We start from the raw sequence: 1073210 nt of genomic DNA, 5'->3' as shown, positions 1-1073210 counted from the left end.
TAATAATTTATGCTTATAGTAAATGGCCAGAAATATATGATATGAAAAATAATATACAAGCGGAGAATACCATAGCGCGGTTTGAGGAAGTTTTTTCTCGTTTTGGTTTACCAGGCCACTTAGTAACAGATAACGGGCGTCAATATACGAGTAGCGGCTTTGCATCATTTTTGAAACAAAATGGTGTAAAGCACACGTTTTCAGCTCCTTATCACCCGGCCACCAATGGAGCTGCCGAAAATTTTGTGGGTATATTTAAAAGAAATGTAAATAAAATGATAAAATCAGAAAAAAAATTGAAAAATGCCGTAGCAAAATTTTTGTTCGATTACCGCAGTACAGAACACTGCTCCACAGGGAGATCACCCGCTTTTTTGATGTTTAGACGAGAAATTATAACTAAACTTGACTATGCAAGGCCGAACGTAAATGATAAAATTGAAAACGCACAGCTACAACAAGCGTTAAATTACAAAGGGTCACGTAATGTTAAGTTTGAGGAGGGAGAAAGAGTCTGGGTGACCGATTATACTACTAATTCTAGTAAAAAAATTATCGCCGTAGTTAAGGCTCAGTTGTCACCTGTTAATTTTGAGGTGAAGGTTTGTCCAGGAAAAGTATGGAAAAGACATATTGATCAAATGTATAAATATCGAGAGATAAGCGACCCTAACAAGGGTAGCCTTGAAAAACCTCAACCCGAGATAACAGAGATTCGAAGAGCGTCAAAGCGTTTGGCTGAAAAGCGAAGCAGAAATTAAACTTGAATTCATTAAAGGGAGAGGAGATTGTGATGTATTGGTATGCTTATGAGCTGCTATTACGATGTGTGCATAAGGAAGAACCGAGCAAGGGATTGTAAAGCGAAGCCAGAGTATGGCCGACTGCGAGACCGATCGCACGTATCAATTGTAAGGCCTAGAGTGTGCCACGTATACCTCGCACGCGCCTGTAGTCGATCTATTTCCCACCTTTATTAATAAACTTATTAATACAATAGCTCTCTTTATTTATTCAAACATAACACAATTAATACTGTAATCGTTGTTGTTGACATTACGGCTAACTGTATTTACAGTTTTCATACTTTATTTACGCTATGGGTACAAAAATACGGGCGTAACTTTATTTTTGCCATGAGTGCGAGCGAGACAGCATGTGCAAAGCCAACGAAATATTCGCTGTGATTGGTTTAAAAACACTTACGCGCGTATTTTTTACTCCCATGTGCGCGATGACAAATTTTTTCGCGTAAAGCGTACCTTACCTAACTTTCTCTAATCCTATAATTTTACGCGATATGCGATACGCTTTACACTTTACGCGGTTCTATGTGCCCGAGCCCTTACTTTAGGCTCTGTTCGGAAATGATGGGTTGGTTAAGTATTAAGTTGGTACCTACTTCCACCCTGGCTTTACTAACCGACCGTGTGTTCGCACATGTAAACAATAGTTAATCACCTGATCACGTTTTGGCGCACTTTAAGCGCTTTCAAGTCCTCCCTTTAACCACAAAAGCGCTTTCAAGTCCTCCCTTTAACCACAAAAGCGCTCAAAGTGCGCCAAAACGTGATCAGCTGATTAACTATTGTTTACATGTGCGAACACACGGTCGGTTAGTTAAGCCGGGGTGGGGGTAGGTACCAACCAAAAACTTAACCAACGTATCATTTCCGAACAGAGCCTAAGGAGGAACAGGACTAAGGAGCGCCTAAATTTGAAATATAATATTGATAAATAAACTTAATGCTATTTGGAGAAGTATCGTAGTTGCTTGAAACTATACATTTATTTTTTTACATTTCTTTCTTGTTTCTGATTCAACGTGTTTTTATATTTATGTACGTTAAGTAGAAAAAAAATGTACCCTTATTGTTAAATGGTAACCTAGCGGTTACAGTAAATGATGCACTTCACTCGCTTGATTAACTCGGTACACGGATTTTGTACCTTAGAACGAATATTTTCATAACAAATCGCATAATTTTCAAAATTTCCAGCTTAAGGAATACGTGTATTACCGTGTAATATACTTTATAATTCATTACTCAAAATATGTATAAGGAGATGTGCATGTTGTCATGTGTATTATCCACGACTCACATAATTTTATAACTGCCATAATCCAGATTACTTATTTAAAAAAAACAATAAATATTTTGGATAGCTACTAATTTATTTCAGATCTTCAAGTAAAAATATAATGAATAGTTTCAAATTTTCACTTCTGTCGGCAGTCCCATGACTGCCCACTGGTTTTTTTTTTATAAACACTTAAGTGCACCAATATGGATTTAGTTCTAGAACTATATTGCAGGACTGAAACCTCAATGTTGCAAGAAATTTAACTGTTAATTTTCGGATTAAATAGAAAGTTGAAAATGTTTTAAAGTAAAACATATATACTAACTTTTTTATGTTTAGTGTTCTTGTGCTACTAAATATTGTGTTGTAGTTGTTTACTAATCACATGTAAAATAGTCCATGATTAACTTTATAGACTCAAGCTGGGTAATCCTCTAAAAATTCCTGATCAAATCCAGGTCAAGCCTTTATCAAGGAGTTGGAAACCTAAGGCCAAGTGTATGCATTTACAACCCGATCAGTTACTATACACAAAAATTTTCTGATACAGTACCACAGAATTTTGAAGTACTTTCTATTCAGGATCTCTAATTAGTCATGTATAATCCTGTAATACTTCTATAACAAAGATCACAGAAAGATCTTCATGTGAAAGATAGTTCTGAAACAATGGTATGAGTCTATTAAAAATTTTGTTAATTATTTAAAGTTTGAGAAAATTCATGAGATTATAAAAAAAATATTATTTAGTTAAATTAACTGTTTATTCAAACATTTAAGAAATTGTTGCAAGCCCATATTCGAAAACACGTAAAAATTGATATTTTATGACTAGGGATGTAGTCAAGTGATTTGTATTTTGAATGCTTTACACATTTATTCTTCTTCAAAATTCCTGATTCCTTGAAGATCTCTTAGGCCGATTAAATACATTTTAATATGAGCATTCGTTTTTGCAATTTCGTTTCTCAAGTTGTTGACTTGTCTTTCAATTATTTTTACTCTTACGTCAATAACTTCAAGTGCTTCACACAATGTAAATTCTACGTATAATCCTAAGCCAACATCAAGCAAAATATAAGATACGTCTTCGACTTTAGCCTGCACAAAAAAACCATCGCCCAAATCGATTTTCGACTTAAATCCTTCTTTTTCAGCACCAATGTTTTCGAGAGAGCAAATGACACTTTTGAGCTGAAGAAATTCAGTAATGTCAGTAGTTTTCTTATCCAATTTTTTTTCTAACTCTAACAAATCTTCTTTTAATACATCATTAACAAATGCTTCATATTGCAACAGCTTGCTTGTAATCTCTGCCTTCATTGTAGATGACATAAGCCTGAAAAATAATGTAACCTGTTCTATTCTTGTATGCAGAAGCAATATAAAGAAAATAGAAAGGTGAGGTTAATAAGAAACGTGTGAGTAACTTACCCTACAAAGTGGTCAAGCATATGAATGTGTTAATTTTTCATTTTTTTTATTTTTTATTTTTAAATACTTAAAAATTGATATTGGAATGGAACGTTGTGCTTGCTGTAGACCAAAGGGTGAGAGATTATATGGAGTCTGGCAGACTGGCAGTCTGCGGACTAGCTCCCATTACAGATTACAGCCCACTAGAGTGAGAGAGATCCGATCCCGTGATCGAACGAATTGAGCGCGTGGTGGCTCAGTCAGGGGCCGTACCATATAACTATTTTTCTGTACATCGGCCTATGTTATAACATAAGATTCGTTCACCTTACAATCCAGGGACGGTCGGGGACAGTGTGGGCGAGTCGGAGTCGGAGACGAAAGTGAACAAGTGCTCTTCTCCGATCGTCCGCGATCGTCCCTGACCGTACGCGATGCGCAGTTGTACACGTTAGGTTAGGTTAATGCAAAAAGTAAACAAACTTGTTTATATTTGCACTTCTTTATTTACAAACTATTGTTTACATACAGCATTAACCTAACCTAACGTGTACAACTGCCCATCACGTACGGTCAGGGACGATCGCGGACGATCGGAGAAGAGCACTTGTTCACTTTCGTCTCCGACTCACTCACACTGTCCCCGACCGTCCCTGGATTGTAAGGTGAACGAATCTATAGGCCCGCAAAGCTAAAGAAAGTTATATGGTACGGCTCCGGCTAGGTGACGGGCGCTCCCTTTTCAGAGATGGGCATGTGACTGCAGCCATAGACATATAAGGAAAATAGACTGCTCGTTCTTTTGTACGGCACTGAAGCACAAGTAGAAAAAGACACAACATCGAATGTGGAGATCTCTCTCTCTCTCGCACATTGCTGAAGGTGGGAATGTGCAAGAGAAACAGATATCAACTTTCGACGTTGTCTCCTTCTACTTGTGCTTCAGCGCCGTACATAAGAACGAGCAGTCTATTTTTCTTATATGTCTATGACTGTAGCCTTCTGGGGGCTAGTCTGCACTCATCGACCCTATCCCATTGTCCCACGTAAACATTATTTTTGTAAAATATTTAATTACATTTAAGTAGAGACATGCAAGAAATATAGACTACTCGTTCTTATTCACATTCACGGCGCTGAAGCACAAGTACAAAGAGACATAACGTGGAACGTGGACATCTGTCTCTCTCTAACATGGCCAACGTTGGAGATGTTGCATTTACCTGATTTAGTTTATTGACTCTCCCCGTTGTCAATGTGCAAGAAAGACAGATACTCGCGCTCAATGATGTGTCTCTACTCTTGCCTCAGCGGCGTACACAGAAATGAGCAGTCTGTTTTTCTTGTATGTCTATGCAGCAGTAAGTGAAATGAGAAGCGAGTGCGAGGACCATATAGTTTTTTTTTTTTTTTTTTTTTCTATATCACAGTGTTAACGCTTGGCTCTCTTGAAAAGGCACTACTTAGGGCACTTAGCACTTGGGGTTGGGAAGGAATTGGAAGGGAGGAGGACCCTATAACAACTGCTCTGCATTCGCCCATGACAATTGTTGTGTGGATCAGGAAAACACCGGGAAATCTCCCGTAAAAAAAACCTGATACGGAACAGCCCGGTGATTCTACCTCATTTCTGACCTGGTGTCTAAGCTGCAGACTTGGACTACGGAGCAGAAAATTGGCACACCTCGCGCTCACGATATCGAAGAGACAGAGAAACAGTCAATCAACCCACGAAGTGAACAGCAGAAGCAGAGGCGAAACGGCAAGACTTGAACGGTCACCCATCCAAGTACTAACTGAAAAGATTACAGCTGTAATTTATAGCTATATTTATAGCTGAATTTTATACATTATTATAGCTGTTTTATACGTAGTTATGGCTATAACTATAGCTATAATTTATAGGTATAATTATTGCTATAAATTTTTAACTGAGAAGAGTCGAATACCATATATAATTATACTACTAGAGTTAGCAAACACCACCATAAATATATATAGTTACACTACTACGTCTGCTGGGTAATTTTTTCTTATCCGTCACCTGAACTTTTGGTACGAGATAGTCAAAGTGACGCAAAATCCTCATGGTGTAAGAATAGAAGGTGTGGTGTTAGGGTGCCTGTACATGGAAGACCTGCTGTTTGGCAACTTCCCGTCAAAGCTCTCTGCTCTCATGAGAGTGAGAGAGAGAGGTTCATCACGTGACCACACATTTTACCTCTCTCTCACTCTCATGAGACCAGAGAGCTTTAACGGGAAGTTGCCAAACAGCAGGTCTTTCATGTACAGGCACCCTTACGCATCCATTTTGATTGACCAATCAGGAACGCTTCCATTGCGCCGCCATGTCTTTCTGCGAATTTCAAAGGCTTCTAAAATATTAAGAATATTAATATCAAGAAACTCGTCCCTAAGAAAAGTATCTACGTGGGATGCCATGTGGGATTTTAGTGGGAACCTACAAAAATTATGTTTGTTACCACGAAAAAAACTTATTACATAGAAAGTATGCACTCTATCTTTTAAGAAAAATAGTTCCGAAGGAAGCCTTATGAAAACAAAACGCGTGAACCGTAGAAATTATTACCTAATGAATCAAGACTATACGATATATATTCTTCGGGACAAAGTAGAATAAAAAATGATGATCCAATAATTGATGCTTATTTGTAGTTTTGAATAAAATTAATCGTTAAATACTAGTGGTAATAATATTACTATGTAGTAGATAACAAGTAGGTTTAAAAAAAAAGCAGATAACAGCAGACGTATTGAATTAAGGTTAACTTATTTATTATTAAGGACATTAAGTATTTGTGAAAAGTACAACAGTTTTGATATAAATTTAGACTAAATATGAGGGTTACTAAAAGATTAATTAACAAATAGTCGGGACAAATAGCTAGCACTAAATAGAATTTGTAAATGGAAAAAATCACTTAAAAATTATGTATTATAGAAAACAATATTGTAAATGAGCATGTCTGAATTATCTGGTTATGAAAGAAACAAAATTACGATAATAGTAATTGTTGCAAAAATGTTACGAGCGAGGCAAATTATGTCATTGTTATTAACACCATAACGACATACGTTACATTTGTGTGTTCACGGAATTTGATGGTACAATGACAATATGCAATACAACTTATCGACTGTATCATTAATAACGTGCAGTTTTTAATAAGAACCTTAATAAAAATTCGACTAATAAGCTTAAAGTTATTTGTGTTTTTTAATGTAGTCTTTAATTATTTATTGATGGTCTGGCTATTATTATAAACTTAAAAAGGTTTATCTGGTCAAGCAGTTAACAGAACAGCTTAATAAAAAATTTGTGCGTGTACACGCATGTACAATTGTACATTAATAAATAATCTTATGAAGTTTGAAGACAATACACTACCTTATAGTCGAAACATTAATCATAAAAAGTTTTGTTTTGTAACTTGAAGTCTTATGAGATATACAAATTCTTTGACTTTTACAAAGAAGTTGTAATCGAAATAACAGAGTTATCTTAATGAACAAACATATCACTATAACAATGGTCGAGAGGGCTATAATAATTTTTTTGATTCATTCTATGTGTTATAAAAAACAAACGTACTTTTTTGGATAATCTCAGCCATGTAGTTATTAAGGTGCTTAAAAATAAAAAATAAACTTAGCACGGGCTGTTATGGAAAAATTTTTGTGACCTGCGAATGACATATATACCTTACAAATGGTTAAAGGAATCGAAAAAAAAAAAATTTTGATTCTTTAATTACTGAGGATTCATATAATCCTCTGATTTTTATTAGTATTCATACCAATCAGAAAGAAAATCATAGTTTTTTAAAATAAATTTGGTTGTTTTTATACGATCAATGCAGAAAAATAAAGTAATGGCAAAGGTAATTTTTTTGCAACTTCACAGCCATGCATTATTAACTTGTGAACACTTGGGCTCATACGAACCCATTCATATTTATCGTTGTGTAATTTTCATGAATCTTGGCACAGTTTATTTAACTTCTTTAGATCCACTTTATTTTTCGAATCGAACAACGAAGTTTGAATTGAAGTTTTTGATTGGGATTATTCATCACTTTTTTTCTATGTACGTATGTGTGCTACTTGAATGTTTAATAGTTATACTGAAAATGATTTTAAGCCGGCCATACAATAATTTAACGAAATCATACTTTTATATCGTATTGCGATTGTAGCTGAGTAGAATTACGGAATGAAAGTTTTGTGTATTTTCTAGTCAATTTACGAGAATGAAAATGAACATTATGTACAAATTTCCATAGTATACACTTTAATGTTGAAGTTTTATTCTTTTATTTCTGACAGCACAGAGAAAAAAAGGATTTATTAAATATTATAATATACCATGGCAGGATATCTTGTTCTTCCGGAAGCCATTTCAGACAAATAAACTACGACTTGACTTGAAAAAAGTGTTTTCACTTATATTTAATCCATGTAAATTTGTTATAAGCCATAGTGATGTGAAAGAATTTCTTTATACTCAATTTAATTCAAAGAGCAACTTTTAGTTAAGTAAACAATGACCATTGTGACAATAAACTCAGGTTTAAAATGGTTTTTTTAGTTTATCTGATAATAAATTCGTACCTATAGGTTTACCTTGGAAACCATTCTGTTTTTTAATGAAAAAAAACTTTTTATAAAATCTTCCATGTGTGCTTTCAGAAAATGCTTTGGGTAGTTGTACTAAATTGGATTTTAATGAAATATTTTTCTAATCTCACACCGAATGGTTTGCTTTTTAACAATTATACTATGCACACAAAATGCTGATTCTAACAATATAGACCATACAATTATACAATCCTTTATTAGAGGATCTAACATCCCACATAGGTGAGGTAATCGTACTTCTGTTCGCTATATGTACTTGTTCAGCGTTGGCTAGTAGGTTAAAGAAAAGGGTGGGGAGTGAGTTGTGATGCGAGGGAAGTAGGAGAGAGAGACAGAGAGAGCGGTAGAAGAAAGGAGAAGCGAGAAACGGCGCGCGTCTACCGAAAAGCGGTAGTTGCTATACAACTCTAGCCCTGGGTACGTCTCTCCCGCTGATCACTGAGCTGTCCTCTAACCTGAGCGAAAAAGACCCACTGCATTGCTGCTAACCCTGGAGCTGACCTCCATCTGCGTACACTCACTGCACTGCTGCTAACCTGGGGCTGATCTTCACAAATTTCTATCTGCGAAAGTATTGAACAATATGGTCTTTCAAGCATAAAATTAAACGATAACTTTTTAATACTTAAAAGCCAGTGTTAAAAGTTTGATTAGCATTAGCAGTTCACTTTATTTTTGTTTTGCTTTAAAAAATTTTTTTGTAGCTACATGACATTTCATGTTACGATTTTTTAAGTTATTAGCTCACTGTCACTACAAAATGCGTACGGACTTAATTTTTGTTTGTTTGTTCTTTTTTTTTTTTTGAAAGAATTATAAATCTTACCTACTCTTAGTTTTTCAAATAAAAACCTAAAATAAAGTACAAACGGTTTGATTAATTTATTAATCTGCATGAAGTATACTACATGAAGCCATCAGTATTAATAACCGATCGACAAACAATTTCTTAATCTTATAATATTAAGATATACTGAATAAAAAGTAATATAAAATAAAAATTAATCTTACCACTGAACCACAGTCCAGCTTTAAAAGGAGTGTATTTGTTACAAATAATGACAATTCGCTGTTGTGTATTTCATTTTCAGGGTTATCGCACTTCTGATGTGCATTAGTATGGTTAGCAAAGCTGTCAAATCCTTCGGTTACAAATAGCACTAATTTGTCCAGATCCTTTTCCTCACAATCAAGTGCAACAACCTCACACAGACGCTTCACAGTCTTGTTGAGCAAACTTGGCAAAGAAACTGCATCTTCATTCTCAGACGCAGCGCTATCTTCAGGCAAAAATTTTAGCATCTCTTTACGGATTTCAACGTATGGCGGAGAAATGGGAACGTTTTGTGATGTATCTTTACGTAAATTTTGATATTTTTTTTCACTGTAATCGTTCTCAAGATAAAATGCTAAGGCAGATTCATTCGAGTGTTTGACAAGAAAATTTTGTGAAACACTATTACTTAAGCTAACTAATTCTTGCAAGTTACTTCGCGTTTTACATAATTGTAAAGATAGTTCCAACAAATTAATATCACTCTGTCAGTTTAAGGACGATCTCCGGGACCAGTAGTTCTCAATCAAAATGGATGTAAGTTGAGAATCTCTTTTTTGTTGCATGAGCAGACGATGCGCAGACACATAAGAAACTTGGCGACACGGCAACATATCGCCACCGATCTTACTATATATATGTACTCTGGTCGTTAGGGTTAGGTGCCGTGAGGCGAGTATAGAGACTTTCTGCTTGTGTTTACATTTCCAATCAGGTTATGTATACGACAACGGAAAGGCCGAATAAAGTAAGAAATTTAGAAATGTTTTAAATACGCCGTATCCCAGAACAAAGGTAAAAGTGAAAACTTTTTGGATGTTTGGATATTTATGCGTAAATACAATACTTAAACAAATTACATAAAATAATGTTTTTGTATCATTTTTCTTTATAATTTTATCATTTAAAGATAATTGTCGTCTTCCTTGAATATTTAAAAGTTGAAGAATCTCACCGAAATTATTTTGATAATTTTATCATATGCATCCTGTTCTATTAAATTATTTAATTTTCAAAAATAGAGCAAAAATTATCGTACTTGCATATTGATTTATCATAGAAGCTGATGAAACCTACAAACAAAATACCAACACGATTTTTTTGCTATATAATTATTTGTTTAGTAGCATGTAATTATTATTTTATTTATTTACTGATAAATGCAAGTTTACTTGGGCAAATTTGAGTTAGGCTTTTTTTCATGACTGTCGTTTGACTGTTCTGTACTCAGTAAGTAACAGGATGTTTCAGTGTCGCCAAGTTGCTTGGGGCGTCTGCTTCTCTCTCGGCAGAGGCCAGATGAGGTGTTATTAAAATTATTGTTACTCAATAATAAATATGGAAAAGCCTATAAGACTTGTACTCATTTTTTTCCTTAGGAATTTGTTGATTACATAAAATTTTTTGGGGAAAATACTGCGAAAATTCGTTAAGTATTGCTTAAAAGTGTGCGGTTTTTTTCGCCAAGATTGTAGCTATAGATATACTGCACTGTTAAATTGGCAATCTTCCAAACTGAATAGTTCGCAGTTTAGTAAGGAAACACCTGTTGAAATTTTGCACACGTGTAAATAACACTTTCATTTCACACATATTTCAATTTCAGCAAAGTCTTACGAAAACTACTATACCCGGAAATCGTCTTTAATAATGTCATGGGCTCGCTCATATATGAAACTGTTGAAGTGGCATCAGATGCCGCAGTACGTTTTCTGCTTTGGTGCTGTAAATAATCCTTTTCAATTTTTTGGGTCGACCACTTTGTACTCTTGAAACCCGTTTTTTTTCTTGGAGTCCTAGGCATTCTATAAATTTAAACACATTAAAAATACAGTTGTGAAAAATACAACAGTCTTGACAGGAAAAATTATTCTTAACATCGAAAATTCAACTATCTTTCAACAAAATATGTCTTTTTTTAACAAACCTTACGTTTTATCCATTGCCAACCTAAGAATCAAATTATTATCAGAACTCTAATTAGTCTATTAAAAAACGATCGGTATGGAATTATACATGCTTTTAGCATTGATGCCTCCTGGTACGCAATGGTCAACCCTACTGAAAATATTCAGGTGACTTGTCACATGACATGTCAGGTCTAAAGTCGTGTCATGTAAAATTGTCATGTGAAAGTGTGATGTGGATTTTTATAAAAATCCCCATGACGCGTCTATATGGTAAATTGGCACGACTTATGACCTGACATGTCATCTGACAAATAACACGACAAGTCACCTGAATATTTTCAGTAGGGAAGCCTCAAAAGTTGTCCTTGTTTAAGCCAACGAGTATCAATGTATATTTTGTCTCATTTTTATGAGTCGATTATTCTGATGTTACCCGATATGGTCGCAGACATAAAGGTAAAAAGTGTATATATATGTATACAAAAAACACGACAAAACATTCTAAGGATCAAAGAGAAGGTTTCTGGGGACTACGTGAAAGTAAGTATAGTGAGTAGTAGGCAATCATAATTGAGCAACCTTGATGGCCGGGGTTCAAATCCCACTCTGGACAAAAATTTCATCAATGAATGAGGTTTTTTTCTGGATGGGATTTGTACTTCAATAAACCTACCGATCTATCTACCGTTTCCCCCTACTGTTATTAAACCCAACGTATGGCTAAATACACTTTATAGTGTCAAAATAGCCATGTCTGAGCCCTTAAGGGGCGATGATGAATAAAAAAAAAAAAAAAAAAAGATATAACTTCGTGTCAGAAACATATCATACCTGTGCGAACATCTTATTCACATTAAGATACTCTACGAACAAGTGTATATTTTATATATAGACCAAAAGGTGTCAAGGGGTGCACTAGGTAGCCAACTAATTTGATCAAGAACTTTTTTTTTAACCTTGTCGAGGAATCAGCACAATCCGAATGATTCTAACGTGTCTATGTTAGTGTTTAACTGAAAAGTTAGCTCTCCTTATTTTGCCTTTTGTCACGCAGAGTTACATGCACAAAATAAGAAATTTACTTACTTATTATTAATATTAACTTGTAATTGACTTCTTGTACGTCCAATTAGAGTGGATATAAGAATCTTGTAATCAACGTAACGGTGAAGGACGTGAACAGAGATAAGTAAGGAGATTGCCAGTGCCTATTTTAAAGAGTGTGCCGATGTTTCAGCGCTGACTTGAGCGCCAATCCATCGTGGCCAGCAGAGGAGCCGTGCACATGTTTTCTATTGGCTGGCGGCTTGTGGGCTCGGCTCGCGGGGACAGGTAAGGGGAGATCAGTGAGGGAGACATGAGAATCCAAATGTGTGCATCGGTGATGGAGATGGAGATGGAGGAGAAGCTAAACCTATATGTATACAACGGGCTATATATCTATAGCTGTAGTTGTACACTGCTAATACGGAAAAGAGCTGCGCGTATTACTTTTCTCGCTTTTCCTCCCTGAAAGAAAGATAAGCTTTTTAAATGCAGTTGATCATTCGTTCAACTATGATAAACAAAAACATAATTGTCAGGTTATTAGCAATTTTTTTTTTTCATTTTTAAAAAAATGACAAATTCAACGCAATTAACATATTATTATGCTTTATTAATAAACGAACGCCTTTATCCAAATAATGCGGTGCGCTCAATTGTTCTTCACTTTTACGATAAGTGAAATTATTGAATAATAAATGAAGGCATTCACCACAACGACACTGTACGCTCAAATATTTTTTGTGCTCAGTAATATTATTTACTAATATACTGAACGCATTCATCCAAACGCCCCATTGCGCTATCTTTATTATTTAATTAATTTTTTCTTTTTCACCATTAATACATAATAGCTTAACGGCAGTAATGCGATAAAGCTTAAATTAAATCTTAAGCTTCGAAACTTTACGATAAACATATGTAACTTTTAGTCTCTTCTGACCGTGAGCTTTGATAGCTCAGGTGGCTAGAGCTGCGTGAGCGTACAATTTCGTTTTGCGGCAGCGGGTTCTAATCTCACTCGGAGCGAATTTTTTTTTTTTATTATTACAACATTACTAAAAAGGTTTAACACTTCTTTTTCATGATTACTTACGTATTTTGTTTGACCAGTGACCAAAAACATTTTTTTATTTTTTTTCAACATTAGTATACGATCCAAGAAAATTTTTTTCCATTCACGGCTAAAAAAATCATTTGACGCATTGAGTAAAAGATTTTCAAGTGCAGTTGATCATTCATTGAATTATAAAAAGAAAAACACAATTGTCCAGTTATTAAAATTAGTAATATTTAATATTATATTGCACTATTCAACACTTTTTTAATTCTGTATATAATTTAAGTTTCTAGAAAATAAATTAGCATTATCAGTTATTTCTTGCCAATTTCAAAAAAGCATATGACATTTCATATCTGCTCGGTGCGCGCAACGCGCTGTGTTGCGCGCATGATCAAACAGTACACCCATCCACATAGACATATATTTATATATATATATATATATATATATATATATATATATCTGTATTAGCGCGTTACTACCCGCAGCGCTGTTGTTTTGTTCTCAACCGCGTCTGTTTTGTTTTTATCATACTGATTGACGGTGCTGTCGATCGCGCAAATCAGTCTTGCTTAGAGGGTTTTCTTGCATTAATCATATATTACCGTGACACTAATTTTTAGTAATTAGTATACAGTGTTGTGCAGTTTTTGGCAACGATCACTTCAAGATATTTATACTTCGTCATAGGAGATTTATCTTAGCAGGGAGAGTATTAATTACGTTTCTTTTCTGACATTCATTTTTTTTTTTTTTTTTCCACAATGTATGCGTTCAGTGTACCTGCTATTTTTTTGCTGTGTTTTACGATTATGTAGCATTTTTCTGCCGTTGTATATACTTGTTGTTATAGATGAAGCGAGTACAACAGAAAAATGGAAAAAAACAGCGTTTATGCAAGGTGCCAAAATTGTCACTGCCACAACGGCCCTCACAATGGACATACGTTGCGTCGATTCCCTGCAGACAAGAAGCGACAATCTGTTTAGATTACGAACTCAGGTATTTTTTAGTTATAGATATAAATTAGTTTGGTGATAAGGCAAATACATATGTGTGTTTTCGTGTGTATTTCTGTACGTTATTAGTTTTTACGTGCACTCGCCATGGCTTCATTCTTTTACCGCAGAATTGGAATTTGCAGCTTGTTTAACTGTGTCCTTTTTTTTATGTTTTTTTTTTTTTATATCTCAATATGACATGTAACCTTATTGAAAAATAATTTAGAATTGCATTTATAATTATGATCTGTAGAAATCTCCAATTTTTTTTCGTATGATTACTTTTAGATAAACCTATTTAATTTTGAAATATATCTACAAGTTGTTATTTTTTTAATAACGCAAGAAAGAAAGGGTCAAGTATGCGTTAAAGCGTGTGTGTTAGTTTATGTTAGTCCATCCATATGAGAAAAATAACCGCCAGTGTTGCTGCATATATTTGCGCTCTTCTCATCTTTCAGAACTTTTCTCCCGCTAACTATGTGATGTACGTCCTTAAGTCACAAAATTACCTAAATCTCATAGTAAAAATTGTGAAAGAATGAAACGCAATAAAAATCAATTATTGTATTTACAGTATACAAACATTTTTTTTTTTAATTCTTAAAAGAGTTGAAAAAATATGTAAAAATCGTATAAACAATTATATATGTATTGTAAACGTCATAAATTAATAATAATTAATAATGAAACTATTTGCTGAGGTGTTGTATGGTGCGAATGGAACCGGAAGTACGTCAAAGGGGGGGGGGTGAAGGGGGAGTAACATGCAAAATCCACTTCCGTTACACATTTTCTCAAGGTCGTCAATCTGAAATCGTTGATTTACTCTCACGCATAACGCGCCTATAGAAGTATAACTTCAAAAACGAATTTCTTAAAAATAATTAATATCTTTCCCAGAATGTTAGTTGAGTGTAACAATCCTCATAGTACATCATAAGTTGTTAAAAGCAGAATTATGCTTAAGAACGGCATGGATGGGGTAGATATATAATCCACAATAATTTCAAGTGTAGGATTTTTCCGTTTATAATAAAAAATACTTGAAATATTCAGATAATATTTTTACATTTTTGGCGATCATTTAAGTAAATGCTAGACGCCATCCAATCAATCAAGAATAATTTTTAATATCGAAACTGATTGTACCAGCCAGAAATATTTTTTCTAACAGGTAACACTGCAACGAAATTCTGGGCACCGTCTTCCAAGCGATCTGCGGGAATTTGTGATGGACATTTTAATGATGCTGATTTAGTGAAAGACAATACCGGCAAAATAAAGGGTTTAAAACGGAACAGTACTCCTATTCATTGGCAGGCTCCTGAAGCAAAAGTTGTTTATGACAATTATATGCAAAAATATCACGTAGCACACACACAGCAGCGATCTAAAGTAAAAAATATGGTACTTACAGAAACAACGGCTTTAGTTGACAATGCGTCTTCAGCATCATTTAGTAATGCTGATGTCTCGTCAGATAATGCTGATGGGGCATCAGAATCGCTAAACGAATGTCAAGGCGTTCAAATTAATCCCATCGAAGTATCAGTTGATTTCCATATCGAACAAAGTTTTGCTGTAAATAGTGAACAAACTTTCGGCGTGAATGACGTAGAAGAAATTCCGATTCTCAGAAAAAGACCAAGCGATGTAACGTATCCATCCGGTAAAAGATTATTTTTTGATTTTGAAGATGTTGAGAGTAATGAAAAATACTTAAGTTATGAGAGGGACAGTCAAGAGAATAAGACTGAAAAATTTGATAGTCGCATTAACAATGTTTCTAACGTTTGTAATGTTCCAACGACCGATTTTAAAGTGTCTGATACAGCTAATTCTTCTTCAAATATAACTGATACAACTTCTTCAAAGATCAAATCAAAATCTACTTTACTCAAAGCTCGGCAGATGATTCTTAGACTCCGAAAAAGAGTTGCAGATTTAGAAGACGACAAAGCCAAGTACCAAAGATTAATTAAAAATTTAAAACAACAAGTTAAACGTAAGGAACACTCCATCGAAAATTTAATGAACACAGAAATTCGTACCATCGACGACATCTTAGAAGGCAAAGGTCTTTCTAAAGCTGCTACTACTTTAATTAAAATGCAATTAAAACGAGACAAAACCGAGTATAATGAAGAAGAAAGAAACCTTTGTAAAATTATTTATTATCATTCAGCAGCGTGTTACAGTCGGTTGCGGGACCTTAAAGTGCGGTTGGCCGGAGAATCAACGGTTAGAGGGTGGGTCGCTGAATACGATGTTTTACCGGGATTAAACAATGTAGTATTGCAAATGCTTGATAAAATGCTTACGTCGTTACCTCCTGAAGAACGCGTGTGCGCTTTGAAATTCGATGAAATGTCTATAAAATCTGGTGAAGAGTATTCTAAAGCTCAAGATTTAATTGAAGGGTTTGTTGATATGGGTGAGAATCGAAGGGGATCGAAATTAGCAAATCACGCGTTATTATTCTGTTTGGATAGTATAAATGCAAAAAATCCTTGGCGCCAATTATTGTCTTATGGATTTAATGAACATGGTGCATCGTGCGAAGAATTATACGATATTTTGTTGGAAACGTTAAGGGCTTTATTTAAGATAGGAGCGAATGTTAAGGCCATTGTTTGCGATCAGGGTTCTAATAATCAAAAACTTGCTTGGAAATTGCTAAATTCATCCGTTAAAGAACCTTTTTTTCATCTTGATGATCGTAAAATTTATGTAATTTTTGATTGGCCTCACCTTATTAAAAGATTGCTTGTTCAATTGAGATCTCATAGGTATATATATGTAAATGATGAAATTGTCATGAACTTCAGAGATATACTTGAGACGTGGAAGCTTGACTCAAATAACTGTACATCAAACGTATTAGGATATTTCAATCAAAGCCATTTCACACCAAACAATTTTGAAGTTATGAATGTTAAATCAGCTATGCAACTGTTGAGTCGTCGCATGGCTGCTGCTGTTCATACTACTTCTCAGGATCCTCATGGGTTAGCATCAGATACTGCGGCAAAATCTGTACAATTTATCGAGACATTATATGCAGTAATAGATGCTTGCAATAGTTATTCTTTGCGCACAGTTGACAAACAGAAACGCCCTTTATGCAATGACAATCCAGAGATCCTGGAACGCTTAAATTCATTTATTGATTGGTCTGAAAAATGGTATACTGTGGTTGTAACTAAAAGCTCTACGGGTAAAACTTGTATTAGACGCTCGAGACCACCTTGTTTTACTGGTTTACCACAAACAGTAAGAGCTTTAACTTTACTTTATCAAGATTTAAATTCAGATTTTCCTAACTTTGCGCTCGCGACAGGTCTTTGCAACCAAGATAGCGTTGAACATTCTCATTCCAAATTTCGAGGAACATGCGGTTTTAATTTTAATCCTACCTGCAGAATGTATCGTTTAAGTTTTAGACACGTCTTATCAACTGATGATATTGGTACCAGTAAGCGAGGTAATGTTATTTTAAATGAAACTCACTCATCGGTTTCACTGAGTGCAAAACCTGTAAATACTAATGAAACAACATCGTTGGGTACAACTGAAAACAGTGAACAATCAAATTTTGATCTAAATTTTAATCCACATGTAGAAGAAAGTGTTATGTTACCTGAATATAACTCTGCTGAAGTTGACGAAATTAATGAACTTTTAAATGTTGCTGAAATAATGCAATCATTTGTACCCATCGATTCTAGTACAGCGCCAGATTTCGAAGAAAAACATTAGTTCGAACAAAATTCGATTACATTTCTCAGTGGCTATGTATGTAAAGCGTTGCTAATAAAAAATAAGTGTTCTGATTGTGAAAAAATTATGTGTAAGCCTTTGACAGAGCAATTAAGTGACAGCGAAATATATTTAGAAAAAAGGGAATATCCTCATTCAGATCCGAATTTGCCCAGCATCGCTTATTTAACTAGAGCGAGTGATTACTTTGTTAAAATAATAAGTTGCCAGTTGCATGCTTTTAACGATCACCACTTAAGTGTTTGGTATCAAAGAAAATTGCTTTTAAATTTGAAAGAAATTGTCGAAAAATACACGAATGAGAAATTTCCTGAATGGTTTGATAAAACCAATAAATGTTACAACCACAGATTGTTTGCGTTAGAAAAGCTGTTATTAGTCAAAATTTATCGGAAGACAAGTGATCATAATCACAGTAAAAGGCATGATTTAGATAATGAGTTTGTCACTAAAAATAAGAAATTGCGAATCGTAAAACATCGATAACATGTTGCGTATATATATGTAAATATTTATTTTGTAGTCTTAAGGTAATTAAGTGTTATAGAAATATGGAAATGTTTCATCATTCTGGCATCTTATTTTTCAAATAATTTGTGACAAAATATTTGAGGTTTAATGTCGGTTTTAAGATTAAAAACATTGATAATTTGATTTTTTGTAATTCAATGCTCAAGGTAACCTTTGGGTGACGTTTTTAGTAGATATAGTTACAATGTTAAATAATTTTGTTAAGTTACATATGTTAAATTCTATTACTAGTGCTAAATAAAGTAAACGTACTGTATTTTATTGTAGAAGAATCGTACAGCAAAATTTCATATTTTAGTTTGCATTACAATTAATGAAGTTAATGAATTCTTGAATTGCTCGAAAGTATTCCAAAAAGTAGTTTTAAACTTTTTTTAAAAATTATGAACACAATACTTTTTTTTTCATCTATTGTACATTAAAAATGATTGATTAGTATGTCTTAGAAAGTCATGTAGAAAGAATTTCTTGTTGTAGTGCCAAAGAATGTAGATTGTTTTTGTGTTGTACATAACATTTAGTAGAAATTATTATTATTTTTTTTTTCTTTCACTATTATTATTATTAATATTAGCTGTAATAAATGTAAATAATTTCTCGCTTTACATAGGATACAAACAAGATAGGATGCGCTGCTGTGTGTGATAGGAGTCACGAATTTAAATTTCTGTAAAAATTTTGTTCACTACACGATATTTATTATTTTTATAATTATGTACATAATGAATGCGTCACTGAGAATTGTATTATATCTTTAAATTCGAGTCGTAAGATAATCGCTTGATGAAATAATTATAGTGCTTTCGGAAAACAATTCAACTTACAAATCAGTACTTCAAATTATAAGAGTTACAAAAATTCGCAGTTTTTATTAATTCGTTCTATTACTTAATCAGTAGTTTTCATTGTTTAATTTGTCTTAGAATAGTATTTTCAATAAATTTGTCGAGCACTCAACAAATTATAAAAAATAAATTTAAAAAAACGCGCGCGTAATGTGGCCACATTTAGTGTGCCGGTCTCAAGCCCGGAAAAACTACAGAGAGAGCGTACATTTTCTTATAATAAATCATTACAGGTATTACCACAAACAAAGCTATAATAACTTTATTTTTTTATAATTACTTTTTAATGAAAAGTAATTTAAAAAAATGTTTTTGGTCACTGGTCAAACAAAATACGTAAGTAATCATGAAAAAGAAGTGTTTAACCTTTTTAGTAATGTTGTAATAATAAAAAAAAAAAATTCGCTCCGAGTGAGATTAGAACCCGCTGCCGCAAAACGAAATTGTACGCTTACGCAGCTCTAGCCACCTGAGCTATCAAAGCTCACGGTCAGAAGAGACTAAAAGTTACATATGTTTATCGTAAAGTTTCGAAGCTTAAGATTTAATTTAAGCTTTATCGCATTACTGCCGTTAAGCTATTATGTATTAATGGTGAAAAAGAAAAAATTAATTAAATAATAAAGATAGCGCAATGGGGCGTTTGGATAAATGCGTTCAGTATATTAGTAAATAATATTACTGAGCACAAAAAATATTTGAGCGTACAGTGTCGTTGTGGTGAATGCCTTCATTTATTATTCAATAATTTCACTTATCGTAAAAGTGAAGAACAATTGAGCGCACCGCATTATTTGGATAAAGGCGTTCGTTTATTAATAAAGCATAATAATATGTTAATTGCGTTGAGCTTGTCATTTTTTTAAAAATGAAAAAAAAAAATTGCTAATAACCTGACAATTATGTTTTTGTTTATTATAGTTGAACGAATGATCAACTGCATTTAAAAAGCTTATCTTTCTTTCAGGGAGGAAAAGCGAGAAAAGTAATACGCGCAGCTCTTTTCCGTATTAGCAGTGTACAACTACAGCTATAGATATATAGCCCGTTGTATACATATAGGTTTAGCTTCTCCTCCATCTCCATCTCAATCACCGATGCACACATTTGGATTCTCATGTCTCCCTCACTGATCTCCCCTTACCTCTCCCCGCGAGCCGAGCCCACAAGCCGCCAGCCAATAGAAAACATGTGCACGGTTCCTCTGCTGGCCACGATGGATTGGCGCTCAAGTCAGCGCCGAAACATCGGCACACTCTTTAACATCATAGAGGTATAAGAATAGAGGAGAAAAGGGGGCGTGATATGCGACAGCAGAATTCGCTACGTAACGAGGCATCTGTCTTTGTCTGGCAGTTATGTTATTGGTCGAGTCATACATGAGATTGAATCAACTGTAGGATTCAGGACGAAGAAGTAGCCAATAACGTGGCTTTGGCAACAAGGACAGATGCCCCGTTACACTTAGTTATGCTGTCACTGCCGCTAATGGGCTAGTATAGCGCTTTTCCCCTCTATTCTTATACCTCTATGTTTAACGTAGGCACTGGCAATCTCCCTACTTATCTCTCACGTGAAGGTGCTTTGGAGGTGAGAAACGACAATCCCGCTCATTTCTGGCCTCGTAAACATAAAGGCCTTTATACGCCTTTTTAGTCTGCATACTACTACGGCCTGTACACAGGGATGGCAATGCACTTTGGAAAAGTATACTTCAACAACACTTACACCTAATGGTTGACTTAACTAGGTACATACGCTTTCAAACAACGTGTACTTGCTAGATCTGTGTTTACAAATCATACCAACCCTGAACAAGCATGTGTATATATATATATATATATATATATATATATATATATATATATATATATATATATTTATACAATTTTCAAGTACGTTAGATGTACACTGTGTTATTAAGCCTTACCCTCAATTGATAACATTTTAGTTTACTCAGTAAAAGAAGCCATTGTTATCAAGTGATGCGTGACCTCTAAAAAACATAAGCTGTGTGGACAATTCATATTAACATTGATGTATAATCTATAATACTCTTATTTAACTAACTACTTTATATTTAACATATAGTTAATACTGTGTCTTCGAAGAGTATACATAAAATAAACTCTTAAGTTTGTAAATAGTTATAAGAGCTTTTGAGGGTCGATTACATAGAGATATTTTTACTGTTAATTGAGTTAATATTACTTTCCAGTTCTTGCACGTGACGTCATATATTCATGTGAGTTAGTATTTATGGATTCACCTTCAAGAAGGATGGGAAAAGCAATGAGGACCCGTAGGTACGTAGTTGGATTCGTATTGCCCCTAACTCGCATTACGAGATACCTCAGAGGGGGTGTGTAGGGACGTAATCAGATTTGTAATGCCCCTGACCCGTGGTACACAACGCCCCGTGGTCTTACGATACTATTTAACAACAATTTATTGACTCTCTTTTGTTCCTGTTGGGTGCGGTAAGTCGCTGATGCCCCGGAATCTCTCCAGTTCGTATTTCCCTGAAGATTCGCAGGTACATTTACTTCTTTTTAAGTTTAATTAAGTTTTTAATTTTTTGCCGTATTTGATAACTGACTGCGGCGCGGTATTATACTGTAAAAGTCAGGAGCAGTCACAGTGATGATAGAACATGTGGAGGAAAAACCCCACAGAGGTACCGTGAGTGGACGGAGCGGGGAATCAAACCCAAGCCTCCCAGGTAGAAGGCAAACGCTCTACCACTGAGCCACTGGCAGCTCGTAACTATTGTGTGTTTCGGTATACCCACAAGTATTCCATATCATCATGTTACAGGCGCTATTACATTTATTTTATGTATTTACATTCTAGTCAACTGGATAGACGGTGTTAAGGGGTATCAGATTGAATTCAAATTGGCGATAGACACCTGTACGTATATATAGATAGTCTCTCACAAGCTTTACACACAAAAAACATTTGTATGAATTTAAGTTAATGAGACATAATTTAACAAATTTCTCAGCTGTGACGTGCATTTAAAAAATAAAATGGCAGTAAAAACATCTTATTAAACTACTAATCCTAAAGTGTAGATATGTACAAATCAAAAATTCTATATCACCGAAAGAACGGGTTTAAAGTAGCATTTCTGATTTAACAATTTTATATGTATGACCGGTGCGCACCTCAGGGTTGCTGGTTTCGAAATTAGTAAAATCTAAAGTCCAAATTCCGACTTGAAGTGCGGAGTTTGCCAGATTAAATTCCGAATTTTACTCCGAAATGTCAATTTTTGATGAAATATTTTAAATTTTATCAACTCTAAGGGTTGTTTTAACCCCTAAAATATACTATTACTATCCATTTCGTGTACCATAACACACTTTTTGTCACTTTAATGAACTTCTGTAGATTTTTAAGGATTGTAGTTAAAACGTCAATTTTAAATAAAATATTTATTATCAAGGTACGTGATAATCGCGCGATTTTGGCGAAATAATGGAAGCGAAAAATGGTATACAATGTTTTGGTTCACATCACTGTTTAAAAAAGACTTTGACCGGTGATTTTTCAATAAAGCTGTACCTATATTAATAGTTTAGTATATGCATACAAGTAAGCCGTTCACATTGGTTAGATAGAACGCCATGATACTACATTTTTGATCAATTATATTCGGTAACTAATTACAGATCATATTTAAAAGATAAATGTTGTGTGAAAAATAATCTCTAGCTTGTACACCCGAGTGAATGTAATTTTTTTTCACGTCACTTGCCCTGAACGGCAACATCGCACATTATTTTTACTTGATCAATCAGAGGTGGCGCGTTAGATAGAAAAGCCAGGTTTGTAACCTACGGCAACCTAACCCAACTGAGTTTTCGATTGGAGAAATCTATATTATTCTGAAAAATATGTATATTGCTTCTTAATAATTAAGCAAATTATTTTTATAGCAACAAATCATGCAATTCAGCATGGGTAAAGGTAAAAAAATTAATAAAATTTTTTTAAAAAATTACCTTAAAAAAAAAAAAAAATAACAATGTTATATGTACATGCATACATACATACATACTTTTTAAGGTAAAGATATACATATGTGCACATAAAGAAAAAATTAATGTTAATATATGTCGTCGAAAGAAAACATATGTATGAACTTTATTTTTGAACGAATTCTGTTTTTAACTGTTTAATTGTACATATGTTACTCTTAAGGCTATTTATATATTATTGGACGTTGGCATCTCATCACTATAGTTATAGCTCTTTTTTTCATAGATTTTAGGTAATCGATAGTAATTATACTATTAATAGAGCTGTTTTTAATAAAAATAGAAAGAAGTAGCGTACATTATACGCCGAGGAATCAATCAAGCTGCAATAAGTTGTGATCAGTTGAAAATCTTGAGATGACACAAATAATAATTCGTACTCTTTAAAAGTGTTTTGTTAGTACTTATGTTTATTTTTTCTAATCAAATTATCATTTCCTACCCGTCATTCACAACTTATTACAGTAAACTGTAAATTGATCAATTTTCCAGATTAAAAACTTTACACTTTTTCATATTGTTTTAGAATACAATACTATTAATAATTTGAGAAAATCGTAGTCCCCCGGTTAATAAAACATGAGCTCACATAGATAAGCTTTCACAATAAATATATGCCTTCTACGTAATCACAGCAATGAGAAATTTTGTACAGCCATTAAATGTATTCATTCAGCACTGGCAACTATACATTAAAATTCTTGCAGTCCATGAATCCACCAATTGAGCAATTGAGCAGTGTCTCAGTCGTCATGTACAATTGAACGCATAAACTCTTAAATTCGCTATATGCACAGATGAGTGGTGAAAACATTGCATATTTTTCGCTCTAATTATTTTGCCAAAATCGTGCGATTATCACGCGATTGTTACGTGAGAAATCTGTACAATTTCTCACGCGAGTATTGCGAGTCAATCGCGTAACAATCGCAAGATAATCGTGTGGCATTCGCGCGATGATCGTGCGATTGCTGTAAGCAGGGAACCCTTTGTATTTTTTGTGTAAGTATATAATTATGTGTCTAACTCATGTTGTAACTCCATGCGAGACGACGCACAACCCTAGCTCGCCCGAACAGAGGAGACTGATCGCCGTCCACGCTTGAACAGCTGCTTCGACACACTGGCAGCAGGGCTTCGTATTGTGCCGATACTCCTCTTCAAGGTTCAGGCTCCAATTTACGTCAGATTGTAGAACTGACAAAAAAAATTTGCGAATAAAATAAATAAGTCAGCTAGACCATTCCAAGCCAGCTCAGACGAGTAGCTGCACATATCGGCAGTGGCCCCTATCCCGAGTAGAAATTAAAGTGGGCAGCCCAGCTTAAACGTATGGTCCAAATCAAGCTACCAAGCCCGGCCGCAGGTGGGTTTGTAATACGGGGTGTTTTCCGCAATCGTCGTCACCAGCAAGTAATTTAAATTTGCACTCTACGTTACCGTCAGGTCAGTAAGTCAACTACCTTGAATTAAACTGGCGCTGTATATTCCGTAATCTGGCCATGGCCTTAACTGTGCGCGCAGTTGAAACAGCAGACGACGTGAAAGTCGAGAAAAAAGTGAAGATTTCATCGCTGTTGACTGTCGTCTGGTATTTTAACTGGCCAGATTACGGAACAAAGCGCCAGTTAATTCAAGGTAGTTGACTTACCAACCTGATGGTAGCGTAGAGCGCAACCTTAAATTACTTGCTGGTGACGATTGCGGAAAACACCCACGGTGCTGACTTGAGCGCAGCCTGGCCCTACTTGTCATGACTTCCACCCAGTAATCGACCACTTTCGTCCGCACTGATATTGGATGTATATAAGCACATAAGTTTGTTTAAATATTCTGTGTGTGTCGGCGCGCACAGATGTCATACTATATTTGTATACCTATATATAGACATCTCTGTATTATATACTGATCTGCAGACGAAAGCAGAGATGAGTAGAGAGATTGCTAACGCTAATGCTCTGATGTGAGACGACTTTTTGGCACTGATCGAAGCCTCCTGCCGTGGCCAGCCGTCGAACCGGGCGCACATCCTACTACTCGTATCAAACAGCGTGCGCCTACGAGAAGAGGAGTGGATTCGCATGGAAATGATCATATAGGCGCACATTTTGGAGAGACGTGGAGCCAAAGCAAGCGACGACACGATTTTTTCTCTTTTGACTGCAACCGAGTATATCGTATATATATGTATTTATATTTTTTTATATTATAGTGCTCTACGTCCAGCTCCTTTAATAAAAGCACTACTGTGGGCACCTAGCTCATGGGAAAGGGACAAGGAAAGGGATGGGAGGCCTTCCATTACTAGGAGGGGGGTAGGGGGAAAGTAGGCAATTTTTGCTGCGAGAAGGTCGCCTAAACCCTCCTCGAGGAGCATTGCGTGGTAAAAAAGCACATGTGAAAAATCACAGAGGTACTTGCCCGAAAAGTCGCACTGGCCGGGAATTGAACCACGGTCTCCCGCGTGCCAATCCACGACCTAGCCGACCGAGCCACTGCGCCTCTCTCTCTAAATATATAGATAACTGATTTTTGCTCCCACTCTTTTTTCTTTTTCCCCTACTCTTAATACTTATTTTGAAAAAAAATTTCAGCTTTTTTTTAAGGACGGCAGGTCAGTTATAATCCCTAGTTTATTATTTTTCCTCATAATTGTTATGAACTGTAGGGCAAGCTCCGGAGGTTGTTAATGAGCATAAGTGGCTCTCAGATACCTAAGGATCGAAATATCGGTAGCTAAGTTTATTGATGCTTATGCCACTACTCGAATTGTTTTGCTATCATGGGGTCGATTCCAACTTTCTGCAAATTTTTTTTTTTTTAATGCAGTTCATCGTTCTGGTTGAATTTCTTTATTCATGGTTTATTTAAATTTATAAATAATGTTGCCAACGTTTTAATACGTTGAAATAATGTATTTTTTATACTTAATCTATTCAACGATTGAGTAAAATTTTACTTCTTGTTGTTTAAGAGAAAAAAAATTTGGAGACACAAGAAAACTTATACAAAACTGCCTTAACATTTTGATTTGCGTCTTTTGTTGTAAAATGTAAAAAGTCACTTCACCACCTATCCACTGCAATTACTGCAGGTTGAAATTTTTATCAGTAAAAAAATGCAATTAACAAATTAGAGAACAAATCCAATGCCACAAGAAAACTCATTTTTAATTACAACAGCATCAAATATGATTATGACTAACAAAATTTTTATATTCCTCAACGTTTGTACCTAGTGGTAACAACAACTTGTTATTTAACTAATTAATTAATAGTGAGTGTGTGTGTGTTTTTTTAAGGAAATAATTAAGCTGTTCCGATCAATAATTATTGGTCGTTGGCCTTGCCAACGAGAAGTAAAAACTTACTTAATCATTGAATAGATTTAGTATAAAAAATACATTATTTTAACGTATTAAAAAAGAAAAGTTGGCAACATTATTTATAAATTTAAATAAAACATAATTAAAAAAAATTCAACCAGAACGATGAACTGCATTAAAAAAAAAAAATCTGCAGAAAGTTGGAATTGACCCCATGATAGCAAAACAATTCGAGTAGTGGTATGAGCATCAATCAACTCAGCTACCGATATTTCGATCCTTAGGTATCTGAGAGCCACTTATGCTCATTAATAACCTCCAGAGCTTGTCCTACAGTTCATAACAACTATGAGGAAAAATAATAAACTAGAGATTATAACTGAACTGCCGTCCTTTAAAAAATAGCTAAAATTTTTTTTCAAAATAAGTATTAATAGTAGGGGAAAAAGAAAAAAAGAGTGGGAGCAAAAATCAGTTATATATATATCTTATCTTTTGCTTTTATCATGTGACAGAATTCAAGGAGGAAATGTCAAAGGGATTCTGTTGGGTTTTTCTTTTCTCATTGCTGCTCTCTCGTCAGTGTCCTCGCTGATTTTGTCCGGTACTCTTCCTTGTTGTTCCCTCACAACGCAAAAAAAAATTTTCACTATGATTGGTGCAAGTGCAATTTTTGATATTTTCGTGCGGTTGCCCGAGTTTCTGAAGTTGGGCTTTACCCATCTTAGTGAGCCGGTAAATTTTCTTTCGCCTGGAGGATCGCCTTGTGCAATTCTCTTAAACTCCATCCTGCTGAAGGATCTTACGTGCAACGTGTCCCAATGTCATCACGTAAGTAGTGGTTTACGTAATTACCAGCACACTTCACTTTCTATTAGCTTGTCGCATAGGCATTCTTCGTTTATCTTTCTTTTTTTTAATTTACTTATTTTATTTGTTTTTTTATTTATTTATTTTTTTATTCCGTTGCAGGTTACACACCTCTACGTGTGTCGGCAGGTGCCCACCACCGGGCGACCTTCTTCCGTCACCGTTATTGTGGTCGAGGGTCCTACAGCCCTCGCGGTCGTCTACTGTCCCTTACACGGTTTGGTAAGGCTATTAGATTATTGGATATCGTGGTCCTGAAGTTTAAGAAAAAATTTGTTTTAGTTGGGTACACGGCTCGTTGTTGATCCGTACGCTTATTTCGGCGTACCGAGGCCTCTGTGTGAGCAAGGGTTGTCTCACAACGTGGCCCCTTTGCCCTTGCGGTGGTACCCATATTGTGGAGGTGTTGGAACCTGTGAGGTTCGGTACCCCTTAGGGGTTCCATTTCTCCTTGTTTTCCAAGACCACGAGGAAGCGGTGGCGCGCACGTCATTCGACAGCCACGTGCTGAAGAAATACTGTCGAAGTCTTGAGTCCGGGGCGACTTATACTATTGTTATCAGGTGTACTTGCCACCGGGCCTTCATGGTGGTGGTAGTCGACGTGCAGTTCAACGCTGCTTCCTATCGTCTCGACAGCCGACCGATAATCCAGGTGCGCTATCATTTGATTTACTTCTCGTCATAGTTGCCAGTTATTTGCTTTTGTAAAGAAAGATTACCTTAGGTGGACGGTCCAGTGGGCAGTCTGTTCGTCGCCAAGGACGTGACTGCCGATCCAGTGTTGTCTCATGACGACTGCGTGCGCCGTTTACGGGCACTGTTATTATCCGGGAGTGACCATGGTGGGGGCAGGATAGTTCCTGACGGCGGGCGGAAGAAAGAGGGAGAAAGAGGGAAGAGGAAGATCTGTCCTAGTTCGCGAACTCGTGGCCCACGATAAAAGTGTGATAAAAAATTTTTCCTGCGGTTACCCCTTATTATTTCTATGTATTGTTCCTCCATGCTCCTCTCGGCCGTACAAATATGTTACTTAAAAAAAGGTTTTTTTTTTTTTTCTTTTTTAACTTATACATATATGTGCCTATGTTCTGCGTATGTCTTCTAAGTGTACACTTATGTGTTAATTGTATTAACATGGTTTTAACGCTAGTTCGATAGAGCCACACGCACTTTTTACCTACCTCTCATACATCGTTAATGTAAAGAGTAACAAAGGAAATAAAAATAGAATATCACTTCATTATACACTTTATTTATTCATTCCCTCTTATCATTATGATTGTTATAATTATTTTTATATTGCACGTTTCTCTCTTCCCCTTAATTCCTCAGTCTGTGCTAATTTTGAACGTAATATATTTCCTTTCGTTATATGTCTCCTCTCGTATGCCTGTATTTAATGAATCTTCGCGGCGCGTCCAGGGGCCGCGAAAGAAAAAGAGTTCCCGAGAGAAGTGATATTTATTTTCACATCTATTTCTACCTCCTATTCGTCTATAATGCCATTATTCGTAAGTAACTATTGGGGTGGGGAGCAAGTTGCCTCTTGGTCCCTTTCACTTTTCTTCTTCTCCTCTTCTTATAATCTCATTCCTCGGACACGGAGATTTCAATACACAAGCTTTTTTCATTTTGTCCACATGTGAGACCCGTATTTCTTCATTTCTCTGTAACTTCACATTATGGTTCCTGTAATCTATGCAGACTATTTCGTAAGGGCCCTCGTATTGGTCATCAAATTTACCTTTAGATGGCTCTTTTAGTACATACACCATCTCACCTTCCATAAAAAAATTCGTGTTCAGCGCCCTATCATAATAGTACTTTGATCTATATTTGTTCTGTGTTTGGATCATTGCTGCCAATGATCGTAATTGCGCGAGTGTCCCCGTTATTTGCAGCAGTAACTCTGTATATGTTTGACCCACCTCTGGTTTCTTGAAGCTTGACGGGAGTTTTGTCTGTTGACCAAATATAAGCTCGTAGGGTGTGTAGCCTGTACTCTCGTGTTCCAACGTATTGTAAGCGATCATACTCAACGGCAATAGTTCGTCCCATTTTTCGGTCTCGCTAATGTAGGCTTTTAAGTATTCTGTTAGAACGTGTTGCATGCGTTCAATTGCCCCGTTGCTCTGAGGATGAAATGCCGTACTCCCAAGTTTTTCAATTTTGAATAATCGCGTAAACTCGTCCACCGTTTTGTTCATAAAATACGTTCCTCGGTCTGATAATAATTTTTCTAGCGCTCCAAAGTATGCTAAAAATTTATTCGTTAAGGCTCTCACCGTTTCTTCAGCTGTTGCTCTTTGTACCGGTATTAATACAATAAACTTGGTTAGTCAATCTTGTATTGACAGGATATGTGTATAGCCGGTTGTTGAAGGCTTGTTAATTGGTCCGTAATAGTCAATCGAGATTTTTTTAACGGTCTGCTGGGCGTATCTGTAACGAGCATAGCTTGCTTTATTTTTATACGCACTAGTTTCTTAGTCTGACATGACCTGCATCCAAGTATAAATTGCCTTATTTCGGCCCTCATGTTCCTCCAATAATAGTCCCTTGCTATCTTATTGTAGGTTTTATTCATTCCTTTATGACCCCCGATTGTTGATTCGTGATACTCCTTAAAAACCTTATATCTTTGATCCACTGGTGGTATAACTAAGGTGGTCATGTAAAAGGTCGCTGTGACCTTGAGGTTCTTAAAAGTTTCCTCAAATTGTTCCATGAAGTAGATCCATTGGCTCATGTTGAGTATTGCCAAGTCACGTATCACGCCTATAGACTTTATTTTATTTATCATTACTAGTGCCTTGAGTGACGTAATGCATTTCTTAATGTCCGATTTTAGCGCCGTATCTTTAAAATGCGATTTAATATACATTCGCATTACCACGACTTTTCTCACATTTGCTCTCATGACGTCACCAACCATCTTTTTTTCATTATTTAGGGCTATTGGATTTATGTCTCCACGCTCATATAGGGCGTCTATTGTTTCCATATCAGGCACACTTTCTGTTACCGTCGCGAATACTAGGTTATCTAGATAATGAAATGGGTGATCCTTTGCCCAATGCATTCTTTGGAATGGCTGTATGTCTATTTCTTTTCCCGGTAGGCACGGTGGTTTCTCATGTGGTAACCGTGTCCTGCATACTTTGTACTTTTTTAGCTGTGGGAGGTTTGATAATACTTTTTTTTTGAAGGTCTGCTTCCTCTGGTTCGCTTTCCGACTCCAGTCTGGCCTTGTTTAAACCAGCCCCCTCTTCACTCTCATTGTTTAGTAAGTCTGAGCTACTTGAAGAATCGGGGGGTGGTGGTGGATCAGGTGGGGGCGTGTCCCCATCTTCATAAACGTCCTCATTCATGGAGTCACTTTTATTACGCTCTATTTCGTTAACTCCTTCCTCTTTTTCTTTTTATGATTCATTTACTTCACTTCTCCAATTTATATTGGCGCCCGATTCGTCACTAACCCACGATTCCCTTTCCACCGGGCTTTGTTCCTCCTCGCTATGCTGGGTTGCGGCAACGAGTGGCCTGAAGTGGTTGTTGAGGAGATGCAAGTGTACATATTCCTCATTGGCATTAATCGTGAAACTTTCGAAAATTTCACACTTTTTTCCCCTCTTAGTACCCTGTAGATGTATACAAATATTCTTCCTGAACTCTTGTGCGAACAAAAATTTGCAATCATCATTACCATATTCTGTATTGGACTGCAGGATTTTTTCTACCTCCTCCGGGTCAACACATATATTTTTCAACTTCAAACATTGTAGTACATCCCGGAGTTCTCACGCCGTCAATTGCAAGTCACAGGAAAAAATAAGAGAGTCGAATAAGCAATTACCTGGTATTTCTACCAGAAGTTCTTCGATAAGTTTTTAATTTTTATTCGACTCCATGCAGTTTTGTTCTAAATTCCGTTTGGCTACATTTCCGCCTCCTGTTTTACTTTCAAGCTTATTACCTACATCGGTATAATTATCTGTTACCCCTCTTATTCTTTCATTCCCCGATAGGTTTTCATTTATGTGTGGTGATCCACGCGGGGTATCTTCCTTGCTAAAGAATTTCTCTCTTTCCCATAAGCCCGTTTTCTCCTTCGAGGGCTGTTGAGATATGTTTGTATCATTATCTGTACTTACCGTCGGATCGCTCAGAAGTTGATCGGTGATAGTATCGGATTCCCAAGCGTCTATTCTGATTCCCGGCTTGCCTTTAAAGTCTCGGCGCTTAACATCTAGTCTAACTTTCGCTTGGAAGTTATCTATTGAGTCATTAAGTAACGCTCCGATCTTTTTGTTTACTTTCGTCCCTTTTTCTGGACTTTCTTTTGTCTGTGTACCCCGTCGTTATCCATTTATTTGCTTCTCGCTTACACTCTCACTAGACGGTCTGCTTTGTGCCCCTTCTTTCGACATCGGTCAGTCCCCTTCGACCGTACTCGGTATTTTCTGTTGCTGCTTGTTACTCTCTTGGAGCACACTTTGCGCGTGAGCTTGGGCCCATTGGTCATTCTCCTTCTCTCCTTTATTCGCATTTCTGCTTGACATACCTGCGTCTGAACTCATCACCTCTATGGTATCTAGAGGGTCAAGCATTCTTTCTCTCTTTCCGATCAACTCTGTAACCAGGCCTTCCTGTGCCTACTTGTATCCCCCATGCTTATCATTGTTTTGCATTTATGACTATGATCTCTGTATCTACAGTTTTTTCTTCCTTTTTACCTTCCTCATTCGCTAGGCTAGCTACGGCTAGTTAAAATCCCCAATGTTTTACCGGCTCGGATTCTTCTTTTAAAGCCACCGGTGAGTCGCAGTTTGCTATGATAATCTTCTTCGACACAGTTTCTATTTGCGGTGTTACTGAAAAATTTGGCGGGTGCCTATGCAGCGTATCCAGTTGTCTTTTGCGATTTTTTCGTTGCATCTTCGGTTGTATTTCTAGGTCTAAATACGGTGTGCTTGTTATTCCCACCCCTTTTTTCAAATTTTCTTCTTTGCACATGTAAGCTAATTTATCCTCAGTCGGATCCTGTGATAGGACTTGTTCTTCACTATTGTTAAAGGATCCTATTTGAATATTTTTCCCCTTATTCTCTTCTGCGATCTGTACTATCTCTTTATGTGGTCTGCCTCTTTTCCCTTGTTTCTCACGTGGTTCTGCTCCTTTACTCTCTATATTTTCACTCGCCACCGGCCACTTTGATTCTGAATCTGCATCGCTGTGTTCATTGACCGTTAACTTATCTGAGTTTTTCGTCTTGCGAGGCTTTTCCCTTTCTACCTTTTTGTTCGACTCGTCTGAACTGGATATTTCTATCTGCCATTTCTTATCCTTTCTTATTATGTTTCTCTCTCTTCTTGTCCGCATTTTGAATATTCGTGCGGGTGGCGCATTTATGTCACCATGACCATCTCTCTCCTGCTCTTCAGCAAGTTCATATAACTCTCGTCTCGGTAGTTCAGGATTTTTCTCTCCATCCTCTATAATCGAATTTTGGGACAGTTTGTCCGGTGCCTTATTGGCTATTCCTGGTCTATAAACAACGTCAAATTCATAGCCCCTTAATCTAGCTTTAAGCCTATTAAATCTTATATCTGGCTTCTTTGATGAGTGAAAATGTTTAAGAGGCTCATGGTCCGTAACCACTGTAAACTTTCTGCTAAATAGATAGGGTCAAAACTGCTCCTTTGCATATACTATTGTGAGCAATTCTTTATCGTACGTAGGGTATCGAATTTCGCTGCCCTTTAGGCATCTAGAGGCATACTTGCACGGATTGTATTTTCCTATTTCTCCCTGACTCAATATTGCCCCAATGGCATATTCAGATGCATCCATTGTCACCACAAATGGTTTTTCTAGATCGGGTGCTTTAAGTACAGGCTCGCTGCAAAGTGCATCTACGAGCGTTTTGAATGCTTGTTCACGCAGCTCTTCCCATTTAAACTCTGTACCTTTCTTCAGAAGCTTCGACAGTGGTTGAGCAATTTTAGCGTATCCTTTAATAAATCTCCTATAATATCCAATAAATCCAAGAAATTGTTTGATTTTCTTTGCATTTGTAGGCCTTAGATATTTTCTTGCAGCCTCGATTTTCTTTGGATCCATTTTTATGTCACTATTTCCTACAATATGGCCTAACACTTTTGCTTCACGTTTTAGGAATTGGCACTTCTTTGGCTCAATTGTAATATTTGCCCTCGACAATCTCTCTAACAATCTTATAAAGCGTTTGCGATGTTCTTCAAGATTCGACGTGAACACCATTATATCGTCTAAATATACCTCTACCTCATGGCCCTGCAGCCCTGCCAGTGCAAGCGTTATTGCTCTTAGAAACGTGTTCGGAGAATCCGTGCAACCCATTGGCATTCTTTTGTACTGGTAATGCCCATCCGGTCCCGAAAACGCTGTTTTATGAGCGTCGTCTTCATGTATTTTGACTTGAAAAAATCCCTGCTTCAAGTCTACCACTGTAATATAGCGTGCTGTCGCCAGATGTTCCAGTATATCACTCTGGAAGGAAAGTGGATGACAACTGCCCATTGTTATCTCGTTGAGTTGCCTGAAATCCGTTACTACCCGCCAGCGCTTTTCGCCATCTGGTCCTGCGTTTTTAGGTACGATCCACATGTTTGAGCTGTACGGTGAATTTAAGGGCTCTATTATGCCTTGTTCGAGTAATTTCTTAATTTCAACTTTCATTTGCTCTCTCTCACAGCTGGCGGATATCTTTACCGCTTCGTTACTATCGGTTTATCCGTAGTCGTGTTTATTTTATGTTTTAAAAGATTTGTCGCTTTCAGTTGTTCCCCGTCGAGTCCAAAAACGTACGGGTCAACCTCTATAAGCCCTCGCACATGTTTTTTCTCTTCTTCGTTGCACCCCGATATGTCGACTAACTCCATTATTTTGTCGACTCGCGCTTTCCTGCAACTTGGGACGTCTGTTTTAATGTTTTCCTCAAGTGTTTGAGTATTCTCGTTGTCACGGCCGTCCTTGTCACAACCCACGTTTCCCACGATATTTTTCTTCGAACATGTGCAGCTGGCGTCGTTTCTTATCTCATTGCCTAGTTTTCCATTCTCTTCGGGGGTTTTCAGTTCCTCAAAATATCCGTACAAAGGCTCTTTCTAATGCTTCTGCGTCATCCCCATTGACGTCCGATGAGTCAGCTTTCTTCGTCGTCTCACACTCTAAAAGGTCCACCACTGGGACTGGTACATTTATTATTTCATTTGATATATTTAGACATTCGGCATACACCTTACCATTATTGTTCGTTGCGATAAGATTACCGAAATAAATACCCTCTGTAAGCTTTTGTAGTGGGACCCAGCCCACTTTAATTTTCCTGTGCGACTCTTTTATATACGCATATATAACTTGCCTCGTTTTTGGCACAATTTCAAAACTTTCTGATTCTCGTAGCAGAATTTTCCTTCCATTCAAAGTAAGTGTGTTGTCTTCGGCATTTATCTGACCGTTATACAACTTAAAAATATCCCATCCTATGATTCCTTCCACCTCTAGGGAAAAGTCATGGGGGACTACGTGTAGGGTACACATAAAGTTTTCTAGGAGTAATTTTATGGATCCCAAAGTTTGGCGAGCTCCATGCGTTACGCCTTTTGTTTTTAATCTTTCCCTACCATTTACCGCTACTCTAATATCAAGACAATTCTCTTTGATTATTGAAATTTCCGCGCCCGTATCGGCATAAAATGTCGCACCTTCATTTATATAAGGGCTTTTTAGAATTACTGTGGGTGGTGTGTATCCTATTTTCGATTAACTTATTTTCACTGTGCGAGATAGCTGCTGCTCATCTTTTTCTTCAGCCTTAGAATTTTTACGCGTCGTGGCATAAGTCTCCAATACCTTATGCTTGTCATTATCCATACCCTCCTCTAACACTCCTAACTTCCTCTCATAAATTCTTTCATTTATTGCTTTGTTATGCCCAACGATTGGGGATCGCGTCAAACATCCTGTAAGTTTAAATGCCTGGTTTTCGAGCTGTTTACCCTCGCACTTTGTCTATTAAGATTATCTCTCCTATAATCATCCTGGTTATCCTAATTATCCTGATTGGAGTATTGGTTATTTTGCCTGTCCCGATAATCGTCCTTCCTGTGGTCATATCTATTATAATTATGACCTACTTTTCTGTCATTGTAACTATTTCCATCATAATTATTACTGTTATTATTATTGTTATAATAATTATTACTATCGTAGTTATATTTTATCCCTGGTAGCGATTCCCTTGGTTGTAAGGCCTTTTACCATTATTCCCTTGTTGTCGATCAAAAATCCTATCGTTTCCATACCGACGGTGATAATCATTATACGCCACTTTCCTATCATACCATCTTTCTTCTTCTATTGTTTCTTTTTTTCGTTCTTCATCAACGTTAGGATTTTTTATTATTCCTTTTTTTGCATCTTGCCACAATTTTTCACATCCACTAGTAGAATGGGCGCCGTAATCTTGACAATACGAACAGTACTTTACATCAGCCACACCGTCCCACTTGTCCGTATCTGACTTTCCCACGGGTGCGTCGCTACCGATAAGGCCCACCATGGCGTCATACCGTCTCTCGGCGTTATTTGCTCTAAATCTACTCTTTTGCACTATCATTGAGTGGCGGAGACTTAATTCATTATCTACAGTATTGGCGGCTTCAATAGCCTCCTCCAGCGTTTTTGGTTGGAACCCTGCGACGTTCCAGTTATACGGTGCCTTTAATCTGTACAGAAACTGCCTCACTGCTTCCTCGTCTGATCTCTTTTTCGACGCGTCTTTCTTGGCTCGCGTCAAGTATGGGTTCACCTCATGTGCCATCATGATCCCATTGTGTAATCGCTGGACTCGCCCGTAATATTCCATAATTAATTCGTTATTCCATTGCGTGACAGTTTTAAGCTCCACTGCAAGTGTCTCTACTCCTCCCATTTTATTGAATCTTCGTGATAGAGCCGACAGAAACTCGTCAATTGAATTGAATAACGATAACCGCGTGCAGAACTAATCGTCCGTTATGCCCCGCAATTTATTTACCAAAAGTCTCATGAAATATTTTTCATACTGGGCAGGTATTGTTCCCTTTATCATCCTAACCATTTGCTCAAATAAGGGAAACTGCACGGGGTCTCCATTATACAGTGGTATACCATTTACTGCGTTGTTTAGGTAGCCTAATATATTAAGATTCGAGCCTAAGGCTAACGGTACCCCTGTTTGTTGCCTATTACTAGAAGAAAATTGCATGGTTTAATGCTGAGGGTTATCCCGTATGTTACTTTGAGTCCTTTACAAAAATTCTGACTGATTATTTATCGGCAGCTCGGTTGATCGGTCAAATGCAGGGAAAAGATATTCTGTATTTGTATACACGTCATTATGATTTTCTTCGTATCCAAACCTCAGCCTATCTGTCCTATTGTTTGATGTATAGTATACTATAGTTATAACTTTGGTCATTTGAACGCAGAGGTGGCCAATCACAGAATGACATAACAGGCTGTTCACTGTTTGTATTTTCTTGTTCTCGCCGTTTGGTATACTTTTCCTGCCAACTCGTTTTGCCTAGCCCTTCCACACCTAATTGATCACGTTTCCTGTCTACTTCTATGTTCTCCTTAATCGCATTCTCTTTTAATTTTGATTTTTCTGGTGCAATTTCCAACATCTCTATTTCTGCTGTTTCATTCGTTGGCTCTGCTTATTTTGTATTAGGATTTTTCTTAAATAAAATTTTTGGTTTTATATTTTTAAATATCTTTAACATAAGAACTTGATTTTTCTTATCCATCTTCTCATAGAGTGCATACGATTCGGAGTCGTGTTCAACCATAACCGTTATTGTATCTAAATCTTCCTGTGTCATGGAAAAAGTTTCGTTTAAACCATCCCTACCGTTATCAATCTCTTCCCCGTAGTTTGACATCATTGTTTCTTTCCCTTTTTTTTCTTATATTAGAGTGATGTGAGCTTAATTATATTAGTTGATTTCAGTTCACGCACGAAGAAATAATAGAGAAAAAAGGATTCCTATTTTACTTTCGATTCTGAATTTCTATTCTACTGGCTTCTAAAACGAGCGGAACAAGCCGTATTCGGGTTAAGTATTATTTTTTTGTATATCGTTTCCTTAGCTAAGCAACCCCGAAGGACAATAAGTATATATATTTGGGAGGATAAATAGAATTATTACTTACTCTGACAGAAGGCACAAAACGATGAGCGCCAATATACTCAAAGTCATCCTCTTTATGATGGTTTCTTTTGAAACTGGATGTTGACTCTTGTCCTTTCTTACTCGATAGCAGCTGCAGGTGACTGCCTTGAAATTTCTGCGCCTGTTATTGCACTGCACTATGTGTGCTTCCCGATTGTCGCCCGAAAATTCCGAAATATAACGTGTAAAAAAAAATTTTTTTCGCGCCAAAACCTACCCCACTCTTAGCACCAAAACTGTTACGTGGGATTCTAAAGGTTCAAGGTGCTTAATAACAACGTGGCAGTTAAACTCAATCAATCACTTTATTGCTATATTCCTTGAAGAAAGGCACTTTGCAGTCCCGAGTTACTTATTGCGACTATCATCCTTCGAGTCCCGACGTTCAAAAGCCCAGTGGCCACTGCTGCATGCCTTTTTATGCTCTTTCTCCCCCCACTTGTGCTCCTTCCTAATACTATAGCTAAGGCCCATCCCACGTAGTATGTTCCATACTGTACGAGACAATTGACAAAGTTATTTTTATTATCATTACAATCATCACTCTTCTCATCGTCATAAAAAAAAACATCATCATAATCGTCATGAATCTAATAAATACAATCAAAATTATGAACTATATCACCATGACTAACTTAATTCATACCGTCATAATTATCCTCGTTATCATTATCCGTATTACCAGCATTATCTTCGTCATTAGTTTGATCATAATCATCATCATAATTATCATTATTATCATGATCATTATCCTTCTTATCGTCATCATTGTCACCGTCGTCATCTTTATCATCATTTTCATTATAAACATTATCATAAATATCATCTTTCTCATCAAAATCAATATAAGCACTAACAACGTCTTTATCATCATTTTTATAATAATCATCATAATAATCCTTATTATTATCATAATCGATATCACTATTATCATCGACATCATTATTATTATAATCATCATCATTATCATCATCATCATCATATTCGTTAACACCGTCATCATCTTCATCATCATTTTCACTATAAACATTATCATAATCATCATCTTTCTGTCCATTATCAATATTATCACCAACAACATCTTTATCATCATTTTAATAGTTATCATCATCCTAATCAACATCATCATCATCATAACCATCATCATTATCATCATCATCATCATCATTATCATCATCATCATAATCATTATCATCACAATTATCAACATCACAATAATTAATTTCACCATCATCATTCTTAATGTTATTTTCATCATCATTATCGTTAGTATTATTATGATTATTACTACCATTGTTATCGGTATCATAACCATTATCATAATATAAAATCACCACCTTTACAATGATCATAATTACAATCATTTTCATCATCAGTATTGCCATCATCATCATCAACATCATAATAAACATCATTATCTTAATCCACATTATCATCATTGTAACCGTCATCATTTTCATCATTATTTTAATCATAAACATCGTCACAATCATAATCATTCTGATCATTATTAACAATATCGACAACAACGTCTTCATCATAATTATTGTGATAACCATAATTATAATCATCATTATTATTATGATAGTTATTATTATCGTCACCATCATAATTATTATCATTATTATCATTATTATCATAATTATTGTCATCATTTTTAGTATCATCATCAACCTTATTGCTATTATTATCATCATTCTCATCATCAATATCATCATAATCGTCATGATCATCATCATTTCGTTCATTATCAATAGTATTATCATCATTATCATTATCGCCATAATTTTTTTATTCAACAATAAAACAAATAGAACTATTTTTATTTTTTTTAGTATCGACAACGTTGTTAACGTTATTATTGACTAAGTCATTATCATTGCTAACGTCACTATTATCAATATCATCGTATTATTATTATTAATATCATAATCATTATTATTATCATTATTATCATCAGTATTGTCATGATGGTAATAAACGATTTTATCACCGACATTCTTTTTATAATTTTTATGTTTCTCATCGTCGATATTGACTTTATTATAACCACCATTATCATCAATATTATTAAAACTATCATCATTGTAACCATTGACTTTATCATGATAATGATCATTATAATCATCATCATCATTATTAAAATAATCATTGTCATTATCACCATCATCATCATCATCATCATCATCATCATCATCATCATCATCATCATCATCATCATCATCATCATCATCATCATCATCATCATCAGTATTATCACTATCATGACAAACAATATGATGAAAATCAATTTTTATATAGTTTTTAATGTTGCTGTCGTCAATATCGACTTTTTTATTACCATTTTCAATATCGGTATTACAACAATCCTCATTATTATCATTATTATTATCATTATCTTTATCATTATTATCATAATTATTATTTTTATCATCGTAATTACTACCAAATTCATTATTTCCATTATTCCTATTATCATCATCAACCTTATCGTTATAATTATCATCATCGTTATCACTATCATTATTATCATTATAATCTTTATCAATATTATCATCTTTATCATCATCACTATCATTATTATCGACTTTATCATCGTTATTGTCATCGTCAATATTCTTATTAATATCCATGTATTTAATGATATGAACCTCAATTTCATTTTATATTATTATTAATAACATTAACGTTAACAAAATGTTACCGTAACTAACGTCTTCTTTATTATTGTCACTATCATTACTATCATCAACATCATGAACATTATTGTCATTACAAATATGAATATCATTATCATTATTATTACCATCATGATTATCATTGTAACGATCAGTATCATAATTGTTATCATCAGCATCATCATCATTAATATTATTATTAACATTATCATTTTCATCGTCATCATTATTATCATTATTATCATCATCAGTATCATCGTCATTATAATTATTATCATCATCATTATCATCATCATCATCATCATCATCATCATCATCATCATCATCTTCATCATCATCATCATCATCATCATCATCATCATCAGTATTATTATAATCATGATAATCGACATTATTATTATTATTTTTAATATCATTTCTATCGTTATTGTCGTTGACATTAACTTTGTTATTACTATTATTAACATCGGTACTATAACCGTTCTCTTTATCTCAATTGTTACCATTATTACGATTAGAATTATTATTATCATCATCATCATTATTTTATTATTATCAAGATCATACTCATTATCCTTATCTTGATCCTTAACAATATTTTTAACATCAGCATTATCATTGTCATCATCATCAATATCATCATCATCATTATTATCATGATTGTCATCATCATAATAATTATCATTCTCATTATTATTATCATTACTATTATTATTTTTACCATCATTATTGTCACCATTTTCATATTTATCATTTTTCTATTATAAACATCATCATAACTATTATCATTATCATTATTAATAATATTATCGACAATAACATCTTTTAATTTATTTTTGTTATAACCATCATAATAATTACTATAAATGTCACAAGTAACATCATCATCTTTGATATTATCATTATTATTCTTATCACTATCGTTAAAATTATAATTATCATTATCATTATCATCATCATAATTATTATCATTATCATCATTGTCATCATCATCGTCATTATCATCAACATCATCATCACGATTATCATTATCGTTGTCATTATAATCCTCATCATTATCACCAACATAATTATTATCATTGTCTATATTATATTCATTATCATCATAAACATAATCATCGTCATTATCATTATTATCTGTGTTATCATAATCATTATTATTATTGTCATCAACATTGTCAGTATTGACATCATTATTATTATCATTATTTTAATTATCATTTTTATCATTTTCATCATTACTATTATTACTACCATGATTATTTTTATCACTATTATTATCTTTAGCATGATCATCCTGATTATTTTTTATCTCATTAAAATCATCAATTTCATTTTCATCATCATCATTATCATTTAGATCAATATCATAATCATTATGCTATCATTATTACTATTATCATCATCGTTAACATCATAATTATCATTATAATCATTATCATTGTTAACATCATAGTGATCATTATCATCATCATCGTCATAAGTGTTAATATCATTATCATCATCATCATCATCATCAATTTCATAATGATCATCATTATCTTAATCCACATTATCATCATTGTGACCGTCATCATTTTAATCATTATTTTTATCATAAACATCATCACAATCATTATTATTTTGATCATCATTAACAATATCTACAACAACGTCTTCATCATAATTATTGTAATAACCATAATAATAATTATCATTATTATTATGATAGTTATTATTTTCGTCAACATCATAATTATTATCATTTTTATCATCATTATTGAAATTATTGTAATAATTCTTAGTATCATCATTAACCTTATTGCTATTATTATCATCATTATCATCATCAATATCATCATAAACGTCATGATCATCATCATTTCATTCATTATCAATAGTATTATCATCATTATCTTTATCGTCATAATTTTTTTATTCAACAATAAAACAAATAGAATTAATTTGATTTTTTTTAGTATCGACAACGTTGTTAACGTTATTATTGACTAAGTCGTTATCATTGCTAACGTCACCTTTATCAATATCATAGTATTATTATTAATAATATCATAATCATTATTATTATCATTATTATCATCAGTATTGTCATTATGGTAATAAACGATTTTATCACCGACATTCTTTACATAATTTTTATGTTTCTTATCGTCGATATTAACTTTATTATAACCAACATTATTATCAATATCATTAAAATTATCATCATTGTAACCATTGACTTTATCATGATAATGATCATTATAATCATCATCATCATTATTAAAATAATCATTGTCATTATCACCATCATCATCATCATCATCGTCATCATCATCATCAGTTTTATCACTATCATGACAAACAATATTATGAAAATCATTTTTTATATAGTTTTTATTGTTGTTGTCGTCAATATCGACTTTTTTATTACCATTTTCAATATCGGTATTACAACAATCCTCATTATTATCATTATTATTATCATTATCTTTATCATTATTATCATATTTATTATTTTTATCATCGTAATCACTACAAAATTAATTATTTCCATTATTCCTATTATTATTATCAACCTTATTGTTATAATTATCATCATCATCATCACTATCATTAGTACCGACATTATCATCGTTATTGTCATCGTCAATATTCTTATTAATATCCATGTATTTATTAATATGACCCTCAATTTCATTTTATATTATTATTAATAACATGAATGTAAACAAAAATGTTACCGTGACTAACGTCTTCTTTATTATTGTCACTATCATTACTATCATCAACATCATGAACATAATTGTCATTACAAATATGAATATCATCATCATCATTATTATCATCATTATTAATATAAATAATATCATTATCATTAAAATTATTATTATCATCGTTATTATTATTATTATAATTATGATCATCATTATCATGATTTTTATAATCATTAGCATTAACATCATCATTATCATCATCATTATTATTATTATCAACATATTAACTATTATCATTATCATCCTTCTCATCATCCTCATCATTATAATTTCTATTATTATCATCATCATTATTAATATGGACATTATCATGATTTTTGTCATCATAATTACTATCAATATTGTCATTATTATCATTATCACCATTTTCGTTATGACTATTCTCATTATCATTTTCATACCACTGCCATTATTAGTATTAAAAAGTATAATTTGTATCAATAAAATTATCGTTATCATTATCATTATCATCATTATTACCATCATGATTATCATTGTAACAATCAGTATCATAATTGTTATCATCAGCATCATCATCATTAATAGTATCATTATTGTTATAATTTTCATCGTCATCATTATTATTATCATTATCATCATCAGTATCATCGTCATTATAATTATTATCATCATCATTATCATCATCATCATCATCATCATCATCATCATCATCATCATCATCATCATCATCATCATCATCATCATCATCATCATCAGTATTATTATTATCATAATAATCGACATTATTATCATTATTTTTAATATCATTTTTATCGTTATTGTCGTTGACAATAACTTTGTTATTACTATTATTAATATCGGTATAATAACCGTTCTCTTTATCTTAATTGTTACCTTCATCACTATTAGAATCATTATTATCATCATCATCATCATTTTATTATTATCAACATCATACTCATTATCATCATCTTGATCCTTAACAATATTTTTAACATCAGCATTATCATTGTCATCATCATCAATATCATCATCATCATCATTATCATGAGCGTCATCATCATAATGATTATTATTCTCATTATTATTATTATTACTATTATTATTTTTACCATCATTATTGTCACCATTTTCATATTTATCATTTTTCTATTATAAACATCATCATAACTGTTATCATTATTATTATTAATAATATTATCGACAACAACATCTTTTGAACTATTTTTGTTATAACCATCATGATAATTATTATGAATGTCACAAGTAACATCATCATCTTCGATATCATTATTATTATTATTATCACTATCGTTAAAATCGTAATTATCATATTCATTATCATCATCATAATTATTATTATTATCATCATTGTCATCATCATCGTCATTATCATTAACATCATCATCATGATTATCATTATCGTTGTCATTATAATCCTCATCATTATCACCAACATAATTATTATCATCGTCTATATTATATTCATTATTATCATAAACATAATCATCGTCATTATCATTATTATCTGTGTTATCATAATCATTATTATTATTGTCATCAACATTGTCAGTATTAACATTACTATTATTATCATTATTTTAATTATCATTTTTATTATTTTCATCATTACTATTATTACTACCATGATTATTTTTATCACTATTATTATCTTTAGCATGATCATCCTGATTATTTTTAATCTCATTAGAATCATCAATTTCTTTTTTATCATCATCATTATCATTTAGATCAATATCATAATCATTATGCTATCATTATCACTATCATCATTATCGTTAACATCATAATTATCATTATAATCATCATCATTGTTAACATCATAGTGATCATTATCATCATCATCGTCATAAGTGTTAATATCATTAACATCATCATCATCATCAACATCATAATAAACATCATTATCTTAATCCACATTATCATCATTGTAACCGTCATCATTTTCATCATTATTTGAATCATAAACATCGTCACAATCATAATTATTCTGATCATTATTAACAATATCGACAACAACGTCTTCATCATAATTATTGTGAAAACCATAATTATAATCATCATTATTATTATGATAGTTATTATTATCGTCACCATTATAATTATTATCATTATTATCATTATTATCATAATTATTGTCATCATTTTTAGTATTATCATTAACCTTATTGCTATTATTATCATCATTATCATCATTAATATCATCATAATCGTCATGATCATCATCATTTCGTTCATTATCAATAGTATTATCATCATTATCATTATCGTCATAATTTTTTTATTCAACAATAAAACAAATAGAATTATTTTTATTTTTTTTAGTATCGACAACGTTGTTAACGTTATTATTGACTCAGTCGTTATCATTGCTAACGTTACTATTATCAATATCATCGTATTTTTATTATTTATATCATAATTATTAATATTATCATTATCATCACTAGTATTGTCATAATGGTAATAAACGATTTTATCACTGACATTCTTCATATAATTTTCATGTTTCTCATCGTCGATATTAACTTTATTATGACCACCATTATTGTCAATATCATTAACATTATTTTCAGTATAACAATTCACTTTATCATGATAATGATCATTATAATCATCATCATTATTAATATTATCATTGTTATCACCATTATTATCATCATCATGATCATCATCATCTCCATCATCATCATCATTATCATTATCATCATCATTATTTTTATATTGATCCACGTAGATTATGCTATTAGTCTTAATTTCACGACCTCGCACTATATTATTAATTTTATTATTGACAAAATAGTTATTATTACTAATGTCATTATTATCATTAATATAATTATTTTAATCATCATTATCATCGTCAATGTCATCATTATCATTATTATTATCATCATCATCATTAATATTTTTTATTAATATCATTATTAATATCATTATTATTATCATTATCTTCATCAACATCCTTATCGTTTTGTCATGATAATTATGATTATTATTCTAATTATAATTATTATCATTATTTTTATTATCATTATCATTATTATCATGATCATAATTGTTATAACCATTATTATTTTCATAATCATCATCAATATCCTCATCATCATCATCATCATCATTATCATCATTATCATCATCATCATCATCATGATAATCATCATCATCGTCATTCTTATATTCATCGACACAATTTATGTTATTAATCTTAATTTTCTGATTATACACAATATTATTAACATTTTTATTTACAAAGATGTTATTAGTACCAAAGTCATTATTATCATTATCATAATCATTTTTATTATCATCATTCTTATATTTATCAAAACAATTAATGGTATTGATGTTAATTTTATAACTAAACACAATATTATTAACATTATTATTGATAAAGTTGTTATTATTACTAATGTCACTATTTTAATTATCATCCTCATTTTTATTATCATCATCATCATTGTCAATATCATCATCATTATCATCATTATCATAATTATCATCGTTATTATCATTAATATCAGTATCGATATCATCTTTTTTGTTATCGTCTTCATTATTATCCTTATAATTGTGTCATTATCATGGTAATTATGATAATTTTTATCATTATCATCATTATTTTTGTCATCATTATTATCACCATTATAATTATTATTATCATTATCATCATCATCATTATTATCAATATCATGATCATCATCATCATCATCATCATTATCATCATCATCATTTCTGATATCATTATTATCATTATCATCATTATCATCAATATTATCATCATCATCATCATCATCATCATTATCATCATCATTTTTTATATCATCATTATCATTATCATCATTATCATTATCATCATTATTGATATCATCATTATTATCATCATTATCATCGTCATCATCAATATCTTCATAATTAGTGGTATCATTATTACGATAAAAGATATGATTATTATCTTTTGAATATAATTTTTATCGTTATTGTCGTCAATATTAACTTTATTATTACTATTGATAATATCAGTATTATAACCATCTTTTTCATCTTAATTGTTACCTTTACTATGATTATGATTTTTATGATTATCATCATCATTATTATTACTATCATTATTATTATCATTATCAACATCATCATCATTATTATTATAATTATTATTAACAATATCTTTAGAATTAGCATTATCGTTGTCATCATTATTGACATTATCATCATCATCATTATCATCATTGTCATCATTATAATAATCATTATTCTCATTATCATCGTCATCACTATCATTATCTTTATCATCATCATTGTCACCATCTTCATCTTCATCATCTTTCTTTTATAATTATCATTACTATTTTTATCATTATCACCAATCTTATCATTATCATCTTCTTTTTTGTATTGATTTTTATCATTAACATAATCATTATTATTATTTTTATCATTATCCGTATGATAATAATCATTATTATTATCACCATCAATATTTTTAGTATCAATATCAAAATTATTTTCATTATCATTATTATCATTTTTATTATCTTCGTCATTACTTTTATCATTATCATGATTATTATTAGCACTATTATTATCTTTAGCATCATTATTCTGATTTTTTATTTTATTAGAATCATCAATTTTATTATTATCATCATCATTATTATTAACATCATTGTCATATTTATATAACTATCATTATCACTATTATTATCATTGTTAACATCATGGTCATCATTATCATCATTATCATCATCACAAGTATTATCATCATCATCATCGTTATCATCGTTATTATCAACATTATTATTATTATCATCATCATTATTATATTTTTCGACATAATTGATGTTCTTATACTTACTTTAATAACTATACAAAATTATATTAACACTATTATTAATAAAGTCGATATTATTACTGATGTCACTATTATCATTATCATCATCATCTTCATTATTATTATCATCGTCCATATTATCAAAATCATCAACATCATCATTTTTATCATTATCATTTCTATCATTATTATTATAACTTTCATAATCATGATTATCATTACTATTTTTACTATCGTGTCCATCATTATCGTTATCATTATCATCATTATCGTCATTATTATCATATTTATCGAAATAATTAATGTTATTCTTCAAAATTCTATTACTATTACCAATATTATTTTTATAATTAGAAGCAAAGTTGTTATTATTACTGACGTCACTATCATCATTATTATTATTATCATTATCATTATCATGATCATTATAATTACCATTATCGTCAATATTATTATCTATTTATATATATTTAATGTTATGACCCATAATTGTATTATTTTCATAATTATCATTAACATAGATATTAACATAAATGTGACTATTACTCACGTACCCTTTAGTATCATCATTATTATTACTATCGTTAATTTTATAAACATTGTTGTCTTTATTAGTATAAAGATCATCATCATTTATATTATTATCATCATTAATATCAATTTTATTGTCATCATTTTAATCATTATATTCATCCTCATCATTATCATCATTATCATTATCACCATTATTATTATTATCGTCATCATCATTATTTTTGTCATAGTTATTATTATCATCATTATCATTATCATTATTATCACTTTTGTCGTTATCTTTAACCTTATCATCATTTCCATACTTATGTCATTTTAAGTATTATTGGTATTCTCATGATCAAAGATATTATCGTTATTTTCATCATCATCATTATTTTAACTACTGTTCAGCGTTGGCTAGTAGGTTAAAGAAAAGGGTGGGAAGTGAGTTGTGATGTGAGATAAGTGGGAGAGAGAGACAGAGAGAGCGGGAGGAAAAAGGAGAAGCAAGAAACGGCGCGCGTCTACCGAACAGAGGCAGTTGCTATACTACTATAGCCCTGGGTACGTCTCTTCCACTGAGACGGAGCTGTCCTCTAACCTGAGCGAGAAAAGACCCACTGCATGGCTGTTAACCCCAGAGCTGACCTCCATCTGCATACACCCACTGCATTGCTGCTAACCCTGGAGCTCACCTCCACTTGCATACACCTACTGCACTGCTGCTAGGCTGGGGCTGATCTCCATCTGCCTAGACGGGCTGTTTTCGTCCACACTCACTGGGAGCTTTTTTCTGGTCGACTGCTGAGCTATTCTCTGGTCTATTCCTGCCGTTCCCCTGCGGAGATCTTCCTCGGAGCCGTCAACCCTTGACGTCACAGGTATTTGTCACCGTATGGCCAATTGTATCAGAGCGTGAGTGCATTGGCGAATTTGTTCCACCTCGATAGCTTTATGAGCGTTCGTATGTAATATGGGTGCTTGTACGCGGCATTGTGAATATCAATTGTGTATAACTCCGGGTGTGCGTGTACCTATTTAGCGTGTGTGCTGTTTTTGCTTCACGAGTATAATTAGGTGAGGAATTGTATGTCAGGCTGTGTGACGATTGCGCGTCAGTTTCATGTTTCAGCGGCGTGCGTCATCATCATCATCATCATCAACATCATCATAATTAACATGATTATTAATGATCTCAGTATCATTATCCTTATTATTACTATAATCATCATCATCATTAAAATTATCATTAAAATCAATATTATTATTATTTTCAAAACTATCATCATTATCGATATAGTCATCTTTATCATCATCATTGTTTTTAATATTGTAGTTATCTTTAACTTTATTATCATTTTCATACAAATGTAATTTTTTATATTATCAGTATTATCATAATTGAAAATATAATCGTTATCTTTAGCATCATCATTATTAAAGCTGTTATCAAAATTATTATCATTATTATCATTATCATCATCATCATTATTATCAATATAATCATCATCACTATCATAATCGTCAACATCATCATTATTATCATCATCAGCATGATCATTATCACCATTATCATCATTATCATCATCATCATCATCAACATCATCATAATTAACATGATTATTAATGATCTCAGTATCATTATCCTTATTATTACTATAATCATCATCATCATTAAAATTATCATTAAAATCAATATTATTATTATTTTCAAAACTATCATCATTATCGATATAGTCATCTTTATCATCATCATTGTTTTTAATATTGTAGTTATCTTTAACTTTATTATCATTTCCATACAAATGTAATTTTTTATATTATCAGTATTATCATAATTGAAAATATAATCGTTATCTTTAGCATCATCATTATTATAACTGTTATCAAAATTATTATCATTATTATCATTATCATCATCATCATTATTATCAATATAATCATCATCACTATCATAATCGTCAACATCATCATTATTATCATCATCAGCATGATCATTATCACCATTATCATCATTATCATCATCATTATCATCATCATCATCATAATCATTATTATAAGACTAATTATATTTATCAACATAATTAATGTTATTATTTTTAATTTTATGACTATACACAATATAAGTTACTTAAATATTGACAAAGTCGTAATTATTACTAATAACACTATTATTATTATCATTATTATCTTCATCATCATCATCATTATTTTCAATATTATCATCATTATTATCATTACATTGGAAATTATTATCATCATCATTAGTGTCAACATCATCATCACCATTACTACTATTATTATCATTTTTATTACTATCATCATTACTATCAACAATATCATCATTATTATTATAATTAGCATCATAAATATCATCATAATTATCATCATTATTATTATCATCATTATGGTCATTATTATTATTTTTAATACCATCATTAATATCATTCTAATAATCGTTATCTTTATGATCATTTTTACTATGAAAATTATCTTCAATATCATTATTATTATCTTTATTATCATCATTATCATCATTACAATCTTTTTCAATATCATTACTATCATTACCATCTTCATCATCATCATCACCATCATCATAATTGACATCAGTATTTTTATTTTCATTATTATCATTATCATAATCGTAACTCTTACCATCGTTATTGATATTAACATTATTATCACCATTACCGATATTGTTATCATTTTTATTATCAGTATCATCATCATCATTATTAACATTATGATTATTATCGTTACAATCAGCATCATGAATATCATCATTATCATCATTATTATTATTATCATTTTTATCATCATTTTCATCATCATGGTCATTATTATTTTTATTAATACCATCATTATTATCATTATTATGATCACCATCTTAATCATCATTTTTATCATGCTCATTATTTTCATAATCATTATCATTATCATCATTATCATTATTTTAATTATTATCATCTTTATCGTTATCATTACTATCATCATTATCATCATTATCATTATCAACATCAGCATAATTGACATCACTAATATTATTTTCATTATCGTTATCCTTATTTTTATTATAAATATCATCATTATTGTTCTTATCATTATAATTATTATCAATATTATTTTCGAAACTATCATCATTATCAGTACTATCATCATTATCATCTTCATTAAAATTACCATTGTCGTTACCCTAAACCTTATTATTATTTTTATACTGATGTCATTTTTGATATTATCAGTATCCTCATTATCAAACATATTATCGTTATCTCTATTATTACTATTATTATCATTATCATCATCATCATTATCAATTATATCATCATCATCATTTTTATCATCATTATCATCATCATCATCATCAACATGATCATTATCAACATCATAATCATTATTAATCATCATCATCATCATAATCGTCATAATTATCAATATCATCATTATTATTTTTATCCACATCATTATTACTTGATTTATTATTATCATTTTTATAAGTTTAATCATTATTATTATCATATTCATTTTTATCACCATCGTCATTATCATAAACATCATTATTATTATTATAATAGATATCATTCATATTATTCTTATGTTTATTATAATTATAAATAATATTGTCAACATAAGCATTAACATTACTACTGTTATTATCATGATTATTATAATTATTATTATTATTATAAGCATAAATATCATTAATATCATTATAATCATCATTATCTTTATCAACATCTTTATCATTTTCTTTATTATGCTGATAATTACAATTATCATCATTATAATTGTTATTATTTTAATCATTGTTATCATTTCTATCATCATCATCATCATCATCATCATCATCATCATCATCATCATCATCATCATCAATATTTTCATGCTTTACATAATTATTATTATTCTCTTTATTATAATCCTTATCATTAGTATAATTATCATTATTATTATTATCTTCATTTTAATCATCATAATTATTAATTTTAGTATCATTATTATTATGATCATTATTATTGACATCGTTATAATGATTAACTTTATCATCATTATGAATATCAATTTTATTACTAATTTTATTATTTTCATCGTTATTATAAATACTATCGTCAAATTTATAATTATTGTTACCATTATTAATATTATCATTATTATCATCATTATTATCGTTATGATTCAGATCATCATCATTATTATCATCATTATCATTCTCATCATTATTATCGTTATGATCATTTTCATTATTAATATTATAATTATTGCACTCATTACCATTATTATAATTATTTTTAGTATAATTATCATTATAGATATCATTATCATCATCCTTATTATTATTATTATCATTATCATATTTTCGTCATTTTAATTATTATCATTATTGCCATAACTATTAATATTATTATTATCATCATTTTTATAATTATTATTAGCATTATTGTTATAATTATTGTTATCATTATTATCACCAGCATGGTCGTCATAATTATCATCATCACGTCATCATCAATATTAATATCTTTATCATAATAATCTTCAAAATAACTTCATTTATTTATAAAATAAATAGTAGTATTCCTATTTTTATTACTACCGAAAATGTCCTTAACGTTAAAATTAACAAACTCTTTTTTATTACGGACGTCACTGATATCATTATTATTATTAACATCATCGTATTTATCATAATAAACAACGTAACTATTCAACATTGACATTATTATTATTTGTATTTTTATTCTAATTGTTATCGTTATTATCATTATAGTTGAGATCAATATTTTTATCATCGATATTATTATCGCTTACATTTTTAGTATCATATTTATTATCCTCATCATCATAATCATCAAGGTTATCATTATTATTTATATTGTCATAACTATTATTATTACTACTACTATCATGACTATCAATATTATTATCGTCATCTTTATTATTAATATCATTTTTATTATTATCATCATCATCATCATTATCATAATTATCTTCATTAATATCTTTATTATATTCATAAAGATTGTTATTGTTATATCTCTAAATTTTTTTCCTATTGACAATATGATTACCATAATTATTACCAAAGTTATTTTTATTACTGACGTCACTATCATCATTATCATTATTATCATCATTATCATCATCATCATCATTATTTTCAACATCATCATCATCGACATTATTATTATTATTATCATTATCATCATAATTTATATCATTAACATAAAAATTATCATTATGATTATCATTTACGTATTCATTATGATTGTTATCATCATCATCATAATCATCATTATCATTGTCATTAAGATCATTTTTTTCATCATCGATATTATTATTGTTTACATTTTTGGTCTTATTTTTATTGCTTTCATAATTATCATGACTATTATTATTACTATTATTAGTATTATTTTTATTATCATCTTTATTATCACCATTATTATTATTATTTTCATTATTACTATAATAATCATTATCATCGATATCATCGTCATTACAATCATCATTATCATTTTTATTATGATTATCATCATCAGCAATTTTCTCATTTTCATCATCAATATCATCACTATTATCATTATAATAATAATCAGTCGTTATCATCTATATCATTACAATTGTCGTTATTATCATGATAATTGTCATTATTGTTATTATCGTCTTTATTATCATTACTATCATCATCATCGTCATAACTATCACTATAATTATTATTATCATTAACATTATTATTATCATCATCATTATCATTATTACTATCATTATCATTATTCTTATCGCCATTATTAACATTATTGTCATAATTAATATTTTTAATGCCATTATTATCATCATAATCATAATTATTATCTTTATCATAATTATCATCATCATCATAATTATCATCATCATCATAATTATTATTACAATCGTTATTATTACAATTATCATCATGATCATTATTGTTACTATCATTATAATCATTATTATTAAAATCGTCATCATAGTTATTATCATTATTATCATTAACATTATCGTTATAATCATTAACGTTATCATCATTATTATTATTATTATTATCATTATTATTATTATTCGTATAATTATTTTTATTATCCTTATAATCATTATTATTGTTATCATTATTATTATATTTATCAATGTAAATGTTTCAATTTTTTATTATTGACAATATTCTTTACACGATTGTGAATTCAGTTGTTATTATTGATAATGTCACTATTATCATTATTGTTATCATCATGATTATAATCAATATGATTATTATTCTCATTATCATAATTATTATTATTATTATCATTAACATTATTCTCATCATCAAAATTATTATAATTATTATTATTATCAATTTTATTACCATTATTTTTATTATCATTATTATTATCTTTATTTCTATCATCATCATCACAAATATTATGTTATAATCATTATCACTTTTATTATTATTATCATCATCATTTTTACAATTATTATCTCTATCGTCATTGTCATTTTTATAATAATTATTATTATCATTATCATCGTCATCATGATTCAATTTATCGATAAAATTGATAATATAATTTTAAACTTTGTAACCATTAACAGTATTTTTAACATAATTATTTAATAAGTTGTTTTTATTACTGAATCCACTATAATCAGCATTATCACTATAATTTTCATTATAATCATAACTTTTTTTACCATCATCATTTTCATAATTCTTTTTGTTGTTATCAATATTACTATTATCATCATGTTCATCATCATTATTCTTATTACCATCTTTATTATTGTGATAGCTATTATAATCATCCTAATTATTAACACTATCATCATCATCATTATCATTACAATCTTCATCATCACCATTCTTGTAATTTTTATTATTATTATTATTATCATCAACATCATTATCATCATCACTTCCGTCATTATTATTAAAGTCGCTATTGTAATAATTGTCATTATTATTTTTATTATTATCATCATCATAATCATCAGCATTATGATTAGCATCTTTATTTTCATTATAATTATTTTTAATGTTATCGTCATCAAAATCATAATCATCATCTTTATCATCACCATTATCATTATCATCATTATCATTATTATTATCATTATCATCATAATAAATATTACCCTTATTATCAATACTATTATCATCATCATAATCATCATCACCATTATCGTCATCATCATCATTATCATCATTATGTTTATCATTATCATTCTTATTATCATCATTATAAGGATACAAATTGTCATCATGTTATCGGTATTATTATTACTTTAAGAAATATTTTAACTATAACGTTATTATTAGTGCCATGAAAACCATATTTATAAATTTCATCATTATCATAAAATTTATCATTATGATAGTTAACAACAATATTATTAATATCAGTTTCATTATTTTAATAATAAATTATAACAATTACAAACATCTTCAATATCATTATCATTATTATTATTATTTTCATTCTTATTAACATTATAATTATCTTTATGTTCATCAGCATCATTATCATAATTATCATTGAAATCATTATTATAATTATTTTTATTATATGTGTTATCATCATTATTAGGATCATTATAGTGAACTGTATTATTACATATATTATGATAATTATTATCATCATTATCATTATAACAATTTTTTTTATCATTATTTTTATTATTATTATAACCATCATAATCATTATCATTAATTATATTAATATCATTAAAATTGTTATGATTATCTTTCTTATCTTCATCAGCATTGTCATCATCGTTATCATCATCGACACCAGTATTATCATTATTATTATTATCATCATCTTAAAAATTATTATTATCATCATAATAAGTGTCATTATTATTATAAGTATTATTATAACTGTTAACAATATCCTTACTATTACTTTATCATTAGTGTCGTAGATATCGTCATCATAAATTCTATTATTATTATCAACATCATCATTATAAATTCTTAGAACATTAACATAATTGTTACCACTTATTATACCCAATTATTATTTTTATTATCATCATCATCATCACCATTATTTTTAACGTTATCATTATTATTATTATTATTATCATCATTGTAATCCACACTATCATTTTTTTTTTGTTGTTACCGTAATTATCAACATCTTCATGATTATTATAATTATTATCATCATTATCAACATTATTATTAATATCATCCTAATTATTATCATTATATAATTAACTTTCTTATCATTATCATCACCATTATTATCATTATAATTATCTTTATAATTATCACAATAATTATCATTATTACATTCAATGATGTAGTTAATATTGTCATTTTAAATTCGATGATTGATATCATTATTCTTAAAATTATTATTATTAAAGTCATAATCATTACTACTATTACTATCATTATTATTGTTTTTATCACCATAGTCTATATCATTAAAATCGTCCTTATCGTCATTATCATTATTATTATTATTTATACCAATTTTATTTATCATTATCATTATTACTATCATTGTCATTATCGGCAACATCTTTATCATAATTATCATTACTTTTATCACCATCATTTTTATTATTTTAATCATCATCTTCGTCATCATTATTCAAATTATCATTATTATTATTCTGATCATAATTATCATTATAATTATTAAAATTATCATCATTATCAAGGCAATCATTATCATTATCGTAATTATCCTTATCATCAACAACATTATCATCGTTAACTTTTTCATCATAATAATTATCATTATCATTCTCATTGATAATAATTATTATTATTTTTACTATTATCATAGTCATTATCACTTTTATAAGTATTATTATTTTTATTCACATAATCTTTGTAATCATCCTTATGATTATTATTATGATCGTCATCAACATTATCCTCATAATTATTATCATTATTATCATTATTTCTATCGTCATTATCATTATTATCATAATAATTCTTATTATTATCAGCATTATCATTATCACCACTATCATCCTTAACATTATTTTTATCATTATTATTCTCATTATAATCATTATTATTATAATAATCATCGTTATTATTGTCATCATCATCATCTTCAATTTGATCATAATCATTATCATACTTATTATTATTATGCTTAGTATTATTATTATATCATCACTATTTTTATCAGTATCATAAATCCAATGAACAAATTTATATTCTTAACGTCATTATTAGTGTCGTATTTATTGTCATTAAGAATGTTGTCATCATCCTCAACATTATAATCATTATTTTTATTAATAATATTATAATCATTATAATCATTATCGTCATTATCATTAATATCTTCATCATTATCATTATCATCATAGTTATTATCATCATTATCGACATTTTCGTTATCATTAACCTAATCATAAACATCATTGTCATCATCATCATCATCATCAACAACATTATCGTCGTTATTTTTATCATCATCATAATTATTATAAACATTTTCATTGATATTATTTGTATCGTCCTCATCATGATCATTATCATCATCATTGTTACCATAATAATCCTTATTATTAGTATCATTATATTTTTTAATAGAATTACTATTAATATTTTTAACTTCATTATTATCATTTTTATTATTTATATAATTATTATCAAAGTCATCATTATGACTTTCGTCACTATCATCATCTTTAGTATCTTCACCCTCGTCAAAATTATTGACAACATCATCATCATTATTATCATTATAATTAACACCATAATTAACATCATTATCATTATCATCAGCATCATCGGCATCATTATAATATTTATTGATGCATGTTATGTTATCATCTTTAAACTTAATATTTTCATGATTAGTATTATTATTATTATTAACAAAGTCGTTTTTGTTACTCTCATCACTATCATTATCGTCATTATCATCAACATCTTTAGTTTTGTTATCATTATTATGATCATCATCATTATTATTATTGTTATTATTATCATCTTCGTCTACATCATATACATTATCATTATCATTATCATCATTATAATCATCTTCATCAGTTTTATTATAATCATCATTATCATCATTGTTATTATTATTACTATCATTATCATTATTATCATCAGTGTCCTTATAATTTTTATGATTATTATTATCATAACTATCATCATTATTATCATGATTCTCATTATTATTATCATCATCACTATTATGATTATTATTATTATAGTTATCGATATTATCAATATCTTTTACTTTATTGTCATCATTATTATTATTATTATGAACATTATTACTTACAAAATTGTTTTTATCATCATAATTATTATCATCATTATTTACGTTCTCATCATTACTGCTATCGTTATTATTATCATTATTGTTATCATATTTAATACTATCATTGTCATCATCACTTTTTTTATTATTTTAATTGTTATCGTGATTTGCATTATTTCTTTTTATATTTATTATTATCATCATCCTTATTATTGTTAGCTGTATTATTATTATTTTTATCGTTATTACCATCATCATTACTTCTATTACTCAAATTGTTATCATTTTTTCTACCATTACTATTATTTTTAATGTAATTACCGTTATTATTTTGAAGATCATTATCGGCATAATTATAATTATCGTTATTAACAATATTAATTGTAGAATCTTTATTAGAATCGTTATTATTTTTATCATATCTATTGTTGGTAATTATATAATTTTTATGAGCATGTTCATTGTTACCGCTGTCATAACTTTCATCATTATAATTATCGTCACAATTATTATTATTATCGTTATTATTATGGTTATTATCAGCATGATTTATGTTATTCTTACTATTGTCATGATTATCATCTTCATCATCATTTTCATCATACTCGTGACAAGCATTATTATTTCTCTTAGTATTATACTTTGACCATTATTATCGAGAGCATATTTTCTACGGGCTTTATTCCTAAAAACCTTATAATTATTAATTTATCTTATATTCTTTAAGTTGTTTTATACATATCATTTTTATCTTTATTGTTTAAGTTATTATTATCATAATTATCATCATTATTATTATCATCACTAATAACATCATTATTATCATCATTATTATTACTATCATTATTACCATTATTGTTATCGTTTTCGTGATTATCATTACAAGCATTATTACTACCGTTATTTTTATTAAAAATTTAGAGATAAGCGGGCTGCCAGTTAGCATACCCGGTTAAAGAATTGTCGTTTTCTTTTTACATTTTTATGTACTCTTCAGACGTTTTTTTGGTGTAGACCAAACACTTGGAGAGATATTCGTTCTAGGGGAGGGGAATATGACGGAGTCATTTTTTTCTCAATCCTCTGCGCTGAGATGCATCTGAAAGGGGACAATTTATAAATACCTACTATAAGACTAATTACGACCTGAGTTTGGTCCGTTATTTTGTTTCATGTGTGAGAAATTGGAAAGAGGACATAGCACCGAAGAAAAGCCAAAGTATTCTGTAGTTGTGTATTATAAAATACCTGTATAATTATAAAGTACCTGTGTTATTGCGTATTACAAAATATTTACCGCGCTATTGTACTGATCCAGTGTTGCTTCATCGTCGAGGAAGGTATGTATAAATGTGTATCTGTTTTAAGCGTGTGTTCTTTAAATTGCGTCGCGTTCGAGTGTGTGTGAACGATGTCCTATCGGTAAGATTCAAAAGTATGTATGAAGATATAGTGCGGTAAAGCGTGAGACTGCACTAATTGGTGGGCCTAACGTATCACTTCTGTAGTAGCATTCGAGCGAACCAGAGCTCCCGAGTTTTTCGCGATTTCGGTAGTTAAGAGAGAGAGAGAGAATCGAGAGAGAAGGAGAGAAGGACAAGGAGAGCCAGCGATCACGATCAGCCAGCCACATCTGTCCTCGCGCCTGACGACCAAGGAACCATTACTGCCGTCATCAGTTGTCAATTGCAAGGTCAAGATCACCAGCCGATTCAGTCACTAAAGAAAAGAGTAAGATGGTAAATCCCGAGGTAAAGCAGCATGTAGTGTTGTTGCAAGAAGTAGTGCGTGGGAGCATGTGTGTGTGTGTGTATCGGCCGCGTGTATGCAGGGCGAGCCGCGGGAGCCGGCCCCTGGGATCGTGCCTTAAAGCGATCGTTAGAGCGAGAGCAGATAATAGAAAGCGAGATTGTCGAAATGGCGTGCCGTGGCGTAGCGCCGGATCGCGACAAAATTTTCCGGGCCTAGACACCCGCGTAAGTGTAAAAACGAATAAAGTGACTTAATAATACAAGAAATTCGCATTTCATGTCATTATTTGTAGGCCATTGCCAGATAGCGTTGTCTTATAGGTCGTGACACTCATTTCTCCCTAGAAAACTAGCTAGCTTCCCAACAGCCTACCCCAGCGGCACTTTCTCTAGATCAGAGTTATCATTATGATTATCATCATCATGAATATAAACAAAATTATTATCTTTATCATTATAATGATAGTCAGTATTACCATCATCATTATCATCATTGTAATCATCATCTGTACATTCAGTATTATCATTATTCTGCTTTGAATTATTATAATCATTATCATTAAAATTATTATCTTCATTATAATTGTAATCGTTATTGATGTCTACATTATAGTAGTTATAATAATTGTCGGCATGATCATCATTATTATAATTTTTTTTATTATCTTCAGCATGATCATTATCATTATCACGATCTTTACTATGACAATCTTTATCGTTATTATCGTCACAATCACTACTAATACTATTATTATTCGAATTATTATCCTTATCATTATCACCATCATAATTAGTAGTATAATACTACAATACTGATTATTACTCACCTTACGATTACTACTTTTATCGTTATTATTATTGTCATTCTTATCTTCATTATAAATGTCATCATTATCATGATTATTATTATAACCATTTTCATCTTTATCATCTTTATAACTTTCATCATTATCCGTAACATCATTACCATTATTATGACAATCATAAATATATCGATTATAATAATTATTAACCTTATTATTGTAACTTGCATATCTAGCTTTAAATTAATTATTATTACTATCAGTATCATTATTGTTATTGCTATTATTATCATAGTTATTAATATCACTATCATTATCATCGTTATAATCATTATCATCATAATGAATATCACCATGATTATCATCATTACCCTTATTTTTATTCAAATAATAATCAGTATCATTAACATCCTAACATTCATCAAGATTACCATTACTATTGTCATAAAAAGTATCATTATCATTATCATTATTATAAGTATTATTATCATTATCATCACCAACATCATTGTCAATATAACAACCATTATCTTAAGCATTACTATTATCATCATCACCATTATCATTATCATAATTACAATTATCATCATTATCCTTATTATTATTTTTAACAACATCATTAATAAAATCATTATCATAAAATATTTTTATTATTATTACTATAATCTTTTTTACCTCATAATTATTCTATGATTTCCAATTATAATCCTTATTATGATTACCATCATTATCGTAAGCATAATTACTACGATTATTATAATTACAATCCTCTTTATTGTTACAATCATTTTTAACTACTATTTTATTATTATTATCATGATCATCATCATCATCATCATCATCGTCATCATCGTCATCATCATCATCATAATCATCATCATCATCATCATTATCATCATTATAATCATCATCATCATCATCAATATCATCATTATCATCATCATCTACATCATTATCAGTATCAATATCATCGTGATTGCCATTATCATTATTATGATTTTTATTATTATTATTATAATTATCACTATTATTTTTTTTATTACTATTATTATAATTTATATTATTATAATTATTTAAATTAGTATTACTACTATGAGTTTTATTATCATAATTATCATCATCATTATCGGCATTATTACTATCATTATCATCATTACTAACATTTTCGTTGTTTTTTTATTATTATCTTTATTACTATTTTTACTATCGTTTTCATCATTTTCACTGTCAATGTTATGAAGATTATCGTAATTTTTACTATTATTATCATTAGCATGATTATTTGTATCATCATTATTATTATGATCGCCATCAATATCATCGTTCTTATTATTATTATTACAATCATTGTTATCACCACTATTATTATTACAAAAATCCTTACTATCAACATAATTATTCTCATTACCATCATTATTACTTTTGTTATTATTACTTTTGTTGCTACATTCCTAATTAACACGATAATTATTTGTAGAAACTTTTTTTTCATTACTTTTATTATTTTCTTATAATTTGTCATTATTATCATTATTTTCATTTTATATTATGATTATTATACCCATCATAATTATTATCATTATCATTATCATTTTTTATATCATCATCATTACCATTGTTATTATTTTAATAACAATTGTTTTTAGTTCTGTATCATCTTTATTTGTCTCATTACCATTATCATTATCATTATTATGATAATCATTATCATCATTATCATCAGGATAATTATTATTATTATCATTATCATCATTAGCATTATTTCTATTAAGATTATTATTATTATGGACATCATTACAATCACTGTTATCATCGTCGTTATTATCATCATTATTAACAACATTATTATCATTGTCATCATCATCTCTATCATTATTATCATCATCACCATCATTATTATTATCTTTGTCATAATCATTATCATTATTATCATTTATCTTATTCTCTACACTTTTGTCATTGTAACCGTCGCCATTAACATTCTCATTATTATAAACATCATTATCGTTATCATTATCATCCACAAGATTTACTTCTAGCTCATTGTCAAAGTTGGGTTCTTTGCTTGCGTGTTTTTTCGGATGAACGCGGTCAGAAAACTTGATCGCGTCTAGACTTCAAGCAGTGTTCAGCTGATACGTACTATAGGCTTAACTTTTTTTCTGCCGTACGGAGTAAATTAATTATTTCAGATTGAGAAAAAGTGTTACGGAAGTAGATTTTTGTTTGATCTTTTTTTTTCGCCCCACCCCTTTTGAAGATGTTTTGGTCCTTAACACTACACCACACAACGTCATAGCATTACATTAGACATCTTTATCCTACCACATCAGATTACAAATTTTGAATTTTTTTATTTTTTCTTTTAATTAAGTTCTAAAAAAATTAAAAAATTAAAATAACACAGTTTTCAAAGAGATCTGAACCGCGAGTGCCACGGGGAAATCATGGAGATGAGATAAAGGGTACCTTTCCGGTTAAGTAACGCTATTGAGTTCCCAAAAATTACCGCAGACACGCCAGAAACTGTCTTTTTTTTCGGTGAGGTGGAGTGGGCTTATCCAGGGACTGTTCAAGTCGCGGCAGACTCTATCCTCAACCAATCTCTCGAATTTTTTTTTGGTCGCCTGATATTTATCAAGAGAGATTCTATGGATGCCCTTGAATTTAGAGGGTCCTTTGGTAATCATGTGATGAAAGACCTCTGGGGAACTAATTCTTTTAGCCAATTTGAGTCTTATGACGTCCAGAAACTCGGACAACAATTTGCTAACCTGGTTTGACGGCACTAAGCTGACAGAAAAAGAAGAAACTTGTGACGTGGTTAACGTGGTGGTGTGGTTAACGAAATTAGGTTAAAACGTGCCAGTGACTGGATCAATGAGCTTGCGTTTACGAATATCGACGAGAAAACCGAAAAGATTAAGCAGGTCGGCACCTATGATCACATAAGGCACTGCCACCATGCAGAACTTTTATCGACCAGAGTTTTTAAGATGAAAATCTGCGGAATGCACTGTCTTTCCGAAGGTTTTAATTGGCGTATCATTGGCTGTGAAAACCTTACCGCTGGTCAAACTAATAGAAAGTAACGGGTCCTTAGAGACCAGGGAAACTTTATCACTAGTATCAATGAGAAAAACGAGATTTGAATTTCGATCGCGGCTGTGGGGCTGTTTGGAAGTGCGCTCCTCGCACATTGCTCCAGCGCAGCGAGGATGATCTAGTTTTCCGACGGTCCCCTCTATGAACATGGAGATATACAACGGTATGCATTGGCACCAAATCTTTTATGTAGACCACAGTACTTGTTTTCGGATTTAGTTTTATCGACAAAATTCTTGTTTGGTTTTGATTTCGATTTGGACCTTCTTTTGGCTTCCCATTTCTTCAGCAAGCTTGGAAATTTGGGCTTCAAGCTTCTCGACGACCAACTTGGTAGCAACCAGGCTGACCAAATGCGAATCGGGTTCCAAAGCCTCCATGAATTTGTCAGCTAACAACGCTAATTTGTCTAAATCGGTGGTTTCTAATAATGACAACGCGGCTTGGCACTTGGCCGGAAGCTGTTCGAGGAAAACTGATTTGAAACTCTCATTTCCGCAATTTACGTTCAACGCGCGCAGTGAATTAAGTATTACTGTCGCTTTACCAAAGGAGGACACTATTCCCTCAATTAGTTTACGAAGGCGCTCTTTCGAGAAGGTACTAAATGCTGTGATAAGTTTGTCTTTAACCAAATTTAAAACGTTTGCGGGCGCGGGATTGGCACTAATAATGTCTTGGATAACCTGAAGGACCTACACGTCCAGCTTCTTGGAAATAAAATCGTCTTTTGTTGCTTGATTACGAATTCCAGTAGGAAGTCTCTGCTTGCACGAACTATAGACTAGGGTTCTCCCTGGAGAATGGTGCTATTTTATATATAGGTTGTCTGTACAGCCCGTCAACGATTTAACCTTAATTTTGTGGGATAGAATCATCATCATTAGCACGGTTCGCATTCGCGTCCGCGGCCTGAGCTGCCGTGAGTTGAGCTTCAAGCTCTCTAAAACGTTCCTTAGTCATATTAGTGTGAAGTACGAGGACATAATTGACCTATTTTGCACACGCAGGTACAGTACAAAATATCATTAGGTAAATAAACTTCACACTGGAAAACCGGTCAATTTAAGTAAAATATTTATAAAATGCTAAAAAAAATGAGCGCTGTAAAGCTGGAATAAATAAAAGTGCAAAAATTAATATAATGACGCTTGCTTAATGTTTCTAAAATTATCTCGGCGAGAAATCACTCACGTACTTGTACTTTTATGTTAGACGCTAACATTCGACACATTTACTAAATGTGAATGCAGAGCATAACTTTGTGTTAATGAAAGTTATTTTACATAACAATCATTTGGTGAATATTCAATTTTTCTTCACTATATTTGTTATAACTTTCTCTACACAAATACCAAGTTTCGTATGAATAGTGAATCACATTTAAAAGTTATTTAGTGATAAAGATTAAATTTTACGTTATTTACTTAAGAGCTTATGTTATCTTCTCTAACTTTTAACTATTATATTTACAAAACTGGACGGTCAAAAAATTTGAAAAGAGCGTGCTTCGTACGTGGCTTGCCAAAATGATGTTGCACGAGGTAGGTAAGCGGTGAGGCGAGATGAGCTCGCAGGACGGTGTACTGTACGCTTCACGCGTTGCAAGAAAGTTTGCACTGGTCTAATGGGGTACACTTCACGCGTGGCTCGCAGAAGAAGTGCTCCAGTGGCGAAGTGAGCTATGCCCACGAGTTCTGGACGGTTTGAAACTTTCACGAGCTTGTTGCCGAGTCTCGAGGAAGTGGCAATGTGGTGCGTTCCCTGACGCTTGCGAAGAATACGTCTCCTATTATCCAGAAGGCACGGCTTACGGTGACGATCACGTTGTGGTCACCATTAAAGAGTAGCAAAGTCAATTTGGACTCCTGAGCACCTGCGTTAACCTCAATAGACAGGTAGTAGTCTAGATTGAGTATAGTCGGTCTTATTAGTAATGACTTATTTGACTTGTACGTGAGAATCGCTAGGCCTGGTGGCTGAGCGCAAACTGACTGTAGTGCGGCGGTAGCTAGTAACAATGGCACTTTCTAGGTCTTTCGGCTACGTACCCTACAGACGAACTTCAGCAAAGTCGTATTTATTATTTAATGTACTAGTTTATTTGATTAAATAAAACTTTTTTTAAATAAAGCAACAATTACTTTAAATTTTAATTACAGTATTTAAAATTATTCTAACAAATTCTGATGGTGTTTTAATTAAAATATTTTATGTACATTTAACAAAATTTAAAAAATCCAAATACTTTGTTTTAAATACAACATTTCTAGTAAAATATTTTAAATACAAAAAACCTGAAATACAATTATACTTGGTCAATGGGTTTTAAATAATGTATTTCATGAAAGTATTTTTATTTACTTAATAAAATACATATGTATTTTAAATAATTCACTACCAATAAAATCTTATTTAAAATTTTTTTTTTGAAGTACATTATCAATTAAAAGTATTTTAAATATTTAAATTAAATACTTGACTAAACACATGTGTATTTAATAAAGTGATTAAAATAACTGAGTAAAATACAAGTATAATTTCTTAACGTGTTTGAATTAAAAACAAAATTGTCCATGACAAAGTGCGTTACAATAATTCAAAACTTTAATTTTTTGTGTTATTCTATGGCCATATCTAAACGTGATATATAATGCTTCAAAGCAAAATTGGCATCATCATATCATAGGTATTTTTTAGTATTACCCAAACCTTACCGTATGAAATTTTTGTAAAAGAATCTAAGGTGAATTCCTCGATCAGAAAGCAGCTGTAACAAGATCTGTGTTATATGTGGGTACCGTGTGTGGTTTCTCTGTGTTCGTCATACTTACAATCCTTGCATCTAAGATTTACTCTCATAAAATATTAAAACACATGCATGCATATATCTACACATTAATTATGGCCTTAAAATTATAAGAATAAATCTTCAGAATTTTTAATTTTTACATTTAAATTTGGTCTTGAAACCATTATAGGTCATTTTAAAGCCGAAATCACTCGGGAACAACCCATACTGAAATGGTTCCATAATGCTTTAATTTTATGTATTTGTATTTTAAATACAATATTAAAATACATTTTGTAATACAATTGTACTGTATCAAGGAATTTGAAATAATCAAGTAAAATACAAATGTATTTAAGTAAATTATTTTAAATACTTCATTAAATACAATTATATCTGAAACAATTTATTTCAAATAAAACTGTATTTTCTACAATTTATTTAAAATAAAGTACTGAAAGTAATAAACTACTTGAAGTACTATCTATTCAAATATTGTATGTAAGGACGTTCATCACCCATAGCATTTTCTGTACGATCTTCCTGGAATTTCAACACGTAACCTCATAAAGGAGCCACATAAAAATGGAATTTATAAGAAAATGGTCTGTAGAATTTTTCCAATTTTTTTTGTACGACGCAATACCATTATACTAGTCTTATTCTCAATTTTCAGAGAGATCGAAAAGTTACTTTTGCAGTTAAATAAAAAAAAAAACAGGATCAGACGCCTATATATAGGTAAACAAATGCATTTAAAACAGTTGTCGGCGCTACAGCATGCTCGCTCCTCCCTGACGGCAGTCTCTACATTTCCCCTCTACCTGTGATGAACGTCTTTAATATTCATCGTGTTTAAATACAAATGCATTTAAAATACAAACGTATTGAACGTTTCTATTTAAAATAAAATAGCTTAAATACTATTTTTTAAATAAAAATAATAAGTATTTTTTTTAATAATTCCTGATAATTAATTATTTTATTTCAAATAAAATATTTCTTCAAGTATTTTGTTTGAATTACTATTTGAAATATAATGATAAATACAGTATTAGGTTCAGATATTTAATTTCAATAAAGCAATTAACTATTTGGGTAACATGAATTAAAGCTGAAATGAAGTATTTCGGAGTATTTTAACTCTGTCAAATACTGCCAATCTCTGCCTACAGATATATATTTAACTAGTGACATCTATTATCCATCGTAAACACTATGAGTGCAGGATGATACCCACAAAATATTTTTCTAACTGATATCGTACATGGATGAAAACTTAATATCTAGTTTCCATCGAATTTATACCATTTCAACAACTGATATAATTTTGGGTAACTGATAACTGAAAGACATCTTAGCAATGGAAGTATGTTATCGATGGTTCATCCATGGGGATGACGGCGCGGACATAGCAAACTAATCTTAGATGACATGATCAGTACTTAGGCTCTAGCTAATAAGATGTGAGAAAGGTTTATGCACGAAACTATAAATGTGGAATGCAGGCTACATATATACGTAAACTTTCGTAACTTTCGGCGTAAGCCGATCTCACATCTCGTTGGTTAGAGTCCAAGTACCAGTTGCACCATCTAAGATTAGTTTGCTAGGACGCGATCCTCATACGATATCAGTATGAAAAATGTTTTATGAGTATGTAAACGTGCTTTGTGTAGTGATACAGTTACAGTTAAGGCATACAGAATATGGCCGTTTCCGCGCATGCACGCTCTCGTAGAGTCTCTCGGTACTATGAGAGGAGATCTTGTAATCTAGAAAAATCTTAATTTTTGTTGTTAAATGTATTAATTTAAGTGTAAACAAAGGTTATATTATCGATCTCCTACCTCTGTATATATTTATTTAACATGGTAGCCAAGTCCGTGGTTAATATTGATCTTTTTTGATTCACACGTGTTGCTTTGGCAGCCCGTGATAATAAAAAACTGTGGGTTCAAGTGAAAATGTCAATTCAACACTTATGAAATTAAGAAGAAGTTTCGTAGAAATAACAAAAAAGTTTCTTGTAATCAAGAAAATTCTAGAAGATTCGAACAAAGAAGAGGAAAAAGCCAAAATGGCGAAAGTAAAAATTTCGGTGTTTGACGAAAAAGATTTTGAATATTGGAAAAAGAAAATCACGATGATTCCAGACATGAAGAAATGCGAAGTAGAAGCAACGATAGCCATGACAAGTACGAAAAAAAAAGAAGAGTAGATCGAAAAGGACTTAAAGGCGGTCAATGTTATATATCGTGGAATTTTAAATGATCAGTTACAGTTTGTAATAGACAAAGAAACGGCGTACGAAATAATGTAGAAACTCAATGAAATTTATAGAAAGAAGTCTACTGCATTGCAAATTTCTGTAAGAAACAAGTTGGAAAAATTAAAGTTAAAAGACTATAAAAATTTAAGTGCATTTTTCACTGAATTTCAAGTATTAATTAATGAATTGAAAAGTGCTGGTGCAAATATAACTGAAAAAGAAGAATTAGGCTACATGATAAAAATGCTTCCAAGTTCATTAAATTATATTGATGATTTAATCGATGCGTTAAAAAAATCGGATCAAACAGTTGGATAGTTAAAAAGTGAAAAAATAATGTTTGAATTCAAAGAAAATGAAGTTGGACGCAAATCTAGTTTACGTGCGTTTAAAACCGAAAGGAAAAGAGATGAAGCATGTTTCAAGTACGGAAAATATGGACACTTTGAGGCACAATGTACGAGAACAAGTGAAGCAATAATTAATGGGAGCAAGGTAGTGCGCAGCAGCAGAGAGAGGCGGGTACCAAGAACAACAACAGCAGTGGCAACATCGCGGCCGCCGAGGCCGAGGTCGTGGAGCTGGTAAAGGCTCTAGCAGAAATTAGTAGGGAGATTGCTGACTGCAATGCTTCAGAGTGTGCCCATTTTTTTCACTGGTTCCAGCAACCCGTCGTGGCCAAGCACCGAACTGGATGCTCATTTTTTTCATTTGAGAAGCATAGTAGGGGTATGCGCCTACGCCTTAGAAATTGAAGGGGCATAAGTCAATAGTAAATAAAAAGTTTCGGCAGACATTTATAAGGAAAATCATTCTCTTTACCTTTAAAATACTTAAGAACATTAAAATTTAAGAGAGACTAGCTATATGATTTCAAAAATTAAGTCGTGTGATTTAATACTTATAATGATATGCACAGCCTTTTGACTTCAATACATTATTTTTTAACTCTTCCGTACTTTTAACATTCCGAAATCCATGAATGTTTTAAGAAAATATACAACTTCAACTATTTTTTAAGGTTGTCAGTACAGCTATAACCACTAATTTATTAATTTTACACATCATAACTGCTGTTAACTGTAGGACAAGTTCCGGAGGATATCTATGAATATATGTGACTTTGAAAGTAAATCCCCGTGTCCTTCGGATAGCTGAGTTGGATAAGGTTTATGCCGCTTCGTGGATTGTTTTGCAATCTAGGGTTCGATTCCACATCAAGGCCAAGTTTTTTTTTTTTAATTTAATTTATTATTTTGTTTTCATTTCTTTTACTTGTGTTTCGTTTAAAAGTATATATGTCGTCAACCTTTTTTTCAGATACTTCAAAATAAATATTGTTACTTTGATTTTCTTGTTAAGTAGCAAGGCCATTCCATAATTTTGTAACACTAAAATAACTTTTAAGGATTTGAACATATTTATACTTTTTGAAACTTCTCAGGAATTACGAACATCCTATTGACGACAGAAGAAAGCCGGAGGCAGAAGAAAACTTTTATTACGATTATATCAAATATGATTATTACTAGTAAAGAACAACTTACATCCAATCATACGTAAACATTTTTCCCCATTCATAAATTATATTTTTGGGCTTGTATTTACATTTCTTATAAAAACCTTGCAGTTATTACATTGACAATATTCGTACTACATTTCTCATCAAAAACCACATGAAGACATCTCTTTCAAAATCAAGTCACGAGTTATAATTGTGAGATATTTGGCGCTCGTAACTAAATTTACTGAGCATGCGCAATGTTGGTTCGTTAAGACGCTGCAACGCTGCCGTCGCAGTGGATGTCTAGTTAGTCTAGATCCATTCCCACGCAGTCAATCGTTCGGTCGACATATACTCCCTCCATTCGTGCTTATTTTATATTTTCTTCTAGTTTAGCCTGCGTATGTATTTCTCTGATTGTAAGGCCTCAAGATAGTGACTCCTAAAGATAGTGACAATAAACGTGTTTTTTTTTAATAACAAAAGTGATAGTGTCGAACTTTTATTTCCAAGCCCACATCCAAGCTTAAATAATTCTGACAATAATACTTTATTATAGTTTGTATTGGACGATATCGTATCTTTCTATGATTTTTCTGTGTAAGTAATAACAAGTTTTCATTTAGTCCTATTATACTTACTCTGTATTCGTTTCAATTATACGTTGTCATATTTGCAATAATTATTCGATAAACCTCTAACGTAGATGCTACGACATTTGCACGTGTCAAGTTAACTGATGGCCCACAGAAGCTTGTTCGTTCAAACGAAATCAAAGAGTTTCGGGAAAACTCTTCAAAAACATTGATGAATTTTAAGAAAAAAAAATTTACTCGCTGCAAAAGTATGACCCTCAAGTTAGAGGCAATGAAATATGTTTTCATTTTTATTGCCACCTTGTGTGAGAATAACATTTTTGTACACATTCGATAAACACGACTTATATTAGAAAAAATGATTCATTTTACTGTTTTCTAACGTTTCATAGATTTCAAACATGACATTAATAGCTTTAAGAACAAACGCGCAGCTTTTAAAAAACTCAATCAAAGTGCTTTAGATACATTTATCAACAATAGTGATGATAAAGATGATCAACAACAATGAGCAAATCTCAAGGCAAAGTATAGAGTTACATAATATATCATACTTTTTTTTATTAATTTTTATTATTTTAAATCTTTAAATTTTATGTATAGCTGAGAACAGTTGATGTAAGAAATAAGGAAGAGAAAGGTAGACGAAAAATAATTCAGGTGAAGCTGAAAAAATTAGAATCAAAGTCGTGTATAAATAATGTGGAGAAAAATACTGGAGAAAAAAGATCCATGCCGTAAGAATTTATCTGTACGAGTTGCAAATGTCAGAAATTCAGGCACAAGATTGCAGTTTTGGAAGATCGACTAACAACAATGAAGAGTACAATAGATGCAAAAGAAGAAGAATTGCAGAACATGAAGAAATAAAACATGAGACTTCAAAACATTCTATTCTTGGAAAAAAAATCGGGTAGGCCTACTGTTTTACTACTGGTTCATTTTTATATTTTATTTTATGGTAATTTATACACTAAGTACTAATAATACATGAATCAGTGAGTAACTTTCAAATCATTGTTAAAACTTTAATGACAATTATGTTTATAATAACTTGTCGGTAAGATCACTTTAAAAAACTATTTTATAAAAATATTAGTCTCTCCTCATCGAAAGGCTTATTTACAACTACGAGAATACGCTTTCTCCATAAATTACGTCTTTTTTAGCTCGAACTTATAACAAAAGCTCATTGAACTGTGCATTTTTGGTATCTTCTTCAGTTTCATTAAATTAATGAATTTTGTGAATTTCTCAAATAATTACTTATGTCTATTTTTTGATCTTTTTTTTTAAAATAGCTGATCCACATTTACTGAGAAATTAGCACAATTTGTGTAGAAACCTTATTGCGTTCATCAGTATAAAGAAAAAATAAAATTTTGCTACGAATTTGTTTGTGATAAAGTACAAGCACGAGAATTAAGCACAGATGAGTAGAGAGATAGCTAATGCTAATGCTACGAGATGAGACGACTTTTTGGCACTGATCAGGGTGACCCGCCGTGGCCAGCCATCGACCCGGACGCACATTTTACGAGAGAGCGAGACTCGTATAGAACAGCGTGCGTCTACGAGAAGAGGAGTGGATTCGCGTGAAAATGAGCATATAGGGGCAAATTTTGGAGACACGTAAAAGGGGTGTACCAAATGTGTGCCTACGAGGAAAGAAGCAGAAACGTCGGCTATAGCTATAGAGCTGAGCGCACAGCTAAAGCAAGTGACGACACGAGTTTTTCTCTTTTGCTTTCTGCCACTGAACTAATACTATGTATATTTACCTGACTCTTGCGCTCCCGCTCTTGCACCAATGTTGTCTTATCAGTCTGATTCAATTAAATCGTGCAACTAAATGCTCATAACTGTAAGTATAGAATTTTATTTCCAAATGTTTATTTTTTTTTATTTTTCCCGTACATTAATACTTATTTTTAGATTCACTGTTATTTTAAAAATATATTCAGCAATTTTTTAAGGATGGTAATTGAGCTATAACCACTAATTTATTATTTTTCCTCATCGTAATTGTTATGAATTGTCGGACAAGCTCCGGAGGTTGTCAATGAACATATTATGTGACTTCAAGATCTCTCTCACCCAATCTACCGATAGTTTAGATGGTTAATGCTTATGCCACTGCTCTTTTTGTTTTTCTACCTAAGGATCGATTTCAACTGCAGATTTTTCGTTTTAATACGATTCATTATTTTGGTTTATTTTTCTTATGTATATATGTTTTATGTAAATTTATGAATAATGTTAGAAACCCTTTTTTTCCTATGCGTCGAAATAAATATAATTTTAACACTAATTCTATTAAGTAATTTACTAAGCTGATACTTATCGTTAGCAAGGCCATTTCGTAATTTCATAATAATAAAATAATTTCTTAGGATATGAGCGTAATTCTTACACTTTAAAACTCCTAAGAAATTATTAACATCCAACATTAAAGAGAAAATATCCGAAGGCACAAGAAACCTTACACTAAACTCCCTAATATTTATTTTCTGTCCTTTGTTATAAAAAAGTTTTAAGTATATCACGTATACTTATTGTATTGATTAAATGTATAATTTCAATTTTAATTATATAATTTTGATTCTAGACCAAAGTCTTAAGAAGCGTACGTAGATATCAAAACTTAATACCTTTAAAAATTATTTAACAAAAATCTGAATGGTAATAAAAAACAGATTTTGTAGATCGAGATTGATTGTTTGATAGTAGTTGAAGCTTTTTTCTTGCATACTATAATAAACTTTTTTTTATTAAGAAATGAATAAAATATATTAGAAAAATTCTTACGCCTTAGAAACTTGCACAATGATTTAATAATCAAATTGCTGGTTTATAATTCTTTTTTCAGTCTGAAATTACAACTAAGTTATGTATGTGATTGAGGATTAAAAAAAAATTTTTAATTTCACAAAAATGTTTTTTATTGAATTTATTAAATTTTTTTACTGATAAAAATTTCAACATGCAGTTATTCACAATAGACGGACGCTGATGGTTTGTCTCAATAATTGAGACCAATAATGAAATTTACCTGAGTAGATTTTATTCATAGTAGTACGCAAGAAAACAGCTTTAATTACTAACCAAAAAATTAATCTCGATCTATAAGATCTGTTTTTCATTACTGTCCAGATTTTTGTTGATTAATTTTCAAAGGTATTAAGTTTCGACATCTACATATGCTAATTAAAACTTAGGTCAAGAATCAACACTATATAATTAAAATTGAAATTATATATTTAATCAATACAATAAGTGTAGCTGATATGGCTAAAACTTTTTTATAACAAAAGACAGAAAATAAATGTTTACGGAGTTTTGAGTAAGTTGTGCTTTGTGCCTTCAAATTTTTTTCTCTTTACGTTGGATGTTAATAATTTCTTGAGAGTTTTAAAATGTAAGAACTACACTTATATCTTGTGGAATCATTTTATTATTATAAAATTACGAAATGGCCTTGCTGTCTATAAGTATCAGCTAACCAAATTACTTAATAAAAATAGTATTAAAAATATATTTCTTTCGACGCGTTGCTTATACATTTAAATAAAATATACATATGAAAAGAAAATAAACCAGCATGATAAATGCGTTGAAAAAAAAAAATCTAACGATAGTTTAAATCGATCCTTAGATAGCAAAATAAAAAAAGCAGTGGCATAAGCCCTAACCATCTTAGCTATCAGTAGTTTGGGTGAGAGAGATCTTGAAGTCGCATAATACGTTCATTGACAATCTCCGAAGCTTGTCCAACAGTTTATAACAATTATGATGAGGAAGAATATTTTTTCAAAATAATACTGGATTTAAAATAAAGTATTAACGTACGGGGAAAAAAAAACAGACTGATAAGACAACATTAATGCAAGAGCGGGAGAGCAAGAGTCAGGTAAATATATATAGCATATACTCGGTTGCAGTTAAAAGAGAAAAACTCGTGTCGTCACTTGCTTTGGCTGTGCGTTTAGTTATATAGCTATAGTCAACGTTTCCGCTTCTCTCCTTATAGTTGCACATTCTGTATACGCTGTGTGCAAGCCTCCGGAGGGGGTAAAAAATAGCGATCGCAGAGCCCGTAGTGAGAAAAATGTGTAAAAGTTTTAGAACTCTTGAGGGCTCATACTAATGTTGATCGCGCGTCATTGAGTTTTTTAATATTTTGAATCACCGAAAGTAAATATAATGAATCACATGATAAGCTCATGGTTCAAAACTTTTTTATTTAAAAGATAATAAATGTTGTCTTTAATCATACAAATGGTAATTTATGAAATAAAGCAGGTGGAGACGTCACTTACTGTGATTTACGTCATACCTGCGTAACTTTATGGTCGAGATGAGTTTGTTTTGCTTCGATACTATAATTTGAGGTTTTGTTACTGGCTTAGGTGGCATTATTGTTATAACTCAGATGTCAGTGTAACTTTTTGAGATATTGTTTGATTCCAAGAACAGCTAATAATACAATAAATAATGACAAGTACTAAGGGCTATGCTGTTCAAATTGACTTTATTTGAAAAACGACGTTTCGACTACTCCAAGACAGTCCTTATCAAGTTACTAAAAATTAATATACAGCAATGGTAATATAAATATGTATATAAAGATGTACACAACAGGAAACGCACTAACAATGTATATAAGTTTTATCTTTACTTACAATATTAAACAATAATCGCAGAGTGTCGTCAATGTAAAATGTTTATTCTACTCAACTGCGATATCGTACTATATATGCGAATTCTTTTTAAAGCTAAGTGAGAACATGTGTGTGTAGTACTACAACAGTAGTGAACCTGGTGTAGTACAAAATCAGCGGTAATTTATGAAACTGAGTTTATTTTTACTTTAAAGAATCAAACTCAATATCAAGGAAAGTGGCCACTAACCGATAAATAGAGATTGATGGATATAAATTGTTATGAATTATCAAATTATGAGAATTGTTATAAGTATTTGTTTATATAAAATTCAAAAACTGAGCTTAAACTTTGTGTATCTGTAACTTTGTTAACTGTATTATATTTTCTTATAAAAACCATTTCTGATATTAAACGCTTATAAAAATTTGGTTCATTATCTATAACTTTAAAATCATCAAAATCAAACGAGTGGCCACTGTCCTGTACATGATTAAAAATAGCTGATTCGTTCTTTTTACTTTTCACATCTCTCTTATGTTCACTTATTCTTTTTGATACGACTCGACTAGATTGACCAACATAACATTTATCACAATTTTTACATTTAATACAATAGACTGAACAAACTTTATCCTTATTTTTAATTGAGTCTTTTCCCAATTGGTTTAAGAATTTTTGTTCATTTACAGATTTGTAAATTGTTTTATAACTAACTTTATTTAATAAACTTTTGAAGTTACTATCACAATTTTTTATATACGGTAAAACAATATAGTTTTTGTTATCATCATTTAATTTTTTATTTGAATTATTATTATTATCATTTTTATTATTATAATATATAATTTTCTTACTTCTCTCTGCGTATTTTTTTATGAAATCGGGTGAGTAATTGTTTTCTTTCAAAATTTCATATACCTTTTTTAGGTTGTTATTGTGATAACAAGTGTCTGACAATTTAATTGCACGATCAACCAAAGAATAAATCACTCCAATTTTTTGTGACAATGGAGAGTGTGACCAATAATTCAAATATAGGTTTGCATGTGTTGGTTTCTGAAACCAATTGGTTTTAATGCGTCCATTATTATCCCATGTGAAAGTCATATCTAAATAATTTATGCTATTGTTATTAGGTGTCTCCATAGTAAACTGTATATGCTTATAAATTGAATTCAAATAATTTAAAACCTTGTTGGATTCCGAAATCTTAATGCAAGCCAACAAATCGTCTACGTAAACTTTTATTAATTTAATTTCAAAGGGACCGAGAAATAATAGCATTTTTATAATGTGACGCATAACTATATCTGCAAGTGATGGGCTGCATGGACTTCCCATGGCAGATCCAAACTTTTGTCTGTGATTTTTGTTATTGAAGCTAAAATAATTATTCTCCATAATGAACCTAATGATATTTAGAAATAAAAAGAATTCTAAGTTAATTTTTAAATTTAAAATGTGCCAAACTGATTCTAAAGCTACTTTTACTGATTCAAAATGAATGTTATTAAATAAAGCAACGACATCAAAACTTACGATACAAAAACCATCAGGTATAAGGAAATTCTTAATATCATTCTTAAGTTCAAAACTATTTTTTACGTTATGAGGTGAAGGAGGTAAATTATTTTTCAAAAATTCTGAAACCCACTTTGATAAAAAATATGTGGGAGATCCTATATTTGAGATTATAAGCCTCATGGGCTGATTTGGTTTATGTACCTTAACTAAGCCATAACACTTAGCCAAAATACATTTGTCCCTTATTGTGTTAAAAACTTTTTTATTACCACTATAACCAAAAAGGTCTGACCCATTCAATTCATTCAACAGGTTACTTGTTTTATTGATTAAAGAAGGTAGGGGATTGTGCTCTACCACCCCATACAACTTTTTGTCATTCAGACTTTCTTCAATTTTATTGATATAGTCTTGCTTATCTATAATGACGAAAGCTCCACCCTTGTCACTTTTCGTGATCATTATGTTTTTGTTATTTTTTAAAAACTTATTACAATTATTTAACATGTTTGATATTAATTTGTCCAAGCTACTTTTATTGTTATTTTTTATATGTGTTTTTACTAAATCTAGAATCTTAAACTTTATATTGTTACTAATACTTTGATTTTTATGTAATGGTTTATTTAGACTCTTAAAAAGTTCTAGATAGACTCTTTTGGTTTCATTTTGATTTTCAAAATCAAAAAAATTGAAATTTCTTCCCAGATTTATACAAAATTGTACCTCTTCTGGTAAGTTAATAGTAGTAAGATTGTGTAACCATTTGGATTTTATGTTACTATTGGTTTTAGAGACTATTATACTGTTATTGTTGATGTTTGTTTTCTTTTCATAAGTATGTTTGTATTTTCTAAAATATAGTATTTTGAATTTGTTAGTAAGAATATCGTCAAAGGTTTTTATACCTATTTTAGATTTGTAATGAAAAAATCTTTCAAAAAGTTCAAAAAATCTAATACCTAATGTAAATATAAGAGACTTTTCAATTTTATCTAATTCTTTTTGTAAATAACTTTTATATATATTAATGTCTGAAATTTCCATTTTCAAAATTTTTTCTTTTACATTTGAACAAAAATTGTCATTCTTTTCTCTCTTTGAAAAACTGTAAAAGTATAATCTATCTATATTTTTGGTAACATTATTTATATGATTTGGAAATGAATTAAAATACTTACAAAGTAATAAAAAAGTACATCTACTTCTAGCTTTTCCTAATTCTTTATATAAATCGTAATAATCAAAAAGATCAATTCTAATCTTGTCATTGAAAACCTCACTTGCTAAGTGTAATACTGTTGTTACGTTAACGAAGAGATGTGTTGTTAGAATCTGGATCAGCTGATCTCTTGGCTGTTTCCCTTTGTGTGTGTACATTTTCCGTCTTCAAGACATAAAGAATTGACGTCCAATCATTTCAGCCCCAACGTCTGATTTAAGATTTTGTTTGATTCCAAACACAGCTAATAATACAATAAATAATGACAAGTACTAAGGGCTATGCTGTTCAAATTGACTTTATTTGAAAAACGACGTTTCGACTACTCCAAGACAGTCCTTATCAAGTCACTTAAAATCAATATACAGCAATGGTAATATAAATATGTATATAAAGATGTACGAAACAGAAAACGCACTAACAATGTATATAAGTTTTATCTTTACTTACAATATTAAACAATAATCGCAGAGTGTCGTCAATGTAAAATGTTTATTCTACTCAACTGCGATATAGTACTATATATGGGAATTCTTTTTAAAGCTAAGTGAGAACATGTGTGTGTAGTACTACAACAGTGGTGAACCTGGTGTAGTACAAAATCAGCGGTAATTTATGAAACTGAGTTTATTTTTACTTTAAAGAATCAAACTCAATATCAAGGAAAGTGGCCACTAACCGATAAATAGAGATTGATGGATATAAATTGTTATGAATTATCAAATTATGAGAATTGTTATAAGTATTTGTTTATATAAAATTCAAAAACTGAGCTTAAACTTTGTGTATCTGTAACTTTGTTAACTGTATTACATTTTCTTATAAAAACCATTTCTGATATTAAACGCTTATAAAAATTTGGTTCATTATCTATAACTTTAAAATCATCAAAATCGAACGAGTGGCCACTGTCCTGTACATGATTAAAAATAGCTGATTCGTTCTTTTTACTTTTCACATCTCTCTTATGTTCATTTATTCTTTTTGATACGACTCGACTAGATTGACCAACATAACATTTGTCACAATTTTTACATTTAATACAATAGACTGAACAAACTTTATCCTTATTTTTAATTGAGTCTTTTCCCAATTGGTTTGAGAATTTTTGTTCATTCACAGATTTGTAAATTGTTTTATAACTAACTTTATTTAATAAACTTTTGAAGTTACTATCACAATTTTTTATATACGGTAAAACAATATAGTTTTTGTTATTATCATTTAATTTTTTATTTGAATTATTATTATTATCATTTTTATTATTATAATATATAATTTTCTTACTTCTCTCTGCGTGTTTTTTTATGAAATCGGGTGGGTAATTGTTTTCTTTCAAAATTTCATATACCTTTTTTAGGTTGTTATTGTGATAACAAGTGTCTGACAATTTAATTGCACGATCGACCAAAGAATAAATCACTCCAATTTTTTGTGACAATGGAGAGTGTGACCAATAATTCAAATATAGGTTTGCATGTGTTGGTTTCTGAAACCAATTGGTTTTAATGCGTCCATTATTATCCCATGTGAAAGTTATATCTAAATAATTTATGCTATTGTTATTAGGTGTCTCCATAGTGAACTGTATATGCTTATAAATTGAATTCAAATAATTTAAAACCTTGTTGGATTCCGAAATCTTAATGCAAGCCAACAAATCGTCTACGTAAACTTTTATTAATTTAATTTCAAAGGGACCGAGAAATAATAGCATTTTTATAATGTGACGCATAACTATATCTGCAAGTGATGGGCTGCATGGACTTCCCAAGGCAGATCCAAACTTTTGTCTGTGATTTTTGTTATTGAAGCTAAAATAATTATTCTCCATAATGAACCTAATGATATTTAGAAATAAAAAGAATTCTAAGTTAATTTTTAAATTTAAAATGTGCCAAACTGATTCTAAAGCTACTTTTACTGATTCAAAATGAATGTTATTAAATAAAGCAACGACATCAAAACTTACGATACAAAAACCATCAGGTATAAGGAAATTCTTAATATCATTCTTAAGTTTAAAACTATTTTTGACGTTATGAGGTGAAGGAGGTAAATTATTTTTAAAAAATTCTGAAACCCACTTTGATAAAAAATATGTGGGAGATCCTATATTTGAGATTATAAGCCTCATGGGCTGATTTGGTTTATGTACCTTAACTAAGCCATAACACTTAGCCAAAATACATTTGTCCCTTATTGTGTTAAGAACTTTTTTATTACCACTATAACCAAAAAGGTCTGACCCATTCAATTCATTCAACAGGTTACTTGTTTTATTGATTAAAGAAGGTAGGGGATTGTGCTCAACCACCCCATACAATTTTTTGTCATTCAGACTTTCTTTAACTTTATTGATATAGTCTTGCTTATCTATAATGAGGAAAGCTCCACCCTTGTCACTTTTCGTGATCGTTATGTTTCTATTATTTTTTAAAAACTTATTACAATTATTTAACATGTTTGATATTAATTTGTCCAAGCTACTTTTATTGTTATTTTTTATATGTGTTTTTACTAAATCTAGAATCTTAAACTTTATATTGTTACTCATACTTTGATTTTTATGTAATGGTTTATTTAGACTCTTAAAAAGTTTTAGATAGACTCTTTTGGTTTCATTTTGATTTTCAAAATCAAAGAAATTGAAATTTCTTCCCAGATTTATACAAAATTTTACCTCTTCTGGTAAGTTAATAGTAGTAAGATTGTGTAACCATTTGGATTTTATGTTACTATTGGTTTTAGAGACTATTATACTGTTATTGTTGATGTTTGTTTTCTTTTCATAAGTATGTTTGTATTTTCTAAAATATAGTATTTTGAATTTGTTAGTAAGAATATCGTCAAAGGTTTTTATACCTATTTTAGATTTGTAATGAAAAAATCTTTCAAAAAGTTCAAAAAATCTAATACCTAATGTAAATATAAGAGACTTTTCAATTTTATCTAATTCTTTTTGTAAATAATTTTTATATATATTAATGTCTGAAATTTCCATTTTCAAAATTTTTTCTTTTACATTTGAACAAAAATTGTCATTCTTTTCTCCCTTTAAAAAACTGTAAAAGTATAATCTATCTATATTTTTGGTAACATTATTTATATGATTTGGAAATAAATTAAAATACTTACAAAGTAATAAAAAAGTACATCTACTTCTAGCTTTTTCTAATTCTTTATATAAATCGTAATAATCAAAAAGATCAATTCTAATCTTGTCATTGAAAACCTTACTTGCTAAGTGTAATATTGTTGTTACGTTAACGAAGAGATGTGTTGTTAGAATCTGGATCAGCTGATCTCTTGGCTGTTTCCCTTTGTGTGTGTGTTTTCAAATAAAGTCAATTTGAACAGCATAGCCCTTAGTACTTGTCATTATTTATTGTATTATTAGCTGTTCTTAGAATCAAACAATATCTTGAATCAGACGTTGGGGCTGAAATGATTGGACAACAACTCTTTATGTCTTGAAGACGGAAAATGTACACACACAAAGGGAAACAGCCAAGAGATCAGCTGATCCAGATTCTAACAACACATCTCTTCGTTATCTTAACGACAGTATCACACTTAGCAAGTAAGGTTTTTAATGACAAGATTAGAATTGATCTTTTTGATTATTACGAGTTATATAAAGAATTAGGAAAAGCTAGAAGTAGATGTACTTTTTTATTACTTTGTAAGTATTTTGATTTATTTCCAAATCATATAAATAATGTTACCAAAACTATAGATAGATTATACTTTTACAGTTTTTCAAAGAGAGAAAAGAATAACAATTTTTGTTTAAATGTAAAAGAAAAAATTTTAAAAATGGAAATTTCGGACATTAATATATATATAAATTATTTACAAAAAGAATTAGATGAAATTGAAAAGTCTCTTATATTTACATTAGGTATTAGATTTTTTGAACTTTTTGAAAGATTTTTTCATTACAAATCTAAAATAGGTATAAGAACCTTTGACGATATTCTTACTAACAAATTCAAAATACTATATTTAAGAAAATACAAACATACTTATGAAAAGAAAACAAACATCAACAATAACAGTATAATAGTCTCTAAAACCACTAGTAACATAAAATCCAAATGGTTACACAATCTTACTACTATTAACTTACCAGAAGAGGTACAATTTTGTATAAATCTAGGAAGAAATTTCAATTTCTTTGATTTTAAAAATCAAATTGAAACTAAAAGAGTCTATCTAGAACTTTTTAAGAGTCTAAATAAACCATTACATAAAAATCAAAGTATTAGTAACAATATAAAGTTTAAGATTCTAGATTTAGTAAAAACACATATAAAAAATAACAATCAAAGTAGCTTGGACAAATTAATATCAAACATGTTAAATAATTGTAATAAGTTTTTAAAAAATAACAAAAACATAATGATCACGAAAAGTGACAAGGGTGGAGCTTTCGTCATTATAGATAAGCAAGACTATATCAATAAAGTTGAAGAAAGTCTGAATGACAAAAAATTGTATGGGGTGGTAGAGCACAATCCCCTACCTTCTTTAATCAATAAAACAAGTAACCTGTTGAATGAATTGAATGGGTCAGACCTTTTTGGTTATAGTGGTAATAAAAAAGTTCTTAACACAATAAGGGACAAATGTATTTTGGCTAAGTGTTATGGCTTAGTTAAGGTACATAAACCAAATCAGCCCATGAGGCTTATAATCTCAAATATAGGATCTCCCACATATTTTTTATCAAAGTGGGTTTCAGAATTTTTGAAAAATAATTTACCTCCTTCACCTCATAACGTAAAAAATAGTTTTGAACTTAAGAATGATATTAAGAATTTTCTTATACCTGATGGTTTTTGTATCGTAAATTTTGATGTCGTTGCTTTATTTAATAACATTCATTTTGAATCAGTAAAAGTAGCTTTAGAATCAGTTTGGCACATTTTAAATTTAAAAATTAACTTAGAATTCTTTTTATTTCTAAATATCATTAGGTTCATTATGGAGAATAATTATTTTTGCTTCAATAACAAAAATTACAGACAAAAGTTTGGATCTGCCATGGAAAGTCCATGCAGCCCATCACTTGCAGATATAGTTATGCGTCACATTATAAAAATGCTATTATTTCTCGGTCCCTTTGAAATTAAATTAATAAAAGTTTACGTAGATAATTTGTTGGCTTGCATTAAGATTTCGGAATCCAACAAGGTTTTAAATTATTTGAGTTCAATTTATAAGCATATACAGTTTACTATGGAGACACCTAATAACAATAGCATAAATTATTTAGATATGACTTTCACATGGGATAATAATGAACGCATTAAAACCAATTGGTTTTAGAAACCAACACATGCAAACCTATATTTGAATTATTGGTCACACTCTCCATTGTCACAAAAAATTGGAGTGATTTATTCTTTGGTCGATCGTGCAATTAAATTGTCAGACACTTGTTATCACAATAACAACCTAAAAAAGGTATATGAAATTTTGAAAGAAAACAATTACCCACCCGATTTCATAAAAAAACACGCAGAGAGAAGAAAAAAAATTATATATTATAATAATAAAAATGATAATAATAATAATTCAAATAAAAAATTAAATGATGATAACAAAAACTATATTGTTTTACCGTATATAAAAAATTGTGATAGTAACTTCAAAAGTTTATTAAATAAAGTAAGTTATAAAACCATTTTTAAATCTGTAAATGAACAAAAATTCTTAAACCAATTGGGAAAAGACTCAATTAAAAATAAGGATAAAGTTTGTTCAGTCTATTGTATTAAATGTAAAAATTGTGATAAATGTTATGTTGGTCAATCTAGTCGAGTCGTATCAAAAAGAATAAATGAACATAAGAGAGATGTGAAAAGTAAAAAGAACGAATCAGCTATTTTTAATCATGTACAGGACAGTGGCCACTCGTTTGATTTTGATGATTTTAAAGTTATAGATAATGAACCAAATTTTTATAAGCGTTTAATATCAGAAATGGTTTTTATAAGAAAATGTAATACAGTTAACAAAGTTACAGATACACAAAGTTTAAGCTCAGTTTTTGAATTTTATATAAACAAATACTTATAACAATTCTCATAATTTGATAATTCATAACAATTTATATCCATCAATCTCTATTTATCGGTTAGTGGCCACTTTCCTTGATATTGAGTTTGATTCTTTAAAGTAAAAATAAACTCAGTTTCATAAATTACCGCTGATTTTGTACTACACCAGGTTCACCACTGTTGTAGTACTACACACACATGTTCTCACTTAGCTTTAAAAAGAATTCCCATATATAGTACTATATCGCAGTTGAGTAGAATAAACATTTTACATTGACGACACTCTGCGATTATTGTTTACTATTGTAAGTAAAGATAAAACTTATATACATTGTTAGTGCGTTTTCTATTGTGTACATCTTTATATACATATTTATATTACCATTGCTGTATATTAATTTTTAGTAACTTGATAAGGACTGTCTTGGAGTAGTCGAAACGTCGTTTTTCAAATAAAGTCAATTTGAACAGCATAGCCCTTAGTACTTGTCATTATTTATTGTAACTTTTTGCTTCTACATTGTACATAACAGGCAACTAGGATATTTACAATTGTTGAAATTGTTGTTACTTTCACGTTTGCTGTCGTGATAAATCCATAAACTTGTGACGTTTGCTATTTAGAATATGCTGGACCCTCTTAAGTCCTGAAATTACTCACCGTTTAGCCATCAGATAGTGCCAATACACTTGCACACAGTGAATACCCCTTCCACGTGTCTCCAAAATGTTCGCTTACGTGTTTATTTCCACGCAAATCCACTCCTCTTCTCGTAGGCACACGCTGTTTGGTACGAGTCTCGCACTCTCGTAAAATGTTCACCTGGTTCAACGACTGGCCGTGGCGGGTCGCCCTTATCAGTGCCAAAAAGTCGTCTCACCTCGTAGCATTGGCATTAGCCATCTCTCTACTCATTTCTGAATTAAGTGACATCAGATATTATGACTAATTATCTTACGACGGGTTAGTATTTATGGGATATAGTACTACCACCGTTGATACAGGGCCCATAATCTCTTTAACTTGGTTTGTGTAGAGCTGTACCATATCCTTGGTTCTAAGTGGTCAGGGACAACCTGGTAGTCCATATACTAAGAGGGTATTTGCAGCCATTTAGTCATCCACGATAAATCTTACGGTTTTTAGTGTCATTTCAAGTGCAAAATGAGAGTTTTCAGCATTTGAAGCCCGAAGCTTTTTGTTTTCTTGTTCATAACTTTTTGGAAATGCTACTAATACAATTGACATTAAACTGTTGATTTAAAAAAAATTCTTTAAAACAAAGCTTCGTAGGGCACGTTATGGATTTCCGTAGTAGGTGACCAAAATAATAAATGGCTTCGGCTGCGCTACAGATGGCAACATGAAAGATTTCTTTTTCTGCATTGCCCTTTAAAAAAAAAATAACATTTCCCACTGAAATTTAAGCTGGGCTGTTACCCTTTAGGTTGCGAAGTAAGAACTTGTTTACTACGGTAGTAATGCGTAGGAAAAATTACAAACTTATTGAGTACATTACGTGCAACTTTCTAAAGCTTCGTTAGTATATTATTATTACAACTAATATATTTATAAATATTTGTTGTATACAAAAAATATGGACAATATTACAAAATTTTTATTACTGGAAACTTGAACTCTTAATTATTCAAAAAAACTTCCTGCTATTTGTGGTCAACCCGAAAAGTTTTATACTAAAATTGTTATTGCATAGTAATAAATCATTCAAAATTTTACTTCAATAGCAATGCAAACATCGATTTTTGCTTATTTGACGTATATTTAATTGTTATGCTATTTTATATGCTCATGATCACTATTATCTTCTATTAAGATTGAAACAAAATTAGTATACATATCTTCCTATGTTAAATTGTTGTTTTGTATGGGGTAGTGCCAATTTCCTGCACTACTCTCCACGCCCCTCCCATAAAAAAAAGTTTGTAATACATAGTCCCACACAAAATAAGGTAAAATTCGATCGTTTTATACGTAATTTTGATATAGTTAAAAAGATGCTAGCCTCACAATAAGCCCCCCCCCCACGCCCCCCGTAGCCAACCACAGGTTTTTTGGGCCCCCTACAGCCTTTCACACTATTTTAAGGTGCCAAGCATAAGAATCAAATGTATGCACCTGATTGTTCTGAACAAAATATAATAACGTAATTTTACTTGTATTACTTAACCAGGACTGCTTGCATTCCGATGCACTCTGCAAATCTAATTACACCTGCACCTTTATTAAGAAAGGTTTATTGTAGCAAATGCATACACCTACAGGTTAGAAGTAATTGTAGCTTATATACATAAGAAGCGTAAAAAGGCTAGTGATACTAGAGAGAACGATAACGTCTAGTGGACAACAACGACATTGTTGTTCTCTTCCACCTTTCCACTGCACTGCCACGAAATGGATACCATATAATGTAACATGTGATTGAATGTGTGTCTGTTTTTTGTGTGTGTGTGTGCGTACGCATTCATGTATGCATACTGCTTTTGATGATTGTCGATCTTTCTTTTGCACACGCATACAACAGTGCGCCGCAGCAGCTCTAGCACTATAAATCTATATACATGGCCTTTCTTTATACTGCTGGTGCGTGGTAATAATCGTAACGTATAATACATATAAATACGTAAGTAGGTTTAATTGACGTAATCAATTCGAATGATACTAAAAATCTAAAATATAAGTCATAATTAACTTTCACCAATAGACCCCAAGGACAACAACCGGGAGTTTTGTTGCGATCGAAGCATCCTTATTAAAGAACGGGGGGGGGTGGGCGTGCGAAGCGCTCAGGGGGTGAGGCCTCATTGTTATATAAGTAAAGGAAATGGAGTTACTTTAATTTAAATTTAGTGCACCATATGCACACTTAAAGAATACAGTCGTAAGGAGATAAGAGAACGCCAAACGTAGAATTAGTACGTGGCCCAGTAGAAGCATAGAAAGTGTATACGAGAGGCTAGCACAAAGAGGCACTACGTACCTGCTTGTATCAAGTCGTTACCCAGCAGTGCAGACTCAAACAGATAACAGAATACAAGGTAGTAAAAAGTGGATGAAGAATAAACATTAATTGTCGTTTCTTTATTTACAGGTAAGATCACGTGTAACATCTATAACTTGTAAATAGAGTATGGAGGGAGAATAGTTAAATAAAAATAATAATTAAAAATAATAGTTAAAAACTTTATTTGCACAGAAACATATTGGTTTATTTATTCATGAACTCCAACTTTCTTATGTATATATATGAAAAACTGAAAAAACTGGAAAAAATATATACATAAGAAAATTGAATTTTATTTATAAATAAGAAAAAAAAATATACATAAGAAAATTGAATTCCATTTATAAATAAACACAACACGTTTTTCTGTAAATAAAGTTAATTTTGTATATTGTTTGATTTAAATATTCTCCCTCTATCCTCTATTCTACAAGTTATAGATATTACACGTGATCTTGCCTGTAAATAAAAAAACGACAATTAATGTTTATTCTTTTTCCACTTTTTAACTGCCTTGTATTCTGTTCTGTCTCTGAGCCTGCACTACTGAGCCACGACTTGATACAAGCAGTTATGCAGTGCCTCTTTGTGTCAGCCTCTCGTATACACTTTCTGTGCTTCTATTAGGCCACGTACTAATTCTACGTTTGGCGTTCTCTTATCTCCTTACGACTGTATTCTTTAAGTGTGCATATGGTGCACTAAATTTAAATTAAAGAAACTACATTTCCTTTACTTATATAACAGTGAGGCCTCACCCCCCGCGTGCTTACCATGCCAACCCTTCCATTTTTAATAACGATGCTTGGTCAACCAACATCTGGTGGTTTCCCTTGAGGTTGATTGGTTACATATATACATATATATGCATATATATACTAGTGGGGCTTACGCCCACCTGCGCGCACTGCGCGCCAACCCCCCAACTTTCGAATATTTTATAAGAAATACATTTTTACAATTTTTGTGTATTTATTCTTATTTATTCTTAACTTTTTCAGTTACACAGTAAAGTAATTGTTGGAAAATGATAAATATTTGAATATGATAAATTTGAAGTCACCACGTCAAATTTTTAGTGGGAATTTGTGATTCCTGATACATTAAGTTATCTTGAAACATTCAAGTTATTATCTGAAATAAAAAAACACGTAAACTTTTTAATAAAATCCAATATTCTATTCATGTTAATTAATGATATTAAACATACTTTAAAATAGGAAAATCAAACGAACTAAATGAAGAAATAGTAGATGAAATTAGTAGTTACGTGGATGCTAGATATGTAAGTCCAATGGAAGCAGCTTGGAGACTTCAAGAATATCCAATTTGTGGTAGAAGTCATACAGTTGTAAATTTAGCTGTTCATCTTGAAAAAAAACAAAAACTCATATTTCAAGAAATTGGGATCAAAAATGTAATAAAAACTTATCAAACACCCCTTACAGCTTAGTTTGAATTAAATAAAGTAAATGATTTTGCAAAATCACTAAAATATGTTAACATTCCAGAAAATTACATTTTTGACAATAAACTTAAAATTTGGAAAAAAAGGAAAGTTACACTGAAAAATATTGCTATAGGTAGATTAAACATAGTATCTCCAAAAGATGATGAACGCTTTTTTTAAAACTTATTTTAAATAAATTACATGGGGCTACATCGTTTGAAGACGTTAAAAAACATAATGGAATAACATATCAAAATTCCAGGGCTACTGCAATTGCAATGGGTTTAATAGAACATGATTCTAAAATCGACAATATTTTTAAACAAGCCATAACAATTATGTTTCCATACCAGTTAAGACAATTTTTTGCTTGGTTTTTGATTTCAGAAAACATTCAAGAAAATTAAATATGGAATGAATATAAAAAACATTTTACGGAAGACTTCGATAATAATAATAATAATTGTACATATTAATCAAATTTTGGTATCGGAAGGTAAATCATGTGAGTCTTTTTGTTTACCGACACCAACCATTAGGAACTATATAAATAATTGCAATATTGAGAAAATATCTTTCAGTAAAAAAATGTTCGATATAATGTACACAAATTTAAATGAAAATCAAAAAAAAATTTTTAAAACTATTTGTAAACAAGATGAAATAATATATTTCATAGATGGTCCTGGTGGATCCGGAAAAACCTACTTATATAAGACACTCATTTATCACTTTATTTCTAGAGGTAAAATTATTTTGTCAATGGCTTGGACAGGAATTGCATCTATATTACTACCAAAAGGTATGACCAGTCATAGAACTTTTCGTTTACCTCTAGACTTAGATAATATTGAAAGTGTGAAAGTGTATTTTTAGAATTTGAAACTGAAAAAAAAAATTAAGGGAAGTTGATTTAATAATATGGGACGAGGCTTCTATGATTCCGAAAAAAGCTTTAGAAATCGTTAATAGAACGTTGAGAGACTTGTGTAATACAAAACTTTGCTTTGGTGATAAATTAATAGTATTAGGAGGAGATTTTCGACACATCCTTGTTCCAGGTATAAAAAACGGTAATAAAACTATAATAATATAAGAAACTATTAAATCATCATTTTTATGGAATTTCTTTAAAATTTTAAAATTACAAAATAACATCCGTTCTAGTAATAACGAATTTTCAAAATTATTGTTAAGAATTGAAGAAGGGGACATAGAAACATTTAACATTCCTAAATCCTGTATAACAGATGATGTCTGTACCAAAATATTTGGTAATCACAGCAACTGTTTTGACAATAACGTGATACTAACTTTACATAATGAATATACTTTTTTTTTAAACAATAAGATTTTAAGTAAATTACATGGGGAAACTAAAACTTATTACAGCATCGATACTGCAACATATAAAGGTGTTGATAAATCAGATGATAATATTTATGTACATTTTTCCGTAGAAATGTTAAACAACATTCGTGAAGGCTTGCCACCTCATGATCTAAAATTAAAAATAGGTACAATAGTAATGTTAATTCGAAATTTGAGTATATCAGATGGATTATGTAACGGTACACAATTGCGAATTACTAAATTACTGAAGTATAACGTAGAAGGCGAAATAGTAACGGGAGAAAAAATTGGTAATGAAGTTTTTATTCCAAGAATTACATTAAATACGGGAAATACTTCATCATTACCTTTTATTTTTTTTATATAGAAAACAATTCCCATTAGTTGTAGCATTTGCTATGACTATAAATAAGTCTTAAGGTCAAAGTTTTGATAATGTGGGATTATACTTAAAAAAACCTTTATTTTCTCATGGTCAATTATACGTGGCTTTATCAAGATGCAAAAATAAAAATGGAATTTTTGTTCAAGTCGGTGGAGAAAACAGTTTAGAGATTTAAAATATAGTTTGGAAAGAAATTTTTGAATATAATAATGTATCTTATATTCATAACATGATTTAGTTATTATTTTTTTATGTATAGGTAAAATTTATTAATTCATAATACATATCATGAATGTATACAGTGTGGGGGCGGTGGGGGTTTGTGTGGAATGTCCCACTGAGTTAACTATATAAAATAGGAAGATATATATATATATATATATCTACCAAAACAACTTTATAATATAGAAATATATATATATATATACACATACATACATTAACAAAGGTAATTATTTTTTTTTTTTTATATCGTTTAAGAGTTTTATTTGATCTGAATTTATCCTTATCGTAGATAACATTTCTGTTTGAAATTAAATTTTCTTAAGATTATTATTTTTCTCTGATTAAATATTTACAGGAATCAGTAAACTTAACGATTATCAAGGTTTATTTTCCAGTTCAGAGATTTGATTTTTGTGTTAAAGAGCATGATTATGCTTATCATCGAACAAACCTCCACTATAAGGGTTTTCATGGTTTTTTTAAATTTTAGTACCTTGTATATTCTTTGAAATTAAAAACAAAGCTGGAATTTCTAAAATTGCTATGGTAACATGACAGTACTAGCTTCTTTACACATATCATTAATTTGTGAATTGTAACTGACTAGTGCCCCTCCCCTCGTCTCGGCTTCGCCTGAGACTTGCTAAATGGAACATATGTATGTTGATACATAACTTAAAACGTTTTTAGTAAAAAATTTTACATATATTTTTGATACTTTTTGGTACATGAAACCTCTTATTGAAAATACCGTAAAAAGGAAAATATGTAATGATGCCGAAAAGAATCATGCATTCCTTACGTCATAAAATAGGTTCTGGCCCTAAAAAAGGCTGCTGGTTTGTACTTGTTACCGTTATAATATTAAAAGAGGGTTAGTTGTTAAAGCTGTTAAGATAAAATTATAATTTAAAATTATCTTTTTAATCACAAAATTTTAATGTATATTACATTTTTAGTTCTATTTCCAGAAGAAATTAAAACAATCTAATGATGACTGAAACAAGATACCAGTTCTTGAAAGCCCGACATACAGTTGTCCATGTGAAAAGCAGTTTGATCGTAAATCTACACCTACAAAATTATAAGTCTGTTTTTGCGACTTGTTAATTGTCATGGCAGATGAAACTTTGACAGGAAACTGTAAGCGCTTGAACTGAAATAGTAAATCAGTTGGTATCATCCTAATTCTTGGAATAAAAGCTATTTTATCCCAATATATTTGTCTTGATGTTGGACCTGTCAAAATAGTAGCTTCTACAAAATTTTTTCGCAGAGTTTTAATTTGCAGTCTGATCCCATTACACATATTCGGGGGTTGTAGATTACGTAGTAGTATAAGTGGAGCTCCAACTTTTAAACTTAACTCATGATGTGGGAATCCTGATGGAGTTAGGGAGTTCGAAAATTTCTGAGGATAATTAATAACATCTTCAGTTGTGATGACTGAATCAATAGAGAAGTACTTTCGCGAATTAGCTACAAACTTTCGAAGAATAATGTTGTTAATTTTTAATGTCCGGGTAAACTTCAGAAATAAGATTATTGACAGTTGTGACCAGTTTTCCAATGGATTGATCTAGGGTGATAAAACCGTTTTCATTTTCCATTGTGCCATCGCCAATTTTAACAGCTGTGTTGAAAATTCCATGTTTCCTTCATAGAGATTAGCTCTCATGTTAGTACGAAAATAAAGAGACTCCACATAATGCCAGAGAAATGATGATTTTAAACAGGCATGAATAACATCAGCTCTAGTTCCTCTCAGAATTACTGATAATGTCTGCCTAAAATTACCAACAAAAACAAATGTAATGCCACCCATTAGTTTCTGGTTTGAATTAATCTTGCAATGTTCTATTCATTGCTTCAATATGAGCTGTGTGATTTCTTGTGCACTCACCCCATACAATAAATGTTGTATCTTGAAGAATTTTTTCCAAGTGGGCCATTTTTGCGTATTGAGCACGTGTAATCTTCTTCAAAAAAAATACATAATGGGAGTTTGAAAGTGGAGTGAGCTGTTCTACCTCCACTCAAGTGAGTTGTAGCAATGCCAGACAGTACGGGGTAGTTTTCCAGCCGATCTTGCTTGGGCCAACATAAAATTGATTAGGAATGTTTTTCCAGTGCCTCCAGGAGCATCCAGGAAAATGACTTTTCCACTACTATTTAAGACACTATTAATTATACGATCAAAAGCTTGTCGTTGGTTTGGAACTAACTTTGAAAGATTTTGCTCAACGTAATTATGTAAATTGTTATAATCATAACCACATCTGACGGAATGCTCAAAAAGATCATTAGTACACAGTTCATCTCGAACCCATGAATTTAGCCCAAATGCAGCCAAATTTTTTTCTGAAAGAGAGGTGATCTTGTCTTCAACTTCAATTAAACCTCTGTTAAACATTTATTCAGATAATTCCATTTCAAAATCGTTGAGTTGAATTCGTCGAGGGTAAAAAATATTTTCGCATAATTGTACTTTAAACATATCCCACAAAATTTGAAGTTGCGATAGCTCACAAAAAAAACCAAAATAATTGCAAATAAGTCACGTAATTGAGATAGATTTTCAGTCAAAGCAGCATCTGCGAGTGTTTTTTTCGTTGATCATCATTTTCCAATAGACCAAATGCGTAGCAGGCAGCTCTGAAAGTTGCGTAAGTAACACCATCAACGGTTTTCAAGTACTCAATGAAGTTGGACCTCGAATATATTGGAGTAACATTCGAAGATAAAAGCACTCCGACTGGGTGGGATGAATAGTATAAACTCTACCTATGGCTGAATCTTTTTTTAACTCCTGGCCAGCCTAGAACATCTTTTTCTTGTTTTCTTTTTGAAAATTTATTATTGCCCCATCAGTAATAGGCGCAAACTTCGGAATACAAAAGAGTTTTAGCAAAATCATCTACTGTGCAAAGTTCAAAAAACCATCAACGTTGTTTTTCTCGGATTTTCAAGAATCTATTGAATGTTCTGATGATTGATGTTAACTCTTTGATAATATCTGAGGTGGACATCTAAATGTAAGACAGTAGGATACCGTGCGTGAATCTCAAAATCAAAAAAACGCCAAAATCCCTTAAAGGAACTAATATAACGTCCATTGGCATAGTTTGCAATTTCGTCAATATTCTAAACTAAAAAAGTAGCACGATCCAATCATTTGTTGATGTATTTGCAAATACATCTAATTGCTTGCACTGAGTGACAAAATTTGACGTTAACATGTCCATTGAAACGTTGAGATAAGATGGCTGAGTATGGTACAACCCAACGGTTATCAATGTGTACATCTTTGCCACGAATTGTAATTACAGAACTATGATCTCCATCTGCAGGAGCTCTTCTATAACAGATTGGGTAGCCGTCATCTGCAGTTAGAGTTTTTCTAAAAAAATTTTAAGGATACGTTTTAGTTTATTTTCCATTATTCATACATGGTGAAGCCATTTTGAATTCGCTACAAGGTCCATAAATCATACTTTTTGAAATGATATTAAATAGCAAGGGATCCTGCTGAGGATCTAGTAATTCAGCTGAAATTTACTCTGATTTAGATGAAAGCTCTATTTCATCCAGTTGAATTTTCGTTTTAAGCCATAAAAGTATGTGCACATGAGGTAGGCCTAGTTTTTGCCATTCAACACTATAGATCCAAGCATAAACTTCGCTGCATGTATATTGCTGTCTTAGTGAAAACATCTATAAATTTCCTTAATTTTAAGTGAAAAACCCTTGAAACAATATCATGCCTGTCTGAAGGTTTTTTATTTTCGTGCAATTCATTTTTTATTTCCGTCCACTCAGGGTTACATGTGAAGGTGATCAATAAACATGGACGCCCAAACGCACGTACGTAAGCCGTTGCATCTTCAGTTTTTTTATGCATATATCGCGGTGACCGAGTGAATGAGGATGGTAAAATTATAGGCTGTCCAATACTGGAGGGTTCAATATTACTATCATTATTTATTGCATCTCGTAGATGAATGTAGTTTTCAGCACGCGGTTATTTTTGATGTGTTAGCAAGTAAAGCAAACGCTCTGTGATTATTTTTGCCATCATATCAACAACAAATTGTAAGTTCTTATAATAAAGTAGATAATTTATACAATTATTTTTTAACATAAACCTATAAGAGTAGAATTGCATGCAAAAAACAGTTTTATTTGGAAGACTGTGAAGTGGTATATCCAAGAATATCCATTTTCTCCGAAAACAAACATAAGAGGATATTGCAAGGAGTCGTATAATCGGTGGAGCTCAGAAACCTGCTCCAACTGCCCATGTCAACCATGTAGAAAAATGTCTCTAGGGCCTTTTTTCTCGTCAACTATTAGTGCAGCAACTTCATTCACTCTGGGCGCATTGTATCGTCCTCAATGCTTCCAACAGGGGTTCGATTGGCATGAATAATCAATTTCAAGTTTTCAAGTTCATCTACTGTTTAAAAATCATAATTGGGCTTAAAAGTTTTTGTAAGAGGATTACAATCATGCATTAGTTTTTTGAATGATTCAATCAACGTTTTTTTTAGGGCATTATCTCACCAAATAGAAATTTGTTTTGCTTCAGATATGAAACAGATTTTTAAGTACTGAGGGCTTTTGGTCTGTTCAGGAAGTAAGCTGCCTATTAAGTGGTATACTTAACCTTGAACTTTGAAAGTTGGCATAAAGTTTCTTTCTCTAATCTCTTTACCTCCAAATGATGTTCGAAATTGAGTATAGTAATGTATGACATTATCAAGGAAATGTTTTAATAGGGGGTGTTCGTCCATCAACAGACACCTTACCAATTCAGGAGAGTTATTCAACAGATCAAGAGAAACTTTACCACCAGAACAACAAAGCCCTGGAGCTTCATCTCTCCATCTTTAGCGCCACAATGAGTGCAAATGTAAACCATTCCACTAATTTGAATTGCTGGAAGATTCAAGTAATCAATGTCAAGGTTGTAATAGAAAGCGGATATGTCACTTAAATGGTTATTTATTCGTCGATTTTGCCGCTGCTGTTCTAATCCTAATGAATGTTCTGCATCAGTTTCTCGACGCCTAAAGTTGTTAACATTTAAAGAATTAGAAGTTCTCCTTCCGATTCGCCCTCTTGTAATTCGAGGTATTGTTAAAAATTTTTGCGAGCTCTAGAAAGGGCTGTTTATTGCAAACTTTCTTAAGTTATGATATATATCTTGGCAAATTTGTTCAACGTTTAATGACCCTGAAAAGAGCTGATGAGATTGAGCAAGTGAGCTGAGCGCTAATGTTCGAGGAAAGTAATCTTGGTTTCAGTACTCAGAGTGTAAAGGGTTTTCGGTGTCCGGTCTTCCCAAACTCACGACAAAAAGCTCTGCTCTCGATGTCTTCCAGTAAATGACTGATTTCTTCTTGAAATCGGCTGGCTTTCAATAGATCCTTGGTAAACGAATCGTTGCAATTCGCTTTAAGAAATTTATCCAAAAGAGCTAATAAGAATATTATTTTTGGCAAAGTTGTTCCACGTTTAATGGCCCTGAAAAGAGTTGATGAGATTGACTAAGTTAGCTGAGCACTAATCTTGAAGGAAAACTAATTTCTGGTTTAAATACTCGGAGTGTAGAGGATCGTCGATGGCTGGAGTTCCCAGACTCACGAAAAAACAGCTCTGCTCTCGATGTCTGCCAGTAAATGACTGACATTGCTTTAACATCGGCTGGCTTTTTTAGATCCTTGATGGGTGGATCGTTGCAAGTTGCTATAAGACATTAGTCTGAAACAGCAATTTTAATAAAAATGTATTTTTTGGAGAAGTAGTTCAACGTTTAATGGCCCTTAAAAGAACCAATGAGATTTATGGCAGTTGACTTAAAGCAGAATTTATTAATTGCCCTGAAAAGGAACGGTGGTTGTACTTATTTTTTTTATCCTTAATAATGGTGAGCTGGTACAGGATCGATAATCTGACACACTGGATCTGGCGTTCTGTAAACGACAAATATTAGCCACTTAACTTTGCTAAGTCAACGGGGATCACGGAGCTCGGGTATCTGGACCCAGGGTTGCTTAATCTTTGCCATCGGAGTCTCTGCGAATGGAGAACATGCTGGAGGAAGGTATGTGGCTGGCCGAAGGATATTTCGTCTTCAGATCGTCCCCAGATCACTAACTGCTGACTGTTGGTTAGGGAAATGGGCCTGGAGAATACCTTTTTTATGTGAATACTGTTGCGCCAAACCACTAGGGAGAAAGCTGATGAAATTTCTAGCCAATGTGTCTGCTCAAACTCCTCAGGGTTGTTCTTCCTGGCTTTCTCTTGTAACAATAAGTGCTGTAGCAGCACCAGGTTGGATAAAAGAAGGGCCTTAAAACCCTGTAGTGTTGATGGAGCAGGCTGAGCTCTGGCCGGACGTCTTCTGGCATTACGCCTGAGACGTTGGCGTTCCAAGCGCCTATTTTTCCGTGGCACTCGGTTATTTTTGCGATCCGGGGTAAAAGCTGATTTATTTCGCTTGTCCATGAAAGAAAAGCGTCAGCGGTAGCCAGGATGCCCACTTACACGACTAACAACTCTATTCTTGGTGAATTGGCGTTGAACGACTACAATAATCGGCGACTTGGAGGCACCTGTTATAATCACTCTTCACTATCTTTAATTGTGGATGGCTTCAATTTTACCTCAACGCCACCTAGCGGATCCTTCTGAACTAAGGCGCAAAAGCTAGATTATTTTAGTAAAACTTTTAGCTTATTTATCGTTATTATTATTGATTTTTTCAAGAGAAAAACTATGCAAAAACCATCTCGGAGTTATCAAAAATCAGTGTGCAAAATTTCAGCAAAATCGGTTCAGTAGTTTTCACAGTTAGCGATTACAACGGTATTAACGACTTTGCTTTATATATTAGTAAGATTGATCTCATTGCTCATGAATTAAATTTAAAATTTAATCCATTGGTATTTTGTTTCTCCTAGAGGGTTTGCGCGCAGAGCGCGCAGGAGAGCGCAATATATATACTACTAGTAGTGCTTTACCCTCCAGAGAGCTCCGCGTGCAAACTCCCCTTCCAGGAGAAACAAAAGACCAATGAATTGAATTTTAAATTTAATTTTTAAGCAATGGGATCAATTAATTGTAATTCACAAATTCATGATATGTGTAAAGAAGCTAGTATTGTCATGTTACTATATCAATTTTAGAAATTTTAGCTTAGTTTTTAACTTCGAATAATATACAAGGTAATAAAATTTGAGAAAATTATGAAGACCCTCATAGTCAAGGTTTAATCGATGATAAGTATAATCATGCTTTTAGACACAAAAATCAAATTTTGTAATTGGAAGATAAATCTTAAAAATCGTTTAGTTTACTGATTCCTATAAATATTTAATCAGAGGAAAATAATAATCTTAGGGAAATTAGATTTCAAACAAAAATTTTTGAATGTATCTACGATAAGATGAATCCAGATCAAATAAAATTTTTTAAAACGATACGTAAAAAAAAAATTAATTATCTTTGTTTATGGTCCTTTTATTTCAGGCAAAATCTTTATATAGAAAACCTCAATATATAGCTTTATTTCTCTTGTTAAATAAATGTTTCTGATGGCATGGATTCGTGTTGCCTTAATATTACTTTCTAAATAAATGACTAGTCACAGAACTTTTTGTTTACCATTAGAGTTAAAAAATGTTGACGAATCAAAATTGGAAAGAAAAAAAAATTAAGTAGATAAATAACTGGGGTTAAGAATTTAATAATCCAAAAAAAGCATTAGAAATAGTCAACAGATTTTTGTATGATTTACATTGTACAGACATACGCTTTAAAAACAAATTAATAATTTTAGGAGGGATTTCCGTCAAATTCTGACAACTTTGAAAAAAAGTAAGAAAAGTATGATTGGAGCCAAAAGTACTAAAATATCAATGGCATTTTTGGTCATGTTTTAAAACAGTAAAATGAGCTATTAATATTTGCAGTAATTATCCAGAATTACTATAAATATTGTTACAATCAAAAAAGGAAGAATAAAATCATTAAAAATGTATGAAACATGGATAACCGATAATGTATGCTTGACAATTTTTTTTAAATATATGAATTGTTTAAAACAAAACGTTATTCTCAAATCTCATAATAATTACACTCAATTTTCGAACACTAAAATTCTTAATCATTTACCAAGAGAAATGAGCACTAACTGAAGCATAAATAATGGAACTTATAAAGGGGTTAGTAAGTCTGAAGATTATCTCCTACCAACATATAAAGCAAAGTCACAAAAACCGTTATAGCCGACATTCATGGCATTTAGATAATAACAATGAATTTCTCTTCGAAGTCTCTCTCGTACCAAACGTGGTCTCGCGTACAGGACATGTTCGGTTCCATACATAATAACTCGATGTAGGCAGAAACGCTACACATCCGCGCTCGCGCGCCAACAAGGAGCAGTCTCGCAGCCTGACGGCTCGGGACCTCCAACATAGGCCCGGGCTCTCTATCGACCTTCACTACAGGAGCGGGCTCCACGAGGTCTATGACAACATTGGCTTGACGACCACAAAAGCGACTCTTGTGTCAGAGTGAGTCCTGCTCCCCCGCGCGACGGCGTGTTCAGCGTTTCTCCCTTCACAATACTAGCCCTCGAGTCTTCTCCTACGCTCAAGGCTCGACTTCGCGTCGTACGTATATGGTAACTCGGGTGCCGCTTCCGCTATGCGCGTCCGTCGCCAACAAGCGTTGTTATCTCTAACCACGAAAACTACTTAACCAATTAAGCTGAAATTTTGTTTACTTGTTCGTAGCCTTTCTTACATAGTATTAGTATGGTTTTTATCTTAAATAAATTAGTAACAATAGCAATAAATAACATCAAAAATTTTCAACAATACGCTAGCTTTTTACATTAGTTTACTAGGATCTACTAGGGGATGTAAAGGTAAAATCGAAGTAACCTACAACAGAAGTGAGTGGATGTTATTGTAATATTCCCAAGAAAATTGTTAAATACCGTAAACTTTGACCAGCATTGCATCATAAAAAGAGTTGTGAGTCTGGCAGCTGGGTATTTCGGCTACCGATGACAATTTTTTACAGTGGACAAGTGACTTACGTCAAATTTCATACCAAATCTCGAAGTTTAACGAGTGCTACAAATAAAAGGCATTCTGAATGCCAAAGTTTCCGGCGTCATACCAAGAGACGTCTAGCCAGAGCACAATCTGCTCTAACAATGTGGGTGTTCGTGGCCGTTTTCGCAACCAATCAGGTGCTAAAAAACAGATTTCGATATAACAGCAAGTCAGGGAAAATAACAGGGAAAAATATTCGGGGAATAACCCGAAGACAAAATACTTCAGCATGGTCTCTATACGCGGAGACTCCTAAGGTAACAATCAAGCTACCCAGAGCTGCCTCTTTTTTAGGGCCATTATAATTTTTACATTTCCTAATTAACCATTAATCTCATCAGTTCCTTTTAGGGCTATCTCACGTTAAACTACCTTGCCAACTCCTGCATTTTACTACTATATCCCGCAAGAATTCGTCCACTAAAACACTCTATTAAGCCGTCCACTAATTAACCAAGTCAGTCATTCATTGGCAGACGTCACGAGTAAACTTGTTTGTGGCGAGGCTGAACACCCCGGCCACCGATGATCCTACGTTACCCTTTTGACTATAAGCATTCAATCAGGAAAAACCGATCCTCTTCAAAGTCTACGCTGGGCGAACCTAACAGTAAATCTATGAAGGAAAAATAAACTGGAGCAAACGGGACATTCTTGAACGGGCAAGTATCTTGAATTCATCTCCTTACCTTAGATTACCACAACTGAGCTCTGCAAAAAAAGGTGCTTTAAACCCGAATGTAATACAAGAAGACGTTAGGAAAGGGTACTACAACTACATCTAACGCTTCAGACGTTGTAGTTTTCCTCTCGATCCGTCTGATACTACAACAGCAAGCCAGAGAAGATCACCCTAAGATATCCAGGCAATCACGTTTGATAAAAACTTCATTCAAAAAAGAGTTAAGCTCACTGGTTCTTTTTAGTGCCACCGGACATCAAATTACCTCTCCAACAAATACATGACAACGTAAAGAAGTTGACAAAAAACAGTTCTTAGGGCTCACAAAAGTTTTAACTATGCCTGTACTCACAATAGGGCGAGTTGGAAGAAAAACTTCAAATGCTTTAAATGTACAGTTTTAGGTGTCAAGAAACTGATTCAAAATATTAAGCAAGGTTAAAACAGCAGGGTCAAAGTTGACAAATAAACAATACATTACGTAAGATATCAGCTTTTCATAATAACCCTAATAGTAATCACTTAAATCTTTTATATTTTTAAATAGGTAGAAAAATACATAAACAATTTTTTAACTATATATTTTTTGTCAATTTTATATCCTTACAAATTTCACAAATATCCCATTTCTTTTAATAGAGCGTGAGAAAGTCCAAATCAACGGCCTTTTAGGACAAACATTTATTTAATGGTGTAAGAGCAAACGATACTTTTCAGCACCACCTCTTACAGCTTATTATTTGACTAAACAAACTGTATAGGTTCTAAAAAAAAATGTTTTTAATAAGGAGTTCAGTTGTTCCAAGAAATGTCAAGAATAAATGTCAAAATTGTAACCAAAAACATTATTTATTATATGTCAACACCCTACATTGCTCTATTCAATGAGTCTTGGGCGAAGCCGAAATGGGGGGGGACTTGTATTTACATAAATTTGAAGTTTTAAATTTCATTCGTAAAGGTTTGCCATCTCATGAGCTAAAATTAAAAATCAAACCAATCATAATGCTGATCAGAAATTAAAGAACTTCTAACGGTTGATGTAATGGCACAAGATTACAAATTACAAAATTTTTTAATTATAGCATTGCAGCTGAAGCTATAAATGGTGAAAAAATCGGAAAAAAAATTTTTACTTAGAAGATAATTCTGAATATTGGAAATATACCTTCGTTATCCTCTGCTCTGTACCAACTGTTATTTTCTTAAGTAATAGCATTTTAAAAGACCATTTATAATAAATTAATAAATCTCAAGGCCAGAGTTTTGACAATGTTGGTTCGTATTAAAAAAAATTTAAATAAGATAAATAAGAAATAGTAAATGTTTATTTGAAAAAACTTTTTTTTATTTAATAAAATTATATTTAATAAAAAAATTTTACTAAATAATTTTATCTTCAAGTGTTTCCAAAAGTATTATCAAGATTTAAATGTAAAACAAAAAATTTCCTTTTCAAAGTAAAAATTTTAAATTTTGTAGCTTACGACAAATTTTTCGGTCAAGAATATAAACTGCTTGGGGAAAACGAAAGAAAACGAAATAATTCAGGAAATTTTACTAAATTATTTAAAAAGTCATGAAAAGTAGGACGAACGGCGAGAACCTGGATTTATATATTCAAATAGTTTATTAATTTCAAACTGCATTAGTATGGTTTTTTCATTCAGTAGAATGATACTTTTTTTATAATGTGATTGATATACTTTTTCAAAATCTAATAAAAAGTCACTAACAGAACATTAGCATTACCCCATCAGTCGTATGGAAATTTGCTATATACTTTATTCATGTGAATTGTACATGACTATCTAATTTGAGATAACGGAGAAACGTAATGAGTTTTCTTACGAAAGTTTATACCTATTGTGTAGAGCCTGAGAGAATTTGTTAAAGTTAAGAGTTTACAATAATAAGGGAAAATAATATATGACTATGTAGGGGGTCGGTAGAGGCTTATTGATGGGTTTTTTTTGGAGCCTGTAGATTTTTCGGAAAATTGTGGTGCTCAGTGAGGGCCTTTGGAGTTTTTCTAAGAGCTGTGGGGGGTCAGTGGGGAATTTTTTCTATTTTGTTACCAGGACGTATAACAAGTTCCATAATTTTAAGACTAACTTTAAATTAAATTAAAAATCAAACAGCATTTTTAGAACGTGAATCCGACAACAAAAATCAAGAGAAGTAGATATCATAATATAAAATGAAGCGTTAATGATTCCAAAGAAAGCTTTAGAAATAGTGGATTGAACATTTAAAAATTTGTGTGATAATAATTTACTTTTTGAAGGAAAAACAATAAATAGGCGGGGATTTCGGACAGATTTCACCAGTCTTGAAAATGACTTCAAACCAGCTATTATAAAAGAAACAATAAAGTACTTTTATTTATGGAAACTATTTAACATTTTTAAATTAAAAATCAAATTTCACCAAATGAAAAATTATTTCCATTTTTATTAGATGTAGGAGAAGGTAAAATTGATTTGCTTACAATACCATATAAATAGAAAACAAAAGACTTTTGCCGTAAAACTTTTGATGAACAAATATTTTTTTCATAAATTGAGTTATTTTAACATCCCATAACGAATACACTTAATAATTAAACAATACTAAACACTATGGAATAAATTGCTATATCCTACTACAGTATTGATTATGCAGCAGCACAATGAACAGATGCATCTGACGAAAATCTAAATTTAATTTTTCAAGTTAAATTTTCAATTTCAATTTATAGAGACTTACTACCTCATAAGATAAAATATTGAAAAAAAATTAAGTACTACTGATGATAATAAATTAAAGTATAATAGACGAATTATCTAATGAAACCCGCTTACACATAACAAAGTTATTTAAATAATCAATAGTATTGGTCGACACTTGATAAAGATTCATGTTTATGACAATTAAAATGCACTGTTTATAATCTTTACTCTTTATTAAAACTTAAATATTGCCATAACAGCTGTTTCAGTACCAAGTATTTTCTTCAGAAGGCTATCAAATTCTAACTAAACTAAATTACATTGCGTTGCAATATTATATACATACTAAATTTAGAGTCAATACATAATAATACAGGATCGTTCATAAATATTTCTGATGGATGGTCTAAATATGGGCGACCCAATCAGTCCATTACTTGCAGAAATATTTATGAACGATCTTGAACAAAAAATAATGTCTCACTCACTCTCTAAATATTTATTGTTTTGGCATAGATACGTAGACGATAATATTGTTTGTTGGATGGAAGACTGATACTCAAAGACAGTTAGATATTTTCTTTAATTTTACTAATAGTTTACATAGTAACATACAATTTTTATTAGAAATCGAAAAGATTAACCAAATGAATTTCTTGAACCTTTTAATTATCAAAAAATGGTCAAGTTTCATTTAATACTTATCATAAACCTTTGTACATAGATATGATCATTCACAATAAATCGTTACATTCATATTCACATAAAATGGCTGCATTTTACAGTTTTGTACATAAACTTTTAACGATACCTTCAGAGCCATCAGATTTTTACCATGACTTAAGCATTATTAAACAATTAGCATTCAATAATATTTATAATCCGGCCGTTAGAGATAACATACCGAATAAAGTAAGACTGAAAAAAGCTATAGAGAACGTCTTTCCCTTGTCTGTGGAGCATGATGATAGTCGGTACCACATGGTAACTTATACTGGTCCACATACTTATAAAATTGCTCAATTTTTAAACAATATAATATTAATGTAGCGTTCAAAACAAATTAAAATTTTTTAAAAATAATAAAAAACAACAAAGACAAAATCAATAAACAAACGAAATCAGGCGTTTACAAGAAATATTGTGGGACACCAGGTTGGGATAAATTTTATTTTGGCCAAACGGGTAAAACGTTTAAAAGACAAGACAAAGAATATAAACATGCTTTTAACAATAAGGCTGACAACTCAACGTATTCTGGTCATTTAATAGAATGTAACCATGTTTCTAATGATTACTATGATATCCTACGTATTTGCAATAAAAGTGAAAAACTAGATTTTTGAAAAGCAATAAAAATCAATAAATTCAAAAATTCAGACAGGCTATTAAATGGCGAGTTTGATCTCAATAGTTCACGTTTACTAAATTTAAAGTTTTAATGTTACCATCAGTAATATTGTTACAATCAAAAAAGGAAGAATAAAATCATTAAAAATGTATGAAACATGGATAACCGATAATGTATGCTTGACAATTTTTTTTAAATATATGAATTGTTTAAAACATAATGTTATTCTCACTTCTTATAATAATTACACTCAATTTTCGAACAATAAAATTCTCAATCATTTACCAAGAGAAATGAGCACTAACTGTAGCATAAATAATGGAACTTATAAAGGGGTTAATAAGTCTGACGATGATCTCTTACCAACATATAAAGCAAAGTCACAAAAACCGTTGTTATCTCTAACCACGAAAACTACTTAACCAATTAAGCTGAAATTTTGTTTACTTGTTCGTAGCCTTTTTTACATAGTATTAGTATGGTTTTTATCTTAAATAAATTAGTAACAATAGCAATAAATAGCATCAAAAATTTTTAACAAAAATTTAAAGTTTTAATGTTACCACTATGTAAATATATGACGTACTCATATTGTATTATTATGTATTGACTCTACATTTGGTATGTATATTATATAGCAACGCAACGTAATTTAGTTAAGTTGGAATTTGATAGCCATCTGAAGAAGGTACTGTGTGCCGAAACAGCTGTTATGGCATTATTCAAGTTTTGATAAGGAGTAAGGAGTATAAACAGTGTACTTTAATTATTATAAAATTATTTAAATATAACATTTAAGCTAAAATCGTTACAGGTAAAAACAAAGGACAAATAGTATTTGTACCTAAAATCACTTTAAATACTAAGGATCATTTTTGTTTACCATTTACCTTACATACAAAACAGTTTCCATTAATTTTGGCTTTTTCTATGACATTAAACAGATCACTGGGCGAACGTTTTGATTCTATAGGATTACATTTAAAAAAACCTTTATTTTTCTCAGGCCAATTATATGTGGCTTCATCCTGATGCAAGAATTCAACAAATATTTTTTTCCGAAATGATTCTGAAAATCAATTGAAAATAAAAATTATGGACTGGCAAAAAAATTTTTGAAATATAGCAATATTCGTGATAAATACCAACGTCATCATCATATAATTATATCAAACATCAATGCATTTAAGAAAGTATTATTAACATGAAAATATCTATTATAGCTGTAAGATATTTCAAACTATTCCATTTTGAGATATTGAGATTTTTTATGTATTGCATGATGACGTTTAAAGATTACTCCAGAAAAAATCCATACATGTGACACCTGCCACAACAGTTACAGAAGAGTTTATTACTAAAAAGGTACCGTTTAACGCACAAAGAAGTCATTAACAAAAATATTTGTCGACAATGTGGAAGGAGATTTTGTTGAAAAGTTGCTCTACAAAAACCTTTCAGTCAATAAAAATGAAATAAATAATTGTTAAACAATATACTCAGTCAATTAAATGAATGCTTTTAAATAAATGCATTGAACTGTTGTGAAGTATAAATGAACATGTATCAGTTAAAAACTCATTGGTTTATATACAATTTTATTTCGAGACAACATTGCTCATTGGGCATAGGAGAAAGTGTGGGGCAGCGTGGGGAAGGGTGGAGAAGTGTGGGGAAGGGTTGGGCAGCGTGGGGAAGTTTTTAATAGTCAGATTAAGCTGAAAAATTTTAGAAAAATAAGATAAGTTGTAGGAAAGCGTTAGGAAGGATGGGGAATCAAATGTTAGGGTAGAGTGAAAATAACTGTATAATATAAAAAAGTATATATAGTTCTATCCATTAGCACATAATAATACTTTTTTAGCTTACATTTTTTGGAACTTCTACAAATACAAACTGCTTTGTTGGAAAATTGGAGAATGTCAAGATGCTTACGAGTATTTTCCATATTTAATTGGAAGATTGAACGAAAGTTGCATTAATTTTGGAGAATATGATTTCATTTAGATTTTACATATGGTTGGGGAGAACTATTTTTCAAGTAAGATCTTTGCATGCTAACCACACATATATAACATCCAAATAAAAATTTTTTTTTTCTCACGACAGTTTATAGTTAAAGTTTTCGATTCAATATTTTACATACAAATTTGTAAATCTGTGCGGATTTGTTAATTAGTTCTGCTCATACTACACTATGTATATATTTTGGGCTACATATTATGCTTATCCTAATGTTTACCATGTTCAAGACTGCAAAATAAATCGAATAAAACAAAGTTCAGTGGATTCCAATAGCTTACGAACGCGAGGAGACAGATCTTCATAATTACTGTTCGTGTGAAATGTTAATAAAGTGTCACAAAAAATTTTAGAAAAACCAAAAACCCCTTACGGTAGTGTAGGAAGACCTTGTTCAAAAATAAATCACAATTAATAATAAAACTGACGCTACGTTAATAGTTGTTGACTAAAAATTATGAAAAAACTCACAGTAAATGCTTATTACATTGAGTTACAAAAAGTCTATATTAAAGTTAAAAAATTGTTTTGTTAAAATAGGAAATACGAGTATTTTAACAACAAAAAAATTGTATTTCTAATATGTATGTGGTGATGCTTTTCAAAAACACAAAATTTCATAATTCATGTCTAAAGCATAATTGTTCAATTGATATCTACAGCATAGATTCAAGTACCAACAGCACTATATACATTAACTCTGCCGATTTCAGCGGTAAAATAGTCTGGTTTTGGTAAAATGTCATATAATTAGCTGATAATAGATAGAGAAAGCATACTTGAATCATTGCTTTCGCCAATCAATTAAGATTTTAACTCGACACTGTAACCAAGATAAGGTTTTGATTGTAAAGCCATTTGTGTTTGTAAGTTAATACTCTCGAAACTTATAGTTTTTGTGTGAATAAAATTTTCATAAAAAAATATGGCGATTGTGGACCTCAGCGTCAGAAGTGTATGTATAAATGTATGTGCGAGTAACTCATGCAGTTTATCGGATTGGGCTAAGATTTTACAGAACGCTTTGTCTTTTAAGTCTAATGTGATGGTTTGAAATCGGCAAGGTTTAATATTTAAAAAAAAGGTAGTCATTTTAAGATAATACTTTTAGTGAAAAAACAACAATTTTTTGGCTTTAACGTTGTTACGTGATATTATAGAGACAAATTTTTCATATTTAATACTAGTGGCCCCCCCGTCTTGCCTTCGCCCGGGACTTACTAAATGGAACAACATAGTTGAAATGTTTCATGAAAAGGAACTATGTTGTTGAAAATAAAAAAGTAAAGAAACACATGACAGATGTGTACATCCCACTATGCGATAAGAAGATAACCTCAGAATACAATAATAAGAGCGTCAATTCGATATCACAACTAAATATCATTTGAGAACCTTCTATTTTAACGACATCTACAACTCTCGCGTTTATTTATCATCTAAAATTCAAAACAAAAAAATTAGATCGGGAAAAACTATATTTTTACAATTTTTAAGCACTTTGTGGCTCACCGAATGTTAGGTTACATTCTAAATAAAAATCTTGCTAATATATAAGGCAAAGTCACTAAAACCGTTGTAATCGCTAACCACGAGAACCAATCAATCGATCTGGCTAAAATTTTGTATACTGATTATTGACATTTTCTAGATAGTTTTAATATAGTTTTTATCTTGAAAAATATAATAACAATAGCAATAAATAATCTCAAAGTTTTGTAAAAAAACGCTAGCTTTTCACGTTAGTTTAGTGGGATCCACTAGGTTGTGTGGACGTAACATTAAAGCTACCTGCAATAAAAGTAAATAAGTGCGGTTATAATAAACCCAAGCGTCTCGGCGTTTTCCATAGTCGTTCACCGGCAGTAAATCATGAATAGAGTTGTTAGACGTGCAGCTGGATTTCCCGGCTACCAACGACACTCTTCTCAGATGGGCAAGCGACCTATGTCTTATTCCAACCTGACCACCTCGATTGATGAGTGTCATCAATTAAAAAATGTTCCAAACGATAATGTCTCCAGCAGAATACCAGGAGACGTGTCTAGTCAAAACACGACCTGTTCCAACACTTCAGAGTTTCGAGGCCGTTCAACCATCCGGTCTGGTGCCATTCGGAAAATTTTTTACTACAAATGCCCTGAAGAGTACGGGCAGCCACAACGGTCTCCTTCTCACTGGTCATCCCGAGTCCCAACGGCATATCCACACTAACCAATTTTGGGAGCGTAGCGGTCCCAAACGGTACAGCATGTCCATGCCAACGCGCCTGACAGTGGCTATGCTTTTTCTTCGACACAGACACTCCTTCTCTGGAACACTACAGCTTCCAATGTAGTAAAGAGTTTATACATGTACTGAGTTTCTACGCCCTAAGTAACATAAGTCTGGATTACATGTACGACGCAAAAAGACGCCGAGACGAGAGAGACATCACCCAACTCTGATGGGTATCGGGCGCAAGGGTATATCCTAATGTTATACGCGTGCGTAAATATAGTTAAGAATACTAATTTGGTCCTGTCTCATCCACGATTTCTTGGATTGGGGGTTAAAAGTTGAGACTTGTACTCACAGGGGTGGGAAACTCAAGTACAAATTGTTTAATTTTATCTGAGTCATGGTTTCAAAACTCTGACTAGTCGTGGTAATGGTATTAATGCAAAAAAAAAAAACAAAAAACTTTTCGGGCACATTTTACAAGAGTAACTCACTTTTTGTGTTCCATTAACTACCTAAATGTCGAAACAAATGAATTTGACCAACTGTTCGGTCAAAATCCGAGTAATTCGCGCGCAATTGCCAACCATGTACAAAAGGGTGGTCTTACGTAGATTTGAAGTTGCAACGACTCTGCCGAACTCGTTAAGTTTATATACCACGGCTTCTCCTCTGCAATGGAAAACTCCTCGACGCTGTACTGCAGCTCTTTGGAGCCAATGTTCTGAGAGATGGTTTACGACGGACTTGCGATGATATCGAGTTTAATTTTGTACTGATTAACCGACATATGTATATAATAACAACAGTAATGTAATCCGTTGTTACCAATGTTATGGTTAACCATTATACTGATTAAAAGTTAGTTAGTTGTGGGATTGCAAATGCTGGAAAATACGAGTGACAGAGTGCAAAATAATCGGAGAAAATTATCATTAAGTGAATATTATTGCATATCTATAATAATTAGATGAAATCTATATGACATAGTATTTTTATAATACATTGAATTATATCTTTATTGAAAGACTTGGACTAAAATATAAATGAATAATGTAAATGGTTTTATACGATGAAACGTTGCTTGGAATTCTCCACACAGTTCACTAAGTAATATAAAAGTTAAGTTTATAATTTATAATTTGATAATAATGATGCTTTGCGCAACAACCCCCTATAAACCAACTATGACGTCATATTTCTTCTTGGCGATGAAATACATCATGGCGATACTACAGTTACGTCTCAAAGTAATTTAATAGTAAAGCAGATTAAAAATAATAGAATAATTCACATACGACACGTACACGTCTGTATACACATCAAGGTCCGAGAAAGACGGTATGATCCCTGTCAGGTTTTCTAAAAGTAGTGTGGAGGGTCGTGGAGAAGCGGCGGGGAATCACGTAAAAATGCATGGGGAGATGTTAGGAGGCTGTGGAAGGTTTTAATAAATACTGCAATGTGTCATAATAAGGGAGAAAATGACGCGTTTTTACCTTATTTTGTGGAGGGGGAAATGGGGGTCTGTATAGGGAAGGGAGAGTTGTGTGAGATGATCCACCGAGTTAAGTATAAAAAATAGGAAGATACATATTCATCATCACCCGTAGGATAAGACATGGTATTCTTTTACCCAATAATAGTGTTAATTAGCCGTCAGTGCAAACCTAAGTTATGTCCAGATGTTCATACGCATAGACACATATAAACACCAGGACCAACTCAATCACACCTATGATTACGTTGACGAAACATAAGAGAAACAGTTAATCGATTTTCAAAAATCAACAACACAGGCAAAATGGGGAGACTTAAAAAATCACCCATCCAAGTATTTTGTAACTATTTTTAATAACAGGAAAAATTTCCCTAAAATTATCATCTAATCCTATCATCTTTTCACTAGATGAATAATTTATTGTCACATGAATCATGTCTTTGCCAACTATTTTCAATGGTTATTTTTAAATCATAAAAGCTCCTTCTCAAATAATAAGATCTTTTTCATCTTACATAACTTTATCAAGTTCTTTATGTAAAAAAGAAATTTCAATACTACTTAAATTAAAAGGCAATACTAACGTTCTATGACTCTTTATTCTTTTTAGTAATAGTATGAAAGCTATACCTGTGTGACAACCCATGTCATATACTTAATATTTATTACTTCAAAACACAGAGTTTCGTTTTTGAAATATGAAAAGCAAAAGCTCAGCGATCTCGAACCATCAAGCGGTATACCTGCTTCTGAAATCGCATGACATATAACTTTCAACTTTTGAAACAAGCTACCGTCGCAAAACTTGAACTACGCGTGCAGCCTCAAACAATCTTATAAAACGCTCATCTTACAAAATCAATTCGCACAAGTACACGAAATAATGAGACTAATAAACAGTTTTAACATTCTTTACTGCGGACGTACACAAGAAATATCATAAACAATTTCGACAGCAACTTGTACTTAATGTAAAATCTGGGAGATCAGCAGTTTTAACCATCAATTACTGTGAAATTATTGCACCACGACTATGCTCGTGTCAGTCGAGGGTAATGAGGTTGAGCTTTGATTGGTCGTTTCGATGCCCAACTTGACGCGTCCTTCTTAAACGCAAGAGTATAAAAACTCCTTGCACATAATAATATTCGCCTTTTCTCTTTCATCAATTGCTCTAAAGTAACTATAAAGGTTGGAGAGTGAGTTCTGCTGCATCTTTCAAGCGGATGTAAGACTTAGTTCAGTTATTAAACTATGTGTTAAAATCGTGCATTTCAAACAAACGCAAGACTTAGTTCGGTGACTAAGCAGTGTGAGAAAAGCTTGAGCAAACCAGGCCACTGTAAATTTGCCTAAAAAGTGAATCAAGGAGGAACAAGAAAGAACGGACCGTGGACTTAGGTTTCAATGTTAAAAGCAGAAGCCTAATTATTGTCATCACCACGAGTGCTCTCGTGTAGGATTAGATACATCGTTGCAGTCAACCTTGTAAGATCTTGGGACTGCGTGCGCGCAAGCAGCGGTTAACCAATGATCATAGAGGTAAGTTAAGTTAAGGAAACTATAAATTGTATAACAATGTAAATGCAAATCTGAAACTTAGTTATTTGTACTACTTGTAAAATTAACTATTCCTGGCTTTTCTAAATATTATCAAATCATCAGATAAGACATAACTTGGTTGTTGATTTAATTAACTTTCTTAATTTAAAAACATTCCAATTACCAAACCATATAAAACATTTTAAGATTTAATAATTCTAATTGATTGACACATAATTCTTACCTTAATGAATAAATTAAATATTGAGGAAAAATAAAATAGACACAATGACAAAGACCTTTGCAGACGTGAGATAAAAAGACGAATACACATCTACCGTATGCCATGAGACATAAGCTCTAACAATAAGTCAACGCCAGCTCAGCGTACACCACCCCATACATATCGCTCGGTGAAACCTAACACCACAACGCCGAGTCGACGATTTCAAAGAAAAGTATACTGTAGGTAAAAGCAAATAAAGCCTTTGGGCCGATGGCTGGTTCCTGACGAATAAAAATTAAATTTATTACTTTATAGAACGAATCTATGAGTATCGCCCTTCATTTATAGAAGTTTGGACGTAACACCTGTTTAAGCCATGCATAAAACATTTTTTTATTTACATAAAATAGTGAATGAATATTTTGTATCAATGTGTTTTCCCAGAACCTTCTGGTTTATCAATGAAGTATGTTGTTTTTTAAATTTTTATTTATTTTTTGAATATTTCTTTTCAATTTTTATTTTATGTAGGAAACATGGAATCAGATTTTTTTAAATGAAATTTTAAAGTTTTCTTATTTATTTTAGAATTCACTTTTAAACTGTCACTTGTTGTTTCTGGTAAACCAAAATCGCTACAAAACCTATTATCTAATTTCAAAATTTTATTTATAATTGTTTAAGTTTCATTTTTTCTTGTCTACATCGAAGTAATATCTTTGATGAGATAATTTTTAAGTGGATTCTTAATTGTAGTACTTTTTAATTATTTAGAAAAAAAACCACGCAACAAATTTTATTAATTGAGAAGGTAGCATGACGTTGCAAGCTTCTTAAAAAATGGTTACTTAAAAAAAAAGTTTTCTTCTGTACCTAAAATAATTATGTCTAAGTACTTAATGCAGTTAACAGCCTGCTTGAAACGTAATTATAACTTGGCTGAAATATTAGATCTCAGTTTAATGACTATTACTTGGGGCTTTTCAACAGACTCACTAAGACATTTTGACAGAGGTCAAATAATTTTATTAGACGTCTGATATTTCAATAGACTTATGAAACTTATCAGACCCAAGTATCATAGGCATTCTTAACATTTATATTAACATTCTGGCATCCGCGCCTCTTTGTCGGCATTTATCTCTGTGGGGCAGCTGTGATACAGTTGATAGGCAGTGTGGGGTGAGGTAGGACATCTTTTATTTGATATATTTTTTATTTTTTTTTGTAATTACTTAGAAACGATCAAAATTTAACGTGGTTTGTGTGATAGGCTGGTGGGACGGCCCAAATAGCACATAGTAGCTAGGAGCATGGCGGGGTGGCTAGTAGGCATAGACCCGAGAACAACTATAAAATATAGAAAGATATTTGTCTTTCTATGTTACATGTTAATTTTAGTGGAGCTGTCCACACCCTTATTCTCAGACCCCCCTCAAACAAGTGAAAAGCGTTTTTATTTCAACGGCAAATTAAAATTAAGGCAATATTATGGTAGTAGCTTTTTTAAATATACCATCAATTAAAGTGTCATCTTTCATCAATTCCATTGCTAGAGTAGTATCTTCGAATTCTTTATAAATGGTTTCATTAAATATTAGTAAATCTCACAATGATGGTATTACTTTTACTTTGTTTGGTATTAATTTTACATAGAAACGTTCGATATCTTTCGGAAAACAATATTTCATTTTCCAATAGCAGTGTTTAGTTAAATAAGTTAATTTGATGTGATTTCCAAAATAAATCGAAGTCTTCCGAGGGGTTGGCACACAGAGCGCGTAGAAAGAGAGGCCTACTAGTGTGTATATGTATATATGTATGTGTATATATATATATATATATATATATATGTTTCAATATTACATGGTAATTTCAATGGGACTATCTACACCCTCCTCTTGTCCCTCTTTACTCATATTTTTTACAACCCCTAAACTTATTGTTACGCTTGCTCACCCCCCACATTCTTTTTACATGCTTTTCTTAGACTCCCTTAAAACAAGGCAAAAATGTTTCTATTTCAATGTAAAATTAACTCAATAAAAATATTAAATACATCCACCCTCATCCTCCCTCACCACAATTTGTTATTGCACCTGCTTGCCCCCTTCATTCTCTTTCTAAGTGATTATTTTCCCCCTCCTCCCCCTGTCTTGCAATCTCTTAAATTATTCTTGCGCCCACTCGCCCCCCCCCCTTATTTTTTTCCACGCTTTTCTTGCCTCCTCTTATCCCCCTCTTACAAGACGTCAAAATTTTCTTTATTTCTATGTCAGATTTATTAAATAAAATCTTGGTCAATGGTTCCTCGTAGTATTAATCCAATTTCGTATATTTTCATCTAGTTTTTCCGCACTGTCAATGAGGCTAATAAAAAGGCGTGTTGATTTTTTGTTTGTTATTATGGAGATATACGTACGTGTAATTATAAAATTTCGTATCATAGTAAAATAACAACAACATTGGAAATCATAGTCAATCAGTGTTTTTGTGGAACCATGAAAATATGCTCTATACGGAAAATGACATAAATATAATACAGAAACCGAAAGTACCCTACAAAAAAAGTAGCAATTTGTTAGCCTTCTGCCTGTAAAATATAATAAAACTATTAAAAAAATTTTTGAGGAAGTTGAACCCTTTTTTAAAATTTTGTTATTATGTTATGTGTCCCTGTCTTCTTTTATTTATGTTATAATGGTTAAAATATATCTAATCAATATAAAAATACAAAAATAATATTTATGTATTTATTAAGATACGGCACTTTTTTGTAGCGCATGAGGTTTTTTCTTAAAAAATTGAGAGGTACAACACGTATGATATCTTTACTCTTATTTTATATTTTATGTTAAACTAGCGCCCCCCCCCCATCTCAGCTTTGACCGAGACTTACTAAATGGAGCACTGTAGTGTGTTGACATGTAATGTGAAACGTTTTCCTGACACTTCTCCGAACAAAAATCATATAATTTACGAAAAGGGCTATTTTTTAAAGCTGTTAAGATTTTAAACTCCCAAAAAATATATATTTAAAAAAATTTTTTTTCTCTTATCTTACAACTTTATTACCAAAGCAACAAAGTCCTGGAGCTTAATCTTTACATTTTTTGTTGTCACAAAAATACAAATACATTTTCTACTCATTTACAAATCTGAATTTAGATCTTTCAAAATTTCAGAGATTGCTGTGAGGGTACAATGAAAAGCTGATCTCTCACGTAATGGATTCTTTATTTGTCGATTTTGACGCTGCTGTTCCAATCTCGATAAATTTTCTGCGTCAGTTTCTTAACGCCTGAAATTGTATTTATTAGATAAATTTGAAGTTTTCCTTTCAATCCACCCTCTTGTGACTTTTGGCATTCTTAAGACTTTTGTGACCCCTAAATTTCTGTCAACTTTGTTGAGTTCTAATATATTTGTTGGCAAAGTCGTTCGACGTCTGATGGCCCTAAAAAAGACCAGTGAGCTTCTTAAGTAAATTCTTTCTTGACTAAAGTTTACAGCAATTGTGACTGCCTGGGTAACTCAGGGTGATCTTCTCATGTCTGCTGTTGAAGACCCTGACTGATCGGAAGAAAAATTACAAATTCCGAAGCCTTGGGGCTAGTTGTAGTGCTCTTTCCCAACGTCTCCTGGTGTAACGTCGAAGACGTTAGTGTCTAAAGCACCTTTTTTTTGCAGATTCAGTTGTTTTGATGATCTTAGATAGAGAGATTGGTTTGTGATGCTTGCCCGTTGGAGACTCCCGTTGGCTCAAGTTTTTTTTTTCCTTCTTTGGAGAGGATCGGTGATTGCTCGTTGAATGCTTGAAGTCGAGAGGGTAATATAGGGTCGTCACTGGGGTTCCCAGCCTTGCGACGAACAACTCCGCTCGTGACGTCTGCCAGTGTATGACTGACTTCGTTTAGTAGTGGTCAGCTTGACGTAGTATTTAAGTCGACGAATAACGTTTCCGGAAATGGTAGTAAAACTGTATTTATTGGCAAGGTAGTTTAAACTTAGGGGGCCCTTAAAAGAACCGATGAGATAGATGATTAAGTAGGAAACGTTAATACTTATAATGGCCCTAAAAAGGGCCAGGAATGAAATTTCCAGTTATTCCTTATCATTATTCCTGATGATGGACTCTTACCCTCGAAGGCTGTGTACGGAGACATTACATAAGGGAGATACGCCGCTGACCAAAATATATCTCGTCTTTAGGTCGTTCCCTGGATAACCAATCGCTCATCGTTAGTCGGAAAAGTGGGCCTGGAGAATACCTTCTCTGTAGGTATGCCGTTGGAACGACCACTAAGAAGTTAGCAGTTGTGGCTGCCCGTAATCTTCCGTGCTGTCTTCCCTGGCTTACATTCGTATTAAAAAAATTCTCTGACGGTACCAAGCCAGATTGTTGTACGGCCACATAACTCTGAAGTGTTGGAGCAGGATGTGCTCTGGCTACACACGTCTCCTGGTATTTCGCCGAAGACGTAATCGGTTAAAATAAATTTTCTATTGGTGGCACTCGTCAATCCTGGAGGTTTAGGTTGAAAGTCAACCTAGATCACGTGCCTATCGGAGAAGAGCGTCATCGGTAACCGGGATATCCAGCTGCACGACTATCATCTACATTCTCAATGCAGCTCAATTCTTGGCTGTTAAGAATTCTGTTCGTAGATCTGGTCTTCAAGAGCGTATCCACCGCCGATAGATGTTTTTTTGTATTTGTTGGCCTCTCTGCAGTGCTTATCATACGATAGTTTGTTTTTACGTTTTGCCCCTAAAAGGGTGCCCAACTCATTTGTTTGTACCATACCTGAGATACTTGCAGCGTTACTAATGGCTCTTATAAGAAAGTTGTTTATGTCATTTACCGGCCCCAGTAGAGGCAGATTGTGATTATAAGGATATTTCTATATTCCTCTAACGTAGCTTGGTTCTATTTGAGTATTATTTTAGTACAAGTTCGTTCGGCATTTAATGTCAAAAAAGGCGTTAGAGAAACACTTAGAGCACTTGCACCAACTTTTTGACGTCCTACGACGGAGGAGGCTACGAATCAACCCGTCGAAGAGCTTTCTTGGTCAGGACGAAGTGGATTATCTGAGATTCATCGTCTCAGCAAACGGTATCCGCCCCCCAGAACACAAAGTCAAAGCCATAGAGGACTTACCGAAGCCGAACGACTCATCTCTTCGCCGTTTCCTGGGAATGCTCAACTTCTATAGGCACTGCATCCCTGGGGCGGTCAACACACTGGCTCCTCTCAACGATCTACTAAAGAACCTTCCTCCAAAGAAAAAGGCCCCACTGTCTTTGACTCCAGAAGCTGACGCAGCTTTCCAGCTTAGCAAACAAGCCTTAGCCAAGGGAGCCACAACGACTTTACTCAAACTGGACACTACCATCGCCCTAGGGACTGATGCCTTGGACACGGCGATCAGCGCAGCCTTGGAGCAGCAGTACCCAAAAGGCATCTGGAGGTTACTTGGTTTTTGTAAGAATATAAGTAAATTTTTAATTACGCGAGCGACGCTGGGATGCTAAGACATTGAGCATGCATAGAAGCTCTCGAGTTTTGTGATTGATATATATTCGATGATGATACGTATATTCAGTGATTAGATAACCATAGCTGAGAAAGGATGCCTCATGTATCACATGGAGTACTAATATTAATAAATTCAAGTCTATTATAGAAGATGTTGTAAAATTTTTATTTTCCCAAGCTTATTTATTTTAAACCGGATACGACAAGCAGCTCCTAGGGATCTATGCAGCCATCAGAGCTTTCGAGCGGATCTTAGAAGGACGCCCATTCACGGTCATCGCAGACCATAAATTACTTGTCTACACCACCCGACAGCCTTCAATCAAGACCTTGCCTAGGAAGATCCAGCATTTCGGCTACATCCTTCAACACCAGGTTACCCTCTGCCATGTCAAAGGTGAAGATAACGTGGTGGCCGATGCACTCTCACGCGTAAACACGATAGCTATGCCTTCAGTCATTGATCCAGAGATCGTATCCAAGGGCCAAACCAAAGACCAAGAGCTCGAGCGCTTTAACCACATACACGTGGACCTCCTCAAACTGCCACTGACAGCGAGACAACAATACCGATTGATGATCATCGATCGCTTCAGCAGATGGCTTGTCGCAGTCCCGATCCCGGACCAACAAGCTTCTACTGTCACCAAGGTTCTAGTCGACAATTGGATCACCAAGGCTCTAGTCGATAAATGGATCACGAACTCTGGAACACCGCTGACGCTCACCTCTGATCAGGGCGAGCAGTTCGAATCAGCGCTCTTCACAGAGCTCAACAACATGACCGGTACTAACCATATTCGAACCACACCGTACCACCCGCAGGAATGGTGGAGCGAGTGCACAGAACGCTCAAGGCCGGTTTAATGTGCAACGAGGACATTTCCTGCCACTTGTCCTGCTAGGGCTGCGCACGTCTTTTAAAGAGGACCTGCAAGCCTCTCCGGCCGAGATGCTCTACGAGACAATGCTCAGAGTGCCTGGAGAGTTTTTCACAACCACTAGCCACCCGAATGCTGACCCGCCATCTTTCATATAAGGCCTTCGCCAGCTGCAGCAGGCCATCAAGCCAGTCCAAGCTTCCAGGCACGCCACCTCACCCAAGCCTTTCATCTTCCGTGACTTGCAGACATGTACGCACGTCTATAAGCACGTCAACGCGATAGAAAAGTCGTTGAATTCACCTTACATAGGACCATACAAGGTGATCCAACGAATTGATGAGTGGAAGTTCACCATCAAAGTCAACGGACGCCCCCGCACCTGCTCTACGGACACGCTGAAGCCAGCATACCTGAAGCACTGGAACATGCCAGTCTCCAGCCAAGCCAGTGCCGCATTACCCTCGCCTGCTGTAGGACCACATCTGGGTCCACCAACGCCACCACCAGCTCCCACGTCTACGCCACAGCCAACATCTGAGCCACCCAAGGCCAACAAACGGGTATCATTCAGCATGTCTACAGCCGACTGCACAAAGTTGCACCTTTAGTTGGCCAGCGTGGCCTGACTTACTCACGGAACTCGACTCGACTAGCGTAGACTTCGGCACGCACCCGTCCGCTGCAATCCAAGTCACGATCATTCTCCAAAAGTTCCTTTTTATTCAAACAGCCATTATTTCTGTATTCAATAAACCTAAGTCTTTTTACTCGCTGTCATCATTTGTGTTTGCCTGTCCTGTACCTCTGTCACCCTTGAGCCTGGGGTAAGCTCATAGGGCCCAATTTCCCAAATTTATAATAAATATAATTTTTAATCGAAGTGTCGAACTCTGAATTGATTAAAAATTTTTATTTTCATATGTACTCAAAAGATATGCTAAGCATTATTCCAAATCACACGAACTTGAATAAGTTATTATGATTTGTGGGTCTATTGTTGTATGATTACTGGGTATATTGTTTCCATTGGGAAATCTGGACTATAAACACTCTACAAACACTTACGAAAATCATAAATTTAATTAACATGTTTCAACTATACAGTATTATTCATACTGATTATCTTTCAAACATGACGTTAAAAAATTAATCCCGTTGTTAAGGGCCAGAAGATTAACACAACATTCTTTTCTTTAAGTTCATACAGTACAAAACAACCGTATGATTTATTTCATAAACAATTTTAAAAAACTTAGGAATATAATGTTATCCAGGATTATTAGATTGTATTGTGAAGTCTGCTTCTAAAACTTAAATTTATTTTAAAAATACAGATAAAATTGAAAATCTCTTTACACTTTCATCAACATACGTTGGTAGATCAGGTTAAATGCAGAAACATTATCAGGATGCAATGGGTATCATAAGGAAGTGCGGTAACCAAGATTTAATTATAACTGTAACGTGCAATCCAAAATGGAATAAGTAGAAAAGAATTAAGAAAATTTTTTTTTTTATACATTACTAAATGATATATCAAATATTACTGATGGATTATTTAATGTGTAATTACAGATTGTTCTAACATTTAGTTACAGAAGACAAAACATAAAGTAAGATTATTTCACATGTATAATATAGAGTTTAAAAAAGGAGGTTTGTCACATGCTTATCTGTTAATCAAGTTACATCTGGATAAAACATTAATTTTTTTGAGAATTTTGATGTGACTCTATCTGCCAAAATACCTTTTGAAGATAAAAATTGGAAAAAATTAGTTATAAAACACATGTCACATGACATTTCCTCATAACAAAAATAATCCATGCTGGGAAACAAAGATAAGAAGTTTGTAAAAAAGAAATTTCCAAATAAAATTTCCAGATAATATTGCGTATACAATAAAATATTCTAAACAAAAATTTTTTTAAGTAATTCAATGGTAGTACCATATCACTTTCTCTTAACTTAATATCAGTGCTTCATAAATATTGACCGCTCTGCATCAATACAAGGTATAAAATAAGCTTATGACTACATTCATAATGGAGGTGACAGAGAATTTTTTAAATCCCAAAAAAAATACAAGTCAAACTATTTATGACAGATTTAAAAAATAAATTGATGGTGGATATTTAAGTTATGTATTAGTTATAATTTTTGAAGGTTAATATTGACGACAGAACCAAGGGAAGTGAAGGAAACTCTTCCCAGGCAAAAAAGAGAAATGAAACTTAAGCTGTACACGAGTGATGGACTCGGAATCGGAATAAAGCACAGAAGAACTTAGCAATGCACTGAGGTGGTGTGCTGACTTACAGGGCAGAGTAAAGTCTCTGCTTGCTGTCACGCCATGAACTGAAATCATGAGTTCCCGCGTTCTAAAGCGGCTAGTTAATGAGGAACAAAACCTGGATGGGGATATCATGGACTACCTATGCCGTGCAGGCGACACATACTCAGCTAACAACGTAAAATACACGGGTGCGCCGGGTTCAGTCTGTTGCTCGTATGATAATACAAGATAAATTGTGTGTATTAGAGTTAAGTATACTGGCGTTGGCATATAGGCAATTTTGTACAAGCGAGGGAAAGGGGAGAGTTTAGTGGTGTGTAGGGAGGGAGGCAGCGTGCGAGCGAAATGGCAGTTGTGCACCGATCGCGGAGTAGAAAGGTAGGTGTCGGCGACGGCCACATTATATAATTCTAACATGAGTAAAAAGTTCCTTGATACTAGTTAACTCCTTTGTTTCGTTTATTTATTTTAATTTATGAAATACCTTCACTTCCATTGGTTCTTTCGTCAACAAATGGTGCCGAAACCCGGGATTACACGGGGTAGAACGAAAGAAAGAAAGAGGAACGAAGTGACAACCGAGACAAGATGAAGAAAAACTAGAAGGAGCTGAAAACATGGTGGGTGGGTCAATAGGTGGAGAGGCAGTCATAAAGAAAAAAATGGCGGGTGAGAAGCTGTCCCAGTTCAGATTACAGGACCCACTGATCGAGGTCTACCTGCACCTGAATCAGGGTAGCGGCAACGGCGACGAGGTTGCGGGTGATGGTATCGTCGGCAACCGTGTAACCAGAATTGGTGATGAGCTGGATGGTCGTCCAGGTGCTGAGTCAACCCGCATCGGGCATGCTGATGTATCAGGTAACCGGGAGTTACTCAAGCGGCTCACCGGCGCATTTGAGTCGACGATGCATGCGTTACAGGATCGATCGAACCTCGGGAACGAGTCACGTTTGTTGAAGCGGTTAACTGACGCAAAGACATTACCCGTATTTTCTGAGATCGCGTTAGAATGGCGTCACTTTAAGCAAGTGTTCAAAGACAGTACCGCAGCCGCGGAATTTTCAGACACCGAGAATGTCGCTAGATTGTTCAATGCGGTGCAAGGAGAAGCTCGAAAGGTAGTCAGTGCACTTCTTGCGACCAGACGTGGTGCGGGCACCATTATGTAAACGTTGGCTTTGCACTATGGTAATGCGCACGTGATCGCGGCGAAAATTGTTTAGGACCTCAATGACGTGCCACATTTAGGTAGAGGGCAAGTAACGCTTCCCCAGTTTGCTTCCAGTTTGCGGAACGCGGTCACGGCATTTAACAGTTTAAAGCTGAAGGGATATCTGCATAGCCCCAACCTAGTCAGAAGCGTGGGGGAAAAATTGCCGTTAGTCCTGCAGTACGCGTACAATCGCAACATTACTGAGAACCCGAGTGACAAATCGAAACTTGAACAACTCGCAGACTTTGCGTATCACGAGGCGAACATGGCGGTGTCTGGGAGATTGTTTGGTCTGCGTGTCGCAGCAGTAACGATGGGAAACCTTCCCGAGCCTTGAAACAACCGCGAATAGTAGCTACCGTATGCACGTCTGAAGTTGACAATAGCATTCCGGAGAGGTCTTCCTCGTGTCCTGTTTGTCAACGGGACAACCATAAGATGGCAGAGTGCCTCGAGTTAGCACGTGAATCTGTTGGACGACGTTGGTTTTTCGCGAAAAGGTTTGGTCGGTGCTACAAGTGCTTGGAGCAGGGACAATTGCAAGGGGTTTGTAAAGCAGGGCAATGCACACATTGTTCTGATCCGCATCACACCTTGTTGCACCGTGCAAAGAGGAACAGTGCAGTCGGACAGTCGACAGCGCAATCGGGCCCCCGACATTCCCAGCATGTAAACCAAGAAAACGTCCTGTCTACCATGTGACTAGCGCGCCCACATACTCTCTTAAAAGTATTGCCCGTAACCGTAAAAGGACCCACCGAAGTGATTGATACTTATGCGTTTCTAGACGATGGGTCTACTATCACCATGATAACGGAGGATTTAGCCCAGCGTCTTGGTTTACGCGGAAAAAGGGAGTTTATATCCATTTAGGGATAAATGACCGATAACTAGGGCACTTGCAGTACCGGCAATTACCTTACCTACTCAGTCATTACCGCGCGAGCTGGTCTGACGGATAAATGTCGAATCGGGCGTCATTGTTCAACCATACGAAAACGTGACTCCGTCAATTTTGATCGGCCAAGACAATTGGGAAGTGTTGATAAGCAGAGAAACGCGTTGTATAAAAGAATGTGGAATCACCGTGGCACTAACGCAGCTGGGATGGTTTGTTTACGGGCAAACACGCGCTACTAAATATACCAACGACGGCGCGTGTGAACAAACATTAGTAGCAAAGGCATGCAAGCGTTGTGTGACATGTGAGGAGAGAGACGGTGAGCTACATCAAGTAGTGCGCGAATTCTTCCGAATTGACAGTTTATGAGTGCGTGAAACGGAGCGCATCGATCCAGCACAGGTTCGCGCGATAGAGATATTACAACGAACAAGTTGTCAGTTACAAGCAGGCTGGGAAACTGGGCTTCTATGGCATAGCAACACAATACCAGACGGTGACAGCCGTGCGACGGCGCTAAAGAGACTATACAATATTGAGCGTCAGTTAGACCACGATCTTAGTAACGCAAGTTTTTACTGCTCGGAAATGAACCGATTAATAGAACAAGATATGCCTGAGAGTTAAAGTACGAGAATACCCCCAAGAGAGTTTGGTCTCTCCCATATTTTGGTGTAACAAGTGTGAATAAACCGGGACGAATTAGATTGGTATTAGACGCGGCAGCAAAAACCAAGAGACTAAGTCTGAACGACCAACTCGACATGGGCTCCAATTTTCTGCAAGCACTACCTGGCTTGTTACTGCGTTTCCGCCAGTACAAGTGCTTGAAGCTTTTTGTTGACGTCAGAATCGAGGGAAGTGAAGGTATTTCATAAATTAAAATAAATAAACGAAACAAAGGAGTTAACTAGTATCAAGAAACTTTTTATTCATGTTAGAGTTATATAATGTGGCCGTCGCCGACACCTACCTTTCTACTCCGCGATCAGTGCACAACTGCCGTTTCGCTCGCACGCTGCCTCCCTCCCTACACACCACTAAACTCTCCCCTCTCTCTCGCTTGTACAAAATTGCCTATATGCCAACGCCAGTATACTTAACTCTGATACACACAATTTATCTTGTATTATCACACGAGCAACGGACTGAACCCGGCGCACCCGTGTATTTTACGTTGTTAGCTGAGTATGTGTCGCCTGCACGGCATAGGTAGTCCATGATATCCCCATCCAGGTTTTGTTCCTCATCAACTAGCCACTTTAGAACGCGGGAACTCATGATTTCAGTTCATGGCGTGACAGCAAGCAGAGACTTTACTCTGCCCTGTAAGTCAGCACACCACCTCAGTGGATTGCTAAGTTCTTTTGTGCTTTATTCCGGTTCCGAGTCCATCACTTGTGTACAGCTTAAGTTACATATCGCTTTTTTGCCTGGAAAGAGTTTCCATTCGCAACAGTTAAAGAAAATGCTTATTTGCTCTATTTTTGAAAGAAAATAATTTTTGAAAAAAATAATATTTTTTGGTTTTTTGATAACTTTCTGAGATTCTAAGGTGGCTTGGGTGATTTTCACTGTAATGATAAAAATTTCTGAAATTTTAAAATATGCAAATAAAACATGTCGTAATAATTTGCGATGAAAAAATACTAGGGTCAACCACTGTATTTTCCAGAAAATCACTGATAAAAACTCACTATTTTAAAACGCAGTCTTATGGAATTCATTACCAGACCGAGTATAACTCTAAAAATTAATGGTGAAGCCTCTACGAATTAATACTGTATTTATACTTTTTTTATAGGAAATCTTTGAGAAATGTGAAAATTATAAGTCAACCACTTGAATTCTTAGAAAATTAAGAAAAAAGTGATTTTTCTGTGCATGCGTGGATTAAAATGATGAATTGTTACTATTCTTCTGATTTATATTCTATAACCATTTCAAGCCAATAAAGATCTAGAATTTGAATATGTGATTTAGATATTGAATTATTATGATAATGAACAAAGAATATTTTTCATAATCCATAGAACCATCAAAGGGCTCCTTACTTGATACGGCACTAAATGCCCAAGCAACCTTAATTAAAGAGTTGTATGGCTTTTATATATATTTTTCAATCAATTTTAATTAACTCTTACTACGCATGTTATTTTCGTAGGACTTTTAGTCAAAAACAATATCTACTTTTAATAAGTATGCTTACGTTTCCTCATTATTGATTCAAATTATAATAATTCTAACACGTGTTATTTAATAATATTTAATATTTTTTTAATAAGAACAGTATTTACAAGTTTCTACTACAGCTCAAAAACAGCTATAAATTTTTATGGAATATGCTTTACAATCATAGTTAGGTGGGAGTTCTTCCTTGAAGACAAATACTTAAAAATTTTTGTTGGTATTAGCATATTGTTTTTGTGAATAAAATAAAAACCTCGCAGAGTTAATATTTCAAAGAATGTTATAAACAAGGTAACCATGAATGTGTAACATTAAATGCTTTTCTAGCATATAATTTGATTGAATCTCTCGTAGGCAATAAATCATTAAGGGCATTTATTTTTATGACGTAAAACCAAACTCTTTAATTCATTGAAATCAAGAAAATTATTACTTTAATTTGACACTTTAATCAGAAATGATTTTAATTTTCAGATGCATTATTTCATAAATCAGTACATACATAGTATTAAAGTTAAGTGAAATCAATTGAAAAGTATTTGGAATAGTATTGGGAAAAGTATACAATGTAAATAAATAATTATCCGGACAAACAAATATTGACGTAATTGCTAATTGCGAATGTTTTTTTATGAGATAAGTATAGTATTTTTGTTTAATATACTTTGAAAAAAAAAAAAAAAAATTTTTTCCGGTGAAAACCCAAAACTCTTTTATGACAAAGAAGAGCAATAAACACAAGAATCATCTTTCGTATGGTCATAATTAAAAAAGCCCCACAATTCTTGCTGATTAACAACTAAAAAAATTATCAAAAGCACTATTTGTTTATAACCGTATTAAACAATTTTTGTCGTTAAAATTAGACGACATTATGGTACTGTTACATAGTAGAAGGTTTAAAGAAAACAATTTTTTCGGAAAAATCCAATAATTATGGTTTGTTAAAAAGTGATTAACTTTAAAAAATTAGATAAAAAAGCATTTATTCAACTTCAATGATTAATAACTTTTATGGCTATCATTTTTCGTATTTGACATGTATAACACTTTTTTCTGGTTTAAAGTCATATTTTGTGAAAAAAATTTATTCAGACTGATTTTTGCAATTTGTTTTTTTTACTAAAACATTCGCATTGCAAACAAAATAAACGAATCTTTGAAATTTCCGAACAACAGATTCATATTTAGCGGCAAAATACATAAAAATATATAGTTTTCGTTGACATATTTTGTATTGCCGATGGGATTACCCCCAGCATCAGAATTCTGATGAATGGGGGCTTGATTTATCCATTGAAGCCTCGAGAATAAACTGTTTTTTGTGTAATAAACTATACTCATTATTGGAAATAAGATTTCTGTCAGTCATGTCAATAGAGAGTTATCTACGAGCATGAAAAAAAAACAGTGATGTATATAAATTCAAACTACAACAAAATAAAAAATTACAGTGAATTTGGACTTTCGAAAAAAAATTAAACTTAGATTAGACAAGATAATTTAATGATTCAGAGTGAAGAATAACATGTACATGTTTTTACCTTAGATATGCAAATCGACATGAAAAAATCGTATATGCAGCGTATAGTAAAAATCAAACGACTCTTAACTGTTTTAAAATTGTAACTCCTCTTATACACTAACAAAATCAATTTATGTTTATTAATATGATGATATCAAATGCATATAAAATCCAAGATCTTAAGCACTTTATTAGTGAATTATCTACATGCATTGCTGCAGTTACATAAGATCTGGCAACAGTATACGAAAAACACATACTACATAAATATTGTGTCTTGTTTTAGCAGTTCACTAAAAAACTTTTTGGTACAAAAACCTTTAAGATATTCTATTATATTTTTATCCTCAACTTCTAATAGTGAAACATAATACCTTAGCAAAGTGCATATGATCTTGTACTTTTGTAAGTTCATACTATTAATTTAAGTAAGTACCTTTACCTGTAGGCAAATCTTTCATAGATTTGAACGCCATTTTCACCATGGAGGTCATAATTGATAACTTACTTCTTAAGGAAAGTTGTGGACTAGAAAACGGTGAACCTGGGTAGCTTTCTATACCCTTGGTAAGTATTAGCAACAGTCTCATTAGTTGCCACAATATTCTTACAGAAGGGTAATAGATCAATCGTTTCTGAAATCGTACAAATAGGTCATAGCAAAGTAGAACTAATTAAAACAATTGAGAGAGAAAGAGAGAGAGAGATCACTTCTGCTTGCTTTTTTTCAACTCACAGACTCAGATGGATGCTGCCAGCTCGTGATTTTAGGCTTGAAAATACATTTATTTAAAAACACTTTTGTTATCTCCTTGGATAGCCTGTTTGGTTGTAACAAAAATAGTTTGCTTTATATTTATGTTAACTGACTAACAAAAAGAGAAATTTTATATGTCTGTACAATTTTTGTCTTTTTTCTATTACCTGGTTGTTTAAAAAGACAATCGTGTGATGGCATACACGCTTGACTCAAGATAGTAATCTTCAAGAGAGTTTAGGGAGTGATAGAACTACGTGCCTTGTCTTCTGGTTTACATTAATATAGTGGCCAGTAGAATCATAAGCTACTGTAGCGGCTATTTTTAATTAAAACCGAAATTAATAAAAATTTGAAGATATTGTCAGCTTATTCCTTCGAGGCTTACTAATTCAGGGGATACTTACCAAATGTACACAAAGAAAGAAATATATTTTATTCATTCTTTATCTACGTGTTGTTTGAAATTGTAACCTCTGTAGGAGTCATTCTTATGGTTAATTTTTGTAATTTTAACGATTTTTGTAAGCTGCATTCAAAACAGAAAATTTTTTCAGTTTAAACTAACAAAGAGTGTGAAATAGATGGAACTTAAAGACTTAAATACAATTACTATAAATAATATCTAAACAAAGCAGATATTACATTAGATTTTATTAAACTTGGGATTGTTTTATTAACGATACTTGAAAATTGTTCTATGTGTGATTGCTTATCCAAATATTAGATTTTCAGTCCTGAAAAACGGCACTTTTCCGATAAAAATAACCATTACAGCCATTTTATATAGCTCATTTCATTTCCAACAACAGTATATTATAGTCTCTAAACTACTTTCATGTCATTTTGAGGGTAGCACAAGTAGAATAACATTATGTCTGCTGGTAAAAGAAACAAATGCGCATAACTTTTTCTCATAAGGTATAAATTTTTGAATATACATAATTGCTCTTAAATGTACAATAGGAATTTACATAATAGCAGTGTGTTTTCATCATAGTTGATATAACTCCTAATATACATTTATGTTACGATAGCTACATATTATATCTTATCAACTCTAAGGCAGTTTAATACACCCTAAAATATATTTATTTTCTGTTTATAAAAAAGTAATTGTATAATGCCAGTCAACTTGCATTATCATTCTTTTATTTTCCCAAATTTTTCGGGCAATCCTCTACAAAGTTAAATTTTTTAAAAATATTTAAGGCAGTTGGTTATATCTCATTATAAATTTATGTTCCTAATATTGTTAATTTTTTCATCTATAACTTCGCTATTACTGCTTGAATGTCTGTGACTGACTTTCTACTTGTTCAGTTGATGATATTCTATAGTAATGTATCGAATTTTCACATAAAAGTCTAACAAATTATTACAGGTAAAACAAAGTTGGATCTCTTTTTTTATTTTTTCATAACATCAAACAATTAAAAATATTTATTTAAACAAGTAATTTACATTCTGAATATACACTCACATTTATTTAATATTTCGTACACAATGGACATCATGGCATAAAAAAATTAAAAGATTTTAGTCCTACGATTTTATTAGTAAACTCGGTCTTCTACTGAAAGAATGTAATTCATACAGTTATAATTAAAAACATTAGAATTTTTATTTTAATACACGGAACATCATGCAAAGTAAGATTTAAATTTAAAAAAAAGCACGTAACACACAGGAATTATTAGAAATTACAATACAAAAAATTGCGTTTGTTAATTTTATAATGAAACAAAAATTTTTTTAAATTGTTTAGCAAAGTACTTGTTAACAATAATTGCTCAAAGTAAATAAAAAAAAATTACCAACATATTATTAAATATGCATAAGAATCTTGAAACAAAAAGAATATTGTTAATTTTTTTTCAGTAAAGATGCATACGTATATAATGAAGACGTGTGCATGTAATATAAACACACATAAAAACTTTTATTTCCAACGATGATAATACAAAAATTGTCTTTGAACAACAAACTAACAAGCTTGTTTTCTGAAAGTAGTTTTACAGGCACAATGCATTTAGGATCTAAATTTTGTTATTTTCGACATTATAAAATGGCCATGATGATCTTTGCATTACAATTGCTTACTTATACACTTTCCAAATCTTATCCAGTACTTTTTTCAAACACTGTTTACATACATTTACATTTTGAACGGGACTAAATAACATTGAAATGAAGCATAAATATAATTAATTATGAATGTATGTATAATAATCATGATGGTGATATTTACAATTTGGGAGTTAAAAAATAGCTTTCGTTTTCCTCTGCGACAACCATTGCTTAATCTGATGTATTAAAATTTTTTGTGATGTAACAATTTAAAAACTAGTTCATAAATATGCAACAACTCGACATCGAAGGATTTAAAAAAATTTTTTTTTATCACAAGAATATTATCTGCATAAAAAAATCATTCACTTAGGTGTCTTTAGCATAATTTTAAAATTATTTATATGAATATAAGTGAACCAAAAACTAAAAATTACCTTACGTATGAAGGTTATACTAATTTCTTGGTGTAAGATAATGAAAATGTGAAATCCAAAAAAAAAAAAGAATGTTACGTATATCCCGTCCAAAAAGCATATTCATCTTGCACGCGAATTCAAGGATCCCACGGGCGAGGCATCCTCATAGCTCCAAGGGGAGCAGAGACATAAACAGAGAAAAGAAGAGCCACTTCTGTCGTGTACAAGTATACTTACACCGTGGCATGATCCAAAGCAACGATCGTTGTATCAGTGACCAAGCCATTGTCGTGTCTCATACTGTTATGGTGGCCATTGAGTTCCTGCTGCTGCGCAGTACTATTTCCATTATCGAAGAGTGATTTGCTATTCATACTATTTTCAATGCTCATGACGCCGTTTGACTGATTTGTGCCGTTGGCGTGGTGCAGTAGGAGGCCGTAGTTAGGCTCGGTATTTATCAGTGATATGCTATTGGAATGGGCACGCTGCTCGCTGTTTATCAGCTGCTGGGTTGTTTCAGATATCAAACTTCTTGTCAAACCCTGAGCTTCAGATTTGCTGCTTGGCACGGGGTTACTTTCATCACTCGGACTGTCCTCTTTCGACTTTTCACCGTCATCTCCTTCGTCCTTTAGAACAGATCAACAGTATTTGTGATTTTTCCAATTTTTACTACAATAACTTAATTAATGTGTGAACATGCTGTTATTGTCAAGTAGTATATTAGGTTTAAGGCCTTGTGAAATAATGTTGATAAAATGTTCAAAAGATTTATAGATATCTTGGATGCTATTAAGAGAAAAAATTTTTCACGCATCATAGTAAGTATTCGTTCCGTGCAAGTGTAGTGTAGGAATCTGATTTCGATCGATCAATATTATGCAAATCGCTGTGACCCAATCAATTACATATTTGCATAACCCAACTCATAATTTGGTGGGATAATATATATTATAGTGCTTTACATCCAGCTCCTATAAAGGGCACTACTTAGGGCACTTAGCACTTGGGAGAAAGAAACGAAGAGTAATGGGAGGCCTCTCATACTGGGAGGAGGGTGGGGGAAATTAGGCGATTTTGGTGCAAGAAAGTCGCCTATCTTCTGCTCGAGGAGTATTTCGTGATGAAAAAGCAAATGTGAAAATTCACAGAGGTACTTGCCCGAAAAAGTCGCAATGGCCGGGAATCGAACCGCGGTCTCCTACTTTCCGACCCACGACCTAGCCGACTGAGGCACCACGCTATATATATATATATATATATATATATATATATATATATATATATAGAGGGAATTCTACCTAAAACGGTCTATTTCATGACCCGGTAGATTTGAACATCACGTAATGAGATTTCGATCTGAAACTTTTTCCAAATAACCAAGGGAGGTTTTCTACTAAAAAAATGCTGATCATAAAAAAGCATTGCTTTAGTTTTAGATTAAAAAAAGGCTAAATTAACATTACGGCCTTGCATCTTACTCGTGAATTTACAATTTTGACACGCCAACTGTAATTAGGAGTTTACGGAAGAGTTAAGTAACATACGGGATAACCCTTAGCATCAAGCGATGCAATTTTTCTCTTGTACTAGGCAGAAAACTGATACTTCATTGGCTCTAAAGTTGAATTTTGATGTACAAGTATTAGGCTACTTAAACAAGGCAGTAAACGGTTTACCTACATTCAACGGAGATCATATGCGTTTTTTGTTGTTCGAACAAATAATGAAAATAACGAAGTCGACGGTCCCGTGTCAAAACGAAAAATATTTCATCAGAATTTTAAAAAGCAGGTTAACAAGGCTAGCAGCAGATCAGTTCATCATAAGCTTGTCTTTATTTAATTCTGTAGATGAATTTTTTCCGGCTGTCTCCAGAAAATTCGGCAACAGAGGAGGAATCGACAACTTAAAACAATAACGCTGGGTGATAATAACTAATCAAAAACTCGAAACTGCCTGAGAAAATAAAGAAAGGGGTTAATGCTGGGAAACATTACAATGAAAGTAATAATTATTATAGTAATAACCGCTGAAGGGCTACTGACTATAGAAATTTTGGCGAGTACTGGGGGCAATATAATGGAGGCACTTTTAGGAGAGATAACTATGCTAAGAATAATTATAGAAGAGATAACTATAATAAATATAACGACAGAAGGAATGATAATCATAGCAAAGGAGGAGATTACAGCCCTTATGGGATCGGTGATATTTAATAGTATGACGAAAATTATAACAATAAACAGTATACTAGATGGAACAGTTCAAAGAATGAGCATTCAAATTTCTAGGATCTTCAACATGTTCCCTAATCATCGAACATAACAGCGCATTGAATAAAGAAATTTGCGAAAAAGAGTAAAGGGCATTTAAAAAAAGCGTGAATAATAGTAAGCACAAGGTATCGGAGACTTATGCTACGAATTATACAGTTTAGGTGGTCACCGACAACAAAGAATCAATTGATGCTCGGTCGAAACGCAAAGGAATCGGTACGCGCTATGAGTCACATTACACAGAATACAGGGAGAAAATATCCATGGAGCCAGAACGCAATTATTAGGCTATAACGCAACGACTCACGATCAAGGAAAAAAAAATTATAATTCTAAGAAGAACGATGAGCAGCAGTTATTTCGCACACTAAGAATAAATTTATCTAAGATAGGATATACTACCTACAGCAATTAAAAAAAAATTGTCTCGATTTCAGAGTAACGTTAAACAGTAGGGAAAAATTAAAAATAAAAGGCGTAACACAAAGAGCTCATCAAACTTTAAGATCGATTAGATTGCCCCTCGAGAATTTCATGTGTACTTACATGTAGTCCCCCATGACTTTCCCATAGAGGTAAAAGGCATTATGGGATGGGATATCTTTAGGTTGTATCACGGCCACAAAAATGCCAAAGACGATTCCTTGCCGAAAACAAGGCAAGTTGCATATGTAAAAGACACGTACAGTAAAATTGAAGCGGACTGGGTCCCGCTGCAGAAACTTTGAGAGGGCATTTCTTTCGGTAATTTTACTGCAACAAACAATAATGGCAAGATGTGGAATAATTAAATACATAGAACGAACCGATAAATATACCAGTCACAGTGGTGGACCTGTTGAAATGCGAGACTACAAAAAAAGCTGACTCATCCGAAATCAATCAGGATGTCGCAGGAGCATTAGGGATAGCCATTATATGAATGTTTAAGGCATCCGAGAACCTTGGGGGAAATGAGGAGTTGGGTAAAAAGATAAAAAACGATACCAGTTGCATATATACGAATAAAAATATCGTGAGAGAGGAGGATTGTGACGACGACGGCTATGGCAACGAAAACACTCATACATTTGAGAAAAACATCAATCCAGTCCTCGTAAGTAATCGGAAAGCTTGAGTTCATAAGATAGTGGAGTTAGTTGATACATTAGGTTGCAATGAAGAAGAGAAAAATCATGTGCGAGGGCTTATAGAATCAGATTCGTACGTGTTTGGACTTGACGGGGAACGACTGAAAGTAAAAAATCTACCAAAACATGCGATAAATATAACTATAGGTAAAACAATAGTGAAGAAGCGATACAGATATCCACCAGCTGTGAGAGAGAAGATTAAAATTTAGACAAAAAAATTACTTGAACAGGGCATAATAGAGCCTTTAGATTCGCTATACAACTCAAACATGTGGCTCGTGCCAAAAAACGCACCAACCAGACGGCGAAAAACACTGACGCGAGATAACGGATTTTAGGCAAATAAACGAAATAACAATAAGTAGTTATAACTCACTTCCTTTTCAGAGTGACATGTTAGAACATCTGGCAACAGTACGATATATTACAGATGTAGACTTAAGACAGGCATTTTTTAAAATTAAAATACACGAAGATGACGCCCAAAAAACAGAATTCTCACGACCAGATGGGCTCTACCAGTACAAAAGAATGCCTATGGGTTGAATAGACACTCCAAACACGTTTTATAAAACTGTTAGAGCGATTATCGAAAGCAAACTTTACAATTAAGCCAAAAAAATGCCAATTTAAAACGTGAGGTAAAAGTGTTAGATTTAACTGGTTTAAAACCGCATTGAGAGGCTACGGATGATTGATATGATGAAGACTGTCAAGTCGATAGCGATAGAACATCAGCGCGATTATTTAAATTACGCGAACTTCTAAGAAAAATGATCCAAGGCGATTTTAAGAGGCTGAAAATCTACTGCGCACATTCAGAAAACTTAATCAAAAAAGTAGAAAAGAAAAACCGATGCCACAATAAAGTTAAGAAAGGGAGAGTGGATATAAGTGTAAATGGACAATCTGCTAGTGAAGCTTACTACTTAATTAATGAAAGTCGCGAGAAATAGAGGTTGACCGTAAAAAACATCATTAAAAGTCACCCGAAGATAACATCCAAAGCAGGCGAAATCAAAAAAGAAAACGAAATATTATTACAAGGTCGAACCGATGACAGGCTAGCGTACGTCCGTTATATAAAAATATAACCAGGCGTAATTTGAGACAGAATTGCGCGAAGTCAAATAAAATTTTGAAACTTATCGAGAAGTTTCCAGTAGTAATACTAGGTTACTGCCTATTCGACTCACTTTTTTTTCCTACAACTTGCAATTGACAGCACGGAAACTCTGTGATATGCTACATTATTTGCAGTGAAAAAATATGTGTGTCAACCTGGGGGAGATCGAAAAAATTTTGCAGTCTGATAAAATATGGTAACGATGGCTACATTTTTATTCACACAGAAATTCAGAAAAAGTCTGCATACTTCTGCAGGATACTAACAAGGGAATTAAATGCAAAATTTTCGAAATTTTCACAATAAATGACATAAAATATATGAATACTTGCATCTCCTTGACAATTACTTCAGACCACTCGTTGCAGTTAATAAGCAAAGCAGAGAAGAATGAAATTTAGATGGGAAGGGATCGCTGGTCAGTAACAAATCAAACGTTGACATGAATTGGTGAATCGAGGTAAACGAGCCACCGGAGAAAAAGAGAAAGGGGATGAGGAAACTGAGTACTGGGAATATGCCTGTACCATGTGATACCACGATATATATATAAATGTGACCACCAGAGGAAAATTAGTACAGGCCTTACGGGAGAAATTAAGTTTTTATTTTTTTCCGTGGTGAAAAAGGTAATAAATGCAAAAAGTTGTTGGAGTAGACATTTTTAACATTATACAAGTTAGGTTGTCATTTTTTTTATATGATAAAATCGTTTATTGAGGCCGAAAACAGCATTTGAACGTACGTAGTACACTTTAACCTAACATCAAGCTGTATATTAACACCTGTCGCAACAGCGACAGCAGCAACAGCAGCAGAAACGAGTAGCTCAATGTACAGTTAACTGTAGTTCATACCTTCAAAAAGATGTTTTTGGCCTTAATAAACGATTTCATCGTACGGAAAAAATAATAATTTAACTCTCATAATGTTAAAAATATTTAATCCAATAACTTTTAGTGTTTAACACCTTTTCCGCCACGTACAAAAATAAAAAACTCAATTTCTCTAACAAGGCCTGTACTACTGTTCCTCTAGTAGTCATATATACATGTATATATCGCCGTGTCACTTGGTACAGGCATATTCCTAATAGTAAAAATAACTCCACGGAAGAGGGTATTCATGAAAATAGGAATACGCCCTATCTTATTCACTATCACCCTCCAACTCCTCGAGTAATTTAGACTCACTTACTGATAAAAGTGAAAAAGAGGCTGACGTACAGGGCCAGATAAAAATTGGAGAGCGAACCAGAAAAAAAAGCCTCGAGGAAAAAGTATTATTGAACCTTTCAGGGCTCAAGAAGTACAGATTGTGTAGAACACCGTTACCACGCGAAAAATCACCGTGGCTAAGGTGGATGTCCTTGCTCACTTAAGCAAACGAAATGTCTCAATATTCAGTCACTTTTTTTCTTTTATGGGCCTTCGTTATGTTTTCAATTGGGTTTATACATTAATTTGTATTGAAAGAGTAATTGCTTAGTGTCTGAATAGCTACCCGATTTATACATGTTTTGAAAATTTATAGTGAAAAAATCAGCCAGATGACCGACTACTGGGACATGACCGATTACTGGGACATCTACCTTACAGAGAGAAGATTTAAACATACAGTTGTTTTAAAGGATGAACTGGGCATAAGATCACCCGTTCTATTATTTAGATGATTTAGCATTCACGACTGTAACAGAAAGCGTGCCTGATACAGAAACGATAGATGCCATTTATGAGCACGGGTACATAGTCCCAATAGTCCTTAATAACGAGGACAAGACAGTTGGAGACGTCATAAAAATAAATGTAAGAAAGATTGCGGTAATGCGAATGTGTATTAAATTACACTCCAAAGATACTGCGCTGAAATTAGATATTAAGAAATGCATCACGTCACTCAAGGCACTCGTGATGGTTAATAATATAAAATCGATAGGCGTAACACGCGACTTAACAAATCCAACATAAGCCAATGGATCTACTTCGTGGAGCAATTTGAGAAAATTTTTAAGAATCTTAAGATCGAGGCCACCTTTTACATGAACACCCTTGTTGTACGCCACCGGTAAATCAAAAATATGAAATTACTAAGGAATACCATGAATCAACAATCGAGGGACATAGAGAAATAAACAAGAGTTACAATAAGATAGCGAAGGACTATTATTGGAGAAATATGAAGACCGACGTAAGACAATTTATACTTGGATGCAGGTCATGTCAGACAAAGAAATTAGTACGTGTAAAAACAAATCAAGCTATACTTGTTACAGACATACCCAGCAGAGCGTTTGAAAAATCTCGATTAAGTATTACGGACCCATAAACTATTGTTTCCATGTAAACCAAAAAATTTAAAAAAAAAAAAAAAACAACAACAAATAAAAAAAAATGTAACTATCGTACAAATAAAAAAATTAAACAACAACATATTTACAAATACACTTACGAGTTAATGTGGGCCCCTTCAGATCTGTGTAATTAGTAGATTCCAAAGGATGTGAGATATGTAAATTTTGCCGACAAAAAAATTATTTTTAAATTATTTTAATTTAATCTATGAAGAAATACACTTGCAATTTGGAATTTTTATTTATCAGGCACTCAGCTTCAGTTACTAAATTACATTATCCATAAAGATCCTAATACTCTTCATCTATCAGCAAAATCAGAAGCAAAAAGAAATGAGCCATCATGTATCTGAAAAAATCGTCTGTCTTGCGATCACAGAGAAAGAGTTGTGATTGATCATGATATGAAACTGAACAGTGACTGAGGAATAACAACTATTGAGATTTCTGGGAAAACAAATTTGTTTACACAATGAGACTTAAATAAAACGGAATAAAGAAAAATACTTACATATATAATTTTATATACGCACATGCACACGTATTTGTATGAATAAACTTTACTCAAGAGAATAATATGAGTCATCAGTCTTATGAACGAAGTCGGAACAACCTAAGCAGATACATATGTGGTATGGTTCATAAGAATCCACAGCAGTCATTAGACGTAAGTTACCAGAATAATTTATCAATCCTGCTACTGAAACTCAAAACGGTATATCAGTGAATGTCAGCACTACCATAGCAGAAGATATACACACCAGTGTGAAAAAAAGCTAAAAATACCAAAAAAGTGCCTATAAACTTCCCTTCCAAATATACGCACAGTCTTGAATCAGAAAAAGGAACAAATATTGATAATAGCTTTAAAAGCATTAAAAATTAACATCAGGTGAAGGAAAAACCATATTAAATATGACTGAGTCATGTATGCAATTAGCACATCCTTTATAGTCCACTTAAGTAAGTAACATAAATAATGACACTACAATAGTATTTAACAAAAAAAACTAGTACAAGTATTGTGTAAACAGAAGAAATGGCAATAGAAAAATAAGACTTTAATGTACGTCAAGCAAAAATATGAGTAATAGGAGTGCAAAGTATAATTATCTAATGAAGAAAATCAATCGATATGATTAGTAATATGCAGATCATTTTAACCCCAGAACGTTGGGTGAAAAAATTTAGTACAGTTACGCTATGCACCTTCTCTTTCTTCCCTACATCGTTTCTTGTCGAGGTATCTTTTCAAAGTGGGAGGAAGGGGTTATTTTTAACTTGATAATAGCTGGGGCATGCTTGAGATAATCACTGCACCCTGTAAATAGTACCCAGTAAAATGGATGGATGACCAAGTCTAAAAGTGTTTAAAAAAGAAATGGAATATTCTATAAAACTAAACAAAAGTGTTTAAAAACTATTTTTTTGTATGCAATAATTTGTTGTTATTAATGAACATTTGTAAAGGGATCCTAGTAGTCACAACAAATCTATTATATTATGAGACCTAAAACTCAGCTACAGTTTATAATATATAAGTTATAACGTTTCTCTACAAACTTAGAACTAAGTGTTATGAATTGTGATTTTTGTGCTGAAAAGTCTAGTTAGAAACCATGTAGACCTTAGTATACTATGGTACTAAAACCGTTATTTTTGTGAGGTTTCGTTGTAAGCTGGAGAAAATATGTTTAGGGAAGTAAGATTATGGAGAAGGTAAAAAATAAGAAATAAATTAATAAAAACAGCAAAATAAACTTTGTTTCTTGTTCTCTTATGAAAGATCTATAGGGTATGTGGAGGTTGAGTAGAGAGTGAAAAAAAGTTTACTGGAATATGGGGAAGAAAGGAAGAATAATTAAAGATGTATTTAATGTTTTGCTAATCAGAATAAAAATTACAGTATATACGTGATATATGGGTGGATTTTTTAATATTTTAAAAAATGACTAGATATCATAGCAAAATGTAGATGTCCCCAAGGTAGCATAACGGTGGAGTTGCAGCTTCATTGATCAGTGATGTTAAAGAAAATCAATCGCTGTAAACACTTAGATGAATGCTAAGTAATCCACACCGTTCGCCTGCGCTACTTGTTTTTTTGTTGGATTTGATGATTCTTTTTCTAAGTTAATCCTAGAGGTAATAAGTAGACACTCGGTCAGTACTCAAAGAATATACTGATTTTTCGCCTACCCTATCTTATTCTTTTTTCTATTCTATTTCCAAATATCGAGTTCTGCAAAAGAGAGGATGTATGACACTGGAAGGTAATGAAGAAGTGTATATATGACATTTAATTGACCAACTAACAGCGTTTTGCGTCCATGTCAAAAGATTGGAATCATATCCCTGCACGTATTTCACACCGCCATCTCACGTGAATTCGTTTGAGTAGGTGTAATAAATAAATCCAAACCCTTATGCTCATAAAACAACGTGTTACAGTTACAATAGCTCCAGCTTTTCCTCCAACCTTATGCACGGAGCGAATACAGAATAAATTATAAACATCATAAAACAAAATCAATCGACTCATTTGTTATGAGATACTTATTTACTTTTTGAGCATTGGCTTGACTCTTCCGTGTTCTCGACATAATAGCTTCAACGCGCTTACGTCTTGCATTTCTTTCTTCCTCCTCCTTTTTTAGACGTTGTTCCATCTCGAGTCGTTGCCTGTAACAAAGTTAGACACAGGTATATTTTGATAGGACTATAGGAAACATTCATCCCCATACAAATTTCAATAAAGTTCGGTTTTTTAATAAAAAAACTACTTTTAATCCCCTTATGTTCTCCATCTAGTTTATCATGAGCAACATCCTAGATAATCATTACAACTTAGTGTTAAAATAAATCTTTTAAAAATTTTATCATTCAAAATACAACTAGAATCACATAAAGTGCAGAATGCATAGAGTAGAATCACTGAAGGGCGATCAAGGGCTTAGGATCGTATATATGTGTGGGTCCCTTAAGAGAATTTCGATTTTACACTAATACATTAACATGAAGTGGAATCAACATTCATTTTCTTGGTTACTGCTTGATTTATAAAAGGTGAGATTGTCAGTGTCATTTTTTAAATTGAAATTCGCTTTTAATAATAAACAATTTATTGAAAAAAAAGCTTTTTAATGTTTCTAATATAAGTGTGTGTCTTTTTAAATTTATAATCTTATTAAGAAAAATACTTGGTCGTACTAATAAATACTTTTCAAATTGATATAGTAATTAATACTTCTGATAGTTAAGAACAATTGCAAAAGCTTGTTTTTTTAAGATATTATAATAACTGTACAAACCTTACTGACCTACGATACCTATTGTATAGGTGAAAACTATAAATCACTTAAAAAATATTAAGCTAAGGATTATTGTATTATTAAGTTTTAGATTATTTTTAACGTATTTTATAAAAAACTTTATTTTGACTGAAGCAAAGATATATTTATAAGAAAGCAAAAAATTCCTTAGCTGTTGTAACCGAAAAAGTTGATTTAGGCACACATACATTATACATATGATTAATGAAGTTAATTTTTAATGTTAGTAAAAATCATCTTTCATATACAAATAATTATACTAATTATTTCATTACATTTAACAGACTATGTTGATATTTTTTTTGGGGTCAGAAATATTAGCTGTTATACATAAATGATTTTCATTACTAGCTATTAGCTTACGTTCAACTATATAACTAATTTTAAGTCATTAATATTTTTTCAATTAGCTAAGTATAAAAATGCATTGGCTTTTGATGTTTCTCAAACTAACAAATATGATAAAACAGAAGACAGAGGTAAAAATGAATACACTAATCATACTGGACGTTTGATTTTCGTATATGACAGAAAAACACAACTTTCGCACATACATGCAATTATGCTTATGTCAGAGCCCAGTAAATAAGTAGTTTTTTTAATGGTAGTGTCATTCCTGTCGATGTTACAACAAAGCGTCTACTATGCAAAAATTACGGCAATTCTTAATGTAAAACTAACGATAATTCTATGAAATTTTATCAACACGTAAATTTTCACGGCAGTGAATGAATTTAGTATACGGCACTAGCTTAAATTTTACGATAAGTTTCAAGGACTATGTAAAATTTATCTTGAATCCACAGTATTTTTACAGTGTAATGACGGTAAAATTTTTCCTAAGAAGACTATATAGTTACAAGGATTATAGAACTTGAAGGAAAAGCAAAGAAGACGTTTGCTACAGTTATTCGATCCACACATTGCATTTACGTAGACACTCTTATTACTTTACTTGCAATATGGTGGAAATGATCTTTGATTCAGAGTACAACAATATTTTCACATATATAACAATAATACTGTATACTAGCTTAAAAGTGGATGACTTTTCATCGTAGTCTACCAATAGCAGGGCTTGATTTAATAAAAAGTGTTTCAATTGCTTTAACGTGCGATACACAACTTAGCTGTTTTTGCGAGTCCTTTCGGCTTTAATCTCAAATTTTCTATCTACTATTATAATAAAAAGGTTACTGTCTTTTTCGCTCCTCCCTATATCAATCAACGCATCTAGACGGGTATCATTTTCACCGCTAATCTTTTAAATTCACTTAAAGAATCGGAATGCATAATCTTACATAAAAGCATAGGCTGAATGTAACTAACAACTAATCAACGATTCCTACCGTAATTTTTTACTAAAATATCTGACATGACTTCGTAGCTTTTATTAGAAATAGCTTAACTCATCACTAAGCTAGCAGCTTCTTTAGTTAAGTGCAAAGATAATAAAATTTAATGAAAGCAGTTGATCCGTTACGTCGATGTATGAGTAAACGAAAAAGATCCTTAAACGACTCCCATTCTGACACTTCTCCGGAAAAGGTTGGAAGATTGACTATTAGAAGTTGTGTAACAGAAGGATCACTGACAGTCTGATTTAACGAGTGATTGATTAGGGATTCATCTAACATGGAAGTCAAAAATATCAAAAAATTCACGTTGTGCAAAAAAATAATCATCGCAAATTTTTCCAAAAACGCCGTCAGCAAAATATTCAGCCTTTAGGTCATAGTTGCGGTGTTTCAATATAATCTCATGATTATTTTATAATTTTACAAGCAAGCGTATCCTTCTGCTAGACGTTTCAAATGTAACTTAGCTTGTCATTTAGTTATCTTATTTTTACTTAATTTTTAAAAATTTGAGAGCACGTCCACGATCAAAAGATATTACGAGTTTTTACTTTTATAATAAAAATTCATTTTTTTATTTTTAGAACCGAAATTAACTCTTTAAGCAAGATTTCTATTATGTTTTACGGCTGTTTACTACAGCTATTTATAGATTCCCAACTTAAATATGTTATATGATTTTAAGCTCAGCTTTGTTTCAAAAAAGTAACAATGAAATCGACCTGTATTCAATAGCACATATTTTTTCACTTTAAATCTAAATAAACCCTTCTTTGATCAATAAAAATAAACTGCTTATAGTCAATTCAAAGTTTTTAAATATCATGTAAAATAATACAATATGCTTAAGATCTTAAACTAACAGCTGCCATGAGCTAACATTTTCTAATAAATTTATATTTTTTGTAACTTTAGCTTATCGACTAGAATGTCATTAAAATAAACAAAATTTTTGTTTCATCATGATAGAAAAACCAAATGGTTTCCACTATTATTTTTTATTAATTCTGATGTTTTAAACAATAAAGTTAGTAAGAAGCAAAATAAATTTTTCAGTATACAAAGTTACGTTAATAGAAATAAAATAACATTTTAATAATGAACATGAGTCAAGTTCGTGGATATATCAATAAACGAATACTTATTGCTTAGCCGATTTTTCGGTGTATTCAAGATGAACGCTGTACAAAAATTCGATGCTAGCAGAGCACGTACTTGAAGTCGAACGGTATCTTCTTTTTCCCCCAATCTGGTACGAAAAACTTTTTGTTTAACTAGATAAAAATTTTACAAAGAACAAAATTTTCTTGTCTTTAGATGTGCTGTAAATTTTATAACTTATTGAGTGAACTATATATTTTTGTTAAAAAAGCCTCTCAATGGGGGAAGAGAGTCATTGATTTAAAATAATGATAAAATACTTTACTTTGATTTTAATTGTATTGTTTCAAGTAATCAAAGTACAAAGTAAATAGATTTTTTTGATTTTTCAAATAAACTTCTTCTTTAACAACAACCTGGAAATTAACAAATTTCTTTCTTTTATGAGTAATCAAAGACGAGTTTTATGATTAAGGAAATAACTTATTTTGTAATTAAGTAAATAATCATTCCCTATTTGTTTTTTTCTTGAAACCTTTTAACTCTATCAATTTCAATTTTTCCTGACTTACTGTCTGTAGTTTATTTAAAATTGAAAGGCACTTACTAACGCTCGTCATTTCTATTAGGTGGTCAAGCACTGACCTTCGACTATTCACTTCGGTCAAACGATGGCTCTTTTCTTGATTTCGTCACAGGCTGAGGATAGCTGCGCTCCAGATCCTTCCATGATCACAACTTCCGGTGTACAGTCAAGTCCTGACAGTCAAAACGGAAAAAAATGTGTATTTTGTCATACACGGCGAACAGCTACGCACTAGCTAACTCTGCATGCACGACTTCTCAAGTATACAATTAAGCACCAACTGCATAGTCGTGCCTTGGGCAGCAGGCACCCTACCAAGATGTTGCTGACTCGAGCACTTGTCAACAACTACCTATACAGAACATTCGTTCTTATTAAATACCTACGTTTTCTAACCTATTTAACACGAAAAAAATAGAAACAAAATGCTCTCACTTTCCGAGTTCCTTCCTAAAATCAAGTAATATTTTTTTAACCCTATTGGCTTCCACTCATTTTTATTGTACCCGTTGGTTAACCTGAGCCACCCTCAAAATTGTTTAAAACTCTTTAAATTGCATACAATTTTCAACTCATCTCCTAAGCCTAATATTTTTTGATACCCACTTGGCCCTTCATCATTCACTTTTAATATAAAGTAAAACTACTACAGTTTGGTAGTTATTTTATTTAAATACGATTTCTATTTTATCCCTTAAGCCCTACAACTCCTTTTGAACTTCTACTTTAATGAGCATATGATGAAATTCTCACAATTTTTTGCTTTTAATACTTTATAACCTTTTTGGAATATCAGAAAAAAATTATATTTTCCCATGTATTACATCTCAAGTTAATAGAAATTATATTATAACTAAGAGCTATCCGTCCGTCAAATTCAAATAAAACGTTTTGTGAATATCAAGCAAGCTCATATGACAAGAGGATTTTATACGTCATTTATATGCGCGTGTGTAATAGCTTTAAGGTGAATGTTCAAAAATATGCTGACATATAGTACAGCCAGCCTCTTTGTCAGAATGCATGTATGTATGAATAAGTCAATAGTATTGTATGTATGAATGAATAGTTAATTGCTCATTAATTGTTTAATTCTGATAATGTATACTAATTTAAAATTTGTAATTCACACATTACTTCATTACATTCCAAACTTATTGTTAAATTCCCCAGAAGGATTAATTTCAAAATGTGTAAACTTACTGTCACAATTGAACTTGCATTTGGCGTTCTTATATATTGCTGATACGAGCTTTCATCATCACTGACCCAAAAAAAAAACTCAATCGCACTTGTCAGAAAATTGCGATTGGTACTATTGTATTGTTATTTCCCAATATGTGAAATCATAACATGTAACATCATCGTGCAAGCCTACTGTTTTGCTGTCAACGCAATCTGCAAGAACATCGCTCATTGGTTGACCTGATTTAACCACAGGCCTCTTTTACTCGCTCTGATGCTATAAAAATGCACCATAGAAGAGGAAAAATTGCTCTCCTTACGTCTGTCACCTGTCCTCTAAAGTTTCAGTCAACTCTTGACTCTCGCGACTCGTGAGTAACAGACAAACGCATTTAATAGCTTGATTTGAGTTAAATAAAATTAATAATTTTGCAAAATCTTTAAAGTATCTTAATAGACCAGAAAAATATATTTTTAATCAACTCAAAATTTGTGTAAAAATAGGGAAAAAAAAAAAAAAAAAAAAAAAAAAACAAATTGTGAAACTCGGAGTCCCCCGGTAAGTACGAAGTTTTCGCATATATGTAGAAATCACATGTATACTGGAAAAGACAAGGTTTGTAAATACATGTGAGTTAAATATATTTTTTTTCACGAGTTACGCCAGTATGTTTATTTTTTCTCCGTACATTTGTCATGTATGAAAGGCTCGAGAACTTTTAAAAATAACTTTTAAGGTTATTGTTGGGCAAAAAACAAGAAGTATGTCCTACATATTTGTAATAATTTTACAAAAATGCTATAATTGTTTTACAAACTTTTAACCTTGATTTTATAGAAAAATATTAAAAATACTGATATTCGAGGTTATCTCTTCACATAACTTACACCTCTCTTTTTATGTGCTACGACGTTTTTTTCTCCTTTAGGAAACTTGTAAAACTTCTTATTTCTCTATGTCTTGCTTCCTTTTAAAGATATGGCGTATTTTTAATATTTGAAGGTTGTGTGCACGCATGACCATGGAAAATCATTTCTGCATTATCATTATCCTGTACTAAACGTAATATAACTTTTCTAATAATCTCCCTTCTTCATTCCATTAAGGTACACCGAAAACATCAAAAATTGAGGTAATGTTTTGCCATAACTCAACGCCTGTGTTTTTGTTCGTCATGATATTTTTATTCCTTTTATAAAACCCGTAAAACTCGTTATTTTTGCTCTACCTTGTTTCGTTTTAAAGGTATGGCGTATTTTTTAATATTTGGAGGTTATACCATGTTATAAATACCCTTTTAATCAATACTGGCTATCTGCATCGATCTGTAATATATGCAAAAATTATTTGTTAATGTACTTTATTAAAATAATAATAATAACTAGTGTATACAGTTTTAATATTATTTATTTTATTGATCTCAATTTTCAAATTTGTCACCAATTTTCTACCAGTTATGTGTTTGAGGCACCTGAGCTTAGATGAGTGTAAAAGTTATGTGTATGCATGTTAACCAAAAAAGTGCTCCTATTTATTTAAATAACATCCTTTTGCAAAAATTCTTTTTCGTATTTCATTCACAACTAAATTCTTTTCAATTTTTTTTTTTTTTTTGCCAGCCAAAATAGGAGTGCACGCTTTTTTTTACACTTTCTAGTTGATGGGATCCTGCACTACCTGGTTCTCCCCCCCTCTCTCACTGTGTCACCACTACTGCTCTGTCTTCCCCCTCCCTACAAGTGCACGATTTTGCCCTTACGGTTTCTGGCTGCTAGGTCCCCGTTCCCAACCATCTTTATACACAGGAAATACACGGGGAGTGTATATTCTAAAAATACTCCAATAGGTGGATTGAGTACAGTATCATCAAAAAATCATTAACCATTTTTTTAAAAATTATTATTGAATAAAAGAATGGAGCAACTTTATTTCAAGACTTAAAAGCATGTAAAGATATAAAATATACAACATTTAAAAATACTGCGATTACCATAGGTTTAATCGAGTATGATTCACAGATTGATGATATTCTCTAAGAAGCTAATACTTGCATGCTTCTCTTCCATCAAGAAAATTTTTTGCATGGTTTTGATATCAGAGAATATACAAGGTGATAAAATTTAGAATAAGTATAAGACCTATTTTTGTGAAAATTTCATTAGTAATAAAGAAAATAATGCTCTTCTGCACATCAATGAAACTTTGGAACTCAAAGATGAATCATGAAAATCATTTAATGTACGTGTACCATTTAAAATTTACCAACAAAAAAATTATGACACAAAGCATGTTGCATTCTGTAAATATACGCTTGATTTAATGTATGCTTAGATAAATAGTAAACAAGAACTATTTTTAAAACTGTACGTAAAAACGTTAAGAAGATATATTTTATAGATGGTCCTGGAGGGTAAGAAAAAACGTTTTTATTGAAAACATAAATTATATTATTACTTTACATCACAAAGAAAAAAAATTTTTAGCAATGGCATGGACTGCCATTGCGTTAGTACTACTATCACAAGGTATGACCAGTTATATAACTGTTTGCTGACATTTGGACTGAAATAATATTGAGCCTACATTTTTTGAAATTGAATCTGTATAAAAGAAATAACGTGAAACTGATGATTTGGGATAAGGCTTCTATGTTCCTGAAAAAATCTTTAGAAAAAGTAGACAGAACTTTGCGTGATGAATGCAATACACACATACATTTTAGAAATAAATTATTATTAATTTTGAAAGGAGACGTCCGTCAAACACTTCCTCTTATAAAAATTTTTCTAGAATTATGGTTGTATGAGAAACTATCAAGGCATAATTTCTTTGAAGTTCTTTTTATATTTTAGAATTAAATACAAAGGTTCGGTTAATAGACATTTTTCTAAATTACTTTTAGAAATTGGAGAGGGAAAACTAAAAACACTGATCATTCCTGGAAAATGGGAGGTCAATGATGTATGTTAAAATATTTAGTAAAAAAAACTACCATTATTTAATAGTGTTATTCTGACTTCTCCTAATGAATGCACTATGTTTTTAAATAACAAAATTTTTAATCTAATGAAAGGAACAACGACATTTTTTTATAGCATGGATTATGCCACGTACAATGGTATTGATAAATCTGACAATAACATCAACATAAATTTCCCTATTCAAATATTAAACAATATTCGTAAAGATTTGCCACCACATGAACTAAATTTGAAAGTTAAAGTAATAGTTATGTTAATAAGAAATTTGTGTATAGCAGACGGTTTGTGCAACGGCACACAAATAAAGATTAGAAAATTATTCAAGTATAATATTAGAGCTGAAATGATCACAGGAGATAAACTTAGAAATATAGTATTTTTACTCAAAATCACTTTTAATACAGGTAATACCTCGTCGTTACCTGTCATAATTTACAGAACGCAGCTTTCTTTAGTCTTGGCATTCGCTGTGGCAATTAACAAATTTCAAGGGAAAAGTTTCGATAAAGTCGGTATATACTTAAAAAGCCTGTATTTCTCATGTACAACTATACGTATCGTTATCAAGATGCAAAACTAAAGAAGGGATATTCAAGCAAATTGAAAGTAAAAATAATTTGGAATCAGAAAATGTTGTTTCAGAAGAAATTATCATTTTGTTAGAAATGATTGAAGTTTAAATTTTGATTAAGGTTAACTATTCTTAATACTTCCCTAAATAAAATCTTTCTTTTAATGTTCTATAGCAAAATTGATTTATTTTTGTGATAACTTCATGTATGTATTGAAAAACGATAATTTAAAAAAATTAATTTTGAATATTCTGTACTAAAAGTCTTATCTTATAAAAATTAGAGTTCTGTATGAAATGATTAGTTTCACGTATTACATAGTTGTTTTTTAATTTGTGTACATAAAAAGTAGAAGGTTTAAAACAGACAAGTTTTTGAAGAAAAAAAAATTATAAGCGAATGCACAGAAGTATGAATGAATTTTTCTTTAATTAGTATTTCAATTATTGTTTTTTTTTTCCTTTAAATCGAATATCGGGGAGTTCTGTTTCTTCCTGATTTTATAAGGCTACTGGCGATGACTACCATAGTTTCTATTATTTTTTTACTACTTAAGTTTCGATAAATATTTGTGATCATATCATGTCATCCAATTACACGTATTTATTTAAAAGTCAATGTAAGAAAGAAATACTACAAAGAAAAAAAAAGGTGAGCACGCCTCTAATTGTATACTTATCAATAATTATATAAAGTAATAACGATGTTTGATGTTTTTTGTACTCGTTATTAGTTAATATAAAATCGATCTATTTGCCTTCTGCGAAGTCTGAGCTAGTACAGAAATTTTTTCAAGTCAAAATAATGCATGAGAACAAAATTATTTTGAAAAATGTTAATTTTTTAATAACATTATCGTAAACCTTGTATCGCACTTTTTTTACTGTCAAATTTTTATAAAACTGAGCACTTATAATTAGTTTCGTTGTTATATTGTGTAAAATGACTTTTTATGTATATAAATATTTTATACATATAGACTTTTATATATTGTTATGGGGTGATCACGAAGCGGAAAGCTCGACCTCGACCGGGCCTGTGTTGCCCGGATACCCTCAACGACACTCCCTGTAAATGATGTATGCGGATCTCTTTCGCTGAGACACTGCTGGGGCTTAATATCGCGGCAACCTGGTTGTTGTCACTTCTCGCGACTGTCTCGATACAACACAAGGGGGGGAATCCAACACACCAAGAAATTAGCACTCGCGAGTAGTATTATAAAATGAAATAATATTTATTTAACTAAAATAATAAAGTACGAAATGTTACTCGCAGGTGTAGGTGTGTGTATGTGTGTGTGTGTGTGTGCGCGCGCGCGTTCTTCGAGCACTCACGCTCGACGAGCTCGTAGCGCACAATCGCGAACCGGGCAAACCTACGCGGGCTTTGCAAGAGCCACTGCTCTTTACAAAAGCTACCTGATGGCAAGCACTTATAGACGCTATCTGCGGATCACTCGGTCGTCGGGACCCTATAGCTTCCGATGGCTGTGGTGTTAAGGAGGATGACTCGTATCCTCTGATATCAGCAGGCGTCTCTGCAAACCGAGCCGTAGTGTAGTGACTCGTAGCTTGTCGCCTCGAGGACCTTCAGCACGACGTTGCGTCCTTTCGCAGCAGGACCGGAAACAAAGTCACAACACCAGCACTACACTGGGACGTCGCAAAAGCCGTGATCGCGACACACAAAAAAGATGGAAAAGGCGCTTCTCGTGTAAATTTCAAAAACAATCGCTTCTCACGCGCTTCCAGGCCCAAGCTAAAATGCTCTCTCCCGGATTCTTTTTCTTGCTTTCCCCTCTTTTCTCTTACCCCATTTCTATCTAGTCCCTTTAACGCTTTTCCCTCTTTTATCTACTTCCCTACTTGACTGAGCCTACCTATGTGGCCTAACGGTGGAGCACCATTACAATATATATACTGACGTTATTTTTATTTGTTGACATTGCAAAATCGTTTTTTTTTTTTTTTTTCTTTCTTTAAGTCAAAATTAAAAAAAAAAATTAGTTTTTTCGTATTAAGCTTTTCGTATTCTTAACAACATCTATTTGAAATTTTAGGTCTACCTCTATCTTTTTTTTCAATCAGGAGGCTATTCTACATTTTAAAATTAAGTATGGTTTTGTGATGTCTTCTTTAACTTAACAACAAAACCCTTGTGTATGGCTTGAACCCTCTACAAGATCTACTAAATCATGAATTTTAAAAGAGTTTTAGAAAGAAACGTTGAAATTATGAATGTTTAAATCGTGAAATCCTTAATCATGATTTTTTCCCTTTTTTGCACTATAACTTTTCGAAAAAACCGTTGGTAATTGGACCATTCCAGATCAAGAGATAATTAAATAAGGCACAAATTATCTTAGGCTATTTTTTCAATCCAACTACATGAAAAAAAAGTTATAGTCGAAAAAATAGAAAAAAATTAGTTGTTTTTTGGTATTTACTTGATAAAATTTAAAGCATGCGCTTTAATTGATGAAAAATATTTTTCCCAATAACGTAATCATACTTCAAGGCAATTAAAACAGGTTTCGCATTATAATCCACTTTTGACCTTATTTACTGTTAGTGTGTTAAGTGAAATATTTCTAGTTTATGAATGTTTCAGAATTTTGCATCTACTCTTGATTCTTGTCAAAATAAGAAAAAAATCCTAACTAAAAAAATTTTTATTGAAATAAGAAATTTATAACTAAAAACATTTTTTGTTAATTACCAAACTTTACTACCAAAGCAACAAAGTCCTAGATCCTATCTATGTCTTTTTTAGCACCAATATAAATACAAAGTCATACTGTATATACAATATTAGCAAATAGCTAATAATTTTATCGATGGGTAAGTGTCAATGCGAGTAATTAAATTTATCGACATTTCCTATCCAATATTGATTGCTTAAGCACCATATTTATTAGCTTACATTTTTATGATAATAATTTTTCTTAATATTGCTATCTTAAAGATAATTCAAAATTAATTAATTTACGTCCTGATAAATTGAGTTTCGTTGATCATTTTTTTTTGATTTCACACAACCGAATAAATTTCCGAAATTTTGAATAAATTTTTACTGTAAAAGAGAAGAGGTAGGGTGGTAAAAGTTTAGTGGAATGTGTATTTTATTGCACTCAACTTACAAAAAAAGTTTTGTTACAAAATATTTATAACTACTTGAAATATTATGTTTGTTAATAAAAAAGATCTATAATGTTTGATTAAAAATTCACCTCTTGCCGTAATCAAAAAATGGTTTATCCCGGGCTTTATTGACAACAAAACCCTAATTTTGTAAATCTGGTATTGCCGTATCGATTATTGTTCATTTTAACTTTAAAAATAGCGTCAACAATATTGCTACTTTTTTGGGCAGCGTTTTTTGACAATAACTTAACAACAAGTGAGTGTCTTGTCACACAGCGTTGTTATTTTGATGGCTGGCAATTTTCTACGATGTTATAAAAAAAAAATTACTCTAGAACATCTAGGAGCCAAGATAAGTTTTTTAATTGTTTAATACGACGAATACTTATTTATTATTATTTTTAACTCAAATTTTGCAAGCATCTTCCTAATTAAGTAAAGTTTATAATGTCATCGAATGGTCGTTATTGAAATATCCTCGTCAAAAAATCACTCTTTTATTGTTCGAGCAATGGTGCAAACACTGCATAGCCCCATTATTTTAAAAACTGTAACTTATTGCATATCTATACGTAATTTAAAAACTACTGAAAACTATCTTAGACAGTAAAGAAACACATACATTTATTTGAGAATTTTTTATCTCATAGTTTTAAAGTAATAGTAATGAAAAAAGTGCTCTTCGTTTGATTTTGGAAGATAACCAAGTAAGTCTCGCGTATAGGGCAATGTCACATTGTTACATGAGTACAAGTAGATAGATGTATATGTTTATGTAAGTGTACGCAAAAGCATTCAACATTTCTCTGATATTTTGAATACGGGATAATATGTGAACATAACCTCGGTATTGTATATTTATAAATACGATTGACCTATATTGGGTAACAACTACCTTAAACGGAAAATTCTGTACGGTGCTAGTTTTTGCAGAAGGCGTCCATATGTTTAATATCACAACAATATCATAGCATGAGGTAGAAATATACTTGACCGCATCGTCGTGAACAGTGAAAAACCCATGGACCTATATCTGCGTTCTAACTAGAGACACGATGTTCGGCTGTTTTTTGAGCAAAAAAAAGCGAAAAATTCTAGTATCAAAATCGTCTCGCTGTCTGTCTTATAGTCGGAGATACGCACGTGGGGCCAGCTAGCTTGATATGCCGATTAGCAGAAATCGCGTTTCCGCTTGTTTTAAGATGGGCAATAAAATCAGCAATAGGCTGATCTTTCAGCGACAAATTAGGGACAAATCATCGCGCAAATCCTGTGGAGCCATCTGTCTTCTAGTTGAAGATACGCATGTGTGGTCAGCTAGCTTGATATCAAGCTAACATTTTCATCATCACTTAAGAAGGGGAATGAGCGACAAAATCGGTTTTGACGTAACAAACTAGCAACAAATTAGTGACAAATTGTAGAGCTAATGTCTAGTGTGGCATGAGGTTTCAGCTAGCTAGCTTGATATACCTGTTTTTGGTCAGAGTAAAGATAAAATGTATAAGTCGTGAAAGCCAAATAATTGAAAAAGTGATAGAGGGGCTTATACGGTCGAAATTGAATATAGACAAATCAAAAACGCTAGACATCTACTCAGTATATAATTCAGGGGATTTGGGCAAGGAGATAGTTACATTAGAAGATATCGATTTTTTGGAGGAGGGGAATTTGATAATTGGGGATGATTTTAACATCAGAATAGGGGAGCTAGATTGTGGAGCAGGTATTGAAGAAAAAAGCGCTGAGTCTGGTAAAAAAAGCATTGACACGATAGTTAGTAATAAGGGACACAAGTTGGCAGCGTTAATAAGTGACAAAAACTGGTATTTAATGAATGGAAAATGGGTTGGGGATGAGGAAGGGGAGTACACGTATACAGGGGCAAGAGACAACTCAGTTATCGACTATGTTATAGTAGGTTGTAATTTTTGCCACAAGGTGGATAGTTTTTGCATAGAGGATAGAATAGAGTCCGACCACTTGCCACTCAAGCTGAAACTTTACGACAATGGGGAAAGTGTTAAGTTAAGCAAGGCACAGAAGAGAGTTGAAGGAAAAAAGTTAGTCTACTCATGGAGTAAAGAGAGAATATTAACGTATAAAGAAAGTATGAAAGGGTGTACAAACTTATTGAATAATGATACAAAGGCGGATGTTTTATGGGAGTTAACGAAAAAGCTGATACATGAGGCTATAATCAAACAAAAGGAGATAAAGTTTAAAAAGCGCAGGCTAGGCGAAAAATCATAGTGAGATAAGCAGTGTAGTACGCTGAAAAGGGAGATTAATAAAGCCCTAAGAACATGGAAAAGGGAGATTGTCAATAAAGAAGGTTACTTAAAAGCTAAAAAGCATTGGAAGGAGACATGCATTGAAAAAGAAAAAGCAGAAAAATTGCAGGAAGAAACGGTTTTGAGAAGTATAAAAAATGAACAGGAAGTATGGAAATTTTAAACAAATTTAGAAAAAAAGAGAGATAATTTAAAATAGCATCAGCCTAGAATTATGAAAAACACACTTTAGGGATTTATTAGGCGGGGACGAAATAAGGAAGGTTGGTGTGAAAGGTGAGGTTGACAATGATTCGATTATAGGTCTGCGCAAAATTGAAGTCTACAAAGCAATTGAGAAATTAAAAAGAAAGAAGGCTGCGTGGTTAGATAGAATTTTTAATGAAGCCTGAGTACATGCTGGCAAAGATACCATGGATTTGTTATATTCTATTTTGCGTAAAATATAGGAAAGGGATGCAATGCCGGAAGATTGGAAGGTTGCTGTCGTAGTACCTTTGTACAATAAATATGGAGGATCCGAAAAATTACAGAAGGATAGCGCTTTTGACAACTGCTTAAAAAATTTATATCGAAATAATAAGGGACAGATTGGAACTAGAGGAAAAACTTGCTTCCAGACGATCAGGCAGGGTTTAGGAAGGGCAGAGCGACAATGGACAACATATATATTTTAAATCATATTATACAAAAGGCTAAGATAGATGAAGAAAAAGTTTATGCTCTTTTTGTCGATTACAAGGCGGCTTTGACACTGTAGACAGGGATACGTTACGGGAAACAATGAAAATGAAGGGGATAAACAAACATCTTGTGGGTGGATTAAAAGCTTGTATGAAGAGACAACAGTTAAGATTAGAGTAGGGGAATAGGTTTCTGATGAATTTTGGGTAACTAAGGGTCTGCGACAGGGATGTGTGCTTAGCCCAATCCTATTTTGTCTGTATATTGCAGATCTCAATGAGGAATTTAGAAAAAGAAATCTGGGCGGAATAGCGATAGGAAAAAATAGGATTTGGTCACTGGCATATGTAGATGATAAGGTAATTTAAGCCAATAATAGGATGGCCATGTTAGATATGATGGGCGCGCTAATGAAATTCGTAAAAGAAAGAAGTTTGAAAGTAAGTGAAGAAAAGTACAAAGTTGTAGTTTTCAACAAAGCACAAAACAGTAAAAAAGAAGTTTGGAAGTGAGATAAGGGAGAGTTTGAAGAGACGAAAAAATTCAAGTATCTAGGCTTCAATTTTAATAATGACGATAGCTTTAGAGATCATATAAATGAATTAAAGCGAAAAGGTATAGTAGCTGAAAAGAAAGCGTGGAGTTTGGGAAAAAGAAAATGTAGAGAAGATTTTATGAGAAGAAAGATGTTATTCGAATATCTGGTAAAGAATGGAATGGGTTATGGAGCGGAAATATTCGGTTGGGAGGGGGCAAAGGAGCTTGATAAGATACAAATTAAATACATTAGATGGGTATTAAGGCTAGACTTCTGTACTCCAAGGAACCTAATCAAAAGGGAACTAAATCTTAACTCACTTAATTTCCACTGGAGCATGAGAGCCAATAAGTTGTAGGAAAAAATACGCAATAAAGGGGATGACAGACTTATAAAATTGTTTTTATTAGAATCGTAAAAAGCGGGAACTAAGTTAAGGAATAGTCTGGAAAGAGAAAAATGTCTGAACAGTTTGGATTTTAGTAGCGGTGAACTAGAAAGAAGGAGGGGTAATTCAAATATTATTGCTACACTTGCGCAGAGACAGAAAGATATTGAAATTTAAGAAATGAATGTGTTAGTATGAGACTCGAAGTGTAATAAAAGATATAAATTTGGGGGTAGGACTGAGCTTCCAAAGTATCTAAAAATTTATCAAGAAAAGAAAAGTATTAGCGTAATAGCAAGAGCAAGGTGTGGAAATATAGAGACTGGTAATAAGTATTTGTTAATGAGGGATAAGAATCTTTGGATGTTTTGTGGAAAAGGCGAGAAAAACTTTGAGCATATACTTGATAAATGCGACGCTATTGATTTTTGTGATGTTCCGAAAAAAGTAAATGTAAATGATAGGATTAGCTGGTTGTTAAATAAAATTTAAGCAAAAAAGCGTATAAGATTTTGAAAAATTATGATAATAAGATCGAAATGGAAAGAAAAAAGCGCTATGAGCAGAGTAGTTAACGTTAATAAGATCAACGTGATAATTGTATGAGATAAAGGCTATAGTGACAGGGTTGTAATGAAAGTGTTTGTTATAAGAACCATGTAAGTAAATAACGTGTTATGTATAGAATAAGGTTACACGTATAGGTTGGTGTCCGTAGCATATAAATATTATTATAAATATAAGCTAGTAAGTTATGCAGTAGTTCTAAGCTCATGAATGTATTATTATTATATAAATTTATTACATGTATACGAAAGTCCTTTTTCTGGGCCAAAAGGCTGAAAACTAATGAACTATTATAATTATAAGAGGAACTGTATGACGACTCCAAATCATACACCCGGATCACCCCGTCTTTAGCCAACGTTACGTCTTCGCTCACTCAACGAAACCTACGCTTCGGCAGTGGCAAAATCATTACTTATATGCAATAAACACCATCGTATAATACCATTTAAAATGTTGTAATTGTTGAAATGTGTCGATTTTTTCTTTTACCCACTCTCACCCCCCTTCGTCTATTTTTCTTGGATCTATTATAGAACGACTGCGAGAATCGAGCATCAAACACACTGGCTACAGGCTTATCTCGACTATTGCATATTACTCCTTAACCATCCACCAAAGGCACCAACTCCAACAGCAGCTCAAAATTTAGTGGAAGGACTATCTTATCTCGACCAAAGCTACAAGTACAGGGTACTAATCAATGGTTAATGGCAACAGTCGATTCGAAATCCCCAAGGGCGACTCACGCCACCCCAAGTTCCCCTTACTGCTTTAAGTAACCTTTCCCTACAGGCCAGTTCTAACAGACTAATATCACAATTTTCAAGCAATAAGTAGATTTTACTAAATAAATTTTGACCAAAACTTTTGCATGGTCACTGTTGAAAAACTTGTAATATTACGAAGCGGTAAGGTAAAAATTTTATTAAAAACGTATTGGAGAACAATTATTTAAAGTGCAGAGTTTCGCTGGAAAAATAATACTGTCTACTTGATATCATGCTATTCGTGGCGTAGGTGATTGAAAATAAATTTTTTCCACCGTAGATAAGATCACTTGGCGCTTTCCGGTCTTCCTTCTAACCTTTAAATCTCTCGAGTGATGAGTGGACGTAGTGTATTCACGGGCCCAAAGTACAACTTTTCACCCTCGGACAAAAAAAAGCTCGTTAAAGCCTCGGGCACAAGCATACATAAACCTAGCCTTTCAGGCGAGAATTTTTCACTTAGCGTCTATGGTAAAAAAACACAAATCAACGCTTTCGTCATTCTTGCATTACGATGTGGTCAGTGTTATCGAATAAAGTAAATAATTTTTTATTTTTATCACTGTATTTAGAACGCTTTATAAAAGTTGATAAGCTCTGCACTATTTGTTTTACTGCTGTATCGGTAGAGGAATTTGTGCAAATGACCGAGGCACGTTCCAAAATATTTATGACCTTAAGTAATTAAAATGATGTCAGTGTAATATCCCATGTCATATACTTAATATTTATTACTTTAAAACACAGAGTTTCGTTTTTGAATTAATAAAAGCAAAAGCTCAGCGATCTCGAACCATCGAGAGGTATAGCTGATTCTGCAATCCCGTGGCATATAACTTACTTCTTTTGAAACAAGCTACCGTCGCAACACTCGAACTACGCGTGCAGCCTCAAACAATCTTATAAAACGTTTATCTTACAAAATCAATTTACACAAGTACACCAAATAATGATATTCATCAACAATTTCAACATTCTTTACTGCGGATGTACACAAGAAATATATACAATTTCGACAGCAACTTGTACTTAATGTAAAATCTGAGAGATCAGCAGTTTCAACCATCAATTACTGCTCAATTATTGCACCACGACTGTGCTCGTGTCAGTCAAGGGTAATTACGTTAAGATCTAATTGGTCGCTCGGATCCCCAACTTGACGCGTCCTCCTAAACACAAGAGTATAAAAACTCCTCATACATAACAATATTCGCCTTTTCTCTTTCATCAAGTGCTCCAAAGTAATTATAGAGATTGGAGAGTAAGTTCTGTTGCGTCCTTTAAGCTGATGAAAGACTTAATTTGGTGATTAAGCTACGTGTTAAAAGCGTGCATTTCAAGCAAATGTAAGACTTAGTTCGGTGACTAAGCTGTGTGAGAAAAGCTCGAGAAAACCAGGTCACTCTCACCTAAAAAGTGAATTAAGGAGAAATTAGAAAGAAAGGACCGTCGACTTGAGTTTCGACGTTAAAAGCAGAAGCCTAATTATTGTCATCGCCACGAGTGCTCTCGTGTAGGATTAAGAACATCGTTGCGGTCAACCTTGTAAGATCTTGCAACTGCATGCGCGCAAGCAGCGGCTAACCAACGATCATAGAAGTAAGTTAAGTTAAGGAAACTATAAATTGTATAACATTGTTAATGCGAATCCAAAATTTAATTTTTTACACTATTTGTAAAATTAACTATTTCCGGTTTTTTTCTAAATTTATTAAATCATCAGTTAAGACATAACTTGGTTGTTTATTAAATTAGTTTCCTCAAGTAAAAAACATTCCAAATACTAAATTATATGAAATATTTGAAGATCTAATAATTCTAATTAATCAACACAATTCACACCTTAATGAGTTAGTTGAATATCGAGGAGAAATAAAATAGATACTGTATGACAAAGACCTTTACAAGGACGTGAGATAAAATGACGAATAAGTTACGCTACTACCGTATGACATAGGACATAAACTCTAACAGTAAGTCAACGCCAGCTCAGCGTACACCACTCTATACATATCGCTCGTTGAAATCTAACACCACAACGCCGAGTCGACGATTTCAAAGAAAAGTATACTGTTAGTAAAAGCAAATAAGACCTTTGGGCCAATGGCTGGTTTCTCACGAACAAAAATTAAATTTAATTGTTTGTAGAATGAATCTGCGAGTTGCAACCTTCACTTATAGAAATTTGGACGTAACATAAGTAACGATGATAGAAGCTATAGCAATACGCGAAAGAATGACCATACATCATACGTAAAAAAAGCTAGATTTGATTAAATATCCTATACAGTATCGAAAAACCATTTTTCTTCTATTTCTATTAAATCAAGCGGTTTGTACTTTTTAAATGTAAATATACAAGTAAAAACCAACAATAACTACATACTTTTATGTACAACCCGAGAAGATTTACTGTTTTCTTAATTCTTCTAAGAATGCATATTGTATCGGCTATACAGAAAAAATTATTTAAAAACAGCTATTCACGGTAGGTTGCATGTATAAGGTTCGTATAGATTAGCAAGATTATTATAAAATTGAGGATAAATTAAGTAAGAATGAATGCAACAAAATATTCTAAAGGATTTTTTATTGGCATGATTGATGACGCCAATAACAAGACACAAGACGGGCACAGCGCCAAAAAGCTCTACTTAAGAAATTTCCAAGCTACTGCACATGCGTGACGCTTCACTGCTCGCCGACACTTAATGACAGTCCAGAGATAGCATAAATTTTCTATCTTATCGATAAGGTAACCTCAATTGTATAGCTTTATAACACTATTTATAAGAGCTATTTTATAGAAAAAATAAGAGAAAACGTACATTCTAGACAACGGCATGAATAAATGGATCCTTAATTCGGCAAGATTTATTGAGAATTAAAGGCGAAAAAAAAAATCAGGTGTTGGATTGATAAGATGTAATCTGATTTTTGACTTTTCTTCAGAGTGCGTCTACTCTTGTTTTTCTAAAAATTATGTCAAGTACATTATTACGAAAAAAACATTATCCAACAGAATTAGGCATAAGATATTATTATTACTTTGCATACATTAGTTTCCTACTCCACCGATCAATAGATTTTTTACTTATTTTACAATGATCAACTGATTTGAAACATTTTTATATCAGAATATGATAAGACGCTAATTTCTATAGTTACAAGTAATAAATATAGCTTTATTTCAGAGAGACTCATTGAAATATGGGGAAGAAGTGTGAAAAATCAGTTGACACCTTATCAATCCATTTGATTTTTCTTTTTCCACTTTGAATTTTTAAATAATCTTGCCAAGTTTGGGCTTGATTCACTCTTAGAAGTTTCAAGAATATAAATTTCTTATTTTTTCGATAAAATAGCTAGTTTTCAAAAAAATAATGTTATGATGCTATGTAATCAAAATTATCGATATGGTAGGAAACTTCAACTATCTCTAGACTACCCTCAATCGCCACTATTTATTACTGCTTTTATCAATTATTGTTGGTTGAATGATTGCCCAAATGGAAAAAAATTTATACGGTATAATAAACTTTTAAATAGGAAATAGAGTAGGTCCAAAGTGGTATTTAGGGTAAGTAATTTATTTACTAGCAGTCCCTTATTTATACAGTGCTGGACGGTATAGATGACCTGTCTGTCCAGGAGTACCTATTTGCATCTTCAGAGAATGAAAAGGAGCTGTAATCGCTCTGTATTAGATCAGACGACTGTAAAGACAATATGAGTTGAAGCATGCTCGTTGTACATCACGATATACTTCTTCATATTCTTGTAAAGAGAAGGTAACTCCTAGCGGAATAACACTCGCTGACTTCGACGTGAAACGAATTGTGTGAGTTTATCATTGCTCATGGATTGCAAGCCTGATAACGGAACAATCATAGAGGTGCCTTAACCATGTTTACTGATATAAATGACTATATTATACAGCTACTTGAGTGGGACAGGCAATAAGCTTTTCTACAACTACCAGACACCTCTTATTAGCCACTTACAGACCCTACAAAATGAGGGTAAATTCGTTCCATTTCTTCGTTAGCTTAACTCAGTTAAATTTTTCTCAATCACCCCTGAGGCCTTTAAATCCTTTAACAGTCCTTTTACCTCATTTTAGAGCTCCCTTCAGATCCTCCTCCATAATTTGTGTGTCTCATTTATTAATAGACTAACGCCCCCTCCCCTCTCCGCTTCGCCCGAGACTCACTGAACGGTAGTGTATTAACACGTAACGTAAAACGTTTTTAGTTAAATATTTCACTTCTATTTTTGACACTTCTTGGAAAAAAACTTGTTATTAAAAACATATTTGATCAGAATCAACGTAGTTTATTTAGTCTAATGATAAGCAATGAAAAAAAAATATATAATGATGCTGAAAAGTAACGTGCGTTTCTTACGCCACAAAATAGTTTTCAGTCCTAAAGGTTCATTGATTTTTACTTTCTTACATTGTAATACATGAAAAGGGCCAATTGTTAAGACTGTAAATATTTTAAAGTGACAAAAAAAAAATTTTTTTAATTTTTTTTCAATCTCTAAACTTTGTTACCAAAGCAACTAAGTCTTGGAGCCTAATTTCTCCATTTTTTAGCGTCACAATGAATACAAGTACATATTAGTCTACCTATTGAAAAAGCTATAAGATTTAAGTAATTACTGTCACGGATATAATGGAAAACTGATTCCTTACTTAATGATTACTAATTTTTTTTACTTTCATTGGAAATAACTTGTGAAATATAATTTTCTGGAGTTTTAACCTTTATTTAGTAATAAAAAAAAAAAAATAAAAAAAAAAAATCATTCTATATAAATATTATAACTTCATGTACCATATTCAAACTAAAGATTATGTAATCATTAAGAGTATGAGGAACTGCTGTTTTTTTCTTTTTACTTGATATTGTTTTATTATTATAACTAGTAACAGTTGGCGCACAGATCCTACAGGGGAGCAAAGCATTAGTAGTGTACATATACATGTACTCACATATACCATAAGCTGTTTCATGTGTATAACCGAAAAAATATAGATATAGATTTATAAAAAATTCATTTTATTACATAAAAACAACAGCATTATTTCAATTAAAGGTACATTTGTTCATTTACATTATAAAATATATCAAGAGTGAACGGATGAAACTATTATTTGGTTTATAAAATTTTAAACTATGTAAAGTATATTTCCTTTTTTAAGAAGCTTAAACAAAGTTGCCGTATTAAGCAGGGGTACTATTTAAGAAAATATGAAATAGTTGGACTTTATAAATACAAACAGTTGATAGTTACTGCACTTATATTACTAAGAGTAAGATCATCAATTAATTTATATCAATTTTTTTTCAATTTATATGCAAGTATAAGATTCTTGGTTCGCTAAGCTTTTTTTTTTTGTCAATATAAGCAATAAATAATGAAAAAAATTTTTTATACGACTTTATGTCACATGATACTTATACATACATAAGTTCAAATTACACTTAGTTATGCAGCAATACAAAAAATGAAAGCATCACCCTATTGGGCAACTCATTATTATAACTCAACTTACAGAGCCCGTCAAGAAATTTAAAAAATATGTATTGTCCTGTTAGAAGTATATACGTTTATAAGAGAGTTTAAAAATCGTTTGAATTTTGAGCATAGTATAATGAAATTGCAATGGAGTGTAGAGATTAAAAACATGTATAAAAAGCTTGAAGAAATAGGCATACTTGAGATTTGTTCTCCAATCCCTATCAAGTAGAGATTTTAACAGAAGTAAGGGAGTTCTTCATACCGGCCATACAATTTATTAGGGAGAATAGCAAATGATAATGCATTGTTAAACATTCTATCATTATATTTAAAAACGAGTAGGTTCAAAGAACGCTCTTCATACTGTCACAGAAGAAATATCAGGATCTGAAAAAGTTATACAAATGGGAGGCACATACAAACACTTTCTTATTCTTGCGTGTTTTCTAAGCCAGAACTTTCTCAAATTGTACAAATACATTTTTATGTAAAGACATTTTTATAGTCAAGAAAACCATGGAATGAAAAATAATAGCGAGAGTTGGGGTCCAAAGCACGCAGGGGAGTGGAGCTTTCTATACATATATATTGGTGGGACCTGGGACAAATCTCATTACCACCCTCCACTATTAGTACACTACCAAAGTCCCTTCACTAACACCATAGTTTCCCCTATCTTCCACCAATTTTTGAAGCTCCTTACCACCCTTGAACAATTATGTCTTTCTTTATGGTATACAAAGCGCCTATATAACGCATATAATTTTTTGAAGTAAAACTTTTATAGCCACGTATTGGAAGTCTAGAGGCGAATAAAACCGGCTGATGCAACGCAAAAGTGTCCATCCGGTTCTTGGTGGCGAGGGGGGAGCAGAGAGCGGGGAGCGGGGCATGGGAGAGAGTAGCGCGCACGCGCATCAGAAGAAGCAGTCAGGAACTATTCCTATATATACCGTATACCGTTGAGTAGATGTGCGGGGGGAGAGGATACGCTGCGATGACGTACGACAACAGTCAACAGTTGACAGAGAAAGAGAGAGAGAGAGAGAGAGAGAAAGAGCAAGCGCGCGCGTGTATAGAAATACGTATAGAAACGAATAAATAAATAAATAAATATATATATATATATATATATATATATATATCCAAAGCCGGAACGTGTGTGTGTGTGCGTGCACGTATGAGAAGGTAATAAGGTATAGAAGCGTAGAGGTCTGGCACTAGAAAGTACTGATGTGATGTAGAGAAACTGTTTACCGTAGCCGTAGTCAGTATAGAGGTAAGCAGACTACGAGAGTGTGCGTTTTCTGTGTAGAGTACATACGTGCTGATTGTATATATATATATATATATATATATATATATGTATATATATATATATATATATATATATATATATATATATATATATATATATATATATATATATATATATATATTGTAAGTAATATGATTGCGTTTTTTTCTCTATTCTTTTTTACAGTCACTGATTTACAGTCAATCCACAATTGGTGATTTGTGTGCTATTGAATATACTTTACCGACCGGATTGACAATCATAATGGTTTCCATATACATTCTATAAATCAGACTGTTCAAAAAATCATTGAGTTCATCCATGAATCATTACTAAAGTATACTGTTAGAGGTGCTGCATTACTTAGTAAAAATTATCATACAATTCCTCTTATTCTTGCTGGAGATTTCAACATAAATTTTGCATCAAACGATTCATTGCCATTAATTGATTTTCTACAAGACGAATTCAAATTAAACATGGTTAATAATCGTAATCAAGCTACAACTAGACATGGGACCACTAAAGATGCCGTTTTTTCCCGATATATTAAAAAAATAGAATCAAAATTATTTATTTCATATTTTAGTTACCATAGACCAATTGTTTCTGTTATGAAATTCTCACAGGAAGACTCAACACAAAATAAAATAATTTAATGTTAATTTTCATATTATTGTACATGTGTAAGTCTTTTAAAATTTCGACATTTGTAATGTTTTTCTATTTGTGCATGATAAAATAAAAAATCATGAATACAAAACTATACAATACTACTTTGTACTTGAAAATATTTTCCGAACTGTAATTATGACACCGTGACTACATATAACATGAATTAAATAAATACAGGTGATCTACTTATCAAATTTTTTTTTTCGTACATACAAAAATTCAATTTTAAAATTTGTAAAAAGTGTACATAACACCATACGATTTCTATTACACCGAGTTCAATAACTTACTAGTTGGAAGTTTCACTTCTGCCGGGGGTCCCGAGACCCACACTTTTTTTTTTTTAATTTGTCACATAATGTAAACAATAAATTATCAATAGAGATTGTAAATTCATTTACTATTTTACAAACATTTTTGAATATATACATATTTTTTTTTTTTTATTATAGTGCTCTACGTCCGGCTCCATTTAATAAGAGCACTACTATGGGCACTTAGCACTTCGGAGAAGGGAGCGAAGAGGGATGGGAGGCCTCTTATTACTGGGAGGGGGATAGGGGGAAATTAGGCAATTTTTTCTGCGAAAAGGTCGCCTAAACCCTCCTCGAGGAGCATTGCGTGGTGAAAAAGCACATATGAAAAATCACAGAGGTACTTTCCTAAAAATGTCGCACTGGCCGGGAATCGAACCACGGGCTCCCGCGTACCAATTCAAGACCTAGCCGACTGAGCCATCACGCGCTCTTAAATATATATATATATATATATATATATATATATATACACTAGTAGCCCCCATCTCCGCTTCGCCCGAGACTTACTAAATAAAACACCGTAGTGTGTTGACATGTAATGCGAAACGTTTTCAGTTAGAAATTTTACACATATTCCTGACACGTCTCAGAACAAAAATCTTCTTATAAAAAACATTTTTTCGGAAACCATATAGTTTATTTGGTCAAATAATAAGGTGTAAAAATTCAAAAAAATAATTATGCTGAAAAGTACCGTGCGTTCTTTATACCATAAAATAATCGGTGGCCATAAGAAGCCATTGATTTACAGTTTATTCTGTGTAATTCACGCAAAGGGCTATTTTTTAAAGCTGTTAAGATTTTAAACTCCCGAAAAATTCATATGAAAAAAAAAATTTTTTTCTCATATCTCACAACTTTATTACCAGAGCAGCAAAGTCCTGGACCTTAAACCCTACATTTTCATTGCCATAAAAACACAAATACTTTTCGACTTATTTAAAAATCTGAAGTAGGATCTTTAAAGATTTCAGAGATTGCTGTGAGGGTACAATAAAAGCTGATCTCTCACGTAATGGATTCTTTATTTGTCGATTTTGACGCTGCTGTTCCAATCTCGATAAATTTTCTGCGTCAGTTTCTTGACGCCTAAGTAAAATTGTACTTATTAGATACATTTGAAGTTTTTCTTCGAATTCACCCTCTTACGACTTTTGGCATGCTTAAAATTTTTGTGACCCCTAAAGGCTGTTTTTTGCCAACTTTGTTAAGTTCTAATATATTTGTTGTCAAGGTAGTTCGACGTCCGATGGCCCTAAAAAAAACCGGTGAGCTTCTTAAGTTAACTCTTTCTTGGCTGCAGTTAACAGCAATTGTGACTGCCTGGATACTTCAGGGTGATCTTTTCTGGCCTGCTGCTGAAAACCCAGACTGATCAGGAGAAAAATTACAAAGTCCAAAGCTTTGGGGCTAGTTGTAGTGCTCTTTCCCAACGTCTCCCGGTGTAACGTCAAAGACGTTGGAGTCTAAAGCACTTTTTTTATTTGCAGATTCAGTTGTTTTGGTAATCTTAGATGGGGAGATTAGTTAGTGATACTTGTCCAGTGGAGGCTGTCCCGTTGGCTTAAGTTTTTTTTCCTTCATAGCTGTTAAAGGTTTGCCCAGCACAGACCTTGGAGAGGATCAGTGATTCTTGGTTGAATGCTTAAAGTCGAGAGGGTAATATACGGTCATCGGTCACCGGGTATTCCAGCTTTGCGAAGAACAACTCCGCAGGTGACGTCTGTCAGTGAATGGCTGACTTGATTTAATAGTGCCCATCTTTAGTTAATGTAGTCTTTTAGTCGACGAATCGTTTCCAAAAATCGTAGTTAAAATTTATTTGTTGGCAAGGTAGTTTACACTTAGGTGGCCCCTAAAAAGAACTGATGAAATCGATGGTTAAGTAGGGAACGTTAATACTTATAATGGCCCTAAAAAGCGCTAGAGGTGAAACTTCCAGGCTATTCTTTATTAGTATTTCTGATGATGAAGAGCTGGCTACGGGTAGCTTGATTCTTACCCTGGGAGTCTCTATGTACGGAGACTGTGTTGGAGGGAGGTACGCCGCTGATTAAAGAATATCTCGTCTTTGGGTCGTTCCCCGAATAACCAACCGCTCATCGTTAGATGGGAATGTGTGGGTAAGCACGTTGGGGACGCGACGATGAAGAAGGTAGCCGTTGTGGCTGCCCGTGCCCCTCAGAGCTGTTTTCCCTGGCTTACATTTGTAGCCAAAAATTCTCTGACTGCACCAGGCGGGATGGTGGGACTGCCACACAACTCTGAAGAGTTGGTGCAGATTGTGCTCTGGCTAGATATGTCTCCTGGTATTATGCCAGGGACGTTATTGGTTGGAATAAATTTGTTTTGATCGCACTCGTCGAGATTTAGGGTGAATGGAAACCTTGGTCCCTTCCCCCTTACAGAAGAGTGTCGTCCGTAGCCGGGATGTCCAGCTGCAAGACTATCATCAACATTCTCTATGCAGCTCGTTAAACTGCCAAAGCATGACTGCATCACTATCGAGACGCTGCGGCATTTTATAACCACACTTATTTAATTCTGTTTCAGGTAGTCTCGATTTTATGTCGACGCCACCTAGTGGATTTTACTGAACTAAAGGGAAAAGCTGGCGTATTTTTTCAAAACTTTGAGCTCATTTATTGCTATTGTTATTAAATTCTTTAAGATAAAAACTATACTAAAACCATCTACTCAAGTACCATGAATCAGTGTGCAAAATTTCAGCAAATCGGTTCAGTAGTTATCGCGGTTAGCGATTACAACGGTTTTAGCGACTTTGCTTTATATATCAGTAATATATATAATTCTGCCTCTTACAGTCTAATAGACTCATACAGCATAAAAAACGATAGCGTAAGAATAGTCTTAACAAGAGAGTGGCATTGTAAGAAAAGCGGGCAGTTAAACGAACCGTTGACAGCTTTGGTAGCACTATATTATAAATACCCATCATAAACATCTAGGACAGCTTGAAAATTATAAAGAAATATTGAGCAAGCTCATGATTTTAAAATTCTTGAAACTCGACTACTAAATGGAAATAAACTTAAGCACTCGATTCTCTGTTACAAATATTTTTTTTTTTTTTTTTCGTCTTCATACTTTTTGTCACAGATTACAATGGACTTATTTGACATAAGCGGTGCGCAAAGCCGGGAATTACAGGAGCTCGTGAATTAAACACATACATAAATCTATACATAATAAAATACAATGTAACCTTACGGAAAGAAAATTGTTCAAATAACACTAGAGCATGATCCAGAGTCCCTAACTAAGTTGAGAACAGCCACCAAGAAACAAAAATTATTAATGATGAAAATGTCAAAAAAATCAACTCGAAGGTTAGATGATAACAAATACCGAACAATCAACCCAAAAATGAACACAACGCAGAGTCATCAAAACTTATTCGTGTAACATTGTCTGAAAATACATATATCCAATAGCGCATTTAACATATTTACCCAAAGTGGAACTAATATTCATCAACAGATCAGGAATCAAATACATACAAAAACACTATATTAACAAAAAACAAATTAAAACGAAATAATAAAAGGAGCAGACACACAAACTATTTTACAATACGCAAACCCAACATCATCTACATTTACGCATTAAAAATTTCACTGGTGAAACAGATACACAAACAAACGACACTGCATCAAATACAAACACAAATACTGCTACTACAAAACGAGCAAATGATGAGAAACGACAGAGTAATGAGTAATGCGAATAAAATAATAATAACTTTAAGCAAATACCTGCTGTACCATCCTATGCAGCAGAAGAATTCGACTCATGTTGGACAAATGAAAATTATGTGAAAGGACAAGATCAATTCACTCAATGATTATATCGTACAGAAAACTGTACCCATGCACGCCCGCTACATAATACCTTATCTTCCCTGAGTTACCGAGTAACCAACGTGCCAATGTTTGACGGCGATCCTGTAACATTACCCCTCTTTGAGCAAATGACTAGAACAGTGGCCTGGACAGTCGGCTCCATGTATGAAAAGTTTTTAATTGATGCAATAGGAAAAAAATTTGCAGATAAACCAACTGAAATACACCACGCGTGGCGCAATTCAGAACTGTAAGAGAATTTTCATCAGAACTAACAAATAGATACAGTGGCATGGGCGTTGCTGATACGCTATTTGCAAAATTAAAAGTAGTAAGACAGTACAAACGGGAAACTATCAAAGAATGTAGCGAACAAGTAGAAAATCTGTATGATAAAATAAAAATATTATACAACTCAAATCCAATTCACATAGCAAAAGAAAAATTTAATTTGAAAGACAGCGCAGAAAGATGCTTTAATAACATACTTTAATCCCAAAAAAATAAAGGAAGCGATAGTGGCTGTCTTAAAAATAGAGAGATCTTAGCTTGCTCCATATCCATCGAGAACTAAAGACAAGTACCTAAACGACCTTAAATATTTTCACGATAAAACAAAAGTAACGAACACATCAAAACATAGTGAGGCATATAACGATTATTAATTTTGCTTGTACTGCAACAAATATAGCAAATTTCTTTCTAAAATACGTATGACATTTGTGACTGTTGGAATACGAGTGAATTTATATCAGATGTGTAACTAGCAGCATCTATTGGACGAGATACACACAATAAATGCAAGATGAAATGTATATGTATTTCGTATAGTGATACAGTTAAAGTAGACAAAACATGGCCGTTGCCGAGCATGCATGCTCTCGTCGGGTCTCTTGGTACAACTAGAGAATATTTTGTAATCAAATTTGAACTAAGTTATTATTGTTGAATAAACCTTTTTTATGCTATTAAGTATAACATTTGCTGATCAAATACCTCTAAGTGATTAAATTTCACATAGAAGCTGAGTCCGTGGTTATTGTGGCACTTTTTTGATTTTCACGCTTGCTTCAGCAGCCCGTGAAATTAACTAAGGGCCCAACGTAGAAGTGTCAATCCAACACTAATTAGGAACTTTAGAAAAAAGTTTCTTAAAAATGAAAAAAAGTACTTATAATATAGAAAATTCTAGAAGATTCAAACAAAGAAGAAAAAACCAAAATGACGGATGAAGTAAACATTTTTATGTTTGATGGAAAAAATTTTGAGTGTTAGAAAAGACAAATTATAATGATTCTCAAATTGAAAAAGAGTGACAAAATAGTGACTCGAGCCAGAGCAACAACGGATAAAGAAGAAGAGTAGATCGAACAGGACTTGAAGGCAATCAATGGAATATATAGTAAAATTTCTAATGATCAGTTACAGTTCGTGAAGGACAAAGAAACGAAAGCGTACGAAATAATAAAGAAATTTGATGAAATGAGCGTAAAGGAGTCTACTGCACAACAAATTTGTGTGAGAAATAATTTTTAAAAATTTAAGTTAGAAGACTTTAAAAATTAAATGCATTTTTTACTGAGCTTAAAACATTAACTAATGATTACAAAAGTGCTGGTGCAAATGTTATTGAAAAAAAAATTAAGCTACATGATCAAAATGTTTCCAAGTTTATTAAGATATATTAGTGACTTAATCGACATATTGAAAGAATCCGATTTATTAGTTGAGTATGTAAAAAGTAAAATAAAAATGTTTCAATTAAAAGAAAAGAAAGATGGAAGCAAAAACAGGTCAAGTACGTTGAAAACTAAGAGAGAAAAAATAGAACATGTTTTAAATGCGAAAAATATGGACACTTCAAGGCATAATGAGCGAGAATGAGACAAAGCGATAATTTACGGAAGCAAGGTGGTGCGCAGCAGCAACGAGGCAGGCGACAACAACATCAACAACAGCAGTGACCACATTGAAGTAGCACAAGCAGCGGCCAAGGCCGATGTTGTGTAGCTAGTAGAGGGTCTAGTCAAGATTGTCGAGGAGGCGTGTTGAAGTAAAAATATGTGATAGTAAGGTTGAATGGTAACTCGATAGCGGTTGCTAAGGTCATGTTATAGATGATGATCGATAGTTTTATGAATCTGTTGAATTATAAGAGCTTATAAATATACAAGTAGGAGACAGAAGGTCTTTAAAGGCAACAAAAGTTGATATTATTGATAGTTAGTTTTTTTGTTAAAGATATTAATAAAAATTCAATAAGTTACAGTGAAGTAACAAAAGCAAATAAAATTGTATTAGAATGGTATCGGCTCAGTGGTGAGCGTGCTTGCTACTAATACAACGCTCTTCTTGGGGTCGTGGATTCGACTCTTGGTGAATGCAGATATTTTCGAAAACTGTTTTCATCGGGAAAAGTTCCTTGTAATACCAGCTGTTTCGGGGCGGTTTTTCCCGTGGAATTTTACTTCAGAGTAATTCCAGGATTTTTTCCTTGCCCCACAGGTCTTCGGGCTTAAGTGACTGCGAAACAGTGTTAGGGCTATAATAGGGATTAGTGGATCGATGCGCCAGGCAGGGATCGATAGCCTTACCAGCGAGGAGTGGTCCTCGAAACATGGGGCTTCTCCGAGGATGCTAATTAGCCTAGATCTAATGCTTTGGCAGAGAGCACTGGCTTAACAAGCAAGAAAGGGATATCCTAAAATGTGAAATCCTCTCCGGGAAAAGGCTACACAGTGACGAGTGGACCCAATGCACCATTAGTGCAAAGAGTGTCACCTTAACTGGCAAGGTGTTTCACCGGATATACTCACACTGTGCCCATGGATTAGGTTTGATATCAGTAAAAGAATTCGGAGATGGGTACGGCAACACATCCCCACACATAGGTGGTGAGCGGGTGGCCTCAGCGACTAGGCCAGTAGGCTGTCGTGGTAACCTAGTAAAAAAAAATAAATAAAATGAAATAAAATAAAATTGTATTGGTAGGAAATTTGTCAAAAATTCCTGATCAAAATGGAAATTCAATTACGTTGGTTGTTGAAAATAATGATATTTATCATATGATAAGTAGAATTCTGCAAAGCGAGTCAAATTCAATGACAAAGAAAAAGGTAACACAAAAAGAAAAATTGCATAGAACAGTAGGTCACGTAAATTTTAGTTATTTGAAAACAATGTGTGATAACCAAATTTTTGATGGTTTACCTAACGAATTTTAAAATGATTGTTTAAAATGTCGTATTCGTTTGAATAATAAAACGCATTGCTTGTAATTTAAAAATGAAAGGTCAAGGGCCAAAGATATTTTAGAAGTTATACATACTGATTTGAATGAACCACATAGTAGCTTTAGCGGCGAAAAATATTTTTTGACTTTTATCGATGATTATAGTAAAGTAGCTAAAGTTTTTTATATTAAATCGAATAATCAAGTATGTAATTGTTTTGTTAACTATAAAAACTTAATGAAAGATAATGTAGAAAAAAGAATAAAAAGATTGAGATGTGACAATGGAAAGGAATATATAAATAAAGATATAAGTAATTTTGCAAGTGTGAGAGGTATTTCTATTGAACCGTGTTCACTTTATATACATAAATTGAATGGAACGGCAGAAAAGTATAATAGGGATATTATGGATATGTCTGAATGTTTATCAAAAGAAGCAAGGGTCAGTAATAGATTGTGGACAGAAATAGTTCAAACAGCAGCTTATTTAAAAAATAGAACTATCGCTAATACTGTTAGAAAAAATAAAACATCGTTAGAAATTATGTTTGGGGAAAAGCCCCGTATAAAAAATTTAAAAACTCGAGAAAGTAGAGTTTTTGTGAGAATACCAGAGGAAAAAAGAAATTCAAAATAGGGCAAATAGCAGATTTAGGAATTTCGTTAGGTTATGAAAATGTTGGTTATAGAGTTCTGATAAATAATAAAATAGAAGTAGCTAGACACGTGGATATAATCGAAGATGACACAGAGTGTATTGGTTTAAAATCAGAAAACGATATAATATAATTTAGCTTAAAAGAAATTATAGTTGAAAAAATGGCGATTTAAAAAGAAATGACAATGATGAAAATAAAAATTTGAATTTGAGACAGTCAACTAGGAAATTCAGAAAGCCTGATAGACATGGATATGAAAATTTTGTACATAGTAATATTGTTTATGCAAATGCTAAGACACCTGTTCCTTATAATGATGCAATGAATAATTGTAAGTCTGAAAAGTGGAGAAGAGCAATGAATAAGGAAATGTATTGTTTGAACAAAAAAAAGACCAAATCATAAAAAAGTGGTGGATTTCAAAAGGGCTTACTCTTAAACTGCTAATGACATTTTTAAGAACAGATTAGTTGCCAAAGGTTATCAACAAATTATTTAATTGATTATATCTATTCACCAGTTGCAAGAATGCAAACTTTAAAAGTTTTAATTTCTTATTGTTGTCAAAATGATTTAATTATTGAACTGATGGATGTTGAAGCACGATTTTCAATGAAAAGGTAAAATCTGAGTTCTATGTAAGCCAGCCACAAGGCTATAAGGATGGGACAGATAAGGGACTCTAATTGACAAAAGCATTGTATGGATTAAGAGAAAGCCAAACAGCTTGACATGAAAGTTTTGATACTTATTTGAAAAATTTAAATTTTTAAAGAAGCGAAAATGATTGTTGTTTACGTATCTTAGATGATAAAAATAATAATATATATTCTATACACTTTGTTAATGACTTATTAATCTGTTGTAAAAATAATGAAAAATTGAATTTTGTTGAAAAACTATAATTAAAAAGATTTAACACGAAAGGATTAGAAAATGTAAAAACTTATTTAGGTATAAATGTAAATTACAAAATTTGCGGAAAAAAATAATGTTGGATCAAAAAATTATATTGGAACACTAGCAAAGCAATACTATGAATTTTGAATTATATGTAACTCCTATGAAATTTAATTTAAAACTAGAACCTGCGCAATAAGCATGAATCTAAGTCTGGTGTTAAAATTACACCAGAACGTCAAGATTTTGTGAAATCTAATCTTAAAACCTCAAGAAATCAAATAATGTAAATTTTTCGATAAAATTCTGTGAATTCATGCAACCCATGGCCCCCTTAACCAAAGATTCTTAGTAGGTTAGCCTTAATACGAAAGCCAACTATACAGAAATCACTGTCTGACCATTAAAGCTCACACAACCTAACCTCAAACCTCCAAAAATCCAGTAAGTTAAGTTTTTTTACGAAGATTCGTAAGACTTCGTAAAAACTTTTGACCTTACTGGTACAATAATCAAAGGTAACAAACAGAGTGGCTTTAAACATAAGGTAACAAGCATAGAATTACGTTCCGGTACATCAAAGTTTAAATAACCTAACTTTAATCCCCCAAAAAATGTAATAACGTAAGTTTTTCCCCAAAATTCCATAAGTTTCTGCAATCCATGGCTCCTGTAACAAAATATTAGTACCATACTAGCCTTAATACGAAAGCCAACAATACACACATTGCTTTCTGAACCATCAACGCTCGTCTAAACTAACCTTGAACCTCCAAAAATCCAGTAACTTAACCTTTTTACAAAATTGTATAAGCTCATGCACCCATTGGTCCTATAACTTAAGATCTTTAATGAAATAGCTTTAAACATAAGCTCAAACAATTTAACCTCAAACCTCCAAAAATCAAGTAAAGCAAGCTATTCTACGTAATTCTATGAACTTACGTAAAGCACGGCAACTTTAACCAAAGATGGATAACAGACTAGCTTTAAAGCACAAGCCAACTATTTCAGAATTTTTATTTGAAACACCAAAGCTCTAATAACCTAACTTTTAATTCAAATTATCTAATAACAAAAGCTTTTGAGGGATATTTTATAAACTTATGCACTCTACAGCGCTTATAACCAATGATCTTGGAGATAACAGCCCTAAAACAAAAGGCTTCTTCAGCTATATTACTCATCCCTTGAACTGAATGCCTCAATTTTTTTTCCGTAAAAAATCACTAAGGTACTTTAATCGTCTTTAGAAAAAGTCGGTACGCGATGATAAATATATCAAAAGTTAATGTACGTTTTACTGTATACAAATAGCGAAATTCCGTTTAATTAGACCGTCAAAAATTTAATGCGTTTTTTACACTGTATTATATTTTTTTTTTACATCAAAAAATGTTAAACAAATATATATTTTGTGATTATTATATAAATTTCTAAATTTTAACATAAAAATAACACAACTAATAAAAAAAATGATATGCTTTTAGTAACTTATGGGATTCATATTTAAATCAAGGAAAAATGTTATTAAAAATGTATGTACATGATTTTAAATAAAATCATGCTGCTTTGCTGAAATTCATTTTTTTTGGGAGTAACAATTTTTTTTTTTCGAATGATCGACAAAGAGATTTCATTTTATGCACAGTAGCTGTGTCTTTTTTAAAACTCTGACAGTACTTTGCAAACATGGTCTCATCCTAAACTCCTTAATAGCAATTCTTAAAACTTTTAAGATCCTGATGAAATCGTTCTCCCTGTTATTCCTAGTCTCTTAAGTCTCTGAAGTTTTTAGGAAAATATTTGAGGTGGGAGTCCAAGAAGTGGAGTTTGAGGTTCATGAGGCATTCCAAATGTATGTATGTAACCAGGGTATCTTTTTTTACCTTGACGTTATCTGAGCTCAAATCTATGTAAACTAAGACAACATCAAAATCCGTGATTTGCTCATTGTGAATCACGATATGTATTTTTACATGTACCTACAGTCAAGATGTAAGATCTAATCTATTCTTTTGTTCTCGATGTACTAACTATAAATGTTGATGTAGTGTCTGTTTACATGGAACTCCGCTGTAACGCTCTGGTGAGAGCAGGTTCATTTGAGCTTACCATTTTTCTGTGTATAATAAGGATCGACCTGAAATAACAAGGAAAAATTTTAATATTTTTCTAACCAAAGATCCATCAGGGTCATTGCTGATTCCTGTTGGCTTTACGTACAGCCTTTACTGTGTTGGAAAAGTTTATCTGTACTCTACGTGGAATCTAAGTTAATTTTAGATAGGGTTGTTGGGCGTATTAGTTTACAGGATTTCGTAAAAAAAACTCACTGGTTTCGGTATTTAACATTCAAGGTAAAGTTACTTAAGATTTGGTACTTCAAACAGCGACCCTAAGGTTCTAGGCTAGTGATTCAGGCTATTTTGCTAAAGATGTTGAGGTACAGGACCAATGAGTGCATAAGTTTATAGAATTTCGTGAAAAGCCTAAGTTACTAGATTTTTGAGGGTTTGAGATTAGGTTGTGAGAGCTTCAATATCTCGGAAAGCGCATTCTATATTATTGGCTTATGTATTAAGGGTAGTCTCTTAACCATCTTTGGTCACAGTTGCTATGGGTTACGTAAATTCACAGAAATACGTAAAAAAACTTACTTTACTTGATTTTTGGAGGTTTAAGGTTAGGTTTTATGGACTTTCGTACATTATCAAGTGCTTCTATGATTTTAAGCTTATGTTTAAAGCTACTTAGTTCAAGATCTCAACTTATAGGGCCAATGGGTGCATAAGTTTTTAAAATTTGTAAAAAAGCTTAAGTTACTCGATTTTGGGGGATCTGAGGTTAGGTTGTACGAGCTTTGATGGTTCAGAAAGCAATTTTTGTGTTGTTGGCTTCCGTATTAAGGCAAGTCTGCTAAAAATCTTTTGTTATTACATTTTTACTTTTTTACAAAACTTACATTACTACATTTTTGGGGGATGAAGGTTAGGTTATTTGAGCTTTGGTATATCAGAAAGTAATTCTATACTTGTTACCTTATGTTTAAAGCTCCTCTGTTTGTGATATTTGGTTATAGTACTAATAACAGCAAAAGTTTCCATAATTTTGTGAAAAATTTTAGATACTGGATTATTGGAAGTTTGACGTTAGATTGTGCAAGCTTTGATGGTTGTGAAATTTATGTGTTATTGGCTTGTATATCGAGGCTAGTCTGCTAAGAATCTTACGTTAGAGGGGCAACGGATTGCATGAATTTACAGAATTTAATAAAAAAAACCTCACATTATTTGATTTTTGGAAAGGAACTTACTGATAATGTTAATAATTGGTATGTCAATGCCAATGGGGTAGGATATGTTAATGATAGAAAATTAACGACAGGTTATGTCATACGAATGCATGGAAATATAATTGATTGGAAATCTAAGAACCAAAACAGTGTGACAAAATCCTCGACATCAGATGAGTTTATAGCGTTGTCTGAGTGTATAAATGGATTGAAAGTTGTAAAAGATTTGTTACTTGATTTTAATATCCAAGTTAATGATCTACTTAATATATATGAAGATAATTCTGAAGCGACAAATATCGCAAAGTTCGGAAATTTTACTAAAAAAGTCGAAATCCATTGAAACTTAGTATCACTTTGTAAACGAAAGTTATGTGAAACACGAAATTGATATTGTAAAAGATGATTCAGTAGAAAATTTGTAGCAGATATTTTTACCAAAGCTTTCGGTAAAAATAAATTAGAAAGGTTTAGAAGTATGTTGAATGTAAAGTAGTTTTAGAAACGAAAATTGAGATTGTAATATAAATTTAAGGAGGCGTGTTGGAATATAAGTAAATTCATATTAGATGTAAAACTAGTGACATCCATTGTGCGGCATAAATACTGTAAGTGCAAGATGATATGTATATGTATTTTGTATAGTATTACAGTTAGAGTAGACAGGACATGGCCGTTGCCACGCACGTACGCTCTCGTCAGGTCTCTCGGTACAATGAGAAAGTATTTTGTAATTTAATTTAATCTGAGTTTTTATTGTTTAATAAACCTGTTTATATATAATTAAGTGTAGTATTTCTTGATTGATTTCCTCGAAATAAATATATTTAACAGTAACAGACGCGATAGATAGGAAAATCCGTAATCCAGATGTAAAAGTAAACGACTCACCAGCTTAGCTGTTCTAGAACAGGATAATAATTGTGCCTACTACCTGTGAAAATATCATGATTTAAATACTAGTGATATAGTATCAATAACCAGAACTATAAGAATGATTATACTGGGAACAACTATGGCAATAATAATTCTGGCCACAAGAGGAGCAACTATACTAACAATAGCAATTATAACAATGGCAATAATAATTAAGGTGATAATAGATAAAATAATGGCAAATATAATAATCAAAATTATAACAGGAACTATACTTCTTGTCCTATGCTATACTAACTATCATCGGGGACAGAGGATGTTCGAATCATAACATGAACAATACACTCGGAAACAGGACGGACGGTTCTTGTACAGAGATTTTAATCTCACAAAATGCTTATCACGCCCTAAAGTAGAAATGGAGTGCACATGACAGATGGAGAAAAAAAGAAGGAGCCAATGAAGGCAGATAAAATATGTATTAAAGATGGATCGAGTAAGATACCGTGCACGAAAAACTGCAAGGGAGGCAATAAAATTGAAGTTACGCCAGAATCAGACTTTGAGCAGGCTTCTCAAACTGCTGAACATAAATACAAAGATAATATATGAAAAAAAGGCTCAAACTTATAGCCCTTTGTTTAGCGAGAATAAAATAAACAAAAATACGGAAATATCTCTTTCCGTAGTAAACCTATTAAGTGCAGAACGCACTCCACCACCTGTACTTTTATACAGTAATAAATTTAAATTACGCAGCACAAAATTCTTTGAAGATACGGGTGCCATAATATCGATTATAAAGAAAAGCTATCTAACAGAAGACACGCGTATGAATAGCAGAGATAGAGTCCTTATAACTAGCGTCGCACACAGAGTATGTAGCATGCTAAGGGCGATTAAGATATTGATAAATGGTATTATTGGAGTTACTCTGTACATAGTTCCCGTAACTTACCAATTGAGATAAAAGATATTACTAGATAGGACATTCTTAAATTCAACAATGTGCTTGCCAGCGCCAAAGAAAACTTTTTATAGTTTAATAGCACCAGAATTCCCCTTTTAAAACCTTTAGGTTTTGAAATTTCCACTCAGTCGAGGAAAGTTATTTCTGCATACGTAAAAGACATATCAAATCATACAAGTCTATTGAGTTCCCATACGAAACATAAAAGAGGAAAGCTCATTTGGAAAATGTAGTGCTGCAAATAACAATAGAAAATTATATGCAGACATAATAAATTTTACAGTCAAACAGATGCAACTACCTGTTCCAAAAGTAGAATTATAAGAATATAAAGTCAGACGATAGGCTATGATAGCAACAATGCTAAAGGCTTCAACAAAGCTATGATTAAGCTTTTTAATAAAGAAAACTCAAATCATAATATGAAATATGATAAGATCAACATAAGAAAATAAGAAGTACGTAAATACGATGAAGGTAAACAAGATAAGGACATTAAAGAAATGACAAAACGAATTAGTAATAGACATAAAGATACGAGTTGACAAAACAATGAAACTAGTCCACACGACAGGTTGCAACAAGGAAGAATCATATCATGTGCAAAAATTTATTGAAAGCAGTCCTGTTGTATTATGGTTTGAGAGAGAACCAGTAAGGAACACAAACTTACTCAAACTCATAATAGAAACGTCGACAAATAAGCTCATTGTTGTAAAAAGAGTAAGATACCATATAAAATTAATAGGTAAATTGCAAATTAAACAAGACAAACTTACTTATTAAAATATAACTGAACCCTAGAAATCACCGTACAATTCAAATGTATAGTTCGTCCTAAAACACGTTGGTCCTCATGGCGGAAAACGATAGAGAGTCGTCACAAACTTTAGACACTATCCTTTTGAAATCAAACTTAAGAAATTTAGCAGTGGCACGGTATATTACTATGATTGCTTTAAAGCAGGTATGTTTCCAAGTCAAAGTAAACGAGAATGACGCACACAAAACAGCATTCTCGAGCCCGAATGGACACTATCAGTATAAGCGGATGCCTGTGGGGTGCATCGATTACCTAAATACATTAATGCACGTCATAAAATTAGCACTATCTGTCTTACAGAGGCGCAAAAAAGAAGTGTACAAGGATGAAATTACAGTATTTGCATAAAATTTGAAACAGCACGGATTAAGATTTAAAAGGCTTCTTAAATAACTAGCTGACGCAAACCTCACAACAGAGCTCAAGAAGTGTCAATTTAAAAAAAGAAAATCTCAAGTTTTCGAACCCATACTAGGCAACGGCTGAATTAAAACGAACCCAGAAAAAATGGAAGCCGTAAGGAATTAACCAATGCAAAACAAAAAAAAACAATTTCTCGGACTGGCAGGTTACTATCAAAGCTTTATGAAAAACTATACAAAACCTTCAAAGCCACTTTAAAAACTAACTAAAAAACTATATATATATATCTATCTAAAACTATGTATGCATCTACATCTCAAAAATAATCATTTTAAACAACTTATTAAAGTAAATAGCAAAATAAAGATGGAGATCTGAACAACATACATCATATAATAGAAAAAAGCCTATCAACAGAGAAAGCACAAAAATGGAGCCACACGACTGTGTACAGGAACAAGAAAACAGAGACGAGTCAAAAACGGCGAATGATAAAGAGGAGAGTAGGCAACGAAGAACGAATATCGATAGCGGTGGCAGCTAAATTACGATAACAACAAAAGTACTTGAAGCAATAATAATATGTATCATGAAATTAACGACAAGTATCAAATTCAATTACAAATACATGGCCGACACATAAAATATTAATGAAAATTAAAAATGTTAATACAAATACCAATAAAATGATCCCTTAAATAACATGAATAATCAGTTCGTAAGTTCAAAAGCAGTAAGACCTGAACCCTTATTATGCATAACAGTAATTGTATAATCACAAATTTAAAATAAGTTATAAAAAAAACCAACGAATGATCACACAATATGATACGAAATGAAATAAACACACCTTGTGAAATGTAAGCTTATCGACGTTAACACAAGCTATATGTGATCATTATAGTCGGGAAAATTAATTATTTGTGTATCTTTCTACGTTACATACAGATTTTACAAGGTCACTGCACACATTCTCCCATCCACCCACCCGTCACGCCCTTTTAAATAAAGTAAAGTTTCATCAGTTTTAACGTTATTTTTATTGTTGTTAATTGTTGTTGAACCCCCCTCCACCCTCTCACAACTACTCAGCCACCACTTAATTTTGGATAGCCTCCTTCTGCCCTTTACAATTTAAAAATCTAATAATCCGATAACCTAATAAACCCTATTTAGAATTTTAAAGAACTACCTTCAGCCATATCTCTAAATAACGTAAAAGTATACATAGTCTGGGAGCTGACCGTAAAAACTCTTTGCTTATATAAAAGCAAAATGAAACTTGGTTGTAAGACACCATTCATTCAGGAAATAACAATGCGCCGTGGTACCCTTATGAGACCGGTTGCAAAAACAAATAAGAAGAAAATTTTACACTGCAAATTTAAATTATTTGCTTGGCTCACCACAATATTTATGGCTCTTGCACAAAATTATAAATTTTGATGACCTTTTCACGAAAAAATGGGTTGCCAAGCAGAAACGGTTGCGAAAGTTTCGGCAACCCTGATTTTGCAATGCAAATTTGAGTTATTTACTTGGCTGATCGGGATTATGATGATTCTTGCTAGAAAGCATAGATTTTGACGATCTTTTCACGGAAAAAATGAGTTGCCAGGTGAAACTGGTTCAGAAAGTTCTGGCAATCCTCTTGATAGAGTGCAAGAAATTACATTTTGTCGAGCCCGATCAGCCAAGTAAATAACTCAAATTTGCATTGCAAAATCAGGGTTGCCGGAACTTTCGCAACCGTTTCTGCCTGGCAACCCATTTTTTTCGTGAAAAGGTCATCAAAATTTATAATTTTGTGCAAGAGCCATAAATATTGTGGTGAGCCAAGCAAATAATTTAAATTAGCATTGTAACATTTTCTTCTTATTTGTTTTTGCAACCGGTCTCATAAGGGTACTACGGCGCATTTTGATTGCAGGTAAGTTTGAACGCGTCAACGTTAAATATTCGTTATTAAAAATAATGTTTAATTTTAACTTTCATTAATTTCTGGAAAATAAAAAGAAAATAACTTTTTAATAAAAAAATTCCTGTTAGTTGTTATTAGAAAACAAAAAAAAAGTTTCTATTATTTTTCCAGCTTCTGTCGTTATTTATCACAACAAAAAAAATTACATCCAACTTCTTTTAAATTTCTTGTAGTTCTTTAACAATATTATTAAAAAGACAAGAAAGAACCAGGAGCGTAATTTCTAGAAATATGCTCTAGGTAAAAATGATGTTATTTTATTTACACTTCATACATGATCAATGGATCTAAATACAACGTGTTGATTGTATTAGTTGATAAGAATATTTATTGACAAAAACTTATTACAAATGATTGAACTCATTAAAAATTTATAGAAAAAAAGAGAAAACAAATAAGTAATCGTTCGGAATGCAAACACTATCCTTAACATCATTGTAATATAATAGATTACGTCACCGTCGTCACATAAGAAAGTGTGATGCATAAAGATCTAAAAATATTCAGATTATTTTTGACCTTCACTTACCTTAATTTACAAGAATCTATAATATTATTTTCTTTATTTCCTTGACTGTTATTCTTTATATTTATGTGAAGACACTTTAATACAATGAATATCAAAACAAGGCACACTTAGTTCATAGAGTTTAGTGACTCACAACGTTCTACATCTTAAGAAACGTTAAATATCTACCTCCGCACATCTTCTAAGGATGCCTATGTACTTAAATGTTTTAAGTTCTGAAGACTCTAGGCCAGGGATGAATTTGAAATCAACTTAAAATCTTCGTATCTCATTATTATTCTATTTTTGTGCATTGACTTACGAAGGTTCTATCCCTCGATATAGTCCATGCGACGCGACGCTTTCTACAGTTTGGTATGTCATCTGTCTTTCTTGCCCTCCGGAGAAGACGCAACTTTTTGTAGTTTTTACCTCACTTAGCAATTAATTTTTCTCTCAAAAGGATCTTCAAGATGTTGAATAAAATTAAATGCAATCATTAGATATTTTTTTATTATTGATAAAATGTTTACCAAAAGTTAATTGTTAATAAGTGAGATAATTACGATGAAAGCGCTTAAAAGGACGACAGCCTATAAGCCTTCATGAAAAAATAAGCTAAATACGAATTACTCAGCTCTAATATAAATATTAATTACTCAGCTCCTAGGAATCCTCATGCCTCTAAATTGTGACAGCACTATTTTCATGACTTCATTCATTTGTAAAAAAAATTCAATAGATTTCTTATTGTTAATTTTTAATAAATTGAATACAGCTATAAGAAAGCATCATTTGCTTTATCTTTATTGAAATCTTTATCAAAAAATCGTTAAAATTCTTCCTTTAAATATTTGCCACAACTATCTACAGACATTGAAACCAAGCAAAGAAAACTTTCTTAATTAGCATGGCAGCATACCGGTACATGTTTCTTAAAAAATGTTATAAATTTAAGAATCGTGTTCTGATTACTTAACCTGAAGCAATACAGCATCTTTAAATGTACTATAAAGTTTTCCGTCAACTGTTCCTTAATATTTTAGAAGGTTGTGCTCCATTAATACGATTTAAAATTAGTTTTAAAAAAATGTTGTTAGTTCTTAAGGATTATGTTAAGTCGGCCTATTCTTAAATTATTTTAAACTCTTTTCCGTTTCTCCCCAGTTTTTGTTACTTAATTAAAACAGTAGTTTTCAAAAATATTATCATTTGAAAAATTTTGGCAAAGTAAAAGACGAAAATTCAATTGTTGTAAACAAGGGAGAATACTTTTACTTGCTTTTAGTCTGTATAACAATAAATAAAAGTTACTATTGCTGAAAAGATGATGATTTCAAACAATTTATTCAATATTAAAATAATCTTTTTTCATGAGTGAAGAAAAAAAAGCTATTAATAATTTAAAAATTCAAGGTCAAGTTTGTGACATGACACCTAAACCGATTACAAACAATTCTTATTATCCTTTTAACAGTTAGTTGTATGAATAAGATGATCTCATTTCTGTAGAAAACCGTTCGCCAAAGTAGCTTGTTTTCATAAGTTTTTGTTTTTTATGTATAACATTGTTATTTGTATCCATCCCATTTGTTAACACGATTTGTTAGAAGTCGAGTATGCATAAAAGCGTGTATGTAAGTAAATTCATATGAGGAGCGCCGTTGACTTAGTGGTAGGTGGTACAATAGGTTCTACAATTTAAATCACAAAAAAATTCAATGCAACATGATAGAACTTTAATTTTACTGAAATATGGTAAGAAAATCTTCTATATAGCAAAAATGAAGAGGGGTGACAAAAGAAATATAATAGAAAACAATAGGCTCACTTAGTTAGCAGAGTTTTAAGGGCAGTAAGAGTGCGAAGGGGGTTAGGAAAAAAAATTTAAAGTAGATGACGGAGAAATAAACTTATTTTGTGAAGGGTGGGTGAAGAGAAAACTGGAGGTTCCCTTTCGGTTGCCGAAGTACCTAAGGTGAGCCTATGGTGGCAGCGTAAGGGGGCGAACGGTAGGTCTGAAGTTGGCTGCCGAAATAGTGAAAATCTTACCAAACACAAAACTTTTATGTATATACATATATACATTAAAATTTATATATTTTTCCATGAAATAAGGCTAAGTTACTTCGGTTATTTCGGCAGCCTACCTTGGATCAACCATTTCTTCTTACGTTGCCACCGGTGACCCACCATCGGTAGCCTACAGAGAGCCTTCCAAACTCGTCCAGTAGTCACCTTAGATTTCTGATCGGGTATAATACGCGAAAATTATGCAATATACGAGACTTTGAGCTATTTCAAAGATTCAAAACGCTGCTTACAGGGCTCGGGTGTAATGATTAACAAATTATTTTAATTAATGTGACAAATACTTTAAAGGCAATACTGGAAAGCGAGTACGAGAGCTACTTTCAGGAAAGAAATGGGGGTTAAGATCATATTATTCTATTAAAAAGAAACTACTTTAAAGGAGTCTATGAGTCAGATGATGTATCATAACAATGGGGGAAGAATATTGGGAGAAATTTTTTAGCTAGTTTATGTGAAAGCGTTGTCGTAAACAAATTTATGTTTCATACTTAAGTTAAATTTCAGAACAAAAGAAGATTTCAGACAATTATGTTATATCTTCTTAACTTCTGCAATCTAGTGATCGAAATATGTTGCCGTAATCGATATAAATATGGCACTGCCTATGATGCTTATTTTCCTTGTAACAGGGTATTTTACGTATTAAAACTTAAATAAGAAAATGCTTTATTTAAAATGTTTTTTTTGTATGAATATAAATTATTAAATAAAATAAGTTGAATACATGCGTTACTCATACCAAATCTGAGTTCAAAATAAACACGCACGAAACAAATAATATCCCAACTGAAAATTCTAGCTGAGCTGCCTGGCTGCAGGGTTGGGACCTAACTAGGCTGCCTAGCTAGGGCTTACATTTTACGGGGCATGAGGTTGGCACCAGTTAATGCCTAACTCTATATTTTCTATAAATCATACTCTCTCATACATATAGATTTACTAGCTTGTTTCTTATCTTAGACATGTACATATTGTCAAGTGGTAAACTGGCAATATGTACAAACACGTTACAGACCCCTTGTCACCGATAGTCAGTGGTGAGAGTCTCTTGGGTAGTTTTCTCTCTCCCGTATGGCTTGCTGCTGTAGGCAAAATTCCGGTTTAAGACCCAGAGAACACAGCATCAGAAATAACTGTACGACTTAGTATGACTCTCCACCCGTGCTTCTTACCTGCATCCTTGGAATTTATGTGCACTGTATGAGTGTATAAACGGCAGCTACCAGTGTATCCGTTTACCGAGAGGTAGCACAGCAGTGGTGGCCAATCTACAGTGATGTGCTGGCTCATGGTATATAGTTGGCTGCATAGCATATAGTGCGCTTGCGAACCGAGACAAGGACATATACTTGACCTCGTCACGAGGCCGATACTGAAGCAGCGCGGTGTGGCATCGACAGACTCTCGCCTGACAGGATACTGAGTAGGGCTAAGATCGAGTCCCAGGTGATACAAATACCAGCGCATCAATACATAACTATTCAAACTCTTAGTACCCCAGACACGACGAGAACGCTAACGAGAATTTGACCGGAGATATCCCAATAGGTGCAAATACCGAGGGTTGGTACTGAGTGTTGTGTCGTGCATAAGTAGTAGCCGCAATTTACCCTACCTAAATATTATAAGGTCCACATGAAGTCCCCTATCGTGAGTTACTCTATAAGGTACACCCAGTTTACAACAAATTGCATTCGTAACAGCAAGCCACAACGCTAAGGATCGTCGCCTTTACGGTGTGACACCGCTCCACTTGTGGTCTAGATGTTCATTCAAGTTAATATACATCAAATTAATATGAGAATATTGTGTTGCTCTTTTTAACTACCTTGGGTAACGCTAACTGCGGCTGCAGTTGAGTAGTGACTCCGTGGGTGATGTTAATAAAAAAGGGTATTCATATTTTAACTGCAAGACACTGCTACGAGTTACTGCTGATGACACTATGCAGAAGCCATTACATATTACTCCCCATCAAAATAAAAATAAAAGTGATAGTACACATTAGCCGCAATCCCCGGAAAATGTGTCACAATATACATACACAAGTGAGCGGAATTTCAGACCTAAAGTTTATTAACAATTTCAGTAAAACTGGTGAGAAAGTAAAATAGTCTTAAAGAGCATTAAGAATGTTGCCCTGGATCTTTCTGTCTTAAGTAGTTAAAAGTGTCTCCAACTGTCTAGCCCTCTCTCTTCGTTTCTTTGAGATACAGCGTTGTACAATTAACCTTAAATATGTTTTTTCGTTATTATTTTTATAAATATTTTAATAAGAAATTATTGTAACATAAGTTGAAATGCACAGACTGAGTTTTCTAATATTTTTTTTACATCATACAAAAAAAATCAAACATTTTTACCTATAACAAGTTTTATTAGGTTATTTTAATTGCCGTTCCATATAACTAGTGGCAAACTGATCATCATTGTACCCATATTATTATTTTTTTAGGATTACGTGGTACACTCAAAAAATGAGGGTACGTTTAAAATACTCTAATCCATCATATTTTTAAGTTTCAAGTAGTTCTGTTACTATTTAGATTAACTAGAAAGAGTCCTTAACTAGCAAAAGAATGCAAAAGTACCGTGCTTCGAAAATTTCAAGAGTCAATGAGGATAATAAAATTGCTTTTAGTGTAGATATCTTTTAAAATGGTGAAAGCTCTATCTGCCTATTACATTAATGAACTATTTAATTCCTTCATTCGATGTCTGTTTTCTTTTATTTTCGAAAAGTTCTAAAAATTTTATGAAAAAATATTTTGTATACTGTACCTATTTCGGCATGTGTATATATATATATATGCAAAAAAATTAGGATGCCTAGGTAGAGCTGAGCTTTTCCCCCGTAACAACTATAACAACCCTAAAACGCTGTAACAGCAAAATAAGAACGCTATTTAAAGCAATGGACTTGCTACACTTGGATAGATATAGGCTAGTTAGAATGCCAACGTAGGATCCAGCTACAGCTTAGTTGCAACATTCAATCGGCATGCGCTGTCGAAGAAGCGCAGAACACTAGATAATCTTTGCGCGTGAGTTATTAGTACATACATAGAACCAATGGTGCACAGATATACATTGGAGGTTACCAAGGCGAATTGATATATCAATCGCCTATAAAAAAAGCTCTCAAGCAAGGAAGAGCATCCTCCTCCAGTTAAACCGGGACGCAGTAATGCGGTGACTACCAAGACCTGGACTCACCAGTACTAACGTTGACCACCACACGTTGAGCAGACTGAGGATAATACAATAGAGCTGAAGTAGAGAAAGTGAGTATACGCTTGATTACTAACCAGTATTTACTTGTACTTTCAGTGGTCAACTGCTTCAAGCATAGAAATGACACACCATTAAGTATTCAAGGCACTAAGAACAGTAACGATGTTCCTCGGGTAAAATTATCACTCGATCTCTTCGTAATAGGTAGAACATCTCATTAACATTCTATGGATATTTCAATAATAGGAATCAGTCTACCTACGTATAAGTAGAAGAAAATTGAAGCACGGAAACATTCAAAATTCCTTAGTTCTCTAAACTAAGTTATTCGTAGTTAATATGTATAAGAAAATATGTATACTGGCCATATATAGCTAATATTTTAAGGTAGTGAGACTTTAATTTTTTTTGTGCAAAAATTATTTAGATGTCTCTGAAAAGCCAGAACATAAATATGAAAATAAGGATGGTAAAAAAAATTCAAAGGTTTGTATGTTTTAAATGACTCACTTATTTGAACTTTAAATAATTAATCTGCTTATTAACAACTATTAACTTTTTCTAATTTGATACTCAGTTTTTTCTAATCAAGCATCATCTTAAATACTTTTAAGATATGGCATGAATTACTTGCCTAAATTTAAGAAATTTTCAGATAATTGTGTTTAAATTTATTTTTTATGACTCTGGTAGATTAATTCTTATCTGATTATTATTCACATTGAAAATAAAAAGCTTTTAAATTTCTTGTCGTAAGCAATGTATAGTCAGCTGAAAATTTAAAAAATTGTTGAAGCTTCATGATTATGATTGAAATCACATAATAATATAATACAGAATGATGTGTTTCAGGTTTACTTGACAAAGATTTGAATTTGAATTTATGAGCACTTAATACATTGTTCTTCAAAAACAAAATATATTTATTGTCGAGAGTAACCAGATAAGTAATAAGGCATCAACTTTAACGGTGATAGATATAAGAAAAATTCGGGATGCCATCATCTCACTGAAAAAAGAAAGTAATTTTATAGGACTAGTTGTTCCTCCAGTTTTGTTGTTCCTCCAACTTTTTGTTAAAAAAACCAGGGTCTAATAACCCATTAGAGTTTATCGCGGATTTTACGATTTTAGGTCAGAAGTTAATTTAATGATCTGAGTTTTACATTTAGTAATAAAAAAAAGAATTTATTATTTTGAAAAGTTTTAATTTAAATGTTTAAAGTTATTGTTCTTATTCTTATTTATATGTAGTTATCATAACTACATACAGTTATTATAACTACATATTAATTTTGTATGAAAATTTTGTATAAATTTGGTATGTAAAAATTCGTACCAAAAAACGTTTACGTGTAAATTGTGTCAAAAACAATATTATATTCATACAGATATGTTTAAACAAATTATGAGACAACAAAACTCAAATTATCTTCGTACTTAAGTTGTATCTATAATTGTTTTGGCGTTTAACTAAAATGCAAACTAAAGTTCAATTTTGTTAGATTTGGAAGTTCCACAAAAATTAAATGATATTCTGACTCTTAACTAAATATAACGCTTTTGAGGTCTTATTATTTGGGACGTAAAAATTGTTGTGTGAAATATTTTTTGGAAGCACACTGACAAAGAAGTGGGAGCGGTGATGTACCAGCGGTGGTGAGGTTATGCTCTCATAGTTTTAGAGCGTATGTAGCGCCACTTACGGTACAACAGGTATTCCACACTCGAAGGATCGCTTGTATCCTGCATGAGTGGGAGCTGTGGCGTCCCACTGGGTGGAAAAAATTGCACCGTCAGTGAAATAGCCATATAGGAGACAGTTGCAGTCTCGTCAAGTGAGATTGTGTATGCACCGCAAGGGAGGCTTCAGTCTCTTGCTGTGGGACAGCAGCTGCCCCACTCGAGCGGAGATAAGAAGCCCTACTGTTTGGTAAAGCAGAGCTCCTTCGAAAGAGTTCTGCTCTCCCACTTCTTTCTCAGTGTAGGCTTATTAATTTATAAGATCAAGAAGTACTATAGTTATTTTATTCTAATTATGCTCTGTATCTCTCCCTAATTTACTTCTTTATTTTTGTTTGCATATTCCAGTATGTTAGTAACATTTTCTCAAATTTATTTTAATACTATGGTACTTAATTCTATGACGCTGTAGAACCAATTTCATGACTAACGTTTGCTAAATTAAAAACACGCGTGTAAAATTAGCTTCATAAGACCCTTCCCGGTACGAACGCTCGTTAACTAGCTGATTCAGGTGTACCGGGAAATAATTCAAATTTTTACTTCAACTGCAACTTTCAATCTTTTCCAACTGGTCAATATCTCATGTTTGCAACCCACAGGTTATAAAAAGCAAAAGATTTCTCGTATTGCAGTTTAATACGAAAATAGTGTGCAAACTTGTAACACTTCCATCTTATAAACAAAGATGAGCATTTTATAACAGCTTGTATCAATCAAAAAACGTTGGTACTAAATACGAGTCTAAGTAGTAGTTCTCATCACAGTCTTTATCACATGAGCACTATCGCATATCGTCACCAGAGCTATGACCAGGTCTGGAGGACTCTTTTATCGACCCGGTTCGATGGCACTTATATGGTGAGTCTTGCTTTTCCTTCCGTAGAAAAAATAAAATCGACTTAAGGCTCGATTACGCTTAATAATAGTTATATTTTTTGGTTTTGCAGACTTTTTTAAGCGTGAGAAGTTAAAGACTCCATACTCTGAATATCAAACAAATTTAAACCGATATAAAATTGTAGTATCTAAGTTGTTTCAAAAAAAAATATTGTTTGTAACAGTATGAGACAAACAAAAAAGCAATGCCCACAGCACATAGTCTGTCACATAATGGTACATTACCATCGACCAATTAACAACCACACTGATTTTCTGCTTATCACTAATTATAAGATCATTAATTCATAGCAGACTTAAATTGTATGATTAAGAAGGAAACAGAGGAAAGCCAAATGATAATACTGAAAAGGTAGAATCGTTTGAAAGGTTAGAAATATATTAGTACCACTAACGTACTTTTCAGCTTCTATCTTTGCCTTGCGCTCAGCCTCTTCTTTCTCAGCTTTTTGCCGTGCTTCTTCTTCACGACGCTTCTTATCCTCCTCCTCACGGCGCCTTGCCTCTTCAATCGCCTGCTTCAGTCTTTGCTCCTCTGCTTCACGAGCCTCTTGCACCAGTCGCAGCGTTTCCTCCTCAAGCCGGCGCTGTTCTTCTTCTTCGGCACGAAATCTTTCAGCCTCTAAAAAAGCTAGTTTTTCCTGCAAATTAAATGTCAGTATAACCACATATTTCAATAAATTAGCTAGCTAGAAAGGAGTCACTAGTACTAAAAAAAAATTGTTTGCTCTAGTTTTTCTTAGATTTGATTTTTTTCTTTTCTATAAACTCATATTTAACTTATAAAAATAATCGTTAAGTTAAAATTTGAATTACGCACCAATCGTTGCCTTTCAACTTCAGCTTCTCGCTCAGCCTGTTCACGTGCTAATCTTCTACGTTCTGCAAGAGCGGCTTTGGCTTCCTCTTCCGTCATGATTCGAAATTTTTGAATCATTGAGGCTATAAAAATTTCATTGAGCATAAATGTTACTATCTTCTTTAGATGATTACAAAAAATTTTTTTATCGCATGAGTATCATAGTTTTTCTTTTTAAATGAAAAAAATTGAAAGTTTTAATCTAATTCTTCAGTGCAAAGTGAGTATTTTCTAAATGATGTGGAATTTTTATTATATTTATTATATACTTTTTTATTTGCCATAGACTTATACTGGAATCAAAATCAATGCTCTAGAGACTTTGATCTATTTATATTTATGTTTCTAAATATTGTTATGTATAAAGATTGAATGTACCATACTTATGTACTATCATTCATACGAAATATTTTCAAACTTTTGCACAAGGTGACTTACATGAAGATTGCTCTGTGCAGCAAAGTTAGTCAGCTCACGGCCACTAAATAGGACGCTTCTCCATCAGCATTTAAGCCTTTGCTCTAAAATTATTGATCATGGGACTGCAGATATTTTATTCGTTGTGTAATTGGTTGAAACAGGTTAAGAGGATTGTTTAGCAGGATTTAGTTAGCTATGGGATCAGTCAGTTAGGACCGTTCTCTTAGAAGACAACAGGAGCTTAAGAGAGGGAGGAAAATGGAAAAAACGGAGGATTTCGGAGGCTAGCTCATTCTCAAAGCGATGAGAGGAGGGGCAATTACGCATCTGGGTGAAGCTCGAATATTGGCTTGCACCGGAACAGTATGATGTAAGAGTGTTTATCAAAAGTGTAAGTTTTCAATTTGTCTGCTACAATTTTCTCCTTAAAATGCAATCTAACTTTATAAAACTGACCTTTAAACAAAAATTAAAACAGAGGTAAGTTTGATGAGTTTATTGGATGTTTTTTAAAGAAATTTTGTCGACCCTCATAAAGTGGTTATATAGTGTATTCTATTTGATAAACCGTTAGCCTTTTTAAGTTCTGAAATATAAATCTATGAGTGGTCAAGCTTTGTTTTATTTTATCGGCACAGTTTACTTTTTGTATGACACTCTAGGTCATTAACAAAATCAAACTAAGTAATATTGGCCATTGATTACTGATACTTTACGCAAACTTCATATTTAATAGATAAAAATAATATTTTAACGTTCTCATATACTTATGTCATGGAAAGGCCCGAATGTATTTAATGTTTGGTTTCAATTTAGTTCTAGTCAAAAGTCGATATTACTTAGTTTTATTTGGTTAATTTACGAGTGTCATACAAAATGAAAGCTGCGTCGAAAAACGAAACAATGTTTGACCGTTTCCAGATGTTGATAGCCAAGAATATCATAATTTTTTTAGGGAAATATCATTTCTTTATATTTGTTTTCAAGAAGTGCATTAAACCGAATATTACTCATTTTAGGAAGTACTAGACGTAAACAAATTATATATAAGGTAGCTACGGTGTACTACACTAGTTCCACTAAATTTATCCTAAAAACTGTTTGAATAGAGATCTTAACAAGACATGAATAGAGGCTTGGTTAAACATAGAAACAGCTTTAAGTTAAATCGAATAAATACACTTTCTTCAAAATTACTTTGTGCATTGCAACACCTCACTTTAAAACCTCAATATGTTATTTATATGACTAGCTTCTATCATAGTGTCTTTCTATAAATTGATGACATCCAAACATTCCAAATGACAGTTATTAACCATGAATTACTTTAAACATCAGTAATAATTTACCTTTACCGTTAATTTTATACAAAAAACACTTTTTATTACTTCTAGCTTTTTCCATGACAATTAATAAATCACAAGGTCAAAGATTTGATAAATTAGGATTTTACTACAACAGACCTTTGTCTTCTCATGGTCAGCTGTACGTATTGGTATCAAGATTAAAAAATTCTGAAAATATATTTATGAATACTAAATAATCCAGATAATCAATCGAACATTAAAAATTTTGTATAGAAAAGAATTTTTGATGGTCAATTGATTCATGCTTTTTTGTCCAAGTGTATTCCTTATAATTTTTCGTCTTTTCTTTAAGGAATTTAGTTTTGAAATATGTGAAATGCACCTTAAAAGTTACACTTTCGAAAAGTGAAAACACAAAAATAAATGACTTATTTATTACAACGCTGTATTTTAAACTTTTATACATGAAAAAAAGAATAGGAAATACCCACGTTATAAAATTTTTTACGTTAGTTATATTTTTGACCTTTATCTTGAAAACGTTGATATTTAGTAAAAAATTAATGTGATAAAATTAAAAAATATAACAGCCTCTAATTTCGCATTTGAAATTTTATAATTATAAAAATTGTAGTCAATTTTTAAACGCAAACTATACAATAATAAAAATTTTATGATTTTATTTTCTGTGACAAAAACTATTTCTGTGTAGCAAAATTAAATAATTGACTGTATAAACGTGTATAAAAGATTTGTAGTAAAAGTTTTATGAAAATAAAAAAGATGAGGCAACTGTTAAATAATAGCGAAGTTTTTGTTGAATACGTAAGCTAACTAACTAGTAAATAGATGTAAGCTAAAAAATAATTAAATAAATACTGTAAGCTCAACATCAACGGGGTGTAATAGAAAAGCGGGAGAGTAATAGGACACGGATCAGTTAGTTAATTGACCCGTTTTAATTCGTTGTCGTTAATTGAGTAATTATAGTGTGATGTGATTTGGCTTTTATTAACTTAAAAAACCTTGCACTTATCTTTATGAACTAAGAATCAGCTGCTGAAGCGCCACAAAGCTGCATTTAAGAGATTGGACTGCAGAAGTAGAGAATCTGAATGTGAAGAAATACGATCAAAAATTTTCATGCCATCTGTGTAGATTAGGCAAGATAATTCAGTGAAGAGTGCTCAAACAAGGCTGTTCATGACCAATAAAAATAATAGCGGACCAATACACAAGCCCTGTGATACCCAAAAGGTGGCATAATACACTCATCCGATAAGGCACCAAAAAGGCCAACTCTCAACGTTCTGGCTGTAAGAAATGACGCCAGCCATCAAGGAGTATCACCGACACTAATAGAGTAAGCCTAAGTAAGAAGTATGTCATGGGAAACCCTATCAAAAGCTTTAACCACGTTCCGGAAAATTATTTCAACCTGTGCATCTGAATCAAATGCAGATGAGACAAAATGGCTAAGCGTTAATAGGTTTGTAACGGCGAAGCGACCCTCAGCCAATCCGTGCTGTTGTTATAAGATACATGGTAAAAGAAGAGCAGATCTTTTGTGTACTAAATGATCAAGCAGATTTGATATGGAACTCGGCAGAACGATAGGTCTATAGTTATTAGCCAGTTATAAGTTTTCGGATTTGTAGATGGAAAATATACTTATCGGTTTCCAAGCACTTGGAGAGACGCCTTCAGCCAGAAATTTAGAGAAAAAAATGTAAGTGGGCGACAGATACTTAAAGAACCACTAATTATGATAGAGGATGGAATTAGGCCTGAGTCTGATTGGTTTGAATTTTTCAATTGTAAGATAGCAACAAGAATATTTGAAGGGGTGAAAGTATGGTCAATGTCTTTGGAGCACTCACGGTAACAAAAAGAATAGATAAAGGTTGCTTATAAACTCAGAAAAAATGAAAAAATGAAAAGAAGTATTAAGAAAAATAAAACAAGAAATAAAAAAAAATAATAAATTATGAAAAAAAAAAATAAAACAAGAATTAAAAAAAAAAAAAAATTAAAAAAATAGAAAGGAAATTAAAACAAAAAACCAGGGAATATAAATGAGTCATGGGACCCAGGGTTAGAACGAAGTTCTCTAAACATGAGATGAGTATAGACACAAATTCTCAGGTAACAAGGGGGTCGCTAGACCCGTAGAAAGAACGAAGCTCTATAAACGTTAGTACTGCATTCGTGAAGTTTACTAAAACAAAAACTTGAAAAACGAAAAAAAAAAAAAAACAATAGTTTAGTACTTACGATTGTTAAACTTCGTGACAACGTCGTGCATAGATACAGTACTCACGAAGTTTAACCATCGTGAGTACTAACCAATTGTTTTTTTTTTTTTTTAATTCGTTTTTCAAGTTTTTGTTTTAGTAAACTACATGAACGCAGTACTAACGTTTCCAGAGCTTCGTTCTTCCTACAGGTCTAGCGACCCCCTTGTTACCTGAGAATTTGTGTCCATACGCATCTCATGTTTAAAGAACTTCGTTCTTACCCTGGGTCCCATGACCCATTTATACCCCCTGGTTTGTTGTTTTATTTTCCTTTATTTTTTTTTCATTTGTTTTTTTTTTTTAATTTCTTGTTTTATTTTACTTTTTTTTATTATTATTTTTTTTTATTTCTTGTTCAATTTTTTTTATATTTTATTTTATTTTTTCATATTTTATTTTTTTATGTTTTTTTTTTAATTTTCTTTTTTTTTCATTTCATGTTTTATTTTTTTTTTTCTTGTTTTTTTTTTCTCATATTTCATTTCATTATTTTTTTATATTTCATTTTATTACTTTTTTGTTTTTGTTTTTTTGTATTTCTTTTATTTAATTTCTTTTTTTATGTGTCTATTTAACCTTTTTTTTTCATTCCCTTTTTTATTTCATATTTTTTTCATTTCGTTGTATTTATTCATGTCTTTTGTAATTTCATTTCATTTTATTTCCATATTTCATTTCATTAATTTCTTTTTTCTTACTTATTTTTTGCAATTGTATAGCTCATTAATACAATTTTTTTTTTATTTTTATATTATTACTTAATGACATTTTGCTATTATTTGTTAATTAAATTTAAAATAAGCGCCCTTAAAAACCACTAAATTGATATGGACCTCGAAATATACATATATAATGATGTTACATAATTTATTTATTATTGATTTAATAGTTTACTACGTTTATATAATTATGTGACATTGTAACATAATTTGTTTGTTGAATTCGAAATAAGCGGCTTTAAAAACCATTGATACGTTTTTCAACTCTATTATATATGTTTATTTTAATAATTTATTTATTTACTAAATAATGTATTCATAACAGTAATTATTAGCATTATTTTAATGCCAAAAAAACATTAGCTTTAAAAAAAATCGGTTAGTACTTTATGCATCAAATGCATAAAATACTAATATTTAATGCGTAATAACGCGCCTTATTTGATTTAATCTGTATAATCATATTTATGCTAATTTAATTTTTTGTTTTCTTTTAATTTATTATTAAATAAAAATTTTTCTTTTCAGCAGCAAGAGACTTCTAGTAAGCGACTTCCGTTTTATGGAAATCTGTCGTTTTTAAAATAAGCCCCCAAGCGCGCGACGTAAAAAATAATTAAATAAACAATTTATCATTAGTTGAATGTATTATCAGTGAATGCATATGAAAATGAAATATTATAGTTACGCACCACACGATAAGTACAAGAAACTGAGTTTTTATAATCGGCAGCGCTCGTAGCAGAGTGGGTAAAGTGCTAGTCTCACATGCGGAAGGTCGAGGGTTTAAATCTCTTTATTGGAAAGTGTTGTTTTTTTTCTTTTTTTTTGAATTGTAAAAGAAAAAAATTCAAAGTCAAATAAAAATTACAGTGGGAAAATAAAATTAAAATTCGTGTAAATATTAATTACTTAGGAGTGTGAAGGGAAATGGTGGGCAAAGGTGTTCAGGAGAGTAGTGGGGGACGGTTGGAAGATTTAGGGTGGTGTGAGGAAAAGTGTGTAGGGGACTGACGGTGAGAGGGATGGGGTAAAGGGGGAAACTTAGGAGGAAGAGACTTCCGGTAAGCCACTTCTGTTTCATCAAATCTGTCCGTTGTAAAATTCTAGCCCCTCCAGTACGCGACATAAAGAACTTCGTTCTAAAAATATTTAGCAAGTGAGTTGTAATTATTGATAGGAGTAGAAGCACGGACTACGTTAAGACTTAGCGTATTTAGAAACTGAATGTGTTTAGAGCGATCTTTGATGAACTTCCAAAATTGCTGAGTATCAGATCCTCGGCCCAATTTTGATTTCAATATGAATTCTTCATATAATGGTCAAGAAAGCCTAAGTATTCAGCTCTAAGTCTTTTAATTATAATAAAGTCTGTCAATACATTGGTATACTTCCAAACCTGATGAGCACGTTTTTTCTGATGAGTTAGGTCAAGCAGTTTCTGCGTAAACCATGCGGGCGACCTAAAATGTGTGACACGATAAACAGAACGAAATGGCCAAATCACCTCATCAAGTTTCACACAAATGGTTTGGTAATCACAGTTGTTAAAGTCCCTGTAGTTAGTAGTTTAGTTAGTTAAAGAAGTATTGCAAGCTAAGTGGATGTAGAATGTGCTGGGTGAGTGACGCTGGTCAGGTGGAATAATCGTCATCGTCAATCGGACTCAACATGGTCATGGAGATTAAAAATAGGCTGCTGGAGCAGATTTTGGAGTAATATAGATCACTATCAAAATATAGTCCAACGCAGCACCCCATACACGTACGAATACGAACTCAAAGTTTATTTCTAACAGAATTCAATTAGATGGTATATTTTTGTCTATTGCCACTAAGACACCGCCAACACGTCTACGAATTTCTTCAACTACATACCCGTCTTGTCTGTAAATATTGTAGTGGGGTAGAGGCAGTTTGGAGTCAAAAGTATGTAGTATTATCTAAGTTTTAGTGAAGATTACTTGTCCCTGCACCTTAACTAGAACTCGTTTGAAGTTTGGAGACATTATACAGAATGGAATATAAAGATCTGTTAAGTTTGTCCTCCATCTCTGTTGCAAAGTTGTCCAAAGTTGCCTCATTGGAAAGGAAAAAGAGGCTCTTAACTGCTTGAACATCTTTGAAACTGTGAGTAGCAGGAGAAGATTTTTCTAAGGTCTCCAGCCTTTTATCCATATTTAAGACAGAGACTGATAAAGTCACTGAAGTTTTTATGTTTTCATTCACTTTATCAACTTGAGTCTTAATGGAAGTTTTACTAGTATAAACCTCGTTTTCCAGCGAAGTGATTTTAAGGAGTAAAGATTTTATTAGGCTCTTTATATCGTCCAGCAGCGTGCCTTCTACAGCATTCATTTGATACAACATGTTAGCAGAAACAAATAAATCATTGACAGTAGTCAAGGAGCTCTGAGTATCAGGATGCTGTCTCTTCAACTGATGTGAGACTTAACGTGATCCGTCAGAGGGCAAGTATGTATCAGCAACAGCGCTACACTCGCGGAACTTGGAAACAAGGTAAGCCTTGCTACAGTTTTAACAGCGGGAACCAGTGGTGACCGATTTATTACAGTAGCCATAATCGTCGAGGCTCATGTGGCAAGAACCAGCACAAAAGGCATATTGAGGTAAGGAGTACACTCTGTGTAGTTAAAGCACCAGAATTAAGTCCAAAAGGCAGAAGCACCGATAACTAACAGGTACTAAGAGTTACAAGCATAGCACCTCAAGACAATTTAGTTGTCTCTAGAAAAATATAGTGTTAACAAAAACAATGGACTAGGTAGACCTTATACGTGCTGCGCACTATACAACAAACATTGATATTAATATTTTGATCTATATTTTCATGAACAAATATTCATTTTCCTATCACAAAAAAAAATTTTATAATATAATTTTTATCTCTAAATACTTTAATTTCAAGTATATGTTGTACTGACCACATTATAATACATTTTATACAAAACGATATGTTTTATGTATATTTTAAGTTCATTCAGAGATGAAAAACAGCATCAAGAGAAGTAGAAGATACCTAGTAACAAAAATATACAGAGTTACAAAAAGAAAAATTATTATAAAAAAAAATCACGTAATTAAAATGTCGGGTAGACTTTGTATAAGTTTATATATTTGTAACAGTTAACTTTTTCTGACGTTTTCGCAAAAACACATTTTAACTACGATGTTTTTTATATTTGATTGTTTATCTCACAAGTCCATTATTTCGTAGATATTAAGTTAATATAATGCTCATAGGGTTAGTGCGCGAAGTGAGCAGGGCGCGAAGCCCCACTTATATATATTATGGGCTACCTAAACAACTATATTATAGAATATAGTTTCTTATATAGGGCATTTCACACAAACCACGGCTTCTTACAAACTCCAACAGACCCCCTACAAAATAAGGTAAAATTCTGTCGTTCTCTCTCTTATTTGAACTTTGCTCACTTCTTGTCTAGATAACCGCCAACCCTTCACAGTCCTCCACTACCTTTTATGGCCCACATACCCACATCACACTTAGCAGAATTTTTGTTTACCCCTATTTATATTACCCGTAATTTTGTGGAATTTTACCGACACCTTACTAACTATTACGGACCCCGACACCTTTTCACACAAATAAATGTATACATACTATTCTATTATCAAATTTAATTAGTTTGCCAATCCCGGAAAGACATAAGATTTAAAAAATAAGCTATTACATACATGTATATGAGGCGTTTCACGTCAAATTGCACAGATGCTGTTCGAGATCATATTTTATCGTTTGATTACAGTATTGAATTTAGGAGTGAGATTAATCCAAATAAGAATTTCCAACCTCAGCTTTTTAATGAAATTATTAAGATTACAAAAAAAAATTTAACATGACCTCAAGAAAGTGAAAGACATGTCATATCTTTAAAAAAGTGCCTTAAATTTTTTTTTAAATTGAAAATAAAAAAAAAAGTTATTTGGCGTTGGTGTGGTTATTTTTACAGTATCCACTACTATACAATTTCAGAAATCTAACGCGAAAGTCTAAGCTCTCGTGCCACCACAACGAACTGTCCCTCAGCGCGGCCTGCTTGCTATAAATGTCAATGTATGACTCACCAAAGCAAGAAGAATGGTTCCTTGAGCATAATATTATTAGTTGATATGAATACTATATCATTTTTCACAATCATTATTTAGTCATATTATTAAAAAAAGTTAATGCCAAGATTTTCGGTTCTCTTCCTCTGAGCCTAATTACAGCCATAATATTTCTTATTATTTTATTAATTATGATAACGATAGCGGCAATCTGTAATTCTTAGTACTTGAGTCTTTCTCGCCCTCCATATTATATATATAAGTTTATTTTGTTGATCTTCTGGGGCAAATGAAGACACTTAGTTTGAGCGACGTTTCGTCGACTAGTGTGCTGACCTCTTCAGGCTTTATTAACAATAATAAATTATTACAATGACTATTATAGACAACAGATACATATAATGTAGAACTGACAAATAAATAACCTTAATTTAAACCGTGAAAGATAATTTATTTAACGTATCGAGCAAATAATTCACACGCAAGTCAAACTGGCAAAGGCTCCAACACCGCAATGTACCCCGCTTTTATAACAAACACACACACAAGTTTCGCAGTGCAATGACCCGAGCCCTCAGTTCACATATCACATTATCAGTATACAATTCTAAGAACGTACATAGTCTTTAAAAACGTACAGAATTAAAGAAACTTCGATAAGTGCGATTTAAATTATAAACATCTTCTTTCTTATTTATATTATAAATGTTGGAGGTAATGTGTAACATTTCAGAAATCAAACGTTTACCATAATTCGGCTCTTTGTCTAATATTTTTATATTGTCCCACTCAAAATTATGGTTATTAGAAATTTGGTGTAAAGTAACTACCGATTCCGGTTTGTAGTTGTTTTGGTGTTCTCGTTTTCTCTCTTTCAAAGCTCTCTTCATTTCACCTGTATATTTTGCTGAACAGTCACTGAATAGGATTTCATATACGACATCAGTATTATTCAAAGTATCAGTAGTATCTTTTCCCAACTGTACAATATGATTAAATTTTTTGTTTATTCTCGGAATTACTAGTATATTAAATTTTTTCAAAAAACGTTGTATCTTATCAAAATTATTTGGAAAAAATGGTAAGCTTATAATGGTTTTATTTAAAGGTAATTGCTCTGGAATTTTCTTTGTTACATCGACAAGATGATGATGTTTCTGGCTGACACTGACACATACGAAGAAATAAAGAATAATCCAAAAAAATTTCATCATATTATACAGTTGGGAAAAGATACTACTCATACTTTGAATAATGCTGATGTCGCATATGAAATCCTATGCAGTGACTGTTCAGCAAAATACACAGGTGAAATGAAGAGAGCTTTAAAAGAGAGAAAACGAGAACACCAAAACAACTACAAACCGGAATCGGTAGTTACTTTACACCAAATTTCTAATAACCATAATTTTGAGTGGGACAATATAAAAATATTAGACAAAGAGCCGAATTATGGTAAACGTTTGATTTCTGAAATGTTACACATTACCTCCAACATTTATAATATAAATAAGAAAGAAGATGTTTATAATTTAAGTCACACTTATCGAAGTTTCTTTAATTCTGTACGTTTTTAAAGACTATGTACGTTCTTAGAATTGTATACTGATAATGTGATATGTGAACTGAGGGCTCGGGTCATCGCACTGCGAAACTTGTGTGGGTTTGGGTGTGTGTGTGTTTGTTATAAAAGCGGGGTATATTGCGGTGTTGGAGCCTTTGCCAGTTTGACTTGCGTGTGAGCCATTTGCTCGATACGTTAAATAAATTGTCTTTCATGGTTTAAATTAAGGTTATTTATTTGTCAGTTCTACATTATATGTATCTGTTGTCTATAATAGTCATTGTAATAATTTATTATTGTTAATAAAGCCTGAAGAGGTCGGCACACCAGTCGACGAAACGTCGCTTAAACTAAGTGTTTTCATTTGCCCTAGAAGATTAACGAAATAAACTTATATAAATAAACTTATGTATGTAATTCTTAGTTTTATATTTTCAAATAATGTATTTTGTGTAATGGCTACTCTTTATAACGTTTATTGAATTTTTAAAAAATTTAGCAAGTATAACTTAAGGTTCAAAAATTGGTTTTGTAATAAAAAGTAACTTATTTATTTTGTAAGTTGGTTTGGTTGTTTAAATTTAATCTATTATGATAAATTCAGTTTTCAATACACAGTGCATTTATCCTCTTAACTTAAGGAAACACACAAAACAGTTGGTTTAATTTCCATCGACTGAAAGAGCTGAGGATTTTTTAATCCTAGAATTAGCAAAGATTTATTCTGTTTGTAGATCTTAAATGTACAAACGTAAATTAACAAATGATATCGCCCCCCCCCCGCTGATAATAATTTCGATGAGGTACATCATGATCGATTCGACTTTCATATATATATATCCTTTATAACATGAAAAAATTTTTAGAATTAACGTTAAGTAGGGAAAGAATTTTACTTATTACTATAGCTCCACAATTTTAGTCAATCAAAGATTTAGGAAAAGTATTTGGTTGGTATAATCACACAACTATATTATCAAAAAAGTTATTTGTTAATAAGGCATTACTTCCAAAATCTGTGAAAAAAAGTTAAGTTCTTGCGGATGATACCGTTTTTTTAGTCCAAGATTTTTATAACAGTGATAATATAAGTCATTCTAAACCAGACATGAAGGACTATATCTCTGTGAAAGTGGAAGACAGCATCTGTAAGCACGTCCAGAAAAGATTGGTCTTTAAAAATTCAAGAAAAATTTATAACATGTTTCAAGAAAATAATCCGACGGTAAAAATATCAAACAGGCAGCTGTATTCACAGTGGTTATTTATTTTAGGAGTAAAAATGATCTTTTACATTAAAGTATGGGTATATTTTCTGACAATCTGTGCCATTATTGAATTGTAGTCTAAAAAATTGCCGTCTATGAGTACTAAAAAAGATTTTTCGATTGTCTTAAAAAAAATTAGAAGACAAAAAAATTTATCACTTAACAGATGGTGCACCTTAACACTTCAAAAATCAAACCATTTTTTAAAACCTTCTTTTCCACAGAAGATGTTTTAACGTTTCAGCTGAATGGTGTTTTTTCCCACTGAGCATAGAAAGAGTGGATGTAACGGTATTGATGCAAATTCGAAAAGAGGCGCGAGAAAAGCAAGCTTACAAAACTCTTTTTAAAATAGAATTTTAAAAGCTGAAGACTTTTACAAATACACCAAAGGCCAGAGCAAAGAAACCAACGCGTTATTCAGTGATAGAGAATCTTGTATTGATAAAGCTAAAATGATACCGGGAACTCTTTGATATCATACATTTATTCATGTTGGTCAAAACACATTCAAGCTACGTCATACATTTTGAAGCTTAATATTTCAAACTTTTCTGAAAATTTCCAATGTAAAAATTAAAAAATTTACTATTTCTGAAAACTTCTAATGTTTAAAAAACATTCATTTTTTCTTATATAACACGAGAAAATATGTAATACTGCATAGTATTAAGGTTTAAGTAAATGAAAATTATTTATTACTATGTGAAAATTTTCATATTTTACTATGAAACGGTAATTAGGAATATTGCGTTGTTTTTAAATGTAAGATACAGTGTAAATGCCGCATTGCGCCGCCAGACAGTCCGTCACGGTTGCACAAGAGTAGAGACTTCGTATATAATATGATAGTAGTAGACACTCTGAAAATTATTATACCAACAAAAAAAATCCCTCTTTCGTTTAGAAAAAAAAAAATTCAACACACCCTTTTGAAAATGTAACATGTTTTACATTTTTGGGCTTATGTTGACTTTTTTTTGCAATTTTATAAATTTCATTGAAAAGTTGATTTTAAAAATACAGTAGAGACCCTTACTTCGATTTATCTCAATCGAAAGATTTGGTACTGTAATGAAACGATAAAAAGTAGTCTTGCACACCGATTGTGCGATTTGACGTGCAATGCCTCATATAGTATAGTATTCTAGTATGCAGTCAACGTGCGGCAAGCAGAAGCACTATACTATGAAGGGATTGTAGCCACCATTTAAGATTTGATAACGTTTAAATGTATTTTTTTATACGTAAAGTAAGTATTTATTAATGATGGGTGCAAGTTTCAGAGCTCCACAAGTTTTACTATGACATAGCAAATTTTAATTTTAAAAATCTAACTTGGCTTTTAATGGTCGCAACAACAATTAAAAAAAAAAAAAATGAAATAAAATAATTAGTTTTAGTAGGTTAAATACGTGCAATCATAAAAATACGGAAAAAAGCTCGAAAATACCCATCCAAAACATGCACTTTTTTCAAGGCTTGACTTCGGCATTAAAAACTAAAAAGTTGCATATGCTGCTAAAATATTACAATAGAACAAATCTAGACAAAGAAATTAAGCCCTAATAAAATTAATTAAATTTCAATCTCTCTACCATAATTCCTCGATCAAGAGAAAATATTTTAGGAAAATATTCTAATTTTTTTGCTGGAAAAAAATTTAAGATTTGTTAACCTATTACCCATAATTTCACTTAATATCAACTTTAAAAACAAAAAAAAAGCTATAAAAAAATTAAGAAACGTCTACTTTCACTTCTTTTTTTGAGTTTTCTCGGCACCTATTCAACAAAATTAGACTTACCAGAGATTATTAATAGGTTTTTTCATGAGATCTACAACTTTTTTTTAATACTTGTACATACGATGCCAACTTTTTTTGTGTCTCAAAAAAACCGTTTTTTCTACTTTTGTGAATTATTTGGTTAACTTAGCCAGTGATTCCCCATGAATAAAGAGTGCTACGTTTCTTGGATTATTTTTGCCTATTACAAAGTTTTTTTTATGATAATAATTGTGTTATCTGTTTTCGTAGATTAATTGGAGTATATGTGTGTGCCTAAGGTCCTTGCACCCTTAAAGGTCACTTTGCACCCAGAGAGCGGAAAAGTACTCTCTTGCCCGTAGGCACAGAGTAATTTAAGAGTGCAAAGACTTTGCACCCATGGTAAAAAAAATAGTCGTCTTCGTACCTGATGTTGCGCATGTCTCCAAGGCAAACGCCACTCCTTGTGCTTTCACGGATTGGATACGCCCCAGATACGAACTATATTTTTCAGAGGGGAAGGTTTGATAGTTAACTTAAAATAACCAAGTGAAATAATCGAATTTTTTTTAATGTCCAGAGAGGCTACAAAAGAAACAAGTATTATCCTTCATGGGGATGCAGAAGGATTCATAAAATAGCCGGGGAAATGGAAAAAATTCAATCTTATGAAAATAACAAAAAAATAAAAACAAATTTTTTTTTTATTGAAAAAAAAGAAAAAATTGTACACATCGAAGTATTTTATACAGAAATTAGCATACTTTGCAGACTTGCCTGCTAGAACATGGATACTTATGTGATTTTACCAATTGCGTTGTTACAATTTCATGAACGGGTAACTCACTATTATGAAAGTGAGGATTTTACATATGTCACCATGATTTTTCGTAATGATAATTTATTTCTACAAAAAAATTTTATGAGTATGAGTGTTTGAAAACACTTGACCCCACCAAAATATTATTTTGATATTTTTATCTTTTCTTCCGGATGTAAGCAAGCTGTCTAGTAGCAAATCTTTTTAAATGGCAAAAAATATTAAAGACAATGAAAGTAACGTTGTTTTACCTATTGCAGTGATAAGTTTACATGAACAAACGAAGTTGTAAATAAACTTTTCATGTTATTTGGTAACATTTTATGTTTCTCTATTTTTAGTAAGCCATCCCTTTGCTTAAAAAATAAGGGTTATTGATGAATAATTTTGAGAAAATCTGTTTCTTAAGCTATTTCAGCTCACACTTTGAAGCTTACGTGCGATAAAATAAAAAAGGTAATGGATTACATGAACATTTAATTTCTCTACGATGTTATTCTAATTAAATAGAAATAACAGTGAAAATTGTAGGTTTGTTTCATAACAGTAATGAGCGAAAATGCTATATTTCTAATCAAAATCAAGCAGCTATGAAATTTTGGTAGTTTATTTGATAGAATAATTACTACTGTTTTGATTGTTATTAATTATCTGTATAACTGTAAAGTAAACAAATAATCATTGAAGAAAGCAAATTAAAAAAACACGTTGACTTTTTGTGTCATACAGTCTAAACTTACTTTTAAAAAAATTAGAAAACTTTTGGTTATAATTATACACTTTTTTCTCTGGTAAAAATATAGAAGTCGTACTTTGAGTGCAGTTAGATTTTGCAGTAATCACTGATTTTTATTTTATGCTACATACTTGAGCCAAAGAATACAGTGTACGCCGTAAGACGCTCATAAGGCAGAGTAGAAGGTGTAAGACAAATAACGCTTGAAAACAGCATGACACTGTGAAAGGATTTGTCAGTAGCAAAAATCCTGCAAAAAAATTAGATATAAAGGAATGAAATGGCATGGAACATGTGACAAAGGGCTCATATAACTGATAGAAGAGATCAAACTCTGCAAGAAGAAAGGAAAGTTCATGTAGGCCGCTATGAAAAAGCACAATAAAAACTCTCAGATGATGGAATGAAGAAAACAGAAAATTAATGATCGGAAAAACTACGATAAAAATTTTAATAATAATAGTTACTGTCTTTAGAATGCTAGTAATTCTAAAAATCTTTAACATTATGGAAGCAATACAGTAGAAACCATTATAAAAATATGGTAACGATAAAAAATAATTGTAACAGAATCATCACATAAGCAGCGACCGTTGCATTTTAGACATGACGAAAGAAGAAACTACTGGAATACGAGTAACAACATTTTTCAAATCATAACTTTAATACTCGAAAAAAATTATCATTTCAATAAAAAGACAACTGATGAGAAGGTTAAACGCAATAAGCAATTTAAAACCAAGAATGTTCGAAGAATTTCTTAATTATCAAGCATGGCAAAGCAATAAAGAACAAGTCGAGCGAAAATAAGCCATAAAGCTTTTAAGAACACAAAAATATAATAGAGGCACACAAAATAAGTCTCTACAATCAAACACAAACGAATCACATAATACGAGCTGAGAAAAACTTTGAATTAATTTAATAATCGCAAATAGAACACGGGAGAACAATTCCCATAAAATATAAATACAATGTTAAAGCATGAAAGTCATTATCCGCAAATATAGTAAATTCTTACTACTAAAAACAAATACAAGAAACAATCATTTCACACGGTATAATGGTGATATCCATTCAAAGTGTTTAAATACATCTGAAATTGAAAGGAACGACGTAGGAACATCTAAAAATGCGTTAATACGACTATTTCAAACAATCGAAAAAAATTTAGTGACAGGAAACTGCCATGTAACAAGAAAAAGAATGATAGCAGTCGCATGACACAAATCACAGTAGTATAGGTAAGTCGGATTATGCGTTAAATTTTTTCGAATAACAAAAAATAGTCTGTATACGAGCTTGAAAAAACAGAAAAAAAAAACAATTTTTTTTGGGTCCAAATTAGTTTATAACTTTAACCACAAAAAAACCAAAACCGCCAAAAATAGCAATGTTTGGACATTCAATTACAGGGCTTTTACGGTTCCTCGGAACCTTTTTGGGGGCTCAAATTGAAGGTATTTGCAATATCTAACTCGAGTAATAATAAAATTAAAAGTTTGTTTTAAGTTTGGCCACAATTAAAAAAAAAAAAAAAAAACCATCATTTTGCGAAAATCGTGCAAAAATCGCCAAAAATAATCTAAATTTAATTTTTCACCCTGAGAGGCAGAAAACTACTATTTAATCTTATGTATTCGAGTGGAGAAAAAATTGGTCATTCGTCTACAGAGTTTCTTTAGGAATAGAAAAAAAAACAGTTTTGTCCAAATCAAAAGTTGGTTTCATTATTTATGACAATTTTAATTTTTTACTTGATTTTTTGCTTATATCACTGCTTTAATTGCTCTAAGAGAAATTTTCGACCACCAATCTGTTCCTTATCAAATTTCCTATAGAATAGACACTTTGGCACATTATTATTTATTGGTAGTAACACGATGATGGCAAGAAATTCCGGAAAAAATTTTTTGTTTAAAAAAACTTTTAATGTATCTTTTAAAATATCATGTTAATTTGAACATAACCAAGAAAAATACAGGAATTAACTTTTATAACACATAGCTATTTGTAAAATTAAAAGTGATAGTTAGTTTTCTGTTGATTAATTTTTTAAAGTGAAACTTGTTACCACCCTGGGTATTATTTTATTAACTATTATTCACTCAAATAATCAATTGTCTTTAAATTTAATCATTTTACATAAATTTGATATTTTAAATCTCACACGCAGCTCCAACTTTAACCTTTGTGCTTAGTAGTACTACCTACCGCTCGCTAGGTGGCAACTGCTAGTTTCTGGCAAACATCACAAGTAAGAAAGTAGCTATTGTATGTAAGAAGAGCTGCGCGACGACCTAACAAGACCGCCTAGATCATGCAAATACGTTCATTGCATGTATCTTTTTCTTCCAACTGTCATAGTATAAAGCAGTAGTATAAAACCGTAGACATTCGACAAATATCACTGTACAATAAAACTTTCTACATTTTTCTTCTTTTTCACCTCCAGTCCACGCTCCTTTTCTCGGATTTAGTCTGGTAAAAAAAAAAAAAAAACTATGTATATTATAACAGTATCTATACATCAACCACCCTGGCGGCTAGACTATCCAGATGTTTCAGAATTACTGCACAATCGCCAAACACCTACAACGATCTAGACTTCGATGAGACCAGCGAACCTACCACTCCCACGGCTTCGGGTATGATACCACCATCGTTATTTGGTTTGAAGGGACGTCTTGACGCTTTGGAGAACGACACTGATCACCCCCAACTCCCCTTTTTAGTTCAAAGCCGTCCATCCCAACAGGATGCTTTTAACAAACTTTTAAGTGTTATTACAAACTTTACGGCGGATTTATTAATGTTTCACTTCAATAAAAAGATTGTATTGAATGTTAGTAATGACAATAAATGAAATAATATTGATATTGAATTTTGGTTACATTCTTTCCTAACAAACGTCGTTAGATTTGTCATAAAAAAAAACATAAATTAAAAAAAAAAAGAATGCTCTAGGTCACTCTGAAACCGGGACACAAGAAATTAGCATTTCTTACAAAAAGGACAAATAATTACATTATTTTATTACGAAATAACTTATACATTATCTTTAAATATTCCTGCATTAAACTGCTGAAGCTCCTTATCAATTTCATTAAAACGGAAACTAAAAAAATCAAGAAAGTCGCATTGTAACAGCTAAGGCAACTAAGCGTTCCCATCTATACCCCTCTCTTGCGACCAAGTGGCGGACTGGTTGCAGTGCACATGGGGAAAAACACGGGCTGTGGCTGGCGTCTATATTTTAATAAGTAATTTTATACAATCATTTAGTTACAAACATAATATTAAACACTGAACATGCTTACTTAACAAATCCTAACCAAGTGTACCTTTATTGTACTGCAAAAAAAAATTTTCATTACGATTAAATAGAGCTACAAGTAGTTTAACTTGCAGAAGAATATGTACATACTGTTTAGAAAAAAATTTCTCTAGAATCAAGCACGTGAAAGTTTCGATTCATAAAGAAGACTGCATTTATGACGATTTGTTAAAAATATCTTTAAACCCGGACACAATACTGGATTTGATAGAATAGACGACGAAGTTAGTACCGATTTAACACATAATTTTGTAGATAGATGATAGTTGTTGCAAAAGAAGATCATAAAAAAAGCAAAATTTTAATGAATTAAAAAAATTAAAATTTAATGTGCACAAAAATTTGACTAAATATATATTCATTAATACACCTACTTTTCGTATTTTATTAGTTAATAAAGCATATTCAACGTTTAATACTATGTTTGTAACTGTATCATTATGTAAAAGAACATATTAAAATTCAAACGACAGTTGCAGCCCGTGTTTTGTCCCATGCGCACTGCAACCAGTTGGTCACCTAGTCGCGAGAGAGTGGTACAGATAGCAGCGCTGAGCTACCCCAGCTGTTACAGCGCGTCTTTCTTAATTTTTTTAGGCTTCTTTTTTATTGAAATTGAAAAAGTGCTACGGCACTTTTATGCAGAAATACATGAAAATGATACATAAATTATTTCGCAGTAAAGAATTTTGTTGTAAGTCCATTATTGCAAAAAATACTGATTTCTTGTATCTTGGCTTAAAAAAAAAAAATTTCTTGTTTTTTTATGACAAATGAAATGCAATTTAATGGAAAAAATAAGCAAAATTGACTAAAATATTTGCAATTGCTTAAAATGCAAATGAAAATTTTTGGTAGTAAAATGTCAAAATTTACAAAAATCAACTTTTTTTTTCACTACTAACATTGAACACAATCTGTTTATCGAAGCGAAATGCCGATAAACTGACCATAAAGGTTGTATTAACACTTAAAAGTTTTACTTTAAGAAATTAATTAACAAAAACTAACAATCATTTTGCAATTTTACAAACAGCTATTTGTTATGCAACTCAATATCTATATTTTCTCACAATGTTCAGATTAAGGACGTTGTCCTGTTTATGAAAATGATTACAGAACTTGACGAAACTTGAAAGTGTGATAGATTAAACCATTGTGAACTCATACACGTTTTTTGGGCATACCTTATAATACTAAAAAAAAAGAGAAATATACGATTTATGATAAGCAGTTTAACACTGTTCTTATGGGACAGCGATTGAAATAACCTTATAAAACCTGTTAGAAATAACACAAGTGAGAAATATTTTGTTAAAAATTAAAAAAATACTTTATTATTCCACCCTTAAAGTTTGGAGCCATGTTATAATGCTTTTTATTAAGATATCAATGGAAATAGTAACGAAAAAAGATGTTTGAAGGTTAACGTGGCAACACCGTATCTTAGAGAAAACGAAGGAGAGAGCGGGACATTGGCGGCACATTCAAATGTACCTCGTGTGCGATACTAAATCTACAGCAAGTTACTAATACCTAATAATAAACAGCAATCAGCTGTATCTAGTATATATTCTTTTATCCCATACACAAGTATACTTAACAACAGCCGGCGGTGTTGCCAAGTTTCGATTCTACGTCGATAAATAATACAGGTAACTGGTCAAGACGAAAAGATCCAGGGTAACGTCCTTAAAATGATAGTTTTTTTTATGTCGATTGAAAGTTTTTTTACATAAAAACTTTTTCTCGCACTTTCTTGCCATTAACGTAGTATTACCAATAAATAATAGATTTGAAAAAGTGTACATTTTATAAGAAATTTAATAAGAAAGAGAGTGGTCAAAAATTTTACTCATAGCAATAGAGGCAGTGATATAGGCAAGAAACCAAATGAAAAATTATTTCTGTAGGAATTCCATAGGAAAATGACCAATTTTTCTCTACTAAGGAAAATAGGTTAAACAAATTGTTATTAGTAAACTTGTAAGTAATTTTATTAATTTATAGAGTGTTGTTTTATTTTTTAGAAATAATTGATCTTTTCTGAACAAATATATATATATATTTTTTTTAACTATACAATTATCGTAATCTTTGAATCCGAAAACAAACTCTAAAGTTATCCATTAAAATCATTTAAAGTACTTATTGACAAAAAAAACCGCTCTTAGTTAGTGAATGAGCACAAAACTCCTGAAACATTTTTTGTCCATTTTTTGTGGTAAATAATTTTTAAAGATATCAGCTATACTGATTATAATTATTTAATGTGTAGTTTAAATTTTAATTATAAATTGTTGGTTCTAGAACAAGGTTTTAATAATAACAAATGCAACTTTTAACCCTTGAGTATTTAATGCGTTACTAGCAAAATTGGATAGAGCGCGCGATCATAAACCTTTTCTTTGCAGATTGGAAGAATTGAAATACCCGGGGGCTCTTTTTTATTTTATTTCATTTTTGTTTTTTTGTTTTTAATTGTCCAGCTATTAAAATTCTTTTTTTTAATTTTTTTTGATTGATGACAAATTCATCAATGTACATAAGTAAATTTTTTATAACTAATTTTTCAACACGTTCCCTAAAAAAACAGCCATTTAGGAAGACTACCACACTTGTATGAAAAATTTTAACCAGCAGCAGCGAACAACAAATCATTTTAATGAAACCAGCGGATTAAGTTTGAAGAAAGAGCAAACGGTACAATGTACAAATTATAAAAATAAAATTTCTTTGTATGTGTTGTAGTAACTCAGTATACAAGCAGACAGTTATTTGTTCATATTGTTAATAAAGAATTGATGATAAAAAGATCTCAAAAAGTTATAGTTATTGTTGTCAGAGGTTGAAATGACAAAGACAATCTACAATTTTTGTCAGTACTGGGGCTATCAGACATCATGCAGTCAGTGGCGAAGATCTTTAGGTTTTCTAATGCTACAATACAATAGGATCATCATAATCAATGAATTCTGCACTATGTTTAGTTTTTCATATCGTGTTTGTTACAGTAAGAATACCTTATCATAAGTGCTGTCATTATTCAATTTGCATTAAATATTCCTCAATAAATCACGGCTGATTATTGTTTGTTTCTTAAGGAGGTACCGCAGCAACTACGTTAGTCAAGGTGAGTCTGCGAGAGAAATCCGACTTTTTTAAACTTTTAGATAAGAAGCGCGCGTTCATGTCCTATCATATCGCATTGGCGTTTTGTTAGCACTTCAGAGTTTTTATTAATTTATCTTCACAATACCAACCAATAGAATAATTTATTAATACAGATATTTTAAAAAGGTTTCATAGCACTTTGTGTTTGCAATTTCATTGAATTTCATCCCTTTATTTAATCAGACCTTTATAATAGAAGATACATTTTTACGATTTTCCATAAGAAGCCATGTTTAAGTTTAAAAGAATTATTTTTGTAATTTTTCGGTTTAAAACATATTGGAGGTCTTGTAACCTTATTTATCATCTTATTGACCTGAGGGATTAAATTTTAACAATTTTTTTTTGTTAATTCTTTATGCTGCGGTACTTTCTTAATTCGGATGATCTTTGAGAAATAAAAACTTAGTCTTATGTTTTTTTCTTTTTCAACTGATTTATTAAAGTCAATTCTTTATAAGTAAATATATTTCAAGCGACTGTAAAACCAATAATTTCATACTGGATTCAAGATGATGGTTTTTTTATTAGTAATTTATATCGTAGGTGTCACCGCCACCGGGGCTATTTTCTGTTCTGAGGGACCTGCAAAGCAGGGCTCCGGAGATCGTAAATTAACTCGGGGTCTATAGTACCAATGCCGTGAATAATTTTTTTTCTGATGAGGGTGTTAAGTTTTAAAAAAAGTCCTAAAGTAGGTTATAGTGTATACTTCGGGGAGATTACGATTTTTTGGGAGCCATGACACATATTGGTATTCTGGGTTATTGGATAGTGAAAGACAGATAACTGCAGCACCTAGGAAATCGTAATCTTCCCTGTGTGTCGTACTTAAAAAGCTATGTAAGACTATATTGTTGTGTGTAGTAGCCTAAGATGTAAGTGTCATATTTTATAACGAAAGCGCAAAATAAAATTTTTGCACCCATTGTCTTACTTTAGGCCATGAAGGGGTGAAGTACTATTGTGGCTTGAAGTACGCGAATTGCTAATGGAGAGATTCAGCGATTGTAAACGCTCGCACGTGCAAGCACGTACATACACGCACGCGTAAATATAAACCAACTTTTGTACCAAGTTAGCTTTTTTCATCTTGGTTCATATTATTTGCAAAAAATGATTAAAATGTTAAAATTAATATAACATATTTTTATCATTTGACTTTCAATGATGATACTTTTATTGTATACACGTCACTGGAGAGGGTAAAAAAAAACGACAGCGAACATTATGGTGAGAGAAGAATGCAGAGTTGCAGAAGTTTTTGCGGACTTAATGCATTATATAATCGTAAGTAAGCAGTGACTTCAATTGCAGTCACTTTCGTCACATCCACGTCATTTTACACACTAGCTCAGTTCATAACGCTTCAACACGATGATATTGGAGTTATGTTACTGACTATGGTGGTGTCTCCATTTAAAAATTGCGAATGTTTTGTGCTTACAAATTTTAAACAGAAAATAATCGCATTAAACATTTTTTGTTGCTCGTTTAATATATACATTTGGCATTGTAATAATTTACTGAACTTCTACTCTTTGAAGTCAACAATGCAGTGAGTCCTCAAAAAATCCTGCAAATTTGCACAAGTCTGGCATCAAATATCGCGCCAGTATACTTACACACAGCAAATACTAAAGTATTGCAACTTAATAGAACATTTTTTCCTTACTTATTATTCGTAACACTACTATTAATATTTTGCCAATGATAAAGCAGATTATTCAGTAAACGTATTTTTTAAATAGGAAAGTACATTGGTGAAATATTTTTCTATGTAAGAAACGATAATCTTCGTACTTGGTCTGCATTCTCTACACTATCATCAGATCTGTGCACTGACCATGTTGCGGAGGATGACGTGATACAGAATGAAGACGATACTGTTCGCTTGCAGGCCAAAGAGCAGCGTAACATAGGCCATTAAATTGATCATGATAGTAATAATACCGCCAATAAATAGATTGGAGTCCCAATAACATGTAAATCAGTGTATTCAAAGTAACAGAATTTCGAAGGAAAAAGCCACTGTTAGAAAATTTTGTTCAGTCAAGTGTGAAAATAAAACACGGCTCATTGAGCGTCAGATAAAGTTTTTTAAAGAAAAAGTGAAGCATTTAAATACGGCCTGCAGAAATATCAAACAAAAAATTTCTCGATCACAACAGTGCGTAGATTTTAAAAAGGTCAAACAAATGACAGATATTAAGGATTTCATGATAGATCTTCATTGTAGTAAGTCTCATAAGACCTTAAGAGCAATGCAATTCAAACCGAAATATAGACAAAAGTTTACACTTGCCAAACAAAGTTTATGTAAAATAATGTATTATTCTGCAGCTAGCTTTTCTCAGCGAATCAAATTAGGGGTAAGGTTAGCCACGAAGTCAAGTGTTAGGAGTTGGATAGCGCAGTTGGATATAAGGCCAGGATTGAATGAGAATCGTTCAAGAAAACTTGAACAAAAGTTAAGTTCGTTGTTGCTGAGAAGCGTATATGTTCTTTGAAATTTGAAGAGATGAGCGTTAAAGAAATGGAAAATTTTTCTACAAAATACGATAAGATAGAAGGTTTAAAAAATATAAATGGTAATGAAAGGAATTCAAAAGTTTCTAGATATGCCCTTTTACTTTGATGAGATAGCATTAATAAATAAACCTAAGCGGTGGAAACCCTGGACCCTCAAATTTTGTATAAAGACAATAAACAACTTTATGGGCAATGCTGTTCAATTTTTATTGTGTCGTAACAACATTTCAACTACACTTTGGCAGTCCTTCTCAAGTCTCTAAATTTAACAATATAAAATAAACTTTTAAGAATCACAACAGCTTAAGTAATTTCTAAAAAAGCAATTGAAAAAAGATGGAACATGTTAACATTAAAAATTAATTTGCATCTTGATGAGTTTTTAAATATTATTCGATCTACACTGAATAACAACTACTTTGTTTTTAATAATCAGTTTTATAGACAAAAACTCGGCTCCACAATGGCTTCACCGTGTAGCCCAATCTTAGCTGATATTGTGATGCAGGACGTGATCAAGAATTTAGTTACAGTTTCTAATATTCCTATCAAGTATTTCAAAATTTACGTTGATGATGCAATAGCGTGTATACCTACTGACAAAATTGATAATTTACTAAACATCTTAAATTCATTTGATGAACACATAAAATTTACTATAGAAAAACCAACATTTAATTCACTTCACTTTTTGGATACAACTTTAATTTGGGATAATACAGGAAATGTAATTACCAAGTGGTACGAGAAAGACACCCATTCTAATATCTACTTGAATTTTTTGTCTCATTCGCCTGCATCACAAAAGATTGGTGTTATTTTTTCCTTAGTGGACCGAGCAATTCAACTTGCTCATTCTTCCTTCCACAGAGGGAATTTAAAGAAAGTATCAGCAATTTTACAGGCAAATAATTACCCAAGAGCCTTTTTAGAAAAACATGTAAATTCACGGTTGAAAAAATTAAGGCACCAATCTGCGAACTGTCAAAGAATAGAGTGTCACACGTCAACTAAAGAATTTGTAGTATTGCCCTACGTAAAAGGTGTTGATCTAGTTATAAAAAAATATCTAAATAAAATCAATTGTACAGTTATTTTCAAGTCTATTAATAAATAAAAAGTATTAAATGATTTGGGCAAACATTGTTAATAAATTCTTGGTTGTACCTTGTCACAAAAAAAATTTGAGAGTCTCGGATCCCTACTGCTAAGGCCAAAGAACTTTTGCAAGGCGCTGAAATGATGGAAGCATTTGTAATCATAGACTCATCGAAAAAAGTGGATTTCAAAACCAAAGGTATGTACGAAAGAAATACTGTTACTTAGTCGAGTGGTTACACTGCTAAAGATGCTTTAAAAATCATTAAATATCCTAATTCTAAGAAGGTATTTATTAGAACTGTAAAGGAAGAAGTTATTACTAACGAGTATTACAGTAAATGTAGAGAATACACTCATACTTATGATATACTCAATGACGTTGCGTATTCAACCAGACTTGTAAATGATTTTTCTAAAATTATTTTTTGCCAGTTACACGCTAATGAACAACATTATGCAAGTCTTTGGCCACAGAAGAAGCTCCATGAGTGTCTAATCGATGTTGTAAGAATAATTACTAATAATAAATTTTCTAAATGGTATGACACAAGTATTCTGTGCTCTTGAAATCGAATTGTTTTAAAAATTTTCATTAAAATGAAAAGTATTTAATACTACTCGGAAAAATAATAAAAAACGCAGAGCAGAAACAAAATTAGGAATTGCAACAGGTAGTCGTAAAATAAAAATAATAAAAAACGCTTAATTTTTTTCTTAGTATTACAGTTTTAATGATTTAAAATGTTCAAATATAAATTAAAGATTTTACTAACATTCTCTCTGCAAAAAGTCTTCACCTACATTAAGCACTAAATTTAAAAAATATTTATTTGTTACTAGCAATCAATAGTTGTATAAGTGATTAAGTTTTGGTTTTAATGAATAAAATTTCGCCTCATGTTTATTATCAAGTGACACTTTTGAGAATCATACATTTATATTTTATTCCAACATAAGGTCAACCATCCAATAGATAAGCGACGACCAGTAGATGAACGATTTAGAAATAAATTTGTTATGAAAATTTGTTAATAATGGTTAATAACTTTTTTTTATCTAACTGTAAATGTAAGATTTCAACTTTTTAATTAAAAAATATTTGTAATTAAGCTTTGTATCTCGCGCTGGAAAAAAATACAGTTGTCGGAAGCGTAACTAGTGTGGGCACTCCCCGAAAAAGGTAAGGTACATCAACAACTTACTTAAATTCTAACAGGCTCCAAAATAAGAAACTATCAACTGTCATTGAAGAGAAAGAAATAAACAAAAGGATGAGAAAAAAAAAGACTTTCAGAAAGAAAAATAAAAACAGAAGAAAATGAACTAAAGAAGCAGAAAATGAAAGAAGAAAAAGAAATAATAAAAGAACAATAGGCAAAGCTGAAAGAAGAATGAATAGAAAAAAAAAGCTAAAGAACGCCGTAAAAATGTTTTCCTCCTGTAAGAACGTTCGTCACACTTAGCATTTTCTATAAGATATTCCTGAAATTTCAATAGGTAACGATATTAGAAAGTCACATGTACACTTTGAGACCATTTCACAACACTGTTTTTTAGATTTTGAAAGTTGAAAAAACTTCAATTTAAGATGTAACTTTATGGAGGAGTCAGATAAAAATGGATTTCATAAAAAAATGGTATGTAGAATTTTTCCAATTTTGTTTTGCATGACGCAATATTATAATACTGGTATTATATTCGATTGACAGTGAGATTGTCAAGTTATTTTTACAATTAAATAAAAAAACAGCGTCAGACGCCTAACAATAGGTATGTAAATGCATTCAAAACAGTTGCTGACGCTGCCGCATGCTCGTTCTCCCTCACTGCATTCTCTACATTTCCCAATTTAAATTGTTTTTTGCAGCCCTTTTGATTTTAACAATGTTTTGATTTTCATTTATACACAGTCAAATTGTTACTATAAGATTCTGGACTTAAGTTTGTTTGATTTACAAGTCCTGAAACCTAGCTTTAATAGAGGGGGCCGTTGCTTGCTCTGGCTGTGTACTTAGCTCTATAGCTACAGTCAACATTTCCAATCCTCTTCTCGTAGGCGCACACTCTCTATATCTCTTCCATGTGTCTGCAAAATAATCGCCTACATTCTTATTTCCACGCGAATTCACTCCTCTTTTAGTAGGCACCTGCTTTTCGGTACAACTCACGTTCTCTCAAGAAATGTGCGCCTGGTTAGATGGCTGGGCACGATGGGTCAACCTAATCAGTGGCAAAAAGTCGCCTTGCACCGTAGCATAAGCATTAGCAGTCTCCCTACTAATCTCTGTCCACGTTAACCAGACTCAGGCGGGCGAGCGCTTAAAAGTAAATGCATGGCTTTAATTTGGCGGTTCTATAAAAAAATACTATAACTTAGGAAATAAGAGATCAATTGAGAAGTTTTTTTTCAAGTGGATTACCTTGCAAAAGAATTAACAGATAGTACATTCCCCTAATACAATAAATGCACGATCACGTTTAATTTTCATTCTCGTACGGATGCTTCGTATTATATATAATATTACTTATTGAAATGAAATTATTTTTGTTTTTCAGAATGTTTAAACTGTTAACGAGTGTTCTTGCAACATTATCTGAGATAGCTGAGTGTACAATAACAATGGGAAAAGCTGCATAAAAAAGTTTTATGATAATTGATTGTTAGCGGTTTTTTTAGTATTGCTGTTTCAAAGTGTAATAAATGTAGTCTCTGTATCAGTTGTCACGTAGAGAACTATTTAAACATTAACAATGTTGTAACGGTCGGCAATGATAATACAAATGCGCGCGCAAGATGGTTAAAAAGTGTTGGATATGACTTTTAGTACTTGTTCATCCAGAGAGTGATATCATGTTACATACGGAAGAACGACTGGTAGGAGACAACAGTGAAACAATATATAACGGCATAATACAATAAAAATAATATATAGGCTGGCCAGTACAAGACTGCGCTTTCATCGAATCTTCGGATAATTTCAAAACAACTTCCTCCTACCTATACGCTGATTACATCAGTGACGTCACGCTCACCCACTTATTCCTAGTCCATGTTTAATACCCACAATTTAACTGTACATAGAAAATTAGGAAAAACCATCCTGTAGTATAGCTTTCCTCAATAGGGTAGTACTACATGCCAGTGAATGTCCCTTCAGGACGTTCATCACACATCGGTTTTTTTGACAGATATTATTTAAACAGCAAACGTATATTGAAATAGCATATAAAATACACACAAAAATTCTAGCTTGTTTGACTGTGCCATTATTTTATATATGTGAAATTTTAAAAATCAATATATAGAGGCTGTTTACATAGGCCCGACAGTTTCAGTGAAGTTTCACACAGTTCCATTTAAAACTAATGGTAATGTATCGCGCTCTCGTGTCTATGTAAACAGCCTCTTAACAAGTTATCTTATGAAAAAATCACGTTAAATGATATTTATATGATTTGTAGGAATCTCCTAGTTTTTCGGGTACAAAACATTACTATTAGATAAACCTATCGAATTTTTACATAGACCCACAAGTTGCTTTTTAAATTAATTCAGAAAGAGGGGATAAAGTGTGCGTAAAAGCATGTATGTGAGTACATCAACATAAGAAAAACAATAGCTAGCTTTACTGCACACAATAGCGTTCCTCTCACTTCTCTAAATTGTTTAACTCTAAATTAATGAAAAGTAAATAATTTTTTGTTATTTCATAATATAAAAGCTGCTCTGCTAATATATACTGATTTAGAAAGTTTCATAATGTGTACCTAAAAGATAGATTTCATGAAATAAATTAAATGTTTATTTGATGTATAACCAGACCCCATGAATTAATACACAGTAAATAAAAAATTACATTGAAAATAAGCAACGAACTGTACGATAAAATGAAGTAATCGAGTTTTTTTTTATATTGGGCATGCTCGTAGCAGAGTTGGTAAGGGCCTCGACCAGTGTGCAGAAGGTCCGGTGTTCAAATCTCTTTGGAAACTGCTCTTATTATTATTTTTTTTTTTTTTTTTAGAATTCGTTAAAAAAAATAATGTTGATAAAGTTCAAAATGTGTGGCATGATGATGTCAAGTGGCGTCACGTGGTGTAGCGAAAACTGAAATTTCGTTACGTGAGACGAGGTGAAGGGGGAGAATCAAGCAAAATCCACTTCCATCACACTTTTTCTCAAGGTCAAAATCTAAAATCGTTGAGCATAACCAAACTATTGAAGTAAAACTTCAAAAATTTTCACGATATTTTACACTCAATACGTAAAATTTGTTACCATATTGTTTTTTTACTAATTTTTCAAAATATTCTGTATGTTCAAACATGTATTGTATTATGCTAAAGTACTTAACACTCTACTAAAAACTTTCAGGTAATAAAGTTATGATGTATTACAGTACGACAAAATATTATATAGTTCATCAAGAACAGTTCAAGAAATTGTTGTACAATATTGTATCTACTACAAAGCTTCCGTACCAAGACGAAAATTAAATATAATCGCGTATTCTTTGTATTAAGGGAATAGGCAAGCTGTTAATATTTTTGCAAGGTACCCCACTTGAAAAAAAAAAAATTGAATTAGGTCCTGTACTTTCCGAGTGATGGTTTTTTTTTTTTTTTTATTACACAGCAGATTTGAAGCCGTGCATTCACTTTTAAGCGATTACCTACCCGAGTCTGGGCAGTGCAACAGAGATGTTTACGTTCTTTTTCCTTCACTGGCTCGCCTCGGCGCCTGAAGCCACAAAATTTCTCTATTTGAAATGCGTTATTTGAGAGCTTGCCGACATTATGAGTATTCTAAATACATATCAAAAAATTTAAACCAAAACAATAATTGTATCCAAGAGAAACATAAGCGCAATACATATTGCTTTAAAAAATAAAATATGGACCATTCTTGGCAATTTCTCCATTATTTTTTACAAAATACCTTTTTTACGTTTTTGCAAATTTTACAATCAGATTTTCATCAAAACTAGTTATTATAAATACCTACAATTTAAGCCCCAAATAAGTTTTTAGTACCAGTAGCAGCTCTGTAATTAAATGTCTAAAAATAACCATTTATGGCGATTTTTATTGTTTTGTAAGAAAAGTTGTGCGATTAGGACTTGAAAAGAAATTTTTTTCACATGTTACATTACGGTTACCAATATAAAACGAGAATTTTTTAAGCCAAAATACATGTATACGACGCTTATAAAACAGCATTCTTCAGATCAGATAGGGGTTATTAGTATGAAATAATTTCTGCGGACTGCACTGACTCTCAAAACATGTTTTTAAAAACATGATCCTAAAGATCATTGATCTTCCAATACTTTTGTGTATAGGATGTGCATGCATATGAGTAATGTAAAAGTGTCAAAAAGTCGGACCTCTCTCTTGCAAATGTTGACGACTTTCTTAAAAGCCTACAAATTTGATATTACTTAGAGACCATGACTAATAAAGTGCAAGATACACTGTCCGAAATCTAGTCATAGAAAAAGAAGAGAAAAATCCGTAAATATAGTGCCAAAAACAACAAGTTGCAGAGAAGCAAGAAAGAAAATAATTTTGCGATATGAGTGCACCACCTAAATGAATATTCAAGGTGTGAATAAGAACAGTGATATATATTATGGAAAAATAAGAAATGATAAGTAATAATTGATGATTCAAATGACAAAGTGAAGAGAAAAATAACATAGGAGTTAGGCATGTACGATACCGAAAAATGCAACGAGACTTCTCGTATCGGTCTCGATATTTTTGGGTCACGGTCTCGAAACTTTTTTTAAAGCCTTGTCTCGTCTTGGTCCCATCTCAAAGTCTCGAAAAAATCTCGACATTTCCTAGACTCTTGGAAGTCTCAAAAAAAATGTTTGAGACCTACGATACTTTTGTGAGTCTCGAAAGTCTTATAGAAAATCTTTGAGACCTTTGAGACTTTTGGGGAGTCTCGGTGGTCTGGACAAACATTTTTGAGATTTTTGGGTTTCGTTGGTGATCAGCAGAAAGCCTGGACCGTGGTCATGTATGTATGCGTGGATTATGAAAAAGCTCACGATACAGTTATACGGGCTTAAAAAGTTTTTTTTCGGGAATTACATGAATATTTCCAAATTTTTGTAACTGCAGTCTTTGATCGCATTCTGACAGAGTAGCAATGGACGAGACGAGTAAGGAGGTTGACTACCTTTAGGGAGTGCGAGAAAGAGGTCCAACTTTGTGCCTTTTTTAGGTTAAAAATGTGTGCGCGTGTCTGGTAATTTAATATTGAGTTGTATTTACACTCCAGATTATTCATTAATAACGGTTTTTACAAGGACCTAGTCGACGTGATTATTTTATATAATAAAAAGGAAGATGTTAATTTACTGTTGACTACATGTGTGTATGTAAAATTCACAAAATTTGTTTTATTAATTTCTCATTTCATAAGCATCCAGAGTTGTTGAAACTTTGCATAAATTTTTTTAATCATTTTTAAAGCTCTGCACCAATTTTAGTTAAAAACTGACTGTAAATTGGTTAAGGTAGTCAACCTCCATTAAACCTGTGAGAGCGAGTAAGACATACATGGCAAATATCGAAAATGAAGGGTTGTTATTAAGCGTCCCGTCCATTGTTGCTCCGTCAAAATGGGGCCAAAGACTCTGGCCAAAAAATTGTGAAATGTATATACGTGTTATACTAAGCTCGTGTAACTGTATCGTGTGAGCTTTTCCAGAATCCACGTAGTACAGCCATTGGGTATGCCTACATACAACACCTCACAATACAACAGTACATATATCTGTGCAAACTTGTATTTTAATAATAGGCTAAACTGCCATCAAACTTTAAATAGCCAAAAAGCGAAAGAACGTATATGGGACTATTAACACAAATAATGAAGCCAATTCTGTTAAGAACAATGAAAACAATGATCTTAACACAAAACCACTACACGTCAAAATATTATTACCAGCACAAAAAATAAATACAAGATTTTACATGAAATGCAAATAGTAGATATTCTGAAAGTCCAGTAAATGCAATACCAATAATACTGAGAAGAAAATGCGTAAACAAATCTTTTTATCCTTATGGAGGAATCAAATTTACTGTCATATTTTTACTGACGTACGATTTAAGTCATGTCAAGAAATTAAAAAAAAACGAGAAGAAGTTTTTTTTAAGTCGAAAAATTCATTATATAGTGAAATGACTAATCAAAGCAGAAAATTAAATTATTGGTCGACTAATAGACTACTACTAAACGACTAAGTCATAAAATGACTATATGTTTTTTACTGAGTTAAAACATCTTGTCATAAAAAACATGAAAATTATGTGTGATTGCAATCCAAAATCGCTAAAATAGATGAGTTGGAATATCAGCATGGTTAACAAAAAGTAGACGTAAAAATCACTTTTTATTTGTACAAACTAAGAGAAACTTCTAACATTATGATTAAAATATCCAACATAAATTTATTCATGAAACTTTAGAGTTATCTTTATAATTTTAAACATTTAAAGACATTCTGCAGTTTGATTCCGTCAAAAAGTTTTTCTTTGCATTCCACTAATTAAGTCAACTATTTGGGAGATTACTTATGCAAAGCACTTCTCTTTTTACATGCTATTCAGATTACACTAGTAGTTTTACAAAATGAAAATAATTTAAAGCACTCAATATATAATGAAAAAATCGAATGTAACATACTTTTTCAAGTCTGATGAGTACAGTTAAGAACAATAACGAACAAAAAATAGAAAATTATAAACTTATACATGCTTTTTGTACGTTATAAAAAATTATCACAGTGGTAAGAATGCAAGATTGCTTTTATTTTGAGTTCTTATTTGTCTTAAAATATTCGTAACGATAACTATAAATTTTTTTGCGCTTACGACAACGTTAGTCGGAAGAATAAGTAAAATTGTTTGAATTTTATCTTTTTTTTTTTCTTTCGTAACTAAAATACATATGGTGGTTAGTTAATTTTTTGTGGGAATTCAATATGATATTATTTTATAGTCCTTCTGCTGACTTTCTTCTCTTTATTCGATAATGTAGATTACTAAGATTACTTACGTAATGTAGATTACTAGTATGAATATTTGATTTTACCTTACTAACTGTATCTGCCAGTTCCGTATGTTTTCTATGTTACAAGGGTGTACGTCGGTAAAGCGTGAATAAAATAAATTAATTGGGAGTAATTATGTGAACTTTGACTCAACATTATGATGCTCATTGAATTATTTATTAAAATACACCGATTTTTAAAATAATAATCTTGAAGATTTTTTGTCACGAAGACCTATTCATCAGGGTCAAACTCGACTGAAATTATGTAGTAAGATCATCTGAGATTCCACTTATATACTCTGGCTTACTAACACTTTTTTGTTATTAAAATTCACGATATGTAAAAAGATTTTTTTTAAATTAATTGCATTAGTGTAATTTAGTTTATTGACTAATTTATACAAGTTAAATTTTAAGTGTTAATATTTCATTTAGTACTTGTATTTACTTCACAAATCTCATCAAAACTGTTACGTTATCTATAATTAATTCCCATACTAAACTTAACAATAATTTATTGGAAATCAACTGAGTACATAAATTTCTTAACCTAGGTCAATACTGTACTCTGACCTTTATACATACCTGTCATGTCACACTGCTCTTCGAAGTCAGCTTCGAGTTTGGCCAAATCAAACTCTTCCTTTTTATCCACACTTCCTACCAGGCTAGCAAATTGCTGTTCCATCGGAACTATGACTTCGGCATGCTCCTCAGTGGGAGTAAACATCGTTGGCATCACAATAACTGGACAAGAAGATAGAAAAATTTCACTAGTCGTGCTGTCTGGGTTTCTCGACTCGTTAGCTGCCAACTCAGTTTCTTCCATGCTACTGTTCAAGGTGATGCTGCCTATATTACTCTGTTGGACGACCTGAGGAAGTTGAGATTTTTTATACATTGGCTAATTTAAGTTCAATGTAAGGATTAAAAATTAAAAAAAATTTTTTTTAAAGAAAATTATTACAATATCTAGTAACATTATTTGAATAAATAAGTTTGTCTAGTTTTTACACATATATAATTAGACAGTATAAAAAATGACCGCTAGAGAGCAAGAGGGCAATCAGCATGACTGCTGAATATTGAGCGTAATTATTTACACTTAAACATCTTCTAATAATATATGGTTGTTTGTGTGGGGCATTCCACCCAATTATCAACAGTCCCCACAGTTCCCTATTCACAAAGTAAGAAAAAATTCATCCATTTTCTCTGTTATTTCATTTCATAACATTTTTGATCATTATATCAAGAATTCTATAAGCTATATTGTCAGTTTATTTTATTAATATTAAAATTAAATCTTATGGACCTCTTTAGTTACACTGTCAAGCAATTACAAAAGAAAGTTATAAATAAATATTGCACAGTAATAAAGTCAGAGTTAAAAGATACATAGGCCGTTAAATTAATTTTAATGAGTTTTTCTTACATATTTAAGCAGCATCCTTAAAAGTAACAACTTAAAACTACTTGCCTAAATACAATATTGACTAACTGACTAGAATTATATCAATAGATATATAAAAAAATGATTCCAATGATTGTTGTAAAATTAGTTCATCATTGTTCCTAAAAATTTCTGAACAAACATGATTCATTGGTTTCTAATTTCAAAACTTTATAAAAAGCCAGCGATACAAATTTTAGTTCTTCCAATCATTGTATTATAACTATTTTTTACGATATAGAATTTGGCGAAAATCACCACATAAGATTATTAATTCGTTACCAAATAATTTTTTAGTATTGCGAAAGTCTTTTAATGTATCATCAACGATTTTTAAAGCTGTTTTTTATATCATTGATGCTTCGTCCCAAATAATATTAGCCTATCGTTATTTTTTATATCTGATTTTCAGTTTGAAATTTGGCAGATTTTAACAATTCTTTACCGTGGGGGGGGGGGTGACATGTGTTTAAAAAAATACTAAATTCCGTGCAACTAAGTTGCATTGGAGATAAGCCTAATCTATATTTTAATTATTCGAAAAGCTACACCTGTATGTCTAGAATATTTTTTGTGGTTGATCTGTCTATCGCTATTTTTTAAACTACGTTTATGTATCGTTTTCATAATCTATCATACTGAAAAATCTCATAAAACTAAAAAATTAAAGTTCTTCTAGTAAATATCACAAAGTATGAAACGTAGCTACACACCTTTGAAATGAGCAAAAATCAATATTCAAGGAAAATAAAATTTAATACAAGATAAAATAATGGAAGATACTCTTAACAGATTTATTGGTTTCAGCTCAATAAAATAGATGATTTTGCAAAATTATTAAAAACGTTTATGTTTCTAGAAACAATATTTCAAATAAATATCTTAAAACAAAACAAACAAAAAACCAAGCGTAAAGGGTCTCGGGCCCCTGACAGAAGCGAAGCTGCCTAATAAATGTGACAGAAAAACATTATCCAACATTCATTGTACCAATAATGTCTCTAGATACACACATACATATACATGCCAAAGCATGCGAGCGCCCACATACTAACCCACTCACTCACTCTTACACACGTATATTTCTGAGACTAACATCTAACAAATTAATGTCGAATATGTAAGTATATATTATTTGCTAAAAGAAAATGAATAATAAAAAAATGAGAAATTAATAAAATTGAAAAAAATGAGTGAAATAAATATAGGTAAAAAAAGGTATTTATTCGGGCGGAGTATAGCAGTATATACAAAGTGTAGATACAATTGGTATTAATATATATTCTAACATCAACTGATAAATAATAGAATTTTTTTGTTAGTATTGTAAAAATAACTACACAGTACGTTTGGCACTGTTAAGAGTACTTTGACTCTTTCTTGATCCACATTTGAACTGGCTCTAACTATAGTTGAACACTCATGTGTATTATTTTATGATCATCTAATTTAAAAAATAAAAATATAGGTTATTTATGATAACTGATATATAATGCGTATACTATCGATGTAATGTTATCTAAAAATCTTGCAAAAACTGTATCAATAGTTGTCCCTAATCGTGTTGTAGAAATCTGTGGATCTGTAATTAATCTTCATTAAAATTTATCAAAATGTGTGTGTATGTGTGTGTGTACACTGTACACACACATACACACACACATAAACCATGTACATGGAACATGCATGCAGCCGTATAAAGTATACGGTACGACCTAGTAATCCGAATACGAAGTCGGTGAGAGATCAGAGAAGGCCTTCAAGACGGAAAAACTCGACCACTTCCGAGCTCGTACGACCAACTCCAAATACTACATTAGCATGAGCAGCAGCAGCTAAAACACAGTAACAGCAGTAGCAGCAGCTAAAACACAGCAGCAGCAGTAGTAGCAGCCATATATATTTATACACACGTTCCGCTATAGTAGTACTGAGCGGAGGGGGAAGCATGTCAAGCTAGCACAAATGTGCTTTTTTCAATAACGCAAGATGTTTGCGTCGTTCTTAAATTCAGAAAACAGTAATGCAGGCGATACAACGAAAAAATATAATTGTTATTTCACAGAAAATTTTTTTTACTATAAAAAAAACCGTGCTCTTCCACACATATCAAATTTTTAAAATAAAGGTACATCATGCTTATGACTTAATTTACACGTCCAAAAAAACTAACTTATACTAAAACAATAAGACTTAACATAATATAAATAAAAAGTTTTATTTTATAAAAACATGATGAGCTCCAAGTATTTTTATTTAAATGATGATGAAGAGGTCCTGGAAAAACTTTGTTGCACAAAAAATTAATCAATTACTTCATTTCTCAAGTTAATAAAATTTTATCAATGGCTTGGACTGGCATCGCATAAATAATGCTTCCAAATGTAATGACCAGCTTAGAAATTTTGGAAATAGATATACTAACTCAGTTCATTTATTTAAAGAAAACATTTTCTATTATCATTTAAGACTATAAGGTTGACCTATTTAGCTCATGGGCACTGTGGTTGTGGGGGATTTGGATAAGCCCTGTCTTAATCCCTTTATGATGTCACAAGGTATACGTGGCACTTTTTGCACCAATCACTAACCACTACAACTCAAAATAAGAGTTGTGTGGTATGATATTTCAAACAGTAATGTATATAATCTTCAAGTTATTCATTGTACTATATGCTTTACAAGTCTATTATAATATATTAAACTTTACTCAATTTTCAACAATTAAAATAATGGTTAAATATCTTTTATCTATCTTGATGGTAACTACAGTTTCTGAATACACAGCAATATTTTTATTTATTACAGATTTAGATAAATTATACTAACAGATTTTTTAATTGAAAACATTAACTCAACAAAATTTTTTTCCTTTCATACATTTTAATTGAATGTAAAGGTTATTTGATTTTCTTTACATATGAAAGCAATATTCAATTATTCATGTAGAAATAACAGTTTTTCTTAAAAAAAAAAAAAAAAAAAAAAAAAAATATTTAATCAAGTTTAAATCGAATTCAATGTAAGATTTATATTTTATTAACAAATTTTCATTTGTTACAATATTCAATCTAATATCAAGTTTAAATAATTCTTTTATATTTAATTTTTGTTACATTACATAGTCCATCTACCTTACTTAAATAACAAATTACCATTACTACTGCTCTAACTATTAAATTCATTTCATAAGGTTAGAGACTTTCCAAATAATATTAAAAATATTTACTGGAATAAATATTTAAATATTAATACCAATTTGAAAAAAATAGTTCTATAGTTAGCTTTATCTTCACTTTAATGAGTGAGAGTATCACATCCTTTTTCAATAAAAAGCAATATTTCATTATTTAAAAAATTTGTTTACTTATTAAATGTTGTGAAAATTGTTCCATTTTAATTTGAATCTGATTTTTTAAAAATATTTTTAAACATACATGATCTGTTTATGGTTTTTTTGACAATTTTGAATTTTATATTTTCATTTCTTTAAAAATTTTTAAAATTCATTCATACTTAAACAAAGATTATTTTTTTCTTTTTTACATTGAATGATCACAAAAAATAAGAAGTTTTGATTGTTTTAGATATTATCGCACTTCTTTAACCTTTCTTCATAGCAGGAAGTATTTTTCCAAAATCACTACCGTAATCAATTTGTCTGTTTTCAAACGGTTCATTATTGTTGCATAAGTTTTGCTAAATTTGATTAACTAGTTCCAAGGCTTTTTTTAAGGATCATAAAAATCTTATCTTAAATAATTTAAACAGTTTTTTGCAACTGTTTATTTAGTAGATCTAAATGGCAGTTCCAAGCGTGTACTTTTGATAGTGTCTAACTCTAGTAATAATAACATTAATTTAATTGTCATTTCCTTAAGGAGTTAGAGTAAGGGAATATCAGCTCATACCATAGACACACATTTTTTTATGTGGTAATGCACAACCCCACGGTAGCTCAAGTCGTAGAATAACTGTTTAGCAATCAGGAAGTTGTGTGGTTAATCCACACCCAGGGAAGAGTTTTTTCATTTTTACGAATAGTTCGAAATTTCTTTCAACATAAAAATTTCAATTTCTTCAAATTCAATCTTAACAAATCATGTTTCATCATACAAGGACATGGATGGACTGAAAGTTCTGGAAACAGAACATTTATCAATATGAGCCTATTCACTTGAAAATACACATGTATGACAAAAACTTCTTGTTATACCAGTGATAAAGTTACATGAAACTTCTAATACCTTAAAATTATTTTGGCTTTCAACAAAATTATAAATTAAAGTTTTGTACAAGAGGATCCCGCTCATACTATCAAGATCATCAATTAAAATAATTTTTGTTTATTACTGCATGCTTATCGATTCAAACACGTTACAGATTTTTAACAGTTTTCTACAATTAGCACTCAATTTTATGTCATTAGTTTTTAAGACATAGATTTTTTTTTAAATTATTATTATTAGGTAAAAGTAAATACGAAGAATCAACGTTTTTTTAAGGATTCGTTTGAGTCTTGAGTCCTGAATAAACTCCATGCATGAATACTATAACGGGCGGTTAATACTCAAACGCCGTTTACACTCATCTAGACTGCGCGAGGAAGAAAGGCCAGAGAGAGAAAGAGCGAGAGGGGAAGGGAGCATTATAATGCGTGCGAAAGAGAGAGAGAAAGGAGAGACAAGCGTCTTGATATAAGTATTAGCGAGGGACGCTCTTGGCCATTAGGCCAGAAGAGATTAGGTATAGGTAGGTAAACCACGTGTGTGTCTCTCGCCCGCTACGTTTGTCAAGCCACGAGAGGACAACCTCGCCATCGCCTCGCCCGCTCCAGTAGCCACGTACCTACGACGAGAAGACTTACCGGCTGGACACCAGGTCGAGCATTCCTGCTGAGAGGCCAACTGCTAGGCGAGCTAGTGTAAATAATAGGCTGCGAAAAGCCAGGTAAGCGCAGTGCGTGCGCGAGAATCATAATAGCCGCGTAATCTCTCTTTATGCCCAGTCGAATTATAGCAGGCCGTCGGCCCCGAGAGGAAAGCCTTCCTCGACCGTACAGGCTTTGCCGTCAACACGATCGAGCGAAATACACACACACACACGCGCGCGTATGCTTTTGTACTAGTGCAATTAATATAGTTTCCGTTCTTTTGATCATTAAATGTTTGTTTGGCTTTGCGTGAGCCTTTTCTTGCACGAAGCCCTTCCGGCTACTCTTTCTTTACAGGTTTTATACAGCAATCTTGGCGTCCAAAAGGGAACTGTAAGCCGAGCATCGGCCTTATCCTGCTGCCTCCGCGGGCTCGCGCGTAAACACCAATGCGCGAGCGTCCTGAGCTGAGCCAGAGCTGAGCTGGCCCCTCAGCAAGCAGACGTGAACGAGGAAAAGCGGACTCGTTGTCCGCGTTGTAATGCGAGTGTGTCTCCGTGGGTGCCCGGGAAACACAGTCACGGTCAGAGTATCCCTAGTACTGATTTGTGGCTATCAGGGCCATAAGTGAATACGGACACCCCGTTACAATACGTAAAATATGGTTTTACAAAAATAATTTACTCAAATTTGTTCGATTGAAATTTTTAATTCTGTGAATATTATTTTTAGAGCAGTTCTAATTATCTCACATCCAAACTAAATATTTTTTCTTAAACTGTTTTCGTTGCAAAAGATTGAAGTAATTAAGCACTAAAAAAAAGCCTAAAACTGAAGTCCTATTTCAACTTAGTAAATTATTAGATATACATTTACTGCTAACAAAGAATTATATTTATATGCTTTGACGATGAAAAAAAAGTCAATGTACTCACTGATTAGCTTATTTATATTATCGTTTTATTAAATACTGAGTATTAGAATACTAGCCAAATTACTACACGTATACTATACGTAGATTAAGCGTTATTTATAGGTACGGTTACTTACATACCCTTAAAAAAAGCAAATTAAAATGTAAATGTGTATTCAGCTTAATCTTCAAATTTTAAATTTTCTATACCCCACAGATCGAAAACCAGGTCTTTTGATTTCGATAAACATTCTTAAGAAAAGTTTTTTTTTGTTTTTTTTATAAATAATAAAATGTGAAACAAAGAAGTATTCTAACACCGTGCGCACTTATGAGCTTAGAACTCAGACATACATAACAGATTTATCATTAATTAAATTATTTTTTTACGTAATGTAAATAAAATTTACAACGCCCATCACATTAATAACAATCTAAATCTTATTTACTTTTTGAAATGGTTATAACAGTGAGCTAATATATTTAATTCTTTAGAATTCAATAACGATGGTCAACTGCTGTAATCTTTTGGATTAAACATAACCATATCATAAACGAAAGTCTAGTTACGTGTTCAAGAATCCTGCAAAATGCTTTTCTGGTAATAAAATTAACAATTTACGAGTAAAAATAAAAAATAGGAAACTGAATAATCAAATTTATACAATCGTATTTAATTTAATTGTAAACAATGACTATAAACATAAATCATTCAATCGAGCCATCATCTTACAAAAAAATTATTTTAACTTCAAGCCTGTAAAAATTGCTAATTATTGTTGCAATGCATCAGACACAAAGATCAACTGACAACACCTCGTAACGTTGTGACGCCCAGCTGGCGCGCACAGTATTCAAACATCGCCCTTTTCGCATTTTATTATTCGTCAAAACGAGAAACACCTTTTTTACAAAATTTATTAAAGCAAAAAGACCTAATCTTTTGATCTGTGTGGTCAAAAAGAAAAAAAAAAAATTCAACTATCATCTCAAAATATATTTTCTGTTATAATTTGCGGTTTCCGAGGTTATGTAAGGAAAAATCGTGTAAATGATTAACACTATTCGAAAGCTGAGACTAAGACACTTGAGAACACATTCTGTTATCATTTTTATTATTTTTTTGTTAGTGTTTTAAAGCCAAACTTACGCGGTCAAAATGTCGTATTTAGCAGTTAAGTGGGCCGTTTGCGGTGGCTTTTGTGCAGCTAAAGCAAATCTCTTCATATAAATTAAAGGATCATACTAAAAAAATTTTTTGTTGTTGTAATTTGTAAAACAAACTGCAATTTTGCGCTATATAATCTAACAGTAATGTTGAGTATAAATAATCTTATTGTATTATTAAAAATTTGAAAAAAACAAATACTTTTAATTTGTTTGATTTGTGATTGCACACCATAGCTATGAAAAAATCTGATTTATAGCATTTTCTTGTTATAGCGTTTGCACCTGATGATGTTCAATACATGTAATGTGGTTAACAAACATATATTTATAAAACAATAGATTTTGAGAATTTTAAGTTAGTAATTCATAATTTTAGCTTTTGAAACAAAGTGAAGGTTGTGATTACCAGCATTTAAGTTTGAATACTTCTTTAACATACCTAAAAAAAATGGAAGCAGGACATAAATACTAAACACAGGTACACAAGTACTAAACTCAACTTTGAATGTGAAATAAATATAAATGGCCATATTTCAGAATCCAATAAATAAAATTCTTGTTCCAAAGAATGTCAATTAACGACTAATGAATTTCAGTAAGTACATAGAAAGTATCTCGATCGATATTCAACCTATTCTATTGTTGAATCTCGAATGGTATTTATACCAAGCGTAATTCTTATCACCTCTTGTTTAAAATTTTTAGCACACAACAACCAAGTAAGTTGGTGGATTACATCAAAAGTATTTGGTCAGCATACCACCTGACCTACCGTTGAATTTTGAGTCATACTAATAGAGTGCAACAATCTTATCACTTCTTGATTTAATCATTCTCACTTAACAACCAAAATCTTTTTGTAAATTAAATTGACATTAACCTTACTAGTACAAAATTTTATTTGTTGTTTATTTTTCATGTATAAAATTTATTTCGTAAATTATTTATTAATTAATTTTGAAATTAATTTTGAATTTTGTAAAAAAAATTTTGTATTTTACCTACAAAAATTAGATTTTTGAATTTTTTCTTACAGATTTTTTATCAAATTACACGTTAATTAATATTTTCCATTTACGGTTAAGCAAAAAACTATACAACAATATTGAATTGTAATGATTCTGACCATCTTATATTATTCTACTCAAATAACCCAAATAGGTAATTGGATCAGGGGGCGAAAAAGGGCTATTAAAAGTGCAACGGGTACTGAGGGGGCAGGTGGCTACATTTTTATATAATATTTCTCGCTGGCTTGATTTAACAGAGAGATATTAAAATTTTTCTTTACTTTAAGAAGGGGGCTGAGAGAATATTCCAAAATTATGAGGCGTCAAATAGGAGTGAGGAAGTAAGTCACTAAGGCTGGTATTAAATGTATATGATATAATAAAGAGATGTATAGAGGAGCGGCGTTTTCTCAGTGGTAAGCGTGCTTATTACAGATACAACGTAGTTCTAGTAGTCATAGGTTCGATTCCCAGTCAGTGCAGATTTTTTTTAAAACTGTTATTACCGAAAAAAGTTCCTATGCAACGCCAACTGTTTCGAGGAGGGTTTTTCCGTGGAATTTTCCTTCAAAGTGATTCCAGGATTTTTCCTTGCCCCACAGGTCTTTGGGCCTGGGTGAATGCGAAACAATATTAGGGCTATAGATAGGGATTAGCGGATCCGATGCCAGGCAGAGATCACCAGCCTTACCGGCGAGGAGCCGTCCTTGAAAAGATGGGGCTTTTCCGGGTATGCTCATTAGCATTGATCCGATCCTTCAGCAGAGAGCACCAGCTTAACCGGAATGGAGAAGAAGTCCTGAAATGCAGAGTCTTCTCCAGGGAAAGGCTACACACTGGCAAGTGGACCCAATGCACAATTGGTGTGGAGAGTGCCAGCTTAACTGGCACGGTGTGTCACCGGAGTTATTCCTCATGTGCTCCTGGTAAGACAAAAAAATGAAATGAAGAGCTGTATTCGAAAATATTTTTATACGTCAAATCTGATAAATGGTAACTTTCAAAAAGTAAAATGCTTATTTATGCAGACTTTTTTTCACTTTTATCCAATCAATCTGCATAAGTTTCCCATATTATCAGTATGCATCTCAAAAGCACGTAATGCCTGTAAAAGTGACTTCACACACACGCACACACACACACACACACGCACACACAGAGAGAGAGAGAGTAGAGTGTAGAGTGTATTAAATTAAGCTAAGGACCTACGATCCATATTAGCCTAGGCTCAAGTTTTTACAAGACTGCTAAAAGCAGTTTATACAAGGTTAGTGACACGCAGGTCACAATAGTACAAGATATATCACAGATAAATTAATTACAATAAAGTTATTTGAGATAAAATGTACATTAATAGTTAAAATTTAAAATAAATTAAATAGCAAAAATCAAATATAATAAAATCTACTGATGGTTACAGTATTCTTAAAATTTTTAAATATAGGCTAACTTAATTGCACATGTAACAACATATGAAGTAATATATTATTTCATAACTTGAGTCCAAAATATTCACTAAAGACATATTTAAATAATCTGCTTTATAACAATGCTGGAGTTTAGATGTATTGTAGGTTAGCAGGCAACGCATTCTATTCAATGGCAGCTCCAATGGTAAACGAATGTCTATAAGCATCTAGATTAACACGTGTCACTAGTAACTCTGCAGTATTCGAATTTCTGAGGTTGATTGCATTTGGTGAGGTAGATTTGCAAGTAAATAGTTCAGCAATATATACAAGTGTGGAAATATAAGTGTACGTACCAAGAGAAGTCTAGTGCTACTCGAGAGACTGTCCTTAAAGCACCTTATCTGTGCAGAGTAACATTTGTTTGCAACTATCGCACAATGTGGTCTCCATGTCAATGTACTATCGGGCATGATTCCTAGTAGCTCAACTTTTTTAGTGGGTTCAATAATTACTCCGTTAAATAACATATCAGGTAATAAGTTATTTGCATATAGACAACTATTTATACCTCTTGTGCCAAACCAAGTTACTTTTGTTTTTTCTATCATTAGCAATAAGGCCATTTATATCTAACCACATTGAGACATCTTCTAGAATCTTATTCACCTTCTGTATAATATTTCTGGCCTCTTGGGCCTTACCTTGTATGTAAAAACAAAAGTCATCGGCATAAATATAATATTTACAATCTCTAAAATTTACTGAAATATCATTGAAAAAAATTGAGAAAAGCAATGACCCAAGTAAACTTCCTTGAGTCATACCCGAGCCACGAAAGAGTGTCTGAGAAAGTTCACCAGTAGGTGCACGAACGGTCTGCGATCTTTCAGTCAAGTAAGACCCGATCCACGATGCCACAACATCAGAGAAGCTAATGGTCAAAAGTTTGGCAACAAGTAAGTTAATATTGACCACATCAAAGGCTTGTGACTGATCAAGGCTTATCATCAGTGTAACATAGTTCCCGTCTATAGCCTCCCTAATGTCGGCGACTATTCGGATCAGTGCAGTGTGGCAGCAGTACTATCTTTGGAAACCAGACTGAAAACAATCGAGTATATCATTCTCATCAAGACAACTCATTATTTGCTTTAATGCAATTGCCTCCAAAATCTTGCCCAAAGTACACAATATGCTGATTGTTCTGAAATCTGGCCTGCCAGATTAGGACTAATCTTTTTGGGCATTGGCAAGACTAGTACTCACTTCCATACGTCTGGAAAAACGCCAGACTGGAGTGATGAGTTAAATATATCAATCAAAATTGGGAAAATAACCGGCATGTATACTTTGAGAAATCTTAAGTTTAGTCCATCAGTTCCGGTTGCATTAGAATGTACAGAGCTGAAGGCCGTCAATATATGTCTGGTGAGATTCTCAGTCCTTGGGGTAATGGTAGTAATCGAGAGTCTTGCGGTTCAATAAAGTGCTTGTTAAGTTCTGTAGGAGTGATAGGGAAATCTGTAGTGGGCTCACTGCGTCTAATTAAACCCAATGACCTTATGGTGTTCCAAGTTTATGCAGTTGTTTTGCATTCAGAAAAAATAAGTCTATAATGTGCCTGCATGGCATTCCTTACATTTAATTTGACGTCGTTGCGCAGTTGTTTGTAGGCAGTATGAAACTCATTAGTCTTATAACGTCGATAATCTCGCCATACCCGATTACGCCTTCTGATCAACATTTTGCAAAAAAACTCCAATTAACTTCACTCAAATCATTAAGCACTTTAATTTCATCAATGCATGTGTAGGACCGAAAATATTTCTTAATCTTTGGAGGTTAAGATAGATGCTAGAATATCTAACTCAACCATGATAACATCGTATGCAGAGATCTATGGCTGTCTCAGTTACTTACAAGTTTTTACATAGCGAACTTCATTCAAGCAGATGTAATCAATTGTAGAATCTGACTTCGCATCATGATGAATGTGATTAAAAGGTAACCTCTCCAGGCTCATGGAACTCAGAGAACACTTGAGAATATTTTTATTAGTAGAATTAACATTCCACTCAATGTTAAAATCACCTATTATAACTAGCTGATCATACGCGGAAGCACTATCTACTACTGTGGTCTCAACATCAGCCCAGAATCCAGATTTAGGCGAGCTATGCACTACGACACAGAGTATAGTTAAATACTTGATTTTGATTTCCACAATTAAGAATTCCGGACGTTTAACATACACAGGAGGGGTGTCAGATACTTTAATTATTCTGCATTTGAGTGAATCGTGAGAATAAACAGCCACACCTCCAGCACCCTTGGTAATCCGATCATGTCTAATTAAACGATATCCTGGTATATGAAACAAATTTCTTGGTGTACTAGGCTTAGAAATGTTTCACTAAAACCAAACATGGCCATGTTATAGTTTTTGACAAGTCTTTCAATGCCATGTAAATGAGCTGGTAAAGATTGTGCATTTACGTGTCTTATAACAAATCTGCTAGTGTTCACATTTGTGGTGTTATTCGCCATAGTTTATAGTATGGGATTTGCGTTCTATACCAGCACGAAGTGCTGAAGAGAGAGAGAGAGAGAGAGAGAGAGCTCGCTATATGTAGTTGTATGGATAAAAATAAGTTGCAGCTTCCCCCAACTCCTCTAAACTTGACATTAGCTTCTGCTCAGCTCCCCCTAAACTCATATAGTTATTCACTTATTTTTACGTAATGCACAATCTAGTTTTCCAGCTTCCCACACACGCATTCATGCTTCTCAACAGCTCTCCTTAACCCCTATTTAAGTATTATCATTTATCTTTACCGTCCCCAAAGATAACATATCTGATTCATTGAGAACTCAGCAGGATTATAAAAGAAAAACTATTAAAATGATAAAAAAAAGCAAGGTTTAGAAACAAGAATTATATGAATATATATTTACTTATACGATGCAGTGAATAAGAGGGGTCAATCTAATCATGACTTTTATTGTTTTTTTTTGTTTTTTTTTGGGATAAAGAAAATTGTTTTTAGTATTTCAATAACTAACTTCTAATTCAAGCATATTTATAAGATTGCGGCTGTGTTTGAGTAATAGAGAAACATAATAAATATTGTATTACTTTAGTACTAACTATTACGATTCTTTAAGTTTAAATTTATAATTATTGCAAGCATGCTGCTCGGATCCCATCTCCTTATTCTCTTATCTTACAGAGTCCTCCAGATAAGCTTTACCAGATACAGAGAGAAAAAGCTTTCGATGCTATGGCCATAGGGCTTATTTTGCTTGCACGTCACGCTAACATAAATTATAGTAGCCTAAACCTCAATACCAGTGATGTTGCGAGCGCTTTGAAGCTGTTAAGCTTGAGATTTATTAGTCAGAGTCACCACCTGGCTTGGGTCCAATTGATCTTAGCAACCCAAAGTATCCACTTGGTAGCAGGTCACTTCGTTAGCGTGATTTAATGACACAGATAGAGTCACATGTATATATGTTTGGGACAGATGGGCAATACACGCGTGTTTTCATGTGGGATATCGAAACTACTCTAACTCATCTCTGCAGGCCACGCACGCTAACATTGATAGCACTAAATTCCACTTGAATTCTTTCGCTCGCTCGCTCACTTTTACTCACATCTGCGTAGAAGCCCAACACCAACCCCCCTAATTTTAAAATTAATTTTATTAGCAAACTACAGTGAGACATGAAATTTTTGAAAAACTAATACATTTGTCTTACTAATATATAAAGCAAAGTCGCTAAAACCGCTGTAATCGCTAATCGCAAAAACTACGAAACCGATTTTTCTGAAATTTTGCACACTAATTCTTGATGATTTCGAGATGGTTAAAGCATAGTTCTTTTCCTAAAAAAGTTAATAACAATAGCGATAGATAAGCTCAAAGTTTTGTTGAAATAGGCTAGTTTTGCGCTTCAGTTCAGTAGGATCCACTAGGTAGCGTCAAGGTAAAATTAAAACCATCTGCAATCAAAGATAGTGAAAATTGGTTATAAGATGCCCCATCAAGTTGTCAATTATCATAGTTGTTCATCGGCAGTGCACTAATAACAGGAGTCATCAAGAACACTTGAGAGTTTTTTGGCTGTTTAACCATCCAGCCCTCAGAGACTTTTCTACTTCAAATACAAGCCAGAGAAGACAGCCCTGAAGAGTACAGGCAGCCTCAACGGCCTCCGTCTTAGTAGTCATCCTAGCAGCATATCTACAGAGAAGGTATTATCCAGGCCCACTTTCCCGACTAATGATGAGCAGTTGGTTATGCGCAGAACGACCTGAAGATAAGATATTCTTTGATCAGCGACGTACCTCCCTCCAGTACGGTCTCCGTACGCAAAGACTCCAAGGATAAGAGTCAAGCTACCCACAGCTAGCTCTCTATCATCAAGAATAATAAGAAGGAATAACTGCAAATTTCACCACTGGCCCTGTTCAGGGCGATTATAAGTATTTACGTTACCTACTAAGCCATCAATCTCATCGGTTCTTTTAAGGGCCACCTAAGTTTAAACTACCTTGCCAATAAATACATTTTTACTACCATTTCCGGAAACGATTCATCGACTAAAAGAGTATGTAAAGCCGGTCACTAATAAACTAAGTAAGTCATTCACTGGCGGACGTCACGAGCAGAGTTGTTTACTTAAGGTGGTTCTTCACGATGTTGCCGTATCAAAGCGACACGGGACCCTGTGGTTTTCTAATTTTCGATTAGCGTATTATTTGCAACATAAAATATGTTGTACTGGCACTTGACTATAATATCATTGCATTTACATACAAATAAACATGCATTTACATACAAATAAACATGCTAATAAAGTCAGAGTAAGAGTTATAAACAAAATTTTTTTTGACGCAAGGTTCTGAAAATGGCATGTACGCTCCTACTCAAGCAGACGTTGCCACCGATTTCTGCATCATCGATAACTGATTACGTTTACGATTAAATATCGTATACTATTTCCCTGATTAGCCCATACTTTTGTTATATTATTAGAAAGCTGAAAAGTTCTTCTTTCACTACAAGCTTTTTCTATTACGATCTTAAGTCTACTTTACGAGATTTTACATGATATCGTAGTATGGAAAAGTAACCTACATAAAAGTACATGTTAAAAGTGCATTTTTTGACTGACTTGTTTTCAAAAATTTGCCTGATAAAGGGACTTGAAATTTTAAGAGAAGATGCCTTATAACTTTGATAACAATCCCTCCAAGTTTCTCTGTAAGTTTAAGTAAATGGGTTAGGTGAAGAACCACCTTAAGAAGCTTACCGGTTTTTTCAGAGTCATTGGACGTCGAACTACCTTGCTAACAAATATACGTAACAACCTAATAAAGTTAAAAAAATAGCCTTTAGGGCGCACAAAAGTCTTAACTATGCCTAAAGTAGCCAGATGTCGAACTGGAAAGGAAACTTCAAATGCATCTAATGAATACAATTTTCGGCGTCAAGAAAATGACACTGAACATTTATCGGGATTAAAGCAGCATAAAAATCGATAAATAATAAATTTATTAAGTGAGAGATAAGCTTTCCACTATTAATCTCATAGTGATCTCTTGAATTTTTCAGATTTTTAAATAGGTTGAATATGTATTTGTATTTTTGTGGCGATAAAAAATGTAAGCTCCAGGACTTCGTTTCTGTGGTAATAAAATTGTGAGATCAAAGAAAAAAATTCTTTTAAATTACGTATTTTTTGTGAGTTTTAAATCTTTACAGCTTTAAAAAATATTCCTGTTCATAGATTATACGGGAGAAACTGCAAGTCAATAGCCTTTTAGGGTTAACGATTATTTTGTGGGATAAGGAATGCACGTTACTTTTCAGCATAATTATATTTTTTTCACTTTTTAGGGCTTTTTCGTGACCCCATAAACTGTTTGAATTCTTAACAAATATGTTTTTAATAAGAAGATTTTTGCTCTGAGAAGTGCCAGAAATAGGTGTTAAACTTTTAACTAAAAGCGTTTCACATTACATGTCAACACACTACGGTATTCTATTTGGTGAGTCTCGGGCGAAGCCGAGACGGGGGGGCCGCTAGCGTATACATAACCGTGGGCATTATTAGCTGGTAATATAAATTTGTATATATACACACTTGCTTGTATACTTTTAAATACATTTTTTTAAATATTTTTCGACGTTACCCAGGATAAAACTAAATAGTCTTTGTACACACTAATAATGAATAATCAGATCATTTATAGAACTAAGAGTGAGATCATGAATTAATGTACATTTATTCTACTTTAATTCATATTTAAGTATAAGGTTTTATGTACGCTTTGCTTTTTTTGGAGATGTTGGTGATAGACTATGTAAAAAATTTTAGTTTTTTATTTGTCCATATACAATATGATACTGATACATACATAAATCCAAACAACGCTTAAATATACAATAATAAAAACTATGAAAGTATTGCCTTGTTAAAGAAGTCAACTCATAGAACTAGTTAAGTAATTTGATTAATTTTTATTTTGCTATTAGATATATACATGTTAAAAAAGAAGTTTTGTAAGTATTGGTATTTTACGTAGAGTATGATAAAATAAAAATAGTATTATCTTTTGAAAGTTAAAAAGTTAAAAATATTTAGATAAAGCTTGAAGCAGTAAGTTTATTTTCATATAGTTCACTAATTTCTATCAGAATTTTATCGCATGGGATCGAGAAATGCCCTTTATACTATCATAGAAGCAGCATCAGGTTCTGGAAAAGTTAAAAAAATGAGAGATAATTGCAAATAGTTACTTATTTTTACTCATATTTTGAGCAAGAACTGTCTTATATTGCACAAATACATGTTCTATGTAGATATATTTTGTATCACCTCTAAATTCTAGCTCCTCACTACAATCTTGATATAGTATTCAGATTTTAGTTACCTCAATATTTCCTCACACATGGCTGTAGATGTAGACAACTATGTTTTAGATGTCATATGAAGTAGAGTTTAGTTATCTCTTTAAAAAAACTATATGGGATACATAGGTATGATGGTGCTACTTTTAATGTTTGACATTTTTATTAACTTATTTACTGCAGTCATTACGTATAAGTGTATTTCTTGAACTCAATATAATACTATTTGCTTTCTTTCCTTTTTTTCTCTGTTTCTGTTACATTATAAAATTGATAAAGAAAAAAAAGTGTTTACGTCAAGTTTTCAGGCTATTAGTTAAATTAAAACGTAGAAAATATTGCTGATGATATAAATAATCATTTTGATTGTGTGTAGATGAGAAATTCTGGAATAGTATACAGGCATTTAAGAATTGTAATTGCTCATGATTTATGAGCTAGTATATATGCTTAAATCTAGTGACATAATTTATTATTTTAAGACTTTTGGTACATGTTCCTAACGCTTGGACAAATCATCATCTTCATCTTGTAATAGTCATTATAATATAGCCAGATAAGCTTTTTTTTTAATTAGTAATCATTACAAATTCTCTTTATGATATGTGTGGTTAAATGTTTAAGTTCATGTTGAAGCTCGAATATTCCTGGGTTTATTTAGATTTTCTAACATTTAGTTATATAATTTGGTTTATTATACATTGTATGGTTTGTTATTTCCTGCAGTGCATGAAGAACACAACACTTACAAGAGTATTATTTTGGTACAGATTTTTTTTTATCGGTAAGTTTTTTCATCATTTTTCTATCCTTTTTTTAACCAATAAATTGCTTCTCTTTAAAACTGTTTTCACTTTCAGGGGTATGTTATACTAGCGATCCAATTTATAAGTACGTATTTTCTTCTTCACGCACACGCAACTTCCTGGTTTGACATTTTAAGTCTTTATTTTTTTGTTATAACTCGTTTTTGCTTGCATTTTTAATTTTATTTGTTGGTTTCCTGCCACAATTTGTATTTCTTAAAGTCGCTTGATAAAATCTTATAAATGTAATCTATTTTGTAACCTTTGTAACCTTTGTAACCAAACTTGTAACCTTTTATCCTCAAGTATCTTGCTACTTTATCAAATACTATTATATAAGGCGTAAAATTTATTGCTGTAAGTACACGTGTATTAGCATGCTTTTTTTGAAGTTGCACCAACATGTGTTATCCCTCTTCATGGCAAAATTACTTTTTCTTGATCATTCTGCAGTTTATTTTCGTTTGTGCCACTGTTATATGTATAATGGTGATGAAGCCGTTTCTCAATTTACAGTTGTCTTAGTATCTGAAAAGATAGTCCTCAGAGAGCTTGATTTTCGTGACGGTTTAATGGGGATTTTTTTTATACACTTGGTAAAATTGGTGGTAATAGTTTTGATTGGGACACTGTTTGTAAAAAAGTCTTTCAAGCGATGACACTATGATCTAATTTGGGCTGTTCTTAATTTTTTTTTCAACCAAAGGGTCGTCCCAGGCCACTAGCCAGTTACAGTACATCTGTTCTCGATTTGGTTAAGTTTTTGTTATTTCTACCGCTTTCTTCAGAGTTGTTAGAGATGTTTTAGGTTAGGCAGTCGTTAACTAAGATGTTCCTTCTGTTCCTGTTCTCTGACTTTGTAATTCTGTTTTCCGTATATCCTCTATTCTTTTTCAACCCATTATTACTCTTAATAATCATAACCCGTAATTTTTGTTATTTTCTGCAAACAGAAATGGTTCTACTGCGTTTCTAGATAATGTATCAGCGTTAGTATTAATTTTTCCAGGACTGTATTTAAAGGTTTATTTGTGATCGGTAAACTTAAATACCTCGCGCATTTAACGCTGTACCAGATCTTTACTTGTGTGCATCTAATTGAACGGCTCATGAGCAGCTACAAAAACGAATTTATTTCCTAAGAAGTAATATAATAGTAAACGAAAATAGTGTATTGTATATACTGCAGCCAGCCAGGCATTCTTTCAAGTCGTGAAATAGTTTATTTCGGTTTTATTTACAGTTCTTGGAGAATAGGCAACAAGATGGTTAAACCTTTCTTTTACTTGACTCAATACCGCTCCAATAGCGTAGTCAGATGCATCTATTATTAACTTAAATCACGGGAAACTTAAAGTCGGGAAATTATAAGATAGGCTCTTAACTAGATGGTCTTTTAGTATTTAATATAAAAAATTTTTTGTACTTTTGTCCGTTCAAATTTTTCTCCCTTTTTAACTAAATTTGATAGTGGCTTTGCTATTTTTAAAAAAGCTTCAATGAAACGCATGTAATATCCTGATAATTCTGAGAATTGTCATATACTTTTCACAGTTTTGGTTGGGAAAATTCTTTAACGGCTTGTATCATTTTGGAGTCTGATTCAATTCTCCCTTGACTTACAATAAGCCCAAGAGTATTACTTCTTTTCTGAAGAACTCGACTTTTCTTGGTTGAAAAACCATTCTTGCTGCTCCTAATTTGTTAATAAGTAATTAAACTTTTTGATCAGGATCTAATAAATCTTTCGCATGGACTATAATATCGTCTAGGTACGCTAGTATTTTAACATTCAGTTTATTGAATCCATTAATCGCTGCATGGTAGCGGGTCCATTTTTTAAACCTTTTGGCATGCGACTATATTGGTAATGTCAATGTAGTGTGGCAAACACAGTATAGAATTTATCTTGCGCACTTACCGGTACTTATTGAAATCGACCTGTTAAGTCGAACACTGAAAAGTATACTGACATACATAACTGATCTGTGATATGAGATATGTTCAGTAACGGGTATGCATCACTAATGTGTTTTTTATCAAAATTTCTTAAATCAATTACACCCTTTCATCTTGAATTTTCTTTACTATCTGGTTTTTTGGAACAATCCAAAGAAGAGTATTATATTGTGATGATGTAGGTTTAATGATTGCATCAGTCATTTTTTTGTTTATATGTTCCCCTAAAACTTTTTTATGCACAATTGGATGGTAGTATTGTTTGATAATAATAAGGATGTTATTTTTTCTCAACATTCAATAGAAGAAAAAATTTGTACACGGTAGTGACTTTCCTGGTAGTAAAAAAATGTTTAGATATTCTTTTATTAAACAATAAAATGTATCTCATTCTACTAAATTTAAATTACCTGTACGCACGAGTTTCTTGAGTGTTTTAATTTGTTTATAATTGATTTAAACTATGAAAATTTCTTCTTCACTATTGTATCCAGGTCAAATTCGGGGTTAATCTATTCAAAGGGCAAAGTCACTATTGGGTCTACATGGATTGTAACATTTTCTTCACAAGTATTAATAGCCATAATAGTACATTGATCGTTTTCATTGCACTCTTCCTTCACCTAAATATTTATTACAATTTGCTACATCTATTCGCGGTAAATAACCTGGAGTTAATTGGATGTTTGCACAACTTGACGTTTACAGGCGTTACTAGTATATTTAACTGATTCATCTTTATTTTACTATTCTTAGTTAAAATTGTATCGTTTTATATTGTTATCGTATTAAAGAATGTAATGTCATAAAGTGCATTGAGACTTGCTGTGAAATAATTTACTATATTTACACTGATTGATTTCGTTATTTTGGAAATTAGGGCAAGTAATGGTTTAAAAGTTATCTCCTCTTCCAGTCAAAACTTTATTATACTTATCTTGGAATTGTATATTCACTTGTATAATACCAAATTTTTTGTATCCTGGTATATCTAATTTTTCTGGTGGCCCTGCTATATATTTATCATGAGGACTTTTTGGTTGGTTTTATCTTAATAATTATCTAACTTTTTATTAAGATCAAATATAGTGGCTGAAATTTTGTTTTCATAAGCTTGGTTTTTAAGTTACTAAATGGGTCGTTTTATTTCACTTTTTTATAATAATATTATTTCCTCGAGTAGCTTTAAAAATGGAGTATGATTTATAACAAAACACCTAACACGATGGTATCGTAATAGTATAATGTGGCCCATTAGCCTTAACAAAATTTTTAAACGCTGGAAGTTTACCTCCGAATGACGTTGAGCGTGAGTCGCTTGCAAACTTAAATAACGAGGCGAATAATTATCTCTGATCAATTGATAGTTTTAAAAATTTTGTCCCTGATAATTAGAACCAAAATTTTGTTAATTATACCCATTATAGATATTTTTAGGATACCTATAACAACTATTTGTTCTGTTTCGATAAGACTGATTGTTTCTAGAATTAAAATTTGAATTTTGTTGTGCATAATAACTTTCAGAATTTTCATTGTTATATTAATTAAAACTATTTGTAATGAGGAAAAATGGCCTCTACGTCTCAAAATGCTTTCGCTGATTCAACGTATATACACAGAGCATAAAGCCGAAGCTTCTCCAAATTTATTTATTTTTGGGGAGCTGTATATAGGCTAAGACAAGGAGGAGAGGACGCCAACGGACAGCCAGCTGAGCTGCAGAGACGCAGCAGGGCTAGCGCAAAAGGACATGAAGAATGTGAACAATCAGTAGCTGCTATGTCGAAAGTGACTGCGAGGGTAGATACGTGGTAGCAGCACTACAGAAGTGGCGGTTACCATTTTACCTAAGCGAGAGACCGGGAGTCAGTCTCACGGAGAGTCTCGAGCCGTGGGCCTGGGTGCGAGCAGCAAGAGTTTCGGCGGTTTGCAGGTTTTCGTGGCAAGAGAGAGAGAGAAAGAGAGAGAAAGAGAGAGTTTTCGAGGTGTGTAAAGTGTTGAGAAAAGAAAGAGAAGTGTGTGCGCAAGCCTAGCAGCTGCTGTGTTCTTCCTGGACGACGAAGTATCCAGGCAGAGAACGACGGAAGCAGCTCAGACGAAAAAAGAGGGTAAGAGGGAGTGAGGAGAAATAGCGAAGCCGTAAAATGGACGACCTGCTCGAGCACCCCAGACGATATTGCGCTGGGTTAGACTCGCGGACGTTTGACCAGGAGGTGAGGCTAGAGACAGAGGGAGAGAGAGAGAGAAAAAGGAAGAGAGAGCGTAAAGTGTAAGCAGAGAGAGAGAGAGAGAGAGAGAGAGAGAGTAGTGTGTGTGTGTTGACGAGACGAGGTGTACGAGAGACTGTGAGGTACATGCTCGGGAATGCCACCATTGTTCGTGCGTTTAACCAGATGTGTTAGAATTGATGGATAGGTAAAGAGAGAGAGAGAGAAAGAGAGTATAGTAGAGTAGAGTAGAGTAGAGTGTGTTTTTTTAAGCTAAGGGCCTGCCATCCGTATTAGCCTAGGCTCAAGTTTTTACAAGACTGCTAAAAGCAGATTATACAAGGTTATTGACACGTAGGTCACAATAATACATGATATATCACAGATAAATTAATTACAATAAAGTTAACTGAGATAAAGTGTAAAATAATAGTTAAAATAATTTAAAATAAATTAAATAGTAGAAATCAAGCATAATAAAATTTACTAATTGTAGTGTTCTTTAAGTGTTCAGAAATATAAGCGAGCTTGATTGCACACGTAACAACGTATATTAGAAAATATAATTTCATTACTTGAGTCTGAAATCTTCACTAATGATATATTTAAATTATCTGTTTTTAAACAATGCCGAAGTTTGGATGGATCGTAGGTTATTAGGTGATGCATTTCATTCAATAGCAGCTCCAATAGTTAACAAATGTCTATAAGTATCTAGATTAAAACGCGTCACTAGTAACTCTGCGGGATTCGAATTTCTGAAATTGATTGCATTTCTGAGACAGATTTGACAGTAAACAGTTCAGCGATGTATGTAGGCTTTTGTAATGTAAGGATTCTTTACAAAAGGCACAGCATAACATATTTTTTTCTGTTAGAATATGAAATTATACCATACTTTTTATAAGCTGGTGTGATATGCTCAAATTTTCGAATATCATCAATGAGGCGAAGGGCACCATTCAAGCAACGAGTCATCTTAAGCTCCATTTCCGATGATAGGCCATAAAAGAGAAACGCGCAGTAATCCAAGTGTGGAAATATAAGTGTACGTACCAAGAGAAGTCTAGTGCTACTCGAGAGACTATCCTTAAAGCGCCTTATCTGTGCTAATGCAGAGTAACATTTGTTTGCAATTATCGTACAATGTGGTCTCCATGTCAATGTAGTATCGAGCATGACTCCTAGCAGCTCAACTTTTTCAGTGGGTTCAATAATCATATCGTTAAATAATACATCATGTAATAAGTTTTTTGTATATAGACGACTATTTTTACCTTTTGTGCCAAACCAAGTTACTTTTGTTTTTTCTATCATTAGCAATAAGGCCATTTGTATCCAACCACATTGAGATATTTGCTAGAATCTTATTCGCCTTCTGCATAATATTTCTGTCTTCTTGAGCCTTACCTTGCATATAAAAACAAAAGTCGTCAGCTTAAAAATGATATTTACATCTCTACAAACCACTGAAATATGATATTCTTAACATATTTGTAAAAGAGATACAACGTATAAGCCAGTTATTACAATTCAGTTTTACTGTGATTCTGCCGTATTTAAAGTTCAACGTGTGTATCGAATGAGAGTTTATTTTGTACTGCCATTATAAGTACCGTAAGCGTTGTATTTACATGTTGTATTCCTGTTATAGAACTATTATGTTATAATGTATGCGTATTATCGTTATACATATCGACGTGTGCGCGGAAGACTATCACAGCATGACGTCACTCCATGTTATTTTAAATGGGATGACGTCACGCTGTTGAAAGTCTTCCACGCACACGTCTTTACATACACTAGAAGAGCTCCTACTTTGAAGTAGGAGGCAAAAGGTTTTAAATAAAAAAAAAAAATTTTTAAACTAAAATACATGAATTATGTAAGTGATAATAATAATTACCTTAAAAAATATAATAAATACCTTCCAGATAAGTCAATTATGGTTGTCATAAAAGCTTTAGTGGACCTGTGATAAATAACTAAGAGAGGTTTATAATAGACATAAATAAAATATGATTACTTAACTTACAAAAGAAATGAATGCAGCAGAATACTGGAGATATTCTAACAATAAATATTGTTATTTATTATAAATCAGTTCTATTACTTTTTTATTTTCTTTCTTAGTTTCGTAAATATTTTAATATTGATGGGTACACATTGACCTTTGATTCCCATTCAAAATAGTTTAATCTATTTTCTGTCAGAACTAGGAAAATTATATATCAAATACTACTATGTCTACAAATTTTATTGTGCTCCGGGTTGTGTACTTAAATGACGCCATGAAAGTGTTGCTCTTATACATTGTCGCTCACAGATAGAAGAAGATATAATTTTACAATACGTATGCTCTCTAACGAGGCGTACGTAATAAATTTTTATTTATATAACTATATTGCATACACTACATTCGAAAATATTGGGGTTATATTTTTTATTTATGAATTGTGAATATTATAAATGGAAAAGCATTGAAACAGTCAAAAAATCGTGTAAGTGGTATGGGAGGCAGTAGGGGGAGGGCAAGAAAAATTGTGTGGAAGAACAGTGGAGGGGCGGTGGGGAGGCTTGACCCAATATCTATTGGGTTAAAATAACGTTAAATCAAGATAAATTTTCCCTTAATTTGTTAGGGGCTGTGAGAAAAATTATGTAGAATGCTATACACATTTAACTTTATAATGTAGGAGGATATCTATATATACTGCCTTTATAAGTGTCATAAGCGTTGTACTCACATGTTATATTGCTGTTATGTATAATGTATATAAACAATCATATAAATATATAATTATGTATATACATGTACAGATAATATGCATGCAGGGGCCGCCCAGGCGGGGGGGGGGGCAGGGAGGGCTCGAGCCCCCCCAACTTTCAAACTGAATGGGCGCAGCCCCCCTGAGTTTCCGACATAAATGTCAAAAAAATATTTGATTGCTCGCGAGCAAAATGACAAAAAAAAGACAGATAGTCATACTCAAATTTTGCTTTAGTTTGGAGCTATTCACGTAGACATTTTTTGCTTATTTCATTGTGAACGTTCATATTGAAAAGGGGGTTCCACTGTTCCACTAAACTCAAACTGAGTGAACAGACTGAACAGACCTATACTGTGTTCTCTGTCAGTCAACATAGTTGCAACCATAGGCTTTGTTGCCTGGAGCCATACCATATAACTCTTTCCGCTTCGCGGGCATTTGTTTTAACATAGGCCCGCAAAGCGAAGAAAAGTTATATAGTACGGACCCTGATAAAAAAAGAGGTATAGGTCTGCTCAGTCTGTTCACTCACTTTGAATTTAGCGGAACAGTGGAACCCCCTTTTCAATATGAACGTTCACAATGAAATAAACACAAAATGTCTATGTGAACAGCTCCTTTATAACTTTACGCATAAAAAAAAAAAAAAGCGAATCAAAGGGTGCGTTCAATTAGCATTGTACTAATAAATCCCAAGCGCTCAATGCTTTGTAACCCAACCAATCGAGTGCCTGCCCTATTAAATAATTTATTATTAGGAAATTAAATCCCAAGCGCTCAATGCTGTGTAACCCAACTGGTCGAGTACCTGCTCTTTTAAACAATTGATAAATAAATAAATCCCAAGACCTCAATGACTTGTAACCCAACTAATTAAGTACCAGCACTATAAAATGATTTATTATTAAATAGATAAATCCCAACCGCTTAATGCTTTGTCACCCAACTGATCGAGTACCTGCACTATAAAATAATTTATTATTAAAAAGAGATAAATCCCAAGCGCTCAATGCTTTAAAACTAGACGGATCGAGTGCCTAAACTATTGAATAATAATGAATTAACTAAATCCCTTGCTCTCAAAGCTTTGATCCATCGGGTTACAAAGCATTAAGCACTTGAGATGCATTTATGTAAAAGTAAATTATTTAATAGTGCAGGCACTTGATTCGTCGGGTTACAAAGCATTGAGCGCTTGGGATATTTATCAATTTAATAATAAATTATTTTATAGTGCAGGTACTCGATCAGTTGGGTTACAAATCATTGAGCACTTGATATTTATTTATTTAATAATTATTTATCAGTGCAGGTACTCGATCAGTTGGAATATGAAGCATCGAACGCTTACGATTTATTCATTTAATAATTATTTATCAGTGCAGGCACTCGATCAGTTGGGTTAAAAAGAATTGAGCACTTGGTATTTATTTATTTAATAATTATTTATCAGTGCAGGTACTCGATCAGTTGGGTTATGAAGCATTGAGCACTTAGGATTTATTCATTTAATAATTATTTATCAGTGCAGGCACTCGATCAGTTGGGTTACAAAGCATTGCGCACTTGGTATTTATTTATTTAATAAATATTTATCAGTGCAGGCACTCGATCAGTTGGGTTACAAAGCATTGCGCACTTGGTATTTATTTATTTAATAATTATTTATCAGTGCAGGTACTCGATTAGTTGGGTTACAAAGCATTGAACGCTTCGGGTATATAATCGTTTGACTTATCTAGTTCTATTATGTGTACACGAGCGCGTGGTGGCTCAGTCGGCTAGGTCGTGGATTGGCACACGGGAGACCGTGGTTCGAGTCCTGGCCAGTGCGACTTTTTCGGGCAAGTACCTCTGTGTATTTTCACAAGTGCTTTTTCACCACGCTATGCTCCTCGAGGAGGGTTTAGGCAACCTCCTCGCAGCAAAATTGCCTAATTTCCCCTACCCCCCTCCTGTAATGGGAGGCCTCCCATCCCTTTCCTTGTCCTTCTCCCAAGTGCTAAGTGCCCTCAGTAGTGCCCTTATTAAAGGAGCCGGACGTAAAGCATTATAATATAAAAAAAAAAAAAAAATTATGTGTACACAAATCAAGAGCACGAAACATAGATCTAAATCCATTACTAAGAGAATTTATATTGAAAAATGCTGAAAGACAAATAACATTTGAATTGCCACAAAAAATGTAAAATTATTTTAATTATCTATTTTTATTTGAGATAAATATCACAAAATATGTTTTTAATAATTTATAATTATGATAAGTTAATTTTATCTTGACATAGCTGCTGATTGATTCAATTAAAATACGTGAAAAACTATCGACAATTAAGGTCATTATATGTATGTTGTTGCATAGTTAACATGTATATACATATACTAAGTAGGTTTATAATAATTAATAATACATATTGTATCTTTTACTCATTTTAAATTGATTACAAATTTTCTTAAAAATACGAATAACTCAATAAGATAAATGTATATATATTTATATGTAGTGAGCCCCTCCATATCTCTATGACTTGGGCGGCCTTTGTATGCATGTGTCGTGGATGTAACTATTCTAGAATGGCAATATAACACGTAAGGATAACGTTTGCGACACTAATACAGGCTGTACAAAATGAGCTCTCATCTGATACGTACGTTAAATTTAAAATACGATAGAATTAAAGTAAAACTGAATTGTAATAGTAGGCTTATATACGTCGAATCTCTTTTATAAATATGTTAATAGTATCCTTTTATACTACAATTTGAAATTAAAATAAATTACACCTTTATTAACAAAAACTTAATTAGCCTCTTGACCTAGTTTGAAAAATCCATAAATTACCTTTTATGTATAAAATAATGATGATACTTATGCATTAGACGCCTTTCCCTTTAATTAAATAGAGATAATAGAGAATGATATTTTTTCTCCTCGTGCATGTGTCCGTACATACATACATGTAGTAATTTTTGTAGGTCGTTCAACACAACCCTTTTTGTCCATCCACGACCCCCTTCTAAATAAGAATAAACTTTATTAGTAGTTAAGTAATTTATAAGGTTACATTTATTATTCAGCTCCTTCCAACCCCATTCACCCCCTAAAGACCACGCTCAATTTTAAAGAGCCCCTGCCAACCCCCCCCCAGCCTTCCTCGTACTAAAGTAAGCTTCGATCGGTGTTGACCTTACTTTTGTTTGGTAAAACTTTTGTGTAGCTTCCTTCCACTACCCACGGCCACCCATTACAATTAAATAACAAAATAACTGGATAACCCAATAAGCCTCTCTTACAATTTATGGGATTCCATTCAGCCACTCTTTAGTCGCATCTCTTAATGGGGTGAAATTATATCGGTGGTTATGTTATTTTTAGTTAAATTACTTACTGACTCCCCCTCTCAGCTTTTAAAACTTCTGTTACGTCCGAACTTCTATAAGTAAAGAGTGGAACTCGTAGATTCGTTCTACAAATAAATAAATTTAATTTTTGTTCGTTAAGAACCAGCCATCGGCCCAAAGGCCTTATTTGCTTTTACTTTAAAATCGTTAACTCAGCGTTGTAGTGTTAGGTTTCACCGAGCGATAAGTATGGAGTAATGTACACTGAGCTGGCTTATTTCATACGGTAGTGGTGTATCGTATTCGTCTTATTATCTCACGTCCTTGTAAAGGCCTTTGTCTTACAGTGTCTATTTTATTTTTCCTCCATATTCAAATTATTCATTAAGGTAAGAATCATGCGTCAATCAATAAGAATTATTAGATCTTGAAATGTTTTCTACAATTTAGTACTTAAAATGTATTTAAAATAAGAGACTTATCTTAATCAACAACTACGTAATGTCTTATTTGATGACTTAATAAATTTAGACAAGCCAGAAATAGTTAATTTTACAAATAGTACAAAAAATAAAGTTTCAGACTCGCATTTACAATGTTATACAATTTATAGTTTCCTTAACTTGACTTACTTCTATGATCGTTGGTTAGCCGCTGCTTGCGCGCACGCAGTCGCAAGATCTTAAAAGATTGACCGCAACGATGTTCTTAATCCTACACGAGAGCATTCGTGGCAATGACAATAATTAGGCTTCTGCTTTTAACGTCGAAACTCAAATCGACGGTCCTTTTTTTCTAGTTCCTTCTTAATTAACTATTTAGGCAAGTCAGCAGTGGCCTGGTTTGCTCGAGCTTTTCTCACACAGCTTAGTCACCGAACTGAATCTTACATTTGCTTGAAATTCACGCTTTTAACACGTAGCTTAATCACCGAATTAAGTCTTACATCAGCTTAAAAGACGCAACAGAACTAACTCTCGAATCTCTATAGTTACTTTAGAGCACTTGATGAAAGAGAAAAGACGAATATTGTTATGAACAAGGAGTTTCTATACTCTTGCGTTTAAGGAGGACGCGTCAAGTTGAAGATCCGAACGAGCAATTAGATCTTAACGTAATTATCCTCGACTGACACGAGCACAGTCGTGGAGCGATAATTTCACAGTAATTGATGGTTAAAACTGTTGATCTCTCGGATTTTACATTAAGTACAAGTTGCTGTCGAGATTGTGTATGATGTTTCTTGTGTACATACGCAGTAAAGAATGTTGAAGTTGTTGATTAATCACATTATTTTGTGTACTTGTGCGAATTTATTTTTTAAGATGAGCGTTTTATATGGTTGTTTGAGGTTGCACGCGTAGTTCGAATTTTGTGACGGTAGCTTGTTTCAAAAAAAGTAAGTTATACGAGGTGTGTTAAAAAAGTAAGGTTACTTTTCATTTTTATAAAAAAATTTTTATTTATTCATCTAAAACTATGGTATCTCTTTCCAAATAATCCCCCTCAGATACAATGCACTTGTGCCAACGCTTTTTCCAGTAGTCAAAACACTTCTGAAATGCTTTTTTGGGTATGGCTTTGAGCTTCTCCAGCGATGTAGCTTTAATCTCCTCAATCGTGGCAAATTTTTGTCCTTTCGTGTACTTTTTTAATTTTGGGAAGAGGAAAAAGTTGCTGGGGGCCAACTCTGGTGAATATGGTGGCTGAGGCATGATGGAAGTACTGTTTTTGGCCAAAAAACTACTAACTAATAACGACTTGTGCGCAGGTGCATTATCATGGTGTTTACGGATACACGTCTCATACCCAAAACATCCGTCAAAATTGATTGGCATGAGCCAAACGATACGTCAAGATCATAAGCTATTTCTCTAATTGTGATTCGACGATCTTTTAGCACCATTTCTTGCACTTTTTGAACATTTTCGTCGGTGTTTGACGTGCTGGGTCGCCCAGAGCGAGGTTCATCATTAACATTTTTTCGGCCCTCTTGGAATAACTTATACCACTTATAAAAATTTTTTTCGCTCATAGCTGACTCACCGTAGGCCACTGTCAACATTTCAAGAGTTTTTAAGCACTTAATACCGTTTTATACACAAAAATTAATACAAACTCTTTGCTCCATTATTTTCAACAAAAAAAAATCGCCGAGTACGCAAACACGAGTCTAACCTTTAAGTCTCTCACATCAAAACAACACATGCTGTAGAGTCAAAACTATGAACATATGATCAAGACTAGTGTACCAACATAATAAAAAAAAATTTTTAACTTAGAGTGTAAAGAGCGCGCGCAATTCAAAAAGTCACCTTACTTTTTGATCACACCTCGTATATCACGCGATTGCAGAATCAGGTATACCGCTCGATGGTTCGAAATCACTGAGCTTTTGCTTTTCATAATTTAAAATTTAAACTCTGTGTTTTAAAGTAATAAATATCAAGTACATGACATGGGGTGTCACACTTTTTAAAGAAATTTCTCTCAGCCCCTCACGATTTCCAAACACCTTGTCTAAGCAACTCTTTAACATTCGTTCTAGTTCTCTTTATCCATTTTCCACTACTTCTTTAAGGAGGCTCATCACCTTTTTAAAAGTCGAGCCACTACATCTGAATTAAAATCTATGGAGAGGTATCACTTCACGAATGTACAATTGAAATATCAAAGCACGTTGTCAACGAAAATGAAAAAAAAAATACATTTAAAATTTGAAATTTCAGCATTGGTTGCCTAAGGCTGATACTCAATTTTGTCAGGTGTAATAGTCTAATTTCACACAAACAGATAGTATTAAGATGATAAGCTATCTTCATTTTTTTTTTTTTTTCTATATTGTTTGTTGGCACATTTCCAAACGGCCTTTGAGACAGTAGTAGGCACGCTAGTTTTTTTTTCTTAATTTCTGAATAAGTTCATCAATTGCATTATTGAATATGTGTAAGAACATGACATGATATTTTAATACTTTATCAAAAAACAAAAAATAATCTTATAGAATATTTAAATCGTGGACCTTGTACGAAACCCTATTTACCACGAAAAGCTGAAAATCATCTTTTCCTCATTGTTGAAATCTGTCAAATATTTAATTAAAGTTTACTCATTTGTCTTTAACCTAGGTAATGCACAACGTACAAAAAAATAAAAAATGTACATGCAATAATAATTTCACACTATTTTAAAACTTGTTGTATATGTTATTTAAACACTTGCGTACTTTCATATTTTAATTTAATGTTTTTCATGCTAAAAAAACACTTTTTCAAAATAAATCAGTATTAAAGAACATTTTTTTCAATTTTTTTTTATTCAAAGATATTTAATAAAACCAAACAGTTGTACTAAAAATAATGTTTACGTATAACAGTTAATCATCAACGAATTTTTTTATTTATTAAATATTCGTTAACGTCAAAACTCTTTCTTCAAATAATGTTTTTTATTCCTAAATTATCATCACGTTATATTTAAATATAAATTTAGTTTTAATTTTTGTACCTTGATAACGCAACGTATAATTGACCATGCGAGAACAGCGGTTTTCTTAAATATAATCCAAGATTACCAAAACTTTGACCTTAAAGAATTTCCTGCATTTAGAGTTGATGTTTGTATAAAAACTTTTTCTCCAATTATAATTGTTGCTTCAATATTTTATTTTAATATGTTTATTACTTGAAATCTTGTACTGTTACATAAGCTATTAACTATACTCAAGTTTCGTATCAACAGAACGATTGTTTCAATTTTTTAATTGAGCTAAAAATATTGTTTGAAACTTCAATTGGTAAATTTATACGAATATCACCATCAGACTTATTAACACCCTCGTAAGTTACATGATTCATGATGTAATACGTTTTCATTTCTTCTTTTACATGATATTCGCTACGTGCACAAGCTGAAAAAGCGATCGCAGCAATACCTGTGCTAATATGTAAAACTAAACGATATGTTTGTCTTCTGCTAGCAGACTGCTAAGCATTACTATTATTAGAAAGTTATGCGTTTATGCATCGACAACCATTCTAAGGGTTACATTTTTAATAAAATTATGAGTTGTACGTACATATTTTACTCATGCATGTTCATTGAAAGCGCAATGAAATACATCGTATACTGTGTATTTCTTAGAGTTTTTAGCTGGGGTCAGATCCTCTAAGCGTATCGTATATAAACGTGTGTACATACTGGGTGAATACGCCAGTATAGGGCTAATGGAGCTCTCTGATTGGTCAGAGGAGGTCTGTGTTGACTACATTGCAAACTAATAAAACGTATTACGTATCACACAGTACACGGACTTATGTTGAAGTAATACTCAAGCGCTTATAGTGCTTGTAGTACAAATTTTGTCCTTAGTTATTCACATAGGATTGTACCACTTAAGACAGTGTATTAGTTCGTGATATAATAAACACAGAACCTTTCGTGTATCCATCGAGGTACTGTGTTCCTATAGGTATCAAGCACATATCGCGAATATTGTCTTTTGCTGTGCCAGACCAATAGTTCTCGTTTTTTCCTTGGTGGCCCTGCTTCAAAATTGTGCACGTAGCGAATAGAATTTTATAATTCAGAAAGTTAGTACGTTTGTTATGAGAAGTAAGTATTCTGTAATTTATTAAAAAATTAAAATCTTTACCAAAGATATTGAAACAAATATTAATTATTTTTTATTTATTTGGCACTAGCAAAGATTTAATTTTTTGTTTTCCAATATCTAATAATAACTTTGAATATATTTTGTCAATTAAAGAAAGGTGGAAATCAAGTTTTAGAATACGGAACAAGGACCAGAGATATATGCTGGTTTAATATTTTCTGGCATAATCATGCTTTTATTACTATTTTTTTTAAACTGGAGGATTATGTATGAAATTTTCTCCTAAAAAAATTGAATTATTCCCGAAATAATTATTTGTTTTATTTAAATCACATAATGTTCTTTTAACTATTTTTAAGACTTATTTTGGGGTAATAGATGCCTTGTCCTGTATGATCAAATCTACTCCTCATAATTTTTTTTCTTTTTTTTTTGATTCAAATAGCAAGAACGAACTTACTATGTTGTTCAAGTCAAACGAAATGCTACACGCAAACAAAATATTCTATGACTGGTCATTCATTACGAACGTAATATTAATGCTATACCATTCTATGCCATAGATAAAAAAATTTTTCCATGAGAAATTATATAATAAATTAACATTGTATACAAAAATGTTTTTACTGAACCTTCTGGGCCATAAATGAAAAAAAGTTTTTTTCTAAATCATATATAATTAAAAAAATAAAATTTCATCTTTATTTAATTCATTACACTGTCACGTACAGTATGGAACATACTATGTGGGATGGGCCTCAGCTATTAGTAGAAGGAAGGAGGACGAGTGGTGGAGGAGAGAGCATAAAAAGGCCCACAGCAGTGGCCGCAGGGCTCTAAAACGCTGGGACTAGAAAGAGGGTAGTCTTAACAAATAACTCGGGACCACTAAGCGCCTTCTCTCAAGGGATAGTAATAAAGTGATTAACTAATTTTAACTGCCGTTTTATTACTAAGCACCCCCAGCCTTCGAAATCCCACGTAACAATACATTGAACTAAATATTTGAGTACAAAAAAACAATGTCTTTTAAGGTACTGTTTTCTTTTACATCAGTTTTTGTTGATGTGGGTACTTTAAAAATTTTACAAGATTTGTCTTCTCATTGTAAAATTTCACTTGTACGTTAAAAGTGCAAGATTTTAAGTATTGTTCATAAAATCATCCATAAAAGAATTCTTGTATGTTCTCTTAATTAAACTTCCTTGATGTTTTCTGAAATTAGAAACTAGAAAAAAATTTATCGTAACTGATATGGTAACATTACAATACTGTCTTCTTTAAAAATATCATCTATTCAGCTATTAAATTTCATTAAACCCATGGCTACTACAAAATCCTCAAATGTTGGATGTACTGTCTTGATTAATGTTTTTAAAGCCCTAAATGATATTGCTTCGTTTACTTTTTTCATTATCAATTAAAAAAGAATTCTAAGTAATTTTTAGGAGATACAAGGTTTGATCTTTCAGCTGGTGTATTTGATTTTATTTTTTTTTGTTTTTGCCACATTTTGAATTGGTTATGAAAAATATAATACATTGGAATGTTCGAGTATTTCATTGATTTCACGAAATCATTAATTGCAGTGATATTAGCGGTGATTACCATTGTTTTCTTGTACTTTTAAATTTTTTTTTTTTCAAAAGTAAGATTTTGTGCATTTTCGAAATAAATGGGCAATATAATACTTAATGACTTCTACCACAAATTGGGAATTTTCGGAATCTTCAGGAAGCTTTCATTGGATTTGAGTGTCTACTATTAACATACTTTTTAGTTTCACTTAAAATTTATTTATTCTCATCATTAACATTGTTTATTTCTAAAAATGTTTAATTTCCAAGGTTGAGAACCAGATAGAAAATAACTTGAAACATTTATCAAGAAGTATTTATTACATTTACATTACCTCTGTTTTAACTCAAAAAACTACTTTATATAGATTTATGTATTTTTTCTTATTCAAAAGGCAGACTGAAAAAATAAAACATTCAGCTGATATTCTATAATTGGGAGGTTGGCTCGTGGAGGGCGCAGGGGAGCGAAGCCACACATATGTACATTGGTAGGATTTATCCCCCCCCTGCCTGCTTAGAGCACCACAAACCTAATACTCACTCACTATAACAGTTGTGTGATTTGATATAACTACGTGATTTCAAGTCTTAAATTATAAGTCATGAGATTTTTTACTTTTAAAAGTAAAAAGTATTGCATATAAATTCTTTAGTAGAAAGGAATTGACTTTTATGAAATGTCAACATTTAAATTTTATTCATAATACTAAAAATGATTTGAGTACTATGAATTTAACACTTTTTTTCTGGTAATAATGACAGCGGGCATTATGACTTGTTACAACATAATAATGTCGAAATTAAGAAAAAACTAAAGAAAAATATGAACAAAAACTTTTATAATTAAAAAAAAAGTTGCAAGATAACAAATTCTAAAATATAAATAAGAATTTCATATACAAAAAAAAATTTATAAGAACAAACTGTTTGGCAAACTATTTTCTACAAAAGTGAAATCATCATTTATGTATATATAACTTACTGTAAAAAGGATCATCAGAATTGTTAATAATAAATTTAGGTGTTATGTGACAAACATAACCTTAAATTATTGGATTATAAATAGTTTTTTTTTCTTCACATACGACATTGGTACTAAGTGATGGAAAAGAAAAAATATCATTGCAATATTGAATAAAATATCTAAAATCGTTATTGTTCAGAAATCACTGCTTTAATTTATTAGCATACAGACTTATAGCAGAAAACAATATTTCCACGTTTACAACAATCGAATTTTTGTCCTTTACATTGTCAAAGTTTTGTAAAACAAAATTCGCTGTATTAGTACTTGAGAATACTACTGTTTCAATTAAGTATAAAACTCGGGTGCAACGGAAAAGAGTTCAAAATAATTTCACATTAAGTCAACTTAACATCATAGCCCCAAAGAACTCGGAGCTTTTCATTTAAAACTAATTTAAAATCACATTAGTGGAGCAGAACCTCTTGAAAGGTAAAGAAAAGTTGACAGAAAACTTTATAGTACATTAATAGATGCTGCTATTGCTTAAGGTTTAGTGGACTACGATTTCCAAAGTCATGATATTTTTAAAGAAGGATTTAACGTTATATTGCCATGCCAATTGAGAGAATTCTTCGTCAGGTTTTTTATGTCTAGAGATACTTGGATCAAATGTTTATGCGAAAAATGAAACAATTTATATTAAAAATCTGAAACACAAAAAAACGTTGAAAACACTTAAAAAAACATGACGTGTTATATACAACTGTTCCGTCGAAAATTTTTTTAATTTTTGTTGTACATTCAAAATTAATTTCAAATTGTTAAAGTGATGATTAATCGATTTGTTTTGTTCGATATTCTTTTCCTGTGAATGATAGCATGGCAAACAAAAAAGATAAATTCCAGCGGTGAATCAATAAATCATTATTTCTATTCTGGCAGCAATAACAAAACTTTTTTCCCTAGTCATAACCACAAGAACTTTATTTTGTTTTTCATCTCTTTCGGAATACTTTTTAGAGCTGTGTCGTGATTGTGTGTGTACCATTTTTCAAGTTGTGATTCTGCCAAACACAAATTTTCATTTTGCGGTCGACGGTGAGGAGACAGCCTTCCGTTAGCCCAAACTCTTGGCAAATCAGCTACCAGTTAGCAAAGGCTGCATCTCGTTTACAGACGACGTCTCCTCCTTTACGGACAACGTTTTGTTTCTTTATGGAACAAATACAGAACCGTCGATACAGGTTTTCATCGCTTATCGTGCTTAAAATCACCGATTAGGGACCAACGCACGTACTTACAAGTTCTTTTCTTCTTTTTTTGCTTTGATTTCATATTTCATTGCTTTGATTTCTCTCATCAAAATTCATTGTTGTTATTATTATTATTATATAAAAATAATGATAATTGTATTTTTATATCTGTGAATGAAACAGATTTTATAATTTGATTATCAAAATTCTGAGGAGTTCATGTTAAAATTTAGAAAAAATTACTTGGTCTCTCGACCTACCGAGCGGCCAAAACCACTTGCCTATTGTAATACCAATGTACGTTTTGGTGATAAATTTTTATATAACATTGGAGAAGATGAAATTTAATGATTGCAAGGGCCAAATTAATGGACAACAGCTAATGTTTGTTCCGATATTTTTTAAAATGATATTATCTTTTTAATAAATAACGTTGTACTTACTTCTTATCAATCAGTATACTTACATTTTAAATAATAAAATTCTAAATCATGTAAAAGGAGAAATAAGAACATGTTATAGCATAGATCATGCTACTTACAAGGGTGTTAATACATCTGATAGTGATATTTATATAATTTTACAATTGAATTTCTAAACAATATTCGTTAAGGCTTTGTTCCGCATGGGCCCAATTCAAAAATTGAAGTAATTGTTATGTTGATTCGAAATTTAAGTACAGTGGATGGCTTATACAACAATACGAGATTACAAATAACAAACTCACTAAAATACAATATAACAGCAAAAATTTTAACTTTAAAAAAAGTTGGAGAAAAAGTTTTGTACCGAAAAATAACTCTAAGTACAGAAAATTTTTATCATAATCTTTCATTTTAGACAAAAAACAATTTTTTCAGTCTTAGCGTCTTATATGACTATAAATAAATCTCAAGTTTAAAGTTTTTATGATATTGGATTCTATTAAAAAAAATTAGATTCCACATGGCCAATTATACATCACGTTATTAACGTGCGTAAAAATGAAAATGGAGTTGATATTTCAATAGAACATAATTATCATTTCGAAATAGAAAATGTTGTTTGAAAAGAAATTTTTAATGCTAACTTATTTAAAGTGGATGGAAAAATTAAATCTTTATACATTTGCAAAAGTATTAAATTGTGCGTAACATCATTGCACAGTTTATTTAAATAATTGAAAAATGTATACAATCAATAACATTATTAAGTATTGTTTTATGACTTTATAAGGTGAATTTTTATACTTACTTAATGATGATTATTAAATAATAATTAATATCATTTGATTTTGCCTTTGGTTTAAAACTAAAGATTGTGGACTACATTCTCACGTTCCTTCACAGGCTGCGGTACAGCAGATAGTTCAACTATTTGTTCGTTTGTATATTGGGGAAAGGAAAAGCAGAAAATATAAATGAAGAGAGAGAGTGTTAAGCTTTGTAAAATATAAATGTCCACTTACCTTTTCTTTTTTTTTTAATTTAATTTTATATGATTCCTCAGTTCTGCTTCTTTTGATATTATTAACTTTATTGAATTTCAACAAATAAAATATTCTACACAGTCAAACATGCTTTTTCTTTTAATTCTATTTACTTTCATAATAAATTGCAATAATAACTATGAATTTGTCAAGCAATATAACTATGAACTTATCGAGCAATAAAACAAATTAGATTGAAATATTGAACTAATAGTTAAGAACAACAGTCGATAAGCGGTGGAAAGCTACTGATAAAAACGCCGCGAAAAGAAATGCACCTTGCACGGAGTTTTAGTTTAAATATCTTTATCTTACTTTCTATGGGGCCAGTATTTGCTGACTTTATGTGTTTAGGCTAAGCGGCTCGCTTCGGCTGTCACTTGACACTTCCCGAAGCCACGAAGTACACAGTCAGCTTTGTTAAGTGACGACTTTCGTTAAGTACGACTTTTTTAAGAGCCTTTGAATTTTATCATGGGAATAAATATAATATAAAACCGAATAAAAATATAAAATGCATTTATTTACGCAAATCGTCACTTAACATTAGCCTCCCCTTTTTAAACCTATAATCATCCTCGGTTAATATATATTAGGAATCAGAGTTAAATATAAATCTTCGTTATTAAAGCTATTCTAACCGTAGGTGTAAAAGTCTATTTTAAATACTAGTATTTTAATGAATGATGATATTATTGTATATTAAAAAATAATATAATGTAATATAATAAAGTATGGGATAATTAATGTATAATATTATTACATGTATTTGGAATTGTGCAAAAGGAAATGGACTATAACAAAAAGATAAATGTTGATATGATACATGATATGTAAAATGAATTAAAAATGTAAGTAGTAATAGTAATATGTTTATCCTGTGCGTTAATTCGAGAGAAATTAGGTTCCAAGGGTGGCGGTAAGTCCCACACTCGAATCTCATGTTCCACATCAAGCAAAGTCAAATCTGTTGTTGTGTTATCATGAATGTCTATTCTTGAACTATGGCTATTAATTGTTTCTGTTTTAATGCACCTTTGTTGGTGTTTATCATATTTTGTAATTGGAATGTGACCGCTGCATTCGTAACAAGTGATCAAAGTTATACTTTGTACATTACAATATGTAATATTTTTTTATAAATTACTTTTGTTAATTTTATTGCCACATTTATCATGTATTATTATATTGCTTTTTATTTGTGTTAGAGTGGCAAAGTTATGGCCAGATCTCATGCCATATTGTTGTAATTCTTCCAAAGCTCTTTGTGTTGACAACTAATAGCAGTATGTGTAAAACATCATATACATGGTTTTATTATCTACCCGTTGTATTCGTAGATGCATGTTTGTTATGTTGTTTAGAGGCCCAAAGTTCATTAGACATTCGTTCCATTCATCTATTGTTTTGCTGACTGGCATTTTTGACATCAATCGTAGTTGTAAAGTACGATCGCTATTCTCTTTTATTGCTACAAGTTTGGATTTAGTACCTCAAATTTTAATGTAGTGTACTTCTGTTTGTCACATTTCTCCGGCTTCCTGTTCATTTTCATAGTGTATGTGTATCGATGTTATAATATTACTTTGATTCCTGTTTGAAAAGTAAATGTCTTCAATTCCAAATCTGCTTTCGAAGAACCTAGTCACATTATCTGGGTCAAACGGGTTTTTTAACAACACGTGTATTGTCTTACCATTACGGTTAACTTTCACAAACTGTAGTAAAAAGGTGTTTGAGTCTTTCTCGGCAGTTTCGTTACTGGGGTGGCTGGGTTTGACAGATGTTAGCATTCCTATAATTTCACGCATGAAAGTCAATAGGTCTTTCAAAGGGGTACAATTACTTTTGAGGGCTATTTCAACTAATTTAAGGGCCGTAGCTGCTGCTTCGGTTATTGGTACCATATCGGGGTCCTCAATTATTTTGTTTGAATTCGTTGCATGGACAGTCATGTCGATTTCCGGCCTTGGTAATAATGGTCGATTACCCCCTTCTGTTTCTGTGATTGGGGTTTCATTTAGAGTCGCTGCCACAACTGCAGCATCGCACAGTTGGTGATACACGGCCTTGTATCCAGTGTAGGGTGTGATACATGGCTGTTCTTTCAAGAATTCCAATAGGCCAAACTTATTTAGGATTGTCTCTTATTGGTGTGTATTTATTGATCCTTCCATCATTATATCGATTCCTCTTCCATTTTCCAAACTATTATGTACTTGGGTTATTTTTATGTTTGTCAGGTAAGCGGCTGCCGTTGCAGCCTCTGAAGTTTAATAGTCTATGGCTTCATAGCTTGTGTATGGAACAACACAGGGCTGCTCTTGTAAGGCTTGAACTGTGCCGTATTGTTGTAATAACTGTTTCAGTTCTAGCTGGGTTACAGGGCCCTTGATCACAAGGCTTATGCAATGTCGACTAACGATGGTGTCAATTATCTTTGTCATTTTATGTAATTTGTAAGCGTTAATATGATGGGTGTTATATTGATTATTAGTTGATACTGTATATGTATGAATGCTGTTATTAGTTGTAAGGATTTGTAGGTTATTAAAACTATTGAATAATGGGTAGGGAATACATGGGTAGATATTTTTTTTTATTTGACCACTAATACCCACTAAACCCCCCCTATACCACGTGGCTTTTGTTCCACCACAGAACCGCGTTAGTATTACTTCAGGGTGGAGCCACCAGGGACCATCGCGTCTCACAGCATTAAAGACTAATCTCGCCACCAATTGCTAGAGGTGCCAATCCTCTCGGGTCCTGAAAAGGACTCGGGGTCTCTGAGGATCAGCACCCTGTCTTGCGCTCCATAGTACGCTGCAAACTTAGCAAGCACCACTATAAGCTTAGTGCTTTTCCTTGCTGATAGGTACAAGTACTTAGCGCAGCGTAGGTCTAGGTACTCATTAGCCTACCTTCCTAATCAAGGCCTTCCCACCTTATTTGCGTCGTGCTTGAGCTTTTTTTCTGGCCTCTCCTAGCACTTTTCTAAGCAGCGGGCAGCTCCCACTGCCGGCTTCGTGCTTGCTGTCCGTCGTTGGATAGAGAAAACACCGTACTGGGCCTGAAAACTCTTTTTTCGGTGGTTGCAGCTTCCACACCAAAAGCAAAGCTTGGACCTATTTTCTTCTTTACAGCTGCCTGAGATATGTCCATATCCTAGGCATTAAAAACATCTTGTTACTTCGATTCTTCATCGGATTTGGCAGCTAACGAAGCCAACTGTTAACCTGCCTTCACTTTCTGATTGTCTAGCAGTTGCTTCGTCTACCGTTATCAACGCCAGCCTCTGTCCTCTGATATTTGGTTTTAAGAGAGCTACTTTAGGCTCCTGGCTATTTAGTTCAAAAATCTTGACAAAAGCCTCTTTAATCTCATCTTCCACGACAATAGCGTCCAGGTCTCAGACCTTTAGAGTCACTTTTTTCGTCTATCTCTGAATATCTCAGTTCTCAGTATATACTGTATTTGAATTATAATAAAATAATGTTGTACAAAACTCTATGTTGTATGTAGATTTCAAGTATATTCAGATATTAGAAACATTATTAAGAAAAGTAGAACAAACAGAGTAATACTTGTTACAACTTGATAACATCAATAATAAGTCCTTGATTCTGTAACTATTTAGTTATTAAATTTTCAAGTTTTAAATAATTTTTGGGAGGTTGGTGCGTGAAGTGCACAGAGGGGTAAAGCCCTACTAGTATATATGACAAGACAAAAATGATTATTTACTATTTAAAATTGTGATATATTGTTTGTAGCTTGTTCATAATTCAACGAAATTATAATTTAGTTAAAAATTTTTTCTAATAAACAGACATGCTAGAATGACTAACAAAATAATTTTTTAATAAATTTCTTTGCTATTTTCTGATATTAATTGTCTTCCTCTTCATTAAGTAATATTTCTTTTAACTCCTTATCTGCGTCACAGTTGTTGTCATTCCTACTTGCGGTAACTGCCTGTCTGTTATATTTTTTAGTGAATTCTGGGTTACTTAGTTATGTTACAAGTTCTTTCAACGTACTTTTCTCTATTGTTTTTAAACTTAAAGATTTTATGATAATGTCAGTTAGCACGCACTGGACTAGCATGTGACCCTGCACTGCTCTCGAATAAGCATTACAGCTGAAAATGGCATCCATAGATCTAGCAGCAAAAATGTATTCTCTAACCTCTTTATGCCTACTTCTGTCCATAATGTAACCAATTGGTCTAAGGAAAGACATAGCGGTGTAAAATCCGCCTAACCACAATATCACGGAACTCAACTTATTTTTGACATTGGTGCCTTTTGCGTATGCTAATATTTATTGTGCTTTGTCGTACAGTGGTAGATTAAATGTTACGGAAGTGTGTAGATGGCCATTGCTTTTGCCACATATGTCAGCTACACGAGCAGAACAGTGAAATTCGTGTCATAATTAGAGCCTCGTGCAGTGACGAAGGGCAAGAGCACGACTTTCTAAAAAAATTTTGGGCTGGGTTTGTTATTTTTTACATAAAAAACAGAAAATCTCTTGAGTCAGTTCAAATGTCATTTAAATCAATATTGAACAAATCTAAATTTTAAATTCACAATTAAAGAGTCACACAAATTAAATCCCTCGTTGTATAAAAAGTGTTGCGGCCATCGAGGTTGCACGTATCGTGTTTAACATGATCCGAAACATAATTGACATTGTTGTTTTCAAACTTGTACAGTTCTGGGTCATAAGCTATAGACGACTTAAACGTAACTGTTTAATCTTTAAACAAACTGCACAATCCTAAATGTGAAAGTGAATCAAGGAGATAGCGAAAGCCATGTTTTTTGTGAATCATGGAAGACAAACTAAGTAGTATTTTCTCCCTGATAGAATGAGAATGTTGAATATCGATTGTAGGGTTGAAGGAATCGCACTTTCAACATCATGTAGAAACTTACTGGGAACAGGATAATTCGAGTTGTGTAATTATGCCTTCATATCCTAAGGACAGATATGACCTGTTATCTCAACTAACTTTTTTTTTTCCTCCTTACTTTGTTTTCTTTGCGACGTTTACCATGCCTTGGTCAAAATTTTACCATAACAATCAACAAAACAACCAATGCAATCGTTTTTTACAGTATGTATAACTATATTGTTTCCAATCATAGCTAAAAGCTTATTTTTTAACTATTGCTGATCAATTTTTTCCCTGACGAGACACAAATCGAGACTGTGATACAATGAATTTTAAACCACATCAGTATTGTCGGTATAACGATGTCAAAAATTTGTTTAGAGGCTTTACTTATTGCAAGCCCCTCCACCGATTGTCCATGGTTGGTTGAGTAAAAACTTTGCAAGTATCGCGCTTCATAGCGTGCATGAAGCTCAAATAACTCGTTTACTTCAGGATAATCTTCTCTGGCCTATTATTGTAGCACCACACTGATCGGGAGGGAAACTACAATGTTTTGAGCTTTGGAGCTTGTTAGAGAGCTCTTTCCCAACATCCCCTGATATAACATTAAAGATGTTGGTGTCTAGGCACCTTCTCATTTTGCAAACTCAGTTGTTTTGGTGATTTGAGATGATGAAATTAGTTAATGATGCTTGCCCGTTGGATACTCTCCCATTGGCTCAAGTTTATTTTTCCTTTATAGCTGTTCAATTCTTACAACACAGACCTTGGAGAGGATCGAGGATTCCTGGTTTAATGCTTAGAGTTGAGAGGGTGATATAGGGTTAGCGGTCACCAGGGTTCACAACTCTGCTTATGACGTCCGCCAGTGAATGACCGACTTAGTTTAATAGTGACCAGCTTTACACACTCTTTTAGTCGATGAATCGTTTCTGGAAATAGAAGTAAAAATTTATTTGTTGGTGAGGTAGTTTAAACTTGAGTGGCCCTTAAAAAAAACGATGAGATTGATAGTTTAGAAGGTTAGATAGTTTAAATACTTATAATGGCCCTGAGAAAGGCTAACGGTGAAATTTGAAGTTATTCCTTATTATTAATTTTGATAATAAAGAGCCAGCAGTGAGTAGCTTGACTCTTATCCTTGAAGTATTTGCGTATGGAGACCGTACTGGAGGAAGATACGTCGCACAGTAGGGAAAAATGCCGTTTTTTGTGTCAAAATACAATAGCAGCCGCTGGGACAGGCTGATCAAGATGACTCTTTTTGGAGCTTGAAGCTCAAACACCGCGGAATGTAGGAAAAGCGGTCCGAAGTGGAAAAAAAAAAATTTAGAGGTTTAAAACTACCCCTAAACGCACCCCTAATCACTCTATATTTATAATATTATAATCATTCAATCAGACAAACCCCCCTTTTTATACAAAAAACTACAAACCTGTAGATTTTTTGGGTCGCTGATAACGAATATGACGTCAGAATTTCGAAATTCAAAATAGCGGATCTAATATGGCAGCCAAAAACGTCAAAACGCTTTAAACATTTAAGAAAATTTGGCCACCAGGATTTTTCAGGTCACCTAACATGAATCTGATATCAAAATTACATAATTAAAAATGGCGGATCTAATACGGCGACCAACAAACTGATACTTGTTAAAAACTAACAATTTCTCGGCTATAGGAGTTTTTTAGGTCGCTGAATACGTATCTGGCATTAGACTTGTATTAAAATTATAAAATTTAAAATGGTGGACTCAATATGGCGTTCAAGAAAGTTGACACCTGTTCAAACCCAACAAAATATCAGCCCTAGTAGTTTATTATGTTGTTAAACACGAATTTGGCATTAGTACTGCGTCATAATTACAAAATTCAAAATGGCGGATCCAATATGGCAGCCAAAACAGTTTAAACTTATAAAAAAGTACGAAAATCTAGCCTTACAGATTTTTTTAGATTGTACAACACAAATTTAGCATTAGAATTAGTAAATTTTAATCAGCCAAGATAATACAGCGGTGAAAAACGTTAAAACAAAGGTTTCTTCTGTGACTGATCACAAATTTAAGATGACAATTACAATATTGGCAACGTCAGATACCGTATTATGGTTAAAAAATATATATATATACATTTTAAATGTAAAGAAATCTGTCATTAACAGTCTATGTGGTCGCTAAACACACATCTAGGATATCAGTCATGAATTTGAAAATGGAGGACTGGCTATGAGATAAATGCATTTATAAAAGTTTATTTCACGTTTATTGCACTTAAACAGTTGTGCCTAAAAATAGCTTTTAAGAATCTTAAGCGAGTCATGAGTCATAGTGGAGACACTCGACTCTGTAAAATAACTAGATGTTGACAAAAGCAGAAAAATTCTTAGTGGGAACGTAAGTTTTTTTAATGATATATAGTGTGTGTACATGTGGTTGAAAATATCTGAGTCCAACCATTTATAAAATTTCAAACATAAAGAAGAATTTTTTAATTCGAATAAGATATATAGCTACTATCATGCGATCAAAATAAAATGTATGCATATCTGAAAGTGATGGAAAATCTAACAAAACTGTTACAATGAGAAAAAAAACTCGGCTTTATCGTAAGTTTGCAAAATCCCTTCAAAAATTAGACTCCAAAACTACTTCAACTTTCATTCATCACGAATTAAAAATGTACATGTACTTACTCGTTGTCACGTTTGTTTTATTTTAACGCCAACACTAACTTATAGTTTTGTTTTTGGAATACATGAGAAAATTAACTCTGTTTATCTTAGTGAAAAATTCAGAAATTGCAAAAAAAATGTCTAAAATAAAACGTTTTGAGCTAGTAAGTTATTTATTCCACTCCATCACATCCATCACTTAATATGGCAATATTATTTGGCTGTAGAGAAAATTTTAATTACCATGAGATGGAAGACGAGTTAGCAGAAACTAAAAATGACTACGAAGAAATTGAATGAACGAAAATCAATCTTTCAACATTAATCTAAACATGTGACTGTTATTTAGTTAAAGGAAAAAAATACTATCCATTAAAGCCAAAGACTAGAAGTTAACTCTGTAAAAAATGTATATTGTGACGTAGCTGTAAAAAATTAAAAATTATTGCTTAAAATCAGAATTTTTGAATCTTATGTAAATTTATATACAATAAGAATATTTAAGTGAAAATGTTACGAAGTTTTTGACACAATTCTGCTACATATCTATGCTTTGACATTCTAAACTTGTAGAGATGCTTAGCTAATCCGTAATCTAGTTTTGACTAGCAGTATTTGTTACAGTACAAATACATTGGTACGTAAGTAATTGTTCTTATTTAAAAGTAGAAAATGTTTTCCCGGTAAACAATGTATTCTTCAATAATGTATTAATCTAGTCTTAGGCTTACGAGCATCGAGCAACAATAATTGCTAAGATTTTTTCCGAAATCTATCTACATTGTTTTATCACGTAATGGACTCTAGGTAAATTTTGATAAATATAATGATAATCATGTGAAATCCTGTATTCTTTCGTTAAACATTTAGATTCCAGATTGGTGTTCAGCGACCTCAAAAATTTTTATCGACAGATTTTCAACATCTGTACTTTTTTTTTCAACCAAGATATAGTATCCACCATTTTTAATGTAAATGTTATTCCTGATTTGTGTTCAGCAACCTAACAAACCACCAGGGATAATATTCTGTAGGGTTTGAATAGGTGTCAACTTTTTCGGACGCCATATTGAGTCCACCATTTTAAATTTCATAGTTACAATACAATTCTAAGGCCAGATGCGTGTTCAGCGACCTAAAAAACTTCTATAGCCAAGAACTTGTTAGATTCTAACAAGTATCAGTTTGCTGGCCCCCATATTAGATCCGCCATTTTGAATTATGTAACTTTGATATCAGATTCATGTTAGAAGACCTGAAAAATCCCGGTGGCCAAATTTTCTTAAATTTTTAAAGCATTTTGACTTTTTCGGCCGCCATATTGTATCCGCCATTTTGAATTTCATCATTTTGATACCAAATTCGTGTTAAGCAACTTTCAAAATCTCTATGGTCACATTTTTTAAAATTTTTAAAGCGTTTTGATATTTCCAGCCGTCATATTGGATCCGCTATTTTGAATTTCAAAATTTTGACGTCATATTCGTTATCAGCGACCCAAGAAATCTATAGATTTGTAGTTTTTTGTAAAAATGTGAGTTTGCCTGATTTAATGATTATGATATTGTAAAGATAAAGTTATACGGGGTACGTGTAGGGGTAGTTTTCAACTTCTACATTTTTTTTCCCACTTCGGACCACTTTTCTTACACTGGTGTTTAGGCTTGGAGGTCCAAAAAGAATCATCTTGATTGGCCTATTACAGCAGCCGATATTTTATTTCGATACAAAAAATGGCATTTTTGCCAACTGTGCGCTGCTGTCCAAAGAACATCTCGTCTTCTGGTCGTTCCCCGGATAACCAACTGCTTATCATTCGTCAAGAAAGTGGGCCTAGATAATACCTTCTCTGCAGGTATGCCGTTGGGACGGCCACTAAGAAGAAGGTTGTTGTGGCTGCCCGTAATCTTCAGGGCTGTTTTCCCTGGCTTGCATTCGAAGTAGAAAATTCTCTGACGGCTGCAGGCCAGATGGTTGAACAGCCACACAACTCTAAAGTATTGGAGCAAGATAAGCTCTGGCTAGACACGTCTTCTGGTGTTCCCCCCAGAGACGTTGAAGTTTTAAATGCCTGTTTTTCTATGGCACTCGGTTATCTTGGCGATCAAGGGTAAAAACTAATTTATTTCGCTTGCCCAAAAAAAAAGAGTGTCATGGGTAGCTGGAATGCCCAGCTGCACGACTAACAATTCCGTTCTTGGTGCACTGCCGATATACGACTACGATAATCGACATCTCGAGGGGGCGTCTTATAACTACTCTTCACTATCTACGACTACGGGTGGCTTCAATTTTACGTTGACGCCACCTAGCGGATCCTACTGAACTGAAGTGAAAATCTAGCTTACTTTAGCAAAGTTTTGAGTTTATTTATCGCTATTGTTATTAACTTTTTCAAGAAAAAACTATGCGACAACAATTCCGGAATTATTAAAAATCAGTACGCAAAATTTTAGCAAAATCAGATCAGTAGTTTTTACGGTTAGCGATTACAACGGTTTTAGCAGCTTTGCTGTATACATTAGTAAGATAATCTTATAATTAATGTACAATTAATATTAATATAATGATTAATATAACATGTGTCTTAAAAAAAACGTAAGTTGCATGTAAATATTTTATAGTTTTATTAAACTAATAAGGAAAAAAAAGCAACCATGTCACATTAGAAAATCATATATAAAAGAGAACTTTGTGTTAAAAAAGTGGTTGCGTAACCTACAGATAAATAATATACATCGTTTGACGAACATACGTCTCTAGTCATAAATGAAATTGTGCACGTAATTATACGTCAGATTATTTTAACACTGATGAGAAAATTGAAGCAACTACGACAGTCCTAGGGCAACAGGCACTTATTAACGGCCTCATCGGAGAATAACAACAGTACGATGTGTTCTAAATTTTTAAACCTTACCGTCATCCTGCAGCTGAGATTCCCTTTCCCCCACTTCTATAGTTTTTGTTACGTATATATGTTATGAGAGTATAATTATTATGTAATAAACTATTAATATAAAGGTTTAGCGTATTAAAGTTCTCAGGGCTGTCTGAAAAAAGAAAAATACGTATTAGCGCTATCCATAAAAAAATAAAACTCAAGTGTGGAACTATATTTTCTTCAACAGCCAAGCCACATTATTCAAACTAATGCCACAAAATCAGGTATAAAAGGGCTAGCAGGAGCAAGAACTGGTCTGTCTTCTTTTACCTTACGTACTAAGTCTAACCCGTTGCTTAGGAGCTTAGCTCTTAAAAGCGTCGTGTACATTAATTATACTCAATAAATTTATAAGAGGGATATTCAAAAGTACTTAAGGATCGGGAACCAGCGTGTAGAGCAGCTTTTTCTGCGTCAAAATTCGTTTACGGAATAATTTTTTGACAATCATTCGTTAGGTAAATGGATTTACAAAAGTGCTCAATTCTAGCGTGTTTCGAACAAAAATTTCAATGGCGCGGGCTGCTATCAAGTGCGTTGTTATTGATCGCGGCAACATAGCAACGAACCTATAGGTCGGTAAACAAAGTCCAAAGAGATAAACTAGTGGGCAAGAGATGTCGCTCAGATGTGATGAAATTAGTATAAACGTGTAGCTATAAAGTTATTGGGAGGAGATGAAGGGCGAGTATCAGAATCGTAAAATAGATACATAACTGTACAAAAAAGTTATTTACTCTAGCCAAAAGATTTTTGTCAAATTATTGTTATAGTAAGCGTCACATAAAATAAAGTTAATGATAATGATGATAATGACGATAATAAACATGATGATAAACGTAATCGTAGTATTAAAAATACAATTATAAACTAAAATAATGATAATAATAAAAATTATGAATACTTATATTGAAAATAATTAATTAATAAACTAGAGCGGCTATTAGTCTGTACTTCAGATGCACTTAAGTGACAATTGTGCTGCGGTACATCGGCCGCATTTGGGAGGCATGTAAGCAGCTGTGCTTGGAAGGCGGGACATTGACGGCACTTGGGTGGTTCTTAATCAGTACTTAAGTAACGGTGCTTCAGCGATACTTGGGTGGCACTTACGCAGCGGCCCTTGGGCGGTACTTACGTAGCATTTAAACAGCAGCACTTGGGCAATACTTGAGCGGTACTTTAACAGCCTCTGGGCGGTACTGAGCACTATTTCAATAGCACTTGGGCAGTATTTAGGTGGCATTTAAAAAGCAGTACTTGGGTAGTACTTAAGCGGTACTTCGTGTGCACTTGAGTGGTATTTGGGTACTATTTAAGCAGCGGCACTAGGGTGGCACTTGAGAAATACTTCAGCGGCACTCAGGCAGTACTTTAGCAGAATTTAGGCAGCGGTACTTTAGCAGTACCTGGCCGGAATTTAAACGGTACTTTAGCAGCACTTTTGCGGTATTTAAACAGCGGCACTTGGGCAGTACTTGAGCGGTAGTTCAGCAGCACCAGGGCGGTACTTAATCGATACTTCAACGGGACTTGGGCGGTTCTTAGGCGGAATTCAGCATTACTCTAGCAGAACTTGGGTGGTACTTAAGCGGTACTTTGTGTGCACTTGAGCGGTATTTGGGCATCATTTAAGCAGTGGCACTTAGGTAGCATTTTGGCGGTACTTCTGTGGCACTCGGGTTGTACTCAACGACATTTAAACAGTGGCACTTGGGCGATACTGAAGCGGTACTTTGGCGGCACTTGGGTGATAATTAGACGGCATTTAAGCAGTTGCAATTGGGTGGCAATTTAGTGGCACTTGCGTGCCACTTAAGCTGCGGCACTTGGATGGTACTTTAGTGGTGCTTTGGTGGCACCTTGGTGGCATTCAAGCAGTGGTTCTTAGGCGGCACTTCGGCCGTACTTTGGCGGCACGTAGGCAGCACTTGGGTGGGACTTGAGCGGTATTTAGACACAACTCGGGTGGCACTTCAGCAGTGGTACTATAGCGTAATTTATCCAGTACTTTAGCACCACGTGGACGGTATTTTGGTGGAATTTTTGCGGCGATTGCGCGGTACTTATATGATATTTTAACAACGGCACTAGGGCAGTATTTCAGTGGTACTTTGGCGGTACTTAAGCAGTGGCACTTGGGTGGTACGTGGGTGGCACTTAAGCAGCGGTATTCGATCAGCACTTTAGTAGGACTTGGTTGGTTCATGGGTTGCACTTCAGCAACGGTATTTTGGCGGCACTTAGGTGGTACTCGGGCTGTCATCAGTCAATGATTGTTTTTCGCTACCTTACTTAATTGGAACAAGGTATTGTTCTAATGCTTGTCATTTTTTTTTTATAAAGTAATTATTGAACGTGACGCTGTTTAAATGCCACCAAGCTCCACCCAAGTACTGTCAAAGTACAGTCGAAATGCTGTCCAAGTACCGGTGCTTGAATGCCGTTAAGTACCAGCAAATCACCGTCCATTGCCACTGCTTTAATTGACACCAAAGTACCGCTGCAATACTGCCCAAGTGCCACTGATTCAATGCTGCCTCAGTACTGCCTAGTTGCCACCGAAGTACCACCAAAAAGCCGCCTAAATGCCGTTGAAGTACCTCAAAAATGCCACCCAAGTGTCACTACTTAAATGTTGCTCAAGTACTGCCCAACTTCCGCCAATATACCACTCAAGTACCGCTAAAGTGCCACGCAAGAGCTGCTGCTTAAATGCCTACCAAGTACTGCCTAAGTGCCAATGAAGTATCCCTTAAGTACTGCCCACGTGGCGCTGTTTAAGTTCCACCAAGCATCATCAAACTTAATAGTACCTGGAGTGTACTTGAGAAGATCACTGTATTTGGCTACTGTTGTATTTTTTTTTAAAGTTTTTTTAGTTCGTTTTTTGTAACTTTTATTTCCAAAACTATGCTCAGAACTTTTCCTAGCTTGAAAAGTGAACAAAAGCACATAATTAGTTTATCTTTCATTAATCCATTGTTGAATCGATTTTATTGAGTATATTGATTCATGATTCCACGATAGCTTTTATAGTAAAAATTATGAGTTTTAGGCTCTGAAAAATTTCAAACATATTTCTAATAGTTGTAACACTAAATAAAATTTCTTGGGATGATTAAAATATCAAGTTTTAAAAAAATAAGCACTTTCCTGCACTCCAAAGAAATCATTAAAAAAGATTCAGGGTCCTGAAGCTCTGCCCATCCACCGATTTACTTCGGTTCGCAATGTACCGGTTTTCGGCACGTTACTCTAGTGATACAAAAAATTACGCAATAGTGAGGGACAGCTAGCCTCGTCGTCGTTTCATCTATTGGTATGTTTTATAAAAGTTAAAATTAAATAATGAATAATACAAGTTTAAGTGAATGTATACAGGGATATTTGAAAGTACTTGAGGAGCGGGAACCGGCGTGTAGAGAAGCTTTTTCTGAGTCAAAATCTGTTTGCAGAATAATTTTTCGACAATCATTCGTTGAGTAAATGAATTCATAAAAGTGCTCAATTCTAGCGTGTTTCGAACGAAAATTTCCATGGCGTGGGATGCTATGAAGTGCGTTGTCATTGATCGCGGCAACATAGCAACGAACCTGTAGGTCAGTAAACAAAGTCTAAAGAAATAACCTAGCGGGCAAAAGATGGCACTCAGATGAAATGAAATTGGTAGAAATGTGTAGCTATAAAATAATTGGAAGAAGATAAAGGGCTGAGTATCAGAAACCTAAAATAGATAAATAACTGTACGAAAAGATTTTTAGAACAAAGTTTTCTATGTCACGTACTCGGGGGCTGGAATGTTAAAACCGACAGATTTGATGAAACGGAAGTGGCTTACCGGAAGTCTCTTCCTCTCAAGTTTCTTCCCTTACCCCGTCCCCCTCATCTACAGTTCCCTACACACTTCCCCTCACCCCACCATATATCTGCCAACCATGCCGCGCTACTCTCCTGCACACCTTTGCTTACCATTCGCCTTCACACTCCCTAGCAATTCATTTTCAAACAGATTTTAATTTTATTTTCCCACAATAATTTTTATGTGACTTTGAATTTTTTTTCTTTTACAATTCTAAAAAAAAAAAAAAAAAAAAAAAAAAAAAAAAAAAAAAAAAAAAAAAAAAACACTTTCTAGTAAAAAGATTTGTACCCTCGACCTCCTGCATTGCATACGAGTCGGGTACCTTACCTACTCTGCTATGAGCACTGCCGACTGCAGAAACTCGGTTTCTTGTACTTATCGTGTGATTCGTAACCATAATATTCTATTTTTATGTGCATTCACTGATAATACATTCAATTAATGATAAATTATGTATTTGTTTTCTAAATAATACATCTAAAAAAACCAAAATTCAATTAGCATAAATATGGTTATGTAAATTAAATCAAATAAGGCGCGTTATTACGCATTAAATATTTGTATTTTATGCATTTGATGCATAAAATACCAACCGATTTTTCTTAAACCAGATGTTTTTTTGGCATTACAGTAATGTTAATAATTTTTTTGTGTTTGTGGGATTTAATTACTGCAGGGGAGAGATGGCGGAAAACATACTTGCTCGTAATTATTTGTCTGCTGGTAATAAAATATTGAGGTACGCTTTTCGTAATAAAAGCAAAAGGAAAAATAGGAAAATTAATTTTCGCTTAACGCATGATTGATTGATAGTGCGAGTAAAAACGATTGATTGATTTATAATAACATACGTTGTTAGCGGTTGTGCTTTCATCCAATCGTGCATTTTTTTTTTACTTTCCACCATTTCATTATTATATTTATCTGCTAAAAAATTAACTAATCATCCCTTCGCTAATACTTTGTTGTTCACGTATAGTGGATTATTTTTTTTTTATAAACATTGTAAAAAAAGTACAGTTTAAAGGCCTCATACTCTTCAGAAAAATTTAGTAGAAACAGTTAAGTAAGGTAAGACGAGCCATTGACAGGCATACAAATTAATGTTACCTACCTGAGATGAAAAAATTAAATAAAACATGAAATGAAAAACAAAATAAAACAAGAAATGAAAAAAAAAAAAGTGAACTACACGAATGCAGTACTTATTTGTATAGAGCTTCGTTGGGTCTGGCGACCCTCTTGTTACCTGAGAAATTGTGTGTCTTTATACTCATGTCATGTTTAAAGAACTTCGTTTTAACCGTGGGTCCCATGACCCATTTATACCCCCTGGTTTGTTTCTTTTATTTTGTTTTTTTTTTTAATTTCTTGTTTTATTCTTTCTTTCACTTCTTGTGTTATTTTATGTTTCATTTCACTATTTTTTTATATTTCTTTTTATTTCATTACATTTTTTTTTTTTTTACTTTCGGATATCCCTGTATATACATTCACTTAAACTTGTATTATTTATTATTTAATCTTAACTTTTATAAAACATACCAATAGATAAAACGACGACGAGGCTAGCTTTGAGACTAGCTAGACGAGACAACCGGAACATTGCAAACCGAAGTAAATCGGTGGATGGGCAGATCTTCAGGACCCTGAGGAGTACAGGCAGCCACAACGGCCTACTTCTCAGTGGTCGTCTCAACAGCATACCTCCAGAGAAGGTATTGTCTAGGCTACCTATTCCGACTAATGATAAGCGCTTGGTTATCCGCGGAACGACCCGAAGACAAAATATTCTTTGGTCGACGGCATACCTCTCTCTAGCACGGTCTCCATACTTAGAGACTCCAAGGGTAAGAGTTAGGCTACCCGTAGCTAGCTCTCCATCATCAAGAATAATAATAAGAAATAACTGGAAGTTTCACCATTGGCCCTTTTCAGGGCCGTAATAAGTACTTACGTTCCCTAATTTACCATAAATCTCATCATTTCCTTTAAGGACCATCGAACGTTAAACTACTTTGCCAACAAATACATTTAACTACCATATTACGCAAGGATTTGTCCACTAAAAGACTACATAAAGGCAGCCACTAATTAACCATTTAGAAAAAAGAAGGGGCTTTAGACACCAACGTCTCTGGCGTAACACCAGGAGACGTTGTTAAAGAGCTCTACAAAAAGCTCTAACGCTTCAGACGTTACAGTTTTCCTTACGATCACTCTGGTGCTAGAACAGCAGGCCAAAGAAGATCACCCTGAGGAATCTAGGTAGTCAAGTTTGCTGGAAACTTCAGTCAAGGAAGAGTTTAGCTTACCAGTTCTTTTTAGGGCCATCGAATGTCAAACTACCTTGCCAACAAATACTCAACAACTCAATAAAGTTGACGAAAAACAGCTTTTAGGGCTCACAAAAGTTTTAACCATGCCTAAAGTCGCAAGTGAAGTAATTGGAAAGAAAATGTTTAATGCACCTAATAAATACAGTTTGAGGCAATAAGAAATTAACGCAGAACATTTATCAAGATTGAAACAGCAACTTCAAAATAGATAAATAAGGAATCCATTGTGTGGGATATCACAATTCTATTATAACCCTAACAGTTATCACTTTAATTTTCCATATTTTTAAATAAGTGGAATAATATATACTTGTATTTATTGTGGCAATAACAAATAGAGAGATTAAGCTTTAGGACTTTTTAGCTCTGGGATTAAAGTTGTGAGATTAAATAAAAAACGTTTTTTTTAATTAATATTTTTTATGAGTTTTAAATCCTTACAGCTCTTAAAAATAGCTTTTTTCGTAGACTACATAAGAGAAACTGCAAATCTACGGCTTTTCAGGGCCAATGATTACTTTATGGCATAAGGAACGCACGATTATTTTCATCATGATTATGTTTTTTTTTTGAACTTTTTACAGCTTATTATTTGACTAAATAAACTGTATGGATTCCGAACAAATGTGTTTTTAATAAAAAGATTTTTGTTCTGAGAAGTGTCAGGAATAGATACAAATTTTGAACCGAAAATGTTTTACATAACGTGTCAACACACTACGGTGTTCCATTTGGTAAGTCTCGGATTAGACGGGGGGGGGCACTAGTTTATTATATATGTACACACTTATACAGATTTTTAGGTTTTAATAATAACATGGGTTGCATTTAGACGAAATAGAAACAAAATTTCATGAAAATATTTATTCACTGTAAAATGAATTACTTTTACTAATTTTGCAAGAGTTAATATCTCCCGTCTTACAATTTTCGCAAACAACTACGAATAAAAATGGTTTTTGCTGGGACCTATACTTGCTGAAATAATGTATTTTTCTACGATCAATGAGATATGAAGTGTCATAGTCCAAAACCAACGAGCAACCACTTGTAGCCAGTGACATCATTACACGTGATTTTTCGACCTCAAACGAAAAAATATTGAAATTTTTAAAGTCAGTACTAAACAACGATTTGACAAGTTGTTCTCACGATTTTTACATGTATTAGATAAAAAAAATGATTAAGTAACTGTGCAAATTTGGTTAAAAAATAATTTTTTATTAAAAAACGATGGTCAACTAAAAAAAAAAAATGTTTGTCTCGGCTCTCAAGTGAGAAAGAACAATTTTTTTTTCTTAAATTCGTAAAAGATTTCCAGCTTTACAATGAACCTGTCATGGAGCTGTACAAAAAAAAACCAGTTGGCAATCATGGGACTACCAACAGAAGTGGAAACTTAAAATTATGCATTACATTTGTACTTAAGTTCTGAAAGGAATTAGTAGCTATCAAAATTGTTTTCTGTTTTTGAAATCAGTCATCTAAAATTATGGCATTTATTTAATTATGTGGGTCGTGATAATAAATATGATAACATGTATATCTCTTTATTAAAAGTATTTGTTTTAAATTTTACTACAGCATATACTGAGGAGTCAGAAAAAATTCATTAAGGAACGTAGACAATTTACGTCCGATGTAGGCTTATTATCATTTTTTAATAAATTTATTTGGAGTCTTCGACATGCAATTTGTAAATAATCGAACTGATTTTCTAGCGGGAACCCTAAATACTTACGTAAAAGTAAGTGTTATTTCGATTTTTTTTATAAATAATTGAGGTTTCTAATAAGGTTATTAAATAGTTTGTAGAATAATTGTTCATCACTACGAATAAATTTGTTTAAGAAAGAGAAATAAGTGATTAAGCTTGCAATTAAATATCAAATTATACCTTCATAAGTTAAAATAATTTTAGTATAATGTAAGATATTATAAAGCATAATTTAATTAAAAATTATTAACGGTAGTCTCGTTGTCACATTTGTCAGTATTATAAGGAAATTCAAATACGTACTATGCGCACTGCGCAGTGCCTGCCATTAGACAAGGAGAGAGTAATTAGCTTTTTTCGGCGCGGCAGAGTGAGGCGGGGTATGGTAGTATGAGTATGCATACGGCCATACCCCGTCGCACTCTACCACGCCTCCAAGCTACTCTCTCCTTCTCTACTGCCAGCCAATACAGAGCAGGCTCCCTCTCTACTCTCCTCCCGCCTCCCTCACCGCCATTTCATTCTCTCACGCTCACACGCGACTCTCTGCAGGGATCGCCTTGCTTTTAAATGAGAGCGATCTGACGCAAAACCAAGAGTTTTTTCCCATTTAAAATTATCCAACGCACCTAAAGATGTTTTCACTTCAAAAATTAGAAAGTTATTCCATCCTACTAATTTATAAAGCAAAGTCACTAAAATAGTTGTGATCGTGAACCGCGGAAACTACACAACCAATTTTGCTAAAATTTTGCACACCGATTCTTGACACTTCTTAGATGGTGTCAGCGAAGTTTTTATCTTGAAAAAATAAATAACAAAAGCAACAAAAAAAAGCTCAAAGTTTTGCAAAAAAACGCTAGTTTTGCGCTTTACTTTAGTCGAATCCGCTAGGTTGCATCGAAATAAAATCGAAGCAACCTGCAATTCAATTCAATAAGTGTTGTTGTGATAGGCCCGAGCAACATACCCAAGACACAGTAGTTTACCGTCAGTGCATGTAGCCCAGAGCTGGAATTTGTACAGCTGGGTATTCCGTCTACCGATGACACTGCCCTTTATTAGACAAGTGACTTACGTCGAACTCCATTCTGAATCACCATGTAGGACGAGTGCCACCAACACGAAGGCGTCCTAAGTGCAAACGTCTCCTGCAAAATATCAGGAGACGTCTAGCCAGAGTACAATCTGCTCAAGCAATTTGAGATTTTATGGCTATTTTTCCATCCAATCTGGTGCTGTTACCAGAGCAGATTATACTATAACAGCAAGCCAGGGAGAACAACCCTGAGTTTGGGCATCCATAACAGCCTTCTCAGCGGTTCGTAGCCACGGCATGTCCACAGAGAAGGTATTCTTCAGGCCTACTTTCTCGACTACGGATGAGCAATTGGTTATGCAAGGAACGACCGGAAGACGAGATATTCTTTGGTCAGTGGGGTACTTCCCTCCAGCACGGTCTCCATATATGCAGAGACTCTAAGGGTTAGAGTCAAGCTACCTGGACAAACATCAAAAGTCAGCAGTCGTCAAAAATAATAATAAGAAATGGCTAGAACTATCACTACTAGTCCTTTTCAGAGCCATCATCAGTATTTACATTCCCTATTCAACCATCAATCTGATAGGTTCTTTTTAGGGCCACCTAACGTTTAACTACCTTGCCAACAAATACATATTTATTACCATTTTCGGCAACAATTCGTCCACTAAAAAACTTTAAAAAGATGGCTACTATTAAGCCAAGTCAGTCATTCACTGGCAGACGTTCTGAGCAGAGTTGTTTGTCGCAAGACAAGGAACCCTGGTGACTGACGACCCTATATTAAATTATTCTCTCGACTTAAAGCATTAAAAAGGAATCACTGATCCTCTCTAAGGTCTACGCTAGGTGAATCTAACAGCTGTGAAGGAAAAATAAACTTTGGAAAATGGGACAGTCTTCAACAGGCAAGCATCATGAACCAATCTTTTCACCTTAGATCACCGAAACAACTGAGTCTGCAAAAAAAGACGCTTTAGATGCTAACGTCTTCGGCGTAATACTAGGAAACGTTGGGAACGAGCTCTACAACTAGCTCCAGTGCTTCAGACGTAGTTTTTCTCCTAATCAGTTTGGGGCTATATTAGCTGAGAAGATCAACTTGAGGTATCCAGGCACTCAGTTTTGCTGGAACTTGAAGTCAAGAAAGAGTTTCGCTTACCAGTCCTTTTAAGGGCTATCGAATGTCAAACTACCTTGCCAACAAATACATTACAACTTTACAAAGATGACGAAAAGAGCCTTTAGGGCTAACAAAAGTTTTGACCATGCCAAAAGTCTCAAGAGGGTGAATTTGAAGAAAAACGTTAAATAAATCTAATGAATACAGTTTTAGACGTCAAGAAATTGACGCAGAACATTTGTTGAGATTGAAGCAGCAACTTTAAAATAGACAAATAAGGAATCCTTTACGTGGGAGATAACATTTCCATTGTAACCCTAACAGTAATCACTTAATATTCCAGATTTTTAAATAGGTAGAATGATGTGTATTTGTATTCATTGTGGCAATAAAAAATGGAGAGATAACGCTCCAGGACTTTGCTGCTCTGGAAACAAAGTTGTTAGATTAGAAAAAACAATTTTTCAATTAGATTTTTTTGGTTAATTTTTAATATTTATAGTTTTTAAAAATAGCCCTTTACATTTAGAATAACGTAAGAAAGTGCAAACTAACGGGCCTGTAGGGCTAGAAATTGTATAATGGCGTAAGGAACGCACGGTATTCCTCAGCATAATTACATTATTTTTACTTTTTACAGCTCATAATTTGACAAAATAAACTGCACAGATTCCGAATAAATATGTTTTTAATAAGTAGATTTTTGTTTTGAGAATAGTGTCAGGAATAGATGTAAGATTTTTAACTGAAAACGTTTTTCATTACATGTCAACACACTTTGGTGTTCTATTCAGTGAATCTCGAGAGGGAGGGTGCTAGTTTATTTATAACGCTCATACATACCTGTTTTTTGAACATGTATTGAAATAATTAATGTCACAAAAATCGATAAGGTTCAAATCTTACCCGATGATATAACTCTTGAACAAGAGAATTTCGTTCAAACAGTCATTTTAAGATGCCTGCAAAAAAAATTGGTAGCCTATTAACAAAGGGACCTTTTTATCAAACAATTGACTTTTTTTTAAAACTAATAAAGCGATCAATTAAATATTTGGAGCATTTGTTAATACCGTTACTACACACAACTTACACTTGTTTTTGTACCATTCAGATAAAAGAATTATAACTCATTAGCAATGAAAAAATGACACATTTTCAGGATATTTTCGAATTAGTGAATAAGCTAATTGATTGATTTTAATGAACTCTACGGTACTTTATAGGTCTTTTTACAAGCTACATTTACTCTATGTTATGTTCATTAAAAAATCCATGGTTTTTGAGATACTGTTGAAAAACTCATTTTTCCAGCCTCAGCAATTTTTGTAACATTATTTCAACGAAAACTAGGTATTGCCTAGGTAAAAGCCTTTGTTGCCACACTTATGTGATTACAAAAAGCAAACAAGTAATACAAGTACTTGAAACTTCAATTTGAGTTTTGTATTTATTCGATTTAACTAATTTTGGAGTAGTAAAAATGACTTCAATTTCTTACACAGTATAATCAGAGTTAGTACTCTTTAAACTTGTTCTCTTTTCATCAAAGAGATCCTAAGTTTTTTCCTATTTTAACTCTAGAAACGTGGTTGCCTTGCACAGTTTATTGAGTGAGTCCATAGTACGAGCCACTACTCGTTATTAACTTCCTGATGGGACTGCTGCTTTTCACTGATTTTTCCTCACTTATCACTTTCGTTTGCTTCCCTTCGTACATTATTTTTTCTTATTTAGGAGTAGGGGGAACATTCGGCTTTAATACGATAAGAAATCAGCTGAGATAGATAGCATGTGGACAAGCAGCATTGCCTTTCACCGATGGTAATCATCTACTACTCATATATATTTGCAGTCGATTTCTATGCCAGTGGTCTATGTCTTTTCATGTGTCCGCCAACTTATTTCTACATTTTAATGTTTTAATGTATGTTTAAAAATAATAACCATAATTATTAGTTTTTAACACACCTTACCATTAAGTTTGTTATTTACGCAACCTAAACATTTTCCTTATAGTACACTATAGGATTAGCATATCGTATAACAGTGCTATTGACTATTTTCAAACTGATTTTCACTTTATTTTCTGTGAACCACCTTTATCGCCTGATTCTTTCGCAGAAATACAAGTACAACACTCGTACAATTGTGACAGTGTGCGACTGACTCAATCCAGATAAATCGATATATTCTGTGTAGCTGAAGCCCTACCTAACTTAACTTGAATATTTTTGACCCTGCTATTTACTAGTACTGTAGGTAAAAACTGATTTTTCCTGAAACAGTAGAGTCTCTCTTAAAGGTTCAGCTATATCTTAAAATTTTGTTTTCTATAAACTTCTTTTAGACAATAATTTCTTAAGTAGGTGTGTACGTAAGTATAAGCTCACCATATAGAATTGTTACACTCCTATTAGCTTCAACATCAATATAGGCGAAAATTGGAAATCCTACAGGTAAAACGAAAAAATCAGATTTCTACACAAATGACTTGAAGGAATATATAATTTCGAAAAAAAAAACTTTAAAAATGTCTACTAGAAAAATTGATACTTAGCCATGTGTTGTTCTTTTAATATTAAGGATTACATTAAATATTTTTAATAATGAAAATTAATAAGGCATTGATTATTATGCTAAAAATTAATAAATGTATGATCTCGTGTATGCCAAAATATGTACTTGACCCTTAAAGTACGGTAATCCACCATTTCGTAGTAACTGCCACTTCGATAATTGTAACGTTGAAAATAGTATATTACATTGTCTTAAGAACTAGAATTACGTGTTAAATTATACCACAATTGGATAATAGTAAAATATCTCAAATTGGTTGCTCGATTCACCACTGATAAAAAAGCACAAGACACAATCAAAACTAAGGATGGTACCAGATGGAAATCACGCTCTAATACAGCAAATACCCGGCAAACAGAGACAGTTCTATTCATCGCACTAGTTCAACACCATTTTGCAGTAAAATAAACAAAATTTTACAAAGTATTGAGAAGAGTTTATTTACTTATGTAGTCAAAAGCAATAATATTTTACCTTCAAATGTATCCAGCACTGAAAAAAGTGGTAACATGAATATTAATGTATTTTCTTGTAAGTTGTGATTTTCTTACTATTACTATTAATGATAATTTTTTATCTAATTCAATCGAAAAATCATTAATGTAATAAGAGCTTAATTTAAGACGAATCAATTGATACCTGAAAATTTTTTGAGGTACAGTTTATTTTAAAATTTTCATACAAAAGCGCAATAACACGTGCCAAAAACGATACTGTTGTCCAAAATGGCTTTATGTTCATTTTATATGAGTTAACGAGATCTAAAAATATGTATACATAGTTAAGAGATGTAAGTAATGATGTGGAAGACAATATTTGAATGAAAAAATTTTACATACTTGTATTTTTTTGGCGTTTGAAACATTTTAAGATTACTATTGATTAACTGATTCTGACTAAATAATAATAATAATAATAATAATAATAATAATAATAATAATAATAATAATAACATCAATAATAATAATGTTTTATGACTGGACAAGTTCCGAAACATGTCTGAACTTTGTAAAATTCTATTATTAAATGCTGGCGTACAAGCTAAATAAGATAAATTGTGCTTTATTCAGGTACTTGGTTTGGTTTAGTGGTTAAGAAAACGTAATATGTATAACGTAATGAAAGCGAGTTTTAAAATATAAGTACAATGGTTCATCTATGAATCCATGAGAAAATAAGAGCATACATGGGTGCCAATAATGACGATGAAGGCGACGACTAACGTTATCGAAGTATAATGTATACACTCTCACAGATATTTTGATGTATACATACTGTGTAGCACTTTAGTGTGTTAACTTGTAAAGTAAAAAATTTGGAGTTTAAAAGGTTTCATATAATTCTGATACTTCTCAAAATAAAAAAAATTGTAATAGAAAAATTTTTGTTTAAAATCCATGCAGTATTGGTTAAATAATAAGCTGTAAGAAAGTAAAAAAATGTAATAATTCTGGAAAGTACCGTGCGTTCTTTAGGTTATAAAATAGTTATTGGACCTTGCTGTTAATAAGAAATTTTAAATTATTTTTTGCAATCACAAAACTTCAGTATACATAACACTTTTAGTTTTATTTCCAAAAGAAATTAAAACAATCTGATAATGTGGACTACTAGATATTGAACGCCCAACTCACAACTGATCATGTAGAAAGCAGTTTGATCTGAAATCTACACCCACAAAACTATGAGTCTGGCCGTGCAGTTTGTTAATTGTCCTTGCAAAAGAAATTTCGCCAAGAAACTGTAGATACTTAAATTGAACAAGTAGATCAGATGGTATCATCCGAAATAGAGGAATAAAAGCTATTTGTTCTGATTCTGGATCTGTTAAAATAATAGCTTCTATAGGGTTAGTTTGCAAAGGTTAAATCTAAAACTTGGTACATTACACAGGTTCATGGGTTAAAAATTATGTGATAGCGTAATCGGAGGTCAAACTATTGAACTCAACTTATAGGGTGGAAATCCTGATAAAGGTAGGGAATTCAAAAATTCATGGGACAAATTAATAACATCTCGAGTTGCGATGTCTAAATTAATATAGAGGTACTGTTAGGTGACGACTTGCGTAAATTAATAAATTTTTATTTTTATTCTATTTTATCCTGTTATATTTCATTCCCAATGATAAAATTTTAAGACTCTTTACAGAGTCATACTCAACGAGAGTCGTCGCCTAACAAAGCTGACTGTGAACTTCGTGGCTCTTGGAAGTGTCAAGTGACAACCGAAGCGAGCCATGAAGCCTAAACACATGAAGTCAGCAAGTACCGGCCCCATAGCAAGTAAGACAAAGAAGTTTAACTAAAACTTCGTGCAAGGTGCATTTCTTTGCGCAGCGTTTTAGTCAGTAGCCCGCTGCCGCTCATCAAGTGCAGACGTAATAATTAATTTTATAAGATTAACCAGACGTTCCGTCTATTTTTTCCTTTTCTGTTTTATTTTATATGTATACTAGTAATATAAAATAAAGTAATATAAAACTAATTGGAAAAGGAATTTAAATTATTATAAATTAATAAATAACAAATAAATAAATAAAAAAATAAATAATTATAAATCGACGGAAAGAGGAAGTGCAGGCCATCAGAATCAATAATTAGCGGAAAGAAAGGTAAGTTAATCTGGATATTATATTCAACACTCTACTTCTTCCTTCCTTTTAATTTATCTTAAACAAACAAATAGTTGGACTATCTGCTGTCCCGCAGCCTGTGGAGGAGCGTGAGACTGTAGTCCACAGTTTTTAGTTTTTGATTTGAAGCTGAAAACAAACTTAAATGACATTAAACGTTATTTAACAAAATTGGTAGCAGAGCGTGGTTTATGGTCTCTAGCTATTTGTTTGTTTATTATATATTCTCTTATTACTATCTTTCTCTTAAGAAACACCAAACACCATTCAATGAAGCATGTTAATGAATGACGCGTAATACCCCATATAGTACATGCAGTACATATATACTGTGCGTGGACGCGTATATGCTGTGCTTTTGCGGATAGCATGGTATATGCCATATTTCGTTATAACTAAAAAAAAAAAAAAAAAAAAATTAATAAATAAATAAATAAAGTAAAAAAAAGAAAATAATAAATATAATACTATATCAATAAATAACCGGAAAAATAAATAAGAGTAAACTGTCGTTAAAATAACAAAAAATAAATAAGTAATAATATAACAATGTGTTTTAAATGATAAAAGAAAAATAAGAAAATAGTGACCTCTTATACTACATGCTTACAAGACAGAACAAATACACTGATCCTACCCTGAATCTGCTAACCAGAGCGGTTCATCCCTCTTGTCCTGCTGAAATAGCGGACATTCTATACCCAAGATCTGGTAACCAGAGCGGTCTTTCTCTTCCTACCCTGAATCTGCTAACCAGAGCGGATCATCCCTCTTGTCCTGCTGAAATAGCGGACATTCTATACCCAAGATCTGCTAACCAGAGCGGTCTATCAAAATAACAAATACATACACACAGACATATTTGCACGTAAAAGTGTTAGTAGAAGAATAATTCTTAAAAAAACGGAGTAAAGATTTAATATAATTAATGATTTCACTTATATACCCACGATTGTTTATAAAATAATGTTTCATGAAACCACCAACAAATAATTTTGCGAGTAATAAAAAAGGTAAGAGAAGTGGTAGAAAATTGTTTATGCAGGAGCTTATAAGAGAGAAAAACGTTCTAGAAAAAAAATTAGATTTTATTAACAATCAGTTACAAAATAACTATAACTGTGATACATTAAACAGTAATTTATCAAAAAACAAAAAAATCGAAAAACAAGTAGTAAGTACGTTTCAGAAAAATAATTTTTATAATTCAGAAATTAATGTTCAGCGGAAATGCGATAATTTTAAAATTAGATTAAATACACAATTTAATGAATTAATTGCTTTCGCGAAAAAAGAGTTTCTTAAAGGCACTCAAGAACATATAAACGCATAGGCAGGGAGTTACTCATATACATACGAATATAAAAAAAAATTATTAATACGGTATTTAAACCGTGACCGTCGAGCCTATTCTTGCTTAAAGAGGAAAAAATGTTAAGTTAAGTCGGATACTCTCGTACAGAAAGAGCCCTTCAATATTACACCGCGCACTAGCTGATGCTCGCGTAGCAATTTGTATGTATAGCTACACATGCCACATTAGAAATCCCTGCGCCGTATACTCCCTTGCTTAAAGCAGATGATATCATATAAGCGTGCTCGATTACACTCTCTCACTTTAGTTTTTGGGCATACACATAGTACACTTATCGTATACCTATAAAAATTAAAGCAAACTTATTGCACTTGCATGCGTTAAGCAAACGCTCACGTTAAACACATACACATCCACACACGAATAAATACACAGATATATACATATATATAAACATATGTAGTATATATATATATATAGATATATATATATATATACATATATACAAACAATTATTTCTTTATTTCTTATGTCTTCTGCGATAAATGTCAAGGATTTGATAGAATATTTTTCCAAAACAAAGAAACAAAACAAAATAGTAGTATAATTTTTTTTTGTGAGTATTACACACATAAAGAATAAAAAAAAAAAAATTAAAATAAAAAAGGTTTAAAAAAAAAAATAAAAAAAAAAAATGGAGAAAAAAAAACCGCACGTAAGGTATTATACAACTAAAAAAATAGTCAATGGAAACGATGATGCCGATATCACAGTAGCCAAAGCGCTGATGAAGTCTCTCAATGCCAACTTCTCATTTCAACATGCGATTAAATCCATCCCTATATTCGATGGGAAAAATATTCCACTGAAGGATTATATACAAGATGTTAGAAATGGAGAAAGCTGGGTCAGAGATGATCAAAAAGATTTATATAAAAGAGCAGTATTGCAAAATCTACGAGGTGCCACACGCATAAGCGTAAGTGGCCAAGATTTCGAAAACCTTGAAGCATTTATAACCCATTTAAAAAAAAGATATGCAACAGAAAAAACCGTTGCTTACTATCAAACTCAGCTACGGAAAGGGCGCCAACGACAAGGCCAATCGGTTGGTGAATATTATGATTATGTAAACCTAAGCGGTGCTGAAAAAGCCTTGATGGAAGATAAAGGCAATACATACAACGCACATATAATGACCCCTATAAAAGACATGGCGTTGGATATGTTCATAAAAGGACTAGCACCTATGATGAGCCAGCAGGTAGATGCGAAAGAACCTGCTTCTCTAGCCGACGCCTTCGATTACGCGTTGAGATTGGAGAGCCGAATGAGAGCGGGTATAATTTCGGATACGCGATATCAAGGACTACCTCATAGTGACTTTAGAAATAATTTAAACAACTCATATCAACAGCAGAATAGGTATTCCGATCAGCCATTCTCAACACATCAAGTGGCACAAGTTAATAAACAACAGATCGACAATGAGAATAATCACGCTGATAGGCAGTATAATAATTATCAAAATTATAATAGACAATATCAACAACAAAATAATGGACAGAATTACTGTAAAAATTATCAGAATCAGGGAAGAAATTGGAATTTTCAAAATCAATCGAGAAACTCTAATTATTATCAGAATAATTTCGGACGATATAATAACGAAAATCCTAATGATTATTACACTCAAAGGAATGCTACTTTTAATCCTGGTAATAATCAAGGATACCGAGGCAGAGGTCAGAATTACAATAGGTATTCCCGAAATAATAATTACAATAGTTATAATCAACAAAGTTTTAATCCTAACTATCAGAATCAGAACTTACAAAATCAATACCAACCAGGAGGCGATCGTTTGCCGCATCATATAAACTCTTAGGCGGCTCACCCCAATCGTCGTTCGGAGGTGAGCCCCCAAAGACAGAATTCAACTCCTACACCGAATGTTTCAGCGCAGGTAATGAAAATAGCAACATAATTGAAACCGTCCACATTGGTACCTGCCAGGGACTTGGCGTAGACGACGAGCCTACAAGTATAAGGTTATCAATCCCAGAAGGGAAAAATCACTTCATAACACTCATGCTCGATAATGGCGCTGCCACAAATCTGATTAAATTAGATCAGTTGCACCCATATTCACAAGTAGAGACTAGTGAAATTATTAACCTTACTGGAATCACACCTCACCCAGTTTTAACTAAAGGAACAACGTATATGACCATACAAGGAAAACCTACAATTTTTCATGTGATCCCTAACGATTTTCCGATCAAAGATGGCGGTTTATTGGGTCGAAACTTTTGTAAGGAACGACGAGCCACATTATCATATTATCATGATGCTATAGTACTAGATTATGACGTAATGAACCCCATCCCTTTTTTAAAAACTCTTGAGGAAATAGAGCAATTGGAAAGAGATGAAAAAGAACAAAAAACTATCAAACTTAAAAAACAAGCACAGGAAAATCAAATTTTAGCTACAACCCTTGATACTAACCAAGAGACGGAATGCCTTAAGGATAAAATTAACCAACAGAAATTTTATGACGAATACATCGTAGGCCCACCCGAAAGGTCAAATATACCTAAGTACGAAAAATTTGGAAACATAAAAGCTAATTTTCATTTTCGAGATGAGTTTGATAAATTAATCTTATCAGAAAGAGGTGAAAATCTTATGAAGGCCACTGATAATAAAACTGATAAAAGTGGGATATACAGTGAAAATAATGAATTAGTCAATCAACCCAATGCCATTGAACAGAATAAAAATACTCCTAGTGTAGAACATTGCCCTAATGAGGAACAAAAAAACACCAGTAAAGCAACTAAATATACGATTAAGGCTCGAACACATCAAATAGTAAGAATTAATTTAATTAATACTAATTTAACTGAAGGATACTTACCGCGAATAGATGTAGGGTGTGATAACATATATTTAGGAGAAGGAATATTAAAAAATGAGAACGGTAAATGTAATATGGTGGCAATAAATACTAATAAGGATGATATTACGATTGAAATAGACCCAAGAGAAATCCTACCTTTCGAATACATTGCACCTGAATTTGATCCCGATACTAGCAGCAAACATGAAAGACCAATTGTTAAAAATAAACGAGATAGAATAAACGACCTAAAAGGACTCGTGCGGACCGGTCATTTAAACTTGGAAGAACAAGACCAAATATATCAATTGATTTCTGAATTCTCAGAAATCTTCTTGTTACCAGGAGACATTTTACCGTGTACTAACCTCGTCGCACACGAAATCCTGACGGAAAATAACATCCCTATCAACACTAAACAATATCGTCACCCACCAGTACATAGAAAAGTTTTAGAGGAACACGTAGCAAAGAAACTTAACGATGGAATAATTGAACCTTCGTCATCACCGTATAATTCACCTCTTTGGATTGTCCCTAAAAAACCTGATAGCCAGGGAAACCCAAGATGAAGGGTAGTAATTGATTTCCGAGAACTTAATAAAAAGACCATTGGTGATGCATATCCATTGCCTAATATCGCAGATATTATGGACCAGTTGGGAGGAGCCGTATATTTTTCAGTTTTAGATTTGGCAAGTGGATTCCAACAAATTCCCATGGATGAACATGATAAGTATAAAACAGCATTTACGACACCCCATGGACATTACCAATATAGACGAATGCCCGAAGGCCTGAAAAACGCACCTGCCACGTTCCAACGACTAATGGATCTCATATTGAGAGGCTTATTGAATGTTGAAATGCTAGTGTATTTAGATGATATTATTATTTACGCAAAAGATCTAGTAGATCACGAGCGTAAAGTTAGGTTACTTTTCGATCAGTTAAGATCAGCGAACATGGTACTCCAACCAGATAAAGTTGAATGTTTGCGAAAAGAAGTAATATTTCTTAGGCATATAGTGAGTCAACGAGGGATTGAACCAGACCCCAAAAAGATACAAGCCGTTAGAGAATTACCCCAACCAAAAAATATGAAAAATATTAGACAATTTTTAGGACTAGCAGGATACTATAGACGCTTTATTAAAGATTTTTCAAAAATAGCTAAATTATTATCAGATTTATTAAAAAAGGGAAAAAAATTTTAATGGACTGAAGTGCAGAAAAAGAGTTTTCAAATACTAAAAGATCACCTATGCCAAGAGCCTATTTTACAATTCCCCGACTTTAATAAATCATTCAAGTTAACAACAGATGCATCTGACTATGCAATTGGAGCGGTATTGAGTCAGGAAAAAGATGGGTTTGACCATCCTGTCGCTTACCTTTCAAGAACTTTAAATGAAGCCGAAATAAATTATTCCACGACTGAAAAGGAATGTCTAGCCGCACTATATGCAATGCATCACTTTCATTTGTATTTATTAGGAAATAAATTCGTTCTCGTAGCCGATCATGAGCCATTGAATTGGATGCATACAAGAAAAGACCCAGGTCAGCGTTTGATGCGCTGGATGTTTAAATTCACCGACTATGAATACACTTTTAAATACAAACCAGGAAGACTCAATACCAACGCTGATGCCTTATCTAGAAACCCAGTAGGACCATTTTTTTATGCAGAAAATAATATAAACAATGGATTACCATTACTAAGATTATGATGATGGGTCGAAAGAAAATAGAGGAAAAGAAGAAAACAGAATTCCAAAGTCAGAGGAAAGGAATAGTAAGAGCACCCAAATTAACGACGATCAAACCTAAAGCATTGCCAACAACCTCGAAGGAAATAATAGGAGTAACAAAACCAAGAAGCATGACCAAATCAGAACCAGATGTACCGAAGTTGATCAAGGGCCCTGGACAACCCCTTGGTTCAAAAACAAACAAAGAACGGCCGAAATTAGATCATAGTGTGATTGCTCAAAGAATCCGAACAAAAACATTTCCACAGCCACAGAAATCATCTACATCTCAACCAAATATATTAAGAAATATCACTAAAAATACATCAAAAGATTCTAGCTCATTAAAAGTGAATTTTTCAGAATCAATTGCCTCAACATCACACGCTAGTGATACAAATTTAGAAACTACAGAAATAAAACATAATAGTTCAAAAAATGAGGTAATGACACAATTACCAGTTAGAGATATAATTAACCTTGGTGCATCGTCAAGAACAAGTATGTTCTCCGAAAATGACCCAAGCGATACTGAAGAATCGTCAAGAGAAGATACTCAAATACCAGTATATGACCCTAGACGAAGTGGATTACGGCAAGAACTGACTGAAACAGAAATAGACTCAAATACGGATACTGATTCAGACTCAGACATGACAAATACTGAAATTTCCGTTACACCAATTTCACTTAGCGAAAGTTCAAACAAACGCAATATCAAACAAAACGCTAATATCATAGAAGCAATGGCTGATGGATCCCAGCTTAGCATACTGCTGCAGGGGGATTATAGTAGGCTAATGCTAAAAAAAATTCTGGAAAACTTCGGGATAGTGAGGTCCATCGAACAGGAACCCTGTGCTATGGGGTACTCAAGTTACGAAGTGGCATTCCTTTCACCACGGGAGGCAGCGTTAGCGGCTGATAACCTAAATGCAGCGCCAACGCTACAGGAGCTATTCGACTCATTGTCGAATGTATCGGACGAGAGGAATTGGGCAAAGTCAACGGCACCTGTCCTTCTGCCAAATAAAAGACAAGTCAAGGTCTACAATATATCGGAAAATGGACGTTGGTTAAACATAATGACCGAAAAACCCATTGACAAGCGCCAATTGGAAATATCGCTTAACAAATTTGGTCCGATGTTATCATTAGAAGAACAGCCATGTTCGGCCCCATACACCAGCTACGAAGTCGAATATTACCAACTATGTGATGCAGCAGTTGCTGCAGCAACCTTAAATGATACAACAACCATAGAAATAGAAGACAAATCATCTTCACGAAACATCGAAGCACTAGCTAAGAATGTAGAATCAACGACGGAAGTCAAAACCTTTAAAAAAATTAATGAAGAAGAGCTTAGTCCAATATTACGATTTGTAAGAGTAAATCATACCGGGACTAAAATAAGCGTCATTTAAGAAAAATCTATTAACACAAATTATATTATTGAATTGTTCGAAAACAAATATCCAATAGAAGATATTTATTTTTCAACCAAAAAACAAACACGGGAAGATATTGTTCCCGTTCATATAACGTATGGATCCACTGAGTGGGCAGAAAACATGCGCCAGATAGTAGTGTATTGCATAACTCAGCAGCCAAAAAATGTATTCACAAAAAACCCAAAAACAGAAAACACGATCAAAATAAATAACGATCCAAAATCAATGACTCACTTCCACGAAAAGTAGTATCTAAGGTACCGGCCATTATGAATCCGGATGAATACACCTGGTTGTTAATGACCTTTGGCCCTTTGAGCCATTTAAACTACTACCCATTAGATGTCAAACGCGACGATGGAAGACAGTTATACCTAAGCTTCACTACATACTGTAACGAAGAATCGACGGAAAGGGCCCTCAAAGGACTCAAAATGTATGGGGCGAATTACTTCCAAAAAGACTCGCCAAAAAACCGTGAAATAATAACACATTCATCGTGTGGAAATTTAATATCCAAATTCCATCTTGAGGTGCACAGTCTTCTGTGCAAAACACAAATGAAATTAAAAAAGATCTGCCCATCATGCCAGGAAAATATCAACTTGGTAAAATACGACTGGCACTATAAACTATGCCTTGAGATTGGAGTGTCAGCAAACCTTGATGCATTTAATAGACTAGTAATTAACAGCACAAAATCAGGGCCCAAGGAGAAGAAGAAGACGCAATATTCACGAATCCATTCCTTCCCTTTCTCTCAGTCCCGAATAAACAAATGTAATAATTCTGTAAATTAATACTTTATTACATTACTATAAGGATTATTGTAAAATGTTTATGTTATGTAGCTCATAAATGTTTACTTATAAGAAGAAAAAAAAAAAAAAAAAAAAAAACTTATAAAATAATATAATATAATGTATTCACCGAGGAAGGTGATAGTTTTAAGAAGGGGAGGCTGTTAGGTGACGACTTGCGTAAATGAACAATTTTTATTTTTATTCTATTTTATCCTGTTATATTTCATTTCCAATGATAAAATTTTAAGACTCTTTACAGAGTCATACTCAACGAGAGTCGTCACCTAACAAAGCTGACTGTGAACTTCGTGGCTCTTGGAAGTGTCAAGTGACAACCAAAGCGAGCCATGAAGCCTAAACACATGAAGTCAGCAAGTACCGGCCCCATAGCAAGTAAGACAAAGAAGTTTAACTAAAACTTCGTGCAAGGTGCATTTCTTTGCGCGGCGTTTTAGTCAGTAGCCCGCTGCCGCTCATCAAGTGCAGACGTAATAATTAATTTTATAAGATTAACCAGACGTTCCGTCTATTTTTTCCTTTTCTGTTTTATTTTATATGTATACTAGTAATATAAAATAAAGTAATATAAAACTAATTGGAAAAGGAATTTAAATTATTATAAATTAATAAATAACAAATAAATAAATAAAAAAATAAATAATTATAAATCGACGGAAAGAGGAAGTGCAGGCCATCAGAATCAATAATTAGCGGAAAGAAAGGTAAGTTAATCTGGATATTATATTCAACACTCTACTTCTTCCTTCCTTTCAATTTTTCTTAAACAAACAAATAGTTGGACTATCTGCTGTCCTGCAGCCTGTGAAGGAGCGTGAGACTGTAGTCCACAGTTTTTGGTTTTTGATTTGAAGCTGAAAACAAACTTAAATGACAGTAAACGTTATTTAACAGGTACTTTCGAGAATCAGCTGCAAACGTTTGAAGAATATTGTTATTAGTTTTCTCTGTTGTAGCATTTTTCGGTGGAATGTCACCTCATGTGACCATTGAAATGATTTAAATAAAAATTTGATGGCCAATTAACTACGAAAATTAAATCATTGACAGAACCAAATTTCTAATTAATTGATTTATAGTGATAGAACTGTGCCCGTATTTAATCGTGCCACTAATATTTTTAACAGCTGGGTTAGAAATTCTATGTTTTCTCTACAGAGGTGTGCTCTAATATTTGTACGTAAATTAAAATACTCTACACAATGCCAAAGAAAAAATGATTATGAAGAGGCACACATAATATGAATGAAAAGGACTTAGGTTGTAATGCTATCAACTATGTTTATTTTAAATAAATAATAAAACAACGTGTCAGCCCACACAGTTATAAAAATAGTAAGACCCTTATCAGGTACAATATAAAATAATGATGGATAAAATATGCAAAACTTAATGTATAAAACTATTTAAAGACAGTAACGATTTTTGAAAAACTCGCACTACAACCAACAACTTACCATCGTCAACAAGACAGAGACGCATACATAGCACACATGTCGGTATAGCTGCGAATAAAATATTTAAACATACGCATATCGAGGAACTCCTTTAACTTGTTCCTTTGTCATCATAAATATAAATAAACACTAAATAAACATACAATACTTAAAACTATCTGCACATGTCTTATATATGTGCTATTAATGTGTATGTGTTGTGATAGGGAGACGTTTTCTCCAAAATTTTTTTTTCCAACAATAACTTTTTCCAATACATAAAATTTTTAAACACTTTTTTACAAAATTATTGGCTTCAAATACTTGTACGTTGATAAATTTTAAATAATTATTTTCCCTTTCTTTATTTTCTGAGCCAACTTCAGTTTGATAAGTTTGTTTCATTAACAGCAAAAAATACATTCCGTAACTTAAATTTGCAAAACTTTTCGCATTTTTTGTGATTTAAAAGTATGTGTCTACAAGTAATATGATAAAGGTTATAGACTTTGGTGATAATAAGACATAATAACTAAATAATCTTATAACAAAGTTTTTGTAACGAACGTTTAACTTATGTGTATGTAGTATTTTGTTAATATTATAAGAGTTAGCATGGATGTGTAACATTTTCGATATGTTTAATATTTTAGTCAATTTTTCACAATTAAAACAACTTTTAAAGTTGGATACATACTATTACACGTCGGTATCATCGACTCCATCCTTTTCCATTTTCATAAAAGTCGAGAACTTATCAACAAATTTAAAAACTAATTTCACATTATTAGCTTTCACAGCGAATAAATTTAACTTGAAATTGTAAAGAAAATTGAGCAATTAAATTTATTCCAAATACAAATACCGCTCTGATAGTTATAGACCTAGTGTACACAATACGACACATACTCGTTATCAGTTGACGGGTCAACGTCCGCACCACATAACATTACCTTCTACTCGTATTATAAGAAACAACTTTAATTCAAAGTGGCTTTATAACCTCACAAATACAAATATACTAGAACCTGTATTCGACACGTTAAAACCAGGCGAACGTTTCAACTTTCCTAGTGATATCGACATTAGATTCATATTTAAATTTTTAAATCACATGAATTAGGATTACACTTTTTACGTTCGGATGTTAATAAATTTAGAAATAACATTTTAAAATCATTTTAAAAATTACTTTCAGGCAGGGTTTGGATGATATAATAATGATGAATATTACTGATAGAACAAAACAAATCTCAAACAAAATAAAAATTTATTAGCGGCTAGAGTCAATAAAAGCAATGCTACAGTTATTATTGATGAGCGTAATTGTATAGACAATGTCAAAAAACGGCTGAACAATTACAAATATTACATACAGCATACAGTTACGGAAAAATCCATGAAATAAATAATTTGAAGAAAAAATAACTTTTGTAAAGCATTGTCTTGATCTGGGCACTTTCAAAGATTATAAATTTTGTTTGAATCCAACAGATATTGGTAAGATAATTCTAGCGAGGTATTATGGCTTGATTAAAATACATAAAGAAACACATCTCTTACGTAAGTATTATAGTTTCCGCAATAAATTTCCACTTTAATGGGTTATCAAAGTTTTTAACAAAATTTTTAAATGATAACATTTCAAAAACTAACTTATTTGTATAAAAATAGCTCTCATTTGAAAGAGAAAATAGATTCATTTACTATTTTAACAGGTTATACACTTATCAGGTTAAATGTTGTTAGCTTATTTACTAATGCTTTTTGAAAGATTATTTTAGAGTCGATGGATGATAACTGAAAAACATTTACGTAATAAAATAAATTTATTTTTTTGAGAGTTTTGTAACAATGTTAAAATTGTACTTATCTCTATTATTTTTCAACTTAACAATAAGTTTTGCTAACAAATTTTTGGTTCACTTATGGAAATCCTATACATCCAATTTTATGGGACTTGGTCATGAGACGCTAAAAAGAATTTCGACTCAATAGACTAGGCTTGATGTTCCATTTTATGTACATTACGTTGACAATATTCTAGCTCGTGTCCCCATTCTCTCTATTCTATAAATTCTGAGAACTTTTAACAGTTTTGATATAAATTCACGGTTAACTTTTCAGTTAAAAAAACAAGTTGCCAACAAATTAGTTTTCTTGATTTGAGACTAATAATTCAAGATGACAATTCAATTATTACTAACCGTTATAAAAACCCTACGCACCTGAGGAGGTACATAAGTATTTATTCATACGATCTTGTAACACAAAAATAGCTGTGGTTTACACTTGGGTAGATTATAGTGTTGAATTATCACATAAAAAATTTCATACCAAAATCTAGAAATCACAAACAGATGACAAGATCTAAAAGCAAGGGAAATTTTCCAGCAGAAGCTTGTCGTTAATCTGTAACCAACTTTGGAAGATTTTTTGCAACAAAATTATTTGAATGGTTATAATCATAACAACGTCTGATAGAATGCTCAAAAGGATAATTAGTACAGAGTTTATCTCAAACTGGTGAATTCAACTGCCCAAATTCAGGCAAATTTTTTTTCTGAAAGCGAGATGACCTTGTTTTCAATATAAATTAAATCTCTATTAAATATTAGTTCAATCCGTCAAGAGTAAAGAAAGTGTTCGCATAATTGTAGTTCAAACGTGTCCCACAAAATTTAAGGTTACGATGGCCCGCAAAAGAACTGAAATAATTGCAAGTAAGTCATGTAATTTAGATGGACTTTTAGACAAAACAGTATCTGCGAATTTTTTTTCTTTGATTATCATTTTCTGATAAGCCAAATGCACGGCTGGCAGCTAGTTAAGTTATATAAGTAACAGCTTATTAGGTAGATAACCATCAAAGGTTTTCAAGTACTCAAATAAAGTTGGGCATCAAACACATTGAAGTAAAATTCGAAAATGGAAGAACTCTGATTGGGTGAGATGAATCGTAAAGACTCTACCTGTAGCTCAAATTTTGTTTCCTCCTGGGCAGTCTGGTACATCCTTTCCTTGTTTTCTTCTTCCGAATTTTTTACTGTCCCATCGGTAATAAGAGGAAATTTCGGATGGCAAAAGAGTTGTTGCAAAATTATCGATTACGCTTTGTTAAAAAAAAACGCAGTTACCGTTGTTTTTCTCGGATTTTCGAAAACTTCATAAATGTTTTGCAAATTAATGTTTACTCGTTGATGATTTCTAAAGTAGACATTTAAATATAGGATTGTAGGATATGTATGTGAATCTAAAAATAAAAAAAAAACACCAAAATCCTCCAGAGAAACAAAAATAGCGTTCATGGGCATAATTTGAAATTTTGTAGATATTTCCAATTAAAAAAGTAGTACGACCCTTCCTTTATTGATGTGTATAAAAATAAATCTAATTTCTTGCACTGAATAACAAAATTCAGCAATAATATGAGCTTTGAAACATCGAGATAAGATGGGTGAGTGCGGTATAACCCAACGGTTATCAATTTGTCCATCTTTACCACGAATTGTATGTAACTATAGAATTGTAACTTTTATCTGTAGGACATCTTCCTTGATAGGTAGGGTAGCCATCATCTGCAGTTTAAGTTTTTTTACAAAATTGCTTAATTGTAAGGGTACTGTTAAAAAAAAATCTTGTGATCCACACATGATGAAGCCATGTTAAATTCGGCACAGGGCCCATAAATTTTACTTTTTGAAATAATATTAAATACCAAGGAATCTCGTTAAAGATCTAGTATTCAACTGTAATAATATTGATATTTTATCTGGCTGAATTTTTATTTTCAGTCATAAAAGTATGTGCACGTGAAAAGGACCTCAGTTTTAAGTGAAAAACCCTTGAGACAGTGCCATGCGTATCTCAAAGTTTTTAATTTTTATGTAATTCATTTTTAATTAAATTACTAGCTGTCTGATACTGGAGGGTTGAATGTTACTATCATTATTTACTGCATCTCGTAGATAAATGTATTCTTTTCAGTTTTTTATGTGTTTGCACGTAAAGCAAAAGCTCTGTAATCATTTTGACCATTATATTAGTAACAAAATTATTGACTAAGATCTTATTATACAGCAGATAACTTGTACAACCAATTTTTAACATAAACCTAGAAGAGTAGAACTACATGCCAGAAACAGTTTTGTTTGGCAGATAGTGAAGTGAACTATTAATAGAGTATCAATTTAAAAAAAAAAAAAAAAACAGTCATCTAACCGATGGACAAGAAACATGCTTAAACTGTATATGTTGGCCATGTAGAACAATGCTTGTAGAAACTTTTTCTTGGTTAACTATCAGTGCAGCAACTTCTTTCATTCTGGGCACATTATATTGTTCTCGATGCTCACCATTAAGGGTTTAGTCAGAATAAATAACCAGTTTTAACTTTTCAAGTTTATCTACTGTTCGATATTTATAATAAAATTTAAAAGTTCTTAGAAGAGAATTGCAATCATGCATAATTTTTGTCATGATTATATTAAAGTTTTTTTAAAGAACATTACCTGAACGAATAAAAATTTTTTCTGTTCAACACATAAAATAAATTTGTAAGCACTTCGAACTTTCATTATTTTCAGAAAATAAGCTGCCTATAAAGTTTTACTTAACCTAGAATTTTGAAAGTTGAAATTAGATTTCCTACTCTAATCTTTTTACTTCCAAAGAAGGACATTTAAAATTGAGTGTGACATCTGATATTGTAAAGGAAATGTTTTAATAGAGGATGTTCATCCATAAACATCTTTCTCAATTAGGAGAATTTTCCAATGGATGAAGTGAAGCTTTACAACCATAGCGACAATGTTCTAGAATCTCATTTACCTATTTTTTAGTGCCATAAGAAGTGTAAATTTGTGTATTTTTCTACCTATCTCAATTTCTGAAAAATTTAAGTGATCAATGCTCTAATTATAATGGAAAGCTGATATGTCACTTAAATGTTTATTTATTCGTCGATATTGACGCTGCTGTTTCTATGTTGATAAATATTCTGCGTCATTTTCTCGATACTTAAAAGTGTAAACATTGGAAGCATTCACAGTTTACCTTCATGTGATTCTAGGCATTGTTAACAAGTTTTGTGAGTATTTGCAAACTTTGATAAATTGTAATATATTTATTAGTGAGGTAATTCAACATTAGATGGCCCTAAAAAAAATCAGTGAACTAGACCAAGTAGGCTGAGCACCGACCTTGGAAGATCAGCGATTCTTGGTTGAATGCTGAGTCAAGAGGATGATGCAGGGTCGTTGGTGACCGTAGCCTCACTACAAGCAGCTTCACTCTCGTCGTCTACTAATGAATGACTGACTTGGTTTAATAGTGGCCTACTTTATTTAGCCTTTTGGTGGACGAATCGTTGACGGAATTCGATCTTAAATATTTGTCAGAAATATTGGTAAGGTAGTTCAACGTTACATGGGCCAAAAAAGAACCAATGGAATCAATGGTGGTTTAGCGAACATAAATAATATTTATAATTGTCCTTAAAAAGCCAGAGAAGATGTCTTTATCGATTTTCATTATTATGCTTAATAATGGAGAGCCAGCTGCGGATCGATGATTTGACAAACTAGGGCTGACGTTCTGTGAACGGCGCAGATCTGCCACTTGACTCGGCTCAGTTTACGGAGATCACGGAGCTCAGGTATATGGACCTAGAGAGTAGCTTAACTCTTACCCTCGGAGTCTCTGTATGTAGAGAGCATGCTGGAGGATAGTACGCCACTGGTCGAAAAATATCTCATCTTCAGATCATTTCTCAGATGATCAACCACTCACCGTTGGTCATAAAAGTGGGCCTTAATAATACTTCTTCCCTGGGCATACCGTCGGAACGAACCTCTAAAGAGAAGGCTGATGAAATTTTCTGCTAATGTGGCTGTCTAAACTCCTCAGGGCATTTCTACCTGGCTTGCTGTTGTAGCAAAAAATGCTCTGTCAGCACCAGGTTGGTTGGAAGAATAGCCAAGATACCCTGAAGTGTTAAAGCAGGTTGTGCTATGGCCGGGAGTCTTCTGGTATGAGGCTGCAGAAGTTAAAGTTCAAAACGCCCATTTTTGTGGCACTCGATCGTCTTGTCGGTCACGGGAGAAAATCGAAGTAGGTTGCTTTTCCATTGAAAACTGTCTGATTTTTGTCGGTAGCAAAGATACCCAGCTGTACGACTAACAGCTCTGTTCTTGATGTACTGCCCGTAAACGACTATGAGAAAGCAGACGAAGCCTCGGCAACCCCACTATTATTTACTTCAGATTTGTATATTCGAATATTCAAATACCGAAAAATACGTATTTCTGCCGGTATGCCTGATGTATTTTGGTTTCATTCATCCTCTTTAATCCTACTCCACAGCTTTATCAAAAAATGTAGGTCAAAAATCGTTAGAACAACGAAGACAAGACATGTGTATCTCAAAATGCTCAAAACAAGATTTTTTTAGGCTTAGTTTCCGAGAAATGGTCTTATCATTAAGTTAGCTGTAAGCCAAATTTTTCCTGTGTATAATTCGGATAGGCGTGTTCTTAAAATCAAGCAGAGCTGCCAACAGTATGATATTGGCTACAGGTACTTTCCAATTTCACAGTCGATAGCGTGCAGCGTTGGGATATACAGTTAATAGAAATAAACAACGATGCCTTAGAAAAGGGGAGTAGTGGATATGACTCTCTTATAGCAAAATCGTCCCCTAAATGATTAATAATACAAATAATGCAATATATGTAGCAAACCGAAGTCGAATATATATGTATGCACTTAAAAGTATGTACAATGTACCCAGCCATCTAAAGAACGACAGACAAGACGTGGTGTTGCTAAGGTAGGATACCTACTCGGCAGAAAATTTTGAATGTAAATGAAAATTTAAATATCTAAAATACTTCATCATCCTATTATCCTAACCATGAATTTCGTGTGCCTTAGATGTGAACACCTTAATTTTAGTATCTAAATTAAAATTTGCAATGAATAAATCAATTACCAGCAATAAATTTTATTATTCTTATAGTGTACTTTTTTTAGCTATTTAAAATAAATTTTTCAACACAGCTGTAACAGTATCGACATAATCTGATCGATTAGATAGAAAACTTTAATTATTTTCCGGAGTGCCCTGAATAACAAGCTGTAAACCTAAGCCTAATTTAACTCAGCAACTTGGGTAGTTAATAATTATACACTAATAATCAATTTTTCAGGTAGTAGTAAAAAAAAAGTTTTAATAAAAACAATTGTTTTGGTAACTCATACTTCACTTTTATGATTTTCGTCTGTATTTTCGTAATTAACAAGTTTTTTTGTAAAAATTCCTTAGGTATTAAATAGCTGTAATTTGGAATGTTTAGATTTCATCAATACAAAAAAAGGCATAATGATAAAAGCTAGTTGAATAAATGACAAATTTATGATTTTTGATGTGTATAATTACTTAGTATTTTATTAAAATTTTGTTGGAAGAAGTAATTGAATTTAGGTAGTAAGCTTATAGAAAAATTGCAGAGAATGATATGACAAAATAGTTTAATAACAAAAAAAGCATCTTAGATAAAAATCCTAAAACTGTATTTTTAAGACAATTTATCTTATTTGGTAAATTTATGAAATATTTGTACAAATTAACGTCTGCACTCATTTATACATTCAAAACATCTTTTAATGAGCAACTTTAAGTAGAAATTTAGTGGGACCGTTGTAGATCAACGTAGCTATGTTGTACATACTGCATTTCTACACAATACTTTGTAATAAGAGCGATATATAATGTTATTAAGTTTTTAAATAAACATTTCAAAATAGTGTTTTCCAAAGGAGTTATGATATCCCCTTAAAAATAGCTTTTAACAAAACTAAAATGTTAAGTAACTTTGATGTGTTCAGTTCATATTTTGTAAGGAATTTTTGAAGCCTTCATACAGTGGCAATGAATAGTTTTTTTCTTTTAAATCTGTAGCCTTGAAAAGTTCTAAAATCAACATATAATAACGGTAAAGTTTTTTTTTTACTTTTGGTGCAGCATAAATTTTGTATAACATTCATAGTATAATACTAATTAATACTCGTACTTTAACAAAATCAAACGAAGCAATATTGACTTTTGACTGGTACTTAATGCAAATCTCACATCAAATACATTAATGCCTTGCTATGTCGAAAGTGATAAAAATGTTAGGGCAAAAGTCAACAGTACTAAACAGTATTATACTACAAATATCAAACAAAATGTATGCTGTACCAAAAATTAAAAAAAAAACCTTACTATTTTTATGTTTTGATTTCAGAACTTTTTGAGGCTACGGATTAATAGGAAAGAAAACTATTTGTTGTCACTGTATGAAGACTTCAGAAATTCCTCACAAAATATGAACTCAACGCATTAAACTTACCCAACATTTTAGTTTTGTTAAAAGCTATTTTTAATAGTTCATTAATGACTAAGGATAGAAGGGTCGGTACTTACGACAGGGCAAATAAAATTTTATAAGTAAGGAAAAATGATTTTACAACTCATTATTTAGAATGTGTAAAATCAAGTAATAGTAGCACACAAAGGTAGTGCTAAACCCGCAAGTAAGCTATATTTTGACACAGTAATGTTCAACAAATAGTAAATAAAAGAAACAGATGCTGTCAGTAGAAACACAGTTTTTGGAAATGAATTAAAAAAAAAAAATCATTTTCTATAATTTTTACAATCGCATTAGAAAATTATGAGTGCCCTCTGATGAGATTTAGAAAACGTCCGTGATCAGTGATCCCTTAGAAGTTAATTGGCAGGAAGTTAATAAATACATGCAAAAATGTACTTATAATTCACTGCTCCTTTGTTATTGCAACGTTCCGATGGCCATTTGCGCTAGCCTTATCAAGGTAAACAAAATTAAATACACATTTTTTAGAGACTTTCTGAAAATGTACTTAGAACAAAGTTAATATAAGACGCAAATATGTCTATATCTTATGTACGCGAGAGGATTATTTATACAAACATTTCGTAAGTATACTAGCACACTTGTTGAAAAGCGAACGATAGACTAAAAATACACAATGTCAATTATCATGCTTATGTAGACAGCGAAGCAAAGGTAAGCGAGAAAAGTTGAGTACGTTGAACGTCTTCCTTCTTATTCATATTACTTTTATCAAGTTTGATGTGAATTATTTCCAAAATAATTTGTTCATAATAATGTCAAAGATTTCTGTATTATCTCAATAGAACTCATAGTTATATTTAATCTGATGTGCATAAACGACAGAATCATTTATGCTCGTTTATGCGAACTTATGTGGTGCGCTTAATCTCACGCACGTACGACGTAAAACAATTGTTGCATTAAAATTCATATACAACATTTGCCGCTTTGAGTTGATCAGTTCTGTCTTTGCCCAAAGAGAAGACGAAATTTTTTTTATTGTTAATAAGGGTTTAAGTGCAAATGTTGTAAGATTTTAACATTGTTGATATTTTTTGTTTTGCGATGTATGGTATGCCAATTTTGCAAAGAGAGCAAGTATTTTATAACGTTTTCTTATGAATAATGTGTTTTTGACTTTTTAATTTCTGATTTACATTTTTATTGATAAATCTTAACGGATAGTTGTTATTGATCAAAGTATTCCTTACTTTAACAGCATTTGAACTGTAAAATCTTGTACTTAATAATAATGACACTCTAACATTTTAATTAAAAACAATGTTTCTTTTGAGACTAATTAGACGATCTGAAAAGTAATTGAAAATTCGTGCAGATGAAATAGGTCGTTCAAACCAGTCAAAGCTAAAACAGTTAGAGTTTCTAATTATTGTCAAATCTAAGAATTTTATTTGATTGTCAATCTTGATTTCATGAGCAAACTGTAGTTGAAGGTGGTATGAATTAAAAACATTAAAAACTTTGTTAATGTGGTCTTCTTTAACAAAGAGTAATATGTCGTTTATGTAACGAAAACAAAATATAAGTAATTTTTGTATGTATTGATTAACTCTGTTGCAATTGAACCCCAACATATTAGTGATCACGGATGTTTTCTAACTTTTTATAATTGTGTGTTAAATGCATTACTAAATCTCAATCTCACATACGTTTAATTATGTGTTTAAAAATATACATTGAAAAGTTATAAAAAAAGATGCAAAATTAAAAACATTAAATTATTTTTCAACTTTTTTCCAAACAACTATCGATATTTTAAGGTGTAGGCATACCTGTGGTTTACAGTCATCTGTTACTAGAAGCTTGTGTTTGAACTCGTTCTCGGTGGTCTGTATTGATTGCTGCTGCTTGTCAATAGTGTTAAATTTAGTAAGCTCCAGCTGAGGTGTTGGCAGTTGCTCGATACCTGGACTAGGAAGTGGCGACGGTTTTAGGGTACAGTGAAGCGACAGTCGATTGCTTCGCGAGCCTACCCCCAAAAATTTTCGGTCGGACGTGGTCGATTTTATAACTGTAGATGTTTGTAGTGCCATGGTAGTAATTTGTTGCTTCTTCGATGCAAAACTACTACTGCTACTGCTACTGGTATTGAGCCTTGGTAGAGGTGGTTTTGCTTCTTTCTGCGCTCTAAGGTCACCTGTTACATCGACGTACATAATACTTTACATTGCATTGTTTACTGATGTTGTAATTCATGTTTTAGTTTTATTTTAATAAAAGTCAATCATAGTAGTGATTCATACTGAAAAATAACAAGGGAAAACCATCCTTGATGCTGGTCTATTTAACCAAACGAAGCTGATATGAAATGGTTTAAAATAGTTTATTGACTAATTTAAAGTATTAAAATCGTGATATTTTGTTAAACACCAATACCATAGCGTTTAACTGATTAAAAGTAATGGTTAGTTGCTTAGAGTTTTATAATACTCCTGCAGATGTCTAATGTAGAAAACAATGTATAAATTGAAACTTAGTCTTAGAGTATTGAACTTATTTTTAAGGTGGTACTGTTGTTAGAGTTGCAGTATAATTTTTTTAGGTGTTAAATGTCCCAATACCTATACATGCGAAAAAATCAAGATTTTTAACAGATATTTCTTTCTTCTCTCACATGCTGTGCATCAAAATTTAAAGCAAACATAGTTATACCTTACATCTTTAGCTTTTATTCTACTAATTTTTAATGAAATTTAAACTGTAGTTCCTTTAAAAAATAAATTTAATTACTATTTGCCATTAAAGCCCATGCAAATACATTAAAATAAAAGTATTCATAACTTATCTTCTACGCTGTGCAGGCTGACCAAATTTCAATTGAGTAGTTACAACAGTAATACCGAAGAGTAAACTAAATTTTGTTGTAATCTAGAACATAATTATAGTATCAACATTATACTACCGTGATATTGGTTAATTGATTTCCTTTCGATGCTTACTACTATCTTTTTTTTCTATAATACTTTTCTAACCAATATTTTAATGATTTTTCATGATAAATAGAATAATTAATTCACTCCAAATAAATCAGATCTGAGGGTTGAGTTAATTTATTTTTCCTAATTTATAATTAAATTTACTACCAAACCAAAGCTATTGAAAAATTGAATCTACGAGCCATTCAAAAACTAAAAAGTGCCTGAATACTCAAACGTATAACATCAAGATATACCGTAAGCGAGAGCTTGAAACTTTCTCTCACCAAGCTACCAACTCCGAGAGCCACTATCGTCTGCGTTATGGGCATTAAAGGCGTTGCCTAACTACTTCAAGTATTAGCAAATAGTCTGGTACTTTGGCTAGAGAGCTCTACTCATCAAAATGCTGCTGTATATAAAGCAATGTTGTGATGAATACTAATATCTGTGAGAAAATTATCTTATTATTATTTATTGAGAAATTTTACGAAAAAAAGCTCAATTTGTTGCTCTGTAACAAGTGATAGAAAGTGATTATAAACTAGACTATTACTATGCTTGAAGCGCGGCAGATTTTAATGAAGAAAACGTTTTCTTTACATATATATTAAATTTTTACCTTATACTTAGGATAATATGTAATACCCTGGCAAGACGGGTTACGTCAAGGCTATAGTAGTCTCCTATTTTCCACCGTCCACCAGTGGCTACTCTTTCCTACAACTAGGGTAATTTGAGGATCTCCAGGCCAAAGCAAACCAGAGCGATTCTCTAGGTAAAGTAGTCAGTAAACTGGCGGATCTTCAGGATAGTGCGAACTTAGGCGATCTCGAGGTATTGGCTAATTATTGAGCTCATAACTAGCATAAGAGAGTATGTACTTGTACATTGTAGAGTAAGTGACCCCGAAAGGAAGAGTACTAACGGTAAGGGGTATTACAAACGTGACTTCGCTTCTACATGCTCTCACTAAGGTATCTCGTAATACGTGTTAGAGAAAGTATGAATCAAACTGTCAAACTACAAATCCTTATTGTCTCCTGTCTTTTTATGCGTCCTTCCCTATCTTACTAATACATAAAGCAAAGTCACTGAAACCGTTATAATCACTAACCGCGAAAACAACTGAACTGATTTTGCTAAGACTTTGCATACTGATTCTTGATAATTCCGAAATGGTTTTCGCATAGTTTTTTTCTTAAAAAAAATAGTAAAAATATCGATAAATAAGCTCAAATATTTTCTAAAATAAGCTAGCTTTGCGTTTTAGTTCAGTAGGACATACTAGGTAGCGTCGAGGTAAAATTGAAGCCACCCGTAATCGTGGATAGTGAAGAGTAGTTACAAGACGCCCCCTCGAGTTGTCGATTATCGTAGTCGTTTATCGGCAGTACACCAAGAACGGAATTGTTAGTCGTGCAGCTGGGCGGCCCAGCTATCCACGACAATCTTTTTGGCATTTGGAATGTTTAAGTCTCCGGGGGAAATACCAGGAGACGTGTCTAGCCAGAGCACATCCTGCTCCAACACTTAAGAGTTTTGTGGCCGCTCAACTATCTGGCCTGGAGCCGTCAGAGAATTTTCTACTTCAAATGCAAGCCAGGAAAAACAGCCCTGAAGAGTACGAGCAGCCACAACGGCCTCCTTCTTAATGGTCGTCCCAACGGCATACCTACAGAGAAGGTATTCTCCAGGCCCACTTTCCTGACTAACGATGAGTGGTTTGTTATCCGGGGAATGACCTGAAGACGAGACATTCTCTGGTCAGCAGCGTACCTCCTTCCAATACGGTTTCCGTACACAGAGAGTCTTAGAATAAAAGTCAAGCTACCCACAGCTGGCTCTCCATCATCAAGGATAATACTAAGGAATAACTGCAAATTTTATCACTGACCCTTTTAAGGTCCAAGGTAAGTGTTGACGTTCCCTACTTAACCGTCAATTTCATTGGTTCTTTCAAGGGCCACCTAAGTTTAAACTACCTTGCTAACAAATACATTTTTGCTACCATTTCCGGAAATGATTCGTCCACTGGAAAACTTTAAAAAGGTGGCTACTATTAAGCCAAGTCAGTCATTCACTGGCAGACGTCATGAGCGGAGTTATTCATCACAAGACTGGGAAACCAGGAAATCACTGATCCTCTCCAAGGTCTGCACTAGGAAAACCTAACAGCTATGAAGAAAAAATCAATGTGAGCCAACCAGACAGTCTCCAACGGGCAAGTATCACGAACCAATCTCTGCACTTTAGATCACCAAAACAACTGAGTCTGAAAAAAAGGTGCTTTAGACACTAGTGTCTTTGACGTTATATCAGGAGACGTTGGGAAAGATCTCTACAACCAGCTCTAAAACTCTAAACGTTGTAGGTTTCCTCCCAATTAGTGTAGTGCTACAATAACAGGCCGGAGCAGATCAGCCTGAGGTACAAGGGCAATTACGTTTGCTAGAAACTTCAGTCAAGAAAGTGTGTACTTAAGAAGCTCACCGGTCCTTTTCAGGGTCATCGGACGTCGAACTACCTTGCCAACACATTTATTACAACCTTATGAGGTTGAAAAAATAGCCTTTAGGGCTCACAAAAGTCTTAACTATGCCAAAAGTCATAATAGTGTCGAATTGGAAAAAAAACTTCAAATGCATCTAATAAATACAGCTTTGGGCGTCCAGAAAATGTTGCTGAACATTTATTGACATTAAAGTAGCATTAAAATCGAGAAATAAAGAATTTATTAAGTGAGAAATCGGCTTTTTACTACCACCTTCATAGTAGTCCCTTGAATCTTCCAAATTTTTAAATAGGTAGCATATATACTTGTATTTTTGTGGCAATAAAAAAAGTAGAGATGAAGCTCCAGGACTTTTTTGTTATGGTAATAAAGTTGCGAGATAAGAGAATTAAGTTTTTGTGTAATTATATATTTTTTGTGAGTTTCAAATCTTTACAGCTTTAAAAAATAGCCCTGTTAATAGATTCTACAGAAGAAACATCAAATCAATGGCCCTTCAGGGCCAACGATTATTTTATGGCATAAGGAACGCACGGTACTTTTCAATATAATTATATTTTTTTCATTTTTTTATAGCTTATTATTTAACCAAATAAACTGTATGGATTCCGAACAAAAATGTTAGTAAGTTTGTTGTATTTAACACTTACAAACTTAGCCGCTGGTGCGACTCATGATTCTCATGAGTCATTATGAAAGCACACAGCTCAACCGTCATCACCACCCTCGCCTCTCGTTGTCCACGTACTCTAGTCAGTTAGCTACAAGCGCTCAATGTGTTCGCACCAAATATAAAACTGTATTGTATAATTGTTGTGTAATGTAAAGTTGTTAATGTAAGCTTGTAACACCTAAAGCGACATAATTGTTGATTCAGGTAATGTAACATTGTTTTTATTTTAATATTGTGTATTGTTATTTACAATTATTATTGTTATTAAAATTCCAGTTATATTTCTTTCTGCATCAACTTGTGTCTGATTTTGTGCCATTCAACACCACTCCTAACCGTTCGAAGTTTCACGTTTAAAGCAACTTGAAACTTACAAATCAACAATTATGGAAGGCAAAATCAAGGCAACATTTCTCCTATCTGCGGAAGCTCAGGATAGTAAAACCACGATTGTAAAAGTAAAGACTATCTAAATCCTGGGACAAAAAGAGAAATTTTTTTTCCTGCCCGAATTTGAGCCCATCTCTCAACATACAGAATTGATAAAATTGTCAACGATCCAGGGAGCTGTAAAGAGTCTGAATGCGAGAGGAAAATTCAGGAAAATTGGCATCACGTTAACAGAAAAATTAAAAGAAGCTTACACGGATGAGGAAGGTAATGTGGTGTTTGGCGGTTACTTTTTAGAGGTAGTTGATAATTTCCCCCCACCCACGGACAGCACATTGCCCACTTCTGTTAATGATAATCCGATGAAATTTGTCGCAAGCAACATGATTCTGCAAAAATTTTCGAGTAAGGATCAAAACGCAAAGTCGTGGTTAGATTTATTTATTCTTGAGTGCAAAAGATTGAATATCGCCGAATCCCAGTTTCCAGAGGTTATAAAAACTTGTTTGGAGGGACCTGCTTTAGATTGGTTTTCGGTTCTATTTAAGTCTGGTGCTTTGATAAAGCCTTGGAATTATTGGGCACAGTCTTTTCTGGATACATTCGGGGAGATTTCTTGGTGTGAGATTGAAAAAGCTTATTCTTTCCGTTGGTTGGGTGGACCTTTCTTGGATTTTGCATTAAAAAAGAGAAATCTTTGAATAAACGTTGATCCTGATCTTAGTATAAATTCTCAAATCAATTTTATTGTGCTGGCTTTACCAAAATCCGTTAGAACACATTTAAATAAGAAAAACATAATAACAATTGAAAACTTAATGTCGGTACTGCGCACACTTGAGCAAACTGTAAACACACACACAAATACGAGGAGATCCGAGGTGGATACATATAAACAGAAACAAAAGTACTTACCTTGTCGTATTTGCGAGAAAATTGGATTCCCGAACAGATTCCACCCAGAAAATTTATGTAGAAACAAAACAAATTCGATTATAAAATCAGCAGAAACAAAAAACTAAATTCGATCCCGCTTATAAAATTAAGGATATTTGTTAATGATACTGAGGCCAGTGGGCTATATGATACTGGAGCCAATGTGTCACTGATGAACTACAATTTTTATAAGACACTACCATTAACAAGCGGAATAAGCGGGATCACATCGATAAAAACAATAAATGGTTCAATACAAGCTTATGGAACAGTAACGGTAGATTTAAAGATTTTTAATTTAACAAGAAAATTTTCTTTTACAATTGTTAAAAATGATTTATTCGAGGATTACTTATTGATAGGTTTGGATTGTATCAAGGAGTTTTCTCTGTGTCAGAATGAAAATTTAAAAATTTTTCAAAGTTCGAATTCTATTTCTAAAAATATAAATGCCAAAGAATGCCAAAATTTGATGCTTGAAGATAAAAATGATAATAATGATTTAAATAATCTCTTGAAAAAACATAAGGCAATATTTGCTAAGGTTAAATTCGATATTGGTACAGTAAAAAATTTCGAGGCAACGGTCAAGTTAACTGAATGTAAATATATTTCAAAAAAACCATATAAATGCTCAATTCCGGATGAAACAGAAATAGAAACGCAAATAAACAATTTGTTAAAAGTGGGACTCGTGGAAGAGTCGTACAGTCCATATGCCGCGCCAGTCACTTTGACTTATAAAAAAGATGAAGGGAAAAAATCGCGATTGTGTATTGACTATCGTGAATTAAATAAATTAATTATTCCTGAAGGCCAGCCGTTTCCTAGAATTGATGATCTAGTGGTACGTGTAGGAAAGTGTATTTACTTTTCAAAACTAGATATCAATTCGGCCTTCTGGTCTATTCTCTTGCGAGCTAAGGATAAATACAAAACGGCCTTCGTGACTCATCATGGTCATTGGCAATGGAGATGCTTACCTTTTGGGTTAAAGTCAGCTCCGGCTATTTTTCAGCGGATTCTTTCTAGTATACTAAGAAATAACGATTTGGATTCCTTTGCTATAAATTATATAGATGACATTCTGATTTTTTCTAAAAACTATTCTGATCATCTTAAACATTGTTACGTCGAAGACAGCGTAATAGTAAATTCTGTATTTAGGCCTAAGCTTTCGCTCAATAGCCTGGGGACACGACAGCAAGGGTTGAAGACGAGGCACTAGGGTAGGAACAGGGTAGATGATTAGAGGAGGGTTAGCTAGCTACTTGGCCATCGGTATTTGTACCCACGGCACGTAACTTAGCGTTGCTTGATTTTTAATTGGAGACTAGTTGTTTGGCCATCGGCATTTGCACCAACCGGCACACAACTTAGCGTTGCTTGATTGATTTTTTTTTTAAATGGAGGCTAGTTGTTTGGCCATCGGCATTTGCACCAACCGGCACACAACTTAGCGTTGCTTGATTTTTAATTGGAGGCTAGTTGTTTGGCCATCGGCATTTGCACCAACCGGCACACAACTTGGCGTTGCTTGATTTTTAATTGGAGGCTAGTTGTTTGGCCATCGGCATTTGCACCAACCGGCACACAACTTGGCGTTGCTTGATTTTTAATTGGAGGCTAGTTGTTTGGCCATCGGCATTTGCACCAACCGGCACACAACTTAGCGTTGCTTGATTGATTTTTTTTTTTAAATGGAGGCTAGTTGTTTGGCCATCGGCATTTGCACCAACCGGCACACAACTTAACGTTGCTTGATTTTTTAAATTAAAATTTTTTTTGAATTAAAAATTTTTCCACCACCTGCTTGGCCATTAATATCCGGATTGAACGGCACGCAAAGTGGGTTTTACGAAGAGAAGAAAAAAAACTATTAGGGGATATATGAGGATTAAGTTTAAAAAGTATTGTTACTTACTTTTATTAAAAAGAAACAAAGGGGGAATATAAGTGGCTCTCGAGGCAAGATCCGGGTGGCCGGATATAATTTAAATTGAAATTGTGGACCGGATTCTCCAGGTCACGAATAGGCTTCGACCGGATTCTCCAGGTCGTGTATTCCTGATTGGCTACTACTCTCGGTGGTTTACCAAGCTGGCCTGACCGTTGAATGCATCGATCGGGTTCTCCAGGTCATATGCCTTTAGTCTGGCTACTGCTCTAGGTATACACCCAGGCTGGCCTGACCATTGAACGAATTTTTTTGAGACTGAGCTGCTCGTGCAGGAGGCCATGGGCTTATATAGCCGAAGATCTTGCCTCCTTATCACTGCCACTACGGCCAGAGACGACAAGACGCACATAGGTTCTCAGAATTAGTCTGCATCATCTCATGGCAGGGAGAGGGAAAGATTTCCTATACGCTTTCCGTCTTCCTTTACATATGTTGTTTTGGTTTTGGGGTGACGCTTACTTGCTAAAGAATATAATATAGTAACGATACTGGTCCCAGTGCTTGCTTATCGGGATTAGGTCGTATTATAGTTCGCGTTATTTTTCGGCTTGGCGTCTCTGGATATGTGAGTGTTAGAGAAAGAAGGTGGTAGGAGTATAGCATGCTGTTGTCAAGTCGCGTTGCATGAACGCTGGCCGATGTGTAGATCAACATCCCGGCTCGCGCGTCGGGTTATTTACGAATGGTTAGGACACAGAAGAGGGAAAGGATAGAAAATTATTAAATTTCATCAGGCGATGTCGACGTATAAGGAGGGAGGGAGATGTAGACTAGTTCTTCTTTGTCTTGCTCGGTTTCTCCTTATTTGTGTATCACGAAGCCTTAGTTTCGGTACTTGGTGTATGTGTGCGTGTATGTCATTTAGCTTGCTACGAAAACGCGGCTTTACGAGGAGGATAAGGAGAGGAGGAGGAGAGAAAAAAAAAGGTACGTCGAGCGGAGCCTCGATGTAACACCCCCCTCCTAAGACTGTTGCTAGGACTTCGGACGAAGAACTGGGAACAGTTCGCTGTGTGAAAATATATATTCATTAAATCTTATCGCACTAGGTCTTACTAACTATTACATAATGGTTTTTGCAAAAACTTATTACTACTTTTATACTGTAATGTTAGTTGTTTAATTCTAATGTTAATTTTATTGGTTATATGATTGTGATATTCTAATGGTAACTAGCAAGAACTTACACCTAAAAAAAAAAAAAAAAAAAAATGGTGTTTTTTTATAATTTTTAGTCGAATTCTCTCCTATCACCCCCCTCCTAAAACTGGTACTAGGGCTTCCAATGATGACCTGGGAACAGTCCGCTGAGTACATTGCCTTAGGAGAAGGACGGTACATAATGGTATATAATTCATAATGTAGTATTGGTAAAGATTATAATTTCCCTTACAAACTAAGTGTTAGTTAGGTTATAGGTTTAAAATATATTTGTTAAAACATGTATAACCTATGGTATTGCGCAGACATGTGCTTATAATTTCGTAGGTACAACTTATCGTTTACTTAATCATTTATTAAATTTTAGAAGCTTCCTCGAACAAGAATAGTTACAAAAACTTTAAGGAGTAAAGTCTAACAGTGCACATGTAAATTGGTGAGGTATGTTAATTACTGAACAGCGAAGAATTGGTTTTCGTTTTGTTTGTTAATAATTGGAATGGCTTGGACGGCTGGGGCACTTGGAATTGTAGCTTGTGTAATGGTTGAAGAAGGTGGGGTATTTCCTTGGTTTGCTAACATGGGAGTGTATATAATTTGTGGGTAGTATGGAATCTTTTCTTGCATTGTTGACCTTTCTTGTTGAATTGATGTTGGATTCTGATGAGGAATTTGCGGAGATTGGGGTTCTACATCTTCTTGATGAAATTGAGTCTTATTTCTAGGCCTGTGATAATTATTATTATTTCTTTCGCCAAGAAAAAGTAGCAAATTTGCTAGACTGTTCCATAAAGCTCCGAGCATTCGTACAGACCATCCATAAGTTTGATGTAGTAGGTAACTGTTTATCATTGCTTCTGCTAGCGTTTTTATGAATTGAAATAGGATATATAATGCTATGAAACCGGCACTTGCAGTTCCAAAATTGGTTAGTCCGTCCCAGATTCTCTTCCACGTCGAGTTGGCTAGCTTTTTAAGAGATTCTTCGTTCAGTAGTTTAAATATAGAGTTTTTTTCGTGGCCGGATGATTGGCCATGCATATCACGGGCTAGATCGTTGAGGAGTGAATTTTGCTCAATCGGGAACATTATGCGATCTCTTAATTTTTCCAAGTCACTGGCTGTATAAATGCCGCTGGTTGCTAAATTAGATGGCTTGATATAGTGCCATGTGGCTTGTGTCATGGGTTTTAAGGCCTTGGGCGGTTTTACTTCTACTGGAGTACCTGATACTTGATACCATTTATCGTTTATCTTATATAGTTGTGGAAAAATATGGTCACAGGTAATTTTCGTACCATATCTTTTTAGTATGCGTGTTTTAGGTGTTAGGAACATTGTAGTTCCGTTGTTGTTTACTGGAAGTTCGGCGTAGCATTCTTCGGTCCTTGTTAACGCTACTTCTATTGGAATACACTCGATTATACGTATGGCTTCGCCGGTAATTATGGCCATATATCCGGGTCCCTTCATAACATTGTAAGCAAATTGATCTGGAGATTTATCAGCTATTGCCAAAGCGTTCTGCAGCGCAATGCGCTCTACTCTGCAACGCTGAGTCAAGATGTCCTTGTATAAAGATTTGACTTGTGATCGAAGGTGTTTTTCTACGTAGATAAACTTGGAGTTTATGTATGCGAATAAATCCATATTATCGAGGTTTTTTACATTATTGGTGGCAAAAGATTGACCTCTTTCTGTTTCGAAGATTAGAAGTTTTGGATGTTCTGTTCTGATTATGTTGTACCCGCAAATATTATCTCTTTCTTTTACTGTCAAAGCGAATGTCGAATGAATCGGGTTATTTACGAATGGTTAGGACACAGAAGAGGGAAAGGATAGAAAATTATTAAATTTCATCAGGCGATGTCGACGTATAAGGAGGGAGGGAGATGTAGACTAGTTCTTCTTTGTCTTGCTCGGTTTCTCCTTATTTGTGTATCACGAAGCCTTAGTTTCGGTACTTGGTGTATGTGTGCGTGTATGTCATTTAGCTTGCTACGAAAACGCGGCTTTACGAGGAGGATAAGGAGAGGAGGAGGAGAGAAAAAAAAAGGTACGTCGAGCGCAGCCTCGATGTAACAACATATTTAAAGAACGTTGCAAGTTTTAGAAGAACACGGTTTTAAATTACATGAAAATAAATGCAGTTTTGCACAGAAAGAAGTAACATACTTAGGAAACATAATATCAAACAATAACATAAGGCCAATTAACGATAATATAATAGCGATAAAAAATTTTCCCACTCCGAAAACCAGAAAACATATCAGACAATTTCTGGGCAAAGTAAATTTTTATTTAAAATATATCCCCAAATCAGCAATTGTACTGGAGCCTTTACACAATCTTCTGAGGAAAAATGTAAATTTTGTGTGGTCAAACAAATGTGAGGAAAATTTTACAAAAATAAAAAATTATCTGTGTACTTCACCGATATTAGCAATATTTGATCCTAATAAACCTATATACATTTACACCGATGCAAGTTTAGAAGGAGTTGGTGCAATTTTGAAACAACCCCAGGAAGACGGATCTATTAAGCCAGTATTTTATTTTTCACGAAAGCTCAACTCATCTCAAAAGACAAAAAGGGCAATTTATATCGAATGTTTAGCGATAAAAGAAGCCATTTTATATTGGCAGTATTATTTAATAGGCCTACATTTTAAAGTATTCACTGATCACAAGCCTTCACAAAATTTTAATATAAAAAATTGTAAAGATACAGAACTCTTACATATTTTAAATTATATATCGCAATTTGAATTTGATATTCAGTACAATCCAGGAAAAGACAATTCGGAGGCTGATTGTCTTTCAAGAAATCCCGTTTTGTCTGATGACAACAATGTTGAGGAATCAAAAATAAAGATAGTAAATTTTTTAACATTGGAAAATATCTTGAATGATCAAAAAGAGTTAGTTCGTGATAAATATTGTAAAATAAAAGATAATATTATATATAAAAACCTAAATAGGACAGAAAAAATATATTTAACAGAAAAATTTGGTTTAATGGTTCTTAAGAAACTGCACGATTCACAAGGGCTATTGGTGTCAAACAAATGTTATTAACAATTACACCAGTCATATATTTTAAGAATATGCATAAACACATTAAACTTGTTTGCAGAAGTTGTGAAATATGTATAAAAAATAAAACGAGATTTGGCAATTTTAAAGCTCCGTTGTCGCAATTAGGTCCAGCGTCAAAACCGTTAGAAATACTATCATTAGATACAATTGGAGGTTTCAGTGGAAACAGATCCCCAAAAAAATACTTACACTTGATGGTGGACCAATTAACTCGATACGCATTTATTTTGACATCAAAAACACAAATAGCACGGGATTTCATTCATTTAGTAAAAACGGTTGAAAACAAAGGAAATGTTGGGATGATTTTAACAGATCAATATCCGGGGATAAATTCCACAGAATTTAAAAATTACTTAAATCAGAAAAATATTGAATTAATTTTCACAGCAGAAGATTGTGCATTTTCAAACGGACAGAATGAGAGGACTAATCAAACTTTGATAAACAGAATCCGTTGTAGAAAATACGAAAATAAACATAAACCATGGTCTGTTATTGCAGAACAATGTATTCGCGAATATAATAATACGATACATAGCTCGACGGGGTTTTCATCCAATTATTTATTAACAGAAGAGGATAACTCAATAATTCCAAGAGAACTAAACACAAATATAAATAATAATTTAGACTTTAACAGATCTCTTGCACAAAAAAATGCCAACAGATCACACATTGTAAACAAACAGTATTATGATAAACATACTAAAAATATAGAATATCAAAAAAATGATTTAGTTTATATTCAGAGTGGTAATAAGATGAATAAGAAGAAGTTAGATCCAGTCCGGATAGGTCCATTTAGAATAACAAAAAAATTATCCGAATCCATTTACGAAATAGATACCAGTGAGAGAAAAAAAAAAAGCTTAAATATTTTTCATAAGAGTGAAATGATCCCTTACGATCCTGTTCCTGCCGAATCCTCTCGGGGACGGGGGATGTAAGTTTGTTGTATTTAACACTTACAAACTTAGCCGCTGGTGCGACTCATGATTCTCATGAGTCATTATGAAAGCACACAGCTCAACCGTCATCACCACCCTCGCCTCTCGTTGTCCACGTACTCTAGTCAGTTAGCTACAAGCGCTCAATGTGTTTGCACCAAATATAAAACTGTATTGTATAATTGTTGTGTAATGTAAAGTTGTTAATGTAAGCTTGTAACACCTAAAGCGACATAATTGTTGATTCAGGTAATCAACATTGTAACATTGTTTTAATTTTAATATTGTGTAATGTTATTTACAATTATTATTGTTATTAAAATTCCAGTTATATTTCTTTCTGCATCAACTTGTGTCTGATTTTGTGCCATTCAACACCACTCCTAACCGTCCGAAGTTTCACGTTTAAAGCAACTTGAAACTTACATGTTTTTAACAAGAACATTTTTGTTTTGAGAAGTGTCAAAAATAGATATAAAACTTTTAACTAAAAACGTTTCTTATTACATGTCAATACACTACGGTGTTACATTGAGTGAGTCTTGGGCGAAGCCGAAATGGGGGGGGGACCATCCATAATATACGTACTAACACGCATGAGTATATAACGTCCCGTATTCGAACTCTTCTTGAAAAATATCAATAGAATTTCACTATATATATAATGTGTATCAGTGTGATCATCATAATTGACGTCAATATTTAGCTGATAAAAGGATAAAGCAACCACAGAAGTACTCCACATCTATTTATGTTGTGGCCCATTTCCGCACATGTTATGAATCACCTGGGTGATCTTTGATGTCGCAGGGAGCACCAAGAGAGAATTATGAGGGAAAAACAGGTAGTGTTCTGAAAACAAAATAAAAAATGAAGAAATAAGCATCAAAAGTCGTATAAATATTGCTGAGATTATGAACAATTAAGCAATCAAAAGAATGAGGGAATCTAGCACCTTAATTTCAATAAAACCTTCAACAAAAAGACCGGAAAATGTTGATTCAGTGCAAATTAAAAAAGCACATTTAGTACTTTTATTTTTTAAGCAACATAAAAATATTTCGGAAGCAGGACAACAAAAAATACTTAAACAATTTTCTCCAGAAACAACAGAGACCTCGCAAACTTTGGCTGAAATGCTACAATAATGCAAAATGACCGTCAAATTGACACATAAAAAGATCTTGAAAATAGTGATCCAAATACATTTTGTACGCCTCAACAAGAACTACCTTCAGGAGAGTTAAAAGATTTACAGAAGTCAGAAGAAAAACAGCAAACTTCAGAGAGCCAAGAGCATTTTCAGAAAGAAAAAACAAAACTTCTACAACTAACAAATGAAACCTGCAGCCACACTAGCCTAGTGCTTTACGCAGTGGTTCTTGTAACTCTAAAGCTTAGTAACACATGCTTACGAGTTCAAGCCATTAGTTACTTGGCTCGTACCTCTAACAAATGATTTTCTTAAGTGTGTATATCAAATTTAGGTACAAGTGTTCAAAAGCCATATAAAATAATATGTCCTTATTGCTGTACAAGTGATTGATATCGCAATAGAACTCGAGGAAGTTTTTTAATATGCCAACAACGATTGCATGTAAAGCGCTTCACGTTAACTCTCCTAGCACGGCATGAGAGCACCAAAACATTTCCTTTTTAGCTCATAGTAAAAACACTATAACAAACTTATACAAACTTTAGCAAATACCTTACCAATGTATTTTTTTCTTAGTTTTTTAAATAAAATTATTTGTTTCTCAAAAAAAAAAGTTTCTAACCTGTAAAAAATACAAAATGTGTTATATTTTAGAAACAGCATTTTTAAAAATACGGTGATGAACATAAGGTACTGCACCACGCGTCAGCACCGATGGCAGCTGTCTATCACCACACACTGGAAGTTCAATCAGTATGCACGTGCAATGTATCGTAAAGTTGTCCGATCTTGAAACGTCAATTTCAATAAAGTATAGTAAAAACAAATTAGAATGACATAATTTCACTTCATACACAGTAGAATTGAGCTTTAATTTTTGATGATACGTTTTAATAAAAAGACGACTGATTTCTCATCTCGGTGTTGTAATCTTTTGGGGCTACCAAATCAAGATAGTAAGAAGAAAAATTTGTTCAATTTTCCTGCAGAGTTGAGAGAAAGTTACCTAACTGTTTGTGATAGATCAAACATTGGCATTAAGTGCAAATCAAAAACTTAATAATTGAAGTCTCAAAATGATGATTATGGAGCTAATATTATAAAAGAAAAAAAATCAAGAATCAACTCACATGAATATTGTAACAATGACCATCATAGAGATGGTATTGCAGTTCTTAAGCAAGTTAAAGAACAATTTGCTTTCACAAGTAGTCAAGATAAAATAATTATCTTACTCACTATGTTTTTACCAGTGAAAATGGTATAATGGCAGCTACGAATAAAAAAGAAGGTAAATTATTTCTTTTGAGACACAAAGCCGTGTTAAAAATTTTTATAATTGTGGTGATATAACTTGACTGATGCCAGGCATAAAAGATTTTACTTCAGTTAAACAAAATGACGGTGAGAGAGTTCATGTTCAAAAAAGACTGTTGCTTGATGACCTTAATGACTTACATAAAAATTTTTTTTTAAAGTTACGAAAATGTACAGATTGGCTTTACTGAATTAACTTTACTTAGACCTGTTCACTACATATTAGCAGGCAATAGTGGAACACATATACATTACCTTTCATGAAAATCCAAAATTTTTTAAAACGTATATTATACATTAAGTTACTCTTTCTGTAGAGTGTTCAAAAATTAAAATGAATTATGTTGATATAATCTATTTTCACTATACGTTATAGCAATTGAAATTTCAAGATCAGACAACTTTGCAATGCATCGCACTCGCACACTGATAAAACTTTCAGTGTGTGGTGACAGACAGCCACCACCAGCGCCGACGCACGGTGCTGCACCTAATATTCATCACCATAATTCTCTCGAAAAAAAAAATAATAATAAATAAATAAATCCTGTCTGGAAAAAAGCTATTTTGATGTAAAAAAACTGCTCTTTCGATCTAGACTATGAAAAATGAATATAAAAAAATGCCGTTTGAGATATTACACGTTTTTTGTTTTTCAGGATAAATAATTTTTTTTTTTACTGATAATTATATCAAAAAGCTGAGAAAAAAAACATCGGTAAAGTATTTTCAAAAATTTATATAAGTTAGTTTTAGTTTTGGTTTTAGTAGTTGTACCATACGCCTGTTACCTCACCCATGTTAGAAAATTACCGAAATACGATTTACAATGAATTTTGTGTACTTCAAAATATTACAGCAAGTAATTAGTAGAGTTAGTAGAAGTTTTCAGCAACTCAAAACCTTTGACTCCGCTAAGTCAATCAAAGCTTGGCTATGCTGATACCATCGGAAATTTTAACGTCAATATAGTTTTGTCTCAAAATAAAGTTGGTTTGATCCGTTAATGAGTTTCAACGTGCCAACAACGTCAATTAGAAGGATGATTGTCAACAAGATGTCCTATAAATTCACAATTACCAGCTCGTAAGCAGAACAACCATATTTCTTCATGCGTAATAGAAGTAGATAATAAACTTATACCTCTCATGCGATGAACTCACAAGCAGAGAATCTTTATTTTCTGCATTAATCAAATATATACCAGCAGTCAAAAAGTTATCAGGCAATACCATCGAACGATGCTCATAAACATCGGGGATTAATACGAGTAAACTCTGAATCACATAGTTGATGCAATGACCAAAATGTAACGTAAACAGTATCGACACCGTGTACCCCTCAAAATTGTTGTAAAGTTCAGAATTTGATACGAACACAAATTAATTTTACAAATTCAACACAGCATTATGCTTTAATTCCATGGGGCAGTTAAATAAATAATCCACATTACGCAGTTTCGATGCCATATAATGCCCCGTATCAGTCGCAGTATGGATCAACCCCAACACAACTTTATATATGTCTTGGCTTCTACTGTTCAATACTAATCTAATAGATGTTATATGACGCATAAGCAAGCATGTAATATCTAACGCATAACCAATGCGATAAATATGAAAATTTGCGTACTCATGTTTAAATACGTGTGCTTGGTGTGCGTGCGCGCACACAGGTGTGTGTGTGTGTGTGTGTGTGTGTGTGTGTGTGTGTGTGTGTGTGTGTGTGGTTACCTGATATTATTTATTATTAAAACAAGAAATTAAGCTTTGTGAAGTGCTTTAAATATTTCAGCAAATCGCTGAATTTTCATTTCCGAAACAATGAAAGCCAGTAAAACTACATTTTTATTTTTCTTTTGCTCGTCAAGGGTGCACAAATTTCGGCAACTAGCAATAATGTGGCAAATTCTCCTTCCCAATCTGCGATTCTCACACTTAGTAACTGCAGCTCGAGAGATGATACAAAATAATCATTTAAATATATAACTTAACTTCTCTGCCAGAGTTAGTTTGGCAGCTACAAGCAATTAAAAGATAACCCTCAAAATTTAATGATTTTATCGCTGATTGAGAAGAGCTCCATGTATTTCTTGACAATCAAGGACAGCTCCGACTATTTCTCGACGACGACAAAGAGCTTAAGCGCTTTCCCACAATTAAAAAAATTACAGAGTACTTCTCGACAATCGAGAAAAGCTTTAAGTATTATTCGACGATCGAAAAGAGCTCGAAGTATTTCTCCACGATCAAAAAGACCTATAAGTTTTCAGGTATGTATGTGATTTAAAATAGTCCGTCAAAATTAAAATGAGTGCTGTTTATTCTTTGATACAAAGATAACTATTGATACCTTCACGAAAAAATCTCCACGACAGAAAAATAAATATTATCAAAATATCTAGCAACAAATAACGGATACGACGAAACTATTATAGAAAGTCTAATTAGAAAAATACGCAAAAAACTTTTACTTGAACACTTTTATTTAATATTGCCAGAAAACAAAATATTCCACATGTTAAATTATGTTTTCATAGTTTCAGAAAACATTAATAAATTATTAAAAAGACACAAAATAAATTCAATTTTAGTCAACAAACAATCTCAAAACCGTTTTAGTTAATAATGAAGAAGAATCTGGCATTTTGGAGAAAAGTGGGGTGTCTTTAATTAAATACTTAGATTGCAACGATATGTATAAAGGACATACGGGGTGCATCCTCTCTACACGTATTAAAGAACACATTAAATCTATTTATAATAATATACACTCGACTGGTTTCAGTGAACATTGTAGTTCACATGCACATTTTCCAGATTTGAATAATATAAAATTGTTACATAATGCACCCAAAAGCCAAAAATTAAATTTATTAAAAACCATAGAGATTGTAAAAGCACAAAGACAAATTAAATTCATAACTAATATTTAACTTAATTTTTCTCTTTCACCGATAGTAGATAATGCCGTTAGTAACTATATTTAATTCAACGCTTCTTATATTTACATTCTTCATCTTACCGAGGATTGACTATGAAGAAGCTTATAAAAATAGGAATCGTACAAAAATTTTCCATATAAAATATCAGAAGTTTCCCAAAATTTTTGTATGACTCAAGATATTAAATAATTCCAACAGTCCATTTACAAAAAAAAAAGGTTTGATTACAAAATTTAAACACAATCGCATTTACGCAACCTATAAAATGTACCGTGGACTGACAGCTATATCAATTTTTTTCTTTTCCTCTAAGTGAGGTTTTGCTAATAAGAGTACTTAGTAAATCGGGGTCCTCTTTAATTAATGAGTTTTGACCTCCGGATGCGGTAAACAAAGGTGTTTGACTCGATTCATTGCTAATTCAGTGTTAATAATAATTTTTATAAACAATAGAAACATTTTTATGTTGGTTGGGAAAATTTTTTTTTACATACCTTGGTACATTTCAAGCAAAAAACTCATAGGGATACATGTACTAAGGCCCCTTAGTTTTTAAGTAAAAAACTGCTAAAGTTAGAAAAAATGTACAGCCGATTGCACAAGACCACAAAAAATAGCGTCAGGGTACTAATAAGGGATTATATATTTTTTATGTGTTTTAAGGTAGTAAATCGAGGTCCAGGGTCCAAATTGCTTCATTACGCTGGAATTTTTAGCTAAACGTACAAGTTTCGTGTTTAAAATTGTAGAAAGATTTTGTAACATTGTAAAGTAATACACTGCAAGGATTTTAAAATTAACATTAATGCTTTCTTTAGTAGAAATACCACAATTATGTCCAAGTAGCATTATAACAAATTCGTAACCTCAAAAAAATAAACAATCTTGAGACAAAAGCAAACAGCTGGATTAGGCACTTGGGATGAAGATGTAGACTGCCAGAAATTGTTTACATTTGTTAGAATATCTATTAAAGTAGTTGATAATACACGAATTACCATCTAAAAGATGTATTAATTGTGATACAATGAATTTTTAACATTATAAGTACAACTAAATCCTTTAACGGAAGGAAAAAATGCTCGTAAGAAGTTTTTAAATATAATCAATCTCTGAACTTGTCTTTCACAAATTTTTAAGTTTCAATAAAAATTCAGATTCCGAATATTATACCTGGACAAAATTAGAATCTATGTTAAAAAAAATACTACCACTTAAGAGGTTTACAGCGAAAACCAAATTTCTTACGGCAGTCTTCAAAAATTATAATGTGCTTATTTTCATTATGTTAATAACGTTTAAAAATTTCATGAACCGTAGCGTCACAGCTTTTGAGAAAAAAAATAGCAAACTAAGAATCTTATACACAGGCTCTTATGGAAACGTCATCGGGGCATTTGCATTTCCACCAATAACATGGAAGATATTCTTACAAATTTTTCAAAAAAACTAGTATGTTATTCGAAACAATAATTAGAATAACATATCCAAATTGAAGAAAGCCTGTCATCACGGTTTGAGAGATATTTTAATTAAAAGTTTGAACGAAATACTGTTGGTATATCTATGTGCAGCAAACGAGAAATAAAACATTGCGCATAAACACAATTTTTAAGTAATAATTTTTTATTTTCTTACTTAGTAGCAATCTGCTGTACAATATAAAATAGCGAGCATGATTGATCAAGAATAATGACAAAAAAACATTCATTTTTAGTTCACACTAACTTTTGAGGCTGACTTTACCACTCTAACCCACTTAACGTGATAACTTTCAAAGATATGAGCATATAGGAATTGTTTAGTGAAATCTTTCAAAAATTATTGTTTTCACCACTGTGTCTAAAAAGTGAGGTGACTCAGCATTCATTTTGAAAAATCTTTATTTTTCTTCCTTATTCATTTCATTGACTTCAAAAAAATCCCCCCCAGGTACAACGCACTTGTACCAACTGATTTTGTTGTCTTCAAAACAGTTATTAAAGTTCGTTTCCAGGGTTAGAGTAAGAGGTCTACGGTTTTGACATAAACTAACAGATACTGCAGAAAAAAAATTTATTCATACACAAGAAACTCAGACTTTTCAGTATCCGTCTTCAAGAACAGCTGATTTTTAGTGCAACATTGTTAAAAAAATTCGGATAGTAGCGAAAACCACCAAATTTGATATCACGTGAAAACTGTAAATCATACAAAAAAGTGGTTCACACAAAAAATGTATCTCTTAAAAAGACCTAAAAGAAAAAAAAAAAAAATAAATAAAATCGGTTATTTCGTTCGTCCGCAAAGTTAAAAAAACCACTAAAAATAGCGTTTTTTTCGAATGTCAATAACAAATACCCCCTCAGAGCAAATGTTCCCGAAATAATTGGAAATTGTGCCCCTTGATGGTGTTAATAAGCCCTGAAAATTTCAAATCGATCGACTCAATAGTTTTTGCAAAAGGTCAATTGTTTATTAATAAGGTGCTTTTGTAGAATCGCTCTCATTTTTTTTTTAAACAACTTACACTACTAATTTTGATTGGATTCTCTTCCTTAAGAGTTACTTTATCAAGTAAAAAGTGGATTTTATGGATTTTTACACATTTTATTGTTGTAAAACGCTACTGAAAAACAGGTACGTTTTGACAGTATAAATAAATGAAATAACTGTTGCATTTTCAGTCGTACAACAACAGGAGTAAGCGCATATTGTAGCTGCTATTTTCCTACAAATTTAAAACAACAAAAAGTCGCTCTACGTAACGTAGAAGCTGAGATAATTTTTTATTTTGTTTTTATTATATCTCGGTGAAAAATAAGTTGTTTTTTTTCAATTTACACAGTGTATGCATCGAATGCTCATCTTTCTAATACTAGGATTACAGATTGATAAAACCGGCTATTGTTGCATAACGGCCTTTTCAAAAGCAATGATTTTTCAATCGATAAAGGCGGATTTTCGAGTGATGACGTCACAACCGCACTCTTGCGGCAAGCAGAGATCTTTCTATTAGCTTCAAAACAGCAGCGGCCGAAAAAATTAGCGATATCTCCGGAACCATAGGTCGTAGAGCAACCATTTTTTTTAATTCGGGGTAGCTCGTCAAAATAATAACCTTGAACACAATGGCAATTTTCAAAAATTTATTGCAAATTATTTATTTAACAATTAACATTTGTCAGCGAACGCAGACATCGTTTATCTCGCTTTAAACTTATCTGACAATTACAATTGGGCAAAAAATTTCCTTTTTCTTGTATAAAATCAAAAATATTGTTATTTTTATATTGTGCACATACAGTTATATTCTATTGTTGAAATAATCGTTGTTAAATGTTGGGTGGGGCGTAAAAAAGAAATACATCAATATATTTGCATTTGGTACATTCTGCATATTTGGATATGCATACATACATCTCTGTCATTAATTAAAAAAAAAAATTTGTTTAAAACATCCTTAATTATTTACTATTTCTTGTTCTTCTCTTTCTTCTTCTTTCTCAGTATATACATTAATTTTCAGTCGGTCTTCTGATCCATCTATTTAAGCTCTAGTGGCAGCGAGTACTTCGTCAATAGTTTCATCGAAATGCATAAAATCGTCTTCTACAACAGCTGTGATAACGTCCTCGTTTGTGCACGATTCTCCATGACAGCCGAAGCACAGTGAAGTGCATTTCAGCCCATGTTTTCTGCAGCTGCATACATTTGACTTGCACTTCAAAGCACACCGGCATGTTATTTTTTTCAAAATGGTTTGGGGAATCAGTTCTGAGCAAGAGTAAACGGGGCTTAAACCTTTAGGTGTTTGCTTCCAGCCCCACTGCAATGCTGATTTTTTGTTGCCTATTCATTGCTGTACTTGAAGATACACTCTAAAACTATGCTGCTCATCAGCACCCTCAGTAGGTGGGAGAGATTTCAATACGGAAGCGGATTTGTTCGCTGATTTCCTGGAATGCATAAATCTCAGCTCGTTCAGCTCCCCTTTTTCATTCTTAGTAGTGTATAGTTTCGATATAATTTTATTACCGGCTGTAGCAATGGTTGACGGACTAACGTCAGGGTTGTAGAACACTTTGGCGGCATCTTGCAAGTCTTGATGATTGTTGAGAACTGTAATCAACTTATTTTCTCCTTTTTTGTAAAAACGAGAGGTCGTGTCCGATCCCGGGTCTCCTAGCTCCGTTCCCTCTTGTTTGAGCTTATACACAGTAGCATAGTACACACATATACATACCGATACCCACAAATTTATTCCATACATGTGTATATCGTTCTTTGTATATGAGGTCTGAGGTGACCGGAGTGCGGCCTGTGCGGAAGAGCGGGAGAACGTAGATATCTATTCAACCGGCGAAATATGTACGGACAAAGTAGCACATATACATATATGTATATATATATATATGTATATATATATATAACACGAGTAAGAGGAAATTTTTGCCTAATTGTAATTGTCAGATAAGTTTAAAGCGAGATAAACGATGTCTGCGTTCGCCGACCAATGTTAATTGTTAAATAATTTGCAATAAATTTTTGAAAATCACCATTATGTTCAAGGTTATTATTTTGACGAGCTACCCCAAATTAAAAAAAATGGTTGCTCTACGACCTATGGTTCCGGAGTTATCGCTAATTTTTTCGGCCGCTGCTGTTTTAAGGCTAATAGAAAGATCTCTGCATGCCGCAAGAGTGCGGTTGTGACGTCATCACTCGAAAATCCGCCTTTATCGATTGAAAAATCATTGCTTTTGAAAAGGCCGTTATGCAACAGTAGCCGGTTTTATCAATCTGTTATTTTAGTATTAAAAAGATGAGCATTCGATGCATACACTGTGTAAATTGAAAAAAAACAACTTATTTTTCACCGAGATACAATAAAAACAAAATAAAAAATTATCTCAGCTTCTACGTTACGTAGAGCGACTTTTTGTTGTTTTAAATTTATAGAAAAATAGCAGCTACAATATGCGCTTACTCCTGTTGTTGTACGACTGAAAATGCAACAGTTATTTCATTTATTTATACTGTCAAAACGTACCTGCTTTTCAGTAGCGTTTTACAACAATAAAATGTGTAAAAATCCATAAAATCCACTTTTTACTTGATAAAGTAACTCTTAAGGAAGAGAATCCAATCAAAATTAGTAGTGTAAGTTGTTTAAAAAAAAAAATGAGAGCGATTCTACGAAAGCACCTTATTAATAAACAATTGACCTTTTGCAAAAACTATTGAGTCGATCGATTTGAAATTTTTAGGGCTTATTAACACCATCAAGGGGCACAATTTCCAATTATTTCGGGAACATTTGCTCTGAGGGGGTATTTGTTATTGACATTCGAAAAAAACGCTATTTTAAGTGGTTTTTTTAACTTTGCGGACGAACGAAATAACCGATTTTATTTTCTTTTTTTTTTTTCTTTTAGGTCTTTTTAAGAGATACATTTTTTGTCTGAACCACTTTTTTGTATGATTTACAGTTTTCACGCGATATCAAATTTGGTGGTTTTCGCTACTATCCGAATTTTTTTAACAACAATCTTGCACTAAAAATCAGCTGTTCCTGAAGACGGATACTGAAAAGTCTAAGTTTCTTGTGTATGAATAAATTTTTCTTTCTGCAGTATCTGCGAGTTTTCAGAATGGGGTCCACAGCAGGTAGATCTCTTACTCTAGGTAGCCTTCAGCTCTCTCTTAGATGCAGCTTGTATCTTTCCTATGGACTCAAAACGGTGTCCCTAGAGCAGTTTTTTGAGTTTGTTGAATAAGCAAAAGTCACACGGAGTCAAATCAAGTAAATTTGGTGGTTGTGGAACAACATAGGTCAAGTTTTCAGTGAAATAGTCATGAAGAATAAATGCAGTGTGAGACGGTACATGATCGTGGTGAAAAATCCAAGAGTTGTCTCGCCACAATTCCGGCCTCTTTCGACGATAAGCCTTACGCAAACGACGCATATCGTTTAAATAATATTCTTTGTTGGCAATTTCACCCGACGAAAGGAACTTAAAACGCACAATGCCGAGATAATCAAAGAAATCAAATGCAGAATTATAAAAATTGATAAATACACTTCCAGCAACCTGTAAAACGAAGTGTATCTCAAACTCTAATGAATATTTAGATTTAAATCTTAGGAAATACATCAAAGACAGTCCTGCCAACCCAATAATAAAAGCATTGCCTCAAATCTATTTGTGTGCGCATTTTAAATTCAAATGTTACTTTACTTTTTGGACACTGTGGTATATACTTTGTACAATATTTAAATATGAAATCAGTATTTTTTGCTTAAGTAGCGAGTTTTTTTATTTTCAAATGATCATTTAATAGATTTCATATTACGTTTTATATTCATGTTCTTGTACATAGTCCAACATCAGTCAGCTAACAGTATTTTGTCCTAATCACCTTGATATCTCTCTTCAAAGTTTAGGTCCCAATGGAACCTCTTCCTGTTTTTCGATAAAATCACTCTATAACATATTCCAAATGAAAGTTTGAAGAATGTATTTTAAAACTCATAAGGGAATCTAATTTATAAAATTTTTTGATAAGTTTTTTAACGATAACTTTGTACTCCAAATCCTTTATGTTTACTAAAAATCCGTGAGTAACGTCTCTGAAATTATAGCATACAACTTTTTCGCTTTCAATCATTTAACTTTTAAAATCTTCATAATTTGATAAAGCTCTGACTTGCTGACCATCGGAAACTCCTGCACTTATTTTAGCTTCTGACACTTTCCATAATTTAAAAGTATGTACTTAAAAGCCCCATTATTTCTTTTATTCATATAGCATACACGAAGTGTTATAGAAGTCTTAGTTTCATATGCATATTGGTATCGGGACTTTCTTAACAGGTACTAGAAGAGATTTTAAAACATTTCTTTGACCAACTGTCAAATTTTTTCTAGGCGATCATTCTTTCTTAATGTAATGGTTATCCCACTCGGCTGTTCTTTTCCCATGAAAAACAAGGGAATTTAGTAAGCCAACCTCGTTGTTAGTAAGATTGTAAAAAAAATTTCGGTTAATAATGTTGACTATAATTTAATTTTTCTTAAATAAAACACAATTAATTAGACTGGCTACATCTATGCAGTACACTAAGCTCTCTACTTTTGCAAAAAAAATGCCTAAATTGAATCTCTTTCTTTCGGTACCAACTAACCAGAGTTTTTGATGACAGACAACTTTTTTATTGTAGTCTAGATTTTCATCTGAATATTTACTCTCACTTCAAAATACCTTTTTAAACCTTTGAAATAATGTTTAACTTATCTTATCAATATTCAAACTTCATAAATTAGTATTAAAATTAATAGACATTAGAGTAACCTTTTTCTGTCACCTCACTTAACTCAAAGTCGTACTTCTTAGAGCGATTAAATCTTGACAAGCTCAAGTAAGACGAATCTTTAGTTATTTTTTTGAATTGAAATTTTTTTAACAGTGCCTTATGTGGGGAGTTAACCCATGAAAGGAGCAAGCGAGCAAACAAACGCTGCTGTGCAAATAAGTATCTACATATTTTGTCTGTACGTATACCAGCCAGCGCTGACTTCGTTGCCAACAAGGTATCTTTTTGCCTGTCTCTCTTACTCTCTCTTCCTCCCTCTCGCATATGCACAATAGTGCGCTGTAGTTACTTTATGTATATATATAACGGAGAGCGCTGTGGCTCAGTCAGCTAGATCGTGGATTGGCACACGGGAGACCGTGGTCCGATTCCCAGCCAGTGCGCCTTTACGGACAAGTACCTCTGTGATTTTTCACATGTGCTTTTTCACCACGCAGTGCTCCTCATGGAGGGTTTAGGCGACCTCCTCGCAGCATAATTGCCTAAGTTCCCCTACCACCCTCCTTTAATGGGAGGCCTCCCAGACCTTTCCTTGTCCCTTTTCCAAGCGCTTAGTGCCCATAGTATTGCCCTTATTAAAGGAGCCAGATGTATAGCCCTATAAAAAAAATCCATATATATATATATATATATATATAATAGATTCTCTCTTAATAGTACTCTGTATACTCTATATGTAGAGTAGGTATACCTACTGCTGCATGGTGGAAATCGTAACGTGGCTGTAATACGAGCTGAACTGGGCCTCTGTTACAGCTAAGGTACTATCAGGTAAATAATGTCTGACACAAAACATCGTTTGATCTTTTCTAAGTCTTCAAAAAAACATAGTAAAAATCGTTCTTTTTTCCTATTTATCTTTTCATTTGTACATAAGTATGTAAAAAAACGTACGTAAAATATTAAATATGTATAATACGACAATTAAACTTTTAAGAACAAAAAAAACGCTGTATCTCGAAAGGAAAGCAAAATTGGCTAAAAATAACAATTTCTACGAGTACCCTAAAGGGAATCTACATGATCAAGGTGCACAAATATAGAGGGGTTGAACTATGCACAAACATAACTTGAACTTTTTGGTTTTTCAACTGTATCTTGAAAAGAACAAGTCAAAAAAATTTTTTTATTTAGTATGGGATGTTTGGAAAACTCATACAGACGTTGACAAAATCTTCAAAAAATTTTTGTAACAATATAACCTTCCAAAATTAGATCGCAAATCGTTTTTCGAAAAGAAACCCAGATAGGCCTAAAATAATTCCACGTACAGAAAATAATTATTGAGGTAAAAAAATATGTTACACGGATTCATACACATAATCGTTATAATTCTGAAAATAATGAGTCATATCTTAAAGGCAAAACTACAACTTTTATATCCTACCAATAAATTTATTCATTTTCTGTTCTTTATAATGTATTATAAGAAAAATTGTCACGAGACCAAAACCTACATTCTTTTTATTAATAAGATCAGTAGAAATTAGCTAAGCATAGTCAAATTTTAATATTAAATTATAAGTTATTATAGAAAATGAATGGAATGAAAAATTACAATTTTACAATAAAAAATAGTTATATATCTATTATTTTTCCTAATCTCAATAAGATGTTGTGGATTTTTTCACTTTTTTAAATTTTAAGAACGGTTTTTTGGGGTTAGCAGAGAAAAACCACGCATTCGACAAAAAACCATATGGTAGTTGAAAACGCTGTATCAAATAATCAATCGAATAAGGTTTGTTGAGCCCCGATCAGCCCAGTAGTTTTCGAGTAAATGGTAAAGAAACGCGTTCTTTCGACATTTTCCCCAAGATCTGTAACTTGCGTCACATCGAATATTAAGAAATGTGTTTTAGAAGCCTCAACATACATACCAAATTTTATGAAAATCCATTAAAAACTTTTTGAGAAACTTTGAAAAACGAAAAAACAGCCGTTCGAAAAGATGTCCATAAAAAAGTTCTGGGCCAGCATAGACCAATTTTTCAAAAGCGCTTTTTTTACAAGGAGTTTCTCTACACCATCCAACAATTCCGTGTCATTTGGCTAACTAGACGTATCACAAAAACTGATTGCACCAAAAAAAGAGCTTTTAATGTCTGGAAGTGGAAAACCTCCGAATTCAAAATGTAGCTGTATGCAAAATTACGCACATACTGCTTATAATTTTCTTTATTCTTTAACGTTTTTAAATAAAAAATGACAATGATCTGACTACATCGTTACAAAATAAAATATTCTCATACAATTATACATTTATATTTATAATTTATCTTTTTTACTGATTTTTGATCTACCACTATCACAATTAAGTGTTATACAATTCCTTTTAACTACGATATATTTTTTTGTCAAATGTTTAGTTTTCCCACTAATTGCAAAACCCTGTTTTTACATTTTTGAGATTTTCTTACCGTCATGCAGTATTTTAGTCCACGTTTTAATCTACTGTGTTGTTTGTATTGTTATTATCCACAGAAAAAAAATAACTTCCGCAATTTTTGTGAGCGAAAAGAATTTACAATCATAATTAGAAAATATTTTCGACTTATTTCTTACAAGCCTTCACTTCAATAAGTTTTGATTTATATTTAAATTATAATTCCATAGTTATTGACACGGTGTCCTTATTTGGACAATTAATTATTAAACCTTTATTAGATAGTTTTTGTTCGTAACTAATAAAAAAAATTAGCACTGCTTCATATTTTACATTTTACTTGTCTTTCCCTCACTTGATTTACAGTTAAATGTACTACAACTAATTCATCAAAGTACATTTTATTTTATCTCTCCATATGTCTGAGAAAAAAGCAAACAATAATATTCGAAAAATAATAGTACTAAATAAGATATTTTAAATGCTAACGACAATTACGACTTTTACGTGATTTATTCTTACAGAATACAGGGGTACAGGAACATTTTATCCATATGGAGATTTACATATGCATAGGCTATACAAAAAAATTATTTGTTAATAAGGGAATATAGTGTTTTTTAGGAGAAAGAACCTCATTTTTCCTCATGGTTATGCAGAAGTCCCCATTTTATCGAAGACTTCTGATGTAAAGCATGCGGTACAAGATTAAAACGTGATACCTTTAATTTAGACAGACATCTTCAATCTGCAAAGCACATTAAAAAGTATAACGAACGAAACATCGCTAATAGGATAATTAATGAACGCAATTAACACATTGAAGAACAGATAAATCACTCTCAAGAACAACAATTAATTGTAAAAATTTAGCCCTGAATCTCAACGGTCTGGTATCACAACCCACCGTCAATAAAGAATTTGAGTTAGGGACTGAAACACTTGACAAGGCGCTATTAGATTTATCCTTTATAAGTTCAGATTTCCAAAATTCACTATTTCTTGATCGGAAAATAAACCGACAACTATTTCGAAAGCTTTGGTTTTAAGTTTTAAAATATTCAATATTTACTCGCAATTCAGCTGGAAATCCGAAAGTAAAATATTTAACTCGTAATGAAGAATATGCATTTCATAGACAAGTACTTGATGAGCATTTATTAACGAAGAAACATCTCATAAATAGTGGCCAAAAAGAAGATCTTTGACTATCAGTAGCAGTTGCAGAAATCAAAGTTCCTGGCATGTGTGTTTATTTTGATAAATTGTTCCATTTCACGGAAGATCTTGTTCTATTTTTTAAAGATTTAGTAATTATTTAAATATTATGAAAAGTGTATCGTTATCCCGAAAAAAGGTCCAACATATCGTTAACAATATCATAGCCCTAGCTCATTCGCAGAAAATGTCAGAAATATTAAAAACCAGAAAATTTTCTATTTTGATCGACGAATTAACTGACCACACTGTTGATTCTTACTTGTGTAAAAATGTTAAGAACGTGGATGAAACAAAAGAGGAGATCGTAAGTTCTTTATATGACATCATTTCTGTGTACGATAAGGATGATAATTAACCTGCTAATGTAGATACATTGTACGCCAAAATTATGAATACATTTTTAAATGCTGACATTGATGTAAAAAATATAACGTCTCTCTGTACAGGCAATGCAAATGTTCTAATAGGAGAGTACAATTCTGTCAGCTCGCCATTAATCGATGAACTTCCTGATGTTATGACAATAAAGTGTGTATATCACATACAGCCCTTGTGTGCTCAAGAAGCTGTAGAAGACTTGCCAAAACAGTGCACATAATTAATATCTATCATTTATAATTGCATGTCTTCTAGCTCTAAAAGAAAAAGAGATTTTAGGAAGGCACAAAAATGTTAAGATTTGATCCTTTGATAATTGTATGCCCTCGTGGAACAAGGTGATTTTCATATCATGTCTGTATAATGTGCATACTGAGAAGATGGACAGCGTTAAATATTTTCTTTCTTTACGAATGTAGGAAGAATAAGTCTTCTCAGTATAAAACTTCAAAGGCCCTAAATATATTGTGAGGACATTAAAAAACCCCGTTAAGCATGCATACTTTACCTTTATGAAAACTAAGTTCTCTTTGATGGCCGAAATGAATGAAAAATTACAAGCAGGTGATTTAATCATACCAAAAAATATAGATCTAGTTTCTGAATTATATGTTTCATACTTGAACACGTTCATAAAAGAAAGTTATATTAATCATTGCACTGAAAATTATGGACTTTCTTCTGTCAATCTTGGGGATGAAGATCAGTATAAAGAATTTAACATAGTATGCATTGGTCAGACTACCGAAAATATTTTTGAAGACAGTGAATTGGAAGAAGATGACATAAACATATTTCGTAAAAACTAAAAATCATTTTTAATAATAGTATGTCAACAGCTCAAAACAAAATTTTACTTTGATGATTTCAAAAAACACTTGAAATGCTTTCACCCTGATAATGCTTTTGATCCAGAATTTTTTAAAAGGTATCCTGATATAAGAGAAGTTTTTGCTGCATTTAAGTGTATTGTTTCAAATCAAAATACTTTGCAAGAAAAGATCAACCAAAAATAGGTAAGTCTTACTAAGTGCGAATTTCCAGAGAAATTTAAAACTAATTTCAGCAATTGCACAAGTGTCAAAGAGTTTTGGTTTAAAATGAGAAAAGTCCAAGATAAGGAAACCGACAAATACTTATTTAGAAATATATCAGACTTCTTGTTTCAAGTACTATGTCTACCAAATTCAAATGCACAGCCCGAACGAACTTGAAGTAAACTTCAACAAGAGAAATCGAAAAATAGAGGCCAACTAGCTTTTGAAACAGCACGTTCTATAATGTTAGCTGCTCAATACATTAAAGATGATGGAGGAAATCTTAAATTTAAGCCTACTGAATGGATGTTAGAGCAAAAATTCACCTCTTCTCTTACAAAAAAAAAAAAAAAATACTGAGTCTACAGCTAAACAAGATCTATTAGATCTCGAAGCTTATGGAATTACTGAATTGATAGCAAATGAAGCTGTAGATGATGAACTACTAAACTGCAAAATTAGATTAGATTATCAATACTAGAGACATAAAAACTATGTTCATGAACATCTTTCCAGTTGAGAAAGATGTTCATGAACATAGTTTTAATGTCTCTAGTATTGATAATCTAGTTGTATTACACAAAGAAACTTTTATCTACAATAAATCCTTGAGAATTTTAGAAAATGTAAGTGTTAATGACGCTAAAATCGTAAGCGATATGTGCAACATTAATCCACCACACGGGTTTAACAAAAAAGTAAAAAAAAATACAATAATTAGTACAGAAGGCAGTGATTATAAAAAAATGTTAACTCACAATAATGATGACCTCGTTCTCCATAAAAGGAAGAAAAATTCAGGACTAGAGGAAGAAATGATTGTTATGATAAAAACTCTAGCATACGTTTACCAAAACCACAAAAATTTAACAGTGGTGCTAATGACAGTCAAAAAGATTCGATTAAAAATAACTTAGATCGACTTAAATTGCAACTCAAAAAGTTTGAATGTGAAGATTTAAAATCCTTGAAAAAATCTGTTTTCTGTAGTAATGCAGTTGAACACTCATACACCATTCCAGTCGAAAATATACTTTCGAATGATGTGCAAGCCGATTGCAAATATTACAAACTTAAAATGCACCCATGTACTGTGAGATGATACAAAAGCATAATTAACCATCCAATACGTTATTATCGTCTTGTTACTGCAGATGGTTACAGACCGAAATTATACATAAAAAATTGGAAAATACAATTAACATCGTCTGACTATAAATGTTTCCTAGAAAAGGGTCAGTCAGGTTTCATATGTAGTGACGTTATTGATTCTTTTTGCACCGTAAATGAGAGAGAATGAGACAACACTATAATTAATCTGACGCAAAGGTTTTATCAGTCGAATTAAGTCATTAGCTGATTACTTTTTATACCACGTACCAAGTGATTTTGATGGTACAATACTTCTGCCCTACGAGTTTTTTCAACATTGGCTTCTTTACATTATTGACATGAAAACAAGAAGCCTTCCATATGTTGATCCATCAAAAATTGATTTAAGAAATATAGATAATAAATCTAAAATGTGTTATAAAATTTTATTGCATTTTTATAGCAATCTGACAAAATATAAGCCAATCATTCATTTAATACCATACCTTCTAACGTTTGGATTCAAAAAGTATTGACAAAATCAAGGCATCTTCTAAAAGATGGCTTTAATTGTAGCATTTTTATTATGTACTACATGGACCGCTTAGGACGTAAGAGGCCGATGCGAAAATATTTTTATCCTATGAGTTATAGAATGTACATTTAACAGCTACTGTTGCACATATCAGAAAATGTAAGCAACGTTTGTATATTCTGCTTTTTGACAACAGACCACGTCAGATGTTTGCAGTGTCTAAGAATCCAACATACAACACATAGTGGCTCTGATATATGTATACTTTGTATAAGTTATCATGAAGAAAGAGCCTTACATTGATAAATGTACTCGCATCGATATAATTTACCGCTACAACAGTAAATGATAAATAATTCTTCAATGATGTACGAAACTGTGCATTACGACTTTCTATAAAAACGTAAAGCCTTTTGTTCTGCTGCTAATTAAAATAAATTGTTACTAATTTTTTCGTGTGAAAAATATTAAATTTTCTGTGTTTAATGACATGCGAGTATATTAAAATGTTGACATGTATGGTGCCCGTTTCTGTATATTTATTTTATTTTATTTTTTTAATCTAAAACATCTACTGGCGCGCTTGGGAGTTCGACAATCGTGACGAAGTGACCCGTGAGATGGCACGATCTCCACTTGACCTCGGTTCAGCTCGGCTCGGCTCGGCTCGGCTCTCTGTCTCTTTCTCCACGCTCTTTTCCACTGCCACCTTTCTCTCGTTTGTAAGGTGTATTATCCGTATTACTATAGCTATATGGAAAATTCTATGTTAATTAAATGTCATACATGTATTGAATAGCATACGAGAATTGAATAGCTCGTATATGTACACGGTCGCATATATATTGTGTGTAAATAAAATTTTCAAATTATACTTACTCTGAGAATCCAACTACATCTTTAGGATTTGTAGTTGGGGACCTTATCAATTGTGCTACGCAGCACGCCAATCCAATCGTTGTTCTTATTATTTATGGACATCAACCGAGAAACTTGTGAATTAGAAAATTGATCTATAATTGGGCGTTTTTCATATTATATATAATTGAGCCCACCGATCTCGAAAGAAATAGTTATGATAACTTTTGAAAGATCTATAAATGTCAAAATTGTGTAAAATTATGTTTTAAAGTTCGTTTTGTTTATACTTTTCAACGGTTTGATATACAGAAAAAATAAAAATATCAGCGTGTAGGACGAAAAGTTTTCTATCAATAAGCACTTTTAATTTTGTTTCGACAAGCGCAAAATTTTGAGAAAAAAAAAATGAAAAATGCATTTTGGCAGTACCTGTAAAAGTAAGTGAGATAGAAAGAGCCATTGACGGTCTGCTCTCGCGCTTTCTTGCTTTCGCTTGATCTCTATTGTACTCATACAGGTAGGCCTTTTTCATTGCTTTTTTCAATATTTTGTGCTTGTAGAATATGATTACTTAACATTAGAATTAGTATCATTTTTCCACCTTTTTTAAAAAAATTTATTTCCTGTGAACAGGATTGTTTTAAAATATCAATTTTGGACTATAATGCAAAGTTTTTCCAGGATCTTCTAATTGTGTTTATTCGAACTCCATCTTAATTCGTCTTCAGTAAAGAGCCAACGAAATTCGCGCACGTGCATGACTACGCACAGTAAACAGGTATCCAAAAAATAGACAGAAAGACAAAGAAAGTAATACACACGAACGTTTGTTAAACTAAAGTATGTGCCTATGTGTAGTATAACGGAAAATTCCATTCTACCCAATGTACATTCAAAATATCATAACAAATAAGCTTAAAGTTTTATGAAAAGTCGAATTGGCGAATCTAATTATGATTTATCCTTATTCTCAGACTTACACTTTTTATACTTACATTAATATTCATAGTAGATATACTTATAATATAACGAAAAAAACTGTTCTTATAGTATTAAAAGCGAATATTCCACACTTTTTAGAAAAAGGAGAAATATTATAGCAAGTGGGAGAAAACCGTGGTGATGAGCAAGCGAGAATTGGCGGAAAGCGGCAGTCCCAGCAAGGAGTCAATAGAGAGTAGTAGGCTCGTACCCTATACCTCACTGTCCTTCTACTATGGCTCTGCCAAGACCAAACGAACAGAATTAATATAAGTAAGATTAGCTCTGTATGCTTTGATAAAAGATCAAACTCGTGTGTATTATATTAAAATTAACAAATTTTAATAAATCACAAACTTAATCCTAATTTTGGAGCATTTGTATCTATTGTTTGATTTTGGTACATATATGAATGTAGTAAGAATGATTTTTGGGCTCGCACCCTGAATTTCATCTTTCCATCCATATATTTAACACCTATATTTTCTTCCCAAATAAAAATAAGACAATTCCTCACCACAAGTAAAATTATTGATAAGTCATCGAGAAGACGACAACTCGAGCAAAGATTACTCGTGAGAAAGAGTCACAACAACTACTATATGATAAGAATACTCGTCGTGGATATGCAAAAGCCTTTCCGAAATAGTTCGCGTGAAAGCACTAGTATTGCTGACAATAAGAACAGTTCTACCCTATCCTGACTCCCTCCAGATCATCTCCTGGCAGATCAGAAAATATACATATAATATATAAATACAAACCATGCTCCGTGTATGAAGTTGTTTATAACGTTTCACTCCTTACTTTCGATGATATATTAAAATATTACAGAACCATAATTATCAAATCATTACAATATTTATTATTATTATTATTATGATTAATATTATTACTATTATAACAACAATTATTATTATTATTTTTATTATTATTATTATCATTATTATTATTATTACTATTAAATGATTTACTGAATCTCAAAAAAGTAAAGTAATTAAAATTTGCTTATTTTTGATTTTTCTTTATACTTCAAATGCTCACCTATTTGATCTATTTTATTTTGTAACAACTCTAAAAGGATACAAATGCTTTAAAAGAAATAATTATTTTCGTTTTTTTAAAAACTCTGTAGGTTTGAGTAAAGTAGTAGAAAAAAATCAGACGTGTAGCACTCGGGGACTGCCACGGTAAAGCTATTCCGTAGCATTTTTCATCAACTTATGCAATTGTAATTATTTGTTTATTTTTCATTCATGAAGTTTTTTTTTTTTTTAAACATTAATTCAAGTTTTTTCTTTGATATTAATTCAAGTGACACTTTTTGAGCTTGGTGACCGATAAAAAAAGTTTTCACAGCTCGTGAAACAGGCAAAGATGGTCAGTTTCAATCACTAGAGAGAATGATCGATTAATATTTGACACGTCAATACTAAAAGAATAAGAAAATTGCTAAGTCTAATATCATTAATAATTTATTGTAATGAATATGATTGAATATTTCAAATCTTTTCTTGTTGTCTTACCAGTATCATGTTAATCGAATAGTTATACAAATTGAAGATGTCACACTTGTACGTAGTGTAATAATAGAAAATAATAATAAATTAGTTTATGTTACGAACTATTATTGCAGATTATAACATTAATAATTTCGATAGCTAACCACAAATTAAAAATTTTTTTTTTTTTTTTTTTATATTATAGTGCTCTACGTCCGGCTCCTTTAATAAGGGCACTACTGAGGGCACTTAGCACTTTGGAGAAGGAAGGGAAGAGGGATAGGAGGCCTCCCATTACTGGGAGGGGGGTAGGGGGAAATTAGGCAATTATGCTGCGAGGAGGTCGCCTAAACCCTCCTCGAGGAGCATTCCGTGGTGAAAAAGCACATGTGAGACTCACAGAGGTACTTGCCCGAAAGTCGCACTGGCCGGGAATTGAACCACGGTCTCCCGCATGCCAATCCACGACCCAGCTGACCGAGCCACCGCGCGCTCCACAAATATAAATATACTTATCTGCATATTTGGAGCAATCAAATCTTGTGGTTCCAAATATACAGGTAAGTATACTTATATTTTTAATAGTTATTTTGTTAAAGTATACTTAATTTTTTGCACATTCTCTTTTTCTTGTGTATATCAGTAGACCATGCAATTTAATTTTTTTTAGCGGAGAAATATTATCAAGCCACAAGGACATTTGGATGAAATAATTCTTACTCACCGTCTTATAAGAAATTAGAGCAAAATAATGTTTACAATAATATATAAATGTTTTTTAATTTATGATGTATAATACTCAAACAGAATAGTAATTAACAATTGATTAACTAATTAATTATCAGCGTGAATATTAATATTCCAATTAATCAGGTTACGGGATTACCAAATTAATCACGTTTATATTCTATTTATGAGGGTTTCTATTTTTAAATCTCACGCTTCCCAATTCAGAGCACCACCTACTTAGCGACGCCTGGCATTAGTTTCAGTGACGGTAAGCTGACAAGGTCACGTTTAGTTTTCTTCCGCAGACTAGAACACTATTCACCGATATCGGAGCAGCTTGTCTCGATCCGTGCGAGCTTCGTACAGTCGTACCATATTCATATCCGTTAAGCGAACGCTCAGCCGAGCTACATGGTAAGCGGAGTGAGGGGTGTTAGGTTTTTTTTGTTACGAAATTTCTTTATTTGATCACCGTGCTCAAAGCCCGCGATAAAAGCTATGCAATAGCTTAAAAATCAGAAAATATAGTGTTACATCTATTATCACGTGTTTGATGAGTATGGTCCCTAACGTGCGTCGTACAGAGTTCTTCAAAATAGGAAAACAAAGCTTTGGAGATAAGCTTTTATTTCCTTTTTGAATTACTAAATAATATAGTCCCCAGCAAAAGTTATAAGCTGAATAAGGTTAAAAATTTAACAACGAAATAAATTCTTAAAACTTTTTTTCTTTTATAAAGCAGTAAATGTCAATAAATATGGACATTTGGCTGTGTTAGAGACATTTCAAACAAGAAGACTAAGCTTATCTAAAGTACTTTATTTTTGTTTTTAAACAACTGTCTCTAACCTTTGGGGACAGAGTTATGATAAAGAGAGTCAAAAAATGGTAAAGTTAAATTTAAAATCAAGTATTGAAAATAACAACCGGATAGGAAAGTATGTGTGAAGTCCTGGATCGCTTGTTGGAGGTTTTTTTTCTTATAAGGAATACCTGTGACCAAAATAGTATTCTAGAGGTGCGATTGCTGCAAAATTTCATGTACTACATTGTATGATACGGAAAGTTACTAATTTTATCTATAGAGTCCCTCTTATGTATTTCACTTGTCACACCAAATAATTTTTTATATTTCATAAGCTATGAAATTTTCCACGGTTTTAAAATTGTTTTATGTATTACATCAAAAACAGTAAAAGCTTCAATTGTATACTGATAATGAGAATAATAATAATAATAATAATAATAATAATAATAGTAATAATAATAATAGTAATAAAACTATTAATAACAATAAAACACAGCATTAGAAACTTGTTATTGTAATCAAGAATGATTTCAGAGCAGTAAAGTTTTAGTTTGTGCTAAATACATGTTTTACATTTTAAATGACGTAAATTAAAAAAAAAAAAAAAATTAAATTTTTGTGTTCTTTTAGGTCTTAATATAACATCAAGAAAATTCCACAGAGGGGGAAAAAATGTAGGAGGTAGAGGTAATGGAAGAGGTGGTGGAAATAGTGGAGGTGGAAGAAGAGTAGGTTGGCATGGACATGAAGGAAATAAAAGGACAAAATCTTGATAGCAATGTAGAACCCAACGAAGAAAATGAATAAAGTGAAAGATGGAAAGATGAACGTGGCAAAAAGAACGCTAAGAAATAAAAAAGTTCAAATACATAAAAAAAAAAAAAAAAGAAAAACTAAAAATCCTAAAAAAGTAAAGTGCGATCAAACTGTAATATAACTGTTAAATTAACATATGAATAATATAAGCATTTTCGTAAATTCTAGTATACATTGTCATATGCCACAATATGTATACATCCTCTTATAAAATATTATCTGAGGTCTTGTTGTTAAATCCTTGCATAATATTACAGAAATTATTGTTAGAAGCATGTCAGAAATACATAAGCCTAGCGTAGAAAAGATTAACTAGATATTTTTCCTACCAAACGGAGTACACGTTTTTTACGCTGCTGTTTCTGTATAATTTTTATTATTTTTTTTTTTTACATATTGTAAATCTACTAATAACAATAACATAGGGTCTAATGAATAAACCTTATGTGTACAAATTTATCGAAAACAAAGTTGGACCTTTAAGAAATAATACACAAACCACATTACAAATATGTAAATAGAGATTTAAAAACATTTACGGAGAACTAAGGGGCCTGCAAATAATGATAATTCAAAATTTGCATCATATAATTCTTCAAAGCTGATACATACATTTTATCTGCCTACCTTCTTACGGAGTGAGGTCATTTCATTGATTAAATAGTTATAATATATCTTCTCAATCTATCAACAGATGACCATTGCTAAAAGTGATTTGAGGTTTAACCCATACAATTTAAGACAGTAATGTAAAGAGAAAATGTTTTAAGAACTACAAAAAGTTGATTAATTAAGTCTTTACATTAGAATAGTTGGTAGGTATCTCAGCACGAGCTGAAATTTCTCCAATGGCTGTATAATATTTTTATTGTTGCTGGTGTAACAGACAACAAAAAAACAAAATCTTGAAGAAACTTTTAAGTGGGTGTTATATTAACTGATGAATCCACAGTTTGTTTAAAAGCATTGATCTCTGTGTTTATTTTTTCCGTTTTTTGTAACTTTTCTCTGTTCGTTCCCAAGAACTAAAAAAACTTTTCCAGTCTGGTAAATCCTGAAAATAGTTAATTTTGTAACAAGCTTTATATTTAGTATTTTTATTCTAAAATAACCAGTCTTGATAGATAATATACCACCTACGTTACGAATATCCCAACAGAGACTAGGGGACGTTTAACTGAAACTAGGGTGCCTAAAAATGATTGTTATGCAAAATCTGTATTAATCAACTGCTCAGCACTTAGGCAAAAATTTTGTCTTGATATGTTTTTTTATATACTTAGGTTATTTATTGATGAACTTGTTTTAGTCTCTTTAAAGTAGCAGACGATAAGCATTAGCTTATAATAATTTATGGTTTTACTTTTCTAATATACAGTAATATTAAGATCAAATTAATGAAATAGCTTTAAGGAGATAACTAATACAGTTTTGGCATTGTCATCTTGTTCGGGTGTCATGATACTACTTAAGTAATATTATTAGTAAAAGCAAATTTGTTTGCATAGGACTTTTCGAGTTGCTGTAAAGTTCTTGTACGTGTAATCGATCCACAGATCTTCAATAAAATATGTTATATTTGACATTGAGCGTCTTGGATTAGACATTCATTTTCAGCTTCTTAATATTTACGAAATTAAAGCCTGTAGAACGTAAACACTCATTTGCTGTTGTGCTATAGTGACATTTCCGTCGTCTCAAGTATCCAGACCAAACATTATCGTTTCTACTTTTCGATACTCGATAATATCGATATCAGAGTCACTCAATACTCAACCTACTTAAATCAGCTTTTAGTTTTTCCGTGAGAGGCGCTGGCAACTATTTGAGGGCAAAATCTAAGGACGGAAACCCAACGCTTATGATATCAACGTAATTTTCTTCACTTATTTCATGTTTTTCTACGTTGCTAGGATCCATAATACATGAAGTTGAGCAGTATATTCACGGTACTTATAAAGATAAGATATTTTCTCATATTTGCGTTAGTCATTATCTGTTCAAAAAGATTATGGCCCTCGTCAGCGTTTTTAAATCAAAACATGGTGATGGTATCGTATTAAAAATCCTATTTAGTAGTACACAAGTCTACCATTCCAGGAAAAAAAGCGGAAGTGCAGTGTTATTCTTATGGCACATCCATTTTTTTCCCAGAGACAGCAGAAGTCTACTAGTTAAACTTTACTTTCTCAAGGCTTATACTTGCTTGAGAAAAAGAGTCAGTAATATTTAAAAACTGAATCCAATTACTCGTTTATCTTTTAGTAGTTAAGTTTTTATTGTTATCTTTTCACAAGCAAGCGTTTTACTTTTTTATGTTTTTATTAATTTTTTGTGACGTACATTGATTCAATAAAAATAGATTGTTCTTTTTCATTGACATACCTGTGAGTGTTTTATTCTTAAATTTCTCTTGCATTCACTAACAAGATCACATAGCAGAAGCAAAATATAATTCAACGTTCAAAACGCTAAAATTTAGATTAAACCATGTAACACATGATACTTTGGTTTACACGGACACTATCTTTAAATTGTTTCTCTATTGGCTTAAGATGACGCAATGTTATTACTATGGTTGGACATGGCTCATCTAATCGATCCTTTTAGCAGTTTTTAATGTAGTATTTGACTACATGTAATGTCGGAATCAATACATTCTACAACTAATAAAAAAAGACTTTTTTTAATTCTGATATTAAACAAGTATTCATTTTACAAAAAATATTAAATTAACTAAGTAAACAAATCAATAGCCTACTTTAAATTTGCAAAAAATTTATATTGTTTTAGAAGTAAATAAATAAGTAAATACATTAATAAAAAAGTTACGAGTTCATGTACATATTTGCATTATTTGATATTCTCCTAGAAACACGTGCATACTACTCATTATTTAGAAAATAAAAAGCAAATATGGTAATAAAAATTTTTTAAAAATAGCAGGTATATGTGCAGGCACACACTCTTACACATATGCACGTGTGCGTGCACGTACGCACTTACACACCCTGTGATCATCTTTAAATTATAATTTTGATAGTATTTTCGAATGTATTTTTATACATTTTTTATTGAAACAAATCAACATGAATCTGAAATTTTTAAGTTCAATAATGTACCATTAAAAACTAAAAAATCACAACAAATGACACAACATAATTCTATATCTATTTTATTTTGGTTTTTACATGAGCAACTGTGGGAAAAGTTCTCTCCAACTCAGCATTAAAACGAGGCGAAATTCATTTAAATTTGTAGTATTTCAAACTGTGGAATACTAATTAAAGTAAGATTACTAGTAATTTATTAAAACCAATTAATATTGATTACGCTGACTTCTGGTCTCTATATCAGATATTTTTTACTTGTACTGGCAAGTTATTGAAAAATAAAGTATTAATCCTTCTTTTTAAAAAAAGCACCGAGCCACTTAAAAATAAAGTGTAATTTTATGCAAAACAGTCTAAAAACGGCTAAAAAGTTTTCTTTAGAGCAAAGCTTTCTTAAAATATTTTCATTCACTTTTTTTTTGAATTATGATTACAAGGACGCGAAGTATGGCTTGAGTGTGCCCATGGTAAAAAAAGGATATTTTGGCAGTAGAAAAGCAAAAAAAAGAATACAAAATAGTTTTGTACATCGTAAAATGGTAGTTTTTGTTACAAAAGTGCGATCACCGGAGCTACTTTCCAATCCAAGGGTCCTGCGAAGACCCCAAAAACCGTAAGGTAGCCCTAAATAGATGGCATTTGTGTGTCAAACACTGTTTTTTCTACTGACGTTGCACCCAACCCTCAGAAACGTCCCAGGTGGATTTTTTTTTTTTTTTTTTTTTTTTTACCGGGTTACCACGACAGCCTGCCGGCCTAGTCACCGGGTCCACCCACTCACCACCTATGAGTGGAGGTGTATTGCCGCACTTATTTCCAACCCTTTTTACTGATATCATACCTGAATCCATGGGCACAATGGTGGAACACCTTGCCAGTTAAGCTGACACTCTGCACCAATGATGCATCGGGTCCACTCGCTACTGCGTAGCCTTTCCTCGGAGAGGACTCCATATTCCAGGATGTCCACTCCTCACCAGTTAAGCCAGTGCACTCTGCCGAAGTATCGGATCTAGGCCAATAAGCATTACCGGAAAAGCCCCATGTTCCAGGAATCACTCCTCGCCGGTAAAGCCAGCGATCCCTGCCCGACACCTGGCATCGGATTCGCTAATCCCTACCTATAGCCCTAACACTGTTTCGTATTCACCTAGGCCTGAAGACCTGTGAGGCAAGGAAAAAACTCTGAAACTACTCTGAAGAAAAATTCCACGGAAAAACCCGCCCCAAAACAGCCAGGGTTACATACGAACTTTTCTCGATGAAAACAGTTTTTGAAAAAAATCTGCATTCACCGGGAATCGAACCTACGACCCCTAGAACAGCGTTGTATTAGTAACAAGCACGCTTACCACTGAGCCAATGCCGCTCTCTGGGAAAAGTTTATTGTATTATATTTTCTTACCATTAGCACAAAGAGCAACTTAGACCGGGCTCAGACAGTGATGAACCGGGAAAAATTATTCGCACCCAATTTTTTTGTGCTTTCGTGATCAAAATATCGTAATGTATTTGAAAATTCATCTTGCCACCCAAGAATGTGGTCAGGTATTGTTTAAACAATTTTTTTGTAAACAATTTCGACAGAGTGGTTTTTTCGATCTGAAAAAAATATTCTCAGATTCTTTCGCACATATGGAACAAAAAATTAATTGGAATGTATATACCTAAACCCCACAGTTCTCGAGTAAAAAATTCCCAAAGTTTCGAAAAACGCATTTTTCTCGATTTTCAGGGCTCTACGAGACTACTAAATAAAGATATTTTTATATGTTACAACACATGAACATAAACTACAAACATTGCTCTACAATCTCCAAAAAAGAAAATGTCAAAAAGTTGAGTGGCAAGATTGTTTTTGCAATAAACGTTCAGGGCGTTTTAGAGTGCGCTTCCACTTCCCTATATATGTTCACTACACGCTGAGACACGCAACGCATATATAAGTATACACTCAAGCAGGATCGCGCTCTGAAACGCCCTGAACGTTTAATGCAAAAACAATCTTGCCACTCAACTTTTTGACATTTTCTTTTTTGAAGATTGTAGAGCAAGGTTTGTAGTTAATGTTTATGTGTTGTAACATATAAAAATATCGTTATTTAGTAGTCTCGTAGAGCCCTGAAAATCGGGAAAAATGCGTTTTTCGAAACTTTGGGAATTTTTTACTCGAGAACTGTGGGGTTTAGGTATATACATTCCAATTGGTTTTTTGTTTCAAATGTGCAAAAGAATCCGAGAATATTTTTTTCAGATCGAAAAAACAACTTTGACGAAATTGTTTACAAAAAAGTTGTTTAAACAATACCTGACTACATTCTTGGGTGGCAAGATGAACTTTCAAATACATTTCTATATTTGAACACGAAAGCACAAAAAAATTGGGTGCGAATAATTTTTCCCGGTTTATCACTGTTTGAGCCCGGTCTAACTGCCGCTTTGCACCCTCGGGACACACTTTGAGTCCTTGTAATAACTTTGGGCCCGCGAACAGCAAAATACTTTTCTGCCCGAAAGCTAGAAGTGATTTACTGGGCGCAAAGTGTACTTATGGACACACAATTTCACTTTGCGCCCTCGATACGAAAAACAAAATACGCAACTCGGATACAACCATACAACCACCGCGCTTTCAGGTGCTCATATTTGTACTTTGTGCCTTAGTGACGTAATGTACGATTATAAAACTTAATGAGGTAAAAAACTATTATTTTATCTAGAGGCTGTAACAAAAATAAGAAGAAGATTTACCCTTTAGAATGATTTTAAATGAGAAATAATGTCATTTTTTTACTTCGTAATACGAAATTTTTTAGAACGAAGTTCTTTTTGTCGTGTACTGGGGGGGGGGGCTGAAATTTTCAAAACGACAGATTTGTATGAAACGGAAGTGGCTTACCGTAAGTCTCTTCCTCCTAATTCATTGCATTTCCTCCCTTACCCCGTCTCCCTCACCGTCAGTCCCCTACAAACTTCCCCTCACCCCACCCTATATCTTCCAACCGTGCTGCACTTCCTAAGAAGGAGATTTGAACCCTCGATCTCTTGCATTCAAATCGAGTACCTTACCCACTCTGCTACAAGCGCTGCCGACTATTGAATTTCGGTTTTTTGTACTTATCGTGTGGTTCGTAACTTATTTTTCATTTTTATATGCATTCACTGAAAACACTTTAAACTAATGGTAAATTATTTGTTTGATTATTTATTAAAATGAAGTTCTTTATGTCGCATGCTTCGGGGACTGGAATTTAAAAAATGACAGATTTCCATAAAACGGAAGTCGCTTACTAGAAGTCTCTTCCTCCAAAAAAAAAATTTTTTTTCGAAATAACAAATTTAAAAAAAAAACAAAAAATTTAATTAGCATAAATATGATTATGTAGATTAAATCGAATAAGGCACGTTATTACGCATTACATATTAGTATTTTATGCATTTAATGCATAAAATACCAACCAATTTTTTTTAAACCTAATGTTTTTTTGGCATTAAAATAATGCTAATAATTTTTATTATAAATAAATTATTTGATAAATAAAAGAATTATTAAAATAAACATATACAACAGAGTTGCAGAACGTATCAATGGTTTTTAAGGGCGCTTATTTCGAATTCGACAAACAAATTATGTAACAATGTCACATAATTATACAAATATAGTAATTTGTAAAATCAATAATAAATAAATTATGCAAGATCATTGTACATGTATATTTCGAGTTACATATAATTTTAATGGTTTTCAAGGGCACTTATTTTGAATTTGATAAGTAAATAATGGCAAAATGTCATTATATAATGATGTAAAAGTAAAACAAAATTTGTATTAATTGGCTAAACAATTGCAAAAAAATAAGTAACAAAAAGAATAATTTTAAAAAAATTTACATACAGATATTAAATAAAAAAATTCAAACAAAATGCAACGATAAACAATTAAAAATAAAAAGAAAGGTATAAAATCAAAATAAAAAAATTCAATGGAAAAAAAATAAAATAAACAAATATGAAATGATAAGAAAAATAAAATGGAAAATAATTAAAAAATGAAATCAAAAAAAGGAAATGAAATCAGAAGACATTAAAAAATGAAATGAAATGAAAAAAAAAATGGAAAAAGAAATGTAATAAAAATACAGGAACTAAAATTTTAAATAATGAAAAAAACGAAATGCATTAAAAAAAAAAGTAATGAAATAAAATGAGATCAAAAAAGACATGAAAAAATTCAATGGAATAAAAAAAAAAAAAAAAAATAAAGTAAATTAAAAAATAATAATGAAATTAAATAAGAAAAAGAATAAAACGTAGTAATGTAGTTCATATATGTAGTACTTATTTTTATAGAGCTTTGTTCTTCATATGGATCTGGGGACCCCCTTGTTACCTGAGAAATTGTGTGTCTTTATATTCATCTCATGTTTAAAGAACTTTGTTCTTACCGTGGGTCCCATGACCCATTCATACCCCCTGGTTTTTTTTTTCATTTCTTGTTTTATTTTTTTTGTTTCTCATTCCATTATTTTTTTTTAATCTCCTTTACGTATTTTTTTTTTTTCCTTTTTTTTTATTTAATCTTCTTTTTTTCGTTCTTTTTTTTTATTTCATTTTTTTTTTCTCATTCCATTGTATTTTTTTATGTCTTTTTTTATTTCATTCCATTTTTTGTCATATATTATTACATTACTTTTTTTTCTTTAATTTCCTTTTTTTTAACCTGAGTTTTTTTTCTACGAAGAACAAAAAGAAATATTTTAAGCTCTTTTTTTTAAACATCTGTTAACAGGATCCTTAAATACAACTGATTAAAAGAATAACTTGAGATATTTTTATAAATGATGTTATGTAGTTTTAAACCCTACATATAACACTTTTGACAAATTTTTAAGGAAAATCAAGTTTTTGGTAATAAAAAATTAGGGATACTCAAGGAAGCACAATTTATTAATTAAAAAAATAACACAAAAATTATGTAGCTTGAAAATTACGCTCCCATAAGATGTAAGCTCTTTTATCTCGTGCAATCTTAAAAACAATCAATTTTGTTTTTATTAAATCAACAGTAATTAAATGGTGAACATTTTATTGTATATTTTAGGATGAAAATAGAAGAGTGATAATGTATACTTCAAAGTTGCAATTGCATATTGCTATTACGTGTCCAAGGTCTGTCCTAAATGTGTCCAGAATACCTTGATACCTCCACGCTGGTTTTAGTCTTCGTCATCCTTCAAAGTAGCCCGATGTGATTGGACAACGTATTTCCAGCGAAGTTTTTACTTCTTGAAGCAATCCTGGAAGTCAATCCGAAATAGCTCTTAGTACATCTTCCACATCTGCTTGAATCGTCTGTATGTTACAGGAAAATGTGTAAAGACTGTACGGAGGCTGAAAAAATTGTACAACTTAGTGACTTGTTAAATAGTGCTGCACAAGGTTTGATGAATGCGATGGCACATTGCCGTGGTGAACAAGCCAGTCCGCTCAACCAAAGTTGAGGCCATTTTGTCTCAATTTCCGTATGCAATTTTTTTTAAACTTGAAGATAAAATACTATGTTGATTTTTTTACTGCTAGAATTATATTTATGGTGTACAACACCGTCATAATCGAAAAGAAAAATCAACATTGACTTAACAATGTTCCGACTCTGACGTCCTTTTTTGATCTGAGTGATACACATAACTTCTACTGTTAAGACTGTTGTTCTTTTTCGGGATCATAATCATAAGCCCACAATTCATCAACAGTAATAGCGCTTTTGAGTATACTTTCAGCATTTAAAAAAAGACTTCCGTATCAAAAAAAAAGTTAATTGTTCTATGAAGTTTTTCACTTTAAATACTTTTTACTAAAAAAAAAAAAAAAAAAGGCAAAAGTATAACAATATTAAAAAGTATTCAACATCATATCGTTGGTCATCTTGTTTCTATTACAAATTTATCCACTCCAATTCATTTGACTAATAGAAAGATTTATAGAATCAATGATGAAAAGAAGGGAAAGAAAAATTCAAAACTTTTAAAGTTCTTGATGAATGGAATATAAGTGATACATAATTTAAAATTTTTCTTCAATGAACAAAATTACTTGAACTTCTTATGAATAATTATTTATTTTAAATAATACAACTCTTAACCAACTGAAAAGAGCAACTAAAAATGTTCTTTAGCATGGATTACAAAACCTACAAAAGTATACGTCAATCTGACGATGAAATTTTTGTGAATTGTAAATTTTTCAATTAAAATACAAAATAGTGGTCATAAAGAGCCAGCACATCTAGAGCTCAATTTAATACTTGGAGCAACAACGTTAATAAGAATTTTACGTATGGGTCAAGGTTTATGGATTACAGATTTATTAAAGTACAACATTAAAAAAAAAATCATAAACAAAAAAGAATTAGTATCAAAATTTCCATACTAAAAATTATTTATAATCAAAAAATTTTTTATGACTATAAATAAATATTAAGTACAAATTCTTGACAACGTTACTTTACATTAAAAAAAAAAAAAAAAAACAATTTCATAGTCAACTAGATTAACAATTACTAAAATGCAAAGTAAGAATGTAACTTTTACTTGAATTATGCTTGATAATCATTTAGAAATAAAAGCATAGTTTGAAAAAAAATTTCAATTTTTCACGAATTGCTAATAGAACTAAAGTATTTCTACGGATTCATAGCTGTTAATTATCATATCATCATACTTAAAGCAACATTTTCTCAATCATAGAGAGGATTAAAAAAAAATTGTATAAAGCTGTTGAGTGATATATTAAAACTAATTAAGAACGATTAATCTTGAATCCACACTCTAATTGTAAGTATACTAAAGAAAAGAATTGATGATTTTGAAAGATCAATGGAATACAGAACGATAGGTTTCTTTATCGTAAAAATGTCCATAAACTATTACTAAAGTTTTTTTTTAGTTAAGAAAGCTTTATAAAGCTTTATCATTTATTATTGAATTGGAGTTTAAAATTTTTTTACCTGATTTATATCTGAAAAATAGGTCGTCAAAATTGTTTTACTTTAAAAACAGTGAGTATGTTTATTCGTAAAGTAAGTGCTAATTGAAAAAGTATCAACTTTCATGAAAATTTTTGAACAACTATCATTTCTTCGCAATTTTTGAAAAGATTTAAATGTCTATTATTATTTAAACAGTATCTAATAGTAATAGCTAGTTTTAGAAAAATCTTAACATTTCGTCTACGAGTTGTACAAACTATCTAAAGCTCATTCAGTCAGTTCCAATTCTGTCAGCCAAAAAAAAATGTAATCTAAGTTTATGTTTTTCTTGCCTTCAGGCAACTGATATTTACCAAACTTTTTCTCTGGCTCTGTTGGTCCAATGGACCTATTATGGCAAGATATACATGTAATGTCAAACTAACTTGTAATACAAGCAATAAAGTAGTAAACTATTTTTAGTGATCCTAATCAGTTTAAATAAAAGCTGAAATAAAGCCCTATCGGTAAAAAAAATTTTCTGAGTTTAGTGTCTCTAATTTCAAGTTAAAGAGGTTGAAAGAGAAAAAACATATTACAATTCACGTTTAATAATCGAAAACCTACACGCATATTCTGTCATTAACTGATAAATTTGAGTATGATGAGACTACAACTACGATTATATTATTTTTATCCATACGTTTTTTTCTTACTTATGTTCATTGTTAACATTATCAATGATAGATGCATCTTTCACAATCATTTTATTTTCATTCTTAACTCCTGATTGCTTACATTTTTACTGATCCGTCATTAACTAATAAAATTAAATGTAAAGAGTGAGAATATGAAAAAACTAAAACAATATTATAGAGAAAAGTGGGAGCATAAGTATTTCAAATTTTGGTTTTTAAATAAAAATTTACTGAGCACTTACTTTAAGAAAATATCTTGCAGGCTTAAAAAACAATAAATATTATATCAATTTTTTAGAAAAGGATAACGTTAGATGTCTTAAGGAGATTCAATACATATTGACAATGGCTAAAAGCTCTAACTTAGTTTTTGATTCATTCTATGTGTGAAGTAAAAAACATACGTTCATTTTTTGATCGGTCTTAGCCACGTAGTTATTAGGATATTTAAAAATAAAAAATGAGCAACTTAACATGGGTTGTTATAAAAAAATTGTTATAACCTAAAAATAGAACACCTTAGTAATAGTTAAAAAATCGAAAAAAAAAATGTTTCGATATTACAAATACTGCGAAATTACACGATCCTTTGATTTTTATTTGTATTGTAATTGAAGAGATCATCATTTTTAAAATAAAAAAAAAACTTTGGTTAGGTTTATGAGATTGATGCATTTATATTAGAGAAATAAACTGTATTACGTTCTGCCAGTGATGCCGTGAGGGTCCCACACCTCTGACTCCGCTTCGCCACCCCACACAAAGATTGTATCAAACCCCCTTAAGGAGGTGGACCACCTTTGGTAGGGGTACAAAAAAATAGACAGTCATTGATTATTCGATACAATTCCGTCTGAATGTGATTGTCAATTTGATACGAAAGTTTTTTAATTCTAATTTTTTCCGCATTTTACTTGTTTGCTAAACAAGGGTTACAAAATTTTCTTATACTTCAATATTTAATGTTTATAAATTATTGATGTCATTACGACAATATTTCTATATGGATGAAGTTATCATTTTTCTTTTGGATGAATTGTTATTGTTGATAACTGGTCTTTATTTTTATATGTTATATGTTTTTTGTTAAATATATGTTTACATTTTCGAATTTAAATTCATAACAAGCTTCTTTATAATTTTTCATGAATAAAATTTTTTTATTATTTAACTTGGAGCTAAATCAGCTATGGCAATCCTTCTGTCATCAGAACAAATAAGAATCTGTAAAATTGCAGCAATCACGCGTTGTCATCATAACGTATCAACTTATATTATACAAATTTTTTTATTCAAATAACAGTAGTCACTAGATTACGAGTAATATTGAAAGGTATATTTTAATTTATAAGCGAAAATTTTACCACACCCTGTTTTAGGAGCGCACATGCGCACAGGTCTTCCTTTATTCTTTGCACGCTCTGCAATTCTACAGCAAGTCTATTTCTTCGTCTCTGTCATCATTTTTCTACTTCAAACACAAGTGATCTATACGTACACGTAAGATCTAAGTATATAGTTGACAGAACACACTAGTATAACACGTACCTTGTCACCTTTTTGTGTAATTTTCCCTGGGAAATACATCTTTTTTCTTTTTAATGAAAATTTCAATCTATACAAAGCAGTTGACCAAGATTTTGTAGTATTTTTTCAAAGTTTCGTAAGATACTACGACCTTGTGCTGCTTAAGAAATAAATACAAAGAACTCTGTGTTGACTTTTTAATGAATCAATTGCTTAAGGGAAGCGTCACGCGTTGTCGCTTGGTAGATAAGATGCTATACATATACAAAGAATATGTATACATGCTTAAAACGTGAAGTTAAAACGTGAAACGCAAAGTACCAACTGTACACATTAAGAATCTCGAGGTATTCACTACAAACATCGAGAATTTTAATGTAGCGCCACTGTGGTTATTGATCCTAGGTGTACAAAAAATTTACATCTTAAGCCATAAAGTAAATATTCTGGATATGAGCAATTCAGATGAACACTGACTTATAGTAATCTTTCACATTTACCTACATGGTAGATTCAAGATTCCTAATGTGCACAACTGATACTTCGCGTCTCACAATGTCACCAATTTCTTCTTCTGCATTTAACGTGTAAACTTTATTTCCCGTACATCACAGTGTATGCAAGAACCATTTTAGAAAAAAATTTAAATATGGTTCGTAAATTAATGTTATAAAAACGTGTATTCAGAAATATTCATGTAACTTTCAGCCCATTGTTTACATCAAATATAAAATTCATAAGGGTAGCACAGAATGTACAGATTTTCTTAGGACTCTGAACGCGAATTTAAAGCCAAAATCACTTCAAAAGTCAACTTTTTTATGCTTGTTTGCGCAGAAGAGTGTCATTTCAATGATTACTATAAACGGAGTTAATGCATTATGCATGATAGGCACGTTTATCTTATTTCCAATGGATCATGTGACGCGATGGAGCAGTAACAACTTCGGTTACATGGTAAATGGGTAAAAAATATCAAAAACAAATAGTACCGTCCTTCTATTTTGGACCCTTGTATTATTCTTAAGTTTCCCTGAACGATTAAATATTCAATGACAATCAAGAAATTTTATAGAACTTTGTCTAACTGTTAATGGCTTATCTAGAGCTAGTGTATCTAAAGGGTCAGGGTACAAATCCATTTTACGACCAATTTTTTAGGTATATTTGTAGCTTCCTTTTTTTAAAATATCTCGTCACTAAACTTCTTTCTACTGAGCATGGTATAATATTTTTGTGCCATCTAGTAGTAATAAACAGCGGGAACTGATACTGAGATGATAAGGCTGACTCTGTCGCCGAAACAGTAAAAATCTATGTCTCAAAAATTCTTAATAGTAGTTGTTGGATACAAATGCAATTTATTTTTTCTGACAGCAGCCTGGCAGGTGAACATTTTCGTTCATAGCGCAAACTTACTTCCCTGTCACTGCAGCATGAAAAGTCGTTTACAACCCTAAGCTGGAAGTAAAGAAGGCTTAAATCGTCCGTTTGTCATCCTAAACTTTGCCTCAGAGTGAGTACACGAGCAATCTGAGACTTTCTTTACTTTTCTAGCCTAAGATCGTAATATACTGTAAAAATATTTATTCTAAAATAGAACTATATAATCTCATAGAAACTATATTTCAAACGCTCTAAGTATTAAATTAGAATATTGAGTTATAAAAAAAAAACTTTTTCATAATTTTTATGAAAATATAATGTGATGGCTTTGAAAGACCGGGACATCAGTCTTATTTTGTCAGACCTTTAGTGTTTTCAATACATTAAAAAAACGTACCCTCAATTTGGTTTTAATCCGTACTCTAAAATTATAACAATATTCATATGATAGACAGAATAGGGAAGGTGCGACTGCGTACACGGGTACAGATAGAGGTAATACTTTGTATACAGAGATAGAGAAATAAAGACATGCTTACTGTTTCGTTCACCACTAATGTTGTTGCTCGTAGTGGTAGGGGAAGAGGAGACACCTGTGCCAGCAATAGAGGCAGGCCTTCGGCGCCTTGGTGCACCTATCGAGCGGGGCCGTAGACTCACACCAATGGCACTTCCGATACCGCTGACGACGTTGGATATACTATTTATTCCACTCTGTTGGCTCATTGCACTTTGGGGCCGGGAGAAGCTACTTGGTGTCACTTCACCGCTTCGAAAACCTACAGACAAAAATAAAGCCACATAAAGCATATATTCTTTTGGTATTTCCTATGTATGGATTTATGCAGTCTTTTTTTTTATCCACGAGGGGGATAGTAGGTGAGCAATAGGTAGTACCTAGTAGGAGAGAGGGCCAGTTAAGTTTGTGCGATTGCACGATCAGGCTGTGACGTCAGGGAGCTTTATTCTTGAACGCCCGGATGCTGCTATCTGTGACGTAAGATGATACAGTGTTCTAAACATGGCTTCCTGTTGTAACGTCAAGGACGCATATTTGAATTCTAGTTAACTGCTCAGTGCAACGACCAAAAATTTCAAGATCATTTAAAAATAAATGTTAACTACGCAGCTCCGCAAATTATGTACAAGCACAAAAGATAAGCCATTGTGCACTCTGATAACATAACTAAAACCTGACAATGGTCGAGCACTGAATAATTAATAAGAAATATTTCCCACGATTTCAACACTATCGAGGGCCTATGCAATTTGCACTTTAAGTTGCAAAATTAACCATCCTCTTAAAACTGCGACATCAACAAATGGAAACGAATAAATATGTATGTATATATAACGCGATACGAATTTATAAGGAATTGTAAAATCATCTGGTTTGAGCTAATCAAGCTCATGCAGTCACATTTTTATTATTATTCCTTCCTTTTTCAGCAGCTTGATTAGCCTAAATCGGTTATGCAAATCATTTAACCTTAAGATTTACAACCTGCTGAATAAAAATTGTATTCACTAGAGAACTTTTGTATGGGAAAGCTGAACGCGATAACATAAGAAAAGAAAGACACTTTGCTTCCTAAGAAAGCAAGTGAAGCAGAGGAACTCAAAGAAGTCGTGATTGGAGAACTAGTCATTAGCGACCCCCCTGCCAGACTGCATTGCAAGATGTTGGAACCGTATGAAAGGCCAAGTATTTGGGAAAAAATGAGAGCTCTCGTCTGGAGGACAAATCCGGAGAAAACTCTCTCGCCTGGATGATTGTATCGGAGGACAACCCCGATACGTTATACCCAGCGACCGTCGTCAGCGAGCATTGAAAGAGCGACCTGAACCTGTCAGGACGTATACTCGAGCTTGAGACTTACCCGCACGCGTTCCACTACCCTGCCATATTCTTTTGACGATCTAAATTTAAGTAAAGAGTAAGTTATATTCAACTCTTCTCTCTTTCTATATTTTTATTTTCCCAAAACCTTTCCACCCGCAAAATTTAGGCACGACTCTGTAATTCTAAATTACGACTTGTTAGATTACTCGCACTAGCAAACTAGAGTAACGGGCAACGGGACCCTGCACTCTAAGTTCACCTTCCAACATATGTGCGACTACACTCCGAGGCTACTTAACCCCAACCAACGGAAATCCAGTGGAAAGCTTGGACGCACATATATAACATTCATAGAGGAAAAGGAGCCCACCTCGTTGCCTACTATGACTGTTCTAAAGCAATCGGCGTCTTCACGTATACATCATTGCTGAGGTAGCCTAACCCTAGCTGGACAACAGACCCAGCGGGAATCCAGACAGTGTATACGTGAAAGAAGCAGCGTAGCCGGGACACACTCTTCTGATTAAATATATGTGCAGTCAATATACTCCAAGTCCAGTCAATTTTCCAGACTATTAAGCGCAAACTTAGGCCTAAAATTAATAACGCTCTAGCTACGTTTCCCGACGTAACACTGTCTTTCGAAGTGCAAATCAAGCTATCAAGCTCTGGCATCAGGATGTCCCCAGATCTACGGTGTAGGCTACTGGCTAACAAACCTGCTCCCACGTATCGTAAGAGCAAAAGAAAGATGATCAAACATGAACCAGTGTTACTTATCTGTCGATGATTTTTTTTTTCTTATTATTGAGGTATAAAATATATCAGGGTAATTTTTGTACTTCTCGAGAACGGGCGTAGCAAGTTGTTAGTGAAAAAATGTACACTATTTCAGTCTCAAAAGTGGATTGCGTATCCCTTTTTACTAACCAACGTTGACTTACTTATCTTCGATGTAATTAATACCTTGCCTATAAATAGGACTGTGATTACTTATCTATACACATGCATTAGCCGTAACCCATAATTTTTTCTCTTTTCATTTAGTCGTTTAAAAAACCAGTATAATGGATTTTTTTTAAGAGCTGATGCATCAAGTGTTGCTAGCTGCTAGAAAAAAAAAAAAAAATATTAGAATGTTGTTTCATTACTTAAAGCAGATGGCGTATTCCTATTTTAACTGGTCAACGCTGGTTACTCATTTTTAACGCAGCACCTTGCCAATAAATGTAGTTACAATTTCTTACCCACACAGCATCGTGTGATTTCATGAATATACATACAAAAAATTATTCTACTATACACATATTGAATAGAGTGTATTGATCAAACCATGAGCAATATACCTATTAAATAGCACTTGGAACATCCATTTAATATTTTGAAGATTATTTACGTAAATAACATTATCTTTTTGAATAACGGCTTAAAAAGTTTTAGCTAGATACTTATCGGAAGCTTCTTATTGAACGTCAACCATATAATTCATGAACTAAACGCTGTAACAATCATTCTAACCCGTCTATCAATACGTGATCCTCTTATATACAACCACGAATTGTTATCATCCTTATCACTTTCCTAGAAGGTAGATCGGTATAAAAGAAAAGTTGAAGCAGCGTGTGATTCGTTGGAATACGTTAACGCAAGCTGTAAGCATGACAAAGAAATTTCACAGAATTTCGCGAATACCGACGCCCCATAAAGAGTTAAGTAATTTTCTGCATAATAGTACTGATAGAATACCAACGTTTGTTAAATAGTGATAACACTACCAAGATACGATATTTCTTTGATAATAATGAAACAGTGTTTAAAAATATTTCTGACTTACAAGCAGTCCATAAAATTGTCATCAAAGTGAATGAAAATTTGTTAAATGTTGAATATCTTTCATCAACGTTTTTAGCAGAATTTTAACAAAGGTAGAGGTGCGAAGGTCTGGACTTGATGAAGAATGAGACAGTCAAAATAATGAGTCTAAGTTGTGGAAAGATATTATAACGTAAGGACGGCAGTTACAGCAAAGAGTGAGAATTAAGCTATAGTAAAATTCCTTATACAGAAAAAATCTTTATTTAAAAGTGTGAAAAATTCTCGATAAGCAGAATGCTTCATAAAATAATATAGTATTGGCAGCATAGTTTTCGATACTGAAAAAAATTCAGAAACTGTTGAAGATTATAACTGTTGCAGATTAGAACTATTTTTTGGAGAAAAAAAATAATTACAAAACTTTACCTCTTTATTTCAGAGCAGGAAAAAAAATAAACATATTAATTTACTACTTGTAAGAAATTATATAGATGTATACTTATAACAAGATTATCCCTAGATTTTCTTATTTAATAGATCTGGGAAGGCTGTGTTTCACTTTACCACATTAATAAACTAGGCTGAATATTATATAAGAAACCAACGGTTATTCAAATGTATACAATGCTTAACAAACAAAATTTATAATTAAATGAAACATCTACAAAGAATTATCCTCAAACAAGATGAAGGAAGTATAACTGATGTTTAAACGAACTCCTAGTGAAGTCCCCCACCCCCCTCCCATACAATAATGATTCAGTTCTCCCCAATTTTTATTGACCCTGACATAATACTCTAAACTAATAAAGACTCCTTCATAGGGAACCTGGCTGACGAAGAGAGCGAGCAAGACAAAAAATTTTTTTCTCTGGACAGTGGCATCGTTTGGCGATTAGAAGAAGTACTATATCGTATCACAGGTAAAAATAAAAAAAATAAAAAATTAACAAAGAGCACAATAAGGTAAAGTAGGTAGTACTGGAACACATTCTACAACGAAAGTTGTAAATCCTTTGTTTTTCACGAAATTAACACTTTCATTGATGTATTTTAATTTTTTTTGGAAATTATGTATTTGATGAACTAATTACAAAACAAAACAAAAAGCTAGGAAGCTTTTAAATGATAAATAATTTGATTTAAAAAAAAAAACTGTTTTGCTGTAGTACTGGAACTTGTGTTCTCGTATGGCATGAATACTGGAACGATATCGAGAGTAGTAGTGGAACGTTAGTAATGGTATACGTTATTACAATCACAATTTAATTTATTTAAAAGTAATGACTTCTAATGGTGACTCACAAAAGTACAAAAATATATTGACTAATAGTTTACCGTTGTATAATCATATAATTAAATTTATAGCTTTTCTTGCTTTATTTTCATTATTTTCTTTAATAGATTTACTGTTCAATGACTTTTTTAACTCTTTTATTTGTAAATTATAATCTTTTTGGTCTTACACCAATATCTTTTTTGTTTCTTGATAAATTTTATTGGCATCTGGTTTTTTTTCTCTTATAAAAATTTCTCTGAATTTTTTCTCTCTTCAGTAAAACTTTTTCTTCTTTTTTTTTTAATTTCTCTTTGCTAAAGAACTACTAGCAAATCATCAACTAAGGCTGCTGGTGGAAGTTCTCGTGATAAAGTATTATTTTTCTTATTTTTGAGCTTGAAATACAGGGTAAGAAAATACCAGTTTAAAATTAGGTAAAATTGGTTCTTTTTCGTTATCACCTTAAATGAATAATTTTTAAAAATGTATGATAAATAAGAAACTATGAACGGCGTACAGTGTATACTCACTGGCACTAATTAAAAGATTAACTTTTACAGCGCTGTTCTCTTGTTGTGTGGCAATGTTTTACACTTGTGATTTAATCAATTTATTTTTACTCTATTTGTTTTGTTGAATGAGTCCACTTTTCTTAATGGTTTTATGTTCATTCGTATTTTTTAGCCCTTTTTAAACTTTAGTTGATAATTATTGAAGCACAAGTATGTCAAATCCAATTATTTTTGTTATTAAAAAAGGGATTAAGCACGTACTTAATCATTTACTTGTTAAAGTTAATGATAAATAACCTACCGTTACATGTCCAGAGTAAATAATTTTGAGGTTAGACTGCGTTATAAGCAAGAGGGTATTATTTTGCCCATTCACATTTATCCATCCGCACTTATATGAACACTTAATCAAAATACTAAGTAAAAATACCGTTATCACTAATATTTATTGAATCTTGCTTCATAAACACTAACTACGATTAAAGCAAGAGTTTAGACAGTCGGTCAATTGTACACTTGTTTACGTTCTGATCCTAGATGAAAAAAGAGTAGCAATACTGGAACGAGGTACGCCATTTCGTTCCAGTATTGAATACTCATTTTAAAATTGGGATGCATACTGGAACGAGTGATTTTTAGTTAAAAAATTTTTTTTGTTGGTCATTCAATACCTACTTTCAATTATAATTGAAATAATTATTATTACCATATTAATGACAATTAATAATTATTTTTGTACTGATCACGGTTTTTCTTATTTTCTATCGCAAAATGCAAAATTGATATTGAGATTCAAAATGAAAAAAATAGGTAAATTAACCGGCATCACCTAAGGGGTATTGTAAAATTTTTTTACTATTTTTATTCACTATTAAATGCTGTTATTTTAGTGCATTGTTACAGATAGTATTTTAAGGAATGTAAATATATTTCTTCTATCATAATTTACAGTTATATAACGTCTGTAACAACATTTTGTTAGCGTCGTTCCAGTACAGATGCCACTTTATGTGCTGTTCTAGTACTACCTACTTTACCTTAGTCTTCTTAAGGTAGTTGTTTCTAAATCAAAAGTATCTAAAAAGGTACAAAATTTTCAGCAAAACTAACATAAGCGTCAAGAAATATGAGTAAAAAATTTGAGACCGATTTACCCGGTCGTTATTGAAATATCCTCGCCAAAAAATCACTCTTTTAACATTGGAGCAATGGTGCAAACACAACATAGCCCCATAATTTAAAAAAATATAACTTACTGCATATCTATAAATAATTATAAAACTACTAAAAACTACCTTAGACAGTAGAGAAACACATACATTTTTTGAGAATTTTTTACTACACAGTTTTAAAGTAATAGTAATCAAAAAAGTGCTCTTCGTTTGATTTTCGAAGATAACCAAGTAAGTATCACGTATGGGGCAACGTCCTATTGTCACATGAGTACAAGTAGATAGATGTATATGTTTATGTGCGTATAAGTGTACGCAAAGGCATTCACATTTCTCTCTGATATTTTGAATACGGGATGATATATCAACCTTAGTATTGTACATCTATATGTACGATTGACCTATATATTGGGAAACAACTACCTTAATGCTGAGGGAATCAGTGAAGAGGAGCAGGGATAAGAAAATAAAAGAGAACATTCAAAAGAAAGCCAAAACAGTGATATTAAGTATCACTGCGTATGGACTCAAAACTTATTTATACTAGTAAAAAAATCTTTTACAAAACATGAACATGAAATACATATTTGTGATCGTTGTCTTTGTAATTCGACAAATAATAAATGGTTACAATTATTGACAGTGGAGTGCTCAAACTACATTAATCTAAAATAAATATGTCAAGGTACAATATTCAAATTCTTAAAATTTCAAAATCACATAAATAAAAATTGTGCACCATGTATTAAGAACTTGTAAGTTGCTTTTCTTAATACGTAAGAATAATCCTTCAAAGGAATTAAGAAAAAAAAATCAACTTTACGAATAACGTTTAAACGACAAACTTATATTTAAAAAAAAGATTTTTAATTTAGTCAATGCATACTCTTTTAAGCATACGAATATGCAAAAAGGGTGTATTCCCATACGATTGTGTAGCACCATTCAAAAAATATATAGAAATTACGTTTTTATCTAAAAATTATTTTTACAGTCAATTATACGATGCACATAATAGGGAGTGAAAATTAAACACATAGTCAATAGTCAAATGGTATAGAAAATTTTTTGTACTAAAACTATCGGACAGCAATCATATCCTCACCTGAAAACTGATGAACTTCTGTCAACGGAACTATTTAAAAACGTCAAAATAATGGTTTTAAGATTTTTAAATTAAAATCCACTCACCATTATTCTACTCCAGGCTTTAGTTGAGAAGTTAAGTTAACAAAAACTAAAAGATAGTTTGATGTATGAGATAACGGACCATGATTTTTGTAAAATAATAAAACTGAACACTAAATAATTTGATACATCAGATTATCAAAAAAATAAATTCATGATACCGTTAAAAAAATAACGTCAGGCTCATGAAAGATGAGTGTGATATAAATATGACATTGAAATTTGTTGGGCTGAAAAGTAAGATGTCAAGTATTCTCGTTAAAAATAAGAATATATTTAAGAAGGCATATGGTGGTTAGAGTAATATCGTAAAAAGTACCATAGATTTTAATTCTAAACGTTAAACAAAAGCGTATTCATATAAGATCACATTGTTATTAGCTCTACACTAAGAGGCAGAATAAAATTAAATTCAGTCCCCAAGATAAAAAAATGTGTTTTATCAAATACTAGCAGCCCCCCGTCACGGCTTCGCCCGAGACTTACTAAATAAAACACCGTAGTGTGTTGACATGTAATGTGAAACATTTTTAGTTAGAAAATTTTACACATATTCCCGATACATCTCAGAACAAAAATCTTCTTATTAAAAAGATTTTTTTCGGAATCTATATAGTTTTATTTGGTCAAATAATGTGTAAAAATTCAAAAAAATAATTATGCTGAAAAGAACCGTGCGTTCTTTAAGCCATAAAATAATCGGTGTCCATAAGAAGCCGTTGATCTACAGTTTCTCCTGTGTAATTCACGAAAACGGCTATTTTTTAAAGCTGTTAAGATTTTAAACCCCCGAAAAATGTATATTAAAAAAAAAATTTTTTTTCTCATATCTCACAATTTTATTACCAGAGCAACAAAGTCCTGGACCTTAAACCCTACATTTTTATTGCCACAAAAACAGAAATACATTTTCTACTAATTTAAAAGTCTGAAGTAGGATCTTTAAAGATTTCAGAGATTGCTGTGAGGGTACAATTAAAAGCTGATCTCTCACGTAATGGACTCTTAAGTTGTCGATTTTGACGCTGCTGTTTTAATCTCGATAAATTATCTGCGTCAGTTTCTTGACGCCTCAAATTGTATTCATTAGATACATTTGAAGTTTTCTTTCCAATATACCCTTTTGCAACTATTGGCATGCTTACGACTTTTATGATCCCTAAAGGCAATTTTCAGTCAACTTTGTTAATTTTAATACATTTGTTGGCAAGGAAGTTCGACGTTCGATGGCCCTAAAAAAGACCGGTGAGCTTCTTAATTTAACTCTTTCTTGACTGCAGTTAACAGAAATTGTGACTGCCTGGATACCTCAGGGTGATCTTCTCTGACTTGCTGTTGAAGACCCAGACTGATCGGGAGAAAAATTACAAAGTCCGAAGCTTTGGAGCTAGTTGTTGGGATCTTTCCCAACTTCTTCCGGTATAACGTCGAAGACGTTGGTGTCTAAAGCACCTTTTTTATTTGCAGATTCAGTTGTTTTGGTGATCTTAGAAGGGGTTATTGGTTAGTGATACTTGCCCAGTGGAGGCTGTCCCGTTGGCTCAAGTTTTTTTTCTTTTATAGCTGTTATAGGTTTGCCCAGCGAAGACCTTGGAGAGGATCAGTGATTCCTGGTTGAATGCTTAGAGTCGAGAGGGTAATATAGAGTCGTCGGTCACCGGGTTTTCCAGCCTTGCGAAGAACAACTCCGCTTGTGACGTCTGACAGTGAATGACTGACTTTGTTCAATAGTGCCCGTCTTTAGTTAATATAGTCTTTTAGTCGACGAATCGCTTCCGGAAATGGTAGTAAAAATGTACTTGTTGGCAAGGTAGCTTACACTTAAGTGGCCCCTAAAAAGAACCGATGAAATTGATGGTTAAGTAGGGAACGTAAATACTTATAATGGCCCTAAAAAGCGCCAGTGGTGAAACTTCCAGGCTATTCTTTATTATTGTTCCTGATGATGAAGAGCTGGCTACGGGTTGCTTGATTTTTACCCTGGGAGTCTCGATGTACGGAGACTCTGATGGAGGGAGGTACGCCGCTGACCAAAGAATATCTCGTCTCGGGTTGTTCCCCGGATAACCAACTGCTCATCTTTAGACGGGAACATGTGGGTAAGCGCGTTGGGGACGTGACGACCAAGAAGGTAGCCGTTGTGGCTTCCCGTGCCCCTCAGAGCTGTTTTCCCTTGCTTACATTTGTAGCCACAAATTCTCTAACTACACCAGGTGGGATGGTGGGACTGCCACACAACTCTGAAGAGTTGGTGCAGATTGTGCTCTGGCTAGATATGTCTCCTGGTATTGTGGCATGGACGGCATCAGTTGGAATTAATTTTTTTTTTTTTTTTTTTGATCGCACTCGCCGAGATTCAGGGTTAAGGGACACTTAAGTCCCTTCCCCTTTAGAGAAGAGTGTCGTCCGTAACCGGGATACCCAGCTGCAGGACTATCACTTACAATCGTTACACAGCTTGTTGAGCTGCCGAAGCTCGACTATTCCACTATTGATATGCTCCGGCTTATTATAACCACACTTATTTAATTATGTTGCAGGTAGCTTCGATTTTATGTCGACGCCACCTAGCGGATTTTACTGAACTAAAGTGAAAAGCTGGCGTATTTTTGCAAAACTTTGAGCTCATTTATTGCTATTGTTATTAAATTTTTTGAGATAAAAACTATACTAAAACCATCTAGGAAGTATCATGAATCAGTGTGCAAAATTTCAGCAAAATCGGTTCAGTAGTTTTCGCGGTTAGCGATTACAACGGTTTTAGCGACTTTGCTTTATATATTAGTAAGACTACAGATACGCTATCTTGAAAATATTATAAAATCAAAGTAACTGAAAAACAAAGAGCTGCGAAGTATATAGGCAAGCAAAGCAGATTAGTAGCAAACGTAGAGAGGAAGATTATCCAAGTAGTAGGATAATTCCTATATCCTAAGCAACACCATCCAGCAGAGCACATCCAGACTTTACAAGAGCAGCTAAAGGTATCAACTGCATCATCCTATGCAAGCAGCTTAGAATAACAAAAAGCTCTTGAAAGAAAAAGTTTTTCATTGGAAAATTTCTAGGGAAATTCAAAGATCTGTTCAAAACAACAAATCTTAAATATAAAGGTTTGTTGAGTACTTGCTAATTTATTTTTTTTCTTACGATTTTAAAAACTCACACAACTTTTTTATGTGTAAGATTGCTGATTTAGCAGCACTAGGTAAATTGGACTGCGAAGGATTCCTACCAACAAAGAAGAACAAGGAAATTGCCAAAGGAGCTTAATCATGTGGTGACAAAGTCAAAAAACTAACATTAAATTCGGCATGGAGGCTATCACTGAGCTTGATTACCACTTGTATTTACCAAATCAATTATCTGAACGTCTTGCGAATAATATGTAATTATTTAATAGTTTGTTGAAATCTATTGATAGACAGAAGTTGTCAATTACCTATAACGTTGATAGTGTTAATTTTTCCAATACATAAATATCATAAGTAACAATTAATAATAAAAATGTAACAACAAAATTTTTTTGTAAAACCAGTGTTATACCAACAGTACACCACTAACGTACATTATAAATGTTACTGACATGTGTTGTTTAAACTTGCACTATTCGTTATTTAGTTTTAAACATGATTATTTGCTTAATATTAAGCTAGCTTTCTATATTCTACATTCACAGGATCCTTAGATCACCACCGCGTGCATAACACGGTTGTAAGGTTAAGGGCCGCTTTAGCTTCCTTCTGTGTTCAACAAGATGGAGAGATGATGTTAGCATTGTTGTGCAAACACCTGTCAATCGAATTTTCTACAAGGGTAATCTTATACTGACTCAGATTAAGTGGCTTGCACCTTATATAACTGCAACAGGCAAACAAAAATTCGTTTGCTCGATTTCATTGCAAAAAAAGCTTATTTTTGAGTTTCCGCAATCAGGATTTGTATGAGTATCCTCTTATTATCAATATGTTCTAGGTATGTTTGGATTGTTACAACGTCCAATACATTAGAAAAAACTTTTTTTGTAACCGTAGACTTTCAGAAAAAAGCGAAAAATTAGATCAACAGGTATTTTCCTGCTACGTCGATCGAAAGTTTTTCGGTATTAAAAATTTTTATAGTATTTTTTTGCTATTAGCATATTATGAACAATTAATAATAGATTTTGAAAAGTGTTTGTTTTGTAGCATATTTGATAACAAAAAAACTGATGGTCACAAAATTCCTCGAAAAGCAATAGAAGTGAAGATGTAGGCAAAAAACTCAACAAAAGTTAGCATTTGTTCATAAATTATTAATTAAAAAAATGAAACCGACTTTTGATTGGAACAAAACTATTATTTTTATATTCTTCGGTAAATTTTTAAGAGATGTGACCAATTCTTTTCTACTGGAAAAAATAAGATTAAAAAAATCTTCGCAGAATGGACAATAAAGATATGTTATGGCTTTGCTCTCTGGGAAACTACTGATACATCTAATACTGCTAATAATGACCACTGTGCAGATAATTGCAACAAAAAAAAGAAGGAATAAAATGTGGGATTAAAAACTAAACTACATCTTACAGTGCTATATGCTAGAGAAATCAGTGCCTTATTATAAACTGTTAAAAATTTGCGTACAGCTTCAGTTATCCTGTAACAACTGAGCTCACCAAATAACTAGATATCCAACAAGGAAGACAAAATGTGTTGAAGGCATCTCAAACACAAGTAAAAAGAAATTATTATACTATTCCAAAAGTGTGCACTTTCGCAACATGATGGACTTTAAATGATTTAAAAAAAGCAAATAATCAGCACTTGTCAAGATCATAACTATTTCTTTGTAGTTTTTAAGCTACTACAAATTAATGTATTCAAATTAAATTTTTTTGGTAGTAAGACCTACTAGCATACTATTCTAACAATCTCCATCTGAATCCGATAGCTGGCTTTATTTATAGGTAAGACACTGCATTTAAAATAAATCAACCAACGGTAGTCACTGGAAACGGATATGCTCAGCACTTTGGGTACTGGTTTAGTATACATTTTTTCTCAAGTCACTCGAAAAGCCCACTGTCGAGCAGAAAAATTCCAGAAATTTCAAGTTATGAAAGGAAAAAAGCATCAGCTTATGAGAAATACTCGTTCATGCTTGATTATCTTCCTTTTGCTCTCGCTTTATGTTGAAGCAGGCTTGTCAGCTCGAGTAGTCTACACCACGGATTTGGGACAATCTTGACGTCAGAGCTCGATTTGTAGTTGAAAAAGAAAGGAGCCATCTTTGAAGAACGGTATGATAAAACGTCACAGCTACTATAGCATCTGGATGTTACAGCATGAGGACCTCTGACGTCATAGCCCGAGCATACAATCAATAGCACCCACTCCCCCACCAACCATGTGATCGAAATTTACTCTTCTTGTATTACCCACTGCTCGATTGTACAACAGTTTAAATGAGCCTCATCCTCACCACTAAGCTGGGGAAAACTGGGTGGTGGCCCAGAATCGCTGTAGCTTACCTACAGGTGGTGTTAGCAGTTTGTAGATCAGGTGATAGGGTCATATTTTTGACTTTAAATTTACGTGCAAAAAACTTTGAAATCACAATTTGTTGCACGAAAACGAGTAAGCGTTTGAGATATACTTTTTCCTGCAAAATCCGAATCTGAAACTCATTTTATTGTAAAATAGTTGTTCAAAAATTGTTAAATATTTATAATGGTATCAAAAACATTAATAAGTGTTAAAACAAGATAGCTAAAAAGTTCGATAACTAAAGTTATTAGGAATGTGCCCGATCAAGAATTCTTAAAATGTTGATGTTAGTCTGACATACTGTCAATTTGGTGCAAAAAAATTAAAAACAACGGTTTTTCCAAGCTTTTTTGCTCATAATTTCTCATTAATGTATAGAGTTCCAACACCTCTTAGTTATTAAGCTAAAAATCTAAGCTTAAAATTAGGATCCTTAAATAACTTTCAGACAAAATTCTTTATCTCTAGAAAGTTGTACATAAAAAATATTAGCATAATTACCATTCACAGTTAAAGTACGATTAAAATCAAACATATTGCGACTCGAAGGATGTAATGAGGTTAATTTATGGTATGTACGCAGTAGCTATTTTTGAAGACTCTATTTTTGAACGTTACTTTGTTTTTGTTTTTTAATTATGATCTTTATTGTATTTACTTTTCTTCTAATTGATTTTCATAACGAGTCTCATCATAAAAAATATTTAACATAATACAGCTTTCCGAATATAAAATTGTATTTGAAAAGTTAGTTATTTTCAATTTGGTTTAATTGTCTTCAAGCTCAAAATTTTGCGACTAAGTGGAACGTTCATAAAATAAACTTCGACAAGTTCTAACACTAAAAACCAAGACTAAAGATATTGCAAGCAAACTTCTGCTAGCAAGTCATGTAATATCAGATCGATCTGCAATAGTTTTGTTCTTATCAAATTATTTGAATTTTTTCATTTTAATCGTCCAACCAGTGCTATCATGACATCTGGTAAGTTGGCACGTCACTAGACGGACAAAGAATCATCTGAATTGTTACCGTCAAAGTAGGGGTAAAGTTGGGACGGTGCGACAAACACTATACTTTTTTACCGCACTTTCAGGATAATTTTCTTCAGCAAAGTTTATCCTAATGCTACTACAAATTTCACAGTGAAGTAACGGTAATTTTTCTCTTTACTCGGCAGTGACGAGAAGGGTTCATGAAAAGCATGTCAGTTTTATAAATCAACAATAGCAACAGACGCTTGCTTTGGCTTCCCTTCCGTTCCACATAATCCCCTCTTTACTGCCAAGTAAGGGGAAAAGTTACCATTACTCCACTGTGAAAATTATAGCAGAATTATAATAAACTTTGATGAAAAAAATGACCCTTACAGTGCGGTAAAAAAAAACTTTCTGATTGGTATGGAATTAGCAGTTTTTTGCAGTTAATTTGTAATTCAAATCCCAATTTTGCAGTTTATTGAAAAAAAAAAAAAAATAAGGCACTGCTAACTTCACAGAAAGTTAACAGTCTACTAACACCTACACCGAAAATCAAACCAACTGCAACATTCTGTATGGACTAGGAATTTGCAGTTTTTTGCATTTCTCCGAATAGCCCAATTTTGATTTTTATTATTTATCTTTTCCTTTTTCAAATAACGATATGCACTGCTAACTTCACTGGAAGTTAGCAATGCACTTACCCCTACAACGACAACAAAGCCCGCTGCAAGAGTCTCTATGGGCTAGGAATTGGCTATTTTTTTGCATTTTTTAAATAACCTTATGCTGATTTTTCATGTTTTTACTTTTTTTTTTAATCAGTACGTGTGCTGTTAACTTTATAGTAAGTTTAGTAAATTACTTACGTCGACACTGGAAATAAAAAGTGTATACGTGTGTTCTAGAGATGTCAAAGAACAATATAATATTGAAAATGTTTTTTCAAATTTAAGACGAAAATTTATAGAACATCATATTTAGTTCTTTGACTTAAGTAGTCTTTAAAAATCCTGTTCAGAAACTTGTGTATACTTGAGTTATGTTTCAAGACTTTTTAGACTTTTTTTGGTAGGTAATACAGTTCCAGATCTAACTACCTAGCTTTGATAAATGAATGATAAACCTTAGGGCAAATAAGTTTACTTGTAAGAAGCATATAATTTGTATAAATGACAATATGCATTAAAAATGACTTTTTTTAATGTTTTGTCAAAACTCTGTGAGAGCTTTTTTTATAACATTAAATCAATCTCGGGCCCTCTGATATTGGTGTTTGGAATTAATATGACTTATTATTTATTATTACACATTTTGCGTTATTATCTTTTTGTTTCCACTCTACTTATTTGAGATAAAGAAATGTTTTTACCATCACAGTCATAAAGTTAAAAAGTACTCGTGAAAATTAATAAAGAAACCATGGAAATTTCGCACTATCAAGTAAACATACACATTTTTCATAACTTTTTACAAGACAAAACATTGTATAGTCATTTGTAATTTTGAACAATTATATTATTATATCATTTTTTTATAGTTTGTTAAAATGAAGTTTACTGAAACATTAACAAATAAATTTATACTTGATTTATTCAAAGTATCAATTTTTGGAGATTAAAAAAATCGAAATTGAAAAAAAAATGATAAAATAAAAAATTTTTTTTTAGAAGTACTGAGAATCCAAGTTAAAAAAAAAAAAAAAAACTAAGGATCCTACGATGTGATGGATTGCGCGCGTGCGCACACACACACACACACACAAAGACATTTTTTTAAGTACCATAAATCAATTCTAAACTTCATAAAACATATCTATATATCTGTTCATAAATCGTATTTACAATAGCGTCCACCCAAAGAAATTTTTTTTTAAGGGCTAGACTGTTAATTTCTTTGTGAGATAAATTAATTGAAAGAAAAAAAGGCAACCAATAATGAGTCATTGAAATATCATTAATACATTTAGTACTATCGTAAAAAAAGCAGTAGTGCCACTACAAAGTTTGCAAAAAGTAATCTTTGCGATCAAGCTGTGATTAAAACCAAAGTTGGTACTTTTTTCACGGCAATTTTTAGTTATCGCTATCTTCTCATAAGCTGCCGCTTTGATTTTTAAACCTATGTTATCATTCTTCTTAATTTTTTTATCATATACTCCATGATTGAATGGTGAATTTAGAGTCGCATTTATAATGATCGTGCGAATATTCGTTCTTAAAGCATTATTCGACTTTTTTTTAGGTTAGTATTTTTACGTACTTAATTGTAGAAGATAAAACCATAAATTTCAAAAACATCTCTGTACACGTTTTACTGCTTTGTAAGCTGTAGGCTTACCATAGTATGTATATATTTAGAGCCACATGATGGCTCTGTCGGTAGCGTGTCTGCCTACAGATCTTGATGGCCGGCGTTCAAATCCCACTCTGGACAAAAATTTCATCAATGAATGAGGTTTTTTTCTGGATGGGATTTGTACTTCAATAAACCTACCGATCTATCTACTGTTTCCCCCTACTGTTATTAAACCCAACGTATGGCTAAATACACTTTATAGTGTCAAAATAGCCATGTCTGAGCCCTGAAGGGGCCATGATGAATATAAAAAAAAAAAAAATGTATATATTTATATATACATACTACGCTTGCTATATATACATGCTACGCTTCGCGCTAAGCCCCCAATATTTTATCTCAAAATAAGAATTTTGAGGTTTAATATGACTACTTTATTTTAAGTCCTAAATTATAAGTCCTGTGAGCCAAGTGAGGTGCCAAGCAGTGCTCCGCACACCAACCTCCCAAAAGATCAATAAATTAAATTTTTTATTTAATTTTTTAGCAATATATTTATGTTATTTTATCAATTCTAGAAATTTTCCGTTTTACTAAAATTCAGAAAATATACAAGGTGATAAAATTTCGGAGAAATAGAAAGATCAATTCAGTTAAGACATTATCGATAATATTTCAAGAAGCCAGTTAACATAATCTCGGTTTTACACGTAAATCAAATTTTTAAATTAGAGGCTAAATATTTCTGAAAAATTCTGGAAAATTTTCGCTTGTTTTTAATTTCGGAGAATATACAAGTAATAAAATTTGAGAAAAGTATAAAGATCCTTTCAGTGAAGATCTTATCGATGATAAACATAATCATGCTCTTTTACACATGAATTAAATTTTTGAATTAGAAGATAAATCTTGTGAACCGTTCAGTTTATCGATTCCTGTAAATATTCAATTACAAGAAAATGGTAATCGTAAGGAAATTTCATTATGTACAGAAATGTTTAAATGTATGTACGGTAAGTTAAATGCTGACCAAACAAAAATTTGCAACAAGACATGTGAAGGAAAAAATACAATTATTTTTATTAATGATTCTGGTAGATGAGGAAAAATATTCATATAAAAAAACCTTAATATATTACTTTATTTCGGTAGGTAGAATAGTTTTATCGACGGCATGGACTGGTATCCCCTAAATTTCACTTGCTTAAGGAATGATAAGTCACAGAACTTGTCGTTTACCTTTAGATTTGAATTTTGTTGAAAGTTCATTTTCCGAATCGAAATCAGAAAGAAAAAAATTAAAAGAAGTAGATTTAATAATTGAGAATGGGGCTTCAATGATTCCAAAAAAAGCATTAGAAATAGTCAACAGAACTTAACGTGATTTATGTAATACAGACATCCATTTTGGAAACAAATTAATAATTTTCAAGTAGAGATTTCCGTCAATTCTGCCGGTTTTAAGAAACAGTAATGGAAGTATGATTATATCCGAAAGTATTTAATCATCGTTTCTTTGGTCATATTTTCATGTAATGAAATTAAGTATTGATATTAGCTGTAATGACTCAGAATTTTTTAAATTATTGTTGGAAATCGGAGAAGGAAGGATAAAATCATTTAAAGTTTATGAATCATGAAAAACTGATGATGTGTGCTTGACAATTTTCTTTAAAAATAAAATTTGTTTAATAAATAATGTTATTTTTACTTTTCATAATGAATATACTCAATTTTTAAACAACAAAATTCTTAATCATCTACCAGGAGAAATAAAAACTTATAGCATAGACCGTGCAACTTATAAAGAGGTTGATAAGTCTAACGACGATATTTACATAAATTTTTAATTGAAGTTTTAAATAACATTCGTGAAGGTTTGCCACCTCATGAGCTAAATTAAAAAATTGGTCTGATCGTAATGTTGATCAGGAACTGAAGTATTGCTGACGGTTTATGTAATGTTACAAGATTACAAATTACAAAATTATTTAAAAATAGCATTAAAGCTGAAGTTATAATTGGTGAAAAAATCAGAGAAAAAGTTTTTATTCCAAAGATTACTTTGAATACTGGAAATACATTATCATTACACTTCATTCTGTACAGAAAGTAATTTCCTTTAGTATTAGCATCTTTAATGACCGTTAATAAATCTCAAGGCCAAAGTTTTGACAAAGTGAGTTTACATTTAAGAAAACGTTTATTCTCGCACGACCAATTGTATGTTGCTTTATAAAGATGCTAATGTAAAAATGAATTATCCATTCAAATTGACCGTGATGATAAATTAGAAATAAAAAATATAGCCTGGGAAGAAATTTTTTTAACGTGATTAAATCGTATTTAATAAACCAATTTTACTGATTAATTTTATCTTTAAGTTTAACTGTTAATATTATCATTATTGAAATATAAAACAAAAAAAATTACCTTTAAAAGTAAAAAAATCAGACAAAAGTTCCAACTTATAGTTAAGTAGTTTGTGCCAGTACATGAACTGCTAAGTAAATAACAAAGTCAACTTTATTGAATTATTTAAATCGAAAAGTAGGGCTAACGGCAAGAACCATGATTTAGATATTTAACTAGTTAATTAATTTTATATTGTATTAGTATAATTTTATATTGTAGTAAAATTATACTTCTGAATAACATCATTAATAAATTTATTAAAAACTTAATAAATAAAAAAATCAATGCACCATTAGCAACACCTCATAGGGGGTGTGAAAATTTGCTTATCATGTGGGGGGCGGTGGGGGCCTGTAAGATATTTCTAAAAATTGTGGGGAGATGGTGGGAAGACGATTGAAAATTTGAACCCAATCAAATAATGGAGAAATATAACGAATTTTAATTTATTGTGTGGGGGGGCCAGTCGGAGGTGTGTGGGGGGTAGTCCAATATCGTGAGGTGGTCTGAAGGGGGTATCAGTGGGGGATGAATGATAAGTAAAGGTCAAATTATCGGAAAAAATAAACGAATCTAACCTTAAGTTGTGGGGGGTCTATTGGAGAGTGTAGGGGGCATAGGGGGGGGTATTATTACCAAACCTATCAAAATCTCTAAATATTATTGAAAGATATATCCTCCTATATTATATAATTAGATGTATGGGGCATATCACACAACCAACCACTGCCCCTCCACCTCTCCCAAAATACCCCCCACCATCCTCCTACTTCCCCTTCACCACCCTACACAAAGAAAGGGAACATTTGTCTTATTTTTACGTGTTTTTAACCCAATAAATATTAGGTCAAACTCCCCCACTGCCCCCCACCACCTCTCCACTGGCCCTCATCGCCCCTCCACTACCCTTCCACACGATTTATTTTTCTCTCTCTCTCTTTCTCTCTCTCTCTCTCTCTCTCTCTCTCTCTCTCTCTCTCTCTCTCTCTCTCTCTCTCTCTCTAAAAGATGTATCTAAAATTTTTAAAATAGAAAAAAAATTATTCTGTATTTTTAAATTCATTTTAAGTACAAAATATTTTCAAATTTTTTTCGTAGGATACTTTTTGCGTCAAAAAACTTGAAGTTTTTACAATCACTTTTATTTAAAATTTTAATTGGATGTAATTTATTAGCACGTTAAATAATTTCAATAAATGTGAACAATTTAATACAGTACTTTAAAAATAGTCTTTATATGACGAGCGCAAAGTACAACTTCAGCGATCCAAGGGCACAGTCATCATCCATTCTCTTATGAGCGCAAGATGATTTAAGGGCACAAAGTAAGGCCCAAGGGCGTAAAAAACTTGCTGCACTTCACGCCCATGGTAAAAAATGTAATTTTCGACAGAAAAAGGTCAATGTCGTATCCATGGGGAGGGCAAAGAATTTACTCTCTTTATAAACTCTAAATAACCATGTAATATTAAATATATACGTAAGTATAGATTGTCTAAAAGTGACTTAGGCGGACAGTAATTTTTGAAACATAAGTAGTGGGAGTTATTATGAGGACAATATTGGAGCAAGCGAACTTATTCTGTCCGTATAACTTTACAATGTTATTCATGTAAGGATTAGAGACACATAGTCTGCAGAAGTCACCTTTCATAAACATATAGAAATTTTTTTGTATAGTTAGAACTTTCCCTTAAAATCGTGGGCATGTCCTTAAAAAGGGATAAAAACCTTTCTCTATTTACGATTTATATAAAATCAAACAATACTGGTATGCTTTAGCATATAAACGCTACATGGACTGGTGTATGAAGAGGTGTAGAAATCATAACTTAAGCTTGTATTTTTTGCAAAACTGTGCCATCAATTACGTTGAAATTTTAAAATATAATAATTAAACACATAAGAAATAATAGTTTTCATATATATTTTATAGGAAAGATGTTAACAACAATTTGAGTTTTAAAGTTTTACGCACCTAATTCATAATAAAAACTTTGAAAGATCATTTTTTTTATAAACTACACTAGTATGGTAATCGTTTCGTGAATTTAAACAGACTATCAATAACTAAGTAAGCTTTCAGGATGAGTTGCAAGAAAATCTGACAGAAGTTGTTTTTTTTGAAATTGGAACTTCTCTTAAATTTATAATTAAATTAAAACTAAAATTTTTTACGTACTGATGTTCGCTTGATGTTGATGTTTTTCACACAAAGAACATATAGATGACCTTCCGCGTTGATGAGTAAGCGTTTTAAAAAGTTAACGTTAATTTTTAAATACGCTTAGCAATTCCATTCAAATATGCTATTTGTGTACCAAATAGAAATAAATACAGTTTGTCGATTAATGTAGAACAATAAACGGAAATAATTTCATTAATGCTGTCGAGATTAAAATTTTCTTTTGTAAATACTTTTAAGTTTAGAAGAATTTGTCCTATATTCTAATTCGTAAGACTTGTTATTCCTTTTTGTATGATACTTAAAATACATTTTGTATAAAAATTGTTTGCACTACTTAGTACATTTAAATAATCAACCATTATTTTTAAAACTTTCATTATTCGGTTTGTTAAACGGATTATGGAACTTATAATTCTGAAAAAATTATAAGTAGATTTAATTTTACTTTGATGTGAGATATTTTTTTAAGTCTCTCTTTTCCAACGGTTGTCTAAAAGAAAGTAATGAAATGCCACTTTTGAACTTGAAAGAAAGTTTTTTTCGGACACTCTCTTAATAAAGTTTTTCTTGTACAAAGTTTTTGAGAGGCTGGTGTGCCCTCGGTAGGAAAAGTAGGATTCGCCACATAAGGACCATCGCTTCGTGGCTCCATTACGTTCCTCGAGCCGCAAAACAGCCTCAGAGACAAAAGCACTCATCCGATGAAAACTATCATTGCATCTTTAAAGTATCGAGCTACACGAGACATTTCACTAAGGACTGAGAAGCTAGTTTTTTTAAAAGGGGAAGGGGGTTATAAAACAAAAGTATGAATAAAGTGCAGTAATTAAAGCAAACTTATATTAAACACATGAATAATAGTAGTAGTAATACTAATAACAATAAAAATCATTGTTATCATCATCAATGACCTCAGTATCACCATGTTGTAGAAGCATAGCATGTGCTACTTTCCTCTTAGAGTATTTTAAATATTAATTAAAATACTTTGAACTTTTAAAATACCAGAGCCCACTCTATCTACTCTACTGCTATAAAATACTTCAGTTGTCAATATACGAGAATTTTTTGTCTAGGTATTAAAAAATGTGAACATTTACGCAACTTAAAAAAAAGTATAAATTAATTGTATAACCATATTTTATACGTACCACTTATTAAGGAATATTAGCGCCGTGTTGTAAAAAAAGTTTAAGTAGGAATTAAATTACAGCGTATCTTATCGCTCTGTGATTGCGTATGCAACTGCATATTGTTCTAAATCATAGTTTATAACTCCAAGATATAAATATAGTGATTGAGACTTTTTTGTACCTTACACAAGTTTTTGGGCTATACTTAATGTCACATCAATAATTTAAAAAACATATTTGAAATAACGATTGCACAATCTCTCTTAAAAATTAGAGAAAACGTACATAAATAATGGTTTAGATTAAATAAATAAAGTTTTGAAGTCGTCAGTTTTTTTTTTTTAGCTTTTTCAGAGTTTTACCAAGGCATTTATGGGATTTTATGAAAACACCTGGATTGTTCTAACTCGAATTTTGCTTTTCTTATTACATCATCACTGTAAAGTAAAAGGGGCTCAGGGTGACCATGATCTTGTAATTCCTTTGTAGGTAAGTTTTAAATACACTGTAAAAAATACTGTAGTGAAATCAATAGCAGATTGTAACATTTTTTACTATCCTGAGCATAGTGATTATGATATCTGATAGCGAAAACTATGTCTTGAGCATCGTAATTTCACTAGCAATGTATTTATATTACTATCCGCTATTAAAATTAATATGCTCAGCATAGATAACAGTGAGACCTATGCTCAGCATATCGATTTTACTAGCTGCATGATAAATACAATCAGCTATTAAAATTACAAGACAATGGAGATTATACGTTCCGATAGTGAAAATACGTTTAACATCCCTCAGAAAAATACGAGATAATAGTAATATTGCGCTCCAATGATAAAAGTACAATGATCAAAATAACACGAAATAGTAAAAGTAATATATTGTAACGGTGCCCCACCGTTACGCCACATTAGTAGGCTAGGGCAGGTAGGGAAGCAGGGAAAGGGAGAAAGAGTGAAAAAGGGCCTAAGTGGAAAAGCGGGAAGGGAAAGTAGGGGAACGGAAGAAAGGGCCGAGAGAGCGGCAGATTAGCTTGGGCCAGCGAACGCGCGTGAAACGAGTTTTCCTTCTTTGCCGCCTCTCTTTGTTTCTATTGTTTTGGTGCGTGAAGTTTTTGTTGGAGTGATTGGGTGATTCGGCGATAACGTTTGGAGATAATTCGACGTCACGGTAAAGTGTTGGTGCCATGACCCGGCTCCTTAACCCGTTGACAAAGTCATTATTTTATTAATTATCGTATATTAAAATAAGCATTTTTCTTAAATTAGATCGTTTCTACATAAATTTGAATTTTGAAATTTCGCGCGCAGCACCGACTTCCAACTAGTACTTGATAGTACCACCTATCGCTCGCCAGGTGGTGACCAAAATCGCAAGTAAGAAAGCGACGTAAAGTATATAAGAAGGACTGTGTGACGACTGATAGATATCGATCCGAGTTATGCAAATATGTGTAATGCATACCTCTTAAGCCACTCAATTGCTTAAAGTACATATTCAATAAACATCACTGTACCAATACAAAACACTTGTCTACACCCTTTTTTTTCCTCTCAAAAAAAAAAAAAAAATAACAACAACAAACACCCATCGGTCAACCTGGCGACCAACCCATCGAGGCATCTACGCATCACTGCTCAAACGCCACATCTCTCCGGTGAGTTGGATTCCGAGGAATGAAACGAAACCACTACGCCAACAACATCGGACATAGTACCACCATTGTTGTTTAACCTAAAGGGAAGGCTTGTGACACTTGAGAGTGACTCCAATCTCTTCCAACTACACCCCCCTTGTTCAAAGTCGCCCACCCCCAAAGGCCTCTTTTAACACGCCTGTCCAAGGCATCTACGAGGAGCGATCTCCCCGCATCGCTGTAAGTACCAGCCAACAGGCAGTTTATTGTAAAGGGCAGCAGCCCTAGATTAGCCCACGTAGGTCTGCCCGGTTTTCGTTTTCGCGCCGCGAGCACGTAGAGCAATCGCGCTCGACGTGCGAGAACACACTCCGTGCGAGTACGAGTTGTAATCTTTTATATATTTAATTGAATATATTTCTCGTTTTAAACTTAATCGCGAGTGCTTCCTTTTGTGTGTGCCCGATCCCCTTGTGTCGTACTAAAGTTGTCACGAGAGGCGACGACGTGCAAGATCGCCGCGATACTTGCGGCGATTCATATATTCGAACATCGCGGTAGAATGTGTAAATTGCCTAGCAACGCAAATGTGTGATGAATAATATTTTAATGAATTTGTACACAGTCTGTCAATCGCTCTTGTATCAAATGTATGAATATTCTGATAATAAATATTGATACTTTAAAATAAGAAGCATAAGTTATTTGTACTGATTTACTGTCGTCTATTTCCTATATTGGTGACCCCAACAAATAACGCATCGCAAAATAATCGCGAAATGTTACGTGACGCGGATCAACTTGTCGTTTTACGCGAAGAAAACGAGCACCTTCTATGACAGATTGAAGAACTTCGCCAGAATGCGGAACAACAACAACAACAACAACAACAACAACAACAACAACAACAACAGCAACAACAACCACCGCAGAATCAAAGCCTCGCCGCTCACGTCGCTGATCTTCAACCTTCAGTTCACCAAGTCGCTGTAAAATTGCCGCTTTTTTGGACAGACAAACCAAGCTTATGGTTCGCACAAGCTGATTCTCAGTTTGTACTTTCTGAAATCACAAACGAGGTAACAAAATTCCACTACGTTGTCTCGGCAATTAGACGCATGTGTCGCACTGGAAATCGAGGATATCATAACCAATCCCCCTCAAATAAATCCATACACATTTTTGCGCACGAAATTAATTGAACGTTTATCTGCGTCTGAGGAACAACGTGTTCGTCAACTAATCAGCGAGGAAGAGCTTGGCGATCGCAAACCATCGCAGTTTCTCCGTCACCTTCGTTCTCTTGCTGGCTCAACTGTCATGCAAGACAACCTTTTGCGACAACTTTGGCTTCATCGGCTACCGTCAAATGTTCGAGCTATACTTCCGACACAGTCCGAATTGGCACTTGATAAGCTTGCAGAGCTCGCTGACAAAATTGTTGAAGTTTCACCGAGCACACCAACTTTTGCTGTCAACGCTGCACTTAGAGACAAAGGTACCGAAAACAACTTGTTAAATGCGATTGCTGATTTACAAAAGCAAGTCACTGAGTCATTAACTTCTCGTTCGCGTTCTCGCAGTCCTAACAGGAATTTTAGGCAGAGGAGTCAGTCACGTACAAGAGCAGACTCACAGCAAAGAACAAATCGTTTGTGCTGGTATCATGCGAACTTTCAGCAAAAAGCTAAAAAGTGCATTCCTCCGTGCGATTTTTTGGAAAACGATCAAAGCAGTCTGTAAGGGCGGCATCTGACTGCAGTTAATTTAATAGCCGTCTCTTTGTGGTTGATAAATAGTCAAAACAAAGATTTCTTGTTGATACTGGTTCAAATTTACGTTGTTTTCCTAGCAGTTTATTACGAGAACGTCGTGCTCCTGTCAATTATGATTTATGCGCCGCAAATAGAAGCAAAATAAAGACACACGGTTTTCTAACCTTAAATCTCAACTTAGGACTCCAACGTTGTTTCTTGTGGAAATTCATCGTTGCCGATGTGGATTTACCAATCATTGGATCGGATTTTCTCGCACATTACCACCTTTTGCCTGATTGTCGTACGAAGCGCATTGTTGATGTTTCCACTGGACTTCAAGCTCAAGGTTCATTTCAACGTTCTGCACAGTGCAGCGTTAAAGCTGTTCAGGATTATTCCACTTTTTCGGCTCTTGTTTCTGAGTTTCCTAAAATTACTCGTCCACCTGGTTTACCACGAGAAATCAAGCATCAAACGGTTCATCATATTTGAACTACTCCTGGACCACCGGTTACAAGCAAAGTGCGCTGCTTAGGTCCTGAAAAGTTGAAAATTGCTCGTAAAGAATTCAACGACATGTTGCAAGCTGGACAACAAGCTACAACTCGACCATCCGAAAGCTCTTGGTCATCGCCTTTGCATCTAGCACCGAAGAGTGATTCGACTTGGCGTCTTTGTGGAGATTTTCGCGCGTTAAATGCTCGAACTATTCCGGATCGTTACCCTATTCGCCACATTCACGATGTTACTTACTTCATCGATGGTTGTACGGAATTTTCGAAAATTGACCTTGTAAAAGCTTATCAACAAATTCCAGTCGCTGAAGAAGATATTTGTAAAACTGCTATAATAACTCCATTTGGATTTTTTGAATTTCCGTTCATGACGTTCGGTCTTCGAAATGCTGGTCAAACCTTTCAAAGGTTCATGGACGAGGTTTTACATGGATTGGATTTTTGTTTTGTATATATGGATGATATTCTCGTTTTCTCTCGTTTAAAGACAAAGCATGAACGACATCTTAAAACCATTTTCGAACAACTCGCAAAATACGGGATGGTAATAAATTTGAAGAAATGTATTTTTGGAGTTTCTGAGATTGACTTTGTAGGTTACACATCTATCTGCTGCTGGTATCCGAACGCCTGAGAAGCGTGTCCAAATAATTAAGAAATACCCTTTGCCGAAAACAGCTCAAGGCCTCCACCGTTTTCCAGGTATGCTAAATTTTTACCACAGATTTGTACCTCATGCCTCTGAATACGAAGCTCCTTTACATGATGCAATCAGCAAACCGATTTTAAAAGGTTCTCAACCAATCACTTGGACACCTGACTTAGAAGAAGTATTTCAAACCTGCAAAAACTGCATTACTACTGCTTCACTTCTTGTTCATCCTCGGATTGGTGCACCACTTGGTTTGTTTACAGATGCTTCAAACCATTCTGTTGGAGCTTGTTTACAACAGCTTGTTGATAATGTTTAGCCACCCCTTGCATTCTTTTCTAAGAAAATGTCTTCGAAGGAAAGTTCTTGGCCTGCTTATTATCGTGAACTTCTAGCAGTTTATGCTGCAATACAGCATTTTCGACATTTATTAGAAGGGCATTCTTTCACGATATACACAGATCACAAGCCGTTAATTTATGCTTTTCAACACAAGCGTAAAAAACTTCCACCAGTGCAGTTAAACCAACTGTCTTTTATGTCGGAATTTTCAACTGACATTCAATATATAAAAGATATTGACAATGTTGTAGCTGATACTCTTTTACGAATCGAAGCTGTTTCTGCACCATTTGATTACAGGTTGTTGGTCGAGTCTCAAAAAGATGATAAAGAGCTTAAGAAAATAATCGATGAAAATTTTTCTTTGCACATCGAACGAGTCCCAATTTCTGGATCTTCACTAACTGTATTCTGTGATACATCAACAGGAAAACCTCGGCCCTTTATCACGCCTTAATTTCGTCGTTGTGTTTTCGATCAACTTCATAACTTGAGCCATCCAGGTGTCAACGCTTCACTCAAGTTAATTAGCGACCGTTTCGTTTGGCCTTCTATGAATAAGGATTGCAAGAATTGGGCTTTTGCTTGCAATGAATGTCAGCGATCAAAAATTTCTCGTCATGTTCGTGCTCCTACTGGATCGTTCGAAACTCTGACACAAAGGTTTTCGCACATTCACATAGATTTGATTGGTCCGCTTCCACTTGCACGTTCTCTTAGATATTGTTTGACCGTTATCAATCGTTTTACTCTATGGTCAGAGGTTTACCCTTTGCAAGATATTACTGCAGATTCAGTGATTCATGCATTGTTGGACTGTTGGATTTCACGTTTTGGTTTTCCTTAAACGATAACTTCGGATCGAGGAGCTCAATTTACTTCGCATCTTTTTAAAGATTTTGTGAAACTTTTCAGAATACAGCATAAGCTAACTACAAGCTGGCATCCTGCTTCAAATGGTTTAGTTGAACGTTTACATCGCCAATTGAAAGCTGCAATCATGGCTCACTCCGATATCGATTGGGTTCGTGCATTACCTTTTGTACTTCTCGGTATTTGCTCAGCTTTTAAAGAAGACATCAAGGCTACTTCAGCTGAGATGGTATACGGAGAAACTCTTCGCCTGCCTCATGAGCTTTTTGTTTCAAGTCCTGAGAACAAGAGTTTTGATGATCCAAAAAGTTTCCTTTCGAGCTTACGAGAGTTCATGTCACGCTTACGACCAGCTCCAGCATCAAGGCATTGTCAACCTGGGGTGTTTGTTTTCAAGGAATTATCAGATTGCAGCCATGCATTTTTGAAAGAAGGGCCGATTCTCAAAGCTTTACAGCCACCGTATACTGGGCCTTATGAAATAGTTGAACGAGATCAAAAAACGGTTACTTTGAGAATTCGTGGCAATTCGATAAAAGTTTCAATCAACCGTGTTAAACCAGCTTTTGTTGTTCAAGATGAAGTTTTTACACCTGTTCCTGTTTCTACGTCAGTTCCTGTTTCTATTTTTAATACTAAAGATGTGCCTACAGTGCTCCCACCAGTTGTTGAACGCACAACAAGTTCCAGCAGAAAAGTTAGATTCAGAGACGTTTTGGATTTATAGCCAAATTCTCTGCCAAGGGGGGTATGTGGCGATTCATATATTCGAACATCGCGGTAGAATGTGTAAATTGCCTAGCAACGCGAATGTGTGATGAATAATATTTTAATGAATTTGTACACAGTCTGTCAACCGCTCTTGTATCAAATGTATGAATATTCTGATAATAAATATTGATACTTTAAAATAGGAAGCATAAGTTATTTGTATTGATTTACTACCGTCTATTTCCTATATACTCGTCACCTGCGGGGTCTCGGAGAGCGAGACCCGCGTATAAAGTTTTAATGGAGGTGTCGCCGGGGTAACCCGGGCAACACAGGCCCGGTCGAGGTTGCCAGTTCCGCCTCGCTATTCCGCACTGGCAGCACCCCGTAACAATCTAGTGTGAAAGTTACATGCAGCTATTACTCTTGATAGGGGTAAGGGAATCTTGCATTGACTACATTAATGTACATGTATATTTCTACCTAATTTATGGTTTGTGCTTCGCGCTCTCGCACTATAATCAATAATTGTGATAAGGATTAAAAGTAAATTTATTATCAGTGCTCTTACAAATTCTGTATGAAGATGTTTCTCAATTGTGTATGAAGATGTGTCTGTAATGTGAAGATATAATAACATAACCTTTTTGATGAAAATGGAACTATGAACAGTACGATAGTGCTTCTCATATCCAAGATATGACTTTTATGCTTGGGATAGTAAAATTACTACGCGATCGCAAAAAATTTCTAAAGATTCCGGCCTCGCTGAAAATTACTATCTTGACACTTAATTTTGCTATACGGGAAAAACATTTTACGAACCGATAGTAAAAGATAGTAAAATCCCCATGCTGAGCGTAGGTCTGTACTTTACCTATGCTGAGTATAGTGATTTTACTACAGCATTTTTCACAGAATCTCCATGTCTAGTGCGCCCTTTGCTATTTCCATTCTGTTTTTACCTCTGGGAGGCTTTTTTCCACACTTGTACCCCAATCTTGATTCAATAATTTTGCACTTTAAGACTAGTGAATTCGTTAGAAAAGTTATCTACTGTTTCTTGTACCTTTGCTCCATAATTGCAATGCCATAATAAAAGAAAAATAGCAGTTTTCGTCGGATAAGTGCTATCGTCTCTCGGGCTTTTATACGGCCCAATGGACGTAAAGTAGCTACGGAGCAGTGGCACTTATGTGGCGAATCCTACTTTGGTTGTCGAGGGCACATGAGCCTCTCAAAAGCGCCCGAAATACGAGTTTTTAACATTGTGCAGTTCTTTTATATTCGTAATACTAGGATTTACATTTTATTTCAAATTCAGGCAGGTAGATGAGACATAAAAAAATGGCCAATAAAGTATTTTCTGTGACCATCACGAAAACAATTCTTCCTACTTTGAGCAGTTTTTTTCTTGTGGATATTTATTGCACCTTTAGGAGGAAAAATAGAGTTCGCACCAAGGGCGCATTCAAACAGATCAAGTACAAAAACTACTATAAATCGCTCAGTATTATGATTGCGCGTGGGCTTCAAATCTTACAAAGCAAATAGTTAAAATTGATTGATTTATTTTTTCGTTTGCTGCAGGTTAAATCATCTTCAAACCTTTTTTTTTTTTTTTTGCGAAGCTGTGATGCTCAAGTCATCATTTGAAGTTTCGGTATCGATACTTTCTGCATTTTTCAACGAAAATGCCTTAATTCTTAATTTTAAAATTCATTTGGTTATCTTAATCGTTAAAATATAAGTAGATCAAATGTTTAAAATGTATTTCATTCGAGATGGTAAGAACTGTGATAATGTAAAAGAAGAAGAAATTTTTTATTTTTTATAAAATTTAATTTCGTTATCAATCAAAATTGTTATAACTTAATAGTTTTTTTATTTGACAATAATGTAGCAAATTTAACTTGATTGTGGTTATTTTTTCAGAGATAAAAAAAAAAAAACGTTTGATCTGATGTTCTTGACAGTAGGTATAAACAATTTAGTGATATAAGTTTTTAAAAAATGGGTCAATTTTTACTATTTGTTTATTAACAATAAAAATTTGTCCGTTTCTTAAATAAACAATTTTTTTATGCATTCTAACGATAATATAAAGTAATTACATCATTTTTGCGGTTTTCGTAGCACGGAGGATTGAAAACGCAGTCTTACAAGTTCAAGTTCCAGCCTTTATTCACTTAGCTAACACCTCTAGTCCTATGATTTGGAAGCCATGTAAAACAAAATGACCCAATCACTGGTAGAACGATTGATTCACAATAAATCTGAGGCAGTTTTCCACTATGCTAATGACGATAGCATGTATGTACAGAGCCACAGAGCAATGCAGACCTGTCATGGGCACAGCTCATCAGAATGGGTGTTAAGTAATAACAATTATAAAATAAATAAACAAATAAAAAAAAGAAACAAGACTAGATAATTAACAAACAAAGAAGAGAGAGAGAGAGAGAGAGAGAGAGGGGAGGAGAAAGAGAAGCAGCACATAATTGACGTATTTGACTATTTTGGATGAATTCAATAATTTAAAATTTTCTTGTGATAACAACAGTCGCTCGTAAAGTAGACAATCCCACAAAAAATTGTCAGATAGAAGTGTTTGACTCTTAAAAAATGTTATAGAAGAAAATAGTAGTTTTTGTCGGATAAGTGCCGTTGCCTCCCAGGCTATTTTGCGGCACGAGGGACCTGCAAAGCAGGGTATACCAAGAGCACACCCGACCCTCAAAAATACCGAGGTTGGAAAAATTAATATAAAATCAAATCAACTGTAATTTTAATGTAAAAAATTGTTGGATTAAAGTTTAGAGAAAAGTTGATCGAAGTTACTCATTGGTGCTTGACATGGCAGTTGGTCTGCTGAAATAGAGTAAGTAGTGAGTGAATCATGCAATCTATCATTAATTGAGCACGTATTTTGCATTTGTTAAAAGAATTTTAACAGAATTTTAAAAGAATTTGCATTTGAGTCTTACAATATTTATTGGGCACGTGGCCCTACGGAACAAAAAAAAAATATAGAAGAAGTAAGGGTACCTTGAAACCACTTCGCGTTCGGCCAGTACAAGTTACGTAAGACAATAAAAACCCAGGAAAACTCCTGTGGAAAAAACACCATGCAGTCCGTCCCCAAGTGGCTACTGCCTGAGTTTCAATCTTGTGTATAAGTTTATAGGTGTAGTCATAGGCTCCACGGTAAAACTTCGGCACACCATCCTCTTAAGTTATCAGAGCAGGTTGTCATGGTGCCAATTAGTAAATAGCGCTGATTGGTCGTTCCTATTCATCAGCTACTTTTGGCTACATGTAATTTTAACCTTAATTTTTTTTATGTGGAAGTACATACTTAATGGTTAAATTTTAGCCTTGTGAAGTTAAAGTTAATGCATTGACATCTGATTAATACGTGGTTTGAAATCATAAGAAAACCTTTTTTTTAAGTTTGTAAATTTTTTTTCTCAAAAAAAATGCACTCTACAAAAAAATTGCACAATATATAATTGTCTAGAAAAGAGCCAAAGAATAAAATAATAAATTTTTTTAAATATGAAAATGAGTGTTGAAATAATACATTGAAAAACAATGTTTCAAGGAATAAAGCTCATAAATGTTATGGAACACTACCTAATACCCTGACTCAGAGAAAAAACAAATTATCGTAAAAAAAAAAACAATGGAAAGGGTGAATAGCATGATTTTTTGATACTTACTCATTCATGGAATTATGCAGCAGGAAAGCACATTTAGTAAACGTCATTTAATAAATGAAGTCGCATATACAAGCATAAAAATCCAGCGTGCCTGGTTTTCTTCCATTTTTAAAAGACTCAACCGCCATACACCTGCGTGCGCAAAGGTCTTGTGTAAAAAAAAAAATACGAAGAATACATGAGTATTTCAACAAAGAATATTTCGTATATCTTGAATTTGTCCCCTATTTACACTAAGAATTTTTTTAAAGACACACCCTAGAGACCAGTCTGACTTTAATCACAAAAATTGTAAAGACGGGTTTTGGTTGGTGTGACATTATTTTCCTATATATATATTATATACAGATATAATAACAACATCAACAATGAAAAAATGTGCCAATTTGACTAATACCGGTGTTCTTGATTTTTTCCCTCATAGTATATGATGTTGCAAACATAATGAGTTCGGTCTTGAATGTATGCCTCAAAAAATTTTTTTATTAAAAAATGGGGACACATTCAATTTAGTATTAACTGAAATATGATATACGACACAGTGAAAAATAAATTTTAACATATTTAACAAGACACACACGATTCACGCACTCTTCTTCTTCAATTCCCATAAAGTATGATACCATTAACTCTTTTAATTTCATTTTGACGAGATCGTAAAATACAAGAAAGGGCTCTGGATTATGTGAGAAAAAATGTTATTTGATTTTTTAATGACAGTTTTTATTGAAATATTAATTTTATAATAAGAAACTTACTCACTTCAAACGCATTTTATACGATGAATAACTAAATTTACAGTGTTAATAACTTTTGCCGGTCATGTATGTAGCTAAAAAAAAACGTGGATCATACGTAACCTTAACGTTTAAGTTATTACTGCAAATCATATTTTTTGTCTAATTTTTTGTTTTAATTAGGAGTAAATTAAAATAAAATTTTACGTATACTTTCATATTACGACTTCCTTAAAAACTCTCGATAAAAGTTATAATTTCAGCATAGCGCATAAAGAAAAGTTGTTAGACTGTAGATACACCTGGAGTCGTGTACGTAAAATAGTACGCAAAGCATGGTACAGTGGACGAGATGGAGCGAGCGACGTCAAGTCCACCCTTACTGTTTGTCATGAATATGCTGTACACGCATCCTGCGAGATATTTTTTATACTGCATTGATTGAACAACTATAAAATTGGTTATTAAAGCAAACCTTATGTATGTTTACGTACGTACAGTTCGAACTGTTTGTATGAGTTATGAATCTATGCTGTGTATAATGAATGTGTATTATAGTCACTTGAACTCAAGTTACAGTAATATAAGTAGCACAATCGTGTAGCTGAGTGATGATTAGATTTGTGACTAGATTAAAATGCAATTTTGTAGGTGGTTTCGTTACGAAGATTGAATTATGTAGAGTTATAGGAAATTCAAAGTGATCAGTGATCCGTTGGGGGCGAAATGTAAGAAAATAAATAAATACAAGTAAAGTGTATTTAAATTTTCTGCGTTGATTTATTGATGCGCAACGTTTCGCTGACAATATGCGTCAGCCTCATCAGGCGCAGATACGCGAGAATTCGTCATCCTTTCTATTGATGTTGTGTTTATCGAGTTTTATATAAAGCATTTCAGAAATAATTCTTTTTTTATAATTGGATTCTTTGTCAAGGATTTTAAAGTTATCCCAATCGAATTCATGGTCAAAATTGATTTGGTGTGCACAAACAACGGAATCGGAGTTTTTACTTTTCATATGTTCACTGATGCGGACCTCCGCCGCTCGCTTTGTTTCACCCACATATGACGCGGGACAATTTTTACAATAAAACTTATATACTACATTTGTCTGTTTATGTTTATTCGTTGTATCTTTTCCCAAGCGGACGATATGCTGCAGTTTATTGTTAATAAGAGGGTAAGTGTGAATATTGTAGGGTTTTAACATGGTTGAAATTTTTTCAAAATTATTGTCAATATATGGTATGCCAATTTTGCAGAGAGGGTAGGTGTTTGTAGGTGGGTGAAACAAAGCGAGCGGCGGAGGTCCGCATCAGTGAACATATGAAAAGTAAAAACTCCGATTCCGTTGTTTGTGCACACCAAATCAATTTTGACCATGAATTCGATTGGGATAACTTTAAAATCCTTGACAAAGAATCCAATTATAAAAAAAGAATTATTTCTGAAATGCTTTATATAAAACTCGATAAACACAACATCAATAGAAAGGAGGATGTGCTTTCCTTTAATAGAGCATACCTTCCTTTACTAGGAAAGTTTAAATGTCCCGATCGAGTTCATCGCCCTTTACCGTCTACCTTTGCGGCTCCGCCTATATAAGCGCTGGCTTGTGGTTGTAATTGATTGTCAGTCGACAGCACGACAGGTGACGAGTAAGTCAACCAAACTTACGAATTCTCGCGTATCTGCGCCTGATGAGGCTGACGCATATTGTCAGCGAAACGTTGCGCATCAATAAATCAACGCAGAAAATTTAAATACACTTTACTTGTATTTATTTATTTTCTTACATTTCGCCCCCAACGGATCACTGATCACTTTGAATTTCCTATAACTCTACATAATTCAATCTTCGTAACGAAACCACCTACAAAATTGCATTTTAATCTAGTCACAAATCTAATCATCACTCAGCTACACGATTGTGCTACTTATATTACTGTAACTTGAGTTCAAGTGACTATAATACACATTCATTATACACAGCATAGATTCATAACTCATACAAACAGTTCGAACTGTACGTACGTAAACATACATAAGGTTTGCTTTAATAACCAATTTTATAGTTGTTCAATCAATGCAGTATAAAAAATATCTCGCAGGATGCGTGTACAGCATATTCATGACAAACAGTAAGGGTGGACTTGACGTCGCTCGCTCCATCTCGTCCACTGTACCATGCTTTGCGTACTATTTTACGTACACGACTCCAGGTGTATCTACAGTCTAACAACTTTTCTTTATGCGCTATGCTGAAATTATAACTTTTATCGAGAGTTTTTAAGGAAGTCGTAATATGAAAGTATACGTAAAATTTTATTTTAATTTACTCCTAATTAAAACAAAAAATTAGACAAAAAATATGATTTGCAGTAATAACTTAAACGTTAAGGTTACGTATGATCCACGTTTTTTTTTAGCTACATACATGACCGGCAAAAGTTATTAACACTGTAAATTTAGTTATTCATCGTATAAAATGCGTTTGAAGTGAGTAAGTTTCTTATTATAAAATTAATGTTTCAATAAAAACTGTCATTAAAAAATCAAATAACATTTTTTCTCACAGCTTGGTTTTCATTGTAGGTATTAGTTGACTGCTCTTTATCTGTAAACCTAGTAGCGCAAGATATTTTTTGTTAAATGAATAAATGCAAAATTAGCATCAGGTTATTCGGAGAAATACAAAAAAACTACAAAGTCCTAGCTTATGCAGAATTTTGCGGTCGGCTTGGTTTTTTTATTGTACGCATAAGTGGACTACTAACTGGGTATGAAGTTAGCAGTCCTTAAGTTTTTATTGTTTTAATAACAACTGTGAAATCAGGACTTGAACTACAAATTAAATGCAAAAAAACTGCCAATTACTGTGGCAATCAGAAAGCCGTTATGAAAAAAGGCGTGTAAATTCCACAAACGTGTTATTATGCATGTGAAATAGGAGTGAAGATACTAAATTAGTTAATTTTGAGCATTACATCATATGCTGATGCCTAAAAAAAAATTGTATTATGCTACCGTCAATAATAGAACTTACGTCTAGTTTGAATTGTTAAATATGCAAGACAAAATAGTGCGTATGTTTAACACCAATGGACGTATGTTTTAGCAATTATTTTACTAAGTAATTTTTTTACGATCACAGTACAGATTTATTAATAATACTTAAGTGTTCGGCCATTATGCTCACTATATTAAGTCTTAAAAAAGAGCCGAAGAACAAGCTTAAAAAAAAGCCATACACACGCCTAAAAATTATTATATCTCTGAGAAAAATTAACTTTTTCACATTTTTCAAGTCACAAAATTTCGTTTTAATCGCAAATATTTTTGATATGCCTACAGTTAAAAGGCTTATAAACAAATTGCTTACCTTGTTTTCGAGAAAAAATGTAATTTAAAAATGATAAGACATTTTGTCTTAATGTTTACAATGAATGCTATCCCAATAGATTTTTAAGCTTTAATCTTGAACTTTAAAATAAAAGATGTTAAAGCTCTGTAGATTACTGAAAAGCCAAGTTATGAGTAATAAAAGTTTGAAAAACCGCCGGTTTTGAGTTATTTGTCCTAAATTTTCAATTTCTTGGGCTCGAATGAAAATTTAAAAAAAAGTTCTTGATCAGACACATTTTTAATAAGTTTAGTTATCAATTTTTTTAAGTTAATATGTTAATACACATTTTATACTAATATTCATAGCGTAATAAGCATTTAAATAGTTATTAATAATTCTTTTCAGAATTTAACAAAAAAAGCGAGTGTTAGATTCGGATTCTGTGGGCAAAAGTACAAAAAAACGCTTACTTATTCTCATGGTAGTAAATTAGCCACGAAGACCCCTTCTAGCTGTTGTACTAAAAGAAGATATATAAAATCGATCATGAGTTGTAAACATATGAACCACATGATAATTATCTTTCTTCATCTTAGGTGTAAGTATGAAAAATTGTTATGAGAATTGCATAAATCTTATTCTCACAGTGCTATTTTAATGAAATACGGTAAATGCAATAATTTATGCAAAATTCTGAGGGAAAATAAAAACACTTGTTGTCCTTGTACGTACAAACATGATACCACTTGAGTATGTCAGGTGGTATAACGGCGTACTACTAGTGACATCTAATGTTAGAGCGTATGGTATAGCAGCTGATTCAATCACTAATTAAGTACAGTTCTTTCTGTTGCAACAAAAATAAGTACAACTTATGGCGCTTCTACGAAGACAAATACGAGTCAGTAACTTTTAACGAAAGAAAGAATTTTGCTCGTCACTATAACACAAAAAAATATCGCTTGTTCATCTTTAATAACTAAAAGCAAAGCTTTTTATACTGGGAGTATGACTAGTGCACCTTACATTGGTTTAACATAGTTAACGATTGATTAAATTAGTAGGGGACATATTATTGATATGGTATAAATGGTATGGGATAAGATTAGTAATGTAACATTTACTTTTTATTATTATATTAGAAGTAAGATAAGGTAAAAAAATAGTACGAGATATTGTCAGTGAGAATTTAATGGTAACCGTGAAACTCACCCCGAGTCGTAGGAGGCAAAAGGACCTATGTTAATCAAGTTTTCCGAGTCATGAGAGGCAGGGGGACTCACGCTAATAAAGCACCCCGAGTAGTGAGAGGCAAGGTGATTCAGGTTAATCATGCACCCCGAAGGAAACAAAACCCTATTGCATCCACGTCATTGTTCCTGAGATCTGCTGAATGTAAGTTATTGCAGTGTTATCAGAATACATCGCTATAATTTACAAGGCATGAGTCACATCTTGCAACAATGATTTGAGATTGAGAGGTTGTAGGATTTAGAACCAGTAAGTTAAACATTATAAGTTGAAGTATGCCTAAATCAAAAATCTTCTTTCTTAGGCATACATACTAAAATATGAGAGAAAAACACGACTTAAAAAATCTGCATCCTAAACTTTACACACGAATAAATGCTTTTTTTCAGATATTAAGAAGATGGGGCTGTATGGTTATAAGTAATAAGATAATAAGGTTACAAGGTGATAAGTTTGTAGGTTCAAGAAATACACTAGAACCAAAAATCTGCATTCTTAAGAGTAAGTACGAATGAATGCTTTTTTCTGATATTTAGGTGATGGGGCTATATGGTAGTAAGTGATGAGGTTCTAGGGCAATGGAGTTATAGGGTTATCGTTTTTAAGGTTTTACGGTAATGTGGTTGAACAGTTTTCAGATAATTTGGATAATGCTGCCATATTTTATGAGGTTATGAGGTTTGTTTTAGTTCATAAGCCAAGTTTGTAGATTTTCTCTATTTTTAGGATATCTTTTGGGGTGAGAAAGAAAACCTGATGTGATAGGGTTATTCTGACCCTGGATTCAGTCTTAACGGGGTCGATTGAGGGTGGTCTGAGTTAATGGGTGGAATTTCTTTTTTTTATGTGGATCTGTAAAGTATACATCAGTTTATATTAATACCTATTACTAAAGCCTTTTTTGTGCTTTTGATTGATAACTCGTTGAAAATTAATACCTCACTATTTGACCTAAACGATATTGATTCTGAGACATCAAGTTATATTATTCATTATCGGAGTATACGAATCGTTGTAAGTGTTATCGTGAAGCGACGATGTTCGATTTATTTTGTGAAAGATACGAAAAACGTATAGTTCATCATCTGAAAAATTTTTGAATCTTATAATTTCCCGTAAAAACAAATTGGTTGCTAACCTAAAGAATTTCTTCAGAAATACAAAATAAATAGTTTTGTTCAGATCAGGATTTATTAATTCAACAGTTCATGAACAGATGCCAATTTTTTACCTAGTTTTTGCTTGTATCTCCGCTTCTATTGCTTTTAGAGAAATTTTGTAAGCATCATTTTATCGTCATAAAATTTTATACGAAATAGACACTTTTTTAAATTTGATATTTATTATTTATAACACATTATTGGCAAAAAAATCGAAAAAAAGATTTTAATATTGAATAACTTTTGATCATCTTACTAAAAAAATACTACTCTGTTAATTAGAATGCAACCGTACAAAAACAGAAGTATGAGGCGTTTTACGCAAAACGTCTAGGCCAGCCATTCGAGCACTAAGAATCATTATTTTTAGATAATTTTTTCGGCCTTCTTTCTATTCTAAGAAAATGTTGCAAGTAGCGTTCTTGATGTATTTTTTAGTCAGCTCTCCGATGGCGTGGTTAGTTTTCCTAAAAAATGTTATTCCCACTGATAAAAAAAAAAAAAAAAAAAATCATGCTATATCTTGAAAAAGGCATTTTTAATATTTTTTTTTGATAGGCTAGATAGATAGTTGGGATTTTTTTACATTGAAAACGCTTTGTGGCACATTATGCTCTTACTAAAAAATTTGAGTAAAACGGTACCAAAGAATAGGCCACGCCTTACTCCCCCTAAATTAACTAATAATATTAATTTAGTAATACTGTCTAAACAAATATTTTCTATTATTTGTCAGTTTTAGAAAAAGTTTGAGAGGCTTGTAGGCTTTTTGGTTTTATTATTTTGTTTAGGAAAAAGTTGATACTCAGAGCTCGGAAATTTTCTTTTAATTTCAATATTCTATCATCGATTAATGGCATCGTGGAATTGCTAAGTACCTCGTATTAATTTTTTTTCATCAAATCAAGATTTAAGTTGAATTCTACATTTTTATATGACTCTTTACTCAAATAAAAACTTTTGTTTCCTTACAATTACTCTTTGCCCAGTCGTACAAGTTTTTTGTTGTTAAAATTAGGGAAAACTTGAAGACTTGCACGTCTTGCACCCTCTCTTCAAGTTGACTATTTTTGAAATGTTGACTGGCCCCATTAGTTATGTACAAAACTTTCTTTACTACAAACTTGGATTCCAAATAATTTATTATAACTTTTTGATACTCATATACAGCAATTGTATGACGAAGTACGTTATCAGAAATAACAGCAGTACTTATGTGTTTAAGCTTATCTTTTTTTTATGATAAATAAGAACTGTAAAAATGGAAGCTTGGTTATTCTTCTACTGAAAAGATTGGGTTGAATTCTCTATGATAAACGAACATGTTCCAAAAAAATCACAAGGTACAATAAATTCTTAACCTTTGAGATCTTTTTTAGTTAATTAACAAAAAGTGATTGTTTCGTGGCAACATAACCATGAGTTTTAAGTCTTAATTGTTTTTTTCCTAATAAGTCAACGAAATCATGAGATTTCAAGGTTTGTGTAGCAATGGTACATCTGTCTGTTTGAAACTACTATTCATATTTGATTTCAAAAATACTATTTTTCAAAACATTCAAGAAGATGTGGTCATGACGTTGATTTAGTGGGACAATCTAGACATTTTTCACGTAAGAAAAAATTTTTAATAGAGTTATTACACACTACTGTCTTAATACAGTCGTGGTTGTTTTTGAGAGGCAGGTCAGCGTTCTGCGTTAAATGCTCCAGATCTATAGCTTCAAGAATAAGCTTAAAATTGTTATGACGTATACATACGCATACATTATATGTACCACTAGTTCCAGCTAAAATGCAGTGTGATCGTCTAAATTTTAGAAATTTAGTATTATCTTATATGAAAATCATATAAAAAATCAAAGATTTTATTTTAATTTTACAAAACTGTATTAAGTAATAAAGTATAAGCATACTTCATTGTTAAATAGATAATTTAATGTTATGAGATTGGTCATGATAAGTAACTTGAGCAGAGTGCGGCGCCGGCCCTTGGCATGCGTTTAGACGGCCGAGCGTCCACTCGTTAGTATCGTTTTACTCTAATTTTTCAGTGAGAACACGCTGTGCCAAAAGGTGTTTGTAATTAAAAATACCTCAACTTTTTATCTAGCCTACGAAAAAAAATATTAAAAATGCCTTTTTTTAAATATACCATGTTTTATTTTTTTTCGGTTAAAATTAAGTTTTTCAGAAAAACTAACTACTCTATCGGAGAGCTGACTGAAAAATACATCGAAAATGCTATTTGCAACATTTTTTTACGATGGTAATAAGACCAAGAAAATGAGCTGAAAACAGTGATTTTTAGCGATCGCGTGGCGGGCTTGGGGCATTTCGCGTGAAACACATCATATTACGTTCTAGAACAAAAACTATCTATAAAATTTCTGTTCTGGAAATATGTATATCATACGTCACTTCCTCCTTGCAACGATCAAGCATGAACTGTGAGCGTGGAATAATGCTCAGACCAACGCTGATACGCTGTCTTTGCATGGGCATTCGTTCGTGCCCTCGCGACAGACGAGATTGAGAGTTTTTTATATTTATTTTATGAATGAATATTAAACGGAAAATTTTTTTATTTAAATATTTAATTTGACTTGTGTTGTTGCTATGGTATATTGTGTTAAAAAAATTAATAAATTTTGTATTTACTATTTACTAATATTTACTCATTTAAATAAAACCACTTTCTTCGAATATAGTTTCTATATTATTATACTTCAAGTCCATTCAAAAAGTGCCCACATTGCTTTGATAAACATAATTTTTTATGCACAATTTCTCATGTCGCGAGCGCACCTAAAAATGCTCACCCAAAAAAGTGCCCAACGCGCCATAAGTTCAAGTTTTCACTTCTGCCTGCACTCCCGGAGTGCTACTTGTTTTTTTTGCTAATTCATCAATGTAGTAAATAAAGTACTCCGGTACTGTTATGAAGAAATACATGAAGAAGATACACAAATTTTTTCACATTGAAAAAATTGGATTATTAGTCCGCGATTGTAAAAAACAACAACTCCTTGTATCTTGGCTTCAGAGAAATTTAAAGAATCTTTTATTTTTTTAAATTTGCGATTTTTATGATGAATACAATGCCCCTTGTTAAAAAAAAAAAAAATCATGCAAAATTGACTGAGATAGTTGCAATCGTTAAAGTTAAATTTATATTGGCAATTCGTCAGAAATTGCAAAAATCATATTTGTTTTGTTTATTACCATTATTAGCATCAAATACAATGTTTTGACTGAAGTTAAATATCGATAAATCAATAGAATAGCATTTTTTTATGCAACCTCATATGTACATTTTTTTACGTTTACGTTCTAATTGACATGATAGTCTTTTTCTTACGTTGATCGGAAGTTTTTTGGTGTGAAATATTTTTTTGGAACTTTTTAATCATTAACTCGTTATAAACAGTAAATAATGGGTTTTAGAAAGTACCTGTTCTGTAGAAAAGTTGATGACAAAAAATGATGGTCATAAAATTTCTTTAAGAGCAACAGAAGCGAAGATACAAACAAAAAACTAATTAAAAAAATCATCATCTGTTGATAAATTGTTAAATGAAGAAATGAAGCCGACTTCTGTTTTGGATAAAGCTATTTTTCTTATATTTCTGTAGAAATTTTGTAAGGAAATGACCAATTTTTTCTTTACTGGAAAACACAAAATTAAAACATATTTTTTTGCCTCCGGACAATGGACAAGTACTAGTATTAAACATAGCATAAGAAGCTGTGCTTCTATTTGTTGGACACAAATAAGTGGCAATTGTCTTCATAATATGGCAGTAATTAATACTTTCCGTCAAGAAAGTCATCATGTTTTAACTGTTCTTCGTAACAATGCTAGAGCTAAGCTTGTTTTTGTCCAAAGCTTTAGGTGGTACTAAATATCGTATCGACTTGAGATGTGCTTAATTTTACAGCAGACGTCCATACGTACATATCACTCGCATTCACTCGAATTTTGCTTTCCAAAAAATCTTATCAGAATTTTTTACAATCCACATAGTGTGATAGCAATAGCCTTTTTTTAAAAGAGAAGAAAAAAGACAATAAAATGAGCTTTGGATAAGCGCATAATTGGGTTAAAAATTAATATGTTGTACCTTTTCAATTTTTGAACAACCAAAAAAGTTTTGGAATGGCTAAATGCCAATTATTTTACGGGATCAGCTGCATAATTATCTTACGAACGATTTACTTCAGTTTCAACCCTCTCGCTGGGAGAGCAATTGCTCAAACAAAGTTTTTTTAATGTGCATAAGCTTTAAACAATATTAAGATTGCACATAATCACAAGTTTCTAATAATCATGCAAATAGTCTCAAAAAGTAAGTTACGATTTAGTATATACATTTACTTATTTTTGTTTGTTTTTAATGAAAACAGTATCTTAATACAATTTGTATTCTAAAATGAAAAAAATAATAAAAAATCCATACAAACTATGTGCAAAATGACATAAATACAATGTATTTTGTATATCACCTACAAAATTTTATGTCTTACGATATAAAATTTTTTTTCAGTACTTCAAAGCTTCTTAGGCCTTTAGTTTACTTTTGTAAACGATTTATTAATAACAGATGCTTTGACTAATGTATTGTTCAAGAATAGTAATTAGTTAATATCTATAAGTTTAACAACGTTATAAAAAAAGAAAAATTATAATAAGATCCAAGTAGATATCAAGAGACAGAAAAAAATTAATAGTGTACTACAATACGTTTTGTGACCATCGGTCACTCCTACCAAAAAAAAAAAATAGTAAATTTTTTTATCAATTTTGACTATTAAAAATATAAAATTATTATTTAGTGTTTAAAGCTTCCGCCGATAAGTAGGATATGAAAATATAGCGATAGTGTACGTCATGAAGTGCAGGAGTAGAGGGAAAGAGACAACAACATTCTACCAATGATGAGAATCCGCAAATTTCCCCCTCACAAAGCAATTGCCGAGCCGCCGAAAAACCGAGGTTTGCTGTACGATCAAGACACAGCCACATCAGATTCTAGCTCTAGATTCTCTGCCTAGCAGGTCAAAGTACCGTGCTTTTCGGGCTTCTAGGCTGATCTCACAACACTGGCCTATAGCGACGTGCTTGGTAAGGCATTGTGTCCGAGCCTTTCACGTTCAAATTACGCCAGCTATTTTCATATTCTTGTTATTCATTAATTATTGAATCATTCTTTTGATAATTCTTTTATAACGATTTTCAATTGATTTATTTGTTTTAAGAATAGCGTATTGAACTTTATGATTGTTCAAACACTTTAATAAGTTTTCATGCAAACGAGCGTATTATGCCGTTTATGTAATTCGAGCCACGTGCTCTTGTGTATATAACTTGATTGAATACATGATATTTTCGATTTACACGTTATTTCGCATATTAATTGCGTTGAAAAACTATTTATATGTACTATGACACCTTTCACGAAGTTGTAACGTTATCCACCATAAGATAATTTATAGGTTTGCGGGTAAGGGATCCTTTCCTTAGATGTTTGATATACTCGTAATATATTGAGTATTGACAAACATCTAAATTTTCCATAGTTCCTCTCTTTTCATCTCTACATGGGGCATTAGAAGGTAATTAGCCGTCAATAATAACGAGAACGTCACATACTAAATTTTTTGGCGCTCGACAGTTGGGCACGAGTCGTGTACTAGACGATAACATTCTGAAAAACAAAATTGACTTAAAATTAAACACAAATGGATGCGAGAATACGAATACCACGAGAGTTAACTTTTGATTTAATATTTGATACACTTGATACGCATAAGGAGTGCATTCAAACGTTAACTGCACAAAACAACGAATGTAAAAGTGAAATTAAAAAAAAACTATGAGATAATTGACGAACTAAAACTTGAATCACAGCAAATGAAAATTAAGATTTCTGATATAGATTTCAAATTAAATTATTCTAATCACCATGAATCTTCTACATTTTCTCGAGTTTTTGGAATTCTTAGAAATCATTCAAAGAGTATAAGTATGCTTTTTCACAAGAATCGAGAAAGTTCGGAACGTGTAGCATTATTATCGATCAAACGAACCCGTTGACTTCTAAATAATTTGCTTTATATACTGACAGCACATAAACGTAAACATGATTCGTCGTAGACGCACGGGCGCCTTTTTGCAAACGATAAACGAAAATACAGAAGAAGGAGACGAGGAAAACAAAACAAAACTCGACTGGCGAAAAGCAGTTATAGATGATGTAACACAACTGTTCACGGACAATGAGAGTTTGACTGAACGTATACAAACAATTGAACGCCTACAAAATAATAATGAAACGGTTACTATACGCGATGAATATCAAGCCAAGTTTGAACATTTAGAACAAGTTATAAATCAATTGACACAAGCACTAGTCAAAAAAAATGATCAGGTATTAAAAATAATGAAGGATCATAAAAGTTTAGTTCAACGCATTAACACGATTGATGATCGCAATAAGGAGATGATAAGTTCAATTGATGAATTAATCGAGCGGGTCAAAGATCACGACGGGAATATGATCGTGGCTGATGATTTGATAATGATACGGGACAATATAAATAAGCATTTCAATGAGGTCAAAAATGAATTTGATTGTCTCAAGCGAAATACCGAAAGTAGCGTTCATTTGTTAAATCAAAAGATTCAAAGGTCATCGCTAAGTGGTGCTACATCACCAAAAATTGTTGTACAACAACCTAAGTTTCGAGGGTTGGACAAAGAACGACCAATCAAGTTTCTTTCCGAGCTAGAGAATTATTTGAAATACGTTAATCCGAGCGAAATCGAGTTGCATTGTATTATTGGGGGTCGTTTTGAGGAAAATGCCAAGGATTGGTGGTATTTACGAGAAGCGGAGGTTACTAATTATGACTAATTTGTGGATAAATTTAAAGATCGTTATTGGGATTTCAATATTCAAAGATCATTGAAAAGAAAAATTGAATTCGGTCGATATCATGCAAATTTAAAAATAACTCGAGTAGAATATGCAACACAAATTCTGGGATATGCGCGAGATCTAGGCATATTTTCTAGCAAAAAATCCTTTTTGCTTTCTATTGCATGCCATTTTGATCGATTTATACGCCAAGCAGTGATGAGCGATAATAACATCAGCGTTGATACCTTATTGAATATGCTAGCAGAGTAAGATAACGATGATAAACGCGCTAACGCAAATCCTCAGCAATCAAACAACAATCGGGATGCCAATGAAAGGACAAATCAACAAGTAAATAAAACTCCCACTTATAATGACAATACGCAAAAAAATAAAAATCTCCAAAAAATGCACGGCTATTCTCAACCGTGGCGAACAGAGCAAATTTCATTAACGACGAAACAAGATGTACATTCCAAGGGCAAAAAAAATCAAACCGAAGCGGTAGAACACATGGATAGGAGGTTTTCTTTTCAACCTAACGCTACCAGCTCATTTGACCGTGCGCAAAATCATGATTTGACAGGAACATTAAAAAATTTAATGAACACTGAACAATCAAAAAACGACCGAAGCCCATGCTAGATCCATGGGGTTGCGCTTTATTAAAATTGAGCATGAATAGGTGTCAAACCTCCCACAATCAAATCGTGGATCTAGCATGGGAATGGGCATTGCATTTATATAAACAAAAAAAAATTATTATAAATTTAAATACTAAATATAACAACATTAAGAAAATTGTAAAGCATTTTAAGTTTAAAACAGGTAAAGGAAATTGTAATTTTAAGTTATATCAATTAAAAGTAATAGCGGATAATTTTGAATTTTTAAATTTTAAAACTTCTACATCGGTGATTCCGCGAAAAAACTTTCAGTGCTTGAATATATATAAAAGTTCGAATATTATAGATGAACATCAAAAGGATTTCTTATTACATGACATCGATCCCAATGACGATGTTGAATATAAAACTCGTTGTCCCGAAATTAATATAGAATTATTTGGAAGAGAAGTGATAGCACTTATCGATTCGGGTAGTGAAATAACATGTATATCCGACACATTTTATAACGAGAATTATGATTTGTTGAAAAATGTTCCCACATTGCCATTGACAGGAAAATCGGTGAAAGTTGCCACGGGCCAAAAGACTACACGCGTAAATAAACAAGTATGGATAAATACTAAATTTGAGCACTTACATATTTCATTGCCATTTGTGATTGTTCCAAAATTATCGAGAAACGTGATAATCGGGTTTGATGTATTTAAAAAATTAAATATGATCATAGATTCAAAAAATGATTTGATATCAATCGATATAAATAATCAAAAAATAATTACAAAAATGCTGAAACGACTTGAATCAAATGTATCGACTCAGTCCTTTCAAATTGTTGTTAAGGTACATTCTCAGGAATCTACCAACGCGTCGCCAATTTTAACGAATGAGCATTTCATTGATGAAACTTTACATACTAATGATTATTCTTACTATGCGTTATCCTCAAACGAAATCTCTTCAAAACTTGGTTCTTATACGAATATAACAAGTGCGCAAAAATCACAACTTGAAGCATTAATAAATAAGTATAAAGATATTTTTGAAAAACGTCCACGTACGATAAATACATATCAACACCGGTTAATTTTGAAAAATGATCACCCTTTTTTTACTCGACAGTACCCTATTCCGTTGAATTATCGTCAACAGGTGCAAGAGGAAATATGGAAAATGTTAGATTTAAATATCATTCGTAGATCGAGTAGTCCGTATATTAATCCTATACGAATTGTAATCAAAAAAGATAATTCTGTGCGTTTGTGTTTAGACGCCAGAAAACTTAATGAGCAATTAATAGATGATTTCGAATCACCCCCAGGGATAGAAGAATTATTTCCCAGATGTCGAAACGCCAATTTCATTTCTAAATTAGATTTGACGAGTTCATATTGGCAGATACCTTTGGTGAAAGATTCGAAAAAATATACTGCATTTAAGTTGGATCACCATGTATACGAATTTAACGCAGTTGCTTTTGGTATAAAAACGTCTGGTGCAGCGCTGTTACGCGGATTATATGATATATTATTTGACTTACAGAACTTTACGTTGCAATTCGTAGATGATATCGCAATTTTTTCACCAAATTTTTATACGCACATCGAGCAATTAGAATTATTATTTCAACGTTTTCAAAAGTATAATTTGCGCATAAATTTTCCAAAATCTGATTTTGCCCAACGTAATATTGAATTCTTGGGACACATATTATCAGCTGAGGGTTTAAAACCTCATCCCGAAAAAATTGCATCAATAAAAAATTTTCCAACACCAAAAAACGTACACATGTTACAATCATTTTTAGGATTTGTAAATTTTTATACTAAGTTTGTAAAAAATTATTCAAGTTATACCATTCCATTAAATAAATTATTAAGAAAAAATCAACCATTTATATGGGATGAAGAACAACAAAAGGCGTTCGAGAATATCAAACTGGCATTCGATGAACATATAATATTAAAGTTTCCCAATTTAAATAAGCCATACATACTTACCACAGATGCTAGTGATTTTGCTATCGCCACCATATTATCTTAACTAAATGATCAAAATGAGGAAGAAGTAATCACCTTTGTTAGTCGTACTTTGCGTAACAGTGAATGTAATTATTTCACGACAGAGAAAGAATTGTTAGCGTTAGTTTGGTCCCTTGATAAATTGCATACATATTTACGCGGTGCAAAAAGAATCCTGGTTCGTACAGATCATGAGGCTCTTAAGTTTTTAAAAACATGCAACTTCAACAATGCCAGATTACAGCGTTGGCAATTAGCACTACAAGACTATAATTTAGAAATTTCACACATCCAAGGTAAAAACAATGCGCGTGCGGATTTTTTGAGTCGTGTAAATTTTCCTTCGAACAAAGATCCCAATGAATTTATCATTTCCTTATTTTGTGCTCATCAACCAAGTGCATTATTTCAAGAGTCATTAAAAAATTTTCAGGAATTGCAAAAAAATGACGACTATACAAAGCAAATTATATCTTTGTACGAACAAAATGCTGTACGTATTCGTCAACGTTTTATGATGGTCAACAGATATTTATATAAAAAAGAAAATGAAAATTTAAAGCTTGTGTTGCCAAAAGATTTTCTTTTGAGGTTTATATCAGAAATCCATACCTTATATCCACATATTGGTTTATATAAAACTTTAATGTTAATTAAAGAGAGATTTTTTGCCCCAAAGTTAAAGAACTTAGTGTACAAATACATAAAACATTGTCATGTGTGTCAATTAAATAAAGTTTTGACCGTAAAATATCAAGAAAAATTTACGCCTATTTATACTGAAAAACCACTTGAATTACTATCAATAGATTTTTATGGTCCATTACCAAGTACAAAGTATGGTTGCAAATATATTTTGTCAACAATAGACGTTTTTTCTAAATTCGTAAAATTATATCCAATACGAAAAGCTACGTCACAAAATCTCGTAAAATTTATCTTTAAAGATTACATACCAAACTACGGCAAGCCGATTAGAATAGTGCAAGATTACGGTACGCAATTCACTTCGAAAATTTGGTTGAATAAAATCAAAAAAGAAAATATTCTTTATACTTTTTCAAGCGTGAGACATCCCCAATCTAACATCGTCGAGCGTATACATCGTGAACTTGCAAAGTTCTTTCGAACGTGTCTCAATGACAAACATAATACTTGGTTCAACTATATAGAACTCATTATGAGTATTATAAATGAGACGATCCATGAAACAACTCAAGTTACACCAGTAGAATTGTTTTTAAATGAAAAGCCAAAGCGCATTTGGGAAAAATATTTATCAATTGATGACTCGAATGTTGATTTAGCATACGATAAAAAAGTACAATTTGCGAAAATTAATATGCACAATTTTTTGAAAAGACGTGCCGATAAATGCAACAAAAATAAAAAACATTTTATTTTTAAATTAGATAATTTAGTTTTAGTAAAGGCCTTAAATGTATCAGATGTTACGAATAAAAGGATTGCTAAATTTTGTAATGTTAACGAAGGCCCGTATAAGATTGTACAAATTCACGGTGATGCATATGTTGTGTGTGACAAAGAGAGCGGAAAAATTCGAGGTACTTTTCATCTAATGTTGTTACGACCATATTATATACCCTTTAAATGTAAATAAACAACTGCTTTATCGTGCTATCTTCAAGGACGTATTCCATTTCTCAGTAAACTCCTAAGTGTATCAAGAATTGGTAAAGTATTTCTCAGTATGAATATTTGAATCATGTCGAGCACACGCAGTATTACCACACAGTATCCGTGTAAACGAGACGCGTGTGTATGGGTTAACGAGAAAATGATAGAGTGTAATGTAAGTGGTTATTTTTTTGAATCATTGAAGCATCAATTGGAACCACCGACAATCCGAGAAATCGAGCCACGGAAATTTCACGCCGATTTGAGCACGAACGTGAAAGAGATTGTGCTTGGCGATTTCAAGGGATATTTTCGAAACACCAACAAACGGAACAAGGCAACGCAGACTCCTAAAAAGGGACCCGCCATTATAAAGCCAGCGGAAAACACCTTATTGAAAAAAAAAAAATACAAAAACAAGAATCTCAAAGTGATTTAACGGTTTTTACCACCGAAAAAAAAATTACATTACCAGATGCAGAAATACGTTACGCAAATTTACCACCTGGTATGCGCTTAAAAAAACGAAGTGCTGTGCCTTCAACTAGTGTGGGTGATGCAGAAAATGATGAATTACTAAAAGCGAAACGTTCTCGTGTATCAACGGAATGTTTATTCAGTGCCTCTCCATCGGATGAGATCTCTAAGGTCCTTTACTCATCTTCTTTAGATGACGAATTATTTGAGGAGTTTGGTTTGCAATATAGCACTGGAGGTGTGTCTACCAATCAGGACGATGTGTTCATGAGTATGGAAAAGTACCAAGCCTTTTTTGATAGCATTGAGATACCAGGTATTTGCATTATTCGTTAGTCCTCGGTTGAAAGGGAGCACAAGATAGCAGTTGTGAAATCACTTTTCTTTTGATCGTAGTATATACATGAACTGTACTGTACCGAAAACTAAAAGGGGCATAAATAAAGCCAGCTTAAGTTATAAAATATTAAATTTTTATAGTATTTTTCTGTTCATTCGTCCACAAAACGATTGCATTAATTGTACGAGACACAAATTCTTAAGCGAATTGTACATTACTTTTTCTTCTATTTATTTTTTTAGATTATTTTGTTTCAAAATAATTTTATTCTTTTACCACAAAATAAAAAGGGGCTATGTGACCATCGGTCACTCCTACCAAAAAAAAAAAAAAAATAGTAAATTTTTTTATCAATTTTGACTATTAAAAATATAAAATTATTATTTAGTGTTTAAAGCTTCCGCCGATAAGTAGGATATGAAAATATAGCGATAGTGTGCGTCATGAAGTGCAGGAGTAGAGGGAAAGAGACAACAACATTCTACTAATGATGAGAATCCGCAAATTTCCCCCTCACAAAGCAATTGCCGAGCCGCCGAAAAACCGAGGTTTGCTGTACGATCAAGACACAGCCACATCAGATTCTAGCTCTAGATTCTCTGCCTAGCAGGTCAAAGTACCGTGCTTTTCGAGCTTCTAGGCTGATCTCACAACACTGGCCTATAGCGACGTGCTTGGTGAGGCATTGTGTCCGAGCCTTTCGCGTACAAATTACGCCAGCTATTTTCATATTCTTGTTATTCATTAATTATTGAATCATTCTTTTGATAATTCTTTTATAACGATTTTCAATTGATTTATTTGTTTTAAGAATAGCGTATTGAACTTTATGATTGTTCAAACACTTTAATAAGTTTTCATGCAAACGAGCGTATTATGCCGTTTATGTAATTCAAGTCACGTGCTCCTGTGTATATAACTTGATTGAATACATGATATTTTCGATTTACACGTTATTTCGCATATTAATTGCGTTAAAAAACTATTTATATGTACTATGACACCTTTCACGAAATTGTAACGTTATCCACCATAAGATAATTTATAGGTTTGCGGGTAAGGGATCCTATTATCTTTCCTTAGATGTTTGATATACTCGTAATATATTGAGTATTGACAAACATCTAAATTTTTCATAGTTCCTCTCTTTTCATCTCTACATGGGGCATTAGAAGGGCGGGAGATAATTCTTAGTTTTATTTCATGCATTAGATAGAATGTTATGGTCTAGGTAAGTACCGTGAACCCACGACTTCTTTATAGTCAACAACGTGATTTTCTCCTCGGTAATTAGCCGTAAATAATAACGAGAACGTCACAGTTTATTACAATATAAATTGAGAAGTACTAGTGATTTCCGTTTGCTTTACAGTATGTGCATAATATAAATAAATTTGCTATTATTTTGTATCATTTAGGAATAAAAATTATATTAAGATACTGTTCCTATTAAAAACAGGGAAAAATTAGTCAAAATCAAACGTATATACACATTTGAAAAATTTTTTTTTATTATAGTGCTTTACGTCCGGCTCTCTTGTAGAGGCACTACTTAGGATACTTAGTACTTGGGGTTGGGAAGGAGTTGAAAGGAAGGCGGGCTAACAACTGCTCCGCATTCGCCCATGACAATTGTCATGTGGATCAGGAAAACCCCGGGAAATCTCCCGTAGAAAGAACCTGATCCGTAAACAGCCCAGTGTACCTGCCTCATTTCTGACCAGGTATCCAAGCTGCAGACTTAGACAACGGGGCAGAAATTTGGCACACCTCCCGCTTACGATGTCGAAGAGACAGAAAATCTGTCAATCAATCCACGAAGCGAAAACGCAGAGGCGGAACTGCAAGACTTGAATGGTCACGCATCCAAGTACTAATCACGCCAAATGCTAATTAAATTTGGTGATCGACGGGACTGCAACTCTACCACTGAGCCATCGTATCGGTAACGTATACATACATACTAGTGGGGCTCCAGAAAAATTATAATATTAGCTTTTATGCACCTGAAGCCGATTCAGATTAATAATACTTGTTTACTTTGAAATATATTGTACTTGAAAAAACTGCGAAAGATTAATAAAAAGTCATAGTCATGAGAGGTTTCACAAAAGAATGAAGAAGAAAGAAGAATATTTAGCACACATAGACGACAGAGTAGTATTATCGGATCTTAAGGACAGTCAACAGATACTTGAATATCTCCGGATTGCCCTTAATATGAAAAGTAAGCGTTAGTATTTTTTTCTACGTTAAACAATTTTTTTAACGTAAAAATTTTGTTCAGACACAAAAAAAATGATTCAGTTTTAAAATATTATAAGATTATTACGAAACACCTCCATATGCACACATAAATAATATTTTTTCATGTTTTCTTATTCTTCATCGTCTGGTCTATTAAGGGATTCCATCACCACTTTACAAGCCGAGCCATTGCTTTCAGGTTGAAATTCATAGTAAGATAAAACTTGATAGATCTACAGTTAAAATATCAGGGCATACTGCTTCATAAAATAAATATAAACTTATTTTAACTTGAAGGTTTTACATAGCTTTTTAGGGGAATTTCGAATTCTGTATCGAAAGTTGTAGCTTTCATCAGCTAATTGTGTGCCACATGTGACAAAAACTGAAGACATTCAATTAAAATTATATTCTTTTAACCGAAACTGTAGATGAGAATTGGTTAGCGAAGATGAAAGATTAAAAGCGTTAAAAGTCCAAGCCGTAGGTTAATTTTGTTTAAGAGGTAAAAAGGTAGAAAGCAATTTTTCCTAATTATTTAGTTTTTACAAGATTTTTTAGTCCTGCATGATAAACAAGACATATTATTAACCACGAACTGCTTATTTATTCTTGTACATATCATATATTGTAAATTCATGGACATTTTCTATAGTTCCTCTGCTTAATGGCAGTCTGGAGATATTTAAAGTTTCCTACTTTATCAATAAGGTTACTTTGATTGTAAAGCTTTATAATATCATTAAAAAAAAAGTAACCACACATTTTCGACACTCTAAAGAATGAATTAAGCCCAAACTTGCCAAAATTTATTAGAAATTTCAGGAGAAAAATGGTGGTGTCGGTGCTCTAAGAGAAATAAGGTGTGATCTGATTTTTCACTTTTTTTCTTCATATTTAAATATATCTGACCAAAACAAGCTATATTTATTACTTGTGGATAAAATAATGTGCGTCTACTTTTATCTCCTTTTCAAAAGTTATGTTGAGTAAATTACTGACACAAATAAAATTACCTGACAGAATTAGGTTATAACGCATTACTCCACAAAAATTAGTTTTCTACTCTAACGATCAACAGATATTTTGATAAGTTTATAATAATCAATTGATTTGAAATATACATATATATATATATATATATATCAGCTGAGCGCGCGGTGGCTCAGTCGGCTAGGTCGTGGATTGGCACGCGGGAGACCGTGGTTCAATTCCCGGACAGTGCGACTTTACGGGCAAGTACCTCTGTGATTTTTCACCACGCAATGCTCCTTGAGGAGGGTTTAGGCGACCTTCTCGCAGCAAAAATTGCCTAATTTCCCCTTATCCCCCCCTCCCAGTAATGGGAGGCCTCCCATCCCTTATCTCTTCCTTTTCTCAAGTGCTAAGTGCCCATAGTAGTGGACTTATTAAAGGAGCCGGACGTAGAGCACTATAATATGAAAAAAAAAATATAAGAAATGAAGAAGACCTATATTTCTCAATCCACAAGGAATAGATATAGCTTAATTTTGGATAGATTTATCAAAATATAAAGAAGAAAAGTGAAAAGTCGGATCACGCTAATCTAGCCCAACTTCTAATTTTTTCACTCTTTACCCTCAATTCTTAGTTAATCTTGGAAAATTTGATTAACAGATTAACCTTTAATTAAAATTATGGTATTGATTCATATATGTTATGGTAAATTTGTTCCAAATGCATGTATTTGACTTAAGTATGTTTTTATATTACAAAATACATTTCGGGTCTGAAAATAATAGGCGGATAAGAACTGGTTTGTGACACAAAAAAAATTTTAAAGTTTTTTTGGCACGTAAATCTGAAGGGCTAAATAAGTGTCAGGCTGGCGTATATAATGAGATATACAAAGAAATAAGTGTGTGTATGAACTAATAGTTGAAATTTGTACACAAATTGAACATGATAAATCTAACTGAAAGAAAAGATGAAGGGAATTCTGTTTCTTCGTAGTTTTATGAGGCTCTGTGCGGTTACTTATGAAACTAATAGGGCGATACTTTCATGATTTCTATTATTTAAAAAAGAACAATTTTAATTGATACATGTATTAGTATCGTGTGATAACAAGACACATAAGAATTAAAGTTGTTCATAGTTTAATAATAATTATATTAATAAAAAACTTTAGAGCACCAGGAGTCATATACTTACAAATCAATTAAAATTGAAGTAATAAAAATCATTTTATGATTATATTATGCAGTATTACACATAATACATACGTTTGTATAAATATAGTCCACCCATTTGTCTCCTGGGTGATAAAAAATAGATTAAAAAAAGTATACACTTAAGGTCTGTTGAAAAAGTACCCTAAATTTTGCATTTTTAAAAAGTATTTATTTATTTATGAATATCTGTTATCTCCTTTAAAGTTATTGTTATCTGATATGATACAATTATGCCAATGTTTTTTCCAAACCTCAAAGCACTGAAACAAGTATTTTTTATGTGATTTTATTGAGCTTGTCCTCCGATGCCGTCCTCATCATCTTTATCGTGGCGTAACGTTATCCTTTCATGGGCCTCTAAAGTTTTAGGAACAAGAAGAAGTTATAATGAGTCAGGTATGCGAAAGACAGTGACTGAGGTAGCATTACTGTATTGTTATTGACTTGACAAGCAACGATGTGTCAGCAGGAGCATGTCAACGTGCGAGCTTAACTGTTTTTTTTCCACAAATCCAGGTTTTTTTGGATATTTAAGAAAATTAGCACGTTGGCATGCATTAACTTTTTTGGTTGTTAGTGAATTTGAAAACCTTAGCACAATTAAATGTCAGCTTTTTACGTTGAAATAGACTTAAAATATAAATTTTACAAATGTTTAGCAAAAACAAGTTTTTAAAATTTGTAAGAAAGTGGGATCCTTTTTTTTCGTTTTTTTTTTTTTTACAGTGCATACGATTACTTCAGGTTTTATTTTTATCTCAACATAATACCTCATGACGCAAAAAAACATTTTTACAATTTTTTTAAACCCTGTAATCGAAACAGTTTATTTCTTGAATTTAGTTTTATGATTTTGTAATTTTTGTTCCCGTTCTTAATCAATTTACTCCGTCTAGTTTTAGCTTTACTTTCGGCTGTTTCTATCTCACTAAGAGTGCACGGAAAAAGTTTTTTTACTGTAAAAGTGCAGAGGTCGGGCTTAAGAGAGTACACAAACGCAATGAACGCATACAGTACAACTGTCTGTGCGTAGCTATTTTACTTTTGGGTTTGTACAGTTCAAAGCAACGCAGTACAAAAGCCTAGTGCTTGAAGCGTATATATTATAACATTCAAGCTGTCAGCTTATGCTCGTATATAAGGCGTCTCACGTCAACTTTCCTAGTGCGGCGTGCGAGCGCCATAATATCTACTTTTCAGCTCACAGGAAGAGCACTAAAACTGACTCTCATAAATTTTGAAAAATACAAATCTTGTTTTTCCTTAGCTTTTCGATACAATTATTAGCTTGGAAAAAAAAAAAATTTCAACCAAAAAAAAGCACAAGTGTTGTATCTTAGAAACGCTATTTTTAATATTTTTTTTTATAGTCGAGATCAAAAAAGCAGATTTTTTACATCAAAATATCAGTCTAATTAATAGAAGTTTTTTTTATTTTAAAGAGAAATGCGGTGGAATAAGGTGCTGTACTACGCATCGGCGGGGATGGCGGTTGTCTGTCACCACACACTGGAAGTTCGATCAGTGTGCACTTGCGATGTGTCGTCAAGCAGTCTGGTCTTGAAACGTCAATTGCAACGAAGAATAGTGAAAATGGATTAGAGCAACATAATTTTACTTCAACTTTCGAGTAAGTTACTAAAAATGTGATCAAATGTATATGTAGTAACGATTTGTAAGTTTCAGGAAGGTAGGGAAAAACTGCATAAATTAGAATTTGTTTAAAATTATATTTATTGATTTTTAAAATAAAAATATTGCATGATTGACTTTATAAAAAACTATATAAAAACCTTTAATACACCTTAATCACATCTTATATGTAACATTTACGAGTCTTATCTGATTTTTTTATTTTTAACATAGCTTTTACATTTTTCCAATGAATACCAACTTCATTCTTTTCAAGTCTTATGTATATAACAGATTTGTTCTGCACTATACCCTTTGTCGTTTGAACATTAACTTATTTTACGTCCAAATAAAACTGATTCACCTCATTCGTTAACACCACGAAAAAGAGCAACAGCTACACTTCTATATAATTGGTTCCTCGACTAAATCAATTCATGCTCCAATTTCAATGTAAAAATCAATAAACTTAATTTAACTGAACCTTTTTCCAATGTGTGTCAATGCAAGTGACTCAAGACCAAACGACTTTGCGATACACCGCACGTGCACACTGATTGAACTTCCAGTGTGCGTTCACAGACATCAACGCGCGATGCACCTATGTTCCTTGCCGTATTTCTCTGAAAAATAAAAAAAATTTAATCTGGAAAAGAGCTATTTCGATGTAAAAAAACTGCTCTTTTGATCTACACTATAAAAAAATGTATTAAAAATGCCGCTTCTGAGATATAACACATTTTGTGTGTATTTTTTTTTTTTTCTAGGTGAAAAACTTAACTTTTTCAAAACTGATAATTGTATGAAATTGCTAAGGGAAAAATGTTATCAGAACAGTACTTTTAAAAATTTATATGAGTTAGTTTTATTAGTCCTACTGTGAGCTCGAAAGTAGACATTTCGGCGCTCACATGTCACGCTAGATAAACTAACGTGCAACGCCTCATAAGTGTGTCCACCTATATAATATGTATATGTACCATAACTTTAACATCAGTAGTTATGAGTTCTAAGGTTGGAACGAAAAAGCTCCAAAAGCTGGGCTCAGAGAATACAGCATTTTTCTGAACTGAGTAAGGTATCATATCGTAAACGAGTCCAAACCTGGAATAGATACGAATAGCTACATACAGACAGCTGTACAGTACGGATTAAATGCGTATTTGTACTCTCTTTAACTTGATCCCTGTTCTCTGACAGTACATAATTTTCTTTCGGGTAGTACGGTTATAGTATGAATCTCGAAGCTTGAAGTGTAAGCTACAGAACAGTAATCTGGCGCTCCATTCTACTAAACTTTACGTTGAAAAATCAATCGTCAGAGATCTACAGTTTGGTATCTCAATCGTATCATTTAAATGATACATCATATGCCAGTTATCGCAAATAATATTAAGGTGTGTATTTTGTGAAAAGTAATTATTTTAAAGTCATGAAACAAGACAAAAAATTTTGTAAGATTATTTTAAAAATTAGAAATAGTTCAAAAAAAAGATTGCACTAATTGACTAAGACGATCATAAGATAACATAAGATGAAGTTATATTACTGCAAAAGACATATAAATTTATGTATTTGTTTTATTATAGATATAGGGTTATATTGTAGAACTGGTTTCTTTACAGTAATAGTAAATTATGACCCCAGGCCAGCAAAGTAAAAAAGTATTAGATTATTTGAGTATTGTCGTCTGAGACAGAGCCAACAAAGCCAGACGATCTGACATTTACTTCCGGCCCTGAGTTGTATTCGATTTTTTGTGCCCCAGCTGATTGGAAATAAATATTGCCGTTAACACAACGAACAAGAACATTCACTTTCCAAACCTCTGGCAAAAAAAATTATTATTTCAAAACACATTATTTCTTACCCACGAAGTGTGGAGATAACACATTTTTATCCCACCATGATTACTGCTGTTCCAAAAGCTGGTAGTTTTGCTTGCTATGTTTGCATAATACATATGAAGTTATATGAGAGTCTTTCACTTATTGACACAATTGAGTACTAATCGTCATCAAAAATGAAAAAATTATACTTGTCAAAATAAGAAGCATGCTCCCAGCAAGGTTTTTCTGGCTTCAGCAAAAAAATATTGCTCAATAATTCAAGGCAAACTAGTCTTCTGGAAAAAAAACTCTTTACTCGTTATCTTTAGTTATCACATAAATCGTGTATCTCACGTCGATTAATGAAGGCTCCCATTTCTACATAAAGCATGCAAAGGAACACTTGTGCTTCCCTGTACTCGTCAATATATTTATACTTTTTTTATCAATATAATAGATTTTTTTTTTATTACTGTCATATAGGGAATCGTTTATTATGATAGTATAGGAAAGAAATTTGGAGAATGATACCATTAACTTGGAGCTTTTTTACGGTGAATCTTACTTTCAAAATTCACCGAAGTGAAAAACGACTTATACATGGAAACAATCACCAAACACTGTTAAAATAACGTTTTTTTCATAACGTTTCATTTATAAATAATTATTCATCATAACAATCTAGAAGCTTGTCAACTGGGGAAAATATTGATTTAAGCTAACTCAAAATTATATTTGTTTTTTTAACACAAAACTTTAAGAAATTTTCCAGAAATTCTAATTTTTGCAATGAACGACATTTATGTGAAATTTTTCTTTACAATCTTTACATCGCAGAGCACTTATTGAAGCCATATTCCTTCTTAAAAAAATGTAATATTATTTACAGTTATTTGTAGTTCTAATTTTTTATAATCTAAGTACATAAAATGGCATGGCAAAAAACTAAAACTATTTAAGTTTAGCTTTTTTCTGCAGGTTTTTTTTCGAGTTTAGTAGTTATCGAAATTAAACTACTATTAAAAATAAATGTTTACATACAATAAAAAAACGTTATAAACATTTTAACAGCACTAATCATGTTCACTTTCAGCTCCTACGTACAAGATTTATATTCGTTCATCCAAGAATCGTCCTGTGAGATTAGAGAGGGGCTTAGCTACTTTACTTTTTGGTACTGAAATAATAGCTGCTTTAGGCATGAATAAATTTTTGTCATGTACGTATTAATTTTTGATACATTTACATAAAGCTGTAGTAATGAGTAAGCTGACTAGAACTGAGATAATTAATTGTGAAATAAAACAGATAGGCGATGGTGAATTTTGCTGTCACTGTTTCATATCTATTATTAACATTACCATAAATACTTTTATTAAAAAAATTTGTCGTAGCTGTAGCCTTTATATGACTGTCAAATAACCTTTACAATATAGGTAATGACTGTCGTTACTTAAGAAGTCACTTAAAAATGACCCTCCTTCCATCTCTTTAATAACATTTTATTTAAATTTCAAAAGTTAGAAAGTATTTCACTTTTAATTTATTTTGCGCTCTTCTTTACACTGCAAAATAAAATACTAAGAGTTTTCTTAGAAATAACTTTATTATGTATTTGTTATCTTTGAACTTTTCTCTAGCATACATTGAAGCCAAATTTTCACTACTTAAACTTCAACTAAATCACTACTTAACAAACAAGTCCATTTCCTTTAAGTTAAAGTTTCCTTATGACTGTTATCAAATTTACAGACCTAAGTTTGATTATCTTATATTATACCTTGAAAAAGCTTTATATTCTCATAGACAATTTAATGTTGTACTATCAAGACGCAAGGATTAACAAAAAATTGTTTATCTAAAATAAAACATAAAACAAGTCAGAAATGGAATGTATTGCATAAAATTAAACTTTTAATTAATCATATAATAGCAATATTTAAGATAAGAGTAAAAAAGAGTCAGAGTTAACAAATACAATTCATGCGGATAAGGAAGGAAACAAAAAAATGTATACACGGGTTGACAATACCAAGAAAAAATATAAATTTGAACACAAAATAACGTATATAAATTAAGAGCCACATTGATAAAAAAAACTAGAAAAAAAAGACATTCTCACAAAAATAACATATGTATATAGACTGAAAAATAGTAACAGCAAAAAAAAGTAATTACACGAAAATACAAATCAAAGAGGTAAGGATACAGAGATGCATTTATAGTAACACGTATACAGATACAATACTTATAACGTCAGAAGAGAAAATACGATGTATAAAATATAATTTTTTTGTAACTCTTTCTTTTAATTATTAAGTAAAACGATAACTACTATAACTGTTTTTCGCATTATTTAATTTATTACTAATACGCTATGAGAGTAAAGACAACCAGCTCTCTGGTCGGTGACTTTGTAGTTATGCGATTTCAGGGCAACGACAAGCGTCTGATATTACTAAGCTCCCTTCTAAATACGGTAATTATCTTCTTTTTTTTTACCTATAAAATTTGATCTAATAAAAAAAGGGTGAGCTAACCCTCGCTTCAAAAAGAATTACGTAGTTTTCCTTAAAAAATTATATCATTTAACCCTGCCTTTAATTTGAAACTGAAGGTTGTGGATTGCTGTCTCGCGTTTCTTCACAGGCTGTGGGACCAGCAGACAGTTCTACTATTTGGTTATTTACTAGTTAAGAAAGATAAAAGAGAAAGGAAGAGACAATGAGTGTATTTAGGTATTGGAAAACATTAAATTGATTTACCTTATTTTTCTTTCAATAGAGATTTATATACATTTTTTTAAACGCTCTTTACAATACTGTTCGTGTGTCCTGCCATTATTCTTGTTTCCTTCGTATACTCTTATTCAATTACTAGTCTATCTGGGGTAATCTTGTTACTATTTAATTCAGTTTAAACTCATGTTTTCTACATCTTTATTTGGACTTTATTACACTCATATCAATATCATTAGAACAGTATCGGGCTACGTATTGTAAATTGATTAGTGTCACCTCTGACAAAATTAGTCAACAATTCGTCCACACTCGATGAGGGGCGAAAAGGTACTGACTAAAATGCCGCGTGAAGAAATGAACCTCGCGCAAAGTTTTAATCAAAACTTTTTTGTCTTACATACTATGGGGTCAGAACTTGCTGATTTCATGTGTTTTAGCTTAGCAGCTCGCTTCGGTTGTCACATGATACTTCCGAGAGTCACAAAGTATACAGTCAGTTTCGTTAGGGACGACTTTCCTTCAAGATGACTCTTTTAAGAGCCTTAAAATTTTATCACTGAGAAAAAGAAAAATAATTATGCAAATCGTCGCCTAACAGTTTATCGTTTGTTAATGCGTTAAGTTAAACCATGTGCAAATCAAATAAAGCTAAGTTATTACAAAATTAGAGTATTAAATTTGAAAAAACAACACATTTAATAATTCAAAAAATTTTCACCAACAAATTATATTTTTATTAAAAATATTTTAGATACAACTTGAAACGAGGGAGGCTATTAAGGTACTTTGACCATCAGAGACGTAGTGATTCCTAAGAAAGTGACAGGACTATATACCCACAACTTCTGGTTAAAATCAACATGGCGGCCAGCAGCGCTATAAGCCTTAATGTCTGCCATATTTTATTTGAAGAAAACGAAATTAAAGTGAAGGGCAATGCTATTCAAAAAATTTTTTTCTTCAAATCTTCTTTTAATGCTGTCAATGTTTCGAGTGCACATTGACAGTCCTTTTCAAGTCAGTTGATTTGAAAAAAATAAGTAAAATTATAATCGCAACAGCCTTAACCATTAATTTTTTCTTAGACAATAAAATAGCGCAAAATTTACAAGGTGAAAAAGTATTATCACTGAGTAAAGTAAAAATTGTAAATTTAACGTATATGTTTTCCTACTTGTAGTACCGACAAATTAATATTCGGGCTATACAGGTAGTACTAGGGTACAGTTACATAGATAACACACAACATCTGGCACACGAATGAATAGTTCAAATACGAGTGACTTTAAAAGTTTTAGGTAACAAGTATTAGATCAAGAATTATGCTTTTACTTTCAAGTAGTGTTTCATAAAACAGTTTAAAGTTGTGCTCAAAGTATTTGTGTCTCTATTTGTATTTACCAAATTTAGTTTTGCAGTAAATACTATTTCTTATACAAATCTGTTATAATGAAAAGATCCTTAGTACAGTTTTTGTACCCAGTCAAATCGAAGAAATGATCGTTATTATTGATATGTATAAAAATAGCTGAAGATTTTTTGTTGTTTTTGCAATCCCTGTGTATTCTTCGATTAAAATTTAAGGTTTTTCTTTTAGTTTCGCCTACGTAGCATTTAATACAATGTTTATACTTGAAAGAATATACAGTTATAATTTTTCACGGTCATATATTTCGTTTCTACCTAAATTATTGAAAACTTTCAGTTTGTTAATAGATTTTCAAATAATAGTATATTTAATTTTATGATAAATGTTTTTAATCACTACATCACAACTACTTATGTATAATAATACAATATAATTCTTATATGTTAACATTAACTTTTCTACACTTTTAAAATTTGCAAAATGTTACTTAATCTTATTTACTTATAATTTTGTATACTTATCTACAAATTCTTTTGGATAATTAATTAACCTGTAAAATAACCGGAACTTTTTTTTTAGTTTTCTTCGTAAAAAAAAAAAAAATTAGCGAATTTCACTTAAATGATAGATACTAAAGGTCGAGATAGCAGATGTGAATACTTGAAAAACTTAACCAAAAAATAGCATTGCCACATATAAAAGATCTATTATTTCTATGATTAGAATTAAAAGGTTTAAATCATATCAAAAAGATTTTTCATACAAAATAAACAACTTTATTAGTAGTTTTGGAGTACCATTAAAAAACGAATTTGAAGAATCATTTTACAATAGGTAATAATATTCTTATTTCAAATGAAGAGACAATCAAATCCACAAGAAAAAGATCCATCCACAATTTAATTGACTTAAATATTTAACCTAAAGTTTTTATATTAACTTTCCGTCGAAGATTTACTTTTATTATTCAGAATTACGGGATTAATAAGAATAAGAAATTTGTTGAGTATCTTTTAAAAGTCCCAACACACAAGTTGGTAAGTATGCGGAAGAAAGTAAAATGAAAAGTAGCAAAATAAAAATAGATGTTTTAACACTTACAAAGATCAACGAAGTAAGAAAGTTGTTTACCATATATATCTTCCTATATTATGAAGTTTTAAAAGCAGGGCTTTTCACACTACGCCTCTGCACCCCCCCCCCTTCAGCCCCTCCACCACCCCCCGCAAAATAAGGGAAATTTGATTACTATCGATTATATTTTAACCCAACAAAATAATAGCTGAAGACCCACTAAGCCCCCCTGGCACCCCGGACAATTTTCAAAGCCCCCTATGCCCCCCCCCCACAGCCCACACAAAATAAGGCAAAACTCCCTTGATTTTCCCGTTATTTTGACCCATGAAACAGACAAACATCTCCCTTACTTTTTTGTAAGCCTCCCCACGCCCCCCGCAGCCCCACTGCACATTTGAAAGTGCCCCCACCACCCGTAAACCAGCTCCGTGGCCAGGCAACTGTATGTTATCGATCCAGCATCTCTTGCAAAATGAGGGATAGTTCTACAGATTCGTAGCAGCTCAGTCTATAGTACATTGATAGGCTATTACACACACAAACTATACATGAGCTAAAAATAGCTGTAGCCAGTAATCGCAAGCGGCAGCTCCTACAACTTACGATAAACAAGCTCTTAGCTATGTAGACTTATCTTTTTTTCACACTACCCAGGAGGCAAATGGATGGATTTTATACTTATTATTAGTACTTCAAACAGTGTTTTTTATCTTGTTCAAAAATTTCTTTCCAAACAACATTGTCTCATTCCGAATTATTTTTACGTTTAAATTTCATAAACATCCCTTCTTAAGTTTTTGCATCATGATAACGATACGTACAGTTGTCTATAAGTAAATACAGGCTTCTTTAAGTACATACCGACTTTATAGAAACTAATCCCTTACAATTTATTAATTGTCATAGCGAATGCCAAGACTACTGCACATTGCTTTCTGTAAAGTATCAAAGGTAACGACGAGGTAGTACCCATATTTAAAGTGATTTTCGGTATAAATACTTTATTTTTAAGTTCTTCTCCAGTAATAATTTTAGCTTCAATATTATACTGCAAGATTTTCTAATCTTGATTTGTGTGCCTTTGCACCAACCGTCTGCTATACATAAATTCCTTATTAACATAATATATGATATTGCTCTTACTTTCAAATTTATTTCATGCGGTGGCAAACCTTCACGAATATGGTTTAATATTTGAATAGGGAAATTTATGTTAAAGTTATCATCTGATTTATCAACTCTATTGTACGTGGCATGATCCATGCTATAATAAGTTTTTGTATTTCTTTTTATTAGATTAAAACTTTTTTTATTAAAAAAAGTGCATTCATTATGAGAAGTCAGAATAACACTATTTAATAATAATTGGATTTTAAATAAATATTTAAACATACATCATTGATCTCCCGTTTTCCAGGAATAATAAGTGATTTCAGTTTTTCTTCTCCAATTTCTAAAAGTAATTTGGAAAAATGTTTATTAACCGAACGAATGTTTGTATTTAATTATAAAATATAAAAAGAACTTTAAAAAATGATGACTCAATAGTTTCTGATATAACCATACTTGTATTACCATTTTCATAACAGGGAGGGTTTCACGGAAAGCTCCTCCGAAAATTATTAATTTATTTTCAAAATGTATACATATGTATGTATAGCGTAAATCACGCAAAGTTCTGCCTAATATCTCTTAAGCTTTTTTCAAAATCATAGAAGCCTCATCCCAAATGCATTTCACGTAATTCTTTTTTTTAAATTTGATTTAAAAAAATGCAGGGTAAATATTATTTAAATTCAAACGTAAGCGAAAAGTTCTATGACTGGTCATACTTTTTGGTAGTAGTACTGACGCAATGCCAGTCCATACCATTGACAAAGTTTTTTTTCTTTGTATTATGAAGTAATAAATTTATGTTTTGTATTAAAAGGTTTTTCTTGATCCCTTAGGACCATGTATACAATAAATGTAAATTTTTTTTGTTCATTGTTTAGCTGAGCATACATCGCATCAAACGTATGTTTACAGAACGCAACTTCCTCTGCGTCATCATGGTTTTATAAGTCAATTTGAAATGGTACAGATAAATTAAATAATTTACATGATTTATATTTAAGTTCAAAAATTTTGTTGATGTGCTAAAGAGCATAATTTTTTTCATTATGAATAAAATCTTTACAAAAAAAGTTCTCATACTTATTTCAAATTTTATCACCTTATTTATTCCCTGATATTAAAACCATGCAAAAAATGTTTTTAATTGATGAGGAAGCATGCAAGTACTAGCTTCTTGGAAATTATTGTCAATCAGTGAATAATACTCGATTAAACCCATGTCATTCGCAATATCTTTTTATCACATATTCAACAATAAAATGAAAAAATGAAAAAGACGAAAAAATTTACAAAAAAGTATTACCATAGGTAGAATAAATGTTGTTTCTCCAAAAGGGGTTTTACTTAAAATTAATACTAAGCAAAGTTAGAGGTGAAACATCTTTTTCCAATTTGAAAACTGTTAATAGTATTCTTTGTGATGCATTTAAAGAAACAGCTATTACTATAAGATTAGTAGAAAATAATTTACAAATTGACAATATTTTCGAAGAAGCTAGTTATGTTATGTTACCATTTCAATTACGTAAATTTTTTGCGTGGTTCATTATATCCGAAAACTTTCAAGGAAATACAATTTGGCTAAAATGTAAAAAAAATTTTTGCCGAGGGTTGTAAAGGTAACGAAAACCCAGCTCTTTTACATTTAAATGAAATTTTTAATTCTTATGAGAAATCTTGTGTGAATTTTTGTTTACTAGAACCAACCACACACAAATCAGAAAATACCGTTAACGACGAAATTAAAACTGAAATTTACAAAACAAAATTTCACGAAATGTTTTCAAAGTTAAATAATAATCAAAAACTTATTTTTGAAAAAGTTACCAGATTTGAAAACAAAATTTATTTTATTGACAGTCCTGGTGGTTCTTGTAAAACTTTTTTATATAAAACGTTAATATATTATTTCATTTTTATAAAAAGAAAAATTTTATCTATGGCTTGGACAGGTATAGCCTTGATTTTATTACCAAAAGGAATGACGAGCCACAGAACTTTTAGATTACCATTAGATTTAGATTCAATTGAAAATGCTTTCTTAGAATTAAAATCCGATAAAAAAAACTAAGTGAAGTTGATGTCATAATTTGGGATGAAGCTTTTATGATACAAAAAAAAGCTTTAGAAATAGTTAACAGAACTCTACGAGATTTGTGTGATACAAACAAACCGTTTAGAAACAAACTAATCATTTTAGGAGGTGATTGTCATCAAATTCTACCTGTAGTTGAATATGGTAATAAAATAAATATAATAGAAGAAACTATTAAAAGCTCAAAAATTTGGAAATTATTTCACATCTTACATTTGAAAACAAATATTAGATTAATAGACAAAAAATTTTCGTCATTTTTAATGGAAAAATTGATTGTTTAAAAATACCTGAACGATGGAAAACAAACAGTGTGTGTTCGAAAATATTTAGTAATGATAATAGTTCTTCAATAAATAATGTAATATTAAGGTCACATAATGAATACACTTATTTTTTGAACAACAAAATTTTAGGAAACATGAAAGGAGAAGCAATGACTTATTATAGCATAGACCTTGGTACTCATAAAGGAGTTGATAAAACAGACGATAATATTTACATAAACTTTTCAATAGAATTTTTAAATAACATCCAAGAAGGACTTCCACCACACGAATCGAATTTAAAAATTATTGCTATAGTGATATTACTACGAAACTCAAGTATTTCCGATGGCCTTTGTAATGGTACAAGGTTAAAAATAATAAAACAATTTAAATATAACAAAGAAGCATAAACAATCACAGGTGGCAAAAAAGGATAAAAAGTTTGTATACCAAAAATAACATTAAGTACAAGTAGTTCATCATCACTTCCTTTTATTTTATATAGAAAACAAATTTCCTTTGTATTAGCTTTTTCGATGACTATTAACAAATCTCAAGGTCAAAGTTTCGATTCGGAAGGATTATATTTTAGAAAACCTTTATTTTCTCATGGACAATTATATGTTGCCCTTTCAAGATGTAAACATCCAAGTAACATTTTCATTTAAATTGAAGCTTAAAATGAATTTGAAACACAAAATATTGTTTGGTCCGAAATATTTTAATAATTCAAAGAAATTCTCATCTATCAATAAACGTTTTATATTTTACGTTGTTATCTGTAATTTGTACATTAGCAAATTTTATAAACTTTATTTGGAAAAATAAAATATTCAAAAAATAAATACGTAATCATCTGTTTTTTATACATATATTTGTTTTTCATGTGTACTAAAATTTTTTTTCAGGTATTTCCTAGCAAATGGAATAAAAATTGGGAAAAAAATTAAATTCATAAATATTGTCAATTAAAAAATAAATACATATATTTGAAACGTATAGAAGACCACACAATGCAGTTAAGGTAAAGATATATCATTAATCTCAAACAATTATTCAAATACTTGTAATAAAAAATTATGTTTCAGTTTGAAAGATTTATTCATCTGTAATGTATGCAAAACAAAATTTTCGAGCCCTGAAAAATTAATAGATCATAAAAAGGCATCGAAAATTGTTATACGTTTACGTTTTTATAAAATTGTATGTATTTTGAAACAAAATTTCCTTAGGCATCAAAAGGAAAGTAATTTAAAAAAAAACATTGACATGCGTACATTGTAATAAAAATTCAAGATCAACACATTGAAATAGACACATAAAAATTTACAGTAAATGTAAAATCAAACAAATTTGTAAAAAATGTGGAAAAGTATTTTCAAGATTAAAAAATATAAAAAGACATATGAAAAATCACAATTTGTAAATTCATAGTGTGTACATTTTTTTAAATAAATTTATTTATTTTTCTTTATTACAACAGGATATTATTCTAAAAAATGTAACTGTCCTACAATTTTAAGACTTCTTAAAAATATATATTTTATATACTGTTATACAATGTAAAGTCTTTTTAAAAATGTATTGTGTACGATGCTCGAATTTAATGGCACAATTAAATCAACAACCCAACAAAATGCAATCATACCCTTAAACTCCCAAGAGGTATTTTAACTGTGGAGAAGGGTGGCGGATGAAGGGGGATGCATGGAGACGTAGAGAGATGTAATGAATTAATAAAACAGTGTATATATATATATATATATATAGAGAGAGAGAGAGTGACTCATGCGGACTTCACGTACTTCAAAAATATATATCAATAACATACATGGTAGAATTATGCGGACGTCTGCGTAATTCCACTTTGCCTTTATAACTACCATTACATACATGTGAGTGTCCACACAAGTCACCTCTGCACACACACACACACACAAACAATGTTTTTAAAATTGTTTACAGTTTTTGAAGAAAAGTAATAATGTCATGCTACCAAAAGAGAATAAGGGTGGATCATGTGTAATATTATATAAGAATGCTTACATGCTTACATTAAGAAAGTCAAAGACAGATTAAATAGTATAAATATTTATGAAAAAATCAAAAGCAATTCTTTAAATGATGTACATAGATTAAATAAATTAAGCACTAGACTTAATTTTAGAAATTTATTTGGTGACAAAAAAAATGTTTTTAAATATAAAAGATAATTGTACGTTAGCTAGGTGCTATAATTAGCGGTTCACAAACCTAACGATACAATGAGATTGATTGTGTCCTCTGATAATTCACCTACTTGTTTTGTCTCTAATTGGATCAGACAATTAAAAAAAAAAAAAATAACTTACCACGGTCTGATCATAATGTTATTAATAGCTTCAAATTTAAAGATATTGCTTATTTCTGTGTCTTAGATAGTCATAATGAAATTGGTATTGATAAAATGCTAGTTTCTAGTTAATGAATATTTTTCATCCAATACTTGTTACCTCTCTTTTAAAAGTCGAGCTCTTTTGTACAGTTTCTTTGTGTACTACATGTTACGTGTTATCTCTGTAATTGTACTCCGACACTACCTGCGTAGCTTTAATATTAATTCGTCAATACTACGAGTAAATAAATATGTACCTTGTTTTTACAATTCTGGACTTAGCTTAGGGATAGTATTCTTTACCTTGTAATAATTACGTTATTTTACTGCCAAAAAAAAAATTAATGATTAAGGCTGTTGTGATAGTAACTTAATTTGTTTTTATCGAATCTAGTGAATTGAAAAGGACTGTCTATGTGCAGTAGAAATTTTAACAACACTAAAAAAAATTTGTTTGAAAATTTTGAACAGAATTTTCCTCTAATTCAATATTCTTTTCGTTGCAATTAGACGCTATTCTTGAAATGTTTTTAATTAAATATTTTATTTAAACTAAAAGTACTGTACGTACGGTCCTATTATTGATTTGACGTATCACAAGCTCTTTCAAAATGTGCAGTCAGCGTCAAGGGTCTTATAGACAGCAAAACATACGTCTATTTAATGCACCTTGCTATAAATAGCGTTTAGAATAAAGCGCTCCTGTGCAACGAGTATACAGAAAAAAGATACTGCATGCAGTACTCTTGTACGTCTGGATCTCTTTTCCTTTCCTACTGCAACCGGTTTACTAACATATACACGCACACATGTAATGCACAAAATGACATATTCTGAAGTTTTTAATATGAATATTCGTGCAGGCACAAGGCACATACACACAAAACTGCAACGATTGTCATTTGCTCAGAGATCAGAAGTTGTCCTTGCCGTTTTCGGTAGCCTAAACTAAGACCCTTGCTAACAAGACACTGCTTTGGCAGAGATGGGTAGAGAGATTCCTAACGACAATGCTACGGTGCGAGATGACTTGCACGAACTGTTGCCACCAAAAACTTGACAAATGATGCTACAGTATAACGAGCAGACTACTTGCTCTCAGAGGCAGCGGAGCTCGCAACCTTCTTTTAGTAAAGGTATTGATAGTTGCATAAGTAGTTGTTGCAACACTTTGGCCCGTCACAACAAACCTCCACCACCTACGTAGGAGCGTTCCATGATGAGCAAAGACAAGGCATGCGGTCTGGAAGACATGACCCCACCACGGTTAAGTCCACCCCCCAACTTTCTTCACAATATCGGATCTATAATGATCGATTTGCGCTTCATACATATTACTACCTTTTTCTGAAATATAATTTACAAACTTCTGCACAACAGTAGGCATCAAATCCGACAAATCACTCAATACACGTAAATTTCAATCAATACATTTGACAATAAATTCGCTTAAATGATCAAAGGTCACCTTTTTTAGAACTAAACTACGACGGTACTGCTTCGCGACACTACCACTCACACCTTGTTTTCGTCCTTCTTCAAGCTCAATAGCCTTGTCGTTATGACTTACAGGAAACTTTAGAGACCAGTTGGACCCATAAATTTTGATGTCCTGCAAGTTGCTGTCGTCCGTGGTAAAATACTTCTTAATGTCTGTAAACGCTAATTTTAATTCGTTTCAATCCGAAATTTTGAAAGGAATCTCTTCAAAATCTGTGCCTAATAGACGAACTATAGGTTCCCAATCGTTGTCAAGTAATTTCTTATATTCCAGACCAACTATGACTTTTTTGCCAAATAATTTATTCAAGCCATAAAGCTTGCAATAAATCTGCTGAGGTGACTGTTGATACTGTTTTGCACTCGAGAGATCGATTACTACCGATGACCCAACCCTCTTTTTCTGGAACTCCATTTTTCTGTTTAATTGTACTGACGATATGACGAGCAGTCAGAGACGAAAGACTAATCCGACTTTTTATACTAGTTGTAGCTCGGAAGAGACAGTGTAAAAAACGTTTGGAGGTGGTAAGTCACGTTTCAGCATGCAAAATTGCGTCGATAACACATTCAGAATAACGTTAAATAAAGCAAGTATGATCGTGTATCACGCGCGGATAAAAAAACGCTGCGTATGAAATTTTTTGCAAACTATAAACTTTCAGAGGTAGGGTCGCAAAACGCTGACATCGTTTATTTTTGAAATTCGTAATAATGTAACATTAGTATCTGTCACTAGATGTTCAAACTACAAGTATATTCATGGATACACTTATATCAAAGACATTTTACTGTGACTATTTTGTAAACATTTTACCAGACAACCGCTACCGACCGACACCGAGCTTCTCAAATTTTTTTTGCTACATCTCAATGACATAAAACGTCTGGCGATTTCGTCATTCTTTTTTAAATCAGCGGAAAAATTGTCGAGAAATTTTTGTAAACCTAAACCGTTGCTCATGTAAAACAAAAACATCAAACAAAACTGACCACATACGTTTGAAGATATGCTTTGTAACTGTTTGACATTCCAACGCAGTTCCTTACAATTTTTACGAAATCGAATTATGTGCTGCAGTACATAAGGTTGAATATCATAGCCATCGAAGTATAAGCCATTGGAATGTGCATCAACGTATATAGCAACCCAATGCATACCTGGTTTTGTGTGATCGTCAGTGTTAATGACGAGTGCTGTCGGTTTCGTCCACACCCGTGGGATCTGATCAGCTGGGAACACACCGGTGGTATGCGTTGTGATTTGCGACAGAATCTGCAGTATCTGTAGGCTGTCCATTACGATCACAGAGCCAAGATTTCAGTTTATGAGCGTTATTTAAGGCATACCGATATTTTTGATGATTTGGTTTTAATGCGTGATGCATACAGTACACAACCGATGATAAATCTTTTAAAGGCGGACAGTCAATATCGTATTCTAAATTTATTACTTGACAAAGAGCTATTTTATGTAATCGTACCACTTTTCGCAACCTCTGACGTAAATTTTTCTCGCACTTCTTCCAATATCATTCAAAATTTTGAAAATTGCTTTTAAAGGTGTTACCATCCGGAGCATTATTTCATTAATTATTGTATATTAAAATAATCATTTTTCTTAAATTAGATCGTTTCTACATAAATTTGAATTTTGAAATTCGCGTGCAGCTCCGACTTCCAACTTAATACTTGATAGTACCACCTATCGCTCGCCAGGTGGCGACCACTAGTCTTTAGCGAAAATCGCAAGTAAGAAAGCGACGTAAAGTATATAAGACGGACTGTGTAACGACTGAGTAGGGTCGATCCGAGATTTGCAAATACGTGTAATGCATATCTCTTAAGCCACTCAATTGACTTAAAGCGGGGTAGATATGTACATAATCAATAAATATCACTGTACTAATGTAAGACTCTTGTCTATATTTTCTTTCCCCTCGAACCTTCCCTAGTCCTAGATTTTTTCGAAGGTATAACCCAACCTTTCACTGGTCCCACTAGAAGTGATCCCACTCAAAGGGTACGGACTACCCCCTTAAAACCAAGTACCTTTGCCCCCCGACAGCCACCTCCACCTACTGCACCCTCTTCAGCTACAAGCCCAGAAGTGTTGGAGGCTCCCAAGCCGCTCATCTGGAGTATAGTCCAGGTATTACTCCCACTTCAAGATCCCGAGACCTCTTGACATCGAGAAGATCACCGAGGCGAGTCCAAGAGACCCCGACGAGGGTAGGAGAGATGGTGTCTTGTAATAATGTAGTAAATAAATAAGTACTAAAAAAAATAAAATAAAATAAAATAAAATAGACACACACTAGTCAACGTGGCGACCAACTCGTCGAGGCCTCTACGAATTACCGCCCAATCGCCGCACCTCTTCGATGAGTTGGATTCCAATGAATCAAACGGAGCCACAACGCCAACAACATCGAAAGCAATGCTACCATCGTTGTTCGACTTAAATGGACGGCTCAAGTCACTCGAGAGTGACTCTGATCTCTTCCAACCGTACTTCCCCACTTAAAGTCGCCCAACTCCAACGGCCACTTTTAACAAAGGTACTTCACCCTCAAAGAAATCAAGGCCATGATAATTTCGGGACAACCAAATATTTTGTCGTTGCGCCTCCTTACTCAATTTTTGCAAACTACAAGGAGGTGTCACCACCCAATATGCGGAAAAGTCGTTGTTCAAAGCAACAATAGCAACTTCTTTCGGCACCATTACGCCTTTCTTCACCTTGAAATACTGAATGTCGACTACGAGCTCCATTGCGATTTATGGATGATTGAGCGTACCAGCAGCAAATAACCCGAGAGACGATTGGCGTGTCCGAGTAGTGAGTGTAAGTATAATATATGTAGTAAGTGGTGCCATCTAACCGCTAAAGTCGACCATGATTTGACATGACGCATCAATTTCAAGAATATTCTTGTACTCGGCATATACTACACAATTAACAGTCGAAGTTAGAGCGTCGGCAAATCGAGCATCCAATCTAACACTACCGTGTTTACTAAGGTTCTAATAAGAACATTCGATGGCCGATAAATCCGGTGTTAAATCGAAAGCAAAGAGACAGTAACCGTTGGGATAAGATTCGCGATCAATGTGGTTTCTTTTATTGAGAAAGTGAACGCCCGTGCCCGAAAACAAGGTATGATAAGCATCTACATATAAATTATTCGTTTTAAAGTCTGGCTGTAATGGTTTGGAAGGAACTTGAACACCGTCAATGTACAAACAAAGAAAATTTATATTGAAATGATGAAAATTAAATGAATTCATAGTACGATCGCCATTATAAGCTTGATTTTTCACGAAACCGACGATTATCCGCCTAAGTAACTGACCCAAAATAATATTATCTAAAGTTTCGTCATAAATACCACTATGCATCGTCACAGCTTTTACTTCGACACGCGTGAGCGGATATTTTGCTGTACTCTTTGACAGAGCTTTGGTATGAGCTAAAAAAACAAATGGGCTTATTTTAACGCGTCTCACTAAAAGATTTGCTTCTTCGAAATGAACGGAAACCAAGTTTGAAGTGTTTATATGACAAAATGCATCGCGAGATCGTACTAATCGCATTCTCACTTTGACGCCATTGATGAGTAATTTTTCCTGATTGCATACATCGCAATGAAGATGACCAATAAGATCAACCAATTTCTTTGCTGGTAGTAGTGTACGTCGCTTGTCGAGGCCCGCGTTGGCATCCAACACATCGTCCATCTTTGTCGCCGTATCGTCAAACCATAATGCACTCGTTAAATGGGATGATTTTGCCGCAGGACCGTAATTCAATAAAGTTTCCAAATACGCTCTGTAAGCGTACGCGTTGTTAGGAGGCGATACAGGTTTCTGATTGAAAAACAAATCGACTTGATTGAACAACAAATGCATAAAATTATTGATTGGTCCCGTCTTTGAGATTTTAGATGTTACGTCAGGATAATTCTTCATCTTCATTGACGGTCAACTTGACACAAAGACTGAGCATCGTGTGTGCGCGATCGATGTATTCGTCACTATTACCTGGTAAGACAAATTTGATCGGTGAATTATCCATGAGCGATGATATCGGCTTGTTTTAAATCCAGTGCAATCCCTCGATAGTTGTTTGAGTCGATGGAGCATCAAACAAAAGAAGCCCAGACTTTAAGCACTCGCAAGAGTGACTGTGTAAAAAAGCCATTTAAAAAAAATTTAACTTTAAAAATATCTCTTGCAGTTCTTTATCCCTTTTTCTTTTTTACTCTTACGCCGACCACGCCTTAACTGCACAGTTCTACGAAGCAATTGCAACTAAAATGGTTCGTCGAGTCGTCCAGCGTATGCAGTTGATCGTGCCGATTCGTAGTCAAGTTATTGCAAAGTCTTATGCATTATTCTTTTTTTTCTTTTTTTTTAGACTAAGATCCAATGGCTCTCTTGATGCGCGGAAAAAACTTCTCAAATATAATCTTGCTACATATGCAGCATGCTGTCAATAAAGCAACTGTTCGCTCATCCGGCGATGTTTCTCCGGCAAGCATACGCGAAAAAGCAAATTCAGCCAACGCCCGATCGGCTTTCAGACGCTGACCCTTCTTTTCCGTAGCGTAGGCAAGATTCTGCTGACGACATGCTTTGTCCAAGGGACTTATACTCACATCACCATGCTCAATACACTTTGATAGCTTCGTTCCAGGACCGCAAAATTTGTATCCAGGCACATGCATCTCAAACGGTAGCAAGTCGATTATAGCGTCGAGAGCACTATTTTTTTTCTTCTCAAGTTTTAATTCTGTTTTTTCACCTTGCTCACTTCTCCGCTAAATCGACGCCATGTTTGTAGTTGATTCAACGGAGGCACAACTTTTAAAAAATTTTCAACTTTAGTCCGTCGGACAAAACGAAAAAATGTATGGGCCAACTCCTTAATCGGTTAATTCGTCAGTGAGACTGCCTAGTGTCGTGCCAATAGATAAATCGTTCAGTCCTTCTCGGAAAACATAAAAAACGGAATCTGTGTCGTAATAAAAAGCACGTTATCCTAGAAAATGCATGTACTCAAAAAGCTGTAAGCGTGCTAGTGCTGTCACAAACTCGGCAACCACAACATTACTTAATGGTGATAATGTCAAGGCCTCAGTATTATATTTGCAGTTAACGTATAATAGATTATCGTTGACAAGTAAAACACCATTTACATCGATTACTGCACTCGTAAGTAATTCCATTAATTTCTGTGAGACCGTCACCACCTCAGCATTTTGTCGAATTTTCACGTTGACCAAATTTTCCCCACAAAGAATAGAGTAATAATTTTGCAACGGATCTTAAGCCAGCATTAAAGTTTCTCATTTTTTTCGAGATTTATTTCTTCAGTTCTACAGATTTCGTCTATGTAGAACTCGTTAAGCTCATTAGATATGCAGGTAGGTGAGTAACCCGAGGCTAGTGTATTTTATAAAAAACTCTTTAATATAATGTGCATATAATCCTCCTTTGTCCGTTGCAAGATTATACTGTGTTATCTGATATTGATATATTTCATAAACATTTTTAACGAAATAACCTACGCAAACAGCCACCTTGACTTTTTCAGATACCCACGAATCTCTTAAAATGCGGTCTCTTTCATCGTCGTGGATACAGTGCTCTTGAAGCATGTTCTCGCAACACGTACGGCGTAACGGAAAAATAAGCTTATTAGGCATTTTCACCGGTAATACAGGATGATACAAATTTCTAGGCGGCAGCACATCACACATGATTAATCCGTTCACTTAAAAAATATCATTATTGACACCTATTATTTTTTTACACTCTCCTTCGTAAGAGTATAACGTTGGATGACCAACAGGGAATATACCTTGTTTGCAAATATATAGATACAAAAAGCATACGTCAACGTATTTAATTTTTTCTCCATCCTGACAATCGTACATTTTTACAGTGTTTCCTGTTCAACCACCGAAATATGCATCACGTGGATTTAATGGTTTTGTACTCTAATTTTTATTTTTACGAATAAAATTTGAAAGTTCTTCGTTTTCACGTATTTCTCGGTTAAAGTCGCATTCCTATTTTTCTATCAACTCATAATTTGACATTGTTATCTTTTCGTTAATCGTGCAAGTTTTCTCATATCTATCATCCATTGAATCTCCGGTCGTCAAAATCGTATCTCGGTTTATGCGGTAACACCGTGGGAAGCCGTGCCAAAAGCAATTATGGAATTGTAATACGATTTCACGATGATCATGCACACCATCTAGAGGAGCACAGTATCCATCGAAGAGAATACCTTCTGGTAAGCGTCTCTCTTGGCAGTGTCCAACGTGTTCGATAAATCGCTGGAAAACGTGTTTTTTCATCTAATCAAGTCATTTTAAAGCTTTTTCAGATTGATTGTTAGCCATTCTGTGACCTTTTCGTGGCATAATACCAATTTAATTTTTTTTCAGAAATTTTTTTCCATACACACGCTGGTTTTTTCTATACATACGCATGCTGGTTGAAGCGATCGTTGTGCATTCCCCTAAAAGGTCCACCTCAAATTTTTCAAAGGTTTTTCAAATAGCTAAGCAAGCTAATCTTAAAATTTTCACGTCTTGCCTACAGTATTTTATAATCTCATTATTAAAGTCAAGTATGTAATTATTTTCTACTATCAATGTACCATTTTGAAAACTGATCTTGATCTTTCGTATGCATGCTATCTGGTAAATATACGTCGAGCGGCGGTAGAGGACTTGTGTGCGACTGATTTTCAGGCTTGTATAGAAAAAAAAAATGAAAAAATACCTCTTTTACTTTCCGACAGACCATACGACTTGGATAAGCCATTTGGAGGCATATGAAACTAATTAAGACTATCGATAAATTTTATTTTCATAAATTCGATCAATATTATTTTTGATCCGTTCATAATAACGAATGGTACTACGCATTCATCATGTTTTTCTACTACATACTTTAAAATAAATTAAGCATCAAATCTTTGTGCATTGTGAGCTATGCAAATGATCGTGTCAAAATATTTTTGATGATCCGAAGCAAGATTTACTAACTGTTTGATTGGATTAGTTTAAAAAATATATTCTCAAATGACACGATGATCTCAGCTTATTAAAATATCTTGTACGTTACTACAAGCATTACAAACTTGTTAAACGATACACAGATTTACTTCGTGGATTTTTTTTTATCATTACCCGCGATGAGTGTCGTCTGTTGCGTTTCAAAATCGTAAAATAATATTAAAAAATTAGGTTTTTTGCTGTTCAATTTTAACGGTTGAATGTAACATTAATGATTTACGGGTAAATACTCTTTACAATTGCAACAACAAAAAATACCGCATTGATGTTTATAGTTCTTGTTTGATAGTCGCACAGTTTTGCAACAAAACGGGCAAATTTTTATTTTTTTGCAAACGGTAAAAGATTTACAATACGAACCTTTTTTTAAATGATTTTCAAAACACGTGAAGTTAAAAAATAATCTGTGGCACGAATTACACTTCTTTGATGGACCCACCACATCGCAAAGAGAAGATTGCATACACTTGTAGCATTTGTTGGAGCATCTGTGATCCTCGATACGCCAATACCTCCGATATACAGTATCCTACCAATCCATAATCCTACCAATATACAGTATCCGCAACTACCGCTTGCACCGATCAAATTCAGTATAGGCTCGTAATGCTCAGCGTTTTCATAGTACATTAATCGTAACGTATAAACGATTTGTCCTTGAGTCTCTAAAACAAAACGAGTACCATCGTACAGGGGCCGATGACCACGCCCAAAATTTCGAACCGAGTAAACGACAATTGCTGACTTGTGAGTAGAAAATAAATTTTGAAACTTGTAAACTTCTGCGAGACTAAACTCTGTATCAGGCACACAAATTTTTGTCAATCGCAAAAGCTCTTCGGCAGCTCTTTTTCGAGTGGGCCCGTGATCGCGTATTATAAGGTTCCAATAATTATGTAGCCTACCAGTGCATATTTGTTCCCGGACGACGTAAGCGCTAGCTGCTGCTAGAGCTCGTGGTAAGCAAAGATTATCATTATTATTGATGGTTAATATTGATTTTCTCTGTACGTTGTTCTCAGTCAAGGCTACACGTTCTCTTCCACTGATACCACTTATAATGACACAATTAATCAACAAACTGTCATCGATTTTAAAGTCACTCGAGCTTTGGACGGCATTAAACAAAACATCCCATAAATCTTTAACAATAAAATTTCGAGTCTAAAAAATAAAAAATTCACCTTAAATTTCTCGTCCTTCATAATTAAATCTACGATATCGTCTAGTTGTTATGTTTTCGATGATAAAACGTGGACGTTCCCCTTTGCCATTCTGCAACGGTAATTCTTAAAAAACATTTTGAAGATTTGAAAATAACTAGAGAAAAAGATGCATCTCATAATATTTACGATCATCCTTGCTACTATTACTGCTACTACTGCTACTACTGGTACTACTGCTACCACTGCTACTACTACTATTACTACAATCTTCTCTTTCGCTTGCTTCTTCCGTATCTGAATGTTTTTCATCATCACCACTAATATTTTCGTATGTCGGTCAATTTAAACCGCTAGTCGATGGTTGTGGATTTTTCTCTGCAAGTAAAAATGAAAAATTATACCTGATCAATTGATATCGTAATACAGTTTGCTTACCACTCATAGTGGTCGGTGTACATTCCGTGATTGTATCAATATTGAAAATTAATTCGTCCCCAAGTGTATCATCATGCATCTGCCTTATCAGTAGGTATAACTAAATTTTTAATGACTGAAAGTAAACAAAAGCAATAATTATGAGGTATACTTACGATAACAGCGCACGATATTTTTTGCCAATAGGTGATTACGATCGATAAATTTTTTAACAGCTTTTACAACAGTTTTGTGAACGACTGTATTATTAAAAAGATCACGTTCAAACATGTTACTTACGGTTTTTATTCGACAATGTAAGACAAAAAAATACAATTTTTTGAGCAATATATTGATCGATAATGATTAAAAATTACTACTCCAGGCGCTACCACACATAGTCCGAATGTGTGGTTCACGAACGAGTGCAACGCGTAGCAAACATCTAAGCACGCTTATCAAATGAGCTTTTGTAATAGATTCCATTGTTAATGTTGAAACGATACTGAGGGCTAAACGTTTTTCTTGTGCTATTAATATATTTTTGCAAGAAATTGTAATTGGTCGACTTTTTCCTCCGTGAGTCGGAAGACGTCTTATTTTATTAATCATCAAAAGAATCGTTACTTCACTTTAAAGAATGTGACGACTCTTGTATATAATAAACCAAATACTTTGTTTTTAAAATTATAAAACAAAAGGTGTTCTATATTACATAATAATCAGTTACCTCCTTATTTGTTTTAGAAATGCGCTAATTATTTCGTATAGAGTACCCATTACCTTGATTTCTCAAGAATTAGAGAAAAAAAGTTACAAAACAATCGTTACCTTATATTACATAGTGGGTATTTGACGTCTTACTTTCAGGAATGTGCTGACTTTTGTTTATAGAGTGTCAATGTGCTATGTCGTCGCGTGGCTCGCTAAAAAAATGATCTTATTACTCTCGCATTCTACCTCTGATCTCATATTCATAGTATACTATATTGCTATGTATGCGCAACTCACGTGACTTAGAGCGTTTTGGAAAAGAGCTAGTGCAACGGTGTGGTGGCAAGTCACAGAGAGGTAGCGATCTGGTTTCATTAATTAATAAAGTGATCATAAGGAAAGTGTGAGTGAAGTGTCCGAAAGTCACTGATTGGCTCCACTATTTTTGGGGACTAATTGGGAAAATTACAATCCAAGCAGTAGTGTGTAAATTTGTGTTTTTCTCTCTACCACTTCCATCAATCATGCAGTCCCCAAAACTAACGTCTTCAGTCACACTTTCCTTAAACACACTGTACAGTTATCTTATATTATCATTCTTCGTATGCAATAGGATATATATAATATTACACCACGTCGCTCTCCGCATCTTTAAGATTTCGTATGCCTCTCTCTCTCCGCGTCTCTCTCTTTCTCTCTTTCCGCAACGTTTAGATTTCGCATGTTCTCTCCTCCACTCGACAGTTTTTTATATTCTCACCTCACAAATACTTACATGCAACACTTTGGCTCCGTTAAAGCAGACCCCTACCCAAGTGGTGGGTGTTTGTTTTGACGGGCCAAAGTGTTGCAACAACTACTTGCGTATGTAAGGAACGCGTGAAATGCACTGATTGCAGCAATACCAAGTGATATATGCGCTTTTTATATCAAAAATACTATGCTGCAGTACTATGCATAAACCTGGTTTTCAGGCAGTAAGTTTCTACAACGAACGCACTGGCTCACATCCTCTAACGTTATGAAATGAGAACAAGTATTCGAAATTGAACACGAAGAATTTATGACTTTAATGGACGTTAGCTCAAAATTGACACTAATTTTATCAAGCATACCTCGTAGGTGACGGTAATATGTCTTCTACAACTTGCAGTACAGCGAGGAACTCTACTTTAGTGATACAAAGTACTTGCGTGGCTCTTGGCTGCCAGAAGTGAAGTGAGTGAGAGCGCAACTGCTCGTCAATCATTTTCACATACCATTTAACATGACACGTAACAACTAGATTACTGTACTAGTAGCCGTCAACGTTCACGCTGAAGAGGTTCTGGAGGTCTAGGCACGGAGATGGTGTGGGCTCACAATAACTTGGCGCTAACACCATCTCGTATCTCTGCTCTGCGATCGGCTTAGCTTGTAGTTCTTGTCAGCTATGTGTACTGCAAGGGTCTACCAATGCCAGAGATCAGTACAAAGATTACTAACGCCATTGCTACAGTGCAAAATAACTTTTTATCATTGATCTGGGTAACCCACCGCGGCAAGCCGTCGAATCAAGTGCACATTTTTTGAGAGTGCGAGAGTCGTATCGAAGAGCAAGTGCCTACTAAAAAAGGAGTGAATTCGCGTGGAAATGAGCATGTAGGCGCACATTTTCAAAATACGTGAAAGGGGTATACTGAATGTACGCCTACGAAGATAGGAGTCAAAATGCCAACTATAGCTATGTAGCTGAGCGCACAGTCAAAGCTAGTGACAATATGAGTCTTTCTCTTTATATACTTTAACTGTAACTAAGTACTTGCTATTTAACTTACTTTTGCTCTCTTGCTCTTGCTTCAATATAATCCACCAATCTTATTTAATTTAATCGTGAAACTAAATACTTATCACTGTATGCGTAGACTATTAATTTCAAGACGTTTTTTTCTTTTTCCCGTACTTTTAAAACTTATTTTAAAATCCAGTAATATTTTAAAGAAGAATTTTTCTAGTCATAACTAATAATAAACGTATGTGACTTTAAAATTTACTACATCTGAAGTAACGGTAGCTAAGGTGGTTAAGTCTTATGTCACTTTTTAAATTGTTTTGCAGTCTTGGGATCGATTCCAACTGTCGGCAGATTTTTTTTTTTTTTTTTCTTTTTCTTTTAAGTGCAATTATTTAATTTCTTTATTTATGTTTTATTAAAATTCATACATCACGTTGTAAGCACCTTCGTTTTAATACGTTGAAAGAAAAAAATTTTAAATACTCATTCTATTTAACAATTTCGTAAGTAGATACTTCTCGTTAGCAAGGCTTTTTTGTAATTTCATAGTAATAAAATAATTTCTAAGGATATTCATATAATTCGTATACTTTTGAACCCCCAAGAAATTATAAACATGCAGTATAAGAGAGAAGAAAACCAAAGACACAAGAAAAACTTACACAATATTTTCAATACAATTATTTTCCCTTTTTTGTTTTAACAAAGTTGATATGTTATGAAAATGAAAGTATACTTTTTTTGTAATAAAAGATACTTGTTTTTTTGTTTTTGCTTACTAAGGCATATAATAATAGTAAGAAATAATAAGTTGGAGAAAATTGACGAAATTAATATTGACATCAGAAATCATTTTTAGTTTTTAAGTAATTCAACATCAATTCATACTTACATCATCCATATACTCATTTATCATGAAGCAATTGACATATAAACTGTAGGAAAACAAAGAAACGTAAACTATGGGTGTAAGCTGAGTAACGAAACGTATTATTTTCGTGAACGTGAAAAAAATACGATTTACAAGCATAAAACTATGCCCAACAAATGCATTATATTGTTCTCATAATGATAGAACCGAGCTAAAGAAGTTGACTTAAATCTTTTCAACCCACTTATGACTTTAATTTTGCATCTTGCATCAGCTTCAAGTTCTAGTTACATATTTATAAATATACAAGTGGGGCTAACGCCCCCCTGCGCGCTCCACGCGCCAATCCCCCACTTACAGATTGACTAGACTAAATAACGACATTACTCGTGTATTTATCAAGGCAGGCTAAAATTTAGTTCTCAACAGCAGAATACGTGACTCACAAAGGAGTTGATAAAACATATGATTAACTCAACATAATTAAATAACCATAAATATTAATTTTCCAATAGTATTTTGAAATAATATTAGAGAGCGTCTTCCACCACACGAATTAAAATTAAAATTAAATTCTATAGTACTGTTAATAAGAACTTTAAGTATATCAGACGGTCTCTGTAGAGGCACAAGATTAAAAATAACAAAATTATTTAAGTATAATATAGAAGCAGAAATAATTTTGGGAGAAAAAAAAGCAAAGTTTATATTCCTAGATTAACATTGAATGCCGGCACCTTATTATCATTACCTTTTGTCTGCTATAGAAAACAGTTTCCCTTTTTATTAGTATGTTCTATATTTATTAAAAAATCAGAAAAACAGAGTATTGATTCTTTAGGATTGTATATTAAAAAACCTTTATTCTCTTACGGACAATTATACGTTGCTTTATTAAGATGTAAGAATCCAAAAAGAATTTTTATTCAAATTGCATCCGAGAATAAATCAGAAATTAAAAATATTGTTTAGCTAGGAATTTTTCAGTAATTAAAAAATATGTAACTTTGAAAATCGTCACATTTAAACAGACGTATGTTAATTCCTAAAAACCATGAAAAACAAATATGTGAAAAATGTGGAGAAAGTTTTAAAAGAACAGATGGGTTAAAACGACACATGAAATGTCACAAAATTAAGCTAACAGAATAAATTATTGTTTCAAAAGCTTAATTGTGTTTGTCTATGTAATTATACCTCCTCCTGAATTCTGTCTTTTTCTTAATAAAGTCCTCAGGTAATTAAGAATTTTATATTTGGGTACAGTAGACATGGACCAGAAAGAGATTTGAAATGTAAAAGTTCAATCAAGTAAAACAAATAATGGTACTTGAGAGACATATAGTGAGTAAGGGGAAGCAAATAGACAGAGGAAGACCTATGATCAGTGACTTGAAAAACCCTTAAAACGAGGTATGACTTGGGTACTAAATTGCATATTTATTTTAACATTCATGATGGTAAAAAATTTGATAAACAAGTATTTTATGGGGGGAAGGTGGAGGGGGAGGTGGAGGAGGTATGAGGGGGGGAGCGGTGGGGGAGCTTACTCAAATATAATTTGATCAAAAATGACGTTAAAACAATCAAATAACTACATAAATCAAGGTGGCGCTGAGTGGGAGCAGTGGGGGAGCTGAGGGGGAGCGGGGGGGGCTGAGACTCACTTTCATTAATACAACTATATAATACAGGAAAATAAGTATTTTATGGGGGGGAGGTGGAGGTGGAGGGGGAGGAGGAGCGAGGGAGAGTGGGAGGGAGCTTACTCAAGTACAATTTAATTGAAAATGACGTTAAAAATTAAAATTAAAAATTTACCAAGTATTTCAGAACGGACATAATTAGGTATATACTTATCAGAAATAATTAAATTTGCTGCAATTTCTTTACAAATTTTTGATAATGATTTCAAAATTTTTTTCATTATTACAACGAATATTAATTGATCATTTTTAAATTGAGAACGACGTCCATAAGTATAATAATTCAACTTATTGTATTTCAAACAATCCTTATAAAAATGGTTGTCTTTAATATAAAAAAAGTGATCATGTCTCTAATAATATGTACAAAATATGGTAAAGCACTGATTCCCGTTAAATAATAACTTGTAAATACATTTGCTTTAAATACTTAAATTATTGAAAGCGATCCACCATGGTAAGAAAAATGTAACCTCTGTAATAGCTTTGCGTGCTTAGCGATCGGTAAGAAGGTAATTATATGTGAAAGGTAATGTCCAAGACCGCCTATCAAGTGTCACCGATAAAATAGAAAAACAACAGAGAAAGCGAGGAGTAAATTTTTCTCTTGAAGACAGTAGCCATGGAGCACTCTAGTATTAGTGAATTGCGTTGCTTAGTGATTTTTATTGTTAAATACACAAATAAGCTAATGCTTTTGTCTCCTTCTCGAATTTTGAATAAAAATTTTAAATCTCCATAAACACGATAATTTAACCTTTTTCAATTTGAAAAACGTTCAAAAAATTAAAATTTATCCGGAATGTAGAAAAATAAGTAATGTCTCTGATAATAATGCGCACAGAATCAGAAATTGAAAGGAAAAAAATTTGATGGATAATTCAATGGTTTTTTTTTTTTTTTTTTTTTTTTTTTAACATACTATAAGGGACATAAATTTTTAATGGAGCATTATACAGGTTCCAGAAAAAAAATGAAAATCCTGTATAAGTCCAATGAAGCCGTATACAAATGCAACAATTTTCAATACTTAATAGAAGTCGTGCAGTTGATTATCTATCAGTTTATATTAAAAATAGACTAAAAATTATTTTTGAAGTCACTAAATCAAGAGAATTAATTTTGTAGGAAACTTACTTAACGGCTTAATTTAAATTAACTGAAGTTGATTACTTTGCAAAAAATATTAAATATGTAGATATTCGTATACTAGTACAATAAATACATAAAAAATATGATAACAAATCAGAAAAAAAATTATTATAAATTTTAAACTTAAAACTTCAAAAAAAAATATTAGCAGTATAAAAGTTTAATTTCCAATAAAGATTTTTAAAAGCAGTTCTGACATAAGACTTTTTCAAATTACAGAAATTTTTGCGTAGTTTTTACGTTCGGAAAATATTTTAGGTGATAAAACCTGAAATAAATATTTAAATTACTCGTTAAAGAACTTTTTTAGTAATGAAGAACAAGAGTGCACGTTTTCCGTTCAACAAAATTTTTGAGGCGGAAAACAAGACAGGTACAAACTTCAATTCACCTATGCCTTTAAATGAAAGAAAAGAAACAAATAATTACACTAATGATATAACGTATAGCAGAAGAATGTTAAATAAATTATATCCTGTAAAAAACGATACAAAATCTATATTTTTTATGACTCACGTAAGAATATATAAGAAATCATATTTATTGATAGTCCACGTTCTATTGGCAATACGTTTTTGTCCATGACTATGATTCATTATTTAATTTCGACCAAAAAAAAGATTTGTCCATGGCATAAATTAGTGTCAAGTCAATATCGCTTATTAAGAAAATGATGAAAAGAAAAGATAAGTTAGGGAATGTATTCTTAAAACTATAATCTTCAAAAATAAAAAAAAATACGAAAAGTTAATTTAATTATTCAAGATAAACTTTCAATGAACCCAAAAAACTTAAGAAATAGTTAATCAAACTTTTCAAGATTTATGCGAAAATAAATTTTTTAAAAACAAAAAAAATTGTCATTATAAAAGGTGGCAGAAAAAAATAATATCAAAAACAACGAAAACTAAATATTCATATGCATCCTATGAGCTGTTAAATGTAAGTCATAACTTTTTTTCAAATGATGCTGAATTTTTTTATTTTAGTTTAAAAAATGAGAACAAAAAAGGCAAAATTATTCTTTGTTTTAAGAAAATGGTAAACAAATAATGTATGTATGTATGATTGAGAGCAACACAGACCTTCAGACGAACATAAATTGCTGGAATTAGTCTACAAATGATTTTCTACATCTTTTCTGTCTTTTTTAAGATATATTGTCTTCGTCTTAGGAATTTACGCATATTTGCTAGGGAGTATTATACAGTATCGATACTGGTCACAGCATTCACTCGTCTGCAATGGTAATGCGGTCAAGAGTAAGTCGCGTAAGTATAGTACGCGCAATTTTTTGGCTTGACAGTCTACCTTACTAATATAAAAAGCAAAGTCACTAAAACCATTGAAACCGCTAACAGCAAAGACTACTCAAACGATCTGCCTGAAATTTTGCATACTGGTTATTGACACTTTCTACATGGTTTAAGTATAGTTTTTCTCTTGAAAAAATTAATAATAATAGAAATAAATAAGCTCAAAGTCTTACAAAAATACGCTAGCTTTTCACGGTAGTTCAGTAGAATCCACTAGGTGGCATAGACGTGAAATCAAAGCTACCTACAATAGAATTAAATAAGTGTGGTTATAATAGGCCCAAGCGTCTCTACCATTACTATCATCGTTCACTAGTAGTACATCATGAACAGAGTTGTTAAGTCATGCAGCTGGGCTCATCCCGGCTACCAACGACACTCTTCTCCAATGGGTAAACGACCTATGTGTAATGACACCCTGAACCACCAAGATTGACGAGTGCCACCAATATAAAATGTTTTGAACAATAACGTTCCCAGCGGAATACCAGGAGATGTGTCTAGCAAGAGCACAACTTTCTCCAACACTTCAAAGTTTTGTGGCCGTTCAATCATCGGGTCTGGTGCCATTGTTACGACCAGACTTATTTAGAGTATGGTCTTAACTTTTTTATTTAGGTGTCATTCATGAGTCTCTTAGGATTCAGCTCGTAAGCTTTATTTGTTTTTTTTAGTCAAGTAAAAATAATTATCTAAATAATATGAATGATTTAATCAATTTTTAATTTTCAATTCTTTTATTAAAGCAATTCGAAACAGGTATTCTCTTAGATACAGTCCATTCAGATCACTTTACAGATTTTGATATTAATTACATTACTGATGAAAAACTAATCTACCACTGACTGTTGTTACTGCTGCTTCAGAGTTTCCAAATGCTTCGTGCAGTAATTCCCAGTGATTACTTATACTACACAAATGAATTCGTGGCCTGTAAGGGGTTACGGTTTCTGCCTTCTCTGCTATCACCGGAACCACTTTCGGCGGACCTCTTTCAGTGTACCTCGCTCCTTAGCGGAGTCTGATATTATTAATACTCTCGAACTGCACCCAAGTTGCCTCAGCTAACACGTTGAGCCTTACGTTTGTAAGGTACTCACGAGTCACGGGAGTCAAGAGTAGACTAAAACTTTAGAGGACAGGTGACATACCAAAAAGAGCGATTTTTTCTCTTGATGGTGTGTTTTTATAGCATCAGAGCGAGTGAAAAAGGCCTTTGGTTAAATTAGGTCAACCAATGAGCGATGTTCTTGCAAACTGCGTTAACAGCCAAACAGTAGACTTGCACGATGTTATATGTTATGATTTCATGTATTAGGAAATAACAATACAACAGTACCAATCGCATTTTTCTGACAACTGCAATTGAGTTTTTTGGATCACTGATTGGATCAGTGATTGGATCAGTAGCTCGCATCAGCAATAAAAGAACGCCAAATATAAGTTCGAGTGTAACAAATAAGTTTACAAATTTCACAATTAGTCTTTTTTGAGGATTTTACAATCAATTTTGAATATAATGAAATAATATGTGAATTACAAATTTTAAATTAGTATACATTATCAGAATTAAATAATGAATGAGCAAGTAACTATTCATTTATACATACAATAAGATTTATGCATTCTTACAACGAGTCTGGCCGTACTCTATGTCAGCATATTACGAAACATTCATCTTAAAGCCAATAGGCACACGCGCACACATAAACGAAGTACGAGCTCGACTTGGCATATGAGCTTGCTGTATATACACAATACGTCTTGTATGTATTTTACGGATGGATTGCGTTTTTACTCATAATATGATTCGTCTGTATCAACTCTGGATGCAACACCGTCAGTGAATTTCTAACTACAAATGCAAGCCAGGGAAGACAGCCCTGAGAAATTCGAGCAGTCACAACGGCCTCTTCTTCAGTGGTCGTCCCAACAGCATACCCGCAAAAAAGGTATTCTCTGAGCCCACTTTCCCGACTAACGATGAACGTTTAGTTATCCGGGGAACGACTTGAAGACGAGATATTGTTTAATCAGCAGCATACCTCCCTCCAGCACGGTCGCCGCATGCAGAGACTCGAAGGGTAAGAGTCAAGCTACCCGTAGCTGGCCTTGCCATCAAGAATAATAATAAGGAAAAACTGTAAATTTCACCACTGACCCTTTTCAGGGCCATTATAAGTATTTACGTTACTTCTCAACCATAAATCTCATCGTTTTTTGAAGGGCCACCTAAGTTTAAACTACCTTGCCAACAAATACATTTTTACTACTATTTCCGGAAACGATTTGTCGACTAAAAGACTATGTAAAACCGGCCACTATTAAACCAAGTAAGTCATTCACTGGCAGACGTCACGAGCGGAGTTGTTCATCGCAAGGCTGATGGGAACGCTGGTGACTGATGACTCTATATATAGAGGGTAATATTACCCTCTCGACTCTAAGCATTCAACCGGGAATCACCGATCCTCTCCAAGGTCTGTGCTGAGAGAACTTACCAGCTATGAAGGAAAAATAAACTGGAGCCAATGGGACATTTTCTAACAGGCAAGCGTCACGAACCGATATCTCCACCTTAGATCACCAAAACAACTTAGCCTGCAAAAAAAGGTGCTTTAAAGACTAACGTCTTCGACTACCTTGCCAACAAATACATTACAACCTAGTTGAAAAAATGGACTTTAGGGCTCACAAAATTTTTAACTATGCGATAAGTCGCAAAAAGTCAAATTGGAAGAAAAACTTCAAATGCATCTAAAGAATACAATTTTAGGCGTGAAGAAAATGACGCTGAACATTAATCGAGATTAAATCCGCATTTAAGTTAATAAATAAAGAATTTATTTTGTGAGAAATCAGCTTTTTATTGTATCCTCACAGTAATCTCTTAAATCTTCCAGATTTTCAAATAAATAAATAATGTATTTTTATTTTTGTGGTGATAAAAAATGTAGAGATTAAGCTTCAGGACTTTGTTGCTCTGATGATGAAGTTGTGAGATGAGTAAAAATAATTTTTTTTAATTATGCATTTTTTGTAAATTTTAAATCCCTACAGCTTTAAAAAAATAGCCTTTTTCGTAGATCTTACGGGAGAAACTGCAAATCAACGTTTTCTTTGGGCCAACGATTATTTTATGGCATAAAGAACCCATGGTACTTCTCAGCATAATTATATTTTTGTCACTTTTTACAGATTATTATTTAACCAAATCAACTGTACGGATTCTAAACAAATATATTTTTAATAAGATTTTTGGTCTAGGAAGTGTCGGGAATAGATGTAAAATTTTTAAGTGAAAACGTTTTACATTACATGTCAACACACTACGGTGTTATATTTAGTGAGTCTCGGGCGAAGCCGGGGGGCCGCTAGTTATATTAAAAGACTGCTAAGACAAGAAAAAGATGGAGATGTAACGTGCCATCGTCAAATTTTATTTAGCGAACGTTGACCAAATGTATGGACAAAAATATCTTGGCTTTAGCACCTGCTTATTAAACGACGTCAACTTTTTTACGAATAGCTACGACACAAAAGAAAAAGATAGAAATTGATTTATGAAATTGACCAGAAAATATTCAGACAAAATTAACAACGGATAAAAAGGAAAGGAGAGGTCAACCAGCTCTTGCATCATTATCTTCCTCCACCCCTCTTTACAAGTGCATCACAAAGCGCTAACTCTGATGCTAAGCACATATAAATGTAAATGGTTTTTAATTTGACATGAAAACGCGAATTTAAAAAAAAAAAAGAAAAGAACAGGAGAAAAAGAGAAGAAGACAAAAGTACGTTAAGCGCAGCCTCGATGTAGCATTGTTGCTTGTTTTAAATGTAAAAATAGGAATATTGGTGTCAAATAGATAGAGTCAGAAAATAACTTAAAAGTAGAAAATGTAGTATGACCGCAAAATGTCCTTTTCATGAACAAAGGAATAATAATTGGTTTTGACACTAAAATAATTGTAGATGTACATAATTATGCTGTCAAACTTTTCATTTGTTGAACAACGTTTTGTCTCACACAAAACAGGTTTAAGGCCCTTATTAGGTTTATTTTGAATAATTACAATACAATTTGAAAAAACAAAGAATTTTCATTACAAAAAACAATAGAAACACTTCTTTGGACGCATAACGGGCAACGTTAGCACTACTAAAGATATTCAATCAGCGACTAAGAATATAACGTTTTTAAATCGAGCTTTAATAGTATCAAATTCTTAAGTATACGTGCGTAAGTGTGCACTACAACGAGTAACACACACAACTGTCAAAAAAAAAGGAAATGACCTACAACAAGTTAGAGGAGCCGTGTCATTTGCCTGAAAGATGTATTGGCACTTGAGAGTTATTGTCAATAAAAAATTTACAACAATTTTTTAAAATGTTGGTATCAAGCAATATTTCTACTTTATCATGATTTATATTTATGTAAAGCATTTCTAAGAAGGGTCTTTCAAACTTATCATTCTAAACGTCCAAACTTCTTACATTCGCAAAGTCAAAGGTTTGTGAGGTTGGTGTATTTTTCTTATGTTGCACTTATGCTGAGTTATCTCTTAAATGCTTGCAATCATTTTTATGTTTGTAAATTCTTTTTTTCGACTTCTACCAGAAGGCTTCCCTATGCAACAAGCCTTGTTATCGTTACAACTTTTTTTGTAAACTAGATTATTTTTGTTATAATCGTTTAATGAGTCTTTTCCTAATTTAATAAATTATAAAAAATTGACAATTTCTGTGAAGACAATTATCCTTTTGTTCTTATGAAAATATTTTTTGTAACCGAAACATGATCTTCAAGAAGGATAATACTATTAGTTTAGTGTTATTAATTTCTCGACCTAGAACTATTTTGTTGGAAGAATTATTTATTTTTTATAATCTTTCCTAAACATATTCATCTATTACATTAAAAGGGCTATTATTAGCTCAAATAATTTTTTTTTGATATTTCAAGATTTTCTGGGTGGAATTTTTAATCTGAGAATTTAATACTACAAAATCAACTAACGTATAAATGATCGCAATTTTTGAGGTGGGTAAAAGTGAGAGTAATAATTTCAATACCAGCCTAAATAAGTTAGTTTTCAGTACCGAACAGTTATTATCAAACCATGACTTTCCAGCCCCCACTTATGAAAGGAGCCACTGGTGTTCGTGGGGAGAATGCAGGGATCTGAACGAAAAATAAGTTAAGCTGAAATAAAGGAGAAAAAAATAAAAATTAATTCTAAGAACTGTAAGATTAAATTAAATATATTATATACTTAGCTGTGAGGGGCATCTCCCACAACCTACCCCCACAAATCTCACTTATCTCTCCATAGACTCCTCACAAAATAAAGTAAAATTCCGTCATTTTTTCTCTTATTTTCACACATCATGATTTTTTCTCTCATTTTTACACATCACGATTTTTTTCCATACTCACAACCACCACTCACAGACCCTAATAGATCCCCAACGCATTCTTTCTTGACCCTCACCAGCCCCCAAACTACTTTCGGACAAACTGACGAAGACCCTACCGATCTTCACGGACCATGCTATGTACACATCAGTGTTGCGATGTACCCAAGACTTCTCTTGGGTGCTCTTGGCTCGTAGCGCAAGCGCAGAAGAACCATGCTCTCTCTGTCACCGGGCAGGTAGGAGTAGAGGAACCCCCCTACCTAGCCTTTAACTTAAGCCCCACCCACTTCTCACAACTTAAATACTACTTTTAACCATAGCTTCTCGTAGTTCTCGATAGTCGAGCGGACTAAGAGTTTTGCGCTCGCTTGACTCGTGGCTGGATACTCTTCGATTCATGACCTTGACATTTTTTTTTTTTATTATTATAACTATTATTATTGTTATAACTGTTATTCATAAAATTATTAGTGTTTTTATTATTATAATAATAATAATAATTATTATTATTATTATTATTATTGTTATTATTAATATGAATTATCAGAGCCGTAATTAAATTCGCAATAAAAATACTAAAATTAGCAGATACTCTTTCCTCACCACCTTGCAGTAAATATCAGGGCGCGTTTTTTCTTCAAGAAAAAATTGAGGAATAATTTAATTACTAAGAAAAGAATGATGAAGCTATGAGTTAAACTAAAAATACATTGGAAAAATTAAGTAACTTTAAAAAGATTTATTAATAAATAATCAGTTTAAAAAAAATAAAATTCATTTACTTAACGCGATTTGTTTTATTCGATCTTATTTTCCAATTGAAAGTATTAATGCAATCAATTTTAATATCTCAAAAGAACATCTTGAACTATTAAACTCTACAATGTATAAACGCAATTCAGTAGACGATTCAGAAATCAAAATTCAAGGCAACTTATGATCAGTTAGGTGTTTCGAAATTTTTTTAACTTCGTACTAATTAAGTTTAAAATGTCTCCTACAATTTGTGTATTTCATGCATAATTAATTCTTAGCTGTTTTTACGATAAAGTGCAAGATTTAATATTAATTTTTTTATTTTTAAAGCTACATTTTTAAATAATTAGAGTCTGTGAAATTATTGCTTTGTTTTGTATCGATTGCAATTTAATTCAAAAAGTTATATTTAGATAAGAAATTACATTAATTTCAATTATATGTAATAAATTTCATTCATTTTTTATTTATTGTGTCCATACTATACGTCTATTAAAAAAAGTTTAAATTAGTCATTAGGTTTGTGTCACTTTACAGTATTATTTTAAAACCTAAGATTTATTTGTTACTATCCAAATAACTTTACTTAAGGGATGTTACAATAAATCCTGTATTATGAGTGTTAGTATAAAATAGTTGCTGTTCATCAGAGTATCGTTGATAGTCTCTTAAAAAAGACTGCTTAGAATTGTAGTAATTTATTTATTTATTAAGATTATTAATTTGATACTTACAGTATTTTTGTAGATTTCTGAATCGATGATTGCTTTAAAGTAGATTATAACTTATCAGTTTTAAAATTAAGTTTAATTATTCTGTTCTTATTTTTGTTTAAATTAAGTGTTTTTTAAGATTATTGATTCAGACATAATCGTTAGTGGAGTAGGCCTATGTGGGATAGCACTAGAAGAAAAAATTACGATACTAATAAGAATTTTTTTATTAGTCCAGTTTATTCATTTTTTATTTTTTTTTTTGTAAACTTAGTTTATTTCGAAAAAACTACTCATTTATTGATACATCTTTTTAAAGTTACTTAATTTTTCCAATGTATTTTTAGTTAAAGTCGTAGGTTCATCATTCTTTTCTTAGTGATTAAATTATTCCATAATTTTTTCTTGAAAAAAAAAAAAAAAACGCGCCCCGATACTTACCACAAGGTGGTGAGGAAAGAGTATCTGCTAATTTTAGTATTTTTATTGCGAATTTAATTACGGCTCTGATAATTCATATTAATAATAATAATAATAATAATAATAATTATTATAATAATAATAACACTAATAATTATATGAATAATAGTTATAACAATAATAATAATTATAATAATAAAAAAAAAAAATGTCAAGGTCATGAATCGAAGAGTATCCAGCTACGAGTCAAGCGAGCGCAAAACTCTTAGTCCGCTCGACCATCGAGAGATACGAGAAGCTATGGTCGAAAGTAGTATTTAAGTTGTGAGAAGTGAGCGGGGCTTAAGTTAAAGGCTAGGTAGGGGGGCTCCTCTACTCCTACCTGCCCGGTGAGAGAGAGAGCATGGTTCTTCTGCGCTTGCGCTACTAGCCAAGAGCACCCAAGAGAAGTCTTGGGTATATCGCAACACTGGTACACGTACGTGAGTATGTCGTTAATGTATGTATACGTATGTGTGTATACATTTTATTCACATATGTATATAATTTATAATATTTTCACTCCACTTAATTATCAACTTTCGATAAGACAAGAAAGCTTTTCTATCGCTAAATCAAATTAGATTTATTACATTTAATTAAAGCACAAATTTTTAAAATAAATAATTTAGTAGTAGTCGATCATCTTATCATTAAATGACGATTTTTGTCCAAACCTCTTACCGCTCCCACAGCTCATTTCTGTGCCACTCCCACAACCTTACACCGTATTTAGAAGACGTAACAGAGATTCTACAGATCTTTACAGATTCCGATATGGATACATACGTGAGTGTGTCATATATGTATGTATACATGTATGTGTATACATTATGTTTATATAAGTAAGCATTTAATTTTATTTGTAATTTTATTTGATATACATATATCTACCTATATTATACAGTTGGTTGTATAAAACATTCTACCAACCCCCTCAAACCCAACACAGCCCCTCACAAATCCCTTACGATCCCCTACCCTAAACAGAACTATGTTGAGCCCCAACGCTCCCTTTCTACCAAAAAAGTGAAAATTAATCGTTTTTTCTCATATTTTAATTTAGCTCACTTTCTTTCATACCACCTACTTTCACAACCTTTACAGCTCTTCAGTGCCCCGCACATACCTACCCCCACTTCTCCCCCGCTCAATATTTCTTAACCCTTACCGACCAACCCCACATACCACCACGCTATATTTATGGAATCTTAGTGGCACTTTACTAACTTTCGCGGACACTGACACTTATTCATACGCATACATGCATACACGTTATTTTAGTAACAAACTATGATGAGACATAAGCTTTAAAAATGAGCTATGACATGCATGTATAATAGTGAATATAATTTGCTGGTAACATACATACTAATAACAATGTCATTTTTGTTATTCTAATTTGTATTATTTTTTACCAAGACACCTTACCGGCCTTTTCCGACCTTATAAATCATTAAATATTAAACTTTTAATACATATTTTATACATTTTTTCACGTTGCTTAAGATCCAAAAAGATAGACTTTACACATAGGAAAAAATTGAAATGTATTTATTTATACAACTCAAAGTGAGATTATAAATTAATTCATATTAAATTTATTTCAATTTATATATATAAGCATAAAGGTTTTTGTAAGCTAAGCTTTTTTTAGTAATAGTGGTAATGAACTATGGGAGAAATTTCAATTTTTTAATTTGTTTTTGTTAGATATAATACTAATACATACATAAATTAAAATAACACATAATTATACAATAATGCAAACCATGGAAGTATTGCCCTATAAGAAAGGATCATTGTTATAAATTAACTTAGAGAACCAGTCAAGTTATTTGATTAATATTCAGTGTGCTAAAATTATACGTGTTTAAGAGAAACTTTTGTAATTATTTGTATTTTAAGTAGAATATGATGAAATAAAACTAGTCTTCTGTTAAAGTTGAAAAATTAAGAATAATAATATAAAGCTTAAAGCAGTATGTTGATTCAAAAACTTTAAGCTGATCCTCATCGGAATTTTATCAAGGAGAGAGAATTTGTCAATGGTTGAGGATCTGAACAAAAAGTAAGCCAAGTCAAAGTAAGGGAGAAAACTACAGAATTTTACCTTATTTTGTGGGCGAGCATTAAGGACCTACGAGAGTTTGTAGTAGATTAGAAGAGAGGGAGGCTATATGGGGCTGTAGCAAGGTTTGCGTAAAATGCCCTACACAAAATGTGTACTATGTAATATATGTACATATATATTAAAGTATGTATAAAGAGTGATTTAGATAAGGCTCGCCATAATTTTCCCCCCAGCCACCTCAAAGACCATCACAACCCCTCCATAGCCGCCCACAATATAATAAAAAATTCACTTATTTCTCCCTTATTTCAGAATGTTCAATGTTTTGTTAAACCTCTAACTTCTCCACAACCACCTACGGTCGGTTGCTCCAGTTATTATTCTTACTTCAATATGATATTAAAATAATTTTGTAAATATTAACTTCGTACAATTGCACAAACCATAGCACATATTTAAAATACTTATTAACATAACTATTGCTCCAACTTTTAAATCAAGTTCATGAGGTGAGAGACCTTCTTGAATACTATTTAAAAATTAAAATCTATACAAATGTTATTGTCAGATTTACCGTTACCTTTGTGATTCGCGTAATCCATGCTATAGTAAGTTAATATATTTTCGTTTAGTGGGTGCAAAATTGTATTATTTAGATTAACTAATGAATAAACATCAAACCAATATTCACAATTCATTAAAAAATACGAAAAAATTTCCATAAAAATAACGATTAATAGTCTTAGCTACTACCATACTTCTATTACTGTTTTTTGTATAGGAAAGAATTTGACAAAAATCTCTTCCCAAAATAATTAATTCGTTTCCAAAATGTGTGTTTGTATGACATAGATCACGCAAAGTCTTGTCTGCTATTTCTAAGGATTTTTTGGAATTATCGATGCCTTGTCCCTAATTATTGAATCAATTAACCGTGATTTTTTTTCAGATACTGTCTCTAAAAATATACTTTGTATGTAGTCTGAGTCGAACGGTAGACAAAAGGTTCCGTGACTAGTAATTTCTTTTGAAAGCAAAATCGATGCAGTGCCAGTTCAAGCCATTGATAAAAATTGTTTGACTTGAGAAATAAATTAGTAATTCACTGTTGTGTACAAGAAAGTTTTTCCCGATCCTCCAGGCCCATAAATAACAAAAATCCTTCTAGTTTGCTCACATATAATTCTTAAACTATTGTTTTGATCATTATGCAATTAAAGATACATTGAACTAAACATATGTATACAGAATGCAACTTTTTCAGTATTATCGTTTGAGTTTAAGTTAATTTTTTTTTGGAACTGGTAAATTTAACGATCAGCATGATTTGCCTTCCGATTCAAGAATTCGATTTATGTGTAGAAAAGCACTCTTTTTTTCATTATCAATAAAATCTTTCGTAAAGTATATTTCATATTTTATCAATATGCCGTTGCTTTAAACGTTTTCAGAAATTTAAAACCACGCAAAAATTGTCGTAACTGAAGCGGAATTGAGCTAGCTTCTTTGAAAATGCTATCTTTATGAGTATCATGATCAATTACACCCATAGCAACTGCATCTTTAAACGATTCGTATTTAATATTGTTAAGTGTATTCAAATCTTCGAACGACGATGATCTGTGATTTTTATTTGACACTGTTACATCCCGAGTTGATACGAATTATATTATAACTAAAAGCTATCCGTCCGTCAAATTCAGATAAGACGTATTGTTAATATAAAGCAAGCTTATATGACAAGAGGAGTTTATACGTCATTTATATGCGTATGTGCAATAGCTTCAAGGTGAATGTTCAATAATATGCTGACATAGAATACGGCCAGCCTCGTTGTAAGAATGCAAATATGTATTGAAATCGTATTGTATGTATGAATGAATAATTTACGTGCAACTTGATTGTCCACTTCTAATAATACCGATTTTAAATATCGAGTAGTATAAGTAATCATTGGGAATTACTGCACGAAGCATTTGGAAACTCCGAAGCAGCAGTAACAACAGACAGTGATGGATGTAGTTTTTCGTCAGTAATATAATTAATATCAAAATCTGTGAAGTGATCTGAATGGACTGTATCTAAGAGAATACCTGTTTTGATTTTTTTTAATAAAAGAATTAAAAATTAAACATTGATTGAATCATCCATATTGTTTAAATAGTTATTTTTACTTGACTAAAAAAAACAAATAAAGCTCACGAGCTGAATCCTAAGAGACCCACGAATAACATTACAATAAAATGGTTAAGGCCATACTTTAAACATGTTCGGTCATAACAATAATAACTTTAAAAATAATCAATTGCTGTATTTTTTTTTTTTCATTTTTTTCCTTTCAATTCCAAATCTGAAGATTATTATTTAAAATATAGTTTTCTAGAATGTTAATATACTTTAAAGATTTTGCAAAATCATTGATTTTATTCAGCTTAAACGAAGCTGTTAAGGATGTCTTGATGTTTTTTTTATCGTTTTCAATTTTATTTTCTTCGAAAATTAATTTTTGCTTATTTTCAAGACGTACGGGTAAATTTACTACTTTGGATTTCACCACAAATTGGAAACTCTTGCAATCTTCATGCTGCTTTTATTAGACTCAAAAGTTTACTATCAACATAGTTTTTAATTGCGTCTGAAATTTCATTTTCGGCATTATTTACTCTTTTTCACAAATGCTTTATCACCGCATTAATGAATGTAGTTATACATATGTTTAATACTTTATATGGATGCCCAGTACACAATATGTGTAAGACGCTCATATTTCATTAAGAAAAATTTGTTACATGGTATAACCATTGAATTATCAACCAGAACTCTGTCTTTGTTTTGAATTTCATAACAATGATTATCCAAAATATTATTTTGTCTCATGCACTAGGTATAACCATTGTTCTGTAACAATGTTACATTTGTGAAAGATTTACGAAATTTGTTGACTTATTCATCACTACGTTTATCTAAACAAGGACTCTGTAAATTATGAGGATCACACAGCATATTATGTGTAAGAAGGCTTGGGCGTCTGGTGTCGTATCAACTGAGACGCCCCTGCGGGATACTTATCATGTAAAAGATTATTCGTTTTTTTTTTCACATATACATTTATCATATAAGTGTGTCAACGAAATATCAATAATACGCGGAAAAGTCACTGGGAAATGGATATTTAAAAAATTATTAGTTTTCCTGAGGTACCTTGTGTAAAGATGACGGCCCTGCCACGATAAAACTGACAACACCGTACTCTCTTGCTCTCATCTGCTATTTTATACCTATACTTGTGTTGGACTTCAATCTTTATGTTTGTATGTTTATGTACGTACAGTGCATGCGCACTTACAATACCTGAACAAAACAATTCTCACGTTTGACGTTTTACTCATTGTTTTCTCAAAATTTAACGTGTTGACCCTATTTTTTTTTTAAAGTAACAGATTCTTTATAATTAAAAGTATATGTACCAATTCGACTTCTGGGCCCACAGCTTTTAATTGCAGAACAATAGTTAATTCAATTTTGGGTTCCATAAGGTAACGTGTTAAAATAACAAATTTTCACAAGTGATTTTCTCGAAAGTGAATGTGTTGATCTTCCTATTTCTTTTCCATAAAAAAATCTGGTGTACTTTATTTACAAAATCTCTGAATTTTAGAGCTAGCCAGCATTTTATTCAAAATCGCCCAAGCTTCCTCAATAACTAATTGTGCAAGATGTTAATTGTTATTGGGTATTTCAGCTGTTACTATTGCATTAATGTGTTCAAGGGTAAATAACTTATTGTTTGGATATAATGTTATAGAAAATGTGCATGTGGTAGACCAAGTTTCTGAAATTCTATAGTATAAATGTAAGCTAATACTTCACCAAACATATATTTGCAAGTAATATTATCTAAGATAGATTGTAATTTTTTATGAAATAATCCAGCTGTAATAGTTTAAATATCATTTGGTGAAGTAGTTTTAAAAAATTTGGATGATATAATTTTTAATTCTGTTTCTTTCAGATTGCATGTTGCAGTAAAAAATTAATCTGGTCCACCACATTTTCTTATTATAGCCGTAGCTTCTACTTAAAACTGTTGCATTCATCCAAGACCATGTTTATAAAATTTATTTTAAAGAGATTATTATTTTTTTTTTTTATTTAGAAACAAAACTAATAAGTAAACTTAGTTTTGAGGTACCATGGACAATCATTAAAACATTGAAAAGATTGCTTTTTTTAATTAAGTGCATATGAAATGATCAAATTTTGTACAAAGAAAAAAATACAAAAACAAAAACACAGTTCTATTGGAACTTTTGTAATGTGTGATTTATTATAATTATGATTGATATAATAATATAACAGTTAGTGAAATAATCAAAAATCAAAAAGGAAGCTTCCTAAAAATGTTTTTAACTTAGAATGACATTCTTTTTATGGGGGTTGGCTCGTGAAGCACGCAGAGTAATAGCAATATATACACGAGTTATATTACGATTAATCGAAGATTAGTTTTTTTTTTAAATTATAATCTTATCAAAAAGCATGTCAAAACTTTGACAAAAATTGTAAAAAATAATCCAACAGTCAAAAATTACAAACATTTGCATCAAATTACATACGTTAACTAAACTACCGAATTATAAAATGATTTTTTACAAAAAAAATAGTCACACAAATATATGTGCAAAAAATTATCAACAGCAGGATGTGTTGCTATTAAATTTTTAGACTCAGAACTTCTGAAAAATTTTTAATCACGTGTATACTCTAAGGATTCACCAGATAACTATTGAAAGAAGATTGTCAAGTGAAGTTTCTTATTTTATTTATCTCATGACAACTCTATTATCATTACCTCTCAAAAATTGAGCCTTGAGTATTAGTTGTGTTAAAATTTACTTAACGAAAAACGGAAAATCACTATGTTTTATGATTATAGGTACAGACTGACTTACAGATCAAATTACGAGAATTTTAGTCCATTATGACATGGGAAAGACAGACTTAATAATTTTTTATACATTTTTACATCGTAATTGAACCCATTTGTTTTAATCATGAGAGATATATTTGGAAAAGTCTAAAAAATGAATTTTATTAAAGTTTATTGATGCAATCATTCATAGAGGATGAATTATTATTCTTAAAAAATTTTAAAATAAAGGGAAAAAATCTGGAAACCTCTTTATACTGCCACCAAAATATATAACAAGTCTAAGATATATGCCGAAGCACAATTAGTGAACAATAGCTATTATAAGAAAATGTAATAGACCATAATTACTTATAATAGTAACGTGTAATTACAAATGGAAATACAATAAAGTATGTCAGATCCTAATTTTTAAAAAACATGAAAGTAAACGAAATTCTATATATTACACTTAGATTCTTTTGTTTTAAGTTACTATCAGTTTTCAATCATATGAAAAATGATATTTTCAATTGACTGTTGGCAGAACGTTGATACAATTTACGATTAAATTTTAGAAACTTGGCTTACTTCATGTACACATTATAATAACTCTACATCCTGTGAAGAAAATACTGCCCCTAAACAAACTAATACCCTTGTTTCTGCTGAACTTTGTTCAGGAAATACAGAACTTACAAAAGTAGTCATAAAACATATGATTTACAGTCCTTATACAGGACACAGTCCTCGAATAATTTATTCTAATTAGAAGTGTACGAAAAATTTTCCAAAACCTTTTGCAAGCGTAATATATTTGAAATTACATCCCAAATAACCAGTTACCCGCAATATGAAAGACTAAACTAAACTTTGACAAAAAATAAAATTTAAGTAGACAATTGAACGATTTTACCTTATGAAATATTTTTATTCATGAAATATAAATGTTTTAACGCTGTATGTTGCGCTTCAATTCAGATCATAAAAGATATTTATGACTACATTTATAGAGGTAGTGGCGGACCATACATTGAAATTCAAAAATTAAAAGACAAAGGACCAGAAATATTTAATGTAATAAGTAATAATATTGATGCTAGATACGTGAGTGCAGACAGCAAGAATTTTTAAATTGTGCTAGTGTCACACAGTTGTAAATTGAGCTGTCTACCTTGGAAACGCATAAGCTTGTATTCGATAAAAATAATTTAGAAAATAGTGTTTAATTATAAATATACAATTAACGTCCCAATTTGTATCTTTAAAATAAAAAAATTAATATGGTAGTTGTAACCTAGCTATTTACAATTATAAATTGCTTTTTTTTCTTGCAATACATTTACATTAGATGTTACTGAAACGAACAATTTCTTATACAACCCAATTATTTAACTGCAAAAATGTTCCATTACAAAGTAATGTCTGCTCGATGTGTTTTTTTTACGTTAACCTGTAGGTGGTGCCATCATTTTACTTTTGCAATAACAATTTTTGAAACTTTTTTTCTTGATTATTATAAACTGCTGAACAATAAGAACATTTATACATGGTGAAATAAAAAAAAATACATTTATAATCCATATTACCGAAATATTTTAAAACACATTGATTTACAAGATTTATTTTATTGTTATATGTACTTTTTCAACTATCCAAATTCGAATCGTTTTTACTTTTTTCTAATATAATTTATTTTTAAAAATAGAACCAAAATAAAAAAAATCATAATAACGTTGATTATAATGATAATAATAATTGTGATGATGATCATTGGAATAATGACGATAGTAATAATTTTAGGTCGAAAAAAAATTAATTTTGGTTTTTTTCATGTGTTGCAAAGCGAATTTATTCATATGAATTACAATCACTAATTAACGATATACGTGCCGTTCTGATCGATAACTTTCTGCCACTTTTCAGATAGAACGATAATTCCATCACTGTAGAATTTCTGAGGCTTCTGGGGAAAAAAGTGAATCAAGTAATTTTCGCAAGCCGCTTTTAAAGCCAATTTTATACCACTAAGAGAGTTCTGCAGAGACCGAAACAAATGGAAGTCAGCCAGAGCAAGGTCTGGGCTATACGGTGGATAAATTAAAATTTTCTTCCCAAGCTCCCTCAATTTTTACCAAGTAACTAAAGATACATATGGTCTAGCGTCGTCATGATGATGGACAGCGCCTTTACGATTCATCAATTCTGGCCGTTTTTTTTCATCGCCCGCTGCAATCCCATTATTTGTTGATAGTAGAGAGTTGAATTAATTGCATGATGAGGTTCGAGCAGCTCATGATAAAAAATTCTTTTCCAGACCCACCAAACACTCAGCATCATCTTCCTTGGCGTCAATACAGGCTTTGAAACAGCCTAAGAAGCTTCTCCGAGCTTTGACCACGATCTTTTTCACATAGGAGTGTCGTACTTGATCCACTTTTTATTACTTGTAATCATTCGTTTCAAAAATAGTTAAAGTTCACTTTGCTTGAGCAGCAAATCGTAAATGAAAACTCGGTCCATTAAATTTTTCTCTGTTAATTTATGTGGCACATAAGCATCGAGCTTTTTTTGGTATTCAGCTCTATGTAAATGTTTAAAAACTGTTTTATTGTCAATTTTTAGTTCCATAGCTATGTCGCGAGATGAAGAATGTTGATCTACTTTAATTTTTTTAAGAATTATTTTTGAAAAAAGTTTATCTCTAACATAAAAAATTTCTAGAACAAACATAAGCAAATCACTTTTGACACTTGCGTTCACTTAAACACTGATCACCATGAGGGTTATACAATATTTAATGCACCTGCGCTGCATTTTCCCCTTTTCGGAAGTAAAAAAGCAAAGTATGACGTAAACGACCTTCGAGAATCTCCATTTTCAACGCGCAGTAACTTTTACCCAAGTACAGAAATGGCGCTACTGTTATATCTACAATGTTCTGTGGACTGTTACCTTTCAAATGCGCTATAGTATGGCCTGATTGAATAAGTATTACAAGCAATATGCGACTTTGACGCACTTGGAAAGTCTCAATGGTATATTCAATTACATTACGTATAAATCCTTTCACATAAAACATATAGTCTTCTCAATTTACTTTACACAACTCTTTGTTGATGGTAGACCAGCTTATAATAAATAATTAATTTGGCAAAAGTATTGCTAGAATTATAAAAATTATCATGTTTTAATATTTTATCTTTAAATATAACGCGTTTATATTTTTGATTAGATTACTTTACGATAATGGATTGTAAAATAAACAAAAATGAAAAACTTTCTAATATTACTAATTTATTTTGAACTGCAAATGCGGAGGGGGGGTTGGCGCGTAGAGCGCACAGGGGGGCGTAGCTCTACTATTATACATATAAAAGTCTGAAGGCTTAGGAATAGCTACTTTGATACGACATTGTGCTTTTAGCTATATTTTTTTGCGTTATGTTTTTGAGGAAGCTTAACTCTTATTCGGAAGAAATCCCCTTATTTTGAGTAGTAAAAAATTGTTTTAGAAGTGGCATTAGAACCCCAGTCTTTTAAGATCTGCCGATAGGCATGCTACTCACAGAGTTATTATTTACCTTGTACTTTGTTCTGATTTGCAGATTATGAAGTTTCACTGCTGTATAAAATACTAATTCTGCGATATACGTGAGGCAAAATTTACATAAAAAGTGAAAAAAAAAATGTTTTTTTCTGAAAAGTTGTATCACTTTTTAAATAAAAGTTAAATTATTGTTTTATTGAAATAAACTTTGCAACAAGATACCTGTGCTTCTTGTTATTCTACGATGAAAAACAAAATTGATTGATTTATTTCTCTTACTACAATTTATGCTTTGTTTTGACAAAATTGTACTACTTGCTCAAATTGTTCGTCACTTAATTAAATTGCAAACCGTATATTTAAAAGCACTTTTGAACTGTTCAATTTCAATCAGAGTTTACCTGACAGTTAAAGTTCATATTTTAGCCACATCATAAACTACAACGCCTGTAGTAGATTGGACAATCGACGAATGATTTTATTAAGACATATTAAGCATTTTTATGAAGTATCATGATAAATATCAAATTCTATGTAATTTTATATACATACATGTAAGGATTTGTAAATATGTTAAATATATATTTATTTTATACAGATTCAATTATTCTTTTCATAGGTTATGTGTACTTAAAAATCGGGTGCATGAAAAAAAAAAACAACATAAGTTAGTTTAAATTTTCATCGGTGAAGTAAAACTGAATTATTTGTGACAAATATAAAATGTACGTTTTTACAATAAGAAAGAATTAATCGTCATTAATTTCCCTATTTGACTTACGTGCAGGTTTTTCATTAACTATATAACTTCAAAACAAAGTTCGAGTCAAGTTAATAACAAGAAGATTTTGATAAATAATCTTTTCAAAAGAACCTACAAAAAGCATTTGTACTAAATTTGTACTAAAATGAGGAAAACTTCGCAGTCTTATAAATTAGAAATTCAGGTGTTGGATAAAAAATGCTTTCTTAACACAGAGTTTCATTAGAAATATACATTTTTTAAATAAAATTGATTCAACAAAATTTAGAGACGTATACAAAACGTGAGTAAGCAATTAAGAGTTTCCAAAAATTTTCATGTAAAAATTAACATATTAATGATCGAAAGTTAAGTTTTTATGATTTTATTAAAACTTTAGCCTAACATTCGATATTTCTACCATCAATTCCAGAGGTATATTATGATCACATGCTCTGTCAAATAAATTGAATTGTGGTTCAAGTACTAAATTTCATCTGACTTGCAGAACTAAACAAACCTCTATCATACAGGTAGTACTCCTCCTAATACTATACATACACTATAGCATCCACCTTAAAAACTGTAATCACAACACACAACAGTTAACGAGTATTGCCATTGTGATAAGAATAATTACGGCAGTTTGCAGTATGAAGGATGTTTCAAGTCAAGAGTGATATAAAAAAAGTTTTTCCTAAATTTAATAACAGTCTACTTCTATTGACTACAAAAATCATGAATTAAAGTCACTTTAACTGTGAATTTACTGTAAATACCAAAAAAATCTGTATACAGTGCAAGAAAATAAGTATTAGTATTAGATATTAGGTGCTGTTAGTACAGTTATTTCTACATCACCAGTGATAACACCAGATGTGATACTATTTCACTAGATTTTTATGGTCAACGTTTACAAACTGGTATATGTGCGTGCACACAAGAAGTTTGATTTTTTTCAGTTAAATATATCAAGGGTCATATTTAGCACGTCATTATTATCTTATTTTTAATACAAATATTCGTGAAATCTGTACTTACAAGATTAACTCATTTCCATGTATTCACAGTGCATACTTTTTGGAGCAAGGTAAGATTGAAGTTTAAATGTTACAACACTTTTTGATTGACATTCACCTTAACGTCATTATATCAAATCAATCCTTTGATTGTTTGTATCCGAAAACTATCAAATATGCGAAAGCTGTAGAAACGTTTATCATACTGTTTGACTTAATTTTCATACTTTTGGTTACTTCGTTAGATGGATATAAGGCTGACAAGTTTCTCCAAGCAACACATGTCTTATAAAGCTATAGAAACTACCGATAGTTGGGGGAACAAGAGCATACGGAGAAAAGTATACATGCTGAAAGTAGCTATAGAAAGTGACAATATCAAAAGACACAAATTACCAACCGTACATATCAAGATTTCGAAGTATCCACTTTATACATAAAAAATTTTGATGTATCGCCACTGTACTTCTTGATTCTGGGTGTACGAAACAACATTTCCAATTCCAAAATGAAAATTTTGTACATGCACAATTCGTATACACAGTGGAGTGTAGAGGTACATCAGTGTGCTAATATCGCTGTCCCTCTCGAACTTACCTATACGTTTCACTACATATCCGAATCACGCATATCAAAATATTTACTTTGAGATTATAAATGTTAATTTTTAATACATCCAGAATTAAGAAATAGAGTGCTGTTACATCAAAATTATCGATATGTACAGGGTATACTTCGAGACTTTCCATGTGTACAGTTGTACTACGTGTTTTATGATGTGACCACTTTCTACATCTCCCTTTCGTATGTATACTTTTCTTTATAAATAGTACTTCTTATGGATCTCGATCGACAAGACGAGCCTGGATAAGCACAGAGGTGTTCCTTCTTACCTGAATTATTCAGCTGCTGTTGTTGCTGTGACTGTTGAAGGTGGATTTGATGTCTGAGAGCTTTGCGCTTGAGTTGCTCGGCCTTTGTGGTTCGAGGCGTAGGTGTTAGGAGCCCCAGCCCAGAGCCCGGCAGCGTACCCATACTACGCGAGTTTTCAGCGCGCTGAAGGGTCTCGAGAGCCCCCCGGATCCCATGCGCAGCCGCCAGATGCGACATACTACGGCTCATGCTCAAAGCAACAATATCTTGCTGTTGGTGCTGCTGTGACGACTGGGAGTGCTGCTGGGCTATGGGCCGCCGATTAGGCTGAGCCAGCTGGTCTAATCTCGACATGGAGTGTGTCCTACCTGGACTGTGATTGAATGATTTAGCACTAAAGGTACGGCCCGAGCTGACGCTTGGATATTCTTTGCTGCTATCTCGGGGCGAGGGTAACGTTGGCATCAGATCAGTACGTCGGCGGTTTACGTGACGCGATACCGAATCCCCACTGCTAAAGGACGAGGAGGCCGAAGTCGTAAGACCAACACCACCAGCATTGAAGTATAACTCGCTATCGTTACCTGTAAAAATCACATTATTAGCCTAGATGTCCGACGGAAAAAAGTAAGTAAAATAGCTTTTTTCCCTCAATTTAGATACTCAGCAGAAATCAGTTTATTTAGGTGCATTTATCAATGTCCTAAATTTGTTAAAAAGTTAACCCTCTGCTTGATTTTTTTTATCAAATAAAAAGTTCAAAAATTTGATTTTTTCTATTTTCTTCGTAATATTTCTTCTCAAATACATAAACTTATACATAACGTCAATAAAAAATGTGTAGAGCATTGAATTATCTTTAATTAAATTTGACATTCTTTACCTGCAAATAGCATTTCAAGTTTAAGAAGATTGTTTTTTTCAACTTGTAACAACTCAAAAATAAAATCATCTGCAAGCTTTAAATTTTAATGTTGCAATCACTAACATACTTGTAAATAAGTGTAACAATAAATTTAATACTTCGACGATTTATTTTTTTATAAAATTTTAACCATATGATGTTTTCAAAAAGTTTAGTATTAATGTTAATAATAAATATTTTTCAGTGTTTCAAGACAGCTGAAAAAACTGACAGTAACTTTAGATCCGTATTTGAAAGGTAAACTATTTATTTTATTACAATTATTATGATAATTTGTTTTTACCTTCTCAAGTTACGCAAGCCCACACACAAAAAAAATTTTTAGGTTCAACAGAAGCTAAAAAATTCACATTTTTTCAAGTCTGATTGATGTTTCAGTCGCTCGTTTGGTTGCTGCAGAGCTACGCTATCCGAGCCACCGCACTAATGTACCACTCTCCCCACTACAGTGCTGTCGCCAGTTTTTAGCACTGAGCCAAAATTCATTAAATGAACTATATTTAAATGGTAATCAAAAGCTAAGTAAGAACTCTAAATGACTTTTTTTTTAAACTTAGAGATCATAGCTCCAACATGTGTGAATTGCAGCTCAATCAGTTGCTAAACGAGTGCACATGAATTTGTCGAAGAAAAAAAACTGTCTTGATTCCTGAGCATACTACAACAACGTTTACAGAAATAGCAGCTTTTAAACAGCGAATAAGTAGCTCTATTTTGAACAACAAAAAAGTTGTATGATTTTTTACGCGTGTAAAATCTATCATTGTTACTCAAATCGTCATGAAATCGGTTGTAATTGATTTTTTTTTTTGTCATTTTAACGGGATGTTTGATAATCTTTTTCATTCTTGAAATCAGTACGATTTAGACTGGACGATTACGGAAGCTATAATGCAGTGTACAGTTAAGCGTCGAAAAAAAATTTGTTAGCTAAAAAGTCGAAAAGTTAAAGAGCAATCGTCTTTAAATTTGCTACACTTATTTATGTTAGTGATTTTCTAAAAATTTTAAGATTGCAGATAATTTTATGTATGAGTTACTGAAAAAAATTTATACTTTAACTTTAAACACGATTTTAAAGTAAATAATGGTATGTAAAATATCGTTAGTCATTTCATTTTGGATGATTCAATTTTGTACAAATTACCTACGGACAGTATAAACCGACTATTTCAATATATTCAAATTTTCAAACATTGTACAATCAAATGATTGTAATCAATGGTTATGAAACGATAGAGAACTACAGTTAGATGCCTAACAAGGTCTGTAGCAAAATATCAATTGCATTTTTTTAATGAATTTTTAAGCTTGAAAATTTAACTTGGTATATCGTAACTAAAATTGTTTGTGAAAACTGTGGCTAGGGTAAATATATACACCATAAATAATCTATATTTTAATAATGAGAAAAAAAATTAATATTTCAGTACTGAAACTTTTTTTTCCAAAAAGATTTGCTACTGAAGCAACAGTAAATATTTTACTTGATTGTTGTTTTAATTTAATACGTTAGACGGATTAGAAAAAAAAAAAAAAGAAAAAAAAAATAGAATGATGTATACCTTTTTTGTCGCACGCTTAGTTTTTCCCTAAATCGCAAACAATATTTTTTACGTTTCTTGAAATTGTTCAGACCGTTATGCTATTTTTTGATTGACGTGCAAACCTAATACGTTATTTGTTTTGTTATTTTCTGCCAAAAATAATTTAAAACCATAGTTTGCAATTTTTTTACAATTTTTAGGCCAGCCATTAGTCAGTTCTGTCCAATTATATAGCTAAAACAAGAGTGAAAAAGTCACACATCTGCTTAGCCCGCAGTTTGGGTAGTATTGACTTTTTTTTTAAAATAACTATAAACGATAGAATACGTCAATTTCAAGATTAGTCGCAAAATGTAATTAAATATATCCTATTAAACTTTTAAGTCAAAGTAATTTCAATAGCCTGTAATTGCAAATGAAGTGCAATTTATATGGATCGACTTCAAATCAACTTAGTGCAACATAGTAGATTATTAATATTTCAAGAACAGCGATCAAATATAGAGAAAAACAATATCAAACTGAAGGGCAATGCTGTTCAAAAATTTCTTTTATTTTACTGTTGACAACATTTCGACTGTACATAGGCAGTCCTTTACAAACTACTACATTTAACGAAAAGAAGTAAAATCATGCCTTGATCATTTATTTTATCTTAGACAACAAAATAACGTTTAACTCACAAGATAAAAAAATTTTATGACTGAGCAAAGTCAAAAATAATAAATATAAGTTCCAATTCTTCTTACTCACTGTACTTACGAATTAACAGCTATTGGAATTAACAGTATGCACCCTCGTGGACAACGCAGAAAATTGCGAGACTAACATGAAGTGCGCTATTTAATAAGAATAGTCTTCTATAAAAATATTTGGTTTTAATAAAAAAAATTTAAAACAACATTATACAATTAAATAAATACTTAATATGCTAAAAAATATACGTCTTACCATAAGAACGTTCTGTTATCACTGTCAACCTAAGTTGACAATTGTGTATGATACAATTGAAATAATATTGTCTTTTATAGGTTATGTAATGAGAAACATGTAATTAAGACTGAAGGAAGAAAGTGTGCTTATTCAAAAGATTTAAATTTCAATTTAAAAGATTTCATTTTATTGATTACAACATTTTCGAAAAATTTTTTGTGATTTTTCTTTTATTTGTTCATTCTTATTTTTTAACGGACAACTGCTTATTTTTAACTATCCAGGAGAAATTTTTCAACTACTTCTAAAAAGTTTTAATTTATTAAAATGGTAGTCTCAATACAATGTAATTACTACCCCTCATAAAAGCTGATGCTACATTGTAGAATTATGAGTTTTTTTTTTTTAAATACATCGGGAAAAAGAATATTGAAATAATTAATGGGCACACGCAATATTCTCAGAAAGAATGTGATTTTGTACTGCGTTAACTAGCATTTTTCATTTTTTTGTCGGAACTTTCTAAATACTTTTTTCTCACTTGGCCATAAGATAGTATATTCCAAACAAGTGCATGTTTTCTTATCATCCCGGAAAATCCTAAAATGATGAATATTGATTATATAAATATGAGCTTACTAGTAAAATTGTTGACACAGCAACAAATTTGCAAGCTTTTTCAAGAGACCACACAGATTTTTTTTTGTACTGTTTGATTTTTGTGAGAGTCTACTCTCTTAACTTACAAACTCAGCCGGTACGTAGCACTGATAGCTAAGTTCCGATTCTAATACAGATAGTGCTAGGGTACACTTACATAGATAAGATGCAAACACGGTACACCATGAATAGTACAAAAGAGATTGACTTTAAAAGTTTCAGGTAACGAGCACAAGATCAAGGATTATTCTTAAATTAAAAACTCTAGAACTTAAAAATGGTGTTTTGTATGATGTTTATAAACTGTGCTTGACTTATTGAAATTGCTCTTGCAGAATGAAGTTTCGTTATATAAACCATTTCAGATACTAATCATTGATAATGGAAAGATTCTTGATCTAATACTCGTACCACGTCAAAATCAAAGGTACGACCGTTATCATTGGTATGTAATAAACAGCTGAAGGCTCTTTTTTGTTGTGGTTAAGTAAAGAATGTTCCAAGCCCATGTGTATTTTCACGAAAGACAAACCTCAGAGTTACAAACATGAGGTCTCAGCTTTCTTTACTTCCACCCGTTGTGTGTATATAATTTTACGCTTTACCTGGATTGGAACTGATACATTACTGCCACAGTTACAAATCAGTTTCAGGCTAGGTGTGATGTAAAAATAATTTTTAATTAAGTTTATTTAGTATTTATATTAATATTTATTATGACTAACGCTGTATACTTTATTTGAAAAACTGTCAGTTTATCACAATGAAAACATCGAAAATTTTTAATATTAATACAATTCAATTGAATTTATTATATTCAACAGTTGTTAATAAATACACATGTTACTAACAACTTGCTTTCAAAACCTGAGAAAAAGAAAAGTTAAAGTTACTTTTTTAAAGGGATAGAGGTGAAATTCTAATTTACGCATAGTGCACGAAAGGGGAGGAAGGAGATTAGAAAATCGAAAAAATTGCCCACGGTATTGGAGTACAACCCTTATTGCTGATTGGAAAAAACTATTAACAGTATGAAACGTAGATGGAAAACGAAACGTAGATGGAAAATGTAATACTTACTAAGTTTTGTTTTACATGGTAATACAAAACCCATTTTTAATTACCATGTAAAACAAAATTTACTCAGCATTAAATTTTCCATCTACGTTTTGTTTGATAGATTTTATCATCAAGAAATAGATACTAAAAATATCAAGTTTTATTAATAGTATAATTTGAGTTAAACATAAACGACAAGTACAAGGGTACTAGAAGGGTCCAAGCCTTCACGCGTAAACTCTATACGCCCATGTTATCCAATATGTATTCAATATGCATGGATGTACAAAAAGTATGGTATGTAGAGATGTCGCGTGAAGGCTTGGACCCTTTCCCACAGATTCTGTAATATGTAATTATACTACAGACTACTACATACATAATAAATATTTTATCGTACTGATCTACTGATCTGCCATGTACATGCGGGAGTTGGATGCAAATAGACAGTACCGTGTGAGCGCGTAGGGCCACAACCCAGGGCAAGGAGACGCAAAGACGCACGAAAGCCGGCAGCGGTTTCGGCAACATGGCGAAGGGTAAGGGAAGACGAGGCTGGGACCGAAGCAGTTATGCGAGATTAGCAGTTGAAGGAGAGAGCCTGCTTGAAGCGGACTCAAGCAGCAGGGGTACAATCGTGGTATTCGGTATATCGCAATACATCGAAGCAGTCTCGTGGTTTCAAGACGTCAATCATTTTAAAGTGAATTTAAAATTGGTGAAGGTTAGGTCACGTTTGATCTCACTCTCGAAAAATCGAATACACACGATTGCACCCTTACTCTTGGTCGTAGTGTGGAGCCCGGGTCGTTCTATTTTCTGCAAAAGACAATGCCGCACTTGATTTCGAATTTATCATTTCAACGGGATTTTCGTTCAAGCGTTTGTAAGTAAAAGGGATCGTTTGATTTCGCTAACGACAAAAGTTAGTGGATCGTTTTCGTGACAATCCCTCGTCACCGAAGCAACAAATCTGTCGTAGTGGCTTTACAGACGTACTCGTTTTCATTTTCCGATCAAATTGTCTATCTTTCTTTATATTTTTCTCGTGTATCGTGTTACCATACCACTTAGCCGACATACCCCGTTCATCCTGCGAGGCATCCATAATTACATTTTTTTATTTTGTTGATTATTATCAGATAACATTTTGCAATCCAATAGGATATATGTGCTAAAGAGTAATATGCCGATATTAAAGTATTAAAAGTGAGTATAAAATAACAGATAGAAAAAGAGTGATTATCTATCTGAATTACTATTTATTTTTTATTTTCGCAAGCCCTTATTTTTAGCACAAGTATAGCATAGGATATTAGTTAAACATTTTGGTTTTTAACAACTGAGCGAAATTGTATCAATTTATTTTTATTTTACACGAGGCCCGAAAGAGAATAGACATTTTTTTCTGATTTATTCGTTGTTACACGTCACGCCCTGCTCACCTTACCGTCAGTAGCAAGACACGGCGTGTTATTGTTTTCTTTTACAATACTGAAGAGATGAGACGGATAGTTAGCAATCAAGTACTATTACTTTTCAACTGTATTTCCAGTACGTCCTCCTAAGAATGCATCATGCGGGTGGAGAGGCTTTTGTTTCTAATAACCTTCAATTTTTTTAAATAAAATGTGGAAGGTCCTCATTTTTAGGAATTTCTTCATTCATACGACATTTCTACTTTTTGATCAGCTGGTAACTAGACGCTTTTTTTTCACTGATGGCACAGGTTATCTCGTATCTTTCGTCCATTGTATCGCCAAATGTTAAAGAAAAATGTCTGTTTATTTCAGAACATCGTGGACAACCATGCCAGAAACAACCAAGAATCTGTAATACGATACCACGATGATTATCCACAACAATTTGTGGAGCGCAATAATCATCGACAACGATACCTTCCAGTGATCGTTTTTTTTTTGCATTGTCCAGCATGTTCGATGAGTCGATCAAGAACTCGCTTCTCCATCCAACACAGCCACTTAAGCGCTACTTCAGACTGATCATTTACTCATCTGTAACCTCTTGGTTGTAGAATACCGATTTGGTTTTTCTTTAAAAATTTTTTCGTGTAGATACGCATGTATGTCGAGGCTATAGTCGTACATTCAATGAAAGGATCTACTTGGAATTTTGCGAAATTTTTTCGATGAGCCACGCAAGCTACGACTTCCCTTTCTTTGAGTATAACCCCGGTTAATTGGTGGTGGTAACAATCGGCTAAAAATATTATCTGTACCGAGGAAACTCTAAGATTAGGAACCAACACACAAACAATGATTGTGTTTGTATGTCGGAGGGCGGGTTCGTTGCCCTGTGTAAAAGAGCGAAATTGCTCAGATTGCCGATTATATACAATACTTAAAAAATAATTATTATTAAGTTTCAAAATTTATTTGTTGAATAATCAATTAATTCCTGCACCATATACAGCAATTGTTTATTGATTACTACTTTATTGAATTCTCCTGAATATTGCCTTAATTTAATCAATTTGATAATTTAATATCTTTTTTAACTTATTCAATATTTTTCTGATCTAATATCCTTTTTATTTTATTCCTGTCCCTTTTTGGGGTCCAGATAATATTCTCAGTTTATATAAACGATTTCAAATCTTAACAGCTATTTTTCTAGTTTTTATCTTAAACTATAAAAAGGAACTCGCAATCTTACGTGGAGGGGAAGGTTTGCTTAAATAAGTACAATCAATTTATTTTTAATTATCTTACATTTATTCAATCATATGATTCTAAGGAAATTGTATCTTCAATTTTTACATGTATTAATTGTATTTGAGTAATCGCAATTATTTACGTTAATAATAAAAAAAAAATATATAATATACTCGATAATTTACTTAAAATTTATCCGCCCTTTTAAGAGAGAATTTTACATAAATGAAAATTTGAATTTTCCCTCCTTAATATCTCTGCTTAAACACGTTGGGTTAGGCTAATACGAATTTTTATTACAACCGCGGAAAGTTAGTGTTAGGTAACTACCTATCCGACCAAGTCACGTAAGGTTAGGTCGTTCTCAGGGCCCTTGGGTGTCTTGAGCACTGCTCAAGTCGTCGACCCAGGAACTTCGCCTAAGAACGTGGTCGCTAACCCTAGTGCCTCGACTACTTGGGGATGCGTCGTCTCCACGCTTAAAGCGGTCGAGCACCGAAAGTCCAAGTAGATACCGGTTAGTGGAAGTGTTACCTGTTGGTGGTGTACACACTTACTTTTCAGCTATCGGCCTTCGTACTTCGTCTCTTTCTCTCCCTTCGTGCTCGTCGCGGTATTGTACCGATGCACGGGAAAGTTCCAGGTCTGGGTGAGCAACGGATATACCGCGTCCCAGGCTCGCTGGAAGAGGAACTCACTTGCATTGCGCACTGGTGCCTTTTATGCTAACGTTATTTCCTTTTGAGTAGCAGGTTTTCCCTTCTTTGGGTGAACGCGCTCTAGCGTTTTCTTAACGTACTAGACACACATTCCCCGCGCGCGGCGTTCAAATTTGAATTTTCAAATAGGAATTTTTTATAAAATGAAATATATGTATATATAAAAAAATGTGTACTATTGAATTGTCTATTAGACGGATTTTTTATTACAAGAAAATATAATAAATAGAAGAATATAAATGTAAATGTAAAGCGTGTATTATAAATTCTAGGTAATAGAAGTGCCCCCTTGCAAAGCTAAACTTAAATTTTTACATCTTGTTTACAGTATTTAACGATTTCATGTTGAAAAGCAAACATATGATCGTTGGCTACTTGTTCGCTGGACTATTTCAAAAAATTTTCTCTTGCTTGTGCAGACATACCATAAGGAATATACACCTAATGGTGGTAGAGGACCGACGCGTCATTATAATGTCATTATGAACAACGTATGATTGATTTTCGGGTGTGTGTTGAAAGAATGTGGGAAAACACCCTTTGCAATACAAGGTAGCCCATACTCTTTGGGTAGACTACTTAAAGGCATGTGAAAATAATTTATACAGTCAATAAATTTTGTCTTCATAAATTGCATCAAAATAATTTTAGACCCATTTATAATGACGAATGGTGTCACTTGCTAGCTGTGTGGTCTAACGATATACTTAAAAATAAATTGTACTTCGAATCCTTGTGCATTATGGGCAATACAGACAACTCACTGAAAATATTTTTGATGATTTACCGCAAGATCTATTAATTTTTTTATCGGATTAATTCGAAAAATATATTTATGTACTCCACAGTGGTCGCATCTCGTTGAAACTGACACTTGTTTCAAATCGATACCAAAATCACAAACTTGTTTCACGATGCATCGATTTACTAGCTGTTGCGTCTAAAAATCAAAATACAGTACTACAAACGGCGCTTTGTTTTCAGACGTCTTAATGGACTGTATATGACAGAGATAACCAATAGGTAAGCATTTTCCACACGTATTGCAAAAAGAAATTCAACAAGTGTGTAAATGTTCTTTGTTTGTTCGCACGATTTCACAACGTATTCGACAAACTTTTTTTTTTCGCAAACAGTGGATAACTTATTTAACAACCCTTTATCCAAGTGATTTTTAAAACAGTTGTTATTCATAAGCCATCGGTTGCATGGGTCACATTTTTTAGAGTTGCCAGTTGTTTCACACTGTGGTGATTGAAAACATTTGTGACATTTATTAGAGCATTTATGATCTTCTACGCGCTAAAAGCTTTTATTACAACTGTGACATGGTAGTTAAAGCTATCACGTCACTATTTACCTATATTTTTGGGCAAGTCATCGGCAGCAACCAAGTCCTATAATAATGTATATATTTGGTATATAGATATATTCTTGACACATTATTTAATGTATGTTCTCGGTGCCGCAAACTACAATGCAAGAGGAGAGAAAAAGACGAAGGTTATAAGAGAAGTTGAATGTGTGTGAGGTATAGTTGAGTAAGTGTATGTGTAAGAGAGAGACGGTAGATGGATAAGCTCACGACGCGTCGGAAACAAACCAAGGGCCAGTTCGTCACGTCAAGGATTTAGTTTTGGAAACCTCCAACGATTTACCGATTTTAAGGAGCGTTGGAAGTTGTGAGATGCAAAAGGAGGGGCGTGCGCATCTATGCAGACTTACTGCATAGCGCAGTCAGTGTGGTGCGAGGCATCAGAGAGAGCAGAGCGTAGAGATCAGAGTCGAGAACTACAAGGAAGGTGCCATGTAATATAGAAGAGAATAGAGACAGAAACATTGAGAGAACCAGAGGAGGAGAGTAGCCAGCTAAACGAGAGGACAGCTGCCACGAAGGGAATCACCGGAAGCTAGCGGCGTGACCGAGCCACCGCCAAGACTAGGACGAGCCCCAGGTAGCGCAGCGCAATCGTGAGGATATTACAAAGGTACTAGGCATAACATACTAGAGTCAGGTACGGGGATAGAGGTATCCGGGTGATCCGAGCGAACGAGTGTGTGAGTACATGCGGGGAGAAGGTGAATGTTAGGAACGCGTGAGTGTGCGCGGGATTTTTTAGTTTAGTGACACGCGCGAGGATGGTGGCCATTACGAAGTGTGAGTGATATAGGGCGTTTGGGTGTATACTTGCGTACGTGAGGTAGGTGCGGGCCTCCAACAGCCGAGCCAAGAAGAAGTTCAACAGCGAGGACGACCGGAACACATACAACGAATAGCATACTGACCTTGAAGGCTCCGAGTATTAATGCTCATATTCATAGTGAAGAGAAAGAGAGAAAGTGTGTAATATTCAAGAGTGTGTAGAGGACGAACAAAAAAATGGCGTGAGCGCGCTGTGAAATTGACGTCAGTGATTGTGTTTAATCTTAATTACTGCCCCTTTTTCGCCTTTTTAATTTTTTTTGTGGCATGTTTGGCGTTCCCGGGCGGGACACCTGTGGCAGCCTCCTGGAGGAGAGGAATCCAGTGTGTAGAGACTAGTCAGTGACGGACGTGAGAAAACCTTTGTGACAGGATCCGGGCGGCTGTTTATCAGCTGAAAAATCCTCGCCATCGTGATGCATCGCCATTGTGATGCCATTGATAAATAGAGCACGCGATGACACAAAATGGGCCACCTTATCCCTTGAATCGACTAAAATAACCTCAAGCTATGTATCAGACGAGTCCCGATGGTGAGTCACGCCAAATAATTTCAAATAAAGAGCATTTTCGGTAATCAAGCTATCCAAATGTTTAGAATAATATTCATTACAAAGGAGATCCAAGGTCAAAATACTTGCAACTGTAATGTTTGAAAAGCACCGCACCTCATCGTGTACAATCTTGAAAAAATCAGAGAGAACTTCGCTTTTCAGCTAACGGTAAGCCGATGCAAGAAGCAAACGCTATTTCTCCCTTGAAAAGCACATCAACACACAGATATTCTATAGAGTTTATGTGCTCAATTTGCGGAGAAACAATGACACGAAAATGAAAATACGAATGCAAGCAACAAGCCACTCTACCGTCTGCACACATTGGCACCTACCTACCCCTACCAGTAATCTGCAATCATTACAAACAAGTACTAAGCCTGGAAGTTTACATAAATATAAACACTGTAATAGTGTCAGCCAGGTCTCATTTACGCACAAAATATTAACAATAAGTTTGTCAATAAGAATTTAAATGTCAATAAAACGTTTTCGAATTGAATTTGCATTCAGACGTGAGACGCAAACTGATCTCCGGACAAGTTCAACGGGTGCAGGCAAATGCCCACATGAAAGTCATTGCAAGAAATCCAGATTATTCGCCATGTAAATACTCTGGCAGGGTGAGTCTCTGCTTCGTTGAAGATACACAGAGTTCCCTCTTGCCCAGACATAGCCAAATACCTTGGCATTTTTCTCTGCTTAAATTAATAGAGCAAAGGTACCCGGTGTAAGCATTTCATACGTGCCAATTAAATTATTACAACGTAGATCAGGGTAGAGATCCTTTGATTTTATTACCCCATGTTACTTTTTTGTTCACAGAACAACATCGCGCACTACGATATATTTAGAGGTAACAATTAAAGCGTCATATGCATTTCTATTTACACTGGCCGTGCTGTTTATAATTAATTAATCTGTAGCCGGCAATGTCTAGAAAAAAAGCTGACAAAGAAAGCAGTGCAAAAATACTATTTAAAAGATCACGAACATTAATGTTTCCAGACTAAGGCAGACCAGTGATCTTAAGCTAGCACGACTTTTTCGAATTTTACTGCAAGTCCCTAACTCGCTCAAGCTCTGCACAACGTTCAGAATTCTTCCTGTCCACCTTAGCAACCTGCATTGAGTTTCTGCCCACACGAGTATCAAGCCTTTTCAATTTCTCATGAGTTTCATGATTAAAGCTTTTAATAGATATGTAGATATATACAAAAGGATTATTTTGACCTATGACAAAATTACTTTTATCACTACTTTCTTCCAGTTCCATTGCAGTATCTATAACTAATACGTCAGCGTTCTTAAAATCTTTATGACATAGAAAAACCCTTGGATTTGACGTTATCTTTTATTGTTTGAATTTTAATTGCTTTTGTTTTTTCGATTGATTAGAAAATTCACTCATAAAACGATATTTTAATACTTGAATTTATAATCATCATGCATAAATATCAAATAACAGTAAAGTCATAAAAAAAACAAAAACTATTAAATACTAGAAAAAATACACTTGTAAAATGTTTAATTTACCTCGTTAGATTAGTATACCAGCAGACTTTTGTCATTGAATATTCCTTTTTTTACTAACAAAACCACCACGTGCTTTTCTACAAGATCGCATTACAAATCGTACACGATACTACGACTAAACGATTGAGTAGGTACTAAGACAAAAGAAATCCGTAACTTTATAGTCTGGAAAATGGTCACCTACACGTTAAAAAAAGGATAGTACCAATTTAACGCAATAAAAAATATGATTGAACAAATTTTCATGTAAATTAAATTATTTTTACGCGAGTAAAAGAAACTGAAAAATCGGTTTTTGTCATTTCCTTAGAGAATCTGAGGTAATTTCGAAATGTGTTTTATACATGTGTATAATTTTTTTTTTCTACAACTTTTGTATTAAATAGTTTTTACTGTGGGATCTTGATCCACCGCCAATTACAAAAAAAAGTTTTCAACCCCTTAATATTAACCCTATTTTACTAGTTCCTAATATTTCGTGTAAATTTTTTTTTTTTTTTTTTTTTAATTACAACCTTAAACTACGTGTTACTTCTTATTTCTGTGTGTTATTACTTTTATTTTCAAAAAAATTCTATTTGCACCTACCAAACTAGAAACTTATACGTGTGTTTTGTTTTATGATAGAGTTTTCTATAAATTAAACTTTTCTTATTTTTATTTGATCGTTTGACTCAACATTTGTTTAATCACGGTACTAATATACATAAAATTTTCTCTAGCTGGCATTTTATTATCATCAGGTTCGTTTTTACTCACCTTATTTTTAATCTCTCTTATTTCCGGTCTTTTCCACAAGTTAATCTGGCACTTAGTCTCAAGAAACCTTTCTTTTAATGAGTTTGTATTCTCAACAAATTGACTTACAGCCCCATCTAACTTGTTACATATTTTATTACTATTTTCTAGCGTCTTAAGTTTTCATTGTTCAAAATTCTCTTCTTGCTTTTCCAACCTGTTTTCTATACGACCGCATTTAAACATTTTTCAAGCTTTTTATCCAATTTTGAGGACTCGTCAAACAATTGAGGTCTCGTGTCTCCAACTTTTCTTTAATGGGCAGGGTGAGTGGAATCAGAGGATTTTTACGTTAACCAGCTTCTGGGGCTTTTTTTAAGACTCCTTCGTCTTTTAGCTGTTCATTTTCTGCATTGCTTTTAGCTGCCACCTCTTTAACAACTCTATCTGTTTCTTCACTATGTAACTTCATATCTGAAAATTAAAAATTTGTTTGTATTTTGTGCACTAGCAATTTTTGGTAAACAATAACCAAAGATTGCAGTGTCTGCCTTTCATTAATGCACTTTATTGATGCCTTATGTGCACTTTATTACTTTGATGTCCAGACGTACAGCAATCTGTGATACCTCGTGATTTTGCAATTTATAAAAAAATACTTGAGAATTTCCATTTAATTTTCACCGTTGGGTGTAACTTGTCCCCCCACGTACGCACACGTATATACATTCACGTACACGTATATCTACATTCATGTGTATACTTATGCAGGCTTATACGTAACGGTGGCATTTCCAGAAAATATAATATAGAGAGAATTTTGCCTAAGTTAACCCCGTTGGAATCAATTTTTGAGGGCAAACTAATAATCTAATATCCTTATCTAATTTGTAGAGATAACAACGTAAGTACTCAATTGTAACAAAGTTGTTCTGGTACAAGTGTCATCAATGAAAGCATTTTATAAATAGTAAGGGTAAATTAAAGCTCAAAAAGAGAGCCACCAATACGATCCTTAAATCAACACGGTTTAAAACAACTTTTATAATATATTAATATTATATCAATATTCTTATTACATTATAAATAATATATGCTCTTACTACAGTTTCTCGTAATTTCCACAACTTTGACATAGTTTAACGCTTTGCTCGTGTTATTACAACTCATATAGAAATTATTTTAGATCACTTATATCTGGAACTGATGAAAATATTCCTTACGAAAGAGTTATTAGAATAACAAAATTCGTGACACTAGTAACAAATTTAAAATCTACAATAAAAACAAACATAGCCTCACTAGTTGTTTGGTAATTATTTACTGCAGTGTAGTCGTTTTAGTCAACAAGTAATTTATGATGTAGACTGAAAAAATCTAAAAGTTTAAAGTAATGAACATTATAATATTTAAATAAGTCTACACTTGGAATGACTTATCAAATAAAACAAGTAAGGCAGCAAATACATACCAAATAATTTGTGATATTTATAATAAAGATGTGTTACAAGCGCGTATAAATATTCTGCTTTTCATATTTGACTCCCAAAAAGCATCATGTTAGTAGTTCCAGCCACTCATAATCCAACATTCCTTGCAGAGACTACCACAAAGTATCCTATACCTCGTCCATCAAGTATCTTTGACAAGTAAAAACGTTATTTTTGTTGCTGCGTATTACTCTAGAAGTAAAAGATACATGGACTTTTTGTAGCATTTTTTTGTCATGAATATAATTTTTCACTTCTAAAATAGTTCTTAGTAATGAAAAAGAAAAATTATAGCTTTACAAATACGTTAATGTTAAAGAAAATATTTGTAAAAGGTGATTGACCATTAGAGACCATGTATTAATGTTAGTTAGTATCAACATATTTTTCATGTAGATGGTGCTATTTCGAATCACTGCACGAAATGAATTAATGACTTGTCGACTGAAACAAACTGCACTGTAGTAATTAGTTACCAAACAATTTATAACTTAATGTATCTTTTTATTGAAGACTTGATATAAGTACTTTATAACACTTAGCTTTTTAAATTTTCCTCTCCTAAAGAGGATCATGTAAGCAGTTCGAGCCACTAATTGACTTAATATCCTCATCTGATTTGCAGGAAAAATATAACCAAAGTTTTGAAATGTGGAAAAGTTGTTCCAGTACTAGGTTTATTCATAAAGGCAGTGCAAAAGTAGAAAGGACGCATCGAAGCTTAAAAAGAGATCTACTAATACCGTCCTCAAATCAACAGTCTACAATATGACCAACTTGTCAACTAAAACTATTGAAGAAGATGATCCTATAAAAAAATTACGCCTTTTTTTGCCAGAACTTTTCAAGGACCATTTTACGAAAGCGCTTTTTTTGTATGAAGTTGCAGTTTGCAAAAAGTATGCATCCATTAATATGCATGCTCGATAAGCCTTGAAAAGTTCTGAAATTAAAATATAGAAATGGTGGTTTTTTTTTTCATTTTTGGTGCAGCATACATTTTGTATGATATTTGTAGTGTAATGCCTACTGCTTAGTACTGGTACTTTAATGAAATCAAACTAAGTAATATTGACTTTTGACTGGTACTTTATGCAAACCTCACATCAAATACATTCATGCCTTGCTATCTCGAAAGTATATAAAAATGTTAGGGCAAAAGTATTATTTCGTTTGATTTAGTTAAAGTATGAGTACTAAACAGTATTATACTATGAATGTCATACAAAATGCATGCTGCACTAAAAATAAAAAAAAAACTTCAGTGTTTTTATATTTTGATTTCAGAACTTTTCAAGGCTTCAAATTCATAAGGAAGAAAACTATTCGTTGCCAGTGTATGAAGGCTACAGGAACTCCTTACAAAATATGAACTCAACACATCAAACTTTACCAACATTTTAGTTTTGTTAAAAGCTATTTTTAAGGGGATTTGAAGTACTACAGTTTCAATGGTATTTTCTATTGGAGTTGACAGTTGTAGTTTGTGTGGTTCTTTATTTCTTTATTTTTCTTTGAAAAATTATAATTGATATCGTTTGGATCAAAGAAAAAAATACCAGCAGACTAAAACCTTTTCATTATAATAGTGTTTTCATCCATGGAATCCAACTTACCTTTGAAAATAACAGTAACTTAATCCTCGGTAAGCTTAGGTCATCAGCTAGCTTGTGCAATAAATGTTTCTTACAAGCAATTTTGCTGGGATGAAAGAATGCGATGTCAATGATCTGGATGACATGGGTTATCGTAAAATATGAAGCAATTAACTCCATATTTTTTCCCTATCAAAAGATACTAAAGGTAAATTCATATGTGCCAACTGACCATCCAAATATACTACGATTGGGAGTATAACATTTGTTCTGGTCAACTATGAATAAAAAATATTTACCATGTGCTCGTAAAATATCTCAATTGTCATCCACCCAGATTCTGAAACTCCTATTTCCCATCCTTTGGAGCTGTTTTCTGTAATCGCTAATGGGACGATCTTCTATCTTTGTATTTGTGAACCACCCGTGAAGAAAGTATGTCCCTAGCAGCCTTATACATGAATAATACTAAAAGACACTTTTTTTCTCTGTTTTTTACGACTTTGTAAACAGAGTGAGCTCTCTTTCTACCTCATTTAAAACTTTACCTGACTTTGAATATATACTGCTTTCATCGCAATTGAAAATCCTGGAACCATCCAGTCCTAACAAATTTTTTTATTGCAAGTAAGTGTGAATTTCTTGAAACCAACTTTTAAGATCTTCTTCTGTAACGGGTCTGTTGACAGGTAAGTTCTGAGGGATACAAGTAGTCAAATCCGGATTTCTCTTAAGAAAATTCTCGTACCAACGACGTCCAGATTTACCATTTTTGAATAAGCAATTCAAATTCAATCACTTAACGTAAGATTATATAGGCATTACAATTTTATATCTGGTTTTTACGTACGATGCATTTCTTTTTTTATACTAGCACTCAGAATAGTGGATGGTTCAGATTTATCATTGACTTTATAAATCAGATTTTTTAATTTTCTATAAATAGTTAAAACTGGACCTTGATGGTTTTCTGCCAATTTTCTTAGTGATTTTCCTTTTTTCGTAGCATTCGAAGCTTTATTACCGCTTTAGTAGAGTACCTCTTCCTTTTCATTTTAATTTTTTTGAATGCTGCATGCCAAACGATTGATTTTCTGCTTTGTGTTTTCAAATGAGGCTAGTTAACTTTTTCTATTCTTTTTAATGCTCATATTTTTTTAATTTCTTCTTGACCATGTCTTTATAAATTTTAACGTTAAATAATAACAGAAAATTTAATTTTCGATAAAAAATATTGTCGATAGCAAGGCATTGGGTCAAAATGTTATTCGATATACAGTGGACTATATGTGTAAAAAGGGAGCACCGGATGAGCCAAGCTACTCAAGTCAAGTCATAGATCAGGATATGGGGAAAGTAATAAGAAACACTCAACCTTTTAACATTGCAATAAGCAAAACTGTAAGTGATGTGAGCTATAATATCTTAGTTCAGCAATGCGTCTGAACCTCAGCATAGCAATGAGTTACGCAAGTACTGCTAATGCATTGTAGTAGTAAGCAGAGCAAGAAGCGTTCGCAAAGCTAGTTGTGCATAGACTGAATAATAATATCGATAAACCTGCCTCGCAGGGCAGATAAACAAAGGTACAATGTTTATACCAATAGTATAATTATTAAGTGTAATATAATGCAGAAGCCATCATAAAGGTAGAATTGCATGTAATAGTTAACCTCCACAAAGGAAAGTTATCATCCAGCAAATGAAATCTAAGGATTCCTCGAACCAATCAAGAACGAGTCTTTCCAATGTTAATAACGTAATGAAAAACGAAGTCAAAGAAATCAGTGACATTATATACAAAAACATTTTTTTTTAAACAGAAGCCATATAGCAGTCATAACTTATTCCCTAGCAAACTGCTTTTCAAAATAAAACTAGTAAGTCAACTCTCATTATTTTAAATTGCAATCAATAGTTTGTTAATTCGTTTTTTAAAATTCTTATTTTTTTCACAAAAAGCTTTTAGCGAAAGCATTTACTTTCTCTTAATCATGTCTTAATCTACTTAAGGAAAAAAATACAAAAAACATAAAAATCCAAGCTTCCATCTTTAGGTACAGGTACATCAGATAAGTAAATGACTGAAAAACTAAAAATTGAAGATGAAAAAAGTAAAAGACGAACGTGCTGCGAAAAGAAGGCTGCAGGATAAAAAAAATCATCTTGAAAAATAAAAGAATTGACTGAGAGAATTAGAGCTTTGAACCCAAAAACAAGAAAAGAATTTGCTTATTTCTCTTTTTCTCATTTCATATTTTCTTTACACAAGTACTTAAGTTATTCGTAAGTAATAATTTTCAAAATTTAAGTATCAATGTTAGTAATAAAAAAATTCTAAGCAAATGTGTTCCATGTCTAATATTTCGACGCTCCTGCTTATAAAATTACTTGTGATAATGAAAAATAAAATGTTATTGACTATTACGCTTTTTCCAATTCTCATTTTATCCATCGCATAATAATTTGCAAATAGATTTTCCTTTGCAAATTTTTACTATTCCAGAATTGGGGCTAGCAGTACAATAAATACATACAAAGCAAAACAATTTGTTTTATAACAGATACATGTAGACATAGTTACTTTTTATTATTTGTTTAAAAAATTGTTAGACTAAAAAAAATATCAAAATGTGTATTAATATTAGGGGATTTTATCTTAATTTAAAAAAAATCTAATTTCTTGCCTCTACATAACGGCTTCAGAAGTTCTTTAAAAAATAATCATTAAACACATCAAACTTGCCTGATCTTTCATTTTTGTTGAAAGGTAAATTTTATGGGAAATACTTTTATTCCGTGATTATATTTTGCACCCCTCTTTAACATATTGTTAGTAAAATCAGTTAAAAATTTTGATTTTCACAACAGCCTTTTATTTATACAAACTGATTGTGCAACCCTTATTATTGCTACTTGTCGCATCGTGAATATGCAAAGTCGTTGTTCATGTCATAAACTATACTGGGCGGTTGCGTGCATGATCAAATCATCCATAAGATATATTTTTCTTTATCTTATGTTAATTTACAGTATTTTTATCGTAAATCTGTACAAATTTTTAATTTTTTAAGATTTTCTAATGTGGGGCTATGCATTTACTTCAAAAAAATATTTTAAAAGTCCTTAGTTGACATTTACACCACAGATTGGTCGTTTTTTTTTTTTTTTAATCATGGCAACATACATAACATAGTAGATAAGTAGTAGGAGCTGTAGTAGCGGTTACAGCGAAGCGCAATAGATCTCGTGTATAGGCTATACACGGATAGACTTGAGTACGTCACGCGCCGCTGCTTTTTTTACGTTAAGATCTCGGGCTGACACTGTCTTCTAGCACTCAGACAACTCGACTTAGCTGAATATTAAATTCAAACACGAATCGAAAATGCAAAAAAGAATTTGAGAATCTCAACATGTCTCATTTAACTACTTACGAGAGCGGCCAAAAAGGGATATAGTCAAACTGTCAACATCCTCACAGACTCCCTGCACATCAATTGAACCTCCGTGTCCACATCCACCATTCAGCTGGGTCAAACGGTATGTTCAACATGCGCATGCACAGTAACAAATCCATACATAAGATCACTCAGCTGCCTACAAATGAGTAGGCTTTCACCCGCACTTCCTACCTGCACAACGCAGATGCGAGCATTTACGACGTGGCCATACAATTACACGATAAGCACGGCAAGACATCTAACGTACTCCTGCCAGACCCCTTATCCAGCTGCACTGGGTAATTCCACACGTTCAGCCAGGATGAAAAAATCCTTTGCCTTCCCAGGAAGACATTCGAGGATAGCCAGATCGTACGTCGACCCCGTATGCTACGATCTAGGACAGATTGTCCGATGCTGGAACATTAAGTTTACTGGGGAAGGCCACGATATCTTCAAAGCTTTCTTTACGCGTATCATCAAGTGCTACACAGCTTCTGAACTAACTGGAGAAGAGATTTTCCTAGCTCTACTGGAGAACATAAGCGATATCGCGGCGGCATTAATCTACAGTCGAGTGCGATGGGTTCGGCTGATTTTGTGGCTGCAGGCAAAGAATGGTTCGTCTCAAGCGAAGAGATACAGCACCATTTAACATTTTATGTGCAAATGCGCGCTTAGTACGCTGGCAAGTCCATGCGAAACTTCTTGAATATCGTTTGCCAAATTTGACTTTTATGGTGGGTTTAACGCCAACTTGACCTGTTTTTCAAGAGCATGAAACCTAAATTACAGGACCAGACTACAGCCTGCTGAAGTTGCTGAGGAGAACAACTGACACAAAACGCCTTCTTGAGTTAAAAAGTATGTTCTATAAACCACCTCTACCAGAGTACTTCTACTTGCGGAAGCAAGCGTATAAGCCCGTCACTAGGGCTGTGGATGCAAAGAAACAGTCAAAGGTTGCTGGTATAAGCGACCAACAACCTCTGAGCGTTAGCGCGCGGAAGATTACATCTATCCACAACGAACAAGCCACCATTTAGAAGGCCATCAAGGAGCTACCAAAGAAGTTAGCCAACCCGAAGGTTTTGACGTGATAGACGAGTACACAGCTGAATTGGTACATAATCTAACTTAAAAATCGAAGAAAACCTGTTATCAACAAGAACATTGTGATACTGCTGTTTTTAGACTTCCTGTATGTCGAGAAGCATCGGACATCCTTGGCTAAGTACACCAATGAGCCAAAGCGGAGCCTCTGATCCTCCTAATGGGAAGAGATGTCGGAAGCTGAACAACGGGTCAGGTGCAAGAGATCCTGGCTCCCTGAAAGATCCATCCTCCTCTCCAGAGTCAAATCCACGCTGTTTTAAGTGTAACCACCTTGGATAATGCGCGCGGGATTTCCCTAACAAGCAGCAGGAAAACAAGAGGAGGTAAACATAAGTGAGGCTGTTACACCACTTCCTCATTTCCAACCCTAACAGACCGTGAGTACTTCAGAGGACGCACACTGGTGGTGGTAGCTACCGCTTGAAGTAGCTAGTTTTAGCTACGAGCGCTCTACGATTTTGGCGGTACTAGCACTGTGAAACAAACAGTAAATCTCTAAATATCTATAGCTTGCAGCCGTTAATTTTACTGTAAATACCTATACAGGGAAGCACGGCAATGGCCAACAGACGACCATCGTGCACTCTTCACCTCGGCACTCTACTCTTCGAGCTAGGAGATGTGAAGTAGGACTTGGGCATCATCGTGTTGCTAGAATTAGACATAGATTGCTACGTCATCACTAGTCTCATTAACGCTTTTGGGACTGTTTATGATCCCATTAATAGAGTACTGGTGTTAAAGGGACAGGGGACCAGGATCCTCTCAGATGTAGCTGGCCTGACAGTGACCGGTGACATCTGCCTCACCATCCTTGAGTTGACGAAGATTACATTCAACCAGTAAGAGAAGTTACAGACACTCTTGGACCGCTACGTGAAATGTGATGCTTTTCTAGGGTACACTACGCAGGTCGAGCACGAGCTTGAAGTCACAACCTTGTGACTTATGAAGCAAAAGTGCGATCCTAAGTCCAGAAGACCATACACGCCCACATGAGTGAGATGCTCAAAAGCAGCGTGGTCGAGCCAACTAATAGGGGTCCCGTAGTCATGATATACAAAAAGGATGGCAAATACTGATTTTGCGTTGACAATCGAAAAGTTAACACCATGGCGATCCCTAACGAATATATATTGCCTCAGACAAATATGGTTCTGAAAAACCTAAGGAGAAGACGGCCCACAAAACGCACCAGTGAGGTGACAGCAGCTGATCAACCACGTCAGCGGGTCAGAGCTCAAATCGTTTGCGTGTATCTACCTTAACGACACAGCAATTGTCATCGAGACATTCCAGGAGCACTTCTAGTGGCTAGAACACATGTTTAAGCATGTTCATAGGAAGCACTCATCCTTAATCGAGAAAAGAGTGTGTTTTCCTAATTAGAGGTGAGATACATGGGTATTCTCGTTCACGGGGACTGTTTATTACCAGATCCAGCGAAAAAAAGCCGACAACGTCATTTTCTGAACCAAGAAACTTAAAGCAAGTTAGCAGGTTTCTTGGAATAATTTCGTGGTACTGGAAGTTTCTGCCGAACTACTTGACATTAATATAGCCGGTCAATAAGTTATTGCAAAAAGCCAGTCGTTCAAATGGAACCACGAGCAGTGACGATCCTTTAAACAGACAAAAGCCTTGCTGTCGTCCGTGGTAGTAATTTCATGGACAGACTTTAAGAGTCAATACGTGGTGCAAATGGACGCTAGAGACTCAGGACTAGACATCGTTGGAGTCCAGAAAAGGCACGCGCTCAAGTTTTGTCCACGTAAGGCAGCTAAAACCTTACGTGAGTAGATCCTTAGCGGCAGCGGTGGAGAACACTCTCTCTCACGATGACTCTAAGCATAAAGCTGAAGAAGCAATAGATGCTCTTTTTCCACCATTAAAAAGGGACAAAGAGACGAAACATGACCCACCTAACTCTAATAGGGAGACTGTAAGCGCAGATGTCAGACCAGCCAGGCCAAAGCAAGGCCACCCACGAAAAGCAACCGTGTTGTCGAAGCTATCCGATGCGGTCCACTTACCGTGAACGGCGAACCACGCAACAAGCCCCGTGAATACAACTAAACGACGGGTCAGCAGCCAAGCAACATGCGACGAGACGACAAAAGCTAGACATTACGTAGCATTTCAAAAACTTTCAATTTATACCATTGTATCTAATCCTTGTGTGTTTCCCTTTTCTCCCTAGTTTTTAGTTTTTGTTCTCTTTGTTTTCTTGGGGCAGAACGTTTTTAGATAGAAACGATACCGAATAGTCTGGGCACCCTCATAAGGAGCCTTAAATCCGTCCAATATGAATCAGAAACAACAAACCTTATTCAAGAATTCCAGCAGAGTCTTCAGATAAGCCCAAGGTGAACACGCTGTTGGCCATCAAGCCTCGATTCCTTCTGATACTCTTTTGCCCCCCCCCCCTCAGCCACGACACAGTATAAGGTAAAACTATTAAAATGAGTCGGTTATTTCGTTTGGTTAAACTATTTGTTCGATTTTCCTAGCCCCACGAATACTTTTTAACCCCCAGTCTGCTACACGTGAGCTAAAATTTTTAAGTTTTTTTCATTAGCTTGATAAGTTAAACTTTGTATTACTTGTAGTTACTTGCAACCTTCTTTAAAAATCAAAACCAAATTGTAATCTCACCTTGCACTACTGCAACAACTATATTATCATAATTTTATCATACATTTTTTCATATCTAATAACCCATGAAAATGTAAAAATCATTCTATGACTTATGGAATCGAAGATTTATGAACAATTTACTATAAAATTCATTCAATGAATATTATTAATGCAATAAATGTTAGATAATAATAAAAAATCGTAACCTTTACGATTGACACAAAATCAACGCATAAATATAAAAATCAAGAAGGGCATTATTTTTCAAAATCGTTCAAAAGCTCAACACAGATCCTATAAGACGGATAAAAACTTTATAAATGATTGTAAAAAACTTTTTTCTAGAAAAGATAACTTGTAAAGATTCCATAGTAATGTAAGTTAAAAACAGAATAATTATTAACACTTTTATCTTGACCTTTCTATAATGAAGTTTATTTATTTATCTTATGTAATAACTTATAATTTTGCATTCAACTTACTTACAAATGTAATACATTGTATGGGGGAGAAGTGTGCTAAGTTTTGTTGCATTTCTAGTTTTGGAAGAAAAGTGTTAAAAAATATCCAATAAAAAATCTCAAGGAAACTTATCTATGTAATGAAATAATTAATAACATTTTTGCCAACATAAAAGCTGATTAGATTGGTAAGATCCATTAAAAAAAAATATGCCAAGTATTACTGCACCTCTATTTTTCAAATCAAATACGGCTAATAATCAAGAAGCTCCATTTTTGTCATTAAACAATATTTGTTCATAAAAAATTATTTTCAACTATTGTGCAACCTTTAATGTTGTTAGGGGAGAGGCGGGTGTGGCCGGCACCCTAACTTAAAGTAATTATTGCAATTTCATTTTAAAGTTTTTTCATAATCTGAAAAAACGATAAGAAAAAGTAGCATGTAAGGATAGTATTGGACTCGTTAAATCAATACTAGAAAATTCGTTTTTTTATTTATTTAACGAACAACAGAACCATTAAAAACTGCCGGTTATGCCCACCTATCGGGCATGGCTGCCATGAGGGTTGGGCAAAACGGGCATAGGAAAGCTGGCAACGAGCAGAACGCTGTATATAGGTATACACTTGCGTGATGATTAAGATAACGTTTTACGTAAAAGTAGAGAGAAAATTATGGTGAAATTTTATCGATCACGTTTTTAGACATTTATTTATTAATTATAAAACTTGACTAGTTATAATATACAGTTTTTTTAATTATCCAAGAACCAAATTGCATCTTACCATCTTATCTTTTAATGGCATTTATAAACTCTCAATTTACTCATTTACTTATAATCTATTGTTGATTCATATTAATACCTAAGTAATACTTAATAAGTACCTTTGCACTTTGTTTTTGAACACTTTTTTTTGGTTAAATGCAATGTTAGGTCAGTTCATTATGTTTTCAGTCTGCGGCACTGCGATCGCTGCTCATGCCAGTCATGCCCGCCTGCCCACGGAGGTACCGAACCTGCCCACCCTGACATATTTATTTAAAATTAACATAATTGTTTTTCCATGCATCCAATGCTAACGCAACAAATTGGAAATTAAAGCTTAAGACTTTATCTAACAGATGGTAAGTATTTCTTACCCCTAAACATATTGGCTATTATTTTTCAAACAAAATAAAAAATGACAGGACGGCCGGTTTTTCGATGAAAAGTTTAGAAGTATCTTAGAAATTTACGGTTTACTTTTTTTATTGCGTATATGGTGAGGAATATCGAGGATGCTTCTAAGATTAGTTTTTGTGCTGAATCAAATGAAAATTTATTACTATTGAGGATAAATTGGAGGTGCCAAATCGATCCGCCCTGCCGGCCACACCCGCCTCTCCCCTATAGACTGATTTACATTATATACAAAAAAATTATGCTGGATTTTACAGCATTTCCATTTTTTTGAAAAAAATTAATAATATTTAATGGAAAACTTTGTCATATTCATTATAAATTCATGAATTTAATATTATTACAAACAGTTTTTTGTTGCAATAAGAGTTGGTAAAATTTTTAGTACATCCTGGGAAGATAGATCGTCCTTAGTCTCACTGCATAGCTATTGCTGTAAAAAAATTTAAAGCTGATGTTTCTTTGACATGATAAGGTGTTCGTCATAAAATCGTTCATATGTCTGACTAGTACATAAAACAAAGTCCCAAAAACCGTTGCAATCGCTAACCACGAAAACTATGGAACGGATTTTGCATAAATTTTGCGCATTGAATGTTTCACCGCAAGTAATGAACATAGCAACAGATTCTAAACCATCTACATTGGTACGTACCAGGGACTTGGCGTGGATGACGAGCATATTGATTGCTTCCAAAATAGTTTTCGTACAGTTTTAATCTTGAAAAAATTAATAACAATAGCAATAAATAAGCTTACATTTATACAAAATACGCTAGCTTTTTACTTTAATTCAGTAGGATCCATGTGGCATTAAAGTAAAATCGGAGCCACCCCCAATTAAAGTACGTAGGCCTGGTTATAATATCCCCGAAAAAATTATCGACTACTATAGTCGTTCACCAGCAGTAGGTACATCAGAAACAGAATTGTGAGCCATGCAGGGGATACCCAGCTACCTACAATACTCTTTTCTAATGGACAAGCGACTTACGTTAAATTCCACCCTGAACCACTAAGTTTCCCGAGTGCTACAAAAAAGTAGGCGTTCTCAATATTAACGTTTCAGGCGTAATATCAGGAGACGTCCAGCTAGAGCACAATCTTCTCTAACACTTCAGGGTTTCGTGGCAGCTCTTCCAAATAACCTAGTGCTACCAGAACACCTTTTGCTACAACAGAAAGCCAGGAAAAATTACCCTAAGAAGTTCGGGAAGCCACAACGGCTGAAAATTTCTTCAGCCTCCGTTTAGGGGTTCGACCCAACGGCATACTCACGGAGAAAGTATTCTCCAGGCCCACTTCTCCGACCAATAGTGAGCAGTATCCGGGAAACCACCTGAAAATGAGACATTCTTCGGCCGGCAGCATACCTCTTTTCAGCGCGATCTCCGTACGCAAAGACTTCAAGGGTAAGAGGGAAGCTACCATCAACCTCATCGGTTCTTTTTAGGGCCATCTAATGTTAAACTACAATGCCAACAAATACATTTTTACAATTATTTTCGACAACGATTCGTCCACTAAAAGACTTTATAAAGCCAGCCATTATTAAATTAAGTCAGTCATTCACTGGAAGACGTCACGAGCAGAATTGTTCTTCACAAGACTGGGAACTCCGGCCACCAGCCAGCAATTACTTTCTTGATTCTCAGCGTTCAACCAAGAATCATCGATCCTCTCCAAGGTCAGCGCTTGGCGAACTTAACAGTGAAGGAAGAAAAGAGAAATAAGCTTAAGCAAAAGGGACAGTCTCTAACAGACAAGTCTGAAGAAACCAATCTCTTCACCTTGGATTACCAACACGACCAAGCAGAAAAAAAGGTCCTCTGGACTTCGGCATAACACCAGAAGATATTAGAAAAAGGACAACTACCTCTAACGCTTCAGAGCATTATGTTTTTCCTCTCAAACAGTCTTGTGCTACAATAGCAGGCCAGAGAAGACCACCCTGAAGTATTTAGGTGGTCACATTTGCTGGAAACTTCAGTCAAGAAAGAGTTAAGCTCACCGATCCTTTGTAGGGCCATCAAACGTCGAACTACTTTGCCAATAAAAATATTTTATCTTAACTTAGTTGACAAAAAACGGCCTGTAGGGCTCATAAAAGTTTTAACAATGCGTATGGCCGCAATAGGGTGAATTGGAAAGAAAACTTAAAATGCTTCAAATGTATCCAATTCTAGACGTCAAGAAACTGATAAGAAAATTTATCGAAATTAAAACAGCAGCATAGAAATCGACGGGTAAAGAATCCATCCAATGAATAGCCCTTTTTATATATTATAAAGTGAGAAAGTGCAAATCAACGACTCTTTAGGGCAACAACTATTGTATGGCGTAAGGAGTGCACGGTACTTGTCAGCATCATTATATTTTTTTTTAACTTTATTACAGATAATTATTGCACTTATTATACAAAACTGCATGAATTCTAAACAATAACTTTGGGGACTGATATTTTATAAGGCTTCCGAACCATCAGACTACAAATGGAAGTGCACACATAAGAAGCTAGTTTCTGAAAGGTGCGATACGAGTGATAAAAGCCGGGTCCCGAACTCGTAAGCTTATGTTACCAAGTCTCCAAACTGTGAGAACCGCAGTCTAAACTCCGTGCTACCATGAAGTGAACGTTGTTTATTTATTTTATATTATTTTTTGTAAGTTTTCCGCCAACGTAGAATGTTTCCATAGTTGTTGTACAAAATTAAAATATAATATACAATGAATTTTGCAGAAGAAAAGTTTATATGGCATTCAAAACCTGACTTTTCTGTCGTTAAAAGAAACTTACTTACTTGATGAGATTATGCAAAACTCGTATGACAAAATAAAAAATATGTAAAACCATCGTACTGTACACAATAAAAAAGCAAGTTTTACATCATTACATTAGTACTTTTTCCAGTAAAATAACTTGCAATATTTCAACAAAAAACTAGATTGTTTGATATTGAAAAGCGTTTATTGATTTTACATGATTCTTCATAACATATGGACCAACTCAAAAATTATTGAGAGTTGCTGTACACAGGAAAAAATCTTAATTACGCTAAATTTTGCAACATTCCAATTTTGCAACAGAAGTTACAGCCAATACATAATGAATAAAAAAATTGAGTCTTCGTTAAGCCAGTCATTGGCCGTCATTATACAATACATGGAGATAATATATAATTAATTTCAAAGTAACCCTGTTGTAAATTTTTTACTGGAGAACTTAATTTTCTGTGAATCACGCCGTAATGTTTATTAAATAATATCAATTATAACTTTACCACCATTACTAATGTCAATCACTGTATTTACTTAATGCATAAGCCTGAAGTGGAACTATTGTTGATTAAAACTTTTCTGCCAACACAAAACTTATTTGCTGCTAATGATCTATGCACAAGAATAAACTATACTAAATTTGAAGGCTATCCTATTTTTGCAAAAAAAATAATAGAATACATTTCACGAGAATACTTAATTTCACATGTGCCAAGTCTGGTTATTCATCAATAATTGTTAACTATAATATTTATGTTGGTATAACATTAGTTTTTCAATACCCAGAGAAACCACACTAAATTCGAAAACAATGTTGTTTTGTCACAAAGGATTTAGCAAATTTTTTATAAAAATACTTAATCTCTTATTATTTTCGACCTATCATTCATCAAATATTATCAATTGAAACTTTTCTATTGATACAACTCAACTTTTTTCGTGTATTCCTTAATATTTAAGCATCAATAGTACTATTTTTAACAGCACATCTTAGTTTAGCGAATGGTTCAAGTACATATTTCGTTAAAACAAAAATTTCGTATAATATCATTGGTTAAATTTTTTTTGCATTAATTGATAATTTTATTTAGAACCTTAAATAGTACTTATAAATAAGAAAAATAGCCAGTTAAATTTTTTTTATCGTTCAAAAAATTTTCGTACTTCGTAAAGCATTCCATATAGTCTGCTGTAAAGGCCTGTTTGCTAGCTTCAGTTTCGTATTTTCCAGCGAGTTTTCTAGGCGTATGTGGGTCATTTTTTCCAACCAAAGACTTTTTTGACCAGTATATCTTTGAAGTAGTGAAATTTTCTAATAGATTCTATGTAGGAAAAAAGGAGACAGTGATCGATGACACACGAAGCATGAACATTGACATTCACACTGACAGATTTTTTTGTTTCTCTTCGTTGAGTAGTCAATAAAAAAAAAAAAAAATGCAAAAAGTTTGCGATCTTTGTCGTCTGCATAAAAGAATTATGAAGTTAAAGTCAAAACGGTTGTGTAAAACGTATAACCTGTCAAAACTGTATATTTTTTTAATCAATTCACAATGCTTATATCAGATACTAAAACTGGTTACGGAAAAACTCTAGAATTTCAAATAAAAATTAAGAACTCAATAATACAGTTGATAATTCGAATTAAAAACTCAGTTTTCTAGCGTCATCAGTTATTAAAAAATCAAAATTGACACAAAAATAATATTCTGAAACAAAACTTTTAAAAATCACAGAAGTAAAAAAGACAGGTATGGGTCACGAAACCCACGACAAATGTGAAAAATTAAAGGATATGTTAGTCAACTCAGAAGTATTTGATTGTCTATGATAAAAATAGTAGTTTTCGTCAGATAAGTGCCATCGTCTCCAGGGCTACTTTGCGGCCCGAGGGACCTGCGAAACAGGGCCCGAGAAACCTAAGGCAGCCACGGAGCAATGGCGCTTATGTGGCGAATCCTATATTTTCTACCAAGTGCACACCAACCTCTCAAAAACGAATGAGGTAGGAAAAGTATTAATTTTTTTGACTCTAAATAATCTTCATTTTATATTTTTGTATTAAAAAGACAGTTTATTTATAAATATGTATTTTGATCAGTGAATATTATACTTTAGGAAAAAGCAAATTATGTTTTTTTTTTTTTGTTTATTAACATATAAACAACAAGAACGAAAAAGAACAATAATAGACGGCAAAGGGTATCTATATTACCTACCTACACGAAGGTACATACATTAGTTTAACAAACGTTCGTGTGTATTACTTTCTCTGTCTCTCAGTCTTTTTTCAGATTCGGATACCTGTTTACTGTGCATAGTTGCGTACGTGCGAGAATTAAGTTGGGTTGACTCTTTACTAAAGACGGTTTAAGATGGAGTTTGAATAAACACAATTGGAAGAACCCGAAAAAATTTTGAATTATGGTCAAATATTGATATTTTAAAATAATTCTGTACACAGAAAAGAAATTTCTTTAAAATGATGAAAAAATGGCCTACCTGTATGAGAACCATAGAGAGAGAGAAAGAGAGAGAGAGAACTGAATTAAATTTAATTTATTCAATAAGGAGCTAAGAGCTAGTCGCTTTTTGTAGCTCGGCTTGTTATATGTATTACATGCTTCAATATAGTAGGAGCCGTATGCAACCTACTCACAATTTAGCTCAAAGTAAAAATGAATACATAAGTAAAATAATAAATTAATCAATAAGTATTTGAAATAACTAAATAAATAGATAAAAGTATGCGTTATATACAGCGTCACAATTAATAAAGTCAGGGTCAGACGTATGGATAAAAGTTTTACAATGAGGCAAACAGGCGAATAACATGTATATGTAACATATTTAAAAATAGAACAGTACACCACAGCTTTACAGACCACACTACACCGCACTAAATATCACAGTATCAAAGCACAGTTCCTACAGGTCAACACAGCAATCAATCCAAAGAGAAAAGTCTTTCCAATAGGAACGAGGCAACCTTCATCCTAAAGCATGGCTCCCCTAGGCAGTCACGAATCCCTCCAGGCAGATTGTTCCACAGTCGCACAACACGGACACAAAAAGAGTCCTTATAAAAATCAGTCCTTGCCCAAGGAACAAGGAGATCAGTAGCTAGAGTCCTCTTGGTTCCAACAGCGTCACAGGATCGATAGTAAAACCTGTCCGACAGGTACCACGGCTTTCCAGTGGTCAAGATGGAACCAAGCAGAATAATGCACATGTAGTCTGGACGCACATTATAAGGCTTTAGCACAAGTCACTCGTACATTGGGGTGATGTGCTCGTGCCTCTTCAGATCCGGAGCAAATCTGATTGCAGCATTCATGCTTCACCGCATCCTAACACACAACTCAGATGATAGGCCCAAAAACAGACCAGTACAATAGTCATAGTATGGAAATACAAGCGACCTGATGAGCATGAGACGGCCCTCCGGTACCAGGGAGTCGCCACATCTGGGAAGCCAAGAGAGAGCAGTGTAGCTTTTCCTTGAGGTCTCGACTGTTTGCTGCGACCAACTAAGAGTGCAGTCCAAGACTACATCACGAATCTTATCAGTATTACTGCAAACCAAGCTATCACCACCGATATGAACAGTGTCTGGGCCGTCCTCCCGAATGCGGTTTATGAAGTCGCGCGTGGCAAATCAAGCCGCCTTGTACTTGCCAGGACAAATCCTTAGGCCACACGCCACGGAACACAGGTAGAGCGCGCCAAGATCCTCATTCATCCTGTCAACCAGCAGGAGTCGGTCACAATAGCGCCCGTGTACATAGATTGTGACACCGTCAGCATAGATATGATATTTATACTGTCTCAACATGGAAGGCGCATCGTTAATATAAAGAGAGAAGATTAGTGGGCCAAGAACACTCCCCTGTGGAACACCCGAACCACGGGAAAGAGGCCACGATCTTTCACCTCTCTCACCCAAAACCACCTGCCGCACAGAGTTTGACTTCGACATTTTTCGTTTCAAAATCGATAACTTTCGAAGGAAACGAGATAACTCTATTTTTTTTTTTAATTTTAGATGATTGAATAGAGAATAGTGGAAAAATATAGAAATTGTGTTAAAAAAATTTTTCTTTTTAGAAAAACTCGTAAAAACTCGAATTTTTCATAAATCGAACAATAAGGTAATGCAATATCACAGAAAAACAACGACATTTAACAATTAACACTGTCATAATCTGAGTTTTCATTTATATTCGGTACTTTTAAGAGGGAAACAGTCTTCTTCGACAAGAATTATCAACATAACCTCAAAATATTCTCTTACATAACCAAATTTTCTGTTGCTACATCGTAAAATGGATTCTAACAATGTGTTTTTTATTTTATTGAACTTTTATAGTCAACATTTGTTACCTAAATGGCAAACATACTCAAGAAATAGAAAAATAAGTTTCTAACCTGCAAAATCACCATGATTAAGTTTCATTTTTTAACTATACGGTTAAAATCGGAAAAAATTGATTTGCCATGCGTTAATTGCATGACAATCTTTCAGTGACATTAACACTAGTTAAATGTATAAAAACTTATGTCAACATAACCTCATTACACGGAAACGAAATTTTACATAACCTACAAACTTTCCGATATACCTTTTTGTTAATCTATTACTTCTTAACCAATTATATATAACACGTCTACAATAAAATATACACCTACATTGATTGTCTAAGTCTCAATCTCTGCATTATAAAATAATTATTGTTCAGAACCGGGGAAAGAGAGTGTCTAGCCTTAATATTTTCACGATTTCGTTTTATCATTCAGCCGTATACTTGTTTTAAAGAATATTCCTTGTTTTTCGTTCATTGCACGACGAGCTGTATTAATAACTATACCAGGTAAATTTTAAAAATTGTTTATGATTGTTAACATAACCTTAATAAGGTTTTGGAACATACGCTACATTACCTCCAGTCTTTTGTCGAACCATTTAGATAAATTAAACTTAAAAGGGCTACCGAAAGTATTATTAATCTATTATTTGATTTAAAACTATGTTTGTTCTCGCTTTCCTAATGTAGGAACTTTTCAACCTAAAAGTTTTAAAAACTGGGTTAAATCTAGAGTTTACTTTAGCTTACAGGGATGCATGAATATAGCAACAGAAAATTTGGTGATGTAAGAGAATATTTTGAGGTTACGTTGATAATTCTTGTCGAAGAAGACTGTTTCCCTCTTAAAAGTACGGAATATAAATGAAAACTTAGATTATGACATTATTAATTGTTAAATGTTGTGTTTTTCTGTGATATTGCATTACCTTATTGTTCGATTTATGAAAAATTCGAGTTCTTACGAGTTTTTCTAAAAAGAAAAATTTTTTCAACACAATTTCTATATTTATCTACTATTCTTTATTCAATTATCTACAATAAAAAAATGTGTTATCTCGTTTCCTTCGAAAGTTGTTGATTTTGAAAACGAAAAATGATGAAATCCAACACTGTGTGCCATCGGCCAGTGAGGTAAGAAGTGATCCACACACAAGATAAGTCAGAGAATCCCATTCTCTAAAGTTTTTCTGACACAAGGCTTATGTTAACACAATCAAAGGTCTGTGAGAAGTCCACAGCAACTAGCAGGGTCACATGTTGATTGTCAGCCGCCTCGCGCATGTCATCCACTATCCTGATGAGAGCAGTGTGGGTGCTATGGTGCTACCTAAAGCTCGACTGGAATGAATCTAACAGATCAACGCCATCGATACATTCCATAATCTGCTCTGCAGCCACTGCCTCAAGGATTTTCGAGGCAGCCGGGAGCAGACTGATTGGTCTCAAATGGTCCATCTCAGTCGGCAGTTTACATTTTGGCACTGGAGGAATCAGAGCCAGTTTCAAAGCTTCAGGAAACTCACTCGATTTCAGCGAACAATCGAAAATGTGCATCAGCACCAGCAGCATCTCAGTGAGACATATCTTAATGTAGCACAGTGGTATATTGTCAGCTCCAGCCACGTTCGACCCTGCCAAGTTAATCGCCCTCAAAATGCTTTCTAGCGAAACATGTGAAAAGTAGAAGCGGCTATCCGGTGACACACGAGCAAATGGACGCAGGTCTCGCAATTGTTCAACATTATGAAGCCTGACAAAATATTTGTTAGTCTCGTCACAACTTGCGGGAAGAACAAACTGTTCACTGGTAACCGAAGTCGCACCCAGCTCTCCAAGGCACTTCCACAACTCAGTCGCACTCCTTGAATTCGCGATTCTCGTCAAGTAATAAGCAAATACTGCGCGCCGCGTATCGTGTCTCACTCGATTTCTCAGCTGCTTGTAAGCGGCGTGATTCAAGGATCTTTTGTACCACCTATAAACACTCCATGCTCTATTCCTTGCTCGTATTAGGCATCGCAGCTAATGGGTGAGCCATGGCAAGCGCTTTTTTTTGCAATGGAAGTCTTATATGGGGTATGTGCGTCATATAGTCGCGTCAATGACTTTGTAAAAAAACTAACTTTTTGATCTATTTCATTAAGACAGTGTATCACGCCCCAATCAATCAGCCTCAGATCGTCATGGAAGCGGTCAGAGTTGAACCCTCGAAATGAACGGCGCACAGTAGTATGCTGAACATACTAAGGCACATTAAGCGACAGAGACGCCAGCAACAAGTCGTGCCAGGAGATGCTAGGATAAGATATTTGTGTGTGGCCCCTAACACTTAGCAAAGCACTGACGCATATATAGTCGATGGTCGAGTGCGAGTTCCCTGCATGATGGGTAGGCAGAAAGTCAAGTGGCTCAAGACCACAAGTTGTTAAGGAACCACGAAGTGTGCGACGTGTATTGGTGTTTGCCTTCCAGTCGATGTTGAAGTCACCCATGAGGATGACCGCATCACTGAGAACTTTGCAGTTTAATATGGCCTCCTCAACATCGGACCAGAAGCCTATTTTTGGTGGCAAATACACCACTCCAACAAGCACCCTCATCCGCTGAAGACGGAGCAACACAAACAGGAACTCAGGTCTCTTGGAGTATAAAGCAGGGCTCACAGAACGGCACACAATCCTTCAGGGAATCGATTCGTGCACGTATAATGCAACACCACCACCAGTCTTTCCCATACGATCAGCCCTCAGTAATAAGTAATTATCTATCATAACTCGATTAGAAGAGGAACCATGTGTCAGCCACGACTCGCTGACAGCAAGCAAGTGCAATCAATACTGCCGCACAATACTCAGTACGTCTGCAAAATGCGGTCTAAGTGACTGCGCGTTAATATGGCCAATATTAAACAGTGTATCGCTATTGAGATCCATAATCAGTGAGTCTTATTTTTCTTTCTACTTTTTTTACGAAGGATGGGAATTACAGCTTTATCGAGTGCAGAATGCGAGTGTAAGTCACTTCCTGCTTCCATACAGTTCCGGCATTTAATACTGACAGCAGTGCCCCTATTGGGGCATTTGTTACTCATGTGATCGACAGCAGAGTGACCACAACAGGGGTCACTCGAACAGTTACTGGCGACATGTCCAAAGCCCGCACACTTAAAGCACTGCATAACGCTGACATGATCCTCTATGCGGCATCTGGACCAGTTAATACTGACCCACTGATGCTGCATCAACTCCTGACCGTGTTTCGGACTCACCTCAACAACGCAAGAGCACAACTTCTTGGTAGCCGCAGGATGTATGTAAATTGGCTTAACATCCTCAGCTGTGGCAGATGCCAGATTTTGATTTGCAATGCAAGCAGTAATGTCCTCAAATCTACGGGAATATCATGCACAATGAAGCGCGGCCGCATACCCTCATTTGGCTTGACCTTGAGCCCCGCATCCGAGAACTCAGGACGACAAGAAAGCACGTGTGCGCTGATACCACGTCCCTCCAATATCTCTGTGCCTCGAGGACCGTAGTCTACACGCTTAATGCCGAGGCTCAGCCTTGACGGATTCACAGCACTCATGAGGGTCTTCTTAACCATTGCCGACGAAACAAGCCTCTCAGCAGCAGCACCAACCGGGCCAACAACTAAACACTCCTCTCGAGCTATAAAGAAGGCTTCACCACCACTCAGGGATATTCTCTGTGTTGATCGGCTCAAATGCGGGATGCCCACAGCAGCAATAGCCGCATACGATGCACGATTTCCCTCAGCGCCCGCCGTGCCTCCGACCGCAGAGCTCGCTTCCCACAATGTATCGCAAGCACGATTCATAATGGTCTCATGATACTTATTAGTACTATTAATCGACAGCTGCTGGACCTAGGCATTTGATAGCACACGGAAGGTATCATTAATACCTAAAATAGCTTCTTGCAGCTTCAGGTAGCGTGGGGAATCCTTTTCGGTGCGAAATATCTCAAGCAGTGAGTTGCGGTATCCATTAATCCTGATCGCTACGTCAGTAACGCCATTGAATGTCAATAACGGCTCCGGTAATGAGGGAAAGGGACTGTTATCTTCGTCATCCTCTCCATCCTCTTCCTCGCGTAGCCGCTTTGATTCGCGTGACATCTCGCGCAACCCACGGCAATCGCGGCGCCGATTAGGTCGTCGATTAGGTCGTCGATTAGTTCACTAGATAATAAGAGTTACAGATCCCAAGTTATAATTCCAGGAAAAATGCTGCGCATACACTGGGGACACACCAGCGGAGACAACCCACACAGGGCACAAAACGTCAAGCGAGAACAGCAATCAGTCACAAAACCGCAGTCCCATCTCGGAGGTCCCACACTTCGGCTTCGACTTCGAAAGAGAAAGAAAGAGAGAGAGAGAGAGAGAGAGAGCAAGCGCGAGAGTATGCGATCGATGGCTCTCTCTATCTTACTTACTTTTTATAACTATTTCTTTTAAAATTGGCGGGCTCTATTAAATATAATATAAAAAACGCCCAATGATAGATCAATTTCTAATACAGAAGTTTCTCGGTTGGTGTCAATAAATAATAACAACAAAGATTGAATTTGCGTGCTGCATAGCACAATCTATAAGGTCCCCGACTACCAATCCTAAAGATGTAGTTGGATTCTTGGAGTCAGTAAAATTTGAAAATTTTATTTACACATATATAATGAATAATATACATACACACATATATATGCGTACGTATATGTATAAGCTGTATAATGCAATACACATATGATATTTAATTGTTATATACTTTTCTAAATAGCTATAATAATACGGGTAGTACACTTTACAAATGAGAGAGAGGCGACAGTAAGCACGTGAAGAAAGAGACAGAGAGCCAAGCCGAGCCGAGTTTAACTGGAGATCGGCCGTGTTCTTCGATTCCTTTTATTCTCTCATTCGCACACTCCCCTGTACAGCATACTATGTATGCAATATATATATTTCGTAACGCTTTTTCGTTACGGTCACCACACATTACTTACATTTACTCATCACGCTCACGCGCGCCTATAGATGTTTCACATCAAAAAAGTGTTAGAGTATACAGCGTTTATTGTAAAGTAACAGACATGCAGGAAAGGATATTAAATAAAAGTACACAATATTATTCAACTGTTTAAATATACTACTTATAAGTATATGTGACTCGAGCGAGTGGTGTCAGACTACTAAGTATGGCTACTAAACCGTTTGAATACATGAGACTAGAAGTTACTATATAGTTACTAGACTTATATATTGTACTGCAATTTGCCACACCAAAATTCTTTCTCCGATAAAATAAAATGAAAAGAAAAATGTGCAATAAGGTACCATTTATTTCTTCAATTACTTTCTTAAAAAATAAGCCTAACTAAGTCATTTATCTTGACACTTAACACTGCCATAGTGAGAGCATCAGCCAGCATCTTACCAGAGGATATGTATTCCACTAGAATGTCTCGGAATTCGACTTTCTCTTTGATTGTAAAATCTTTGGCACTTATGTGCTTGGTGGCCTGGCTATAGTTTGCGTTAATTCCAAGGCTAAATGCGCCTTTGTTAGCACAGTACATAGATATTGGATCAGTCCCTTGGAGTTTTATAGTTTGTGTCAGTCTTCTTAATCAACATGCCCAAAGCACAGCTGTGTGTAAAAAATCGTTTTTAGCCTCAGAGCTTGAACCAAATACCTTATATTGTCTTCTGCTCAGCCAGCTGACTGGTCCTCTTTAGAGCATAAAAATGTATACACTGACAACGCGGCTCTTTGACTTCTGGAGCATAGCTAGCATCGTAATGTCTCTACATTCCAGTATTGCCATCACGGCAATATGTCAGCTTGAGATCTTTAGTTCCATTTAGGTATCGCATGATTCTTTTAGCCACTTTTCAATGGTCTTCGGAACAACAGGCGATGAACCTGCTGAGGTTGCTTATAGCGTTTGTTATGTCTGGCCAATTGTTTTGTCAATTGGGCAAAGTAAAATAGTGCTCCAATCGCGTTTTGGTAAGGTATTTTATCTAGATTTCCTTGTAGCGAGGAACACTTATTTAAATCAGCTGTGGTTTTAGAAGGAGTTAACACACTTTAGCAGTTTTTCATATTAAATCTCTTTACAAGACCATTAGTGTAGTCTGTTTCGTGAATTTGATCTACTACTTTTTTTAAATGTTGAATTACATTTGACCAAGACACTTTCAAGCAGGCCCCAGATTATTTAATAAAAAATTTCTGGATAGCTGTTTGTCTAGGTAGCTTCTATACTCATTGCTACTGGAAAACATGATTATATTATCTACGAAGATTGCCAGGATTATAGTTCGTTAATCTTTTGTAAGAAAATATATGCAAGGGTCATCGGACGTCTGAGTAAAGTTTATGCTTTTTAGGAATAAATCTCGGCACCTATTCTACGCTCAACTTCCTTATTTAAAATTGTATAGGGCTTTTTAAAATTTACATACTTTATGTCCATTTTCAGCTTGAATGGAACCTTGTGTTTGTTGTAAAAAGATGTTTTCCTCCAATTCACCATGGAAAAAAGCAGTTTTTACGTCGTAGTGCTGAATTGTTACTGGTATTTTGGCTGCAGCCAAATGACGCTGACGAATAATAGGTATATAGATCTAAAACGTACGACAGACGCATAGGTATCATCATAATTGACACCTTTTTGTTAGTTGTAACAGTTGACTACTAAGCTAGCTTCATACCCAACACCTGTTTGGTATCTGGTTCCTGTTTTTTTTTTCTTTTTTTTTTTTTTTTTTGACCTAAGACCCACTTGGATCCAATCACAGCTTCATTAGTAGGTTAATCACATTGTGTCTGAGTTTAGATCTGATAAATAGAACATATTTCTTGTTTTATAGTTTGTTGCTACTGCGAAGCTTCTGGTCCATTTATAGCCTTTGAAAAAAAATTTTTATTTAGTTCTTGTATAGAAGTGTAGAGAACATAATCTTCAAGGTACTTTGAAAGTACTCGCTCTCCAGTGAGATTTACCTTTGGGGGCTTCCAGGATTCTGTGACGTTTTCAGGGACTATTTAATTGTTTGGTTTTGTTTCTTGGGTGTAATTTTCTTGGTAAGTTGCCTCTTCTACTTCACCAATCACAATAAAGTTTTTGGCTTAGGAAGTATCTTTTTGCTCAAAGAAACGTACATCTTTGCTGATAATTATCTTACTAGCTTGGATATCCCATAATCTGCATACCTTTTGGGTCTGAGCGTATCCTAGCATAAGGCAGTCTTTAACTTTGCATCAATTTTTAGCTAATGGTGATCTGGACTATAGGCTAGGGCTCTTGAGCCACAAGACTTTTAGGTGTGACAAGTTTGGTTTGTGACAAATCCAGAGTCTTTCAATCACTTAAGACCCTTTTAGGTGATAGATTTGCTAGCTAGGCAACTGTTAATATGGCTTTGGCCCTAAATTTTTTCTCCATATTTGAATCAACAAGCATTGAACGTGTTTTTTCAAGCAACACGCGATTTTGGCATTCTGCCCGACCATTCATTTGAGAATTGTAAGGGACTGTTGTCTGGTGTATCCCAACAGCATGAAGGATACCGTTTATTTACAAGTTCATATATTTGCGATGATTGTTGCTTTGTAGAATCTTGACTCTTGTGTCGAACTAATCTTCTACATAATTCAAGAAACGTCAAAAACGTTGTGATACTTGACCTTTACTCGATAAAAAATATACAAAAACATTTCGACTGCAATCATCTATAAGGGTTAGAAAATATTTAGCCTTGCATACGAATGGCCAGTCCATTTAGCACACATCTAAGTGTATGAGTTCTAATTTTTGAGGAGCTCTTATGCTAGTTGCCTTAAAAGTAATTTTGGTTAACTTACCCTTGACGCAACTTTCATACGGTCCTATAGTTAACGTGCCTGTAATTTTAAAGCTACTGGTAGTATGATCCTTTAGTTGACGCATGTACTCTGGATTTAGGTAAGCCAAACGACGAATACACGCGATTAATGCCAGGGTAAAAAAGATTACGTTTCTGTGAAAGTGAATAGACTTAAGACATGTATGCAAAAATGCCGAATTTTGAATGATTTGAAAAAAAAACATAAATTATTTAAAAATAATCATCCAAAAATTAAGTGTTATTTTTTAAATTGTTAAATTTATAACTAACACACTGTACATTGGTAAGACAGTGTCACCCAATTAGTTTCTGTCTATCCGATACTCGAAAATGTTATTCTGTTAAAGATTAAGAAAAATTAAAGTCAATGTACCAGGACCAATTACGAATTAATAATTCCAATTGGACATTGGTACAAAAAATGTTATGAAATAATGGGAACAAAGTTTGAAGAAGAAACAAGCGTAAGAGGTCTCGGGACCCCTGACAGAAGCAAAGCTGCCTCATATATGTGGCAGCAAAACGTTATCTGATATTAATTGTACTAATTATGTCTGTAGATACACACATACATGTACATGCCAACGCATACGTACACGACCACACACCGACCCATCCACACATCACACACACATATTTCTGGGAGAAACATCCAACAATTTATTGTCAAATATGTAAGTATACATTGTTCGCTAAAATAAAGGTAAATTATAATAATGAAATTAAAAAAATTTACATCTGATAAGAGATACACGGACAAAAATCTGTATAGCAGACATTCAGTACTCATGTGCAATGAGGAGCAACCACTGTAGGTATAGATAGTAGTATAGCTGAGCCGAGCTCTGTCTGCTCTCGCGCTATCGAGCAGGCGCTGTACGGCAGGTACTACAGGTACACAGGTACTACAGATACGTTTAAATGTGATTGTCCGTAGATGATGCACGCATTTGACGACGCATCAGGATATTTTACTTCAGTAAGTTGTAACGAGTAAGAATAAGCTTCAGTAGCTGTTGCTGCATCCTCATGTATACATGTATGCACGCATCGGCTGAATTATGAATACAAGTGTGTCATATTTATGAAATAGAGACCAGCTCGGTGAGCAGCTTGTCAGCCAGCAGCACTGTGCTGTACATGTGTAGGTACAATTTACAGCCACTGAAGGTAGGAGAGAGAGAGAGAGATCACGTGACTATGTCGCTAAATTATGTCAGTTTTTAGAAACGCACTCCCCAAGCTAAGATCTCTAATGTCCTATAAAAAGCTTTGCTTCAAAAATAATCGAAAATGTAAGGTACAACCAATGAGTAGTACTCAACAGAAAAATCTTTATTATAAACTCTAATATCAGCTGAAGATATGTCTTACTTTTTTGGTAATTAATATTGTACTGTTAGTGTAAAAAGTCTTACTTATGATTTTGGTAATATTTTTTTTAAATCTTTCAAATATTATCACAATAGATCTTGTGTGTTATTCAGTAAATGAAGTTAACCTGATGAGGTTACTTATACTAGCTGAACATCGCGAATTTCTGTTAATCTTGTATTTACTTCATTAATCTGGACCCTAGTGTTCATTGATGAACCCAATGCTCTCCTGCTTGTCGCGATGCATGAGAGAACATTGCAAGAAGGCCCCTGTGTTTGTCTCTGTCTTTCTCGCACCAGGCTCTCCTTCCCGCTTCTCATTAAAAAAGGGAAAGTAGGTCTTCTTGCAGCGTTTTATCTTCACACTTCAAAGCCTCTTTCTGCAACTCTATCCTCATATTTTTGTGGCTTGGATAACTAATATTCTATTCTTTTCAAATTAAAACAAAAATTCCAAATGAATGCATTATCGTTTTTAATTTTGTTAGAAACTATGCAGTTTTCGTACAAAACTCTGTATAAGGCAAACGCTGTAATAATAATCAAATCACAATATGTCCTTTCTGTTAACTACAAAAATAATCAAAATGAATTTAAAGTTAAAATTTTTGTTTTCGTTTCTGGATACTTATAATAAATACTACTGCTGCTTATCTTTTTCAAAAACAACTAATAAAACTAATGAAAATAAATTTGATAAGTTTCAATAAAATGATAGTTTATCTTTCAGACGTCTCAAGCCCACGCAGGAAGATAGAAAAAATGTGTTTTAAATATCACTTATTATTTAGAACATTTTTAAAGAAGTGTTGTTTTTAACGTATCACAACAAGAAACTATGTGTGGAACTTAAAAACGAACTGCTGCTAAAGAAAGTCTTCGAAAGATAAATCATCCTATTCATACATCCATATATAATTCACTTGAGAAGCAGAAATGTTGACAAATATAAAGTCACTATTTAATACATGATCAGTATGAAGAAAAAAAAGCTATAACGATGAAAAGAACTTTATAGTTTCAGAGTATGATTTCCAGCTTTTGTCAGACATAAGATTTAAAAAAATTCTTGTAAAATGATGATGAAATAGTAGTAAGAAATCTAAAAATAAAAAAATGTGTTGTTTTAACTTATTTTCTTGAATTGTTAAGAATAAAAAAGGTGTGGGTCTCGGGACCCCCGGCAGAAGTAAAACTTCCAACTAGTAAGTTATTGAACTCGGTGTAATAGAAAATCGTATAGTGTTATGTACACTTTTTACAAATTTTAAAATTGAATTATTGTACGTACGAAAAAAAAATTTGATAAGTAGATCACTTGTATTTATTTAATTCATGTTATATGTAGTCACGGTGTCATAATTACAGTTCAGAAAATATTTTCAAGTACAAAGTAGTATTGTATAGTTTTGTATTCATGATTTTCTATTTCATCATACACAAATAGGAAAACATTACAAATGTCGAAATTTTAAAAGATTTATACATATAAAATAATATAAAAATTCACATTTAATTATTTCATTTTGTGTTGAGTCTTCCTGTGAGAATTCCATAACAGAAACAATCGGTCTATGGTAACTAAAATATGAAATAAATAATTTTGACTCTATTTTTTTAATATATCGGGAAAAAACGGCATCTATAGTGATCCCATGTCTAGTTGTAGCTTGATTACGATTATTAACCATGTTTAATTCGAATTCGTCTCGTAGAAAATCAATTAATGGCAATGAATCGTTTGATGCAAAATTTATGTTGAAATCTCCAGCAAGAATAATAGGAATTGTATGATAATTTTTACTAAGTAATGCAGCACCTGTAACAGTATACTTTAGTAATGATTCATGGATGAACTCAATGATTTTTTGAACAGTCTGATTTATAGAAATATGTATGGAAACCATTATAATTGTCAATCCGGTCGGTAAAGTATATTCAATAGCACACAAATCTCCAATTTTAGATTGACTGTAAATCAGTGACTGTAAAAAAGAATAGAGAAAAAAACGCAAATATGTTACTTACAATATATATACACATATTTATATATATATATACAATCAGCACGTATATACTCTACACAGTAAACGCACACTCTCGTAGTCTGCTTACCTCTATACTGACTACGGCTACGGTAAACGGTTTCTATACGTTACATCAGTACTTTCTAGTGCCAGACCTCTACGCTTCTATACCTTATTACCTTCTCATACGTGCACGCACACACACATACGTTCCGGCTTTGGATATATATATATATATATTTGTTTCTATATATATTTCTATACACGCGCGCGCTTGCTCTTTCTCTCTCTCTCTCTCTCTCTCTCTCTCTCTCTGTGTCAACTGTCGACTGTTGTCGTACGTCATCGTAGCGTATCCTCTCCCCCTGCACATCTACTCAACGGTATACGGTATATATAGGTATAGTTCCCGACTGCTTCTTCTGATGCGCGTGAGCGCTACTCTCTCCCATGCCCCACTCCCCGCTCTCCACTCCCCCCTCGCCACCAAGAATCGGATGGACACTTTTGCGTTGCATCAGCCGGTTTTACTCGCCTCTAGAATTCCAATACGCGGCTATAGAAGTTTCACTTCAAAAATTCATTTTTATATGCTAAGATATTATTAATTTTATTATTTAAACAAACTTGTTTGTTAGTTAACTGTATTGTTTTATTAAATGATTAAGAAGTACGTAATTATTATTATCACTTAGATAAGGATATAAAATTGAAGAATTTAATGTCCAAAAAACCAAGAGTACCAATACGAAGTGCCTTGCGGAGTGAATTTATTTATTTCCGTATTTAACAATAAAACTCTTTGGAAAGAGTAACACTATTGCCTGTTTGTTCGTCGAAGTGAACAGTATACTTACAGTTCATAATTTAAAAAGTTCTCCCCTTTATTTATAAGATGCTTTGTGTATAAAAAAAAACTGTTGATCTATAGTGCGTGAGATTTTTGCGTAAAAAAGTAAGAATCTTGGAAAGGTCTCTATGATGAGACGAAATATTGACAAGTATATAAATAAAACCAGTGGATAGTGGGTGCTTGGGTACCCAAGTATGAAGTTATACTTCTACAAAATTATATGGCAAATAATGTAATTTTAGGTGTAAAAACACCTTCTATGAAATAATATTGTGTACGAAGGTGGTGCAATTAACGTGGAAATGAGTATAGCTGCGTTGATTGGGTGTGATATTAATCAATATTTAATGAGTTAACGATTATAAACAATATATAATAGCCCAATACAATAAATATGATATGTAGGCTGGCCAGTCCGAAACTGTACACTTTCATCAAATCTTCCAGTGATTTTAGAACAACATTTTACTGCCTACGCTGATTATATCTGTAACGTCACGCTCACATCTATCACGTACGATTACACACCTATTTCTCATCCATATTTAGTACCCAAAATATAATTGTATACAAAAAATTAAGAAAAATCATCCTATAACATAGTTTTCTACAATAGGGTAGTACTACATGCCAGTGAATGTCCCTTCAGGACGTTCATTACTTATAGGTTTTTTTGACAGATACTATTTAAACGTCAAACGTGTATTGTAATAGCATAAAAAATACCCCCGAAAATTGCAGCTCGTTTGACTGTACCATTATTTTATACATGATACATTGAAAAAATAGATATTTAACATGTAACCATACGAAAAAATTACATTAAATTGCATTCATACGACTTGTAGGAATCTCCTAATATTTTGGGTTCAAAACATTCCTTTGAGAAAAACCTATTAAATTTTCGAATAGACCAACAAATTAAATTTTGAATACATTTAAAAAGAGGGGATGAGGTGTGCGTAAAAGCATGTATATGGGTACATACATAAGAAAAATGTACATACATACATACATACATCCATCCACATAAGAAAAAGAATTGCTAGCTTTACTGTACACATTAGCGTTCCTGTTATTTCTCTGAACTTTCCCCCACAAAGTATGTGAAGAACGTCCTTAAGTGAAAAATCATTTCAATAACTAATAAAAAAATTTTCAAAGAATAAAGTACAATAAAAATTAATTATTCAAAGTACAGAACAATTTTTTGTAATTTTGGAAAATTTTGAAAAAGTGTGAAAGAATTGTGAAAAAATTATTTATTTATTGTAAAAGTAACAAATTGAATACGTAGGAATGAATATTTATTAGTAAATTAGAAGGGTGCTCTGCTTTAATGTACGAATTGCCTAGTTTTTTTTAAAAACATTGAAAAAAAAAGTTATTTTATTACGTAAATTGTTTATTTATTTAATTTACAACTGATCCAAATAAATTAATGTACATTAAATAAAAATTTCTCTGAAAGATAAGTTACAAACTGTAAGATAATATGAAGTAACGTGATTCTCTTATGTTGGGCCTGTTAATAGCAGAGTAGGTAAGGGCCATGGCCAGAAAGTAAGGGGTAGAGGTTCTAATCTCTTTGAAAACTTTTTTTTTTTTAGAATTGGTAAAAAGAAATAAAATTCATAAAATTTAAAATGTGTGGCATGGTGATGTGGTGTGGTATCATGTAGTTTAGAGAAAACCAGAAGTACGTCACAAGGGGCAGGGCGAAGGGGGAGAATCAAGGAAAATCCACTTCCATCACACTTTTTCTCAAGGTCAAAATCTGAAATCGCTGATTTACCCCCACGCATAATGCGCCTATAGAAGTATAACTTCAAAAATTTTTGCTTAAGAAAAATCAAGTGGTGTCTTGTTGTTGATGTAAGCGCTAAACAATAAAAACTTTTGTTTAGCAATAAAAATTAGCTTTTAACCAAAAAATTCGACGTGTAATATAATGGTCGCACTAAAAATTAAATACAAAGATAGAGCAATCTTTTCGTACAGTTAGTTTGTTCGTACCAATGAGGCTCTTTTACCGTCAAGCTTGAATCAGATGGCGCCAGGGCACGTCGCGGCTGTCATACTTACACACCGTCAAATTTACAGTTGTGTATTGCGTTCGTGAGCCTATCTGTGTAATGAGCAAAGCAGAAGACATAACCTTTGTAAATGATTGCTGTTGTTTGCAGACAATTTTTGTTTGCATTTACGTTTAAAGATAGTAGGAAAAATGAAGTGCAGTGTAATATCCTGCGATAAGAAAGTGAAATTTAAATTTCCTTCTGATAGTGTGATAAAAAAAAAGTGGCTCGAAGCAATTGGGAGACCAACATTTTTGTCGCTCCCAAGTCATGGCTTACCTGTCCACGAGTTCTGCTTTTCTTTCACTGAATCTTGCTCCTTTCCCTTTTAAAAGCTTTTTCAATTCTGAAACTTTTAAGCTCCCATAATATTCTTTCTTGTCTTCCTTATTCATTTCAAAATTTCAAATATTGCGCTTTACCACTACACTTTAATTTCCTATGTACATACAATACTGAAAAGTAATGTTGTGTGAGTGAGACGGCCATGACAGCCGCGACGTGCCCTGGCGCCATCTGATTCAAGCTTGACGGTAAAAGAGCCTCATAGAAATTGTTTTATAATTTTATACATAATTTTTTTCTCAATTTATTTTGTAATGTTTGAGAAAAGAAAAAAAAAAATTTATTTCTTAGCTTAAATGGAACCGGAAACATTAGCGTTTATCATTATAACTTTAAAGCCATAAATTCCGAAAATTTAGACCCACTGTGTTGAAATGTCCTTACAAATGTGTACATATAAGTATATATTTATATATTTTTTTTTATATTTTAGTGCTTTACGTCCGGCTCCTATAAAGGGCACTACACAGGGCACTTAGCACTTGGAGAAGGAAGGGAAGAGGGATGGGAGGCCTCTGATTACTGGGAGGGAGGTAGAGGGAATGAAGCAATTTTGCTGCGAGAAGGTCGCCTAAACCCTCCTCGAGGAGCATTGCGTGGTGAAAAAGCACATGTGAAAAATCACAGAGGTACTTGCCCGAAAATGTCGCACTGGCCGGGAATCAAACCACGGTCTCCCGCGTGCCAATCCACGACCTAGCCGACTGAGCCACCGCGCGCTCATATGAGTATATATATATATATATATATATGAGTAGGTTTCCACTCCTTGCGCGTTTCACACACCAACGATATATACACCGATAATATCGATTCAAACTAAAGATTGTTGTAACTTTCACAATTTCAAATAATTATAACACATAACACATTATAAAATTTGAGTAACTTTCAAATTAATTAGACCATATTTTCAATTAAAAAATTGTAATGGTGTTAAGGCAAATAATATTGACTGACGCTGTTTCAATAAAAAAAAGTGATATTACGGATTCGCCGATCCCCAAGAACAGTCAATTTTCGTTTGTATAGACATATACATGTAATTGTCATGAATTTGATATTGAATAATTCAAATATTTCAATCGTTAGGATATACGTCCTTTCATTCCCTTGTACTCTATGATTCAAAAAAAAACTCCAGAGTTCTTTAAGAAATATCGATGCATTAACATTTGCTTCTTAATAATGCTGTTTAGTAACTGATGATGAAAAAGATATAATGAACGTAAGATTTGGAAATTATTTAATAATAATTAATAATATAAGTTTAATGTATTTGTCATATAGCATTCCAATTAAGGCTTGATCATTTTTTGATTGTTTGAAATACATAAATTATCTAAATTTTAAGTATGCATAAGTTTCGTATATACATGTATGAGCGTAAACATGTATGGCTCCTGGCAATAACTATCACGGTCTTTATTTTTTGTATTCTAAAAAAAAATTTGATGAATACTGATTACCATTACATCATGTTGTAACGGTGCTCCACCGTTAGGCCACATTAGTAGGCTAGGGCAGGTAGGGAAGCAGGGAAAGTGGAAAAGAGTGTTAAAGGGCCAAAGTGGGAAAGCGGAGTGGGAAAGCAGGAAGGGAAAGTAGGGAAACGGGAGAAAGGGCCGAGAGAGCGGCAGATTAGCTTGAGCGAGCGAACGCGCGTGAGGTGTTTTTTCTGCCGTCTTCCCTTGTTTCCGTTTGTTTTGGTACGTCAAGTTGGTGTTGGAGTGATTGGATGATCTGGCGATAACGTTGGAGACCATTCGACGTTGTGGTACAGTGTTGGTGCCGTGACCCGGCTCCTGAATCCGTTGACAAGGTCGAACCAAGGCCAGGCCTGACGACCTTGACCTCCGCACGCAGCCAGTAGAGACGCCTCCTGGCCTCTGCGTAATCGCTCTAACAACGGCTAGTTTCCGCCTATTCAAGGCGCCTACGAGGAGCGACCTCCCCGCATCGCTGTAAGTACCTGCCAACAGGCAGTCTATTGTAAAGGGCAGCGGCCCTAGATTAGCCCGCGTAGGTCTGCCCGGTTTGCGTTTTCGCGCCGTGAGCACGTCGAGCAACCGCGCTCGACGTGTGAGGAGACACACCTACACCCGCGAGTACTGTTTGTATTTAAATATTTTTATTCTTAAATATATTTTATTACCCCACATTCCTCGCGAGTGATTATTCTGTGCGTACCCAATTCCCTTGTATCGTGCTAAAGCCGTCGCGAGAGGCGACGACGCCCAAGGTCGCCGTGATACTTGTCACCTGCAGTGTCTCAGAGAGCGAGACCCACGTATAAAGTTTTATTAGAGGTGTCGCTGGGGGTAGCCGGGCAACACAGGCCTGGTCGAGGTTGCCAGTTCTGCCTCGCTACTCCACATCGGCTGCACCCCGTAACAATGTCAAAAATTGATTTGTATTTATTTAGTAGATTTTTTAGTAAAAGCAGTAGCAGTAGCAGAAGTATTGGTAGCAGTAGTAGCAGTAGCAATAGTTTTTTTTGTGGTGGGAGAGGAATAACCTTGATGCACACCGCAGGGACAGTGGTAGTGTGAGACTCAGTGAAATTTTTTCATTAGACCACTAACACCCACTAAACCTCTCCCCTCCTTTCCTGACACATAGCTTTTGTTCCACCTCGGAACCACGTTAGAATTACTTCAGGGTGGACCAAGAGAGGTCATCGTATCACATAGCATTAGCAAGCAAGCTCATCACCAGTTCCTAGAGGTGCCCATCCTCTCTCCTAAAAAAAACTCGGGGTCCCTGAAGGCGCCTGTGTCCAGCCCTCTTTTGTAGGTTGCATTCTTTGCAAGCACCATTAAGTGCTTGATGTTTTTCCTAGCTGATAAGTAAGTGTACTTCATATTCTACTAGTTTAGCAGCCGCTTCATTAAGGGCTACCAACGCCATTCTTTGTCCTCTACCGTTCGCCTTAAAGAGTTGAACCTTTAGATCTTGATTTTGTTTTCCAATGTTCTTCTCAACGGATTCCTTAATTTTCCTCTCTTCGACGATACTACCCAAATCTCGGATCTCAAGCATCACTTTTTGTGCAGTAGTTACCACCATTCTTTAGCCAGCTACTGACTCTTCCATATGTTAAGTGGATCTTGCGACATCCTTTAGATTGTGTAAAAGAAGGTCACGAGTAATGAGAAAAAAATTAAAATTAATAATATAGATAGTCAACTATTTAAGCCATGTCTCCGTAAAATTTTAAGTCTATTAGGAGCTTATTAACGGAGAAAAAAAACGTTACGTTGCGTGATTTTAGCTGCTTAACTGTAGTGTAAATAAAGAGAGGTAATTGTACTCGCAATGAACTCGTGATAGCTCTTTTCGTTATGTTGTAATTTTTTTTAACAGAAGCCATACATTCTTGAAAATATTCCGCATCGATCAATATTAGGATCATTAACATTTTGGGATTTTTGAGCAAAATATTTGAACGTTAAGATAAAAAATCAAGTCATAATTAACTTCGAGTAAATAAGTGCTTAATAAACACGGTAACGCCAGACTTTTAAGTCTAAAGGAAGGGGCGAAGTACATGGAATAGAGCGCTCACTGATACATACACGCGCCAAATTTAAATTTTGATGCTTAGTAAATACATTTTTTGTTTTCATACATTTGTTTTGGTTAATTACTTGATAAATATTTTTTTTCTTTTATTTAATATGTTATAAGCAGGTAAATTGCATCAGTATAAAATAAAATAAAGTTTAATATATTTTATTAAATCTCTATATTTTACGTACTTACTACATTTATTAGATTAACAATACTATAAAAAAAAATAAACTATATTATTTATAGTTTTGGAATCTTGGGCCACGGTTTACCATAGACTGATTTTGATAAAAGTGCAGTAATACCTGATTCGCCTTCCGCAATAAATACCTAAATACTCTCACCATGCGTAGTAGGAGCCTCTATCGATTGATCACAAATACTTTTGGAAATCACTTAGTGGAATGAACTTGCTTTGTTTGGCTACGCCTATTTAATAAACTACGAAAAATCGGAAGCATGTCACTAAAACCAATTACAAGTTTCTGGAAAGTAAGTATCATGCTTGTCTCAGTCATTGCTCTAATGAGACGAGGCTTATCAAAACTGCAATTATGAGCGACAAGTAAATAAGGCTTACCAACAAAATCAAGAAAATTCTGGAATTCGCGCATCACACAATTTAGTGGTAATGTTTCGACTCTTTTGCCACGATAAAATGATTCACAATTGCTCGTAAGATCGTGATTCTCACTAGCTTTAGAATTCATCAGCACTGTAGGAATTGCATGTTCATCAAAATATGAATTGTCACAGCCTGCAGCGATTTGCATAATTTCAGCAGTACTTCCAAACCCTGTTGTTTCGAGATCAAAGAAAATAATTTTTGGAGGTCCATGAGTAATTCAAATTTCATTATTGTTATTCTTTTGCTCCTGCAATAACTCAATCGTATCGTAATAACAATCGTATAGTTAGACCTTCCAATCATTCTTTTTTTTTTTCTTAAATTTGTTCGATATTTTTTCAAAAGATTTCATCGAGCTTTGAAAGCAACAAATGCAACTTTTTGTCTACAATTGCGCACAAGCCTTTCTCGTCCATTAGTATATGTATCTATATGAGTACCAGGTGTCAAATTCAATTCAAGTAATACTTTATTTATGCACCGATTCCCAAGATTTTTACTTGCAATTGCAAGGGCAACACGATGATGAAGTGAACCTATCAAACAATAGAATCGCAATTTTTGAGTTTTGCTGAAAATCATGGCATTTAAGCTTTTGTTAAGCTGACTCGAGCTTGCAATAACAAATTTGTCAACGTTTCCGGCTAATGTTGAAGAATTGTCACAAATCTTCATACAATGCCGAATTTTCAGACCTCCAGGTATCATTAAATGCTGGTATTTTTCTTTGTCTCTTTCAAAACTGCACTAGTTTCTACAGTGCTCATAGTTGTTAAAAAAATGATTGACTGTTTGTTTCATCGTTTCTTTCATAGTATTTTTATCATTTTTACTCTAAGCAATGACGTATGTCAAACATCTGTGCAAATCAATAATAGCATTCTCCTTTAGTTCAGGATGTTTTTTAGTTATATTTCATAATACCTTTTCAACATTTTTCGAAGAGTGATTGGCATCAGATGATTTAATAATTTGATGATAGGATTTTTGACGTACCGCAGAGATAGTTGAACTGTCATCGTCCCTAACGAGAACTCAGATTTCAATCTGGGTTTCCTTAAGAATTGTGCTATGAGCAACTAAATCTACAGCAAGAATTGGCTCCATTCTTTATGCACTTCCAACATAATTTTTTCTACATTTATGATCACTGCAGGGATACCCCTTATCACATTGCTTACACTTTCGATTCTTCGTGTCAAAATCGCCGCTGTCAGCTCCATAGCCCCTGAGGCTGTCATAATCTTTTCCTGTTCCTCGAGTAGGCCATCCCATATCGAATGATGCCATAACACAAACAATCCAACGCGACGAGATAAGATTTTTTTTTTTAGTTTATCAGTTATGTCAGGAATAAAGAAATTTTGAGGGAAGTCACAGGTACCAGACTCAGGGGCAGACAATATCATCTTTACCTGATCTTCGGTCAAGTTAGGCAACAGAAGACTTTCCGGTGTTCCTTCTGATCTGCTAACGAAAAACGAGGAAATAAGAGTCAGGAAAGGATAAGAATGAAAAAAGTCGTAAAGATCAATGGTATGTATGTTGTGACGTTCTTATTGATTTAAACAATTTTAACGCACGAATAAGTCCAAAATAACAAATTTTTATTTATTACTGTATTCATTTAATTTAATGGGTCACGAGTCAGTGTCTGGGGCGAAGCTTACGTACCATACATCATTTCTCTTTGATACTTAGATTTAACTTTAATTAAACACTAATCGTCAGTAAGTTTATATTTAATGATACCATCCCTTAATTACAGAAATATATTTGAGTAGGACAACGGATGCGATTGGGCCTTTGTTGCTTAACGTACTTGGACGTAAGCTAAAAGGTAATCCAGACGTGATTTAGGGGCCCGACCTTCATGAATGTTATGATGCCTTACTTTCATATGTTTCTTGATGTATAGTTTACAACCAATACATATGATTTTAATCCACCTTCTAATAATACACCGCACTGTAATTGAGATATTTTTTTATTTGGAGATATTATGGGAAAACAAATAAATCATATCCAACGAAAAGTTATAAGAAAAATAACGGATCATCCGTTCAATAAAAAAAAAACTGTACATAATGACAGCGTACCAGCTGTGAAAACTAAATAAAAAAATACAAAATACTTATAATCATCATTCATTTGATACATTTTCAATTTAATTAATTTACTAATTTATAACCCTAATGTGGTTGAAATTGTTAAATTTCAAAAGTATAAATGTACGCGTGCATGAAATACAAATCGTAGCACTTCAATGGCATTCACAGGCACCGTTAAATCTTAAGGATAAGGTAAACGTACCAATTGACGGAACATGTCCCAATTCACGAAACATGAAACTATATATGCTATTATACAACTAATATTACCAAAAAATTATTTTTAAGCAATTAATAGTTAATTTTAATATTTTTAAACTAAAAAGGCTCGATTATTACATTCAATTCAAAGTAAAATAAGTTTCTTTGTATAATGGTTTCATAATAGTGGCATAATCAAACATAACCTAACTTATTTAGTTGTACGCATTATGAAACGAACTTTTAAAATGAAATTCAATTCCATTACAACTAATTGGCATGAAATGCAATTGTATTAAAAGAAAATCATGTCATTTGAGCAACGTTCTCCAAGTATCTCAAAATTAGTACCCACAAATTACTTTATGAACGAAGTACCATAATCGGGACATGAAAGCATGTTCGCTTTTTTTAAGACAATACAGAAAAAAAATGAGAAAATTTGTTTCATAATTGGTACTTTTACCTTACCAAACAGTATAATTCCAAAAGACAATGCCTTAGACCATGCCAAGTGGAGCGATCCTAGATAGGGACTAATTAATCGCGCAACTTAATGTACTTGAAGACCTCAATTTTTGAGCGGCTTGGCGAGTAGTTGCATCCATCTGATCGATTCGCAAGAAGGAGGGAAGCAGCTAACTACCCAACATCTAAAGCTGTTGAAAGTAAATTGTAATGACGTCATCTTTAGTGACGTTGCCACTGCTAGCTCATTCACTGCTTGGCGCCTAATTTAAATGTTTGACAAAAAAAATAATTAAAATTATTTCATGGAGAAATAATGTTATGTTACTTTGACTTCGATTATGGTACTCTATCTAACTTAATGTACTTAATTATTATTGTTTAAAATTTTGATTTTCTATGATTTAAATTAATTTAAAAAAAAAAAATATATACTATTTTTTCTGTAGTGATGACCGATGGTTATAATGTTGAATCAACGAATTCAGGGCTTAGAAGTAATTCCCATATAAGTTGCATTTGTTGATTTTTATTTTATTTTACTTTGTTGTGAAGGGAGCTGAAATGCCTGGATGCTCACCACAAAAGAGTACTAGTATAGGAATCAGTGGGTTTTTTAAATAATATCACTAATACCTACTAAAGTCCCCCCCCTTTATGCCACATGGCTTTAGTTCCACCCCGGAACCGCGTTAGCATTACTTTAGGAATATTATCGTATCTTACAGCACTAGCGAGCAAGCTTGTCACCAGCTGCTAGAGGTGGCCATCCTTTCTCCTAAAAAGAACTCGGGGGCCCTAAGGACTAGCACCTGTGTCCAGCGCTCCTTTGTAGGCTGCAGTCTTTGCAAGCGCCACTAAATGCTTGATGCTTTCCCTGGCTGATCAGTAACTATAGCGCAGCGTGGGTCCACATTAGCTCACACTCCTTTAAAAAGTTCAGCCTCTTTACTTTCACACCACTTGGACAGTTCCCACTGCCGACTTCGTGTCCCCTGTCTTGCAAAGGAGCACCAAACTGTACTACTACAGTCTTTTTTGCTGTGGTTGCAAATTTCGCATCTAAAGCACAGATTTTATCGGAGTTCTTCTTTGCAGTATGGAATACATATCCATACCCTAGACATTTGACACACCTTGTTACAACTAGGGTTCTCTTAACACTGCAGAAGACGAATCCAATCTTGACCCAGCCTGTATGTTCGACTTTCTTGGCAACTGACTCTTTCACGTGTTGAGTGAATCTTGCGACATCTTTAACTCTCTTGGCTTTTAAGAGTTAATCTCTTGTCTTGGTTAGAACAACACTCTTGTCATCTTGAGAAAAGAGACCTTTTCTCTTTTTGCCATGGTTAGTTCTATTTTTTTTTTTTTTTTTTTTTTTAAGTTACAGCTCTTTGCCATTTTGCTTTCTGAGAGACTCCTGATTTTTTGTCCGTGCTATTTTCTAAAGGGCAGTGTTCAAAGTTTTTTTTTTCTGCATATGTCAATGAAAATTATCTCTCCTATGTTCTGTGATTTTCAGGAATTTGAAGCGCCCTTTCACCATTTAGTGTAAATATATAGCTTTCTTCTTTAGACAGGACATCTTTTCTAATCACCTTAGCTGATCTCAGGTGTTTGAATGCAGCCTCGATACCATTTTTGATGGCGTTGGCAGTGTTTCCATACTTCTTGTTGATCGCCTCGATCATCTTTTCAAGCTCATTTGTTGTAAATTGAACTTGCTCAATCTTTTGATTTCGTTTCGCTCTTAGCTCTGTAACATCGTTGTCTATAGAGGCGAGCTTCTCTTGCTGTCTGGTAACTGAAGATGGTAACGTTACTGTCCTCACTGACATTATTGCTAATACTCGAGACTAGTTAGTTATTCCTTATCTAAAAAAACGACATTCAAAAGTTCCTGTTGGTCATGAGATAAATCTTTGTGGCTCCTCCTCTTCCCAAAATCCATGGGGACAGACAGTCTCCCCGTTATTGAAAAAAATGGAAAATATTTATATCACTTATATTATAAAATAAGCCAGACATAATTTATAGGGTGGCTGTGGCGGGCTCAAGAAATTTAGTGGGGAGGTGGTGAGAAGGGTACTGGGGGGTTGGTGGTAAACTTTGGTGGGGCTACAGACTTTTATAAATGTATGAAAAAAAAAACTTTTTCCTTTCTCATATCGTGGGAAGGCTTTGTAAACTAACGGTGGAAGGTGGTGGAGGAGTGTGTTGCCTGCGTTCCCATTATCTTTGTAATGTATATACACTTCTCCTAATACACATTTATACATCTGATTGCGCACTATTCTGCGAAATAGTATTGTATCAGACTCCCTACCGCGCGAATAGCTAAAGAAAGTTACTGTCCAGATTTTCCGTGATGTAGAAAGGCTCGACGTTCAACGCCTTTCATACGTAGCCGCACTTTAACATTTATAATATATATTCTGTAAATTAGTAGTTGCAGCTTTGTTATTTAATTTAAAATTCGTATCCTTTCGTTACTGCTGCTTCGTGTACTCTCAGATGCACTAAGAGCAATTATTCACTGACCATATCCAACTAGCACAAAGACTAATTATCCACTGTCCTGAGCAGTTAAAGCTCAACCACACCATCTTCGCAAAACAGTCTACTAAAGTCAATACCAATCACCCCAAGGAACTAAATACGCAATCCAATTTGTAATAGTCAGAGTTGGGAGGGGTGCTTAAAGAAAATATAAAAAAAAGACAGTAGCAATGTACTTTGTACTTTTTTTGGATATACATGTATGCTGTAGCTTCTCTTATTTGCTCTAAACTAATTAAAAAGTAGCACCTTTTGCAGAACGAAATGGTCTAAAGTTTTTGAATATGTAAGAACATACTGATATATATCATGCAAATGTCTTAATTTTGATTTAAATGATGGTATAATGAATAAGAGACATTGTTATTAGAACTGACTTCACTCCAATTATTTATACAATGAACTTTGAACTTCAAAAACTTGTAAAAGGTGAAAAAATTCATTTTCCATGTTCAGGAATCAAAGATGTTAACAGATTAAGTGATTGCAGATTAATATGGTATATTGTTATAAGGATTACTACAGTATCAGCAAACGTCCTTAAAAAGTAAATTCTAAGGTAATAATCGTAATTTTTCTATGTATGGGCGATACATTGGTTTTAAAAAAATGTCAGTTTCATATTTTCATAGCTAAACATCACACATGCATTGTGCTCATGTATAACATCTAATAAAAATAAATATAAGTATGAATTGATGCTCATCTAAAACCTCCAGTTCGAAATAACAACATTCATTATTGAGTGTTTTCAGTGTGCTATGGTATAAAACGAAATCCAGACATTTGCAAAATACGCGTATCCCATATAGCCGGGTTTTTAGTGAAGTGACGTCAGGTCATGTAAGCTTTATATATATATACGTATGTATATATCACCACTATTTATTTACATGCAAGAAGTCTAAACTTTCTGCTGCAGAGGACATAACTTCTGTATTGGCTCAAAGCGAATATACAAAGTCTTGATGAATAATTTTAAATAATGAATGCAATTGCATTGAGCTAAAAAAACGCATTCTTTGCGCACTTTTCTCATTTATTTTTAATTTTTTTGTTACAATAAAAATCGAATCAAGCACGTACGAGTGGGTGATATCACGTAGTTTATCAATTCTGATGTCCTACAACGTTTTGTTTTTCAAGTTTTTTGTTAATTTAAATTTATTAAAACTTATCAATTATGGTATGACAATTTTTATTATTATTACAAAAAACTTATAAAATTTTTTCTCACATTTTACAAATCATGATTTCCAAAGTAAAAGATAACTAGATAAAAAGTCTTACTTACCTAATACCATGTTTCTCAGCGTCAGTAAACTAAATAATTAAAAAGGAGGCTTCACCTTAACCTTATGGGTTTTTTATCACATAATTACCTAATAAATTTGTTTTTGATATCTAAGATACAATTTTGAATTAACACATTTTTGAAAGCAAAGCACGTTTTACATTAGCTATTCATTAGTTCCGACAAATTTTTTGTTCATACTTTTTATTACTACGATAAGAACTTATTTTTCATTAAAATAGGAAAACTAATACAAAGCAGCCAAGATTGAGCATCAGGCGTAGGTAAGTTTACGAATCAAAAAGGAAGATGGTGTGCAAAATACAATCATTATTACCTGTGCGTTCTTATGTTATTTGAATTTCTAAAAATATCAAATCCAGTATAACGATTTGTAATACATGCACGAAGTATGAGTTGTCATGTTGTTTGAATAGAAAAACTTTATTCTGACCAAATGTAGGGCAGCAGTAAAACGATTCACGTATTTGATAATAATAATAACCAATAATGAGCAATTTACTTCTCAAGCCAAATTCGAGATTGTAAAATTTTCTAATCATAATGGTTTTCTTAACAACATTTAAAAAATATACAAAGTTAAAGAAATTTTTTAAACTGACCAAATAGATGAAACTTCAGTATTCAACAAGTAACACGCATAACCTTAACTCGGTAAATGATAGAAATATTCCATTTTACCTATCAGTATCGATAAGGTAGTAAGATAAAAAAATGTGTTGACCATTATTACCTAGATTTATAGATAGCGCATACAAAACAAGCCTTACACTCAATAGTATTAGGTACTCAATAGTATTAGGTATATGTTCTCAAAGCTAACACTAAAAATGTAGCGATTGGCCATAATCATGATTATACGCTATTATTGTGTTCAATATTATCATAACTATTCTCGTCAACATTTTGATTAGAAATGATCTCGTAGTTGACTCAACGCATGTGGTTAGCATGTTAGCCATGGGAACAACACAGCTTAAAATGTCGTGGGTTGGATTTCTGGGCAGAGCACATGTACCAAGGAAACAAGTAAAAAAAATTAAGATTAGAAAGATATACAGTAAGATAGATCGAATAAAACGTAATGATGGATTTAAAAAAAAGTAACCCAACTGACCTTCTCCAGGTTTGCGGTCTAGACCACTAGCCGAGATGGCACGCTTTTTGCTGCCAGCGTCGAGTTCACGCTCAGAAGAACGTCTCGTAAGGGGTTGAAGTCCCGAGGAGCTGGAGGTAAACAAAGACATCATTACATTGCTGGTCGAGGTAGCCCGCCGTGTACCCCAGAAACTAGCACCAGTACCCCCGGTGTCTCCAGGTTCGAGCATACGAGGCGTCGAGCTTCCGAATGCGAACACAATATGTGAACGCTCGTTTTTCCGCTTAGCCTCGATGCGTGCCTCACGTGCTTGGTTTTTGCGTATTATTGCTTCACGTCGTTCTTGATCTGCTTCATAAATTTGGCGCTTACGCTCTTCTACCTGACATCGCCTAAAAAATTTAAAAAGTACAAAAATTAACAGATTGGGCTTATCATTATTTTTATCATCGTCATTAACATCACTACCATTATAAATGCGACCTCTGTATCATGTAAAGAAGTCGAGATACTATAAAAAAAATTTTTTTTTTTAAATTAAAATTTTTTTTGTTTAAATAATTTTTTTCTTACTTACTAAGAAAAAGACTAGGAAATCCGAATACTACAAGTCCAACTAAAAAACAGGCATAAATAGTACCCCTTTGGACCACTGAAAGAACTAGTTTCGTGTTGACAAAGAAAGTTTGAAACTATGTTCATATCATAGCCGATAGAATGCACTGAAAGTTGTACCTCACAATTTGGAAAGTAGCGTTGCAACGCGTCGGTAGATAGCTCAGAAATGATTGAAGATATTCTAACCGCGATAAAAACTGTTAAAGGTTTCAATTAATATAATTGTAGCTAGTAGCATATAAGGGAGCCCCTACGTAATTAAAAGCCAAAAAAAAGTGTGCTTATCATTTTTAAAAATTGACATAAAAAACTTTTTCTACATTGCTTCATGAAGCAGTAGTGGGACACTTTTATTTTAGCATGAACCTACACTAGGATATGATAGTACCAATAATGGAACAAATCACAATTGTAGATGAATAATTAAAATATTAAATAATGAAACTATCTAAAGAAGTAGTTGATTCACACAAATTTATTTAAATGTACTGAAAGCATGCAAAATTACAAAGTAAAGATAACAACATTTGAACTTTTTTCTTTTTTTATTTTTCTTTTTTAAACTAAAGCCTAAACTAAACTTCCATATTAAATAGCTATTTTTGAAATTTTATAATTTTGCATTTACTTCATTTTTTGTCTACTACATGACTTCTATTGTCTTTACTATCCTTTAAATTTATGGATTTGAAAAATTTTTGTATTTCTGATTTAATATTCCTGATTTTCCGTTGTTATTTATTTTCTTTTCTGAAAAACGTTTTTATATTTTTTGTTCTTTTTCTTGTAATAATTTTTTACTATATTTTTTTTATTGACAAGAGTTTGCTTATCTTTAATTTTTTTACGCTTTTCAATTTAAATAAGATGATAATTACATCCCATAAGAAATTTCAGTAAATAATCGAATTAACAATAAGTATGTAAAATGAGAGTGGCGTTGGGTCAGTGGTAAGCGTGCTTGTTACTGATACAACGCGGTTCTAGGGGTGGTGGGTTCGATTCCCGGTGAATGCAGATTTTTTCAAAAACTGTTTTAATCGGGAAAAGTTCCCTTGTAACCCCGGTTGTTTCAGGGCGGATTTTTTCGTGGAATTTTCACTCAGAGTAATTCCAGGATTTTTCTCTTGCCCCAAAGGTTTCCGGGCTTGGGTGAATGCGAAACAGTGTTAGGGCTATAGGTAGGGATTAGCGGACCCGATGTCAGGCGTCGGGCAGGGATCGCCGGCCTTACCAGCGAAAAATGGTCCCTGAAACACGGGGCTTCTCCAGGGATGCTAATTAGCCTGGATTCGATACTTCGGTAGAGAGCGCCGGCTTAACCAGCGAGGAGTGGAAGTCCTGGAATAATGAAGTCTTCTCCGGGGAAAGGCTACACAGTGGCGAGTGGACCCAATGCACCATTGGTGCAGAGAGTGCCATCTTAACTAGCAAGTTGTGTCCCACCGGAGAAACACATACTGTGCCCATGGATTAAGGTAGGATATGAGGAAAAAGGTTTGAAAATGGATGTGGCAATACACCACCACACATAGGTGGTGAGTGGGTGGCTCCCACGACTAGGCCACTAGGCTGTCGTGATAACCCGGCAGAAAATAAAATAAGTAAAAAATAAGTATGTAAAACATTTCTAGCCATATTTACTCGTACATAATAATATTGTCACAGCAATTTTTAGGTTACGTTTTCACTACTGTTGTTTATTAAATACTCAGATACTACACGGCTACAATTTCACTATAACTCAACGTCAAACACGATTTTATACCAAAAAAAAAATCATTTGATAATCAACATAATAACTTTTCAATGATCGTGGCAAAACAAATCATGCCAAAAAATATACCACCAAAAGAAAGATTCTATAAAATGTGCAGCAACAAAAATTATGCTATTGAAATGTGCAGCGAAAAAAACTGCATCATCAAAATGTGCGGCGCTAAAATTTCATCCTTAAAATACGCGGCAAAAAAAAATTTTCGTATTATCAGGTAAAAATAATGACAACATCAAAATGTGCCGTAAAAAAATTATTCTTCAATCCTTGAGGTGAAAAGATTAGATCGTCAAAATCTGCTAGAAGAATAATCAATAAAAATGTGCACAATAATTGATTTTACTCATGCGATGTCATAAAAAATTTTACATAGATAACACAAGCCCACAAAAAGTGTTTGGTTTGAGGGTGGAGACCAACATACCCTTATGTATTTTAAGTAGCTGAATCCGAATCTAACATAAAAAAAATTGAGATTCCGCAGGAAAATTAAAAGATAACCTGAAAAAACTGAAAAACGTCGTTTTTTACTACTAAGAGATCTACAAAAGAAAAAAATTGATTTCAATTACTCTGGAAGTATCCTAGTTCAATATATATTGACAAGCAAAATCTAAATATGTTATTTAAAAGGCGATTTGACCAATAAATTTCATATATAACCTCTAAAAACTGCCAGAACCATTCTTTTGTAGTGAAACAGCATCTGGAAAGTAAACTAATGATTCCTTTACATTGACAGAACCCTTGATGAATATAATTTGACGTGCAAATTCTGAAAATGGCATTAGAAAAGAAGATTCGACTTGCAAACTCTACATATAACCTGAAAAAACTCCCAGAAAAAGCATTTTTTAGTGCTCATAGCTTTAGAAAAGAGAAAAATGACTTTTTATGGAGTGTACCCTTTGTAATTGTATGTTGACCCACAACCTCTGATACTACGATTGAAAAAGAATATTTCACCGGCTTATTTCACACATAACCTCAAGCAACTGCCAGATACTATGTTGTTTAATGGTAATAGCTTTGGAAAAAAAAAAAAAAAAAAAAAAAAAAAAAAAAAAAAAAAAAATGGTTATCTCTTCGAGAATAGTCTGGTCAAGTGAATTTTGACCCTCGAAATCCAAATATGACATTAAAAAGGAGATTTTTGTAAAGGAATGATCTGTGTAAAGGATTTTCATGTCGTTTTTTATTGGGTCGCGCATCTCTTTTTAACATCTAGCAATTATCCGCCATCATACTAATGCTCCAATTTCCTTGCCACTCAAGTTTAAATACTTTTATATCTTGATGAGATCTTTCACCTTGCTCTTCACTAAAATCTTCAAGATTTTTCGGAAATTTATTAATGTGGGAATCGAAGAAGTGAAGTTTCAAATTCATTAAACAACCTAAGTTTCTTAAGTTTGCAACCATATTCTAAACGATGTTCTTATAGTTTTTATCTTCAGTATTCCATAAATATTTTGTTGCAACATCTTTGAAGCTCAACCAGACAGCCTTCTTAGACTCATTAATACTTTTTACAAACTCTTTGTCTCTGAAAATTTTCCGAATTTGAGATTCATCAAAGATTCCTTCCTTTAATTTAACCAAAATTACAATCTTCAAGATTTCCTTAGAAGTTACTGGACATTATCCTGGATGCTACACTAAATTTGAAAGCACAATGTAGCGTAACAACTACCAAGTGTTCTGACACACTTTTACGGTTATAAAAGTATGGTGCGACTCTGTCGTTTGACTGTAAGTTTACACTAATAAGATCCTTAGAGGAATAGAGTAAGGGTCCAAGTCTGCGCACCCATGTTAACCAATATATATCCAATATGTATAGATATACAAAAAATATAGTGTATAGAGTTGTCACGTGTTGGTTTGGACCCTTTCTAATCCCTAGTACTTCCATATTTCGGCTACTGTCCTGGCTTCTCTATCACTAATGAGCTTACAACAAAGCTGAGTAGGAATATGAACGCTGCAATCCACTTCGTAACTGGCCCACATAAACGCGACGACATTACTCCTGATTAACATAATCTCACCCACTAAAGATCAAGCACCCAACTCTTTCTTTTCTTACGTCTATTTTAGATCTGAAGAGCCTGTATACCTGGCGTTAAGTTTTAGTTAAAACCTCACTATAAATCTGGCACTAAACGCTCACTGGACTATAATATTCTACTACCGATTGGCAACCTTGAATACCTGCGCAACTTTTACTACTATGGCATCAGAAAGTTGTGGAATTATTTGCCCTTAAATATACGAAAAATTTATTCAACGGCCGTGCTTTAAACAGGCAATGTATGTGCACTACAAGTCTAAAATGCACAACTGTAAATAACTGGTAATCTAGTAGTAAGTATCCTATTTGTTAAGTATTGTTACATTTACATCTCATGATACATTTTTATTGTTATCAAGTTTTCAACCACACTAGGGTACGTATTCTTTAGCCTTTCTATAGCTGTATGCTCAATAATGTAATATCTCCGTAAACTACCAAGGCTACACAGGAACACCAAGCTTTTGCTCCGTAATTTTTGAGTATCACGAATAGATTTAAACTCTTTCTCTCATACTGATCTGTTTTGGCTCCAGATAAGTCATCATCATTGAGTAAAGCAAAAAAAAATGCATATATTTTTCCCTATATTATATAGTTCTTCTGACACGACTGTCCGCACCCCTCACCGAATTATTCCCCCCCCCCCAGCTCTACCACCACCGCTTCACCGCAAAAGAAGGGAAAATTCTTACGTTTTCTCCCTTATTTTTATATATATCATTTGTTATTGAGCCCCCAGCACATCCTCCACCACCGCACGCAACCTGTGTCATGACAAATCCTGCTGCCCCTTACATTAATTACTATTAAACATCTCCTTAAATAAGGTTCCTCATTCAAACTAAACTGTTAACATTTTCTTTAAGCTTTTAGTTCCTCTTTATTATATTTTGTCCAGGAATCTACATACTACTAAGAGTCAGAATAATAGTGTTATTTTTGAAAATGTATAATTTATCATGTTTTTCATTGTACAAAGTAGGAAAAAAGATTGGCTGTATTTCATTTCTGATAAGATATGTTAAACTCAAGAGATTACTATTGTACGCAATGAATACTTGTAATAACACTTGAAGGATTGTCTTTACTCGTCTACCTCCTCCATCTTATACTTAGTATTTTAAAATTTTTACTTTAATGACTTGAATATATATTATGTTTACTTTTAATTCTAAAATAAGTCTTATGTAATTAAAAATAAACATAACTTCCATGCTAGCCTTGACGCAAACAGATTAACTTAATACTCATGAATTCCAAATAGTTGAATACACTATTTTTATATTGTTTTATAAGTCTTTTAAAAAAATGTATTAATAATACAATATTTTAGTTAATGTTTTTTATAGATAAATTTGTTACATGGCTTAGGTATTGAACGTGCACCAACAATTGATATTTTTTATTTACATTTTAATTAGAACTGTTATTCTACACAACATTTTCCATTTCATAATTATTGTCACCTTCACTTTATGTTCATATACAATTATTAGTTTTGCATTGTAATGGCGCTACATAGAATTATAATAAACTTTCACAATGTTGGTTTCTATTAATAATTATTAATAGAAAACAAAGTCGTCAAAATTTGTTCTTGTGTTTTATTAAGATAGAAAATCCGTGAACCGAGTTATTCAAGCAAGTGAATTGTGTCATTTAACATATTATGACAGTCTTCTGGGCCGTGGCTGTATGCTTTTGTAACGGTAAAAATGTTAGTCAATGAACTAGTTTTTGTTTTGTACTGACCTACCATAGTTTGAAAAAACTAGAATAAAGTACAAATTTTGAAGATTTGTACAGTATTTTTCATAAAAATAGTTTAATTTGTTACGTATATCTTTGAAAACTATTATTGCCGTATCTTATGACAAGCCCATGTTAAAAACATATTTTTAACTTAAATATCTTGAGAACATACCAATACGTTACTTTAAAAAAAATTTCTATAACATAAAAAAATTTTATGTATGACATATTTTGAATTTAAAAAAATTTGATTCGCCAGTGGCGACGGATTTTCTACCTTAATTGCCATAGCAAATACAAAAACTAAAAAACAAAACATTTTCTTTGCAGTGTAGAAGGTGAGGATGATAAATAACCTCTATTTAAAGTTATTATTAGTACGAAAACTTTTTTTCAACAGATTTTATTCAATTATTGTTTCTGCTCTAATATTGTACTAGAATAATGTTGTGACTTGCAAATGTGTACAATTGCACAATTCGTCACGTATACTAAAATTCTAATTAACATAACTGTTGCTCCAATGTCTGAATAAAGTTCGTAGGGTAGGGGACCTTTACAAATACTATAAGAAACTTTGGTCAAAAATTTATATCAATATGACTGTTACTAATGTCATCTTTGTAAATTTCACGATCTGTACCATAGTAAATTGATATATTCTTGTTTAGTTGAATCAAAACTTTATTATTTAAGAAAAAAGTACATGTGTAACGAGAAGTCGGTATGAGATTATTAATGACAATAAGCGTTATTAGTTTTCCAACGACTAAGAATTTTAAATACTATAACAAAATTTATATCTATTGAATAGATAGTTTCAAGATATAGATATTTTTTTGTAAAAATGACGATTTTATCTTTTCAGCTATCACCAGACATCTGATATTATTTTTTTATGAGGCAGCATTTGGTGAAGATTTCCTCCTACCACAATTCGTCTCTAAAACGTGTATTTATATTACACTGATCACGCAAAGTCTTGTTTAGTATTTTTAAGACTTTTATTCGAATCCTGGATGCCTCATCCTTAACTTTTAAATCAACTTTGAGTTATACTTTTTTCGGGATTTCATCTCAAAAACTACACTTTCTAAATTGTTAAAGTCCAAAAATAAACAAAAGGTTAAATGACTTGTCATTCCATCTAAAAGCAATATCGATAAGATACCAGTCGAAGCCATGGATAACTGATATTACATAATAACTTTTTATAATTATTTATGACCGTCAGAAGATATTTTATTTATTCTGCTTTCGCTGTGTGTATACGTACATATGTATACATATATATACATATATATACATACATGTATATAATACTCTTACAATACTCTAACGAAATTTATGTACATTAAAAATTTAGGTAATATATGCATTTTCAACAACTATAAAATTATCACGAACAAATTGGACACACACGCGCGCGCACGCGCACACACACACACACATTGTTTTGACGATAGGACTATGTTAATAGGCTAGAATATAAATGTGACATACAGATTCTTATAAAGTTTACTTTTTCTTCTTCTTATTATTGCATGAAAATTGAATTATTGAAGTTAGTGAAAGATTGAAAAAATTAATAGTTTTAAATGAATTAATTAGTATTAATGGCAAACATCAAAATAATACAAATAATTTAAAATTATGGTTAAATATTACGTAAAAAAGTGGATATCATAAAAAAAATTGTCGGTTAACAATATTATTTTCATATTAAATACATTTCAAAATCTCACATTTATTATAACTTTTCTATGACCAGTTTTTAAAGAGCATTACTACTACAAGTCTTTTACAAATGAATGATAGGTATACGGGAAAAATACACTAACTAATCTTCACTATTGAACATAAAATGATCACTGAGATACAATACACCGAACAGATAGAAGTGAACTTAAACCTGACTGTATTACATGAACCCTTAAGAAACACTATGCCTTCCATGATGCTATTGAATCAATGTAAAAACTAAAATTTATTTCATGATTATCAAGATATAAAAAGAATGAAATTTACAGAACATAATGATAAGAAAAATACGAACCCACAAATTTGAAGAAAAAAAATTTATTTTTTTGTTTTACTACGTAATATTGTTGAAGCTATTATCCTTATAATTGTAAAAGCCATTGTTATCAACAAGATAAAATTTCAAAATACGCTGAACCCATCAAAAGGAGTGCAAACTATAAGATGAGCACGAAATTAATTCATTTTTGTTGTCAACAACAAGTTGATTTAATGACATATCAAATACATGTTATTACACACAGAAGACATCAATGTCTACAAATTTCAGAAATAAGGCCAAATTTTGACAACACCATCAATTTACGAAAGAAAATCAACAGTAACAAAAAATGAACCCAATAATAAAACCCTAGCGTTTAACAAGCTACATTTTACACTCTAAATCAAAAGACTAAATTTGGGTGGTAGAAAGACGAAATTTTCAGGGCCCAAAGAATAAAATGTGATGTCTATACTTTTTAAAAGAATAAAATTCTGTTTTTCTACTTTACAAAAAAGGAATGATGCATCTTCTTCTTTTAAAAAGATTGAATTTGTAAATTTAGTCTTTTAGAAAGAATAAATCCACAACTTTAGATATAATAAATACTAAATTGAAGGCTTTCTTCTTATTAAGAAGGCAAATTACTTCATTTCGTCTTTCAAAAAGTAGAAATTTTAATTTCCCTTTTGTAAACGACTAAGCTTTTTGATTTACACTTTTAAAAAAACCAAATTTTAGGAATTTAGTCTTTCTTAAATATTAAATTATAAGTACAAACTTTGGAAACATAAATTTTAACTTTTTGACTTTAATCTACGTATATATGCGTATAGAGATGTCAAAAGTCATAATGAAAAATAAAAAAATGTAAAAAACGCATTTTCCAATCATTTTGGAACTTTTTACTCACATACTGTAGGGTTTAGGTATATACATCCCAAAAAAGTTTTTGTTTCAAATGTGCCAAAAAATATGAAAATATCTATTTTAGACTGAAAAAAAATTTTTACTAATTTGTTTAGAAAAAATTTGTTTAAATAATACCTGACCATATTTTGGTCTGGCAACATACACTTATGTATGTACAGTAGCACATTTTTTAAATAAGATGGCCTCAAAAAATTTTATCCAAATAATTTTTCCAGTTCAATTTCTGATTGGCCTCAAACCAAAACACTGTTTAAAAAAAAAACTGCTGTAATATAAGCCATTTAAGAAAATCCTACAAACTTTTGACTTCAGGGTAAGAAAATGAAAATCTCTAAATTTTAGAGCACACTCATGAAATTTGATGTAAAGTCTTATCATAAGTCTGTAATCAAGTAAACTTATATTTATTTTTATATATTCAATGCTCCAAAAGTTATAAGCAATTGTTCAAACAAAACAAAGAATTTTGAATTTTGTTTCGAAAATTTTTTTTGTGTTATTTGGCTAACTTTAAAAAGAAAAAATCTCTAATTTTTTCTAAAATGCTTCTCAAAAAAGTAGTGAATTTTTTAGTTTTACTTAATCGTCTGAGTCAATGGAGATATAACTATAACCGTTGGAAAATTACTACAAATGTAGACACTATAAAGATGACTGTAATGAGTGAAATAGAAACAAATTTTTTTTACTGTAATAAGGGACATACAGTGTAATAAACGTTTATATTAGATAATTTTAAGTGTTAAACATATTTTTAAAAAAACAGCTTTCTCAAAATTCTTTTAATAGCTATGTATCATTTTTGCTGAAATTTTTTTGAACAATATCACAAGGGTCACTTTTTATCTTCCACTTGTTCTGTAATTTTTTCACTTTCTTCTATACTGATTATGTTGTCTTTTGATTTTGGAAACTACATCACCAACTTCATCTTATTTTAAAATTAAAGCTTAAAAACTGATATCGCAGGATGAGCTGCTAAGAAATATTTGCCACTCAGTTCTTTGCCATTGTGGTTAGCTATTTATTAATAACGTAAGAATAAAAATAACAATTAACCTAATAAAGCATATTCATCACGAGACGTGAACATGTAATTATAAAATTAATAACAAAAATGATTAATTTTCATTGTTTTATAAGACCTACTAAATGAGTTACAAATTTTTGTAAAACACATTAAAAAATAATCATTAATTATTTGGTTTTTGCTATTTTAAATGATAAGTTATTTTCAGAGCATCCACGAGAAAAAAATTTGTTTTTTTCGATTGCAACACACTGTTGACTGTAATTAACAAGATCTAAAACTTTTACGATTGATAATCTAGCCAACATCTTTTTGTTATTTGTGTTGGCAATAGTTAATTTTTTAATAAATTTTTAAAGACAATCAGGATAACATTTAAAAATGAAACTTTTGTTAACTATTTTACAATTTTTGCAGCATTAAAATTTTTCTGAAAGATGTATAGGTACAAGAAATTAAATTTTAATACCTGCAAGTGTCCTAATTCTTTGTTGGTTCTATTAACGTGCTTAAAAGAATAACTGAAAGTATAAATGATTCTTTTTTTTTTTTTTTCTATGTAGACTTTCACATCCGAACCTAATGCATTGATGAAAAATTTACCAAAATCGTATTATTTGTTTAAGATGTAGTTGTTTAAACAAATACAAAAATAAGTTAAATGTGTTCGTTTGGACTATATTTTTCTAATTATTTAGCCAATTTCAGGAACAAAAAATCTCTTACATGATTTTTCTTTATTGCTGTCAGAAAAAGTTAGGAATTTTTCAAGTATACTAGAGGGTGCGCCCCCTGCGTGCTTTGCGCACCGACCCCCGAAATTCAATGAAACCTTTATTTTTTATATTATTAAATAAATATACAATAATCATTGCTTTGTTGTAACAAGTAATATTATAATCTTTATCAACTTACAAATTTAAATGACTTTTCACTGATTTTTCAAAATCTCATTTTTAAATCTACCCATGCTTGATCAGTCTCAGCCAATCACACAACGAATAAACAAGGTTTATCATGTGACCCATCATTTTTTAAAGACAGGAATGTATCTATAACACTTGAAATAAAAGTAATGTTCACTCTAAATAATAAAACCAATTTTTCTGACGTGTTGCATATGTTGAATCTATTTAGCAACTTCGCTACATGTTCGTTGCGTTGAACTTAGTTATAAACAATGCTTTTCATGATGTTCTTACGAAAATTCGTGATATGCTAATAAAACGACTGATTTTGTAAAATTATGTTCGTAATCTTTTTTATAAATAGTAATTTTATTTCTCGCTTATGTAAGGGAACACTTTCATTCCAATGCACAAATTACTTAGTTTTTAAATATCATTTAACGGAAAATAGTTGTATTGGTGATTTACCAAATGCTCCAAATATGTCATGATGAAGTATAAAAAAATATGTGTTCAATAAAAATGTAAGGACACTACTGTTGCGTAGGATTCTATGGTTTTGGGGTGCGCAAGAAGTAAATATTCGATGAACTAGTATCAACTTCTTTATTTATCCAAATCAAGAGAAAAGCGCGTCGCGTGTGTAAGACCTTCGTCTTTGCCGGTTCCAGCCAGAGAGCGAGCTCCCTTCAGCATCCTATCTGTTTATCCCTCTGCTCTCTCCCACTATAGTCGTCTTTAGTAGACCCCAAAAAGAGAGGGCGCAGGTACGTGTAGCTATGATATCGTACGTGACACGTCCAAGGCACTGCCGCTATCGTCCTTGATAGCGTTATGCTTATTTTACAATTGAGTGTGTTTGTGTTAGAGTATTGAGATTACGTTGTGTTGTTTGTGTTGTCTATAAGATTCCTGAGATAGGAGTAAAAAGGAGAAAAAAACGGCTCCCTACATAATGCTTTGATAAGTATCGTAAAAGCTTGCTCTTGCTGCTCTTCCCATTTAAATTCTGTTCCTTTTTTAAGAGCTTAGAGAGCGGCTTAGCAATTTTTGCATAATTCTGGATGAATTTTCTGTAGTAGCCGACAAATCCAAGAAACTGTTCAATTATCTGACATTAGTAGATCTGGGGTATTTTTTTGCCACCTCGATCTTCTTCGGATCCGTTTTTATTTGCCCATCCCCGACAATATGCCTTAACACTTTCACTTCCCGTTTTAGAAATTGGCACTTCTTAGCTTCAATGGTTAAGTTAACCTCTGCCAAGCGATTTAAACGTCTAATAAAGCGTTTTCATGTGTTCCTGAAAGTTCTCGGCAAATACCATTATGTCATTTAGGTACACCTCTATTTCGTACTCTTGTAGACCCGTCAAAGCGAGTGACATCGCTCTTAGAAATGTATTGGGCGAGTCCGTACATTCTATTGGCATTTTCTTATAAGGTAAATGTTCCGATTGTGAGACAAGGTTAAGCGAACTTATAAGTGAAATAAGCTATTCGAAGCTGAAAAATACATATAACTAGAAAATTTTTCGTATTATAATGTAAAATAATGTGTTCTAGCAACAAAAAATTTATTTTTGTGGATAAATAAGATCGCAACAATAATTTAATTTGAAATAATGGAGAAAAATATGAGGTCCTAATTAATGGCACATCAAAAAACAGCATGGCCCAGTTGTCCCACTCAGTCAGTCCCGGTTTATGGGACATACAAAAATTGTTAGATTGAACCTACCGCGATAAAAAAAAAAAATTTGGTAGCTCGTAAAAATTAATAATAAGTATAATAATATAAAAAAGTTTACCCCACAAAATCACAATTTAGTAAAATAACAAAATAAGCTTCAATGAAGATAAAAATAGAAATTTAAAAAAATTGTCGGAAATAATAATAATTGCTATTTATATTTCAACTTAATGTATTCATTAATTTACATTATAATTTAAATAAATAAATAGTATTATGCAAGACAATGAATTTTAAATTTTGACAAACAACAAAATATTGAGAGAACAAAATCTAATAATCTTATTGTATCTACTTTTCTTGTTTAATTTGTTTTTGAATATCTTTAATTTGTTCTTGTAACTTTCTCTCAGCCTCTTCTATTTTCTTTTTTTCCTCTTGTAATTGTTTTTTTTTTTAGTTTTTTCTCTTTTTTTTTTTTGTTGCTCTTCCTCATTTTTCAATTGCTACTTATTTACACCTTTAGAGGATATTTTTCTGTCAGTCTTTTTTCGCTTTTTTTCTTTCATTTTTAAGCTAAAATCAGTAAATATTGTTAATTAAGTAGGTAATTACAAAATAAAGAGTTCTAGGACTGCTCACTTTTGAGGTTATGTGTATGATTTATTACTGTATGTCAATAATTAACTAACTATGGAGCTGGATATCAATTACAATAACTTCACAATTGATTAAAACACACTGTATTCACTTTTACATAACAGAATACAAGATTTTTAAGTAAAAACAACAACTTTGCTGTGTCTCATTTATCGGGCTAAAGGTATAAATATGAAGTGTACGTAAATACGGTACATGCATTATGCTGTACAATTAACTAGGACCTTTAAATTTTAGATGTACGTATATTGAGACATGGTTATAAATAAAAAATCTGCGTTAAAAATACTGATCTTTGTTTTTAAATATATTTAGGAATACCTAAGTTCATGAAAAAAATACATATCTTGACAAAGAATTCAATTAAATTAAGAAAAAACTCAGTAAAGTGAAAGTCAAAATAGGCGCAGATTCGTATGTCACATAGTACTGCAATGGCAGAGTTACAATAAAAATTTTTTTTGTAAAATTCTTTACGTACTATGGCCTTGAAAAAAATACATATGATAAATGTTTCTACGTATAAGTTAACAAAATTTATTTACATTTCTATATATTCTCCATTATTTAATTATTAATTAATTTCAAAACATCCCATTAATTGGGACGTTGTCTCACAATCGGGACATTTACCTTACTGATAATGGCCGTTCATCCCAGAGAATGCCGTTTTACGTGCGTCCTCTTCATGAATTTCGGTCTGAAAAACCCTTGTTTCAGATCGACTACTGTTATATATCGAGGCCCCGCATGCTTGGGTACAATCCATATGTTAGAACTGTATGGCTATTTTGATGGTTCGACTATATCTTGTTCAAGCAATTTTTCTATTTCTTTCTTAGTGCCAGCGGATACCTATAGCACTTAGCTGTCACAGATTTCATCAGTTTTAGTCTTGATTCGATACTTTAATATGTTAGTGACTTTTAACGGCTCTCCATCCAGACCAAACACGAAGGGATTATGCTCTATAAGTTTTCTGACATGTAATTTTTCCTCTTTATTACAGCCAGACACGTTTATTAGTTCCATTATTTTTTCCACTCTCGCTGTTTTATCTTCATTCAACCCACTGTAAAAATTATTAACAAATTTTTTTTTCTCCTTTTGTTTCAAATAACCTTGTCATAGCTTCATTCAAGCTCCTTGCATCATTCCCTTCGACGCTGAACGGTTCAGCCTCTGGTAATACCTCGCACTCCAATAAATCGATCTCAGGTACCGATATTTTAATTGTTTCGTCTCTTGTATTTATGCACTCTGCATAGACTTTTCCCTCATTCTGTGTGGCTACGAAATTTCCAAATAGTACACCTTTTTTATCCAATTTCTGCAAAAGGACCCAACCAGTACTAACATTTTCGCTCGTTTTCTTTACACTAACGTATACCACTTGCCTTGTTCTGGCAGGAATTTCGAGCATCTGTGGCTTTAATTTCATCTTCATGCCTCCCAATTGCAAAATATTTTTCCAAGCACATATGCGGCCATTATACATTTTAAAAACATCCCAACCAATTATACCTTCCACATCTACCGGGAAGTCGCGTGGGACCTCATGTAATGTGCAAACGAGGCCATTTAGTGGTATTTCTACTATACCTAACCTGCTACGCTCTCCGTGTGTAACTCCAATAATTTTAACTTGGGTCCCTTTGAATCCCATGATTGAAATCTCCACGCTTGTATCGGCGTAGAATTTTACTTCACCATTTCGTAGCCGAGAGCTTTTTAAACATATTGAGGGAAGGGCATCTTACCTGCTCTAAACATATTTATGGTTCTATAAGAGAGTTCGTATCTACTTTCTCTTCGTTCTGTCTCTTCCATTCGTGGGCTATTTTGAAGAGAATTATTTTTGCTCGTCATTCTATCGATGTACGCGCTTGTAGTCAGTGGTTCTCTTACCTGAATATTGACTTCACATGACTCACTAATAACTTCTCTTGCAGGGTGCGCTAAGCTCGGAATTCTGTTATTGACCTCTGTTTCAACTTGCAATGTGTATGCACCTTCGTGCGTTCCGTTGTCTGCACGTGTGCTTGCCACCCCTCTACCACTTTGGGGAGCGCATCAAGCATCGTTGGAGTTTAAATTTCCTGCGTATATTCTTGCGTCTTGCGACTTCTTCCTAAAATTCGTGGTGTTTTCTCGTTTCCTCGTTGTTGGCCTTGGTTATTGTAACCCGTTTGATATTGGTATTATCCTCTAGAACCATTACCCCTATTTGTATTATGATATCTGTTCCTATAATTAAAATTTTTATTTGCTGCGTTCGGCCTAGTAGAATAACCTGTATAACCATTTTGTGACCGTTGGCTGATGTACGAGCGGTTATTATTATTACTATTATGGTTATTATTATAATAGTTTTTGTCATCATTATAGTTGTTGTTGTTGGGGCGCCTGTAATTACCATCCTCATATTTTTGTTGTTGTTGATAATAATTATTATTACCATTAAAATTGGAACCATTTTGCCAAGTAGCATAGGACGAATTATAATACGCGGTGCCGCCCTTATTCCCCCCTACAGCAGATTTTTCGCACGGTACGTCGGGTGGTTTATCGGGGTGTGGCAATTTTCCAGTTAGTGCATCCTCTATTAGCTTTTCGCATTCTTTAGTAGAGTGTCTGTACTACAGTATCCTCTACAATACGAACACCATTCATCGTCTTCGTTAAACCCACTCACTACGTACTCAGTGTCTATGCTTTCCATTTGTGTATCATTAATTGCCAATGCACCTATTTTTGAATACCTTCACTATGATAACTTTCCTGTGTTGCATAGGAATTGTACGGTCTTTGTCCCGTGTTACGCAAGCCCATTTCATAGTCGACGCTTGTAGCTGCTTCTATAGTTTCCTCTATCATTGCCGGCCTAATTCCAGCTACATTCCAACTCCATGGTGCCCTGAGGTCGTATACAAATTGTTTAGCCACTTTCCCATCTGAATTTTTCTTCAGTATTGTATTCTCTATTTCTCTCAAGTGTAGATTTTAATCATGAGTCATCATGATTCTATTACATAATCTTTGCGCCCGGCTGCAGTATTGTGAAACCAATTCGCTTAGGTACTGCGTTAACATTTTCAACTCTGCTAATAGCTTCTCCACGCCCCTTATGCTCTCAAATCGTCGTGAGAGTGCTAGCAAAAATTCATCGACCGTATTAAATAGTGAAAGCCACGCACGAAACTGGTCTGCAGCTATACCCTTTCATTTATTCCCTAATGTCCCAATAAAATATTTTTTAAATGGCCGCGGGATTGTTGTTTTTGCCATCTGTACCATTTCTTCAAACAGCTGGAAGTTAATTAGGTCCCCGTTAAATATTGGGATATCTCCCGATGCACTATTTACATGAGCAAGCATGTTGTGTGCATTCGAGGGCTGCATGTATTCGGCTTGCTGGTGTGCTATGGGGCTGGAATGCACCATACCTAGTTGAACCGGATGTTGTTCGTGTAGAAGAAATTCTCCATTTACATTACTGCTCTGCGGGTGAAAATTAAATAACGGTTCACTTTGTTGGTATAGTACACTTTGGTTTTATACCTTTGTGAGTTCGTCAACATGTCCCGAAATACCTAACTGCTGATTACGTGCAAATTCTCCGTATCCTTGTGCCATAAGCTTTTCGGGAATCTGCAGTGAATTTTAATGTACTTTTTGTTAGTGTGAGCAAACTAGATAAAAATACCCCTGTTTGGTGAAAATCCAGACCTGGCCTAAAAAAATATTTTTGTATAGATCTTGGGCCCGATAACAAACGTAACCACTTTCAGACAAAAAAATGTCAGCAAACGGTACAAAAAAAATGGTAAAAATGGCTAAAACAAGTTTTTCGCTTCTACCGTAGAAGCTGTAATTCGGACAAAAAAACGTTCCACATAAAAAGGATGCGCAATTTCAAGACGAACAAAAACGACGGAGGATCTAAATTGAACGTGCTGTTTTTCCACAAATTGCCAAAAAGTGCCAATTTTGCCCTGTTTTTCGGTAGCTTATAACTGACGTTCTCATTAATATTTTAACTTTAAATTTCAACTAAACATAGATTTTGCGATTCTAAACAACCCTACAAAATTTCAAGACGATCGGATACAAACTTTTTGTAAACCATGAAATAAACTAAAAAAAGGTCTTTCTGAAAAGCGGCTCTAAAAAAGTTGTTAAACCACATGAAACAATTTTTAAAATGTTTTCTCATAAAAAGATGTTAATCTAACACTGGTTAAATTTTCGTATCCCTAACTTTTGTGTAAGTACCCTCAAAATGTTACGGAAAATACTGTTTTTTCGTAAAGTACCAGCAGCGGCTCGCGGCGGCGCTGGATTAAGGGCGCCGCCGATTTAGGCTACGCCCACTTCCTTGCAGCACCGTACCAATCCAGCACTGCCGCTGGTACTTTACAAAAAAACACTATTTTCTGATAAATTATTAGGATTCTTAAAAGATAGTTACGGATACGAAAATTTAATCGATGTTGGATTAGGATCTTATTAAGAAAAAACATTTTTAAAATTTTTCTATGTGGTCTAACAATTTTTTTAGAGCCATTTTCCGGAACGACCTTTTTTTAGTTTATTTGACGGTTTGCAAGAAGTTTACATCCGGTCGTCTTGAAAGTTTGTAGGGTTATTTAGAATCACAAAACCTATGTTCAGTTACAATTTTAAGTAAAAATATTAAATAGAATGCCAGTTACAAGCTACCAAAAAAAAAAGCAAAATTGTCACTTCTTGGCAAGTTGTGTCAAAACGGCAAGTCCAATTTAGATCCACCAGGGCTTATTTTGTTCGTCTTGAAATTGCACATCTTTTACATGCGGAACGTTTTTTTTGTCCGAATTACAGCTTCTTCGATAGAAGCAAGAAACTTGTTTTAGCCGTTATTACCATTTTGCTGACTTTTTTTTTGTCCGTAAGTGGTTACATTTGTTTTCGGGTTCAAGATCTATACAAAAATATTTCTTTGGGCCAGGTCTGGATTTAACAGTCGAAAATCTAGTTTGCTCACACTATGTTGAGTATTGAAATTTCCGAGTGTGTTCCCCGCTTGTACGACCCATTTCTCGTATAGACGCTTATAATCTTACCAGCTCCATATCCCTCGTTTTTCGAGAATGACTCACCTTCTACGGTATTACCCACACTAAAATTTTTCGAACTCGGCCCTGCTGTTTGTATCGTCGTTGGGGCAACTTTTTCTTTCATAATACTTGGTTTTTTTTTTTCGGAAATTTTAGCATTAAAAGGCGCTGTTTTTTGTTCAGTTTGTCCCAATCTTTTTGAGATTCCGGGCTATGTTCCAAAAATACGGTCAGCACTTCTGACTCCGACTCGTTTTCCGGATACGAGGCGATTTTATCTTCCCTAACACTCATTACGTCACTTTGCACTTCGTCGAAATTTTTCATTGTAGGTACTCTATTACTCTTTTTCGTTATCCTTTATTTCCTACCCATATGGGAGCGCTCAAACACTTATAAATTCCTGTACGATTCTCTGCGTTACTTTACGATGGTGCACCCATTATATTTTAACTGTTATCGTGTGTCTAGTTTTATTATTATTGATTAGTTTATAATTTTTCGCTTTCAACCTAATGAGTTTTCTTCACGATCGGAAATCTTTCTGACACACGATAAATTACTCTAGTGAGGCACCACCGATATTATGAGGATATCGGACGCAAAATAAATATGACAACAACAAAAAATTTGTATCGCACTAAAAGTTTTAACAGAACCCCTGGGACAGTATAAATATAATCGTTTATTTATAATCTTAAGTACTTACCATATGCTCCCAGCTTGAACGATGGCAACCAAAACCCTTAACATCCTTGTTAGCTTGATCTCCTGTTGTAGTACCACGTAGTCTTTTGCCTTGGTCCTTGCTTTGAAGTTGCTTTTCTCCGTGCTTCGACAACTCCTTATTTCCCTCCCGTAGCAGTTCCATATTCACTTCGTCATACGTCACTATGTGTGTTTCCCAAAAATCTCGAGATTCAATACTTTACAATTGACAAAGACCGAAAAAAAAAAATCCACTTTGATTTTATTTAATCGCAGTGACCATCCCACTTCTGACACCAAAACTGTTGCGTAGGATTCTATGATTTTGGGGTGCACAAGAAGTAAATATTCGATGAACTAGTATCAACTTCTTTATTTATGCAAATCGAGAGAAGAGCGCGTCGCGTGTGTAAGACCTTCGTCCTTGCCAGTTCCAGCCAGAGAGAGAGCTCCCTTTAGCATCCCATCTGCTTATCCCTCTGCTCTCTCCCACAACAATCGTCTTTAGTAGGCCCCAAGAAGAGGAGGCACACGTACATGTAGCTATGATATCGTCCGTCACTCTACTTTGAACATCTGCCATTTTTTTCCAATAAGAAGCACACCCAAAATCAGAAAATTGTTTCAAAAAGTACATTAAAAACTACCTCTATGGAAAATTGCAAGTCATTTGGAACTATGCTCCAAAAGTTACAACGTACCAAAGAAACAAATTTTTCAAAAAGACTTCTAAAATGCAGCGTTTTTGATACTTTTTTTCGCTTTTATGTTCTCTACTGAAATAATAAAAGCCGTCGAATCCCTGTTCTTTTATTTTTTGCCTATAATAATATCTATAAAATAAAATAACACTGAAAAAGTGAGAAGAATAGAGTGATTTTATGTAATATTTTGTGAGTAACATGAAAAAAAAGTTTCTGGGATTTTCTCATATGACCAAAAATGTTTTCACATTGACCATTACAATTTAATGTATAGAAACTATGGTCACAATAAATTTAAAACCATCTAATACAACTGAATGGTTTTTATATGATTACTCTTCGAGACGTGATGCAATATATTGCTAAAATTCAAGTAAAACAAATAATTATAAAAAAAATAAAAAAATTCTGTAATTGAAAATGTCATCATAATGTTCTCAAGTTGTTAAGCTTGTTTAATGTTGTGGAAACTGACTTTTTATTCACAGTTACTTAAATTGACGCTGTATTACTAAAAACGTTATCATGCCATTTCCAATTATAGAAATGTAATTAAATCAAAATTTTCTTTATGCGGTGATTTTGAAATTGATAATTTTTTACTTTTTTTCTAATTGTTTTTTTTTTACTTTAAGTTTTGTATATTTTACCTTGTCTGAAAAATTAATCGTAAAAAAATTATTTGGTTGTATTAGCTAATTTTAATTTTATAGTGACTGTACCTGCAGTTGCTTGCATCAAATTTTAATTTTCAGAGTGAAAACATTTTTGAACTCATTGCTAAATATCGAATTAGCTTTCTCTAAACAGTGTTTTTTAATAGATTTATTATTTTGTACTTTTTAAAAATATTAAATACATTACTCACACATATACACTATAGAATAGAGTTATTTACGTCGCATACGATTATATTGTTATTAAATATGTCATTTACTCATAAAATGAACAATATCATCTGTTGTAAAGACTTAATTGAGTTGTCTTTATTTGTACTGATTACAAGATAAAATTTTATTTTTTAGAAAAATTAAATTCATTCACAAATTTATAAACTTTATCTTTAGAAACTCTTAAAACATGATATTGATTGTTTTAAAAAGACTAAATCGATTTTAATTTTTTTTTAAAGTATGAAAAACAAAATTTCATCTTTTAGAAAGATTAAATTTGTTATTTTTGTCTTTTTAAACTTAGAAATTATCTGAATAAATTTTTTACCAAGACTTAACTGAAATTGGTTCTTATGTAAAGTATAAACTATAAAATTTTGGCTTTTAAAAAGACCAAATTAAAGCGTTTCGTCTTAATAAAGTAGAAATTTTGTGATTTAGTCTTTTAAAAGTCGAAATCGATTCATATCGTCTTTCTACCACCCAAATTTAGTATTTTGGTTTATAGTGTACGTCAATAAAATACATTGATTAATTTTAAGATTTAAATTTAAATCGTTGTAAAAATAAGAAGCAAATTTAAAATCAGTGTAATTATTAACTTCACGTATTGAAATTATATTTGCAGATGCGGACATCTAATAACCCCTTTTTTAAATTGTATTCTATTGTATTTTATTAGAGTCACATGTTACTTCATTGTAAAATTTATCTAATATTAAGTCTTAGCATGTATTAAAATTATTTATTTCACTGTATTGGGAATTCAATTACACATAATTACTACTTAGTACGATAAGTAATGATTGCATTTATTTACTTATTCCCTGCACGTCATCCAACAGTTTCATAAACATAATTTCATTTTCATATTTACATGTCACACATAGCCATACAAATCATTAATACTTAGAAACTCATGGTAGAATCAAAAAAATTGCCATTACGACCGGTGTCATAGAACAAAGCACAACACCAATTTCAAACGTTTATATGAACTAACGTAAGGAGGTGATGCAACTGAGAAAACATCAAAATAAAAAGAACCAACGCCAAAATTGAAAAAAAAAAAAAAGAATTAAGCCTTCCTTTGAACAAAAGTAGAAAAAATATAAATACATAAACACTAATCCTTGATTAACTACAATTAATTTTATTATCTTTTTCGTTTGTACAACCCCATTTAAATATACAAATTGAATAGAGTAAGTATCACTCACTTTATTAGATTATACTATTATATTTATAGTAATAAAACAATGCACGAAGAAAAAAAAGAGAAAGAGAAAAAAGACGATACTAATATAACTATTATAATGTGTTCATTGTCATAAAATTAACATGTATATTTCTAATTGAACTTCAGACGTAAGGTTGAAGTAATTTTAGGAAAGACAGAGTAATAGTAGAGATTACTTAAGTGAAACTTTTACAGCCACGTACTCGAAATCTAGTGGTGAATAAAACCAGCCGATGCAACACAAAAAGTGTCCATCCGGTTCTTAGAGACAAGCGGAGAGCGGAGAGTGGAGAGTGGAAAAAGGCACACGGGAAAACAGGAGAGAGTAGCGCGCATGCGCATCAAAAGTTAAGTAAATAAGCGGCGGAAAGGGAGAAAGAAAGACGAAAACGTAAAAAGACCAAGCAGACATGTCTAAATAGAAATAGGTATATAGAAACGAATACATGTAGCAGAAAGCCGAAGCGTATGTATATGTGTGCACATGCGTGCAGAAACTCTCTCCATAGGTTGGTTGGTTGTATTTAATGGCAGGAGGTAAACATTGGCTTTTTTTTTCCTTTGTTGAGAAAGCAGTAGCTTTAGAGTTAATGCATTTACAAGATGATTTTTAATTAAATTTTTGGGAACAAAAATAGGAACGTAAAAACACTTGAGTTCAAAAATACCTGGTAAAAGCATATCTCTTGTCATTCAAAATTTAATTGTGTTTAATAAGTATAAAGAGTATAAATAAAATACAAATCAACGATTAAAAAATGAAATTACAAATATCATCTAAGAAATCAGAGCATGGTACAATGACTCATTCAAAATGTTTTTTTTCTTTTTAAAATAGCAATTAATACTTGAACGATGTCAAGGTACGCACGCCTTGGCTTCATTCGTGAACCACATAATTAAAATTCATATTTTGGATGTGAAAAATCTAACAGCGAGCTTGGGGGTTCGACCAACGCGATCAAGCGACCGTGCGATGGCAAGATCTCCGGTTTAACTCGGTTCGGCTCGGCTCGGCTCGGCTCAGTTCTCTGTCTCTTTTTCTACACGCTTACTGCCACTTCTCTCTCGTTTGTAAAGTGTAATAACCTTTTATGTAGCTATATAGAAGAGTACATAATAATTATATATCATATATGTATATATATACGTATATTTGTTTATTTATTTTATATCCAAATATATAAATGATATATGTATGTATATATATGTTTCTTCCTGTATTATATAGTTATGTTGAGTGGACTCAGCCTCTAACCTCCTTCAACCCCCTCCATCACCCACCCAACCCCCTCAAAACACCTTGTTATTTGTTTGTTTTCTTGCTGTTTTGTCCATCTAATTACATCTTTCTCCATCCCTCTCCATTTTCCTCTATCTCCCATACATCCTCCATGCATCTCTCACGCATCCACCTCCAATACCCTCCATATTCGTGATTAGGATAAATAAAAAAAATAAAATTATATTGTTAGTGGTAAGGTGGTTGTAGCCATGCTGTCAACCTTAAAAAGTAGTTTAAGCAAAACGTTTTTATAATGCACCTTTTTTAAAAGACTCTATAATTAAGGAATCCAAAGTCCGGGAAGAATTAAAAATAACATGCCTTAAAAGTCTGTACTTGCAATTGTAAGCATTTAGTTGTATGATTTAGTTTTAAAAAAATCATGTGGCTAGCCTCTCTCAAACTTTTGATTTTTACAGAGAATTGTCAAACAGAAAAATAGATTTTTTATGTTTTAAACGTTAGGTGTAAGAACTTTTTTTTCTCTTTTCCTCCTTAATCTTTAGGATCTCATTTAAAAAGTGTAGCTAGAAAGACTCGTCACACTTCGCGGCCATTGCTTGCTTTCGCTACGCTATACGTGGTCATAGCTGTATAGCTGTAGTCACTATTTTCACTCCTCTCTTCGTAGATGCACATTCAGAGTACCCCTTCCACGCATCTCTAAAGTATACACCTACACGCCCATTTCCACAAGAATCCGTAGGCACACACTTGGCAGACTCTCTTCTTGCTTCTCAATAAAAAAAAACATATGCACCTGGTCAAGCCATCTCTCCACGACAGGGCACTCCAAACAGTGGCAAAAGGTGAACTTACGTCGTAGAATTACAGTCAGCAATCTCTCTACTTATCTCTGACCACTAGGTGTCGTGCGGGACAATGGGCAGTAATTGTATCTAAATCTTGCTACTTGTAGCAACGAAGGATCGGCAGGAAGAGCCCTCAATGGACTTACACTGTATGGGAAAAAATATTAGTCCAAAGATAGTTAAAAGAACCTTAAAATAATGAAATATTTACCATGTGGAAACCTTATTTATAAAAGTGACCTCAAAGCATATAGTCTTTTTTACAATGCACAAAGAAATCCTAAATAGACGTGTTTATTGTGAAAAAAGTATGTTAGCCTATTGAAGTACGACTGACACTACAAGCTGTGTCTTGAGAAAGGCTTTGTAACTATTTCTTATGCCTTTAACAAATTAAATATTAACAAAAAAAATATCAAGGCCCAAAGAAAAGAAAGATGAGATTAACCCATAGTTAATCATAATAATTCCTATTCTCCTTTTCTTTTTGCACAGTCCCAAATAAATGTAATCATTTTGTGGTTTAATAACTACTAACTTTAGAGTATTACAATATGCCATTCTTTTTTTTAGTATTACTATAATCTAAAAAATAATAAACCTTCATTCTGAACTTATACCATGTGATATCTTTTTTTTCACAACGCAACTTTGTACTTTCTCCATTTTATTAGACAGAGAATTAAAACTGTGGATTCCTCGGGTTTTACTTTACCATAAATTTCAATATAAATGCATTGGCTCAACATGCAACAAGTGCAAATACTGCTACTCATTTTTTTGAGAAGACGCACTTAAAATTCATAAAAAATAATACAATAAAAAATTTTTAAGCTACTTCATACAAATCTCTGTTAATGGTAAGAACGCGAATAGGGCGCGAAGATCAGCTAATAATAAGAAGTTAATTTGTCAAACGTATTGCTAATTTTTTCGTGTTTTTGATTATCTGACTAACTTATAAATTATAAAAATTACCGTCATTTAATATTTTATCTTAAATTTTATTGTGCTTATATTTTGGATTAGGTTACTTTTAGATGAAAAATTGTACAAAAAAAGCAAAAAATAAGAACCTTTTTCATTTCACTAATTCATTTGAAAATGGAAATGGGGGGCTAATGCCCGAAGCACGTAGGAGGGCGAAGCCCCACTAGTGTATATATATGTGGCATTCCACGTGAAATAGGACGAAAAAAATTTTTTTCTCTTCAAACTCTGGCGATCGAAAGTACTCCATGAGAAAACGTTACTGTAACTTTTTCAGATTTTTTGACAATTACCTCTGCCATCAGTGACTGTCACAAATTTTGAGTTTTTCATCAGAAGGAAAGATTTTTTATTATGTAGACAAATTGATGTGTACTAAAAAAAAAAAAAAAAAAAAAAAAAAAAAAAACAGCTTTTTATTAGAATTTCTCCCATAGAATACGATCAAACTATTTTAAAAATTTTTTAAGTCAGGATTCCTTCTGTTTTTGAGGTTTTGATTTCCAAAATAAATTTTTCAGAAAGTATAACAATTTAAAAAAAATTGTTTTTTTTTCTTAAGGTTACCTTAGAATATGTACTTTTAAAAAATTTTTTTCTTACGCTGGAAGTAAAAACAGTGTAAGAGCTAGAGGGCGATAAATGTTGAAAAACACAGTTTTTTCATTCTATATTATTCCATAAAACGAAAAAAATATGTGTAAAGAACAAATTTTAACTCAACTACAGGATTTGCACACGATCTCTGTGTCAAATTTGTTGAATTGAAAATGGCGGATCCCATATGGCGGTCAATATTTTTAAAGTGGTGGAATTTTACAAATTAAAAAATACTACGATGTTTTACCTAAAATCTTGAGTTGAAAATGTATCCTGCAAAATTTTTGGAAATGGTGTTGATTTCGAGAAAAAAATCAATAAACATTCGAAAATTTTTTTTGCCAGATTAACTGGAATAATGTTCATAAAATTTTGCTATTGTATAACTCTGAGGTATTTTAAAGTGACTACGGTGGCCAATTATGGATCGAGTAACAGATTGAGTAAATTCAAAATGGTGGATCTAAAATGGCGGCCAATCAATACCAGATTCTCCCATATACAGATGTGCTGCTCCAGCAAACGCAGTACGGCAGAGTGGGGATTAACACTAGTATAGCAGCCAACTTTGATTGTTTAAGAGCCATTTTACAATTGTTCAATGCTAGAGCAAATGCAGTAAGGGCGCAATCCTATGGTACGCAAAAGAGCTTCGCAATAGACCGTCCGCAACGAAAAGAACTAATAAGAGGCATTGCAGATTCCTTTATTTCGGAGGGGCAAGTTCGCTATGTTCATACGTGCGGGATAGACCACTGCGCAACATATTAGAGCTCGTAGAAGCGAGAGAAAAGGAAGTACCAAGTATCTCTTACTCGTACTCATAGGCTCAAATTAGTTGCGCATCAATTTTTTCTACACATGTGGCCATAGCGAGTTAAAGTTGTCCGAAATATAAGGTCTAGGATTACATTTTGTTTGTTGTTCTTCATTTATAAATAAATTTTTTTTTATGATGTAATTCTAGGGTGGTGAGTTGTGTTTTGCATGAAGTTTCGAAATTATTTTGTTTTGTTTACTTTAATTTCCCAAAGCAGTGACTAAAACGGACCTATACTAGTAGCAAAATAACATGCAGCACCCGGATTCCATTGTAGCAATAATCAGGCCTCTGTTTACAACATTGTGATCTATTATAAAGAAAATGGGAAAGTGCATCACAGTAGTCTGGTTTTCATTTTAAACTGCTTACAACATGATTCAGCTGCAGTGTACACTTTTTACAGTGCAGCCATGAAATATGTTAAAATTAAATTTAATACTGTCAATAAAATCTTTTGTTTTTCCCGATGGGACCCCTCAGCAGTACAAGAACTACAAAAATGTTATAAACTTAGCACACCACCGTCAAGACTTTCAAGCAGATACTGAATGGAACTTTTTTCCTACCTCGCATGGGAAGGGGCCATACGATGGGCTTGGAGCTACAGTGAAGACGAGTGCAGTACGCATAAGCCTCCAGTCAAAATAAATTATACTGTCGGTCTCTGATTTATACAAATGGCTTGAGACAACTAACCGTTTGCCAAGTATTGACTTTGAATACTGTGATTCTAAATCAATTGATCTTAAATGAGAAGAACTGCAAAAAAGATTTCATATTAGGTTTAAAATACACAACATTCAGACAAAACATGGTTACTTCCTTTAAAAACCGGAAAGATTAGAGCGAAGATATATTCACCATGTTCTACTTACGAAAATTTTCAAATTTTGTAATATAACTATGAGTTTTTTATCATTCTTGACATGAATAAATTTAATAAAAAAACGACATGATTTTTTTTAAACCTACATGAAATAAACTATTTGGAAAAAATTACAATTATGACAAATAATAAAAATCTACTTCTATGAGAACTATTAAATATTGAAACTGTTGATCACCACTTCAGATCCACCATTTTAAATTTACTCAATCTGTAACTCGATCAATAATTGGCCACCGTAGTAACTTTAAAATACCTCAGAGTTATACAATAGCAAAATTTTATGAACATTATTCCAGTTAATCACGCGAAAAAAATTTTCGAATGTTTATTGATTTTTTTCTCAAAATCAACACCATTTCAAAAAATTTTGCAGGATACATTTTCAACTCAAGGTTTTAGGTAAAATATCGTAGTATATTTTAATTTGTAAAATTCCACCACTTTAACAATATTGACCACCATATGGGATCCGCCATTTTCAATTCAACAAATTTGACACAGAGATCGTGTGCAAATCCTGTAGTTAAGTTAAAATTTGTTCTTTACACATGTTTTTTGTCTTATTAAATAAGATATAATAAAAAACTGTGTTTCTCAACATTCAGTGCCCTCTAGCTCTTACACTGTCACTTCCATTAGAAGACAAAAATTTTTTCAAAGTACACGTTTTAAGCTAATTTTAAGAAAAAAAAAATAATTTTTTTAATGGTTATACTTTCTAAAAAATTGATTTTAAAAATCAAAACCATAAAAAACAGAAGGAATCCTAACCTCGAAAATTTTAAAAATAGTTTTATTGTATTCTACGGGAAAAATGATTACAATAATCTTCTTATTTTTTTTTTTTTTTTCATGTACATCAATTCGTCTACAAAATAAAGAATCTTTCCTTCTAATGAGAAACTCAAAATTTGTAACAGTCACTGACGGCAAAAAATCTGAAAAATTTACAGCAATGTTTTCTCATGGAGAACTTTCAATCACCAGAGTTTAAAGAAAAAAAATTTTTTTTGTTCCATTTCATGTGGAAAGTCCCACATATAATTACATATATGTGCTATATATATATGTGTGTGTGTGTGTGTGTGTGTGTGTAGCATACACATGCGGCCACATGTATAATATACGGAATATACTATAAAAAAAGGCTTAACATATACTATAACTAGCAGCCCCCCGTCTCGGCTTCGCCCGAGACTTGCTAAATAAAACACTGTAGTGTGTTGACATGTAATGTGAAACATTTTCAGTTAGAAATTTTACATATATTCGTGATACATCTCGGAACAACAATCTTCTTATGAAAACATAATTTTTGGGAATCCATATAGTTTATTTGGTCAAATAATAAGGTGTAAAAATTCAAAAAAATAATTATGCTGAAAAGTACCGTGCGTTCTTTATGCCATAAAATAATCGGTGGCCACAAGAAGCCGTTGATTTACAGTTTCTCTCGTGTAATTCACGAAAAGGGCTATTGTTTAAAGCTGTTAAGATTTTAAACCCCCAAAAAATATATATTAAAAACATTTTTTTTCTCACATCTCACAACTTTATTACCAGAGCAACAAAGTCCTGGACCTTAAACCATACATTTTTATTGCCACAAAAACACAAATACATTTTCTACTCATTAAAAAATCTGAAGTAGGATCTTTGAAGATTTCAGAGATTGCTGTGAGGGTACAATGGAAAGCTGATCTCTCACGTAATGGACTCTTTAGTTGTCAATTTTGACGCTGCTGTTTTAATCTCGATAAAATTTCTGCGTCAGTTTCTCGACGCCTAAGTAAAATTGTATTTATTAGATACACTTTAACTTTTTCTTTCAATTCACCCTCTTGCGACTTTTGGCATGCTTAAAATTTTTGTAACCCCTAAAAGCTGTTTTCTGTCAACTTTGTTAAGTTCTAATATATTTGTTGGCAAGGTAGTTCAACGTCCGATGGCCCTAAAAAAGACTGGTGAGCTTCTTAAGTTAACTCTTTCTTCGGGAGAAAAATTACAAAGTCCGAAGCTTTGGGGCTAGTTGTAGTGCTCTTTCCTAACGTCTCCCGGTATAACGTTGAAGACGTTGGTGTCTAGAGCACCTTTTTTATTTGCAGATTCAGTTGTTTTGGTGATCTTAGACGGGGAGATTGTTTAGTGATACTCGTCTAGTGGAGGCTGTCCCGTTGGCTCAAGTTTTTTTTCCTTGATAGCTGTTGTAGGTTTTCCCAGCGCAGACCTTGGAGAGGATCAGTGATTCCTGATTGAATGCTTAGAGTCGAGAGGGTAATATAGGGTCAACGGTCACTGGGGTTCCCAGCTTTGCGGCGAACAACTCCGCTTGTGACGTCTGACAGTGAATGACTGACTTTGTTCAATAGTGCCCGTCTTTAGTTAATATGGTCTTTTAGTCGACGAATCACCTCCGGAAATGGTAGTAAAAATGTATTTGTTGGCAAGGTAGTTGACACTTAGGTGGATCCTAAAAAGAACCGATGAAATTGATGGTTAAGGAGGGAACGTAAATACTTATAATAGCTCTAAAAAGCGCCAGTGGTAAAACTTCCAGGCTATTCTTCATTATTATTCCTGATGATAAAGAGCTGGCTACGGGTTGCTTGATTCTTACTCAGGGAGTCTCGATGTACGGAGACTGTGATAGAGGGAGGTACGCCGCTGACCAAAGAATTTCTCGTCTTCGGGTCGTTCCCCGCATATCCAACCGCTCATAGTTAGACGGGAACATGTGGGTTAGCGCGTTGGGGACGCGACGACCAAGAAGGTAGCCGTTGTGGCTGCCCATGCCCCTTAGAGCTGTTTTTCTCTGGCTTACATTTGTAGTCAAAAATGCTCTTACTGCATCAGGTGGGATGGTGGGACTGCCACACATCTCTGAAGAGTTGGTGCTTGGTGCAGATCGTGCTCTGGCTAGTTTTGCCTCCTGGTATTATGCCAGAGGCGTCATCGGTTGGAATTTATTTTTTTTTTGATCGCACTCGTCGAGATTCAGGGTGAATGGACACCCAGGTCCCTTCTCCCTTACAGAAGAGTGTCGTCCGTAACCGGGATACCCAGCTGCAAGACTTTCATCAGCATGCCCTGTACAGTTCGTTGAACTGCCTGAGTACATCTGCATGGATATCGAGACGCTCCAGCTCATTATAACCACACTTTTTTAATTCTATTGGAGGTAGCCTCGATTTTATGTCGACGCCACCTAGCGGATTTCACTGAACTAAAGCGAAAAGCTGGCGTATTTTTGCAAAACTTTGAGCTCATTTATTGCTATTGTTATTAAATTTTTTATGATAAAAACTTTACTAAAACCATCTAGGGAGTATCATGAATCAGTGTGAAAAATTTCAGCAAAATCGGTTTAGTAGTTTTCGCGGTTAGCGATTACAACGGTTTTAGCGACTTTGCTTTATATATTAGTAAGATAAAGGCTTTTGTCTTATGACTTTGGGTATCGGAATACACAAATAAGTACTGTAAGTTAATGCTAGTAATAACTGTAATTATATTTACACGATGTACAAGTTATTACAGATAATAATGGAGTAATGCGTGGATACAAAAAACCAAGCTTACCTGAATCAACCACAAGTACATGTACATATATCGTACTCTTACAGGTTGGCCTGTTTCATTGCTTTTTTTTAAATTTTGCACGTGTAGTAAATGATGAATTAACATTAGAATTCGTATCCTTTTTCCATCATTTTTGAAAAATTTCTTCTTTGTGAACAGGATTATTTTAAAATATTAATATTTGACCATGATACACAGTTTTTCGAGGGTCTTTTAATTGTGCTTATTTACACTCTATCTTAACCCGTCTTTAGTAAAGAGCCAACGAAATTCGCGCACGTGCGCAAGTACGCACAATAAACTAGTATCTAAAAAAAGTCAGAAAGACAAAGAATGTAATGCACCACTAAAGTTTGTTCAACTAATATATGAACCGATGTGTAGGTAGGTAGTCTTACTCATATATAAAGCAAAGTCGCTAAAACCGTTGTAATCGCTAACCGCGAAAACTACTGAACCGATTTTGCTGAAATTTTGCACACTGATTCATGATACTTCCTAGATGGTTTTAGTATAGTTATTATCTTAAGAAATGTAATAACAATAGCAATAAATGAGCTCAACGTTTTGCAAAAATACGCCAGCTTTCGCTTTAGTTCAGTAAAATCCGCTAGGTGGCTTCGACATAAAATCGAGGCTACCTGCAATAGAATCAAATAAGTGTGGTTATAATACGCCGGAGCATCTCGATAGTAGTGCAGTCATGCTTCTGCAGTTCAACGAGCTGTATAGAGAATGCTGATAATAGTCTTGCAGCTGGATATCCCGGTTACGGACGACACTCTTCTGTAAGGGGTATGGGACCTAGGTATCCATTCCCCCTGAATCTCGACGAGTGCGATCAAAAAAAAATTCATTCCAACCGATGACGTCTCTGGCATAATACCAGGAGACATATCTAGCCAGAGCACAATCTGTTCCAACTCTTCAGAGTTGTGAGGCAGTCCCACCATCTCGCCTGACGCAGTTAGAGAATTTTTGGCTACAAATGTAAGCCAGGGAAACAGCTCTGAGGGTCACAGACAGCCACAACGGCTACCTTCTTGGTCGTCGCGTCCTCAACGCGCTTACCCATATGTTCCCGTCTAACGATGAGCGGTTGGTTATCCGGGGAACGACCCGATCATCCAAAGACGAGATATTCTTTGGTCAGCGGCGTACCTCCCTCCATCACAGTCTCCGTACATAAAGACTCCCAGGGTAAGAATCAAGCTATACGTAGCCAGCTCTTCATTATCAGGAATAATAATAAAGAATAGCCTGGAAGTTTCACTACTGGCGCTTTTTAGGGCCATTGTAAGTAAGGTCAATGTCCCAATTATCGCTCACGTCCCAATTATTGCTCAGTAAAGTATTATTGTTATTATTAATAATTTATTAGGAGTAAGATATTTCTTACAAAATTTACATCGTAATCTTTAATATTTAATTGATATTTGTAGTGATTCAAAAGTTCGTTTTAATTTAAATTTACCGCCAAAAAAAAAGTTGTCTCGCTGTTCTGATACAGAGCTATTTTTTATAACATACTGTTGTTCTACCTATCGAGAGTACGCGTGCTTCTCAAGCTTTTTTTGGTGAGTGAATTAAGTCAAGATAGTTTAAATTATACATGAGGCGATAGAAAAACTCCTGAACTATTACTTCCAGGTGTAAGAAAATACGAATTTGCGATAGTGTAGTGAAAAAAAAGGTGATCGGTGATGTTGTCATAGACATAACCTAACTGTACTAGATACCGCTCACCTAACACGTACGTAAGTACCGTTCATGCCTTGTACTTACTTTTTTATAAGTATGATATCTTTGTTGCATTAAGCAAATTAAATATTGTAGGTTAAAGCTATGTCGAAAAAGAAGGCCAAGGTTGTTAAAAGTAAAAAAAAAAACATGTGAAAGTGAAAAGGATGCAGTATAAAAAAGAAGACCTAGTCCAAGCAGTTGCTGCTGCTAAATCAAAACAATTGTCAGTGAGAAAAGCCAGTATAAAATACCAAGTGCCATTCTCCACGTTGAGAGATAAAATAAAACAAAAACAAGATCCTGAAAAGAAGCCTGGCCCTACCAGTGTCTTGTCGACAGAAGAGGAAGCAAAGCTCGTTGTCTGGATCTATCTAAACAGCGTCTATCTTCTTTTGAAAAACGTACCCAGAGAAAATCCATTCATCAATGGTAGACCTGGACGGCATTGGTTCGAGAGTTTCCAGACTCGGCATCCTCAATTATCAATGAAGAAAGCAAGAAATTTATCCAGTAGCAGAGCAAATGTTACTGAAAGTTATATTCGTAACTGGTTTCAGGAAATAACGAAGTACTTAAAAGACAACAATTTATTAAAGATAGATTCAAACAGGATTTTTAATTGTGATGAATCATCATTCATGCTAAATCCAACAGGGGATGAAGTTTTGGTACCCAAGGACAACAAAAATTCTTTTATCATGTGTGGATCAAATGACAAAGAGTGTTTAACTGCTTTAATCACAGGTAATTAATAAAATGAATTTTTAAATGACGATTCCAATGATATTACATTTTAAATGTGTTCAATTTCAGGTAGTGCAGCAGGAGATTTAGCGCCTCCATTAGTGATTCACTCATACAAAAGATTGCCAGCTAACATTGTTGAGTCAACGCCGAAGCATTGGGGTCTTGGCCGATCTGACTCTGGCTGGATGACGGCTGAAAACTTTTATGAATATGTTACTAACGTTTTTCATCCTTGGTGTTTGAAAGAAAATATAGAATTTCTTATTATCCTTTACGTTGACGGTCACTCTTCACATGCAACTCTGCCGTTAAGCGATTTTTGTGTTGAAAATGGCATTGAATTAATATTGCTTCCTCCTAATGCAACGCATATTATACAGCCTATGGACGTATCAATATTCAAATCATTGAAAAATTCTTACAGAAAGTGTGTAACTCAATTTAGAATGCAGCATGGTGGAGATGCATTGAGGAAGCATGAATTTGCGCCCGTCCTTCAGGAAGCTTTGTTATCGATTGATTTACGTACACTACTATCACATGGATTTAAAACCTGTGGTTTGTCACCGCTTGATGAAAATGCAATAAACTACAACATTTTACTTGGAAATAGTAAAAAAAAAGTAGTTCTTTGACATTGGTTGATGAAAATACTGAGATGTTTAATATTCTGTGCCAGAAAACTTCAGATTTCTTATCAAGAACACTTGATGAAAAATTAATTACAGAATTTAAAGTCACAGAGTTGCACAATGGAGATTGGACTCGAGAAGATCACTATAAAGAGTTTTTTAATTTATGGAAAAAATGTCACAAGTCATCTATACTGGAGAATGAAAAGATTCTGGTTGATGAAGTTCTATTTATTTCCAACAAATAGTTTTATATAAAATTTTCTTTAATAATAGTTTACTCAAAAAATTTATAATAATTATGTTTTGTTATAAATATTTGTTTTAGAGTTAAATTCAATACAATCAACTTTTTAAAGAAAATGTATTAACTTTAAATTAGATAACTTTTTTAATGTTTTATAATTTATTATTACAAAATTATAGATTTCGAGTAGAGCCATCCCTGAGACACCCAATCATAGTGGCATTGATAAAAATGAAGATTTTTCTGGTATTAGTATCAGTTCAACAATTCATGAGGAAATAACAGATCATGCATCTCTTCTAGAGAACATACCTATTGAAATAGTGGACTCCGAAAAAGCTGTTGATGAAAATAGTTTTGCTGAAGCTGAAATCGTTTGTTACCAAGATTTGCCATTAACTACTCAGTTAGATGCAACTGAACTTATCAGTGTTGGCACACCAGCGAGTAACTTGGTGAACGAAGCTCCAACAACTTCAAAAGTAATCAGTGAAGACAAAAAAATAGAGGACAGTGAGCTTTCAAATATTTGTGGTAAGAAAATATTTCGTTACCATTATTTACATTTGTTCTGAAAAGTATTTATTTTCATGCAAATGATGTCCAAAACGGTATACCGGATTCATTCAAGTCAACTTTATTCTGGCCTAATAATTTACCTACAAAAGCAAAAGATACAAGACACGTAAAAAAAGTCAAGCTGCCTGCAACTGTCACATCTGAAAATTGGCGTAAATTTGAACAAGACGAATTGCAGAAAAAGAAAAAAGAAGAAGACGAAAAAAAATTAAGAAAACTTGAGAGTATCAGAATCAAAAAGGAAAAGCAAGAAGAAAAATTGAAACTGCAAAAACAACGTGAAGACAGAAAATTAAGAATGTTAGAAATGAAAAAGGAAAATACATTTAAGGCATTAAAAACCATAAAGTTGAAAAAGTAAAGTAATTGTTAAAAGAATTTTTTTTTAAATCTTTCTCATTTTTGTTAATTTCACGCAATTTTTATTGAACGACTGAATAATGTATATGACCTCAAAAAGATATGTATGAGAGTTTGATAGTGTATTATACGTTGCATTATTTATAAAATGAAGATCATTTGATCTCATTCACTCTTGTTTCACTGCATCTGAGCTATTAAAGTCTGTGGAAAAATATATTTAAATGTATAAGCGATAATTGGGACATAAGGTGAGCGATAATAGAGACAACTGATTTTTCGTGAGCGATAATTGGGACAATGAATGCGTTTGTTTAATTCAAATTTTTTGTATGATTTCATGATTCAATAAATATTTTTTAATAGCTAACAATGATTAATAAATTATTTTTAAAAAAGTAGTTCGATTTTCAATTAGTTTTCTATTTTTGAGTAAATACAGTCAATTATAGAGTGAGAGCAGAAGCTTAAACGAGCGATGATTGGGACATTGAACTTATTTACGTTTCCTACTTCACCATCAATTTCATCGGTTGTTTTTAGGGGACACCTAAGTTTAAACTACCTTGCCAACAACTATATTTTTACTACCATTTCCGGAAGCGATTCGTCGACTAAAAGACTATATTAACTAAAGACGGGCACTATTAAACCAAGTCAGCCATTCACTGGCAGACGTCACCTGCGGAGTTGTTCTTCGCAAGGCTGGAAAACCCGGTGACCGACGACCCTATATTACTCTCTCGACTCTAAGCATTCAACCAGGAATCACTGATCCTCTCCAAGGTCTGCGCTGGGCAAACCTATAACAGCTTTAAAGGAAAAAAAACTTGAGCCAACGGGACAGCCTCCACTGGACAAGTATCACTAACCAATCTCCCCATCTAAGATCACCAAAACAACTGAATCTGCAAATAAAAAAGGTGCTTTAGACACCAACATCTTGAACGTTATACCAGGAGACGTTGGGAAAGAGTACTACAACAAGCCCCAAAGCTTCGTAATTTTTCTCCCGATCAGTCTGAGTTTTTAACAGCAGGCCAGAGAAGATCACCCTGAGATATTCAGGCAGTCACAATTGCTGTTAACTGCAGTCAAGAAAGAGTTAACTTAAGAAGCTCACCGTTTTTTTTAGGGCCATCGGACGTCGAACTACCTTGCCAACAAATATATTAGAACTTAACAAAGTTGACAGAAAACAGCTTTTAGGGGTCACAAAAATTTTAAGCATGCCAAAAGTCGCAAGAGGATGAATTGGAAGAAAAACTTCAAACGTATCTAATAAATACAATTTTACTTAGGCGTCAAGAAACTGATGCAGAAAATTTATCGAGATTGAAACAGCAGCGTCAAAATCGACCAATAAAGAGTCCATTACGTGAGAGATAAGCTTTTTATTGTACCTTCACAGCAATCTCTGAAATCTTTAAAGATCCTACTTCAGATTTTTAAATAAGTAGAAAATGTATTTGTGTTTTTGTGGCAATAAAAATATAGGGTTTAAGGTCCAGGACTTTGTTGCTCTGGTAATAAAGTTGTGAGATATGAGAAAAAAAAATTTTTTTTAATATAAATTTTTTGGCGGTTTAAAATCTTAACAGCTTTAAAAAATAGCCCTTTTCGTGAATTACACGGGAGAAACTGTAAATCAACGGCTTCTAATGGCCACCAATTATTTTATGGCATTAAGAACGCACCGTCTTTTTCAGCATCATCATTTGTTTGAATTTTTACACCTTATTATTTGACCACATAAACTACATGGATTCCAAAAAAATGTGTTTTTGATAAGAAGATTTTTGTTCTGAGATGTGTCAGGAATATGTGTAAAATTTCAAACTGAAAACGTTTCACATTACATGTCAACACACTACGGTGTTTTATTTGCTAAGTCTCGGGCGAAGCCGAGACGGGGGGCTGCTAGTAGTATATATACTCTTATATTTACTGTTCACCGTGTATCATTGTTCTTTCTCATCCTCATTGTATGAATGTCGACGAAAAAACAATATAAACATGATTTGCTATTTCCTAATTTGTAATATTTACTAATAAAAATACACATTTATGAATAAACTGTCTTTTTAATGTAAAAACAAGGTGTGGGTCGCGGGACCCACGACAGATGTGAAACTTTCAAGAATTTTTTTTAAACCATGTAGTATTTGATTGTCTATAATGAAAATAGTAGTTTCCGTCAGATAATTGCCATCGTTTCTAGGGCTATTTTGCGGCCGATAGAACCTGCGAACCAGGGCCCGAAAGACGTAAGGCAGCCACAGAAAAATGGCGCTTATGTGGCGAATCCTATATTTTCTACCGAGTGCACACCAACCTCTCAAAAATGCATGAGGCAGGGAAAGTATTAATTTTTTTGACTCTAAATAATCTTCATTTTATATTTTTGTATTAAAAAGACAGTTTACTTATAAATATGTGTTTCGATCAGTGAATATTATACTTTAGGAAAAAGCATATTACGTTGATTTTTTGTTTTGTTCATTAACATATAAACATCAAGAACGAAAAAGAACAATAATAAAGGGCAAAGGGTATCTATACTACCTACCTACACAAAGGTACATACATTAGTTTAACAAACGTTTGTGTATATTACTTTCTCTGTCTCTCTGTCTCTTTTCAGATTCGGATACCTGTTTACTGTGTGTGGTTGCATACGTGCACGAATTCAGTTGGGTTGGCTCTTTACTAAAGACGGGTTAATATGGAGTTTGAACAAACACAATTGGAAGAACCCGAGAAAATTTTGCATTATGGTCAAATATTGATATTTTAAAACAATCCTGTTCACAGAGAAAAAATTTCTTTTACATGATGAAAAAATGATACCAATTCTTATATTAATTTATCATATTCTACAAGTACAAAATGTTTAAAAAGCAACAAAAAAGGCCTACCTGTATGAGAACAATAGAGAGAGAAAGAGAGAGAGAGAGAAAGAGAACGCGAGAGCAGACGATCAATGGCTCTCTTTATTTCACTTACTTTTATAGGTACTGCCAAAATGCCTTTTTTACTTTTTTTCTTATTATTTTGCGCTTGTCAAAACAAAATTAAAAGTACTTATTGATAGAAAATTTTTCGCTCTACACGCTGGTATTTCTATTTTTTTTGTTTATCAAATTGTTAAAATTTACAAGTAAAACGAACTTTAAAACGCAATTTTACACAATTTTGACATTAATAGACCTCTAAAAAGTAATCATAACTATTTCTTTTAGAATGGGCGGGCTCAATTATATTTAATATAAAAAATGCCCATTTATTGATTAATTTTCTAATACAGAAATTTCTCGGTTGGTGTCAATAAATAATAAGAACTAAGATTGGATTTGCGTGCTGCATAGCACAATCTATAAGGTCCCTGACTACTAATCGTCAAGATGTAGTTCGATCCTCGGAGTCAGTAAAATTCAAAAATTCTATTTACACATGTATAATGTGTAATATGTATATATATGCGTACGTATATGTATAAGCTGTATAATGCAATACACATATGATATTTAATTGTTATATACTTTTCTATACAGCTATAATAATACGGGTAGTACACTTTATAAACGAGAGAGAGAAGGCAGTAAGCACGTGAAGAAAGAAACAGAAAGCCGAGCCGAGCTGAGCTTAACCGGAGATCGACCGTGCTCTTCGATTCCTTTTACTCTCTCATTCGCACATTCTCCTGTACAGCATGATATGTATGCAATGTATATCCATAAATTTTTCGTAACGCTTTTTCGTTACGGTTACCACGCATCACTCACGTTTACTCACCACGCTCACGCGGGCTTATAGATTTTTCACATCAAAAATATTAAATGAGGATTATTTAGAGTAAAAAAAATTAATCCTTTTTTTACCCTGCGCATTTGCACTTTAGGCCCATGGTAAGAAAAAATACTTTTCCTACCTCGGGCGTTTTTGAGAGGTTGATGTGCCCTTGGTAGGAAAAATAGGATTTGCCACATAAGCGCCATTGCTCCGTGACTGCTCTACGTCCCTCGGGCCCTGTTTCGCAGGTCCCTCGGGCCTCAAAGAAGCCCCAGAGACTATGGTACTTATCTGACGAAAACTACAATTTTTATCATAGACAATGAAATACTACCGAGTTCAATAACATATTCTTTAATGTTTCACATCTGTCGGGGGTTTCCGAAATCCACACTCTTTTTTTCATAACATTAGAACCCAAGTAAAAATTATATAATAATTATAGTAATATTAAATCGATAAGAAATTATCTAAATTGATGAACCACGGCATGTTTCAATTTTAATACAAATTTCGCACTGTCAGCCCCTGTTGGTAACTATACATTGTAAAGCTGCGTAGACACGGAGTCTTGATCTTATAGGACTATCTATTGGCGTCGAACCTACCGTGTGTGACGTCATCAGTAATGACGTCACTACCGACTCGTTGTAGGGAAAATACGTTAGCAGCATAGGGGCGGAGTAAGGTTTTATTTATTTTCTCGACAACAAAGGTAAGAATCAATGTGATTTTTATTGTGATTTGTAAAGTGATGAAAATCCCTTAACATAAAATTTTGAAAGTTTAATAATTATAGTGACAAGAGTAATATCTATGTAAAAGTCCCTCATAACCTCTCCCAATATTTGTTTGTATTTCCAGTAACGTGCAAAGTCCATCAATTATCAATGCATCTGCCTATGTCTGCAATTTGTCAATTTGGAAAGTGCACCATTTCCAGTCGGAATTATGTTGAAGGAGAAAAGTTGCTGAACGCTAATCATATTTTAAAGTGCGGGAAAATGTCAGAGATGGGAAATGTCATTCGCATTACAGCTTATTGCCTTCAAACGACTGATATAAATGGAAAACCACATGAAATCAGAGGAGAAATATTGTTAGATGGCAGTATAAAATCTTTTTTGTGTTCCTGCAAGGCTGGATTAAGTCAAAAATGCAAATACGTGCTGGCTGTTTTGCTATACTGCTGCAGGTAAAATTCATTTAATTTTTTTTGTCATTTCAATGAATGATAATTTCCTAATTGAATTTTAGAAATGATATTGATGGACTTGAACAACTATCGTGTACTGATGTAAAGTGTGCCTGGCAAAAACCCCAAAAGAAAACTCTGGAGCAGTACAAAGCAACGAGGGTGAAGGATCATGAGTGTTACTCGTTATCGCACAGGGGTTGCGATACTTCAGATTTATATGCAGACCAGCGTCAACGAATCATGGAGATATTGGCTGATATTCATGAAATAATAATTCAATTAGGAAATTATTATTCATTGAAATGACAAAAAAAAATTAATTGAATTTTACCTGCAGCAGTATAGCAAAACAGCCAGCACGTATTTGCATTTTTGACTTAATCCAGCCTTGCAGGAACACAAAAAAGATTTTATACTGCCATCTAACAATATTTCTCCTCTGATTTCATGTGGTTTTCCATTTATATCAGTCGTTTGAAGGCAATAAGCTGTAATGCGAATGACATTTCCCATCTCTGACATTTTCCCGCACTTTAAAATATGATTAGCGTTCAGCAACTTTTCTCCTTCAACATAATTCCGACTGGAAATGGTGCACTTTCCAAATTGACAAATTGCAGACATAGGCAGATGCATTGATAATTGATGGACTTTGCACGTTACTGGAAATACAAACAAATATTGGGAGAGGTTATGAGGGACTTTTACATAGATATTACTCTTGTCACTATAATTATTAAACTTTCAAAATTTTATGTTAAGGGATTTTCATCACTTTACAAATCACAATAAAAATCACATTGATTCTTACCTTTGTTGTCGAGAAAATAAATAAAACCTTACTCCGCCCCTATGCTGCTAACGTATTTTCCCTACAACGAGTCGGTAGTGACGTCATTACTGATGACGTCACACACGGTAGGTTCGACGCCAATAAGCACACGTCAGTGCGAGTGAGAGAATGTACATTCCTGCTTCTGTGTTTCGATTTGTTACCGACAAAATCCAACGGCTCGAAATTCAAATTCGTTATTCTGTCTTTTAATTTATAATTTCTATATTAATAAATATTTTTTAATAAATTTTGAATTAATTATGAATTTTACTTGGAAATATTTATAGAAAAATGTTTGCATTTAGAAATGTTACCTTTAATACTTTTTTTTACTTACATTTAGAAATTTTATGTTTACACCTTTTTTAAACCACATCAATGTAAGTTTCAAAGTTGTAATAAAAAATAGTATTCTGTTTTTTCAAAAAAAAAATTAATTTACAAAAATTAAACATTTTTCTAGACTAATTATCTTACTTTTGGGATCCAACATTTTAAATTATAAATCAAAATTAATGAAGCTGCCAAGGATAACGAAAGAAGAAAAGCCCTTAGAAGAAAGAGAGATATTGGGTTATAATTATCGATGTCTAAAGAGCAATTTTAATTACCTTGTGAGGAAATAGAAAAGATAAAAATGGAAAGCGCAACAGAAACCGGAATATAGAGCTCGTCAAAAAGCGTTAGTACCGTCAACACATCGTTTTTTTGCACAACCTGTGACATCTTCTGATCGATTTCGACTCTTTAGAGCTAGAAAAGCAGCTGAAAGGCAAGAAAGCATGGATGCTTATAGTCCCCTACTCGCTGATTTATCTAACGATTCTTCACTGTCACATACACCTATAGAAAAATTTTTGTATTATTTTGTACGTAAAAATATTTTATAATACCAATATTTTTAATGTATCCCTTAATGGATATCATACGTGTCATATTATAGGCACAATGAAAATTTATCCGGTAAAACCCCTTGTCAGTTAAGTTGGCACTCTCTGCACCTACAGTGCATCGGATCCACTTGCCACTGTATAGCCTTTTCCCAGATATGACTTCGTATTTTAGAACATCCACTCCTCGCCGGTTAAGACGTCGCTCTCAGCCGAAGCTCCAGATCCAGGCTAATTAGCATTCCCGGAGAAGCCCCAAGTTTCAGGGACCACTCCTCACCGGTAAGGCTGTCGATCTCTGCCTATCACCTGGCATCGGATCTGCTAATTTCTACCTATAGCCCTAACATTGTATCGCATTCACCTAGGCCCAAAGACCTATAAAGCACGGAAAAAATCCTGGAATTACTTTGAACGAAAAACCCGTCCAAAACAGCTGGGGTTTCATAGAAACTTTTACCAGTGAAAACAGTTTTTGAAAGAATCTGCACTCATCGGGAATCGAACCTATGACCCCTAGAACAGCGTTGTATCAGTTACAAGTAAACTTACCACTAAACCAACGCCACTCTTGACTTTTTCTGTTAATTTTTACATCATAGCTTCCAAAGATTTTTCTTAGTGCCTATTATTATTATAAACAACTTCTTACCCTAACTCAGATTACTTTTAGATATATATTTGACGAGGACAGCGATCGTTTTAAGAAGAGGTTGTTAAATAAAAATTTTTATATATACATTATTTTCCCTTTTTTCTAATGATAAAATTTTAAGACTCATTCCTAAAAGAGTCTTCTTACCGAAAGTCGTCCCCTAATAAAGGTGACTGTGTACTTCGTGACTCTTGGAAGTGTCAAGTAACAACCGAAATAAGCAGCAAAGCCTAAACACATCGAGTCAACAAGTACCGGTCCCATAGTAAGTAAGATAAATAAACTAAAACTTCGCGCAACGTGAATCTATTTTCCTGGCGTTTTAGTGAGTAGCCCGCTTCCGCTTATCGAGTGCAGTACTTTATTATGTAAAAACAAATCAATTGTTTAGCCAATTATTAGGTTAATTATTAAATTAATTATTCACGTCAATAATGAGATCACGGAATGTTACTGATATATCAACTGGCATAAAGGAGGACAAACCAGGTATGTGATCTTTTACTATCATAACGTACACATATTTACACCAAAGAAAAACCACTCTAAGCTGAAGGAGGCAACTGTTCGAGCGTCTGCTGGCTTAACAATATAAACAACGTTAACCGATTATCAACAGTAACTTAATAGGCAAGATATATATTTTTGTGTGTTTTTGAAAATGTTATAAACAAAGTAAACGGGGAAAAATCAGCCGGTTTGTAAATAATTGTCTACAGTTTTGCTTAGCTTCACCTGAAGGATCTAAAATTTTTCCTAAGTACTCTTACAATGATGAAACAACAATAAATACTCAGATTATTATGGTGAAATTTAAAAAAAAAAAAAAAGGTCTAAAAGAGCATACTTATACTTTAAGGAATTTCTAATTATGTATACATGTTGTAATTAAACATGAATTTATTTATGTACATGAATAGACAGTAAGCCAATTGATAAGCAATTGAAACCGTTACATACTGTTTTTGTTAATAAGCTTTTTCAATTATGAGATGCACTGATGGTTAACATACAATGGTATTTTAATATTCTATAGGTTACATATGAATATCATGCTGGACTGAGTTACAATCAATTTTTCATACAAAATCAATTCTTTACTTTTTTAATTTCTGTACAACTTTTTACATAACTATTCACCCATGTTGGCAATCATACGTACCAATGAATGTACTAATAAAAAAGGATGTATGTTCAATTTCAAGTGTCTTTAATCGTGTTGGGCCGGGTTATAATCAATTTTTCGCAGGAAATCAATATTTAGCCTATTTAATTTGTGTATTACTTGTTTAACAACATTTTACCTATGTTGGCTAAGACATTCTCTATTTACTAATTAATGTACGAGTATGTTTTTTCAATTTGAAAGTTCTGGAATCATGCTGAGCTAATTGCAGTCCTCTTTACACAAAAATTGACATTTTGCCTACTTAATTTGTTTCAAACTTTTTAAATAACTTTGACGTATGTTGGAATTTACATGTGCTGAAAATTGACGATCGTCAAAGTATCAATGCTTATTTTTGAGCATCTGGGATCGTTCTAGGCCGAGGTATAGTTGATTTTTCATGAAAACACGATATTTCACTTACTCAATTTGTTTGTAACTTTTTAAATAACTCTAAACTCGCTTTAGTAATAACATGAGCCAATAACTTATTACTAAAAGAGTAAGTATGTTTAATTTAAAGTGTCCGAGATCATGCTGAGGCTATAGCTATAGTTAATTTTGTACAGAAAATTAAAATTACGCCTAAATAATTTGTTGACTACTTTTGTAATAACTTTTTACTCGTGCTCACAATAATACGTGTCTATGACTAATCATTAATAGATTATGTATGTGGAATTTTTAATGTCTGAGATCATGCTAGGCTAAGTTACAGTCGAATTTTCACAGAAAATAGAAATTATACTAGTTTTATTTGTTTATAACTCATTTTAATAACTGTTTACCCGTATTCGCAATAATATGTGACAATGACTCTTTAATAAAATAGTATTTATGTTCAATTTTAGGTCTGGGATCTTACCTGCCATGTTATTAACGATTTTTTACAAAATAGTGATTTTTTGTTTGGTCCAGTTAGTTGATTACTTAGTTATTTGCCATATACTGCCATTCAATGAAGTTTATATACTTATTCTGTATCCGTTATAATTGTTCTAAGCTGTAGTTGGCTTAATATTTGTTATTTTGTTGATCCACGGGGTCCCTTGACACCACATAATATATGTACCCTGAGTTGGCTGCTAACCCTGTCAGTTTCAGGTTCATTTTTATGATTGGATCAACAAGAGCGCAACTTTGTACATAAATATTGACCTTTGTATGAGCGCATTTTTTTACGTGCATACGAACTGGAGATACTGTCTAGGTACGTTATAACGGAATCATCCATATGCATAGCATTCGAATTATGTACAGGGTGACCCATTTTAATCTATGGACCCGAATTTCTTCTAAACTACGAGGTCTACAAAAAAATAGTTCAGACGAAAGTTGGGCAGGACAGAGGGGGCCATTCGATGGTACCATTAGTTTTGACCTTGAAGTCAGTTTTGAAGGTCATTTTAAGGTCAAGATGGTTTTTTCAAATGGTAACCCCTATTTTTGAGTGCGGATTTGAAAAGAGCGGGAAATTTAACATCAAATTTGTCTGTGAAAATTGTTTTTGTGACCTTGAAAAGTTGAAAATGAAGGTCAAATGTCTAAAAAAACGATTCTACGTAATTTTTCAAAAATGACGTGGTTTTCTGGGTAACACTACAGTTCATAATGCTTGAGAAAGATCAATAAATTGTAAAAGTACAAATTACTTTAATTATCTTGACCTTGTGATAAATTTTTAAGGTTATTTCAAGGTCGTAAAGCATTTTTGTATTCATAAATCCTGCTTTTGACTGCAATCCTTGTTTTTTGAGATTAGGTCCTAAAGAATGTTATTACTCTTACATGTTCAAGATAAACCTAACCTTTAAAAGGTCACATTAAGGTCAATTTAAGAAGTCAATCAGCAAGTTTTCAATTGCTGATTCTTATTAATAGGCGGTGGCATTTTTTAATGCGGAAATAGCAAAACAAAAGTACTTTTATCTTACTTTTAGCGTTACCCGGAAACAACGACGTGGACGTAGTAAGTTCTGTTTCCTTTGGGGTGCCAGATTATCATGAGTCCTCTTGCCTCTCACGTCGGGGTGCTTGATTATCGTGAGTCCCCTAGCCTCTCACGTCGGGGTGCTTGATTATCGTGAGTCCCCTAGCCTCTCACGTCGGGATGCTTGATTATCGTGAGTCCCCTAGCCTCTCACGTCGGGGTGCTTGATTATCGTGAGTCCCCTTGCCACTCACAATAGCTGCATTTAGCCACGGATAAATTGTTCGAAACTTTGTCCGTTGGCTTGAAGACACATGCGCACACGTCTTTCAAAACTGTCCACAGTCCTGAGCAATGTTTCTCGAGGAATGGCTGCGCAAGCTGTACGGATCCGGTCCATCATATCCTCTCGCGTTGTTGGCCGTTGTGCAAAAACAACATTTTTCACGTACCCCCACAAAAAAAAGTCGGGTGACGTGAGATATGGTGAACAAGCAGGCCATTCAATTGGGCCTCCTCGTCCTATCCACCTGCCCTGAATACCATTTTAGTACTACTATCGTTGTTGACACTGCTAAACTCTTTGTAAAAAGTCTTTTTTTATTTCACTTAACTTCTGTAGTTATCAGGTAAATGAGATTTATTTAAAGACTTGCATTGTACTTATCAAAAATTTGCTTTGATTGATGTTTTTTTAAATTAAAATTTCATACATACATACGACAAAACCTTATAATAACGTTGATAATTATTAAAAACCAACAGAACAAATATAATTAACTATTCGATAACTACACTAGTGCTCGTCTCACAATTTGAATAAATATGTTAAAATAAAATGATACAAGAACTGCGGGCAATGTCATTAGATACGATCTGCGTTTAAATTTTTACGCTGAACCGTATTCAAAGTTGGGAGCATCGCGTTGGCTGCTTGCAGGCAAATTGGTGCATCTTCACTTAAGCTTTGACTGTGTAACCCTATTTATTTAAAATCAAGACAAAAAAATTAATGAAACACAGAAATTGTTCTAGCCTTTTATGAATTTTCCTATATCCTCGTTCAACTTTTTATTCTGCAACCCTACAATGTTACATCCCGAATCAATACGGACGAATCATATAATAAATAAACACGCAATTCATCCGTAAAATTCATACCAGACGTATTGTGTATATATGCAAGCTCATTTGACAAGTGGAGCTCATACGTCACTTATATGAGTGTATGTGTATTAGCTTTGAGGAGAATGTTTCATAATATGCTGATAAATAATACGGCCAGCCCCGTTGTGAGAATGCATGTATATATTAAAATTGGATGTTACATGTATGAATGCATAAATCGAATTGTATGTATGAATGAATGGTTTACTTGCGCACTGATTGTCCATTTTTAATAATGCATACCAATTAAAAAATTGTAATTAAAACATGATTTCTTTATACTCAAAATTGATCGCAAAATCTCCGAAAGGATTAATTGCGAAATTTGTAAACTTATTTTTCACACTTGAACTTGTATTTGGCGTTCTTTGCTAATGTGAGCTACTGATCCAATCACTAATACAAAAAACTCAATCGCACTTGTCAGAAAAATGCGATTGGTACTGTTGTATTGTTATTTCCTAATATATAAAGTCATAACATGTAACATTATTGTGCAAGCCAACTGTTTTGCTGTAAACGCAATCTGCAATAACATCGCTCATTGGTTGACCTAATTCAACCAAAGGCGTCTTTCACTCACTCTGACGCTATAAAAACACACCACCAAGAGAAAAAATCGCTCTTTTTACGTCTGTCACTTGACCTCTAAAGTTTCAGTCTACTCTCGACTCCTGCGACTTGCGAGTACCTTATACACGTAAGGCTCAACGTGTTAGCTGAGGCAACTCGGGTGCAGTTTGGGAGTATCAATAATATCAGACTCCGCTAAGGAGCGAGGTACACTGAAAGAGGTCCGCCGAAAGTGGTTTCGGTGATAGCAGAGAAGGCAGAAACCGTAACCCCTTACAGGCCACGAACTCATTCGTGTAGTTTAAGGAACCACTGGAAACTACTGCAAGAAGCATTAGGGAACTCCGAAGCAGCAATAGCAACAATCAGTGGTAGATGCAAGTTATTTATCAAGAATATAATTAACGCTGAACCTTGTTCAAGTGATCCAAGTTAATTGTGTTTAAAAGCATGAATTATTTTTAATTGTTTTTATAAAGAAATGCATTAATTGAAATTGTTTATATTATTTAAATAAAGATTTTTACTATACTAAAAAGAATAAATAAAGCTCGCGAGCTGCAAGACCTTACTTTAAACAAGTCCGGTCATAATAATAACATTAAATTTGTTAGCATCCACTTTTTTTGGGGGGGGGGGTAAGCAACTTTGAGAAGCGAGGGAAAATTGAGGTCAGCGGAAGTCGTCTTCGAGGGTATTGATCAGCCGTCGGCATCGAACAGCAATAAGCACCCTGTGCTAGAGACTCTAGGCGACGAAAGGTAGTGCCCTTCTGCTGGAATCCGATGCCACTGCTGGACCTGGTGTCACTGATGGGTCGTTGGGCAGTAACCCGTAAATCCGCAGCATCACGAAGAGCTCGTTGCCAGTATATTAGTTAAATTCTTACCGTAGGGGGACATCAATACCCGGTAATGTAGGCAAGGATGGCAAGAGTGGGTGAAGTAAGAGTAGACACTTAGAGCCTTTTTTGTGGTTTTATACATAAATAATCATTGTAATAAGCTTTAGCTCTAGCCACTGCCATAGCACAGGTCTCGTCAAGTGAGAAACTTGGCATAGGCATAGATCGTGTGATCCGGGAGAATGATTTCGAGAAGTCGTGCAGCCCTTCTTATGTACTATAAGCAACTTTCTTACTTGCAATGTTTGCCAGAAACCAATAGTTGCCACCTAGTGGACAGCATGCGGTACTATTAAGCGCGAAGTTTTAAAATCAGAACCACGCACGACATTTAAAAATCAAATTTATGTAAAACGATTGAATTTAAAGAATAATAATTATTTTAGTAATTAATAATTAATTAAATAATATCTCAAGGGGTAAGAAATTCTTGTTATCTATGTTATTTACATTTTGGAAAGTGGTCAGGGCCATGAGGTTATAGTTCAGGTGAGGGAGCTCTCTACTTTTAAAGTTAACATTGTGTATATGTAATTATGATTCGCAACACAAGGCAGCCGCTTTCAGTGACGTTAGTCGTAGCCAATCAGTGAAGAGGGCAGAAAGAGATGCAAGATAACTGACTAGACCAGGTGACGGTACACTTCTCAACTCTATGTATTATATCTCTATGGTTATGCCACCCTTTGATCAGATTGTTTGTTTTGTGCTCCCATTGACGCTGCCTGGTACTGGTTCCATACAGGTAGTTAATATTTTGGTGAGACAGCTCTCTGGCGTTCTCTTGCATATCTACCAATTACGTGGGTCACGCCAAAGTACTGTACCACCTCAAGCGAATTTTCTTCAAACTTGTTGTGTAGTATTTGAAAGACACGCAGTACTTCCTTTATAGTACAAACGCTAATGTAGCTATCATGTGCGTCTGTACTTAAATGATGTTATCCTCACCATCTTTGTACTGCATCTACAGACCACTATCTTGTTTTTTTCCGGTACAGTAACTACTTTAAATAGAAAAAAACATCTTAGTATAGTGTCCGAGAATACTTCATAACATCAGTTGATCGCTATTTCACAATCAGTCATGATTTTCTGAGGTCCAGGTTAACCAAAAGTACCAAAATGCATTAAAAATTGTAGGAAAAATAAGTAAGACTCCACTTTAACCAGTCTTTTTTTTAATTTTACTCAATAAGAAATTTTTTTTTTTTAAGTTTTACTAAAAAAAAAAAGATACTAAACGTTACCATTACCAAAATTGGTTAATAATATTTAAAATATTTATCTGTATTTTCTTGTTATACATGCGACTACACCAAATAAGTTATTTGAAATCATTATTACCTTAAAATTAAAAATCAATTTCATAGCTGAATTAAAAAACGTCAGCTTCAAAAGTATCTTTCTAATAACCGTGATTGTTTTTGTACAAAAAAGCACTAGTGACTACCTAAAAAATTATGTCAACCCAAAAAAATTTTAACTTATATCTAAGCACTGTATCTCTAACATGAATATAGTGTCAACTATCAAAATTTATAGAAAATTTAATTATAAAAATAAAACATTCATTTTAACCTCATAAAAGGTCGTCGGCCAATGATGGTAGAGACGGTATAATTTAAATTGCTTGTAAGAAATAGAAGATTATATAAAGAAAACAACTATTAATATTAAAACTTCTTATTCTTCAAGAAAGTCCTTAATAATTGATAACAGCTGCTCAAAATTCATTTTTAAAATTTTTGTTAGTTTGTTATTCTCAGTTTGCATTCGTCGCATTTACTGCATCATCAATGTACCAATAGTAATGAGTTTACTGGGACAAAAAAAAAAAGATTGTATACTTTTCAACAATATTTGTACTTTTTATATAACAAATGATACTTTTTTTCACCGTTTTAACTAAGTTGATTTACTATTTATATTATGTAACCTAGGGGCACCAAAGTCTTTCAATTAATGCGGCACCTAACGCATGAGCCATCTTAACATCCTGAACAAAAAAAAATTACCTGCCCATTTTGCGGACTACATAGTTTCCCCCTTTACAATTAGATCAGAGCTTTCCTAGTCTACTTACTTGAAATCGGTAGTATTAAAGCATGTTTCGACATAGTAGAAAACCAAAAAATAAATTTTTTAGCTTATCCAACTCTATACGTACAATTTCAAAAATAAAGTTGTAATGTTTTTAACTCTGTTTTTTATAATTTGAAATCTTAAACTCCATAGTTTACAGAAGTTTTTGGAGAAATTTTAACCGTTAAGGTATAGTAAAAAAATATGTAGCGATATTAAAATGAGCAGTGTCTAAGCGCAGCTTTCACACGGTGAAGCGGGTGAACGTGCAGAGTGAGTCACATATTCTAATTCTATAATGTTGAGTATTTACTTATTTTTATTTTCATTTCAAAGAACTTGTAAGTCAATTTACGCCAACAAATTATTTTCTGCTTGACGTTTGATTTGTACCTTTATTCGCTCGTTAAGATGGCTTGAGAGGTTGGTACCGTACCTAGGGTAGGGTGCCATAAGGGCCCCTAAAAACTCAACGCTTTTCGACGGTAAATTTTTCAATTAATATTTCAATAAAACCAAAGTACAAGATCAAGAAATTGCGAGAAAAGTACCATTAAATTATAATTGTGAAAATTGGGAGATGTTGCAAGGCAAGTGAATTGGTGAATTTTCAGTACCGATTTGCGAAAAAATCAATTCGTTGACCCCAGTAATTTCTTATCGCAAATGAATTTGGCACACTTTACTTACATAATTCCAGAATTACAGAGGTTTTGATTTAGCCGATAAAAATCGCCCAAGGCACCTTAAGACAAATGCAAATAGACTCAGTTAAGTGTTGATAAAAAAATAGTGATGTTTGTAAACACGTATAAGAATACACGTTTATTTATGATTAAAGTTATTGATACTGACATAGAGTACTACAACCGTGATAAGTATATTATTTGTAGTATTATCATCATCTATAAAATAGCTGCACAAACAGCTTTTTTTGTTGTCATGAATTCATTCAAAGTAAAAAAAAAATGAATTTTTCGATTATCAACATGAACTAATTTTATTTTTTTTCGCTACAGATAAGTGAGCTGATTTTTAAGGGAATAAAAACAGGACTTAAAATATTATTTGGCTACTACAAATAACGGACAAAAAGAGCGATTTTTCTCTTAATTGAGGGAAGTTTAGAATTTTTTTGATAACTCCACTAAAATAACTACATAACATGGGAATATATCAAATAACTAACTCCGTCACAAAAACAGTGAAAACGTAAGTACGGCTATGGTGCAAATAAGCTCGATATTTCAGAAATAATTGTATTAGTGTTTTGAAAGAAGTACTCTCTACTAGTAGAAATAAATAGAACCTTACTAAATTTATCTGTGATTACTCAATGAAAATGGCTAGTAGTATTAAAACGGTTGTTTAGCTGATCGGCTACAGGCCTAAAGTCAGATTTTGTTAATCAAAGAAGGTTTCATTAGAAGTATACTAATGCGGGTACGTGTATTATTTTCTCAAATTCACTTTATTCATTAGAAGCGCTGATTAACCGGTTCTAACTGAATTACCTGATACTGTTGATTTCATTTTACTATTGACGAAATTGCTAAATTGTCAATTGAAACAAGAATGTTAAGTTTTTTTGTGAAATAGTAGGAACCCTGGTTAATTAAGGACGCTACGTTCAAATTCACATGTAGGGAGATTCGTCACAACTGCCCCAGCACACCTGACAATTTTCGTTTGAAATTATTTAGAGACCACAATTTATGACCAATTTAGATCTTTTTTTTAAATTTTTAAGGTGAAATGATTAGTAAGACATCTGTGGAGGCCAATTTTAATTTTCGACCTTGAATTAATTTGACCTTACCTCAAATAATAAAAATAATCAAAACCAGGGAAATTACACATTAGAAGCAAAGGATCAGTCTTTTTTGGAGGCATAAAATTGGATAGTATTAACTTCATAATGTTTTTTAAAATAGTTTATAAAACGCATTGTCATACTAAAGAAATTCAAGATGGAGGATCCAATATGGCAGTTCAAAATCTGATAAAGTGCCCAAATCTCAATAAAAATTCATACTCAGGGGTTTCTAAAGTCACTGATTACGAATTCAGGCTTACAGTTCAAAAATTCAGGATATCACATCCAATATGGTGGACCAAAATCTGATCAAAAGCCTAAATCTCAATGAAAACTTGTACTCGAGGGTTTTTGAGGTCACTTACTATGAATCCGGGTTAACAGTTGAATAATTCTAGATGGCAGATCCAAAATAGTAAGCCAAAATCTGATCAAGTGCCTAAATCCTGAGATAAATTAATACTCAGGGGTCTTCGACGTCACTTATTACGAATACAAAATGAATTTTTAAATATATATTATAGCTAATGCAATACATCAGACATCTACAGACTCACCGCACGTCAATATCAATCGGCATAACCTCAAAATAAATAAGAATGAAATAATTGTCTTTGTAACAGCTAATTAACAGTGATAAATTTTTTATGTTAACTCTTGTAAGATGCATACAACTATAGAAGCATGTTATTTCGTACGTATTGTAATAGTTTTGAAGTAAAACTAACCTGTAAAACTCGTGAATTTTTTTTTAAACCCACGAAATGATAAATTGAAAAAAGTTCAAAATTGATGGTGACCAAGATTTGATGATGTATTGTAAATTGGTATAAAATAAATAATTATACCAATGTAATCCTGAAAATATAGTTTTATATTGAGTTTTTATTTTTCCTATCCTATTGTTGCAGCCGTTCTCTGTTCAAGGCCTATGGCCCCATAGTAGTCTTACTGCTCTGCTGCCTACTAGCTGCGCAGTAGAGCCAATAGAAGGTTGAGCCACCGCACGACTCTCTTCAGCGAGGAGAGCCACGCCGCTGCTGCTGCCCTTCTCGAACTTCTTCTCAGTTCGGAAGCCGAACAGTACGGACGTGTCGCGCGCGAGCCAGCAACACATGTAGAGTTATACGTGCCCCTCGCCAACGTGGCCTTTTTCTTGATTTTAGAGCAGTTAGGGAGTATTTTTAATGAATAAACATATTCATACTTAAACCTAACAAGCAGCTCGTGATCATTGAGGTGACCTCTCGCATCCTCCTTTTCCTTATCTCACCTGCCTGGACCCAGCGTGCTCAGCCCTAGCTACCGCGACTAAACAATCACAATCAAAAGTGGCACCAGCGTGCACATTTTTTGGTCCTTCGAGCCGGATCCGGGCAGCGCCATAGGAAAATCGCAGCGGCCACGAGGCTCATCGCTTGCAGCGGCTACGTACTCATCGTAGCAGCCACCACGAGGCTCACCATTACGGCGGCCATTTTAAGAACAGAGCACAACAAGGCATCGAGACCCACGGTGAGTCATGAGACCCAAGTGCGCCATCTTGGCTCCACAGCTGCGTGTAGTGCTGTCACTCATATACATACACACTTACACGCGCGCACATTCGATCCCGAGCGCGTACTGCTGTGCCGTCGTATGTATGTACACATACACACGCGCACACACAATTCAAAGTTGCTGCTGCTGTAGTGCCGTGTGTTGTCACTCATTCGTACACACACGCTCACACCTAATTCGAAGTTGCTGCTGTTGTAGTGATGTGTGTTGTCGCTCATTCGTGCACACACGCTCACACTCAATTCAGAGTTGTTGCTGCTACAGTGCTGTGTACTACTGCTCATAAATCAACGCACGCATTCTAACGCTGCTGCGCTGTTGCTAATACGCACACGTGAGTGTCCATACATTACTAATTTTGCTACATCGTACTTGCCCGTCGAACAGCGTTCATGTGTAGCGGTGCTTGAGGCTGTGCCTCTAGATAACACATACGCTCACGTGCCTGTCGACGGCACACCCGTAGAGGTACAGTCTGATCGTGTGTTGCGTTCGGGTAGAGTCCACGCACATTACAACACGCGCAGTACGGACGTCTCCAACCCCTAAGCTTGGAAGTAAACAAAGAGTCGTGAGTATTCTCGTGCCGCTGCACCGGTGCCAAGCACCACAACATACAGCGCTCGAGCTCACGTGCTCATTAGATACATACAGCTGCCTGGGACCCTTACGTAGGGCAGCTATATGGCAAAGTCTTCTCAGCACATCAACATGCCAAACGACAATGACGATGTTGAGTCACTCGATGATGAGTGCGAGAAGTTTCTCCTTCAACAAAAGTCTCTCGCTACTTACATCAAAAACTTTATCATCAACACGAGGAAAATCAAAGCGCTAGAGCAGCTCACGACTTTTTATTTGAAAAACAGGATAAAGCTCTTACAAGGCTATTGGGAAGACTTTGAAAACAACGACATGGAGCTCTGCTCATGGGCAGACAAAATACAAAATCAAACTTGTATTACAGAAGCTGTGCATGACGCAACTCTCGAAGCCTTTATGCAAAGCCTGAGGCTTCTTCAAGAGTGCTTGGTGCGCTTTGAAAACCCTGCACCACCTAGAGGAAACCAATCAGAAAATAGAACAGCTGTTCATTCACAGCTGGAAAAGGTCAAACTGCCAACTTTCAACGGAGAGCAGAGAGACTGGCAAGGGTTTTTCGATAAGTTTACAGCGTTGGTAATCAATGATACGTCCGTCATGCCAGTGATCAAGTTTCAGCATCTGATTAACTCACTGAGTGGTGAGCCGGCGAGCGTTCTACGTGGCATTAAAGTAGAAGGCGATAACTTTGATACAGCCTGGCAAGCCCTGGTCAAGCGCTATGATGATAAGCTGCTGCGCTGTAACACATACATAAAGGCCATATTAGAGATGCCGTCGGCAAGCGAAGAATCTGTAACACACCTTAGTCAGCTGTTGTCAACCATGAACGAGAGCTTGAACATCTTTAACGCTCTCGCGCCTACATTGTCCAACTGTGATGCTCTACTGATATATTGTATCACCAGCAAGTTGGCACCGGATACACAGCTTGATTGGGCAAAAGAGTGTGAGGCCCAAAGGATAATTTTCGCCACGTATCAAGTTCTTCGGACTTTCCTGGAGACGAGGATCCGCACCCTGGATCGTCTAGGCTCCAGCACGCGAGAAGCTGGTCCTGCTCCGACTGCCAAGGGCAACAAAGCAAGAGATAAAGGCAAGCCAAAAGAGAAGCAGTCTACATCGGCCCTTCTGTCTACATCAACATCAGAACAGCCTTCGACGTCCAAAGGCTCCAAGCCCACCTGTCTCTATTGTTCAGAGACGCATTACATGGGCTCATGCACGCAGTTCCTAGGGAAGTCGGTGCCGGAGCGCCAAGCCTTCGTACGAAGCAGCAAGCTCTGTTTCAACTGCATGGGACCTTCTCATCAAGTGGGCGAGTGCCCCTCCAAAAACACATGCCGCACCTGTCAGAGCAAGCATCATACCGCTCTGCATATGGATCAAGCCGAGCAGCCAACCATCGGTTCAAGACATCCACAAAAGAAAGATAAGTATCAGACATCTAATTCCACTCAGCAGACTTCAGTGCTCGCTACATTTACCAGGAACACGAAACTGTTGTCCACAGCGATCGTGTCGATGGTTTCAGACTCTGGCTGACAACAGCCTGGAAAATTCAACCTCGATAGCCAGGGGTTGGGTTACTCTATCAGTTAAGTCCCCCTCTGATGATGGTTTTGATTTTCAGATGAAGGCTTTGACGATGGGCAAGCTCACCTCAAAGCTTCCATCTAGCAACGTTAACTTCGGGAGTTGGAACCACCTCAAGGACTTGGACGTTGCCGATCCATTCTGTGGCACCCCAAGTCAGATTGATTGCCTACTGGGTTCTGAAGTCTTCGCCGCTGCCTTGCGCCCTGGCCTCATCACAGGGCCACCAGGCACGCCTTCAGCAATCTGTACGGTATTTGGTTGGGTTCTTCTTGGAGGGTCTAAGCCATCTCCCGGCCTCGAGGTAAAGTCCACCCAATTATTTACTCTGACCGTCGACCAAGAGTTGTCTGTTGCGTTACGGAAATTTTGGGAGGTTGAAGAGCCATTTAATGTCGATCATGGTTCTGTAGACAATAAAAATTGCTATAGGCATTTCCAGGAGAACGTGCGACGAGATATCTCGGGTCGTTTTGTCATCCGCCTTCCGTTTTCCGAAGCGCCCTTCCTTTTAGGTACTCGAGAAGCAGCTCTGGGCTCGCTTGGGAGCATGGAACGCCGGCTGGCGGCATGCCCTGCACTTCTACAGGCATATAATACCTTCATGAAAAACTACGAGAGTCTTGGCCACATGTCACCAGTCTCCGTCGGTCAACCCGAGCCGGAGCAGGTAGCCTACATTCCATACCACCCAGTATTTCGGGACGATTCTTACATAAGAATACGCATAGTCTTCAATGCATCAAGTAAGGATCGCCGAGGTCGCTCGCTAAATAGCTTCATGCTCCCAGGCCCTAACCTTCTCGAGAACATCCGCGCAATCCTGATGAGATGGAGATTCGATTGTTTCGCGTTTTCATGCGACATCATAAGGATGTTTCGCCAATTTCTAGTAGATTGTCACGATCGCGACTGGCAACGAATCTTGTGGCGTGAGTCACAAGACGATCCACCAACCGCTTTTCAGCTAAACAGTATCACTTACGGCACTGTTTCAGCCCCATTTCTCGCAAATGCGTGCATGCTTGAGCTTGCTGTGCAAGAGTCCATCCGTTTTTCTCTCGCATCTTCGATTATCCAAACGAATCGATACGCGGACGATTTCTTCGAAGGAGCCGAGACGGAATCCGCGCTTTGCAAAGGGGCTCAAGAGCTCGAGAGTATTTTGTCATCAGCAGGCATGAAATTAGACAAATGGGCGTCTAACTCATGCACGCTGCTGAGCAGATTGAGCCCTAAGACTCTCCCATCTGTCGAGCTTCCGATACATGCGGATGCACTTGCATCAGTTCTAGGCATGCTCTGGGCCCCCACGTCGGACACCATGCTCTTCAAGGTCACAGCTTTGGAAAGCCAAGGGCCCGTCACCAAGCGTCAGATATTTTCAAACGTGGCTAGACTCTACGACCCCCTTGGTTTTCTAGCTTCATTTATTATCAGGGCGAAGATTCTACTACAGAGTCTGTGGCTCCACGGGTTAGACTGGGACCAAGCTCTACCTCCATCAATTACACGACTCTGGCTAGAATTTTCATCGGAACTCTCGAGAGTCAGCCAACTTCGCATCTCGCGATGGATCCCAGCTGACTCTTCGTCTCAGTGGGAACTGCACGGATTTTGCGACGCGTCTGAAAAGGCTTACGCAGCTGCGGTTTATGCAGTTGTGCACAGTGAGTCTTCCTCTCACTCAAGCCTTATAATTGCAAAGTCACGAGTAGCTCCCCTCAAAACCTTAAGCGTACCGCGTCTCGAGCTGTGTGCGGCTCATCTTCTCGCACGTCTCATCAATTTTGTAGACAAAAGCACCCCAAGAGCTTCCTCGACCGTACATTGCTAGTCCGATTCGCAAATTGTCTTGGCATGGCTACGCGGTCATCCATCACGTTGGAAAACATATGTCGCTAATCGCACTAGCGAAATTCATACGCTGATACCTCAGGCAATCTGGCACCACGTAGCATCTAGGGAAATCCCGGCCGATTGTGCCTCGAGAGGAGTTTCAATCGATACCTTAGAAACTTCAACGCTTTGGTGGCATGGGCCTTGCTGGATTACCGGGTCGCCAGATATCTGGCCAACCATGCCACTCGATCCTTCCACGGAATTAGAAAAAAAGCACCACAGCGTTTCTAATAATGAACGCTCAGGATAAAATCAACTGGAACGAGTGGCTCAGCCAATTTTGCTCAATTCAAAAGTTAATTCGAATCCTGTCATACGTGCTTCGATTTAAAACCAACACCCTCAAGCCCCTAGAACGACGGCTAACTGGGCTTTCAGTCCGAGAGATCCATGCTGGCCGGGTCTGCTTGTGGCGTTTAGTCCAAGGACTACACAAGGCTGCCTTGACAGAAACCAAGAAACACCCCATCGTGCTACCCGCAAAGCATCATGTAGTCCGCTTGCTCGTTCGAGATACACACCTCCTCACACTTCATGGAGGCCCCTTGCTTACACATAGTACCTTGAACCGTCAATTTTGGATCCTACGTGCGAGGAATCTCGTTAGAGGGATAGTACGATCGTGCACCACATGTGCTCGGTTTAAGGCACGAACCATCTCTCACATGATGGGCGCCCTTCCTGCTCCTCGGACACAACCATCGCAACCTTTCACACACACGGGCGTTGATTATGCCGGACCCTTTTGGTTTAAGGCTTTCCCCGGTCGTGGTCGAAAAGTCATGAAAAGCTACATCGCGGTCTTTGTGTGTCTTGCTACTAAAGCAACGCACATTGAAGTAGTCTCTGACTATTCCACACCAGCGTTTTTAGCAGCATTTCGCCGCTTCGTGTCTCGCCAAGGACTTTGTTTACACATGTACAATGACAACGGCACCACTTTTCAAGGCACCGACGCCGAACTTAGCCGCTTATTTAAAGAAACCTCTGCAGTAGGTCAGCAAGCAGCTTCCTCCCCGGCCAGTGAAGGAATCAGCTGGCACTTCACGCCACCTTACGCACCGAACTTCGGCGGACTCTGGGAGTCTACTGTCAAGGCATGCGAACATCATCTCAAGCGCGTGATTGGAGAGGCTCTCCTTACCTATGAGGAGCTCACTACGCTCATGAGTCAAATTGAAGCTTGCTTAAATTCAAGGCCTCTTGGGTATCTTAGCTCAAACGATAAAGACCCAGTCGCCTTAACCCCTGGACACTTTCTGATAGGAGCCGCCCTTATTTCTCCTCCTGACCCTACAGAACTGGACTCCAAAACTTGTCTCGGTTCCAGATGGAGGCACGTGCAGCAAATCCGCAATCACTTCTGGTCTAGATGGAGTCAGGAATATCTTACTCAGCTGCAGCAACGTACTAAGTGGACGCATGCTCAGCCCAACCTTCGAATGGGAGAAGTAGTCCTAATCAAAAACGAGCTTCAACCTGCCACAAAGTGGCTCATGGGCCGCATCGTGCGAACCTTCCCAGGAGAAGATGGCCTATGTCGGGTGGCAAAGGTCCGCACGGCCAAGTCTGAACTTCATCAGCCTGTCAGCAAGCTAGTGCCACTCACCGCTTCGCTAACAACCTCACTTCCAGAGAACCGAGGGTGCCCTTCGAGGGCGGGCGGTACGCCCTGTGCCATCACTGAAGATTAGACGTTATTCATTTATTGGCCATAAGCCCATCATTTTCTAACCACGTTTGTAATGGTAACTTAGTTTAGGCCAGTTGAGGAATTTCTTTTCTTTACTCGCAATGATTGTAAGCCGCGTTTCAAAATATTCATTCAGTTCTTACTTTAATTTTCATTAGCCTCTACTGGAACCGTAGTACTTTATGAATTAAACGCGCTGTAAGCGACGTTTGGCGGGCGGCATGTTGCAGCCGTTTTTTGTTTAAGGCCTATGGCCCCATAGTAGTCTTACTGCTCTGCTGCCTACTAGCTGCGCAGTAGAGCCAATAGAAGGTTGAGCCACCACGCGACTCTCTTCAGCAAGGAGAGCCACGCCGCTGCTGCTGCCCTTCTCGAACTTCTTCTCAGTTCGGAAGCCGAACAGTACGGACGTGTCGCGCGCGAGCCAGCAACACATGTAGAGTTATACGTGCCCCTCGCCAACGTGGCCTTTTTCTTGATTTTAGAGCAGTTAGGGAGTATTTTTAATGAATAAACATATTCATACTTAAACCTAACAAGCAGCTCGTGATCATTGAGGTGACCTCTCGCATCCTCCTTTTCCTTATCTCACCTGCCTGGACCCAGCGTGCTCAGCCCTAGCTACGGCGACTGAACAATCACAATCAAAAGTGGCACCGGCGCGCACACCTATGATAGTTCGATAATTTTGAGAAGAATACTATTTGTCTTATGTTACTATAACCTTAACACTACATATTAAACAGCTAAATTTACAAAATTGAACGTAATACTATATTTTTTATTATAGCCTAAGATATTGTACACTTAAAACGATTATGACCTTAATTTCGTATAACATAAGTAGTTGTTGCAACACTTTGGGCCGTCAAAACAAACCCCCACCACCTACGTAGGAGCTTTCCATCATGAGCAAAGACGAGGCATGTGAGGTGGGGGACATAACCCCACCACGATTAGGGCCCCTCCCAACTTAAAGCGTGGAGAGAGGGCTCTCCCACTTTTGAGTTACTAGATAGGTTATACATTTTCCCTCTCGTTGAGTATGGGTATTATTTTTATAATTTTAATAGGTTTCTCTAATACAAAGGGTCCAACATATTTTTAAATTTTTTTCATGACATTAAAATAAAATGTGATTTATAAGGATGTGGTGTGAATTTTAGGTAAGTAACAACAAAGGTACATACGTTTAATTAATTATTTTAGAATTTAAAGCCTCTACAAGTGGCATTGTATAAAATGACGCAATAGTGTATATAAAATGGCGTACACATTCTTTTGTTAAATTTTCTCATTTCGTCGTATCCATAGATACGACTTTTTCATACACGCTCTCTAAATCTGAATCATTCATATCTCTTACAATTTTCTTCACAATATCGGATCTATAATGATCGATTTGCGCTTCATACATATTACTACCTTTTTCTGAAATATAATTTACAAACTTCTGCACAACAGTAGGCATCAAATCCGACAAATCACTCAATACACGTAAATTTCAATCAATACATTTGACAATAAATTCGCTTAAATGATCAAAGGTCACCTTTTTTAGAACTAAACTACGACGGTACTGCTTCGCGACACTACCACTCACACCTTGTTTTCGTCCTTCTTCAAGCTCAATAGCCTTGTCGTTATGACTTACAGGAAACTTTAGAGACCAGTTGGACCCATAAATTTTGATGTCCTGCAAGTTGCTGTCGTCCGTGGTAAAATACTTCTTAATGTCTGTAAACGCCAATTTTAATTCGTTTCAATCCGAAATTTTGAAAGGAATCTCTTCAAAATCTGTGCCTAATAGACGAACTATAGGTTCCCAATCGTTGTCAAGTAATTTTTACGAAATCGAATTATGTGCTGCAGTACATAAGGTTGAATATCATAGCTATCGAAGTATAAGCCATTGGAATGTGCATCAACGTATATAGCAACCCAATGCATACCTGGTTTTGTGTGATCGTCAGTGTTAATGACGAGTGCTGTCGGTTTCGTCCACACCCGTGGGATCTGATCAGCTGGGAACACACCGGTGGTATGCGTTGTGATTTGCGACAGAATCTGCAGTATCTGTAGGCTGTCCATTACGATCACAGAGCCAAGATTTCAGTTTATGAGCGTTATTTAAGGCACACCGATATTTTTGATGATTTGGTTTTAATGCGTGATGCATACAGTACACAACCGATGATAAATCTTTTAAAGGCGGACAGTCAATATCGTATTCTAAATTTATGACTTGACAAAGAGCTATTTTATGTAATCGTACCACTTTTCGCAACCTCTGACGTAAATTTTTCTCGCACTTCTTCCAATATCATTCGAAATTTTGAAAATTGCTTTTAAAGGTGTTACCATCCGGAGCATTATTTCATTAATTATTGTATATTAAAATAATCATTTTTCTTAAATTAGATCGTTTCTACATAAATTTGAATTTTGAAATTCGCGTGCAGCTCCGACTTCCAACTTAATACTTGATAGTACCACCTATCGCTCGCCAGGTGGCGACCATTAGTCTTTAGCGAAAATCGCAAGTAAGAAAGCGACGTTAAGTATATAAGACGGACTGTGTAACGACTGAGTAGGGTCGATCCAAGATTTGCAAATACGTGTAATGCATATCTCTTAAGCCACTCAATTGACTTAAAGCGGGGTAGATAAGTACATAATCAATAAATATCACTGTACTAATGTAAGACTCTTGTCTATATTTTCTTTTCCCTCAAACCTTCTCTAGTCCTATCTTTGGATCTGGGTGCTCATGACCTCGCCCCCTTCAACTCAGGAGTGGAGACAATTGACCCCAGGCCAACAGATAGATGACTGTATCACCCAAGGGTACGCGGTAGTCGACTCCATAGAATTCTTAAAATTCTCCTAAATATTCTCGTACTCAGCATACACTACACAATTAACAGTCGAAGCTAGAGCGTCGGCAAATCGAACATCCAATCTAACACTACCGTGTTTACTAAGGTTCCAATAAGAACATTCGTTGGCTGATAAATCCGGTGTTAAATCGAAAGCAAAGAGACAGTAACCGATGGGATAAGATTCGCGATCAATGTGGTTTCTTTTATTAAGAAAGTGAACGCCCGTGCCCGAAAACAAGGTATGATAAGCATCTACGTATAAATTATTCGTTTTAAAGTCTGGCTGTAATGGTTTGGAAGGAACTTGAACACCGTTAATGTACAAACAAAGAAAATTTATATTGAAATGATGAAAATTAAATGAATTTATAGTACGATCGCCATTGTAAGCTTGATTTTTCACGAAACCGACGATTATCCGCCTAAGTAACTGACCCAAAATAATATTATCTAAAGTTTCGTCATAAATACCACTATGCATCGTCACAGCTTTTACTTCGACACGCGTGAGCGGATATTTTGCTGTAATCTTTGACAGAGCTTTGGTGTGAGCTAATAAAACAAATGGGCTTATTTTAACGCGTCTCACTAAAAGATTTGCTTCTTCGATATGAACGGAAACCAAGTTTGAAGTGTTTATATGACAAAATGCATCGCGAGATCGTACTAATCGCATTCTCACTTTGACGCCATTGATGAGTAATTTTTCCTGATTGCATACATCGCAATGAAGATGACCAATAAGATCAACCGATTTCTTTGCTGGTAGTAGTGTACGTCGCTTGTCGAGGCCCGCGTTGGCATCCAACACATCGTCCATCTTTGTCGCCGTATTGTCAAACCATAATGCACTCGTTAAATGGGATGATTTTGCCGCAGGACCGTAATTCAATAAAGTTTCCAAATACGCTCTGTAAGCGTACGCGTTGTTAGGAGGCGATACAGGTTTCTGATTGAAAAACACATCGACTTGATTGAACAACGAATGCGTAAAATTATTGATTGGTCCTATCTTTGAGACTTTAGATGCTGCGTCAGTACTTAATTTTTCATCTTCATTGACGGCTAACTTGACACGAAGACTGAGCATCGTGTGCGCGAGATTGATGTATTCGTCACCATTACCTGGTACGACAAATTCGATCGGTGAATCATCCGTGAGCGATGATATCGGCTTGTATTGAATCTAGTGCGATCCCTCGATAGTTTTTTGAGTCGGCGGAGTATCAAACAAAAGAAGCTTAGACTTTAAGCACTCGCATGAGTGACTGTGTAAAAAAGCAACTGAAATGGTTCGTCAAGCCGTCCGAGTTTATATCCCGATCTTTCCATCAATCTGTCCAATTTTCCCTCGGCTTTTTTTTTTACCAGACTCCATCACACGAGTGCGGAATGTCTCTTTAAAAAGTATATTTTTAGCGGTGACGTCAGACATAATGTTCATTCCTCGTTGATAGGGGGTCCCAACGTAAATGCGTCCAACACCTCCTCCACTGTTTCCATAAATTGTAGTCAGACTTCCACCACCACCACTTTGTGCAATCAAGTAGTCCTCGTAACGATCCATAATTTTTAATCGATTCGTTTAAACTGAAGCGTTACCATTAGTGTCCCATAGTCGAATGATATGGGGGCACCGGTCGGGTCCCTTATATCGATTTTGATGTTGTGAAAGGAGTTAAATAATAATGGTATATACATAGGTAGTGAGAAAATTTTATTTTTAATACAACCGTACGCGTAACCTTGAAGATCCAACGACACCGTCCACAACAAACGCGATTGAACGTCTCCTACAATGTATGGTTCACAGAGGTCACCGTAAATCGTGAGCATTGACGGTAAAACATTGGCGAGATTTTTTGGATGAACGGATCGAATTTCATTATTTTCCAAGAAAAGACTCGTTGCACTTTCAAAGCCTAAGATTTTACGTAATTTTTCGGACAATATTAAATAGCGAAAGATGTATTCACTGCGCGCTGTTTCGAAACAGACTAACTTAGCCACTACGTAACTACCCCTTTCAAAACTGAAAACCACGAGATCTCGTGTGGTATCGAAACTATTGATTCCTTCTATCATTTCTTCGATATTTGTTTATAGACTGGGTCGTATGTAATTATCTACATGAATCACAGGACTTTCTGTGTATACATTATTGTGCAGTCGTGGTGTGTATTGTAGGGCAATATTTCTTTCGTTATTTTTTATCGCATGTTAAAACGTCAATGGTAATTGAATTTCTGTTATACCAACACTCCATTGACCTTGCAAACTAATTTGCTAAGGTAATCTTGTCACGTAGTGCGTAGTAGTATTATCAGGATAGCGAGCGCTTTTGGAAGGCTAGCGCAAAGGCGGCTCGCTCGACTAATCAGCTCGTCTCGTCGGTTCAACAGCCAATCGAGCTCTTTTCGCCGCCGCCGCCACAGCGCCCCACCATCGCTCATGGATGGCGACCAATCGGCTTGTAACGTCACGGCGGTTAGAGCACCTATTGCGCATGATCAAGATTACCTTATTATAATGTTTCCTCCCTAATCGTACCAGTTTTGAGGTTGAAATCGCACGAGTAACTGACATCGAGATAATTTTTTTTTCAAGGTTAAAGATTCGTGGTAAAGAATGTGCTGATGTCACAGTTTTCGAAATATGTATCAAGTTTCATTAAACATTCGTCGCAACGGTTTCAAGAATGTGCTAACGCGAGTATAAAGCGATCAAATACATTTTTCGGGACGTAAGGATAATTTTTGAACTCATGGTTTAAGTTTCGTGGTGAAGAATGTGCTGATGTCATCTTTTTTTTTTTTTAGATATGTATCGTATTTCATCAAACATCCGACGCAACACCGATACGAGTATCAGGTAATCAATTACATTTTTACCTAGTATGAATGAGCAATGTGTTGGTCCTGAAAAAGACCAGTTTTTGCAATTGGATTAACTATCTTTCATGACTCTGTATCCATTTTTTTTCGGATTTAGAAAGTGATTTTGGGAAACGTATTTTTTATTTTTTTTTCAAATAATTTTTCTATTAGCGGTTTTTGACAATCATCATCATCATCGTTCGTAGAACTCGTCGATGTAGCGTTTGCTTTGCTATGTTTCAAACCCATCTTGTCGTTTACTTGTTGATCCATCGGCTGTGAAAAGGGAAATAGACCAACCAATAGCTTTGTCGTACCTCGACTGAGTGAGCGTTTTCCCCTACTCTGATGTATTATGTCCCTTTTTCTGCGACATCATGTTGGTAACCATACGGATAACTTTTCGACATGCTGTCAAAATATCTTTTTTTATAGACTAGGTAACATGTTTTCATTTCCGGTTGAGTTGCTACATCGTGAAAAGTTGTGCGACGAATGGAAAAATTCGACAATTTTATTTTCGTAATATTAGTTATAACAAGCTCACGAATCGTGTCAGTATTTATCTTATTACTATTGCTGTAATTTAATTTGATACCTTTTACTTTGCAAACATAATCTTCACTACCATCGAATTTTTTAATCTTATATGCGTAAAACTTTGGCCCACCGGATAAAAACGAAAAAATGTATGCGCCAACTCCTTTATCGGCCAATTCGTCAGTGAGACTGCCTAGTATCGTGCCAATGGGTAAATCGTCTAGTCCTTCTCAGGAAACATAAAAAAAGGAATCTGTGTCGTAATAGAGAGCACGTTCTCCTAGAAAATGCAGATACTCGAAAAGCTCTAAGCGTTCTTGTGCCGTCACAAAAGAGGCAACCACAACGTTACTTGATGGTAATGACGTCAAGGCCTCAGTCTTATAATTCCAGTTAACGTACAATGTATCATCGATGACGGGTAAAACACCATTAACATCGATTTCAGCTCTCGTAAGTAATTCCATTAATCTTTCTGGGACCATCACCACCTCGATTTTTCTCAAATTTTCACGTTGACCAAATTTACCCCACAAAGAATTGAGTAATAATTTTGCAACGGATCTTAAGCCAGCATTGAGGTTTATCTCATTTTTGTCGAGATTTATTTCCTTCAGTTCTACGGATTTCGTCGATATAGAATCCCTTTTGCTCATTAGATATGCAGGTAGGTGGGTAACCCAAAGCTAGTATTTTTTGTTTAAAAAACTTGTTAATATAATGTGCAAATAATCCTCCTTTGTCCGTTTCTTGATTATACTGTGTTACCTGATATTATATGTCATGAACATTTTTAACGATATAACCTACGCGAACAGCCACCTTGACTTCTTCGGATACCCACGTACCTCTTAGAATGCGATCTCTTTCATCGTCGTGGGTACAGTGCTCTTGAAGCATATTCTCACAACACGTACGGCACAAAGAAAAAATAAGGTTATCGTGCATTTTCACCGGTAATACAGGATGATACAAATTTCTAAGTGGTAGCACATCACACATAATTAATCCATTCACTTGGAAAATATCATTATTGTCACCTATTATTTTTTTACACTCCCCTTCGTTAGAGTATAACGTTGGATGACCAACGGGGAATATACCTCGTTTGCAAATATATGGATACAAAAAGCATAAATCAACATATTTAATTTTTTCTCCATCCTGACAATCGTACATTTTTACAGTGTTTCCTGTTCGACCACCGAAAAATGCATCACGTGGATTCAAAGGTTTTCTACTCCAATAATTTTTATTTTCTCGAATAAAATTTGAAAAATCTTCGTTTTCACGTATTGCTCGGTTAAAGTCGCATTCCTATTTTTTTATCAACTCATAATTTGACATTCTTATCTTTTCGTTAATCGTGCAAGTTTTCTCATATCTATCATCCATTGCATCTCCGGTCGTAAAAATGGTATCTCAGTTTATTCAGTAACACCGTTGGCAGCCGTGCCAAAAGCAACCTTGGAATTGTAATACGATTCCACGATAATCATGCACAACATCTAGAAGAGTACAGTATCCATCGACGAGGAACCTTCTGGTAAGCGTCTCTCTTGGCAGTGTCCAACGTGTTGGATAAATCGCTGGAGAACGTGTTTTTTCATCCAACAAAGCCATTTTAAAGCTATTTCAGATTGATTGTTAGCCATTCTGTAACCTTTTTGTGGTATTATATCAATTTAATTTTTTTCAGAAATTTTTTTCTATACACACGCATGCTGGTCAAAGCGATCGTTATGCATTTCCCAAAAGGGTCCACCTCGAATTTTTCAAAAATTTTTCAAAAAGCTAAGCAAGCTGATCTTAAAATTTTCACGTCTTGCCTACAGTATTTTATAATTTCACTTCTAAAGTCAAATAAATAATTCTTTTCTACTTGTTCATTGTACCATTTTAAAAACTGATCTCGAGCTTTTGTGTGCATGCTATCGGGTGAATATACGTCGAGCGGCGGTAGAGAACCTATGTACGATTGATTTTTGGGCTTGTTAGAAAAATGTGGAAAAATACCTTTTTCAATTTCCGACAGACCCTACGACTTGGGTAAGCTACTTGAAGGCATATGAAAGTAATTAAGACTATCGACATATTTTATTTTTATAAGTTCCAACAATATTATTTTTGATCCGTTCATAATAACGGATGGTACTACGGGTTCGCTGTGTTTTTCCACTATATATTTAAAAATAAATTGAGCATCGAATCCTTGTGCATTGTGTGCTATGCAAATGATCTGGTTAAAATATTTTTGATAATCCGAAGCAAGATCTACCAACTGTTTGATTGGATTAGTTTGAAAAATATATTCTCGAATACTGCAATGATCGCAGTTTATCAAAATATCTTGTACGTTGCTACAAGCATTACAAACTTGTGGAAAAATATACAGATTTACTTCGTGAATTTTTTTTTCCTCATTACCCACGATGGGTGTCGTCCATTGCGTTTCAAAATCGTAGAATAATATTAAAAAATTAGATTTTTTGCTGTTCAATTTTAACGGTTGAATGTAACATTGATGATTTACGGGTAAATAATCTTTACAATTGCAACAAAAAGAAATACCGCATTGATGTTGATGTTTCTTGTTTAATATTCGCACAATTTTGCAACATAACGGGCAAATTTTTATTTTTTCGCAAACGGTAAGAGATTTATTATACAAACCTTTTTTTAAATGATTTTCAAAACACGTGAAGTTAAAAAATAATCTGTGGCACGAATTACACTTCTTTGATGGACCCACCACATCGCAAAGAGAAGATTGCATACACTTGTAGCATTTGTTGGAGCATCTGTGATCCTCGATACGCCAATACCTCTGATTGCACGGTATACAGTATCCGCAACTACCGCTTGCACCGATCAAATTCAGTGTAGGCTCGTAATGCTCAGCGTTTTCATAGTACATTAATCGTAACGTATAAACGATTTGTCCTTGAGTCTCTAAAACTAAACGAGTACCATCGTACAGGGGCCGATGACCACGCCCAAAATTTCGAACCGAGTAAACGACAATTGCTGACTTGTGAGTAGAAAAAAAATTTTGAAACTCGTGAACTTCTGCGAGACCAAACCCTGTATCAGGCACACAAATTTTTGTCAATCGCAAAAGCTCTTCGGCAGCTCTTTTTCGAGTGGGCCTGTGATCGCGTATTATAAGGTTCCAATAATTATGTAGCCTACCTGTGCGTATTTGTCCCCGGACGACGTAAGCGTAAGCTGCTGCTATAGCTCGTGGCAAACAAAGATTATCATTGTTATTGAAGGTTAATACTTATTTTTTCCTTACGTTGTTCTCAGTCAAAGCTACACGTCCTTTTCCACTGATGGCATTTATAATGGCAAAATTAATTGACAAACTGTCATTGATTTTAAAGTCACTCGAGCTCTGGACAGCTTTAAACAAAGCATCCCATAAATCTTCAACAATAAAATTTCGAGTAGGCCTAAAAGATATCCACAACGGCCCGTGATGAAACATTTGAAAATTTATAGTAACACCTAGAAAGTCTTCAGGATTACTTTTTTCGACTAAATGATTATGTAAATCATTCATACAATCCTCGAGCTATGCGTATAAATTAACATTTGGGGGTGGTCTCGCTAATCTACCTTGAATTTCTCGTCCTTCATAATTAAATCGACGATATCGTCTAGTTGTTATGTTTTTGAGGATAAAACGTGGACGATCCCCTTCACCATTCTGCAACGGTAATACTTAAAAAACATTTTGAATATTTGAAAATAACCTAAGAAAAAAATGCATCTCATAATATTTACCATCATCCTCGCTACTGTCGCTGCTACTACTACTACTACTACTGCTACTACTACAATCTTCTTTTTCGCTTGCTTCTTCCGTGTCTGAATGTTTTTTATCATCACCACTAATATCTTCGTATATCGGTCGATTTAAACCACTAGTCGATGGTTGTGGATTTTCCTCTGCAAGTAAAAATGTAAAAATTATACCCGATCAATTAATATAGTAATACAGTCTGCTTACCACTCATAGTGGGCGGCGTACATTCCGTGATTGTATCAGTATTGAAAAGTACTTCGTCCCCAAGTGTATCATCATGCATTTGCCTTATCACTATGTATAACTGAATTTTTAGTGACTGAAAGTAAACAAAAGCAATAATTTTAAGGTATACTCACGGCAACAGAGCACAATATTTTTTGCCAATGGATGATTACGATCGACAAATTTTTGAACAGCTTTTACAACAGTTTCGTGAACGACTGTATTATTAAAAAGGCCACGTTTAAACATGTCACTCACGGTTTTTATTCGACAATGTAAGACAAGAAAATACATATTTTTGAGTAATATATTGATCGATAATGATTGAAAATTGCTACTCCAAGCGCTACCACACATAGTACAAATGTGTGGTTCGTGATCGAGTGCAACGCGTAGCAAGCATCTAAGCAAGCTTATCAAATGAGCTTTTGTAATAGTTTTCATTGTTAATGTTGAAACGATACTGAGGGCTAAGCGTCTTTCTTCTGCTATTAATATTTTTGCAAGAAATTGTATTGGTCGACTTTTTCCCCCGTGAGTCGTTACTTTACTTTAAGGAATGATCTGACTCTTGAATATAATAAACCAATCTCTTCGTTTTTAACATTATAAAACAAAAGTAATTCTATATCACATAATAATCAGCCACCTCCTTATTTTTTTTAGGAATGCGCTAATTATTTTGTATAAAGCATCCATCACCTTGATTTCTCAAGAATTTAAGAAGATCAGTTATAAGACAATCGTTACCTTATATTACATAGTGGATATTCGACGTCTTACTTTCAGGAATGTGCTGACTTTGGTACATAGAGTATCATTCTTATATTATCATTCTTCGCATGTAATAGGATATCTATAATATTACATCGCATCGCTCTCCGCATCACCAAGATTTTGTTTGTCTCTCTCTTTCTCTCTCTCTCTCTCTCTCTTTTCACGACGTTTAGATTTCGCATGCTCTCCCCTCCACTCGACAGTTTTTCATACTCCCACCTCACAAATACTTACATGCAACACTTTGGCTTTATTAAAGCAGACCCCTACCCGAGTGGTGGGGGTTTGTTTTGACGGGCCAAAGTGTTGCAACAACTACTAACATAAACTGAGTAACCATTGAATAACTTAAAATAAAAATCTCCTAAGCACTTGGTCGTTTATCGAAAAGTAAATGAACACTATTTCAAATTTGATACACCGGTTCCAGTTTAAACGTCACATTGACGCTCACCTCACGAAATGCCACGTTTTGCACCCAATTCAACACTCTCTTATCTCTGGTGTATTGCATTAACCCGAACTAAAACAAAAAGAAGAATACCTTCATCAACAATTTTTTTTTTCTCACAAACAATATACTAATACACTTTTAGTACTAACTAAAACGGTACTTTTTCGTCAATACGTTTTTTAAATATATTTTATCAACCAGTTTGGAAGACTGCACGAGTAGAACTAAAAAAAAAAAAGTTTTGTTCTTCATGCTCACCTTACAAAACTGCTCATCAGCAAAAATTTGAGCAAGTTGGCCACAAAATAAGTGTATGTGGAATGCAACTTTCTTCCTTTTACCCTTGCAATTCACTAAATGAGAAATTATTTTTATGCAATCTTATTGCATTAACAGCCAAGTTTTGCCAATACAATTAACCAACATTTGTTACTACAATGTGATCTTCGTTAAAAATGTATGTCTGTTCATAAGTTCACAGTATATGACTGATTAGAAACTAAATCAATAATAGATCAAACCATAACAACCTTAATAACAATTTTGTAAGGGAAGAACTTCAGTAACTAAATTATAAGTAAATAAATTTCAATTAATTGGTTTCCATAACTGAAATTCTTTCCACAACAGTTGAATGGAAGCAATCTCGAAAATTTATTACCAATAACAATCCAAAATTTTCTTTGTTAATCCATACGTACAACAATCTATACAAATAATCAATTAAAATTTGGCAAATTTTTTTTTTATGTACACTTATCACTAAGGTAATATTTTTTCATTGTATTTTATAAAACATATAAGTATAAAACGAATCATACGAGCGTACGAGACCATCAACGGAAGATTTCATGTTGAAAATGTGTTTCCAACCACTGATTTTCAACAACAATAAGTTCAGCACAAGTGCGATGTAAAGTCACAACTTTAATTTCGTCACAACGAAAATCTACAGTGAAAACAATGTCTAATAGTTCGCAAAAAGCTTTTCAAACATGTGAAACATCAATGACGAGAAGCTCAAAGAGTTATAACACAATTTTACGCAGGATTAACACTGCAATACCTCCTCTCACTTTATTTCAATGAAGCATTACGGATCCCACAAAAATGTCGTATAAAACATCAACACCATTAGAATACTTTGTAAGATGCAAACCATTCACGTCTACTGCATAACACTACCAATTAGAACTGCAATCAAGAGGAAAGTAACCCACAACTCTCTTAGACTTTAATCAACACGCCCAGCGACCAATTCATCGCAATTCGCTTCAGACAATATATATGTCAACCTTATGATATACTCCAGTTACAGTATAGGCACACCGCTATACCACGTAATGCCTTGAGCAAAGAGAAAAAAAAAAAAAAGCTGACCAACAACTTCAAATCACCTTGCTCATAAATCACGATACAGTAAAGCCCGAACATCAATCCTAATGAGCTCAGCAAAAATCGTGACCATTAAGCTGCCATTTCTAAATTGCAAACTATTCGACGATCATTATCGTAACACAACATTACCTACAATTAATTCAACACGGAAACTTGCAACAGCATTACATCAAAAAATAATAAATAATAATTTATAATATAAACTGTATTTATTCGTATGTTAAACATAATTTTTATATCTAATTCTTTTATTTTAATACTATGTATAACTAGGAATATGTATATTATGAATATGTTGTATTTTAAGTATTTGACATGGGTTCGACTGTTTTCGCTCTTATTATTGCCGAGGGCGGCAATTAGCTAAGGAGAAGCGTGTGACATCCCATGTCATGTACTTAATATTTGTTACTTCGGAACACAGAGTTTCTTTTTTAAATTATAAAAAGCCAAAGCTCAGCGATCTCAAAACATCGAGCGGTACACCTGTTTCTGAAATCACGTGGCATATAACTTACTGCTTTTGACACAAGCTACCGTCGCAAAATTCGAACTACGCGTGCAACCTCCCACTATCTTACAAAGCGCTTATCTTACAACATCAATTCGCAGTGGTACATCCAAGACTGTGATTAATCAACAATTTTAATATTCTTTAGTGCATATGTCCACAAAAAATGTTGTATACAATTTCGTCAGCAACTTGTACTTAATGTAAAATCCAAGAGATCAGCAGATTTAACCATCAATTACTGTGAAATTATTGCACCACAACTCTGCTCATGTCAATCGAGAGTTATTAGGTTAAGCTCTGATTAGTCGTTCAGATCCCCAACCCGAAGCGTCCTCCTTAAGTGCAAGAGTATAAAAACTCCTCGTACATAACAATATTCACCTTTTCTCTTTCATCAAGTGCTATAAAATAACTGTAGAGGTTAGAGAGTGAGTTCTGTTGCGTCTTTTAAGCGGATGTAAGACTTAGTTTGGTGATTAAGCTACGTGTTAGAACCGTGAATTTCAAGCAAATGTAAGATTTAATTCGGTGACTAAGCTGTGTGAGAAAAACTCGAGCAAACCAGACCACTATAGACTCACCTAAAAAGTGAATCAAGGAGGAACAAGAAAGAAAGGACCGTCAACTTGGATTCTGACGTTAAAAGCAGCAGCCTAGTTATTGTCATCGCCACGAGTACTCTCGTGTAGGATTAGGATGATCGTTGCGATCAACCTTGTAAGATCTTGCGACTGCGAGCGCGCAAGCAGCGGCTAACCAACGATCATAGAAGTAAGTAAAGTCAAGAAAACTATAAATTGTATAAACATTGTAAATGCGAATCTAAACTTAATAATTTATATTATTTGTAAAATTAATTATTTCCGGCTTTTCTACATTTATTAAATTATCTGATAACACATAATTTAGTTGTTGATTAAATTTACTTTTTTAATTCAAAAATATTCTAATTACTAAATTAAATGAAAGATTTTAGGATTCAATTTTCTAATTGATTGACACATAATTCTTACCTTGATGAATAAATTGAGTTTCAAGGAATATTTAAATATACAACGTATGACAAACACTTTTACAAGGACGTGAGATAAAAAGACGAATAAGATACGCTTCTACTGTATGATATAACATTTGAAGTTAAACAGTAGGTCAACACCAGCTTGACGTACGCCACTCCTAGAGTGATACAATGAGCTCTTTGACCCCTGATTTTCAAGGAAATTCTGATTAAAAAAAAAAATATATTACTTGCTAGAAAATCGTATTAAATAAAAAATGCAATACTATTCAACAGCTGAAAATGTCGGTAAAGGCTCCTTGCCCCCCTCCAAAAAAAAACAGGTTTTTCGCGTCTAGGTGAAAAACTAAAGATTGTACAAAAAAAAGTTTCAGATAAAAAAGATGCGTAATTTTAAGACCAAAAAAATGCGATACGCAGAATTAAAATTGGTTGAGCCATTTTTTTGTAGTTTGAAAAAAAAACCATCCTTTTTGGCCATTTTTTCGAAATTCAGTAACTCTTGTTCTAATAGATATTAATACTGGAAATTTGGAGAGAAGGTAGGTATTATAGCTCCTAACATGCACACCAAATTGCATAAAGATCTGTAGTACACTTTTGCTGAACTGCTAAGAAAAGTAAAAAAAGTCCTCTCAAAAAATGGCCATAAAAAAATTTTGGGCCATTTCACGTAAATTTCACAAAAAGGCCTTGGTTTTTCTAGAATTACTCTACATTATGCTAGAATGACGTTTCATGAAACCTCTAGTAAGTATTAAAGAAATCGGTTTAAAAACAGCATTTTTTATTTTGACGACACCCCCTCACAATCACTGAACCTTCGCTTCGGGAAGTGGTCGTGGCCTTCAGCGGCGCTCCACGGCTGCTTGCCCTACCACTCTGCTAGCTAAAAAATACTGTTTTTTAAACCAATTTCTTTAATACTTACTAGAGGTTTCATGGAACGTCATTCTAGCATAATGTAGAGTAATTCTAGAAAAACCAAGGCCTTTTTGTGAAATTTACGTGAAATGGCCCAAAAATTTTTTATGGCCATTTTTTGAGAGGACTTTTTTTACTTTTCTTAGCAGTTCAGCAAAAGTGTACTACAGATCTATATGCAATTTGGTGTGCATGTTGGGAGTTAATATTCTCTCAAAATTCCCGCTATTAATATCTATTAGAACAAGAGTTATTGAATTTCAAAAAAATGGCCAAAAAGGATGGTTTTTTTCAAACTACAAAAAAACGGCTCAACCGATTTTAATTCTGCGTATCGCATTTTTTTGGTCTTAAAATTACGCATCTTTTTTATCCGAAACTTTTTTTTGTACAGTCTTTAATTTTTCACCTAGACGCGAAAAACCTGTTTTTTGGGGGGGGGGGGGGGGAAGGGAAGAGGCCTTTACCGATATTTTCAGCAGTTAAAAAGTATTGCAATCTTTTTTGAATACAATTTCCTAGCGAGTAATATTTTTTTTTTTTTTTTAATCGAAATTTTCTGGTCGGAAAAGCTAATTCTATCACTCTATCCATACATATCGCTCGGTGAAACCTAACACTACAACGCCGAGTCAACGATTAAAAAAAAAATAGTATAGTGTAAGTAAAAGTAAATGAGGTCTTTGGGCTGACGGCTTGTTCCTGACAAAAAGAAATTTAATTTATTTGTCTGTAGAACGAATCAACGAGTCCCACCCTTCACTTATAGAAGTTCGGACGCAACATCAGTATAATTATCCATTTCAAACTATTTTATAATGTATTATAAAGTCTTGGTCTCGATTAATTTTTAACTTTTATTCATATAAAATTTTATGGACTTACCGAAAAAATTCACGATCATTATAGGTTAGTTTTACTTAAAATCTATAACAATACGTAAAAAATAACATGATTCTATAATTTTATACGACTTACAAAAGTAAAAATGAAAAATTTTCAACTGTTGGTTAGCTACAATAAGAAACCATTATTTCATTTGTATTTATACGTTTGTATTTATTTTGAGGTTATGCTGATTGGTATTGACGTGCAATAAGTCTGTGAATGTCGGCTATATTGCATTAGCCGTATTGAATTTTAAAATTTATCAGATTCATGATAAGTGACCTCAAAAATTCTCGAGTATAAATTTTTATTGAGGCTTGGGCATTTTATCAGATTTTGGCCAGATATATTGTACTTGCTATCTTGATTTTTAAATCGTCAACCTGGATTCGTAATCAGTGACTTCAAAGCCTCCTGAGTTTCAATTTTTATCGAGGTTTGGGCACTCTATCAGATTTTGGTCCACTATATTGGATCTGCCATCTTGAATTTCATTATTACGACAATTCGTTATAAACTATTATAAGATATATTATCAAGTTAATACTGCCAAATTTTATCGCGCAAAAAAGACTAATCCTTTGACTTTAATGTGTAATTTAGCTGGTTTTAATCATTTTCATTATTTGAGGTAAGGTCAAATTAATTTAAGGTCGAAAATTAAAATTGGCCTCCACAGATGTCTTACTAATCATTTCATCTTAAAAATAAAAAAAAAATATCTAATTTGGTCACAAATTGTGGTCTCTTAATAATTTTGAATAAAAAAAGTCAGTTTGAGCCCACTGTGCAGCGCCACCACAGGCAGCCTGCTCAAGTGCTAAACACGACATTTTGACCGCCCTGTTTAAGCTTCAAAATATAAACAAAATAAAAAAACAATATGTATTAATTTGATAGTGTCTTCGCGTGATTTTTCGAATGGCTTTTATTATTTTCACCGGTTATCTACACATAATCTTGAAAAACGCAAATTAAAATAAAAAATGTGTTTTCAGCATAATCTTCAAATTTTTCATTTCTTTTGGCTGTACAGAAAGATCAGATATTTTGACTGCGATAAACTTTGTAAAAAAAAAGTGTTTTTTGTTTTTAACAATTAATAAAATGCTAAACAAAGCAAAATTCAAACACCGTATGCGCCAGCTGGGCATCTAGTGGGATCGAATTAGCTGAAATGTCGGTAACTTTTCATGAAATTCAGACTAGCTTGAAAAAAATGTATTGTAGAGAATTAAACAATGCTTATCAATTGTAATAAAATTGAACAAAAAATATTTTTCGCTATGGCTTCAAAAAAAATGGTAAAAATGATAAAACACGGTTTTTAGCGTTGGAAATGAGTAATAAAGCTTTAAATAAAAAATTAAAAATGTAGAAGTATGCGTGGCAAAAAGATCAACAAAATAAGCTCAGGTCGATCCCAATTGGCCCAGTAGTTTCCTCACAAAGTGCAAAAAATCTCGTTTTTTAAGCCAATAATCAAAACTTAATAACTCTCTTTCGCATAAACATTAATAGCTAAAATTTAGCAGAGTTGTAGCTTTAGTAGTCTTTAACAACCACACCGAATTTCAGTAAGATCGGATCGATACTTTTTGCAAACCGCAGCTAAATGCAAAAAAAGGTACTTTGGCAAAGGGGCCTAAAAAAAGTTGTTTACAACGTTAGATGCAATTTTTTTGGGAAATTGTATTGTTTAATACTCAATCTACAATTTACCAAAGTATCAAATTTTATTATAGGGTGGAAATTCGTTATATTGTTATTTTGAAGAGCACTTGCAGTTTAACTGTACGGTGGCTCATTGCCCCTCACAAGCCGTACTGCCGTGGGCAAAAAATACCCATTAGGTTTATCATTTTTAAGCAACTTCCACGTAGAAAAAAATTGTATACTTTTGTAAATTGTAGAGTAAATGTTGAAGAATATGATCTAGCAAAAAAATAGCATCTAAAGTTGTAAACAACTTTTTTAGGCTTTTTTGCCAAAGTACCTTTTTTTGCATTTAGCTGCGGTTTGCAAAAACTGTTGATCTGATCTTGCTGAAATACGTTGTTGTGGTGCGATGGTGTGGTTGTTTAAGACCACTAAAGCTCTATAAAATTTTAGCTCCTAATGTTTATATGAAAGAAAGTTATTAATTTTTGATTATTGGCTTGAAAAACGATATTTTATGCATTTTGCGAGGAAACTACTGGGCCAATTGGGATTGACTGGAGCTCATTTTGTTCGTCTTTTTGCCACGCACACTCCCATATTTTATATTTTTTATTTAAAGGTTTATTGTTTATTTCCGACGCTTAAAACCGTGTTTTATTATTTTTGCCATTTTTTTAAGCTTTAGCGGAAAATATTTTTTGTTCGATTTTATTACAATCAATTGGCATTGTTTAGTTCTCGACAAGGTATTTTTTTCAAGCTAGTCTGAATTTCCATTGCCAAAAACTTAATTCGATCCCACTAATCACCACAACGTCACGACGCCTTGGCAGTCGATCTTTGTGTCTACTGCATTGCAACAATAATTAGCAAATTTGGCGGGTTATAAATTAGAATGATTTTTTAGTAAGATCATGACTCGGTTGAATGATTTTTATTAATAGTCTTATTTTACGATAAAATAAAACTAAATAATATTGTAAATGTTACACAATATTTTGTTATTAATTGTATTACCACAAAAGCATCTTGGAGGATTTGTGGACACTTTATTAGACCTTTCTTTATAATATAGTTTTGTTTCACCAAAGAATTACAGCACTTTACCATCGTAATTTAATCGTAATAAACTGAATATATTACCTCACTGTAATAACCAATAACCACAAAAAAATTTAGTCATTATAAATATTGTAATTGTTACCTACAGCGTATGAAAAATAAACTAATTAATGATAAATCTATTATGTATACCTGAGTTCTAAAGTTAAAGGCACGCACGGCATTCAAATATTGCTTTGCACATTACAATTCGTAAAAAAAAAACACTTTATTTTACAATGTTTATCGAAGTAAAAAAACCTGATAGTTCGACCTGCATGGTAAAAAAAAATGAAAAATTTAAAGATCACGCTATAAACACATTTTCAATTTTGCTTTGCGTTTTTCGAGGTTATGGTTGGATAAATCTTGAAAATAATGAAAGCTATTCGAAAGATCTGGCCAAAAAGTTATTAAAGCAATACATATTGTTATTATTTTTTTGTTTATGTTTTGAAGCCGTAATAGCGCGGTAAAAATATCGTCTTTAGCACTTGAGCGGGCTGCCAGCGGTGGCGCTGGGGCAGTTTAGGTGAATCTCTCTATATTGCAAATTAATTTTAGAAGTTAACAGTTGCAGCATTGCTAGTGGCTCACTCGCTAACCAGCTGCGATGCAAAAATGGCTATTTTCATTCAAACAATGTGAAAAACCAATGAGTTTTATGTTGTCAAAGTTCTTAAATATTCTATAAACATCCTTGGACACCTTCCCAAAGCGTTTTAAACTTTTATTTTATTGTATTTCACGCCTTGTTTTTCAAGTCTATTTTGGACTCTCGGAAGCTACGAAAAAGTATATCTGTAAATGAATGTTCACGTTTACCGTTCATGATATATAGATATACTTTAGAGGACCTAAAACAGAGCTGAAAAACAAGGGGTTACAATAAAATAATAGTCTAAAACACTTCCGGAATTTATTCAAGGATTTTTTAGATTGTTATACAATTGTATTGTTGGTTTATTATGTCGTTTTTTATGGATGAAAATAGCCATTTTCGCATTTTTTCGAACTTTAATAATTAATATCTCAAAAAGTATTAATTTTAGAGAAAAGTTGCAAGAGACTTTTTTGTTTATAGTCTAAAGATTATGCAAAAAAACCAAGTATAAATATTTTCTACGAGAGATGCAAAGTTATTCGACCTTCTATTAATTATTTTTATGTAGAATGTCATATTATGAGTGAAATGGTTTGACAAATTTTGCAAGGCTTGATTCACAATCGAATATTAATAATAATTTAGGATCAAGTACTATTTCCACATAGAAATGTTGGAGGTCTTCTAACTTACTAGACCAACAGATTTTTTACAGTAACAAAAAAAAAAAAAAAATTTGCACATTGATTAATACGATTGATGAGTAAAGAACTAAAAAATAACATATAAAACCATTAATAAAAATTTAAGTAAAAGAGAATCTCACCTATCAATATCCCGACTTCTGAGTTCTTCGATTCGCTTACGCCTCTCCTCATCACGTTGATTGCGAAAGCGCTGAGCAGCAAGAGCCTGCTGGCGTAGCTCTTCAAGTTTGCGCACGCGCTCTTCGCTCTGACGCTCTCGCACCAGCTTCGCTCTGTCTATTTCCTTATTCATCACATTTTCACCACAAACTGATTCTTTATCTGTAATACGCCATGGTATTATTTTAATTACAGTTGTCAAAGGAGTATTCAACAAAATAATTTGCACAAACCCAATTTATTATAAAGGTATTTATTCAACACACTCGTATAAGTTTTATAATAGCAAATTTCGTACGATGAGAGTACGTGATTCTCATTTGACAGCTGAATACATGCAGGTATAAGCTTTCAATTTTTTTCACCATCAAGTTTTTGATTGTTCAACGATTTTATCGTATGTTTATAAAAAAATTTTTTAGCAAGTACTACTGCAAAATTTGAAATATTTTAAGGAATTGTGTTTAAATTTATATCAAATTTATGAGATTCATTTGGCTTCAGCTGAACTTTTAAAGGATTTTGTTCCATGTCTGTCTGAAAAAGTAACCCAGAATCAGAGAAATGAATACCTAACTTACAAAATTTATACTGCAACGTAGGTCTTGCGTGAGAGAGATTTTCTCACAAAACTAACACCAGACAAAGTTTAAAGAACGAGACGCTCGAATTTTTTTTTTTTCCAATCTTGATTATTTTCAAGATTTCAGCACCCCCCGAGCAAATTATCATTTGCATGTCCGTAATCAAGTCCACCTCCCCCCTACCCTCACCTTCATAACGATACAGAATCTGTAACTTTCAGACTGGGACAACACTACAACAGCTACTGTAGACCTGACAATATTCTGTAGTAAAATAGATGACTCACAGTATAGTTTAGAGACATGTAGCCTTTTAAATTGGAAAGAGCCAATCAAAGCTTTTTTTAAATTTATTTTTGCTTGATCAAAAATATTTTTGTAGTGGGTCGTGGTTTCAGTAGTCAATTTTTTGCTCTTAATAAATTTTATAAATAAATAGAAATTTGAGATTCTTCTATGAAAAAAAATGTTTTATTTTTCAAATATTGATAGCTTGCTATAGAAAGTCAGATGAACTACTTTCAACTCTAAACTTTCTATACTGAAACTTTCATATAGTATTTAAAATATGTCAAGACTAATAGACTTTATTCTGTTATTTTGATTTAGCAAGCTTGATAGTCTGTGTTCAAATGGTAAATACAACCCAGAGCACATTCTGGCATTAAACGTTTTTCTTTCGAACAGCCCCACCAAGATTTTAATCATGTATTAACGCTTGCTGAACAAGATTCTTAATAAAAGACTCTCGTTTGAGTGTTCAATAATTTATTGTTAACAATTTTATAAATTAATTTTTTTTTGCATTTTCTTTAATCTGTTGATTTATTGTAAATAGAAATTTGTATTTAATTTTCTGTTCTATCTTTTATTTTACAGCCATTCTGACTAGCAGTGCGTGTAACGGGTCTACATGGGGACATCTTATTTTACATGGCTCTTAAACTATCAGACCATAGTTAGAAAAACGCATTCAAGATAGTAATTTCCCAGAAGTGCGAGCCAAGTGAGTAAAGGCCGAGTCTCAAACTCATTATCATGTGTTACCAAGCCCCCAAGCTACAAGAACCGCGGTCTAGACAACTGTGCTACCGTAGCCTCTTTTATAAAAAATATACTTTTCCCATTCAAAAGTCTTGACCTATAAAAAATACATTTTTCCTATTTTTTACTTTACGGTAAAACAGTTGGAGAGCTGGTATGCTAAAGTGGTAATTTTATATTCTTAAACTTGTAAAGCACATGTAATGCTACTTACGATATAAAAGATGATCTACACAGAGAAAAAAATTAGTATCCTGTGTAAGTAAGAGCTATCAAATCCGAGAGGAAAGACAAAATCGCAAACAATTGTTTGGTAAAGTGAGGTTTTTTTAGAGAAGTTCTGCTCTACTAATTTTTTCCCCGCCTAACTACGATATTACATGGAAAAAATGTTTTAAAAAAGCTAGCTTTGCATTTTTATACATAATTGTTAGTAACAAATAAGTAACCATTCAAACAATAATCCATTGCTGAACATTCGTTCAGAGGGAAAAAATAAATTTAAAAATGTTGATAATGCAATTCAGATAAAAAATCTTTAATGCCAGAATTTATTCTGTATTGCATATAAACTATACTGTCATATTAAAAAGACTGTCAAGCTTACTAGATAAGAATAACAAAATAAAATCTATTGGTTTTCAAGTCTTCTTGCGAGGTTTAGAGTAAAAAATTATATATCTAGCTTGAAATAGAAATCATAAAACGTCACAAACGTGTTTTTTTTAACAAGAAAAATCACTGATTTTAAATACATTCTTTAAAAAAAATTCTCTAAAATTCTCTAAAATTCTCTGAAAAATAAGTTGGAAAACTAGAAAAACATTTTTTTGACGAAGAATCCAATTCGTATCATGTTTTCATAAGTAATAATAAAAAACTGACCACTTGGATCTTGACCCACGGTTGGAAATCGTATTCAGCAGATAAAAATACTTTAAAACACCAGATCATTTTTATTTAAAAAGACCATGAGACCTCGCCTGAAGTTTAAACTAGTTTTTTAAAGGATTTCGACCTCAGATGGCATTATCTTGAATTAATGACAAACGTAAAAATGTTTAGCAATTGTGTATGTTACGTGGGTTTTACGGTACGGGAATAAATAATAGGCCAAATTGAGGTTAACTTGTGTTTTATTACAATTACTTATATTCGAGAGAAGTTGTGCGTGTCCTAATCTCGCAGGCCCAGACCTTCCGCACTTGTGTCTCTAGCTAATCTCCCCTTTTACTCTGTCCCTTCGCTCTATTTTTCCTATCACTTTTTCTCTTTATTCCCCTACCTTTCGGGCCCAAGCCAGCGGAGGCGCACGTACGCATAGCTATATGCTATCATACGTATCATGTATATCTTGCACTAAGCAGAAAATTTTTTAAAAACATTGTTACATCTATGGAAAATTTGTGTAAAATTTTTAAATGAAATTATTTCGCAAAGATTTTGTTTGTTGATATCAAATTACGTCAAATGCATTGATTCATGAAAAAATTAGCGTAATAAGATGACTCTACCACACATTTTTAGGCTGTAAATTAACGAACAAACGATTTTTAGGAGTAACAGACTTTTTTTAATAACTTTTCATTAATTACTGGAAATTCTGATTTTTACAGGGACAAAGCTGAGAACCAATAGAAAATTAAAGTATGAAATTTTGTATTAATATGGCATTTAAATAATTTATGACTGTATCTGGCGCACATTATTAGAACATGTAAAATACTTAATTCATCTCAAGTCAGTTATTGTCAGGTGTATGCGTGTGTGAGAACATATGAATAAATGGACATACTCTATTTATGATTCGACTTACATAATTTATTCAAACAACTCTATCTATATCCATTCATCCTACCATTAACAATCTTGACAAACTATGAACAAACTCAAGAAAACTAATATAAACTAATACAAAACAAAAGAAAAGCCTTAGCTTCTAGTGTGCTCGTGCTTTCCAACAGAATAGAAAGAGCTGACGGGGAGAGTCAGCTACACAAAGGTCACGCAGATCATAGCGCCACTTTAAACTTTATGAATACCAAAATTAACACCGAGCCGCAAATAAAAATCTCACACTTCCTCATGATCAGTGCGACACTAAGGCAGCAAGAAAAAAAATAAAGAAATAAGTAAAATGACTCGAGCTTCAACTTGAAATATCCGTCGACTTCGCCCACGACTCACTAAATGGAATACCGTAGTGTATTGACATGTAATGTGAAACGTTTTCAGTTAAAAATTTTACATTTATTTCTGACACTCCTCAGAACAAAAATCTTCTAATTAAAAACATATCTGCTCGGAATCCATACAGTTCATTTCGTCAAGTAAAAAGCTGTAAGAAGTGAAAAAATTTAATGATACTGAAAAGTACCGTGCATTCCTTATGCCAAAATATAATCGTTGATTTGCAGTTTCTCCCGTATAATCTATGAACAGGGCTATTTTTAAAAGCTGTTAAAATTTAAAACTCACAAAAAATATGTATTAAAAAAAAAAATGTTTTTCTTAGCTCGCAACTTTATTACCACAGCAACAAAGTCCTGGAGCTTAATTTCTACATTTATTGCTACAAAAATACAAATACATATTCTACTCATTTAGAAATCTGGGAGATTTAAGAGATTACTATAAGGGTTATAGTGAAAAGCTTATCTCTCACTTAATAAATTCTTTATTTATCGATTTTAATGCTACTTTGAGCTCGATAAATATTCAGCGTCATTTTCTTGACGCCTAAAATTGTATTCATTAGATGCATTTGAAGTTTTCTTTCCAATTCGACTTCTTTGCGACTTTTAGCAAAGTTAAGACTTTTGTGAGCCCTAAAGGCTATTTTTTTCAACTTTATTAGGTTGCAATATATATTTGTTAGCAAGGTAGTTCGACATCCAATGGCCCTGAAAAAGATCGGTGAGCTAAAGTAAACTCTTTCTTGACTGAAGTTTCCACCAAACGTAATTGCCTCTATACCTCAGGGTATTTTTCTCTGGCCTGTTATTGTAGCCCCACACTGATCGGGAGGAAAACTACAACGTTTGAAGCTTTGGAGCTAGTTGTAGAGCTCTTTTCCAACGTCTTCTGGTATAACGTCGAAGACGTTAGTATCTAAAACACCTTCTTTTTTTGCAGACTAAGTTGTTTTTGTGATCTAAGGTGGAGGTATGGGTTCGTGACGCTTGCCCGTTTGCTTCCTTAAAGTGTCTCTCAAACTAGGATTTTAAGTGCACAACAGCAAATCTTGTCTCTGTATATGGAGAAAAAAAATTTTTGATTTTAATTTTTTATGGTGATGATGTAATAATTACTAGAAACTGCAAGATAGATTTAAATAAAATTAAGATTTTCAAATGCATAAGAAACTAACACAAGAAATTTCATGTCTAATTAAGTAATAAATTTTTGTATGTTCTCTGCATGTTTTAGCATGACAAAAATTTAACGAGTGAACGAATGAGCAGAGATGTTGATTTTTCTTTGCCTTGAGCCTGTTTCTTCATTAATTTTTAAAAATATACATATACCAGTAGGGCTTCACCTCTCTGCGTGCTCTACGTGCCAACCTCCTGCGAACTAATATCGATTTAAATTTAAGATTTTCATGAATTTTATAATTTTGAATAAGTAAACCATCTAACCCACTGATAACTTAAATTATTTTTAAGTTATTTAGACTATAATTGCAATTAAAAAATAAAAATATTGTAAAAAAAATATGTGTCATATTCGCTACGTGCTCAATTTTGAAGCAGTGCCACCAAGGCAAAAACAAGAACAATTGGTCTGGCACAGCAGAAGGCAATATTTACGATATGTGCTTGATACCTATAGGAACACAGCACCTCGATAGATACACGAAAGGTTCTGTGTTTATTATATCACGAATTAATACAATGTCTCAAGTGGTACAATCCTATGTGGATAACTTTAGACGAAATTTGTACTACAAGCACTATAAGCGTTTGAGTATTACTTCAACATAAGTTTGTGTACTGTGTGATACGTGATACGTTTTATTAGTTTGCAATGTAGTCAACACAGATCTTCTCTGACTAATCAGAGAGCTCTATTAGCCCTATACCGGCGTGTTCACACAGTATGTACATACGTTCATATACAATACGCTTAGAGGATCTGACCCCAGCTAAAAACTCCAAGAAATACACAGTATACGATGTATTTCATTGCGCTTTCAATGAACATGCATGACTAAAATATGTACATACAACTCATAATTTTATTAAAAATGTAACCCTTAGAATGGTTGTCGATGGATAAACGCATAACTTTCTAATAATAGTAGTGCTTAGCAGTCTGCTAGCAGAAGACAAACATATCATTTAGTTTCACATATTAGCACAGGTATTGCTGCAATCGCTTTTTCAGCTTGTGCACGTAGCAAATAGGCGTTCCGTACGCCGATCGACGAGAATAGATAATGTATATTAATTCGAGTGTGCAAATTTGAAGTAAATAGTAGCGTGGTTGCCGAGGCTTCGTCTGCCTTCTCTAACTCATCTCGCGGTGCTCCCGTGTGACTTGATTTATTATTTATGATTACGGACTTAAGATGTACTTTTTTTAGTACTATCGTATTCTTCGTATAAAAAAATGTGATTTTCAAAATTCATTTAACATGAAAGTTAGATTGTTAACCTTTTTTTTTTATTCAATATTATGCCACAACTTTAACTTATTTTTTTCGCCTGTCACACCAATATCTCTTTATAACATCTTACTAATATATGAAGCAAAGTCGCTAAAACCGTTGTAATCGCTTACCACGAAAACTACTGAACTGATTTTGCTGAAATTTTGCACACTGATTCTTAATGATTCCATGATGGTTTTTGCATAGTTTTTTTTCTCGAAAAAGTGAATAACAAAATCGATAAATGAGCTCAAAGTTTTGGTAAAATAAGCTAGCCTTGTGCTTTAGTTCAGTAGGATCTGCTAAGAGGCGTCGATGTTAAATTGAAGCCACCTGCAATCAAAGATAGTAAAAAGTGGTTATAACATGCCCCATCGAGTTGTCGATTGTCGTAGTTATTCATCAGCAGTACACCAAGAACAAAGTTCTTAGTCGTACAGCAGGCATTCTGGCTACCGATGACACTCTTCTTTCATGGGCTAGCGAAGTAAATTGGTTTTTTTTTTTTCTGGATTGCCGAGACAACCGAGTACCACAGAACAGTAGGCATTTGAAAAGTCAACGTCTCCAAGAAAAGACCAGCAGATGTGTCTAGCCAGAGCACAACCTGCTCCAACACTTCAGAGTGTTGTGGCCGTTCAACCATCTGGCCTGATGCCGTCAGAGAATTTTCTACTTTAAATGCAAGCCAGGGAAAAAAGCCCTCAAGAGTACGAGCAGCCACAACGACCTCCTCCTTAGTGGTCGTCCCAACGGCATACCTACAGAGAACGTATTCTCCAGGCCCTCTCTTCTGACTAACGATGAGCGGTTGGTTATCCGGATAACGATCTGAAGATGAGATATTCTCTGGTCCGTGGCGTACCTCCCTCCAGTACGGTCTCTGTACATAGAGACTCCAAGGATAAGAGTCAAGCTACCCGCAGCTGGCTCTTCATCATCAAGAACAATAATAAGGAAAAACTGGAAATGTCACCACTGGCCCATTTTAGGGCTATTGTAAGTATTTAAGTTACTACTCAACCATTAATCTCATCGTTTTTTTTTGGGCCAGCTAAGTTTAAACTACCTTGCCAACGAATATACTTTTACTACCATTTGTAAAAACGGTTCGTCAACTAAAAGACTATGTAAAACCGGCAACTATTAAACCAAGTAAGTCATTCACTGGCAGACGTCATGAGCGGAGTTATTCATCGCAAGGCTGATGGGAACCCTGGTGACTGATGACTCTGTATTACCCTCTCAAATCTAAGCATTCAACCGGGAATCACCAATCCTCTTCAAGGTCTGCGCTAAGAAAACTAAACAGCTATGAAGGAAAAATAAACTTGAGCCAATGGGACAGTCTCAAACGGGCAAGCGTCACGAACCCATATCTCCACCTTAGATCACAAAAACAACTTAGTCTGCAAAAAAAGAAGGTGTTTTAGACACTAACGTCTTCGACGTTATACCAGAAGACGTTGGAAAAGAGCTCTACAACTAGCTCCAAAGCTTCAAACGTTGTAGTTTTCCTCCCGATCAGTGTGGGGCTACAATAACAGGCCAGAGAAAAATACCCTGAGGTATAGAGGCAATTACGTTTGGTGGAAACTTCAGTCAAGAAAGAGTTTACTTTAGCTCACCGATCTTTTTCAGGGCCATTGGATGTCGAACTACCTTGCTAACAAATATATATTGCAACCTAATAAAGTTGAAAAAAATAGCCTTTAGGGCTCACAAAAGTCTTAACTTTGCTAAAAGTCGCAAAGAAGTCGAATTGGAAAGAAAACTTCAAATGCATCTAATGAATACAATTTTAGGCGTCAAGAAAATGACGCTGAATATTTATCGAGCTCAAAGTAGCATTAAAATCGATAAATAAAGAATTTATTAAGTGAGAGATAAGCTTTTCACTATAACCCTTATAGTAATCTCTTAAATCTCCCAGATTTCTAAATGAGTAGAATATGTATTTGTATTTTTGTAGCAATAAATGTAGAAATTAAGCTCCAGGACTTTGTTGCTGTGGTAATAAAGTTGCGAGCTAAGAAAAACATTTTTTTTTTTAATACATATTTTTTGTGAGTTTTAAATTTTAACAGCTTTTAAAAATAGCCCTGTTCATAGATTATACGGGAGAAACTGCAAATCAACGATTATATTTTGGCATAAGGAATGCACGGTACTTTTCAGTATCATTAAATTTTTTCACTTCTTACAGCTTTTTACTTGACGAAATGAACTGTATGGATTCCGAGCAGATATGTTTTTAATTAGAAGATTTTTGTTCTGAGGAGTGTCAGAAATAAATGTAAAATTTTTAACTGAAAACGTTTCACATTACATGTCAATACACTACGGTATTCCATTTAGTGAGTCGTGGGCGAAGTCGACGGATATTTCAAGTTGAAGCTCGAGTCATTTTACTTATTTCTTTATTTTTTTTCTTGCTGCCTTAGTGTCGCACTGATCATGAGGAAGTGTGAGATTTTTATTTGCGGCTCGGTGTTAATTTTGGTATTCATAAAGTTTAAAGTGGCGCTATGATCTGCGTGACCTTTGTGTAGCTGACTCTCCCCGTCAGCTCTTTCTATTCTGTTGGAAAGCACGAGCACACTAGAAGCTAAGGCTTTTCTTTTGTTTTGTATTAGTTTATATTAGTTTTCTTGAGTTTGTTCATAGTTTGTCAAGATTGTTAATGGTAGGATGAATGGATATAGATAGAGTTGTTTGAATAAATTATGTAAGTCGAATCATAAATAGAGTATGTCCATTTATTCATATGTTCTCACACACGCATACACCTGACAATAACTGACTTGAGATGAATTAAGTATTTTACATGTTCTAATAATGTGCGCCAGATACAGTCATAAATTATTTAAATGCCATATTAATACAAAATTTCATACTTTAATTTTCTATTGGTTCTCAGCTTTGTCCCTGTAAAAATCAGAATTTCCAGTAATTAATGAAAAGTTATTAAAAAAAGTCTGTTACTCCTAAAAATCGTTTGTTCGTTAATTTACAGCCTAAAAATGTGTGGTAGAGTCATCTTATTACGCTAATTTTTTCATGAATCAATGCATTTGACGTAATTTGATATCAACAAACAAAATCTTTGCGAAATAATTTCATTTAAAAATTCAAATGTACAAAATTTAAAAATGGTACATTTTTTTAACGTAGTAACTTTCGGTTACAATTCATTACGTAAATAGTTAGTTGGTTGTAGAAGACTAAAAAAAGCATTACAAACGCTGGTATACATAATTTTAGATCTTGCTGTATGTATAAAAAGTATTTAATTCTTAAATTAAAGTTAATCAAAAATTAAATTAAAAAGTGATAATTTACAGCCCTGGTGATAAAGCGTTGATATTTTTAAAACTTAATTATTTCTCAAGCAATGTTGCTTGAATGTAACTTTCATGAGAATCTGCTTCAATCGATGATTTAACTATGCGCTCGTATCGTTTAAAAAGGTGGGGTTGTACGTATGGTATGTTAAGAGAAGTGCACATATTACTTAAATGTGTACATCAGTACTGGTATACAAGCATCCTGAAATAAAAAACTTATTAATTAATTTTTCGATGGTTCTCATTACGTAAATTTATGAATTTTACTATTTTTAAAGAAAAACTAGTTAAATAATACAATGCGTGACTGAAAGCTAAAATAATAAGATCGTACCGAGTAGAGCTCTGCAGTTAACATCGTAAATCAAACAACGTCCAGATGAGCCTTGAAAGCTGAACTGGCTTGTACCGAATCCCAATCCGAATCCAAAAGGAGGTACTTGTAACATATGATTCAAAAAGTATTGGCAAGTCTGCTTCGTTTCTCGTGACTCATGGTTTCTTAGTGATGAGGTCTCGCTGCAACATTTACAAGAAAGCAGCTCAACAAGTAATTTGATGTTGACAATACGATTACCTTCAACAACACAGCATTTACTTTTTTGCTTTACTTTTTCCATATTTATTTCTAACTTACATCATGAAGAGCCTTTATAGCAGCGAACTGCTTCAATTTCTTTTTATAAACTTATTCAGACATATTTTTATTTTTTCAGTAAAACAATTTTTTTTCAGGAATAATACTATAACTTATTGGTGTTTGCTTCTCAAAATACGGTCATGACTTCCTGTGCATAATTAGCAGACACGGAATTTAAAAAATTTTATATTTTTTATTGCAGTACGTACCGACTGATAAGTTCGTAAAAATATTTGAACGCGACGTTGCCAGATTTCATGAAGTGCATTTGTAATTTGAAATATTCTTTTATTTACCATTTTTCAAAAAAATGTACAATTGTATTAACTATTACTTTACTTCATTGTTTTTTAAAATATTTAATTTTCCTTTTTTTAATGAATCGCGTGATTTTAATAAGTTAATTTTTTTGTTTTGTCACAGTGGCAATGCTAATGTTGAAGCATAAGATTCCCTTATCCAGCTTCACCCCTGTTACAATCCCTACAGAACTACCTTATGTATATTCTAAGCTCAGCATCATTAATTTTCTATTTCATTTTGTACTCAAGCGACAAATATCTTATCGATTCTTTATTTCTTTAGTATTTTAAAATATTTTGTTTGTATTCTTGTTTATTGTGATTGGGTTATACTCTATTTTCCAAAACCGTTATTGGTTAGTTTCGATATGTATACATTATTTCAAAGTAACAAATCTACAAATAATTGTAGTTTTAAGGATACTTTAAAAACTTATATGGATACAAAGGCTGATAATGCTACCTATATATGACGGTAGTATTTCCATTGTTTCTTAAAAATTGTTAGAGCAACATAATTAATTTTTACATAAAAAATGACTAACAAAATACCAAAAAATCATGGTACTTCTAGCATTGTAAGCTTGAGATTTGGTTACTCTAGCTTTATAAATATATCTATGAAATCCATTTCCTAAATGAATATTAGTGTCAGAAAAATTTTACATTTGAATTTTTTACATTTTAGCTGCGATGAAAGTGCCCCCCCCCTTTTTTGAACCTATGTGATTGGCTCATGACGTGTGTGATTTCAACGCATGTAAGCTATAGCCCACAAGCATAAGCGCTAAGCTCGGAGCAAACGCATAAAGGCACTGGATTTTTTTCCATCGTGCTTATGCGTTTTCGGGAGAGAGGGGATACCGTCCTGTAGTCAGCTGTAGTGCGTAGCCGACAAGAAGTGTATACGTACCTATACTGACTGCTATAGGACGGTATCCCCTCTCTCCCGAAACCGCATAGGCACGATGGAAAAAAAGCCAGTGCCTTTATGCGTTTTAGACAGATAGAATTAGCCAAAAAACCTTGAAAAGTACAGAAAATTCCTATTGGACGGGAAAAATTTTTTTTATATAGATTAAAGTGACAGGAATTAATAGCAATAAAATTTATAAGTGAATATTGGGCGCTAAGGTACCCAAAAAATTGGTAAAAATGGTAAAAACCAGTTTTTCGCTTCTAGAATAAAAACTAAAGCTTGGACAAAAAAAAATTAAATATAACAAATGTGCGCAATAAAAAAACAAAGAGAATGAGCCCCGGTTGAGCAAAATCGGTCCAGTGGATCGCTCGCAAATCGCAAAAAAACACGTTTTTTTTGCAAATATTGAAAATTTAATAACTGGTCTTCTGGTAGTGATGGAGAGCTGAAATTTGAATATGATGTCAGTTTTATGGTATTCTAACTACAGTTAAATTTTCAGATGAAAATATTGCAAACTTTTCGCAAACCGTCGACTTTTGCAAAAAGTGACCTTTTTTAAATCGACTGGGAGGGTATTAAAATTTTCGAAAAACGTTATAATTTTGGTTCCTATGCATCAAGGAGGAGTTGAACTACAAATTAACATATTTACAGATTGTTTGATAAAGAATAAGGTTGTTTAAATAATGTATGCGTTGAAAGCACACATGTCATGAGCCAATCACATAGGTTCAAAAAAGGGGGGGCACTTCTATCGCCGCTATGCGTTTGCTCCATGATTTTGGCAGGTTCAAATATAATTTCTAATTTCCAGATCCTTTAGCACAATTTAATTTTCAATAATAAAGTGGTTGTTTTCAATTATTAAACGTACCTCTTTGCTATTGGATCATTTATAATAAAATTATTTAATTTAAAAAAAAATATTTTACAGCCATTTCTGAAAATTATGCCCAGTAGGCTCTGGAATGATGTGTTACTATGTATATATATATATATATATATATATATATATATATATATATATATATATATATCCCTATATTATATAGTTGTATTAACGAAAGTGAGTCTCAGCTCCCCCCTGCTCCCCCTTAGCTCCCCCACAGCTTCCCCTCGATTCATGTAGTCATTTGCTTGTTTTGACGTTATTTTTGATCAAATTATGTTCGAATTACCTCCCCCGCTCCCCCTCCACCTCCCCCCAAAAAAAACTTACTTATTGAATGTTTTATCATCATAAATGTTAAAAAATGTATGTAATTTAGTTCTCAAGTCATACCTCGTTTTTAGGGTTTTCCAAGTCACTGTTCATAGGTCTCCCTTTGTCTATTTGCTCACCCTTACTTCCTATATATCTCTCAAGTACCATTATTTGTTTAACTTAATTGAACTTTTACATTTTAAATCTCTTTCTGGTCCATGTGTACTTTACCTAAATATAAAATTCTTGATTACCTGAGGGCTTTATTTACAAAAAGACAGAATTCAGGAGAAGGTAAAATTAAATAGACAAACGCAATTAAGCTCTTAAAACAATAATTCTTTCTGTTAGCTCAATGTTGTGACATTTCATGTATCGTTTTAACCCATCTGTTCTTTAAATCCCTTCCCACATTTTTGATATATTTCTTTTTCATGGTTTTTATGAATTAACATACGTCTATTTAAACGTGACGATCTTCAAAGTTACATATTTTTGAATTACTGAGAAATTTCTTGCTAAACAATATTTTTAATTTCTGATTTATTCTCGGATTCAATTTGAATAAAAATTCTTTTTGGATTCTTACGTCTTAATAAAGCAACGTATAATTGTCCGTAAGAGAATAAAGGTTTTTTAATATACAATCCTAAGGAATCAAAACTCTGTCGTTGTGATTCCATTGGAAAATTAATATTTATGTTATCATATGTCTTATCAACTCCTTTTTGAGTCACGTATTCTGCTGTTGTAAACTAATTATCAGCCTGCATTGATAAATACACGAGAAATGTCCTTATTTTGTCTTCTCAATCTGTTAGTGGGGGGTTGGTGCGCGGATCGCGCAGGGGGGCGTTAGCCCCACTAGTATACATATTGCCAATTATCATTGGCATAGTGAAAAACTGTCTCAGATTTATTAGTGCTATCAATCACTTACAGAGCAAAGGGGACCTTATTTTACACGGCTTCCGAACCATTGGACGAGAGCTAGAATACGTAAATAAGAAAATAGTCCTAGAGGTGCGAGCCAAGTGAGTCAAGGCCGGGTCTTGAACTCGTGAGCATGAGTTACCAACCCCCCTGAGTAAAATGTATTTATACTTTTATTTAATGATATTGTCATAAAGTCTGAAACCATAAAATTTAAAATTTAATTTAATTTTTCACATTTTAACATGCATAGGATGCCTATTGAATTGACAACTTTTTTTACTTTTTAAAAAAATTTTTAAATTTAATTGTTCACGAATAAGTACTCTTGTTAAATCCAGAAATTTGCATTGTTTCTAAGATGTTTGTAAGTAATTAAAAAATAAGCTTTTTTGAGTTGGTTTTTAAAAACGTATCCTAGGGTTCACAAGCAGTCTTAAACAGTAGCAGATCGAAAATATTTTATACTACAGGAGCCATTTTCAGCAGTTATTTATTTTTACTTCTTAAATTTAAAGCTATGTAATAATTTGAACTCCTTCATTGTAAGTCCTACTAGGACTGCGCATGAGTTGTAAAACAGAAACGTATAAGTTGTGATCAAATACATTCACAAACGCTGATGCTTCACTTAACAGGTGAAATGTGTAATGTGCACAGATGACTTCCAGATTGTCGATAGCATTTCCTGTGAAATCTGAAGGTTAAGCAGGACGTTGCCTGGACGATTTCGTAAAGAGTTCGCGTAATGTATTGAGCTGTAATGCCAAAGTATATCATTTACGCACTGATCAGGGTAAAAAGTTTACCGAATGAAGGAAAATTTTATTAAAGCCCAGACGTTCGATTCCTTAATAGACTAGTATTAAAAATTACCTAAAAAATATAAGATAATGTACTTATTGAAATTTATATGAGTTAGCCTTAGTATTATTACTGTGAGCTGAAAAGGAGATGTTTTGGTGCTGGCACGCCGTGGCGTGCTAAGAGAGTTGACATGCAACGCTACATATGCCTTAGTATCTGGTTTAGTTCTATTGAGACCGGCAAACTCAATCATTAATAAGTATGACTTGAAGACTTGCCAGCTTAATGTGAAGATTATATTTTTTAATAGAGAAATTGAAGAGAAAATTTAAATAGAGATTCCAAAAGATCTGCTTGATGAAAATATATCAACAAAAACTAAAGTTCTTAGGTACCTTTAAAGTTTTTTGGTACCTTAGCGCCCAATATTCACTTATAAATTTTATTGCTATTAATTCCTGTCACTTTAATCTATATAAAAAAAATTTTTCCCGTCCAATAGGAATTTTCTGTACTTTTCAAGGTTTTTTGGCTAATTCTATCTGTCTAAAACGCATAAAGGCACTGGCTTTTTTTCCATCGTGCCTATGCGGTTTCGGGAGAGAGGGGATACCGTCCTATAGCAGTCAGTATAGGTACGTATACACTTCTTGTCGGCTACGCACTACAGCTGACTACAGGACGGTATCCCCTCTCTCCCGAAAACGCATAAGCATGATGGAAAAAAATCCAGTGCCTTTATGCGTTTGCTCCGAGCTTAGCGCTTATGCTTGTGGGCTATAGCTTACATGCGTTGAAATCACACACGTCATGAGCCAATCACATAGGTTCAAAAAAGGGGGGGGGCACTTTCATCGCAGCTAAAATGTAAAAAATTCAAATGTAAAATTTTTCTGACACTAATATTCATTTAGGAAATGGATTTCATAGATATATTTATAAAGCTAGAGTAACCAAATCTCAAGCTTACAATGCTAGAAGTACCATGATTTTTTGGTATTTTGTTAGTCATTTTTTATGTAAAAATTAATTATGTTGCTCTAACAATTTTTAAGAAACAATGGAAATACTACCGTCATATATAGGTAGCATTATCAGCCTTTGTATCCATATAAGTTTTTAAAGTATCCTTAAAACTACAATTATTTGTAGATTTGTTACTTTGAAATAATGTATACATATCGAAACTAACCAATAACGGTTTTGGAAAATAGAGTATAACCCAATCACAATAAACAAGAATACAAACAAAATATTTTAAAATACTAAAGAAATAAAGAATCGATAAGATATTTGTCGCTTGAGTACAAAATGAAATAGAAAATTAATGATGCTGAGCTTAGAATATACATAAGGTAGTTCTGTAGGGATTGTAACAGGGGTGAAGCTGGATAAGGGAATCTTATGCTTCAACATTAGCATTGCCACTGTGACAAAACAAAAAAATTAACTTATTAAAATCACGCGATTCATTAAAAAAAGGAAAATTAAATATTTTAAAAAACAATGAAGTAAAGTAATAGTTAATACAATTGTACATTTTTTTGAAAAATGGTAAATAAAAGAATATTTCAAATTACAAATGCACTTCATGAAATCTGGCAACGTCGCGTTCAAATATTTTTACGAACTTATCAGTCGGTACGTACTGCAATAAAAAATATAAAATTTTTTAAATTCCGTGTCTGCTAATTATGCACAGGAAGTCATGACCGTATTTTAAGAAGCAAACACCAATAAGTTATAGTATTATTCCTGAAAAAAAATTGTTTTACTGAAAAAATAAAAATATGTCTGAATAAGTTTATAAAAAGAAATTGAAGCAGTTCGCTGCTATAAAGGCTCTTCATGATGTAAGTTAGAAATAAATATGGAAAAAGTAAAGCAAAAAAGTAAATGCTGTGTTGTTGAAGGTAATCGTATTGTCAACATCAAATTACTTGTTGAGCTGCTTTCTTGTAAATGTTGCAGCGAGACCTCATCACTAAGAAACCATGAGTCACGAGAAACGAAGCAGACTTGCCAATACTTTTTGAATCATATGTTACAAGTACCTCCTTTTGGATTCGGATTGGGATTCGGTACAAGCCAGTTCAGCTTTCAAGGCTCATCTGGACGTTGTTTGATTTACGATGTTAACTGCAGAGCTCTACTCGGTACGATCTTATTATTTTAGCTTTCAGTCACGCATTGTATTATTTAATTAGTTTTTCTTTAAAAATAGTAAAATTCATAAATTTACGTAATGAGAACCATCGAAAAATTAATTAATAAGTTTTTTATTTCAGGATGCTTGTATACCAGTACTGATGTACACATTTAAGTAATATGTGCACTTCTCTTAACATACCATACGTACAACCCCACCTTTTTAAACGATACGAGCGCATAGTTAAATCATCGATTGAAGCAGATTCTCATGAAAGTTACATTCAAGCAACATTGCTTGAGAAATAATTAAGTTTTAAAAATATCAACGCTTTATCACCAGGGCTGTAAATTATCACTTTTTAATTTAATTTTTGATTAACTTTAATTTAAGAATTAAATACTTTTTATACATACAGCAAGATCTAAAATTATGTATACCAGCGTTTGTAATGCTTTTTTTAGTCTTCTACAACCAACTAACTATTTACGTAATGAATTGTAACCGAAAGTTACTACGTTAAAAAAATGTACCATTTTTTCTTCTTTTTCTATTTTTTCTTTTTCTTCTTGAAAAAAAATAATTAATTAATTAATATAAGACCAAAGGCACTAAATTAGGCTTTGAAAGATGACAGAATTATATAGAAGATTTGTACAATTAATCTTGTGATATTATTATTATTATTATTATTCTTTTTATTAGCATTATTATTATTATAATTATCATTATTATAGTTATTAACGCTATTATAATTATTATTATTATTATAATTATTAACGCTATTATAATAATTATTATTATTATTATTTTTATTATTAGTATTATTATTATTATCATTATTATTATTATCATTATTATTATTATTATTATTATTATTATCATTATTAATACGAACACAAGTTCTTTTTTCCATATATTTGCGTTTAAGACAGCTACCAAGAAGCTAGCATAGTTCCAAGCAAGCAGCAGAAGAGAAAGAGTCATAACATCATGCCGCTGCGTCTCTACAACACCAAGGAGAAGAGACGAAATTCTCACTTTTATAGTAAAAAGTCCAGAACGGAAACCCTACTGAAAATGATAGGTATTGTTTATTATTGTATAAACAATATATCAAAATAAAAAAATTCCAAGAAAACACGAAGACGCGAGTAATTTTAGGGCGATTTTCCACCATTCGCTTAAGGTGAAAACACTTAAGTTCTAACATCTGGCTTTTATAACTAAAAATCCAGCATGAAAGCCTCACAAAAAATGATATAAATTGTTTATTATTTTATAAATAATATGTATAAATTGAAAAATTTGAGAAAAGACGAAGGGGCAGGTGTTTTAAGGCGATTTTCCACTGTTTTTTTAAGGTGAAGACACCAAAGTTCCGACTTTAAAACCAATATATCCAAGAAAAAATAAAGGGGCGGATAATTTTACGGCGATTTTTTCCCATTAGCGTAAGGCGAAAAACCAGAGTTCCGACTTCTGGCTTTTATAGTTAAAATATCAGAACGAAGGCTCAGCTAAAAAAAGTATATACTGTTTATTATTGCATAAACAATGTATCAAAATCAAAATAAATGAATAGAGATATGAATAGAGAATCATCGATAACGCAATAAAACACTGCCACTTAGAGGCGTATTTTTTTCCCATTATAAAAATGTTGCAGGACTTGTAATATTTTTGCGAACGCGCAACGCCAAGGAAACCTTAAATTTTCCTCAAAATTTCCGCTGTAATCGGATCAATCTGCCTATACTATTCCGTCTCTCCTTATCACTCAGACGCGCCGCACTTTCCTAAGCCATCACAAGGGCAGGAGCGCGTGCGCACGTGGTAAAAAAATTACTGCTATTGGCCTCCACTATTACATACGTATATATTTCCTCCACCTCTTCAAATTTTGCATAAACTTTTTCACGGCTGTTTTACTTGAGATTTCAAGTTAGTCAAACACGAGTAAACAACGAGTAAGGTAAGTTTAATGCGATTACACGCAAAAATAATTTATCAAAAACACGTCAACGTTGGTTCACTTTATCCTATCCGATCATTATCAACTTTTATTACAATATTTCAGCATTAAACAGGCTGCCGACGAATATTTTGTCATAAAAGTGTGTGTTATTGTCAGCGGGGCCTCTGATCCAGATATTCGGGTAGTAGTTCGTGAATTGATTAGATGACGATATTTCTCGAAAACTTTATTTGTAGTAAACTGTTCAAATTTCGAAAGGTCCAACGATGCTGAAACAAAAACATAATGTTTTAAGGTGGCTTGTTTTAATATAGCGATTCAACGCTTTTCGACGGTAAATTTTTCAATAAATATAGTTATTTCGATAAAACCAAAGTACAAGATCAAGAAATTGCCAGAAAAGTACCGTAAAATTATAATTGTGAGAATTGGGAGATATTGCAAGGCAAGCCAGATTAATATTTCATACTTTTCTTCTGATTTTCTCTTAAGTTAAGTCGTTGACCCTATATTTATAAGAATTTTATAGATTCTTTGTAAAAAAAAATACGCAAGAACTATTTTTAATTTTTTAAGTTAATCAAAGATTTCCGAAGATATAGTCGATTTTGTGACCACTGTCCAAAATATTATGTGTTCAATTAGTGAGCTTTCAGTAGCGATTTGCGAAAAAATTAAGTCATTGACCCCAGTATTTTCTTATCTCAAATGAATTTGGCATACGTTACTTAAATAATTCCAGAATTTCAGAGGTTTCGATCAAGCAGATAAAAGCCACCTTAAAGTTTTAACACGTGTATAATATTATAACTAGTTTCTGGATTACCAAATTTACCGATTACGGAGCAAATCAAAGAAATGAATTTCTACGAAAAACTAATAGCGTACTTGTAATAACAAATGATATCGAATAACTTAAAATAAAAGTAATTAGTCGTATAGTTACTGTGGATAATTATGATCAAAAGATTGAAAGTTTACTGTAACACCGACAGCTACGCACCCACGAATATAGAATAGAATGATTTTTTTGACCGTCTGCTTTTTACTGTGTATCTACAACATAAGATTCAATACTACCTTACATTATTTAAGCAAAAAGAAAGAGCTTAGTTATTACTTATATACACCAACAATAGAAAATCGCTAGAAAATTACTAATCTGTCCCATCAGTTTTCTTTAAAAATTTTGATTTTGATACATTATTTACTTATATAATAATAAACAATGCATATCATTTTCAGCAGAGACTTCGACCTTAATTTTGTGTAAGAATAATAAGAAGTCAGAACTTGGGTGTGTTTACCTTATGCGAATGGTTAATCGTCGCCATAAAAACAACCACCCCATCTTTTATTTTTTTTTCTGATTTTTTTAACTTTAAACATCGTTTATATGATTAGAAACAATATGTATCATTAGGAGCGGCGTTGGTTAAGTGTTAAGTGTACTTGTTACTGATACAACACTATTTTAAGGGTCGTGGCTTCTATTTCCGATAAATGCAGATTTTTTCAAAAACTGTTTTCATCGGGAAAAGTTCTTATGTAACCCCGGCTGTTTCGGGGCGGGTTTTTCCGTGGAATTTTTCTTCAGAGTAATAAAAGGGTTTTTCCCTTGCCCCACAGTTCTTCGGGCCTGGGTGAATACGAAACAGTGTTAGGAGATAGGGATTAGCGGATCCAATGCGCCAGGCAGGGATCGCCAGCCTTACAGGCGAGGAGTGATCCCTGAAATATGGTGCTTCTCCAGGGATCTTAATTAGCCTGGATCCAATTCTTCGGCAGAGAGCGCCGGCTTAACCGGCGAGGAGTGGACGTCCTGAAAAATGGAGTCCTCTCCGGGGAAAGGCTGCACAGTGACGAGTGGACCCTATGCACCGTTGGTGCAGAGAGTGTCAGTTTAACTGTCAAGGTGTTTCACCGGAGATACTCACACTGTGCCCATGGATTAGGTATAACATCAGTAAAAGGGTTAGAGAATGGGTGCAGCTATACACTCCCACACATAGGTGTTGACTGGGTGGCCCCAGCGACTTGGCCTTAGAGCTGTCGCGGTAACCCGGTATAAAAAAAGAAAAAGAAAAAAAACATTTTTTTGAGAAATTTTTTTTTTTAATTGCTACGTATGACAATTTTTCAACGGAACGTTGTTTTACCTAAAAATTTTGGGTGGCCTTTGCAATCTCGCAATAGATGGTAAAATGTGTCAATAAATTCAATTACTCGCAATAATACTTACCCATCGAAAAAATTAGATTAATTTCTAATATTCTTATATACCAAGTAATAAATGTTGTTTTTGGACTATTATACAACCTGACTGATTTATTTAACGAAAAAAAAACACTTTTTTTAAGCTTTTATCCAACTTTATAAGTGCATAACATTTCTTGGGTCATAATTCCTAAAGCCTACAATTACTGAACGAAAAAAAAGTGATACAGAAAATAGAGATATAATTATGAGGATCCTCTATGGCAGCCCAATGGCTGAGTATTTAAAGAAATGTCAGAATCCAGACGATTTTTTTGGATAATCATCATATTGTGGGTTTAAAATGGATTTCTAGAGTCTAAAAAAAATTAGGGTAGTATGATTAAGAGTAGGGTTGCCACCCGTACTATATTTAATAGTATTGTACCATATTTTGGTCATTTGTACTATATACTGTTGAAACAAAATGTAGTATACGGAAAAATACTATATTATTAGTGATTGCGGTAAAGTAAAACACACTCGAATCTTAAACAAAACACTGACAAAAATGTTGGGATCTGAAAATCTATTATCAACACAAAGTAGGTAAGCTACTTTAATAATAGGCTCACCGACATCAGCGACATTCATGCTCATTTACTTTACATCGAAAGAGACCACGCAGACGCGGCTGCTACTTGCACACACATTGCTCAAACACATATGTTAGTAAGTAAGTGAGTTAGTATTTGCGATATGATAGTGAAAGAGAGGAAACGAAAAATAAAGCAAGCAGCACCGAGAGCAGCCCAATTCAGACGATTACGAGCGCTGATAGTAAAAGGTAGAAACGTACGTGCACCGCATTTTGACGAAGTTCTTTTGTCGGTAAGTAAATAAAGCTTTTACCCATCTGATTCGATTTTCATCTTTTTTACTTTTTTTTTTATTGTTCAAAATGAATGAAGATCATGGAATCAGATCAGGATTTAGAGAGCGAAGTTGTTGAGTGTGATAGAACGCCTCCCAAAAAAAAAAGACTAAAACAGATAAAAGGCTTAAAAAATAAAAAAATAAATTGAAGGCTAATTATGCTTGGTGTAAAGGGGATGCTAACAACAAATACGTTGCAAAATGTAATAATTGTAATATTACTTTTTTGATCGCCAAAAGTGGAATTGGTCAGGTCAGTATTAAGAGGTTATGAAAGTTTTGTTTTTGTGTTTGCGTCTAAAAAATTTGGGCCTACATCGATTGGAGGACTGATAGGATTGATTATGAATTATTTGACTTCATCAATCTGTGTGTTGATTACTTGCAGGTAAAACAACACAGTGAAACCAAGCAACACAAAATCAAGACTAAAGTAAAAAAAACTGGTTTTGCTTTGCAACACTTTCTGGAAACATCTTCTCCTGCTTCATTTTTTTCTTTACCCTCAGCCCCCTCAGGCAACAATTCCATAATTGCTGCAGAGCTTGAGATGACTTCCATACAGTAAAACATAATCTGTTATAAGAGCACAGATTGTAATCTTACATTAAATGCAGTTATATTTGCAGACTCTAAAATTGTTTCAAGCATGCATACGGCACGTACTAAACTCTCGTAATAGGGTCCGCAAGCTCTGCAGATGGATCTTGATGACTTGAGCAAAGAAATTTTTTATTGCATTTAACGTGATGCTTCCAATAGAAAGAATATCAAACTCTTTCCTGTTGTTGTTCAGTATTTTACTGTAGATAATGGTATTAAAAATAAGTTGATAGACTTTTATAAAGATGCTGATGAAACAGCTGATGGGATGTTTAGAGCCATTAAAAATTCCTTAACAGAAAACAATTTTCCTTTGGATAAAATCTCAGGTTTCAGTGCTAATAATTGTAATGCAAATTTTGGGGTGCAGCATTCATTATTTACTAACATGCAAAATATTATTCCTGGTATACTTAAAGGTAATTGTCACGCACATATTGTGCACAACACTGTCAAATTTGCCATGAATTCTTTATCATATGATATAAAAAAACTTATTTTGAAAATTTAGTCACTTTTCTGTTCAGCTGTGAGGTAGGAAGAGTTGAAAAAAAATCGTTGCTAGTGTTGATAGTGAATGGCATGAGTTAAAAAGGCATGTATGGGCAAGGTGGCTCTCTTTATTACCTTATGTTGATAATATTTTGTTGAATTGGTTACCACTCAGGAATTACTCTAACAGCTTAGAGAATTATTGTCCAAAATTATTAAAAAATATTTTTTTGTTAGATGAACCATATGGTGAAATTATTATTAAAATTGATTTCCATTTCATTAGTCACATTTTTTATGTATTTAATAAGACTGTAAAAAATCTAGAAGGTAATAAAATTACTGTTTCAAATATTATGAAAACTTTAAAAATCGAGTTAGAGAAACGTAAAAAAGATAGTTTTTTTGGATATGAAACGAACAAAAAAATGAGGTATTAAGAAAATATGTGTTCAGAAACTTTGAACAATATTCTTACGAACTTGAGTCTCTTTATCGATGATAGAATTATATATTTAAATAAATGGTTCAATTTCAGCAGAAGTACTTGGCTCACTCAATTATAGGATCTCAGTCTAAATAAATAATTGAATTTAAACAGCTTGATCAAGTAGTAAATTCATTCATTAGGTTTAGTTATGAGATTAAAAATAAATGTAAATGATTTGTAATCAGAAATGATAAAAGTCAATGAAATTATTTCTAACGCTAGTCAACAAGCAATGTTTATTAATAAAAGTACTGATGAAAAGTGGCAAATGGTATTTAAAGTTACAAATTACGATTTACCAAATATGTTAAAAGTCGTTTCCTTTCTTTTATCCATTCTAGCAACATCAGCTTTCACAGAAAGAATATTTTTTATCATGAACATAAAATGGAGAGATGAGAGAAATAGAGCTTCTATAAAATTAATAAAAAATGAGCTTTTAATTTATATTAATATGCAGTTGGGCTGCACAAATGCGTATGATTATTTCTTAATCAATAAGACCTTATTAAATAAGGCCAAAAGCAATGATAAATATACTTGGAAAAATAAATAATATTGTAAAACGAGCTCGTACTATTTATTTCTGCAAAATTTCTAAAAGTACTATATTTTTTTTAGTTGCAGAGAAAAAATACCATATTTAAATGTAAAAAAAGTGGCAACTTTAATTGAGAGCCTCAATTATAAGAAATTTGTTTTGCAGAAATAATACCACTTAATAGAATTATTTTAATAAAAATGTGTTATTTCCAACTTTTTTTTAACTTACACAGTATATCACTAATTAAGGTTATGTTTCCTAGAGCCAGAAATTACTATATCAACGTAGTCTGATACAAAAGCTTTAAAAAAAGTTATTTATAAATATCATTTATGAAAATGTTGAGAAATAGGCGATTTTTTTGCAGTAATTGCACAGTCGCGGGACGACGTGACGTTAGGTTTGCATATTCCGAAAAAAATTAGGGTAGTCTTATTGTGTGCCTTTCATATATTAAACTATGTCTTGCAGCAATAACAGCATGTTATACGTTTATTTTATAGGAAAACGTCTTATTTTCTACGTTTTTGAACTTTAAAAGTCTACTACTGTTTCAGGTTATATTTCTAGAGCTAGAAATTACTAAACAGACGTTGTCCGATGGTAAATGTAAAGAAAAATCTATGAAAACACTTACAATCTAGTTGTTGAATATGACTGAAAGCTGTAATAATTAGATTTATTTTTTCATGTGCATAACTTTGATTGATATTATTTGTGTTTAAACTTTTTAGAAAACGATATTTACATCTTTTTTACGGCATAATACACCTTTTGCTTTTTTTTTAGATAATTGAAAAACAAAAACAAATAATTGTTTTTCCGTATTTTCTTTGGGCTTTAACAATTGAAACTTTAAACACATCTTTGCATATTTTTACGTTAAATTACAGTACAAGTAATTTAATAATAGTACAGATATTGTAAAATACCAATTGATAATATAACAGCTGAAAGTATTAATTAAATACACGACTTTTATCGTATAATATGGACACATTGAATATATTTTTGTAAAGCCTAAAAATAATGATAAAAGGATCCTGCAGGATGTCTTCTTACACTCGTTCAGTGTGCAACAATATATGATTACAATTCTTATGGCACAATAGTTATTAACAATACTTTTTTTACAGCAAAAATGTTGCAGTTATGAGAGAATAATATTTTCCGTACCCGATGGCGCATATCGCCAAGGCAAGCTTTGTGATTGGCCTAGTTCAATTCACACCAGGACCGAACCCTTTTTTTCCTACTGGGGGCGCAGTAAACATCCAAATGTTTAAAGAAAAATTTTCAAAGTTAAAAAAAAACATTTTCTATTGACCAATTTATAATTAGAGTGTCTTTCAAGACAACAGAACAGCATGACAATAAGACCTCGCAACAACATACCTTGTATTTTTATATCATGCTGTATGTGATTTACGCGATGTAAAAAAATTTTGGTATTAATTCTGTAAAATTACAAAAATATTTTAGTGTAGGTAAAAAGCGTTATTATGTACACATAATACAACTTTTATTTTAAATGCATACTCTGAGGTAAAAGTGGTTAAAACTAGTATGCATTAAATAAAAAAAGCTTCATTAAGTCTCTGTAAGGCTCTTTAATCTAAAATACGCACTGTTTATGAAGATTAAAGAATCTGCTTCAATGTTTGTACATGTATGTAGTAAAAATGTTGTCAAGATTGATAGATAACATTAAAACAAGAGCGAGAGAGCAAGGGTCAGTTAAATTGTTAGCAGTATGGGATTAGGCGGGTGACTTGGCGAATAAAACACACTGCAAATATCAAATTGAACTTAAAAACGTTTATTTATACTATCTTAAGGTTTGACTATCTTTACACTTTACTATCTTGAGTACAAAGAATAAACGAACAGAAAAGGTAGGCTGAAACGTAAAAGAAAAGCGAAGACAGAGAATGCGTGTGTGTACAGACTGGCTGACGGCGCGAGAGTGAACAAAAACCGAAGTTACTAGACGCTGAAGTGCAGCGTCACAGCGTCTCGTCTTCTTGCTGTTGCGCATGCGTAATAATTCAGTTACGAGCGCCAACAATACATCTAACACTCCCTCCCGTTCGTATCTGAATTTATTAAAAAAAAAAAATGAAAGAAAGGGATATATTTTAACGTAAACACTAAATATATATGGGTTTTTGATCAGCCAATGATGCGGAGCACGTGGGCTTCTGGATCACTCATTGTGGTTGATTCCGACGAGCTAAAACATACACAGAAAATACATTAATCAGCATGTCTACCATCATTGTCTATCTATTATTAATTTACTAGTTTTACTATCTCAAATCAAAATTTAATTATCATGCATTTTACGCTAATTAACATTCAAAATTTCTTTCGTTAGTCTTTCATGCAGTTCAAATGGCAGGGGTTTTGTAAATATATCTGCTAGTTGTTCCTTGGATGGAATCCATTTAACAATTATTTTTCCTCTGGATACACATTCTTTAACGTAGTGAGCCTTTATCTCGGTCATGTGTCTCAGCCTTTTGCCACCATCTATCTTAGCACTTGCTCCGGCAGCTTTGTTGTCACACCATAAATCCGCGGGCAACAAGGTGCGAGACAATATAATACTTATAGATTGTTCCAATCCAATCAATTCTTGACTTGCGTCGCACATTGCCACATATTCTGCTTCGCAGGTTGAAATAGCAACATAATTCTGCTTTCTTGTTTTCCAAGCAACTGTATCCCCATACAGCCTTAGGAGATATCCGCCTGTTGTTATTGAGTCTTTACAATCTGCCAAACTCGCATCTGAATAGGCTTCTAATCCATCTTTACGGCCTCTGTAAGTTAATCCTAGAGTCCTTGTGTGTTGTAAATATCGAAATACTCGTTTGACCATTTTCCAATCATCTTCAGTTGGGCTGATTTGATGTCTACTCAGTACATTCACCGAGTATGAAATGTCTGGTCTAATTGTGTTGGCTAAATACAGCAGACTACCGACTGCTTCTCTGTACGGCACATTTACTCTCGTTATCGTGCTTAACTCTCCAGCATCTTCAGAATCTTCTCTATCTTTTCTTTGTCGATTCAAAACTTGATTTGTCACCATTGGTGTTCTTTGGGGTTTTGACTCGTTGAATCCAAATTTCTCTAACATTTTATCTATGTATGATGTTTGTGTCAGTGAAATTGTGTGGAGTTTTCTATCTCTTTCCACTTTGATGCCTAGAAATGTGCCAACCTCGCCAAGATCTGACATCTCAAACTCAGATTGCAGACCCGTCTTAATTTCATTCATTTTGCCTGCACAATTGCTGGCTATCATCATATCATCCACGTATAGGATCAGGACTAGAAAGTTATCGGCTTCTCTCCATGTGTATAGACAGGGCTCGCTCGTATGTGACTGTAGTCCTAATTTAGATGCAGTCTCTCGAAACCGCTCATTCCATCTTTTTGAGCTGATCTTAAGTCCATAAAGTGCTTTCTCCAATTTACAAACCTGAGCTTTCTTGAGACTATCACCATCAAGCAGGCCTTCAGGAATTTCCATATATATCTCTTCTTTGATAGATCCATTTAAGAAAGCTGTCTTGACATCAAGTTGGCAAGTCTCCAGATTGTATCTATTTATTATTGATATTACTGATCTTACCAGGGCCAAACCAGACACCGGGGCATAAGTTTCTTGCAGATCGTACTTGTTCCTATCTTTGAAACCACGAATCACCAACCTCGCTTTGAACTTCGTGTTTCCATCTTTATCTATCTTTTTCTTCAAGACCCACTTAGAGTCGATGATGTTGGGCTTGCCACCTTCAGCGTTCACGGTTGGTCTTTCTACAAGTTTCCACACTTGGTTTTTCCGCATTGATTCCAGTTCTTCATCAATTGCTCTGAGCCATTTATCGCGATCCGGAGGTGCGACAGCTTCTTTGTAGTTTGCGGGATCTTTGTTCAGTCCAGCAATCAGGGCATGTGACATTTCATCTTCGACTTCTGCGATTAAACAGTCAACATCGCCCTTCGATTGGAGCAATTTATTCAACTTGTTTGTGTCGATGGCTCCTGCAAAACTGGTATCATTTATTCTAGCGAGTTGCTTAGGGCTTTCTCGATCAAGATCTTCAACTTTCTTGGGCCGACCGCGCTTTCTCTTGACTATTGGTTCTCCCTCCGTTTCCAATGACTCTTTAGGGCTAACCTTATCAAACTTAACGAACCATTCATCTTGTTTAATATCTGTCTTATGGTTTCCCCAGTTTGCTATTTTGTCCTTTCCCCAGATATCTCTGAACACCAGTCTTTCTTGGAATTTTACGTCTCGACTCTCATAAATTTTTCCATCTTCAGGTCTTAAGAAAGAATAGCCAGTGGGAGTATAACCAATCAGCACGACTCGTATCCCTTGTGGACCGAATTTGGTTCCAGTATTCCTTTGTATCTTGATAAAAGCGACGCAGCCAAATCTTCTGATTTGGGTTATGTCTATCTTCAGATTGGGCGCAAACTTTCCTAAAGGGGCTATCATATCATTAGACCTGTGAGGTGTCCGATTGTAGGCATATACTGCACTACCCAGGGCTAAGTCCCACATGTTCTCCCTGAGCCCGGAGTCGTACATGTAGGCTCGCACCTTGTTTTGCAAGGTACGATTAACTCGTTCCGAAACTCCATTATGCTGAGGAGTGTCTGGACAGGCCAACTGAAGTTCTGCTCCCAACCTCTGGAGAACTTCTACCGTTTGGCCTCCTGTAAACTCCGTGCCTTGATCGGTTCGAAGATAGCATATCTTTGCATCAAAACCTAACAGGTTTCGTGCGCTTGTCACAAAATTGTCCAAACAACGTCCTGCTTCGCATTTTGTCTTCACTGGGTATGCCATAGTCAATCTTGAGTAGTCGTCCGTGTAGACGATTATAAATTTATATCCTTTAGGGTAAGTAGCTGGGCTAATCGGTCCCATTGTATCAGCATGAACTATCTCAAGTAATTTGGTTGCCCTATCTCTTTTAGTATTGAAAGGCAATCTCTTGATTTTAGCGACTTGGCACACCTCGCATGTTGTAATGAAGCTGTCGAAGATGGCCTTACTAAAAATCTTTATTGTCCGGATATTTTCTTTGTAGTGCCTTGAGATATTCTGCTGAGGCATGTCCGAATCTTACATGCCAGAGCATGGCTCTGTTATTTCTCTCAAATGTTCTGTACTTTTCTGTAAACGGGCTTTGAGCTTCTGGAATCTCACCAATCACAAGATCATCACAATTGTTGATTTTTCTATCTTTAATTGTTTTCTTAAACTCACTTTGATGAGAGCTGTGTGGACCAGCTCTTCCTGATTCATTACTTGAGATTCCAGGGCAGCTCCTATCATTATTGCTGACTTGCTGAACCTTCTCAGTCTTTGCTTTCAGGGGATTTTCTACCATTAAGCAGTCTATAATTTCTTTGTACTTCTCATTATTACTTGTGTTCTGGCCATCTTGCAGTAGTTCTACTATCCAGTAAGGGCTCTTGTAGACACCAGAAATTACAGTTTCATTAGAACGCGGATCAAATATATCTAGCTTTGTGTTATCAAGGTATATACTCATGCCCCTTTCAGCAAAACGGCGAAGCGACAGCAAGTTTCCAGCTAGTGCCTTAGCGCATACAACTCTATCTAGGATTATCTTGTTTTGGTTATTTTTACCCGAAACGCACCCTTCTCCCTCCGCTCTCAAGTCCGCGGAGGAATCTTTGTTCGCGCATTTAATCAATTTATTTTTACATCCATTAAAATTTTTGAAATAGAATTTAGAATTAGCAAAATGTTCTGTGGCACCTGAATCTGCTACAAACTCAATTTTCTCGCAACCGCTATCTCGTGTTTCCTCCGCGCGCGTGGAGAGCAAAGTTTCGGGGTTAACAGCAAACAAACCACTGCATGCATTAGACCTAAGTATTTCTACATTATTATTACCTTCTTCGCCTTGTTTCTTGTTATCGACCTTGGCTTTCTTGTTGTTATGATTTGTGTGCTGTTTTTCATGCTTCCGTTTATTACTATCTTTAAAATTATTCTTATTGTTACCACCACCAGTATTGCGTTTAAAATCCCAATCGTTACTTTTGTTAGTATTACCTCTGCACCTGCCTATGTGCTCTCGTAGGTTCTGTACAAACCGTTGGCAGGTGTAGCACCGCCTAAGGTTCTGCCCTTTTTTCGGGCAGTCCCTTGCGTAGTGCCCGTTGTCGTTGGACTCGTAGCACAGAGTGCTGGCGGTGGCCACGTTAGCAGCAGCTACGGTGGCTGGTCGAGAGCCTGCCCCACCTCGGCTTGGCCCAGCACCGGTCCCGGTCCCACCTCGACTCGGCCCTGCATTCGCCCCACCTCGGCTTGCTCCACCCATTGTTGGTCGTGGAAGTGATCCTTCTGATTCCTGTTTCAGGATATATTGTCTTAAGTACTTAAAGGACAAGCCATCCTCGCTTTCAAACAGCCTGCTAAAATCGGCTATTTTTACATCCGGTACTCCATCGATAATTGCATGATAGAAACTATCTCTTTTCTCATCTTCAGGGAAACTGTTAGTTTTACTAATTAATTCAAAATCTCTTACCAATCCATCAAAAAATTCACAAAATTTAGTAGCACTTTGCTTTTTGGGGTCGAATCTAATGGAATGTATTTTATTACGTATTTGATATGCGCTCATCTTTATGTCACCCCTTTTCATATCTTTAATTTTTTGTATCATTGTTGATGGATCAGTAATGTGGTATACTTTGTTTTGGTAATCTAGGGACAACCTACCTAGTATTACGTTTAGGGCCTGTTCTTTATCTTCTTCCATTTTTTCTTGAGTAATGTTCATAGTTGCTTTCAGTTTTGAATTAATTGTGTGGAGCAATTTTTTACTTTTTAGTTCTGACTGCAATTGTTTTAAGAATAATTCTAGTTTTGTTGCATTAGTGAGGGAATAATTAAAACACCCTAGGCTATCTTTATTAATGACTTCTATCTTTAGACTATCATTAGGTGCAGCGCGTTGAAACGTCAGCGAATTATCAATGGAGTCGGAGTTTAAATTAATTAATTGTTTACTTAATTTAGGTCCTGGAGTAGATGTAGTAAATTTATTTACCTCTTGTATTCGACTCCTGGCCAGTTCTCGCTCAAGAGCCTCCATCTTTCTTTGTTGAGTGGCTATACGCTGCTCAAACTCAGCTCGAATTGCCTCTTGAGCCCTCCTATTTTCCTCTCTTTCCTTTTCCAGGGCCTTTTTATGTTGTGAAGCAACAACCTCAAACCTCATCGACATCCAGGAGCTTTGCTGATGCCTCTCTTGTTGTATCAGTTTCCTAATCTCCTCGATGTCTTTCTTTGAGGCTTCTGTAATTTCTTTTCGTGAGTATATAATTTCTTTAGGTTTGATGTTTTGACCTGTTCTTTTCATTAGTTCTTTCTTAAGTTCATAATTTGCATGCGCCATTTCTTTATGTAAGCTATCTAGCTCTTTCTTTAGATAATCTTTCCTATTTTGCAGGTCTTTAAATTGGCTATCAACTGAATCTAAATTTTTGCTTTTCAAATCTTTAACCTCGTTAGGAGTTGAGTTATCAGTAAAATTTTTCTTTCTATCTCTCAAATCTTTATTCTTATCTTTTGATGAGGTATTACTCGAATTTATTTTTCTATCTTTAGGGCCTTTATTTTTATCTTTAGATGAGGTATCAATCAAATTTATTTTACTATCTTTCAAGTCTTTATTCTTATCTTTAGATGAGGTATCAATCAAATTTATTTTTCTATCTTTAGAACCTTTGCGTTGGATACGCTGTTTGTGGACGAGTCGAATTTGTCCAGCACATTTTTCTATCAAATTAAACAGGTCTAACATATCTTAATTGCGATGTGCATCTCCTCCCAGATATGCAACGGTTTCATTATTTACGGAAAATATGGCCTGGTTGTTTTTACGAGTTACTACCACCTCGTCTAGTTCCCCTAGATCGTCTTCAATCTTTTTATATGCGTCATTTAGCATATTGAGGGCATTTTGACCTAAAATTAACAGGGAATAAATGGGTTAAAGTATTTTATATTTTGTTATCGTGCGCGTTAGGCTATTAGTTTTCTTGTGGAAGTGACACGGAGATCGGGCGTAAGCAAATATGAAGGAAAATGGCGCTAGCATCATGTGTGACATGCATAGAGAAAGAATTAAAATGGCCGATCAACATCGTTTACTACGACGCGCGCCACCAGCCGTAGCATGAGAGGACGCGCACACTCAGTTCAGCCGAACGCAAGCCATAACCAAGACGCGCATCCCCTCCTCGCCTCGAGGCGTCCCCCTTGGCGGTGACTGGCAGGTTCATCAAGAAACGCGCTTCCTTTGTCACGATGCGGGCCTCTCCCTCACATAAACAAACGCGTGCCGGCTCTCTCGAGTTCTGCGAATCTCCGTAAAAACAAAGGAAAGCCTTCTAATCAAGGGAATCTCAATCTTGCAATCTTAAGTGAGCTGTCTTGCTCCATCTTAAGGCAAGACACCAATTTTTGTCTTTAGAGATTTTAAGCGAACGTGACCCAACGACAACAACACCTCACGCAATTACCGAGTCCTCAAAACAATATCTATTTCTAGTACTTACTACTGCTCACTCTCTTTTTAACTTCCTCCCTTCTTACAGCTCCGCCCGAAGCCTCGATAGTAGGAGCGACGTCCGTATCTCGAGGCGATTCGATCCGCTGCCTCATGGGGCTGTTCGTCTGCCGCTTCGGTGGTAGTCGGGGTGAGGGGACTGCCAAGCTCTTCCATCTCGCAGTGCTCGCTGCCCGATACAGAGCTCCCGGTTGCTTCCGCCATTACGTTTCCCGCGTAATAAACAGGTGAAAAAGGAAGCACACAGAGAACGCGCGACAAGCTCAAGCGCGGAGCGGAAAAAGAAAATAAAAGAGAAGAAGAACACAAGACGCGATCGAACAGATTTCACACCCACACTACCAATTAGGGCCCATAACCTGTTAGCAGTATGGGATTAGGCGGGTGACTTGGCGAATAAAACACACTGCAAATATCAAATTGAACTTAAAAACGTTTATTTATACTATCTTAAGGTTTGACTATCTTTACACTTTACTATCTTGAGTACAAAGAATAAACGAACAGAAAAGGTAGGCTGAAACGTAAAAGAAAAGCGAAGACAGAGAATGCGTGTGTGTACAGACTGGCTGACTGCGCGAGAGTGAACAAAAACCGAAGTTACTAGACGCTGAAGTGCAGCGTCACAGCGTCTCGTCTTCTTGCTGTTGCGCATGCGTAATAATTCAGTTACGAGCGCCAACAATACATCTAACATAAATATATATAGCATATATTCGGTTGCAGTAACAAGAGAAAAACTCGTATCGTCGCTTACTTTGGCTGTGCGCTCAGCTACGTAGCTATAGCCGACATTTTCGCTCCTTTCCTCGTAGGCACACCTTATATATCTATCTATATACATATCCCTTCCACATGTCTCCCAAATGTGTGGCTGTATACATGCTCATTTCTACGCGAATCTACTCCTCTTGTTGTAGGCGCACGCTATTCGATAAGACTCTCGCACTCTCGAAAAATTTGCGCCCAGATCGAAGGCTGGCAGCGGCGGGTCGTCCCGATCAGTGCCAACATAGTGAGCTTCGAGGGAGTAAGAAGACACCGTTTGAACCGCTGCTGATTGGTCAGCCACCATTTGAGGATCATGGGGACTTGAGTCATACACTTGCATATATATATACATAAATCCCTACATGCATACATATGGGTGAATCTGCCGTAAGTGGTTCAAAATGCCTTAAAGAATCCTTAAAAAAAAGTTGGTTAAAAAATTATTTTTCATCGTAGTTGTACTTCAAATACCATCTACAACAAATATCCAAAACAATTCTACTACGAGTTTTTGGGTCAAAAGTTATGCGGTATTTTTAGAACGAAGTTCTTTATGTCGCGTACTCGGGGGGCTGGAATTTTACAACCAACAGATTTTTTGAAACGTAAGTGGTTTACCCGAAGTCTCTTCCTCTCAAGTTTCCCCCCTTACCCCGCCCCCCTCACCTACTGTTCTCTACACACTTCTCCTCCCCCCACTATATATGTATATCTGCCAACCGTGCCGTGTTACTCTTCGGCACACCTTTGCCCACCATTCCCCCTCACACTCCCAAGCTATTAATTTTTAAACAAATTTTAATTTTATTTTCTCACAATTATTTTTCTTTAACTTAGAAATTTTTTTTTACAATTCTTTAAGAAAAAAAAAAAAAAAAAAAAATACTTTCCACTTCAGAGATTTGAACCCTCGACCTCCTGCATGTGAGTCCAGTACCTTACCCACTCTGCTACGAGCGCTACCGACTTTATAAACTCGGTTTCTTGTACTTATCGTGTGGTTCGTAACTATAATATTCCATTTTTATATGCATTCACTGATAATACATTCAATTCATGATAAAATATTTATTTGTTTTCTAAATAATACATCTAACGAAAAAAAAAAAAAAAAAAAAAAAAATGTTATGAAATTAAATATGGAAAAAAAGAAACGAAATATGAAAAAATGAATTATAAAAAAAAATATTAATGAAATGAAATATGAACAAATAAAATGTAATATTAAAAAATAAAAATAAAAATGAAATGGAACATGAAAAAAACGAGGAATGACAAAAACAAAAAAAGGAAATGAAAAATATAAGATTAAATAGAAAAATAAATAAAGAAATGAAATAAAGGAAATACAAAAGAATTAAAATAAATAGAAACAAAAAAAAAATTAAATGAAGGAAATACAAAAGAATGAAAAAAAAAGAAACTAAATATGAGAAAAAAAGAAATGAAAAAAAAAAAGGAAATTAAATGAAATAAAATTATACAAGAAATGAAAACAAAAAATTAAATAAATGAATATAATATAAAGGTAATTAAAACAAAAAACCAGAGGGGATAAAAGGGTCATGGGACCCACGGTAAGAACGAAGTTCTTTAAACATGACATGAGTATAAAAGCACAATTTCTCAGGTAACAAGAGGGTTGGGACTACATAAATGCAGTACTAACGTTTATAGAGCTTCGTTCTTCCTACGGGTCTGGCAATTCTCTTGTTACCTGAGAAATTGTGTTTTTATACTCATGTCATGTTTAAAGAACTTCGTTCTTACCGTGGGTCCCATGACCCATTTATCCCCCTTCGTTTGTTGTTTTAATTCCCTTTATATTTGATTTTTAAGACAATTTTAGTCAGTTTTGAAAAACATACCTCTACTTCTCATGCGTGTAGCTAAGCTATTTGTATAAATAAAGTGTTCTGAGCCCAATGAAATCAAAGCTAGGATTTAACCATATCGATTGAAAAAAAATTAGTTTCATTTTGTGCCTACATTCAAACGTTATAGCTGTTTAAAGAGGAGCGACAAACATCGCTAAAAATGAGATTTTGTAGATTTTTGCCGGAAATTTTTGATTTAAAAAACACCCCTGAAACTTTTGATTGTCACCCCAACGGAAAAATTAATGTAAAAAAACGTAGCGAACCGTAACTTTCTGTGATGTAATGTAAAGTTTGGTTGGATTTCAAACCACAGTTACAGTTGGTTACGTTTTTTTATGTTTGATTATAGTCTACTACAATTCTACACATTATCTTACGACTCGTTACATTTTATTATGATTCTAACAAGACACTTGAATTTTGTGAAAAAGCAACTGTAGTACACTGTAATAAACTGTAAGGAAGTTATCTGTAATATTTTATAACAGCTAACAGTTTTTTGTAGTTTATTACACTTTTTTATAATTTGTTATGATAAATAACTTTTAGACACATTTTTATCCATTTCCAAATAAAATTTGCCTTGAATAAAAAAAAATTGAGTAATTATTATGAATAAATTATTAGTGTAATAGTATGTTGTTAATCGTATCAAAACGTTAAGAAAATCTAAGGAAACGTAACACAACATACTAAAATATAAAAAACGTCCGAAATCCATGAGAATATTACAGTTCCTTACACTTTTATACATTTTCTTGCAGGCTACGGCATGTTAATACTTTGATTACTTTTTCTTACATTTTGATACGTTCTCAAATTTTCGCTGGGGTAGCACTGAATTTAACAATTTTTTTTATCAACAGAGTATTTGCTTCAATAGTCGTTTGAGCCTATCTTGGACCACCTAAAAAAGACCAATGAGCCCAAACGCTGAGACACGTGTCTCCTGTTTTATCTTAACATTACTGGAGAAAAAGTTTCGTAAAATTCCAATGCACGAAAGCTAGAAAAAGAGATACTTTAACCCTTGAAGGGTACGGAAATGACGGGTACGGACGTACATTTCAAGCTATTGCGGCTCGTAATGTTAACGCAAACGGTGTTACGCTTACCAATCATCTATTCCCAATAAATAGTACAGGAAAAGATTTTTTCCTTACCTGTATGAGTAACAGAATTAAATGTTGGAGCCAGGGAGGAGACGGAAGTGACCAAAATTTTTGTACAAGCAAAAACTGAAAGTTAAAATGTCTGTCAATTAAAGAGATTTAAATTTTTGACAGCTTTGGCTTGTGCATTCATCTTGTTATAATGTGAGATTTAAAAAGTGACCACTAAAAGGTGTTACAAAGTACATTAATGTGATATTCCAAGCAGTTTTCGCTATAACCGACATTTTTGTTTAAATCGTGGGACATTTAAAATTTGGTTAAAACTCTTACTTAGTGATCAAGAATAAATGTTACTATGGCATAAATGTAACATACGACTTCCATACTTGATGATGTATGTGCAAGGACATGGCAGAAAAGCTTACTTTTTTCTTATTAGGTTCTTTTAGGTGCAAAATTGAGATTGGGACATGGTACGGAAGTGATATTTTGACTATATTTTATTATTCATCTTTTTGAGGAGTCAATGTTTGAGCTTGAAAGTTTTTTCCAAGAAAGTTTAACACTTTTAACTCAACTTCACCTAATTTAAATATTGAATTATAGTTTCTTGCATGAGCTCGGGACCCGAATTTGATCACTTACGACAGAATCGCCCATATGTATATGTATATCGTGGCGTATATCTATGCTAAATGCTGCATTTTTAAGCTTACGTCGTTCCCCATGAGCCTCAAATGGAAGACATTGTCTCCTCACTCCCTCAAAGCTCACTAAGCATGACAAAAAGTCATCTCTCATCGTAACATTGAGATCCCAACACGTCACGTGACTGTCGCGATATATATAGCTGAGTCGGGGTAAATTAACGTAGGCCTTATAGGGACAAATCTGTTTTTATTTTTTTTTTACGCCTGAAACGATTGTAATACTATAAAAGCTGGCAAATAACATTTTTTTTTTAGGAAATGACGGTATTGTAACTAATTTTCTTCTTAACTTAATCGTTACATAAAGCAACAAATCCCTCCCACCACTGCTTATACATAGGTGAATAAACATGACTTTTGTACAGGTTAAATGTGCGTTTCCCACTTTCAAAGTAAGGTTTGAAGCCTTATGTAACGATTGAGTTGGAAAAAAAATTAGTTACAAAACCGTTATTCCCTCAAAAAGATGTTGTTTGCCAGCTTTTATAGCATTACAATCGTTTCAGGCATAAAAAAAAAAAATCAGATTTGTCCCCATAAGGCCAGTGTTAAGGGGGCTCCAGTGGGAGGAGTTAGGAGGTCACAGGTAGCTTAATTGATAGATAAAAACACGCTGATTTCAACGGTGTCCTTATTTACCCCTCTAACCCTGGAAAATTTTGAGATATTTGCTCTCAAAGTTCGTACATTGTACATAGCCTTTCATGGAGCAACGTGAAAACATCGGTATTTTCTAACAATAATCGAGGAGTTACGTATCAGGACTGTAACTGTTTTATAGAAAAACATCTAAGCTTTCAGATGGTACCTTCAAAAATATAGGTAAGCCTGAAAATATTTGAGATATTTCGTAAAGTATTGATCAAGTCATTGAATTAGCAGGGTCATGACGGGATGCCATCTTGTTTTTTGTAAGGTGCGCGCTTTTGAATATTTCAGAATTACACTGCAAGTACGTACATAGGATTCATGTCATTTGTAACTCTTTTTTAATCGTGATCTCCTATGGATTACTTACACTTTTTTTTAAATAAAATAGAACATTGAAAAATTTTAACTGCAATTATTTTTTATTTTATCACAAATTGCGTCAATAATTTTAATATTAAAAGTAACTCTTACTTTATTATTTACACTTATAGATAATAATAAGGTGATACCATTTGTAGGATCTTTTTTATATGCATCTACTAATACTTCTGTTGATATCGATTCTTTGGCCATTTTATAAATTATCTTATCATTAATAATACCTTTTAATACACTTAATTTTTGTTTGTTATCATCAATTACTTTTTTATTTCTTTTTTGCTGTTGCAAAATCATTTCAGCATCCTGCAAGTCTTGATGACTCTTACAGTGATGTATGATTTCTTCTTCAGAGACGCCTAACACATCGACTAGAGCTTTCAAAGTTTTTACATCTTGCAAAGCATCGTGTAAATTTTCTGCGCTTTCTGCAGGGAAATAATCTTTGACTAAAGCTTTGTTTACCATAGGTACGGATACATCATATATATAGATGATGGTGCTCGCCTGCTCGCATATATATACTCACAGCAGTGATCCCAACTATAACCGAATAGTTTTCGGGTTGGTACCAGTGCTCGCTGGAGCCCCCTTAACTTACCCTGACTCAGCCATATATATATCGCGAGAGTCACGTGACGTGTTGGGATCCCAATTGGCCAATCTCTCTACTCATCTCTGGAGCGAACGGAAATATTGACTTTCCGAACACCGGGACGCGTAAAATGATATATGTATCACGTTCGGAGGTTGGGAAATGTCCTACATTTCACGTTAACCACCCTAGGTTTCACCTCGGACGTTTATTTACGTGAAATCTGCGACATTCTTAAGGTAGCTCCCTTGCGAAAATCTGAAAAAAAATATATTTAATTTGGTAGATTAAAATCATCTGAATCCAATGGTAACTCTGTTTATACTCCAAATCGGACGAAATCTCGAGAAATTTCAGCTCAAAGTTGAAGCGTTTTACACGAGCTTAAATGGAAGAGCATTAAAACATCAACTGTGCAAGCATTTAATGACTTAATATCGTTATATTTTATATTTGCCAAGAAAGACGTACGTGAAAATTAGTTTTATGGTTATGTGACAGACCATAGCAGAATACTGACACTGCTGTACAATATACATACATACATAAGAGTCAAATTCTCCTATACTCAACTAGAGCAGTAGACAAGAGAGCTACCTTAACTTAGCTCACTCAATAGGTGGGTAATATACAATTTTTTCGGGTATGTAAATACAGGCAGTGTCAGGCATTTTTTTTATGTTAGCGTGCGTGATTTTTTACGCAAACAATGAATTGTAACTTAATTATTAAGGTAGCAAAAACATTTCCTTCTATATTCAATAGTTCTCCAGATATTAAAGAAAAACCACAAAAAACCAGAAAAATAATTTACTTTGCATTAAAAACCCACGACGGGTATCTTCGTTTATGTAGAAACTTCAAGGTATTATTTCTCACATTTTTTTCTTAACTTTAAGCTCAAATACGCTTCATTGAGATCAACCACGACTTTTTCAGAGTTTTAAGTCTCTGGTGCTTTGACTAATGGGTATTCCATACAATTAACTGATAAAGAACATGATGCTATTTCATCGGATACAAGAGTAAGCCAAAATCTTAATGACCTTAAACGAAATTCTAATCCTTAAACGAAAGTAACTCTTTTATCAGGAAATAGCCCTATGCATTTGACACAAGCGTAACAATTCTATTCACACACATAAATAAACAAAAAGTGCAAGGGTGTAAAAGCATTACACATAATTTTAATTGTTAATTATAACATTATGTATTAAAATTAAAAGCATGAAAAAAGATGTTTTCTAAGCTAACAGATGTACTTATGTGAGACTTCTTTACTTAAAAACTGTTTTAAAACATTTCTGAACATAGTATAGACTAATCAAGTTACTTTTTTAATGCATAAAATAAATGTAACTAATGACTTAGCAAAAAAGCAATGAATAATTTCATAGGTATTTTTTAGCCTATTTCATGTCTGAATTACCCAAGATTAGTGGTGCAAGTGGTCAACTAGATACTGTGCCGACAAAGCATAGCTATTGGTCTAAAGAAAAATTGAAAGTAATCTTAATGCTTTGATAATTCTTCTCAGAACTTATTTTTCTTTCCACTGTTCAACATTTAATCAGTAAGGTAGAGTACCATTTGCTTTTTTTTCTGACAATAAAGAAGATAGGTAAAAAGCGATTGTTAAATACACCAAACAGGAGTAACAAGTAGAGCCCTTGTGGGCATGTCAGATTTTCTTTTGTCTACATTGTTTTAATCCTACAATCTGTCTATACAGCTTAGCTATTGGTCTTAGTGGTCACAAGAAAGCAGTTTTTACTTTGTATTGACGCAGTAATTTGGAATGAGACCAAAGATTTTAGTAGAAGCGAGAGACTTTCACAACTACCATTTCATTTGCACCATAAAAGTGGTTATGTTCAATAAGGTAAAAAAAGACAGACAATGAAAGAGTGAGAAGAAAAGAAGTGGAATCGAAAATTAAATTATTTTATGTCGCAGACTACTGATTTACGTGGCTAAACTATATATAGTTATCAGACAAAACAGTGTCTACCTCAATAAGGCGGATGAAAGAATGTATTATGTACATGTATCAATTTCACGTAAATCACTTTAAAACGTCGGGCATATGTACTACTTTGATAGCTCACCTTCAATGTCTAGTGTAGGGCTCCCCATAGGGTCTGCCATGTTCTCTTAGGTCTCTGGGCTGCTGCAACTAAAGGCTAGTGATAGATTGTAGCAACGGCAGAATCACTTTTTTTGTCGATTCTGACAAGTCACTATTATTTTTAAAAGTGGCTTGCAATGGACTAATATAAATTCAGATTGTTCTTGACAACACTTCAACAAGTTGTGCACTTGACACAAATATTTAAATGCAAACTTAATGTACACACACACAAACACATGCACACACTGCCGAATAATAATCAAACCGCAAAATATAGACAAGACACTAGTAACACCAAATAATTACACAACTACAGCAGGAGCAGCAACAACACTTCGTAGGCGCTACCCGTACAATTGTAAAGAGTGCAGCTCTAGTATACCACCGCTTCATTTGATTTGGTAATTCCCCTAGGCGTGATAATTCTTCGTCCTTGTATAGTTGTGGTATTAATTATTTTTGCATACTTACAGTAACTAATTAATCAATTGTGATAGGCTACACACCATGTTTATTTAATGTCGTCTGCCACAATAGAGTCTTTATCAGCTAATGAGTTTGTTCAACTATAGAGCACAGAGCAATGATCTTTGTTTGATGAGCCAAGTCCAAGTGTCAATAAGTGGCTCAGCGAACTCTGCAAACGACTCTCAACTCTCAACAGAGTTGGACTCTGATTCTTACTGAAAGAAATTAAAACTGAATCGTTCAGTGACAGACTAATGACGTTTTATTTTCGTTATAGATCGGTCAATGAGTCGGTCCAATCCATCTAGCATGTGAATATGAGACTGTTCATGTGGACGCGACAAACGACAGCGCGACCCATTACGAGTTTTAAATAGAAGTGTGAGAAACAGTTTCGCCTATGTGAACAGCCTCTATGTCCGTCAAGCCCAACGAGAATGTGATCCAGAGCTAAGACAAGGGCCTGGCCAGGCAACCCTTACATCGATGCCAGGGCCAGAGCAGGCTTAAATGTAGAGTTTATGACACAGTGTAATATAAGTTTAACTCCAGGCTATGATCACATGATCAGGGTCTGGCCAAGATATATGTATGTATGTTTCAGTGTTGGGATATAGTTCCGACCAGACTTGGAAACACTCTAGGACCCAACCTCTGTGACAAGGGAAATCACTAGATCAAAAAAGAATAGTACCTAACTTAAGGCGAAAAATTCCCCTTGCGTATTTTTTTAATAGTTTTTTATTAAATTAAGTGGCTCGCAATCGCGATGGGTCATTGAGTAATAGGTGCATGTATTATTTTTTAATATTTATTTATTTAATAGAGTAGCCGGTAAGCGCCCTGTGTCATTAGGTAATAGGCGCTTGTGATATTTATTAATAATTATCTATTTAATAAAGTGGCCAGTAAGCGCCCTAGGTCGAATCTTCAAACGATAGGTGCTTGTGTTATTGATGGTTATTTTTTTAATAGAGTGGCCAGTAAACACTTCGGGTATTTGGTTGATAAGCGCTTTTGTGTTTCTTTTATTTATTTATTTATTTATTTCATACTCCACCCCTTTCGGGTTTGGAGGGGTTCTGTTACACATTTAACATTCTTTTTACATAATAATTTAATAGCTTGTGTTTCTTATTAATAATTATGTATTTAATAAAGTAGCCAGTAGGCAACCTGGATCATCTGGGGATAGGCGCTTGTGTTATTTATTAATATTAATTTATTTGATAGAGTGGCCTGTAAGCGCCCCGAGTCATTGGATAATAGGCGCTTGTGTAATTAATATTTATTAAGTTGAGATAATAGCCAGTAAGTGCCCTGGGTCACTACCCTCCTGACAAATCTTAACTGAGATCATCTCACCTAATATCTCATGTGATTTCTCACCTGAGATCTCAGGTGAGATTTCTGAAAGAAAAATAAATAAATAAAATTTGTGTAATGATTATAATTTATACATCAATAGAATGATTACCTAAAATATCAACAGTTATAGGAAAAAAAAAAAAATTCGGCTTTAGTGGTACCCGAACTCGAGCTCTCAGTTAACCAGGCAAGCATTGTCTTACCGCTTGGACAGAGTGGATAAGACACTAGTCCGACAATTTACGTGTATGTAAAGTGTAAGTACCATGTACTACTGTTCATCTTGTTCACAACTGAATCATACAATTATTAATAGATATAATTTTTTCCAATCTTAATTCTGATAGTGAACCAACTAGATAATATACAGGAACATTATTTTCTTCACAAACAATATTTTCTCTCTTAAAGTTAGTCTTGAGGAGGCTTTATATGTAAGGTATAAATTTTTAATAATTATTATAAATGTTTATTTAAATGTAATAATAAAGAAAAACTAAAACATAAAACAGGGGGACTTGATGTGTTGTGAATAAATTATTTTTAAAAAATCCAAATTGCTTCCGTGTATATTATTTTATTTTGAAAAAACACTTATAAAAGTTGGAAATCCTTAAAGTTATTCACGTTATTCCAGCTTTTTAAAGCTTATTATACTCCGTAAATAATTACAGATGAAGTCATCACTGGAAATTTGTTGATACCATTTATGTTTAGTTAGTTAAATGTAATTGTTTTCCGAAAACGCAAGAAACGAGTGAAAACCTACAGTTTCGCATAAACAATTGCACCTAACTCGTTACACATGTATTGTATCAAAAAATTTACAGTAATTACTCTATCTGAAATTCTTTAAGGAGTATAATAAGTTTAAAAAGTTGGAATAACATGAATAGATTTAAGGATTTCTAACTTTTATAAGTGTTTTTTCAAAATAAGACAATATATACACGCAAGTTATTAAGATTTTTTTTTAAATAATTTATTCACAACACATCAAGTCCCCCTGTTTTATATTGTAGTTTTTCTTTATAATTACATTTAAATAAACATTTACAATAATTATTAAAAACGTATGCCTTACTTGGATATAAAGCCCCCTTAAAAGTAACTTTAAGAGAGAAAAATATTGTTTGTGAAGAAAATAATGTTCCTGAATATTATCTAGTTGGTTAACTATCAGAATTAAGATTGGGAAAAATTATATCTATTAATAATTGTATGATTCAGTTGTAAATAAGAAAAACAGTAACACATGGTACTTACACTTTATATACACGTAAATTGTCGGACTAGTACCTCGTCCACTCTAGCCAAGCGGTAATTATAAGATTCCTGTCTAATGAACTGGGGGCTCGAGTCCGAGTCCCATGTTAGGCGAATTTTTTTTTTTTTTTTCTATAACTGTTGATATTTTTGGTAATTATTCTATTGATGTATAAATAAGAATCGTTGCACAAAACTTTTTTATTTATTTTTCTAACAGAAATCTCACCTGAGATATCAGATAAGAATTTGGCATGAGATCTCACCTGAGAACTCAGGTGAGAAATCACATGAGATGTCAGATGAGATCTCGGGTGAGATTTGTCGGGAAATCAGGTAATAGAAAATTGTGTTATTTATAATTATTTATTAATATAATAGAGTGGCTCTGCCAAAATTTATTAGCTGTAATTTTTAATATAAATTATAGCTGTATTTACAGCTACAATCAGCTACAGTAATAAATACAATTGACTACAAAGTATCTATAATCATTTACAAATAACAACTATAAAAAGCAGCTGTTTACAGTTATAAATTTCTAGCGAATTTTAATTAACAGAATTTATTCAATAATCTTTTTTTTTTGTAAGGCATATCAGTCGTGTTAGGTAATATTATCCGTACAATAACACTAAAAGTGGGGAGTTCAAGTATTTTTAAACAATAAGCGAAGAAACAAAAATAATGTTACTGTTAAAATTGTTTTCGTTCATTGTTCAAAAATACTTGAACCCCCCACTTCTAGTGTTATTATACAGATAATATCGTCTTTTGGCTGATATACCTTACAAAAAACAAGATTATTAAATAAATTCTGGTAATTAAAATTTGTTAGAAATTTAAAACTGTAATCAGCAATTTTTTAAAGTTGTTATTTATACGTGATTATAGCTACATTGTAGTCAATTATAGCTATTATTATAGCTGATTATAGCTGTAAATACAGCTATAATTTATTAATAAAATAATCGCTAATAATTTTTGACTGAGGACTAAGAAGCGCCCCAGGTCATTGTGGGATGCGTGCTTGTATTATTAATAATTATTTATTTGATAAAGTGACCAGTAAGAAATCCGGGTCATTGGGTGATGGGCGCTTGTGTTATTTCTTAATATTAATCTATTTGATAGATCGAGTGGCCAGTAAGCACCCTGAGTCTTCGAACGATAGGTGCTTATGTTATTAATAATTTTTTATTCAATAGAGAGGCCAGTACGCACATCGGGTGATTGAGTGACAGGAGCTTCTGTTTTTTATTAAAATTTTTTTATTTGATTCAGTGGCTAGTGAGCGCGCTCGGTCATACAGTGACAGACGCTTGTGTTATTTAATAATATTTATTTATTAAATAGCAAGGCCAGTACGCACCCAGTGTTATTGGGTGATAGGCGCTTGTGTTTCTTATTAATAATTATATATTTGATAAAGTAGACAGTAGGCGCCCTGGGTCATTGAACAAACGGTGCTTGTGTTATTAATAATTATTTGTTTAATAGAGTGGCCAGTAAGCACTTTGACTTATTAGGTGATAGACGCTTGTATTTCTTATTAATAATTAATTATTTAATAGAGTGGCTAGTTAGCACACTGGGTCATTGGATTATAGACGCCTTCATAATTTAATAATATTTATTTCTTTGATAAAGTGTCCAGTAAGCGCCCTGGGTGTTAAGACGGTAGGCGCTTGCTTTATTTATTAATATGTATTTATATGATAGAGTGGAAAGTAAGCGGCCTAGCTTATTAAGGGCATTCAGTATATCATCTAAAATTGCTACCTTACCGACTTACCTGTAATAAGGAAGTATTGTTAATAACTAATTATATAACTATTTAAACCCAAAATGATAAGAAGAGCCCCCAAGCTGGTACGTTGAAGAATCAATCAAGCTTAAATTCAATACGATTTGTTGCGAACTAAGAGAATAAAGTTACGTTTTAAATTGTGTAGGGGTAAATGACCCAACTACTGCGCACTCGGATGTTACTAAAAATAAGAAAAACAGACTGAAAAATTTGGGTGCTTGGATATTGTAACACGTACGGACATTATTAAACGTTCAATCCAGAATCATACTTTACATCATGACATTTATAATTGTTTAACTGAGTGACGCTAAACGAATCTAACCTACAAAACTTTGTAGTTGTGCGTAGTGATTGGCGCGCAGCAATTGGGTCTAGGGCTTCAGCATGAAAACCTTATGGGAGATACCCGCGCAGTAATTGAGGGCGCAGCGACTGGTGCTAATTTTATAACCGTGCGTAGTAATACCAGCAAGTGATATTAGCACTAAAACAATTATATAAAAAAAAAAAAAGTTACTTAACAGAAAAATGTTTGTCGTTTTAATCGCACAAGATGCTGCAGATAAAAATTATGTAAAACTGGTTCAATTTACATCGAAGAACATTGAGAAATGAGAAATTTAGGTTTAAATAGTTAAATAATTAGTTGTTTACAATAATTTCTTATTACAGGTAAGTCAGTAAGGTAGAAATTTTACATGATGTACTACATGCCTTTAAGTTCGAGGTGCTTGTGTTGTCAATAATTATTTATTTGATAAAGTGGCTAGTAAGTTCCCTGGGTCACTAGTGAAAGAAGCTTGTGTTGTTTAATGATATTTATTAATTTGATGAAGTGGCAAGTAAGCGCAATGGGTCTTCCAACGATAGGCACTTGTGTTATTGGTTAATATTTGTTTATTCGATAGAGTGGCCACTAAGCGCCTTAGGTCATCGAGAGAAAGGCACTTGTGTTATTTATAAATATTGATTTATCTAATAAAGTGGCCAGTAGGCACCCTGGGTCATCAGGTAAAAGGCGCTCGTGTTATTAATTAATATTTATTTTTTTGATAGAGTGACAAGTAAGCGCCCTGGGTCATCGCGTGAAAGGCACTCGGGTCATTTATTAATATTTATTTATTTAACAGAGTGACCAGTAAGCACCCTGGGTCACTGGGAAAAGACGCTTGTGTAGTTTATCATTATTTATTCTTTTAATGAAGAGGCCAGTAAGTGCACTAAGTCATTTAAAGATAGGAGCTTGTGTTATTGTTAGCAGTATGGATGTGTGGGTATGTGATCGGGCAATAAAATGTACAACACTGTCGTTTTTATTATAAAACATGAACACGTTTATTCTCACTATTTTCAGTGAATGCTATCTTTAGTCTTTACAATCAAGGACACAATCGTAAGCTAAACTGAAATAAAGCAAGATCAAATCAAAAGAAAAATACGAAAAGCAGGGAGTGCGTATCGACTGACTGACTGACCACGCGAGAGTAAGTAAACTATAGGTATTAGACACTGAAGTGCAGCGTCACGGCGTCTCGTCTTCTTGCTATTGCGCATGCGTTAGAATTCAGTTACGAGCGCCAAATATACATCTAACACTTCCTCCTGTTCGTTTCTGAATTTAACAAAACAATATAAAATGAAAAAAGGAAAGACATATTAGAATATTAACACTGAGTAATCATATTTAAATGAATAAGTAATCAGCTAAAGATGTGGAACACGTCGGCTTCTTGATCACTCAGTGGGGTTGGTTGTAACGAACAAAAACATACACAGAGAGATACATTAATCGGCATGTCTACTATCATTATCTATCTATTATCAACTTATTAATTTTACTATCTCAAGTTCAAGTTTAATTATCATGCAATTTACCCTGATTAACATTCAAAATTTCTTTCATTAGTCTTTCATACAGTTCAAACGGCAGGGGTTTTGTAAAAATGTCTGCTAGTTGTTCCTTGAATAGAATCCATTTCACAATTATTTTTCCTCTGGATACACATATTCCTTAACGTAGTGAGCCTTGATCTCGGTCATGTGTCTCAGTCCTTTGCCACCATCTAAATTAGCACTTGCTCCGGCGGCTTTGTTGTCACACGAAAGGTCCGCAGGCAACATAATGTATGACAGTATTACGCTGATTAAGTGTTACAATCCTATCATCTCCTGCCTTGCATCACACATCGCCACGTATTCTGCCTCGCAGGTTGAGATTGCAACGTAACTCGGTTTTCTCGTCTTCCAAGCAACTGTATCGCAATACAATCTTATGAGGTATCCACCTGTTACGTCGAAGACGGCGTAATAGTAAATTCTGTATTTAGGCCTAAGCTTTCGCTCAATAGCCTGGGGACACGACAGCAAGGGTTGAAGACGAGGCACTAGGGTAGGAACAGGGTAGATGATTAGAGAAGGGTTAGCTAGCTACTTGGCCATCGGTATTTGTACCCACGGCACGTAACTTAGCGTTGCTTGATTTTTAATTGGAGGCTAGTTGTTTGGCCATCGGCATTTGCACCAACCAGCACACAACTTAGCGTTGCTTGATTGATTTTTTTTTAAATGGAGGCTAGTTGTTTGGCCATCGGCATTTGCACCAACCGGCACACAACTTAGCGTTGCTTGATTTTTAATTGGAGGCTAGTTGTTTGGCCATCGGCATTTGCACCAACCGGCACACAACTTAGCGTTGCTTGATTTTTAATTGGAGGCTAGTTGTTTGGCCATCGGCATTTGCACCAACCGGCACACAACTTAGCGTTGCTTGATTAATTTTTTTTTTTAAATAGAGGCTAGTTGTTTGGCCATCGGCATTTGCACCAACCGGCACACAACTTAGCGTTGCTTGATTTTTAATTGGAGGCTAGTTGTTTGGCCATCGGTATTTGCACCAACCGGCACACAACTGAGCGTTGCTTGATTTTTTAAATTAAAATTTTTTTTTGAATTAAAAATTTTTCCACTACCTGCTTGGCCATAAATATCCGGATTGAACGGCACGCAAAGTGGGTTTTACGAAGAGAAGAAAAAAAACTATTAGGGGATATATGAGAATTAAGTTTAAAAAGTATTGTTACTTACTTTTATTAAAAAGAAACAAAGGGGGAATATAAGTGGCTCTCGAGGCAAGATCCGGGTGGCCGGATATAATTTAAATTGAAATTGTGGACCGGATTCTCCAGGTCGTGTATTCCTGTCTGGCTACTACTCTCGGTGGTTTACCAAGCTGGCCTGACCATTGAATGCATCGACCGGGTTCTCCAGGTCGTATGCCTTTAGTCTGGCTACTGCTCTAGGTATACACCCAGGCTGGCCTGACCATTGAACGAATTTTTTTGAGACTGAGCTGCTCGTGCAGGAGGCCATGGGCTTATATAGCCGAAGATCTTGCCTCCTTATCACTGCCACTACGGCCAGAGACGACGAGACGCACATAGGTTCTCAGAATTAGTCTGCATCATCTCATGGCAGGGAGAGGGAAAGATTTCCTATATGCTTTCCGTCTTCCTTTACATATGTTGTTTTGGTTTTGGGGTGACGCTTACTTGCTAAAGAATATAATATAGTAACGATACTGGTCCCAGTGCTTGCTTATCGGGATTAGGTCGTATTATAGTTCGCGTTATTTTTCGGCTTGGCGTCTCTGGATATGTGAGTGTTAGAGAAAGAAGGTGGTAGGAGTATAGCATGCTGTTGTCAAGTCGCGAAACATGAACGCTGGCCGATGTGTAGATCAACATCCCGGCTCGCGCGTCGGGTTATTTACGAATGGTTAGGACACAGAAGAGGGAAAGGATAGAAAATTATTGAATTTCATCAGGCGATGTCGACGTATAAGGAGGGAGGGAGATGTAGACTAGTTCTTCTTTGTCTTGCTCGGTTTCTCCTTATTTGTGTGTCACGAAGCCTTAGTTTCGGTACTTGGTGTATGTGTGCGTGTATGTCATTTAGCTTGCTACGAAAACGCGGCTTTACGAGGAGGATAAGGAGAGGAGGAGGAGAAAAAAAAAAGGGTACGTCGAGCGCAGCCTCGATGTAACACACCTGTCGTAATTAAGCCTTTACAGTCTGCCAAACTCGCATCTGAAAAGACTTACAGCTTATTTTTCCGGCCTCTGTAGGTTAATTCCAGAGTTCTCGTGTGTTACAGATATCAAAGGACTCGTTTTACCATTTTCTAGTCATCAGTTGGGCAGATTTGGTGTCTGCTTATAATAAATTCACAGAGTGCGAGATGTCTGGTCTGACTGTGTTAGCCAGATACAGCAAGCTTCCAACTGCTTTTCTGTGAGGTACATTTTCTTCAGTTTTAGTTTTGTTCAGTTCTCCAGTTTCTTCCGATTCTTATCTGTCTTTTCTTTGCCAATTCAGGGCTGGATTTGTCACCATTAGTATTCTTTGTGGTTTTAAGTCGGTAAATCCAAACCTTTCCAGAACTTTGTCGAAGTATGGTGTTTGCGTAAGTGAAATTGAATTATGTTTTCTATCTCTTTTTATTGTGATAACTAGGAAAGTGCCAACCTCGCCAAGATCTGATATCTCAAAGTCAGACTGCAGACCAATCTTGATTTCTTTTGGTTTACTTACCAATTTCTTGTAATCATGATATCATCTTTATATGGAATCAAGATTAAAAGGCTAACTTTTTCTTTCCATGCGTAAAGGCAAGTTTCACTGGTGTGCGTTTGTGATACTAGTTTCAGTGCAGCCACACGAAAACACTCGATCCATTTCTTCAAGCTGATCTTGAGTCTATAAAGGGCTTTTTCTAAATTACATACTTTATTTTTCATAAGTTAATCTTCGTCAAGCAGACCTTCAGGAAACACTATATTTATTTCTTTCTTGATTGAAGCATTCATGAATGCTGTCTTAACATCCAGCAGACAAGTTTCTAGATTAAATTTATTGAAAGTTGATATTACCGATCTCACAAGAGCCAACCCAGATACAGGGGCATAAGTCTCTTGCAAGTCGTACTTATTCCTATCTTTAAACCCACGAATCACCGACTTTCCTTTAAATTTTGTGGTTCCCATCTTCGTCTATCTTCTTCTTTAGGACTCGTCTGAAATCTATGATGTTTGGCTTGCTTTCTTTAACATTCATAGTTGGTCTATCTACAATTTTGCATACTTGATTTTTTGCATCGACTCTAATTTTTCGTAAATTGCTTTGAAGTTTTCTTAAACAAGCTCTTTATTCTTCCTCGGTTGTCCTCATTTTATCTTGACTCTTTGTTCTCCCTCCGTTTCTAATAATACTTCAAGACTATCTTTACCAAACTTAATGAACCATTCATCTTATTTAATATCTGTCTTATGATTATTTCAGTTTGCTATTTTATCACTTCCCCAGACATTTGTAATTACAAGTCTTTCATGAAATCTTACACCCGGAACCTCATAAAATTTGCATCCTCTAGTCTTAGAAAAATGTAGCCAGTAGTAGTGTAGCCAACCAGTACTACTCGTATACCTTGTGGGCTGTATTTGGTTCCAGTGTTCCTGTGTATCTTAATAAAGGCCACACGACTAAATCTTATTTGATTTATTTCTATCTTTAGATTGGGGGTAAAATTTCCTTAGGGATCTGTTATTTTGTTGGACAGGTGTGGTGTGCGATTGATTCGTTCTGAAACGCCATTGTATTGAAGATTGTCTGGAGAAACCAGTTGAGACTCAGCTCCCAATCTCTGGAGAATTTCCACCGTTCGACCTCCTGCAAACTCTGTGCCTCGTCAGTTCTGTAATAGCACATCTTTGCATTAAAGTCCAGTAGATTTCGTGCACTGGTCGCAAATTTGTCCATACAATTTCTTGCTTTACTTTTCACTTTCACAGGGTATGCCATCGTCAATATTAAGTAGTCGTCTGTGTACACTATCATAAATTTGTATCTTTTCGGATGAGTTGTTTCGATGCCCTCTCTCTTCTAGTGTTCAAAGGCACTCTTTAAATTTTAGCAATATGACACACCTTGCATAATGCAATGAAGTGATCGAACACAGACTTATTTAAATCTTTAGTGTCCAAAAACTTTCTCTGCAATCCTTAAGATATTCCAACAATAAATTCCTGAATCTTGCGTTTTAGAGCATGGCTCTGCTATTTCTTTTAAGTATTTTTTACCTTTATATAAAGGGACTTTAAGCCTCTGAAATCTCACCGATCATTAGTACTTTACTATCATTAATTTTTCTATCTTTAATGGTTTTCTCAGACTCATTTTGTTGAGCGGTATCCAAAAAATCGTTTTCAGATCCATTGTTTGGGATTATAGGTCAGCTCTTACTATAATTGGTACTGACTTCCTGAATCTTCTCAGCCATTACCACAGAGGCACATTCTATCATCAAGCAATCTATAATTTCTTTACACTTACTCTGACCATCTTGCACTAGTTTCACTATCCAATGAAGACTCTGTAGGCATCGGAAATTAACGTCTCGTTAGAGCGTGGGTCAAATATATCTATCTTAAGGTTATCTAAATAGATACATATGCACCTATTAACAAGCTGACGAAGCGACAGCAAGTTTCCAGCGAGCATATTGGCGCATATCACTATATCTAGGACCATTTTGTTTTTGTTATTACTACCCGAAACCCACCTTTCTCCCTCCGCTCTCAAGTTCACGGAGGAATTTTTATTCGCGCATTTAACCAATTTTCTTTCATAAATTTTTGGTTTCCTCCGTGCGCGTGGAGAGCAAAGTTTCGGGTCCAGCAACAAACATACTACTCGATGCATTAGATCTAAGCAATTCTATATTACTTTAACCTTCTTTACACTTCACTTAAATATTTATAGGACAAGCCATTCTCGCTTTTAAACAGTCTATTAGAATCTGCAATTTTCACATCTGGTACTTTATTGACAATCTTATGGTAAAAGTAATCTCTTTTCTCATCTTCAAGAAAACTCTGAGTTTTACTAACAAGTTTGAAATCTATCAAAATCCGATCAAAATCCATCTTAATCTATCGAGGAATTCGTAAAATTTAATATCACTTTGCTTTGCGGGATCAAATCTAACAGTGTGAATTTTGTTGTATATTTGATACGCCTTCATCTGTATATCACTTCTTTTCATATCATTAATTTTTGCACTATTACCGTAGGATAATTTAAAAAAAAAATCTGTTTTAATAATCTAAGGATAATCTATCTAGTGTTAAATTTAAAGTCTGCTCTCTATCTTCAGTCAACTTTTGAATCCCCTAAATATCTTTCTTGTGGGCTCCTGGCTCCTTTAGTCAATTCTATCTTAAGATCATTATTTCTGCCTGCCATTTTCTTGTGCAAATTATCTATCTGTTTCTTTCAATTATCTTTTCTATCGTTCAGATCTTTAACATGCTATCTATAGTTTATGTATTAATCAAATCTTTTTTTTTTTTTTTTTTTTTTTTTTTTATATTATTTTTTATCACTTATTTAGGCTTATTAATCAAAATCAAATCTACCTTTTTTTTTTTTTTTTTTTAATATTTAATGTGCTATCTTGTTAGAATAATCTTGTATTAATTAAATCTATCTTTCTATTTTGCAAAGCTTTAATTTGCTTTCTTGATAAAATAATCTTGTATCAATCAAGTCTATCTTTCTATTTTTCAAAGCTTTAATTTGCTTTCCTGTTAAAATAATCTTGTATCAATCAAGTCTATCTTTCTATTTTCAAATCTTTGCTATTTTTAGTTGAGGTATCATCAAAACTATCTTTCCATTTTTATATCATTAATTTGCTATCTTGATAAGGTATGGATCAAATTTATTTTTCTATCTCTCAAATCTTCATTCTTGTCTTTAGATGAGGTATCAACCAAATTCATTTATCTATCTCTCAAATCTTTATTCTTGTCTTTAGATGAGGTATCAATCAAATTTATTCTTCTATCGCTCAAATCTTTATTCTTGTCTTTAGATGAGGTATTAATCAAATTTATTTTTCTATCTCCCAAATCTTTATTCTTATCTTTAGATGAGGTATTATTCAAATTCATTTTTCTATCTCTCAAATCTTTATTCTTGTCTTTAGATGAGGCATCAATCAAATTTATTTTTCTATCTCTCAAATTTTTAGTTTGCTATCTTGTTAAAGGTTCCCTTTGTTTATGTCTATCTTAAATTTTGTTTGCACGTGACTTATTGTATTCAAATCTTCTATCTTTAATCAATCTAAAGAACCTTTAACTGGAATGTGTTGCTTGTGTTAAGGAATAGTGTAAATTATACCTCCACGTTTTTCCATTAAGTTAAACTGATCTCCTGTATCGTAATCGTCACTTATATCTCCTATAATAACTCAGATCAAGTTATATATATTACTTCCCAGTGACCATTTTAAACCCATTTGTGTCACCGGGAAACATGAGTAAGCACGCACACGTGAGCTCAATGCATGCGCACTACTTATGGGACGAGATACATCAGATGACTTAAACATGCAAACGTAACATGTCTATAGTCATACACAATAGCAGCACAATTCCAATGCGATCGAGCACAATCGTATGCCTGTTATCACGATGTGCTGACGCGTATTACACCAAAATTGGAAATTTTAAATTTCTGCATTTTGGTTTGAGTCGGCATTTAACTCTAGTCTGAGCGTGAAAATCCACGGAGAGGATCGAGGCCGCACTGTACGGGGACTTGGAAAAGTAAACAAGTCCATCTAATATGGCCGCTCCGCGCGCGCCATCAGCTACCAAGCCTACCGAAAGGAACATATACGCCCAGTCTGACCGAACGCAAGTCATGGCCGAAACGAAAGTCCCTCTCCCCGCTTTGAGGCGTCTCCCTCAGTGGTAGCTATAGCTGTATAGCAGCCAAATGAAAATCCTCGTACCCCAATGCAAGCCTGCCTCACGCGAGGAAAAACACGTGCCGACTCTTGACCCTTGAGAATTACAGAGTACTAGCTTTACAAAACGCTTTACAAATCCCATCCACTGCCATACCCATCATATCTATAACATATATTATTACCACTCTCATGCAATTTCGGTTTCGAACCATCGAAAAATAAAACACATTATGTCAACATAATGACCGACAAAGACATTATAAGCATTATTATCAGCTACTTACTTTCTTTATTCCGTAAATCCCTCACAATCCCTCTCACCCCGCCAGCTGTGCAAGCTTTGCGCTCAACGTGGAGGGCAAAAAAAAGTGCGAGTAAACGCGAGATGGGCTCGATCACAGAGAAAAAAATGGCGGCTAGCGGAGGTCTTGAATACACAACCACACTACACTTTTAAGGCCCATAACCTGTTAGCAGTATGGATGTGTGGGTATGTGATCGGGCAATAAAATGTACAACACTGTCGTTTTTATGATAAAACACGGACACGTTTATTCTCACTATTTTCAGTGAATGCTATCTTTAGTCTTTACAATCAAAGATACAATCGTAAGCTGAACTGAAATAAAGCAAGATTAAATCAAAAGGAAAATACGAAATGCAGGGAGTGCGTATCGACTGACTGACTGACCGCGCAAGAGTGAGTAAACTATAGGTATTAGACGCTGAAGTGCAGCGTCACGGCGTCTCGTCTTCTTGCTATTGCGCATGCGTTAGAATTCAGTTACGAGCGCCAAATATACATCTAACAGTTATTTATTAATAATTATTTATTTAATAAAGTGGCTGATAAGCGCTCTGGCTCACTAGGTTAAACGCGCTAGTGTTATTTACTATTATTTATTAATTTGATAGAGTAACCGAAAAGCGCAGTAGGTCTTCGAACGACAGGTGCTTGTGTTACTTGTTAATACTTATTTATTTAATAAAGTGAACATTAAGCGCCCCGGGTAATTGGGTAATAGGCGTTTATGTTATTTACAAATAATTATGTACTTAATGGAGTGGCCAGTAAGCATCCTGGGTCATTGGGTTATAGGCATTTGTGTAATTTATAATTATTTATTTATTTAATATAGCAGCCAGTCAGTGCCCTAGGTCATAGGGTTATGGGCGCTTGTGTTATTTTTTAATGAATATTTGTTTGATAGAGCGGCCAGTAAGTGCTCTGGGTCATTGGCTGATAGTCCCTTGCATTATTTATCAATAATTTTTCATTTGATAGAGTGGCCTGTAAGAGCCCTGAGTCTTTAGGCGATGGGAGCTTTTGTTTTTTAATAATAGTTATTTACTGGATAGATTGTCCAGTAAGCACCCTAAGTCATTGGGTGATGGGCGCTTGTGTTACTAATATTTAATTTTTTAATAGAGTGGTAAGTAGTTGCTCCTAGTCATTGGGTTATGGACGCTTGTTTTATTGATAGTTATTTATTTAACAGAACGGCTAGTAGGCAATTCAGATCATTAGGTGATAGACGCTTGTGTTTCTTATTAATAATTATTTATTCAATAGAGTGGTCAGTAAGTGCCCTAGATCTTCAAATAATAGGTGCTTGGGTTATAATTGATCATTTATTCAATAGAGCGGCCAGTAAGTTTCCTAGGTCTCCATACGAGAGGTACTTGTGTTTTTAATAATTAATTATTTATTAGAGTGGCCAGTAAGCACTTCATGTGATTGGGTGACAGGCGTATGGGTTTTTTATCATTCATTTTTTTTTTGACAGAGTGGCTAGTAAGCGCGCTATGTCGTTAGGTAATAGGCGATTATGTTATTTATTAATAATCATTCATTTAATAGGGTGGCTAGTAAGTGCCCTAGGTCATTGGGCAATGGGTGCTTGTGTTTTTTGTTGATAATTCTTTATTTAGTAGAGTAGCCAGTAAGCGCTTTAGGTCATTTAGTGATAGGCGCTTGAGTTATTTATTAATAACTATTCATTTGATAGGGTGGCCAGTAAGCACCCTGGGTCTTCAAATAATAGGTGCTTGTGATATTTATTAATATTTATTTATTAAATAGAGCGACCAGTCAGCACTCTTGGTCACTGTCGAAAGGCGCTTGTGTAGTTTATCTATATTTATTCGTTTGATGAAGTGTCCAGTAAGTGCACTGGGTCTTTTGAAGATAGGGGCTTGTGTTGTTTATTAATAATTATTTATTTAATAAAATGTCTAGTAAGCACCCTGGCTCACTGGGTTATAGGTGATTGTGTTATGTTTACTGATATTTGTTAATTTGATAGAGTAACCGGAAAGTGCACTAGATCTTTGAACAACATCGCTTGTGTTACTTGTTAATATTTATTTATTTAATATAGTGACCATTTAGCACCCTGGGTCTTCAAACGATAGGTAGTTGTATTTCTAATAATCATTCTTTTGATAGAGTGGCCAGTAAGAAATCTTGGTCATTGGGTGATAGGCGCTTCTGTTTTTCACTAATAATTATTCATATAAAAGCGTTGCCAGTAAGCGACTCGGATTATTATGTAATAGGCACTAGTGCGAATATAAATTATTCATTCGAAAGAGTGGCCAGTTAGCACTCTAAGTCTCCGAAAAATAGGTCCTTAGTTTATCAATAGTTATTGATTAATAATCATTTATTAAAAAAATAGCCAATAAGCACTTCGGGTCATCGGGTGATAGACGCTTGTGTTTTTTATTAATAGTTATTTATTTAATAGAGTGGCCAGTAAGGGCCCTGGTTCTTTAAATGATAGGTACTTGTGTTATTTTTTAATATTAATTTTTTTAATATAATGGCTACTAAGCGCTCCAGGTCATTGGGTGATAGGCGTTTGTGTTATTAATTATCATTTATTTATTAGAGTAGACAGTAAGCATTTTGGGTGATTCAGTGAAGGGCGCTTATGTTACTTTTTAAAGAATATTTATATGCTAGAGTGGCCAGTAAGCGCCCTGGGTTTTTGGGTTATTGGCACTTGTGTTATTGTTTAATTAAAATTTATTTAGCTATTTGGGTGATTGGGTAATGGGTGCGTGGGTTTTTTATGAGTAATTATTTATTTAATAAAGTGGCCAATAAGTGCCCTTAGTTATTAGGGGATAGGCACTTGCGTTATTTTTTAATAAATATTTATTTAGGTGAGCTACCAGTAAGTGCCTTGGGTCATTGAGTAATAGGCCCTTGTATCTTTTATTAATTATTATTTATTTGATAATGTAGCCAGTAAGCTCCCTGGGTCATTGGGTGTTCGGAGCTTGCGTTTTTTGTTAATAATTATTCATTAGATAGGGTGGTCAGTAGGCGCTCTAAGTCTTTAAACAATAGGCGGTTGTGTTATTCATAATTTTTTATTTGATAGAGTAACTAGTAGGCGCCCTAAGTCATAGGGTGATAGGCGCTTATGTTATTATTCAATGAATATTTATTTGATAGAAAAGCCAGAAGGCGACCTGGGTCTTTGAACGATACGTGCTTGTGTTATTAATAATAAATTATTTGATAGAATAGCCAGTAAGTACCATGGGTTACTGAGTGATAGGCACTTGCATTATTTTTTCCATAAATATTTGTTCAATAGGGTGGCCAGTAACCGCCTTGAGTTTTCGAACAATTGGTGCTTCTGTTATTAATAATTAAGTATTTAATAGAGTGGCCAGTAAGCACTGCGAGTGATAAAGTACAAAGCGCTTAGATTTTTTATTAATAATTTATTATTTGATAGAGTGACTAGTTAGCACCCTAAATCAGAGGTTGATAGATGCTTGTGCTATTTTTTAATAAATTTTTATTCGATGGACTGGCCAATAAGTGCCCCAGGTCATTGGGTGATAGGCACTTGTGTTATTTTTTGATAATTATAAGATTGATAGAGTGGCTAGTAAGAGCTTCGGGTTTTTAGACGATAGGCATTTGGGTTTTTTATTAATATCTATTCACATGATAGAGTGGCCGGTATGCGCTCCAGGTCACTACGTAATAGGCTTTTGTATTAATAATAATTATTCATTTGACTGATCGGCCAGTAAGCACTTCGGGTCATTAGCTGATAGATTCTTGTGTTTCTCATTCATAATTATTAATTTGAGAGAGGGGTCAGTAAGCTCTATAGGTATTTGAATATTAGATTTTTTTGTTATTAATAATCATTTATTTGATAGAGAGGCCAGTTAGCACTTTGGATGATTGGGTAATAGGCGCTTAAGTGAGTTATTAATATTAATTTGTTAAAAGAGTGCTTAGTAAGCGCCCTGAGTCATTAGGTAAAAGGCACTTGTGTTATTTAGTAATATTTTTTTATTTGATAGAGGGGGTAGTAAGCGCCCTGTGTCATTGGACGATAGGCGTTTGTTTTATTTATTACTAATTTTTTATTTGATAGAAAGGCCAGTAAGTGCCGTAAGTCCTCAAACAATAGATGCTTGTGTTATTAATAATTTATTATTTAATAGAGTGGCCAGTATGCACTTCAGGTGGTAGGGTAATAGGCGCTTGTACTTCTTATTAATAATTTTTTATTTGATAGAGTGACTAGTAAGCGCCTTAAGTCATAGGGTGATAGGCGCTTGTGTTATTTTTTCAAGAATACTTATTTAATAGAGCGGCCAGTAATTGCTCTAGGTCATTAGGTGATAGGCGCTAATATTATTTATTAATGATTATTAATGTCACAGAATATCTGGTAAGCGCCTTGGGTCATAAAACAATAAGAGCTTGTGTTATTATTAATAATTATTTATATCATAGAAGTGCCAGTAAGCGTCCTATGTCATCAAGTAATAGGCGCTTGGATTATTTATTGATGATTATCTTCTAGATAAAGTGGCAGGAGCGCCTTGGGTTTCCGAACGAAAAGTGCTTGAGTTATTAATAATTATTTTTTTAATTAAGTGGCCAGTAAGCTCTTCAGGTGATTGGGTGATAAGCGCTTGTGTGTCATTTTAATAATTATTTATTTGACAGAATGGCCGGTAAGCACTTTGGGTCTTTAGGTGATAAACGCTTGCGTTTTTTACTAACAATGATTTATTTAATAGACAAGCCAGTAAGCACTTTGACCAATTGGGTGGTAGGTGTTTGTGTTAGTTATTAAGTTTTATGTATTAATAGAGTGCCTAGTAAGTGCCCTGGGGGATTGGGTGATAGGCACTTGTGTTATTTTTTAATGATTATTTGTTCGATAGAGTGGCCAGTAAGCGCCCTGGATCATTGAGTCATAAGTGCTTGTTTTGTTTATTAATAGTTTTTAGAACGAAGTTCTTTATGTCACGTTACTCGGGGGGCTGGAATTTTAAAACCGACAGATTTTTTTTTTTGAAACGAAAGTGGTTTACTTTTCCTCTCAAGTTTTCCCCCTTACCCCCTCCCCCTCACCGACTATTCTCTATGCACTTCCCCTCTCCCCACTATATATGTAGATCAGCCAACCGTGCCGTGTTACTCTACTGCACACCTTTGCCCACCATTCTCCCTCACACTCCCAATTTTATTTTCTCACAATAATTTTTATTTCACTTTGAATTTTTTTCTTTTACAATTCTAAAAAAAAAAAAAAAAAAAAAAATTTCCAATAAAAAGTTTTGAACCCTTGACCTCCTGCAAATCAGTCCTTTACCTTACCCACTCTGCTACGAGCGCTGCAGTCTATAAAAATTCGATTTCTTGTACTTATGGTGTGGTTCGTTACTATAACATTCCATTTTTACATGCATTCACTAATACTTAATACATTCGATTCATAATAAATTATATTTGTATTTGTTTTCTAAATACTTAAAACAAAAAAAAAAAAAAAAAAAAAACATGTGGAATAGAGTTGAAGAATGTATCAATGGTTTTAAAAGGCGCTTATTTCGAATTCGACAAACAAATTATGTTACATTATCACATAATTATATAAATAAAGTTATTCAAAGAAAATCAATTATATATGAATTATGTAAGATCATTATATAAATATAATTCGAGTTTCATATCATTTTAATGGTTTTTAAGAGTACTTATTTTGAATTTGATAAACAAATAATGGCATAATGTCATTGAGTAATTATATGAAAATACAATAAAAATTGCATTAATAAGCTATAAAATCGCAAAAAAATAAGTGAAAAAAAAAAATTTCAAAAAAAAATTAATGAAATGAAATATGAAAATAAAATGAAATAAAATTACAAAAAACATAAATAAATAAAATGGAATGAAAAAAGATGAAATAAAAAAGGGAATGAAAAAAAAAAGATTAAATATGAAAATTAAAAAAGAAATTAAATAAAGGAAATACAAAAAAAGGAAAAAAAATGTAATAAAATGAAATATGAAAAAAAAAAACAAGAAATGAAAAAAAAATAAATAAAACAAGAAACAAAGAAAAAAATAAAACAAGAAATTAAAAAAAAATAAATAAAACAAGAAACAAAGAAAAAAATAAAATAAGAAATTAAAAAAAAATAAAAAAGGAAAAAATTATAAAGGAAATTAAAACAACTAACCAGGGGGTATTAATGGGTCATGGGACCCACGGTAAGAACGAAGTTCTTTAAACATGAGATGAGTATAGACACAATTTCTCAGGTAACAAGGGGGTCGCCAGACCCACAGGAAGAACGAAGCTCTGTAAACTTTAGTACTGTATTCATGTTGTTTACTAAAACAAAAACTTGAAAAACGAATAAAAAAAAAAAAAAAATAGTTTACTACTTACGATGGTTGAACTTCGTGAGTACTGTATTTATGCACGACGTTCTCACGAAGTTCAACCATTGTGAGTAGTAAACTATTTTTTTTTTTTTTTTTTATTCGTTTTTCAAGTTTTTGTTTTAGTAAACAACATGAATACAGTACTAAAGTTTACAGAGCTTCGTTCTTCCTGTGGGTCTGGCGACCCCCTTGTTACCTGAGAAATTGTGTCTATACTCATCTCATGTTTAAAGAACTTCGTTCTTACCGTGGGTCCCATGACCCATTAATTTATTTAATAAAGTTGCCAGTAAGGAGTTCGTGTAACTTGGTGATAGGCGCTTGTGTTTTTTATTAATAGTTATTTACTGGATAGAGTGGCCAGTAAGCGCCCCAAGTCATCGGGTGTCAGGTGCTAGTGTTACTGATATTTATTTACTTAATAGAGTGGCTAGTGATTACCCCAGTTCATAGGGTGATGAGCGCTTGTTTGATTTATAATTATTTATTTAATAGAGTGGTTACTAAGCTTTCCGTGTCATTTGGTGATAGGTGCTTGTGTTCCTTATTAATAATTATTGGTTTGATAGAGTTGCTAGTAGGCAGCCTGGGTCGTCGGGTGGTAAGCACGTGTATATTATTAATATTTATTAATTTAATAGTGTGTCCAGGAAGTGGCCTGGGTCTTTGGACAAAAGGTGTTTGGGTTATTTATTAATATTTATTCATTTAATCGAGTGGCCTGTAAGTGCCCCGACTCTTTCGATAATAGGCCCTTGTTTCATTAATTTTTATTAAGTTGACAGAGTAGCTAGTAAGCGTCCTGTGTCATTGGGTGATAGGCCCTTTTGCTATTTATTCATAATTTTTTATTCTATAGAGTAGCTAATAAGCGCCATGCGTCATTGGGTGATAGGCGTTTATGTTATTTCTTAATAATTATTTATCCGATAGAGTGGCCAGTAAGTACTTCGGATGATTGGGTAATAGGCGTTCGTGTTTTTTATCAATAATTTTTTATTTGATAGAGTGAAGAGTAAGCGCCCTAGGTCATAGGGTGATAGGCACTTGCGTCATCAATAATTATTTATTTGATTACGTGGCCAGTAACTGCCCTGTGTCATTGGGTAATAGGCCCTTGTGTTATTCATTTAATTTTTTATTTGATAGAGTGGCTAGTAAGCGCCTTGTGTCGGTAGGTAATAGGCGTTTATGTTATTTTTCAATAATTTATGATTTGATAGAGTCACCAGTAAGCACTTCAGGTGACTGGGTGATAGGCGCTTGTGTTTTAAATTAATAATTTTATATTTGATAGAGTGGCCAGTAAGCGCCCTGGGATAATAGGTAATAGGCCCTTGTGTTATTTTTTAATAATTATTTATTCGATAGAGTAGCCAGTAAGCGCTCTGGGTCTTTGAACGGAAGGTGCTTGTGTCATTAATAATTTTTTTTTGATAGAGTGTCCAGTTAAAGCTTCGGGTCATTAGGTGATAGGCACTTGTGTTTTTCATTCGTAAATTTTTATTTGATAGAGTGGCCAGTAAGTGCTCTGGGTCATAGGGTGATAGGCACTTGTGTTATTTTTTAATAATTATTTGTTTGATAGAGTGGCCAGTAACGGTTCTGGGTCATTGTGTCAAAAGTGATTGTAATTTTTATTAATACTTTTTTATTTGATACAGTGGGCAGTAAGCAGTATAGGTAACTTGGTGACAGGCACTTTTGTTTTTTATTAATAGTTACTTACTGGATAGATTGTCCAGTAAGCGCCCCAAGTCATTGGGTGATTTGCGCTTATGTTATTGATTGATAATTATTGATTTGATAAAGTGGCCTGTAACTGCTCTCTGTCTACGAACGTAAGGTGTTTGTATTATTTATTTTTTATTATTATTTTAATTTTATTATTATTATCTATTTGATAGAGATGTCAGTAAGCACTTTGGGTGATTGGGTGATAGGTGCTTGTGGTTTTTATTAATAATTTATTATTTTATAGAGTGGCTAGTAAGCGACCTGGGTTTTTAAACGATATGCGCTTGTGTTACTCATTAAAATTTATTCATATGATAGAATGGCCAGTAAGCAATACGGGTCAGAAGGTGATAGGCGCGTGTGTTAATAATTATTCTTTTGATAAAGTGACCAGTGAGCACTTTGGGTGTTTAGGTAATAGGCGCTTGCGTTATTCGTTTATAATGTTTGATTTGATAGAATTGCTAATAAGCACGATGGGTTATTAAGTGATAGGTACTTGTGATATTTATTAATATTTATTTTTTTAATACAGTTGTCAGTAAGCGCCCTATTTCCTTGAGTCATGGGCACTTGTGTTATTTATTTATGATTAATCTTTTGATAAAGTGGCCAGTAAGCGTACTGGGTTATTGTATCCTCGGTGCTTGTGTTTCTTTTAAACAATTTTTTATTTAATAGAGTGGCCAGTAAGCAGTTTGGATAACTGGGTGATAGGTGCGTGTGGTTTTTATTAATAGTTATTTACTGGATAGAGTGGCCAGTAAGCACTTTAAGTCATTGGGTAATAAGCACTTGTGTTACTAATATTTATTTATTTATGAGAGTGGCTAGTAATTGTCCCGGGTCATCGGGTGATAAGCGCTTGTGTTATCAATAATTATTTCTTTGATAGAGTGGTCAGTAAGCACTTTGGGTGATTGGGTAATAGGCGCTTGGGTTATTTATTAATAATGTTTGATTTAATAGAATTGCTAATAAGCGAGATGGGTTATTAAGCGATAGACGCTTGTGTTATTTACTAATATTGATTTATTTAATAGAGTTGCCAGTAAGCGCCCTGTGTCCTTGAATCATGGGCGCTTGTGTTATTTATTAAAAATTATATTTTTGACAAAGTGGCAAGTAAGTGCCCTTAGTCTTCGAACGGAAGGTGCTTGTGTGATTATAAATTTTCTTTTTTGATAGAGTTGCCAGTAAGCATTTTTGGTCATTAAGTGACAGGCTAGGGTTGCCACCCGTACTATATTTAATAGTATTGTACCATATTTTGGTCATTTGTACTATATACTGTTGAAAAAAATATAGTATACGGAAAACTACTATATTTTTAGTGATTGCGGTAAAGTAAAACACACTCGAATCTTAAACAAAACACTGACAAAAATGTTGGGATCTGAAAATCTATTATCAACACTAAGTAGGTAAGCTACTTTAATAATAGGCTTACCGACATCAGCGACATTCATGCTCATTTACTTTACATCGAAAGAGACCACGCAGACGCGGCTGCTACTTGCACACACATCGCTCAAACAGATATATGTTAGTGAGTAAGTGAGTTAGTATTTGCGATATAATAGTAAAACAGAGAAAACATAAAATAAAGCAAGCAGCACCGAGAGCAGCCCAATTCAGACGATTACGAGCGCTGATAGTAAAAGGTAGAAACGTACGTGCACCGCATTTTGACGAAGTTCTTTTGTCGGTAAGTAAATAAAGCTTTTACCCATCTGATTCGATTTTCATCTTTTTTACTTTTTTTTTTATTGTTCAAAATGAATGAAGATCATGGAATCAGATCAGGATTTAGAGAGCGAAGTTGTTGAGTGTGATAGAACGCCTCCCAAAAAAAAAAGACTAAAACAGATAAAAGGCTTAAAAAATAAAAAAATAAATTGAAGGCTAATTATGCTTGGTGTAAAGGGGATGCTAACAACAAATACGTTGCAAAATGTAATAATTGTAATATTACTTTTTTGATCGCCAAAAGTGGAATTGGTCAGGTCAGTATTAAGAGGTTATGAAAGTTTTGTTTTTGTGTTTGCGTCTAAAAAATTTGGGCCTACATCGATTGGAGGACTGATAGGATTGATTATGAATTATTTGACTTCATCAATCTGTGTGCTGATTACTTGCAGGTAAAACAACACAGTGAAACCAAGCAACACAAAATCAAGACTAAAGTAAAAAAAACTGGTTTTGCTTTGCAACACTTTCTGGAAACATCTTCTCCTGCTTCATTTTTTTCTTCACCCTCAGCCCCCTCAGGCAACAATTCCATAATTGCTGCAGAGCTTGAGATGACTTCCATACAGTAAAACATAATCTGTTATAAGAGCACAGAATGTCATCTTACATTAAATGCAGTTATATTTGCAGACTCTAAAATTGTTTCAAGCATGCATACGGCACGTACTAAACTCTCGTAATAGGGTCCGCAAGCTCTGCAGATGGATCTTGATGACTTGAGCAAAGAAATTTTTTATTGCATTTAACGTGATGCTTCCAATAGAAAGAATATCAAACTCTTTCCTGTTGTTGTTCAGTATTTTACTGTAGATAATGGTATTAAAAATAAGTTGATAGACTTTTATAAAGATGCTGATGAAACAGCTGATGGGATGTTTAGAGCCATTAAAAATTCCTTAACAGAAAACAATCTTCCTTTGGATAAAATCTCAGGTTTCAGTGCTAATAATTGTAATGCAAATTTTGGGGTGCAGCATTCATTATTTACTAACATGCAAAATATTATTCCTGGTATACTTAAAGGTAATTGTCACGCACATATTGTGCACAACACTGTCAAATTTGCCATGAATTCTTTATCATATGATATAAAAAAACTTATTTTGAAAATTTATAGTCACTTTCCTGTTCAGCTGTGAGGTAGGAAGAGTTGAAAAAAAATCGTTGCTAGTGTTGATAGTGAATGGCATGAGTTAAAAAGGCATGTATGGGCAAGGTGGCTCTCTTTATTACCTTATGTTGATAATATTTTGTTGAATTGGTTACCACTCAGGAATTACTCTAACAGCTTAAAGAATTATTGTCCAAAATTATTAAAAAATATTTTTTTGTTAGATGAACCATATGGTGAAATTATTATTAAAATTGATTTTCATTTCATTAGTCACATTTTTTATGTATTTAATAAGACTGTAAAAAATCTAGAAGGTAATAAAATTACTGTTTCAAATATTATGAAAACTTTAAAAATCGAGTTAGAGAAACGTAAAAAAGATAGTTTTTTTGGATATGAAACGAACAAAAAAATGAGGTATTAAGAAAATATGTGTTCAGAAACTTTGAACAATATTCTTACGAACTTGAGTCTCTTTATCGATGATAGAATTATATATTTAAATAAATGGTTCAATTTCAGCAGAAGTACTTGGCTCACTCAATTATAGTGTCTCAGTCTAAATAAATAATTGAATTTAAACAGCTTGATCAAGTAGTAAATTCATTCATTAGGTTTAGTTATGAGATTAAAAATAAATGTAAATGATTTGTAATCAGAAATGATAAAAGTCAATGAAATTATTTCTAACGCTAGTCAACAAGCAATGTTTATTAATAAAAGTACTGATGAAAAGTGGCAAATGGTATTTAAAGTTACAAATTACGATTTACCAAACATGTTAAAAGTCGTTTCCTTTCTTTTATCCATTCTAGCAACATCAGCTTTCACAGAAAGAATATTTTTTATCATGAACATAAAATGGAGAGATGAGAGAAATAGAGCTTCTATAAAATTAATAAAAAATGAGCTTTTAATTTATATTAATATGCAGTTGGGCTGCACAAATGCGTATGATTATTTCTTAATCAATAAGACCTTAATAAATAAGGCCAAAAGCAATGATAAATATACTTGGAAAAATAAATAATATTGAAAAACGAGCTCGTACTATTTATTTCTGCAAAATTTCTCAAAGTACTATATTTTTTTAAGTTTTAGAGAAAAAATACCATATTTAAATGTAAAAAAGGTGGCAACCTTAATTGAGAGCCTCAATTATGAGAAATTTTGTTTTACAGAGATAATACAACTTAATAGAATTATTTTAATAAAAAATGTGTTACTTTCAACTTTTTTTTAACTTACACAGTACATAACTAATTAAGGTTATGTTTCCTAGAGCCAGAAATTACTAGATCAACGTAGTCTAATACAAAAGCTTAAAAAAAAGTTCTCATTTTGAGCCCGCAAAACTATACCACAAAATAAAGCTCATCAAAAGCTCTCGTAAAGCTTTTTACAAAATTTGGATTCGATAGATAATTAACGAGATATTGTTAATTCAATAATTGATCAATTCCTCCAATTACAGAGCACTTAGCCTCAGGGGGTGGGGCCTAAGCATTGTGGAGGGGCGACTACGCACATCTAAACTCTTTTACGGAGAAGGTGGTAATAGGTATGCCAGGAGACAAGGTTACCGACTACAGAGATTTGATCAGTTACCGTACCAGCGCAAAATTCAAATAGCAAGGCCGAAGTATTTTAACCGGAGATCTGTTTTTTGAGAAATGATTACGCACGTCCACCACGCTTATTCAGTGCATATCTTTTTCTCAGTAAATTTCACAGAGAAACAATTCAGTTTAAATTTTTTTGAACATGCATCACCTGATAAAAAAACCAGAATGTGAGAGGGTCCCATGCGTTGAGCTCGGATACTCAGCAAAACTCTTGATCTTTCAACGATAAACTACTTGGAGATAAAATTTTAATTTTTTGTATACTGTAGAAGAAGCTCATTTCACACATTAACTTGGTAAAATTTTTTTATTTCATCAAACTTTTTAGGCTGATTTACGAAAGTAAAAAAAAATAAAAAATAATAAATGAAATTACGATTAAGCAAGACATGTGCGTTTATGGGGCGCACCTCTCTAACGTGTAAGATTTGACATGACGAATAAATGAAAAAAAGCTAAAAAATACCGTGCATCGAGCTAGTTTATTTATCAAAAATCTTCTTAATCTAAAGCTTTGATTATCTAATTTCAAAACATAACTATTCTTATTTCCTCCAACATCATAAGCACTCAAAGTTCAAGTAGGTGGAAAGGTCCAACATGATAAGAGTAATTGACTAGCAGAAGCCCCAATTTTTTTTTGTTTCTTTTTTATTTTTTTTTTTTATCTATGGAAGAAAATTTCCAAAATTTGGCAACTACTTTAAGATAAAAAAAAAGTTTGAAAAAAGAAGAAGCTCATTTGACGCTATTAGTTGGTCAAATTTTATGCATCTTGTCAAACTTTATCGTCTAAAAAAGGATTAGTATTTAATCAATACAAAGCTCTATCGTTTAAAAAATTACAAGTAAATTTACAAACGCAAGAAAATCTCACGCTTTTAGCGCAATGATGGCTCAGCGCGAATGTTTATGCTTGTTTTTTAATCGCTCTGCGTGTCGATGGTTCTTGAACATCTTGGTAACTATCATTCTCATAAGATTTCTTTTCCGTCACACTTTTCCCAGTCTTCGGACTAGCAGTATATTATTAAATATATCTGGCGTGTTTAAAAAAAAAAACTAATTCCATTGCTGGTTCTACAGGACTCTTTGACTACCTCATTTTTCATCTACTTTAAAAGCTGCAACAGGTTGTAAAAAATTATATTAATGGACTGCAAAATAGTTACAATAACATTTCGAATTTTGTTATACTTTTACAACAACTATTCGATGTGTCCTCTGTTGTTTTCGACAACTAAATTAGCTCTTCGAACAATATTGTTGACAGATCTTTGGGCCATTCCTCTCTCTCGCACCTCATCGAATGCCTGGACTATTGTCTGTCTGCAATCCTCAGCGTTTACAGGTTCAGTTTTGCACACTGATTCCTTGACGCAGCCCCACAGAAAATAGTCCAGCGGGTTCAGGTCAGGGAAACGGGCTGGCCTCGCTATTGGACCTCCTTGACCTATCCACCTCTCCGGGAAGGTGTCGTTCAGGTACCTCGTGACATTACGTGTAAAATGGGCTGGGGCTCCATCATGCTGGTAGATGAGTCTCAGTCGTGTCGCAAGTTGGACGTCCTCTAAAAGCCCAGGCAACTGATTTTGTAAGAAATCGAGGTACGCTACACCATTCAGCTGAGGAGGCAAAAATACGGGACCAATCTACAAATTAAGTAAATTAGAGAGTCAATATCAAAACGCAAATTAATCCTAATTAGATTTCTTATTTCTGAAAAAAATAATTAAGTAAAACGGTTTTAATGGTATTTTTCATTTGTTAATATAACAATACCATGAAATCATAAGAAATTAGCTTAAAAATATTTCAAGTTGCAATTTAAAAAACACCAATCTGCAAAAGTAAAATTTCTTTTACTCTCTACAAACAAATTTTTGACGGAAAACACTGCAAAAAAAATAGATTCAAGATTTCCTTCGGCAAGATAAAAAAAATGAACCATCTGCGTGTAGTCTTCGATTGCATAGTTTTGCACATCACGATTCATCACGACACTCACAAACGGACTCAACAGACCAAGGCAACCTTCTTGCGCGAAATGATAAATTAATAAGAGGACGATCGATTTTTCACGAAAAACAATGTCTTAATAAACCTAGTGGATTCTTAAGAAAGTTATTTTTTGTAAGCAAGTCAGTCGGACCTGCACGAACATGAACGCCCGCTTGAAGGCAAATTCGAATACAGGCACTTCGTTTACGGAATAAAAAAAATTGACATCCGACGGATTTGACCATAAGATATAAAAATCCAGAGTTTTTCATCTTACCAATGTAGCTAAACCATGGTCTTCATTTGATTCCACAAAATACAAGGCCGTGAGGCGAGCTTAAAAAAGCGTGTCATACGAAACCACTTGGAACTTTTTTTTTAGTTAGTTTATAGTGGTAGTAATTGATAATGCCATGTCTGGCAGCCAGCGGTAGGGGCGTTAAATCTATGCACATTTTTAAAGTGGACGAAAATTATGGTTTGCACCAACGACACGAAACCAGTTAAAACTTTTTTTTTTATTTGTTTGTAACATGCAAGTTACAATAAATTTATGCCAGATATCGTAGATGGGGGCATTTTTCCCGCCAGACTGTCCGCAACAGGACGATTTTGGTAAAATTTCTGCGTAATACAAAAACGGTTCAAATTTTAATTATGGTGTTTTTTAATTATTATTATTAATAAATATAAATACGCCAGACACGTGGACGGGGCTAAAAAGCTACCAGACAGCCCAAAACAGGGAAGATTTTACCGCTATCTCCGGGTAATACGAAACCACTTGATTTTTAGAGTACATCCTAATTGTACGTTGTACATTTAATTTTTTTAGTGCCCGACACAATACAGTGGGACTATTTTATTTTTAAGAATATTTTATATTCCAAGAACCGTCGAAAAAGCTGCTTTTTCGTGCTGGCCTACGTACACTAACCAGATATTGATTAGTTTCCCGCGAAATTGATATTCTGCTATTTATTCAAAACATTCTAATAAAAGTATCAATTTTAACGACGAAGTAAACATTTTGCAATAAATCACTTGGCAAATTTATAACTATTTTTGAATTACCAAAATGGTATATCATGTATGTCAAGTTATTGAAAAGAAAAACATCGTCATACGCACTAGCGATACAGATGTAGTAGTTATCATGCTTGGCAACATGCACAACATGACAAATGATTCTAACATTTGGATTTCATTCAGTACAGGTAATTTACAACTTTTTATTGAATTTAACACATGAGCGCCCGCGGGGACAATTTTCCATACCAAAGTTCAGAGAGTGACGGTATGCAGAATTCGAGCGAAAAAATCGTTTACTTGGGCGCTACTGGATTACCATACACCGTTGTCAACGATTACAGTTTTTTAATGTGACAAATAATAGGTACTCACGAAAGGTATATTGATGTCAAAGAAGTCTGCGAACACTTGGGACGCGAAATGTGTAAGGCATTGCCGGCATTTCATGCGTTTACCGGGTGCGATCAGAACCCTGCATTCTATCGGCAAGGAAAAGTAAGCCCTTACACATTTTAAGAAAAAATCCTCAATTCATGAGAGCTTTCAGTGACATCAATGGCTTTGATTGTTTCCATCTTTTTCAACAGTTTGTGTGCAGGTAATTTTTTTTTAATTCGTCAATATTTTCATTGATAATAATTTTAAGTGGAAACGAAAACAATGTAACATATACAATCTCTATTCAAAATTCAAAACTCTTTCCAGAATGTGTGCATTAAAGGGTATCGACGATGTTGACGACGAAAGGCTGGTTATCTTTCAAAAATCCTATAATTTCAAAAACATCAACGATTCATTTTTAAAATCAATCAAAGCCTGTGACGCGTCGTCTTTTCCACCGTCAAAACAAGAATCACTACAGCACGTTCTGCGAACGAAATACATCAGTAGTATTTGGTGCAATGCCCATTTAAGACAACCCTCAACATTACATCCGGAGAACTGCGGATGGGTCTTAAACGGTGCAGAATATGATTTTAATTGGTTTGAGGGTGATATACTACCCAGAACGATCGCGGATGTAATAATAGATAATCCGGAGGCGGTCACTGTTGACGGTGTTTATAAAACATTTTAATTTGAAATTGTATATTCCTTTTCATAGTCTTTTTACAACGATCTTTTTTTTTTTTTAGAAACTTCTGAGGAAGCCGAAATCAGTAGCGTCGATTCGGGTGAGGAGATGGACGACAGCGAAAGTGACAGCGAAGACGAGAATAACTTTTTATAATTTCATGAAGGAGCCAGAGTAACTTAGTGTAATGATATTTTACTTCTTCTGGCGACTTTATTTACGAATGTGGCGAGTGTCATGTTTTAAAATGATTTATTGAAATACCAAGTAGCGATAAGTCGATTTTTACTTTTTTTTTTTAAACAATTTTAATAAATTGGACGCAAAACATGTCTTAATAATATAATTTTATAATTTTTTGTTTTAATTATGTTACTAGTAAAACTGTATTATCTAGAGTCTTACATGAGTGTAACGTGTACTGGTTATAATTTGTTACATTTGATCCTACCTACTTTCAAGATATATCAAACGTTTAAATAAAGTATTATTTATAAATTGTACAGCTATTTGTTTCTTTAATAATTAATCTTTAACACCTGTATTATTAAATTGAAATAGTACGGTTTAATATTGTCAGTCATTTTATACGTTAATATTGAATGGTCCAATATTGCATACAAATTTTGCTCTTTTTTGATGTCTAGCAGGGCATTTGCCCCACCCAAAATGTCTGGCATGCAGAAAAACGTATTGTAAAGTGTTAATAAAGCATATATGTGTTCAAGTGCCAGACAGTTTCGTATTACCCGGAGATAGCGGTAAAATCTTCCCTGTTTTGGGCTGTCTGGTAGCTTTTTAGCCCCGTCCACGTGTCTGGCGTATTTATATTTATTAATAATAATAATTAAAAAATACCATAATTAAAATTTGAACCGGTTTTGTATTACGCAGAAATTTTACCAAAATCGTCCTGTTGCGGACAGTCTGGCGGGAAAAATGCCCCCATCTACGATATCTGGCATAAATTTATTGTAACTTGCATGTTACAAACAAATAAAAAAAAAAGTTTTAACTGGTTTCGTGTCGTTGGTGAAAACCATAATTTTCGTCCACTTTAAAAATGTGCATAGATTTAACGCCCCTACCGCTGGCTGCCAGACATGGCATTATCAATTACTACCACTTTAAACTAACTAAAATAAAAGTTCTAAGTGGTTTCGTATGACACGCTTTTTTAAGCTCGCCTCACGGTCTATAACTAACTTCTTAATAACGTACATTGATGTAATAATTGATTGAAAACCTGCACTTCCATGGATAATAAAAAATCTTCTTTCTTTTTCAAAGTAAAAAATACAAAAAATGGAGGTTTTTGCTAATCAAACACGCTTTCCATGCTGGACCGCACCACATGCTTCAACTTTTAATGCTGAGGACGTTGGAGGGATTAATAATAATTATGTTGACATCTTAGATAATATAGATAATATAGATAATGCGATTAACGTAAGAGCTTTGCGATAAATAAACAAGCTCGATGCACGGTATTTTTAAGCTTCTTTTCATTTATTCGGCATGTAGTACTCCAGTGACCAAGACGTTCAAGACCTATCGACACGCAGATTGAAAAACAAGCATAATCATTCGCGCTGAGCCATCGTGCTGGAAGCGTAAGATTTTCTCTCTAGTTTCTAGATGTAGCTGTTATTTCTCAGACGATAGAGCTTTGTATGGATTAAATACACTGATCCTTCTTTAGTAAAATCTTACACGTTACAGAGGTGTGCCACATAAACGCACTTGCCGCGTTTAATCGTGTTTTTATTTCTTAATTTTTTTTAATTAAAGTAAATAAAACTATAAAGTTTAAAGAAATAAATAAATTAGACCAAGTAAATGCATGAGATGCGCTTTTATTTTTTAAAAATTTTATTTTTATCTCAAAGTAGTTTTAAAATTTATTAGATGTTGCTTTATAGATTAAAAAAAAAAGTAAACAAAAATAAAAATTGCGGCTTCTGCTTATCAAACACGCTTACCATGCTGAACCTTACCACCTACTTTAGCTTTTAATGCTGAGGACGTTTGATAGCTTAAGAATAATTATGTTGTCATCTTAGATAATAATGCGATTACCGTAAGAGCTTTGCGATAAATAAACAAGCTCCATGCACGATATTTTTAAGCTTTTTTTCATTTATTCGTCCTGTGGTACTCCAGTAACCGAGAGGTTCAAGACCTATCGACACGTAGATTGAAAAACAAGCATAATCATTCGCGCTGAGCCATCGCGCTGAAAGCGTTCGATTTTCTCTAGTATCTAGATGTAGCTGTTATTTCTCAGACGATAAAGCTTCGTATGGATTGAATACTGATCCTTTTTTAGTAAAATCTTACACGTTAGAGAGGTGCCCCCCATAAACGCACATGTCGTGCTTAGTCGTAATTTCACTTTTTTTTTTTTTTTACTTTCGTAAATCAGCCTAAAAAGTTTGATGAAATAAAAAAATTTCACCAATTTAATGCGTGAAATGAGCTTCTTCTACAGTATACAAAAAATTAAAACTTTATCTCCAAGTAGTTTATCGTTAAAAGATCAAGAGTTTTGCTGAGTATCCGAGCTCAACGCATGAGACCCTCTCACATTCTGGTTTTTTTATCAGGTGATGCATGTTCAAAAAAATTTGAATTGAATTGTTTCTCTGTGAAATTTACTGAGAAAAAAATATGCACTGAATAAGCGTGGTGGACGTGCGTAATCATTTCTCAAAAAACAGATCTCCGATTAAAATACTTTGGCCTTGCTATTTGAATTTTGCGCTGGTACGGTAACTGATCAAATCTCTGCAGTCGGTCACCTTGTCTCCTGGCATACCTATTACCACCTTCTCCGTAAAAGAGTTTAGCTATGCGTAGTCGCCCCTCCACAATGCTTAGGCCCCGCCTCCTGAGGCTAAGTGCTCTGTGATTGGAGGAATTGATCAATTATTGAATTAACAATATCTCGTTAATTATCCATCGAATCCAAATTTTATAAAAAGCTTTTCGAGAGCTTTTGATGAGCTTTATCTCGTGGTATAGTTTTCTAGACTCAAAATCAGAACGCCCTGTATAGGTAATATGTTTCGTTCCGAATCATGGTAAATATTTTTACATCATATACACCGATACATTGGAGAGACAAAAAATTTACTGATAAAATATTATACCTCGCAATTTTATGTCCGGTATACTAAAAGAAATTTATATAAGGTTTTATCATGTTGTACCGGAACCATTTAATAGGGTAGTTATTCACATAAGATTGTACCACTTAAGACATTGTATTAATTCGTGATATAGTAAACACAGAACCTTTCGTGTATCTATCGAGGTGCTGTGTTCCTATAGGTATCAAGCACATATCGCGAACATTGCCTTCTGCTGTGCCAGACTAATAGTTCTCGTTTTTCCCTCGGTGGCGCTACTTCAAAATTGTGCAAGTAGCGAATACGTACAAACATTGACTGCAGGCTCGCCAATTCAGCGAGAGAGACTGTAGTAGGCGAGTCGTCCAACTTTGAGGTGTGAGACCTCGAGCTTGGAGCTCTGCGTGCTCAACAATCTCTGAAATCAAAGGTCTCCAATTTCGTTGCCTCCGAAATTCACGTCTAACGTCCAGTAGTTCAAATTTTTTTGAACTGCTGGGCTTCTTAATTTGACTACATGCTCGTAAAGTGTAACTAGAAGCGTATCTCTGTCGTACCATATTTATTATTTTAGTTACGTTTTATTCTACTAAAATTTCAATGTATCGTAAACAATAATCAAGGTCTGTTTATAACGTAAATGACTTGTTAGTATTGATAACGATGCTTAAGAAGTCATAAAGCGAATGAAATGAGATAAATGAATTTTAATACTGCGTTTTCTATAACTTTACTTTAGAATGTTGGTTCCGTGCAACACTTTGAAGCAGCAAAATAAACGGAAAAAATTTCCCGTACTTACTCACTCCAATCAAAGTAACTTGCGATGCGTCACCTATTGGCATCGGAGTCGTCTTGTCACATGTCATGCCGGATAAGTCTGTGCGACCGGTTGCGTTCGCGTCGCGTACCCTGACAAAGGTGGAGAAGAATTACGCTCAATTGGATCGTGAGGACTTAGCGATCGTGTATGCAGTAGAAGAGTTTTATGCGTTCATCTTTGGTAGAAAATTTATTCTGGAAACAGATCATAAGCCGTTGGTGATTATATTTGGTGAAAAAAAAGGCTTGCCTCAAATGTCGGCAAGCCGACTCCAAAGATGGGCCGTTTTCCTCTCCAGCTTTGATTATGAGATCAAACATGTAAAAGATGCGGATAACGAGGTTGCTGATTGTCTGTCACGATTGACTAATAGTAAGTCGACCGATTCGAAATCAAACGGTATTTCTTATCTAAATTGGGTATACGAAAATGTAAATTTTATTCCGCAAGAACAAGTCCAAGAGGCAATCGAGTCCAGTGAAGTTGTAAAAAAAGTTCGTCAGTCCGAGCAAGGTGAGTGACGAGTTAGCCAAATTTAAAAACAAGGAGCTGGAGCTTTCGATCGAAAATGACTGTCTGATGTGAGGCCATCAATTGGTGGTGCCAGAATCGCTGCGTGTACTGATGTTGAGGGAGCTTCATGATGGTCACATGTGCGTGGTTAAAATGAAGGCCCTGGCCCGCTCAAACATCTGGTGGCCAGGCACGGACGCCGAGATTTAAAAAATCACGAAGTCTTGCGAGGCTTGTCTCAAGTATAATGACAGTCCGCCTAAATCAAAATTGCACGTTTGGGACTGGCCAGATGCCCCTAACGTTCGTTTGCATGCAGACTTCTTAGGTCCACTGGACGGGAAGATGTACTTGATTGTCGTGGATGCTCACTCGAAGTGGATAGACGTCAAGCTTATGCGCGACATCACATCGAAGTCAACAATCGACGCCTTCAAGGAGTATTTTGCAGATTGGGGCCTACCCGTTAAGCTAGTCACGGACAATGGTCCATCTTTTTGTTCATTTTAATTTGTATCGTTCCTGGAGAACAATGAAATTCTTCATGCAACGTCGTCGTCTTATCACCCTGCAAGCAACGGGGCAGCCGAAAATGCTGTGAAGACATTTAAGATAAAATTTAAGTCGTTCAGAGGTGAAGACAGGTCGCTCAAAGAGTCATTGTCTAAGTACCTGTTCCATGTGAGATCAACACCCCATGTCACAACTGTAGTGTCTCCAGCGGAGCTTCAATTGGGCCGTAAAATGTGGACTCGTTGGGACCTTCTGAGGGAGTCGTTACGTAAGAAGGTTCAACGGAGCCAAAAAGCTCAGAAAAAATTTTTTCATGGCACTAGGAATATTGCATTCGAAGATAACGAAATAGTCATGGCTGAAGACTACAGGAACAACAGTTGGGAGAAGGCTGAAATAGTCAGGCAAGTTAGTCCAGTTTCATACCACGTTAAAACGGATGGAAATGCACTCTGGAAGAGAGATGTGGACCAGCTGAAGTCATGTCACTTGAGCTCGAATACATTGCCGGAAGAGGAGGAGCAACCAAACCGTAGGTTAAGTTCTCAAAATGAAAAATGTAAATCAACGCATGTTAATAAGTCTGATTCTATTTTAAATAATTATAGTAATAATCAACCAGCGGAAATACGCGAAAATAATAGTAAAACGATTAAGATTAAAAGCCAAGCAGCGCCCGTACCTGTAGAACCGCTAAGACGTTCATCTCGCGTGCCGAAACCTCGACAAATATTAGATTTGTAAATCCGTAAATTGTAAGGGGGGAGGATTGTGGTATCGTAGGCAAGAAGGGCCAGTGCTGTCGCCGAGCGGCGGCTGCGGGCGGCATTGTCGTGCGAGCGTCGGAGTGCTCTCTCCATGTTGAGATGTGCGACGAGCACGAGCTACTTGCTCAGCTACCGTTATTGTAATTGAATTGGTGCTTAAAAATAATAACACATATTATTATATACATCCGCTCGTTCAAAGTGTTCTTATTGTTCATTCCACATCCTACGTCAAGACATTACACTTTGAAAGTTAATATAATTATTCAAATAACACATGTGCCAATCACCAAACAACCTGGGGCGCTTACTCACCTTTTTGTTTATTCAATAAGTAAATAAAATAACCGGGTTATATGGTGATTAAAGCTTGTTTCATTTTTTTTATATCAATTAAATGATTGACCAGTAAGCGCACTGGGTGAAATGGTGATTAGGGCTTGAGTTATTTTATTTATTGTATTTATTGACAAAGTGACCAGTAAGCGCCTCAAGTTTTGTGGTGATTGGCACATGTGTTATTCCATTTATTATATTAAGTTACAAAGCAACCAGTAATCGTATCAGGTTGTGTGGTAATTATTACATGTCTTACTTTATTAATTGTATAAATTAACAAAGCAACCAGTAAGCGCCCCGAGTTGTGTGGTAATTGGCACATGTGTTATTTTAATCATTATATTAATTGACAAAGCAACTAGTAATCGTATCGGGTTGTGTGGTAATTATCACATGTCTTATTTTATTAATTGTATTATCTAACAAAGCAAGCAGTAAGCGCACCGGGTTAAATGGTAATTGAAGCTTGTTTTATTTTTTTTTTACATCATTTAACAGATTGATCAGTAAGCGCACGCGGTTAAATGGTGATTTGCGCTTGCGTTATTTCATTTACTTATTTGATGAACAGAGCGGCCTGTAAGCGCTTCGGGTTGTGCGGTAATTGGCACTTGTTTTATTTTATTAATTATATTAATTAACAAAGCAATCAGTAAACGTCTTGAGCTTAATAGTGATTGGTATTATTTCATTTATTATATTAATTAACAAAGTGACCAGTAAGCGTCCCAGGTTGTTTGGTGATCGGCGCTTGTATTATTTTATTTATCACTTCAATTACAAAGTATCCAGTAAGCGCTTTGGGTCGTAAGGTGATTGGCGCTTGTATTACTTCATTTATTCTATTAATTAAGAAAGCAATTAGTAAGAAAACTGGGTTAAGTATTGATTGTTGCTTGAGTTATTTTATTTATCTATTTCATGAACGGAGCTGCCAGTGAGCGCATCAGGTTTGTCGGTGATCGGCACGTGTGTTACTTGATTAATTATATTAACTCACTAAGCAAGCAGTACGGGCACCAGTTTAAATAGTGTTTGGTGCTTGAGTATTCTAATTTATCAAATCATTTGACAAAGCAACTAGTAAAAGCCCCGGATTGTGTGGTGATTGGCGCTCGTAATATTTTATTTATCAATTTAATTAACAAAGCAGTTAGTAAGCGCCCTGGGTTGTTTAGTGATTGGCGATTTATTATTTTATTTATTATATTAAATATCAAAGCGGCCAGTAAACGCCTTAGGTTGTGTGGTGATTGGAGCTTGTGTTATTTTATTTATTTATTTAATAAACAAAAAGGCCAGCAAGCACTTTGGGTTGTGTAGCGATTGGCGCTCGTGTTATTTTATCTATTTATTTAATCAATAAAGCAGCCAGTTATACCTCCGATTGTGCGATGATTGGTGCTTGTGATATTTTATTTATTATATCAATTAACAAAGCATCCAGTAAGCGCTTTGGGTTGTGTGGTGATTGGCGCTTGTGTTATTTCATCTATTTATTTAATAACCAGAGTGGCCGATAATCGCCTTGGATTGTGTGGTGATTAGCGCTTGTGTTATTTTATTTATGATATTAATTCCCAAAGCGACCAAAAAGCTTACCGGGTTGCGTGGTGATAGGCACATGCGTTTTTTTTTTTTTTTATCAATTAACAAAGCAACCGGGTAAGCGCTTCGGGTGAGACGGTAATTTGTTCTTGTGTTTTTTAATTTATTTTATCAATTATCGTAGCGAACAGTAAGCGCCCTGGGTTAAATGGTAATTGGGGCTTGAGTTATTTTATTTATTAAATGAATTAAAAACTTGACCAGGAAGCGCACTGGGTTAAATGGTGATATATTTTTGTGTTATTTTATTTATCTATTTAGTAATCAGAGCGGCCAGGGAGTGCATCGGGTTTGTCGGTGATTGGCACATAAGTTATTCAATCAATTATATTAACTAACTAAGCAACGAGTAAGGGAACGTGGTTAAATGGTTATATGTGCTTCTGTCATTTTATATATTATATCAATTACGAAAGCGACCAGTAAGAGCCCTGAGTTTCTATAGTGTTTGGTGCTTAAGTAACTTTTTTTATTTAATCAATTAACAAAGCAACTAGTTAGCGCCTTGGATTGTGTGGTGATTTGCGCTTGTGTTATTTAATTTATTTATTTAATTGATAAAGCGGTTAGTAAGTGCCCTGTGTTGTTCAGTGATAGGCGCTGTGTTATTTTATTTATTGTATTCATTATCAAAGCAGCCAGTAAGTGCCTTAGGTTGTGTGGTAATTGGCGCTTGTGTTATTTCATCTATTTATTTAATAACCTAAGTGGCCGATAATCGCCTTGGATTGTGTGGTGATTAGCGCTTGTGTTATTTTATTTATGATATTAATTCACACAGCGACCAAAAAGCTTACCGGGTTGCGTGGTGAAAGGCACATGTGTTATTTTATTTCTTACATCAATTAACAAAGCAACTGGGTAAGCGCTTCAGGTTAGACGGTAATTTGTTCTTGTGTTTTTAATTTATTTTATCAATTACCGTAGCGAACAGTAAGCGCCCTGGGTTAAATGGTAATTGGTGCTTGAGTTATTTTATTTAATATATCACTTAACAAAGCAACCGGTAAGCGTGCCGGGTTATATGGTGATTGGTCCTTGTGTTATTTTATTTATTATATCAATTAACAAAGCATTCAGTAAGCACTTTAGGTTGTGTGGTAATTGGCGCTTGTGTTTTTTTATTTATTTATTTAATAATCAGAAAGGCCAGTCTGCGCCCTGGGTTGTGTGGTGATTGGCGCTGGTGTTATTTCATGTATTTATTTATAAACAAAGTGGCCATTAATCCTTCGGATTCTGCGGTGATTGGCGCTTGTGTTATTTTATTTTTTATATTAATTTACAAAGCATCCAGTAAGCGCTTTGGGTTGTGTGGTTATTGGCGCTCGTGTTATTTCATCTACTTATTTAATAAACAAAGCAGCCAGTAATCGCCTCAGATTGTGCGGTGATCGGCGCTTGTGTTATTTTATTCATGATAATAACTAACAACTTGACCAGTAAGCTTACCGGGTTGAGTGGTGATAGGCACATGTGTTATTTTATTTTTTATATCAATTAACAAAGCATCCGGGTAAGCGCTTCGTGTTAGATGGTGATTGGTGCTTGTGTTACTTTATTCATTACATTAATTCACAAAGCAATTAGTAAGCAAACAAGGTTAAACAGTGATTTGTGCTTGTGTTATTTTATTTATTAAATTAATTAACAAATTGACCAGTAAACGCACTGGGTAAAATGGTGATTGGTTTTTGTGTTATTTTATTTATCTAATTAATAATCGGAGCTGCCAGTGAACGCATCGGGTTTATCGGTGCTTGGCACATTTGTTATTTGATTAATTATAATAACTAACTAGGCAGCCAGTCAGGGCACCGGGTTAAATGGTTATTGGTGCTTTTGTCATTCTATTTATTACATTAATTCCGAAAGCGACCAGTAAGAGCCCTGAGTTCAATAGTGTTTGGTGCTTCAGTAATTTCATTTATTAAATCAATGAACAAAGCAACGAGTTAGCACCTCGTATTGTGTGGTGATTTGCGCTTGTGTTATTTAATTGATAAAGCGGTTAGTAAGTGCCCTATGTTGTTCAGTGATAGGCGCTGTGTTATTTTATTTATTGTATTAATTACCATAGCGGCCAGTAAGTGCCTTAGGTTGTGTGGTGATTGGTGCTTGTGTTTATTAATTTATTTATTGAATAAACAAAAAGGCGAGTAAGCGCCTCGGGTTTTTGGGTGATTGGCACATGTGTTATTTGATTAATTATATGAACTTTTAAAGCAACCAGTAAGCAAACAGGGTTAAACGGTGATTGGTTCTTGTGTTTTTTTATTCAATATATCAAGTACCGTAGCAAACAGTAAGCGCCCTTGGTGAAATGGTGATTGGTGCTTGAGTTGTTTCATTTATTAAATTAATTAACAAATTGACCAGTATGAGCACTGGGTTAAATGGCGATTGGTTTTTGTGTTATTTTATTTATCTATTCAATAACCAGAGCTGCCAGCGAGTGCATCGGGTTTGTCGGTGATTGGCACATATGTTATTTGTTTAATTATATTAACTAACTAAGCAACCAGTAAGGGCACTGGATTAACTGGTTATATGTGCTTTTGTCATTTTATTTATTATATTAATTACCAAAGCAATCGTAGGCCGTTATGTATGTATATATATATAAACATCTGGTCATAACTCAGGTGCACCGGTGGCTAATTAACACTATGCTTGTGTAAAAAAATTCCATGTCTGAGCCTACGGGCGATGATGAATGAAAAAAAAAAAAAAAAAAAATTATTGTATATATTATACTCTTGCTCTCATCGTGTCAGTGTCATTAGTCACTGTCATTCCCATTCGTGTCTCGTACGAGTCGTATCTACGATCTACGCCGTACAGCAGATGTCACTAACTACACCAATATAAATTTACTTTTATTCTAAAGCTGCAGTCACATATAGCGCAATAGAGCGTGCACGATAGAATTGACCCCATAGCGGCCCATAGTCACTTATAGACCAAAAGAGGCAAGAGCTAAGGCCGAAGGGTGGTCAAAATTTTAACCAGCCGTCACGTTCACCGAATTGAGGATCCCCGTGATTCGTGGAGATCCAGAATATTTTTGTCATATTTCATTTCGGTAAAGAGTTATGTGGTAATCATAGTAGTGCCACATTTTTTTTTTACTAACCAGCCGCAACTTACACCAATTGATAAACAATATACAGTTGTGCCATTTACGGCAAGATTAGAATGCATCTTGTACCCGAAAATCCTCCTTCAAAAAATAGACTCCCTACCCGATCTTATCTATAATACTCATATAAGATAATAGGTGAGACATTATAGATAACATTGTAGATAATACTACAATATCTATATTTTTAGAGGTCGATTTTCAGGTACAAGATGCATTCTAATCTTGCCGCAAATGGCACTCCCAGTTGACAACTTTTTTATTTTCGATCCATTGGTATAAATTGTGTCTGGTTAATAAATAGTAAATACCATATGGCACTACTATAATTACCACATAACTCTTTACCACAATAAAATATGACCGAAATATTCGGGTCTCCACGAATCATAAAGTTCCTCAATTCTAGTGCGAGTGACGGCTGGTTAAAATTTTGACCACCCTTAGGCCTCAGCTCTTGGTCTATTATGGAGACAATTCTATCCTGTACGCTCTATTGTGCTCCATGTGAGTGCAGCCTTATGAGTACACCTTCTTAAATTTATATTACATTCAATATTTCTCTGAATTTTTCAAACTTACTACGTCCTAATGGCCTTGCCATAATATCTGCGACATTTTAATTCGAATCAACTTTAACTATATCAATCAAATTTTTTACGTAAGTCTCATTCACAAAATAATAATGTGTTTCAATTCTTTTCAAATTTTTCGTAAAATTCTTCACATGCTGATGGCACTGGTTCTAGTTTTAAATTTTGTTCCATCGGGGTCGCATACAATTTTAAATTTTTAACATCAGATTTATATTTGCTAACGTTTCAATACATCTTTTTTGATCAAGTGTCATTTCCCTTTTTCATAATTGTAATCAATATATATACCTAAATAAGTTTTAATCTCTCCTAGATCTTTCATCTGAAATCTTTGTGACAACAAGCCTTTAATACAATTAACTTTAGTTTTACTTTTACCACAAACTAATAAGTCATCAACAAACAAAATTAAATAAACAGTTTCATTTTCATCAGTAGATCATACATATAGACAACAATTATTTTTACTTCTTACAAATCCCAACTGTTTAATAGATGTATGAAAACATTCATGCCATAGTCTTGGACTTTCTCTTAAACCATTCAAAGCCTTGTGTTTAATTTTAAAACTTTCTCGGTATTTTTTTCAGAACCTCTATATCTTCGTTGTTTAACATAATTCTCAGATTTTACTTTACCATTCAAAAAAACCATTTTTACAACCATCTGTTCAATAATTAATTTATTTTGATAATAGTATGCTAATAAAATTTCTAAAGTATGCATTTTAGCAACTGGTGAATATACATCTTCAACAATTTCGTCCTGTTGAAATTTCCCTTACAACTAACCCTGTTTTATAAACAATATATATCATAATTTTTTTTGTATAAACCCATTTCTTTCTTATTAATCGATTTTTTAACTAACCTCCAAGTATTATTTTTAATCCAACAAGACATTTCTGTGTCCACTGCATTTTTTCAACTTTTAAACTCATATGAATTCATCGCATCATCAAAACCTACTGGACTTTTCGCATTTACATAATTAACATGTACAATACCATAATAACCAAAATTTTCATTTTCATATTTCGCAGGTTTTTTTACATTTCTTTTTGATCGTCTTAACTCAATATTTTCGTTATTATTTTCAGACTCTTATCGTCATTCACGTTCACTTTTATCGTCATGATTTTAAATTTGATTTTCAAATCCATTTGTACGTTCAATTTTATTGTTGTTCATTTTAAATCCAACCATATTCATATTTTCCTTAATTATGTTAACATGTCTAGCCACCAACACCCTACCATTTAATAAAACTCTGTCACCTACTTTTTCGTAACCTAATAAAATTTCCATTTCAGCTTTACTATCCCATTTAGATTGTCTCTTTTATTATGATATTTTTACAAAAACTTTACTCCCATACAAACGTAAATTTTTAATGCAAGGTTTCTCACCAAATAGTATCTATAAGGAGTTTTATTTTTTTCTACTGAATTTGAAATTATCTTATTTTTGAAATATGCAACCTTTTTAACTACTTTGGGCCAATACATTCTCGGTACATTAGCACCTGCTAGTAGACATCGTGACATATTCATAATATCCCTGTTGTATTTTTCTGCCGTCCTATCTAACTCATGAACATACGGTGGGCATGGTTCAATCACAATTCCTTTGTCCGCAGCAAAATTATAAATATTTTTATTCAAATATTCTTTACCGTTATCGCACCTTAATATTTAAAATTTTTTTCCAGTCATAGTTTCCGTTGTTTTAATATAATCAATGAAACAATCATAAACCTAACTCTTTGATTTAAAACAAAAACTTTAATTATCTTGCTATAATCATCAACAAAGGTCAAAAAATATTTCTCTCCATTATAATAACCCGTTGCACTGTAGGGCCCGTACAAATGAGTATGAATTACTTCCAAAATTTCCTTGGCCCTTTTTCTATTATCCTCAAAAGGCAAATAATGCATTTTATTTTCAATACAAATTTTACATTTAAAATAGTCAGACTCAATATTTTCTGGTAATCCATGTAAAAACTTTTCATCATTGTTCTCAAATAATTAAAATTGACATGGCCCAATTTTCTGTGAAGCTTTTTTTTTCTGTCATTGATTTTTCAAACTTATTTGACATATTTCATTCTTTTCTTATTACAGAACTATCTAAAAAATAAATATTATTTTTTTTATATGCAACTGCAATTAAATCTCTAAATTTACAATAAGTGTTATCTTTTGAAATAACTTTATTATTATTTGTAACTTTACCATAGCTTATCAAATTTCTATCCATTTCTTTAATAAACAAAACATTATTAAATTTACTTCTTGATTTTAATCATTAAAAGTTACTAATATATTTCTTACTTTTGTTGCTTTAAAAAATCTCCTACTTTTACACTTGTTAAAATAAAAGTGAATTTATATTGATTGTAGTAAGCGGCATCTACTTTACGGCGTAGATACGACTCGTACGAAAGAAACGATGAGAGCAACAGTATATAATATATAATAAGGAAGTATTGGGCAGACTGATTATGGCCGTTGCCAGGTACGCACGCTCGCGTCGTGTCTCTCTCAGTGTCATGAAAGTAACTGTAAGAATCGTTTTTAATCTTCATTCTTTATGTTAAATGAATATATATAAATTAGTTAATCCGTTCTCTTTCATTGTGTTTGCTACCTCACCATACATTTATTTTATCAACATGGTAGTTGAGTCCGTGGTTGCAGTGTCGTTTGATTTTAATTTTGATTTTCATCGTTCTCTTCGGAGACCGTGAACTTCAAAGTAAACACGTGTATGGATGAAATTGGAAAGTTTAGAAAAAATATTAACCCAATGAAAAAAAGGTTAAGGAAATTGTGTAAAAGAGTGATCACTTAAATATTGATGGTAAAAAGATTTGTTTTAAAAGAAATAGAAGAATCTGAAAATAAAAGAAGCCAAGATGGCGGACGATATAAGAGTACCAGTTTTTAATGGTAAAGATTACAGTATTTGGAAGAAAAAAATTGTAATATTTTTGAAGTTGAAAAAATGTGACGAGGTAGTAACGAGAGAAAAACAGACAGTGGACAAAAAAAAAAATGGTTACAAAAAGATTTGAAAGCAATAAATTATACATATATATATATTGTACGATCTCAAGTAATTAATTTAAATTCATCAAGGACAAAGAAACGGCCATGAGAATAATGAATATAAGTTTTATGAGATGTCTCTAAAAGAATCTACTGCATTGCAAATATGTGTGAGGAACAAATTGGAACGATTAGGATTAAAAACTTTTAAATAATTAAGTGTTTTTTCACGTAATTTGAAAAACTAATAAATGAATTAAAAAGTGCAGGTGCAACGATCAGTGAAAAAGAAGAATTAAGCTATATGGTAAAAACTTTGCCAAGTTCATTAAGTTATATTGATTATCTGATCGACGTTTTAAAAGAATCAGACCAGACAGTAGAATTTGTTTAAAGGAAAATCAAGATGATATAAATTAAAGAGAGAAAAGAAAGAAGTAAGAAAGATAGAAGTGTATTTATTCGGAGAGAAAAGAAGACAAAGCATGTTTTAAATAAGGCAAGATAGGATACTTCCAGGCTCAGTGCACAAGTACGAACATGATGAGGCAAGGTAAAAATTTAGGGAAACCTCGCACAGTGGGACAAAACGGGTTTTTTTTTTCGGAAATAAAATATCTCTAAGATGAATAAACCAATCTTGATGGTCTTTTTTTTATCCAACAGCTTATTTAACACAGAATATAGGAAAAGTGGTCCGGATTCAAAACGTTTCCTTCAAAAGGGGGAAAACAACCCTCAAAGTTGACAAAATACCAAAAAAATTATTTAAAATTGACATTTTTTACTGTAATTGTTATAGATCGCCAGAAATTTATTAAAGAGACAATAAATGTTATACGTGATACACAATGGGTAGTGTAAGTATGATGTAGTATGTTAAAACAACCCTTAAAATTAATAAAATGAAAAAAAAGTACTCAAAATTGACATTTTTTACTGTAATTTTCATGAATCTCCAGAAATTTATTAAAGAAAAAACAAGTGTGGTACGGGACACACAATGGATAGTGTGAGTATGTTTTAAGGGTAAAACAACCCTTAGAGTTAATAAAATTTAAAATATTTCATTAAAAATTGATATTTCGGAGTGAAATTCGGAATTGCACTTCCAGTCTTCTTATAAAATTTCAATAGATTTTTAACGATTACAGTAAAAAACGTAATTTTTAAATGAAATATTTCGAATTTTATCAACTCTAAGGATTCTTTTAACCCCTCGCTGCTAAAAAAAATCAGCAGATTTGTCAGCTGATATAAATCAGCTGACTTCTGATGCCAAATCGTCAGCTGATTTTTTGACTGTGCGAAAACATACAAGTCCCATCAGTGTGAAAAACTACAAGTCCCGAGGGAAAATTTTTTTTTGGCCATCATCAAAACTATGCATACAGAGACTTATACAGTAGAATGAGATAGGTGACACTTGTGAGTTTTAAAAATTTTTCGATAGCCAAAATTACGAGTTCCATGCGCTGAAAAAGTATTGAAAATTTATCGATAGCCAAAATTAAAAGTTCCGTTCGCTGAAAAAGTATTGAAAATTTTTCGATAGCCAAAATTACAAGTTTCGTACGCTGAAAAAGTATAAGTCCCGTCAGTGCGACGAAATACAAGTCCCAACGAAAAAAAATTTTCTTTTGCTATCATCCAAACAATACGTTTTGGGATACTTACAGTACAATGAGATAGGTGAAAATTAAGAGTTTTGGAAAATTTTCGATAGCACAAATTACAAGTTCCGTGCACTGAAAAAAGTTGAAGTCCCGTCAGTGCAAAAAAATACAAGTCCCGAAGAAAAAAAAATTACGCTTACGAACATAAAAAATCTGCGTTTAAGGGCATTTAGAGTAGAATGAAACAGGTGACAATTAAGAGATTTGGAAAATTTTCGGGAGCAAAAATTACAAGTTCGGTCGCTAAAAAAAAAGTTCTATCAGTGCGAAAAATGCGAGTCTAGACGGTAAAATTTTTGTTTTCGCCATTATCGAAACTATGCGTTCTGAGATATTTACAGCATGATAATAGAGGTGAAAATTTAGAGGTTTGAAAAGTTTTCGATGGCAAAAATTACAAGTTCCGTTGGCTGAAAGAAGTTTAAGTCCCGTCAGTGCGAAAAAATACAAGTCCCGAAGAAAAAAAAATTACGTTTACGAACATAAAAAATCTGCGTTTAAGGACATTTAGAGTAGAATGAGACAGGTGACAATTAGAAGATAGTAAAAATTTTAAGTTTCATGCGCTGAAAAAAATTAACTTTTATCATCGCGAAAAAAAACAAGTGCAGGCGAAAATTTTTTTTTGCCAGTATCAAAACTATGCGTTCTGGCACATTTACAGTATAATGAGATGGATAAAAATTAAGAGGTTTAAAAAATTTTCGGTAAAGTTACAAGTTCCATGCGCTGAAAAATGTTTAAGGTAGCTACATCCCAAACAAAAATATTGATGAGATCTTCATGAAACTTACCACACAGCTAAATTATTGCCTATTAAGAACTCGGTTAAATTTTTATAAGGCTAGGGTTCCTACAAAGCAAAATTTGAATGTTCACTGTTTTCATACTTCAACATGAATCCTTACGGAGAAATATATTTTTCTGGGCTTTAATTGCGTATATCCCACAAAAAAATGGTAAACTTTTGACGACATTTTTTTGTGTATTTCAAAAATGGCTAATAATCTTATTTAATTTTATGAAACATCTCGAGGGTCTCACTGAGATAAGAAATAAATTAATAAGTGCAGAAAACGCTGCTAAAAGTTATATTTTAGCACAACTGTGAGAGGGATAGATGACATACCAAACTATAGAATCTGCTGCATTGACAATATCGTGGGATACAACTACCTTAAGTCCCATCAGTGTGACAAAATACAAGTCCGACGGAAACAATTTTTTTTGTTCATCCAAACAATGCGTTTTGGGGCTTTTACAGTCAAATGAAATAAATGAAAATTGAGAGGTTTGGAAAATTTTCGATAGCAAAAATTACAAGCTTCGTGCGCCAAAAAAAAGTTCAAGTCTCTTCAGTGCCAAAAAATACAAGCTCAAAGAAAAAAAAAAATACATTTAAGAACATCAAAAGTCTGTATTTTGAGACTTTTACAATAGAATGTGGTAGGTGAGCATTTTTTAAACCTCTCAATTTTCACCCATCTCATTGTACTGTAAGTATCCCAAAACGTATTGTTTGGATGATAGCAAAAGAAAATTTTTTTTCGTCGGGACTTGTATTTCGTCGCACTGACGGAACTTATACTTTTTCAGCGTACGAAACTTGTAATTTTGGCTATCAATAAATTTTCAATACTTTTTCAGCGCATGGAACTCGTAATTTTGGCTATCGAAAAATTTTTAAAACTCACAAGTGTCACCTATCTCATTCTACTGTATAAGTCTCTGTATGCATAGTTTTGATGATGGCCAAAAAAAAAATTGTCCCTCGGGACTTGTAGTTTTTCACACTGATGGGACTTGTATTTTTTCGCACAGTCAAAAAATCAGCTGACGATATGGCATCAGAAGTCAGCTGATTTATATCAGCTGACAAATCTGCTGATTTTTTTTAGCAGTGAGGGGTTAAAAGAATCCTTAGAGTTGATAAAATTCGAAATATTTCGTTTAAAAATTATGTTTTTTACTGTAATCAATAAAAATCTATTGAAATTTTATAAGACTGGAAGTGTGTCACAGTACACACAATGCATAATGTAAGTATGGTGTAAGGGGTTATAATAATCCTTGAACAGGCCAAAATTAAGGGAATTGTATGAAAAATTAATTATGCAACTAAGTGAACTAGCGTATGTTTGTTTGAATCATGTATACTCGTTTAGAGTAAAAATGATGTAAGAGGGTAGAAAAAATCCTTTAAAAATATTTAAGTATGAAATTAGAATAATAATTTGCAATTTTTAAGTATAGCTTTCATTGACAAATATCAAAAATATAATTCGAAAAGTTTTGTTTGGTTATCTATGTGAAGTCAACGTAAATTACGCTTAGAGTATTTAAAATATGATGACGGAGTACAAACAATCACTGACATTGATAAAAGTGAGAACACTTTTTTCTCATTTAAATATTATTTCTATGATTCTGAAGGATCATAAGCAAAAATTTATTTGTTGGTCTAAGTTAGCCATATATCTATATTATTACATAATATACAGAATTTATTATAAAACAAAGACATGAGGGACGATAATAACCATTGAAGGATTTAAAGGGACCGAATTTCGAATCTATATTTAAGTGTATTGTATTTCTGTACACAGAATATTCATTCAGTACATCCAAGCAGATTTAACCAATACAGGAAAAATTAAAAAGATACATTCGTAAATAACCATCTGTTTTACCAATGCTTCAACTGCATGTATAATAAAAAAAGTTTCTTAAATTTATTGACGTGGAACAGCCATTAAATATATCAAAAACTTGAAAGTTAATAATTCATGAATTTTCGATTTTTGTATACGTACCAACTACACTAGAAAATGGTGTGGAAATTAAAGATTCAAGTAGTTTTTTTTATAATTTGACAAAAAGTAAATTAGGTCTCATTTTTCCAAACAGTTTAAGAGTTGTTAAAGTTATAACTCTGATGGAAGTCAGAAAAATAAATTATTCCACTTGAAAGTTTTCATGACACAAACTTTTTTGGTATGAATTTCTTTTTATAAATAGATCAGCCAAATAAGTGATACTAATGAAGAATTAGCTTCTTAAGTTTTAAAATTACAAGATGAAAAAAGATACTTACATTTTATATAAGTTGGTTTTTAAAGTACACAGCTATATGTGTTATACCTTATTTATTCGTAAAAAATTGTAAAACATATTTTTCGGATCATTCTTCATCATTGCCAACAGAATCAACTTCTGACTCAAACCAACCACTTTCTTCGTCCACGCTATCGTCAGAAATGTCCTTACCCTTTCTTTCTTCTTTAGCGATTTTTAGAAACTTATCATTCATTACATATCTGCTAGAAAAATTTACAAAAATATACATATTTTGTTTGTATTTTCCTATTTAAAGCATGTTTTTTCTATCGTATTTGATACTTTAATCACTTGTGTCTCTTATAGCAAATTGCAAAATCTATCTAATTGAATGTGGCGATAGATTAACCATAATGTCTGTTGGCCAAAACTGCCTTATCACCAAACCTTATACCTTTTTCATTAAGTAAAAAATATATGTTATGTGAATGTTAGATTACGTGGTATAAAAACTTACAGTATTTATTTCGTAATCCTTTCACAATGTCCGTCCAACAATCATTAATAGTAAAGCAATATAAAAAAATAATGTAGTTACATTTGGGCATAATAAAGTTTATTCAGATTATAAATACTGTTCCAGATACTAATGACGATGCTTTTGTAGGCAATTACATATTGTTCAATAAATTTAAATAGAAAAATAAATTATTAAAGCAACTTATTAAAAACTGTCATTGAACATAAATTTGTTGATGTCATAATGATAATAAAGAAGGGTATTTTTCAGCCGTACTCACTTATTTTTCAAGTAATTTTCGGCATCTTTGCTCAATTGTTTCGTCTTATGCTGCTTGATACGATCGCTTATGTAGTACACAGATAATTTGGGATCACCCATACTTAGTACTCTATTAAATGTGTCCTGCAGCTTCGCCTTTCGGCAATTCTGTCTAGCGTGTAATATAAAGTTTTTTTGATAAATTTTGTGCCATTTTTCCTGGGCATCCTCAGAAAAATAAAGTAATGGCAAAGGTAATTTTTTTGCAACTTCACAGCCGTGCATTAATAACTTATGAACACTTGGGCATATACGAACCCATTCATATTTATCGTTGTGTAATTTTTATGTATCTTGGCTCAGTTTATTTAACTTCTCTAGATCAACTTTATTTTTCGAATCAAAAAACGATAAAATTAGTGTAATATTTTCAACTAATTGTTCGTCTATCTCTAGTGACTTTGTGAAATTTTTTTGGTCATCGAAACATGTTCGTGTTGAATTCCCAGTATTAGTGGTTCTACAACCTTGCTTCACTTGATTAACGCAAACACCAAAGCGTTTGTATATTCGTTCTTGAATCACCGTCTTCCTTTTTAAAAATTCTTCTACAAAAAAGCAATTATTATAATACAGAAAATTATATTAATGAAATTATTTATCATTTTTTTTCCATGTACGTATGTATGCTACTTGAATATTTAATAGTTATACTGGAAATGATTCTAAGCCAGCCATACAATAATTGGACGAAATCATACTTTTATGTCGTATTGCGATTATAGCTGAGTAGAAATACGGAATGTAATTAGTTTTATGTATTTCCTAGTGAATTCACGAGAATGAAAATGAATACTACAAACAAATTTCCACAGTACACTTGAGTGATTGAAGTTTCATTTTTTCATTTCTGACAGCACAGAGAAAAATAGATTTGTTAAATATAATACACCATGGCAGGCTAGGATATCTTGTTCTTCCATTTCAGACAAAAAACTACGACTTGACTTAAAAAAGGTGTTTTCACTTATATTCAATCCATGTAAATTTGTTATAAGCTATAGTAATATGAAACAATTTTTTTATCCTCATTTTAATTCAAAGAGCAACTCTTAGTGTAGTAAAAAATGACCATTGTAACGAAAAACTTAGGTTTCAAATGGTTTCTTTTATTTATCTGATAATACATCCGTACCTAAAGATTTACCTTGAATACCATTGTTTTTAAATGAAAAAAACTTTTTATAAAATCTTCCATGTGTGCTATCAGAAAATGCTTTGGGTAGTTGTACTAATATGGATTTTAATGAAATATTTTTTTAATCTCACACCGAATAGTTTGCTTTTTAACAACCATACTATGCACACAAAATGCTAATTCCAACAATATATACCGTACAATCATACAAACCTTTATAAAAGGATCTAACATCCTACATTGGTGGTATAATCGTACTTCTGTGGGCTATATGTACTAAATTTTCAAAATACTTGATCTTACAATGCAGCAAGCCGATTCCGTACTCCGGTGCTACGGTCTTTGGTAGAAACTTACTTATTTTATCTCCAAACTAATGGCTCGAGCAGAAACAAATGGGATGTCTACTTGTTGCTGGATTTCCAACGATCGCATTACGGTATTTTCCATCAAACATTGTCAAAAATACTTCGAACTTTGCTGAGACCTTTTTCTTGTTCAATAGAGTGAAGAAGTGTGTTAAGAGATTTGAAATTTCATTTTTTAATCTTTGAATTTTTTGGTAATTGTCTCTTCATTTTCTTTTTCTATGGTGATTTGAAGCGGCCAACAAAATCTAACACTTTATGGTGTGGGATTCAGCCACAAATTTTCATCTGCGAAAGTATTGATCAACATAGTCTTTCAAGCATAAAATTGAACGGTAACTTTTTAAAACTTAAAAGCCGTCAGTATTAAAAGTTAGATTAGCATTAGCAGTTCACTTTATATTTATTTTGCTTTAAAAAACTTTTTTGTTGCTACATGACATTTCACGTTACGATTTTCAAGTTATTAGCTAACTGTCACTACAAAATGCGTACGGACTCAACTTTTAATTGTATTTTTTTATTTTTTTTTTTTTTATTTTGAAAGCATTATAAATATTATCTACTCTTAGTTACTTAATTGAATAAAAACCCAAAATAAAGTACAAATGGTTTGAATAATTTATTAATCTGCATGAAGTATACACTACATGAAGCCATCAGTATTAACCGATCGAGAAACAATTTTTTAATCTTATAATATTAAGATATACTGAAAAAAAAGTATTATGAAATAAAAATGAATCTTACCACTGGAACCACAGTTTAGCTTTAAAAGTAGTATATTTAATACAAATAATAACAATTCGCTGTTGAATATTTCATATTCAGGGTTATCGCACTTCTAATGTACATTAAAATGGTTAGCAGAGCTGTCAAATCCTCCGGTTACAACTAGCACTAATTTGTCCGGATCCTTTTCTTCACAATCAAGTGCAACCTGCTCACACAGACGCTCAACAGTCTTGTTGAGCAGACTTTGCAAAGGAACTACAGCTTCGTTCTCAGATACAGCGCTATCTTCAGACAAACATTTAAGCATCTTTTTACGGATTTTAACGTACGGCGGATAACTGGAAACATTTCGTGATGTTGTATCTTTAAGTTAATTTTGATGTTTTTTTTTTTACTGTAATCCTTCTCAATGTAAAATGCTGAGGCAGATTCATTTGAATGTTTGACAAGAAAATTTTGTGAAATACCATGACTTACCCTGTTGTTGCGGTCCAATAAAAACCAATAAAATTTTACAATGGGATTTTTCTATTAGTTTCTTATCGGTATTTGCACCCGTAAATCCAAATAAAATCCGAAATGGTCAAAAATAGATTTTCTATATCATTTATTATACCTAGGACATTAGTCCCCCCCGTTTTGGTGTTGCCATCCGGGTGGTAGGACATAAATTTGTCAATTTATTTTTGTTCAATCATGTCCTAGTTATAATAAATGATATAGAAAATCTATTTTTGACCATTTCGGATTTTATTTGGATTTACGGGTGCAAATACCGATAAGAAACTAATAGAAAAATCCCATTGTAAAATCAATGAATTTTTTATTGGTTTTTATTGGACCGCAACAACAGGGTAGGCTAACTGTTTCTTGCAAGTTACTCCGCTTTTCACATAATTGTAAACATAGTTTCAATAAATTAATATCACTCTGCCAGTTTAATAATCTCATTGGCTTGCTCACATAAAACTGTTTTAGAGGCATCAGATACTGCAGTACGTTTTCTGCCACTTTTGGTGCTGTGCAGCCTCTTCAATTTCTTAGGTCCACCACTTTGTACTCCTGAAATACTTTTTTTTTCCTTGGAGTTCTGGGCATTCTATAAATTTAAACACATTTAAAATCCAGTTGTAAAAAATACAACAGTCTTGACGGGAAAAATTATTCGTAACATTATAAATTTAACTATTTTTTAACAAAGTATGTCTTTTTTTAACAGAACTCATATTTTATCCATTGTCGACCTAAGAATCAAATTATTATCAGTGCTCTCATTAGTCAATTAAAAAACGATCGGTATAGAATTATATATGCCTATAGCAATGATGCTTCCCTGTACGTCATGGTCAAGCCTCAAAAGTTGTCCTTGTCTAAGCCAACGAGTATCAATGTATATTTTGTCTCATTTTTATGTGAGTCAATTATTTTGATATTACCCGATGTGGGCGCAGACATGAAGGTAAAAAGTGTTTGTATATAAAAAAAACATTATAAGGATCAAAGAGTAGGTTTCTGAGGACTACGTTAAAGCAAGTCGTGAGTAGTAAGCAATCATAATCAAGCAACAGTAACGATATCACCAAATGACTTCGTGTCAGAAACATATCATACCTGTCTGAAAATGTTATTCACATAAAGAGACTCTACAAACAAGTGTATATTACATACACCATAAAAGTGTCAAGGGGTGCACTTGGTAGCCGACTAATTTGAGAACTTTTTTTCAACCTTGTCTAGAAATCAGCAAAATCTGAATGATTCTAACGTGTCTGTTAAACTGTTGAACTAAAAAGCTAGCTCTCTTTGTTTTGCCTATCGTCACGCAGACTTACATGCGTTGTGTAAAAAATTTATTTACTTATAATTATAATTAACTTGAAATTGACTTCTTGTACGTCCAATCAGAGCGGATATACGAATCTTGAAATCAACGTAAGGATGAAGGTGCTTTGGAGGTTGGAGGTAAGTAACGACAATCCCACTCTCATTTCTGGCCTTGTAAACATAAAGGCTATTAAACGCCATTTTAGTCTGCATACTACTACGGCCTGTATACATTGATAGCAATGCACTTTGGAAAAGTATACCTACTACAACACTTGTTTATACCTGATGGTGTACTTACCTAGGTACATACGCTTTCGAACAACGTGTATTTGCTAGATCTGTGTTTACACATCATACAAACCCTGACCAAGCATGTATATATATATATATATATATATATATATATATATATCACGTTTTCCAAGTATGTGAGATGTACACTGTGCTATTGAGCCTTATTCGCAATCCATGACATTATAATTTACTCATTAACAAAAGCCGTTGTTATAAACTAATGCGTGAATTCTAAAAAACATAAGCTGTATAGACAATTTACATTAACATTGATGTATAACCTATACTACTCTTATTTTTCACTAACTACTTTATACTTAACATATAGTTAATACTGTGTCTTCGAAGAACATACATAAAACGAACTCTTAAGTTTGTAAATAGTTAGTAGAGCTTTACACACAAAAAAAGGTTTGTACGAATTAAAATTAATGTTACATAATTCCATAAATTTTTCAGCTAAGACGTGCATTTTAAAAATAAAACAGCTGTAAAAGCATCTTGTTAAACTACTAATCCTAAAGTGTATATATAAACACATCTAAAATTTTATATCACCGAAAGAAAGGGTTTACAATAGCATTTCTCAGTTAACAATTTTATATGTATGATCGGTGCATCTCAGGGTTGCCGGGTCCAAAATTAGTGAAATCTAAAGTCTAAATTCCGTCTCGAAGTTCGGAATTCGCTGGATGTAATTCCGAATTTTACTCCAAAATATCAATTTTTAATAAAATATTTTAAATTTCATCAACTCTAAGGGTTGTTTTACCCCCTAAAACATACTCACACTATCTATTGTGTGTCCCGTACCACACTTTTTTCTCTTTAATAAATTTCTGGAGATTCATAAAAATTACAGTAAAAAATGTCAATTTTGAGTAATTTTTTTTTTCATTTTATTAATTTTAAGGGTTTTTTTAACATACTTCATCATACTTACACTACCCATTGTGTATCACGTATAACGTTTATTGTCTCTTTTATGAATTTCCAGTAATTAGTAACAATTATAGTAAAAAATGTCGATTTTAAATAATTTTTTTTGTATTTTGTCAACTTTGAGGATTGTTTTCACCCTCTTGAAGGGGACGTTTGGAATCCGAACCACTTTTTATATATTCTGTGTTAAATAAGCTCTTGGACAAAAAAAAGACCTTTAACTTAACTCGTCTTAGATATATTTTATTTCCGGAAAAAAATCCGTTTCGTCCCACTGTGATTAACAAACTTGCGGGAAATAACGAAAGCGCCAATCCCCGCACAACCCGGGACGCTTACTGGTCGGTTTAATTACTATTAATAAATAAAATAATAAGGCAAGCACCAATTCCCACACAATCCGGGTCGCTTACTGAATTTACAATAAATAAAAAAATAAAACAAGTGCCAATCCCCGCACAACCCGGGGTGCTTACTGGTTGATTAAATAATTAGTAATAAATAAAATAATAAGGCAAGCGCCAATCCCCCCACAACTTGCCTTACTATTTTATTTATTGTAAATTCAGTAAGCAACTAGTAAGTGCCTCAGGTCGTGTGGAGATTGGTTCTTGCCTTATTTTTTCATTTATTAATAATAATGAAAGCGACCAGTAAGCGTCCCGGGTTGTGCGGGGATTGGCGGTCGCCTTATTATTTTATTTATTACTAATAATTAAAGCGACCAGTAAACGCCCCGGGTTGTGCGGAGATAGGCGCTTGCCTTATTATTTTGTTTATTAGTAATATTTAAAGCGAACAGTAAGCGTCCCGGGTTGTGCGGGGATTGGCGCTTCCGTTATTTCCCGCAAGTTTGCCAGTCACATTTGGGAGCACCGATAAGAACCTCTGGAATGCCCCCTTCTTCTCTGCCTATTTGCTTCTCTAACACTCTATAGATTGGTGCGTTAGTGATAGTAACAATCATGTTACTGACCGTAACTTTCACTGCGGGAATCCTCTACCCCCAATGCTGGTCGAGGAGCTGGAAGAGGACATGGTGGCGGTTGGCAGCAGCAAAATTCGAGTCATGGCCAGGATCAGCCTAGCAAAAATATGGGTTATGGTCAGAAAAGTAGTTTTTGTACTAAAGTAATGAAAGATTTGAAAGAAAATTTTAGTGTTCAGGTCAATAATATTTGCGATAATAGGATTGCATGGCTATCAGACAGCAGTTGCTTTGATCATATAGTAAGTAATGATGAGTTTCATCATGAATGTATTGATTTAAAAGTACCAGTTAGTGCTGTTGATAAAATGATTGTATGGTGAGGTAGCGAACAATGAAGAGAGCGGATTAACTAATACGTAAGTTTATTTAACATAATGAATAAAGATTAGTATATTCTTACAGTTACTCTCATGACACTGAAAAAGACATGACAAGAGTATGCTTACTTAGCAACGGCCATAGTCCATGTCACGCTGCACTCCTGTACCTATAAAGAAAAGAAAAAAAAGAAAAAGGGGGTGGTACCGTAGCCGCGGGCACTACTCCTCTCGTCCGTTACCTTGTTGTCCCTCATCCTCTGGGTTTCCGCACCTGTATATAAAGAAGGGGGTCTGCGCGGGATTTCTCTCTTTCTAAGGAGAGAGATGATAAAGGGGACACAATCACTTTTAGTTTTAAGGAAATTGTTTAATCAAACTCTACGCACTGTTTTACAAATTAACTCCTCGACTGCGCTACAACAGTTCCGCCTCGCTATACCCAAACTACGAGCGCACGTTCGGGGTCCTGAGACCAGGAGGGGCTGCTGTCCTAACGAGCTCCTGGCAACGTCACACACTCACACTCGCGCACACCCTCTCACCGTCTCTCTGTCCTGTCCCTTCCCTGCCCTACTATCAACACAATCTTACTTTCTTCTTCTCCCTACTGCTCTTCCCTACTCATCCTATTGGATTTTCTTCGCACTCTCTCTGTCTCCCGGTAACCTTACCGTTGCCTCTTTTTGTCTCTGGTCCCGGTCCTCCCTCACTCTCTCCCTTCTTCTCGACTGCGCCCTCCCACCTCTCGTACCCTGGAGGGAAACGCGCGAACACCTTCAATGGCGGCGGTTGGCAGCAGCAACAGTGGCGTTGAGGCCAGGATCAGCGCAGCGACAGGTTATGGTCAGAAAAATAGTTTTTGTACTAATGTAAAATAAAAGATTTGAAAAAAAATTTAAAGGTTGAGGTCAATAATATTTTCGATGGTAGTATTGAATAGCAAAAACTCGTCGCTGTTTCGAAAATTGTTATGATAAAAATAATAGAACGATCCACAGAGCTAGCTGAAAATACTGAGGAACATAAAAAATCTCTTCTTTTCAATATATTACTGGAAAATGGATTTTTATGATTTACTTTTTTAAACAAGTTTCTAATATTCCGTTATTTTATACTTTTAATTTGAGGGAATTTATCATTTAGACGTACAAGATAAAAAATACAACTGTGAATAAAAAAGAAGAAACTATAAAAATAAATAATGAATGTTATTTCGGTTTGTTTACCAGCCTCTCGTCAGTTTCATAGATTGTCACGAGGGCGGCGCACCCAGCGGGTTTACACTGCGGATAAGTGTCCTCCTTGATACCAAAAGCGTACCTGATGTATACGGTAAAAGTACGATAGGTATGCCATATGCCATACGTATCCTCATTTATACCTGAACCGTACTTGTAGCATACATATAAAGTACGTATGCATACTCGCCCCAATTGGGAGTCCAACCCTCAATTTTGTACTACTTACTTGTCTTACGTGTCTTATCTTACATTGTGGTAGAAGCACTGGTGGGTAAACGACGTAAATGAGAGGTTTCTTACTCTGTATGTAAATTATTTGTAAGATACCTAAAAATATCACAATTTCAGAAACCTGTGCACATGCACCCGCAAGCGTTTGACTGATTACAACCAGTGAGCCCAAGGATAGCACCAAACGTAAACATGAAATTCAAATAAGGTCTAACAACACAAGCGCCTATCACCCGATGACCCAGGGCGCTTACTGACCACTCTGTTAAATAATAAATTATTAATAAATAACACAAGCGCCCCGGATCATCAGATAATAGGCACTTGTATTACTGGACCTTGTTTGAATTTTGGGCTTTGCGTTCGGTGCTATTTTTTTGGATCTAGTGCTTTTCCACATCAGAGAGGTTGGGTCCTAGAGAATTCTCAAGTCTTGCCGGAACTATATCTCCACGCTGGTTTCTAGACTGAATAGACCGATAGAAAATCCCCTGAAATAAAAAGTTGATGCTCGAAGGGTCGTTTTTGATATTATACGTAATTCAATGCGTAGATTACGATAAAAACACTTAGAACATTGAAAACTCTCTTGGGAGCCGTAAAAACAGCGTTTAAAACTAATTTTGCTAATATCTCGTAAACGGTAGAAGATCGAACGAAAATAAAAATACCAGCGTGTAGAGCGGAAAATTTCCTACCAATTTGGTATTTTACTTTTGTTCGGTCTCGCTGAAAATTTCGAGGTAAAAATTATTGAAGGTATTTTTTCCTCAATGCTATAGGAGAAAGTGAGACAGGAGATACACTGTATGTCGAAGCCGATCAGCCGGAGAGTCGTGGAGAAGGGGGAGAGGATCAGAGCTATATAGCTATAGCTATATATGTATGCTTGAGGCGTTTTTAGATCGACTGACGGCCGAAATTTGATTTTTGGCTTTTCAGTCAGAAAATTTTATAAGTCCTACGATTGCATTGATAACGGAAAAAAAATTGTTCCCCCCAAATTTTTTTTTTTTACGTTTTCAACAATTCTGTATCAAAGGAACATAATCAATTTTTTTTTTTTTTTTTTTTTTTTTTTTTTTTTAAATTATATTTGCTTATCGCTATAAATTAATTATTTAAAAAATTACCCTGAAATTGTTGCCTGCACGTGTACTATAGCTTACAAAACTGTAATAAAAGAAATAGTATGTAAAACTGTTTTATTTATTAACAAATTAATTTGTATCAAAAATATATGTAACATAAATACACTATATTAATTGGACTTTATTTTATTCAAACGTTACCGTCTAACGAGATTTAAAGTATATATAACGACTCTGACTATATTCATCAGCGTATATATCTATATACATGCGAGGAGCAGCCGACGATCGTTGGAGCACACAACTATACACTTATTCCCGCGCTCTCTGTCTCACTTTCTCCTATAGCATTGAGGAAAAAATACCTTCAATAATTTTTACCTCGAAATTTTCAGCGAGACCGAACAAAAGTAAAATACCAAATCGGTAGGAAATATTCCGCTCTACACGCTGGTATTTTTATTTTGAGACAGAGAGCGCGGGAATAAGTGTAGTTGTGTGCTCCAACGATCGTCGGCTGCTCCTCGCATGTATATAGATATATACGCTGATGAATATAGTCAGAGTCGTTATATATACTTTAAATCTCGTTAGACGGTAACGTTTGAATAAAATAAAGTCCAATTAATATAGTGTATTTATGTTACATATATTTTTGATACAAATTAATTTGTTAATAAATAAAACAGTTTTACATACTATTTCTTTTATTACAGTTTTGTAAGCTATAGTACACGTGTACGCAACAATTTCAGGGTAATTTTTTAAATAATTAATTTATAGCGATAAGCAAATATAATTTAAAAAAAAAAAAAAAAAAAAAAAAAAAAAAAAAAAATTGATTATGTTCCTTTGATACAGAATTGTTGAAAACGTAAAAAAAAAAAATTTGGGGGGAACAATTTTTTTTCCGTTATCAATGCAATCGTAGGACTTAGAAATTTTCTGACTGAAAAGCCAAAAATCAAATTTCGGCCGTCAGTCGATCTAAAAACGCCTCAAGCACACATATATAGCTATAGCTATATAGCTCTGATCCTCTCCCCCTTCTCCACGACTCTCCGGCTGATCGGCTTCGACATACAGTGTATCTCCTGTATCACTTTCTCCTATAGCATTGAGGAAAAAATACCTTCAATAATTTTTACCTCGAAATTTTCAGCGAGACCGAACAAAAGTAAAATACCAAATCGGTAGGAAATTTTCCGCTCTACACGCTGGTATTTTTATTTTCGTTCGATCTTCTACCGTTTACGAGATATTAGCAAAATTAGTTTTAAACGCTGTTTTTACGGCTCCCAAGAGAGTTTTCAATGTTCTAAGTGTTTTTATCGTAATCTACGCATTGAATTACGTATAATATCAAAAACGACCCTTCGAGCATCAACTTTTTATTTCAGGGGATTTTCTATCGGTCTATGAATAGATTACTTTTCAATGCGCAGCATGGGTACTAAGGGCACATTTGTTTTCCTACAAAACGACATTCAACGTCAGAAACTATCCTAGGTAACTTACAGGTATCTTACATGTAAGAAACTAAGTGAGTTTTCTTAGGTAACTTACCTACCCACCACTGGGTAGAAGACTACAGTAGGTAAGTGTATGATGCAATCATGAATGTATATACTTTCTGGTGTGCATTCTGTAACTGAGAGCTGAGAGTGGGTGACGAGCTACGATAGTCGGCTTGAACATTAGATTCTTCGAAAATGCCAGCCGACCAAATTCAGTACTCTGAAAAGTACTGCGACGATAAGTATGAATACAGGTATTTTGGGCCTAATATTAACGTCCGTTTCATGAGATATTTTAATTGCCTGCCTATCTCGTCGAGATAACACCCACTACTCTTTTTCCATCATATGTGATCAGTGGCCCTTTTTATTTTCAGGCACGTCATCTTGCCTCCTGATGTAGCTAGATCTGTTCCCAAGTCACATCTAATGACTGAGACTGAGTGGCGAAACCTTGGTGTCCAGCAGAGTCCGGGCTGGAGCCACTACATGATGCATAGCCCAGGTAACAAAAACCTTATTTTTATTTGTTGCATTCACTAGTTCAGAGTTTTTAGCCGGATTCTCTATATGTTTTAATATGGGTTTGGATTTGTAAAAGGTAACTTGATATAATCGTACCTTCTGTAAGTTTTGACAAAGCTGAATAAGTAACAGTTAAAGCATCATATTGCATTAATAACTATTATTAAAAATGTGTAATGTCAAACTGGATGACTTCTAGATTCTTTTATATTACTATTGGTACATTTTTGCTATCAATGTAGTGACTAAGTGCAACTTACTATGAAAAGAAATTTTTAGTTTCTGAATAGTGTCTCTTTCTATTGTTTCATGTAGAGCCACATGTTCTCTTGTTCCGTAGACCAAGACCAGACTTACCTGTTTGCAACGTGAAGCAGAAGCAGCAGTCTCAAAACATCTGCGTCAAGTAAAATAAACTGGTTCTGCTACTTTTGAATTTTTTTTTACTACTTTTGTTCTTTTGTATTAATCTTTATGAAACATCAACAATCGAGTTAACCTTTACTTTAGATACAAATAGTATTAAAATCAATACGATACTTTTTATTACACTTTCAATTTTAATGATACATTTCATCTCTCATTTTATTATTTAATGCACTAAAGAAAAAAAATTTTAAATTAGAATCTTGTTTTTAGTAAAGTATGTAAGATAAGGTGTATAATAAATTGAAAAAATACTTTATTGTCCATTTTATTTTTTATGCTGTCCTAATAAAAACCCTTAACACTGATTTATTATTATACTTTGTAAACAGTAACATTTTTCTTTTAATTATTAATATTTGAGGCAAAATATTTTGAAATGGCTCACAAGATTTTTAGGCAAAAATATTTTAACTTAGTAATATTTAAACAGTTTAATTACACATTTTTCATTTTTATTACCAATAACTCACAAAAAACAAAATTTTTCTTAGTCATGTTTCCAACTTTTTGAGTCTGACTAGCTTTATAATACCTCAAGTTTCGTTGTGTAACTGATGAAAAAAGTCAGTCAAGATACAGCTAATTCCCAATGTTACTAATGGGATTTGAATTTCCTAATTCAGAGACATAAATTGCAACTATGGCAAATTATTGAAACAAATAAAAACGTACTTATCTCAGGTTCGCAATTATCAAGTTTAGACGTCCACCCTGCCTTAAGAAGGCTCCTTCACGAAAGTCCCCAAACAGAGATATATTATTTCTTGTAAACAAAAGTCTACTGAATTTAATGGTGGTCTAAATTATATTTCGAATGGGTCAAAATTTTGAGAAATCCGAGCTCAAAGTTGTAACTATTAGCACGTGTTCCTATGGGGCAGCGTGAAAAACAATTTGTTTTCGTTTATAATAAACCTAAATTAAATGTCCCAGCAGACTGAATATATACGTTTTGTAGATGAAGTCTTCCTCTGTAATATGCTGTATTAAAAATTGTAGATAAAAGACCATTTTAGCGAGATATTTGTGATGGAAATAAATAAATAGTGTCCGGGAGCTCAGGAGGTCACGTGGGTAGCAAACGTACTTGTTCACGACATATATATACCATATACCTATATATTACATCGCTATACTACACCAACACAGGTGGTCTGGTCTGGTGGTGTATCCTCGCATGCACTAGGCTGGTCAAAACAATAATTAATTTTTCGTACAAAGTTAAACTACACACATAAATATCATTTTTCCCACTTCATACGTTATTAAAAATTTCATAATGATTTTCAGACACATTTGTTTATTGAAAAACAAAACTTTATTTTTTGTTTGTCTTTGACCTCAGCAGTAGTCGTAGGAGCCCCCTTAATAGTAAAAAATTTTCGATCGCTAGACAATCAAATAAATGTACAAGATTTGCAGTTGGTGTCAAATAAGTAAGTTTTTACAAGCGTTGCAGTAAGCAAAATACAAAGAAATTTTTTCCTAGTGTATCACAAAAGCATAAATACTTTACTATAATTTTTAATAATATCGCATGTGATAAACAGGATACTGTGATAAAGGACGTTCGGTAAACCGAATCTCTATAGAGATAGCGTGGAAAAACATATGCGGGGCAAGGGAAAACCAGCGATGAGTAAAGAGTTGACAACGCCGTACTGTACGGGTCTTCAATGTGTAAGTGTTCATGTACACGCATCAGGTGTCCGACTGTCCGCCAGCAATCTCAGAAGTAATAGAATAACTTGGCGGAAAATTCAAATAGGCTATATATGGCATGACGCAAAAACCCAGATAACACTTTTATGCATAATAAATTAATAAAATAAACCCAAGCTATTCAACCCAATGACCCGGGGCGACTACTATCAAATATCTCAAATAATAAATTGTTAAATTTGAATACAAAAGTGCCTTTCACCGAATGACCCGGGGCGCTGACTGGCAAACGTATTAAATAATTAATTATTAAATTATTTAACAAAAGCGCCTTCCACCCGATGACCCAGGGCGCTTACTGACAAATGAATTAAATAATTATTTGTTAAATTTAATAACAAAAGCGCCTTTCACCCAATGACCCGGGGCACTTACAAGAAAATGTATTAAATAATTAATTGCTGAATTTAACAACAAAAGCGCCCTTCACCCAATGACCCGGGGCACTTACTGGCAAATGTATTAAATAATTAATTGCTGAATTTAATAACAAAAGCGCCTTTCACCCAATGACCTGGGGCACTTACTGGCAAATGTATTAAATAATGAATTGCTATATTTAATATCAAAAGCGCCTTTTACCCAATGACCCAGAGCGCTTACTGGTAAATATATTAAATAATAAATTGCTAAATTTAATAACAAAAGCGCATTTCACCCAATGACCCGGGGCTCTTACTGGCAAATATATTAATTAATTAATTGCTAAATTTCATAAGAAAAGCGCCTTTCACCCAATGACCCAGGGCGCTTACTGGCAATCGTATAAAATAATTAATCTCTAAATTTAATAACAAAAGCGCCTTTCACCCAATGACCCGGGGTACTTACTGGCAAATGTATTAAATATGAAATTGCTAAATCTAATAACAAAAACGCCTTTCACCCAATGACCCAGGGCGCTTACTGGCAAACATATTGAATAATTAATGATTAAATTTATAAACAAAAACGCCTTTTATCCAATGACTCGGGGCGCTTACTGGCAAATGTATTAAATAATTAATTAATCAATTTATTAACAAAGGCGCCTTGTAGCGAATGACCCGCTGCACTTACAAGCAAATGTATTAAATAATTAATTGCTCAATTTCATAAAAAAAAAAACGCCTTTTACCCAATGACTCGGGGCGCTTACTGGCAAATGTATTAAATAATTAATTAAAAAATTCATTAACAAAAGTGCCTTTCACCCAATGACCCGAGGCGCTTACTGGCAAATGTATTGAACAATTAATTGTTTAATTCATGAAAAAAAGTGCCTCCCACCAAATGACCCGGGGCGCTTACTGGCAAATGTATTAAATAATTAATTGCTCAATTTAATAAAAAAAACGCCTTTCGACCAATGACCCGGGGTGCTTACTGGCAAATGTATTAAATAATTAATTAATAAACTTATTAAAGAAGTGCCTTTCACCTAATGACCCGCTGCACTTACAAGCAAATGTATTTATTAATTAATTGCTCGATTTAATAAAAAAAACGCCTTTCACCCAATGACTCGGGGCGCTTACTGGCAAATGTATTGAATATTTAATTAATAAATTTATTAACAAAAGCGCCTTTCACCCAATGACCAGGGGCTCTTACAGGCAAGTGTATTAAATAATTAATTAATAAATTTATTAACAAAGGCGCCTCTTACCAAATGACCCGCTGCACTTACAAGCAAATGTATTTATTAATTAATTGCTCGATTTAATAAAAAAAACGCCTTTCACCCAATGACTCGGGGCGCTTACTGGCAAATGTATTGAATATTTAATTAATAAATTTATTAACAAAAGCGCCTTTCACCCAATGACCCAGGGCGCTTACTGGCAAATGTATTGAATAATTAATTGTTGAATTCATTAACTAAAGTGCCTCTCACAAAATGACCCGGGGCGCTTACTTGCAAATGTATTAAATATATAATTGCTCAAATAAATAAAAACAACGCCACTTACCCGATGACACGGGGCGCTTACTGGCAAATGTATTAAATAATTAATTAATGAACTTATTAGAAAAGCGCTTTTTACCCAATGACCCAGGGCTCTCACTGGCAAATGAATTTAATAATTAATTGCTTAATTTAATAAAAAAAACGCCTTTTACCCAATGACCCAGGTTCGCTTACCGGCAAACATATTGAATGATTAATGATTAAATTTATAAACAAAAATGCCTTTTACCCAATGACTCGGGGCGCTTACTGGCAAATGTATTAAATAATTAATTAATAAATTTATTAACAAAGGCGCCTTTTAGCAAATGACCCGCTGCACTTACAAGCAAATGTATTAAATAATTGATTGCTCAATTTCATAAAAAAAAACGCCTTTTACCCAATGACTCGGGGCGCTTACTGGCAAATGTATTGAATAATTAATCAATAAATTCATTTACAAAACTGCCTTTCACCCAATGACCCGGGGCGCTTACTGGCAATTGTATTGGACAATTAATTGTTTAATTCATGAACAAAAGTGCCTCCCACCAAATGACCCGGGGCGCTTACTGGCAAATGTATTAAATAATTAATTGCTCAATTTAATAAAAAAAACGCCTTTTAACCAATGACCCGGGGTGCTTACTGGCAAATGTATTAAATAATTAATTAATAAACTTATTGAAGTAGTGCCTTTCACCCAATAACCCAGGGCGCTTAATGGCAAACATATTGAATAATTGATGATTAAATTTATAAACAAAAACGCCTTTTACCCAATGACTCGGGGCGCTTACTGGCAAATGTATTGAATAATTAATAAATAAATTTATTAACAAAGGCGCCTTTTAGCAAATGACCCGCTGCACTTACAAGCAAATGTATTAAATAATTAATTGCTCAATTTCATAAAAAAAAAACGCCTTTTACCCAATGACTCGGGGCGCTTACTGGCAAATGTATTGAATAATTAATTAATAAATTTATTAACAAAAGCGCCTTTTACCTAATGACCTGGGGCGCTTACTGATTAATGTATTAAATAATTAATTAATAAATTTATTAATGAAAGCGCCTTTTACCCAATGACCCATGGCGCTTACTGGCAAATGTATTAAATAATGAACTGCTGAAATTATTAACATAAGTGCATTTCACCCGATGGCCCAGGGCGCTTACTGGCAAATGTATTAAATTAATAATTGCTAAATTTGATAACAAAAATGCCTTTTACCTAATGGCCCAGGGTGCATACTGGCAAATGTATTAAATAATAAATTGCTGAAATTATTAACAAAAGCGCCTTCAACCCAATGACCCTGGGCTTTTACTGGCAAATGTATTAAATGATTAATTGCTCAATTTAATGAGAAAAATGCTTCGCACCCAATGACCCGGGGCGCTTACTGGCAAGTGTACTGAATAATTAATTAATAAATTTATTAACAAAAGCGCCTTTCACTTAATAACCCGGGGAGCTTACTGGCAAATGTATTAAATAATGAATTGCTGAAATTATTAACAAAAGCGCATTTCACCCAAAGACTCAGGGCGCTTACTGGGAAATGTATTGAATAATTAATTGCTAAATTTAATAACAAAAATGACTTTTACCAAATGGCCTGGAGTGCATACTGGCAAATGTATTAAATAATGAATTGCTGAAATTATTAACAAAAGCGCCTTTCAATCAATGACCCTGGGCTCTTACTGGCAAATGTATTAAATGATCAATTGCTCAATTTATTGAGAAAAATGCCTCTCACCCAATGATCCGGGGCGCTTACTGGCAAATGTACTGAATATTTGATTAATAAATTTATTAACAAAAGCGCCTTTCACCCAATGACCCGGGGCGCTTACTTGCAAACGTATTAATTAATTGATTTTTAAATTCATTAACAAAAGTTCCTGTCACCAAATGACCCGGGATGCTTACTGACAAATGTATTAAACAATTAATTGCTCAATTTAATGAAAAAAACGCCTTTCATTCAATGACCCGGGGCGCTTACTGGCAAATGTATTGAATAATTGATTAATAAACTTATTAAAAAAGTGCCTTTAACCTAATGACCCGGGGCACTTACTGGCAAATGTATTAAATAATCAATTAATGAATTTATAAACAAAAGCGCCTTTTATCCAATGATCTGGGGCGCTTACTTGCGAATGTATTTGATAAATAATTATTAAATTTATTAACCAAAGCGCCTTTTACGCAATGACCTATGGCGCTTACTGGCGAATAAATTAAATAATTGATTGCTAAATTTAATAACAAAAGTGCCTTTCACCCAATGACCCGCTGCACTTACAAGCAAATGTTAAAAATAATTAATTGCTTAATTTATTAACATAAGCGCCTTTTACTTAATGACCCATGGCGCTTACTGGCAAATAGATTTAATAATTGATTAATAAACTTATCAAAAAAGTGCCTCTAACCCAATAACCCAGTGCGCTTACTGGCAAATGTATTCAATAATGAAATGCTGAAATTATTAACAAAAGCGCATTTCACCCAATGACCCTGGGCTCTTACTAGCAAATGTATTAAATGAATAATTGCTCAATTTAATAAAAAAAATGTCTTTTACCCAATGACCTGGGGCGCTTGCTGGCAAATGTATTAAATAATGTATTTCTCAAATTGATAACAAAAGCGCATTTCACCTAATGACCCAGGGCTCTTACTAGAAAATGTAATTAATTATTAATTGCTCAATTCAATAAAAAAAATGCCTTTTCCCGAAGACCCGGGGTGCTCACTGGCAAATGTATTAAATTATTAATTTATAAATTTATTAACAAAAGCGCCTTTCACCCAATGACCTGGGGCGCTTACTGGCAAATTTATTGAATAATTAATTAATGAATTTATTAATGAAAGCGCCTTTTACCCAATGACCCAGGGCGCTTACTGGCAAATGTATTAAATAATAAACTGCTGAAATTATTAACAAAAGCGCATTTCACCCAATGACCCTGGGCTTTTACTGGCAAATGTATTAAATGAATGATTGCTCAATTTAATAGAAAAAATGTCTTTTACCCAATGACCTGGGGCGCTTGCTGGCAAATGTTTAAAAAAATTTATTTCTCAAATTAATAACAAAAGCGCATTTCACCTCATGACCCAGGGCTCTTACTGGAAAATGTAATTAATAATTAATTGCTCAATTCAATAAAAAAAATGCCTTTTACCCGAAGACCCGGGGTGCTTACTGGCAAATGTATTAAATTATTAATTAATAAATTTATTAACAAAAGCGCCTTTCACCTAATGACCTGTGGCGCTTACTGGCAAATGTATTGAATAATTAATTAATAAATTTATTCATGAAAGCGCCTTTTACCCAATGACCCAGGGCGCTTACTGGCAAATGTATTAAATAATGAATTGCTGAAATTATTAACAAAAGCGCATTTTACCCAATGACCCTGGGCTGTGACTGGCAAATGTATTTAATGAATAATTGCTTAAATTAAAAAAAAAATGCCTTTCACCCAATGATCTGGGGCACTTACTGGCAAATGTACTAAATAATTAATTAATAAATTTATTAACAAAAGTGCCTTTTACCTAATGACCCAGGGCGCTTACTGGCGCATGTATTAAATAATTAATTGCTAAATTTGATAACAAAAATGCCTTTTACCTAATGGCCCGGAGTGCATACTGGCAAATGTATTAAATAATTTATTTCTCAAATTCTTAACAAAAGCGCATTTCACTCAATGACCCTGGGCTCTTACTGGCAAATGTATTAAATGAATAATTGCTCAATTTAATAGAAAAAATGTCTTTTACCCAAAGACCTGAGGCGCTTGCTGGCAAATGTATTAAATAATTTATTTCTCAAATTAATAACAAAAGCGCATTTTACCTAATGACCCAGGGCTCTTACTGGAAAATGTAATTAATAATTAATTGCTCAATTCAATAAAAAAAATGCCTTTTACCCGAAGACCCGGGGTGCTTACTGGCAAATGTATTAAATTATTAATTAATAAATTTATTAACAAAAGCGCCTTTCACCCAATGACCTGGGGAGCTTACTGGCAAATGTATTAAATAATGAACTGCTGAAATTATTAACATAAGCGCATTTCACCTAATGACCCAGGGCTCATACTGGAAAATGTAATTAATGATTAATTGCTCAATTCAATAAAAAAAATGCCTTTTACCCGAAGACCCGGGGTGCTCACTGGCAAATGTATTGAATATTTAATTAATAAATTTATTAACAAAAGCGCCTTTCACCCAATGACCCGGGGCGCTTACTGGCAAATGTATTGAATAATTAATTGTTAAATTCATTAACTAAAGTGCCTCTCACAAAATGACCCGGGGCGCTTACTTGCAAATGTATTAAATAATTAACTGCTCAAATAAATAAAAACAACGCCATTTACCCGATGACCCGGGGCGCTTACTGGCAAATGTATTAAATAATTAATTAATAAATTTATTAACAAAAGCGCCTTTTACCCCATGACCAGGGGCTCTTACAGGCAAGTGTATTAAATAATTAATTAATAAATTTACTAACAAAGGCGCCTCTTACCAAATGACCCGCTGCACTTACAAGCAAATGTATTTATTAATTAATTGCTCGATTTAATAAAAAAAACGCCTTTTACCCAATGACTCGGGGCGCTTACTGGCAAATGTATTGAATATTTAATTAATAAATTTATTAACAAAAGCGCCTTTCACCCAATGACCCGGGGCGCTTACTGGCAAATGTATTGAATAATTAATTGTTGAATTCATTAACTAAAGTGCCTCTCACAAAATGACCCGGGGCGCTTACTTGCAAATGTATTAAATAATTAATTGCTCAAATAAATTAAAACAACGCCATTTACCCGATGACCCGGGGCGCTTACTGGCAAATGTATTAAATAATTCATTAATGAACTTATTAGAAAAGCGCTTTTTACCCAATGACCCAGGGCTCTCACTGGCAAATGAATTGAATAATTAATTGCCTAATTTAATAAAAAAAACGCCTTTCACCCAATGACCCAGGTTTGCTTACCGGCAAACATATTGAAAGATTAATGATTAAATTTATAAACAAAAACGCCTTTTACCCAATGACTCGGGGCGCTTACTGGCAAATGTATTAAATAATTAATTAATAAATTTATTAACAAAGGCGCCTTTTAGCAAATGACTTGCTGCACTTACAAGCAAATGTATTAAATAATTAATTGCTCAATTTCATAAAAAAAAACGCCTTTTACCCAATGACTCGGGGCGCTTACTGGCAAATGTCTTGAATAATTAATCAATAAATTTATTAACAAAAGTGCCTTTCACCCAATGACCCGGGGCGCTTACTGGCAATTGTAATGAACAATTAATTGTTTAATTCATGAACAAAAGTGCCTCCCACCAAATGACCCGGGGCGCTTACTTGCAAATGTATTAAATAATTAATTGCTTAAATAAATAAAAACAACGCCATTTACCCGATGACCCGGGGTGCTTACTGGCAAATGTATTAAATAATTAATTAATAAATTTATTAACGAAAGCGCCTTTTACCCCATGACCAGGGGCTCTTACAGGCAAGTGTATTAAATAATTAATTAATAAATTTATTAACAAAGGCACCTCTTACCAAATGACCCGCTGCACTTACAAGCAAATGTATTTATTAATTAATTGCTCAAATAAATTAAAACAACGCCATTTACCCGATGACCCGGGGCGCTTACTGGCAAATGTATTAAATAATTCATTAATGAACTTATTAGAAAAGCGCTTTTTACCCAATGACCCAGGGCTCTCACTGGCAAATGAATTGAATAATTAATTGCCTAATTTAATAAAAAAAACGCCTTTTACCCAATGACTCGGGGCCCTTACTGGCAAATGTATTGAATAATTAATCAATAAATTCATTAACAAAAGTGCCTTTCACCCAATGACCCAGGGCGCTTACTGGATATTGTATTGGACAATTAATTGTTTAATTCATGAACAAAAGTGCCTCCCACCAAATGACCTGGGGCGCTTACTAGCAAATGTATTAAATAATAAACTGCAGAAATTATTAACATAAGCGCATTTCACCTAATGACCCAGGGCTCATACTGGAAAATGTAATTAATGATTAATTGCTCAATTCAATAAAAAAAATGCCTTTTACCCGAAGACCCGGGGTGCTCACTGGCAAATGTATTGAATATTTAATTAATAAATTTATTAACAAAAGCGCCTTTCACCCAATGACCCGAGGCGCTTACTGGCAAATGTATTGAATAATTAATTGTTAAATTCATTAACTAAAGTGCCTCTCACAAAATGACCCGGGGCGCTTACTTGCAAATGTATTAAATAATTAATTGCTCAAATAAATAAAAACAACGCCATTTACCCGATGACCCGGGGCGCTTACTGGCAAATGTATTAAATAATTAATTAATAAATTTATTAACGAAAGCGCCTTTTACCCCATGACCAGGGGCTCTTACAGGCAAGTGTATAGAATAATTAATTAATAAATTTACTAACAAAGGCGCCTCTTACCAAATGACCCGCTGCACTTACAAGCAAATGTATTTATTAATTAATTGCTCGATTTAATAAAAAAAACGCCTTTTACCCAATGACTCGGGGCGCTTACTGGCAAATGTATTGAATATTTAATTAATAAATTTATTAACAAAAGCGCCTTTCACCCAATGACCCGGGGCGCTTACTGGCAAATGTATTGAATAATTAATTGTTGAATTCATTAACTAAAGTGCCTTTCACAAAATGACCCGGGGCGCTTACTTGCAAATGTATTAAATAATTAATTGCTCAAATAAATTAAAACAACGCCATTTACCCAATGACCCAGGGCTCTCACTGGCAAATGAATTGAATAATTAATTGCCTAATTTACTAAAAAAAACGCCTTTCACCCAATGACCCAGGTTTGCTTACCGGCGAACATATTGAATGATTAATGATTAAATTTATAAACAAAAACGCCTTTTACCCAATGACTCGGGGCGCTTACTGGCAAATGTATTAAATAAATAATTAATAAATTCATTAACAAAGGCGCCTTTTAGCAAATGACCCGCTGCACTTACAAGCAAATGTATTAAATAATTAATTGCTCAATTTCATAAAAAAAACGCCTTTTACCCAATGACTCGGGGCGCTTACTGGCAAATGTCTTGAATAATTAATCAATAAATTTATTAACAAAAGTGCCTTTCACCCAATGACCCGGGGCGCTTACTGGCAATTGTATTGAACAATTAATTGTTTAATTCATGAACAAAAGTGCCTCCCACCAAATGACCCGGGGCGCTTACTTGCAAATGTATTAAATAATTAATTGCTTAAATAAATAAAAACAACGCCATTTACCCGATGACCCGGGGTGCTGACTGGTAAATGTATTAAATAATTAATTAATAAATTTATTAACGAAAGCGCCTTTTACCCCATGACCAGGGGCTCTTACAGGCAAGTGTATTAAATAATTAATTAATAAATTTATTAACAAAGGCACCTCTTACCAAATGACCCGCTGCACTTACAAGCAAATGTATTTATTAATTAATTGCTCGATTTAATAAAAAAAACGCCTTTCACCAAATGACTCGGGGCGCTTACTGGCAAATGTATTAAATAATTAATGAATAAATTTATTAACAAAGGCGCCTTTTAGCAAATGACCCGCTGCACTTACAAGCAAATGTATTAAATAATTAATTGCTCAATTTCATAAAAAAAAAACGCCTTTTACCCAATGACTCGGGGCGCTTACTGGCAAATGTATTGAATAATTAATCAATAAATTCATTAACAAAAGTGCCTTTCACCCAATGACCCGGGGCGCTTACTGGATATTGTATTGGACAATTAATTGTTTAATTCATGAACAAAAGTGCCTCCCACCAAATGACCTGGGGCGCTTACTGGCAAATGTATTAAATAATGAACTGCTGAAATTATTAACATAAGCGCATTTCACCTAATGACCCAGGGCTCTTACTGGAAAATGTAATTAATAATTAATTGCTCAATTCAATAAAAAAAATGCCTTTTACCCGAAGACCCGGGGTGCTCACTGGCAAATGTATTGAATATTTAATTAATAAATTTATTAACAAAAGCGCCTTTCACCCAATGACCCGGGGCGCTTACTGGCAAATGTATTGAATTAATTGTTGAATTCATTTACTAAAGTGCCTCTCACAAAATGACCCGGGGCGCTTACTTGCAAATGTATTAAATAATTAATTGATCAAATAAATAAAAACAACGCCATTTACCCGATGACCCTGGGCGCTTACTGGCAAATGTATTAAATAATTAATTAATAAATTTATTAACGAAAGCGCCTTTTACCCCATGACCAGGGGCTCTTACAAGCAAGTGTATTAAATAATTAATTGATAAATTTTTTAACAAAGGCACCTCTTACCAAATGACCCGCTGCACTTACAAGCAAATGTATTTATTAATTAATTGCTCGATTTAATAAAAAAAACGCCTTTCACCCAATGACTCGGGGCGCTTACTGGCAAATGTATTGAATATTTAATTAATAAATTTATTAACAAAAGCGCCTTTCACCCAATGACCCGGGGCGCTTACTGGCAAATGTATTAAATAATTAATTGTTGAATTCATTAACTAAAGTGCCTCTCACAAAATGACCCGGGGCGCTTACTTGCAAATGTATTAAATAATTAATTGCTCAAATAAATAAAAACAACGCTATTTACCTGATGACCCGGGGCGCTTACTGGCAAATGTATTAAATAATTAATTAATGAACTTATTAGAAAAGCGCTTTTTACCCAATGACCCAGGGCTCTCACTGGCAAATGAATTGAATAATTAATTGCTTAATTTAATAAAAAAAACGCCTTTTACCCAATTACCCAGGTTCGCTTACCAACAAACATATTGAATGATTAATGATTAAATTTATAAACAAAAACGCCTTTTACCCAATGACTCGGGGCGCTTACTGGCAAATGTATTAAATAATTAATTAATAAATTTATTAACAAAGGCGCCTTTTAGCAAATGACCCGCTGCACTTACAAGCAAATGTATTAAATAATTAATTGCTCAATTTCATAAAAAAAAAACGCCTTTCACCCAATGACTCGGGGCGCTTACTGGCAAATGTATTGAATAATTAATCAATAAATTCATTAACAAAAGTGCCTTTCACCCAATGACCCAGGGCGCTTACTGGCAATTGTATTGAACAATTAATTGTTTAATCCATGAACAAAAGTGCCTCCCACCAAATGACCCGGGGCGCTTACTGGCAAATGTATAAAATAATTAATTGCTCAATTTAATAAAAAAAAACGCCTTTCAACCAATGACCCGGGGTTCTTACTGGCGAATGTATTAAATAATTAATTAATTAACTTATTTAAGAAGTGCCTTTCACCCAATGACCCAGGGCGCTTACTGGCAAATGTACTGAATAATTAATTAATAAATTTATTAACAAAAGCGCCTTTTACCTAATGACCTGGGGCGCTTACTGATTAATGTATTGAATAATTAATTAATAAATTTATTAATGAAAGCGCCTTTTACCCAATGACTCGGGGCGCTTACTGGCAAATGTATTAAATAATTAATTAATAAATTTATTAACAAAGGCGCCTTTTAGCAAATGACCCGCTGCACTTACAAGCAAATGTATTAAATAATTAATTGCTTAATTTCATAAAAAAAAAACACCTTTCACCCAATGACTCGGGGCGCTTACTGGCAAATGTATTGAATAATTAATCAATAAATTCATTAACAAAAGTGCCTTTCACCCAATGACCCGGGGCGCTTACTGGCAATTGTATTGAACAATTAATTGTTTAATTCATGAACAAAAGTGCCTTCCACCAAATGACCCGGGGCGCTTACTGGCAAATGTATTAAATAATTATTTGCTCAATTTAATAAAAAAAACGCCTTTCAACCAATGACCCGGGGTTCTTACTGGCAAATGTATTAAATAATTAATTAATAAACTTATTAAAGAAGTGCCTTTCACCCAATGACCCAGGGCGCTTACTGGCAAATGTACTGAATAATTAATCAATAAATTCATTAACAAAAGTGCCTTTCACCCAATGACCCGGGGCGCTTTCTGGCAATTGTATTGAACAATTAATTGTTTAATTCATGAACAAAAGTGCCTCCCACAAAATGACCCGGGGCGCCTACTGGCAAATGTATTAAATAATTAATTGCTTAATTTAATAAAAAAAACGTCTTTCAACCAATGACCCGGGGTGCTTACTGGCAAACGTATTAAATAATTAATTAATAAACTTATTAAAGAAGTGCTTTTCACCCAATAACCCACGGCGCTTACTGGCAAACATATTGAATAATTAATGATTAAATTTATAAACAAAAACGCATTTTACCCAATGATTTGGGGCGCTTACTGGCAAATGTATTAAATAATTAATTGATAAATTTATTAACAAAGGCGCCTTTTAGCACATGACCTGCTGCACTTACAAGCAAATGTATTATATAATTAATTGCTCAATTTCATAAAAAAAAAACGCCTTTTACCCAATGACTCGGGGCGCTTACTGGCAAATGTATTGAATAATTAATCAATAAATTCATTGAAAAAGTGCCTTTCACCCAATGACCCGGGGCGCTTACTGGCAATTGTATTGAACAATTTATTGTTTAATTCAAGAACAAAAGTGCCTCCTACCAAATGACCCGGGGCGCTTACTGGCAAATGTATTAAATAATTAATTAATAAACTTATTAAAGAAGTGCCTTTCACCCAATGACCCAGGGCGCTTACTGGCAAATGTACTGAATAATTAATTAATAAATTTATTAACAAAAGCGCCTTTTACCTAATGACCTGGGGCGCTTACTGATTAATGTATTAAATAATTAATTAATAAATTTATTAATGAAAGCGCCTTTTACCCAATGACCCGGGGCGCTTACTGGCAAATGTATTAAATAATAAACTGCTGGAATTATTAACATAAGCGCATTTCACCCGATGGCCCAGGGCGCTTACTGGCAAATGTATTAAATTAATAATTACTAAATTTCATAACAAAAATGCCTTTTACCTAATGGCCCCGGAGTGCATACTGGCAAATGTATTAAATAATAAATTGCTAAAATTATTAACAAAAGCGCCTTCAACCCAATGACCCTGGGCTTTTACTGGCAAATGTATTAAATGATCAATTGCTCAATTTAATGAGAAAAATGCTTCGCACCCAATGACCCGGGGCGCTTACTGGCAAATGTACTGAATAATTAATTAATAAATTTATTAACAAAAGCGCCTTTCACTTAATAACCCGGGGCGCTTACTGGCAAATGTATTAAATAATGAATTGCTGAAATTATTAACAAAAGCGCATTTCTCCCAAAGATTCAGGGCGCTTACTGGAAAATGTATTGAATAATTAATTGCTAAATTGAATAACAAAAATGACTTTTACCAAATGGCTTGGAGTGCATACTGGCAAATGTATTAAATAATGAATTGCTGAAATTATTAACAAAAGCGCCTTTAACTTAATGACCCTGGGCTCTTACTGGCAAATGTATTGAATAATTAATTGTTGAATTCATTAACTAAAGTGCCTCTCACAAAATGACCCGGGGCGCTTACTTGCAAATGTATTAAATAATTAATTGCTCAAATAAATTAAAACAACGCCATTTACCTGATGACCCGGGGCGCTTACTGGCAAATGTATTAAATAATTCATTAATGAACTTATTAGAAAAGCGCTTTTTACCCAATGACCCAGGGCTCTTACTGGCAAATGAATTGAATAATTAATTGCCTAATTTAATAAAAAAAACGCCTTTCACCCAATGACCCAGGTTTGCTTACCGGCAAACATATTGAAAGATTAATGATTAAATTTATAAACAAAAACGCCTTTTACCCAATGACTCGGGGCGCTTACTGGCAAATGTATTAAATAATTAATTAATAAATTTATTAACAAAGGCGCCTTTTAGCAAATGACTTGCTGCACTTACAAGCAAATGTATTAAATAATTAATTGCTCAATTTCATAAAAAAAAACGCCTTTTACCCAATGACTCGGGGCGCTTACTGGCAAATGTCTTGAATAATTAATCAATAAATTTATTAACAAAAGTGCCTTTCACCCAATGACCCGGGGCGCTTACTGGCAATTGTATTGAACAATTAATTGTTTAATTCATGAACAAAAGTGCCTCCCACCAAATGACCCGGGGCGCTTACTTGCAAATGTATTAAATAATTAATTGCTTAAATAAATAAAAACAACGCCATTTACCCGATGACCCGGGGTGCTTACTGGCAAATGTATTAAATAATTAATTAATAAATTTATTAACGAAAGCGCCTTTTACCCCATGACCAGGGGCTCTTACAGGCAAGTGTATTAAATAATTAATTAATAAATTTATTAACAAAGGCACCTCTTACCAAATGACCCGCTGCACTTACAAGCAAATGTATTTATTAATTAATTGCTCGATTTAATAAAAAAAACGCCTTTCACCCAATGACTCGGGGCGCTTACTGGCAAATGTATTAAATAATTAATGAATAAATTTATTAACAAAGGCGCCTCTTAGCAAATGACCCGCTGCACTTACAAGCAAATGTATTAAATAATTAATTGCTCAATTTCATAAAAAAAAAACGCCTTTTACCCAATGACTCGGGGCCCTTACTGGCAAATGTATTGAATAATTAATCAATAAATTCATTAACAAAAGTGCCTTTCACCCAATGACCCAGGGCGCTTACTGGATATTGTATTGGACAATTAATTGTTTAATTCATGAACAAAAGTGCCTCCCACAAAATGACCTGGGGCGCTTACTAGCAAATGTATTAAATAATAAACTGCAGAAATTATTAACATAAGCGCATTTCACCTAATGACCCAGGGCTCATACTGGAAAATGTAATTAATGATTAATTGCTCAATTCAATAAAAAAAATGCCTTTTACCCGAAGACCCGGGGTGCTCACTGGCAAATGTATTGAATATTTAATTAATAAATTTATTAACAAAAGCGCCTTTCACCCAATGACCCGGGGCGCTTACTGGCAAATGTATTGAATAATTAATTGTTAAATTCATTAACTAAAGTGCCTCTCACAAAATGACCCGGGGCGCTTACTTGCAAATGTATTAAATAATTAATTGCTCAAATAAATAAAAACAACGCCATTTACCCGATGACCCGGGGCGCTTACTGGCAAATGTATTAAATAATTAATTAATAAATTTATTAACGAAAGCGCCTTTTACCCCATGACCAGGGGCTCTTACAGGCAAGTGTATAGAATAATTAATTAATAAATTTACTAACAAAGGCGCCTCTTACCAAATGACCCGCTGCACTTACAAGCAAATGTATTTATTAATTAATTGCTCGATTTAATAAAAAAAACGCCTTTTACCCAATGACTCGGGGCGCTTACTGGCAAATGTATTGAATATTTAATTAATAAATTTATTAACAAAAGCGCCTTTCACCCAATGACCCGGGGCGCTTACTGGCAAATGTATTGAATAATTAATTGTTGAATTCATTAACTAAAGTGCCTTTCACAAAATGACCCGGGGCGCTTACTTGCAAATGTATTAAATAACTAATTGCTCAAATAAATTAAAACAACGCCATTTACCCAATGACCCGGGGTGCTGACTGGTAAATGTATTAAATAATTAATTAATAAATTTATTAACAAAAGCGCCTTTCACCCAATGACCCGGGGCGCTTACTGGCAAATGTATTGAATTAATTGTTGAATTCATTTACTAAAGTGCCTCTCACAAAATGACCCGGGGCGCTTACTTGCAAATGTATTAAATAATTAATTGATCAAATAAATAAAAACAACGCCATTTACCCGATGACCCTGGGCGCTTACTGGCAAATGTATTAAATAATTAATTAATAAATTTATTAACGAAAGCGCCTTTTACCCCATGACCAGGGGCTCTTACAAGCAAGTGTATTAAATAATTAATTAATAAATTTTTTAACAAAGGCACCTCTTACCAAATGACCCGCTGCACTTACAAGCAAATGTATTTATTAATTAATTGCTCGATTTAATAAAAAAAACGCCTTTCACCCAATGACTCGGGGCGCTTACTGGCAAATGTATTGAATATTTAATTAATAAATTTATTAACAAAAGCGCCTTTCACCCAATGACCCGGGGCGCTTACTGGCAAATGTATTAAATAATTAATTGTTGAATTCATTAACTAAAGTGCCTCTCACAAAATGACCCGGGGCGCTTACTTGCAAATGTATTAAATAATTAATTGCTCAAATAAATTAAAACAACGCCATTTACCCAATGACCCAGGGCTCTCACTGGCAAATGAATTGAATAATTAATTGCCTAATTTAATAAAAAAAACGCCTTTCACCCAATGACCCAGGTTTGCTTACCGGCAAACATATTGAAAGATTAATGATTAAATTTATAAACAAAAACGCCTTTTACCCAATGACTCGGGGCGCTTACTGGCAAATGTATTAAATAATTAATTAATAAATTTATTAACAAAGGCGCCTTTTAGCAAATGACTTGCTGCACTTACAAGCAAATGTATTAAATAATTAATTGCTCAATTTCATAAAAAAAAACGCCTTTTACCCAATGACTCGGGGCGCTTACTGGCAAATGTCTTGAATAATTAATCAATAAATTTATTAACAAAAGTGCCTTTCACCCAATGACCCGGGGCGCTTACTGGCAATTGTATTGAACAATTAATTGTTTAATTCATGAACAAAAGTGCCTCCCACCAAATGACCCGGGGCGCTTACTTGCAAATGTATTAAATAATTAATTGCTTAAATAAATAAAAACAACGCCATTTACCCGATGACCCGGGGTGCTTACTGGCAAATGTATTAAATAATTAATTAATAAATTTATTAACGAAAGCGCCTTTTACCCCATGACCAGGGGCTCTTACAGGCAAGTGTATTAAATAATTAATTAATAAATTTATTAACAAAGGCACCTCTTACCAAATGACCCGCTGCACTTACAAGCAAAAGTATTTATTAATTAATTGCTCGATTTAATAAAAAAAACGCCTTTCACCCAATGACTCGGGGCGCTTACTGGCAAATGTATTAAATAATTAATGAATAAATTTATTAACAAAGGCGCCTCTTAGCAAATGACCCGCTGCACTTACAAGCAAATGTATTGAATAATTAATTGCTCAATTTCATAAAAAAAAAACGCCTTTTACCCAATGACTCGGGGCCCTTACTGGCAAATGTATTGAATAATTAATCAATAAATTCATTAACAAAAGTGCCTTTCACCCAATGACCCAGGGCGCTTACTGGATATTGTATTGGACAATTAATTGTTTAATTCATGAACAAAAGTGCCTCCCACCAAATGACCTGGGGCGCTTACTAGCAAATGTATTAAATAATAAACTGCAGAAATTATTAACATAAGCGCATTTCACCTAATGACCCAGGGCTCATACTGGAAAATGTAATTAATGATTAATTGCTCAATTCAATAAAAAAAATGCCTTTTACCCGAAGACCCGGGGTGCTCACTGGCAAATGTATTGAATATTTAATTAATAAATTTATTAACAAAAGCGCCTTTCACCCAATGACCCGGGGCGCTTACTGGCAAATGTATTGAATAATTAATTGTTAAATTCATTAACTAAAGTGCCTCTCACAAAATGACCCGGGGCGCTTACTTGCAAATGTATTAAATAATTAATTGCTCAAATAAATAAAAACAACGCCATTTACCCGATGACCCGGGGCGCTTACTGGCAAATGTATTAAATAATTAATTAATAAATTTATTAACGAAAGCGCCTTTTACCCCATGACCAGGGGCTCTTACAGGCAAGTGTATAGAATAATTAATTAATAAATTTACTAACAAAGGCGCCTCTTACCAAATGACCCGCTCCACTTACAAGCAAATGTATTTATTAATTAATTGCTCGATTTAATAAAAAAAACGCCTTTTACCCAATGACTCGGGGCGCTTACTGGCAAATGTATTGAATATTTAATTAATAAATTTATTAACAAAAGCGCCTTTCACCCAATGACCCGGGGCGCTTACTGGCAAATGTATTGAATAATTAATTGTTGAATTCATTAACTAAAGTGCCTTTCACAAAATGACCCGGGGCGCTTGCTTGCAAATGTATTAAATAATTAATTGCTCAAATAAATTAAAACAACGCCATTTACCCAATGACCCAGGGCTCTCACTGGCAAATGAATTGAATAATTAATTGCCTAATTTACTAAAAAAAACGCCTTTCACCCAATGACCCAGGTTTGCTTACCGGCAAACATATTGAATGATTAATGATTAAATTTATAAACAAAAACGCCTTTTACCCAATGACTCGGGGCGCTTACTGGCAAATGTATTAAATAATTAATTAATAAATTTATTAACAAAGGCGCCTTTTAGCAAATGACCCGCTGCACTTACAAGCAAATGTATTAAATAATTAATTGCTCAATTTCATAAAAAAAAACGCCTTTTACCCAATGACTCGGGGCGCTTACTGGCAAATGTCTTGAATAATTAATCAATAAATTTATTAACAAAAGTGCCTTTCACCCAATGACCCGGGGCGCTTACTAGGAATTGTATTGAACAATTAATTGTTTAATTCATGAACAAAAGTGCCTCCCACCAAATGACCCGGGGCGCTTACTTGCAAATGTATTAAATAATTAATTGCTTAAATAAATAAAAACAACGCCATTTACCCGATGACCCGGGGTGCTGACTGGTAAATGTATTAAATAATTAATTAATAAATTTATTAACGAAAGCGCCTTTTACCCCATGACCAGGGGCTCTTACAGGCAAGTGTATTAAATAATTAATTAATAAATTTATTAACAAAGGCACCTCTTACCAAATGACCCGCTGCACTTACAAGCAAATGTATTTATTAATTAATTGCTCGATTTAATAAAAAAAACGCCTTTCACCCAATGACTCGGGGCGCTTACTGGCAAATGTATTAAATAATTAATGAATAAATTTATTAACAAAGGCGCCTTTTAGCAAATGACCCGCTGCACTTACAAGCAAATGTATTAAATAATTAATTGCTCAATTTCATAAAAAAAAAACGCCTTTTACCCAATGACTCGGGGCGCTTACTGGCAAATGTATTGAATAATTAATCAATAAATTCATTAACAAAAGTGCCTTTCACCCAATGACCCGGGGCGCTTACTGGATATTGTATTGGACAATTAATTGTTTAATTCATGAACAAAAGTGCCTCCCACCAAATGACCTGGGGCGCTTACTGGCAAATGTATTAAATAATGAACTGCTGAAATTATTAACATAAGCGCATTTCACCTAATGACCCAGGGCTCTTACTGGAAAATGTAATTAATAATTAATTTCTCAATTCAATAAAAAAAATGCCTTTTACCCGAAGACCCGGGGTGCTCACTGGCAAATGTATTGAATATTTAATTAATAAATTTATTAACAAAAGCGCCTTTCACCCAATGACCCGGGGCGCTTACTGGCAAATGTATTGAATTAATTGTTGAATTCATTTACTAAAGTGCCTCTCACAAAATGACCCGGGGCGCTTACTTGCAAATGTATTAAATAATTAATTGATCAAATAAATAAAAACAACGCCATTTACCCGATGACCCTGGGCGCTTACTGGCAAATGTATTAAATAATTAATTAATAAATTTATTAACGAAAGCGCCTTTTACCCCATGACCAGGGGCTCTTACAAACAAGTGTATTAAATAATTAATTAATAAATTTTTTAACAAAGGCACCTCTTACCAAATGACCCGCTGCACTTACAAGCAAATGTATTTATTAATTAATTTCTCGATTTAATAAAAAAAACGCCTTTCACCCAATGACTCAGGGCGCTTACTGGCAAATGTATTGAATATTTAATTAATAAATTTATTAACAAAAGCGCCTTTCACCCAATGACCCGGGGCGCTTACTGGCAAATGTATTGAATAATTAATTGTTGAATTCATTAACTAAAGTGCCTCTCACAAAATGACCCGGGGCGCTTACTTGCAAATGTATTAAATAATTAATTGCTCAAATAAATAAAAACAACGCTATTTACCTGATGACCCGGGGCGCTTACTGGCAAATGTATTAAATAATTAATTAATGAACTTATTAGAAAAGCGCTTTTTACCCAATGACCCAGGGCTCTCACTGGCAAATGAATTGAATAATTAATTGCTTAATTTAATAAAAAAAACGCCTTTTACCCAATGACCCAGGTTCGCTTACCAACAAACATATTGAATGATTAATGATTAAATTTATAAACAAAAACGCCTTTTACCCAATGACTCGGGGCGCTTACTGGCAAATGTATTAAATAATTAATTAATAAATTTATTCACAAAGGCGCCTTTTAGCAAATAACCCGCTGCACTTACAAGCAAATGTATTAAATAATTAATTGCTCAATTTCATAAAAAAAAAACGCCTTTCACCCAATGACTCGGGGCGCTTACTGGCAAATGTATTAAATAATTAATTAATTAACTTATTTAAGAAGTGCCTTTCACCCAATGACCCAGGGCGCTTACTGGCAAATGTACTGAATAATTAATTAATAAATTTATTAACAAAAGCGCCTTTTACCTAATGACCTGTGGCGCTTACTGATTAATGTATTGAATAATTAATTAATAAATTTATTAATGAAAGCGCCTTTTACCCAATGACTCGGGGCGCTTACTGGCAAATGTATTAAATAATTAATTAATAAATTTATTAACAAAGGCGCCTTTTAGCAAATGACCCGCTGCACTTACAAGCAAATGTATTAAATAAATAATTGCTTAATTTCATAAAAAAAAAACGCCTTTCACCCAATGACCCGGGGCGCTTACTGGCAATTGTATTGAACAATTTATTGTTTAATTCAAGAACAAAAGTGCCTCCTACCAAATGACCCAGGGCGCTTACTGGCAAATGTATTAAATAATTAATTAATAAACTTATTAAAGAAGTGCCTTTCACCCAATGACCCAGGGCGCTTACTGGCAAATGTACTGAATAATTAATTAATAAATTTATTAACAAAAGCGCCTTTTACCTAATGACCTGGGGCGCTTACTGATTAATGTATTAAATAATTAATTAATAAATTTATTAATGAAAGCGCCTTTTACCCAATGACCCGGGGCGCTTACTGGCAAATGTATTAAATAATAAACTGCTGGAATTATTAACATAAGCGCATTTCACCCGATGGCCCAGGGCGCTTACTGGCAAATGTATTAAATTAATAATTACTAAATTTGATAACAAAAATGCCTTTTACCTAATGGCCCCGGAGTGCATACTGGCAAATGTATTAAATAATAAATTGCTAAAATTATTAACAAAAGCGCCTTCAACCCAATGACCCTGGGCTTTTACTGGCAAATGTATTAAATGATCAATTGCTCAATTTAATGAGAAAAATGCTTCGCACCCAATGACCCGGGGCGCTTACTGGCAAATGTACTGAATAATTAATTAATAAATTTATTAACAAAAGCGCCTTTCACTTAATAACCCGGGGCGCTTACTGGCAAATGTATTAAATAATGAATTGCTGAAATTATTAACAAAAGCGCATTTCTCCCAAAGATTCAGGGCGCTTACTGGAAAATGTATTGAATAATTAATTGCTAAATTGAATAACAAAAATGACTTTTACCAAATGGCCTGGAGTGCATACTGGCAAATGTATTAAATAATGAATTGCTGAAATTATTAACAAAAGCGCCTTTAACTTAATGACCCTGGGCTCTTACTGGCAAATGTATTAAATGATCAATTGCTCAATTTATTGAGAAAAATGCCTCTCACCCAATGATCCGGGGCGCTTACTGGCAAATGTACTGAATATTTGATTAATAAATTTATTAACAAAAGCGCCTTTCACCCAATGACCCGGAGCGCTTACTGGCAAACGTATTAAATAATTGATTGTTAAATTTATTAACAAAGGCGCCTTTTAGCAAATGACCCGCTGCACTTACAAGCAAATGTATTATATAATTAATTGCTCAATTTCATAAAAAAAAAACGCCTTTTACCCAATGACTCGGGGCGCTTACTGGCAAATGTATTGAATAATTAATCAATATATTCATTAACAAAAGTGCCTTTCACCCAATGACCCGGGGCGCTTACTGGCAATTGTATTGAACAATTAATTGTTTAATTCAAGAACAAAAGTGCCTCCCACCAAATGACCCGGGGCGCTTACTGGCAAATGTATTGAATAATTAATTAATAAACTTATTAAAGAAGTGCCTTTCACCCAATGACCCGGGGCGCTTACTGGCAATTGTATTGAACAATTAATTGTTTAATTCATGAACAAAAGTGCCTCCCACCAAATGACCCGGGGCGCTTACTTGCAAATTTATTAAATAATTAATTGCTTAAATAAATAAAAACAACGCCATTTACCCGATGACCCGGGGCGCTTACTGGCAAATGTATTAAATAATTAATTAATAAATTTATTAACGAAAGCGCCTTTTACCCCATGACCAGGGGCTCTTACAGGCAAGTGTATTAAATAATTAATTAATAAATTTATTAACAAAGGCACCTCTTACCAAATGACCCGCTGCACTTACAAGCAAATGTATTTATTAATTAATTGCTCGATTTAATAAAAAAAACGCCTTTTACCCAATGACTCGGGGCGCTTACTGGCAAATGTATTAAATAATTAATGAATAAATTTATTAACAAAGGCGCCTTTCAGCAAATGACCCGCTGCACTTACAAGCAAATGTATTAAATAATTAATTGCTCAATTTCATAAAAAAAAAACGCCTTTTACCCAATGACTCGGGGCGCTTACTGGCAAATGTATTGAATAATTAATCAATAAATTCATTAACAAAAGTGCCTTTCACCCAATGACCCGGGGCGCTTACTGGATATTGTATTGGACAATTAATTGTTTAATTCATGAACAAAAAAGCCTCCCACCAAATGACCTGGGGCGCTTACTGGCAAATGTATTAAATAATGAACTGCTGAAATTATTAACATAAACGCATTTCACCTAATGACCCAGGGCTCTTACTGGAAAATGTAATTAATAATAAATTGCTAAATTCAATTAAAAAAATGCCTTTTACCCGAAGACCCGGGGTGCTCACTGGCAAATGTATTGAATATTTAATTAATAAATTTATTAACAAAAGCGCCTTTCACCCAATGACCCGGGGCGCTTACTGGCAAATGTATTGAATTAATTGTTGAATTCATTTACTAAAGTGCCTCTCACAAAATGACCCGGGGCGCTTACTTGCAAATGTATTAAATAATTAATTGCTCAAATAAATAAAAACAACGCCATTTACCCGATGACCCTGGGCGCTTACTGGCAAATGTATTAAATAATTAATTAATAAATTTATTAACGAAAGCGCCTTTTACCCCATGACCAGGGGCTCTTACAGGCAAGTGTATTAAATAATTAATTAATAAATTCTTTAACAAAGGCGCCTCTTACCAAATGACCCGCTGCACTTACAAGCAAATGTATTTATTAATTAACTGCTCGATTTAATAAAAAAAACGCCTTTCACCCAATGACTCGGGGCGCTTACTGGCAAATGTATTGAAAATTTAATTAATAAATTTATTAACAAAAGCGCCTTTCACCCAATGACCTGGGGCGCTTACTGGCAAATGTATTAAATAATTAATTGTTGAATTCATTAACTAAAGTGCCTCTCACAAAATGACCCGGGGCGCTTACTTGCAAATGTATTAAATAATTAATTGCTCAAATAAATAAAAACAACGCCATTTACCTGATGACCCGGGGCGCTTACTGGCAAATGTATTAAATAATTAATTAATGAACTTATTAGAAAAGCGCTTCTTACCCAATGACCCAGGGCTCTCACTGGCAAATAAATTGAATAATTAATTGCTTAATTTAATAAAAAAAACGCCTTTTACCCAATGACCCAGGTTCGCTTACCAACAAACATATTGAATGATTAATGATTAAATTTATAAACAAAATCGCCTTTTACCCAATGACTCGGGGCGCTTACTGGCAAATGTATTAAATAATTAATTAATAAATTTATTAACAAAGGCGCCTTTTAGCAAATGTCCCGCTGCACTTACAAGCAAATGTATTAAATAATTAATTGCTCAATTTCATAAAAAAAAAACGCCTTTCACCCAATGACTCGGGGCGCTTACTGGCAAATGTATTGAATAATTAATCAATAAATTCATTAACAAAAGTGCCTTTCACCCAATGACCCGGGGCGCTTACTGGCAATTGTATTGAACAATTAATTGTTTAATTCATGAACAAAAGTGCCTCCCACCAAATGACCCGGGGCGCTTACTGGCAAATGTATTAAATAATTAATTGCTCAATTTAATAAAAAAAACGCCTTTCAACCAATGACCCGGGGTTCTTACTGGCAAATGTATTAAATAATTAATTAATAAACTTATTAAAAAAGTGCCTTTCACCCAATGACCCAGGGCGCTTACTGGCAAATGTACTGATTAATTAATTAATAAATTTATTAACAAAAGCGCCTTTTACCTAATGACCTGGGGCGCTTACTGATTAATGTATTGAATAATTAATTAATAAATTTATTAATGAAAGCGCCTTTTACCCAATGATTCGGGGCGCTTACTGGCAAATGTATTAAATAATTAATTAATAAATTTATTAACAAAGGCGCCTTTTAGCAAATGACCCGCTGCACTTACAAGCAAATGTATTAAATAATTAATTGCTCAATTTCATAAAAAAAAAACGCCTTTCACCCAATGACTCGGGGCGCTTACTGGCAAATGCATTAAATAATTAATCAATAAATTCATTAACAAAAGTGCCTTTCACCCAATGACCCGGGGCGCTTACTGGCAATTGTATTGAACAATTAATTGTTTAATTTATAAACAGAAGTGCCTCCCACCAAATGACCCGGGGCGCTTACTGGCAAATGTATTAAATAATTAATTGCGTAATTTAATAAAAAAAACGCCTTTCAACCAATGACCCGGGGTGCTTACTGGCAAACGTATTAAATAATTAATTAATAAACTTATTAAAGAAGTGCCTTTCACCCAATAACCCAGGGCGCTTACTAGCAAACATATTGAATAATTAATGATTAAATTTATAAACAAAAACGCATTTTACCCAATGATTTGGGGCGCATACTGGCAAATGTATTAAATAATTAAATAATAAATTTATTAACAAAGGCGCCTTTTAGCAAATGACCCGCTGCACTTACAAGCAAATGTATTATATAATTAATTGCTCAATTTCATAAAAAAAAAACGCCTTTTACCCAATGACTCGGGGCGCTTACTGGCAAATGTATTGAATAATTAATCAATAAATTCATTAACAAAAGTGCCTTTCACCCAATGACCCGGGGCGCTTACTGGCAATTGTATTGAACAATTAATTGTTTAATTCAAGAACAAAAGTGCCTCCCACCAAATGACCCGGGGCGCTTACTGGCAAATGTATTAAATAATTAATTAATAAACTTATTAAAGAAGTGCCTTTCACCCAATGACCCAGGGCGCTTACTGGCAAATGTACTGAATAATTAATTAATAAATTTATTAACAAAAGCGCCTTTTACCTAATGACCTGGGGCGCTTACTGATTAATGTACTTAATAATTAATTAATAAATTTATTAACAAAAGCGCCTTTCACTTAATAACCCGGGGCGCTTACTGGCAAATGTATTAAATAATGAATTGCTGAAATTATTAACAAAAGCGCATTTCTCCCAAAGACTCAGGGCGCTTACTGAAAAATGTATTGAATAATTAATTGCTAAATTGAATAACAAAAATGACTTTTACCAAATGGCCTGGAGTGCATACTGGCAAATGTATTAAATAATGAATTGCTGAAATTATTAACAAAAGCGCCTTTAACTTAATGACCCTGGGCTCTTACTGGCAAATGTATTAAATGATCAATTGCTCAATTTATTGAGAAAAATGCCTCTCACCCAATGATCCGGGGCGCTTACTGGCAAATGTACTGAATATTTGATTAATAAATTTATTAACAAAAGCGCCTTTCACCCAATGACCCGGAGCGCTTACTGGCAAACGTATTAAATAATTAATTGTTTAATTCATTAACAAAAGTTCCTGTCACCAAATGACCCGGGGCGCTTACTGACAAATGTATTAAACAATTAATTGCTCAATTTAATAAAAAAAACGCCTTTTATTCAATGACCCGGGGCGCTTACTGGCAAATGTATTGAATAATTGATTAATAAACTTATTAAAAAAGTGCCTTTAACCTAATGACCCGGGGCATTTACTGGCAAATGTATTAAATAATAAATTAATGAATTTATAAACAAAAGCGCCTTTTATCCAATGATCTGGGGCGCTTACTTGCGAATGTATTTGATAAATGATTATTAAATTTATTAACCAAAGCGCCTTTTACGCAATGACCCATGGCGCTTACTGGCGAATAGATTAAATAATTGATTGCTAAATTTAATAACAAAAGTGCCTTTCACCCAATGACCCGCTGCACTTACAAGCAAATGTTAAAAATAATTAATTGCTTAATTTATTATCATAATCGCCTTTTACTTAATGACCCGGGACGCTTACTGGCAAATGGATTTAATAATTAATTAATAAACTTATCAAAAAAGTGTCTTTCACCCAATGACCCGGGGCGCTTACTATCAAATGTATTGGATAATTGGTTAATAAACTTATCAAAAAAGTGCCTCTAACCCAATAACCCAGGGCTTTTACTAGAAAATGTAATTAATAATTAATTGCTCAATTCAATAAAAAAAATGCCTTTTCCCGAAGACCCGGGTTGCTCACTAGCAAATGTATTAAATTATTAATTTATAAATTTATTAACAAAAGCGCCTTTCACCTAATGACCTTAGGCGCTTACTGGCAAATTTATTGAATAATTAAATAATGAATTAATTAATAAAAGCGCCTTTTACCCATTGACCCAGGGCGCTTACTGGCAAATGTATTAAATAATAAACTGCTGAAATTATTAACAAAAGCGCATTTCACCCAATGACCCTGGGCCTTTACTGGCAAATGTATTAAATGAATGATTGCTCAATTAAATAGAAAAAATGTCTTTTACCCTATGACCTGGGGCGCTTGCTGGCAAATGTTTAAAAAAATTTATTTCTCAAATTAATAACAAAAGCGCATTTCATCTAATGACCCAGGGCTCTTACTGGAAAATGTAATTAATAATTAATTGCTCAATTCAATAAAAAAAATGCCTCTTACCCGAAGACCCGGGGTGCTCACTGGCAGATGTATTAAATTATTAATTAATAAATTTATTAACAAAAGCGCCTTTTACCTAATGACCTGGGGTGCTTACTGGCAAATGTATTAAATAATTAATTAATAAATTGATTAATGAAAGCGCCTTTCACCCAATGACCTAGGGCGCTTACTGGCAAATAAATTAAATAATGAACTGCTGAAATTATTAACATAAGCGCATTTCACCTAATGACCCAGGGCTCTTACTGGAAAATGTAATTAATAATTAATTTCTCAATTCAATAAAAATAATGCCTTTTACCTGAAGACCCGGGGTGCTCACTGGCGAATGTATTAAATTATTAATTAATAAATTTATTAACAAAAGCACCTTTCACCTAATGACCTGTGGTGCTTACTGGCAAATGTATTGAATAATTAATTAATAAATTTATTCATGAAAGCGCCTTTTACCCAATGACCCAAGGCGCTTACTGGCAAATGTATTAAATAATGAATTGCTGAAATTATCAACAAAAGCGCATATTACCCAATGACCCTGGGCTGTAACTGGAAAATGTATTTAATGAATAATTGCTTAAATTAAAAAAAAAAATGCCTTTCACCCAATGATCTGGGGCACTTACTGGCAAATGTACTGAATAATTAATTAATAAATTTATTAACAAAAGTGCCTTTCACCTAATGACCCAGGGCGCTTACTGGCGCATGTATTCAATAATTAATTGCTAAATTAGATAACAAAAATGCCTTTTACCTAATGGCCCGGAGTGCATACTGGCAAATGTATTAAATAATGAATTGCTGAAATTATTAACAAAAGCGCCTTTAACCCAATGACCCTGGGCTCTTACTGGCAAATGTATTAAATGACCAATTGCTCAATTTAATGAGAAAAATGCCTCTCACCCAATGATCCGGGGCGCTTACTGGCAAATGTACTGAATATTTAATTAATAAATTTATTAACAAAAGCGCCTTTCACTTAATGAACCGGGGCGCTTACTGGCAAACGTTTTAAATAATTGATTGTTGAATTCATTAACAAAAGTTCCTGTCACCAAATGACCCGGGGCGCTTACTGACAAATGTATTTAGAAATTAATTGCTCAATTTGATAAAAAAAACGCCTTTTACCCAATGACCCAGGGCGCTTACTGGCAAATGTATTGAATAATTGATTAATAAACTTATTAAAAAAGTGCCTTTCACCCAATGACCCTGTGCGCTTACTGGCAAATGTATTAAATGAATAATTGCTCAATTTAATAAAAAAAATGTCTTTTACCCAATGACCTGAGGCGCTTGCTGGCAAATGTATTAAATAATTTATTTCTCAAATTATTAACAAAAGCGCATTTCACTCAATGACCCTGGTCTCTTACTGGCAAATGTATTAAATGAATAATTGCTCAATTTAATAGAAAAAATGTCTTTTACCCAATGACCTGAGGCGCTTGCTGGCAAATGTATAAAATAATTTATTTCTCAAATTAATAACAAAAGCGCATTTCACCTAATGACCCAGGGCTCTTACTGGAAAATGTAATTAATAATTAATTGCTCAATTCAATAAAAAAAATGCCTTTTACCTGAAGACCCGGGGTGCTCACTGGCAAATGTATTAAATTATTAATTAATAAATTTATTAACAAAAGCGCCTTTCACCTAATGACCTGGAGTGCTTTCTGGCAAATGTATTGAATAATTAATTAATAAATTTATTAATAAAAGCGCCTTTTACCCAATGATTCGGGGCGCTTACTGGCAAATGTACTGAATAATTAATTAATAAATTTATTAACAAAAGTGCCTTTCACCTAATGACCCAGGGCGCCTACTGGCGCATGTATTAAATAATCAATTGCTAAAATTATTAACAAAAGCGCCTTTAACCCAATGACCCTGGGCTCTTACTGGCAAATGTATTAAATGACCAATTGCTCAATTTAATAAGAAAAATGCCTCTCATCCAATGATCCGGGGCGCTTACTGGCAAATGTACTGAATATTTAATTAATAAATTTATTAACAAAAGCGCCTTTCACTCAATGAACCGGGGCGCTTACTGGCAAACGTTTTAAATAATTGATTGTTGATTTCATTAACAAAAGTTCCTGTCACCAAATGACCCAGGGCGCTTACTGACAAATGTATTTAAAAATTAATCGCTCAATTTGATAAAAAAAACGCCTTTTACCCAATGACCCAGGGCGCTTACTGGCAAATGTATTGAATAATTGATTAATAAACTTATTAAAAAAGTGCCTTTCACCCAATGACCCTGGGCGCTTACTGGCAAATGTATTAAATGAATAATTGCTCAATTTAATAGAAAAAATGTCTTTTACCCAATGACCTGAGGCGCTTGCTGGCAAATGTATTAAATAATTTATTTCTCAAATTATTAACATAAGCGCATTTTACCCGATGGCCCAGGGCGCTTACTGGCAAATGTATTAAATTAATAATTACTAAAATTGATAACAAAAATGCCTTTTACCTAATGGCCCCGGAGTGCATACTGGCAAATATATTAAATAATAAATTGCTAAAATTATTAACAAAAGCGCCTTCAACCCAATGACCCTGGGCTTTTACTGGCAAATGTATTAAATGATCAATTGCTCAATTTAATGAGAAAAATGCTTCGCACCCAATGACCCGGGGCGCTTACTGGCAAACGTATTAAATAATTGATTGTTAAATTCATTAACAAAAGTGCCTTTCACCCAATGACCCGGGGCGCTTACTGGCAATTGTATTGAACAATTAATTGTTTAATTTATGAACAAAAGTTCCTCCCACCAAATGACCCGAGGCGCTTACTGGCAAATGTATTAAATAATTAATTGCTTAATTTAATAAAAAAAACGCCTTTTAACCAATGACCCGGGGTGCTTACTGGCAAACGTATTAAATAATTAATTAATAAACTTATTAAAGAAGTGCCTTTCACCCAATAACCCAGGGCGCTTACTGGCAAACATATTGAATAATTAATGATTAAATTTATAAACAAAAACGCATTTTACCCAATGATTTGGGGCGCTTACTGGCAAATGTATTAAATAATTAAATAATAAATTTATTAACAAAGGCGCCTTTTAGCAAATGACCTGCTGCACTTACAAGCAAATGTATTATATAATTAATTGCTCAATTTCATAAAAAAAAAACGCCTTTTACCCAATGACTCGGGGCGCTTACTGGCAAATGTATTGAATAATTAATCAATAAATTCATTAACAAAAGTGCCTTTCACCCAATGACCCAGGGCGCTTACTGGCAATTGTATTGAACAATTAATTGTTTAATTCAAGAACAAAAGTGCCTCCCACCAAATGACCCGGGGCGCTTACTGGCAAATGTATTAAATAATTAATTAATAAACTTATTAAAGAAGTGCCTTTCACCCAATGACCCAGGGCGCTTACTGGCAAATGTACTGAATAATTAATTAATAAATTTATTAACAAAAGCGCCTTTTACCTAATGACCTGGGGCGCTTACTGATTAATGTACTGAATAATTAATTAATAAATTTATTAACAAAAGCGCCTTTCACTTAATAACCCGGGGCGCTTACTGGCAAATGTATTAAATAATGAATTGCTGAAATTATTAACAAAAGCGCATTTCTCCCAAAGACTCAGGGCGCTTACTGAAAAATGTATTGAATAATTAATTGCTAAATTGAATAACAAAAATGACTTTTACCAAATGGCCTGGAGTGCATACTGGCAAATGTATTAAATAATGAATTGCTGAAATTATTAACAAAAGCGCCTTTAACTTAATGACCCTGGGCTCTTACTGTCAAATGTATTAAATGATCAATTGCTCAATTTATTGAGAAAAATGCCTCTCATCCAATGATCCGGGGCGCTTACTGGCAAATGTACTGAATATTTAATTAATAAATTTATTAACAAAAGCGCCTTTCACTTAATGAACCGGGGCGCTTACTGGCAAACGTTTTAAATAATTGATTGTTGATTTCATTAACAAAAGTTCCTGTCACCAAATGACCCAGGGCGCTTACTGACAAATGTATTTAAAAATTAATCGCTCAATTTAATAAAAAAAACGCCTTTTACCCAATGACCCAGGGCGCTTACTGGCAAATGTATTGAATAATTGATTAATAAACTTATTAAAAAAGTGCCTTTCACCCAATGACCCTGGGCGCTTACTGGCAAATGTATTAAATGAATAATTGCTCAATTTAATAGAAAAAATGTCTTTTACCCAATGACCTGAGGCGCTTGCTGGCAAATGTATTAAATAATTTATTTCTCAAATTATTAACATAAGCGCATTTTACCCGATGGCCCAGGGCGCTTACTGGCAAATGTATTAAATTAATAATTACTAAATTTAATAACAAAAATGCCTTTTACCTAATGGCCCCGGAGTGCATACTGGCAAATATATTAAATAATAAATTGCTAAAATTATTAACAAAAGCGTCTTCAACCCAATGACCCTGGGCTTTTACTGGCAAATGTATTAAATGATCAATTGCTCAATTTAATGAGAAAAATGCTTCGCACCCAATGACCCGGGGCGCTTACTGGCAAACGTATTAAATAATTGATTGTTAAATTCATTAACAAAAGTGCCTTTCACCCAATGACCCGGGGCGCTTACTGGCAATTGTATTAAACAATTAATTGTTTAATTTATGAACAAAAGTGCCTCCCACCAAATGACCCGGGGCGCTTACTGGCAAATGTATTAAATAATTAATTGCTTAATTTAATAAAAAAAACGCCTTTCAACCAATGACCCAGGGTGCTTACTGGCAAACGTATTAAATAATTAATTAATAAACTTATTAAAGAAGTGCCTTTCACCCAATAACCCAGGGCGCTTACTGGCAAACATATTGAATAATTAATGATTAAATTTATAAACAAAAACGCATTTTACCCAATGACTCGGGGCGCTTACTGGCAAATGTATTGAATAATTAATCAATAAATTCATTAACAAAAGTGCCTTTCACCCAATGACCCGGGGCGCTTACTGGCAATTGTATTGAACAATTAATTGTTTAATTCAAGAACAAAAGTGCCTCCCACCAAATGACCCGGGGCGCTTACTGGCAAATGTATTAAATAATGAATTGCTGAAATTATTAACAAAAGCGCATTTCTCCCAAAGACTCAGGGCGCTTACTAAAAAATGTATTGAATAATTAATTGCTAAATTGAATAACAAAAATCACTTTTACCAAATGGCCTGGAGTGCATACTGGCAAATGTATTAAATAATGAATTGCTGAAATTATTAACAAAAGCGCCTTTAACTTAATGACCCTGGGCTCTTACTGGCAAATGTATTAAATGATCAATTGCTCAATTTATTGAGAAAAATGCCTCTTACCCAATGATCCGGGGCGCTTACTGGCAAATGTACTGAATATTTGATTAATAAATTTATTAACAAAAGCGCCTTTCACCCAATGACCCGGAGCGCTTACTGGCAAACGTATTAAATAATTGATTGTTAAATTCATTAACAAAAGTTCCTGTCACCAAATGACCCGGGGCGCTTACTGACAAATGTATTAAACAATTAATTGCTCAATTTAATAAAAAAAACGCCTTTTATTCAATGACCCGGGGCGCTTACTGGCAAATGTATTGAATAATTGATTAATAAACTTATTAAAAAAGTGCCTTTAACCTAATGACCCGGGGCACTTACTGGCAAATGTATTAAATAATAAATTAATGAATTTATAAACAAAAGCGCCTTTTATCCAATGATCTGGGGCGCTTACTTGCGAATGTATTTGATAAATGATTATTAAATTTATTAACCAAAGCGCCTTTTACGCAATGACCCATGGCGCTTACTGGCGAATAGATTAAATAATTGATTGCTAAATTTAATAACAAAAGTGCCTTTCACCCAATGACCCGCTGCACTTACAAGCAAATGTTAAAAATAATTAATTGCTTAATTTATTATCATAAGCGCCTTTTACTTAATGACCCGGGGCGCTTACTGGCAAATGGAATTAATAATTGATTAATAAACTTATCAAAAAAGTGTCTTTCACCCAATGACCCGGGGCGCTTACTGGCAAATGTATTGGATAATTGATTAATAATTTTATCAAAAAAGTGCCTCTAACCCAATAACCCAGGGCTTTTACTAGAAAATGTAATTAATAATTAATTGCTCAATTCAATAAAAAAAATGCCTTTTCCCGAAGACCCGGGGTGCTCACTAGCAAATGTATTAAATTATTAATTTATAAATTTATTAACAAAAGCGCCTTTCACCTAATGACCTGGGGCGCTTACTGGCAAATTTATTTAATAATTAAATAATGAATTAATTAATGAAAGCGCCTTTTACCCATTGACCCAGGGCGCTTACTGGCAAATGTATTAAATAATAAACTGCTGAAATTATTAACAAAAGCGCATTTCACCCAATGACCCTGGGCCTTTACTGGCAAATGTATTAAATGAATGATTGCTCAATTTAATAGAAAAAATGTCTTTTACCCTATGACCTGGGGCGCTTGCTGGCAAATGTTTAAAAAAATTTATTTCTCAAATTAATAACAAAAGCGCATTTTACCTAATGACCCAGGGCTCTTACTAGAAAATGTAATTAATAATTAATTGCTAAATTCAATAAAAAAAATGCCTCTTACCCGAAGACCCGGGGTGCTCACTGGCAGATGTATTAAATTATTAATTAATAAATTTATTAACAAAAGCGCCTTTCACCTAATGACCTGGGGTGCTTACTGGCAAATGTATTAAATAATTAATTAATAAATTGATTAATGAAAGCGCCTTTCACCCAATGACCTAGGGCGCTTACTGGCAAATAAATTAAATAATGAACTGCTGAAATTATTAACATAAGCGCATTTCACCTAATGACCCAGGGCTCTTACTGGAAAATGTAATTAATAATTAATTGCTCAATTCAATAAAAATAATGCCTTTTACCCGAAGACCCGGGGTGCTCACTGGCGAATGTATTAAATTATTAATTAATAAATTTATTAACAAAAGCACCTTTCACCTAATGACCTGTGGTGCTTACTGGCAAATGTATTGAATAATTAATTAATAAATTTATTCATGAAAGCGCCTTTTACCCAATGACCCAAGGCGCTTACTGGCAAATGTATTAAATAATGAATTGCTGAAATTATCAACAAAAGCGCATATTACCCAATGACCCTGGGCTGTAACTGGCAAATGTATTTAATGAATAATTGCTTAAATTAAAAAAAAAAATGCCTTTCACCCAATGATCTGGGGCACTTACTGGCAAATGTACTGAATAATTAATTAATAAATTTATTAACAAAAGTGCCTTTCACCTAATGACCCAGGGCGCTTACTGGCGCATGTATTCAATAATTAATTGCTAAATTAGATAACAAAAATGCCTTTTACCTAATGGCCCGGAGTGCATACTGGCAAATGTATTAAATAATGAATTGCTGAAATTATTAACAAAAGCGCCTTTAACCCAATGACCCTGGGCTCTTACTGGCAAATGTATTAAATGACCAATTGCTCAATTTAATGAGAAAAATGCCTCTCACCCAATGATCCGGGGCGCTTACTGGCAAATGTACTGAATATTTAATTAATAAATTTATTAACAAAAGCGCCTTTCACTTAATGAACCGGGGCGCTTACTGGCAAACGTTTTAAATAATTGATTGTTGAATTCATTAACAAAAGTTCCTGTCACCAAATGACCCGGGGCGCTTACTGACAAATGTATTTAGAAATTAATTGCTCAATTTGATAAAAAAAACGCCTTTTACCCAATGACCCAGGGCGCTTACTGGCAAATGTATTGAATAATTGATTAATAAACTTATTAAAAAAGTGCCTTTCACCCAATGACCCTGGGCGCTTACTGGCAAATGTATTAAATGAATAATTGCTCAATTTAATAGAAAAAATGTCTTTTACCCAATGACCTGAGGCGCTTGCTGGCAAATGTATTAAATAATTCATTTCTCAAATTATTAACATAAGCGCATTTTACCCGATGGCCCAGGCCGCTTACTGGCAAATGTATTAAATTAATAATTACTAAATTTGATAACAAAAATGCCTTTTACCTAATGGCCCCGGAGTGCATACTGGCAAATATATTAAATAATAAATTGCTAAAATTATTAACAAAAGCGCCTTCAACCCAATGACCCTGGGCTTTTACTGGCAAATGTATTAAATAATCAATTGCTCAATTTAATGAGAAAAATGCTTCGCACCCAATGACCCGGGGCGCTTACTGGCAAACGTATTAAATAATTGATTGTTAGATTCATTAACAAAAGTGCCTTTCACCCAATGACCCGGGGCGCTTACTGGCAATTGTATTGAACAATTAATTGTTTAATTTATGAACAAAAGTGCCTCCCACCAAATGACCCGGGGCGCTTACTGGCAAATGTATTAAATAATTAATTGCTTAATTTAATAAAAAAAACGCCTTTCAACCAATGACCCGGGGTGCTTACTGGCAAACGTATTAAATAATTAATTAATAAACTTATTAAAGAAGTGCCTTTCACCCAATAACCCAGGGCGCTTACTGGCAAACATATTGAATAATTAATGATTAAATTTATAAACAAAAACGCATTTTACCCAATGATTTGGGGCGCTTACTGGCAAATGTATTAAATAATTAAATAATAAATTTATTAACAAAGGCGCCTTTTAGCAAATGACCCGCTGCACTTACAAGCAAATGTATTATATAACTAATTGCTTAATTTCATAAAAAAAAAACGCCTTTTACCCAATGACTCGGGGCGCTTACTGGCAAATGTATTGAATAATTAATCAATAAATTCATTAACAAAAGTGCCTTTCACACAATGACCCAGGGCGCTTACTGGCAAATGTACTGAATAATTAATTAATAAATTTATTAACAAAAGCGCCTTTTACCTAATGACCTGGGGCGCTTACTGATTAATGTACTGAATAATTAATTAATAAATTTATTAACAAAAGCGCCTTTCACTTAATAACCCGGGGCGCTTACTGGCAAATGTATTAAATAATGAATTGCTGAAATTATTAACAAAAGCGCATTTCTCCCAAAGACTCAGGGCGCTTACTGAAAAACGTATTGAATAATTAATTGCTAAATTGAATAACAAAAATGACTTTTACCAAATGGCCTGGAGTGCATACTGGCAAATGTATTAAATAATGAATTGCTGAAATTATTAACAAAAGCGCCTTTAACTTAATGACCCTGGGCTCTTACTGGCAAATGTATTAAATGATCAATTGCTTAATTTATTGAGAAAAATGCCTCTCATCCAATGATCCGGGGCGCTTACTGGCAAATGTACTGAATATTTAAGTAATAAATTTATTAACAAAAGCGCCTTTCACTTAATGAACCGGGGCGCTTACTGGCAAACGTTTTAAATAATTGATTGTTGATTTCATTAACAAAAGTTCCTGTCACCAAATGACCCAGGGCGCTTACTGACAAATGTATTTAAAAATTAATCGCTCAATTTGATAAAAAAAACGCCTTTTACCCAATGACCCAGGGCGCTTACTGGCAAATGTATTGAATAATTGATTAATAAACTTATTAAAAAAGTGCCTTTCACCCAATGACCCGGGGCGCTTACTGGCAAATGTATTAAATGAATAATTGCTCAATTTAATAGAAAAAATGTGTTTTACCCAATGACCTGAGGCGCTTGCTGGCAAATGTATTAAATAATTTATTTCTCAAATTATTAACATAAGCGCATTTTACCCGATGGCCCAGGGCGCTTACTGGCAAATGTATTAAATTAATAATTACTAAATTTGATAACATAAATGCCTTTTACCTAATGGCCCCGGAGTGCATACTGGCAAATATATTAATTAATAAATTGCTAAAATTATTAACAAAAGCGCCTTCAACCCAATGACCCTGGGCTTTTACTGGCAAATGTATTAAATGATCAATTGCTCAATTTAATGAGAAAAATGCTTCGCACCCAATGACCCGGGGCGCTTACTGGCAATTGTATTGAACAATTAATTGTTTAATTTATGAACAAAAGTGCCTCCCACCAAATGACCCGGGGCGCTTACTGGCAAATGTTTTGAATAATTAATTGCTTAATTTAATAAAAAAAACGCCTTTCAACCAATGACCCGGGGTGCTTACTGGCAAACGTATTAAATAATTAATTAATAAACTTATTAAAGAAGTGCCTTTCACCCAATAACCCAGGGCGCTTACTGGCAAACATATTGAATAATTGATGATTAAATTTATGAACAAAAACGCATTTTACCCAATGATTTGGGGCGCTTACTGGCAAATGTATTAAATAATTAAATAATAAATTTATTAACAAAGGCGCCTTTTAGCAAATGACCCGCTGCACTTACAAGCAAATGTATTATATAATTAATTGCTCAATTTCATAAAAAAAAACGCCTTTTACCCAATGACTCGGGGCGCTTACTGGCAAATGTATTGAATAATTAATCAATAAATTCATTAACAAAAGTGCCTTTCACCCAATGACCCGGGGCGCTTACTGGCAATTGTATTGAACAATTAATTGTTTAATTCAAGAACAAAAGTGCCTCCCACCAAATGACCCGGGGCGCTTACTGGCAAATGTATTAAATAATTAATTAATAAACTTATTAAAGAAGTGCCTTTCACCCAATGACCCAGGGCGCTTACTGGCAAATGTACTGAATAATTAATTAATAAATTTATTAACAAAAGCGCCTTTTACCTAATGACCTGGGGCGCTTACTGATTAATGTACTGAATAATTAATTAATAAATTTATTAACAAAAGCGCCTTTCACTTAATAACCCGGGGCGCTTACTGGCAAATGTATTAAATAATGAATTGCTGAAATTATTAACAAAAGCGCATTTCTCCCAAAGATTCAGGGCGCTTACTGAAAAACGTATTGAATAATTAATTGCTAAATTGAATAACAAAAATGACTTTTACCAAATGGCCTGGAGTGCATACTGGCAAATGTATTAAATAATGAATTGCTGAAATTATTAACAAAAGCGCCTTTAACTTAATGACCCTGGGCTCTTACTGGCAAATGTATTAAATGATCAATTGCTCAATTTATTGAGAAAAATGCCTTTCACCCAATGATCCGGGGCGCTTACTGGCAAATGTACTGAATATTTCATTAATAAATTTATTAACAAAAGCGCCTTTCACCCAATGACCCGGAGCGCTTACTGGCAAACGTATTAAATAATTGATTGTTAAATTCATTAACAAAAGTTCCTGTCACCAAATGACCCGGGGCGCTTACTGACAAATGTATTAAACAATTAATTGCTCAATTTAATAAAAAAAACGCCTTTTATTCAATGACCCGGGGCGCTTACTGGCAAATGTATTGAATAATTGATTAATAAACTTATTAAAAAAGTGCCTTTAACCTAATGACCCGGGGCACTTACTGGCAAATGTATTAAATAATAAATTAATGAATTTATAAACAAAAGCGCCTTTTATCCAATGATCTGGGGCGCTTACTTGCGAATGTATTTGATAAATGATTATTAAATTTATTAACCAAAGCGCCTTTTACGCAATGACCCATGGCGCTTACTGGCGAATAGATTAAATAATTGATTGCTAAATTTAATAACAAAAGTGCCTTTCACCCAATGACCCGCTGCACTTACAAGCAAATGTTAAAAATAATTAATTGCTTAATTTATTATCATAAGCGCCTTTTACTTAATGACCCGGGGCGCTTACTGGCAAATGGATTTAATAATTGATTAATAAACTTATCAAAAAAGTGTCTTTCACCCAATGACCCGGGGCGCTTACTGGCAAATGTATTGGATAATTGATTAATAAACTTATCAAAAAAGTGCCTCTAACCCAATAACCCAGGGCTTTTACTAGAAAATGTAATTAATAATTAATTGCTCAATTCAATAAAAAAAATGCCTTTTCCCGAAGACCCAGGGTGCTCACTAGCAAATGTATTAAATTATTAATTTATAAATTTATTAACAAAAGCGCCTTTCACCTAATGACCTGGGGCGCTTACTGGCAAATTTATTGAATAATTAAATAATGAATTAATTAATGAAAGCGCCTTTTACCCATTGACCCAGGGCGCTTACTGGCAAATGTATTAAATAATAAACTGCTGAAATTATTAACAAAAGCGCATTTCACCCAATGACCCTGGGCCTTTACTGGCAAATGTATTAAATGAAGGATTGCTCAATTTAATAGAAAAAATGTCTTTTACCCTATGACCTGGGGCGCTTGCTGGCAAATGTTTAAAAAAATTTATTTCTCAAATTAATAACAAAAGCGCATTTCACCTAATGACCCAGGGCTCTTACTGGAAAATGTAATTAATAATTAATTGCTCAATTCAATAAAAAAAATGCCTTTTACCCGAAGACCCGGGGTGCTCACTGGCGAATGTATTAAATTATTAATTAATAAATTTATTAACAAAAGCACCTTTCACCTAATGACCTGTGGTGCTTACTGGCAAATGTATTGAATAATTAATTAATAAATTTATTCATGAAAGCGCCTTTTACCCAATGACCCAAGGCGCTTACTGGCAAATGTATTAAATAATGAATTGCTGAAATTATCAACAAATGCGCATATTACCCAATGACCCTTTGCTGTAACTGGCAAATGTATTTAATGAATAATTGCTTAAATTAGAAAAAAAAATGCCTTTCACCCAATGATCTGGGGCACTTACTGGCAAATGTACTGAATAATTAATTAATAAATTTAATAACAAAAGTGCCTTTCACCTAATGACCCAGGGCGCTTACTGGCGCATGTATTCGATAATTAATTGCTAAATTAGATAACAAAAATGCCTTTTACCTAATGGCCCGGAGTGCATACTGGCAAATGTATTAAATAATGAATTGCTGAAATTATTAACAAAAGCGCCTTTAACCCAATGACCCTGGGCTCTTACTGGCAAATGTATTAAATGACCAATTGCTCAATTTAATGAGAAAAATGCCTCTCACCCAATGATCCGGGGCGTTTACTGGCAAATGTACTGAATATTTAATTAATAAATTTATTAACAAAAGCGCCTTTCACTTAATGAACCGGGGCGCTTACTGGCAAACGTTTTAAATAATTGATTGTTGAATTCATTAACAAAAGTTCCTGTCACCAAATGACCCGGGGCGCTTACTGACAAATGTATTTAGAAATTAATTGCTCAATTTGATAAAAAAAACGCCTTTTACCCAATGACCCAGGGCGCTTACTGGCAAATGTATTGAATAATTGATTAATAAACTTATTAAAAAAGTGCCTTTCACCCAATGACCCTGGGCGCTTACTGGCAAATGTATTAAATGAATAATTGCTCAATTTAATAGAAAAAATGTCTTTTACCCAATGACCTGAGGCGCTTGCGGGCAAATGTATTAAATAATTTATTTCTCAAATTATTAACATAAGCGCATTTTACCCGATGGCCCAGGCCGCTTACTGGCAAATGTATTAAATTAATAATTACTAAATTTGATAACAAAAATGCCTTTTACCTAATGGCCCCGGAGTGCATACTGGCAAATATATTAAATAATAAATTGCTAAAATTATTAACAAAAGCGCCTTCAACCCAATGACCCTGGGCTTTTACTAGCAAATGTATTAAATGATCAATTGCTCAATTTAATGAGAAAAATGCTTCGCACCCAATGACCCGGGGCGCTTACTGGCAAACGTATTAAATAATTGATTGTTAAATTTATTAACAAAAGTGCCTTTCACCCAATGACCCGGGGCGCTTACTGGCAATTGTATTGAACAATTAATTGTTTAATTTATGAACAAAAGTGCCTCCCACCAAATGACCCGGGGCGCTTACTGGCAAATGTATTAAATAATTAATTGCTTAATTTAATAAAAAAAACGCCTTTCAACCAATGACCCGGGGTGCTTACTGGCAAACGTATTAAATAATTAATTAATAAATTTATTCATGAAAGCGCCTTTTACTCAATGACCCAAGGCGCTTACTGGCAAATGTATTAAATAATGAATTGCTGAAATTATCAACAAAAGCGCATATTACCCAATGACCCTGGGCTGTGACTGGCAAATGTATTTAATGAATAATTGCTTAAATTAAAAAAAAAAATGCCTTTTACCCAATGATCTGGGGCACTTACTGGCAAATGTACTGAATAATTAATTAATAAATTTATTAACAAAAGTGCCTTTCACCTAATGACCCAGGGCGCTTACTGGCGCATGTATTAAATAATTAATTGCTAAATTAGATAACAAAAATGCCTTTTACCTAATGGCCCGGAGTGCATACTGGCAAATGTATTAAATAATGAATTGCTGAAATTATTAACAAAAGCGCCTTTAACCCAATGACCCTGGGCTCTTACTGGCAAATGTATTAAATGACCAATTGCTCAATTTAATGAGAAAAATGCCTCTCACCCAATAATCCGGGGCGCTTACTGGCAAATGTACTGAATATTTAATTAATAAATTTATTAACAAAAGCGCCTTTCACTTAATGAACCGGGGCGCTTACTGGCAAACGTTATAAATAATTGATTGTTAAATTCATTAACAAAAGTTCCTGTCACCAAATGACCCGGGGCGCTTACTGACAAATGTATTAAAAAATTAATTGCTCAATTTGATAAAAAAAACGCCTTTTACCCAATGACCCAGGGCGCTTACTGGCAAATGTATTGAATAATTGATTAATAAACTTATTAAAAAAGTGCCTTTCACCCAATGACCCTGGGCGCTTACTGGCAAATGTATTAAATGAATAATTGCTCAATTTAATAGAAAAAATGTCTTTTACCCAATGACCTGAGGCGCTTGCTGGCAAATGTATTAAATAATTTATTTCTCAAATTATTAACAAAAGCGCATTTTACTCAATGACCCTGGGCTCTTACTGGCAAATGTATTAAATGAATAATTGCTCAATTTAATAGAAAAAATGTCTTTTACCCAATGACCTGAGGCGCTTGCTGGCAAATGTATTAAATAATTTATTTCTCAAATTAATAACAAAAGCGCATTTCACCTAATGACCCAGGGCTCTTACTGGAAAATGTAATTAATAATTAATTGCTCAATTCAATAAAAAAAATGCCTTTTACCTGAAGACCCGGGGTGCTCACTGGCAAATGTATTAAATTATTAATTAATAAATTTATTAACAAAAGCGCCTTTCACCTAATGACCTGGGGTGCTTACTGGCAAATGTATTGAATAATTAATTAATAAATTTAGAATAAAAGCGCCTTTTACCCAATGACCCAGGGCGCTTACTGGCAAATGTATTAAATAATGAATTGCTGAAATTATTAACAAAAGCGCATTTTACCCAATGACCCTGGGCTCTTACTAGCAAATGTATTAAATGAATAATTGCTCAATTTAATAAAAAAAATATCTTTTACCCAATGACCTGGGGCGCTTGCTGGCAAATATACTAAATAATTTATTTCTCAAATTAATAACAAAAGCGCATTTTACCTAATGACCCAGGGCTCTTACTAGAAAATGTAATTAATAATTAATTGCTCAATTCAATAAAAATAATGCCTTTTCCCGAAAACCCAGGGTGCTCACTAGCAAATGTATTAAATTATTAATTTATAAATTTATTAACAAAAGCGCCTTTCACCTAATGACCTGGGGCGCTTACTGGCAAATTTATTGAATAATTAATTAATGAATTAATTAATGAAAGCGCCTTTTACCCATTGACCCAGGGCGCTTACTGGCAAATGTATTAAATAATAAACTGCTAAAATTATTAACAAAAGCGCATTTCACCCAATGACCCTGGGCTTTTACTGGCAAATGTATTAAATGAATAATTGCTCAATTTAATAGAAAAAATATCTTTTACCTAATGACCTGGGGCGCTTGCTGGCAAATGTTTAAAAAAATTTATTTCTCAAATTAATAACAAAAGCGCATTTCACCTAATGACCCAGGGCTCTTACTGGAAAATGTAATTAATAATTAATTGCTCAATTCAATAGAAAAAATGCCTCTTACCCGAATACCCGGGGTGCTCGCTGGCAGATGTATTAAATTATTAATTAATAAATTTATTAACAAAAGCGCCTTTCACCTAATGACCTGGGGTGCTTACTGGCAAATGTATTAAATAATTAATTAATAAATTGATTAATGAAAGCGCCTTTCACCCAATGACCTAGGGCGCTTACTGGCAAATGAATTAAATAATAAACTGCTGAAATTATTAACATAAGCGCATTTCACCTAATGACCCAGGGCCCTTACTGGAAAATGTAATTAATAAATAATTGCTCAATTTAATAAAAAAAATGCCTTTTACCCGAAGACCCGGGGTGCTCACTGGCAAATGTATTAAATTATTAATTAATAAATTTATTAACAAAAGCACCTTTCACCTAATGACCTGTGGTGCTCACTGGCAAATGTATTGAATAATTAATTAATAAATTTATTCATGAAAGCGCCTTTTACCCAATGACCCAGGGCGCTTACTGGCGCATGTATTAAATAATTATTTGCTAAATTAGATAACAAAAATGCCTTTTACCTAATGGCCCGGAGTGCATACTGGCAAATGTATTAAATAATGAATTGCTGAAATTATCAACAAAAGCGCATATTACCCAATGACCCTGGGCTGTGACTGGCAAATGTATCTAATGAATAATTGCTTAAATTAAAAAAAAAAATGCCTTTCACCCAATGATCTGGGGCACTTACTGGCAAATGTACTGAATAATTAATTAATAAATTTATTAACAAAAGTGCCTTTCACCTAATGACCCAGGGCGCTTACTGGCGCATGTATTAAATAATTATTTGCTAAATTAGATAACAAAAATGCCTTTTACCTAATGGCCCGGAGTGCATACTGGCAAATGTATTAAATAATGAATTGCTGAAATTATTAACAAAAGCGCCTTTAACCCAATCACCCTGGGCTCTTACTGGCAAATGTATTAAATGACCAATTGCTCAATTTAATAAGAAAAATGCCTCTCACCCAATGATCCGGGGCGCTTACTGGCAAATGTACTGAATATTTAATTAATAAATTTATTAACAAAAGCGCCTTTTACTTAATGAACCGGGGCGCTTACTGGCAAACGTTTTAAATAATTGATTGTTGAATTCATTAACAAAAGTTCCTGTCACCAAATGACCCGGGGCGCTTACTGACAAATGTATTTGAAAATTAATTGCTCAATTTGATAAAAAAAACGCCTTTTACCCAATGACCCAGGGCGCTTACTGGCAAATGTATTGAATAATTTATTTCTCAAATTATTAACAAAAGCGCATTTCACTCAATGACCCTGGGCTCTTACTGGCAAATGTATTAAATGAATAATTGCTCAATTTAATAGAAAAAATGTCTTTTACCCAATGACCTGAGGCGCTTGCTGGCAAATGTATTAAATAATTTATTTCTCAAATTAATAACAAAAGCGCATTTCACCTAATGACCCAGGGCTCTTACTGGAAAATGTAATTAATAATTAATTGCTCAATTCAATAAAAAAAATGCCTTTTACCTGAAGACCCGGGGTGCTCACTGGCAAATGCATTAAATTATTAATTAATAAATTTATTAACAAAAGCGTCTTTCACCTAATGACCTGGGGTGCTTACTGGCAAATGTATTGAATAATTAATTTATAAATTTATTAATAAAAGCGCCTTTTACCCAATGACCCAGGGCGCTTAGTGGCAAATGTATTAAATAATGAATTGCTGGAATTATTAACAAAAGCGCATTTTACCCAATGACCCTGGGCTGTTACTGGAGAATGAAATTAATAATTAATTGTTTAATTCAATAAAAAAATGCCTTTTACCCGAAGACCCGGGGTGCTCACTGGCAAATGTATTAAATTATTATTTAATAAATTTATTAATGAAAGTGCCTTTTACCCAATGACCCGGGGCGCTTACTGGCAAATGTATTAAATGACCAGTTGCTCAATTTAATGAGAAAAATGCCTCTCACCCAATGATCCGGGGCGCTTACTTGCAAATGTACTAAATAATTAATTAATAAATTTATTAACAAAAGTGCCTTTCACCTAATGACCCAGGGCGCCTACTGGCGCATGTATTAAATAATTAATTGCTAAAATTATTAACAAAAGCGCCTTTAACCCAATGACCCTGGGCTCTTACTGGCAAATGTATTAAATGACCAATTGCTCAATTTAATGAGAAAAATGCCTCTCATCCAATGATCCGGGGCGCTTACTGGCAAATGTACTGAATATTTAATTAATAAATTTATTAACAAATGCGCCTTTCACTTAATGAACCGGGGCGCTTACTGGCAAACGTTTTAAATAATTAATTGTTGATTTCATTAACAAAAGTTCCTGTCACCAAATGATCCAGGGCGCTTACTGACAAATGTATTTAAAAATTAATCGCTCAATTTGATAAAAAAAAGCCTTTTACCCAATGACCCAGGGCGCTTACTGGCAAATGTATTGAATAATTGATTAATAAACTTATTAAAAAAGTGCCTTTCACCCAATGACCCTGGGCGCTTACTGGCAAATGTATTAAATGAATAATTGCTCAATTTAATAGAACAAATGTCTTTTACCTAATGACCTGAGGCGCTTGCTGGCAAATGTATTAAATAATTTATTTCTCAAATTAACAACAACAGCGCATTTCACTCAATGACCCTGGGCTCTTACTGGCAAATGTATTAAATGAATAATTGCTCAATTTAATAGAAAAATGTCTTTTACCCAATGACCTGAGGCGCTTGCTGGCAAATGTATTAAATAATTTATTTCTCAAATTAATAACAAAAGCGCATTTCACCTAATGACCCAGGGCTCTTACTAGAAAATGTAATTAATAATTAATTGCTCAATTCAATAAAAAAAATGCCTTTTACCTGAAGACCCGGGCTGCTCACTGGCAAATGTATTAAATTATTAATTAATAAATTTATTAACAAAAGCGCCTTTGACCTAATGACCTGGGGTGATTACTGGCAAATGTATTGAATAATTAATTAATAAATTTATTAATAAAAGCGCCTTTTACCCAATGACCCAGGGCGCTTACTGGCAAATGTATTAAATAATGAATTGCTGAAATTATTAACAAAAGCGCATTTTACCCAATGACCCTGGGCTGTTACTGGAGAATGTAATTAATAATTAATTGTTTAATTCAATAAAAAAAATGCCTTTTACCCGAAGACCCGGGGTGCTCACTGGCAAATGTATTAAATTATTATTTAATAAATTTATTAACAAAAGCGCCTTTCACCTAATGACCTGGGGTGCTTACTGGCAAATGTATTAAATAATTAATTAATAAATTTATTAATGAAAGTGCCTTTTACCCAATGACCCGGGGCGCTTACTGGCAAATGTATTAAATGACCAATTGCTCAATTTAATGAGAAAAATGCCTCTCACCCAATGATCCGGGCTGCTTACTTGCAAATGTACTAAATAATTAATTAATAAATTTATTAACAAAAGTGCCTTTCACCTAATGACCCAGGGCGCCTACTGGCGCATGTATTAAATAATTAATTGCTAAAATTATTAACAAAAGCGCCTTTAACCCAATGACCCTGGGCTCTTACTGGCAAATGTATTAAATGACCAATTGCTCAATTTAATGAGAAAAATGCCTCTCATCCAATGATCCGGGGCGCTTACTGGCAAATGTACTGAATATTTAATTAATAAATTTATTAACAAAAGCGCCTTTCACTTAATAAACCGGGGCGCTTACTGGCAAACGTTTTAAATAATTAATTGTTGATTTCATTAACAAAAGTTCCTGTCACCAAATGATCCAGGGCGCTTACTGACAAATGTATTTAAAAATTAATCGCTCAATTTGATAAAAAAAAGCCTTTTACCCAATGACCCAGGGCGCTTACTGGCAAATGTATTAAATAATGAATTGCTGAAATTATTAACAAAAGCGCATTTTACCCAATGACCCTGGGCTGTTACTGGAAAATGTAATTAATAATTAATTGTTTAATTCAATAAAAAAAATGCCTTTTACCCGAAGACCCGGGGTGCTCACTGGCAAATGTATTAAATTATTAATTGATAAATTTATTAACAAAAGCGCCTTTCACCTAATGACCTGGGGTGCTTACTGGCAAATGTATTGAATAATTAATTAATAAATTTATTAATGAAAGTGCCTCTTACCCAATGACCCGGGGCGCTTACTGGCAAATGTATTAAATGACCAATTGCTCAATTTAATGAGACAAATGACTCTCACCCAATGATCCGGGGCGCTTACTGGCAAATGTACTAAATAATTAATTAATAAATTTATTAACAAAAGTGCCTTTCACCTAATGACCCAGGGCGCCTACTGGCGCATGTATTAAATAATTAATTGCTAAAATTATTAACAAAAGCGCCTTTAACTCAATGACCCTGGGCTCTTACTGGCAAATGTATTAAATGACCAATTGCTCAATTGAATGAGAAAAATGCCTCTCATCCAATGATCCGGGGCGCTTACTGGCAAACGTTTCAAATAATTGATTATTGATTTCATTAACAAAAGTTCCTGTCACCAAATGACCCAGGGCGCTTACTGACAAATGTATTTAAAAATTAATCGCTCAATTTGATAAAAAAAACGCCTTTTACCCAATGACCCAGGGCGCTTACTGGCAAATGTATTGAATAATTGATTAATAAACTTATTAAAAAAGTGCCTTTGACCCAATGACCCTGGGCGCTTACTGGCAAATGTATTAAATGAATAATTGCTCAATTTAATAAAAAAAATGTCTTTTACCCAATGACCTGAGGCGCTTGCTGGCAAATGTATTAAATAATTTATTTCTCAAATTATTAACATAAGCGCATTTCACCCGATGGCCCAGGGCGCTTACTGGCAAACGTATTAAATTAATAATTACTAAGTTTGATACAAAAATGCCTTTAACCTAATGGCCCCGGAGTGCATACTGGCAAATGTATTAAATAATAAATTGCTAAAATTATTAACAAAAGCGCCTTCAACCCAATGACCCTGGGCTTTTACTGGCAAATGTATTAAATGATCAATTGCTCAATTTAATGAGAAAAATGCTTCGCACCCAATGACCCGGGGCGCTTACTGGCAAATGTACTGAATAATTAATTAATAAATTTATTAACAAAAGCGCCTTTCACTTAATAACCCGGGGCGCTTACTGGCAAATGTATTAAATAATGAATTGCTGAAATTATTAACAAAAGCGCATTTCTCCCAAAGACTCAGGGCGCTTACTGAAAAATGTATTGAATAATTAATTGCTAAATTGAATAACAAAAATGACTTTTACCAAATGGCCTAGAGTGCATACTGGCAAATGTATTAAATAATGAATTGCTGAAATTATTAACAAAAGCGCCTTTAACCCAATGACCCTGGGCTCTTACTGGCAAATGTATTAAATGATCAATTGCTCAATTTATTGAGAAAAATGCCTCTCACCCAATGGTCCGGGGCGCTTACTGGCAAATGTACTAAATATTTGATTAATAAATTTATTCACAAAAGCGCCTTTAACCTAATGACCCGGGGCACTTACTGGCAAATGTATTAAATAAATAATTAATGAATTTATAAACAAAAGCGCCTTTTATCCAATGATCTGGGGCGCTTACTTGCGAATGTATTGATAAATAATTATTAAATTTATTAACCAAAGCGCCTTTTACGCAATGACCCATGGCGCTTACTGGCGAATAAATTAAATAATTGATTGCTAAATTTAATAACAAAAGTGCCTTTCACCCAATGACCCGCTGCACTTACAAGCAAATGTTAAAAATAATTAATTGCTTAATTTATTATCATAAGCGCCTTTTACTTAATGACCCGGGTCGCTTACTGGCAAATGGATTTAATAATTGATTAATAAACTTATCAAAAAAGTGCCTCTTACCCAATAACCCGAGGCGCTTACTGGCAAATGTATTAAATAATGAATTGCTGAAATTATTAACAAAAGCGCAATTCACCCATTGACTCTGGGCTCTTACTAGCAAATGTATTAAATGAATAATTGCTCAATTTAATAAAAAAAATGTCTTTTACCCAATGACCTAGGGCGCTTGCTGGCAAATGTACTAAATAATTTATTTCTCAAATTAATAACAAAAGCGCATTTCACCTAATGACCCAGGGCTCTTACTAGAAAATATAATTAATAATTAATTGCTCAATTCAATAAAAAAAATGCCTTTTCCCGAAGACCCGGGGTGCTCACTAGCAAATGTATTAAATTATTAATTTATAAATTTATTAACAAAAGCGCCTTTCACCTAATGACCTGGGGCGCTTACTGGCAAATTTATTGAATAATTAATTAAGGAATTAATTAATGAAAGTGCCTTTTACCCATTGACCCAGGGCGCTTACTGGCAAATGTATTAAATAATGAACTGCCAAAATTATTAACAAAAGCGCATTTCACCCAATGACCCTGGGCTTTTACTGGCAAATGTATTAAATGAATAATTGCTCAATTTAATAGAAAAAATGTCTTTTACCCAATGACCTGGGGCGCTTGCTGGCAAATATTTAAAAAAATTTATTTCTCAAATTAATAACAAAAGCGCATTTCACCTAATAACCCAGGGCTCTTACTGGAAAATGTAATTAATAATTAATTGCTCAATTCAATAGAAAAAATGCCTCTTACCCGAAGACCCGGGGTGCTCACTGGCAGATGTATTAAATTATTAATTAATAAATTTATTAACAAAAGCGCCTTTCACCTAATGACCTGGGGTGCTTACTGGCAAATGTATTAAATAATTAATTAATAAATTGATTAATGAAAGCGCCTTTCACCCAATGACCTAGGGCGCTTACTGGCAAATGAATTAAATAATGAACTGCTGAAATTATTAACATAAGCGCATTTCACCTAATGACCCAGGGCCCTTACTGGAAAATGTAATTCATAATTAATTGCTCAATTCAATAAAAAAAATGCCTTTTACCCGAAGACCCGGGGTGCTCACTGGCAAATGTATTAAATTATTAATTAATAAATTTATTAACAAAAGCACCTTTCACCTAATGACCTGTGGTGCTTACTGGCAAATGTATTGAATAATTAATTAATAAATTTATTCATGAAAGCGCCTTTTACCCAATGACCCAAGGCGCTTACTGGCAAATGTATTAAATAATGAATTGCTGAAATTATCAACAAAAGCGCATATTACTTAATGACCCTGGGCTAAGACTGGCAAATGTATCTAATGAATAATTGCTTAAATTAAAAAAAAAAATGCCTTTCACCCAATGATCTGGGGCACTTACTGGCAAATGTACTGAATAATTAATTAATAAATTTATTAACAAAAGTGCCTTTCACCTAATGACCCAGGGCGCTTACTGGCGCATGTATTAAATAATTATTTGCTAAATTAGATAACAAAAATGCCTTTCACCTAATGACCTGGGGTGCTTACTGGCAAATGTATTGAATAATTAATTAATAAATTTATTAATAAAAGCGCCTTTTACCCAATGACCCAGGGCGCTTACTGGCAAATGTATTAAATAATGAATTGCTGAAATTATTAACAAAAGCGCATTTTACCCAATGACCCTGGGCTGTTACTGGAGAATGTAATTAATAATTAATTGTTTAATTCAATAAAAAAAATGCCTTTTACCCGAAGACCCGGGGTGCTCACTGGCAAATGTATTATATTATTAATTAATAAATTTATTAACAAAAGCGCCTTTCACCTAATGACCTGGGGTGCTTACTGGCAAATGTATTGAATAATTAATTAATAAATTTATTAATGAAAGTGCCTTTTACCCAATGACCCGGGGCGCTTACTGGCAAATGTATTAAATGACCAATTGCTCAATTTAATGAGAAAAATGCCTCTCACCCAATGACCCGGGGCGCTTACTTGCAAATGTACTAAATAATTAATTAATAAATTTATTAACAAAAGTGCCTTTCACCTAATGACCCAGGGCGCCTACTGGCGCATGTATTAAATAATTAATTGCTAAAATTATTAACAAAAGCGCCTTTAACCCAATGACCCTGGGCTCTTACTGGCAAATGTATTAAATGACCAATTGCTCAATTTAATGAGAAAAATGCCTCTCATCCAATGATCCGTGGCGCTTACTGGCAAATGTACTGAATATTTAATTAATAAATTTAATAACAAAAGCGCCTTTCACTTAATGAACCGGGGCGCTTACTGGCAAACGTTTTAAATAATTAATTGTTGATTTCATTAACAAAAGTTCCTGTCACCAAATGATCCAGGGCGCTTACTGACAAATGTATTGAATCATTGATTAATAAACTTATTAAAAAAGTGCCTTCCACCCAATGACCCTGGGCGCTTACTGGCAAATGTATTAAATAAATAATTGCTCAATTTAATAGAAAAAATGTCTTTTACCCAATGACCTAAGGCGCTTGCTGGCAAATGTATTAAATAATTTATTTCTCAAATTAATAACAAAAGCGCATTTCATTTAATGACCCTGGGCTCTTACTGGCAAATGTATTAAATGAATAATTGCTCAATTTAATAGAAAAAATGTCTTTTACCCAATGACCTAAGGCGCTTGCTGGCAAATGTATTAAATAATTTATTTCTCAAATTAATAACAAAAGCGCATTTCACCTAATGACCCAGGGCTCTTACTGGAAAATGTAATTAATAATTAATTGCTCAATTCAATAAAAAAAATGCCTTTTACCCGAAGACCCGGGTTGCTCACTGGCAAATGTATTAAATTATTAATTAATAAATTTATTAACAAAAGCGCCTTTCACCTAATGACCTGGGGTGCTTACTGGCAAATGTATTGAATAATTAATTAATAAATTTATTAATAAAAGTGCCTTTTACCCAATGACCCAGGGCGCTTACTGGCAAATGTATTAAATAATGAACTGCTGAAATTATTAACATAAGCGCATTTCACCTAATGACCCAGGGCTCTTACTGGAAAATATAATTAATAATTAATTGCTCAATTCAATAAAAAAAATGCCTTTTACCCGAAGACCCGGGGTGCTCACTGGCAAATGTATTAAATTATTAATTAATAAATTTATTAACAAAAGCGCCTTTCACCTAATGACCTGGGGTGCTTACTGGCAAATGTATTGAATTATTAATTAATAAATTTATTAATGAAAGCGCCTTTTACCCAATGACCCAGGGCGCTTACTGGCATATGTATTAAATAATGAATTGCTGAAATTATTAACAAAAGCGCATTTTACCCAATGACCCTGGGCTGTTACTGGAAAATGTAATTAATAAATAATTGCTCAATTCAATAAAAAAAATGCCTTTTACCCGAAGACCCGGGGTGCTCACTGGCAAATGTATTAAATTATTAATTAATAAATTTATTAACAAAAGCGCTTTCCACCTAATGACCTGGGGTGCTTACTGGCAAATGTATTGAATAATTAATTAATAAATTTATTGATGAAAGTGCCTTTTACCCAATGACCCGGGGCGCTTACTGGCAAATGTATTAAATGACCAATTGCTCAATTTAATGAGAAAAATGCCTCTCACCCAATGATCCCGGGCGCTTACTGGCAAATGTACTAAATAATTAATTAATAAATTTATTAACAAAAACGCCTTTTACCTAATGACCCAGGGCGCCTACTGGCGCATGTATTAAATAATTAATTGCTAAAATTATTAACAAAAGCGCCTTTATCCCAATGACCCTGGGCTCTTACTGGCAAATGTATCAAATGACCAATTGCTCAATTTAATGAGAAAAATGCCTCTCACATACTGATCCGGGGCGCTTACTGGCAAATGTACTGAAAATTTAATTAATAAATTTATTAACAAAAGCGCCTTTCACTTAATGACCCGGGGCGCTTACTGGCAAATGGATTAAATAATTGATTTTTGAATTCATTAACAAAAGTTCCTGTCACCAAATGACCCGGGGCGCTTACTGGCAAATGTATTAAATGACACTTGCTCAATCTAATGAGAAAAATGCCTCTCACCCAATGATCCGGGGCGCTTACTGGCAAATGTACTAAATAATTAATTAATAAATTTATTAACAAAAGTGCCTTTCTTCTAATGACCCTGGGCGCCTACTGGCGCATGTATTGAATAATTAATTGCTGAAATTATTAACAAAAGCGCCTTTAACCCAATGACCCTGGGCTCTTACTGGCAAATGTAGTAAATGACCAATTGCTCAATTTAATAAAAAAAACGCCTTTTACCCAATGACCCAGGGCGCTTACTGGCAAATGTATTGAATAATTGATTAATAAACTTATTAAAAAAGTGCCTTTAACCCAATGACCCAGGGCGCTTACTGGCAAATGTATTGAATAATTAATTAATGAATTTATAAACAAAAGCGCCTTTTATCCAATGATCTGGGGCGCTTACTTGCAAATGTATTTGATAAATAATTATTAAATTTATTAACCAAAGCGCCTTCCACCGAATGACCCATGGCGCTTACTGGCGAATAAATTAAATAATTAATTGCTAAATTTAATATTAAAAGCGCCTTTCACTTAATGAACCGGGGCGCTTACTGGCAAACGTTTTAAATAATTAATTGCTTAATTTATTAACAAAAGCGCCTTTTACTTAGTGACCCGGGGCGCTTACTGGCAAATGTATTGAATAATTGATTAATAAACTTATTAAAAAAGTGCCTTTTACCCAATGACCCAGGGCGCTTACTGGCAAATGTATTAAATAATAAATTGCTGAAATTATTAACAAAAGCGCATTTTACCCAATGACCCTGGGCTGTTACTGGCAAATGTAGTTAATGATTAATTGCTTAAATTAAAAAAAAAAAATGCCTTTTACCCAATGATCTGGGGCACTTACTGGCAAATGTACTAAATGATTAATTAATAAATTTATTAACAAAAATGCCTTTCACCTAATGACCCAGGGCGCTTACTGGCGCATGTATTAAATAATTAATTGCTAAATTTGATAACAAAAATGCCTTTTACCTAATGGCCCGAAGTGCATACTGGCAAATGTATTAAATAATGAATTATTAAAATTATTAACAAAAGCGCCTTTGACCCAATGATTCTGAGCTCTTACTGGCAAATGTATTAAATGACCAATTGCTCAATTTAATGAGAAAAATGCCTTTTACCCAATGATCCGGGGCGCTTACTGGCAAATGTACTGAATATTTAATTAATAAAATCATTAACAAAAGCGCCTTTCCCTCATTGACCCGGAGCGCTTACTGGCTAACGTATTAAATAATTAATTAATAAATTTATTAACAGTAGCGCTTTTTACCCAATTACTATGGCGCTTACTGGCAAATGTATTAATCAATTAATTATTTGATTTATTAACAAAAGCGCCTTTTACCCTATGATCCAGGACACTAACAAGCAAACGTTTTAAATAATTAATTGTTAAATTTAATAACGAAAGCCCCTTTCACCCAATGACTTGAAGTGCTTACTGGCTAACGTATTAAATAACCAATTTATAAATTTATTAACAGTAGCGCCTTTCACCCAATGACCCAGGGCGCTTACTGGCAAACATCTTAAATTTTTATTGATTAAATTTATTAACAAAAGCACATTTTACCCATTGACCTGGGGTGCTTACTTTTAGATGTATTGAGTAATCAATTCATAAATTTATCAACGAAAGCGCATTTTACTCAATGACCTAGGGCGCTTACTGGCAAACGTATTAAATAAATAATTATTTGATTTAATAACAAAAGCGCTTTCCACCCAATGACCTGGGGCGCTTACTGGCAAATGTATTAAATAATTAATTGCTAAATTTGATAAGAAAAGCACCTTACACCCAAAGACCTGGAGCGCTTACTGGCTAACGTATTAAATGAATAATTGCTAAATTTAAAAACGAAAGCGCCTTTCACTCAATGACCCAGAGCGCTTACTGGCTAACGTATTAAATAATAAATTAATAAATTTATTAACAGTAGCGCTTTTTACCCAATGACTATGGCGCTTACTAACAAATGAATTAAATTATCAATTGCTAAATTCAATAACAAAAGCGCCTTTTACCCAATGACCAGAGGCGCTTACTACAAAACGTATTAAATTATTAATTAATAAATTTATTAACGAAAGCAACTTTTACCTAATAACCCAGGGCACTAACAAGCAAACGTTTAAAATGATTAATTGTTAAATTTAATAACGAAAGCGCCTTTTACCCAATGACTTTAATTGCTTACTGGCTAACGTATTAAATAATTAATTAATAAATTTATTAACAGTAGCGCCTCTCACCCAATGGCCCAGGGTGCTTACTAGCAAACATATTAAATATTTAATGATTGAATTTATTAACAAAAGCGCATTTTACCCATTGACCTAGGGCGCTTACTGGCAAACGTATTAAATAAATAATTATTTGATTTAATAACAAAAGCGCCTTTAACCCCATGATCTGGGGCGCTCTCTGGCAAATGTATCAAATAATTAATTAATAAATTTATTAACGAAAGTAACTTTCACCTCATGACCCGGGGCGCTTTATTGCAAATAAATTAGATAATTAATTGCCATATTCAATAACAAGAGCGTTTTTCACTCAATGACCCGAAGCATTTACAAGCGTATATATTCAATAATTAATTGCCTAATTTAATAATAAAAGCGCCCTTTACCCTGGGACCTAGAGCGCTTACTGGCAAACGTATTAATTAATTAATGATTTGATTTATTTACAAAAGCACCTTTCACTCAATGACCCGGGGTGATTACTAGCAAATGTATTAATTAATTAATTGCTCAATTTGATAAAAAAAGCGCTTTCCACCCAATGACTTGGGGCGCTTACTGGCAAATGTATTGAAAAATTAATTGCTAAATTTGAGAAAAAAGGAACCTTACACCCAATGACCCGGAGCGCTTACTGGCTATCGTATTAAATAAATAATTGCTGAATTTAAAAACGAAAGCGCCTTTCACTCATTGACCTGGAGCGCTTACTGGCTTACATTTAAAATAATTAATTAATAAATTTATTAACAGTAGCGCTTTTTACCCAATGACCTGGGGCGCTTACTGCCAAATGTATTGAATAATTAATTAATAAGTTTATTATTGAAAGCGACTTGTACCTAATCACCCAGGGCGCTTACTGGCAATTAAATTAGACAATTAATTGCTAAATTTAATAACAGACGCGCTTTTTATTTAATGACCCGAACCATTTACAAGCGTATATATTAAATAATTGATTGCTTAACTTAATAATAGAAGCGCCTTTTACCCAATGACCCGGGGCGCTTACGAGCAAACGTATTAATCAATTAATTTTTTGATTTATTAACAAAAGCGCCTTTTACCCTATGACCCAGGGCACTAACAAGCAAACGTTTTAAATAATTAATTGTTAAATTTATTAACAAAAGCGTGTTGACCTAATGACCCGGGCTGCTTACTGGCAAATAAATTGGATAATTAATTGCCAAATTCAATAACAAAAGCGTTTTTCACTTAATGACCCGAAGCATTTACAAGCGTATATATTTAATAATTAATTGCTAAATTTAATAATAAAAGCGCCTTTTACCCTAGGACCTAGAGCGCTTACTGGCAAACGTTTTAATTAACTAATGATTTGATTTATTTACAAAAGCGCCTTTCACCCAATGACCCCGAGCGACTACTAGCAAATGTATTGATTAATTAATTGCTCAATTTAATAAAAAAAGCGCTTTCCACCTAATGACCCGGGGCGCTTACTATCAAACGTATAAATCAATTAATTATTTGATTTATAAACAAAAGCGCCTTTAACCCAATGACCCGGGGGGCTTTCTGGCAAACATATTAAATATTTAATGATTAAATTTATTAACAAATGCGCATTTTACCTATTGACCTAGGGTGCTTACTTTTAAATGTTTTGAGTAATTAATTTATAAATTTATCATTGAAAGCGCATTTTACTTAATGACCCAGGGCGCTTACTGGCAAATTAATTAAATCATTAATTGCTAAATTTAATAACAATAGCGCCTTTCACCCAATGACCTGGGGCGCTTACTGCCAAATGTAATAAATAATTAATTATTAAATTTATTAACGAAAGCGACTTTCACCTAATGTCCCAGGGCGCTTATTGGCAATTAAATTAGACAATTATTTGCTAAATTTAATAACAAAAGCGCTTTTTATTCCATTACCCGAAGCATTTACAAGCGTATATATTTAATAATTAATTGCTAAATTTAATAATAAAAGCGCCTTTCACCCTAGGACCTAGAGCGCTTACTGGCAAACGTATTAAATAATTAACTATTTGATTCATTAACAAAAGCGCCTTTATGCCAATGACCTGAGGCGCTTACTGGCAAACGTATTAAATAATTAATTATTTGATTTATTAACAAAAGCTTCTTCCACCCAATGACCTGGGGCTTTTACTGGCAAATCTATTTAAAAATTAATTGCTAAATTTGATGAGAAAAGCACCATACACCCAATGACCCGGAGCGCTTACTGGCTAACGTATTAAATAAATATCTGCTAAATTCAAAAACGAAAGCGCCTTTTACTCAATGACCCGGAGCGCTTACTGGCTAACGTATTGAATAATTATTAAAAAAATTTATTAACAGTAGCGCTTTTTACCGAATGACTATGGCGCTTACTAACAAATAAATTAAATCATTAATTGCTAAATTCAATACCAAAAGCGCAGTTTATCCAATGACCTGAGGCGCTTACTGGCAAACGTATTAAATAATTAATTATTTGATTTATTAACAAAAGCGCCTTCCACCCAATGACGCGGGGCACTAACTGGCAAATGTATGAAACAATTAAAAAATAAATTCATTTACAAAAGCGCCCTTACCCAATGACCACGGGCGCTTACTGGCAAATGAATTAGATGATTAATTGCTAAATTTCATAACAAAAGCGCTTTTCACTTAATGATCTGAAGCATTTACAAGCGTATTTATTAAATAATTAATTGCGAAATTCAATAACAAAAACGCCTTTCTCCCAATGACCCAGGGCTCTTACTGGAAAACATTTTAAATATTTAATGATTAAATTTATTAACAAAAGTGCCTTTTACTCAATGACTCGGGGTGCTTACTGGCAAACGTAATAAATAGTTAATTATTTAAGTTATTAACAGAAGCGCCTTCCGACCAATGACCTGGGGCGCTTACTGGCAAATGTATTCAATAATGAATTGCTAAATTTAATAACAAAAGCGCTTTTCACTCAATGACCCGAAGCATTTACAAGCGTATGTATTAAATAATTAATTGCTAAATTTAATAAAAAAATGGCCTTTCATCTTATGACCCGGGGCGCTTACTGGCAAACGTACTAAATAATTAATTAATAAATTTATTAACGAAAGCGACTTTCACCTAATGTCCCAGGGCGCTTACTGGCAATTAAATTAGACAATTAATTGCTAAATTTAATAACAAAAGCGCTTTTTATTCCATTACCCGAAGCATTTACAAGCGTATATATTTATTAATTAATTGCTAAATTTAATAATAAAAGCACCTTACACCCTATGACCCGGAGCGCTTACTAGTTAACGTATTAAATAAATAATTGCTGAATTTGAAAACGAAAGAGCTTTTTATTCAAAGACCCGAAGCATTTACAAGCGTTTATATTAAATAATTAATTGCTTCACTTGATAATAGAAGCGCCTTTCACCCAATGACCCGGGGCGCTTACCGGCAAACGTATTAATCAATCAATTATTTGATTTATCAACAAAAGTGCCTTTAACCTCATGACCCAGGGCACTAACAAGCAAACATTTTGAATAATTAATTGTTAATTTAATAACGAAAGCGCCTTTCACCCAATGACTTGGAGCGCTTACTGGCTAACGTATTGAATAATCAATTAATAAATTTATTAACAGTAGCGCTTTTCACCCAATGACTATGGCGCTTACTGGCAAATTAATTAAATCATTAATTGATAAATTTAATAACAATAGCGCTTTTCACCCAATGACCTGGGGCGCTCACTGCCAAATGTAATAAATAATTAATTATTAAATTTATTAACGAAAGCGACTTTCCCCTAATGACTCAGGGCACTTACTGGCAAATAATTTGGATAATTAATTGCTTAATTTAATAACAGAAGCGCTTCCTTTTCAATGACCCGAAGCATTTGCCAGTGTATATATTACATAATTAATTGCTAAACTTAATAATAAAAGCACCTCTCACCCAATGACTCGGGGCACTTACTGGCAAACATTTTAAATAATTAATTATTTGATTTATAAACAAAAGCGCCTTTTACCCTATGACCCAGAGCACTAACAAGCTAATGTATTAAATAATTAATTGTTCAATTTATTAAAAAAAGCGCCTTTTTTCCAATGACCTAGGGTGCTTACTGCTAAATGTATTAAATAATTCATTAATAATTTTATTAACGATAGCAACTTTTACCTAATAACCAGGGGCGTTTACTGGCAAATGAATTAGATAATTTATTGCTAAATTTAATATTAAAAGCGCTTTTTACTCAATGACCCGAAGCATTTACAAGCGTATATATTAAATAATTAATTGCTGAATTCAATAACAAAAAAGCCTTTTACCCAATGACCTGAGGCGCTTACTGGCAAACGTATTAAATAATTAATTATTTAATTTATTAACAAAAGCTCCTTCCAACCAATGACCTGGGGCTTTTACTGGCAAATCTATTTCAAAATTTATTGCTAAATTTGATGAGAAAAGCACCATACCCCCAATGACCCGGAGCGCTTACTGGCTAACGTATTAAATGATTAATTGAAAAATTTTTTAATAGTAGCGCTTTTTACCCAATGACTATGGCGCTTACTAACAAATGAATTAAATTATTAATTGCTAAATTTAATACCAGAAGCGCAGTTTACCCAATGATCTGGGGCGCTTACTGGCAAACGTATTAAATAATTAATTATTTGATTTATTAACAAAAGCGCCTTCCACCCAATGACCTGGGGCACTAACTGGCAAATGTATGAAACAATTAAAAAATAAATTCATTTACAAAAGCGCCCTTTACTCAATGACCACGGGCGCTTACTGGCAAATGAATTAGATGATTAATTGGTAAATTTCATAACAAAAGCGCTATTCACTTAATGACCTGGAGCATTTACAAGCTTATTTATTAAATAATTAATTGCGAATTTTAATAACAAAAACGCCTTTCCCCTAATGACCCAGGGCGCTTACTGAAAAATATTTTAAATATTTAATGATTAAATTTATTAACAAAAGTGCCTTTTACTTAATGACTCGGGGTGCTAACTGGCAAACGTAATAAATAGTTAATTATTTAAGTTATTAACAAAAGCGCCTTCCGACCAATGACCTGGGGCGCTTACTGGCAAATGTATTTAATAATAAATTGCTAAATTTAATAACAAAAGCGCTTTTCACTCAATGATTCGAAGAATTTACAAGCGTATATATTTAATAATTATTTGCTAATTTTAATAATAAAAGCGCCTTTCACCCTAGGACCTAGAGTGCTTACTGGCAAATGTATTTAATAATAAATTGCTAAATTTAATAACAACAGCGCTTTTCACTCAATGACCCGAAGAATTTACAAACGTATATATTTAATAATTATTTGCTAATTTTAATAATAAAAGCGCCTTTCACCCTAGGACCTAGAGTGCTTACTGGCAAACGTATTAATTAATAAATTATTTGATTTATTGACAAAAGCGCCTTTTACCCAATGACCCGGTGCGATTACTAGCAATTGTATTGATTAATTAATTGCCTAATTCAATAAAAAAAGCGCTTTCCGACCGATGACTTAGAGTGCTTACTGGCAAACGTATTAATTAATAAATTATTTGATTTCTTTACAAAAGCACCTTACACCCAATGACCCGGAGCGCTTATTAGCTAACGTAATTAATAAATAATGGCTAAATTTAAAAACAAAAGCGCCTTTCACTTAATGACCCGGAGCGCTTACTGGCTAACGTATTAAATAATTAATTAAAAAATTTATTAACAGTATCGCTTTTTACCCAATGACTATAGCGCTTACTGGCAAATGAATTAAATTATTAATTGCTAAATTTAATAACAAAAGTGCCTTTTACCCAATGACCTAAGGCGCTAAATGCCAAATGTATTAAATACTTGATTAATAAATTTATTAACGAAAGCGACTCTCACCTAATGACCCGGGGCACTTACTGGCAATTAAATTAGACAATTAATTGCTCAATTTAATAACAAAAGCGCTTTTTATTTAATGACTCAAATTATTTACAAGCGTGTATATTTAATAATTAATTGCTTAACTTAATAATAAAAGCGCCTTTCATCCAATGAGCTGGGGCGCTTTGTGGCAAATATATTAAATAATTAATTATTTGATTTATTAACAAAGGCGCCTTTCACCCAATGACCTGGGGCGCTTACTGGCAAACGTATTCAATAATTAATTATTTGATTTATTATCAAAAGCGCCTTCACCCAACGACACGGGCTGCTTACTGCCAAATGTATTAAATAATTGATGAATAATTTTATTAACAAAAGCGACTTTTACCTCATGACCAGGGGTGCTTACTGGCACATAAATTAGATAATTTATTGCTAAATTTAATAACAAAAGCGCTTTTTACTCAATGACCCGAGGCATTAACAAGCGTATATATTAAATAATTAATTGCTAAATTTAATAACAAAAACGCCTTTCACTTAATGACCTGGGGAACTAACTGGCAAATGTATAAAACAATTAAAAAATAAATTCATTTACAAAGGCGCCTTCAACTCAATGACCACGGGCGCTTACTGGCAAATAAATTAGATAATTAATTGCTAAATTTAATATTAAAAGCGCTTTTCACTTAATGACCTGAAGCATTAACAAGCGTAATTATTAACTAATTAATTGCTAAATTTAATATTTGAAGCGCCTTTCACCCAATGACCTGGGGCCTTTACCAGCGAATCTATTAAATAATTAATTATTTTATTTATTAACTAAAGCGCTCCTTACCCAATGACCCAGGGCACTTACTGGCAAATGTATTGAATAATCATTTGCTAAATCCAATAACAAAAGCACCTTTCACCCACTGACCCAGGGCACTTGCTGGCAAATGTATCAAATAATTAAATAATAATTTATTAAAAAAAGCGCCTTTCACCCAAAGACCCATGGCGCTCACTGGCAAATGAATTAATTAATTGATTGCTTAATTTAATAACAAAAGCGCTTTTCACTCAATGACCTTAAGCATTTACAAGCGTATTTATTAAACAATTAATTGCTAAATTTAATATCAAAAACGCCTTTCACTCAATGACCCAGGGCGCTTACTGGCAAACATATTAAATATTTAATGATTCAATTTATTAACAAAAGCGCCTTTTACCCAATGACTCGGGGTGCTAACTGGCAAACGTAATTAATAGTTAATTATTTAAGTTATTATCAAAAGCGCCGTCCACCTAATGACCCGGGGTGCTTACTGGCAAATGTATTTAATAATGAATTGCTAAATTTAATAACAAAAGCGCTTTTTACTCAAAGACTCGAAACATTTACAAGCGTATATATTAACTAATTAATTGCTAAATTTAATATTAGAAGCGCCTTTCACCCAATGACCTGGGGCCTTTACTAGCGAATCTATTGAATAATTAATTATTTAATTTATTAACTAAAGCGCCCTTTACCCAATGACCCAGGGCACTTATTGACAAATGTATCAAATATTTAATTATTTGATTTATTAACAAAAGCTCCTTTCACCTAATGACCTGGGGCTTTTACTGGCAAATCTATTGAAAAATTGTTTGCTAAATTTGATAAGAAAAGCACCTTACACCCAATGACCCGGAGCGCTAACTGGCTAACGTATTAGATAAATAATTGCTAAATTTAAAAACGAAAGCGCCTTTCACTTAATGACCCGGAGCGCTTACTGGCTAACGTATTAAATAATTAATTAATAAATTTATTAACAGTAGCGCTTTTTACCCAATGACTATGGCGCTTACTGGAAAATGAATTAAATCATTAATTAGTAAATTTAATAACAGACGCGCTTTTTATCCAATGACCCGAAGCGTTTTCAAGCGTATATATTAAATATTTAATTGCTTAACTTAATAATAGAAGCGCCTTTAACCCAATGACCTGGGGCGCTTACTGGCAAATGTATCAAATAATTAATTAATAAATTTATTAACGAAAGCGACTTTCACCTAATGACCCAGGGCGCTTGCTGGCAATTAAATAAGACAATTAATTGCTGAATTTAATAACAAAAGCGCTTTTTATTCAATGACCCGAAGCATTAACAAGCGTACATATTTAATAATTAATTGCTAAATTTAATAATAAAAGCGCTTTTCACCCTAGGACCTAGAGCGCTTACTGGCAAACGTATTAATTAATTAATGATTTGATTTATTCACAAAAGCGCCATTTACCCAATGACCCGGGCGATTACTAGCAAATGTATTCATTAAATAATTGCTCAATTTAATATAAAAAGCGCTTTCTATCCAATGACCTGGGGCGCTTACTAGCAAATGTATTAAAAAATTAATTGCTAAATTTGATAAGAAAAGCGCCTCACACCCAATGACCCGGAGCGCTTACTGGCTGACGTATTAAATAAATAATTGCTAAATTTTAAAACAAAAGCGCCTTTTACTTAATGACCCGGAGCGCTTACTGACTAACGTATTAAATAATTATATAATAAACTTATTTACAGTAGCACTTTTTACCCAACGACTATGGCTTTTACTAAAAAATGAATTAAATCATTAATTGCTAAATTTAAAAACGAAAGCGCCTTTTACTTATTTACCTGGACCGCTTACTGGCTAACGTATTAAATAATTAATTAATAAATTTATTAACGAAAGCGACTTTCACCTAATGACCGAGGGCGCTTTCTGGCAATTAAATTAGAAAATTAATTGCTAAATTCAAAAACAGACGCGCTTTTCATTCATGGACCCGAAGCATTTACAATCGTATATATTAATAATTAATTGCTTAACTTAATAATAGAAGCGCCTTTCACCCAATGACCCGGGGCGCTTACTGGCAAACGTATTAATCAATTAATTATTTAATTTATAAACAAAAGCGCCTTTTACCTCATGACCCAGAGCACTAACAAGCTAACGTTTTAAATAATTAATTGTTAAATTTAATAACGAAAGCGCCTTTCACTCAATGACTTGGAGTGCTTACTAGCTAACGTATTAAATAATCAATTAATAAATTTATTAACAGTAGCGCCTTTCGCCCAATGACCCAGGGCGCTTACTGGCAAACATATTAAATATTTAATGATCAAATTTATTAACAAAAGCGCATTTTACCCATTGACCTCGGGTGCTTACTGTTAAATGTATTGACTAATTAATTCATAAATTTATCAACGAAAGCGCCTTTTACTAAATGACCTGGGGCGCTTACTGGCAAACGTATTAAATAATTAATTATTTAATTTATTAACAAAAGCGCCGTTAATCCAATGACCCGGGGCGCTTACTGGCAAATGTATTAAATAATTAATTAATAAATTTATTAACGAAAGCGACTTTCTCCTCATGACCCGGGGCGCTTACTTGCAAATAAATTAGATATTTAATTGCCAAATTCAATAACAAAAGGGTTTTTCACTCAATGACCCAGAGCATTTACAAGCATATATATCTAATAATTAAATTCTAAATTTAATAATAAAAGCGCCTTTCACCCTAGGACCTAGAGCGCTTACTGGCAAACGTATTAATTAAATAATGATTTGATTTATTTACAAAAGCGCCTTTTACCCAATGACGCGGGGCGATAACTAGCGAATGTGTTATTTAATTAATTGCTAAATTTAATAAAAAAAGCGCTTTCCACCCAATGACCTGTGTTGCTTACTGGCATATGTAGTGAAAAGTTAATTGCTAAATTTAATAAAAAAAGCACCTAACATCCAATGACCCGGAGCGCTTACTGGCTAACGTATTAAATAAATAATCGCTAAATTTAAAAACGAAAGCGCCTTCCACTTAATGACCCAGAGCGCTTACTGGCTAACGTATTAAATACTTAATTAATAAATTTATTAACAGTAGCGCTTGTTACCCAATGACTATAGCGCTTACTAACAAATGAATTAAATCATTAATTGCTGAATTTAATAACAAAAGCGCAGTTCACCCAATAACCTGGGGCGCTTACTGCCAAATGTATTAAATAATTAATTAGAAAAATTTATTAACGGAAGCGACTTTCACCTAATGACCCACGGCGATTACTGGCAATTAAATTAAACAATTAATTGCTAAATTTAATAATAGAAGTGCTTTTTATTCAATGACCCGAAGCGATTACAAGCGTAAATATTTAACAATTAATTGCTAAATTTAATAGTAAAAGCTCCCTTCACCCTAAAACCTAGAGCGCTTACTGGCAAACGTATTAATTAATTAATGATTTGATTTATTTACAAAAGCGCCTTTTACCAAATGACCCAGGGCGATTTCTAGCAAATGTATTGATTAATTAATTGCTCAATTTAATACAAAAAGCGCTTTCCACCCAATGACTTGGGGCGCTTACTGGCAAATGTATTAAAAAATTAATTGCTAAATTTGAGAAAAAAGGAACCTTACACCCAATGACCCAAAGCGCTTACTGGCTATCGTAATAAATAAATAATTGCTTAATTCAAAAACGAAAGCGCCTTTTACTCATTGACCCGGCGCGCTTACTGGCTAACGTATTAAATAATTAATTAGTAAATTTATTAACAGTAGACTTTTTACCCAATGACTATGGCGCTTACTGGCAAATGAATTGAATTATTAATTGCTAAATTCAATAACAAAAGCGCCTTTCACCTAATGACCCGGGGCGCTTACTGGCAAACATATTAAATATTTAATAATTGAATTTATTAATAAAAGCGCATTTTACCCATTGACCTGGGGTGCTTACTGTTGAATGTATTGAGTAATTAATTCATAAATTTATCAACGAAAGCGCCTTTTACCCAACGACCTGCGGCGCTTACTGGCAAACGTATTATATAATTAATTATGTATTTTATTAACAAAAGCGCCTTTAACCCAATGACCCGGGGCGCTTACTGGCAAATGTTTTAAATAATTAATTAATAAATTTATTAACGAAAGCGACTTTCACCTCATGACCCGGGGCGCTTACTTGCAAATAAATTAGATAATTAATTGCCAAGTTCAATAACAAAAGCGTTCTTTAATCAATGACCTAAAGCATTTACTAGCGTATATATTTAACAATTAATTGCTAAATTTCATAATAAAAGCGCCTTTTACCCTAGGACCTAGAGCGCTTACCGGCAAACGTTATAATTAATTAATGATTTGATTTATTTACAAAAGCACCTTTTACCAAATGACCCGGGGCGATTTCTAGCAAATGTATTGATTAATTTATTGCTCAATTTAATAAAAAAAGCACTTTCCACCCAATGACTTGGGGCGCTTACTGGCAAATGTATTAAGAAATTAATTGCTAAATTTGAAAAAAAAGGAACCTTACACCCAATGACCCAGAGCGCTTACTGGCTATCGTATTAAATAAATAATTGCTAAATTTAAAAACAAAAGCGCCTTTTACTCATTGACCTAGAGCGCTTACTAGCTAACGTATTAAATAATTAATTAGTAAATTTATTAACAGTAGCGCTTTTTACCTAAAGACTATGGCGCTTACTGGCAAATGAATTGAATTATTAATTGCTAAATTCAATAACAAAAGCGCCTCTCACCCAATGACCTAAGGCGCTTACTACCAAATGTATTAAATAATTAATTAATAAATTGATTAACAAAAGCGCCTTCCACCCAATGACCAGGGGCGCTTACTGGCAAACGTATTAATCAATTAATTATTTGACTTATTAACAAAAGCGCCTTTTACCCCATGACCCAGGGCAATTACTAGCAAATGTATTGATTGATTAATTGATCAATTTAATAAAGAAAGCGCTTTCCACCCAATGTTCTGAGGCGCTTACTGGCAAATGTATTGAAAAATTAATTGCTAAATTTGATAAGAAAAGCACCTTACACCCAATGACCCAGAGCTCTTACTGGCTTACGTATTAAATAAATAATTGCTAAATATGAAAACAAAAGCGCCTTTTACTCAATTTTTCGGAGCGCTTACTGGCTAACGTATTAAATAATTATTCAATGAATTTATTAACAGTAGCGCTTTTTACCCAATGACTATGGCTTTTACTAACAAATGAATTGAATCATTAATCGCTAAATTAAATAACAAAAGCGCAGTTCACCCAATGACCTGGGGCGCTTACGGCCAATTGTATTAAATAATTAAGTAATAAATTTATTTTTGGAAGCGACTTTCACCTAATGACCCAGGGCGCTTACTGGCAATTTAATTAGACAATTAATTGCTAAATTTAATAACAAAAGCGCTTTTTATTCAATGACCCGAAGCATTTACAAGCGTATATATTCAATAATTAATTGCTAAATTTAATAATAAAAGCGCCTTTCACTCTAGGACCTAGAGCGCTTACTGGCAAACGTATTAATTAATTAATGATTTGATTTATTTACAAAAGTGCCATTTACCCAATGTCCCGGGCGCTTACTAGCAAATGTATAAATTAATTCATTGCTCAAATTAATGAAAAAAGCGCTTTCCACCCAATGACCTGGGGCGCTTACTGGCAAATGTTTTGAAAAATTAATTGCTAAATTTGATGAGAAAAGCACTTTTCACCCAATGACCCGAAGCGCTTTCTGGCTCATGTATTAAATAAATAATTGCCAAATTTAAAAACGAAAGTGCCTTCCACTCATTGACCCGGAGCGCTTACTGGCTAACGTATTAAATAATTAATTAATAAATTTATTAACGAAAGCGACTTTCACCTAATGACCCGGTGCGCTTACTGGCAATTAAATTAGACAATTAATTGCTTAATTCAATAACAAAAGCGTTTTCCTCTCAATGACCCGAAGCATTCACAAGCGTATATATTAAATAATTAATTGCCAAATTTAATGATAAAAGCGCCTTTCACCCTAGGACTTAAAGCGCTTACTGGCAAACGTATTAATTAATTGATGATTTGATTTATTTTTAAAAGCGCCTTTTACCCAATGGTCCAGGGCGCTTACTGGCTAACGTATTAAATAATTAATCAATAAATTTATTAACAGTAGCGCCTTTCACCCAATGACTATGGCGCTTACTAACAAATGAATTAAATCATTAATTGCTAAATTTAATAACAAAAGCGCAGTTCACCAAATGACCTGGGGCGCTTACTGCCAAATGTATTAAATAATTAATTAGAAAAATTTATTAACATAAGCGACTTTTATCTAATGACCCACGGCGCTTACTGGCAATTAAATCAGACAATTAATTGCTAAATTTAATAACAAAAGTGCTTTTTATTCAATGACCCGAAGCATTTACTAGCGTATATATTTAACAATTAATTGTTAAATTTAATAATAAAAGCGCCTTTAATTCTAGGACCTAAAGCGCTTACTGGAAAACGTATTAATGATATAATTATTTGATTTATTAACAAAAGCGCCTTTTACCCCATGACCCAGGGCGCTTACTGGCAAACATATTAAATATTCAATGATTAAACTTATTAACAAAAGCGCATTTTACCCATTGACCTGGGTTGCTCACTGTTGAATGTATTAAGTAATTAATTCATAAATTTATTAACAAAAGCGCCTTTTACCAAATGACCTGCGGCGCTTACTGGCAAACGTATTAAATAATTAATTATTTGATTCATTAACAAAAGCTCCTTTCACCCAATGACCTGGGGCTTTTACTGGCAAATCTATTTAAAAATTAATTGCTAAATTTGATGAGAAAAGCACCATACACCCAATGACCCGGAACGCTTACTGGCTAACGTATTAAATAAATATCTGCTAAATTAAAAAACGAAAGCGCCTTTTACTCAATGACCCGGAGCGCTTACTGGCTAACGTATTAAATAATCATTAAAAAAATTCATTAACAGTAGCGCTTTTTACCGAATGACTATGGCGCTTACTAACAAATGAATTAAATCATTAATTGCTAAATTCAATCTAAAAAGCGCAGTTTACCCAATGACCTGAGGCGCTTACTGGCAAACGTTTTAAATAATTAATTATTTGATTTATTAACAAAAGTGCCTTCCACCCAATGACCTGGGGCACTAACTGGCAAATGTATGAAACAATTAAAAAATAAATTCGTTTACAAAAGCGCCCTTTACCCAATGACCACGGGCGCTTACTGGCAAATGAATTAGATGATTAATTGCTAAATTTCATATCAAAAGCGCTTTTCACTTAATGACCTGAAGCATTTACAAGCGTATTTATTAGATAATTAATTGCGAAATTCAATAACAAAATAGCCTTTCACCCAATGACCCAGGGCTCTTACTGGAAAACATTTTAAGTATTTAATGATTAAATTTATTAACAAAAGTGTTTTTTACTTAATGACTCGGGGTGCTAACTGGCAAACGTAATAAATAGTTAATTATTTAAAATATCAACAAAAGCGCCTTCCGACCAATGACCTGGGGCGCTTACTGGCAATTGTATTTAATAATGAATTGCTAAATTTAATAACAAAAGCGCTTTTCACTCAATGACCCGAAGCATTTACAAGCGTATATATTAAATAATCAATTGCTCAATTTAATAAAAAAATCGCCTTTTATCCAATGACCTGAGGCGCTTACTGGCAAACGTATTATAAAATTAATTAATAAATTTATTAACGAAAGTGACTTTCACCTAATGTCCCAGGGCGCTTACTGGCAATTAAATTAGACAATTAATTGCTAAATTTAAACACAAAAGCGCTTTTTATTCCATTACCCGAAGCATTTACAAGCGTATATATTTAATAATTAATTGCTAAATTTAATAATAAAAGCGCCTTTCACCCTAGGACCTAAAGCGCTTACTGGCAAACGTATTAATTAATTAATGATTTGATTTATTCACAAAAGCGCCATTCACACAATGACCCGGGCGATTACTAGCAAATGTATTGATTAATTAATTGCTCCATTTAATAAAAAAAGCGCTTTCCACCTTATAACCTCTGGCGCTTACTGGAAAATTTATTGAGAAATTTATTGCTAAATTTGATAAGAAAAGCACCTTACACCCTATGACCCGGAGCGCTTACTGGCTGACGTATTAAATAAATAATTGCTAAATTTTAAAACAAAAGCGCCTTTTACTTAATGACCCGGAGCGCTTACTGACTAACGTATTAAATAATTAATTAATAAACTTATTTACAGTAGCACTTTTTACCCAACGACTATGGCTTTTACTAAAAAATGAATTAAATCATTAATTGCTAAATTTAAAAACGAAAGCGCCTTTTACTTATTTACCTTGAGCGCTTACTGGCTAACGTATTAAATAATTAATTAATAAATTTATTAACGAAAGCGACTTTCACCTAATGACCGAGGGCGCTTTCTGGCAATTAAATTAGAAAATTAATTGCTAAATTCAAAAACAGACGCGCTTTTTATTCATTGACCCGAAGCATTTACAATCGTATATATAAATAATTAATTGCTTAACTTAATAATAGAAGCGCCTTTCACCCAATGACCCGGGGCGCTTACTGGCAAACGTATTAATCAATTAATTATTTAATTTATTAACAAAAGCGCCTTTTACCTCATGACCCAGAGCACTAACAAGCTAACGTTTTAAATAATTAATTGTTAAATTTAATAACGAAAGCGCCTTTCACTCAATGACTTGGAGTGCTTACTAGCTAACGTATTAAATAATCAATTAATAAATTTATTAACAGTAGCGCCTTTCGCCCAATGACCCAGGGCGCTTACTGGCAAACATATTAAATATTTAATGATTAAATTTATTAACAAAAGCGCATTTTACCCATTGACCTCACGTGCTTACTGTTAAATGTATTGACTAATTAATTCATAAATTTATCAACGAAAGCGCCTTTTACTAAATGACCTGGGGCGCTTACTGGCAAACGTATTAAATAATTAATTATTTGATTTATTAACAAAAGCGCCGTTAACCCAATGACCCGGGGCGCTTACTGGCAAATGTATTAAATAATTAATTAATAAATTTATTAACGAAAGCGACTTTCTCCTCATGACCCGGGGCGCTTACTTGCAAATAAATTAGATATTTAATTGCCAAATTCAATAACAAAAGGGTTTTTCACTCAATGACCCAGAGCATTTACAAGCATATATATCTAATAATTAAATTCTAAATTTAATAATAAAAGCGCCTTTCACCCTAGGACCTAGAGCGCTTACTGGCAAACGTATTAATTAAATAATGATTTGATTTATTTACAAAAGCGCCTTTTACCCAATGACGCGGGGCGATAACTAGCGAATGTGTTATTTAATTAATTGCTAAATTTAATAAAAAAAGCGCTTTCCACCCAATGACCTGTGTTGCTTACTGGCATATGTAGTGAAAAGTTAATTGCTAAATTTAATAAAAAAAGCACCTAACATCCAATGACCCGGAGCGCTTACTGGCTAACGTATTAAATAAATAATCGCTAAATTTAAAAACGAAAGCGCCTTCCACTTAATGACCCAGAGCGCTTACTGGCTAACGTATTAAATACTTAATTAATAAATTTATTAACAGTAGCGCTTGTTACCCAATGACTATAGCGCTTACTAACAAATGAATTAAATCATTAATTGCTGAATTTAATAACAAAAGCGCAGTTCACCCAATAACCTGGGGCGCTTACTGCCAAATGTATTAAATAATTAATTAGAAAAATTTATTAACGGAAGCGACTTTCACCTAATGACCCACGGCGATTACTGGCAATTAAATTAGACAATTAATTGCTAAATTTAATAACAGAAGTGCTTTTTATTCAATGACCCGAAGCGATTACAAGCGTAAATATTTAACAATAATTGCTAAATTTAATAGTAAAAGCTCCCTTTACCCTAGAACCTAGAGCGCTTACCTCCAAACGTATTAATTAATTAATGATTTGATTTATTTACAAAAGCGCCTTTTACCAAATGACCCAGGGCGATTTCTAGCAAATGTATTGATTAATTAATTGCTCAATTTAATACAAAAAGCGCTTTCCACCCAATGACTTGGGGCGCTTACTGGCAAATGTATTAAAAAATTAATTGCTAAATTTGAGAAAAAAGGAACCTTACACCCAATGACCCAAAGCGCTTACTGGCTATCGTAATAAATAAATAATTGCTTAATTCAAAAACGAAAGCGCCTTTTACTCATTGACCCGGCGCGCTTACTGGCTAACGTATTAAATAATTAATTAGTAAATTTATTAACAGTAGACTTTTTACCTAATGACTATGGCGCTTACTGGCAAATGAATTGAATTATTAATTGCTAAATTCAATAACAAAAGCGCCTTTCACCTAATGACCCGGGGCGCTTACTGGCAAACATATTAAATATTTAATAATTGAATTTATTAATAAAAGCGCATTTTACCCATTGACCTGGGGTGCTTACTGTTGAATGTAATGAGTAATTAATTCATAAATTTATCAACGAAAGCGCCTTTTACCCAACGACCTGCGGCGCTTACTGGCAAACGTATTATATAATTAATTATGTATTTTATTAACAAAAGCGCCTTTAACCCAATGACCCGGGGCGCTTACTGGCAAATGTTTTAAATAATTAATTAATAAATTTATTAACGAAAGCGACTTTCACCTCATGACCCGGGGCGCTTACTTGCAAATAAATTAGATAATTAATTGCCAAGTTCAATAACAAAAGCGTTCTTTAATCAATGACCTAAAGCATTTACAAGCGTATATATTTAACAATTAATTGCTAAATTTAATAATAAAAGCGCCTTTTACCCTAGGACCCGGGGCGATTTCTAGCAAATGTATTGATTAATTTATTGCTCAATTTAATAAAAAAAGCACTTTCCACCCAATGACTTGGGGCGCTTACTGGCAAATGTATTAAGAAATTAATTGCTAAATTTGAAAAAAAAGGAACCTTACACCCAATGACCCAGAGCGCTTACTGGCTATCGTATTAAATAAATAATTGCTAAATTTAAAAACAAAAGCGCCTTTTACTCATTGACCTGGAAAGCTTACTGGCTAACGTATTAAATAATTAATTAGTAAATTTATTAACAGTAGCGCTTTTTACCTAAAGACTATGGCGCTTACTGGCAAATGAATTGAATTATTAATTGCTAAATTCAATAACAAAAGCGCCTCTCACCCAACGACCTAAGGCGCTTACTGCCAAATGTATTAAATAATTAATTAATAAATTGATTAACAAAAGCGCCTTCCACCCAATGACCCGGGGCGCTCACTGGCAAACGTATTAATCAATTAATTATTTGACTTATTAACAAAAGCGCCTTTTACCCCATGACCCAGGGCAATTACTAGCAAATGTATTGATTGATTAATTGTTCAATTTAATAAAGAAAGCGCTTTCCACCCAATGTTCTGAAGCGCTTACTGGCAAATGTATTGAAAAATTAATTGCTAAATTTGATAAGAAAAGCACCTTACACCCAATGACCCAGAGCTCTTACTGGCTTACGTATTAAATAAATAATTGCTAAATATGAAAACAAAAGCGCCTTTTACTCAATTTTTCGGAGCGCTTACTGGCTAACGTATTAAATAATTATTCAATGAATTTATTAACAGTAGCGCTTTTTACCCAATGACTATGGCTTTTACTAACAAATGAATTGAATCATTAATCGCTAAATTGAATAACAAAAGCGCAGTTCACCCAATGACCTGGGGCGCTTACGGCCAATTGTATTAAATAATTAAGTAATAAATTTATTTTTGGAAGCGACTTTCACCTAATGACCCAGGGCGCTTACTGGCAATTGAATTAGACAATTAATTGCTAAATTTAATAACAAAAGCGCTTTTTATTCAATGACCCGAAGCATTTACAAGCGTATATATTCAATAATTAATTGCTAAATTTAATAATAAAAGCGCCTTTCACTCTAGGACCTAGAGCGCTTACTGGCAAACGCATTAATAATTTAATGATTTGATTTATTTACAAAAGTGCCATTCACCCAATGTCCCGGGCGCTTACTAGCAAATGTATAAATTAATTCATTGCTCAAATTAATGAAAAAAGCGCTTTCCACCCAATGACCTGGGGCGCTTACTGGCAAATGTTTTGAAAAATTAATTGCTAAATTTGATGAGAAAAGCACTTTTCACCCAATGACCCGAAGCGCTTTCTGGCTCATGTATTAAATAAATAATTGCCAAATTTAAAAACGAAAGTGCCTTCCACTCATTGACCCGGAGCGCTTACTGGCTAACGTATTAAATAATTAATTAAAAAATGTATTAACAGTAGCGTTTTTAACCCAACGACTATGGCTTTTACTAACAAATTAATTAAATCATTAATTGCTAAATTTAATAACAAAAGCGCAGTTCACCCAAAGACCTGGGGCGCTTACTGCCAAATGTATTAAATAATTAATTAATAAATTTATTAACGAAAGCGACTTTTACCTAATGACCCGGTGCGCTTACTGGCAATTAAATTAGACAATTAATTGCTTAATTCAATAACAAAAGCGTTTTCCTCTCAATGACCCGAAGCATTCACAAGCGTATATATTAAATAATTAATTGCCAAATTCAATGATAAAAGCGCCTTTCACCCTAGGACTTAAAGCGCTTACTGGCAAACGTATCAATTAATTGATGATTTGATTTATTTTTAAAAGCGCCTTTTACCCAATGGTCCAGGGCGCTTACTGGCTAACGTATTAAATAATTAATCAATAAATTTATTAACAGTAGCGCCTTTCACCCAATGACTATGGCGCTTACTAACAAATGAATTAAATCATTAATTGCTAAATTTAATAACAAAAGCGCAGTTCACCAAATGACCTGGGGCGTTTACTGCCAAATGTATTAAATAATTAATTAGAAAAATTTATCAACATAAGCGACTTTTATCTAATGACCCACGGCGCTTACTGGCAATTAAATCAGACAATTAATTGCTAAATTTAATAACAAAAGTGCTTTTTATTCAATGACCCGAAGCATTTACTAGCGTATATATTTAACAATTAATTGTTAAATTTAATAATAAAAGCGCCTTTAATTCTAGGACCTAAAGCGCTTACTGGAAAACGTATTAATGATATAATTATTTGATTTATTAACAAAAGCGCCTTTTACCCCATGACCCAGGGCGCTTACTGGCAAACATATTAAATATTCAATGATTAAACTTATTAACAAAAGCGCATTTTACCTATTGACCTGGGTTGCTCACTGTTGAATGTATTAAGTAATTAATTCATAAATTTATTAACAAAAGCGCCTTTTACCAAATGACCTGCGGCGCTTACTGGCAAACGTATTAAATAATTAATTATTTGATTCATTAACAAAAGCTCCTTTCACCCAATGACCTGGGGCTTTTACTGGCAAATCTATTTAAAAATTAATTGCTAAATTTGATGAGAAAAGCACCATACACCCAATGACCCGGAGCGCTTACTGGCTAACGTATTAAATAAATATCTGCTAAATTCAAAAACGAAAGCGCCTTTTACTCAATGACCTAAGGCGCTTACTGGCAAACGTTTTAAATAATTAATTATTTGATTTATTAACAAAAGCGCCTTCCACCCAATGACCTGGGGCACTAACTGGCAAATGTATGAAACAATTAAAAAATAAATTCGTTTACAAAAGCGCCCTTTACCCAATGACCACGGGCGCTTACTGGCAAATGAATTAGATGATTAATTGCTAAATTTCATATCAAAAGCGCTTTTCACTTAATGACCTGAAGCATTTACAAGCGTATTTATTAGATAATTAATTGCGAAATTCAATAACAAAATAGCCTTTCACCCAATGACCCAGGGCTCTTACTGGAAAACATTTTAAATATTTAATGATTAAATTTATTAACAAAAGTGCCTTTTACTTAATGACTCGGGGTGCTAACTGGCAAACGTAATAAATAGTTAATTATTTAAGTTATCAACAAAAGCGCCTTCCGACCAATGACCTGGGGCGCTTACTGGCAATTGTATTTAATAATGAATTGCTAAATTTAATAACAAAAGCGCTTTTCACTCAATGACCCGAAGCATTTACAAGCGTATAAATTAAATAATCAATTGCTCAATTTAATAAAAAAAACGCCTTTCATCCAATGACCTGAGGCGCTTACTGGCAAACGTATTATAAAATTAATTAATAAATTTATTAACGAAAGTGACTTTCACCTAATGTCCCAGGGCGCTTACTGGCAATTAAATTAGACAATTAATTGCTAAATTTAAACACAAAAGCACTTTTTATTCCATTACCCGAAGCATTTACAAGCGTATATATTTAATAATTAATTGCTAAATTTAATAATAAAAGCGCCTTTCACCCTAGGACCTAGAGCGCTTACTGGCAAACGTATTAATTAATTAATGATTTGATTTATTCACAAAAGCGCCATTCACGCAATGACCCGGGCGATTACTAGCAAATGTATTGATTAATTAATTGCTCCATTTAATAAAAAAAGCGCTTTCCACCTAATAACCTCTGGCGCTTACTGGAAAATTTATTGAGAAATTTATTGCTAAATTTGATAAGAAAAGCACCTTACACCCTATGACCCGGAGCGCTTACTGGCTAACGTATTAAATAAATAATTGCTAAATTTGAAAACGAAAGAGCTTTTTATTCAATGACCCGAAGCATTTACAAGCGTTTATATTAAATAATTAATTGCTTAACTTAAAAATAGAAGCGCCTTTCACCCAATGACCCGGGGCGCTTACTGGCAAACATTTTAAATAATGAATTATTTGATTTATTAACAAAAGCGCCTTTAACCTCATGGCCCAGGGCACTAACAAGCAAACATTTTGAATAATTAATTGTTAATTTAATAACGAAAGCGCCTTTCAGCCAATGACTTGGAGCGCTTACTGGCTAACGTATTGAATAATCAATTAATAAATTTATTAACAGTAGCGCTTTTCACCCATCGACTATGGCGCTTACTGGCAAATTAATTAAATCATTAATTGCTAAATTTAATAACAATAGCGCCTTTCACCCAATAACCTGGGGTGCTTACTGTCAAATGTAATGAATAATTGATTGTTAAATTTATTAACGAAAGCGACTTTCACCTAATGACCCAGGGCACTTACTGGCAAATAATTTGGATAATTAATTGCTTAATTTAATAACAGAAGCGCTTTCTTTTCAATAACCCGAAGCATTTACCAGTGTATAAATTACATAATTATTTGCTAAACTTAATATTAAAAGCACTTTTCACCCAATGACTTGGGGCACTTACTGGCAAACATTTTAAATAATGAATTATTTGATTTATTAACAAAAGCGCCTTTCACCCTATGACCCAGGGCACTAACAAGCAAATGTATTAAATAATATATTGTTCAATTTATTAACAAAAGCGCATTTTACCCAATGACCTGGGGCTTTTACTGGCAAATCTATTTAAAAATTAATTGCTAAATTCGATGAGAAAAGCACCATACTCCCAATGACCCGGAGCGCTTACTGGCTAACGTATTAAATAATTAATTAAAAAATTTATTAACAGTAGCGCTTTTTACCCAATGACTATGGCGCTTACTAACAAATGAATTAAATCATTAATTGCTAAATTCAATACCAAAAGCGCAGTTTACCCAATGACCTGGGGCGCTTACTGGCAAACGTATTAAATAATTAATTATTTGATTTATCAACAAAAGCGCCTTCCACCCAATGACCCAGGGCACTAACTAACAAATGTATGAAACAATTAAAAAACAAATTCACTTACAAAAGCGCCCTTTACCCAATGACCACGGGCGCTTACTGGCAAATGAATTAGATGATTAATTGCTAAATTTCATAACAAAAGCGCTTTTTACTTAATGACCTGAAGCATTTACAAGCTTATTTATTAAATAATTAATTGCGGAATTCAATAACAAAAACGCCTTCCATCCAATGACCCAGGGCGCTTACTGGAAAACATTTTAAATATTTAATGATTAAATTTATTAACAAAAGTGCCTTTTACTTAATGACACGGGGTGCTAACTGGCAAACGTAATAAATAGTTAATTATTTAAGTTACTAACAAAAGCGCCTTCCGACCAATGACCTGGGGTGCTTACTGGCAAATGTATTAAATAATGAATTGCTCAATTTAATAACAAAAGCGCTTTTCACTCAATGACCCGAAGCATTTACAAGCGTATATATTAAATAATTAATTGCTAAATTCAATAACAAAAAAGCCATTTACCCAATGACCTGAGGCGCTTACTGGCAAACGTATTAAATAATAAACTATTTGATTCATTAACAAAAGCGCCTTTAACCCAATGACCTGAGGCGCTTACTGGCAAACGTATTAAATAATTAATTATTTAATTTATTAACAAAAGCTCCTTCCACCCAATGACCTGGGGCTTTTACTGGCAAATCTATTTAAAAATTAATTGCTAAATTTGATGAGAAAACCACCATTTTCCCAATGACCCGGAGCGCTTACTGGCTAACGTATTAAATAAATATCTGCTAAATTCAAAAACGAAAGCGCCTTTTTTTCAATGACCCGGAGCGCTTACTGGCTAACGTATTAAATAATTAGTTAAAAAATTTATTAACAGTAGCGCTTTTTACCCAATGACTATGGCGCTTACTAACAAATGAATTAAATCATTAATTGCTAAATTCAATACCAAAAGCGCAGTTTACCTAATGACCTGGGGCGCTTACTGGCAAACGTATTAAATAATTAATTATTTGATTTATTAACAAAAGCGCCTTCCACCCAATGACCCGGGGCACTAACTGGCAAATGTATAAAACAATTAAAAAATAAATTAATTTACAAAAGCGCCCTTTACCCAATGACCACGGGCGCTTACTGGCAAATGAATTAGATGATTAATTGCTAAATTTCATAACAAAAGCGCTTTTCACTTATTGACCTAAAGCATTTACAAGCTTATTTATTAAATAATTAATTGTGAAATTCAATAACAAAATGCCTTTCACCCAATGACCCAGGGCGTTTACTGGAAAACATTTTAAATATTTAATGATTAAATTTATTAACAAAAGTTCCTTTTACTTAATGACTCGGGGTGCTAACTGGCAAACGTAATAAATAGTTAATTATTTAAGTTATTAACAAAAGCCCCTTCCGACCAATGACCTAGGGCGCTTACTGGCAAATGTATTAAATAATAAATTGCTAAATTTAATAACAAAAGCGCTTCTTACTCATTGACCTGAAGCATTTACAAGCGTATATATTTAATAATTAATTGCTAAATTTAATAATTAAAGCGTCTTTCACCCTAGGACCCAGAGCGCTTACTGGCTCACGTATTAAATAAATAATTGCTAAATTTGAAAACGAAAGAGCTTTTTACTCATTGACCTGAAGCATTTACAAGCGTATATATTTAATAATTAATTGCTAAATTTAATAATAAAAGCGTCTTTCACCCTATGACCCGGAGCGCTTACTGGCTCACGTATTAAATAAATAATTGCTAAATTTGAAAACGAAAGAGCTTTTTATTCAATGACCCAAAGCATTAACAAGCGTTTATATTAAATAAATAATTGCTTAACTTAATAAGAGAAGCGCCTTTCTCCCAATGACCCGGGGCGCTTCCTGGCAAACGTATTAATCAATGAATTATTTGATTTATCAACAAAAGCGCCTTTAACGTCATGACCCAGGGCACTAACAAGCAATAATTTTAAATAATTAATTGTTAATTTAATAACGAAAGCGCCTTTTACCCAATGACTTGGGGCGCTTACTGCCAAATGTAAAAAATAATTAATTATTAAATTTATTGACGAAAGCGACTTTCACCTAATGACCCAGGGCACTTACTAGCAAATAATTTGGATAATTAATTGCTTAATTTAATAACAAAGGCGCTTCCTTTTCAATGACCCGAAGCATTTACCAGTGTATATATTACATGATTAATTGCTAAACTTAATAATAAAAGCACCTCTCACCCAATGACTCGGGGCACTTACTGGCAAACATTTTAAATAATTAATTATTTGATTTATTAACAAAAGCGTCTTTTACTCTATGACCCAGGGCACTAACAAGCAAATGTATTAAATAATTAATTGTTCAATTTATTAACAAAAGCTCATTTTATCCAATGACCTAGGGCGCTTACTGCTAAATGTATTAAATAATTCATTAATAATTTTATTAACGAAAGCGACTTTTACCTAATAACCAGGGGCGCTTACTGGCAATTAAATGAGACAATTAATTGCTAAATTTAATAACAAAAGCGCTTTTTATTCCATTACCCGAAGCATTTACAAGCGTATATATTTAATAATTAATTGCTAAATTCAATAATAAAAGCGCCTTTCACCCTAGGACCTAGAGCGCTTACTGGCAAACGTATTAATTAATTAATGATTTGATTTATTTACAAAAGCGCCATTCACGTAATGACCCGGGCGATTACTAGCAAATGTGTTGATTAATTAATTGCTCAATTTGATGAAAAAAGCGCTTTTCACCTAATAACCTGGGGCGCTTACTGGAAAATTTATTGAGAAATTCATTGCTAAATTTGATAAGAAAAGCACCTTACACCCTCTGACCCGGAGCGCTTCCTGGCTAACGTATTAAATAAATAATTGCTAAATTTGAAAACGAAAGAGCTTTTTATTCAATGACCTGAAGCATTTACAAGCGTTTATATTAAATAATTAATTTCTTAACTTAATAATAAAAGCACCTCTTACCCAATGACTCGGGGCACTTACTGGCAAACATTTTAAATAATTAATTATTTGATTTATTAACAAAAGCGCCTTTTACCCTATGACCCAGGGCACTAACAAGCAAATGTATTAAATAATTAATCGTTCAATTTATTAACAAAAGCGCATTTTACCTAATGACCTAGGGCGCTTACTGCTAAATGTATTAAATAATTCATTAATAATTTTATTAACGAAAGCGACTTTTGCCTAATAACCAGGGGCACTTACTGGCAAATGAATTAGATAATTTATTGCTAAATTTAATAACAAAAGCGCTTTTTACTCAATGACCCGAAGCATTTACAAGCGTATGTATTAAATAATTAATTGCTTAATTCAATAACATAAAAGCCTTTTACCCAATGACCTGAGACGCTTACTGGCAAACGTATTAAATAATTAACTATTTAATTCATTAACAAAAGCGCCTTCAACCCAATGACCTGAGGCGCTTACTGGCAAACGTATTAAATAATCAATTATTTAATTTATTAACAAAAGCTCCTTCCACCCAATGACCTAGGGCTTTTACTGGCAAATCTATTTAAAATTAAATTGCTAAATTTGATGAGAAAAGCACCATACACCCAATGACCCAGAGCGCTTACTGGCTAACGTATTAAATAAATATCTGCTAAATTCAAAACCGAAAGCGCCTTTTACTAAATGACCCGGAGCGCTTACTGGATAACGTATTAAATAATTAATTAAAAAATTAAATAACAGTAGTGCTTTTTACCCAATGACTATGGCGCTTACTAACAAATGATTTAAATCATTAATTGCTAAATTCAATACCAAAAGCGCATTTTACCCAATGACCTGGGGCGCTTACTGGCAAACGTATTAAATAATTAATTATTTGATTTATTAACAAAAGCGCGTTCCACCCAATGACCCGGGGCACTAACTGGCAAATGTATGAAACAATTGAAAAATAAATTCATTTACAAAAGCGCCCTTTACCCAATGACCACGGGCGCTTACTGGCAAATGAATTAGATGATTAATTGCTAAATTTCAGAACAAAAGCGCTTTTCACTTAATGACCTTAAGCATTTACAAGCGTATTTAATAAATAATTAATTGCGAAATTTAATAACAAAAACGCCTTTTACCCAATGACCCAGGGCGCTTACTGGGAAACATTTTAAATATTTAATGATTAAATTTATTAACAAAAGTGCCTTTTACTTAATGACTCAGGTTGCTATTTGGCAAACGTAATAAATAGTTAATTATTTAAGTTATTAACAAAAGCGCCTTCCGACCAATGACCTGGGGCGCTTACTGGCAGATGTATTAAATAATGAATTGCTGAACTTAATAACAAAAGCGCTTTTCACTCAATGACCCGAAGCATTTACAAGCGTATATATTAAATAATTAATTGCGAAATTTAAAAAAAAAAACGCCTTTCATCCAATGACCTGGGGCGCTTACTGGCAAACGTATTAAATAATTAATTAATTGATTTATTAACAAAAGCGCCTTCCACCCAATGACCCGTGGCACTAACTGGCAAATGTATAAAACAATTAATAAATAAATTCATTTACAAAAGCACCCTTTACCCAATGACCACGGGCGCTTACTGGCAAATGACTTAGATAATTTATTGCTAAATGTAATAACAAAAGCGCTTCTTACTTAATGACCTTAAGCATTTACAAGCGTATTTATTAGATAATTAATTGCTAAATTCAATAACAAAAACGCCTTTCACCCAATGACCTAGGGCGCTTACTGGCAAACATATTAAATATAAAATGATTAAATTTATTAACAAAAGCGCATTTCACCCATTGACCTGGGGTGCTTACTGTTAAATGTAGTGAGAAATTGATTCATAAATTTATCAACGAAAGCGCCTTTCACCCAATGACCTGAGGCGCTTACTGGCAAACGTATTTAATAATTAATTATTTAATTTATTATCAAAAGCGCCTTTCACCCAATGACCTAGGGCGCTTACTGGCAAACATATTAAATATAAAATGATTAAATTTATTAACAAAAGCGCATTTCACCCAATGACTTGGGGCGCTTACTGGCAAATGTATTAAGAAATTAATTGCTAAATTTGAGAAAAAAGGAACCTTACACCCAATGACCCAGAGCGCTTACTGGCTATCGTATTAAATAAATAATTGCTAAATTTAAAAACAAAAGCGCCTTTTACTCATTGACCTGGAGCGCTTACTGGCTAACGTATTAAATAATTAATTAGTAAATTTATTAACAGTAGCGCTTTTTACCTAATGACTATGGCGCTTACTGGCAAATAAATTGAATTATTAATTGCTAAATTCAATAACAAAAGCGCCTCTTACATAATGACCTAAGGCGCTTACTGCCAAATGTATTAAATAATTAATTAATAAAATGATTAACAAAAGCGCCTTCCACCCAATGACCCGGGGCGCTTACTGGCAATTGTATTAATCAATTAATTATTTGATTTATTAACAAAAGCGCCTTTTACCCCATGACGCATGGCACTAACAAGCTAACAGTTTAAATAATAAATTGTTAAATTTAATAACGAAAGCGCCTTTCACTCAATGACTTGGAGTGCTTTTTGGCTAACGTAGTAAATAATCAATTAATAAATTCATTAACAGTAGCGCCTTTTGCCCAATGACCCAGGGCGCTGACTGGCAAACATATTAAATATTTAAAGATTAAATTTAATAACAAAAGCGCATTTTACTCATTGACCTAGAGTAGTTACTGTAAAATGTATTTATTAATTAATTCATAAATTTATCAACGAAAGCGCCTTTTACCCAATGACCTGGGGCGCTTACTGGCAAACGTATAAAATAATTAATTATTTGATATTAACAAAAGCGCCTTTGACCCAATGACCCGGGGTGCTTACTGGCAAATGTATTTAATAATTAATTAATAAATTTATTAACGGAAGCGACTTTCACCTAATGACCCACGGCGCTTACTGGCAATTAAATTAGACAATTAATTGCTAAATTAAATAACAGAAGTGCTTTTTATTCAATGACCCAAAGCATTTACAAGCGTATATATTTAACAATTAATTGCTAAATTTAATAATAAAAGCGCCTTTCACCCTAGGACCTAGAGCGCTTACTGGCAAACGTATTAATTAATTAATAATTTGATTTATTTACAAAAGCGCCTTTTACCAAATGACCCGGGGCGATTTCTAGCAAATGTATTGATTAATTAATTGCTCAATTTAATACAAAATGCGCTTTCCACCCAATGACTTGGGGCGCTTACTGGCAAATGTATTAAAAAATTAATTGCTAAATATGAGAAAAAAAGAATCTTACACCCAATGACCCGGAGCGCTTACTGGCAAACGTATTAAATAATTAATTATTTGATTTATCAACAAAAGCGCCTCTAACCCAATGACTCGGGGCGCTTACTGGCAAATGTTTTAAATAATTAATTAATAAATTTATTAACAAAAGCGACTTTCACCTCATTACCCAGGGCGCTTACTTGCAAATAAATTAGATAATTAATTGCCAAATTCAATAACAAAAGCGTTTTCCACTTAATGACCCGAAACATTTACAAGCGTATATATTTAATAATTAATTGCTAAAGTTAAAAATAAAAGCTCCTTTCACCCTAGGACCCAGAGCGCTTACGAGCAAACGTATTAATTATTTAATGATTTAATTTATTTACAAAAGCGCCTTTCACCCAGGGACACAGGGCAATTACTAGCAAATAAATTAATTAATTAATTGCTCAATTTAATAAAAAAAGCGCTTTCCACCCAATGACCTGGGGCGCTTACTGGCAAATGTATTGAAAAATTAATTGCTAAATTTAATAAGAAAAGCACCTTACACCCAATGACCCGGAGCGCTTACTGGCTAACGTATTAAATAAATAATTGCTTATTTTAAAAACGAAAGCGCCTTTTACTCAATGATCCGGAGCGCTTACTGGCTAACGTATTAAATAATTAATTAATAAATTTATTAACAGTAGCGCTTTTTACCTAATGACTATGGCGCTTACTAACAAATGAATTGAATCATTAATTGCTAAATTTTATAACAAAAGCGCAGTTCACCCAATGACCTGGGGCGCTTACTGCCAAATGTATTAAATAATTAATTAATAAATTTATTAACGAAAGCGCCTTCCACCCAATGACCTGGGGCACTTACTGGCCAATGTATTTAATAATGAATTGCTAAATTAAATAACAAAAGCGCTTCTCACTCAATGACCCGAAGAATTTACAAGCGTATATATTAAATAATTAATTGCTGAATTTAATAACAAAGACGCCTTTCATCCAATGACCTGAGGCGCTTACTGGCAATCGTATTAAATAATTAATTAATTGATTTATTAACAAAAGCGCCTTCCACCCAATGACTCGGGGCACTAACAGGCAAATGTATAAAACAATTAATAAATAAATTTATTTACAAAAGCACCCTTTACCCAATGACCACGGGCGCTTACTGGCAAATGAATAAGATAATTGATTGCTAAATTTAATAACAAAAGCGCTTTTCTACTAATGACCTGAAGCATTTACAAACGTATTTATTAAATAATTAATTGCTAAATTTAATAACAAAAACGCCTTTTACCCAATGACCCAGGGCGCTTACTGGCAAACGTATAAATCAATTAATTGTTTGATTTATTAACAAAAGCGCCTTTTACCTCATGACCCAGGGCACTAACAAGCTAACGTTTTAATTAATTAATTGTTAAATTTAATAACGAAAGCGCCTTTCACTCAATGACTTGGAGTGCTTACTGGCTAACGTATTAAATAATCAATTAATTAATTTATTAACAGTAGCGCCTTTCGCTTAACGACCCAGGGCGCTTACTGGCAAACATATTAAATATTTAATGATTAAATTTATTAACAAAAGCGCATTTTACCCATTGACATAGGGTGCTTACTGTTAAATGTATTGAATAATTAATTCATAAATTTATCAACAAAAGCGCCTTTAACCCAATGACCCAGAGCGCTTACTGGCAAATGTATTTAATAATTAATTAATAAATTTATCAACGAAAGCGACTTTCTCCTCATGACCCGAAGCGCTTACTTGCAAATGAATTAGATATTTAATTGATAAATTCAATAACAAAAGCGTTTTTTACTAAATGACCCGAAACATTTACAAGCGTACATATTTAATAATTAATTGCTAAATTTAATAATAAAAGCTCCTTTTACCCTAGGACCTAGAGCGCTTACTGGTAAACGTATTAATTAATTAATGATTTGATTTATTTACAAAAGCGCCTTTTACTAAAGGATCTAATGCGTTTTCTAGCAAATAAATTGATAAATTAATTGCTAAATTTAATAAAAAAAGCGCTTTCCACCCAATGACCTGGGGCACTTACTGCCAAATGTATTAAATAATTAATTAGAAAAATTTAATAACAAAAGCGACTTTTACCTTATGACCCACGGCTCTTACTGGCGATTAAATGAGACAATTAATTGTTAAATTTAATAACAGAAGCGCTTTTTATTCAATGACCCGAAGCATTTACAAGCGTATATATTTAACAATTAATTGCTAAATCAAATAATAAAAGCGCCTTTCACCCTAGGACCTAGAGCACTTAGTGGCAAACGTATTAATTAATTAATGATTTAATTTATTTACAAAAGCGCCTTTTACCAAAGGATATGGTGCGTTTTCTAGCAAATAAATTGATTAATTAATTGCTCAATTGAATAAAAAAAGCGCTTTCCACTTAATGACTTGGGGCGCTTACTGGCAAATGTATTCAAAAATTAATTGCTAAATTTGAGAAAAAAGGAACTTTACACCCAATGACCCGGAGCGCTTACTGGCAAACGTATTAATGAATTAATTATTCAATTTATTAACAAAAACGCCCTTAACCCCATGACCTAGGGCGCTTACTGGCAAACATATTAATTAATTAATGATTTGATTTATTTACAAAAGCGCCTTTTACCAAAGGACCTGGTGCGTTCTCTAGCAAATAAATTGATTAATTAATTGCTCAAATTAATAAAAAAAGCGCTTTCCACCCAATGACTTGGGGTGCTTACTGGCAAATGTATCCAAAAATTAATTGCTAAATTTGAGAAAAAAGAAACTTTACACCCAATGACCCAGAGCGCTTACTGGCAAATGTTTTAAATAATTAATTAATAAATTTATTAACGAAAGCGACTTTCACCTCATGACCCGGGGCGCTTTTTTGCAAATAAATTAGATAATTAATTGCCAAATTCAATAACAAAAGCGTTTTTTAATCAATGACCTGAAACATTTACAAGCGTATATATTTAATAATTAATTGCTAAAGTTAAAAATAAAAGCTCCTTTCACCCTAGGACCCAGAGCACTTACTGGCAAACGTATTAAATAATTAATTAATAAATTTATTAACTAAAGCGACTGTCACCTCATGACCCGGGGCGCTCACTTGCAAATAAATTAGATAATTAATTGCCAAATTTAATAACAAAAGCGTTTTTCACTCAATGACCCGAAACATTCACAAGCGTATATATTTAATAATTAATTGCTAAAGTTAAAAATAAAAGCTCCTTTCACCCTAGGACCCAGACCGCTTACTGGCAAACGTATTAATTAATTAATGATTTAATTTATTTACAAAAGCGCCTTTCACCCAATGACCCAGGGCAATTACTAGCAAATGAATTAATTAATTAATTGCTCAATTTAATAAAAGAAGCGCTTTCCACCCAATGACCTGGGGCGCTTACTGGCAAATGTATTGAAAAATTAATTGCCAAATTTGATAAGAAAAGCACCTTACACCCAATGACCCGGAGCGCTTACTGGCTAACGTATTAAATAAATAATTGCTAAATTTAAAAACGAAAGCGCCTTTTACTCAATGATCCGGAGCGCTTACTGGCTAACGTATTAAATAATTAATTAATAAATTTATTAACAGTAGCGCTTTTTACCCAATGACTATGGCGCTTACTAACAAATGAATTGAATCATTAATTGCTAAATTTTATAACAAAAGCGCAGTTCACCCAATGACCTGGGGCGCTTACTGCCAAATGCATTAAATATTTAATTAATAGATTTATTAACGAAAGCGCCTTCCACCCAATGACCTGGGGCACTTACTGGCAAATGTATTTAATAATGAATTGCTAAATTTAATAACAAAAGCGCTTCTCACTCAATGACCCGAAGCATTTACAAGCGTATATATTAAATAAATAATTGCTAAATTTAATAACAAAAACGCCTTTTATCCAATGACCCGGGGCGCTTCCTGGCAAACGTATTAATCAATGAATTATTTGATTTATCAACAAAAGCGCCTTTAACGTCATGACCCAGGGCACTAACAAGCAATAATTTTAAATAATTAATTGTTAATTTAATAACGAAAGCGCCTTTCACCCAATGACTTGGGGCGCTTACTGCCAAATGTAAAAAATAATTAATTATTAAATTTATTGACGAAAGCGACTTTCACCTAATGACCCAGGGCACTTACTAGCAAATAATTTGGATAATTAATTGCTTAATTTAATAACAAAGGCGCTTCCTTTTCAATGACCCGAAGCATTTACCAGTGTATATATTACATGATTAATTGCTAAACTTAATAATAAAAGCACCTCTCACCCAATGACTCGGGGCACTTACTGGCAAACATTTTAAATAATTAATTATTTGATTTATTAACAAAAGCGTCTTTTACTCTATGACCCAGGGCACTAACAAGCAAATGTATTAAATAATTAATTGTTCAATTTATTAACAAAAGCTCATTTTATCCAATGACCTAGGGCGCTTACTGCTAAATGTATTAAATAATTCATTAATAATTTTATTAACGAAAGCGACTTTTACCTAATAACCAGGGGCGCTTACTGGCAATTAAATGAGACAATTAATTGCTAAATTTAATAACAAAAGCGCTTTTTATTCCATTACCCGAAGCATTTACAAGCGTATATATTTAATAATTAATTGCTAAATTTAATAATAAAAGCGCCTTTCACCCTAGGACCTAGAGCGCTTACTGGCAAACGTATTAATTAATTAATGATTTGATTTATTTACAAAAGCGCCATTCACGTAATGACCCGGGCGATTACTAGCAAATGTGTTGATTAATTAATTGCTCAATTTGATGAAAAAAGCGCTTTTCACCTAATAACCTGGGGCGCTTACTGGAAAATTTATTGAGAAATTCATTGCTAAATTTGATAAGAAAAGCACCTTACACCCTCTGACCCGGAGCGCTTACTGGCTAACGTATTAAATAAATAATTGCTAAATTTGAAAACGAAAGAGCTTTTTATTCAATGACCTGAAGCATTTACAAGCGTTTGTATTAAATAATTAATTTCTTAACTTAATAATAAAAGCACCTCTTACCCAATGATTCGGGGCACTTACTGGCAAACATTTTAAATAATTAATTATTTGATTTATTAACAAAAGCGCCTTTTACCCTATGACCCAGGGCACTTACAAGCAAATGTATTAAATAATTAATCGTTCAATTTATTAACAAAAGCGCATTTTACCTAATGACCTAGGGCGCTTACTGCTAAATGTATTAAATAATTCATTAATAATTTTATTAACGAAAGCGACTTTTACCTAATAACCAGGGGCACTTACTGGCAAATGAATTAGATAATTTATTGCTAAATTTAATAACAAAAGCGCTTTTTACTCAATGACCCGAAGCATTTACAAGCGTATGTATTAAATAATTAATTGCTTAATTCAATAACATAAAAGCCTTTTACCCAATGACCTGAGACGCTTACTGGCAAACGTATTAAATAATTAACTATTTAATTCATTAACAAAAGCGCCTTCAACCCAATGACCTGAGGCGCTTACTGGCAAACGTATTAAATAATCAATTATTTAATTTATTAACAAAAGCTCCTTCCACCCAATGACCTAGGGCTTTTACTGGCAAATCTATTTAAAATTAAATTGCTAAATTTGATGAGAAAAGCATAATACACCCAATGACCCAGAGCGCTTACTGGCTAACGTATTAAATAAATATCTGCTAAATTCAAAACCGAAAGCGCCTTTTACTAAATGACCCGGAGCGCTTACTGGATAACGTATTAAATAATTAATTAAAAAATTAAATAACAGTAGTGCTTTTTACCCAATGACTATGGCGCTTACTAACAAATGATTTAAATCATTAATTGCTAAATTCAATACCAAAAGCGCATTTTACCCAATGACCTGGGGCGCTTACTGGCAAACGTATTAAATAATTAATTATTTGATTTATTAACAAAAGCGCAATCCACCCAATGACCCGGGGCACTAACTGGCAAATGTATGAAACAATTGAAAAATAAATTCATTTACAAAAGCGCCCTTTACCCAATGACCACGGGCGCTTACTGGCAAATGAATTAGATGATTAATTGCTAAATTTCATAACAAAAGCGCTTTTCACTTAATGACCTTAAGCATTTACAAGCGTATTTAATAAATAATTAATTGCGAAATTTAATAACAAAAACGCCTTTTACCCAATGACCCAGGGCGCTTACTGGGAAACATTTTGAATATTTAATGATTAAATTTATTAACAAAAGTGCCTTTTACTTAATGACTCGGGTTGCTATTTGGCAAACGTAATAAATAGTTAATTATTTAAGTTATTAACAAAAGCGCCTTCCGACCAATGACCTGGGGCGCTTACTGGCAGATGTATTAAATAATGAATTGCTGAACTTAATAACAAAAGCGCTTTTCACTCAATGACCCGAAGCATTTACAAGCGTATATATTAAATAATTAATTGCGAAATTAAAAAAAAAAAACGCCTATCATCCAATGACCTGGGGCGCTTACTGGCAAACGTATTAAATAATTAATTAATTGATTTATTAACAAAAGCGCCTTCCACCCAATGACCCGTGGCACTTACTCGCAAATGTATAAAACAATTAATAAATAAATTCATTTACAAAAGCACCCTTTACCCAATGACCACGGGCGCTTACTGGCAAATGACTTAGATAATTTATTGCTAAATGTAATAACAAAAGCGCTTCTTACTTAATGACCTTAAGCATTTACAAGCGTATTTATTAGATAATTAATTGCTAAATTCAATAACAAAAACGCCTTTCACCCAATGACCTAGGGCGCTTACTGGCAAACATATTAAATATAAAATGATTAAATTTATTAACAAAAGCGCATTTCACCCATTGACCTGGGGTGCTTACTGTTAAATGTAGTGAGAAATTGATTCATAAATTTATCAACGAAAGCGCCTTTCACCCAATGACCTGAGGCGCTTACTGGCAAACGTATTTAATAATTAATTATTTAATTTATTATCAAAAGCGCCTTTCACCCAATGACCTAGGGCGCTTACTGGCAAACATATTAAATATAAAATGATTAAATTTATTAGCAAAAGCGCATTTCACCCAATGACTTGGGGCGCTTACTGGCAAATGTATTAAGAAATTAATTGCTAAATTTGAGAAAAAAGGAACCTTACACCCAATGACCCAGAGCGCTTACTGGCTATCGTATTAAATAAATAATTGCTAAATTTAAAAACAAAAGCGCCTTTTACTCATTGACCTGGAGCGCTTACTGGCTAACGTATTAAATAATTAATTAGTAAATTTATTAACAGTAGCGCTTTTTACCTAATGACTATGGCGCTTACTGTCAAATAAATTGAATTATTAATTGCTAAATTCAATAACAAAAGCGCCTCTTACATAATGACCTAAGGCGCTTACTGCCAAATGTATTAAATAATTAATTAATAAAATGATTAACAAAAGCGCCTTCCACCCAATGACCCAGGGCGCTTACTGGCAAACATATTAAATATTTAAAGATTAAATTTAATAACAAAAGCGCATTTTACTCATTGACCTAGAGTAGTTACTGTAAAATGTATTTACTAATTAATTCATAAATTTATCAACGAAAACGCCTTTTACCCAATGACCTGGGGCGCTTACTGGCAAACGTATAAAATAATTAATTATTTGATATTAACAAAAGCGCCTTTGACCCAATGACCCGGGGTGCTTACTGGCAAATGTATTTAATAATTAATTAATAAATTTATTAACGGAAGCGACTTTCACCTAATGACCCACGGCGCTTACTGGCAATTAAATTAGACAATTAATTGCTAAATTAAATAACAGAAGTGCTTTTTATTCAATGACCCAAAGCATTTACAAGCGTATATATTTAACAATTAATTGCTAAATTTAATAATAAAAGCGCCTTTCACCCTAGGACCTAGAGCGCTTACTGGCAAACGTATTAATTAATTAATAATTTGATTTATTTACAAAAGCGCCTTTTACCAAATGACCCGGGGCGATTTCTAGCAAATGTATTGATTAATTAATTGCTCAATTTAATACAAAATGCGCTTTCCACCCAATGACTTGGGGCGCTTACTGGCAAATGTATTAAAAAATTAATTGCTAAATATGAGAAAAAAAGAATCTTACACCCAATGACCCGGAGCGCTTACTGGCAAACGTATTAAATAATTAATTATTTGATTTATTAACAAAAGCGCCTCTAACCCAATGACTCGGGGCGCTTACTGGCAAATGTTTTAAATAATTAATTAATAAATTTATTAACAAAAGCGACTTTCACCTCATTACCCGGGGCGCTTACTTGCAAATAAATTAGATAATTGATTGCCAAATTCAATAACAAAAGCGTTTTCCACTTAATGACCCGAAACATTTACAAGCGTATATATTTAATAATTAATTGCTAAAGTTAAAAATAAAAGCTCCTTTCACCCTAGGACCCAGAGCGCTTACTAGCAAACGTATTAATTAATTAATGATTTAATTTATTTACAAAAGCGCCTTTCACCCAATGACCCAGGGCAATTACTAGCAAATAAATTAATTAATTAATTGCTCAATTTAATAAAAAAAGCGCTTTCCACCCAATGACCTGGGGCGCTTACTGGCAAATGTATTAAATAAATAATTGCTTATTTTAAAAACGAAAGCGCCTTTTACTCAATGATCCGGAGCGCTTACTGGCTAACGTATTAAATAATTAATTAATAAATTTATTAACAGTAGCGCTTTTTACCTAATGACTATGGCGCTTACTAACAAATGAATTGAATCATTAATTGCTAAATTTTATAACAAAAGCGCAGTTCACCCAATGACCTGGGGCGCTTACTGCCAAATGTATTAAATAATTAATTAATAAATTTATTAACGAAAGCGCCTTCCACCCAATGACCCGTGGCACTAACTCGCAAATGTATAAAACAATTAATAAATAAATTCATTTACAAAAGCACCCTTTACCCAATGACCACGGGCGCTTACTGGCAAATGACTTAGATAATTTATTGCTAAATGTAATAACAAAAGCGCTTCTTACTTAATGACCTTAAGCATTTACAAGCGTATTTATTAGATAATTAATTGCTAAATTCAATAACAAAAACGCCTTTCACCCAATGACCTAGGGCGCTTACTGGCAAACATATTAAATATAAAATGATTAAATTTATTAACAAAAGCGCATTTCACCCATTGACCTGGGGTGCTTACTGTTAAATGTAGTGAGAAATTGATTCATAAATTTATCAACGAAAGCGCCTTTCACCCAATGACCTGAGGCGCTTACTGGCAAACGTATTTAATAATTAATTATTTAATTTATCATCAAAAGCGCCTTTCACCCAATGACCTAGGGCGCTTACTGGCAAATATATTAAATATAAAATGATTAAATTTATTAACAAAAGCGCATTTCACCCAATGACTTGGGGCGCTTACTGGCAAATGTATTAAGAAATTAATTGCTAAATTTGAGAAAAAAGGAACCTTACACCCAATGACCCAGAGCGCTTACTGGCTATCGTATTAAATAAATAATTGCTAAATTTAAAAACAAAAGCGCCTTTTACTCATTGACCTGGAGCGCTTACTGGCTAACGTATTAAATAATTAATTAGTAAATTTATTAACAGTAGCGCTTTTTACCTAATGACTATGGCGCTTACTGGCAAATAAATTGAATTATTAATTGCTAAATTCAATAACAAAAGCGCCTCTTACATAATGACCTAAGGCGCTTACTGCCAAATGTATTAAATAATTAATTAATAAAATGATTAACAAAAGCGCCTTCCACCCAATGACCCAGGGCGCTTACTGGCAAACATATTAAATATTTAAAGATTAAATTTAATAACAAAAGCGCATTTTACTCATTGACCTAGAGTAGTTACTGTAAAATGTATTTACTAATTAATTCATAAATTTATCAACGAAAGCGCCTTTTACCCAATGACCTGGGGCGCTTACTGGCAAACGTATTAAATAATTAATTATTTGATTTATTAACAAAAGCGCCTTTGACCCAATGACCCGGGGTGCTTACTGGCAAATGTATTTAATAATTGATTAATAAATTTATTAACGGAAGCGACTTTCACCTAATGACCCACGGCGCTTACTGGCAATTAAATTAGACAATTAATTGCCAAATTCAATAACAAAAGCGTTTTCCACTTAATGACCCGAAACATTTACAAGCGTATATATTTAATAATTAATTGCTAAAGCGCTTTTCTACTAATGACCTGAAGCATTTACAAACGTATTTATTAAATAATTAATTGCTAAATTTAATAACAAAAACGCCTTTTACCCAATGACCCAGGGCGCTTACTGGCAAACGTATAAATCAATTAATTGTTTGATTTATTAACAAAAGCGCCTTTTACCTCATGACCCAGGGCACTAACAAGCTAACGTTTTAAATAATTAATTGTTAAATTTAATAACGAAAGCGCCTTTCACTCAATGACTTGGAGTGCTTACTGGCTAACGTATTAAATAATCAATTAATTAATTTATTAACAGTAGCGCCTTTCGCTTAACGACCCAGGGCGCTTACTGGCAAACATATTAAATATTTAATGATTAAATTTATTAACAAAAGCGCATTTTACCCATTGACATAGGGTGCTTACTGTTAAATGTATTGAATAATTAATTCATAAATTTATCAACAAAAGCGCCTTTAACCCAATGACCCAGAGCGCTTACTGGCAAATGTATTTAATAATTAATTAATAAATTTATCAACGAAAGCGACTTTCTCCTCATGACCCGAAGCGCTTACTTGCAAATGAATTAGATATTTAATTGCCAAATTCAATAACAAAAGCGTTTTTCACTAAATGACCCGAAACATTTACAAGCGTACATATTTAATAATTAATTGCTAAATTTAATAATAAAAGCTCCTTTTACCCTAGGACCTAGAGCGCTTACTGGTAAACGTATTAATTAATTAATGATTTGATTTATTTACAAAAGCGCCTTTTACCAAAGGATCTGGTGCGTTTTCTAGCAAATAAATTGATAAATTAATTGCTAAATTTAATAAAAAAAGCGCTTTCCACCCAATGACCTGGGGCACTTACTGCCAAATGTATTAAATAATTAATTAGAAAAATTTAATAACAAAAGCGACTTTTACCTTATGACCCACGGCTCTTACTGGCGATTAAATGAGACAATTAATTGTTAAATTTAATAACAGAAGCGCTTTTTATTCAATGACCCGAAGCATTTACAAACGTATATATTTAACAATTAATTGCTAAATCAAATAATAAAAGCGCCTTTCACCCTAGGACCTAGAGCACTTAGTGGCAAACGTATTAATTAATTAATGATTTAATTTATTTACAAAAGCGCCTTTTACCAAAGGATATGGTGCGTTTTCTAGCAAATAAATTGATTAATTAATTGCTCAATTGAATAAAAAAAGCGCTTTCCACTTAATGACTTGGGGCGCTTACTGGCAAATGTATTCAAAAATTAATTGCTAAATTTGAGAAACAAGGAACTTTACACCCAATGACCCGGAGCGCTTACTGGCAAACGTATTAATGAATTAATTATTCAATTTATTAACAAAAACGCCTTTAACCCCATGACCTAGGGCGCTTACTGGCAAACATATTAATTAATTAATGATTTGATTTATTTACAAAAGCGCCTTTTACCAAAGGACCTGGTGCGTTCTCTAGCAAATAAATTGATTAATTAATTGCTCAAATTAATAAAAAAAGCGCTTTCCACCCAATGACTTGGGGTGCTTACTGGCAAATGTATCCAAAAATTAATTGCTAAATTTGAGAAAAAAGAAACTTTACACCCAATGACCCAGAGCGCTTACTGGCAAATGTTTTAAATAATTAATTAATAAATTTATTAACGAAAGCGACTTTCACCTCATGACCCGGGGCGCTTTTTTGCAAATAAATTAGATAATTAATTGCCAAATTCAATAACAAAAGCGTTTTTTAATCAATGACCTGAAACATTTACAAGCGTATATATTTAATAATTAATTGCTAAAGTTAAAAATAAAAGCTCCTTTCACCCTAGGACCCAGAGCACTTACTGGCAAACGTATTAAATAATTAATTAATAAATTTATTAACTAAAGCGACTGTCACCTCATGACCTGGGGCGCTCACTTGCAAATAAATTAGATAATTAATTGCCAAATTTAATAACAAAAGCGTTTTTCACTCAATGACCCGAAACATTCACAAGCGTATATATTTAATAATTAATTGCTAAAGTTAAAAATAAAAGCTCCTTTCACCCTAGGACCCAGACCGCTTACTGGCAAACGTATTAATTAATTAATGATTTAATTTATTTACAAAAGCGCCTTTCACCCAATGACCCAGGGCAATTACTAGCAAATGAATTAATTAATTAATTGCTCAATTTAATAAAAAAAGCGCTTTCCACCCAATGACCTGGGGCGCTTACTGGCAAATGTATTGAAAAATTAATTGCCAAATTTGATAAGAAAAGCACCTTACACCCAATGAACCGGAGCGCTTACTGGCTAACGTATTAAATAAATAATTGCTAAATTTAAAAACGAAAGCGCCTTTTACTCAATGATCCGGAGCGCTTACTGGCTAACGTATTAAATAATTAATTAATAAATTTATTAACAGTAGCGCTTTTTACCCAATGACTATGGCGCTTACTAACAAATGAATTGAATCATTAATTGCTAAATTTTATAACAAAAGCGCAGTTCACCTAATGACCTGGGGCGCTTACTGCCAAATGCATTAAATATTTAATTAATAGATTTATTAACGAAAGCGCCTTCCACCCAATGACCTGGGGCACTTACTGGCAAATGTATTTAATAATGAATTGCTAAATTTAATAACAAAAGCGCTTCTCACTCAATGACCCGAAGCATTTACAAGCGTATAAATTAAATAAATAATTGCTAAATTTAATAACAAAAACGCCTTTCATCCAATGACCTGAGGCGCTTACTGGCAATCGTATTAAATAATTAATTAATTGATTCATTAACAAAAGCGCCTTCCACCCAATGACTCGGGGCACTAACAGGCAAATGTATAAAACAATTAATAAATAAATTTATTTACAAAAGCACCCTTTACCCAATGACCACGGGCGCTTACTGGCAAATTAATAAGATAATTGATTGCTAAATTTAATAACAAAAGCGCTTTTCTACTAATAACCTGAAGCATTTACAAACGTATTTATTAAATAATTAATTGCTAAATTCAATAACAAAAACGCCTTTAACCCATTGACCCAGGGCGCTTACTGGCAAACGTATAAATCAATTAATTGTTTGATTTATTAACAAAAGCGCCTTTCACCTCATGACCCAGGGCACTAACAAGCTATTGATTGAAATAATTAATTGTTAAATTTAATAACGAAAGCGCCTTTCACTCAATGACTTGGAGTGCTTACTGGCTAACGTATTAAATAATCAATTAATTAATTTATTAACAGTAGCGCCTTTCGCTTAACGACTAAGGGCGCTTACTGGCAAACATATTAAATATTTAATGATTAAATTTATTAACAAAAGCGCATTTTACCCATTGACATAGGGTGCTTACTGTTAAATGTATTGAATAATTAATTCATAAATTTATCAACGAAAGCGCCTTTTACCCAATGACCTGGGGCGCTTACTGGCAAACGTATTAAATAATTAATTATTTGATTAATTAACAAAAGCGCCTTTAACCCAATGACCCAGAGCGTTTACTAGCAAATGTATTTAATAATTAATTAATAAATTTATTGACGAAAGCGACTTTCTCCTCATGACCCGGGGCGCTTACTTGCAAATGAATTAGTAATTTAATTGCCAAATTCAATAACAAAAGCGTTTTTCACTAAATAACCCGAAACATTTACAAGCGTATATATTTAATAATTAATTGCTAAATTTAATAATAAAAGCGCCTTTTACCCTAGGACCTAGAGCGCTTACTGGCAAACGTATTAATTAATTAATGATTTGATTTATTTACAAAAGCGCCTTTTACCCAATGACCCGGGGTGATTAATAGCAAATGTATTATTTAATTAATTGCTAAATTTAATAAAAAAAGCGCTTTCCACCCATTGACCCAGAGCGCTTACTGGCTAACCTATTAAATAATTAATTAATAAATTTATTAACAGTAGCGCTTTTTACCTAATGACTATGGCGCTTACTAACAAATGAATCAAATCATTTATTGCTAAATTTAATAACAAAAGCGCAGTTCACCTAATGACCTGGGGCATTTACTGCCAAATGTATTAAATAATTAATTAGAAAAATTTAATAACAAAAGCGACTTTTACCTAATGACCCACGGCTCTTACTGGCAATCAAATTAGAAAATAAATTGCTAAATTTAATAATAGAAGCGCTTTTTATTCAATAACACGAAGCATTTACAAGCGTATATATTTAACAATTAATTGCTAAATTGAATAATAAAAGCGCCTTTCACCCTAGGACCTAGAGCACTTAGTGGCAAACGTATTAATTAATTAATGATTTAATTAATTTACAAAAGCGCCTTTTACCAAAGGATCTGGTGCGTTTTCTAGCAAATAAATTGATTAATTAATTGCTCAATTTAATAAAAAAAGCGCTTTCCACTTAATGACTTGGGGCGCTTACTGGCAAATGTATTCAAAAATTAATTGCTAAATTTGAGAAAAAAGGAACTTTACACCCAATGACCCGGAGCGCTTACTGGCAAACGTATTAATGAATTAATTATTTAATTTATTAACAAAAACGCCTTTAACCCCATGACCTAGGGCGCTTACTGGCAAACATATTAATTAATTAATGATTTGATTTATTTACAAAAGCGCCTTTTACCAAAGGACCTGGTGCGTTCTCTAGCAAATAAATTGATCAATTAATTGCTCAATTTAATAAAAAAAGCGCTTTCCACCCAATGACTTGGGGCGCTTACTAGCAAATGTATCCAAAAATTAATTGCTAAATTTGAGAAAAAAGAAACTTTACACCCAATGACCCAGAGCGCTTACTGGCAAATGTTTTAAATAATTAATTAATAAATTTATTAACGAAAGCGACTTTCACCTCATGACCCGGGGCGCTTTTTTGCAAATAAATTAGATAATTAATTGCCAAATTTAATAACAAAAGCGTTTTTCACTTAATGACCCGAAACATTTACAAGCGTATAAATTTAATAATTAATTGCTAAAGTTAAAAATAAAAGCTCCTTTCACCCTAGGACCCAGAGCGCTTACTGGCAAACGTATTAATTAATTAATGATTTAATTTATTTACAAAAGCGCCTTTTACCCAATGACCCAGGGCAATTACTAGCAAATGGATTAATTAATTAATTGCTCAATTTAATAAAAAAAGCGCTTTCCACCCAATGACCTGGGGCGCTTACTGGCAAATGTATTGAAAAATTAATTGCTAAATTTGATAAGAAAAGCACCTTACACCCAATGACCCGGAGCGCTTACTGGCTAACGTATTAAATAAATAATTGCTAAATTTAAAAACGAAAGCGCCTTTTACTCAATGATCCGGAGCGCTTACTGGCTAACGTAATAAATAATTAATTAATAAATTTATTAACAGTAGCGCTTTTTACCCAATGACTATGTCGCTTACTAACAAATAAATTGAATCATTAATTGCTAAATTTTATAACAAAAGCGCAGTTCACCCAATGACCTGGGGTGCTTACTGCCAAATGTATTAAATAATTAATTAATAGATTTATTAACGAAAGCGCCTTCCACCCAATGACCTGGGGCACTTACTGGCAAATGTATTTAATAATGAATTGCTAAATTTAATAACACAAGCGCTTCTCACTCAATGACCCGAAGCATTTACAAGCGTATATATTAAATAAATAATTGCTAAATTTAATAACAAAAACGCCTTTCATCCAATGACCTGAGGCGCTTACTGGCAATCGTATTAAATAATTAATTAATTGATTCATTAACAAAAGCGCCTTCCACTCAATGACTCGGGGCACTAACAGGCAAATGTATAAAACAATTGATAAATAAATTTATTTACAAAAGCACCCTTTACCCAATGACCACGGGCGCTTACTGGCAAATTAATAAGATAATTGATTGCTAAATTTAATAACAAAGGCGCTTTTCTACTGATGACCTGAAGCATTTACAAACGTATTTATTTAATAATTAATTGCTATATTCAATAACAAAAACGCCTTTTACCCAATGACCCAGGGCGCTTACTGGCAAACGTATAAATCAATTAATTGTTTGATTTATTAACAAAAGCGCCTTTTACCTCATGACCCAGGGCACTAACAAGCTAACGTTTTAAATAATTAATTGTTAAATTTAATAACGAAAGCGCCTTTCACTCAATGACTTGGAGTGCTTACTAGCTAACGTATTAAATAATCAATTAATTAATTTATTAACAGTAGCGCCTTTGGCTTAACGACCCAGGGCGCTTACTGGCAAACATATTAAATATTTAATGATTAAATTTATTAACAAAAGCGCATTTTACCCATTCACATAGGGTGCTTACTGTTAAATGTATTAAATAATTAATTCATAAATTTATCAACGAAAGCGCCTTTTACCCAATGACCTGGGGCGCTTCCTGGCATACGTATTAAATAATTAATTATTTGATTTATTAACAATAGCGCCTTTAACCCAATGACCCAGAGCACTTACTGGACAATGTTTTTAATAATTAATTAATAAATTTATTAACGAAAGCGACTCTCTCCTCATGACCCGGGGCGCTTACTTGCAAATAAATTAGATATTTAATTGCCAAATTCAATAACAAAAGCGTTTTTCACTTAATGACTTAAAACATTTACAAGCGTATATATTTAATAATTAATTGCTCAATTTAATAATTAAAGCGCCTTTTACCCTAGGACCTAGAGCGCTTACTGGCAAACGTATTAATTAATTAATGATTTGATTTATTTACAAAAGCGCCTCTTACCAAATGACCCGGGGCGATTTCTAGCAAATGTATTATTTAATTAATTGCTAAATTTAATAAAAAAAGCGCTTTCCACCCAATGACCCAGAGCGCTTACTGGCTAACGTATTAAATAATTAATTAATAAATTTATTAACAGTAGCGCTTTTTACCTAATGACTATGGCGCTTACTAACAAATGAATTAAATCATTAATTGCTAAATTTAATAACAAAAGCGCAGTTCACCTAATGACCTGGGGCATTTACTGCCAAATGTATTAAATAATTAATTAGAAAAATTTAATAACAAAAGCGACTTTTACCTAATGACCCACGGCTCTTACTGGCAATCAAATTAGACAATAAATTGCTAAATTTAATAACAGAAGCGCTTTTTATTTAATAACACGAAGCATTTACAAGCGTATATATTTAACAATTAATTGCTAAATTGAATAATAAAAGCGCCTTTCACCCTAGGACCTAGAGCACTTACTGGCAAACGTATTAATTAATTAATGATTTGATTTATTTACAAAAGCGCCTTTTACCAAAGGACCTGGTGCGTTTTCTAGCAAATAAATTGATTAATTAATTGCTTAATTTAATAGAAAAAGCGCTTTCCACCCGATGACTTGGGGCGCTTACTGGCAAATGTATTCAAAAATTAATTGCTAAATTTGAGAAAAAAGGAACTTTACACCCAATGACCCGGGGCGCTTACTTGCAAATAAATTAGATAATTAATTGCCAAATTCAATAACAAAAGCGTTTTTTAATCAATGACCTGAAGCATTTACAAGCGTATATATTTAACAATTAATTGCTAAATTTAATAATAAAAGCGCCTTTCACCCTAGGACCTAGAGCGCTTACCGGCAAACGTAATAATTAATTAATGATTTGATTTATTTACTAAAGCGCCTTTTACCAAATGACCCGGGGCGATTTCTAGCAAACGTATTGATTAATTTATTGCTCAATTTAATAAAAAAAGCACTTTCCACCCAATGACTTGGGGCGCTTACTGGCAAATGTATTAAGAAATTAATTGCTAAATTTGAGAAAAAAGGAACCTTACACCCAATGACCCAGAGCGCTTACTGGCTAACGTATTAAATAATTAATTAATAAATTTATTAACTAAAGCGACTGTCACCTCATGACCCGGGGCGCTCACTTGCAAATGAATTAAATAATTAATTGCCAAATTCAATAACAAAAAAGTTTTTCACTTAATGACCCGATACATTAACAAGCGTATATATTTAATAATTAATTGCTAAAGTTAAAAATAAAATCTCCTTTCACCCTAGGACCCAGAGCGCTTACTGGCAAACGTATTAATTAATTAATGATTTAATTTATTTACAATAGCGCCTTTCACCCAATGACCCAGGGCAATTACTAGCAAATGAATTAATTAATTAATTGCTCAATTTAATAAAAAAAGCGCTTTCCACCCAATGACCTGGGGCGCTTACTGGCAAATGTATTGAAAAATTAATTGCTAAATTTGATAAGAAAAGCACCTTACACCCAATGACCCGGAGCGCTTACTGGCTAACGTATTAAATAAATAATTGCTAAATTTAAAAACAAAAGCGCCTTTTACTCAATAATCTAAAGCGCTTACTGGCTAACGTATTAAATAATTAATTAATAAATTTATTTACAGTAGCGCTTTTTACCCAATGACTATGGCGCTTACTAACAAATGAATTGAATCATTAATTGCTCAATTTTATAACAAAAGCGCAGTTCACCCAATGACCTGGGGCGCTTACTGCCAAATGTATTAAATAATTAATTAATAAATTTATTAACGAAAGCGCCTTCCACCCAATGACCTGGGGCACTTACTGGCAAATGTATCTAAAAATGAATTGCTAAATTTAATAACAAAAGCGCTTCTCACTCAATGACCCGAAGCATTTACAATCGTATATATTAAATAAATAATTGCTAAATTTAATAACAAAAACGCCTTTCATCCAATGACCTGAGGCGCTTACTGGCAATCGTATTAAATAATTAATTAATTGATTTATTAACAAAAGCGCCTTCCACCTAATGACTCGGGGCACTAACAGGCAAATGTATAAAACAATTAATAAATAAATTTATTTACAAAAGCACCCTTTACCTAATGACCACGGGCGCTTACTGGCAAATGAATTAGATAATTGATTGCTAAATTTAATAACAAAAGCGCTTTTCACCTAATGACCTGAAGCATTTACAAACGTATTTATTAAATAATTAATTGCTAAATTCAATAACAAAAACGCCTTTTACCCAATGACCCAGGGCGCTTACTGGCAAACGTATAAATCAATTAATTGTTTGATTTATTAACAAAAGCGCCTTTTACCTCATGACCCAGGGCACTAACAAGCTAACGATTGAAATAATTAATTGTTAAATTTAATAACGAAAGCGCCTTTCACTCAATGACTTGGAGTGCTTACTGGCTAACGTATTAAATAATCAATTAATTAATTTATTAACAGTAGCGCCTTTCGCTTAACGACTCAGGGCGCTTACTGGCAAACATATTAAATATTTAATGACTAAATTTATTAACAAAAGCGCATTTTACCCATTGACATAGGGTGCTTATTGTTAAATGTATTGAATAATTAATTTATAAATTTATCAACGAAAGCGCCTTTTACCCAATGACCTGGGGCGCTTACTGGCAAACGTATTAAATAATTAATTATTTGATTTATTAACAAAAGCGCCTTTAACACAATGACCCAGAGCGTTTACTAGCAAATGTATTTAATAATTAATTAATAAATTTATTAACGAAAGCGACTTTCTCCTCATGACCCGGGGCGCTTACTTGCAAATGAATTAGATATTTAATTGCCAAATTCAATAACAAAAGCGTTTTTCACTAAATGACCCGAAACATTTACAAGCGTATATATTTAATAATTAATTGCTAAATTTAATAATAAAAGCGCCTTTTACCCTAGGACCTAGAGCGCTTACTGGCAAACGTATTAATTAATTAATGATTTGAATTATTTACAAAAGCGCCTTTTACCAAAGGACCTGGTGCGTTTTTTAGCAAATAAATTGATTAATTAATTGCTCAATTTAATAAAAAAAGCGCATTTCACCCAATGACTTGGGGCGCTTACTGGCAAACGAGTTAATAATTTAATTATTTAATTTATTAACAAAAACGCCTTTTACCCCATGACCTAGGGCGCTTACTGGCAAACATATTAAATATTTCATGATTAAATTTATTAACAAAAGCGCATTTTACCCATTGACCTGTGTTGCTCACTGTTAAATGTATTGAGTAATTAATTCATAAATTTATCAACGAAAGCGACTTTTACCCAATGACCTGCGGCAGTTACTGGCAAACGTATTAAATAATTAATTATTTAATTTATTAACAAAAGCGCCTTTAACCCAATGACCCAGGGCGCTTACTGGCAAATGAATCAAATAATTAATTATTAAATTTATTAACGAAAGCGCCTTCCACCCAATAACCCGGGGCGCTTACTTGCAAATAAATTAGATAATTAATTGCCAAATTCAATAAAAAAAGCGCTTCTCACTCAATGACCCGAAGCATTTACAAGCGTATATATTAAATAATTAATTGCTATATTTAATAATAAAAGCGCCTTTCACCCTAGGACCTAGAGCGCTTACCGGCAAACGTATTAATTAATTAATGATTTGATTTATTTACAAAAGCGCCTTTTACCAAATGACCCGGGGTGATTTCTAGCGAACGTATTATTTAATTAATTGCTCAATTTAATAAACAAAGCGCTTTCCACCCAATGACTTGAGGCGCTTACTGGCAAATGTATTAAAAAATTAATTGCTAAATTTAAGAAAAAAGGAACCTTACACCCAATGACCCAGAGCGCTTACTGGCTATCGTATTAAATAAATAATTGCTAAATTCAAAAACGAAAGCGCCGTTTACTCTTTGACCTGGAGCGCTTACTGGCTAACGTATTAAATAATTAATTAGTAAATTTATTAACAGTAGCGCTTTTTACCTAATGACAATGGCGCTTACTGGCAAATAAATTGAATTATTAATTGCTAAATTCAATAACAAAAGCGCCTCTCACCGAATGACCTGGGGCGCTTACTGCCAAATGTATTAAATAATTAATTAATAAATTGATTAACGAAAGCGCCTTTCACCCAATGACCCGAGGCGCTTACTGGCAGACGTATTAATCAACTAATTATTTGATTTATTAACAAAAGCGCCTTCTACCCCGTGACCCAGGGCGCTTACTGGCAAACATATTAAATATTTAATGATTAAATTTATTAATAAAAGCGCATTTTACCCATTGCCCTGGGGTGCTCACTGTTAAATGTATTGAGTAATTAATTCATAAATTTATCAACGAAAGCGCCTTTTACCCAATGACCTGCGGCGCTTACTGGCTAACGTATTTAATAAATAATTGCCAAATTTAAAAACGAAAGCGCCTTCCACTCATTGACCCAAAGCGCTTACTGGCTAACGTATTAAATAATTAATAAAAAAATTTATTAACATCAGCGCTTTTTACATAACGACTATGGCTTTTACTAACAAATAAATTAAATCATTAATTGCTAAATTTAATAACAAAAGCGCAGTTCACCCAATGACCTGGGGCGCTTACTGCCAAATGTATTAAATAATTAATTAATAAATTTATGAACGAAAGCGACTTTTACCTAATGACCTAGGGCCCTTACTGGCAATTAAATTAGACAATTAATTGCTTAATTCAATAACAAAAGCATTTTTCACTCAATGACCCGAAGCATTCACAAGCGTATATATTTAATAATTAATTGCTAAATTTAATAATAAAAGCGCCTTTCACCCCAGGACTTAGAGCGCTTACTGGCAAACGTATTAATTAATTAATGATTTGATTTATTTACAAAAGCGCCTTCCACCCAATGAACCGGCGCGACTACTAGCAAATGTATTGATTAATTAATTGCTTAATTTAATCAAAAATGCGCTTTCCACCCAATGACTTGGGGCGCTTACTGGCAAATGTATTGAAAAATTTATTGCTAAATTTGTGAGAAAAGGAACCTTACACCCAATGACCTGGAGCGCTTACTGGCTATCGTATTAAATAAATAATTGCTAAATTTAAAAACGAAAGCGCCTTTTACTTATTGACCCAGAGCGCTTACTGGCTAACGTATTAAATAATTAATTAATAAATTTATTAACAGTAGCGCTTTTACCCAATGACTATGGCTTTTACTGGCAAATGAATTGAATTATTAATTGCTAAATTCAATAACAAAAGCGCCTTTTACCCAATGACCTTGGGCGCTTACTGCCAAATGAATTAAATAATTAATTAGTAAATTTATTAACGAAAGTGACTTTTACCTAATGACCCGGAGCGCTTACTGGCAATTAAGATAGACAATTGATTGCTAAATTTAATAACAGACGCGCTTTTTATTTAATGACCCGAAGCATTTACAAGCGTATATATTAAATAATTAATTTCTAAATTTAATAACAAAAACGCCTTTCATCCAATGACCTGGGGCGCTTACTGGCAATCGTATTAAATAATTAATTAATTGATTCATTAACAAAAGCGCCCTTCACCCAATGACTCGGGGCACTAACTGGCAAATGTATGAAACAATTAATGAATAAATTTATTTACAAAAGCACCCTTTACCCAATGACCACGGGCGCTTACTGGCAAATGAATTAGATAATTTATTGCTAAATTTAATAACAAAAGCTCTTTTTACTTAATGACCTGAAGCATTTGCAAGCGTATTTATTAAATAATTAATTGCTAAATTCAATAACAAAAACGCCTTTCACCTAATGACCCAGGGCGCTTACTGGCAATTAAATTAGACAATTAATTTCTTAATTTAATAACAGAAGCGCTTTTTATTTAATGACCCGAAGCATTTACAAGCGTATATATTTAATAATTAATTGCTAAATTTAATAATAAAAGCGCCTTTCACCCTAGGCCTAGAGCGCCTACTGGCGAACGTATTAATTAATTAATAGTTTGATTTATTGACAAAAGCGCCTTTTACCAAATGACCCGGGAAGATTACTAGCAAATGTATTAATTAATTAATTGCTTAATTTAATAAAAAAAGCGCTTTCCACCCAATGACCTGGGGCGCTTACTGGCAAATGTATTGAAAAATTAATTGCTAAATTTGATAAAAAAGGAACCTAACATCCAATGACCCGGAGCGCTTACTGGCTAACGTATTATAATAATAATTGCTAAATTTAAAAACGAAAGCGCCTTTTACTCATTGACTCGAAGCGCTGACAAGCTAACGTATTAAATAATTAATTAATTAATTTATTAACAGTAGCGCCTTTCACCCAATGACCTGGGGCGCTTACTGGGGAACGTAATAATAATTAATTATTTGATTTATTAAGAAAAGCGCCTTCCACCCAATGACCCAGGGCACTAACTGTCAAATGTATGAAACAATTAAAAAATCAATTCATTTACAAAAGTGCCCTTTACCCAATGACCACGGGCGCTTACTGGCAAATGAATTAGATGATTAAGTGCTAAATTTCATATCAAAAGCGCTTTTCACTTGATGACCTAAGGCATTCACAAGCGTATTTAATAAATAATTAATTGCGAAATTCAATAAGAAAAACGCCTTTCACCCAATGACCACGGGCGCTTACTGGCAAATGAATTAGATGATTAAGTGCTAAATTTCATATCAAAAACGCTTTTCACTTAATGACTTAAAGCATTTACAAGCGTATTTAATAAATAATTAATTGCGAAATTCAATAACAAAAACGATTTTCACTTAATGACTCAGGGTGCTTACTGGCAAACATTTTAAATATTTAATGATTGAATTTATTAACAAAAGCGCCTTTTACACAATAACTCGGGGTGCTAACTGGCAAACAAAATAAATAGTTAATTATTTTAGTTATTAACAAAAGCGCCTTTCACCCAATGACCTGGGGCTTTTAATGGCAAATCTATTGGAAAATTAGTTGCTAAATTTGATGAGAAAAGCACCTTACACCCAATGACCCGGAGCGCTTACTGGCTAACGTATTAAATAAATATCTGCTAAATTCAAAAACGAAAGCGCCTTTTACTCAATGACCTGGAGCGCTTATTGGCTAATGTATTAAATAATTAATTAATAAATTTATTAACAGTAAGGCTTTTCTCCCGATGACTATGGCGCTTACTAACAAATGAATTGAATCATTCATTGCTCAATTTAATAACAAAAGTGCAGTTTACCTAATGACCTGGGGTGCTTACTGCCAAATGTATTAAATAATTTATAAATAAATTTATTAACGAAAGTGACTTTTACCTAATGACCCGTGACGCTTACTGGCAATCGAATTAGACAATTAATTGCTAAATTTAATAACAGAAGCGCTTTTTATTCAATGACCCGAAGCATTTACAAGCGTATACATTAAATAATAAATTGCTAAACTTAATAATAAAAGCGCCTTTCACCCAATGACCCGGGGCGCTTAATGGCAAACGTATTAATTAATTAATTATATGATTTTTTAACAAAAGCGCCTTTTACCCTATGACCCAGGGCACTAACAAGCAAACGTTTTAAATAATTAATTGTTAAATTTATTAACAAAAGCGCCTCTTACACAATGACCTAAGGCGCTTACTGCCAAATGTATTGAATAATTAATTAATAATTTAATTAACGAAAGCGACTTTAACCTCATGACCTGGGGCGCTTACTGGCGAATAAGTTAGATAATTCATTGCCAAATTTAATAACAGAAGCGTTTTTCACTCAATGACCCGAAGCATTTACAAGCGTATATATTTAATAATTAAATTCTAAATTTAATAATAAAAGTGCCTTTCACCCTAGGACCTAGAGTGCTTACTGGTCAAACGTATTAATTATTAAATTATTTGATTTATTTAAAAAATAGCCTTTTACCCAATGACCCGGCGCGATTACTAGCAAATGTATTGATTAATTAATTGCTCAATTTAATAAAAAAAGCGCTTCTCACCCAATGACCTGGATCGCTTACTATCAAATGTATTAAAAAATTAATTGCTAAATTTGATAAGAAAAGCACCTTACACCCAATGACTCGGAGCGCTTATTGGCTAACATATTAAATAAATAATGGCTTAATTTAAAAACGAAAGTGCCTTTTACTCAATGACCCGGAGCGCTTACTGGCTAACGTATTAAATAATTAATTCAGAAATTTATTAACAGTAGCGCTTTTTACCCAATGACTATGGCGCTTACTGGCAAATGAATTAAATTAATAATTGCTAAATTTAATAACAAAAGCGCCTTTTACCCAATGACCTAGGGCGCTAACTGCCAAAAAAATTAAATAATTAATTAATAAATTTATTAACGAAAGCGACTTTCACCTAATAACCTAGGGCGCTTACAGGCAATTAAATTAGACAATTAATTGCTTAATTTAATAACAGAAGCGCTTTTTATTTAATGACCCGAAGCATTTACAAGCGTATATATTAAATAATTAATTGCTCAACTCAATAATAAAAGCGCCTTTCATCCAATGAGCCGGGGCGCTTTGTGGCAAATGTATTAAATAATTAATTATTTGATTTATTAACAAAGGCGCCTTTCACCTAATAACCTGGGGAGCTTACTGGCAAATCTATTAAATAGTTAATTATTTAATTCATTAACAAAAGCTCCTTCTACCCAATGACCCGGGGCGCTTACTGGCAAATGTATTAAATAATGAATTGCTAAATTTAATAACGAAAGCGCCTTTCACCCAATGACTTGGAGCGCTTACTGGCTAACGTGTTAAATAATTAATTAATAAATTTATTAACAGTAGCGCTTTTCACCCAATGACGATGGCGCTTATTGGCAAATTAATTAAATCATTAATTGCTAACCTTAATAACAAAAGCGCCTTTCACCCAATGACCTGGGCTGCTTACTGCCAAATGTATTAAAAAATTAATTAATAATTTTATTAACAAAAGCGATTTTTACCTCATGACCAGGGGCGCTTACTGGCAAATAAATTAGATAATTTATTGCTAAATTTAATAACAAAAGCGCTTTTTTCTCAATGACCCGAAGCATTAACAAGCGTATATATTAAATAATTAATTGCAAAATTTAATAACAAAAACTCCTTTCACTTAATGACGTGGGGCGCTAACTGGCAAACGTATTAAATAATTAATTATTTGATTTATTAACAAAAGCAACTTTCACCCAATGACCCGGGGCACTAACTGGCAAATGAATTAGATAATTAATTGCTAAATTCAATAACAAAAGCGCTTTTTACTCAATGACCTGAAGCAATTACAAGCGTATATATTAAATACTTAATTGCTAAATTTAATAACAAAAACGCCTTTTACCCAATGACCTGGGGCGCTTACTGGCAAACGTATAAAATAATTAATCATCTGATTTATTAACAAAAGTGCCTTCCTTTCAATGACCCGGGGAACTAACTGGCAAATGTATGAAACAATTAAAAAATAAATTGATTTACAAAAGCGCCCTTTACCCAATGACCACGGGCGCTTACTGGCAAATAAATTAGATAATTAATTGCTAAATTTATTATTAAAAGCGCTTTTCACTTAATGACCTAAAGCATTCACAAGCGTATTTATTAAATTATTAATTGCAAAATTCAATAAGAAAAACCCCTTTTACCCAATGACCCAGGGCGCTTACTTGCAAACATATTAAATATTTAGTGATTAAATTTATTAACAGAATCGCCTTTTACCCAATGACTCGGGGTGCTAACTGGCAAACGCAATAAATAGTTTATTATTTGAGTTATTAACAAAAGCGCCTTTTACCCAATGACCCGGGGCGCTTACTGGCTAATGTATTTAATAATGAATCGCTAAATTTAATAACAAAAGCGCTTCTCACTTAATGACCCGAAGCTTTTACAAGTGTATATATTAAATAATTAATTGCTAAATTTAATAACAAAAACGCCTCTCACCCAATGACCTGGGGCGCTTACTGGCAAACGTATTAAATAATTAATTATTTGATTTATTAACAAAAGCGCCTGCCATCCAATGACCTGGGGCACTAACTGGCAAATAAATTAGATAATTAATTGCCAAATTCAGTTACAGAAGCATTTTTTACTTAATGACCCGAAGCATTTACAAGCGTATATATTTAATGATTAATTGCTAAATCTAATAATAAAAGCGCCTTTTACCCTAGGACCTAGAGCGCTTACTGGCAAACGTATTAATTAATAAATTATTTGATTTATTTACAAAAGCGCCTTTTACCCAATGACCCGGCGCGATTACTAGCAAATGTATTGATTAATTAATTGCTCAATTTAATAAAAAAAGCGCTTTTCACCCAATGACCGGGATCGCTTACTGGCAAACGTATTGAAAAATTAATTGCTAAATTTGATAAGAAAAGCACCTTACACCCAATGACCCGGAGCGCTTATTGGCTAACGTATTAAATAAATAATGGCTAAATTTAAAAACGAAAGCGCCTTTCACTTAATGAGCCGGAGCACTTACTGGCTAACGTATTAAATAATTAATTAAGATTTTATTAACAGTAGCGCTTTTAACCTAATGACTATGGCGCTTACTGGCAAATGAATTGAATCATTAATTGCTAAATTTAATAAAAAACATATTAAATATTTAATGATTAAATTTATTTTTAAAAGCGCTTTTTACCCAATGACCTGGGGTGCTTACTGTTGAATGTATTGAATAATTAATTCATAAATTCATCAACGAAAGCGCCTTTTACCCAATGACCTGGGGCGCTTACTGGCAAACGTATTAAATAATTAATTATTTGATTTATTAACAAAAGCGCCTTTAACCTAATGACCCGGGGCGCTTACTGTTAAATGTATTAAATATTAAATTGTAAAAGACAAGTGCTTATTACCTGATGACCTCAGGAGCTTACTGGCCACTTTGTTAATTAATAAATTGTAAAATGATAAAATTGTATCAATAATTCATAATTCATTATTTTATAGATCTTTCAGTAAGCACCTCGGGTCATCGGGTAATAGGAACATGTGTTATTGAATTTAACACATTATTATTTAATATATTTGTTAGTTAGCATCCTAGGTCTTTGGGTGATAAGCGCTCGTGTTATTGAATTTCTAAATTTATTATTTGATACATTTGCCAGTAAGCGCCCCGGGTTATTGGGTGAAAAGCGCTTTTGTTAATAAATATAACAGTTAATTATTCAATACATTTGCCAGTAAGCGCCCCGGGTCATTGGGCAAAAGGTGCTTTTGTTATTAAATTTAGCAATGAATCATTTAATACATTTGCCAGTAGGCGCCCCGGGTCATTGGTGAAAGGCGCTTTTGTATATAAATTTAACAATTAATTATTCAATAAATTTGCTAGTAAGCGCCCTGGGTAATTGGGCGAAAGGCGCTTTTGTTATTAAATGTAGCAATTAATTATTTACTACTTTTGCCAGTAAGTTCTCTTGGTCATTGGGCAAAAGGTGCTTTTGTTATTAAATTTAGCAATTAGTTATTTAATACATTTGCCAGTAGGCGCCCTGGGTCATTGGGTGAAAGGCTCTTTTGTTAATAAATTTAACAATTTATTATTTAATACGTTTGCCAGTAAGCATTCCGGGTCATTGGGCAGAAGGCGCTTTTGTTATTAAATTTAGCAATTATTTATTATAGATATTTGCAGTAGTCACTTTGGGTCATTGGGTTGAGTAGCTTGGGCTTATTTTATTAATTTATTATCCATAAAAGTGTTATTTGGGTTTGTGCGTCATGCCCCGTATAGCTCATTTGAATTTCCCGCCAAGTGATTTTATCACTTCTGAGATCGTTGCTGTCCGCTTGTCTGCTGCGTCGGTTACGACAGTGTTATACGTGGATATGTTCAATGGTTTTGCGTTAAAGCAGTAGGTATTTGACTTTGATTTGTTATAAAAATGTATTGTAAATAAATAAATAAGTAATTGAAATGACTTGTGATTATTGTATTTATTTTCGTAGATTTTATTCGTAAAAAAGCCCAAAACCAAACAGTATAACCTCTAAACTACGACAAATGAGAAAGGAACAGAAATAATCATAAATTTCAAATTTTATAAGAAAAATTAACAACGGGCTATGAAAATATATTGTTATTTTCTTATGGGGAGGGGCGGGCGTAATGTATAAATGCTTATACACACATGTAAGCTTGTATTTTATACGAAAATGCGTTCATATTCACGATACAGTAGAACCTCGATTATCCGGTTCTTGATCATCCGACTGCTCAATTATTCGACCGCTGATTTGGTTTATCCGACCAGTCAATTATCTGACCGTCAGGGTGATAGATATATATTATATTTGAGCACTGTCACCGCCGTGAGTGATACATAATATATTTCTGGAAAAACTGCGAGCATGAAACAGCACGTTTCAAGTATGTATGTGAAAACGCGGGTTTGTTTGCGTTGTACGAGGCTTGAGTCTGGGTATACATACGTTTCTGCTGCTCGCCACGGGTGTCTCAGTGCGCGAGTGTACCAACCTATAGTCGGAGCTTACGTCGAATCGCGCACTACTGCGTACAGGTCTGGACAGGAAGACTGGCTGTGCTTGTTGATTCGCGCATTGAGGCATTCGAAACAAGTGCAACGCAAGCGTCTCAAAACCGAGCACATTTATTTGTGTGTAGTCCGCTTACGAAGATTCTATGCAGTTTTAATATTTTTTCACAGCGTGCTAATATAAATGTAAATATAAAATTGTTTTTCTATTATTATAATTACATTCGTTACTTATTTGTGCAATGGCGTCAACGTCAAGTCCGTTAACTCCCAAGCGAAAACGTAATGTGATTACGCTCGAAAAAAAGCTAGAAATCTTATCGAAGATAGATAAGGGCGAGACCCACGCATCTTTAGCATCCTTTTATGGTGTTGGAAAAACAACGATCACCGATATAAAAAAAAAATCGAGTAGCACTCACAACATTTGCGTCTACAATGGATAGCGATGACGTAGTAAAGAAAAGAAAAGTAATGAAAAATGCGAAAGATAAAGAACTGGATGACGCTGTTTTAACGTGGTTCGCACAAAGGCGCAACTTGGGAGAACCAATTTCAGGCCCACTTTTGTGTGAGAAAGCTCTTGAATTGAATACAAAACTCGGCGAATCAACAGATTTTAAAGCCAGCCTTGGGTGGCTCCACAATTTTAAATCTAGACATGGAATACGTGAATTGCAAATTCAAGGTGAAACATTATTAGCAAATTCCAGTGCAGCTGAAGAATTCAAGAAAACGTTTGAGGCATTTTTAGAAAAAGAAAAGTTCTCTCGTGACGACGTTTATAATGCAGACGAGACCGGTCTTAACTGGAAATCATTGCCAAGGAAATTGCTTGCATCTCGCCAAGAATCTGCCGCACGAGGTTTTAAAGTGTCAAAAGAAAGAGTGACTGCTATGACATGTGCTAATGCTGCTGGGACTCATAGATTGCCGTTGCTGCTAATTGGAAAATCCAAGAAACCACGGTGCTTCAAGGACGTTAAAAACTTACCTGTATCTTATAAAGCGCAAAAAAGCGCCTGGATGGACGCGAAACTATTCGTTGAATGGTACACGAATGATTTCATAACTATCGTTAAAAAATGGCGACAGACTCAAAAAAAAAACTGGTAAAGTCCTGTTCCTTCTAGATAATGCACCGTCACATCCATCCGCCGAAACTCTGAATTCGATTGATCCGGACTTTCAAGTGATGTATCTCCCGCCAAACATCACATCTTTAATGCAACCTATGGATCAGGGAGTCATCGAAAAAATAAAACGAATGTACCGGAAGCAAGTTCAAAGACGACTTCTTTTGAACGATGGCACTAAAGACGGTGTCATTGAATTTTCCAAGTCATTAAATTTAAAGCATTGTTCTATATGATAGCCAATGCATGGGACTCTTTGACTGAAGACAATCAAAATGCTTGGAAAAAATTATGGATTCTTCCTAAAGTTACAGCAACAGCGGAAACAGCGGAAACAGCAGAAATAGCAGAAACAGTAGAAGCAGAGCCGGAACCTGAAAAAGAGGCTGAAGAAGAACCTGAAAAAGAGCGGGAGAGTAACACAAAGAAAAGTGATCTTGACGAATTCGCTTTCTTAATCGGCAATATTCCAGGATTCGCGGATTGTGATAAAGATGATGTCGAAGACTGGTTAAACCACGACGCTAATGATCAAGGGCATCAAATTTTAGACGATGATGAAATTGTTTTATCAATAAAAAATCTTGACGACGATCACGACAGCGACAGCAGTGACAATGAAAGCTTGGGTGCACCGAAGAAACCGTCACATGCGGAGGCATTTAATGCTTTTGAAACAGGTCTCGAATGGTTCGAGAGTCAAGACGAATGTTGCCCAACGCAACTACTTCTCAAACGGCTGCGAGACTTAGCAGCTCAAAAACGCGTTTCATCTGTTTGCCAATCAAAAATTGACAGTTATTTTAACAAATTATAAATAAAATAATTGACGATTGTTTTGCAATTACCAAGTACCAAGTACAGTCTTAATAGTTATACATTAAATATGTTTGTATACTTCAACGTTAACATGTACTTCAGATTTTAATATACGTGTACATACTATTATTTTGACATTTAAAGGTGTTGTTTATTGTTTTCATCCTCAAAAACCACACGTTTCGATTATCCGACCTACTCTCGGTCCCGATTGGGTCGGATAATCGAGGTTCTACTGTAATATTTACTGATTGACGTCCCAGAGAATTTTGAATTTCCCACCACTTGCGACGTTGCCATTGCGTTTTTATCAAACTTATTTTTTTTTTTTTTATACATTAACGAATCAGACGATCGTCGCAAAACTTGGTATGCATTTAACTCATAACATTATCTGTGACAAATGAAAAAATTGGCGAAATTCACTGGGCCAATTTGCTTAAAACTGAGTTTTAATTAGTTTTCCCATAAGTGACTGTGTTAAAATGACTGAGCTTTAAGATTTAATATCTCGAAAACAAAAGAGACGATCCTCTTGAAATTTTTACAGTTTCATTGCAACAACAACGAGAACGTTTGGTCAAAATTTCAGATTAATTCACTGGAAAATTCTATCTCTACCGAACGTCCTTTTATCTTTCTACTGCATGGGAAGGCATAAAAATATCGATTGCTTTTATCTCTGTCAGTCATATGCTTAAGTACCGAAGCACCTTGTGAGAAATAACGTTAATCTTCTAGCTTTGTTTTGTCAAGATGAACTTAATGTAAAGCATGTGTACGATGATCACGTTAATTCTGATATGTCTTGTAGTCGGTTTAAAGATCTATGCACAAGGGGTGTTTTCCGCAATCGTCACCAGCAAGTAATTTTAGGTTGCGCTCTACGTTACTGTCAGGTCGGTAAGTCAAATACCTTGAACTAACTGGCGCTCTGTTCCGTAATCTGGCCAGTAAAAACAGCTGGACGACAGTCAACAGCAATAAAATCTTCCTTCTTTTATCGACTTTCACGTCGTCTGCTGTTTAAATTATTTGCTGGTGAAAACACCCAAACTGTTGGAATTATGATGAACATATGGTTTCTATGTTATTGACAAAGATAGGTAGATGAACAGCGGCCGACATCGTAAAGGTTTTGACAGTTGTGCTATAAATGTAGGTCGTATGTAGAGCGAACTAATCAGTCTACTCTAAGACGTCGAAGTGTTAACATGTACGAGAGAGAAAAAGACGTTCTTTATCAGCTGGTAAAGGCAAGAGAAGCCGTCAAAGAGAAATATAGATTATTGAAACTTCGAAAAGATAAGGTTGAAAGAGTATTGAGTGGAACTTTTAAGCCAATCACTGATCCTTTACAACGAATTGCGACGCAAACAAAGAAAACGAATAAAAAGAGTCATTCCGTGATTCATAAATAATTATTTCAATAATACTTCTACACCAAAGCTGACCATCAAACGAATAATAAAAGAGAAAAAATACAGCCATGACGAAAATATGATGTTTGAGTCTGCCGTCAGTCAAAGTGATAATAATGATGATGATGACGATGACGAATACGATGACGATGACGATATGAATGTTACCATTCGAAATCAGACAGATGATAATAATGAAAACACTTCTAATAACTCATACTTACAAACGTTTTACGAAAACCAGAAAGATTTATTAGATTTGGTGTATGGGCTCCGAAAAGAAGATGCAAAGTACAAGTTTGAAAATTCACCATTAAATTTAGATAACAATGAAATTAGAATAAGTGAGATAAGATTCCCTAAAAAAGGTGGATTGATGGATTTACTTGTGAAAAAACATTCTGATCCAACTCGAATCACTGAAGATCATTTGAGTAAATATTATGTACTTCTGGAAACTTCAAGTGCACACACGGAGAGGGGTTAGAACCAATTTAACCAGTGACTCCCACCGTATCTTATTTTTACTCATTACAGCATGAGATTTTCTGCTGCCTAGCACACGTTTTTTCGGTACCACTGGAGGTATAACAATGTTAAAAGTGTTTTTTTCGGTGCTGGTACCGGAAAACCCGTGCTAGGCAGCGGTAAATCTCATGCTGTAGTGAGTGCAAATAAAACACCGTAGGTGTCACTGATTAAAATGGTTCTAACCTCTCTCCGTGCATCAAAAGAGTTTTAGCAAGAATGGGCCTATTCGAACATATAATAATAATAAATTCAATAAAATTATATCTTCGATCTTATCGGCAATAAAAAGGAAGGATCGTCGTACCTCACTATAAAATTACTAAAAGCCATCGCAACAAGTGGATTATGTAGACTGGGATGATCCAAATGAGCTGGTGGATCGTCTTCGCTTACTCACTGAAAGATCGGTAGGAAATCCAAGCCACGATAATGAGATAATATCGATGTATGACTATATGAGCTCCTTCGGACATGAATTTGGCCACTGACAGCAAATCACTCATATGTAACATCATATTTGGGCTCGAGTTCGGAGCAATCCGAGCGCTCCGAGCTCTCGGAACCTTCTAATCGTACAGAGGGCGGCAGAGGGTCAGGGGGCAGTGTGGCAGATGCGGGAGCTTCTCTTGATTGGTTCTGCCATATTCAGGACCAACATGCCCACAATTCTAATGAACTAATCACTGGCTCGGAACCTTATGTCTGTGAGCTATACATCAGTATGTGTGTGCAATATACATAGATGTACAGTTTTTAAATAGAGTCCTAAACATGGCGGCCCATCTGCCACACTGTGCCTTGACCCTCTGTATCCAATCAAATAAATCTACTGGTTTTTCAAAAGTCCAAAAATTATTCACTTTTCTGGTGTTAGATAGTGTCACACTTGCGTGAATAGAGTGGGTAAATAAAGGAAGTATGGCTAAAGAGGCCATTTTTGGGACCGCATAGTGAGTAAAGCAATAGAGGAAAACACAGATTTACACGCATGTATACACACATCTTCGCTTAGTTTATTATTATAATTCGTTTTCTTGTTCAAAAATATTTACTGGTAGTACTTCTTCTACTACCCAGATGAAGCTACGTAGTTGAGACTGTTGAGAGCTTGCTAACACTGACCGAGTTAAAAACAAGGTATCCTGTTACCCCGCCCCAGTCAGTTACCCCTGCTATCCTACTGTGCCTTCTTCATTCTTTTTCTGGCGCCTGGAGGCGTTATATCGTTGGAAGCATTTTATCGATGGCAGCAAGGGAAACTTTGAAGGCAAGGTGGCAAGGCACTGTGGCAGGAGCTCACCGAGCTCGAGGGCCGCAGCCTTTGCCATGAGTGCTAGGGTCAGGAGGCTGGGAATCAGGTTGAGGATGACAAACACAGCTCCAGTACGAGGGTAAGAAGCTTTTTGTTCTTAATCCTTCAACTGCCTTGTTTTTATTTACAGGTTTCTGCCATCGCGAGTGATGCAGGTGTGCACATGGCAGTGGCTGGGACGTGTGAGCTCTAGTGTAGTTTGCTAAGTAAACGCCGGATATACACATGAGATCTAACCCTTTTCGATCCCTTTTTTCATCTGATTTTCACCACACTTACCAGGGGCCTGACTTCCTACAGATGTGCTAGCGCTTCAAGAAGTTGCATGAGGTGAGGTAGCACCCAATGGTGCGGACGTCGAAGTGTAGGACGAGACTCGGGAAGAAGAAGGATTGGGAGAGACTCAGGAGGAGGACGGAACAGTTGAAGACAAGCTACCTAAGAGTGAGGCAAGCTTATACCTTAGCGATGACTCTAAAGATAAAAACACCCCCGACCTTACCCTCAAGAGTGAGTTAAGCTCAAGGCTCACGGCTTGGACAAGGGGAAGACTTTTGGAACAGGAGGTTAAAGAGATAAAGAGAACCTGCTCAAGGTTCAAGAGCACCCCCGTCCATTTACAGTCCAGGGCAGCGTCAATTTAGAGGCACTGTCTCTAAATTCAGAGATCGCTGTGGAGCTGGATTTTAAGAAGCGCAGCAAAGACAACTATCTCAAAGACTTCCAGGAAATAGCAGGAGCAGCCTTATCAGCAACTGCCTGTGCTCTTAACTAGATCCTTAGTGATACAGATATCTCTGTTGACAGAACTGCGTTTTTAAGAGATCTGTCAAATGCTTCTAAGCTCTTGGCAGAGCCATTCTACCAGCTGTACCCGCTGGCTATGAAGCTATTTGTGATCGGAGGCTTGGATCCCAAGATTCAAAACGCCTTGAAGTCGGTGGAGTCTAGTTCTTTGCTCTTCAGAGGTGACCTGAAGACATTGATAATTGGGACCAGGGCAGTGAAAAAAGTATCCAAGGATTTAAAACCGAAATCTATGGCTCCAGTGAAACCAACCCATTCGAACTCTGTAAACTGGCGTGCCCTATCAATCAGGAAAGAGGTGAGGAGGGGGGCTCATTATCTTACAATCGCAAATTCACCTCTTGTCAGCATTCGCCCTCCAGACTCGGAACTCACCCTATTGATCGTGACCAATAAAGAACGATAAAAAAAAATTTCCATTCACTTGTAGTCGGTATCTGCACCCGTAATATCCAATAAAGAATAATACAAATTTAGTTTTTATATGTACGTATAAGGAATGTCAAATATAAACTAGTTAGTTTTTAATGCGGTTTTGCGCGAAGAAAAAAAAAATGTACTGAGATATCCGAATAAAATCTTAGAAGTATTCGTTTTTATATGCTTAATCCAAAATGATGAATACAAGAAGAAGATTCTATGGTATTTTATAAGGTACGATAAAAATAAATTTTAGCGAGAGGTTTTTATCTGCAAGTAATGGATTTCTCAAGTAAAACTACTTAATGATATTGTCGGTAGTAACTTGTGAGAAATAGATTTTTTATTGGATTTTTTTTGGAATCGCGAATTTAAATAGGCCTGCATTAAAAATCGCTGTCATTCTTTATGTGGAAAAACCAAGAAGTAGCTATTTTTATCTGAAATGTTTTTGTAGCATTGACATATAAATATGTACATATATATATATATTTATATTAAAGTCACACGGATGTATTTTATGAATATATTTAAATAGACTAAGATTTCAGACTTCAATCATAAACTCATTGGTTCTTATATGTTCAGACCGATTAAGCGAAAAGTGTAAAAGACTAAAGTATTTAGAGGTACGGCCCAAATGCGTGTTTGTATTATTTTTTTTTTTTATTGGAACGTATTTGATTTATCACATATACTTTCTAATTTTATTTATAAATGCATGGAACATTAATTAGGAATGTGTATTTATAAATATTTTGTAGCAGTACAAGATTTAAAATGTTTTTTTTTTTTTGAGATAGCTGCCCTTCTACATGTCGAAATCTGAGAAAAAGCAATTGTTATTAATACATTTATTTCGGTTCGGAATTGCTGTTCTAATTGATGTGGAGAAATACAGAACGACCCATATTAAATTCAAATTATTCTGTTCATGGCTGTAATATCCAATACAAACTACATTATACGGCCTCATGGTAAAGAAATGAAAAGACACTACAATATTTTGTTGAACTGTAAATTTATTAGTTTTTATACGTGCGGTCCGATACAACGAGAACCACAAAAAAACACTTATTTGTCAGCGACTGCAATTATATACGTTTACCGTAATTTTATTACTTTACACATTGTATTTGAACTCACGTTCATAATCAAACAAGTCGGACTACTTATAATAAACATTAATAAGTAATTTCAAGTCTCAAATACATATCAAAGCTTATTTATTTCTGCATATAAAAACACTTCACTTATATAAAATTTATTTATATAATAAATTTTTTCACATGTTAGAAACAAATATGCAAATTATTTTTCGATACTTAGTACATATTTTTTATAAGTAATTCATCTACTTATCACTCTAAGATCCAAAAGTATGACTTGAACTGAAATTATGATTTCTATATTTTTTTTATATCTTATAATATTTAATTATAACATTTTAAAAACTAATATCAAATACTAATGAGTAATTTCAAGTCTCGAATGCATAATAAAGCTTATTTACCGCAAAATACTATTTAATCAGCTCTAGTTTAATTGAACACATTGAGAAAACATCTTAAGAATAACTTATCAATAACTTACAACAATGAACTTTAGTTCAGACTCAAACAAGTAACTGTCAAACTGCATATACTTTATTGCATTGCATTTTTTTCTGTGTATTTTTAGTTTTCCTATTTCTCATTTTTGTTATTTATTATAGTAAGTATGTAACTTTGAAAATTGAAATTATGATGGGTAAAAAAAAATGTAACTAATTTGATTTTTGTAATATTTTTCGTAAAAAATTATTGTTGTTAATATGCACAGATTTTATGCAATAAGACATATTAGTGCTTTTAAAAAAACTTTCTCCAACAGAAAATTGTTGTATAGATTTTGGTGGTAAATTTTATCATTCATCAGAAATACATGAGTAAAATTTTCATTTGATGCTTTGTTAATAATTATTGTACATGAATTTTCTACCACTTGTTTAGAAGTATGATTTTTACTAAAATTAGTTTGCTCAGATTATCCTTTTTATTTGTTATACTATTCATCAAACATCTCAATCGCTAGTAAATAACTTTATGTATCAAATTTGTACTTATAGCTTATTTTCCACAAAAAACCATTTAACCATCACTGGTTCAAGTAAACACGTTGTAATAATAGGAGGTAACTCATCAACCGTAGAATAACTTACAAACATCTAAGAAGAATTAACTTTGGCATCAAGTAATAAATAAAGTCGCCATTTTCTTAATATGTGACAACATACGTCAATCTTTAATTTTTGGGTTTGCGCAGATTATCAAACGAATATAATATACTTTAGGATGAACTTACTTCTCTTATATATTACTTTGCTCTTTATCATGTTTCACTAAATTATATTTATTTTATTTAAGCATCTCCGTCTGATATATCTTCATCATCTAATGCTTCATTTATCTCATCTTCGTTTGTATTATTTTGTTCGTCTTTGACTCCATTTGCCTCACTCTGTTCATCAACATTATCGTCGCTATGTAGAACCACAAAGATCATGGAGCCAGTTGCTTGTTTGCGAAATTCCAATATGCAGGTTAAAACACGAAATCACAGAAAAAAAATCAAATAATTTTATAAGTACAATATACTGAGTAGGTTAATTGGAAACTTATGATTGAAACAACAACTGTATTATTTCATATGGATGCTTATTAAGAAATACTGTAAATGTGGATTTCGTTTCTGTATAACGATGAAGCAAGGAAGCACGAACACGATCAATCACTCGAAGTCAATCTGACTTTTAGGCCGTGGTCGCACATGTCTGTGGAATGGTGATGCAAAAGCAGTAAAAAGTATAGTATTCGCTATGCGCTTATTACAGGTAGCGCCGCCGAGTGAGAGAAGTTGTCCCTCACTGAGATCGCCAGAATGCTCATATAGGCATTTAGGCATAGACACCCGGTCGGAACTCGGGTGATGCTCCGGGCCGTTCCGGGACAGGTTTTTCCCGAGTGGTTTCCCCACCCACAGAACACCTGTTGTGGCATCCCCTTGTCCCGCTACCCCCCCCCACCCAAAGTACTTAGTGTCCATAGTGCATTAGTGCTATCGAGTTCTATTTGCTTATTCTTTGTGGCGTTTCGCATACTTTACCATTAAATGTGAGTTGAATTGGAATTGTATCGGTATCTGCACCCGTATTTTCAAACACAAGCGTACAAACATGCATTGTTAAAAAAGACAATCAATCACTCGGTTTTCCAGACAAAAGTGAATACCCTTATCATGAGGATAACCTTGTAAAATGTAATAATGTTTAATACAATACGTTCCGATAAAAATTTACGTAATTTCCCGCATAAAGACGTAAGATTTATGTACGTAGGAAATTCGTATATATACTAATTAGAGTTGTATTGGTACGCTCATGTAAAATTATACGTACAGTTTTTCCAATAAAACTATATAAAATGTGTATTAAGTTAGACTTATAGTTTTCAGTAAATCTATTTCTAACAAATTTTTATTGGTCTGACGGAATAAAATCGAATAAAATTCTCTGCTCAAATACATTACGTGTAAAAACACATAAAAACTTCTATTTGGCTTACTTGAATCCAAATATAACTTGGAAAAGTTTAATTGGTTTTTATTGGGCACGATCAATAGGGCAGCCCACCAAGAGGACTTACCAAAACAATTCCAGCCCCCTTGGAACAGGAATTATAAGCTGAGGTAATGCTGTCCACTAGATGAGTTTATTTTAGTGACGTTTGGCTGACGACTACGTCGGACCCAAGCATTCTACAAGCGATAAGGGGCTATTTGCTAGACTTCTGGCTAGAACCTGTCCAGTCGAAGCACCCAGGCCTATGTATTTTCAATTCGTTGGAGACCCCTAAAAATAGGGAATAAGCGCGCAGGCTGTTAGGGTTAAGGGCGATAGAAAAAGTAAGCAAGCTTTCGATCGAACGATCAGTTCTTGTTACTTTTTTTTCCTGGTCCCCAAACAGGAAGGTTCCTTTAGATTCGTTTAGAACCTCAAAAGTTTAAACTTTCTGGTGGTAAAGGAGCACTTTAAAATCGACTACCTTAGATCAGCCTGTAAGAGACCAACAATATTCCAAAAAATTATGTATGCATATATGAGGAAATCTCCTTTTATTTTTGACTTTTTGAGGGGCAAAAATCAGCCGAATTTGTTAATGAGGGCACACCTCAAAAATATTTTTTTTTATCTTCTAGAGACCTTCAAGAATAAGAATAGAATCGTGAACACGCGATTCAGGTTTTGGCACACTGTTTTTTTTTGTATAAAAGATAAAAAAATTGATTTTCGTTAAAATTTGACGAATTATTTTCTACCGGACTAATTAACATTAAAAATATTCGTAGAAAAAATTGATGAAGCATCATTCCCACCATTTTCGATGTCGCTTTTTCCAATGGTGCAATTTAAATTTTCATAACGTCCCATTTTTCACCATATTTTTGCAAATAAATGAAAAAAAAATTTTTTTTTCTAATTTTTCTCTATACTGGATTTCTTGAAACGTTAACATTATTTTACCGATAGTATAATTCGAAAATATAGTTTATTAAAGTACTTTAAGTAGTTAATAATGCAGCTACGGTATTTTACATAATCATAGATGAATCATACTAATTAGGGAGTCTAGGAAAATTACTCATGAGTTGACTTATATAAAAAAATTTATTGAAAAAAACTATTTTTGCATTTAATTTGAGAAAAAATCTTATACATCTACGTTCAACTAAATAACACATTATATGTCGCACACTGTCGCGATTCTCACTTTGTACTAAATTTTTAAGTACTAATCCGCAAGTCACTGTAGCTGTCAGCACTTAAAAATTTTTTGTAAAAATAATTACGTGTTTTAAATCAGCCGGTACGTTTCGGCTGGCAAAAATTGTGTAATATACTTCAGGTGTAACCTTTCTGTTTACCGTAGTTTGGTTCCGTTAACAAGCAAAAAAAATTTTTTTTCATCGCCTCATATCTCGGTTCTCAATGAATGGGGAGCATTAGTTTAAATAAACGAGAGGTTGGAAATCGCTTCTACTGCAATGTTACAAAGTGTCATCGGGTTATTTTGCTGATGCGATAATTATGCATCATTGCTCTAACTGGTTAGGCTGATTCAATATCGGAACTTTTTTCCTAGATCGTATATATAGCTATACGATCTAAGGAGAATGTTCCGCCGAGCAAACAGCAGTGGAGAGGCATTGCCAAAGACAGTACCCACAACGTGCGAAAGCAAAAGTTTGTAATATTAATACACACAACACAACACAACACAAGTGCTCATCACCCAGTGACCAGGGCGCTTACTTGCCACTCTATTAAATAATAAAATATTAATTACTAACACAAGCGCCTATCACCCAATAACCTGGGGCGCTTACTGGTCGCTTTACTAAACAACATATATTATTAATTAATAGCATAAGCGCCTATAACCCAATGACCCGGGGCGCTTACTGGTCGCTCTATTAAATAATAAAATATTAATTATCAACACAAGCGCCTATCACCCAATGACCCAAGGCACTTACTTGTCCCTCTATTGAATAATAAAGTGTTAAGCAATAATACAAGCGCCTATCACCCACGGGGCGCTTACTGGCCAGTCTATTAAATAACAAAAAGTTAAATAATAACGCAAGCGCTGATCGCCTGATAACCTAGGGTTCTGCTTGTGTTTGATTAACATTTTATTATTTAATAGAGTGGCCAGTAAGTGCCGCGGGTTATCGTATGATAGGTGCTTGTATTATTGTGTAACATTTTATTATGTAATAGAAATGCCGGTAAGCGCCCTGGGTTACTGGGTGATAGGCGCTTGTGTGAATAATTAATATTTTATTATTTAACAAAGCGATCAGTAAGTGCCCCGGGTCATCGTGTGATAGGTGCTTGTATTATTATGTAACATTCTATTATGTAATAAAGATGCTGGTGTTACGTCGAAGACGGCGTAAGAGTTAATTTTGTATTTAGGCCTAAGCTTTCGCTCAATAGCCTGGGGACACGACAGCAAGGGTTGAGGACGGAGCACTAGGGTAGGAACAGGATAGATAATTAAAGAAGGGTTAGCTAGCTACTTGGCAATCGGTATTTGTACCCACGGTACCCCACCTGAAAAAAAATGTCGGAATTCTATGTAGAATTACTTCTGTAAAACTTTCAGGAAAGCCATAAGGCATTACACATGGTTTTACATATGGCATTACACAAAGGGTTTTAGCTTGGTGATGCCATATGTAATTCCATATGGAAAAACACATGGAATTACTAATTGGAAAAAGAAAAAATTTCTATCATCTAGAAATAACTGCAAAATACCATGATAAATTATTTGCAGTTAGCAATTTGTCTTACCATCGGGACGACAACTCCAAAACAAGGGGGTTCAGCTGATTTTACTTCTATAGAAAAAAATTTAATTTTTTAATTTTTTTTTTTCATTCCTGAAATATAACTTGAATCCTCTTGTTTTTGAGTTATCATCCAGATGGTAACATTAATTGTTCACAGTAAATGATGCATTACAGTATTCTGCAGTTATTTCTAGATGACAAAATTTTTTTCCTTTTTCCAATTTGTAATTCTATGTATTTTTTCAAATGGAATTACATATGGCATTACCAAGCCAAAACCCCTTATGTAATGCCATACGTAAAACCATACGTAATGCCACATGGCTTTCCTGAAGGTATTACAGAAGTAATCACACATGGAATTCCGTCTTTCTTTTTTAGGTGGGACGTAACTGGCCATTTACTTGGAGTTGGTAAGTTGGTTCCTTTTTAGGGGTCTATAGTCGTTAGTTGCCAGTATTTTACTAGCGACGCACGACGTATAGTTTAAAAATTGGGTTGGCTAACTATGATCTGGCTGTTTAGCCGTCAGCATTTATACCAACCAGCACACAACTTAGCGGTACTTAATTTTTTTTTAAACGGAGGCTAGTTGCTTGGCCATCGACATTTTCACCAACCGGCACACAACTTAGTGGTACTCGATTTTTATTATTTTTTAATTAAAATTTTCTTTCACCACCTGCTTGGCCATTAATATCCGGATTAAACGGCACGCAATAGTGGGTTTTACGCGAAGAGAAAAACTATTGGGGGATATACAATAATTAAGTTTGAAGAAAATATTATTACTTACTTTTATTGAAAGAAAAAAAAGGGGGTACAAGTGGTTCTCGAAGCAAGATCCAGGTGGCCGGATATAATTGAAATCGAAACTGCAGACCGGATTCTCCAGGTCACAAATAGACTTCGATCGGATTTTCTAGGTCGTGTATTCTAGTCTGGCTACTGCTCTCGGTGTTTTACTAAGCTGGCCTGACCATTGAATGCATCGACCGGGTTCTCCAGGTCGTATGCCTTTAGTCTGGCTACTGCTTTAGGTATACACCCAAGCTGGCCTGACCATTGAACGAATTTTTTTGAGACTGAGCTGCTCGTGCAGGAGGCCATGGGCTTATATAGCCGAAGATCTTGCTTCCTTATCACTGCTACTACGGCCAGAGACGACGAGACGCACATAGGTTCTTAGAATCAGTCTGCATCATCTCATGGCAGGGAGAGGGAAAGATTTCCTACATGCTGTCGGTCTTTCTTTACATATGTTGTTTTGGTTTTGGGGTGACGCTTACTTGCTAAAGAATATAGTATAGTAACGATACTGGTCCCAGTGCTTGCTTATCGAGATTAGATCGTATTATAGTTCGCGTTATTTTTCGGCTTGGCGTCTCTGGGTACTGTAAGTGTTAGAGAAAGAAGGTGGTAGAAGTATAGCATGCTGTTGTCAAGTCACGTTGCATGAACGCTGGCCGATGTGTAGATCAACATCCTGGCTCGAGCGTCGGCTTATTTACGAATGTTTAAGACACAGAAGAGGGAAAGGATGAAAAATATTAAATTTCATTAGGCGATGTCGACGCATAAGGAGGGAGGGAGATGTAGACAAGTTCTTCTTTGTCTTACTCGGTCTCTCCTTATATGTGTGTTACGAAGCCTTAGTTTCGGTACTTGGTGTATGTGTGCGTGTATGTCATTTAGATTGCTACGAAAACGCGGCTCTACGAGGAGGATAAGGAGAGGAGGAGGAAAAAAAGAGGTACGTCGAGTGCAGCCTCGATGTAACACCGGTAAGCGCCCCGGGTTACTGGATGATAGGCGCTTGTGTGAATAATTAATAATTTATTATTCAACAAAGCGACCAGTAAGCGCCCCGGGTCATTTTGGGTGATGAGCACTTGTGTTATTAATATTACAATTTTTTATTTTCGCTCGTTGTGGGTACTGTCTTTGGCAATGCCCCTTCACTGTTGTCTGCTCGGTGATACATTCTCCCTTGATCGTAGAGCTATATATACGATCTAGGGAAAAAGTTCCGATATTGAATCCGCCTAACCCAACGCTGGCATTGCCCATCAATGACTTTTAGTGCACGTATAAGGCAGTGTGGCTAGCTAAAGTGTCCGAACGTCACTGATGGGCTCCACAATTTTTAAGCAGACGAGAACCTGGAGCCAGTGATCACTGAAAGGGAGAAATGAAATTAATGGATAAAATTGTAAAATTGTATTAACATTCAAATAAATTGATTTAAATTAAAAAAATTAAAGTATGCAAAAAATTATGTGTAAAAGACTGTAAAAGAGGTTCAGTATTATTTGGTGCACTAAAAAATGACGAAAATCTGTATACATCATGGAGCGAGATTATTTCAGTAGTTTGTAAAGTAAAAAAATCTTTTTGAAGCAAACGACACATTATTACTTTTGCTAGTATTATATTAGTGTTCGCTAAACAGTAGTATAACTATATATACATGTGGGCTTCCGCCGTAACTGGCTCAAATCGTGTCCAGAACTCGTACGACGTTCTGAAGCTAAAATTTATTATGCTTGCAGTGTCAAGACATCTTAGATGTTAAGAATTCTTCATTACTTACAGACATAACCATTTTCTTGTCCCTTTCACGAAGAAAATTGCAAAAATCACCTTAAAATGTCAGTTCCAACCCCTGTCTAAAACTCAACTTTTCAAAGAAAAGATTCTCGCGTACCAAAATAAAACTTTTTTTCGGAATCTTTGCACCTACATTATAAACTTTAAATATCATAGATTATATTTATACTGAAATTACCCATGCTTTTAGCAAATAAGTAAGAACATGTAATGCATTATTTTTGTCCTTCGATATACATAAATATTTCCAGCATAGAAATAGCTTTGAAAAACGCTTAATTTAGTTCTGCAACGCCTCCTCACGGTCACTTTTCGAATGACACGCTGGTACTAAAAAATTGCACTGGCCAAAGCCTCCAAAAATTAAAATCGTCGGGACTGGCGAGTGAATCATTTCTTGTTTTTCGTGTGTACAAATACTTTGGTTTGGAAAAGTCAGTGTGTCTCGTTCACGGACAATCTCAGAGCTTTAAGGTAGTAGTCTAGTAAAACGACTAGACGATAAATTTTTCTATAATTTTGCGTGTGGCTTAAGTTTGTTATAGTTCATCACGAGTCCAAATTTGGAGATGCTTAGCCGTGTAGTTTCGGAGATATTAAAGATTTACTGTTGATCTTTTAACACGTGAGAGATAGGAAAGCGCCTGATATTATAAATAAACTAAATACCAAATCTCAAGAAGCCTAGCCGTACAGCTTTTGTATTTCAGCTATTCAAAGTTAACAACTATCATGCAGTTGCGTGAGAGGGACAATGACAGCTGTACAGTAAAGACTGCATAACCTATGCACACTCTATAGTGCAGTATGCCACATAATATTTGCTTTCAGCGCAATTCCGAAATCGTGCCCCGTGTGATATCGTACGTCCAAATGATGCCATATGTAATTCCATATGGAAAAACACATGAAATTACTAATTAGAAAAAGAAAAAATTTCTATCATCTAGAAATAACTGCAAAATACCATGATGAGTTATTTGCAGATAGCAATTTGTCTTACCATCGGGATGATAACTCCAAAACAAGGGGGTTCAGCTGATTTTACTTCTGGATAAAAAAATTTTATTTTTTTTTTTTTATTCCTAAAATATAATTTGAATCCCCTTGTTTCAGAGTTATTATCCAGATGGTAACACTAAATGTTCACAGTAAATGACACATTACAGTATTCTGCAGTTATTTCTAGATGACAAAATTTTTTTCCTTTTTCCAATTTGTGTTTTTTCAAATGGAATTACATATGGCATTACCAAGCTAAAACCCCTTATGTAATGCCATACGTAAAACCATATGTAATTCCACATGGCTTTTCTGAAGGTATTACAGAAGTAATAACACATGGAATTCCGTCTTTCTTTTTCAAGTGGGTTGATTTCCATATGCTTGTAGAGAAGCGACATTTAAGGTTTGGCCACCTGGTGAATGGAGCCGGAGGCTCGATTTTTTAATAATTACCTTTTCTAATGTCGACCAATTGTTCTCAAAGTGCCCAGTGGAGGCGCGATTTCGGAATTGCGCTCAAAGCGAATATTTAACTAAACTGCGACCTTAAGAATGCTCCATCGCCTACTGCGGTGGTCAATTCAGTGACGATCGATGCGATGTCACTAGAAGAAAGCTTCCTTTTATACTACAGGTATGTTGTTAATGAAGTTTGTTTTATTTTCTACTGAATCCACCTGCTATTATGTAAAGTTTACCACATATTTATGCAGTCAGCTGTTGAATAATTTAATATTAATGACTGCCATAATTTACTGCGTTATTACTCAATAAATAAAAATTGAAAAATCATTATGAAAGTGTTCATGTTATTTTACAAAATCAAATTTTTTTTATTGTGCGAGCTTTCTAGAGCAATATGGCTGGCAGTGTTTGTCACTGCACTCATCGAACGTAACTACAGACCCAAAATAGTATATTAGCTGTACATTTCATTTTAGTAGTTTAATTGATAGTCAAAAGTTTGCTTCAGGCCTTCGGCCATAAGAGACTGTGTTAAACGAGCTCGAAAAGTGCTGACTTTGAATTGAATTATCCCCGGATTTTGATCGCCAACCAGTAGATAGACTACACTGAGAAAAAAATTCGGTAGCCATAACCGAAAACCCAAGCAGCCTCTACTTTAGTAGTCAGGTAAATATATATAAAGTAGCGTTAGCTGTAGGACCCAAGCAATTTCTACTTGGCAATAATAAGTACACTTAGCTTGGCATCAAACAGGCGCTGTTTACTTGAGACTTGAGTATTGGCTACTTGAGTTTATATTATTTAGGTTTTATAAAAGAACAGACAAAACAAACAAATAACTATTATTTATTATAATCATTTAGATAAAAATAGTATAAAAAATGTAAATTATTTTTTACAAAATATGGTTTGGTGATACATAAAAAGATTCATTCATTTTTGTAAGTACGCAGGGGTGAATCTGGAGAAACTCACGAACATTTATTAACACATTAAATAATTGATCTAGCATAACATCATCGATTTCATCGAAAATCTCTTTGTCTATTCCAGCACCTAATAAAAATAGCCGCAAATAACATCCAACCGTTATGAAACACTATTTTAAGATTTGAGGTTAGACTACTCACCTTTGAATCTCTCAATGAAATTTGTCATCTCCCACTGCGTCAGTAGATCTCTAACAAACTCATCCATCGTAAATCTGGAACTTTTAGAAATTTGAACGTTTCAATTTTGTTTGACGACACACATTATTGCATGTATAATACGAGGCAACGCAAAACAGATATATACACTCGCGCACTAGGAAATGTATGTTTTCAAACATCTGTATAGTTACATACTTATAAATATATTGCTTTGCAACGTACACAAAAGAACACAGTTACCATTTGTCTGTTTTAAGACACTTTAGTTATACAATATACGTAAGTATTATTGTGCTTAATCCACAATATATATTCTCGACAAGTCGCTACTCACTACTGCTTATAGAACATCAGCTGGCCCTACTGTGCATACAAAGCAGACGCTACTCTTCGGAGACAAGTAACGTCTACTTAAACTTAAGTAGCTACTACTTGGGTCCTTCGCAGTCATTACCAAACTGCAATAAGCTCTTGTCACCCGACTAAGTTTCGTAGGCTCTACCGAACTTTTTTCTCAGTGTAGGCCAATACGAGCACACGCTGAATCCAGCACACGTCCCCCTCCCTGCCCACGTGCACGACAGCCACGACTCTGCACGAAGCGCTAGGGGTTGTGCACAGCTTTCTTCTCTCTGGTTTGCCTGTAGGAGAGCGTGTTGTTTTGTATTTATGGATGAGAGCCCTATCAATCACACGCTTATATCTGTGAGGTATGACAAATAAGTGTTACCTTTCCAAGGTAATACGTGTACATTATGTACGTGTTCATCTACATACATAGATAAATACTTACGTACGATGCGTGTATGTATATATTTTTATAAAGATTTTTAATTTAAAATGTATAATGGGTAGGTAACAGGGTAGGATTAGAGTTAGAGATGTAGCACAGTATCTTTAGATCGAGTGGTCCTTGGTTTCAATTTGACTATGTAGAGAATTTTTTCATAGGTGGACTGTTTATGCACAGCAGAAATAGAATCAGTAAAATAACAGCAGTAAGAATCATCTTGTTTGCGTATCGACAGGTCCTTCGTTCAAATTTGACTATCAGCCTACGTATAATGTGTTTTATTGGTGGACTGTTTGTGCACAGCAGAAATATAATCTGCAAATAGCAGTAGCAGCGGTAAAATCAGCAGTAGGAGCTATCTTGTATTATTACCTTTCTACGTATAACTAAGAGATCCAACGATATTTTTTACCTGTAGGGTACATCAGCAGCCAGAACTATCTTTTATTTATGACCGAAGTGTCTCAGCCATATGCTCTTTCGCGTGCAGTACAACCAATACTTATTACTAAGAAAGGGTTTATCTGAATAGATACGAACACAAATGGGACAAGGATGGAAATTTTTTAATTATAAGGTTATAAAGTTCGTGAAAAACAAATTTTAATTAACTTTTTATCATTTATTTTTCAAGTAATAAAAATATTTGTTTTACAACATTATAATAAAATTTAATTTGTATATAATACTTCAGCATACTTTTTTTTCTTCTTTCCTCCATTGATGGTACTCTTCCTCTTTCTTTTTTTGTTGACGGTTGTCAAGTTTTTAAGTTCAACTGGTGGTGGTAGTGGTGGTGGTGGTGGTGGTGGTGGCATATTATCCTGCTGACTGAGGTTTTTAGTTGATAAATCCAGAGGCTGCAATACATCACTATTCGGGCCAACTATTCGCGACGCTGCCTCAGACATCACCAATTGTTTGACCAGTGACCATGTAAGATCAATTATTGGTGGTGATGCAGGTGGCGGTGACGGTGATGTTGCCCGATGACTAGTATGCTTCTTTTCGAACTCCTCCGTAAATGAAGGAGTTGGGCTTGATGGTGATATCAACGGCAAAAGTGTATTCAGTATTACTGGTGGTATAGGGTCAACATTCGACAACGTTGCCTTTGATACCGCTGATTTTTTTACCGGTGACCACGTGAGGTCAATTATAGGTGGCAGTTCAGGAGGTGGTGATGATGTCTGACGTCTAGCGATTTCATGCTGCTCATCGAACTCCTTCGTACATGAAGGAGTAGGACTTATTGGTGTTGTCGGTGGAAAGGGTCCATCGAATAATAAAGGTGATATTGGGTGAGCAGCCAATCCCTGCCAAAACAAATCATGGTCGTTGCGATCATCACTTTACAAATATTCAACTAATTCACCCAGCTCTTCTTCAACTGGCAGCGATAGAAAAAGGCGATCAGCGATGAGCGGCCCTGCATCCTGAGAGTTATGTGGTTGCAGCAGCAATAGATGGTCAGCGACGACTTGTCCTGCATCCTGAGAGTTGGTGATTGGTGAAGACTCAAACAACTGCTTGCAGACTTCCATTTCTAAGCGCTCCGTCGGTGTACAAGATACTTGGCGAGAATACATGTCGATGAATGAATGAATTTCTGAGGGACTAACTCCTCGTTTAAATAGGCAGTCGACCAGCTACGCCGAAAAATTGTAGTATTAGAAAAGGATACAATTATGTCTGCTACTATCTCTCTTCTTAAAATGCAAATAGCATTATACATATAGAAATTCGTGAGAAGGAGAAAACTGCGTCTTAAATCTATTGGACCATCAGTGAGCAGAAATACGTAAGTAAGGGAAAATTGTATTAGAAAAGGATACAATTATGACTGTATCTATCACTCTTCTACAAATGTAAACAGCATTATACGTGGAAAAATTCATGAGTAGGGGAAAACTGCGTTTTGTAGCCATTGGACCATCATTGTGCGAAAATTCATGAGTAGGGGAAATTGCACATCCAAAATACACCCCCGTCCCCCACCTAATACATACATGTGTATGTACGCAAGTTAGTCATGCACTTGATTTTCTTCGAATGGCAAAATAAATTTGCCCACTTCTACAACAGCATTCAAGGAAGCAACAAGTCTGAAAAAGGAAAACAGCAAACAAGGAACTCAATTCCAGATCGAAAAGGAAAAGAAATATCAACGGTAGCTGAAACAGAAGCAGCAGTAAAGGAAGTGGTCCATAAATTTGACGCAGCAAAAGTAAGATTGCTTCGATTTTAAAATCATAAAATCTTTTTCTTTTTTTCCTTTACATAGTTGCCTAAATCTGTATTTCTAAAGTTGTTTCTACTTTTTCCCAAACTCGCTTGACTAAAACTATCTCTTTAAAAAACTTTTCGTAGAGAAAATATTTTTCATAATTTTTTTCTGACACATTTTGCTTTAAAATTAAGGTACTAAAAATTATCTTTTTTCAGACTAAAAATATTTTTTTCTCACAGTTTATTTTATCCATCTACATATTTTTAATACAAACTGCCTTTCATAAATTCTTTTGACTTTTCTTATACGCGATTTGTCGCAGCAAAGGTGAGAGTGCTTCGATATGGAAATCCTAAAATATTTTTTTCTTACAAAGTTAACCAAATCTGTACTTCTAAAATTATTTTTACTTTTTTTCATACTCGCTTGACTAAAACTTTTCGTAGGGAAAATATTTTTTCCCGACACATTTTACTGTAGCTACTAAAATTTTTTTTCAAACTAAAAATATTTTTTCTCATAGTTTATTATATCAATCTATATAGGTTTGATACCAACTGCTTTTCATAAATTATTTTCTACTTTTTCTTATACGCGCTCAACTAAAACTATATTTCTAAGAAAAAATTTTCCGAGTGAAAATATTTTTCCTGACACATTCACCGTTTACTTATTTTTATTCTAAAAGTGAAAATTACTTCTCCTTTCACATAATTCATTACATCTACTACATATGTTTCATTTACACTGCCTTACAAATTTTTTTTGTCTTGCAAACTTAAATTATTTTTGTTTGGTTTAGCTCGACACAACATCTATACCTGCATCAGCATTAGGAAGATAGCTACGACGATAAGCAGTAGCAAGCAGTGTGCCATAAAGTTACAAGGACTGAAGTATCCCACTAGACCTATCCAGCAGCAGCAAAGGTAAGTTATCTGTATTACAATGATTGCTCTTATTTTCTCTTTCTACGACGTATTGTGAAAGAATTTTTTCACTGTCTACTGTGATCTTCCTATTATAAATTTCAACCATTTCTCAGAGAGAAAAAAAGTATTTTTTTTTTCAAATAATACATAATACAATGTTCGTTCACGTATTCCTATCTTTTTTTTTACAGCATTACGATGGTCAAGACAACATCGACTTATCATTTAGGAAAAAATTCAACATCATGGTCTAAAGATTGATCAGCAGAAGAAAAAGGAACAAAAAAGATAGAAAAAGGTATCTTTTGGTGTTTTTTAGTTTTTCCAATTTTACTTGCTTATAATGTAACATCACTTTTAAACTCAAAAATTTTTTTTACAGATCAGATGCCAGTATTATTTGACGATGTCTTCGACCAAGTGTGCAAAATTTCATCCCGCTACTACCACTAGTTTCACCAATTCAATCAGATGATTCTTTATGGTGGCTCTTTGATGAGTAGGACGACGACGACGAATTACCTCATTAAAATCGAACACAATCAGAAGAAAAATTAGAAGTGCCAGCAATAAAAGAAGAAGATGTCCCTTTAATGTAAGCTACAATAGAAGAAATAGAAGCAAAGGATATACCGCTATCATCTTCTATATCATGGAGCGAGTGGATGAAGCTGTACAAGCAATCACCGCCACCTCCTCCATCATAAACACCACCATTACCACCAGCTCCGACACTACCATCACCATTTAAAGAATCACCGCCACTACCATTATCAGAAAATGATCGGAAAAAATTAGAAGAAAAAGAGAAGCGTCAAGCTGCCCAGCTGAAAAAAAAGCAATTGAATCAGAAGAAAAGAAAAGAAAAAGAGAAAATGAAGAAAATGAAGAAAAAAACATAAATATAAAAAAAAGTTATAGTTGAATAATGAACATTATATTTGTAATTTTGTAAGAATATAACTGTATTATTTAATGTAATAAATATTATTTAATTTTTTTAATATTCAGTCTTTTATTGTAACATAATGTTAAACTTCTTTTTAGATACAAAAAAACTTTTAAAATTAAAGTTTTACCGCAATTATTAATTAACTTTTTGTTTGATGTTAATACCTTTCTAATAACTATAATATCATCATACCTGTAATACTGACTTCTTGTAAGGTATTTACCACCACCCTAAGTCATCTCTTTCTCTCATTCACACACACGCATACGCACACACATATATACACACATGCTTCTCACCCCTATTTAAATATGCTTTTTGCTGAAGTCTGAAGGTATTTAAAGGAGTTTACGTTGACAGAGCAGTTCATTTTAACCCAGTGACTCGATTACTAAGCTTCCTCCTGCAAGAAGTCATGGCTACTGTACAGCATTTCAAGGATTCGGCTACCTGTCTGTGGCAATCATACCAACAAGTTGTTAAAAGTAAAGTCAACGGTGCTCAAATTCAAAGACTGTTAGATTGTAGTCTTGCAACATTCAAGGATGCTAAGACTTCTAGTAAGAGTTGTAAGTTAACAACCTCTAAAAATTAAAAATTTCAGGCAGCTGTGGCTTTACTCAAAACTACCGTACAAATTCTGTATGACCATTTAGAAATAGAAGAGGTGGGGATAATATTTGTAGATGAACCTCAAGTTTTTGTGGCAGACAGGGAGCAAGAAGTGACAGCAGCAGTCAAGGCATTCAAAAATGAACCGGCAATTTTTATACCAGAAAGTACGCAAAAAGCAGGCCTTGCAATAAGCGTCCAAGGTAAAGGTGTGACAGAAACGGGCCCTACAACAAGCATTCAAGATGAAGGTATGATAGAAGCGACAGCAGCTCCCGTTCTTCAGAATGATAGATCAGTAAATTTAAATGACGTTAATAGTGCATTTGAAAAACGCATTACGACAGCTTTGATCGTAAATTTAAAACACCTAGATCTGAAAAAGTTTTTAAAACACGCTAAACATCAGTTTTTAAAACGGATCCATCGATCTCTTAGTGAATTTGAAGCGCTAAAAGTAAATACAGTATTGGCAGCTAAATATATAATAGCTAAAGATAATTTTAAAAATCTAGATTTAAAATACTTTAGAACAAAATCACAAGCTATATTCTGGATAACAGACTTAAATGAGTGGTTTGATGTGAATGTACAACAGCCAATAGAAAAAAATATGAATAATTTTAGTGACAAAGAATCAGGCTGGTCTTTGCTCTCAATTTTGAATTTAGTTGTGAATATTAATAAACTGAATCATATGCGAGGTAGTTCTTTGATAGATTTGCCAGGTTACATAAAAAACAAAAATGCTTGTGTAAATGACGTGAACAGAGATGTTCAGTGTTTTAAATGGGCTATTCTGTCAGCAATACATCCAACAAAAAGAAATCCAAATCGGGTCTCGAACTATGTTCAGTACGAAAACGAGTTAATCTTTGATGAAATTGATTTTACTGTGAACCCAAAGCAAATTAGAAAATTCGAAAACCAAAACAAAGTGTATTATATGTGAGGCAGGGTTCAATAAATGACGTGTACACTCAAGGAGCTGTGAGGATAGACTGCCTTTATTTCAGGCGCTGTAATACATATATACATACAGCAAAGCGTTCAAAGCGAGGCTAACATATACGCAGGATCACATACACTACATCCTTCCCCTTTAATTTAATTTTTAATGCTTAGAAAGATTTCAAACTTTATTTAGATATGTACATTATTTACAGATCTAACGTTAGCGCAGTAACGTTGAACAGCTTTAGACTGACGCGTTGAACGTCGTACATATAAAGGGTTTTGCTCGTTGCTCAAGTCGCAGTTTTCAGTCGAGCTTTTGTCGATCACCGCTTTTACATTTTCTTGTGATTTTTGTTCGCCCCAAGCCCTTAACTGATTACCATGACGCTTATGCACACCTTCCCCCTCTTTGAATTTTATTAAATAGTTATGTGGTGATAAAACTTTTACAATTACTGCTTCCGACATTTTATCGTGGTATTTACGAAAATCTCTCGCTATTATTATGTCACCAACGTTAAATTTATCAATTCTGTTACCAATATAATTTTTAATTTGCATTTCTTGCTTGGCAGTGACAACGTCGTTTATATCTGGACGCAATAATTGGAGAGGTGTTCGTAATTCGCGATTGAATAGTAATTTTGCCGGTGACTCACCAGTAATAGTATGCTTTGAGCTTCTGTATGCAAATAAAAATCTTTCAATCGCCGTTTCAACACTAACGTTTTCGCTGTTGACCATCGCTTTAATTTTGCGTTTAAATGTTTTTACTAGATTTTCTGCGGCTCCGTTAGTTGCCGGCTGATATGGTGCTGTGAATATGTGTTTAATTCCTAATTGTTTGAAAAAAGTTTGGCATTCTTCGCTATCGAATTGTCTGCCGTTGTCAGTAACTACAGTTTTAGGTAATCCGTGAGTTGCGAAAATATTTTTAAATATTCTTATTGTTGCGTTTGCTGATGTCTTTGTCATTGTATAAATTTCCGGCCATTTTGAAAATGCGTCTATTAATAAGAAATAATTGTAACCTAAAAAAGGTCCTGCGAAGTCTACATGAAGTCTCTGCCAAGGCCGATCAGGTCGCGGCCACGGAGTTAATGTCATTTTTTTAGGGTTATCTGCTACTTGAGCGCAGTGCCTACATAACTTTGCTTTTTCTTCTAACATTTTATCGATGTTAGGCCACCACACGACCGACCTTGCCAAAGCTTTCATTCTTACAATACCAAAGTGAGTCTCGTGTAATTTATCTATTACATAGTTTTGTAACTTAGAGGGAATTACAACTCGTTGTCCCCACATCAGACAGCCACGTTCGAGATTTAACTCGTCTTTACGTAAAGCAAAAGGTTTGAGTTCATCGCTCCGGTTTTTATTTTTGGTTTCAATCCAACCTTCTTCGACAAATCGCTTCACAATAGACAGAAGTTTATCGTTTACCGTTTCGCGCGCTACTGTTTTGTAATTAAAATTTACAATATTAGTGTGTACAGCATAGTGTAGATAAGTGCATTTATGATTTAAATCAGAAAATTTATTAATGTTTTTATCATCGGCGATATTTTCACTGGGCAATCTCGAGAGGACATCAGCAACTACATTATCGTTTGTGCGTATACATTCAATTTTGTAATTGAATGCGCTTAGAAAATATGCCCAATTTTGCAATCGGCTTGCCGCCATACGAGGAATACCTTTTTCTGGGCCAAAAATTCTGGACAAAGGTTTGTTATCCGTTCTCAATGTAAATTCTCTCGCATATAAGTAATCATAAAACCTATTTACACCAAATATAATTGCTGCTGCCTCCCGATCAATTTGTGAGTAATTTTCTTGAGCTTTTGTTAAGCGCCTCGAAGCAAATGCAATCGGTTTGTCACCATCGCTATATGGTTGACTGATGAAAGCTGCTAGACCTTGTGGTGACGCGTCGCAGGTTAATATGAGTGGTAAATTCGGGTCGTAATTTACAACGCTTTGTTTCAATGCCAGTTTTACTTGTTCAAAAGCTATTTTACACGCTTCATTCCAAACAAATTCATCGTTATTATTGCAGTCGTATAATGGCGCTAAAATTTCTGCACGTTTTTTAAATAATCTATTGTAATAGTTAATTTTTCCTAGTAATAATTGTACGTCTTTTTTACATGTAGGTGTTTTCATTTCGACAATAGCTTGATATTTCTTTGAATCGATTCCAATTCTTTTTTGACTAATTTCGTATCCCAGATACGTTACTTTATCTTTATAGAAATCACATTTTTCCGCGCGAGCTTTAAGACCGCATTTTGTTAAAATCGTTAATACTCTATCAAAAATTTCTAAGTGTTCTTTCGGCGTATCGCCGGTGACTACTATATCGTCTGCTACTATCGCTACTTTAGGTATATTTTTTAGTGCTTCTTCCATAAATTTTTGAAAAATACCTGGGGCTGAGCTAATACCAAAAACTAAATATTTATAACGGTACAGGCCTTTATGTGTGTTAATTGTTAACAATTTTTGCGATTCTTCGTCGACCGGTACCTGCAAATATGCGTCTGCACAATCAATTTTCGTATATTTAGCCCCACCTTGCAATTTAGCAATGGCATGATCAAAGTTAGGTGCTGGATATCGCATAGTTACTAGTTGGGGATTTACAGTTACTTTAAAGTCCGCGCACATTCGTAATTTGCCATTTGGTTTCAAAATGGGTACAATAGGCGTAGCCCACTCGCTATTATCCACCGGAACTAATTTCCCAAGTCCAACTAATCTATCTATTTCATTTTCTACATCCTTTTTCAATGCTAATGGGATAGTGCGCGGAAGCATATATATTGGCTTACTACCTTCTTTTAATTCGAGTTTAGCCGTACCTTTCGTAAATGAACCGTGCCCGGGTGAGAAAAATGCTTCATGTTTACGTAAAATTGCCTTTAATTTTTCCGTAATACTTTCTTCTGTTTCCATTGAATTTATTTTTAAATTTTTGTATAACGGCCACATTCCCAAAGCTTTTAACCATGGGCGACCTATGATAGCTGGGCCTTTTGATTTAGTAACGTAAACATCAGTCCAAATTGTATTGCCGTTTGCTTCTACTTTAACGCGCTTTAGCATACCTACGGGTTCGTACAGAGACTCATCGTGATTCATCAAAGTGATATCAGCTTTAAACATTTCAATATTAGCAAAATATTTATCTTTAAGATCTAACGTGATAATTGACATTGCCGCTCCCGAATCAATTTCCATCGAAATGACTTTATCCATAATCCTAACTTGTAAATATTGCGGCTCTACACGGGTTTTACCGGGAATATAAAGGTTCGAATAATGGAACATTCGCGACTCTGCTGGAGTATGTAATTTTAAGTAATGTGCGTCGCGCTTTTCGGAAGAAAACATTTTACGTATCTCTGAGTTGACGCTGCTATCACTATCGCTATTTTCCTCATTCGCACTAAGAAAACCTACACGCGTGCTTTTGCGATCGTTTGATTTGTGTGGTCTTTGCTCGAAGCATACGCGGCTCAGATGACCCGTTCGTTTACAAATATTACATGTAGCCTTTCTATAATGACATTCTCGCGGGTAATGACCTGGCTTACCACAACAATAGCAATCCGTCGTGTACCCTGGATGTGTAGCTGGTTTCGACGCAGGCCTCTGCATTGCTCCTGATGATGTTTGTCCGCTCTGATGTTGATATTGCTGTCCTTGTTCTCTACTCCTGCCTCGATACTGTCTGTTATCTCTGCCTTGCCCGCGTCCGCCTCTGTTGCCACGGGAATTTTTCGACGCCATATTTAACTTGTGGAATTCATCATTAAATTTCTTGCTGCTGGCTTCTTGCAATTTTTCGGCTCCTTTGTTTGCTGCTTCTGTGGCTAATGCTTTTTTTAGAGCTACTTCTAGTGTTGGTTCATCTATTTTTAGCAGCTCGGCTACTACACTTTTATTCTTCAAACCACTTATTAATTGATCTAATACTTGATCTTCCAAATTATCGAATTTGCAATCGTTCGCTAAATCTTTTAACTTAGCCACGTAATCACTTATACTTTCGTTATCTTTTTGCACTCGTTGGCGGAAATTGGAGCGGTATACCAGATGAGATGCTTGCGGCTTTAAATGTTTCTTTACCAGTTTAATAATTTCGTCGTAACTCTTAGCACCTGGCTTATGTGGCTTACATACTTTGGCAATGACGTCATACATTTCTGCTCCAACTTTACTTAAAAGGATTGCCCGTTGCTTACTCGTGTCTGTTACGTCGTTTGTTATGAAAAATTGTTCCATTCTATCTACGTACTGCTCCCAATCGTCTTTTTTGATATCAAAATCCAAGTTGCCGGTTACTTCCATTTTCTTTATTACACTTATCGCACCGTTTTCACTTTGTACCTCACTTGTATTTGTTCCGGTTATATTTTCATTACCTTGAGTTTTTTTTAGTCCTTTTATTGTAGCGGTATTATTTTGATCTAATTTATTTTTAACGAATTCGCGTAATAATGCTCGTAACTCGTCTACTTTATCTGATGACGATTCGATATCGTTTTCTATGCAGAGTGCGACAAGTTGGTCTTTATTTAAACCTTGTATCCACGTCGTTCCTTTTACTTGAATTTCTTGACTCATTTGCCCGAAAAATCGATTGCGACGTTTGAAATTACGTGGCGCTTTTCATGCGTATATCCGTGTACTTTAAGAAAAAAATTACCGTATACTTAAATTTTGGTTGAGCAATTTTAATTATTTACTGCTTTTTACTGCTTTACTTGTTGCGTGCACGTGTTTCTGTTCCTATATCCTCGTCGCCATTGTATTATATGTGAGGCAGGGTTCAATAAATGACGTGTACACTCAAGGAGCTGTGAGCTGTGAGGATAGACTGCCTTTATTTCAGGCGCTGTAATACAAATATACATATAGCAAAGCGTTCAAAGCGAGGCTAACATATACGCAGGATCACATACACTACACAAAGTATCGGTGAATTTATATTTTTTTAAAAAGAGGAACGATGTATACAATGTTTTTCCCAGTCACTTAACAATAAATTAAAAAGAAGTCCATGTGAATCTTTTACTTCTTGAAAGCTTCTATGTAGATCATGAAGAAGATGATAATATGAATGAAGGTAATAATCATTTAAACGAAGAATACAAGTATCATTACGTTTAGATAAAAAATTTATCCCGCTTGGTATGTCAACAATTATCTAAACATGGACATGCAGTACATATATATGATCGTTGCTTTCACTATTTTTCGTCAAAACAAAAGTTAAAAAAGCATGAAGTCGTTTGCAAAATTCTAAATAAGTGCAAAATTGTACTGCCCAATAGAAATCAGAAAGATGATATACTACAATTCAAAAATTTTAAGTATAAAAACAAAGTACCTTTCGTTGTATGAGCAGACTTTGAGTGTTTGCTAGAACCTATGAAGAGTAGTCCTGCTTATCAAAGTTATAGAACATTCAGTATTGGTTATTTTGTTAAGTGCCCTTACGATGAAAGCAAATCAGAATTTAAGAGTTGTAGAAAAAGTGACGAAACCAATAATGAAACACCTGCTAAGTGGTTTGTTCGTTCTCTGTATCTTCTTGCTCTAAAACTAGAAGAATTTTACAAAAACCCTATAAAAATAACAAATTTGACACTTGAAGAACAATTTCAATATAATCAAGCTTCTTTGTGTCACATAAGCAACCAACCATTCAGCTTGGATGATATAAGAGTTAGAGATCACTGTCATCTCACTGGAAAGTAAGTGTACTTTTTTTAAACACATTATATCATGAAGCGTACAATATTTTTTTTATTTTAGATACCGTGGTCCCACTCATAACAAATGCAATCTCAATTATCAAGGCTCAAGAATGATACCCGTAATTTTTCACAACTTGAGCGGATATGATACGCATTGGTTTGTGAAAGAACTTGCTACATGCTTCTCGGGAAGAATCCAGCTTCTACCACAAACAAAAGAAAAATACATCTCATTAACAAAATATGTGGAAGGGACTGGCGTCAGTATTCGATTTCTTCGATTTATTGATTCCTTTCAGTTTCCTTTAGGATTCCTTTAAGTTTATGACTTCATCTCTTGATAAATTGTCATCTTATTTAAAGGAATTAAAAATATTAAAAACAGTATTTTCAAATGATGATCATTACACTACAGATGAAATAAATTTATTTAAAAAAAAGGTGTGTACCCTTACGATTATACATCTTCTTTTGAAAAACTTAAGGGACGTAGGCTTCCGTCAAAAGAAAGCTTCTACAGTAGCTTAGTCGAAGCCCATATCAGTGATGAAGAATATGAACATGCTATAAACATTTAGAATACTTTCAACAAACAAACACTTGGGCAGTATTCCGACTTATATTTAAAGACAGATGTATTGTTACTAGTTGAAATATTTGAAAACTTTAGAAATAATTGTCTTGAGGCATATCATTTAGATCCGGCTCATTATTATACAACGCCTGGCCTATCATGGGATGCGATGTTGAAATTTACGAATGTGAGTAATACGTGCAAAGTATTAAGATCGTTCCACATATATAATTTTTATAAATAAAATTATAATTACAGGTAAAATTGGAACTGTTGACTGACATAGATATGGTTATGTTCATCGAGCGTGGAATTCATGGTGGTATAAGCCAATATTGCAATCGACATGCCAAGGCCAATAAATCGTACATGAAAAAAGGCTATGGAGCTAATAAAAGTGATAAATATTTGATGTATTATGATTTTAATAATTTGTATGGATGGGCTATGACCAAACCATTGCCTTATGGAGGCTTTAAATGGATTCAAAATGTAAGTCCAGTTGGTATTTTGATCGTGGCAGATTATGGAGAAATAGGTTACATACTTGAAGTGGACCTTGAATATCCTAAGACTCTTCACGATGCCTATAAGGATCTACCTTTTTGTGCTGAGCACATCGCACCTCCAGCGTCCAAGCAAAAAAAAATTGATGACTACACTATACGATAAACAACGATATGTGATCCACTATCGCGCGCTCAAACAAGCCGTTAGCTATGGTCTTCGCATAAAAAAGTTCATAGAGTTTTACAGTTTAATCAAAGTCCGTGGTTAAAGGAATTTATAGACTTTAACAGTGAAAAGCGTAAAAATGCAACAAATGACGTTGAGAAAATGTTATATAAATTATTTAATAATGCTGTGTACGGAAGAACGATGGAGAATGAGCGCAAACGTATTGATGTCAAGCTTATTAATAAATGGGAAGGGCGTTACGGTGCTGAGAGTTATATCGCTTGACCAAATTTCCACAGCTGTGACATATTGTCATGTGATGAGCAGTTAGTGGCTATACAATTATTACGCACCCAAAATCAGCATCAAGAAGCCATAATATGTTGGATTGAGTGTCTTGGACCTATCTAAGACACTTGTATGTTAATTTCATTATGACTTTATGAAAAGTCAAATGGCAGATCAATGCAAACTTTTATACACAGACACTGACAGTCTTCTGTATGAAATATCAAATTACAATATCTACAATGTGATGCGTGAAAATATCATAGAATTCGACACATATAGGGACTATCCTATCAATAATGATTTTAACATGCCTCATAGTAATAAAAAAATTGTTGGCCTTATGAAGGATAAGTGCAATGGAAAAGGCATGTTGGAATTCGTAGGATTGAGGAGAAAAATGCATAGTGTAAGGATTCAAGACCAAAAGCCAGTAAAGAAAGCCAAGAGTGTCAAGAACTCAGTAGTAAATGCTATGATAGACTTTGATGATTACATCAAGTGCTTATGCGAAAATACTAGTATGACTCGAGAGCAAAAAAGTATTAGGTCACGACATCATCAGCTTTTTACTGAGAATGAAACAAAAATTGCGCTCAGTGCGCACGATGACAAACGCTATTTTTAATCTGTTTCTACAGACACCCTACCATGGGGTCATTACACTATAGTAGAGGGGATGAGTAAACCAAGGTAAAGAGCTAGAAGGGGGAAAGACAGCTAATCTGATCGAAAATGAAGAAGTAGGGATCGAAACAGCAAATCAGAATAAAGAAACAGGAAGAGAGAAGACTGCTCATCTAAAGCCATCCAAAATAGAGGGGGAAGTTGCAGTGGAGGTGCAAGCCACAGTGGAGGGGCTAGCTCCATATAAGAAAGTGTCACAGTCAGCAGAGCTCATTATACTACCAGCCAGAGGTTCAAATAGGACTGGACTGAAAAGACAACAAGAGCCCCTATCCCCATCAGTAGTCGTTTCTGACAACGTTACACCAAGTAAAAAGCTTCGCACAGGTTAGCATGATTTTTTTTCAATTTTTTTCTTTAAAAAAAAAAAAAAAAAAAAAAAAAATTTTAACACCCAAAATAAAAATTATTTATGAAAAAAATGTTACAGATGGATCTTGCACAACTCAATAACATCGTTAACAAAGATTTTCTGCCGAAGAAAAAAATTTCCGACGTGATTCCACACAATAAATATTCGGTGACCAAACTGAGGAAGGTCAACACTAGATTTGGGCCAACTGTAGCTGAGTTGGCTGACGATTTTCAAAGTATTTATTTCTCGAATACACTTCCTGTTACAGTTAGAACGATTTTTTTCTTAATATAAAATTCAATTTAATACATCATATTGAACAAAATTTCCTTAACACATTTCTTTCAAAATTGAAAAAGTTGTATTTTAAGAATTTATTTGATCAATTATATAAACAATATTTTTTTACTTATTATGAAAAAAAGATTTTTTCATAATTTACGCTTAACAATCCAACTAATTTAAGTGTTGTTGAAACCCAACCACTTTACAAAAACTTGCTGTCCACGTCTTCGAAGAACTTTTTCCACCAGGTAAATATCAGGATTTTTTGTTTTTTGCAGTTCCTGCTCATAAAAACCTCCGAAGATAGGTTGATCTCGATAATCTTTGAGACGATATGTAGTTAGATTTGTTTCTGCTACATGAGTGATTGTGAATAATTCTGTTGACCAATTAGGAGTAAAGCCTTTTTCAAATACTTGTTTTATTTTGCTCACGCGTACTTTATCACCAACTCTGAATTTTAGTTTTGGTTTGCTGCTACGTTTGCATCTTTTTTTAAATTTTGTCAGGACTTGAATTTCGTTTTCAGTAGTAACATCTTTTGGTTTCATACCAATTGTTTGATGTTTTCTATTATTATATAATTCAATCAACGTTTGTAAAACATGAAACCATTTTTAATTGTCTTGTAAGCTAAATTGTTTCCACACAAGGTATTTTCAAGTACGATTGAATCGTTCGCATGTAGGTGCTTTGAGGTTGCTGTAGGTTGAGTATAAGTTTATTTTGTATTTTTGCATTAGATTTTGAGACTTAAAATTGTAGAATTCCTTGCCGTGGTCAGTTTGCAACTGTACTGGCACCCTTTCGTACTTTAATTTAGTCTGCATCGCTGTTGACACTATTTCACCGGTTTTTTTCTTTATCGGCACAGCCCATGCACACTTTGAAAAAATATATATTACAGTACGTATATACCTATAACCTTTGATTTTACTAGCGTAAGGCTGCATCTTGACAAGGTCCACTAATTGAGTCTCATCTAAGCCACGCACGTCAAATTTTTGACGAGGATAATTACGTCTTGCTGCCTTGTGAAGTTCCCCAACAACTCGTTCCATGTGTTAAATGTCTAAATTTGTTTTTGTTAAATCAGCTTGAGTAAATGGGAATTTTTTTCGTAAATTGTATAAGAAAATTCGAATGCTATCTATTTCTTTTTCAATACTTATAATTTTTTCAGTTAAGTAAGCACGGCTTACAGCATCTCGAGGTTGCTTCGGTGCTGTAACATTGCACAATCTTTTATTATCTAAGTCATACTGTCTATCTGCAGTAAGTTTGTGTACGACACCAGGAGGACCTTGGGTACCACCTTGACTCCTACCTAGTTTACAACCGCATACATCAACACTTATTGTGATACTGAAACAAAATGACTGCTCACCTTAATATATATACCCTGCCTCACGTAGCTCTTCAATAACTGATATTATTTCATTGTCATGACTTGGATTTCCTGCCTATCTTTCAGCTGTGAGTAATCGTAAACGATCTACAAGTTCGTTGAGATTGTCCCAGAGCACGTAATCTACATGCTGCGTTTTTTGGGCGATTTTGTATTGTGGTAATAATTATCCTCGAGTTTTACTTGGAACGCCATCGAACATAGGAGCAATAATTTTATTAAATTTATGACTATTATGTTGCCTAATAGGTTCATTTTTATCAAATCCTCTTCTATGAACACTCGAAATTTTTAAAAGCATATAATATTTTTGCATATGCTCTTCCGTTGTAAGATTTGTATTCGGGTGTTTTTTTATGAGTAGCTCCATTAATCCGTCAGTCATTGGAAATTCGAGTTTGTCCATTGTTATTTTATTATTATCAAAATATATTGGTAAATTCCCAAGTTTGTATGTTCTATTTTCTTTTCGTACCCCATACATCAAAACCAATAAATTTTTTTGATCATTATCAAGCATTTGCAAATATGAGTTTCTCGATAAGTTTTGGTTGATTTCAACATTATTAGACAGATATTGAATAGTTTTATTCATTTCATCAGTATCTTCATTCATATTATTATCACTTTCACTGGCAGCAGACTCGAACACCGTACTATTATCATCGTTGGGTGGTTCTTTAGTTTTTGCTTTCATAACATCTTTATTTTTATCGTTATTTAAGTAGTTATAGATTACAGACGATTCATGATCTTTCATTTTTCTTGGTTGTAGTAATAATTTCCTGTAAAGGATCTGCTATTGGTTTAAAATTTTCGCTTAGGACTTTTTCAACTTCATCTTTTCCGAACTTTAACTGTCTGTACTTTTTTTTCACTGCCTCTCTTGCCTTTAATAATTGATTAAGTACGTATTTTTCTCCTTCATACATGTTGATGCTTTAATAGCTTTCGTTGCACTACAAATTTTTGCTATGTATCTCTTATATTTAAAGCAAAATTGTCAAAACCTTTTCTTTATCGACCATTTTTTATCTGTACACCCTTGTTTATAACAACAAATCCATACCGATCATCATTCCAACAGCTAGAACATAACTCTTTAAAGGACCCCGCACAAATCCTTGTGTTTTGAGGTCCCAGTCGATTTGGCTCAAATTTTGATATGTTGTATGAAATTTTTTTTTAACAAAAGTTCTCATATACAAAAACCTAAATAATGTACAGATTTTGAGAAAATAATTAATAAAGGCTTCATTTAGATCACGGTTAGTTTGACAGGCGCCGCAGTAGAGTAAACATATATTACGCCCGATGACGTACACGATTATGTATGAATGACACGTGCATACATATATACTACACATCTGATAATAGGCAGCCGCCAACATGCATAACCTCATGTGGCCTCAAGACGGTTGTACAAGAATAATTGTACTTAAAAATCTCGTGTACATACGTGCATCCTCATAGCCCGAAGTAACAGTGCAACCGTTGAGCCACTTGTATTTGCTCTGCTTCGCAAGAAAAAAGCTGCACTCTCCTATACTACTGCGGAAAAGCCTCCGTCCTTTTTTAACCCGGCCTTAAGTGCAATATTTTTATTTTAATGACACCGCAATTTTCAGATCCTGGACGCGCTGTAGCTGTATAAAAGATGCACTTTCATCACGAATCAACTTGTACTACTTACTTTATCCTTTTAAGATGTAACTAGTATTACTTACAAGCTTACTTTGTATGCATCTGTAATCAATTGTAATATACTAAGATACTCGCATTCCGAGGACACGCTGTGCAAGTGCAAAGCCACTCCCTCCGGGTCCTGGCCACGATGTATTTATGAAAACTCCACCCTCTCCTCATCCTGAGTCCAATGCCTTCTCCTGGCTCTGAACCATCGCCGCAGCAGCAGTGTGAGCTCATACGCTGCCATCTCCTAATCCTGCTTTCCCAGTTCGAGCGCCACCCTTGATGCCACCACCTTCTGGTTCAGGTGCAAAAGCGGCATTGGTGGTATACATGCGGCCTCCTAGTTGCATTAATGTATGTAATATAATATTTATTGAAAATATTACATCCGTAAATAAAATATCGTTCTACAAGCAGGTAGACAGTGCAAATGCCGCTCCTATTTAATCCTCCATCCGTAACGACAATACGAGCACGCAAGCTGCTTCTTTATTTCCATCGCATTTTCTCTGCAGCCATGCCAACACGTACGCTGCTTACTTATCATGATGTACAAGTGACTGTAAATGCTCTCACGTAGCATGATTATTCTATGGCAAGACGATGATTACGAATAATATGACTCCAGAATGTTTTTGCAAATCACTCCTAAATACTTTCAAATTTTTTTTTAAAGGTAGGCAGTATACACAGATTGTGGACAGGCGGGCAGAAAACACGAATGACTAACAATATTAGTGAAAGTTCAGGCTTCCTTTATCTCTTATTTTTATTATTTCTTAAGTAGATTTTTTTTTTTAAGCACCTAGTTGTGAGAGATATTAAACTTGACTTTCTATGAATAATTGATAACGGCCAAAGTTTTAATACAAACTATGTTTGATAATAAGGACAAATAAACAGTAAAGGAACGACACTCAATCAGCCCTTAGCCAGCACTTGACGAGCACTTGATAAGAACTTGATCAGCACATAGCCTACTCTTTATAAGCACCTGATCAACACCTGATCAGAACTTGATCACTATTTAACTAGCACTTGATCAGCACTTATCAGTACCTAGCCAGTACTTGATCTGCACTTGATGATCACACGATCAGCACCTAGCTGGAACTTAATTAGCATTTGATCAGTACTTTATCACCATCTAGCAAGTACTTAATCAGCATTTGATCAGCACCCGATTAGAACTTTATCAATAATTAATCAGCACTTGATCAGCACCTAGCCAGCACTTGATCAGCACCCGATCAGAACTTTATCAGTACCTAACCAGCACTTGATCAGCACTTAGCCAGCACTTGATTAGCATTTGATCAGCATCCGATCAGAATTTGATCAGTATTTAACCAACACTTGATCAGTACCTAGCCAGCACTTGATCTGCACTTAATGAGCACCTAGCTAGCACTTAGTAAGCATTTGATCAGCACCCGACTAGAACTTTATCAATACTTAATCAGCACTTGATCAGCACCTGTTCAGTACTTGATTATCACTTAACCAGCATTTTATCAGCACCTAGCTTACACTTGACCAGCACTTGATCTAATCTTGATAAGAACACAGCCAGCAGTTGATCAGAGAGTGATAAGTACTTAGCTATAGCACTTGATGGGCACTTAATTAGCACCTCACCAGAACAGAAGCCGTATATTACCTTCTGTATCATTATAAACGTGAGGTGCTAATCAAGTGCCCATCAAGTGCTAGCGAAGTACTTATCACTCTCTGATCAACTGCAATGTCTGGGGAAGTAATAAAATAGCTAACTGAAATAATCATAAGACAGACATTAAATAAGATGAGTGGTTCATTAAGTTTGGTAAAGATAGTCTTGAAGTATTATTAGAAACGGAGGGAGAACAAGGAGTCAAGATGAAATGAGGATAACCGAGGAAGAATAAAGAGCTTGTTCAAGAAAACTTAAAAGCAATTTACGAAGAATTGGAATCGATGCATAAAATCAAGCATGGAAAATTGTAGATAGACCAACTATAAATGTTAAAGGAAGCAAGCCAAACATCACAGATTCCAGACGAGTCCTAAAGAAGAAGATAGACGAAGATGGGAACCACAACATTTAAAGGAAGGTTGGTGATTCGTGGGTTTAAAGATAGGAATAAGTACGACTTGCAAGAGACTTATGCCCCTGTATCTGGGTTGGCTCTTGTGAGATCGGTAATATCAACTTTCAATAAATTTAATCTAGAAACTTGTCTGCTGGATGTTAAGACAGCATTCATGAATGCTTCAATCAAGAAAGAAATAAATACAGTGTTTCCTGAAGGTCTGCCTGACGAAGATTAACTTATGAAAAATAAAGTATGTAATCTAGAAAAAGCCCTTTATAGACTCAAGATCAGCTTGAAGAAATGGAACGAGCGTTTTCGTGTGGCTGCACTGAAACAAGTATCACAAACGCACACCAGTGAAACTTGCCTTTACGCATGAAAAGAAAAAGTTAGCCTTTAAATCTTGATTTCATATGAAGATGATATCATGATAGCTAGAAATTGGTAAGTAAACCAAAAGAAATCAAGATTGGTCTGCAGTCTGACTTTGAGATATCAGATCTTGGCGAGGTTGGCACTTTTCTAGTTATCACAATAAAAAAAGATAGAAAACATAATTCAATTTCACTTGCGCAAACACCATACTTCGACAAAGTTCTGGAAAGGTTTGGATTTACCGACTCAAAACCACAAAGAACACTAATGGTGACAAATCAAACCCTGAATTGGCAAAGAAAAGACAGATAAGAATCGGAAGAAACTGGAGAACTGAACAAAACTAAAACTGAAGAAAACGTACCTCACAGAGAAGCAGTTGGAAGCCTGCTGTATCTGTCTAACACAGTCAGACCAGACATCTCGCACTCTGTGAATGTATTAAGCAGACACCAAATCTGCCCAACTGATGACTAGAGAATGGTAAAACAAGTCCTTTGATATCTGTAACACACCAGAACTCTAGAATTAACCTACAGAGGCCGGAAAAATAAGCTGGAAGTCTTTTCAGATGCGAGTTTGGCAGACTGTAAAGGCTCAATTACGACAGGTGGATACCTCATAAGATTGTATTGCGATACAGTTGCTTGGAAGACGAGAAAACCGAGTTACGTTGCAATCTCAACCTGCGAGGCAGAATACGTGGCGATGTGTGATGCAAGGCAGGAGCTGATAGGATTGGAACACTTAATCAGCTTAATACTGTCATACATTCTGTTGCCTGCGGACCTTTGGTGTGACAACAAAGCCGCCGGAGCCAGTGCTAATATAGATGGTGGCAAAAGACTGAGTTGCTTCGCCCAGATGCTTAAGTGCCCCCTCCTCTCATCTCTTCGAGAGCGAGTCGGCTTCCGAAATTCTCCGTTATTTTCCTTCTTTCTCCTCTTATGCCCTTTTGTTTTCTAGGCGAGTGGTCCTCACGGATCTGTCCCATGCAGGGAGGTTAGTTTTTTAGTCGGTAGGCACACCGGGTGAATCCGACACTACCACCGGATTAGCTGGGGTGTCTATGAAGATTTTCCCATCTTCGCTCCGTCAAACATAAAAAAAAAAAAAAAAAAAAAAAAAAAGACTGAGACACATGACCGAGATCAATTCTCACTACGTTAAAAAATGTGTATCCAGGTGTATCCAGAGGAAAAATAATAATCGTTAAATGGATTTCATTCAAGGAACAACTAGCAGACATTTTTACAAAACCCCTGCCGTTTGAACTGCATGAAAGACTAAAGAAAGAAATTTTGAATGTTCATCAGTGTAAATTGCATGATAATTAAACTTGAGCTTGAGATAGTGAAATTAATAAATTGATAATAGATAGATAATGATAGTAGACATGCCGATTAAAAATTCTCTCTGTGTATGTTTTAGCTCGTCACTACCAACCCCAATGAGTGATCAAGAAGCCAACCTGTTCCACATCTTCAGCTGATTACTTATTCATTTAAATATGATTACTCAGAATTAATAATAATCCAATATGTCTTTCCTTTTTTCATTTTATATTGTTTTGTTAAATTCAGAAACGAACGGGAGGGAGTGTTAGATGTATATTTGGCGCTCGTAACTGAATTCTATAACGCATGCGCAATAGCAAGAAGACGAGACGCCGTGACGCTGCACTTCAGCGTCTAATACTAATAGTTTACCCACTCTCGCGCGGTTAGTCAGTCGGTCGATACGCACTCCCTGCTTTTCGTATTTTCCTTTTGATTTGATCTTGCTTTATTTCAGTTCAGCTTACGATTGTATCCTTGATTGTAAAGGCTAAAGATAGCATACACTGAAGATAATGAGAATAAACGTGTTCGTGTTTTATAATGGAGTCGTCAGTGTTGTACATTTTATTGCCCAATCACATACCCACACATCCATACTGCTAACATTTTCTTTGTCACGTTTTTAACAAAAAACTAAGTGAGACGTATAAATTTAAACCCCACTGTTTTCGAGTGAAAAATTCCCAAGGTTTCGAAAAATGCATTTTTTCCGATTTTCAGGGCTCCATGGAAGTGCTAAATAAACATATTTTCATACGTTTTAATACATGAGCATAAACTGTAAGCCTTTTTCTACAATCTCCAAATAGAAAATGTCGAAAAGTTGAGTGGCAAGTTTGTTTTTTGTAATAAACGTTTAGGACGTTTCAGAGCGCGCTTACATGTAAGTGTATATCTATATATGTTTACTACACGCTGAGCCACGAAACGTAAATATAATTATACGCTCACATGTGAGCGCACTCTGAAACTCCCTGAATGTTTATTGCAAAAAACAATCTTGGTACTCAACTTTTCGACATTATCTTTTTTGAAGATTGTAGAGGAGGGCTTACAGTTTATTATTGTGTGTTGTAACGTATAAAAATATGTTTATTTAGCATTTTCGTGGAGCCCTAAAAATCAGAAAAAAATACATTTTTTGAAACTTTGGAAATTTTTTTTTACTTGAAAACTGTGGGGCTTAGATATTTATAACCCGATTAGTCTTTTGTTACAGATGTGCCACATAATATGAAAATATTTTTTTTTGACCAAAAAAACAACTTTGACAAATTTATTTAAAAGCATTTCTTTAAACAATTTCTGACCACGTTGGCATATGGAAAACTGTATCTCCTCATACAGAAGCACATTTTTTATGAAATGGCGCAAAAAACTTTTATCCGACCAATTTTTCCTTGTAGATTGACGATATACCCCGGACTACTTTTCGTAGGCGCAGCAATAGGTTTGTTCAAGCCAATTCCCGGTGAGACTCGGAGAGACTCTGGGAGCCTCCGAGAATGGAATGAACAAGTGTTCTTCTCCGAGTGTCTCCGAGAGACTCTAACTGTCCCCGAGAATGTATATGCACACGTTAGGTTAGATAAATTAAAATCCTACGTAGATTCACTCTAACTCTAAGACATTCTGTTTACTTTTTGTACTTATCTAACCTAACGTGTGCATATACATTCTCGGGGACAGTCAGAGTCACTCGGAGACACTCGGAGAAGAACACTTGTTCATTCCATTCTCGGAGGCTCCCAGAGTCTCTTTGAATCTCACCAAGAATTGGCTTGAACAAGGCTTATGAATGCCACGATGTTCGATGTTCGATACAAGTCTCTCAGTCTCGCACTCTCGTAAAATGTGCACCCGGTTCGACAACTGGCCGCGGTGGGTCACCCCCATCAGTGCCAAAAAGTCGTCTAACCTCACCTTCGCAGCGTTGGGTTAGGCGGATTCAATATCGGAACATTTTTCCTAGATCGTAAATATAGCTATGCGATCTAGGGAAAATGTTCCGTTGAGCAGACAGCACAGCAGTGAAGGGGCATTGCCAAAGACACGCGGAAATAAAAAATTGTAATATTAATAACACAAGTGTCTATCACCCAATGACCCGGGGTGCTTACAGGCTACTCTGTTAAATAATAAAGCGACCAGTAAGCGCCCCTGGACATCGGGTGATAGGCGCTTCTGTTAATAATTAATACTTTATTATTTAATAGAGAGGCCAGTTAGCGCCCCGGGTCATTGGGTAATAGGCTCTTGTGTTATAATATTACAATTTTTAATTTTCGCGCGTCTTTGGCAATGCCTCTTCACTGCTGTGCTGTCTGCTCGACGGAACATTCTCCCTAGATCGTATAGCTATATATACGATCTAGGGAAAAAGTTCCGATATTGAATCCAGCGTTGGGTTAGGCCAGTGTGCCGAGATCGTGCTGAGAACTCGCGCACACTTGTGCGCAGCCGGCCTCCGATTGGCCGAGCGACTGCGCGTCGTTTGAACGTCCAAAACTCAAAGACACAGCGCTCAAAGCCCGAACACATGAAACCCAAATGCCTAATCCCCAACGACCCAGTGCGCTTACTTGGCCGCACTTTTATTTTATTTATTAATAAGAACAATCTCAAGCGGCTAATCCCCAACGACCCAGTGCGCTTACTTGGCCGCACTATCATTTTATTTATTAATAAGAAAAATCTCAAGCGGCTAATCCCCAACGACCCAGTGCGCTTACTTGGCCGCACTATCATTTTATTTATTAATAAGAAAAATCTCAAGCGGCTAATCCCCAACGACCCAGTGCGCTTACTTGGCCGCACTATCATTTTATTTATTAATAAGAAAAATCTCATGCGGCTAATCCCCAACGACCCAGTGCGCTTACTTGGCCACACTATCATTTTATTTATTAATAAGAACAATCTCAAGCGGCTAATCCCCAACGACCCAGTGCGCTTACTTGGCCGCACTTTTATTTTATTTATTCTTAAGAAAAATCTCATGCGGCTAATCCCCAACGACCCAGTGCGCTTACTTGGCCGCACTTTTATTTTATTTATTAATAAGAACAATCTCAAGCGGCTAATCCCCAACGACCCAGTGCGCTTACTTGGCCGCACTATCATTTTATTTATTCTTAAGAAAAATCTCATGCGGCTAATCCCCAACGACCCAGTGCGCTTACTTGGCCGCACTATCATTTTATTTATTCTTAAGAAAAATCTCATGCGGCTAATCCCCAACGACCCAGTGCGCTTACTTGGCCGCACTTTTATTTTATTTATTAATAAGAACAATCTCAAGCGGCTAATCCCCAACGACCCAGTGCGCTTACTTGGCCGCACTATCATTTTATTTATTAATAAGAAAAATCTCAAGCGGCTAATCCCCAACGACCCAGTGCGCTTACTTGGCCGCACTATCATTTTATTTATTAATAAGAAAAATCTCAAGCGGCTAATCCCCAACGACCCAGTGCGCTTACTTGGCCGCACTATCATTTTATTTATTAATAAGAAAAATCTCATGCGGCTAATCCCCAACGACCCAGTGCGCTTACTTGGCCACACTATCATTTTATTTATTAATAAGAACAATCTCAAGCGGCTAATCCCCAACGACCCAGTGCGCTTACTTGGCCGCACTTTTATTTTATTTATTCTTAAGAAAAATCTCATGCGGCTAATCCCCAACGACCCAGTGCGCTTACTTGGCCGCACTTTTATTTTATTTATTAATAAGAACAATCTCAAGCGGCTAATCCCCAACGACCCAGTGCGCTTACTTGGCCGCACTATCATTTTATTTATTCTTAAGAAAAATCTCATGCGGCTAATCCCCAACGACCCAGTGCGCTTACTTGGCCACACTATCATTTTATTTATTCATAAGAACAATCTCAAGCGGCTAATCCCCAACGACCCAGTACGCTTACTTGGCCGCACTATCATTTTATTTATTAATTAGAAAAATCTCAAGCGGCTAATCCCCAACGACCCAGTGCGCTTACTTGGCCGCACTATCATTTTATTTATTAATAAGAAAAATCTCAAGCGGCTAATCCCCAACGACCCAGTGCGCTTACTTGGCCGCACTATCATTTTATTTATTAATAAGAAAAATCTCATGCGGCTAATCCCCAACGACCCAATGCGCTTACTTGGCCGCACTCTTATTTTATTTATTCATAAGAACAATCTCAAGCGGCTAATCCCCAACGACCCAGTGCGCTTACTTGGCCGCACTATCATTTTATTTATTCTTAAGAAAAATCTCATGCGGCTAATCCCCAACGACCCAGTGCGCTTACTTGGCCGCACTATCATTTTATTTATTCATAAGAAAAAACTCATGCGGCTAATCCCCAACGACCCAGTGCGCTTACTTGGCCGCACTATCATTTTATTTATTCTTAAGAAAAATCTCATGCGGCTAATCCCCAACGACCCAGTGCGCTTACTTGGCCGCACTATCATTTTATTTATTAATAAGAAAAATCTCAAGCGGCTAATCCCCAACGACCCAGTGCGCTTACTTGGCCGCACTATCATTTTATTTATTAATAAGAAAAATCTCATGCGGCTAATCCCCAACGACCCAGTGCGCTTACTTGGCCGCACTTTTATTTTATTTATTAATAAGAACAATCTCAAGCGGCTAATCCCCAACGACCCAGTGCGCTTACTTGGCCGCACTTTTATTTTATTTATTCTTAAGAAAAATCTCATGCGGCTAATCCCCAACGACCCAGTGCGCTTACTTGGCCGCACTATCATTTTATTTATTAATAAGAAAAATCTCAAGCGGCTAATCCCCAACGACCCAGTGCGCTTACTTGGCCGCACTATCATTTTATTTATTAATAAGAACAATCGCAAGCGGCTAATCCCCAACGACCCAGTGCGCTTACTTGGCCGCACTATCATTTTATTTATTAATAAGAAAAATCTCAAGCGGCTAATCCCCAACGACCCAGTGCGCTTACTTGACCGCACTCTTATTTTATTTATTCATAAGAAAAATCTCATGCGGCTAATCCCCAACGACCCAGTGCGCTTACTTGGCCGCACTTTTATTTTATTTATTCATAAGAAAAATCTCATGCGGCTTATCCCCAACGACCCAGTGCGCTTACTTGGCCGCACTATCATTTTATTTATTCTTAAGAAAAATCTCATGCGGCTTATCCCCAACGACCCAGTGCGCTTACTTGGCCGCACTATCATTTTATTTATTCATAAGAACAATCTCAAGCGGCTAATCCCCAACGACCCAGTGCGCTTACTTGGCCGCACTATCATTTTATTTATTAATAAGAAAAATCTCAAGCGGCTAATCCCCAACGACCCAGTGCGCTTACTTGGCCGCACTATCATTTTATTTATTAATAAGAAAAATCTCATGCGGCTAATCCCCAACGACCCAGTGCGCTTACTTGGCCGCACTCTTATTTTATTTATTCATAAGAAAAATCTCATGCGGCTAATCCCCAACGACCCAGTGCGCTTACTTGGCCGCACTATCATTTTATTTATTCATAAGAAAAATCTCATGCGGCTAATCCCCAACGACCCAGTGCGCTTACTTGGCCGCACTATCATTTTATTTATTCTTAAGAAAAATCTCATGCGGCTTATCCCCAACGACCCAGTGCGCTTACTTGGCTGCACTATCATTTTATTTATTCATAAGAAAAATCTCATGCGGCTAATCCCTAACGACCCAGTGCGCTTACTTGGCCGCACTATCATTTTATTTATTCTTAAGAAAAATCTCATGCGGCTAATCCCCAACGACCCAGTGCGCTTACTTGGCCGCACTATCATTTTATTTATTGGTAAGGAAAATCTCAAGCGGCTAATCCCCAACGACCCAGTGCGCTTACTTGGCCGCACTTTTATTTCATTTATTAACAAGAACAATCTCAAGTAGAACAATAATTATTAAAAATTTTTAAAGATCTCTATTTTTAAAATCTCTTCTTTTAAAATCATCCTTTATACTTTGAGTTATTGTATTTCGCGCTGAAACAAACGAATTCGCGATGCACGTGCAAAAGCATGCTCGCGCTCGTGTCAACTGTCAACACACGTCAAAGCGTCGCAAACAGCTATCTATATATCTCTCTTGGGCCTGGATGTCTTCGTAAAGCAACTGCTTCTTCCAACTTCATGCGGATTTATAAGGTATTTTATTAATTTTTGTGTAAAAGTGTGTCAAAAACATACACATACGGGCGTGGTGTGAGTAGAAGTTGTACTGTGTTTCGTAAATAATTGTAGCAACATCTGTAGATTCTGCTTTTACGTGAATTTTTGTAACCTTTGTATTTAAGTTGTGACAGTCTTTGCACTTAACTTTACTTGTTTGTTGTTGTTAGCAGAAAGTCTATCATCATGAATATGTTGATGATTTTATTTTTTTTTTTTTTCACATTAGCTCTTGTTATCGCGATTTTTTTTAGTTCTTTTGTTTCTAACCTTGATGACATCACTAACAACAACAAGCGATCGAAGAAAAGCGCAACTGAAACACCGAAAAAAAGACGGTCGGCTATTTTGTTCCAGGAAGACTGGTTACGCGATCCGATATTAAAAGATTGGCTTGTAAAGCACGCGACCGATAAGCAAAAGGCTTACTGTAAAGCTTGTCAAAAAGATTTAAAGTTTTTTAGCAAAAGTGACTTGATTGCTCATAGCACAACTTTTACCCACGTCGATAATTTAAACGCCGCGATCGATTCAGGTACCATTGTTACAGTTGTTAATGAAGGACTATCTTTTCAAGATAGAATTCATGCCTTGGAAATGCGCGTATCGATGTTTATTGCGCAAAACCCCGTCAGTGTTCGAATAGTAAACAATTTAATTCCTTTTATTAAAAATCTTGTCGAGGATTTTCAAGCCGTGAAAAATATTCGTATGAAAGAAGATAAATGTGCAAAAGTCATTAATAACGTTTTGTATAAAAATGAGTTTGAAAATTTAACAAGTATTTTAAATAATTCTTATTACTCGGTTCTTATTGACGAAAGCACCGACATTAGTAATAAAAAATTGCTTTGTGTTTGTGTACAATATTTTTCACCGCAAAAAAATTCGGTTGTCCAACAACTTTTGCAATTAATTGAAATCGACGCTCAGAAAGGTAGTGCACAAGAGTTGTTTCGCGTGTTTAAAAAATTCCTTGACGATAATTCAATAAACATTAAAAATATAGTTGCTCTTTCGTGCGATAACGCTAGTGTAATGGTCGGCAAACATAACAGTTTTCAAAAATATCTTCGGGATTATGTTCCTAATTTAACTGTCCGGAATTGTATATGTCACTCGGCCGCGATCGTGGCAAAAAATTGTTGTAGTATGCTTCCTAAAGAAATAGAAGAACTTGCTCGCTCAGTGTACTCTTATTTATCCTCTAGTCCAAAACGCACCGCGGAATTTTCGGAAAATTTAGAATACTTGAATTTGCCTGATAACAAAGCGCTCAAATTTTCGGGAACGCGATGGCTCGAAGCTTTTAAATGTTATGATCGTCTTCTTTCTATGTGGCCAGCTTTAATTGCTTTTTTTTCGATAGAAGTTTTTGAAAAAACATGCCTGTCGCGTGAAAAAAATGGGCCTAAATCGAACGCGGAAAAAATTTTAAATTTACTGCAAAATAATACTGTGAAAGCCTACGTAAGTTTTTTACATTTCAACCTAAATTTCTTTAACTCTTTTAATGCAGCCTTTCAATCGAAGGCTTATAAAACACACCAGATTAATGAATCCATCAAAAGATTATTAATGCAACTTGCAACAAATTTCATAAATGTAAACGTAATAGAAGATATCTTTTTACCAAATTTTGATGTAATGGAAAATCTGATGTCCTTGGAAAAAATCTATACAGGACCCTTATGCTCGGAAATAGAAGAAAAATTAACAAAAGAGGAAGTCGAAAATTTACGGAGTAATTGCAAAAAATTTTACATTCGCGGTTTTCATGAGATTAAAAAGCGTTTTCTTCAAAACGACGATATTTTCAAACATTTAGATTTTCTTAATCCACAAGTAGTGTTAAATGAAACGGAACGACAACGATATCCAAATTTAAATATTATTTTAAAGTATTTTCCATTTTTAGATGCCGAAACTGTTGCTAATGAGTGGCAAGATATTCATACAAAGTTTAACGAGCAGGAAAAAAATTTATTAATGAATTTTGATACGGAAACTTTTTGGAGTAAAATCATAAACTTAAAGAATCAGGCAAACGAATGTCTTTATCCCGCGTTAACATCTTTAGTTAAATTAATTTTCGCTATACCTCACTCAAACGCGGAACCTGAGCGAACTTTTTCTGCTGTAAATGAAATTAAGGATGACAAAAGTAATCAAACTAGTATCCCTTTACTTAATGCGCGATGCTTTTTAAAATCGTACGGAAAGGCGTATAATATTAATTGCGAAAACTTAGTATTAACGGAAAACCATTTTAATAAATTCAACAGTGCTAATATGTACTCCAAGTAAATTTTCGACTAACTTAGCTATATATTTTGTTTCAATAAATTCTGATTTGATACTAGAAACAGTATTCTTGCAGTAAGTTTAAGTGGTTTAAGGCTTAGAGATCTTTTTAATTAGAAAATTATTACTAGATCTTAAACTTTACTGACTAAGGATAAGAGTATTATTACCAAATTAAAGTAACATTACCAAAGAATTAGAAATAAGATGGATAAGTCAAAAAAAGGTCTCTTGGCGAAGGAAGTCCACAGTTGAAACTAATGTGTGAGTAAACTAAATTAAATTTTTTTTTAAACTAAAAATATGACATGTTAAAAATTCTCAAAAAATGTCAAAACATTATTATTCTTTAGACACTTTGGCAAAAAACACAATGGTTTCAATAAAAATTCCAACGCGCCATAGACAGTACCTCTTCGGTGGTGTGGAAACCTGTCTAATAATGAAGAAAATTAAATAAGTAGCAACCAAAAAGAAACATAAGCAAACATAAGAACAGTTCTAAAATTATGTTATAATTATAGAAGGCTTTTTATATTTAGTTATTATAATTGTTTAGTTCATTATATAAATAAGTGTATTTACTTAATAAATGAAAGCGAACACAATCGAGGAATTCAAATTTCTTAGGATAAGCCCCTGAAACGATCAATAATTAATAAATAACTAATACTGTGGCAAGGAAAGCACTTCGAATTACTTAACAGTAGAATACGCTCTCGAAATGTAACATACTTCGCAAATAAATGAAAGCGCACACAAGCGAGCGCTTCAATTTACTTAGGCTGAGTAAGTAAATAAAAGTGCGGCCAAGTAAGCGCACTGGGTCGTTGGGGATTAGCCGCATGAGATTTTTCTTATTAATAAATAAAATAAAAGTGCGGCCAAGTAAGCGCACTGGGTCGTTGGGGATTAGCCGCATGAGATTTTTCTTAAGAATAAATAAAATGATAGTGCGGCCAAGTAAGCGCACTGGGTCGTTGGGGATTAGCCGCTTGAGATTTTCCTTACCAATAAATAAAATAAAAGTTCGGCCAAGTAAGCGCACTGGGTCGTTGGGGATTAGCCGCATGAGATTTTTCTTATGAATAAATAAAATAAAAGTGCGGCCAAGTAAGCGCACTGGGTCGTTGGGGATTAGCCGCTTGAGATTGTTCTTATGAATAAATAAAATAAAAGTGCGGCCAAGTAAGCGCACTGGGTCGTTGGGGATTAGCCGCATGAGATTTTTCTTAAGAATAAATAAAATGATAGTGCGGCCAAGTAAGCGCACTGGGTCGTTGGGGATTAGCCGCATGAGATTTTTCTTAAGAATAAATAAAATGATAGAGCGGCCAAGTAAGCGCACTGGGTCGTTGGGGATTAGCCGCATGAGATTTTTCTTAAGAATAAATAAAATGATAGTGCGGCCAAGTAAGCGCACTGGGTCGTTGGGGATTAGCCGCATGAGATTTTTCTTAAGAATAAATAAAATGATAGTGCGGCCAAGTAAGCGCACTGGGTCGTTGGGGATTAGCCGCATGAGATTTTTCTTATGAATAAATAAAATAAAAGTGCGGCCAAGTAAGCGCACTGGGTCGTTGGGGATTAGCCGCATGAGATTTTTCTTATGAATAAATAAAATGATAGTGCGGCCAAGTAAGCGCACTGGGTCGTTGGGGATTAGCCGCTTGAGATTTTTCTTATTAATAAATAAAATGATAGTGCGGCCAAGTAAGCGCACTGGGTCGTTGGGGATTAGCCGCTTGAGATTGTTCTTATTAATAAATAAAATAAAAGTGCGGCCAAGTAAGCGCACTGGGTCGTTGGGGATTAGGCATTTGGGTTTCATGTGTTCGGGCTTTGAGCGCTGTGTCTTTGAGTTTTGGACGTTCAAACGACGCGCAGTCGCTCGGCCAATCGGAGGCCGGCTGCGCACAAGTGTGCGCGAGTTCTCAGCACGATCTCGGCACACTGGGTTAGGCGGATTCAATTTCGGAACTTTTTCCCTAGATTGTAAATTTTTGGACAAATTATGAAACCAACGAAGCCAGTTTTTACGCTACGCGATTGCAAAACAAATTTTCTAGTAACACCTATCACATGTTTACACTCATTTTTTTTTAAATTACCTTTCTCTTTAACAGGAACATCAACTTTCAGTTTTTCAATGTATTCTACCCATGATTCAATTTTTTTATTCAACTCGCTTAAATTATCTGCAGTAATAGCACATCTTCCGGGAATCTTACAAAATTTATTTTTAGTGTTTAGAGTATCAAAAATATCATTAAAAATTTGACAAAAATGAGAAGTCTCGGACGCACCAGCAAAATTATTATCCTTTATTTCATACGCAAGAAATTGCAGCGCTAAAGATTTACTTCTACTTGGTGTTTAAGAGGCTAAAAAAACTTTCATTTTCTCATCATAAAAATTAACGTGTCTGTTACGAATTTTGCATGCACAATGCAGTCCTTCATTGTACTGCTTGTTATTTAATTTTTGTATGTAACTCCAATCAATGTAAAGTGAATCATTATATATTATAGGCCCTTTCGTAGCAAAATAATTTCGTACAAGCTTAAGCATATGATAGGGATAAAAAAAAACGTGTACAGGTGATAAAGTTACTGGATGATAAAAGAAAGGTTTGAAACTGTCTTTACAAGTCTAATCGAAATTTGCTCCAAGAATTTTGCAGGTCTTTTGATTGGATTCTTCATCATCAAATGTAACAATGACAACCTCAATTTTATTCTCGTTAAGTTTTATTAATAAATCAGACAAAAGAACACTTTTGTCTTCTCCAGATAAAGAATGAGTTAAATAATAAGCGACCGGGCTTTCAAAATTTCCGTTAATGCACACAAGCATAAAAACTAAAGCTTTTTTAGCTTTTTCTGGATTTCCTTCTCTATCTACATTCTCCAGCTGCCCGCCTAAGTCAACTAAACCATTCCATTCATGTGTTTTCTTACAATAGTTTATTTACCCACTCCTTAATGTTCATCTCATTGAACGTAACATTGAATACTAAGTGTTTATAATTTTTTAAATTTTTTGCAACCATATAGAAGAAACATGTTTTAAAATCTCTTCGCTTATACCAGGCTTATAGTATTTTAATGACTCCCAAGTATTAAGTGTTTCAACGCACGGCAAACACTTAAGAAAACTGTTCCTTACCATCTGATACGCCGCAGGTGAATGGAAGTGCAGACCTCTTGCAAAAATTTTTAAACTGGCAGGAAATGGTGCAGTTCTTTTCTTGTCTTTGATTCTTGTCAATAATTATTTAATGTGCTCAGGTAAGCCCTGCATTAAATAGAAATTCAAATAATGAGACAAGTGGGTACAAGTCAACAAGGTTTCTACTATTTTTATGACAGCTTGAAAATAAATATACATATTTGTATTTATCGGTATAATACCAAATAATCATAAAAAATGAAAAAAAATCCATCCTTTACTTTCTTGTACCTTAACAAGGCTTATTAACAAAAAAGTACATTTAAATCTATGACTTCATACACTTAAAAACATTGTTGAGAGTTGTGGACAACAGTTACTTACATACAAATTTTGGTGCACACTGCATGAAAAAGGAAAAAGTAAGAATCATTCATTTATCAACTATTTCACAGTATAAGCTTTAAAAAAGTATTACTTAAGGTGGCTCCTCACTATAAATCCCACAAGAAGAGTAAGCATACTGCAACACAGCTTTTCATTGGCTGTGGAGGTTCTTGACTAAAAATGGATAGGTACCTATAGTCCCTTCAAAAAAAGTTTAGTCACATCTACACTGTTGACCTATATCGTACAATACAGTGACCCGAGCAGACGTATGTATACAAATCTGACAACATAACCCTTGTATGTAAATAATAATAAGCTGACGATAAGTACCTAATAATGAGCCACGGGTGACCAAAGACAAAAAAACTTTAGAAAAAATCTACAAGTTATTTATTAGTGACGAGTAAATACAACCGTGTCCTAACTTTATCGTGTCATATTCTATTAATTTTATCTATTAGTCAAAAAAGTACTTAAGTCAGCCCCGCATTAAATTATTTTCTTAGTTCAGCGTCTCATTTATTTTTATTATAATTACGATTCCCCACAACTCCTATTCATTAAACGTACAACTTTCTGACCAATTCAAACTACGCGGGCTACCGCTCTTCGGTGTAGCAGACGCCCCACACTTTTCATCTGTTCCGTGACTTGCACAGTTATCTACTATTTTCACAAAATATCCTATAAAACCCATGGTAATGTCCAAGTACCTGAATGTCGTTGGAAAGATTCTGATTTCTTCTATCTGCTACATAGTTTTCTATTAAGAACTACAGTATCTTTGCTGAGATATCATAGAACCTGCGCCACCAATTTGACGACCCTCTATAAGAGGCCATGTTACAGAGTTTATTTTCCAGTTAGTTTTTTTCAACAATTTTGGTGGTGACGAGGTCTAAAATTTTGGGAAAAGACTCCTTGCACCTTCAAGAATCATCCTTTAAAACATCATTTAATACTCCAGTGTTTTGATTTAGTGAGGAGCCACCTTAAGTGTAAGAAAAGAAAAAAAATTGAAGTTATATGTGTAATTATTAAAATAAACAATAATTAACTTAATTTATTAAATAAGTGTCGTAAAAGTCGTTCATTAAAACCCCAAAATATTATATTATTGTACAAAAATTCATTAAGAGCACATTTTTTGTTAAAAATCAGAGAAAAATTGAAAAATTCATTACTGCAATTTCAATTAACATTTCACACATTTTTAAAAGTAGAGCTGCTTTTATGCATGATAAAATAACGTAATATATAGTTGTCAATAAATAAATGCTATGAATGTTAAAAAATTGTGATGAGTAAACTTTTTAGCAAACTACAGTTTTACAACCTCCTATCCAGATAATCTGCAACGACCAACGACTTCTCATCCCTCAAGTTTTTTACCAGCTCCTTAAAATTTCCGATTTTCTGTTGTTGTCTCTGTATTTTTTTAGTAGAAGCAACTATTTTCTTTTTTTTAAACGCAGCAAACTTCAAAAAATTATTTCACGCTTTATCCGATACAAAATGCTTCCTAGTGATGTAGCTGGTTTTTCCACCATCCATGTAACGAAACTTCTTAAACACTCTGTTAGTTTCATCCTCTTCTGTTCGCTTCCTGAAAATGATAAATAATATTTATTTATTATTGTCACGCTGCTTCTTGACCTAAAACGAAAAGAGGCGCCGACGCAGCGTTAGCAAATCTCGATCGCGTTCGTCACCGTTGTCCCTCTCACCTCTTGGGTTTTTGCTCCTGAAAAAGGGGGATAGGCGCGGGAGTTTTCCCGTTCTACGGAAGAACTATTAATTTACACACAACAAATACCTTTCACTATTTCTTTATTTGACACACTTAACACTAATACACAGTATCTCTCTACACAATACACGACACAACGCTTCACCCCGTCCTCTGGACGGCGCTGCAGCGACTTTGCCTCGCACCCACCGAGCCACGAGCGCTCGTCCACCACGTCTTGCTTGTCCGGGACCAGGTGGGGCCAGCGCTCTCGAGGCTCTGTTCGGAAATGATGCGTTGGTTAAGTTTTTTGTTGGTACCTACCCCCACCCTGGCTTAACTAACTGACCGTGCGTTCGCACATGTAAACAATAGTTAATCAGCTAGTCACGTTTTGGCGCACTTTGAGCGCTTTCAAGTCCTCTCTTTAACCTTAAAAGCGCTTAAAGTGCGCCAAAAGGTGATCAGCTGATTAACTATTGTTTACATGTGCGAACGCACGGTCAGTTAGTTAAGCCAGGGTGGGGGTAGGTACCAACTTAATACTTAACCAACGTATCATTTCCGAACAGAGCCCAAAAGTGACTGCCGAACTTGCGGGAAATTCAAATTGGCTATATGGAGTAAGACGCAAAACCCCAGATAACTCGACAACAATTCATACACCATAACTTGATAAATTAATCCTAAGCTATTTAACTCAATAACCCAACGAACCTAAAAGCAGTATCACAAGCTTTAATAATTAATAAAATACAATAAACAATAACGCAAGCGCCAATCCCCACACAACCCGGGGCGCTTACTGGCCGCTATGTTTTTTAATATAATAAATAAAATAACACAAGCGCCAATCCCCACACAACCCGGGGCGCTTACTGGCCACTTTGTTTATTATTTAAAAAAATAATTAACGCAAGTACCAATCACCACAAAACCAGGAGCGCTTACTGGTTGCTTTGTTAATTAATATAATAAATAAAATAACAGAAGCGCCAATCCCCACACAACCCGGGGCACTTACTGGCCGCTTTAATTATTATTTAAAAAATTATTAACGCAAGTACCAATCACCACACAACCCGGAGCGCTTACTGGCCGCTTTGTTTTTTAATATAATAAATAAAAAAACAGAAGCGCCAATCCCCACACAACCCGGGGCGCTTACTGGCCGCTTTGTTTTTTAATATAATAAATAAAATAACAGAAGCGCCAATCCCCACATTACCCAGGGCGCTTACTGGCCGCTTTGTTTTTTAATATAATAAATAAAATAACAGAAGCGCCAATCCCCACACAACCCGGGGCGCTTACTGGCCACTTTGTTTTTTAATATAATAAATAAAATAACACAAGCGCCAATCCCCACACAACCCGGGGCGCTTACTGGCCACTTTGTTTATTATTTAAAAAAATAATTAACGCAAGTACCAATCACCACAAAACCAGGAGCGCTTACTGGTTGCTTTGTTAATTAATATAATAAATAAAATAACAGAAGCGCCAATCCCCACACAACCCGGGGCGCTTACTGGCCGCTTTGTTTATTATTTAAAAAAATAATTAACGCAAGTACCAATCACCACACAACTCGGAGCGCTTACTGGCCGCTTTGTTTTTTAATATAATAAATAAAATAACAAAAGCGCCAATCCCCACACAACCCGGGGCGCTTACTGGCCGCTTTGTTTTGTAATATAATAAATAAAATAACAGAAGCGCCAATCCCCACATTACCCAGGGCGCTTACTGGCCGCTTTGTTTTTTAATATAATAAATAAAATAACAGAAGCGCCAATCCCCACACAACCCGGGGCGCTTACTGGCCACTTTGTTTTTTAATATAATAAATAAAATAACACAAGCGCCAATCCCCACACAACCCGGGGCGCTTACTGGCCGCTTTGTTTATTATTTAAAAAAATAATTAACGCAAGTACCAATCACCACACAACTCGGAGCGCTTACTGGCCGCTTTGTTTTTTAATATAATAAATAAAAAAACAGAAGCGCCAATCCCCACACAACCCGGGGCGCTTACTGGCCGCTTTGTTTTTTAATATAATAAATAAAATAACAGAAGCGCCAATCCCCACATTACCCAGGGCGCTTACTGGCCGCTTTGTTTTTTAATATAATAAATAAAATAACAGAAGCGCCAATCCCCACACAACCCGGGGCGCTTACTGGCCACTTTGTTTTTTAATATAATAAATAAAATAACACAAGCGCCAATCCCCACACAACCCGGGGCGCTTACTGGCCACTTTGTTTATTATTTAAAAAAATAATTAACGCAAGTACCAATCACCACAAAACCAGGAGCGCTTACTGGTTGCTTTGTTAATTAATATAATAAATAAAATAACAGAAGCGCCAATCCCCACACAACCCGGGGCGCTTACTGGCCGCTTTGTTTATTATTTAAAAAAATAATTAACGCAAGTACCAATCACCACACAACTCGGAGCGCTTACTGGCCGCTTTGTTTTTTAATATAATAAATAAAATAACAAAAGCGCCAATCCCCACACAACCCGGGGCGCTTACTGGCCGCTTTGTTTTGTAATATAATAAATAAAATAACAGAAGCGCCAATCCCCACATTACCCAGGGCACTTACTGGCCGCTTTGTTTTTTAATATAATAAATAAAATAACAGAAGCGCCAATCCCCACACAACCCGGCGTGCTTACTGGCCTCTTTGTTTATTATTTAAAAAAATAATTAACGCAAGTACCAATCACCACACAACCTGGAGCGCTTACTGGTTGCTTTGTTAATTAATATAATAAATAAAATGACACAAGCGCCAATCCCCACACAACCCGGGGCGCTAACTGGCCGCTTTGTTTTTTAATATAATAAATAAAATAACACAAGAGCCAATCCCCACACAACTTGGGGCGCTTACTGGCTGCTTTGTTTTTTAATATAATAAATAAAATAACAGAAGCGCCAATCCCCACACAACCTGGAGCGCTTACTGGTTGCTTTGTTAATTAATTGAATAAACATTCCGGAGCGTTAGATGATGATTTTGAAAATTAATAAAATTTATAAAGTAATAACACGAATGCCCATCACCAAACTATAAAGAGCATTTTCTAGTTGCGCTTGACTTTTTTTATCATTTGATGCTTTCTTCTAACAAATAATGCAACCAGTAAGCGCCCCGGGTTGTGTGGGGATTGGCGCTTGTGTTATTTTATTTATTATATTAATTAACAAAGCAACCAGTTAGCGCTTCTGGTTGTGCGGGGATCGGTACTTGCGTTAATTTTTTATTATATAATAAACAAGCCGGCCAGTAAGCGCCCCGGGTTGAGTGGGGATTGGCGCTTGTGTTATTTTATTTATTATATTAATTAACAAAGCAACCAGTAAGCGCTCCGGGTTGTGTGGTGATTGGTACTTGCGTTAATTATTTTTTGAAATAATAAACAAAGTGGCCAATAAGCGCCCCGGGTTGTGTGGGGATAGGCGCTTGTGTCATTTTATTTATTATATTAATTAACAAAGCAACCAGTAAGCGCTCCTGGTTGTGTGGTGATTAGTACTTGCGTTAATTATTTTTTTAAATAATAAACAAAGCGGCCAGTAAGCGCCCCGGGTTGTGTGGGGATTGGCGCTTCTGTTATTTTATTTATTATATTAAAAAACAAAGCGGCCAGTAAGCGCCCCGGGTTGTGTGGGGATTGGCGCTTCTGTTATTTTATTTATTATTTAAATTATCAAAGTGGCCAGTAAGCGCCTCGGGTTGAGTGGGGATTGGTGCTTCTGTTATTTTATTTATTATATTAAAAAACAAAGCGGCCAGTAAGCGCTCCGAGTTGTGTGGTGATTGGTACTTGCGTTAATTATTTTTTTAAATAATAAACAAAGCGGCCAGTAAGCGCCCCGGGTTGTGTCGGGATTGGCGCTTGTGTTATTTTATTTATTATATCAATTAACAAAGCAACCAGTAAGCGCTTCTGGTTGTGTGGTGATTGGTACTTGCGTTAATTATTTCTTTAAATAGTAAACAAAGCGGCCAGTAAGCGCCCCGGGTTGTGTGGGGATTGGCGCTTCTGTTATTTTATTTATTATATTATAAAACAAAGCAGCCAGTAAGCGCCCCGGGTTGTGTGGGGATTGGCGCTTCTGTTATTTTATTTATTATTTAAATTATCAAAGCGGACAGTAAGCGCCTTGGGTTGAGTGGGGATTGGTGCTTCTGTTATTTTATTTATTATATTCAAAAACAAAGCGGCCAGTAAGCGCCCCGGGTTGTGTCGGGATTGGCGCTTCTGTTATTTTATTTATTATATTAATTAACAAAGCAACTAGTAAGCGCTCCTGGTTGTGTGGGGAATTGCGCTTGCGTTATTGTTTATTGTATTTTATTAATGATTAAAGCTTGTGATACTGCTTTTAGGCGCGTTGGGTTATTGGGTTAAATAGCTTAGGATTAATTTATCAAGTTATGGTGTATGAAATGTTGTCGAGTTATCTGGGTTTTTGCGTCTTACTCCAGATAGCCAATTTGAATTTCCCGCAAGTTCGGCAGTCACTTTTAAGAGCGCTGGGTGGGGCTCCTACTCGTCCTTGATCCACACTACTACGCACACACTCACACTCCGTCCCCCAATCTCTCACACGACTATACATTACTAGAGAGAGAGAGTGTATAGTCGTGTCCTCTCTACTCTACTATCTACTCTTATACACGACAACACGCACAAAAAATGGCGGCCCTCCCATGCACCTCGCGGTCTCTCGTACGCCTCGTCTCGTCAACCCAAACTTTCTCTCACTCTCTCTCGCACTGTATATACTACAATGTCTCTCTCGCACGGTCTACGCTACACACTACTTCTCTCTCTCTCTAGCCTCACCTCCTGGTCAAACGTCCGCAAGTCCAACCTGGCGTGATGTCGTCTGGTGTCCTCGAGCGGGTCGTTCGTCCTGCGGCTTCACCTTTTCTCTTCTCTCTCTTTCAACTCTTCTCTCTTTGCTTCTTCTCTCAGCGGCCGTAGTCTTCGACCTGGAGACCTCGTCGTCCGGGGAGAACACAGCAGCTTCTCGTCTCGCACGCACACTCCTCTCTCTTCTCTCAACACTCAACGCACCTTCTCGAAAACTCTCTCTCTCAACTCTCGACACGAAATCCCGCAAAACCACCGAAGCTCTCGCTTAAGCGTGCAGCTCGAGGCTCTACTCCAGACTCACTCACGATCTCTTGCTCAAGCAATGGTCGCCGCCACTGCCGCCGCCACGTATCTCCTCTCGCAGTCATTCTGATACTTAGCAGCTGCTGTGTCTCGGTAGTCGCGTTCGCACTTTTCTTGTCCTTTTCTGCTGGCGCGGCTGTGTCTCTGCATTTCAGCTATTTGTCCGTTAGCGTCCTCGTCCCCTCCTCTCAGCGTGTATACAGCTCCCGAAAAACAAACAGTTCGGAGAAGCGCCAAATTAATGCTCTTTGTAAACACGTTGCATCAGCGAGAGCATTTTAGAATATAGAGGCCATTTTGCCTCGTTACATTATATTTTATGAAACAAATAAATTTCATCAATTCACAAATACTTTGGCATTCTTGAATGTATTTGTCGTATGAAATATAAATCAATTCATGTACGAACCTTTTCATGTTCGAAGAAATATTTTTTTTGTTACACAAAACTGGAGAATCTGCTTTCGATGGAGCTGCTTTACATTCACTTTCACAGCTTTGGGATGAAAAAATGTCATCATTGTGGTTAATACTGCTACTGAAATTGCACATAATATTTGGATTACCAATTTAGGAATGAATTAAATTTTTTGAGAAATATACATGTATTGAAACAAATATTTGGATAAGTATATTAGTTTTCATTTTTTGTTTCAATTTATTTTTTAAAATTAATAAGTATAAAAATCCCCTTACTTAGCCTCAGTTTTTTCCTCGTTTACTGAAGTATTATGAACACCACTAGTATTGAGAGCATTCATTGACAACAAACTTTGCGTTTGTAACTTGTGCTGTTTAGTCGTTACTTGACAGGAACTGTAAAATTAATAATGAAACTTACTTTGGTATACATCGATAAAACCAAAACAAAAAAAAAAATTAACAGTTCTTACTCTTGTTTAATTTCTCCTGATACTTTATGTGTGGCTTTAAATAACATGAATGTTCCTCTTTTTGGGATTGCACTTGATAACTTGATAATAATCTTCTGTTTGAAGTGTATCCAGATGTGTCATGAAATGAAAAAGCTTTAAAGTGATCACTACAAACAGTAGAAGTTTTCGTAATTTTACAATTATCTATCACCTCTATCCACTTTCTTTTCATTTCAGAATCGTCAAGAAATCTAAAAATTATTTAAGATTAATACTTGATATAAGATTGCTAAGCTTACTACAATATTGAGTTTTTAATTTACTTTATAATAAGGTAAAAATTTTTACATTTTTTGGATATACTTATTTTTTTCATAAACATTTCAAAAACATACGTACTTGTGAAAGCTCCGGCTTTTGTCATAAGGGTTTGATTCTTTCTTGCAAATAACACAAGTTATTGTCATTTTTATCACTCTTACAGAACTAATTCACAATTTTTCTGTAACATTATTGGTGATGGTGCACACACAATGAGGTTATATGTATTGTTTACGTTTACTCAGCAGACAGCTCTCAGTGAAGTTGAGGCGGCGTGAGTAAAGATATAGGATATAGGTGTATTTAAAACTGTTGGAAACTACAACCAATCAGCAAAGAGGGTGAAGACTGTGAAGAGAGATGAACAGGTACCGAAATCGTTCATCTCTTTCTTCTCCAGTGGACGGTTCCACTTACATGACACCCTATGGCTTTTCTACTCTAGAGCTACTCACATAGACATTTTTTGCTTATTTCGTTGTGAACGTTCATATTGTAAAGGGGGTTCTACTGTTCCGCTAAACTCAAAGTGAGTGTTCCGTCGAGGGACGGAATTGAGCAAATTCCTTTTCGTTCCGAATTCCAGAATCGCACGCACCTCATTTTTCCCTGGAGCCTTGCGCGCGCCCGCCTCCGTCGCTGATTGGCTCATGTCCCATCGGCACGGTGACGGGAGGGGCGGGACTTCAGGACTTGTCAGTTGCTTTTCGCTTGCACTCTCTCTCTTGCTTGGCCTGCCGAATTAGAAGCATCTTCACGCTTGGTGTTTTTTTATCGCTTGCAGTCTGCACCGTCAGCAGAAGATTTCGTCGCTGTCATCGAGCCCCAGGACTCAGGACATTGACATCGAGACGCTAAGTCTTTTTATCACAATTCATTTAATTTGTATTTCATCTTCATCTTTCGTTCATTAACTCGACCTCTCATTCTCTCATGACTTGCCTCTTCATCACATCTCATTAAGCACGCGTCGTGCTAAGTCTGTGCCTCTACAGCCTCCATTCTCATTTGCTCATCGTTCATCCATCGATCCCTTGCTCGTCCTCATCGTCATCACAACCTTTTCTCCTCTCGTTCGTGCTACTCTTCTGTTTTCTATCCAACCCTTCTCTACCCGGAATCACCTTCACAGTCGCTCTCGACTTATCTTTTTTCACCCGTCTGCACGCCTACGCTTATCCCATCTGCATCATCTGCGCCCTGCTCAACACATATCTCGCTAATTATTTCACCTCACGTCAACGAACAGCTTATCCATACGTCACGTCACCCTACAACCTCTATCATCATCCGCTCAGTATCTCTGTCTACATATATCCAACATCATTTTAGGTTAACTTCTATCCACGCATCCGCATTCAATCACACCATTACCTGCATCAATCATACGTCTATTATACCAATCACACGTCTGTTACACCATACTCAGTGTATATTGTCATCCCGCTGTCATCACGCCACGTCTCATCCGTTCAATCCCGTTTCTCGTTCCGGAATCAGGGTCCTCACCCGAATACGCCATTCACATAACATCATTACTGAGCTGCCGCAGGTGGTAGTTAATTTCGACTTTCGGGCGTCGGCCCGCTTTCACCAGCCTTGCGCTCAGCGATGGGATATAGTTCCGGCCAGATTTGGGAATTCTCTAGGACCCGACCTCTCTGACGTGGGAAATCACTAGATCAAAAAAAAAATAGTACCGAAGGTGACGCGCGAGATTCAAATAAGGTCCAATAACACAAGCGCCTATCACCTGATGACCCAGGGCGCTTACTGGCCACTCTTTTAAATAAATAATTATTAGTAAATAACACAAGCGCCTATCACCTGATGACCCGGGGCACTTACTGGCCACTCTTTTCAATAAATAATTATTAGTAAATAACACAAGCGCCTATCACCTGATGACCCAGGGCGCTTACTGGCCACTCTTTTAAATAAATAATTATTAGTAAATAACACAAGAGCCTATCACCTGATGACCCGGGGTGCCTACTGGCCACTCTTTTAAATAAATAATTATTAACACAAGCGCCTATCACCCAATGACCCGGGGCGCCTACTGGCCACTCTGTTAAATAAATAATTATTAATAACACAAGCGCCTATCATCTGATGACCAGGGGCGCTTACTGGCCACTCTTTTAAATAAATAATTATTACTAAATAACACAAGCGCCTATCACCTAATGACCGAGGGCGCTTACTGGCAACTCTGTTAAATGAATAATTATTAATAAATAACACAAACGCCTATCATCTGATGACCCGGGGCGCTTACTGGCCACTCTGTTAAATAAATAATTATTAAAATAACACAAGCGCCTATCACCTAATGACCCGGGGTACTTACTGGCTACTATTGAATACTAAATTATCAAGTAATTACAAGAGCGCCAATCAAAAAGATCTTTGTCGTACTAGATAAGCAATCGAAATTGTGATATGTTTAATATGTTATCGATCAACTTTTTATCATTTAATAGTGTTGCAAATAAGTGTCCTGGATCATCAGGAAGACGGTGCTTGACATATTTATGAATAATCATTGTGTTATTTATTAATAATTATTTATTTAAAAGCGCGGCCAGTAAGCGCCCCGGGTTATTAGGTGATAGGCGCTTGTGTTATTTTAATAATTATTTATTTAAAAGAGTGGCCAGCAAGCGCCCCGGGTCATTGGGTGATAGGCGCTTGTGTTATTAAAAATTATTTATTTAAAAGAGTGTCCAGTAAGCGCCCTGGGTCATTGGGTGATAGGCGCTTGTGTTATTTTAATAATTATTTATTTAAAAGAGTGGCCAGTAGGCGCCCTGGGTCAGTAGGTGATAGGCGCTTGTGTTATTTATTAATAATTATTTATTTAAAAGAGTGGCCAGTAAGCGCCCTGGGTCATCAGGCGATAGGCGCTTGTGTTATTGGACCTTATTTGAATCTCGTGCGTCACCTTCGGTACTATTTTTTTTTTGATCTAGTCATTTCCCACGTCAGAGAGGTTGGATCCTAGAGAATTCCCAAATCTGGCCGGAACTATATCCCATCGCTGCTTGCGCTGACTCGTGCGACCGTGCAGGGCCCGCCGGTTCGCAAAGGAGATCACTCCTCCCTCATTCGCCTTGAATTCACACACACTGGGAGTCGTTACCACCAGGGCCTCCCGCACATCCTTACACATACCCATACTAACACAACATAGGCTTATTATTGGTCCCATTATTAATGGTATAATTAGTTTAACTGTTTTTTCTTCAATTGTATTAATTCTGATTCGTTTTTTAATAAATCTGGGTTTTTTATGCCATAGGCTTTTTCCCATTAATTAGTTGTTCTTATTGTGTTAACTTTCCTCTCCCTTTAATTCTATTTAATTTTTAATTACTATTTGTTTTTTTTTGTATTATTTTTTTTTTTTTTAATTTAACTTAAACAACCCCTCTATACAGTACAAGCCCCCCCCCTATATCTATATCTCATTCCTTTGAATTCGAACCAGGCAATCCATGTGAGATCGGCTGTGTTCACACCCAACAGTGAGTGAACAGACTAAACAGACCTATACCTCTTTTTCCATGCATCAGGCAACAAAGTGCATGGTCGCAACCATAGAGATATTATAGATTACGTATATGTGGGCATAGGCAATAAATAGCGATCACAGAGATAGATAGAAAGGTAGCTCGATGTTGCATCTCTTTTTAACGTGTCAACGCTTGCACTCACAGGCTTGCCTACTCTATCTATAATATCTCTATGGTCGCAACTATGTTGACTGACAGAGAACACAATATAGGTCTGTTCAGTCTGTTCACTCAATTTGAGTTTAGCGGAACAGTGTAACCCCTTTTTCAATATGAACGTTCACAATGAAATAAGCAAAAATGTCTATGTGAATAGCTCCTCTATCTTATAATATTTCTATGGCAGGATAGCCCCATCGTGCCATAGACATATAAGAAATAGACTGCTCGTTCTTACGTACAGCGGCGGCGCTGAAGCACTAGTAGAAAGAGACACAATATCGAACGTGAATATTTGTCTCTCTCGCACGTTGTTGATGGTAGGGAAGTGCGTGAGCAGACTTCGTTTACTGACCCCTATCTCTGGCAATGCAGGAGAGAGACATATACCCACGTTCGATGTTGTGTCTCTTTCTACTCGTGCTTCAGCGCCGTACATTAGAACGAGCAGTCTACATTTCTTACATGTCTATAATATGAACGAGCAGTCTATATCTTGTATGTCTATGTTTGCCACACTGTTCCTTAACCCTCTGTTGTTCTGATCCCAATAAGCGTACACACGGATCCTCATTTCGCACCATGGCTATCATATGGGACTTGACTCTTGGAACAATTTCTTGTAGTAAGTCACCATATTAGTTCAATCCTCGACCTGAACTGAAAACTAAGCCCAGGAAAAACTTTATGTAGAATCATGTAAAGTCGTTGGATTTGATTGGAAGACAATTTTAATAGTTGACAGGTAAGTCAGGTTATAGTATGTTAATGTGTTGGATTGGAATACTTGTTTAATTGTTGCAATATAACGCAATAACCTTGGTTTTTTAGCAATCTGGGCTTGTTATTATTGTTTTACTCTATTTACAGACCCATCTTCCTGCAGCTTGCTTAGTGTATTTGTTTTCTAAAACGAAGACATGCCAATTGCATCACGATCTAAATTTAATTTATCTTCTTTGAGATTAGTATGTAGGTATTTAGCATACACTGATAAATGCGAATAACACAGCTTGCAATCTTTTTTTTTACTTCAACTTTTGAAGCTACATATGCGTACACATTTCTACATAGATACTTGACAGCAGCCTGGGACTTATTTCACTCAACTGTCTTATTTCGTAAAGAAGATAATCAGAAAGTTTTGAGCAATAAGGTCTTTTCAATAGTACTGTTGTATGTTGATTGACCCCCAGAATTTTTAACAAAGATTTACCTACTAAGTCAACTACAATATGCAAATGTTCACTGAATAGTATTAAGGCCTTGGGTATTATGGGAACGAAGTTAAGAACGAAATTTCAATTTCAACATTGTCCCTCACTACAAATCGTTCAAATTTAGATCTAACTTGAAATTTACCGGTTAGTTTTAAGTATTAATGCAGCCAACGATTAAATACACTTGGAAATATGTGTAAAAGATTTTTATCGATTAGGTGGTAGTACAAAAAGTGATTGATTAATGCTCTCAACAGTTTATAAAATGATTGTATTTATATTTAGGAGTGTGGTCGCGGTGGCGCAACGGTAGAGTTGCAGTTCCGTCTATCTCCGAGGTTACTGGTCGCGGTGTCGCAGAGGGGATCTTCGCATACCCCCACCGCTATCGGAACTTTTCGTTTGAAAAGTTCCGAAGCCAATCAGAGTAGAGCTACAGCTGGAGTGTAGGGGAAGACTTATTTCTCCTGTGAATAATAACGCAAGGGCCTATCCCCACACAACTTTGGACACTTGCTGGTCACTTAATTTATTTATGATTTCCAAAATAACACAAGCGCCTATCCCCACAACCCGGGACGCTAACTGGCTCCTTTAATTATTTATGATTAATTGAATACCCCAAGTGCCGCAGAACGTGTGGGGATTTGTGCTTGCGGTATTATTCAATTCACTATAAATAATCAAGGTGACCAAAAAGCGCCCCGAGTTATGTGAGGATAGGCGCTTGCATCATTATATTTGTTTTATTAATAATTTTGGCAGCCAGTAAGTGCCCGGGGTTATATAGGGATAGGCGCTTGCGCTATTATTTTATTAATTATAAATAAATAAAGTGACCAGTAAGTGTCCTGGGTTGTGTGAAGATAGGCTCTTGCATTATTATTTTATTAATCATAAATAAATAAAGTGACCCGTAAGTGCCCTGGGTTGTGTGGGGATAGGCCCTTGCGTTATGGTTCACAGGAGAAATCAGTGTTCCCCAACACTCCTGCTGTAGCTCTGCTCTGATTGGCTTCGGAACTTTTGCAACAGAAAGTTCCGATAGCCGTGGGGGTATGCGAAGATCGTCTTTGCCAACACTGTTCAAGTCTCGCCTTTTCGCCTGTGTTCTTTGTTTCAATGTCCGTGTCGAATTCTTTATGACTCAATTGAAATTCGAGCCATAAATTGTATTTTGATTCGTTTATGCCGACAAATTATTATTTTGTTAAGTTTTTCTATGGAATTGTAAAAAAAAACTTGTGTGGATTTTCTTTGCCGATTTAGAGAACTGAATTTTTAGGTGGAATAATCAAATCAATTCTTTCAAAACTTTACGTTTTAAGTTCCCGCGTGTTTCTTTTATTAAAAATATTAGTAGAGTAAACAAATAAAAATAAAATTATGCAACCATATAATGATTAAAGAAATATCTGGTTACAAGGAAAATTAATCTGAACAAAAAATGTCAGTATGCCAGTAAATCCAGTTTGATGGATTTACGCAGTATTTCTCGAAATATTTCTCTAACTAATAGCGAACAAAGATTTCAGAGTTACTTTGAGATAAGGTAGAAACGACAAAAAAACTATTGGTCTTTAACAAAGTAGCATAAAGAGAAACAAGCAAAATTTTGACTTACAAGTCGTTCAGCAGAAGAGGCGATTCAACAAAAAAAATCAAAAGCCAAAATAAGGAACTATGCAGAAAATCCTTTGCAATACCACGAAAGAAACAATTCGTGTGCGTTTAATTTAGTAGCTATGAAGAAGCGGCTACTTGCTATCCGCGAGACAACCAAGCGAGGAGTAGACCGATCAGCTCGAGTCGCGAAGGCAGGCACCCCCGCGTAGGCTTAAGGCAGACGAGCGGGGGCGACGCGCACATAAGTGAAATAAACTACTCATGTGAATACAATTAAATTCGATAGTTAAAATCATGCGTGTGCCGCTCCCCACCAGTCTGTAGCCGACCGGAGCTCCTTAAAGGTGAAAAATAACCCTTATCCCTGAAAGACCTCTTCTAATCCGAACACTCTTGTTTCTTGAAGGTCAATTAACTGTTTTTCTGACGCTTCGTCTACGTGATCACAGGGTGTGACTGAGTTAGTCCAGATGTTTGTATACGTTTATAAACATCTGGTTATAATTCAGGTGCACCGATGGCTAATTAACACTATGCTTGTGTGAAAGAATGCCATGTCTGAGCCTACGGGCGATGATAAATAAAAAAATTAAAAAAATCTGCGAGGTTAAGCTGCTTTTGGCACGGTTAGTACTTGGATGGGTGATTGTCTGGTCACCATTCAGGTCTCGCTCTTCCGCCTGTGCTCTTAATTCTCAAAGGTCACGTAACTGTTTCTCTGACGCTTTGTCTACGTGATCATAGGTGTGACTGAGTTGGTCCAGATGTTTATGTACGTATGTAAACATCTGGTTATAACTCAGGTGCACCGATGGCTAATTAACACTATGCTCGTGTAAAAAAATGCCATGTCTGAGCCTACGGGCGATGATAAATAAAAGAACAAATTTATATTTAGGAGTTTTATAACTTTAACGCTGTGTCTATTCGCACAAAAAAATCACATAAGTATACGTAATTTGTGTACACTTGCATGTTTGTAAGCTCGATGGAAAACTATTTTCCACTTGAGACGCAAAACTAAATCGTGGAAAACCGATAATAACGTAGAAGCTTCCTTGGACGTAATAATCAACATTTTACCCACGTAAAGAAGATTCTACTTAAAAGAACGTAGAAGCTCCCATGAACGTAATACATAAGTATGCAAGTATGCGAAATTGCGGATTCACATTTACAGGATATGTAGTATAGAACGAGTAAGGACTATACATACTTTTTTTTTATAACCAAGTGCTAAGACTTTATATAGGATAGACCGGGCACGCTTGTGGAGGTGGCTGAATCACACACTGAGAGAGACCGCAGTAGGGTTGGAAGAGTATCTTTCTCTCTCTAGGGAGACATGGAGAGGAAGGTACCTTCCTATACCTCTCTGACCTTTCCCCTGATCACCATATCTCCCTAGAGAGGGAAAGATACTCTTCCGACCCTATTGCTGTCTCTTTCAGTGTGCGATTCAGCCGCCTCGATAAGCGTGCCCGGTCTATTCTATTTAACGTCTTTGATAGAGTGTACTAACCTTAAGGTATGTATATTTACACTTACTGGACTATACTTACACTATACCTTCAAGCTGCACACACGTATGAAAGTTAACGCAAGGTGCTATACCTACATAGTTACACAGAGACTTGAGTAACGTTAATCCCCGAGATGAGTAGAGAGATTACGAAATGGCCTTCCTAACAATAAGTAATCAGCTTACTAAATTACTTAATAAAATTAGTATTAAAAATATATTTATTTCGATGCATAGAAAAAAAAGGATTTGCAACATTAATTATAAATTTAAGTACAACACATATATAAAAAAAAACTATCCAGGATAATGAATCACATAATAACAAAACAAAAAAAAAATCTGCCGACAGTAGGGATCGATCCTTAGATAGCAAAACAAAAAAAGCAGTGGCATAAGCCCTAATCATCTTAGCTATCGGTAGTTTGGGTAAAAAAGATCTTGAAGTCGGATATGTTCATTGACAACCTCCGGAGCTTGTCCAACAGTATATAAAAATTATGTTGAGGAAACATAATAAATTAGTGGTTATAGCTAAACCTTCATTCTTAAAAAATTGCTGAATATTTTTTAAAAATAATACTGGATTTAAATGTAAGTATTAACGTACGGGAAAAATAAAGAAAAAATGTTTTGAAATCAAACTCTGTGGATATAGTTATGAGGATTTAGTTCCACGATTTAATTGAATCAGACTGATAAGACAACATTGATGCAAGAGCGCGAGAGCAAGATTCAGTTAAATATATGTAGCATATACTCGGTTGCAGTCCAAAGAGAAAAACTCGTGTCGTCGCTTGCTTTGACTGTGTGCTCAGATATATAGATATATATAGTCGACGTTTCCGCTAGTCTCCTTGTAAGCACACATTCGGTATACCCCTTTCACGTGTCTCCAAAATGTGCGCCTATATGCTCCTATTTCCACGCGAATCCACTCCTCTTCTCTTAGGTGCACGCTGTTCGATACGAGTCTCGCACTCTTGTAAAATGTGCGCTCGGTTCGACGGCTGGCCGCGGTGGGTCGCCCCGATCAGTGCCAATATGGCGATCAAGTGTTGCCATGATAAGAGAGAAAAGATTATTTGATGTTTCGTCCCGGGAGCACGCCAGGACTCATCAGTAAGGCTGATGACGTGCTCCCTGCCTTAGACACCTATATCGGTGGGGGTACCCTAGCTCAATCTTAAACGCCCTTATATATTAACCAACATGAAAAATCCGGGCACTTGCGAGTAGGTTAACTTCAATGGTTGGACACCTAGCGGATGGTTGGAGAAAGACGGCGAGCAGTAGTGACCATGTGGTAGTGAGGGTCCCCACACACACTCCCCTTCCAGTTACGACGCCGGAATGGCCGGATGAAGGAGTGGTGACGATATGTGAGAAGTACGCGGTAACGTGTGTATGACGTGCGAGATGTGGTGTATTAACAGAAGGCAAGATAGGGGAGAAAGAAGTCGATAGTTGATAAGGAAGATCTCTGAATCCTCCACGCTCTTGTAGAGTCCTAGAGAGAGGCGAGCAGAAGCTCTAGCCACGACCGAGACCAGAGGTCAAATCGGAGAAAGAGTGGGAGGAAGCTAGTTGCTGTCCCGAGGCGTAGAGAATACGGAGATGCTATTAGAAGGTTGCGCATGTTCAAATTTACGGGGTCACCAATATGGCGATCAAGTGATGCCATGATAAGAGAGAAAAGATTATTTGATGTTTCGTCCCGGGAGCACGCCAGGACTCATCAGTAAGGCTGATGACGTGCTCCCTGCCTTAGACACCTATATCGGTGGGGGTACCCTAGCTCAATCTTAAACGCCCTTATATATTAACCAACATGAAAAATCCGGGCACTTGCGAGTAGGTTAACTTCAATGGTTGGACACCTAGCGGATGGTTGGAGAAAGACGGAGAGCAGTAGTGACCATGTGGTAGTGAGGGTCCCCACACCAGAAAGTTGTCTCACCTCGTAGCATTGGTGTTAGCAATCTCTGTACTCATCTCTGGTTAGTCCCATTGTAAGTATGATAAAGATACGTTATCGCCCTGACTTTTTGAAATATTCTTTATATTCTTGCGTGTACGTAAAAATACACTAATTCGATTTCGTCGTTTGCTAAAGAGACCTTTGTTACGTTACTTTAATGCACAGATATTTAGTGTGTATTCTAGAGACACGTTGTTTGGCGTAACGTATTAAGATATTGTTAACACTGGTATTCGTAAAAAAATGTACTACTATTTCATCCTCTCTTTCGCTAAAGAGACGTGATTAACGTAACTTTCACACAAATACGTTGAACTAGGTAAACGTAATTTGCCGTGAACCTTTGCAACACTTACATACCCTTGGGCAAGTAATTTAAAATAGAGTATAATAATATTTGAATTTTTTTAGATATTTTCAATAATTTTCGACAATAAACGATATTCTTTACTACAACTAAAAATGATTACAAAATTTTTAATATTAAAAATAAAACTTAATATTCCTAAATAATTACTGTTGGAATTTGAACTTTTTTATTTTAAAAATTTTTGAAATCATCGACCAATACTTAAAATTTATCAAAATTGTGTTCGAATCATTAGGAATGTCTTATTTAAAAATATATGATATAATTTTGTATTTTTATGATTACTTTCATACGATGCATACAAATTTCATATGGATGCAAGTTAAAATTAAATTATTTAACATTGTTTATTAGAGTGACGATTTAATTTATTGCAAATGAACTCATTTTCGATACAGATACTGCGTTTGACTGATTGCCTGTAATGCATAGTACATTTTAAACTAATTTTTATATTTTTCTAAACAAAATTTTTTTTTAGCTATCACAAATCAAAGAAGAAATAATGAAATTAAAATGAAATCAAATAATAGATATGAAAAAATAATTTTGAAAAACCGACGGTATGCGACTTAACAATATGAAAAAAATTTAAAAATAGATGAATCCATCATCAAACTTATAAATGGATCTTGGGGTATATTGTTTAATATATGGATCATTCTTTTACAAACCAAACGAATTTTGCTAAAAATTAATCGTCACCTCTCCAATTCGGCTGAAAATTTTTTTCCAGTTTCTACATTGAAAAATAAGAGATACGTGTCCTAGGAATTTTTTTCTATTGCCTATTTTCGATTTTATAAGTTATAACAAATTTCATATTAGTGGTTGGAGACTCACTTTAAGCAATGTATAGCTCCGAATCCTAAAGAGCTATAAAATTTTTACCAATGGCACTGTTGTAGCTAAGAAGGTAAATTTTAAGAAAAAAAAATTATTCAGAAATTCATACTGTTATTAACAATTTGATTGTTTTAATCGATTTTCAACAATTGTCCCCAAAATGAATCAAGTTTTTATTATTACCATCGTATTATGTGTCAAATTTTACGTAAAAATCATCTTTTTTAAATATGATGACTTTTCAATTGTTATTGTTAAAATATTAATTTATGTAGCGCGTAATGGTGAAAAAAACTGTTTTTTAAGTATAAAATGATATCTGTACCTCGTATCAAAAACAGTTAATCGTAAAAGTTGAAAATAATTAAACGATCTACAACTTATGTACTTACCATTTGTTGATATAACCTCAAAATTTTGTATTATTATGAAAAAAAGCAAAAAATCACTATTTTATTAATTATTTAGTGTAAGTTTTCATTAAAATTTAATCATGAGTGATTTGTTTTCCAATCTAATTTTCCGAATGGTAAGAAACGAATTTTTCTTAAAGAAAAAAAAAAGATTATTAACCACTAGGCAAAAAAAGATTAGTAACAATGGTCGACATAACATCAACACGTAAACTGTTTTGTGTTCTTCAAATTTTTTACTTGCTACGTTGTTTTTCATTGTTTTATTAATTGTCTGCTTTTATATAAAAAACAGATTATTCATCTCTTTGATTTTTTTGAATTTTTAAATTTCGCGGGAAAGCCTGCCTACAGTACGATCTATGATTTAAAGTATTACCCACGCTACTCGCGTACATTCCTCGTACTACAAGTTTGTTGGTTTTTGGATCAGCTGTGCGTTTATTTTGGTCCGCTACCAAGACATACTCTCACTCGTTGTCATTTAAAGTTGAATAATTATTACTTTGTAACAATGTGAGAGGCACGTAAATAGTAAAATACTAGTAATCGATCAGACAGATGTTTTATTTCTTTTAATCTCAAACATCCAACAACAAACACTTCTGATTTTAGGACAGTAAATAAGAACCAACTTTCGAAACTGGACTTGGCAATTTCGGAAGATGCATTACAATAAAATATTTGTCATTATTGCCGCTTGAAGTTATCAAAGTTGTAAAAACAAGATACAAAAGAGAGTGAAAATGAACTATCAGAATTGGTACGTACAATGTTTCGATTGTTATATAGAGTTCAGACATACCCAACCTCTCGTAGAATTTTATGTCGATGTTTTAGTCTAATTTTTTTTTTAGACGATACAAAAGGAGGGTTCGTCAAGAGAAGAATCTGATATAAAAGTTGGGAGCAGTGACGGTACATCTGGATTTTCGGTCGATAATCCATCTTTGCAAAGTGAACTTCGCCCATCAAAAAACGAAAACTATCGTCGAAAAGGTATTTGGAAGAAAAATCAAAACAAATATCGTCCGTAATTGATAAAAAAACTTTTAATTTAAGCCGACAGGATCCAGATGATCTTAAAGCAGATGACGATAAGTTCTTGATACTAAGTGCTTTGCAAGAAAGTTTTAATACTTCGGCCGACCGCGTTCATAAAATTAAAATTTTACTATTTTTCGATCGTGGTCTTATAAAAAAATTGAGGACACATTTCCTTCCGCAACTCGTCACATGATAGGCACAGCAAAAAATGTTGCTTGAGATAAGGGATCAATTGGGGATCTAAACCCAAAATAACATCCATCTCTAGATAATAATGTTATCGATACAATTGTTAGCTTGTACCAGTCTGACGACTACACTCAATAAATGCCCGGAAAACAAAAAAATTACGTTCCGAAAAAGGAGACGGCAAATCGGTACCTATTTAAAAAAGGCTAGTATTAAATAATTTAAAAGAATTGTATGAAATTTTTACTAGTACGTATCCAACTATGAAATGTAGTTTCTCATAGTTTGCTAGCTTAAAGCCGAAATATTGTGTTTTGGTGCTTCTGGTACTCCCTCTGTTTGTGTATGTCCTATACATGACAATGTTAGTTTATTAGTGAGTGGTGTTAATTTTAAATCACTTACTTTTGGTTCTCAGCTGCCTTTGATTATTAATTATAAGGATTGTTTAAATCGTATGGTATGCAAAAACAAAAGATTAATTATTATTTAAATTCTTGTAAGAAGTGCCCAGGCGTAACAAATGTTATTGAGCAACTGGAAGAAATTTTTAAAGAAAAATGTATTGAAATTGTTACCTACATACAGAAGTTTAGTGATGGTTTGCAAAAACTGTTGATTTATTTATTTTTTTGTTAACAAACAAAGTTATTTTTTAAATGAGATGAAAATTAAACTGATAGAAAATGAGTGTATCGTAATTTGCGACTTCTCAGAAAATTACGTTTTCATAATTCAAAATCCGGTTTAGGGTATTCATTGCAACAACAATCAGGAAACCGTATGCCCATATTTAATTTATTATAGAAATGACTTGGATAAATTCAAAATTTCGAGTTTTGTTTGCATTTCTTCATGTCTACATCACGACACTATTGCCGTTCATCTATATCAAAAGCAGTTGATTAAATTTATTAAAATAAATTTACTGTGGGTTATTAAAATAATATACATGTCTGACGGTGGGAGTGGACAGTATGAAAATAAATAGAACTCAATTAATCCTACTCATCATTTTGAAGACCTTAAAATAGCAGCAGAGTGGCATTTTTTCCCATTTCACATGAAAAGGGGCCATGTGACGGAATAGACGGGACTGTAAAACGACTAGCTGCCAGAGCAAGTCTTCAGAAAATCAACAATCCCATTTAAACGTCTTGGGAACTCTTGGATTGGGCCCCATAATCACTGCCAAATATTACTTAAAGTTATTCTACTAATGGTGATTACGAAGAAGAAAGAAAATTAGTGTCAGAGAGATTTTTAAGAGCAACAGCAATAAAGGGAACGCCAAAATATCATAGCATAGTTCTACTATCTCGTAAAGAATTAGAAGCGAGGCTGTTTTCTTTGCACGAAAAAACAAATATTGTGAAAATTTTCAAGTGACACAATTTTGTTATGAAACTGTAAAAAAAGTTTTTATTGTAGATGAAAATTTTGTTTTCGCTATAAATAAATATTAAGAAGTCATAATGTTTACGTGGTTTTTTGTTACACAATTTTATTAACTAAATAAAATATAATTTCCTCAGTTATTATTGCTCATCTCCGTTCTAAAAGTAAAAAATTTCTCTTGATAATTGATAAACTGGTGATTTCTTGCTTTTTTGCAGGATAATACAAAATTTTGAGGTTGCACTGACAAATAGTGGATACAAAAGTTGTAGATCTTTCAATTTTCTACAACTTTTATGTTCATCTTTTTTGATACGAGGTACACATATCATTTTATATTCAAAAAACAGTTTTTTTACCATTACGCGCTACATAAATTAATATTTCAACAATAACAATTGAAAAGTCTCCATATTTTAAAAACATGATTGTTACGTAAAATTTGACACAGAGTACGATGGTCATAATAAAAACTCGATTTATTTTGGGGCAATTGTTAAAAATCGATTAAAACAATCAAATTGTTAATAAAAATATTAGTTTGTTGATAGTTTTTTTTTCCAATTGTTTTTCTTAAAGTTTAACTCTTCAGCTACAAAAGTGCCATTGGTGAACATTTTGTAGCTCTCAAGGATTCGAAGATGTACATATTGTTTTAAATGAGTCTCCAACCACTGTTATGAAAATATGTTATCACTTATAAAATCGAAAATAGGCGATAAAAAAAAATTCCTCGGACACGTATCTCTTATTTTTTAATATAGAAACTGGAAAAAATTTTTCAGCCGAATCAGAGAGGTAAAGGTCAAAATCCGTTTGATTTGTAAAAGAAATACCCATCTGCCTTATAGATTCTGTGGTTCCAGAAATAACCGTACTATTTTTCTATTCTATAGAAATCGCGCATCACACATCTCCTATAAAAAAAAAAATGTTGAACACATTCAAGCCGGCCATATTTAATAAGATCAATTGTTTTCATGTTTTCTAGAGGATCTTAAAAAACAATGCATTCTCATTCACTCAAACAAGAAATTATAAGTATGTACTATCTTGAGCGGATCTCTTGGCGACTAATAAAATAATCGACCTACCTTTGTGTGTACACCCGTTGGTTAATTGTTAATTCTTTCCTAGCATGACTGTAATCGAGACACCAATTTTAAAATCAGGCTAATGGTCTTATAAGTAATATTATTCCATTCACATCTTTGTACATGAAGTCTGGGAAGGAATTGACGGCCCTTTTGAAGGAATTGACGTTTGCCAGATAGGTGGCCTGCGCACGCCGATTGCCGACGCTCGGCTCGGTTTACATTTACATGACTTATATCTACATCATATACATAACACGCACACAGATATGAATTTGAGGAACATAGACTCACAAGTAATTACTTGTCTCGCTGATAATATAGTACGTTTTCATGGCGGTCAGCGACCGACTGTGACCGTTATATTCTTTGCATGTTTCGCCCACCTACCCATGTCCTCCGGGGCAGAGCACCTTTCGCCTGAGGATCAAAGGTAGACCACGTTAACTACCTCCCCGGCAAGCTCGATCCACATTTTAACAACCACTAAGGAGTGGGATCTCATGATTACAATTTGGGCGTGAAGGCAAGCGGAACGCAGTTCCGCTCCTAAAATGCACCCTGCCACCGTGGTCTTGTTACCGACCTCACATGGTCATACTCGCACAGTCACAGTCAATCGCTCCCGTACAACTTGTTCTTACACCAAGTGGACACCAACTGATGGGCGGGAAGTTCAAACACATGCAATCATTTGCCCTTACAACTTTCCCGCTCACCGAATCAGAGCCCGTCTAGCTTACTTAAAGTTAATAAGAAATATAATAAATTAAATCATATGTTGGTCACCGACCAAGCTTGACACACCAGACCCGACCTCCACTCGCATCCTCGCTCCTCACACAAGGACACGGCTCTGTGCGCAACACTAATTTACCCACCTAAAAATAATAACGTATCTTTGTTACTTAATAAAATTACGTCATAAATCTACAAAAACCGTGTAGTCCAGGTACTATAGATTTTTATGTGGTTTTGGCGTGATGTAACGGATTTTGTTGGTGGAATCGGTGGGGAACGGCACCCTCAACAATATCTAGGGGGTGCGCAAGCATGAAATCAACAGGAAAATTTACGGGAACTCGGAAACTGCAAAATTTGGTAAAAATGACCTGTTTTTTGCCTTTTCTTGATAAATATCTCCTAATGAGAGCTTCTAGGCGAAAAGTTTGCTGCACATGATTTGTTCGTTATTTAATTTGCTAAAAGATGACACGATTTTAATTTTTTTAATTTGCATTTTTGCATTGCAAAATGGCCAAAAACTGCGAAAAAACGTATAGTCACTTTAATCCTTCGCCAAGATAAGAAAAAACCCATATTTTTTTATGAAATTCGGGAATTTAGTAGTTTGAGGTATGTATAACTTATATTCAAAACCTCATCACTGTCGGTCAAATAGTTTTTGCATAATGTATTTTGCAATTAAGCGAATTTAAAAAATTAAATTTGTTGCAGCGCCCAAAAAAAAATCTCATGTTGCTCCTGATTTTTGTACATAGGCTCTGAGACGCACTTTACAATATGTGATCATAAAATTGTTTGTTTAAAAACTTTTTATATGGTTTTTAATTTTTTTAAAAAAACGCCTTACATGCAAAATAGCATAACTCCGCGATTTTTCAAAATAAATTTATAAAACTTGGTGAGCTTATAGGAGGCATCTTACTGAACAATTAGAGCTTTGGAAATCTTTGCTAGCTGCATTAGAACTAAAGTTATAAACGTTCAAAGTTAATAAACTTTTATCACACATACGACAATGTTATAGCGGAATAAAAAATTTGTTAGTATTTGTTGATACCCACTGTAGCCAAGAACGTTAAGTGTTGCGTTGCATGGTCAGGAAACAGTTTTTTAAAAAATTAAGAACGTACCGAATAATCGTGCGAAATCGGTCGAAAGGTCGGAGTGGGGATGAGAGAACACCGGCGCCAGAAATGCCTCGGCGCGTTTCAAATTCGCTCGAGCCGAAAAAATTGCATTTTCTCAGCTTCTGTTGCACCAATTCAGCTGTTTTTTTTTTTAAGTTGGGGTAGCAAATCGAGAAAAGCTTAACTATCACAGAGAAAAATGTGGTAAAACATTGTTAATAACAATTTTTTAAACAAATTTAAAAAATTACTCATTTTCGTTGGAAAAAAATTTGTATTTTTTTTTTTTGCCTTTTTTATAATACAACTGTCTACTTCATTGTTAGAAAATAAGTTAAAATGGATAGTACATTATTTATTTTAAAAAAATTTAAATTTAAATTTCATCAACACGCCTACGCTTAAGGTTAATCATATTATTAACTTCATTTTCGTTTGTCTCCTCACTGTCTTCTTCCTCCTCGTTATCCTCCTCCTGTTCTATCTCTTCTTCATAATTTTCAATAAAGTTAATATCATCTTGTTCAACTATTATATCTTCATCATCATTATCATCATCATCAATTATTTTTTCTACGACTTCTTCCGTTTCTATTTTTTTATACTCAAAGTTGTTGCAAGTTTGTCCAGCACAATTTGTACAATATTCTGAGCAACGCAAACCGTGTTTGACACAGGTACAAGATTTCAAACAGTTCTTCTGGCATCTGCATTTGATGTCTTTTAATATCTCATCGGGTACAAGAGGTCCATCAACGAATATAGGTAATAATTTACCTTCTTAAAGTTCCCAGCCCCAGTCTAGTGGATTAAGTTTATTTCCTAGCCATTCTTGGACTTGATGGTACGTTCGTAGAGCGTGAAGAGCAGTAGCAGATTCTGTCGGTGGTAATGCTTCTAATTTGAATGTACTTTTATGAGAGTTCTTTTTAAACAATAAGTAGCGTAACTCGTTTAAAAAGGTGCTGGATTTTTTGCCATTATATAGAGCATTCATAATTTGTAGCCCAACTTCTTGAATTTTTTCGCGGTCTGCTGATGAACAGTTAAATATAGCAGCGTCTCGTCTCAAATCATCATTGGATGCTAATACCTTTAGTATTTTGCCTTTACCTTGATTGTATATCGCTGATGTCGTGTCACACCCTGTGTATGCGCGCATTATAGATATTAAATGTTTTATGGTCTCGTATGTGAATGACCTGGTACTATACAGTTTTTGTACTGTTTTGTCTTTTGCTGGTTTTAGAAAATATATATTTTCATTGTCTGAAACCAGCTGAGTGAAAATAACCAGTACATCTATATCTTCGGCAACTATGACCACAGGCCGGTTGCAGTTTACGGCATTTTTAGCAGTTTGTACAATCAACGTATCTGCGTCACTCGTAGCTACTTCAGTCCGATAACCAGCGTCCTCTAATTTTGTGCGCAAAAATGTTATGAAACGCATTTTATTTTTCTCATTCGATAAAAAAATTTCTTGCTTTGTTGTAGCTCGCATAGATAAATCAAAAAAGATCTCTTGTGATATTTGTGCGGCATATCTACGCTGGCGCTCAGCAGATTTAGTGCATAACACACTACTATCGTATCCATCGAATACAATTATGCTATCTTTAGAAAAATGTTTATTCAAGTAATTTACATATTTTTGTAAAATATCGTTAAAACATTCTTTTGTATGCCACACAACTTTATGCAACAACATGCCACCGTCAACGATATGAAGAATATTTGTTAAAGTTTTATCTTCCTCTTTAAAAAATGTATACAAAGATGATTTAGTGTTTTTTCTCATGCAAGAATTATCAAATAGAGATAAAGGAAAAGGAGCCAATTCATATGAAAAAAAACTTTGTAATTCGCTTTTTCCTTCCATTGCTATTGCTATACGTTGGAAAACTAGCATAGGATTTATGGCAACTTTTTGATTTTTGATTTTGACTGTGTTCAGGGCTTCTAGAGGCTTTACTCTGTTTTTTCTTTGAAATTTCACCGTAGCAAAGTCACTTCCTTCTATATTTTGCATGCTTTTAATACCAACATCGTATGCATTGTGACAATTGATTGTTTCGTCACCTTTAACACCAGAACTGATAGAAATCACTGCTTCGGAAGAAATGAATGGCTCATGCTCGGAAAAAAAAGATAAAATTTTCTTTAAATCACTAACATCTCTGTTAATTCTGGATGGCCTAGAATCTACGTGTTGCTCCGACGAGGAGACAAAAACATTACAAAAATTATGAATGGCCTCTATTATCTCGATAAGGGCGGGTGTAGATAATACCCACTTCGTTAGTGTGCTATCAGTGATACTTCGTCCTCGAGTAAGGCCTCCCCTAGTCTTCATTAAGCGCATAAGAACTTGCTCAATAGTCATATCTGACCAAATACCAGCCCAAAAACGATCAGATCGGCGAATGGTAAAATATCCTTTAGAGCAAAATTTTTCATATTCCGACGGATCCATTATTTTTTCAAACTCATACATATCTTGGAGGTATAAGTGTGCAGACTTGGCATACAGAAAATGACCTGTTGCATAAAAGAATGGTATCATTTGTTGCACACACTGTAAATGTAATTTCCAATTTCCCGACCTCTCAGCTTCTATAAATTGTCGAACAAGTATTACCATTTTGAAGTATTGCAACCATAATTTTGCCGTAGGCCCGCGACATTCAATTTTTTCCACGTGCGCCGAAAATTTTTTTACAATAGCTTGATATTCTTCGTTTTGTATGCGATCGATTGTTTCCTCCCCAATGTCGTTTAACAATTCCTCAAGGAGTGTATTTTGATCATCTGTCAGATCGAAAGAGGATATTAAAATGTCTCCCAGAGCCAAATGAACCAAAATATGGCCTCGTACAGCCCGTGAATAAGCGTGCCCACTCAAAATTTTTTCGACAGAATTTTCCGCGAAAATTTCACAAAAAACTTCCTTTAAACCGGAACCGGCCATCGTAAAACCGATTGCTCCCAAAAATGACATTAATAGATGAAATCCGCCGAGTCGTACGTGTACCGAAGATAAATCATCTTTGCAGCATTCCAATATCTCTCTTGCCTTTAGATATAGCGGTTGATCAAATGTAACCATACAATCTTTTTGCCCGGTAGCTTTACATCGTCGATCTGCCTCCAATAGAACACTGTAAATTGTACTCCATGCACTCGGAGGACTATTTAGAAATGGTAAAATAATTACTTTACTTTTTGCGAAGGGCTTATGATTTGTTATATCTTGCATGAAACCGTTCCAGCCATCGAAATAATTATTTTTGTTCTTCCCAAACAGCCACAGAAAATCAGTAGACGACATAGTTATATCTGATGAAACAGGGCACAAATCATTCAATTTTTTTACAGTTACTTCTCGTAAACCAAGGGACCTCTTTTCAAATTTTTCAAAATTTATCTTTCCAAACTCGCCAATCACATCGGCGTTTGGAAGTGTGTTTAAACGCGGAATACTGTCAGAACCAGATACAGAATTATGTGGGGTAACAACCTCGATGCCGCCCATCGCATGGAAGGTGTCGCGACCGTCTATAGTATTTGTGTTATGATCAGCATTATCAAATATGTATTGCACGTACGAGTTATCATAAGTGATATTTTGAGGGCTCATTAACAGAGATGCTTCAAATAGCAAGGTCTCCTTGTACGATGCACTAAAACCTAATGAATTTATTATTTGTAAGAGTTCTTTCGAACCGTACATCTTATTTAAAGCGGTAGCCAATCCAACTTGAAGCGAAGATAAAAACGATCGTGGACGAGTTGCCGAAATAATTGCATGCGCAATACTAATTATTTTTACCTCAAATTTATCGCAGGAGCGTTTATCTTTTGATATGATTTCATCGAGTAATATCTTTAAAGTATCTGGAACGACATCTTTAATACTATTAAGAAAATCGTCTGGAGCAGGATAATAATCTGTGTCATATAATTGTGCCCGAATATCCTCCTGGATGATTTTTGCAGCACTGCGAACTATTCGTCTACGCTCCTCTTTCGCATCTGATTTTCGACTTTTATACCAGAGATCCGACAATACTTTTTTTCCAGTACTAAGTAACGAAAGAACAGGTCCATCTCTTGTATTGTGTATTATAATTGCATTGCCAAAAATTTTATTCAACTCGGCTTTTAAATAACGTATATGAGGCACCGCATCACACGGAAATTGGGAAAGAATTGAACTTATTAAAAACTGGCACTCATCTTTGTTGGAGATGACGTACTCGGCAATGAATTTTGCAGCAGAATAACTCAAGCTATCAGACGGTTCAGACATATTTCTAAACTTATTGTACAACAATTTTTGACAATTATCGTGGTACCGTCCTCCGGCACGGACTAAATCCGGAACACTCAGAAGCCTTTGATAAATTACTATGCCAGTTGCTTCACTAGAATTTTGTAATTTTTGTATTAATGTGTATCTAGTATTATCATTTGTTACTAAGCGTATCTCTTTTTTTTTTTTCACTCGCATTCATGCGCAATACCTTCTGCATGGACTCATCTGAGGCTTCTTCTCCGCAGATAAAACATAACGACGCAAAACCAAAATCAAGAACATTACCTTGTGCCCTCGTTGAAACGTCCGTTACAGTAGGTTGTAACTTATTCAACGCGCTTCGAATGTGTGCAGCTGAAGTGTATGATTTTGCGCAGGAAGTATGAATGTTCATGTTCTCATGTTTCCTGAATTCCAAGTGTTTATTGTCCTGTCGCTGAATACTAGCCTTTATAAAAGTTTGTATAGCGTCCGAGGTCACCTTTCGAATTTCACCTGTATATAGACTCTTATTACAAATCAAACAGAGCTCCTCTGGATCATCCATTTTTAAGATGCTGAATGTATGTCCCTAGAAAAATTGAATACGATGATCGTTAATATTTTGGTATATTAATAACATTACATTAACATGTTTACGCAAAATTTTTTAGTTCTTTTTTTCAAAACATGTATTGTCATATTAATAGAATAGTTAATAATGTCACTGAAATTATGGTATGGATAAAAATAACTGTTTTATAGTGAAATGGGCCATATACACACGTGTACATTACATACGCACCAAGATAAGATATTTTTGAAGAATCATAATAGTATATTCAGACGTCTATAAATAGATGAGATAGACGAGCGGTCGTAAACACTTATTTTGAAATGTATAAAGTGCGTATATATAATGGAACTTTCAACAGTGCGGCACGGTACATTACCGTTGGTTTGTAATGGAATGGACCATGTATACAGGCACACATATACACGCACCATATAGGTGTACTTCTACAGAATTATAATAAGTATACTCATATTTACAAATAAGATAAACGAGCGATCGTTAATGCTCATTTTAAAACACATAAAGTGCGTATGATAATATAACTTTTTCAATAAAAGTACACGATTAATTGGTAAGAAGTAGAAAAATTACAATAAAATTAGTCGTACCTTGATATTATTTAGAGTTGTAAAATTATATCTCAGCTACAAATACGTTCCAACGGTAGATTCATAAAAACAAAACCATGAAGATGTTTATGGAAATTCTATACGCTCCCACGCGACTCGTAAACCACTGCAAAAAGAAATTAAATACGTCTGAGCTTAGTTTATGTCCCCCTTATATTTGCAGACGTATGCAATAATTTAGTACTTACTACAGTGAATTACAAATATTTTTTTTAGATCTAAAGTAAAGACTTTCTTCAAAAACAGTTTATGACTACTGTACGAATACCGCGCTCTAAGCAACTGCTCGTCCTCGACTGGTGTATATCCCGCCAAAAAGTATCCAACGTTCGGTGTAAGAAACGACTGTAAGGATCAAGTTAGGTCACATACATCTGGGCTAGTTTAGCATACAAAACTTGTCCATGTCCAGTTGTTCATGAAAATAAAGCTTTCAAATTTTAAATTGTGGTAAGTTCGGCATAATATATTATACTGTAAATTGAAAATGCAGCTAGCAAAGATTTCCAAAGCTCTAATTGTTCAGTAAGATGCCTCCTATAAGCTCACCAAGTTTTATAAATTTATTTTGAAAAATCGCGGAGTTATGCTATTTTGCATGTAAGGCGTTTTTTTAAAAAAATTAAAAACCATATAAAAAGTTTTTAAACAAACAATTTTATGATCACATATTGTAAAGTGCGTCTCAGAGCCTATGTACAAAAATCAGGAGCAACATGAGATTTTTTTTTGGGCGCTGCAACAAATTTAATTTTTTAAATTCGCTTAATTGCAAAATACATTATGCAAAAACTATTTGACCGACAGTGATGAGGTTTTGAATATAAGTTATACATACCTCAAACTACTAAATTCCCGAATTTCATAAAAAAATATGGGTTTTTTCTTATCTTGGCGAAGGATTAAAGTGACTATACGTTTTTTCGCAGTTTTTGGCCATTTTGCAATGCAAAAATGCAAATTAAAAAAATTAAAATCGTGTCATCTTTTAGCAAATTAAATAACGAACAAATCATGTGCAGCAAACTTTTCGCCTAGAAGCTCTCATTAGGAGATATTTATCAAGAAAAGGCAAAAAACAGGTCATTTTTACCAAATTTTGCAGTTTCCGAGTTCCCGTAAATTTTCCTGTTGATTTCATGCTTGCGCACCCCCTAGATATTGTTGAGGGTGCCGTTCCCCACCGATTCCACCAACAAAATCCGTTACATCACGCCAAAACCGAAATCTATATGTCTAACTGCTCCAGTAACTGGTCTATTACCACAAATGGCCTTTCCCCGTTGTTTCACTCAGTAATTTACTGTGTAATATCCACACTGTACCACTAATTAACACTTACAACATGTGTGCATACACAAAGATTGAATTACAAAAAGAAGGCACAAAACATGTGAACTGGTCACGCACTAGGTAAAGCACATTATCTAGAGCAGTCGTATCAGCAAAAGGTTGCACTGAAACAAGTGATCTCAACGCAGGAATTGACCAGTGTAAAAACATACATACATCGATCTTCATTCACTTTCATCAAACGATGGGCTATAGCTATCATTGGCACGCAGCAGACGACCTAACCTGACGTAAAACCTGAGCAAACGCCGCGGCGCCACCGGCCGGAAACTCAACCCCCTCCTTTTGCCAGCTAAACTGGCGGCGCAACTAAACCAGTTTACACCAGCTCAAACAACACGTCGCATTATGTTATGCATCTAAGCTTAACAATAATTATAAGCTATGCATAAGTTCTTCTAGCTTTTTAACAAGGTGTGAAATGGAGATTAGATCTTATTGTATCTGAATCTTAGCAGTGATTTCACTTAAGTCATTTTTCAGGTCTTAGAAGTCTCGTCTATCCCTAAGGAGTTTCCAAAGGTATAAAAGCAGTATAGGTTCACTAACATACAGCTGACTGCTGTCTGGTGTATTTAAGGACAAAGAAAGTCCAAAACATAATGTTTATAACTGCGTACTTTTAATCTTTTTTATCATTTAGTTCTACCAAGGTAGCAATACGGATCGTTAAAAGATATTATATTTTGAAGTTACGGTAAAGATGATAATTAAATAGTATTTTATGTATAAAAATCACCTTAAATTTCGTTGTATGTAAGGCTGAGTCTAACTCTTTGGATGGACCTCGGAGTTTTTATAAGGAAGTCAATATTATAGTTTACGAGTTAAATTATATACCACTGTTGAATATATAATTGTACGAAAAACTGTTTTACATATTTCCACAAAAGCATAATATCAAAGATAAATGGATGAGACTCACTGGAGTGACAATTGTAAAGAAAACGTAAGCTTTTTTCAGTCATCATTTTTTGGCCAAATTTTTTCATGAAACTGATGGTCACACATCACAGAAGAGACTATTAGCAAATGCTGTACCATTGTTGAAAAAAATAAGCTGACTTAAAACGGCATATATAATGTTAGCAATACCCAATCACTTTATCTGATGAAGTACAAAAAAGCTCTTTATTAGAAAAAGATACCCCTGTAAGTAAAAAGTATCTTGTAAAATCAGAGTGTGACTCTCCAATGTCAGTACCATGTACTTCCAAATACTGACCCATTCAGAAGTAGTATAAATTCTGTCGATGTAGAGTTTCAAGACAATGAGTCTTGTGATTAAGCATGTAAAGATAAAAAACCAGTACCAAATGGCAATAAAATATCACTCTACATAATAGTGTGCAGCAGAGTTTGTTGGAAAAATATGTCAGCGGAACACCAGATTCTCTTATAAAATCAAGTTTCAATTATGTAATATCAGAACCACACTCATTCACAGTTATTTATCCATTTAAAAGCACTAAAAACACTTGAGAAGTAAATTTTGAACGTAGTGAATCAAGGTGCAAGTTTCGAAGCAAAAAAAAAACAAGAAATGTGAAAAGTTGTGTAACAGAAAATAATTAAGTTGTACTGACATATAAATGTTCTTTTCAAGAAATGCCTTAAACATTTAAGCAAAGATGATTTTGTATCTGATAATGGGAGAGGACAGTTTTTCAAGTTCAGCTCATGCAAAAATGAACTAGTTAAGTGTGTTGAACAGAAAAATCACAAAGAGAAAAAAAAGTAACACAATTTTAAAGAGAGTTAAAAATTTCTCGTATTGTAAAAGAGTAAGCGGTCTTTGGCTTAATGATCTTTGCAATTTTTTTTTTTTTTTAATAACGGTACATAGATATTTGTACACATAGTTTTTAATATTATTTTTTAATAGTCTTTACTAATTATGTTGTTCAAGAGATTTTTACATAAAACAAACAATTAATTAAATATATTAACAAACAATTTTTTTTAAAATTACTAGATATATAAATACATATTTTTTTTAAGATTAACAATTTTCAACCTGAAATAAATATTATATACAGTTCAACGCAATTTAAAGTAAATAATATTTAGAAGTAAATTCAATCTGACTAACACATAAAGCAAAGTCACAAGAACTGTTGTAATCGCTAATCGCGAAAACTACTCGACCTTTTAGTATAGTTTTTACCTTAAACAAATTAATAATAATAGCAATAAATAAGCTCAAAGTTTTGCAAAAATACGCTAGCTTTTCACTTTAGTTCAGTAGGATCCGCGAGGTGGCGTATAACTAAAATCAAAGCTACCTGCAATAGAATGAAGTAAGTCAGGTTATAATATCCCCGAGCAAATTACCGAATACCACAGTCGTTCACCGGCAGAGCATAAAGCATAAAGTTGAGAGTTGTGCAGCTGAGTTTCCTGGCTACCGACAACACTGTTCTCAAATGGACAAGCAACTTGAATCAAACTCCATCCCAAACTACCAAGATTGACGAGTGCCACCAATTACAAGGTTTTCTGAACGCTTAAGTCTACTGTGGAATACCAGAAGACATTCAGCCAGAGTCTTATCTGCTCTAGCGAATTGGGGTTTCATGACTATTTTTCCAATTGATCTGGTATACTTATTGAAGCACCTCAATAATGATTTATATGATCTTACTAAGAGTTTTAATGGAATAAAAAAGAAAAATGTGATTTCACATTTGAAAAAATGTTTCTCACATGCTGTTGATCAAAACAAACGAGCTAGTACTAACTCAAGTGGTTCGCCAGTAAACTGAAAAGTCTCACAAAGTTGACAAAATTATAAGAGGTTGTTATTAAAGTTCCTAAGTACCTACCATCAAAATTTCATACCCTCTTATCGTGGAAAATTTTGTGAAATTACTCTATAAAAATCATACTTACAGGCCAGTCGAGCATAGGAACATTACGGATTTTCACTGAAATCCTATAGATATCACTGTAACAACTCTTACGGCTGTAAAATAAAAATAACAGATTTGTAGCTAAAATCACGAGCTTTCTCCTTAAACTAAAAAAAAAATTGGGGAGTTAGCACAGATTTTATTAAGATATTCAACGACGAAGGTGACTGTTGATGGATTCATGTTCAACATGTATGCTATGTTTTAACACACCACTAAAGCGTTCGAAATTCAGAATTTGAATACTCTGCTAACTTCATTCCTCTTTATTTATGACAGGCGATTTGAGTTTATGAACTGATGAAAATTTGTATTCAAAATAAAGAATATATTTAAGAAATTCACATTTTAATGTATTTTCGATGAGTACAAAAAAAAATATAAACATTATGCATGGTTTTGAGCATTTGTGTGTGAGGATGCAGGTATGTATGATTACCTACCATTAAGTGCAAGGAATTTGAATGTGATGTAATGAACTTTACGCTTTATAAATGATGTATGCATTTATTAGTCATTCGAATAAACTATAAATACTATCTTACTTTTTCATTAGTTGTGACTCGCAGCTTTCCATTACTTAATACTTTTGCAAAACAATCGCTGCAGACCGTCTTTACCATTTTTTTCAAAAACTTCTTGCATATCTTGCTTGTAAATACCAGAAGTAGCCATTTTATTAACGATTTGACTGGATAATTTGTCTTTATATTCTGCTAAACTGAGTTTATTCATGTCTGTTAACTCTTTTACATTTTTCTCTCTACTTATATCGAAAATTTTTTTAGCATAATCCTTTACAAGGTTTTCATCTTTAAATTATTTACGTAACGATTTCCTTAATACTTCAACATCATCTACAGCATTAAGCATGGAAGCAGATGGGATTTCCGGTAAATAATCCGCTAACAATGCGCTTATAGAAAGCGATTTTCCTATTTCTCTTCTTCTTTCTGAAAGTAATTTTTCGGATGAGGAAGAGAATCTTCAAAACCTTTAACAATTAAATTTAACTCCTCTGTCAGTTAATATCATTCATGATTTTTATCAACCTTCTATTGTTAAACCTAAAAAGAAAAATTCATTACGTAAAACTCAAATTATTTACACAATATAAAAAAACTATATGTATAAATATGCATACGTATTGCTGTTTATATGCAGTAAAATTATATGCACTAAAAGCTTTTTAGGTAGTTCAAAAACTCGTTACACGTATTTCTTTCGTGAAAAGATGCAGCGGGATTTTCATGCAAGTATATTTCACCTCGAAAAACGTGGAGCCCTATTATTTCCGAAGATTTTTTTGAAAATAATTTCAAGGGAATTACATAAACATTGAAAATTTTATTTTCATAACGATGAAATGGTGTGGCAAAAATCTAAAAATAAAATGAATTACTTCGATTATACACGTCATTAAAGTTTTTTGTACCATACTTATACAATACCTGAACTATTTCATCCTGAAGACTCAAGCCGGTAGTTTACAAGTCATGTATTACAATTTTACATGAATGTAAGTTACACTCTTTGTATGCAACTGGATTAATAGGAGCAACGTATTTGGGGAGATAATTTAATGCAAACCCGCTTTCATACATGGGATCTTTTTTCTTATCTCAAACTGCATTTTTTGATGATCCTAACTTTTTTAACACTTGCATTTTTCTCTTTTTTTCAACTGTACTTTTTCTTTCCGATTTTATTTTGTAAATCTCATCCTTTTTTTTTTGAACAGATATACTCTCCGAGTTTTGTTTTTAACCCAATTTTTCAAAAACTAGTTGACAGTACGTATTACCAATAATTTTTTGACGTACCGCAGCGCTGGCTCTGATAGATAAGGACTCTGACGACGAGTAGTGACGTGTTTTGGATTTTCGGAGGAGATAATTTGATTGAACGATTCGTTCGACTGAGTTGATCTACACATGACTATTTTATCAACATTTTTGTGTAATCGGACAGCAGTTTAGTCATTTTCAATTTTGAATTGAGATCTGATGAAAGCTTTTCATGTGGTAAATTATTATGTTTATAATCTGGATTATTTCTAGCATCGCATACAGTGCCGTACAAGTTATGTTCCCCAAAACATTGTGGAACTATTACTTCAAGTGCTTTTTTCACTTTTGATGAATTTCTTTTATTGTTTATGGCTATTAAAAGATTGTTTCTAAACTACTGAATTAAATTTTGTGATAATTTAATGTTGTATAAATGACTTATAAATCCCTTTTTGATGTGATTAAAATCCGACCAATTTATAATTTCATGCGAGGATTTCCTCCTCACTGACGCAATAGTACAAACATCTTCGTCGCCAATGATTGTGTTTGCAATCAACTGTGAGTGAAATTTTTAAGGTTACATTTACATCTTCATTCATATAAAAATTTATTTATGAAGAAATTAAATATCATTCGTTTAAAATGAAGCATGACTTTTGTTTAATTATAATACAATGTGTGTTCTTACATGGATACATCTATAATTATAAATTAAAAGGTGGTTAGGTTACGTTAATTGAAGCAGCCTACTTAGGGCCTACCAAACGCCACCTAACACTGTCAACGTAAGACCTCAGTAGACTAGAGAGGCAGCATAAGTAGGCCCTACTGATCGCCTACTGAGAACTTCTGCTCGGGCAGCTGCATGTACTGCGTATATAGTTTATACTTTTTTTATAAATTCATTTTGTACATTTTTTATTAAATTACTCATTTTATTTTAGAACGTAATCCTTCCTTACATTTTTGCCAATAAATTATTGGATATTTGAAACATACATATGTGTGTGTCCTTTGGCAAGTATATGAGTGAATCCGCTCACTTATCTAAAAGCATTGATGTCGGATAATGTTTTGTTTCCACACATAAAGCAGCTTCGCTTCTGTCGGGGGTCTCGAGACCCCTCTTATAGTTTTTTTTTTTTTTTTTTTTTTTTTGTGATAAATGCTTTTTTACCACTCAAACTGTTGTAAAAACGCCCGCTTCCACGAATTTGGCTAAGCTGTTTTTTAGTATGAGCACTTAAAACTATCGACAAAGGTGCAGCTTTTAGGGTACACTATTAAACATACTATTATACTTACTACTTGAGTTTTGACAACCTTTTTCTTCGCTGTCGAAGCAATCAATTTCTCTCTTGTCATATCGTTTTTGTATTACAAATTATTCTTTTTTCTTTCCTCTCGTTCGATGAAGAGAATGGAGAAATATTTTTTTTACAATATTCTATGAGGTTTACGTTTATGCTTGCTCAGCTGACGAGAGTTTTCACTACTACAGTTATGGGTTATAGCATAGTACTTTACAGAAGGTATACAATGTATACCTACCTGTTTAAGTCTGTTCACAGTAAGAGAGTGATATGATATGTATGGTATCTTTAGCTGTTACTACTCTGCGAATAAACCCACTGGCGAACCACCTTAAGCTACAGCTAATCTAACTATTTCGGATCACGTGTTTAATCGACACACTAACTGCGGAGACTGATGTAATACTAATTAATTAACGTCACACACAATTCAACTTAAAAATGAGGTACTATAGAAAAAATTGCAAAATCTTTTTGATATGTAGGTAAACAGTTCATAAAAATTTTTTGTTGCAGCGTCTAGTCAAAGTAACAAAAGTATCAATAATATGATAGCATATAAACTACCCAAAAACAGATGTCTCAGTAAGAGTAGTGCTACAGGTTTTAGAATGTCTAATGCTGTTTGTACAAAAAACGATGGCGAGAAATCTGTTTTGCTGATGACTGAAAAGATAAAGCTCTCCCTGGCAGGTACACAGATAAAACAGATAAATATTTTATAAAAAGATGATGAGTTAAGGCTTAAAGATTAATAAAAACTAAATTTAAATTTAAAAAACTACGTAGACATGAACTAAACAAATCAGAAAGGTAAAAGCAAAATGAAAATTTCGTTCGAGTGGTTTCTGAAAACGATATGATTAAAGATTCCAGCAATATTGTTGAATTTTCCAACTCTTGTACTCTCTTTAAAAAATTCCTTCCCGATAGAAGTGGAGCTGGCATGTTTAAGCTTTCAAAAATAAAAAAAAATAATTAAGAGGAACAATTTAGAAAAAATCTTAATTTTCACAGCGCTATTGAGAACATTTTATCATTAAACAGATTAGTATGTATTATCTCTGAAGAAAATAATTTACTTAATTGCAAAATGAAAAAATCAAAACTGTTTTTGGCACTGACTTAAGTAAATTAAAAGGCGTTAAAAAAATAGGCTAAAGGGACTAGCTATAGAAGAAGTACCGTAGATCTTTTTGAAAAAAAAAAAAATTCACTTTTGAAGGAGCGAAACACGTGAAGAATTATTTATCAGAGAAAATTAACAATAAACCAAGAATAAATAATGATAAGAAATTGATAAAAAGTTTTGTTAGTTGTTTGGAAAAAGATATTTTCTACAAATTCCAAGTATTTTTTAATAGGACTTTTTTATCTATTCGTGATTCACATGCATGCGAATTTGTCAAATCATGTTCGTTTTAATTGATTTCATAATTTATTACATAATGTTGTTGAAACAGCCAAACTATTCAATATATATGGTGAGGACAGGGTATGCCGGGAGATGCTAAGAAAGAACAATAGGCTATATTTAAGGAGATATATATTCTTTACATTTATAGAACTTAGGCTTAACAATGTTAGTTAGCACTGAGCTAACACACAGATTCCGGCATACAAATGAACAACACACCAAGACACTCAGACTCAGCTCTCGAATCACACACGACGAGCACACCACGCTGTTGCGTACAGTTATAGGTTATTCACGTGAACACGCGACGTTATGATTATACACACTGGACGCGAAAGCGGCACACACGCTAAAAGGGTACACGCACACCCCGGAGTAGTACACGATTGATACAATGCCCGTGGACGTGTTACACATACGCAGAAACGGATACACAACAAAGCAACGCACCAAACCACGCTGATACGTTGACACGAATCTCTATGCTCAATGCCGCGTACAAGCATCCATATTACCTACGAACGCTCATGAAGCTATCGAGGCGGAACAAATCCGCAAACGCGCTCACGCTTTGATACAATTGACCATACGGCGACAAATACCTGCGGCGTCGAGGGTTGACGGCTCCGAGGAAGATCTCCGCAGGAGAACGGTAGGAATCGACCAGAGAACAGCTCAGCAGTCGACCAGAGAAAAGCTCCCAGTGAGTGTGGACGAGAACAGCCCGTCTAGGCAGATGGAGATCAGCCCCAGGTTAGCAGCAGTGCAGTGAGTGTACGCAGATGGAGGTCAGCTCCAGGGTTAGCAGCAATGCAGTGGGTCTTTTCGCTCAGGTTAGAGGACAGCTCTGTGATCAGCGGAAGAGACCTACCCAGGGCTAGAGTAGTATAGCAACTGCCGCTTTTCGGTAGACGCGCGCCGTTTCTCGCTTCTCCTTTCTTCTACCGCTCTCTCTGTCTCTCTCTTCTACTTCCCTCGCATCACAACTCACTCCCCACCCTTTTCTTTAACCTACTAGTCAACGCTGAACATGCCGCCCGCCTATTCACCTAGGGTGAATATTTGCTTACTAAGTGGTGTGGGTCGTAGAAATTGCCTCTGTTTTTAACAGAAGGGGGCAAACTCGAGAGACGTGTCGACGAAGGGTTCCGGTAGCGGTTTTGACTGTAACTACCCGTACCAGAGCGTCAGGTCCTGGGTGGGTGGCGATTACACGGGCTAATGCTGGGGTGAGAGCCTGCAGATCGTTCGCGTCCTCAGCGAGTGGAGTCAAGGGCCGAGAATTGAGGCAAGCCTCAATCTCTGTTAACAAGGTGTACAATTCCTCGTAAGTGAGAGCGTGTTCCCCAATTGTTCGTTTTAGATGATGCTTGGTAGACTTCACGCCCGCTTCCCAAAGTCCTCCACAATGGGGCGAGCTTGGTGGGATAAAGGACCACGTGGTACCGTCGTTAGCTAGTACAGCGGCCGCTCTCTGATAAAAGATAGAAGCTCGATGGAACATATTCCTTAGCTCATGGTCAGCTCCATGAAAGGTGGTAGCGTTGTCACTGAATAACCGTTTACAAGGCCCGCGACGGCTGACAAACCGACGGAAGGCTGCGATAAATGCAGCAGAAGTGAGGTCGCTCACAAGCTCAAGATGGATAGCTCGAGTAGTAAAGCAAACAAAGAGTACTATGTACCCCTTGCTCGTACAGTTTCCTCGAATTTTGCTGGGTCTAACGGAGATGGGTCCGGCATAATCTAGTCCTGCCTTCAGAAAGGGGCGAGCGACAGTTACTCGGTCTGAAGGTAAATCCCCCATCATCTGATGAATCAGCTTAGGCTTTACCTTTTGACACGGGACACATTGACGTACTAAAGTCTTGACTATCTTGTTTCGGCCCGTGATCCATACCCATCGTGAAACAGTCGCTGATGTCAGAAGGGGTCCACCGTGGAGGCAAAGAAAATGAGCTCGCCGGACAAACAGGCGACTTAGAGCTGAACGGCCCGAGAGGATGGGGGGGTGTTTGCGATCAATTGACAGGGTTGCCTTGGACAGACGCCCCCCAACTCGAAGGATTCCGGTTTCCGGATCAAAGATCGGATTGAGCTTGTTCAAAAAATGATGCTTCGGCAACGGCTTCTGTTGTGACAGGTTGCCCAATTCTGTCGCAAAATCGTGTGATTGCGACAACCGGATAGCGACGTGGCGGGCTTGAGACAACTCGGCTGACGATAGAAAAGGGGCCAGGGGGGTTAAACCTGACCGTTTTGCCCGGAGAACTCGAAGAGGACGTAGGCAGTACGCGATAACTCGCTCCAGCTTGGACAGAGAAGAGAACCGAGTGAGCAATTCTGGCTCTTTTGGGGTCGAAATAGTGGTGAAAACTCGAACCCTTTGAGCTTGTACCGGCCAACGAAGGGGACCCTGGAGCAGCCAGGACGGTCCATACCACCACAGACGGGAGCCGATCAGGCTCGAGGGTGTGCAACCCCGCGAGGCGAGATCAGCCGGATTTTCACTGGAGGGTACGTGAGACCAAGTAGCGGTAGGCAGTTCGGTTTGAATGAATGCCACGCGGTTAGCCACGAACGTTTTCCACTGCCGAGGGTGTTTGTTAAGCCAATCGAGGACGATCTGGCTATCGGTCCAAGCAAATACTGGTAATGGACGAAAGAAGTCAGAACTTCGAATATGACGGATTAACTTGACCAGAAGAGCGGCGGCGCACAACTCAAGGTTAGGTATGCTTAGGGTCTTGACTGGAGCTACCTTGGTCTTTGATATAAGCAAATTACTGTGGTGTCCGCCTGCCTTTGTTGTAACCTTGAGGTACAGAACTGCCGCCATGCCTTGTTTAGACGCGTCGGAAAACCCGTGGAGTTCGTATTTCTGATCAGTGCTTGTCCCAATCCAACGGGGAATGGTTAGCTCGTTTAGGTTGGGGAGGGACTCACAATAGGAAATCCATTGTTTACGCATCTCAACGGGGATGGGTTCATCCCAACCACTACGCAATATCCACAGGTCTTGCATCAAGAACTTGGCTTTGACCACTACGGGTGAGACCCAGCCAAAGGGGTCATACAGTCGGGCGATTCGAGAAAGAACCATACGTTTGGTGACGTTCCCTTTAAGATCCTCAGGTGGGTTAACTTGGAACGTGAACTCGTCTTTAGAGGGGTTCCACTGAAGTCCCAATATCTTAACTACTCCATCTTCACCGACACCCTTTATGTAGCCGTTTGGCCCTTCACATTTACTCGTGGGAATAAGGTCAGGATGATTAGCGGACCACTTGTCCAACGTCATCCCCGCGGTGGCGAGAATAGATATGAGTTCCTTCCTCTTGTGCAAAGCTCCACTGAGAGTGTCATCCCCAACGAACATATCATCCACGTAGGTCCCTTCCTCAATGATTTGAGCTCCTTGGGGAAACTTATGACGTTCGTCGTTAGCTAGTTGCCTGAGTGTGCGGATTGCTAAGAAGGGAGCGCAGTTCGTACCGTAAGTCACGGTAGTTAAGCGATAATCCACGGGAGGGACATCTGGGGAGGGAGCCCATAGAATTCTTTGATAGTCTTGATGAGCCGGCTCCATCCGTATTTGCCTGAACATCCTCACGATGTCCGCTGTAAAAGCGTAGCGGGGTCTACGCCAATTAAGTAGTACGAGCGACAGCTCAGCTTGAAGGGGAGGACCGGAATGCAGGTAATCATTCAGTGAATGGCTTCGTGTTTTCCTGGATCCATCGAAAACGACTCTAACCTTTCGTTTATGGGTGGGTCCGGTGACGACGGCATGATGAGGCAGGTACCAGGCTGTTGGATTATTGACCGCGGCCGGAGGCACCTTAGCCATGTGTCCCTGAGCTTCGTAACAGGTTAAGAATTCGTGATACTGGTCACGGAGCCAGGAATCTTGGGTTAGGCGCCTATGTAAACTGGTCAGTGTCGCTAGAGCCGTCTGCCTTGTTTCTCGGCCCAGGGGGGGTATGCCCTCCTTGAGAGGCAATTGGACCATGTAGCGGCCATTCCGGTCACGGCTATGCGTCGTTTGATACTGCCATTCACAGTATTCTGAATTCGGCTCGGCTAAGGAAGAACTGGTCGCGATCTCATCTACGGTCCAAAACCTTTGGATGAGATCGCTGAGTTGATCCTCATACGTAGTGTGCAGAACGTGTATGGATTGAGGGCATGGATTAACCGCCCGCCTTGGCAAGCTTTCAGCTATGATTCCAGACACTATCCATCCTAGGGTGGTGTTTTGAGCAATCAGGTTTGTGTTAGGGAACCTCTTCAACCCTGATTTAAGGAGCTTGCCATAAACGTCCGCCCCAAGGATAACATCTACTGATCCTCCCTTCCAAAATTCTGGATCCGCTAACTCGAGCTTCCTTATAGCTGACGGTTGAAGAATTGGTGGGCTCCGATCTGAGAGGTGAGAAGTCAAACGGGGTAGCACAAGGGCGCTCAATTCAAGGGAGGATTGGGTGGACCTTAGTGAACGTAGTCGGAGTGTCACTATTGCCTTAGAGACTCCGGAATGAGACGCTCCGATGCCTTCAAGGGTAATTTGAATGGGTATCTTCGGTAATCTCAACAATTGCACCATGGATTCGGTAACGAAAGAACTTTCGGATCCTTGATCTAGTAAGGCTCTAGCCTTGATTATCGTGCCCGAGGGTCCAAGTATCTCGATCTGAGCTGTAGCAAGAATCACTGACGAGATGGGCAAGGAAGGGGCCGAGTGGTAGGACTTGACATTGAATCCTGAATCCGAACCTTTAGGAGGTGGTAAATTGGATCCTGAAACGTTGCGCTGATCAAGCGATTTAGGCTTCTCAAGATGCAGCAGAGTATGGTGGGTGTCCTTACAGGTAAGGCAGCGAACAATTGATTTGCAGGCGTCAAACCGATGGTTTCCTAAGCAGTTGAAACATAAGCTGAAACGGCGGGCTTCATTTTTCCTTTCAAAAGGTGTCAAGGCCCTGAACTGTGGGCATTTCCAAATTGGATGCACACCATTGCAGAGGGGACAAGCTGGGGAGTTTGAGCTTCTCAATTGCTTAGCTAAATGCGCCTTGCGTATAGGGCCAGTGTTTGAAGCACCCTGGTTGTTATTCAGAGCAGGGTTAGATGCGGTCACCCTGGAACCTAATCCCAGCATACTTAATCCTTGCACTCGATTTTCTATAAATTCTATAAATTTAGCGAAAGTATGAAAACGGTCAAGAGCGTTTAATTCAGTAGAACTAACGCTGGCGCGTGCTACCGCAGAACGGTCAGTGACACTCATGTCGAGTTCCCAGGCCTTCCTTGAAATGGTGTCCAAACGCCCAGACAACAGGTGGATCAGCCACACGTTCCAGTGCTGGACCGGCATTTTGAGGTTCTCCAAAGCCCGGACTATGCGTTGTGCTTCGTCACTAAAAGTCCTTAAGTCCTTGGCAGACTCACGAGTCAAGTGGGGAAGGGCATAAAGTGCATTTAGTAAGTTATTGATGGTCAACCGAGGATTGCAGAAACGCTCTAGCAAAGTCTTCCAAGTGGAAGTGTAGTTTTCTCCCTTTAGAGCTACATCCTTGACTAAATTAGAGGCTACCCCGGTGAGGCATAATTTTAAGTATTGTAATTTATTTACATCTGGAATCGACCCAACCTCGTGAACTAAGGATTCGAACAGTCCAGAGAAACTCTCCCAATCTTCATAATTACCTGAGAAGGTAGGGAGCGCTAATTTAGGTAAGTGGGCCAATTGGTGGTCAATGTTGACGGAAACGTTTGATTCATTTTTTCCTCGGGGGTTAGAATCTTCTAGGGCCTCTAGCTCGGTGAGCACGTTTAACAGGACGTCCATGTAATTCTCGTATTGCTTTGAAACAGCGATAAACGCCTCGTTGGTTACATGCGGGTCGGAGGAAGCACCGTCAAGAACGATAATGTCAGCGTGCGTAGACCGGGCTTCATGCCACACTTTATCGAGAGCATGAATACGCTTGGTAATAGCGTGTTTTGTGAGAGAGTTGCGCACGTCGGCGGGAAGACTCGAAAAACGCTGACTCATAGTCTCTATTTCTTTGAAGCGCGCTGTTTGCAGCAGGACGGCCTTCTTCAGCGTAGATGGGCTCATAGTTGCTAGGCAGGGGTACGCGCTATGGAACTAGACGCTTACACTACTTGAGAATATATCAACAATTGTCAAGGTTAACTTAAGGGGTCTGCCTGTTAATACTGATGCTACTGGGTGAGAGAGAGACAGAAAGCGAGACGCACGCCGCTGAAACACGAAACCGACGCGCAATCGTAACACAGCCCGACATACAATTCCTCACCCGGGGCACCAAAAAATGTTGTTGAAACAGCCAAACTATTCAATATATATGGTGAGGACAGGGTATGCCGGGAGATGCTAAGAAAGAACAATAGGCTATATTTAAGGAGATATATATTCTTTACATTTATAGAACTTAGGCTTAACAATGTTAGTTAGCACTGAGCTAACACACAGATTCCGGCATACAAATGAACAACACACCACGACACTCAGACTCAGCTCTCAAATCACACACGACGAGCACACCACGCTGTTGCGTACAGTTATAGGTTATTCACGTGAACACGCGACGTTATGATTATACACACTGGACGCGAAAGCGGCACACACGCTAAAAGGGTACACGCACACCCCGGAGTAGTACACGATTGATACAATGCCCGTGGACGTGTTACACATACGCAGAAACGGATACACAACAAAGCAACGCACCAAACCACGCTGATACGTTGACGCGAATCTCTATGCTCAATGCCGCGTACAAGCATCCATATTACCTACGAACGCTCATGAAGCTATCGAGGCGGAACAAATCCGCAAACGCGCTCACGCTTTGATACAATTGACCATACGGCGACAAATACCTGCGGCGTCGAGGGTTGACGGCTCCGAGGAAGATCTCCGCAGGAGAACGGTAGGAATCGACCAGAGAACAGCTCAGCAGTCGACCAGAGAAAAGCTCCCAGTGAGTGTGGACGAGAACAGCCCGTCTAGGCAGATGGAGATCAGCCCCAGGTTAGCAGCAGTGCAGTGAGTGTACGCAGATGGAGGTCAGCTCCAGGGTTAGCAGCAATGCAGTGGGTCTTTTCGCTCAGGTTAGAGGACAGCTCTGTGATCAGCGGGAGAGACCTACCCAGGGCTAGAGTAGTATAGCAACTGCCGCTTTTCGGTAGACGCGCGCCGTTTCTCGCTTCTCCTTTCTTCTACCGCTCTCTCTGTCTCTCTCTTCTACTTCCCTCGCATCACAACTCACTCCCCACCCTTTTCTTTAACCTACTAGTCAACGCTGAACACATAATTATAACATATTTTGATGTATGCTATGAATAAGTACAACAAAAGTGCAATTGAAACTTTATTATTACATATTAGTTCTTGAATACTGTATTGCTACCTTATTTTATACTATAATCTTACGAAATATACTACATAAAAGACGTCTGCCTTGGGCAAATGTATATTTAGAATGCATACACTGTTGTCACGTATTTAGCTGTCAGCACTTTTACTTATCATGTATCAGTTTTTTAATAGAGAACGGTAAAAGTTGTTTTTAAGATATTAGTAAAAATATACCTTCATTAAACGCTTTTCCAATAACTCTCACATTAAAGTATCAATCTTTAAACAAGAATATCAAAGAAGTGGCATGACTAAGCTTTCTAAAAGTTTAAACATATTCTCGAAGTTTTAGTAAAACTGTATGAAAGTGTATTTTCCGACAACTACCTTAACAGGGGTCCGTAGAGTAATTTATGAAAATAACCCGCTATATCTATAAAAACTAAAGTTTTGAAAAAAATTTAACAATAATATTAATAAAAAACTTTAGTTAACACTTAATTTATAATAATCTCATTTAGTATTCGTAAATCGAACCCACAACCCCTAGATGTTGTATCAGTATCAAGCATGTTTAACATAGCCAAAATCCCTGTTTGTATAAGAAAAAATATTACAATAAGTAATTTAAATTTATTTTGGTTTTCAAAAGATCAGAAGCAGTTTTCTTAAAAATTAATAGTTGGTAAAAAAAATTTGCTTTATGTTTCAAATTATTGAATAACACATTAAAAAATTATTAGGAAACTGCTATAAAAGTGGGTTTGATAGAGCATGATTTCTAAATTGATAATATTTTAAAGGAATCTGTTACTGTTATAAGACATCTTTGTGACAAAAATTTTGTGCGTCGTTTTTTACTTTTGGTATGCAAAAAAATGTGTGATAAATTTTATCCTCTTTTAAAGAATAAAAATAACAATACTTCCCATCAAATCTGTAAGAATAAACAAAAAATTATTTTTATTGTGTGTCCCTAGTGGTAAAAGTAATAAATTTTTCTATAAGATATAGATTTATTATTTTAATTCAACTGAAAAAAAAGTTTTGTGTATGGCATTGACTTATCTTACATAATTACTTCCCTTTAAGAAAATAACAAAGAAAAACACTTTCAATTCACCAATAGAATCAGACAATGTTGAAAGTTCATTCTTGGAACTACGAAATAAGAAAAAGTGAGGGAAATTCATTTAATTAATAGAGATAAAACATCAATTATCTAAAAAAAAGCTTTTAAAATAGTTTATCAATCCAAACGATATTTCAGAAATAATAATAAACTTTTTAAAAATACATAATTTGTCGAAAGTGTGTCATTAAATTTTTTTTTTAAAAATGGAAATGGAATTGTTACAACATTCGTTGTTCCAAGAAAATGGTGAAAACATATTGTGCACACGTTAAATATGAATATATTTTTACTGAAAATTATTATAGTGTAGATAAAGCAACACATACAGATATTGACAACAATAAATTTTATGATAACATTTAAATTAGTTAAACAGTGCAAGTTTTGGATATTATCTGCAATATTTACAAGTCTTTTATCTGAATAATTAATTTAAAAGTTATAGCAGTAGTAATGTTAATTGGAAACGTAAGTAGAGTAAATTAGTTATGTAATGGAACAAAATCAAAAACAATAAAATTAGTAAAATACAATATTAAAGAAAAACTTGTGTCTAGTAAAAAATTGGGAATAAAGTATTCAACCCACATAAAACTTTCTTGAAAGAAAATCGTACGTCTTTCCCATTTAAAAAAAATTTTTTTTTTAGCCTTTATTTGTCATTAACAATTCTATCTTGCCTTTTGGAGATGTAAGAATCTGAATAACTTTTTTGTACGTATAGAGTCAGATATTGATTTGAGACCACAGAATGTAGTACGAAAGCTAATTTTTCTTTAATTAATTTTTTTAATCAAAAAGGAATACATATATATATATATATATATATATATATGTGTGTGTGTAAGGAAGTATACTTCCTTAATATGATTTGAATTTCCCCGCACCGCTACAAGTGTCGGTAACGTAAATGTATCTTTATACAATATGATATTAGAACAGTTAAACGCGGGCAGAGTAATTTAAATTAGTTGAGTGCAGGACTAGTTAGTGTATCATAAGTCATATAACTGTAAAAGAGAAACGGTAAATAATTAACATTGAATGTCGTTTCTTTGTTTTACAGGTAAGAAGTTTGATCATTGTAAATATTGTAAATATTGTTAATAAGAAAGTTTATCTAATAATAAATACAAACTTTGTTTTACAGAGAAACCTTAGTGTTTTATTTACCACGAGTTCTTTTAAATTTTAACATTGTACATTATAAAACAACATTCTTGTTACAAAAAACAATTAACTGATCGCGATGGAAAAGTTGAAATTTACTTTTACTATAAAAGCAACTTTAGATGGAAAATTTAATGTCACGTGCATAACCTCAATAGAAACGCCAGACAATCAGATATTTAGTATACCAATACAATTCCAACCAGGAAGCTTACACACAGAACTGATTGCCACACCAGCATTTACGAAGATTAAAAATTCATTAACCAAAAGACATCAAACGAGGAGTGTTTGGATGACATTATCACAGACACTAGAAAAGACGTACGTAGACGAAGATGGAAATATTCAGTTCAATGATACGTATTTGGAAGATGTTATGAATGAAAGTAAACAAAAAGCTAAAGAATGTATAGATGAAAACTCTTTAGTTAAAATTCTCGAAAAAATATTATAAACTCAACGAAATGATCATAAAAGTATGGCACAAAGAGCAGATCACTTTACAATCGAAAAATTTACAAACAGAAATATTAATGCTTTGCAATGGATATCATTCTTTGAAGATGAGTGTAACAGATTAGTGGTTACTGAAGATAAGGAGAAAATTAACATTTTACGCCTGCTGTTGGACAAACCATGTGTCGACTGGTATCAAGGTATGATGACTAAACATTCAATAGAATCTGATTGGAATTTATGGAAACAAAATTTCTGCGAAACATTCGCAAACAAAGGTTGGAGTTCAATTAGGTATGCACACACATTTAAATATACAACAGGTACACTACTAGAATGTGCAATAAAAAAAGAAAAACTCTTATTAGAAATTAGAAAAAACATTGACTCTGGAACCTTAATTGATCTCATTGTACTGGGGTTGCTAAATCACGTAGCAAACATGCTTGATAGAGAGACGTTACAGAAATCAGAAGATGTATTTAACGAAATCAGTAAATTAGAATATATTGTTTATAAGCGGTCATTAAATAACAGAAGCAAAAATTATAGTGATAAACAAAAATTTGAAAAGAAACCATGTTCAATATGTAAAGAAAAAACAAAGGACTGCGATACCATGAAGAGGATAAATGCTGGTTTAAAGCAGAAAAACAAAGTAAATTTATTACTGGCAATGCAGCACTTGAAGTGGAATTTAGTGATGAGAATCCAAAAAACTAGATGCACCACCATTAATTGAATTAAATGTTACACTGAACAACACAACTACAGTAAAAGGTATTTATGACTCTGGTTCAAATGTAACTTTAATAAATGCTAAACTTTTACATATAAATAATAAAGATAAAAATGTAAAACTAAGTAACATAAGATCAATTAATGGTGTGGAAAGAATAGAAGGAATAATTAAACTAAAAGCAAAAATTTTTGATATAGAAAGAAACATAAACGCCTTTGTAATTAGTAATGATAATTTCAACTATGACTTTTTGATAGGGTTAGATTGTATCCAAAAATTTCAATGAACACAAAATGAAAATTTAGAAATAAAACAGATAATTTCTGATGATCAATATATCTCAAAATTGAAAGAAGATAAAAATGATACAATCAATGGTCCTAATAACAAAAAAGAATTTGAAATAAAAGCTAATTCTACATCAACAGATACAAATAAAAAAAATGAAATTAAAGAACCAAATTTTGAAATAAATTTTAATGAAAACATAAATACAGATGAATTTGATATAGCAATCAACCACTTAAATGAATATAAAAAAGAACAGATAAATCAATTAATTGAAAGCTATAAGATACTGTTTGCAAAAGATAAGTATGATACAGGAAGGATACAAAATTATGAAGCAAGAATAGATTTAGTAATAGATAAATGTTGTTCTAAAAGGCCTTATAGATGTACAGAAATAGACAGAAAAGAAATAGAAACACAAATAACAGAATTATTAAACCGAGGGATAATTGAAGAATCCTATAGCTCTTTTGCTGCTCCAGTAACTCTAGCGTATAAAAAAGATGAAAATAAAAAATCAAGGCTATGTATAGACTTCAGAGGTTTAAATAAATTAGTTATTCCTCAAACACAACCATTTCCTTTAATAGACGATTTATTAACGAAAACAAGAAATTGCAAATATTATACAACTTTAGATATTAATTCAGCATTCTGGGCAATACCTTTAAGAATAGTAGATAAATACAAGACGGGATTCATAACACAAGAAGGTCATTATCAGTGGACATGTCTCCCCTTCGGTTTAAAAACATCGCCAGCGATTTTCCAAAGAATTTTATCTATTATTATAAGAAAACATGAACTTACAAATTTGACAGTTAATTACATAGACGACATATTAATATTTTCTAAAACATTTACAGAACACATAGTACATTTAAAAAAATTATTGGAAGCAATAGCAAGAGAAGGATTTAAATTGAAATTTTCAAAATGCAGATTTGCAGAAAGCTCAGTTAAATATTTAGGCCACATAATTAGTTACAATACAGTATCACCATTAAAAAATAACTTAATTTCAATACAAAATTTTCCAACGCCAACAACTCAAAAGAATATAAGACAGTTCCTTGGTAAGATAAATTTTTTTCATAAATATATTCCGAACATTGCGTCGATTTTAGATCCTCTCCACAAGTTACTAAAAAAAAAAAAAATGAGAAATTTATATGGACTAAGGAATGTCAAAAAGCTTTTGATCAATTAAAGAATTTTCTATCCACTCAACCAATTCTAGCTATATTCGACCAAAATTTACCCATACACATCTACACAGATGCTAGTTTGAAAGGTATTGGAGCAGTTCTAAAACAACAACAAACAAACGGAGAAGATGAACCAGTGGCTTACTTTTTAAGAAAATTAAATCAGGCTCAAAAAAAAAAAAGGCAATTTATCTAGAGTGTTTAGCTATTAAAGAAGCACTAAAATTTTGGCAACATTGGCTTCTAGGAAAATCATTCATAGTTTTCACAGATCATAAACCACTGGAAAACCTAAACATCAAATCACGAACAGACGAAGAGTTAGGTGACTTGACCTATTACTTATCACAATACGACTTCAAGGTGAAATACAATCCAGGAAAACAAAATTTAGAAGCTGACAGCTTAAGCAGAAATCCAGTATTGAACCCGGAAAATAATAACGACGATGATCTAAAAATTGTAAATTTAATAACTTTTAATGACATCTTAGAAGACCAAAAAAGAAATAAAAATATAGAACAAAAAAAGGATAAACTCATTTTAGAAAATAATATATATTGTTGTAAAAGAAAAAAGAAAAACAATAAAATTTTATTATCAGAAAATTTCAGTAAAGAATTTTAAAAAAAATACATGAAAAATTTTGCCACATAGGCATTAATCAATTGAAATATATGGTAAAATCATACTACACAGCGAAAAATATGGATAAAAATATTCAAGAGACTTGCAAAAACTGCGAAACATGCATAAAAAATAAATCTAGAGGCCAAAATAAATATGGTTTTATGTCACATCTTGGTCCGGCTGAATATCCATTTCAGATAGTTTCAATTGATACAATTGGTGGTTTTGGAGGTCAGAGATCAACAAAAAAAATATTTACATCTTTTAATAGATCATTTCACGCGCTATGCATATATACTAACTTCTAAAACACAAATCGCAAATGATTTTATAAAGCTAATAAAGTTAATATCAATAAATAACAAAATAGAAATGATTCTATCAGTATCCTGGAATTAATTCCAAAGAATTCAAAGATTTTTTAAATGGAGAAAATATACCACTAATATTTACATCAAAGGATGCATCTTTCTCAAATGGACTCAACGAAAGATTAAATCAGACACTAGTTAACAAAATCAGATGCAAACTTAATGAAAAAAAAGACAAAAAATCAGCTTGGACATCAATAGCACATGAATGCGTAAAAATTTATAATGAAACAATACATACAGTCATAAAATTTACCCCAAGTTATCTATTATCAGGAGTAGACAATTCAATCGTACCAGATAAACTCAAAAATAAAATAAAAAATAAAAACTTAAATAAAGACAGAAAGATAGCATTAGAGAATAGTATGAAGTATCACAACTACAATAAAGCGAAGTACGATAAAGGTAGGGAAAATTATCCATTCCAGACTGGAGATTTAGTATTCGTAGAGAATGGTAATAAACTAAATAGAAAAAAATTGGACGAATTAAGAATCGGGCCATACAAAATTCTGAATAAAATATCAAATTCAATCTATGAAATCAATACAGGACACAAAAAAGTAGAGTCCAATTTATTTCACGTTTCGAAGCTCATTCCGCTCATCCATACAGAAAATGACATTGACGAGGACATAAATATGATAGAATATTTCGGCTGTTAGACAAAAAATATTAAATTTTTATTTTTCGTGGTGGGGGAGATGTAAGGAAGTATACTACCTTAATATGATTTGAATTTCCCCGCACCGCTACAAGTGTCGGTAACGTAAATGTCTCTTTATACAATATGATATTAGAACAGTTAAACGCGGGCAGAGTAATTTAACTTAGTTGAGTGCAGGACTAGTTAGTGTATCATAAGTCATATAACTGTAAAAGAGAAACGGTAAATAATCAACATTGAATGTCGTTTCTTTGTTTTACAGGTAAGAAGTTTGATCATTGTAAATATTGTAAATATTGTAAATAAGAAAGTTTATCTAATAAAAAATACAAACTTTGTTTTACAGAGAAACCTTAGTGTTTTATTTACCACGAGTTCTTTTAAATTTCAACATTGTACATTATATATATATATATATATATATATATATATATATATATACACTAGTAGGGCTCTGCCGCCGTGCGCGCTTTGCGCTCACTCCCTATTAATGAATTATAATCCTTATATAGGCCTTAAGGTAGGAGGCAAAAGGTTTTAAATTGAAAATAAATTTTTTTTTAAATTTATTAACACGAATTGTATAAGTAATAATAATAGACCAGGAAAAGAAGACGCCCCAACCCCTCGTTTTTAAAAAAAGTGCGGAAGTTAATTTGCCGCCTGTTTTGGAAGCTTTTTATAGTGAGTATCGGTAATAAATTGTTTTGGACAACTGAATTTTTTCGGATAATTTTTTTAGCCCAATACCGGCATGGAAAAGTAATTTTCTGATCGTAGCATTTTTCCTGTTGAATTCATTAAAAAAAAGTCCAAAACAAATTATTATTGATACTCAATACAAAAAGCTTCTAAAATAGGCGGCAAACTAACTTCCGCACTTTTTTGTCAGAATGTTTCTTTTCCTGGTCTATGGTAATTACGTAAAAAGATATAATAAATACCTTTCATATAAGTTGACTATGGTTGTTAAAAAAAAATTAGCTACAGTTTGTCCCTGGTAAACAATAAAGAAAGTTTTGTAATTAATGTAAATAAAACATGATTATTTAAATCAATAACAAAAAAATTTCAGCATAGTACTTATAATACTTTTAGAATATATATTGTTATTCGTCAGTTTTGTTTTCTTTAATTTTTTTTTAATTTACATAAATATTTTGATATATTAATGGGTAAACTTAGACATTATTTGATCTTCCGTTTAAAATAGTTTAATCTGTATTCTTAAAAAAGTAAGAAAATTATACATCAAACATTACTATAATGGTTTATAACACAGACCTGCAAGATTTTGATGACTGCATGGAAATAGCTGTTTCCGAAGCAATTTGTTGCGCTGGAACCGAATCTGTCTTAGACTGTGCCTATCACGTTAGAATTTCGTTAAGATCTCTTGGATAATACTATCGTATAGTATAGCTCTTCTTTTACAATTTTCGTATTCAACATTCTGGATACGATTATTTATCTCTGAGTTATGAAAGTTTTAACGCGAGTCCCTTTTTATGTATTGTCCTGTGAAATAGCATTCCACTCGTGATTTTTTGAGAATGCCTGCACTCTACGCAATTTAATACATCAAGATAATATTTAAATTTAGAACTTGCATATTATTTGAAGAGTTTAAGTCATTCTAACCTTAATGGGCGAAAATAGCCATTTTTAGGAGTTTTGAATTTTTGCATTTACTAACATGTACTGTTGTAACTTTCTGTAATATATTATTATTTATTACTATTACAAAGTGTAACTTCCTCAAAGATACCCATTTAAAAACCTGGGAAGCTGTTACTTCTTTTGAATTAGTGCTATTTTAGATTTATATTTTCTTAATGTACAGACCTACAAAATAGCATTTTATTGATGATTTCATTATAGCGCTTGTACTCGCATCAGTTAGAAGTGATAAGACCGAATCCTACTTTAAAATTTATCAATTACAAAAGAATCGTAGCTTATTTTAATGTAATTGTTAGAAGAAAAAAATTTTTTTTTGGTTTTAAAACTTATTTTGTTTCACGACGCATATCTTACCGAAATCTTAATTTGATGTACGCATTCTCACATTTTATTTTTTGTATGAAGTTTTTAAAAAAGCTTTTCGAAATTCATAGTACTTGCTTAAAAAAATGTATTTTGTTATTGATGAAATTTGTATTATCACAATAATTTTACAATAAAGATCTCTTTCGTGTCAAATTTCAAAATGATATCAGTTCACTTTACATACAGTATATTTTAACTCCTCTCTATGATTTACTGATATATTCTATTTGATTGTACTTTATAAGTTAGATTGTACGACTTGACAAAATACATAATTACAGTGATTCTCGCCACCTTTTTTTCTGTTCCTGAAAGCTACGTGACTGTGATTGTCTTTTATGTGATATTTTCTGATCACGTTTAAGACACCAACAGTAATCTGCTAGCATGGCCACATTTCATTTGCCTTGGTATCTACGTTCCATTTTTTTGATGTCTCGGTGAACACGCTCGCCATGTTCCTTGTTGTAATTTCCAAGATTATTAAGAAAAAAGTTTTAAAGTGATTTCAAGAAATGAATTTTTATGCTCATATTACACCCAAGTACTTCAAAGTGTTTTAACATTTTGTCAATTAATGATTTATAGTTTTAGTCTTTAGTGTTGGCTAGTAAGCCCTTAACTACGTCTTTAAAACTTCACCATGCTTCTTTTTTAACTGCAGTCATCTTATAACAAACTAGGTATCGTTCATAAGCGTTCGTATCTTACGACCATTAAAAATGCCTTCCTTTATTTTTGCATCTGTCACTGCTGATATGTTTAAAATAGTCACCTTTTTTATTTAATGCTTTAACGAACCGCTTTATTAGTCCTAACTTTATATGTAATGGAAGTAGTAAAATATTATTAGTTTGTACTAATGGCGATTTAACTACATTTTTCTCTGAAGGTTTCAATGACTTTCGTACGGGGCATTTCTTTCTTGACCAGTGTTTCTCTCGGGCCCGACTATCCTATTCACATAAGAAAGAAACATATTTCACGAAACCAGCTTGTTGTCCAAGTAAAATTGATATCATTTTTAGGTCCCCACAAACTTTCCATTGATGATATTGGTATTCAAAACACTTTAGAAGTAACTCAATGTTGGGATAATTTTCTTTTAGAAATGTAAAATGAGCAACTGGTATAGATGAATATAGGTTACCATTGTGTAAAAGTACCGCTTTCAAGCTATTTTTACTAGAGTCTATGAAAATTCTCCAATTATGACAATTATATTGTATATCAAATTGATGAATTAAATCTTGCACATCATAACAAAAAACAAGATAACCTTCTTCTTTGAAAAATCACAGGAATTCGACTCCACGATGTCTATATCAACTTAATTTGGTATCCGGGCATAACATATTTCTTTCATGTAGACGTGATCCCAAAAGTTTCCATGAACGGATTTCACTAGGAATAGAAATCTTAAAGTAACGTAAGTAAGCTGTTTTTACAAAATCGTTTATGTATTGTTTTTGCTTTGTTATTACATATTGTCCACAAATGTAACAAAATCAATCTGGATCGTTGGTGCACCTACTGTGAGACATTGTTTTGTAAAAACGACAGAAATTGTTAACATATATCCAAAGCTATTACTTTTTAAAAATAGCCCCAATGTAGAAAATTACTAAAATTTAATTGGCTGTCTTACGAATTTACACTCCAATACAAATATACTCACGAATCCTAAAAAATTAGTTCAGAATATAGATATACACATTGTTTTAATAGCACTTACTTAATTCTGTTGCGAGTGATACTTGACGTACTAGTTATTGCACACGTAGAATCAACATTATGTTTCACGTATTTAAAATATACTACATAAACTTTATAAAGTTTCTTTTTTAGGTGATGTCGAATCATATTTCGCTCAACACTCAGTACCCGCGAATTTGTCGAGTACTACACGAGACATCATTTTTTTAGTCGTAATGCTCAAAAACTAATAATAACATTGGCAAATTGATAACGAGAAATACTATAATACTGAAATAATTTTTACGTTTGTTTTTGATTGGTCTTGCGCAAAAAATAATGCAGCAACAATATTATTGCTTACACACTTTCGTCACTTGTACAACAATAACATTCGGAAATCGTTTCATACGCAGGTACTATTTCATACACAAACTACAGTAATGTACAAAGATAAAAAACGGTTCGCATGTAATTACTATTTTTACGAATAAGTAATTAAGTTTTGAAGTAGATTTGCAGCACACTGTACCGCTCACTTGCATATCAAGCATATGCTAATTTTGTAATTTGGCATTTTATAAGATTCTACTAGCTTGGTGGCAGTTTTGGTACGTAGTCGTTAGTCAGAAAATTTTTTTTCTTCTTTAATTTTTTTGCATACTCATATCACCTTATCAATATAAATAAAAGAATTAATAAAGAAAAACTTAATATGACTTTATCATGAGGCATAAGAAAAAATAAAAAAGAAAAAGTTTTATATACTGACAACCATGTACCTAAACTGGCACCATACTAATAAAATCATAATAGATGCAGAATTCCAAAATCGGCATATGTTTGTAACGCAGATGAGTGTTACTTTATTAAGTTTTCATTCATCATCTTAAGTAGAATAAGTAACCGTACTAAAAATCTTTTATGAATATAAATGAAAAATTTTTTTTTCTAATTTTTCGAAGTCCAAAACGATCAGAGCGTATGCCAAACTGTTTTCTTTTGAAGTCCTTTGAGGTTACAAGAAATCAGTAATGTTCTTGATAAAAAATAAGTATGAATTCTTAATCCGTGATCAAAATACGTACAATTAGGCTTAAATTATAATTTTTTGATGTCCAAAATTATTGAAAACTAAGTAGAATAGCTGAATTAGGATGACTTTAACTATCTGCAGCTCCTATATTGGTCTGCCATTCTCAATTTTAGAAAGAAGTCCGATGTCCAAAGAAGTGTATTAACTAAGCTTTAATTTGCACCCACAAAATGTTTATTTCGACTTATAATTTTGGACACAACTTTTATCCAGTTGACAGGTCAGTACATAAAAAGTAACTTGCGTTAAAACTTCCATAACTCAGACATAAATAATCATACCCGGAATGTTTAAGACGAAAATTGTAAAGGGAGAGCTATACTATACGATTATATTATTCAAGAAACGAAAAAAAAAGTTTGAGATACAGCATAACCTTGAAAATTTTACAGTGTAAGAAAACATTTTTAGTTATCAATTCCATCACCAAAAACACCTTTGTACTGTTACTGAAACTATCTTTAATGCATATATATTCAGCAAATGCCTGCTACTATCCTTTCTTATGCTCCAATTTACTTCATTGTGTAATTCTTTGTTGAATATTTATCATTGCTTTTTTATACTACTTTGAATCGGTACAGGAAATTGTTAGAGACCATTGCTCAGGTGATACTATAGCCAGTAATAGTTAAATGCACAAGTTATCTGAATAGGAACCTAGTGTGAAGAAAAAACAATGCCCGCGCTATGACTGTCATAATATATGGCTTTACGTTGGTGAAAATTGGAGCAATAGAAGCTGATTTTTACAGGTTAATAATTTTTTAGTTATGAGATGGCGTTAGTGTTTTATAAGCCAAGTCCCCATACTTCTACTGCAGTTTTTACTTTTGCCCTTAGATGCTAGTGCCATAAAGCACCATAGTATATCCATACATGATTGCCTCTGATAAAGATTAGTAGTTTTAAATACTCAATTAGATACATAATTAAGTTTATGTTTTAGACTAGAGAATAATAATACAACAAACATTTCGATCGATTCATAATTAAAATCATTTGAAATTTTGGTAGACACAAGGGATTCTTTGAATTTTTTCTCTTCAATTGTGCGCTTTAATGTTGAAAATGCTGATTTTTTCTAGTGAACTAGTATTTTTTGTTGATTTTTTCGAGTAACTTTATCATTATTATTCTAATTTTTAAGTATACTTGTTAAATGTATAATTTTATTATTATTTTGTTTTACAAAAAAACTTTAGGATAAAAATGTACATAATTATGAAACATCGTACCTATTCTTCTATAACTAAGTCCCTATTAAGAAACTTTCCTAAAAAAAATGTGCCACTGGTTTGACCACTTTGACGTAGGGCGCTCGAATCAATGGAAATAACCGGACACACCTCGTAGCATTGAATTCAGCAATAATCCTACTAATTGCTGTCTCTGATCTTAACTTAATTACAAACTATTTCAATACTCTAAATTTATTTATTCTTTGATTTGATTTTTGTTATTACTTTTTTACACTTTAAATTAATTCTGAAAAATTCAATGTGATCCCAGGCATTTGAAACTCTCATATTTTTTTAAAATTTAATCATCTAAAGTAGCATAAAAATAAATCGAAGTTACAGTAAAGCTAAATCTAAAAGTTTTCCATTATAAAACGTTAATTTATAAAAAACACATGACATATTTATCTTCTTGTACGTTTTGAATGAATCTGGAACATTAAGAATTTTCTCCTACGATTAGAAGTTGTAGTAATAATTTATTGGTGGTAGTATGACGACAATAGTACTAGAGCTTTTTTAATTCTCTTCCCATGACTGAAGTAGGCACTTTCTGTTTGATTTATTAACCACGTAAAATTTCTGATACTTTCTTTTTTGATTCTCGAACTTTTTTCCACTGACATTTTTAAACTGTGTTTTTTGCGCTTATTACACACAGACACACACACACACACACACACACACACACATATATATATATATATATATATATATATATATATATATATAAAGAAAAATTTAACAACATTAAAGATACTTTAAAAAAAAAATTATTATTTTAGAAACACATAAGTTTATTAAACTCATATAACTTAATCAACTGACTATTACTGTTTTATATTTTCTCTTTCTCCATTTTAGATAAAGATCCTGAAAAATCAGAAACTAATAAATTTTGAAGGTTTCGATGAAGGTTTGATATTAAACAAATTCTACGAAATTTATTAAAAAGATTCTACGCAGACAATGGAAGTACATTGAAATACAAGATAAATCGTGTGGTGGCAGTGATGGTGGTGAGGGGGGGGGGCGTTAATGGACCCCGCCCGATCGGAAATATATGCTCGACGATAGCTCGGGCCTACCTTGGCAGCCGCGGTAACCTACGTTAGCACAAGTTTTGCTTTCGTATAGTGTCTTATGTATCGATGAAACGCGGGGCTAGCTCGGATCTAGGTTGAGAGCCAACGTAAAGAAATTAGTGCAGGAAATATCTCTAAAAAGGCATGAAAAATTAAACAACTATTGTACTACCAAACTACAGTAATTTTTTTTTTTTTTTTTACTAAAATAGTGGACGGATTATGTTATTTAATTGTATTAAATATTGTAAGTTATAATTATTGATTAATTTCAGCTACATTGAAATGTTCGTTACTATCTCTAGCCGTTTTTCTTCCGTCCCACTCCTTGGAACGTAGAAAGACAGTTCCAATAACAGATAAAACCGTTTTTACAAGTTTAATAACTTTTTATAATTAGGTTATGTCATTTTATAAAATACAATACTCCAAACTCAAACTACTTCAATACATACACACGTCTATTTTGTAAGATCATAATTGTACACTTAAGTCACTATATTTGTCACAATGATGAAAAATATTACCTGTAAAGTGACAGTAAGTCTTTGTTATATTATGGGTTATGGGACATCATTGTACGTGTGTAGACATATTGTTCCGATAGATATAAAGTGCCTTGAGTGTATGTATGTATGCAAATACGTATAAAAGAAAGTGAGACAAAACGTACATAACTTGGCTCCCTAGCTAGCGCCAACCTCACGCCGCGTTTCATATTCCAAAAATTTAATGTTGGCCTGACCGTGTCAGCCTACCTTGGCTGAATCTTGCGAGCTCGGTAGCCAAGCTTGCATTTCCAATCGGGTGGGGAGGGGGGCTCGATCTAATATTTATTATACATGGTTATATATATGGTTGAAATAAGAAAAATTTTCCCTTAATTTGTGGGGGAGTGGTAAGGGACAGTGAGGGATTATGTGAAATGCCCCACTTATTTAACTGTGACAAATTGTAGTTACTAATAAAATGAATTAAAAATTTATAAACATTATGTTTATTACTAAAATCCAAACAAAATTTGATATGTTACTACATATTTGTACTAATTTATAAAGTATATAGTAATACAAAAAATTAAAATTTTACATACATTAGTATCTCATACACTTAATTATAGGATTATTATTTTAAGTTAGAGCAGGTGGGTTAATGAGTGGAGCGCACAAAAAGTGAAGCTCTCCTAGTGTGTATGAAAGTCTTTCCAACGTACTACAGTAGTTGCGTATTTTCGTATTTTGTCATACGTTCTTCTGAGGTATTTTTGTGAGGTATTAGAACAGCTTAATGATACGATGTCAAAGCATCGTTTGTTGAATGTCGTTGCGATACGTCAGTTAGTTTGTAACTTTGTGACAACTCGTATTGTCTTCACAATTTACTATTAAATTGGATTTTTTTGATAAAAGCTAAATTGTCACTTTTGACTTGTGAATAATCAATTGTATTAAAATGATTTAATCTAAGGTTTAAAAAAAAAGTTATCAACAATTAAGTTTAATGTTGTATAATTGAATGTTTAAAAATGGTTCATTCAAGCTGCGTTTGTATGTCACTAGCAATAATAATTTTTCATATTTAATCTTACACCTACAACCGCTGGTTAGCCTCTACTCATGCGCATGTAGTCGCTAGATCTTTCAAGGTTGATCACAAAAATTTTTCTAATCCGACATGAGACCGTTTGTCACTATGCCGATATTTGAAGCTACTGCTTTCAACGTTCAAACTCAAATTGACGGTCTTTCCTTTTTTGTTCCTCTTTATTTAACTTGTTAGGTAATCTATAGCATTTTATTATAGCAAATATTAAGTAGAAATTCATATGTGCAAAGAGTTTTCATACTCTTGCATTTGAAGAGTACACGTCATGTTGAGGATAGTAATAACCAATCAGAGTACATCAAATTATGTACATCAAGTTGATCTCCTTTCTTAATTGACTTAACGAGAGACATATAACAATTTTTCAATTTCTCTATATCTTGTTGTCTGTTAATATTATTATTATTGAAGTAATGTACATTTAACATTTTACAGTACGGTGTATAAAAGTAAGTGCGTTGAAAAAATATTCAGTTTAAAATATTTTTTGAGGTTAACAGTATGACTATAAGCACCTTAAATATAAATAATTATTTTTACTTATCATAATCGCTATGAACTGTAGGTCAAGTTCCGGAGGTTCTCAATGAACGTATGTAACTTCGGATTATTCTATGACAGAAGTTTGTACAGCTAAGATGGCTACGGTTTGTGCCACTGATGACATAGTTTAGCAATTTGGGGTTCAATTCCAACTGCGGTCAGATTTTATTTTATTTTTTTAATATTTTTTTTAGTACAATTCATTATTCTGTTTATATTTCTTATTATATCGATCGTTATAATTTATCAATGTTGTCAACACTTTTTTATCAGACATGTCAAAAAAATTGCATTTTTAATGCTAAGTCTATTAAATAATTTATTACGTTAATAGTTATAGTTTGCAAGGCTATATCATAATTTTATAATACTCAACAAATGATTTTGAAGGATGTGGATAAAATTTAAACGTTTTCAAACTTCCAAGAAATTAAGAACATCCAGCTTACGAGAGAGAACTGCCAAAGGCCCAAAAAATTTAGTTTTGTTTTAATAATATCATTAACAATTGTTACCAGCGAATTTCTACAATAGCATTTTTTTCAATTTAAAAATATCGGTTTTAAAAATTTTTATGCTGTCAGCCCATGAATATTGAAAGACAGTTAATATATTTTACTACTTTCAGAAAAGGTATTGATTTGAATGATAAATACATTGACAAATAAGATAAATACTTGGTTGATCATATAAAAATTTATGTGTGTATTCGTATGTTTACATGTGTGTGATCTCAGACTTTTCGACGAATGTCAATGATTGAGGACTCAGAAAAATTACTTTCTCATATTGTTACAATGACTTGGGAATAACAATTGTTATACCTCCTCAAGGTTGTCGTACCTCTTGACGATTTCTTGATTTTTTTTAATTAGATTGTTTTATTATTCAGGTAAAAAAAATATTCTTGTACATACATTAATTTTACTTAGTAAAAAATTTAAACAATTACATTTTTTCTAATATCTCTATACGTTTTGATTCGTGCATTTAAGTTTACTTTTTCATCAAGATTAGTAGAACAATTCCCTAATTTGTAATTTCAGTTAAATTCTTAACAAAATCTTGTTTCTTATAGTACGAAATAACAACATTTTCTATTTTCGCATATTTCATAAGAGTTTTATTCTCCCTAAGTTCCATAAGAGTTAAAATAACTATTATGATTTCATTTACAGATTTTACTAATCTTAAGTTGTAATTTATATGTACATTTAAATACTTTCTGTAGCTAAAAAAAATGAATGTAGTTTGGTTTGTTTTTAAATATCTTATACAATTGTTTGATGACAAAAAACGTTAGATTGCAATAAATAACAAAGACTTTTAATTTGCTACTTAACCTAATTAAATATTGTTAAATAATTCTCTTACTGCAAAAAAAATACTAAAACATTTAACAATAGCTTTTTGTGTCAGAAAACTGAGTGGATTTTTTAAAGATTTTGCACTGCGAATTTGTTTATTTGAAGTAAAGCCTGATTTTTGTTAATAAATTAGGATGTGATTAAGCTTTTTTTTTAAGTTCTAAAATTTCTTGAATTTCTTAAAATTCATTACTTGATAACGTTGTGGTCAATCCCTAGGTAACATACTAGGTAACATAGGTCACTTACTGGCCACGTTGTTGAATAATTAACAAAACATTCATAATAATAGAAAAAAAAGCACTCCGCGTTACCTTAATTAGTGCTTGTGTTATCAATTACTGATTTGCTAGTTTAATAATGATCTAATAAGCGCCTTATGATATCTGGCAATAAGAGCTTCATACCTATTTTCACCTATTGAAAAAAAAAAAAAAAAATACACTATACAAAAATACTCCTAATATCCTTAATAAAAAGATTTTAACACATGATTCCCATAAGAAAAAAAAAAATGCTGAATGGTCTATGCCATATAAAATAAAAAAAAAATGCAAATACAACCGAAAAAAGTGAAAAATGAGAATTTTTTTTAAATACCCAAAATATTATTTAAAGCACTTGTTAAGAGTAACTTTTGCACAACTATGTATGTATAAAACTTTAAAATAAAATACGCTCTTAACACTATTTTAACTTTAAATAAATTTGTTTATTTCATTCATTTGCTTCCTTTAAAAAAACCATTTGCTAATGTTCTAAAATAAGCTGATGATAGAATAGTTAATACAACAACTTGTTAGTCACAGTGTGTCGCCGCATGGCGGCGCGGCGCAGGTGGCAACTGCACGCCGTGCGACTTGCTCATTTCAACGTCTTAATTTGCTTGTTATTCACGCATTCTTTGCTCTCCCACTCTGAAAATTTGTGGAATTAATATTTTGGCATTATTCTTTTGATTCCTGCAAATTTTATTTTTTTAAACCATGGCGAATTTCAGAGAAACGTCCTGAACTTCTGACTCATTTTTCTCAACGAAAAAACGAATAGCACCATTAGAAAGAGAAGATTAAAACCCATCGGTTTGTATTTTTTATAATTTTTTCAGCTATCTCCTAACCATTATGAGCAAGTTAAGCACAGCGTGCTCGAGCGAAAAACCCCCGCGCGCGCAAGGTGGCCCGCTCTCAGTGGACAAGCCCATTTATAATACTACTATAATTAAACAAGAGACTTAACTGCCTCACATTTTGATGATAAATTCTATCACATACAAATAATTAGATTAATTTATGCTAAGCATCATATATTGCATAACAGGCACTATTACTAATCAAAAGGTTGGCAGAACTGACAGTGCAATTTCAATTGCTGGATTTTAATATAATTTTAATATCTAGGTACTGACCGTATCAAAATATTAAGCAACGATTTTTTAAAATTAAAAAAAAACTATTCTAGAAATTTGCTGGTAACAATTGTTAATGATATTATTGAATTGAAAGTAAATTTTTTGGGCTTCTGGTAGTTTTCTCTCGTTTACTGGGTGTTCATAATTTCTTGGAAGTTTGAAAAACGTTTAAATTTCATCCACACTCTTAAAATTCATTTGTTTAGTATTATAAAGTTATGAAATAGCCTTGCAAACTAGAACTATTAACGTAATAAATTATTTAATAGACTCAGTATTAAAAATACAATTTTTTTTGACGTGCCCGATAAAAAAGTGTTGACAACATTGATAAATTAAAACGAACGTTATTATAAGAAATAAAAACAGAACAATGAATTAGAAATTCATACGACCGATAGTATACAAGCAAATGTTAATACATCTAAATCATTGTATCAAGAGGTGCATATGCATAGATGGTGGCACTTTTAATACTGGCACTCTATATCCTCCATACGTGCCTTTTCTCAATACCTAATATACTTAAGACTCATAATATTGAGCCACATAGTTTCTTTTTACAAGAAAATGTTCTTAAGAAATAAACAAGAGTGAGAAAAATATCCTCCCCGGGTGTGGATCAAACACACAACCTCCTGTTTACTAGACAGTTGCTCTACCACTTGAGCTACCAAAGAGTTCTACATTCACTCGCAGCGTAAGTTTAGATAAGTCTCTCATTTTTAATTTTTAGAGCTGTCTTTCATCTAAGCTCGATAAAGTAGTTATGTGACTCTAATGCTTGTCGCTAAATTAGAAATTCATATGACCAATAGTATACATCTAAATCGTTGTATGATAAAAAATAAGAGACTTATCTAAACTTACGATGCGAGTAAATGTACAGCTCCTTGGTAGCTCAAGTGGTAGAGCAACTGTCTAGTAAACTGGAGCTTGTCTGTTAAATCCGCACCCAGGGAGGATATTTTTTTCATTCTAATTTATTTCTTAAGAAAATTTTTTTGAAAAAAAAAAAAAAAAAAAACTATGTGGTTTAGCGTTATGAGTCTTAAGTATATTAGATATTGAGAAAAGGGAATTATGGAGTATATAGAGTGCTTGTATTAAAAGTGCCACCATCTATGCATATGCACCGCTTCAAACAATGATTTAGATGTATCAACATTCGCTTGTATACTATTGGTCGTATGAATTTCTAATTTACTGACAATAATTAGAGTCACATAACTACAAGAATAATGAATTGTATTTAAAAAAAAATAAAAAAATCTGACGGCAATTGAAATTGAACCCCAAATTGCTAAACTATATCATCAGTGGCACAAGCTGTAGCCATCTCAGCTATACAAACTTCGGTCATTGTACAATCCGAAGTCACATACGTTCATTGATAACCTCCGGAGCTTGGCCTACAGTTCATAGCGATTATGATAAGTAAAAATAATTATTTATATTTAAGGTGCTTATAGTCATACTGTTAACCTCAAAAAATATTTTAAACTGAATATTTTTTCAACGTACTTTCTTTTATACACCGTACTGTAAAAAAATTTAAAGTACAGGAAGAATAAAAAATAAATGCCTTGAAAGTCTGAGCTTACAATTGTGTAAGCATTTATTTGTATGATTTAATTTTTCAAAAATGATATGGCTAGCCTTTCTTAAGCTTTCATATGTTGTAGAAAATTGTAAAATGAAAGAATAGGTTTTTATTTTATAAATATTAGATGTCAAATCTTTTTTTCTCCATTTCCTCTTAGTTTCTAAGATCTTATTTAAGAAGTAAGTATAGCGAGAAAGACTCGTCACTTCCTTTCGCCATGATATACGTGGTCATGTAGCTGTATAGCTGTAGTCGGCGTTTCTACTCCTCTCTCCGTAGGCACATACATTCAGTATACCCCTTCCACGCGTCTCCAAAGTATACTTTGGAAGATATATGTGCCTACATGCCCATTTGCGCTTTCTACCTCATGGGTATACTATTAAATTTTTAACTAAAAACAAGTATAGGCCTGGCTTTACCTGTATTATATTATTCTACGGTTAAAATTTGTTTCGTTCAGTAGTATTACTCGTACATTTTAACTTAACCAGAATGACTGGCCGTGTTATGGTATGAAGGGGGTTGGGAAAAGGAGGAGCTAAGTGCCATCGCAAAGTCATTCGCGATAACATCCAGGGTATTACCAAGCATGTCATCTACCGTATTTTTACTTAATGCCAAAAAATTACATTTCCTAACTATAGTAGGTCCCCTTCAGACAAGGAGCATGGACTCCTATGTGCCAATAGCTGTATAAAATTGATAATTATAATGAAAACTGCCTGTGTTGATAACAATTCACATAAAACTTCAGAATTAGCAGTAAAAAACTAATCATTTGTTAAAAAAAAAAAAAAAACGGAAACAGTGGACCCGATGCACCATCGATGCAAAAGGTGTCAGCCAAACTGGTTAGGTGTTTCACCAGAGATACTCGCACTGTGCCCATGGTATGAGTGGTTTTAAACTTACGTGCCCAAATATTACCAAATAATCTAAAATTCAACGCAAGTTCTGATTTCTGGAAAAACACTTAATAAACAGCTAATAGAAATAGTGAGGAGAGTTGTATCACTGGTTTAGTGGTAAAGATCCCCTGACATCCCACTGATCCATAACCTTCGATTCGTAGGTGTGATTTTTTTTTGTTAAAAAAAATTTTCCTATGCGAACACCTATTTACTATCTGTTGATTTTGTTAAATTTTCATTTAAGTAACGTAGACATTCCAAAATTCGATTGGAAAAAAAGTTTCGATTGAGCTCTGTTTTGTTAATGCTTTTTGTCAGACTGTGCCTTGAGCGCCACCTGAGCCTAAGGAAAAGAAGCTCAAGCGAGTGGCACGAGGAAGGAGTTAGATCAAGCCTGGTGGTTAAAAAGGCCAGTTTCTCAGCGAACAGCCTCACGGTATTATAAGTATCACTAAAACGTCGTTTGTAGTTATTTCATCATCCCATACCCAAATATGGTGTCAGAAGTGAGATCCAAGTAGTGTGAAAATTTACTTAGATTCGTCAAGATGGCAGGTGAAGATTCTCAATTCACAATAACAAATACGTCTACAACAACTACAGCTGATAGCCGAGCGTCTATTCGTCCTCCGGTGGAAATGGATTTTTGTAACTCCGAGATGTGGCCAACTTTAGTTAAGCGCTTTGACAGGTATTTGACGGTAACAGTGTTGTCGGAAAAATCCGAAGCTGAAAAGATCGACTTGCTTTGCTATACGATGGGAGAGCTAATCAGAAGACATTCTCACACAATTACTCCCGCAAATTTAGGTAGACATGACTTACGCTGCAGTCAAAGAAAGCTTTAATGGTTATTTTTCTCTGAAGGAAGATGAAATCTCTAAGAGATTTAAGTTTAACTCGCAGACGCAAAGGCAAGAACAATTAATGCACTCGTTTATAACCTTGCTTTATAAGTTATCAGAAACATGTGATTATGGTGCATTAAAAGACACAGTTTGATACGTGATCGTATTGTGATTGGAATCCGGGACACTAAAATATCAGAAAGGTTACAATTGACTTCAGATTTTACGCTAAAGAAATCCATAACAGTAGTGTGGCAAACAGAATTACAAAGTAAAGAAGGTAAATTTATACGGCAAGGAAATCAGCCCGATGAAGTTAAAGTTAATTACGTAGGGATACAGAATAAGTTCTTGAATAACCATCAAGCAAAGGGCAACTCAGCAGAAACAGGTAAAAGTTCTCAAGCGGGCTAGGAAATTTGTTTTTGTAGTGGATACCCGAGACATGTTTACATGAAAAATTGCTCAGCAGTAAACGCAGAATGCTATAATTGTAAGAAGACGGGGCATTTCAGGAGAGTTTTCCGAGCCAATGGAGTTCGCCAAGTCAATAAAGAATCTGAAAAAGACGCCAGCGCTTCGACTGATTCAGTGTTTTTAGAAATGTTACTAAGTTTTTTTACTACCTCACTTGAAAATTCGAGTTTTGGCGGCAGTGTATAGAGACGATATCCAATGTTCCTTTCCTATCGACGCGTCATCTGTATGCGTAGAGGGGTTGGCAGAAAAAACTTCCTGCTTTCTACTTCTCTTTGCTTGAGAGAGAGAGAGAGAGAGAGAGAAAGGGAGCGGGCAGCAGTGCAAAAATATTAAGTACGTACCTACTGTGCGTTTTTTAATTTTTTTCGAGCTGTGAGAACTTCTACATGAAGCACGCGTCCAACTTGGGTATGACTATAAATTTGTCGTGTAATACATGTAATCTCTTTCGTTAATAAGCAATGCAGTAAATTTCTAACCTTAATCTGAATATAAAAGCAACAATTAAATGATTTTTGGAAAATCTTATAAAAATCAAACATGTGACTTTAGCAGCAACTGATGTCCAGCAGTCTAAGAAACAATAATATCAGCGTATAAATGTTTAAATGCGGTTGATATGTAAAATACTTATACAATAATAAAATTTATGTAATTTCATTTATCACCTAATAAAATTTAAAGGATTTGTAATAAAATTAAGTTGTTCTGACTAACTTCTTTTGCTTTTCATGATACAGGCCTTTCACTTTTGCTCTAAACATAATCTATCGCCACTGAAGCTAATTCTTTTTTAATGGCTAATGATCAGGCTTATGAACCACAAATTGTCGGCCGAAGCAGTAAAAAAATAGTATATGTAACATAGGACGTCATTCGATAATCCACTCCAGTGGTGTGTCTCCCTTCGCTTCGCCTCGGGTGGTAACTTCACTGCTAGGAGCGGATCATCGACTTTCGTCCCTCGTAATACCTTTAGGAAGATACATGAACACGAGACTGCCTTTCGGTATAAACTGTGTGACTGATTACTTTGTGTGCATGTTTGAGGAGATATTTTCAGATCTTTCAAATGTAATAATACATGTTATCGATGTGTTAATTTTTGCGAAAATGGTAGAGTAACGGGACAAAATTTTAAAAATTGTTTTACAAAGTCTGAAAAATGAAGGATTAGCATTTAACAGAAATAAATGCGAATTTGAAGTTCAAGAAATATAATTTTTAGGACATATAATAACTAAGCAAGGAATCGAAATTTTACCGGGGAGAGTGAAAGTGATTAAAAAATTTCCCGAGCTGAAAAACGTTATGAGCTCACAACAATTTTAAGGATATGTGAATTATGTATCCCAATATGTACCAAAAAAGTCGCAATCACTCGAACCGTTAAATTGACTGTTAAAAAAAACTATAGCATTCGAGTGTATGGAAGATCAAACCTGTGTATTTTTTGAATTAAAGAATGAGAGAATGCTTACTAACACTAAAAATAAGTATATTCAAATTAAGAAGGAGGTAATAGCTCTTGCGTATGCGATTAACCAATTTAAAGATTACATTACGGGTTTGACGGTTACACTTAAAACATACCACAGACCGTTATTATAGATTTTAAGAACCAAGCATATCAATAGATTACCCCAAAGTTGCAAAGAATAAAAAATAATTATGCTATAGAAACGACGATCTACTTGTTTAAACAAGAAATTGTGTAAAATTTTGAGTAATTTGCCAGTTTCTAATATTTTATTGCATAAAATCAGAGAAGAGCAACAATGCGATTTTATATGCAAAACGCTGATTGGTTACTGCGTAGGTTCAAGGCCAGAAAAAAATTTATTGTAAGTTAATGCCCGCATTGTCATTTCTTCGTCGATGCTGCACGAAATTTTAAATAAAATTCATGATGGGCATAAATGAATAAATAAGACAAAAGAACGTGCTAAGCAATCAGTGTGGTGGCTTGGATCAAGCATCTTATTGAAAATTGCCCAAGTTGCATCAAGGAGCGAAAAAATCACAAAGAGCCTCTAGAAAGAGAAGATTTTCCTCGAAGGCCACGGCAAAAAATAAGCATTGATTTTTTAAAATTAAATAAATGGTACATGATATCAGTTGATTATTATTTGAGATTTATAAAAATATCAAAAACGATCAGTTTAACAGAGGAGGATACTATTCTTGGATGAAAAAAATTATTTGCGCATTACAGTACATCAGAAATCGTGAGGACTGATTGCGGTAGGCAATTATCATTGAGATTTCAGCGATTTGCCAATGAATATGGATTTGAACATATACACTGAAAAATCATGGAACTGTGTGTCTACCAAAAATGAGGGGGTATACACCCTAGTGAAACGTGGCCGTAATAAAGTCGCATTGTGAGACTTGCGCGCCACCACAGGTGGATAGTCGTACGTACCATAGTACAAGGTATCAAACTCCGACTCTGTGAGACCGAATCGGGACCATAGGTGGGTGCGCGCAGCTACCATAAGGCTGCATCTACAGTAGACTCCATGCGTGGCCGTCAATGTAAACGTCTACACAGATACATGAGATATATATATATATATATATATATATATATATATATATATATATATATATCAACTGTAAATGGCTTAAACTCAGATTTAGATTAGGTAGCAAAATCAATTGACAAAGAAAACGCAGATAATGAAATTCATGCTTTGATTCCAAAAATAATAGAAAAGTGTCAATCTAAAATTCTGAAATACATAAAAATTATGAGTAAAAAACTTTAAAAAAGGAATATTTTTTTGTACGGATGTAAATAGCGTTAATTATCCCATTTTTGTTATGGTAGAAAAAATTTATGAAGTACGTAACAATTTGTATAAACTTGCGTCTTTGTACAATGTTAATAATTTTGATGGTCATTTGTATGCATATGAAGTTCCAAAACTGTTGGACGGTAAAGACAAACAACAAAAAATGTTGGTACACATAGATAAAATACCAAGAGTAGCTCTATTATTATTTATCAAAAAACATTCCAAGTATTACATAATGCCCAATCATAATTTATAAGTTTCATGTTTTTTTATGTACGTTAGGTGAATAGCGTTTGCAAAAATTAGATAAAAAATATTGATTCATAAAAAATTTAAAAAGAAAAACATAATTTTGTATACGTTTTTCATGGATAATTTCTTAACATAACAAGATATTTTTCATAGACAGACATAACATAATATCCAAAAAATTTATACTTTCTAATTTAACTGGTAAAAAAATCTGGTCAGATAAAATTTACACACACACACACACACACACACACACACACATATATATATATATATATATATATATATATATATATATACATATATATCCTGCGTATATATACTACAGCTGTGGCTAACTATGGTTTTAAGTATGAATATAGGTACAGTGTAGGCCATTTAATTCGTTCAGCGGGAAGTATAAAATTTACCAATGAAAGAGGTTAAACGACTGAATCAACCAATAGGAATTAAATGTTTGAATTTTCTGCTTAACGAATTAAACGGCCTCCACTGTACCCTCATAATATGGAAAGTCGTGCGACACTATAAACGATGTATTATGGCTGCTATGCGCGCTCACCTATGGTCTTGATTCGGTCCCACAGAGTCAGGGTTCGATACCTTGCACGATGATACGTACGACTAGCCACCTGTGGTGGCGCGCAAGTCTCACGATGCGACTTTATTATGGCCACGTTTTAATAGGATGCCTACCTCCCAATTTTTGGTAGATACACAGTTGCATAATCGTGTGAGTGGTACAGTGCACTATGTGACTGTTCGTGAGCTTGAATTCATATGATACGAAATTGGTAGCTGTATAGGCCCATAGTTTTTTCAGTGTAATAAGTTCTCCAAAATACTCTCAGAGTAATAGCGCTGTTCTGCGGTAAGAATAGCTTAAAATTTACTTAAAACATCCAACAACCTGTATTTAGGTTTATTTTACTGTTAAACAACTTTTCTTAATAATGGATTTTCGCCCGTGAAACTTATGTTCTCACGAAAGATACGCTAAAGATTGCCCATACTACCTAAAAACCTTGGCACATTTGTAAATCATGAGAAGATTGCTTAAAAAAAAAAAAAAAAAGAAAGAAAAGAAAAGCAAGAAGTAAATTACAGTAAAAGGCATAAAGTAAAAAACCTTTCTTTAATAAAAAAAGATAATCGCATCTGGCTGATTGATTTACAAGTATACGGCAGTGTATTAGGTGCTGATAAAAATCCGAATGCTTGTTTGATTAGGACTCAGAAAAGCAGTGTTGTTAGACGTAATCAATGACACCTTGTACCAGTACCGTATAGGCAAAGCATCAATGACAGAAAGCATTGTGAAGAAATCCTGTGGCTGATTAATTTTGATGATGACATTGTACGCGAAAACGAGCCCAGCGACGATGCACTTCCAAGTTATGCTGGTAACGGCATTGCATTGTGTAGGTAAAATCAAGCGAGAAAACCTCTAGAGCGACTAAATGTGTAACTCGCACAATTTGTATCTTGCAATATTTTATGAGTGTTTTCAATAAAAAACAAAAGATGTTGTGTAAAAGTGCCTTGAGCGACACGTGAACCGGGAGAAAGCAAGTTCATGCAAGAGGCACGGAGAAAGAGTTGTATTAAGCCTGGTGGCCAAGAAGGTTAGTTCACTCAACGCATAGACTGGGGTTATAAGGACCACTAAAACGTCGTTCGTATTTATTCCATCATCCCATACTTAAACACTGCTGTTAGCTAATTTTATTTTAAAAAGTATAATAATTTCGAACAAAGTCTTTTGTTTATCATGGTATTGGTTCAAGTTGAAATTACGTGGTTATGATTTAAACGATATTTGTCGGTTGTTAAAATAAACGGATTATAAGTTATAAATACATTAATTCTTTGTTATTACCAAATAGTAAATAATAATTTTATAAAATTATTCTTGATTAAGATAAAAAGTTAAATTTCAAATTTTAAAAACAGTAATAGTGCTATAATGTTTAGGTTAAGTGCATTTTACGCTTTTTTCAGGAAGATAAAAATTTATTAGTCAATACAGTTTGTAAATTAAAAAACTACTTATTAAAGCATGTATTATTGTTAATTAATATTAATGCGTACATGAAGCTCATCTGATTAAACTAGTGCTTATAACAAAACAAATATAAATAGTAAACAGTTTGTTGTGCATAAACAAAAAATTAGTTTTTACTACCTGCATTATCTAGAGTAATAATTGATATTTGTAATTCAGATTTCAAACTTTTTAACTGTTGGTTACCACGTTTGAATTAAAAAACCCTCCGTCGCAAGCTTTTTCTCTTCAAGTATGTTCTAAAAACAGCACTTCTTTACAGAAAAAAAAGTGTAATAAATGTTGTATTTTATTATTATTATTTTTTTTCATTATATACATATCTTCCTGTATTATATACTCATTTAGTAGTGACTGTCCACACTCCCTCCTCTTTAGTCCCCTCTCACCTAATATTTGACCCCTTCCTCAGCCCTTCTAAAAACAGTGAAAAATTGTTTTTATTTTAATGGGAAATTAACCCATCAAACTTTTGATTCAGCCTCTCAATGTTATGATAACCCCTTGGCCCCCCTTAAAATGTTTCTTCTCCCTCTCAGCCGCCCTTTAGTCCCCCTTTAAAATAAGAATAAAATGTTCTTATTTCAATATGAAACAAACCCAATACAATTTTTCATTACCCCCCTTAGTCCCCCTTGCCACCCTTCAATTAGTTCTTAAACCTGCTCACCCCCCCCTCATTTTATTTCCTATCTTTTCTTAACCCCCTGCAGCCTCCCTCGCCTCCTCTCAAAACAAACCAAAATTATTTTTGTTTTTATGTAGAAGTAACTCAACAAAATTCTTGTGTACCCTCCCCCTTAGTCCCCCTAACTGCCCATCAATTTTTTCTTGCGTCTGCTCACCTCCCTTATTCTCTTTCTACCCTTTTTTTAGTTCCTCTTAACCCCCCTCAAACAAGGCCTGTTTATTTTTATTCCAATGTAAAATTAATCCAATAAAATTTTTGACTACGCCCCCCCCAGCCCTCTACACCGCCTTTCAATTTTTTTTTTACGCCTGCCCACTTTCTCTATTATCTTTCTTTGCTTTTCTTGCCCCCCTCCTTAGCCCCTTCTTATAAAGAGTCAACTTTTTTTATTAAGTTTTATGTATATTTATCAGGCGCGTTGATCTTTTTTTTGTTGTTATCATGTAAATGAATGTATGGCATGATTTTCCATCCCACCTGATTCACCATTGGTGCAGAGTGCCAGGTTAACTGGTAAGGTATGATTTACAGTTTCACTGGAGATATTTCCACTGTGTCAATATTATGATAAATATGATATCAGTTAGGTAATTAGATGATAGCTGCAGTAATACACCTCCACACATAGACGGTAAGTAGGTGGCCCTGGTGACTGAGCCAACTAGGCTGTCACAAAACCCCAGTAAAAAAGCAGCTATCAATAAGCTGGAATAAATAATAAATTTATAAAAACTCTGTATTGACGAACAAATATACTGCTATTAATATGGCTGACCTCAGAATGTCTATTAGCTGTATACAAAGTGCTTACCTAGTCGATTGTTATTTATTTACTTTGTCTTCATAAATAGTACTACAATTCTAAAATTTCATTGAGATGCTATAGATAATTTTATCAACAAAGATGAAGTTATTCTTCATATCTCCCGTATAAAACAATATAAGAAATGTATTTTCCTGTTTTTAAAATCGATATCCTTTCTTGAAACGTACATATAATTTAAAAAGGGTCCGTGTGTTCCATGGAGGGGACATAAAATATTTAAATTTAGTTTTATAATACTTCCCATCTGGAGTAGCAATACTCAATAATGATTTTTTTTTCATTACAATAATAAGACAAAATCAATCATAAGTTACATCGCTTTTAATACTGATTCTTGTCACTTCCTAGATGGTTTTAGAATAGTTTTTATCTTTAAAAAATTAATAACAAAAGCAATTAATAAGCTCAAAGTTTTGCAAAATACGCTAACTTTGCGGCTTAGTTCAGTTGAATCCGCTTGGTAGCGTCGAAGTAAAATGAAACAACGTGCTACTGAATTAAATAAGTGCGGTAATGATAGGCCCGAGCAATGTACCAAATGCACAGTTGTTCACCGACAATGCATGAAGCCTAAAGCTGTAAGTCATGCAGCTGAGTATCCCGGCTTCTGACAACACTGTTCTCTAATGGATAAGCGACTTTCGTCGAACTCCATCTTGAACCATCATGATTGACAAGTAGCCACACGTAGAAAGATTTGGTGCCGTCAGAGTACCACCGGTAGTACAGTGCTAGTTCGGAAGTTTAGTGCGCCAGCAATACCAGTTGAGACGAGAGCTGCACAAGACCTGTATATGCGGTGCACCTAACCTATGGTACTTACGTCGAACCACACTATAGGTAATGCTACTATACTTGGGCTCGTACGGACGCTGTTCCGACTGGAATACCTGCTATCTCAGTAGTCAGAGACAGCAGGCTAATCGTGATTTGGTATAGCTGCTGTAGAGGGAGGAACAACTGCAGTACCAAATCTTTCTCAGTGCACCAATACTAAGACGTTCCAAACGCTAACGTCTCCGGTAAAATTCCAGGAGACGTCTAGCCAAAGGACAATCTGCTCTAGCAATTTCGGGTTTCATAGCCATTCGTCTTACCGACCTGGTGCTGCTACCAGAGCAGATTATACTACAACAGCAAGCCAAGGAAATCAACCTTGAGTCTTAGCAGCCACAACAGCCTCCTCAGTGGTTCGTAGCAATGGCATATCCACAGAGAAGATGTATTCTCCAGGCCCACTTTCCCGACTACCGATGAGCGGTTGGTTATCCAAGGAACGACCGAAAGACGAGATATTCTTTGGTCAGTGGCGTACCTCCCTCCAGCACGATCTCCGTACGCAGAGACTCGAAGACTAAGAGTCAAGCTACCCGCAGCCAGCTCTCCATCATCAAGAATAATAATAAGAAATGGCTAGAAGTATCACCACTGGCTCTTTTCAGGGCCATTATAAGTATTTATTCTCCGTACTTTACCATCAATCTCATCAGATCTTTTAAGGGCCATTTAACAATAAACTACCTTGCCAACAAACACATTTTTACTGCCATTTCTGGCAACGATTCGTCCAATAAAAACCTCTATAACGCATGCCACTATTAAATAAAGTCAGTCATTCACTGGCAAATGTGACGAGTAGAGTTTTTCGTCGTAACGCTGGGAACCCCGGCGACCGACGGTCTTATATTACATTACACTCTCGACTCTATAAGCATTAAACCAGAAATCACCGATGCTCTTCGAGGTCTGCGCTGGGCGAACCGAAGAGCAATGAAGAAAAAACAAACTTGAGCAAATGTAATATTTTCCAACGAGCAAGCATCACAAACTAATCTATTCACCTTAGATCACCAAAACGACTGAGCTGTGCAACAAAAAAGGTACTTTAGACACTAACGTCTCCGGTGTAACACCAGGAGACGTTGGTAAAGATCTTAAGAGCTCTCCAACTAGCTCCAACGCTTCAGACGTTGTAGTTTTCCTCCCGATTAGTCTGGTGCTACAACAGCAGGTCAGAGAAGATCACCCTGAGTAATCCAGACAATCACGTTTGCTGGAAACTTTAGTCAAGAAAGAGTTTAGCTCATCGGTCCTTCATAGGACCATTGGACATCGAACTACCTTGCTAACAAATACATTACAACTTAACAAAGTTGACAAAAAAAAGCCTTTATAGCTCACAAAAGTTTAACAATGCCTTTAGTCACAAGGGAGCGAATTGGAAGAAAAACTTTAAATGCTTTAAATGTTTAAAATTTTTGACGTCAAGAAACTGGTAGAACTTTTATCAAGATTGAAACAGCAGTGTGAAAATCGACTAATAAAGAATACATATTGTGAGACATTTGATTTCCATTATAATCCTGACAGTAATTACCTAAATTCTTTAGAATTTCAAATAGGGAGAATTACGTGTATTTGTTTTTTTTTGTGGCAATAAAAAATAGAGAGATTAATCTCTAGGACTTTGTTACTCTTGTTACAAGTTGTAAGATTGGAAAAAAAAGAATTTTTATTTCATATTTTTTGTCAGTTTTTAATATTAACAGTTTCAAAAAATAACCCTTTTTATTTATTATAACGTGAGAAAGTGCAAATCAATGGCCCTTTAGGGCCAGCAATAATTATATGGCGGAAGGAACGTCAAGTACTTCTTAGCATGAATATATTTTTTTCTCTTTCAACAGGTTGACAAAGTAAACTGCATGGATTCCGAATAAAAACATTTTGAATAAGAAGATTTTTGTTTTGAGAAGTGTCAGGAATAGATGTAAAATTTTTAGCTTAAAACATTTTACATTGTGTCTCAACACACTTCGGTGTTCTATTCAGTGAATCTCGGGCGAAGCCGAGGGGCTGCTAGTTCTTTATAAGGAAACGGAATTTTGTAAGCGTTCTAAAGGGGCACCTTTACGCTAAGGAGACATATTTTATTTTCCATTCTTATAATTTCTGACTGTGTTGCTTGTTTTGACAAACATAGTTTGTTCTCTCGTTGTCTGCTTGATTTCAGCCGATCCAATAAAATGTTGACGTATGATATATACACATGAATTAAGCTGGGTAGATAAACAAAGAAAACTTAAAAATCAGTGTTAATTTATGAGATAAATATTATAAGATCCCTAAACATGAAAATTCCTCAAAGAAAATCCTGATATTATTTTTTTTTAAATTAGTTCATAAAAGAATTTTGAAAAAAATGACGTTTGTGTGTTATAATATGAGAAATATGTATTTTTAAGTATTTAAGCAATTCGTACGTTGAAGTATTCATCACATCCGGACGTAAAAATTTTGTTGAAGGAAAAAGTATACTACACACATGTTACGTAATTTAATAAAAAAATACTGTGCAAGACGAAATCTGTTTTTTAAGGACAAAAAAAAAGAGTGCATACATAGAGCAGGATTAAGGTGGCTCCAGCGCCTAGTGCCGTATCAAAATGGGGAGACTGAAAATTAATTATTACTTTCTTTAAAATATGGTATAAAATTATCGTAGAGACTGTTTTAAGCCATATTCTACATTTTATCTGTTACTTTAGTGAGTAAATATAAAAAAACAAAAGTTTTATGCTGCCCTAATTGATGAACTGTTACGGTACGCTCCTAAGTTCAAGAATGTGGCAACATTGCTCAGCTGTAGTCATACCTATATATATGTACTCTGCAGAATGCAGACAGCTGAGAGCTGACTTGCACTCGCAACTGTATACTTAGTCTCCGATTATTTAAAGATTTTGTTCGATAACAAGACACTTTTCTCATGTCATCAAAAACTACGTAACAATATATACAAGATAGTATATTTTTTACACCTAACGGATTATTTATATAAGTGCAGCAGTAGGTTGTATATCGCGTAAGCTTGCATTTCCTATCCAACCTATCTTAAAACTACGATTTTGTAAGATTATTTTCTTACAATTTTCATCGTCAACCTTAATTTTTTTTTATACGAATAGAAAGATGGGAATTCAAAGAATATAATTCAATTTTATTAACCTCGGTTGGGTTATTTATAATTTTAACATTGAGGCCACAGGAGCCACCTTAAGTAAGTAATACAAGCACATAGTTACAACTTTATTATATTGTATAAGGTACAATATTTAGTCATCTATATTTTTAAAACTCATTAGTATGTGTGTACTAATATGATTAAAAATTTTACCATTATTTGAAAAAAAATTCAATGAGTTAAACAATTTTTCTGTACTGATGGAAGTTATTAGCAAAGCGTTACCAAGTTGCCGAGGCAAAAATGCAAATTAACATACTACAGTATACTTCATGAGGCCAGTATACATTTTACAAAGTTAATCTTAGAAGGCAAAAACAACTAGATAAAACTAAAATATCAAATCTTTTGGACAATCAACGTACTGCAATGCGAATCTGTAAAAAATCAATTTTGGAAAATAAAATTGTTCCTCACTTGCTCCCTGTGGCTTAAATTGTGCGGATAAATACTAAACCGTACCAAAAAAAAATGTATAATTAAATTAATTTTCTGAGTATAGTATCCTTACAAGATTTCTATTTGAAAATGTACATTATCGTAAAATTGTATACCATGTGTTATTTAATAAATCGAGTCTATAAATATATTCCTTCTGCTGAGTAATATTTTTTAATTTTATTTGCGATTCCATCTGTACTAACACTTGTAAAGTCACTTGTAGTTCTACTTGGAATTGCGTGAAGTATTACGCACAGAGTTTTGGAATAGCAATGTCATCATTGATCACGTATGTAATTCTAAATAGAGTCAAGCAGAGTTACAAGTAACGATTTATATGTGAATTACCTCTATTGAAGAAATAGTTAAAAATTAGTATTGTACGTATAAGGCAGAAAAAATAAACCTATCGTGTACTGATTCTTTTAAATTACAAAAAAGTACTAAAAGAAAAGCTATGCCTACTGATTCTCGATGGAAGCCAAAAAAAGTTGCAAGAAAATCAGAAAAAAAAATTGAACACATGTAGTGTTTTATGTATAAGTTTGTTTGTGAATACAGTCGTAAAAAACGAGAATTAAATATTTTTACAATATTATTGAGTTATAAATTTTGTTTATAGAAAATCTAGTAAAAAAAATATCAAATGAAACGTAGTATCCACATGCAGTGCAGCTGTTGTGGGGCGCTGGGCGCGAGGTGGATCATTGATTGTTCACCACTCGTTTGCCTTTTGCCCTCCCAAATTGAAAATGTTAGGAATTGTAGTTCAAGACTTGCTCTTTCGAATGGTGCCAGAAAAAAAAATTTTTTAAAAAGCAGTTTTCCGCAGTAACGCTTTAAACTTCAATTGTAATTTTCTCTATGAAAAAAATTTTTAATCTGAAAACCGACTGCAACATTGAAAAGAGCAGATCAAAATTATCGATTGACCTGTATTGGGTCGTACGCGCCTAGTAGCCTGAACTCAATGGAATGACTTTTTTATATCATCACTTTTTCGTTGATTTTAGTAGAATTACATAATGACAGTAGAAACAAGCATTTATTTACCAACATCATTTTAAGTTGTAGTAAATTTAACAATAATTTCTATTGTTTTTAAAATTCTACTTGTTTACTTATTTTTGAGCACCTTACATTCACAGCGTATTTTTTATATTAAATGTATTTTTACTAATAAATCTTAAGCAGAAAATAATGTATACGCGAAAATCGCATAATTTCTTGGTCTTCTCCTTTTCATTATAATGTGTAACATCTTTCATTACTAAAATAAATTCGTATTATTAGTGTATTTCAGATGTGTCTATGACTCAGACCTATAAAAATATTGACTGTACTGCTCAAACTCACCATCTCACTTTTATGTGCCTATAATTAACAACGATTTTTCCCTAAAGTATCTGTTAGCGATTATTCACTATAATCACAATTTATTAATGTTTGACTTTATTATTTACGAACGATAACCACTTAGTTAGTTAAACTTCGCAAAAACTACTTGAACCCCCGGTAAGTCGCTTATCAGGTTTCCTACCAGATAACACAGAAGCTAAGTGTTGAGCGCCAATAGTTATATCAAATACAAAACTTGCCAGATATATTTACTTATTTAAAATCCCAATGCATAGTATACTATAAAGAGCTTGATTCGTCAGGAAAAAAATTTAAATACTTGTAATTATTTTTTATATAAAAAGTCTAACAGCAACCATAACTATAAAATTGTAGTATAATATATGCATTTATAACATAAAGAACTATTCAGTAAAGTCATAAAGAACTCACATTTTGTGTTTCACGAATTCAACTCCGTCAATGATGTAAGGACTATAGAGTGTTTTCCTTCCAACTTTTAAATTTGGTCTTTTTTGCGTATGCTACAAAGCTGCTATGTTTTCCTTGAGTTCGCAAGATTTTATTTGCTACCATAGTGACTCAAGAATAGAGGAAAAAGCCCCATTAACTCTACCCTGTAAGTCCAACGAATTGCATTTATATATTGGCATTTAATAGTATTCTTCCTAATGAATCTGTAGCCTTGAAAAGTTTTGAAATCAAAACAAAAAATACAAAAAAGGTTGTTTTTTTTGGTGCAACATACGGTTTAAATGTGAGTCATAGTATAAAACTGTTTCGTACTCGTACTTTGACTAAATCAATCTTAGTAATATTAACTTTTGACTGGTTAATCATGCAAACCGCACATTAAATATATTTGTGACATCCCATGCCTAGTGCTTAATATTTATTACTTTAAAACACAGAGTTTTGTTTTTGAATTATAAAAAGCACAAGCAAAAGCTCAGCGATCTCAAACCATCGACCAGTACACCCGCTTCTGCAATCGTGTGACATATAACTTACTTCTTTTGAAACAATCTACTTTCGCAAAACTTGAACTACGTGTGCAACCTCAAATAATCTTATAAAATGCTCATCTTACAAAATCAATTCGCACAAGTATACCAAATAATGTGATTATTCAACAATTTCAACAGTCTTTACTGTAGATGTATACAAGAAATATCATACACAATTTCGACAGCAACTTGTACTTGATATAAAATTCAAGAGATCAGCAGTTTTAACCATCAATTACTGTGAGATTATTGTACCACGACTGTGCTCGTGTCAGTCAAGGGTAATTAGGTTAAGCTCTGATTGGTCGTTCGGATTCCCAACTTGACGCGTACTCCTTAAACGCAAGAGTATAAAAACTCCTCGTATACAGGGTGTATCGAAATTGATCCCGGAAAATAATATAGTGCGATTAAGCTCGTTGAGATGAACAAAAAAGATGATTGAACCTTTCCGATTGGATGCGTTGTTTGGACAATATGACGAATAAACTGTTGGCGTAATCGACCAATCAACGAGAGCTATGCGACATCGGGGCGTGGCCTTACTTAGTGGGAAGAGAAGAGAGGCAATTAGTAGAAGCAGGCGAAATAGGTAAGACTTATTTTTAGTAGGAGAGTAATGTTCATCATACCACAGTAAAAATCGATACAGCAGGTATTTCACCTGCTTAGGGAAAAAAATAGCGGGCTTTTTAAAACAAAACAAGACTATGACTGCGGTCGATAGTAAATTGATCGTAAGGGAGTGAGCGTGCAGTTATTTTTTTAAATAGGCGCTAAGTTCTTATTTTTTTATAGTAACTGGATGAACTATTTAACAAGACGGTACGAAAATACAAGTAGTAAGTAATTGACCTGTTACTTATAATATCTTAGCACACTTTTGATAGCATGGTAAACAGGCATTCGTGTTCTTTTGTAACTAATTCATACATTAATAATATGTAAATAATTAAGCATTTGAGTTAAGTATTTAAGTAGTTTTTTATCACAACATCATAAATTATTAACAAGCAAGTGATGAAGACTCAATGGTAACTATTTTAATAAAAGAAAAATTATTTTACTTATCATTAAAAAGCAGGTGGTTAATTGTTATTGGTAAATAACTTTAATAATTGGTGATTTCATTTAATGAACTGATGATAAGGCAACGGGGGAGTATCACTGCAAAGTTATTTTACCGTTTTCAGCGAACAAGCATCAGCAGTAAGTGACTTAGTTGTTTTTTCTCCATGTTATGAGCCATGAATAAGAGGCAATCGAGCATCAATGCTAAGTAGTGCTCTTTTGTTTTAGTATGATCAATAATCACAGATTAAAATGTAACCAAGCACTCAGTAACATTATAATTTTATGACTTTTCCTCAAGTTATAAATAAATGAATGGATTACCTTTTAACATCAACATTAACGAACTTTTTAGTTCCCATGAGAAATGTTATTTATTTGAGTACTCATTTAATATGCTACAAGCCAGCCCAGGCCATCAGTAAGTTCACTTGTTTGACTATTTATTCTTGAACAATAAACTTATCTGTATTAAGTTTTTCTTTACTTGCGTAGAAAAAACGAAAGAGATTGCGAGCGAGACTTTCTGCTCTCCAAGTTAAGAGTTGTTATTTTATTATAATTTATAATTACGAAGCAAGGCAGCTGAAACATGATAAAAAAGCGTCTGACAACAGAATTTTTTTTTTGTACAAAAATAGAAGCCATCAAGATTCGATGCGCTTCCTTAAATTTTTACCAACATTTTTTCTTTTTATTGAGAGGTTATGACAAAATAAAGTGTCTTTTTTTTCGAAGAAGCAAATTACAAATACGAGAGTGCGGGATAATTACACGAGTGCAGCGCATTCATTCGGCGTGAGCTCCAGAGTCCCAGAAATGCTAGAGTTCATATTTACGATACCTTAAATTAACGTGAACACGATACTAAACCCTATTATTAGGAGAATAAAACTTTACTTATAATTAACTTGAGCTTCAGGGGTTCCTTCTAAAGATATGTAAAATCTGAACAATCGTGCCCAAGTAACTCGATAGCGCAGTAGGCTAAGTGTAATCTTTTGGACCCATAGGTACCAAGTTCGAGCCACCAGATCAATTTTTTTTTTTATTATAATTTTTTTTTTCTACTTAAAATCCATTCCAATTACACAAATTGAAATACTTATTTTAGGTGGGTGAACTATTTTTTTTTTTTTTTCTTATTGTGTGCAGCATTTTTCGCTGCTATGACATGGGTACGTACGCCACGTGCGATAACGAGCATGATCGAAGGCTTCTGAATTTGTTAAAAAAAATATATATTATAGCTCTTTTTGTTTTAAGGATTGATCACGCACGTATTTATCTGGACTAAAGAATACAGTCAACTTGTGAAAAGAGAGTCGACTACACGGCGAAATGGCGTCCAACGAGGAATTTAAGTTTTTTTTTTTAATATAAATAAGCTTTGGACATCGATAAGCTTTATGTGTTTTCTTTGAAACATTTCGCCTGCCTTCTTACTTTTTATCAAAAGAGTATGATAAATAAACTAACCCCTTCTTTAAGAACTATAAAATGATGATATTTCAAACCTACATGGGAGACTCTCTTTAATTCTTTGGATGCATTTTTTACTGTTACTCGAGGTAGATATGTACGCACGCATGCAGCAGGGCTACTAAGTGACAAGCAACAGTCGTAAAATGAAAAATACACGATGGAGTAGCATTTGCTTAAAGGATTACTTTGTTTTTCAAATCTACAAAAAAAATCCAGAATTGATACGCTCTTGCTTCTTCTTCCGTTATTATTATTTATTTCTATGCAATAATCCGTGCGATCAGTAGATTCGTATTCCGTTAGAAATTATGAAAATGTAATTTTTTGAGGATCATGCGCGTGACTGATATTGGCATAAGACTAACAAATTGCAATTTCTTTATTTTTATTTCTTATTTGCAAGCCAAGCTTTGCTGGGTTAAGGAGTGCCGTTAACTTGTGGTGAGGTGTTGAAAGCGAGTATAACAGTGTTTAAACAACGAATTTTTTATTCTGTCGAAAAAAATAAAAGATTTAAATTTGTTGAAACACCCTTGATCTCTGTAATAGCAACACACTGGAAGCAGAGCATCATTCAATTTTAATTTTTTTAACAGATACCGTGTGCTTCAGATAGTTGGGTATTGAACTCTAAAAAAAGGGAAAACACACAAATATGAAAATATGAAGTCTTACTTTCGCATTATAGCAGTCATGAATTAATTTTTTACCATAATTATGTACCAACTTACAAATTGCTATTTTTTATAAAAGGTGCTTAAAATGTCCACCATTATTCTGTAAGACTAGATTTGCTCTTCTTTCAATGTTATTAATGGCTCGTTGTGCCATTCCTTTTTGCCGCTCTTCTATTAAAGCTCTTACAATACGTTCACGGCATTCTTCGGCGGCGTTCGTTGGTGTCTTATACACTATCTCCTTAATACAACCCCACAAGAAGTAATCAAGTGGGGTTATGTCTGGAGATCGAGTAGGCCAATTTATTGGACCATTTCGTCCAATCCAGCGATCTTGAAATCGCTCATCCAAATGCGCTCGTACGACTGCCGAAAAGTACGCTGGAGCCTCGTCATGCTGATACAACATGACTCTTCGAACTGCCAAGGGAACGTCTTCCAGGAGTCCTGGTAAATCGTTTTGTAGGAAATGCAGGTAGGCAACACTCGTAAGCCTTGGTAGTAAAAAGAATTGACCAATCTATAAAAATAAGTCGATGTTACTTGTGCTACCAACTTAACAAACTAATAATAATATTTTCAGTGGTTTCATTAATAAATGAACTCTTAGGTAATTATTAATAATTATACTCAAAAGCTATTTAGTTTCTAATCGCCAATGCCTACACGCCTGAAAGACTTATTTACTAACAAATTCACTAAAAATCTGTTTGGTTTCTAATCGCTGATGCTTACTCGTTGAAAGATTAATCAAAAAATAAATCCCCAAAATATCTGTTGGGATTCTTATCGCTGATGCTTACTCGCCTGAAAGATTTTGCACAGGTTTAGTTTGTCTAATGCAAAAGACTTAAAAGTGCGATGTAAATCAAGGTTTAATGGCGATCCAATTATTGATTACACTTTAAAACGAGCGACATTCACAAACAAATAACAAATTGACTCTTACTGATTTACCCTTAAACTACGGACAAGGGTTACATTAATCTGTAAAATCATATTACATATCGAATATGCAGTAATGTTTAACGTAAACTGTATTTCTGAATCGTGATGTAATGGTGATTTAAAAATTTACTGATGATTTAATGATTTAACCGTGATTTAAATCACTTAAATTACGTAGACAGCCCCTTGGTATCCGACCAGGGTTGACTCAATAGTCTCTTAGGCATGGCTTTACAACTTCTGTCAGGCCCAGGAACCACTCTATGCAGATGCACATTTTGGACGAAAAACTACTGCTATCACAAAAAAAATCAAGTTCCTTACGATCAAATCGCCGATCATTCTAGCCCAAACGTTGATGTTCCAGCGATATTGATAATTTGTCTCTCGTGTCAAATGAGGGTTTTCATCAGCCCAATAGTGGTGGTTATGCTGGTTTAGCATTCCATTTTTTGTGAACGTGCACTCGTCCGTCCACAGAATGGTGTTCACAAAATTGGGGTCAGCGCGCAATTGCGCTAATAAACCACCACAAAAGTTCACTCGCGGCTGTCGATCACGAAACAACAACTCCTGGATGCAACGGTAGTGATACGGGTGTTTAGCTGTTTCCCGGATCACCGTTTGGACGCGGCCAACGGAATTGCCAACTTGTCGCGCAACGGCACGTATCGAGGTAGTCGGATCATCATCGAACAGATCTTTAATCTGCTCCTCCATTTCCGGAACTAAAACATTGCGCGGTCGTCCTGCATCTGCATGAACTGGTAAAACACTACCCGTCTCCATAAATCTTTGGTGCACTCGCCCGATAGTTCCTGGATCAGGATGGCGTCTGTGAGGCTAACGAGCATTGTACAACCGCGAAGCCGCTTGTAAATTCCCGTCCCCAACATAAAAAAAATGGATCATCTTCCACACTGTACTGATTGCAAGCTCGAACGCGATTCATTGTGCACGGCACGAGTTATACTCTGAGACTGTGACTAGATCTAATTACTCGTAAGAAAGAAAACATTCGACCATGTGATTTTTACATATTTTGAAAAACAAAGTTTAATCCAGTCAAGACAAGTTCTAGCGTCAGAACTGCCAAAAACAGAAGTATTCGCTAATGTCACAGCCACTTGTGGAATCGAGCACGAGCAGCGAAAGGAAGCTTACAGGAAAGATCGAACTTAGTAACCTTAGTATAAAAAAATTAGTAGCTGCCAATTGAGCTACATTGAGTAACAATGCACCCAAAAATTATTCCTCTACATATTGATGCTAATCCAGTGAAGCTGAATAGAAATAGTATAAATTCAATTATAATTTCGCATAACTCCATGAAAAATAAAACTAATCGTCAACCACACGTCAAATACCTGATTCTCATTTATAAGCAAAATACGCAGTGAAAAAAAGGTATTTTCAACTTAGATACTATGTTAATTTTTTTACTTTTAATCAATGTATTAGCAAAAGGAACTGCTCCACTCGCAATTCTCGTAACATAAAATTAAATAAAAGAAAAGAAGTTTTTTGTAGATTCAAAAAACAAAGTAATCCTTGAAGCAAATGCAACTCCATCACGTGTTTTTCATTTTTTCATAACCCAGCAAAGCTTGGCTTGCAAATGCCAAATAAAAATAAAGAAATTACAATTTGTTAGTCTTATGCCAATATCTGTCACGCGCATGATTCTCAAAAAATTACATTTTCATAATTTCTAACGGAATACGAATCTACTGATCGCACGGTTTATTGCATAGAAATCAATAATAATAACGGAAGAAGAGGCAAGAGCGTATCAATTCTGGATTTTTTTTGTAGATTTGAAAAACAAAGTAATCCTTTAAGCAAATGCTACTCCATCACATATTTTTCATTTTTCGACTGTTAATTGTCACCTAGTAGCCCTGCTGCATGCGCGCGTACTTACCTAACTCGAGTAACAGTGAAACATGCACCAAAGAAATCACAGCAAGTGTTCCTTTTACTCTTTAATATCAACAACTTGTAGTAATAAACAAAGGGACAAATTTACTTTCTCATACCCGCTTAATATAACGCAAAAAGGTATGAAAAATGACTCAGAAAGAAACACGTAAAGCTCATAGATTTCCAATACTTTTTTTTTGCATTCACAACTAATTTTAATTTTCGGTTGGATGCTGTTCCGCCCGTGAAGTCAACTCTTTTTCCACAAGTTAACTGTATTCTGTAGTACAGCTGAATACATGCGATACATGTGACAATAAAAAAAGGGGGAAATTTACTTATCATACTCACCTGATGACAACAAGGAAGGCAGGCACAATGCATCAGAAGAAAACTGCACATAAAGCTCATTGATTTTTAATGCTTTTTTTACATTGAAAAAAAATTGAATTTTTCGTTTGGACACCGTTCCGCCGTGTAGTCAACTCTTTTTCCACGAGTTGAAGGCACTCAGTAGTTCAGCTAAAAACGAGCGAAATCAATCCGCAAACCAGAAAAAAACTACATTATGTTATTATTTAATAAAGTAGAAGCTCTCAATCACGCTCACATTCGCACGTGGCGTAAATACCTACCTACGTCGTATTGGTAAAATAAGCTGCACACAAGGAGATAAAATGGCAGTTTGCCTGAATACATACTGAATTCTGCGTAATTAGAATGAATTTTGGAAAAAAAAAATTTTCCAAGGTGGCTTGACCTTGGTATCTGTAAGAACCAAAAAAATGAATCTAGCTCACCTCGCTATCATATCAAGTCAATGCCATTTTTCAAATTTGACTTACGTTAAGAAGAGAAATCTAAAGCTCAAACTTATTAACAGTAATGTTTTATTATTTCTGAATAGGTTTTAGTGTCATGCTCAAGTGTAATGTAAGATTTGGTGAATATGAGCTCTCGTGCTTGAGAGACTCTAGAGCTCACGCCAAATGAATGTGCTTCACTCGCGCAATTTTATCATACTCTGTTATTTGTATTTTACTTTTTCAAAAAAAGAGCTTATTTTGCCGTAATTGCTAAATTAAGAGAGAAAATGTTGCATTTAACCTGTATTTTCTTTTACTTGAAACTAAATAAAAAAAACCTGCAATCAGACACTATTTTTACATGATTCAGCTACATTGCTTAATGCTCGCATCCTTGATCTGCCACAAAAAAAGAGATTCTATTATTTATTAACAAAAAAAGAATGTATTAATCGCGTGCATGATCGCGCGTTGCGTACGTACCCACCTAAAGCAGCAGTAAAACATGCAGTGAAAATAACGAAGCAAGTATTTGCTCCGGCTTTAGTCCATTTTAAATTTGCAGTCATAAATAAGAAATAAAGCTAATTTTTTGTGTCATAAAAAAAAAAAAATGTAAAAAATAATTAAAATTGAACATGAGACAGAGCATCGTATCTCGATGTTTTTGGTATATTCTAGAAAAAATTGAATACTTTAAGTAAATGCTACTCCATCGTGTATTTTTCATTTTACGACTGTTGCTTGTCACTTAGTAGCCCTGCTGCATGCGTGCGTACATATCTACCTCGAGTAACAGTAAAAAATGCATCCAAAGAATTAAAGAGAGTCTCCCATGTAGGTTTGAAATATCATCATTTTATAGTTCTTAAAGAAGGGGTTAGTTTATTTATCATACTCTTTTGATAAAAAGTAAGAAGGCAGGCGAAATGTTTCAAAGAAAACACATAAAGCTTATCGATGTCCAAAGCTTATTTATATTAAAAAAAAAAACTTAAATTCCTCGTTGGACGCCATTTCGCCGTGTAGTCGACTCTCTTTTCACAAGTTGACTGTATTCTTTAGTCCAGATAAATACGTGCGTGATCAATCCTTAAAACAAAAAGAGCTATAATATATATTTTTTTTAACAAATTCAGAAGCCTTCGATCATGCTCGTTATCGCACGTGGCGTACGTACCCATGTCATAGCAGCGAAAAATGCTGCACACAAGAAGAAAAAAAAAAAAAAATAGTTCACCCACCTAAAATAAGTATTTCAATTTGTGTAATTGGAATGGATTTTAAGTAGAAAAAAAAAATTATAATAAAAAAAAAATTGATCTGGTGGCTCGAACTTGGTACCTATGGGTCCAAAAGATTACACTTAGCCTACTGCGCTATCGAGTTACTTGGGCACGATTGTTCAGATTTTACATATCTTTAGAAGGAACCCTTGAAGCTCAAGTTAATTATAAGTAAAGTTTTATTCTCCTAATAATAGGGTTTAGTATCGTGTTCACGTTAATTTAAGGTATCGTGAATATGAACTCTAGCATTTCTGGGACTCTGGAGCTCACGCCGAATGAATGCGCTGCACTCGTGTAATTATCCCGCACTCTCGTATTTGTAATTTGCTTCTTCGAAAAAAAAGACACTTTATTTTGTCATAACCTCTCAATAAAAAGAAAAAATGTTGGTAAAAATTTAAGGAAGCGCATCGAATCTTGATGGCTTCTATTTTTGTACAAAAAAAAAATTCTGTTGTCAGACGCTTTTTTATCATGTTTCAGCTGCCTTGCTTCGTAATTATAAATTATAATAAAATAACAACTCTTAACTTGGAGAGCAGAAAGTCTCGCTCGCAATCTCTTTCGTTTTTTCTACGCAAGTAAAGAAAAACTTAATACAGATAAGTTTATTGTTCAAGAATAAATAGTCAAACAAGTGAACTTACTGATGGCCTGGGCTGGCTTGTAGCATATTAAATGAGTACTCAAATAAATAACATTTCTTATGGGAACTAAAAAGTTCGTTAATGTTGATGTTAAAAGGTAATCCATTCATTTATTTATAACTTGAGGAAAAGTCATAAAATTATAATGTTACTGAGTGCTTGGTTACATTTTAATCTGTGATTATTGATCATACTAAAACAAAAGAGCACTACTTAGCATTGATGCTTGATTGCCTCTTATTCATGGCTCATAACATGGAGAAAAAACAATTAAGTCACTTACTGCTGATGCTTGTTCGCTGAAAACGGTAAAATAACTTTGCAGTAATACTCCCCCGTTGCCTTATCATCAGTTCATTAAATGAAATCACCAATTATTAAAGTTATTTACCAATAACAATTAACCACCTGCTTTTTAATGATAAGTAAAATAATTGTTCTTTTATTAAAATAGTTACCATTGAGTCTCCATCACTTGCTTGTTAATAATTTATGATGTTGTGATAAAAAACTACTTAAATACTTAACTCCAATGCTTAATTATTTACATATTATTAATGTATGAATTAGTTACAAAAGAACACGAATGCCTGTTTACCATGCTATCAAAAGTGTGCTAAGTTATTATAAGTAACAGGTCAATTACTTACTACTTGTATTTTCGTACCGTCTTGTTAAATAGTTCATCCAGTTACTATAAAAAAATAAGAACTTAGCGCCTATTTAAAAAAATAACTGCACGCTCACTCCCTTACGATCAATTTACTATCGACCGCAGTCATAGTCCTGTTTTGTTTTAAAAAGCCCGCATTTTTTTTCCCTGAGCAGGTGAAATACCTGCTGTATCGATTTTTACTGTGGTATGATGAACATTACTCTCCCACTAAAAATAAGTCTTACCTATTTCGCCTGCTTCTACTACTTGCCTCTCTTCTCTTCCCACTAAGTAAGGCCACGCCCCGATGTCGCATAGCTCTCGTTGATTGGTCGATTACGCCAACAGTTTATTCGTCATATTGTTTAAACAACGCATCCAATCGGAAAGGTTCAATCATCTTTTTTGTTCATCTCAACGAGCTTAATCGCACTATATTATTTTCCGGGATCAATTTTGATACACCCTGTATAACAATATTCGCCTTTTCTCTTTTATCAAGAGCTCAAAGTAACTATAAAAATTGGAGAGTGAGTTCTTTTGCGTCTTTTAAGCGGATGTAAGACTTAGTTCGGTGACTAAGCTGTGTAAGAAAAGCTCGAGCAAACGAGTCACTGTAAACTCACCTAAAAAGTGAATCAAGGAGGAACAAGAAAGAAAGAACCGTTGACTTGGGTTGTGACGTTAAAAGCAGAAGCCTTATTATTGTCATCGCCACGAGTGCTCTCGTGTAGAATTAAGAACATCGTTGCGGTCAACCTTGTAAGATCTTGCGAGTACGTGCGTGCAATCAGCGGCTAACCAACGATCATAGAAGTAAGTCAAGTTAAGGAAACTATAAATTACATATCATTGTAAATGCGAATCTAAAACTTTATTATTTATACCATTTGTAAAATTAACTACTTCTAGCTTTTTTTAATTTATTAAATCATCAGATAAAACATAACTTAATAATTGACTAAATTAATTTTCTTGATTCAAAAACATTTTAATTACTAAATTGTATAAAACGTTTTAAGATCTAATAATTCTAATTGATTGACACATAATTCTTACCTTAGTGAGTAAATTGATTATCGAGGAAAAATGAAATAGACACTGTACGACAAAGACCTTTACTAGGACGTGAAATAAAACGACGAATAAGATATGCTTCTACCGTATGACATAAGACATAAACTTTAACAGTAAGTCAACGCTAGCTCAGCGTACACCACTCCATTTACATCGCTCGGTGAAACGTAACGTTGCATTGCCGAGACAACGATTTCAAAGAAAAGTTTACTGTAAGTAAAAGCAAATAAGGCCTTCGGGCTGATGGTTGGTTTCTGACGAACAAAAATTAAATTTTTTTGTTTGTAGAACGAATCTACGAGTTCCGCCCTTCACTTATAGAAGTTCGAACGTAACACATTAATGTCTTTTTATATCGGAAGTATGTGAAAAAATTAGAGCATTATTTTCTAATGTCTATTTTTTTATCATCGGTCTCCCTTAACATTTTTTTTCTTGTACTATCACACACTCATTTAACAAATGATCAAGCCTTTCCTCCTTAACTTTACATAGATTGCACATTCGTTCCTCGTCACTTAGCTAGTATTTGTTACCACTTTCTAAATTTCCACAACGCGCTCGCGCTACTTGACTCATATTAACCCCATTATACTGTTTGCTTAGATATTTTTCCCTCTTCACCGGCATCAAGTCCTTGTATCTACTGTTATATTTAGATCCTTTTATTTTTGCTTCTACCATCTTGTTATCTATATATTCTTCATACGCTTATATATGACACTGACAAACTAAGTAATATTCATTTTTGACTGTTATTGTATATAATTTTTTTATAAAATGAATTAAAATAATGCCCTAACGTTTTCACATACTTTCGATAAAAAGACATTACTGTATTTAATGTGCGGTTTGTATGAATAACTAGTCAAAAGTTAATGTTACTAAGATTGATTTAGTCAAAGTACGAGTACTAAACAGTATTATACTACGACTCTCATTCAAAACGTATGTTGCACCAAAAGAAAAATTTTCTTGTTCTTTCTGTTTTGATTTCAAAACTTTTCAATGCTATATATTGATCAGGAAAAATACTATTTAATGCCAATGTATAAAGGCTACAGAAATTCCTTACAAAATGTCGACACCCCGGACGAAGACAATGCTCTACTTCGAAGTCTGGACGAAAACTATGCCCTTTTCTTAAGTCCGGACGAAAACTATGCCCTTTACTCTAGTCCGAACGAAAACTATGCCCTTTTGGGATCTCGGACGAAGACTATGCCCTTTTATTGCGTCTGGACGAAGACTATGCTCTTTTGTGTAGTCCGAGCGAAAACTATGCCCTTTTTTCTAATCTGTGAGAAGATTATTCCATTTTCTCCGAGTCTGAACTGAAATGTTGACCTTTTCTGGACCCCGTATGAAGTGAAATTTATTTAAGCTCACCCTACATTTGTGTTTGTAATTAGATATAGCCAAATATATCTATATAGTGGTTGTTGCCTACAGTTTTCATAATATTCACTTCACGCAATCTTTTAAAAAAGCTCATTCTCTTTTTTTTCAAACACTTATTTAAACTCCAAATACTGAAGCCGCTAGACCTGCTAAGAATAATGAATACGTGTTGTTTTTTTACAAAGAAATCCGTAGATACTTTAATACAAGTATCGCGAAACCTTAATATAAAATGTTGAATCGTTTTTAAGAGCTTCGTTTTCGTAAGCCTCTTCCAGCGTGCTAGTAGCTGTTAGCCGCCAAAAGCATGAGTCAGCAAATCTGAAAGGTTTTTTTGTTTTAGGGGAAGTACAACACAAGAGGGGTCAGTAAATAATATTAAATATTTTTTACCTTAGTTTTCGTCCAGACACGGGTATAGTTTTAGCCCAGACTCGGAACAAATGATATAGTTTTCGTCCGGACTACAAAAGAGGGCATAGTTTTCGTCCGGATGCGAGAAAAGTGCATAGTCTTCGCCTGGACTCGAAAAAAAGGGCATAGTCTTCGTCCGGGACCAAAAAAAAGGCATAGTTTTCGTCCGAAATAGAAAAAACGGCATAGTTTTCGTCTGAACTCTGGAAAAGGGCATGGTCTTCGTCTGGGACCCAAAAAAGGGCATAGTCTTCATCCGGAGCGTCGATGTAAACTCAACACACCAAACTCACCTAACATTTCAGTTTTGTTAAAAGCTATTTTTGTGTGGATATCGTAACTTTTTAAGAAAATATCATTTTTCAATATTTATTTTAAGAAACTTAATTAAATAAGATATTCCTCATATTAAAAAGTACTGGATAAAAACGAAGTCTGTACCACGCAGCTACGGTGAGATACAATGGTTTCACTAAATTAACACTTAAAGTTACTCATATGAAGAAGTTTTGGATGTATGAATATGTGCAGAGATTAATTTGTACTCATAGTTCATAAATTCAACGAACGGAATAAATTTTCTCAAAAAGTACAGTTTCAGGATTATTATCTATGATGCTTTTTCTTCTTTTTCTTTTATCAAACTACTTCATCATTTAATTATCAGCAATGTTTTCTTTAAACTAATTACATAAATTAAGTAACTCTTTCCAACAAAATTTTTGGATAAAATACTTAGTGATCATACGCATAAAAAATTAAAATGTGTCATTTATTCAACTATAGCTTTAATAATTATGTCTTTCTTATGTATTGATGAAATCAAAACATTCCAAATCACAGTTATTTAATAACGAAGTATTTTTCACAATAAATAATTATTTATTAAAATGGTGTACAAGTTACTTAAACAATTATTTTCATTAAAGAATTTCTTATTTTTCTACTACTTCAAAAATTCATTAATAATGTGTGATTATGAGCTACCCAAATCGCTGAGTTAAATGAGGCTTATGTATACAGCTTATTTTTCGGGGCACTCCGGGAAATAATAAAGTATTAATGAATATTGTAATAATAAAGAATACTTTCTCTCTTATCGATCAGATTATGTTGACATTACTACAGCTGTGTTCCACGATTTATTGTAAGCTGATGTTTTATTGAACAATAAGTAAATCAGTTAGTTTCTTGATTGCGTCTTCGACTCATGACACACAGTTAAGAAAATGAAAAATAAGGTTATGTTTAATTCGTCCGTTACCTCGTATCTTCGAGCTCCAAATTATGTCCCCAAACGTGGGCTTGATTAATTATGAGGAACGGTAAAGATAAGTGGCAATTTTTCTTTACCTAATAAAATAGTAATTTTTTAAGAAAATTTGGTTAATTAATTACAGTATTGGTATTATTGATTATTTAAGGGACAATTTTACTATGAGAGAGTCATGCATCCGCCCCCCTCTTCTGAAGCATCTGTGTTCTTGACCATTATTTGAAAATCTGCATGCCACTGTAAAAGGCATTAAATCATTGCCTACTTATACGATATCCTAGTGATTTGGTCTTATAAAAAACACCACAGAGTTACCGAGGAGAAAGTGACGGAGTCGAGTCTTGAACTTGAGCCCTCCAGGGAAAGCAAGCGCTCTACCATGTTAGACATGGGGAACTCCCAACACTGCAAGCTATCTACTGTAAAATTAAGAAGTACCTGTAGCTGATGTCACACTGTTGGCAGCTCTGCTTAATTTTAAGAACACGCCTATGCCAATTATACACAGGAAAAATTTGGCTCGCAGCTAACTTAACGATAAGACCATTTCTTGAACACTGAGCCTGAAAAAATTTGGTTTTGACCATTTTTAGTTACACATTCCTCGTTTTCGTTGTTCTAACGAATTCCTGGCCTATATTTGTCAGTAAAGCTGTGAAATAAAAATAAAAAGACTGAACTGAATCAAAAAACATCAGGCATACCGGAAAAAATACTCAGTTTACGATGATTGAAAATTCGAGTGTGCAAATCTGAAGTAAATAGTAGCGTGGTCACCGAAGCTTCGTCTGCTTTCTCAAACTTACCTCGTCGCGCTCCCGTGCGACTTGATAAAAGTTACTTGACGTCTTTAACTTTTTTGATAAACTGTCTAAACGGATGCTAGTTTCTTTAAATGTTCATATAATGTGCCAATACATTGCTTAATTTTTTTAAAAAAGTTTTTTCACAATGTTTTTATTCTTTAAACAGGTTTTTCCTTAAGTTTGGGTACAATTTTGTCAAAGAAGAGTACGAAAATTGTATGGAAATAAAGAAAAATGCCAAGACCAGCAAGAGTAAAATGTGAAACAATTTTTGAAAATCTCAAAGACCTTGATATTTTCGATGAAAATGGAATGTTAAAGAAGAGGAAAGATTTAGTGTGGACTGAAGCAATCAAAAGAATGCCTGAAATAAATTTACACAATTTATATTTATTTGTGTACCAAGACAGAAGAGACATAAAGACGAATTTGATGAAGTACAAAAATATAGACTGTATTGTTCCGAAAAAAAAATGTAAAAAAGAGAACAAAAAAGAACCAATTTCTAATTATGATGAACTGTGGGATGACCCGGATTTCTATGAAACGCTTGATAATGAAAGTAACCCTGATGCACTAAGTGATTTTGATACAATGATAACTATTAAAGAGAGTGACCAGTATAAAAATACTATACAAAAAATTGCAGTACTCCCCTTTTCTGTCATTTACTGGCATCCTTATCAGATAAGCTTATGGTCTGATTTGATAAACATTGAGTCAACTGTCTCTATGATTGTACTGGATAACATCATTTCTAATATCAAAGGAAATTTTGAGACTTCTCATATATACCTGTATGCTCTCGCTGTTAAATTAGATAGTACAATCATTTTACTTTCTCAGATGATGAGTGATTCAGTGAATTCACTTGAAATACAGTATTTTCTAGACTCTTGGCTCCAAGGAGGCGCTTCAGTTCCACCAGAATTCGTTTGTGGATATTCTTACAGCTTACTCGATGCTGCATCTTTATCTTTTAACTTCTGCTCTTACGATCAGTATAATTTGAAGTAAGTACTAGTGTAATACATAACAAAAGTTTATTCTCATAAGTCGTAGGGAGAAGTAAAGTAAACTGATATGAAATCAATTTTCTTACCAGTATTATATTAATAAATACTATCAAAGCTACTGTATGAAACTTTTTTCACTGGGAATTGCTTGATTGCGTAATTTAAAAGTTTCATGAAATATCTGGTCCACAGTCGAGCTTATGAAAACTTTCTAAACTTATACCTGCTAATTAAATAAGACCAGTCATTGAAATGATGAAATTTTTATTTAATTTTATTAATTTACTTAAATTTGTTTATTACACCCTCCGCCACGTAAGGTTTCTTTTCTTAATTTGAATTAAACTTATGAAAGTACACTGATAATTTCAAACAAATCTTATGCTGCGTATAACAATTTTTCTACAAATTAGTAGTTTAAAGTGAAAAATGAGTTGCCTAAACAAACTTGTATTGGATAAAAAATGTCAGTATAATAAATTACCTGCATGATTACTTGCCCATCGATATAATTAGATTATTTTCTAATATGGTGTGTATCATCAAAAGAATGATTCATTTTACATTTATAGAAAGTTTATATCAGTGCACAATCCATCAAAGAAAAAAGTTTTCAAGGTGGTCTACTTATTTTTTAGGAATAAGCACCTCAGGCTGTATTCGTGTTGCACGTAAAAAAATTTTTCTTCTAATTAAGAGTAAACTATAGCTGACTTCTTAACAAATTCACCTGTTAAATTTGTTTGTAATTGTAGGAGATCGCTTTTTTTTAAATTAATTTCTATTTATATGCTTTTATTGCTTTTCTGTACTAAAAAATTGTAAGATAAACAAAAGAGTATTCAAAAAAATTGTAAGATAAACGCAAAAAAAATGCTTTGAATATTAACAATGCACTATATTTTTTATGGACGTGAGGTGATAATGTAAGATATAACTTTGATTCAGATGTAAAAAGTTAAAAAAGGTTCTTAAAAGGTTCTTCAGTTAAAAAAAGGAACTGCTAGTTGTTTGAGCGTCTTTGAATAGCGTTTATGTATGGTAATAGTGCTTAACACTGCTCAGAGCACAATTTATGATGGCTCTTTGCTTAATGACACGTATCTGGTTATGAACATTAACATTATTAGCAGAGAAAATTACTGAAGTTAACTATACATATATCTTCCTATATTATATAGTTAACTCAGTAGGGCATTCTACACAAACCCCCCACCGCCCCCCATTTGCCCCAACCGCCCCCCCCACCAACCCCCCACAAAATAAGGTAAAAATCCATTATTTTCTTGCTTATTTTGACATATTTTAGTTTTTCTCAAAACCCCCCACAGCCCCCCACCGACCCCCACACATTTTTTTCATGGCCCCCACCGCCCCCTCACCGACCCCCCACAAAATATTATATGAATAGTATAGAAGTATGGTATAAGTCTTTATTCAAGCCAGGGGGTTCAACCACGTATGGCTTCATGGGATAATAACAATGTATGTTTTAATATTTAATCAAATAGTTACAGAATACTGCACAACACTATAATTAGCTAAACTTAAATATAATCAATTGTTTTTCGATTTACTGGATCCCTTAGTTTCTTTGTCAGCATAAAGTTTTTGGTGAACTGACTTTTTTTGTTAGCATTTTGTAACGTTGCATTTTGCCAGCCCTGTCAATGTGTTAAAGTCTATTACCACATTCCTACCAAATCTCATGGAAATATTGTATAGTATTTTTTCTCAAAACATCCCACATTCCCCCACCTACCCCCTATGGCCCACCCACAGACCCCCACGAATTTTTTCATGGCCCCCACCGCCTCCCCACACCACTTTTTTGAAACCTGACCGTGATTATACCTTAACCTATCTTTGGACAAAACCGTCTTATTGCCATGATTTATTTTATCGTCAAGAAGAAATTTAAAGTCATAAATTGATTCATAGGGGGTTGTTGCGCAAAACATCATTATTTATACAACTAAGTACGTTTAAAAACCAATTTATATGGAGTTAACAATATTTTGAAACCAAATAATATATACACATATATTGGTGCGCATAATTATTATATTATCATCACTTATATAGTCCTTTATTACACAATTCTTCTTTTTAAGAACATAAACTTAAGTTAAATTTAGAGTATCATTAATATAAACAATGAAAGTTTCGCATCACTTTATGAGTCATCTTATAAAGCCTGATGAAACCACGAAGACTTACGTCCATTTTTATTTTGTTTTGGATTAATGCTGAAATTGGTACAATAGATGAACTCGATATACATTCATGATATGTATTACTAATTAATAAATTTTACCTATACATAAAAAAATAATAATTAAATCATGTTATGAATATTAGATACATTATTATATTAAAAATTTTCTTTCCAAACTATATTTTTAATCTCTAAACTGTTTTCTCTATCGACTTGAACAAAAATTCCATTTTTATTTTTGCACTTTGATAAAGCCACGTATAATTGACCATGAGAAAATAAAGGTTTTTTTAAGTATAATCCCACATTATCAAAACTTTGACCTTGAGACTTATTTATAGTCATAGCAAATGCTAAAACTAATAGGAATTGTTTTCTATATAAAATAAAAGGTAATGATGAAGTATTTCCAGTATTTAATGTAATTCTTGGAATAAAAACTTTATTACCAATTTTTTCTCCCGTTACTATTTCGCCTTCTACGTTATACTTCAGTAATTTAGTAATTCGCAATTGTGTACCGTTACATAATCCATCTGATATACTCAAATTTGGAATTAACATTACTATTGTACCTATTTTTAATTTAAGTTCATGAGGTGGCAAGCCTTCACGAATGTTATTTAACATTTCTACGGGAAAATTTATATAAATATTATCATCTGATTTATCAACACCTTTATATGTTGCAGTATCGATGCTGTAATAAGTTTTAGTTTTCCCATGTAATTTACTTAAAATCTTATTGTTTAAAAAAAAAGTATATTCATTATGTAAAGTTAGTATCACGTTATTGTCAAAACAGTTGCTGTAATTACCAAATATTTTGGTACAGACATCATCTGTTATCCAGGATTTAGGAATGTTAAATGTTTCTATGTCCCCTTCTCCAATTCTTAACAATAATTTTAAAAATTCGTTATTACTAAAACGGACATTATTTTGTAATCTTAAAATTTTGAACAAGTTCCATAAAAATAATGATTTAATAGTTTCTTCTATTATTATAGTTATATTACCGTTTTTTAAAACTGGAAGGATGTGTCGAAAATCTCCTCCTAATACTATTAATTTATCACCAAAGCAAAGTTTTGTACTACACAAGTCTCTCAACGTTCTATCAACGATTTCTAGAGCTTTTTTTGGAATCATAGAAGCCTCGTCCCATATTATTAAATCAACTTCCCTTAATTTTCTTTTTCAGTTTCAAATTCTAAAAATACACTTTCAATATTATCTAAGTCTAGAGGTAAACGAAAAGTTCTATGACTGGTCATACCTCTTGGTAGTAATACAGATGTAATTCCTGTCCAAGCCATTGACAAAATATTTTTACCTCTAGAAATAAAGTAATAATGAGTGTCTTATATAAGTAGGTTTTTCCGGATCCACCAGGACCATCTATGAAATATACTTTTTCATCTTGTTCACAAATAGTTTTAAAAATTTTTCTTTGATCATTTAAATTTGTGTACATTATATCGAACATTTTTTTACTAAAAGATATTTCCTCAATATTGCAATTATTTATATAGTTACTAATGGTTGGTGTCAGTAAACTAAAAGACTCACATGATTTACCTTCCGATACCAAAATTTGATTAATATGTAGAAGAGCACAATTATTATTATCATTATCAAAGTCTTCCGTAAAATATTTTTTATATTTATTCCATATTTTATCTCCTTGAATGTTTTCTGAAATCAAAAACCAAGCAAAAAATTGTCTTAACTGGTATGGAAACATAATTGTTATGGCTTCTTTAAAAATATTGTCGATTTCAGAATCATGTTCTATTAAACCTATTGCAATTGCAGTATCCCTGAAATCTTTATATGTTATTCTATTATGTTTTTTAACGTCTTCAAACGATGTAGCCCCATGTAATTTATTTAAAATAAGTTTTAAAAAAAAAAGCTCATGATCTTTTGGAAATACTATGTTTAATCTACCTATAGCAATATTTTTCAGTGTAACTTTCCTTTTTTTCCAAATTTTAAGTTTATTGTCAAAAATGTAATGTTCTGGAATGTTAACATATTTTAGTGATTTTGCAAAATCATCTACTTTATTTAATTCAAACCAAGCTGTAAGGGGTGTTTAATAATTTTTTATTACATTTTTAATATTATTTTCTTCAAATATGAGTTTTTGTTTATTTTCAAGATGAACAGCTAGATTAACAACTGTATGACTTTAACCACAAATTGGATATTCTTGAAGTCTCCAAGCTGCTTCCATTGGACTTACATATCTAGCATCTACGTAACTACTTATTGTACTTTATATTGATACTGCTTTGTATTGATGCACAATATTCGGAAGTTGAGGGGTTGGTGCGCAGTGCGTGCAGGGGGGCGTGAGCCCCACTAGTATATATATATATCCCTATATTATATCGTTATTTGTGCGGGGTATTTCACATATCCTCTAACAGCCCCCCCCCCGTCCACCACAAATAAGCTAAAATTCGACCGTTTTCACCGTTACATAAACATATCTCACTTTTTCCTAAAATCCATCACAGCCCCCCACACCATTTTTCTTGTCCTCCCACAGACTTCTCACACCACTTTTCTTGTCCCCTTACAGCCTTTTTTATTAATCTTGAGAGGGCCAAAAAACCAATATATTGGGATCTCGATTGGGACCTACATACCTACGTTATTGAAACTTCTAGACTTCCTTTAGATCTCATTAATATAGAGAAAGCTTATACATATCTGCAAACTCCTTTTACTTGCTCTATTATCAAATAATATTTAGACTCAATCTTGATAATGTGGAGCATGACTATTTATTCATAATTAAATTACGTAATTTAATATTTCGCTGTCTCTCTGACAGCCTCTTCGAATTAATATTCTAGAATCATTCAGAATAAAGAATAAAACTTGAAGAAAATTTAATACAAGTATGGACACCTATGGCGCCTATCACTTCGTCCTCATATCGCAACTCTTTACTTAGTTCTAATAACAATCAAGTTCTTAAATTATAAAAAGTAAAAGCTCAGCGATCTTAAATCATCGAGTGGTATACCTGCTTCTGCAATCACGTGACATATAACTTACTTCTTTTGAAACAATATACTTTCGCAAAACTTGAACTACACGTGCAACCTCAAATAATCTTATAAAATGCTCATCTTACAAAATCAATTCCCACAAGTATACCAAATAATGTGATTATTCAACAATTTCAACAGTCTTTACTGTGGATGTATACAGGAAATATCATACACAATTTCGACAGCAACTTGTACTTGATGTAAAATTCGAGAGATCAGCAGTTTTAACCATCAAATACTGTGAGATTATTACGCATACCTTTTCCTTTTTGGAAGAGTGTTTTTTGAAGAAAAATAATACCATGAGCAGATTTTATCATATATTATTGAATATGATGTTAATAAAAATAGAATATGTACATACAAATTTTAAATATTCATTTTTAAACTTGGTAAGGAATACTGAAATAAATAAATTTTTACATTGGCGGTTTTTCAATATTCCAAAAGAATGCAATTAAAGTAATATAAATGAATTTCAAGTAATTCAAGATTTTTGAAAATAAACTTTTTACTTATTACGTCGGGGGTTAGCGCACGAAGTCCCACGAGCGCGCGCGCGTGTGTGTGTGTTCAAGCAGTCTTTATCATAATCAAAATTATTTACATCATATGTAGGGGTAAGTGTACCTATCACCGTGGCACGTACTGAAAATTCCAACTTAAATGCACCATAAAAAATGGTATACTAAAATTTTTTATTAAATCTTACATAATCTCTTGCGGAATATTTAAAAAAATTTTATGAAGCTAAAACTGCAGTAAAATATTTTTAAAACGAATAAAAACGGTATGCTGGTATTACCGTGGTTGTGTACCTATTACCGTGTACATTTTACCGCGGATGTCCCAATCACCGTGTCCGTATTACCGTGGATGAAGAAAGTTGTATTTGCGGAATATAAAAAAAAATGCAAATTTCACCTACATTTTCTACATGACTTATTTATTGTTTTAAAAAAATTTTACTTTTTTTTGTACTTGCTTATTCATTTAGTAGGAATCTTATACATTTTTGAGCACTCAGCAATAGATTTTCCAGAATAGATACTTTTCAAAGCTAATTTTAATGTCTCTGGAAAGTAACACTTTTGGTTTTTCTTTATTTCGATCGATTTCTTGCCTTTCTTGACTTTCTTGCCTTTTTTCCCTTTTTTAGTTTTCTTCATATTGGTTACGTTAGATCGACGTGCTTACCTACCAATTGTTCACGTGTTAACTGTCGTGCGTTCTGTAAGTATAGGGTTATGTTTACGTACGCTCACCGCGGAAATACGTACACAATCAGTTAATGAGCGCGTTGTACCGAATACCGTGGAAAATAATTATTTACTCAAAATATACACAAATATTTCTGTTTGAATTGCATCTACATTAACGTCATTTTAGATTATTAAAATTAAAAAATTATTTTATATGAAACATTTCTTATTTTGAGCAAGTAATCATCAGTTTTTTAAAATCCACAGTAATAGGGCAGGGCACGGAGATAGGTACACTTACCCCTATTGGCTAGTATTTGTACTGGATTGAACGTTAAGAGCTATAGTAAAATAAAGAGATAAGATGAAAAACCATAAAATTTGAAATTATATTATGTTCAAATATCAATCGAAAGTCATCAAATTTAGAAGTGATAATTTTTATTAATAAGGGATAGTTACAGTTTTTATAATTCTAGGCAATCGATCTATAAAGTTTAGCGAGTTCTTAAAGAGAAGGAAGTAGAAATGTAGATAAGGTATTAAAAGTTTACGATTGGTGAGAATCTACATAAAAAAGTGTATGATTTTAGATAAAACTTTAGCAGTGTGTGTGCCCAAGGAAAAAATGTTTAACTAAGTAATATTGGAGTTTTCAGTGTAAACTGACGAGAAAGTCCATAATATAGTCATTAGTCCGCTCATATTTTCTTATTTATTATCTATTCTCAAATAAATAAATGGTGATCTTTATTAATTTGGAATGAAGTCTTATGGAGCTTTGCCCTAAGAATTAATTGTTATGGATTTTCTTAAATTATTTCCACTTTTATTATATACAAAATTAATCGTACGTTTCGTTTTTCATGAAAAAATTTCTGAAATTCGGTAAAATCATGTATGTATCCTTGTCTAACAATCAGCGTCTTATACAAGTAGCTCTGGGTTTTCTATTCTGTTTTGTTAATTGTTATCTAGAAAATTTATTTTTCATTAATTAAATATTTTTTACTTTTTCTAAAACTTCAACAACAATTGGTCAAGAAAATTCATATTTTTACTTCCGCAAAAAATTTCAAACGCCAATTCGTAACCCAATGAAAATAAAGTTTTATTGTATAATGTTGCCAACTTTATTAATACAAATGAAATGAGCAGCTATATCAAAAGAGTCAGTTTAATAAAAACGATCGGTAGATTCACTATTTGTTAAGATTTAAGCATTTTTAGATGGCTTGTTACGGAATCCACGTATCTTTATTATGATCGAAATTGGAAGATATTGCACTTACATGTGAAAGAAATCACCAATCGAAATGGCGAATCAAATCACCCATATTTTAAATAAGAATCAATGAAAAATTTATGTGTTTCGTAGGCTCTTACAGAAGACCATTAAACTTACAAATCTAGGAACCAAAAAAAAATTAAAAGCTTTTTAGTAATCATATAGCATAATCTTTCATCAAGTTAAAATATTTGCATTTGGTGATATTATAAGATATTCTGTAGAGAAGGTCATTGTGTATGCGATTGACAAGAATAAAATGTCTACTGTAAGCAAACACATTCTTAGGATGCGTGCGCAACATTCAAGCGAAGACAAGTATATTGGACATGTACAAGAAGCACTAATTATTTTTTTCATCTGAACAAAAGTTATGTATTTATAATCAATGCGTACACACTTGACAATACATAAAACACATTATTCATAAATACATAAATACAGATCGAATAAAAAGTTATGCATACCCATAAAAACTACTTTTAATAAAAGTAGAAGGATAGACACACTGCTAATAAAAACCAGCTGAATTTGATGCCAAATCGTCAGCTGATTTTTTGACTGTGCAAAAAACTACAAGTCCTATCAGTGCTAAAAATGTAAGTTCCAAAAGAAAAACTCTTTTTGCCAATATTAAAATTATGCATTCTAAGACTTTTACAGTAGAATAAAAGAGCGGAAAATTAAGATGAGCTTTCAAAAATTTTTGATAGCATAAATCAAAAGTTTCGTACACTAAAAAAGTCCCATCAGTGCAAAAAAATACAAGTCACACAAATGCGAATCAATACGAGTCCCGACTACCAAAAATGCAATTTTCAATGTGAAAGGTATGCGTTTCGGGAAATTTGAAGTTAATTCAAAGAGTGCAGAAATTTATTTTATTCCATTCCTCCGCTAAAAGTACGACTTTTTCTACTGATTCCAGAGGAAAAAGTACAACATTTCCTTACTGCTGTAAATTGCATTTAGTGCCCATAGAAAAGTATTTTACTGTCCTCCGCATGGTTGGCACCCCCCGCGCTTAGCTCGGGAGCAATTTCCACGTGGATGACGTTAAAATACTTTTCTAAATAGCAGTAAATACGATTTGTAACATTAAGGTTAATAATAAAATCGTAAGTCATACTTTCTTAACGAGCGGCAAAATGTAATATTTTTTTCAAACTTTAAAAAATACGTATTCTGTTATAGCAAAAAAATTTAAGTTCCAAGTACAAAAAAATATCAGTTTTTATTTTCAAATGTTTTTCAGGTTAAGCAATTCTGTATTGATTGTAACGGTTAAAAAAGTAATACTTTCTTGGATGTAATAATTATAAGTATCGTTGGTGCGAGGAATTTAACGTTGAATAATACAGTCCATACGGATAATTTTTTTTTCCACTTTACAAATTGCAAGTTCCGTTACAGCGAAGATCAATTTAGTAAGCTATAAGTTATGAATTAAAATACAATATATAAAATTAAGCTATCTGTTGATAAAAATCAGATAATTTGTCAGCTGATGAATTGGCTGATTTGTGATGCCACGTTGTCAGCAGATTTTTTGTAGATTAAATTTTTTTCTTACTAACTGTTCTTCACTAACAAGTATTATTTACTTGTATCAAACAATTTAAAGCAATTAAGTAAGTAGATAACGATACAATAAAAACATTTGAAAAAAAAATTATAATACTTAAATACGAGAAAAACGTAAGTCCCAATTAAAACAATCAAACTTTGCATTATAAAAACATTGTGTTTTAAGACATTTTGAGTTACTTACTAATACTTAGAAAATGTAATTTAATCAAGACTATACATGGTGTAAACATACCATATACATGGTGAAAATAAAAAGTCCTGTGATTATAAAAAAATACATGTCTCACAGAGTGCAAAAAGTTACAAGCTGTGATAAAAAGAAGTACAATTTTTCAGGAAACACAATATGCGTTTTAAGGCATTAATTTATCGTATGTTACAAAATTTCAAAAATGTTATTTTTTCGGTTTTATTTCTTAAAAATTAACAAGTACCTCGATTACATAAAATAGAAGTTCCATGAGCGCATAAAATTAAAAGTCTTAGAAAGTGGAAAAATTAGTGGGCATAATAAAAAAAAGTTTAAAATTATGTATTTTTAGACATTCTAAGACGATTATAAATAATAATAGTCCGGTAGCTGAAGCATCAAAAAATAGCCAATAAGGAACAAATCGGAGATAGCGTCCAAACTTTGCAGATCGCTTCGTATTATGGTCTGTAAACATGGAAAAATAGTTCTGTCCAACCAAACCACGGGCTTCAATTATTATTAAACAATTAGTAAAAATTTACCATTTTTTTTCTTAGTTTTTCTCATATAATTTTTTTTGTGGCTGTCGGATTGCAAAAATAGCTAATGATATTTTGTTCGTCATTTAATTATCTACCAATCTGTGTTAATTAGATCATTGGAAGACTTTTTTTCGCGAAGTTATATTGCAAAAAAGTGCAAAAATCGTCGTTATAAATTGTCATTTTGAAACATCCATAACTTTTATAATGTATGATGAAAATGCTTCAAAATTTGGTATTCGATAGCTCTTATAAAGATCTTAAGCCGTGCTTAAGGCTTTTCTTGTATTATGAAAAATAACGTAAATAAACTATAATTAATTAAAAAATTCATTTGATTGTCCTGATCGTTAACATTGAGCTAGACTGAAACTTTAAAATGGATTTTATTCAGAATACAAAGGACTTCAATATTGTAAAAAAAAAATTTTTTTTTTCAATTTTTACCCCGATTTTTTTACAAAATTTAATTTTGCAATATTAACAAATTAACATTACTCGATCATTTTTTATTGTGGAGAAGTAGAACTAGTTTCATCTAATAGTGTATATTTTTACACAAAATTACAAAAAAAAATTTTTACGATATGATGTTTTTAACTATAATTATTAACAATTTAGTGTTTTTTGCAATTGTTTAATTTCTATCGGTTTTTTCGATTTGAAAAAAATATTATAGTATCTACATAGCATCTGTTGTTGTAATATATGATTTACAGATTTTTTAACAAATAATTGAAGTTAGAAAAAATTACTTATTTATACAGTTTTACGTGCGATAACGGCCTGTGTACGGCGGATTGCATATTTCAGGCGTTTCCATACCAGTTCTAAAAATCATATTATTTGATCTTTTACTTTTATTATTGTTTTGTAATAACTAAAAATACATAAACATACATTTTTATACAAAATTTATTATGTGAATGCAAGAAAATACGATGTACATGATATTTGTTGCATAAATTTTTTATAAAATACTATTTCTTATATTTTACGTTTTTTTGTTACTGGTGTGTGATCACTATCACTCTCGGTGTCATCTTCTATTTCGGCGAACAAGATGTCATCAGAATCGTCTTCTAATACTAATTCACTCATCTGGATTTGAATTTGCTCATGCTCTACGTTCTGAGTACTGTATATGTCGTTATCATCTTCATCTTCACTAAGAGACACTATTCTGTCTCCCATGTTAGCACAATTTTTACCTTTACAGTAAAATGCTTTTCCTAATTATATAGTATTAGAAGACGATTCTGATGACATCTTGTTCGCCGAAATAGAAGATGACACCGAGAGTGATAGTGATCACACACCAATAACAAAAAAACGTAAAATATAAGAAATAGTATTTTATAAAAAATTTATGCAACAAATATCATGTACATCGTATTTTCTTGCATTCACATAATAAATTTCGTATAAAAATGTATGTTTATGTATTTTTAGTTATTACAAAACAATAATAAAAGTAAAAGATCAAATAATATGATTTTTCGAACTGGTATGGAAACGCCTGAAATATGCAATCCGCCGTACACAGGCCGTTATCGCACGTAAAACTGTATAAATAAGTAATTTTTTCTAACTTCAATTATTTGTTAAAAAATCTGTAAATCATATATTACAACAACAGATGCTATGTAGATACTAAAATATTTTTTTCAAATCGAAAAAACCGATAGAAATTAAACAATTGCAAAAAACACTAAATTGTTAATAACTGTAGTTAAAAACATCATATCGTAAAAATTTTTTTTGTAATTTTGTGTAAAAATGTACACTATTAGATGAAACTAGTTCTACTTCTCCACAATGAAAAATGATCGAGTAATGTTAATTTGTTAATATTGCAAAATTAAATTTTGTAAAAAAATCGGGGTAAAAATTGAAAAAAAAAATTTTTTTTTTACAATATTGAAGTCCTTTGTATTCTGAATATAATCCATTTTAAAGTTTCAGTCTAGCTCAATGTTAACGATCAGGACAATCAAATAAATTTTTTAATTAATTATAGTTTATTTACGTTATTTTTCATAATACAAGAAAAGCCTTGAGCATGGCTTAAGATCTTTATAAGAGCTATCGAATACCAAATTTTGAAGCATTTTCATCATACATTATAAAAGTTATGGATGTTTCAAAATGACAATTTATAACGACGATTTTTGCACTTTTTTGCAATATAACTTCGCGAAAAAAAGTCTTCCAATGATCTAACTTACACAGATTGGTAGATAATTAAATGACGAACAAAATATCTTTAGCTATTTTTGCAATCCGACAGCCACAAAAAAAGTTATATGAGAAAAACTAAGAAAAAAAATGTTAAATTTTTACTAATTGTTTAATAATAATTAAAGCCCGTGGTTTGGTTGGACAAAACTATTTTTCCATGTTTACAGACCATAATACGAAGCGATCTGCAAAGTTTGGACGCTATCTCCGATTTGTTCCTTATTGATTGCTTCAGCTACCGGACTATAAAGTGTATATTTTTTTGGGATAACATTCTGAATAATATATAACTTTCATAATCATGAAAAAATACAAATCCTACGAGTGCAGTTCTGATGAAAAAATTATAATTTTGATATTATACAAAAAATGCATTGTAAGGCATTTCAAATCCACTATAAGTAGTCTGAAAGGTTGATTTTTTGTATTTTAATGCAAAAAAAAAAAACATGACAAGTTTCGAAATCAAGAAAAAGTACGAGTCCTACATGTGCAAAAAATCACAAGTCCTAATAAAAAAAATTAAAATTTTAACTGTACACAATTTTGATTTTAAAGAAACTTTTAATTTTCAGAGCGCGAAAAAAAATGCTCTTCCCGAACGTTTTAATCAACTTAAAACTACTTAACCGATCTTACTAAAATTTTGCATACTAATTCTTGACACTTCCTAGATGGTTTTGGTATAGTTTTTATCTTGAAAAAATAAATAACAATAGCAATAAATAACTTCAAAGTGGTGTAAAAATATCCTAGCTTTTCACTTAAGTTAAGTTCGATCCTTTAAGTGGCATAGAAGTAAAATCGAAGCTACCTACAATAGAATTTAGTAAGTCTAAATATTAAATCCTTGACCAAAGTACCGAATACTACAGTCGATCATCAGCAGTGCATAAAACATAGAGCTGGGAGTCGTGCAGCTGGGTATCCCAGCTACCGACATCGCTGTTCTCTAATGGACAAGCGACTTACGTCGAACTCCATTCTGAACCACCAGGATTGATGAGTGCCACCAACGAAAAGGTGTTCTCAATGCTAACGTATCTGGTAAAATAATAGGTGACGTTTCTATCCAGAGCACTATTTGCTCTAGTTTTTTGGGGTATCATGGCTATTCTTCCAACCTTTCTGGGGTTACCAGAGCAGATAGTGTTACAACAGCAAGCCAAGGAAAACAACCCTGAGAAGTTTATATATGGACCGGGAAATGACCCGAAAGTTAAATGTTTTCTGGCCAGTAGCATACCTTCCTACAGCACAATCTTTAAACGTAGAGACTCCAAGAGTAAAAGTCAAGCTACCCGCAACAGCTGTTCATCATCAAGAATAATAATGAGTAGCTGGAAGCTTTACCACTTCTCCTTTTCAGGGTTATCGTAAGTTTTTACGTTTCGTATCGACCCATCGATCTCATCGGTTCTTTTTAGGGTCGCCTAAAGACTAACAACCTTGCCAGTAAATACATTTTTACTATCATTTTTGGCAACGGTTTATCTACTAGAAAACTTAAGAAGGCAGCCACTATTAAACCAAGTCAGTCATTCATTGGCAGACGTCAAGAGCAAAGTTGTTCGTCGCAAGGCTGGGAACTCTGGCGACAGACAACTCTATATTATATTATTTTCTCGGTTGTAAACATTAAACTAGGAATCACCAGCCCTCTCCAAGGTCTACGCTAGGTGAACCTAACAGCTATGAAGGAAAAATAGACTTGAGGAAACGAGACAGTCTCCAACCGGCAAGCATCACGATCCAATCTCCACACCTTAGATCACGAATATAACTGAGTCTGCAAAAAATGAAGGTAATTTAGACACTAACGTTTTCGGCGTAATACCAGGAGACGTTGGGAAAAAGCTGTACAACTAATTCGAACGCTTCAAACATTGTAGTCTTCCTTTCGATCAGTATGGTGCTACAATAGCAGGCTGGAGAAAATCACCCTAAAGTATCTAGGTAGTGACGTTTGCTGGAAACTTAAGTCCAGAAAGAGTTTGGCTCACGGGTCCTTTTTCGGCTACCAGACATTGAACTACTTTGCTAACAAACATATTATAACTCAACGAAGTTGATAAAAAAACAGCCATTAGGGCTCACAAAAGTCTCAACCATGCCAAAACTCGCAAGAGGGCGATTTGGACGACTTGGAATTATCAGACAGTGATTGTTGCGAAGAAAACATACTATCAAAGATCCCCGCGCGGAAAACTTTGATAATGGGCCTTGAGCTCTGATAATGGAACGGATGTTATCTGACAACTTTTCCTGCAAAGAAGAAAAATTATGAAAGAAGTTCTAAAAAGATGCTGCACTGGAAACTTAAATGTTGGGCTTTAAAACGAACTTTTCAGAGATATCAGCTTTAGCTCTGCTACAACTCTGCATGAACTAGAGTTGCCTCGTCCTTATCGGAGTTTTTCGCATTGGAAACTTTGACGATGGGCCTTGAGTAAAGCTCATTTACCATATCAGCTGAGCACTGCTAAAAATCTTATTTGACGGTGTTTCTTACAAAGATATACGCTATCAAAGATCTTCGCGCAGGAATCTTTGACTTTAAATCTCAAGTCAAACTTACAAGGATGTGGGCTACGTTCTGCTGAAAATCAGTAAGAACTGGTTTTATCAAACTGTGATTCTTGCGAAAAAAATACGCTATCAAAGATCCCTGCGTGAGAATCATTGACATTAGACCACGAGTCGAGCTCATCAAAGGTATTAGCTAGGCACAGCTGACAATCTGCAATAACAGGTTTCATCTGACAGTGTCAATATGTCAGACAAGTTGTTTTTTTTTTTTTTTTTTTTTTTTTTTTTTTTTTTTTTTTTTTTTTTTTTTTAAATGTTGCGTATTATCTAGGTTGTAAACAAAATGATTATTATTTAACATATTTTCATGAAGAGGAGCAGTTCTACCTTTTCGTGGTAAATATGGCTATCAGTGAGTCCACGGTTTAAAAATACTATAAGATTATTCATTGGTTTTTTGAGTAAGTATGAAAATATTACGCCATGCTTTTATATATTTTTAATAATGCAACTATTAAACGTATTGAGAATATAAAAGAAAAAAAAATCAGCGTGGTATAGCACTACCTTAACGGTGGTGTGGAAGTGTGTTAACAAATTATAAGGATAAAATAATTATTAAGGGAGTGGTGAAAAATGTCTGAAGAGGGTTAGAACAACAAGTATTGGAGCATTGCTCAGACTATGCTATTAATGAATTATAATCCTTCACATAGACTTTGAGGTAGAAGGCAAAAGGTTTCACACAAAATCTAATACTCAAAATAAGTGTTGTGTGATTTAATATAAAATACTTTTCTTTTTTAGTCCTAAAGTATGAGTCACATTATTTTTTACTTTAAAATGGTAGTAACTAATTCTAAATCGCATAAATAGAGCATAATCTGTTAAAATTTTAAAAACAATTGACGGAATACTTTGTAGCTAAATACATCTTAATCCAATTTTCTATTTCAAAGAAAATTCTGAAAAATTCCTTAAAAACCCTTTGATTGACATAACATTTTTGAAATTATCATTAGATATTGGAGAAGTAAAGTGGGTAATTTCAAATAAATGAAAAATAACTGATGTTTGTTCCGATATTTTTGGTAAAGATATTAACTTTTCAATAAATAATGTTACATTTACTTTTTATTAAAAACATACTTAATTATTTAACAATTGAATTCTAAATCAAGTAAAAAAGCAATGAGAACATATTAAAGCATAGATCATGCTACTTACAAAGGTGATAATAAATCTGTTAGTAATATTTACATAGACTTTTCAATTGAATTTCTAAACAATAGTTGTGAAGGGTTATCTCCACAAAAACTTCATTTAAAAATTAGAACAATTGTTATGTTGGTATGAAATAATGCAATTAAGAAACTTATTGACAATCAAAGATAAAATAAACCAGCGCGTCACAGCACTACTTCAAAAATAGTGTGGAAAAGGACGTTAACAAATTATATAAATAAAATAATTTCTAAGAAAGTTATGAAAAATGTCTGAAGAGGGCTAGAACGAATATTATAGCGTTGCTTAGACATTGTGTTTAGAAATTGTGAAGAGGTAAAGGTAAGTTTTTAAAAAAGTGTAGGGAAAACTGAAAAGGAGGAATGGAAAAAGTAGTTTAACTGAAAATGACATGATAACCCACTTACTTTTACCTCATTTAGAGATGCAACTGAAGGGTGACTGGAGATATTTCTTTAAAAAAGTGAGGGAAGCTTATTGGGTTATCTGGTTGTAGGATCATATAAAAAAAGGGTAGTGAGAATGGCTGAGGGAGGGGGGTAGAGGGGGGCTAAACAAAAATTTAACCCAATAAAAATAATGTAAAAACCGATAAAATTTAACTTTATTAAGAGGGGGTGGTTGGAGGGCTCTTTAAAATCGAGCGGGGGACTGAGAGGGGACGGAGAGGAGGCTTTAAAGAAATGTAAATCAATAAAAATAAAGTAAAAACCAATGGAAATTAACATATATAGAGGCAGGTTGGGTGTCTGAGGGAGGCGGGGGTTGTGTGGAGTGATCCTTAAAAATTATTACATAATATATGAAGATATACATATAAACTTTTTCAATCATAGACTTTGTCAGCGAAGAGCGTTTCATTCACGTCTCAAATGTTTATTAACAATTCTTCTAACAGTTTAACAACACCGTAAAATCCAACACATTAAGAGTTAATGTCCATCACACAAGCATGATTTGTGCGCCACCATGCATAGTCACGAATTTGGTTAATTTTTACTGGTCAAGAGTTATGAAGTCAGCTTTCGTATTCATCATAAAAATTAAGCTTCGGATGTGATTTTATCAAAAACAAACGAGAGTTGTCTACTTCACAAATGTTCAGCTCTTTAATAGCTGTAATTAAAACTCTAGTAAAATCTTGAAAAGAGGAGTTATCAGTCATTAGTTTTTCATTTATTAAGCTAATGAAGCCGTACATATTTCTAAGTTTTATAGAATAACGATGCATAAGCTTATAAATGAATCTCATACAGTTACTGGTGATACGGAGACGCTTAGGCTAGTGAAAGTAAAATAAAGTAATTAAAGCATGATCACTACAACTTTTTTGTCAACCCAAGGTTCTTCTGCTGGCAGACTTTCGAAGTAAAGTTCAAAGTAAATAGGAGATTTTACGCTGATAAAAAATTTATCAGGGTCATTAAGTCATAGATTTTTATTATTTAGTTGAACGGACGTTATACCTCGAAAGGCAATGTTCGCAGTACTTTTCTTTGAAACTACATAATTTCAACGAGCAGTAGGGTTTACAGTTTAAATATCTGAACATCTATTCTGTTGTCCCACGGAATAAGACGTCAAGTGCAGTCAGAGTGAATTGAAGAAAAAGAAAAAAACTGAAATTATAAAAAAGTGATGGTATTAACATTTTTTAATAGCAAAAAACCGATTATAAGGCGATTAGGCAATAATTAATTCATTTCCACTATTTCCACCATTTTTACCATTTATTCCTTTTACGTAAGGCAACGCTATCTGGAGGGATAAAGATATCGATACTAGCAGAATGCTTAGCCCTTTATGGACAGTGATCTAAAATAAATGTTTATTTGGACAACAATGTATCTTTAACAACTAAAATAAGTTTTTTCAGCCCCAAGCAGAGTAATCATAGCAAAAAATGTTTTTTTTTATGATTTCGTAAATCAAAAGTAAATTTATCGTATAAAATACATATAATGTATGAATGAGTACAATAAATATTACTTTTTAGTGTTTTGCTCCTTCAATCTCGATACATGTTCAGCGTCAGTTTCTTGACACCTAAAATTGTATACATTAGACTAATTTGAAGTTCTCCTTCCAATCTGCCCTCTTGCGAGTTTTAAAATGGTTAAGACTTTTGTGAGCCCTAATGGCTGTTTTTTTATCAACTTCGTTGAGTTATAATATATTTATTAGCAAAGTAGTTCAACGTCTGGTAGCCGAAAAAGGACCCGTGAGCCAAACTCTTTCTGGACTTAAGTTTCCAGCAAACGTCACTACCTAGATACTTTAGGGTGATTTTCTCCAGCCTGCTATTGTAGCACCATACTGATCGAAAGGAAGACTACAATGTTTGAAGCGTTCGAATTAGTTGTACAGCTTTTTCCCAACGTCTCCTGGTATTACGCTGAAAACGTTAGTGTCTAAATTACCTTCATTTTTTGCAGACTCAGTTATTTTCGTGATCTAAGGTGTGGAGATTGGATTGTGATGCTTGCCGGTTGGAGACTGTCTCGTTTCCTAAAGTCTATTTTTCCTTCATAGCTGTTAGGTTCGCCCAGCGCAGATCTTGAAGATAATCGGTGATTCCTGGTTAAATGCTTAGAGTCGAGAGGGTAATATAGGGTCGTCACTCACCGGGGTTCCCAGCCTTGCAACGAACAACTCTGCTCGTGATGTCTGCCAGTGAATGACTGACTTGGTTTAATAGTGTCCGTCTTTAGTTAACATAATCTTTTAGTCGACGAATCGTTTTAAAAACAGTAGTAAAAATGTATTTGTTGGCTAGGTGGTTCAAACTTACGTGGCCCTTAAAGGAACCGACGAGATCGATGGTAAGTAGATAACGGAATTACTTATAATTACCCTGAAGGGGAATTATTCTTAATGATGTAGAGCTGGCTGCGGGCAGCTTGACTCTTACCCTCAAAGTCTCTGTGTACAGAGACCGTGATAGAGGGAGGTATACCGCTGACCAAAGAATATCTTCGGGTTGTTCCCCGGTTACCCAACTACTCATGGTTAGTCGGGAAAGTGGGCCTAAAGAATACCTTCTCTATTGGTATGCCGTTGGGACGACCACTGAGAACGAGACCGTTGTGACTGCCCGAATTCCTCAGGGCTGTCTTCCCTAGCTTGTGAAGTAAAAAATTTTCTGACGGCACCAGGTTATATGGTGGAATATCCATACAATTCTGAAGTGTTGGAGCAAATTGTGCTCTGGTTTGACACGTCTTCTGGTATTCCGCTGGAGACATTATCGATTAGATTATTGTGTTAATGGTGGCACTCGTCCAAACTGGAGGTTCAGGGATGAAAGTAGACCTAAGTTACTTGCCCATTGGAGAAAAGCGTCGTCGGTAACCGGGATACCCAGCAGCACAGCTAACTCCTCCATTCTCGATGCAGTTTGATGTACTGCTCGAAGGCCACTGCTAAAGTTGGGTGGACGCTCCGACGTATTATAACCACACTTATTTAATTCTGTTGCAGATAGCTTCGATTTTATGTCGATGCCACCTAGCTGATCCTTCTGAACTAACGTTAAAAGCTGTCGTATTTTTTCAAAATTTTGAGCTTATTTATAGATAGTGTTATTTTATTAACTTTTTCACAATAAAAATCATACTAAAACCATCTAGGAAGTGTCAAGAATCAGTATGCAAAATTTCAGCAGGATCGGTTGAGTAGTTTTCACGGTTAGTGATTATAATGCTTTTAGCGACTTTGCTTTGTATATTAGTAAGACTACAAACTTTATTTCCAAATATGACTATCTGTATACATTCCTTTACTTGCACATACGCACACCCACATACCTACTTTTTTTTATTTCGTTCAAACAAATTTTATAAAAAAATTTATTAAAAACAATACCTTCAAACAACATAAAAATGTAAAACATTAACTTTTTTAAAACAGCCTATTTTTAACATCCAAAAAAAATCATCGGTAAAATCATCTCGAGGTATGGGTGTTATTATACATACACCAACATACACCCACATATACGCACAGGAATATTTTTTTATATCTCTGTACGTTATGTTACAAAAAATTTACCTATCTCTTAAATTTTTTAACTTAAACAATGCTGAGTTATTGATAAACACCAATACATAAACATTAATTGTTTTTAAAAATTGGTCCTTAATCAAATCGATAAAACTAAAATAAAAGAAAATAAGATCGTAAGACCTTATGTAGTAATACAAATTTTAAAATGAACCAGAAGTCAGTGGATGCTTTGATTCTAAGGCATGCAGTCATAATTATGTATTAGATAACATCAAAGTGTAAATATACTTTTTATAAAACGATATTTTATATAATTCACTGTGGTGTACTAGAGGAGGTACAATTATCGCTTGAATGAGGATATTAAATAATAGGGTGTGTTTTCCGTAAGTTTTTAAATATATTTAGTAAATAAACGGTTATAAAAAATGTAGTCAGTACATCAGAAAAGTTCAAAGTATAGTTATAGCACGACGTGTTAGTATGTGGACAGTACGAGATTGCCCACTTTCATCGAATCTTCCGATTATTTCAAATCAACTATCTACGCTGATAATATTTTTAACGTCGCGCTTGAACTTTGCATATACGCTCACACACTGATTCTTAGTCACGTTTACGATAAACACGGTTTTAAAAAGCTAATCTTGCATAAGGTAATATTGTTAGCCAGTTAATGTACCTTATTTCAAAAAGTCACTTTATAGGCGAAAAAAAAATTTTTTGAAAAAATAAGATGCACTAAGAATCTAATTTATCATCCATGGATCCTTGCATGAATAAGCTAATTATAAAAAAAGATGCAAGTGATGTAAAACTTTGTTTAAAACAATTTTGAAAAAAATGAGAAATTTAATAACCAACTACATGTTCATTTTAAAATCAAAAAACTAAAAAATTTTAAGTAAAGGTGCTACTAGAAACTATTATTTCGAAGTTTTAAGTGAAGTTATTTAACTTAATGGATTATTTGTTAATGTTCGTAAAGGCATTTAAAAATGAATAAATAGATAGTGAACAAATGTTTGAATTCAAAAAAAATTACAAATCTCAGAATAAGAATGGGTAAGTGGATACGGTGCTTGGCTGGTGTGCGTAAAATCGCGAAGTTGAATCCTAAGAGAAGCGTTTTAGGAATTAATATTCTCAATTCTTTCTTAGAGATTAGAGTTAAAAATTCGATTCTGTTACATTTTTCTTAAGGGTGAAAATTCTGGAGTTCTGAATTTTCTCTTGTGCAGAACGTGCTGGATCATTACACTCATGTGTAACTTCAAAAAAATTGGCCTTATTGGATCAAATCGATCAATAAATTTATAAAATATTCAGATACATTACAAGAAATAACTCGTCATTGTGTGTTTCGTTATTTCATACGTCACTTGAAAATATCACCTGTGATTCAAAAACTCTGTTTGCCTGAAACAACTTTGTATTAATTATTGTACGAACTCATGCGCTTAATATACTTATATAAATAAAAAAAGTCGTGCTCTCTTTGACATGGAGCACGCTGGTGCCTGGCTCGATGATCGGGGGAGAGGAAAGATGGAAATAGACGGAGGAGCACTAGCCTGATTTAATTTTAATAAATGTGGTTTATTAACAAAAACCCGGGCTAGCTAAGGTGCAAAAGAAGAATATACATAAAAAAACCGCCCACCCTTGGTACTATAAAAAAACTGACAATAACTTAAATTAACTATTTCTTTAAGCTTGTTAATTATTATACCATCGAAAAATTTTTTCTCATTCATTATTTTTTTTGTTAATCGAATCAATTTTTTTTGTACCTAATATCTGTTGTAAATTTTTAAGATCATAATTTTCAGGTTTAACACTATTTTACTAGTACCAGTTTTTTTACTTAGAGCCTGGATGAAAAGTATCAGGCTATATTATAAATAAAAAAACAAAGAAAATAAGCTGCGTTCGATTCTTGCAGAATTATTGCTAAGAGTACCAATAAAATTTGAAAAGTTAAAATTTTCTCGAAACGAGAGGTTTTTTGTGTGTCAGTAAAATAATTTGGTATTCATATAATTTACTGCTATATGTAAAATATCTGGCTACATTTTACGTCAACACTTTTTTTCAATATTTATTTATCAAGATGCAATAATTGATTCGCCAAGCTGCAGTGTCAACATACAAATTTTAAGTAAAAGCTCGAAAAACAAGTGTTAATCAATTTTTTTAATTTTAAATTTTAAATTGTCAACTCACATCTAATGTTTCTAATTATATTTTTATAAGCAAATTTTTATTTGCAAAAAAAAGGTAATTCAGGACCTAGTGCAATTGATAGAGAATCATCGATAATGCAAAAAATCCACTTTCCCTCAGACATTTTTTCCCCCATTATAAATATTTCATTGGGACTTGTAATATTTTTTGGGGGTCTGGCGAAGAAAAAAAAGAAATTTTGGCTCAGTGCACGCCGTGCTGGCCGTTCCCCTCTCTCTTCTCCCCGACTAGCAGGCTAATATACCTATATATAAACGTACCTTTGCATTAAACCTTTCGCGGCCGTTTTTCTCGAGATTTTAAGTTGGTCAAGATCGAGAACATAATCGTTATCTGCGTATTTTTTTCTCCTCTTTCGAATAGTGTAGGTCATTTTTTGATACGCATTACCGTTCGGTAGATATTAGCATTTTTTATAAAAAAAAAAACATAGATTTCATGCACTTAGGAAGCTGAAAATTTTACCAACATTTTCTACGATCTCGATTTACCTAATAATTAACAATGCAGACACTTTAAGCACCAGATTATTTAAAAGCTATTTTCACTGATCTATTAAGATCTGTTCCCAACCCTCTGTCATTGCTTGACCTTCACATCTGCTTCTCTCTGCTCCGTCTTTAATGTTTGGCTACCACTTTTGTTACTTACTTCATAATAACGCGGGCCCAGTCAATCGTCGCCAGTCAGTGATCTTAAAGTTATCTAGAAATTACTTACCTACACCACTTATTTTTAAACTTGTTTTCAAAAAATTGTTATCCATAAGTATAGTTTTCATACATAATAACGTTACTACGTCTTCAATTCAGTCTTTTATTATTTAAATTAGACACAAAAACAGTTTTTTTTTTTATACATCAGTATTATACAACTATGCTGCTAGCCCAAAGACCTAACCTTTAAACGCTTTATTTTGATTCGTTCCTATATAAGCTGACCGTGCTGTTATTACTACGACGGTTTGAGCTCGTTAATCGTTAACGAGTGACAGGTTCTTACTTTGATATCTTTTAACAATTAAGGAACACTGCTTTTGTAATCTTTACTCTTTACTGAAACTTCAGTATTGCCATAACAGCTGTTTCGGTACACAGTAACTTTCTCAGTTGGCTATCAAATTCCAACTAAACTAAATTACGTTGCGTTGCTGTATAATATACATACTGAATGCAGAGTCAATACAGAATAATACAATGTAAGTATACGTCATTTATTTATATAGTGGTAACATTTAAATTTTAAATTTAGTAAAGGTAAACCACTGAGATCTAACTGGCCCTTTAATAGTCTGCCTAAATTTTTGAATTTATTGATTTCCAATACTTTTAAAAAATCTAGTTTTTTTACTTTTATTACAAACACGTAGGATATCATAGTGATCATTAAAAATATGGTTAAATTCTATTAAATGACCAGAATACGTTGATTTGTCAGTTTTACTGTTAAAAGCACTTTTATGTTCTTTGTCTCATTTTTCAAATGTTCTACCCGTTTGGCCAAAATACAGTTCATCGCAACCTGGTGTGCCACAATATCTCTTGTAAACGCCTGATTTCTTTTCTTTATTTATTTTGTCTTTGTTGTTTCTTTTTTAATTGTTTGGAAATTGTTATTTGTCTTGAACGTTAAATCAATGTCATGTTTTTTAAAAAATTAAGTAATTTTATAAGTGTGTGTACTGGTGTAAGTTAATACCGTCGATCATGATCCTTCACAGATAAGGGGAAGACGTTGTCTATAGCCTTTTTTCAGTTTTACTTTATTAAGTATCTTATCTATAATAACTGTGTTATAGCCATTATTGAATGCTAATTGTTTAATAATGTTTAGTTCATGATCGATATCTGATGGCTCTACAAGTATCGTTAAAAGTCTATGCACGAAAATGTAAAATGCAGCCATTTTATGTGAATGTAGATGTAATGATTTATTGTGAATGATGATATCTGTGTACGAAGGCTTACAGTAAATATCAGTTAAAACTCGATCATTATTTATGATAATAGAAAGGTCTAAAAAATTAAATTGGTTATTATTTTTGATTTCTAATTCAAACTGTATGTTACTATATAAACTATTAATAAAATTAATTTTTAAAAATCTAATTCTCCGAGTACCCGTCAAACATACGATAATATCGTCTACATATCTATGCCAAAACAAAAAATATTTAAGGAGTTAATGATTGTTCAAATGAAAGTAACATTGCGTTATGTGGAAAATTTATATTCTTAATTCTATTGACTAATTCAATAGAATTTTTTATACTGTAAGTTGATACAAACTGTGTGTTAAATAAAATGAGGTTAATTAATTTCTTAGATACTTTATAAGATGGAGAAGTGTTATAAGATAAAACCGGACGGGTAGAAAAATTGTTTTCCTGTATTTTTATTAACGAAAAAAGTTTTGGAATTTTTGAATTTGTTTGTACTATTGCGTGGTATGAAAAATAATTTAGTATGCAGTTCTGTCCATACAAAATTATAATTTCCTTTTGAAATTATTTGTAGGGTCTTTACTCAAAACTTCGAAATTACTTAAAATAACAAAATCATTCGTCTTTGAAATATAATCCGCACAGTCAGTAGCAACTAAAGTCGGCCCCTTATCTGCTCAAGTGATGATAACATCATACCTTATTGTTTTTTTTTCGAATACTTGAGACTGTGTTGAGGTAATGTTTATTAACCGGAGAAGTATTTGATGTATCCTTTATATTGCTTGCTAAAATACGTTTTTCTTTTTCTTAATTGTTAAGAAGTGTATCCTGCAGACTATTTACATTGTTTACAATAACTTCACATTCAACTGCTAAATTTTCTTTTATATAAATGTAGTCATCAACGTTGAAGTTAAATTTGAAACCTATTTCAAAAGAGTAAGTTCATTATTGGTAAAAGTATTGTATAATTTATATTGTATATTGTGGTACACCAGGTTGTAATAAATAATAAATAAACGGGTACAAGGTTTGAAAAACGAGACAAAGAACATAAAAGCGATTTTAATAGTGAGACTGACAAATAACCGTATTCTGATCATTTAATAGACTGTAACCATATTTTTAATGATGACTATGATATCCTACATATTTGCAATAAAAGTAAAAACTAGTTTTTTTAGAAGCAATGGAAATCAATAAACTTAAAAATTTAGGCAGACCATTCAACGGCCAATTAGATCTCAATAGATTACTTTTACTAAATTAAAAATTTTATTATTACCACTATGTAAATATATGACGTATACTTCTATTGCATTACTGTGTATTGACTCTGCATTCGGTATGTATACTATATAGCAATGCAACGTAAGTTAGTTGGAATTTGATAGCCATCTGAAGAAGGTACTGTGTACCGAAACAGCTGTTATGGCAATACTTAAGTTTTAGTGAAGAGTGAAGATTATTACCGCAGTGTGTTTTAATTGTTATAAGCATGACTCTTTATCAAGTATCGACCAATACTATTGATTATAATATATTTTTACTGAATAATATCTGCTTCTTAAGTTAAAATCTTCATTTTGATATTCTTAATATGTCTCGTTCCTGCGTTTAAGAAGTGTTTTATATAATGCTGTTTGTTATCTACTTTTTTTCGTTTCTTTAAGCCTGATACGCTAAGTCTTATGGGTAGTTGTTCGTATATGTCAAAACACAAAAGCTAATGAGAGAAAACTTTTCGAGCATTTACACCTACGCTTTACCGCACAGGTTTTTTCATTATTTTAAACTGATTTTCGTTGATTTTAACTTGTTTAAATTAGTAACGTAATTACTCTCGATAATTAATGAGTATAACTGCCTGGTGGACAAACATTTGGTTATGTAGTAAGTATCTTGACTCTTTTAATAAGATCAATACTAAATTTCTGAGACGATTTCTGTCTCACTAACTTGAAACTCTGAATTGTGTTAGTAGTTGTCGGATGTATGGGTAAAAAAAAACTGTATATGTTTAAAGAGACAAAAAAAATAAATAAATGAAAACTAATCTTTTTGTATCATGTAATGTGCTCATTTATAATTGAGCAATTAAAAAAAAACCAACGAAAACAAAAGTTATGAAGACACTTAGAATAAAAAAAATTTGCGAAGTGAGCGGAACATAACTAGTTTTAAAGAAAATTTTAACTCTTTGCCGTACAAAATTTTCTGCCAATATTATAATTTAACTAGGTATAATAAATGAAACCATGTTGCAGATGTTTCAAGTGTTTGATGGACGAGAGAATAGTTCTACCACCCACGCTGATTCAAATTGATATTCACGTACTGATTAAAGTTATAAATGGCTGGTCGTGCTTCGAAAATGTGTCACAAGCAGTTAAAGACTTATACCTCTGTGGCGTGATATATCTGAGCTCGTTACAAAGTCTAGAAGAGTTCCGGGAAACCGTTATCAGTATGCTCTCTCTATGCCAGAGCCCTTATCAAAATGAAGAAATTGAGAGAAGACGGCTAGATCTCTGGACTCAGCTTACTTCAGACACGATTCAACAAATGAATCGTGAGTATCTGACCTTAGCGACGGGAAAAAACAGCTCACGCAGCTTTGCCTTTTACAATATTAGACAAAATCCAGTTATTAGTGAGACGCCCCACGACATTTACGAGTATATAAATCAGTTAAAGCAGGCAGCCTACAACCTTGGTAACTTTAACTTAGACGGTTCTGAAGTTGCTAACGAGTACTACTGCCCCATAGTACTCGAGAACTTGGTTCAACTACTTATTGAGTTTCCTTCTTGGACTAAAATATTTGTAAAAAAACGGGATAATGCAACCCTCGTATCAACTTGTGCTTTTAAACACTTGACTACTCTTACTGAACTCAAGGAACCCGTGAGTCCTCCTCAGTTTTTCATGTACCACCACGAAAAACTGGGTGTGCTTATGCATCAAGGCAGATTTAGCATTAACAAACTTAAAAACAAAATTGGCATATCAGAACGCAAGTCTCGCAGCTCTCAGAACCACGCGCACCTCTCTCAAGAGGTTGTGACCAGCAGCATCATGAGCAAAAGTTTTAGCAGCCCCAGCAGTATAGATCACCTTCCACACTCTGTGTACGACAGTCGCTCCGAAATTAACGTTCCGACTGAAGATCTAACGGTTCCTGTGCCTGTCCTTCAGCATATTAGTGAAATCCTTCACGAGGTACCTCAAACTAATAATACACATGCAGGACAAGCAAGGAAACCAGCTTCGTCACACCATAAGCCTAACGAGCTAGACCTACTGGATCTCAAGAGCGCCGTAAACTCAGCTATTTGCTCTCTACTGGATTTTGACGAGTATGTGAGCAACGTGCTACTCCCATTAGTCAAGCCTGGTTTTGAACCTGCCATTTGCAAGACCCTACTGGATTGTTGTATGGAAATGAAAACCTATGAGTACTTTATCGGAAACATTGTTGAGGTGAGTTTGAATGTGCTTAATTATCCCGCTTTACCGCCAGCGCTCTACTTTTTATACTTTTCTATTTTATTTTATTTCAGCGATTCTGCATAATAAGTGAAGGTTTCTCCACTGCCTTTAAGACACTTTTTATAGAATGTTATAACACTGCTGAAGTCATGGATAAGAATGAGATTAAAAATTCGAGCAAGCTGTTCGCCCACCTTTTACAAAAAGATTCTATTTCTTGGGATTGTTTTAATGTCGTGAAGATAAATGAGAGAGACACAACGCTAGCCAAAAAAAATTTTATAAGGATTCTCTTGCAAGAACTAGCAGATCAGAAAAGCGCATCAAGCTTGGAAGAAAGATTCAAAGACAAGTTACGGCACTTTACCACACTTTAATCAAGAGAAGTATATTAACAATAAAAAAAATAATAATAATACTAACCGATTTGTACCTTATATTTAATTTTCACAGAGAACATAAAACAGCATTCAAAGGACTTTTTCCCACTGAGAGCCGAAAAGATGCAGCTTTTGCTGCAAATTTTTATAAATCTATTGGTCTCAAAACTTTAAGGTAACAAAATATCTAAAATGTATTTTTACTTTGATAATAATTTAATTAACTATAAAAGGCACTTATTCACTAATAATAGTGTTTCAACATAAAAAATAATAGTAATAATTAACAACTACATTTAGGAACATGTTAAAAGTTACTACAAAGAAAGCACTGGCATCCGAAAAAGTTTTTGTAGACAATTTGATACAAAAACGTTCTCCTAGTGTTTCAAGCAATACCTCTGATTCCTCTTCTGATTTTATTTTTGAGCTTAGGTAAAAATTTATGCGTATGATACTTCAGCATTTTGTTTGAATATTTCTTGAAATTATTTTTTTCAGAGTAAAAAAAAAAAATGGAAAAAAATGCACTTCAAGTAAAAGGAAAACAATTTTAATGTAGCAATTGATGTCTCAACTGATTTTTCAGTAGGAGGCATTGATATTATTTTTAAATTAAGATGCAATGACGTATTTTTTCGAAGACCTTTTCAGACGTACTGATTTTTATGCTATAATTTACCAGGCAATAATGAATGGTAAGTTTCAACAGCGTTGGACGTCTTTAACCACATTTATTATTTATGTTCACCATTAAGCTTTCCGTAAATTGTATGAATAAAAATAAAAATACTGTTTTATAATAAAGTTTCAGACTTGTTATTAATTACTTAAAGAATTATAGTACATTACGCACCAAGGAAAGAAAGTATGCCATTTCCTCCTGAGTGTGGATTGCCGTACTTTCTTTCGAAAGCCCGTATACGATTTTTTCTCTTCCTTTACTGGAAATACGACGTTTTTCCTTGTTTTCAGGAAAAAAAATTAAACATAATCTCTCAAATAAAAATCAGATTTACTGCTTATTAGGAAAAGTATTTTGCTTTCCTCTGAAAAGTTGCTACTCTTGCCTTCGGCTCGAAATGCAGTTTCCTCGCAGAGGATGCCAAAATACTTTTTTTATGAGTAGTATATGCAATTATTTACCTAGGAGGAATGTTACACTATGCTCCCTGAAATTAATACTGCCAGCGTGGGTATAAAATAGAAACAATCAATTTTTATAAGATTTAAAGTATATAATTTATTAATTTAGTGGTTGCTTCATACCAATCAAGGTTATAATCACAGCTATCTAAATTCAATATGGTTTTTATACATCTTTGTTCTCGTAAAGTTTAAGTTTTTTCGGTTTACTGTCAAACAGCTATGATAACTTTTACTAGAATAAAAATGTATAATAATTTGTAACCTTGGAGATTTTATTTTATTAATTATTTGTTATTAAGATAGAACCTGCCAGTTAACAGTCTGCAATAGGCGAGTGATATATATTGATTTCTACCCTGGACTACCAAAATGACTGAGTACCACAAAAAAGGCGTTATGAACGCCAACATCTCTGGTATAACACCAGGAGATATCGGGCAAGAGCACAACCAGCTTCAACGCTTCAGAGTATCGCGATCATCTTTTCGACTAACCTGGTATTGCCAGACCAGTCTCTTGCTGAAACACTAGGCTAAGAAAAACTGCCCTGAGGAGTTCGGGCATCCACGTCTGCCGTAAACGTCATGAGCCACCTTGGTAGTTCGTCCCAACGCCATACCCATAACAAGCCATTTTTTGACCAATGGTGTAGCTCCCTTCAGCACGCTCTCCGTACGCAGAGACTCTAAGAAAAAGTCAAGCTGTCTCAGATCCAGACACTCGAGCTCCGCGATCCCTGTTAACTGAACCGAGTCGAGCGGTAAATTTTTGCTGTTACCAGAACACTAGCTCTAGTTTATTATCCCACCGACCTGCAGCGGGATCTTCACCATTAAGCATGAAGAAGGCTGACTGAAAGTATCTATCACAATTGACTTTTCTCAGGGCCATTGCGTGAACTCGTTTAATGAAACTTCCTTTACAACAGTTTAAGTGAAAATTGACTGTATGTACATATATATAAACAGCTGATTGACAACGTTGCTTGTGCTAGCTTTTTATATTTTTTGTACGCTACTTTTTTCTCTCTCTATCTCCAGTTTAGACACAATTTCAGTCAGCCAATGGGCGACAACCACTGCTTCTGCTGATTACTCCCTCGAGGATCACTGAAGTAAGAAGGATTATTAAGACGACTGATTCCCTAGCCCCTCCGTGGTTCCCTCGGCACCTCTCATGTAACTTTATGAAAATGTTAAATATTTTTAGCATATTTTTTTTTATTTTAAAAGTTTTTTTGACTTCTCTTTCGGTTCATAAAAATATCATTCTACTACTGTACAAATTTCTTGGAATTAAAAAGTAGGTAATTAAACGTGTCTTGAAATGGTAAAGTAAATAACTAAATGTTTGATTTTGTAGTTAAATGGGCATTTTATTAATTGCAGAAAAAAAATACAAGCAAGAATAATTATCATAGAATTAAGAAGTATATCAATTGTTAATATTAAAGTCGCATGAAAGCTTTATGACCGTTTAGTAAATCTAGATGAATTTCATTTGACACAAAAGTGTGAGAGGCCTTACTTGAGCGGATCCGATATATTAATAGTAGTTTTATCTTTTGTAGAGGTAACTACAATAGCCTGCGTAAGGTACTAGGCTCTGTGGATTGGAATGTGTTTTTTTTCTTGTGTATCAATCGATGAGCCGGTTAATAGTTTTAACAAAACGTTATTTTATCTGTTTGATAAATTTATACCTGAATCGGAGTGCTTTACTCCATGCTTTCGTAGCTGGTTCCCTAACAGTTTGAAGAGAGCGAGAATAGAAAACAAATGCTTATATAAATAGTTTGAACTATTTAAGTCTGACTATTACATTTTTTTATAGGTAAAGGGATAATACTATCAATCGCTGGCTTCTCTCTTCAGAAGGAATTATGTATAATCTGTGAAAATAATATTGAGATTAATTCTTAAAAATTTTGGTCACTCATTTATTCTGAAACAAAGTCTCAATTTCCTGATACTATGTTTATCCTTGATGAGAATGACAGTGGTTCTCGTGATATGGCCAATTTACTTGCAAAATTGGTTTGCATCTTATTTAAGTGATAGAGTACTAATCACGTAAGTAAATGGGCATTTTTCAGATTAATTTGTGGTTGGTTGTAGGGCACCGTAAGGTTCACAATGTGGTCCATTGTTATTTGCCGTTTGTAATAACCATGTGATTTCAGTTGTAAACAATTCTGAAGTGTTGTATCTTGACGATCTAAAGTTATTCAGGGTGATTGGTAGTGATACTGATCGTTGTTTTCTGTCGTTCTGATTGTTCTTTTTAAAACGATCTTACAGAGGTACTAAAGTATTTTCTACAAAGTTTTTATAAAAATTAATAGTTAACTTTTTTTTCAATTCGCATGCAAAATACTTCAGTCCCACCGTTTTAGTGTTGTCATCCAGATAGCAGTCTTTAAATTTGTTGTTTTACTAATGTTTAATCATGTCCTGATTATTTAAAAAGAAATTAAACATTTATTTTTTAATTTTATTATTTTTTATCTGGTTTTACGAATAAAAAAAGCCATTAGAAACCAATACAAAGATCTTTTATTAGTTAATAATTAAAAAATTCTTGATTAATTTATTAAAAAATTAGCAAACTTATTAACATGAAATAACTACCTAATAATGTGTGAAAAAAACTGCTACAACAAAACTTTGTTTTTTAAGTTAAAAAAAAACAATTTATGTAAATAAATTAATAATGTACATAACTAAATTTAAAAATTGTAATTAAACATGCAAGTTTAAGGAAAAATCACTGAAAATTGCATTTACAAGAAAAAGATCCGTAGAAATCTTTAAATTTTTTTTGTATATAGTCAAACTTTCTCAAGTAGGCCACCTAAAATCGACTACTTGAATTTTATACGTTTTTTTGCAAATTTCTGAAGATTTGTATGTTAAAAATATTATCACAAAAAATTTTTGAAAAATTTTAATTTCTTATCAACTTTATGAACAAATGAATTTTTTTACGACTTTTTGTTAGAATGAATATATGTCTCAGAAATAAAAAAATACAAATTGATGAAATTTGGTACTGATATTCCCAGACATTAACACAACAGCTTGATAAAAAATCTTTTTAAAAAACAACAAATCATTTATAAAAAATTAATATTGTAATAAGCAATTGAATTTTTTACTAACTTCTTGGCTAGGTAAAATAACGATTTTTTCTTTATTTGATTCGAAATTTCATAAACTTTTATTATCTGAAAGAAAATTTTAGTGCAATTCATAAAAACAAAAGTCATGGATGTTTAAACGTTGCCGCGTAGGCGCTGTTACAGCGCCGCGCGCCCCCGTCTCGCGTTGGTCTACTGGTTTTTTTTGGTTTCATTTACTTTCACACTGTATTTTGACTATTTTCTTTTTTTCTTACATCTTTTATAAACAAACATCCTTTTTTTACAATAGTATGATTATTTTAGTACACAGTTTTATTATATTAATTTTGGTATCATTAGACAAAATTGAACATTCTAAACTTTTTGCGTCAAATGGCTTATAACAATGATATTGCCGAGCTCCTTTAATAGTCTTACTCAAGCAAAACAACATAGTTTGTGTTGTGAGTAACATTCTCCTTTTATAATATATAACATATACATGTAGAGTAGCCTGATCACTACTACAAGGCAATCCTGTGATTGGATAACGTCTTGAACGTAAAAAGAGTAGTTCTCTGTGAAGTCAAGAGTAATAAAAAAATCTTCATTTCCAAGCACATTTTTCAAGTTTTCCAAATGAGATGCTCGAGACTTCGCGATACAGTCGTGTTTCAAAATATTTGGTAAATCTGCTGCCAAGTTCTTTGTAAAAATGTGGATACTTCCAGTTAGAGTGAGCAGTTGACTTGAAAAAAAAAATTGAAATTTAAAAAATATTACTAAAAGAATAGTAACAAAATTAAAGATTGTTGTAATAATACCTATCAGTTGTGTGCCATTGTTTGTAAGAAACTTTTTTAATTTTTTAATTTTGCAATAATGTCTTTAAATCTGTAATAATCGTTTTTTTTCCAGGACAGTTGTTACAAATCTCTAAATAACAATCTGCAGATGGATCGTTACAAATCATATGTTTCAAGTAATCATGATAACTAGTTTCAAAATTTAACTTGTTGCAAATAAATGCTTTCTTCCGTCATTTTAACTTGAGCCTAATGTTGCCATAAATTTTACAGACGCACACGTTATGTGTGCCTTTAGCACCAACTGGTATGCATTTTTGAGGTCTCAAAGCTTGAAATGCTGACAATGATATCTGTACATTTGGATGTTTATTTTAAAAATCAGAATGCAAATCTTGAATATTGCCCAACAGCAAGCGTTTCTAAAAAAAATTCTATTAAGCGTCTTAAGCGATTTAACATCTTTTTTCCCGGGCATGACTCGACGAACATGATTATCTAATAAAAAAAAACTCGTGGACTTTTTCGATTAAAGCTGCACTCATGGGTTAACCCTTCTTTTTTACTGGGTGAGATCCATAACCACGATCATCTTGCAAACTTTTTGCGATAGAGCCCATATGTTTACTTATACCGAATTCTCGTGCTGTTTCTCGAATGGACCATTTCACTGGCATTGTTGTTGAGAGACCAATTTTATCGCTTCGAGTGACAGCACAAAACAAAGACTCTTTGAAATTACCGATCCAGCTGTTTAAATTAAATTCACTGCTTTTATTCAAAGAACCATTGCCAAGAGCCTGTAATAATGAGCACATAAGCTCATTGTCTGCATTTGACAAATTTGAGTGCACTTTTTTCGAGGGTGATGCTGCGATTGATTGTTGAACTGTAGCTGCAAGTTTTTATCTTTTGTTTGTATTATCGACGAATATACATACATAATCATTATCGTTCTTTAACGAATTCGGTTCCGCTTTCCTTTCCTGTTCTTTTTCGCTTTCTTCAACGGCAAAATTCACATCTTGTTTTTGTTTTTCTATCGTATCATTGATTTTCAAACCAAACTGAAGTTTCATTCCGATAACGCTTTTTTTTACACGACAAACACTCATACAAACCGTATAGACCACTCAAACTCACATCACAATTTTTCGAAATAATGCTTAAATTTTTTATAAAACAAACATGTTTTTTTTTTTTTAGCAACACTTACGGGGAGGTGCCATGATAAGGAAAGGAAAATAACTTGGATCAAAAAATTAGCAACATACGAAAAAAGAAGTAACAATTGCCTGAAAAAAAACTGACGATGCAAAATTGTGCACTACTTTATTAAAAACAATTGGTTCCACGCATCTTGAAAGCTCTGTGCTAGTTCATGCAAGTTTGTACAATACGACGATCCGCGATTAGCTTGTTTTCGTTCGTGCTAATACCAATTATATATATATACATCTTCCTATATTACATAGTTAACTCAGTGGGGCATGCCACACAAACCCCCCACCGCCCCCCATTTGCCCCCCACCAACCCCCCACAAAATAAGGTAAAAATCTGTTATTTTCTTGCTTATTTTGACGTATCGTAGTTTTTCTCAAAACCCCCCACCGACCCCCACGCATTTTTTCATGGCCCCCCACCGACCCCCACGCATTTTTTCATGGCCCCCCACCGCCCCTACACAAAATATTATATGTATAGTATAGAAGTATAGTATAAGTCTTTATTCAAGCCAGGGGGTTCAACCACATATGGCTTCATGGGATAATAACAATGTAGGTTTTAATATTTAATCAAATCGTTACAGATTAGTGCACAATACCAAAATCAGCTAAACTTAAATATAATCAATTGTATTTCAAATTATTGGATTCCTTGGTTTCTTTGTAAGCATAAAGTTTTTGGTGGGCTGACTTTCATTGTTAGCATTTTTTAACGTTGCATTTTGCCAGCCCTGTCAATGTGTTAAAGTCTATTACCACATTCCTACCAAATCACATGGAAATATTGTACAGTATTTTTTCTCAAAACATCCTACATCCCCCACCTACCCCGTACGGCCCTCCCACCGACCCCCACGAATTTTTTCATGGCATAATTATTAAATCATCATCACTTATATAGTCCTTTAATACACAATTCTTCTTTTTACGTACATAAACTTAAGTTAAATTTAGAGTATCATTAATATAAACGATGAAATATACTTTTTCATCTTGTTCACAAATAGTTTTAAAAATTTTTCTTTGATCTTCTTTTAAATTTGTGTACATTATATCAAACATTTTTTTACTGAAAGATATTTCCTCAATATTGCAATTATTTATATAGTTGCTAATGGTTGGTGTCGGTAAACTAAAAGACTCACATGATTTACCTCCTGATACCAAAATTTGATTAATATGTAGAACAGCACAATTATTATTATCATTATCGAAGTCTTCTGTAAAATATTTTTTATATTCATTCCATATTTTATCTCCTTGAATGTTTTCTGAAATCAAAAACCAAGCAAAAAATTGTCTTAACTGGTATGGAAACATAATTGTTATGGCTTCTTTAAAAATATTGTCGATTTCAGAATCATGTTCTATTAAACCTATTGCAATTGCAGTATCCCTGAAATCTTTATATGTTATTCTATTATGTTTCTTAACGTCTTCAAACGAGGTAGCCCCATGTAATTTATTTAAAATAAGTTTTTTAAATTTAAGAAATAAAAAAGTTAAAAATAAATAAGAATAAATACACAAAAATTGTAAAAATGTATTTCTCATAAAATATTCAAAAGTTGGGGGGTTGGCGCGCAGTGTGCACAGGAGGGCGTGAGCCCCACTAGTATATATATATATATATATTCCTATATTATATAGTCGTAAGAATTAGAGCGAAGTTTTGCTCCCCCCAGCTCCCCCCCAAATAAGGTAGTTATTTCTTGATTTTCTTGCATTTTTCAAGTAATCCTACTTTTTTACTAGCTCTTCCCACCTCCCCCCCGCTCTCCCCATTTCCCCCATATATAATGTAAATATAATCGTAAAGCCTTATATATTAACTGTTACAAATGGTCTAATTTTCACGTATAATTGTATTTGACCATAACAAAAAATTTTGTTACAATTATCTTACTTACGATGTTTTTTTTAATAACATACTCTAGAATGTCTTTTTAGGTGCTCTGCTCTTACATAACCTTTTCCACAATTTTGACAAATATTTTTTTGAACGTTTTTTTTATGACTTTTCAAATGTTTCTGTAAGTAATAATTTCTTTTGAAACTTTTTTCGCGTTGGATACACTTACAATTTTTTTCAATGTTTTGGCATTCCTTTGTGTGACGCAAATAGTTTTTCTTGTCTAATATTATAATGCTACACAGATCACATACCAAAAATTTTTTTTTTGTGAATTTTTTCGCGCAATGATTGACACTCTTGATTTGAAAATTTTGAGTTACATTTGTCACACTGGTAAAATTTTGCATCCATGATGGTATATCTGAAAACATATTACAAAAAACGGATTGTTTATGTTTACATAAATCTGGGTACTAGACGGTACTGAAATTTGCTTTTTTGATGAAAGAGAAAATTTGCAAGAAAGTATCAAAATAGTAATGAACTATAGAATAGTTTTTTTGTTACTCTTAAATTTCATTCCAAACAACACTTTTAATTTCAAATTCGTTTTTTGATTCAAAAAAACATTTTTTGGGTTTCTACATCTAGACAATGCAACATATAATTGCCCATGAAAAAATAATGGTTTTCTAAGGTATAATCCTAAGGCATCAAAACTTTGACCTTGAGATTTATTGATAGTCATAGAAAAAGCTAAGGTAAATGGAAATTGTTTTCTGTACAATATAAATGGTAGCGAAGAAGAATTGTTGTTTGTAGTGTTATTCTTGGAATAAAGACTTTATTTTCATTTTTTTCACCTGTGATTATTTCAGCTTCGATGTTGTATTTAAATAATTTTGTAATTCGTAATCTTGTACCATTGCAAAGTCCTTTAGATATGTTTAAGTTTCGTATCAACATAACAATAGCGTTAATTTTCTAATTCAATTCATGTGGAGGAAGACCTTCTTTAATACTATTTAAATATTCTGTAGGGCAATTAATATAAACATTATCGTCTGATTCATCTACTCCTTTGTGAGTTTCTTTATCAATACTATAGTACGTTATTAATGTTCCTACCATATTATTAAAAATTTTTTTGTTCAAAAAATGAGTGTATTCATTGTGAGATGTTAATATAGCTTTACTTATAAAAGAATCATCATCATTATTAAAAATTTTAGAACATACATCATTTGTTTTCCATGTCTGAGGAATTATAAAAGTTTTTAATTTTGCCTTCTCCTATATCCAGTAGCAATGAAGAAAATTTTTTATCAATTGAACGTATATTATTTTTTAAATTAAAAATATTAAATAAAGGCCAAAAATTGGAAAATTTTATGGTTTCTTAAACAATAGTAATTTTGCTTCCGTTTTTTACTACTGGGAGAATTTGACGAAAATCTCCTCCTAAAATTATTATTTTATTTCCAAAAGGTTTATTACTACTAGATAAATCTTTTAAAGTCCTATCAACGATTTCTAACGCTTTTTTCAGTATCATAGAAGCTTCATCCCAAATAATTACTTCTACATTACGTAATTTTTGTTAATCTTGCTTAAACTGGGAGAATGCACTTTCTATAGTGCTTAAGTCTAAGGGAAGTCTGAAAGTTCTGTAAGTGGTCATTCCCTTTAGGAGCAAAATAGAAGCAATACCTGTCCAAGCCATTGTAAGAATTTTTTATTAATTGATATAAAATAATAAATTAATGTTTTGTATAGAAAAGTTTTTCCAGATCCACCAGGACCATCGATGAAAAAATTTTTTTTTTAATTTTATTATTTCTTGAGAAATTTGACGTTGATCATGACTGAGTTGTGAAAACATTTTATGGAATTTATGTTTATAAAATATTCTTTCTTCATTGTCAGTATCAATATTTTTTTCAGTAGATGTAAAAGGAAGGATTTTTTTTTTCGTTGCAATTTGAGAGTCTAATTCGCTGTCAAATTTTCGTTTAGACATTTTGTAACTTTTTGAAACGAATTTACGAAGTAAAAGTAAACGAAGGAAAAAATACCAATAAGCCAAAATTTTGGTTATAAAAAATTAAAAGAAAAAAAACAATCAACTAACGATACTGTTAAAACAAAAGCAATTTGTGATTCTAACAATATCGTAATTTTGTAATTTTTGACGACATTTGAAATCTTTTAATACGTTGTCGTTTTAAATATATAAAAATTAGGCATTAGTGAGGGAAAATTAAAAGTGATTGTTAAAAATACGTGTAATTAATTATGATCAATATAAATTTATTACATATACAAATTTTAAGTAACAATTAAATTAATTCCGGTTTTTTTCCATACTCCGTAAATCTAATTTGCAATTACGGGGGTTTGTGCGCAGAGTGCGCAGGGGGCATATATAGTTATAAAAGGTCAGGAATACCTATTGACACATGCAGGATAGACAGCTCATGGGGAGCAACTAGAAGAAATAATAAAGCTCACCAACAAAAAGTCAAGGGCACTGTCTATATAAATTTTACCATTTTTTTTGAAATCAGCAGCTTGTTCTTCATATTTCTTTAAAAGCAGACCAGTAATCATTCCCCAGCGTAGAAAATTTATTCCCAAATATTTTCAAAAAATGCCATAGTCTTTCGAATTCTGTAAAATATACTTCAACATATTACTTTCATACTAACAATTAATTTTATCATTTTTTAAGGCTTTAAAAAATATTCATACAAAACTTTTTTTGAAAAAATTACACTTATAACACAATAAAAGGGGGGGGTTGGCGATATATATGTATATATACTAGTGGGGCTAACGCCCCTCTGCGCGCTTTGCGCGCCAACCCCCCACTAACAGATTAAGTAGACAAAATAAAGACATTACTTGTGTATTTATCAATGCAAGCTGATAATTAGTTCACAACAGCAGAATACGTGACCTACAAAGAAGTTGATAAAACATATGATAGCATAAATATTAATTTTCCAATAGAATTTTCAAATAATATCAGAGAAGGTCTTCCACCACACGAATTAAAATTTAAGAAAAATGCTATAGTAGTGTTAATAAGAACTTCAAGTGTATCAGACGGTCTCTGTAGAGGCACAAGATTAAAAATTACAAAATTATTTCTTTTTTAATGTTTATTATAAATATAATATAGAAGCAGAAATAATAACGGGAGAAAAAAAAGAAAGCAAAGTTTATATTCCTAGAATAACATTGAATACTGGCACCTCATTATCATTACCTTTTGTCTTCTATAGAAAACAGTTTCTCTTTGTATTAACATGTCCTATGTTTAGAAACAAATTACAAGAACAGAGTTTTAATTCCTTACGATTGTATATTAAAAAATTTGTATTCTCTTACGGAAAATTATACGTTGCTTTATTAAGATGTAAGAATCCAAAAATAATTTTTATTTCAATTGAATCCGAGAATAAATTAGAAATTAAAAATAGTGTTTAGCAAGAAATTTTTCAGTTATTCAAAAATATGTAACTTTAAAGATCGTCACATTTGAACAGACGTATCTTAATTCATAAAAACCGGGGAGCGGGGGGGCTGAGACTCAGTTTCGTCAATACAACTATATGATATTGGGAGATATATATATATATAAATATATATATATACAGCATGATATGTAACGGTGGCATTTCCCGAGAACCGCGTGTAGAGCGATTTTTTCTGACGCGAACCCCGTTGAAATTAATTTTTTAGGGCAAATAGCTTTTAAATGGGAGCCGATTGAAAATACGTTCCAAACTACCCCTAAATGGGGTTGGAAAGCTATAGCGCGCCCGCATAAACTCGCGACGTTGCCACATTGTTATTGGAGCTTAGTCGGTAAGCAGTGAGAACTATATCCATGTGCGCACGCAAGAGCGTCAGCTACTGCTGGTAACTTGAAGGTTGAATGTAAAAATTTTTACCTTAAGGTAAATGTTGTCTGCTCCTTATGTTGTCAGTTGTTTATCCATCACGCGCTTACTGTCTTTCTCACTCTCATGTTGGACAAAAACATCTTTAAATTTTATACTTAAGTAATGTTACCTCGAATGAAAGTAAAATACCATATCAGTAGGGATTTGTCCACTCTACACGATAGTGTTTTTGCAAAAATAGTCGAGCTCTTTGTCAAAAATATTGTTGTTAGGTATGTCTTGCTTACGTTCCCGGGTATGTCGTCTGTACACGATTTAGAACGAGTCCATTCGTAAATTGCAATAATCAAGTACCCGGCAAGTGCCCGATGAAGTGCCCACCAAGTCCCCGCCAAGTACCCGGGAAGTACCCGCCAAGTGCCCGGGAAGTACCCGAGGAAGTGCCCGGGAAGTACCCGCCAAGTGCCCGTGAAGTACTCGGGAAGTACCCGGCAAGTGCCCGGGAAGTACCCACCAAGTACCCGAGGAAGTGCCCGGGAAGTACCCGCCAAGTGCCCGCCAAGTACCTGGGAAGTGCCTGAGAAAGTGCCCGCCAAGTCCCCGCCAAGTGCCCGGGAAGTACCCGCCAAGTGCCCCGGAAGTCCCCGCCTAGTACAATACAGTCGGGTACTTCCCGGGTACTTGGCGGGCACTTCCTCGGGTACTTCCCGGGCACTTCCTCGGGTACTTCCCGGGCACTTGGCGGGTACTTCCCGGGCACTTGGCGGGTACTTCCCGGGTACTTGGCGGGTACTTCCCGGGCACTTGGCGGGTACTTCCCGGGCACTTCCTCGGGTACTTCCCGGGTACTTCCCGGGCACTTGGCGGGTACTTCACGGGCACTTCCCGGGCACTTGGCGGGTACTTGGCGGGTACTTCCTAGGCACTTCCCGGGTACTTCACGGGCACTTGGCGGGTACTTCCCGAGTACTTCACGGGCACTTGGCGGGTACTTCCCGGGCACTTCCTCGGGTACTTCCCGGGCACTTGGCGGGTACTTCCCGGGTACTTGGCGGGGACTTGGCGGGCACTTCGTCGTGCACTTGCCGGGTACTTCCCGGGTACTTGATTATTGCAATTTACGAATGGACTCGTTCTAAATCGTGTACAGACGACTTACCCGGGAACGTAAGCAAGACATACCTAACAACAATATTTTTGACAAAGAGCTCGACTATTTTTGCAAAAACACTATCGTGTAGAGTGGACAAATCCCTACTGATATGGTATTTTACTTTTATTCGAGGTAACATTACTTAAGTATAACATTTAAAGATGTTTTTGTCCAACATGAGAGTGAGAATGACAGTAAGCGCGTGATGGATAAACAACTGACAACATAAGGAGCAGACAATATTTACCTTAAGGTAAAAATTTTTACATTCAACCTTCAAGTTACCAGCAGTAGCTGACGCTCTTGCGTGCGCACATGGATATAGTTCTCACTGCTTACCGACTAAGCTCCAATAACAATGTGGCAACGTCGCGAGTTTATGCGGGCGCGCTATAGCTTTCCAACCCCATTTAGGGGTAGTTTGGAACGTATTTTCAATCGGCTCCCATTTAAAAGCTATTTGCCCTAAAAAATTAATTCCAACGGGGTTCGCGTCAGAAAAAATCGCTCTACACGCGGTTCTCGGGAAATGCCACCGTTACATATCATGCTGTATATATATAGACCAATTTAATCCGCCATTAGTGTTCCGTCAAAAAAGGGACATCACAGTTTTTTTTTGTGCAAAGGCAGCGTAAGAAGAGGTCAGACGTACGCGAGGGAAGGTGTAGCTCGAAGAAAAAAAACAGTCACGTTTCAGAAAAAAAGGAAAAATATTACGAGGTCCTGGCAACGCAAGACTCCGGGTCAGATTCACCGTGAAGCTTCCTGTGAATACGTCTACTCGTGTTAAAGGTATTTACGTATTAGAATAGTAATAAGTACTGTAAAACATAGGCTTCGTAAAGGAGGCAGAGAAATTCATCTGCGCGCGTTAACTGTATAGTGATGTTGCACATCAAAATTTGTCTGCATGCACAACGTGCAGCGATTGTATGTCTGGTTTTTTTTCTTTATGCTTCTTTATTTTTCGTGGAAGTGTAACCACTAATTACATCGGTGTTGTGTAACGTTGCGTCTTGGTTGAAATTGAAATTCCATGTAGCTATTGGTATTGTTGTCAGAAGTGCGTCGCGCGCGCGATTGTGTGAGTGTGATGGGCGATGAAAGTTGCTGGGGTCAAGTCAATTATAATATGACAAGTGATTGAGGAATTGTAAGTTCGATAAAGGATTGAAGTATCGAGGCATTGAATCTTTCTCGGTGAATGACGTGTTGATATATGCGATAGTGTAGTACTGGTTACATCGGTCCAATGGATGTATACGTGTATGTGTGGGTATGCGGAAATGCGTTTTTTTTCTTTCACAGTGCATCGCTATTGTTAAGAGTGCGTGCTGGTCTGAGAAAATGATTTGCGATCAATTGTGTTAGTAAATTTTATATGTCAGTACAGATACATTCAAGACCTCAAGCCTGCTTTCTGAGGAATCAAATCATTGATTCTTTCATGTCATTGCCCAACGTGGGGAAAATACAACTGTGATTTTGCTCAACAATCCACAAAGTTGAAAAAACCAACAGTCACACAAACTATCTAAATGGGTCAATTGCAGTCATGTCTCGGACAACAATCTACGTGACTGTCAATCAACATTTTTTGTATACGTACAAGGTAAACATTTATGATTTATGGCGATAATCGACCATCCTTCCATTTGCTTAATTTAATTTGTCATCATATTATGTTCTTATTTTTTTTATAAGCCAATTTCGTTCAATTTCATTGTTGTCTGCAAAAAATGTAGTTCAATTTGTACTTAGAGAGATTTGCTACTTACATGTTAAATTTTTTTGAATTAAAAGTATTTTTTATCATAATTTTCTCTTAAATAAAGTAGCCATTATTTATTTAGGTGTCATGCATAATTTAAAAATATACAAAAATTAAATACAAATCCAATTCAATGCATAAAATATTTTCAGTTCGATTGACGTAGAATTCAACAATTAATTAATTAATCAGAAAATAGTCGAATATTTCAAGATTATATAACTAATAGTATAACATGTACTAATTTTACTTAAACTATTCCTGGGTAAGCCGTTACGGCTCACTGGGAACTACTACGTGCGAAACAACAAGTTTTATTTATTACGCCATTCCGTTCCTGTTGTAGAAAGTGTGCATTGTGCACATGAAGCGTAACAAAGATTAGCGTAACGGCGGAAGCCAACTTACTACTGATTTAACTTTTTTCTTTGATTATTTTTAAAAATTTTTAAATGTAGGAGTATGATCGTAGCTGTGATAGTTATGTTTGTATCGTAATTTATTACAGGTAAGCAATAATGACTTACTTTAAATGCATAACATCGAATGTTTGCTACTAGAAAGCTATGCCCACATTAGATGCTGCCATGACGCGGCCTTTTTGTTTCGTTCCATATGCACGATGCGTACTTTCCACAGCAGAAAAATGCAATAGCGTATCAAATAAAACTGGTAGGGTGGTAGGGGGGAACCTTTTTTCATAGTTTACACAGTTGCGACATTCCAATACAAAATAGTCTTCATAAATTGGACCCCGTATATATATATATATACGGGATCTGTCCGAAAAGTATCAGGTCTACCTCTACAACTCCGCACCATAGTGTTCAAATGACCTCTGTGGTACATAAACGTAAACAGTAAGGCCTTACAAACTCAGCGGTTGCTCGTTGATACCTTTCGGATGCATAGTTCATGCGCAGCGCGTCTTTGTTTACAAAGTTATTTTTGAGTTTGGCAGATTTCGTGATTGTTAAAAATGACTAAAAAGCAAGATCAACGAATTTGTATTAAATTTGGCTTTAAGCTCAGAAAAAAGAGTTTTGAAACAATTCACATGATGCAGAAGGCTTTTGTAAATGCGTTTATCAGCAAAATACGAACAAAAGAGTGGTTTAGTCGTTTTAAAGTAGGCCGTACTTCTGTTGATAGTGATCCTCGCTCTGGCTGACTTTCAACAACAAAAACATTGGATAATCGCTGTGTCTATTCGCACCTTATATCCATGTATACGCATCCGCCTCGCTCGCTCGGAAAAAAAATAAACTTGGACCCTATAAGTACCGGACAGTAGAGTTGCATACCGCGCATGCATATCCACTATATGCACGTAATTACACTACGTTAGATAATATTGAGTGGGTGCGACTTGTGATCGAACGACTTGAGATCGTCGTATGACTGTGTGGGAACTAGAAAAAGATCTTAGAATACCAAAAACTATAATTTGGAAAATTTTAACCTCAAATTTACAAATGGCACGCGTGTGTGCGAAGTTCATATCAAAATTTCTCAGCACAGAGCGAAAACAGCTCCACTCAGAAATCGTACAGGACAACTTAGAAATGGTCAATTATGATTATACTTTGCTTAGAAAGGTTATTACTGGTAATGAGTCATGGGTTTATGGTTATGATCCTGAAATAAAGCAACAGTCTTTTCAGTGGAAACACTCCGGATCGCCAAGGCAAAAAGTAACAAATTTAAAACGACCTGACATGCTTCCCCCACTCCGCTCAGTACCGCAATAGCGGGACGTATATATATAGATGCTGCTGCTGCTGCTTAAGGTATTCGGAGTTGGTCGTATGAGCTTGGAAACGGTCGAGTTTTGTCGTCTTGAAGGCTTTCTCTGATCTCTCACCGACTTCGTTTTCGTATTACTACGTCGTACTGTATACTTATACGGCTGCATGTTCCATGTATATTGTTAACATGTATGTGTGTGTGTGTGTGTGTGTGTGTGTGTACAGTGCAGCTCGCCAGTTCTGATTAAGTAATTATACTAAACTGATACTTTATAAGTACATATTTTTTACATTTTTTTACAAAACTAGAATTTACGCATCATGACATGTATCAGTTAATGTTAGAATATACGTTCATACCAATTGTGTCTATACTTTTTATATAGGTTGGGTGCATGCCGACCCCCGCGCTCTCCTGAGGCTTGATACTGAAACATCGCGGTGACAAAAATTCAAAAAATACACTAAGAAAGCTGATTGACCCGAATAATTAATTTTTTTTGCGTTTTAATGGAATCTTTTTAAAGGTTTATAATTAGTCCTCGAATCTACCTTAGTGCTATTTACACGTACATTTTTTTTAGCCCAAGAGAATGCTTCTATAAGCCCCAAAAAATCATTTTTCACCTCGGCTGCAAGTCGGCAAGACCGTTTCTCATCTGACACTAGTTTTTTCTAATGATCTTAACGTCAATGTGTCACTATTATTTGTTATATTGAGCTGAATATAAAAAAATGGATGGATTTACAACTTTTGGGTTTTTGCCCATCACTAAAAATACATTATGTTTCAGCAATAAAAAGAAGGGAAAAGCTTTGTGTGAGAGTAATCGTGTACACGATGTGATAGAATAGAAAACAAGATCTGGGCTACATATGGATGCAAAATGCATTCCCCAAACCAAAATCCATATTGTTCCTTACATAGTTAGATTGAAAGTAATAATAAAAAACGTTATTTTGTATTTTTCTTGTAAATACACCTGATCTTAAACTGTATTTTAGTTGACAGATGACAGAACTGTTGAAAATGCAGTTTTTCTCATGACCCCGCCAAAAGGAAGACTTTGTTCCCTGATTTCGAGGAGCAAAGTGCCAAATTTCTCCCAGTTAAAAAATCGCAAATACTGCTCATAGGAAAAGTATTGTGCCATCTTCTGCGTGGTTGTGCTCGCTTACGGCTCGGGAAACAATTTCCTCGCAGGCGATGTCAAAATAATTTTCCTAATAAACAGTAAATGCGATTTTTACCTGAGAGGTTATAATGCAATTTTCTCCCTCAAATCAGGGAAAAACATAGTATTTTCAGCGGAGGAAGAGAAAAAATCGTATACGGGCCTCGGGAACACAGTACGGCATCATCTCCCGGGTGTTTGCCCCCTTCGCTTTTGGCCCCGGGAGGCAATTACACATCCGGGAGGGAATGCCCTTCTTTGCTCCCATGGTGCGTAATATATTATTGTTCATGCAAAGGTGGTCTAGAAGCATGTAAGCATGAACAAAATTTTTTTTTAATCGATAGGATTTGATCCTCGCTTTGATTTTATTTGGATAAGAATACTTGAATTATGCAAACCACTTAGCTACACACATCAGAAGTAGAGGTATTTTTTTTCGAAAATTGACTAAAATTGACTTGTAAAAAATACCGTTTATCTTTTGACCCAAAAACTTTGTAGTAGAATCGCTTTGGGTATTTGTTGTGGGTGGTATTTGAAGTAGAACTACTATGAAAAAAAATTTTTTCAACCAACTTTATTCTTAGCATTTCTTCAAGTCATTTTAAACTACTTACAACTTGTAGATCGAGGTAGGCCCGATACTTTCCGGACAGATCTCATATGACATCATACCCTTTAGAACATCGTTACCACGTGCGCAAATTGATTGATATCTATAAAATCGTTGACTGTTTATAATATGCTATAAAAAAATGGATTTTTATTGTGTTTTAATACAATACATATAGTTACGTACGTTACAAATGATTCAGATTCTTCTTGGTTATTGTAAATACTTACTGAATTAAGTGAAATGAGCAAAGTAAAAGATTTTTTTTATGCATATCTTAACTTAAAAAATGCTTTTAAATAATGCAAGAGCATAGAATTATTGCGAAGTGTCGGAACTAGGTAAACTGTGCTTTTCTCTTTTGAAAAAAACCGTGTCGAAAAACCACAATGTAAAACCATGTAAAAAAAACCCATAAAAATACGTGATTTTACCACTCCGTTTTCATGTGGTTTCTTATCTCAAATCACCATGTGGTTTTTAAGTAAAACCATGTGGTTTTTACAAGCTATTCTTTATTATTTATTAATAAAAATAGTTATTTCTACTTAAATTTAACTATTTAAAAATCTTAATAACGCATCAACAATGAATACAAAAATAAGACAAAAGAAAAAAAAAAGCCTCTAAGGAGAATTGAACTTTGGGTTACAAATTATTAGCCAAGTATCTTATCCATTGAGCTAACGTAGATTTGGTTTTAGTTTCTAATTTTGTGTCCTTATAAGGTACAGAAGACACAGTATTCTTTTATTTGTATTTGTACATAACTAGTTCTTTACATATAAACTTCAGTAAAATCGTGTGAATTTGTGTATGCAATACATTGAACACTGTTATTAATAATACGTGTAAAGATATTTGTTTCCAAGATAAAATAGCTACGGCAATTAAAAATTTAATTTAATTTGTTGATTATACATACTAAAATGATACACTTTTCAGTCATACATTATCAAATAATTATATTGATGTTTAATGAATAACTAATCAAAATAATAATTGTGATTTACTATTTAGTTGTAAATAAAAAAATTTCGCTCAATTATTAATATTCTAAAAATGTATATTGTAAATGGAAATCCTTGAAATTAATTTATTATTAATAGAAGTATGTACAAATACCAATAACATAACACTATACCTTCTGTAGCTTATAAAGACAAAAAATTTTAAGCCAGCATCAAGTCCCCTCTGGTCATGTGGATAAGATACTTAAATACACAAATTGTTTTTATATGTTATTTAGAGTAAAATCGTATGTATTACTCATATCTATGAATTTCGAGAATTTCGATTAACAATATATAATATTATATTTATCTTCCAGTAAGTTTTACAAAAAATTATAATGCTTAATCATTTATTATAATTCTGTTTTTTTTATTCTTAAATATAAAGCAAAAAATATCAGTTATAATTTTGATTAAATATTTATTAAATATTTTTATAATTATTTGATAATATGCGACTGAAAAGTGTATCATTTTGATACGTATAATCAGCAAATTAAATTAAAGGTTCAATTGCCGTAGCCATTTTATCTCGGAAACAAATATCTTAAAACGTATTATAATAACACTATTTAATTTATTGCATACACAAATTCACATGATTTTACTGTAGTTTATATGTAAAGAACTAGTTATGTACAAATACAAATAAAAGAATACTGTGTCTTCTGTACCTTATAAGAACACAAAATTGGAAACTAGAATCAAATCTACTCTAGCCCAATGGATAAGATACTTGACTAAAAATCTGTTAGCCAAAGTTAAATTCACATTAGAGGTTTTTTTTCTTTTGTTTTATTTTTATATTCATTGTTGATGCGTTATTAAGATTTTTAAATAGTTAAATTTCAGTAGAAATAATTTCTTTTATAAAAAGAAAAGCTTGTAAAAACCATATGGTTTTACTTAGAAACCACATGGTGATTTGGAATAAGAAACCACATGAAAACGGAGTGGTAAAACCGCATGTTTTTATGTGGTTTTTTTACAAGGTTTTACTATGTGGATTTTTGATATGGTTTTTTTCAAAAGAGTTGTCTTTGATGCTGTGACATTCTGCTAGCTAGCTATTTCCTTTGCATCTAACCGCAATCTAGGGGTTCTATCCCATGGTGCGAAATGGAACTTTGTAATAGACAGTCCACAATAAAAATAGCTAATCAGAGCTACTGCTGACGTTCAAGCTATTGCGGACAATCGAGCTGATGCAGGTCGTGGACGTTTTCTCGTAGCTTGGGGTTTGGTGCTTGGTAACACATACTTACAAGTTCAAAACTCGGCCTCTACTTACTTGGCTTAAAAGGGTCTGGCCATGTCCTGGACAATTTTATTGAAAGAGCATGACCAGGATCTGATATCAGTATCCATGCATGGATATGAGAATGTTTGGCCTTAAGCTCTGGCGCCTTCAGCTTTGCTGCAGAAGAGTCATCATGCCGTTTGCTGCATTAGTGTAAATGTCTCGTTGAAAGAGAAAGACAGAAAATAAAAAGACCTTTCACCACCCCACCTCCAACAAGTATAAGAACTTTGGAAGTATGTCAATGCATTAAAGATCATTTTATTTTCCCTTTCTTTGTACTGAAAGGATGCATTTTCCGTCGACTCCCTTACTCTATTGGTAATTATTTTTACTATTATGTTACGTCCAAACTTTTATAAGTAAAGGGCGGAACTCGTAGATTCGTTCTACAAACAAATAAATTTAATTTTTGTTCGTCAGGAACCAGCCATCGGCCCAAAGGCCTTGTTAGCTTTAACTTACAGTATACTTTTTTTTGAAATCGTCATCTCGGCGTTGTGGTGTTAGGTTTCACCGAGCGATATGTATGAAGTGGTGTACGCTGAGCAAGCGTTGACTTACTGTTAGAGTTTATGTTTTATGTCATACAGTAGTAGTGTATCTTATTCGTCTTTTTATCTCGCGTCCTTGTAAAGATCTTTGTCATACAGTGTCTATTTCATTTTTCCTCGATAATCAATTTACTCATGAAGGTAAGAATTATGTGTCAATCAATAAGAATTATTAGATCTTGAAACGTTTTATATAATTTAGTAATTGAAATGTTTTTGAATTAAGAAAATTAATTTAATCAATAACCAAGTTATGTTTTATCTAATGATTTAATAAATTTAAAAAAGCCAGAAGTAGTTAATTTTACAAATGGTATAAATAATAAAGTTTCAGATTCGCATTTACAATAATATGTAATTTATATTTTCCTTAACTTGACTTACTTCTGAGATCGTTGGTTAGCCGCTGATTGCGCGCACGTACTCGCAAGATCTTACAAGGTTGACCGCAACGATGTTCTTAATCCTACACGAGAGCACTCGTGGCGATGACAATAATAAGGCTTCTGCTTTTAACGTCGCAACCCAAGTCGACGGTCCTTTCTTTCTTGTTCCTCCTTGATTCACTTTTTAGGTGAGTTTACAGTGACCTGGTTTGCTCGAGCTTTTCTTACACAGCTTAGTCACCGAAATAAGTCTTACATCCGCTAAAAGATGCAAAAGAACTCACTCTCCAATTTTTATGGTTACTTTAAGCTCTTGATGAAAGAGAAAAGGTGAATATTGTTATATACGAGGAGTTTTTATACTCTTGCGTTTAAGGAGGACGCGTCAAGTTGGGGATCTGAACCAATCAGAGCTTAACCTAATTACCCTCGACTGACACGAGCACAGTCGTGGTACAATAATCTCACAGTAATTGATGGTTAAAACTGCTGATCTCTCGAATTTTACATCAAGTACAAGATGCTGTCGAAATTGTGTATGATATTTCTTGTATACATCCACAGTTAAGACTGTTGAAATTGTTGAATAATCACATTATTTGGTATATTTGTGCTAATTGATTTTGTAAGATGAGCATTTTATAAGATTATTTGAGGCTGCACGAATTGTTCGAGTTTTGCGACGGTAGCTTATTTCAAAAGAAGTAAGTTACATGTCACGGGATTGCAGAAGCAGGTGTAGGTACTGTTCAATGGTTCGAGATCGCTGAGCTTTTGCTTTTTATAATTTAAAAACGAGACTATGTGTTTTAAATTAATAAATATTAAGTATACGACATGGGATGTCACAATTATAACCCCTACTGTACAGCAGAAGTATGTTAATATACATATGAGATATTTTTTGTAAACGAATGACCCCCCCTTCTCTAAAATTGGTTTGATCTATTTTCGTTCTGTAGATAGTCAAATGAAAGGTCAGAGCATCTAGTGGCATATATATTGAGTCAATGTTCCTGATTTAATGTGGCTGCCTGAACCACGTGACCTACAGATTTTCTTTAATAAAACTACTATAAATCTCGTGGCATGGACCCTGCAGGGGTAAAAAAGGCTTAAATTTAAAGTCTTAAGCTCCTTTATCGAAATAAATATAAAAAAAATTTTGTTGTTTGCTATAAAATCCAAAATGGCGGCAAAAACACGTGACCTACAATTTTTTTTTCAATAAAACTACTATAAACCTCGCAAGATAATCCCTACAGAGATCTAAAAACGCTTTAATAGAAAGTCTTGTGCTCTTATATCAGATGTTGTGTAAAAAAATTTTTTTTCTCCTTGAAAATCCAAAATGGTGGCAATAACACGTGACTAACAGCTTTTTTTCAAGGAAACTACTATAAATTTCGCAGAATAAATCCTAAAGGGGTCTAAAAACGCTTTAATCAGAAGTCTTGAGCTCTCCTATCAAAAGATGTTTAAAAGAAATTTTTCTGTCTGCTATAAAATCTAAAATAGACGTAAAAACACGTTATCTTCAGATTTTTCTCAATAAAACTTCTGTGAGTCTCTTGGCATGAATTCTACTGCCGTCTTAAAAGGTCTTAATTAAAAGTTTTCAGCTTTTCTACCAAAAAAAGGATAAAGAAAATGTTTTGTAAGCTATAAAATTTAAAATGGCGGTACAAACACGTTTTTTTCGGATTTTTTTCAATCCAGCTACTAAGAAACTTATGGTATAAATGCTACAGGGGTCTAAAAAGGCTTATTTGAAAAGGCTTGAGCTCTTCTATCAGAAGATGTGTAAACAAATTTTCTGTTTGCTATAAAATGCAAACTGGCTGCAGGAAGACGTGACCTACAGATTTTTTACAATAAAGCTACTGTAAGTTTTGCTAGGTCTACAAAGGCTTGAATGAAAGGTCTTGAGCATATCTATCAAATATCGTATAGAAAATTTTTTTGTCTTATATGGAATATAAAATCATGCCAAAACACGTGACTTACATCTTTTTTTCAGTGAACTGTAAATCTCGAGGCATGAACCCTACAGGGGTTTTCAAAAAATTTTAATAAACCATGCTTTTATTGTTCAACAAAATAAATTGAATATCAAAAGATATTCGGATGCGCATGGTAGCCTTGAGCTATTGTATAAATAAAATAGTATTCATTAAATTTACTAATTATTATTCACAAACTGTTCCTAATTGCATAATTCAAAACATAAGTTCTGTTTTTTACTATTACAAAAATATCTGACAACAGTTATTGGGTTGACAACTTGTTTTTGGCTACCATATTGTTCGAAAGACTATTATATAAAACTTTTTATTTTAAATAATATTGTATATCCCTCTCCTGCTACTATACATCCTAATAAACCTTAAAAAAATGATTGTTGGAATGCGTTTCGTACCAAAAATACTAGTATAACGTGATTAATGCTGCCATGTTGACAATGAACAATATATAAAATCATAAAACTATGCTTTACTCAGAGAACACATCTGTTTGTTTGTATTACAACTTTAATTCATCAGTGCAGAACTAATAATAACATGTCAAGTTTGAAACCATAGAAATTATATATTTTTAAAGTTTACATCATCATCATATGTAATAAATAATTATTGCAGCTTTATTAGTATCTGAGTAGAACAAGAAAAATTTTATCCTAAAATTTTTTAAAAAGATGCATATGACACATGCTATTGGCGCCATTTTTAAATCTAAGTTTAACAAACACTTTTTTTAGACTGATTTCTAAGAATGAAACTAAGAACTCTCATTCAAATATCTGTGGACCTCAGTCGGGTAAATGCAGCACATTCATGATAGTTTTAGTAAAAATCAGGTGTGGGTCATGTGTTTTGCCGCCATATTGAATTGTATAGCTAACAAGAAATACACAGCTTTTGATGTAAGAGCTCAAGACCTTTCATTTAAACATTTGTAGACCCTTGTAGGACTTATGCCACGAGACTTATAGAAGTTTTATTGAGAAAAATCTGAAGATAACGTGTTTTTAGTAATTTTGGATTTTATAGCAGACAAAAAAATTTCTTTTATACATCTTTTGATAAAAGACCTTAAGACCTTTTATTTAAACCTTTTAAGACTCCTGTAGGATTTATGCTGCAATGTTTATAGTAGTTTTCTTTAAATAAAGCTGTAGGTCACGTGTTATTGCCACCATTTTTAATTTTATAGCAGACGAAAAATTTTTTTCATACTTATTTTGATAGAAGAGCTCAAGACTTTCTATTAAAGCTTTTTTTGACCCCTGCAAGGTCCATGCCACGAGATATAACGTAGTTTTATCGAAGAAAATCTGTAAGTCACATAATTCAGGCAGCCATATTGGATCAGGAATGTTGACGTAAGGTATATGCCACTCGGTATTAAAAACAAGATGCTCAGACTTTTTTTTGCATACCTATAGAACTTAAATAAATTAAACCCATTTTGGAGAAGGGGGGGTCATTCGGTCACAAAGAATACCTCACACATACATGTAAGTTAGTCAGGGCCTGGTCACAGCCTGGGGTAAAAGTCATTACACCGGGTTTTAAACCAAACATTCAAGCCTGACTAGGCCGTGGCATCGATGTAAGGCTCACCTGGCTAGGCCCTGATCTTAACCTGCGAAACATTTTTTGTCAGGAAATCGTTTAAGCGCGTTTTTCCAACTGTGGTCCGATGGTTCGGCAGCCATGTAAAATAAGATGTCCTTATTGCTGGGCAAGTGATTGATACTACAATAAAATCTGGGGCAGTTTTTTAATATGCCAATTGATAGCCAATATATACATAGTACAGCATTGCAGACCCATTACTGACTATGAGCACCTCTCAGGCGGCGCTGCCAATGCAGGAAAGTTCCAAATTTTTTAACATGAAAGCGTTGAATGTAACAAAGTGTAGTAATGCAGTTAATAAAAAGAGAAACCGTTCCCATAACATCCAATGCTTTTATGCTAGAAAATTTGGTACTGAACTCCGGAATCGGCGCGGACATCTAAGACGGGCTCGTCTTCCATGCGCACCGTTCGTCAGAATGGCTGTAAAATAAGAAGAAAAAAAAACTTAGGATGCGTTACACTGACCGAAAATTAGTCTATAACAATAATGTTTACGAAGATCAGAAAGCTTTAAGGTTGTATAAAGTAATCAACAAAATAAAATGAGTGAATTACCTAATAAAAATACAACGTTTCGTAAAAAAAAAGTTGTATTTATTCTTTTTGCCTGAAATTGTAATATCGCATTTTTCAAATAGCTACTCACATCATAAGTTTTGAGAAGCAGATCCGTGCACCTCTTATGCAATAGCGTAAAATTAAGTAAAAAGTGCACGGGTCTGCTTCTCAAAACTTGCAATCTGCTTATAGGGTAACGTCAATTAGCATTTCAGTATCATAACTTAAAACTTCAGTATGCTTCCACGGATTTTTTTTTTTGAAAAAACATTGATTTTGTACGTAAATGGTAGCTAGAGTTAGTATAGTCTTCTGAAGCATACTTACTTCTAAGTCAGACATTCAGCACTTAGTTCCAAAACGTACCAAAAAAAAATCACGAATAGCCGGTTATGTTATTCTATTGCGGACAGTTTAGTCCACCATAGTCCCATGTGCAGGAAAGATCCATGCGTAACTCATTGAGGCCCGTGAGTGCGAGTAAAAAAAGAGGTACTTCAAATCTGTCATTCGCACTCACCGAATACTAAAATGACAATTAAATTTAGTTACTCAAAAAATGCGTTATCACACTTCTAGACGAAAAGAATAAACGCAACTCATACTTTTATAAAATTATGCATTTTTATTAGTTACTTCACTCATTTAATTTTGTAAAATACTTTATTTAACCTAAAAGCTTTTTGATGGTTGTGAACAGTATACCTAAACAGTGCTTCTCTGACAGTATACGCAACTCATACTTTTATAAAATTATGCATTTTTATTAGTTACTTCACTCATTTAATTTTGTAAAATACTTTATTTAACCTAAAAGCTTTTTGATAGTTGTGAACAGTTAACCTAAACAGTGCTTCTCTGACAGTATACGCCTGCAAAAATGAAAACATCCACGATCCGCTTCAACTTGATCGTCCACATTAGCTCGAATGAAACTTTGTAAACCTGACACTCGAGTATCTCATCAATTGACAACATTTTTATGAAACAATTGCTCATCTCAAGACGAAAAAGAATTACTTAGAATTATTGACAAGAAAACGATTCTTCTTTTTTTTTTATTTTGCAACCAATAAAAAATGGTCTGGGGTTGTGTAAATCAAGAATACTAACTAGAACCTAAAATTTTTAATCTTTTAAAACTATGAGAAAATTCTAATCTAACGGTTTTTTCACGCGTAATCAGCACCTGGTTTCCTTTTTGTGTAGAATCTATATTTAATATTAGTTAGAAATAATATAAACGCATTTTCAACGAGTTCAGACTTACCTTGATATACACCACCACTACCCTGGCCTGAAAAACATCAAGGATCATACACACGAATTCATAAAATTGATGTATTTAAGACTGCTCTTTCTCGTAACAATAATTGCGAAAACTGCTCTATTTGGTCCCCAGGGGATTGTAGGGAATTTTTCTCTGTGTGTGTGTGGGGGGGGGGGATTGGAGGGTGTAGGTGTAAACGTGCGTGTATAGGAATCGCATTTCGCTGCATTGTGTTGTTGAAAGGCAAGGTTGCACGGACCATCTGCTGTGAAAATTACGAGTAAACATATTGAAAGTCAAAAAAGTTGTTTGTATGGATAATAATTAACGTTTCTCCTAGCTTTAACGCAGTTTCAGTCAGCAATTCAACTTAAAAATATAATTCAACATGCATAGTACCATTTATCTGTTCAAGATTAACGTGAAAATGTTAAGCTTGAATTATTTTTTTTCTCCAGCTTTTTGTGTAAAGTAGTTTAACGTTTAAAAGTTAAGGTCACATAGAAGCTTTCATAGGGTATATATACATGTTTTATGAACTTAACGTATGATGAATGTTCTAGTAAGTTCTGTGTACCTGTTGTTTTAAAAATTTCTTCGATAGGTAATAATTCATTGTGTCTTGAAAAAGATAAAAGTTCATGCAGATTTCTAAAATCAGACCGTTGCTAGCAGCCCTCTTCGAAAACTAAAATCAAGGACATGAGAATACATAAACTCTTAAACAAAAGAATTGTTATCCCTGGAAGTTTTGTTTATTGAACACTTTTAGCTTATTGAATATACCTTTTTGTACTGTCAGATGAGTTATATTTTATATTTTATTAAAATTTACAAATGCTCTTATACATATAAGATTAAAATCTGTAAACCATTTGTTTTATGAATGCAAAATTAGCCAAATATCTTGCCATGCGCTGAGAAGTTGCGAAAAAAGTATTCAAAATCGATCAGGGCACTTCATTCATAATATCCAAAGAAACAGTAATTACATCTGAGAAGATCTGAAGCGTCACCAATTTGGGCCTTCATTTTTTTACGACAATCAAGGTTTGAGCAAAATAAATATACAAAATGATTATAACTATCGTGGGTAATCGAGTAAGGATCTTTTATTTACTGTTATTCTGAATTATAATAAACTTTAAACAATAAAGTCCAAGCTTTATAAGAACATCATTAAAAAAATAACAATAAACATCATTGCTTGAACTTAACAATTTGCTGCATTTTTAAGCTTAGTAATGAAATAAAAGAAAGTGCTTATACTTCTCGTGGATTTATTTATGGCTATTTACTTTTATTGAAATTGAATAGAAGATAACTGAATCCATAATAATACAGAAGTGGATTATAGCAATAAAGCCTCTTGCTTTAGTCAACAGAGGTAAAACATGCTTTTTTCTTTTTCAAATTTTACAGAAAAACGCTTCTGTTGTACAGTAAGCTTACAGTTTCGAATGTTATTAATTTACAATAAAACTTCTTATGATACATAAGTAAAAGGCTTAGTTATTTTTGATGAACTGTGATACGCTTAATAGGTTTTGCTTTATGCTTTTTCTTTTGAATTAGGTAACCTGGAAGAAAAAAAGTATATGTCAGATGTACTCTTGCACATGGTACCAGTGATGCCAGACGGGACGGCGTTCCCCTCAAACCAGAGTTCAGTACTCTAAATACTCGCAGGCTATAGGCAGGCGCTACTAGAGTACAGCTCGAAAGAGTCTCCACAACAGTTCCCCTACTCCTCTACTCTTTCTCTCCATGTGATGTGTATGTCTACCCCAAGCCTGCTCAAACAGCTTGTACATTACATCTGTACCCCTTCATATACAACACGCTGTAGCCGAGTGGATAGAATTATTTTCGTATTTGCTGGTCGTACCTGGGTAATTCTTTAAAAAATCGAACGGATTTTGACCTTCACCTCTCCGATTCGGCTGTTTCGGATTTCGAATTAGCATCATTATTTACAATTAACAAAGAAATACTTAAGCGCGCATGATCATTCTTCCAATAAGCTTGATAGTTAATTAAAATTTAATTTATTTCAAATGAGAAGACTAGAATCTACTCTGTCATTTATAATACAAGCGCTTGTTAGCTATCATCTAAGTATATTAGAATGGGAAAGACTCAAGTGTACTGAAAAATTCTGTTAAAGGTGCTTGTGTATAAATTGACATTTTCATCTGTTACAAATGTTAAAAAACAATATCGTACTAGGTTATTTATGTTATAAGCTCTTGTTTATTAACCACGATCTTTTGTTTAGAGCCGTCAATGGATGAAACTCAAATAGAAATTAATTCTCGATGCAGTTTTTAAGAACATAAATTAATATTTATAAATGTACTGGGACTGTAATTGTAAAAAAAAAAACTAAAAAAAAATACGTAGATGCTATTCGAAGGTGGGTCATTCTTTTACAAACCGAACAGATTTTGCTAAAAATTAATTGTCACCTCTGCGATTTAGCTAAAAATTTTTTTCCAGTTTCTATATTAAAAAATAAGAGATACGTGTCAAAGGAATTTTTTTTATCGCCTATTTACGATTTTATAAGTTACAACAAATTTATAATAGTGGTTGGAGATTCATTTTAAACAATGTATAGCTTTGAATTCTTAAGAGCTACAAAATTTCCACCAATAGCCCTTTTGTAGCTACAGAGTTGAACTACAAGAAAACAAATTTAAGAGTAAAAATTATCAACAAATTAGTATTGTTATTAACAATTTAATTCTAATCGATTTTTAACAATTGCCCCCAAAATAGATCGAGTTGTCATTATGACCATCGTATTCTGCGTCAAATTTTACGTAACAATTATGTTTTTAAAATATGGAGACTTTTCAATTGTTATTGTTAAAATATTAATTTATGTCGCACCAATAGGAAAAAAAAAAATGTTTTTTGAGTATAAAATGATATCTGTACCTCGTAATAAAAAAAGTCAAACGTAAAAGTTGTAAATAATTGAAAGATCTACAACTATTGTATTTACCGTTTGTCAGTATAACCTCAAAATTTTGTACTATCATGCAAAAAAGCAAAAAATCACTGTTTTATCAATTATTAAGAGTAATTTTTTACTTGTAAAACGGAGATGAGCAATGATAACTGAAGAAATTATAATTTATTGAATTAATAAAATTGTGTAACAAAAAACCACGTTAACATTATAACTGCTTAATATTTATTTCTAGGAAAAACAAAATTTTCATCTACAAGTGAAACTTTTTTTACAGTTTTATAACAAAATTATGTCACTTGAAGATTTTCACAATATTTGATTTTTCGTGCAAAGAAGACACCATCGCTTCTAATTCTTGACAAGATAGTGAAACCATGCTATGATATTTTAGCGTTCCCTTAATCGTTGTTGCTCTCAAAAATCTCTCTGACACTTATTTTCTTTCTTCTTCGTAATCATCATTTGTGGAATGACTACAAGTAATATTTAGCAGTGATTCTGTGGCCTAATCAAAGAGTTCTCGCGACGTTCGAATAGGATTGTTAATTCTCTGAAGACTTGCTCCGGCAGCTAGTCGTTTCACAGTCCCGCCTACTTCGTCGCATGGCCCCTTTCCATGTGAAGTGGGAAAAAATGCCACTCTGCTGCTATTTTAAAGTCTTCAAGTAATGAGTAAGATTAATGAAGTTCTATTTATTTTCATACTGTCATGTCGCACCGTCAGACATGTATATTATTTTATTAACACATGGTAAATTTATTTTAATAAATTCAATCAGCTGCTTTTGATATGAATGTACGGCAATAGTGTCGTGATGTAGGAATTCAGAAATGCAAACAAAACTTGAAATTTTTAATTTATCTAAGTCATTCCTATAATAAAGTAAAAATGGGTGTACGGCTGCCTGATCGTTCTTCCAATGTATACGCTAAACCGAATTTTTAATTATGAAAGCATAATTTTTTGAGGAGTAGCAAATTACGATACACTTGTTCTCTCTCAGTTTATTTTTTATTTTATTTAAAAAACCCCTTTGTTTGTTAACCAAAAACGAATGAATCAACAGTTTTTGCAGACTTTCACTTTACTTCTGCAAAAATTCATCAACTGGAGATAATAGGATCTCTGATAAGGTTCTTTCAACCGTAACCTATTGTTTGTGGGTAACAATTTCCATACAGTTTTTAAAAAAAATTGACTTCAGTTGCTTAATATTATTCGTCACGCCTGGGCACTTTCTACAAAAATTGAAATAACAATCAGTCATTTTATTTTTGCATACCATACGATCCAAATAATTCTTATAGTTGATCAAAAGCAGCTCAGAACTGGAAGTAAGTAATTTAAAATTGGAACTACTCGCTAATAAACTAACATTTTTATGTATAGGACATACCCAAACAGAGTGAGTACCAGAAGCACCTGCCAAAACACAATATTTCGGCCTTAGATACGTACAAGTAAAAATTTCATACAATTCTTTGAAATTATTTAATACTAGTCTTTTTTGAATAGGTACCGATTTGCCGTCTCCTTTTTCGAAACGTAACCTTTTTTTTCCGGGCATTTATTGAGTGTAGTCGTCAGACTGGTACAAGCTAACAATTCTATCGATAACATCATCATCTAGAGATGGATGTTATTTTGGGTTTAGATGCCTAATTGATCTCTTATCTCAAGCAACATTTTTTTCTGTGCCTATCATGTGACGAGTTGCGGAAGGAAATGTGTCCTCAATTTTTTTATAAGACCACGATCGAAAAATAGTCAAAATTTTAATTTTATGAACGCGGTCGGCCGAAGTATTAAAACTTTCTTGCAAAGCACTTAGTATCAAGAACTTGTCGTCATCTGCTTCAAGATTATCTGGATCCTGTCGGCTTAAATTAAAAGTTTTTTTATCAATTACGGACGATATTAGATTGATTTTTCTTCCAAATACCTTTTCGACGATAGTTTTTATTTTTTGATGGGCGAAGTTCACTTTGCAAAGATGGATTATCGACCGAAAATCAAGATGTACCGTCACTGCTCCCAACTTTTATATCAGATTCTTCTCTTGACGAACCCTTCTTTTGTATCGTCTAAAAAAAAAATTAGACTAAAACATCGACATAAAATTCTACGAGAGGTTGGGTATGTCTAAACTTAATATAATAATCAAAATATTGTACGAACCAATTCTGGTAGTTTATTTTCACTCCCTTTGTATCTTCTTTTTTTTACTTTAATCACTTCAAGCCGCAAGAAGAATAAGTTTTTTGTTGTAATTTATCTGACGAAATTGCTAAGTCAAGTTTTAAAAGTCGGTTTTCATTTACTGTCCTTAAATCAGAAGTGTTTGTTGTTAGATGTTCGAGATTAAAAAAATTAAAACATCTGTCTGATCGATAACTAGTATTTTGCATTTTACGTGCCTCTTTCCGTGGCATTGTTACAAAGTAAAAATTATTTAACTTTAAATTACAACGAGTGAGAATATGTCTTGGTAGCGGACCAAAATAGACGCACAGCTAATCTAAAAATCAACAAACTTGTAGTACGGAGAATGTACGCGAGTCGAGTAGGTAAAACTTTAAATCATAGATAGTACTGTAGGCAGGCTTCCCTGCGAAATTTCAAAATTCCAAAAAATCAAAGAGATGAAAAATCGATTTTTTATATAAAAGCAGACAATTAATAAAACAATGAAAAACAAAGTAGCAATTAAGAATTTTGAAAAACACAAAACAGTTTACGTGTTAATGTTATGTCGACCATTGTTATTAATATTTTTTTGCCTAGTGGTTAATCATCTTTTTTTTTCTTTAAGGAAAATTTGTTTTTTACCATTCAGGAGATTAGGTTGGGAAACAAATCACTCATGATTTAATTTTAATGAAAACTTACACTAAATAAATGACAAAATAGTGATTTCTCGCTTTTTTTCAAAATACAAAATTTTAAGGTTATACTAACAAATAATAAGTACAAAAGTTGCAGATGTTTTAATTATTTTTAACTTTTACAATTAACTTTTTTTGTTACGAGGTACAGATATCATTTTATACTCAAAAAAACAGATTTTTTAACATTACGCGCGACATCTTACTAATTTATAAAGCCAAGTCGCTAAAACCATTGTAATCGCATTGCTTGAAAATAACAATTTGCTACATTTTTAAGCTAAGTAATAAAATAAAAGAAGGTGCTTATACTTCTCGTGGATTTATTTATGGCTATTTACCTTCATTGAAATTAAATAGAAAATAACTGAAACCATAATGATACAGAAGTGGATAATAGCAATAAAGCTTCTTGCTCTATTCAGCAGAGGTGAAACATGCTTTTTCCTTTTTTTAAACTTACAGAAAGACGCTTCTGTTGTACAGTAAACTTACAGTTCCGAATGTTATTAACATACAATATAACTTCTTATAATATATAAGTAAAAGCTTTAGTTATTGTTAATGAACTGTGATACGCTTAATAGGTTTTGTTTTATGCTTTTTTTTCTGAATTAGGTAACCTGGAAGAAAAAAAATATATGTCAGATGTACTCCTGCACATAGTGCCAGTGATGCCAGACGGGACGGCGTTTCCCTCAAACAAGAGTTCAGTACTCTAGAGACTCGCAGGCTATAGGCATAGAAGTCTTGTTTATTGAACACTTTAAGCTTATTTAATATACCTTTTTGTACTGTTAGATAAGTTACATTTCATATTTTATTAAAATTTACAAATGGTCATATACATATAAGGTTAAACTCTGTAAATCATTTGTTTTATAGATGCAAAATTAGCCAGTTTTTTTCAGCCAAAAAACAGTTTTTTTTACTATTACGCGCGACATCTTACTAACATATAAAGCTTAGTCGCTAAAACCGTTGTAATCGCTAACGGCGAAAACTACTGAACTAATTTTGCTAAAATTTTCGATACTGATTCTTGACACCTCCTAGATGGTTTTAATATAGTTTTTATCCTATAAAATTTAATAGCAATAGCAATAAATAAGCTCAAAGTTTTGCAAAAATACGCCAGCTTTTCACGCTAGTTCAGTAGTATCCACTAGGTGGCGTCGACATAAAATCGAAGCTAACTGCCACAGAATTAAATAAGTGTGGTTGCAATAGGCCGGAGCGTTTTGGAAATTTCTGCCGTCGTCTACTGGCAAGTCACCGAGCTGCATCGAGAATGTAGGTGATAGTCGTGCAGCTGGGTATCCTAGTTACCGACGACGCTTTTCTCGAATGGACAAGTGACCTAGGCCTAGTTTCACCCTGAACCTCCAGAATTAACGAATGCTACTAATGAAAAATGTATTCTAACCGATAACGTCTCCGGTGAAGTACCAGGAGACGTGTTTATCCAAAGCACAACCTGCTCCAACACTTCAGAGTTATATGGCTGTACCACAATCTGGCCTGATGCCATCAGAGAATTTTCTACTACAAATGTAAGCCAGGGAAGACAGCCCTGAAGAGTATGGGCAGCCACAACGGTCAACTTCTTAGTGGTCGTTTCAACGACATACCTACAGAGACGGTATTCTCCAGGCCCACTTTCTCGACTGACGACGTTGAGCGGTTGGTTATTCAGGGAACAACCTGAAGACGAAATATTCTTTGGTCAGCGGCGTATTTTCCTCATGTACGGTATCCGTACACGGACACTCTGAGGGTAAGAGTCAAGCTACCCGCAGCTGGCTCTCCATTATAAGGAATAAAAATTAGGCATAACTGGAAATTTCACAACTGACTCTTTTCAGGGCCAATATAAGTATTTACGTTCCCTACTCAACCATGAATTTCATCGGTTTTTTTAAGGGCTATCTAAGTTTAAGTTACCTTGCCAACAAATAAATTTTTACTACTATTTCCGGAAACGTTATTCGTCGACTAAAAGATTATGTAAAATCGGCCACTGTTAAACAAACTCAGTCATTCACTGGCAGACGTCACGAGTAGAGTTGTTCGTCACAAGGCTGGGAACCCCAGTGACGACTCTATATAATCGTCTCGACTCTAAGAATTCAACCAGGAATCACCGATCCTCTCCAAGGTCCGCGCTGGGCGAACCTACCAGCTATAAAGGGAAAAAAAACAACGGGACAGTCTCCAACAGGCAAGCATCACGAACCAATCTTCCTCTCTTAGATCACCAAAACAAATGCGTCTGCAAAAAAAAGATGGTTTAGACACCAACGTCTTCGATCTTATACCAGGAGAAGTTGGAGAAGAGCACTACAACTAGCTCCAAAGCTTCAGACTTTGTAATTTTTCTCTCGATCAGTTTGGGGCTTCAACAGCAGGCCAGAGAAAATCACCCTGAGGTATTTAGGCAGTCACAATTGCTGTAAACTTTAGTCAAGAAAGAGTTTGCTTAAGAAGCTCACCAGTCTTTTTTAGGGTAATCGGACGTTGAACTAGCTTGCCAAAAAATATATTAGAACTTAACAAAATTAACAGAAAACAGCCCTTAGGCGTCACAAAAGCCGCAAGAGGGTGAGTTGGAAGAAAAACTTAAAATGTATCTAATAAATGCAATTTCAGGCGTCAAGAAACTGACGCGGAAAATTTATCGAGATTGGAACAGTAGCTTCAAAATTGACAAATAAAGAATCCATTACGTGAGAGATCAGCTTTTTATTGTACCCTAACAGTAATTTCTTAAATCTTTAAAGATCTAAATTCAGATTTTTAAATAAGTAGCAAATGTATTTGTATTTTTGTGGCAATAAAAAATGTAAAGATTAAGCTCTAGGACTTTGTTGCTCTGGTAATAAAGTTATGGGATAAGAGAAAAATTTTTTTTTTTAATATATGTTTTTTGGGAATTTAAAATATGAACAGCTTAAAAAATAGCCCTTTTCGTAAATTATATGTAAAAAACTGCAAATCAACGGCTTCTTACAGCCAACGATTATTTTATGGTACAAGGAACTCACGGTATATTTTTGAATATTCGGGTACATTCGCGATTGTCAGCTTATGTAAAGTAGTCCGCTGACTACTGCTCGCGAGTAAGAGAGAATAAGATGATATGTGTGAACTTGTGTGAATGTATGTGCGCGTGCGCATGTAAGACTTCTTCTGGGCTCTTGCGCTCCGAGAGCAAGTTCACGTCTGCTCGCTAAGCTATACGTATCGCTATGAGTCGCTTTAGTTTCCCTTTGATAACTTTTATTAATTCTAAGCGTCTCGTATTTTCTTTTTTTTTTTTTGAAGTGTAAAGAGAAGTCTATCATTATTAAATAAATTAGTTTTCGTTAAACTTGGTGTACAGTGTTTCAATAAAGTGAGAGACGACTTGGTCATTGTTACAAACTTCCTCATTTTCCCCCTCTCCCTTGCTACTTATTCGGTGGTATTTAGAAATCTAAATCATACAGTCCATTACTGACGTTTATCTTTAACATTAGTCTTTCGAGCCGGATCTGTAGTGGTGGAGCGGGGCAAGTCGCCTTAGTTAAACGGCTCTTTTCGCCATTTTACTTAGTTGTGCGTCGTGCGGCAGCCATTTTGAGTTGGCTTTAAAGCACGTACTTCGTTTAGCTTTGACCTCTGCAACTCGTCTCTCTCTTTCTAGCTCTGTTATAGAAGATGGGTGCGTGCTGGGTGCCTCGTGTTGTTGTTTTGCTTTCGCTTGCTTGCTTTGTGTTAAGCATACGTATAGGTATACGTATTAGTTTTGGTCTTTGTATCCCTATAAAGAGTACACGTAAGAATTGATTTAAAAGAGATATACAGGCGCATGGTATATCTTAAGCACTCGTTACCTCTCTCTTACTCACACCGCTTTACATAATAGTATCAGTAAATCTTGTATTAGAGTATAGCGTTGCGTGACCTTTGTCTTTGAATTGGATTGTATCAAGCTTGCAGACGTGAACTCACCAGCAGAGACCGTGTTTCTCATATTAGATTACTATTATTTACCAATATACGTTCGATTTGTAAATTTTAGTACGTAACTACTGTCATCGCTTGTGTCAATAGTCACTGCAATCATCGCATCTACAGTCGCAATAGTAGTACTTTGTACCAGGCCATCGTAAGCTGTGTCGTCGATTGTCACCACCTTGAGGGGTCTCGCCTGTTGACGGACGCTCGAGTTTGCTTGTCATCACACTGATAAGTTGTAAGTCGTCTACTGAGTTAGAGGACGTCCAGGTATGACAGTTGAATGTATAACTTTAGTTTGCGTACTGTTGCGATCATTGCATATCGAATTAAAATTATCTAGCACTATTGTAAAGTACTTCGTTTGATTTGAGATTAAGTTGTGGATGGTTTACTGAGTGAAACCGATTATCTCTGTCAGGAAATATTTATCGCTGCCCCATATGTGTTGAAACAGGATAGATATTTAATTTTCTTGTAGTTTATCGTTTATGTGATTTATTTTCCTATAGTTGTGTAGCCCAGTTTGAATCTGGTTCAATTCTCTCTAATCTAGCTCTTGCTCCTGAGTCGAGCTCTTAACAATTTTAGTTGAGACCGATTAGTTATATTTTAGTCAGAAAACATGGAAGCTCTCTACAATGAGCAGCTTAAACGCCACAAGAGAATTGTTAAGTCTTTCGATACTTTCAAGAAGCACGGTAAAGCTAATATGACAAAAGGGAAAGCTTGTTCGTATTTGGAAGCAGTGGAATTTCATCTTTCTAACTTAAAGTTAGCTCATTCGGAAATTCTCAAATTAGATGAATTAGACGAAACCCACAAGTATTTCACTTCAGAGTTGTATGATATCTCTATCGATGCTTATTTTAACGTAAAGGGAGACTTTTTAGAATTCATTGGATCGTTTCCACCAGATCCTTACCTTCCTCCACCCCTAGCTCTTTCAGCTCCTATTCCGGCTGCTGCAGCAAATTTTTCGCTTCCAAAAATTGAATTGCCTCAGTTTTCTGGAAATAACTCTGAATGGGAACTTCATGATCTGTTTAGGGCTTTAGTTTATCGAAGAGAAGATGTTCCAGCCATCATTAAATTTCACCCCTTAAAAGCGCATCTGTCTGGAGAAGCGCTTAGTTTAATTCAAGGTATTGCTGTCACTGAACAGCAATATCAGTATGCTTGGGATACTCTCGTTAACACTTTTGATAGTCAGTGTCGTCTTGTTCACTCTTATACTTCGATAATCCTCTCTTTTAAACCTATGAAACTCGATTCTTGTGCTGAATTGAAGCGCATACAAAAGGAGATCGTTAGCTCAATTGATTCGTTAGTTACTTTAGGTAGAGACTTAGGCTCCGTTGATTTTTACATCGCCTGGATAGTTAATAGACTTAAAAATAACACGAAACGAAATGGACAACGATCCTTAGGTAACACTACTGCCGCACCCACTCTAAACCAAGATAGAGATTTTATTAAGTCAGAAATCATCACATTAGAGTCATTCAATGTTAAGGCTCAAGTCTGTGCCTCTAAAGGGGATAGCTTAAAGGGATCTTCTCACGTTACTGAAGCAAAATTGTCATCTTGTCCTGATTGTCATAGTAATCATCCCCTTTATCAGTGCCCTTCTTTCAAGTTCAAGCCGTGGAATGAAAAGAAAGATCTCATTTGCAAATCTCGTTTATGTGTGAATTGTTTTGGTCACCACTTGGCTAAAGATTGTAAGTCTGATCTATCCTGCATTATATGTAGCAAGAAGCATCACTCATTATTACACAGTGATCTCTTCAAACCAAAGATTGACTCATCGGATTCTTCTAATAATTGTGCTGATATTAAGGATTGTGAGTCTACCGATGATAGAGAGTCCACTCACCAAACTCACACTTTTCGCTCTAAAGGTCTTGGAGTTTTGCTAGCTACTGCTAGAGTTTACGTCATTGGACCTACCGGTGTTAGACTGCTATCTAGAGCTCTGATTGACCAAGCTTCGCAGGTTTCGATAATCTCTCGTTCGTTGTGTGACTTATTAAACCTTGAAAGGGAAAAAAGTAACTTATAGCTCAATGGGACTGGTGGAGTTTCCGTTGATTTTCCTAAAAATAAGGTCCACTTCAAAATGCAATCTCGATTAGACTCTTCGATTGAGTTCAAGGTAGATGCTTTAGTCCTCAATAAGGATTCTTTCTACCAACCACCGTTGATTAAGATCGATTGCAATTTCCGTCATTTAATTGGCTTGGACCTAGCTGATCCTGAATTCACAAGTTCGGATAAAATTGACCTACTTTTAGGAGCCAACATTCATGCAATTATTTTAAAAAACAGTGTCCGTAAGGGTCGAGTTGACGATCCCATCGCCATCGCTACTTATCTGGGATGGCTCGTATCTGGTTCTGTAGTAAAACATTCTGCTAATTTGACTGTTAGCTCGCAGCATTGTACATCGGATGTTGAGCTTAATCAGTTGGTACGAAGATTTTGGGAGACAGAGGAAGTACCCCGCCCCAAGTCTACTCTCTCGTCCGAAGCAGAAAGCTGCGAAAGATTCTATCAAAAACAGCTAGTAGATTAGAAGATAGACGTTACGTTGTAGGTTTACCGTTTAAGGAGGACCCTACTGTTTATCTTCAATCCCAGATCGATTCTCATCAAGCCGTATCGATTCAGAATTTGTTAGAAAATCGATTTGCCAAGAATTCTTCTTTGAAAGACGCTTACATCAAGTTCATGAAAGAGTATTAAGAGTTACATGGTAGCTAGTCTCTCTCCAACTGGTTGGTATCTGACTCACCACGGAGTCTTCAAGACATCTAGCTCGACCACCAAACTTAGAATTGTCTTCAACGGTTCCTCCCAGACTAGCGAAGGTCTAATCTCTCTTCATGACCTCTTTCATGTCGGTCCCAACCTTCTTCCCAATTTATTTGACTTAATATTGAGATGGCGTTGTTACCAATTCGCCTTCGTAACCGATGTTGAAAAGATGTTTAGGCAGATGTTTGTCCGTGAGATCGATCGTTGCTTTCAACTTATGGTTTGGAGAGCTGATTTGCGAGCTCAATTGAAAAGCTATCAACTTAATACTATTACGTATGGTCTCGGTATCTGTATTAGAATTTTCTTAGTACCCTAAAGAAGATGTTTTTTGTTACAAGATCAATGCTCCTTTAATTATTCAAGTCTGGACTAAACGCTCCATACTATCAACTACTGCAAAATTGTTTGATCCACTTGTTGGCTAGATCCTACAATTATTTATGCTAAAATTATTATGCAAGACCTTTAGCTAGCGCAGATAGACTGGGACGCAGAGATTCCTTGTGACATTTTAAGACGCTGGGTCCGTTGGCTTAGAGAAACTGATGAGATAAAGACTATCTCTATCCCACGTTGGAACTTTTATTCTCCTAAGTTCGTCAATCTAGAGTTACACGGTTATACGGACGCTTCCAAGGCAGCTTATGCCACTGTACTGTATTGTCGAATTGTTAAGGAGGATCAAGTTTTTGTTTCGTTGCTTGCCTCTAAATCGAAAGTGGCTCCGCTAAAAACGCTTAGTACCCCTAAGTTGGAGCTCAATGCTGCGCACTTGCTTGCCAAGCTTGCGAAGCACCATCTTGATGCCTCTTCGATTAAATTTGATTCTGTGTATCTTTGGTGGGATTCCAAGGACCTGATTCATTGGTTAAGCACTCAGCCTTCTAAGTGGCCTACGTTTGTCGCCAATCATTGCAGCGCTATACATACTTCTTTACCCTTAGCGTATTGGCATCACGTCCCTAGAAGGGTAAGTCCTGCTGACATAGCTTCTCGAGAAGTGTTACCATCTCAATTTTCATGTGGTAACACTTGGTTTCAAGGTCCGTTATATCTTCACAAGGAGATATTGCTTTACCCCGAACTATCAACTAGGCCACAAGATCAAGAATCTTGCCAAACTACGACTCGTGGCGAAACTCATCAAGTCTGGCCATTGTATTTAAAGTTTAGTAATTTACACAAACTTTTACGCATTACCGCTTATTGTATGAGATTCTGTTTTAAAGTTTATCGTCTCATGCTTTATCGACGATCGTCAAAGAACACAACAGTTTTTAATCCTCGCCTTTCTCGATTGCGAACTCATAGTCTTCTTGAGACTGAAAGCCTCGTTTTAAATTCTGATGAGTTGGAAAATGCTGAGTTTATTCTCATTCAGTATCATCAAATGTTTTATTTTAAACCAGAATATGAGATCCTTGAGAATACTCTGGACCTAACAAACCGAGGAAGCGATACTGTCGTCACTCTACCTTCAAATAGTCCTCTCCTTCCACTCAAACCGGTGTTAATTGATTAATTACTTCGAGTAGGGGGTAGATTGAGTCGATCGTGTCTCATCGACCTTAGCAATCATCCCATCATCTTGCAACCGAAGGATCACTTTGTTAACCTTATAATATGTGAATATCATCTTCTCACGCTTCATCAAAGTACGTAACTCACTCTCACTACATTGAGACAGAAGTTTTAGGTGCTTCGAGGTAGGCAATCTGTTCGTTCTATCGTTTCTCGCTGTTTTACGTGCGGAGGTGTTTCCTGGCAGGAATGGTTTGGTCTGCGTTGTTAAACTTCGCTTAGCCCTTGCAACTCTCGAGTGACCAGTGACTAAACTTATTCTCTTGCGTGCGAATGATGAATGATTTATAAAAGAGAAGGCGTTCTCTTATCGTAGTACATAAGCCATTATTTTTAAGAGTTTGGTAAATTTACGTTTAATTTAATTAATTATGAAGCTAGCGATCCATTGCTGTTTATTTTACTTTATATTCCTTTGAGCTTTATTGTAATGGTTAAAATTCCTAACTATTGTTTGATCGATTTTTGTTAGTTTAAATCAAAGATTTTCAATTTTTCTTGTTGCTCCCCCTTCGGTTTAGCAAAGTCGGGGAGAATGTTGGATATTCAAGTACATTCGCGATCGTAAGCTTATGTAAAGTGGTCCGCTGACTACTGCTCGCGAGTAAGAGAGAATAAGATGATGTGTGTGAACTTGTATGAATGTGTGTGCACGTGCGCATGTAAGACTTCTTCTGGGCTCTTGCGCTCCGAGAGCCAGTTCACGTCTGCTCGCTAAGCTATACGCATCGCTATGAGTCGCTTTAGTTTCCCTTTGATAACTTTTATAAATTCCAAGCGTTTCGTATTTTCTTTTTTTTTTTTGATAGTGTAAAGAGGAGTTTATTATTATTAAATAAATTAGTTTTCGTTAAACTTGGTGTACAGTGTTTCAGTAAAGTGAGAGACGACTTGGTCATTGTTACAAACTTTCTCATCTTCCCTCTCTTCCTTGCTATTTATCCAGCGGTAATTAAAAATCTAAATCATACAGTCCATTTACTAATGTTTATTTTTAACATACATTTCAGCATAATTTTAATTTTTTTTCTAATTTTTACAGCTTATTATTTGACCAAATGAACTGTATGGATTGCGAACAAATATGTTTTAAATAAGAAGATTTTTGTTCTGAGAAGTGTCACAAATAGATGTCAAAATTTCTAACTGAAAACGTTTCACATAACAATTCAACACACTACGGTGTTTCATTTAGTAAGTCTCGGGCGAATCCGAGACAGGGGGCCGCTAGTAAATTAATATTTAAACAATAACAATTGAAAAGTCTCCATATTTTAAAAACATAATTTTTATGTAAAATTTGACGCAGAATACGATAGTTATAATAAAAGCTCGATTCTTTTTGGGGACAATTGTTAAAAAACGATTAAAACAATCAAATTGAAAAACGGTAGCTACTAAAATGCCATTGGTGAAAATTTTGTAACTTTTAAGGATTCGGAGCTAGACATTGTTCAAAATGAATCTCCAACCACTATTATGAAATCTGTTATAACTTATAAAATCGAAAATAGGCGATAAAAAAAGTTCCTTCGACACGTATTTCTTACTTTTTAATATAGAAACTGGAAAAAAATTTTCAGCCAAATCGCAGAGATAACGATTAATTTATAGCAAAATCCGTTCGGTTTGTCAAAGAATGACCCACCTTTAAATAGCATTTGCGTATTTTTTTTTGCTTCTTTTTTTTACAGTTACTGTATTAGTACATTTATTAAAATTTATTTATGTTCTTAAAAACTGCATCGACAATTAATTTTCATTTGAGTTTCATCCATTGACGGCTCTGAACAAAAGATCGTAGTTAATAAACAAGCGCTTGTATTAGAAATGGCTGAGTAGATTCTAGTCTTCTCATTTGAAATAATTTAAATTTTAAGTAACAATCAAGCCTATTAAAAGAATAATCATGTGCGCTTGAGTATTTTTTTATTAATTGTAAATGATGATGCTAATTATCTATTAAGGGTTTTAATTTAACTATGTATTGCTGTTATGTTCACTTATTTATGTATGATGTTCTTATGTTGTATGGATAAATTCTCACGTAAATACCGTTCTTTATTAATATCGTTATATTTTAAAGAGTTCTAGTAAGGCTTATCAATAACCAAATGCCTTTTCTTTAAAAAATGCTTAACACATAATTATTTTTATTAGTAATCATTCCATTAAATTATTATTAAGAAAAATGTGAAATTAGAGAATAATAATAAAGTTTTTCTGTTTGAATAACGAAATGTGCTAGTTTTTTTGTTTAAAATAAGTCATTTTACATATTAATATAGAGAAGCCTTGACTAATTGTCAACTGATTATTATAATTACAACTGATATTTAGTAACAAACAAGCAAAATTTATTGTATAATGCTGTTTATTTGACTTTATGCATGTTACGAACTTCAAAATTTATTATTATTTGTAAATAAAATTTTAAACAAGTCTTTAAAACTGTGTATTGACCTGTCCCTAAGTTTTTAATGTTTGTTAATTGGAACTGTTTTTCAAAAAGTTATCTGAACAACGTCAGGCAGTCCACAAAAATTCTTTTATTATATTTTATTATGTACCAATTATTTATTGCATTTATAACCAATAATAATAATTTAATACTTAGCATCCAACATTAAAAAAAAAGGAGTTTGGTTATTGATAAATATTACTATTAGTCTTTAAAATATTGAGACGTAAATAAATTACATTATTTATGTGACAATAAATTCATGCAACATAAAAATATTATACATAAACTAAAATGCATGATAGTAATGCATTGTTGAATCGAGATCCCTTACTCAATAGTTAGCATTATTTAAAATAAATTAAAAAACAACATCGCCTTGGATTATTCCTTTAATGGGCTTGATTGTAATTTATCTTTTAATTTATTAAAGATTGGAGGACTAAAGCGTACCAGATCATTTGATTATAAGCGGTTCTTTAATTACTAACATAATAATTGTATGTGTAAAAGATTTAAGTGTAATAGATGATTTTGTTTCAGGTGCTTGATTATTAATTGACATTTTCATTTATTACAAATATGAAAAGACAAGATCGTACTGGGTCATTTATGTAACAAGCGCTTTTTAATTAACTAACATCACAATAAATTAAATTGGGGAAAACTTAAGCGTACTGGATAATTCTGTTGAAGGTGTGCGATTGTGTTCTACTTAATTGACATTTTAGTTGATTTGAGATGAAAAGACTAGAACCTACTGGGTCAGTTTGTTATAAGCACGTTTTTGTTTATTAATATCATAATAAATAAAAATTGACAAAGAAGTACTCAAACATTCCTGTACAGGTGCTTGTTTTTATTAATTTAATTTAATTTAATTTATTGAAAACGAATTTACTAGAGCTACTTGTTTAAATAACGCTGTTTATTGAAAACGGAGAGACTTGAACATGCTACGTGTTTGAGTTGAGGATGCTTGGTTATAATTTAACATTGTAAATGAATTATAACCAATACACATGGGCTAACTAGATTATTTACTTTAAGATGTTAGTTCATCAATAAATATCATTACTAAGAAGAAAAGAAATAATTGCATCACTTGTTATTGCTTATCGGAAATTTAAAAATATTATTGATCTGTATTTAGATGTGTCTCTACTGTTAATTGGGATGCAGTTAGTATTGTTACTTTTTCATAGATACAATAATAAAAACATGCTTTTTTTCTTCAGAGCCGTCAATTCATAAAACTCAAATAAACAAATTAATTGTCGATGCAGTTCTTAAAAGCATAAATTAATTTTAATTAATGTACTAAAACAGTAACTTACTGTGAAAAAACACAAACAAAAAGAAAAAATACGCAGATGCTATTTGAAGGTACGACCACCAAATACGAAAATGATTCTATCCACTCGGCTACAGCGTGTTGTATATGAAGGGGTACAGATGTAATGTACAAGCTGTTTGAGCAGGCTTGGGGTAGACATACACATCACATGGAGAGGAAGAGTAGAGGAGTAGGGGAACTGTTGTGAAGACTCTTTCGAGCTGTACTCTAGTAGCGCCTGCCTATAGCCTGCGAGTATTTAGAGTACTGAACTCTGGTTTGAGGGGAACGCCGTCCCGTCTGGCATCACTGGTACCATGTGCAAGAGTACATCTGACATATACTTTTTTTCTTCCAGGTTACCTAATTCAAAAGAAAAAGCATAAAACAAAACCTATTAAGCGTATCACAGTTCATCAAAAATAACTAAGCCTTTTACTTATGTATCATAAGAAGTTTTATTGTAAATTAATAACATTCGAAACTGTAAGCTTACTGTACAACAGAAGCGTTTTTCTGTAAAATTTGAAAAAGAAAAAAGCATGTTTTACCTCTGTTGACTAAAGCAAGAGGCTTTATTGCTATAATCCACTTCTGTATTATTATGGATTCAGTTATCTTCTATTCAATTTCAATAAAAGTAAATAGCCATAAATAAATCCACGAGAAGTATAAGCACTTTCTTTTATTTCATTACTAAGCTTAAAAATGCAGCAAATTATTAATTTCAAGCAATGATGTTTGTTGTTATTCTTTTAATGATGTTCTTATAAAGCTTGGACTTTATTGTTTAAAGTTTATTATAATTCAGAATAACAGTAAATAAAAGATCCTTACTCGATTACCCACGATAGTTATAATCATTTTGTATATTCATTTTGCTCAAACCTTGATTGTCGTAAAAAAATGAAGGCCCAAATTGGTGACGCTTTAGATCTTCTCAGATATAATTACTGTTTCTTTGGATATTATGAATGAAGTGCCCTGATCGATTTTGAATACTTTTTTCGCAACTTCTCAGCGCGTGGCAAGATAACTGGCTAATTTTGCATCTATAAAACAAATGATTTGAAAAATGGTGGGATTTGAAAAAGAGAATGACAGATGGGCTAAAAGTAAAAAAAGGCCAGGAATTACAGTTAGATTGGGGAAGGATTGAGAGATCGGAATATTGTGTTCTTATAAATATATTAAACAAAAATTAGAAACGGAAGATTATTGGGAAAAGAAGGTGTGGGGGGAAAACGTTAAAGAACAATGGACTAGGCTCAGATGCGGGAGTGTAGGTAAAGCAGGCAAGAAGAGATTTTTAGATAGCACTTGCAGGGTATGCAAGAGAAGGGAGGAAAGTATTCAGCATATCTTTTATTGTCAGATAGCGAGGAAAAAAATTAATAAAGAGTGGCCTGGAGCAGTAGAAGAAGTAGGATTAAAAGGATCGGAGGAGGTAATTAGACAAAGATTGGTCAGACTATTGGAAGGGGATCTGGTTGAGGTAATTTGCAAGTATGTTATAGAATTCGAGAAAGTGGCCAGATCAAGCGCTGAAGATGAATGGGGGCGGGGGTAAATATTTTGAATGAAGGAGAGGACGCATTTATTTAAACGAATAATCAGAATTTGTGAAGCTAGAGGATAATGTGCTTGTAAAGAAGGGAAATTGATGTTCATGAGGAAGATAAAATAATTCTAGATTGAAGAGCGAAAATTGTAAGCGCATGGCATGTCGTGTAAGGCATAGAGGTATGTAAAAAGATGTAAATCTATACATGGAAAATAAATTTAAAAAAATACCAGAGAATGTAGAATATATCTCTTGATGTATAGAAGGCCAGTGCAGATTTTTTCTTGTTTCCGGCTTTTTAGGGACATCAATTAAGTTAGGTATCCCATGAGGCTGGTAGCATTAGCGTTAGGAGAAGTGCATCGAAGCAGAAATTGTCGTTACCATGTGTGTCGGTGCTGTAGAAAATAGTTACCGTATGTTACAGACAAGGTGATACTGTTAACATAATGCTTCGTCGTAGGAGGTAAACCAACTAAAATATAAAAAAAAAGCTCCCTTTCAACGTTCTCAATTATTATTTACCACCTTTGACTTGCCTCGATGATAATTTTTTTTTTTACCGGAGGTACGATAGCCTATTAGTCTAGTCATTGGGGCCAGCCACTCACCACCCTCGTGCGGGGACGTATTACCGGATTTATTTACCAATTCCTTAATTGATATCATACTTTGTCAATTAGCAAGCTAATTAGCATTCCAGGAGAGGCCCCATGTTTCAGGGACCACTCCTCGCCCGAAAGACCCGCGATCCCTGCCCGACACCTGGCATATGATCGGCTAATCTCTACTCATTACCCTGACACTGTTTTGCATTAACCCAGGTCCGAAGACCTGCGGGGTAAGGAGAAAACCCTGGAATTTACTCTGAAGGAAAATTTCATGGAAAATCCCGCTCCAAAGCAGCCGGGCTTGCATAGGAACTTTTTCCGGTTTCAAAAAAATCTGCACTAACCAGGAATCGAGCCTACGAACCCTAGAACGATGTTGTATCAGTAGCAAACACGCTAACTACTGAGCCAACGCCGCTCCTGCCCAAACAATAATTATAATTAACGATATTTGTTCATATAAATACAGAAGTTACGTATTATATGTATGTGTATATAAATTAAAGTAGGATATATAATGTATAATAAGTTGCTGAACAGAACTGGTGTTAATTCGATGAAATTAATACCTTTTGTAAAGAAACAAATTTGTTTTTCTTTTATTGTAATCTTTCGTTAGTATTACACTATATTTTTATACTAAACTATTTTTAGTATTGACCGATTATATGTGTTTTTAGATGTCAGACCATTATTTATATGATATGTGCATAAATATATTTGTTTTTTAAGCTATAACGTGAATGACAATCAGGATTAACGAGATTGAAGACTTTGGTCTGAGAGTATTAGGTACATCAATTATTTATCTTCATAATTATTTTCAGTGTTCAAAAAAATCGTTATTAGGTATTTCTTATTATTAAAAGTTTATTACTTGATGTTGGGAACCATTAATTACTAATTGGGTAAAAAAAACATCGTTAAAATTCCTAGGGTCAGCTGTTGTTACAAGGAGTGTGAAAATAGCGTAATAAAAACGCCAAACCTCAAATTTCACTATTTTTCAATCACAAATGAGGTACTGTAAATAAAAAATAGTTGTGTAAGTTAAAAATCACTTGTTTTTCATTAAGAATTTACTAAGTAAGTACTGCATAATATACAAATACTCTACATTTTTTATGATACTAATGCTATAGCTCATAATAGTATTTCGTAAAATTTTTATACTAAATTATAAATAAAATATCAACGAAACACACTTAAATTTGTGTAAAATTTTATAAAAAACCTTTATGTTATAAAAAAATTATGAAATGAATTATTTGAATTATTTTATAAAAAAATTTTATGAAAAAAAATGATATTTATTAATGATCTTATATTAAGTTCTTCGAAAAAAACTACTATGTTCTATAGAAGGATGCTTTTTTCCATACATGTATGTGTACTAGTAGGGCTTCGCCTCGCTGGAGGCTTTGAGCGTCAACCCTCAAATACTTCATCCTAAAATAGAAGTTATACAATTTTACATTACTACTTGAGTTTCAATTTCAAGTTATAAGTTACGTGATTTTATATTTAAAACAGTAACGTATGTTACATGTAAGTATTTTTATGAAAAGAAATGGAATTGTTGGATCAGAAGTTACATTAGAAAGTTTTGATGAAATTTGTGATGTTTTTGTAACAACTAAATAAGAAAATTTTAATTTTTCTCATAGTATTGGAAATAATTCAAATAATTTAAATTTACAATTTTTTCTGGTGATAATGACAGCATGATGACTCATTACAATATAATAATGTCAGGATTGAGGAAAAATTCAAGAAAATTATGAACAAAAACCATTAAAATTTTATAAAAAGAAAGTTTCAAGACAATATAAAAATCACAATTTCTAATAAAAAACGAAAAAGTTGTAGTATCACAAATAGTAAAATAAGATCAAAAAATAATAGTTCGGGAAAAAAATGAGTCAACAAATGAAACAGATATAAATAAAAATGTCATGCTCAAAAAAAAATTTACAAAAACAAGCTATTACGACGAACGTTTTTCTACAGAAGTGAAGACATCGTATATTCGTTTAAAATTAAATGTAACAGGATTATCAAAATTGTTTATACGAGATTAAGGTGTCATGTGACTAACTTGACTTTTAAATCGCATTAACGGTGCAAAATCTTTTGAAATGTTAAGAATAGTTGATGGAATAGTTTATTGTACATTTAAAGATGCTACTATGTTCCTTTAAGTTTAGTGAAACATGATTTTCAAATTCCTAACATTTTTTATGAAGCATGTAACGTTATGCTGCCATGCCGATTGAGAACATTTTTTGCTTAGTTTTTAATGTCTGAAGATATTTGAGTCAAAAATTCATGGGAACAATTGAAATAATTTTTTATTGAAGATTTAAAAAAAAGAAGATAAAGTAATGCTGCATTACAGCTAAATTCGACTTTTTAATTTAAAGAAAACTCCAAAAAAATTTTTTAAAAGTCTTTGATTGACATGACATTTTTAAAATTATTATTAGATATTGGAGAAGGAAAAATTAAATAATTGCAAGAGTCAAATAAATAGAAAACAACTGTTGTTTGTTTCCATTTTTGTGATGAAGATATTAACTTGTCAATAAATAGCGTTGTACTTACTTCTAATAATAAATACACTCATTTTTTAAATAAAATTCTACATCATGTACAAGAAAGAATGAGAACATATTACAGCATACATCATGCTTCTTACAAGGGTATTGATGAATCTGATAGTAATATTTATACGAATTTCCAATTGAATTTCTAAACAATATTTGTGGAGGCTTGTCTCTGCATGAGCTTCATTTAAAAATTAAATAATTGTTGTGTTAATATGAAATAAATTAATTAATATACTTATTCCAAATTAAAGATAAAAAAAACGAGCGGGCCATAGCACTACCTTGAGAGTAGTGTGTAAATAAATTGAAAAGTTATGTAGATGAAATAATTTTGAAAGGAGTGGTGGAAAGTGGCTGAAGAGGGCTAGCACCAATATTATATGGGTTTCTTGAAAAGTATAAGAAAGCTGAGAGGGGGTGCAAAAAGTAATTTTAAAAAATGACATGATAATCCACATAATTTTACCTCATTTAGAGATGCAGCTGAAGGTTGGCTGGAGAAAGTTCTTTAAAATTGCGAGGGAGGTTTTTTTGTTTTTTTTTGGTAATAGAGTTATATAGCTGTGAGGGGAGGAGAAGGGAGCGTAGGGGGAGCTAAACAAAAATTTAACTAAATAAAAATAAAGTAAGAGACGATGGAATTTTATTTCATTACGAGGGATGGCGGGGAGCTGAGGGGATCCTAAAAATAAAGAGGGGCGCTGAAGGGGATGGAGGGGACGATAAACAAAAATTTAATCCAATAAAAATAAGGTAAAAACTAATAAAATTTCACTTTATGTAGAAGGAGGGCTGAGGAAGGCTTATGGGGAAGGAGGGGAGTTGAGTGGAATGATCCTCAAAAATCACTAATCATATACGAAGATATGTATGCTCGATTCTAGTTTCCTTTATCACTAGCACTGTCTTTTTGGTTGGGAATGAAACGCCTTTAGCCGAATGAAAACTCAGAATTCTCTCTTAACCTTTTCCTATATAATCTGTAAAAGCGGTCAATTTTTTGCAACTCATAAAACTTTATATTGCAATAATCGGAGGCTCTCTCATCCCTCTTATTCAGTCCCATTTTGAAGAGAGTAGAGACGACTGAGAGGACTAAATAAACATTGTTGTGAGGCCGAAGAATAGTAATACTCTAAATAATGAATGTCTTCATTGACATGCACAATTTAAGGTAGGCCCCGCCTATTTTTTACAAGATAAATAATAAAACTGCCCTAATAGTGGCGTAATAGTCTGAGTGTTTTTATTTCCACCGAATATAGTGTTTTGAATTCCTGGCTATGCAAAGGTTTCTGCCTATTTCAACTAAAAAACAAAAAGAAAAAAATAAAATGAACCAAATTTTTTTTTTTCAAGAAATACCTGAATAAATTGCAAATGGTTTCTCAAATGCTTGTTCAACACTTGATTCAGACTTTTTTCATATAAATATTGAATAAAAGTGTTTTTGTTCATTTCCGTAAGCCAAAGAAAATATTTCAAACTATCGTAGAGTAACTTCTTATTTTTATGGCAATTCAAATGTAGGATGTCCTATTAAAATATGATATGTACTTTGCAAAATCTGTTAAAAAAGAAATAAAAGGTCTGTTGTAATACTCTAAAATGCGATGATTTTAGATGTACATTTTTAGCATTACAATTTTGTAGCTGGAATATATAAAGCAATAGATTTTGCAATTGAACTTATAATTTCATAATTTCCAATGTTATTTTAGAGCAAAAAAAAAAGTTTTTGTTTAAAATTTCAAATCAGAAAATTAAAAATATAAAATGCATGATTTTTTTGGAAAGTAATACATGTGCTAGAGCTTTTTACGCGCGCATGCGTATTTGTGTGTGTCAATAGTAACATTCCCATACCTTGTATTAAAGAAACACATGGACCTTTTTAATTGTTACATAGAGCAGGTTTATGATTTTGTACTTTAGATCGTTATAGCGATTTTTAGTGATTTTCTCTGTTAACGAGCAAAACAGAAAGCTAATTCTTCTTTTCTTTAACTTTGTTCACGCTTAAAAAGTTTGAAGTGATAAATATCTCCTGTTTTTAAAAATTAACTAGCATAAAATAATGGTTTCAACGATCCAGAAATGAAAGCTTCAGCGAAATGGAAGAGATAACTTTGGAAAACAGACGCCTCTGCTCTGACCACTTTAAGCCGGCTAACTCGTTCACAGTGTGATGTTTATGTCCATTATGGAGGTGTTGGTAGCTGTAATGGGGCGCTTAGTAATGTTAAAATTGGGGATGTTCCTAATGGTAATATACCTGTACGAAACGACACAAATGATAGCGAGAAGGAATATCAACAAAGTTTTACGCAAAAAAGGAAATCTCGTGCTAACTTTCAAGTAAGTATTTATGACTAACAAAAACAAAAAAATAAATTAGTAACAAAATTACAGTAAATAAAATTAAAAATGAAAGGTCTTCAAGTTGAATTAAACAGATAAACGTCCAAACCAATCAAATCGTTAACTAAAGACGATGTCATTACGGAGGCGTCCAAGTACTTGAACGAAAACTCTCTGTTTTTGTTAAAAATGCAGCTGTATCATAGTAATCAGGTTCGCAAATGGGACGAGGACGAGAAAAAGTTTTCTCTGGGATTGTATTTTAAGTCTCTAAAAGCTTACAAATATCTTCGCCAAGAAAAAGAGATCGCATTGCCTTGTATATCGTTAATGAAAGAGTGGGCCAATAAACTAAGATTCCTAACTGAGTCTAGGTATAATTCGCGATGTATTTTGATTATTAAAAATAAAAGCCGAGGCAATGTCAGAACTTAAACGGGAGTGTGTCCTTATGTGGGATAAGATAGCTATTAAACCGTGTTTAGGGTATAATCGAAAAGAAGATTGTATCAAAGATTTCGCGGACTTATGAAATCATGGGTGTAGCGATAAAATGGCTAGTATCGCGTTAGTTGCTACAGTATTCGGTTTATCGTATTTTCAGAATCAAGCAATTCATTTTTCGTATACTGTGGATTCTGCATCTGAGCAATTCTTGAAGTTAATAATTCCCTATTTAATTGATGCAGTTGAAAAAACGAGTTTAAGAATTCGAGCGATGGTTTCTAACAGCGGATCTTTGAATCAAAAAGCAATCGTTCTTTTAAGTATTACAGATGAAAAGCCGTATACAGAGCATAATGGGCGAAAAATATTTTTTTTTCTCCATCCACCACATCGGATGCAATGCTTTAGAAATAATTTAATCAGTCATAATTACATGATAAATTATCAAAATATTTCATGGACTTCTATTCGCGAATTGCGTGATCTCGGCGCCAATGAAAAGTGTAGGACAGCACCTCAATTAACTGACAGACATTTGAATCTAACTAAATTCAAAATAATGAATGTTAGATTCGCTGTTCAAGTTCTTAGCACCTCAGTAAGTAATGTTAACAGAATGAAGTACGGGAGAATTAAAAGATTCTGCATGTGTTGCTACTACCAATTTTTACTGATCATGAATAATATATTTGATTGTTTGAATGCCCGGTATCCACAAAATAATAATCTTTTAAAACGTGGCTTGAGTAAACAAAATCTTAAAGTTGAGGAAACTTCGCGTAATACTCTTCCTTATATTGCTAAAACTGTAATGTTTACTGGCAAATCTCTTAAAGTCTTAGATTGTTTCGTAAATTTAATACTAACCATTTAATAGTGCATTATTATTGTTGAAAGAGTTAAAAGCACAACGTAGAAGATTTTTACTGACCATAAAGTTAAACCAAGATGCATTAGAAATTTTTTTTTGCTATAACAACATCTTTACTTGGAAACGATACCCATCCTACAGCATTGCAATTTCGAAAAATTTTCCAACACACGATTGCAACGACTTTTCTCCTTCCTCCTAAAGAAGCTCATTGTGAGCGTGATGAGGCGGTAATGTTATTGAATGATTGCTCTAAAGTTATAATTAAGAATAGAAAACAAGTAGTAACACTAAATAGACTTGAATTCAATATCAAGACCTGTGCTAGCCAGGAGTATTTTGATTATACTGACCAAAAAAAAATTTTGATTTACAGATTACTCCTCAACAAAACTACACTTTGGAAAAGTGTGCAATAAAGTATATTGCTGATTATCTTGTTTATAAGTGCTGAAATAACTTCAATTGCGAATCTTGTTTAAACGCGTTCACTAGGGATAACAGAATTGAAAAAAATTTTTTTTAAAGCATACCCTATACAAGAAAATAAGCGTGGAAACTTAACTGTGCCATCTGATTAATTTTTTTTCTCTTTTGACTTGCTTAGAAAATGTTTGATATTGAATTCTGAAGCCACATTACAGGTCCAAATTCAAACCTAAAATAGTATTGTTATTAGTAAAAGCTATGATGACCTTTTTTTTCCTTCGTAAAAATTGAATAAAATTACATTTCTCTATCATTAATTAACGACAGTAAATAATTTTTATAGGGAATTTTCTAATACGTAGCAATTTTTAACGGTTGTTAAATACTTTTATTTTAATTTAAGTTAAGTAATATATGTTGTAAGTTGTGTGGGTTACAGTTACGATTCATAACAATTCTTGTTAGTTATTTTTCTTGGTTCTGAAGATTTCCTTGATGACATAAATTAAGCAATAACTATTAATGAATAACAGTGATAATATCTCAATGTGAGTCTGAAATTTGGAATTATTGTTTCTACTATTATTTCCTACTTACTTACAGGTTATTTAGGTGTCAAAAATTTTTATTAAAGTTATTTGCCAGAATACTATTTAGGTGATATTTGTTATTTATTGTACTTATTAATAATTTGACATAAAATATAAATAACATTTATAGAGCAAAACATTAAGCTAATTGGCCCTTGGCTGTGATTCTCGCCAAGATTTCTTAGATCATTTTAATAGCTTACTCGTTGTCATTCAATTACTGCAACTTTAATTTACTTAATTAATACATTTTTGCATGCTTTATTGCATATACGAATTTAATATTTGTATGCAATTAATATTCTACAGTTTAACAATAGTTGGCATGTTTCATTATAAATAATTATTTTTTTTTAGAAAATTTGTATTTGTATAAAACATGTATAGAGTAATATTTATAGTTTACAATACATTGTTACATTTTGTTACACTTAGAGAAAAAGAAATCTCAAAATGCATGCCACGTGGCGAAGAAAACTAATTCCGTTTTTCGATTGGGCATAACGTTCATTACTTTTCATTTTTAATTAATTGTTCCCTCTTATCTTATTGCCACAGACAATATGTTAATATCTCAAACTTATAGAAAAATCATGTCATATACACATTCACAAACCCAAATACAAATATAAATTCCACTTTATCAAACTACTTATAAACTTGTGGCCATAAAACGACCTGTTACGTTCAAGCAAAAAATGCTTGACGAACGCGGGGATCTTAATATCGATTGTTCGGGAATTACTGAGGATCAATAAACTGTTGAGTGGTAGTAGTTTTAATAGCGTTTATTTAATAGCGTATGTATTTACAACAGCGGTTAGCGGAGCTTAGAGCGCAATTGATGTTGGCTCTTTGCTTGTTGAGACATATCTCATTTATTACAATAATAGCGGAGAGAATAACTAAAGTTAATTATACAAATATACACTGTAATCGTTGTATGAGTCAGAGTAGAAAAAGAGATAAGATAAGAAAATATAAGTTCTGAAATTAAAGTATGTATAAATGTAAAGTGAAAGTTATAAAATTGATAAGTGTTACTTTTAGATGATAAAGCAAAGATAAAGCTATTACAATTCCCGGAAATGTAACTATTGCATTTAACGTATTGTGCTTAAGAAAATTAGAAAATGAAGAGAGAATTAAAAGTTCACGATTGGCGTGAACACGACTAATACACCTCTTTCCATCCTATCCAGATGAGATGGGAAAAGTTGCCACCTTCACGTTGACTTTCATTGTAATAAAGTTTATCGATCAGCATAGATCTATATTTTCAGAATCATAATTCTTCAACATATTTTTACTACGTTTATCACTGGAATTCGATAAAAGTAGACAAAATTTGCCGTTATACATACAAATAATATATAACATTTGCATCCATACGTACAAATAAGGTTAGTTATCATTGTTATTTAGGCAAATTAAGGATGGTAAAGAATAATTGAGAACGTTGAAAAGGACCTTTTTTTACATTTTAGTTGATTTACCTCTAAGACGAAGCATTATGTTAACAGTACCAGCTTGTCTATAACATATGGTAACTATTTCCTACAGCAATGACCCACATGATAACGACAATTTCTGCTTCGATGCACTTCTTCCAACGCTAACGCTACCAGCCTCACGGGGTACCTAACTAAATTGATGTTCCTAAAAAGCTTTCTATACATAAAGAGATGTATTATATATCCTCTGGTAATACCACGTACAAGAGTACATCTGACATACTTTTTTTCTTCCATGTTACCTAATTCAAAAGAAAAAGCTTAAGACAAAATCTGTAAAGCGTATCACAGTTCAATAACAATAACTAAGCCTCTTACTTATGTATCGTAAGAAATTTTATTCTATGTTAATAACATTCTGAACTGTAAAAGACTACTATACAACAGAAGTGTCTTTCTATAAGATTTAAAAAAGAAAAAAAGCATGTTTCACTTCTGTTGACCAGAGCAAGAGGCTTTATTGCAATTATCCACTTCTATATTATTATGGTTTCAGTTATTTTCTATTTAATTTCAATGAAGCTAAATAACCATAAATAAATCCACGAGAAGTATAAGCACCTTCTTTTATTTTATCACTAAGCTTAAAAATGCAGCAAATTGTTATTTTCAAGCAATGATGTTTGTTGTTATTTTTTTAATGATGTTCTTATAAAGCTTGGACTTTATTGTTTAAAGTTTATTATAATTCAGAATAACAATAAATAAAAGATCCTTACTAGATTACCCACGATAATTATAATCATCTTGCGTATTCATTTTACTCAAACCTTGATTTTCGTAAGAATAGGAAAGCCCAAATTAGTGACGCTCCAAATCTTCTCAGATATAATTACTATTCTTCGGATATTATGAATTCAATGCCCTTTTTCAACTTCTCAGCACGTGGTAAGATAAGTGGCTAATTTTGCATCTAAAAAACAAATGATTTACAAAGTTTAATCTTATATGTACATGAGCATTTGTAAATTTTAATAAAATATAAAATGTAACTTATCTGACAATACAAAGAGGTATTTTGAATAAGCTCAAAGTGTTCAATAAACAAGTAAATCAGACGGCACATGCAGGCTCACTTTCCAACAACACAATGCAGTCAAATGCAATTCCTACACATGCTCGTACCCAACCACACCCCCCCCCCCACACACACACACAGAGTACAAATTTCCTACAGCTTTCCAAGAACTATGCACTACATCAATAAATCAACAGTGGCATATCAAAATAAAGTCGTGTAATGCAAAATGTAAGCCACCTGTTTTTTAATAAGATGGTTTAGAATTCGGCAACTACGTCTCCTACCTTACACATTCCAATAATTTTTCAGTGAACTGTTTTTTGTAAACATCAATTATTGCACCACCTGTATGTTTGTAAACCAATTTTCTATGTGAATGTATTTGTTTTCTCATAAATAATATGATAATTCGATTGTTTGCAGGTTATTTAAAAATATCCATGTATGCATGTAAGGTTACAGACGTCAGAACGCTCAGTGCTGCTCGTCTATTTATTTTCTATCTTTATTTAAGAGAGAGATAGATAGGACCTACCTACTTTATCTGCCTTGACAAGTGTATAAGTAGCATATTTACTGGCCACTATCGAAACTGAGCTAAATATAAGTAAATAAACCAAATTAATACAGTTGAGCTAGGTTATGACTCTATTTGTCGATATTGCCTAGTATCCCTCGTACTTATTCAAACTGTTTTTTCCTTTTTTTTCAAAGGTACTAATTTTTTTCTTATCAAATAAAAAAACGTGAAGTTTACGTGCTTATGTTATGAGAGACAGAACTTATACCTATTTTGGTATTAGCAAAGCTAGCAGATCATAAGAAATATCTGAGATAGAGAGATATTTGTAAATATTAGATCTTAGCTTTATTGTACAGTATGTAAACAGAAGTGTAAGATCTTTTCAAGAAGGAAAGCGAAATTATATCAGGGCATATCTTATTTCGTGGCATAATATCGAAAAATAATATAATCGAAATACTTGCTCTACACATGAGTTCATCTGCCCTAAACGATAAACCTATTAAAATTTCTGTAAAAATACAGGCAACTGGTAGTATGATTAATTTTATCGAATTTCCTTGTCAATGTTGAGCTGGGAATTTGGAAAAATCCCCGGGTTCTATTGAAGTGCTTGCAGACTTAAGTCGGTAAGTTTTGTGCTTTTGAAAAACATAACTGTTTTAATGCAAAAAATAAATTTCCTTATCCCAAAGAATTTCAATTGCAAATATCGAAGAAATGACACGTATAGATATTAAACAGCAATGGAGAAGATTGAAACATGCAGCATAATCCATGTTCAAAGCTGTACCTATCGATAAGTTTTGCCATTTAAAGAAAGTCATTGTACAATAGTGAATTGTAGCAAGAGTGTTGCTGCCCTGTTGGCTGCGTCTTTTTTGACGAAGTCAACTAATTTGTTGCTTAAAAATTTAGGAGGGATCGCGGCACAAAACTATTCAATTGACAAATGATTAATTAAAATCCACCTAAAAAAAAACAATTTTGCTGAATTTATCGGAACGGAGGATTGGAATGAACTGGGTGAAATAAATTTAAAATGCACTGATTATGAGCCACGAAGATATATTTTGTGGCTCAAGGGAAAAACTCTGAAGAGAAAAACCCAAGAGAAGAAAAATTAATGAAAATACATAGGAGTGAGGTTAAACTATAAAATTTGAGATAAATTTCCTGTAATGAAGAGTGTGTACTTGTGTATTATGAGTAGAAAACGTATACGTGCGCGTCTGCACATGTCTCGAAAAAACTCACGAATCGACAAACGTCGCACGATCCGCAGCACGCCGAGCTTCTCGAAGATGATGCAAATGACGATGATGATAAAAAAAAGGAAAGCGTAAGAGAAATTCACCCCAAAAAGGTGACTCCTAGATACCCGTGTGCGTGATGATGATGAGAAAAGATGTAGAAACCAGTAGGACGAATATAATGCCCAAATATGCCAGATACTCGAGATCGCAGTTGACAACTGTAGACCAGTCTGTATAGACAGATAGTTCGGAACTGACCCGGCGCGCCCACCCAAAGTAGTCGCAAGACCCCCCTTTCCTTTTACATTCTCCCACCCGCTGCAGTCGTCAGGACCCATCAATCCCTTACACCTTATGTGAAAGGCCAGGAAAAGAGAGAGAGAGAGAATGATGTAAGCAATTAAGAGAGGGGGAAAGACCTATGACCCGAGGACACTTAATGGGAGCAAAGAAGATGGAGATGTAGGTGCATGATAGAGAAGGAGAGAAATGTTTAGCTAATGAGAGTATAGAGAGAGAGACTTAATGAGAGTTGGCGCGAGAGCGATTAATTGTACCGACTGAAACAAAAGGAGAAAAAGGATGAAGGTAAGAAAGAAATTGACCGGCGCTTGCATGTGTGAATATGTGATGAACTTTTGTGTAAACTCGGTGTGCTGCCACCTTCGGCGTGCTGCGAGGTTGATCCTCCACCGCTCACGAGGCGGTCTACGAAATTTAGTCGTTTCGACTAAACAAATAGAGTGAATAAAAATGTAAATAAGCTAGGCAGTTTTAGTCGACTATTAGCTAGTGTACATTACTATATTGAAACAAATTCTACCCATGTACATTTTATTTTTTTTAGCTGTGCTTATATATTATGTGCTTGTATGTCATACCATACATACATAATCTTCACTATACCTAAAATTAAGTTCGTAGAAATAACGGCGACTGATAATTTTATGATTTTTTTCATACGATAAGATAAAATTAGTACTTAAAAAAAAAAAAAAAAAAAAATACGAGGAATATTAATAAATATCAAACAATTAACTAATGACTACACCTTAACTGTGTTAATTAAGTTTTTTTACCTACATTAAGCCAGTTACAGTAGTGGCCAGTAAATGCGCTTTTTGTACCATTACAAGGGTGGATATTTTATGTACAGGTATTATGTTATCTCTATGTTCGAATAATGCCACGAGCGCAGGCTGGTGAGAACTTCCACAAACCAGGAGTAGTGGCTCTACGCGCGTCTTCATATTGTTGCATATGGATATGACCTGTAAGAAGTTTGTATTACAATGAATTTGAAAATAATTAAAAAGTGTTATATCGTAATAAAAAACTAACAAAAGATACACAGTACCATGAAAAAAAAAGTTTTCCTCAACACAATGACCTAAGCTGGGTGAGATAATACATAAATATTGGCGTAAGTGTCAAGTAGTACAATTTTTCGAACTATTTATTTGCAGTTTATAGAATTGCCACGTATAATGGATGGAAAAAATTTGACGAAGTGAATTTAAAAATATTTTTTATAAAGTATAATATATTTTATGATTTTCTTATTTTCAAACCTGGCTAGGTATGATATATCATATTTACATTTTAAGCAATACATATACCATTATTTTTTATTGGAAATATCTTTTAATTTACTTAGACATATTTGCTTCATCTGTATAATTTAATTTCATGAATGGCCAATAGATAATTCCAAAGATTTTAGTACACAAAAATTACACTCACATTTATTTATGATCTCACCCAACTTCTGTCATTGCGTGTTAAAAGTCCTTTTTTACTCCTTCTAATAAACGTCAGCTGACATGTCATCTGATATGTCGTGTCAATATGTAATTTTTAACTTAACTGAAGACATTAAACTTGATAACAAACAGTTAAATTATGCAATTGACGGCTCTCTAGTGTATTAATGTGGTGATATCATCCGCATCATGCATCGAAAAACATACCTATTGAAGCTAAAAAGTGTTGATTTTTATTGTTGAACATTTTGAAAAAATTCTAGATGATACGTTAGGTGACATATCAGCTTAAATGGTAAGGCATAACATAATTAACTTAAAATTTAATTTAACAAAATTTCACTAGCAAATTTTTTTTCATATGCAGTAATGTAAAAGTACGCACAAAGCCTTCTCTTCCGGTATGCGGAAACTCTTACCAGATCATTTTCATAGCTTCTTTTGGACCCCTGACGGTGAAATTTCAAAATAGCGTCAACTGACCTAAAAATGGTCAATGACCTGAGACTTTGTAGTACGCATCCAGAACAGTGCGTTAATTGACGAATAGCCAGTAACCATGTTGGAAATGATAAAAGGCAGTGGTTTAAGTATAGTAATGCTAGTGGCCCCCCGTCTCGGCTTCACCAAAGACTCACTAAATGGAACACCATAGTGTGTTGACATGTAATGTGAAACGTTTTCAGTGAAAAATTATACATCTAGTTCTGACACGGCTCACTACAAAAATCTTCTTACTAGAAATATCTTGGTTCGGAGTCCATACAGTTTATTTGACCAAATAATAAGCTGTAAAAATTGAAAAAAATATAATTATGCTGAAAAGTACCGTGCGTTCCTTATGCCATGAAATAATCATTGGCCATAAAAGGCCATTGATTTGCAGTTTCTCCCGTATAATTTACGAAAAGGACTATTTTTTAAAGCTGTGAAGATTCAAGGCTCACAAAAAATTTATCATTAAAAAATTATTTCTCTCATTTCAACTTATTTACCAGAGCAACAAAGTCCTGTAGTTTAATCTCTACATTATTTATCGCAACAAAAATACAAATACATATTCTACCTATTTAAAAATCTGAAAGATTCAAGAGATCACTATGAGGGTTATAGTGAGAAGCTGATCTCTCACTTAAGAAATTCTTTCATTTTCTTGACACCTAAAATTGTATTCATAAGATGCATTTGAAGTTTTCCTTCTAATTCGACTTCTTGTGACTTTTGGCATAGTTGAGACTTTTGTGAGCCTGAATGCTATTTTTTCCACTTTATTAGGTTGTAGTATATTAGTTGGCAAGGTAGTTCGATGTCCGATAAACCTGAAAAGGACCGGTGAGCTTCTTAAGTAAAGTCTTTCTCGACTGAAGTTTCCATCAAACGTGACTGCCTGGATACCTCAGGGTTTGAAGCTTTAGAGCTAGTTGTAGAGCTCTTTCCTAATGTCTCCTAGTAAAACGTCGAAGACGGTGTCTAAAGCACCTTTTTTTCAGACTCAGTTGTTTTAGTGATCTAAGGTGGAAAGGTTGGTTCGTGATGCTTGCCCGTTGGTAACTGTCCCGTTGGCTGAGCGTTTATTATTTTTTCTTCATAGCTGTTAGGTCCTCCCAGCGCAGACCTTGGAGAATATCGGTGATTCGTAGTTGAATGCTTAAAGTTGAGAGGGTAATATTGGGTCGTCGGTCACTGGGGTTCCCAGCCTTGCCACGAACAACTCTGCTCGTGACGTTTGCCAGTGAATGACTGACTTGGTTGAATAGTGGCCGGCTTGACATAGTCTTTGAGTTGACGAATCGTCTTCGGAAATCGTAGTAAAAATATACTAGTTGGCAAGGTAATTTAAACTTAGGTGGCCCTAAAAAAACCGATGAGATTGATGGTCAAGTAGGGAACGTAAATACTTATAATGGCCCTGAAAAGGGTCGGTGGTGAAACTTACAGCTATTCCTTATTATTATTCTTGATGATGATGAGCCAGCTGCAGGTAGCTTGGCGCTTGTCCTTTGAGTCTCTGTGTACGGAGACCGTACAACAAGGGAAGTACGCTGCTGACCAAAGAATATCTTGTCTTCAGATCGTTTCCCAGATAACCAACCATTTATCGGTAGTCAGGAAAGTGGGCCTGGAGAATACCTTCTCTGTAGATATGCCGGTGGGACGACCACTAAGGAGGCCGGGCTGCCCGTACTCTTCAGGACTGTCTTCCCTGTTTCGAATTTGAAGCAGAAAATTTTCTGACAGCACCAGGTCAAATGCCTGGCAAAAGCCTGTTTTTTCGTGGCACTCGTTTATTTTGGGGATCCAGGATGAAAACCGATTTATTTCGCTTGCCCATCAAAGAAGAGTGTCATCAGTCGCCGGGAGGCCCAGCTGCACGACGGACTCCTCTGTTCTTGGTGTAGTGCCGATGATCGACTGCGATGATTGTCTACTCAATGGGGCTTCTTATAACCACTCTTCACTATCTTTGGTTGTGGGTGGCTTCAATTTTACCTAGACGACACCTAGCGGATCCTACTTAACTAAAGCGCAAAGTTAGCTTATTTTAACAAAACTTTGAGCTAATTTATCGCTATTGTTACTAACTTTTTTGAGAAAAAAACTATGCGAAAACCATCCCAGAATCATGAAGAGTCAGTATGCAAAATTTCAGCAAAATCGGTTCAGTAGTTTTCGCGGTTAGCGATTACAACGATTTTAGCGACTTTGCTTTATATATTAGTAAGATATTGAGAAATGAACTTATTGCCTAATATACATTGTCACCTTAACGACTAAAGAGCGACCGCTTACTACAAGAGCTAGGGCTTACTGTATTACTTGGGGCTGCGCGTACACTTCGTGGTCGTCATTTACATGTGTATGTGCGTTCGGATTAGACTGTACTGATTTTCTTACATTACAACAAACCAAATACGCTTTACTACTAATAATTTAAACATCGATATCTTAAGCAGCTGATCCCCAATAACCCAAATGCGCTCTACTGGCTTCGCTGGTATGTAATAACTAAATTAATTAATACACTTGATGAAAAGATAAATGAATTAAATCTCAAGCACTCAAGGAGGCTTGGACGTTTGGTGTCGTATCTATGAAGGGGCCCCTGTAGGACACTTGTCATACAAATGATTCTTTGTATTATTTTTTTTACAGTCATATTGATTATACACATGTGTCAACGAAATAACAATAATACGTGGAAAAGTCATTGCGGAAATAGATATTAAAAAATGTATTAGTTTTTCCAAGGTACCATGTATAAAGTTGACGGCCCTGTCACTATAAAACTGACAACACTGCACCTTGTCTATTCTGCTGTTATGTACTTATACTAGTGCTAGACTGGAATCTGTCGATTTAGCCAATGACTTTTTAAATGAAAGTGATGTTATGAATGCACATAGTACGTTAAATGATGTTTTAGTTTTACAAAAACTTATTCGTGAGATTTGTGTTGACACATCTGAAATTGTAAAAAATACAAAAAGTATTGAAATTATATTAAATACAAAAGATAAATTACAAAAAATCCGAGATAATAAGAACTTAATGACAGATTTAACGAACACAAAACCAGCTATGAAAACAACAATTTCTAAGGTTGGTATTGATCAAACAATGTTCCTCAAAGCAATGGAAACTGGAGGATTAGACTGTTTGGGATTCCTATTAGAGAAAAATGTGAATAATAAACCACGAGTTACCACCAAGAAAAGAATCATCCAAAATATTTTTGATCAGCTGGATAAAAGAAAATAGTGTACATATTGTTTGTTGTAAATGCTGTAGAACAGTAAATAAATGCTTTTAACGAAGTTAATTATATTTGATTAGTTATTATTTAATAACTACACCATTTAATTTTCAATTTATTAAAATTATTTTTCAATTACTAGTATACAGAATGTACTATTATTCGCGTTCACGTATGCTGTCAATTTAAATGGCACGCCATCTTATTGATGCACTGTTGCAACTTTTATGGCACATGCACACTCACACTACCTGAACAAAACAATTCTTACGTTCGATGTTTACCTCGCTATTTTCTCAAAGTTTAACATGTTGATCCTATCCTTTTTTTGAAATAATAGATTTTTTATAATCTAAACTTCCAATTCTAATTTAATGTGTGGGCCCACAGCTTTTTATTGCGGTATGGTAGTCAATTAAATTTAAGGTTCCATAAGGATACGGGTTAAAATAACGAATTGTCACAAGTGATTTTCTCGAAAACAAATGTGTTGATCTACCTAATTTTTTTTTTCATAAAAAAATGTAACATAATTTATTTATGTAATCTCTGAATTTCAGAGCTAGCCAGCATTTGATTTAAAATCGCCCAAGCCTTCTTAATCCTGAGAAACCTTATATGCTTTACTGTCTGTACTGTTTATTAATTAGTTGATTAATTAATAGACCAATAATACTTGTTGAATAAATAATACCCCTAGCGCTAAATCCCTAAAAATCCAATAGGCTCTTCTGTATGCGTTGATTGTTAGGTTATAATTTGTTCAATTGCCAATGATTCAGTACGATTGGCCGCTTCTTTAACGAATAAATAAATGAAATCCCAAGCACTTAAAAATCCCCAAAGGTCTAAAACAGTCTACTATTATTATTTATTTATTATGTATTCGTTAAGCTAGTATTCTAGCCTGCTTGTTCAGTTAAGCGCTCAATTACTAAAATCAGTACAATTTACTATTTATAAAACTATTGTAGTAAAGTTTATATCTAGAAATATAGTTGATTTGGGATACTAAAAGGCTTTTTATCACGGTTTTGCTAAGAAATAAGCCACAAAATTATTAAAATTTAACTCCAATATTGCTGTTCATAATCACTAACTTACAAATATATATCATTAATGGCCATCCGTAGTACTTTTCCGACTACCTACGTAAGGTATAAAAAATTTAATAGATTCAGCAATTTAGTACTTATGCACATTTAGTGTCATCACTCGTATGGCCCAAAATATTTATAATTTATATATTTTCAATAGTTATTATGATTTTTAAAACTGCAGTATTCAATTTGTTTAATATTTCATTTATGTCTACATTTTTAAAACGGTTTATTCACTGATAATTATTTTTTTTGTACTAGTGTTAGCAATGACTTGCAAATACAACAACTTAGCAATAATTAAAGCTGTTTAGTACTAAGTTTGCGTAAGAAAATTTTGTCTATTTTTATTATGCACAGTATCTAAAGATTGCACCACAAAAATTGCTATAACGCTGTATTTAAACTATTGAACAAAGAAATCATGCAGAAAAGTGCATGTGAAAATGTGTACATCTAATAGGTCAAACCATCAGATACATCTGTATGATTCCATTACTTTAGACCATGAATATTAAACTTAAGGATTTATGGTAACTCCTTTATCTATGAAGCAAACTAAAGATGCTATTAATTTAGGGACATAAGTATACTAAGTCATTAGGGACGTTTTTTACGTATCATTGTTCTAAAATATGGGTCACTTTATTTGTAAAATTTTTCACTGTTTACGTTGAAATTTTAAAAAATTTTAAATACGTACT

The 1073210-nt window shown here is 33.5% G+C and overlaps 7 protein-coding genes and 3 long non-coding RNA genes across 18 annotated transcripts; 4 read left to right on the top strand and 6 right to left on the bottom strand.

Annotated features, from left to right (window-relative positions):
- Positions 1–1850: 1850 nt before the first annotated feature.
- On the bottom strand, positions 1851–3835 carry Uxt (Uxt prefoldin-like subunit). 5 transcript variants are annotated; one of them, XR_016293454.1, is made up of 3 exons: positions 3520–3835; positions 2411–3424; positions 1851–2326 (listed from the first exon to the last, which is right to left on the bottom strand). XR_016293454.1 is itself a non-coding variant. In XM_089597916.1 (2 exons), the coding sequence occupies exon 2, from the start codon at positions 3418–3420 to the stop codon at positions 2962–2964; it is 459 nt and encodes a 152-aa protein (XP_089454042.1). In that variant the 5' UTR covers positions 3421–3441; positions 3520–3835; the 3' UTR covers positions 1851–2961. The 5 variants fall into 5 exon arrangements, 2 of the variants coding, with proteins under 2 accessions (XP_089454042.1, XP_014215688.2); XR_016293457.1 differs by having other exon boundaries at positions 1851–2571; positions 2639–3424; XR_016293452.1 differs by having other exon boundaries at positions 1851–2746; positions 2846–3424.
- Positions 3836–129478: 125643 nt separating this feature from the next.
- LOC106640139 (uncharacterized) lies at positions 129479–649836 on the bottom strand. 2 transcript variants are annotated; one of them, XM_089595683.1, is made up of 12 exons: positions 649052–649836; positions 608334–608535; positions 528085–528458; positions 468917–469480; positions 361178–361417; positions 309001–309365; positions 225144–225432; positions 191309–191430; positions 190888–191129; positions 140288–140405; positions 131070–131464; positions 129479–129919 (listed from the first exon to the last, which is right to left on the bottom strand). In XM_089595683.1, exons 1-12 carry the CDS (start codon positions 649089–649091, stop codon positions 129889–129891), a joined length of 2982 nt encoding a protein of 993 aa, XP_089451809.1. In that variant the 5' UTR covers positions 649092–649836; the 3' UTR covers positions 129479–129888. The 2 variants fall into 2 exon arrangements, with proteins under 2 accessions (XP_089451809.1, XP_089451818.1); XM_089595692.1 differs by having other exon boundaries at positions 129479–129916.
- LOC149375819 (uncharacterized) lies at positions 567853–568630 on the top strand. Its single transcript, XR_016293299.1, has 3 exons — positions 567853–567973; positions 568123–568453; positions 568516–568630. It is a non-coding gene; the product is annotated as an uncharacterized LOC149375819 (long non-coding RNA).
- LOC149375818 (uncharacterized) lies at positions 568675–569384 on the bottom strand. Its single transcript, XR_016293300.1, has 3 exons — positions 569268–569384; positions 568788–569118; positions 568675–568709 (listed from the first exon to the last, which is right to left on the bottom strand). It is a non-coding gene; the product is annotated as an uncharacterized LOC149375818 (long non-coding RNA).
- A 60896-nt stretch (positions 649837–710732) lies between the features above and the next one.
- Positions 710733–711818, top strand: LOC106641880 (Cyclin-dependent kinase subunit 85A). 3 transcript variants are annotated; one of them, XM_089597785.1, is made up of 3 exons: positions 710733–710864; positions 711000–711127; positions 711463–711818. In XM_089597785.1, exons 1-3 carry the CDS (start codon positions 710818–710820, stop codon positions 711555–711557), a joined length of 270 nt encoding a protein of 89 aa, XP_089453911.1. In that variant the 5' UTR covers positions 710733–710817; the 3' UTR covers positions 711558–711818. The 3 variants fall into 3 exon arrangements, with proteins under 3 accessions (XP_089453911.1, XP_089453916.1, XP_014211943.2); XM_089597790.1 differs by having other exon boundaries at positions 710733–710876; positions 711488–711818; XM_014356457.2 differs by having other exon boundaries at positions 710738–710876.
- A 139865-nt stretch (positions 711819–851683) lies between these two features.
- On the bottom strand, positions 851684–856902 carry LOC106637677 (uncharacterized). Its single transcript, XM_089596768.1, has 2 exons — positions 854800–856902; positions 851684–851689 (listed from the first exon to the last, which is right to left on the bottom strand). Exons 1-2 carry the CDS (start codon positions 856900–856902, stop codon positions 851684–851686), a joined length of 2109 nt encoding a protein of 702 aa, XP_089452894.1.
- A 30609-nt stretch (positions 856903–887511) lies between these two features.
- LOC149375817 (uncharacterized) lies at positions 887512–888268 on the bottom strand. The gene is made up of 3 exons (XR_016293663.1): positions 888084–888268; positions 887703–887935; positions 887512–887625 (listed from the first exon to the last, which is right to left on the bottom strand). It is a non-coding gene; the product is annotated as an uncharacterized LOC149375817 (long non-coding RNA).
- Positions 888269–892283: 4015 nt separating this feature from the next.
- LOC106644921 (uncharacterized) lies at positions 892284–1007536 on the top strand. Of its 2 annotated transcripts, XM_089598024.1 has the most exons (7): positions 892284–892487; positions 977730–978576; positions 1005163–1006378; positions 1006459–1006739; positions 1006841–1006942; positions 1007068–1007202; positions 1007269–1007536. In XM_089598024.1, exons 2-7 carry the CDS (start codon positions 977798–977800, stop codon positions 1007327–1007329), a joined length of 2574 nt encoding a protein of 857 aa, XP_089454150.1. In that variant the 5' UTR covers positions 892284–892487; positions 977730–977797; the 3' UTR covers positions 1007330–1007536. The 2 variants fall into 2 exon arrangements, with proteins under 2 accessions (XP_089454150.1, XP_089454151.1); XM_089598025.1 differs by lacking the exon at positions 977730–978576.
- Positions 920683–925737, bottom strand: LOC149375816 (uncharacterized). The gene has a single exon (XM_089596763.1). It carries the CDS (start codon positions 925735–925737, stop codon positions 920683–920685), a length of 5055 nt encoding a protein of 1684 aa, XP_089452889.1.
- A 36981-nt stretch (positions 1007537–1044517) lies between the features above and the next one.
- LOC149375815 (uncharacterized) lies at positions 1044518–1046640 on the top strand. The gene is made up of 3 exons (XM_089596760.1): positions 1044518–1045891; positions 1046051–1046365; positions 1046536–1046640. Exons 1-3 carry the CDS (start codon positions 1044518–1044520, stop codon positions 1046638–1046640), a joined length of 1794 nt encoding a protein of 597 aa, XP_089452886.1.
- Positions 1046641–1073210: the final 26570 nt, after the last annotated feature.

Source organism: Copidosoma floridanum, unplaced genomic scaffold (assembly GCF_036245765.1).
Source record: "Copidosoma floridanum isolate Cflo_tuat_1 unplaced genomic scaffold, Cflo_Japanese_pri ptg000004l, whole genome shotgun sequence".
In the NCBI taxonomy this organism is placed as follows: Eukaryota; Metazoa; Arthropoda; class Insecta; order Hymenoptera; family Encyrtidae; genus Copidosoma; species Copidosoma floridanum.
This window is presented reverse-complemented; position numbering and strand designations above follow the sequence as displayed.

Coding starts and splice junctions, on each gene's coding strand:
- LOC149375816 (XM_089596763.1), bottom strand. CDS start 925,737: ATGAGCCCATCTACGCTGAAGAAGGCCGTCCTGCTGCAAACAGCGCGC.
- LOC106644921 (XM_089598024.1), top strand. CDS start 977,798: ATGCCAAGACCAGCAAGAGTAAAATGTGAAACAATTTTTGAAAATCTC. Junction 1,006,740..1,006,840: donor GAAGAAAGATTCAAAGACAA/GTTACGGCACTT, acceptor TAATTTTCACAG/AGAACATAAAACAGCATTCA. Junction 1,006,943..1,007,067: donor ATTGGTCTCAAAACTTTAAG/GTAACAAAATAT, acceptor AACTACATTTAG/GAACATGTTAAAAGTTACTA.
- LOC149375815 (XM_089596760.1), top strand. CDS start 1,044,518: ATGGAAGCTCTCTACAATGAGCAGCTTAAACGCCACAAGAGAATTGTT. Junction 1,045,892..1,046,050: donor TGATTGACCAAGCTTCGCAG/GTTTCGATAATC, acceptor ATTGAGTTCAAG/GTAGATGCTTTAGTCCTCAA. Junction 1,046,366..1,046,535: donor ATGTTGAGCTTAATCAGTTG/GTACGAAGATTT, acceptor CTTCAATCCCAG/ATCGATTCTCATCAAGCCGT.
- Uxt (XM_014360202.2), bottom strand. CDS start 3,539: ATGCTTGACCACTTTGTAGG. Junction 3,425..3,519: donor ATGCTTGACCACTTTGTAGG/GTAAGTTACTCA, acceptor ATTATTTTTCAG/GCTTATGTCATCTACAATGA.
- LOC106637677 (XM_089596768.1), bottom strand. CDS start 856,902: ATGAGTCAAGAAATTCAAGTAAAAGGAACGACGTGGATACAAGGTTTA.
- LOC106641880 (XM_014356457.2), top strand. CDS start 710,818: ATGCCAGCCGACCAAATTCAGTACTCTGAAAAGTACTGCGACGATAAG. Junction 710,877..710,999: donor GACGATAAGTATGAATACAG/GTATTTTGGGCC, acceptor TTTTATTTTCAG/GCACGTCATCTTGCCTCCTG. Junction 711,128..711,462: donor CTACATGATGCATAGCCCAG/GTAACAAAAACC, acceptor TGTTTCATGTAG/AGCCACATGTTCTCTTGTTC.
- LOC106640139 (XM_089595683.1), bottom strand. CDS start 649,091: ATGGCAGACCCTATGGGGAGCCCTACACTAGACATTGAAG. Junction 225,433..309,000: donor CAGATGACTGTAAACCACAG/GTATGCCTACAC, acceptor CAACTTCCTCAG/GTCGTCCAACAGAGTAATAT. Junction 140,406..190,887: donor GCAAAGATAGAAGCTGAAAA/GTACGTTAGTGG, acceptor ACTTTGTTACAG/GCAACGACTCGAGATGGAAC.